The sequence below is a fragment of the Artibeus jamaicensis genome, unplaced genomic scaffold (genome assembly GCF_021234435.1).
Source record: "Artibeus jamaicensis isolate MK-2021 breed Jamaican fruit bat unplaced genomic scaffold, CSHL_Jam_final contig_415, whole genome shotgun sequence".
NCBI classification, from domain to species: domain Eukaryota; kingdom Metazoa; phylum Chordata; class Mammalia; order Chiroptera; family Phyllostomidae; genus Artibeus; species Artibeus jamaicensis.
In genome coordinates, this window is record NW_026521823.1 from 34631133 (window position 1) to 35661119 (window position 1029987).

Genomic DNA, 1029987 nt, shown 5'->3' on the forward strand with positions numbered 1-1029987 from the left:
AGCTGCTGGGAACAGGGTCCTTGTGGCAAGGACTCTGGTCTGTGTGGTCACACGGGGGAGTGGGCATGGCTGGATGAGCTCCAGGGAGCAAGAGTAGAGACTGCCAGCTGCTGGCTCACGGGGACCTGACTGCGGAGCTGTCCAAGACGGACTAGCCCGTCACTGTGCGGGGGCAGACAGTTCTCCATGGCCCCAAGGCACCACATAACAGGGCCTTGTGAGGGGCAGGCACGCCGGCTGGGGCCACCCTGCTGGGTGCTCCCCACACCTCACTTAGCAGTAGCAGCATCCAGGAGCTTTCACTCTCCCCTCAGCCCCATTACGTCAGCTTCCCCTGGGGACAGGTCCTAATGACAGTGAAGTCTCTCCCAGTCCCCGAGTGCTGTGGCTCCGGAACAGTCGGGTGGGTTTTAAACGCTGACTACTCCGACTCACCAGTTATTAGTACACAGCAGGAGGACACAGTTCACCTTCTCAGCTCAGTTTCTATAAAAGTAGCCAGTTGGTTTTTTTTAAAGGAATATATGCCCCATAAGCCCACAGATACCATTTTATAAAAGAAACATTAAAAATACAGATTCAGCATGAGATTAAAACATCAGTCGAGTTAAGATGAAATCAGTACAGTGCAACGATGCCTTCCGTTTACAGCCACAATTAAGGTGTAAATGGGCCCAATTTATTTTTATTATTCACAGACAACCGTGAGTCCTTTTCCTTTTTCAAAAGATAAACCAGAATGCTTCTCCAACTTGGAATGCATTTGGCGAACAAGAACACACACGGGCACCCAGCGCTGGCACACGCAAGGATGTGGACGGTCGGGCAAACCCCATGAGTCAGACGGGGCCTTGGGGGGCCACCTGGCTGAACGGCGCTTCAGCTGGTGCAAACACAGTGTTTGAGGCAGTCAGGAAAGAGGAGTAATCCAATTTTAAATACTCAGCGGTCATTTCTTGTATAACTTAAACTTACTCAATACACTAAGTACAGGTATTTTTAAATAATTAACTTTTTTAAATTGAAGGATATGTCACTGATCCTGTACGAAATTCCAAAAGTCTTAGCAGTAGTTCCACACTTTCCCAGCAGGTGGCAGAGTCCTCACCATTCTTCCATCTTCTCTGTCACAAAGGCCAATGCTAGAGTTCATCATGTGTCAAAACTGTAGTGGAGGAAAGTTTCTTTAGTTCTTGAGAAGCCTTTCCAATCAAATGAGCTCACATGTCACTGAGGTCAGGGGCACGGAAAAGCACAGCTGCCGACCGAGGACCCCTTCTGTTGTGGGTTTGGTACCCGTCTGCTTTACGAGACACGAGAGGAGCCGTGCACATCCCGGCATCTCCTTGACTGCACTGCATCCTACGTACTTGTCCTTGTCCCCTCCTGGAAGTGAGCTGCCCTGAGCCCGTGAGGACAAGGACCGCACCTCACTTATCTTTGTTCTCTCTAGGACCAGCACCTGCCTGGCAACGAGGGCCTTGAAAATGCTAATAGGCTGCTCGCCAAGCACAGAGCACCCTCTCACTGGTGTGACGGCAGCGAAGAGCAGAAGGGACGTGGGGAGGGGTCTGTCAGGCGCAGACAAAGGTCCTGAATGTGTGTGAGGTTCAACAACCGTGAAGGCTCTCAAGGGACAAAAGTGGGTTCTTCTCCTTCCACATCACTGACCTGTCACATGCTATTGATGTAAGAACACTGAGAATTTAAAGTGATATTTTCAGGTAGAAATTAATTAAAACAAAACAATGCACCCTGTGCCACAATTCGAGATGACAGGCGATGTGTCTGTCTTCACTCAACTCCACTTTGAAGATAATACAGACACACAGAAGGAAATCGCAGTGAGAGTGGGGGGTGGTTAGGAGCCGTCACCGGAGCGGAGCTGTCAGTGAATTTCTGGAAATGGAGGGCAGAATCTACAGCTAGACGCACGGACGCAGAGTGGGGCTGCACGGGTGAGCTGACGGAGAGGCCACCAGCCGAAGGCCTGGGCTGGAAAACCCGGCCCATCAGCCCCTCCCCCCCGTTCTGCGTGTCAGTGATGATCTGACAACCTGCTTGTCCCAAGAGAAAATGTAGAACCATTCTTGAAAATAAATGGAAAAATCTACTGGGTGGTGGGGGAGAGGGACAGAGAGAGGCAGACAGACGTGGGACATTTCTGAATGGGCAGCGGGGCTCTTGAGGAAAGCACCCTCCTGTGGCGTTTGGGGAGGGTGCTGTGTGGGAGGGGCTTTGGCCTGGTCCACGCCCACACGTGGGGGGGGGCCCTGCCAGGCCTTCCCCCTGCTGATGTGCCGAGAGCTCCAGTTAACCCTGACTCAGAGAAGAGGCTTCCTGGAGAGAGAGACAGACACGTTTCTGCCATGGCAGGGGGCACATGTGCCAGCCGTCTACGCCAACCTAACCTTTCATTCTTCAACGCGGACAAGTCTCAGGAAGCCTGAACGCAAAAGAAACAAGGACCCAGATGACCACACAAAACAACCCACCCAATGAACAGAAAGGTAAACCAAAAAAACTGAACAGATACTTAAAATAATTCTAATTCATAATTTCCTGAGATTTTAAGTGAAGTGAAGCCATAACACAAGAACGAACTGAACCTCAAAGGCAGCCAGCAGGGAAAAGAAAGTCTGTTGGGAATTAAGATGTGACTGCCCCCCTCGAAGACAAAGATGAAAAGAAGGGTTGAGGATGAAGTAAGATTTTCCCAGGACACCGAGCAAAGATGAGGGGATAAAAAAAGACAATACAACCACAGAAATTCAAAGGACATGAGCAACTGCTGTGAACAACTATACGCCAACAAACTGGGCAACCCGAAAGAAATGGGCACATTCCTTGAAACACACAACCTACCGACAATAAATCTGGAAGACACAGAAAATCAGAACAGACCAATCACTAACTAGTAAGGAGACTGAATCACTAATAAAAACCTTCCAACAAAGAAAAGTCCAGGAATGGATGGCTTCACTGGTGCATTCTACTCAACGTTTTAAATAAGAATTAATTCCAATCCTTTTCAAACACTTCCAGAAAACAGAAGAGAAGGGAACACTTTCAAACAGACTCTGCAAGGTCAGCATTACCCTGATACCAAAACCAGACCATAATGTCATAATTAAAGAAATTATAGGCCAATATCCCTGATGAACATAGATGCAAAAATCCTCAGCAAAATATTAGCAAACCGAATCCAGCGCTACACCAAAAGGACCACACGCCACGATACCGTGGGACTTACTCAGGGGAGGGAAGGAGGACCCGACCTCTGCAAAACACAGCACACCACATTAAGAAAATCAGGGTAAAAATCCAATGATCGTCTCAACAGACGCAGAAAATATTCGTAATGTCTTAGACATTCTTAGTAGAAATTCTGACCTCCTGGGTGGGCAGCTTCACTAAGAAGTAAAGCTTCACTAAGAAGTAAGTTTGTAACCTGCTCTGATGTGGTTTACCACAGCACGTGCCCCCCGTCCCCCCACGCAGAGCCAAGACTCACGTTCGTGCTTCCTGATTTGCAGGCGGTCCAGCAGGCGTCGGATCTCCGCATCATACTCCACCCACTCCGGGACGATCCTGGCTGCGGCCTTCAGTTTGGGCTCTTTTGTCTTGGGATTGTTGCACTGAAAGTTTCAATAAAGTGTTGTTAATAAGAGGCCATGCTCCAGAAACAGAGGAGATACTTGGGGACGCCGCTGGGTCACTAGAGGAAACAGAGACGATTTATAAAGAGTCCTAAGTGCTTGAAATACTGGCATCAGCTCAACAGGGACGAGATCAAGAGCAGTGACAAATCACAGCTTACATAAGCAAGAAATATTCAATGCAAATACCTCAATCAGAAGTTTAAACAAAAACTGTTTAAAGACCTGCTTGTGGTTCATAAGAAGTTTGTCAAACACTCCTGTGAAATGTTTGATGAGGGATCTAAATACACAGCCCACAGCAGACTATATTCATAAATATTTTCTTGCCTTTTCCTTGGACTAAAAACCTGGTTTAGTATACATTTTCCACAGACAAAAAACCATTTGTCTGCCTTTAGAAAGTCTTCAGTTTCTTTAGCAAAGGCACTCATTCCCCTTTCACATGCCTCTGCTCTAATTAGCAATTGTGATTTAAAAAATCAGCTGACTGGAACTCCGTTGTCACAACTCACAGCCGTGACATTCGCATGGTCATACACCTCCGTCCTCTCAGTCCCACTGACGAACAGAGGAAGACCCAAACATGTCACGTAACTGTGGGTGTGGGGGTCGGGGGGGGCGCATCTCAGTTTCTTCATGTACAAAGGGAGGGCATTAAAACAAGATCATTTCCAAGGCTCCGCTAGCATATGATCAATTTAAACTACTTTGCAATTGGCCCTACTGTAGAGTTTCTTGGGAAATTAAATGAAGTGTCAAAGGCAAAAAGTACAGAAGATGGTTGAGGAGGGTCTGATGCTGGATGAATGTGACCGTTTAGCTGACGAGAGCCGCTGATGGGCCGAACCTTAGCTGTGAGGACAGAGAGGCGTTGAGATGACCCCAGGCTATCCTGAGCGAAGTAAGGAATGGAGGTGCCCTTGACCAAGAGAGAGCATAAACTTCCTGAAGTCACCCGGCATCAACAGAAAATGCACCCTGAAGCTCACTTCTATGCGACATTTCCTTGTGGTTGCTGCCGAAATTTGATGCCCCCATTGCCTTATGGGAAAGCTATTAATTCTGAGCCATGAGCCTGCTGTCTTCACACTTTCCTCACCAGGTCTTTTCGGCTCATTCCGTTGTGAACTTTTTTCCTACAGTAACATATTCCTGAAGTAGTGGGAAATAGGATTTGCTTTGCAGAAATTAACTTTGTAGGCAATATGTTCTATAAAGATAATGAAACTATTTTCCCTGTTTTTGTGTCAGAAATGATTAAAATAAAACTACCATGTTTTCCTTAGTTTGTGTATGTGTGTGCTACAATTTTCTCCCTACCATCTATATCCATGTTGCTTAAATGGGGCTATCATGCCCCTTGGGGAGCTTCTGCCAGGTTTGGAGACTTTTTTGTTGTTGCTAGTCTCATCGGGGGGGTGGTGGGGTGCTACTGCCATCTAGTGGTTAGAGGCCGGGGATGCCGCTAACCACCCAGCAGCGCACGGGGCTCCACACAGAACCGTGAGGTCCCCAATGTCAGCGATGCCAGACTGAACACTCCTTACAGACATGGACAGTCTTTCCATCCCTACCACTGTTCACGCTTCTTCCTCCCCCAGTGCCATTTCCTTGGAAGTTTCTGCATTCCCTTAAGCTCCCCCCTCCCCAAGCTTGCTCACCAGCAGGTTCTCTGTGTCTCTGTGGGAGAGGTGGCTAGGCTGCCCAGCACGATTTAGGCTGCCTGCCCCTGCCCACGCAGACCTGTCGCTGGGGAGGAGCTGCCCGCCCAGGACCGAGGCTTCTCAGTTCTTCCTACGCCTGCGGGGGCCACCTGACCAAGGCCCGCAAGGTGCCCGGGCCTCAGGAGTCTGGGTGCACGTCCCTCGTTCCCCTTCCCTCACTGCAACTCACTGCCCAGCAGGAATGTCAGGAAACTGCACATGTGACTTAAACTTTCCTAGTAGCCACATGTGAACATGTAAAAGGAACAAGTGAAGTAAACTTCAATACTGCATTTTCTTTACCCAACATGTCCAAAATGTTGTCAGCCAACATGTAACCCACATAATAACTAGTAATGACATATTTTTACATTCTCTTTATTGTGGAGTCTTCCAAAACTGTATATTTTGTATCATGTAGCGCCTCTCAATGCAGACCAGCAACACGTAAGTGCTCAGTGGCCAGTGCGCCCCGTGGCCGTTGTACTGGGCAGATGGACCTGTGATGGCGGGTCCCGGGGATGAACACACCGCAGGCTGGATGGAGACTGGCCCCGAGTTCTGAGATGCAGGGGGCTACGCACTGAGAGGACACCCCCTTATACCTGCATCTGCGTGGGCGTGAACCCACGGACACGTGGGGTTTGTCACAGAGGCTCAAGTTAACCTGGGTCCTCCCGAAGACCCCAGGTGGGAGTCACAACCCATTACATTACAACACAACCTGAAACAACATCTTAGCTATGTTCAGTCGTGTTTTTGATCTCTCTTTAGAAAACTCCCTTGCTTCTAAACCCGAAACTCCAATTCGAAAGAATGTAAGCACCCCTATGTTCACTGCAATGTTATTTACAACCTCCAAGCTAGGGAAGCAGCCCAAGTGTCCATCAGTAGATGAGTGGCTAAAACAACTATGGGACAGTTACACAATGGAATACATAAAAAAGAAGGTAATCTTAGCCTCTGTGACAGCGTGGATGGACCTGGAGAACATCATGCTAAGCAAAATAAGCCAGTCAGACAAACACTATATGATCTCACTTATATGTGGAATCTAATGAACAAGATAATTTAACAAACGAAATTAAAACAGACTCACAGATACAGAACAGACTGGCAGCTGTCAGAGGGGAGGGTGTTTGGGGCCCTTGGGTGAACAAGGTGCAGAGATTAAGCCATACATACATATATCACAGACTCAGACAACAGCACGGTGACTGCCAGAGAGAAAGGGGGGTGAAGGAGTGGAGAGAGGTAAAGGAGGGGTAAATGGGGACTTGGGGTGATGGGCGCACAATGCAGGGTGCAGATGAGGTTTTGTTTGACTTGTATACCCATAGCGTTTTGCTAACCAATGGCACCCTAATAAACTCAGTGAAAAATTCCCTTCTTTCTAAATAGTGAAATCTCATTTCCTGCTGCTCCATTCTATCACCCACAATTGCGTTCTAACACGTTGGCTACTTTTTTCTATACATTTCTATGCACAGCTGGAACAACATCCCTCTATCTTATTGTTCTGTCTTATTTTGTTCAAAACTGTATGATTCTAATATTTAGACAGTTTACTCTTCAGTGAAGATCTTGTACACAAATATTTTATACTGAAGTTGGTACATAAAAACACTATGGTAAAAAAATATAATATCTTATAACTGTTACAGACAGTATAGTATGTGAGTTCTAGACAGAGAGTAAACTAGTTTGAAATATTCCATGTCTAGGAGAGTTAAACTGTAGCACAGTTAAATTTCTTAAAAGGAAAATTACGCAAAATATTTCTCAAAAATAAGGAAGGAAATAGACATGTACAGAATGATTTGAGTGAAGACATTATTTTGATCATCTTTATTTGGGAAAAATTTTGGCAGGAGCATTAAACTGCCGATTTGCTAGGACGGCGGCCAACTCGAACGTTTCACGGCTGCCGGCCTGTCTTCCAGGACCCTGAGCAGGAAGGCCCCCCGCGGCAGCCTGAGCCTGCCGTCCTCAGAGGGGCCTGCTCACAGGCGGGCCCTTGGGGACCTCAGAAGTGTTCCCCCCAGCCCGACACGAATGGCTCACTCTGTCTAATTTGTGCAAACGAGACAGGTTACGCCAAGTACCTGCCTCCCTTCTGGATGCTGGGAGGTGTGGGGCGTGCCAGGCAGATGGGGTGTTAGGTGAGCAGCGCCCAGTAAGAATCCTGGGCACCAGGCTTCCCACGCCTTCCCTGCCAGACACCACCTCACGCGTGTTGTGAGAACTTTCCCAGCTGAAGGCGGCCAGCCTGTCCTGCATGACTTCACTGGGGGGTGAGTGGCTGGGGGGGGCTCCTGGAAGTCCACACCTGGTTGCCTCTGATTTCACCCCACGTACCCTTCCCTTTGCTGCCTTTGCACTGTGCCCTTTCACTGGGATAAATCATGGTCACAAGTGTGACTATTCTCAGGCCTCGGCCGGGGTCCTTCTCGGCGGCTCATCAAAGATGGGGGTGGGTGTGGGGACCCCCCTGACACCGCCCTATACTTGCCACCCTCACTAAACACAACGGTGAATGACAGACCTAGCAGCAGGGCACCTGTGCGCACCATTCCCCTCGTGAAATGTGAAAGATTTCCGCCGGCCATTTCCGTATCTGCGCCGCGGAAGACGACCACAGACACTCACCAGGTCGATGGTCTTGGCTCTTTGTTTGGATTCGTCATCACACCAGGTCTCACACCACAGCCAATCCTGAGGCAGGGACTTAATGGCGACTTGGTAAATCATATTATTGGGAAGATCCTGCAGAAGAAAGGTGATTTAAACAAAGAGGTACAGAGATTAGAGTCGGAGCAAAAGAAGCTGAAGGTGACATTTCAATTATAAACCCTAAAAACATGTAAACCTGAGACATCTAGCTGTCATTCCATTCTCTATCCATGAGTCTCTGTTTTCCTTGTTCAGTTTGCTCATTAGATTCCGCATATGTGAGATCATATTTGTCTTTCTCTGACTGGCTTATTTCACTTAGCATATTGTTCTCCAGGTCCATTCATACTGGCACAAAGGGTAATTTTTTTCTTTCCCTCCCATGGTCATGTCCTAGTTGAGTCCTGTGATTTCAAATTCATGATCCCACTCTGACCACCTCTTGATTTTTGGCTCACTGCATCCAGTAGTCAGATAGCAATATCCTCTGATCACCATTCAAACCTCCGACCAGCTGATCCCATCACTACTTTGCCACGTCCCTCACCCCTTCACATCTGGGCTCCCCTCCTTACATAGCTAATTTCCATGGTTAATCACCGAAGTCAACGTGTTCAAAATCCTCTCGATTGCCTTACCCTTGTCTCACTTAGCTGTGCCCACTTGGCAAAATTATAGTCCTGGTTCAATGCAAACCTCTGCAATCATCCGTGCAGCTGAACATGCCTTGCACGACACACACACACACACACACACACACACACACACACACACACCACAGTCACTGCTGTCACTGTAGCCTCCTGAACACGAATCTCAAGGGGGACCTTCACACTGTGGAGCCATCACACACACAGTCTGTCCATGTGCGAGTCTTTGTGTACATGTGTGTTTTTATTTCTCCTGGGTAAATGCCTCCAAGTGGAGAGACTGGGCACATGGTAGGTGCAAATACGAATTTATGAGAAATCACCAAACTCTTTGCTGCAATGGCTGTCCCATTTTACATTCTCGTCAGCAACGTGTGTGACTTCCAACCACGGCACATCCTCATTAGCACATGGCGCAATCTCTTTAATGTTAACCATTCTAATGGGGGCATAAATTACTTACTGGTTAATTAGTAGGGACATGAAGAAAACAGTACCTGTTAGGTAAGACAGATGCCAGGCAGTAGCCGGATGGGGCAGAGACGGGGTCAGTTACCGTAAAGCTCAGAGAGACACGTGTGAACGACAATGGAGACGAGTAAGAAAAGGACGGGACACATGAGGTTGGGCAGGGAGTGGGGAGGAGAGGTTTTAGGGTGGAAAAGACAGAACACTATTCTTTTAAAAATGTGGAGCCTGAAGTTAAAAAATTCTAAGTCTAGACATCCGACAGAGGAGTCCATACAGAGAAGAGGCTGACACCATGGAGGTGTGAAGTTCGCCTGCGGAGACCCGGCGCAGTACCTGCCTGCGCACTGGCGGCCGGCCCAGGAGCGCCCCACTCACCTGGTCCAGGTTTGAAAGACTGTCTGGGTCCTGACTGAGCGCCTGGTACTGGCCCCGCAGCCTGTCCCCCGCCGCGATCTTCCGGAACCTCTGCAGGTCCACCACGTACAGGGCACTGCAAAGAGCGAGCGTTCCTTGGTAGGCTGCGTTATTCATGGAGTTTCACCTCCCCCAGCGCTTGTGTTGCGTAACGACAGTAACTTCAGAGACCCTTGCGGCTGGTCATGAAGCCTTCCATCAATGAGCTCCCAGTACCTAACCCTATTTCCAAGGGGTTCAAAGTTTGCTAATCCTGTTGGGACCCATGTCCTTTTAGAGCCACCTCAAATCTTTCCAAGACCTCACAAAACTCACGGTCCTACAAAACAGATGCAGATTTGGACAGGACCTTCATCCTGTCACCTCAGACCAAATGTAACCTGCTGTGGTGGCCAGGAGCATATATCATGGGCACCACACCACTCGGGTTTCGCTCGACTCAGTTATGCAAGCCCAGGTAAGGGCCGTGTGCCTCTGTTTCATGTCCACAGTTGGCACAACAGCAGTGTCTCAAAAGGTGATCGCACACGTGAAATCTCATCAGAGCAACTGGCCTGGACCGGCACAATGCAACTGGCTGCCGTGATTGTGTAATTACTGAGACAACAAAGTATTAGAGATTCGGTAAGTCATTTCTGTGCTAAAAGGTAGGAGGACACATTTTCTTACCTGATGTGGTATTTCCTTCTTAAAAGATGGGCTGCCCAATACCCCTTTTTCCAGAAACGATACCCATCCATGTCGGTGCGGCTGTCACAGAACGGGGTATACCCGTAAGGGGCTCCGTCCAGGTCGAAGTCGCGAAGCTCTTTCAGGTCGTGCCTCACAATCTGCATCATTAAAAGGGTTGCCCTGCTGGGGAGGACTCTGCTGGTGAGGACTCTGCTGGTGAGGACTCTGCTGGGGAGGACTATGAAACCACACGAGCCCCTTGCACGGGACTCTCGGACCCGACCGCCCTCACTGCAGAAACACAGGGCGCTGCACCTCCCTCACGGGTCTTCCAGGTCTCGTGCTTCCATTTCTTTCTCTTGTCCTCACAGACGAAAAGAAGCCTGACATTTATACGCCTAGTCTATATGACAGGGGTCTCCCTCGTTAGTAAGAATAATTTACTACATCATTGTCATCAACATCCTGAGTATTTTAAACAAAATGTGTTTTGGGAAGGAACTAAATATTAGACAAGTGCACAGCTCTAAGTTTCTTAGGGAATGGATTATTAACTCAAAAGATCATTTTTATGATAAATCTCTATTATTGTGTATTGGCAAATATTAGTTTGAGTCATAAGAAAAAATCTCCTGATTATCTTCAATGGCTTTAATGCATAATGTTTTTAAGCTTCATTTTTTAATAGTCACTAGCCTGCTGGTATATATTGCAGGCAGACAGGAGGAATACATTTTGTTACACGGTATGTTTGGAAATGCTAAGTTCACCACCCACACTTACCTGCTTTCTTAGTTTTTAATTATAATGATTCACTTTTAGCATTTTGAAAAATAATACAAAAATAGAGTTCACAAATATAAGTAAAACCTGATACTGAATTTGAAAATATAACTGTGTCCTAAATATAAATGCTAATCATACATTTAATTTATATAACGTTGATATTTACATAATACTTGTTTTTTTCTTAGAAATTTAAATCAGAGCAGTTAATGAAAACATTTTTTGGCATTAATGACTGCAAAGGTATGCAAGGAGTAATGGGAAAAGTCACTGCAATGTCTAAATATGCAAATTTTGAAAGCTGAGAATCATGATGGTTTTGGGCCAAATCTGGGACGCCTGCCTGCCCCGTAAGTGGGAGAATAATGAGGCTGGCTCTGACTGCACGCCAGACAACGTGTGGGGGGGGGGGAAGGTTGGGTGGAACTGCTAACTCTTCCAGCAGGAACGGCTCATTTTATGCAAATATCCACTTATATTCACAGGAAATCATCTAACTTTTATTATGATTAACATAAGTATTTATTTTTAATAGCAAAATTTAAAAAAAACCCCTCTACTTCAGCAAGAAAACCGCTATGTCCTAAATAACAAATGGTACTTCTTCTAAAACCTTTGATTTTCCTGGAATTCTGACAGTTCTTTAAAAATCATGCTTTGCTTTTGTATCACAACCATGTATCACATGTTTATGCAGCAGGACAAAATGATGATGAAAAATACCAGCAACATAAATTGAGTCCCTATACTCAGACAGAAGAAGTATAAAACAAGTGTAAGTACTGATAAAAACAAAAGTTAATCTTATTACCTGGTCGGCATCAACAAAAATGATTTTGTCCACTGCCAGCGGAAAAAGGACATCGAGGAAAAGAATTTTGTAGCCCCAAATGATCCTTTGCTTCTCTGTCTGCTGACGGAGCCAGCGGGGCCACTTGTACTGGACCAGCTCATACTGGAACCCATACTCCTGCGCCATGTGTGGGATGACCTCCTACAAACACACATGTGCAAAGCAAAGAAAATCTTCAGGGGAGAAAAAGCAGTTTTTGTTTTAGAGGAAACACCATCATATTAGAAGGCAGAGTTCACTGTACAATTGTTACAAACAAATTGGTAAGTGTCTAAATACTGCTTCTACAAGCTACACATATTAGTAAGAAATGTGAAAATGCTGGCAAATAGAAAGAGACAAGCACACATTAAACTGTATCATTAAATGACATCAAAAACAGGCATATTACATTAATTAGCAAGCTTAACTAAGCTAAACGTTCCTGTATTTTCCCAGCTAAGGACAGACTTGAGGACACCGACTACGTATAGCAGGATGCGCCTCAGGGTCCTGCGACCACCGTGCATCACAGGCTCCACACACGGAGAGGCAAAGGTGGGTTCGCAGTTGCTCGTACAGAAGGCAACAGAGCAATTAACAACTAACACAAGAACAAGCCGTGTAGAGGGTCCCCACAACCGTGAACGTGCTTTCACCCAACCCTGTAAACACCAACATGTTTGTTCAGGGAGACGGAGGATGTGCAAACAACACAAAATGAGTTATAATCAATGAATCAGATTCTCTACATCAGTTTCATGTTTGAGATTCATGCCTAGTTAATTCAATGATCAACAATGCAAGGTAGCTATTGTGGTGTGAATATTATCTGTTTGATTTAGTGTCTTACAGGCTTAGAGCACCTTGCTCTGTTTAAACCAGAGCAGTTAATGAGACACAGGGCCAGTTAAGTTTGGCTTCAGAGCCCACAAGCGGAGAGGGAGGGTGATGAAGGAGAGGGGAACGACGGGCCAGCCAACCTAACATCTGCAGACATCTCCTCGGTTCTCCTCTGTAGCCAGTATCTGTTGACACGCTTGGTTTCATGTTCTCCCTGCTTTTGTAGGAGCAATGTAGATTTAAACTGCGTTCCTTACAGTAAGCACTGCTGAATTGAACTGTGACTTTATGGCTAGACCAGCTTCTAGGGATCATTACTTTGGTTTCAAAATTTTTTAAAAAATCAGAACAAATTTAAAAACCTTTTGTTATTCAGCAAATATATACTTAAAAACATTCCCTGAACACGCACTGTATGCCAGGCACTGTTCTAGATCACGGGGATATGGTAGTGAACGAAGCCGATACAAATAACAGCCCTCACAGACTTCCATTTCAGAGGTCACAGACAGAAAATAAGTGAAGTCAGTAATTTATCTGTAGACAATAGTGTCACGGAAAAAATAAAACAAGAAAGGAATAGTGGCAGATCACAGGGACCGTAATTTTACGTAGTGCGGTCAGGAAAGGGTTACTCCCTAAGCAGACACGATTTAGCACAGACTGGCAGGAAAGCGGGACTTCTTCCAGTTAGAGGGAAAGGGTCTGGGGCAGCAGTGCCTTGTTGCTCTATCTGGCTGCTCGGCCCAGACACGGATGCAGGTGTTTCCAGGTTGTAGAAGTTCACCACAGCTGCACACTTAGCATTTGCACACATTGTAATTCACCGAAAAGTTGAAAAGATAGAAATTTTGAGGGAAAGCAATAGCATCACAAAGGAAGGAAATATTCATTCAGACACGGTGATGACTTCTGACCACGTGGTGAGATAAGACTCACCTGGACACGGCACTGGATTTCCAGTGAACGCCATTCCCGCTACGAGACTCTGGATAGTGTTACCTCGGTTCACGCAGCGCTAGGTCCCCACCTGCCTAGTAGGGCCACATGTGAGACTCAGGGAAAAGCTGGCACAACTGCTTGGTTATGTTTATGGATCTTTCGCAGGAGGCAGCAGGCCTGGCGGGGGCCGAGAGGCGGCTCTGTAAGGGTTCAGGGCCTGGGCTTGGAGGCTGGAAAGCTTGAGTTCAGATCTCAGCTATGTTCCAGGTCAGCTGTTCGATCTTGGGTCTGGGCCATAAAGGACACATCTTTCTTTAAAAAAAAAAAAAAAAAAAAAGGGCATGGTCCTTTTGCCCCTGGCTCCGGGGAGGTAACTTCTACCCTTGGGATATTCTGCCTAATAAGAATGCCTTTATTTATCTGGGCACCTTAGTCCATGACAAACCATCTGTCCACAGATGTGACTTACAGTGGGGACCTCAGGCCACCAGAAATCAGCTCAACCTCTAGGGGAGCTGGAGGCTGAGGTCAGCCACAGTATCCATCAGGTGGGACTCCGTGGCCAACCCCCCAAAAAACTCTGAAAACCAAAGTCTGAGTGAGCTTCTAGTGGCAGTTCTCCATAGGATTCTCACACATTTTTTTTGCTGGGACAAATGAGCTCTGTCCGCCTGCCTCCAGGGGGCGACGACAACTGGAAGCTCTGGGTCTGGGCTTTGTCCTGTGCGTCTCTTCTTCCCTGACTTTGCTATGGCTCCTTTTCCCGTGGTAAACGAAACCCGTGACTGTGACTGCTTTTCTGCGTCCTGTGAGTCCCACTGGAGACTTACAGGACAGAGGGTGCTCTCTGACACCGCCGGACTGTGTGGGCCAGCGGTGTCCCTGCCAAGCCAGAGTTTCCTGGCGACAGGATGTTACCAGCACAACTGAACACTGAAGGCAGCTGGCACCGTGCCTGGCAGTATTAAAGAATAAAAATACGGTTGGCTATTTTATTTCTGTTTTTACCACTGGTTGGGGTCTAGAAAAAAAGGACTTCTTTGAATTGCTGCTAAAGGAGGCCCTGACTTTCATGGAATCTGACTACTTTGCAGTGAGAATAGGAAGCACTTTGCAGCAGGACTGTGGGGGTGAGTCAAGTGTAACAGACATTGGCCATCTGAAAACTCCTAATACAAAGGGCCTCGCGCTCCTGGATACAGTGCCCAGCCATCATGGCAGAGAGCTGCTTTACCCTCGTACCACCGCACTGTGGTCTACGGTGCAGTGTTCACATTTTCCTGATACTGTTGCTACCCACCTTTGTGAAAAGAATGTAATTATTTTATTTTTTAAAAAGATTTTATTTATTTTTAGAGAGAGAGGAAGGAAGGGGGGAAGGAAGGGAGAGAAACATCAATGTGTGGTTGCCTCTCACACACCCTCTACTGGGGACCTGGCCTGTAACCCAGGCATGTGCCCTGACTGGGAATTGAACTAGCTACCCTTTGGTCTGCAGGCTGGCACTGAAACCACTGAGTCACACCAGCCAAGGCAGAATCTAATTCTTTTTACTGACAACCTGTACATATTTTCTATTGCCAAATTTTATGTAATTATTCACCATCATGAAAAACCACTCATATTTCTAATTTTGAGTTTACTTAAAAATAAGCTATCTCCTGCTGTCCTTTTAAATACTTCCTTAAATAAAAATGGCATAGAAATTTTTAAGCTAGATTTAAAAATTGATTAAAAATAGTAATTTGCCCTGGGGGTGTGACTCAGTTGGTTGGAGCGCCGTCCTGTAAACCAGTAAGTTGTGGGTCTGATTTCCAGTCAAAGCATATGCCTAGGTTGTGGGGTCAGTTCCCTGGTCCAGGTGTGCTGGGAACCGGTCTGCCTGGTTTCAGGAATTGTGATTACCCGCCATGGCTAAGGATGAGTGAGCAACCTCCGAAATGTGAGCCACAGGAGATAAAGCTTGTCTCTGGTCGCTCCCCAAAAGCATGGTCGATGTTGATGACGGGTAGGACTCCTCACAGTGAGGGGCAACCTAAGCCAGACTCGATCACTTGGGAGGCCATCATGGAAGGACTTGGGGGGGCGGTGACAAAGAGGAAGCAATGGACCCTTGCCCCCTGGCTATGTGACATAGCCTGAGTCCCCTTGTTCTCTGGGAGAAATCTGGCATAAGAAAGAATTCCTGAAAGTCCTGTGAAACCCGCTTTGCTAAGAGTGCTTTCATTCATATGTCAAGTGTCCAAGAGGAAATGAATATGTCTCCCAAAGTTTCTGCAAACCTCCTTTCCTGACAGACACTGACTCAGACTAAGCACTCAGATTTCTTTGAAATGTTATCTACTGTTTGATCCTTGCCACCCTGTATTCCTGTGTATTACAACCCAATAAAAGCCCCTGGAGGAAGGGGCCCGAGGCCTTTTTTGTCTGTGAAACTGGCCACCTCTCCTCCCCAAACAGATCATGTCTTGGTAGTGTTTACTTTTATCCGTGGTGGACAGGGGGCACTTGAGGGCAAAATCGCCCCAACACAGGTGTACATGAGAGGTGAATGACAAATGATTCTCTCTCCCATTGATGTTTCTCTCCCTTTCTCTTTCCCCCTCTCTCTAAAATCAATAAGCATGTACTCAATGAGGGTTAAAAAAGAAAATTAAAAACAGTAGTAATTTGAGCAAACATACTTTTCAACCCATTCTGAAGTTACATGAACTTATGACACTCTAGAGAATTTACTACTCAGACATCAACCACTCTCTAACACGAAGACTGATGCACTTACTTTAAATGTCGGCGAGAGGTAGTTCTTTAGGAACCAGAACTTCACGGGTGTCCGGGTGTTACGTAAGACAGACAGCATCATGATTCTGCGTGAGAGAACGTTGGACCGGCCAGGTTAACAGTGATGGTTCATCCTACTTTCCGTGAGGCTTTTAAACATGTAGAGGCGTTGTTAGAAAGAAGCTGGGCCCAATGTGTAGTGAAGAAGTAGACCTTCAAATATTATGGCTGCTCATCAAGTAGATGATGTACAAGGATTTAGACTTGTGGAGGGTTCCTGACCTGTGATGGTTCGACTTGGGAATTTTCAACGTTACGATGTGCCCAAGTGTTCAGCAGAAACTGTCCTCCAGACTTTGAACTCCGATCTTCCCTTAGGCTAGCGACACGTGGTTTATACTCTGCAGGGAGCTGGGCAGTGGCAGGACAGGACTCTGTCTAACTGTATGTGGGCAGATGTGGGTGTTCTGAGCACGTGTAAGGTCGGCTAGGCTAAGCCATGACGTCCTGTAGGTTATTAAATGCAGTTTCAAATTACAATATATTCCACTTATGACGGGGTTACTGGGGCATAAGCCCATGGTAAGACAAGGGGCATCTGTACATGTACACTACTGTACTGGATGCAGACTGAACTGTTTGCGTTTGCTCACTCCAGCTGACAAAGAACGAAGCTTGTCTGGAGTAGTCTCACGGAGCTGAACCGCAGTCTAACACGGGCTCTTCTGCCGCATCAACAGCGCAGTGTGAGACGCTGGACGGCCCGAGTGATCTGCCTACACTGATCCCATCACCACACGGGCACTTGCTTCGCTACTCTAGACTTGGGACTGCGGGAGGTACAGATACACCTGAAGTTCCACCTTAAACACATGTGCAAACATTCTGAGGCATCCTCTGTGATCCTTCTGTATAAAGGACTGTTTAAAAAACCAGCCCTTTGCAAATATGCTTTCCACCTCTGACTGCCATACCTTCTTTCCTTAAAACAGAACAAGGCATTTCCTTCATTGGAAAAGAGAAATTTACAATATATACTTTTTATCAGTGTTGTTATAAAATATGTCCATTTTGTAGTCTTAAATAATATCAGTTTTCCAAATCAATCAAACTCATGAAATCTCATTGAAAAAAAATACCTCCTTCTTAATTTTAGGTTTAAAAAAAGCAAGGTGTAGAACAATATATACATTTTACTATTTGGGCAAAAAAAGTTAAAAATGTATTTGCTTGTCTACACATATCTTGGGCAGGATATGAATATTTATATTATATAATATTGGTTCCCTATGGAAAAGTGGGAGATTTGTTTCACTGTAATTTTATTCTTTTAAACTTAAATTCTTTTTCAGCTAAGTAAATGTATTTACTTTAGAAAAATTAGATAAAAAATATACCTACCTTAAAAAGCGTTCATATAAATGTCCAGAAGCCACTGAGAAAATATTCAGAATGTCTGTTTCTTTTTCATCTTTTTCTTTATGCCAACTTCTTGTGAAACTTGGAATAAAAAAGTAGTGATTGGCAGTTTCTAAATATACATCTGCAAACTTTATATACTTACACACTAATCTGATAAACAATAAAAATAGGAATATCTTTCAAATTAAAGTTTTTACACTGAAACACATTCTAAAAACGATGACTTATTAATACTAAAACATGTGACGCTGTAACAAAGTCTATGGTTTTTAAACATTTAAAACACGGAGTGCAATTATATTGTGGCCAGGTTAATGAAGCAACAGCTTTGAATCATTCTGCATTACAAATGTCGTCTGAGAACAGAGAGAGAGAGAGAGAGAGCACGAGCATGCCGCGGCCACACACATGTTGAGATTTTGCGCAGGCCGACCGTGGGGGCAGGAACAGACAGACAAGTGTGCACCCACTCCCCGGAGGGCGTCTTCCTATGTGGTCACGGGCAGGCCCTTGAGTGCTGGCAGCACGACTACCCCAGGACAACACGCCACACAAGGGGCCTACAACGTGGAGCTCCTCTGGCCAGTGACAGTCCCCGCTCGGTACAGGCCACGGGGCCTCTGGTGCTGTGGGCGCCTCTGGGAGGACCACGTGGGCCCCGAGGGGCACACCCGCCCCCTGGCTGCTTCTGCGCCCAGCTGTCCTCTGCACCAGTGTTTGGACACAGACCCGCCTTTCACATGCCCCGTCTCACGCACAGAAGTGGCTGAATGTCTTATTTAAGGTATTCATTTTTCACCATTTCTTTTTTTACCCATTTAAAATGTATACAATTAAAAGCCTTGCTTTTATAAGCACAGATATTTAAAATGACAATTTGTAAAATTTGGAAAACTAAACAATTTATAATTTCCATTCAATATATTTTGCCAAGTAGAAATTGCTGTAACAGAAACATTTTTCAGATCTTTTCTTATAGTTATCTCTCAAACAGAAAAAACTCAAGTTGATTCGGTGTGGGGAGAAATTACTAAGATAAAACTAAGACTAAAAAAGCAAAAGCACTGTGATAGAACCAACACTTAAGACATTTGGAGGAGTGGCCATCTCCACCAGGAAGCGCTGTTTTGCTTTGGCCTCCTCCCTGCACAGCAAGTGGCTGTGTTGCAGGGGACGGCTGTCTTCGTTGGTTCTTAGCGCCCTCTTCTGGCTGGAACGGGAGCTCATGGACTGACACTCTGAACGCTCCGATTGTTTCACTGCCCCACCAAACACACCTCCTCTTCATCTCCAACGGAGTGGCCTGGGGCCCTTCTCCAGCAGCAACTCCTCCAGTGCATACACACTGTCACAACACCACAGTCCTTCTCACCAACCAAGGGGGCTAATGGAAAAAGGGGCCTAAACTGGGCAGAACCCAAATGATGGGAGTGCTTTTGATCATGCAACAAAATCTGCTCGGGCTGTTGAATCTACTTGGCCTCAAATTTCTATCTCTTAGCCTTGACCATGTAATCAATGGTTCTTCACCAAAATCAAATTAAGTTCAGATCTCTAATACGGACGGACTTTCAAAATTCCCTACAATGTGGATCTATGGCAGCTTTTGTTTTTGCTGGATCAACGTCCTCCCCACTTGAGTCACAATACGCTGCTGTTGCCAGGGGAAGGCTTCCTGCCTCCACCCTCATTCCAGGAGGTTTAGGTGGGACAGGCCTTCTCACTGACTCTACAACGAGGCACGTGACCCCAGTGCGGTCGGTCAGTGTCAGTGGTGAGTTCAGTTTGGGACACGTGGCTGCAGCTGGACCAATGAGTCCACCTTGGAGCTCTCACTGGCACTGTTAAGAAAGGGGTGATCTCTCCCCCGTGCAGAAGGCAAACCTTTCCTGTAAAAGCCCATCTGAGAGTGAAGGGAGGCCACAGATAGCAACTAAGAGATGAAGAGAGTCTCCATACTGCCTCGCCTGAATGCCTGAAGCCAGCTCTACTCCTGGACTCTACAGATGACTGAGTCCACAGATTACTTTTTTGGTCAGCTAATGACATAGGCCCCACCCTAATGTACACATTCCCTGCTGGACTCACTGTGCCTGCTAACCTGGGCTACTTCCTCTTCCTCGAGTAACATACGCAGTCTTCACGTAACCAGGTACCAGCACTCCAACTCCAGCTTTTGAAAACCTGTCTATTGTGTAGAAGACATCTTCTCCAAAGAGTCCTTTCTGAGTTTCCTCCAAACTGGATAGAGCCCCTTTCTCCCTTGATTTCCCATTAACGCTTATGTATCTATACTATCCTTTCTAGAGGGGAGGATTTGCGTGTTCCTGAAATGTTTACCATCTGCAGGGTTTCCACATACTGGACCCTGATGGACCCACGGTTATGCGTTGAAACAGCCATTAGTAATCAATTACCTTTTAATGGAGTCCCACATTCCTTTTTTTTCACCTTTATCGGTAAGGATATCTTCCTTAATTTTGTCTGGCTTTTTTTTCACCTAGGTAGCACGGTAAAGAAAAATTTTAGAATGCTGGAGCTTTAACTGTTATGCCGCATGGTTGGAAGGTGAATCATTACTGGGCAGGGTGACCCCTGCAAATCTAAGACAGCTGCAGTACCTGAAGCCAGAGAATATCTTAGTACACTATTTACACTTTGGTTTCAACGATCAGTTCAACCCCTTGCTTTTCATTCCTTTGGCGGTTAGCTCCATCGTGCTGAACAAGGTGTTTATGTTTGTATTTACTGATTTATCAATTTTGAACAGGTTAGACATCATTCATTCTTCATAATGACAGATGAGCAGCTCACTTACATCAATCACCCTTCCTCTCCCTCTTCTTGTCTGGAAGTTTTGGTAGTGATACCTTTATCATCAGTTCTACCAAGTACTTTCTTCTAAAGCAATATTTAAACCTCTATTTCCTATTCTAACAACTTCCACAGTTCCTCTTCCATACCCTATTTGTAAGTATACCAACATCTCCACCTCTTCCCTCTTCCTCCCAACTTACATTAGCTAAGCACCTTTATCACTGCACATATGGATGGTATTTTCGTTTAGTCCAGGAAATATATCTTTTACACTTTTTTGTTTAATCTTCATCTTGAAAATCAGTAGACAGTGCTTATTGTGACAGCATAACTTGTACTTCTGTAGAGTGACAGTCATGTGGCCACTGTGCCTCCTGGGGGGGAGTGGCTTATTCCAATGGATTCTGCTTCTTTATATTCCACCAGTAGGGTAATATTTGGGGGGGAATTTTACTGCATCCATTTTTTCTAGTGACGAGCTAGCTGTATTTCTGCCTTACCACATCCCCACTGTTTTCCAGTTTATTATTCATGTTAAATGTCTAGAATTACTGTCTTTTTGAAGACAGTTTTCTTGGAGCTCAACGACTAACCGCCTGTTAGTTTCAGGGCTTTCTATAATTGTCACATGAATGCCACCATCTCCTGAAACACTTGTCCTCCTCTTCATCAGTCTTCACCTTCACTGTGCTGGCAGGCACGTAACTTCAAGAAGAAAGGCCAAAAAACAAGGTTCCCAAACCTTCACACTTCAGAAAACAACTTTACTTGGTTTTCCAGTTTGGGCAAGTCAAACTCTTTCGTTCCAGTGCTCCAGGGACACATGTTCTCAGGGCGATGGCGGCTTCCTTGGGACAAGAGAAGCTCTGCGCTCACTCACGTCACTAAGGCTCTCATTTCTCCTTTAATTTCAGTTTTGCATTTGCTTATTTCCCTCATGGTTTTATTACTGTCAGCTCCTCATTGCTCTCAAGATCTTTAAAGTCTATTTTACTCAACATTTTTACTTGTGTTAAGTAGGTGGGTTGGCCCAAAAGAACCAAACCTGCCACCACAAAAAACTCATTCCTCTTTCTCTTGAAAGAAACAATTTCTCTTTTTAGGGTTAGTTTTTCAACCTGTGTCCCTAATTTGTAACATTGTCTGGCTACAGATCCAGTAGATAGAGTGGACACATCATAATTTTTAAAAAAAAATTGTTTTTTTCCCTTCTATCTTCAAGCTCTTTGCTTCTCCTTCATGAACTTAATCCTTTCTTTCATTGCCAGAGTTCCAGCATGACATTTCCGGTAGAAAAATTGTAAAATCGGTTGTAAAATAAAAAGTAGTAAGTTAATTGAAAACGAGATCAATTTTAATATTAACAACAAAGCCCGCAGGCAGCTCTGCCTCACGTACTTGCACTTCCAGTATTTTGCTTCTGAGGCTGTTCACCATGACGACAACATCGCCCAGCTCCGACCGAGAGTCCGCTCCTTCGTGCCTGAAGGGAGAAGAGACGTAAATGTCTACAATCAGCTCATGAAAAGACACACAACGTGAAAGAACTAATGTATTTTGCGATAAATGTAAGTATAATATCACTTGTGTATATGTCATATTCAATATTTTATATTTCTATAGTCAACTAATATGTGCTATAATAGACTACAATTTTCAGAACTGTCCAATTTTAACTTAGTACAAATTAAAATTGTACAAAAGTAACTCAGTATTCAATATTGTCTGATGACTCAGAAATCTCAAATTATTGCTCATCTTTTCTGTTGTATACCCAGATTATCCCAAAATTCAAGTATTTCATATCTCTGTGATATTTGCAACAATGAAAATATAAAACATTTTTACACTTTAAGTTGTTTAAATATCATAATCACAGGAATTCTACACCGTCCGATAACTTTTTAATATCTACCAGCCATTTTCAAATACTCGAATTTGAAGGGTACTGTTAAACTCACAAGACAGGAGATGTCTATAATACCCATCCACGTCACTTGATGTTTCTATTTTATATTACACACGATGCACTTCACTAATTTTCAAAACTGAGTAAGTCAAATACAACAGCCTTGCTCAAAAATAATATTTAAATACTATATTCACTATGTATTAAAAAATGCTACTGCAAGAAACATTTACAATAAAATTGAATTTTATCAAAGAGGGAAAGCAATCAGATGTCAAATTAGTAGATACTTTAAGTTCAGTCAGATTTATACACTTGAACATTTTTCTAAAACCCTGGAAATTCTAGCACTGTGTGGACTAACACACGCCTTTGACTTCCCCAGCGGAGGTGGCTAAACCAAAGGAGAAGGCACAGCCCCACCCAGCAATTACCACTAGAAACTAGGAAGTCTTCCAACTCATGTAGCAGAAACACCAAATTTCTTAACAACTTTCAAGAGCTCCTAGTCCAGAACTTTACTCAAGGGCACCCGCAACTTCGGCTGCTGAGGCCACAGGCACCGAGACCAGGGCAGGGCCAGGAAGCCCACACTGCGGCTCAGCTCGAACGGGGTCCGGGCCACTCCTTCCTCGCCACCAAGCGGCAGAGGTGGTAGTGACGGAGACTCTCAGTCTGCCAAGCAGGGCTGAAATTGTGTTTTGTTATTTAATACCATGGGGTAGTCATGCATGCTGCCAATACGGCAACCTGGAGACATAAAGAGACATGAGCAAAACTAGGCTGTGGGTACAACACAGATGCCCGAGACTGAGGCGGCGGACAGAGAAGCTCGATGGAACAGAGATGCACCAACAGGGACCAGCATCAGAGGAAAGTGAGGTACACAACAGAGACCCTCGAAGAGGCCAGGGAAGCACTCCACGACCTGAGCTCTGACCACGGCCAGGGCTGGAGAGTGCGCAAAGCCACCTCACCAAGGCACCAGCTCCAGGAACCGAAAGAATGGGAAGTGTCTGAAAGCTCTCCTGTACCCATTAGAAAACACAGAGGAAGTAGTTCAACTTCAAAGGTACCAAAGTAAAACTATGTATAAATAGGAACTGGACCATCTGTTTTTCTGAAGGTTTCAAGTGAAAAGTAAAGCATAATTATTTAGCACACTGTAAGCCATATATATATATGTGTGTGTGAAGTATCTGACATTTTCTATAATTTAATTAGAAGAATCTAAGAAGCATCTGTCTAATTTTAATAGAACTCTGAGGATTTTCTTTTCTAGGGGAGAATAATTTTGAGTATTTTTGTGTCCAAGGTTCCTGGCCGTCAGCACAGAGAAAGCGCAGGTGGTCTGCAGCTGTCAACAGTTCTTCCTTTCTGTTGCTGGGTAGGATTCCACTGCATGGACGTACCGCATCTTGATTATTCCTTCACTTGTTAACATCTGGGTTACTTCCAGTGTCCGGTAATTACAAATAGAGCTGCTATGAACATTAATGCCCAAGTCTTTGTATAAACATCTTTTTCTTTTTATTTGGTGTAAGTATCTATGAGTGAAATGCCTGGATCATCTGGATTAAGAGTGCACTCGAACTTCTAAGGTCCTGCCCGACTGCTCCACTGCAGGTGCACTGTGCTCCGCACTCCCACCAACGGTGGTGACGGCTCCTGTCGCTTCACACCCTCACCGACCCTGGGGAGGGCCGGTCTTGCTAGTGTTAGCCATGCTAACAGATAAGTGGTGGTGTCTCTCACTGTGGGCTTACCATGCATTTTCCCAAAAACCAGTGATGCTGAGCATCTCTTTCATGTGCTTGTTTGCCATCTTTATGTGAAGTGTCCTTTGGTGAAGTGTCGGTTCAACTCTTTTGCACATTTTTTTAAATCAGGATATTTTCTTATTGTTCAATTTTGATAGTTCTTCATATATTCTCTATCTAAATTCTTTGCTGAACATATGCTTTGCAAAGATTTTTCTCCCAGTCTGTGGCTTGTTCTTTATAGTCATTACATATCCTTTTAATGTCAAAATTCACACCATTTGCAACAAAAATGGTTAATGAAGTATTGTTTCAGATCCTGCCCAAGGTGTCACTGTATCAACTTTCCAAAATCTGAAAAATTCTCCTTCTAAACCACGCATGTCCCTCAGAGATGGAGATGAGCGTTTTGCATGCCTGCGGTGTGAGTCGCAGTGAGTCGCAGTGAGTCACTATAATCCTCCAAGCTCTGAGGGGCTCTCTCCTCCCTCCAGCCAACACTCCCTCACCCCACCCCTACTCCCTATCACAGAATTGAGCATTCCAGGCCCTGTGTGCATGAATTAGTAAGCACAGTTGTTGAATGACACCATGTGCGAGCGCAGCATAAGGAAGAAAGGAAGGAAAGTGTAAAAAGGTACAAGCTCCACCCCCCGTATTATCTTTGTTGGGCACAGTTCCTGTGACGGTGCCGGTGCCCCGTAAGTGCAAGTGCAGGGCGGGCAGGAGGAGGTTTACGGGTGTTCGTGTGGGAAAAGACATGCAGGTTGTGATGATTACAACAGCTTTATGAACCCCTGTGTGCTCACACCTATAAATCTACTTTTGCCCAACCCTGTATTTGTTTAAATAAACGAAAAGCACAGACATTTACTAAGGGAAGTAAAAAGTCTCTGTGAGGGCTCCGTAAGCTATAGCTGGCAAGTGAGGTCAGACGGGTGACATGGCTTTGTGTGGCCCTGAACTAAAAATGGTTTTTACGTTTTAAAGTGGTTGCTAAGAAAAAAAATATTGCTAAAAATCAGACGTGCCCTAAAACATGATGTACTGTATTCTGACTCCTATAGAACAAGTTTGATAATCCTGGCTGTACACTAAGCTCATCGATAAGCAGGTGAGTTACTATGAAAGAAAGCAATTCTTATCTATAAAAAAGAAGAACTGAATACAATCCATGGATAATGGCTTTGTCATATAACACACATTATATTGTCATTAAACTGTAAATATATTAATTATGCCAATGCATCAGAAGGTGTATAGAAAACAATTAAGGAGACAGTAAAGAACAAGACATACACATTAGACATATCATTTATATTTTTGGAATAAAACAAAAAATAAAAAATTTTGGAACAGATGCCACAATTTTATATATAGTTTTTGTGATTGTACTTGTGATTATATAGTGATTGTACCTGTGAACATTTTAGTTATTTTGATGATCTTGGTTATTTATCACTCCTAGTATTTGTTTACATGTAAAAATTTAAAAGTAGCTCATATAACTCACCCAACTATTTGATAAATATCTTCAGATTTTCCATGGCGTAATTTCAGTATCCAAACACCTGGGTTTGCTTTTAATTGAAAATATCCCTTTTAAGATGAGAAAAATATGATCATAGTTGTACAACTAGACACGCATCCAATTGTTTAAGCAAGATCACACACAAATCATCCAAGGAAGTGCTTACTGACCATGGGATGAATGAATTCTACAAATGAATTCCAAGGAAGAGGATTTCTCAATAACCTGTAAAAGCACATTCTGAAAATAAGATTCCCTTCATTTTTGCTCTATTTAACTACCTTATTCAAGATTTCAATTTTGTTTTTCAGGATCTTTTCAGCAAGAGCAAGATAAAATTTATTTTCTCTTCTCATTAGAAAAACGGAGAATTTCAGATTAAGCATCTAACTGTAATGCTGTCAGTTACGTATCTGTCACACTCACAAGGTTGGCCATCACTATGGTATCAGCTGCGACGGGTCGACCTTTGGTGCCGAGTGTGAACTGGAGGCCCCGAGGAGGCTGTTCCGTCACCATGTCAAAGCAGTGTCCTTCGAGTAGTAGATGTTCCAGTTCGTATTCTGCCGTAACTGTTTCCTCTATCTGTGGAGGACATGTGTCCTTAGTAACTCCCACAGTGCAAACACTGTCATAACTAAAAGAGATGACATTAACGCTAGCCCATGGATTTCGCGTGGGCTACTCCAAGTCTTCCTCTCCCCAGAGGGAACTGAAGAGCTGAATCGATTTCTTGAAGACTAAAGCCCATGACACACCTTTTCCCTTTGCCGTGCCATCGACTCAACTCCAGCCTCACGATACACACGCCGGTCTCTCAAGCAGAAAGATGCGACAAGGCTGAAGCAGTCAAAGATCGCAGCAACAGTCAGACGGAAAGCTCTGCAAAGACTGGGCTTCCCCTCTGCGGTCTGACAGCTCCCTCTCGACACACGGCAACACAGCCAACTGACCACCATCTACTGCCATTCTCGTATTTTAAAAATATTAACGTGTAATTGTTTAGCACTCAAAGTAGCATACGCTCATTAAAGAAAATCTAGCAAATATTAGGAAGTAGGAAAAATAGAAATCATCTGCAGACTACATAGCCATCAACACATCAATGCATTGATTTGTACTTTTTTTCATAAACTTTTTCCTAAGTGTAACCTGTTTTTTCATTAAATCTAGTTTTCTAGGAAAAATGTCAGTTTCCATAAATATCCTTTAAGTGATGATCATTCCAAATACTTCCAGATTTTCCTCTATTGTAAATGCTACAATAAATATTTTAGGACTAAAGCTTTTTCTACACTTCAAATGAAAAACATATCCAAACATGACAATAAATCAAATGGTAACTGATTTTTACATAGTTTAGCAATTTTGCTCAGCAGTTAAGACAGTGATAAATCTATCTAATTTTATTCCACTACATGAGGTTTTCAACAGTACTGTTTAGTACATTTAGGATACAGAGTATTTGAAAATATTCTCTATATTTGTTTTCTTTTATAGTTCTTGTGTACAACATTTCTTGAGACTAGCTCTCATAATTTTACTGTTTTTAAGAAAAGAAATGACTTCTTTGTTTCAAAAACTTTAGTTGGGTTCTAATTAGTGGTTCACTTATTACTAGTCAAAGTGATAACCTTCATATATATAGGAGGTATGTCAAGAAAAAATCTAACCATTGTTAATATTTTTTGTGACACCGATGTAACCCGGCAGCCAAGGAGAGTGGACTGGAATGTGCATGTGTGAACAATGACTTCACTGTACTAGTCAGTGAGAGCGGTAGATGCCACTGAGTGTGTATACTGTGTGGCCATCACATTCAAAATGACCAAGCGAGTAGAGCAATGAACCTGTGTCAAATTTTGCATTAACCTTGAACATTCCTCCACAGAAATTATTCAGATGACTCAGAAGGCTGTGGCCATGGGCAAACCCAGTGATTGGAAGCTTCCTCAGAACAATGCACCCACTCATGCATCACGTCTCATGAGAGTTTTTCTGAGAAACATCAAATCACCCAAGTGACTCAGTCCCCCTCCAGCCCAGGTTTGGTGCCCTGTGACTTCTGGCTTTTCCCAAACCTAAAATCACCTTCGAAAGTGAAAAGATTTCAGACATTGATGACATTCAGGAAAATATGATGGGGCAGCTGACGATGACAGGAGAAGTGTGGAAGGTCCCAAGGTGCCTACTTTTAAAGGGGACTGAGGTGTCATTGTCTTGCGTACAATGTACCTTGTATCTTCTATCTTCTTCAGTAAATGTCTCTATTTTTCATGTTACACGGCTGGATACTTTCTGGACAGACCTCATACTTTATTAATCAATGTCCACAGTCCTCACAACACTTAGCTTGGATGAAAAGATGTTGACGAGACAGTCTCAGAACATGAGAATACTGGGGAGATCGCCTACTTTAACTCTTTCACTTTACAGACAAGGAAACTATACCCAAAGTGATTAGGAAGTAAAGCTTAACTATTTTTCATGAATTAGGTGTCAAATCCATGTCCCACAGGCCACATGTGGCCCAGGATGGCTAGGAATGTGGCCCAACACAAAATTGTAAATTTACTTAAAGCCCTTTTTTTTGCTCATCAGTTTTCTTTGGAGTTCGTGTATTTAATGTGTGGCCCAAGACAACTCTTCTTCTTCCAGTATGGGCCAGAGAAGCCAAAAGGTTGGACCCCCTGACAGAGTAAAGTCCAAATATATTCATTTTGTGACTAATAGTATCTTCATTTTACAATATATCAATATGAAATTTTCTCTTGTCCATAACAGACATCAATTCTGTTGATTTACTCAAAGCATAACACCAAAAATAGCCAATTTGTTTTTCAAAGAGTTTTTTTTAGTGAATATCTTAAGTTTTCTAATATTTCATAAAGCTGATGCAAATTAAACTACTTTAAATTCGTTCCTATTATGATAAATTTGATAGCTAGGTATCCTTTCTGATGTTTACAACTCCTTTATATTTTTATTTAACTATTGACCAAAGTCCTGGTAAGAAAGAATTTTTCTAGATCAAGCTCTTTTTCGGCATTTACGTTGGGATTTAGCTATAGCAAGGAGCACGGTGTGACCGAGTGTGTAGTTGTGACAAAACTCATCGGCTCCTCTCTGCGACGGTGCACTTTTGTCCTTAAGCTCCACCTCCCTCTTCCTACTCTAGCAGGTGTCTTTCCCTAATGCACAGTTAACGCTCTCCCAGGAGACTTGCGGGGATGGGTAGCACACAAGGTGGAAGAGCCTCGGAGGCCATCACAGCTGCTAGGAGATACACAACTCCTTCTGTTCATTCATAGAACCTTCTCTAGTTTAGTCTTCTAAAGTAAATAAAGCTGCTGTTCACTTAAAGAGCTTCTGTAAAGACACTGTTATATTTGCTACTCACAATAAACATGTTTAAGCTTCAGTAATTGTTTAATAGGTGCTGACTTTTTTTTTACCAGCCAATTCAATTTAAAATCTTTTCTGAGCTGCATTAATTCTCCCACACAAACTCTTTACCTTTTTGGTTAGAATATTTAAAGTTACCTCATTGATGTGTATTACTGAACTCCCTTAGTGAAGAATCCAAGGGGCTCCTTTAAGAGATAAAACTCACAAAAAAGTTTTTTTCTCTTTATTCCTTGTCAAGTTCATTTCTCAATTTTCCCTTGTGGATTTTACTACTTTTTTGTCTTTCTATTCTTTCTCTAAGTTTAAAAGACTGCTTTCAGATGGCTGAGTTTTAGTTTATTCTCTGGGTGGGTAAAGCTGGGGGGACCTCTACAACATTCTCATATTCTGAAACTATCAGGGAAGTCGCTTAGTCACTTAGGATCCTACAGAATCTACTCGCAAGTGGATCAGAAGAAACTTGCCTAAAAGTAAAAGCTTGAGGCCAAGGGTAACAACACATGAGAAGCATGAGAAATAAGCCTGATGAGCCATCGTAAGCAAATCATCAGAGGTAAAATGTGTTCAGGTCCGGGCGGAGGCTGCATTCTGAAGGGGCTGCTGGAAGGTGGTCGGGGGCTGTGCAGAGCTGGGCGAGAGGCAGCCAATGAGAGAGAAGGAAGGGTTTTCTCTCCCGGTTTTGGATGCCTGTTCGGTAGGTAGGCGCATGCTCCTGAGATGGTTCTGTGTGCCATCTAAGTCCCTTTCCCACTTTTAAGTAGAATGTTTGAAAGACTACGTGTTTTTTCAAAGTCCCCTCACTTTTTTGAGCAGTGGACTAAATGACAACAGGAAGGGAAGTCTGGTCACTTCCCAGACAAAGGTCACACCAGAGACAATGCAGAGCCACGCAGCCAGCCTGTGGGGCGTGAGGGAACCCTCTCCCCTGCTTTTCGCCTTTGTCCCGTGAGAACTGCCCTCCCCGCTAGGAGCTGTGCAGCAAAGAAGCGTTTCAACGGCTCCTCGCTGAGTTACAAACAAAGCCTGGAGGGCACCGCAGGGCACGGAGGTGCTGCCCTAGGCGGCCACACCTCCCTCTCCACGTGGTGCATCTCACTGCAGCATCTGTGAACCGGGGTCTGAAGCACCAACAAAGGTGCGGACATCTAGAAACCCAGAACAGCAGAGAAGCTGAATTTGGAAGTTAGGGAAACTGGGAAACGTGGAGTCACGAAGAAAAGCAGTTTGGTGAGCAGCCACTGTGTGGGCGCTCGCTTGCTGAGGCTGCAGTGGCTGATGTCACTCACATGACACAACTCTGGACAACTGTACACGACAACTTACGTCCTTCAAGGAAATGTTGTCAAGGTCGCAGTTGCTGCGCACTGTTTCAACCAACCAGCCTTCGGGGGTGATCATGTTGAGGGTGAGGAGAGGCGATTCGGGGATGTCCGAGAATTTTGCTCCTGGTTCAATGATGCCATTAGCCACTGACGTCAGTTCTGGTTCCAGAACAAATCGGTAAAAACTGTTGATAAAACAAACGAAGAAAACAGTACTTTGACCCAAACTGAGACTTCTTCTGACCAAAATATTATGAAACTAAAAATGGTTTATAAATGACAAAATGTCTTCAAATAAAAATACTAAACACATTACATTGCAGAAGAGACAGTGCTTGTGAATGGCAGGCAATTATTATTTTGTTTAATTATCGAAGACCATATGTACACATACACACAACCCCTTGTTAATTATTTCTTAATTAACCAACTTTAAAATACTGACTTGTGCAGGTTCTAGAAGTTTATGATCTGTATTCACTCACCAATACTCCTTCAAATTTGACCCGTGTATTTTCCAGCCTTTTATTAGCTTTTAGTACCATTAATAATATGAAGAGAAATGACCAGAAAGCAAAGCAAAGTCCAGCCGAAATTCTCATACCAGTTGTAACAGTTCAGTTAAAAACAAACAGGACTAAGGGGAAAGTAGCTGCTTATGGACAGACTTGCGTTTTTCATGTATTTTAGTCTTACCTCCCACATCCCACAAAACCATCATCACTTATATCACTAAGAACAGCCACGTCTCCAGACAGGAGACTGCAGTCATCTCGAGGCCTGAAGGGGAAGGACCACTCCAGGTCCTCACTCATGGTTGGCTGGGCACCACCGGCAGTTCCTTGCCACAGGGTCACCCCCACACACTTCCTCAGAGAAGCACACAAGAACGAGAGAGAACGCCAGCAGGACAAAAGCCACAGTCTTCGATAACCTAACTGCGGAAGACACGTCCCATCACTGGGGCCATGTCCTACTTATCAGAAGCAAATTATCTGTTGCGGTCCACACTCAAGGGAGTGTACAGAGCGGGAATCCCAGGGGTGGTGACCACCAGCAGCCGAGTCCAAACCTGTTTACTGCAGGAAGGTGGAGTCAAAAAAGAAGGCGGCTAAGAAGAGACACAGGGCGGAGCAGCCATGAAGCAGAGGTACAAAACAAGTCCTGGGCACTGTCACATGCAGTGAAACGTCATCAAGGAAAAAGTACCCCACGCATAATGCAAACAGCATTTCTTTGTGATTATCAGGTCAATCTGACAGCAGAGCAGACGAAGCCAAGCTGCAGTGGGAGGTCCAAACTGAACGGGAAACAGGGAGGGGCCGTGACCACTCTTCACAGACGCGAGCCTGGGAAAGCCTGCAGGAGAGAACGGCGAACCAGGGCTCCGCAGGAGGGGAAGCTGAGGGAGCTGTTTCCTTCGTTTTTAAAAACCGAGTAACTCTTTGGACTGAAAAAGGCTGGTAGGGAGATTAAAGGTACAGAACAAAGGGACTATGTGATACACAGAAGGAAAGAGAAATGAACGAATGGGAAAGCATGGGGTCAAAACAGAGGGGGCGCTGTCACCCAAGGCAGACAGCACATTCCGCCCAAGCACAGCAGGAGGCTGGGGAGGTGCGGGCCGGAGAGGAGGCAGCGGAGGGAATCCCTGCCCTTGAGCTCCATCACCTCCAAGGAGGAGGAGACACTGTTTACACTAAAAGTAAAGGGCTGGTAACATCACTAGTGTGCTCGATATATGCTACTGAATATTTAAGACTGTTTAATTCACACTTGAAAGCAGTTTACAGTTTTTAACCTTGTGTAGCATAATAACCACTCAAAGCAACCATCAAGTGCCATAGGTGTTATTTCACCTTAGAGAAGTTAAGTTCTTCCCCTCCTAAACCACTGTGCTGACTTACACTCAACATTCCTACTCTTCACTGCATATCCAAAGCCTTTGTAAGTGCTCCTATGCAGATGATTTGTACTCCTGTGAATGAGCTCGTTCACTTTTCATACTTCTCATTTATCTTTTGTATTTCAAACTTCACTGTCTTTCTAAATATGAACAAATGCTTTCACCCTATTTTAACCACTAATTCAGAGCTCTATCAGCTCCATGAGTACAGTTTTTATTCAACAGCATTAATAAGAAATACTTGCCTATAACAATAAACCTTTTTGCATCATTAAAAAGTATTCTAAAGTAAATAGATCTCCAATATCCTCAATAATATAGTATAATAAAATAAAGATCATTTTGATAATTTAGTTCTGAAGTATTGAAAGTACAGATAAACCAAACATGGTATAATTCAATCTGTTTCCTACTTTTTATTTCCTATTTATTTCTACATAGGCATTCCTAAATCGTATTTTCAAAAATGCCCATGGATAAACATAGATCTGCAATTAGTGCATTCTGCTATTAGGTGACACATTTTGCTGGGCAGGCTGCTTTAATTTTACACCGTTTAAAGTTAATAAATTACGCCTGACTTCTGACCTGCTTCAGCGAACCACCTTGTGAAGAAGCAGCACAGGCACAGGACGATGGCCCTTTTTTTCACTGCAGTGTCTGCAAGTCTTTCGAGAGGAAACCACACCCCCTGAGACTCACCTCTTCAAAGGGGCCTCTGAGCGCTCACCCCTGCAGTTCATGAACAGCTTCAACTTCATGTTGACGATCTTTCCAAGCACCTATTAGAAGAAAATTCCCATGTTTGATATTATGTAACTTTAATAACTACCATGTACCGAGCATTTGCTAGGTACCAGGCACTGCGGCAACACTTCCTATTCGTTATCTCATCCAACCCTCTGAACACCCTCTGGAGGCTGCTGCTGCCACAGCTGAGCACAGAGACACACAGACCTCGGCCCTGGATCACACGCTAGGTCAGGGCAGAGGTCAGGTCTGAATGCAAACCATTGCTTTCACTGCCCAGGAGTTACGCTGCCTACCCTTCACCGAATGTGACTTTCTTTCATGGCATCTCAATTTCCTTAGCATTAAAAAATAAGTAAAATAATAATCAATATCTTGACCTGCAAACACAAAGTGGCGACCTCACAACAATGGAGAGGGTGCCCTTGGGCCTCTGTTGTTCCAACTACATTGTAAAGGATGCAGGAATTTCTTGGCTACACACAGATTGTGAAATAATCTATTTTCATTTCCCTGGAGCATAAGAATTATTAACCAATATCACTCAATAAATTTAATAAAAAAGAAAAGGGCTGTTTAAAAAAAGTAGGGAAATTATTGATTTTGATTGTGCCCAATATAGGAAGTGAGTCAGTGACAATTTGAAAGGTAATAGAAAACAAAAGATAAAGGTAAAGAAGAAAAAACAGACACAGGGCGCAGAACAAACGCAGGCTGGGCAGGGTGACCTCCTCCTGGGAGCGGCTGCCTCTGGGGCCCCGACAGACAGCACACAGGGTGACCCTGTCCGACCACTTACATCTTCCGCCAGACTCAGTGTCTGGCCACTTCTGCCTGTTTCCAAAAGAGAAGCCACTGTCAAAGGACAGAGAGTTTCTACTTCTGAGAATTTTTCAATGTCTAATGAAAAAGCACTGAGTAATTTCACACAGGAGTCCCCCCACATTTTGAACATCCCTAGAAAAAATACACAGCCTGCTAATGTAACTAGCTTATTCAAATTTAACTTCTGAAAGCTGACTCACAATTTGAATCTTGAAGTTGTTCAAATGATAAGCCCTATGATGGATGTCCCATCAGAGTCCACTAGTGGTCTCCCAGTATTCCTTACCCCCTACTTCCCCAGTGAAAGAACTTTCGGGTGCACAGAGTCCCCACCCTGCCTGCCTACACCCTGGTCAGAGAGAAGTGACCAGCTGTGGGGCAGTGCCCCCTGCTGGCAGAAACACAGAGGCGATGTTAGGAACTTGACCTCAGACTGCTGCTTCGTGGAGATGACAGACCAACTGGGCAGGAGCTGCCCTGGCACCTCCCCCATCACCTTCCACTTGCTCTGTGAGGCGAGGGAAGTCGAATCCGGCCTTGAAGGTGCTGTCACATCGGCCTTCGTTAGGGTGGCCAAACCTATGGCCTTTGCAGTCCCTTTTCCCTCAGCTTCACCCATTTGGCTAATGGCACTTTTATATTCAAGCTTCAACTAATTAAGCTTAGGCAACAGCTTCTCTGGAGGCCAGTCTTCACGCCTGAAGACAGGAAGCAGCTCGGGCAGCCATAACCAGATACCGCAGACTGGGAAGCTGGCCTCAACACCAGATACTTATTTTAGACTGAGGCGCTGGCCAATCCGGTTTATGGCGAGAGCGCTCTTCCTGGCTTCAGCCCGCTGCCATGTCCTGCCACGTTCACAGGGCCTCCTGTTTGTGCCAGCGAGGGGACAGAGAGAGCTCTCCTCACGAGGCCATCAGTGCTTTTAATCCGGGCCCGGCCTGTGAGACCTCATTTAACCTCAGTGCCTCCTTCGGCCCTATTTCAAAACACAGCCACACTGGGGGCTAGGGCTTCAACCCAGGAACTTTTGGGGGTCAGCAATGAAGCCCACAGCAACACCACCTAATCTCGGGGCTGCCAAGAATTATCTATCATCTATCATCAGCTCTATCATCTCATTTTATACATTTAAATACGGTGATCTGCCTAAAACGTTGAATGGAATCGAATCAAGAGCACACACATTTAATTACAGTTGAAAACAGACTTGAAAAGATTGGTTATAAATTTCAAAAGGTCTTGTATGCTAAAGAACAAGCATAAATGACCCATGGCCGTGAACGACAGGGTGGGGTGGGCCGCTGGGGACGAGGGCAGGGCAGGGGGGCGCAACGGGGGAAACGGGACAACTGGGACAGAACCCCAGTGAAGGGCACGGAGGGACGCGGTGCACGTGGTGACACAGAGCGGCAATGCTGCCTTACGATCAGTAACTGCGACATCATCTGCGCTTCTCTCGTCAGCGGGTCAACGACAGCGACGACATCGAAGAACATGTCACCTTCCTGAGGGTCCGTCTTTACGACGCTAGGAAAATGAACAGTAAGTGAGGTCAAAGAGGGTCCTTAAATGTACTCCACTACCAACCAATCTTAGCGGTATACGTGATTATAAATTGCTTTCTGTGTCACGAGATTAAAAAAATCCCTGGTTGTTTCACCAAAGAAAATACAAATTTAAAACCCTCATGTTTGTGTTCAATAAATTAGAAAACTGCAAAGAATTAGAGAAAATAAAAGCTTTTATGAATGAGTGAGTTTAAAGAACTCCTCCGAGAACAATACTACTATTGTGAAAACTGATCACTTCATGCCCCCAAACTCCCCTGGTCACACGACGTAAAAAATGAAGCCAGGATGCTTCTGAGTTGAACACGCTGTCCCAGGTCTGAGAGTGACAGCATCGACACTCCGGAACTCTCATTAAATTTAGTGTTAAAAACCCCAGCACGTTACAACAGAAAAGTTCTGGGCACCCCCATGCTGCTGCTGCACTTTCACCCCAGACATGTGGTCCTCATCTTCTCCTCTCTGCCTTTCTATTTCGACTGTTACTGATCTAAGTTAAAATACAAACCAATCTGTAAAGGTAAGTGTTAGAAGAAAGTAATTAAAAGCACAGAAAAAGCCAATGAGAGGTAGGTGAAATGTTAAATTTCTTAGCAATTAAATAAAAGGTAATGTAAAAACCACTTCAAATATGGGTCCTTCCAACATAGGGAAATGAAAGACATTTTATTTTATATGCAGTTGATATGATTTAATTGTGTTAAAATAGAAATGGCAGGACTAGACAACAGATCTTGCTGGATAACTGCTGCCAGAAATTAAGGGCTACAAATCAAAGGTTTTAAAGTAAAGGGATCATCTATAATGGTTAATTCCTACAGTTATCTTGGTGAAAGTTTTACAAATTTACCGGTCACTTTCTGTATGTTTTATAAAACACTATGGATAAAGTAGGCATCTGGTTACTGCTACTTTAAATTTTTTCCCCTCAAATTACTGCCAATTCTGTGAGGTCGTATAAATCGGAATCCCAGTTCCCAGAAAAAACTGGGGACTTGTAGACCACTGTCACGAAGTCACCCGTATCCATCCCTCCACATGAACTAAGGCAGCAGGCTTGAAAGCGGCAGGACCCTGATGGAATGAGAAAGCCAGAGAGAGAAAGCAAGTCTCCACCACCGTCACCCTGGAAGCGAGCAAACGTCTCAAATGTCTAATGTCAGAGTAGATCTTTCCAAACATGCAAACATTCCCGAGTATAAGATAACTTATTGGGAACGGTACAGGGGCTGACATTTACAAAGATGGTTTTAATAATTTGTGTTGAATTATTTCAGAACACAGTATTCAAGAAATCAAAAATTCTGTAAAAAGAATTCCACTGGATGTGTTAAAAATACCTGAAAGCACTGAATCTCAGCTATCTGAAAATGAAACTTCACTCCCAACAGGGCCAGATAATCTCTCTATTAGAAAGTAATTTTCCCTGAGAATGCACCTGTGAAGACACCTGAAAAGACAGGCTTTCTAGAGCTGAAGCTTTATCTTCTGTGGTGAATAAACACAAGCACACAGATGACATCTACCGTAAGGTCAGAAAACTGACCAGTGTCAGCTGTTTTATATTTATGACAAAGTCATATATCTCAACTTAGTTTTATAAAAGCAGGGATTAGTAACAAACCATAAAATAAAACATGTCTATAGCTTCATTACATAATAATGTCTAACTGATTCTTTTTCAAATTCTAAGTGGTCCTTAATTAAAAACCACAGAATAGGGTCTCCTTCTGGGGATACAGATTACTTTACATATACCAGTGGCAATGATAAACTTTAATTCAAATTTCAAAGTGAAATTATAAACTAGTTTACTATTCTAAAACAGTATTTCTCTGATGGCTATCTTTAGAAACCTAATTCTTATAAAATAGTAAATTTTTAACAAGAAAGTGTTCCACAGTTAAATAAGTTACCCAACTGAATTAACCAAAAATGAACTTCTGTTTATTAACTACACACTCATAACCACACATGTGTGGACGAACACTGAAAACACCCCCCACCCGTGTTCTCTAAGCTCGCTTCACCACAGAGCAGATTTTTTTTCCCCCAAAATCTCCGTCAGCATCTCAGAGTGGTGATCCTGGGATATGCTGTGGTACATGTCTACACTTTATTCATCAGAACTCTGTACTGAGAATACGAAGATGCTGCTGCAAATGACCTTGAGCATCAAAGGTAAAACAAATCATACTTGGTATAACTGATTTGAAATCCCATATATACCTTATAAATAATTAACAAGAACTTCTTTTCCTCATCTTGTCAGATACATTTATTCTCTAACACAGACCATCTAATTCTTCCTCAATTTTGCTTACAGTGAACACAAATGGAAAGCGCAGTTGAGCACACAGGATTTGGTGACAGAACAGCCCAGCCCGTCACATCCCTACCTGTGGTTCTCTTTTAGGAATGTGACATCGTGACGAGGTGCACGCAGAGGCAACGAGGACACAAGGGCATCGACTTTCATGACAAGGTCGCTCTTGCTAGAGGAACGAGATGAACAATGGTGAGTGTTCCAGGGAAAGAAATGGATATACTGTGCGTCACAATTAATGCCCCAAGAAAGAGGAATTTAACTTAAAACACGTCCAAAGGGCAAACTTCATATAAATCATTTTTCTCCCAAACTTCTAAGTAGCATTTGTCAGTTTAAGGTAAGAGACTTGCTTTTAAAGTCACCCTGTGCTTCCTCATCATTGATGTGACCTTTGAGCCCTTTACGCAGTGTTTTCACAGCGTCTACGGCACCATGGTACATATCATTCTACTCACGTCAGTGCTTGTGGGGTGCGGGCAGGGGTGCTGCAGCCCACACAGCGAAGAAAGGAGGGCGGAGAGAAGAAAAACAACAGGTATCCACCGTCAAATCATTTTAATATCGTTAAAAAGCCCAGATTTTTGTTTTTTAATTAGTCTGAAAACTAAGAATGCACAAAATAAATACCTATCATGTTGGGGCAGAATGTGCTTACTGAAATTTACAGAAGACTTCAGTAAAAAAAGAGAAAAAATAGAGTGGTCAAGACTCTCGTTAGTATCTCTCTACTATACCATCTTGTACTAGCATGCAAGTTCCTGAAATGCAGGATTTTCTGTTAAAAGTAGGTTTCTGTCCATAACACCTACCATATTTTTCACAGAGCACTGCATTTAATGGCCATGTAATAAACATATATTAAGTAAATTAATTAACCCAAGTCATAATCTATATTCCTAAACCCTCTCAAAGGTACTTGTTAGCCACATAATCTCTACTACATAAAACAGCAGGCACAATGGAGGAAATACTAACGGTCAAATGTGCTCCCCAGGCTTCTTAACCTGGGCTGACTGCCTGAGTACTCAGAAGAGCGGACGATGAGAAAGGAAAATCTCTGAGGCCCCAAATAACCTTTCCTCAAATTCTCTGCCAAATTTTCAGTTACGCAGGTCAATTTTTCCTTTTGGAACGTGCTATAGACTAATGCGGAGAAAGGGCACTAGGAACTCGGCACCTGCTGCTATCAAGCTGGGGACATCTCTCAGAACGGAGCACGGTGCCCACTCCACTCCAGAACCAGATGTGATGTGCTCCTAGAGACGACAGCTCCGAGGACTCAGTTCTACCTTCCTCATCAAATACCTCTTTTTGTTTTACTTTAATTGTTGTTCACGTAGTTTTCTGTCCTTTACCCCCATCCCAGCCCACCCCCCAGCCCTCCCCACCTCCCTCCCATTTCCACCTCCCTAGTTTCTGTCCATGTGTCCTTTACACTTGTTCCTGTAAACCCTTCCCCTTTTTCATTAGATAACTCTTAAAAAGCAGGATAATAAAAATACATGCCTTTAATGTATGTTCAGATTTGAGTGAATATGAATTTATTCTAATTAAAACACACCTTGTTTAGCATTGCTTCAGTGCATATAACAATTTAACACAATCAGAGAGGGAGCTGTTACAGGTTAATGTTACTGGTTTTTTGTGGTGATTTTGGTTTGAAATGCAGCTTTATAGTGGCTAGAATAGCTTCCTGAAACCACATATTTTTTAACCAAACAAGAGTTAAAAAATTAGGTCTAAAATTTTAGCATTATTTTTATAATAGTCAGTATAAAATTACTGAATTATAAATTTTTCAACATATACTAGTCCTACATTATTTAATTGTAAAATAATAACTTTTTTGCTTTTTAAAGTTTTCTTTTGTTTTATTGCACTTGAAAATAACTATGGATATTAACTCTTCACTGTAGAAAAGCCCTTACTAGTACTTTACAGATATTTTAAATTTCCTTTTACCATTATTTCCTAAATAAATATTAAAAAAAAATCACACCCTAAGGGATAAAGTAAGGGCATCAGTTTCATCTGGATCCGAATACTATAATCTACAGTAAGAATTAGATCTTTAGTTCTGGAAAGATAGCAGCCTTAAATATGTACATATTTGCTCTAAGATGCATGGATCAATGAAACTAAAAAATAACAATATATATAATAGAAAAATACTACCCAAAAAGAATGTTGATGTAGCTTAAATATCAGACTCTAAGGACTTTAAGACAAAATCATTATCAGAAAAGAATTCATATAATAATAAAAGGAATAATTCACTAGAAAGCTAATAATTCTGAATCGGGGTTTACATAATAATATATAGCTCAAAATATGTAAAACAAAATTTGATAAGAATATGAGAATGATAAATTCATAATCCTAGTGGTAGTGTTAACAAACATTATTTAGTAAATGACAGATAAAACCAAGAAAAAGCCACATGAGAAAAGCAGTTATCTACAAGGAGGCTCTCATAAGGCTGTTACTTGATTTCTCAGCAGAAACATTTCAGGCCAGAAAAGATTGGCAAAATGTATTCAATGTAATAAAAGTAAGAACCGACAACCAAGGCTACTTTACCCAGCAAGTCTATCATTTAAAATTAAAGCAGAAATGAAGAGCTTTCCAGACAAGAAAAGGCTAAAGGAGTTTGTTACCACCAAACCTGTATTACAACAAACGTTAAAGGAAGGAGGAGGGGGAGGAGGAAAAGAGAGGAACATAGCTAAACAAATAAAATGGCAATAAATACGTGTCTATAATAATCACCTTAAATGCAAAAGGTTCATTGTTCTAATCAAAAGACAGAGGGTAGCTATGAAAGCAAGGCCCATGTGTATGCTGTCTTCAAGAGACCCATCTCAGAATGAGAGAGACACACTCACTAAAAAGGGTGGAAAAAGATATTTCGTACAAAAGAAAAAAAAGCCAGGTAGCAACACTTGTATATAAGAAAGTAGACTTTAAAACCACGGCTATAGTAGGAGACAAAGGACACTACGTAACAATAAAGGGCACAACAAGAGGATACAACCCTAGTAAACATGTATGCACCCAACAGAGGAGCACCTGAATATGTAAAGCAGATACTGATAAACATAAAAGGAGAGAACGCCAGAAATACAGTCATAACAGTAGATTTTAACATCCTATTGACTTCAATGACTAGATCTTCCAGACAGAAAATCAGTGAGGAGACAGCAGTCTTAAAGGACACACTACAGCAAATGGATTTAATTGATATCTTCAGAGCATTTACCCCAAAGCCTCAGAATAGAAATTCCTATCAAGCACATTTTCTAGTCCAGACCACATGTTAGGACACAAAATAAGTCTCAGTAAATTTAGGAGGACTGAAATCATATCAAGCATCTTCTCTGACCATGCTATAAAACTAGAAATCAATCACAGGCAGAAAACTCAAAAAATACACAGACATGGAAGCTAAATAACATGTTATTAAACAACGAATGGGTTAACAATTAGATCAAGGAAAAAAAGACACCTTGAAACAAATGAAAATGAGAACACAGTGACCCGAAATCTGTGGGACACCAGGAAAGCGGACCTAAGAGGGAAATTCAGAGCATTACAGGCCTACGTCGGGAAACAAGAAAATCTCGAATAAACAATTTAACTTAACACTTAAAGGTACTAGAAACAGAACAAGTAAAACCCAAACTGAGTAAAAGACTCAAGATCTGAGCAGAAATATATGAAATAAAGTCTAAAAAACTGATACCAATGATCAATGAATCTAAGAGCTGGCTTTCTGAAAAGATAAACAAGACTGACAAATCTTTGACCAGACTCATCAAGAAAAAAAGATGACCCAAATACATACAATCAGAAATGAAAAGAGAACTACTAACACCAAAGCAATACAAAGAATCAAACAAATATTACCAACAACCATATGCCAAATAATTAGAAAATATGGACTAAATAAGCTCCTAGAAATATATAATCTTCCAAATGAAATTAGGAAGATTCAGAGAATCTATATAGACAGATTACACCTAGTGAAATAGAAGCACTAATAAAACAAAAAAACTCCCAGCAAACAAAAGCCCTGGATTAGATGGTTTCACAGGTGAATTTTACCAAATATTACAAGAAGAACTTCTCAAACTATTTCAAAAAATTCAAGAGGAGGGAAGCCTCCCAAGTTCATTTTATGAGGATAGAATTTTCCTAATTCCCAAACCAGATGAAGACACTGCACAGAAAGAATATTATACACCCATATCCCCGATAAATGGAAATGCTAGAATCCTCCACAACATATTAGCAAACTGAATATAGCAATTCAGGTAGAATTTATTTGGGGGTTTAGGTTGGGTACAATATCTGTAAATCAATAATCATGATAGACTGCATAAACAAAATGAAGAAAAACCACAGTCATATCAATAGATGCTGAAAAAGCATCTGACAAAATCCAAAATCCATTTATGATAAAAACTCTCAGCTAAGTGGGAACAGAGGGAACATACCTAAATATAATGAAGCTCATAAATGACAAACCCACTACCAGACATCATATTAAATGTGCAAAAACTATAAGTGTTCCCCTTAAGATCAGGAAAAAGACAGGGATGTCTACTTTCACCACTCTCATACAACACAGTAGTAGAAGTCCTAGCCACAGCAATCAGACAAGAAGAAGAAATAAAAGGCACCCAAATGTGAAAGAAAGTAGTAAAACTGTCATTATTTGCACATCACATGATACTGTACATAAAGATTTCACCAAGACCGGATAAATGAATTCAGTAAAGTAGCAGGATACAAAATTAATATCCAGAAATCAGCTGCATTTTATGTGCCAATAATAAACTATCTAAAGGGAAATTAAGAAAATCCCATTCATAATTGCTTCAAAAGGAATAAAATACCTAAGAATAAATTTAACCAAGGATGTAAAAGATCTCTTTTTGGAAAGTCATACAACACTGAAGAAAGAAACTGAAAAAGATACAAATAAGTGGATACCATGTTCATGGATAGGAAGAATTAACATCATTAAAATATCCATACTACCCAAAGCAATTTATAGATTCAATTCAATTCCTGAACTACAAAAAACATTCTAAACATTTATATGGAACCACAAAAGACCCTGAATACCAATAGTGATCTTGATAAAGAAGAACAAAATTGGATTAATCATGTTATCTAATATCAGACTATGCTACAAGTCCGTAGAAATCAAAACAGCTTGGTACTGGCATAAAAATAGGTATAGAGAGCAATGGAACAGAAGAGAGAGCCAAAAAATAAACTCACACCTTTACAGTCAATTAATATTTGACAGAGGAGGCAAAAAAAAAATACAGTGGGGCAAAGACAGTCTATACAATAAATGGTTTTGTAAAATTGGACAAGTACATGAAGAAAAGTGAAACTAGACTACCTTTTTATGCCACACACAAGAATAAATTTGAAATACATTAAAGGCTTAAATTTGGACTCAAAACCATAAAAATCCTAGAAGGAAACATGCAGTAAAATCTCAGTCCTTGCCTGCAGCAATAGTTTTTCTGGTATCTCTCCCTAGGCTCCCTTGCCAGGAAACAAAAGAAAAAATAAATTGTACACATTAAACTAAAAAGATATTGCACAGCAAAGGAAACCATTAACAAAACGAAAAACAACCCATTTATTGGAGAACATACTTGCCAGTACATTTGATAGGGGGTTAGTAACTAAAATTTATAAAGAACTTATAAAATCAACACCAAACCCCCCCCAAACCCCACAAACAATTTAAATAAAAAATGGGCAAAGGACCCGAATAGACACTTCTCCAAAGAGGACATATAGATGGCCAGTAGACATATGACAAGATGTTCGGTGTTACTAATAATCAGAGAAATGCAGATTAAAGCCACAAAGATATAATCTCACACCTGTTGGAATGGCCACCATTAATAAATCAACAAACAGCAAGTGCTGGCGAGGCTGTGGAGAAAGGGAAACCAGAGGGCAGTGTTGGTGGGAATGCAGACTGGCGCAGCCACTGTGGAAAGCAGTGTGGAACTACCTCAAAAAATAAAAAATGGAACTGCCATATGACCCAGCAATTCACTTCTAGGAATTTATCCAAAATAACCCAAAACACTAATGTGAAAGAATACATGCACCCTATGTTCACTGCAGCATTATTAACAATAGCCGAGATGTGGACGCTGCCCAATTGACCATCAGTAGATGAGTGGATAACACAGCTATGGTGCATTTACACAATGGAACACTACTGGGCCTTAAAAAAGAAGAAAATTTTACCCTTTGTGGTAAAAAATCCAGTACGGATGGACCTGGCAAGCACTATACTAAGTGAGGTAAGCCAGTCAGAGAAAGACACACAGCACACAATTTCACTCATACTTGTAATCTAATGAACAAACTGAACTAACAAGCAAAAAAGAGGCACACCCATAGGTAGAGAGCAGGCTGACGCTCTGGGGGATGTGAGAGGTGGCGTGAGTGAAAAGAAGAAGACCCCTGGACACTGGCAACAGTGTGGCCATCGTGGGGGAGGGGCCTGGGGGGAGGGTATGGGGGATAAGGAGGAAAGTACAGTAAGAAATGAAAATAAGTTTAAACATTTTAAAAAGGTGCAAGATTTCACACAAAAAATTAAAGCTTCACTGAAGAACCCTTGAAAAACACCCAGTAAGTGTGTCTATCTACATATTCACTTATATACTTATATACAAATTGTACACTGTATATATCAGTTACATATCTATACCTATTTACATTATAAATATATATATGTATGCTTGTACAGTTACATATAAATAACATATATGTATTTAATAAATGGAGTAAAGCTTCTATGGAAGCAGAGAGCAAAAGAAGTCTTCAGTATAGCAGCATTTCTCTAAAGTCAAGGTACCCGACACAATAAAAACTGAAAATGCATATTTATCTATGAAGCAAAAGTGAAAACACAAATACGGGAACCATGTAAACAAACTTTAGGGAAATGGTCACCACTTGGGAAGTGAGGAGGCTGGGATGGGTGGGGAATGGACGGTAAGATCCAAGGCAAAGGAAACAAAATAACATCTATGGTTTGCTGATGATGAGTAAATGGGTACCTTTTATTATTTTTTAAAAATTTCTCTGTCTTCTGTTATATCTTAATTTGTGCATGTATCTGATACATTTTCTAATCTTAAAAAAATATGGAAAACATCAAACCCCGAAATGAATTGCTCTTATGATTTTAAATACTTACTTCTTTGAGCTGATTGCCATATTTTCGACAATGTCTTTAATATTTTCTGCTAAATTAGTAAATGTTATCTTTTCCAACAAGGAGAAATCTTCTGCACAGAAATTTTCATCTAAAGGTCCTAAGAACTTAAAACAAAGTAATTATTGTGTATCTTCTAGAAGATACCAGTCATTTCATGAAATATTTTCTCAAAAATCAATTACAGAATAAACAGATGGTGGCTATTAATCCCACCATCTACTAAATCCACTGAGATAAAAAGTAGAAAAAATATTTTCTCACTTTCATATCACAAATAACATTTGCATAAATACCAAAATCAAAGTCACAAAAAGTACAAAATTATCTCCATTTGAAAGGTTTACTTTGAAACATAATGCTTCAAAAAACCTAAGCCTTTTCCTTCTCAAGTAAATGAAGAAAGCAACTGCCTACATGTCTTAAAACCTTTTAATTTTATTTTCCACTCATCTATAAACTGTAGTCCATAGGAGGTATACATGAGCATATAAGCAAGGTGTAAAAGAGCAAAAACCAGGAGACAAATCACATAATCACTTAATGACATCGACCGGCCTTTATCTGCTGGATGTCAGGGTGTTGCATAGAAGGTTTGGAGCTCAGTGAGGTGGCAGGGGTTAGCCCTACACCAGCAGTGCAGCGGGGAGCCTGGCAAACCGCCACAAACCTAACGTCTCAGGACGGCCACCCCATCACAGCTCCTACCAGTGCTACTGCCACGTGCATTTTCTGAGGAGCCAACGCAGGCAATGGCCATGCTGTTATGAACATGGACCTGAAGTACACAGAAGGCCAGCCTGCAGTGGCCTTATGCATTAAACAATCGTACCTACTGACAATCAGAAAATACGTCAAGCAGAATCCATTCTCTTGGTAAAAAGGCCAGAATGAAATAATTGCAGATTTTCTCACTTCCCCTTCGTGTGCTTTTGCAGCTAATGATTTTTAAAAATCAATGAATATAGTTCTCCAATTCTTATTTGCTCATGTCATAGGAGTATCATGTTTCACCACAAACACAAAACATGACTAAAAAATAAACAAAAGGGCACTCTAAAACTAAAAGTCCACATATAAACATTTCATCACCTTAAGATTTGACATCATTTTTAAGGTAACTTTGAAAGCACTTTCAATGTCATATTTTCTGGACGATGAATAGGAAAGGCCAGGAAAAGAGCTGAAAGTCTATCTCTACTGCCTCCAATGACTCAAGCAGTTATGTTAGCAGCTCGGAATGAGGAAATGAAACCTCAGATTATTTTCTTCAGGAATTAACAAGATGGCTATTTTTACTGATTAAATCCACCAGAGAACTGACTATATTTCACTGACATAAGTCCAGCATCAAATGGCTGGGAGAAACTTGATTCTTCTGTGTTTTAGTTCTCCTATTTGAAGTTGAAGGTTTTATTCGTGAAGCAAAGAAACTTGAATAGGATAAAGTCACAGCACGTCCATGCTGGAAAAAGGAACATTAAACCTGAAGATCACACACTGGCACAGTAAAACCTATCCGGTGCTTAAATCTTCTTCACAACTTTTCAGAAACGCAATTTTTCAGTTATACAGAATAACTGCTATACCAGAAATGCATTACCTCCTTTGACGGCTCATTAAATTTTAGGAAACTCTGTTAGAGTATTCATTTCACCTACTGAGCTAAAAATCTCTCTCCACTCGTGGAGGGTTGACCAGCTGGCCTTGACCTCACACTGACGCCCACCAAGTGTAACACAAGTTGACCTACAAAGGCACACTCTATACCCATGACGGTCTGCAGATATTTGAAGAGAACACAGGAGTGAACAGTTACTGAAAATTCACTGAGTGTCTAGGGCTGTTCTATGCACTTTATGTACAAAAGTATATTTAATCTGACAACTCTGTAAGTCATGCTATTATGATTCCCATTGTACAAATGAAGAAACCAAGTCTCAGAGAGGCGATATGGTTAATGGTACAGCTGGATTTTGTATCCAGACCTGTCCAGCTTAGAGAAAAAAGGCCTTGCTTGTTGCCATACACTCAACCACCCCTGTCTTTCAGCAATTTGCAAATATGTAGTGTGATAAAAATTTGTTATAAATAGAGCAACAGCATTATTTAGGGGTTTAGTTCATATTAAAACACAAGTTTATAATTCTTGAGCATGCAGTAAGAAAGTATCATCATTGGTTGCCTGACGAGAGGGGTCTGGGTGACAAAGGTGAAGAGATTAATTAGGACAAATTGGCAGTGAGAGTCACTGGCCCGTAAAGCAGAGCACAGGGAAATCTGTTAATAATATCATGATATGTACGGTGTCGGGGGAGTCCTCGCCTAATTGTGGAGATTGCGTCATAAGTGACATAAACATCTAGCCACTATGCTGCTCACCTGGAACTAACAGAAAACCAATGTCAACTGTAACTGAAAAATAAAAATATTAAAAAAATTTAAAAGTCCCATTGGTCCCAATTTTGATCATTCCTAATTGTAACTCTGAGTATGTTCCAATTCCGACGTAAGCATCTGGACAGGTTCAGAATGAAGATCCATTCTAAAACGTCGGAACTACTTGATGCCGGGAGGAAGCTGTCTGACTCACAGTGATCACCACCTGCCAGAACTGCGGTGACTACTGGGCTCCAGAGCACGACTGGGGCGGAGCCACAAGCCAAGTATTAGGTTAGCGTTCACAAACCACTGAACTTACTTTTGGATATACCGGACTTTTCTATTCAAATCAACGTTGTACAAATAACAGAACAATCAAAATTAACAATTTTCTATTAATCAACATGAAAGGTCAGTTAATGTAATACTATCTCTAGCCCCCAACCTCTCTCCTGAATTCAGGTCATATGTTCAACTGCGAATTCAACAAGCCTACGTGGAGGTCCAGGAAGGAGCAAGGGACTGCTAAATGCGTCCAGAACTGAATTCTCCACCTTTCCCTTTCCACTCCGCCCGGACCCCTACTCCTCCTGCAGTCTTTCTTGCTGGAACACATGGTAACCTGTTCTGCTCGTGATTTCTCACCTGCTGTGAACCACACTGTCAGCAGCAATCCCTGGTCGCCCTTCCTCCAAAACATATCCCACATCCTTTGACTACTTCCACTCCAGCCATTCTGGGGCAAGCCACCATCGCCTCTTGCTTGGACCACTGCGGCATCTCCCACCAGGCTTCCTGACCCCTGTAGTTCACGCTCAATGGAACAGCCACTAGAGACCCACAGTAAATGCAGGTCAAGTTGTGCCAAGCCCGGTGCAGACCTGTGAACATCACAAGTCATTTGCAGTAAAGGAGGCGTCCTCAAACCCTGTAAAACCACACTGACCTGGTCCCCAGTGACTTCCCCGAGCTCCTCTCCTATCTGCCCCCAATGTGCTTGCTGTTCCTAAAACGCACAGGCACGGCCTCCTCCTAAGACCTGTGCTCACTGCTGCCTCTACCCAGAACATTCCACATCCAGACATGGCTTCCTCCTCACCTCCTTCGGTTCTCTGTCCAAATGACACCTTAGCAGTAAGGATGCTGTTTGTCACCTGTCTGCCAAAATGTAAACACCATGAAAACGTGTTTGTCCACCACTATACTCCCAGAACCTAGAATAGTGTTTGGTTCACAGCAGGCAAGAAATTACTATCTTCATATTTTGTCGACTTCAGAAAAAGAGAAGAACTCATAGTTCTATGGGAAATAAGTTGAATGTAACTACAGCTAATATTTATCATTAATATTGATAATGATATCTGAAATAGGTTAAATAGTGGCAAAGAAAACACAGGGTAACTGTTCCACAAGGCATAATCACAGGGCAAGGTACTAGATACAGCACATAGAACTTTTCCCTCTTTACTTCCTAAAATGACTGACAAAACCAAAGGTAGCCATATACTTGAAAACTTCTAAAAAGCCTCACTTCCTCCCAAAGTAACTACTGGACACAAAAAGCTATGTCATTTCTGGGCTTCTACATAACTCACTTTCAAAATTCACCAGTACAGGGTCGGGCAAAAGTAGGTTTACACTTGTTTGTATTAAAAATAATATAATAGTAAATAAATAATGATATAAGAATAAACTGTTTTGCGTACTCACAACTGTAAACCTACTTTTGCCCCATCCTGTACTTTATATTATTGTAATAATGGCCACCATCGTCACAAACCTGTAAAACAGCCATGGTCCACAGACGAACCTGAGTCTCACTGCCTTTGACACTAATACGACCAGCTCAAAAACCATTCCAATGTAGCAGGTGCATCTAATATGTAGAAGCATGGGGAAGTGGGTCTCCTACTCTTCCTAACCATATTCTTTATGGATTCAGACCAGAAAGAATAAGCAAGCATAATTTTATGGGAACAGTGATATGGGAATGAAACAGTCAGGTGAACAGAGCTCATAAAAATGTAGAAAACAAAAAAACAAGAGTATATTAGAGCTTTGGAGATGACTTAGGAATATATAATTTGATAGTTTATGCAGACGGGTGTCAAAGCATCGCATTAGTTCTTAATAAATCTAAGCACCAGATTCAATTATTTAAAATTTAATTCCTCAGAAATAAAAAACAGACTATCACATTCAAAGTATATTAATAAATAGCTGTTATCCACTAATTTTGTGTATAAAGATTCTCTAATCAGAAAAATGTTTGTGATATACTAAGAGTGTGATATAAAGTTATATATAAAACTATAATTATGTATGTTAGAAAATGAGAAATAACTCAATAGGGTAAAAAAGCGTTTAGAAGTTAATACAATCAACTTTTAATAAAATTTATTAGGATGGTGGAGGTAAGTGACTTTTCCTATAGATTTTTAAAGGTTATTTGAATAAACACTAGTCTATACTGCATACGAAAGCATTGCACTGTTATTAAACAACCGTAGGGAAAGCAACAAGAGGAATAAGATGTCACAATGCACTGTCTACACCTGCTAAACAGTGGTTCTCGATCACAGTGCTGCCACGTGCTCAGTCTAATACTTACATGAGGACAAAATAAACGGTACCCCAGGAAAACATCCTTCCTCACCCGCATCAGCGCTCTCATCCACCGGGGGAGGGATGCGCCGTAACTGAAACCTCTCCGCATGCATTTCACTCGTGCCCAGACCAGTCTGATGTTGAGTACGTTGTGACAGAAAAATGTGTGTGACCCTGTATCACAGTGTCACCGAGAAAAGTGAGCAACTGTTTTTCCTACTTACTTTCCCATTGCTGACAATCCCCATTTCTCCAGGATGCAGGTGAAGGACATCTCGACAGAACAACTGGTGGGTCCGAAAAATACTCACTCCAATGGTATTATATTTTTTCTCAAAAGAATTCTTATCCATCCCCTAAAGCAGGAAAATAATGAAATAAATAAAAGAGCAGTGAATCTGTTAAGTTATTCTATTAATAAAGCCCACTTTGATACATTAGTATAAAACTTAAATATTACATTATGACAAAAAAATTAGTATTTTCTTCTGAAAGCACATTTGTAAAACAGGAATCTTTCTTTGTCGAGTCAGTTACGATATTCTGACATCTCTTTAAGAGCAGACGTACAACAGTTTGCTATTTATCCCACAGGAACTTCAGGGGCCCACTCCCTCCACGAAACAGCCCTCTGCTTGGCTGCCAGGACGCCGCCCCCTCCTGGTTACCTTCCTAACTCACTGGCTCTTCTGGCTCCTCTACACTTTGGAACGTTCCAGGGCTTAGCTTGCCACCTCTCTGCTCTCCACCACACCCTCACTTAACAGAGACTTCTCCTCCAGTTTCTTAGCCTGAAATTATACATGCTGTTGATGATACTCCAGTTACACTCATTCACTCAATTGTGAACTCAACACCTCCACCTGAATGTTCCAACAGGCATCTCCAACGTAACACGTACAGAACTTAGCACCTGGTCCCCCTGTGCCCACATCTTGTTTTCATATAGACTTTCCCACACCTACTCCCCACTAAAAAGAAACCACCATGAAGTCTAGCTGTTTGAGCCAAAATCCTAGCCTGTTATCTTCACGTCACATACAACCAATCAACTAATCTTACTGACCATAACGTAGTATTAATTATCCACCATCTTACCATCTCCACCACTACCTAGCCCAAGACACCATATGTCTTGCCTAGATTACTACAGTTACATTCTAACTGTTCATCCTACCTCCACTGTTGTCAGCCTGCTATGAAACCTTCACACGGTATCCAAAACCATCTTTTCAAAGATTATTCACCTCCTCCGTGACACTCAGAAAAAGTTTCAATTCCCAACTGCAGCCTACAAGTGCCTGGAGCACCTGGGCCACGTTTGCACCCATACGCCCCAGTGCTCCCGTCTCTGTTTTGGTCATAATGACCTTCTGCCCGAACCTCTGTCCCTCCCGGCAACTGTCTCCACGTCGGCTCTTTAGAGTTGCCATGTTCCTGAACCCGCCACATTCTTCTTGCAGCCTGCCCACGGCTCGATTTCTCGCTGCTCTCAGAGCTCTGACCGGACCAGACGGAAGCTCTCTGGAAACTCCTTTCCTGCCCACTCCAGCTAAAAGCGACTCTCTCAAACTCCCTACCTTCTTATGTACCCCCATCTTTCCAGCACAGCTTACTCGGTCTGTCCCCAACAATCACGTCAGTGCTGCCTGTTCAGAGTGCATCCCCATTGTCTGGCAGACAGTAAACATCTCTTGAAAGGGTCAGAGAAACTTTTCTTCCAGGAGACCATTTCTATGTTGGAAATTTCCCACACACTGGACCCCTTTGGTCCAGTAAGGAGACACCTGAGGATTACTTAAGAAACCCTGGAACTCCCGACCCCGAAGTGCACAGCCTAACTAGAATGGCATCAACCTGAAGGATCATGAAGTGGCTGAAATACAAGAAATGTGATTTATTAAATGCCTCTCTGTAAAATCATATCATTTAACATTTATCTTTTCCCATTTAAAGGAATACTTATTATCCCCAAATGATTGTATTCACTGATGTTTTTTAGTAACATGACATCTCCAAACACGTGGATTTATACTTTAGAAATATTCGATACACACTAATTATTTCAAACAAACAGTTACTGACCTCAATAAGGAATGCTTTAATTTTGTCTCCAGAGTAAATGGCTGTAGCAGTTTCTTCTCTTGCCAGTTTCCTGAGAAAGTTTCTCAAAAATCTGTTTTTCTGTGTGAGAAAAGCTGCCAAAATTCCTCTAGAAATAGCTGTGCTTTCTTCATTTATTTTTGATGTAGGGTTATAAATAATGCCCAACCGACTATGAAAACTTGTTTTCTGCAAAACACATTTATAGGTGAAGAAGAGCTGATCTCACAGGCCTCTTTATAGCTGAACCGTTTCCTTTCCACTCAAGCCCACCCTTCACCACGCAGTGCCCCTGTCAAACTCTGTGTTGACTATTGAAGGTGACCTGTCACTGACATGACCCAAGAAGTCATTTTAGTAACGCCAACTGCTTCACCTCTCTGCATAATGATTATTTTATAATGCGACTCTTTGTTTAACTGCTTCTTGTGTGCCTGTGAGATAACAAAATACATAACAAAAATGCAGAGCGTAGCAAATTACCCCAGGTGAGGAAACAGGGCACGGTCAAGGGCAGCTCTGGCCTCCTGCCAATGACCACACCCCCATCTACTGACAGCCACTGTCCTGTCGCTTATGCTAACAACATCCTTGCTTTTTCTTTATCATTTACCATGGAAGCCTGCCTCGCTAAATGTTTCCTCCATTTTGCACCCCATATAAATATTGTCACGTGGTCCATATTCTTTTGTGCTCTTTTCCCACTCCACGTGATGGCTGAGATTCATCGACACTGTTTTGTGTAGGTGCAGTTGTTTATTTTTTGGTGCTGTATAGAATTCCACGGTATGAACCTGCCCTCGTACCCACTGCACTGGTGCTAGACAGCTGAGTTTTTTTGGTCTTGTGCTCTACAGACGGAGTATGCATAGCTCCAACTTCGGAAGACACTGAGGTTTTTCAGAATAGTTGGACTAGTTTTCACTCCCCCCAGTGACACAGGAAAGCACCATTACCCCAGTGACTATTTTAAATCATTCTGGTAAACATGTAAGGCCAATTCATTTTTCCTCATCATCAATAATATTAAACACCCTTATTTAACATGTTCACTGCCCTCTTTACTGATTTGCCAATTCAGTCTCTACCATTATTTTCTTGGGGATAATTATCTTTTTCTTACTGACTTGCAGGAGTTTGAGTTCTAAGACTTGACTGTTTTGTTTGTTATATGTATGCAGATAACTTCTGCCATTCTGTGGTCTACCTTTTTATTCTCTTGATGGTGCCTAACAAAAAACAGTCCTTAATTTTAATGTAGCTCAGTTTACTGGTATTCTCACTATGACCACTGGGTTTCATGTTCCCTTTCAGAAACCCTCCCCGCTTTCAGGCCCCAACCGTGACACCTGCATGGGCTTGGGTGGGTCTGGGCCCTCCACCCATTTTCCACTGATCTATTTTTCTATCCTTTGAAACTGTCTTCAATTTGATAGTTTTATAAAAGATCTTCATATCCAACAGAGCAATTACCCTGCTTTCCTCTTCCCTAAGAGTAATCTAGCTATTCTTGGTGCTGTGCATCATAAATTTGAGACTCAACTTGACGATTTCCATAAAAAGTGCTGAGGTTCACATCGGAATTGCTCTGGAGCTACACATCAATCCTGGGAGAACTGGCGTCTCCATAATATTGAATCTTTCCATCTGTAATTATGGTTTATCTCTCTATTCACGTAGAACTTCTGAATTTTCTCTCAATATTTTATGTCTTAAAATTTATTCTGTTACATTTATTCCCAGAACTTGAAAATTCTGCTACTATTAAGTGATATCTTCATTTAAAATGCATTTCTTGTTTGTTGCAACTCTTAAAATTAATTCTTATATTACTGACCTGTTTATTCAGCAACCTAGTTAAGCTAAAGAATTCTAATAATTTATGTGTTGATTTACTTGTATTTTCCATATAAACAATTTAGAAACATGAGAATTTAAAATTTTCCTTCTTGGTTTTCGTTCATCCTGTTCTTCATTTTAGGAATTTTGCATCTATGTTCATAAATAAGATCAGCCTACAGGTTTGCAAACTTTATAATGCCTTTTAGACAACTGGTTTTGAAGCAATGCTGATCTTGTAAAGTAAGTTGGGATATACTGTTTATTTCACTGTTCTCTGGAAAAAAATGTGTGTGAGACTGTTGTGTATGGCTTGGTACTAGTTAAGATCATATGGATCTGGCCTTTTTTTACTTTGAACATTTTTTTCAGTGACAGGTTTCATTCCGTCAGTAACTAAAAACATCACCTTCCTACCACCGCTGTGCCCACAGGATCCGGGGTGACCCGCCCTCTTTCCGTCTGGGGCTGGCTCTGAGGTCTGCTGAGCCGCTTTTCTCGGACAGTTTCACCAGGTGTTTTAGCCCTTCTACTGATCTTTTTAAAGAACCAACTTTTGGCTTTGTGGACCTTTGTGGAATGGAAGTCATACGTCTTCCATCTCATTACCTTTTGTTTCTAATTTTAACTTTTCCTTTGTTTTATTTGATAGGCATTTAAGTAGTTGTTTTTAAATTTTAAGATTTCTGTTTAGGTAACTGATTTTACTACGACTCTTCTTTCAAACACACACACATGCAGATTTGGGTTTAACTGTCAAGTTTAAATATCATTCAAATTTTCATTCATTTCGAAAATACTTACAAATATGCAGTTTTGTATATAAGCCACTACCACTCAGCTAAGTCAATCCAGAATTCTCAAACCCCAGAAACTGAGAAAATAAATGGTTACTGTCTTAAGCCACTAAGTTCTAGAGTAATTTGCTACACAGCAATAAATTTACACTTAGCTAATAATACAAAACAATTTCATAAAATATTTTGGTTCATGTTTCTCAGGTGCTTTTACCTAGGCTGACTTACTCACCATGTGCTGTAACGCATTCAGAAGCAGTTTCCTCCCAGATGGCTTGTCAAAATCAGCCACAATCCAGAGAGTAACTGAGGAAATTACATTTTCATCTAAAAGTTTCAAATAGTTTAATCAAACTAAAAGCGGAGGACATATCCAGTTAACAAAATATAAACAAATAACAAATACTAAAATTAATCTTTCTGAAATAAGCAAGTATCACTAAAATATACACACAGTGACACACTAATAAGAATGCTAGAAATGTGATTCGTGATACAAGTGCCACATAAATTCAGACGCCAAAGACAGAGGACAGCCCTCCCCCGGGGCCTGTCTGCAGGCTACTTCCGTGAGCAGAGGAAATGGTGCAGCGCTCATCGACGCTCCAGTGTTGGCAAGGGAAGCTGCCTTCTAGCTACACTTGTAAAAAACATAAAAAATAAAAAATTGATATTTATACCCTCATCTATCCAAAACCAAATACAATAAAGCATACTATTGGGCACTAAAAATGGCAATATTAGCTTATGTTTCATCTAATTACAAATGTCTGTCTGGCTGTTACTGAGTTAGTCTTACTCCGTCATCTCAGGCCACCAGCGTCAGTACAACCCTGTTTCGAAGAAATGCAAAGTTACAGAAAGAGGCAGTTACTAATTCTGACACCTCAACGAAACACACTGATCTCTTCCAGCCTCGGCTTGTAAGACCTGAAATAACATTTGTCTGGTCGTCATTAAAGCCTGTAGAAAAATCATTGCTTTAGATCACATGACCCACTTAACACAAGTCTAAAAACGTGCTCTACCAGACAGTACATTCTTTCCAAAGAACAAAGGTAAGGGACCCTAACGCCTTCTCATGGTCAGCCCTTTCCCGGAAAGAGCCAGTAAACCAAGAAATACTTCCAAAATGCTAAGTAAATTTCTCAGTTTTTTCTTTCTTTTCACATTTACATAAATGCAAATAAGAGAAACTTAGGTGTATGTCAGTTAGTAAAGTAGTCCTTTAAACTGTAAGAGACTTACCAGAGGGCATTATCATAGGCTAACTTATCCTGACGCCCAGAAGTAACTTCTGAGACACAGCCCATAACCTCATAAATGCTTATTGCATCTTTTATTCCCTGTATCTGTCTCCTTGTCCCTTCACTTCTACATATTCAAGACACTGACCTACCCAAAAATGGACCTTTAATTTTACATTTTATTATTTGTTGGATTGAGTGTAAAAAGACCACTTTTTGAACATAAAATCACAGATCAGTTAGAAAGTAATTCTGGGACCATTTGCCCCACAGCGTTCTCCAGGCTGGCTGTGCCGCCTCTGCTCACACCTCCCTCCGCTGTGAAAACCCACCCCTGCTCCAGAGCCTCCCACCGCAGCTGCAGCTCGCAGCTCACTCCCAGTGCTGGAACGTCACTGCTCTGCACACTGAAATACAAACCGGCCTTCTATGCAGTGCCTCTTGTTTTCTTTCCACAGCAAAGCAGGTTAAACAGAGCAAAACAAAAAACCAAACTCTAATTATCTTTACCTGAATAAATCACTATACCCTAAGAGACTCTGGGGCCCCACTGCAGACTTCCCAATCGAGGCTAAATTCCTATTCCAGTTACATTCCTGTCCTGGGCCCCCTCCCCCCCCCCCCCCCCCCCCAAGCACAACATCCGCTGGTCGTTTAGTGCAAGCTCAGAACACCTCTGCTCAGACCCGGGAATTACACTTCTATTCATGCATCACAAGGTATCAGGTTACAGAGTCTTGAAAGAGTTCTGTCAAGTTCACAAAAGGTGAAAATAGTCTAGCTTGTTTTAAAAAAAAAAAAACAAAGAAAACCCCCCAAAAAGCCCTGAGATGAACGCTCTGCATCTGTAATTATTTAGGATGGAAGGGCATCATCTTCCCAGCACGACCCTTATATCCTAACAAATTACAAGCCCTTATATTGAAAACCAGGTCTCTAGTCAAATATCAACATATAAAAATATATTATGCAAACACCTTACTAAAATTACAACTTTTTTACTATTTTAGGAGTAAATTCAGGAAAATAAAATATGCTTATTACCTTTTTGGGTTAAATAATACATGTTCTCTGCAATTACAGCAGTCTTATCTTGTGAATCCAAGAAAGAGAAAGTGGAGAAATCTTCAACATCTGCAGTTACTGAAAATTTCCACATTAAATAGTAAAGAATGAATTAATAAAAAACTCATTAATTCAATAAGCCTTTGTAGAAAACTATGTGAGAGAATTATTTTACCTGATGTAGATATTAAATTAAGGTGCTGCCATTCGGTGTACAAAATCAAGTGATTTATACGAGGTACAACATTATTTTTATCCATAAGGAAATCAACTGCATTTGTTCCGTCATTTAATGTGCCCTGAAATAACAAAACTTACTATTTAGTTAACATAGGTAATTTATATACATATGTTTTAAAATTATGCAGATATGATATTTTAAGACTGCTAAATCTAAAGCAGTCTTATAAGTTAAGTCTTGCATTTATAATACAATAAATAATATGTAATTTAGGATTCTCATAGTAAATTTTCATGCAAAACTTTGAATTTTCTTTCCAATTAAGCAATTTTAGATGTAATTATGCACAGGTAAAGCTGATTAATTATTACTTAAAAAATTCACAACTAAAAATGATTAGGATGTAAATTTTTACAAAATTCACTTTTACTATTAAAAGCTTTAATTTAAAAAGTCATTTATAAATATCAGTCATCATATATTTTCTCGCAAACGCTTACCTACCATGAAAACTTCCTTCTGTAAATATATGGTCGTATCCATCATTTTCTGAAGGAGAGCTGTCTCTAGTTCTTGAATATCCGGCTCCTCATAGTTGAAGGGTTCACCATTATAAAGAGCTTGAGGCAGAGGGCCCAGGCCGGTCATCTTATAGAAGCTTGCTCCTGCCTATCCAGTGAAAAAATGTCCAAATTAAACAGAACATGGTAGTCGGAGAAAAGAACTACATCAGAAAAAGGAGGAAGACTGTGACATTTTTATATGCCAGAGGAAAAATGTTCATTTTGCTAATTTTATCCATCCTTCCCAAACGTCACTTGAGGGAAGGCAGAGCAGAGTTGGGGACCTTTCTGCTTATGACCAGAGGACATGTGCTTCTGGCTTTGTGAACTACGGGGTCCAGTCGCAGCTACTCAGCTCTGACGCTCCAGTGCACAAGCGGAGAAATATAACGCGTGGACAGGTGAGCAAGGCCGTGTCCCCCTGGAACCACGAAAACAGGCAGTGGGAGGGCGAGAGTTGGCCTGTGGGCTGTAGCTTGCTGACCCTTGACATACAGTGTGAAGTATACTTTTTAAAAAATATCGATCACCAGGATCAGAGATTCATTGATGCCTGTGTTCATTTGTATAATTAGTCTTTACTGAATTTGGGACACCAGTATTATGATAGACCACTTAGCAGCAAGGAGTAAAGAAACCATGTCTATTAAAAAAAAAGAAAAATGGAAACATATGTGTCTGTACAGAAAACGTCCCGGACCCGATAATGAGCCCACCAAACGCGCTGACTCTAGGACCGACCCGGTGCCACCTTCTGCTCTCAACCTTGGCACACGGATCCCCGTGACGAAACTTCCCCCTGCTTCCATTCCATGAGCGGACAGAAAATCATTACAGGAAATTTCTGTTCCTTCCCTCCACGATTCATATTGATCAGAATCCTTACAAAAAAAATAACTTTCCTTCTCAATTGTCCTTAGTGCCATAAATGACTTTACTAAAAGAGATGCCTTTGTGTAACTGGGTCCTTAAAGAAAGCTCATGCCAGTTGCCTTTTAGGTTTGTTAATTATATGGAAATATAGTAATGGGGCAAAATATCAGTGAAACCTTTCTCGTTTCAGAAATAACTACTTGGAAAACTATTCCTCTACAACTAAAAACAAAAACCAGTCAGCGCAGCCACGCTGGCTTTTCGATCACGTTGCGACCACCGCCCTTGGGTGCCTGGCTGTGTGCACTGCTCCACGAGCCTCTGGTGGGAATGTAAACACGGTACAAAACACGCCTCATTCAGAGCTCTCAAAACTCCCTTCTCTTTCAGGCACTAAAATCCAAATCATGAGTTAATTGCACCAGGATAATTCGTAAGATTATAATGAAAGGGTCTTGGATCCTATATTTGAAAATTTGCATTCCAAATTACCTTTCTTTTATCATCATATCTAGAATAAATTCCCAAAATATCCAAAATATTAGCACGAGGAAATTTATTTTGGAGAACACTCTTCACATTGTCCACAGTGAGTATATTTTGATTCTTCACTTTTTGGTACATCTGAGGAAATAAAGATTATAATTAGTTTTTACCTTACATCAGTTATTTTCTTTCCCTTAGCATGCAGATAAATTTATAAATTAGTATATGAGATGAAAGACAAAAAGTCCTGAGCACACAATATACATATGAATACATACACCCCCACACACAAATTAATCATTCATTTTAAGTATATATCATCTAATAAAAATGGTTTTGTGAAATTCTACAGCTTTCAAAAATACTGTAACAAATTTACGTTATATTCTAAATTAATCACTGCTTATTAATAAAATAATGGCTACCTTATTTTAAAAGATATGAATAAAGCATTTAAATGACTACTTCAGAAATACCGTGCCTAGACTTTCTCTGAACCTCCCTTCCCCCCCCCAGCCTCGAACGTCCTAGACACGCTGGTGCAATGGAAGCTGTTACGGCTTCGTTATCACTCTTCTGTTTCATGCGTCCCTTCGTTACAGGTCCTCTACGATGACCCAGCACTGTTCCGGGCACAGGGAAAAGGACAGCTTTGCATCAAGAGAGAAGGCAGAGCTGAGCTAACGTTAAGACATTCTGGGGAATATACAACACAATGCACAGATGACGTACGAGGATTAGAAAGCTGTACTTGAAACCTGCACAATTTTATTAACCAATGTCACCTCAACAAAGCCAATGAAATTTTCTTTATAAAGAGACATTCTGGGGAAAGAAACTTCCAAGCAGAAGAAACAAGTAAGTACAAACACCATTAGGTAGCATTTTGATAGAATCCATTAAGAATATTCTTTTTAGTCCCAATTCGCTTAAATCAATATTGCCAGAGACAAGCCTCACATTGTAGTTGACAGAATCCCCGTGTTATTCCTCATAATGAGAAACTGGCATTCTTCTTTGTTTTCCTTTTATTGCTGTTAACTTTGTAACCGATTCCTTTAGGAAGCACAAGTCTGTAATTAGATCACAATTTAGTTTTATGAGCTTCTCTATATACAGGTGTTTTCTCCTTGTATCAAAGCGGAACACATGATTCTAATAACTAAAAAATAGTGAAAACTTCGGGTTTCACAGTAAACATAATTAGGAATTAAAAATTAGATGTCTGAATGAAGCAAAAATTATATATGGAAAATCTTTGAGATCAGTCATTTAACTAATCATTTATTTTAAAATATTAGATATTCGTAAGGTAGCCAGAATGTCTTGCATAAGCTACTTAGATACATAAAAAAAGCAATCTTCTTTTATATTCTTAAAATTTTAACTGCTGGGTAACTTGGTAAGCAAAACTGAATGCACAGAACATGATGTGTGAATAACAAAACGGAGAATCCCCACGAACAGACCACGGGACCCGGGACCCGGGACCGGAGCATGGCCAGCGTGGGCCCAGCACCGCCTCCCTCCCAGTCCCCTCGCCCTCTGCTTCGGACTTGGGCATCACCGGGTGTGTGTGTGCCGTTCCCTCACCTTTTAAGTTCTAGAGTTTTACCCAAATGTACTCCCATGCACTATGATATTTAGCTTTGTCTGTTTCTGAACTTTAAAGTTCATGGTAACATGTTAGCCTTCCGTGTCACTATGCTGATACACACATGCTGTTGCATATCATTTTCCATTCATGGGAACAGACTGAACTTGACCCATCTGTTTTACTACTGATCTGTATCTGCATGCACGTGTACACACGCACACACTCGTTACCCTGCGTGTTGTACTCTGGATTCTGCTAAGGATGGCCTCAGATGGCACAGGTACAAGAGTTTCTCTTGGGGGCGCGGGGGCTTAAAGAGTTTGCAGAATTAACGTCAAATTTTGAATACTACCAGATGGTTTTCAGTGTGCTGTGCCAATCCAAACTTTTCAGGCAGTGTAACAGGGTAAAGGTATTCCCACGGGTCTACATTCTGAACGTAAACTGCCAACCTTCCTAATTATAGCCAAATTGTAGGGTATAAAATAATTATTTCAGGGAAGTCTTCCTTTCTGTTTTTCTTATTTCTGAAAAAATTATCTTGCTTACTTGCCAGTAGTTGTAATAAATATTTACTTACCTCTTTAATTTCAACTAAATTTTAATTTACCATTGATGTATCCTCTTGTATTTAAAAAATCTTTTATGTATTTTTTTCTCTGAGATTGTAATTTTCTTTTTGATTTGTAGGAAATCTTTATATAATGGGATATAAATCTTTTATTGATTATACACATAGCAAATACTTCTTCTGCTTGGAACTTATTTCCCCGTTATGATATCTCTTTTTTAAAATTTTAATTGTAGTTCAAGTGCAGTTTTTTTCGGTTTCACTTATATGTAGCTAACTTTACTGATATTTTCTTTCAGGCTCACAACTTCTAAAGTCTATCCAGAAACCTCTCTCTTCCCTTTTGGTCCTAATTTCTTCTAAAAGTTCTAATGCTTTGTTTTTCACACTGAATTTTTAAGCTATCCAAAATGATGTTCACGCAGGGGATGAGCCCTTAGGCCTGCACTGTGATAATCAGCTGTCCACCCCCAGCAGCCAGAAGTCCACTCTGACTTACTGCGACGTCACTTCTGCATTTCGATTCCGAGTCCCCACCTGTTCCCGACTCCGGTCTATAAATCCTTCCCTTGACCAAGACCATGCTGTCTGCATAGAACTTTATAGATGTTCTCTGGAATGGCCAGACACGTCACTTCACTCCTCCTCCAGAGATGCACAGCAGTTATAGGTCTTCACTCTTCCATACAAATTCTATTTAATTTTTTAAGTCTTACTGAGGTATAACTAACAAATTAAATCATGGTATATTTAATACAACATGATGACTTGATAAAATCCTGTGAAAGGATGACCAACATCAAGTTAACACAGCCATCAGCTTATTCATTTTGCTTTTTTGGCAGGAGCACTCAGACCCCTCTCTTAGTAAACGTCAACCACACAACGTAGTATTATTACCACCCAGAGCCCCACGCTGCCCGTGGGATTCCCCGGAAGGTATGACTCTCACACCTGACAAGTGTGTGCCCTCTGACCGATGCTGCATGTCCCTCATCCTTTGGCAGCCACTTTCCTACTCCGTTTGCAAGAGTTCAGCCTCTTTAGATTCCACATGTAAGTGATAGCAAACATTATTAATCTTTCTCTGTCATATATTTCACTTAGCATGATGTCCTCTGGTTCATCCATGTTGTTGCAAACAGTGGGATTTCCTTCTTTAAGGCTGAATAATATCCTGCAGAGTGTGTGTGTGTGTGTATTTTCTATATCCATTCATCTGTTGATGGCCTCTGAGCTTATTTCCACACCTTGGCTATTGTAAATAATGCTGCAATGAACCTGGGAGCACAGTAATCCCTTCGAATTCTGATCTCGCTTTCTTTGTACACACCCAGAGGTGGCGTTACTGAGTCGTACTGAAATCCTCAATTTTTGGAGGAACCGCCAGGCGGTTTTCCATGGAGCTCCACCAGTTCACATTCCAAAAATTCAGCGACCATCTACGCATGGGTTTATTTCTGGGTTCTTGATTTTCTGTTCCAAAAATCTATGTTGTCTGTTTTTATGGCAGTTCCACGCTGTCTTGATTACTATAATTTTGTAATATTAATTAAAATCAGGAAGTGTTATGCTTCCAGCTTCGTTTTTCTTTCACCAGACTGCTTTGGCTATTCCCAGTCTTCTGTGGTTCCATATGAATTTTAGGTTTGTTTTATCTATTTCTGTGAAAAATGTTACTGAAACTTTAAAAGAGATTGCATTAAATCTGTAGATTGCTTTGGGTAGTAAGGACAATTTAACGATCAATTCTCCAATCCAAGAACATGAAATATCCTTCCAACTTTTTTCTTTTCACCTTTCCAACTATTTGTCTCTAATTTCTTTCATCAATGTTTTATAATTTTCAGTAAAAAGATCTTTTACTTCCTTGGTTAAATTTATTCCTAAGTGTTAGATATATTCTTTTTTGATGCTACTGTAAATGGGATTGTGTACTTAATTTCTCTTTCCAATGGTTGTTAGTGTACAGAAGTGCAACTGAATTTCATATCCTGATATTTTACTGAATTCATTTATTAGTCCTAACAGATTGTTTGGGTTTTCCATGTACGAGATCACGTCACATGCAAACAGACGACTTCTTTCTTTCTGACGCCAGTGCCTTGTATTTATTGTTATTGCCAAATTCTCTGGCTGGGACTTCAAGACTATGTCGAATCAGAGCAGTGAGAGGGGGCATCACTGTCTTATTCCTGATCCCAGAAGGAAAGCTTTCATCTTGTTCCCGCTGAGTATGATGTTCGCTGGGGGCTTGCCACATGGTTTTTATTATGCTGAAGTACATTCCTTCTCTACCCAATTTGTTGAGAGTGATCATAAAAGGATGTTGAATTTAGTCAACTGCTTTTTCTCCATCTACCGAAATGATTATATGATTTTACTCTTCATTTTGTTAATATGGTTTATCACGTTTACTGATTTGTGTACGTTGGACCACCCTCCCATCCCAGAAATAGATCCTACTTGACCGTGGTGACCCTTTTAAAGTACTTTGAATTCAGTTTGCTATTACGGTGTTGAGAATTTTTCATCTGTGTTCATCAGGGATATTGGCCCGTAACTTCCCATCTTGCAGTGGCCTTTTCCGGCTTTGGGAGCAGGGTGGTGTTGGCCTTGTGAAATTACTTTGGAAGTGTTCCCTCCTATTTGTTGGACAAGTCTGACGATTGGCATTAATTCTTATTTAAATGTTTGGCAGAATTCACCAGCGAAGCCATCTGGTCCTTACAACTTTTCTTTGTTGTGCTTTTTGATTACCATTTCAATCTTCATACTAGTAAATGATCTTCAGATTTTCTATTTCTCCCTGATTCAGTCTTGCTAGGTTCTTTCTAAGAATTTTCTTCTAGCTTATTGAATATTTAGCTTGTGTACAACTTTCCATGTTTTTATATCCATTCTTCTCCTATGCTTGCTTATGTTTCATTCCCTCATACTTACTGTAATTTTTGATGTAGGGGGTTAACATGTGTCAGCTTGCTATTCGTCTCCTATGTATCACATGTGCCTTTTGCTCACTGCTCTTCCTTTACTGCTTGCTGTCTTTTTTGTGCTTAACTGATATTTCTTAGTGCATCATTCCAACTCTTCTTTTGACTTTTCAACTCTATTTTTAACTTCAGTTCTTTGTGCTTACTCTAGGAATTGCAACATATGTACAAACTTATCACTATCTACTTCTATCAATCCTAACTTAATATTGTACATATATAGAATTAGTTTCAAAATAGATGCATTTCATCCTCTGCTCCTTTGTACATATGCATTATCATCACACATATTACATCTGTATATGTTAGAATTTATGCTTTGTTCAACCTTCTGTAACTCAAAGGGAAGAGAAAAACACAGCCTCCCGTGTTGACCCGGCATCTACATTTCACCCTGTCACCTCTTCCTGCGGATCGGAGTGACCACCTGGCACCATTTCCTTTCGCCCCGAAGGGTTTTTCCTTCGGTACTTCTCTGAAGCAGCAAGGAATTTTCTGTCTTTATCTGTAAGTGTCTTTACTTCACCTTTTTGCAAGTACCTCAGTTCTCGTTGAGTGCTAAAAAACAGACTTACTTCATACATATATTTTGTCCAGTGTTGTAACTGCTTACTATCGGCTGGCTAATCCACTGACGGTTTCTCCATCATGGCCAAGACTCAGAGAAACTTTTCACCTTCTCAAATACCTATTTTCATCAAATATTCATTAAGTATGTAACATTTTTTTTAATCTTAAATTTGCAAGGTAGGGACAAAAAATTAAATTGTTTCTAAGTTTGCATAGCCACTGGGGAGCTGAGTTATTAAGTCCTACCGTTTTATTAAAAACACTGTACTTAGTCTACCAAATTTCCCTACCATATTTCTCGAATCTTCATATATGTTTACTATGATTTTGACCTATTGTATTTCCCCTCTCTCCTGGTTGTATTTTTCAAATTATTTAATTTAGATCAAATAATCTGCTCACTGAAAGTAATGAAACGGTTTTTAAAACTTTATTAATTCATGTATTTTACTAGAAGTCTAGACTTCACTCAGATTACTCTAGCTTAGTAAATCTAAAGGGGACACTGCACTCCCAGGGAATAGCAGTGCCGCTGCCACACTGCGGGCTGCGGGGGATTCTAACTACGCCCCGTCCGAACAGTCCCTCCTCAGCTTTTCCCTCTCCTTCTTCCTCTGGTTGTTCGGCACAACTTATAGGCTGTAACATATTTAATGCTTACTTTTATGCTGCTTTCTACTGAACCCAGTGGTTTCACGTGAAATTCAGTTTTTGAAGAGAGTACAGTATTGTGCTAACATCACAGTAGATCATTCAAAAGGTGAGCAACTCAAAACTATGCCATCATGCTAATTAATTAACATCTGATACAAGATGCTCACAGAACAGTGATTCAACAGAAGTAATTAAGGAAACTTAGGTAAAGGTAACTTTGAAAGGTCTTCACGTTTCTTAGTTTTGGAACAGCACATTGATCCTTTTATAATAATGAAGTTGGACTTTATTATAAATAAAAGATATGTCAATCTGACCAAGCACCTTATAAACTCTTAACATCCATCAGTAAAACCAACAGACTGGGGCACAATATCGACAAGTACTCCGGGCGCTGCTGTATTACTGAATAAATGAACTCTGGTCACTGCAGGGTAGGTAGTTTCGACACCCCAGGAGCATGAATTAATGAGGAAGTTAGTGGTTTGTGAGGCAGCTACGGAAGGAAGAGAGTAGAACATGGACAGTGCTTTGGTAATTTCCTCCTCAGTGTGGAGAGAAACCAACCCTGTTTACAATGGCTGACACACCAAAGACCGATGAATTTGAAAATGAACAGAAATGGTTTTTTAAGCTATAACCAGACAATTTTTAAATACTTTTATATTTTTTCACGACAGACTATAGTAGTTTCAAAACCTCAACTATGAAATAATCTTCCTGTCTCTACTCTTCCTTTCTCTGGCTCTGAACCAGTTTCCAACTTTTTCCCCCCATTTCTTTGTCAGACTCAGTTTCAGTATTATTACCATTTCCACCCCAATTTATGGTCATAAAGTGATCTCCTTCTCCTTTGAAATTCTATACAAAGTATCTATATACTGTAACATTTAGAACATTCCACTTTGTCATTTAGAATTTATTTTTCTATTCATGGTTTTACTCAAAATTTGTTCAAGAATTCTTCCCTGACTCATCATTTTCTCTGAACTTCTTACTGGCGAGGTAAACCTAAGAAAGTGCATGTATCTTGGTAGAGCCTCAGATGCACAATTTTTAAATTAGGGACAATATTGTGCACTTTGGTTGGGAATTGCAAGAATCAAATCCACGCTGCATTAATCCTCATGATAGTTTTTATAAACTTTGAAAAATAATATGAGGATAATCATAATTATAGTAATGCAAGAAACCCACTCTACATTCTAAATAAATACGCCCAATGCATAAACTCACATGTGCGATGGATTTGAACGCTTGTGAGACGTCATACTCCTCCGCAACGTAGTTGAAAGCCCGCCAAAGCGCAACTCCAGCATCCCTCGTTCCGTCAACCTTATCATCCGTATTAACGATGAACACAAAACCAATTCTGGAAAAAGAAGATCCGTGAGGAATGTCACAACTACCCCTTGAACCATGGAGAAACTATGATTTAAAAACAGATGTGAGACTATAACATCTAAATGGAAAGATTGTGTCAGTAAATGGGGAAATGGAAATATTTAAAAGGGTTTGATCTGCCTATTCACCGAAATCCTCATATCTGATGGATTCCTCCAAAATGTACACCATCTGGTGGTAACATTATGGAATGACCATGTTTTTCTGAGGGGAGGAGAAAACTCTTATCACAACCACAGGGAAATGGATTCATCTTTAAGTTCCCGAAGTGATCAGATTCTTCTCTCAGGAAGATACACAAGATCACTGGGCAGCTCTGATGGGCCGAGTCTGTAAAGGTACCCACAGCCCCACTGGGTCGGGCACTGGGGAGAAACCACTGCTTTCACCCCAGACTAACGCCCTGCCGCACAACACGAACACCGCTGGTCTCCCTCAGTGGACGGTGTGTTACAAACTGATGACTACCGTACCTGAGAGGAATCTGATGATAATATAACGCTTCAGCAAGTTTTATAAAATCCAAGGTTTGTTCTTGAGCAGGATCAAGAAACAGAACCTAAAAGAAAGTAGATAGTCTAAAGTCATTATTTGTTTTAACACTTCAGAATTTCCATGAAATTCAAGTTTAGTCTATACAGCTAAAAGTATACAACTCAAGGTTCTTAAAAAGAAATTTCTAGCATTTCTACAGAATTTTAAAGCCATCAAGCACATGTCTACATTGTGCCTCCATCTGTTAGTTTTACTGACTGACGTTAAGGAACCATTTCTAGAAGCTGCACATCCAGTTACAGTCCCACACAGAACTTAATAACATATGACTCGTTTTCTTTTCGAAGCACACCATAAAATAATTATTTTTTACAAAAGGGAAATATGTTGTTCTAAATGTTCAGTGGATTTTCTAAGTTTTTAAAAGAGGAAATAGCAATAGAATTTTGAGCCCCTCTATCAGCATTAATGTAACTGACCACTCTAGGTTGATATAGGAAATAAGATTTTCACTTTCTATACAAAAAAAAGTCCTAGGTGTTTCTCCATAGTTAAAATTCTATAAGGCTGTTTATGTTGTACTGATGAATTTATATTCTAAGACGATAAAATGGTATTCATGTATTTTTCCATGAAATGAACGAAATCTTGATCCTACAGAAGAAAGAAAATGTAGAAGCAGCCGGTCAACTTCACACTGGCATTAGGAAGGTGTGGGGGGGCTCCGTGGCCAGAGGCAGGTCAGCCACACTGCGAGCTTTGGACGCCCACTCAGCCACATCGGTCAAGGATGTTGCATCGGGCAGCTATTTCCTTCCTTATTCCTCAGATGCCCATTCGCCAAGAGCAGGGGCATCTGAAAAGAGCGCTGATGTCTTCATTAAAATGTATGCAAAATGTCAAAATATGAAACTCACCAAGTTATGAAAATTACGCCTTATGGAAGGTATTTTTCCAGGGAATACTTGTTTCAGAAGTTCCTGGCAACTTGCAGGCCAGGCAGCATAGAAACCGTCACTTTCTAAGTCGTTAATCCACTAGGAAAGAATACAGAAGTCTGTTCAAGCTGTATTAACACTCAAATCATTTTCAAAGGTAGACTTCATTCTGTCGAAGGACAAGTGGAAATACAGTTTTCCACACTGGACTGATTAAGTACAGGATGTCAGTTGAAAATTCTTTAATTAAGGAACATGTCACAGGCAACAACTTCGTATTAACATGGCGTTTTACATGAAGCCTTCCCCCCAAATTGCTGACTCCATTTTATTCATGTTTTTTTATATTAAAAAATGAAACTGTATCAAAATTACTCTCCATAAACCACTGAAAAGAGATAAATCCTTATCAGCAGTACAGGAGACAACAAGGCCCTCTGCCTCCCCTCTCAAATTTAAAGGCTTGGACATACAAAAATTAAATGCCTTGTAAAGTTATAGAATATATACTAACTAAAGTACACTGAAAAAATAAGGCAAACTCAAAATAAAATACAGTGTAAAAGAGATGAGCAACATGGGCCAAAGGTATAATATAGATACAGCTTCAAGTTATAAAGAAAAGAACAGGACAATGCAAAACGTGAAGATGATCAGGTGACTTCCGCAGAAACCCAGACATGAGTTTTTTTGGGGGTCTACCTATGAGGCAGTGGTTTAGAGAAGACAGAATTAAATACACAAAGAGAAATGAGAGACAGGGAGGAATCCCGGGGATTCACAGCTTGCAGAAAGGAACCCTGTGTCAACACAGAGCAGACTCTGAGGGGAGGAGACTTGTCCGAACCAGAGGGAAAGAAAGTGGAGTGGGAAGTGTGTCTCGTGCGAGGCACACTTCGGAGGGCACGCGGCGTCTGAGGAGGAAACACATGGACAAAGCCCACGTTAGCGGTGGACAGGGGTGACGGAGATCTGGGACCAATCTATTTCCACAAGAATCTGTCCCGGTGGCACTGAGACAGAAGGCAGAACCCCGGCCTCCCTGGGAAAGTCAAGTAATAGGGTATCTTGTTTGTTTTTCTGGTGCAGTTCTTGCCCAGATGCAAAGGTAATGGGAACACTTCTTTCTTTAAAAATTATTTATTTTTAGAGAGGGGAGAAAGAGGGAGAGAATCATCGATGTGGGAGAGAATCTGATCAGTTGCCTCTCTCATGCCCCCAACTGGGGCCCTGGCCTGCAGCCCAGGCCTGCGCCCTGACCAGGAATCCAGCTGGCGACCTTTCGCTTTGCAGGATGGTGCTCGTCCCACTGAGCCACATCGGCCAGGGCTGGGAAGAGTTGTAAAGGTCCTCACAACAGGCCAGGAATCCACTGTGAACTGGAAATCTCTGGAAACTCAGTCGTCAGTTCAGATTATTATCCTTCTACGGGAATCCTGGGCCAGAGGAGAAGGTACCACACAGAGGACGTAAATACCTGGTCCCCTTGGTGACCAGTTATATTACTTTTTTTAAGTGAGAAACTGGCCTTATGCTTTATGTATCAGTCCCAATGAACTTGATAATGATGGAAGGTAGTCGCAGTTAATGTGAATCCAAACAACTGGACGTGTTTATCTAAAATGCACCTCAGACCTGCTAACAAGAAATTCAGGACAGGCCCTGGGAATCCCTATTTAAAACAAGTGCCCTAGGTGATTCTTATCAGCGGCACTAAAGTTAGAAAACTATAGCCATGGCCTATTTATAGCATGGTTATTGGGTTAATTAATTAGCTGATATCCTGATCCATTTGGAGAACTACTGAAGTCACTGTACAGGTCCAGAGAGACTGAAGTGCCCACTTCTTTAACATCAGGCAAACTTAGAGGCAGCAACAATGACTGGAAGAGTGGCCACACCACGCTGCACACAGAACAGGCACTGATGGTTAATGACCTGCTTGTTAGTTCTGCTGGTCGTAATTCTGGTCTTTGCACCTGCTGAGCTACCAAGACACTGAATGACTTGTCCACTGAATGGCTAAGAAAGTCGAAAACTCCACCCTTACACAGAAATCACGAAAAACTGGAAAAATCTGTGGGAATCAACATTAAGAACTATGAAAACTAATCAAAAGCACGCAGCGACCTTGGGAATGCACATTAGAGAAGGGCAGAACATTAGAGAAGGGCGGAACCCAGAAACAGTGAGAGCCCCAGGACTGAGACCAGCCATGTGGCCCATCTAACACACCCCTTCCCAAAACCCTGGGCTCCCAGGCTCAAACTTCCCTCGCAGGCAGCACTGTGCATGTGCCGTCACACACTGAACTAAGAATGTCCCGCACAGCTCCACTAGGAGCAGATCCTTGGAAGCCCACACCTGGCTCCCTCTGGACTCCGCCCCACGCCCTCTCCCCCTCTGCAGATATTACTTTGTATCTTCTGCTCTAAAAAGTCATGACCACAAGTATAACGATGTCTAGGCTTTTTGAATCCTTTTAGCAAATCACCAGACTTGGTGGTGCTCTTGGAGACCCCGACACATGTGTGAGTTAAAATGTCACCTAGGGTAGTTACAGAAAGCTTCTCTCGGGAGGTACAGCCTCGAGGTGAAGTGTGAAAAAGAAAGAGTTCGCTGGGTAGAGGGAGGGGAATCCGCTTTCCAGGCAGGAGATAAGGAACAGTGGTGAAAAGAACGTTTCACCCTGAGAAATGGAAGGAAGGAGTAAACCGTCCAACAGCCTCCTGGGCCACGTGAAGGGGTCTGTGCTGCAGCCGAGGGCGGGGGTGTGACCAGATCTCAGACACTTTCCTCGACTGTGTCCCACAGACCCAAGTCTAGGAGGGCGCTGGCGTTGGTCCAGGCAAGATTTTCATTATATTCTGGCGGCAGCCTTACCGTCCCCAGATTTGAACTATCTGGGGTTTTCTCATTGCTGCTGTTCATGCGGTAATTTTGTTGTTCTCATTTGGGTTGTTTTACCTTTAAAGCTGGGACGGAGACTGAACCAGCGAGTGGGCGCCCTCGAGAGGAAACGCAGAGAATGCAGGGAGGGTGAGAGCAGATGCAAGCGTGAGGGGGTACATCAGTATTTTTGCCTTTTCTTCTGAGTTCTGCTACACCACCTCTTTCAAACTGCTTAAGTTTATTCTAAAGCCTGACAATATTTGGTTTTATTTGAAACGAGGAATTACATGAATACTTACTATTATTGAAGAATGCCTAATGTCTAATACATAGTTACTGTCTCTAACGCGTGAATTCAATGTTAAAAATTCGCTCATGTCTTCTCTGCTGACCCCGAGTTTCCGAAGGCCGTTCATCCTCTTTCCTTCCAGCTTCAGCATGTCCAACATACTTCACGTTTAAAGAAAAGAGACAAATTTTATTTTGATTTGCCAACATTTAAAAACATCCTTTAAAGTTGATAACTTTTTCACAGCATTAAAAACAAGCTTCACTGGTATTTTTATCAATAGCAGGAAAACATACAATTATTAAACTCCTTAACAAATAAGGCAAGGAGTTCTAATTAGTTATCCAGGTTGAAGTAGAGGGTTCTTTGTTTTTTGTGTTTAGTGATTAACGAAATCTTATCTGAAAGATAAGACAGCAAGGAACAAGGTGTATTGATTAGATTCCTTACCAAAGAAGCAAGAATATGCTCTCTCCTGAGCAAGCCAGAAATGAAGGGAAAAAAAAGTCACTTTTTTGATAAATCTACTGCAAAAACAAGATCAAACATGACCTAAATTATAAAATTAGTACAGAGAAAGCCCTATTAAAGCATGAAGTTCACATCTGTTTAGAATACATAGTAGTATTTCTAATTTATATACAATTTGTTAGCTCAAACATGACAGAATTACTGACAAAAATAATATTAATAAATAACCCTATTGCCTTCGCCTTTCAGAAATGAATGGAATAAGAATTAAGCAATTCATAAATTTTAAAATACAGTTTCCAGGAAAAACTAGAGATGCACATTTAAAAATTAGAGATTTTTCAACCCCTTTAGTCTAAGTTTTCTCACTTATAAAATAAAAATTTTGGATTAAAGCTTTATGATGTTCATTGATCAGACACCTTTTATACAACTGAATTTAAATATTCTCCATGGTTTTGGAGCTGCCATCTTTGTTATTCTGGGCTAGTTTCAAAAGGAAACGAACCCTTAACAGGAAAATCAGTTACAGGTGCACCGGCAAACGCACGAGACCCCAGGCTTGCTGCCACCTGCTGTGCGTCCCTGTCTGTGTGCCAGGTCCCGCCAAGTCCTCGCTTCCCCTTCCACGTACAGAGAGCAGTCACGGTCACTTCATAGGGTGTCCGTGTCAAACTCAGTGACCGCCGGGCACACGGCTGCCCTCGGCCAGCGTTAGCCTCTTCCTTGCTCTTCCTAAATGAAGAATTTTGCAAACTGATTTTAAAAAACGGTTCTTTAAATGTGCTAGGTTTATTTATTAATAAAATGCCTTCTATTTCTGGACTCCTAAATAATTCTCATGCTTCTCTTTTAAATACATAGTTACTTCCTTTAGGTTTGCTGGGAACACTTTGCTGGCTTCCGCTGCCCTTGAGATACGCAGCCCAGACCCCCCCTGGTCGCACCGGACCCTCGCCCACCCCAGTGGCCCATTTCCTCTGCCTCGTCTTCATGCCCCAGTCTGGCCACAGCAGCTTTTCCTCTTCTCTAACGCGCCATGCTTGCTGAGACTCCGCTCCCCCACCTGCCTGATTCATCCTTTGACTCTCACGTTAAATGTCACTTCCATGGAGAAGTCTGAACTCTGCTGTTTCCAGGTTCCACAAGAACTAATGTATAAACTCCCAAAGTGCCACCCTTTACCTTCTATAAAACTTCTCACGCTGTAATTATTTAACGTTGGTTATTCCACTGGACTGTAAATTTCACTTAGGCAAGACTTCCATCTTGTTCACCACTACGCCCCAAATATCAAGTGGTTTCTACAGACTAGTAGGCACTCCAATTGTCACTAAAGTGAATTTTAATATCCAGTTGATTTCATAATATTGAATTTTAATGTTGCTTGCATGAAAAATACATATTTACCAAGAGGTCAACAGAATTCTGAGGCAGATGACTTCATTCAGATGCAGAGAAATATGTGTACACAAGAGGGGCTGTCCAGCCCCCTTTGCCAGTCCTTTCTCTGGTGGTTGTCTTGTCTGTAGTGGCAGGACTCCAGCACGGACAGGCTGGCTGTCCAAGTGGGTGCCGTCCACGCAGTACCAGTTGCCAGGACCAGTTTCTGCCTGTTCACAAACATGCTGAGGGGACTGCTTAGAGATAAAGATGTGCTCGTGGTTCTGAAACGGCTAGAAAAGGCACCGCTGACGGAAATCCTCAGCTTTACCTGGCCCTGCGCCCTCCTCCCTGTTCACTGCCCTGGCCTCCTGCCGTCTCAGCCTCCCCGGGGGCTGCGGGGGAGAGGAGGCCTTGGGCGCGACCTCCATCGAACCAGCACTGCCCTAACCCGTGAGGCTCTGGCTTCTCCCTCTGTTTCCAGGACCAGAGGAAGAGGGGCTGGGCCGTGGGGTACGGTACCAGCTCCCACAACCCAAAGAGGAGATCAGAGACAGGAGGCAGGGAAGACGAGCAAAGCCCCCGCCTCCCAGCTGTGTATTTCCCCCGCGTGGACCCCTGTGCAGACCCAGACAGAACTTCAGTGACAGACACTGTCTTCTTCCAGTAACAACCTCTACACATTTTACCTGCACGTTCTGATCGTCCTCTGAGAACCTCTTTGATTGTTTGTGTGGTACTAAAAATGTCAGAAGTGTAACTACCTGCACGCATCTTGTTTTCCTCTAAGGAAGCTGCAGCAGCTCCCACTGATCACCTCGATGAGGAGTGAACATGAAACACACACCCTGCCTCACACTAATTACCAGGTGGGGGGGCCAAGGGGGTTGTATTTCTCGAATAACCTGCAGCCTCTTGACACGACACAACACCATGTCTCTGCTCTGAAAATCTCCCCTTCCATCAACACAGAAACTTCCCACAATCTGCCTGTCATCTCAGGACTTTTCCAAACCTGTTCTCACTGTTCCTGAGCACGAATGTAATTTCTGTCCCTCTGAAGTCTACAGGCCAGGAGCTAACAGCTGCCGTTCTTGCGACCCGAGGTCCCAGGATCAACGGAATAGAGAGAGAAGCCCCATTAGAACTACCGACTCCTGCTTCTCAGCCTTCCCCATGTTTTCCTAGATATTTCCAAACTGGTACGAAAATACAATAAACAATTTAAGTCAATAAAACATATTCAACTGAATTCACAATGAATGTCTGAAATAAAGTACTATGTTACAAAATTCATTTTATACTACAGATATTAATTTTTAAAGTATTTTTATTTTACAAAATTCATTTTATATTCCAAATATTAATTTTTAAAGTACTTTTATGCTTCTCTTTAAAAATAAAATAAATGCAATTGATTTCTCTTTTTCTGGCCCATGAATGATTTATGAGCCAGTGGCGTGAATAAAAGACTATCTAATTCTGCTCCAGAGCATTTTTGAAATTTTTTTTTTACATACGGAGATAGTAGTACCCTGAATTCCGTGATTCCAATTTCCTTTTGAACAGATACAAGCACTTTAAATTCTCCCGGTTAATCTCCTTCCTCTGAAGAACCATCTCCCATCCCTCTGGTTCCTTTCTGGAGGGCAGCGCCCTGGCTGCTGGGACGCTCCCCTGCTAAGGGACAAGCCTCCGCTTCAGGGAAGGGCAGTTTCAAACAACCGGATCAGTCCCAGTTTGAGGCTTGGGAACTCCAGGTCCCCAGCTGGAAAACGCCCCCAAGGTCTCTCCCAGCACCTATGTTCTGAGACACTTACCAGAGCATTCTATGAACACAACAGAAACCTTTTATCCCATCAAAATTGCGTGTGCTTTACCTTTAAAGTGGTTATTTGAATTTTGACAAATACTAAATTCAGGGCAGTATTTCCTTTTACACAGGCCACAGTTAGTTTGTATCAAGAATTCCATACTTACCTAAAAGGGTCATGGGCATCGACGTCCACATGAAGGCCATTTATGTACAGACAAGCATCCCCCGGGTGGATTTCGAATCGGTTGATCAGCTCCTTGAAATGGAGAACAACAGGTGACCAAGTCACACAACCACAGAGTCAGACAGTCAACGTTTCAGGCTTTGCCGGTCATGTCATCTCTGCTGCAGCCACTGGACTCTGCCCTTGCAGCACGAAAGCAACCAAAACAACACACCCACATCGGCACAACGAGACTCCGGTGAGGCTTTTATCTGTTAGCACTGGTGGCAGGCCAGACCTGACTTCCAGGTGGGCAGAAGTTTGCCCACCCTGATCTAGTGACGGGCATCTGGGGACAGGCTGGAGACACAGAGACCTTTGATTCTGCAATATGATGTGATATTAAAAGTTCTAAGGCTCCAATGATGACCTACCTCCTATACTCTATATATTGTGTGTGTGTGTCCACACTTGCACACTGAGAATCTGACAGCTGGCACATTCCTATTCTTCAATCCCGGGACTCAAAACCTTGGTGCATGTATAAATGTTTGGAGATCACTCTAAATTCATGAAGGTTCCCTGTCTTCTCATTCAGTAACTGTTGCTCGAGTGCCGACCGTGTGCTAGAAACAATTGCAGGCACTGGGGCAGCAATAATAGTAAAAAGGCGCCCTACCTGCCCCCAGCACAGCACGGGCATTGAGGCCGTGGCAGGGAGTCAGTCTACTGTGGATCTCAGTCCTGCTGCTCACTAGTGGCAAAGTCTGGACAAATTCACTTGGCTTCCCTAAGTCTCAGTTTTCTTATCTGTGTAATAGGGTACTGGTATCTACCTCACTGGTCTGCTATAAAGTTTAAATATATACCTGTGTCTAGTTAAATTTATAGTACTCACATATAAAGCCTTTATTATTACTATTATCAGTGTAGGCAAATTAATTTAGGAGAAAAACAATTTTAAAGCAGTGCATTTTAAAGTGATCACATGATAAGTGCCCTAATAGAGACTGGTATAAATTATTCCACAAAGACAGACAAAGAAACTAACTTGAGGAAAGTCGGAGAAAAACTCACAGAGGTAAGTGTTTCTGTTTATCATTCACCACGATGGGTGAAGTACACACATGGGAGGGAAAGAGGAACCCAATTTGTAACACGGCAGAAAGTATTTCCACCGGATTTACACAGAACACTGGCAGAGATTAAACCCTCACGTTCGAAGGTCCGAAGGCAACACCCCGGTTTGTCTTCAGCTCTGTGTCAAGCTCTCCCAGCACTTCATCTGCTTTAGGCCAGTCATTCGGTCATTCATAGTGGGAAGCACCTAAGCACACAATGTCCCCTAAAGTGCTAACCCCCTCAGGGACTTTTAAGCCAAGCACAGCTCTTTGAACGAAAGATGCTCAAAAAGGGTAATAAACTGAACTTCATTGCTGAAACACTGTCAGTCCATTGGAGGTTAACAATGACAAATTCTTCCTCCTTCCCCCAGAGACATGCCCTTAAATCCTGGCAAATTACCCGGGGGGTCTGATTTCCGGCAGCCTTTCTCAAATCAAGGCTAAGCAGTCAGTCTGCAGCCATGGGGTGAACCAGACATCCCAAAATCCTCCTTCTAAAAGGAAACACGAAAACCACTAGATTAAAGTATGAAGAATGGACATTCTAAATGAATGGTTAGCTTTTAAAAGGAAAGGTTTCTCCTAAGGGCAGAGAAGTGGTAGAAATACAAGTCCAAGGACACAAACAATTTCAGGTCCCTAAGGCCTGGGTTTGTTTCTGTTTTTGTTTTGTTTTAATTTATTTATTTTAATGGTTGTTCCAGTACAGTAAGGCCTGGGTTCTTCAGGGCTAGTCTCAAAAGGACAGGAAGCAAAGCCCAGGGCTCACCCCCGGCAGGGAAGAGGGTGAGAGACAGCCCTGTGCTGTGCGCAGGCCGGAAGAGCGGCTGTCGGTGAGAGGTGACCTAGAAAACAGAGTGCCCTGCAGAACCAGCTCGGAAACCTGTGGATCTCGTCTTGGTTGGGAGGAACAACGAGTCTTCCATAACGATTCATTGCCTCTGGTTTATCTTCAAAGGCGTTTGAGGCTAGATTCCTCACTATTTTTTAGGTCCAAAAAACATGCACAGACTTAATTCACGGTGGAATTAAGTTGGGAGTGATCTTAGCCATTGAGCAGAAACAAATATAAATCCCTACAGAGACATACAACTTCATTTAAAAAAAAAGAGGGAAGAATGTATTGTAACATCTTTACAACCAGTGGGACTGGGCCACTACCTGATGCTCCACATTTCCTCAGCTGACCGGCTGAGGTTTGAATGGTGACTTGGGTTTATGAACAGGTCTGGAGGTCCCGAGACAGAAGCTAGATGCATTCTGAATGTAAAACCTGAAGTCAAGTCAGATATAAAGCTAAAGATAGGAAAAATTTTTTCCAGGATGTGAACAAAAAAAGATTCTAAAGGAATGTGTTACAGGGGAACTTTCAGGGAGGTTATTCCGATGAAGGGAATTTTTCTAGAACTGTGAAATTCTCATATATTCTAAGTAATCAGTTGACAAAATTAGGAAAGGCTTGAACTTCTTTTTGGATTAGTCTAATCCTTATTTAGCTTTTACATTTAAGTATGTCACCTGTTTTTTATGTAACTATGCAATTAAAACAATGTTTCTTTCACGCTGCTGAAGCAAAATTCAGAAGTTGCCAGACTACCTGACCATATTCCCATTTTTTTCTTCCTAACAAGAAAATGGCATGGAACGTAATGCAACTGTGAACAATAAGACACACACACTGGTTTGAAAACACCGAGAGCAGCTTCTGGCTGATCTCTGAGCAAAATAAGGGCTGTTACCTTAAAAGGTAAAATCTGGTGTACTTCGGAGTTGATGCTGTTGTCTCCCGAGTAAACCAAACCCAAATTCACCTGTACAACCTCAGCACAGTCAGAGTTTCTGACTAACTTTTGCTGAATTCCAAGTCACAACTATATAAAACCCTACACGAAGAATCCTTATGCTCATTCCAGGACCTTCTCCTACCTGGTCCTCCGGCCCCTCTCATGGCCCATGGAGGTAACTGTTCTACACTCGCCCCCAGTTTTTGTTCATCCTCTGGGAACCCTTTATGCAAATACTAATACCTACACATATGTATCTTGTGTTGCCTGCTTTCTCTCTCACACACACACACACGCACATGATAAAGTTACCAAGAGAATTCACCATCAAACCTTGACTATTATAAATCTGGTATCTCTGTACAACTTTGATCTGTATTTGTCTTATTGTGAGTGAAAACAGATCATCGTTCTACACATTAAAGTCCATTATTATTTCTTTTGTGTGTGGTTACCTCTGGTTTACATGCTTTGCATAAATCACACTCTTGCTGTGCATAGTCGAGATGTAACGGCCACACACCTCCGGGTGATCACGTGCTCACTATGTGTGCTCAGTGATACTGCAAGGGGCTTCCTAAGACTCCTTGACCTTCCAGTCACTACTGCCCTCCTTCCCAGGATGGGAACCCCAGTTTGTTCAGTTACCACCCACACCCCCAAGCGGTAGGAGGTAACCGGACCTTCTGGTCCAAACACACTTTCCCAAGATTAAGGACATGAAAGCCACCATCATCATCCTCATTTTTCCTCCGAGTGCCCCTGAAAGAGGCGGCCAAAGAGATGACAATACAGGGTCGTGATTATCTAGCTTACTGATTAAGGTCAAGATCTCTGCACCAGGGTGAACCACCAGGATTGAGGCCTTAGTGGGATGCACGTGGTTGATACCATCTTCCTGCCTCCTCCTACTTCGCATTCCTATCAGAAGCCTGGAGCTGTGGCGGCAATTTGGAACCATAAAAGGAGAAAACCATGCCTGCGGCCACCCATTTAAGACTTCTTTTTATGTGCGAAAAAACACTTTTGGCGGCCCTGTGCATCTGGTATTATATTACTTAAAACCAAACGTGTCCTATGCCATAAAGTGAGGCAATGTTCTAAGCACCCCACAAATGTTAACGCACTTTGGGTCATTTGGGATCTTTAGGTAATTTAAGAAACCATTTGGCAGAACCTTACCAAACTACCAGTCACTTCTGTCCTGCATACTATAGGATTCTAGTAATGTTCCAATGACCTAAACTTGACTTGGTCCTCAAGTTTTTAAGCAAAACTAATTGTGAGAAACAAGAATTAATAATTTATAGCCTTTAATGTTTACCCTGTGAAGAAAGCCATACTACAGGAACAAAAGGTTTGGAGTACAGGGTGGACGAGGAGGTGAGACCCACAGCAGGAAAGATTGGGTAGAGTCATACACTGTATGTAGACAGTACAAAAATGGAAAAACTGGAATTGTTTTAATAATCAAAAATACAAACAAACATTTTCTTTTTTGTATGAAAACTGAAGACCCAAAGTCTGAAACAGTGATAAGAGCACAGTAAATTCTTTTAAGAAAGAATTCAAACAAACCTGCTGATTTTTCTGTATTTCCTTCTTCATATGTTGATTTACAGCAACTTTGGTCAGAGTCCTGGGAAAACAAATATTGGTATAACTCATTCCTCCTTTATGTTCAGGACTAATCTGTAGTTCCAGGTAATAGAATAGTTTGTGTGAGAAATTCACACCCCTAAAGTCTTCATATATATACATGTATGTGTACAAGCCAGTATTCTATTCTAGTAAAAAACCAACGTGCATAAGGAAGAAAGGCCCTGATTTCATAAGCATTGTATATACTAGAATTAATTGATATCATTAGGTTAAGTGAAATTACCTATTTTCATAAAATGTATGTAATGGAAAGAATCCTGGCTATAATCAAACTAATAAACTTTATTATACCTGGCTTTTATGGGGAAGTTCTGTGAAATGTCCTTCATTACTTTTAAGGCATCATAAACTGGAGCGGCCGTTATTTGAGAAGCTGCTTGAAAACTAAGATCTGGAAGGAAAAAATACCATTAAAAAAATCTAGCATAATGTCATACCTTTATAAACATTTCCATGTAATTTATTTAACCCTTCCAGCTACATAATCTTGTATAGACATGTTAACACTCTTAGAGTTATCATTTTTCAAAAATTTTAAATGGAACGTAGCACTTATTTCTAATTAAGATAAACTTTACACTTTTATCAATCAGTAATTATCATTTAATACTTAATACTTGCTTTCCTCAAATTACAGTATAACAACTTCAGAATGAGATAGATGAAAATAAATGCTGATACAAAGCTATTTTTATCTATATTTAGGTTAAATAAACAGGCAAGAAAAGGCTTTGATACAAAGAATAACCAAAGGAAGGAAAAAAAGAGTTTGAAGAGCCAATTCTGAAAAGAACATTAAGGAGGACCTAATGTGTTTAACTCGGTAAATATGAAACATTCATTTTCTCTTTCAGTATTGTTCTCCTTTTATACTACAATAAAGATAAAATCCTAAACTTAGCATTGTTTTACCTGAAACAACAATTCTAGGGAAAGAAAAATGTGTGTAGTCAGTCTTCAATGTGCTAGAAGCGGAGCAGCCTTAATATTCTCACCAAAAGAAAGTATCTCAGACACAAGAAAGAGCTCGACAAATACTAATGAATGAATGAGTGAATTAACAGCAAAATAACAAGTGAGACCTTTTATGTTACATTTCTGATCATTCCATTGCTGCTAAGGGCAAAAAATAACTAAATAAAATTTAAAAAAAAAAAAAATAAGGAAGGAAGGGAGGGAAGAAGGAGGGAAGAAGGGACGGAGGGAGGGAGGAAGAGAAAAGAAAAGGAGAGAGAGAGAAAAGGGCACTGGTCACTGTCCCTGTCTTGGGAATGTGCTTCCTTTGGCTTCTGTACTGCTCTCTTCCATCTCTCATCATCCCACCATGTCTTCTCCGCGGGCACTGCTGTCACCAGCACGGAGTGAGCAATGAGAACAGGGTCCCCTGCGCCTTGTACGTGCGCGGAGACGAGCACCACCATACCCCGCCCTGCACACTGATTTGGTCACCTACCCTTTCAGTTAGCACTACTTGTGTGTGTGGCCCAGGATGGCTATGAATGCAACCCAACACAAAATCGTAAATTTACTTAGAACCTTTATTTTGCTCATCAGTTTTTGTTAGTTTTGCGCATTTCATGCGTGGCCCAAGCCAGCTCTTCTTCTTCCAGTGTGGCCCAGAGACACCAAAAGGTTGGACACCTGCTTTATACTATGATTTTCAGCCTTCTAAATCCTCTTCTTTTACCTTAAGAATTTTATATTCACCCCACTAACAACCCTTATCATCTGGATAAGTCACAATCCCTTCCAGTCAATCATTTTAACGCCAGTCTCGTCATTCCTGGGCCCCACATTCCAGCCCCGCACCTGCTTGCACGCTCTGTGTTTTCTCAGGCTTACGGCTGGAGATCCCGAAGTCCTCTGGGACTCCTTCCACCTCCTCCGTGTCTGCCCGAGCCGGCTCTCCCGCCTGCACCTCCACCATAGTCCTCCTCCAGCCTCTGGTCCCTCGATTTCAGTGATGCCTTAATTGGATTTCCTGCTTCTAGTCTGTCCAACTGTATCTTACACAGACACTAGAAAGGTTAGTTAAAACGGAGCTGATGCTGCGTGTTCTCCGTTTACAAGCCTTCAGAAACACTCTATCACTTGCAATTTTCTGAATCCTGGGTCCCTGGCAGAGCATTTTGAAGGTAAAGCAGACTGGCACCTGCCCAAAGCTGGAGAAGCTGGGAGACATCAGTAGTCATTTGTGTGTGCATTAGTTTCTTCTGGGGGTGATGAAGACACCCCGAGACTGACTGTGGTGACGGTTAGAGACCTCTGAAAACGCACTACAGCCCACTGAACAGTCCACTTCAAGTGGGTAAACTGCACAGCATATCAGCTATGTTTCAATAAACTGTTATATTTTTAAAAAGTCGAGAGATGTGATAAAAGTTGTGGATCACACAGAAAAACAACATGTCCCCATGACCTACAAAAGCTTACAAATAATGAAAAAGAAAATTACAAGTTGTAAAGGACTCATACTTCAATCCTAACCAAATTCTGGCCACAGAAGTCCCGCGTTTGGGATGCCGGCCCAGAAGCTGCTCCAAGTTAACGGAGCAGCGGGCAGTGGTTAGTCTACCACAATCCAATTGCTACACAGCCGGAAACTGGATTTAGTCCTGACCTCTCCTGGCCTACCAGTGAGAATTTTTCATCAATGTTACAAATTCCTGAAATGCTATTTACTGCTTCAGGTGAACCTATAAGATAAATTAGTGTATACTTTAAAAAGAATCAGATAATATCAAATAATCACACTTATGTAAACTTTAAGTCTTACAAACAGAAATACAATTTGCTGGATGGAGAGAGTTTTAATTAAATATTTCCACAAGGAATAATGTAGTAATTTATATTATTTACATCACAGTTATTATTACTTTCCATTAAATAATTCATATCATGTTAAATCAAAGCTTATTTAATAATAGAACAGAGGTCAGTGACCGAAGTGCCGCATCGAAGCTGACCAAACACTCACCCTGTAGCTCCCAGACTTTCAGAGGCGTCATTTCCTTGTTGCTCTCAATCAGGTACGTCTGGAACGCCGTCAGATTCTCTCTGAGAGCTGAATACCTTTCTCTGTGTTGGGATATTAAGTAATGTTAATTATCACCACCGACTACGAATCATCATGTAAGCAGTGTGTTTTTGAAATGAACTCTTCCTGATAGTTAGATACAAACTAATTGTTCATCGTTAAGAGGATAAATCATGATGCAGAACTATAGATGCAGAACTTAAATAAGGAGGAAGATATATGTCTACTTTTTTCAATACACAAAACAAAACCTGGAGAGATACAGCCTCCCTCGATTGTTAACATGGTAACATCACTATGAGAGGTCAAAGGTGAGGGCAGAATTATTAGTTTTTATGCTATATAGTTTTTATTTTAACACTATAAATTAATATTGCTTTTATACTTTAAGATAAATACTATTTCATAAGGAAAGACAATAATATTTTCTATACACTCTCAGAGTCTACTCTATTTCTGAAAAGTTCCATGTTTGAAATGAATAAAAAGCGTAAGATAATTTTGCCTAACATGAAATATATCTAGGTATCCTGTAGACAGCGCCAAATAATGATGCAGAATGACATTTTACTATATGTATAAAGTATAATCTTCTCTCTCTCATGAAATCAAGACATAGTACCGTTTCGGATTTAAATAGAATTCTTAAAAATAAAACGTTAGCTTCCATTACAAGTTATAAAATATGTATTTTCAGCAGTAAAGAGAAATGAAGATGATAAAAAGTGAAAAATGTATTTACTGAAACTCGCCAGTGTTACAGATAACAACAGACAAATACACCCCAGGGTCCCTGTCTGCAGTTCAATGACAGGGTGGGGCCGCATCTCACAGGAGCAGCAGGGCTCACGACGACGACTGGGCTCGTGATGAAAAGGCAGCGAACCTCAGAAAAGCTCACTACCAATCACATTACCCCTCGTTTCTCGAACCTTTAAGTTATGGAATAATAATTAAGTTCATGAGAGCTATCATACTGTTTTTCATATTTAATCATATTCTTACATTTCAATGTTAAAATCATTTATGTAATTCAGGCAAAAACACATTATTCATATGTTGATACCTTAAAGCAAAGGTTTTTTAAGGGGTTGGGGGGCTTGCCTAATGAGGAGTGGTGTAAGAACTGACTTTGAGTAGTTCCTCTTAAAAAACTAATGTCCAAAGGCTTTTTGGAGGATGCACAATTTATTCCCATAAAAAGTCCTATTTAAAAAAAAAAATGAAACTATGGATTCCAAGATAGTAAATGCAGCTGAAAATGGAATAAAAACATTTTGTTATTTACTAAATAAATACCTTAATTAGAATATGTTTTATCAGAATGTGTCTAACACATTACTTAGAATAAGTATGTTTACAACAGGCACTGACTTTTTAAGCCCCTAAAGTACACCCCTTGGGCAACACAGTGTAGAACTGTAACCCAGTCTTCCGTGTAAACTAGCACAGTCTCCAAAAAACGGTCCCTTTCTCCCCACAGTTTACTCACCACACGTGCTGGGAGCATCCTTTATAGATACTTGCCGCACTAAATGAGAACTAAAAATACTAAAGAAAAGCAGTCCTTTTCATTAATTTTGGCCTTACAATGGAATCATAAACTTTCCCTTGTACAAGTAAGAGAAAGCGCACAGACCACCACAGTGACCCCCATGCACGAGTATTCGGAGAGCACTCACCGGCCTACTCCTGTCTTCGGTTAGTGAGGCAGGGGAAAAAAGGAAGCACAACTTTAATTTCTCAACGTTTAGTCACATGTGGGCATGAAATTAATACCAGGTGTTAAAGGTTTTTAATACAAAAATCTGTGGCACAGAAATTTAGGGAAATCATTTTCTCTTTTTTTGCGGTGTTAAAATTTTTACATTCTTCGTACTAAATATTAACCATGATTTTTATAACCTATTATATCTATAAAAAGATTCTACAAAGTTTTGATTTAGTTTTTTGTCAGAAATAACTTTGATCATTTTCAATTCCTATTTTCTCATACTTATACAGCTGAGTTGGAGATTACCCTTCAATTTTGTGCTTTCTTGCATTAACTGTGCATTACTTTCATAATACATAAAAATAATTACATCTCTATATTTAAAATATGCCAACACAGCATGTTCCTTTAGAAACAAACTTAAGAGTATAATAATATAACTTTATTTCATTTCATATTTACTTTAGTTTCCCAAAGAGAAATCCTTGAACTTCGTTTGTTTCAACTTCATCTTCAACAATAGCATTAGCCACGGCTATATTTTGGAAAAGAAAAAAAAAACATTTTCAGAATGGGAAAAGAATATGTGATCAAATATTAGAAGAACTAAAAAGGAATTATATTCCATTTGTTTCACCTGGTCTTTCCTTCATGATCAGCTCAATGACATGTGTATAAGCAGATGCCTGCATGCCCGAGTGTGCATTTTTAATTTTGATTTATTTTTCATTGGATTTATTGGGTGACACTGGTTAATAAAATGTAAAAAATTTCAAGTGTACAGTTGTATATAACACATTATCTGTATACTGTGCCATGTGTTCACCACCCAAGGTCAAGTCTCCTTCCATCAGCATTTATTCCCCTTCATCCTCTCCTGCCTCCCCTCCCCCTTCCCCTCTATTAACCACCACACGGTTGTGTCTATGAGGTTTTTTAAAAAAACTGAACTGAGGTGATATTGGTTCATCAAACCATACAGGTTCCAAGTGTACAACTCAACATAAGCTCATCTGCACACAGTACTGAGCACTCATTGCCCAAAGCAGTCCCTTTTTGTCTCCATTTTCCCTTCTTGCACGCTCCCCCTACACCCACCTCCCTCTCCCTCTATCACCACATTGTTGTGTCTGTGTTTTATACACACATACATGTGTTTGCTTCATCCCTTCACCCAGTCCCCCAACCCCCCTCCCCTCTGCCAGCCGTCAGTCTGTTCTCTGTATCCATGAGTCTGTTTCTATTTTGTTCGTCAGTTTATTTTGTTCATTAGATTCCACATATAAATGAGATCATATGGTATTTGTCTTTCTCTGACTAGCTTACTGCACTTAGCATAACACTTTACAGGTCCATCCGTGCTGTCACAAAGTTAAGATTTCCTCCTTTTTAACAACTGAGTGGTATCCCACTGTGTAATGGGATATGAAAGGATGCTCAATGTCACCACTCACCAGGGAGATGCAAATAAAACCACAGTGAGGTATCACCTCACGCCTGTCAGAAAGGCCATCAGGTCAACGAACAAGTGCTGGCGAGGATGTGGAGACAGGGAACCCTCATGCACTGTTGGTGGGAATGCAGTTCGGTGCAGCTGTTTCATCCACTCATCTACCGATGAGCACTTGGGCTGCTTCCAAATCTTGGCAGTTGTAAGTAATGCTGCGATGAACGTACGGTGCATATGTTTTTTCACATTACTGTTCTGGGTTTCTTCAGTTATATTCCCAGAAGTAGAACTGCTGGGTCATAAGGCAGTTGCATTTTTAATTGTTTTTAATCCTCACCTGAGGACATTCTTTTTAAATTGATTTTAGAGAGAAACACTGATGTGAGAGAGCACTGACTGGTTGACCTGCCGTATGTGCTCTGACCAGGGGTTGAACCTGCGACCTAGGTATTGTTAACCCTGACTAGGAATCAAATTTGCAGCCTTCTGGTGCACAGGATGATGCTCCAACTCAGGCACCCAGTGAGGGCCCACTTTTCATTTTTTGAGATAACTCCATACTGCTTTCCACAGTGGCTGCACCAAACTGCATTCTCACCAAAGTGCACGAGGGTTCCCTGTCTCCACGTCCTCGCCAGCACTTGTTTGTTGATGGCCATTCTGACAGGTGTGAGCTGGTATCTCGTTGTGGTTTTAATTGCACCTCCCCGATGAGTGGTGACATTGAGCATCCTTTCATATATCTACTGACCACATCTGTATTTCCTCTTTTAAGAAGTATTTGGTCAAGTCCTTTGCCCATTTTATATTTATTTTTTAAAAGATTTTATTTATTTATTTAGAGAGAGGAGAATTGGTGGGGGGGTGGAGAACGAGAGAAACATTGATTGGTTGCCTCTCACAGGAACCGAACCCACAACCCAGGAATGTGCCTTCACTGGGGATCAAATTGGTGAACTTTCACTTTGCAAGACGATGCCCAACCCACTGAGCCACACTGGTCAGGGCGCTTTGCCCATTTTTTTATTGCATTGTTTGCTTTTTTCATGTTGAATTGTGTAAGTTCTTCATAAACTTTAGATATTAATTCCTTATCAGATATATCATTGATTATTATGTTCTGCCATTCAGTGGGTTGTCTTTTCATTTTCTTGCTTTGCGGTGCAAAATTTTTTTAGTTTAATGTAGTTCCATTTGTTTATTTTTCCTTTTCTTTCCCCTGCCTGAGGAGATATATTAGAAAAAATACTGTTACAAGAAATATCTGAGGTTTTATTATGTTTTCATCTATAATTTTTAAGTTTTTGAGTCTATAATCCATGTTGACTTCATTCCTGTGTATGGTGAAATATCATCCAGTTTCATTTTTTCCATATCTAATTTTCCCAAAACCAATGATTGAGTATGTTGTCTTTACCCCATTTTATGTTATTGCCTCCTTTGTCAAATACTAATTGGCCACAAAAGTGTGGGTTTATCTCTGGCCTCTCTATTCTGTTCCACTGATCTACATGTCTGTTTTCATGTTGGTACCATGCTGTCTTGATTTCTATGACTTTATAGTATAGTCAGGTATCAGATATTGTGATACCTCCAACTTTGTCCTTTCTCAAGATTGCTGTTTATTCCAGATCTTTTTTGGTTCCATATAAATTCTTGGGCTATTTGTTCTAGTTCTGTGAACGCCATTGGTATCATGATAGAAATTGCATTGAATCTATAGATTGCTTTGGGTAGTAAGGATTTTTCAATTATGTTAATTTTTCCTATTCATAAACATGATTCCACTTATTTGTATCTTTTTCAATTTCTTCAGTGTCTTATAATTTTCCAAATACAGGACTTTTATATTCTTGGTTATATTCCCAGGTATTTTATATTATTTCTGATGCAATTACATACAGGATTGTTTTCTTAAGTTTCCCTTTCTGATAGTTCATTATTGATGTGTAAAAATGCAACTGATTTCTGGATATTTATTTGTGTCCTGCTACTTTACTAAATTCATTTATCACTTCTAGTAGTTTTTTGGTGGAATCTTTAGGGTTCCCTATATATAATATCATGTGATCTGCAAATGACAACAACTTCATTTCTTCCTTCCAATTTGGATGCCTGTTTTCTCTTCTTGTCTAATTTCTGGGACTAGGACTTGCAGTACTATGTTGAATAAGAGTTGCAGAAGCAGGGAGAACTTCTGCCAAGATGGAGGCATAGGTGGAAGCACTGTGCCTTCTCACACAACCAAGTTTAAAAACAACAAAGTTTCAGCAACAAAAACGCAGCCAAACGACAGAAAATTGAACTATATGGAAGACTGACAACAATGAACCCTTCAGCCGAACCGATAAACTGGTGAAGGAGCTAATGGTGGTGAGACAGACGGCACAGGCCCCAGTAGCGGGAAGCGGCAGAGGGGACCGCCATTGTCCCTCTCTGACCCCGCCCCCACATACAGCATCACAGACCAGCGACCTGGGTGGCCCCACCCTGGTGAACACTTAAGGCTCCGCTCCTCATACGTAAGAGTCACGAACAGATCAAAACATGGCTCAAGAAGAACTCAGAGCCCCAGAGCCGATAAATCTAGGTGAACAAGAAATTGCCAAACTTTCAGATGCACAGTTCAAAACACTGGTGATCAGGATGCTCACAGAACTGGTTGATTTTAGCCACAAATTAGAGGAACATATGAAGGCTAAACTAATTGACATGAAGGAAAATACACAGGAAAGCAATAGTGATGGAAAGGAAACTGGGACTCAAATCAAGAGAGCACACTAGAAGGAAGAAAAAAATGACCAAACAGAAAAGGATGAAGAAACAAGAATTCAAAAAAAGGAGGGGAGGCTTAGGAACCTCCAGGACATCTTTAAATGTTCCAACATCCGAATTATAGAGGTATCAGAAGGGGAAGAGGAACAGCAACAAGTGGAAAACTTATTTGAACAAATAATAAAGGAGAATTTCCCCAATCTGGCTAAGGAAATAGACTTCCAGGAAATCCAGGAAGCTCAGAGAGTCCCAAAGAAGTTGGACCCAAGAAGGAACACACCAAGGCACATCATCATTACATTAGCCAAGATTAAAATGAAGGAGAGAATCCTAGAAGCAGCAAGAGATAAGGGGACAGTCACCTACAAAGGAGTTCCCATCAGACTGTCAGTGGATTTCTCAAGAGAGACCTTACAGGCAAGAAGGGGCTGGAAAGAAGTCTTCCAAGTCATGAAATCCAAAGACCTACATCCAAGATTGATCTATCCAACAAAGCTTTCATTTAGAATAGAAAGGCAGATAAAGTGCTTCTCAGATAAGATCAAATTCAAGGAGTTCATCATCACCAAGCCCTTATTATATGAAATGTTAAAGGGACTTACCTAGGAAAAAGAAGATTAAAAAGATGAACAGTGAAAGGACAGCAAACTCACGGTTATTAACAACCACACCTAAAACAAAAGCAAACTAAGAGGACAGCTAAATCAGGAGTGAACCATAGAAATGAATATCTCATGGAGGGTTAGCAACAGGGGAGTGGGAGAAGGAGAAGGGGGGAGAAGGTACAGAAACTAAGTAGCATAGAAAATGGTAGGTAGAAAATAGATAGGGGGGAGGGCAAGAATAGTATGGGAAATATAGACTCTAAAGAATTTGAGACACGTGGTCATAAACAAAAGGGGGGGAATGGTGGGGGAGGGGGTGTGCAGGGTAAAGGAACGAAGGGGGAAATAAAACAACTGTAATGGCATAATTAATAAAATATATTTTAAAAAATAAAATACAAAAATAAAAATAAAAAAGAGGAAAAAGAAATATTACAGCCAACTACATGCCAACAAGTTAGATAATATGGATGAAATGGATAAATTTCTAGAAATAATTTTTAGAACCTGAATTAGGAAGAATCAGAAAATCTGAATAGATTGATTACAACTAATGAAATTGAAGAAGTGATCAAAAAACTTGCAACAAACAAAAGTCCTGGACTAGATGGCTTCACAGATGAATTTTACCAAACTTTTAAATAATTAACACCTTCTCAAAATGTTCCAAAAAATTCAAGAGGAGGGAACACTTTTAAGCTCATTTTACAAGCCCTCCAACATCCTAATTCCAAACCAAATAAAGATATTACAGAGAAAAACAATTTGGGCCAATACCCTTGATGAACATAGATGCTAAAATCCTCAACAAAATATATTAGCACACCAAATACAGCAATACATCAAAAAGACCATATACCATGATCAAGTGGGATTTATTCTGGGGAAGGAAGGTTGATAGAGAATCTACAAAGAAGTATGATACGTCACATAAACAAAATGAAGGATAAAAATCACATGATTATATGCATAAATTCAGAAAAAGGATTTGATACAGTATATCACCCATTTGATTAAAAACACTCTCAAATGTCAGTTTGAGAGGTTATGGAAGGAATGTACCTCAACATAACAAAGGCTATACATGACAAACCCACAGCCAACATCATGTTCAAAACTAATAGTGTTTCTCTTAAGATTGGGAACAAGACAGGGACGTCTGCTTCCACAACTCTTTTTTTAAATATATTTTATTGATTAGGCCATTACAGTTCTATTTCCCCCCTTCATTCCCTTTTACCCTGCACACCCCCTCCCCCACCATTCCCCCCCTTTTGTTTATGACCACGTGTCTCAAATTCTTTAGATTCTATATTTTCCCTACTATTCTTGCCCTCCCCCTATCTATTTTCTACCTACCATTTTCTATGCTACTTAGTTTCTGTACCTTCTCCCCCCTTCTTTTCCCCCTCCCCTGTTGCTAACCCTCCATGTGATCTTCATTTCTGTGGTTTTGCTCCTGATTTAGCTGTCCTCTTAGTTTGCTTTTGTTTTAGGTGTGGTTGTTAATAACCGTGAGTTTGCTGTCCTTTCACTGTTCATCTTTTTAATCTTCTTTTTCTTAGGTAAGTCCCTTTAACATTTCATATAATAAGGGCTTGGTGATGATGAACTCCTTGAATTTGATCTTATCTGAGAAGCACTTTATCTGCCTTTCTATTCTAAATGAAAGTTTTGCTGGATAGAGCAATCTTGGTTGTAGGTCTTTGGATTTCATGACTTGGAGTACTTCTTTCCAGCCCCTTCTTGCCTGTAAGGTCTCTCTTGAGAAATCCACTGACAGTCTGATGGGAACTCCTTTGTAGGTGACTGTCCCCTTATCTCTTGCTGCTTCTAGGATTCTCTCCTTCATTTTAATCTTGGCTAATGTAATGATGATGTGCCTTGGTGTGTTCCTTCTTGGGTCCAACTTCTTTGGGACTCTCTGAGCTTCCTGGATTTCCTGGAGGTCTATTTCCTTTGCCAGATTGGGGAAATTCTCCTTTATTATTTGTTCAAATAAGTTTTCCACTTGTTGCTGTTCCTCTTCCCCTTCTGATACCTCTATAATTCGGATGTTGGAACATTTAAAGATGTCCTGGAGGTTCCTAAGCCTCCCCTCCTTTTTTTGAATTCTTATTTCTTCATCCTTTTCTGTTTGGTCATTTTTTTCTTCCTTCTAGTGTGCTCTCTTGATTTGAGTCCCAGTTTCTTTTCCATCACTATTGCTTTCCTGTGTATTTTCCTTCATGTCAATTAGTTTAGCCTTCATATGTTCCTCTAATTTGTGGCTAAAATCAACCAGTTCTGTGAGCATCCTGATCACCAGTGTTTTGAACTGTGCATCTGAAAGTTTGGCAATTTCTTGTTCACCTAGATTTATCGGCTCTGGGGCTCTGAGTTCTTCTTGAGCCATGTTTTGATCTGTTCGTGACTCTTACGTATGAGGAGCGGAGCCTTAAGTGTTCACCAGGGTGGGGCCACCCAGGTCGCTGGTCTGTGATGCTGTATGTGGGGGCGGGGTCAGAGAGGGACAATGGCGGTCCCCTCTGCCGCTTCCCGCTACTGGGGCCTGTGCCGTCTGTCTCACCACCATTAGCTCCTTCACCAGTTTATCTGTGTGTGAATGTGTGACCACGGTCCTCCCTCAGCGAGTCCACCACCTTGCGCCCTCAGTGGGTCCGCCCGCTTCTCCACACCTGGGATCCGCCCATGGCTGCTGGCGCACCTGGGATGCGCACCTGGGTTTGGTCCAGTGGATCTTTCCTGCCCAACCCTGCTCTGCTGCTGGCTCTGTCCCTCTTACCGGTTTGGCTGAAAGGTTCGTTGTTGTCAGACTTCTGTGTAGTACAATTTTCTGTCGTTTGGCTGCGTTTTTGTTGCTAAAACTTTGTTGTTTTTAAACTTGGTTGTGTGAGAAGGCACAGTGCTTCCACCTATGCCTCCATGTTGGCGGAAGTCCAGCTGTAATATTTCTGACAATTCTTTGTATCTCTTTGGTGTCAGTTGTTACCTCTCCTGTTTCATTTCCGATTGTATTTATTTGGGTCTTTTTTCCTGATGAGTCTGGTGAAAGGTTTGTCAATCTCATCTTTCTTTTCTAAGAATGAGCTCTTGGTCTGATTGATGTTTTGTATTGATTAGACCCTTTCATTTATTTCTGCTTACATCTTTAGTGTTTTACTCAATCTGGGTTTTGTTGCTTTTTTTTCCTAGTACCTTTACGTGTACAGTTATGTTTGAGAATTTTCTTCTTTCCTGAGGTACGCCTCTCGTGCTGTCGATTTCCCCGAGGTCTGCTTTCCGCACGTCCCACAGATCCCGGGCTGTTGCGTCCTCATTTTCATGTCTCAAGGTACCTTCTGATTTCTCCCTTAATCTCATTGTTAACCCATTCATTGTTTAGTGACCTGCTATTTAGCCCCCATGTCTTTGTGTTTTCCCGTTTTTTTCCCTTTTGATTAATTTCCAGTTTCACATTATTATAGTCACAGAAGATGCTTGAGATAATTTCAATCTTTACAAATTTACTGAGACTTGTTTTGTGTCCTAACATGTGATCTATCCTAGAAAATATATAAAGTTTGAATATTATTTCTACTATACTTCCCCAGTAACTCTTCAGAATTTAAGGCACAGTAATACAGATCTTTATCTGACCCACAGTCAGTGGAAGTGGCCAGGGCTAAGTCTTTAATCAGGGCAGGGCCTTCAGGACCAGATCCTGAGCGGAAAAATGAAGTTGAAGCAGAAGCCACATCTGAGAGCATATAAATGAATGAATTTAAAATTCTTAACTATAAATGAATTTCTGAGAAACCAGGTAATAAAAGATTTTCACAAGTTTATGAAACTTCTTTAGTTTTGGTCTCCAGAGTTCTTCATCTAGAGAATGTGTTTAGTACCCAGATGATAGATGGATTGATTTATAGATCACAAATGTAACCAATCTACTTCATCAAAAACAATTCACAGACCTCTCTCATCCCACTTCAAAAAAGAAAAAAAGAAACCCACCATCATCCTAACTTCATTATAAATAAATACTTCAGAGGAACCTTCCTAAGGCAGTGAGTTATGAAGGAATTTCAGGCTAAGATACTGATTCCTTAGATCCCTTAGCCCCACCCAAGGGGGTGCTGGGCTCCCCGGGCCAGCCCGAGCACCTGGGCCAGCCACCTGGAGCCATATAGAGCTTCATCTATTGCCTCAGTATAACTTGCAGTATCGTTTTTAAATGTTGCTAAAAATGGTTGGTAAGCCATTAGGTATAAGCAAAATAAGATGCTATTTCCAATTTTTAAATAAGTTTACGAGAGCATGACACAGGGGAGCCTTGCTTCTCAAACTTTATTACAGCAGGTTGTTCGAGAAGCGATTTGTTCAGACACCGAATCACACTCACATCGTGCATTTTCTCCGTCACCTGAGAGACGTGTGACGGAGCACACAGGTGGCAGCATGAACAGACTGTCAGGTCTAGAGCCAAATTCCTGTTGGACAACCGAGACACTGTCCTGAGAACCACTTGGTTGAGAACCAAACTGTTCCAGATGGAACATGTTTGAGAACCAAGGCTGACTGCAATATTAGATATATTTCTTTCAGTTTACAATTAAATTCCAAAGTTGGGAAGAACACGTTTGCTCCATCTGCAGACTCATATTAACACAGGTAGAATTTTAGGTGCGAAATTTTTAATGAAACACACACATATACACCTCCAAATTTTCATTCTACTCAAATACGGAAAGAAAACTTACTTTTAACTTGGGCATCGTCCAGCGTCTTGTATTCTGTACTCTTAATTGCCAGTTCCACACCATAGCCAGATAAGTACATTTTCCGTGATGCTGGTTTCTGTTCAAACACATTGATTTTTTTTTTACAGAGAAAATATTTACTCAAATATCTTTCTTTCAATTCACTCTTAATGTGCATTAGGACATTAGGATGAATTACTGTAATAAAACTTTCAAATCATTGAAAATTACTTGGGGGCTATTTATACTCTCTCTAGGCAGTCTATCAAGGAACCAGAATTTGGTTGATGTCCACTTGTCCAACTTCCTGAAAACCTTGCCATGACCGTTTTGATTACTCTTTTATATTGAAGACATCTGACCTTTCCTGTCGTCATACCCTGGTCACTTTCCCTTCTCTCCCACGGGTTCATTAACAGAGGACCCAATACAATCGAGTTTCAGCAAAATTGTACTGCTTTGGGGGACCACACACGACTCGCTAAAGCAGCAAAGGGTGATCATTTGCCAGCTGTCTAGACACAGGACTGGAGTTGCCAAAAACAAATACTGGAAGGTAGAGGCAAAGGAGATACCGCCACCCGGTGCCTCATCAACCTGGTTTCACTTTTCTCCACATCTCCCAATGAGTGAAATACACGAAATGCCACAAATCGGTGCGTTTTTGCAACAAAGGGCAACAACTGCCTAAAACTGAACTGTCTGAAGTGTTTATGACCAGACTTTTGACCTCATTTCCCCCTTTCTATAAAGAATATAAAATGTACTTCTAGAGATAACCCTATTAAGGAAGAGAAGTCACCACATTTTTTTTTGAAAGGTAAGCGATCTTACCTGTTGCAACAGCATGATGGACCCAGAGAGGATTAAGTACTAACTAGGCTGAGTGAAAAGGTCAGCAAGCTGAGTTTGTCTACGTTCCTTTCTAGCCTCTATATTGAAATTCTTACCAGTTGTGCTACAATCACTACGACTTGGCCTATTCTTTCACAGGTGAGGAAATCAGTCAGACCTAGTACTCAGCAAACTCCCTCAAAAATGTGTCTTTGCTTAATTCAAGTTTGCCCAGGTGAAATTGGTGACCCTAAACATGACAGAGTAAAAAGCAGAAATTGGAGGAAAGAAGGCCCTTAAAAACATACTACTCTTTTTATTCTCTTCTTTCCTCCCTAAACTTTTCCCCAGTCTTAAAAATAAATGTGTTACCAGAGTGGTGACTATTCCTAGACTATTCTATTTCCAAATAAGATGACGTAAGAATTACTTCTAGATATGCAGACAAGTATTTAACATTGCTGCCCACACTAAAATTTAATTTGCTAATTTGGGGGACATAGGCTATGATGAAAGACAGCATGAGAAAACTAGGTTGTTTGTAATGACAGTAAGCTGATGAAGTTGAAAATCGCTTAAAGCCTTTTCAATTTCACACAGCTCAATTTAAAAATACATTGACTATTCACACAAAAGACAATCACTTGGTGGCTAAGCAACTCAAAGCTCTAAGTCCACATAGTTTGTTATAGTTCATAAAAGAAATGCAATTTCACATAACCAATTTCCATGGTCACTTTTGAAATATTATTAGCTCTTCAGTAATAAAGATAAATGTTTATTAAATTCATATTTACTTTCTCCATTTGAAAATGTAGTACTGTAAAATTTGAATTGTATTTTCTTTTCCCCACAAAAAGGTAGCTATTCAAAAAGTAGCATAAATAAGTATTTTTATTAGAATTACATGTTGATTGGATTTACAATACAAATATTTTGAGTGTACTAGTGTAAGGCTATAATTTGATGTTAAAAACGGCCCAGAGAGTTGGCTAGTAAGATTATACAGCAGTGTACTTAACAGTCACATCGTCCAAAGAATAACTGGGACTGATTCCCAATAGATGAGCACGTTCTCTGGGACCATATCAAAATCACTTGGGAGGCATTTTTTAAAAACAAACATACACTGCAATCTCCAACTTCCATTCCTATTCTGATATAACTGACATACAATACTGTATGAATAAGGTATACAACATAATCATTTGGTATATGTATATATAATGAAATAATCACAATAAACTTTAGTGAATGTCCATACCTCACATGTAGTTTTTCTTCTTGAGAACTTATAGGGTCCGTTCTCTAGCAACTTTCCACTACATAATACAGTGTAGTTAACTCGAGTCACCATGCTGTACATCACATCCCCAGAAGCTGCTTATCCTAGGACTGAAGTCTGTACCTGTGACCGCCTTCAACTGCTATTCCACTGCCCCCACATCATAAATATTTTATTCCCTGAGTTGTTATTTTTTAGATTCCACATATAAGTGAGCATAGTACTTGTCTGTCTCTGATTTATGTCACTTCGCAAAATGCCCTCAGGGTCCATTCATGCTGCAGATGGCAAGATTTCATTCTTTCTCAAGGAAGAATGTCACAAACACACACACTACATTTTATTATCCATTCATCCATTGATAAACAGGTTGCTCCTGTATCTTGGCTTTTTTAAGTAACGCTGCAATGAACTTAGGGGTGCAGGTATCTTTCCAGATAGTGATTTGACTTCCTTGTGAAATACACGCACAGGTAAAATTGCTGTTCCTTTTTTAATTTTTTTGAAGACCCATCATACTCTGTTCCATACTGGCAACACCAGCCTACATTCCCAACAGTGCACAAGGGCTCCCTTTTCTCCATATCCTCACCAACATTTCTATTTTCACTTTTTTGGTAACAGCCATTCTAACAGCTGTCTTATGGTATCTCATTGTGGTTTTGGTTTACATTTCCTCCGTGATTAGTGATGTTGAGCACTTTTTCACATACCTGTTGCCATCTGAATGTTTACTTTAGAAAAACGTCTGTTCAGATCCTTTGCCCATTTACTAATGGGACTGGGGTTTTTGTTTGTTTTGTTATTGAGTTGTATGAGCTCTGTATATATTTGGGGTATTAATCCCTTACCAGAAACCTGATTTGCAAATATTTTTTCCATTCCATAGGTTGCCTTTCCATTTTGTCAGTTTTCTTTGCTCTGAAGAGGATCTTTAGTTTGATAGAGTCCCCTTGTTTTCTTTTGCTTTTATTGCCTTTGCTTTTGGTGTCAAATCCAGAAAGTCATTGCCAATATCAATGACAGGAGCACTCTCCCTATTTTTCTAAGGAGTCCTATGGGTTCAGATTTTTAAGTCTTTAACTCATCTCAAGTTAATTTTTGTGAGTGGTATAAGATAGGGTCCAGTTTCATCTTTGGCATGTGGCATTCCAGTTTTGCTAGCACTGTTTATTGATGAGACTATTTCTTCACTGAGTATTCCTGGCTCCTTTCGCAAATATTAGTTTATCATATATGGATGGGTTATTTCTGAGCTCACTATTCTGTTCCATGGATCGATGTGTCTGTTGTTATGCTGATACCATACTGTTTTGATCACTATAACTTTATAATATAGTTTGAAGTCAAAAAGCATCATGTCTTCAGCTTTGTCCTTCTTTCTCAGATTGCTTTATGCAATTAAAATGTTATATTTGTGTTGAACAAATATATATTACTGAAACATAACAGAATATAAAAACAAATATGCCTGTAAGGAAGCTTCATATATGATGGCTTAAAATGAAGATCTAATAGTTCAATTGATTATGGGAGGACTTACGATTTTCATATGGGAAACCTAGAATTTTCTATCCCACAAAATACCATATTTTACTGTGTATAATGTGCACCTACATTTCACTACTAATTCCCATGTATAGTGTGCACCCTCATTTTTCCCTCAAAAATTTGGGCAAAAAAGTGTGTATTATACATAGCAAAATACGGTATTCAAATACACTGCAGAGAGATAAAGGATGAAAACAAAGTATAGCATTTTAATTCTCTAAAAAAAATCTAAGACAATGTCTTTCTGACATCATGAGGGCAAACCATTAAAGTTGGATAAACTTGACACCATCAAATTAATATTTGTCCTGTAAATAACTTTTTAAAATAAGGTGACCAGAAATACACTAGAATATGTTTCCAAAGTATGAAAGAAATGGTGAGTATTCAGAACATATATTTTAAAATCTATAACTGAGAAATAAAAACAATCTATCTGCCATTTTCCTGAGCATTTACTCCATCTGCTGAGGTTTTGCTTCCTGGCAATTGTCCTCAGTTTGGCTCAAGGAAACTCACAAAAATTGCCTACAGGTTTATTTCTTATGTTGACAGTTTTTAAAATCTTTAAATAACATTCCTGATGAAAGTCAGTATGTAAAATATAATAACCATAAAATGTATTTTTATACCCAAAATAACAAGTAAAACAAACACATACCTGAATATAATGACGAAGAACATACAGAATTTCCCCATTTTGAGCTTTTTCAGACAATACTGTGTGAAATTTCCCAAATGACCTGGTACCCATTTCTGCGTACAGAATAATCACTGGTAAGTTCTCTTTGTCTGTAGGAAACTTATGATCCCTTTCAAAAAGGTAAGGTCTAGGCCTAAAAGGAAAAAACAAAAACAAAAAAACCCATAAGCTTTTAAAATAATTGAAAGTAAGGAGCATGTAAGAGATATATCATGACACTTTATAATTTATTATCGTCAAAGAACTTACAGGAATACAAATGCACACACACAGACTTCCACGGACAATGAGTTTAAATGTCCTATGGTGACTCAGTGCACCTAACTTCTAAATGACAGGGGAAAACTTTGATTAACCTAAAATCAAATATTAGAAATACTTTATTTTTCAACAAGGTTCACTGTCTTTAAACACTAAACATAATGCAAACATATTTTTCAATGAAATAAAATTTATATTTTCTTTAATTACAATATAATTTTTTATTATTATAGCTCACATCTCCTGAAAATGAGTCCCAACTATTTAAAAAAACAAAACAAAGGCACTCCTATAGGATACAAAGATTGTCAGTACTTAATACAGGGTGGGGCAAAAGCAGGTTTAAAATTGTGAGTACACAACATTTTATTCTTGTATCGTTATTTATTACTGTATTATTCTGCATATGAACAATTGTAAACCTACTTTTGCTTCACCCTGTATAAATAACAATTCATTAAATCCTCAAATATGATTTAGGGGGAAAAAAATTTCTATGGTCCGGCTCTACCATCATAAATAGGCTTCGACATCTTTGTCAGGCACTGTGCGGGAGTCTTCACACAGAACAAATCCTTTAGTTACTATCATGGACTGAAACGTCTAAGGTTTCTAAGTATCCAGGAGAAGTTCAAACAGAATGCCAGAATTCCTACTCATGTCTGAGGAATTCCTAAGCCCACATCCTTTAACAATCTGTACAGGCAGAAAGAACAACAAAAAATAATGAATTTAATTTTAAAAAGATGTTAAGAAATAGCCTTTTATTTAATGAATTCAGATCTCTACAATCTTTCACTCATTCACTACTTTTAAAAGCAACACTAAGTCAAGGCGAGAGGGAAAGAGGACCTGAGTAACAATGCTACAGTGTATGCCAGTGAAGAGACCGTGGGTTTTCCAATCAAGCACAGTTGTTTTAAGTTCTAGCTTAATGACACACTTAACTCTGTGACCCGGGCCAAGCACAGACCTTAACTTTGTCACAGATCCCATCACTTTTGGGCCTATTTGCTTACCGGTTCCAGAAGAGGAATCTCGGCTACTACCTAGGAATGTTCTATGGATTTACCAAATGCCTGCACATCATCTGGCAGAGAATAAAGCACAGGCGTGGTGCTCAAGAAATAATCATGTTTTCCTCCCACTCTTGCAAACTTTCACTTAATCTCAAATATCAATCAAGAATACTGTCAAGGGAAAAAAGGAAGGAACCAAATATTGGGTGGCATACCACCACAAATGATAAAAGTAGGGGTATATATCTATGTAGTTATGATTTGAATAAACTGTTAAAAAGAAACAATGCCCAAAATGGAGTCGCTTTTACTAAGCCAAGACTTAACACCTAATCTAATGGCAGTTTCAGCCTCTCCAAGAATGGAATTTTAAATCAATCAGTCCCAAATTTCCTGGTCATTACTAGTGGGATATCAACCTGCCTGATGAGATCCCAGGCACTCCTCGATGAGAAGGTAGGCTTGCCGGAAATAACTGCTGTCCCAGCCTCTTTCTGCCCATAAACACCCATGTTGTCCAGCTCCTTGGAGCACCTTTCTGTTTGCGAGAGAGGATGCTGCCAGATCCATGAATCACTGAGTAAGCCAGTCAGATCCTTGAACTGCCCTCTAAGGACACCTTGCCTATTTCCGGGGGACATACAAGAACTTGAGAGCACTGGTTGTTTCTGGGGAGAAGTTCAAGAAGTCTGCAATAAAGAGAATTTTGTGATTGTTTCATGTACATGTTGCATTATTCTAGTTTGTTAAATCCTCATCCAAGGATATGTTTTTATTGATTAAAAATTTTTTTTTTAAATTTTCAGAGAGGGGGAAGGGAAGGAGAAAGAGAGGGAGAGAAACATCAATGTGAGAGAGAAACATCAGTTGGTGGCCTCTCATGTGCCTCCAACTGGGGACCTGGTGGACCTGCAATGCCAGCATGTGCCCTGACAGGGAATCGAACTGGCGACCCTTTGGATGACAGGCTGATACTCAATGCATTGAGCCACACCAGCCAGGGTGTTTTTACTGAGTTTTTAGAAAGAGAGGAGGGGGGGTGAGAGAGAGAAACATCAATTGGTTGCCTCTCTAATACTTCTGGACCAGGAATTAAACCTGCAGTGTAGGTTTGTGCCCTGACTGGGGATTGAACCCACAATCTTTTAGGTGTATGGGACGATGCTCCATTCAACAGAGCCACCCAGCCAGAGCACATTATTCTACTTTTTATGTTTAAACAGCACATTGGGAATATATCCTTTCAATGTAAGTTAACATAAGATGCATCTAAAAACTAAAGGAACAGATTCTGTACTCCTAACAGATGATTATGACACATTTTAAAAGGACTCATGGACATGGACAGCAGTGTGGTGATTGCTGGGGGGAGGGGAGTATAAGGGAACTGAATGGTAATGGAAAATACAATAAAGAAAAATTATATAGGTGGAAAAATAGAAATTTTCATTTACTGAACTGACTAAAATTATAAAGGGAAAGAATAAAAAGGTAGTAAAATGTTAGAAATAAAGTGTAAAAACAGAGCGCACCATTTATACTCGTTTATGCATATGGCATGTAAGGATGTATAATTGAACGAGAAAAGGTTCTAGGATTGTACTTTAAAGCACGATCTCATGTTGGTTAAAAAATATATATACCAAACTGTTAACATAGTTATGGGTCACTTTCCCTTTCTACTTTGCATTTTTCTCAAGTATTTAAATTATTTTATAATAACCACATATAATTTATTTCTTTAAAAATACAGCTTTCCATTTTGGACAAAAAGTTTACAGTCATACACACACACACAAAAAGGGCACGCTGATTTGAAGTGGCATTTGGAGAGAGGTCCCTAACAGTCCATTACCCAATTTCCAGTAATATTTTCGAAGACACAGAAAAAGACAAAAAACTCTCCAATGAAGCTGAAAACTAACATAAACCTTATAGCATACATTGCAAGCAAAAATAACCCACTAATATAGAATGTATGTAGTTTAACTTAGAATCATAACCGATGGTCAGACTTATCACTAAAACCTAATACCTTACTACTTGAAACTACTCCTTGAAACACATTAGACAAAAGGAAAGGCAGAGTGACTGCTCACCTCTCCCCTACTTCCCGCTCCAAGGCGCAAAGGTCCATGGCACACACCCGCCCCCAAACTTGGCAGACTTACTAACACGCGGTTTGTGTGTCTGGGAGAAAGTGGCAGCCACCAGCACCACCCTTGGTTCACACGACTTTCTCGCCCTGCCTCCAACAAAGAAATCCAACTACTGCAAAGGGCTTCTTTTAGGAAATGGAACACTGAGAGTACCACTTTGATGTCCTACATGTGTTATTAGAAAAAAAGGGGAAAACAAGCTGAGTGTTTAGCCCAACCAAAGGCAAAAGAAGCAAATACAAACACAAAAGGTAACAGATTAGAAACACAGCAACAAAAGTAGAATAAATTCTAAATTCTATCAGTTATTTCTTTAAAAAACAAAAATCTAATCCGTAAAAACTGAAAACAAAACAAAAACTGAAAAAAATTAGCAATGAGAAACCTATGTACAGACTGGGAAAAATAAAATACTTCTATTACTGTAAATACATATGTAGATTCAGAAATATTTGCTCAAATAAGAAAAAACAACTACCACTGATCAAGACTGATAGTGTAGTAAAAAACAAGGATTATGTCTAGGGTTCACAGAAAAAAAGTCTAATGCTTTATATATATGGCTTCTGTCAGGCTGGGGAACTGATTACACCCTAATTTACAAGCTACTGAGTTTGCATTTACTGTTTCATGGACGCTGGCAGAAGACACGAGACTTCTGGGTCAGACACAAGGAGCTCCGCTGCTCACAGCCCACGGCAGCCTGAGCACCCGCATCGGTTCCCTGCAGCCCTCACATCCCATGGGGGTGAGAGCAGACCCACGAGAACGCGACACACACGACTTCCCACACTCATGTGTATGCAATACTTGGAAGTAAAAAAAAAAAAAAGGAACTATGTTGTTTTCATTAATTTTTGTTCCCAAGGTACACATTCAGTTTACAGCTAAAGACATACAGTCCAGATAAATCCATAGTTTTATATGGTTATTGTCTATATAAGGCATATCTCATATTTTATGGTATTTTGGTATAATTTATGCTCTAAAATCCAAAACTAATCAAGATAAAATACTGAAGGTACTTACATATTTTAGAAAGGGACTTAGACTCCCAGCTCATATATTTAGTTTTTGAATATAGAGCATATACTTTAATATGTCTTAGAATATTAAACTTCTGTGTTATAAGAAATTGCTGTTATTTTGATCCATGACGTTTTTTTTGCAAAGAAGTATTTTTTTCTGATTTGTATTTTATTTTTTAAAATTACTTTATTCTTGATCTCCAAAATATATTAAAAACTCCTACGACTCCACTCCAGGAACACTTTTTATGAACCACTTCTTTCATTACGGGCTATCATTCATTTACCTTGAAGTAGCCTTCTTCAGCAGCTTTTTAATCTCATTAATTTTACAGGTGTGTTTCTCATGGATAACGACAAATGCGTCACACCCATCTGGTGGCGGCTCATCAGCTGCAATCTAAGATTTCAAAGATTATATTTAGCTACAGTAGTTGATAATTACAATGTGATTAAAAAATTCACACATTACTTTGATTATAATAACTCATCAACTACTATTAAGTTATTGCTGTAATTAAATATCATCATGCAGGCAGAATACAACATTTTAACAAAATCAAACTTCATAGTAGAAATTCATGTGCTTCAAAGTTGTTGAAAAGTTTCATCAAATTGAAGCTGTCATTCTAGTAAATTTTAACGGTGATCTGTCCTCATAATGTCCTTATCCCAAATAACTGTAAAATGATATAACGAATCAGTTATATTATCATAAATGATGCCAATGATAATACACAATGATAAGCAGTGGAACCAGATACTGTGAGTCTGTAGATCCTTCTGAACTGAAGACACTCATTTACTGAAGACAGATTCATGCACACGCCACATGCTTCTCTGTCACACACGGCTTGGGGATTTTACATACCTGCTGAAACATCTGAATAGCTGGTGAGTATGCTCTTATAGAGAAAGCAAACTTCAAGAGATTGATATGTAAATTGTCCAAAAATTGTCCAGCTTTCTTCAGGATTAAGTTGTAATAAGAATAATCGGACTCTGTGAAAACGGTTCAAAAGAAAAGAATGTCAGTATTTGGCATTCAACACATTGGCGCACTAACTGTAATGCTAACCTAGTGACATGTATTCATAAGCCTGGTTACAGGTGGTGTCAGAGAAAAACGGATACCAAGACTTCTGTCCACTTCTTACAGACTTTCCAGTGAAGTCCAAGAACGCAACGTAAGTCCGGGGGAAAACGATCTTGCCATTCAAATCTACTTGGAAGAAGCTAATACATCAGACCCACGCACTCCAAGGCTGTGGGGTTATGATGCAAGGACAAGACATAGGCCCTACTTTCTATGTAGCACAAAAAATGTAATAATGACTGTTAATGAATTTTAAATGACATGTATAAACACATCGTACTGGTATTTAGTACACATCGTACTGGTATTTAGCCATGAGTAACTAGAGTGTCCAGAACACTTCGGGAGACAGACTTTGAACCAGTCCTTAAGGAAAAAGAAATGTCTTCCTGTCTGGGACAGATAAACCCCGAATGCAGATTCCCTCCTCTAAGCCCAGCCAAAGATCAGAAACACAAAAGAGTGAGTCCTACAGTTTCATTTTCAGCTCTCGGAGACCCCTGAGGTGACGGAGATGCCTGAATGGGAGAGGACAGAAGGGAACGGCAACCCTGACTTGCAGAGGGCCTGGTGGCACAGTGGGACAAGGGGGAGGAAACTGCTTTTGCCCCTTTTCCCTGCAAGGCTCTGGGTGTAATCACTGTGCTGTGGCCGGTGTCAGGACACTGCAGTACCACTCCACGGCCAGCAAGGGGTGCTAAGGTACAGGAGAGCTGCCCTAGAGCCCTGCAGGTACAGGTATCCACAGGTTTTCTCTCCTGTTCTCCTTGGCACCGGTTACCTGCTCCTGGAGACCTCTCATACAGAAGAGCAGGGCTGGGGCAGATCCAGAGCAGGCGCCCACAGGTCAGAGTTCCCTGATGTGCAAAGGGGGGACAAAAGGTGTGTAACCCCCGATGGCTCTACTTCAGGGAAAGGCACTTTGGGGGAGGAAAGGGAGACTGGATTGTTGGCTGTTTACTAGTTGTTCAAAAGGCGCTCATCTCCTGACCCTCTCCTGCCCCCAGGGACAGGCGCCATCCATCCAGCCTCCTTCTCCGCTGCCCCACGAGAACTGGGGCTCAGGGAACCAGCACCAGTCTGTGGGCACTGTGGCTACTGACTTTGCTTTAAGTAGTGAAGTTTTTGGTCTGTGACCCGGGGTCTTAGGTCTTCTGTCAGCATCCAGAAACCAATCTGTTACCTTGCAAGTAGGTAAAATCTCACACCCTTCATGTATCTGACAGATTTGATCGAAAAGATGGAATGCTGACAGACACATGGGTTTTGGAGAACACAAGACCCAGCCCCAGGGGCCAATTAACAGAATTTGAGGGAAATCCTTGTAAATGATAGTGGACATGTTGACAAAACTGTATGGCCATCAAGCACTAAATGGTCCTCCAATTTGATGCCTATTAATTAAAAGAAAATAAGGAGGAGGTTACAGGCCCCAAACTAAGCACTATATTCAAAGGCATTTGCCCAAATGATGTCTCGCTTGATAACTCTCTTCCTTGCGCAAGGACTTGTTGACCACCAGCTGTCCTGTCAGCTGCGGGCGTACAGCACCCTGACAAGCTCAGAAACCTGTCTCGGGTTAGAGTAAGGTTCCACCTTCTTCAAACTATGGGTACAGCGGTGCACACTTACACTGAGCGCAAGAAGGGGGACATTTGTGATACTGTGGTCAGAGGGGTCAAAGTCAATAGAACTTTGGTGTGCCTGGGAGATGGGGGGGGGGAGTACGAAATGCAGAATGACAACCTCCTATGAGTCAATAAGTCCTACAGACGATCCTGCCAACCTCAGATCCTGTCTAAGACGACAGTGAAAAGCCCAGTTACTGCAATGGGTCCTGGCTCATAAAACCCCCTACGGCCTACTTGGGAGATTCCCCGCGGTAAGTTGCAGTCCTTCGGCTGCGATCAAGGAGACTTATGTCTCACGTCTTATGTCTCTGATGCTTGAGACTGTGGGAAGCTCAGTGTAGCCTGCAAGTAGGTAAACATCTCGGCTTCTTCAGAGTTCCTGATAAAAAGCTCGGAAATAAAGTGACTAAAACAGAGGGATATAAAAATCCCTCTGAAAGAGCTGAGGAAAGAACAAGAAAAAACCACTAGAAAACATGGGCTAAAGAAGAATTAACAAAAGAGTAAAAAGTATCACAGAAAACAGAGTAAGAGAAACAGAATAAGCAGGCGACATGGGAAGACAAATTTTTTTAAAAAGAGAAAATGAAAAAAAATTAAGAGTAAATGATAGATATAGAACCCAGGCAAAGGATATCTAAAATATGTATAATTGTAACCCTAAAGCGGAAAATCAAGGGACTAAGTCCTAATGAATAAAACAAAACAAAAAACAAAACTATAATCCAAGAAAACTCTCCAGAATTAAAAGGGGCAGTGAATATAAGAATAAAGACTCACTAATCAGCACTGCAACATTTTCTAATAAAACTTTAAGACTCTAACGTTAAAAAGTATAAAATTCACATACTACTTATATATATGTGAAGAACTCAAGGCCACTGTTCCCAAGAGATACCTATGAGGCATCAACTAGAGAGCAACCTGTATACAACCAAGAGACAGCTGGACAAAGGACAGCAGAAAGTCCGATGGTGAGTTACTACGAATGCACTGAACTGCGGGATAAGCCTGATTAAGAGGTTACGACTTACAGAAGATGATGTAAGTGCTGTGTGCTCTGGCAACGCAGAACAATACGCCACCCACCAATGGTGCAGCAAAGGGAAAATGAAGTGGAGAGTAAAGCCAGCTCCACGACTCCTCACAAATACTGGCCGGGAGCAAAAGGGTATCACTGGAGGCAGCACATCAAGCAACAGAAATTTGTGTATAGTTAAGATAAAGACAAAGATTATCTGTGAACGAAACCAGACGGTGGGGAGGGGATCACTCGCTGCTTCGTTACCACCTGTGCAGGACCAACAGACAATATCGAAAGAAAGAGCAGGGCAGCAGCTCCGGGGCGTCGCACATCACTCCTTTGGCACGTCACGCACCAGGGCAGAGGGGGCACGTTTAACTCCTACTCAGCAAACCTCAGCTTAAACGTCACTTGTTTTGGAAAGTTTTCCCTGACTTCCCGGGGTCTTGACCCTGTTATACGCTCTGAAAGGACTCTACACCATCTCTGGTTCAATTTTCAGAAGTGAAATAGAAAACTGTATAGTTATTTGTTTAATGACATCCTTCCCATGAAGCTATAATCTATGAAAACAGAAATCTTTTCTAGACTTTCAATTGTAACTTTTTACTCCTGGCATACAAAATAAGCATGCAATACATTTCTAGGATATTCAAGAATTGAATAGGTCTACTCATTCCAGGCAATAATACTTTGCCAATCCAGTAATTTTATTGTTTACAAGCAAAAATGCACTCATGTGGACACTGATGAACAAAATAAACACATAAAACAGAAAGACTCATAGACAGAACACAGACTGACAGCTGTCAGAGAGGAGGGATGGGGGGAGAAAAAGGAGAATAAAGTGGGGATAAATGGTGGGAGAAATGGAAAATATGTAACACAAAATACAGACGATGTATTATAGAATTATACACCTGAAACCCATATGATTGTTTTAACCAATGTCACCTCAATAAATTCAATAAAAAAAGAAAAATTTTATTTAGGAGGTCAGAGAGGTAGAAGAAGTGAGCCACAGAAGAAATGCCCAGGAAACAAGTGACAGAAGGGCCCTGAGAGCCTCAGAGAAAGAGAGGCAAGTGAGACAGGCCTGGGGCAGGGGGAAGGGGGAAGAGGGCGGGGGAAGGGGGCGGGGAGAGGCGAGGGCCTCCGCTCATCCTGAGATGAGATGCTACTGAGTCATCAAGTGAGAACAGGTGTGCTCCTCACGCCTACCTTCCAAACAATAAATGATTTCTCGGAACTTATGGTGCATTTCCACCCAAAATTAAAAATAAATAATGGAAGTTTAGACTCACCTTCAACAGTAAGAGCAACGCAAAATAAATCAGAGAAGAGATGATATATTAACAATTAATCTTGCAATAACTATGTAGGGTGCCAGGTGGGTACTGAAAATATCAGGGGGACCACTTTAAAAAGCGTATGACTGTCTGACCACTGTGCTTACACACCTGAATACAAAATATGGAATGTGAACTGTAATTAAGGAATAACATAACTAAAATAAGGCTACATCAGTCAACGGGGGGTTGGCCACCAATGACAATAGAGAAGAGAGTCGACAAAAAGAAATGTGGGTAGTACCCGACAACAGACATCACATCTGGTCAAGGTCACTGTGAAGATGGCCTCTAATACAGACAGTGACAGATGTAGGATTCGGAGGCTTAGAGAAAGTGAACGTCTGTAGTGTAGGCTTCACCTGCAAGTTCATTTCGATTATGAGATGGATGATGTATCAGGCTATTTCAGAGGATGTTTTAAAATAACGAAATCCATACTCACTAACTACCCTGTTGATGAGGATGCTGCCCTTTCAATATCCTTCCTTTATCTGCAACTTCACCTTTTGCTTGAATTTTGCCAACTGGCAGTATACATACATCACTCTCAGGTTAAAAAATAAAAATAAAAAAGCAGCAGCTGCCTCCAGTCAGCTACTGATTCATCTTACTCCACAGTCAGTCTTGAAAGACTTGGTATTTATTCCTACAACTGGACCTCTACACACACCTCAACCCACTGCAGCTTCGATTACTATACCAGCGAAACGGCTCTGCTGATGTCACCGATAATTTCTCTGTTGCCAAAAGCTTCCTGTTTGTACTACTTAATCTGTCTGCAGCATTTGATAACATGTACCATTTACCACTTAATAGTCTCCTGGCTTTCTCGACATCACACCTGCCAGGTTTTCACCGCCTCCACGGTGCTCCTTGGACTACCCTGCCTTCTTCCCCCGGTCACCCCTTCCACACTGGTGCTGTTCAGGGTTCTGCCCTGGGGACCCACTGTTTTCTCATGTTACACCTTCTCCCTGGAACTTCGACTACCCTCTTAACTCCCAAATCCCACTCTTTAGCCTAAACCTGTTTTAGCTATGTAGTCAAAGTCTCCTACTCATATATCAGCCCACTGGCTAGTTTCACTTGGATATCCCACATGCATTTCAAACGTGGTACATCCAAACTGCAATTGCCTTCCTACTCCAAACCTGGCTCTCAGTTACAAGTAACTGAGTTACAAGTAACTGAGTTAGGAATATCACATTTTCTGAAAATCTTTTCCATAAATAGAAAAGCAACTTTACTGTAGAAATCATTAAAATCTTCAAGGACTTTGACAGTGGGATTCTTAGATGCTGAACACATGAAGAAGTAAAAATAAAGAGGGACTTGGCAGTTAGAGAAACCACACAGGTGGGGGCAACCATGCCACTTGAATCTTGAGGCATAAACAAGTACAAAACTCAGTGGCAGAACTACATAAAATGTTCAAAAACAGGCAATTCAGTGACCAAAAGGTCTTCATTTGCTGGCACATAATGTACCATTCCAACTAAATGACGTCAAACTAGCGCCTGAACTCAAAGCGTTGAAATGTTCAACTTTTACAACTTCTTTAAGCAAGTACATCACCAGAATATTCTTAGGAGTATTTAGAGGGTTTCATGGACATTCAACCACCTAAAAATTTACATGTAACTGAGAATCTAAAATGTTTCCTCTAGGATGACATCTTGAAAACAAATTCTGTAAAATCTAATCGCTGTCAACCTATTTAATTCCCCATATCACCATTCTTTCCCACACCTGACAAGGTCAGCCATGACATGACCCGTGCAGTGGACTCTCGGCCTGAAAATGAGCTTAGCAGAACCAGATGGTCGGTGCTGGCAATTCTTGTTTAATACAACTTACTCAGGATTCCACCTGGACACACACCTCCCACCATAAGAGCTGGAAGCAGAACCTGGGTGTTCATTCCTGAGCTGCTGTTCCGACATTTTAATGATCTGCCTGCCACCAGACTGCCCAGGTGCGCCGTTTCATTTACGGATAAAACACGCTCATATATCTCAGTAACTTGAAATGACAGTTCAGACTTTACAAGAGTCATTTTCATGGTTAATGAAAAAAATGGCCCTGAATAAGGCATAAGTATGTAGCGAGAACAACAGATTTGGGACAGATATACTGAAGATTTTAGGTGAGGGCCAGGAAAAGAGGTGCTGGATTTCTTACTATCATGAAAACTTGACATATTATTCTAGCCTATTTTTCACCTCAATTAGCAAAGCTACAATTACCAGGACAAATACAAAGCCAACAATCTCCCGATGATCTGAAGACAGACTTGGAGCAGTCAGAGTTCCTCTGTGCATTGCACTGCTATTCCTTCCCCTCCTCCCCTCACCACCACCTGGCGAAGCCCCGTCATCCACGCAGCTCCTGCACTCGCCGTGGCAAAGGCCGTCCTGCCTCTGACGCACTGACTGGGCACCTTTCTTTTACCTGCTACCACGTTTCCCTGCCAAAGCTCCTTCCTCTGGGAGTGCACTGCCGCCCCACCCTCTCCTGCACTGTGCCATTACGGAGGCCCAAGTAACACATCACACGTGTTCACCTGCACATTCCTGATATCTAAAGCAGTGCCTAGCTTCTCTGATAACTCAAGTGATTATTGGAAATGTTTCCGTTTAAAATACCATTAAAGGCATGACTGCTTATCTTTTAAAACCTACCTCATGAAATCACGAAACTGTTGGACTTCACCACCACAGGAGCCAAATAAGCCTCCAGTAAATGAACACTCAACATTCAAAACTGCTGTTTATCTTCAATTTACTCAGGAATAAAATCATAAACTCATTACCCTAGTAAGACACTTTCTCTATGTCTAAAAGGCTAAAAAATATTCCCTGTTAAGGGATTCCATGTTAATATCATTCATTCTATTTTTTGTAGAGACAGGAAAATAACCATTCTTCGTAACAGTAAGGAACCTTTAGCCTCTGCTGCTAAAACCCAAATTCAGTTCCTTAAATCTACTGACCTTCCCTAAGAAACACATTGATAAACACTCGATCGTTCTACTGATGTCCGTATGTGTCTATGTAGACGTGCTTTCCTGTACATTTAGAAAGGAGGAATGACTAGCTCCACATTCTAGATAGTGAAATGAAAGTACATAGGTTCCCTGATAATTTTTAAAAATATATATACACTTACTGATTTTGGAGGAGGAGGAAGGGGGAGAAGAGAGAAAAACACTGATGTGAGAGAGAAGACCCAATGGTTGCTCCCTAAGGACAAACCCACAACCTAGGTAAATGCCCTGACCAGAAATCGAACCCACGACCTTTCGGTGGGTGGGACGATGCTTCAACCAACTAAGTCACACTGGCCAGGGCAGGTTCCCTGATTTTCTTGACAGAAAGTATTAAATGTCTCTTAGAGAGCTTAAGAATATTTTTGCCAAAAAAAAGCAGTATTACTAAATGTGAAACTAATACTATTTCAAAGAAATGTAGGTAAAAGAAAGCCATCATTAAACAATTTCTATTTCTTTTTGATTACAATGCAAAATACAAACATTGCTAATTATGTGAGTTTTCCTATAATAATAGCATTAAAGCCTTACATTTTTGGAAATGAAAGCTCAAAACAGTTCTCATTAGAACAGCTTTTCAAACTTAATATTCATATTTATTAATCCCATTAAGCATTTACACACAAACTTTGTCATTAATCAGATCCAATGTGTACACATAAATACAAATCTTACCAGTTAAAATATGTGCATCACGTACCTGTTTGCTTATAAATTGCTAGTTCTTTTACAGTGTCCAAAAACTGCCAAAATTTTTCATTACTTTCTTCTGCCAAAAATTCACTATTAAAAAATAAAAGTACTCAGTTAATAGATGAAAAGAAAAAAATGGTTTAGATGCTATAAACTGTACTTTAGAAAATAATGATAACTTATGGTAAAAAACAAAAATCTTCAAAAATTAATGTCATTAGTCATTTCCATTTACCATAATGCAGAAAGAGAACAAACTGATGATTCTTACCTGACATGTCATTCTCAACTACAAGTTCATAATCATGACCAGAACAGACAGCATAAGAAATTATTTTTGGCTTTTCCTCATTATTAGCTACAACTAAAATATGGATAATTTATTTTCTCCATGTGAAGCAACACTAAGAGGCATAATTTAACAATAATGAAAAAAGTGGTTTTTTTAGGGAAAAAGTAAAGAATGAAAGTAAGACTTTTCCACAAAAAATTGGCTTTATGAACACTTTTATTAAAGTGTTCATAAAGCCAATGACATTAAATATCATGTGTGACATTAAATATGTCACACATGTTTAATTAGCTATTTATGGTGACAATCTTTTCATTATTTAAAACAGAAAATACCTTAATAAAAAAATTAATAGGAAGCTGGTGCATTGCATTAGGTATCTGGCCTTGAAGCCCTAAGAGACTTTCACTTTTGTACAGAGAACAGGTAAGAAAAAATGGCCAGAGCCATATAAAACCTTTTGGAACTAATGAAGTAAGCAAAAGGTTATTTAGCCCTAAGACACCTGAAACAACTAGATTTAACTATTTAAACGAGAAAAGGAGACAGCCACCAAGTAGATGGTACAGATTCTTTGTCATTGCCCACCTTATCTCTCTCTCACCTTGATAAACTAATACATAATATAAATGGGAAGTGTTTAAGACATCAAAGACATATGCAGATTAACTAATTCTTGGGAGTCTGAGTTGGTTACTAAGTAGAGCAAAGGATGTGAAAAAAATGGATCAATCCATCAACATAAACATGGCAAGCATAAGAATTTAAAGCAATAAGTTCAAAATAACTCTTCTTATCAATGGTGCCCAAGCTACAATGGCAAAAACAAAACAACCCTAAAAGCAAATGAAACTGGAACACTGAACAGGATGCGACATGAAAAGGGCATGGATGGCAAAAACCTTAAGCACAGTAGGGCGCAGCCCCAATTAATACCTAACTGACTATACCTAAGTGATACTCACTTACACTTACTCCCTCAGTGTACACCACTGTTCTACGCACTTCTGGAGCTCTTCTGGAATTATTGGGTAGGCCGAGAAGTCTGTATGCTTTTTTCCCATAAAATAAAAAACACAGTTTTCATTTTCAGCAATAACTTTACTGGACATTTTGTGTATGTCAGCCATCTCCCACATGGTAGAACGTAGACTGTTCTCAGTCAATGTCTCGACCGCTACCAAGTTCAACTGCTCTATGCAACTGTGGAGCATCGTCCAGTGAGAAACCTCAGCACGAACTTCATAAACCACCTTTGACACCTTCGATCAGGCACAGCACCTTCTTCGTACACCGCCCACAACTTTTTGTGTGTGTTTTCAGTTGTATTTTTACCTTTCTTGAAACAAAAAGCACAATGTGCTGAAAATGTTGCTTATTTTCTTCCATCTTCAACATTAAAATGGCTATACAAATGTTCACCAATTTCGATAAGTTTTTAAAAAATGCATGCTGATATGACAGCTGTCACAAAACAATTTATCAAAATTGTTTCAAATGAGGGTAAAGACAACTAAGTGCTACTAGAACTGACTGACGGAAAAAGCCAAAGGAACTTTATGGCGAACCCAGTATTTTCCGGGGCAATTTGCCAGTAACTCATCATAAATATCAGAGAACTAGATATCCTTGGGACTCATCTAAATCAGCTCCTCACTGTCCAAAAGATACTATCTTTGGTCAAAATTTTAAAAAGGGAAAAAACGAACCAAAACCACCTGGCATTTCCAAGTTCTTTACTTGTCTTATGTAATACTTACTTCCAAATAAAAATGTTTCCACAAATAATTCTACCACAGAGAATTTTATACACACTAAAGCAGGAAGGTCCAAGCCATGACCCGCGGGCTGGATGCAGCCCAGGATGGCTAAGAATGCAGCCCAACACAAAATCGTAAATTTACTTTAAACATTATGCAATTTTTGGGGATTGCATGTCACAGAGTATTTAATATGTGGCCCAAGACAACTCTTCTTCTTCCAGTGTGGCCCAGAGACGCCAAAAGTTTGGACACCCCTCTACTAAGAATACATAGAGTGATTATAAGTAGAATTCCCAAAGAATTTTCACCAAGAGTAACACCAGCAGAATAAATGCAGTTTAGACATATAAGTTAAGGTATACACATTGTAAAAATTTAGGCTCATCAGCCTATAATCACCCCTAGCAAATTATAAATTTCTTTAGGCAGGCCACATACCTCATTCATCCTTGTTTCTGACGCAGTAGCCATCATAGGGCCATGTTCGAAACAGGCAAATATTTATGCTGAATTTAAAATACGAGAAAAAGATATACAACAGGACAAGCAGGGGCATGTGGTTAACACTGAGCAACCTGATTAATTTTCTAAGCAGAGGCCAGTTTCCACAGATCAGGTACATTACAGAGGTCGTTCCAATGGCAGTTTGAAGTACACAGAGACCTCAATGGTCTCTCCCATTGAATCAACTTTACTGAGCACCTACTTCTGTTTACTGAACATTGAGGAAAACAAGTATGTGTAAGAAGCACTCTTGGCACACCTAATAAACTAATACAATGAGCCCTTAATGTTGTCTATAAGCTCTTGGAAACTGCAACTTTAAGTGAAATGACATATAACTAAATCAATTTAATTGCCATAAATGAGAGTCAAGTTCCAATAACATATTCCTGGTCACAAACATATCACCAAACTTCTAAATAAAGACCCCAAACACTTCTAATATTAAACACTGAAATAAATGTGAGCTATACATACATTTAAGAAAGATGAATAAAAAAATGAGATATTTTCCAATCTGTTTCTTCCAGTTCAGGGTCCCCGGTGGCCAGAGCCTAGCCTGGCAGCTGAAGCAGCCAGGCAGAGGCCAAGGGTCTCCTGGAAGCTGGCGGGAGGCCCTCCGGTCACAGGGCACATTCACAGTCACCCACATTCCCTCAGATGGGGACAATGGAGACACAGCAATTCGACTAACACCCACACCTTTGGGACACAGAAGGAAACCAGAGTCCCCGGGGAACGTGCAAACTCCACATAGACAGTGGCCCCAGCCAGGAATGAAGTTATTTTTCTCATTGACTTTATAACAAAACACTGTTGAACACAACAATGATATTTGGGGTCCTGCTGTATTCACTGGGCAACTTCTTTCATGCACAGTACTTTGGCAAAATAAACACAAGTAAGAAGAAATACTCTTGTCCCCTTAAGTTCACATTTTGGTCGCAGAGATTAGTGGTAAGCACTGGTCTTGGTGGGGATTTTTTTTTTTTTTTTGGCTTTGATACTAAGAGCAAAGGCAACAAAAGCAAAAATAAACCAGTGGGACCACGTCAAACTAAAAAACTGCTGCACAGCAAAGGAAATCATCAACAAAATGAAATGGCAACCCATTGAATGGGAGAAGCTATTTGCAAATCATGTATCTGATAAGGGGCTAATAGCTAAAACATATAAAGATTTCATACAACTCAACATCAAAACAAACCAAGCAATTCAATTAAAAAAATAGAGGATCTGATACACATTTTTCCAAAGGGGACATACAGATGGCCAACAGGGGCATGAAAAGGTGCTCAACTTCATTATCATCAGGAAAAGGCATATCAAAAGCACGATTCGATGCCACCTCACACCTGTTATACAATGGTGTCACTGAAAGGACAAGACATAAATGCTTATGAGGATGCAGAGGGAAGGGAACCCTTGTGCAAGGTTGGTGGGAATGTAAATTGGTGCAGCCGCTGCGGAAAGAGAGTATGGAGCTTTCTCAAAAAACATAAACTGGAATTGGGTTGGCCAAAAAGTTCAGTTTTTTCCGTACAATGGCTCTAGCAGCGCTTAGATGTCTTTAACTTCATTTGAAACAATTTTGTTAGACTGTATTGTGTCAGCTGTCATATCAATGTGCATTTAAAAAACTTATCGAAATTGGTGAATTTTTGTATAGCCATGGTAATACTGAAGATGGAAGAACATACATTTTTGATGTATTATGCTTTATTATTTCAAAAAAGGTTAAAAACACAACTGAAACACAGAAAAAGATTTGTGCAATGTATGGAGAAGGTACTGTGACTGACTGAACATGTCAAAAATGGTTTGTGAAGTTTCTTGGTATTACCCACATTGTTGGCCAAATAATTCTTTGCTGTGGGGCTGTCTTATGCATTGGAAGATGTTTAGCAGAACCCCTGGCCTCTACCCACTAGAAGCCAAGAGCGGGAGACAGCTGGCATAATCAAAATATACAAATAAATAGTTATCGGTGAAAATGAAAAATGTCTTTTATTTTACAGAAAAAACATAACGGACTTATTGGCAAACCCAGTAACTACAGATGGTAACAGGTGTTAGTTAACTAGACTTACTGTGGTGCTCACGAGACTTACAAATAACAAATCATTATGTTGTACACCTGAAAGTAATATAAAGTTGTATGTCAATTACACCTGAGTTAAAAAGAACTATTTTAGTATCTCACATATGCAATGTAATGTGGGGTGATAGTCTCTTCCAGGGCCATAAGCTGTTGCTTGGGTGAAATGACAAAAGCAACTGGCATTAAAACTTCTTACTGGCTGAAGAACTTTCAAATTCTGTTTACTAGACTACTAGAAGCACAATATAACAGCTACGAGTTTTGTTTCTGCTCAGTAAATGTTACCTTATAAACTCATTCCAATGGAGGGGATTCGTAAAGAACTCAAATGTGGGAAGCGGTCTTGGCCAAAGGAAGCCTACCTAGGTACTTGGAGAACCGTTTCCTTAAAAGAACTGTCCACGTTAATTGAAGTGCTTGCATTAAATGCCACCCTCTACCCACCACCCATTCTTCCTTTCTTTTTCCTTCGTAAATGCTAATAAAATTCAAACTCATTCAACAAAGGTCCCGAAGTTTTAAAAACCGCAGACGGGGCAACGTACTAACCGCGGCGGAAAAGGGAATTACAAGTCAATTGCACCCGGGCAGCAGAGCAAGAGTGATGCTCCTAGGGTCCAGCACGAGGGCACTGGGAGCAGCGGTGCGTGGACGTCCAGAGGGGCCGCCACGGTCTCAGCGCACCCTCCGCCCCACTGGTCTTCCCTTCGCCCGGGGCTCGGCAAGAGGGTCCAGCCCGCACCCACCTGGCTTCGAGCAGCAGCGGAGTCTCGGGCCACTTGGCGGCCAAGTGAGCCGTCACCGCCTTGGACGCGGAGGCCGTCCCGGAGCGCAGCAGCGAGAGCCACAGCACCGTGTTGCCCAGGAGCAGCCGCACCACGTTGGCGGCCTTGGCCATGACGCTGAGAGGGCAGCGCAAACCGCACGAGCTGGAACGTAAAGCCCCCAGCCGCCACGCTACGGCCGGCTCCACCCGACGCGCCGTCGCCCACTTCCGGTGGGGGGAGCTCGAGTCCGTTACTCCGGTTTGGCCTGGGGCCTGGCGCGTACCGGGCGCATGCGCGTCCAGCTCCAGCTCCGGCGGAGTGTCCCCCGCAGGCTGACTCCAGCGCCACCGGAGCCACGTTGCTGCGGGCGGTGCCGGGATGGAGAGCCGCGGGGCTGATGCTCCGGCGACGGAGGAGAGGCTGTGGGACACCCGGCGGGTTGGGCTGCCCGAGATCGAATGGGATTGTGCCCGACTAAGGCTGGCTGGAAGGACCAAAATCTGGAAGCGAAGGCAGGACTCAGCAGGGATAGTATCTACATTTACACCTGCGGAAAATAAGGCCTATTGACGTTCAAGCACGGACCTCACGGGTTTCTCAAATTTTATTGCGTATTAGAGTCATCTGGTAGAGCTTTAAGAAAGCCGGACCCCAAGACCACACCTGTTACAGGGGAATCTCTGGGATTGAGATTTGGGCATCAATAGCATTTAACACTCCCAGTTCCCCCTTTCCGGTGATTGGACTGTTGCCATCGCTTTGAAAAACCAGTGACAGGACTTGGGAGGCTTGTTGAAACACAGGGTGCCTGGGCCTCACCCCACGTTTCTGATTCAATGAGTAGGGGGTTGGGTCTAATAAACTCTCAGGTAATGCTGATAATTGATAATGGGGGCCATGCTTCTAGCCTTTGGACTCAAAAGTGGTCCGCATTAACATCACCTGTAAACCTCATTAGAAATACAATATCTCAGGTTCCAGTTCAGATCTACCGAATCTGAATCCCCAGATTAACAGGATGCCCAGGTGATGCTTGTGCACATTAAAGTTTGAGAAAAACCGAGAAGGGCTGGGTCAGAGGATTACAGGTGAAATGCATAGAAAACTGATAACCTGCTACTGTGATTGAGTCTCGATTTCAACCAAGAACTTGCTGGCCTCAAAGCTCGTGCATTTTACATCAGGCTGAATGACAAAACTCTGTGACAGAGGTAACTGGCTTTCCAGTACATATGATTCAACAAGCAAAGAATTTAGGTTTTGGGTTTTTTTTTTTTTAATTAGGTAGAGGTGAAGGCTCAAGGTTCCAGCTCCTAGTGAGGAATGATTTTTTCCCTATTCAAAAAGAGTAAATTTATTATAAATATCAAAGTACATCGTAAAAAGAAGCAGCAGCTGGGAAAAATACTTTAGGGGTTGCAGTAAACTATTTTTCCCCTCCCATTACTTCCTTTGCCCTATAGGGAATCTGAATCTTGAAGTTGCCAAAACGTTTGCACTTCACTTACATTTCCTCTCATGTCCTCAGTGTATACCTGTCCTTAGAAGACCTTGCTTTGGACCTTCATAAGTTTAGGCTTCATTTTCTGGCTTCTCCACCTACTTGGTGTGATCTATCTCTCCTTTCAATTCTCATAAGCTCTTTATTTTAACTGTCATATACCACTTATAATTCTCACGTTAGAAGTTGAATACAGCACTTACTTATTTCTCCTACTAGAGACAGTATATTCTCAAGGGCTCATGCCTTATTCATTTTTAGCATCCCTTGCAGAAACCTGGCACAGTATATGCTATTGGGGCTCAATAAATATTGAAGATTCCTTGTTTTATGGATAGGTAGGCAGAATGCTCAGGCAGATGAGTAAGGAGCTTCATTTCTATCCACAGAGCGTAACAGAAAAATGTATTATGAATTTTTACAAGTATTTGCTTTAATTAATTCCTCATTTCCACTTATTTTTGTACTGAATTTTTGACTGAAATTGAGAGATAAAGGAAATACGATATTGACAGTGAGTATCTTCAATGTCAGCATTTACCTGATGGGTTGCAAATCTTAAGAAATGATTTCCATATCAAAAGTCACAGAAATACACTATTAAACGACACTGCTACAATATGCTAATACATATGGTAATATGTATTCCAGGAGACTGGAGTTCAGAATAGTGAGGAATGCTCCATTTCTCTTTTAAAGAGAATTAAATTAATTCCAGGTCATTTATTTCCATAATTGTTATACATTTCAGCTTACATAGTGTCTTCCTAGAAATCTATGTGAGTTTGAAATATTTCGAAGACGGGTCATCTCTGGACTTGTTTCCTTATCTGCAGAATAAAAAAAAAGTAGGGCTGGATGATGCTTAAGGTTTAAGAGAGGTCATTGAGTTAGGATGTGACAGCAGATTGATCTGAGAGCTGGACCTTGGCAATCAGAGGCTCCTTCCCTGACTCTTGTCCTTGGAATATACTGTACGTTCCGCTAATATTTTCCACACTGGGAGACAGTGATGTTATTGAGACCATCTGGACTGTACATGTGACCGAACCCCATTAAAGCCTCTGTGTATAAACTCGTGAGATTCTGGTGGTGGGTGCAAAGATGTGCTTGTCTTACAGCTAGAGCTGCCCAAGGCAGGCCTCGTACTGTGTTCTCTTGCTTATTAAACCCGCCACCTACCCATCCCGAGTGACCTGCCTCTTCCTTGGGTCTCTCTCTGCCCTCTGTGTATAGGTCCAGTTTCAAATTTCACCAGAGGAACTTCTGAGGTTTTGAACCAGCATTAGGGTCTCTTTCATATGTCATTTCTATGTCCTGACAGAAAAATTAAAATGCAAAAATTGAGTAACTCGGCAAAGGTCATCCAAGTTAGTGGAGCAGCAAAGCATTCTAAAGTTCATTATTAACAACCCTTGAGCACAGATTGGCTATGAAATGAATGTAATTCAAGGACACAATAGTATTGTAGTATTTTTTAGCAAAATGTTATTCAAAGTTATTCATATTGGGGTAATATGAATAAAAATTGATGATGATAGCAGCTTTCCTTGTATGTGGAAGAAGTGGTTAATAAGTGCTTTATCATGAGAATATTGTGTTTAATAGACTAAATCGTCTTGAAATTTTTTAGATTCAGCATGCACTCTATTTATTTAATGAAAACACTGGCGCTATGTGAGGATAAAGTTACTGCCAAATTATCATGTAATATAATAAAAGTTTAATTTTCTCCACCTAAATGCAGTCTCACAGCTGAAATGGCTTTTTAAAACTATTGCTCTGTAGGGCTTCAAGGTTTTCCTTACTACAAGAAAGATCCTATTCTAACTTTTAACTTTGAATACTTTAAATATATTTCTTCATTTCAGTTGTATAGAATTTACAGATTTATGTTTAAAAAAAACCGAGGCAAAATTATACTAACATGATGACCAAATGAGCAATGGCTTAGTTTCATTTACTTTAGTGTAAGTTTGATTTTAATAAGTTCGTGTATTTTATTTAAAACAGATTACTAATACCTCACAAATGTCTCACTCCAGGTAAGTTTGACAAAACTTTTGAGTGTATTTATTCAATCATGGCCTGCCTTTTTCTTGGGTCCCTCTTTGCTCATTGCCTCTTTGTCTTTTGTTCTTTGCCTCTCTTTATTAAACTGTGTGTGATATATGTAATTTTAAATCATCATTTAGAACAATATATGGACTTGAAATCTGCTATTTAGCAATAATCTTCTGTACTTACATTTGTGGTCAGTATTGTAGAGTCACGCATTTGTTTTGTTTCTTTAATGAAATGCATAAGCTTGCAACATGTTGCTAGGAGACAAGTAAACATGCCCTGCTTTTGCATCTTCTAGTAGAGGTTTAGCGTCATTAGAAATATTCTGTATGTTGTCTGTGCAAAGGTGACTGTAGCATATCCCAAGGAAGTAATGAGATGTGTAAAATGGTTAATGTCTTCAAAGGGTTTAGAGTAAGGAAATAAGAATACATACCCATAAATTATAACAGACACAAGTTAATAAAATTCCACGGAAGTTCAGAAGAAGATGACAAGTTTTTACGAAATCTTACTGAACAAATAAACAAATGAACAAGCAGCTTTCTTGAATTCTCTCATTAAAATTATTTCCTGAGTTTAAATCTAGCACTTTGGGAAGCTGCATGAATTCTTTCCGTCCCCAGGGAAGCATCTGAAAGGTAATGTCACGATTATTGGCAATAAAAATAGGCATTCTTAGAGCATCTCCATTTGTGTCATGAGACTTCGTGGCCCCAAACCCCAGTGCCTATTCCCTGCCTTGGGAAGGTAGCAGGATGCACACAGAGTAAATGAGAATGAGTTTTATTGACCAGACACAAAGGACTGGCACTTTACAATAAATAGGCAGGCGTTAAAGGAGGAGGCCATCTCAAGAAAAGCCTCACAGAGCAGGTGCTGTGACTACCCTTCAAAAAAAGGGCAGATGACATCGATGGCAGCTAGGCCATTGGAGCATCAACTCAGCCACAGACAACACGTAAGCAAATGGACACGGGTTTATCTGCCAAAACTTTATTTATAGACATTGAATTTCCTATTTTCACACATCATAAAATGTCATTCTCCTTTTGCTCCTTTTAAAATTGAAAGGATGTAAAAACCATTTTTAAGTCATGAACTCTACATACTTGGGTCATGCGCCAAAGTACGCCAACCTCTGGTTCTACAGAAATTTTGCAGGAAACCTGTACAAGAAAGCTTATAGGATTATTGTTGGTAATAACAAAAAACTGGGCACAGCTCAAATGTCCATTGAAATAGAATGACAAAATAAATGGTGGCTTATTTGTAAAATGGAATACTAATCAGGGGTGACAATAAATGAGTCATAGCAATTAGATAAATATGGATGGATCTCCAAATCACAATGTCAGTGAAAAAGCAAGTCACCAAAGAACATGTATATGAAGACACTATTGCACAGGGTGCAGATTGGGTTGGCTATATTTAATAAGCTTTCCTGGAAGTCCTAGCAAATGACTTCCTCTGCCTCTCATTAATTAGTTCTCTGCCACCTGGCCACCCCTTGCATGATGAGAGTCTGGGCAATGCAATTTTATAGCTGGGCACACTTTCCCTGTTTTCCCCAACAAAAACGGACGTCTGTTACTAAGGAACTCGGGAGTGATGCAATTTGTGGAGACAACTGGCTGTGTTCCCTATACCCTCGTATCCTTTCTACTTTCAGTGTTTCATTTTGAGGCAATGAATTGGCTTGGTAACCAGAGGGAGTGAGATTCTAGCAGCTAGAGGAAAATTTGTAAGGCGGTATCAGGAAATGGACTGTCTGCCCTAAGTAGACTTCTAGCCCTAATAAAAGTGCCATCATGTGTTTAATTGGTTAAAGACGCTTTTGAAGATCAAAGGGCAGCAAGGTTTTTTAAAAGCCTTTATTTAAAAGTATTATAATTGAAAAGCAACAAAATATTAAAATTTAGTGTTGATTATTATCTTGAATCATAACAGTTTGCAGCTGCAAGTGCTAAAAATCACTGTCTAAAATTAGTTGTATCGAGTCTCAGAAGCCAAAGGAATTTACATCATTTGTGTAATTTTGGTTTAAAAAATTCTCCTGACCCAGCAACTGATCTTTATATAATCAAATAACAATTTGTTTCATTTCAAAACCTCAAATTTGATCAGTTATGCCTAGCTACAGGAAGACCAGAGTAATTCCTTCTTCCCATTGACCCTCTCATCTGCTCCCCAGTGTGTATCTCAGCTCTGAAATGAGGAAGGAGGATCACTGGAGAAGAAGAGAAAAACACGGAGGGGGTTTAAGTAGCACATCAAATAGAAAATGAGTTTTTTGTGGGTATTGTTTCAGACGGAGAGAGATTGAAGGGGAGGAAGGATGGAGAGAAAGTAAGGGGTTTTACCATGTTAGTGGACTTGGTAGACCTTTTTATTTATTTTCATTTTTGTCTCCATTCCACTAGGGGCCCAGTGTCTGTTTGTTTTTTCTCTTCCCTCTTTTTATTTCCTCTTCTGTTGTTAATCTGATACTCTTCATTTTTAACAGCGTGAGCACATTTATGAACCTAAGCTAGAGTTGCCAGAGTACTCTTTGAAAGAGCTGTTTGGTCCATTCAAAGGTCCTTCACTCCGTTGGTTACAGAAATGTCCTGATATGCTGAGGTTGTCTTTGCTCCCTGGTCAGGGCACATACAACAAATCAACCAATAAATGCATCGGTAAGTAGAACGACAAATCAATGTTTCTCTCTTTCTCTCTAAAACCAATAAATAAAAGATGTTAAAGGAGTCAAAGGTCATTCCTTTGTCCCAGGTGCAACCGCACAGGAAGACAGAGGGACCCGGAGTGCACCCTGAGAAGGCGCGGGGTGTTGCACTTGATGAGGTCCCTGCTTCATCCATCCTTAGCTTCTGTCCCTTTTACCCGGTATTTCAGTCACTTTTCTTCACAGCAATCCCTTTAGTTCAGACACCCCGCTTCCCCTTCCCAAACTGCGTAACCACCCACCAGACTAGCGCTTTGGTCTCATGCTCCAGACATGTTTGAATCATTAGGCATCCAGAACTCCTGGGGCTGAACCGTCTATAGAGAGGTGGGAGCATATGAACACACTTCTCGGAACCAGTGTAGAGGTGGGCTGGGCACCAGGGTGCATTATGCTTGGCTGGAGAAAGTCAATCATTTCTGGCAAAATTTCCTGACAGTTGGCTCCTGTGGGGCTGGATTTGGGATTTAGGCATTTCAGTGCATTATGTTAATATTTGAACATGTGATTATAATAATGAACATTAACCTGCCAATGTGAGTACTTTATGGATACTCAAAAAGCGGTGGAGAAGATAAAAACTCTAAGAACATTGGCATGGACTTAGGTGAATTTCTCACTATTTTTAATTTTATTGTAATACATGAAAAAAACTGTATGTAAAGCTACATTAAATAAAACAATGTGTACAAAATGACTTGTGCTTACCTAGTACCTAATAGGTACTAAAAATACAAATATATAATTAATTACAGTATTTATTCTATATTAATAGTATATTATAAATATTTCATATTATAATACACTATGTATTTTATCCTTAGTAGGTGCTGTATGGGATTATCTTTAACTTTCTCATTGCTATAACTTCAGTGTTCACGTGGCAGAGTTTTCTATTCATCCATTTCCCGAACTGGTGGGAATATTAGCATGGATTTTTATTAAATCCTGCTGAGAACTGTAGGTCATATCTTTACCTAAAATCTGTGTTATGAGATTCTACAATTCAGAATGTCAGAATAATTGCTGCCATTGACTCAGAAAGTGTCTCTTTGCCTACTGGCCTCGCTGCTGTTTTGTCTGGATTTCTATGTAAGCATTTGGCTTTCATTTTTATCTCCAACTCATCCAGGCTGGGAGAGTTGAACAGTAACACCAGCTGGCGTGGAGCTGAGGCTGCGTCAGCATATTGGTGTTCCTGCATCAGCACATTGATGCCGGTGACACCAAAGTCTCACTAAACGGCCTCACATGGCGTTAAACAAGTGCGGTGACAAAAGAGAGCTGACAGACGTTGGCCCCTGGGGTGGACAAACCGTTGCCCACTGGAAGAGAGAGAAGGCTTCCCGGTGAGGTGGTGTGTTATCACGGTGGCAGGAAGCAGATCTGTAGATCCCGGCTCTCCATAATAAATGAGCAGGAGGATGTGACTTTCTTCCTGCTGGTGGTGGATGATTCACGATTGAGACCAGAACCTGTTTGGTTCTGAATACGACTAAGAACAAAACTCAACATGATAAAGAGGTTTATTTAAAAAAACAAAACAAAACACTAAAGCTGTTGCTCGATCCCGGCATGAAGATAACTGGCTAATCAATTATGTTTTTATGTGATTAGTAACTTTTTAACTGAAGAGAGACAGATCTGTGTAAGAAAGTGCCTGCCTCGCACCTGTGACAGCTCAGCTAATGTTCACCCATCGATCACACTCATGTATCCTTCACCAGCATCAAAAAATCGTGCACACTGGCCGAGGCGCTCCTGTCCCCTAGCAACTGTTACCCACAGCTTTCTCCCCCAAAGCGACCCTATCCTGAATTCTCATGCAATACATTAGCTTTATTTGGTTTTGAACAATAACTCTATGCCGCTTTGGAGAGTGATTTAAAGTGGCAAGTGTATTATCAGTCATGTGTGATAGATTATTCTGCAACAATATGAAGAATAAACTTGAGCCGGAGACCAGGAAAAAGATGATTGAAGTTGTTTGCCTGATAGAGGAGGAGGACTCAACAAGGCACTGAAGTGGGGCTAGAGAAGAAGAAACGCACTTGGAGTCTGGTGTGTATGGAATGTGAGGGGTGCAGGTGGGCATACAGCGTTTCAGACTTGACAGCTTCAGAGACGTGGGTCTCTTCCCGGAGAAGATGCAGAAGGTTTTAGGAGAGGAGAGATTGATTCGGTGTTGGACATACTTAGTTCGAGGTGCAGTGTGGCAACAACATGGGGAGAATTTAAGATATTAGGAAGTAGGCACACACAAAATCTTAGTTGATTCAATGTGTTGAGGAAGGAAGCATTAAGGGGATACTGATTTGAGTGATGGTCCTCAGGACTCTGGCTTGGATGCGGTGGCCAAGAGTGTTGACATTCATTGAGTCAGGAGACTTGGGGGAGTTTTGGACATACTGAGTTCGACGAACTTGTGAGGAATCCAAAGAGAGATCAGTCGTGGTTAGTTGGATGTATGGATCTGGGTTCAAAAATGGATTTCTTTTTAAGAAGAAGATTAAAATAAAATAAGGTATTTAAAAGCACTCTGGAAAATTAAGAGTGCTTTATGGACTACTATTAACTATTATTATTTTCTGTTGGCTAAGTTTATGGACTACTATTAACTACTATTATTTTTTGTTGGCTAAGTTTAAAAAGACACTGAGAGTGACAACAGGCCATGATTGATTGCTGGAAGAGAAACATCGTTTGTGGTTTTGTGGGGGTGAAGAAGGCATCAACATTTGTCAGTAATAACAATGGCCTTGAGCCACTTTCAAAAGCCATTGCAGCCAGCATTCATTAGAAATTATTTACCTGGATTCTAACTGTGAGGCAATTCAACTTTGTAGGACAAGAATGCTCATGTATTCTTCAAAATTGGTTACTATCAATTAGAGCACTAACAAAAAGGCCTTTAGTTGGCTTAGTAATTGGTTGGAGCTGAGGAGTCTTCTCATATCCATAGTAAAAAGTCTTGTTATGAAGACAAGTTCTCTGCTATGTCACAGAAAACTAGGAATAGGACATCGTTATTACCTCCATTTTCTGATCCTGCTAATTGGCCCGGGAGCCACAGGAACACCAGTAAGAAAATAGTGCAGTGCTTGAGTTTGAAGCTCCTGGACTAGATAAAAAAGTTCTGTAAGGACATCACTGGGTGTTTTAGAAAAGTATCATATCTTTAAAACTCCTGAAGAGATTATTCTCCCTCTTGAAAAAGCCTTCTGCCCCTTGGAGCTCTATTCAGTATGGGACCAAGATAAGGTAGAAGGACAACAAAGTGTCCACCAGCAGATGAATGGATAAAGAAGATGGATGATACACATACACACAGAGAAATATTATTCAGTTATGAGAGAGAAGGAATCCTTCCATTTGCAAAACATGGGAAGAACTTGAGGGCTAAGACAAACACTGCATGAAAGCATGTATGTGGAATCTGAAAGAAAGAAAGGAAGGAAGAAAGAAGGAAGGAAAGAAAGAAAGAAAAGCCAGCCAAGGTCGAACTCATACAAATAGAAAAGTGGTTGCCAGAAGCTGGGGGTTAGGGAAATAGGAAAAAGTTGGTAGAAGGGTACAAACATTCAGCTCTAAGATTAAGTTAAGTCTAAGTATCTAATCTATGACAGGGTAATTATACTTAACACTTCTGTATTGTATAATTTTGCTGAATGAGTACAACTTAAATGTTCTCACCAAAAACAAACAAACAAAAGATAAGTATGTGAAGTAATAATAGATGTGATAATTAAATTAAGGAGATGGGGGAATCTTTTTATAAGATTTACATGGTATATATAAATTACCATGGTATATGTAATACCATTTACATGGTATATATAAATTACCATGACAGACAACTTTAAATAAATATGATTTTATAGGCCAATTCAATCTTGATAAAACTGAAGTGGAAGAAAAGAATAAAACTGGAAGAGGAATAATACACTGGACAAGAGAACTAATTGATTCACTTCACCAGTCACAATACATATTCACCAGGCACTATGCTGAGTACTGGGGACATGAGGAATAAATAGGATTCTTGTCTCAGGTCCACGGTAGATTAGTGGAGAAACAAACCTGTAAATAATTATCATACAAAACATGTTTATTATGATAATGAAGATACGAGCAACACAGAACAGAATAGGGGAAGAGGGCACTTAATACTTCCAATAAAAAATACTTCCTAGATAAAATGCTGTGAAATAGGAGTTGAGGAATGAGGTGGAATTCAAATGAACAGAAAAGCTTAAAGAGGCTCCTACCAGCCAAATTTAAGATAATTGAAATAAAAGATGTCAGTAATTAATTATGGTATGTTGAACAAAAAATCATCAGATTTACAGTGATACTCAGGAAGGAAAGAGGCGAGAAAGGATGGTAGTGGAGGTGGTGGGAGAAGGTAAGACAATAAACGTAAAAAGGTTGATAAAACATCAGAGAATCATCATTTGAAACCCCCAAAGTAATGTCTGGCTGAGACATGACTCATAAATAGGTGCTAAAACAAATGGGTAAAATGATTCTGGGAAAATGCTATGTTTGAATAGTGTGGGAATATCACCCCCAAGTTCAGCTGTTACTTACAAAGGAAAACGTGTATGTTTACAACAGTGACCTGGGAACCCTGCCTTAACTGAGTGATGTCACGTGCCTTCTTGTGAGGTGTGATCAGAGATACACAACATCACTTTTGAGGGACTTTTGGCTCAAATGCTAAAGCTGAATCTACTCAAACCTTTAAACTTAACTTCCAGTTGATAAGAAATATAGGAAAGAGAGGAAGAAGTTGAACAGTATTATAAGAAGCAAACAAATTCAGGATGTGAGGGCATTCAACAATAAAACTAGCCCAAATTCTTGTAGGTTAAATGCCTTACGGAGAGAAATGGTGGGAGCTGTCTTAGATCAAAAGAGATTCAAGAAACAACAAAATGCAATGTGCCAACCTTGATTAAATCCCTTTTGAAAAAACACGTAGCTGTTAACATTTGGGGGGGAAATTGGGAAGCAATTTGAATATAAACTGGATATTAAGTTATATCGTAGAATTGTTCATTTTCTTCTACATGATGAGGGAGCTATGTTTCTCTGTTCCCCTCTATAGGGGAACAGACATCCTTAGGAGATACATGAAGTTTGAAATGTCTGACATCTTTTCAAAGGATTCAACAAAAAAAAGCATATGTAGATTTGGCAACATGGTAAAATTGTTTTAACGACATGCAAGATTTATAGGATTTCATTGTACTAATATTGCAAGTGCTTTTGCATGATTAAGAATTTTCAAACTAAAAAGTTAAAAATATGATGTAAGCTCAGAGAAGTCTTGAAATGTTATTTGATCCAAACAAAATTATTTTGCTGCCATTTCTGTCTCACGGTATTTATAAATGAGCCCCTATCCATACCAGCTAGTTCCCAGTTTTGTCTGCACAACCTAAGTTTCCTGCACTGGTGTACTTGATGCTCTTTACGTGATGTTATGAGTGCATTATAGGGTAATGACTATGTATTTGGCCTCTGGAGTAAGTTCCCTTGGCTCTGTTCCTACATCCCATGGACACATACTTGGTCCTTTTCACTTCTGTGTATTCAGGGACTTGACCACTGTCTGACCCACGTACTGTGCTCAGATCATACTTTTAATACAATTTCTTATTTTGAAAATTTTTCAGGGCTACAAAAAGGTTGCAGAACCATAGAGTTGTATTCACCCTTTGCCCATTGTCCCCAAAGGTGAACAGCTTACATAACTACCACGCAAGGATCAAAGCCAGGGAAATAATATTGAAAAATGCACTATCTACCTCAAATAATACTTTTTTAAAAAGATTTCATTTTACTCTCTTTAGAAAGGAAGGAGAGAGAGAGAGAGAAACATCAATGTATGGTTGCCTTTCGTGGCCTGCAGGGAACCAGCCTGCAACCCAGGCATGTGCCCTGACTGGGAACCAAACCGCGATCCTCTGGTCAAGTAATATTTTTTGAATTAAAAACTTGTAGAACAGGCAAAATGTTTCAGGTATCTACCTCAAGCACACAACCCTTAGTAAGTGTTCACTCTCATTTATATTAAATAGCATCGCTCTGATTATTTCTGCCCTTCTCAAGTTCATAGAAGAGTCATAGGGGCAACAATCTGGTTCCTTCGGAAGAGGAACTGTGGCACTTGACGTTGTATTTCTATAGCAAGGATTGTTTGCGTATAGCTTTCAGTTTATTTGGCATTGCTGTCATGCCTACCCTGACAAATTGTCCAGGTCACTTTAGCTTTAGGCATAATAGGGAGCCACCTGTACCAGGTGCTGCAAGGGTCCATTCATTCAACATGTACTGAACCCGGACTACATGTCCTGAGCTAACCCATGGGGATTCAATGATAAATTAACCAACCAACCAGTCAACCAACGAACTATACAAACAAACAAATAACCAAATCAAACAAACAAACATGCAAAATCCCCTCACTTTAAGGAATCCAGGTGGCCTAGGGCCTCCTGCGTTGAATATACGGCCTGCCTCCTGATCTCACTCTCCCAGACACTTGGTAACTACCTGCTCTTTGTGAGCCAGCATCAGATATTTGGGGACCTTAAATAAGTATGACTGTTGGCCTGTATTACTATGACAATGTAGCTTTCAGTCCCTCCAGAAGCTGCCTGATGTCCGAGCCCATTCCAGACTCCAGTCCTGTGTAGCAATGTGTGAAAAGAGAACCCTTAATGTATTGCCACAGAATAACGTCCCTTAATAGACATCCTTTGAATTCCTGTTCTTATTGTTAAAGATAGTTCTTTTCTTAACTTTCTGTAGATGGCTCTCTCATGCCATGTATAAATGGAGTCTCAAGCAAAAACAAGACTCAAGCAAAACCCAGCAGTAACATTATTTTTCATGTTTTGCTATTCAATGTACCACAGCAATTTCTGGGTGCAAACTTTCTGGAGAACTTGGGAATGACATATTGCCCAAGTTCTAGTATATATTCAGCTTTTAACCAAAGGAGGCTTGAGGCTTATACCCCTATTACAATCACCTGTCATACTTTTCAAATGTATAAAACAAAAACTAAAAGTATACCAATAACAAAAACCAAAACATTATCAGGCAATCAAGATATTTGAGTCGTGCTTTGAGAAAAACAATAAATCACACTCTGATGGTAGCATTTCAAATTGGTACACTAAAAAGTTCCTCACGAATTAAATACTTCTGAAAAACACTGAGTCTGTATAAGGACTTATCATCCTCATGATTTTAAACAGAGCAGTTAAGTTAGTTATTTAATCACTGAGTTCATGCAATTGCTTATAGGGAGCATAACTAGGGTGAACATATAAAACCTACTTTTAAGTAATTTAAATGAACATCTTATATCTTTCCCCATTAATCTGAATCTGTGAAATTGTCAACTGAGTTGATTTACATGAGGTCATAATTATAAAACATTGAAGAAACAGCTTTTAAATCAATGCAAAATAGAAAAGGCACACATGAATGAATATGTATTAAAAACTCTGCAGCCGCAAGCTATTACACATATAATTTAAATGATTTATTGCTTGTGGCTTTGATTTTTTTCTCTCTGTTATTGAATCATTATGGGGGTCCCTTGAGTTCAATTATAATTGCACACACACATCACCATGTTTCATGTATACATAGTACATATATAGCCTTTAAAGCTGAATGGATGTAATAATATATATGCAAATTTAAATGTGTAAAATTCAAGTAATTAAAAATCATGATTCCCTAAGCAATGTTAACATACAGATAGTTATAAATCACTTCATTGTATGTTAAATTTATATCACAATACATCTCTCTGGCACAGTGGATTTATGGAGTATGTGTGGATTCTTTATATTTCATATTTTACATTTGTAAACTATTGGGCATATGTCTCTAAGTTTAATAATTTTATTGTATAATTAAGGCTTTCTTTGTATCCTGGGTAGCTAATGTCAGAGACCTAAGTGGTGACTAGGATTGAGGGCTTTGCACAACCAAAAAGAAAAGGTAACTTATTAGAATAATCATATTTTTTCATTTATTTTCAATATGAGAGTCAGAGAAGCTGAGTAATTGGTAGGCACAACTGAATTTTTAAAAAGATGAAAATAAAGAAGCTCAAGCCTATGAATAAAGAATAGTGCCACCAGAATTCATTAAATCTCGCTCCGGGAGGTGGCAGCAAGGTATATGAGTGGCCAGATTGGGTCCTAAACGACCTTCAGTCTCAGTGTCTGTTAGGAGTCGAATTGTGTCACTGAAAAAGGTAAGCTGATCTGCAACCAAGACTATTCTACCCAGCAAAGCTATCATTTGGAATTGAGGGACAAAGACCTTTCCAGGCAAGAAAAGGCTAAAGGAGGTCATCATCACCAAACCAGTGTTATATGAAATGTCCAAGGGTCTTCTTTAAGAGGAAGAAGATAAAAATGTGAACAATAACATGGCAACAAATACATATCTATCAATAATTGAATCTAAAAAATAAACAAACAAACAAGTAGAACAAACACAGAGTCATAGACACAGAGAACATTTTGATGGTTGCCAGATGGGAAGGGGCCGGGACCATGGGTGAAAGGGTGAGGGGATTGAGACATGCAAATTGGTAGTCACAGAATAGCCATGGGGATGTAAAGTACAGCAAAGGAAATGGAGTAGCCAAAGAACATGTATGCATGACCCATGGACATGGACAATTGTGGGGGGATTGCCTGAGGAAGTGGCAGGGGTGGGGGGCTGGCTGGAGGGAGGCAAAGGGGGAAGAACGGGGACAACTGTAATAGCACAACCATAAAATAGAATTAAAAAAAAAGATACGTTTAAGTCCCAAGCCCTAGTAGCAGTGACTATGACCTTGTTTGGAAATAGGATCTTCGGAGACATAATCAAGATACGCTGATGTCGTTAGGGTGAGCCCTAATTTAATATCACCAGAGTCTTTATAAGAAGAGAAGAACACACCATGTGAAGACGCAGATCCGCAAGGGGAGAGCACCATGTGACGATGGCGGCAGAGACCACTGCGCAGCAGCTGCGAGCTAAGAAACGCCAAGAATTCCCAGCAAATGACTGGAAGCTGAGAGGAGGCAAGGAAGCATTCTCCCTTACTGGTTCCATCCAGACACCCCGATTTCTGACTTCTGGCCTGCAGAACCCTGGGATGCACATTTCTGATGTCTCAAACCACTTGTTTTGTGGTACTTTGCTTTGGCAGCTCTAGGAAACAAATTGGTCTTGATGAGTCGCCTTGGCTGCATTTCCTGTTTTCTTATGAGGACTGGTTGTCCGACTCCTGGATTCCAATATGGCTGAGCTTTACGTTCTCCTTATTTCCATCTAATACTAAGTGAGCTGACTCTTTGCTCCTCGCAACCAGGGTATTAGTATCAACTGGTACAGGAGTGGGCTATACGCAGCACAGGTTCTCAGGAAGTGAAGGACATGGAAACTGGTTATGGCGATGAGAGAAGCGCCGGCAGCATTAATTGAGCCATAACCTGTGGTCCCTAGATACTTAGATAATACAGGTCTGGCAGAAGTAACGCCCACATCAGTGTGGTTGGTAGGGTAATAATATAGGTGTCATGATTTACAGTTTTAAATTGAACATTTCACCCAAAACATCAGATGCTGTGCTTGAGTGTGATATTGTTATGCTACAGAATTACCTGCTTATGACTTTGTAATAAAAGAGGGGCGTTATCTGTGCCCCATTCTGTGTGTCTACCAAAGGCAAGGATTTGAGGGCCTTTCTCACTTTAAAGACTAGGTCTACAAAGCTTGTAGAATTGTAAGATCAGCTGACTTTCTGATTCATCCGTACCTCCATGTAAAGATTTGGGGCATAACTGGTAGAGTTCGGAATACAAATAATGAGAAAATCTGAGAAGTGGGAGAGGTTAAGTGACATGTTTAAGGTTGCATTAATTTTACATTATAGCCATTTTACTGTAATTAAATGTAATAAAAAATAAATAAAAGACTTTGTATATTATGAGTCAGACCAAGAAAAAGTAAAGAAAAGGTTAATTGTTTGAAATGCCAAACCATGGATAGAGGATTATATGTATAAACATTTAAGCCTGAAGGTGGAACAAGCTTGTGCCAAAGGTTTTCCATGCTCTGCTCAATGTGATCTGTTGGGCCAATGAGGGACCTGTCCCTTCCAAAGCTTCTTTAGTTTAATATGAGTGTTTTCCTGACACGTTCCACTAGGGAATGGGACAAGAATTTAGGATAATCTCATCTGTATGATATTTAAAGAATGGCTCAAAAATGGAAAGTGTCTTACCAAACCTAACACTTGGGAACTATTCATGATATAAAATGGAAAGTGTCTTACCAAACCTAACACTTGGGAACTATTCATGATATCTATGGGGAAGATGGAATGATAAAAATGTAAGGGGACAACGATCAAACTAATTTGCTTTTTAACGCTATGCCTAAAAGAACTCACAGAACTCGGTTCTCCAGTGTTTACCTCAAAGACAGTCAAATTCCTCCGGGGAATCTACCCTTTCCAGGGACTCTGACTCCCTGGTGTCCACCCACACCTTAAACGGAGGATTCAAAACAAAGGTAGGAACCCAGGGTTGCCACACACACTGGGTCATTCTCTGAGTGATTAAATACAATTGCATAAATTTGATGAGAAGGGGAGATAAAAGATTCTCTGGTTTTCTTCTGGTGGACTAAAAATCCCATCTATAAACCTTCTCCTTTGGCCCCTTCCAAACAACCCAACAAACAAGCGAGGGAGCAAACACAGATTCTCACAGGAAAGCTTTTGTTCTTCTGGGAGCATCTCCCAACATGACGCAGAGACTGGTCCCACTCCAGAGACAAGTTTTTTTTTATTCTTCACTAAGAAAATGCAAATGTTTGGGACGTGCTAAATGGTCAAGGATAGGCAAGAGAAGGAAAAGGGGGGGCAGGCGTTGCTCAAAGGTGAGTTCTTAGCACCCTTTCACGCCCAGGGTGATGTCCGCAGGGCTATCTCCACCCTATGGGGAGAAGATGTTTACTTACTCCACCAACATCCCTCAGCCAGTGACAGAGCCTGGTTCTGCCTGCCTCCCAGCCAGGTGCCTTTCTACCACATCACCCAGGCTCTCATATTGAGAGAACATTTATTCACAAGCAAAGTGATTTTTGCTTAACCATTTTCATAAACATCCCATTTTCTTCAGATCCTGAAATAGCTAAGGCCCTTTTTCTTAGGATTATACATACACACAGAGTCACAAAAGCTATAGAAGCCTGCTAATGAGTGATTTCCAAGTTTCCTAGGTGTCTTTGATATTCTTAATAGGTCGACTTCTGCCCATAAGTGCATTTTTTTAGGCCTCGCAGCTGGATGATACATATTTCAAAACAATGATGATAGTCAATAATGAGGCTCCCATTGAAGCTGTCTTAAAATTTGATATTATGTAAAACACCATCTTCGAATTGGGGAAAAACCATATTTTCAAATGGATATGTAAATTCTTAGTAAGCTAATCTCAGCAAAAGGAATAGACCACTACTTAATCAACAGATATAATGCAAACGTTACTGTTTTAATTTCACCATTTCTGCTTTGTCTTTTGCTCATTGATCAACAACTATTCTGCTTTTTGGCTGAGAAGGTGATGTTAACAAAATGTACTGTAATTGTTTACAAGTGATGTTCTCCGGAGACCCGGAAAGCTGAAGCCGTGGAGTTTCCTATTACTTTCTGCCCCCCTGGGTTTTACATTAGTTCTGCACTGACTTTTGTCTTGTGCATTTGTAAGAGTAAACGATTAGGTAGGAGAGGCTCCCGGGACCGTTTTTGGCAGTAGCAGGTTGTGCTTAACCACCTCGTACTTGCATGCACCTGATGCTGTTGGTTATTAACACAGTTTATGGGAATCGATGGCGACAATATCTCTTTGCTTAAGAGGTGTACGCAGAGGAAAAGACGATGTAATAACATTTACCTGCAGGTGCATCCTATGGTCTTAATCCAAGAAGCAGAATTTTGTAGCATGGTTGACAGCTGTTTTACATGTTCTGTGTTTTCGTTGCACAAGTTAGCCATGAATATTCAAAACATGGTCTGCCTGACTATGTCACCCGTGGGGAAAATCAGCAAGAAGCGATGTGTGTGGTAGAAAATAATGGACAGCAAAATAAAGGGGTAGGAATCAAGCTTAAACAAACCAGAACGATGGTGGAGACAATTAGTGGAAGACTTTTAAAAATGAAGATATGATACCAGTGTTGAAGTCAAAGTGGCAATCTGCTGTGTGATAATGGGGGTTCTGATGATACCCATTTCATCTACATTGTCTGGATTCTAGAGAGTAAATCAAGTTTTGTGATTGTTGAGAGGATATTTGGAGTGTAAGTTTTTAGATCCTTGCTCTCCCACCTTTCTCTGGAAGAAATTGTTCACTTTTCTTTCTCTCTCTTCCTTCCCTTCCATTCCTCCCTTTTCCTTTTCCATCTTTGCATCCCCTGTCTTCTCCTTATCTTCCTTTTTTTTGTCCTGAAGCTACTAGGCCTTTTTGCTGCTGGGTGGGAAGAAAACCTGGAGAGACTGAAACACAGATGGCTCTTCATGAGGAAATGGAAGGGAGAAGCAACACCTAGTTATGGGAAGAGGTGGGCTGAGGTGTGTGTGTGGGGGGGGTTCTGCAGGAGTGTGGGGCTCAGCGGGACTTCTGGAGAGATGGAAATGTGTAAGAAAGGTATGTTGCTATGAGATGCAGGATGCAATCCCCATTTTTACTTACAACCAAACTGCTGCAAAGCTCAGATTGTGTGTGTGTTTCTTGTGTGTGTGTGCACATGTGTGTCTACTCATGCAGATCTGTTAATTCAGCACAAGTGGCTGGGTGTTAGGTAAGACCCTCTAAGACCCAGAGAAGAAATAATGTGAAAAAATATTTTAAAAAATAGGAGTGACTTCCTTTAGTGCCCTCTAAATGATCTCTTACAGCCAAACAGAACTACCCAGCGCTTCCTCCACGTTCTGTCTTCTCACTTCCACACTTTGGAGCTCGCACTCTGTCTGTCTTAATGTCCTCTGTCACTTCCATGTCACCCCACCATCAAAGTCTAACTGGTCTTTCAACAATTAAGTGCCATCTTTCCTTAGCTGGCTCTGGTTCCCCAGCCGGAAATGATTTTCCTCTTCATTCTATTGCTTTATTTTATGTGCCGTGCCTTGAAGTTCCCTGTTACCCACTGGCTTGCATGGCAGCCATGGGCGCGGTCTCACTGCTGAGTGGGGGGCCTTCCTGCAAAGGAGTCTTGTGCTGCCCATCCCTGTGTCCCCCCTGGAGCCTGGGTCAGTGCACCTAGCAGATGCTCAGTAAACCTCTCTGAATGATGCATGTCTGGCTCACCAAACAGAGTTTTTTACCTGCATCTTCTGTTATAACTCATGGGTTATTTTTTTTAAAGCTCCTTTGTGGGTAAAATTTCCTTCCCATAGCCCAGCGCTGAAAGGTAACATTGATACTAAATCACAGCAGGCAACAGAGTTCTGAAACAAGCAAGGAGAAAACATAATCAAGAAATCATTTAGGGGAAACTGTTGTATTTCAATATCTAAATGGTAATAGCTGCTCATCCGTTTGGGAAATGCATTGACACAATAAAATCGTGTGGAAGTGAAGGAGAAAAACTGTCATTCAAAGGATTTTCATATGAATGGAAGTGGGGAACCACACTGCTATCTATCTTTGTCTTAAATTAAGAGTATGGTAAAATGCAAATTACTACCGAATCAGAAGATGTAAGTGACCGGAGGTCACAATCAGGGATGGTTTCCGTGCTTCCCTTGTGGACACACAGTGTACTCATGGCCGTACACATTTCCCAGTTTCTCATTGTCCCTGTGTCCTCCGGCGAGAAGTAAGAAGGGATTTTGATTGGAGGCACTGTTTGGAAGAAATAATAGGATCCCAGAGAAAATGAATAAGTAATAGCTGTACACATCAACATAGATTAGTCTCAGAAACACATAGATTAGCGAAAAAGCAAGCTGCAGAAGAAAATGTACAGGATGTGTCCCCTTACATAAAATCAAAAAGCAAAAAACAAAACAAAAGAAAAACCCCACATAAAACTGCAATCTGTTGTTGAGAGATATATGTGTGTCTAAACAAAGGAAATAGGGAATGTTAACGGAACATTTAAAAAGTGAACTTTAGCCCTGGCCGTTCAATTCCCAGTCAGGGCACATGCCGGGATTATGGGCCAGGTCCCCATTAGGGGGCGCACCAGAGACAACCACACATTAATGTTTTCCTTCCTCCCTTCCCCTCTGTCTAAAAGCAAATAAATAAAATCTTTTAAAAAATAAGTGAACTTTATACTTCTTTGAAGAGATGAAAGAAAGGATTTTTAGGAGTAAATAACAGGGGGCTTCCAGAATACAGGTAATATTTTATTTCTTAATTTGCGTGGTAGATTTTTTAAACTGTACCTATATATCATATACACATTGGCATATATGGTACACTTAACATTTAAAAATGAATATATACAGTAGCTTCAGAGCTCTGTTGCAAAACTGGTGAGTAGTTAGCAGCATGGTAGAGAGGTGTGTTGAGGGTTATACAAAACTGCAGGATAGACATAGCATTTGGAAATAACCTTTTTTTAGTCAAAGTGTTGTGGGCAAAACATTTTAAAATGAAAGCATACTGGAAATTTTCATGGAATAAAACAAAGTGTTCACATGACATTTCAGAGCTAAATTCCAAGTCTCACCAAGAAAGTTGCTGTTTGCAGTCAACTATTTTAAGTTTGACCCCAAAGCACATGGGAAGCTCACTCACTGTCCTCTATGGCAGCAGTTGCCAACCTTTTTCATCTCATGGCACACATAGCTAACTACAAAAGTTCTGCAACACACCGAAAATATATTTCTGACCAAAAAAAAATAGGTATAATTTTGATTTATTCACATAGGATGGCTATTGTTGTGTTGGCTATTGTCACTTTTCATTCGACAATCTAAGGGGAAAAGACGTCAGTGCCCCTGACTAAATAGTCAGGTATCGCATGTTTAAAAAATTTTTTATGGTTGAAAATCACTGCTCTGCCGTAATGTAATGGATGGTGCCGGGAGGGGATTTGGGAAGCTTCAAGAAGTGGAGGAGAAGCCTTTAGCCTGAGCCAACAGGGAGTGTAAACTCACGCCTCATCTCAGAACACAGCGAAGAGGTATCTATAAATGTAATTCTGTAGCATATGGTGTTACACAAGCTTGCTTCCTCGTTGCTATTTTTGTGAATACCAAGCACATTTCTTCAGAGGTCTTTGCTGAAGTAGCTATTATTTTTGGTGCCCCCTAGAGGTTATTGGAGATACAGTACTAAATTAATATCTGGTTCTCCAGCAAACTTTGTGCTAGGCCAATTCTGGACGAATGGGTAAGGGACTTGGGAGAGTTTATAAGAGAAACTAACACATCTAAGAGACTGGGAGAATCAAAAAGGAAAAGGAGATTTTAGGACTTGACACAGAGGACTCCGTAAAATGCAGAAAGACTTTATTAACTTTTTTGTCCAAATACAAATCGAGCTGTCTTTTTTCAAAAATGGGAACGTCAGTCTTCATAATGCAGGTCTATCAAGACAGGGTGAAAGTTGTCTCTGCAGATGAGCAGGGCAAGGGTATTCAGCAAGACTAGCTTTACTCATGAAGGACTATGTCCTGAGTGTCCACCATGTGCCAGGCACTCGGCTACCCTATGGAGTCAGAATGATGAGTAGAAGCATCATCACTGCCCTTTGCACAATATGCATAGCAAGGAAAGGGGAAATTAATCAAGTGACACAAGAATAAATGTACCTCAAAAACAGGGCAAGTGCTATGGAATGAAGGCACATGGTCCTAGAAGGGAGGAGTTATGTAAGAGAAGGGTTAAATATCTTGGTGGCATGGATCAGAACTTCTCCAAAGAAGTGACATTGGAACTGAGACCTGAAGGATGAGAAGAAATTAACTCCCTGATTCATGGAGGGAAATGGTGTGTGCAAAGGTCCTGAGGCAGGATTCAGTGTTCATGGCACATTCTAGAAAATAGAAGAAGACTGTGTGACTACGGCCCAGAGAATGAGGAGATTGAGGTGGGTGTGAGAAGGGTCTTGAGGGCCATGTTGAGGATTGAGGTCATCATCTTAAAAACACAGAAGCCAGCGAAGTCTTATACACTGGGAAAAGATATGATTGTGTACATGAAAAGAATATCGTGACTTCAAGGTGTATGATAAATTGAAAGATACAGAAACAGAGAGACCAGTTAGGATGAATTGTGAACCAAAGCAGTGAATAGTGGTACCTTAGTTTATCATGCTTTGGGGAAGAAAAATGTTTTGAGAAGTATTTAGAAGATAAGAGCTATACACAACTTGCAAATGGACTGAATAGTAGGGGTGAGAAAGAAAACAGTGCCAGGGGTGACTCTCAGGTGTCTGGCTCACAGCGATTTGCCATGGGTGTGGGGCACACACAAAGGAAAGGTCATGAACTTGGTGATAGACATGCTGAGTTAGAGAGAGCAGCCAAACAAGCAAACAGAGATATTGGGAAGGCAGTTGGTTACTTGCAGGCAGTTGAGGAAAGAGTTGGAGACAGAGAGGTCTAGGAGTCACTGGTGAATTGGGGGCATAGTAGTGCTCGGGGCTCAGGTGCCGCTGTTGGTGGCAGGGGTTTGGGGGGAGAAGGGAGAAGGGCCTAGGACAGAGCTTTGGGGAGCTCTAACCGCAGAGTGAAAAGGAGCAGCCACAGACCTCACATCACCTGTGGCAATTGTGCAGCACCTAGAGTCTATACCCTCAATGACACACATGACATGGAAGACGAGCCGCTTTAAAACCATCTATTTATTCAGTTACTCTCGAAGTACCTTCTGAGTGGCAGCCACTGAACTAGGTACTGGTGCTAATCCAAGAAGAGGAAGGCAGAGACTCTGCCGTAGAGTCGCCCCCAATCCAGGGGGCATGGAGCTCTCAGGCTCTAGTTCCTCAGCTTGATGGGAAAAAAAAGGCAGGGTACGCCCAAAGCCACATCCCACTCTGAAACGCAGGAGCTCCAAACTGGGGAGCTACTTCGGTATTTGTGATGTTCGGAGAAAGCTACCCGGAGGACTAGCCGATGCAGACAGGCTGTTTACTACCCACATGACAGGGGAACGCACCCTCGGTGGTGGGGGAGGGGAGAGACCGTGTTTCCTCCAGCCTGAGGCTTGTTATAAGGGGTCCCAGGCAAAGGAGGCACATGTGTGACTCCAAACCACCCTACCTCAGTGTGCCCGTGCAGGAGGGAAAAGTCAAGAAGCAGTCACAGATGAAGAAGCCGCTCCCAAAAAATCAGGAGGGAGCTAAGTCCATTCCCAAAGCAACACACGTTCCTTCTGGCCAGTGGCCCTCTGGCCAGCCCTCAGTCATGGGGGAACGGGGCGGCACATGACACACCCCACAGAGTGTGTCCATGACCCCACACTCTCAGGGAGAGAACCATCCCTCCCCGCGGAGCCTTTGTATTTCCCCGAACACAGCGCCACTGTCCGCCGTGTACAAGATCAACAACATGATGCTATTGAAGGATTCAACAGTCAGCGCCGCAGTTAGCGCCACCTGGAGAAGCCTGGGCCCTTTACGTGCAAGAAGGGCCGGCCTGGAGAAGGGCCAAATGGGAAGAATTTTCCAGTCTTTTGTTTAAAGTGTGGTCCTCACCTTGGTTTGACTTTGGAATCACATGGGGAGTTTAAAAAATTCTACATGCCCAGATTCTACTTAATTGGTTTGGGTTGCAGCCTGGATATCGGGTTTTTTGGTTTTTTTTTTAAAGAGTTCCCAACATGATTCTATTGTTTATCCAAGGTTGAAAATCTCTGGTTTAGAGCAACCAAAAATCAAAAATGCATCCTCCCCCGCCCCTACCAGCTTTTTCCTTATTTGCTTACCTGGAACAGACCTTTGATTGTCCATCAAATCTGAACCTAAATCCCCCACCTTTCTTGGGTCCCCTATATCACATTTGTATCCATCTGATTCTATTGTGTTTTTATTCTTAGTGGAGCCCATAGCTGCAATCTAGGTTTCTCCCCCAAATAAAAATAAAGCAACTATTGCCCTTGGCCTCAACCCAGACCTGCATACTTTATATATAAGAAGTTCGTTCAGGGAATTTCTGCTCCTCCTACCATTCGAGAGCAGGGACCATGGCAGAGTCAAGCATGGTTTGCATGCTGGGGCTTTGGGGAGCTGAGAGTTTTGAGAGCTCAGGGAGGGAGAATGACAAGGGACCTGGATTTGGACCGTGATTCGTGGTCCGATCAGAAGCAGTCCTCATTTGGTGCCCAGTGACCACTGTGCTGGGTACTTGCCTTCTGCCTCTGTTCACCGTTGGACAGGGGAGAGCAGTTCCTGAGAGCTTGCATCCATAGGTAAGTCTCAAGCGCTCTTGGCTTTGAAGAAGCCAGTACTTGACTGAGGCAAACTATTAGGTCCAGCTATTTTGATTTTGACATACCCTAGTAAGGAATCATTAAGCATCCAAGACATTGATTGTGTCCAAGAAGTTCTTAGAGATGTATCCTCACTCTGTCTAGAGGCCCGCAGGCTAGAGACCACCAGAAACACATCAGTAGTGAAACAAAGGTGAATGTATTGCTCACAGCAGCTAAGAAGACGAAACACCATTGGGGGACCATGGACTGTCTTGAGAACAGTGTCTGGAGGGGCTCACTGCAGGACTTGGGTGTGTGTTAAATGATTTGGAGGAGGACTCAGAAGGGCCGAGGTCTGCACTGGGGTCTTTCAGAAAGCAGAACAGTTAGGTGAACGGGCAGCTTAATGCTTTTTACGTAGGGAGAGGAGAAATGGAGCACAGCTAGAGTTGTCCTCGGAAAAGCAGCAGTTGCTGTTCGGATTTTCTAGCACAAGGAGAGGTTTGGTTATTTTGTGGTTGCTCGGGGTCTTTGTTTGGCTCTTTGGTCAGACATTTTTGTTGTGGAGGCTTGTTTTTGTCTTGTTCATGGTCATGGAGAGTCCTCACCTGATGCTGAAATTATGGGAGGCTGTTTAGATTCACAGGGAAACACCAAGGCCCGGGTGTGAGCCTCAAGGCCGGCTTCCGGCGGACAGTCACTGGGGCTGTGTTTCCCCTTCATCAGACAAGTCGGGGTCAGAATAGGGATGACCAAATAGCAGGAATAGGTTAGGAATGGGGAACAGGATGGAAGTTCGGAAACAACAACAGAAAAAACTAATCTAAATGGGCTTAATATGTCTGCTACATGTGTTCACCTCAGGAAGGTCCACCAATCACTCTAAGTAATTGTCTATTCACTCTCTAAAAATTCGTTTGTACTTGAATGCACTACAGTACAAATTCTTTTTATAAACAGTATATTTATTTCTCCCTCCTTTCTTTTTTTATTTCCCTTCCCTTCCTTTCCCTTTTTCTTCCTTCTTTCTCTCCTTCCTCCCTCCCTCCCTTCCTTTTATCTTTCCTTCCTTCCATTTTTTCTTCCTTCCTTCTATAACCTCATTCATTAATTCAAAGCATCTACCCAAACAATTAACCAGCTAATACTTTATTATGTGCCAGACACTGGGCCACTGTATTATTTTCCTATTACAACATAAACACAGCAGTGTAAAACGACACCGTTTGTAGGTCATAGCTCTGTAGGCTGTCAGTCAAGGCATTTCGCTGCTGGGTTATCTGCTCAGGGGGTTACGATGCTAAAATCAAGGTGTCGGCTGGGCTGACTGCTTGTCTGGGGGTACTGAGGAACCAGGCTCTTTCAGGTTTGGGCAGAATTTGGTTTCTCGAGGTTGCCTGTTTGCTGCCACGTGGTCCCACGGGCAGTTCACAGCACGATTATTGCCACTTCTTCCAGATCAGGAAGGAAACCTTTCTGACCTCTTTCTTTGCAATCAGCAGGAGAAAGCTTTCTGCTTTCAAAGGGCTTGGGTCTAATCAGGATTACCACCCTTTGCCAGTACAATCACAGCTTCTGCCCACACCCAACAGGATGGGATTGTAGAAGGGTGAGGGTGGTCAGGAGCCCCTTGGAATTCTGCCTACCTAGGCTACATGGATACAGATGCCAAGAACCAGTAGTGCCTGCCTGCAAGGAGGTCACAATCTCGCTGATGAGTCAGTCATATAAGCACAATTTAAATCTACCATGAAGTAATAGAGTTACATAATCGTAGTGAGGTGGAACAGAAGAGGGCACATTTAGCTTTACCTGCCATGGAAAGATGCCAGAGTATTAAAAGCACTTTATGGAAGAGCTGTTTCAGCCGAGGGTGGAAGGACAAGCCGGATCATCAGCTGGAGAGGGCCTGGAAGAACATTCCTGGCGGAAACCGTTGCCGGGAATGGAAAGGGCGTCCGTGGTGGGGCAGTGTGGGTCTTGGCCACACGTGCAGTGGAGTGAGAAAACAACTCGGACAGTCAAGTCCAGACAGGACTCATATAGAGATAAGCATATAGAGATAAACTGTCGAATGGGAGCTGGTGGAAAACACCCAGGAAGAGCTCCCGCCAAAGGCCTTGCATTGGCTTGACCTGTCAGTAAGCAGACAGACCGCCCCAGCCCACTCCCCCTGGGGCGGTGTCCCTGATGTGGATGAGCAGCTATCGAGGGCAGGACGTCATCATTCCATCGCCCTCTGCCATGCTGTGCTTTTCACAAAGAGAACTCGCAAGGAGGCTCGGAAATACAGATATTGCAGTTTCCTTGTTTGCAGGGCGAGGAGGTATTTTTTGCATTGGCTACATTAGGACAGCACCTTAAAGTTTGGTTCTAAATGATGTATCATTACCTGATAAAATCTCAGAACAACATTGAACCAACAACAGTTGGGAAAAATAGCATTAAATAGGTGAGAGCCATTTGCGGGAAAGAGGGGTCAGCAGACAGCTATGCTCCAAATGAAAGAGCGACAGTTTCAGTTTATCTTTTGTGCAAAAATGCATATTGAGTTTGGGTGTCTGGAGCACAGTTAAGAATTAATCGGGTGAAAAAAATCTATGTTGCAGCATGATTTTAAAAACAAATGCTTTACTTAATTGACTAAAAATGAGTATGCATGTCTGAGGTTATAAACAGGCTTTGACTTGGGTTTGGGTAAGCAGGTTTATAGCTACATTATTTTTTTTACATTTAGAATATACTTTCTCAATAAAATAGAAAAATAGGACAATAATGAGCACAACTCAAAGCATTAAGAAAATGCTCGGAGGACAACGTATTTACTGCCTGGTTTCAGGAAAAAATAGGAGTAATTATAGAAGCTTTGAAATAATAAAATTCTGTATAATAACCATTAGAAGGTAACAAAGCATAGTTTTGCCCAATAGCTAATATGTGGCCATGACAAGGTGACCAGTCTTTTTGATAAATATCAATATGTGTGTGTATATATATATGTATATGTATATATGTATATATATATATGTACACACACATACACACACATATAGCCACTATTAATATAACAAGAATGGTTTGGGCGACATTGATGTAACCTGGCAGCCAAGGAGAGTGGACTGGAATGCACACGTGTGAACAATGATGACTTCACTGTACTAGTCTGTGGGGGCGGTAAATGACGTTGAGTGAGCATGTGTACTGTGTGGCCATCGAATTCAAAATGACTGACTTAGTAGAGCAATGAATCTGCATCAAATTTTGCATTAAGCTCGAACATTCCTCTGGGGAAACTCTTTGGATGATTCAGAAGGCTTCAGCAATGGGCAACTGGTGAGTGGCAGCTTCCTCACAAAAATGCGCCTGCTCGTTGACCATGTCACATGCGGAGTTTTTTTTTGAGAAACCTCATATCACCCAGGTGACTCAGCACCCGCTACAGCCCAGATATGGTGCCCCATGACTTCTGGCTTTCACCAAAACTAAAATCACCTCTGAAAGGGAATAGACTTCAGACTGAAACAGGGTGCAGGCAAGAGGGGGCCCCACATAGGGATTTGGAATGGGGTCCAGAACTCAAGGTGTCCAGGAAATATTAGAAAGATATGTAACATGTCCGTCCCCCCCAACAGGTGTGAGTTGGGGGAAAAAACAAATGGAGCAGGAATTTGGAGAGCTGTTTTGCATAGCAATGGGCTTTGCAGCTAACCTCTGTCTGGCATGGTCATTTAACAGATGTAAAACCTTTAACTGATTTCATAGATATGTTAAATAGCTGTGGCCAAGCTTTGAGCCAGGAGGAGAGAAGTGACTTCCACCCAAGTTGTAACTGGGAGGCAACTCCCCCTGGTTACAGCCCCTGTGTGAGAGCTTGGAGATGATTGGCTCTATGCCATGGGGCCACGCCTGCCCAGATCCACTAGGCAGCCCAAGAATATGAGAGTGCTGACAATTGTGGGAGGAGTCAGAAATGGGGCTGCAGAGGAGGATTGGCGTGAGGATTAAACCAAGACATGGGAACCATTAAGGCGGGAACCAAGAGGTTTTGGAAGAGTGCAGACCCTCAAGGCTTTGCCAAGGAGAACCACGTGGCTTGATCCTGGCCAATGACACAGCTGATAGTGTTGGGAGCCTGAATTTACTTCTTTTCCTAGATATGGTACCCCGAATTAGGGCAGAAGGAGAATGGAGGACTGTGTGCGTCTGTGAGTATCCTAAAGGACTTTGATGTTTTAATGAAGACATTAGGTCACTACTGTGAGTCTGTATAGCTTTAAATAAACATTTCCTTTCCTTTTCACACATCTCTGGCATTGAGAGACTTCTTTCCTCTAGTAGTGGACAATGTGAACCTAGTGGGGGGTCCTTTAGGTAATAGTACATTGTACCCCCCTTGACCCCTGTTTTGTAACAAGACCATTGATGAAATTCAGGAAAATACAATGGGGCAGTTGATGGCGATTGGGAGAACTGTGTGAGGTCCCAAGGTGCCTACCTTGAAGGGGACTGTGGTGTCACTGTCCTATGTACAGTGTTTCTTGCATCTTATATCTTCTTCAATACATGTCTCTGTCTTTCATAGTACATGGCTGGATACCTTCTGGAGAATGTTGCTTGTGTATAGTATAATTCATCAGATCCTAGGAACTGCCATTGAAACAGTAGCAAAAGGTCAGACTGGAACGAATGTCACCAGTCGTAGGAACAAAACTGAATGATTCGTCAAAGGAGTCATCACTCACTTCCCCTTAGATGAGACGTGAGCAAGACGTGTCGGGGTCTGAGGTGCGGTGCCTGTTAGCAAGTGAGTTTGTGGACACCCACCTGGCCGACTACATGGAGAGCAGAGTTACTTTTTAACTGCCTCCAAGAACATTTATTCAGACGTCTATTAAGCGTAAAGCCCTGTGCTAAGTGCATAAAAACAGTGCTACTTAAAGTCTGCTCTCAGAGAACACTCAGGTCATCTGTGCTTCTGTGCTGTTGTTGGAAAATGCCACCCTAACAGAGCGAAGAACCGCCGGTTGCACTGTCTCTCACAGACTGCGGTAGATATTTGATTTCTTAGGCTACATAGAGATCATCCAAGTAAGAAATGTCCAAACCTGTTGAGACTTTTTGTAAGAGTTTACCTGAGCCAAACTGATGACGTATGCCAGGGAGCAAGATCTCCAAAGAATAACAGTTTTGCGGCTTCTTTCGTGCATTTGACGTTAAGGAGGGAACATAAGGAAGATTACGTGAAGGTGGGAAGAAGCAACTTGGGGCGGGGTCACAGGACAGTTAAGATTATATGTTCTCTTGGGGGTTCTGAGGGGAGGCATTTCAAAGGTGTGCTAACCTAGGTGCGCAGGAACATCGGACAGGGCTTGCTTAAGGCGAAGACACACCTTTTAGTGAAGAAGTTATGGGCCTGGGGCAGGACGACCACAACCTGCCCAGGTAGGAATTTCTAATCAGATCACCCTGTGAGGTTGCTTTCCACAGAGACCCCCATTTTTGCTACCCACAAGATATCTATCTATTATTCTTCGATCTATCATCTAGAGAGATAGTGATTTTATATGTATAAATATATGTATATATATGTGTGTGTGTGTACATATAGAGACAGACAGACAGATGGAGAGAATGAAGAGCATTGCAACATGATTAATCATAGGAAACATTAAAAAAGAGAAAATAGTCTTTATAAAATATAGACTATTATAGACGTCTACTGAGCCTTTTCTTTGCAAAGCTAGTAATGAAAAGGAGGTTATCTGTCTCGCTGTAGGAAAATGGAAGTACATTTTTAAAGCCTGCTTCCTTCAGATGAAACTTGAATGTTCTGAAGCTCAAACCCATTTGAGAAATGCACACATTTTAATTTGCTGAGAGGACTAATAATGATCTGCATTGATTTCTGCTTCCATCCTTTTCCTGTTCCCCATCCCGTATCAGTGGCATCGCCATGCAGGTTGCTTTCCACCTCGGACACTCAGAGTCATCTTCAATGTACTCCTCTCTTCCTTCTTTGTAGTCAGTCACTAGATGCTATTGATTCTACCTCTGCACTGCATCTCAAATTTCTGCTCTTTGGTTCTACTGCCGCTCCTTTTGTTTGTCTCACTTCTCTCTTGCACTATAGTAATCGTTTACTTAGTCCCTCACAGATTTTTTTTTGACAAATATTTCTACTGCGCTCACTGCTGTGTGTTACCAGCTTATTAAAGGCAGCACAATGTCATCTCTGGTCCCGTTGCAGCTGAGCTCCAGATCCTGTATTCAGCTGTATATTTGGTACCTCCCTTTAGCTGTCTCACTGGTTGTTCACATCTCACTTATTCAAAGCAGAACTCAGAATTCACTCCTCCTGCAGCCCCAGCCTCCCAGCTAGTTTGTCCCTCATGTCACCCTTGTTCAGTAAATAGAACTGTCACCCTCCAGGGGCTCACATGATAAACCTCAAAATCATCTTTGATTCATCCCGTGTTTAGTCCTCCCCATCCAATCTTTCAGTCAGTCCTATTGATTTGGCTTCTAACATCTATCATGAATCGGCCACTTCTTTCCATCTGTGAACCAGACAGCCTGGTTCAGGTCCAAATACTGTCACCTACTAGCTGCTGTATGACCTTGGGCAACTCCTGTCTGCAACTCTTGGTTTCAAATACAAAACCAGAATTTTTAAAGATAAAAGTAGGTATCATTTAAAAAAATAGTTCTGCAACATGGCTTTACCTAGCAAGAATCCAAATCCGACTGAGTAAGAAAAAAGTGCGTGCTGATTTGAACTTTTTTCTCCCCCAAACTGATTTATTTTGACAGCGGGAGAAAAGGGAGTTTCTAGATTCTCCACTGGGGTGATATTTATGCCTAGGGGGTGTTTGGGCTTCTCACAAAGATGAGGAGTCTTTGCTGACATTTATTTGATGACTGCAATGATCCAATTGTCTTGCTTCCATGCGACTTTCAAATATTCTACTACTTTCATAAATGAGATTAGCCTTGACGTGTAGTAGGGTTTCAAGACAGAAAGGTTTTTGAGATATGTTATGGAGAAGTATTTCGACCTGACATTTAGAAAGAAAGCCTGGCTCATTTATGAAGATCATGTTTCCTGTTTTCTTCCCTCCAAAAATCTGTAATTTGTCATCTCTGTTTCATTGCAGGATATTCCCCTCTTTTTTTTCTTATCACGTGTGTATTTGTGAGTCGGGTCTATCATTATTTTTTAGTTCTCACCTGAGGATATGTTTATTGACTTTAGAGAGAGAGGAAGGGAGATAGAGAGAGAAAGAGATGTGACAGAGAAACATCGATCTGTCACTTCCTGCATGTGCCCTGACCAGGTAGCAGACCTACGACATCGTTTTCTGGTGTAAGGGGCGATGCCACAGCCCACTGAGTCACCTGGCCAATGCTCCCACCATTATTTTTAATTCTAGTATCCACTGACACCTCTGCACTTCCAATTTCCTCTTGAAACGGATGGCTTCGGAACTTCTCTTATAGTCAAAGGATACTTAAGAGACAGGGATTTCACTACTTCATGTTGTCTACTGTAGTCAGGTACGAGCACGCACGTGTTGAAATCCACAGTATTCTATTATGAATTGCTTTCTTTTTATATCTTCTTTACATCACAATTAGGGCATTATGTTAATTTTTTCAAAACAATGTGTGTAGGTAGGTTCTATTTTCGATCTCATTTAACTTGGGATTATTAAAGGGGTCATTTCAAAAATATTTCAAAACATATTCAACAATAACCAGTTCGGGGTCTGATGGGGTTGAGCCACTGATTAAGTTGCAAACATGCTTCTCAGAAGAGGCTCCAGAAGAGCTGACGGGGCTGCCAGATGAAAAGGGCGGAGATCAGCTGACTGAGAGGCAGATCGTGTGGACACGATGGGTGAGGGGCCAGCCGGGCAGGAGAAGGCCCAGCAGAAGCCAAAGCCTACACCTGAGTTCAGCGGAGCCTAACTGTGCAGCTGTGGTGGGGTGGGATGGGGTGGGGTGGGGGGCGGGTAGAAGCTCTGTGCAGAGAAGAGGAAAGTCCCCCAGACCACGTCCCCTTCCAATTCAAAATGCTGCATAAACCCTCTTAGCCTAAGATCACCCCAGAGAAGGACAAAGAGAAAAGGGAGGGGGAGACACAGACTTGAACATCCACCCCAAGACACAGAGGCCAACTGAGATGTGACTGAGTTAAGTTGGATGCTTTTCACTCTTGTCCATGCTCAGGAAATGGAATCTCAGAGGCAGAGTCTCATTCTGTTATTGGAAAATGAAGGATGTCGTATCGGTGCATATCGCATCTGTGGACTCATGAGTATAAATGATTTTCTTGCAAGCATCTGTTATGTTTTGCCTGGAAAACCGCACTGGCCTCCTGGTTGGTTTCTCTGCTTTCTCTCTTCCTAATCCTCAAGGAGCTGAGCGAGCTTTCCATATCCACTGGTCATATCTTTCCTTGCTTAAAACTCCCGGTGGCTCTTGTGCCCCCATTCTCGTGGCTCTGGAAGATCTGGCCCCAAACACCCTCTCTTGCATCCTCTCTCCACCTTCGCCCGCCAAGCTCTTTCCCACTCCAGGCCTCGGCAGCTTGGAGAGCTCTTCTCCAGGATGTTTGTTGTGGCTGGTTCCTTCCAATCCCTCAGGGCTCAGCCCCTTTGCCTCTACACAGCTGTCCTTTCTGACTGCCTCCTTCTCCCCATCCTTGTCCTTGACTCTTTGTCACATGACCCTCCTTATTTACCCTGATTGCACTTGGAGTGGTCCCTGTTGCATCTCCAGTTGCATAGGCCTCAGACCTTGACCTCCTCTTTGGCTCCTCCTTCTCTTGTTCCCCACATTCAGTCCACCAGGAAACATGTGGGTGGCTCTGTCTCCAAAGGCAGGTGCCTGACCACTTTCCACTGCCTCCTCTGCCACCAACCCGTTTTGGTCTGCGCCACTGTCATCCCTTGCTTGGTTACAGAATGACCACTTACCTGGCTTTCCTGCTTCTGTGGTTGCCTCCTTATGGTGCGTCCGCAACAAAGCACTCAAAACGATCCGTTTAAAACTATTCAAGTCCTCCAGTGACGACCTGTCTCTCCCAGAGTAGAATTCTTACCAGGGCCCACCAGGCCCAGCAGCTTTACCCTGCTGCCATTTAAACTCTGGATGGGAAAAATATTGTCTTTATAGTTCACTGAAGTATTCCAAGTACCTAAAAGTACCTCACGACATAATAGGGACTCAGTACATGCATCTGTGGATTAAATGAATGAGTACTGTTTACTGATTCATCATGTGTTTTCCTACTGTTGGAATGTAAGACACATGAGGGCGGGGGCCTGACTGGTCTTGTTTAATGTTGTAAACAAAGCACTCAGAAACCCACCTGGTGTATAATAAACGCTTGACAAGCTCTTGTTGAAGAGATAAGCGAGTATCTACTATGAAAAAATTTTCGTATCTCCTTACACTATATTAAGTTAGTGAACCTTTTTGCACACAGGTAGCATAATTCCCATTCATCATTCATAGGCAGCTCTCCATGGTGGATGAAGAGTGTTACACAATAAAGCAAAGAATAAGCTCTTCGTACTTTGGAAGTTCAAGGAAAGCCGCGTAGAGGGTTGTGGCTCCTCCAAAGTTTACGGTCACGTTGTGAGCTGGAACACATTCAGCACATGTCACTATGCTTTCTGCAGCTCCCCCCATCTGTACAAGCTCTTGTGCTTAACTTCCCCAGGAAGAATAAAGCCATTGCTTTGCTGGTTATGTGCAAAGCTGCTTACCTTGGGGGCTTTTTTTTTTTTTTTAGTTTGTTTACAAAAATGAAAAAAGTCATTTCCCTGTATAAGAGCAATCTGTATTCTTGAAGGAGAGAGTCTTGCTGCCAATCACTTACATAATCTATTTTGTTTTTCATCTGTGTTGAAGGGCATTCATATCTATATATTCCTGTGTGCAAATGTAGGGAATTCAAAACTATTCTCTGCGATCGTTTGGATTGTTAATCTCTCCAGGGTTTGCTCAACATGTTCAGAGGCAGTTTTTGGCACCAAAGGGAAAATGGAGAAGTTGAGATGCAATTTTATCTCCCAATTGAACTTGATTAAATGGGGACTGTTCTAATCAAAAGTTTGAATCCTCAGGGAGTGCAATGTTGTTAACGGGCTTGAGCATATTTGAGAAGAGCAGGGAGGAGGAGTGCTGAAGTTGAGTCAGAGAAAGAACCAGGCAAGAAAATAATTGTAGTAAAGCTTATTAAGGCATAAAATTAGGTGAACAAATTGGTTCACAGATAGTGTTAAGCTCATTGCAAGACTGGCAAAGGAAGTGGAAGAAGGCTCTCGGAAAACATTATTTTTATTATTTTAATAATTTGTGTAGGAATCGTAGTAGCTGCAATCTGTTAGCCAGTAACAACCGCCAGCTGGTGTCATCGTGGAGTAACTAGAGTGGGCTGAATGCAAACATGTTTCCCTTTTCACCTGGAGAGCGTTCACTTGGAGAAAATTTCTATTTATTTTCACCTGAATGGGAGGTCTGCCCTGGTAGATAAGGAGGACGTTCATTGCATAATTTAAAAGCTTTGATTAGTTTCACACCAACTTCCACGACTGTAGTAAGGAGGCTGCTCCTGGGACAGTGTTTACGTTGCCAAAGTTACCTATCATTAAAAATAAATAGCTGGATCCATGCCTTAATTAACGGTGCCATCTCTTGATTCTACGCCTTGTTTTCCCTGTGGTTACCTGGAGGAAATGGTAGCACTTCATTAGGCGTTTTTCTGAAAGCAGGCAGAGGTCTCCTGAGATACTGTTCTTTGAAGAGAGTGATAGGTGCACTTATTTATGGAAACATATTTTGTTAGCAACATCACTGTTACATTGTCTGTGATAATGTTCTCTCCCAACATTCCCCTAAATAATTTCTTTTAACAATGACACAATCATGTTAAAGTGTAGTCGCCTCTCCCTTTAATCTGGAAACTCACAGACCAGGTCCAAAATATCAGCAGGCTGTAGAGACTGCTGGGCTTGGCGGGCTTGGCCTTAAAGCCAGAGGGAAAAGGAAAGCAATTTTATTGCTCTATTTCAATTGCATTGTCTCTCCCTGCCTCTTGATTCACAGGGTCTCGAGAGGGGAGAGAGGAAAGTCTGGGCTCTGTTGCTGATGTTCCTCGGATTTCTTCAATGGCCATTTGAATGAACTTCAGGGGCACTAGGGGTTTCTAATCCTGGCTCTGCTCCCACCTCCCTTTCCTTGGTGCAGTTTCCTCATCTCTGAAATGGGTCATTATGCTCCTCTTAGCTCCTCTGAGTGTTGTTTTGGGGAACAGATGAAATAATGACCAGGAAAGTGCTTTCCTCTGTACAGATTGCCACCGGCACTCAGACTGTACTGGCAAGGTTATATTTATTTATCCATGAGATTTCAAGGCATTTTAAAGAAAACGAGAAACTTCTCCAATCAAGTAATGTAAAAATATGATCAATTTTTACCTTTGCTCAAGCCAATGTGTATGTTTTAAATTAAGGACACCATTAATGAGACACACTCAGAAAATAATTGTTGGGTTTTTTTTTTTTTTTGCTTTATTTCAATTTCTTGCTTGGGCGAGTCCTGTAGTGCCATTAATGGGATTTTAAACTTTGACAGGAAAAGAGTCAAGTTAAGATGGAAAAAAAAAGCTGATTCATCTTACCTAGCACCTGTCTTACTAATACGGGTCTTACAGTATCAGCAAGGGTACGGTTTGTGGTTGTTGGTGGGGTTGACAAGGGGGGAGGGCCCAGAGGAGGGTAGCTTTGCTGATAGGACTGCCACCTGTGTGGAAAAAGAAAAACTACTCCTTATGGGCAAGCCTGAGTGTCCCCGAAACAGATCTGTATCTCCACCGTGGTTGTGGAGGGGACAGTCTGGCAAGTGGGGGAGATGGGCACAGGGGCTCAGGAAGCGACAGGGACCTCCTCCACCTGCAGGGAGCCCAGTGGGAAAGTGGCTGACGGGAAGGAGACATGCAACGACAGGTGTGGCCGACTGGCCTTGGGAGGGTGGCCAGCAGGCACAGGATGGCATGGGCCAGGGGGGTCACAGTGCATTGTCTTGACCTTTAATACACTGCCTGTCTCCGCTGGGGTCCAGGAAGACCAGAACTGACCCCAATTTGATGGTATGCCCACCCATTATCTGAAAAACAGAAATCGTTATGACATAAGGATTTGGTCCTCGGGTAAATGCAAAATTCAGATGTTGAAAAACAAAGTTTTGAAAAACAACTGCACGCAAGCAGGAGCTTATTTAGCTTAAGTACGGGTATATAAAAGCCCCATTCACGTTGGGCGGGGAAGGGGTGAGTCTCGCACCTTTAGGAGCTCGAGGTGGACTAGTGCGATGACTTTTGGGAGGTGACCCCTGAACTCCTCCGCCTCTCTCAGAACCGCGTGGCTGTGGGGAGCACTGTCTGCTGCCGGGAGGAATGCAGTGCGCGTGGAACACAGGGCCTGACTGGCCCACCGTGGGCGCCTGGTGAGTAACAGCGTCTCTCCGTGAACGGGTGCTGGTGGAATAAAGTTGTAGAGTTGGACACACCACGTTTGTGGTTCAGGAAGGACTGGAAGAAAACTTGAGCACCCGGGAGAATGTCTCGGGTAGAAATTCAAAGCAGCCCGGGGCCAGCCTCCCCTGGCGGGGTCCCGTTTAGGTGAATCCGCCCGGCGGCGCGCAGGTGTCCCCGGCGCGCACAGGCCAGCAGGTGCCTCGCCACTTTCAGACCCAGACCGCCGCCCGCCCGCGCGGTCTCAGCCCCGCGCCCGCGCCGCCCTCGCGGCCTCCGCGCGCCCCGCCGGCGCCCTCCTCCCCAGTCTGCCTCGCGGCAGCAGGGATTCCCAGCGCCGGCTGCCGCCCCGAGCCCCGCCGAGCGCGGGCTCCTCCCCTGGAAACTCCCCCGGGGCCGGGGCGGCCGCGGCGCATGCTCCGTACCTCGGGCAGGTTCTCGCTGCGGGTAGCGCGGCTCCCGTCACAGCGGCTGGCGGGTTGTGGCGGTGCCAGCCAGTGTGTGCGAGTGTGACTGCGTGCCCGCGCCTGGGCGGACCGACCCGGAGCGGCGGTGCGACTCGCGCGGAGAGGCCGCTCCGCACGGGCGCCTCGCCCGCAGCCGCCGCGGGGGACCCTCTGCAAACTTGCGGCGGGCGCCGTCCGCCCTCGCAGCCGAGGCTGCCCGCACGCGTGCGGGGCGCGGTGCCCGCGGCCGGCCGGGGCGGCGGGGCCGCGCCGCGCCTTCGCCCTTGGCCAGCGCCCCGGCCAGCCTCATGCAGCCCCCGCGCTCGCGGCCGCAGCTGCCCGGCTGCCCGGGGCAGGTCCAGGACCGGAGCCGACCCACCCAGCGCCTGAGCGCGGGCGGCGGGATGCTCCGCGTGGCCTGAGAGCGCGCCCGGTGCCCCGGCGGGAGCAGGAGGCGGCCCGAGCCGGGAGCTCCCGGGAGCGCAGGGCGCCCCACGCCGCAGCCTCAACCGCACGCGCCGGCGCCCGCCTGTCCGCCCGGTCCGGAGGCCCAGCCCTGCCCGTGTCCAGCGCCGGAGCGCCGCGGGGCCGCCAGCCAGCCGCTCGTCTGGGCGTCAGGGGCATGGAGGATCGGCGGGCTCGGAGCCGCGCCCCTGAGTCCGCGAAACTTCCGAGCCGGCGCCCGTCCGCGCCGCTGCCGCCGCCGCCGCTTCGCCTGCCGGCCTGAGAGCAGGACCATGGATGAAAGGTTCAACAAGTGGCTGCTGACGCCGGTGCTCACTCTCCTCTTCGTGGTCATCATGTACCAGTACGTGTCCCCCTCCTGCACCAGCTCCTGCGCCAACTTCGGGGAGCCGCCCCGCGCGGGGGAGGCCGGCCAGCCCGCCGCCGCCCCCAGTGCCGCCCGCCGGGCACAGGCGCCGCTCCAGGACCGGGAGCGGCGGCCCCAGCTGCCCCCGCCACCCCGGGGACCGCCGGAGGGGGCTCGGGGCGCTGTGGCGCCGGAAGACGAGGACGAGGAGCCTGGGGACCCGGAGGAGGACGGGGAGACAGAGGAGGAAGAGGAGCCGGACCCCGAGGCCCCGGACAACGGCTCCCTGCCCCGGTTCGTGCCGCGCTTCAACTTCACCCTGAAGGACCTGACCCGCTTCGTGGATTTCAACATCAAAGGGCGCGACGTGATCGTGTTCCTGCACATCCAGAAGACCGGGGGCACCACGTTCGGCCGGCACCTGGTGAAGAACATCCGCCTGGAGCAGCCCTGTAGCTGCAAAGCGGGCCAGAAGAAGTGCACCTGCCACCGGCCCGGCAAGAAGGAGACCTGGCTCTTTTCGCGCTTCTCCACCGGCTGGAGCTGCGGGCTGCACGCCGACTGGACGGAGCTCACCAACTGCGTGCCGGCCATCATGGAGAAGAAAGACTTTCCCCGCAACCACAGCCACACCAGGTACCGTCCCCTGCCTCCTCACCGCCCTTCTCCCCCCAGTCCGGATCCCTGGCCATTCGGCTCTGCTTGGGCGGGCTTGGTAGTTGCCCCAGCGTCTTCCAGCGGTTGGGGGCAGAGGCTTTGGGGGCGTGGGGGTGGGCAAGAAGCCTCTGGACAGTGCCCTGGTCTTGAACTCTCTCCTGCCCTGCCCTCATCGCTTTCCACCACCCTCTCTCACCTTCAGAGGTGTCCAGGGACACCCCGTATGTCCTTCCTTGTGCCTAGCACGGTGTGGTGTCCCTCAGAGCCGAGGCTTGGGAAAGCCTGCGAGGGCAAGGAAGCCTGAGTCCCATGAGTGAGGCCGATAGAACCTTGTACTTAAGTTCTGTGCGTGCAAACCCACACCAAGGGAAAGGCAGAGGAGTCCAGCATAGCAAGGCAGGGCAGGAGTTTTCCAGGCTAGGCGAGGCTGGAGGGCAGCCCAATCCTTCTGTAAGTGGCTTTTGGGTGCGCGCTCACCAGCTCTGGATGGTACTTTGAAGACACACGTTCAAATTCCTGCCCTAGCTTGATAATAACCCTAATGCTGGAGATGGTTTTGCTGCTGAGCAGTGCCAGGGGTTTGGCTCCTGCTGTTGTCAGATTTCTACTCCCCCCCAACCAATCCATCAACTCTTAAGGCTAGTGCCTACGGTGTGCCTGGCAATGTGCTACATGCTAAGTGGGTGCAAAGATATAACAAGTACCACCCCTTCCTTTCAAGACGGAATGGCCCTTCTCCCCTCCCCCCTATTAAATAGTAATACTGCTGAGAATTAGGGAAGTTTGACATCTTAATAGCCAGGAAAACTGCTTCCATTATTAACATCCTTGGAGAGAGGCATGGGCTTAAGAATTTGGTTGAATGTTCTTCCTGCCCATTGCAATTTGAAGATTAATCTGACATGCTTGCTCAAGGGACTAAAATATTAAAAGCTTGGAACACTAGTTTATTGAAGTTTTTATCTCAAAGGTTTCAAACAATTTGGTGTATGGAGATAGGAATTTAAAAACTCGAGCTCAATATGTTGATATCAGATAGCTTTTGCATTTGACATTATGGAAAAGCTTCATTTACTGGCAGCTACCCAGATTCTGGAATTCACCACCACTGAAGCATCTAATTCTACTTCATTTCTCCAAGAATGAGCAAAATTTCATTATGGGATTTTTTACTCTGGCAGTTTTTCAAATGCTTTCTCTCCTCCCTGCTCCTTTCCCTGTTTAATGGAAATTGGTTAGAATAAAAAAAATGGTTAGACTAAGAATGAAGGCATTAAACTTCTTTAGTATATTTTAAGGCCCCTTTAAAATTTTTCTTATCGCGTAGTATTTTAGATTCTGCCTCTCTAGTTTAGCTTAACACAGTTTTTCAATTAATTATGACTTCCATACTTCTTAAGAAACAAGAATATCATTTCAGTGAGAGGGAATGTCTGTTCCATTTTACCCAAAATTGTACTTTCTGGAGTTAGACCTTTTTATATTAGTTCCTGAATAACCCCAAAGAGTTTGTTAGTCTGATTCCCAGCTTCCATTTCACCAAAACTAGAGACTTTGGTGATCGTGTAGGAACATCTGATGACACCTTCGGTAGGTGTCAGCATTATTTTCTGCTGATGTATTTGAAGTCTTGCTGAATGGATGAAGACCTGGGAGGAGTTAGAGATTATGGCATCTAAAAGTAAAGGGGTTTTTGCTTCCCGATGAAATACTGCTGCTGCTACAGACCAAGAGTAAATTACAGCAGTGATGTTTCGCTTCTAAAGGAAATACTCAAGCTGTCTCTACTCTGTGGGGCAGGAAAATTCCGCCATGGCTATTGGAACATATGGTTTCTGTTGCACAGTCCAGTGCTGTCCTTTGTTTAGCAATGGGCCATAAGCATTCATTTGCTCCTGATTCACAAGGGATCAGATAATCACCCTGGGCTTGTTCACCTTTTTTTTTTTTTAATTTTTAATTTTCGCAGAAGTATTTTTTTCAGGGGAGAGTAGCACTTTTTATAATCTCTCTTTCTCACCCTGTTCTCCCCTTCTTGGTATTTTCAATGACTTTTCTTCTCTAGATGTTGTGGTTTGTGTGAGGCGCCCTGCATCAGAAGCTGTGGACAAAAAAATTGAAGAGCTGTTCAGCAGCATCTTCCTCACCCAGAAGAAGCCTGAATTAGTTGTCTGTCGTCAGGGTGTCTGCATACAGCACTGTGCAGTCAACTAGATTAGCCTGGACAACACAGGGTACATTTCCACAATGCAAAATGGCAGATACTCTATTGCTACATAATGGGAACAGGGTTCTTCTTCACATAGGGCTGCCTCAAAGCAAGATAAAGAAGCACATCATGTTGATGTGGGTTCTCTGGTCTCTTTGCTTTTGACATTCCCACCTCCCCCAACCCCAGGTCTCCCTTCCCCATTTCTCACAGGGATCAGTGCCCTGGTGAGTCATGGACTGGGTCGGAGCAAGGATTCTGGAGGCAATGGACTGGCTCACTGGCTGTATAAGCAGGAGCAAGTTACTTTTTCTGAGCCCTAGATTCTTTACCTTTAACGCATGGGTAATTATGAGTGCTTTTCTTACGGAGGTGTTATGAAACTAAGTGAGAAAATGCGTGCAAAATGCGTAGTGTAGTACCTATTCATGGTCTAATATGCTAACATGCGGTACTTAATACTTAACGTGCAGGTACATAGTAGTGCATTACTTGTGAGCTGTAATAGGAGTATTTTCCCTAATCAAGGCCTTGTTTCATAGAAGGATCTGAAGTCCGTTTCTTAGAGTCACTTAGAACAAATCTTCACAGTAATTTATAGAGATGACATTTTATGATTGTTTATGTTGAGACAGAATCCTAAGTTTAAAACAAATCAGTGTTATCCCAAATTATGGACATTTGGGCATCAGGCATTGCAGGGGCCAGGATGGGAAACAAGGGTGGGAGGTGCGCAGTATAACGGATACATCTTTGGTTGGTGACCAGAAGCGCTGCTGGAGTGGCGAGAGGGGCGTGAAGTGGGAAGCCAACGCTAAAAGGAGCTGCGTGCTGGAGTTGAAGCAGCCGTCATCCTATGGCCTGGAAGACCCAGGAAGGAGAAAGGCTTGGTGGCTGGCGGTCTGGATCCAGCCCAGATGGCATTTTTGGCCACAGAAACTGGTTCGAATGAGATAGAAAGCTAATAGGAAGATGGCGCATCCTAAGACTGTTTTTATCTCATCACTGACGATTGCCTCCCATTATTCATCTTTTGCTTTGTTCTCCAATATTTCTTCACGATGGCATGTTGTGCCCCTAAGTATACCTAGGTGGTTTAGAAGACTCTTCTTTGCCCTTGCTGAGGGTGGACAGAGTCATGTCTTGTGGCTAAAAAAAAGTCTAAGGGGCTAGTCCAGTCCCATCATTTATACAGCGAGTGGGGAATCTGATCTTCGGGGGGTTAAATAATAAGTTTGTTCTGGAGCAGATATGTCTTCATTTTAGTAAGTTATAGCCTGTGTTCTGCCTCCTATGTACTATGAAAAGCGTAGTGGAGAGTGCCTTATGTGCCTACTGTGTGCCAGGTACTATGATAATTCTATAAATACAGTTTTGGACAAACAGTGTCAGCCTTATGAGCTTCGGTTCTTAAGGAAAACAGACCTTAATCTTCTTTGGTATGTGAGTATCACTCTCATTCCTAAATTATGCTGGAAAGAGATTCCATCCACACCTTTTGCAGATAGGGTGGCCGCTCTCCCCTTTCATGACCTGCATTCTGTTGGCCCTGTTGGAGTAGTGGGGACCTTATGAATAGTGTATTAGACGGGACCCTCTGTGCCACAAATGGCGCAAACCTAACTCACACTCGGTTTCGTCAGAGGGGAATTAATGGCTTAATAACCAGACCACAGGAAAGGCAGGGGTAGAGTTGATTTTAAGAATGACTGGAATGGGAGATTCGGGGTCTTTTTCCCACACACCCTTTTGCATGTTGAACTCATTCTGTCAAATTGGCTTGTTCTGTGAAATGGGGAGATGGCTGTTACTATCTAGTGCCTCTACTAGCTGAGAGGAAAGCAGGTCTTCACCGAGTTCCCACTTGGAATCTTGGGGTGCAATGCCTGGTTGGAACTTGTGACTGTTCTTTCAGCCAGTCATTGTGGCGGGGGAGATGAGTCCGCCCTGTATCACCCATTCACCTCATGACTGGTGTGTGCTGGGGGTCCCAGGAAGAGCAGCTGGCACAGACACGGCTCGTGGGCAGACCATTGTGTTCTGGACTTCTAGACAGTCCTTCCAATGGCGTCCATTATAGGTGCGTATAAATGAGAACTGAGTGAGCCTTCAGGTCTCCTCTTTGCATTCTGTTTAGGAAGAATTTTAAGTCCAACCACAGCTCCAATTTCTTTGCAGTGTCTGGGAATCATGTCCTATGAGGACTAATCAAAGGCACTGATGATATTTAATAAGGAGATGGGGAAAATAAAGAGAAACATAAAAGTCATCTTCAAATGCTTGAAGGAGGAAGGTGTGGCAGAGGCAGAAGACTTGTTCTGTGTTTTTCCGAGGGACAGAACTAGGGTGCGTGAGAAGTGATGGAATATGGATTTCGACCCTGAGTAAGAAAGAGCTGTACACAATTTGTAACTGTCTAAATGAGGATATACTCTTTTGTGAAGGGGCATGTTCCACAGCAGCAAAAACTCTAGACAGGACCGATTAATTTGATGCAAAAGAGAATCCTTCCAGGGGACGAGCCCAAGGCTGTATGGCTTTTTATTTCAAGGTCTGCATTCTAATCTAAACCGAGTGCAGAGTAGCTTTCTCCTCTCCTCCCCCATGCTGAAAAAACAAAACAACCCTCTTCCCCAAAGAAAAAGGATTATAAATGAACCACACAGTTCTCAATCATTTATAAATATTTCTACCAAGGAAACTTGTGGTCAAGCACAGCCTTGATGGTATAAACTGTTTTACACATTCAGGGCCAAGAGCAATAAATTGGCCCTGTGTACTTGAACATCTGCATCCTAATAATAAGTATAAAAAGGTGAAATGAGAAAATATAACACAACTTGCCACAGAAACCCATAACCACGTTGAAACATCATCTAGTTATGGCTTTTTCTTTAGACAGCAGGCTAAGGTCCACAAGGAGGCTGCAGAACTCTGTTTCACGGACAACCTAGAATATGATGGACCATACGGTTTTCTCAGGCAGAATCTTCTCGATGTCTCTTCTCATTAGAAATGCTGAACCTGCAGAGAAGGTTAATTTGCACCGCCAGGTCTGTGTTCAGTCAGATCTAAGGAGATAGGAGGCTGTTCTGTCTCCGTGCCACCCTCACTTATGTGTTCATCACACGCATTGCTTCTGGTTCAAACCACCAGTATTTGCTGTATATCAGAAGGAGGTGGAGTTAAACGCTTTCAGTTTTTTTCAGTTGTGAAGATAAAGCTGGAGGAGATACATGGTAATAGATGATTTATTTTTTGTCTTTTCTTGGCTCATTATCTTGAGATTTTTGTGAGGGTTGTTTTTAGGGAAATATAAACATTCATGTAATAATCAGAAGCTAGGTAAATTTAGTCCCCAACAATGTGGATGTGCTTAATCTTAGACTCTTAAATTATTATTCCCCAAAGCTAAATATTACCATATCATTTTGACTAAGGACAATCAGAGGCTTATGGCATTTGGAAGTTATTTATGCCTGATAATGAATTAAACAGGTTTAATTGAGACTGGCAAATCCTAATGTGATTTTAAGAGTCATGGAATAAATTAATCATTGGGCCAAGAAATAGGTTTTGTATGAAAACAATTAAATGGGAAACCCAAATTAGTATTTTGTAGCAATCAGTCATCTTGTTTTTGAGTTTGTTAACTTATCGATATCATGTATATATTTTGTTGATTTTAATTGACTGATATCACTCTATTTTAATTATAGCCAATAATGTAACTGTGTTGGGAAGTCTACTAAACATTTTGCTTAGACAGTGCTATTTATTTATATCTTCCTCTAGCAAATGTAGTTGCTCAATAAAACACAGGTTCCCGGCACAGAGACAGAACCTTTAGAAGATGCTCCATATCCTTTTGTTCTAGACTACCTTGTCAAAATGTCAGCAGAACTTGACGGGATGGTGGCTTTTTAAAAGGTGAAATTGTCAGACATTTTGTATCATGACTCTGTCATTTCAGGTACAAGTTCTTAATTCTAATATAAATGGTTCATAGCTGCCTTCCATAAATAACATGGTATCAACTCCCCTTATTCTCTAGAAGAAGAGTAAAAGTGAGTACAGAGGCCAGGGCTTACTGGATCTTTTGAGGGGGTTTTGCCTATTAGCCATTATGTCACAAATCAGAAAGTCATGGACCTGCCGCTTGGGAAGGTGAACGTCATCATTCATTTTCATCATTCATATCTTTGGGAAAGACGGGCTGAGCGGCCAGGCTCTCTGGGAACTTGGATGTGGGACGGGAGGATGAAAAAAGATAAATACGGTAAACTCTGGATTACGAAGACTAGTCAAACTCAGATGGTTAGGATGGTTGTGGCTCGAGACTGTGATATCAGAGAGCAATGTGGCAAGACCCCCAGTTAGGAAAAAAGTTCTTAAGAGAAACTGGGAGAAATCAATGACAATGTTATCACTCACTGGAAATTACTGAAAATTGTGCTGATGCTCACTTTGTGAATTTGATTAGGGTGATGTCCAAGAGCATATGGCCTGTGAAGCCAAACGAGGTGGAGATTAATCTCACTCAACCACGTGCTGTCATTTAACCCTGAATAAGTAAGTCAGTGACCTGCTTCCTTCTCTGGGAAATGGGAGAAGAGGTACCGCCTCACGGTCAGCGCCACAGATCCCGACGCATAGACCAGGTAGCCAGTCTTTTCTCATTGAACTTGTTGTGGACATTCATGCTGTTTTGTGTGAAAGCAAACCCATAGATAAACCTATACTCTCCTTTATGAATCTGGCACTTTTCATTCTGAATAATGCAAAAATGAATTTGCAGGCTGTTAAAGCCATGCATGATAAACATACATTCTTAAAATACCATGGACACTCAATGGGCACTTAATAAATATTGTTCAATGGAAACTTGTGGTTCTTCTTTTCTTCAGCATGTCATTTTATTTTTTTATGGGAAATTAATGAAACAGCAACAAAAAATGTTTAAATACATATAATTAAATTCATAAATGAAGCAATCCTGCAGTGAAATTAAATTAGTTGCCTGTAGGGACATAAATATTTGTAGTTCATTGCTATTATTAATATCTTAGCTTGTTTTTATTGCTAAGTATTGTATCATTTGTTGTCAGAACCTTGCATTTAACATCATATGTTCATCATTGCTCCTGGCCTCTAGTTTCTTTATAAACATCAGAGGGTGTAAATGCTAAGCACCTTAATGTCCTCCGTATTTACTCGTTAGATTTTACTGAGCATATCTTCCAGCGAATTCAATGTTATGGATGGATCACTGTAAACCTGGAGGATAGCTTCGATATTCTGCAGGCTTTAATTAGGAATTTGTAGAATTTTATAGGCTTACTTCACAAGTGAAAACATAGACCTAGAAAGAAGAATAAACATGACTTTAAAGGTAGATACGCAGTAACCTAACCTGTGCCTGGAAATTTCAAGGGAAGATCAGTGCAATCCAGTAAAGAACAAGGTGGCATGCCAAGGGGGAGAGCACAGACAGTGAATGCCGAGTGTAAATTAGAAGGATGCTACAGAGGGGACAGAGAGGAAGGACAAAAGTAGTCAAGGTGAAGAATAAAATTCTGAAAGAACTGAATCAGAAAGAGGTAATAATGAAAGCAGAGGTCAGAAATTGACCTTGTGTGCACGATTTGTCTCATTAGTACATTTACGGGAAGTAATCACCTATTGAGGAGGCTATGTGACTTGGAGTGCTGGTGTATTTAAATGCTGCTGATGTTCTTTTATTTACTTACACGTTCTTTTTCTGTATCAGAAAAAAGGTATTGCAAAGGGACTGGTCACAGAGGGACGGATGGGGTAAAGATGCCTTGGACTTGAGGGGCCTTGCAGCTAGGAACTAGGGGAAACTGTGAACAGCCCTGGGCGTCAGTGGCGGAAGGAGAGAACCATGATGTCAGCATCCATTGTCTGCTGGAGCTTGACAGGAGCTACCGTCTGGATGGTAGGAAGGGCTTCCCCATAGGAGCTGTTCGTAGGAGGCGCTGCTGCCAGAGGTACAGAGCTGAGGCACAGAGGAAGGGGTGGGGGAGGGACTAGCTCGACCACTTTCTCCTCCCCCATCTGTCCATCTCCTTCCATTGTCTTCCATTGGCTGAATCCACCTGGAAGCTAAAGGGCAAAAGAGCTAGTTGCTCCAGTCCACGCCTTCAGCAAGGCAGAGAAGGATGGAGAATGGATTTGGGGTTGCGAGGGTAGATGGGATGGACATGGAGAATAACGAGCACAGTGCCTTAAAATCATTTGAAATCTCTCCTAATTCACTTCATGAATGTTCTGTTTCATTTTAGAGAGGACACCAAGAACAAATACCCTTTCTTTGAGCACCCGCGCCACCTGTTTTTTGTATGGACTGTTAGTGTCCACCTAAGGAAGGGCGAACGCAGCAAAGGACACTCAGCTAAGGAGCAGTCACCACAGGCAGGTGACTTTTTGCTGAGTAATAAAAGTAATAGTAAATTTGGGTGTTTTGTCACATTGGTGCCCCAGAGTCAGCAGGTAATAGTGACAGATGAGGGTAGTTAGAGTGGTACCATGATGCATAGCACACAACACACACTTTATATTACATCTGTGGGTAGTATTTTATGAGTTTGAAGTTATATAGTTAAGGGATGACAAAATAGTTTGCAAAACTGGCTGTAGTTTTCAGAAAAGCTTATTTATGAGCCAAGGTGCTTTCTGTTGCTTTATTTTCTTCCAAGAGCATTAAGAACATTTATGTGGCTTTAAGTCTCTGAAGGTAAAAGGTGAGGGAGAAAAGGAATTGTATTACATTCAGAACGATTCTAATGTCTTTAGTTTTAAATGACTTTTGAAACACCATTTCCGTATTTATTTTGGGAAAGCTATGAGATGCCCGACAGGATGCACCCAGGCAACTCTGGGCTTGGAATCTCCTAACATTAGATACTGAAAAGTAGTTAAGTAAAGTTGGTATCTAATAAACTTGACTCAAGGACTCTCAATTCACTGGTTTAATTCCAAGAGTCAAAATGCCATGAACAAAGCACAACTGCACATGGGTGTTTGTAGATGACAAAACAATATTCAGGGCATCATCTGTACCCAGTACCTCTACTGGAATTGGAGCATATGTGTCAAGTTCATTTCTCCCAGAGGTCAGAGGGGGCCCAAGTTGCTGGGAACGACAGTCCCCATGAAGAACATCCCAACTTCATCCTTCATTGTCACAGCCCCCCCCCCCCTTTGCACACAGTCCTCTCTTTTGTGTGCAAAAGGCTCTCGGAGATGCCGGTTTATATTTTAAATTTGTGTATGTATGTATTTTCCCAGATAGCTATGTGTACGTTTTCTAGGACACCGTGTTGTGACATGGCCAGAGCCGGCAATGGTCTGTAAACCGAGGGTCCTTCGGGCCCTTGCCTCTATGAGAGTTACTTGCCACGAGAGCATTGCCCTGGGAATAGTTTTTGGCTGGTTGTGAAAATTGTTAGCTCTCACGGACCTGTATTCCGTTCAGCTGGATTTAGGTCCAGTTCTCTTAAGGGACCTGAGACAGGTGTCGGAGAAGGTTTTCTTTCCCACCTCACTTCTTCAAGTTGGTCATCATTCCTTTTATATGTGCAGTGAAGCAAGTACATTAGCAGATAGTTTTACTTCTAATGTTCTATGAATAAACATTTCTATCAATGGTCCTATTGATAAATAAATATCAACTGTATTATGTAACACATTGGACAACATGAAGGAATCTAGGTATACTGGATATGTCAAATTCCTTTTCTGATGCAGTTTTAAAGGTTTTACTGTTGATGCTGTTACAATTGTCTCCACTTTTTCCCGCTTTGCCCACTTCTGCTCAGCCCCCCTCCCTCAGGCCATCCCTGCACCGTCCATGCCCCTGGGTCCTGTGTCTATGTTCCTTAGCCAATCCCTTACCCTTCTTTCACCGACCCCCTCTCCCCACCCCTCCAACAGCCATCAGTCTGTTCTATGTATCCCTGCTTCTGTTTTTGATGCGTGTTTAATCTCAAAATATTTGTCAGCTACTTTGGCCCCATTCGTTGCCTTATAAATTCAGCCTGAAGCCTACACCACCACCAAAGATACATTTCTTGGCTCTGAAAGTTTTACTCTCCAAGTTCCTTATGTGTGCTATAAAGAATAATTAATGTAATGAAAAAATCAATAGTGTGTATAAATTATTTAGGCTTTACTATCATCGTAATTTTCTTCCCAACACCTATTGACTGGCAACAATTCATTTGTTAATTTCTTCCTAATAAGATATTCATTGTATTAGGCCTGCTGCAGTGCTGTCCCTGCACTTCCCCAAATAAGTCATGAATGGCTAATGATGCGTGGAACCGGTGGACCTACCGGCGAGTGCTGCGGGATGGGAAGTGGGCAGAGGGGAGTCATTCGAAACGCTGTCTTACCAAGACATTGTGCAACCAGACAGCCGCTGACAACTAAATGAGTAGGCTCTCGGAGATGCCGGTTTATATTTTAAATTTGTATATGTATGTATTTTCCCAGATAGCTATGTGTACGTTTTCTGTTTCCAGTTGATGTTGAAATCCCAAATTCTTTTTAACTGGGGGGATCGGGGATGGTCATCCCTACCTCTCTGGAACAGTGCTCTGAATGGGTTGTTTATTGAATGCTGCTCTGGCAGTTGTCCACTGAACTACTCCAGAGGAGTGAGGAAATGCGGAGACCTTTCGGACACCCAAAGAGATCTGAACCCAAGAAGTGAAACTGTCAAAATTCATGGCAATGAGAACTTTTGCATCAGCTAATTTGGACCAGAGAGGCAAAATGGTATCCTGAAAAGAGCCTTAAATCTGTGGTCAAACAAGGGTTTGAATCCAGGCTTCCTCATTGACTTGCTTACTTATTTATGGTGTGGACTTCTTGCCAAAATGTAAGTTTCCTGAAGATGGTGACTGGTTTGCTTCCTGATGCATTTTTTAGTGTCTGGACTAGTGCCCATGAAAGAAAGTAACCACAGATAAATTTACTAATTTATTGGGCAATTTGGATAAGAATATTTGTCCTTTCTCCTCTGTTTGCATTGCTGTGGTTTAAGGAAGTGGCTATGAGGGCACCTGGAGAGCATCAAGTGCTGTACAAATTTAAATTTTACCTTGACCATGAGCAGCCTTTTGGTATAAAGTGGAAATGGAAGGAAAGTTGGATTTTGGAAATGCAATGAATATGTAATTCCTATAGAGAGTTTCAAAACTTGGGAATGACAAAGATGCAGTTGACAATATGCAAAACACACATTCTGCTCAACAACTTGTTAGAGTTAATGAGCAGTTTCTTTTAAAACCAGGATGTAATATGTCATAAAAGCCTTATCAAAATGTATGTCTTTTCCTTAGACTGTCAAAAAACCTTTTTACCCCCAAAGATCTGGCATAGATCAAGGTACACCAGTTTGTTTTCCTATTGCTTTACCTTTTTGAGGAAGTTATCCTAAAGTTGATATTTTCAGTTTTATATTTAGAACTTTATCATTATTTTTATATGACAGCTACATACTATAGTTATCAGTTAATGTGTCCTAAAAGCAAGCTGAGAATGTAACTCTTTTTTATTTGAGCTGATTTAGGTTGTGATATTCCACTGAGCTATTCACTACATATTTGATTTTGCAGTTAATTACAAAAAAAAAATCAAGAAGTTAGTTTAGAAAAAAATATCTTCCAGCATCTAGAGCTGTATCCCAATAAAGATCTACCAGAGAATAATTTTGTTTACTAATGAGCTGGTTTTCTTACATGGGGAGTATGAGCTGGTTTTCTTACATTAGTGTGCCCGGTCACTCCCAGGAGGGTGTACACATTCGCATGCCCAGAGACCTGCATGTCCTGGGCTAGGGTGGCTGAAGTTCACTCCACAAGCTGATGGAAAACTACGACAAGCTTGATGGCTGTCAGGAGGAGGCGATCCAGAAGAGAAGGGGGATTATCATTTATTGAACTCTTTAACTTTACAGCAACCCTGTAAGGCAGTGTCGAGGGATCCCCATTGTACCAATGAAGAATCCAAGGAGGATGCCTTGAGCTCCATTTAACAAAAATTCAAATTCAAATCGGCTTAATAATAAGACATTTTAAATCTCATAACTGGCCCAGCGAGAATCGGTTGATTCTGTCTCCATGGCACTGTCCAGATCCTGTGAACAGAGAAGGCAAAGACTGTAAGTTCTGAAGCACAGCTGTGGACTTAAACCCTGACCCTGCCACTCATTCCTGTGTGACCTTGCACAAGTGGCATGAACTCTTTAGGGTTCAGTTACTCGATATGTGAACAGTGAACAATCTGGTATTAGTAACGAAGATCTTACGAGTTAATGGACACACTTAGAAGAATACGCTCACTGGCAATGGGAATGGGACCTCCAGGATTTGTTCTTGAAGATGGGGATAGGATTACCCTTTCTTGAGTGTACAGCAGAACAAACTAGAAGTTCTCCCAGCAAGGGAAAGGAGGGATATGTGTTGGAAAGGGTACGGATAGTATCTCCATCCTGTTTTAGAGAGGCACATGGCGTGAAATTGTAAGGCTAGATTTTAAATCCAGGCCTCAACTTCCAAGTTCTAGCCTGTCAATGATTGTAATTTATATCTGCTAAAAGTCTTGCATTTCTATGGTTGGTCAAAGAGCTGGGATTGTTCATTTTCTTATTCATTCATTTATTGGTTCAGTCAACTTTAACATACATTTCTTGAATGTCTATTATCTATCAATCAGAGTTTCAGTGAAATCAGGGGGAAGAAATAGTCATTATTGATGATATATTTTGATAGTTTACTCTGCTCTCAGCAAAGTGCCTTATGGGTCTAAGTGCCTGCGTTAAGTAGTGCTGTTAACATCTCCACTACACAGAAGAGAGAATGAAGTTCAGGGATGTTAAGTGACTTACCCATGGTTGAGGAACTAGTCATTGGTGGAACATGTAGGTGTTTTCACCCAGGTGTATCTTATTTCAGAACCATCTCTCTTAATTCCTAGGCTATGCTGATGTTGTGAGTATTTGAAGGCTATTTGAGCTGGTAGTAAGAGTGCAGGCAGGAAGGAGCAAGACAGAACCAAGGTCAGACCTATGTGGGTTACTATAATAACCTTGTTTTCTAGTGTTGGTATTTTGTGCTTTGACATCTGGGGCCTTGTTGACCCTGAAGGGATTGGCCCTCCCAGGCTCAGCTAATTTTTAGAGAGATTAAGCGAATGAACAGGCCTTTCATATGAAAACCAACCAATCCAGAGCCCGGAACCACTTCCTTTCTCACACACTTACACCAGGCCTCTATTGCCCATGCTCTGATCACCCCAGGGCTAGGTCCCAGGCAATTTAGGATGGCCCAGAGCCCACTGTGATTATTCACACTGGCCAGTCCTAAAACCGCTCACCCAGAGTCCCTTGGAAGCCACATTAAAAGTTCTCACTTGTATTTCCCTGGGTGTCCTCTGCCTCCTGAATGAACCTGGTGCTTCCCCATGCAGCCCAGATCCTATGTCTAGGTATCTGTGAGTATAAAAAATCTTCCTTGATGACAGTCATTCACATGTCTCCTGGACTTAACACACATGATTAAAACAAATCCTGGGTATCTTTAAAGCTGTTACCGAGATTGGAACTCAAACATAGGACAAAGAATCTAGTCAAGGCATAAAAGTGGTAGAAAGTGGGTTCTGAAACAGCACAGAAACCAGTGTTTAGACTATAGGTGCAAGGTCAGGTTCAGTACAGACTCAGTCCAGGGTCAGTGGTCTTGCAACCATTGTCAGGATTGTGGGCTGGTTCCAGAGACTGGAGTGGGGCGAAGTCTCCAAGTCAGACGGTTCCAAGCTAGAGAAGGACATGGGTGCCGGGGGAGGAGGGAGAGACGGGAAGGGTTAGAATTGCAATACCAAGCAAAACATGAGACAGCTGATTTGTTATAATTTAAATAATGTTGTAAAAACATTGACTGGTTGACAATAAAAACACCTAATTTTATTTTGAAGGCATTTCTTTGTGTTGCTAGCTAGCTGGCTAGACTGACTGATTCATTCATGATTGTATGCAGCCCGACACCAGGCATCAGGGAGGGTACAGCCTGAGGGAAGACTTGTCTTGGCTCTCGGGACTGAAATCATAGTTATGTAAACCATCGGCAAAATGCCTTGGAAATATTTACATCACAACAGTTAAGTCGGTTTATGGTATTGTAATCAGAACTATATATAAAAGTTCTGAAGAAGGTGTGCTAAAAGAAAGGCAGAGTGTGAATATTTGCAGGAATGACGAAGACACATAATAAAGGCTATGGGTTGGCCAAAGACATAGGGTGATATTGGGATGGGCATACACAAGTTTATAGATGGCTCTGAACATATATACACACACATATATGTGTGTATGCTCATATGTATGTATGTGTGTGTATATATGCTGGGCCAAGGAAATTATTTTTGATTCAGTATCAAATGTAGAATAACTTAAACACTGATGGCTTTATGAATATGTCCATAAATTCTTTGGTGCTCTTCTTTTCAAGAGATGAAGCTTCATTCCTCTCCCCATCCCTAGTATTGACTCCAGCGTCTTGATTTTAATGAATAGAATTCGATCAGAAGGATGAACTGCCACTTCTGAGGTTAGGTTGTAAAAGGTTTGTGGCTTCTGTGTTGATGTTGTCTTTTCTCTCTCGCCTGGATCCCTGACTCTGCCTGGAGCTGTGTTCTGAGCAGCCTTGTGGAGAGACCCACATAACAAGGAACTTGAAACTTCCTGCCAACGGCAGTGTGAGTGAGCCTGGCAGGGGACCATTCAGTCCCCTGTCTTGTCCTTGGAGACTGGAGCCTTGCGAGAGACCCTGAGCCACGTCTCTGTGCTAACAGGAGTGATAAAGCAGACAGGAGCGATTGGAGGAGGGATGTGTTTACGAAGACGAGAGATGCTCTGATCCCAGAACACAGGATTGCATCTGTCTTCCTCCCTTTTTGACAGAAATGAAGGCAGAATATTCGAACTCAGAAACAGGAAGGTTGGAGAATTGATTGTTGAAAGATGAGGTCGCTCTAATTTGATTGCATCTTCTTTATGAAGTACGAAGCAAGGTCATTAGCTGAGAGTGGGGAGGAGAGGAAGGAGTGTTGGAATTTGAAGCAAGCGGAGAGGGTGGGAATAATTATCTCTGAGGCTGGGAACACAAATTTCCTCGGGAAGTAGGCTGTCTGGCGGTACTGAGTTTTGTTCTGAGACCTGTGATCACAAGTTCGATACCAGTACAGTTAGCGTGGCTCTGTCTTTTCCTCGGTAACATGAAGCTGCTCTGATGCAGGCATGGGGTTGAGTGCACAGTTGGATCCACCCGGGATTGGGGTCTTAGTAAGGGAGGAGCAAGGGGATTATGGCTGTTTGCAAGGGAGCGTTTGTAGTGCCAAGACATGTAGTTTAGACTGGTTAGGAGCTAAGGAAGATACAAGGCCAGTGACAGATAAAAGTGGTAGGGTCAAGAGTATGTGTTATGGTTGAATGTGCAGGTCTTGCTGAGGTTGGGGAATTGTAGGAGAGGCTGTTGTAAGTCTGCTGGACCATAGGACACGATATGGTCAGAGAACAGAGTGTTTGCAATAGGGATGCTGGAGTGGGTGCTGAATTTTATGTCATCTTTGTGAATGGGTGCCTGAAGTGAGGGAAGAAGTGGTAATTGGAGCTAAGAATATCGAGCAATGGTGGGGACTAGATGTTGAATGGATTACCCATGTAAATGTTGAAGTCAAGAATGACGGTAAAAGTGGACTTGGAAAGGAGAGGAAGGACCCTGGTGCCGGAGGTCAGGAGGTACATGGTGACAGCACCTTGGGTTATGAAGAATAACATGTACTCCCGGAGACAGTGGGCATGTAATTCCTCAATTCAGGCTTCTAAGCTGTTGAGTTTTTCAGAACTGTGATGAACCAAGAGAGATAAAGGGGAGAGAAAAGAGCCAAAAAGAAAAATAAGAAAAGAAGTAGCAGTAGGAAGTTAACGAGAGATGGAAGAACCCAAATATCCCTCTGGGGAAAAGGGTAAAATCCCTCATCTTTCAGTGTCCTGTTCGGGTATAGGAAGTCCTATGTGCGGAGGTCAGAGTGCACATTCCATGGAAGGTTGCTTATGACTTCCACTAGCCATATATGTATCATGTAATGACAGTTATCAAGAAACAGTTTTGTTCAGCATTCTGTGTGTTTGAAAGCAGAAATGTGAATAATATGTAGAAAGTTCCCATCTGAAAGTTTTCCAGGAGTATCCAGTCTTTTGGCAACTTTAGGCCATACTGGAAGAAGAAGAGTTGTCTTGGGCCACACATTAAATACACAAACAGTAATGAAAACTGATGAGCAAAAAAAAAGGTTTTAAGTAAATTTACAGTTTTGTGTTGGGCCACATTCACAGCTGTTCGGGGCCGCAGGTGGCCCATGGACCTCGGGTTGGACACCCCCTAAGGCTTGGTAACAAAGGGTCCAAAATTCTGTCCTCTGAAAGCTTCTCTTGTGGGGGACAGCTGTGTCCCTACATTGACAGATAACACAAGGTTTTTTAGCAGAGAGAGAGATCCTCCCAGGAGATAAAACCTGACCATTGGCTGTGAGCTGGGCCCTGGAATCTGGAAGCAAACTCAGCAGATCATATGTCAAGATGTGAGTAGATAGGTTTCTGGGAAATAAAGGTTTCTTGAGGAGATAACTCACACTTGTAGAGAGGATCAGACCGTTTCAGACCACTCGTGGTTTTGATGAGCTGGGCTCGGAGAAGGATGCATTAGGGCGTAATTAGTATGGTTTCCAAAGGGTTATGTATTGCTTATATGTGCAAGGGGCCTCGTTCATTGGCCGATTGGCCTGTGTTTTGTCTGAAGCTTGATTCTTTCCACACTGAGTGAGCTACTTGCATTGATCCACACTCTGATATCCTCTTGTTCTATTCTTAAGAGCACTGAAGGCAGTGCCGTAATTTACGTTGGTGGCAGTGACTCAAGGCATCAGCAAGGTCAAGAGGTGCCATAGACCTAGAAATGAAGGTCCAACAACGGCCTGAAAAGCTAGAGTAGGATAGTACAAATAATGGGTGTGCATAGCAACCAGTGTTTATTAAGTCCTTATACTTAATGTTTGATAACATGACAAGTTTGGGCACGTGGAGGTGGCTGAGGCCCGGATGATTAAAAACAAAAAAGGTCACTTTCTTGATGGGAGACGACAGTTTTTGCAACTAAGATACATTGTGAGTAGATTGGAAGTGCTAGGTAGTGTGGTGGGCACTGGTGGTACAAAGAGGAGTCGGAACTTACAGCAAAGAGACTGAAAACTGGACAGTGGGAATGCAAGGAGGGATGCACCCTCCAGGCCAGTCGGAGGAGGGGCAGTGAGACCAAAGTGGTAAGGCACGGCCTGCAGGGCAGCAGAGGCCTCCTTGGAGGAGAGGGAGCAATTACGAAGGGTCATCAGAACTCAGAGTAAAGAGCGGCTAGTTTTGCCTGCAGGGTATGATGATAAAGACTTCAGAAGTTCTTCAAGAACTGCTCAGGACTTAACCTTGTCCAGGAACTTCTTCAAAGACCTTGCTCACACATGCATGTCTCGCATGTGTCCTGAGGACATGCTGTTTGCTATACCTTGACCAGTGATTCAGTTGCACTGTAAATGATTGATTACTAAAAATATTGCTAGTCCCAAAGTTTGTGAAAAATGATTACTGTTTTTTTTTTTTTTTAATTTGAAAGAGGACTCGAGGTGACCTGGGGGAGCACTCCTCACATTCTGTAAATTCTGTCTTCAGTGGGACACCAGGGGGGAGATTTACAGTGTGTCCTGGAGGAAAAAGGTTGATTGCACCTTTTTCAGCATATATAATTAGGAGCAGATGAACAATGCTATTCAATTATCATGCAGCTTAATTACTTGTGGATGTGCATATTAAGGCACATAACCTTCCTAGGCTAACTGCCTACCTCCAAAGGCAATTTAAGGAGGCTTACAGAGTTAAAATAGGACAATTAAAAATAATAGTAAAGCCAAAACAGATTAAAAAGAACAGAAAAATGAGTGTGCTGAGCATCTAAGTTCAGTTCATTCGTGCAGCTGAACATGAATTTGAGCTTTCAGTGTCTTGACTGCTAAGACGAAAAATAAAATACCGGTACTTAGAGAGCTTTTGTCATTGAGTTAAATTTGTCTCGGGAACAAAACAAAACACCTTTTTCTGACCTCTGGAAGGAATTTATTGCTTTCAGGGACAGGGGTTGGCATTGTGAACAATGTCTCACACTAGTTTTGCAGAAGATACAGAAGAATTTTTCAAAAGGCTGTTATGTCTATCCACCCTATAAAAGTGATATTGGCATATCAGCATGAAGTGTCTAAAGAATGTAATGAAAAGCATTTCATTCACTAGAACTGTAAAATGTAAAATACTCTGGAATTAGTTTCTCTAAGGGTCTCACCAGGACCTGTGAATAGAAAACCAGAGCCTTTCATTGGAGATATGTGCGTGTGTGTGTATAATGAATAAATAGAGAAATGTTTCCTGAATGGAAGAATGGATATTGTAGAGGTGGTAAATTTTTATCAAGTTATTTTTGAAATTCAAGAATAAAAGAATCTACTCATCTTTTACTTGACTAAATTATTCTAAAACACTCTGGGAAAAAAAGTCATGGGTTACCAGAAAGATTATGAGAGAAGACAAATGATGCGGTGCAGTTTGTTCTAGACAGCAATCATGTTAGAAATGATCATTAAAACTGCATCTACGAATATGTAGCTAGAAGTATACATAAATAGGGTAGAAAGCCCATAAACAGGTACAGGTATGTTTATGAATTGAATGTATAATGTAGTAGCTATCCCAGAATAGAGAAAGGAGTATTAGTTTAATAACCAGTTTCCCCAATAACATTTAGAAACATAGCAAACTCTTTTTAGAGCCATATCTCATATAACAAACTGTGTTCCACCTAAATTCAATAGTTTGGTCTAAAAAGTCATTTATAAGCTTTGGGATGATATCAAACTGGGCACGTTTGGGTTCCTTGGAAAGAGTGATCCTTTCCCAAATAGGAAGGGATAAGAGAGCATGAGGTAAAGCCTGTTAGCTTTATCTGTATTAAACATGTGAGCCGTGTGCAGTTCAAACAAAGTATCTGATGTATTCCAATGGGAAGGAAGGAGGACGGCCGAGTTTTGGTGGGTTTGGATGGGCAGGAGTACCACAGCCACACGCTAGATTAATTCCTAATTTGTTTAGCTGGGGACACAGGGTTAGTTGGGATGAGGAGGTCACACAGAGCAGGAGTGGACGCAGCGGATTCCAAATGCTGTCTTCTCTCTGTGGCTCTTCCAGGAAGGTGGGTATGTTGGGGCTGCGGCTGGTGGCACTGTCCCTACAGGGTGCTGTCCCTCCAGATCTGACAAGCTCAAGTCTTGCTGCTCCTCGTCTCTTTTGTTCTCAGAGCGTAAATCAATTTCCGGGGGTAAATTACACAAAATGTGTTCCCTTAAAATTTAAAGAGGCATTTACAGGTGATAGAAGCCCTCCTGTTTTTTGAGCCGAGCTCAGCCTTCTCAAGGCCTTAGTTTCACCTGTGGGGAGAAAGCCAACTTTGAGCCCAGGTGTTGCCGAGCTGTGACCTAGAACCTTGCTTTCTGGACCCCAGTGCACAGATGGAGGAAGAACATATAGCGCATGACAGGGAAGGATTAATGACTTTCTTAAAGTCAAAGCGGTAGAAAAACTATGACATTCTCAGTGGATAAGTGGGCAAAACTTAGCACAGACAAATTTTTTTTCATTAGGAACCTCAGTTAATAAGTAAACAACCAGGAAAATAGGAACCTCATCTGCAAGCAATGCAACTAAAATATAAATTAAAAAAGCAACAGGCAACTTACACCTACTAAGCTGGTAAACATTACAAAATATAGGCATAATATCCAGTCCTCACGGAGTTGTGGTGAAATGGCTTCATTTGTGAGTTTGCAACCTTCCACTGCTGATTTTGGGGAAGCAGTCTGACTATATGTCAGGAACTAAAAAACTGCCCATGGACACTTGTCCCAGGAGCCTCACTCTCGGGAATTTATCCTAAGGAAATAATTCAAGAGAAGAAAAAAAAAAACCCCATGTGTTCTGAGATGTTCCACCATTATTTTAAGGGCAAAGAGATGGAAAACCAGGGAATACCCAGGAGTTTGGATGGTCGGGAGTGAATGCTGAAGCTGTGGTATAATAATTGGTGGGATAGTGTGTCCCCATTACAATGGTCGTCATTGGAGAGCCACATGCTAGGAGTTTTTGAGTCACTGTGCAATGAGACACAACACAGTGTCTACCTCGTGATCAGCTTTGTGTCCATATTGCCAAGTTCTATAAGAATACATAATAAAATGAACAAAGTGCAAGTGTGAGTACTTTTAATTTTTTGTTTTCTTTATTATTATTGAAAGCAGCATGGGGTAGTAGTTAAAAATGTGGGTTCGCACATTGTCGGGTACATATGTCAGTTCCTCTACTTAGTAACTATGGGGAGTTACTCACCATATTTGTGCTTCATTTGTAAAATAGGCATAATAATAGTGCCTGTATGATAGAGCTGCGAGGGTTACAGGAGTTACTATTTGTAAAATGCTTGGAAAAGTGCCTGGCATCATGTCAGTATTAGTTGTCAGTTGAGTCTAATAAGATATAAAAGGAAGTAAAAAACCCCAAGAAACAAAACATTGTTCTTCTCACAAAACAACATCACCCAAGGCCGAGTAAATAGACATTAATGTCTCACAATGACTTGTGGAGAGACCAAAGTCATTGGCACTGGACCCTGACCACGAGGAGTCTGATTTTACTCGTTTCTATAACATTCTAATTCATGGCAGGCAATCAATAAATGTTTTTTGACTGAATTGCCCAGATATGTGGCTTTTTGCTGATCTGGCTTAATAATTGGCCAGAATTTAGGTAACTGTAGGGCTTGTCCTTCCTTGACCTTGACACTTATCTCCCTCTCCACTTCAGTGCCTTTGTTCAGTTTACTAGTTTTTCAAGACTCAGGACAGGTGTAGTGTGTTCATGCTGGCTTAGGAGCTGTTTCTTGGCAAAGACACAGAACCCTGTTGATATGTGTTACAGCATTTATCATATTATAGTCACATTTTTGCTTAGTTGGAACTCACCTGCTTCTTAGTGTCAGAAATCAATCTAACTAGCTCTCATTAAATGTGGTGTTTATTTAAGATGCAGGCCAGACACTGTGGCATCTGGAAGTCAGGCACTGGAACAGCGGGTGTCAGGAAGAGTCCTAAGAATCCAGTCAGCTTCAGGAACTGGGCAGCAGGAAAACATGGACCCTGGTTGTCCATCATGGACAGACCACACATTCTCGTCCTTCATTGGCCTCTCCTAGATGGTCACTACCTGACTTGTTCTTTATAGGCCTAATTATCAATTTTTGGCTGAGAAACCTACCCAGCTGGAGTGTGAGGACGGTAGAAGCATGATAACGTGCAAATGACTGTCTCCTAATCAGTATCGGTGTGGTCTGGGGCAGGTGCTTTGAGAAGGGGACAGCATGGAAAACTCCCCAAGAACATGTTGAATGTGTAGCTGTTTCCTGTCCCCACTTGATTCCCAGACGCTAAGTTTATCAGTGGATGATGCGTGTCTTATTTATCCATGTGCTCTGAGCAGTTGGGGTGGTTTCTGGCAGGTAGGAAGTGCTTCATCTATGTTTATTAGACTGAACTTTCAAATATCTGCTGGTTTGTTCATCATAGCAAATGCTAAGTTGAAATAATTTTCCAGTGGGTGTCTGCACACCACTATTTTAAACTGTTGATTAAAGAGGAAGTCTACAGAGGCGCAGTGGCAGAACCACTGTGATTTGGTTGATATCTGACTTGTGTTCTCATCATTTTGCTTATCCAGGGGAGCTCAGGGGAACTTGAAATTAGGCAAACATGTATTTAAGGATCAATGGGAGTTTATGGGAAAAGCATAGATTTTGGAGTCTACAAATTAATTTCGACCTTGAGCTTTATCATCGACTCCATATATGAACTTGAGAAAGTCACTAAGGTTTCTGAGCCTCAATTTACTCACCTGTACAGTGAGATAAATAATTTAATCCAACTTTTAGGATGGAGTATTAAATGAGATTGTGAAATGAAGTTTCTAGGATGTAGTAGGTATTAGTAATGTAATTCCCTTCCCTTCTCTCTCCTTTTGTCTTACCCCCTTAAGTGCTTTGAGAGTTATTCTGAATGGAGTCTTAAGAGTCCTGATTTCTGTAGCATGAAAGAGACTGTTTTGGCCTGAATATTTCATGAGACAAGGACTTCCTGGAAACTGCTAAAAGAATTAACAATGTAAGATGCCCCCTGTGGCTTAAGCATATCAAAATAATAGCAGAAAAATTACAAAAATTATAGTAAGTATCACAAAGGGAAAATAACCTTTGAAAACAATAAATGAAAACTTAAAAAAAACCCCCACATCTCCCTGTGAAAGTATTTTAACACCAAAGAGGAAGAACACGTTTGCAGGACCAGGCATTTGCACTGGTGGAGACAGAAAACAGATACCCAGAATCACAAAGAGATAAGGTTGAATGATGATATCCACTTGAGAAGATAGAAAAGACATAATATCTATAAAAATATGCAGTGATGATGAATGACTGCAGCACATGGAAACGCTGCAGAAATATCAAAAAAACGAGACAGGCAACAGAGGGTAGGCTTGGAGCCCTGGAGTAAAGATGTACATTACCTATACACTGTAACACTAGGTGGCTGAATTACAAAAACGCAGTGGACGGCATGGGTCTAGAATATAGAGGTACATCCGTGAAGGACAGGCTCAGAGTTATGGGCTGAATTGTGTCCCCCACAAATCCCTGTGTTGGAGCCTTAACCTCAGCACCTCAGAATGCGACTATATTTGGAGACAGGGCCTTGAAAAAGGAAATTAAGTTTAAATGATGTCATTGGGGTGGACCGTAGTCCAATGTGATGGCGGTCCTTCTAAGGAGAGAAGATTGGGACACAGACTCACCCAGAGGGAGTGCCGTGTGAACACACAGGGAGAAGATGAGCAATTACAAGCGAAGGAGAAAGGCCTAAGAAGAGACATCAACCTCGTCAACACCTCGGGCTCAGACTTCCTGAATTACGAAGGAATACGCTTCTGTTTTTTGGTTCACCTCGTCTGTGGGACTTTGTGATGGAAGTCCTAGCAAATGAATACAGAGACCAGAAGAAGACATGGTGGAGAAAAGGGGAGGAGGGAAGTAGAGACGACTTCTAACCCGGAAAAGAAGAAATAAGGAGAATTTAGGAAAAATGTTGAAATGCCTTCTCTCATTACTTCCTAATTAATGATATTCGAGGCGCTTGTTGACCGTGTGTGGGAAAATGTGAAGGACTAGATGAATAACTTAGGATACTAAATGCGTGTATGATTCTGCATATAGGAAACCCCCAGAAATCAGCTAAAATTATTATAGTGATAAGAATTCAGCACAATTATAAAATAAATTCATAGTCTCTTGGGCTTTGTACACCTGTTAAATATAATAAAAAATTAATCTCCCTTTTTTTATACTGCCTGGAGGACATGTTTGTTGATTTTAGAGGGAGAGGTAAGGAGGGGGAGAGAGAGTAGAGGGGTAGAAACATCTATGTGAGAGAGAAACATCAATCAGTTGTCCCTTGTATACAACCCCAACTGGGGTTGTGAACCCACCACCCAGGCATGTGCCCTGACTGGGGATCGAACCTGTGACCTTTCAGTTTATGAGATGACACTCCAACCAACTGAGCTACACTGGCCAAGGCAAAAATTAATCTCTTTGTAAATAGTACAGTAACATTAAATAACTGCTATTTTAGATTTCAGATTCCTAGCCTTCAGAACTGTGAGAAGAAATTTCAGTTGTTTTTAGCTACTCCAGTTTTTGGTACTGTGTTACGGTAGCCCTGGGAAATGAACCCAAGGATGATGTAGTGTTTGTAGTCCTTTAAAGCATATGCTTGAATATCTTAAGGATATGAAAACATACTTACAATATATTAATTACTAAAAAGCAGTTTTAACAATATCCTGTATGCTTTGACTCCTATTAGCTAAAAAAATACAAAAATGTACATATATATATATATATATATTTCTTCAGATTTTTTTTATACATCAGATTGCTAAAACATTTTTTGGTTGGGAGCATTTTCAATAATTCTTATTTTCTTACTTATATTTTCCTGAATTTGACAAAATCTTCATTTTTGTCATAAATGTTCATTTTTTTAAGGAAAAGTATATTTGAGCCCTGACCTGTGTGGCTCAGTTGGTTGGGCATCATCCGGCAACGCGAAAGGTCACCAGTTTGATTCCTGGTCAGGGCACATGAATTGCATTGTGGGTTTGGTCCCCAGTTGAGGGGTGTGCAGAAGGCAACTGGTTGATGTTTCTCTATCATATTGATATTTCTCTTTCTCTCTTTCCCTCCTCCCTTCCCCTCTCTCTAAAATAACTAAATAAATATAAATAAATAAAATCTTTTTTTAAAAAAGCATATTTTACTTGGCATTGTCTTCCTGTGATCTAGGCAACTATGCTCCCTCATGAGAAATCTGAAATGATAAGCATTTCCATGTTCAATTTAAATTTCTAAGCCTGGCAGAACCATGACCAGCTCTGGCACACAAGAGGCCTAAGAGGGTCAAATTAGTTGGAATGTATACAATATGGGAGGCCGACAGATCCGAAGAACGTGTATTACAAAAGCATTGGAGAGTCGTGCATTATTAAGGTGGAACAGGTCAGTCTCCGCTGGAAACCTGGTAAGGTTTGGGATGGATATAAGAGGTCCTGAAGCTAATGGAGATTCATTGGCTTATAATGAAATGACCTGGCCTGGGCTGGATAGCAAAACTGACTCATAAAAGTTGGGCACCAAGAGTTTCATTTGCCGATTCTCACCCCTCCTAAAATAGACACTGCTAAACTGCTCACGGAGGATTTAAATTCATTTGCACACCTATCTGAAGAATATTTTAAGTTATTTGTAAGTACATTCCCAGTCACCCTAAGGTTTTAAAAATACCTTCATTTCACTTGGGGATTTTTAAAGTATGCCATTGAGAGTTGCTGATTTATTAACACTTGGAACTCAGACATATTTAATTTAGCTGAATTGAGATATATCTGAGCAGGTAGGGTCTATGGGCTTTTCGGTACAGTTTATTAGAGAATCATTAAGGAGCAAAGCAAATGGAGAGTGAGGCTAGGAGTATTTGAGGTGAGGGCCGCCTTGGGAGGTATGACATGGAGATATCTATAGAAAAGGCATATTCTTATGCTTTGATGAAATTATAATGAATGTTGACACTAACTGACCATCTTTCTTCTTGGGGAAATAACATGAGACAGCAACAGTCACGATTTCTAATGGCTCAGTCTGGTTCATGATGGCCATTTACAGAGCGGGCTCACTTCTCCTCTGGTCCAAGGCCTCTTTCTGCTGATGGTGGCTATGGTAGGATACTTGGAGATTCATGAGCATTGCTTTTGTTTTTCTTATTGGCTGCAGTCACACTCTTTGGAGGAGCAGCTGGCCTTGGGCCCCCCTTTCCCAGCTGCTGGAACCCCTGAACCACTGTTCACTTACCCCCCCAGGCCCTTCCCCAAATGAAGTTACTCTATGTCCGGTATGCAGGCCCTCCTAAAATTCATCCCAACATTGAAGAGGAATTCACAAGAGTACATGTGACTTCATATTGATTACTATTGCTTTATATGCTGTGATTTTTACCCACTATAATTGCATTAGCATGAGATGAGAGTCTCATTATTGCAGCAATAAGGGATAATGTTTGTGCGGAAACATGTCCCCCAAGGCTTTGTTCCTTTTGGTCTTAATCTAACTTTCACTCTTTCTCTTTCAATAATGAAAAGATATAAGCCATTTTCTATGATCTGAATACTGTCAGAAATTTATATGCTGGTAATTCCTTTAATTATCAAAATAATCTTTTCAGGTAGGGTACTATTATTTATTTTACTACTACTATTATCCATATTTTGCAGATGGGGAGATTGAGGCACAAAGAGGAAATTTGCCCAAGGTCAAAAACATAGGAAATGGTGAGGCCAGGATTTGATCTCAGGAACCTGTACACTGTCCTGTATGCATTTGAGTTTGATCTCAGAAGCCCGGTTACTTGGCTATTGCATTTGTTTCTTTCCAGTTCAGCCTTTGACTGTTATCTTCAGTTACCACAAGACATTAAAGCATATACATTCTTCTAAGTCTGGTATTATAGTATATGATTTTTTTGTTAACGTAATCTCTTTTGCAAAATCTCTTTAGAGACTTTTGCAAAGCCTCTAAATATGTTATTTACAAATGAGGTCTGTCCAGAAAAAGCCCAGCCATTGTTAATGTAACAGTGGAGAATGGTTTGCATGACATTGATGTAACCTGGCAGCCAAGGAGAGTGGACTGGAATGCACATGTGTGAACAATGATGACTTCACTGTACAAGTCAGTGGGGTGGTAGACCCTGTTGAGTGAGCATGTGTATTGTCACATTCAAAATGACTGAGTGAGTAGAGCAATGAACCTGCATCAAATTTTCTGTTAACCTTGAACAGTTCTCCACAGAGACTACCTGTCTGCAACTGTGGGCAACTGGTGATTGGCAGCTTCATCACAACAACGTGCCCACTCATGCCTCATGTTTCCTACAGAGTTTTTTGGGGAAACATCAAATCACCCAGGTGACTCAGCCCCCTACAGCCCAGATTTGGTGCCCTGCGACTTCTGGCTTTTCCCAAAACTAAAATCACCTCTGAATGGCAAGAGATATCAGACTGTTGAGATTCAGGAAAACATGACGGGGCAGCTGATAGTAATTGGGAGAACTGTGTGAGGTTCCAAGGTGCCTACTCTGAAGGGGACTGAGGTGCCATTATCCTATGTATAACGTTTCTTGTATCTTATGTCTTCTTCAATAAATGTCTGTTTTTTCATATTAGATAGCTGGATACTTTCTGGACAGATCTCGTATATTTTATGATTAACCTAGCACATTTCCCCCTCCCATTGTTGAATGGGAAATGACTTGTAATAGCATCCTCCTACTACCAGGGACCACTAAACAGAAGGGCTCGTGGATAAAATTAAGACACTTGAATCACATGGTTTATTAAATCAGTGAAAAAATATATCATGAGGATCAGGAGGGGAAAAGGTGGGGTGAGTTACTGCACTTAGGACAGTAGGCAAAAGGAAACCCACAATCTGAATTCTGGGATATACAATGTTCGTATGTCTTGTATCTCTCTTTTTTTTTGGCTGCACTAGCCTCCCAACTGGTGGTGTGATTACAAGGATGAAAATTGGGGTTCAAGGAAGGGGCCTCAACAGATCTATGGAAGGTTTGGGGGGGCAAATATGCTCTGTCAGAGAGACACAGGGCAAGTACCTAGCTTTCAGCTCACAGTGGTGTGATTTTACTTCAGGACTTGGTTTTTCTGAACCTTCCAGTCAAAAAGTAATACTCTTGCCTGTTCCATCATGCATTCTATCCATTCAGTCTTCTTTTATTGTATTTTTTTTCGTTACCATTTATCCCCTTCCCCAACTCTTTTCCATCTCCTCCCACCCCCTCCCTCTGCAATATGCTTAGTGAGTAACCTTACTCACTAACTTCCTCTCTGTATTTAACATATTATGCTTATGTCTCACAAGTTATTCATTATCTTTACTTGATGCATGAATTTTGCCTCTTCTCTTAAGCTATTAGCTTACTTATTATCTATGCATAACATTTTGTGAGTTCCACACATTCTATTTATTTTGCTTGTCTGTTCTAGAAAAATTGACTATTCTTAAATAACACAGCAAGCACAGATTATTCAAGTGCAATAGGTTTCCTTGCCTACTCCCAACTGGTGAGTAAAAAGTGTTCAGATTGAATAGAGTGGGCAGTGGGCTTGTGAATGGGTGACTTTTTTGGTGGAAGTATTAAAATATATGTGGGGAAAGGAGAATTGGAGCCAATGCTCAAGCTCTTCCTTGGTCAGTTTATTCTCAACTGCTTCCTGTCACCTCAAGAAAACTTTCTGTCCCCTTTACCAAGAGCCATAGAACTGCTAAAGAAATTTCTCAGGTAGTTTCCCATATTGAGGAGGATCGTTGAGGAAATCTGGCATTGAGTGCCAGATTCCATACTGGAATCTACAGTATGTGTAGATTCTCTTCTCTTGAAGGCATCTGGCATAATTAACTAGGGTTTGTGGTCAAAGGGGTTTTGCTGTGATACATCTTGTGGAAAGGGCCAAGCTATTATGGATGCGATGCCTTTATACCCAACTATCTCTTAATTTTCATGAGTGAAGGATGCAGAGAAGAGATTTATATGATGAAAAGATTCTTTTGAAGGTTATTCCAGAGAAGCTCGTTTGCTGAGAATTCAAAGTAGTGTAGATAAGAATCCTCTATTGTGCCTCCTTCATGGAAACATTATAGACAAGGACCACCTGTTTGTTTTAGAAAATTAAAGATGCAGAGGTTTTTGAGAGATTAGTAGTTGTAAGCATGGGCTGATTAGGAGGGTTGGCTGGAAGTGTAAGGTTAAGCATGAAGAAGGTGGATTTAAGCTCTCATACTTGTCACATAGGAACTGATTCACCCCAGATATTTTTTTAAAAGGTAAAAATGTCCAGGAGCTTTTCTCAATAGTTTTTAAAAGCGGGACTTATTATTCTCTTGATGGCAGTTTCTAGCCCATTATGCCACTGAATTGCCAGAAGCGGTGAATTTAGGTGTGCAGTTATTAACCATCTCAAGAGGACCATCCTTTCGGACAAAGGGACCACTGGGGACTTGGAAGGGAGAAACGATTCCAAGTGTTAAAGGTCCTTGTGGACAACATTATTCAGCCAAGCTTCTTTGGCAGACGGGCCTCACCTGCTTCCTGCTTGGGCCACTGCTCATTCCTTGCTTAACTGAATAGACATGGAGATGAAATAAGAATGCCTATCATCAGTGAATCAACAAACAGCAAGGTCTGGAGAGGGTGTAGAGAAAGGAAACCCTCATGCATTGTTGGTGGGAATGCAGACTGGAGTAGCCACTGCAGAAAGCAGTGTGGAGTTTCCTGAAAACATTAAAAATGGAACTGCCTTATGACCCAGCAGATCTACCTCTGGAAGTTTATCTGAAGAAATACAAAACACTAATTTGAAAGAATATATGCACCCCTGTGTTCACTGTAGCATTATTTACAATCACCAAGATATGGAAGCAGCCCATGTGTCCATCAGTAGATGAGTGGATAAAAAAGCTGTGGGACATTTGCACAATGGGATACGACTCAGCCATAAAAGAGAAGGAAATCTTACCCCTTGTGACAGCATAGATGGACCTGGAGAGTATTATGCTCTATTAAATAAGCCAGTCAGGGAAAGACAAACACCATATGATTTCCCTCATGTGTGGAATTTAATGAACAAACTGAAGCAACAAGCAAAATAGAGACAGACTCACAGAGAGCAGGCTGACACCTCTGGGTGGGGGAATTGGGTGGGTGGAGGGATTGAGCCAAAAAGAAAGAAAAGAGAAAGCATTCCTGGGCATGGGATGATGTGCGGTGATTGTGAGGGGGCGGATGGAGGTAGAAGACGGTATAGGGGATAAATGGTAACAGAAAAAAGAAAATAAATGAAATAAATACCCCCCCCCCCAAATAAAGTAGATATTGTTTTATTCCTTTCAGAAACGGAATGTGTAAGTAAGCAACTTTGACCTAGAAAGTCTCTAAGCATCATGTCAATTAGGATGGCTAATTCTTTGGGGTGGTATTTAGGATTACCTTGGATTTCTACTCTTGAGCCAGAGGGTCATGGACTACAAGCCAGGGCGTGATTAATTAATTCCTATTTAAACCTCTCGGTTATCACGCTTTCCTGATTCTCCTTTTACCTCTCTGGCTAGTTCCCTGTTTTCTTTTCCTGAAGTTCTCTTCTCCATGCAGTTGCCTTTCAAATGGTGGTGTTATAGACATCCGCACTTCTGCTCTTGTTCCAGACACTCTCCTTGGAAGACCCCACCCATCTTTACAGTCTCACTGCCCGCTGTGTGCTCGTTGATTGATTGGGAAGCCAACGCAGGCACCTGGATACGTCATATTCTGGTGACTTGCAGGGCTTTTGAGTAAGAGGACAGGGGGAAGCATGAGGAAGTGAGAGGTAACATAGTCTGGGGGCTTTTGAGACTGAACAGACACACGTAAACGTACTAATCTCAGCCTATCCCTGCGTTTGTGAGTGGGTATGTTTGTGGCGGGGCCTGGCGATTTGTCTTATCAACACATTCCTGAATTGCTGCTGATGCGCATTTATTGAGCGCTTCCTGTATGTCAGGCACTGTGCCATATCAGGAAAGCCAGCATTTTATAATGGAAATTGAAAAGCCTATCTGTATTCTCTAGTTAACATGTAAGCTTTCTGGCTGCAGGAGAGCCCACAGGCAGGATCAGAACTCTCTTCTAAAAACAGCTTTGAATGTACTTATAATTAGGAGAGTTGATTAAGTATTAGGTTCTCTCTCATGAGGCAGTGGCAGCGTGGTGGCCCAGAATATAGCAGGGCAGGGATTTCTGGGTTGTGTCAGAGATGTTCTCTTTCAGACAGACGCTGACCTTGCTCACTGCTGTGTGTCAGTGCACCCAGGGTGGTTAGCCTTGAAGTGAGACCGGAGATGCCTAGATGGGAGCAGTTAATCCCTATAACCCCGAGTCAGTGAGGAGCTCCCTTCTTTCCCCACTCCTCTGGGAGAGTGGTGAGTGGTTCTGCTCTCCTGGGTGCAAAGGTCAGCTCCTTTCAAGGTCCGGCATCCCTCTTTTCCATTTGTCAGTTTTCAGGCAATTTGGGGGTTCAGGTGGGGGTTCTATCCAACACTGTGCCGTCCCTCTATGTCTCCAGGTTCTCTTCTCTCCCTGCTTCTCTCCTTGGCCCTCCCTTCATCTTCATTGCCTCTCTCTGTTAAGAGCAACACACATTTCCCGCCTTGTTTGTTGCAGCGAGCTTCATTAAGAGTCATGTTTTCTAATCCTCACCAAAGGATGTGTTTTTATTGATTTTAGAGAGAGAAAGAGGAAGAGAGGGAGAAAGAGATTGATTGGTTGGTTGCCTCCTGTAAACCCGCATCCTAGGTATGTGCCCTGACCAGGGAATGAACCCGAAACCTTTTGATTTTTTATTTTTGGTGTGGGGGACAACGCTCCAACCAACTGAACCAGCTGGCCCGGCAATAACAGCCATTTTTTCATTAAAGTGTGCTTGAGATTGATCATTCCCTCTATCCCAAGAGATTTATCAAAGTTTTTTTTTCTAGTGCTGTTTCTCAGAATAATTCTGAAAATAGAAATTTCTCCATCTCACTTTCTGAAATGTTTCCTTCAAAGCTGTTTCTGAAAAATGACAATTTTGGTGGTGTTACGGGCAATATTGTGAGCAGTTTATTCAGGCCTTGACGGTTCAGTTTCTGCAGGAAAAATGTCTCTAAATTCTCGGGGAGGATGCAGTGGCAGGTGAGGAGGCGTCCAGGTAATCAATAAGCCAATCACAGAGGGCGGACGCTGCAGCCTGGTTTGCTTGACGTAATTTGGAGTTTGTTTTGTCGAAATGTTGTCTGTTTGGATTCTTGTAGCAATGTTGCCATAAAGTCATTTCAAGTCCCTGGGATCCGTATCTCCGTTAGTTTACATGAAATCCAGTATGACCAAGAACCAAGAGTCAAAGTTAATTTGAGCATTTAGTCCGATCTTTAAGAAATTCACCTGAATGATTGTCAACTGGTAGTAATGGTCGTGTGCACGGTACCACGTGTTATGGGCTGAACTTTGCCCGTATGTTGCGATCCTAACCTAACCCCTACTTAGACTGCAGTGTGACCTTATTTGGAGAGAGGGTCCTTTCCAAGTTAAAGTGAGCTCCTTTCATGGTGGCCCTGAATTCATTGGGACTGGTGTCCTTACGCAAAGGGGAAATTTGGAGAGAGACTCAAATGAAGAAAGCGCATGTGAACATGGCCCTTTATAAACCAAGGAGAGAGGCCGCAGAAGGAACCAGCTCAGCCACGTCCTGGGTCTCAGACTCTTAGTGTCCAGAACTGAGAGACAGTGGACGGCTGTCGTGGAAGCCCCCCAGTCGGTGGCGCTTTGTTACGACAGCCGTGAAGAACTTAGTCTGTCTTCAGCAGCAGTTCCTGCTTAGGATGTTAGATTGACTCATCTAGCTCTGTCGTTTGAGAAGGGAAAATCGGGTTTTAAACATATTTCCACCAAAATGAAGAACATGTGGTTTGGGGGAGAAGAATGATAACTTTTTGGTAAAAAGAATAACTTATCTTAGGAGTTTTTAAACTTTATTTGGCAAAGAATCTTTTTTTTTTAAGTTTTAGAGGGAATGGCTGCAGAACCACTTTGCTGTGGTCGGAAGGCCGTGCATGTACAGAGGGAGCTGGCTTGCTGTCCCTTCCCCATTCTCCATCCCTCCCTCCCTCCTTTTCAGGTGGCCTGGAACCTGGGCCTTTTAAAAGGTAGTGGTAGGGATACCCTTGGCTACTGCTTTGAATGAACCCAGAAGGAAGCTTGGCTGAGGGTTAACTAGACCCTTAGCCTGGGTTAGGATTTGCCACCATTAAAACTATTATATTGTCCTGTAGGCAAACTGTCATTTCTGGGAAAATGATTCATTATATATGCTGTAATGGGGGAGGGGTAGCCCCCTACTCGGGGAAGACTTTCGGGTCTACGAAACATGGGGTGAACACTATGGGAAAAAATAACCAACCAGTCGTAGTGAACTTGTCTCTCCCTGATTCCTTTGTCTTGAAGTCGCACCAGAAGCAACTCTAACCCCAAATCTGCATTCCTTGTTGGCCCTATTGGTTAAGCCTGGGGCTCTTCAGTGAGCCTGGAGTATTGCATTAGAAAACTGCTTATAAAAGGATTTACATTTAATGAATTTCTCTGCAGCCTTCTCTGAGCTCTTTATCCTGTGCTATCTATTGCGGAACTTCCTCTTCCAATTATCGCTGCTCTCAGAGTTTCACCTTGCTCCTCTCTGGTGCCTCACTCTCTGTAGTTACTAGAAACATCCAAGTCTTATCCAATTTACTAATCCCCTCCCCCAAACCCTGCTGTGCCCTTGGATCTGTGTCAGCTACTGCATTCGTAAGGTCATTTCCTCTTTCCCCTCTTCCTAGTCACTAAGCAAGGCATTTGAGGGCCAGTAGATATCAGGGCTTCAGTGAGCTTCTGCCAAGAGAATGTGCTTTTGCTGAGCCTTCTTGGCTTCATCGGCTCAGTGCCCTCCACTTGCCATCAGAACCATTTCGCTATCCCTTGCCAGGAACTGTAAGTCCTGGAAGGTCAAAATCTACAAGAATCTGCTGCCTTTATATTGAATTCAAAATGAGTTCTTAACAGCATATAAGAGAAACAAATATCTTTACTTTGTCAAGAACGTATTCGATTCATTCAAACTGTTTCTGTTTCTTCTCCTTTATATTGATTGTCTTAGTTTTAATTCACTTAATGGTTAGGGCATTTTCTCTTTAAAATGATCTTTTTGCCATTTACTTTTGTTATTTTTTGTAATTTTTATTATTATTATTTTTAGGAAGAGAGGAAGGGTAGGAGGGAAACGTTGATTGGTTGCCTCTTGAATGTGCCCTGACTGGGGACTGAACCCACAACCCAGGCTTGTGCCCTGACCGGGAATCAAACCGGCAACCTTTTCTTTGCGGGACGATGACCAACCAACAGAGCCACGCCCGCCTATCACAGCTATTTTTTATTTCTTTATCATATTAATCTTTTATTATTTCATTGTAACAAGAACACTTATGAGATTTACCCTCTTACAGTTTGTGGTGTCCAGTAGGATACTAGAGCTTCTTTATTTTGTTTGACTGAGACTTGCCTGTGGATTTAGCGATTCCCTGGTTTTCCCTCCTCCAGTCTCTGAAAACACTGTTCCACTCTTGATTTTTTTTTTTGAAATTGACTATTTTAGATATCTTGTAGAAGTGGAATCATGTAATATTTGTCTCTCTGAGAATGTCTTATTTCAGTGAGCATAATGTTCTTAAGGTTTATCGGTATTGTTGCACATTGCAGAATTTCCTCCTTTCTTTTTTAAGGTGAACGGCATTGTATTTTCTAATGGCGCCCACTCAGACACACGCACTGCTTTCTTTACCTATTCACCTGTCTGCAGATGGACATTTAAGTTGTTCCCACACGTTGTGCTGCACTGAGCATAGGAGCAGTAATCTCTCTGATTTCAGTTCTTTTGGACAAAAGCCCAGAAGTTGGATGGCTGGACCATATGTTCTATTTTTAGTTTTTTGAGAAACCTTCATCCTCTTTTCCATATTGGCTGCACAATGTTGCGTTCCCACCGTGCACAAGCCACCGTCCTGACAGTTATAAAGTGACACCTCATCGTGGTTTGATTTGCTGTTTCTCGGGTGACTAGTGACTTTGAGCATTTTTTTCATGTACCTGTCGGCCATCTGTACCTGTAGAAATATCTGTTCTGAGCTGAGGCCATTTTAAAATCAGGTTATCAGGTTTTGTTTTTTTTTACTACTGCGTTGTAGGAGTTCCTTAATATATATATTTGGATATTAACCCCTTATCAGATATATGGTTTGCAAATATCTTCTCATTTCTATAGGCTGCTTTTCACTCTGCTGAATTATTTCCTTTTCTGTGCAGACGCTTTTTAGTGTGATGTCGTCCCGCTTGCTTTTTTGCTGCTGTTGCCTGTGGTGTTGGCGTTGGGTCCATGAAATCACTGTCGGCCTCATGCCAAGGAGCTTCCCCTGCGTGTTCTTCCAGGGGTTGTACTGTTTTCTGTATTTTTAATGTTTGAATTGCTTTTCCTCATTCTTTGAATACTCTATCTGGTAATGATTCTTTTTCATTTGTCGTATTTTTTACCCTCTCTTTTTCTTGGTGCACAGTTTTACCTTCATTTATCTTCCTTTAATGTTCTGTCTTGGGTCGTCTTTTTTCTTTTGTCTGATTATTGTTTTTTTAATCCATTTATATTTTAGCAATGTGATCATTTTTTTTTATTTCTGAGGTTTTGATCGAACCATTTTATAGGTTACAATTTTAGTAGTTTTTTTGCATTGTGACCTTCAAAACCCTTTAATATTATTTTCTATTTCTTGTTTCCCTTTTACATTTGATTTATTTAATTTTTAAAAATTATTATTTTTTAAAGTTACTGACACATAAGCCTTTAGCTGGGGATGAAAACTGCAAGGAAATTCCCAGGAATCACAGAGTTTGGATGTTTTTCTCCTGAGCACCCATCCCCAGCCATTGCTCCTCTGGGTTTGTAGAATAGAATATCTCTTTCTTTCCCTTCAGTGTTGATTCTCCAGGAAAAAGAGTATCATTGATACCTGCAGAGTTGCATATGATACATTTCTTATCCATGGGCTGTAGTGATGCTCTTCATGGAACAGACCTGCCTTATATCAGAATTAGTAAGTTTTTCTCTCCTTGCATCTCATATCCTAATTGTTCATTAGGAGCTGGAGATTCCCACATCCTCTCTGTCTGAAACAGACATTGGGGCCAGCAAATTCCTCATTTGTGAGCCACGTTACTCACAGGAGGGTCCTGGCATCGCTGTGGAAGCTGCTAAAAGACCATTCTGGAAGGAGGCTTGACGAGAGCCACGCTTCTGAAATCGTGTCTGTCTCAGGCTGCATTGGATATTGTTTGACCTACTAGGATTCTATGGGAGAATCGTGGATGTGTACCCCAGAGTGTGAGAATCCTTCTTTCATTCCCACTTTATGGGGTACCCATGGGCTGTGGTTCTCACCAATGAGCTTCATTTTCTTTTTTTTAAACATCAAGTATGGATGAATGGAAAGTATGGATCAATAAAAGTAGATGGTAGCACTAGAAAAGCGAGTCAACTTAAAAATCACGTTGGAAGAGGAACAGTTGAGGGAATTGTTTCGTCTAATTATAATAGGGATTTGAAGGAGATTTGCTTGCTGTTGGCGGATATCCCTGGGGCTGCCACGGACCAGGGGCTGCTAACTAGGGCAGAACCAGATACAACGGGCGGAATTTACAGGGAGCCTGTCCTGGCTGTGTTAAGGGAAGAAAAACAATTCGCAGTGAAAACCGAGCAGTGAAACCTGCTCAGATGTACATGTTCCTTCAGTGTGGTCCATGATGGGCTAATTTAATTTATTTATTTTCAGAGAGAGTGGAAGGGAAGGAGAAAGGGAGGGAGAGAAACATCACTGTGTGGTTGCCTCTCATGTGCCCTCTACTGGGGACCTGGCCCACAACCCAGGCATGTGCCTTAATTGGGACTGAAACTGAGATTCTTTGGTTTGAAGGCCACCACTCAATCCACTGAGCCTCGCCATCCAGAAAGATAGGCTAATTTTAGAGAGAGATTAGAAGGTTCTTTGTTTCTTGATCTTATATTTATTTTTACCTCTGGCCTTATAAATAAGGATTTTTAATGATCTGATGAGCTTATTTCAAAATATGGCATTTGAATTTGAAGTGACTTTCCTTATATCACTTCTTAGTGAAAAGGACATCTTTCCTCAACATTCTCGCTGGCTCCGTGCTGTCCAGGTGGTGGTGGTGGTGGTTTTGGGGTCCAGTCGGACTCACTGAATGTACGTTAGGGTCACGCCAGGCAAAAAACAGGAATTGGATTGGCATCATTTTAGGGCTAATCCTTAGCTTTCCCGGGAATTACTTTATCCCAGTTTTATTTAAAGATAAGTAAATGTGTAATAAAATGCACAGTCTTAAATGTTTGGTTGATGAATTTTGATATATATGCCTGTGTAGCCATTTCCCGAAAGTTCTTGCATATCTCTTTTTAATTGATTTCTTTCCCATCCCCCCGACCCGCCCCATGGATTAACCACTCCATGACTTCTGTAGCTATAGATTCATTTTGCCTATTCTTGGGCTTCATATAGATGGAATCATACATTTATCCATTTGTGTCTGGTTTTCTTCATTAACCTTAATGCTTTGGAGGTTTATCATGCATGGTATTGCATTCCATTGTATGAATACATAGTTGTCCATTTGCCCTTCCGGAGATTTTGTTTCTTGAAACTTAAAAGAACAATGCTGAGCATATCTGGAGATTTTGAACTCTGTACATAAGCTTCCTCTGTGCCTCATCACTTAGTATTGTCGTACTTTTACTTCATTTTGCCTATTTTTTACTGAAAGAAACAAGTAAGATAATTTCTTTATAATATAAAATGCTAATGTAGCATCTAGCTCATGGAAAATCTTTAATGAATATGAGCTCTAGTGATAATAAATGAACAGGCTACCTCATTTTGCCCCAAATACTTTTCAGTTCTAAACGTGTATAGTAGTAAATATTTTAGTAAAACAAGTTTTAGGAAATTTTAATGAAATCTGTTGGGAATTGTAAAAGAATTAAAATACTTCTTCATCAGATCTACAAATAAGATTTTAGTGAACAAAGTTATATTTTCTTTGAAATGAAGCAGTAAATTATATTTGGTACCACTTTATTTATAATACCTAAACATTTAAACTAAAGCACTGCACAGCAACAGAATTTTTATTTATTTATTTATAAAATTATTTTATTTATTTATTTTTAGAGAGAGGAAGAGGGAAAGAAAGAGAAACATTAGTCTGTGGTCTCATTTTATGCGCCTCCTACTGGACATCTGGCCTGCAACCCAGGCATGTGCCCTGAATGGGAATTGAACTAGAGACCCTTTGGTTCTCAGACCAGCTCTCAATACACTGAGCCACACCAGCCAGAGCAGAATTTTTAATACTTATTTTATCAGCTTTATAGAGGCATGGTTGACATAGTAATTGCAAATATTTAAAGTGTATAAAATTTGATAAATTTTGACATGTTTGCTTACCATGAAACCATTCTCACAGCCAAGATAATGAACATATCTGTCCTCTTCAAATGTTTCTGGTGCCCCTTTAAAATTTTTTCTCTCCTGCACTATTTTCTTCTACCTTCTGCAGCCAGTGATAAGCTTTCTGTCACTATAGTTCATATTTTGTACAGTTTTAGTAAAGGGATGTTAAAGGAAGTTATGGCACATTTATATTCTGTTCAAATTAAAATAATGCTTTTGAAGAATATTTAATTCCAGAGAAGGTGTCCATGGTGTAATGTCAGGTGAAAAAAATGACACGAAATTATAAATACAGAATAATCTTAAATTTACACCCACAAAATACCTTTAACATGAACAGAACAAAAAATTAAGGAAGCATTAAAATGATACGGTTATTCCTGGATGTGTAGCATTGTGGGTGCTTTTTTTTCATTTACAATTTTTTTGTTTTTTAAATTGAGTATAATCAGAATACATTATGTTACAGTCCTGAAGAAGAAATATAATAAATCTGTGAACTATATGATCAACATTGACCACAAACTCTTTATAATGCATTTCTACTTTGCTGAGGAAACTTTCCCTTGGGGATTTTTGACCATAAGTTGTTAAGGATGTGCTCTCTGTGCTAAAGGACCAATTCTGAATGAGAAGCATTTTCCTTCTCCTGGAAATGGAGTGCCTTGGATGTTAATCTAATTTCTCTGAGTGATCATGTTAATAACTATGGTATGTAAAATAGTTCCTACAGGATCTGACTGCTTATCCTCCTGGAATCGAGCAGAAAGTATTAAGTGCTCCTCATGGTAATGAAGGTCACAAATCAAAAGGAAGAACATGTGAAGAAAGGACTGGAACAAGAAGAGCTAAAGCCAGTAACCCTACACCCCTGTTATAATGAACCCTATAGCTTGACAAATGGGAGCAAGAAAAAATGGCGCTTAATGAATTAAGGATGAGCTGGTGTTCGCTATTGTCAGGTGGGAGCAAGACCTTCTTTCCCTGAAATACCGAAAGATTCAGCCAAAAAGCATATATAAATTCAAATAATTTGTTAGATATAAGCAACTTACCATTTTAAAATAAATAATGTTCATAGTAAAGAGTAAGGTTTGTTCTTGAGTTTTGCATGGGACTTATAGCATGTATAAGGTAAACAAGAATTAATGTTTATGTTTATCTTTACTTCTCATCTTAACAAAATAGTAATTGCCTACTATGTGCAGCAGGACTCTGCTCATGGCTATAGAAAATGCAGAAATGAGCAAGTGGTGTTCAACACGCACGTACACTTTAGAGCATTTTTTTGGTGTGGTACTTGGGCCTTAAACCAAGTGTCTATTTTGAACTTGAACAAATGAGTATTTTCACCTATTGGTATGCCAGAAGGGCGTGAAAGTCACATCATAGATCAATACATAGTTATCAATTTGCATTGAGATTAGTATTTAGGTCATTTAAAAAAGATTGTATTCTACCAAAAATATGTGAAAATAACCACCAGTTTTGCCTCTTGTTTTTAGTAGTGTTATTATAGGTCATTCTGGAAAAAACTTTTTCCAAAGAAGTAGTGATATATTATGTTGCACCCAAATTCCAGAATTAGTACAGGTGAAATGAGATTGATTGAAAAGAATCTGGGGTCAAGCCAGTAACTCCCAAGGCAGTTATTTCAGGACTCAACCAAAATGTAAACTGATGACATTACATGCAGTACAATATTTCCAAACACACGGACGGTACTTGGCACAATCAGAAGAGTATATATTGCACTTTGTAAATATTGTAAATATATATGTATATATTTACCTGTAGCAAAGGTGTGTCAGTTTCAGCTATGGGCAATTCTGATACCCATGGCTACGTGTTGTCATACTGTTGTCCTAGAAGTTTATAAATGTGGCAAACATACCATATTTTTTGGACTGTAAGACACACCTAGGTTTTAGAGGAGGAAAATAGGAAAATAATTTTTGAAGCAAAAAATGTGGTAGAATATTTAATAACATAAATAACATAATATTTCACCAATGTAAATGTAAACAGAACTCAACAGCAGCATTAACAGCAGCGATTCCCCCCAGATTTGGGGTGGCAGAAGTGCATCTTATAGTCTGAATAATACGGTATGTCAGAAACAGTGGCATATTATGAAAGTACAATTGATGCAATTAAATATTTCATCTCTCCTTTGTGCTTATAGTCTGTTTTTCTTCACAAATCCTCCCACTTGATTAAAGTGAACTCCTTCTAAAGTGAACTTGCGTTACAAAGTCAAGACACGGTAGCTGGGTATTTCAGAAATGTCTTTCCAAAAAAGATATTTCAAAATTAAAGTGCCGATGCTTTCTGAGAGCTTAATTGTATTTAGAAATAAATGAAATCCCGATGACTTACATCTTTTACCTCCCCCAAATCTTTCTGTAATATAAATGCTATTCCACATAAAACTCCTTAAGCAGAACTTGACATCTTTTATAATCATCCACTATCATGACATAATGTAATCTGCAAATGGTTTTTCACATCCTTTGAAATGTCTCTATGAAGGAGCAGACATTCTATGGGTAGCAATTGAATGCCTCACTCTTGTCTTGTAACGAAACTACTATCACTATGCAATAAAGTAATCAGCTCCCCAAAACTTTTCACAGATCAAAGCAAAATCTTGGAGTAGAAACAGTGATACATACGTATTCCTCGACCACTTTATGTGTAGGCAAATGATTCCATGTGTACATATTAACAGGATAGTTTCAAAAATAACCTTAAGTACTTGTAAGTGGTTTTACTGCAAGTGGTTGGAATTGAATCTCTAAATTCTTTAAGTTTAAGAGAGGCCTCAAAATACTTAGTATGATGTAAGTATTTGAGATTATGTTTTACTTTTCAAATGAATATAATTTTCGGAAGAAACCAGAGATTGCTGTTTGTGATGGAAAATGAATTGGTTTCCCTTTCTAGACTCATTCTAAACAAACCATTTGATTCAGTTTATCCCTGATTGTTTGGGAGATGGGAACCCACTTTGTGGATTAGTCAGGCTCCGTGTTTCTCATCCTCCTCTTCTCTCTCCCTTCTCACTTCAGTGCTCACCAGCATCCCAGTGGGGTTGGTTGGTACAGGCAATGCCTGAAGACATGGAAGTTCGATGAGTCGGTATTTTCCTTACTAATGTTGGGATAATGTGTTGACCAAATCCCTTAGCTGAAATTAGGTTTTCAAAGTACTGTTGGTTTCAATTTATGGGACGTGTGTCTTTCATTAACTTGGGGAATCCTAAAGTTAATTGAAAATGAAGAGTTTGATTTAGTGAAGACCTTTGAAATCAGACACAGTGGGGGTCAAATCCTCCCCTGGCCATTACTAACATTATGGGCAAGATAGTTGAATTTATTAGATTTTATTTCTTTATCAGTTCATGGAGGATAAAATATTTGTCATACAGAGTTGTTATGAGAATTAATGATAATTTGTTAAAATGTAGTATGTGGCATATTCACAACTTTTACCTGTCTTTCGGTATATTCTTATATTCAATATTACAGACCTATTATTTGATTATATTAGGATTACTAAGTATACTATGAAAAGTAGTTATCAGAAATATCAGTGGCCAGCGTTTTAATACATAAATAATGGCCCATTATTCATACAATTCTATGAAGTTGATGATCCTAACCATAAAAAATCATGCTTAGCTTTTATTTAATGCACAGAAGTTTTTCACTGGAATTAGGAGACAAAAACAGTAGGAAAATTTCAAGGTGAGAACTCTAGAGACCCCAGTTTTTCTTCAGGTTATGTGTAAAAGGATCTCAATTTATGTTCTTTTTGGATTGGATGTGATCCTGAAATTGCATATAAATAAAATTCTTTCTAAAAAGTAGAAATTTAAATCTGTTAGAAAACTTTAGCGTTCGAGGAAATCAGACAGAAACTTTGGAGAGATGTGCCCTGCTATAATTTTGGATTTCTGTGAGACGCAGGTATAAATCACGTCACGGTGTTTATGCAGCATCATTCTCGCCCTTGCCTGGCTGGCTAGGCTTGCCAGGGGTCTTACGCCAGCCTGGGAGAAAAGCAGTTTTATAAACGAATTCATACCCAGCTGTAGCCACCTTGTGCAGAGATATCTTAGAAACACTGCTTTTCAGGTATGTTGTAGTTTCTTTAAAGTTATTTCGAAAAAATCAGAGGACACAGAGCTTAGTGCCTTTCATAAGAAAACACTTGCCTTGGCTCAGGTTGACGTGTGGGATGGAGGTGAGACAGGAGACAGGAGGGAAGGGGCTTTGACTGGAAGAATTAAAAGGCCGCTCAAAAGGTTGTGGAACAGCTATCAACAGCAAAAAAAAAAGTGCATTGTATTTTCCAGATAAAAGTTTGAGAAGCCAAGAGAAGACGACAAATCATGGTTGAGGGACCTTTTTTTTAAATAAATAAGTAAGTAAATAAATAATTTAATTACAATAGATGTACAACATCGTATGCATTTCAGGTGTACGATATAGTAAATAGACATTTATATACCTTGCCAAGTGCTCTCCCCAATAAATCAAGTACCGATCTGATACCCCACATGGTTATTAAAATATTATGGACTCTGTTCCTGATGCTATGCTGTACTTTAAATCTCTGTATTTTTTAAAAAGTGTTTAATTCTTTCCCATGATCATTTAAACACCTCCCTCACCTTTTGTGACTATTTTTCTAACTGGCAATTTGTACTTCTTTAGCCCTTCACCTTTTTCACTCATCCCCCCCCCCCCAACCCTTATCCCAGCTGGACACCATCAACTTGCTCTTTGCATCTATGAGGGACCATTTAAAAGTCAAACTCTTGTTTTCCCAAATTTCTGTACTTTCACATTTTTTAATTGAAAAAAGGGTGAATGTGTTTTGCCATTCTTGATAATGTTCAACAGAGCACATAATAAAGGACTGAGTTAATAATTACTGTAGGGAGTGTCATTCATAAGAGATCCATTTTCATGAATAAGTTAAGGCTGTGTTTTTCCCATTTGCCATGTTTGGCAGGTGACACCGCATCTCTTATTGGCAGCCGACCTGACCTTTGACCAGTTCATTAACTGTCTCTGGTTTCAGCTGTCTTTACGCTTCATTAATGAGACCGCTGGCCCCTAACCATCATCTTAAGCGCATATTGGACAAAACTATTTATTTAATGAGAAAATTATAGGACAGTTAACAGATTAGAGACAGGAGAGTGTATCTGGCATGCCATCAGGTAAAAACACCTCTGACTAGGGCCTGCGGAGAGAGACAGAGCAAAGAGAAGGGCGAGGTGGTGCTGGTATTTAGCTACTCTTGACTTTTGACCTGCTCTTTCTTTCCTGAACATTTAAATCAATTGAGAAAAATGCACTTAGCGATTGGGAGTCTTTGTGTCAACTTCAAGAAAGTGAAAACAGCAGCGTAAAGAAAATAAATTTCAGGCAAGTCAGCTTTAGTATGCTTAAATAAGTTGTAAGAAAGGACACATAAGTGGAAGGATCCATGCAAATGAGATTATTTCTTTTTTCCTAAGATTTTAGTTTATTTTTTTATTGCCATTCAAGTATAGTTGTCTCCATTTTCCGCCACCCCAGCCATCCCCTATCACGATTATTTCTTAAAGCAGCCCTTGTAAGGGTGGCAAGAGGAAGAAGAGAACAGGTGAAACCCGGGTGGCCGCCCTGAACAGCAGGGTTGAACTGCTCCAAAGAGGAAGGACTAGAGAGGAGTGTTAAACCGGAAATAAGGCACGTCAACAGTGGCAGGTGAGGATAAAGCCAGGAAATGTGATGACTAGTAGGTGGGATGCACCAAAAATGACAAACTACCCTTCAGATGCACATGAAATGAAAGGAAGATGGAGAAGACGCATCCCCTTTACTCGATGCATTGAATTGGCACCAAGACCCAAAGCAGAATCAGCTGCTTTTAAAGAAACTTGAGTGTTCATCATAAAAAGAGTGTACACTTTGGGAAATGGAATAGGAAACCGGTGCTTGGAAGGCAGGGAAACAAACTAGTCTTGGCAGGGAATTGATCAAAGATCACTTAAATTATCGGATCCTGATGACGTTCAAATTAGAATGCCAGTTATTGATGATTCTGGCTCTGATGCACTAAAAATAATACCTTTTTGTTACAGTAGAAAACCGTTCTCAGTGACATTGAGATCACCTTGAACTGTTAGTGCCTGCTTCATTACACTTTATGTCCAAGGACACAAAATGAAAAGTTTATTTTTATTATGAAAGTAGTTCACGATCGTTTTAAAAAGTGCCTTTATTTTTGCAGCTTTTTTCCGCTTTACAACCACAATAGCGTGATTCCCCATTTTCTCGTATCAGAAGACTATGGGGAGAAAAAGCTCACCTCCTTTTAAGGTGACTTCTAATCACAGTAAGAATGATTGGTCTCTCTCAAGGGACAAAAGCCATCTGTGTGTCCCTAAGCTCCCAGCGCATCAGAGGGGAGGGGGCCAAGAGAGGAACCTATACCAGTACCCTAGTCTTGTTTTTGAAAAATAAACACCTTTTCTGAATCATAGAAAACAGAATGCATGATCCTAAGCAAAATTCTCTAAACTTCCCCCGAGGAGACAGCTCTTTATTACGTTCACAACAGAATACGACATACAACTTTATAGTTTACAATTACGGGGATTTGAAGAACCTGGCAAACCTCCATGAAGAGCAGCAAAGATTATGCATCGGTAGCTGAGTAATGCCTATACATGTCACTGAATATGTATCTTCCCTTAAGCTGCTGAGACTGACTCAGTCAGTCCTGCAGAGGGTAAGATTCGGGATCTGAAGACAGGCAGTGTCTGAAGACGACCCACTTGACTAGCAGTGAAACTCACAGTGGTGGGATTTTGATTGAATGTATTGTTTTTCTCAGTAAGTTAGTAAAACAGATAGATCCGTGGGGAAGCTCTACACTTTATCTGGAAGCTTAAAAGGAAGGTTCCTACCAGTTTTCAAAATAGTCCCTATGTCATAAATGCAGCACGTTGGGTATGAGACTGGATTTCTGTCGGGGTGGCCCTCCCTGTGACCCTCCAACTTTCTGACTTTGCGTGGCCCTGGGAGAGATGCCCGTGAAGCACCCTCTCAGGCACTCGGCCTCTCTTCTGAATTCTCTTTTTGAAGTTGATGATGCAGAATGTAAATAAAAGACCTAAATGTAGCAAACAGAATGTGGATGGATGGATATACATGAGTACGTGTATTACACACACACACACACACACACGCACACACAATTTTATTTTTGAAGGAAGACTTGAGGAAGGGCATGTGGAAATGTGGATAGCAAATCTATCCTTGGTGTGACGTTTAATGGCTTAAACCTATTTCTAGGTAGAAGCCTTGTAGACACTAAGGATGTCCATTAATAAGAAACATAATTCAGTAAATATAATGAAAAAACTGTGCTAGTTTCCTAGGGCTGCTGTAACAAAGTACCATGAAGTAGTTGGCTTACAACACAGATGTATACGACGTGAATCTTCTCAGTTCTGGAGGCCAGCAGCCTCAAACGAACCTGTCCGTAGAACTGCTCCCTCAGAAACCCACCTGAAAAGCCCCCTTTCGGCCTCTCTCTGCCCGCTGTGCTGGGGTCCTTGTACCCATCCTTTCCCCTGTTACGTGGTGGGTGGGGTGTACTTCCTCTTCAGACAGTTATGTTTCCAGGACAGAGAGTTTGTCTGGCTCAACCCAATGTTCTGCATGCAAAATGTATCAAGAGCAAGCAAGTATTTAGTTTGAGAATTTTATATTTACATAAATGTTATTTCTGCTATTAAAACGACCAGTATGTAAATTCTGCTTAAATTTTAGTACATGACATAGGCTAAGCACTAAAGAATGTCATCAGTGGTGCTACCTTTATTAAATGGAGGTGTTGTATGAGGAGTTTCTAAGCAGAATAAATATACTAAATGCCCTTGATAAAACATCCTTCTTTAAGTTTCATTTAACCGATATTAGTGAGTGCATAATACTGCTATGGCCAGGACTGCATGAATGGAAGACCAGATGCTTACTTGTGAGGGACCAGGCCTTGGGCTGGCATCTGCGTCAGCACCTGCTAGCTGGTCCCTTGGCCAGGTGGTTAGTCATTCTGAGCCCATGATTTCTCAATTGTAAATTGCAGTGGCTAATCCCACTTTGAAGGTTTGTTTTGAGAATAAAATGAGATAATGCATCTAAAACACTTAACCCATTATCTGACACTTAGTGATTTCTTAGTGAACAGAGGGGATTAATAATAATGCTAATATTAAATAATGTCACATAATTTGAGAGTTGGGGTAAGCCTCAGTTTCAGGATGGCAGAATCATCAGTTTTATTTGCATTCATTGACTTGTTACAATAATGCATGAAAAGGTTAGCGGAAGGATGGGGAATAAAACAATTTGGCTTTAATTGGTTGATGTGCCATGTTTGGGGGAAAAAAACCCTTTTATTTTAATTTCAAAAGATAAGTATAATTATGACAAGTAAGTTTCAATGAAACTAAAGACTTTTAAAGTCTCCAAATTGTCCCTCAAATACTGTCAGAAATTGAAGTGTTCCCAAGATATTTTAATTTTCATTTATTAGTGACTAATATAACTATTCACCATAGTGTAACATCAGTAAAATGTCAAGGATCCTTCTAATATTCCCACTTTTAGTACTAAATAATTTTATGAGTAAAAAGATGGCCTCATACAAATCAGTGAAAAAAGATGAAGGTTCTAATAGATGCCCAGATAAAGATAATGGATAGATGGCTCACAAAGGAAAGGTAAAACTAGAAAATAACCACAAGAAGGAAAATGTGCTGCGTGATAAGGGAAGTAGAAGTTAGTACAGCCAACATTTCACTCACTGATTTCACTCACCAACATTATTGATGGCGGTAGTATTGGTACGACCCTTTTAAAGGCAGTCTGAGGATATGTATCCCAGAGTCATATACCTGTCATGTAAATATTTAATTTGAAAATTAAACCTAAGAAAAGAATTCAAAGATAGAAAAAGGTATGTGCAGAAAAATGTTGATCGCAATGTTGTTTAAAATTAGGAAGATGAAAAGCAACAGTAAGCTCCACCTCCATGGAAGAAAGAGTTAAATTAATCTTTCAGTCATATATTGTGCAGTTGATACATTAGCGTACATATTTGCATATAAATATAAAGTTTAAAAGTGCTTATAGCAGTGTTAATTGAGAAGAAGAATGGAAATTATTCGTACCCCATAATTAAAGTTTTATAAAAATATGCATGGAAAGACTACTTGAAGGAAAGCCCAATTAATAGTAGTACTTACCTAACATAAATGGTATCATGATTTTTTTCCCTGTCTGCATTCTTCACATTTTCTCCGCTATAGTTATATTTTATGCAGAAACTTTTACAAAATTTTAAAAAGGACATTTTCACCTCAGTGAGACTTCCTTTTGGGCAAACATATTCTTGCCTTGTGGACAAGTTTATCTTGGCCTGCAGGGTGGAAGTAGAATGCTTAAACAGGTATTAATTAGCCCCAGATTCAGCAGTAGGGGAGGAAGAAGATGTCAGAGGTTAATACAGATTTTGATTGTGATAATTTATACAATAAAAATTCATGTCCATGCTATTCTGGCAAGTTTTCCTTTCAAAAGAGCTTGAAAAAAATTTTAAAGGCTAGGAATGGCAGTCACTTTTAATAATGAAAAACTGGTAACAGAAAAAGATTGCTTGTATATACCAAGTACTTCTACCCTCTATGGCCAGCAATATTAAGTACTGTTCATTTATCTCGGTTTGTAACTTACTATACTATTTTTCTGTCAAACTATATGAAAATGAGGATTGCATTTCATCTTTTAAACATGTTTCCCAGATAGAGAGGAATCATAAACATGCCACCTTGTTTGGTGACTTAAGTCATAGAGTCACAAAAACTTTTTTAAAGCTCGCCGCATCTCCTTTAGGCCAAACCGAAAGGTGGCTTTTTCCGAGACTATTATGGAGTGAGTGGTTGTCTCCCCCGGAGTTCACAAGTTGAAGCTCAACTCCCAGCATGTGTGACGGAGATGGGGCCTCTGTTATGGAGAAGTAATGAAGGTTAAGCAAGGTCATGAGGATGGAACCCCGCTCTGATGGGATTAGTGTCCTTATAAGGGGAGACAGGAGAGCCCCAGTCTCTTTCCCTGGGCTCAGACACCCAGCAGTGGCCCTGGGCACACACACAGTGAAGGTGGCTTTGGCTTTCTGCAACTCAAAAGGAAAGCTCTCCCCAGATGCCAACTGGAACCTTTGTCTGGACTTCCAGCCTCTAGGACTGTGGGAAAGACCTTCTGTTGTGTAAGCGACCTAGTCTGTGGTATTTTGTTATAGCAGCCCTGAGCAGACTAATGTAGTGACCTTGGAAGGGATGAGGCATGTGATTTCTTCATTCCTTAAACATGCGTGCTTTTCAGCGTCCATGAAACTACGTTGAAATGTTTTCCTTCTTCTTGCCACTTGGAGTCATCTAACAACCTGTAAACTATCCAGTTAATATTTATAGAACTTCCGTGTGTAGTAGGCACTGTTCTAAGTGCCCTGTAGGTATTAACTCACTAAATAATTGCAGTAGCCCTTTGAGGTCGGCAGAACTGTCACCCCCATTTTACAGATGAGTAAACTGAGACACAGGGAGGCTGAGTGACTGGTGTAGGTCAGAGTAAATGATATACCTGAGATTGGAACTGAATGGCCTGATTTCATAGCATCACAGGTGCTTCACCATTGTACCCTACCATTTCCTCCAGTGCCTCTCAGTGCAGACAATGGCCGAGAACCCAAAAGGGGGTCAGCGAGGACAGGTATGGCTGTGAGAAATCCCGAGAGTGAAAGCACATCGCTCTGTGGTTAGGTCGTCTGATAGGAGGACATGTATCAGAGGACCTAGCAGACCCATAGAATTGGAAGTGACTTGTGCCAAGTTCCTGGTGAAATTCTCAGGCAAGACCCTGCTGATCTCTGGCAGTGTTGCCATGTTGATACTGAAGGAGACAGCAGACTCTGTATTCAGAACACTATTAATCAGCGCCACTCGTTGGGAGACTTTGGGTTTGTTACTGAACTTCAGGTCCTCAGCTTCATTTCCTTATCTGTAAGGCAATAAATAATACCGTCCCATTCATAACTCATTCAGCACTTAAATGAAAAAAAAAAAGTATGAAGGCTCTTAGCACAGCGCACAGGGAAAATGCAGACAGAGTGTCGGACCGATGTTCTGTTGGGGAGTTACAGTGCCCGACAAGAAACCATGTGTCAGCAGAGGTGGTGCGACCTTTAGGTAGGTCATTTTTTCCTGAGAACATGACTTCGGGTCACTCCAACATGTGGCAAGGAGCTACCATTTATTATTTGGGTAAACTTGAGCAATGACTGAACCTCTCTGAGTCTAGGGTTATTGATCTGTTAGGCAGCGATAATGACATTTACCTTGTAAGGTTTTGATGAGGATTAAAATTGGGTAATAACGTTTTTAATAGTGAACCCACTTTCTTCTTAAGTATTTAATAGCAATCATAAAATGTTATCATTACAAAATGTTATTGTTGGAAAAGTCTTCGGCTATTAGTTTTCTGGGATTCATTTTCATTGCCATCTTACTTGGAACTTAGTTCCTTTTCCTACTGTTCCATGGGGTAATCAAATTATTGAGATTTTCATTACCCTGGGTTTAGAAATTAGAGGAAGTTTATCAAAGAAGTTTTCTCCTGAAAAATAAGAGAGGAGACACAGTTTTATAAAGTGAAATGTAGGCTGGCAGGAAATGATATTTCTATTGGTTTAAAATGAGGCAAAACTGAGTAGCAATACACATGCCACTGACATTGCAGAAAGCAGTGACGTATCTGAGCAGGGACCTGTGAGATAATTTGTCATTTTGGACTTTTAAAGCAGGAGTTAAGAAAACAGTGGAGAGCAGTGGGCTGATGTTGGAAACTGTTGTTCTCAAGAGAAGCCATTCTGTTTGTTCAGTGGAGGTAATTTTTTGTAGACACGGGCTGGAAAGGGTCATTTTGTGTTAACATTTGTTTCAGGAAGAAAAAATGGCATATTAATTACCTCTTGAATTTTTGGATGTCTTACATTGTGAATTATTTGTGTTCAAAAAGACTCAAAAATCACTTAATATAGGTGCTTTCCTAATTAGGCATTTATATAAACCATGCCAGACAGATGGCTTAGCTCAATGAAACAGACGTCTTTGAAGATGTCCTAGGAGCTAGACACTGTGTCATATGTCAGTGTCATATGGCAAAGAGAAAGGGATATAACACAGTCCCTTCTGCAAAGGAACAATGAAGAAGTGCAGGAATACTCAAAGTTATCATGGTACCGACATCGTAGGTGATGTAAATCACTGTTATATACAACGTGCTTTGGGAACAGCAAGGAAGAAATGAATATTCTTAGGGAGAGGAGAGAAAGCTTCACAACCTATGTGGCACTTGAGCGGAAATCTGCATGTTAAGGGCTATGCCAGGTGAAGAAGACAATTTGTAAAAAGGGATAAATTCTGTGGGCCACTCAGGGTGAGGACACACTCATCGGCTGTGTGTGGTAAGAGATGAGGCTGTGGAGGAAGTTTGGGAAAGGACTTCAAAATGACAGGGGGCTTTCCGCTTGGGAGGTGGAATGGATCTAAGGGCAAAAAGGAGTGGGTTTGAGGAAAGAAAAGCTACTGTGGCTTTGAGTATTTTCAAGTGGAGTATCTTGGGGTATGTTGGGGAGAGAGGGGTGGAGTAGGGCAAGAGACAATGAAGACAAGTTTGAAATCTTGGAAGGAAGGACCCAAGCCGGGAGGAAACCCTGCGCATCAGATGAGAAAGAAGGAAGGCTGGGGGAGGAGCAGTCACAGGGGTAGGAAGATACCTAGGAAGTTGACTGTTGAAAGCTGAATATCAATGCATCTTAGACCGCTTGAGGAGGAACCATACAACACTAATAGGAACTAGGGACACATCAAGTCAGATGAGACCAGTAACTAGGGGTCACTTGTGACATTCCTGAGAAAGATTGGAGGGGTGTGAAAACGGAAGCCAGGTTGCTTTGGGCTGATGAGTGAGTGGGAGGTGAGGACACGTAGGTGGAACATACCACTTTGTTAAGCCTTGTGGCGGGGGGAGAAGAGGAAGAAGGGAGAGGGAGGGCTTGTGTGTGTGTAGATTCAGGAAACCTGGGCCTATTTGAGTTTGATTCGAGGGCTAAAGCCATGAGCAGGGAGGATGCTGTTGAGGGTATAGAGAGGGGAACATCTATGGAGGAATTTTCCAGAGGTGGTGACAGAGGCTGGGATGAAGAGTACGGATGGGAGGAATAGTTATTGAAGGAAGAGGACACTTCTTCCTCCGAGACCGGAAGGAAAGACACAAGGATCAAAAAAGGTGGAAAGGAGGAGAATGGATTGCATGAATGCCCTCGTTTTTAAACTCTCTTACCAAAGGGAGTGTTTGCTGGAATTTATTTGATTTTATTCTCTCTTCTTGCAATTGTTCAGTCTTTTTTGTTTGCATTTTAAAGGAAATGGAGATACCACATTAATAAGCCATTGCAGGTTGGCAGAAACCAGTGTTTGTCCATAGCGCTAGCAGGCACTGATTTGGAATCGTCTCTCTTAGGGGGACAATTCCTGGCCACATCTTTCCAATGTGTTTCTCCTATTATCAATCTGTGATCAGCATTGGGGAATTACTTAAGGGACTGACTGGAGTTGATGTTTATCGGTTATACTGTAATTTGTAATAACAGTCATTTCAGGAGTCATTGAATACATTCACTGCACAAAATAAAAAAAGAAAATAATACATGGGCAAGAAGCCAAGAGCCACAGATATTAGAATCTTAAGTTCATTTTATTAGGTTGAACCATTTGACCATTTTTGGTCTGCAAAAGCAATTTCACACAGTTTAACATGATAATAACATCAAATGCATGAGGCTATTTGACCAGATATATCCTTTTAGTTGACACTAATGCAGGGCAGTGCGCAGAGAGGATCGGAGCCAAGACTGTGGGACTAGAAAGCGTTAGGGACCATTCCCACCGCCATCTCTTACTAGCTTCCTGACTGTGGGCCTATTACTTCATATCTTGGGGCTCAATTATTACTTTTACAACACAGCAATGGTACCTAACCCATAATAGTTATATGATAAATAAATGAAATAATTCATGTAGCTCTTAGCAACATGCTTGGTACATTATAAACATTAATAATAATGACTTCTAAATAGCTGTATGAGGTTTTAGTAGAAGCATGTTGTTTGCAGCGAAGGATGTTATGTGTAATGAAAATGCTGAATATGGTAGAAATTAACGTACACTAGCTCTAGTAATGTTTACAGCTTTTAAAGGTCATTCTGAAGAGGTTAAATTCATATGGTTGCCCTGAGCACCTAGAAATGATTATGCAATGCTAATAAGTGTAGGGATGACTATTGAGTTTAGAACATTAGTTGTGTTCTGGAAGTTCTTAGAATTGCATGAATAGATGACACAGAACCCCATGTCATCAACCCTGTGTCACTCAAGGGTTAGTTTTATTCCCTATGTTATTGGGAGGACTACTGTATTTTTCGGACCATAAGACACATCTAGGTTTTAGAGGAAGAAAATAGGAAAAAAATTTGAAGCAAAAAATGTGGTAAAATATTTAATAACATAAATAACATAATATTTCACCAATGCAAATGTGAACAGAACTCAACAGCAGCATTAACAACCATTATTCCTCCCAAATTGTTTTTTTTGGGGGGAGGGGGGTGGGTGTGTCTTATAGTCTGAAAAATACGGTACTTCCTTTCGGTAAAGAGACCTCAGCTGTCTCCTTCTGTTCCTGACCCTGATGCTTCCTGTCATGGAGCAGTGTCTGGAAAGGTGGTGACTCGTTCAGGAAACGCTAATTCTGCTACCAAGTCTCTCTTCCTCCCTGTGACCTTGGGTTCATTTAACTTTCATTTCCTCCAGTTTACCTGTTGGAAAGAGAGAATCATAACAGGCTTCCTTATGGCTTGGGGCTATTCTGAGGACAACTAAGGGGGAAAAAGTGGTATTGAAGCATTTGTTTAGTCCACACACTTTTATTTTTTTCCCTATTTTTTATTCTTGTTTATCATATTACGGTTGTCCCAACCCCCCCTTCCCCTCCTCCACCCCTTTTCTGCAGCCCTTGTAGCTGCTTTCTGCTCTTGGGGGGCAGTAATCTACAGTAGCACGGACAGGTACACAGATGTCTGCATCATCGGGTGGTCGGGTGGTAAATGCCACAGAAGGCATTCAGACACGGAGTACAACCCACAGGCCGGGTCTACTATTACTTGGAGCTTTTTAGAAAGGAAGGTGGTGTCTGAGGCTGGTACAGGTTAAGAATTTCAAGAAGAGTAAATTTCTTTTTCCTGCATCCTAAGCTATGATACTGCATCCTAGTTGGAAAGTCTATATTTAAGTTTAATTCCTCACTCCCCGAGTCTAATTTTATGAATGTATATTTGCCAAATAGCATTTCTAGTCATTGGGACCAGGGTCATTTTTCATTTTAAAAACGTCTTTGAGTGTCTGTTACATGCTGAGCATTGTACTAGGGGTTGCTTGAAATATGGAAAGAAATAACCTTTGCCCTCAAGACGTTATGGCCTAGTTGGGGAATCTAGTGCTTTAAGGAAGAATTAGATAAGTACACAAATAGGGATATGGATAATATCTTTTGGAAGCCCAGGTCATAAAATGTCCATAACATGTGGAAGGTTTCACAGAAGCGATGTTAGGATTTTCTGGATCTTGACAAGACAACAGGGTGTGCAAGTGACGTGAGCTTCAGCCAAGTCAGGGAAGTGTGAGTTTGCAGAGAGTCTCTGAATAGTTTGGATGGCCAGTGGGGAGTGTGTGGGAAGAGATGCAGTGAGAAGGAGGTTGGGAAAGGAGATGGGGCTAAAATGTAAGGCTTTTACCCTGCGTAGTGTCTGCCGAGATCCTGGTGGTGAGCTCTCTTTTTTTCTTGGGAGTAAAGGAACATTAGATTCAATGGTCAGGTCCTTGGCTGGACCTTTATGGATAGTGTTCGTCATAGTGTGACTTGAGAGGCTGGGGGGTGAGACGAGGAGGCTATTGCCAACCCCCCCTGGACAGGTGATGGGAGACATTTAGTTCAAGAATAATGAAGAGAGCATATAATGAAGTCTTCCCTTCCTACACAAAACTCAGAGAAATTTGTAAAAGGGAAGATGACAAAGCCAACAAATATACAGGGTCCGGCACAAATAATACTCCTTTTTATTACAAAGTCTTTTACTGAAAAATCATAGGCATGTAATTCTGTAACATAACCATATCACATTCAAGCACACCGTATGACATATTAGGTGAGATGTTCAAATTAAACTATGAATAATGACACCCAATTATTACCCTACCAACCATACTCAAGCAGGTCTGTCTTCTGCCAGACACCGTATACCGCTAAAAGAAGTAAGCAGAAGGGATTCAGCAGGAACACATGAGAGCACAAAGGAAAATTCTCAGACATAAAAGAAGTCAGTCAGGAATTACAGAGACTTCAAGAAGGTCGCCATCATGAAAGAGATCACATTAAGAGACTACTTATTACACACAAAGATTAAGAGATAATAGGATAGTCTGAAAAAGACTTTAACATGAAAACATTTAACATCTTCAGGTTGAATGGAAATGTCTTTCCATTTGTAAAACAAAACACTAATTCAAAGAGATATATGCACCCTCATGTTAATTTCCGCATTGTTTACAATAGCCAAGATATGGAAGTAACCTGTGTCCATTACTAGATGACTGGATAAAGAAGAGGTGGTGCATATAAGCAATGGAATATTACTCAGTCATAAAAAAGAATGAAATCTTACCATTTGTGACAACATGGATCGATGTAGAAAATGTTATGCTAAGAGGCACATGTTAGAGGAAGATAAATGTGATATATTTTCACTTATATGTAGAATATAAAAAAACTAAATAAACTGAAAGAAACTCATAAGTACAGAGAACAAATTGATGATGACCAGATGGGAGAGGGGTTGGGGTAATGGGTGAAAAAGGTGAAGGGATTAGAAGTACAAACTGCCAGTGATAAAAGCAGTTGCACGGGTGCAGATCACAGCTTAGGGAATATACTCAATATTACTGTAATAACTATGTATGGGTTGAGGGGGCACTACCTTATTAGGGTGACCACGTTATAAAGTATGCAAGTATCTGATCACTACATTGTACACCTAAAACCAATATCATATTGTATGTCAACAATAATTGAAAAATAAATTTTAAAGACTGAAAAAATAAAACAAAAACAAGTATTTACATAATAAGAATAAACATTTATGGAAAGTCATTTAGAAATCTTGGAAATAAATATTAAAATTATTACAATGAAAACATGGCTGATAGGCCACATAGCCTGAAAACAACTCCATAGTAAGTCACAACCTTCTAACAAGCTTGGAATCACCATAGTCACTAATTCTTGAGAACGGAGGAGAGTTATTGATTATATAGACTTGTTATTGTTTTTTTGTGTGTTTGGACTAACATGCTGTTTTGGCAGTGAGCATATAAACACAATATTTTTTTCAGTGCCATTTCAACCAATGATGGTCTTTAAGTTTTCCTGACATAGGGCTTTTTTTTAAACCTGGTCAATACACCGTATTTTCTTGCTGTCAGCCCAAGTGCTATGTTGAACTATAGTGTTCTTTTCAGAAAGGGCCATTGAAACTATAAGATTAATTTGTGATGATATTTATAATGATATTTAATGTATCTATAACTTAATAAAACCCTTTTTCCTTCCAGCTTGTGAATGTATCATTATTGAACTACTACTGTATGACATGATATACGTAGATCATTCTATTGTGGTAAATTCTTCCCAGGAGAAGTTCTGAATGTGCTATCATTGGCAGTTCTTTATTGAAAAGTACAGTTACTAGTTGGGCATTTCTTTTTTTTTTTTGTAGAAGAGTTTACCTATATTACTCATGAGTTCTTAAATATGTGTAAAACTAGGAAAGCATTTATGGCCATGCTGACGCCCTAAGATTCAGGACCTGAGTTCTGGGGAACATAGTCCTGACTTCAGTGGTCCCCCAGGAGTGATGGCTGGCCTTCTCCTGCAGCTTCTGTGAAGGGCCCTGCAGTGGGGCGTCACCCTCCCCTCGGGGAAGGGTCCCTGCAAGTGGGATTAGGTTTCTGCTCGAACTTGTCCTGTGCATCCAAAAAGCACCAATGAGAATTAGCCTGCCCACCTGCTTCTTTGTCACAAACACACCAACGGTGTTTTGTGTGCATGTAAAACGTACTCTTCAAACAAGCGCATGCCCACAGTCCGATGCATGGATGGTTTTAAGAATTTGCACTAACATGCTGCTTTCAAAATTCTCAACTTCCTTGTTTACTCTTTTTTAATGTTGCCTGGGAAAGTAAGTGCCTGCTTTCGTATCATTCTTTCCCCATTTTACAATATAAAGTCCAACTTTTCACCCGTGTGAAATATTAATAGAGTACTTTTCCCCAGGATTAGAGACCTCTGGGGCACCAAGGGTGGGGGGGAATGATGAGAAATGGTAGTTTTGGAGGAAGGCTTCTTTAGTGATTAATCAAAGAAACTTAAACCTAGTGGGTTTCTTGCCTTTCTGTAGCTTAGGCATATTTCTGATAAGGATGAAGGTGGGCCTTGCAAAGTAGGTTAGTGGTGTTGATTGTTTTTAAAAAAGCATCTGTGTTTTCCAGGACTAATAAAGTTTTAAAGATACAATGGATAAAACTACAAATACATACTTCACGTGATGGCTTTAGATTCAGTGCAGTTTTCAATATGATAGTTAAAACCTATTTTATGAAAACATGTCATACAACATTGATTTCAGTTAAAGTCATTCCTCATCATATTTTGTCTCACAAAATGTTTAGTATTTACTATCTTTTATTAACAAAAACTTATGATGAAAAATGTTGCATGGCCATTTAAAAATATGTAAAGTGAGTGCATAATTTTTTTCAAAATTATTTCAGGGTTGAGTTTTGAATGGCAGAGAATTTTGAATAACACTGAGAAAAGGCCTCCTTGGAACATAATCTGGAATTGTTTGGAGACCTTGGCTGGTCCCTTGTTCATATAAGCATAACGGTTTTGGTGCAATACATAGGTTGCTTTTAAAAGCTCATAGTTTACCCTGTATCCCCTCTGGGGTATTTTGTCCAGCAGGACTTCTGAAGCTCACGAATAGTTTATGGAAGGCAATATCAGAGGGCCAGGTTCCAGGAGACAGTTGGTTCATTCTAGAACTTCCTCTGTTGCAATGGTAAATGCCAGAAAAGGACATGTGACTAGTTAAAATGGCTAGTTGTGCTATCGTAACAAAAGATACCAACATCTTCATGGCTCACGACTGCTAAGATGTTATCTCTTGCTCATGTGCTATGCATACACACAGGTCAGTTGTGATTGTGCTTCTGTTGCCTTGAGAACTTGGGTAGATCAGACTCTATCTGGGAAAGAGGAGATGGGCCGAACTCTAGGTGAGGTCCCAGAGCTACTGCCTGGAAGTGGCATATTCCTTCAGCTCACTTTTCATTGACTAGAGCAAGTTCATTGGCCAAGTGTGGCATCAGTAGGGGTGAGAAATATGGTCTTCTCTCTAGTAGGGGCGGTGGATATTGTACAAACACAGTTTACACTGGACAAAGTTAAACAGTCAAGGAAAGTTTCATTCAAGGCTATCACAATTGGAGAAGGAGACCTGACCCCAGCCTGCAGTCAACTCCAAAGAAAGGGTGGGAGGGTTGTAATAGCTGGCATGTGCGTGTGGGGATCATTGGCCATCTATGTTTGCTAACTGGCTTTACCAAAAGGAAAAGTAAACTTGATATCTTTATGACAGGAGGTGGTTTTACGGGTTGGAGCAAGGGAGCCTGCCTCCCTTAGGTTTCTATCTCTACCCTTTCACAGAGTCTGGGAGGGAGGGCCCATCTTCCTTGAGGATCACGTGTCAAAGCGGTGATTCCCAGGTCCTTGAGAAAACATTCCAGGGTTAAAACACAGTTAAGAGGCTTTTAAACAGGTATACATCTCAAAGGGGCAGAGAAGGAATATACAATTACAAGTTTTCTAAAGTAAATACCTCTAAAGAATTTAGAGGCCTAGGTTCAGGGGCCTAGTGTCAGGAAGAAGGCTCTCTAAAGTTTAGTCAAGTTGAGAGGAATGTTAAGACCATCTTTGTCATTATTTAAGAACGATGATGCAGTCTACCACCATAGAGAGCGCTCGTGTGTGTATTTGCCTGATTGCAAGCAACAGAAATCAATTCTGGCTGCTTTAATTGGGAAGATGCACAAAACCGATGGGAGCTGAAGAATCAGATTTTTAAAAACATACCTAGCGGGTCCTAGGAAAGCAGCCCCGTGTTCTGGCAGGACAGCGCAGTCAGAACTTGGCTACTGTTGGGCAGAAATGTGGTCACCACCAGACACTGCTGTGGCTGCTGGGAAATAAAGGCTGACTGCACCTTCAATTTGGCTCCAGAGTCAAAGTCTGGGCAGGACTATCTGATGGGAGGGGTCAAGGCCACACACCCTGAGAAATGGAGAGGTGTGAGCTCTCTCACATACATGCCCGGACCTTGTAGAGTGAAAAATTTGGCCTTGGTAATGGCAACTAGGGTAATGAGTTCCAACAAGACTGAACACAACAGGAATTAACCTCTTAACCCACCCACCCAAAGGGAAAGTTGAACAGACAAAGCAACACAGTGCAAAGTAAAACACAACCCAGGAGAAATGTGCCACCGCCGATGACCACCACCCGAAGGATGCAGTAGTTGTGACAGAAGGTGTGGCAGCTGCCCACTTACTTCTTTTCTGTCTCTTACGTGGGCCCGTCATGGCCAGCACACCGCCAGACTGCTCTGCCCACCCGATTTTTCTCTAACCCCCGGGCTCCCTGGGGCAGCCTCACGGAGGAATTTCTCTCTTCAAAGTTCCTTGTATGGAGATGTGGTGAGTGGACGGGTGAGGTTCTCAAAACCTCTTGTGTCTATCAAGCAGGAATATAAAAATCTCTATTAACATATTATAGATGTCTCAACTCAGTGCCATTGAAAGAGGGGAGTCGGGGCAGCGGTCTTTGAAGTTGCGTGACTTTGTAGTTGCAAAGACTGCCTCTGAGCTTCAGGTTTCCCCGAAGCTCCATTTCCCTAAATGGAGTTTTCATTCATATTTTGCAGGGGCGTTTGGAGAAGGCATCAGGTGAAGTCTAGAGTGCACAACGCTGACACATAGTAGGTACGAATAAACGATAGTGATTATTAGGAAAGGGCCAGCTTTAACTTCTTCTTTCCCCTCTGCTACAGTTACTTCTCCATAACAATCATAATTCTCATATTTGTTCAGGAGGAAGGACCCAGGTCTATTTTCAGATCAGCTTCTCAGGGCTGCAGAGTGCCATGTGCTCTCGCTTTCTTTCCTTATAGCCAGAGGGTCTCCCGCGAGACTTCCCTGAACCACACAGGGCACGACCAGGCCAGACCTTGTGCAGAACAGATCGGAGCATTTCTATCAGGCTCCCAAACTGCAGTGCTTTGAAAAGAGGAAAGATGTTGAGGAAGGGTTTATTAGACAATTTTTACTATGTCCTCACACTAACGCTGTGTTAATCATGCTGGATTGCGCAAGTACCCAAGTGTTTCCTGAATAGGTAATTAATTAAAATGTTAAATGTTACGTGCAGTATGTGAGGAATTTTATGGAAATTATTAACATTTCTGTGAAAAATTCTCCTTGGGCCTACTCATAAATGCATGCTAGAGATGTGGCATCTCTGATATATGCATATAAATGCACTGTGTTTGTGTTAAATGCTGGGTGGTGATTAACATTTTATTGGTGTGGGCCTAGATTATAAAGCTGGAAGTTAATCCTGAAAATTTTTCTAAGTGTCATTAAAACTTAACACTTTTTTTGGGGGGGTTTCAAAGAATAACTGTCCTAAAAAAAATCAAACAAATTAGAAAGTTTTATTGGCAGTGATACTGTGTTTCTTAAACTCTGGTTGCCTTGGTTACTCTTGGAATATTAAAATAATCTGGGCCTTTAAACAGTGAGGACTAGTCTCCTATTTATTTTGGGCCCACGATGATGCTAATTTGCCACTCTCTAGGGTGCGTGCCATCTAGAAGGAGAGATGACTGGGAGCCGGCAGTCGGGAACATTTCTGAGCGTCCCCAGCCCCGAAACAGCATCATTAATGTGGAGGGTCACTGTCTCCCAGACGTTCACAGCCCTTTTCTGAATGTTGCTGGTGCACAAAGGCACATATTTGACCACTTGCTTAAAGTCACTCTTACAGAATAGAGAGCAAGCAGGGAGCGCCTTTTGATCTCAATCCACCTGTTATTTTTTTTTCTTTAATTATTGTTCGGCACCCCCAGCCCTTTCTCAGGGATAGGCTGGGCTGAAAGTGGCAAAGCCGCTTCTGAAGAGGCAGCGGTTCTCACATGTTCATTTATGGCCTGCTGTCGTGGGCGGCCCTGTGATGGGGATTTCAAAGCCGAAATGAAACGGAGTTGTGCGCTGAGCTTAGCCCCCATTTTTCAGATCCGTGACAGCTGATCCTCCGATGTGGGGTTTCCGTTCTGGGTTTCTGATTTCCAGGGCCGTGTTTCTCTCTCATTCTGGTTTAAAATGACAGCGGTCTCAGCTTCTTCAGGTAAATCAAACCCCTTATTTCAGTAATGCTGCTGTGGGAAAATAGTTTGGTACCGTGGGAATTTTAGAAGTTCTCCTGGTAGAGTCGTGCAGTCGTGAAGTGAAAAGGAACCTTGAACAAGTGTATCATCCACGCCAGTGCCAGACTTCACGGGGAGTATTTTTAATGCCTCGCATGATCGCTGGTCTTCTAACAATGTGCTTTCAAAATGTGTGGGAACAAAGCATGTAGGAGAAGGGCTGGGCTCAAAAGCCAGGGTAAGTATCTAAACAAGCCTGCTTTCCTTTGGCTTGTTCTCTTAGCTTACCTGTTAGATTCACGGACTGTAGGGTTGTTAAGGGTGGGGGCGTGGCTCTGAGGAAGAATTAGAACTTGCTTAGGACAAAAATAAAATCGCCGTGATCTGTATCTTTCCACTTCTATTGTTTTGGGACCATCAGATAATCCATACTGATAACTCAAGGGTTTAATTGATTGGCAGATGATTATCGGTATCAAGAATAAACAATACAAGAAGAGAAATGACTCTCAGTCTGTGTTTCATCTGTCATTCACTTATATTTAGTCCTCGCCATCAGGTAAAGAAGGCGTTATTGTCACCATCACCCAGATGAGGTCACCGGGAATCGGAAAGTGTCAGGGTCCTTCTGACCGTGATACAGTTAATAAATGGTGCTGCTAGGATTTGAACCTGGCTGCTGCCTCCCATGGAAGAGAAAACCTTAAACGGAGAATAGCAACTTGACGTCAGGGCTCTTCAGCCTACGTACATTTTCTTCCTGTTGCCTAAAAATCATTCATTTCATGGGACCCTGAGGGTGAGCTGTTCCTGCCGCAGCAAAGATGAAACCAAGGAATTGTCTTAAGTTTGCAGATCTCTTGAAGTTTAGAAATGGTGGTAGAGCGCCACCCCCCCCCCTTTTTTTAAAGCGAGTGACTGGAAGAAAAGCCGATGAGTAAGAAAAAAACTTAAGACACAGACTGATAAACACCTCACTGGCACTGGCTGGGGAACGCAGTGCTTTGGGGGAGCGGGAGTGGGGGGTGAGAGAATTGTGACCCCATTCGACTGCATTACTGATAGGCATGCGAAGTGGTAGCAATGCTTTTGTGTTCCAGAAGCCTGAAAAAAGGAAAACCCCAAAAGACTAATTGGGCAATTGATAGCAAGTAAGGCCTTGGGGTAGGACAGGAAGGGGTAACACTTGGTGGGAGGAACGGCATTTAATCACACACACACACGCACACATGCACACACACACACACAAGCCAATGAAACTATTTTTTTAAAAAAAGAGATTGGGAAAGATTTATTGTCAAGGCAGACTGTAAGAAGAAGCCCTTTAAATATATCTATATATAGTTTAGATGAATATCTTTTAATGAGGAAATGTGGATCTTAGACTTTTGGTTAAGATCACATACATCGTTTAGGATCGGGAATGACAGGAAATGCTCCGATGGTGAATTCAAAAGCCACTATTATTTTACTGATGTGAAACCTTACAGAAGGTAATTGAAAGCAAAGTACCAATGAGCATGAAATCCCGAATTGCCACATGCTCATGTCAGCCTTCTCCTTCCACCACCGGGTCCTGCTCACTTCCTCCCTCTCGCTTCTGTCCCGCCTGAGTAGTTGCACAGGTTAGAGTTGGCACGCTGTGCTCAAAGGTCTTTTCTTCCTTCCCACATTCATAGGGGAGCATGGCCTGCAATCCAGGGTTGTTCTTATGGGGTGGGATACCCTCCAGCAGTTCCGTTTGCCCACTCTTTGGTTCGACATCCCAGAAGCTTGTTCAGACTCTCTTTTTGTTGACAATAGTCTTCTCTCAGTGGGCCACCAGCCAGCCTCATCATAGGTTAGGACTTCTTGGTATATTATGAATTTTCTTTTCTGGTTTGCCTGTGACTCACACTGCAGGGGCATCCAAACTTTATTCATTCATGGAACCCTTAGTTTCTCAGAAATTTTTTTCTTGTTGCCCCCAGGCAAAAAATTCAGCAAACTTACTAGTTTTGCTTATTAAGACAACCCAGGGAATACTTATGTTCTAATAATGCTAAGCCTTTTACAGACGTTATCTCATTTTAATCATTCAACAACACTCTTCATTCAGACATTCCTTCAAGAAACATTTGCTGATAGGCACTTAGCATTGTTTTAAGGGCCACAGATACAGGTGTGAACAAAGTAGGTGGAGCCCTGTTCTCAAGAAATTTGTAGTCTGGTGTGGGAGGTAGGTAATAAACAATGAAGAACAGATAGGAAGAGTAATAGCAGATGGAGATAAGTGCTATGTTGAGAAAAATAACTCAGATAAAGCGGAAAGAGTGATGGAGTTGTTTTAGATAGGATGTTCAAGGATGTGCTCTGCAGAATTGGTGGTGTATCCCCATTTTATAGAGGGAGAAACTGAGTTTTAAAGACAGCTGGCATTCAAACCACCTTTATCAAGGAACTAGTACAATGCGACCAAGAGGCCTAATTAATTCAAGGAGACTGTTATTAACACATTTCTCCAAGTGTGTGAGTTAGTATGTGTGAGTGGCTGAAATTTTCTAACATGGACTTCCTCCTATAAAGAACTTGAGGACTACAGAAAGATCTTATTTGCATACTTATCAAGGAGCTAAAAACCTATTAACATACGGCGGAATCACTGAATACTGAAACATAGCCTGCAGTGCTGGGGCAAAATGATTTCTCTGAGGACAAAAAAGTCTCGGCTTCTTTGAAAAGGTAAATTCTGCAGCTGGAAAAAAATGGGGTCTAGAGGACAGTACTGTTTATTTAGTTCAAGCAAAAAGATCATTTTCATTTTGATTGGCAGCTACTGGGTAAGAGAAAAATCAATGGGGAACAGGAATCCAAATTAAACAACTTAATTTCACTTTCTGTAAAAGGCAAGTAAAATAGTCCACTCAAACTTTAAGGACAGAAAAAGGATCACTTACTAAAGACAACACATAAGGAATAATAATGCATTTTTAATTTTTATTATTACGAGCAGGTAATTGGAAAAGAGAGCAGGAGAGTGATGCTGAGCCAGGTCCAAGGGGAAGGTGGCAGCCGTAGGGAATCGTGCCTGTCACACTGTGCTCCTGCATCAGAGTAAATTGCTGCCTGCTAACTCTGCTCTTGGACACCTTTCGCTGCATAACAAGTCTTCAGCTCCTCTGTGCTCTCTGTGAAACGTGTTGTAAATGAAAGCCTATAGTTCACATATATTTATTCATTTTCCTATTTTATTGTTAATTAAATATGAGAAATTCTAATCATGCAGATTGATATTAAATGAAAAGTATATGGCCTCCCACTTCAGTACTCCCCAGAGGGAATCCTTCCCAGATTTCTCTATTCATATATTTGTAACATTATATACAGGGTCCAGCAGAAGGAAGGCCTGCTTGAGTGTGGCTGATAGGGTAATAATACGGGTGTAATCATTTATAGGGTTAATTTGAACATTTCACCTAAAATGTCATATGTTGTACTTGAGTGTGGTATTGTTATGTTACAGAATGACGTGCGTATGATTTTGTAATAGAAGATTTTATAATAAAAAAGGGGTGTTATTTGTGCTGGACCCTAGTTTATCAACTTTAGACAGTATCAACTGCCTTCCGATCATGAAAGAGGAATTTATCTCACACATTCTTGCCTCTCTCCTCCAAAATTATATATATGTATATATATAGTCATAATATTGTATAATATATATAATTTTTAATGTTGTAATTGAATTTTTGTTTTGACATTGAGATATCACAGACATATAATGTTATATTAGTTTCAGGTGTACAACATTATGAGTTGATATATGTATATAGAGCAAGATAATCACCACAGTAAATCTGGTTAGCATCCATTACCCCAAATTCTTACACATTTTATTTTCTTATGCTGAGCACTTTTAAGATGTACTCTCTTAGCAACTTTCTAATATACAATACAGTATTATTAACTATAGTTGCCATGCTGTAATTACATCCCAGGACTTACTTCTCTTACAATTAACGTTTATACCTTTTGATCACCTTCCCCCATATATGATTTTTCGATTTTCAATTGAACTTTCCCACTTAATATAAAATTAATAACCCTAGATTCCTTTCTCTCCTTCTACCTTTAGTTCAGTTACTTTTACATTTTCAGGATTTATATACATAAATTGTTGAAAACCGAGAGTAAATAACATTTGCAGTATTACGATCAAGTAAGTATTATGTTGTGATCTTTGGAGAAGAATGTGGTTTCTTCTATGGAGCTGAACTCGTGCTTCTCAAAGGGGAATGTCCAAGAATTACAGTCAACGAATATTTCCTCTTAAGGAAAATCTCATTTAGTTTCTCAGAATCAGATTGAGGTGTCAGTTTGCTTCAAATTTAGAACATGGCTTTAGGGCACAACTTTCTATTTTTTTTCTTGGAGTTTCTAATTGCATTATATTTCTTGACACAATGAATATGTCTTCTCCACCATGGCATTAGATCTTACAGTGGAAAATTGTGGGTTTTATGAAATGGCATCTACTCTCATCTCAAAGACATTATTTTGGGGCTTCTATACCTGCCGTCTTAGAATTTTTTCATGACACTGTTAGGCTAGTTTGCTTCTATTTGCTCTTTTTTCCTGAAGTCCTTTCAGTAATTTTCTCATAAAGCATGTATGGGGGATATGTATCTGTGTCCTTCATTACTGCAGATGTATTTTGTGCTCTTATTAATATTTACTTTAAAATGCTATTTATATTTAGGTGGGCGGCGATATAGAAGCTTAAACTCATTTTCCCTTGGAACTTAATAGGTAATAGTGCATTTTTTCAATTATCTAGTATTGTTTATGAGTACTCCCATGCCAGTCTCATTCTTTTCCTTGTGCAATAGGTGTTTTCCCATCTCTTCTGCAGATTTTGAAATACTCCCCATTTGTTTGGTGTTTGTCATTTCACAAGGCTGGGGAAGGCTATGGTCCCATTTGACACTTGGTGGAGTTTCAGTCCAAAGTCATCAGCTCCAGGAAGTTTTTGCATATTTAAAAAAAATTCCTCTTCTTCTTTACTTTGCTTTCTCCCCCCTGAAACTCTTATGAGATAGTTATCATATCTGAATTGATTTTCTAAGTCTATTAACTCTTCTCTCTTATTTTTGATCTTTTTGGCTCTTCTATACTTTGTGAGATTTTTAGAAACTTTATCTTCCAGTCCTTTTAGTGAATTTGACTAAAAAAATTAACATCACTCTTTTTTTATTTTTAATATATTTTAAAATGTATTTATTGATTCTAGAGGGAGAGGAAGGGAGAGAGAGAGAGAGAGAGAGAGAGAAAAACACCAAAGTGCCCTAAATGGGGACTGAACACGCAACCTCTGTATGTGTCCTGATGGGGAATGAACCCGAAACCTTTTGGTGCATGGGAGGATGCTCCAACCAGCTGAGCCACATGGGCCAGCCCTAATGTCACTCTTGTTCTCTCATTTATACATGTTTTAAAACAGTTTATTCTTATTTTATGACTGTAATGTACTTTTGGAATTCTCTGAGGATTCTAATTAAGTTTAAAATAATTTTAATTTTCACTTTTCTTTGGGGTCAGTTTTCATTTATCCCACTCTATGGTATTCTTGTGTCTTGTTTTTTATTTTTTAAAAATTTGGGTGGTATTTATTTTTCTGTTTACATGTTCAAATGAAGGGGCTACCCACTTGTAAGAAATGCAAATGTATGAGAATGTACAGTATTTATAATGTTTATAGTAATACTTGTGCAGTAAAAGATTTAAAATAACTCATGCATCCCTCAATAAAGAACTGGTTGAATAAGCTGAACATCTTTGGAATGAAGTATGATCTTTAAGGCATATTGTTAGATTAATAAAAAAAAGGCAAGGTAGAGAAAGTGTGGATAGCATGGTGCTATTTGCTGAGAAAGAGGAGATATAAAATAAATATATATCCATGTGCTTATATTTTAACAAATGTGAGGATAAAATATGCAATTAAAAAAAACAGCTAGCATTTGGGAAGAATAAGGTCATTCTCTTTTGTAAATTTGACTTTGAAACCGTGTATATGTTTTACATAATTATAGTCCAAAACCAAAATTTAAAAGAAACCTTCCTGTAAATCAGTAGTAAAGTACAATCAGTGAATCTGATTGTATATTCGGTTGACACAGGGATGAACTGTTCCAAGCGCTTTAAAACACGGTGATCTGTGAATCCTGAGAGAGATGTGTCCCACGGCAAAAGTAATTTAAAAAGTCTTAAGTTGTTTTCAGCTACTATATGGTTGATGGCAGTTTCTATATCAGTGGTATTCCAAGACTGGTTTGTTAATATACAGAAAACTAGCAATTATGTTGGTGTTTTTGAGGAACTGAGGTTTTTGGCACAGAGAATGGATGGGTAAGAGGTACAAGATTAGTATAGATGAGTTTAAAGCTCCGTCATCCCAATTTTGAATAGAAAGTCTCATTATGAAATTGTGAGGTATTCTGTATGTATGCATGTATGTGTATTTGTATGTATTAATACATATATGTATTCTCTTCACTGGTTCTCTTCACTGAAAATTTGCAGAAAGAGTGACCAACTCGAAGAAATTCCTAGCATCTAGGTTGTGGTCTCTAAGTACCATCTTTCACTAAAATGAAAGAGATTGAAGAAATGGCTGATTCCTGGCAGGGGTAAGAAGTATAAAAGATACACCTACAATACAAGGGGTCCCCCCAAACCAGAACTAACTTCTGGCTGGTGGGCTGCTTGTAGTAGTATAGACTTCCTCTGTTATGTGAGGGTCCTAGGAACGCACCTGTATCCGTGTACCAGCTGGCGATGTTGTGAGAGGCTGCGTTTGGCTTCAGTGAATCATTTTTGAAGATGCTTCCATTGTGTTTGCCCATTTCATTGATAGGTGATTGCCGAGCCCACCTGCCCATGCTGTGCTGAGTGTTCAGTTTTTGACTACAAAGTGGCGTGACCCCCGTGCCCCACCCTGCCTTTTCCTACAATCTCTCCTCTGAGTGACTTTTTCTTTGTTTCCCTGGACCAAAAAAAGTCCTCAAAGGGAAATGTTTTGCTGTTGTGGAAGAGGTATATTAAAAAAATGGCAGAAGCACTACAAGGCATCAGAATCGACAAGTTCAAAAACTGTTCCGAGCTACAGAAAACACACCCTGGAGATTATCCTTGCATCAAGTGGAGAGTACTTTGAAGGTGACTGGAGTTTAAACATGTAAGGATAAATACACAAGTTTTAATAGATAAATTCCATTTTGGGGGGTCCTTTTTGTATCTTGTCTTTTAGAAAGCAAGGAAGCTATTAAGGACTGTTAGGGTCATGGCGGGATTTAGGAGCCAACTTGTACAGGCTCCCGCTGGACAAAACTGGGACAATTCCCACAAAAGAAAGGATGACCGCAGGGAGTGTGAGCATATCCAATACGTCTGAATCAGGGGTTGGTCATCCGACAGCTCTGTTCACCAGTGCCCCTCCCTCAAATTCATGGATCAGTTTTATACAACACACAACTCAATTTTTGTGGAAACTGGTAAGTAAAAGAAAAGAATTGAGCATTCATCTTGCATTTTTTATGTAAACAGTACCCCAGGATATCAAATATTTGATGACAGGAAGCTTATACTTACAGAAGTATTCCAGATTAATGAAGAAGGAATGATAGGCTGAGGATATCATCTTTATGCAACCCTAATGCACAATTTGATTTAGGCAGTGACGATTTATGGCTGCTCACTTTGCAAAGAGAGAGAAAACTGGACCATTATGTACCTCCTGATAGACACATGCCAGGTCTGAAGTTGTCTCACCAAAAAAAATTTTTTTGTACTAGATTAGATCAAGCTTCCAATAAACCTGTCAATGAAGAAGAAATGTAGACATTGGAGGAGTGCGTTAAGTGATGTCATGAGCGGCAGTCAGCAAAACCCAGGCTTCAAGAGACTCTCCCGATCCAATAACATGGTTTCTTCAACAAAGTTAACCTGTGGGAAAGAAAAAAAGACAAGAGGGAAGTCTATGAGCTATAAGAAGCCAAGAGACTCATCCACCAATCATCATGTATATTCCTTGTTTGGAGACTGATTCAAATAGGCAAATTGTAATTTGAAAAAGCTCTTTTATAGGACAATCAAGGGTATGAACCCTGGGTGATGATATTGTGGAATTGTTGATTTGGGGAGGCTGTGCTTATTGAAAGGGGAATCCTTGTCTTTTAGAGATATAGAGCTAAGTGTTTGCTGAGAGAGTATTGTAAGGCCTGGGAATGTCTAAACAGCATGTAGATAGGGGAAGTAGCTTGGGTACCTAGAGAACAAGATTTGTCACAAATTACCTTTGAGGCTGGGTGCTGGGTACATGGGGGTACGTTATACTATATTTCTACCTCTGTATGTTTGGATTTTTCATAATTAAAAGTATGAAAGAATAAGATCTGGGGATAGCCCAAGTGCCCATCAGTAAGTGAGTTGATAAAAAAAGGCCATGGTACATTTGCATAATAGTATCCTACTTAGCCATAAAAAGAGAAGGACATCTTAACCCCTTGTGACAGCGTGGATGAACCTGGAAATTATTACGCGAAGTGGAAGAAGTCAGTCAGATAAAGTCGAATAACATATGGTCTTACTTATGTGCGGAATCTCATGAGCAAAATAATTTAACAAACAAACAAGAAACAGAAGCATAGATAATTAGAAAAGACTGAGACCTGTCAGAGGGGAGGGGGTTTGGGGGAGTGGGGTGGAGAAAGGTGGAGAGAGTAATAAAAACATATCTATCTATATAGATATAGGTAGAGATAGATATATTTTATATAGACACATATGTGTATATATATATGTGTATATATATACACATACATATACACATATATACACACACACACACATATGGCAAACAGACACAGACAAGAATATGGTGATAGCCAGGGGGAACGGGGGTTGAGGGGCAGTGGAAGAGGGCAAATGGGGGATAAACGTGGATGAAAGAGACTTGACTTTGGGTGGTGAGCGCATGATGCATTGTGCGGATGATGTGTTATAGAATTGTACGCTTGAAACCTGTATGGTTTTGTTAACCAATGTCACCCCAATAAATTCAATAAAACAAAATAAGGAATCGTGCCTGGAGACACATTCTCTGTGAAATGCATGAACAAATTAAATACAAAGTTAAAATTTGTTTGGAAAAATAAAAAATTGAAAAATGAAAAGAAGTGAAGATCAAACTCCACTCAAGCCTAAAAAGAAAACAAAAGAATAGAGGACAAACCAGTTTGGGTTAAAAACAGGTAGCGAGTATATTTATTTTTTTTAACCTCTTTTTTTGTGAGGAGGGCTGACTGGTGCTCCACGTAGACAGGCGGGGCTCTCCATCCACAGACCCCTCCGGCAGATGTACGGGGTACGCACTACTTGCACTACTTGTTCTCGTGCCCAAAGAGGGAGGGTTTCCCTCTGGGGACACCACGCCTGCTCTGGAACTATAACCTGCCTTGGTACATTGCACTCTTCGCAGTGCAGATCTTCAGTTTCATTTTGCGGCAAGTGTCCTGGCTGTCAGTGTCTCTCTGAGGGTGTGGGATGTTCTGGAAATAAGTCCTTCAGTAATTCAGCCTGTGTATCATCACACAGTCCCCTGGGGGAGGCGTTGGACTCGAGATGTCCAGGTTGGGAGTGAATCTCTGTGTGTCCAAACGTCATCCCCTTTAGGTGCCCAGGGAATGGTCTTGTCCCTGCTCCTCTGCAGCCCAAGAACCCTCCTACAGGGAGGAGTAGAGCAGTGGACAGTTGGAGTTCTCCTTGGAGAAGGGACCCTATTGCCGCCTCATGAAGTACATGTCTGATGAAGTTAAAACAAAAGCTGGACCTTTCATTTATGTTTTTAAAAGTTGGTGACCAGGTATTATATAAAGGAGTATTTTAAAAGCTGAATTATATTGGCTTTATGGCAAATGCTAAGAAATAGAGAGACTGGCTAACACAAAGGAAGTACTATTGATCTTTCAGCAGATGAAGTTAGTGGATTCATAAAATAAAATTAAGAAGTTAAGAGAAAAAGAAATGGGTTTGAACAGTGAAATTTCCAGATCAGAAAATGATGAACTGACCTGAGGTAAAACACTAAGATGGTTCATTAGGCTAAATGGGTAAACTCTCCCATAGGAAAGTGAGGGTTTGCTATTGAGTGCGTGTGTGCAAAGTAACTTCTAAAAGAGAAATCCAGACTATACTAGTGATGGTCTGAATGCCCTGTAAACTTGCACCGCTCTAAGAAGACCGTACTGTTGAAGGTCACTGTTAACTCTGGTCTGCAAACACGCCACTGCATCAGTAACCGAGCTCTTTATCTTGCCCATTCTCCTGGCTGCAAACTAGTACCGTCTTCGTATTTGCCACTGAAGTTCTGGGAAAGCTCTCTTCACTCCTCGGGCTCAGTATCTTGAAATCATTATTTGTCCCATCATTCACCCATCACACATTTATCAGCACCTGCATCTCCCTGGCTCTGCATTAGGCGCTGGGGACACTGTGGTGAATAAGAGAACAGAGGGCTCTGCCTTCGTGAGTGAAGCATCTTGCAGAGACGACTCATGGTCCCTTCTTGGGCCAGTGTGCAGGGGACTTAGACTAAGTCAGTCTTTCTCAATGTTGTCATCTTTTACTGGACATCACTGAACAGTACTCAGCACAGTCTGTCTTAGATTATAGTTAAGTGTCCGTCCCTGCCATTAGGTGAGGAACAGGATTTATTGATTAGGTATGATTTTCTCCCACCTTCCAAACCCTCGTTTGTACATTTTATGTTTCCTGTTTCTAGGATGCAACTACATACTTGTGCGCATGTGCACGCAAACCATCCAGCTGACAAAACCCTGTTCATGTGCCCGCGAGGAGCTCCTGGGCAGGGGACCGGAGGCATTGTGCCACACGTGGTCTGCCCCTCACCTCCACAGGCAGCCTGATGGCTCCCTTCACACTTGTCAGCTTCCTCCAAAGAGCAGAGTGAGGATTAACTGAGTCTCACTTCTCTGCAATTGAGCATTGTCAGAACACTTCGGCCTCCATTACAATGGCTTCTGTTGCCTTTGAGAATGAAAGTGTTGCTTGTATTTATAAAACGTGAGGGGTTTCTTCTAGAAAGACAGAAATACATAAGCTCCGTATCTGATGTAAGATGTAATGGGGCATGGTACTAAAAAAAGAATGTTAATAAGTATTGAAAAAAGTTTCAACTCTTCTTAATGATAGCAGGAGCATCTTGAAGGTTAATTGCCTTGTGACAAGCATTTGATGTGTAAACAACCAGAATGATTGAATAGGTAGGTGCCTGGACCTGGTACTGAGCCAAAGCGCTTACCTGTAGTTACTTTTTTAGTTCTCACAACAGTTCTACGAGGGAGGTAGCTTTTCCACTCCTATTTTACTGCAGAGTAAGACCCCGAGGCTTAAAGACATTAAATAATTTGTTTTTGTCTATCAGGTGGTGAGTCCGATGTTTGAACTAACCATAACAACTTATTTCAATGTATCAAATATAATATTTCCTCCCTCCCTCCCTCCCTCCCTCCCTCCCTCCCTTCCTTCCTTCCTTCCTTCTCCACCCCCTTCTTTTTTTCTGTGTGGTGCTATGAAGAGTTCATTTACCATAATGTTGATGTATTTAATTAAAAATTTCTTCTGCTTAAGGTAATAATATTAATATTATTACCTATCTATTACTTAGTAAATGGTAGTGGCTAATTCAGTGTTCAATTTTATCCCGCACGTAGTAGAGAAATATGTTGTCTTATTACATAAATTACTCATCATAATTGAATTTAGATGTTTTATTTTCTATAAAATTTGAAAAAAGCGTCCTCTTCAAAATCTGTGATATATCACAGAACTTTTTTTTAACTCACCACCGTGAGAAACTTTGGAGGCACATCTCCTCGGAAGAGGGGCAGTTGGTCTTTTGCATGTGTGACCATTTATATTTCTTACTGCGGGTCATTTACATTTATATGTTTTAGCCATTGTGCTCCTAAAATGCCAAATGTAATTATCATCGTGAGCAATGACTGGGAAAACTTCCCTGCCAATATTTCCCTCTGGAAAGAAGGGATCTTTTTCTGCCTTGTTTGAGCTCAGTAGCCAGGGCCTCCCGGGTTGCCTGGTCATCCCCTGGACCCTCACAGGCCTTCGAGAGCAGCACTGCAGACTGTCCGCTCTGCAGAGCCTCTCGCTGGCCCCCTCTGCCTCAAAACCACGCAGGAGCCACCATAGGATTCCTTCAATTCATGTGAGTTTCCGAGGCTGTGCTGGCGTGTCAGCTTGGGCCAGAATGAGGTCAAACCCTGCTATTCAGGCTGACTTCTGGGGCGCGGTGCTTTCCGCAGTGGCTAAGATCTCTACACACAGCCAATGTCGTTGTGATTTAAGACAAGAATTCTTTATTCCTGAAATAAGTCTGCTCACTGATGTGATCAGGGAGCTCAATTTCAGTTTGACAGAGGCTTCAAAATAGACCTTTGTGAGGGGAAACTGCAATTTGATATTCAGGGGCAACCTTCTGACGTTCGTTTGTGAGGTAGAATGTTCATGAAGGGGCGTATTGATTTTATTTTAGTTTAATTATACTACGCTGGCTGTTCCGGCTGCTGCGGAGTGTGAAGAACTTGGTAGCGTTCCTTTGCCTTTTCTGCTTGTCCAGCACCTGTTGTGAATAGAGGCAGGGAATTCTTTGCATCTGCGGCAGACCTCGTATCATCCAGCTGTCATGAGTAAGCAAATAAACTCTTCGCCAAAATTCCTCCTGATGGTGCTTTAGTTGCAAAATAATGACCCAGTCCTACTTTCCTATCTTCGAAGACTCTCATCTGAACTACAGGCCTTTTGTGAGATTAGGAATCAAAGAAAATAAAATAGCAGGAAAAGTAGCCAGCCAGTCATTCAAAGCTAAATTATTAGCTTCCTTTCAAAGCCTTCTACAATTTTTCCTTCATCCAGTATTTGGAAGATTAAAGACTCCGTTTTGTTGGGGGGTCGGGGGAGAGCTGTTTTCAGTAGGCCCCTCCTGGGTGGATTCGGCAGTGGTAGAAATTGTTTGTGAGCGGATTCGAGATGGCAGTGGGGATGAATACGGGACACAGGCCTGTTGTTTTTCTGTTACCAAATGTTAGGGATCATAACAATCATTTTGGTAACCTCCCTTTCCTGGAACACTGACAGAATTGGAAATGTAAGCTTGGGAATTACAGAGTGCTATGTGAAAACCCTTGGGGGGGGGCTCGTGAAGAAGTTGGCATTGGTTCAGTTTTGCTATTGTCTGGGTGCAGCTTCCAATTCAGGGAGAGACGCAAGTGAAGTATTTTGATTTCCACAGGGTCCCACCCCCATGCCAGCGACCTGGAGAAACTTAGATGCTTCAGGGGGAAAAATCCTGTGGGTAATCGTCACTGTACTCAGTGAGTCTTAGAAGAAATGGCTGTGGGTACCTGGAGGTGCTTTTCAATTCTCCCCCTCAGGCTCAATGGTTATGTCACAGGTAACCAGGTTCTTGGTGATCGGGACAAAGAATTAAACCGAACACTCAGAGTTTATAGCAAAGAACTTGGGAGCAGGCCAACTCCAAGCAGAAATTGACCTCATGGGCTGGAGGGACTCTATCCTTATAGGGCGGACCCTTCCTGGCTACTTTTTTTTTTTTTAAGATTTTATTTATTTATCTTTAGAGGGGAAGGTAGAGGGGAGGGGAAGGAGAGAGGGAGAGAAGGAGAGAGGGAGGGAAACATCAATGTATGGTTGCCTTTCGTGCATCTCCTGCTGGGAACTGGCCTGCAGGGAACCAGCTTGCAACCCAGGCATGTGCCCTGACTGGGAATTGAACCGCGATTGTCTGGTTCGCAGGCCCATGCTCAATCCACTGAGCTACACCAGCCAGGGCCCTTCCTGGCTACTTTTGTCAGGCTTTTAGTGTGCGTGTACAGGTAGTTGTATTACTTTAAAGCTACTGCACATGTGGTCAACCATGATTTTCCCTGATTGGCCACCAGGGAAGGGGGTCCCCTTGTACTAGGTTCTCCTTTCCCATCGCTAGAGAATTACAGCTCTCCATGTCAGAGATTGGTGAAAAGGAAAGGACTTTTTAATTCAAGTTATAGGTATGTAACTTTTAATTCAGGTTATAGATATGTTAAACGAGCATTCTAGAAGTTAGCTGCAAAACTATTGCTATGCAAAACAACTCAATGGCCCTGTTCCATGTAGCCACTCTTCAGCTCAGACTTGTGGGGGTGAAGAGATCCCATATTTTTAATGTTTCCTGGACACCCTGAGTTCTGGACCCCATTACAAATCCTTCTTCTGGGGGACCCCTGGCTGCACCCTCGTACAGTTATACATGTCAGCCCTTCGGTGAAAACCCCATGGGCCAGCGAGCTGAGCCCGGCCGTTCCGGCTCCTTTTAGTTTGAGGCACAGGCAGACTGTGCTGCAGACTCCGTCACTCTTTCCGCGGCCACATCATACAATTTTCTTCTTGTAGAGGAAATTCTGACAGGCTACAGCACCCATGAACCTCGAGGACATTACGCTGAGTGAAATAAGCCAGTCGCAAAGGCACAAATACTGTATGATTCTATTCATACGGGGTACCTAGTGTACTGGTCAAATTCATGGAGACAGGAAGTGGAGTGGTGTTTGCTGGGGTTTGCAAAGAGCGGGGGCGGAAGTTACAGTTTAAGGAATGCAGAGTTTCAGTTCTGCAAGATGTGAAGAGTCGTGGCGAGGATGGAGGTGATAGTTACACAACAACGTGAGTGCATTTAACGCCACTGAACCGTACGCTTAAAAGTGGTTAAGATGGACAAATTCGTACGTGTATTTTATCACAATAAAAAATTCATTTCAAAAATCTTCTATCGTACCATCTGTTATATCTAGGTAGTCTCCTCGCTAGGTCATCTCACCGTCTCTAATTATTACTTACAGAACATTCACACAGGTGCTCAAATGCAAAATCTGTAAGTTCCCTCCCTTCAGTCGAGTTTATTTTACTCCTGAAATGTGTCTCTACTCCACCCATCGCTTTGGTGCCGGCCACAATGGCTCTGGACTAAACTGCCATCCTCTCTCCCCTGGACAAATGTGACAGCTCCTACCTGGTCTCCAACTAAGTCTTTTCCCACCTTTTTGGGGGGCTCCCTCTGCACAAAATGCTCTTCCTTCAGTACTTTCACTGGGCTGCCTCCCTGCAAAGGTCAAAACTCACAGACGGCCACTCTCACCTGTCTTCATAGGCCATTCATTGCTCACCTTCCACTCTAGCTGTCACACTTCAATGCTTTAAAAATAATTACTTTAAATGTGTTAGATATATTACATAGCTCCTATCATAAAAACATGAATTTGAAAAAATCGTGTTTGTCCTTTGCTTCAAAGGTGTTTTAAAATATATGATCTTAGTAACTAATAATAAAACTGAGGAGCTGTGTTTTCAGAGGGGTGAGCTGGGATCAGCCGGCGGGGCACCAGCTTGGAGGCTGCAGAACACTGTTGGTCACATGACCTCCCTGAGCTTCTTGACTGTGAAGCTGGGTAATGCCACCAGGACCATCCATTGTAAAGTAATCATAAAGATTATGGTCTTTTAGTTCTTATTTGTAGAGTGCTTTAACATTCGCAAAGTGTTTTTTCTTATGCCTCATAGCAACCTGGCAAAGTAGGTGTGATTCTCGGTTTTTCGTAGCAAGAGGAACTTCCTTTCTGATATTCCAGACCAGTGAATGGTAAAGCTGGGACTCAGCAACAACAATGAAAAACAACTACCCCCACGGGGCCCATTGGTTACATGTCTGTTCTGTCTTGGGCACGACGCTGCCTACTCACTGTACCACAGCTGAGGCACTGAGGCCAGTCCAAGCATTCTGGAATGCTCTGACAATATGCATCCTCCCTGGTATGATTTTAAATCATGGTGCGTTTTAGCTGTGTACGTTCGCCTACAAATTGAGTAAGCATCTAGGCAACACACACAAACACATAGATATGTATTCCACCTAATTTTTCAGTAGCAGGCGTTCAATTCCAGTTTTGGATTTACAGATGGGGAAAATAAAGACGTTTGTAATCACTCCATGTCTCTTTCTGTTTGCTCTTGCTGAACATGCATTTGGTCATGTGAGGTATTTACATGGGATGTTTGCAATTGGAAATATGTATATATTTTCTATATATATAGTGAGTGTCTATTCACTCCTCCCAACTTCGGCAGAGATGCCCACAAAAGTGGAATAGGTCTAAATGAAGTCATACACTATATGTATGTATATATGTGCATATGCACACACATGTATATGTACACTCTGTGAATTTATTAATATACAGTATATGTGCACATATGCAATTGTATATAAGTATAGACACAAACACATGTATATGTACATATACATATATATGTGGTTATGCACATATATATGTGCTTACACACATATGCCTATATATGTGTCTATTTGTAATATTTTTCTCCTGACAATGAGCAGAGTAGCCTGGGTATTTTTCTAGACATCTCACCTTCAGTGGGTGCAGTGAACAGAGTGGAAAAGAAAGGAGAAGAGTAAGGTGGCGCAGAGGATGAAGACTACATGTTCTGCAGGCCGCAGCTGAGGAAGGCGGAGCCGTGGACTTTTCCTCGGCCCGGTCAGCTCTCCTCCCTCAAGAGGCAGGAGGTCGGAAGGAGATCGCACTTGTGGTAGAAGATGATGGCCGAAGGGAGCTTCAACCCGTCTCTGGTGACCTCACTCCTGCTGAGCCTCGTGGCACACACACTTGCATTGGAACTTGGACTTGACATTGTCACACACCCAGTGGTTACGTGGACGGGTCTTGGAAGTTCGGAGTGATTCCAAGTGATGTTGGGATGCCTTCCCACCGAGACTTTTGTGTGTGGGTAGAAAAGTCCCCAGGTCTTAAAGTCTTATCTAAAGGTATTTGAAAATCCAGGTAAATCATGGCCATCAGGGTCACTATTTTGCACTGTTTTTGACTCTGGACAAATGTGTAAAACACTCATCTGAGGGAAGCCACATTTTTTCCCCCTTGAATGTTTCTTCAAAAAATATCTTTAATCAGGCTCTGGTATCTGTCTTTTCTTTTTTCAGGTCAGTATGTGAATGCTCACAACTCAGTGTGTGTTTTCCACCTTTATTCACAATGGACCGCTTGAATATGTTTTATTTTATTGTCCTTCGGGTTCAAAGGTGAGGCCGCCTGTGATGACGCCCACCCTGAAAGGCGGATGTGATAGAGCAGACCACTATGATGAACAGTTTTTTCCATGCTATTTGCTCTGAAAACAGGTTCCTGATTTGCGGCACAAGGCTGTCTTAGCTATGATCGGATCTGACATGGGGGGGTCCAGCCTTTCTTCTCACCATTTGTCCGAGACCGTTGCTCCAAGGGGGCCGTCCTAACACATTCTCTAGCAGTGGCAGGTGCTGCCTGTCAGCATTTTGCAGGGAAAAGCACCCTCTTAGAGGTTGTGCTTCAGTACACCTTTAGGACACTTTTCTCCTGTTTTTTTTTTTTTGTGTGTGTGTGCCTGAATTTGGTGCCGGCCACAATGGCTCTAGACTAGACTGCCATCCTCTCTCATCAACTTTTGTAGTATCCCATTTTTACCCTGAGTCTGGTTAAGATTCAATATACAACACTGCTGAGAACCACACTTCCAAGCTGATCGAATGGTTAATAACACAAAGAAGTGTCTTCACTGAGCATCTGCCATGGGCTAGACATCTTACTGATGCGATCTCATTTCCTCCTTGTCAGAAAAGTGAAGCATTTCCCTCCTTTATCCTCAGAGTGTCACTTTCTCGGGGATTGCCCAGTTAGTAAGTGGCATAGCCAGCCCAGGACCCAGGTCTGCCTGACTTTTAAGCCCGAGTTTTATACGATGTGACCGTAGCGCCCCTGGCTTCACTTTGGGGTCACATAATAGGTTCTGGCACTTGATTGTTGGCTACATGGCCCTCCTTAGTGAAGTATGGCTCTATGTTTCCTTTGCAAGACTGGGTTTGTGGCAGATCTCTACCTCCGTGCTGCGATGCGGGAGCTACCCGTTTTGATTGGTAGATCAAAGCTGGGTCGGTGTTCATGCTGTCTGCCAGCCTGCTGAAGGCCGTGCTTACTTTTCTGATTTGGCTGGCTACTTCTTTATCTGTCAAACCGCTGTCAGCGCGCTTGCTCCCTGGGTGGCTGAACTCCGTGAGAATTGCTTTCCCTCCATTGATAGGGAACACCTGTATATGGATTGACATTCTTCTAAACACAGGTTGGTATCCTCTTCTGGCCACCGCCAACGTTTCGCCCTTTAAATTCTAATCATTGCATTTACTGAGGGCTGCCGGTTACACACAGAATTACTTACGTGTGTGTGGGAGAAACAGCAGGTGCCTGCCTGTTCTCCGGTGCGTCCCCCCCCGCCCCCTCCGCAGCACTGGGTCACGGATGCAGTGCTGGCCCTCCTTCCTGGATGGTCCCTTAAATCTTATCCCTAGTGATGCTCCCCACACGCTCTGTCTCATTGAATACACTGTAGGAAATTCGACGCGGTGTCATGTTGGGCTGTAGTTTAGCGAGGGCAGTGTTCACAGTAATTGTTGGATAAAGTTGAATATCAGTATTCATTATTTATATAACGCTGTTCTTGTTTAAAAATCAGAGTGAAATTTCTAGAAAATTAAGTAAAACCTTGGTCAAGTGTTTAAAATCTGTTTTATTTCCTCATCAGAAATCAGAGATAATACATATGTTTCTTACTTAGATATTATTAATGAAAGGGGATATATATATATGTAAAGTACTTTGTATGGTCTCTGGCATGTTGCTCCTCAAAATGGTATATTTCTCCCACTGTAAATGGTGAATCACTGCAAAGTAATTGTTAACCCATTTTCTTTGTATATTTGCTTTATCATTACAGTTATGTGTAAGTAATTGTTCTTGTTGTCAGATGCCTGCATTTGGGATATTTATTGTCCATAATTGGAAGGATTCATTAAAAGACATGGATATAGGAGTCTAGATTACTTGTATGCTAATTTTAAAACTTTCCCCCAATATACTATTTCATATTTTATTTAACTTTTGATATAAATAGTAAGATCCATATTGTCACATCATTAAAATTATGTAGCTATAGCCAGCAACAATAAGCTTCTTAATATGGGTATTTATATCCTTTTATTCAAGGGAGCCATTTTAATTAAGCAAGAATGAAAAATGTATTTCAGTTCATTTTTCTTCATCTAGAATTTCCTATAAATAAAATTTCATGGCTTGATTAAATCTGTAGGAATTACAGGGCTGTAAAAGAAATGAGAATTGATCATTTAATTATCATTATTTTAATTTTAGTACTCCTTTATGTTTATACTTTTATTGCGTTTCCTTTCAGAGGGGCTTAAGAACCATAGGCTTGGAGATGAAAATATTCAAAACACAGGTGGTGAGGGGGGCAGAGTACGAGATGGAGAAATAGACCAAGAGGGTCATCATAGAGTCTATAATAGCCATTTCAAGTAAAATCCCATTTAAGAATGAACATAAATTCCTGGAGTATTTATCCACTAATTTTTAGTGTGACACATTTTTACTAGGTAAGGTGAAAATCACATCGTCTTGCAGGAAGGGTTGTTGGGTGATTTCTGCACGAGTGTTTGGTGAGGACTTTGTCTGGGAGACCTTTGTCCTTGAGGCCCACGCTCCCTTACCCGCATCCCAGAGGCTTTCATCATCTTGTGCAGGTTCGAGAATCAGTCAGAATTTGCTGCAGTGGTAATTCTCGAGTGTCAGTGGCTGACACCAGCCAAAATTGGCTTCTTACATTACGTGTGGCTGTGGATGGGCTGTGGCCTTCGTCCAGGCTGCTGGTGACTGTAGGTCTCTTCCACATGCGCTATCATTTTGGAACGCAGGCTGTAAAGAGCAGCTCCTGTCTGGGACCTCTCCCAGTAGTGAGTGTGAACCCTGGAGGCTGAATCAACTACACAGTTGGGTTGAAAGCCACGTCATGATGTGACCTGGGTCGTGTCTGCTCACAGGCTGCTGGCAGAAGCAAGTCGCACGGACAGTCCCACAGGACAGAGGTGGGTCACTGGCAGGATGAGAGAGTGGACATTTGTGAGCAGTGATGCAGCCTGCCCCACATTGACTGAGACCTTCTGAACCCACCTACAGGTTAGGGAATAAATGAGGTTCTATGGATTCATCCTATGTTGAATTCCTTCACCTGACATCTACGGAACCATGTGGTAGACTGTAGTTGTTCTAAAGATAAATGGTGCAAACTTGATGTTCAAATGAAACTTGCATAGTGTTCTATAGGGTCATATGTGTGTGCAAGTAACTGTAACACATCCACTCACTGATTTGTCAGTTTATTCAGTACATACTTACTAAGTACTTACTGTGTGCCAGATGCACTTCTAGGTGCTGACTCCCCTGTCTTCTTTCTCATTTTTTCCCTGAGCCTCCTCCGTCAGTCCCATGGCTTTGGTTACCATATGCGTGGCGATGACTGAAGTTATTCTCAGGCACAGAGTCTGTTCTGAGCTGCATACTAAGAACTCTCCAGTTGAATGCCTATATTTCATTGGTCTATATCCTCAAATCCAAGTTGAAGTCTTCATGTCTCTCAAGCCTACCCTCCCTGTGAGCTCCCCACTTATACATGGACTTATTTATTTATTCATTAATTTATTCAACAAATACTTATTGAGCACTTCCCGTATGCCAGGTGCTGCTTGAGGTGTTGGAGATTCAGCAACAAACAAACCAAGCTTCTTGCTTTTATACACTTAGAAGTGGGAAAACAGTGGTAAGCAGGTAATAAGAAACAAAGTACAGATACTGAGAAGTAAAATAAAATAAAATAACATGGTGGTCGAGTAACATCTATGGAGGAAGTGGTATTTCATTAGGGACCTGAATGACAAGGGGGGACCAGCAATGTGAAGATACTGGAAAAGTCAGCTTCAGGTACAGAGAACAGCCTGTAGGAAGGAACAAGCTTGAAGTATGCAGGAGCATACAAAAGGTCAGTCTGGCAAGTGACACCAAGCTAGGCAGGGTTGCAGAAGTGGCCAGGACCTAGACATAATGGAATTTGAAGGCCATAGTAGATGTCCAGGTGTGGTGAGAAGCGATTCATGAGGCCCCACCATTACGCTAGAAGCCTGGGCATCATCCTTGATTCCTCTTCCTTCTTCATGCCTCTATCCCACTCATTCTCTATGACTTCATCTTTCTGTTTTGCAAGAGCTTCTTTGTTCACCACCTTCCTGCCACCTCTCCAAGCCCATGCTATCACCATTCAGGTGGCTTCTGGCTGGCCTTTCTGCTCCTAGACTTGTCCACTTCCAGGCTGGTTTCCACCTCACTGCCAGAGTAATTTTTCTAAAATGTGACTTTGGTCAAGTCAATGTCATGGTCAGAGATACTCAGTGCTTCTGATTGCCTTATGCTCCACCCTGACCCCACCCTGCAGGTGCATTCAGTCCTGGTGTGCCACATGCTTGTCCTTCCCTGTGGCATCACAGTCCCCTCACCCCCATGACATGCAGTCCCTCGGCATCCTCTTCCCTCCCTATTCCTACACCCGAGTGACTTCAGTTCACCTTCCAGTCCTAGTAGAATCTTCTCTGACAGCTCTGTCGGGGTTAATTACCTCTCAGACACACTTACTGCCTCTTGGCTTGTTCCTTCCCATTTTCACTTCACTCCGTATGTTACTCATCTGTCTTCCCCATCAGAGTGTAAGCTCTGTCTGTCTTATTCACTGTCGTATCCCAAGGGCTTAGCACAGTGCCTAACACTAGCAGATGTTGATTGAGTGAGTTAATATATATGTATAATTCGAGTGGCCAAAGTTGTGAAGAAAGAGTGTCTGCCTTCGCGAGTCAGCCAGTGGTTTGTGAATCAAAGGTGCCCCACAAAAGCTAGCTGAGTTAGATTGGGCTGGGGATAGGAGTTGTTCGTTGAAACAGAAGTAAGGTTAGGCACATAGAAAGAAAAAGGGAGCTCACGGATAGGAAGAAAGGAGCGTCCCTTCAAGATAGGGAGCAAAGGTGGTTGGTGCAGCGGAGAGAATATTGAGCCTAAGGTCAGAGCAGCAGAGTCTGAATCTTACTACTCACTGTGTGACTTTGGTCCAGTAACTAACCCAGTGCCTGCTCAGGAATCGGAGACCCGTGTTCCAATCTTGCTGTGACATTTTCTAATTGCTGGTAGGACTTTTACATTTTCATCTTATAGCTGAAAATTTGTACCCTTTTCCCCACCCCTCCCGATTTCTCCTACCCTAGCCTCTGGCAGCCACGTTTCTACTCTCTGTTTCTATGCATTTGTCTCTTTTAAAAGATTCCACATACAAATGATACCATACACTATTTATCTTTTTCTATTTGGCTTATTTTACTTAGCATTGCTGTGAGGATTAAACGAGATAATGAAATTGCTTAGAAAAGTGCATGACACATATTCCTGTTATCATTAGTACTAAAATAGAGATCTGAATATTTTCATCAAGGGTTATAATGTTGACCAAACAGTATAGTTAGCAGAGTGAATTACTGTAGAAATGTATTCCATTAGAACGACTACATATAAGCTTGGGAAGAAGTGAAAAATGGGGTATACGTATGGGCGAGGGTAGGAACAGAGTTTCCTGAGGTCTTCTAGATGTAGTACAGCATTCTAGCATCTTCAGAAAGGTCTGGGCACCCGCTGCATCTTCTGCACTGCTTACTTATCTCTCCAGCAGAAATAGCAAGCCCATCACTCCTCCCACTCCAGCCCTGTCTCTTCTGTTTCCTTTGGTCCTTCTGATGCCTTTGGATCCAGGTTTCTGTTCAGAGACAAATGAGAGAAATCAAGGATGTCATGCCCCGGAGATCTCTTGTTAGGTTTTAGGTGGGGTCAGATAAGCCCAGTGGATTTCCCGCCTCTGCCCTGTCACTGGGAAAGATGCCTATGTTCTTATTGCTGGAGTAGAATCGTCAGCTGGAAGCTTAGAGGCCTCAGAAGGAACACGGCTTTACTGTTCAATTCCATTCCAGCATTTTCAAGCTCCCAAGGAGTGCTGGATTCTGTATTTCTTGCAGATGTCCTTACGGTGGTGTAAAGGCAGGGGGAATGAAAAATGAAGGGGGCTTCCATGTAAGTTTTTTGGGACGGCTCTGAAGCAGGTGATGGGGAAACTGGGGAACTAAGGATGAACGGAAGGGCTGAGCTCCCAGAATTGCATTTGGTTATGGGTGCATTCCTCAAAACCAGAAAAGATGTTACAGATTTTAAAAGAGAGAGAGAGAGAGAGAGAGAGGGAGAGAGAGAGAACAGTAATGACCTAGCTTGTATCTTAGACTTGATAGTTGCTACGGTAATATTGGAATGTGCATTGTGAACATGTACAGGGAATTTAGAAAAAGAAGTAGTGCTGTTTCTTATGGGATTCCATTAAGCCCCTTTGTAGCCATCTTATTATTTTGGAAATTGAATAAACTCTTCCAAGACACGGAGCTAATTAATACACTTGGTAATCTGCTACTTCATTAAGTAGATCTCCTTGAGGAGCCCATGAAGCTTCCAAATGTGCATTCTAGGAATAATTTTGTTGTTTTTCAGTAATAATAACAATGTGGCAGGCACTCTGCTCAGGGTTCTACATAATTCTCCATTAATCTGCTCAATAATCCTAGGAGGGGAGTTTTTCCCGGCCATTCCCAATGGTGCTCCTTATTTCCTGCCATTTCCCATCTTGCCACTGTTTCCCTGGCATGTTCATCTCATTATCATAATATTGTAAAGTAAAGGAGACATGAAAGTCCGCTTCCAGGAAGTGTATTGTGTGTGCCCAGGCCTGTCTGCCATGGAACTGAACCAAAAAGTGAGATGTGAATGGGACAGAACCTATTTGCAGATATTTAGTCCTGGTGTCTGGACTTTTGAAGTCCTTCCTTTCATGCACTGTGTCCATTATAAACTCAGGAAAATATGGATGTCCCTGTATTCTAGACTTCACTTTTTACCCAGAAAGTTCATCTTATGATATTCTTCATTTCTTTTTTATTCTCTTTAGCCTTTCTTGTAAGTTATCTATCATTCCTATTAGATAAATTGATCCCATTTCCAAACTTTAATTAACATTTTGTTATTGATCCAATCTAGAGGTCATGTGCTATTCATGGAATTCGTGTGAATATTACTTGTAATGGTGATTTTAAAATGTAATTTTATCGATTTCAGATATAATACCATTACCTTATTCAAGAGAGCAATGTGTTTGGGAGAAAAAAGATGCTTTCACTGTTGCTAGTTCAAGATTCATCTGCTAGTTTCAGGGATTTGCTTTTGGAAATGTCAAAACTAAAAAGGGAAACCAAAATAACATTAACAGACCCACGTAGGAAATTATATTATTTAAGGATGTCAAATTGAAAGATGGAACACATTTTTTTGCAGACTTCTCCACTTCCTGAAAATAGCAATGAATAACAGAGAAAATCTTTAATGCCATCTCTGAGCTTTTGCTTGATAAAAGGAACTACTGTATAGCTTCGAAGGTTTAAAAAAAAATCTCTTTGCAGAAACAGTTTATCCTCTCCTGAGCGTCCCGCTGTCCTGCCAAAACATGTAGTCCCCGTGGCACGCTTAATCCATCTTCACGACCCCGCATCGCTTCGAGTGAGCGCATAAATTCTGTCAGGGATGGACTATGGCCTCATCCTGAGTAATGGCAGGAGCTCGTGTGTGTGGCTCTATTGCTTGATGTACAGCGTGGCCCTGGACCACCACTCTGTACATGTGTTTTAGGGTTGGAAGGTCAGAGTCCAACTCCTGGCCATGGTGGTCCACATCGTCGGGCATTCCTTGTAGAGCCAGTGCCTGAATCGTCCATGGCCATGAATTGTCACTCACCTCCACCCCCAATCCCTGCAAGTGCACAGACACCTCAAATTTAACCCCTCTGTGCCTCAGTTTCCATGTTTGCCCATCAGCGATATTATTTACTCTTGCATCTCTTACATAGAGTTGTCATGAGATTAAATGAAATGAACCACTCAAAACCTCTTGAACAGTGCATGGCACAGAGTAAATATGTTCTTGATGCATGTTAGTTTACAGCCAAAAAAATGTTTTTGCTCTTAAGAGTAGGCTTGAGGTCATCAATCTGAGGAACCGAATGATTTTTTTTTTTTTTTTACTTCAGACCTGCTTTTACCTGTGTGCCTTTTCCTGGGGTGTAGGGCACACATCTGTACTCTTCCTGTACATCCGCGAGAGCATGAGTGTGCGTGCCAGTGAACAGTGATGGAGTTCAAAGTGTCTGTCACGCTGGGTCAGCACATGAACGCTTCTGCCCTGCCCTCCCTACTGAAGGTGGAGGCAGCCACCGCTGTGGCCCACAGGACTGCGAGGGCCACCCTCCCAGGCTGCCTGCCTCCCACCCTCCTATTCAAATCTCTCTCCTCTTGGCAGGTCCCCGTGTCCTTGACACGTTGGTTTCTTAGCTGGTCTGCCCCTTTCGCCTTGTTGATTCTGCTTGTGACCCACGTATATTGTCTGTTGAGTATTTGATTGGCACCTCCTTAAATGCCTCCCCGTGGAACGTCCTCCCTGGCTGTGTACTGTCCAGGAGGTAAATCAAGTGGGAAGGGGAGGTGTGCTGTGCTGACCAAAAGCCCCACAATGGCCTCGTGGGGTAGGCAGTTGAGACCCCCGGGAACAGTTGATGTAAGCAGCATAGAGAGAGCAGGCTACATCCCACAGCTGCGGGACTGATGAATCATTTGCTGAGTCCGGAGGACCCCGTCAGTGTTGGTTGGTGACTTGATAGTTGTGCAGTTCGGAGCAGTGGGAAGACGTGAGCACCCCACAGCGCGGTAGTGCTGACGAGCGGAGAGCTGTCCTAGGTGGGCATCCGAAATGTCCGAGGACCTTTCGCAAGAGGGTGATGAGGAAAACCCAGCTCCATAGACGTGGCTGACACAGCTGGCTTCTGCCAAGTAATCATTTCTCCTTCTTTCTTTGCTGTAGGATCTCAGGATTTAGCTGCCCCCATTACCATCTGAGACAGATGGCTTGTCTCAGCCGTGCTTGCCACTAGGTGTGGCCATGTAACAATTCCCTTTCGGGGAGTCGTCAGCAAAGCATTGCGTGAAGCTTTTGAGAACGTTGTTCAAAGGGCTCTGACTCAGGAGGGCGCCTTCCTCCGTCTGACTTCCCTCCTCCTGGGCTGCTGCTCAGAACTGCTGGTCGTGAGGGCACAGGCTGCGTGCTGGGTCACCAGGTCCCCAATGACGTCACGGATCTGTCATACCAGATCTGAATTGCCTCCCAGGACTACTTTTATGTAGAAAAGAAACTTAAAAAAATTTTTTTGTCAGCAGATATATACAAGAAACACAGTTAGGTCTCTGTTAACTCTACATTAATTAGAACAGCATCTAGAAGAAAATTATAAAAATAAAATAGAGAAAAGACAAAAAGGACGGTACAAACAGGCATGACGGGCCAACAGAGGAACTCTGGGCCCTCAGAAATTCAAGGTATAAAGGTGATAGGTAAGCAGGCTTCCTGTATCAACCACCACTCGGTCCAGGATAGAGGAATCACCTGTAGGTTATCGGCTCATTCATTCGTTGTCTGACCCTTGCCAATCACAAGGCCATTGAGAGTGAGAGCAGCGGTCCCAGCTTTGGAAAGCACCAACTCTGTGGGCAAACAACCTGCTGTCTCGGTGAAGGGCCCTGTGGCTTATATGTGCTCATTGCTATCACCCGCCACTGCCATGGACACTGGGAAAGCCCAGCTCTGCACTGTAGCTTCTGGGCAATCAGCGTGGGCCACGTGGAACCCTCTCATGCCTGGCTGCGCTTTACTCCCAAACGCCGCCGGGCTGAACTTATTCGTGCTTCCATTCTCGGTTTCCTTTGATCACTGCTGCATGCCCTCGGATCAGTCTTGAAGCCCAAACTGCTGTCATCATGAACCCCTTCACTGTCCCTTCTACATCTCTAAATATTTTCCCATCTCCTTGACTCAGATTGAGACCTGGCTTATTCCCAGGGATGTGGCTTCTCCTGCAGCCCTCTCAAGGGTTAGCTGCCGTACCTCTCACAGCCTCTGCTTCTCAGGGTTGGGCAGTGCCTTGCTTACTCTGAAATGCAACATTCCGAGGGTGTTTCTCCGCCATCCCGACTTTATTCCTCTTTCCTGATATGATCTCCGTGCGGATCTGTATGAGGCATGGAGGGCCAGCTCACTGACATGACAGGACCGGTGAGCTAAATATATTTTATAAGTGGACTATTAAAATCTTTCTTAGGCTGTTAGGGATAAAGTATATATAGACACCAACCATACGTAAATTATATGCTTTATCAAGTTAAAATAGGACTTTGGCAACATGATACTGTATTCTCTGTGTACATGGCTGAAGTACTTTTGAACAATTAAAGTGAAGGGAGGTTTTTTATGTAGGTCATCTGTTGCTTTACTTAAAAAAGGCACAACCACACAGGATCTCTTGATAGTTACATATTTTCTTTGGGATCTCAGTTATTATCTTTAAAATTAAATGCGCTCTCACTGGGTGGGAATTAGTATGCTGTTATGTAGCCAAGAACCTAGTCAACATTAATTTATTTTAATAACTCAGTATTAGCTATAAAGAAATGAGAAGCATTAAACATATATTGATTTTTTTGGTTCTAATTTTGTGTATCACTTCTGTGTATATCATTTCATTTTTAATTTAAAAAATTTAAAAGACTACACATTGTTCCAAGACCAGGCCGAGGCTCTTGCAAATTACAACACCCTTTATTTTAAGATTAGACCTGAAATGTAGCGGGTAGGACTGCCAGGAAACAGCCCATTGATAATCTCAGTCGTGTTTGGTAAGACAAGCCTAGGGATGCCTTTCAGCCAGGGTTAGAGTCCAAGGTCATGCAAATGCTGGTTTCCTATGCTATTTCAGGTGATTATCTGAATAGCTTGCTAGCAGGCCAAATGAGAATAAGATTAAAATTACATTTTCTCAGAATATAGACTTCTGTGCCCTTCTAGGAGTAGAAAAACAACACAGATAATGAGTTACCTCCCTGTGTTTCAAGTCTCCAAATAGAACATCTTCAGGAACCACAGAGCGTGCTTAGTTCTACACTCTCACTTAAGACATTCACTTAAGATAAGGAATTGGCCCTGGAATATGCAAAGATATTTCAGCTTTATTCCTTATTGTCTCAAAAGTGTCTTTTGTATTTTGGGGTGGCACCACCATGTGGACTTAACCATCAGAACTCTGTATAGAGTCAACTCTGTAATGGCTGCCCATTTCTTCTTGAAAACTAACTGCCCTACTGTGCTTCTCAAGGCTCACGTGGTTGGACTCCAGTTACCATTGGGACCTCATTGCCTACTAAGCCTCCCATTACCTGCTTGACCTCAGCCACCCAGGCCTTTTTTTTTTCCCTTCTTTTTTAAATTTTTTATTTATTTATTTTTAAAAAATTTTTAAAGATTTATTTATTTTTTAAATTAATTTTATTTAGTTATTTATCTTTTTTAAAAAAATTTTTTATTGATTATGCTATTACAGTTGTTCTATTCCCCCTTTCATTCCCCTCCACCCTACCCCCCCATCCCCACCATTACCCCCCCTTTAGTTTATGACCATGTGTCTCAAGTCCTTTAGATTCTATATTTCCCATGCTATTCTTGCCCCCCCTTCTATTTTCTATCTACTGTCTATGCTACCCATTTTCTGTACCTTCTCCCCCCTTCTCCTCCTCCCACTCCCCTGTTGCTAACCCTCCCCGAGATCTTCATTTCTATGTTTCCACTCCTGATCTAGCTGTCCTTTTAGTTTGCTTTCGTTTTAGGTGTGGTTGTTAATAACCGTGAGTTTGTTGTCCTTTCACTGTTCATGTTTCGGGTGAAATCCATCAGACTGTCAGCGGATTTCACCCAGGCCTTTTTTGACAGGCCTGGCATGTGCCTGCCTTAGGAGTTTGCACTGGCAGCTCCCTCCACCTGGATATTTATGTGACTAATTCTCTTAAGTCCTCTCTAAGTTGATGCTCAAATATATGTTCCCAATAAGGCCTATCTGGACTGTCCTACTTAAATTTACAGCTTGTTGTCTTTCTTATCCTTTTACCAAACCTCAGCATGCCCAATCCTCCTTATCTTATTTATTCTGCTATTTCATTTTTCCCTGTTACTCACTGTTTTCTAATTGAATTATTTTTTATTTATTGTATCTCTTGCTTTTGTATGTCTTCCCCAAGCTACGTGAGGGTGAAGATCTTTATTTTGCTTGCTGATGCATTTCAAGTACCTAGAACAGTGCCTGGCCATGTTTATTGAGTGGATGATGGCAGAATATGTCGTATGTCCTGTCCAGGATGCCTCTTATTTGGAATTCTTCACAAGTTACCTTTTGTTCAAAACATGACCCAACTTTGCTTGGATGGTAACTTTCATTCAAGCCCGATCTCATCCTTCCCTTCTGGTGTATGTTCTGGTGTTACACATGAGCCTGTCAGGACCAAGCCCAGGCCAAAAAACTTATGGCCGTGAATTCATGGCAGATGGCCATAGTATTCCGCCTGGTTATCTCAGAGATTAGAGACTTGGTTGATAAATGACAGCCTGCCAAGCATCTATTAGCACATCCCAGCTGTGCATGGGACTGGATGTGCATTCCTCAGATGGCCATATACGGACCCACCTGTTTCACTGGGAGCTCTGGCATGCCTCAGAATTTCTGAGGATGCTAGCTAAATCGATGAAGCTACTTGGGATCTGGTGTAAGGGCACAGTTCCCTGTCTAAAATGAAGCTTGGCCTGCTAAATGGCATCATCAGACATTCAGAAGAGAGCAGGTTTGCTTTCCAATTAGTTCCTATTTTAAATTTCTAAATCCTTTGCATGAAGGAAGTCATCCTGGATGAGGCTGGTTGGAGTAATGACATCTTCCACCTTGGTTTCTGGGACTAGTATTGGTCTTTACTCGTGAAATCCATAACAAATTTAAGAGAACAGAAAAATTTGGAAATTGATATAGAAAGTGAAAAATCCATCATTTTTATGGATGTTGTGTTTTGGTGCCGTTGCATGAATGATGCTACATTAACTTTTCATTCCTGTTGCAGGGGATCCCTTCCAGTGCTCAAGGTACATGGCTCTGTGAACCATATAATATGTCGGCATTAGCACTATTCTTAGAGTGTAAGCTTCAGATACGAATGGGAAGATAGTAAATAATGAGCCGAGGACTCTCTGATTCACTTGCTTTTATGGCATTTAGCAAGCACCATGTGGAAACTCTATGGATGCTTCTTCATAAAATTGATGAGGGTGGGTATGTAACATGTATTAGATACTAAGAATAGCAGTTTCATTTCAGGTTTCAGTATAAAATAGATTTTCATCTATATATTCACTGAACTTTTTCAGTGTTGTAAATGCACAAAAATTATATATATATATATATATATATATATATATATATATATATATATATATACACACACACACACACGCACATGCCAAATACTGGATGCTATATCAAAGGAACTGTGACCTTAAAATTGAGAATTTGTATATTGGGAAATAAAATGAAGCATTTAGTAAAAATTAAAATTATGATGGCTTTGAACAGCCAAACATCTCAATTTAGATCTGTTTTAAAACAAACACTCTGAGCACTGCTGCGCACCCTGATACATTGCAGTGACTGTAAAAGACTGTTTCCTCCCTGAATTCTTCTTTTAATGTTTTTTTTTAATGAATTGATCTGGCACTAATGAAGCATGTTATAATGAATCATACCAGAGAACTGTTGTTTTTGTTTCTTCTTTTTAATGCTGTGATGTCCCATGAAACAAATAGAGGAGGTGAAGGGGGTGTGTGTTTTCCTTGCTCAGGTGCTCCTCACGTTCATTTGAACCCCTTGATCAGAGGTTTTAATACTTTCTCACTCCCCTTCCCTCTGCAGTTCACTTCCTCTTTATGCAACTGCACTGATTTCATCGAATGCCTCCTCAGTTCTTACCCCCTACCACCCCAACTGTCTAGCACGAACACCACTGCTGTCTCATCTCTCAGTGATATTGCATCCCCTCCATCCCATGGTGCTATGGCACTCTGTTCTCAGCCTCCCTGCTACAACCCTAAGTTACTGAAGGGAACGGCAAATCCCATCTAACTGCAACTGCTCCTTTCAGGATCCCCCTGAGACAACTCTGACCTGTGTCACTTTCTTTCCATCATTGCCACCATCTTAAGAGCTCTCAGGGAATTTTCATCTCTCAGAATTTTAGGAACTGATCTCAAAGGCGAGAGAGTCCCATCTTCACTTGATTTGCTGGGGATTTAGAATTGACTTGCCTGTTGTGAAAGTTACTTGGGTCTCCGGAACAGAGCCTGTGATAGTTTCTGGTAAATGTCAGTTCTACTCTTTCTTACTGTGTCTCTGACTTTCCAGAGATGTTTTGCAGCAAGTGATAAGCTTCCAGATGAATCTAGGAACCAAAATCACCGTAGACCATGGAGAAGATTCAAGAGACTGGTCAGTGATAAAGCCCTCCTCAGGTTCATCCATTGCATTTACATGATTCATTCATCATTCATTCATTTCACTGTCTCTTACTCATGGTGGCTGCCATATTTCTTTTCATATAGGCATTTTGGGCTTGAGCCTCTTTTTTAATATAAACCCCATTCTGTTAACCTATCTTAGACTCAATTTAGTCTGTTTTAAAATTAACTTATTTCTATCATCTGCTTGCTATATTTTCAAATTAGAGCATTTCACCCCCTTTTAACTGGGACTACTTTCTTGTGAGCAAACTTGTTGACATGGAGGGTGCTGGAAACCATATACTGTACACTGGATACTGGATGCTAGAAGCCACATACTGTATGACAGGTATCTTGGATGAAGCTTAGAGAGAAACATGGGCAATATATCTGGCCTTTCATACTTTCCTGCATTCAAAGTAGGGTTCATAATTAAAGTACCTGAAAAAAAATATATAAAACATGAAATACCACTCTTTATTGGTACTCTGTAAAGACATGAAATAAGCCAGAGCCTCTATGCATCCCTGTAATCTCACACCTCAAAGATTACTATTTGTGTAGTGTTCATATTCATGCCCATATCTTAAAACATCACATGTGGTTTTAAAGAAAAAAATAAGACCTCCATATCCATCAAAAGGAGACCAGATGAATACCAGTTGAAGAAATTTGGGTGTGTGCTTACTATAACCCGTTAAGTGATTATTTAAAAAGCATGGTATTAAGGCCTAATAGCAGGTTTCAGATTAATATGTGTTATAAGATTTAATTTTGGTTAAAAATGTGCATCTATTGGCATATCATTAAAAATGAAGAACAGACGACACACACCAAACCACTGCTGTAGTTTCATCTGTTGCTTTATTTTTTGAATATTTCAAAAATATATATTACTTTAATAATTCTCAAGTAATAAAATATTAAAACACTCTCTTCCACATATTCTTTATCACTTCCTTCCAACACTCAGTCATGCTAAATATATTGGTCTTCTACTTGCATTTTTCATTTACTACATCACAGGCATTTTCCCATTTAAAAAGTCATTCTTTTCAGAGCTTCAGAGGTTCTGTTATATGTATATGTCATACTTTATTGAATCATTTTGTTATTGGTGGACTTCTGGGCTATGTCCAGGTTTTTGCTATTACTGGCAACGCTATACTAAACACCATTGTCTCTAGGTATTGATGTATATAAGCAATTACTTCTGTAAGATGAATGATTAGAAATGGGGTCGCTAGAAATGTACATTTAACATTTTAATACCCTGCCTAATTTCCTAAAGTATTCAACTGATTCTTCAGAGGCTAAGTAGTATCAAGTATCTCGGAATAAAATATTTTCTCTCCTTTTGATGATGAGGCTGATTATTGTTGAGGCCTATGGATTAGTATTTTCTTTTATTTAATGTGGTTGAATTTGGGAGGAACTAGTATAGAAGGATAGTATGCAATTTCCATTTGATGTTTTACACACAGTGATAGTGCTAAATGGAGTCAGCTCTTTTCTTTGCTGTTATGTAAATAGCGTACTTGGATACCGTCAGCTGAACTGAGAATTATTATCGTTCTTTGTTTACTTCTTTAGTTTGGGAATAATTGTTAATGCCACAGATAATAAGGCAGACAAGCATTTTCTTGGAACTATGGACTATGTGGGAAAATTAACAGGAACTCTCTTTGGGAAATGAAACTATTATTTTTCAAATTATTGTTTTGCTCAGCCCCTTGTTAGTCTCATGAGTTTATGCATTCTCCAGAACTACATGACACATCATATTTGATAGGTTAATTCACCATGGAGTGTAATACAGCTGGCCCCTGAACAGCACAAGTTTGGATTCTGTGAGTCCACATATACATGGATTTTTTTTTCAGTAAATATGTACAGTACTGTAAATGTATTTACTCTTCCTTATGGTTTTCTTATAGCACTCTTTTTTTCTAGCTTACTATTGCAAGAATACAGCAAATAATACATGTAACACATCACATATGTGTTAATCGACTGTTTACATTACTGGTACGGCTTCCTGTCAAGAGTAGGCTATCAGTAGTTAAGTTTGGGAAGAGTCCAAAGTTATACATGGATTTTCGACTCCTGGGATAGTCAGTGCCCTTAACTCCTCCGTTGCTCAAGGGTCGACTATACTATTATAGGCTTTTCGTCTATGAGAAATAAGTTTTGGGTATGGATTTGACTATAGCAACAGAGATGTAATGTTGAAGTCAATAGAGTAATATAGGTGGAAAGACATCTATATACAATCCCTTGATTATATAAGAGGGGCAATGGGGAAATTGAGACATTAAGCTGCTTACAGAAATCATGGGTTAGCCGTGGTGTGGCTCATCCTGGGACCGGGTCTCTGGCTCACGGGCCAGTGTTCTTGCTTCCCTCCCATGCTGGGTTTTGCAGGGAAGGCCTGGGGCCACTGAGTGGGTGCTGTGTGGTTTCTTCACAAGAAAGTAGTCCCAGTTAAAAGGGGGCGAGATGCTCTAATTTGGAAATATAGCAAGCAGATGATAGAAATAAGTTAATTTTGAAACAGACTAAATCGAATCTAAGATAGGTTAACAGAATGGGGTTTATATTAAAAGAGAGGCTCAAGCCCAAAATGCCTATATGAAAAGAAATGTGGCGGCCACCATGAGTAAGAGACAGTGAAATGAACAAATGATAAATGAATGAATTGTGTGAATGCAATGGATGAACCTGAGGAGGGCTTTATCATTACACCATTGTGTAATATGTGGTTGGGGCTTTCCAACTCTTTGCTGGTTGGTTGCCTGGGAGAAAAAAAATATTTGGTTATTGTTTTTCCCTAAACTTTTCCCCAAGCCCATCATCTGTTACGCACAAGCAGCAATGAGAATGAATAGATGGAGTTAGGCATGGTGGGTCTGATGTGGCAAAAGTAGCTGATTTCTTTTTGGGAGAATTTGCAGCAAATAAGTAACATTTGTCTGTAGTGCTGTTGTGTGGTCTCTGCTGCCTTCCTGACCTCTTCTCATGCCACCTACCCACGCATGCTCTTATATCCTCAAGTGCTCCCATCCTGAGCCGGCTTTGGGACATTTGTCCTTACAGTTTACTACTCCTGGGTATACTCTGTCCCCAGGGACTGCTGTCCTCAGTATTCAGGTCTTGGCTCTGATTGAGAGAGGCACTTGTGACCACCCTATCTATATACAGTAACAGTGGTGTCACCTCCTGCCAGACTTGATCCCATTGTTCTTAATTTCCTTTGTTGAATTATCACCAAACACCTCAGGTCTATTATTTGTGAATTGTCTGTCTCCCCTTAGTAGATTGTACCCCTGTAAGAACAGCCCTTGTTTGTTCTGTTCAGTGCTGTGGAATACACTAGTTGCTCAGTAAATTTTGTTGACGGACTGAATAAAAGGCCTCAGGGAATTCTGCTTTGGTTGGGTTACATCCTTTACCCAACTTGTGGTTACTAGGAGGAGAAATTTCCTTATAGGCTTCCTGGGGAGGGGTGGTCAATTTGGCCATCTCTAGTGTGTCCAGAAGTATGATCTTGGGTCCCTGGGTAATTCCACAGTCTCCTGCTAACATACCCACAGCTTTAGTAAAAGTCAAGGAGCACAACTATTGTCTTCCTATGTTTTTTCTATGACCCCAACTCAGTGGTCTGTTTATGCCATCATCATCATCATTGTTGTTGTTTCTATCTTTATTATTTTTGTGGTTATTGTTTGGATGCTAAGATAAAGTTCTGACCCCGGGGCTTCTGGAAGCCTGACCCCTATCAATCCTCAGCCAGTCCTGCCTCATCTCCTCACCCCACTGCAAACAGTATTTCCCTGTCCCTCTGGAATCAGGGTTACCAGTGTGCCCCCCGCCCTTCTCCCAGCCATGATTTCACCATGGCTGTGATTCTCAGCTTGCTCTGTCATGTGTACATAAATAAATGTACAGCAGGATTGTGGAATCCCAGTTTCTAGCTTTGCAGGACTGAATTAGCTTCTCGAATTTTCAGAGAACAGAGTTATGGATTATCTAGATTTTTTTATATTGTGAGAATATCCAGTCCCTTTCAATGTATTGTTTTCTATTATTTTATTAGATAGTGTCTTACTCTAAAAGTCTAGTTTCTTTTTCTCTAGGAAAGAAAGAAAGGTAATAAAGAGAATGGTATTTTCTTGTGGAAGTATGGTACCACAGTTGGCTATCTTTATATTGTGGTTCTGGGATACTTAAAATTTTACATTCAGGTTGCATGTAACTCACCTAAATGTCTACGCATTGAAGAGATATACTGCTGCTTTTCTTTCACTTACCCTCTTTTTGTCCAGAAAACACAAACCCTTTTATAGATATTAACTCTGAACAACCCCAGAGGACAAGATAAAAGGCAACTAGAAAGGAAGTTACAGAGCGGGTAGTTTTCTTGACATATATGAAGAGCAAGAAAGTTCTGTTAATTTCTCAAATCCGACTATTTCCTGATTAGGATGATTCTACCAATTTGGAAATACCCTACTGATTTAAACATTTACATCAAAAGGAGATTTTATCCGACTGGTCAGTTGCTGCCAGGCATGTTAACAGGAAAATATATCTAGAGTAAAAATGAAAAGAAAGCTTTTTGTCACCTTTTTGAAATACTAGAAAAGAGGAATATAATTGAAATACTGGCATTGGGTCTAATGCAGCACATATAAGAAAATATAAAGTCAGTCTATATGCTAGACATATAGTAGGCATCCAATACATATTTCACTGTTTGGAAAATTCCTATGAAAGCTTATTTCTGTTGTGCATTATTTGTGTATGTTTTATTTTGTTTTTTATGGAATGTATCGGGGTGACATTGGTTAGTAAACTTACATAGGTTTCAGGTACACAATTCTATAATTCATCATCCGTACAGTGTATTGTGTTTATCATCCCAAGTCAAGTCTCCATCACTATTTATCCCCTTCCTCCTTTTCTACCACTACCCGCACCCCTTTTCCCTTGGTGATCACCATGCTGTTGTCTGTCTATGAGTTTTTTTCTTAATCCTTTCACCTTTCTTACCCAGCCCTGCAATGCCTACACCCCAACACCTGTAAGTCTGTTCTCTGAATCCATGAGTCTGTTTCTGTTTTGGCTTTTTTTTTTTTTTGCTCATTAGATTCCACACGTGAGTGAAGTCATATGGTACTTCTCTTTCTCTGACTGGCTTATTTCACTTAGTGTAATGCTCTCCAGGTCCATCCATGCTATGTGCCTATGTTTTAAAAGTCGAAGTCCTATTTAACTTATTTTCTTCAAAAGATAGGTAATATCAGCCCTGGCTGGTGTAGCTCAGTGGATTGAGTGCGGGCCTGTGAAACAAAGAATCGTGGTTCGATTCCCAGTCAGGGCACATGCCTGGGTTGCAGGCCAATTCCCAGCAGGGGACTCACAAGAGGCAACCACACATTGATATTTCTCTCCCTCTCTCCTTCCCTTCCCCTCTAAAGATAAATAATTTTTTTAAAAAGTCTGCATAAAAAAAAAGGTATGTAATATCAGGGTATGATGAATCCCAGTGTGTTTCTGTCTCTTTCAATAGCACTGTTCTCTGACAAAATTTAAGAAAATTAGAAAAACAGATACTCTGTATCTGTTCATAGATCTAGTTCATTTATGTTCAAGTCATGTAAGTGTAGTTGATTTTATATTTTCAGAGAAAAACAAAATACGTTTAGGTTTGAAAACGGATCTAGAGTCTGTTATTTTATTTTCTTGATTGACTGATACCCTTTCAGGGGTGCAAAAAGGGCAGATTGTTGGAAAGCAGGAGAATGGGGCAGGGGAAGGTGCCCCAAATCATAGCAGCGACACTGGTTTGCCACTCAGTGGTGAAGAATTCTATTACCAGACATGCCAACTCACATGCTTCAATAATAGTATTCCATTTTCCATTGCTCTATATAATAAGTGACTGGGTTAACTATTGAAAATATATTTTCTGTCTCCAGAATCCAGAGAGAGAAGAAAATTTTCACCAGCTAAATATATTAACTTGCACCGCTAAAGCAGATGGTATGATAGGAAAATATTGATTTTTCTATACTGATAGAGCAGCTGATAACTTATTTTTGGCTTGACTTAATGTATAAGCTGTGAGTTAGGTCAAGGGATTTCTCATGCTATTTTGTACTGGCTTATCCTGGGCTTTATAAATCCACATATTGACTTTTCAAAGGAAAAAAATCTAATGTAGCCCATTGGGGTTTTTATAAGGCAGCCACAAATTTTCCTTAAAATTTAGCCCCCTTGCACACATCCTTCCCATCTGTCTCCTGTCCAGTAGTTATAAAAAGGGCACGATTCGGCATTGGGATGCCCTGCTGTGCGTGCGCACATATTGCTCTTTTTGTCATCCCCGTGTTTCTTTGCTCCTTCCTTTGAATTTTCTGTGGACATATTCTTAACCGTTTGTTCTGCTCAAACCCAAAGATGCAGCATGACCTTGCTGTGGGGGAGTGGGTCTCCTTTTCCTGCCTGTGACATGCCAGTTGAGGTGAAGACTGTGGGAAGTGGATGAATGTCATCTACCCTGTTGTCTGTAAGTGACTCCTGTCTCAGTGCAGGCATTCTGAGGTCAGGGAGTAGTGAATCTCGGTGTGCATCTGTCTCCTTCAGAAAGCAGTTTCTCTCTACAAAAGAAGAGAAACTTAGGAAAATTCCTGGAATCACTTTTGCAGGTAGATAGAACACATATGCACTTAAGTGATGTGCATTTAGTCATTTTCAGAGCTAAGCAAAATGCATTAACTTTTGCAAATGGATTCCAAGTGTTAAGTTTGGATGTTCTGATACTGGAAGAATGTTATGGAATGTATGCACCACAGACCTCTATGTCCTTATTTCACTCATTACACCTGCCTTGATGAGTGGAGTTCTTTTATTCTGTTTTTATTGTGAAATATGTTATGCCTGTGAGTTTAAGGAATAAAACCTGACAAATAGCACTGCGGATCCCTGGGACCCTTCCAGGTCTGATGCCTGTTCCCCTAGATGCCATCACTATTATGCCTGGGATCATTTCCGGGTATTTTTATGCTTTTTACTACGTGTGCATGTGTGTATCTGAACAAAAATGAGATGATGGTTTTGTCTGTTTCCAAAACGTGATGAAAAAGCCATCACAGCACCTGCTGTGGTCTCACACTCTGCCCTTTAGCTTCACATTGTGTTTTAGAGCTGGATCTCAGTAATACATATAGATAGAGTTTGTTGTTGCTGCACTATATTTTTGAATTGTATTAATTTACTAGATTTTATGTATCCCTCATCTTGTTGATGGGCCTTTTAATTTTCCCAATATAGGCAGTCGATATCATACACATGACCGGCGGCATCCAAGATTTTTCCAGAGGCATCCACGTGGGAGTGGAATTGCTGGGTCATAGGGTATATGTACCTTTAACTTACACTTGAATCAGCAGTGTATCAGAGTTCTAGTTGTTCCGTGTTCTCATCAGCTGTAGTATTGTCCAACTTTTTCCTTTCAATTTTCGTGATTGATGTGGTGCATATAAAAGTATTTCATTGTCTTTTTTAACTTGCTCTTCCCTAATAATAAGGTTAATCATCTTCTCATATGACTATTGGTCACTTAAGCTTTTTCTTCCATGAATTTTTTTTAAATCGCCTTTGCCTTTTTTGGTTGTTGTCTTTGGGTTGCTGTAACAAACATACTGTAGACTTGAGGGGCTTAGAAACAATGGCAATTTATTTCTCACAGTTCCGGAGGATGGAAGTCGGAGGTCAGGGTGCCAGCAGAGTTGAGGTCTAATGAGAGTCCCCTTCCAGGTTCCAGTTGCCAACTCTTTGTGTCCTTAGTGGTGGAGGAACAATGACAGGGCTCTGGGCTCCCTTTTAAAGGGCACTAATTTCATTCAAGAGGGCTTCACTGTCTTCACGTAAAGGCTCCACCTCTGGTTATTATCACATTGAGAGGAAGATTTCAACATATGAATTTGGGCAGGGCAAACATTCAGTGTATAATAGTGGTGATCTTTCTCATTGATTTGTGAACATTCTTTGTATATTAGGGTTTTAATTCTTTGTTACATGTATGGTAAAGATCTTTTCCCTCATCTGTGGCTCCTTTATTCACTTTAAAAAAACCAGTGCCTTTGAACTATAAATTTTACATTTGATGAATCTATTTTATCAATTTTTTTTAGTTTCTTGTTGATATTATTCCCTAACTCAAGATCATTAAGAATCTCTCCTAGAGTTTTACTCTCTGTTCTTTCACTTCCACAGTTTGCCTTTTGGGGATTATGTTCTACATCCGTGTATTATCCGTTTGTAAGTCTCCACTAGTCAGGTCAGAATACAGAATTCTACCCACTGACCACTTCTATAAGAAATCTACTCACACTCAGCGTGGTTGTGAGCTAGTGACTTTTGCTCGACTTCATGTGGGGATGGGGTGGGTGGGGGCTGTGGTAAGGAGGAATTACATGGAGGTGCAGTTGCTCACATACTCCACCAGCCCTCGGGAAGCATCATCCCTTCGCATCTGTGACTTCTTCTTTCTTGCGGAGTAGTTCTGCCAAAGTGGCCTGTTTCCCATAGACCCTTAGAGTTCTGGTGAGTAAAATTTACAATCTCCTTACAATGAAAAAGAAAAGCTTTTATTGCTTATAAAGTCTGTGTTAACTGGGTTAGCCTCTAAGGTTGGACCATCTAGCCCCCGCAGCCACTATTTCAGAGTTTATTAAACACTGGATGCACATTATTGAGGGCCCAGGGTAGTAGCCGTGTAACTGAGCCCTGAGTTGTGGGCAGGCAGTCGTGTTGTGACTTGAATCTCTCTCCAGGCTGCACAGTTAGGAGACATATGAATGGTGCAGATATCCTCCTCTAACTCTAAATTATTAAAAAGGAAATGAAACACAGAGGTTTATCAAAGAGCAAAAGTCAGAATTGGAGGTCTGGACCACTGCAACGCAACTGAATTATGAGGAAAAGAGAGACATGCTGCTTAGAATGGCAGCTGAGCACGGGCTGCTATTGGGCTGCAGCCTACATGTGGTTTGTTGGATGAGTTGTTTCTGATCCCCACCCCTTTCCTCTCTCTATTCCACCACCAGCCCCATTTCACTGGCATGAGCGGGAGTGGGTGTTCTGACATGAAACAAGGTTTCAGGATGGGCTAAGGATGGTGGAAAAGGCAACTTGCTTTCAGGTCCTTTCCCTCTCTTTCTCCATGTCTGCATTACAACGGCAGCTTGCAAATATCATGGACCTGTTTTGTCTAATTCGTGATGCTGCATGCCAGCATTCTTCTCTGCGGAAGCAGGCCTCCGTTGTTGTGATGTGCCCTGGGCCTGTGTAGGGCTTTCGGCTCACCTAGTGATTAGTAACTCTGGGCTGCTCATGGGTGATGAGACACAAGTTGGATAGCTTGGAGAGAAAAATCACTGGTTACTCCATTAAACTGAATCCCACATGTGAACTGCCGACGGCAGGGAGTTTATCCAACTGGTCACCAATCACATGAAGAAACGCTTTTTCCAAGTGTTACCAGCTCAATTTACTTCCTGATGATATAAAATTGCCTGCATTCTTTTACAGTAACGTGAGAAATGAATATTTAAAACGACTTAAAGGGGAGCTATAGAACAAGAGCTTGAGTTTTGTTTTTTATCTAAGATGTTAGATGAATTTGTAGTTAAAATTTATTTTTTTGATGTTATAAGTAGCTTTTCTTCTGTGCTTTTTTTCTTGGTCCTTTTAAAAATTCTAAGTTAATACCCCCTCATTGCAGAAGAAGAAAATAGTGCAAAGAAGAATTAATGTTGTGTGCCTTGATTAGGACATGCCCTATATGAGTGAGATAAGAGGGCTGAGTGTCTAGCTTTGTGTTTTTGGGTGAATTATTCTGACCCCTCTTTGCTGAGGTTTCCATCTTTTTAATGAGATTGATAATAGCTACTCACAGGGCTGTTGTGAAGATTAACCTAGGTGGTCATCGCCCTGAACCATTGGCGGCTGTTATTAGCCTTTTTACGGGAAGCATGTAGCATAGTAGTTAAGTGTACACTTCTGGAGCTAACTGCCTGGCCCGGATTTCATTGCTGCCACTTGCTAGCTATCACCTTTAACAAGTTTTTTAACTTCTCAGTTTCCTCACTTATAAAACAGGGTAATAATAGTTTTTAATTCTACCTGTGTTCTGAGAATTGTGTGAGTTAATGTACATAAGCAATGTAAAATAAACCTTACTACTATTATATATGTATTAACTATTATATGGTTGTGCAATTATCGGTTCATTAATGCTGATATTCTGGCATAGTTTTGTTCATATTGCACATAAATCTTTGCCTTACTTTTTCTCATAACCTGCACTATAAGCAGTACTTTTAAAGGCTCCATAATATTCCACTAAAGGGGGCACTGTAATTCACTGAGTCTCAATATTGGTTATGAAGGTTTCTTTCTTCTTTTTTCTCATTGATAAGCAATAATCAGAGAAATATTATTGTGCTTCCCATTTGTTGAAAATTCTGGTTCTTTCCCATGGGCAGAGTTTTATATTCATTTTTACAATACTTTATAGATGCGAAGAAGAGTAGAAACCATTAATAGAAGCTAACCTGTTACCATATTTACCTTTCCTTTGCAAAACAGTGATCTGTCACCCTGGGGCAGGAGGGGTGAGAGAGGTGACAATGAGGGACACGGTCTGTCAAATGATGGCTGTCAGGAAGACTCGAAGCTGCCTCTGTCCAAGTCCCCACCTTCCTTCCACAGGGGTGACCTCTGTCACCATATATTGTCCTAGCCAAGGCACGAGCAGGCTGCCAATTCCTGTTTTCTCCTCGCACATGAGGAGAGGCTACAGTTTTCAAAAGGAATTTTACTAAAAATAAAAGGAAAATCACGGGGAAGGAAAAGTAAGCACAAGAAGCACGGACAGTCTAATTTCCTGTCACTGTTTGCCTTGTCTCCCCTCCCCTCCCCTCCCCTCCCCTCCCCTCCCCTCCCCTCCCCTCCCCTCCCCTCCCCTCCCCTCCCCTCCCCTCCTCCCCGGGCCCTGACCCAACTCCCTTGGGCCCCTGGGCCTACAGAGTCCCCTGTGTATTTACCCTGTCTTCTCTGTAATCCCCCAACCCCGACCTCCAGAATGGGCTTCTGGAACCATCCTCATCTTTACCTCTGGTGGCTCACCCTCCCGTGCCTCAGTGCACTTCTGCAATCTCGGGGAGCGAGGCCGAAGCCAGCAGCTTTCCAGGGGGCATGACAGGAGGAGCCGATTTGGGAAGTTGCTCTCAGAAGGAAGGGATCCGAATGGAGGGGTGAAGGGATAGGAGACAATGAGCAATATTTGAGTGTCATGTTGTACTAGCTGTTTGACATATACTGCCTCACTTAATTCTTCCCTAAACCACAAGATAGGGTTTATTTTCCTTTTAATGGATGAGACAACTGAAATACTGCAGTGAAGACTACAGCTGCCTTTTGCTGGTTCAACCAAGCCCACCTCCTTTGTTGGGAGAACAAATACCCAGACCCCACTCTCCTTTCTCCCTCTAGTGTCCAGTTAGGACTCCCCACCTGCCAGACCAACATGGAAGGCAGGGGGAGGGGCCCCCTGCTGTAGCCCATCCAGGCGCCCCTCTGGGGCAGAGAGCAGAGTGCAGAGAGGCGGGGAGATGGGGAGGGGCCAAGGGATGCAATGTGGCAGAAGATGACTGTGTACAATGCTGTTCTCTCTCTACTAATCGGGCTAGTTCTAGAACCTCATGTTTCCTTTTGGCATAGGCCAGGTGCCAATTATCAGTCACCTAAGTCACGTGTTGTCCTGTGGGGAGAAGACAAGCATCAAGGATATGATTAAAAGCCTAAGGCAGGAACTGGCTGGGTGTGGAGACAGTGAGAAAGAAGTGCGGCCTGCCATTCGATTCGGAGAGACTTCAGAGGGCTGTGGTTTAAGGAGCGTCTGAGTCGTTTTGTCTGTGCAGCCTGGTCTTTGCTGCTGGCCACTGCTCCACAGATGGGCTTCCTTGGTGCTGAACCAAGCCTGCACGAGCACAATTCTCCCTTCATCACGGCTTTGCCTGGCCCTGGCAGGGACGGTCTTTATCACAACTTTTGTTCTCCCTCTAGTCCCCAGCCCTTGGTACTTTTCAGTAGACGCTTTAGTTGAGAATCTAGAGCTGTTGGGTGAGGCTGAGTCAGGTGTCCCATTTTCTTTTTCCCGAGAAGGCACCAACAGCTCTTTCTACTGTCCCCTTCCACGGCTGCATCTTTTCACAGGAAGGTGCCCTTGGGGACCAGCTGGGACCTCTGAAGTTTCCTGCACATCTTCCCTTTGAATAGTTGGCCTAAATTAAGAATTTTACATGTCAGTGTGTGTTTCCAGAATGCCACAAACTCCAGCAGCTCACTTGGCTTCACCAATGGTCTTGTTTTCTTTCGCTTTGTGTCTAAAGTTGCCACCTTAGATAATTACCCCATTAAATTCTTGGCATTTCTCCCCCTTTTTTCTTGTCCATTTTATCTCTTCCAATATAGTTTTATCCACCTTGTAAAGGTATTGTAACCATGGGACACCATGTAAATAACATGAACACATCATTGTAGTTGAGATAGGTTGTGTTTCTCAAGAACAATATTTTGTGGGGATTATTTCCTGTGACTGTATTTTGAACTCCATTTTTCCAACGTGGTGTGTTGATAGAAGCATGGATGGTGGAGACAGGCTGAAGCTTTCATTGCTGTAGGTGGTATTGTTAAATTCTAGTCACATCATTCATTTATTCATTCATTGTCAGAAAACTTACTGAGTGCCTGTTAAGTGACATGCACTTTTTTAGGCTCTGGGGAATTGGAGATGGACAAAGGAGACTGCGATGTCTTTCTGAGAGGGCGTAAGTAATGCCTCTCTCTCAGAGTCTTCGTTAAGAGGAGATGAGATAATATATGTGGAGCAGCCAACATAGAATTTGGTGTATAGTAGCCGCTTAATAGTAGCCGCAAATTGTGTTTGTCATCCTTTCCCTGCATATAATCACCATGATATTAGATACATTTTAAAGATTTTTGCTCAAGATCATCTGCAGGGAAAATATTTTTGAAAGATCTTTTTAAGTAGACAATTTTAAAGCATCATTAAAGCTTTACATTTTCTGATTTGTTATAAGGACAAGTTTTCTGATTAAGTTGTAAGGACAGACACATTTTTTTTAGAGCGTAAGGCAGGGCAGTGTCCTATAGACATCTAAAGTCACCTTTCTCCTTCCTGCCACTGAAAGAGCCTTAATTAGAAATGGTGATGATTTTCCTTTTGTCGAAACTATCAGCTTAATAGAGCTAGCTGGGTGGTTTGTGATGATATGCTCCATATGGACACTCAAAAAAAAACTGCAAAGAAACTTTATTTTAACTTATTTTCCTGATAATAGTTTTATATGCCCTAATAAATCTGTGACATTTGGTTTGCCCCAGGGTTTCTATAAATTTACATACTGGGCAGCTAAGCCATCTGATGTAAAATTTTTAAGCTGTTTCACTGGCTTTATGAACTTAATCCTATAATCATTGAAATTAATGTGGTCAGACGATGTCATGAGTTTTCCATTTCTGTGCCTCAGGGTCGAAGCATCCTGTGTGGGATCAATGTGTAGACACCGAAATCAGGGCCATCCACTATGAAACATTAATCTCATTAAGAAGTTAGATGTCAAAAAGTATTCTTAAAACCATAATAAGACTGGAGCACAAATGAATATTTGTTTTGCCAGCTCCTTTCAGTGTTTTTAGTTGCCTGTCAGTGGTTTCTACAAGCTGGCAAAAAAAAAAAAAAAAAAAAAAATCAAGGAGAACTTCTATGCTCAGGTGGCTGAAAGAAGGTCATTATACAATGTATTTAGTAATAACACATTTCCTGACTGAATTAATACTTGAAATATCAACCAATTTATACTTCGAGCCATGCCGTTAATAACTTTTAATTTATAAAACACATCTGGACATACTGAGTGTTGTCTGCGGGCCTCTTTTGGGCCCCCTTTCTGCCCTTTTCCACTTGCTTTGTGTCCTTTTGTATTAGTCTGCTTGGCCTGCCATTCCCAAAGAAAGCGCACTGGGTGGCATAAACAGCAGAGATTTATTTTCTCACAGTTCAGGAGGTGGGAAAGTTCAAGATCAGGGTCCAGCAGGGTTTGGTGTCTGGTGAGGGCTCTTTTCCTGGCTTGTAGAGGGCAGCCCTCTCGCTGTGGGTTCACATCGCCTTTCCCTGGTGGGTGGGTGTGCAGAGAGGGAAGCTCTCCAGTGTTTCCTCTTATAAGTGGGGCGGGGGGGCTACCTTCAGGGCCTTACGTGACCCCCTCAAAGGCCCCGTGTGCAAATTACCATCCCATGGGGAGTTAGGCCTTTCACGTTCCGTTCACAGCCCCTAGCAAAGTGATTTGTGCAGACCACATCAAAGCACTCCTTGCCTTGGGCCCAGTGTTGAGGGTGGCCATGGGGAGCGTCAATAGGAGACAGAGGAAAGAGAAAAGTGAAGTCAGGGTTGTCTTGGGCTGGCTGTGCCCCTTAACCCACGTTCACAGTGCCTGTCAGGCAGCCCTCTCCACGCATCCTCACTTGTTCCAGGTCCCTGTTTCCCTTCAGGTCCAGTGGTGGTGACAGCCCCGCTGTTACTGGTCTCGGGGCCCCACAGGTGCCTGCGCTTTCTTTATTCGCCCTGCATCTGGATTCATCTCTGTAAGAAGCCCCTTTCCTCATCTCCAGCGTTACTTAGTCTCAATGATCTGAGTGTTCCTTCTATTCCTGGCTGCAGTCCTGACTGCTATCCTGAATTTAAACTATTTTAACATTTGACCATCTTAAACATGATCATGCATCAGGTTGAAATGAGTGGACAGAAATAGATTGTGAAGAAGAGAATGTGCCTTCCTGGTGCCTTAGAGACTCCTCCTGCCCTCCCTCCACCAGGAAACACACAGAAAACTTATTGACTGACTGACTGATTGATCAATTGATTGATTGCAGGGGAAAATAGGTGCTTCTTTGTTGATGAGAACTGTTTATGACACCCTTCCCTTTTGATAGACTGGAAAGCAGTTAGAGTCGAGGAAAGTCTTTTGGGGAAATAATAATCAAATTGTCATCTATCTTGTGGGGCAGATATGACAATTACTTCTCAGTGATCAATTCTCCCTGAAGTTGTCACTTATTCATTTGTTTCATTGCTTATGGCTGGTTCTCATCTGTAGAACTCACACTAGGACTGTGGTTGTCTAAAATATTATAGTGTTCCAGGCACCAGAAACAATGCTCTGGTACCTTCCAAAAATGTTTATCCAGTGCATTTGTTACACAAATTCTGCGTGTGAATGGTGGGGGGTTTGGAGGGAACGGGCGCAGGTGAATGCCTTAAGTAAAGTTCATGCAGCAGGCAGCGAACAGAAGAGGAAAAGATGGTACAGATGGAAAGGCGTGGCATGGATATACTGGTGGCCTCTGGAGTCTAGCAAGGTCAGAGGTGGTTCCACAAGGCTCACAGATCAGAGGGAAAGGGACCACAGACACTAGACCCCCTGCAACTCTAAGTAGTTGCGCTGTCTATCAGCAGGTTGTAGGAGGTAAACAGCCTGGCAGATTGCAGGCACTGGGGTGCTGAAGTCCGAGATGAATAGGACAATCTCTTACATTGGATTGTTGTATCTTTAGCATGGATTCCTGGAAAAATGGATACATTCTCCCTGGGAAATAGAAAGAAAATCAACCTACTTTGGTTATAATATTAAATTTTCTATTAGGATGATAACTTATTTTACATTTTACACTTGATTCGAGGTGACTGGACAACACACTGTCACGTGTTGACTTTAAAATTCCGCAAATTCTGAAATACAGATGGTGAAACTGATAGTGCGATTGGATAAAATCAAGGCTATTTTTCTGTGGGCAACCCTAAGACATATCATCTCGGTTCTTTATTTAAAACTCCATAAGACAATCCTGAGATGCTGAAGTAAATATGATTTGCCCCAAGCCACTTTATGATGTAACAGGGAATCAATTGATTGCTTTCCTAACAAGGCACATAGCCCATGAGACAACAGAGGAAAGGCCTTTGAATGGGCTGAATAATTTTCCGGCCTTAGAAGATGCTACAGATGTCTGCGTGGAAAGGTAATGAGCAACGTTTCTTTGGAAACTACATCAGCTTCATTTTCCCTGGGCTGAAGATTATGAACACAGGAAATTAAAGGACGTAGTACAGCTTGGAGAAAACCAGAGGCGAAATAGCTGTAGCAAAGTTAATATGCAAGCAAGGAGTAACAAGATCGGGGAGGGCTAACACCAGTCTCTAACTTACTTGGGTGAAAATTGCCCACTGAACTCACACCAGGTAAACGGGCAGGCAGGTCTGTTTATCTGATTCCTGGAGGGTCTCACTTTCAGAGCTGGACTGTTTAAACGGCAGCATGTTATCAGGCCTCACAGCTAGTAATTGCCCTGATGGCTGAATTGGTAATGGAATAATTAAAGTGCATTTATTTACAGAGAATTATTGTGTGTGTTAGCAACTTTTAGATGAATGATTAGGTGGTTTAAAACTTGGGACCTCCATGCCATTAATTTCTCGATTTCCCACCCCTTTCAGAAATTAGTTCCTTATTTCTGTGGAAGCATGCTTCAGCTCACACCATTTAATGACAGGACTCTGCTTGTGTGTGGGGGGGATGACCCTTTTTGTGGCTTGTATATGTGGATTTCAGTGGGGTTTATGGATGTGAATTTTGTGAAAGGAGTCTGTTACACTTTGAAACTGCAAAATTGAAAGTGCTGTGTGTTTTAGTTTAGAAAAGCATGTAAGCATGTCATATGGATGATTTGTAGGCTGTGTTTGTGTGTTAAGTAACCTCTTATTGTTGCAAGCTTGTCCTGGAATATTTTATCTGTTGAATCAAAACCGTAATGTTTTTTGGTTGGAGTTTTTAGTGTTAGTGTGTTGGTTGTATAATCCCATCAGGCTGAGAGTGGGAAAAATTGTGAGTGAAATTGGAGAGGGGAGGCAGAGATGGATGGAGGGATGAGTCACCCTTATTTTGCCACAGGAAATGTAATAGTGGCTGTCTAGCCAATGACCTGTCGTTGAGGTGACAACACGCAGGCATTTTTGTTGCAATCTGTTCCAGAGCCCAATGTGCTTGTCCCCTAGTGGCTCAAACTGCTGCTGCCCCCATTCAGTGAATTTCCTCACTGGTGTTGGCAGGGTAAGGTATGCAGAGTGTCCTTCTGAGGCACTGGTCTGGGTCCCCATCCCAGAGACCACCCTGAGTATTGACATTCATGGATGGGACCAGAGCAGTTGCTTTCAGAACAGAAGACCTATACTTCACAGTCACACAAAAATTATCCTTGGGGTATTCTTTGTGGAATGAATGCAGGACAAAAATCTTTATGGTTTTCATTTTTTAGGTTATTTCTTTATTTGTATCTAACTTGGGGAGGGGTGGTAGGAGAAGGAAGAAAATTGCTTAAATGTTGCAGTAACACATACACTCTAATTTTGGGCAGTAGCTAGGTAACTGACCCTAAAAGTCACTATCATATAAAGATAAAAAGAAAAGAGAAAAGCTGTCCTTGTACATCTAGCTGAGGGACTCTAGTCTCTCCATCTATAAACCACGGCAATTACTTTCAGACGGAAGCTAGCTCTTTATTTACTCTCAAGCACAATATCTCAGTCACTTTTGTTCTTTTTTCTCCTCTTCTTTTTTTGCAGAGTATAAATTAACTGAATGTATAAGAACAGGACTCAGCCGAGGCATGGCAAACTGCCCATCCCTCTGGTACACATATACCCCCTTTCACATGTTACCTGCAGGTTTTCAAGATGTTCCAATTTCTATGTCAGGATATCAGCCTCCACGGCGCTTTCCATTCTCCTGTGCTTCTTACTCCTAATGATTGCGCATGGGAGTCTAGAGCCCTCTGAACGCTGCTAGTTTGGACAGGGAGGAGGGAGATCTTGAAGTTTGCAACAAAGGCTAACGTGAGAACTTTGAAATCAGCTGTCTGGTACCTAGTGGAAGTTAACAAAACACCCTTGCGTTTTTACGTATGTCCACAGTTCTATGTTCTAGGTAGAACATGAATTATCTTTGTTTTAGGATACAGGGCCACAGGGTTAGAGATAGCCAGCACCTGGCCCAGGGTTACCGGGTCGGCTCCTTGTTTCTAGTCATCTTGCTTCAGCGTTCCTCTGGTAAGAATCTTACACTCTCTAAAAAAAAAATGAAGCCTTCTCTGTCTTGCATTACTTAGATTTCTTTTAGGCAATTCTTAAATAATTTGGGCAGGCTTTTATGTTTGTTTAAGTGGAGCATGTTTGCATTGTTACTGGGAGTGCGTTTAATTTTTCCGAAGGGTAATTGAATTATTCCGAAGCTGAATGTGCATGGGTTTATGCACAGCAATATATCAGCTTGTAAGTTGGCAGTTGAGGGAGTCACTAAGAATAAAACATTTCCTTCAAGCGTCATAAGTATTTTGGGAGCTGAAAATGTGAATTTTGATCACAGACATCCTTTGCAGACAGAAGACTTAATTGGTCATACCTGACAGGTACACCCATATGCAAGGCCATTTGAGTCGTAAATGTGCATCAAGTAGAGTTTGGCCTAATTAAATGATCTGGGGGATGTGAGTAGGTAGAAATACTGATGCTGTTGCTGCAAGTTACTTAGTGGGAGGTGAAAACAAGAAGTAATCTGGGAATTTGCCTCTTGGAAACTTCTTCATGCTTTATCGAATAATTTCTAAAGTCCACAAATTAGGAACTAGGCCTCAAGGTTCTGAAAGTCATATCCTTCCCCACCCCCAAGTGGGACATTTTTCCTGGAAATAAGCATCATACTTTTTATTCTTCTTCTCACTGCATATAGAGGCCTACTTTAGGCAGTTATTTTGTTGTCCTTTCTTATTTTCTTGGAAGGGACAGACTCATAGACACAGGTAGTATTATGGTGCTAGCCAGAGGAGAAGGGGGTGGGGGGAGGAAAAGGAGGGTAAATCGAGGATAAATGGTGATGGAAGGAGACTTGACTTGGGGTGGTGAACACACAACATAATATACAGGTGATTTATTATAGAATTATTTACCTGAAACCTATATAATTGTATTAACCCATGTTACCTCAATAAATTCAATAAAATAAAAACTGATGGTTGCCAGAAGGGAGGGAGGTGGGAGAAACTGATGGGTGGAAAAAATGAAGATTAAGAAATATGAACTTTTGTTTATAAAGTAAGTAATGGGGATGTAAAGTACAGCATAGGGAATATCGTCAATAATATCATAATTACTGTGTATGGCAATCAATAGGTACTACACTGATTGGCTCATCATTTCATAAGGTGGGTACCTTATGTCTAATCACTATGTCGTACAGCTGAAACTGATATAATATTGTTTGTCAGCTACAATTCAAAAATAAATAAATAGGTCAGTGAGTTTGGTGGACTAACTTAAAGAATTCAGAGCATTTAAAAAGAACTAACAACTGGATTTATATCTATTTCAGAGGAGAAATATCTTGAGCAGCTTCAGGATTTAGATGAAAAAGTGAGGACCTTATGTTATCTTTTGTTGTTGTTTATATTTTTGTCAAATAATGTGAACTCCCTTCTGAAACATATCATTTGAACAGGACAACACCCTATAGTTTCAAATTCTATATACAGTGTAATGTTTTTCTGTTTAAAGAAATGTAAGGGCATAGTTATATCTTTGGAGATCTTGATGTAGCTTATACAGCTTGTTGCGAATGCACCTTCTTGGTATATACATAGAATAACAATATTAAACCAGGGTAGGAAAGGATATTTTGTCAGGTACATTACAGCCAAAGCATTTTATTTTTTAAAGATTTTATTTATTTATTTTTTAGTGAGAAGGGAATGGAGGGAGAAAGAGAGGGAGAGAAACATCAGTGTGTGGTTGCCTCTCATGCATCCCCTACTTGGGACCTGGCCTGAAGCCTAGATATGTGCCCTGACTTAGAATCGAATTGGCAACCCTTTGGTTTGCAGGCCCATGCTCAATCCACTGAGCTACACCAGCAAGGGCTAGGCAAAGCATTTTAAAAATAGATATTATTGCCCTGGTTGGGTATCTCCATTGTCCCAGTACTCCATGGTTTCAGGTTTGATCCCCAGGTGGGGCTTGTACAAGAATCAACCAGTGAATGCATTAATAAGTGGAACAAGAAATTGATGCTTCTCTCTCTCCCTTCCTCTTTCTCTCTAAAACCAATTAGAAATAGCTATTATTGATAGGAGCCAGCTCATCTTGAGATCATTCACATTACATTCACCTTCAGAGAGTCACTAACTTTTTGGTGCTGCATGGTGACTTTAGTTAGTGTTCTGTGTATTTTTTTTTAATATGTAGAGTTCTGGCCAGTTAAATCTTGTTGTCAGGATCAGTCACTATGTTGACACAGGTTAGAACTGTTTTTAGCCAATGTCTTGGAAAGAATAAGCCCTAAAACACTGATTTTGCAGATTCTGCACAAAAGTAAAAATGTCAATTTTACTTTTTAAGTGTGGATATTCTTCACATAGCAGATATATTTTTCCTGTCAACATACTATTTTTACTACAATCTTGGGGAAAATATGTACCCATCCTTTGCTCTAAAAATAGGTACTAACCGCATTGGTCGAGATCCAGCGGAACAACAGTAATCAATTTGATCTGGCCTCTAAAGCGCATGTCACTTTGATGAATGGTCCTAATTAAGCTGAGATTTCAGGTAGGAAGCTGATTGAGTTAATGTGTTAGCACCTATCTGGCCATGGCCAGACAAGTACAGATGTTACAGCGGGGAGAGGCAGTACTTTATTAACTTCCGCGCAGTCTTGAGTTTTGCATTTCTCATCATTTGGTCCGAGCGTCTCTGTGCCATGCACGGTGACAGCACTGGCCACAGTGTCGTTTACTCACAGTTTTCAAGGAGGCAAAGGCTGCTGTGGACATTTCGGTGCTTCTGGGTCATCTTTTGTCCTGATCCCTATCCTGCAGTGAGAGACAAGTCTGGAAAAATGATTAATTAGACAAGAAGCCTCATTGTCTCCAATCCATGATTCATATTCCTCCTGCACAACACGGCTTTAAACTGCCGGAAACAAAGCTCTTCTTACGTCTTCTTAGATTAATTTTTGTCTGGATGTGCGGAGTGCCTTCACTGTTCACTGCCTCGCTTTGAGATGGACTTTTAGTGCAAGATGATACAGGGACGTGACCTTCTCTCCCGAACTCATGCTGCTTTGTGGCTCACAGTATCAGCTGTGCCCCAGGCCGCTCTGCACTTGGGTAGACCAAGAGAAGATTTAGGATTCTTTCCCTTCTCTCTCTCATGTTCAAGTTTTTCTTTGGGGGGGGAGGTATTTTTGGGAAATATGTCAATAATCTCAGTGAATTTAATTCATGGCTTCAACTTTCTAGTGCAGAGATCAGCCAACTTTTCCCATAGAGATGAAATATTATAGGGTTCAAGGTTTGTGGGCCACAGGGTCTTTCTCATCATGTCGTCGTGACATGAAAGCAGTGATAGCTGATACATACATGCAAAAATATGGCTGTGTTCTAGTATCACTTGATAGATATTGAAATATGAATTACATGTAATTTTAGCATGCCAAGAATATTCTTCTTATTTTCGTGTTTTTTTCCCCAACCAATTAGAAATGGAAAAAATATTCTCAGCTCCTGGGCGATACCAAACCAGACAGCCGGCTTCTTTTGGCCCGTGGGCCAGCTTGCTGACCCATTCTGATGGATTTCATGAAACTCTGGGCTACACGTTAGCACTGTCCTTAGTGTTGGGGTGGACATGCAGAAAAGGCTGTGTGGCCCCCACCCTCAAGGAACTTGTCATTCAGATGGAGACAAAGGCAACTGCATAAAAGGATAGCAATATTATAAAACTGAATACAATTAAAGGCTAACACCCAAATGATACTAGTTCCCTAGCCAGCCCCAGGGAAGGCAGGGGGGCCCAGGGAGAAGGAGGGGTGCGGTGAGAAGAAGCCATCGCAGCAGAGGAGTGTGGGTGTGAGTGGGAGGGAGTCGTGAGAAGGCAGAGGTCCTGAGAGACATGGAGTGCGGACAAGAACTGCAGGAATATGCTTCCTGAATTTAGCCCGAGTTTCTTGAGGTGGTAGTGAGCCAAGATTCGAGCCACTTCAGGGCTTGCTCTTGCTCTTTCCTACATCTGTAGATGTAAACAGAGTGAAGATTAATTGTAGGTTCACTGGTGTGTGTGTCATGCTGTCCACTAGAAAACCCAGGAGAAGTGCTGTCTTTGGGGCTCGTCACTTGGTTGTTGAGTGGCATGGGTCAATCTTCACGGTTGTGTGTACACCTGGCCATTCAATATTCACTTACACTACCTTCTGTGAGATTAAAACTGTGCTAATGTGTCATGCAGCTTCAGGGGCTCTCATGAGATGCCAGATACTGGGAGGATTAAGCAACAGACATTTATTTTTCGCAGGCCTGGCCTGGAGGCTGGAGAGCCCCAAATCAAGGTACTGGCAGAACTCCTCCTGGTGAGGACTTCTCCGTGGCTTGCAAATAGCCAGCTTCCTAGTGTCCTGCCATGGTCAGGGAGTGGGGTGGGGGGTGGGGAGAGAGAGCACTCTTCAGTGTCTTCTTCAAAGCTCACTAATTCCATCAAGAAGGCTCCACCCTCCTGACATCATCTAAATCTAATACCCACCTCCCTCCCCAGTTAAAGACCCGTTTGAGGCTTAGAACTTCAACATATGAATTTTGGTGGGGGGCACAATTTGGTCCATAACAGTTGCATTCTGAGAAGAGAAAGAACAGAACGGAACAGTATGACAGCTTTCTAGGGCTTGCTCTCTCAAGGGGAGAGCCCACTTAGGCTCTTCGTGCTGCAGAGCGACACGTGCTACAATAAAGGGGCATGTTATTTGCAAGGAGGATGCGCAGGAAGTGGTGCTTCACTCTGCTTGTGGGGCTAGAGCAAGGAAATGACTCACCAAGGGAGCAACATCTGGACCGTGTCACAAATGCCAAGTCCTTCACGGTTTGTGGGAGTGATCACGGGGTCCTAATGCTGAGATGAAGAAGGTATTGACGATGGGATAAAGCGGGTAGGTGAAAGAGTGGTGATTTGGAAATGGCAGAGAAAATGCCACAACAGAATGCTTGCGTATGTGTGGGGTGTGAGAGGATGGCCCCTCTCCACTAGCAAGGGCTAAAAGAGGAACACGGGTCCTTGGAAAAGCAGGACCTGCAAAGGGTGGGGAAGGATCTGAGCACTGTGAGATAAGCTTGGCAATACACAGTGGGAAGGTGCAGGAGAGAGTGGAGATGGTTTCAGAAAACCCTGAGGAAAGGATTGGAGGGGAACTGACTGGCAGAGGTGAGGAGAGGAACCCAGAAGAGCCGGGAAAAAGGGCAGAGAAGCAGGATGGGAGTGGAAGAAATGACTGGTACCTGCAGAGGATGAGTCTTGGGGCCATCCTGAAAGATGATAATAAGGGGAAAGGTCAGTGATGCTCTTGACTGGCCTTGGGATTCTGACTGAGAGTTGGGTAAAAAGTGTTTGAAAGAGAATCAGCAAACCTGATCCCAACATGGGCGTTTCGGGTGCTGAGGCCTGGTATCTTTCCTACTGTACATGGTCTTGGTTGACCAAAAAGGAGGTCAGCTTATTTAATGCATATCAAACAAGAAAACTTTAAAGAAGGATTGATCCGGAATTTTGATGGGCATGTTAAGCATTTTTTGAGAGGCAATGCAGAAGAATCTAGTTCTTGTTTGAGATATGTTTTTCTTTACGAAAGCATTGGATTTTATGTAGATAATGTTTCTCCTCTAATTGTGGTGTGGAAATATTTCTTTTAAGAAATAGGAAAACAGACAATTACAATAGGATAAAGTTCTAACTTTCTGTCCCAAGTGGAACAACAATCAGGCTATCAAGAATAGAATTCCCACCAGGAAAAAGGCCCCTTTCTTTTGAGGTTGTATTACATACCACATGCAAAAGTCTTGTCGTGTTTACCAGAATGGGTGTGATGTTAACAGTTGTGCAATATTGGTTCTTTGTTCTTTTTATTCCTTTAGCTTTGTGTAGTAACTATTACTGTTCTATGGAAAGCAATATCTAGTGGAAAATGTAATTTTGAACTTGACAAATACAGGGCATTCATTTTATTATGAAGGGAGTGAAATGCCTAAGAAAGAAACTATAGTATAAAGAGCTCCTGCAGAATAAATTTGAAATGGAAAGAGAGACAGTGGTGAAGACTGGAAAAGACACCCAACAAATAAGAATCAAACCAGTTATGAGGAGAAGGGGGAGCAGAAGGAAATTGGACAAATAACAAAAGAGATAATGAAGGACAATAGAAATGATGAAACGATAGCAGTTTGTGTTTGCCTGGCAGCTTTAATTCTGAAATTAAATCTAACAGGAGTGAAGGATTTGGAGAATTTGGGAAGCAAGCTGGTAATGACTTTGTTCTGAGAGGTTAGGGATGGGGTCTGAGCAAATCTGTGAACTGGAAATAAGAATCGTGAAGGAATTTAAATTTAATCCAGGCAGCTTTTTGGGGATTTTGTGTAAAGGATCCACATGGCCATGATGACAGCGGGGAAGATAATTAGTACTGAGGATGCAGGTGCAGAAAGAGGTTAGAAAAGGCACCTTAAGGAAGTGTGTGCGGGGAATGTAGTTACCTACTGCTTGTTGGAACAGATAGGTCTTCGCATGCCAGCATGCCCAGGTCTCGGAATAGATGATGACCTAAGAATAACACTTTTTTTGGGGGCCCTTGTGCTTCATCTATTAAAAAGAAAGAAATAAAGGAAACAATGATTTTTCCAAGCTTGGCAAGGTACAAGGGAAGTCTGAGACATTGCTTATACAAACTTTCTTTGAAGAGAATTGGATGATATGTCTCAAAAACCTTGAAAACATCCATTTTCTATGACCATATCATACTCTTCAATACTGCAAGAGATTTATTTATTAATAGTAATAATTATAGGTGTCTTCAAAGGTTTATGCCCATGGGTATTCGTTATAGCATTATTTATAATATTCCCAACTTGGAAACAACCTAGACATATAACAATAATACGTGGCTTAAATAAATCTCAGCTAATTTATCGAGCTAAATACATTGCATTTATTAAGATCATGTTATAGAAGAACATTTGAGGTTAGAAAATCTTTATGACACACTGTTAAGTGTAAAAGGAGCAGTTCTACAAATAGTTTGTATACTATGGGAAAAATGTGAATGTCTGAATGTTTCATGGATACTGGACTTTGTCATTATTAATGGTTACTAAGATGGGTATTGGAGGGCTCTCTGGAAATACGGCTTTCAGGAAGTCCTATGGTTGAACCGGCAGATGCCAAGGATTTGTGCTATGTGGAGTAGGCAGTCAGTTGATGTTTGACGATGGGATTCTCTCTAGCCCCATCAAAGAGAAACTGTATTTTTACTCATAGCCTGAGAACCCCACATGCAGACAAGCTGTTTGGGGGGGTGCTAAACACAAAATAGGCAAAGAGAAGGCCATGTGATATTCCAGGAGATGGGCAAGGGGGTCATCCTTCATGGCAAATCGATTTCTGTTTCTATTCAAAAGGCCAATCAGCAAGTTTTCAATGAAATGTTCAAAAATTTTGCAAAGAGGCATCGGTCGATATTGTTTCTTCTCTCTTACTGTTTTCGGACTGGTCTTTCATCTTCCCTACATTAAAAATTCCTGATCTTTTGAGTTTTACACCAAGTAGGTATATCGCCTTCCTCCCCCAAATCCGTGTTGCCATCTCCTGATCTCTTCTTGGTCATCCTTCTTCATTGATTGGAGATTGTAGCTCCTGATTCATAGTCTTATTCCCCTCCCTGAGCTCTGGCATTGCTCTATTCTCAGTGACTGTAACACCCGTCCACTCATCTAACTTGGTCCACTACCATTTGATACAATCATTTCTTCTCCTGCACCCTCCAATACCACTCACTGTCCACTCATCACCACCATTCTCTCTTCTTTCTTATCCTTACCCAGGTCGGATTCCATAGTTGTCTACCATAATGATTCTCTTGAAAAATCCCCCAACTTCTTTTACCTCTTTTCCTTTGTGATTTGTTTCTAGAAAAACTCTAACACTATGAATCTGCCATTTACCATCTCCATGCCAGCACCCAACCAGCTGAATGTTCCTAGAGAAAAATGCATGAGATGAATCTCTTGTTTCATTGTAAATGTATGATCACACACATCAAATAGCCCATTAGCAATAAACTGCTATCCTACTATATTTCTCTAGTAAACTCATTTTCCACTTCCTGAAATGGCTATTTCATATCATTTGCTCTCCTTAAATCTCTCACACCTCTTCTCCTCTTGCTGGTGACCTCCTCTTGCTGGTTTTCCATGTCATTGAGAAGATAGAAGCCATCAGTAGGACACTTACTTGTCTTCTCATTGACAAATCCATAAACCTACTTTCATTGTTTTTGTTCTTAGTACAAGAGGAGAAATAGCCCTCCTCCTCTGATCAAACCCAATTCTTTTACTTTTCACCAGATTTTGTTCCTAATTTTCTTTCTTCTGCAGGACTCTCTTCTCTAATTTATCTCTTCTCTCTATAACATTGACCCTTTCCTCACTACCAAATCAGTGAATAAAAACAAACCTAAAATCTTTGGCCCTATATGCCTCTCAAACATCTGATCCATTTTGGTCATCTTCATAATCACCCCCTTTAAAACATTGTCTGCATACACTGTCTCTAATGCTTCACCCCCAATCTTGTTTTTAACTCAACACTCAGCTGACAATGCTTTTGTCAAGGTCACACATGACCTTCACATGACCTAATTCAGTGGCCACATCTTTGCTCTTTTTGTGCTCAAACTTCACTCAGCACTGGATGCAGGTGGCCACTCTGTTCTTGAAACATGATCTCAAAATTTGATATTGTCTCCAACTGCTATCTGGACATTGCCAGTTGATTGTCTTATAGGCTTGTCAAGTTTAACATGTCCAAAATGGAATCTTGGATTCCTAATCTCCAAAGCTGTTCCTCTTTTAGTCTTCTTCATCTCTGTAAAGACCACCACCATCTACCCAGTTGTTTGAGAAAAACATTGGGAGTCATCCTTAATTCACTCTTTTCACCTCTCACATCCAATTTGTCACTAAAATCTATTGCTTTCACTTTCTACATATCTCAAAACCTACTTATATTTCTAGCAACATCCTCGGTTGCATGGCATAGTGCCTTACTTGGACTACTGCCATAACCTCCTAATTCTCTCTGCTCCCAATCTTGCTGCCTTTCACCCATTCTTCAACCCAAAGTGCCTTTTTTTAAAACTTAAATCGGATTTTTCTTCTAGATGGACTAGTGACTCCTCACTGGGACCTACAAGGATCTTTGGTCTACCATTCCAACCTCATATTGTATCTTAACCCCCTTTGCTACTGAGACCTCTTTATTTAGATGTCAGATTAAGTGCAATTCATTTCAAGAGGCTTTCCTCAACATCCTGGTAAAGTGGATCTCCCCATCATTATTCTCTTGCACAGAACCGTTACCATTTCCTGTATAACACTTATCACAAATTGGGCATATTTCTGTGTTTATTGTGTGTCTCCTCTGCTGGGCTGGAAGCCCCCAAGGTCAGAGTTGAAACTGCTGTGGTTGCTGTTTTCCCCATTATTAGTATTGTGCTTGTGTGTAGTAGGTAGTATGCTTTCAGTGGACATGTGTGAAATGAATGAATAGATGAACATCTGCCAAGTGATGACTTTATCCCGATTATAAAGTGATCACTGTGATACCTGGGTAATCCAGGCTAAATGATCAAGATTGGAGGCAGGTTTTTTTTTTTTTTTTTTTTGTGGGGTGGGGAATGGAAAATATCAGGGTAAGGTTTAGAACTTGAAAAAATGACAAAATGATTTTATCTTTGTAGGGATGAGGAAATAGGGCAATAAGATCTGAGGAAAAAAACTGGGAGCTCAGTGTTCTATATCTTTTGTGGGAGATCTTATATTTAAAAAGATCTCTTCAGGCAAACTGGCTCAAAAATAGAGTTCATAAAAGTACTCAGGATAGAATAAAGAACAGGAACCACACAGACATTAAAGATGAGAAAGTTTGTACAGATATCAGGTCCTCAGTGTCTACATGTACATCAGTAAGTGCAGGAATGAATGCCATGGAAATGGTTAATTATTTTTATGACTGATGCTTCGTGATTATCAAAGACCCCCTTTCTTGCTTTTCTTATGCCTTAGAGTGTTGATATGAAAGGCATCCCTTCGTCTGGCCACATAAATGAAATTGATCATGTAACAGCAGTTGGCTTATCATATTGCACTATTTTACGTACAAGATGCTATTCGTAAAGGCAATTGTGAGGGGTGGTTTAATCAGGCACACAGTGTTAGAGAGTACAATTGAACTGTATTCTTAGCAAATACTTTACTTTTTGCAATGCATTCATTTGTTTTATTAAAGCCAATTATATGTTTGTTTTTGCTAATTTTCACTGTACAAAGGAAATTTGAAATGCTTAACAGTCAATTCCTGCAAGCACACAGATAACAATAATGAATGTTATCACATGAAGGGTTTATATATGAGGCAGAGCAGACACTAATGCCGTATATGGAAATTTGTCAGAAATTAATAACTTCTATTTTAAGCTGTTCTAGGGCATTTGGGGAAGAGGAAAGCCTTTAAATCAATGAAATGCCTACCTGGGTCCATGTGGATGGCTGGCGTGATTCTATCTAAATGGAGTAAGAGCAAAAGCAATAATCAATGTCCTCTCGAGAGAGCTGGCTTTTTCCTTAACAGCACCATTAACACAATAGATGAGCAGCTTGTTGTTTCTTAGATCTCTATATTTAGTCACTTGGGGAATATTTGGTGCTTTACTGAATCAACAGAAAGGAACTCTGAACTTGCCTTCAGGTGATAATGGAGAATGACATTTTTTGAACAAATTTGGGGTCAGGGAACAATGAATATACTGATAATAAAATTATGGGAATGAGTTAATTAGAAAACATTTTTTAAATTTACCAGTTATTCATTCATGCAGCACTTAACAATATTGTAGGTTCAGTACTAGATGTAGAAACTACTTTAGGTTTAGTAATAGGTGTGTAAGATAGATACGGTCCTTGCTGTATAAAGTTGGTGGTCTCAAGGTGAAATGAAGCCTTGAACAGGTTGCTCCAGCAACGTACAATCCATGCTGTGACAGAGGAAATAATAGGACCACAGGTGCATCATCTGTGAGGTTCCTACCTAAAACAGAGGTGGGGGGAGTCTTCCTGGAGGAAACAACAGTTAAACGGAGCCTTTCATTTAAGTAGGAGTTTAAAAAAAAGGGAGTCAGCATGTATTTAGGTCCTGGAGCCTTTGAAAAATGGAAAGGAGTCCAGACTGGCTGGAGCGTAGAGAGTTCAGAGAAGGAACAAAACCGAGTTCCGGAGAACAGATTTGGATTGCCTTGTGAGTCATAATGAAGGAGGTTGTGCTTCATCCTAACTGTGGGATGCCACGAAAGGGTTTGGAAAGAGGGTCAGAACAACGATCCCTTCTTATTCTGTCCTTTAAGCACTCTAGCTGCAGTGGGGGGAATGGCGGGAAGGAAATGAGACTGAAGGCAGGCAGACGAGTGAGTGAGGGTGTTCCTGTGGCATCCCAGGCTAGGAAGCAGGGTGACTTTCTCGGACAAGGGCAGCCAGGGAGTGAGACTAGTGGACAGAGCGAGGACATGTTTATGAGTTAGAATGGCCGACACGCTGGTAGGTGGGTGGTTCTGCATCTCAGGCAAGTGGACTGACCTGATGCGTATTTTAGAGTTGTCAGCCCTTACACAGACTGTGACCAAAGTCACGGGCATTAGTCAAGGCCTACGGTGATGGTCTCCGAATTGAGATCCGTGTACTCACAGGCGTACATAAAAACTCCGAAGTTTATGTGGGCACATGACAATTTTAAGGGAATCCGATTGCCAGGTCCTCAGCTTCTAAGTGTTGTCTTCCTAAGATCAATATTCCTGAGAATCCTTCTGCGGGCAAGTAGGTGCCTCTTCCCCACATCGCCTTTCGCAGACTCTTTGACTATTGACGTAAGTAGGGCAGAGCTGCCGTTTGTTCTTACTCTCCCTAGTGCCTCTGTGGGCCCCACACAAAATCAGCAGCATCTGTCTGGAGAAAGTGAGTGACCCGCAGGGGTGGTAAATTCTTTTGTAACTCAGGTATGTTTTTTTGGTTTGTTTTTTCTTTTTCCTGAAGTGGAAGGAAGGCGTAAAGGAGCTGTCAGCTGATAGATCATTCACATCATTTCTGATGCTAGATCACTATTTGATTTTTGGCACATAACTCAGAAGGAGTTTAAAGAATTGAGTGACATTGTTATAACAAAACTCCTTCCATTTCTATCTACTTATGTAAAAAATGTTCTAGGTGCTCACATAAAAAAGGAAAACGGGAATAAACTTGATGCAGAACATTGTCTCATTCTAGCAATGAATGATATTATCCAGGAGCCCATGAAATAATTGCAAAAATCACTTCAATTAATTAATAGCTCCATCTACATTCTGTTTTATATAATTAATAATTACCTGTCAAAATATAAAATATGTTATATTATATTGATCAATTTTATATAATGGTACTTTAATGAGAGCTCAGTCCAGAAGAAAAATGTTATCACTTAGAAATTTATGGTCCTAGGAGATTAAAAAATTATGTTTACCAGCATATTTTTTGTAATAGATATGATAAGGTGATCAATAAAAGACTTCCAAGCATAAAATATATTACATTGGGTTGAAATGTTGTTGAAGTAGAATGGAATTCCGAGTTCTACGAGAGAAAGGAATGCTGCCACATTTTTTAATGGTAAAGAAGAGCTTATCTACATGTCCTTTAACTGGATAAAGGTGGGAATGAAATCACTGTGGTGATTATACACAGTTTAAACATTGCAGGTGTTTAAAAGAATGAAGGCACAGATATGCTTTTAAACATTCTTACAAAATTTATAAGATGGGTACAATTCCATTCTCTGTCTGTGATATTCTATATGAAATGATGTGGTAATGTTTGGACATCAACTTAAAAATGTGAGAGAGGTTTTTCACAATCATTTTAGTGGGTGTATGAGAACAAAATTGGGAGGACCACTGGTCTAGGGAGGGGAAGTGGGGAGGGTAGAGAAGAGGGTGAAGGTTAGACTCCCTGAAGCATGTTTATCTAAAGATCCTTCCACCTTTGACCATGTAATAAGGAGAGGAAGCGAGAAAAGGCTGGCTAGGTGTAACTGTGGGAGTCGTCTCTGTGAAACTGGAGGCTAGGCCTTTTGTGAGAGTCCAGGAAGGGTGGGGGAGCTAAAGATTTTATTTAATTATTTTTTAGACCGAGGGGAAGGGAGGGAGGTGGAGAGGGAGAGAAACATCAATGTGTGGTTGCCTCTTACACGCCCCCAACTGGGGACCTGGCCCACAATCCAGGCATGTGCCCTGACTGGGAATTGAACCAGTGACCCTTTGGTTCGCAGGCTGGTAGTTAATCCACTGAGCCACACCAGCCAAGGTGACAGTATAATATTTAAGTTAGCTGTTGTGGAGAACACGAGCATCCACTGATGGGCGAGAAGCCAAGTCTCCAGGTTGGCTGACCCTGATCCTAGAGTGATGTCAATTTGTTGTGTATATGATATTCTTCAAATCTTTATTGGCAGAAAATTTCTTTTTTAATGTTTTAAAAAGTTTTTTATTCTTGTTTATTCTGTTACAGTTGTCCCAATTTTTCCCTTTGCTCTCCTCTGCCAGCCCACCCCCTGCTGCCACAATTAATCCCCACCCCATTGTCCATGTCCGTGGGTTATCATGCATGTTCTTTGACTACTCCCTTCCCCTTTTTCCCATCAGCCCCTCCCTCCCCCCTCCCCTCTGGCAGCTGTCAGTCCATTCCACATTTTCATGTGTCTGGTTCTGTTTCCCTTGTTAATTAATTTTGTTCAGTAGATTCCTCTTATAGATGAGGAGCATAATATTCTCCAGTTCTATCCATGTTGTCACAAAAGGTAGGAGCTCCTTCTTTCTTTCTGCTGCACAATATTCCATTGTGCAGATGTGCAACAGTTTTTTAATCCATTCATCTCCTGATGGGCACTTAGGCTGTTTCCAACACTTGGCTGTTGTAAATAGCACTGCTATAAACATTGGGGTGCATAAGTTCTTCTGAATTGGTATTTTGGGATCCTTAGGGTATATTCCCAGCAATGGAATCACTGGGTCCAAAGGCAGTTCCATTTTTAGTTTTTTGAAGAAACTCCATACTCCATACTGTATTCCACAGTGGCTGCACCAGTCTGCATTCCCATCAACAGTACAGTAGGGTTCTCTTTTCTCTACATCCTCACCAGCACCTGTTTGTTGATTTATTAATGATGGCCATTCTGACAGGTATGAGGTGATAGCTCATTGTGGTTTTATGAACTACCAGAAAGAGAAACTAAGAAAATCCTATTTACTATGGCAACATCAATAACAATAATAACAATAAAAAATACCTAGGAATAAATTTAACCAAGGAGGTAAAAGACCTGTACTGTGAAAACTACAGAACACTGAAGAAAGAAATCGAAGAGGAGACAAATAAATGAAAGTGTATACACTGTTCATGGATTGGGAGAATTAACATCATTAAAATGTCCATACTACCCAAAGCAATCTATAGATTCTATACAACCCCTATTAAAATACCAATGGCATATTTCACAGATCTAGAAAAAATACTTCAAAAATTTATATGGAACCAAAAAAGACCCAGATAGCCTTGGCAATCTTGAGAAAGAAGAGCAAAGTTGGAGGGATCACAATACCAGATATCAAGCCGTACCACAAGGCCACTGTAATTAAAACAGCCTGCTACTGGCTTAAGAACAGACACATGGACCAGTGAGACAGAACAGAGAGCCCAGGAATAAACCCAGGTCTCAATGGATATTTGACAAAGGGGACAGGAGCGTACATTGGAGTAAAATAGCCTCTTCAGTAAATGATGTAGAGAGAACTGGACTTGTACACGTGAAAAACATGAAATTCAACCACCACTTACACCATACACCAGAATAAACGCAAAGTGAACGAAAAACTTCAATATAAGTTGTGATTACGTAAAAGTCCTAGAGGAATGCATAGGCAATAACATTTCAGCTATCGCACATAGTAATATTTTTTGCTGATTAGATCTCCTAGGGCAAGGGAAATAAAGGAAAAAATAAAGAAATGGGACTACACTAAATTAAGAAGCTTCTGCACGGCTAAAGAAACCATCATGAAAATGAAAAGGGAGCCAATCATATGGAAGCACATGCTTACCAACGATACTTCGGACAAGGGTTTAATCTCCAAAACACATAAAGAACTTATATGACTCAACACCAGGAAAACAAACAGTCCAACTAAAAAAGTGGACAAAGGACCCAAATAGACACTTCTCCAAGGAGGACATACAGATGGCCCATAGACATACGAAAAGATGCTCGACATCATTATCCATCGGAGAGGTGCAAATTAAAAACGCAATGGCAGAAAATTCTCAAAGTCAATAGATAACATAAACATTAAGAAAAGTACTAGAAATTACATAATAATAAGGGACTGTGGGGACAGTTGAAGGCACAGATGATAAACCATTTACCCAAGAGTGCCTATGGGAATGGAAGGTAGAATCTCAGCTTCCTCCTTACCCACCGAAGACTGTACACACTTACCATATACATCTCTATGGTGTATCATATATCAAGTTTGCTTATAAAGTACACCAGAAGTAGGGTGAGAAGTTAGGAAAATGGTGTGCATGTGCCCCTCTGCCTGACCCAAAACTTGGGTTGGTGTCAACCCAAATATCCAACCCTGCGATTGCACTTCCAGGCTGATCTCCCCTCTGCCCTGAAATTTTAATACTAATATTTCAGCTCCTGCCTGGGACTTGCCTCTCTCCTAACTCCATCTGTCAAAGACCTTCAGATCGTTTAAAGACTAGCCCCTTGGTGAAATTTCTATACTCCACGTGTACTTATAGTTTATGCCAGCCCCGTGCATGAGAAAAAATACAAACCACAAGTGTGGAGTCAGATAGGCCACTTTTATTCATCAAGTGGCCACATTGCAAAAGCAAAAAGAAACAGTCGAAATCAATTTTAATATTTAATTTAACCTAATATATCCCAAATATTGTTACTTTTAATGTGTGATCAATACCTGAATTATTAATGAGGTATTTAAATCCTTTTTTTTTTGTACTAAGTCTTCAAATTCAGTGTGTATTTTACACTTCTCATACATCTCAGTTTGGACAGGACATATTTAAGTGCTCACAGGCATGTGTAGCTATTTGCTATGGTATTGGACAGCGAAAAATCCCGATGACAAATATTAGTGCTAAAAATTCCCTTCTTATTTGCTGATTGTTTCTCGAGTGTTCTTAGTTTTCTTAGTAGACTATGAAATCCTTAAGGGCAAGAATCATGTTTTACACTTTTTTGATACTTTCAAGGTGCTCAGCAGAATGGTCAGCCATCATTAAAATGCCTCAATCTACCATATTGGTTGAATGATTTTGAATAATGAAACTTTTTGTTAAACTGCCTTAAAGATACCAGTCTGCTGACGGGCCCTTTGGAGATAGGATAGCACTTTTTAGAACAACAAAGCTGTCGGTTTTAAACAATTGACAAGGCTGCTAGGAGCTGCCATTTGTGCTTAATTGAGTTTAAATCCGAGAGCTTCCTGGGGTGGAACTGTGGTGTCTTTGCAGTTACCCCCAGTTGCATAGCTTTTTTTTTTTTCCAATGTGAGCATCTTTACATAACAAAGAAGAAAGGTATTAGATAGTCTTTTAAAAAATTATGAGTTTAAGTTTTCCCTGCGGTGCTTGTCAAGTTGGTTAATACCATCACACTTACGTTTGGCTTATCTGGGAATCTAGGTTGAAAATAAATTGGCTTCTCTGTAACGACGGGCCCTTAAGAAACTTCTAGTTTTTTTAGGGGGTTGGAGAAGAGGGGTTTGCCTAGATTCTGGATGTGTCATTATCTCCTAGTAAGGCTTTATGTTGAGAGTTGTGGCCTTTAGAATAAACAAAGTGAAAAAAGGCCCCTTGAGAATCTTAATTTGTTCAAATTAAAATGAATGTAGCGAGATAATAGAGTTGTTTTAAAAAGTTAGTCTGAACATTAGCCCAGTCTTTTAACCATTCCTCTGGGGAAATTACATCACCCTTACAGGCAGGGTCAATGAAAAAACCCAGTATTATTCCAAGGGGTAGGAACTTTTTTTTTAGCCTCCACCATTGTGAATGCAGTGGTATGAGTTTAGTCATGTAAACTGTGGGGCTTCAGCTCAGTGACGTCAGAAAACCTCTTGGGCGCACTGAGTAGGCAAGAGGACTGTGACAGAGTGATCCCTTTGTTCTCAAGGCTTTATGCTAAAATAAAGTTACATCAAAGTCAGCTTTGTGATAGAAATACATATAGCGATTGCAGAGTGGAGATCTTTTGCATGAAAAGGGAACATTATTTTTTTCTATAATTTATGACCACTATGTGAGAGCATCAAGAAGGTGTGCTAATTTATTTCTAACTGATGCAATTGCTCTCCTAACAGCTTCACAGAGAATAGAAAATTCCATTGTGGTGAATCAGAAATGCTGAGTCCTATCACATTATAAAGCAATTTGAGTTGTTATGTAGTCCATCTATTTTAGTATTAATCAAGAGGGGAAAAACCCAACCGTGTTCTTCATCTAGTACCAGGTAATTCACAGATGGGGAGAGGTTTATACAAACCTGATTTAAACCTTTACCAGAAGAAATGGAATTGAAATTCGAAGCCTCTGGTGCTAATTATTGATATGCATTCTGCTAGGGAGGGAAGCCTGTGTGTGGCCCATAACGGAAGTCTGCCCAATATGATACATTCCGCACGTAGATAATGAACTGTTGTCAGTTTCCCTCAAGGGAAGTCTGGGTATATTGCATTTTTCTCTCTGAGGCAGGTGTACATTACCTATGTTTGAAAATAAAATTTTGCCACTGCTAGTAACTATTAACTTTCAATGTTACTTGCTTGTCTATGCTAGGAAGTCACAGCATGAGCTGAACATTAATTTTTGCTCTCTCTGAACAGCAGTGAAATTTTACTTCATGGTGCACTTAGGAGAATGAAATCAGCTTCTAGGGCTGATTCGGAATCGCCACGTGACACTGAAAATAGCAAGGTGATTCTTGGGTTCCTCTTAGCGCCGGTCCCTCAGTCATCATGTCTAGTTTGGACCTTATTCCTTTTATACGAGTCAGAGGATTGAATTACTCAGAGAAGAATGCAGGGGGCATGGCATGAAGGCCGCCACCTTAGGGACGCCAAAAGATGTAACTGAATTTTTTTCCATTTCAAGCCTTGTGACAATTTAAGGTAATAGCTGTCCATTTAGAGTGTCCTCAGTCTGTTCATGGTTTTTGCTTTCTCATAGGTTCTACCTAATTTTGAGGGGTCTTGCAGACACAAAGACATGAAGGTCCACTTTGGTCCTCTCTCTTGACCCTTATCTTGGCCCCTACAACTTGGTGGACACCTTCCTTGTTCTGATTATAAGAGCTTCAGGGTCTAGCTCTCTCTCAGAGCCTCTCCCTCACCCATCCGGCACCCCCAGTTCTCATTTGTGGGGCCTACATGCCACCCTGTGCAAATGGGAGTCGTCTCATCGTTGAGATGGAGAACAGAATATGTTAAGTCTCTTGTTCACAGGAAGTCTTTGGCTTTTTAGATGCATAAGTCCAGATTTTGTCTCTTTGGTTCTTCTTCAAAATAGAAATGCCCAAATGTTGTATTTGTCTCTGAGACTGCAATAATGTGGGAAGGGAGGAGTATCCCAGGCTAACAGGAAATGCAAAGGGAAACATCACATCAGTTACTGTGTGCAAAATATGACTCTCCACGAGAACAAAGGGAATAGAGTTTTGGAAATGTGAAAACAGATTAGCATCGCTCAGTCTGAGTGAGAAGACTACTTAAAATACTAATTATGTGTATTGTACATCCGGGTGTGGATGGCTGGCTTTTTGGCTTGTGCTGACCATTTAGTTTCCCTCTCTCAGGACAGAACTGTGTCTGTAGAGACCATCTAGTTCAGTACATTCTTTCACCAGTTAGGAAGCAGAGACCCACACGTAATACAGGTGAAGTCACACAGCAAATACAGAACGTGAAACCTGGTCCTTGGACTCACACTTCTGTGTTCACTTTCTCCCCTCCTTGCCAGGGAGATGATGTTATCTTGCAATTGAAGAAAATTAGGTTAGCTATCAGGATGAAGTTTTTGACGTTAATTGGCCAGAACATTGAAATTCATTACCAAGGACATCCGCACTGATTATTTTTTGAAAAAATGGTCAGGCAGCTACCTTTTGCCTCTGGCCTGCAGGCAGTCCTGTGGAATCAGGGGCAATTCAGCTTATTGGAGTCGATTTCCTTACCCTGGTTTTTAGATGACATGATTTTAAGGCAGATATTTCAAAAAACGTGTACAAATACAGACTAGATTGGTATATTTACCAGAGAAACTGCCCTGGTAGCTTCTCTGAATTTACTGTGTTTATTTCCTTAGAGTGTGTGTGTGTGTTTGTGTGTGTGTAGGGAACATCAATCTGCCCTTTCAAGCAAATGTAAAGATTTTTCAAGATGTTTAAAAACAGAAGTGTGAAATTGTCTTCAGATCCCCAGAGAAGATTGGACTGCACAGAACTTTAGCTTCTTCCACGCGACGGAATGGATTTCTGTTGGGAGAGGATTTATAACTTCATGGGCCAGATAGTGTAAAAGATGTGACAGGCTTCAAAACTAATTTTTCAGTGGGACTATTTCTTGGGAATGGTAATTGATTTTGCTTAGTGTCCGCTGAAAACAAACCTGGAGGACTGTGCAGCATTAAAAAAGGGAAAGACTGCAGCAAGGTGTTCATGTACTCACATTCCTTGTGCACGCATGTGTCTGTGGAGATGGGTAGAGATTTAGACAGATTTTTATTTTTTAAAATTTATTTTATTTTTTAAAGGATTTATTTATTTTTCTAGAGAGAAGGGAAGGGAAGAAGAAATACGGAAGGAGAGGGAAAGAAACATCAATGTGTGCTTGCCTCTTGTGCGCCCCTTGCTGGGGACCTGACCTGCAACCCAGGCATGTGCCCTGAATGGGAATCAAACTGTGAAACCTTTGGTTCACAGGCCAGCGCTCAGTCCACTGAGCTACACCAGCTAGGCAGATTTTTTTTAGAGATGTTGTTTTGTATTTCATTAGTCCCTGGCTAGGCGAGACATATTTTGGGAGCTAATCAGACATTTTCTTTTCCCTTGGTAATATTTCAAATCTTAGCTTTTAAGAATATGTTTTCCAGGAGACCTTTTGTTTCTTGTTTTGCACCGAGAGGATCTCTCCAGTCCTCAGGTTCTTCTTCTGGTGGCAGTGCATCTCTTTAATAGGATTTTGGGGAGGGGGGGAACTTATATGAGAGTAGTACCTCCCCGCCCCTCTTCCTCACCCCCTATTTCATCGTGAACTGCTTCGAACCAAAATCAAATTATATGACAGTACAGCTGAGCCTTTTTTACAACCAGCTTTACTGAGCTATAATTGACCTATAACACTGTGTAAGTACGAGGTGTCCAGTGTGATGATTTGACGCGTGGCTGCACTGTAAAGTGATTACCAACAATAAGGCTAGTTAACACATCCATCACCTCATATGATTATTTGTGTGTGTGTGCATGGTGAGAACATTGAAGACTTATGCTCGTAGAAACTGTCAAGCATGTAATATGTTAACCCTGGTCACCATGCCGTACATTAGATCCCCTGCACTTATTCCTCATAGAACTAAAAGTTTGTATGCTCTTCTCCAGTGTCTCCTCATTTCACCCGTGTCCCTGACCCTGGTAATCACCAGTCCACTCTCTGTTTCTATGAATTCAGCTTTTTTTTTGGTAGTGAAATCATGCAGTATTTATCTTTCTCTGTTGGGCTTATTATACTTAGTATAATGGTCCCAGGGGCCATTCATGTTGTCAACAATGGCACAATTTCCTTCTTTTTCATGGCTAAGTAGTATTCCACCATTTTCTTCATCCATTCATCTGTAACAGGTTATTTTTTATTTTTTAATTTTTTAAAAGATTTTAAAAATTTATTTCTTTAGAGGGGAAGGGAAGGAGAGAGGGAAAGAAACATCAATGTATGGTTGCCTTTTGTGCGTCCCCTGCTGGGAACTGGCCTGCAACCCAGACATGTGCCCTGACTGGGAATCGAACCACAATCGTGTGGTTCCCAGGCCCGCACTGAATCCACTGAGCTACGCCAGCCAGGGCTCAGAGGTTATTTTTAATATGGTTCCTTTTGTTGACTCTGGCGATCTAAAGTACATACTGCACATTGCAGCTTTGCATTTCAGTAAACCCAGCTAGATCGAGGGAACTTTTCATTTTATGTAATCTCTTACGGTTATAATAATAGAGTTAGTTTTGATTCCAGCTTGCCTTCCAGCTAGATTCTCACTCTTTGGTAACTCTATAAAATTAATTCCTCAGAGATAGAACTGCAAATTTGCATTTAATTCAGAATTAATATAATGTGAGAATATGTAAGATCATCACCTAATTCTCTATAGTTTCTTTTTCTTTTAATGTATACAGATGTATGTAAACTTTCATTACCTAAATATTTGAGGATGTGTGGACACCGGCCGTCCACTCACTCTCTGATTCGACAGCCCGCCATAATCAATATGCATGTGTGTCCAATAAACACCTTTTGTTGTTGTTGAGATCAGGCAGGAGCATGTAGAGTTAGTGGGCTGCAGTCTCCGTCCTTTGCTCGGGCTGTTTAAAGTTTTGCATCGTCCCTCATCATCTTCCTTCCCTTTGTGCCTGAGCCCTGGGCCTTTTCTGAGTCTCAGTTTCCTTCTACCAGGAGCTGGGAGGACTTCCAACCAGGGTCTAATTCAGACAGTGTCTTTACTATCTCTAATGTGTTGCGTCATTGTTTATCCACATGACAGTATACATCCCTTGCTCATGTAAAAGGAAAATATAATTTTATTTGATATTGGAAGCAAGGATTCCAATAGGAATACACAAGGGCTTGTGTACTGCACATAAACATACCCTCCAAATGCTTTCTTTATTATGTCTTAAATAATTAGGTAATTGGTGTTTCAAATGATATCATTTCTATTATTCAGAAGTCCTGGGTGAATTTGAATTGCTACAGACATGCTTATGAGTATTTTATTGATATTTGGAGAAAATGGAGGGGTATTTGGATGGGTTGGGGACATATAAATTTTCCCAATTAAAATAATAAAATGAGTTTCCCATCCCCTGAAAACTGCTGTGTAACACATTTTTATAAAAGAGTTGAATTTAGATGAGGCATGCCTATATTTCTGTGCTGAGCACAAGCACATGTAGATTCTGTAGTAGCAAAATTATCTTGAAATCATACATGACTAATCTTCACAATTGCCATCTAGTATAATTGATGTTGCTGCCTCTATTATTAGCCACTATGCTTATAACCTTTAGTGGATTTTTTAAAAATATTTTTTATTTTATTGATTATGCCATTACATTTGTTCTATTTCCCCCCTTCATTCCCCTCCACCCTGCACACCCCTTCCCCACCATTTCCCACCTTTAGTTCATGAACACGTGTCTCAAGTTCTTTAGATTCTATTATTTCCCCTACTATTCTTACCCTCCCCCCTATCTATTTTCTACCTACTGTCTATGCTACGTATTTTCTGTACCTTCTCCCCCCTTCTCCTTCTCCCACTCCCCTATTGCTAACCCTCCATGTGATCTTCATTTCTATGGTTCACTCCTGACCTAGCTGTCCTCTTAATTTGCTTTTATTTTAGGTGTGGTTGTTCATAACTGTGACTTTGCTGTCCTTTCACTGTTCATATTTTTTATCTTCTTTTTCTTAGGTAAGTCCCTTTAACATTTCATATAATAAGGGCTTGGTGATGATGAACTCCTTGAATTTGATCTTATCTGAGAAACACTTTATCTGTCCTTCTATTCTAAATGACAGCTTTGCTGGATAGAGCAATCTTGGTTGTAGGTCTTTGGTTTTCATGACTTGGAATACTTCTTTCCAGCCCCTTTTTGCCTGTAAGGTCTCTTTTGAGAAATCTGTTGACAGTCTGCTGGGAACTCCTTTGTAGGTGACTGTCCCCTTATCTCTTGCTGCTTCTAGGATTCTCTCCTTCATTTGGATCTTGGATAATGTAATGATGATGTGCCTTGGTATGTTCCTTCTTGGGTACAACTTCTTTGGGACTCTGAGCTTCCTGGATTTCCTGGAAGTCTATTGCCTTTGCCAGAATGGGGAAGTTCTCTTTTATTATTTGTTCAAATAAGGTTTCCATTCATGACTGTTCCTCTTCCCCTTCTGGTACTCCTATAATTCTGATGTTGGAGCATTTAAAGATGTCCTGGAGGTTCCTAAGCCTCTCCTAATTTTTTTTGAATTCTTGTTTCTTCATCCTTTCCTGTTTGGTCATTTTTTTCGTTCCTTCTGGTCTGCTCCCTTGATTTGAGTCCCAGTTTCCTTTCCATTACTATTGCTTTCCTGTGCATTTCCATTCATTTCAATTAGTTTAGCCTTCATATGTTCCGCTAATTTGTGACTAAAGTCAACCAGTTTTGTGAGCATCCTGATCAGCAGTGTTTCGAACTGTGCATCTGAAAGTTTGGCTATTTCTTCATCGCTTAGGTTTATGGGCTCTGGGGCTCTGAGTTCTTCTTGAGCAATGTTTTGATCTGTTTGTGCCTGTTATATATGAGGAGAGGCGCCTTAAGTGTTCACCAGGGCGGGGCCACCCAGGTCGCTGGTTTATGACGCTGTATGTGGGGGCGGGGTCAGAGAGGGAGCAATGGCGGTCCTCTCTACTCACCTGGTTGGCCTCACCGTTCACCCCCACCTGTTTATCTGAGCGCAAATGTGCGAGCCCACCGCCCTGTGCCGGGGCCTGCACGGTCTGTCTCAATGCACGTCTCTTCACTGGCTTATCTGCGTGCAAATGCTCGACTGCAGACAGCCAGCCGCTGCGCCTTCCCTGGGTCCACCTGTAGCTACCCCGCACCTGGGATCTGCACCCTCGGCCGCCTGCGCACCTCCCGGGTCAGGGGATCTTTTTTGCCCAACCTGCTCCGCTGCTGGCTTTGCCCCTCTCACTGGTTTAGCTGAGCGGTTCAGCTGAGCGATTCACTGTTTTCGGACTCTGTATTGTTCGATTTTCTGTGGTTTGGTTGCATTTATTGTTGTTAAACTTTGTTGTTTTTATATTTGGTTGTATGAGGAAGCAAAGTGTTTCCACCTATGCCTCCATCTTGGCGGAAGTCCCTTTTGAGGATTTCTTGACAATTTTCTCAAATGCTGACTGCATTTCTTCCTCCTGTCTACTAAAGGGTCATTGTTCTTGGTTCTTCTCTTTCCTCTCTCCCTTGAAGACAACTCTGTTCGCATTTCTCTGCTGAACTCCTCATCTCAAACCCTGTTCTCTTTTTCATTCTTCTGTCTCCCATTTTCAAGCAGCTGATTTTCTAATGGCCATTGCCAAGTCGAATGTAACATAGTAGGGAAGCAAGATGCTATCTTAACAGTGGGACCTATAAGTCCCTCTTGGGAGGCAATGGGCTTTGCCTAGGAAACTGCCCTGTAAGCTAATTGATGCTGCAAACTGAGACACCCTGAGAAAAAAGCTTGATGGGAGACAAGGTGAAAAACGGTAGCCGAATCACCCTGAACACACGATGAACAGAGATTTGAGGTTTGAAGTGAAGGTGGGAAAAGGAGTAGGAGGAGACAGGAAAGAGAAGAAGAGAGGAAGTGGCTGGAAAACTTACAGAGAAGTAGAAACAGAGTTGGGACAGGTTAGTTGGATAATCAAATTTAAGTTGTTTATATTCTTTGCAAAATAAATGTTTTCAACTCTCCAGTACCATCTGCTACATACACAACAGCCTTCTATGTATTTACAGCAGCCAAAAGGTAGAAACAACCCAATTGTCCACCAACAGATAAATGGATACACAAATGTGGTATATCTATGCAATGGAGTATTAGTCAACCATAAAAATGAACGAAATTTTTATATATGCTGTATGACGAATCTTGATGACATCATGCTAAATAAAAGAAGCCAGAAACAAAAGGACAAATATTTTATGGTTCTACTTATGAAAGTACCTAAAGTAGTCAAATTCACAAAGACAGAATATAGTAGAGGTCGCCAGGAGGTAGGGGAGGGTGAAATGTGGTTATTGTTCAATGAGTGCAGATGTGTAAGGGGTTCCCTTTGGGATGATGGGAAGGTTCCAGAGATTGATGGTGGTGATGACTGCAGAATGATGTAAGTATTCCTCATGCCTTTGAAATGTACACTGAAATGGTTAAAACAATAAATTTTAGGTTATGAATATTTTAGTATTACAATACATAGTTTTACAATGTGGAGATGGAGGCTGTGTGCCCTGTCGGGGGTCCTGCAGTTTGTGCACGACGAAAGGTGCTCTGGAAACTGAAAAACTGCAGCCGACATTGGGGTGTAGAACCGGAAAGTGAGGAAAGCTATCAACCCCCTGCAGAGGGTTGAATGAAGGCCTCCCAGAAGATGTTTCTGTGTTCTAACACCTGGGACCTGTGAATGTGACCTTATTTGGAAAAAGAATCTTTGAAGATATAATTAAATTAAGAATCTTGAGATGAGATCACCCTGGATTACACACGGGGGCCCTAAATCCAATGGCATGGGTCCTTATAAGACCCAGAAGAGATGACCCAGAGGAAAAGATAATGTGAAGATGTAGGCTGAGACTGGACTGGTACCAAACCCTGCCTGGGCCACTGGAGGGTGGAAGAGGGAAGCAAGAATTCTCCTCTAGAGCAGGGGTCCCCAACCTGCCTACCGTGGACTGGAACCTGTCTGGGCCTGTTAGGAACTGGGCCACACAGCAGGAGTAAATGTGAATGGAATGCACTTGAATCATCCCCAAACCATCCACTGCCCCTCCCACCCTGAGTCCGTGGAAAAATCGTCTACCACAAAACTGGTCCCTGGTGCCAAAAAAAGTGGGGACCGCTGCTCTAGAGCATTCAGAGGAGTGGGGCCCAGCAAACACCTCGATTTCGAACTTCTAGCCTCCAGAATTGTGGGAGAATAAATGTCTGTTGTTTTAAGCCACCAAGTTTTTGGTAATTTGTTATAGCAGCTCTGGGAGACTGATACTCTCTCCAGTTTCTCCACGCCTTGGCAACTCTGAGTGGTCATTGGACAGCAACGAGGGTCCCCAATCAGAGAGGACTGGCTTCCATCTGATTCCATCGGCTCCTGAAGATCTCTCTACTGATTTCTAGAACTTCTAGAGCAATAGAGCTGTCATTATTTGGTCTGATTCATGTGCACTGGAACCCACAGAAGGTAGGACTTGTGTGTATTTCAGGTGGCGAAACTCGGGTTCCCTGCCAGTGTCTGTGGGAGAATTGCCTGTGGTGTTTGTTGAAAGAGTTTCCTGGGTCCCGTCCAAAACTCAAGGAATTAGGTGCTCTAGGGCTATTCTCTAGGAATCTTTATTTTTACAGTCACCTTTCTGTGATACTTAGGCGTGTTAGAGTTTAAGCATGACTGCTTCTAGAGATCAGGTTATGCACTTGATGTCTGAGGGTGGACAAAAGATGTAGCAAGGGTTTCGAGCCAGCCCTTGTCTAGAAAGCGTGTGTGCTTTCCACCAAAACCCAGCTCACTCTCCAACTTTCTTTTTACTCCAAATTCCTTTGCAGGATTCAGGAGTACCAGTGAATAAGTTATTTTCTTTCTAGGTATTAAATAGCTAATATTTATGGACTCGTTGGTTCTAGATCAAAATGATGATAGTATTACTGATTGTAAATGTGTTCACTTCCCAGAGATCGGGAGCTCTGTCATGGTGGGGCCACATTTAATTTATCTTTACATCTCTGGTGGCTAAGGCAGGGCTTTGCATAAAAATGGCATCACAAACTGAAAGGGCCTAACCATTTCTTCTTTATTGTTTTAATTACAAAAGAAATGTGTGCTTATTGTTAAAATTTCAAAGATTGCCTAAGTATAGAAAATGGAAAGGACAGTTTTTGCCCTTAAATGCAATATTTGGAGTGCACTTTTTCATTCTTCTGGATGTATACAGATTATAAATATAATTTTTCCACAACAGGGCATATTGCTCTGGAATATACTTTTTGCTTTTAACAGATACGCCAAGGACAGCCCTCTTGATTTGTGCCTACCGATCTATCTTATTTCCAAAATGCCTGGCCCTTTATAAAGTCAATTTTAGTTAATCTTCACAGTTCCTGCCAGAAGCACTCAGTTGGAACCCGCCCAAGAAAGTGATGTCATTTTGAGTTTCCAAGGTCTGAAGACGTGGAGAATCATTAAGGGATCTACAGGCTCCAGAGAGAAGGCTCAGAAACTGTCTTGCCATGAGGAACTAAAGAGAGGAGACTTTTTGCCTCAAAGGGTAAAAAGCGTGCTTTAGAAGAAGGAACTTTGAGTCGTTCCAGAAAAAAGAAGGTGTATGTGCTGAACACCTGAAGGAAAAAGCTGATGAGCTCGATGCCTGACCTTGCAGCTCCCTCCGTGGTAGTGGGTAGGATGCCAACGTTCAGTGAGAATTGTAAGTGGGCTTCAGCTGTTTAAACATCGATTGCGAAAAGAGCGAGTCAAAGTCAATGGTGAAAGTTTGGTTAGAAAAGACATTCTATTTTTCTTCCTTTTGGAAATAAATATTTGCAGGTTTTTAGATTCTTTACCATGTATTCAACAAGCATTTAATACCTTGTGCTTGGCTGGAGCCCGGGGAAGTGCCGAAGACTCAGGGATAAGCTGGTTTCCACCCCGGGGAGACCACGATCAGAACTAGGGCTCTGGGACCTCCTTCGCCACAGACGTACTATGAGAGCCAACGGTTTTCATGTTATCCAATTTTATTACAGAAGATCTTCCTGAAAACCAGGGTGGGAGTTATTTACAAATAACTCAGACTGGCAGGTTAATAGCAAGGAGTCCAGGAGAGACCACCCCACAGGAGTGAAAATGTTATAAAATCCCTAATTATGACATCAAGTGTGGAATATGGGCCCTAGGTTTTTCTTTATAAATTTGACTAGGTATGTTTGTCTGATACACTAAAAACAATATTAAGCAGGAAACACATATAATGTGAATTTATTTTAAAAATAATTTTCCACCTAAGGTTTTTGGTGTCTCAGCTTACTTGGCATGACTTTAGGAGATAGACAAAGTGTATTTTGGCCACGTGACGGGCTTTCTGGTTGTATTTTTTTCAGGAAGTTCAGCAGGTGATTTTGATGCTGACTTCAGTGGGGAACTTACATATGAAATTTGCTCTGAGAGAGTTGAAACTAGTCTTTATCTTCTCTTGATAAGAAATTTGTAGAAAACTTCATCCAATTCAACATCTTTATTGATTTCTGAGTTTCTCTTTGCATCGGAATCACTTATTTTCCTGATGTTGATTATTAATGCACAAATCTACAAATTTCTTCATTTTCCTTACCCCTGAACCTCAAATTGTGGACAGTGTTTGACCTAAGTTCTATCATTTTATGTTTATCATTCACTCATATTTTTATGTATTTCTTTGCTTTTAGAGAGAGAGGAAGAGGGGGAGGAAGGGGAAGAGACATTGATGTGTAAGAGACACATCAGTTGGTTGCCTCACACACGCCTCCCACTGGGGATCTGACTCGAAACTGAGGCATGTGCCCTGACTGGGAATTGAACCAGCGACCTTTTGGTTTGTAGGCCAGTGCTCCATTCAGTGAACCACACCAGCCAGGGTTTCATTTGATGTATGTCATTGGGTAATTGCTATTTCTTTCACAAATAAACTTGCAATGGACCAGCTTATGTCCCATGAGCTTTTAAAGTTTTGTTGTGGCATCCTTTGCACTTCCTAACATGCATTTCCTAAATTGTATTAGTACCAGTATCAGCATTTCCATTTTTGTGTCTTTTGCTCTATCACATACACACAGAGAGGAAAAACAGCTGAACATACAGATACTTGTGCACAGGCTGCTGCACAGACAGCGCCGGTGCCATCGGCCGTACCTGTACCTGATGTTGCATCTGGAGACAGATACACACAGAATTGGTGCCAGAGAGGGACTGACGTTTCGCTGGGTAAGAAATGAAAGTCAAGGCCATATGAATCATGAAGACTCTTGTCATGTGTATATTGAAACATTCTGTCATCTCAAACATGCAGTAAGGATGGGAGCTAAAAATTCCAGGTTACTTCAACAGTGTCCAAATGATAAATCTGCCCTCTTGGTGGTGACCTCCCAGCCTGTTTTTCTTTTTCTAAAAAGAAGGCACTGATTTCTGTCTCACAGTGGTGTTGTGAGGATTAAGTCCAATGTTTACAGGGCTTAGCACAGTGCTGGCTGCCTGTGGTTTTTCTGAATCACTGGAGGGTGCACACCTGGATGGCAGGGAACATGTCTCTCAAGCCTTGACAGTGCTTTGTACTGGTTGCTGCGTAGTTAAAAAAGTATTTTTTTCTGTGTCAGTTTTTCCCTGGGTAGGATGTTTAAGGTGATTTAGTAATTGAATTGAATTTTAGAGGAAGCGTTGTGAAACAGAAGTGGTTAGTTTAGAGGTGCTTAGGTGAGCTGTGCATTCTCATTTGCTGAGACAATTCTTTCCTGGAGGTATTAAGAGTTACAATCAACCCTTGTTCATTCATGGTAAGGGTTGCTACACATTTCATCACCCAAACCACTAGGCTTCTGAGAGCAAAAGCATGCTACGAGTCCTTACTCCTGGACCAGGTGGTGAAATCAGGAATTGTCCCAGGCACACGGGCATAGAAGGTCATCCTATTCATGGCTGATGTTTGTCATTTGGGATCTAGTTTAATTTAAGGTGAAGCATTTCTCAAAAGGGCTTAGTGTTTCAGTTGACTTAATGCTATAACCACATTCTGAATCACTGGACTTATTCTTGAGGACAGCCTTTCTCAGAAGCATTAGAGAGCTTTCTGGGGGCAGGTGTTTAGGGCCCCTTGACTGCCCTTAGTTGAACAATGACACCAGTATCTTGAGATTAATGGCTTTATCAGGAGATCAGAGGATTTCTTCTCTTAATCATTCCTGGCCCCAGAAAAGCTTTGACTGTCTGTGTCCTGTCTCTTCATTGGAGGAGTTCAATGAGTCTTGCACTTGCACCAGGAATATAAAATTCTGTGGTTCAAAGTCAAAGATTTTCCTATGTCCCATGCTGACACTTTTTTCCCCAGAATTTCTGTATGGATTACCAAGTTTATTGGAGAAAGAGCCTGGCCTGGGGGGTAGAGCAAAGCCTTTTGCTGCCAGATGGCCTGGGTTTGGGTCCTTGCTGTGACCTTGGCAATTTCCTTACATTTTTTTCTCCTCAATTTCTTCATTAATAATATGAGGGTAATAATAGTACCTTACCTCATTAGCAAGGTGGTGGGGATTAAATGAATTAATACTTGTAAAGTACCTATGACATTATATGATACTTAGCAGGAATTATATAAATTCTTGTAGGTAAAAAACATAAAGGAAGTTTCTACACATAATCAGGTGCCAGTGATGACTGAGGTTAACATGCTCACAGGCAGGAACATGGGAGTAAAGGAAAGAATACAACAGAGTGAGGACTATCGAGAGTCCGGGGCTTTCTCAAGAAGAACAGTAGGAAATACATTCCTCGGGAGAGTTAAAGATGGAAATCCCTGTGTTAAAAGAGCCAGTATTTTATGGGGATAATGTACTCAAGAGGCAAATGCACTTTTCCCTTTTATTTTTTGAGTGCCATTCAATTTTGCAGGGATGCTGCCACAATCACTGTCCCTATTGTTAGTATTATCATCACTATCACTGATATTGCAATCATTGTCACGCAATATTAAGTTCCATTTGATTTTGACAATTCACGGTGTCAGCTAAACACAGTGGTTCAGCCTCGGAACTTAAAGGCTTTGGAATGAAAGGTCTTTCTTAAAGTCTGGATGAGGCCACAGTGGATTTACTACGTCTATTGTTGTGTTCTCCGAATGAAATAGGAAAAGGAAAACATTCGTAGGACCCATGGCACCACCTCTGACGATGGCGGTCGGCTCCTAGAGCTCGGGTGGGATGGCCTGAGAATCCCTGGGGCAGAGAGGCCTGCGCCAGGCTGTCTTGTGGGGTAGTTCCCAGAGCTCCTGTTGGATGTAAAGAAATCAGCAACAGAAACTCCAAGTGGAAACGCTAGAAAAATACAAAGCTACAGAAGGGCCATAGGCTTTGGAATTATGTGCAGTTGCATTCAGATTCTGCCTCTGGGACTAACTTTATGCACCTCCATAATTTGTTAAGCTCTCAGAGCCTGTCTGTGGAATGAATGGGATGGACAGCCCATCACACAATCAGAGGAAGGAGTAAACGAAGTCATAGATGCCAGAGCGCCTGTGCTTCGTGGCACTTGGTTCGGGCCATTTCCTTTTGCCTACATTCACTCGAGTGCTTCTTGATCATAGAGACCATGCCTTTTTATTAGTATATCCTCGGCACCCAACACAATGTCTGACGTATAGTAGATACTAGATATTTATTCAATATTGAGTGAATAATGGTTTAACTGAATTTATTCATTCATCCTATATTAACTCAATACTCATTCTTTCGTCAGTTACTATTTTGAGAAATAGAGATAAATATGGCATGGTCCCCTCCCCATACAGACTTACAGAATTGATGGAGCGGATGTACATTATAATGAGTACATTGTAGGGTACAGATAAGGCACCAGGAGCACACGGATTAGGAAGTGCCTCACTCTAACTGGGGAAGTCTGGGAACACTTCCCAAAAGAGCTTTTTGAGCTTGGTCCTCCAAGCAGATAGAGTAAAGGGGAGGGTACTCTGTGTCTGGAGAGTTGCAGTTACAAAAACTTGGAGGGAGGAGCTCTCTTGTGTTGTGAACTGCAAGTCTTTTGCTTATCTGGAAAGCAGAGAGAGTATGGACGTGTGTTTCAGGGTCTGGAGAAAGTGAAGGCCTGGTAGAATCTGGGCTGAAAAGCTAGGCAGGAGGGGAAATTAAGGCCGGCGCCTGCACTTTATCCTAAAGGTGATGGAGAACCTGCAGAGAATTCTACCCATCAGCAGACAGGACCAGATTTAGAAAGGGCCCCCTGACTGCCAGAGGGAAGGTCGGCCAGGTGACTACTGTGGTTTTCCAAGTGAGGATGAGGGGGACGTGGGGGACACATAGAGGCTCTGGGAAGAGCAGTGGGGCAGATTCCAAAGATCTGAGGCTATGAGAATGATAAGGGACAGACTGGATATAAAATCTAGAGAAGTTTAGTCATGGTTTGCCTTGTACAAGCAGCAATTCTTCATATTTTAAGGGCCATGGAAGATACTTTATATTTCCTTAACATTTTCTAACTATAAAGGTAGTGTTTTAACATTGAAAGCCACTACTCTAGTGTTATCAACCTTTTAATTTTTTTCTAGCTCATGTCTTTACAAACATTTAAGGTCATTTAATTTTGGTGTTTCCATCTCTCTTTTTCCCTTTTCTACCCGAGGTTGTTTAATTGGAGAAAAAAGTAGCTATCTCTTCGTTTCCCCATCAGAGAGTCACCCTAGGCAAAGAGAGAAAACATTTTTCTCAATTCCTAAAAATTTTTGTTACGACCTGACGTTTAAACTGATGACTGTATTAAACCACGATCGGGAGGAATGTTTCCCATACACTGTTGTTTCCTGGGTGGGGTCCTCGCTTAGGCGCCGACTGTATTGTTTCCATCTGAGTTCTGTAGATAAACAAAGTGAGTCAAAAATCTGAGCCTTTCATGTGCGGTGTCCTTCTGTCACTACCACGGAAAACAAAGGGAAGCCTTCAATTCTACTATATTACGGGAATGTTCTCCGATATCCTCGCTTAAATCAGTTGGTTGCTATTTTGCTAGGATCCTACCTTGAATGCCTTTTAAAGTGTTTTTTCCCCCATTGGGTGAATTCTCTCATAGTTTAGTCTATTAACCTTTTATTTTAATCCACTTTACAATGGGTGCCTCCCTGGGCTTGTTACTAAAAAACACATGGAATTTATTTATAAGAAACAGGAATTCATATGTTTGGGTGCTTTTTAAAAGGATTGTTCAATTTAACAAATCCATTACTTTCAAATGTCTTTGAGTCGTAGCCTTGAAAATTTTATATTTAGTTTCACAAAAATTCATTAGTAAATACACGTAAGTTTTAATGAACTGTTAACAGGATTGATTCTTTGTTTAGTCATTGGAAAGCTAATTATAAACATTTTAAAGCAGGACTTTTTAAGGTGTATGTTTGTAAGTAATGATAGGCTTCAAATTGTTGAGCCAAAGTAAAATGTAGGAAAGTGCCAAATGCAAAAGGGGATTAAAAAATATCCCCTGTGAATAAAAACTCGATTGTACACAGCTGTTTTTAGAATGTTAGCACATATCCCTGATAATAGTTTTTTTTCAGTATTAAATGTTTGTGAATACAAGAAAACACAGGGGTTCTAAGCTGAGGGTGAGAGGATGCCATAGTGAAATGAAAAAAAAAAAAAAAAAAGAAACAAACCACAGGAAATGTGTTTTCCTCAGCTCTGGCAGCTGAATGATTTTTGCATGAATCGTTCAGTCTGTTTAGGTCTAACTTGCTTATCTACAAAGTCCGGAGATTGAAACCATTGAACTTCAGGGTCTTTAAAAACGTTCCTCTTCAAAGCTGGGAGAGTGATGTGAAGGTGTAAGCATAGACGTATATAGAGGCTGTGGGTCTGTAGGGAAAATGGCCCTGCTGTGTTTTTCTTTTAACATTGAAATATAAAACTAAAGCTATTTTTTTGATCCTAGACTATTTCACTTCCGCCAGGTCTGGTGAACGTGTCAGGGATTCACAGTAAGTACACAGGTCACTAGAACCGAGAAGGATCAACTATGTTGAGGAGGGTAGGCGGGAGTTTTAGAACCACTTTGGAAAGCAAATGTGCATGACCATGACCGTGGGAAGAGTTATCCCTTGTGGTGTTTATCTGGATAGAATGAAGGTCATCAGAAGGATGGACCACAACCATCCTTCAGAAATGTTTTAAATGCACAGTGTCAGCAACGTCCCCACTAGATAGCTGTATCCTCAGGACCCTGAGAAAGGCCGTCAAACTATTTGACTCCGTGGAAATGTAGGTAGGACAAAAAACAAGTAGCCGAAAAAAAAATTTGATAGAACAAGATCAGTAGAAAGCTAACAGACTCCGTTTTAAAAACCCTGTGGGGGCAGAGTTTTAACATCTATCTTTTGTTCTGGTCTGGACTTTTTGGCTAACCAGTCAGACAGAGGTGTTTGTGTGTCTGGGTAAGTCTGAAACCATGACATTTCTGCCCTCTGTCTTCCGTGGCAGAGGACAGCCTGTGCTTTCTTGGGGGGAAAGTCAAGGAACTTATGATCAAACCTAGAATATAATTGTTCCTTTGTACAATAAATGGTTTGGCTCTTAACCCTACTTAAAGAAATAAAAAATCAGCATGACAAAATAGCAAGAGAAAGGCTCTCTGTGGACTGGCCTTGGAAGCAGCGTGGTCGGTGGTGTGCCCATCCACCCGTCCTGGGGTCATGACAGCGGTGGTTAATCCTGGCTCACCACCTTCCAGTTGTATAATTGCATCGACCAGGGAATAGGAGGCTTCCTTCTTTTCAACCACTTCAAGAACTAGAACTAACGAGAATTGAAATCCACAGTTAATTCAAAATAGGGCAGAGGATATAAATATTGTTTATGAAAGCACTTGAGTATATCAAGCTTTTCATTTTTGGTGATCTCCCTGCAGTTGTTAATGTTATTAAATACAAGTGCCTAACAGTGGTTTTTAACCTGTTTTGTATCTTGGACTTCTTAGTTGGTCTGTGGAAACCTGTGGATGTCTTCTCGGGATAATGTTTTTAAGTGCATAAAATATGATACATAGGATGATGAGAGAAATCATTTATGTAAAAATACTGTTTTCACAATTGAGCAAAAATGTGGTATGGGGATAGATGTTTCAAATGCCATGATATTAAAGTAAAAATGAATATAGTTATTGTTGCAAGACAGCTGTTACAACCTAATGTGATATGAAAATACATGTTAATTGTATTGGTAACCCAGTAACAGAATTGACTAATACTCTGATGCTGTGTTGCCACCATTCAAGTTTGAAGGAAACAGTAAATTTCCACTGGAGGTTAAGGAAATAAAGATAAATTTTTTTCTATTCCAATTAGGGAACTTGCTGGGTTCTGTCCCTAGGCCCTTGGAGGGTCCAAGGGCACCAGGTTAAGGCCCGGTCACCTCTAAGGCTTTCCTGGGCTGTACCCTATAGTCAACCTAACTTTCACAGAGGTTGGAAAATGGACCTAAACACCCTCGTTAGTATAATAAATGGAAAATAAGTTGGTCCTATAATATTTATTATAATTAGAAAATACTAGATTCTGATAGAAGACATTGATCTGCTTGAGTAAACCTTCCCAGCCCTTTGTCCTTAGATATAAGACCACGAGTATATTTCAGGTGGAAAATTATTTAAAAACTGTGAACAAACTTTCAGAAAGTAAGGATTTTCAATGCCTGTGATGTATAGTTTCTAAGTGTTTAATGAAACACAAAAGAACTGGTGTAGATTGCAGATGGCAGGAACCATGATTCAGATAGTGATCGCCTAGACAGACAGTTGGCTTACACAGAACAGATTCCGGCGAGAACTGAGCAGCCCCTGATCCAGGTCCAGGTCGAATATTTCATTCTGATTTACAGTGTTGTCTTGATTAACATATTTTCTGGGTGATAGGGGCAGGAACAGCTTCTTTGACGTCAGGAATCCGCTGAGGGAGCAGCCGCATGTCTGGGCTCAGATGGAGCCTGGTCTTCTGAGGAGTGAGAGCTACTCCTGACCCTGCTCTTGGGGACAGGAGCTCTTGGTGACAGGAGCCAGCCTGCGTGAGAGACGCTCTTCCATCCCCCCTCCCTGCTGTGTGAGAATTCGGGGGTGTTAGTGGCTTTTTCTGGATGGTCCATTGGAGTAGTTAGCTGGGCATCACACCTCAACACAAACGTATGCCTATGATAATTTTTTAAAGATTTTATTCATTTATCTTTAGAGGGGAAGGGAAGGAGAGAAGGAGATAAATATCAATGTATGTCCCCTGCTGGCACCTGGCCTGCAACCTGGGCATGTGCCCTGGCTGGGAATTGAACCTCAATCCTTTGGTTCCCAGGCCCACCAGCCAAGGCCTGATAATTTTTTTTTTTTGATCACAAATAATGCGGTTTCTCCTAGTAGAGTCTATCTTCCACATTCAGACAGATATCACCACGGCTCCCTGGACGGATTGTGTGGATATGGGAAGAGATGTGGAAGTGAGGTAGTAAGGTCTCCGGAATAAAGATTATGGAAGGAAACGAGCTCCTGGTTCACACACCCATTGGTGACTAACCTCCTCTGAAAGGTGCCATGAAGGCTGCACAACAGCCAACTTCTCCCCGGTTACGGAAAACCCTTCATTTTTTCTGGAGGTGTCTTGACTGGTCCTGGCTCGTCCATCCTGGAGGGGCAATTCATGTAGCACATGGGTCACTGCCAATGAGACTACTTCTGTTCCTGGTGCAGAACGATAATGACCGATCCGGTCTCTCTGTAAAGATGCCTGTGTATAAAGTGGAGCCTGATGGCGAGTGGCTGAAAATAGAAAGTAGGCCGTTTGAGCTCAAATCTGTGTCCCTCCAATTCAAGCCCCTTGTCCAGCTTGACGGGATAGTACAGGCAAGTGAGCTCCCGTGAGATGAGAGGGTTTGAAGTCGTCTAAAGCAACCCAGCATTGCCACGGGTTATTTCTGAAAGGCAAAGGTATAAGGCTTCACTTCATAGCTTTAAAATAAATTATTTGCAAGTGTTACAAGTTGACATTTGAAAATGCTGAAATTTGAAAATATCTTGTAAAAAGTTCTAATTAAGCAATAATAAGTCGGAATTGACATTTTCTACCATTTACTGAGAAGTTACCCTGCTAATAACCCTTTCTTTTCACAGTCCCCACCTAAAGCCATTATATGAATGTAGAATGACACTGTGGTACTGTGTAGGAAATTGGGGTCTCAATATCTAGCCTCTTCCACCCCTCTCTTAGTTCCTCTGCAAAGCACCATCAATAGCACCCTAAACAGAAAAGGGATTTAGTGCTCCTAGAAAATTTTGAATAGAAATAAAATTTCTGTAAGCAATCCCAATTTAATTAACATTCTGCCGTACTACTGACTCTGATTCACTTAGAATCTCTTGAAACACTCCAGCTATTTTTTTTTTTTTTATAGTAAGCCAAAATGAAAATTTCTGCTTAGGAATTTATAGATGGAACTACATGAAGGCTGATCCAAGAAGGGGTCAAGCTGTATGACGGCATCATTTCGGGTTACAGTGAACTTGTAGGTGAAGGGGGGTGGACAAGAGACAGGACCCGGGGGCGGGGGGGGGGGGACCCTTTCTCTAATTTTGCCGAGAACAGAGCCAGTTTTGCTTGTTGTCACAGTCTTTCATTCTGAAAAAGTGTCCTCATTTGGATGATGAGGTGGATGTTTACCTCATTTAATTGTTCAGTGAATTCCATGGTTTCTCAAGGTGCAATAGAAGGAGAACTGAAGTAGAATCTGAATATCTAGCTCCAAATGTCTACTAACTGAGGAATATTAGGCAGTTTGCTTAACTTCTCTGAAGCTTTTTCTTCATCTCTAGGATGGAGATCAGAACTCCAAGCTCACAGAGCCAGCCGTCTTGATGTTTCAATAATAACCATGTATGTAAGACCAGCACTATAATTTTTGGCTAGCAGTGGACACAAGGTGTTTTAGTTTGGTTGGTCTGAATCCACTGCCAATTATTGGGTCCCATGGGGGCTCGTATGTTGATTCATCTGATGTTCTGGGGAAAACATAAGTTGTTAATGCCTCTTCTTTGGGCAGAGTTCCATGGTTGTTTAATGGAGGGCACCAAGGACTGGAAGAACCAAGTCTGTTACTATCTCCCTTTTTAACTGTGGGCGCATTGCCTGAGATGGCTAAAATCTCTCCCACTTTCTTTATTTCTCTCTCTCTCTCTTTCTATAGTTATAATAATTGCTTAAAAGGAATGCCCTATAAATAATATATTTGTCTTGAGATTTTGATTAGGTATTCATTCATTCATGCATTCATTCAACAAACACTTTTGAATGAACATTCAGTAAATGCCTGTATGCCAAGTACATTGCAGGGTCTGAGAAATCACAGTGAGCAAGATAAATATGTCCCCAGGAATTGTCATGTTGGCTGTCCTGACTTACATTTTCTAAGCATCCCTGAGACAGAGGAATCTCTCGTCTCACCCACCAATAGAAGAGGCTATTTTAGATTTCTTCACCTAATCCTATATAACAATTTCCAAATCTTTAAATCTAAGTACATGTCCTCTGGTTTAACGTAAGTATTTTCCTTTCTGCCTCTTCTCAGTGGGGAAGGAGAAAATCTGTTCTTCTGCTACATGAATACCTTTTATGTTATTAAAAATCTACCAGGCTCTGTCAAGTTACTGCCCAGGGTAACACCACGTGGTTGCCTTCGGTATTATAATGAACTCAACTATTAGGTTTCACCTTTTAATTTCCTTCGTGCTAATGTAAACCGTTTTACGAAATTGAGAGTAGGAGACTGATTTTTTGTGTGTGTTATAACATTTGCACGGTGGTTCCTGTGAGGGCGAGAAATTGTGTGAGGCTGAAACGTCAGTGACCGTGTGTCAGTGTGTGTGGGGTGGGGCGCACTGTCCCTGCGGGGGGAATGGGTTACTTCTGCAATCAACACGTGAAAACCTTGATAGGGAGAAATGGTTGTGAGATGGATCCTTGGTGTGTAGGGCCATGAAAGAGCCCAAAGGAATGAGATGAGGAGAAAGAAGTCCGGCTTTGCGATTGATAACCAGGTACAGCTGGGCTCCCACCCTTGACCCCAGGACACAGTCTGGTTGCTCTTGGCTGCGTTCTGATAAATCTTGCTGGGAGGAAGGGATTGTGTACAGGGAGCCAGAGCCTAACAAAGCTTGTCAGATAATTCTCTGAGCGCCTGGGGTAGCTGGTGAGAGCAGAGGAGTTAGGCTCTAGGAGAAGATAAACATCTAATATAGCTGAGTTCTGAACTGCCAACAATTACCTACATTTATCAGACTGCAAAGCACATCAGATCATCATGCTTACCCTCTTGCTACCCAGCAAAACTGCACGTTAATGATGCCGGACGGAGGTGTGTCTCCCATATCAAATGCCTTTAGGAGGAGAGCTCAGCTGGAGGGAGACAGCTTTCTTTTGGGCCTAGTATCCCCTGTGTCGATGTTCTGTCCCTTCTATCCCAGTGCTACTTCCAGGAAATGGACACAGTTTTTCCTGTTATATTGTTTAAATAGATAACCACAGACATGGACGCCCCCATCCTATCTTTGTTATAACGAGATGTCCATGTTTCTCAGTTGTATGTATAAGGAAGTCGCAGTTTATGAGAGAACTAGGTTCATAAAGACCTTGCATTTTCAAAGCTCCCATAATTCAACACAATTTTCTTATCGTAATACATTGAAATGCAGGAAATGCATTCCTCGACTTCATAAATCTACCACCATTGTGGTGTGATATTACTTTTAGATATACTTTGTATGTGTATTAAGTCACATAAAAATACCATGTGAGTAAGTAAACACTAAAACCTTGACCCTTTTCATAGCTTTGTATCATATCTAATTTCACACCATGGATCTTGATTTGGAGGCGCATTTAACAGCATCACCATTCAATGCATTTTGGGACATTATTATGAGAGATAACAATTATAAATTTTAATAGCACCGAACATTGAACTAGTAGTACAGTAGTCACAAAGTCACTCGGGTGTGTTCCCAGGCTCTAAAGCCAACGTGGTCACGGCGTACTTTCATTTCTGATATTTTCGTGCCGACAGAAGCGCGGCTGCCTTGCAGAGCAGTGGAGATGCTGGCTGCGGTCAGCCTCCTCAGACACCAGCTTTGAAGCGATGGGGCTCATGGGTGGTTTCTGAAGTGTGTGTGCGTGCACGTACATACATGAAAACCCATGCTTGCACATGTGCCTGTGTCTGTGTGTAGGGTGCATTCTTTAAAAATTTTCACATCAAGTCACATATAATGGACAAGACATAGTGCCTATAATATAAGTGGTGTAACTAAATTCCATCCTTTCAACTTTGCGTCTTTCAGTTTTGTGTAACAAAGAGTGTCTTCTATCCGTGCCCAGTAATGGCTATCATAATTATCGGTGTAATTTCGGAAAGGATTTCTTTGTGTTCTTGAGCCGAACATCTGCTTTACATTTTTATATTAGATCATATTGCTCTGGGATGAATTGCGTGTATCCCCACATCCACTGCAGGGCTCACAGTTGAAGCTCTAACCTTCCCTGTGACTGGATTGGAAATGGGTAGGAACTTTAAGAAACTGATTAAGGTTAATATGGTCCTGAGGATGAGGTCTTGATTCAACAGACAGGCCTGGTGTCCTTATAAAAGAGGAAAATATTCCAGAGTCTCTCTCTCTTCCTGCACACACAGAGCAGAGGTCGTGTGAACACACAGTGAGAAGGCAGCTGCCTCTAAGCCATGAGAAGAGCCTCAAATGGAAACCTGCCTTGCAGGGACCTCGGCCCTGTTCTTAGACTTTCCAATCTCCAGATCTGTGAGGAATAAATTCTGTTGTTTAGCACCTGCCACCGCCCCATCTAAGGTATTTTGTTATAGCACCTCTAGCAGATTAATACACATATATTTTAATATCGAATATGTTCACATTATTACTTCAGATTTGATTCTTCTAACTCGTGGTTAGTGCTTATGCATATTAAATTATCTGTTTTTACTTGAAATCTGTTATTTTTGTTCAGTTATTTGAAAAGTCGAATTATGAATGATCTCATTTCTGGAGATTTGACTGTTGGTGTTTACTGATCTTCATGTTGTAAGGATTCATTCAATCGCTCACTGAGAAGTATGTTCCAACTTTGTGAGGAGCGGGGAGGGGGGCACCAGGAGAGGGGGAGACAAAGACATCCTGTACTCTGCCTCCGACAGACATGTCTGTTGAGAGAAAAGAGTGAGAGAAAAGAGAAAGGTGCAAATAAGCATACTGTAAGGCGACAGAAAAGGGAGCTGTGCAGAAAAACGCCCCTGTGACTGTTCAGGAAGGAGATGTGAACAGAATGGAGCTAAGAAACGGAGAATGCCATATGCTCTGTCTTCGAGTTCTAGCCCAGCAGATTTCTAGCCCTGTGCCAGGGTCAAGGTCTTCCTCTCCTCACAGAGTCACATGATTTTCCTTTCCCTGGAATGCAGTTCCCCACCACTCCCCCTAACCAACCACTGGAGTTCTGCTCCGGTATTCTTTTCTTTGGGGCATTTCCTTGAAACCCCTGGTTAGGGCGGGGTCTCCCTGGTCTATGCTAATATTTCCTTATGTTTCTGGTAATTATTACAATTATTAGACGACCAGATGTATTGGGTGGGGGATGCACTGCCTTGCAGTGTTTGCTGATTTTAAAGTGGCAAACATACTTCTGGCACATTGATAACAGCTACCAAGGGGATGCTATTGAACAGAGAGTTCAGTGGAGAGGTGCAGCAAACCACTGCATAGAATGTCCACCAGAAAGATGCAAATGTGTCATTTAAGTAACTTTAAAAGCATAGAAAATGGTAAATTCATTAGGAAATTTAAAGTACTTATTACTGTAGTTTTAGTATAATTAATTGAGTATACATAAATTATTCTTTGTAAAGATTTTACTTATTTATATTTAGAGAGGGGGGAGGGAGGGAGAAAGAGAGGGAGAGCAATATCAGTGTGTGGTTGCCTCTTGTGTGCCCCACACTGGGGACCTGGCCTGTAATCTAGGCATGTGCTCTAACTGGGAAGTGAGCCAGTGACCCTTTGGTTTGCAGGCTGGTGCTCAATCCACTGAGCCACACCAGCCAGGGCTAATTTTTAATATTGACTATATTTAATGACCAGCTAGCAAAATTCTGAAAATTTAGGAAACAGCTCTGACAGTGGGTCAGCGCTGACTCCCGCATGCCACTGGCGATCACACCATCATGTGTGTAAACAGGTATGTAGCATCTGTCTTCTCCATGATCATGTCTGCATGTTGAGGCAGGGACTGTGTTGGCTTTGATCTGTCAGTTGCTTTGGAAGCCACTTAGGAATTCCAAATAGGGAGACTTTCTTCCAAGGAACTAGAGGCTCACACCTCCTTGGAAGGTCATGGAGGTAGGTGGTTAAATGTAGCTGCCTCCTAGGAACCCACCCAGAAGTTGTAGCAGCTAATGTCCCAGTCTCCATGGGAATGGCCATTGCTTATCATAGGGATTCACAAGAATGAGGCTCTTGTCCATGAGCTGGTCTGCAACTGTCAATAGAGACGTCCAAATCCCTGCGGGCACTTCTCATTGGATGACTGTGACCTAGCTAGTACCATGCTGGGGAGGGCATTCTGAAGAACAGGGTCCTCCTCTGCAGTGCAGAGTGTCTGCATAAGGGGCCAGAAGTGACACCAAGCTGATGATAAACAAACATCTCTCTCGTGTTCACTAGCATATCACTAGCACCTAGACTACTTTCTTGTACATAGGAGGTGCTCAGTGCATGTTGGTCGAATGATGGATGGCCAGGTGTTGAAAGCATACAATATAGCCATGATGAAGGACAACTGGATTTAAAACACTATTTAGTAGGACATTTCACTCAGTTATCCTGACCCAGTACTTACAGCATTCAGGTAAACCAACTTAGGAAATAGTACTCAGAAAGTTCATGGATAGCTTAAGTGCTTGGAATTTAAAACATATTTCTACATGTAAATAGTAGTGAGCTCTGTAGGCTGGTCCATAAAGGCTCATTTCACCCATAGTGTTGCTGACGTACATCACTGATAGCGTCACACTCACCACCTTAGAGAATATTCTGTAAGAAATGCACTGCTTGCCCCCGTTCTGGTGCTGGGTCCACATTTTCTGTTTTTGCATCTCTGGCAAAAATGTATGAATTCCTCCTCCTACTTCCTGTTTGGATCCAGAGGGACAGGAATAGGTGCCTCGTGACGTAGTTTCAGCTTTAGTCACATCAGGGAAAGTTAAGTTTGGAGTGCTCCAGTATTAATAGATGGAAAATTTGGGGTGCGGGGGACATTCTAGGAGTTGTAATGAAAAAGTGAATTCTATGTAAGGGATACTGAAAGTGTTGTGTACAGTATTAGGATTTTCCGTATTATGCTTATTTAAGTAAAATCAGAGTTTTCATTGCAAAAGAATATGTATTAGACAGTTAAAATCAAATTAGAAGAGTAACATATTAAATTTGCATGGAAATTTTTGTTGGTAGGTCTTACCAGGTAAATGAACGGTACCTTGGGGATATGAACTCTGGCGGTTCTTAAAGGAATCATTTTGTCAATTACTGGGACACTGAACTAAAAGGTACTCTAAAGAATATTAAAAAAGTGCCTTAGGTTTTGGGGGGCAGGGATCATGTTTTATTCATTGTGGATCTTGCACGAGTTAGCACTATGTATAATAATCAGGCAGCCAGTGAATATCAAGTGAAATCACGTAGGTTGTCAGAAAGACAAACTTAGAAAAGGAATCATCGCCTAATCTAACGTAAGGACCTATGTAATATCCCGTTAGGAAAAATGGGTGAGAGTTGTAGATGTACAAATCGGAAAGCTGATACACCATAAGAGAGGGTTGGAGTCTGGAAATCATTAGTACTGTTCATGAATAATTTTGAGTTCTTGGTTTCCTGGGTTGGATGGCCCTGCTGGCCCCCTTGCAATACAAAAGGTGGGGCTGTGCCAAGCTCTGGGCAGGGGATTGTTAGGTAGGAGACATGGTGCTTCTAGATGATGCTTCTAGCTTGGAGGATTGAATCGCTAGTTTAAGACACCAGAGCTCTCTTTTTCTTGGACTGTTTTGGCTGGCAGTGTTCCAGATAGTGACCGTTCTATCAGCCTCAGCCTCCTGTGATGGATAGGTAGCATCGGTGAGAAACAGAGTGTGACCATGTAATTTTTCATTCAAACCAGATCACTTCTGAGGCTTAGAGGAGGCTCTGTTAACAACTGAGCTGAGGCAGTGAGACTAAATCAGAACCGTCCTGACCACAGGAGAACACACAGCCACTTAGCACTGAAGCTTTGTCCCTAAACCACCAAGGTTGGGGTAGGTTTCTGCTGGGGGGCACAACCTCCTCTCCAGACCGATGGGAGGATTCAGCGCCACGGCTGAAAAAGACATTCTCCTGTTTGAACGAGTGTGTATGTATTACTTGAATTGCAAGTGACAGAATCCCAACTCATAGTCGTTTAGGTAAACACAAAGGAATATAGCAGTGTTCAGGATTCAAGAAAGGTTAAAAATAGAACCATAAGCAGGTAAAGCTGACGCTGCACTTCAGGGATGCAGAGCCCGGGAATCAGACCCAAGGCCCCCAGGCCTCTGTCCCTGCTTCCCTCCGTGCGGAGCCCTCGCTGCCACACTCTAAAGCCCAGTTTCCTCCACCGAGGGGCAAAGCAGGACTGCCAGCAGCTTCTCGACTCTAAGTCTGACTGCTTCTATCATCAAGGACAGACTAAATCCCAGGCAAGGGACTTTTGGGAAAGGTGTCAACCTCTTAATCAACTTGCTGAGACCTGGAGGTTGGGTCGTGTAGGGCTACAGCAGGGTCCCTGGGAGCTGTGTTGGGATGAGGAGAAGAACAGGAGAATGAGGTGTTCGCAGGACAGAAATGTTACATTTAGTTTCTGTGCGTTCATGGATATGGGCAGACACTATTAATTATGCACCTGCTTAGCTCTCTTTCTGGAGTTATTCTGGAATTTGGAAAAATGTAGACTGTTGTTTCCTAGGTTCTTTTTTGGTGTGATTTCCTTTTAGATAAAAGTATCATGTTTGAAAGTACCTGGGTAAAAAAATGAGTCATGGGACCAAGGGGCCTCATGAAGCGAACTGACCCAAGTGGGCACTGGACCAGAAATCCTACTCTTCCTGGAATTATGTTCTAATCAACCGAACTGAGCTGTGGGAACATAAATAACATAATGACATTCAGAGTGACTTTTTAAAGCTTTCCATAAACTTCCACTGCCTGCGATTAGCTAGCTTAACCCTCTTTAAAATAAACTGCCCCCAAACCTGAAGACTTGGATTCTGTGATGTTGAACCTGCCTCCGACGGTCAGATCATGCCTTCTGTGATTCGGTGACACACGTCAGTGCCAAGTTCATGTCCTAATGTCTTCCTCTCCTGTCTTGTATTCTTGATGCAGATTTGGGGGGTATAGGAGGAAACCCAGTCCCAACAAGGTGACCAACCAAACTCTCCTCTCACTCTGAAGGCACCTATGATTAAGGGCCATGTTGTGATGAAAATAATTGCTTTAATTAGCCATTAAACAGACTTCAGGGTCAATGGGATGATGGGTTCCTCTCTGAGTTTGATTTAGTGGAAGCAGTTAATGATTTTGTTTTTATTATCTTTACCCCCTGCTTCAGAATTATTTACTTAGCACATAGAAGGCAACAGATATTTGTTATTATAAAATCAATTTCATGCCTGACTAGACCATCTCTTCCACCTTTGTCATTACTCTTTGAGCTTTGGGTGTTATCTGGGGCTCATTTGTGTTTATGCAACTAGATGGCAATGGGCCCTACTTATAATTACTTGGGGAATTTGAGTTGTACAGCAACAGATAGTGAATTTTCGTTCTCATTTTCAGAGATTTTCCATGAACTCATTCCCCGTCCCCTCCGCAATTCTATAGAAATCTCTAATCAATAGAATAATGTTTCTAAAGTAAAAGTATCCGCATTGTACTTTCTCCAGTAATTTACATGCTGCTAAGAATGGATTATGTATTCAGAGTCAAAATCCAGTGTTTAAAAGGAACAGAATGATGACACATCCATCAGCTATTATTTTGGCTAAAAGCATGCTTCTTTGAAATTTTTGTTTACCGGAGTTGTGTGCCTTTGTTTGCCCCTCACTTTCATGTGAGGCTGGAGGTGACAGTCGTGGCTTTTCTGAAATGTCAGTAGCTGTGAAGTTAAGTCATATAAATGCCACTAACATTCTTTTTTTTTTTTTCTGGTGCTGGTACCAGTTCTGGATTAATTCCCAAACATACATAAGATTAGGTGTGCAAGTCTCTTCACGCCTGTTAAGCACATCCTCAACGCAGCCTGGTGAGTGTGGGGAGGAGTGGGTTTGCCTCGCTCTTCTTGGATCTGCCCACTGTTCGTATCGTGCCTCCATAGCATCTGCCTGCCCTCAGGGGCTGGCAAGGGGAGCTCTGCCTATTTCTGGGGTTTCACTAGAAGTCGGCAATGAGCTGCTGCCCCAGGTGTCCAAACAGCCCACCCTGTCCCCACTGAGGCAGCACTCCCGCCCCATTCCTTCCTCCAGCCCCATTTCTGTCCCACGGAGCTGGAACCAGAACACACCCTCCCTAGTGCCCTGCTCCTAACAGGCCAGTTACCTGGCACCATAGTGCCACTCTCTGATCCCGTCGCCTGATCTTTTTCACTGACTAGCTTTGACCTTCACCACCCAGCTAACACTTACTGAGCATGCCTCCGAACCTCGCTGGGAGGTTTAGCTCAGTACCCACTGGCTGTGTGATGCCCAGCGAGTTGGAATTGGTTCTGAACCTGAGTTTCTATACTTAGAAAATGAGACCAATATAAATATTCACCTTACCTCCATCACTGTTGTTGTGAGGCCTCAACACAGCAAAGCATGTGAAAGTACCTCGTGTGAGCAGCTGTAGAGAAGTTAGTTGTTTCATTTCCGTGGAGATACAGACTTAGATTTCTGTTGAAAATGAATATCATCTTGGTCAGCTGACTTCTCCTAGAGCACTCTGTGCTGGTGTTAAGAGTTTCACATTCGACGTCAGGTTTTAGGTTCACTCTGGGGCGCAGCAACCTGCTTTTTAACAAGCACCGTGGATTGGTTTCCCAGGTGCTGCCCTGATAGTGTACCGCAGACTGGGAGGGTGGAAACAGCCGACATTTACTGTCTCACAGGGCGGTGGCCTGACATCTGAGATCAAGGTTGATCACAGGGCTGGTTCCTTCGGAGAGCCGGGAAGGAGAATCTGTGCCAGGTCTCTCCCTGGTTTTCGGGGCTCTGCTGGCAATCTCCAGTGTCCCCTGACTTGTGAGTGTGACCCCAATCTCTGTCCTCACATTCACATTGCTTTCTCCCGAAGTGCCCAGGTCTCCAAATTTCCTCTTTGCGTAAGGACACAGGTGTATTGGATTAGAGTCCACCCTAATGACCTCATCTTAACTGGATTATCTGCAGACAGATAGTGTTACACTTCAAGGTTACGTCAACATATGAAACTTGGACTTCAGTGTCTGAACTGGGGGAGGCGCAGTTCAACCCGTGACAGACCTTAAGTGACTCTGACTCAGGTGTGTGTTGCGTTACATTTTGAGAAACACTGGACTGAAGACTGCAGGTGAGTATGAGAGAACCCGAGGCCCGTGGCCACATGGATCCCAGTTCTCTTTGCATCAGAGAGAAGCAGCTGGGAAGGCTGCAGGGAGCACTGTAGGGTGGCTGGGAAGGCGGCCCCGGTACTAATGGTAGGTGAGCGGAGATCTTCGGGGCGACTTCCAGGAACCTCTGGGGGAGGCGTGATGAACACGCCCGTTAACAATGAGAGAGCTACCGGGCCACATGGTCAACCCTGCAAAGGGGCCATGACCATAGACAGCCCAGAGTCCACACGGGGAACCTCAGCCTACTCAGAGAGTTCTGAATCATCTGGTGATGTCTCCTGTGGCCCCACGTTCACTCCAGAACCAGCAGCTCCAGTATCTGTGTGTGAGCATTCCCCGAAGTATCATCTCTTTGCCAGATCCACAAAGATGGACAGCCCATGTGAAAGTCTGAGTACGTGGCGGCCAACTAGGGCTCTCGTCGTTACAGAAGCCATCTCCATCCCTGAGCTGAACCGGGGGGTGAGAGTTCTGGAGGATGCCTGAAAAAATTGAGAAATGCCTCACTCCCAGCTGGCATCTGTTTGGAGAGCATTACTTTCTAATTTGGAATTGATAATGAGATTGTATTTTAGCTCTAGTGCCGCAGAGCATATTTTTAGGCATATTTCCAATAAAAGGAAAAAGGGGTATTTGTGAGTACTGTGGTGTAATGTTTTCATGTGTGGAGGATTGTGTTTTTCCCCAGACACTTCTTCATGCCCCATGGCTCTGCCTGGATGAAATAACCAGAGCCTTCTAGCCGTCAGCGCCTCAGAGGACCACTGCTGCAGCTGAGGGCAGCTGATGAGTAGCCATTAAACAACCATGGACGATGTAATCATTGCAGAGACTTGGCCATAAATGTATGACAGAAACAATGATTTGGATAAGTGCATTATGACATGAAACCACGTTTTCCCCACCCCAGATGAGATGTAGGTCCCAGAGAACAGGAAGAGGAAAAGGAAGCTGGGGAAGAGTCAAGGTGGATGGGACAACTCTCCATGACAGGGGCCCTCTGCTTCCCTCACCCCCTGTCCTAGCTTAAGTCAAAGCTCAAGGCCCAGATATTTTTATTTTTATATATTTTACTTTTAGGTTGGTATTTTATAGTGCAGTGGTTTATATACAGGTTAATATTTTGTGTTCTACTTAACAATGTATCATGTGTATTTTCTACATTGTGATATTCTTCATATTTTCATGTCTAACAAGTAGACTGCTCTAGTTCTGTCGCGAGCTGCCCCTGTGTGTCCAGTGACTGGGAAACCAGACAATGGAGGGACAGGCCTGTGGGAGGCGTTGGTGGGGGAGGCGTTCCATTTCCCTTCCCACATCCACACTTGTTGGTCAAACACTGGGAAGAGAGTGGGTTCACTCACCTACGCAGCCTCTGTCCCTGGATCCCATCAACCCTCATTGTTGGGAAGCATGCAATGCCCACTTCTGGGTCCAGTCCTGCACAGGGCACATTCCACCACCATTGCCAAAGCCCCTGATTTAACATATTTCTACAACCCATTCTCCTTTCTGGAATGTCTTTCCTACATGTCTCTACCCAACCAAACGCTCTCTCTTTGTATTTCCAGCCCCACAAAGTTTAACCCGCCCAGGGAAGCCTTCTTTGACCAGAAGGTAAATGGATCTAGCTTTCCTCTGGAGTCTTGGTTGGATTTTCTCCTCTGCTTTTGTTGAATCTCATCTTCTGTGTTACAGATTGGCTGGGATCATGGATCGTGTGTTGTCTTTAAGGGGTCATGTCATCTTTCTGGGTATTTCTTATCACTTCCATTATAATATGGAGCATCTAACAGGTGCTCAGTAAATACTGCCTTCTTGTTTCATAGCTGTTTTAATGCCAATGCAAAGATTGGAGCTCTTACACTCCTCAGTGAGAATTTTTAAAGATGAAAGTCTTCAAAATAGTGACAGATTTCCCAAATGTCCTTGGAATAGAGAGATAATTAAGTATACTGTATTAATTAAATGGAACATATGCATTCATTAAAATTGTAATGGTAATATTAGACAAATTCTATTTTAATTTTATGTGAAGGGAAAAAACAAAATTATATTTTTACTCCCCTTGCAGCTATGGAAAAACATGAGTAAAGGCTGGGAGAGAAGGCAAATATGAAAATGGATTAATGGGTGAATTAATTTTTAATACTAGCATACTATTTTCAACATAATTGAAAAACATACAGTGAAAGTTTGGACTGTGGTCAGCTGTGGAAAAAAGTACTCAGTTTCTGAAAATGGAAAGTTAAATGTCTTACGTGGAAAATTCAGTCCATGAACTAATTCTGATAGTTCTGAACTAATTCTGTGCCTTTAATTTTTTTATTTAATTATTTTTTAACTACAGTATTCTGTCTTTTACTCCCATCCCAGCCCACCCCCCCTTTTTGTGCCTTTAATTGTTATCCTAAATAATATTGAATACTCAGTGTTGGAGATCATTGAAAGACATGGTCACCATGTCTTGGAAGAGCCATCTTAGAATCCTGCTATTGATATAATAAACTCCGTATTTCAACATCCCCCCAAAAGTGAACCTGCCAGGAGGATATGTGGAATTCAAGGCCTATGATGATCTTCATATCCTCAGCTTCTTTTATTAAAGATTCACATCTTTTGGGGAGGGAAGCTCTTGTATTTGTTTGTGTGACAGAGAACCAGTTTCTGGTGTTGGAATCCTCATGTCCCTTCCCCACATAACAAGGTGCTCTGGGGTCATGGTCAGGGGGAAAAGGCAGAGCAGGGAGGAAGGTCTTCTTGTGATAAGCTCACCATCAACCTTCACTTGCAGCGCCCCTGGCAAAACTCGTTTTAAAAGAAAGTTCAGCAAGATGATTGACACTCGGAAAGTGCTTGATATTGAATTGGAAAAGCCAAGGCTAATTTGAAGTCTTTTTATAATGTTCTTTGTTTAAAAAAGAAACGAAGAGGAAAGAATTCTAAAATTAGAATACCAAGAGCAGAGCTGGCTTGCACCATACTGTTTTAATTGGCTGTTGCTCAAGAGAAGAATCAATAATTTCTTTTAAAGTTTCACATCAACTGCTTAATTTTGATCAAGTCTTATAATTAACCAGCTGTGAATAAAATGAATCAGCTATAACTCTAACCTTTGTTTTTTTTAATAAAGTAGCTACAATGATATAAGTAATAGGTTATCTTACCTTATTCAAAGCCCTCTAAATTATTTTAGCAGAATTGGAGAGGAACTGCAACCTCCCAATTTTCCACCAATCACATTTTCAATGCTTTTCCGAATGTATTTATTGAAATGTTAATGTAATTTTGGGTTATTCAGGTGTTTTGTCTGTTTTCTTTTAACCATCAAATAGTAATGTCATCTCACCCAGTGAACTCCCAGCAATGTGCCAGGCACCATGGAAGACAAGGAGTGAGTGACACCCAGCACCGGGTATAGATTCTGTGCACTCACGTATACACATATCTGTCTGCACAGCTCTGCACATGAGCATGGCCTTCTAGTTTCCCAGGAATATGTGGGAGCTTCTCAAAGCCTCTGTGGGCATCTCATTTCTTAGATTTTCCTTTTAGGCTTTTTAGCCTATTGTTTGACCCAACTGTTGTTCACCACTGCAGACAGTTACAAAGGTGGACAATTTTCTGTAATTTCTGTTGACGAACACCTTTAAGAGAAAAGGCTTTGGAAGCATTTAATTTGTTTCTTTGCTGGGAAGCTTTGAGTCAGAAAACAGACCTTTACGTGGGGTTTTCCAAGGAGGCGCTGGCCAGGTCAGTCAGGACAGTTCTCTGGGATGTGGCTTTGAAAAGGCTCCAGCTGCCCACTGTTGGCTGCTGGCTGCCAGGCCGCCGATTGTCGCCCCAAATGGGAGGTGAAGGGCAGGGGATGGCAAGTTAAAACGCCACATAGCTCTCGAAGAAATGCTCACCAAGTTCTTGCAAGCATTTGGTTAATTTTCAAAGTTAGAGAGAGTTGTTTTTGACAGTTTGTGCCATTTTTTTAGAGGACTTTGCCATTTTTGCTGACTTCCCTATCTCTATTTTTTCTACCTAGAAAAGAAAAGTCGTTGTTTGGGAATGTTGAGACACATTTTAACAAGTTATCTGAAATCTGTGGAGGAATTTTGCCTTTGTCCTTCAGAATTATGTTGGCTGGAACATACTATGTTTTGGGAGTAGTGGGCTATTGTACTTGGGAAATCCAAATTTGGATTCACAGTTAACATTAAAAAATTTAACTTCAAAATTCATCTTTATTGTATTTTTTCCATCACCATTTAGTCTCCTAAAAATTTAATTCTTATTGCTTACAAGCCAGTGTAAATTTTATTAACATTCAAATAAAATCACTAATCACTATACAACAGTTATATAGTGATTGATATGACTGTTCCTACCACTTTGCACACATGGATGTCTTTAATTCCCACAATGCGGTGAGGAGAGTCCCACTACGAACCTCATTTTGCATGGAGAAAACAAAGTCACAGACAGGTTAAGAAACTTGCCGGAGCTCACGGAGTGAATGGCAGAAACAGAGTTCGCACTCAGGCAGCCAGGCTTCAGAGTTTTTGCCTTCAACAATTATGCTGTGCTGCCTGTCCAAATAATTACATTAAGGATTATATTCAATGTATTTATCCTAATATTTATTGAGCACATAGCACACTGTAGGTGCTGTGGATATTGCAGTGAATAAGGCAGATACGGCCACGGCCACTATGGAGCTTATAACTATGGAGGGGCAGGAGAATATAAGCATGAGAACATGTAACTATACAAGTTGTAAGTGGTGCCAAGTTTCAGGGTGTCATGAGAATACCCTGAAAGTGTTACGAGGAGAATTTAACCTCAGCTGGAAGGGCCAGAAAGGGTGTGTTTTGGGAAGTAATTGCCAGATGGAGAACCAGACGCTGGGGAGGACGTTTCCAGACCCCAGCCTCAGCCACTGTGCCCGTGAATTTGGCTGCTTCCCTTGGCGGCTGAGCTGCTTTCTCCCTGCTCTGTTCCCCTTTCTTCTGTCTTGGCCTCTTTATCTCAGACCTGCTCTTCTGAATATCACACGAAAAGGTGTTCAGTCCCATGTTTCCTCCCTTCTGTGCCAGCGGCGCTGTTTGGCCACGGTGGGCAATTCCTGACCGCCTCTGCCGTTTTGTGGCGCCTCTCAGTGTCGGCTCGTAGAACTTGATTTTGGTGCTACTTTCATTTTACTTTGAAAAGATTACTCATATTTTAATGTTACAAGGGATATAATACATTTTGGAAATTGGTCAGTCTGTGTAAACAATGGCAGGGAATCATAACTCCCTGAGATGCTGCGAGTTTTTGCTCTCCTGGCTTCAACTGCACGTGGAGAGAGCTTTTGGGTTGGTCCGTTCTTGCCCCAGCGCCCACAGTCCATGGCATGACAGCATGTCACGCTGGCAGTTTGTCACTCTCTGTCAGCACAAAGCTTGTTCTGTGCACAGTATCAGCTCCTGGACCCTCCTCCTGCTCCTGGACACAGCAGAAGTGATGTGTCACTGAAATTTTCTTTTTTGACATGTCTCTTACCTGGTGGTTAATGGCTGTGATGAAATTTTTTTTTTGCAAGAAATGAACCCTTTCTTCTTGGCCCTGTATTCCAGTCTTTGATGATATATTTGCCAAAAAATCACCAATGAAAGCCTTCTTTTCTTCTGTCCATTTAAAAAATGCCTACCATTTCTCCATTCTAGGTTTATTATTTCTATCAGGGAAGCGATGTGTAACTGCCATCTATCAGCCCTTCCATTGTAAACCGATTGATTGACTGCTTTCAACACTAGGGACTCCGAGTAGAGAAAGAAGAGAAGACAAATGCAGGATGTCTTCCATTCAACAACAGACGAAACAGAAAAGTGAATTTGCACTAAGTCGTTTGAGCAATCAGAGTTCTGGGAGGGTATATATTTTGTAATCAATATAAAGTGAATTATGTTTTTGTCTGTCTCGTAGCGCACAACACAAAAAACCTGCTGGGTGCATTTCTAGTTGGAGAGTAATCTAGAGGTTAGGTCTAGTAGAGTCTGTCTTCTGAGAGGCCTTGTTGCCTGGGCAAAATTCACGCTTGGAGACTTCAATGCAGCAGTCATTTCCTTAAGCCGCAGCTAGTACAGGGATGGGCGAAAGTCGGTTTACGGTTGTGAGTTTGTTAAACACAGAGTATATTCTCATTTTATTATTTATTATTTATTGTATTATTTATTATCATGAACCTACTTTTGCCCACCTCTGTATTGAGACAGAATGAGAAGTCTATGTGACTGACCTTCCAGAGAGACCGTATCTTCAGAAAACAAATGGTGTTTGCTATGGAACCTTCCAACCAAAGTAATCGGGAGAGGTGCGCTGAGTGGCAGGAATTGGTTTCTGATGGTGCTGCTTCTCTTAAGGACAGTTCTATTTACGTTTTCCAGTGTAGCGACAGGAATTTGTATCTTTAAGGGTAGTGCTTGCTTTGAACTCTGTGAAGGAAACCAGCCAATTTGCCATAAATCCGATAGCTTTGCAGTGATGAGGGATAAAGTGTGCATTGTTTTTGTCAGTACCAACAGAAGAAAGTAAGGAAAACTGGAGTGAGACTGGCTTAGAGAATCAATGGTGAGGAGAAAGACCAGTAATGATGTCCCTGAGGCCCTACAGCCAAATTCTGAAGGTCATTGTGATATTTTTGTGCTGTTGGCTTTAAAAACAGCATGGTATCAACAGTCTGAAGTGCTTAAACTGCCTACATGGAGAAGGATTTAACAAATATCATAAGATTACTGGAATTACTTTTGGGCTAAGACCTGGATTCTAGTTCTGGTTGTGGTAGCAGTGACATAATCATAGTAGTTATTGGCACATTTCCAGAAGTAGAAAATCAGGAAGTTATATTGGATTTTCTTCCAGGTTATTTTGAGCTGTGAGTTCTCTTGGACTTTTCCTGCAAAGCATCAGGTCATCATATGTTGTATAATGGTTCACTGTTCTCATGACTGAATCACACTATAGGAAAGTTTTAGATTTGTAATAAGAATCTCTCAGTGGGTCCGCTTGGTGACAGAGCAGGACTTAGGACCTCTAGTTGTGCTAATAGTTATATAAAATTCTAAACTTCTGTGATGGTTGGGAAAATCATTCATTTTCCAAATGAATGAATTTTATGAATTTTTTCATAGGTTAACCTCTGCAGTACTTTAATGTCCTAATTCTTCTCAGTAGTTTAAACTTTTCAAAATGTGCACTAAGTGTCTGCTTTGGTCTTCAAAATGAGCCTGGGAATAAGGCATGTCCTGAGTCCTCACCCTCAGCCAGAAGTTCAAAGTGTGGGAGGGTCTGAACAGGCTTAGAAGGAGGAGGTGACCCTTCTAGAGTCAGTATCCCACCAGACACAGGGAAGGTCAATGGTCAAGAAGTCCAGTCAAGGTCAGGTGGCCAGAAGAAGTTCAGCTGAATGTTAGTCTGGCAGAAGCACAAACTAACAACTAGTGACAGGCAAAGGGCAATATCCAAGAGGTCAAGGAATAGTGAAGTAGGTGAAGATTCAACGGGAGCTACATTCATGCCCGCCGAACCACAGGGCAGGGGAAAAGCTTGATAATACTCAGTTAACCAATGAGAAATGTGTGAGGGTTAGTGGAGTGAACCCATGTACTCAAGGCTGTTCTTCCCATGCAATGTGATGCCAGGAATTGAACCTACATCTAGGAGTGTGGTATCTGTTTAGTTTCTTCTCTCCCTCTCATTGCTAAGATTAGGGTGCTCTATGTGTGTTAAAGAATATATTATGAATTTTCATGTAAAGTTTTTATGAGAAACACGAGATCCTATGACTTAAAGATGCGCTGTTCTCATAAGGCATCCAACCTGAATGCAAGTTTATGAAACTGTATTCCAGTTAGGATTGTGAAAACCTGAGGCCGCATATTTATTTGCTTGCTTGGGTTGCCTTCTTTGCAAGCAGAGTGTTAGGATTCAGGATTTGCACAAAGGGCTGTTGTGAGCATGAATTTGTAAAATGTGTTATTGTCTAACCGCAAAATTGCAAATAAGCGACATATGCCTGGCTACCGGAGGGCATAACTGTTGGCTGGAAAAAGCCCGTTCACTCCTCAGCTGTCCCCGGTTCCAAAAGTCCATGATGGATAGCCTGGCTCGGCATCTCCCGAGTCTCTCTCCCTCACTGTACTCCAAGAACCTGTGGTCCCAGACTCACCATTTGCTTCTCGTGTTACAGAAAGACGTTAGTGATGGTGGGGGAGTTTTTTTTTTCTTGAAGAAAAATGTAAAGCATAACTAACAAAGCCTTCTTCATTACTCATCTGGATTAAGTTATTGTTCTTCTTGCTTAGCGCTGCCCCGTAAGGCTATTAGGTCCCTCTTACTCCTTCATGCACCTGGCCTGTGCACACACTGTAATTTTATGACTGCAAAATCTTATTTTTATTCTAGTTGAGGCCTTGTTCCCTCCCTTTTGAAAATGTTTAGCGTTCACATACACGAACTATGTGTAGCCTGATAACAACTGGGGTGCCCGGAATCCCCTCGTTTACTTGTGAGGGGAATGGCGCCAGTGTGTCTTGCCCATCATTCCTTCTCCACTGTTGTGCCTCTTCTACCCCGGTGTCCTACACTGCTGATCGGCTTATACCGTCATCACGGAACTCGGAATCTCTAGACACTACCCAGTCGAGCTTCACTTATTTTTAATCTCAAAACAGGTATTGATGTATGTGATTTTCTATGATTTGCTTTTTTTCCAGAGAAGGTTTTGTTCCTAGGAAATCTCTGTGAGTGGCAGCTGCTGAGAGCAGTGCTTTTCCAACTTTGTCATGTCCACATGTCACCTCGGGGACTCGTTCAAGTCTGGGTTCTGACTCAGGGCATCCTCAGTGGCGTCGGGGGGCTCCGCGTTTCCTCCAGCCTCCCAGCCTTGCTCACCTTGCTGACCCGTGTCACACTTTGGCTTGCAAAGTTGCAGGGTACAGACTACTCACCATTGATATAGATGGTGCCTTGCTTTAAAGTAAATACCGGGCTGGCCAAACAGTTCATTTTTTTATGTAAGATGGCTCTGGTAGTGCTTAGTTGTCTTTAACTTCATTCAAAACAATTTTGTTAGATTATATGGTGACAGCTGTCATGTCAGCATTCATTTAAAAAACTATCAAAAGTGGTGAATTTTTGTATAGCCATTTTAATATTGAAGATGGAAGAAAATGAGCAACTTTTTTGGCATATTACGCTTTATTATTTCAAGAATGGTAAAAACACAAGTGAAATGCAAAAAAAAAAAGATTTGTGCAGTGTATGGAGAAGGCTTTGTTACTGACTGAACACGTCAAAAGTGGTTAGTGAAGTTTCATGCTAGAGATTTCTCTCTGGATGATGACCCGTCGAAATTGACAGTGATCAAATCAAGACATTAATTGAGAATAATCAATACTATTGATTATTCAGGAAATCGCTGACATCCTCAAAATATACAAATCAATGAAGTTATTGGTAAAAATGAAAATATCTTTTATGGAAAAAAAATACCTTATGACTTTTTGGCTTTGTTAACTAAGTTCAGGCATGGCTTCTTGCAAACATACATTTTACATTGATTTCTTCTGCCAGTGCTTAGTGCAGAGATGGGGTTTGTGAAAAGAAGAACAAGGCTGGCTCCCTGTGACCTGGGAGCCATGTCCTTGTCTAAAAGCCACTTGGGTGATAGGAAACCAAGTTTCCTCTTGCGAGGGCTTCATTCAGTGCTTTTCTATTACAATCCTTGTAGAGAGACTACTGGCCATTGTTTTTTTTGAAAACTGGGATTTTTCAGACAATGTTGATATATGTTGGCTATGTATATCTTGATATCTTGGGCTATGGGACTTAATGCATGTTTTTATTTGTTAGTCTTGCACTTTATTGCTTTATGAACCTTTGGCTTTGGTAAGGTTCTAGTAACGTAAGACAGTCCACCTGTGAGGAAAAAGCAGGAGGCTGCGTGTCTGAACTTGGAGAATGTCTTCCATGTGATGCAGCTGAAAGACCTGCAGCCCCGATATGTAGACAATCATCCTTGTGTTCTCCAGCACATCAAGGGCAGCTGACACTTCCGATTTTTGTAAAGATATACTATTTAGCAGCGATTTTACTTTCAGAGAGAGTAATAGGTATTGGGTGGGTCAAAAAGTTCATTTAGTTTTTTGGGCTCTAGTGGTGCTTAGTTGTCTTTAACTTCATTTGAGACAATTTTGTTAGATTGTATTGTGACAGGGATCATATCAGTGTGTGTTAAAAAACTTGTCAAAATTGGTGGATTTTTGTACGGTCATTTTAATATTGAAGATGGGAGAAAATATGCAGCATTTTGGTGTATTATGCTTTATTAATTTAAGAAAGGTAAAAACACAATCGAAATGCAAAAAAAAAGAGATTTGTGTAGTGTATGGAGAAGATACTGTGACTGACTGAATGTGTCAAAGTGGTTTGTGAAGTTTCTTGGTACTGTTGACATCTTGGCCAAATCATTCTTGGCTGTGGGGCTGTCTTATACATCGGAAGATACTGAGCAGCACCCCTGACCTCTACCCGCCAGATGCCAATAGTGGGAGAATAGCTGACATACTCAAAATACCCAAATCAATAGTTATTGATGAAAATAAAAAATGCGTCTTTTATTTTATGGAAAAAACGAAACAGACTTTTTGGCCAACCCAGTATTTGTTACTTAGTACTATTTTCCCTGCATCTGAATTTTCAGTGTTCAACTTTGAAACTATGATCAGCTCCCACTGTAAGGAGAGCTATTGAGCCTTTGAGAGACTGGAAAGTATAACACATATTATGTGTTCTTTAGTGAAGTGTTAGAGAATAGAGAGAATTGGGCCCTGGAGTTCTAACAGCTGTCTATCTTAGAGAGAGTAGCATTCTGAGGAATGCCATGAATTACTGAATACAATATTTACCATTACTCTAAATAATGATAGGTGTGTTGTGGATTTGTGAGTCTTTCTGGATTGGAGAAGAGTTGAAATGTAATTAAAGGACAAAGCATCTTTCCATTGCGAGTGACAGAAACTCAAATCAATTTAAGCCAGAAGGGGAATTTCTATGCTGACGTGCCTGGCAAATTCTTCTGTTACTCTAGCTTCAGGCATGGATAGATCCAGGGCTTAATCAAGTTACTAACTGCCTCCCTCTCTGCAGCTCAGTTCTGTTTTCTTTGGAGTTGGCTTCACTATTCCCAGGGAAGGGCCAAGTTGGCCCCTACAGTGTGAAGCTGCCATGGTCTGGTAAGCGGCCGTCTTGGAGAGCAGAGTGAGCTGCCTTCTGGGCGGCTTCAGCAGTTGGTTCTCTCTTTATCTATCCAGAATTTTAACCCCTCTCTCTTCTGTGATTGTTTAATGGCTAATCCTTTAACGCTTAAATGGCTGTCATTTAGAAATGACATATTTCTTTCCTTCATTATCATTTTTCTTTAGGGTGATTGAAAATCTCTATGTGTGGGTGGAGGACAGGGGAGGCTTGTTGGTGTAGTCATTTAAGCTAATATTATACGCCACTGAACGTCAGGTGAAAATGTTCACAATGCATGAAGTAAGAAGGCAGATCCCCAAATCGGTGTAGACTATGATACCTTTTCAAACACATATGAGTAGAATACACCTACAGTCATAATGATATACAGATAGCAGGAAAGATGTCCGCAAGAACATGCTCCTGGGATAACTCTGACGGTAGCTAAGTGAATGCTAATAACAACACTTTTTTTTGACTTAGTATCCTTAACTCTTTTCTGTTGGGTGGTTTGTAATCCCAGGGAAGGCCCCTTCACTCTCCTGATGGGAGACGTGCTTGTAAACGCTTCCCATGAGAGCTGAGTGGAGAGCAAGATGGAGAGTTTCAGCACTGGGTGTATCAGCTTTCGCTTAATAATTCTTGATTTCAGGATGATACAAACATCTGCCCTTAACTAGGCCTGAGGAGAGAGAAAGAGAGAGAGAGAGAGAAAGAGAGAGACAGAGAGAGAGAGGGAGACAGACAGACAGACAGACAAAGATGGGGAGAAGTCACCAGGCTGAGCCATGTAAAGCAGGGACAGAGGTGATCTGGGGAAGAAATTGAACCCCCCAGCTCCATGGTCGCGGCGCAGGACAGAACCTCTCTCTGGATGACTTGGGAACACAAAGAGATCTTGCTGCAAAGGCACAACCTAGTAGAAATGAACTCCAAGAGTTGTACTCGTATTTCCTACTTCCCAATGTTTTCTCATAAAATCAGATGAGCTTCTATATAACATCCTACAAGTCCCTGTCCAATTCCTAATTAAAAGTCTAAATGAATCTTTTTTATTAAGGTGTACTTCCCAATGTTTAATATCCATGAAATAAATCTGCCACCTCATCTCAAGTAGTCTCACCCATAAAAGTATACAGGAAAATCTTATATAATACTTTAAAATATTTTAATATTTGGCTCTTTAAAGACCCTTAAGGATTATTATCTCTTTAGAGATATTTTAAAGAGTATTTCCCACACAGAGCTGGATATGTCATTATTAACATTGAACCTTGCTGATATAGGAAGCCATTCAGCAAAAATTTCAGAGTGGATTAATACCTAAAATGAAATTTAGAGTAACATTGGGGATTTTTTTTTTTCAGAGAATTTAAGACTTGGGACTGAAAGTCATATTTTTAAATACCCATTTCATATAAGCATGAGTGTTCCCACTTTTCTTTTTTTTTATTAAAGATTTTATTTATTTATTTTTAGAGAGAGAGGAAGGGAAGGAGAAAGGGAGAGAAACATCAATGTGTGGTTGCCTCTCATACACCCTCTACTGGGGACCTGGCCCACAATCCAGGCATGTGCCCTGACTGGGAATTGAACCGGTGACCCTTTGGTTCGCAGGCCAGCACTCAATCCACTGAGCCACACCAGCCAGTCTGCTCTTCTTAATTTAATCCTTCTTGCCAGTAATTTCATATGTTGTATATTGACAACATAAATGGCAATAGTCAAAAGCATTGGGTATTGTGTTAGTCTTTCTTCTTCTTAGCTCTTATTTCTTCCCTCTCCCTCTTACTTTTCAATTCTGTACTTTCTTGGTGAAAATAAAACCATTTCTTTAATGTTTACTAGGTGTTAGGCTCCGTTCAAATCCTTTGCATACACTCTATCTAATTCTCATAGTAAGCCCGGGAGGAGTGATAGTTATCTCAGTTTTTCACATGCCGAGGTTGAACCTTCAAAGTTTAAGCAGTTAGAAAGTACAGCAGAGGTTCTCAAAATGTTCTCCCTGGCCCTGGCCCTGGCCAGTGTGGCTCAGTTTGTTTGAATGTCATCCTATACACTAACAGGTTGAGAGTTCAAGTCCCCATCAGGACATATAACTAGATTGTAGGTTCGATCCCCAGGCAGGGCACGTATGCGAGGCAAGCAGTTGCTATTTCTCTTTACCTTCCTTTCAAGTGACAGTTAATTTTGACTTTTTAGGTATTCATTTAGCATTGCTACCTAGAAAAAGGTAGTCTGCTCATTTTATTTAACAAGGTAAGTTTTGGGAAAGGATGGTCATTTAGAATCTTCAATCCTTTCCCAGCAGTTGAATGAGTCATCATGAATTTGGCCCCCCCCCCCCCCCCCCGCTGTCTGTTCAAATGATTGTTATTAAAAATAGCCATTTGAATTCAAAGGGCTTTATTCCAGTCAGGCTGGTTTTGATTATTCAGGAAATTTAAAAAAATCTATGGAAAGAAATGGATGTATTTTAAAATCTTAATTTTATTTAAATTTCTGTTAAAAGGACAAAACTCTGTGTACAGTACTCCAGTTAAATGGTCAGTAGGTAGACGTGTATGTATTGAGCTTGCCAATATGCCAGCGTAAAATAGGTCTGGAACCTGGAGAGATGAAATATTTGTCCCCAAGGCAAGTTCATTCTAATGCAGAATTCAACTTGGCCAATAAAAGCAAGATTATTAGAATAACTTTAATCTTCTTCCTAATTATTAACTAGAAAAGGAAAGCAGTTTTCTGTGTTCATTTCAAATGATTTCAAAATTTAGGATGAAAATTATAAATAACTCAAAATGTTTCTTAGATGAAATAATTTATGCAAAAATGAATTGCTGCTTTTATGTTCTGTATTATCATGTCCTGATTTTCAAACCACAGATTTATTGTATGACTAATGGAGGATGACCTTCAGTGACACTGAGTGCTGTTGTTTCTCTTTGAGCAAGATCTAATGCAGAGATATCAAGAAGGTATGACACCCCTCCTCCTAAGCAAGATTTGTATTAGTAATAAAAAGTAAAATATATATTTATAAAACAATAATGCCTTGCAGTAGAGCAAGAACAACTTGTAAAATTGTTAGCAATTAGGTTTGATTAGAGCTTGACCATTCAATATAGTTGAGGATTTTATCTAAAAGTTGTTTAAATGGGTGTTTCAGGATTCTTGGGGGATAATCCCAGCAGTGGAATTGCTGGGTCAAAAGGCAGTTCCATTTATAGGTTTTTTTGAGGAAATTCCATACTGTTTTCCATAGTGGCTGCACCAGTCTGCATTCCTACTGACCGTGTGCTAGGGGTCCCTTTACTCCACATCCTCACCAGCATTTGTTGTTTGTTGGTTTGTTTATGGTGGCTATTCTGATCAGTGAGAAGTGGTATCTCATTGTGGTTTTAATTTGCATCTCCCTGATGGCTAGTGATGCTGAGCATCCTTTCATATGTCTCTGGGCCCTCTGCATATCCTCCTTGGAGAAGTGTCTGTTGAGGTAGGTCCTTTTCCCAATTTTTAATTGGATTGTTTGTCTTCCTGGAGTGGAGTCATGTGAGTTTTTTATATATTTTAGAGATCAAACCCTTGTCTGTGGTATCATTGGCAAATATATTTTCCCACATGGTTGGTCCCCTTTTCATTTTGCTGATGCTTTCTTTAGCTATGCAGAAGCTTTTTAATGTGATGAAGTCCCATTAGTTTATTCTTTCGTTTATGTTCCTTGCTCTAGTGGACATATCAGTGAAAATATTGCTGTGTGGAATATCTGAGATTTTCCTGCCTATGTTCTCCTCTAGGATTTTTATGGTGTCGTGACTTATATTTAAGTCTTTTATCCACCTTAAATTTATTTTTGTGTATGGTGTAAGTTGGTGGTTGAGTTCCTTTTTTTGCATGTAGCTGCCCAGCTCTCCCAACACCATTTGTTGAAGAGGCTATTTTTATTCCATTTTGTGCTTCTGCCCCCTTTCTTGAATATTAATTGACCATAGAGACATGGGTTTATTTTTGGGTTCTCTTTTCTGTTCCATTGGTTCATGTGTCTGTTCTTATGCCAGTACTGGGCTGTTTTGATTACAGTGGCCTTGTAATATAGTTTGATATCAAGTATTGTAATCTACTTTGTTCTTCTTTCTCAGAATTGTTGCAGCTATTCAGGGTCATTTATGGTTCCATATAAATTTTTGAAATATTTGTTCTATATCTGTGAAATACATCATTGGTATTTTTTAAAATTTATTTAATTATTGTTCAAGTACAGTTTTCTGTTTTTTACTCCCATCCCAGCCCACCCCCCCCCCAGTGCTCCCCACCTCCCTCCCATTTCCACCCCCCTTAGTTGTTGTCCATGTGTCCTTTATACTAGTTCTTGTAAATCCTTCCCCTTTTCCCCCTGAAATTCCCTCCCCTCTCCCCTCTGGTCACTGTCCCCTAGTTCTCTATTTCAGTGTCCTTGTTTTTATTTTGCTTGCTTGCTTGTTTTGTTGTTTAGCTTCCTGTTAAAGGTGAGATCATATGGTATTTGTTTTTCAACACCTGGCTTATTTCACTCAGCATAATATTTTCTAGTTCCATCCATGCTGTTGCAAAGGGTAGTAGCTCCTTCTTTCTCTCTGCTGCATAGAATTCCACTGTGTATATGTACCACAATTTTTTGATCCATTCATTTACTGATGGGCATCTAGGTTGCTTCCGGCTCTTGGTTATTGTAAATTGTGCTGCTATGAACATTGAGGTGCATAAGTTCTTTTGGATTGGTGTTTTAGGGTTCTTAGGATATAATCCCAGCAGTGGAATTGCTGGTATTTTAATATACCCTAAGAATCCTGAAACACCAATTCTATGCACCTCAATGTTCAGAGCAGCACAATTTACAGTGCCAAATGCTGGAAGCAGCCTAAGTACTATCAGTAAATGAGTGGATGAGAAAACTATGGTACATTTACACAATGGAATTCTATGCAGCAGAAAGAAAAAAGGAGCTTCTACCCTTCACAACAGCATGGATGGAACTGGAGAGCATTATGCTGAGTGAAATAAGCCAGGTGGTGAAAGACAAATACCATATGATCTCACCTATAAGTGGAACCTAATCAACGAAACAAAGAAGCAAGCAAAATATAACCAGAGACGTCAAAATGAAGAACAGACAGTAAGGGAGTGGAGAGAGGGATAATGGGGGAAAGAATTGGAAGGAGTGTCAAGGAACTTATGTAAAGGATACACGGAGAAAGATAACAGGGGTGGGTAGGATTGAGTGTAGGAGGTGGGGGTGCGTGGGGCAGGGGAGAGTGTGTGGGGAGCAAACAAGGATAACTGTAGTTGAACAACAGTAAAATGTAATTAATTAATTAAAGTAAATGTTGAAATAAAATTTTTTTGATATTTCTTTAGGAAAATACCAGCAGATTTAATAACAGTTTCTGAAGGTCCAGCCTACTGATGGTCCTCTGCTCCTGTATTGGTGTCCTTAGAGATTTTCTGTGATATTATGCCTTATTTTTAAAGCTCAGAGCAAAGTCAAGAAACAGCACTGGTAGATTTTAACACCGAAGATGTAGGTATATGCAACTTAACTTTGTAGGGACTCCTTTAGGTAGAGAGACAGCATTTTCATATGGGAGTCTTAGGTGAACTGATGTCTAGGTGACTGTCATGAGACATTTTTCTATGTATGTAGAAATATAATGTACCTAAGCTCATACCAAATAATATGCAAACACACCTGTGTACACACACACCTCTCACATATTTACCTATATGGGGATATTTGTTGAGAATTATACCATGTTGTTATCAATGCAATATTTAATGAATATTAAATGTTTTTTTCCTTGACAGTACTATGGAGACATGATTCTCAGATATTCATGTCACAACTAGCTTTCAACAGTTTAGGGTTGGTTTTAGCATCACCTCCAGAGAATATTGGGAAGAAAATAAAACAGAGATTGTTCAGAAGCCACTGGGTCCCTGGTGCAGGATGGGGGACGGTGAGATATGAGGTTTTCACGGGGACTGATGCCATATCCTACCCAACAGAAAGTGCCCAGATTAAGGAAAAGGGGTGATAGAGGATATTAGTTGTTCATGCACTTTTCTTAACTTGGCATTTTTAGGAGTCTTGAGGTTGCATGATGGTGGCAGTATCTTTAAATTATAGCTCAAGATACGAGAACTATTGTGGCTTAGGGAGCCAGTAATGGGACTGTTAATGTCTACAGGAATGGCGTTACCTTTCTTGGATTTTCGAGTTTAGATCGATTTGGTAAAGCTGCTTTGGCATTTATTCCTTCTTGTCTGTAGGCAGGGGTCTATACAGGGAGAATTCTACGTAGAATATTACTTATATATAGATTCTTCTAATGTGAATGGCTATTTAGGGAACTGATCATATTATGAGCACTATTTGTTACTAATACAACATTTAGTTTAGTTTTTCAGAACAGTCTCTACATAGGTATCTTGAACCCCTTCTGTGGACGTTTCAGCAATATGTCCTAATTATATTCCTAATTTCTGATAGAAAGTAATAATTTGATGTGGCTGCTGTATTATTTCTTGGTTCACAAGCAATACCTTAAATTAAAAGACAAAAAACACAACCCAACAACAACGCAGGCATTTTCGTATCCCAGCGCAGTTAACCTAAAGAGAACAGTAAAGACAGATGAAAGAATTGGTGGGTGTACAAGAGAGAGTTTGTGAAAAAAGTGCAATTATAAGCTTGTATTCTTATATAAAATAGCCTAATGAAGGTTATTTTATTCTGTGACCAGTTGTAGGATAGCTTTACTTTTTTTGACTTTTTAAAAATACTCTGATGTTGTGGACTGTATGTTTTAGATAATAAAAATGCAGATATTGGTAATGAAAGTGGGCTTTTTGTCTGAATGAGAAACATGTATTTATATAAATATCATACAGAATAAAGTTATGTGATAGAAATTCTGCCTGGCCCTTAATAGGATTGCTGTTCTCTGTAATTTAAATTATCCTTTGTTAGTTGTATGAATAGAATGAGAGTTATTTTAAAGGATTCGTAGCAAGAAAGAAAACAATTGGATTTTGTACTGTGTGTGTTCACCCTAAGTCAGGTCTCCTTCCATCATCATTTACTCCGCCCACCCGCCTTTCCCTCCACTAATCATCTTGCTGGCCTTTGTGTCTGTGAGTTTTTCTTTCTGTTTTTGCTTAATCGCTTAGCATTTCTCACCCAGCCCCATAATACTCCTCTCTTCCAACAGCTGTCGGTCTGTATCTCCACGAGTCTGTTTCTATTTTGTTTGCTAGTTTGTTTTGTTCATTAGATTCCACGTGTAAGTGGAATCACATGGTACTTGTCTTTCTCTGACTGGCTTATTTCAGAGCATAACACCCTCCAGGACCATCCACGCTGTTGCAAAGGGTAAGATTTCCTTTTTACGATCAAGTAGTATTCCATTGTGTGAATGTGCCGCAGCTTAGTTATCCACTCACCTACTGATGGACATTTAGACTTCTTCCAAATCTTCATTGTTGTAAATAATGTTGCAATGAGCATAACGGTGCATGTAGTCTTTAGAATTAGTGTTTTGTGTTTCTTTGGACATATTCCCATAAGTGGAATCGCTGGGTCATAAGTCTGTTGCATTTAATTTTTTTGAGGTAACTCCACACTGCTTTCCACAGTGGCTGCACCAAACTGCATTCCCACCAACGGTGCACAAGGGTTCCTTTTTCTCTACACCCTTGGCAACGCTTGTTGTTTGTTGTTTTATTGATGGTAGCCATTCTGATGGGTGTGAGGTAATATCTCACTGTGGTTTTAATTAGCATCTCTCTGGTGATCTGTGACACTGAGCATCATTTCCTGGGTCTATTCAGGCAGATGATGTATTGGGGAATTGTACACCTGAAACCTATATAATTTTATTAACCAATGTCACCCTAATAAGGTTTTTAAATGGTGGGTATTTCTAATCAGTTGTTTTGTAAATAAATGGTATGTGCTTAAAAGCAGGGTTGTGGTGGCCATCACAGAGGGTGACCGATGGCCAGGCTTTACTCTCCAGCTGTCTCACCAGATGGCTGTAGCCCAGTATTTTGTATCTTTTAAGCAGGTGACATAATAAATAGGATGGAAATGCTTACATTTAAATCATATTCATTGGATCTCTCAAAGGCTTATCTTTTTTAGCTTTTTAACAGAGATATATCTTTGTGTATTTTTAGTATTTTATAGCTTATGCTCACTTAAGACTTTTTTTATTTTTACAAAGAAAAATGTTCAGTATCAAAACATAAAAGTGTTTTCTTCTCCTCCCCCCAGGTGTCAGTGTGATTTAGAAGTGGTTGCGGGAGAGAGGCCATGTTAATGTAACAACAGTTGATGCAGTTGCAAATCTTTCCATTTTAAGGCTCAGGCTTGTCCCCAAGGACCAATCCCAGGACTCTGTGCAGATGTTGAGCTCCCTTTAAAAAAAATAGTGCTGAGCCTGATACAGATGTTCCCACATTGCCCAGCACTTTGATTAACCTTTTATGAAGTAACTGGCTACAGAAATCTGGATTAGTATTTTCCCATGTGTCTTATTAAAAGCCTGTCAGGCTTTATTGAACATTGCGTTCATACTTTTTGTTCTGTGGACGGCTTTGCTGTCTAGTAAGTATAGAATGGAAGCATTAGGGTCCACTAACAAGGCTGTCTTCTTATACTCTACATTTTTAGAGCTGCCGACTCGAGTTTGTAGTGGGGACCATCATGGTGTGATTACCCATTGTCATGGAAAGATGACCATAGCTGCAGAAATAGGATCGGCTCTGATTTCCCATAAACGAGTTGCTAGGAAAGGCCCTACTTGGTTCTTGCTGGAAACATGTTAGTTGAATTTTCTGCTGTTATCAAATCCTTGGGGTTGGGTTTCCAAGGGTATGCTCATACTCTGGTCCAGACCTGAACCCTCAGTGCAGGAACCCTAGTCCAATGTAGTCATTAAATTTCAGTAAAAATTACATGAAATTCAAAATTCAGTTTCTTCATCTCAGTAACCATATTTCAAGTGCTCAGTAGCTATAGGTGGTTAGTGGCTACTGTATTGAATTGTGCAAGCAGAGAATATTGCATTTCCATCATGGTTGACAATCTCATGGATGGAACTGCTCTGCACTTTCAATACCTGACTAACCCATAGGCTACAGAGTTCTCCTTATACTCTCCGTTTTTAAAAAGGATTTCTCCAGTGGGCTTGGGGCTCCTTTTTAAATTGACAGTGTTAAAATCAAAGGTATCATCTTTTCCCTAGAAGAATGATCAGCCCATTTGCTAGAGGAATGACCATGTCTTCTTGCTTACAGTTTGAATCCTTTGCTGAGAGTTTAGGCTTAGAGATTTAAGAGTAGATTTTTAGAATAGCTGAATTTTTTTGCACCCCTGGGTAAGCCTGAAGGTGGGGACTCCTGAGATGTTGATGGCAGTCTACATGTCTTTGTGAGCTGAAGATGGAGAGAAAAGCTGCCACAAAATTTCCGGTGATTAAAAAATACCAACATTTTTCAGGCTGCAGAATTAATAAGATAGTTTACTATTTAGATAGTCATTAAAATGACTTCAAATGGTTTAAGTTTTTGTTTGCTTTACCCTGAAATCCCTTCTTTTTGCCTACTTTGAGTGAATGGGTTCAGGTATTTTCTTGTTTTCCAACTTGTATCTCTTTCATAATATGAAATACCTTTTCAGATTATGTAGTTGCAAATATTTTGAAATGAGTACTTTAACTCATTTGGCTGGATCTACCCTCCTTGTCCATATTCTAAATTGATTATGCTTTGGTTTATTAACACAATTAATTGAATATTCTCGTCTCTCACCCGGTTTATACATTAGTCTCCATACTGATTTTGTTCTCCTCTTTATCCTTTCTTCTGTCCATCCTCAGTGCTGCCACTCGGGTTGTGTTCCCAAAATGCACATTTCATTGTGTTCTGTTAGATTTCCGAAGCTTGCTGTATTCAAGTCAGAGATTTTCAATGGCTAATCATAGACTGTCTCCTATCGTTTCCCAACTATGTTTACAACAGTCTCTTTTTAAGCCTTTCCTCTGACTCTAGAATAGTCCCAGTAAATTCACAAATCTTTATAATTCACATTGCCTTTTCTGCATAGGTTCCTAACCTCATCCCTATCTGCTTGCTCTCTACAATGGCCATGTTATTTTATTGTAAAAATCTAGGTTGTTTTCCGACTTTCCACTTTTCTGCCTCTAAATTTCTCTATATTTTACTTGTTTCCTGTTTCTCCTATTCTTCTCGGAGGAGGAAACATCTCTTCTGCTGTCAAATGAACTGATCAAATGCTGAACTCTGAATCCTTACTCAAAAACGTTCATCCTTCCCCCTCGGGTGTGTAGGTTAAAGCAAATGAAGCTCTTTGCCTGGTGTTCATGGGGCGCCATGATTTGGCCCAAATCTGCTTTGCCGGTTCATCCTCACAGCTTTTTGTCCTTCAGTGGTCCGTGCAAACGGAATTCATTATCTAAGTCTTGCTTTGCTTACTCCCTGCCTTGCCTGATGCTCTTTCTTCTAAATGTCATGTTTCTCTTGCTCATCCGGCATGATTTTTGAGCATCTAGACAAAGGCCGTGTTGCAGATGAAGGCATTTCTGATTGCCCCCGTGTGCAGTGCTCTCGCCTCATCTGCACTCCTGGAACATTTTGTCTTCACTTCCCCCGGCATTCATAATCTCCCCTGGGCAGAGGGAAGGCACTCTGGGTAACAATTTATTGCTGATTCAGCTTTTCGTATTTCCCATGATGCACACCACATAATCTTACATTCAGTGCACATTCAAGAAAATGTGTTTTGAATGAGCACATGAATGGAATCACTTATTTCCCAGCTTAAACACTTTGTTAAACATTATTTACGAAGCTACCCCAATTTTAAATGAAAATTTATTAAAGACACCTGCTAATTTGGCTGTTTTCTTAATGGGGCCATGATTAATTTAATTATTTTCACTGGTTAGATATGATATGTTTGGAAGATTGCTGAAATGCTCAAGTTTGTCAGATTTAAACACAGAGAGATACCTTTTAAAATAGTCATTGTATTATGGATTCTCCTTTGGTATGCTTAAATGCAGAAGTGCCAGGATTTTCAGCAGAGAAGAAATGAAAAATTTCCAATGAGGTAAACAGAAGTGTGTTTGCACTCATGTGACCATAGTCTTGTATGTGCATGTATAAAACATATAGGATATGGTTTGGGGAAGGACATGGAAAAACAAAGTGGGAAAGACAGAAAGCCCTATTGTCCTAGGTCATTGGAAGGTTGACGCTAAGATAAGCGTTACAAAGTGCATTTTCCTTAGGCTCGCTGACAAAGCACAGTAGCTCTGGGATCCAACACATGGGCTTGTGTTTGTTCATTTCACAGAAGGTCCTTTAAGGCAGAGTGCTTCCCCCTCTTCTTGTACATATTCTGTGAATCCAGAGACATCTCTGATAGTCTGCTGCCTACATCAGGGTACAGGAGCACCCAAATTGTTCTATAAAAATTGCAATTTTTTTATTACTGAACTCCATTTCAACTTTATAGATATTAGTTGTCCTGTCATAAGGAATGAGGTTATCCTTACAGACCTTTGCGTCCTCTGCTGATTTCACGGCAGGAACTACCAGCTCAGCAGAAGTGAAGCTGAGTACGTTTTGTTTGTTTGTGTGTGTGTGTGTGTGTGTGTGTGTGTGCGTGTGTGTGTGTTGGCAGCTTCCACTTCTAACAAACACCTGGGATTAAGTGGAAGAAATTTTGGATTGCAGGGGGGGGAAATGAGCATTAGTAATACCTATCGGAGACCAGGAAAAATCAAAATATCTATCAACCTCTAAGCTCCATAGTGGCAGAGAAAACAATGTTTTGAAATACTTAATTTTTTTAAGGTAAGCTAGAAGTTTAAACATATTTAATTCACCCTCCTGTTTGAGAAATGTTTTCTGATTCTTTTACCCTAGGGAAACCAGAAGTTTCAATGTCATGTTTTTTTGGGCTGTTTCTCGTGGTTGGGTTAAACTCTTCAATAAAGTCCAAGCCTTAATCCAGACCCTGGGAATACAAAGACAAATGAGGCTGCCTTTGTTTGCATGGGATTTGCAATATATCGTCTACAGTAACCAAGTAAAACAAACGCTGAAAATACGGTGGCCTCAACTAAGTTCAGAATGCAGAACTCCATGTAGGCAGGATTGTGCTGGTCTTACTCACTGCTGGATTCCTTGGCATTGAGTATATGCCTGGTGCGGGGCAGAAGCTGAGTAAGTGCATGTTAGGTGTTGGTCATGGTTTTGTAGAGAAGGAACTTGAAGGAGCAGCACCTGATCCAGTTCACAGAGGGCTTCCAACAGATGGGAGCACCTGAGCCGAGTCTAGAAGGATATGTGAGAGTCACCATGCTTAGAGAAAATAGCCACCGGATGGGACTGATTGGGAAGGGCTTTCCAAGACGATGGAACAGAGTAGGAAAAAGCACAATTGCATAAAAAACTATGCAGCGCTTCTCTTATGTAGGATGTAGAGGGTTAGGCTGTAGAGGTGGCCAGTTCATATTATGAACAGACTGGGGGTATCAACTAGAAACTGCACTTTAACATGAAGGCCACCAAGAGCCCATGATGCATTTAGTGGAGTGGCCCACTCGGGTTTGCACTGAAGAGCAAAGTCACTGTGACATTGATATTTTGAAGGAGGTGGCGGTGACATAACCCAGACAACTAAATTATTCCAAATTGTGATGTAATGTCTCACCTATAGAGATGAAATTTCCAGACCTTTTAAATCAGTAGGAGAGATTAGTCTTCCTTTTATGAAAAAAAAATGTTTGGAGAAAGTGAGTATTTATTGATTATTTATTTGGGTCCTTTTTATTAAGTCGCTATAGTTTTATATAAAATACATATATACATCACAAAATCACGTTTGCTGTATTAGGCTACAAAAGTAAAATTAATTACTGATAAAATTTATCATTTAAGTTACTTTGAAAGACTTTTATTAGTAGTAAAACCATAATGACTTCATGAGACATTTTTTAGAATGTCTATTAGACCATACTTTGCACAGATCTGGAAAAATACCAGAAGCACCATAAAAGAGAAGTCATTAATGTCTAATGTTCTAGAAAAATAAGACACTTGTTTTTTCTGTGTGGTTTTTTTTGTTTTTTGTTTTTTGCAGAGGTTTTTGAGTGTGCCTCTGATTAATGAAAAAACTTTTGAGAGTGAAGGAGGATGCTGTTAAATATTACAGTGAATAACACCTGTTCACCTAGGCAGTGTGTGGCCAAGATGGGTGGTCACTCCTAAGAGCAATCCATACAACACTGGAAGTCTACTTTTTATTCACAGTGTTAGCTTTTAATTCGTCCCCAATACATGAACAAAACAAGACCGAAACAACTCACTATAAAATTTACCTTGACACTAGATCTTATTCTGAAACACTGAGGCTAAAGAACACAGGGAAAATAAAGTTTTGGGGTACCTTTCCCTTAAACCCTAACTATGAACGTGAGCTAGCAGCAAAGCTGGAGTCTCATCAGACCAATTCAGGCATATGGGTTATATTATATGATGTGGGGATAGTGTTGTACAATGGGAAGAGCTTTAGCCTATCGGCCAAAACCGGAGGTCTAGTCATTGATCTGTCACTTGAGCTGTGTGACCATGAGTCAGGACTTACCTCCTCTGAGCCTCAGTATCCTCCTTGCATTTCACGTGAGAGCTGAAATTCACAAAATAAGAAATAACCTTCCAGAGTTAGGGAAAATGCTGTCTTTTCATTAATGGAGCAAATACATGTTAAATTATAATATGGCAGCATTTTAAGCTCATCAGATGAGCCAGTATGTAAACAAAGGAAGAGCATCACAGGGCTGTATGGCAGTGGGCACTGCAGTTCATGGATGATGGAGGCAGGTGCTGATAAATCCGCTCAGGAGGGCGATCTGGCTATATGTATCCAAAGCCATAATGTTAAAAAAAATGTTTGTCATACTTGTTGACTTCACAATCCACTTTCAAGGAATTTACCATAGGGAAACAATCAGATTGTCACGCAGAGATTTATGCACAAGGAGATTTCATTGTCTTGTTATTTATAATACCGTATCGACTAGAAAGAAATATCTAATACTGAGGGACTGATTAAATCACTTATGGCCTATGCAGCTGATGATAAAATTATGTAGCCTTTTAATATTATACTCATGTAGATTATTTAAGGATGTGAGCAAACGCTTATAAAAAGTTGTTAAATAGATAAATGGCCCACAGAATTGCATATGCTCTACGATATTTACTTTGCAAGAAAGTGCATGTATAAATGAAAAAATCCTGAAATTTATACATATGAGATTTATATGTAATGACTAGAAAGATAAACACCATTATGTTGACAGAGGCTGTTTCAGTGTGTAGATTAGAGGCGACTTTTCCTTTCTTCTCTATTTATTTAGAAATTTTCTTTTATTAAATGTTGTTTATATATTTTATAGAGGACGGTCATTGCTATAGAATAAATCTGATTATAAAAAAATTGCTGAGCTACCTCATTTATAGTGGTAGCTCTTGTTCTGAATTTCTACGATTTTGTTTTGAAACAGGGGTTGCCACACTGTCGCCCTGAGATGATCTGGCCTGCTACTCAATTTTGTAAAGAAAGTTTTGTCGAGGGGCAGCCAGGCCCATTTATTTATGTATCACTTACGGCTATTTTCACGCCACACTTAGAGTTAGGTAGTTGTGATAGTAGCCACATGCGCCACAAAGTCTAAAATATTCATGATCTGGCCCTTTACAGACACAAAACAGAGAATAGACTTACAGAGACAGAGCAAACTAACAGTTGCCAGAGGGGAGGGAGGTAGTGGGATATGCAAAACAGGTGACGGGAAGTAAGAGGTACCAACTCGCAGCTATAGGGTAAATCACAGGGCTGTGATGTATAGCATAGGGAATGGAGTCACTAATACCCTAATAGCCTTGTAAGGTAGCGGATGGATTACTACACTTATTGTGGCCATTACTTGTATATAAATGTTGAATCACTGTGTTGTGCACCAGAAGTTGATATATGTTGATGATAATGAAAACTTTTTTTTCCTGACCTCTATTCTAGGATGTTGCATTGGAAATTTCCATTATTTAAAATACACACTAATTCTGTTAAAATATAGTTCAGTATATTAGTTCAGGTAAATTTTGATGCCTAGAATTCTATGAAGGTCTATACTTTATTGTAATACTTTTGTGAATATTAAATTCACAGGGCCAGAAAAGAGCAAGATCCATCCAACCTGTCACTTTTATTGAAGAACCAGAGCGGCATAGAGGTTCAGACCAAGAGGGTGCCTTAAGAGATCCAGGCTGGCTCTCATTCCCCTGTCTCCTGACCTTACAGCCTGCACTCTGTTATTTCCAGTACAGTTTTATGGGGAGGAAAAGGGGCCTTCGTGGCTTCTTTTGCAAAATGGTTAGCCCATGTTCCAACTGCGGATGGAACGCTTCCTACATTCTGATAGCAAGTATTTAGTGCATAAGGCATTCTGTGGCCTCAGTGAAGGAAGGATGAGGGCGGAGTCCCTGACATGAGGAGCAGGAAGAAACAAAACGGGAGTGAGAAATGGATTCTGGGTAAGGGGAGATTCACAGCTTGTCTATGGCACTGGGAAGTTATGTGAGAACTGAGGAAATATGATGGGTATGTAGACATTTGGAGAAAATGAAGGTGAAGTATATGATAAATCTGTGAAAGAATTAAAGTAGAGCTTTGCACAGATATTGGCCATGATTTTTTTTTCTGACTTTGTTTTGAAAGATTTTAGCAGATGCACTTGAGATTTTAATGAATAGGACTAGGAAGCCTTTTCTTAAAACTTTAATTTGCAGCTTTTTAATATATTCGACTTTGGCTCATGTTTTCTGCCTAATGCAGATTCCATTTTGATTGATGCTCATATTACTATGTAGTCATTGTGGAACTACATTTCTCAGTGGATTATTCTGAAGGTGGAGTTGCTTCTCATCCAGTATGAAAAGCAGAGGGCTCTAGAGTTTTCCCTGCTTCTAGATATTTTCTCTCTAATTCTCCAGTTAGACATTTATTTGGTTTAACATGCCTTTCATGGCATCAGAGACATGATTAGACTTAAGCAGGATTTAATTGTTGTACATTAGGAGTGCGGTCTAATCAAGTGACCGCATAATGGAGACCTGCCTTAGTTAATGGGGATGATGAGGGTGCGGGTGTGTAAGGCTGAGCATTTTGGAGCTGGGGAAGTCGTTGGAGCTCACTGTAAACTTCCTGATTGCCTCGGGGAGAGGACCCAGCAGACTGCATGGGCTGGAGAGCTTCAGAGTTCAACCACAGGAGTATCAGTACTGGATGTTTTTCCAATGATTTTCCTGCTCTGATTTTTTCTAATTATCTTCCTTTTGTGTTTGTCGAGGTCTCAGGAAATTAGAGGTATATCATAATTCCTCTGAAATTAATTCCCATCTGTAGATTATGAGCATTGTCAATCTGTATCTAACTATGGCTGAAAAACCTAATGGCATTTTTATTTGGAAAAAAATTATGGGAACAGTATTGACAATGGTAAATTTAGTTGTCAAATAGAATCGTTCATATTTGCCTGATATATTTATGAATATTTTTGAAAAGTCCATATTTATCTCTTTAGAAAATATTTTGTTTTAAGATACTTCATGAATATTTCAATTTTTATACTTTATAGACACTGTACTTTCAAATACAAATAACATAAAATACATCATTTATAGAGTTTTCTAACTTGCATTATTCTTGTCAAATTTTAGACAACTCTATGTCTCAGGAATTATATAATTTATGCTTTAGGATCTGTACCATTTTTATCATGTAAATATATGTATTGCATATGGAATTTCTAATATACATAAAAGTAAAAATAATATTTGTTCTTTTATATCATTATATTTACATAAAGTTACGTATAAGTGATTGTATAATCTAGTAACAATTTCGTGTAAATCATTAATGTAGTAGCCTAATATCCTTCCTAATTGTTATACATGAAAATATATTTTTGTGATTTATACTGTAATCTACATACATTCCATAAGAATATACATACTATGCCTCGGACATACCTAATCAATTGAAGATTGATTTGTTACTGCCTTTGTTATGAATTGTTATCTGGCTCATGCTTTACTGTTACCTGGTTGTGAGACTGAGTCCAAATTGCTCTTGCTACTAATGATCTGCATGAAAGTGACTTAAATACTATCCCTCTAAGAGCAGAAGTGCTAGGTAGCAGTCTGTCCTCTCCAGGAGCACCACCAGGATCCCGATGACTGCTGGCTGCCCGTTCAGAAAGGCGGTGAGCTCACCCTGCACCCAGGCCCTGTCTGCTTCAGTGTGCACGTTGATAGCGATTTTTGTGTTCCAGAGTTTCTGTCCGGAACTGGTTATCCCCAATAAATAAGCTGTTCACATTTTAAGAGAAAATATATTTAAGAGAAAATATATATAAAATCCGGATAAAACAGGATTTTAGATGATAAGAAATCTGGACATTCACACATAGTTTTCATCACCATCATTTATACCAAACAGCTTTTGAAAAGTGCCTTATCTTGAGCTGGTCCTGGGTTGGGTGCAAAGTAGACAGGAAACATTGAATCAAATAAATAGAAGGAAGATGCAGGCAATTCAATCAATGTTAAAATAAAAAATGCATCCATCAAATAGATGATTTAATAGCATTTTTAACCCCCAGGGGAATAATTATGTAGGAAAGTGTGGTAGTAAGCCATGAAATCTGTGTCTTCTACATTCAATTAGTCTACAGAGGCTTTAAGAAAGAGGAGGGGTTTTAAGACATGCTTCAGCAAAAGAGAGTGCTCGCTCCAATATCATATCTTGGGTAGCAAATTGGTATTTCAGTGTTTTCCCTGCATTCATAATATTAGGCAATTATTTAGATGCATAGACATAGTGAATCTTCAAAACCGAGAGAGCAAAACCTACATATTTCTGAAAACAATGGGAGTAATTATTAAATCTTGTTTCCTGGAAAAATGGAATAAAGGCATATCTCACTAGAAGTTGGTGATATCCTAATTTGGAACACTATAGACAGTTTTTTTTTAAAGATTTTATTTATTTATCTTTAGAGGGGAAGGGCAGGAGAGAGGGAGAGAAACATCAATGTATGGTTGCCTTTTGTGGGTCCCCTGCTGGGAACTGGCCTGCAGGGAACTGGCCTGCAACCCAGGCATGTGCCCTGACTGGGAATCGAACCTTGATCCTTTGATTCGCAGGCCCGCGCTCAATCCACTGAGCTACACCAGCCAGGGCTATAGACAGTTTTTAATGCCACTTTTTTGCTTTTACATGTTTTGAGTCTGTTGAAAATACTGCCAAGGCATACTATTGATGTAGTACTTTAGATATATTTGAGATTACTTCTGAGGATGAGGTATCCATTAATTTTGTTCTTTTGATTTATTTATTGACATAAGAAATATTTTAATTTATTGTATTTCAAGTTATTCAAAATTGCTGACTAATTCAGCAATAGCTTCTTCAATGGGCATAACATATAATATGACTATTGATTTATGATACAGAGTGGGATTTAATAAAATAAAATTTGTCAGCCAGCACAGACTCCCACTTTATGTACATATTTTCTTAATTTACTTTATATGTACTATGGCAAGAATGCTGTAATTTTCTGTTTGAAATTATAGCTCTTCAAGATGAGAGGGAAGCTTGATTTGATTAATTATGCTTACAAGCTGTTAGAGAGGGGAGGAGAAACTGTTTTGACTTTAGTTTTTGCATAATTGCTGCTTTTTGGATTTACATCACTTCCATCAGTTGTTGAGAAATGAAGAACTAATTTATCTTAAAGAGATAAGATGAAGGAATTGAGGGTATTAATACAACATAATGACATTGAACTAATACTTTGATATGGTGATCAGTAAGATGAAAAAAACCACTTATTAAAATGTTAGTCTCATACTTTATACTTTTCAATCTTTAAGAAAATGGTTATTCTTATATTTAGAGGATGGATTCCTTGGGTAATTTTCATTTTACTTAACCAACAGCATTAGATGTTGCATTAGAAGGAGCACAGTGGATTATTTATGTACTGCTATGTTGAAAGCATTTGCAATGATCTTTGAATTTGGGATTCATTATCCAACTAGATGAGCAATTGATATTCATTTCTGTTTTTATTAGTCAAATAGTCATAATTAGAAAGAAAATATTTACTGCTGGTACCAAGACAATGATGTAGATGTGAAAAATGAGGAAAACAGAATATATAGGCCACCCAATATCCAAACTAAGGCACCTGAGTTGTAAATGGTTTAAAAATTAGTGTAGAGTTCATTAAAATATCCCACATTGTTTTCTCCTCTAGTCAGTAATTAATTAGTAGGCATTGCATCAGGGGTCAGACTTCCCTAAAAGACAGTGCAGGGTGTATCAACTCTGGGAAGGTAATTTCCGAAGTGCCATTTTCATTTTTTGTTTTCCTTTCCATTCCAATCTTGCTCTTTTCTCCCTGGAAACTCTTACGTCTGGGATCCAGCAAGAACCCCTCTCGACAGCCATGTTTGGTTAAGATAAGCTTGTTCTTTTCAAGTTCACAGCTTTATAAATATGCATGCTATTCTGAGAAGGAAGATTCTGTCCATGACAATTTGCCGTCTTGCGGCTTGCATGATATAGTCTGTTACAACAGAGAAATTGCATACACATGTTGACTGAACAGAGTTTACTGGTAGGAAATCAAGGAATTTCCTGGGAAGATTAGAAAAATTAACCTTTGTCTAGAGGGAAAGAAAGAGAAATTATATTTGGCATGTTTCTCCTATATGTGTACAAAATATTTACACAGTCATCAAACTGTAGAAAAACCAATTTAACATATTTTCTCAGTGAATTCTCTGCTCAAGTATACACTTGCCCCCACTGAATATCTCAAGTGGTTAGAGTGTGGTCCTGTTACACTAAGGTTATGGTTTCAATCCCCAGTCAGAGCACTTATAAGAATTGGCCAATAGCCCTGGCTAGTGTAGCTCAGTGGATTGATCGCGGCCTGGGAACCACACGATCGTGGTTTGATTCCCAGTCAGGGCACATGCCTGGGTTGCAGGCCAGCTGGGACTCATGAGAGGCAACCATACATTGATATTTCTCTCCCTCTCTCCTTCCCTTCCCCTCTAAAGAAAAATAAATAAAATCTTAAAAAAAAGAATTAGCCAATAAATGTATAAGTAAGTGGAATAACACCTTGGTATGAATACACCTTTATGGTATATACATAGAATAAAAAATATTAAACCAAGGTGTGAAAGGGTATTTTTATCAAATACATTATAGGCAAAGCATTTTAAAAATAGATATTATTGCCCAGCCAGGTAGCTCAATTGTCCCAGTGTGCCAGGGTTGCAGGTTTGATCTCCATTCAGGGCACATTACAAGAATCAACCAATGAATGCATCGATAAGAGGAATAACAAATTAATGTCTCTCTCTTTCTCCTTCCCCTTCCTCTCTCCCTACCTTCCTCCCTCTCTCTTTAAAATCAATAATTTTTTTAATTTAAAAAATATATACTTGCTAGTTTGCAAACATTTATTTCCCTCCAATTTCATTCTAATATTGTTCTAGGCTATGTACTGGAAGGCTGTAGGATTTGGGTCTACTTGCAACCTAGCAGGTATCACATTCTGGCTTGTATGGTTTGTTTTTCCTACTGACTTACACGTTTCTGAGGGAGGGGGCATTAATTTCAGCAACTGCTTGGTTCCGTGCTGAGCCTGGCATGTAGACAGCACCCGGCAGATATTGTTGGTCTGGGGGTGCCATTCTGTAGTCCCCAGTGAGCATGATCAAGTGACTGGGGACTCCTTTTAGACTGAGATGGACATGTAAATGGCAGAGGTTGGTGCTAACTTGTTTATTAGTATTGAATTCCTGTTTCTGAATGTAAAAAAAGCAGAAATTCTTTTACATTTTTTTCAGGGTACTTAAATCAAGTTGGTAGTCCACAGGGGTTCCAGAGGTGGGTTAGTAGAAATACAGTATTTTTGAAATAGTTTGCAAAATGTCCCATGCACATGCATTTTCCTGGAAAGAGGATCAAAGCTTTTATTGGATTCTCAAAGAGGTCTGTGACTTAAACAAGATTAAAAAACTGAATTAAAGAGTAGTTGTTTTGGGGCAAAGTCCAGATTTTGTCAGTTATCACATGTTCTGTCTGTGATTTATCATTTAAATTAAACTTGGATAAAATGAAGTAAGAACATATGTTCCTATTCAACACTGCATTCACTGTTTTAAAAACACATTAATGCCTTTATTTTAAAGTATAACATGAGACTTTACCTAAGAGAAATATTAGAGAAAATCAATAGCTAAAAATATTAAGTGTGAAAGTAGGTTACTAAACTTATGTATAGTAGATATATTGTATATAATTATACTTCACATAAAGGAAATATTTCTAAGTGTATAGAATAAAGACAGGAAGGATATCGTCAAATTACCTGCAGTGATTATTCCTGGGTTGTGGATCTTATAAGACTTATTTTTTTTTCTTTTGGTTATTAAAGTCTGTATGTTCAAGCCTGCCCTTTAAATTGGTATTAAAAAATATTCCCCTCCTACTATTCAAGGACATAGAGGGTAAGTGATCTGCATCCTGAAGGGGAGCCTTCATCAGAACCCAACCCTATGGGTGCTTTGACCTTGGACTTCCAGCCTCCTGAATCGTGAGACATAAATGTCCCTTGTTTGTAAGCCTCTTCTCATATACACACAGGGTAGGGGCAACAGTAGGTTTACGGCTGTTCATATGGAAAAATAATACAGTAATAAATAAATAACTGTAAACTCTTTCCTGTACCCACAACAGTAAGGGCACTTTTGCCCCCCCCCATGTTTAGCGCACACACACACTCACCCCCCCACACACAGGGTGACCAATACTCAGAAGGTCTTTCTCTTGGAACATCTTTGCATGTTGTCAGGCTGGTCATCTTCAAACATTTTAATATAAACCCAAACATACACACATACATGTAAATATATGTGCATCCAGCAGAGAGAACAATCTTCTTCAGAGACATTAGAACAATTTAAATACTGTTGAGACAAAATTGTGTTTATCGTGTCCTGAGGACATTATGCTTCCATTGTCCATGAATCAATCCTTTGCTTAGCAGTCCTGGGTTTGCAGCGGGCCCAAGGGAGGTCTCCACACGCTGGGCGCAGATGAGAATTTGGAAGGATTCGGAGTATAGATGAGCAGGAGAACAAGTTGACTCTACCAGCCAGTGACGAAAGAAGTAGGATGTGCCCGTACTGTCTACCATTAGCAAAGACAACGAAAGGAGTTTTGTGGCTGGCTCTTTCTCCTACTCCACACACACACGCACGCACACACAGGTGTGCACACACACAAACACCCATGTGCCCATATTCTACTCACTCTCTGTGTCCGTCAGTGCTACGTGGGACACTTTTTTGAGTTCTTCTTGTCGTTTTCCCCTTAGAATCTTACTGTAGCTACAGTTCAAGTATAAATATGTTTTTGTTTTGTTGGAAGCTAGAGGGTTCCCAACAAATATGTTTTTTGTGCTGCACATACCTTTCCCAGTATGAACTGAGGGGACCCCTGTAACCACCCTCCACCAAAAAACAAAAAGCCCTCTCTAAATCATGTAGTCAGATACAGAAATGTTTTACCTTAGGTCCCAATAAATCTGATGAAGCCAGGAGGCTAAATAAACAAAAAAGTATCCCAGTGAGTGAATCTGATAATTAGTTTTTATATTTACCATTAAGTTGTAAAATGCCACCATCTTATGGACTGTATTTATGAAAGCAGTCCAAGTAATTAATGCCAAATCATGGTTGCAGAATGGCCAGGGAAGGTTCATTTGTGAGGTGTGATAAAGAACCTTGGGCCCCGACCCTCGTGGCTCAATTGGTTGGGTGTTGTCCTGCAAAGTGAAAGGTGGCCCGAGTTTCGGGTTTGGTCCCTGGTCAGGGCACGTGTGAGAGGCAACTGGTATGTAGCTCCCTTTCTTTCTCCCTCCCTTTATTTCTAAAAATAAATTTAAAACATCTTTTTAAAAAGAACCTTAGTAATATCAGTACCTTATGTGTTCTTTCATTTCTGGCCCCAATTGCTAGAGCCTCTGTAACTGTGGAATGGCAACATACACCTATCTCTCAAGTCACAAAAGCACTTGAAATTAAACCTTGGCGTTTGGGAGGACACTTTTCAGAAGTCTTCAGAGGGTAATATTGCAGGTGAAGTGAGTCCAAGCGGAGAGGCCAGCACTTCCCCCGCCCTTTGACAGCACTGCCAGGGGTGCCAGGAAAACAAGGGTTCAAAGCAGGATGGCATGGTTGTTCATTGGAGGCTGGAAGGCACCCAGCCCTCATTCTGTTAAAAATAAACAGGCTTCCCTGTGAGGAGCTACACTCTCCTTCAGCCTCTATCATCTTTTTAAGGTCCATGTATTGGAGGTGCACACGAAGCGGGTCTGTGCAAATGGCACATGGTGCCATGTCCTGTCCAGAGCAATTGACTCTGAGATGACACATGAGATACAAGAAGGTGTTTCTGGGACTGTGCACATCCAGGTGAGATGCGGGTCTCTGGCTCCTGGCCACCATCTGGCCACAAAGAACTTGAGAATCAAACTGCTGTGGAAGAGCGTGGGCTTTCAGACAGAGAGACAGAGTGGCTTCTGGGGACACTGTGGGAGCCCTCGAACAAGTCTCTGTTGGCTCTCTCATCTTCATCAGCCAGTAGGTTCCCTTTGTTTGTTTGTTTGTTTGTTTAATCTACTTGGAGGGTTTTTTTTGTCATCTACAAAGATTCCTGACTGATGCACACCTGTCCCCGCCAGAAAGGCACACAGACGCTGTCTGCTGCAGAATAAAGTAGAGCTCCTTGGTGCACCATCTGACCCAGGCTCGCCTTTCTGCTTCTTTGGATTTTTTCCTGTTAAGCTTCTACTTTAAATTGGATGCTCAGCCCAATAATAGTTAGCCTTTTCTTTTTTCTAATACAGACATTTCAGGTTGTGAATTTTTTTTCTAAGTACTAATTTAGTTGGACTTCTCAGGTTCTGACATGTAGTATTTTCCAATTTCCATTGTGGTTCTTTACAGAGTTAGGGTAGGAGTAGGGCTGTGGCTGGATCAAGAGCCTCCTTAACACCTCGGATTCTTGTTCTTGCTTTCTATCATCTTCTTAGGATTTTTGTTACTTACTGCCTGGCGAGCCCAGCCATACAGTAGAATGGCTTTCTTTTTAAAAAGAATTTCATCCAACATTAGAAAGTTTATTTTATCTGCTATCTTATGAGAAACAGAAATTCCCCTCCATTGTCTGCCCATTTCAATTCTTATCATTCTTAAAGGCACTAAAGCCAGCTCTTTAGAGAGCTCTTCTGTCAGACAAAATTAATCCCCCATTTCTCTGGATTCCCATATTACTTATACCTCCACTGAGCACCGATTTCACTCGGTCATAGTCAATTTTCATTTATATGTCTTATCTCACCCAATTCTTATCCACTTTCCCCCGACACTATCTTACCTCTTTTTGCCCATCTCCCTAAATGTCATAGATTCTTCCTAAGCCTGATAAAAATTTTACATCCCGTGGGGTGGTTTTGGATGTTCTCCTCCTCACGAATGTATTCCAGTTCTGAACTTCTATTACTTTCCTCCCTAATGTCATGGCAGTAGTACTTTGTGTTTCATAATCTTGCCTTGTTCTAATTTTAGGGCGCCTCAGGCAGAAACAAAAAAGAAGTTAAAATATGGTTGTTCTCCTCCCCCCAGATGTCGGTCAGAGTTTCCTTTGTTGTTTTAATTGCAGACGACAGGGACTTGAACCAGCACGGCGTGCTGAGCATAGGGACAGAACCCTCTCTGAGCTTGTAGGCCTTTTCAGGACTGGACTAGAGGCGTGGTTCTCAAGTTCATTGCTGTCTCCAATCTCCTGTTTTTACCGGTTCAGCTGTTGTTGAAGGGTCCTATTTACATAGCACGCTGGCTCTTTTGTTCTCTCCATGTTAACCCCGATCTGGAATTCATTCTCTTAATATCCACACGGAAACTCACTCACTTAAGGTGATAATTGTCTCTATTACACTTGACTATGATATTGGACAGATCTGTATCCAGGAATGCAAGGAAATTTAACTTTATTTTTTATATATTTTCTTTAAAAAAATCACTCACCTATTCCATCATCAGGAATAATTTACCTTTACCTTTACTTTATCTTTACTCCAGATGTTGCTCCAGCATTGTATCAAATTCCTGGCTTCTGTCTTTCCCCCAACTTTTCTCCTGATATCCTCAAATTTTCATTATCTCTAAGGCTAAGTATTAGAAAAATTCCTCATTCATTTCTGCAGATACACACTTTCGGGTATTTTCCTAAACCCACAACTCTGGGGCAGTTCTTTAGAAGATAGTAGTTTCATTCACTTCTGCCCTAACTTGAACATGCCTTCCTCTAGCAGCTCAAGGCTAGCTTCGTGCTTTCTTGCAGGCCCTTGTTTAGCACTCTGGTCACTAGGAAGCAAGAACCCAGGGGGCGAAATGCAGCTGTTGCTAGCTATTTCTGGCAGCACGATTCAGCAGGAGAAAGGCCTATACAGCAAAATTTAGCATTTTCTCAGTTGGCTCCACCTCTGTTCTGAATCCTAGGCTGCACCTTTTTTGTTCTTAGCATTCCCAGATAAGAAAAACTGGAACAGCTGCATAAGAAATGGCTTTTTTTGGGGGGGAGGGGCAGGGGGGATGTGAAGCTAGGGTACAGAGAAAGAAGAAGGAAGAAATGGGGAACTGTATACTTCATGTCTTTGAAGTCATATAACTTAACATGGCGATGCCTCTTCGTCCAATGTTCATTCTATTCCAAAGAGGCAGATCAGTATGTTGGTCTTTGGAGGAGGGATTTTGTGTGAAAAACCAACATCATGAACAATCGCTCTACTCCTCAGTATGGATGAATTCCAGCAACATGTTATGGAATGAAAGAAACAATTCTCGGAACACAATATAATTAAGCATTGGTCCATTTAAGTAAAGTAAAAAACCAGATAAAACCAGATACTAACATTTTAGTTACACATGAAAGTAGTAAAAATAATTTTGGAATGTATGGGCACGGTGTACTTACTGGCCTGAGGGTCAGATGCAAGTATTTCATTTTAGTACATTTAAACTGTATAATTGCAGTTATACATTTTTCATATACTCTTTTCTATGTATGCTATATTTCAAAGTATAATAAATACATAGATTAGACAACAAAATCAAAATAAAACAAATTAAATGCACCAATAATAAATATCAACAAAGTAGAAGGTATCAGAAACTCTTAAATTTCCAAAGTCTGGCATTAGATCTAACTTTGAATAAATGAATCTTTTCTAAATCTATTTGACCTTGGGAAAAAATAAAGTACAATAGCTACTAAACAAAGTCTTTCTTCTTGCTGAGTATATCAACTGTAGAGGAGAAAATCAGTGACTCATATCATACTACACCCAGTGTCTGCAAAAAGGATTTAGATTAATTATTCTTGGGATGTTCGGGGATATTTCTTTAAGATCTTGACAGCTGATATTGGTTGGTTACGATCGAAGCCATTGCAAACAAATGGAAAGAAACAGACCATTATCATTTCTGTGGAAATAGAAAAGTGTAAATATAGTCAATTATTATTAATAGTTGAAGAATAAACAAGAATAAACATAACATATTATTTAACCTGATAGCTAGGGATCTATTGCTCGAAGTGCAAAAATATGCTTTTGAACACTTTATTTATATTCAGAACAATAACCACCACCATTTATATTTAGGTTTTTAGATAGGCTCCTCTTTCAGAGATTAAAAATGAAAAGTAAAATCCAACAAATCTTTCTATACACAATATGTCAAAGCGCATGATGAAATTAAAGCTTTATGTAATACAGAATGTAATTTCCCTATTTGTATGCATTCATTTTTTTCTTTTTACTTGATTCTTCTGTCACCCACTATAACAAATGAAAAGGCCACTTTGTTTACAAAGGACTGTTTGTGTTAATCATACAATTACATGTATTTTCACAGGCGCAGTACCTTTCAGCTGAGGGTATTTGTATTCCTTTGCATTTTCAATAGCGAGCTTGCTAGTCCTTTGAATGGGTGGAACACATGCCCAGGAGAAACGTGACTATTTTCAAGTCGTGTATGAAGTCAGTGGGTTTTCTTTCTAACAAGACCATGTTCCCTTTTTCCTTTTGTAGGTAAAACAAGAGTTGACACCATTGTACAGGCAGCCAGACACACTTCAGCACTTGGCTTTCTTCCAGGTCCCCGGAGTGCTCACTTCTGGTTGCGTATTTAAAATGATCATTATTGTGTTAATATTTACAGTCTGTATTGAACACATATTCAGAGCTCATATTTGTGATAAGTTTTCTTAAATCAGTGCTTGCGGGCCACTATAGATACAAGATTATAAACACACACATATATGTACATAAACACACAACCCCTGTGGGTATGTGTGGGTTTTTGAGTATAATTGCTAGCATGTGATAGTCTTTCTTTAAGAAAGAACTTAAAAAGCATAGTCAAATCAAGAAAAAAAAACATAATTTCTCCAAGTCCCAAGCTTTTCCAAGGTATTCAGCTCCATTGCCTCCTTGGATTTTCTCCAAATACAACTTATTTATCAGGGATCTATAGGCTCTGGGAAGAAGTGCAGTTCTATCGAAGGAGAGGGATTCTTTGTGCACCCAAGACCACGGAGATAACCCCCCTTCAGGGAAGAAGCCCACTATTCTGAAGTCACTACTTGTCCTTTTCTCTCCTAAATGATGAGAAAAATTGCAAGTCACATCCAGTTTGTTACTTTTATTTCAATTATGATAATTTTAGCTGAAAGCTAAATGAGAGATTCATGTTAGGCACAGCCAACAGGAGCAGATGTTACTTTTCTGGCTTCTGGACATTTCTCCTTCTTATAGGAACAAACAGGCCAACCCACCGTTCTCTTTTCCCCACCTTTCTATATTATATATAAAGCAACATGAAAAGAAATGGACAGACATTCTTAAATCAAAAAGAAGCACTCCTTAGATGTGGGTTACTTGTTAAGTCCAAATTCTAATGACGCCATTCAAAGAAAAACAACTTTCGGCATATAGATATTCATAAAGAAAAATGTTAATTATGGCTTAATATCTGTCCTTAGCTTTTTAAAGTAATAGTGTAATTGAGATAGAATTCATATACTGTACATTCTATCCATTTAAAGTATACAACTCAGTGGGTTTTAGTCTATTCACAGAGTTGTACAGCCATTGCCACAATTAATTTTAGCACCTTTTCATCAGTCCAAAAAGAAATCCTGTGCCCATTGGAGATCAACTCCCATGTCCCTCCACCCTTCCTCAGCACCAACCGGGCAATCACCAATACGTGTCTCTATGGATTTGCCAATTCTGGACATTTTATATGAATAAAATATAAAATGGGTAACTTTATGTAACTAGCTTTTAAAATTTATCAGTGTTTTCAAGTTTCAGCCATGTTGTATATATATTAATTTTTTTATTAAAGATTTGTAGTTATTTTTAGAGAAAGGGGCAGGGGGAGAGGAGAGGGAGAGAAACATCAGTGTAAGAGAGAAACATTGATTGGTTGTATATACACCCCGACTGGGGACTGAACCTGCAACCCAGGCACGTGCCCAGACCTAGAATCAACTTGATGACCTTTTGTTTTATGGGATGACGCTTAGTCAACCGAGCCACACTGGTCAGGATGATACTTCATTTTAATGCTGAATAATATTCCTCTGCATGGATATACCACAGTTTATTTACCCATTCATCAGTGGTTGGGCACTTGGCTTGTTTCCACGTTTTGGCAATTGTGGGTGGTGTTACCATGTACATAATAATGTGCAGTGTTTGCGTGGGTCTGTGTTTTATCACTCTTGGGCGCATACACAGGGACAGGACTGCCGAGCCCCATGGTCGCTCTGTTTCACCTTCTGAGAAACTGCCAGACTGTTCCCCAAAGCCGATGCACCACTTTCCATCCCCAGCAGCTGCGTATAACAGTTCCAGTCGCTCCTTGTCCTTAGCTTTTAATTGGGTTTTGTTGTTGAGCCACACCAGCCTAAAAGTCTATACTTAGGCCCCACATCATGATGCCAATACCAGAATTAATAATTATAAACTGGTTATGCCATTTGCAGGTGCATTGCAGGATTGGGTTGTGTAAAACACCTTAGAACAGTCTCTCTCTAGCTCTTAGCCAGCAGTCAGAATTTCAGCAATGCTTGAGCTCTCCGAATGCTGGAAAAGCGAGATTGCTGCCCGGAGATTGCTTTTTCTTGTTCTCCCAGGACCTCAGCTAGGAGCCTGTGGTTCTGGCCTCTGATGAAGTTTGCTGTGAGCGCTTCGATGGCAGTGGCATTTTTAGGACACTCCTCACATGGCTCTTTGAAAAGGCAGTGTATCAGAGAATTCTGTCACGTAGTGTGTCGGCATTGTGCGGTAGAGAATGAATTTGCAGCTGCGAGTGGAACTCTCCTTTTGTCCTTAAAAGCCATTCTCGTGCCTAAGTGAACACTTTGATCTTTTACTCACTGTTTGCTTTGCATCATGCTTGTCTTACATTTTTCTCCCTTCAGGTCCTGAAATTGTTTACTTCTTGTTTACAGCTCCAAGGACATTTCAGTGTGTTTCTTGACTCCAAGTGGAACTACTGGGGGGGTGCAAACCTTCCCAGCACCTCGTTACATTGTCTTCTACCCCAGCATTGTCACTGAGATGTGAGAATGTTTGTTTCTGTTAAGTTTCACTCTTCCCAATTGTGCGTAGCACTGTGGCTTTAGAAAGAGTCTGCTCTGAGGCATAAATGTTTATGGCCAGGTGACAAAGAAATAGAGAAGGTTTAAAGTGGCTTTTGTTGTCTTTGAGATCAGGTTGAGATTCATCACAATGTTGATCCCCACTTTAATTTTTCATGACATTAAAATGTGTCTTATTCATTTTTGTGCAGGGTGGCATTTTAGCTGCATTTCACGCTGTCAGTACCCACCAGCCCAGCCCAGCAGCTGGTTGGAGTGTTTCGGGGAAACATCCAAGAGTCAGGGAGGAGCCATGATGCTGGGCCCCCGATTTCCTGTAGAGAGCGGCATCTGTTGTCTAAAGCCTTTGGCGCCTCGGCGAGCCTGCTTCCTCTGTTCCGAAGCCCGTCATGGCAGGTCAGCCGGGTACCGATGCTGATCCAGATGAGAACACCGTTTGCCTCAGACCTTCTGCTACTGTAATGCAGGTCTCTGATGCTTCAAGGGGGCTGAGGGAGGCAGCAAGAATTATTTCATTGGTCCAAGCTGTATTCTCTCCAGGATTACTTCTTTCCATCCCTTCCTGGTTGTGATGAATAATCAGCCGACTTTTTTTTTTGACTCTGTGTAGTAAATTCAACTTAAAAAAAGAAATATAGGGCTGTCTTCTTTTCGTTTTTCTTACTTATTGCAATAGAATAACCTTCTCAGGGCCTTTGCTCTTCCTGGGCCTCCCCCTCCAGCGGGGTGGCTGCCTCCGTCCCATCTTGACTCCTAGTCCTCTTCTCTGAAGAGCCACTTAAAGCTGCTGTCTGCTGCCTTGTGGCACTTTCTGTTTTCCTTCTTTCTTTTGAATAGCATCTATAACCACCTAACATGCTATCTCCTTTACATCTAATTTTGCTTATTTTTCATTCCCTCCCCCGCAGTAGAATATAAGCTTCATCAGGGCAGGGATTTTTGTGCGTTCCTTTCAAAGCCAAGAGCAATGCCTGGCACAGAAAGAACTCAGTAAATATTTGCTGCGTGAACACCATGGGGATTTAAATGAGGCTGCTTTTTTCTTTTATAACTCACCTCTTTGCACAAATGCTACGAGGTGACAAGTCTCCTTTAAGTGAGCCACACTGAGAAAATGAAGGGTGCTTTATCAATCCGTGCCTCTAGGCCAGCCAACAAAGGTTTGCAGCATAGAGGGCAGAAAAGCTAGACTCCAAGAGAAAACCGACAGAGGCAGCTGTCTCCCATGAATAGGCTGATAGAAGTTGCAGGAACTCCTACTTTAGACGTCTTCAAAAGCTTTATTGTGTAGCTAACAGCTTCACCAGTAGGACCGAAGGCCTCATAAATATATTTAAGATAGGGGCATAAAATAGCCTTTTCCTTAATTTTCTTAAATTAAAGAATTCTAAGGGAAGCAATTGCTGATGCTGCGGCATTTCGTGATGCATAGTCAGTACACGTTATGGGTTGAAATGTTGTCTCCCCTCTCCCCTGCCTCACAAAAGAGGTATTGAAGTCCTCATCAGCAGTACCTATAAGTGCGACCTTATTTGGAAATAAGGGTTTTGCAGACAGTCAGGTTAAAATGATGTCATTAAGATGAGCCCTAATCTAGTAGGGATTCTGTGCTTACAGAAAGGGGACATTTGGACCCAGGGACGTATACAGATGGAAGACGACATGAAGACATGGGGGGATAATGTCTACCAGCCAAGGAATGGCGGAGGCCATTTCCACTCCTTTTCTGGACTCTGGAACTGCGAGACAATATGTTTCTGTTTTTAAGCTACCTCGTTTGCGGTGCTTTGTTATGGCAGCCCTAGGAAACTAATACATTAAAAAATTTTATTACTGTGTATGGCTTGGGCATATTACTTTGGGACTGATAATTTATTTAAATCCCAGAGCTTTAGATTTTAATTATATAGAGAACATTTCCATCTACCACTTATTCACTAGTGAAATAATGGTGAGTATGGTTATATTCTCAGACATTGAATAAGAAAGAACTATGCTTTTAGTGCTTTTTAAAATATGTCATTTAGAAGGCTGGCTTTACACATACAAGGGCAGGTTGTGTTTAACTAATGCTAGACTTGCAGAAATATTGTTGGATAATACTACTATACAAATGCAGTTCATATAAATAATACTCCAGAATTTTCTGAAGGAACTCTTTTTACATAGTCTTAAACATTTAATATTAACTATGGAGACTCTGGATGGAGTCTGGAAGTGAGGGTTATTTTTCTTAGGGGCTAAATTTGATCATTTAAATTGGACAAGAAAGTCTCAAAGCCATTGTGAAATTTATTTAAATTGAAAAACTGTAATGTTAGTAAGAAGTGGGTTTGTATGTTAAAATCTTTTCCTTCCTCTCTTCATTATACATCTTAAGATATGATAATATATACACAAAGCTGTATTTTTAAAGCACTCGATTTAGTTTGAGGATATTGTAAGAAAGAAGAGATCTAAGAAGAGATCAGGGACTTTGAATTCCGTAATGATAATGAACTTGGAGGGAACCTTGTATACTAAGTGATTCATGGACAAGACAAAACTATATTCAAATAATAATATTGAATACACCCAATTTTCTCTATTTATGAAGATTCATAGTTTTAAACATGTTTGATATGTCTGTTACTTTCTTTCATGTTTCAAGTTCCTTTTCCCCAACTTTTGAATCCCAGGTTTGAATTTCGTTACAATTTAAGATGCAGGCCTGTTTTGGACTGTGCATAAAGGCACTGACAGTCTCAGTAAATATGGCTCTTGCTGGCCTTGTAAATTTGGGGTCTTAGTTCTAACCCTAGTTTTGCTACTAACTAACCGGTGACCCCGAGGAAGTCTCTTCATCTTTTTTATTTCATGTTGTGATGTATAAAACTCCAACGATGTGATTGATAATTGGCCTCTTCTTTGCGGAGCCTGACCAAGTTGAGGTGAGTGCTGTGTTCTCCCAGGAAGTCCACCTGTAGGTGGCGCTGTCTGCAGCGTTCTCTCGGTTTCCTGGGTGTTCTCTCTTGCTTTCTACTGTATCAGTTTCTCGGAAGTACTAGACGCCCTCTTTGGACATCATGTTTAGGAAAGAACTGCTTGATTTGTGAGAATTTGGAGAATACCAATGTGACGTAAGGGCTTGCTACGAAACAAAATTGAAGGCACTTCACAGTTTGTACAGAGGATTGCTTGGTATGTAAAATATGCACTGATTTACGCGGCGTGTATTTATTTACCTGTTCTACCAGGAACACGTAGGCAAACATTAATTTGACAACATCTACTTGAGGGCAGGCACATTGCTGGTGCTTATTTTGGGCTCATAGGCTCACATTCAGGACCACAACTGCATGTAGGACAGCTGAACTCAGACTAGAAGCATGGGGCTGAGCTGAGAGCTCGAATTCCGTGTTTATAATTCAGGGCACAGGGTTCAGGGTGGCTTCCCCAGGGTACTTGTGTCCTTTCCTGGCAGATCATTGATCTGAAGTTGTAACTCCACCGAGCTGTCTGCGGTGTAAGGAGGACTTGGGATAAGATCAGGTACAAGCAGAGGAAAGGTGACTCGGGAAAAGGACAGTCTGGGCTCCGGGTCTCTCCTCTGTTTTCGGAGATCTGCAGTGCTGGATGGCACTGAGGGCTTTGCGGGGAGCCCTCTGCCCCACCCCCAGCTGCTGACACACTTTTGGAGTAACAGTAGTTCTGGGATTTGCAGAAGAAATTGGCCAGGGTGGAAGAAAGGACACAGTGAATCATTATAAACTACTTCTGCAAAAAGTGGATTTGGGGGTAAGTGCTTTAGAAGGTTTAAAGATTCTTTTGGTGGCGGGTGAGAGCACACGGACCCTCAGCTAGATGAAGGCAGAACTCTGTTACTTACAGCTTCCAGTAAGAGCAAACTTCCAGGCAGGGGTGCCCAGGAGGCTGTTCCAGGGACAAGGTACTGGCCCTCTGGAGCTGCAGGGGGCGGCTTATGTATGGCTAATGGGGTGCAGTTAGCTAGGTTTCATGGGTTCTCTATGGACTTGATCATCTGACTAATGCTACAGGCTCCAGAGCATTGGGTCTGTCACTAGTTGCCTGGTCCCTGGTGCATTGGCACCCAGGATATGAGAGCATGGCAAGGGCAGGGGTTGGGGTATGGGCTTAATTCTCTGGGCAAGAAGGGAAGCTGACTGGCCTCTAGGCAGGGCCTCAAAACTGGATCAAACAGTATTTAATATTAAAAACCTATATCACAGTAGGTGTATGTTCTTTGTAGTTGTTCCAGTACCTAACTGATGCTTCTCAGTTCTGTTGATGAGTGGCAGGGGAGGACAAGTATTCAGGGAACTCCAAGACATCAGAAGGCACCACCCAATGTCACCTAAAACTCATGTGTAAATTGGTCAATGTATGGCTGTTGGGCATCTTGTTGTCCTGTGGAGGCGGAGGGTCCTGTTGACACAAGAGGGCATTGGCTGTTGCTATTTTGGGGTGTCTTGTACGGGAGGTATCATGTGCCTAATTGAGGGCTACCCCCATAAGTAGAAGAGGCTGGGGACCAAGCCGTCAGGTTTGGTAAAACTGCATTCAGAGTAAGTAAGGTACTACAGGGACATCGGTCAGGGGTTGGAAAGTTTCTGAAGTCACCCAGGCCTGTCCTTGAACAAGGAGCTGTCCCAAGTGATGGTGCATTTACCACAAATGCCATACCTGTCGTTCAGTGGCTTGAACGGATGCCAGTTCTCAGCCTGGGGTGTATTTGACACATCTGACTACTGGCTCTGCCAACCAAGCAGGACAATAGCTTGTCCCAAAGGCACTGGCTTCCCTTTCCATCCCTTTTGTCGTTGGTTCTCCAGCTCCACTGTAAATAGGACTCTATGTACCGCCTACCCCGGCCCTCTTTTAGCTATTGCTGGGGTGAATGTTTCCATGGTGATTCTAACTTCTGGAATAAGGCAACTATGAAGGGGGAGTCTCGGCTGGTACACACCCCCCAGTTGACTGAATTGCTGCCTGTGAAGCATACTTTCATAAGTCAGATGGGGATTTGGGTAATGTTCCTCTCCAGATTTATTTCCCCCAGCCTCTCTGATAGGGTCCTCTTTGATAGGATGTTAATGGCTTACATTATTCACTCTTTTTCCCCCCAAAAGTATACAAAACAGAGAAAAATAGTCACTGCGTGTTTGTGTATGAGTGGTAGAATAATCACTTCAGGCTCATGATGTCTTATAAACTTGGCCTTTCTCTAGATTATTGGTACTTGGAAAGTAATAAACCAGAGTGTTTGACATTTTAAAACACCATGACTTCTGGTTAGTTTATCAGCATTTTCTTATTTATGTTTTAAAGATCATAAATTATTGCATCCCCAAGCATCTGGTAATAAGTTGAAAGTTTCTACTAATTGGTAATGATATATGTTTGGTTACTGTTTTTATTTCCATAATTATTTTTATATTGAAGCACTAAACTTTATTTATTCTCACTGTATTTGAATTATGTTCTTTCAACATTCACATATTAAAGCCCTAAACCCCAAGGACTTCAGAACGTGACTGTATTAGGAGACAGGGCCTTTAAAGAGGTAATTAAGTTAAAATGAATCCATTAGGGTGGGCCCTCATTCGATCTGGTTGGTGTCTTTCTAAGGAGATAAGGTTAGGATATGAACTTACAGGAGGGAAGACACCTGGATAAGGCAGCCATTTTGCTAGCTAAGGAGAGAGGCTTTAATATGAAACCAAGCCTGCTGACGCCTTGATATTCTTGGACTTCTAGCCTCCTGAATTGGGAGGAAATCAGTCTGTGTTGTGTAAGGACCCCAGTGTGTGGTATGTGTCATGGCAGCCCATGTAGGAAAACGCACTCTGCCTCTGTGTCTCCTTGACTCTCCCACTCCTTCCACGCTCACAAGACTCCTGACCCACGTCCTCTGTGACACTGTGTCTCTTATCCTCTGGCCGTTCATCTGTATTCTTTATCATATCCTTCTTTATAGAATAAGCTGGAAAGTGTAAGTTTCCCAGCAAACAGTGAAATCCAAGGCAGGGGCTTGTGGTCTCCATCAAAATCACAAAAGTATGCCGCTTAGAAAGCTTCTGGATTAGTGAACACACCCACATACTTCGAGGGTAAGAAAACACCCTGACTCCATGGGGACAGAAGCCGGCAGGGTCCCTAGCACTGGAGCTTCACACATAAGCATGACCTCTTATTAACTGAAGCTCCAGACCCTCTCTCCTAGCTGGAACAGGAAAGGCAGCGTGGGAAGTTCCAAGCTTCTAATCATGGCTTTGTCTTCTTGGTGGCCATTCTGCATCCTGAAGCTCATTAGAATAAGATGGTTCTATTGCCTAGAAAACACCAAGGGATTTAGTAGCCCTGTGTCAGGAACTGAGGTCAGAGACCAAATATTAGAACAAAAGATGCTCTTAGCATTCTTATCACTGAGGATATCACAAGGTTTTCAGGAGCTCTGCCAGGAACCAAAATATTTCTCTCTCTCTCTCTCTCTCTCTCTCTCTCTCTCTCTCTCTATATATATATATATATATATATATATATATATATATATATATATAATATATATATATATTATTCTGCACACCCATACCAAATTAATATACTGATACTGAAGAAGGATAGAAGAAGGATAAGATTTTAGCCTTATATTCCCATCCTGAATTTACATATACAGGTACCTGAAGTTATTTTATTATTGTAATATTGAGTCAACCTTTAGGATGGTAATATTATAAAGACTATTACAGGTCAACCTAGAAGTATAGAAGCATAGTGTAATTATATAACTTTTTGTTCTCAATATTAATAATTGTGTCATTTCTCACTTAATCAGGTTTCTATGATCAGTCATCACTTTATTCTCAACTCTGACAGAAGTATGAATCTCTTCTCAATATATCCAAACACACGAAATAATTGACCAATTTTATTTTTCTCTTGAAAAAACTTCTTCTGGATTTTGCTTTCCCATTATGCCAGCAATACACGTGAACTACCACTTACCTGGAATCCTTCGTTTCCTAGATTTTTCTAGGTTTCCTTCCTCATTTTTGGTAGGACAGTTCGTCTAGTAACATCCTGAGAAAGGGTTCATGGGATATACACTTTTCTTCTACTCTTACCATTGATTATGGCTTGAAAAACACGTTTGTATTGTTTCTAGTTCCCATGTTGATATGGAGGCATCCGAGGATATTCTTATTTCCGGTCCTGTGTTATGGACCACCTGTATCTCCTCACTTGGTGCATCACAGCACCCAGCCCAACCTTCTGACATTTCCTGAGTGCGCACCAGATGATGCACATTCCTGATGTGCATTGGAGTAGATATGTGTTCATCCTTTCATAAAAACTGGCCATTTATGCGTTCTCACATTTTGGGAATTCGTCTTCTAGAATCTGGAACCATAAAAATAAACTTCTTTGTTGTTGATTTCATCCTCTTCATTTTCTTCTTTCTCTCCAGAGTAACTGTTTTTGGAAGTAGGAATCCCTGGGTTGGTTACCTAATTTTCTTATAATTTCTCCCCTGCTTTCCAATTTTTGGATTTATTTTCTGGAAGAGTTCGTCAACTTTGTCTTCTAACCCCTCAAGTAATTTTTTTAAAGTGTGCTATCCAATTTTAATTTTTAAGAATTGCTTTCAGTTGCGGGTGTCACAACACAGGATCACTTGTTTCCAGATATTTTTATAACCTTTTTCTGTTTTATAGATGTAATACTCCTTTCTATCTCTCTAAGGATGTTTATACAGATTTTCAAAGGTTTACTCTCCATTATTTTTGCAACCTCTAGGTTCCTCTTTTATTTCAATTACATTGGGCCTCAGTTTTTCTTGAAGCAATCTCAGATGTCTGGTGGCCTTTGGCTGGAATTGCTATGTAAAGGTGAGAACTGAAAGGCTAACTGAAAACTTTTAATATGACTGATGAGCCATGTTTTAGGGGGGTTATAACTCTCAGGAGATGTGGGTCTTTTTCTCTTCAGTTGTCCATGCACGGGGTAGGCAGTCATACATCTACAGTGTGTTGGGAGTTAGTGAGGGTTGTGCGGCTGGTCCGAGTTCTCAGTAGATGTTTACATATCCTTGGTTGTCAGGGGCAGTACTTACCTGAGCTCACAGTCCTTCTCTTTCACTACCCACAGTTTAACCCACCAGTTTTCTGCTGAAGCACGAAAGAGGTGGTCACCTGGCCTATCGGCTCTCTACATGGTTCCCTATATTCATAGATATCTGGTGCCTATAATTCCTGGGATTTGGGAGCATAAATACTTTGTGGCTGGCTCCTGCCAGCTTCCTCAGGTATTACTTATACCAGTGGGGTTCAGAAGGGAGTGGTGGTACCCACATGAGTTCCATTTATCATATTTTCTAAGGGAACATCATCACATTGAACTTCTCTTTCAAAATAAGTCTCCTTGCTTTTGGGGTCTAGCTACTCCTGGGTGGTGAGTGACTCTGCATTTCTGGATTCAAACATTGGTGACTTTGGTTCTGTGCTTGCAAAACAGTTGAAGCACAGTGCCATATGCTGTACCTTAGATTGTTGACGTTGTGCCTACCGAGAGTAGGGCATTAGACAAATAGTAGAAAAAATTCAGGATGTGGAGTAGGCTGGCTCTCATGTAAAGCCTTTGGTGATAATCCTAGAAGAAAGAGAAAAGATTGAACTGAAGATGATGTCTTTTAAAAAAAAAAGCACAAGAATAATTAGTTTTTTTTAAAAGATATCGTCTTCGTCTAGAACCTGAAATCTGTGCTGGTTAATTAAAGAGTCAAATTCTCTTCCTAAAGCAAGCAAAGGTGAATGTTGAACAGGAGTGGAAATGGGGAAAAAAATGAACCTGAGCTTTCAGGATCTCCAAAACTCCTGTCCTTAGGGCATTTAGACTTGCAAGGTGGGAAGGTCTGAGGGACAAGAATGCACTATGGATGGTGCTTTCTTGCCCAAAGCTATGGTCTCTAGGGTCCTCAGAGCAGAGGCCTTTCAACAGAAAGCCTGTGGCAGGTGAATGGCAGTTGCTAGATGTACAGAATATCTAGAATCAAGACTGAGCAGGAGTCGACTGAGTTATTGAGGGGTGGACTGCCAGAGACGCTCAGACCAGTGGATTGTAGTCTCTGTTCGTTTCCTAAAACGATCCTCAGCCCTTCCCTGGTCACCGCTCCTCAGTGTGAACAATGGATCACTAATGTTATTCAAATCTTGAGAAGGGGTTTCTGGATAGTCTGGTGAGGATCTGGAGGACAGTTAAAGGAAGGTGCTCCTTGTGGATGTCAACACAGGCTCCGGAAGACAGAGGATCCAGAGTCTTTCTGAAGAGCAGAACCGGTGTGGATGAGTGTGCTGATTGAGAACTGATTCTCGTGTCCAGAGCAGGAGTCCTGGCCCTTTCCATCCAGTGAGGTGTGATGTGTCACGTGCATTACAGAGCTCTGGGCAGTGTTTTTCAGTCTTTTCTTTTCTGAATTAGTTTTTTTTTAATTGTAAAAATTGTTGTTATTGAGTCCTTAGTGACTAATGTATACTGGTTATGTTGGAAATAGATCATTTATCCTTTAGCTGCATGTTGCTGAATCACAAAGAACTCTTATCCAGACCTGAGAAGTACACAGCACGCCGCCACCCAGAGGTCCTGGACTTGGAGCTGATTGCTGAAACCAATTCAACGTATGCAAATAAAAACAACATGGTCCCCAAAACTCTGTTGGGGTCAGCGGGTGGTTGACTCAGGGCAGAGGACTTGGAGCTGGGTGCAAATGTGAGCTCTGTAATTTACATTGTGTCCCCTTGGGCACGGTAGTGCACTTTTTTTCAAGTAGAAAGTGATAATAACGGTGATATTCAAGATGATAATAATCCTCACCTTATTGCGTGAATGCGAAGATTACACGAGGTAGGGGATGTGAAGCCGGTGGCAGAGTACCCAGCATCGACGAAGCGTGCAGTGTTGACCGGTCCAGATTCTGGTGAAAGTCAGCCTGCCGTATTAGGTGCTGAGCTGTGCAGAACTAGATGGGCACTCTTCGGGAGCTGGGAACCTGTGTGCGGTCTCCTGGGCATGCCAACGCTTCTCCCTGTGTTCTCTCCTTTCCATCTGTTTCTCTAATATCTGCTATGACAAAACAACCGCTGGAGCTAAAGCTGACCCAACTGTCTGTTTCTCATATCAGGCCCTGTACTCAATGCATCACAATGCATCTTATGACTAGTTTCAAGGCCTCACACAGCGCTGATGTAAAAGATGTTCAGTAAATATTTTTGAATGCCTATATACTTATCACTATTTTCATTCTTAAGATTTTCTAAGTTTCCAGCTTATTTTTAGATATGTGGGATGTTTTATTCTCATATATAATAACTAAATTAACAAATACATCAAGTCTTTGGAATTCAGTCTTTTCTGGTTATATGTAGAAAAATCAACCATTTATTCCCAAGTACATTTCTATAGTATTGGGGGAATTGGCATTCATTTTCTATGTAATAATCTATAAAATATTCTTTTTAATGGAGAAGAGAAAATCTGATGCATTGCTTTAAAAATATTTAGTATGCTTAAAATGTGGCTTAAAATATTAATGGTGTTATTTTTTAAATTACTACATCATCGGTATATAGATTAAAATGATAAAGTAAATGTCAAATTTAGTCCAATTAAAATGATTTTATTTTAAACCCGAGGCGTGCTTTTGGCTGCCCGTGGGAAGGTCTCGTTTTATTAGATTGAACCATCTTCTTCAGGATGGGCAGCTCTCTACCATGTGTCTTAAAGTGAAGCAGTTCATAAACATACGTTCAGTCACCTATGGGCATAGTTCTCAACAAACCTGAGGCAGTCCATATGTGAATTCATCACATTTTGTAAATTACATTATGTACAAACTGCTTTCCATGAAGAGGTCATTCTAACAAGTTCTTTGTCATGTTTTGCATACTGAGCTACTTTGACCCTGGAGCTCTGTGGTCATGTGCCAGGAAGTGTTAAAGCCCTGAAGTGAATATGTATATGGATGGATGTATACATATCCATACACACACACACACACACACACACGTGTATATATATGTATCCATATATATACACACATATCCATATCCATATACAGACATATGGATATATATGGATATGTATACATACGGATATATATATATATATATATACACACATATATATGTATAGCTGATAAAAATTCCAGTAAGGCTGATACCCAAATATTCCAGCTTTACTGGAATTTTTACCTAAATTTGAGGGTCTATATTAAATACTCCTTCAGTGGTAAGTATTAAAACAATTTTATTAAAAAAGGAAATATATTATAGAATTAGAAATTCTTAAGATCTTTTTAAAACAAAAAATTAAACTCTAAAAATATGTCTTGCTTGCTAAGAGTAAAGTTCCCATACTTGGTGGGATGCATTTTTATTTCCTGTACCATTAGTGTGAAATTTCTATGTAAACTTTGCTAAAAGTAATTATTTAGTATATATATTTTAATTACCATATGTAGAAAGTGACTTATAACTTACATATTTTGGTTGATATAGGTTACTCTAGAACAGGAGTTTAGACAAACATTCTGAAGTTAAATGCATCCGTGTGTATGTATTTACTACTCTCTCTACCCTTCCGCTCTTCCTTTTATCCAAAGGGAATTGCAAACTGATTGAAAGTTTGGTTGGTTTGTTTTTACTCTTCGGCATCAATGACAACCAGACTCGTTAGCGTTCCACCCAAAAAAGGTTCAGGATTTTCAACAGATTCAATAATACTAAGAACTTATTGATTTAAAATTAAAAACATTTTAAATTTCAGTATCATTGAAACACAATATTATGTTGAATTAGTTTTACATGTACAAAACGGTGAGCAGCATTTATATACCTTACAATGTGATCGCCACTCTGAGTGTAGTAACCATCTGTCACCGTGCAAACTTATCACAGTGTTATTGGCTATATCCTGCTCCCCCCACTTTTTAAAAAAATTTTGTGATCCACAGATTGGGGCATCTATGGACAAATGGTTACTTTCCATATTTGGGCTTGTTGAGACTCAAAGGCAATTTGCATTTCTTTGCATATTATTTGTTATATTTCAGTTATTTGTTTACCAACCACCTCTCCTTCCTCTGGACTATGAGTTTCATGACGATTAAGGATTATTTCTTATTAGTTTTAAAGTCTGAGCCTCTAATAATAGGCCCGGCTCAACAGTAGGTATTGAGTGGAACTGAATAACAAACCCATTCATGTGGTTCCTCTAAAACATTGCCCTTTGTAACCAAAAGAACATTCATTCTGTCGCCCATTAGTGTGAACTTAAATGATTCAGTTATCATGTGTACTTGCTAATGTCTTCCTATCAATTGTGTTTTGAAAAATAACTTCTCCTTAACAAGACAGACAAAGAGATAATCTGTCTTTACTCAGCACAGACCTAATATGTTAATTCTGACTTAATTTAATTTTCTTCTGCTCATGGCACTGAAATTTTCAAATGGTTAATATAGTGCCTAATTATCAGCTCAACATCTCACCCTGTCTGCAGAGAAGCCATGCTGTGTCCCGGGCAGATCATTTATCTGGGCGCATTTCTGTCCTTACTCTTGTAGGGCTTCATGTAATTCAAGAAGAGATGCTTCCGTCTGCGGCTCTAATTTAGAGATAACTGATACATTTCGGAAAGGATTTCTGAGTAATTCAGGGCTAAATGTCGTGTCTTCAGACTCCACATCTGTATTCAGTGTCCTCAGTGTTGTACTGCTTCTCTCTTCTCTTCAAGGGACTTGTCATACCTGTCAAATGAGCCAGAGGGTCATGGAAACTTTTCTCCCATCCTAAGGGAATTATATAATGATAGAAGGGGTTTCTGACTCTTCATCATCAGTGACAAACAGACTCATTAGTCTGTTCCTTTTCTGCCTGAAAGATGTGCTAAGTTGCTTTTCCGTACCCTTCCTGCATTCGTTTCCTGCGGCTGCTGTAACCGATGATCACAGAAGTAGGCCAAGTCAGAAGCCCAACGCTTGTCTTACTGGGCTACAGCCAAGGCGTGGGCAAGGCTGCACCTTTTTTTTTTTTTTTAATTAGGGGTCAAGTGGAGAATCCATTTTATTGCTTTTCCCAGCTCGTAGAAACTGCCCTCCTTTCTTGGCTTGTGGGCCCCTTCTATCCTCCAGGCCTCTCTGGAGCTCCTTTTCAGCCTCTCTCGTGATTACACTGGGCCCACCTGGATAGTCTATTGTGTTTTGGTCTATGTGTATTGAATTTGTATTCTCCCCTGTGGTGGTTAGTAGCCCACGCTGACCCTGACCCGTCTTCTGTCACAACAGAGTGTTGGCTTTGTGTTTCAGTTCCTCCTTTTGCTGTTACTTTCACATTGGATGTTTCTGCTTCATGAAGGTCATTGCTTGTGAATAGTCTGGAACACCATCCTGAGAATCAGTGTGATGAGCCTGCTGATTGAAATATTATATGAATGCCCGTTTTGCCCGTGAATAGGTGAGGATACCGATGACCTAGTTTTTCAGCCTTCTCTTTTCATTGTTTGCTTGTCCACATGTAAATAATAAGGACAATGCAGGAAATTATTTTTCAATTGGGCGAGGATTGGATTTGAACAAAAGCAATTGAACATGGGCACATTTTCTAGTATAATTATCTTCAGATTTCATCTCGAAGAAACATTCGGGTTAGTTAATAACCTCACCCCGCCGTACAGATTAAGGCAGCCTTTGAGAAACACCAGAGTAAGGGGTGCTAAAAGACGCGTTGCTGTGTCTTTTCTTTTGGAGGGATATTTGTATTGCATCAGGCACTCTTCAGAGAAATCCTCCTTCAAGTGAGCTCATCCTGCCTTGTCTTTTCCACAAGGCCATCATCAATCCTTGAAAAATGCAATTACTTAGGAAACAAAATATACCCTCTAGCAATTTACCTGAAATATTCCTATTCACGTTGTTCTTCCGGAGCTTTGTCATTATCCGGCTAGACAGCTTTTTGTTTCTAAAGCATATTTATCTGAGGGGATAGATTAACTTTCAAGTGTGTGTGGATGTGTGTGTGTATTTAGTGCCCAGTATTATTTATTGAAATGGTATGAGGATGTGATATAGCTAACTGATTTTAGAAGCCGCTAGGTATGCAAGAACTTTATTTGGCCAGTAGAATCCATGTCTGCCTCGCCTTCCTTTGCCATGTACATTTCCTTCTGCTTCCTTCATGTGTGTGAGAGGGCAGCATTTACCGTGTTGTATTGTTCATTTGTATCTTATATGGAGACACTGAGGTATACGGTATTTGATTTCTTATCTGTGATGAAGTCCTCCTCTGTTGCTTGTGACCATACTAAATATTACTTAAAAAAACAAAGCCAAGAAACATAGGTACTGTAATTCTGTGTTTGTATGGTCTTGCCAGAGAGTCAGAAATGTGCTAAAGCTTGAGTGCATTTCACGGGGATCTGAGACATGCTAAGAGGGAATCATCAGTTCGTCTTTAAGGCAGATGGCCTCTTAGATGGCTCCCCGTAAGTCGGGCCCCCGGTGTCCATGGCATGTATTCCTTTCTCCCCGTGACTGACTTTCTCCTAACACATAGGATATGGTAACGTGGAAGGAATGTTGTGTCCATGATTAGGTTACAAGTGATTGTGACTTGTATCTTGACAGTGGCCTCTGTTGGCTTCTTTGCTTCTCCGCTTTGATGAAGCTACGTTGTCAGGCTGAGAGCTCTCCATATCAAGAAGCTGAGGGTGGCTTTCAGCCAATAACCAGTGAGGAACACCATCCTGCAAACAACTACATAAGCTTGAGCTTAAGCCAAGGATACAAATGAGACCCCAAGTTTGACACTTTCATTATAGCCTCTGAGAGATCTGGAAGCCGGGGATCCCTGTAAGTTGTGCCTGGATCCCCAATCCAGTATGTGTTGACCTAAGCTGCTAAGTGTTGTAGTAATTTGTTACCTGGTAATAGATAACTGCTGTTACCTGGATTTATAACTGTTCCCATGGACATATGTGCCCAAGCTCCCATCCTGTCATGAAACATAGGATGACTTGGCCCCCAAAAAGCATGTAATGGTTGACCATTCATCCCAACCATCTTCATCCCTCCTTATGCTTCTTGCTGCTTCTCTTCCACCTAAGAATTAGACGTGATGAAATTATCACTGTATCATTAGTCATTGTTCAGAACATTGAATTTCATAAATGAAACAAGTGGCCTGATGAAAGCATTCCTGTGTACATATTCCAACTCTGCAATTTGGGGGAATTTTAGAATTTTAATACCGCAGAATTAACTAGTATTTGGAATCTACAATCAATTCCTTTCTTCTTCCTGGACCACAGTTAACATTAATAGAAATTAATGATATAATAGGAAAAGATGCTGGGCTGTGACGCCACATTGTTTTTGGCCTTAGAATTCTAAGGAAGAGAACATACATGTGTTCTGTGATTAGGAACAGTTCTGCTCCTATTCTCTGCGTATCTTTGCTATATATCTTTTTCCAGGCATCTTTTAGACCCCAATTAAATGACACTCTCTCCAGATATCTTTCCTGACTCCCTTCTCCACTTTTCCCTTTCTGCTGTGAGTAGCCTGGGCACCCCCACTTTGTGCTGTCCATTCCAGAGCGCTTGTACTGAAGAGCTAGTATTTAATTATTGGTATTCCGATAGGCTTTATAACAAGGCAAGGAGCATAAATCTCTTATCCCTTCTGCATCTCTAGCACCTAGAACATTCTTTGGTACAGAGCAAGCACTCAGTAAATATGTGTTGGAGAAATAAATACATTTAAATATCAATAATATATGCAATCAGAGAATTTTAACCAGGACAGTCAGCAAAAATGTAGGAGGAGAGGAGACGCTTGTCCCAGAAAATCTACAGGTCATGGAAATCCTCTGACACTTGCTTTTCTGCAGTAGTATAAGACCACTCTGCTGGAAAATTCAAGAATTTGGCATATGGATTCTGGGAAAAAGAACTCCATCTAGGGAGGTGTAACATTCAAAATCTATTAGTTAGGTTGAAGAGCGGTTATTGAAGTTCCAATTAGTCAGCATCAGGACGCGCTGGCTAGTCACACAGCATGGAAAGCCATGGCTCGTCCTATTTAGAGCGTCCAGAGGACTGTGCCTCAGATCCTTCAGCACTCGAAATAGTATTGTACTAACCAGTGATGAGCCATGTCAGATGAAACTTAACTCCGTGACGTGATTGGCCAATATGCCTTTTATAGCATCCTGCCCCCCACCAAAGAACTATTTTTCCAGGTTATGGAAACCAACCTGTGTGCTTGTGGATTCAATGAAAAGTCTCAAGACTGTCTCACAGAGGGCCTTCCGCTTCTCTTCCCTCGGACCGCAGGCATATGTTTTGGCACCCAGAGAGCTGGCATTCCGGACAGATAGAGCTGCCTCTGAAACGTCCCCACTGATTGGGCATGGCACTCTGCGGAGTGGCGGACCATCACCGGAAGAGCCGGCCTCTTCCTCTCCAGACTCTTCAGGCCACCCGTGCTCTTGAAGATTGCTCTTTGCTCAAAGCAGAATAAAAGTGAAGAAAAGTCTGATAACAATCAAAGTGTCTTCAGTCACATTTGGCAGCTAGATTTTTCCTGATTGCATCATAACTAAAAGTCAGGGATGTGTGAATACAGACCACCAACAGGCAAAGATAGTCAACAAATCCAGGGTTTACAAAATTAAAATTTCATCAGTTTATGCCCTGGAACACTTCGTCTTTGACCGACTACTGATACCTTAAATGTCATGCTTCCCATAAACAGAAATTCGTCAACTTTAATAAAAGCTTTGATTTCATGTCCAATCCAATGTTTGATTTTAATTTTATTCTGAATTTGCAATAATCTTAAAGTACTGGTTCAATTTTCAGTTAACATTTTCTGAGTTTTTCACGGGGATTGGTCTGCTAAGTTAATGTTAGAAAGTAAAGCACATCATTCTCAGGTTTTCAGCTTTTTACATAATTTGAAATAAGCTAGGCAAGGGTCAAGTGTATTTGTGCTTTCAATATTATACTTCCAAGAAAGTTATTGTGGTGGGGTTTTTTTGTTTGCTTTAGAAATATACTGTTCTTTGCTTAAGTTTACTCATCTCCCTTCCCAAACAACTCTCTCAAGACAGAGGCATAAGATTTTCAGAAATGGAAATAAAATGCTGTAACACCTCCCGAGAAAGGAAGTAACCAAGGGTGTTGTCTTTCCACCCATGATGACCAAGATGGACTCCATTCTGAAAGTACACTGGTGATGTAACTTGTTGCAAGTTTTAGCTTGCCAGTCATCTTTCTTTCAAGGAAGTTTATTTTTAAAATACATGTTGTTGGACCTTATGGCAATATAAGGCAAAAATACTAAACCACTGTGTTCATTTCTGTTAAGCAGAAGTTAAAGGAGGAAGAGAAAATTTTACAAAGAAATTAAGGTTGAATTGTTAATGCTAAGACCTTGATGTGTCCATCAACCAAAGACTAAAGAGAATCTATTCTTATGGACACCAAATAATGTTGGTGTACATGTTGACTGGAGTTGTGGTACCGTGCATAGAAAATTAACAACGTATGTAGTTTAGTGGATGTCACGTAATCCCAGTTCAGATGGTACAATAAGTAAAGATGAACCCACTCTTCTTAAGTGCCGACTAGGATGCTAATAAATCTTACACTGTGCTTCTGGAGGGAATAGGTGCATATTTGACAAGAATAGTCTGCTGTGTCCTAAGTGTTGGCTTCAAATCTGTAGCCCCTAATGGTCAATATCTCCTAGCCTGGATTAAAAAGGCCTCTTGTTCTTGCATTATTCATATCCATCCTGTAGCTTCATTGGGGCAGGCCACTGAAATTAGTATTGAAATAAGTCCAATTTCCCAAGTCATTGTTTTTCATCATGCTCATGACAGATGTTAAGTCTTGAAAAGGTATAAGCAGATCACATCTGTGGTTCCAAGTTAAGCACAGAAAAAGCCAGCTTACATGTTACCGCCACGGTCTATGATCTTGTAAATCCTGCGGTGTTTGGTATGAGATGAGTCTGCTAGTGTTGATTAAACCTGCTTATAAATCTGGCATTGTGATAAGTCACTTTGGAAAGCCTTGGCATAACATTTGTCCGCAAAGTACAGAAGAGAGTCTTCTCAGGCAGAATTATCATTCCTATGCAAGATGTTTCTAGAATTAGAGTCTGTAAAATGTGGGATCTCCAATTCTAAATTTATGTGTTCATTCTGCCTTCTGTATAAAGTGCTAGGTGCTCATCTGTCAGACCTAGATAAGGAAGAACTTGACACTTCAACACTAGGTGATAATGAATCTTTTACTTACCTTGATGTTATTTTGGCTTGCCTTTTATTCACATAGATATAATAATAAAATTGAAAATCTTTGGAGGGTGTTGTAACATCTGCTAGTGTATTCTCTTAGTGCAGCATGATGAAGAAGCTATAACACCAGATTCTAACACAATTAAAAGTCAATTTATCAGTCACCCAGCAGTGTTCTTATTTTCTTGGACCTCAAAAATATCCCCCATTGCTTTCTCCTTATTCTGTGTCATCCTGCAACTGTTTTTCAACTTAAGTGTTTCTGAAGTTGCACTGTTTTTGAGATCTATTGAAAGAAAACTTTATTTGGGAAAATTTAATTTTCCTGAGCAAGGTCAAGATGCCGCTTCCTTTCATTGTTTACTTTTTTCATGTAGAAGCACATTTCTATTTATTTCCATAGTTCTGCTTTCTGCTTTCCTTGGGTTAGAAGGACAATTTCATCTTTTGGTTAAAGGTCGAGTAGGATTAAGGAGATAAATGAAAGAGACGGAGCTGTGGCAATAACTGTAAATCTCTTAGATTTCTTATTCCTATTACTAAGGACTTGAAAGTGATGTTTGATTTGGTATAGTTAAAAAATTTATTTCTAATGTTTCTGTTACAATTAGATATTATAAAAATGTTAACCACTTCAACCCCTTTGGTTAAGGTGGCCATTTTTAAGAAGAATATTCAGAACAATGGAAAAAGTCCAGTTGATAAGTACTAATAGTTTACATGTCTTCTGCCATAAAATATTTGGAGTGCTATTACTTATTACTTCAGCCAACGCAACTACAAAATCATGGCTATAAACTAATAACTATAAGTAAATAATAGCTATAAAAAGAAAATATGAGACAAAATGATCACTATTTGTAGCTGATACGATTTCACCCCTGAAAAATTCAGAACAGTTGTGTACATACTAGAAAAATGATGAAATAAAATCATGTAGCAAAATAGTCATCAATCTAACTATATAGAGAGAATATATCATAAGCAATTAACAGATAAAAAACTAAGGAAAGTGATATTGCTTCCCTGACGCAACTCACACAGCTCAAATTTCCTCATATATAGAGCGTTCTCACAAAATCATAAAGGAAAGACATACAATTCAATGAAAAATCACAGAGATGATACTGACAAAAATATAGAGAGTATATAAACATAAAAAATGCTCAGTTTCAAATTGAAGAAGTTAAATGTGATTTTCACCTTTTACATTGGCATATGGCAGACATTAAAATTTTGCTCCTTTATAGTATCAATAAGAGTATAGAGAAAGGGAACTCTTATGCACTACTGACAATATCTCTTACAATAAAGTACATTCTGACCTTTTGACCTGGTAATTCTAGTACTCGATATTGAGTCTGAATGCCTGGAAACATGTGCGCAGTTATGTTGCCGCACCATTGTTTGAAACAGAAAAGAAAAGCAAATAAAGAAATGCAAACGGTCAGCCAGCATGGAAGTGGTTATGCATCCATTAAAGAGAGTTAGCTGATGTGAGAGTTTTCTCCAGTTCAGTTTGGGGAACTGGTCAAGTGCAGAACACTGGTTGTTGTAAATTCCATTTGTTTAGTAACAACAATGATGAAGGATTCGCATGCATATATTTTTCTGAATTTGAAATTTCTGGAACTTCAAGAATCTGTGAGTAGAGGATTTTGAGGAAGGCGAGACGGGATCTTAAGTAGAAGGAAAATGTAATTCTGTTATATTCCATCTTGTACTTTATGACTTCCTGTGTTTAGTCTGTGTTTATATTACTTTTAAAAGAAAAAAGTAATTAATAATTAAAATTTTAGTCTGTGAAAAAGTGTGACTTAATGGTATATGATGTGAAAGTCCATATATCTTCAAGTTTATGTCTGTTTATTAGGTGAAAACAAATGATATGTGTATTATTCAAGAATGTAAAATGCATAGAAGTGACTTAAAATGGAAAAGAAAATGTAGGGTTTGTGAGGCTCTGGTTAATTTTTAATTTTTTTTACCAGGTACTACTAGTATTATTAGTTTAAAAAAAATAAAATACCCTGAAATAAACCCCATTAAAATGGAATTAAAGAACTTTCTATCAGATATACAACCATATTGTAAGTCAATATTTCCAGGTGTACTACCAGACTATTTTGATTCAAGCTGTCTTCAGGTCAATAATTTACAAGCCTACCTACTTCCTCTTAGAAAATACCAAAATCCATTTAAAAATGAGAGTCCATTGAAAAATTTAAGGAACTCAACAACAACAAAAATGGATCAAAATGTGAATGTGTCCACCTGTAAGAATTGGCATAAAGTAGCTATAACTGACCAAATCTGGACAGTTTAAATATCAAAAAAGAATAATTATAATAATGGACTATAAAAATTAAATAAAAAGTAAAAGCATGAGTCTACAGTGATATATATGTACATGTATAGACATATATATGTATGTGTGGAGAGATTCCCCCCACTTTTTCTTACAGAAGAATGCTAACTAGTAATCATGGGAGGAAAGACAGAAAATCGAAGTGTTGCAGCTCTCCATTCAACAGTTGACCATTCAAGGATCCGGTCAGTGGATACTCAGCCTTTTAAAGAAAGGAGGTTGGAAACAAGATACACACGTGGTCTCAAGGTATCTCTTCACAGATTATCTATAAGGAATTGAAAAATGTACAGAAGTCACCTTATCCGTGTGATCCAACTTAGCATCACCAGTAGTGGAACAATCTGGATGTCTACGTCGTCTGCGGATGTGCTATCATCTAGTTAAGTCTCCTGCCAAATCTAATCCTGAGGAAATGCTCAGACAAATCCAGAAAGTCCAGCCGGCCTGGACTTAAACGAAGAAACTAATACCAGGAAACACACAAAAACGCAGAGGGAATGTTTCAATTGAAAAGACTTAGAGATACCTAATGATCAAATGCTATGTGTGAAATTTGGATGCTGGCTTTCAGAAAAAAGAGAGAAAACTGCAAAAGACACTTTGGAGTCTTGGGAGCCGTTTGAATATAGACTGTATAATGTGTAATGGACCATAAATTGAATTTATGTTAGTTTTCTTAGGTGTAATGATGGTTTTGTATTTATGTAGGGAAATATTTTCTTAGAAGATGCAACCAGAGGGAAAAATATATATATATAGAGAGAGCAACTGTGGCAAATGATAATCGATGAGTCCAGGGGAAGGGCGTATAGGTGTTTAATATAATGTTCTCTAGGTTTGAAATTTTGCAAAAGGAGAAGAAACATATGAAGTATGGATTAGTGGCCTGCGCTCTTTCTAATAGATGCTTTAGCGGGTCATCTTTGCCTTCAGGGCTGAATGACCATGTTTGGGGGGAGGGCGTTTGGGTCCATCTGCACGAGGGAGATGAATGGGCCTCTTATTTTTACTAATGTGAATGAATGCACTTTAGGGGCCGCTCTACTCATGGCAACTCTTCCCTTCCTAATACTGCTTGTACAGTTGATGGGATTATTTGTGCTCTAGAATTAACTAGATGGCTTATCATAAATACATTTGCTTTTAAAATTTTTAGATTGATTTCTGTGTGAGAATGTGGAAAGCTATTTACTTATATAGGCCAATTAATCGATCAATATGTTTTTAGGAAACCTTGGTTCCTCAGGGAAGTTTTTCTTTTAACCATTAACTGGTTCCCAAATTGTGGCTCTCAGCCCCGCAGCTTCAGTTATCCCCTGGGAAGCTTGTTAGAAATGTAAATGAATCAGACACTCAGGGATTGGAGCCCAGCAATCTGTCTTTTTTTTTAAATTTGAATATTTAATTTATATCTAGAGAGAGGGGAAGAAAGGGAGAAAGAGAGAGAAACATCAATGTGTGGTTGCCTCTCACATACCCCTCACTGGGGACCTGGCCTACAACCCAGGCATGTGCCCTGACTGGGAATCAAACCTGTGACCCTTTGCTTCGCGCAGTCTGGCGCAGTCTGGCGCTCATTCCACTGAGCCACATCAGCCAGGCCAGCAATCTGTCTTTAACAAACCTTCAGTGAATGAAATTGACAGGTCTTCTCATTGTCACACAGATTCTGGAATTCTTCATGCCATTGGTCTGAATGTGTAAAAAGCACTGAAAAATTTCAGGAGATTTGACCTAATAACACGGAGCATCAGAAAGTGAGTTTATACTTCCAAAGACAAGTTGCAAAGCACATTAGCAGTCTCCAGCAGGGGTTGGTAAAGCTCCTCCAATCTGGGCCAAGGGAAGACAGGGCAGAAGAGGAGCTAGCCATCCAGTAGGAGTGGCTTGAGCTGGAGGAACAGGGACACACTAGAGCCACCCCATCCCACCCCTGGGCCAGACTTCAGGTCCAAGGGAAAGTCTAGGAAGTGACGTAGTCAAAGTCACCCAGATCAAAAGTGAGGACACCTGTCAAAAAGATGGGTTACAGATAAAATCAACAACATGCTTGGCCAGCTCAGGGTTGCTCCTAAGCAGATGGTGGGAGAGGAAGATCTTTCGTTGAAAGACTGGGTGGTGGCACAAGCCAAGAAGAGAAGCCATTAGGGACCTTCTGGGGGAGGATAAAGGAGATTCCACTTTGAGATTCCAAGAGAGAGGTCTAATGTTTCAGGTTAAAATAGACTGCATTTTGGAGGGAGGGAACCAAAAGACCCTCAATACCAATAGTGTCTGGGCCTAAAGGGTGGGCACCCTTTGGGTGCTTTGTAGACCTAAGAACAAAAATGGGGAAGAGAGAAAAATGCCTTGCTCAGTGCTCCTTTGTTGGGGTGTGGGGTGAATGGGGTTAATGCTGAATCCCTCTAGGGAAGGGCTATCAGACTCATTTTCACCAGCAGTCACATCAGCCACACAGTTGCCTTCAAAGGGCCGAATGTAACTTTAGGACTGTATAAATGTAACTACTCCTTAACTAGGGAGCAAGGTAGAAACAAGGTGCCAGGCCAGATAAAACAAGGTGGAGGGCCATGTTTGCCACCTGTGCTCTAGGGTATTGGGGAAGATTAGACCTTCGAGCTAGCTTTGGGCAAGGAGCAGAGAAGCAAGGTAAACCTCTGATATCCATACAGGCAGGAATAGCTGGGGAGGGGACTGAAAAAATGTCAATCACTAACTACCAGAAAGAGAGTTGCTGGTATCCTTTCAGGCCATGATTCTATTGAAACCAAGGTAGGCTGCAGTTGGGGGAGCCATCGTTATGAATAGCTATAGAGAGGTTCAGCAAGGTAGAGGACATCATAGTTAATTTAGAAATTCTCAGCAGACAGACTGCCCTGATTAATGATGTTTTTATATACTTTTTAAAAATGCAAAAGGAGGCAAAAGGGCGTTGCTTTAAACAAGAGACTGTTATTGGAAACACTAAGTAAGAATGCTATATTAGTTAAATAATAGTGATAATATGAGTAAGTAGGCTATTAATGGCTAAGGAGTTGATTATCCCAGTTTAGAGAGTGCTTTACTGTAATTACTTGATGTGGAGCACCTGTGAGTAGTGAGGGGCACACTTTTATTTATATTGCACATGGAGAAGTCCCAGTCAACAGTAATTAAATGATGTGACTCATCGGTGGACAACCGGTCCCAGCCCAGCCTCCCAAAGGTTTACTTTATCACGAGGCTATGCTGATCCTACCATAAGAAACATGTTGTGGGCTCTTTTTAAATGACTTTTTGAATTTCCTCTTATTCCGAATAATGTGTAATAAAAACGTAAGAAGTTGTTAAAGATTCCTTTAAAAAAGCTATTAGGGACAGCTAAGACGGTTTCATTCTCCCTTGTCTGTGTTTGGGCGCTAATTCACATCATCTTCAAGCAGCATCTAACTAGTCTTCTCCCATCTGACAGTCCCAAGGATCTGAAAACAACCCAAGGATGAGTTGTCCGTTTCTGCAAGTGCTAAAAACAGATCACGGGCTGCTGGCTTATTTGGGATGTAGAAGAGTTTATGGCTTTGGGAAGAGACTAAACTGATAAACTTTAAGGCCTGACTACCAAGATTTCATGAAAAGCTGGAAGCAAGTGAAAAACAAAACAAACGCCAGACTTGCCCATGAATACTCATAGCAGCTTTATCATTCATAGTAGCCAAAGCTTGGGAACAACCTCAGGTCCTTCAATGGGCTAATGGCTAAACCGTGCTAGGTATATCTATACTATGAGATATTACGCAGCAATAAAAAGCAACAGGCCACTGCTATATGGGACAAGTTTGAGAAACCTCAAAGGCATTATGCTGCATGAAAAAAGCTGGCCCTGAAAGATTACATATTGTACGATTCTATTTCTAAGACATTCCTGGAGGAGCGAAATTGTAGATGCGAAAACAGATTAGTGATTGGCAGGGGGGTTAGAAACCATAAAGGTGCAGTGTGGGTGACAGAACAGTTCTGTGACTTGATCAGGGTGGTTCCACTGGCGTTACATGAAGTGCTACATGTGATAAAATTCCAAGGAAGTAAACACACATGTACACTTGTCACTAAGAATATATTCTGTGGATTACACAGATGTCTAAGTTTTAATATTGCATCAGGCTAATACAATGTACTACATAAGAAAGGCTGGGTGAAGGGGACGCGGAGTCATCTGTACCATTTTGGGAACTTTCTGTAAATCTATACTTAGGTCAAAATTAAAAGTTTAAAGACGAGGAACTTGATCCCAAAGTGGCATACCTCATTCCCTTAGACTTAATCAATTGTGTGGCCACTTGTCCTCGAAAGGGCGCTGGAAAACATGGGAGGGAAGGAAGGATTTTGGTAGACAGCTAGCTATCTTTGCCACAACAACAACAAAAAATGCTGGGGGTTATTCTTAATGGAGACAGAGCTTCTGTTGGGAGATGATGAACAAGTTCTGGAGATGGTAAAGTGTTGGTCATACAACTTTGTGAATATACTTAAAACCACTGAGCTTAAAAATAGTTAAAATAGGAAGTTTTATGTTTTATATATATATGTATTTTTAATTAAAATAAGAAAGAGTAGGAGGGAAAATATTGGAAGAAAAATATCTTAAGTCAATGGCTGCACTCACCCTGGCTATAACACAGGATTATGTTAAACCCAAGAGGAAGGAATAGATGATCTCAATTTATTTTAAAATTCACTCATAATGTCTCTTCTAGGTGGTCGACATTGCTAATTTCCAAGCACTGATACCCTTTCCGATGTTATAAGTTCTTAAGTAGAGGGACAGGCTGCAGATTCTTTGAGACAGAGTCCGCCTGTCCCTCCAGGTGACCCAGCTGGCTTGGACGAGACACTCTCTTTTGCTAGATCCCACCAGGGGGCTCCAACCTTTTGGCGTCTCTGGGCCACACTGGAAGAAGAAGAGTTGTCTTGGGCTACACTTTAAATACCTTGTGGCACGTAATCACAAAAGAATCTCACACTGTTTTAAGTAAGTTTACAGTTTTGTGTTGGGCCGCATTCATAGCCACCTGTGACCCACGGGCCACAGGTTGGGCACCCGGCAGGCCATCTTTGGATCAGGGTGTCATTGTATCAAATGACAGTAGTGTGGGTTGAGATATTTTAGATGAAGTTTGGGGGGGCTAGGGGGTGGACTCCCCCTTACTTGACTCTCAGATGTTTCCCATTAACACACTCATCTTCAAACATAGCATCCTTGTCCTACATGAGAAATTGAACACATAGACCTTGCATGGTTTAATCTAAAAGGACGTGTTTTGTGGCTAAGAGGTTCTCGTGTGTTCTTTTTGCATAATGACAGCTTGGCACATTGGCATCAAATAGTGTGAGGGAGGACTCCAGGATCCGGTCTAACCTCACCGAACGAGTATTGATTGGATTGTGCCTCCTTTTCTACTCTGTGCTGGGCCCTGGGGAGTAATGGGTATAAACAAAAGGTCTATTGAGAAGGAGTTCAAAGTCATACTTGTTATACTATTCATTGCATATTGTTTAAATCTTATTTGTGAAAACACTTTGTCAGCTGTGACAAGTAGCACCCAGCATGTGATGTTACCGTTTCTGATACTATGATTTATAACTGTCTAAAATAGAAAGAGTAAGGGGAGGTCATGAGTATGAAGTGCATTTGCAAGTTTTTATCAGGCCAAGAATTAAGATTTCCATATGAAATCTTACGGAAAACTTGGCCATCATGCATGTAAAGGAAAGAGCAGATATTTCAGGGAGAAATTGACACTTTGGTGCTCCAGACTTGTAAGTTACTGGCTAATTCACTCCGGGCGAGTAAAGCCCTGAGCCTAAATTTGCTAAAATTAATACTTACAAATGATGATCATGAGACCACCTCACAAAGTTCTTATCATATTAAAAAAGGTAAATTACAAAGAAATCCTCTGGAAACACGAAGGCCCTTTAAAGAGATATTTAAAATGATGATAGCTACTACTGAATTAGTTTTGCTCCTTTGATAGGGAGGAAATGAAAGGAGTGGAGGATACTGAATTCTGTTATGCACTTGAATATCTTCGAATTCTTTTCAGATATATGTCAATTGATAACATTTTTTTTCGTATTTAGATAATTTGTTGTTTTTAAGGATCATCTTGGGGCACGAAATCCAGGGTCCATGTCAAGAAATTCTTTTAATGTCAAGAGTGGTAGTTCTCGATCTTGGGTGCACGTCAGAATCACCTAGGGAGATTTCAGAATTCCCCATGCCCAGGACGTACCCCAGCGCCATCATGTCAGAATTCTGGGGGCACAACCCAGACACCAGAACCCCAGATGACTGTGGTATGGAGCATCCAAAACACCATTATTTAAAAAAACATGGCTTTATAAGTTGTAAGTTGTAGCTCTGTGAATAATTACAACTTGCATTTTCCTGTTTCGTAAAGAAAGATAGTACTTGTAACAGAGACTAAGAGCAATATTTAAAAATATTTTCGCAAAAGATAAGGAAGTAAAATAAATATCTCACTGATGTATGGTAAAACTTTGTATAACTCAGATGATATTCTCAGACAACAGTGATATTATAAAAACAATATTTATTGAAAAATGAGTGATCAAAGGATTTGCTTTTTAAATTATTTGATTACAGGATGATAGGGTTCAAATTTATTTTTGCAGATATGATGTTTGCACATTTTGTTCATCATCCTTAATATGTTTAATTAAATATTGATCCACACTTTATACAAATCAGAGTTGTTGACTGTGAGGCTGGTACAACCTTATCATGCTTATTTTCTGAGATAAACTCCTAATTTCCGGCTTCTCGGTTCTCACTGGCTCTTTTTCCTGTTCTTTAAGACTGGTTGGGCCTCTTACACGTTAACAATGATGAACATGAAGGAGATAAATGAGCTACATTAAAGCTCTTTGCAAACTCTAAGAACAAAAACATGTTACCCATTGTTATTGTAATGCAGACAACTCAGAATGGCCTAGATCATTCTGTTACGTAGAAGTTACGGAGGAGTGGCTGGTAAAATCTAGTTCACCTGGCTGGGCCGGTCTTGAGATCCAGTATGTGTTGTAACTTAATCCCTTTACCAGCTGTACACTTCTCTCTCCCCGCTCACCCCGCAGTGAATGTTCGGACTCTATACATCCCCACTGAGCAGCGCTCAGTTTTTTAAATTTGTATTGATAAGTCAATAAAAACTCATTTCATGATGTTTAGCCTCTGCCATAACTGTGTGCAGTCAAAGAGAGTATTTCATGTCAAAAACTTCCTGAATTTCCCACGTTTTTACTCAGCATTTCCTATAGTTCCCTCGCCCCCACCCCTCTTCACCCCACCCCCACCCATCCCACAGAGCCCAGCATTGCCAGTAACTTCTTTTTCACTTGACTCATACACTCTTCAGTTTTTCTCTCCTTCATTATGTGACATTGGCCTTCTATATTTGGAGGCCGAAACCTATTACCCACTCCAAAATAAAAGGATCTCCGGCCGTAAGGCCAACCTGTGTGGATTGAAGACTGCCGCTTATAAATAACAATATTTTTAGAGCTCAGTAATAAAAAGAAGCCTTCCTTGTATCAAAGGATATTGTCTATAAACACCTATCATATTAGGCCTTAATATATTCGAAGAAATGTTTCCAACCCAGCCAGTAGACATGAAACCCAGCCAGTAGTCATGGGACCCAGCCAGTCCCATGAAAAAAGGACTTCTCATATCATAAGCATTAATTCTGACTGGAGCCAGCAAGCCTGATGTTCAGAGCTTTTAAAAAGCCATAATTTTCTCCTTTATTTTAAATTATGCAGTATAATTCATGATCTACAGTATGATTCTTCATTCTAACAGGAACATAATAAAACTGAGTAAAAATTCTATTTTTGTCATATTTATGTATTTTCTCTTCTTAGTTAATGATCAGTTATTTAGAATTGTGTTGGGGGTTAGTCCATCCGTTTTTCTCTTTCTCTTCCATTTTCCAGCTCAGACCAAACATTCCAGATTCACAGGGGGATGGAAAGGAGACTGAATTTGAGTAAGTTATCATGTCAGAAGGGTTGCCTCAAGGTTCAAGGGCAGGACATAGCAAACCTGTAGACACGTGCCAAAGTTTATTATTATCAACAGTGAAAGTCATTACAAATTTCCTAATTTCTGTTTCTTGGCATAAAAGTGTAAAGGACACATTTTGCCCCCAAGGAAACATTTATCTTAATAACCCTGGGATCTAAGAGAGACATAAAACTCCATCACAATGTGCTGTGTTTAGACTTAGGAGGATTAAGTTTCTAAGAGAAAAATATTGCCTCCTTGAGCTGGTGTGGGGGGGGAAGGGGTGTGGGAATGGGGTGTGCGTGCATTCCATTCGTAAGCGTGGAAGATGACGTGGATGCAGTGCATTTCAGCATGATCATTTGTTTCCCTCAAGCAAAAACCAAATCCTCCATTAGTGTGTGTGGGCAGGGGTGGCTAGCCCTCCTGCAGCACCTTAAAACAGCGGGAAAGTACTTTAAGCAAAATCATGGAGGGATGGCTGGTTGGTCCCCTGCCCAAATCAACTGCAGGAGAGTGGGCAGAAGAGTATTTGGTTATTGCATCAAGAGATGCCCCTCTCCTTCCCCAGTTTTCTGCACAGTGAAGCAGAAAGCAGGTGCCTTAACTACCCAGTTGTCTCAGGTATTGTTAACAGCATTCTGATGGGTCCATGTGAGTATAACGTGACATCCCACCTTTGAGCCATCGTTCCAGCCACCGCTGAAGCCTTTTTGGGCAAAGCCTAGAGAAAAAAGATGCTGAAAAGTTATATTTTTATCTGTGCTCCTTGTTGCCAGCTGGGCACATTTGTCAGCACCTCACTTGGCTCTGGTACCTGGGCAGCAGTCTCTCAAGAAGACTGATGAGTGCAGGAGGGAGGCTGTTAAGACACCTCTTCAGGGTGATTTCTAGGGCTTTGCTGCACTTGAGTAAGTACAATGTAGAGCAAAGGACATAAAGCAGGCTGGGTCCCCCCCACCCAAGAAAGAGGGGGAAAAAGGAGGAAGCTTTATATAATTCTTGCCTAGAGAAAATGTGGAGGGAGAGCTAGAATGCCAGAGCACTGGTAACTATTTTCAGAATGGGATCTTTTTAAAAATGTTGTACTTTTTCTAGCTCTTTCAAAAGCGTCTTTGTTTTTAGTGGAAGTTTGGTGAAGTTTTTTGGCAGTATAATTATATTGGTGAGTTAGTGGGATGGTTTGAAGCCTTGGGTTTCTACTAATACTGTGAGGCTTCTCTCTGGCCTTAGTCGATCAAGAGGAAATACGAGGATTGGTCTAGATCAGTGATTTATCACCTTGGTGGTGCACTGGAATCATCCGGTAAATGGAGAAGGCAAACCTGAAAGAAAAACGAATGAGTGGACTGGTTTCCAGCCCCATAAATTTTGATTTACTTGGCCTCAGGTGGGGTCTAAGTATTGCTCTTTTGAAAAATCTCCACCATCCCAACTGATCCTAATGTTCAGCTGGGGGTTATCACCCACAGTTCTTACAGCAGCAAGCTGTCCCAATTGTTTATTTGCAACTTTTGTCCCCTTAGAACAATGAAATTCTGTCAGTTCCTTTGTTTACTCTTAGTTTTCCTTTAAAAATTTTCTGCGTAATATTTGCAACCTGTGAGAAATTTATACAGCACATATGTAAGTTATAAAGCATAATAAGAATATAAAGCCTATGACCACATTTTTCAGTTTGAGACCGAGAGTAACTTTGCTTAGGTGCTCCTCCAGAATTTCAAAGCCTCCTGATTCCCTCAAGGGTGATCGCTGTTACGAATTTTGTTTTCATCATTTCTGTTTTTAAATATTTGTTGTTACACCCTTGCATACATCGCTGGGCACAAGAGGTCTTATAATTGTATGTGAAACACAGCATTTACTCTTATATTAAAACTTATTAATTATTATTCATTGGAATTACAACTGTAAATCTACTTTTGCTCATCCCTGTATATTATGAAAAAATATATTGTTTACTTTTGTAGCATTTGGGGCATTATCCTCTATGTTATCTTACACAGTTTGCTGTTTTCCCCACTGGAAATTGTTTGTGAGTCATTCCTGCTGAGCATAGCTATGTTTCATTCTTTTTTCATTGCCATGTAGTATTCCACTTGTGTGACCATAACACAGTTTGACTTGGTCATCCTCCTGGCAATGGACATGGGATTACATGTTACTCTACTCCATGTCATGAACACATCCTATGGTAAGCCTTTATAATTTTTGCCAATCTAATGTTTAAATTGATATTTCATGATGGTTTTAATTGGCATTTCTCTGATTAATAAATACCTTTTAATGTGTTTGTTTGCTATTTGAAGCGTTACTTGCATAACAGGCCAGTTCAAGGTTTTTACTCATTTTTCTAATGATTCGTCTTTAAATTTCCTTATCAATGTAATACTTCATGCATTCGAAGTATTAATTCCTATATGCCAAAAATGTGGAAATATCAACTTTATGTGTTGCAAGTATCATTCTGTGGTGTTTTGAGAAATGATTGAGTGCAACATAATCAAAATCATCAATATTTCTTTCATTACTATGCTTTCTGTACCCCCTTTAAGTCATTGTTCGGTCCCTGGCTGGTGTGGCTCAATGGATTGAATGCTGGACTGTGAAACAAAGGTCGCCAGTTCAGTTCCCAGTCGGGGCACATGCCTGGATTGCGGGCCAGGTGCCTATTAGAGGGCGTGTGAGAAGCAACCACACATGATGTCTCTCTTCCTCTTTTTCTCCCTCCCTTCCCTTCTCTCTAAAAATAAATAAATAAAATCCTTTGGTCCCCTAGTATCTTATATCCAGCCACCTTATGAAATGTATTAATTTTAAAACTTTGTAGGTATTTGGGAGAGGTGTTCGGTATAGGTAGTCATACATTTTTTTTTTTTGGCCAATTATTGTAGCTTTATCTCTCTTTTTAAAATCCTCTATTTTCTTACCCTGTGTTTCAGTGCTTTAGGACTTCTGGCATAATGTTAAGCAGAAGCAGTGACACCATCATCATTTTCTTATTGTTGGTTTTAAAGGAAATGCTTCTTGCTTAAATAGCATTTCAACCATGAAGCATGATGTTTGCTGCAAGGCTTTGAGAGCTGCCTTCTGCTAAATTAGGGAAGGTCCCTTTCCATTTCTAGGTTGCCAAGGGTTCTGTTTCTTCTGTGTTGATCAGTTTTATCAGTTTGTCACCTTTCTGAAACACTTTATTAGTTTACCTTTTGGCTGTTATAGGAGCTAAAAGCCTACACACCTTCTTCATTTTTGCCACGGCATTCCGAACACCTGAGTATCAGGTGCCTGGTAACACTGAGTAACAGTGCCTGATACTTAGTAATTGCTCGAGAAATTCTTTTTGGTTGACTGACTGCTGATCTCTCTGCATATATGGCAGCAAAAATGTGTAAGACTTGCGTTTGACCAGAGGTGATAGTCATTTATTAATAATATAAGAGTCCGCCTGGATCTATAAAAATTTAAGTTGTGTAAGCAAAATATGTAAGTGGTATATGGCATATCAATTCAGTAGAATTCGTGCAGAAATTTGAATCTATTGGGAGGCCATATAGACACAATGACAATGCTTATGATGCAAAATCCAGTGAGAAAAGGATAATGAAATGTCACGTGAACAGTGCGAGTACAATAACATAATTACATACAGAAGCAGCCAGCAGGGCTCTGCTAGAAGGAAAATACCTATTAGATTAGACTGTGGAGCACTAGAGGCTTTGTCTGGATCTTCTGCTCAAACCTTTCTGTAATGTTCCCTTAGTGCTTTTATAGTTAAGAAGAAAAAGAGCAGAAAGACACTACCAAGCCTACATTAATAGGGTTACTGTAATAAAGTAACTCAAACTCGGGGTCTGAAACAGGTAAATTTATTCTCTCACGGCCCTGGAGCTCAGGCCTGAACCAAGGCGCCGGCAGAGCCGTGACCCGCGAGGAGTCTCCAGAGGAGAACCTCTGCCCACTCTGCTGGTCCCCGGTGTCCTTCTGCTTCCGGCTGCATCACTCCAGTCTCTGAGTCCGGTCTCAGCCTGGCCTTCTCTTCTTCTATCAGCATTCCTCCACTTCTCTCTGGTAAGAACACTCCACATCAGATTGGGGGACCACTTGGATAATCCAAGATGATCCGATATTCCGATCCTTAATGATGCTGCCTACAAAGACTTTTTTTTTTCCTGACAAAATCACATTTTACAGGTGTCTGGTGTTTAGGATGGGGACACATCGTTTGAGGGCCATTCGACCTCCCCGAGACATCTACCTTTCTGAAACTAGAGTACCTGGTCTTCAAATATTCCATCATTTGGGGACCATGCATAGTGTGCGTACAAATTGAATAGCACTCCATGTACATTTTTAAAACAACATTTTTGGCTCCGTGTTCCTTTTATTAAGAGAATGAGTATAAATAACAATTGTTGCCTAAATTATATGTCAATCTAACATTGCTGGGAAGCTTTCTGAAGAGGGAGCCTCCCATTTCCTGTGTTTCACGACGGCACAGTCCTCATGGATTTGAAACCAGGGCCCTGTGGATTTGTGTTCCTGTCGTTAACGAATATGTGATTTCAGGAGATGGAAGAGGCCTCTTTTATGCAAAGCTGTGAGTGTTAAGCAAAATCTTCCTCAAGCATCCCGTGCTTATTTCAATCATGTCTGTTCTCATGAATTTGATTGAAATACGTTGCTGGGTTTTTCGCCGTGGAATCTCTGGGGCGCACCAATCACGGGTCGCCTGGCACATTAATACTGACATTAAAAACACTGCTGTGTCCGACAATCACAACAGCCGAGTTGCAGTTATTTTATTTTGCCATGATGTTGATTTAAACCTGCTTTCTTTCTCTCTTGTAAAATTTTGACCCCGTTAATCATGCTGTGCATTCATGGGAAACGAAATGAATTCATTTTGTAGGAAGGAGCATTGATCGCAAAGTTATTTGGTCCAGGTTCTTGCCCCCAAGCAAGTAAGCGTTTTGACCAGCCCTGTCCAAGTTCTTTCCAGAAAGAGATATCCTGTCTTAACCCTTAGGAGTCTTTTCCTCCATAAGTACCCTATCATGTGTCCTTTAATTGCGACACGATTGTTTTATTCCTGATGGTATTTTCATTTATATTATAAAATAAGTACTGAAAAGGGCTTTAGAGCACATTAGAAAACTCTGCTGTAATTGACAATCAATAATTGCAGTTTTTAATACCGGGTTATGTCTAATGTGCTTTTTCTATATTTATTTTATATCTGTGGCAAACCAGGTCTTTGCCAACTTTAGCTGTTGGCATCTGTTACTTAATGCTATTTTACTTGGTGGGGTTTCACATTCTTTGTAATTTCATAAAGTCTTTCCTTCACGTGGCACTTTCTGAATCTCCGTGCCTGGCTCTTTCTGTAGATCCTATTCAAAGCTGTAGTTTTTCTAAGAAAGAGCAAATCACAAGGCCTTTCAATACATTCCTCCTGTAGGCACGCGGTATTGCTCTCTCGTTCTTTTTAATGTCCACATTCCGAGACGAGCTAGTGCAGCTCTCTCCAGCCCCTGGACATTTGCTCTGAAACGGAGACTAGGATAAAGCCGCCAGAGTCTGAGGTGATAAAAACCCTAAGTCTGTGGGTATCATGAAACAGTCACCAGAGGTCAAAGAACCCGGAGTTCCTACTGCTCTCCTCACTGATGCCACCGTCCCTTCACCACTGCCTAAGGGTCAATATCTGTGAAATGGGGGTGGGGGGGGGAGAGAATCTAAATTTTCTTCCAATTCTAAAATTGTGTTATTTCTTTCTTCCAACTCATCAGCTGGCCCAGATGGAGTGCATTAATTTTATCTATCAGCCAAGTTACAAGACGCTTGCATGTATCTTTATCATTTCTTAGTATTTCCGGTCACACAAGGCAGAGGTGCCCCTGCCCACCTCTTTCACTTCACCACAAGCCACCCTCCTCCTGGCTTATGATGCTCTACCACGCTGGCAGCCTTGCCTTTCCTTTAATGTGCAAAGCGCTTTCTTGCTTCAGGGTCTCTGCATTCGCTCCTTCCTCTGGATGGCACACAATTCTTCTGGCTCTTCCCTTGCCTTTTTTGTTCTCATTCTTGAAGACTTTGCAGAAATGCCACTTTCTCAGTCCCCGTTGCCTGACCACTCTGTAAAGACCTTCTTCCCCTTCATCCATTCACCTTTGACTTTGAGTTGCTTCCCATCGCTTTGCTCGAAATTTTCTTTATAGTCTGTATCATGATCTGCCATCGTCTTGCCTCCTTGTAATGACCTTGATCTTTCTTTTTTACTGTCCACTTCCACTCTGCATCCTAGCATATAAGTTCTCTGAGGGTTGAAATCTTCTTTGGGTTGTTCCTGCTGTATCATAGTGTTTGAAGAGTTTATAGATAGATGTCTAAAAAACAAATGAAGTAATCTATTCTAGTAGATCAAGTTGTTCTTTAATAAAGCAAATTTAATAAATTATTATGAGCTGTCTAAGATTCTCTTTCAAGCCTGTGACCCGAGTCAGTTGGTATAGCAGGGTGCTTATTTTGGTCCTCAATTATATGTTTTTATGACTTATTAATATCCCTCACCATGAGATAAAAGCCAATTAACATTTGCCACCTAAACTCTAGAAAATTGTCATATACTGACTATACTTGACCTTCAATAAAAATTGAATGCTGGTGTTTACTTGACATGGAAAATATATTTTAAGCTTGGATGTTACTGGTGAAGATTTTCTTTGTAGATATTACTGTTTGTGACACTACCAACCAATTAGCAGTGTTGGAGGCCCAAGGAAGATGAAAGCTTCTCTGCGTGTATGTGTTTTCAAGGCTATATTTCAATGATTATTTCAGCCAATATTTATCTCTGGATTTATTTATGTATTTTGTCCTCAATATTTTGAGTCCCTGGCATTTTATTTTCTTAATAATCTGTTTTCTGAGCTTTGCAAGTCAGGCAATGTGGTAACCATGCCCCCAGAAGCATATGGAACCCTGAATGATTAATATAATTAGGCTTCTACCAAGTAGGTGGTGTGAATCAAGTCATAAGAGCAGATGGAGTTAAAAAGGGTAGATAATAATATCCAATGTACTAAGCTGGAAAAAAAATAAACTAGCCTCCATGCCTTAACTAAGTTACATGTGTATTTTGTCTTTTATAGAACACAAGTACAAACACATGACAAGTACCATTTGTGCTTTCTATGGATTGATATCTAAAATTGCTTTGGATAATTGATGACAGATGCTAGTTTCTACTGTAAACTCCTCTCAGAGGCTCTTGGTAAATAGGCATAAGCTTGGAGGCCATCGTGTCCCCTCTTTGTGTCAAGTAGTCAGATTGCAAAGGGATGTACTGCAAAGATGCATTCCTTTTTCAGTGTCACATTCTCATGACATAGGTATGTCATGTGCTCAGTGTTTTGTTAGAAAAAAATGACATTTCTTCAACAGTGTTCAAGCCTGGTACCATGGCTAGAGCCTGACATTCTGACATTGAATCCTTGATCTGCCTTTGACCAGCATCCATGACATTTATTGAGTATGCCATTACCTGCGATCTTAAGCAGGTACCTTAATCTTTATGAAGATCTCATTTATAAATCGGGGAGAACAATACCAATGCCACAGAATTATTGTGAGGATCTCATAAAACAGTGTCAATTTCTCAAAAATAGTATGCATTCAATACATGCTTATTTACACCCTCTTCAAGAAAATTTGACTTTTGAAAGTTGAGGGGTCATTCTTTTCAAGAAAATGTAGCTTAATTTTAAAATACAAAACTAAGCACCTATGTAATCATCGGTGGTAGTTTTCAAGTGTTTGTTTTGCTGTATTTAATGAAATTTCCTAGGCACAGAGTTAGGAGCAGTAACAAATACTAGGAATTCTTTTTTTTAAAAATCTATTTATTTATCTTTAGAGGGGAAGGGAAGGAGAAAGGGAGAGAAACATCAACGTATGGTTGCCCTTTGCGCATCCCCTGCTGGGAACTGGCCTGCAGGGAACTGGCCTGCAACCCAGGCATGTGCCCTGACTGGGAATAGAACCACGATTGTCTGGTCCGCAGGCCCGAGCTCAATCCACTGAGCTATACCAGCCAGGGCCAATACTAGGAATTCTTATACAAATAAGGAAAGGAAAGAAGGAAAAGAGGGAGGGAGGGAAGAGGGAAGGAAAAAAGAAACACAGTGAAGAGATACTTTCTTTAAGTAAAGATGCAACAGTACCTACTATGGGTATAAAAGCTTTGAAATAATGAACCAAATGATACTTGAAAACACAGAGTTAGCATTTAGCTGACATCTGTGCAGTGCCCATCTGGGGCACACCTTCTGTCAAAACAATTTAAGCATTGTTATAAAAAGAACAAGGAAATTAAGTGATGAAAAAAGGTGACACCGTCCAAAAGGAAGAGAGAATCCAGAACAGGCATGCAAAATGTTGCAGTAAAGGGCCACAGGTAGTCAAAATCAGATGAACATTCTATTACAGAATAGCATGAAGCTTGGGGTAACAGAAAACACAATATAATAAAAGGTCGGGTAGAGCTTTTCCTCCTTTACAATGGGGAAATCTTCAAAGGAAGCCTATTTTACTTTATATGCTGAGGTTTCTTGGGATTAATAGCCTGAATCAGCAGTACAAAGTTAGTCTTATTCATGCCATTTTACGGTATTGGAAAAAGTTCGAACAGGAACTCAGAACCCCAAATCAGGTTTCCACAAATGATGTGAAGAGAATTGTGAAGAATGCATTTCAGGCTTCCTGGTAACAGTGTACCAGGTGCTGTCCGAGGTGCTGAACACGCAGCAATGAGACATCGTTCCTGTTGTTCTCCTTCCTGCAGCCTAAGTTGTCTGCGGTTGCTACTATGAATCCCACAGCAAAGGTCCCTACAAAACGGATCCTCATTTCAGTAATCTCTTCCCTAGTCTCAGGAGAGGTGCTGAGGGCTTCCATAATGTTTTAGGGGGCCTTTGAGGGAAAGAGTCCTAGAAAAATTTGCCATGCATGTGTTAGGCAAACCAACCATTTATCTCATGATTTTTGGGTATTGCTCTTTCCTGTTTCTTTACTTCCTCCCTGCTTTAGCTTCCACTTCCAAGACCATGTCCCAAATCTTGTTAGTATCTCTCTGGACCAATTGCATATTATTCTTTGCAGGAGGGCCTTTCAGCTGTGGTGTGGGTGGGTGGCTGAAGTCCAGCCTTTGTATGGTCCCCCAGCTGTGGGACTTGGCACAGGGCTATGTCTGTTCACAGAGAGGAGCACCTTTGAATTTGCCTAAAGGAGTGTTCCACTTGCCAAGCTGTTTCCAGGAGGTAATACATCTACTTAAAAAGTGGTGACTTTTTTCTAATTTTTATACCAGTACTGTATGCATCAGTAGTATCCTTGCTGGCCCACACAGGTCTTAGACCTGACCGATAATCAAAAACTGTATCATTTAGTGACATCCAGCTAGTCTTGCTCCAAAGCTTGGATCCTGGAAGGTAAGTTGCATTTCACGATTCCTGGTCTCTCACTCCCAATCTGTCCACCTCACTTTGCTGATTATCGAATCCCCATGCCTTGTTGATTTAGTTTGAGTGATTGGACCTTTCAAATATCTTTCCTACCATCCTCTTTCCATGCTGGGCTTTTCTTCAACTCTGCACAAACTTCATCTGAACTATTTTCTTGACTGTAGCCACTTTCCCCTGACATCATTCCCCACATGGCCACTAACGGCCTTGCAAAAATTGTGTTTTGAAGTTTGCCTTTCAAACTGACTTCACATTTTCTGAAGCAATATTTTCCCAAGTGGAGTCCATACATTTCCCCCAATCAGGCAGCACCTGATAAAAATACAGGTTTCTTAGCTGCATTGCAGACCTACTGAATTACAGTCTCTAGTGTGTGGTGTAGTGGGATTTAGGGGCCACACTTCAATAACCACCTCAGGTGATTCTTACAAACTGAATGTTGGAGAGCTGAGTTAAATATTGCCTAGAATGAGTCTGTGCTGTATCAAACAGTTTCTTGCAAGAAAAATTTCTAGGATTTTGCACACAGCCTTGTACAAAAAAAAAAAGAACAGTTTTTGTTTGTTTGGAGAAGAGAATCAAGGGTGAAGAAGGAAAAAAATTCTAAATCAAGTTTATACAAGAATAATAATGTTTGTGGTTTTTGTAAAACCACAGCCTTGCAATTAAAACTGCCTCAAGGGAGATTGGGTTTAACCTTTACTTAGAAATTTTCTTTTCCATATCCTCCAATGAGTGGCCATCCAGTACTCTATTTTCAGTGAGGAGCTTGCTGCTTCATAGAAGATGCTGTAGTGTTGGGTATCAACTGTTTTGTTGGTTGAATTTGCATGTGTGTGTGTTCATATAAGACATATGAATTGTATAACAAATATTAGTTCCAAATTATCACAGTTTTTTCAAGATGACACATTTGTAAAAGAATTATTTTTAGAGGACTACTTTATCAGTATGAAAACTGTAAATTCTGTTTAAAGCATTTGTCAAAATGTTCAGGAAAAGAAATCTAGCCTCTAATTGAAGAACGAGTTTTAGGCAAAATAAAGTCACTATTATCACCTTAATATTTTAATAAAGAAGTGGTTCCTTGCTTGGCTTTATTACTGTTTGGTTTATTTATTTGTTCATTTTCAAAGACATGGAGAAACTAAGCTAGAATTTGGAAAAAGAAGTAAGACCTGGTCACTACTCACAAGCAGATCATTGTCTAATTTGGGGAGAAAGAAATGGATGCAGTGAAGTATGCTCAGTGTAAGTCTGAGATGTTTGTTCAGCAGGCAGGTGGGAGCATAGAACCTCGATTCAAGAAAGCTGAGCACAGGTGTCTTGAGCTAGGCATATGCACAATTACATCTGCTTGAAAATGAGTGTTGTTCAGAAAAGGAGAGACCTAAATACACTAAGCTATTTTCAAAAATTGAATGTAAACTATGACTGTAGAAGACACTGATATCTGAATCATGTGCTGCTCTTTCTTATACATGCTTGAGACAAGCATGTCCTTCAATTTGCACACTCAACAGACACTGCTGTTTACTTAGTGGTGATTGGCAGAACTGAAATCAGACTAACCTTTGACACCTCAACTTTGCATTCATAAACTTATATTTCCAATTCTTTTCATTTGGTGTGACTGTTAACGAAAAGTCCATTTACCACAGGACTCCTTCATTCTGAGGCCCTTAGTTCTTTGGACCATAGGGTTCAAGGTGCAGGCTATGGGATCCCTGTTCTATTGCTCACTAGCTGGTTACTCAACTATTTGTGCTTCAATTTTATCCTTTGTAACATGTGAAAAATAATAATAGCTACATCACAGGATAGTTATGAGGCTTAAAAGCAAAACGTGCATAGAAAGAGCTCCCCTGGAGTGTGGCACATAGAAATTTCTCCTTAAGTGCTGTCTTTGTGTGGTGCAGATAGCTCAGAGGGAAAGGAACAGCTGTGGTCCTGGAGTCAGAAAGCTTGTCTGGGAGTGACCTCTCTGCCACATGCTTGCTCCATGTTTTGTTTACCTCCTATTCACCCTGTTGGTGAGTTAAGGGACGCCTGGCCCCAGGGTTATGGGGATGTCTTATCACAGGACACCTGACCTTGGAAAGACAAAATGAAGAGTGATTTCTTAGTTACTTACAACTCAGGGAGGACAGTGCACCATGCGGGGTCACATGGGGCTTGAACTCAGGGACAGAATGAAGAGCCAGGGGCTGTGGGAGGCAGAAGGGTTGGAGTATCTCCTGACTCGGTGGGGTATCTCATGACCTCTGTGGGAGGTTGTGATTGGCTTGTTTGAATAACTGTGGGGGGCTGGCAGGGAACTGAAACTCTCTGCTTGGGGAGAAGCAAGAACTGGGCTTGGTCTCTTTGGTAAAGAAGGTTGTTTGGTTAGAAGACCTTTTCCACAGATGCATAAAGGGTAGGGGAACCTTCAGGGGGGCCAGCAAGGCCCTCCTGATTTTACCAATGACACAGCACATACTATTGAACCTTCATTTGAGGTCTCACACCCACTGTGAGGGAGAAATTCACTTTCATCTCATCGTGGCTATGTTTCTTCCACTGTCAAAGAGGCATGACTTTAAATAAATGTGGCTTATTAACTAATACTCCACAAATATGCAGTGTTGCTAAATAAACTTACTGAATATGATTTAGGAAGTGTTGCTTATTTTCTAACTATAACATTCTGAAAAAAATACCTTGGTAAACTCCACTGCATAAGTCAAGGTCTCTCTTAAATGCTTACTGAAATTCTCTTTCTTTTAAAGTGAAGGACTATGTGTTAATATAGAAAAGTAATGAGTTTTAGCAAGATTTGTGGTAATATAATCAACATAACTGTCATATTTAGTCATATCACTTTAGTAATTAAAGCCCAAGGACCACACGCTGCTAGTAAAGGTTGAATATAATCAAATCTGCCTTATAAATAGCAGACATCAGTTAGTGTTTCTGTTGGCTCATGCCAGTTTACTTCTCAGATCAATATTTGCCTCTGACAAATAAAGTCAAAGTTACGAAGAACTATATAATTAAGGACATTTCTTCTGTTTATCCACTTCCTTAATCAAGGATTAATTTAGAAGTTTTTTTTTCTTTTTGGTACATTTTATTAATAGGAATAAACAGCCAGATCAAAGTGAAAAAAACATATTCATATATTAATTTTTTCTGTGTGTGTTTGTATCTATGACTGTGTAAAATAGCATGTTCTTTCAGAATCTACAGACTAAGTGAGGGATCAATGCCCCTCCAGAGAGTGGTGTATATTTTATATATTTGTACCAGCTAATTTATAAGGAGCTAAGGGGCTTCATGTAGAAAAAAAGTACTCAGTGTCCAAGATTGATTTTCAAGGGAACCCAGAATAGAGGGAAGAGAATAAGAATCATCCTGGGAGAACAAGTTTCTGAAACAATAAGCCACATTTGTCAACAGAGGCTGAAGCTCAGAGAGGAGTCCCAGCTGTGATAGGCGTGTGGCTGTTGATTGACCCTACTTCTTGCCAGGTCCTTGATAGTTTGTACCTAAAGGGTGAGCACCTATTGGTGTGAAACCTAAAAGGGCCAAATCTTGCAGTCACACCACAACTCTGTGACTGCAAAAGTGGTGAACCAAAAGTGGTTGAGAACAGTCAGTTGCCCGTGGAATGAAGGTCAGTGGATGGTGGTGCTGGGGTGAGATCACTGGGTGAGGGCCATGACTGGTAGGTAGCACCTCAGGCCTCCTAAGGTACGTACAACCCCAGAACAGCCTGAGAAGAGATACCCGAGTAGGAAGACAGTGCAGGGAGGACAGTAACTCATTCCTGTACAGTACTGGCCCGAGACAGCTCCTGGAGGCTCTTGGAGCATGTGGGAGACAACTCTTGAGAATTCTTTGAGATACCAGAGGGACAAGAGAACCAGGAAATGTGAAGACTGCTTCAGAACTGAACTTGTATTTTCAAAGAAGCCTCTGACTGAGCCACAATGGGATCTATTAACACAAGCTTATTTGGTTGTAACAGTGAGGTGTCTTTAGTCTTTCAGCTTGTGACCACATATAATTTTCTGTTGGGAACCACCCTGCTCGGTTTCAGAAGCTGTAACCCCCCCCCACCATGGCTAAGGCTGAGAAAGTGACCTTTGGACTGTAAGCCACTAAGGAGAAAGGCTTATCTCCCTGGCAAGGACGCCACTTCTGCTCCTTTTCCTTCATTCATAACTGGCCCCCAATTCTTGGTCGGTTAGCCAATGGCAGGTAAGATTCCCTAAGGGGGGGATGACCTAAGACAGACATGATCATGTGGAGGCCCCAGGGAAGGACTTGGGGGGCTACAGCAAAAGGGGGTGATAGACTCCCTCCCCTCGGCTATGATGTAGCATGAGTCCTCATTCTGTCTGCAAGAAGTCTCCTAATCTCTTGGCTGCCTTACTTTCCCTGTTTGACTTCAGCCTGAGACAATGCCTTAAGCCTGAAGCAATGCTGGTGGTGGGTACCGCCCTGTGCTGAAAAGGGCAGATCCCCTAGGGCAATCAAGCCTAAGAAAGAATATGTAAAATTCTGTGAGACCTGCTGTGTTTAGAATGCTCTCAATTAAATAAGGGTCCAAGCAAGAAGTGAGTTTGTTTTTCAAAGTTTTATAGCTCTTTAGCTATCTGACCCTGACACAAAATAGGCCTTCAGAGTTCTTTGTTATCTGTTGTTTGATCCTTATTGCCTGAGAATGATTAATAAACTTTACCTGTATTCCTGTGCAAAATGAACCCAATAAAAGCCCATTGAGGAAAAGGCTCTTGGCCCTTCTCCTTTGAGGGATCAGCCACCTTCCCTCCCCAAGCAGATCATATCTTGGTAGACTTACTCTCATCCATGATGACTGAGGGGGCCCTGTGGGCAGAGCCCCCCAAAATTCTCTATGCATTTCAATGTTTGAAAGATAATACCTCTGAACTCACACCTTACTAGCAGTAAGTTTTATTTTCTTCCTTCTCAGGAACTCCTCCTATGTTATATCTGAGACTGAAGAGTGTGGTTACTGCAAACCAAAGGCCACTTCTTCCTCTTCTAAGTCCAAGCTGTGAGAATGTTGCTCCCTTTGCCAAAAAGAGCTTTTATTTTTCCTCAGCCATCCTGTCTGCTATCATGGTGGTAGACACTGGTGGGGATGTCCTTCCCCTAACCTGGGGATAGGCCTGGCTGGAGGTGCTCCTCTCTGCCTTAGGGTGAATCTGATCTTGGGCTTCTCCAGCTTGGCCTCAGTGAGGGCTAACTTGGCAGGGTTTGGTAACGTTGACCATCAGAGAGGAGGCTTTCAGTTCTTAACACCTTGCATCCCAGAAGTCCCCTAAGATGCCAATGTGTACAACCCCCTTCCAACAACCTCTAACCTTTACAAACCAATAACTGGGGGGACAGACAAAGCGATTCCATCTACTTACTCTCAAGCTCAGATTCTAGTTAAGTTTAAGTCCTGTCATGTAATTAAAAGATAAATCATTGGGAACTTGCTTTGGATTCATTGAATCTAAGATGGCTTTTTAAAGTGGTTTTAAATTCACCGAAAGTTCTAACATGATTTGGCTGTAAAGGAATTGAGATTTAAAGAAAAATGAATTAGGTAATAAGAAAAGAAATGACCAGGAATAAGTTATGTAGAAAAGATTTAAAAAGCCCTTAAGAGAAAAACCCTGAATAGTTGCTTTATAGTGACACAAATTGACCAAAGGCCTCAGGGACAAGGCAACATGATTGATTTGTGGGGAAAAAAACATTGATTTGACAGGAAATCATGCAAACTAATTATGTGAGTAGGCACAGCTACTGTATTTTAAACAAAGACACAGGGAAAACCAACTGGGAAGCAAACTTTGGTTGCAGGCAGTTCCTGATACAGCTTGGGACTTCTCCACATTGAAGACACACTCTTGCCCTTGCAGTGACAGAGAGGTCCATGGCTTCACCCCGAGTGAGCTCTCCTCCCAGGTGTGTCCTTTTCTTCAAACCCCCATGTCGGCAGTCCCACAGACATGTCCTACCTCCCGCTGTCCTTTGACTCCTGTTTGTTCCTTTCCCTTTCATTCTTGTGTGGATGCTGGGCATTGATGTTGAGCCAGACAGACCTGGCACTTGTTCTCCTAAAACTTGTTTATTGGATGTAAACTTGTGGCTGAGGCTTTGATTCTTGATCCCAGCCAGAGTGAGGTCGTGCTGTGATCAACTTGTAGTGTAATCAGGAGTACCAGTGATGTCTGCCCTGGATTTGGGGGAGGCTGGTGAGGGAAACAGTCCAGGACAAATTCATCGTCCACATGAGTGATCCATCCACAGCTGTATTGCCTACTGATTCCTGGGTGACTGCTTGCCTCTGAATTTCTCTGCTTCTGTGGAGCTCAAGTTTTCACTGCATTTTTTTGGTTATTATGAGATACTCTTCTAATTGGCCTTCAAATCATTCCTTTCTCTAGTGCTCTCTGTCAAATGCTGTCATGTTTATTTGCCTGATGTGTAAAGTCATGGTTTTACTTTAAAGCCAAAGACTATTGTGTATTCTATGCCCCTATCATTTCTCCACGTCAAGGCTGAGTTCCTCGTTTTATAATTCAAAGATTTCCATCAGTTGTTCATGCTTTCCCTACTCACAGATCTTAGCCCTGGTCTTATCACTTCTCTGTTCCATCCATCCACCTAATCTAGTCCCATCTGACTCATTATTTAACTTCCCACATCTATTTATTTCACGGAGACTCACCAAAGCCACATTTGCTTTATCTCAGCCTTCGTGGGTGCATGTTTATTTATAGATTTATTTTCTCCTGAACCATTGGAGACTAAGTTGCAGACATGATGCATCACCACTAAATATTTCAGCTGCATGTGTTCAAAATAAGGATGGTCTTCTACCCAAATATTATCACATCCATGCATTCAGCACTGTTTGAATATTACTACCTAAGATTCAGTGAATATTCACAACTCTCTAATTCTTGGGGGTGCGGTAGGGCAGGCTCCCTGTACAGCTGATTTCCCCTCCCCAGGATCTAATTGAGGAATTGCATTGCATTAGGTAGTTATGTCTCTTCTGTATCCTTTGACCTAGGACACTTCTGCATGGTGTTTTGTATTTTGTGACACCGATACTTTTGAAAAGTACACAGCAAACATTTTGTAGAATGTCCTTCCACGTGGATTTGTCTGATGGTTTCCTCACAGTTATGTTCTGGTTAAACATTTTAGCAAAATTACTATATATACGATATTGATTTATTACTTTTTTTCTTTTTCCAAGTTGTTCTCTTGGCTCAAATGTTCTCTCACTCCAGTTTAGTTACTGCAAACCTTATATTCCCTTCAGTTATACTCAGAAAATTGTCATGTGACCCCTGCTCAGTGCCAGGTGATCTGGGCACACGAAAAAAGAAGATTCTTCTTCAAGGGCAGCCCCCAAGGAACCCTGTTTGATTAACTCTGCTTATGGCAATCTGTCTTTCCTGTATTTCTATAGCACTACCGTCTATAAACTGTAAGCCCGTTTTGATTACTAATGTTCAGCCTTGTAAGATGCTATAGTTTTTTTAAGGGTATGTGAGTTTTCTTATCCAATAAGACTGTAAGTTCCCTTAAGACAGATATGTGATGTTCACCATTTTTCCCTTGTGTTACAGCACTAAGCTCTGGGGTAGACTGAAGGCAAGTGCTTAGAAACAGTGAGTAGTTGAGTAAGTTTTTGTAATGCCTTTTTTATTTTAGAGCCTTTTGGCTTTATTTTAAAGCCTTTTGAATTAAAAAATATTTATTTATTTTTACAGATAGGGAAAGGGAAGGAGAAAGAGACGGAGAGAAACATTAATGTGTCGTTGCCTCTTGCACACCCCAGGCTGTGGACCTGGCCTGTGACCCAGGCATGTGCCCTGATTGGAAATCAAACCCACAACCCTTTGGTTTACAGTCCAGTGCTCAATCCAATGAGCCACACCAGCCAGGGCAAGCCTTTTGAATTTTTGACAAAGATAATTGTTGGCAGTCTTCTGCGTTGAACAAAGCGATGATATAGATAATACACTAATGTACAGCTTTGGAATAAATTATGTGACTTTTGAACAATCATCCTTTTAGATCATCCTTATTATGTTTGTCTAAGTCCATGGTCATTTTGTGTTTCCTGAGTATAAACAGACTTGAACACTGTGCATAGATAATAGGAATGCATTGTGATTCAGACTTTTAAATTAACCATGGATGAAATTCAAAGCAAATAATCCACATTTGCAAAATTAATCATTTAAACCCTTTTTCTACATATAAGATTAGATGGTCAAACCATCATGCTTTTCTCTAAAGAAATCATTCATCTCATGGTGCTATTTATCATCCGTCTGTGCATGTTGGTTAAAACATTTTCTCTTGGAAATCACAAAGATGACTTGGAAGGCAGATAATTATAATAGAGCCAAAATCCATGTTAAACAGAATTCAGTGGGGAAGCTGGTGTTTTATCAAGGTTTCTTAAATTTTGCATTCTATGTTATTGTTCTATATGGGCGGGGGGGGGCATGTTTATAGCCACGGGCCAACTGGAGCGCTCCCATTACTCCAAAGCTCCAAATATTGTCTACGCCATGCAGAATCAATCGAATACTAAAAGTATAGTTTTGTGTGCCACTGTTTTCTTGTTTGTTTAGTCATTTATTTATTGAGTTATTTTGCACAGAAGCTGCGCATGAAGCTTTGAGCAGGGAGGTCCATCAAACCTGTCTGTTCCCTAACTTCATGCGTTAGGGGCCATTTGCAGGTGATTGTGCCAGGTCTGTAGACTGCTGGCCATCTGGTGTAGCCTTGGCCTCTGAGTCTTAGAGCCCCAGAGCCCCCAGCAGTGCATTTACCAATAATTCTGTTATAAAACAACCATTTGGCCAACTCTGATGGCCTTGAAACTGTCAACTACCCTCTGGTCTGTCTTGACTGCCATCATTTCCTCTGTATTTTTTTTGCTAAAAAATAAAGCTCTAGCTATATAATTATGCACTTTTGGTCACATCCAAATTAGTGTGTGTTACATTTGCATTTAGGGTGCTTAATCATAGAGCAAGTGTGAAATAATTCTCTATATATCCAGAATGAATCAAAATAGCCACATTGAGTTAGTTGAGTAATAAGTTGGACATAGGCCTAGAAGCTGTGAATCCGTGGATTGTAATGAGTTCAGTGTTCACAGGGATGGCGGGTTGCGTAGTTTTTGAAGGACTGCTATCACATTTATGCCTAATAAGTATATTCTTCATGTGTATGATAAGACAATATTTATTTATTAAATGAGTTGGTGGTTATGAGGGATAATGAACTGAAAATGATTTTGAAAGCCTCTGCTAACACAACAGGTTGTGTAAACAAACCTTGAAATTAGAACGGCCCATCGGCTTAGAGCTCATGAAAAATGTAAACATAGCTAAAGTTTCTGACAGTGGGAAAGGTGAAAATGTCATTCATCCTATACTTTTGGGAAAGTTCCTGAAGCTTTTTCTCAGTGCCCTCATCCTTAAACCAATATAGCTGGGAAAGCTTTGTGGGAATCAGGGTTTTGTTAAATATTCAATAAATGTATAGGTTAGACATAAATGTGTATGCCGAATCAATATAATAATTGTTAATTATTTTAAAATCCTGTCCCAGGGGAAATATATAGGATTTTGTTTCTATTTATGGAACACATTGATATATAAGCTTATTATTACAAAAAAATTATTCAGGCATTTACATAGTGAGGTTATTTAGTGAATTCAGGTCCCTTAAACTCACCATTTCTCTCCAAAAAACACCATGTATGAGACCATGAGTATATAATATCAGTATGTAATGTTTAAGTTTTTAATTATTACAGTGGATCAAAAACCATTAAAAATGGAAGGGATCTTAAAAACCATCTAGCTTAAACCCTTTATTTTATAGATGATGAAACTCAGAACCAAATAGCTGTAGGGACTTGGCCAAGATTTTAACATTGACACAATTAAAATATGAACTCTGATTTTCTATCTTCTACACCATTACTCTTTCCACATATCAGGAGAAAGCAGGACATTTTAAATAATTTTGTTTGTTTTGTTTTTTTGAGATTTTATTTATCTTTAGAGGGAAAGGGAAGGAGAGAGTGAGAGAAATATCAGTGTATGGTTGTTTATTGTACATCTGCTGGGAACTGGCCTGCAACTGAGGCACGTGCCCTGACTGGGAATTGAACCTAGATCCTTTGGTTCACAGGCCTACACTCAATCCACTGAGCTACACCAGCCAGGGCCATTTAAAATAATTTTACACTTGCTGAGAACCAACTTAGAACAGAGGCACATAGAGGCTACCAACACCAAACTGTCCCTTTTGGACTTGGCTTGAAATTTCTTGCTTTCTTATTCTTTTTTGTAGCATCAATGACATGATCTACTCAGGGCTGAAACAATTTATTTTTCTTTGCCATTTTAATTTCAGTGAAACTTGAAAATGTCTTTAGTAATGATACAGAATAAGGATTTTTATTTAAATTATCCTACTTTTGGTATCACCTAAAATATCGCATAGGATATTTAAGTCCGTCCAGTAAGCGTGAATCACATCATCTTCTCCATGTGCTCAAAATCAGCATAAAGGTGCTCGTATATGCTAAAACTATCACAGCATGGATGGACCTGGAGGACATTACGCTAAGTGAAATAAGCCGGTCAGAGAAAGACAAGTACCATATGATTTCACTCATATGTCAAATCTAATGAACAAATTGAACTAATAAGCAAAATAGAGACAGATTCATAGATAGAGAGCAGGCTGACAGCTCTGGGGGGGATTGAGTGGGTATAGGGATCAAGCAAAAAATAAAAAGGACTTATGGATATGGACAACAGTGTGGTTATAGTAGGGGGTGTGAGAAGTGGGTGGAGGTAGAAGAGATTATAAGGATAAGTGGTAATGGAAAAATACAGTAAAAATCACAATCAATCAATCAATCAATCAATAAATAAATAAAATATTTGTAGACCATTAAAGGTACCAGGCAATATGCTTAGATCATCCTTCCAGTCTTCAACAGACTCTTTGCTTTCTCTCACCTACCCACTTCATCTGTCACCTAACCCTGTTGGTTCTCTCCTCTTAAGTATTTGTTATACACCAGCATGGCTCCGTCTCTACCCTTTCCCTGCGGCTGCTCTGATTCGGGTTGTATCCTCTCTAGGCTGAGTTTTACAACAGCCTCTTACTTTGCCCTTAATCGTGTGCTGGTCAGCTTCCTTAATATCACCAAGCTGTTTTTCTAAAGTTTCAATTACTGCATAACTTAAAACCTGTTTGTTCCCCATTGCTAAGAGGGTCAAGTTCTAGCTCCACTGCACCTACTCACAACATTCTTTGCTTCTTTGACCCCATGTTCTACCTTTTCCTAACCTGATTCCCATGCTCAAGTCCCAGCCACACTGCATCTTTGTTCATGGGATCTTTATGACTTCCTCTCCAATTCTGCTCTCTTCCTCATTCCCACCAAGGAGTCTAACGAATGCTCTCATCTTTGAGATGTGCTTCTTCCTCTGTGTTCACTTGAAAAAATGTCATTATTTGTTACTCTTTACTCTCATTATGTACAAGTTCAGACACCTACTTTTTTGCCTATGTATTCCCATTCCCATCACCTTGCACTTTGAGGAGCTCAAATGCAGTTGATCTTCACTATTTGTGGATTCTGTATTCTTCTACTTGCTAGAATTTATGTGAAACCTCTAAATAAATACTCACAGTGCTTTCATGGTCATTCACGACATACACAGTGGCAAAAAATTTGAGTTGCCCATAGTACACATTTCCTTCTTGCTAAATGAGGTGACATGCGATCTTCTTGTTTCAGCTCCTGACTACAAAAAAGTGTCCTTTTAGGAGTCTACTCAGTGCCATATTTTTACATTGTTGTACATTTTGTTGCTGATTTGCCTGTTTGAAACGGCTCCCTATTACAAAATGGTACAGCTGCTGTGGAAAAAAGTATGGGAGTTCCTCAAAAAAACTAAAAATAGAACTACCTTATGATCCAGCAGTTCTGCTCTGGATTTATATCTGAAGAAATCTAAAACACAAATTCAAAGAGATAGCTGTACCCCTATGTTCATTGTATTGTTATTTACTATAGCAAAAATATGAAAGCAACCCAAGCACCCATCAATAGACAAATGGAAAAAGAAGATGCAGTACATATGCACTATGGAATATTACTTAACCTTAAAGAAGAACAAAAGCTTACCATTTGCAACGATAACATGGATGGGCCCAGAGGGAATTATGCTAAGTGAAATAAATCAGTCAGAGAAAGACAGGTACCATGTGATTTCACTTATATGTGAAATCTAAAGAACAAAATAAACAAACCAACAAACAGAAACAGACTCAGGTACAGAGAAGAAACTGAGGATTGCCTGATGAAAGAAGAATGGGAGGGCTAGGTGAAAAAGGTGAAGGGATTAAGAAGTACAAATTGGTAGTTCAAAATAGGCATAGGGCTGTAAAGTACAGCATAGGGAATATAGTCAGTAACATTGAAATTACTACATATGATGCTAGGTGGCTACTAGATTTATTGGAAGGAACACCTTGTAAAGTATATGATTGTCTAACCACTATGCTGTACATCTTAAACTAATATAAAATAATATTGAATATCAGCTGTACTGGAAAAATTTAACAAATGGCTGCCAAACATCATGCTGCATGATTATCTACTGTCTCTCAGTCCAAGAAGGCTGTGATGGGATTTATGGAGAAAATGCACATTAAATAAACTTTGGTCAGCCATCAGTTATAGAGTGCTGTTAGCTGTGAAGTCAATGTTAATGAATCAAGATTGTGTGTGTGTGTGTGTATGTGTATGGAGTGTCTTTAAACAGAAACACACATAAAACAAAGTTATGTATTGATTAGTTGATGAAAATATTGTGCCCAGAGGCTCATAGGAACTTAACCCTGTATGTCTCCTAGGAGCAGTGATTCAATACTTGCAGTGTAAGTGTTTGCACTGACTTTACAGACCATAATTACTGTGAATAATGAGAATTCATTCTAAAAGTTAGGTGGAAGGCCAAATGAATAAATGATTTGCATCTATAGCTTCTTTTCCCCCTTCAGTTTAATGGTTCATAAGGGGATGGGATTTCATTCCCACAGTCTTAGTGAGGAAATGGAGTAAAACTCCTTTTTGAAAATAAGTCATTTTAACATTTTTTGAGATTCAGTAACAAGGCACCCTTGTGAGTTAGTGTAGTGTATGGGAAGAGAAGGGAACCAGGCAGTGAAGACCTGATTCAAGCCCTAGCTTTTTCTCTCTTGAAGACATCATTTCTTAAGATCATTTAATTGTTCATAAAATACATGTTAATAATATGTACCCTGCCCACCTCACCTGACTGTTGAGAGGAAAAAGTAAAAAAAGAGTGAAAGGATCTATAGTTTGAACTTTGTTGAACAAATGTGAAGATATATTGCAATATATTTACAGCTTGACTTGATCAGACCCACTCACTGTCTATTGCAGCAATTGCTTTTCCAACTTTGTCCATTTCTCTCCCTTCGTCACTCACTTTCTGACATTTTATTCACACTCTCTACTTAGGAAGAAGTACTGCCCACACAGAAAAAGTACTTCATTAAGCAGTTGTATGTGCTATAAACAGTTTACTTCAATCCATACCTAATAGGCTGCCTGCCTTACGAATTTCCATTGGGGCTGTACTATTATCTTATACTTTGACCTGGGTCTAACCACACAAAAAAGAACTGATGGATTAATCCATTTACTAAATTGTTATTGAACATCTCTCTCTCAGGCATGATGGTCAGTGATGGAGATGCACTGATGAGCCAGGAGAGGATGAAGATGCTGTGCTAATCCATAACAGGTGTGGACTCTTATCAATTAGCCATGATAATGAAACAAGCAGAGCATGAAGGAGAAGAATCCAATTCTGTGAAAGCTTATAAAAAAGACTCCCTACCTAGAGGATGGGTTTGAAGGAAGTGATGGAATGCTGAAGAAGTGACACATAATTTGAAAACCGAAGAGTTAGTGGAAACCAAGTTGGTGCATGAAGTTGGAATGGGGGTAGGAGAGAATTTGGAATCTACCAAATGGGTATGTAGCCTGTACAAAGGTCCTGTGGCAGAATGGAACATGGCACATTTAAGGAAATTAAAGTAACTGCTATGGCCAAAGAGCAATAGGTACAGGCTGGATAGAGATCAATAGAGAAAGAGGCTGGAGATATAGGAGGAGGCAAACCCCAAGAGATTCAAAGACAATATTGATGGTGGTGTTTATCACCCTACAAGCAGTAGAAGGACATTCAGGGGTTTTATATATATTTATGTTTTTATTACATTCATGGGGGTAACATTGGTTATTAACATTATGCAAGTTTTTGTGTGCAAGATTATAATTTGACAACTATATATACTGTATTGAGTGCTCACCACCAGAAAAGTCTGGTTTCCTTATCTTAGCATATATTTGATCCTCTTTCCCACTTTACCATCCTCCAACCTGAAAATGGGAGAAGAAATATCTGCAAATGGTACTTCCAATTAAGGGATAATATCTAAAATATATGAGGGACTCATTCAGAGGTTTTAAACATGGAAGTTAGTTAAGCATATTTGGGTTGTAAAGGGTCACTCAGCTTCCAGTGCGGAGAATTGATGGTAAAGTGGTGGGCGTAGCCAAGGGGTTTGACCTAGGAAAATTCAGATAGGAGGCTATTGTAATCATCCAAGAAACTACTAAGTATATGAAGATTTAGTGTTAAATTTATAAACATGTAAGAAGTGAATGGTTTAAATAAAGTTAAATCTCTTTTAATTTTAGAGACTGAGATTTTTCTTAATAATTAATACTTTTTACTGATGCTACAACTTTTGAAATAATGCTCATAGACAAGTACATTTTTGGCTAAAAAAAGTTGATTGCTTGCCAGTAAAATTCTTGATAATTCCACTTTTTAAAGCAGGAAAAGCTAAGCACTTAAGAATTTAAAATGTGTGGCTACTTTTAGTATGATAGTGAATATGCAAAGTTACTTTTTTGGAAAAAAAGAGTTCAGCTTGCAGAACCTGTGACAAGAAGATGAGGTTATATAGAGACAGTAAGAATAAAATCTCCTGTCATCCCTTATAAAATATTAGTCATGAACCCCTGAGTTAAAAATAAAATTTTAGGGGTGGGGTGAGGAGAATGAGGCAGAGCTTAAAGAGACCAAGACTTCCTCTTAGTGGATAAGGTCACTAGATTGGCATCCCAGATGCTGGGAATCATTTCCAGCTTTTGATGCAAGAGAACTGTTCAATGAGGAAAATGGTTATGTGGAAGGAATGGTCTTAGTCATATGTCATGTGAATTTTTTTATAAGATATCAATTTTAAATTATTAGGCAAATGTAGAAAAACCGAAACATGTTTTTCCCCCCAATTTCTCAAACTATCTTTGCAGATTGTAACCTCTGTGCTATCTTAGCTTCCTCTTCTTTACTGTCTGCACTGGGGAGGCAGGGTAAACCAGATGTCTGACGGCAGCTGTGGCTCCTTTACTGCTTGGACTTCTTCGTAGCTCTTCTGGGAGTCCTAATGCTGGCTGAGAGAGTACTTTAGTTAGAGATAGAATCATCAGTATTCCTGCTGTTCTGGAACAGAAGGGCCACAACTGGTAATCAGGAGTTCAGCAGCATTTAGGGCTCTAACCTGTGGTGGAATAAATGGGTAGAGCCACTTTTTCAGGCTCTAGCAAGAGATTAAGACATTTACACAATGGAATGCTATGCAACAGAAAGAAAGAAGGAGCTCCTACCCTTCATGACAGCATGGATGGAACTGAAGAGCATTATGCTGAGTGAAATAAGCCAGATGGTGAAAGACAAATACCATGTGATCTCACCTATGAGTGGAACCTAATCAACAAAACAAACAAATGAGCAAAACAGACCCAGAGACATGGAAATAAAGAACAAACTGACAGTGACCAGAGTGGAGGGAGGAGGGAGATAATGGGGAGAAGAAGGGGAAGGGGCAAGCAAAAGAGCACGAACAGATGACTCATGGGGATGGCCAATGGGGAGGATTGACTGTGGGAGTTGGGGGGGAGGGTAGGGGTGAACAATGGGGGAAAAGGCAGGACAACTATAACCAAACAACAGTAAATAAAAACATATTTTAAAAAGACTCACTTGCTATTTTAACTCCTGTCTGCTTTCATTTTGACTCCTGACAAGATAGAGGCTTTTCTGTCTTCTGTAGTCGCAGTTTTAAATCAGTGTGATGTCATTTTTGTAAAGTTACACCTAAAGTTGGATAAATTAACTGTAGAGGTGACATGTTGCATATCTGGTAGAAAAATGGTTTGTATAAAATGGTATAATTCTCATTGTGAAGAACATAAAGAAAGGCATGAATGTAGCTTTTGCCAATAATCTTTGTAATAAAGGGCTTGAGGTATTATCCTATTACTTGAATTTTTCCTGCCTTATTGTACATTTTCTAGTACCGTGATACTGGATAGTATTAGAATACTGAAAATTCAAACTCATTTTTGTGCAAAGTGAAGCTTAGATATTTTAAATACAAAATATACACAAAGGTGAGAAAATGGTAATATAAATATAAGAAACATTTTTATATGCTGTGTGAAAACTAATGGATATATTTTATTATTTTATTTTATTAACTCTAGGAAATATTAAATGGTGAATGTGGCCAAAGCATTAAAATATCATTGCCTTTCCCTGTTCACACCAGGACCTTTTTATTAAGTCTTCTTGTGTTCATTTATTGTTTTGTGGTCTTCTCCAAAGGAAAGCTTTTGGATAACATACTTATGTTACTTAGAAGATCTTTGTTTGCTCCAGAGCATGTTGAAGAGATTTTATTCCTTTTTTTAGCATCTGAGTTAAAAGATAAATTATGTTTTTATAATAACACTAGTGTAAAATTTTTTATAGTACATAGGTCTGGACAGCAACAAAGAGGTTGTTAATTAGTGTTACAGCTTCCCCGTGAAGTCGAGCAAATGTTTTTATTTAAAAAACAAACTAGTTAAGTCAGATATATGTTTAATAGCAAACTACACACTAGTCTTAATCCTCAATAGGCTAGTGCCAACTCTGATGTTACAGTAGGAATATGTTTTTTGTCTCTCTGTGTCTCCTGTGATTCTGTCCTCCCAGAAGGTTAAATGACAGTTAGCGATGCATTAACAAAAAGCACCCAGGGACCAGACTTTGAACACGGACTGGGGCAGTCACCTGCACCTCATGTGTTCTGCCCCAGTATTTCTGTTCACATCACTATTACTGTATTTATCTCATTAAAACTATATGTTTTTTTCTTGATCCCTGCCTTCTTTCTAACTCAGTAGTGTTGACTCCTTGAAGACAACATTTTAAAAGTATTTACTTATTTACTTTAAGACTTGACGAAAGGCACACCGCCTTGGGCAGAGTAAGCCCTAGTTAAGTATGTAGTACATGAGGACTATAAGGGATAGGAACAGAGAGAGGGGGGAAGAAGGGAAGGAGAAAGAAAGGAGGGAAAGTAGGAAAGAAATATGGAAGGGACAAAAGGACAGAAGGACTTGCTACTTGCTAGCTGTGAGGACATTTGCCTGAACCTCTGATTTCTTATGGGTAAAATGGGTGGGGGGAGGTGGAATGACACATACCTCTGTAGTTAATTAGGAAAGAACATTTATAGAAAAAAATCTATATAGTGTATAATTACGGTACTTTCTTTTCAGTCCTTCCTTTTGAAAAATCCTATACTTCCTTTTGAAGTCTTCCCACATTAATTCTGCTCAGCTGAGTTTGGAAATTCCAATCCCTCAGCATGTAGATGAATAGGTTATACTCCATGAAACTGAATTTTATTGTTTTCTTGAAGGCTACCCTTTGATCTTTTCACTGGGGACACAGAGCCACCCTTTTCCTGTCTTCTGGTCAGTAGTATCCTACCGGTAGCTTGAAACTGACCATGGAAATTGATACACGTGCCCTCCAGCAAAGATCCACTGTTAAACGTTTACTAACACAGTACTGCCTTTGCCCCTCCTGCCTCTGTCCCGTGGGCAAGGGCAGTGGGTGTCGTACTTGTGAGTATACCCTATGGCAGGTCAACATCGACTTGACTAGGAACATTTAAAAATGAAAAAAAAACAAAAACCCCAAATGTATGGTAAAGGAAAAGTCAAAGAATTCAAGGAGAAATAATGCAGTCATCACTGGGCTCAGAAATATCTGCCCTTTCAGACTAGCCGATTTCTAATATAGGTATCTAATTTTAAAGCATGTTGTAGACTTATTAAGGATGACTTACCTTTTATAATGTCCTGTGCTATTATTACCATATTATTAAATATTTCTGAATATCTTGTCTTTTTCCTTTGATCCACTCATTCTTTGGACTAACCCATTTTTGTCTATCTTAATACTTTACACAAAGGCTACATTGAACATTTTTAGCAAGCGTATAAGCAGTCCACTTCTCTGCCCCCGCAATACAAATTGTTAAACAGTCTTTTACTTTCAAGTTATTTGCAGATAAGAGAGTTTTATTGCTTCTCTTACAGAAAGATAGATGGAGTATTTATTCCTTTTTATTCCTCGAGGGCCTTTTAATCATAGGAAAGTAGTGGGCTGATTACTAAAGAATACTGAACATTTCCTGCTAATAAAAACAAATAAAACATAAAAAATTATTAAACTCAGCATCCTTGCCTGTACTTTCATATGTATAATACTTTAGAGTTCACAGAGAGCTTAAACAGAGCAGCAAGGATGCTACTTCTTAAGCATTTACCAGGTGTCAGCTTTGGGGTAAAGTGCTTTGGGCATTTTATTATCATTTTATCTTTGCAACAACCTTAGGAAATTACTAGACCAGATATCAGCCTCCTCCCTGTTTTACGGATGAGACACCCGGTGTTGGAGCCCACCGTTATCTGCTGTGTAATTCAGTTATTAGAGTTACTAAGCTAGGAGGGACCCCATTTGCATTTGTATAGGAAGCTAAATGCATGTGTTTTAAGCAGGGTCTCCTCCTTTCTAGTGGTGTGACCTTGTGTGAGCCACTGAACTTGCCTTTGCCTCCCTTTTCTTACTGGAGATCAGAGCAGTAATCCAACCTCCTAGAGCTATTGTGACTGTTAAGTGTGGTAAGGTGCACAGTGCTCACGAAGAAGTGCTGAACATGGGCCTTCTACTCTTGCCGTTGCCATAGCTGCTATTATAAGAAAGGTTTCCAACAGCATCCTTCCATTCTCCTTCGAGTTCCTAACCATCCACTTGAAATGTAAAACAATCTGTGACCGAAGGAAGTTAGGTGTGTGCAGTAGCACAGGTGCTTTGCATTTCACATTTGGGGAACACACCCTAAGGCAGGAATGTCAAACTCATTTTCACCAGGGGCCATATCAGCCTCACAGCTGCCTTTGAAAGTGCCACATATAATTTTGACTCCTTAACCTGTCTGACTTTGACCCATTTGTGCCACAGTAGTATTACAGTGTATCTTAAATTCAATTTGTAATTACAAATAAATGCTATTTCTAAAGTGTTTAAAGGACTACTGTTAATTTTTACTTATTAGCAAACTTAACACATGAGTGAGATTACGGAGATAAAACGGACACTTTAGACTCAGAGATGTTCGAGTTAATCTCTTCCACCCCTTTTATTTTACAGATGCAAAAATGCAGCCACCTTCACGCTCCATTCTTCTGCCTCTGTGCATTATGAGTGTTCCACTGAGACTTATATAAGATCACACTGAAAGAGGTCCTGGATTTATACAAATATTCCTTGCACTGTTTATTTGTATAAGTGAGGATATACCCAAAGTTGCATTGTAGTGATACAAAGAAAATATTTTTGTGTTTAGCCTGAGTCAGATTTATCCCCGTTATAGAAGATGACTTGTTGATCAGCCTGGAGGTAGCTCAGGAGTCACCCAGGCCCCTGGCTGGCGTCGCCAGTATTGCCATCCCTCTCCTCAAGGGCTATCCGTAGATCAGCTTCTGACTTCGAAATGGGAGAGCCAAGTTTAATAAGCTTGCTGTGTGTGTACTGTTGGGGATGCAAGATGTAGCTGAGCCATGGACACCTTATGATCACAGAATAAGTGAAAACTCTGCACCTTGCTATTTAAGGCCTTTCCTCAGTGGTCTGGCTCAGTCGACTGCTTCAGCCCCGTGAGCCTCCACTCCAGACTCAGGCTTAGTTTTCAAGAGCAGCAGGCTTACTGTGTCCACCCCTGGGTCTTGCTCACATAACAAGTTCAAACTCTGCTCTTCCTCCAGGCAGGAGACTCAAGTCTTCCACCTCTTCAATGTGGGGCACTTCCACTCATCTCGGCACACCGAGACTGCTCCCTTTAATTTGGTGGTGCTGAAATCTCACAGACACACACACTCAGATACTCACTTAAACACTCACACACTCATACCCCTGACTCTCTAAATAGACTGCACATTTCTTGAGTTTAGAGAAGAGAGTCTTATACCAATTTTTATCCCCCACAGTGTCTAGTAATGTACCTTGATAGGTATTAATTTGATATGTGTTAACTGATTAATTAATTAATTGGATAGTGTGGAAGGAAGTGGGAAATGGATCTAAGTAGAGGGCTGATAATTGGAACCTATTACAGCTGACAGGGAAGTGGGGAGTTGGTAGTGGCTGTAATTAGAGACCCTGGAACAGGAGCACGTGAGGAAGAGGATGTGGATGGGAAGACAAGGCCAGCGGGAGTAGGTGACAGGAGAAAAGGCACTGAGGCTGGAGAGCCGAAGGAAAATCCCTTCAGTGGTGCAGGGCTTTGTGGTTTTGGGATTTGGAGAGGAGCATCATTCTCTGACAAACTTGGGAGCCGGAAACTATGTTGTGTGTGTGTGTGTGTGTGTGTGTGTGTGTGTGTGTGTGTGTGTGTGTGTGTGTATAAAATGGCCTTGCATTATACTCCATCAAGATTTCAGGGCATTTGCCCTGGCCGGTGGGGGTGGGGGTCAGTTGTACACCAAAGGTAGCCATTTTCATTCCTGCTAAGGGGACACACCTGGGTTGCTGGTTCCATCCCCAGTCAGGGCACATACCACGTACCTAGGTCGTAGGTTTGATCTCCAGGGTCCTCAATCCCGCTGAGTAAGGGAGGCAACCTATTGATGTTTCTCACCTCAATGTTCTCTCTCTTTCTCTCTCTCTGCATTTTCTTTTCCTCCTCCTGAGTAACAGAGTCCTTAGTTTTCAGACCCAGAGTGTTAATTTACAAGATAATGAAGGTGGTTTTAAGAAAGTAGAGTTAAAAATCTAAAAAAAGTTTTTTCAAGGAGACTTCTAGCCAAGATGGAGCTGTAGGCAGACACACTGCACCTCCTCACACAACCAAAAGAAGGACAACAACAATTTAAAAACAAAAAACAACCAGACCTAACAAAAAATTGAACCATATGGAAGTCTGACAAACAAGGAGTTAAAGAAGAAACACTCATCCAGACCAGCAGGAAGGGCGAAGACGGGCAACCAGGTGGAGAGGACTCGCAGCAAGGCTGTGGCTGGTGGAGTGGGCAGTCCCACATTTGCGTGCAAATAAACTTTGAGAAACAATGGAGGAGCCGGACGGACCATGTAACCCAGGGCCCCAGCACAGGGGAATGAAGCCTCAAACCACTGATTGAAAACACCTGTGGGGGTTGAGGTGCAGGGAGAAACTCCCAGCCTCACAGGAGAGTTTGTTGGAGAGACCCACAGGGTCCTAGAATGTACACAGACCACCCACCCAGGAACCAGCACCAGAAGGGTCCAGTTTTGTTGTGGGAAGCAGGGGAAGTGACTGAAATTAGGCAGAGAGCAGAGCAAGCGCCATAGTTCCCTCTTAGATGCTCCCCCACATACAGCATCACAACCCAGTCACTGGGTTTCTTTGCCCTGGTGAGCACCTAAGGCTCCACTCCTCATATGTAACAGGTACATCAAGACAAAAAAAATGGCCCAAACAAAAGAGCAGATCAAAGCCTCAGAAAAAATACAGCTAAGTGACGAAGAGATCGCCAACCTATCAGATGCGCAGTTCAATGCACTGGTGATCAGGATGCTCACAGAATTGGTTGAATTTCATCACAAATTAGATGAAAAAATGAAGGCGATGCTAAGTGAAACAAAGGAAAATGTACAGGGAACCAATAGTGATGGGAAGGAAACTGAGACTCAAATCAATGATGTGGACCAGAAGGAAGAAAGAAGCATCCAACCAAACAAAAATGAATCAATAATTCAAAAAGATAAGGAGAGTCTTAGGAACCTCCAGGACATCTTTAAATGTTCCAACATCTGCATTATAGGAGTGCCAGAAGGAGAAGAGGAAGAGCAACAAGTGGAAAAGATATTTGAACAAATAATAAAGGAGAACTTCCCCAATCTGGCAAAGAAAATAGACTTCCAGGATGTCCAGGAAGCTCACAGAGTCCCAAAGAAGTTGGACCCAAGGAGGAACACACCAAAGCACATCATAATTACATTACCCAAGATGAAAGATAAGGAGAGAAACTTAAAAGCAAGAGAAAAGGAGATACTTACCTACAAATGAGTTCCCATTAGACCATCAGCTGATTTCTCCAAAGAAACTTTGCAGACAAGAAGGGGATGGAAAGAAGTATTCAAAGTCATGAAAGGCAAGGACCTACATCCAAGATGACTTTATCCAGCAAAGCTATCATTTAGAATGGAAAGGCAGATAAAGTGCTTCCCAGATAAGATCAAGTGAAAGGAATTTGTCATCACCCAAGCCCTTATTATATGAAATGTTAAAGGGACTTATCTAAGAAAAAAAATAAAAATATGAACAATAAAATGACAACAAACTCACAGCTATTAACAACGAAACCTAAAACAAAAACAAACTAAGCAAACAACAAGAACAGGAACAGAATCACAGAAATGGAGATCACATGGACAGTTATCAGTGGGTGAGTGGGAGGGAGAGAAGGGGGGAAAGGTACAGAGAATAAGTAGCATAGATGGTAGGTAGAAAATAGAAAGGGAGAGTGTAAGAATTGTATGGTAAATGTAGAAGTTAAAGAACTTATAAGTATGACACATGGACATGAACTAAAGGGGGGGAATGTGGGTGGGAAGGATATACAGAGTGGAGGGGAATGAAGGGGGAAATGGGACAACTGTAATAGCATAATCAATAAAATATATTTTAAAAAAGAAAAATATTTTTTTTCAAACGTACCTATCTGTAATGAAATGCTTTGACTATGAAACTGTCTCTAATTAAAAATATGTTGATTGTTAAATGTTTCATTATTTTAAGCAAGTATAGGGAAGACATTAGAATAATTACAGTGGTTTGGGAACTGGGAGAGTTAAGAAGAGGCTGCACCGCCTCCTTTCACCAGGAATCTATTAACAAAAGAATTTCCTTTTCTTTTGTACCTTATGTTTCTTTTTCTTTCCTTAATGGAAAAGACTTATCTTTGTCACTGTTAAATATCATTCTACCTTTAACTCCGACTTGCGGGGGTCATTTGAAACTGTCTGACCCTCTCAGCTTTCAAGTTGGATGTCAGCACAGACTTAATAAGCATTCTTTGTTTTCTCATCATCCGAGTCAGTGTTCAAACTGTATCAGGCCCCCAGCTCCGCTCGCTAGATGTCCCTTCAGAAATGAATAACTCTCTCAGAGCTATATCCATCTGTCTGACTTCTGCAGGTTGAAAGTGCCTGAATATACTCAATGAATCTTGGTAAAAACTATCTTTCCTTAGTTTCATACTTTTTTCTTTTTTGTTGCTGTTGTTATAATTGTCACAGCATGCCCATTCATGAATCAGAAACACTCTTTAATGAGTGTTAATTTACCAGGTAACCTTGTGCAATAAAGAGCTCATCAACTCAAACTCTCTGAACTACTTAGGTCTTTTAAAAGTTGATATAAATATGTATTTATTTGCACTTATTAACTCTCTCTGTAACACACAGATGGGTGTGTCAGCCGTAAAGCCTTGGATCAGTTGTTCAGCTGCTCAGATGCTCATCTGTGCAATGGGGATGAGAGTGTTTGCCTCGTTAGATTGTTAGGTGGATTAAGTGCAATAAGGTATGTAAACTGCTTGGAACAGCTGGCCTATATGCATACTATATCAATTTTAATTATTATCACTGGGGGGTTTGAAGGAGTCAAGGTTAATGTGACTGGCCGTTCTTAGGTCTGCATTTGTTTATTGAGGCACCATTTGCATACAATAAGACACACAATGTTAAGTGCACAGTTGGATGCCTTTGTCAGTCATATACACTCATGTATTTACAATGCAATTAAGATACAGAACATTTATATCACTGCAGAAAGTTCCTTGTGCCTGTCTCCCAGAGGGAAAAAATACTCTTATTTTCGTGACCAAAGATTAGTTTTGCCTGTTAACAGAACTCCAGCTGAATGGCATCATAGAATATGTATTTGTTTGTGTCTTGTCACTTTTCTGCATATTTTTGACATTTACCATGATGTTGTGAGTTTCAGCAATTCAGTCCTTCTCATTGCTGAGAGGTGTTTTGGTGTATACATACAACTTCTGTATCCGTTCTACTATCGGTGAACGTTCAGGGTGTTTCTAGTGTGGGAGCCCTAATGAATGAACTAGCAATGCCTGTTTTTATATAGATCTTTTTGTGGATACATGTCTTTTTTCTCTTTGGTAACACCTAGGAGTGGAATGACTGGATATAGGTGAGGCACACGCTTGTTTTTAAAGAAAGTAAATTGCTAGGATGGTTTTACCATTTTTCTTTCTCATCAGCAATGAATGAGATTTCCAGTCACTCCATGTCCTCATGGACCTCAGTCTGCCATTTCAGCCGGGCTAGTGGAAGAGAATCTCATTATAGTTTTCAATTTCATTTACTCATTGACCAATGACAAGGAGTTTTTTCTCATGTGTTTGTTGGCCATTCATACATCTTCCCTTGTGAAGTGTCGATTCAAATGTTTTGTCAATTTTTAATTGGTTTGTTTTTGTTATTGACCATTTTTATGTGATGTGAATTAAATTATTTGTATACCTATGGCACACTTATGATGTATTTATTTGTAACACTCAGCAAAGGAAGGAAATCACTGCCCAGGTGGCTTACTCATCCTCAGATAGACTCAGTAAAGTATATAATACCTTTGTTCCATGGCTTCACACCCAAACCAGAGCCAAGGCAGGTGTTGCCACCATCTGAGAGTGCTAATCATTTGCAGATGCCACATGTGGCATCTCTAGGAACCCAGACTCCACACTATGGAGCGCTCTCCATTTTTACACGTTGTGACTTAATCATTTCCTTGCTACACTTGTTTAATTGGTCTCTTCAAGGAGAAAAAAAATTCCTATGAGAATATAGGAATAATTAGTTTGTATGAATTGCATATTTGCAATAACTGCTGTTTTTTTTAAGGTGGGGGAGTGTTTCTCTTTGGGGGAGGCACTACCTTCCAAGCACAATCACGGAGCTGTGAAATTTGAACGCTTTCATTAGCTTATATCAGGGTCATTCTGGTGGTGACAGCTAAGAATTGTTAATACGTACTTAGAAAATGTGTTTGTTAATGGCTCTCAGGCAACGACTGTGACAGAGCTGCCCCTAATTCCATAAACATAAGGCATATTAATCCCTTTAGTTGACAGGTGCTTAAATGGGCAGATTGGATGAGTAATTGGGTTGTTCTCCTAATCCTTAGCTTTGAATATAAATGAGAAATATCTCGATGTTTTTATTTGTCTTCCATAATGTCTTCTAATTGATTTATTTTAAAATGAACTGTTTCTGTAGAATAGTGATTTCTTTCCGCATCTGTTGTTCATGTGCCAGGGGTTGCAATAATAACATTTCTAACCTTTTCACACTTGGTTCTCCTTCCAAATTCCATATAAAGGACCGGTGAAGTCATCCTCCAATTATTTCATTTTAAATAACATTATTTCTTTGAGGGGGGGAACTATTCCCTAGGAATAAGATGAATTCCTTTGGAAGCGGCTCAGTGCTAGCTATATGCCCCCGGGATACAATTTTGTGTTATACTGTGTGACCTAAAAAAATTGAAGGTAGTTTTCAAACGAGCCTTAATGTGCTCTCAGGAGGCAGTGCCTGTCCCGAAAAGACCCAGCTCAATATTCTTCTTTCCTTGACAGTCAGAGAAATTACTTAACATTTTAAAGAGTGGGCTGATAGATTTCTGAACCCTTTGTCGCAGGCTCTCGTCTGTCAGTGTGGCGGAGGATTGGGGAAAAGAAATTGAGAATAAGTGAGAATTGTGGCATGAGAGGAACGGAAGACATTTTATAGAGCAAGATAGGGAGAAAAGTTTGGACACGAAAGTTGGGGAGTCCTCCAGTGCCAAATGGGGTCAACAAACCAAGAAACTCACAAGAGGCCAGAACCTTAAAAAAATAGCAACAAGGCAGCCAAGAGCCACAGTGAATGAGAGGACAGCGGAGTGCTCAGGAATGAAGTTTGGGTAATCAGATGCGATAGCATATTCAGAGAGAGCCAATGGGAGAAAATATCTAGTAACTGAATTTTGTTTACGTATTTTTCTGTTTTCCAAGTTTAGGACTCTTTCTACATTTTACTTCCATATACACCATCATTTGAACCAACCTGTGAAAATGTAGTTCATACTGACAGCTCTGTACATTTTTACTTGATTAGTATTTGTAATGTTAACGCATGCTAATGCTTTCTTCGGGCGGGGGAGGGGTGGGAGGTGAATGATGGGAAGATACTGCTGTATGTGGAAATATGTGGTTAGTCTGTTTGGCCACAGTTGATGGGAACTCCTAGAGAGAAAGATCCATACCTCTTCATTTTTGTGCCTTCTGGACCTGACACCCTGTCTTGCTTCTCTGCTGATGAAATAAAACCAGGTTGAGGAGCTTGCCACTAGACTTGAGTACTTCTTAATAATGACATTTTTTTTTTGGACAGAGTGCTTCAAACCCCTTTTATATGACATTAAGTCTATCCATGGGGATGCTACAATTTCTATGCCCTTTCCTGGTGAAAATTGCCTCTTTAATGCAAAAACATTGCCTATAACCTAGCAAGGCAGAATCTTTGGGATGACTGTCCCACACTAGTTGAAAGGCCTGACCATCTAGAGAGGGGCAAATTTGGGAGAATAGTTTGACTTCAGAGGACTGGTCACATTTTTTAAAAAGTACCTTTATAGTGGCCTTTAGTTAGTTTTTAAAGCGATTCAAATACATAAGCTCGTAGGGCCAAGTTCTGAGCCATTTTGCTTTTCCTGCAAGCAAGGGTACCTTTGAACTTCAGAAACTTGAGAACAGTAGAAAATACAGTTCTCACATTTGTTCAATAAGATTGGGAACATTTCTTTTTCCTGCTCACTTTTCAGCTATGTGATTAATTTAGTTTCCTTGAAATCTGTAATCCTTTTATGCTAGGTTTCACAACCATTTAAGGAGCTGAAATACTAACGGCATTAAACTATTGTGTTGATTTTGGATTAGTTCAATTTAATTACCATTTCAGCCTTTTCTAATCTGTTTTATATTTTTATTCAGACAATCTGGTATCACACATGATAATTAAGACCTCTTTAATATGAGAAACGAAAAAAGAAAACATTCAACTAGTACTTCGAAGGATATAAGACCTTGTACCATTAATTCTTAGGCTCAGTGATTCTGACTTCTTTCTTTTCAAATACTAGTGAATACAGCCATTAACTATTCCTATACATTTTACTTAGCTTCCTGAAATTATAATAGTTTTGTTGGTGGAGAAAATAGGGTTCCTCCCTAGTATCACAGGAAAAGCATTTCAGGGACACATGCATAGGAGGGATTTGAAGCACAATGGAAAGGTTTATAGAAGCAAAAACAAAGGTGTACCCCCAGGTACACCAGGACCAATGTCCCACCCACACCCACCCACAACCAGGTGGCTCAGCTCCATCTTGCTGCAGAAGAAGTCCAGCATCTGGCTGCAAGCCCACACTTGTCCTCACCAAGCTCAGGAGGTTGGCTGGGACCCAAAGCTGTGGTGCCATGAGCCCGGCAGCTGAGGCATCAGTAGTCCAGCTTAGGCCCTGTTCCAGTCAGCATTGTACTAGTTTAGACCCTGTACAATCAGCATTGCACTTGGGCCTGCATGGATGCTCAAGGGAGAGAGTGTGGGGCGGTACTGAGATGGGTCTTTGTTAAGCTTTTCTTCTATTTCCTTGAGTTGACGGAAGAGGTTTTCTTTCAAACAATCCAATCTGTTTCCTGGGTCTTCCTAGGGCGATACTGGTACTTGCCTCTATCCAATCCCTTTCCTGGATCTTCTATGGTTTCATGCCCGGTTCCACCTTTCCCCAGATTTGCCTGGGCTGGACTTCTCCCCGTTATTGTCATCACTTTGGCTCCTGCTGCCCAGGCACTTATTCCCCTGTGACATCTTGGCTTCTACTGCACATGTGCCCAGCCCAGCAAAGGACTTTCCCCTTTACTATTTATCCAGCCCCTACAGTAATTCCAGGTGAGTGGGCTGGTTCTTCCCTGGGGATATTGGAAAACAGGTCTTCTCTGCCTGCTTGGGGATTAACATACCTTTGGCAGAGGATATGGCTGTTCCCTGGGGTGTCTGTGAAGCTGCCCCTTCCTAGTTAATGAGGCTTAATGGTTGGTTCCATTTGCTCCCTTTCTTTGTTGTAACTAACTGCCTACTGCAACCATTTGTTTTTATGTCTGTGAAAATACCAGTGCTATCCATTAGCGATAACCTGGAACACTAAAGTGCTGCGTGAATCTATTTTGCATTGGAGCTTTGAAATTAACAGAATGTTTTAGCTTTGCCTTGCACAAGCGGGGAACTGCTCAATATAGACACATCTAACAGTAAGATGGGAATTGGATCTATATTTATTCTCAGTTTTCTTTGGGATGTTCTTTTCAGGTCAAAGAATTGTAAAATATAAAAGGGCAACACTAACGCTTTACTTAAACATAGCATGTCTCTCTGCCTTTGGGGTGGGGAGAATGCAGATCTCTGAGTTAGATAAATGTGCATGTCTGGTATTTAGAATATTTTGTTGTCAAAACTTACTTTCAAATAGGTTTTCAATTTGGCACAGTCTGTACTCTTTACTTGGATGTTGTAGGAAGTCTGCTGTGTTCTTTTTTCATGTCGACTAGTTAGGTGAACATTTATTAAACGTTTTCTGTAGGTTAGATATGTATATAACTGTACCTTTGAAATACAGTTTGCCTATGTTTAATGGAAGCTGCATCCTAATAGTTACTCTCCATTTCATCTTCTAGATATTTGTGTTAACAGTCTACAGTGTAGTGAGTTTTAAGAAGTTACATTATTCATAGTTTTTCACATTAAATCCAAGGAATGTTGAAATGGATATATTTGTCAATAATGAAAGTTACTGCAATAATTTGTTAACATTGAAACTTAAAATTGTGAAATTTTGTGCTTAAAAGGAGAGAGCTATTTATAAAGTTTCTTCTTTATGAAGTTTATAAATTAAACTATTTATCTCTCCAGTGATAAATCTTTACGTATACCTATAGGCAGTATAACTCAGCTTTGGATAAATTGAGATCTTATCTTTGCTCTGTTATTTAGGCAGGTTTCTTAAGCTTTGTTATTGTTTTTGTTTTTGAACTGATGAAATGGGAATCATAATAACACTTATCTCTTAGAGTTGTGATAAACAAGAAAGAGCATGTGAAGTACCCAATATTGAGCACATAGGAGGAACTAGGCAAATGTGTGTCTTTCACATACTATGCCTGGCACAGTCTCTCTCATGAGTTCAAAATGACTTATTGAGTGCATAAATCAGTGCTTTGGGGTTCTGTAAACAAAATTGATTTTGAAACACCTGACTGGCTAGGTTGTATTCATGCCGTTAAACATATCCCTGAGTAAACTGTTAATTAATTAAATCAATAAGTACTATTTTTGATGACCTCATCAAAAATAGTGTTATCAAGTGTTATCAGTGTTATCAAGACACTGCACCTGTTGCGGTGGGACATGCAGAGCAGAAGCAGAAATTGTCCTTGACCATGAGGTTGCAGTTACGGCACACTGCACAAACACACACGTCGCTGAAATATGAGATGCAGTGTGATATGTTTATTCGACTATCATATCCTAAATGATAGGACACATATTGTTATTGAACATACTCACTATTGAATGTGTAGTGGCTAGAAAGATGGAGAAGTTACAGCTCTGACATTCGAGACAGCCGACAGAGGGGTGACACACAGGCACACGAATAAATACAAATAAACTGAGACAAAAATGCCCTAATCAAATATTTTACAAACGCCGTAGAAAGCCAGAAGAATATGCCTCTTGAGCTATGATAAAAGAAATAAAGAAGAACAAAAGATAATTCTGAGTAAACAGTAATGAACTCTAGTGGGGAAATCATGGAAGACTTCATGAAGGAGAAGGTATTTGAGTTGAACATTGAAGAGAGATTACCTCAATGAATTCCCCAGATGGGAGCTCTTTGTTCATATCTGACATAGGCAGGATCAGATTTGCAGGGGGAATCTGGGCAGAATGCTCCATGCTTACATTCAGCTCCTGGCACTGTGTCTGATCTTAGAAGGTGTCAGTAAATATTTGATTGACTACAGAAACTTACGTTGTGCATAACGGAAGTGAGCCGGGGTTAGGAAAATGCTGAGCAGCACTCCTACTTCCCATGTATCTTTGTATTCCCAAAGTACCTAATTCAGCGTTTTGCACATGCCGGGTGCTCAGGTGTTTGTTAAATTTATGACTTTTGGGTGTAGACTGTTGATAATTAAGCTTATGTGGTAAGTAAATATGTCAGAGTTTTGCCATAGCTGATGTGTCAGAGCTTATGGTAAATTTGAGAATGTGTTTGTGATTGTCGTACTAGCATAAGATGAAGTATATAGATCAATAAAAAAACCAATAAATAGGAATTTCTATGCATTGAGTGCTTCTCATTTTCCATGCACCATGATAAGCATTTCATACAAATTATCACTGATCTTTAAAATGATCTGCAAGTATGTCTAACTCTGTAGATAATGGAATTCGACATCAAGAAGTGAACTGACTTATTCAAGGGCACGAAATCAGTAACGCCTGGAAATGAGTCTGGAAACAGGACACTCCTTACAGGATCTATTGCACAAAATAAAACAGTCTGTGATGATGTGGTCTCAAAAACAAGTGCAGAAATAAAGGTTTAATTAAGGAGTAGAAATGAGGCTAATTTTAGTGGTGAATAAGTTCAATTCCTACCGCGAATAGTATTTCAGTGCAAATTCCTAATGAGTTGCAGAGTGAGATGTAAAAAAAGAAAAATGAAAAATGAGAAATAAGAAAAGCACCATATGTCCTCAAACCCACATGTAGAAAGGCATTCTGTCTAAAAAAGCAGTGACAGAAATAATGGAAATAATGATGGATTTATCTACATAAAAAATTTAGATTCTAGAAATCAGAAGAATCAAAAGATACCATGCATAAAGTTGTAAACTAAAGGGCATACTGTGAAACACACTACAGTTATAAAATATCTATCAGTAGGTTAAAATCCATGCTATTATAACCTAATAAAATACAATATAATATAATATGAAACATCCAAGTTTCCCAATTAAAAATGGGCAGAAGAAATTAACAAGTTATTTTTCCAAGAAAGGCAAGTTAGTATGTAAAAACATGTATAGCCATAAAATATTTAATAAAATAAAAACAAAAAACTGAAGTATAACATAAGTTAAAAAGCCATAATGAGGTACCTCCTATTACATATTATCTATCAAATTGATAATGATGTAAAGAAGAAAAACTTTTGGCCTGGAGAGAAATTATGGAAAGCACTCTAATATATTGCTGGGGTATTTGTTGCATACCTCCAGTTGTGTTAAATCATAGTTTGTAATTTTAATTATGACTAGCCAGATTATTCTAATTTTATCCAATGGAATATAGTTAGTCATATTTAATATAATATTTAGTTATATAAGTGGTTCGTAACATTCTGTTCAGTATATAACGCCTGCATAGAGGATAATATCACCTTGTTAAAATGAATGAAGATAAGTAGAAAGTCTAGGAACAAATACACTGAAAAGCTCATCATAGCAGTCAAATTTTAGTTATAAAGGTCATAGTCTCCAAATTTACTATGATTAAGAAATGATAGGAGAATAAAACAAAAATTCTTTTCTGTAAAATAACAAGAAATACCTTGCGACACCTTTTGCAATTTTATATGAACGTTGGCGCTTATAGCCAGGAATGAGGATAGTGAATACCCAGATTAAAGTTCTTTGACCTCACTGTCAGAGAAAGAAAAAACCACCATTGGTGGGATTTTGGCAAAAAAAAAAAAAAAAAAGCAACCAAGTGAGGGACAACTAGAGTTCAAGGTTAAAACTGAGATGCATAGTAAGTTATTCTAGAACAAGGAAAAAAAAAGGTTTTTTTAAAGAAAAATCTACATGAGTTGAAGATATTAACCAGTTTCAAAATTTAATAACTGAAAGGCAGCAGATTCTATTTGGAGAAGACTAGGATATAAATCCCCCTAACATTCAGAGAAGATGATCATGTAGTTATTCTGAGTAGTGAGCAGGCTGCTGCCAGGTAGGGAGCAAGAGCTTGCAGGCAAGGATGCTTCTAAGTCAGACACAGGAGTCAAAGAGTTTTCGTGGGGAATATTTTAGTACTTGAATAGGCTGAAATGGGGAGAAGAACAGTCTGCGCAAAAAAAAGATATCTGCAAATGCTCAGGCGGGGAGATAATAGGGCAAATTCTGGAAGTGTCAGAATTTCGGTGGGGCTGAAGCCAAAAGAGATTGCGGGGTTGGGCGGGGGTGGATAGCAGGAGATGAGTAAACAAAGTGAACAAAATCCAATTCCTGTACTGCACTGAGATTTCATCTTGCAAGATATGAGAACCAATTAAAGTTGTACAGAACAGGAGTGACACATTAAGATTTATGTTGCAGAAAGACCGCTCCGATACCAACCTTGAAGATGAATTGGTGGGAAATCTGATTAAAGGCAGTACAGTTCGACATTGCAGAAATTCAGGTGAGAAATAAAGATGGGAGCAAAGAAAGTGGCGGTGGGCAGGACAGAAGATGAATTTGAAATATAAGAAATGACAGGAACAATTAGACTAGATGAAAAACGCAGGAGGGGAGGGTGAGTGATGGTAAAGATTAAGATGACCTGATGTTTCAGGGTTAGAGCACAGCGGGTGGGTGGTGCCCTTATATAGAAAGGAACCATAAAAGGAGAAACAGATTAGAAAACAGGGAGACAGAGGTGGTGCACCGGGGCAGGCCTAAGGTATTTCTAAGGAGAGAGGTGCAGCGGTGGATGGAAATGTCTTTGGGGCCCAGGAAGGTACTCTAAATTGGAGATAAAAATTCCAAGTCAAAGGTGGGAATGTGAGCAGCATATCCTGGGGAGTTCTTGTAAAGAAAAGAGGGTGGCTGATGTAACTGTGAAAAACATTGACATTTAGAGAACAAGATGGATCAAGACGATTCTTGAATAGAAATCAATGGTCAGGTGCGATGTCTAGAGAGCTACAGGGAGAATCAAGAGAATCTATTATAGAAGTCATAAATAAAAGAATTTCCACAACAGCGGAGTGTCAAAAGCCACGGAGAAAGTGAGCGAGAAAAGTATTGGATGGTTTCAATGGGATCTCTTTCATTCCGTATTGATGGGCATTCAATAAAATATCTCCAGCTCAGTTGAAAATGATCAGTGTTTATAGAAAATCTATTAAAACCCACAAATTTCTATTTTGGAATATGTCTTTACATATGTAACATATATGTATGTATAAATATAAATGTAAGCCTTAGACATAGTGTTTAATCAATATTTGTTCAATGAACAGTTGAGTAAAGAAAGTAGAAAGAGTGAAGTACAGAGAGAACTCTCATGCAGTCTTTTCTCTTCCCACCTTTTCCCAATCTCTCTCTCTCTCTCTCCCCACTTCTCCCTCCCCCTCCCTGTCTTTCCCTGTCTCTCTCTCTCTCTCTCTCTGTTACTTCTGTGTTCTTCTGAGAGTGAAAATATACTGCCTGTGTTTTAGGCACAGAGAACATGTCCATCAGTGTAGACACATGGACACATGAGCGTATTATATGAGTCTTCTCTAATTTGAAGGGCCTTTTTGAAATGATGTTTTCTGGTTTAACTCTCATTATCAGCTGACATTGTTTTTAATTGAAAAATGACATTCCAGCCTTAGACTCAATATTGTTTCATCTCTCCATGAATATTATTCACTGATTAGTCAGTGTTTCTCAAATTTATGAATCACAGTAACTTGAATACATCTGAAAATAATCTGGAAATAAAGTGAAAGTGTACACAGTGTAAAATCCAGTTGATTAAAGCACCTAATTTTATTTTTAGAATGAGCAGAAAATAAGCTAGTACCACTGTGGCATGAAGGGGGGTCTTAGTAAGTGTGCTCAGAGAAGATTGGGGGGTAAAAGAGATAGAAAACCAATGTATTGTTTTATGCAAAATCACTTAAGAACTTTAAAACTGTCCATTGAGTCTTGCGTTTGAGAATTGATAGAGGATATTACAGCAAAGTTATTTTCAGAAGAAATCTTTACTGAAATTAAATCATTTTAACAACCTCTAGGTACTTGCTACATGTTTGGTTTTGTTGTACTTCTGAAATCCTTCTTGAGTTTGCTTATACAGATCACAGTTGTGCAAATAATACAATATTTGGCGGATATGGAAGGTGTGAATACATATATCACATTATAATTGTTAAGACTTCTGTTTGGGGCCTAAAACCATCTCTTAAGATTTTCAAACGTCATCAGTTTAGAATCTTACCACCCAATGATGCTTCATATACTTGTCTTGTGAATGACTCTGATTATTTCTATTATTTAGCATTTAGCATTTGACTTACCAAAATCCGTAGTAGTATTTCTCTCTTCCTATGGCTAGTTTTTGAGGAGATGAAAAATAGACTATTAGAGCTTAGGTTTTGATTATGAATGCATACACCATTTGCAATTGTGTTAAACACAAGCAACAAAGAGTTACATAAATTAAACTGGGCTACAGCCAAATCTCTTTCAGAGGATGGTAAAGTCAAAGCTAAGAAAGAGAGATTTTCAGTGTCTCTTTAAACCTATACAGTTTTGCTGATTTCGTTAGAGTTCTAAAGTTCTTGGTGACAGGACTTGTTTAGTCATACCTTTAAGAAATAAGACTACTGTTTTACACCTTATAAAAAATAAACTTAAAAAAAATAAACTTAAAACAAATTAAAGACATAAATGTAAGACTTGAAACCATAAAACTCATAGAGAAAAACATAGGCAGTAAACTCTTTAACACTGGTCATAGCAGTATCCTTTTGGATAAGTCTCTTCATGCAAGGGCAACAAAAGAAAAAATAAACAAATAGCATTATGTCAAACTAAATAATTTTTGCACAGTGAAAGAAATCACCAGTGAAACAAACAGGCAGTCTACTGAATGAGAGAAAATATTTGCAAATGATATATTCAATAAGTAGTTAGTATCTAAAATATGTAATAAACTCATACAGCTCAACATAAAAAAAAATCAAAATAAAAAATGGGCAAAGGGCCTGAACTGACATTTCTACAAAGAAGATACACAGATGGCAAACGGATACATGAAGAGATGCTCATTATCACTAACCATCAGGGAAAGACAAATCCAAACCACAGTGAGATATCACCGTACACTGGTCAGGATGTCTATTATCAAAAAGACAACAAAGAATAAGTTGGTGAGAATGTGGAGGAAAGGGAACATCTGTGCACTGTTGGCGGGATTGTCAATTGGTGCAGCCACTGTGGAAATCAACATGGAGGGTCCTCAGAAAATTAAAAATAGAACGACTGGATGATTTGGCAGTTCCTCTTCTGGGTTTTTATCCTAAGAAAACAAAGGCAATGATTTCAAAAGGTATATATACCCCGTGTTCACTGAAGCATTATTTGTTATAGCCAAGACATGGAAGCCATTTGGATGTTCATTGATAAATGAGTGGAAAAAGAAGATGTGATACACACAGACATACACACCCCTCCTATATATATAAAACAGAATATATATACATATATACATTATATATGTATATATGTATAATCGTATACTACTCAGCCACAAAAAAGAATGGAATCTTGCCATTTGTGACAACATAGGTGGACCTAGAGCTAAGAGAAATATTCATACAGTGAAAGATAAATATCATATGATTTCACTTATATGTAGAATTAAAAAAACAAACGAACAATATAAAACATGAACAGACTCATAGATACAGAGAACAAACTGATGGACGGTTGCCAGAGGGGAGGGGGTTGAGAGGCTGGGTGGGAAGGATGTCAGGAGGTATAAACTTCCAGTTATTATAAGTCACAGGGATGTAAAGTACAGTATAGGAAGGTAGTCAATAATATCCTAATAACTGTGTATGGTGACAAACGGTTACTAGACTTGTCATGGTGATTGTTGCATACGGTATATATAATATTTTGCTTTGTATACTGTGCACCCATGTTTTTGGCCCAAACTTTCAGGAAAAAAAATCTTTCATTTTAATTTTTTAATTTCAATTATTTATTTATATTTAGAAACAAAACTGATTATTATAGAGTGTTTTGCATATGGATATCATTATTGCTTTCTAGAGTTACATTTTTAGTGCACATGCATAAGCAAAAGAATTGAAACATTTAACCCTGGTTGGTATACTTCAGTGGATTGAACGCAGGCTTGCAAACCAAAGGGTCACCGGTTCATTTCCCAGCCTGGGCACATGCCTGGGTTGCAGGCGAGGTCCTCAGTCGGGGCTGTATCAGAGAGAATCACACATTGATGTTTCCCTTTTCCTCCTTCCCTTCCCCTCTCTTCCAACATATATAAAATATTTTTAAAAGAATTAAAACATTTATATAGATATGGAATTAGTACTACCCATGTATAATGTGTACCCTTATTTTTCTCTCAAAAATTTGGGTAAAAATATGAGCATTATACATGGCAAAATATGGGTAAATGTCAAATTACTGTGTTGTACACATAAAACTAATGTAGTCTTGTATGTCAACTATACTTTAATCAAACAAAACAAAATGAAAATTTTACATAGATCACTCCTACAGAGAGAGAAATGCAAGTATAGGTCATTGTGGCTTACTAGTTATTAAAAAAAGTAAGAAATTATATTTATTCATATTCTTAGCTGATTAGGATAATGGAATTTTAGATTTTGAAGAGATATTATCAGCATTTACTCTGACCTTTTGTCTTGTATATGCAAAATATGGGATCCAAGGAGTTATGTTGACTCAAACTCAAATTTTAGCTGGTTTTGTGATTTCGACTTCAACTCAAATGCCTTGATGCATGTTCTAGTATTCTTTCGCAACACAGTGCTACTTCTTGCCAAATAAATACGGGTCAGTTTTCATTTTACACAAAAATGACTCTTAGGTGTTCAAAACATGGTGTATTTTACCAGAAGTGATGGAGCCTGTATTAGAACGCTGTGATGTGTGAGTGACACATTAAACTCTCTGCCCCTTAAAACAAACATTTTTTAAGTCAACATGTTTTATTTTTCTAACTTAACCTCCACAGTCATAATAATTAAGTACTCCAAAAAAACCCCCAAAGCTTTAAAAAATAAGACATTTTACACATAACTGAAAAAATTCAGGCTAGGATATTACCTTACAGTGATAGTTCTGTAGGGAATAGGGCGACCCGCTCAACCATTTTGAATCTCCTCGCAGTGTGTCATGAATCAGAATATTACAGTTCCTGAGGGAAGTTGTCTGGGAACATGATGTGCAGTACAGATGGGGTGGGAGCTGGTGAGGCGGGGGTGGGGGTGGGGGGAGAGTCATCTTACTCCTTGCCCAGGAAATCTCAGGAATTGTGATGAGAACCCAAGTCGAGTTGATGAAAAGGACACAGGATAATACAACTCTTAAGCCTCTCATAGCCCAGGGATGCACTTCCACTGTCCTCTTGCTAAGCAACAGCAATTTTCATCGCCTTTTAAAGGAAAGAAAGAAAATGAAATGCTCTGCTTTTATTTGGAGTGAAGGCACACCATTTAGGAACTCTGTCTTGGCGGATTCTACCTGATGAAGCAGCTTAGGCACCATGTGACTGGAATAGCCAGAGTTGGGGGGGCAGAAGAGCAGCTTGCATAGCTGTGGAGTGTGCGTGTTGGCACAGAAGACCTTCGATTGGCTTTAGAAAATAATGGTTGATGTTCTCTGTGGCTCTTGCTAGAGAATCTTACTTAAAAAAAGCCGTTTCATTTCTGCCACTTCCTTCTGTTCCTGGCAGCCCCGCAAATGATCTGGAACAGGTGGGCACACCAATAAGCAAAGCATGCGCTTTATAGCTTGTCGCACTCCACTTATCTTACTGTGATGAAGATATAAAAGGGAAGATCGCATTTGTACTTGAACTTGTGTTAGGGATCTGTAAAGCACTAACAAAATAAAAGGTACAATTTCTCTTTGGGAAGTTAGTTGACTATTAAAATGGAGCACAATTTTCTTGCCATTTCACAGTACAGTTTTCCATCAATGGCAGTCATCATTCGGGGCAGGAAAGGGAGAAGCAGTCTATCAAAAACAGATAAAGAAAAGCCTGCTGTTTCTGCTAGTTTGGATGATCGAGCTTGTGCACAAATGAAATCATGACAGATTCATTTATATGAAATGGCCAGTGCTGATCTCCTTGCCAGAAACTAGATTGCTTTTTTATTTAGGAGATTTGCAGAGCGGTCCTTAGCTTTTTTAGTTAGTGGCAAAATGGCACTTGGCCCAACTGCCGCTTCTCATCCAGTTGGCGTCGTCGATATCTTGCGGTGTGTGCGTTAATGCGAATTTGTGGTCAGTTGCAAAGAAGTATTTTTCCATTTAAATATTTTAATCATTTGTGTAGTTGGATTGGAGGAATACCCCATTTAGCCCAATATTAAGATTAATAGCTGGAATGATATAAATTTTGTAGTCAGAAATTGTAGGGTTATGAATTTGAAGAACAACAAAAATGTCTTGTGGATGATTTTTTTCTATTCATGGTGTCATCTCTGAAGTGCTTGAAGTATTTTTATTGCTGGTTATACAGGCCAGATTGGTTAATTGGAGAACATAAAGGTATATTTGGTAGGCACAAAGAAAAGTCAACTAGTCAAGGTTTTCTTTTTTTTTGCATGATAGCTATTTTACTAATTCCCACTTTTAGAGGGACTTCCTGCCTGCTTATCACCAGAGGCAGGTGGGGGGGTGGGGAGCAGCTAAGTGTTCTGCCGCCAGCACACATTCAGAAGTTCTTTGCAAGGGGACAGGAATTAGAAGAGTTATGATCAGATGAGTGTATCTGTTTTGTGGTTTTGTTTTGCACTTTACTTCTGTTCCCTTTTCTTACAGGTACCAACTGCTGGTGTGTTTAGTGGGCCAATAAGTTTATTCATGTATTGTGTGCTCAGTATGTGTAAGATACCTGTGTTAGGAGCTGGAGGTTCAGAATGAAAAAAAGAAAAAAAAAGATCCCTGCTCCATCGAGCTCACATTCTCCTGCAACACTTCCCTTCCTTGCCCTATATCTTAGCCAGCTGAGAGAGAGAGAGAGAGAGAGAGAGAGAGAGAGAGAGAGGAACCAAACAGTGAAGATCAACACATTAAGTTTTACCACTGATGAAACTGATTAGAGACTGTGGCTTTCAATTTAGCAGCTCAGAGGGGACTGCTGATGAACACTTTACTCCCCTCCCAGACTTTAAGGTCCATGAGAGGTGGAGTCATACCTGTTTTGTTGACCACTATCTATTGAGGGCCCAGCATAGGAAAAAAAATGGCATCATATAGCATACTGTATGTAGAACAATATAAATACATGTATGTGTACATATAGTCATTTTCACATACATACATATTTGTGTACATATGTGTGTTTATATGTATACATCCACCCACAGGTATAGGTAGAGAGAACGAGAGGGCAAGAGAGAGTCTATTCTCGTCATTTGTGGCAGTTGTGTTTTATAAAGTTGCTGTGAGCACTGAATTAGTGAATAATAATCACTCCTACGGGAAATACGGGTTGAGATTCCTGCGGGCCTCTCTGGTCACAGCATTTTCATCAGCTGATCGATACAGAAGCTGGTTTGTTTTGGTTTAAAGACACCTTATTTAATATCTCTTGTTGACTCATGAACCCTGACCTCCCAGGAAACACCGTAACTCAGGCCTGGGAGGAAGCCTGTCGTGGGACACCCACCTTTTCTCTGCAAGGCACCCCACAGCCTTCTTGTGCTGAGGGACACCACACAGCCCTTGAGCTGCGCCCTTGGGGGCCATTTGCAGAAGCAAAATTACCAAAGAACACAACAATGTTTTTAAAAAGCATGGTACTAAATAAAGCACTAAAAACATGCCTGTGTGCAGTATGACAGTTGAAAGAAGAACGCACAGTGTTACCTTGTTCAGCCTCAGCTGGGGACATGCCGGTTGGGGGACTCAGAATTTTTGCCACTCCGAGCATGTGATGCTGATGATCACAAAACTGTCATGAGTATTGATTTTGACATTACAAATAAATTTTAGTGAGTGGTTGATTTTGCACGTACAGAATCTGTATATATAGATGGGTGTTAAATGGCGTCTTCTGTTTTTCTCGGTGAGTTCTGAGCTGTGGAATTAGCTCTGGATGAGTTGTAATCCCAAATTGAGAGTGCCATTTCAGGGTTAGAGCAGGGAGGGAAGCTAAACCCCTCCCCGCAGGGCTGGCTCAGTCATCTAGAGGTGCTCTCTCTGCCTATACCTTGGTAGGCACTATGAAAGAGGCGAGGGCTGAGTGAGCCCATCAGCCCACCTGCCTGTGTGGACCATGTCCTCGGGGTTCTGAAGAATGAGCTGGAAGAGAGATGCAAGCAGCCAAGTGTGTGCAAACTAGAGCAAACAAGCTGTCTGAACTCAGGCGGCAGAGGGGCGCATTCTCTGTTTTGGGTTCTGCTTCCATTTCTCGGCTGTGACTCTGAGCTTCACTGAGTTACTCAGGGCCACATCAGACAGCGTGCAGCTGACCCCACCCTCCTGTAGACCACGCCCTACCCAGTTGATTGGCAGTCCGTCCATTCAGGGAGGTGGGGACCTGACCTATGTCTGCATCTTTGGAAGCCTAGGGCCCAGCAACAGGGTAGGGAGGGCCCATCAATGCCTTCTTTATTGATTAATTGTCTGGAGGCTTTTTTACGGATTTTAAGTCAGGCTTCTTCAAGTGTCAATTGAATAAGTGGATGACTGAAATTCCTTTATTGAGGAGAAAAGCCTTTCATCTCATAATTATAGAGGGAAGAAAAAGATCATAAAAATATTCATTTGCAACAATTTAGTGTGACTGCTTTTTAGTTAAAATGTAATTAGTCAACAAATGTAAATGACTAATTATGAGTCCCTTTTTCATTTTGATATGAAGCTATCCTTCAAGTGTCTGTTGCAAGAGGAAACCTTAATACTGAAGCTGCATAAATGCATAGGGAGAAAATGGAACAGCCAATTAAAAAAAAAGCAGTTAATTTGGCCAGTTTGCATTGGATTGGGCCTAGACGGAAGGTAGTTGTATTCTGTGGTATAGTACTTCCCAGAGCTCCAGCTCTGCTTGGTATGGTATCTTCGGGATAATAGGTAGATAAAGAGAGGTAAGTAGACAGATGAGTCTACATAAAAGGGTGTTTTAGTTTTCTGCGCCTGTCCTAACACAGCACCACAAACGAGGTGGCTTAAACCAACAGAAGTTTATTGTGTCTCCGATCTGGCGTCTAGGTGTCCAAAGTCAAGGTTTCAGCAGGGCCATGCTTCCTCAGAAACCTGAAGGGAAGAACCTTCCTTACCTCTTTTAGCTTCAGCTGTTTGCCAGCCACCCTTGGCATTCCCTCGTCTTTGCCTCGTGTTTCTGTCCACCTGGCACTTACTCTTCTTATGACCCCCGCCATGCTGAATTAGGGCCCACTCCCACGGTCTCATCTGACCTTAATTACACCCGCAAAGACCCCACTTCCCATGAGGTCACATTCATGGGCACCAGGGGTTAGGACTTCAACACATCTTTTGGGGGGCATGATTCAACCGCTTCACAGAGAGGTCACTACCTCACTGATGAAAATCCTGTGTCGCACTTTGGGGCACAGCCTCACAGTCCCAGGTTGTTGTGTGGATGACTTCTCCATCCCCCTTCTCCTGGGGCTTTTCTTCAAGCTGCCCAGCCAACAGTCCCGGACAGCACACAGCAGGCATCCATCTCCCTGTCCTACAGCTTAGCCCTCGCTCCAGCCAGGGGATTGCTGAGGAGGACTGAGTTTCCGATACATCTTGAAAGGAAGGGGAAATTCAATTTCTGTGTTTACGTCCCATGTGACATCTCTTTTCTCAGGGATCCTCGTACATTTTCCTTTTCCTTACTCCCTAGCCTTTATGCCATCCTGGGTTTATTTGTTTTTTTCCCTCTTTATCAGATTCATGACAGATTTACTGAAAGCACTATAATAGTACACTTGGTTGGCCTCTAGTGGACAAGGAATTTTATTTGAAAATTTTATTTATTTTGCCAGTTGGTAAATATTTGGGGAAGAGCTATCATTGAACCAACAAATGCACATTTTAAATATTTAAACACAGCTTATAATTGATGATCAGCTGTGCACTGGTATTGGATTTATGGCTGTCTGGTGACAACAGCGCTGTATTTGCTCTGTCTTCTCCACCTGGTGTTCCGTGCACTCTGATGCCGAGCAGGTCTCAGAACCAAGATCAGGGATGCCGTACAGGTGGACGTTTTATGCCTTTTACTGAGAAGCAGGCTTTTCATGGGGTTTGGGAATAACTGTGCAGAGTGAGAGAGAAGTACAGTTCTTCCCACTCGGCCTGGAGGGAGTGACACAGAACGAGTGAACCTCGAGTGCGGAGGGTGGCCCAGTGGGTGCTGAACCCCTGTTTTCACCGCCTTTCGGGCATTTGAAATTTTGTTTTTCTTCCACTTTAAGATGATGGACCCCCATGTAATTTATTCTCTGTGATATTTTATTGAACGTTCCCGACCTATACGAGACTCTGCTGGAGGTCGTTTATGGGTAAAAGTCAGAGTTCTATAAGAAAGCTAGTAACAAATGTTAATATTAATCACCACTGAATTGTATGGATTATTACACAAAATACCCTTTGCATAGGTCAGTTGTAAAATTAGGATCGTTTTATTACCACAGATAAAAGGAAACAGAGATTTGTAAAATATTAAGTTATCCGTTCACTGACCACTTGCTCTCTCCTCGGTGGGAGCTTTATGGCGTTTGTCCCAGATTCTCAGGGAAGGAAAATAGGCAGTCCTGCTGTATGCTCTGCCATAGTTGGATTGAAAGTAGGATCCTAATATTCCCTTATTTAAAATATGCCAATAACTTTCCATTTTATCCAAGATGAAGACAGAGCTCCTACCTAGCACAGTGAGTAAAGCCTGGGATAATCGGACCACTGCTGTGTTCGGTGACCTGCAGTCGGCCTGAAAGCACCGCTTTGCTTCTTACCTTCGCATATGCTGTTCCTTCAGCCTGGAAAGCCCTCTCGGCCTGACCCACCCTATTGTCTACTCTCCTCTTTTCAGGTGCTGTCCTCGTAATCTTCCGTAAAGGCCTTCCTGCCTCACCGCGGAGAATTTCATGTCTTCTACCCCCCTATTCCTATAATATTTTGCAAACAGCTCTAGTAAAACAGTCAACATACTGTTTATTTGCCTATCTGTTTTCCATGCTGGATTACAAGCTCTTTGAGGTCAAAACAATGTCTTCTCATCTTTATCTGCTTGGTTTATAAATTGTGGGATTGGTTAAGTGCCCCCCTCTGGCACACATGTATGTGAATTTATTAATAAATGCCCATTTTTGTGCCTTCGCTTGTTTTCTCTACAATTCAGTTGTCCATAACTTTACATAATTTGTTTCCTCATTTGTGAAATAATTATCACCTCCTTCTGAATATATTGCACGTTTCATGCTTCCCTGCATAACACTGATTCTCTTTAGCACTATTTATCTTCGACATGTTTTTGTCATTAAAACAAAATCACAGCACACTGTTCATATATGTTCTTTCATTGCCCTTTCAGCTGGGGAAGCAGTGGCAGGCGGCCCTGCGTGCTCCTGGCCGGGCAGCCTTAGCCCACCGTCCTGCAGACCCTCTGGGCCCACGAGCCCATGGTGCTCTCCTGGGTTGAGTGGCTTCTGTAATACGTACTGTGGTCTGCAATGTCCTGTTCTTTGTCACGTGTTTTCTGCTTCAGTGGACTTTTATTTCTTGCAAAGCCAGAGTATCCTTTTGGATGTTAAGATGTGGGTGTTACGGTGATTTAAGAGTCCTCTAAGGGGTGTTCTTGAACATAGAAGTGAACATTTATCAGGGAATTAGGGATTGGTGTAAATCTCTTGCATTTTGAAGGGCACGTATGCATTACTACAGAGTGGGCAGTGTGTTCGAGGGGTAAAGGTGGTGTCAGGCCCTGACCAGTTTGGCTCAGTGGCTTGGGTCCCCAGTTAGGGACCATACAAGAGGCAACTGATCAGTGTTCCTCTCTCACATCAATGTTTCTCTCCCTTGCTTTCTCCCTTCCTTCCCCTCTCTCTCAAAATAAGTAAATACACTCTTTTAAAAGAAAGTGGTATCTGGAAGAAACCATGGAGGAAAGTGATTGCAGGAGATCCGGAGGAGGATGAAGGAGCAACTGCCACTGCTGGGTGCCTCCCTGGGCGCACTTCCTGTCACAGGCTCGCACTAGCACGCATGTTCTTAGTGCGCCCGTCCAGGCAAGCGCACCCCGTCTGCTACATCTGTTCTCTAAGTGAAGTGTGCACCTAAGTGAGGTGTCACTGGGGACGACGTGCAAGCCAGTGAAGCATATGAGAGGAGGGACTCAAAACAAACCAGGAAGGGGTACTAATACAAAATAAATACTTCCATTCATCTTTTACTTTTAAAGCATGTTTTCTTTTTTTACCTGCTTTCTTAAGCATCTAACCCTTGCACCTAGCTTATGTAATACTATAATAACATTGTAAATAATACACGTCTATTGTGGACGTTAAAGGGGACATCTAGATTTAACAGTAAATAAGAACACTAGAATGCAGTAAGTATGGAATTGAAACAAACGTCCTCTATGGATAATAGAAAAAAATGCAAAGATTCCCCTTTGTTATTTTTCAAGTACTATATATTTTCCCAAAGGTTTTATGGGTTTATGGAAAGTGGCTATTCAGCTAGAACCCATGAACCCGCAAGCATTTTTCTTTAAGGATGAGGATCTCTTCTTTATTCTAATCCTGATGTTTCCCGGCAAGTGAAAAAGGATTATTCACTCATAAACTCTCACTCAGTTTTCAGGTTCATTCACTCATTTATTCCAAATTTCTTAGAGACTGCCTACTATATCCCTAGCACTATCCTGGATCCTAACTGCCTGCAAAGCATCCCTCCCCTCAGCGAATTTATTTTCTTGTGGGAAGACAGGAAACAAACAAACAAACAAACAAATGGTACATGCTCTCAGGCAGTGAAAAATAAGTGAGAAATAAAGGAGTCAACTGCCTGGGCTGCGTGCTGGGTAGGGTGACAGTGACTCTGAGGCAGGGTGGACAGGCGAGGTCTCTGAGGAGGTGATACTTGAAATTCTCTGCGAAGAACATTTCAGGCAGAAGGAACAGCAGGTGCGAAGGCTCTGTGATAAAAGTCCATGGGGCGGGTGTGAGGACTGGCAACCGGACCAGTGGGGCTGGAGCAGGAAGGGGCTTGGACCGTGTTGGCTCTGGGAAGGATTTCATATTCTATTCTTCCCGTGATGTCCACTGCAGGAGAGTAACCCATCTACCTTATGTTTTGCTGGCTGCTGTGTTCAGAATAGACTACAGGTGGGGAATAGCATGGACTTAGGGAGTCCAATCAGGAGCCTGCAGCAGTACCCCAGGTGACCACTTAATAACACAGCCTGTGGGGGCTCAAACTTCCTTCCCCAAGCAGGCAACTGGGTCTCAGCTGCAGTAACCCAAACCATTTACGTGCATGGAATATGCCTGTTGTCCCAATTTTACACTTCATGAAGACGGGATTCGAAAGCGCCGTGGGACCATTCCTATTCATGTTACTAGGGCATGCTTCCTAGAAAGCGTCATTCTTCTCTCGCTGGTTCTGTGTCAGGAAATCTGATGACCACACTTACTAGAGATAATTTTTTCTCACCATGGACATTACCCAATAAATCAATTCCATACCAATGGAATAGTTCCAGGGACAATAAAGGCATCTCCATTCATTGTCACTTATTTTGGTAGAACTTGGGCTTAACCAATTCTTGTTTAGTGATTATACGTGTAAACAATTTAAATGGATCAGTTTCCAAACACAATCATATAAATTAAAAGACATAAACTTCAGTGTCATTTGCTAGTATTTCATTTATAGGCACAGTACACTTGTAATAAACACTTTCTTATGTGGTTTTTTGATAAGCAATTTTTTGCACAGTGCATTTGCAATGAACCCTGAAGGGATAAACTTAAGAAAAGAAATTTATGATGTGTGCCTGTATGGAAAATTAATGCCTCTTAACTTTTTTTATTAAGCAAGCAGCCTTTAAGGTAGGTGCTAGTCACCTATTATGCATATCAAAATAATGCACAGTTGTGTTATGTAATTCTAGAGCATTATTACGGATGCATTATAGCAGGTTGGCTGGCATGAGCTACCATTTGAGGCAGGCGAGTTGTGAGTTCGAGCACCTGCTCTGGGGCGAGACCACCAGGGCCAGAGCCCCAGGCTCTGTCTTTTATGAAGTGTGTGACTTTGGGCAAATAACCTATTGACGCCTCTCACTCCTCCACAAATGGAGTAAACCCTGTGCCAAGGTCTTAGGATCGTTCTGAGGATTAAACAGCTAATAGGTTTAAAGCACTAGAATGGCAAACATGGCAAGCACTAAATAAATGGCAGCTTTTATTATGTCCTGCAGTTTGCTGCCTGAAGCCTTAAAGAACTTTGGAGCTCTTCTTTTGAATGCAGCATCCTAGAGAAATCTCTCTCTGGCATACATCTGAGAACATTTGAGAACAATCTGCCAAGTGCATACTTGGTTTTTCGAAGGTAAAGTGCATGACATAAGAGTTGATGCACAGGTTTTCATTATTAATAAAATAAAAGGTAACTGAGAATTAGTCCATGCCTCTCTTGTGCATTGCTCTTGTTTTCCCAGATTTTCTTTTATGTCTAAAAAACTGAAAAATCAATTATTCTTATTTGTAAATCATGGATATGTAAAATAATAATTACAAGCCACCTTTCCCTCCCTCCCTCCCTCCCTCCCTCCCTCCCTCCCTCCCTCCCTCCCTTCCTTCCTTCCTTCCTTCCTTCCTTCCTTCCTTCCTTCCTTCCACAAATACAGTCAGAGATCTCTAACCCCCCTGGCTTTCCAAAGCTCTGGACAAACAAATCAGAAGGAAGAGTAAAAAATCATTGTTTTTCAACTCTAAACATTCAGTTGAAGTTCAGGTAAAATTTGGTACCTGGGTCAATGACCAGATTGCAATTTTATTTGAAATATATATCACAAATGGAGGTTTCCAAAACTTTTCAATCAGACATTAGATGTAGCTTTTAGGTTTAGGCAGGGGGATTTCATTTATTGCGTATACCTCTACTAAGCACCTTCTATTAGTCACAGCTCTGTGGTTGATGCTATGGATGTTTTAAAGGCTCTGTGAAATAAGTCTGTGTCCCTGAGACACCCACCCAAGGGAGATGAGGGACATCTTCATCTTGTAACTCAAAATACGGAACTGCCACTTCTATAGGTCAAATATCATCAGTTCCATATGATTCACCCTAAACTGTGCTTTTTTTTAAAGCTAAATAAAAGGCGCCACAGTTGCTCTTCACCCAATAGTGCAAAGGAGAGGAACCGCACTCCAGGCAGGGGTCTCTTCAACCTGTCACAGCGGTGTAATTATGTAAAGCTAATAAGCTTCATAACCTCATTTCGGGGTTACTATTGCTCGAGTTGCCTCTATTTGTGTTTTTAGCATCCAGCTCGTAAACCCTATAATTAGGAAGAAGTATCAAAGTGCCTACTTATACACTTTTTATTTGTTTTCTAGGATTGTAATTGTCTATAAGTGCTTGCATGGCTGACAATTCAGCAAACAGAATGGTTTTCAAACACCCTCATTGCAGCCTTCTTGATAGTGCTTTCGGTTTCATTCCTCACCTTGCAGCTATTCAAGTTTTTGCCAGCTTTAACTCCACTCAAAAGGAGGAAAATGTTTATTTTCAATTAGAGTTTTACATAGCTTGATTGTTTCCCTTTGCCATTTTCAAAGGACCAGAGGAAATTAAAACCAAAGACAGTAAGTCATTTGACTTCTGGTAGCCCAAAGATTGCTACTTTCTTCTCTGTATTGGAAGAGTTTGGAGATTTATTTCCTAAGTCAACTGCCTGTAAATTCTTGGCACTGTGTGCAGTTGCCTGACAACAGCCTTTCTAAAGCTGGTCCCTGTTCTCCGTGTGTCTTTGAAAGAATTTCTTCTTTTGTTGTTCCCATGAAGAATACGTTGCACAGATCAAATTTAATTGATTTTGATTAGATGAGCTTACTCCTGGGCAAATGATGGATGTGCTGGCCCTGTCTTTGGGAGGTTTTCGTTCTGTTCTGTAGGACCTTAATATTGAAAAACTGGTCGAGTTGTTGTTCTCCGCATGTTGAATCAACTGGGGAGATTTCTTAAATCCTGAGATCAGGCTGAACCCCAGACTAATTATACCAGAATTTCCTGGGGGAGGATCTGAGCCTCGGGAGTTTTTGAAACTCCCCAGGTGATTGATTTTATTGCGCAGTCGGGGATGGGGGCCATGGCCTTAGAGCAGATGTAATTAGATGAATGTGTGGTTGGTGGGGACACATACATTATTTGCCAGAAGAAAAAGCATGGCATTTGGATTTACATCGACTTGGGTCTGAAGTTCAGGTCTCTCGCTGGTTATGTGACCTGGATTAGTTATTTAAATATTTTTGAACTTGTCTTTCATGCGTTGGAACATTTTACAGATGGATAGTGTGTTGTGAGGATTAACCGAGTAAGATCCAGGAGACCTTAATGGATATTAGGTACTTCTATCTCTCCTCCTTTCCTTAACACAGAGTTTTACGTCAGAGGATACATCAGTGGTTAAATATGTGGTTATTTTTCGGTCCATTTATTCTATCTATATCATGTATTATTTTATAATATGTACTTGTAATATATCATTTAAAAATATATTCATATTGTGATACATTGTTATTCTTTTACTTTTTATTTGGAAACAATTTTAGGATTGCAAGAATATGGGAGAGGTAGAATTGAGGGTTTCTCCTTGCTCCAGTTCCCCCAGGGCCACTATTTTGCATAACAATTATGTCTGTTTCACGCCTGGGGCTATTGGCACAACTCTGAAGAAAAGACTTCATGGCGACTGAACCAGTTTTCCAGTAACATCCTTTCTCTGTTCCAACATCCAATCCAGGATTCCACATTGCATTTGCTTGTCATGTTGCCACTCCTTTCTGTGGCAGTTGTCAGTCTTTCCTTCCTTTCACGGCTCTGACACTGTGAAGAGTACCAGTTACTTATTCTGTAGAATGCTTCACAGTGAAGGATTGTCTTATGCCTGCTGAGGTGCATAGAGTGGGTGCAATTAAAGGATGATATGGCCTTATTCATTTATTTATTTATAATATATTTTCTTGATTATGCCATTACAGTTGTTCTATTTCCCCCCTTCATTCCCCTCCACCCTGCACATCCCCTCTCCCACCCACATTCCCCCCTTTAGTTTATGACCATGTGTCTCAAGTTCTTTAGATTCTATATTTCCCCTACTATTCTTGCCCTCCCCCCCCATCTATTTTCTACCTACCATCTATGCTACTTATTTTCTGTACCTTCTCCCCCCTCTCCTCCTCCCACTCCCCTGTTGCTAACCCTCCATGTGATCTTCATTTCTATGGTTCGCTCCTGATCTAGCTGTCCTCTTTATTTGCTTTTGTTTTAGGTGTGGTTGTTGATAACTGTGAGTTTGCTGTCCTTTCACTGTTCATATTTTTTATCTTCTTTTTCTTAGGTAAGTCCCTTTAACATTTCATATAATAAGGGCTTAGTGGTGATGAACTCCTTGAATTTGATCTTATCTGTGAAGCACTTTATCCGTCCTTCCATTCTAAATGAAAGCTTTGCTGGATAGATCAATCTTGGTTGTAGGTCTTTGGATTTCATGACTTGGAAGACTTCTTTCCAGCCCCTTCTTGCCTGTAAGGTCTCTTTTGAGAAATCTGCTGACAGTCTGATGGGAACTCCTTTGTAGGTGACTGTCCCCTTATCTCTTGCTGCTTCTAGGATTAGGGGCACATGATACTGGTATGTGTGGGGTTCTTTACAGAATCAGGAATATAGTTAGTGAAATGAGAGATAGTATGGGGATCTGTATGAGTGCCCTACAGCTGCCATAACAAGCACCACACACCAGGTGGCTTAAACAACAGACACTTATTTTTTCATGGTTCCGGAGGCTAAAAGTCTGAGACCCGGATGTTGGTGGCGTTGGAACCCTTCAAGGCCCCTCTCCTTGACTGGCAGGTGGCAGTCTACTCCCTGTGTCTTTGCATTTGTGCTTGTGTGTCTGCAACCTGTGCCCCTCGTCTTGTAAGGGTACAGTCCCTAGATTAGAGCCTGCCCCAAAGACGCCATTGAACCTTGCTTGTCTTTAAACACTGTAATGTCAGACTAGTCACAGTCTTAGAAACGGGGGGTTAGGACTTCAATATATAAAAACTTTTTTGGTGGGGGGTACACAGAATTTAGCCCATAAGTGGGGCCTCTGCAGTAGGGATATCCACTAAAGTAGAAAAGGCAAAGGATGACCAGGATGGTAAATGATCTGCCATCCTCTTAGAAATAAAAGTGGCTTCTTGGAAAAATGGAGGAAATAGCCACAGCAAACATAAGGAAACTCAATGATATCAAAATGTTCAATGGGAGAACCAAGCACTTAAGCATTAAATAGAAGACAGTTGGTTAAAGAGCATGATGCAGACGGGGGAAGGGTTGGTCCTTGGAGTTATAAATAACTCAAAGAAAATCATGTGCCAGGATTCCAGCTGGAAAGGCAACACAATAGGGGGAACGCTGCAAGGTATTTAAAGGTCTGGAGATCTTTTAAAGGAATCAATGAAAAGGCTTACTCAGCCATAAGAAGAAATTGCTGATGGGGGATTCAATTATCTCCAAGTACTCCATGTGAGGGAATTCTGCAACCGAGGACAGTCAGTGACCAGCTGTTCCGAAACTTCACAAGAACAGATTTTAAGTAAATATGCTCAAATGGCAATGAATAGGATTTAGATTAGAACAGAATAAAAAATTTTGGGATATAAACAACGGTTCAATACCAGAAAGGTTACAGACGGAAGACACGTGATAATTATAAAAAGAACATTGGTTGTTGAGCTAGATACATCTGCATTACCATTTTGCATAACAATAATATCGGAACTTGACCCCTATTGTAACACTACTGGCCTCATTATTTTTGAGGACTAGATGAGCTACTATAATTTTAACTGACTACTAATGTAAATTTAGCAGATTGAGAAGAGGTCTTGTCGCTTAATAGTTGTTAGTTTGATTGTTACTCTATTACCTGTGTAATTCTATTTCTTAGCTTTGCATAAAGAGTATATTCAGTGTTCTCTGCTAAACCGGAGCTGCTACGTGTGTGGTGTCATTTGAAGTCCAGGGAAATGCTATTACCCATCCTTTCAGCTCTAAGACTTTACATTTTTTTATCACAAAGTAGTTTGGGGGCTTAAATTCCTAACCCTCTAAGAATCCAGGTAAAGCAAATATGCTGTAGATTCAATGGAAAATCACAGGGACTAGCCAAACTCCTTTTGCGGTCAGAATAATGCAGGTCTCACCGTTGGGGAAAAGCATGAATTATTGGACAAATCATAGATTATAAAATTGAGCTATGGTTAATCACTATGTGTTACTGGATTTCACAGAATGTTTTTCTATTGTTGATTTAGACCTCTTAACAGCTAACCCTTGACAGAAAGGCATGGAAATTCACAGTCTCAGAGCTGAGCTGATGGGGGTCACTGTGCGTCCACGGTTTTGAAGTCACATGCCTGCTGGGTGTGTGCTTTCCGAGACAACGGTGTAGCTGGTGTCTTAGCAGAGCTGTGAGTGGGAGACGACTGGGCTCTCATTTTGGGCATGACTTTTTTTAGGTTGAGGACATTTTCTGTCTGTGAAATTAGAATCCCCCTAATTCCTGGCTTCATAGGAGTTCCTTATTTTAAATGTAATGCAGACAGCTCTCTGGTTAGTCTCACCAGCGTAGAGAACATCATCACACTGAACGGGGAAATTCAGACTGCTCCCTTTGCCTGGGAAACTGTAGCAGGCGAACTCTCTCCCTTCTGGATTCTTCGGGTTACCTGATGTTTTTCCAGGATGGTGTCTCCAAGAACCTCCAATGCCAGAGTAGACGCTGTCTGCCCCTTTGCTCACTGCAGTGGGCTGACCTCAGCTGTCTGGGCACTGCAGTCCTCACCATCGCCATGGCTAGAGTTTCCATCCAGGTGTCTGTAGGTGGGCACCCGGACCGCTGCTGCTGCACCAGGGCCTCTCTGGCGGTCTCCCAGGGCCCTGCCTTCTCTTCACTGCCTTGGGCATCTGCTCATTTTGTGCAGCACAAGCTCAGTGACAGCTTGGGAGGGCACCACCCTGATGGGCTTCTCATTGCTCGCTAGCTGCGGTTCCTCTACAGGCCCATCCAGCCATTCATTCCACCTGAAGCTGCTTCCCTACTCAGCTCCCACATGCTGCCTGCTGGATCCCAGGGCTCTCCTGTGCCCGCCCCTGCCTGCCTCCGTGTTACAAGGCCTGTGGCCTCCACGATGGAGGGATAGCCTTATGGTCCAGGTCTAACAAACCAGTGCCAACAGAGAGGATGGAGGTCCCCTCTTCCCAGTTTTGTCCCACTTTCCAAATCTCACTGTGTCTGTCCAGGGAAAGTGACAGACAATGGGAATGCCCAGTCCCTTCAAAGACCACCTTCTACTCACAGAGGTGGGGTTGGAACCTTCCCCTCCCAGAAGGTGGTCACGCTCCAGAAAACTGTAGTCCTATGTTACTGCACCTCTCCTGATATCTCCTTTCTCTAAATTACAAGAGCAAAGGACAGATTCATGAATGTAGACACTTCTCGGCATCTGTGAGTTCGTTTTTACATAATGCCGAGTGTTAGACTTCTGGTTTGAACTTTGTCAAGGCTAGTGTGGCTTCTCTTCAAAGATCTTCTACCGGCTGGATGTTCTCAGGCTCTGCTTACTGAGCAAACAGTGTGAATAAGCGTGCACCGAAACAAACAGTGGTGGCAATTTCTCCAATTTGAAGGCTGTGTTCAGAGGTGCAACTCTTGCTTATGACATGTCATCTCTTCCAGGTCAACTTAGCTCCTCCAAGCCCCAGCCTCTCGAACTTCCCACTGTACAGCATGTTCTTTGTTTTTCATGTGCACAACTCAATGGTCTGCACTTGTATCTTTCCCAGAACAAGAGCATGTTCAATCCTAAAGGCGCGTCGCATGTATGCCACTTCATTTCTCCACTTTGAAATGAATATTGTTTCCCACCCCCTCCTCTTAGGATTCCAGGGTCTAATCCATCTTTCTGTAGAAGGGAGTGTAGAAAAAGCAATGGAAAGTCCTATTTCCAGGGCACATGCCAGCAAGGGGCAGCGCATGTGCTGGAATATGGGACCTTCCATTTATTTTTCTCTTTTCTCCTTTACATTTGGAACTCCCATATTTGCCAGAAATGATACCTTATCTGCACCTTGGCCCAGCTAGTCTGCTCTCATGTAAGAATTAATAGATTCACAAAGTCCTTCAAAATTATGGCTAATGAGGCTTATAGCAATATGCAAATTTCCTTAGTGGGGATAGAGTACATTTATTTCATATTTTAAATTACTGACCTAATACTGAGAAACTTTATTGTATTATATTTAATGGTGTATGTCATCACATCTTTAACAAATAATGAGAAGTTTTATTTTCCTAATCCCTTAGTTCTTTTCATTTAAATACCTTCTCTAGTATATTGTTAATAAAGGGGAAAAACCCATTGTATTGAATTATGGTTCATTGCCTAAAAGGGGCTTCACAGTATTTGAATTATTTACTGTTGTTAGCATTCGCATCTTCTGAATTCAGAAGTTTATTTGTAATGCAGTGATATTACAATCAGACTTTCTCTGGAAAAGCTAATGGAGCTAGAAAATAAAAGTTTCACTGACTTCAATCAGGAGGAACTCATCAGGTTCTTCAGACTAAATGTGCTTTAGCGAAAGGTCAGCAAACTCATCTTAATTCTTATACACCGAGAATGGGCTGCCACAAGAAGAAAGTGAGGACAAAAGTGAGAGAAGCAAAATTACTTATAATTATATCTCTATGCAGCAATAATAACTTTATTACTATGTTGCATATGTGGCTTGACATTCTAAATGAGCTGGATGAAATTAATACCAATGAAACTATAAAGACAATTACTGGCAATTGGTATAAAATAAAAGGGCTTTAAGCTCTTTTTAAAATATTGAAAATCACAAGTGAACAGTATGCGGCAATTTTTCCTCCCCTGTTTGACTTTAAATCCTAAGCAGTCCTGTTTGGTGAATAAATAGCAAGAAAAATGAAGCTGTGAACTAGTGAAATCCACAGACTCTTTGTTCCTTAAAAAACCATGCACATATTTTCACCGATTCTGTGTTCTCCATTTTTATTTCAGGTAAAGTAATTGGATGACAATAAAATTCTCAGCTCTGATTTTTTAAAGAAAGGTCTACAACAAGGTTGTACGTAGGGTTCTTGTTCCCTGATTGAGCGAGGATGGCACTTTAGATAGTGTAGAACATCATCTGAACATTGCTGTATTTTTCCAAAGCTAGACAAGTACGCCTGTGACTAAATTTGAGTAGACAATTGATTACCTGGTGCCTTTTTACAAGAATCCTATAATTTATTCAATCTGACTGGTGTCCTGATAAAAAGAGGAAATTTAGACACACACAGACAGCCCAGGATTGCATGTACACGAGAAAATACCAAAGGAGGATGCAGTGAGGTGGTGGCCACGTGCAAGTCCAGGAGAGAGGCCTCGGGAGAAACGAAACTGCTCATAGCTCGACCTTGGACTTCCGACATCCCAAACAGTGAGAAAGGAGACGTCTGTTATTTAAGCCACATAGACTGTGGTACTTTATTTTGGCAATCTGAACAAACCAGTGGCCAAAGTAAACACTCAAATATCTTTATTAAGAAATAAAGATAGGCCATGAAAAGGGAGGGAAAAGGGCCTCCTTTTGTTTTGTTTTTCCCTTTCAACTCTTTCTGTTATCCTGACGAATTCATTGGGGGAACAGACCTCAGGTCTTGAAGGCCACAGTAGTTACCAAACATGCCATGAGTATTCCTCAGACAAGTTAAACCATCCGTGGGGCATTCCTGCTTTGTCTCTATAGTTCCCTACTCTTAGTCCTGCTCTTTGATTGCTGAGTTTACCAACTCAAGACGCTCCCTGCTGCTTCTTCACACGTATTCAAACCAGGCCCAGGGCCCTGCATGACGCTGATTTTTCCTCCTCCCTGGAGACCACCCTCATTACCCAGTCTCTACTGATCTCCTCTTCTCCTTCCTCAGTCCCTTGTTTGTGTTATTCACTGAAGTTGCTTACTAGGTGCCAAACATCACCTGTTCCCATTGATAATTTAACCTCTTCCGTGTTTTATCTTCTTTGGCTAGGAGAGTGCTGTCCCTTCTTCCTCATTTCCACCCTTTCCCATCATCTTTGCCATGTCCCCCTGCCGGAGGGGGCTAGGTTACCTCTGAACACAGAGGGACTGAATTCACTTCGGAGGATTTGAAGACTCTGATTCTTCATCACTGTTGGGGGGTGGGAGCAACCGACCCCAAACAGGGCTGATTGCAACAATCAACATCCATTTGCAGAAATGAAGAAAATGGTTGAGTGCAAAGGTAGATTCATAGGGCCAGATTAAACCTTTGCCTTTCCTTATCTGGTGTCTCTCTTGCTGCAGCAAGTTCATGAGGTGCTAAGGAAAAGCCCTGCTATCGATGGTTTAAAACATCTGATAAAAAGGTGCTTAAATTGTTTAAGGAGCATTCTTGTTTTTCCAGTAACTCTACTGGGGACATGTCTCATGTTCAAAAGTGTGAGGGTTGGTCTCTTTTCTAATTTTTCTTTCGTGCTTGTGTAAATGCGCCATAAATTCCTTTGACAGTAAGCGGCACAGACAAATGTTATTGGAAAGCTCTGACCTGTCTGAGGGAGGAGTAACACTTTTACCAGAGAACTCACTGGGGGGCTCTCTGTTATGATGTCATGACTTTTTACTCTTTACAAATGTCAGCAACATTCATCTTTTGAGAGTTTCACTGCTCTGAACCTATATTTCTTGCCACTGGTTCATTCATTTAATATATACTCCGCTGTGTCCAGGGACTGATGTCTGTTTTCAGTTCAAGCTGGTTCTTGTGTCTTAATACACTTTATTCATTTTATAATAACTTGATTTTCTTCCTCCTTCACCTTAACACGTCTGTGGCCCTGGGCAAGTTACTCACTCTGTCTGTACCTCAGTTTCCTGAAAACTGTAAACTGGGAATTTTAAGATTCTTTACCATATCCGAAACCTATATAATTTCATTAACCAATGTCACCCAAATAAATTAAATAAAAATAAAAATAAAAATAAAAATAAAAATAAAAATATCTCCCTGACTGGTGTGGCTCAGTGGATTAAGTGTCAGCCTGTGAACCAAAGGGTCGCTGGTTTGATTCCCAGTCAAGGCACATGCCTGGGCTGTGGGCCAGGTCCCCAGTAGGGAGTGCATGAGAGGCAACCACACATTGATATTTCTCTCCCTCTCTTCCTTCCTTCCCCTCTCTCTAACAATAAATAAATAAAATATTTTAAAAAACCTTCCAATACTACTACTACTACTAATAATAATAAATAATAGTTCTAAACTTGTTGGGTTGTATGAGGCTTGGCTAAGAGATTAAATGCTTGGAATGCTGTCTGGCTGAGAGTAGGCACTGTGTGACTGTTCGTCCTAAATTAGACTCATGGTTAGGTGGTTGTCCCGAGTTAGATCTGCTATTATAACAACCCATTTAGGTGATTCTGCAAGAGGCTTCTAGTCAGTCGGGGTCACTGTGGGTAGTTACCGGTCAATTTCCCCTTTTGCTTTAGAGGGGTAGACCAAACCAGACAAACGGAACAGACAGAGCTCTCTTCTGGATATGGGGAACTGGGATGGTTTTAAAAAGCCCCGGGGCTGATTTGCCATTGTGCTGACGTATCGGTATGCACATGCATTCACAGGCACCACTTAACACCGGTAAGCATCCTTTGGGCTGATGTTAGCTCTCTGTGTCTCTTTTTTGTCTTTGAGGCTAACTGTGAAGTTCATTTTCTCTTATATAGAAACAAAGAAGGCTCTTGATTTATGATGGCAGGCTGAGCACAGGCTTTTATCTCCTCTTGTGTCTGAGGACTTATTAATATAACACTGAAGGAGGAAGAATGGCGTCATCACATACACCTGCAGAGAAGGAACAGGAGGCCACAGTGGACACCAGCGTGCTGCACATTTCTAGATGATATCAAGTGGAAGATGGTTAGCTCAGCAGCAGCAGAGACTGCAAAAGTTTGACCTAAGGAACTCCAGCTCAACTGTAGCCTAAGGAACTACAAGAAGAGGTCAGGAATGAGGAAGGCAGCTGAAAATAAGGACCATTAAGTAGATTAATTAACCACCTTGCACACACACATACACCACCTTTTCCCCAGTACTTATGACCCAGTAGAGAAAGAATAGAACTGAACATGCCTTTTGTGGGGAGGGCTGGGGAGAACCAAGGAAACTTGTGGAGCTGTTGTGTCACAGAGTGAGGTTTCGCACATGGGGGGTCGCAGGGAGCCATCGATGCAATGGCTGCTTCTCACTTGCTCATTCTAAGGTAGAAGTTTCCAGTTGACAAGGCTCACCCATGAACACAGAGGTCCCATTATTATTATGAATGAACAGCAGAGAAGCACAAGATAACTAAAGAAAATCTTCAACATTAGAGAAAGGCCTATATAAACAACCTGACCCTAAAGGAGCAGATGATCCAGCATTCAGAACACATGGAAAATAGAAAGTTATAATTGGTATACTCAGAGAGAGTTCAGGTATTACATCTGTAAAACAGGAACAAAATACTGTAAAAGTGGATAATCATAGACTAAGAAAGAACCCCTGAAAATAAAAATATACATATTACTAATACACAATATATAATAGAAGATTAAAAAATTATAATTTAGGAAATCTGCCTGAATATAGAACAAACAGACAAGGGACTGGAAACATGAGAGAAAGAGAAGGTCATGGAGCCAATCTGAACGGTCCCCACAGTGTTCCACTAATAGGAATTCCAGGAGTTAATGAGTGTGGAATTTCATGAGAACAAACCTTACATAATAAAAGAAAATTTCCCAGAGTTAAAAATTGTCACGAATTTTCAACCTTGGAAGGAGGGCTGAGCAGAGTAAAAATGTCATTTTAAAATTTCATGATATCAAGGTCAATAGAATTAAACTTGAATGTTAAAAGAAAAAAAATCCTATTTTTCTCAGAGTGTTCATCAGCACACTGGATCCTAGAAGTCAAGGGAACATTGACTTTCAAATCTGAAAGAAAAGATTTTCAGCAAAGAATTCTACATCCTGATAAATTATCAGTCAGGCCAGGACAAAGTCATTTTCAGACATGCACGCTTAGGAAGTTACTTTACAATGCATGGCAGCAAGAAGAGGGCGAGAATTCAAAAAAGAGTTATGGCTTTCAAAAAAAGAATGCATCCAGGGGAATAGTAAAGGAAAATGGCAGGATGGCAATTCTGTTGCACCACCAAGGGGACCCGATGAGAGAAGAGAAAAGAGGGTATAAGGAGGGAGGAATCTGGGAAAACAATGGATTCATTATAATAAGGAGTCCAATTAACAGCAAGAAAAATATTTGAGAATATGATAAAATAGAGCCTACAATTAAATTTAAAATTCTCAAAAAAAGGAAACGTTACAAGGAAGTCATGGTTTAAATAGGAAATAACTAGCCCATGTCAGATCAGGAGATTATTGGGCTTCAAGACAAATGGAAAGGTTTCAGTCAACAGAAATAATGAACAAACTAAATGGCATTAAGGATGAGGTGAGAAAAGTGTATTTCTGATAGGAACAAAGTAAGCAAAAGCATACACAAAAGCATCATATAAGTACGAAGTAAACTAAAAATACGGGCTAATGTCGAGCAGTCATGGGCTGCCAAAAGAAGAAAAAAAGAAGTAATTCTTTGACTATTTTCCTTCAAAGGTCATAGGGCCTGACAGGGGAACCATAACACCGATTTCTGTTTAAAACTGTTCTTCATCTGTTTACTTGTTTGTCGTTCTGCCTTCCTAGAGTGGAAGCACGTTGTGGACCTAGTTCACCGCTCTGTTCTCGGCACATAGAAGAGATGGGGCCCATAGAGGATACTCAGTAAATGCTGCCTGAGTGGAGGAGTGGACAGTTCACCCACAGTTACCATAGGAACATGCTCTTTAGAGAGTTCAGCCTCTGGAGTCAGCCTGTGGGCGCCAACTTCATTCTAGTTAAAGGACAGAGCGTAACTGTTGTAGATCTTGATATGGTTGATCCTGGCACCATGGCTGCCGTTGTCATCACAGATCACACTTCCATGGTGTGTACTGGGGTCCTGACGCTGCTCTCTGTGTTCCCACTCCTACATTTGTGTTCACCACACTGTCAACGACCTACATTATCATTGTTTTCATATCACAGATTTCTGTTCACGGCTGGAGGGAGCTGCTGAGGAGAGAGACGTACAGAAAATGTCGAGTATAGAACAGGGACATCTTCTTTTCATTAGAGATCCTTTGGGCCACTCGCTTTCTAAACCATGGGTATGCATCCTTTGGCCAAAATTTAAAAATAAATGACCTAAGGCGGTGGGTACTTGGGGTTGGGGTGTGTGAAGGGAAGTGCTGTATAATTGAACACAGACTTTATGGCTTCTTGGGAGTGACCAGAGTGGAAGCCGGTGTCACATGGCACGTAGATTTCCAAACACCCACCCATTATTCTTGGAAGGGCCCTGATATGGGAACAAGCCAAAGGAAGTTTTATTACAGCTGATGAATATTACATGCTTAATTAAAATCGACTGAAACAGCAGAGTCTCACTCTTGTTTCTAAGAGCTGAAAAAGAAAAAGGAGTATCAAGAACAGCCTAGTAACTAGTTAATTAATCTTAATTTCTTAGGATAAAATCATGGCATTTTAATTTTTATGTGAGGAACACAAATGGGTATTTACATAGTGTTAGTTTATACCACACTTTGTGGGTTCAGTATGATACCTAAATGATAGGGTTTCTTCTATAGGCATAGAGATAGTACAGTTCACCATTTTATGGGTGATAAAAGGATTTGAACATGATCAAGTGTGTAATGATATATAAAACATACTGTTACTATGCTATTTATGTGTGTGTCATCTCTTGGGACAGTGATGTGAGACCAAAGGTCTCATCTGGTAGTTTCTTATAAAGAAACAATGGATGACATTTGCTGAAACAGCATTTTTTAAGATTTTTTTTCTATTTCAAACTGCATTTGAAGCTCAAAAACATATTCCTTCAAGATCAGAAAATTTAAAGCATACTCTCTCTAAATAAAGACATAATCTAAATATCAGGAGAAGTTGTTTAAAAAAAGAGAACATTAAATCTAGTGGTTGGCCCCCGTGCAGTTAGGGGTCAGCTGCAGAGTCAGAACAGAATTACCCTGCATTGGAGTTGCTCGGTGCTGCAATAGGCTGTGAGAATTGGAAAGAAATAGGTAAAAATAATAGGTCAGCCCTATGGCATTGGCCTTCCTTTGGCATAATGTTATGCTGTAGAGCATTGAACCAGATACCACCCCATGTTTACTGAAGAAGAAAACACTGAAGCTATTATGTTTTTTTATGAAATAAAACAATCAGCTGGACAAAAAGGGTTTCAGAGGGATGCTTGCTATCGGTGTTGGAATAATACCTGTGACAGCCCAACAGTTCTTTGAATTTATATATAATGTTTATATTTTTAAAACATAGTTTGAAACCTTGTAGATTATATTTTGCTAAACCTAAAATGCCTTCTATAAGAGCAACTAAATCTATTATTATCAAAACATCATTTAGTAGGGACTTAAAATAAGCCTTGCGAGAGTACACTGCATTGTGTATTTTCCTTCATGTCATTTTAGTAGAAATAAAAATTTAAAAATTATAATATTAATTTTTTAAATAAAAATATCTTATTTATGGATTCATACAAGTCAGCTACCAATCATAATATCTATACTTTTTATAAAGTAATCAGTTCCAAAATGATTTAGTTATTTTTTTATGTTTAGGATTTCTTTTCAGAGCGTGGAATGGGGATTAAATTTAATCAGTGGTATCTTGCTCTGCACACTGACCTACCCAATGGTAATACCTTCAAATATGTATGCTTTTCTACGGTTGCTGCTATTTAATAATAAAAGATTCTCTGTGTGTGAGAATAAAAACGCATGGTTACAATTGGAAGTATTTTTTCTCCTCTCAAAATGAGAAGTGAATATGATTGACAAGATCTGTGGCGTGACCTCCATCTTAAGAAACAATACTTGGTACTCTGAACACCCTTGAACTAGGCTATCTCATGTGTCTTCCAGGGGTTTCTGGTTTCTCTTTTCCTGCATTCCTACACAGCTCCAGGGGTGGAAAAGGGTACCCGTGTGGGTGGGTCCCACAGAGTTGTGTAGGTAAAATTCATTAGTGGAAAGTGGAATGTTCTTGATGAATTCTTATTTGCGGGATGGCCCATGGATATTAGGGCCCATGGGGCCATGCTATAGACGTGAAAGGATGCAGAGGCCCAGAAAGGCAAGCAGTTAAATGTGGTCCTTCTCCTGCAGGCCTCAGTTTGGTTAGTGACACTGGAGTCGATCTTATTATCCAGCCAGACACCTATAAGTCCTCTCATTTTGTGCACCTCTTTTTCTGGGTGTTCCCCAACTTCTCTTTTGTTCCACTGCTAACTCTCCAACTTGTTCACATCCTAACTCTAGACCTCAATGCCTGGATGGTTGTAGTAGTGGACTCCAACGAGGCTCCCTGCAATAGTCTGGTAGTCTTGCATTCCCTTCTGCATAGTTCACACCCTATTCTCCATCCCTGGTTCCCACATAAGGACACTCAGGAAAGCATCCTACTCAACAAATTTACCAGCTGATGGGTTTCTGAAGGCCAAGTTCACTGACATATAACAGGGCTGTCAGCTTTCCTGCAGTCTTCCCATTTGTTACTGTCCAAAGCCAGTGCTTCCCTCCACCCCTTCTTTCTGCCCAAGTCTTCCCTTTTGTGGCTCAATTCTTAGCTACCAGAAAGCCTGCCTTGGAGAACTGTTATTTCCTCGGTGTTTTCTTCATGTCCGTCTTATTACAGCCCGAGGGGTTGATACTGTTCTTTCCTAAGACACAGTTGAGTTGTATCATTGTGCAGCCTGTTAACCTATCTCTCCCTGGTACAGCAAAGGCCTTTGGTTGAAGTGGGAGCTATCACTCTCCCCACAGCCTTTTATCTTTAGTTCCAGCCTGAAATTTTGAGGACTAAATAATTTATTTTCTTTCTTGACACAGTGCTTCTGGGTTACCTTTGAAAATCAGCCCATTAAACATACATTCTACAATCTTAAATTCTATTTTTTAATGTAGACCCACTTAATTTGATCTATTCTTTACATAGTCAGCCATTGTCACCATCCCCATATATGCCACCAGTGACTCTTTGCCATGCAAATACAATTGTGTCTTCTTCTTGCTGGAAATTCTTCCATGTTTTTTTTTTCAGTCACCTACACTAAAGACCAAAAGACTTAGAATGGCACTCTCTGCTTGGCCCCGTTTGCCTCTGGCTTCACGTTCAGTCCCCATTTTTCATTGTGCTCCTCAACACAGCCTTCTTCTGGATATTTCCAATGTTTGCTGCAACACATTTCTGTACCTAAGAAATACTAAAAAAATTCTCCCTCACCCTAAACCTCTTGTGTTTCGAATGGCTCATGCCCCTGTAGCTTTTGCCCCCGTCTAGTGCTCCTGCAGCTTCCTGCCTTCCCCATACACTTGACTTTCTAGACTCAACTCAATACCAGAAGGCTCCCTAGAGAGACTTCCAGTCCAACCCCAAGCCTTCCCCAACAGACTGCCCTTCTTCTGTATTTCCTTAGTTCTACTGTAGTGTAGGTTGCATTACAATTAAATTTAATTGCCTGGCTCCATTAGACTCTGAGAATATTAGTTTTGTTCATCTTGATATCATGCGACCCATCTTAGCCAACATGGAATGAAGCGTAATTGCTGAACACAAGTAACTTTACATCTTTTTAAAATTCCCCCTACCTTTGAGATGGTCATACTGAATATGAACAGTTGTTGGTGAAAGATCCTCTCTCCTTCCCCACCCCAGTCACTGCTCCTTATCACATCTACCCTGCCAGGCTGGGAGAGAGGAAAATTAGGCCCTCGAGACCAGCGGGTCTGATTCTAGTTCTTTCAGCATTCCTATGACAAAGGGTGCTTTCTGTGACTCAGCTTTCCATCCCCCTTCCTCAGCTCCACCTTTTGGACAATGGTTTCGGCATTACCAAATACTACTACTGAACAAACCTGTTTATAGGATGGGCCCATGTTACTTTATAAATAAATACATCTCCAGAAGACCATGTTCCCATGTGTGTGATATGTATATCTGTCTATAGATATATCTTTATATCTATCTACCTGTGTATCTTCAAATCTTCAGAAGACTACACCAATCCAGAGCAAGAGAATGTAGGCTATTTATTTATGGCAATGAACTTACCACTTGGGAACATGTCCAGAGACACCGACCAACATTGGGTGCTTCTTTTGTTCTTCTCTTAGATAAAAAGAGGTCATAGAATTTGCAAGTTAGAATTTCTATACCTATAAGAGGTGTTACATATGGCATTATATTGCTTGTTAAAACTCTAACTGACCTTATGAAAACCGTAGCTCAAATACAGACCTAGATGTTGACAAACACCTCACAGAGCAGCCCCAGGCGAGCGGGTAATTTCTATTCCTGTCCTTTCCCCGTGTTTCTGCTTTCTGCTCCCCCAGATCCTGCTATTGTTTCCATGCGGCGCTTGCCTGGCTCTGGCCTCAGACAAATGCTTTGCTCAGTGGTAGTTCAGGGCATCTGGAAACTTGCTCTCTGAGAGGTAGTTCTAATAAATTTCAGCTGGCTTAAACAAAATCATTAGTGGGGGGTGTTCGACGGGCTTTTTATCAGTTTTATGAGGCCTTTTGATGGATTGTTATTTTCTCATTTCTCCACTGGTATCTGCCATAGGAACTTTTATGATTTGTTCTGAGACTTATTTAAAAACTTGTCTATTCATCTCAACAGAACATTGGTGTTTGTGAAATATCTCACTGTAGTTGACTTTTATGGAGTTATTGCAAGATCTGCTTATTTTTAGGTAAAGATATCTTTAAACATTTTGTGTTGAGTGGAGACCCCTGCTTGCCTACCTCTATGCTTTCTTATTCCTGGCTGGATTGGAACACTATTGCAGATTTTTCCCAATCCCTGGAGACCAGCTATCTCTCTTTCATTCTTCAGTACAAATATTTACCAGGCCCGTAAGAGGCTGAGATGATTGTGTGGAGCATACAAATTGCCCAAGAGGTTTCCGGCTAACTTGGCTTTAGAAGCGGTGCCTGTGATTAATAAGAAATTATGCTGCCGCAATATTTCCTCTGCCGAGGGACGGGCAGTGACTTTCCTTGCTCATTATGGAATAGCTGTGGCCGAAAGTACGGTTGCAGCCTGTCGTAGAGCATTTGGCATTTCCACTAAAGAGGCAAAATCATGTTATTGGCAGAAGACTCTGGGCAGATATCAAGCTTCTGGGCAGTAGAGAAACCCTTGCCTGAAGCTGGGAAAGCTTGTGAAGGCATAAAGAGGGTGCCTTCCAGCCTTCCTGGGAAGGCCCTGCCTGGACCCAACAGCCAGTGTTTGCCATGACAGAAGACCAACCAATAGTATGGAAGCAGGTTTAGCTTCCTATCAGCTAAACCTCTAATATTTTATTTCTGGCTATCTTTTGAGTTTCACAGACTATTATTTCCTTTAACATTAAAAACCACCTGATGTGAAAAGGGAAATGGGAAGGGGTAGATGTAGTCACCTTACCCACTTCCCCCCACAACCTAAAGAAATACATTTGACAATGTTGACATAGGTAACATAATTAGCTTTTGTTTGGAATTTCCAACACAAACAAGGATGGTGTGGTATCTCTTTGTGTTGTTTTTACTCTGGTCTAAAGGGCAGCACACACAGTCATAGTACCCAGACAGGCTGTCTGTATCAGATTTAGAACCTGTAAAAATTCCTTATCTTTGCTTTTCAGGCAGCGGTCTTCCTCTAGTTTAGATGCTGCCTTTTCCATTTTTTGCCAAGTATTGGAAGTTTGCATTCTCTGCTCAGCTTTATTAGAAGTGATTAACTAACATAAATCACAAATGCATCTGTGATTTATGCATGTCTCAAAAGGGTTTGGAGAAACAGTCTTGAGCAGGGTTGATTGTTTCTGTACAGTTTTATCCTAGGCCGTCCTCTTCAAACATTCTGATCAAGTAGGCCACCCTTGGGACAGGACACTGAGATTGCTCCGTAGTCTGCGGATTCACACAGGTACAGTCCTAGAAATCGAGAAGCCTGAAATTTTTGCAATAATGAGAGGTCAGAACTAGATCGACAGAAAGGCACATTTATACCAGGAGGACTTTGTTTTTTAAGATACATAGATTTCTAAATGAATTTATGACATTTTGAAATGTTTTGACAGTGCTTTCATTTGTACAAAGCTTTATGTGCAGCAGCCTCGTGGACTTGCTTTGTTTACCGTGGTTTTCATATGATTGTTTCTACCTCTCTTGAGTTGGTAAAAAATAATTTCACATTTTTTTCCTCAAGACTCTAGCTGGCAGAGAAGAGCTCTGAATCCAGAATTCAGCCAAGAACTCTGAATGGCCTAATTTGTGCATTGCAATGAGCATAAAATTTGCATCTAGTTTTATTTTTCACTCTTTACTGGTATTTATGTAATGCAAAAATTAAATGTTGCATAGCGGTAATTAACCAAGGAGAACCATCAGCAGCAGCAGAATTGCAATAGTAAACCTATGAAATTATGGCAGGCTCAGAACTTGAGGGTAAATAGCTACCTTTTGGAACAATATCAACTGAGTTTGGCTCCAACCAAATGACACCGCTAAGCAGTAGAAACCCAAGTGTTGAAGGAGACATTTTTCTATACCCTAGGGAATTATAGAAATTTCCCTTTCACACTTCAAAAGATTTGCAAAAAAAAAAAAAAACCAATGACAGGAAAGTCATTGAGCCTAATGTTAATATTTTATGGGCAGACTGAAAATTAATATGGGTTAATAACACGTGTAACTTTTAACATTATTACAGTTTTGTTTTTTAAATTATTTTAAGCCCTGACCCATGTGGCTCAGTTGGTTTACCATTGTCCCACAAAGCAAAAGGATGCTGTTTCAATTCCTGGTCAGGGCACGTGCCTGGGTTGCAGGTTCCGTCCCGGGTTGAAGCACCTACAAGAGGCAACCGATTGATGATTCCCTCTCACGTTGATGCTTTTCACCCTCTTCTTTTCCCTCCCTTTCCCTATCTCTAAAAATAAATAAATAGAATCTTTTAAAAAACTATTTTCAAGAAGATTGTCTCAGTTTTCTGAATGTCTTAATTTTATTTGAATTACCAACTATTGTAATTCTATCAGGAATCAAAAAAAGAGGCCTTGCGCTTTAAAGTAATACACATTTTGCTATTGCACAATTAAGGGAATTGTTAGATTATTTGGGGGTGATATGGGTGTCCTAAGATCTTGGAGAAATGTCTTTTTTACCTGGCTATTTATTCTCCTTTTAGCACCAGATTTACCTGTAATGGGATAAAACACATTCCTATTCTTTCCCCAGGGTGGTTAGAGAATTTGTAACAACTCTCTACCCAGCTAGCTATCTCGGAGGATAGTCTTATCATCCAGGGATAAGACTTTACTCTTATAGAGATGAGATTTTCTCTACTTACAAGCTAACAAGTAAGCTGGACACAATTTTGTGGATGCTGGCAAAAGATATGAGACCCTTGGGTCAGAGACAAAAGACGTCATTACTCACAGCGCAACAAGTGGCAGGAACTTTCTAGTCACTTTGTTTCTCCTTCCCTACTCTCTCCCTATCCTCATCCAGCACCCACCTGCCCTGTACCAAGTTTCATGGGGGTGATGGGGAGATGATGTGACAGTGACTTTGTAGCATAGCTGAGGACTACTGAGTATACAAAACTGGATAGTTTTTAACGGACTGTGGGTAAACCTGACCAACATTTGCCCTGGAGCTGTTTGCTATACAAGAGCCCTTGAAGAGCTGATACAAGATGTGTAGAAGAAACTCCTTGGAGAATTGTCTCTCCACATTATCAAGTGAAGATGGCAGGCCTGCCTCAGTCCATTTTGCCACGAGTACTGTTTCTGTAGCGTTCTGCTAGTTGCACGTGGGGGTAGAAGACAACCGGCTCTAGCACACTTTTAGTGCAGACCTGAGTCTTCTCACTGACCACTGGTTACTTTGCTCTCTTAAATGACCAAAAACCACTGTCACATACCTGGAAATCAGTGGCCGGAAGTTAGGATTGCATCAGAGCGCCTCCGGTACATGAAACTTCTCCCCCCCACCTCTGAGTAGTCTGGAAAATTTAAATATGCTTGGACCATTTTTGTTGGCTATTGTTGAGTCAAGCTTGATCAAAACATTGATATAGAAAGGAGCGTCTTAAGGGTAACCATACTTTCCTTCTTCGGTTTCTCCCCCTTAATTTTCTTCCCCCTATCTTCCCCTGGGCCTTATTGGAAGGAATTGTGTAAGATCTTGAGAGACGTTCATAGAAAAAGTCAAGGACTTTCTTCCTTCCTGTTACCTCTACTCTTCACCCCCAAGCTGGCTCACCCTTGGCTTTCTGAGCATAGTGTTTCTGCCACCTCTTTGGCCAGTAGGTGCTGTCAGGGGTTGAATGTGTTACACTGGGTGCTTTCACGGGGCCTATAGATCAATGGTCTTGAGAGTAGGGCTTGTGTTAGGGACTGAAGGTGCCTCAGCTCTGCGCCATTAAGGAAGTCACAGTGGGGTGTTTGGTGAAGCAGGAAGTGTGCACTGGCCATGAGGAACTAGGGTTTGAGAACTTTGCCTTTTCAATGTGGGAATGAGAACTGCTGGATATGATAGCAGACACTGATTTGGGGGGATAACGTAATGCAAAGTGTAGTGCTATGAAAATGTGATTCTGCTGTGTAGACCTAACATTAATTTTAGTCATTTATGTGAATGACTTAGCATTTATCCCTAATTACTGCAGCACAATGATTATTCATAATCCTAATAAGTGTCAGATCAGGGTTTCTAAGTTACATTGATTATAACACTACAATCTGTGCATATGTGATGCTCCTCATGAGAATGGGTATCTCTACTAAAGCAGCAGGGCTTTCTGATTATAACTTAAAACATTTAGGGCTTTTGAAAAAAATAGATGGAGAGACTCATTTGCATTAGAAAAGATAACTGCAGCCAGCTGGACTGTTGGTCACCAAGGACAGTAGAATCCTCCTGTCTTGAGTACAATGGTGAGGAAGAACAGGAGTGGTAGCATTTTAAGACTTCACACTGAGTAGCTAATTACTTAGTTCGCCTCCAATTTGTTTCATTTCTTCCACTTCTGTTATACTGAGGAGTGATGTTATTGAACCCTAAAAAAACATGGTGTTTGCCTTCCTGCCAGCCGAGCATAGGAGTGCACCTTGTTTTGATAGGCTGGAATAAATCGAAGTTTAAGGACTTAATCATGTGTGGGAGGATGTGTGATGTAGTTGCCTCCTTTTTCCTGCTTTTCGAGTTAGGACACAGCCTTCTTCTCTACATTTTTGTCTGTCAGTTTGACCGCCGATTTTACCGACATCACTTTGCTTTGAAATTTATTTATTTGGCATGACGTTAGAAGGAAGTAAAACTAACCAAGCAAGGCATCTGAACAGGGTAAGAGAATCTCCAAAAAAAGTAATAGCTCCAGAAAGCTGTATTTTCAGCATGCAAGGGAACGATTGATCATCAATCAGTCTATCAAACATTTATTGATTATCTACTATGTAGGCAACATATTTGTTTTCCCAGCACTTGATAGATGAAACAACTTTGAAAAAAATTAGGGACACAGAGCTTAAATGCAAATAGCTGGCTATTTTTAGCACTTTCAATGTAGATTGGAAATAAAATTTTGGTGGCTAGATCACATACAACTTTGCCTTTATTGTAAACCAACATGAGCATTTACCCATGGTCAAGGTATCTCCTGGATTTTGTTCGTTTAAACCTCTTTCGTGCTGGTTTTTATAGTGGAAACAGGCAGCATGTACATCTGTGAGAACAGAAGTAACCAGGCCGGTGGAATTACTATAGAAAAATATCTTTTAAAAGCTGATGGCTAAACCTAGGCCTCTTGAGTTAAATATGGTCTCTGAACTGTTCCTGGGGACTGATGAAGCTGTGTTCTCTTTTGTGAAACAATCTATTTCTTTGAATGCTTTTTGCATTATGTGTGTGTTTAGTTGGACTTAAATGGAATTATAACAACTCAGCTCTTCTGAGTAAACTTTTGGAAAGAACAAATTTATTTTCTGTCTAATTATCTGGGTGTAGGGAAATGAGTACAGTAAGTATACCATGAATAAAGTGAGTGTGTAAGCAGAGTTTTGATCCTTTTGTTATAATTACTGATGTATGAAACAGGAGAAGGCTGGATTCAGCTAGCTGTATAATCAGCATTTTGACCCTTTTCCATGAATCGTGTCTGTGGTATAAAAATGACGATGAGTAGCTGAATTAGAATATGTAGTATCCACTTGTAATCAGTTTTCAGATGAGGCCAAATCACCCGCTATACCCAGACTTGAATGACCAGGAGCCTTCCACCCCAATTACATAAACCATTGATGTGTAAATGCATTTTCCTAAGTGATAAGCAAGCGCATGTTCAGTGATGTTATGTAATATTTCATCTTGTTTATACATTCTGTAAATACCGATTATTATGTATCTGTTATACAGGTCTTTTGTTAGTTCTAATAGTCTTAGATTTTAAGTTTCTAGAGGACTGTTTTACTTCTGTGTAACGTATTCTAAAGTCACCTGAGAAAGTGACTTTTGTAATTAGAAACTTTCCTAAGCCTATCTCCCCCTTCCTGCTGCCCAGCGATGGTGGTATTTAAACCAAGGCTTTCTTGGTCTCACCTGCTTTTCCCGATAACTTCAGTTAAATGAAATTATAAAACTTTATTTACATCTAATTTTTGGCCTAGGTCATAAATATTATGCACAGTCCTGATTTTAATATTTTTTCAATCTCAAAATAAGAACTTGTCTAGAGTTTCTTTTGGGAAAATATAGCCAGTGTACATATTTAGAATGATTGCATGTCTATGAAATAAGTTAATCTTTATGAATTATTACCATAAAAGTCCTTAGTATATGAAAATACTTTTTCATCTCTAGAACTTGTATTTTTAGTATTTTAATAAAGTAGAAACTAATAGGCAAATATGCTGATATATATAACTTCAACTTTCATTTGCTACATGGAGATTGATTCCAATTGGCTTAATCACTCTGGTTAGAATTCTTCCCCTTGTTTTGTCCTTGCTCTAAAGTATCTTCCAATGGTGAAGCACTTATTTATCTTTTTTATTGGAAAATTTCTGTCATTTGACCGTGGCCAGGTTGACATTTATCTTTAAAACACTTAGGGGGAACACTCACCTTAAATTGCAGAAATGTTTAACGCCACAAGCTTCATAATCCCAGGTTGGATGGACCTCTTGAAAAATATCTCAAACCTCCAGCAATATAAAGTGGATCTCCCTCAGCTCACCACTTCTGGCAGCTCAGGTGGTAGAGAAAATGGTTATTTGCTTGGTGACGAGGTGGCAGTTACATAATGCGATGTACAAAGTGAATTCCTAAATAGTATTTCATACACAGGGAATCATTTGGGTCTCTATTGATTATCGTATAGGTTCTAGACATTTTAATGGAATGGCTTCTTAATTACCAAACTCTCTTTTGATACCCATGGAAAAAAATTCGATCGGACAGCACAGATTCCAGGCACGTCTGTTCTTCTTTGAGGGATATTCTGAGCTGGCAAAACACATAGAGAAGGGCCGACAAAACTGCTTCGTCTGCCCTGCGCTGAATTTGATCAATGGGAGCTTATTTCTGAATCAAGGAGAAGTGACTCTGTTAATTTAGGCCTGGAAATCTCATCATTGAATACTCCGGAGTAAGACACCTTCAGGTGTTTTAGTAACAATATAAATTGCATGTATTTATCTTCATGGTAAAATCTGTTTTTCTTTATGTTCTTCTTTTTTAATGTGTCCAATGTTTCTTTGATTTTTAAGTTTTTTCCTCAGTGAAACTGCTAAGAAGGCCATAGCTGGTGGACAATAACCCTATATTCCATACTATTCTGTATTCTAATAGGTAACTTTTTTTCCTTGAAGTACTGTATATGGTTTTAGGAACTAGGGAAATAGAATGATAAAACATGAGTCATTTTGGCTAATAGTGTTTTTTTTCTTTTCTCATTATCCAGGTTAACACAACTCCTGTTTTGTATTATGTATTCTCACACTATACTCTTACCTTTATTCATTCAAAAATATTTACCAAGCCTTCCTCTGCTCAAGGGTTACTGGCCAGTAACTTAGAATCAGGATGACACTGTATATTAGAAATACAGAATTCTATCTATCTGATGCATTTACTCATATAATCATACTTGTAGTAACAAAGTCATACTCATGGTGTAGATTGGCTGTGTGACATCTGTGCTATGATACTTCTATTTTCTAACAAAATACCTAAAGAAGTTTTTTAAAGATGGTTTCTGCTCAGTTTTTAAAAAATGTCTCTGAGTGTTAAGATAAGTTTCTGACTCACTCAAAGGAGTAGGAAGTAATCAAGAAGGGACAAAAAGCTTGGTAAGCAGCTGATTTGAGACCCAAGGTGCCGTGGCTCTGATCTGACTTTATTTCCTAACATTTGGAGTAGGTTCTAAGAGACTGGCCTGCTCAATCTGTTACATGTGTCAGGTTCTCAAGACAGAAAAAAGAAAAGATATTTTAATTGCAGTTTGAGATTTGAAATTCCCAGATCATATTTCTATTTCCTCCTCTACATTTTCTGAGGGAGCTGGGACATTATTACAACCACCCGGGAAGGGAGGTGGCAGTAGACATGGATGGAAGTGGAGGGGTTGGTGGGAAAGAGGCCACGTGGAAAGGGGAGAGCCTTCACAATTTGGGATTGGATTTGACAGGAGAGACAGCAATGTGGCTATAGGGATTCCTCTGAGATCACAACTCCTACTCGTCTGCTTTTTATTAATTTTATCATCAAAAAGGAAGAAAAACACAAATTTCTGGCGGCGTCAAGCAAAGGAAGAAAACTGTATTTATTTGATTTTGTTCAGGACCCAAAAGACATGAGTGACCTCAGGACAGGGAGGTCAAGATCACCATTGAGTTGCTGATGAGAAGATCATGACGATCATTGCATTGGAAAAGTCCAGCAAACGGTGAAAGGCACACTGATTTCAGGGTAGAGTACAAAGCAGGGAGGAGAAATATGTGGTGTGCCTGAATATACAGGTACAGTTCTAAGTGGGTCACTCTATAGCTCTGAAATCAGGCTGAGGCATGCGGTTCTGGAATAAAGGTGGACTCTCAGATTTCTATGACCACTTTGTGACAATATGTTCATCCCTACCTGTTTTGGGGGGTAAAGGGGTGATTTTACTTTTCCTCTTGCTTTCAGTAATTCTTGGGGGGCTTGCCTAGTAAGTTCCTTTTGGTCGCTGTAGGCACAAAAACGGCCATTACACCTGCCTTCCCGAGAATGGTGTCCTCCATGCTGCGGGGATTGAGCAACACTCAAACTCGCTTTCGTAACTTAAAAAATGATAAATGGAATAGTGGTGTAATTAAGGTCTGCTTTAATTAACTGGTTACAGCATGCACATCTACTTGTAAACCATGCTTTTAAATTCAGTGTTTGAAAGTTGCAGGAGTGGTTTGAAGTTTGACCTGAGAAACGTTCTGAAAGGTTATTTGCTTGAGTCTCTTTGTAACTGTGATGATGATTAATGAGCAAATTGGTTTGCGTTAACTACTTTTGAGTAGCTACATGCAGTATATTGTAATTAATAAAGGCAAGAGTTTTATTAGATTCTCTTCCTTGCAGCTCAAGATGGAGTCAATATATTTATACATGACACAGTAGCCAAAATATCACTTCTGGAAAAGGCTGTTGCTTTCTCCTGGATTGACCCATTCTTCTGTGGTTTTAACCCAGCCACTGTGACATTCTCAGCTTATGGGAGCAGAAAGAAAACCTGACCGTGGACCGACTGTGGACCGGGTGGCTGGCTTGAGATTCTGAGACAATTACCAGGAAGTTGACAGATTAAAGGCGTTTAACTGCGAAAGTAATTTATTTGTTTGGAATGCTTCTACGTGTCACCTACATTGTTGCTGGTTGTATAGATAGAAAACTTATTTTAATTTGGTGATTAAGCTTTATCCTGGAACACTTTCCTTCTCAGGGCTCATATATTTTCTGTGAGACTCCATGATGGTTTGTGAATATGTATCATGTTGGTTTCTCTTCCCTGAGCTCTAAGATTTGGGAAGCGTCTTGCTGTTTTCAAACGCTGAAGACGGCAGGGTCAGCCAGCCATCAGCCCAGTCTGTCCATACATGCTCTAAGACTAGGTGCTGGTGGGTATTACAGATGCTTTGTTTTTCTTCATAGAAATACATGTGCATGGGTATTGATTGTTTGTGTCTCTTTACTTCATAGTAAATGGTGGGAGGCTATATTTCATGTAACAGTGGCTTTAAGAATTAAAATGGCTCATGTGACTCTAAACTCTATTTGCAGGTAGTTTTCAGTTCAGGAAGTAGGGTCTGGCAGGGTGCCCGTTTAGTACAGAAATCCCTTTTTCAATGGTGAGGTTCAGAACATCTTGTCTAGAAGTATAACTTATGTTCAAATAATGCCTGTGAGCTGAACGTCTACTGCCAAAAACCAGCTGCCTGGGGCAGATACGAAAGAGGCATCGTAAGTACTATTGAACAACTCACTGTAGGCTTTTAATTATCGGAGATTTACATAAGCAACTCTACAGAATGGGAGATGCACCCAATTAAATGACAGTAAATTTACTTTGCTGCAGAATTCAATAATTTACATCTTGGTTCCTTGCATTGCATTAATTACCTATTTGGTAGCCGATTAAAAAGCATCTGGGTAAAATTTAACCTACATATATTCAAATTAACTACTGTGATTGATTTATCTGTATATTTACCCAGTATATTTATGTGCTAGACACTGGGGATAAGAAGACATTAAAACAGACATAAACAGCTTCATAGTCTTCAAAAGCTGACAGTTCAGCAGTGGTGACAAACACGTAGGTCAAAATGATCATGAAGTGTGATCAGGACCACAGCAAAACGTGTTGGACACGGGTGTAGTGTTCATTTGCTCACTTACTAGATACTACCTGAGCCTCTGCTATATGCCAGAGCGGACCTGGTGAACAGTAGGTGGGCTTGAGTCGACATGACCTCAGAAGGAAAGACGGATCAAATGTTAGGAGAAGATCACCACCAGCATGTCGTTTTGGACAGTATGAAAAACCATCTGAATAAAATAGCCATAGGCTGGTCGAAGATATTTTTTAAATCTTTTAAAATGCATTGCTGAGCCAACACGAAAAGAACAGGACTGAAGAGGCCAAAACTCAAGCTCCAGCTTGAATTTTGCAAGGTGGACAAGCCCTACATTTGGATTTCACCAGGAGGGCTTTGGCCAAATCTGTGAGCCCTTGAATTTCACATCAGGCCCAAGTGGCTCAGTCAGGTAGATGGGGAACAACAGGTAATGCCAATGTCACATAAATGACCTCTGAGAAGATAGGAGAGGGAACAGTCTCAAAGTCGTATGAAGCAAGGATAACCTTGACACAGAAACCAGGCAAAGAAGCAAGGACATTACAAGAAAGAAAAATTATAAGCTAATCTTCTCATGAACAAAGATGCAAATATCTCATTAAAGATTTAGCACATTTAATCCAGACACATCTAAGGAAGATAGTGTATAGTGTTATCTCAGGAATGTAATGTTTATTTAATATTAGCAAATTGATTAATGTAATTAATATGCCTCACAAAGCACATTAAATCATTTTTTTAAACCCTGGGATTTTTAAAATGATATATTCAGGAAAATGTTTGATAAACTTCAGTATCTATTTATGACTTAAAAAGAATAATTTTGGGCAAAGCAGTAAAATAATGAAACTTTATTAACCTGGCAAAAGGAATCTATACAGAAAACCTACATCAAACATTCAACTAATGGTGAAATATTGAAAGGACTCTTTTAAAAGGTCAAGTGCAAGGTAGGAACGTCACTGTCTCTACTTCTATTCAATAGCATGTTGGAGGTTTTAGCCAATGTAATAAGACCAAAGAAAAAACAGAATTGGAAAGGAGATTGGAAAAACAGAATTGCCAAATCTGTCATTGTTTAAAGCTCGCATATGTATAAACCTCAAATATAAACACAAAAAAATACTATAGTGAATAAGACAGTTTGGCAAGTTGCTGGATATAAACTCATTATATAAAGGTGAATTGCACTTCCGTATGAGGACACCAAGTGGTTAATATAACAACTCAGAAAAAATAAGAAATAAATCTACAAAAGTTTTGTGAACCTGTATTCCCATTTCAAGCATCTGTGAGATTAGAAAAATAGAGCTAGGGAACAAAAGCAGAAGAGTACAAATTTTGTTCCTAAAAATTAAAGACAATCTAAATAAACGGAGAGCTTTATGATGTTGCAAGATGTTATTTTTCCCCAAGTTGATTTATAAATTTAACACCAACTTAATACAACCCGCAGTGGGCTTGTGTGTATTTGTATAACTAGATGAACTTTTAAAGAACTTATTTGAAAAAGGAAAGTGTAAGAAATACCCAGGACACCCGTAAGGAAGAACAAGGGGATGCAGATTCTTTCAAATAATCAGGTTTATCTAATTTTATAATCCAGTGTAGACAGTGCTCAGAGCTGGGATGCAGATCCGTAGAGTAAAATGGAGAGCACCACAGACTCGGGGGTAAATGAAAACTGTTTACGGAGTCGTCATAGCAGAGTGGCAGTAAACGGAAGTGGTAATAGAGGAAAACGATTAGTTAATCATATGATAAGATTAAACCTGTCTCCGTACAAAAAGTGAATGAATGAAAGTGATGAAAATTTTAGACATGAGAGAAAACTATAAAAAGTTTAGAAGAAAATAGAGAATTGTGGTTTTTTAAATTTGTTTTTGGTCTTAGAAAACCTTTATTTATTTTATTTTTAAAAAATTATTTTACTGTTGCTCAAGTACAGTTGCCGGCATGTACCGCCCACCACTCCCCCCGGCACCCCAGCCATCCCCACCTTCTTCCCCTGATTCCACCCCACTTGGTTTTGTCTGCGTGTCCTTTGTCATTGTTCCTGAAAACCCTTTCCCCCCTGTATCCCCTCCCACCTCCCCTCTGGTTACTGTCAGATTGTTCTTAATTTCAATGTCTCTGGTTATATTTTTGCTTGTTTATTTGTTTTGTTGATTAGGTTCCACGCAAAGGTGAGATTATTTGGTATTTGTCTTTCACTGCCTGGCTTATTTCACTTAGCATAATGCTCTTCAGTTCCATCCATGCTGCTGCAAAGGGTAGGAGCTCCTTCCTTCTTTGTGCGATAGTATTGGACATGCTTATTGACTTTAGAAAGAGAGGAAGGGAGAGAGAGAGAAACATCGATTAGTTGCCTCACCCTGACTGGGGATCAAACCCTCAACCTTTTGGTGTATGAGATGATGCTCCAACCAAGTGAGCCAGCCTGCAGGGCTAGTATGATGTTTTTATGAGCACAAACTAGAAAAAGTGTTTTTTCAGCAAAGATACACATAATGCAAGACACAAAAAGTCAAACTATTAAGGATTTGAATTGACTGTATTAAAATTAAGATATCGTTCAGCGAAAGACATTGTAAACAGGATGAAAAGATAAGCCCCAAACTGCAACGGATACAACCGGCAAATAATTAGTATCCAGAAAACATAAAGGGACTTCCTCAATTCAGTTTAAAAAAGAAAAGCCAATCTAATAGAAAACAGAAAAAAAGGAAAAGAAAATTAAAAGACTGACTGACGTGTGATAGACTGTGAAGTGAAAATGAAAAACCTCCAACCTCTATGCGCCCACTAAAGCTACCGAAGTACAGAGTGCAGTGTTAGCAGCAGAGAGCCTTCATCAGCTTTGGGGTTTCTTTGGAACTTTAAACTCACCCACTCCCACAATTCTCAGTACTGCTGTCAATACACATCCAAGAGAAATACTCGCTTCGTGTACAGAAACAGCCATAACATCACAGCTGGTAAAGTCAAACAAGGGGAAACAGTCTAGATGTCTGTGAAGAGTAGAAGATATAAATATGTAGTTATAGACTTTTATCATGGAAGGAAAGAAGCCAGTTTTCTAGACCTAACAATGTAGCGAAGAAGTAGTCTGCACGGAGGCACCTCCTGGGAGGTAGGGTAATGGAAAGTGAACGGAGCAGAATGATTTCTCGTTCTCGCTCGGGCAGTTATGTCAACAGCAATGCCATTAACCATGATATTACTTCTAATTATTGCACATTTATTTTAAATGTTAAAGGCATTGATGACCAGAGAAACTTCCTATCTCCCTTGGTTAATTTGAAACAGCACGTAGTTATCCACAGCGTGCGGGATATCTCGACTGCGATATTGGCACCACACTTTGCACTGGCGTGTGTGTGCACATGCACACCCAGAGAGGGAGGGGGAGAACAAGAGGGAGATGGGGATAGAGAGAGAGAGACAGAGATGAGAGAGAAAGAGAGACTTGAATGGCAAAACGGATAGAAAAAGATGCTCCAATTCAATAGTTATCACTAGTCAAGTACACACAACCACCAGATGGGAGAAAGTTGATAAGCTGAGTAACATTAAATATTAGGTTGTAGATAAGGACTCTCATCCACCTCTGTTGGGAGTAGAATTAGTATAACTACCTGAGCACATTTGAATCTGCATATAACTCGTGAACCCACTGGCTTCATTGCTGCGTGGAAACCCAAGAGAACATTTGCCTCCTTGTACCAGGACATACACATAAAAACACTCTTAGCAGCAAAATACGGAAACAACACAAACAGCCATCCGCAATCGCATCGGCAACAGCATCAAGAAATACACAGTGGCTTATGCATCCTGTGGGAATGTGCACAGCCGTGGGAATAACTGAAACACCACTGACGCTTCAGATATCCTGGGCGAACCTTAAACAGACATAATGATGAATGAGAAGAAGCAGGCCTCCAGTGATACATAGTGCATGGTTCCATTTACGCGAAGTTAAAAACAAACAGACAAAAAAACCTTGTGACGTATGATGGAAGGAAGCTACCGGCAGGTGAGAGAGCAGATGCTGGGCTCAGGGAGAGGAGGGAGACATGCTGAGGCAGGCGCCGTGACCGGGACGGGGGTCGGGGTGCAGCCAGCTTCCAAGGTCTGTGCCACTGTTTTCTACTTTTGCACGTGGGTGATGCTCACGCAGGTGTTCACCTGGTTGTGCTCCTTTCAAATGGTCCTTTGGCCTCTCTACGTTATGGTCAATTGGACAAGAATAAAAATTTTAAAGTGAAACCAGAAACCGGAATATTAACAATACTCTTTCTGAGCCCTAGCAGTACAGGTAATTTTAATTTGGGGGGAATTTGGAATTTTTTAAGTCTCTCAAATGAAATGACACACAGTCTGTTACCATTTTTTAAACTGGAAAAATCCTGTGATGGGCGGGGCACATGTGTGACATAGGTAAGCTTCCTGGTTGTAGAAGGAGGGGTGGTACCTGGCCCGCCAAGTAGAATTTGAATTTTCTGTCCTTCTTAGCAAGAGATGTTAAGGAAAACAAGTTAGAAAAACATGCAGTGTTGCTTGACGCTAGTTCACTTTATTCCAGCTGTTTGACCTGTACAATGTTGTTTTGGGGTGTTCTTTCTGACTCCCATGGGCAAGTGGAATGGGGGACAGGCTTCTCAGGGCTCAGGGTGAGACTGGAGTTCTCTGGGGCTTTTGCTCTTTCTCTTTTAATGCGACCTCATTTCCTGCTTCTGACTTTGGGTGGAGAAGGGGGCACAGTCTGGGTAGCCATTCGATAGTTTGCAGGGAGGTGGGTTTGTTGTGTGTTAGCGGCTGTAGCTATCAACTTCCCCTCTATTTCTGCATCACTCTGCATGCTTAAATTCGACATATCACCCACACACATCTCATCCTTGTTGTTTATGATAAGTTTCAAAGTCTGATTATACTTTACAGCTCTCTTTGTGTTCTATTTGCCTGTGAATGGAAAGGTATCGCTCAAGCATTGCCATTTAATACAATGCGAAGGGGAAAAGCTGCAGGAATTAGTAGTTGGCACCGTCCCTGCCTCCGCCTGCCTTTAGTCCTGTTTCGCCTCAATTCATCTCACAGAAAAAGAGAAGTGAGATCACGCTGCAGAACAAGGTCCTTTGGGAATTCCCTTACTTTTGCTATAATCATGCGCCTGGTCCTGGTCATCTTTTTTCTTTACCCCAGTCGAGTTTCTGATAAAAACCTGAGGTTAGACAGGTTTAATTTATTGAACAACTACTATGTTCAAGGTATTGTTCATGCAACACAAATATACAGGGCCTGCTCCTTTTCCTCAAGGAAACTACAGTCTAAAGGGACAGAGGGCCAGTTAATAATAATTAATATTGTGAATAGCGCTGCAACGAACAGGGGAATGCAGATATTTCTCTGAGGCCCTGATTTCATTTCTTTTGGGTGTATACCCACAAGTGGGATTGCTGGATTCTGTTTAGTTTTTGGAGAACACTCATACTGCTTTCCATAGTGGCTGGACTGATCGACATTCCCACCAACAGTGCACAAGGGTTCCCTGTTTTCCGCTTCCTCACTAGAGTCAGGGCTCCTCTGTTATCTTTTTAATAATAGCCATCCTAATAGGCATGTGGTGAGAGAGACCACATCGTGGTTTTGATCTGCATTTCCCTCATAATTAGTGAGGTTGAACACCTGTGCACATGTGTGTTGGCCATTTGTATGTCTTCTTTGGAAAAAACGCCTATTCAGATCCTTTGCCCATTTTTAAATTGTGTTGTTGATCTTTTACTATCAAGCTGAGCTATTGTTGCCATTGTAGCTTTATTCCCAGTAACCAAGATGTGGAAAACAACTAAGTGTCTATCAGCAAATGGATGGCTAAAGACACTGTGGTATGTTTATGAAGTAGAATATTATTCAGCTTTAAAAAAGAAGACCCAGACTTTGGGGACAACATGGCTGAATCTGGAGGACATAATGCTAAGCAACAAGCCAGACACAGAAAGAAAAACACTCCATGACCTCACTGATAAGTGGAATCTAAAAGAGTCAAATGCATAGTAGCAGAAAGCACAGTGGTGGATGCTGGGGCTGGAAGGTATGAAAGATGGGGCAATGTCTGTCAGAGGACACACAGTTGCTGTTATAAAGGATACAGAGTCGCTACTATAAAGGATGAGTCAGTCTACAGATCTGATGAACAGCAGGGTGACTGTGGTTAATAATGTGCATGTCATACTGGAAATTAGCTACAGAGGAAGATTTCAGGTTTTCTTGCTGCATAATCACCCAAAGTTTTGTTGTGTACCTTGAATATACACAACATTTAAAAAAATAATTATTATAATAAATGATGATTACAACCACAGAATTAGTTGGGCATTCTCTAGATGAGAACATATAAACTCACCTAGTCTGCATAACAGTTATATCACATGTGTATTATTGACGCTATTTCACAAATGAGGAAATTGAGGGCACATATCCAAAGTCATACACCCACCACAGGGTCTAGTCAATTTAAAGACCAGGTGACCCAATTCTTCACCCACTGTTTGTACCCACCTGAGTTCAAGTTCACCGGGAAATAAAGCACAAAGCAAGTTTGGTGCCAGCACTAGGGTTGGACAGAGAACAGCACTAGCCAGTGTCTAGATTGTAACTGAAACTCAGAAGTTCGAAACCAATTTCTTTAAAAACCCTGTTCCTGTGCTGGTGGTGTGCACAGTCTTTTTCATGTCTGTGTTTCTTTATGTCGACATCTGTAACGTGGACTTACCAGCAGCTGTTTGCATGTTAAATGTCTGCGCACAGTCCTGAGTGAGAACGTCTAGCCTTACATTTCAGAAAAAGACAAATCAAATACGTGAATGACGGATGGCTTCATGTGCTAGGTAGGCATCCTGCAAGGGTGTTTTTTCTCATAAATAGGAAAGGCTTGGAAACTAAGAAATTGGATGTCTTTAAGATAAAATAAATGTAAATAAGAACACAGACATTGAACTGATGGAACATTTATTTGGTTATGTGGCCATTTAATGGAATATTTTCATGTGGCCATTTGAATTTTCATTTAACAGGCTGCATGCACACACACACACACACACACACACACACACACTACTACTGTGGGATCTAAAACGAGGAAACCGAAAGTGAAAGAGATGCTTAATATCAAGCTGAGTTTGAATGATAGTCTCCTGTAAGTTTCAGTCCACCCAACACACACATGCCGGGGAAGGTGTTATCAGTAAAAAACAAGGAAAATCTGCACAGGGCCATGGAGCCCTGTTCACGGAGGCTAGGGAAGCCATAATTTAACATTTCAGGTGGCTTTAAGAAATAAAATATTTACCTTGGATCTTTTGGCATTAAACTTAAAATGCAACAGCTCACAGGAAGCTAAACCTTCACGGAGCCCTTTTTCTTGGCAAGGCCCAAGAAAGCCATTTTCGATTCCTTTTCCATATTGATCTCCTTCAAGGAAGCTGGTACATAATTTCAGCACCACTGTTTTCCTCTTGTTTATTCATGTCTTTCACTGGGAAAGAGAGATTTGCTAATGGAAGAAACAAAACAAAATATTGACATCATGCTGTGCCTTAGTTTTGACAAGGGCAGAAGTGGTGAGGAAGCTTTTTTCCTCCCTCATAAAATTGTTTACATGAAACAGTGGGAAAGAGCTAAAGAATAACAGTTTCTCTTGAGCAGCTGGAGGTGATCTGAATGGGGTCTTCAATTCCCATGCATGTTTTGTAATGCAGATTTCTTTGAAAATGGCCTTGCCAATGCACCTTAAATACATTTTAGAATTATTTTACCATGAAATTAGTTTTCTCCATCATTGGCTTAGTTGAATCCCCTGTCCCCCCCCCTTTTTTTTTGATCAATGCTGGGACATTAAAAATAAAGCCCAGGCTGCCCATGCTATTTTTGTCCTTTTCTATCAAAACCCCGTCCTGCAGCAGGCGGTTGTTGCAGAGGGGTAACTTGGTAGCCTGCTCCTCCACCTCGCTATCAATTCTCTGTTTCTACCCCTGCCACTGGCCCACATTTGTGTATTTGTCATATTTATTTTATAGAGAGAGAAAGAAAGGAGTTTTGGGAGAAAAAAGTGGCACAGAAGTTTGTTGCCCTATATGAAATTACTGATTCAGAAAGCAACTCATGGCTCAGAAGTCGTGCCAGGAGCCTAGCAGGTGGTGGTGGTGATGGAGATGGTGGTGGCATGGGGGTGGTTAGTGGTTAGTGGCAATGGTAGTGGTGGTGGTGTTGGTGAGGTGGTGGTGATAGAGGTGGTAGCAGGAATGGGGGTGCGGAGAGGTGGTGAGTGGGGGTGGGGTGGTGGGGGTGATGGTGATGGATTGTGGCAGGTTCATGGCAGCAGCTTAAAAACATTCCACTTAAGATCCTAGGAGATGTGGCTGGTTCCGCAGACTTCTATGCTCTGCTCATGCTAACATGTTCCTGTGACTAAAACCACAGTATTGATGAGGGAAGTCTATCAAATGTTCTACATACATATTGAAGAGTCTTCAGATCCAGTGAAGTAAATGTTCTTTTCTTTGGTACACACTCTGTGTTCTTGGGAAATGAGAGACGTAGAAAGGAATCCACCTCGGTAAATTCGGTAGTGTTAAAAGTCTCCCCGTACTTACTTTTCCCATCGCTGTTATACCTGAGAGGACTGTCTGTGCAATTGCTACCTGGCACGTTTATTTTCATTCTGCACTTGGAAATATGAGCTTATTACAGAGGCATCATGTCGGTGAGGCATTGGGGGATGAGTCAGTGAGGAACAGTAATTAGTTTTCAGCCATTCCATTTGAGGATGGCAATGCATTCCCCCCCAAAGTAACTCCCCCCCGAGCAGTTGGTTTTTAATAAGAAACTTTAGTTTGACACAGCTTGCCCGCTCTGAGGACAGTGTCTTTGTCTATTTGGCATGCTATTTCCCACGGACATTGCATTCTTCCTTCTTCCCATTGTTTCCCATGGGAGATACACTCTTCTCCATGTCAGCCAGGGACACCTACTCCTTCGCGTCCAGCACATGGAGGCTTACCCACTCAGACGTCCACAGCCACAAACAGCTTCTCTCTGCCTCCCTCACGCCCTTCCACCCGAAGTCCTGCCCCTCCCCGAGTCATGGTTCTTAACGCCTTTTAAGCATTGTTTTCCCTTGTTTCTACCATCTCTCTCTTCTGCTCAACTTCCTGCCGTCTGGTGCTGCCTTGATCATTCCACAGAATACTTCCCAACGTTAGCCGATGATCTTGAGTTTTTGCACCCCGAGAGGCCATTCCTTAGATTCCTATTGGACCCTTAGATGGAATTTGACCTAGTTACACACACTCTTTCTGGCAAACTATTCAACTAATTTTCAGCTTAAATACAAGGTCATCCCAAGAGACCTTCTGGACTCCTCCAAGTCCAGTAGAGAACTTCCAAACCCACGCGTTTACATCATGGAACATAATAGAGACCTATTTTCCTCAAGTTTCTTTTGATTTCAAGTAACAATGCTTTTCTAGAGCCTAAGCAAGTGGAGGATTTATTATTGTAAGTCAGAGTTACATCTTGGGTCAAAAAGCAGGAAATGTCGTTAGGTCTTGTGGGGACTTAAAACATGAAGAGACAATTGTAGGAACCAAGACAATTTATTCTGGATGCACTTTGCCCTCCGAAGCCAAATCACTACGAGTGTCTGCTTCTTTGTCTGGTCCCATCCTCCCCCCCCCCCCACCACAGACCAGCTTCCTCTGCTTCCTTGTTTCCCTTCCCCTCCTCTGAGTTGATACCTCCTCTCCTTTGTGCCGGGGGAATGGAGACAAGTGGCAGAAACATGGCTTCTGAGGGTGCTGTGGGCTGCTTATGGAGGAGGGGGATCATGGGGGCGGCTGTCCCTCTAACATACATCCATTTCAGCGCTCACTTACGAATTCAGTGATGGATTGAAGGCCTCTCTTTCGGTCTTCCCTCATTTTCTTAGGCAATCTACATTCTCAAAGCACCTAAATGTGTCACTGACAAGAAAGTGATTTTCATCCAGGATAGCTTCAACATTCTTACACTTTTCTTATTTCTACAACAGGATGTACAGGCATACCTGGTTCTATTGTGCTTCACTTTATTGCTTTTCATAGATACTGTATTTTTATTTTTTTCAGATTGAATGTTTGTGGCAACCCTGGTTTGAGAAAGTCTATTGGTAACATTTTTCCAATAGCATTTGTTCTTTTTATGTCTGTGTCACATGTTGGTTGACAAGTCTCTCGGTATTTCACTTTTCATTATTATTATTATATTTGTTATGGTGATCTGTGAGTAGTGATCTTTGATGTGACTATTTTGAAAATATTTTTTCATGTTTCAGTGACAATTGACATTCAATATTATATTAATTTCACGCATACACCCAGTGATTAGACATTATGTAACTTACTAAGTGATTGCCCTGATAAATCTAGTTCCCACCTGACACCATACATTGTTATCAGTGTTAGAGATGATGTTCTCTGTGCTAACCTTTACATTCCCACGACTATATAGTAAGTACCAATTCATACTTCTTAATCCCCTCACCACTTTCATCCATCCCTTCAACTCCCTTCCCATCTGTCAACCATCACAAGTGTTCTCTGTGTCTATGAGTCTCTTTCTATTTTGCTTGCCACTCACTTATCTGTTTTTTAGATTCCACATATAAGTGAAATCATGTGGCATTTGTCCTTCTCTGACTTTTCAGCACAATACCCTCTAGGTCCATCCGCGTTATTGCAGGTGGCCAGATGTCACTCTTTTTATGGCTGAGTCATATTCCATTGAAGATGCACCAGTTCTTTATCTATCTATCTATTGATGGACATTTAGGTTGCTTTTATATCTGGCTATTATAAATAATGATGTAATGAACATATGGATGTATGTAGTTTTTTTTAATTTAGTGGGTTAGTGTTTTTTTTTTATAAATACTCAGAAGTGAAATTGCTGGGCTCTTCTTTGTCTCTTTATCTCTCCGTTTTGGCCGCTTCCCTGTGTTGGTCCCTGTGTATTAGGTGGAGCTGCTATGTCGTCCAAGCTTTAGCAGAATGGCCTTATGTAGTGCGTGTCCTGTAGGGCCCAGTGGCAGAGTCCACCTCTTCCCCTGAGCTGGGCACTCCAGGTTTGCCCATCAGTAGGGCTCTGTGCACCCCTCTGTTGCAGTTGGGCCTTCAGTGCTGTTGGCACCTCAACGGGAGGGATGTACCCCCAGGTCGATTGGCCACAAGGACTGAGTATGAGCACCGTGGAGGACTGGCCGTGCAGGAGCTGACCCCAGGGAGCAGGGCACATGGGCAGGGCTCTGGTGCCTGCTAAGCCTGCTGAGCCTGCCCGTTGAGTGCATCATTTGCAGAGGGGCTGGGGTGGTGCTTCAGTGTGATGTGTAGCTCTCCACTGGGTGCACTGGCTCTGCGTCCCCCCAGGAAGTGCAGGACAAGGTCGGCTGCCACCTGTGCCCTGCCCTGGGCCACCTGGCGTGTATGTGGCTTTCTCCTCCCAGGCAGAATCCTGAGCAGAAATAGAGGATGCTTCTGTCCTATGCCTTTGTTTAAATTTGGCGACAGGGCAAGTTCAACTGTCATAACCTTAAATTGCTAAAACAATTTCAATGCGTTTTTAATTTTTAAGGTAAAGTTCAAATTCCTTACATCAGTATATAAGATTGCTAAGGCCTGTAATTGCCTCTGGCTGATGAACTCTTGAGCCCCATTTCTCTCTCATTTGTTCTCATAGACGTACGGTTTAGCTCAAGCCAAATTCAGTCACTGTTGAACCCATCATATTACTTCATACTTTCTTTCATGCTGTTATTTTCGGCTATCCTTGCTTTCTCTATCTAGCTAACTACTATTTAACATTTAAAACTGAGTTCAAGGAACTACCTCCTCCTAGAAGCCCTCTATGATTTCATCTCATGATGCCCCTTCTCTGTGCTTCTTAGCGTCTTGTTTTTTCTACCACTGTGCTGTATCCCTCTTTGCTGTATATTGTTGCTTTATCAGTTCCTCTAGACAGAAATAAATGTTCCTCAAGAGCTATGGTGACACCTTTGTCAACTTGTGTCTCAAGGAACTGGCATAGTGCCTGCCACTTACAGGCATTCAGTCAATGTCTGTGAAGGGAAAAAAGAGGAGCAAAAAGGCAGGGGGGTGAAAAAAAGGAAGGGAGAAAGAGAGGAAAGAAAAGTGGTGGCTGGTTAGTTGTGGAACATCTCCTTCCCTGGGTTCTTCTAGGGAGTGGCCGTCAGGTCTGTTCTATTGTTATAATGCACAGATGGTACACCTTAACCTGTATACCCTCGTTAGCTCAATTTCCTAGGTATCATTCTTTCATTGAGAGCATCTGGATATTTAGTCCTGGATGCATATGTGCAAACTCAAAGTCCCTCCCCAAAGTCAAGTCTATGCAGTTCCCACTTCCCTGGAAGTGTTTTGTGGCTGCTACCTTGCCTCATGATGTCCACCTGAACAGGGGTGGGTTTAATCACACAGGAGTTCGCTTGCTCTGTTATTGACTGATGTCGTTAAATGCAGAGCCTTGCATATCGGGAATGCTAATCAGGAAATGGGGACTTAGTTGTTACTAGGTCATTTTCTTATAGGCGACACAAAGAGCTGTGAATGCAGCCAGTGCCGATTCCTCCACATTCCGGGCATATATCAAAAGGAGTTTATCTTTACCTGAGCTTCTCTGGAGCCCAGGTGACTGTGTGACCCACTGTGGTAGATAATGACTTAAGAAAAATGTGTGCTGACTTGTCTTGGAATGCATGTGCTGGTTAAAAATAGGTAGGGCGTTTGACACACACCTGATTTCTTCGGAGGTGGCATCCAGAGTGCCTGGCATCCTCTCCCAGGAAGGTTCCTTGTCACCTCACCTCTTGTCTCCAGCCGCTCAGCCAGCAGTTAGGTTACCAGGCAGCATCCAATTACTCAGAGTATCTGGCCCTGCTCTTGGCAGGGACTTCAACTTCCTGGCTTCTGCTGATGATGGATGGCACTTTCTGTAAAATGCGATTTCTCGAGAATACTGAGAAGTGGAGACTGGTCGAGGGTCGTTCTTGGCTCCCCCAGGACAGCACCGCAGAGAACTTGGCCAGGCAAAGTCAAGAGGCCTCTCTGAGTGAGGGCTGCGGTGTGATTTCATCAGAATTCGGGGAGGGTAGGTTCGCTCGAGAAAGCATTGGCTGCCTTTAACTTTTAACTCTTAAGTGAGAAACTGGAGTCGTCTTGTCCATGGGAATTTCTTTCCAGTTTGCTGCTCTAACCCCGAGGAAGGGGGAGCGCCTGGCCGAGTGCCGTGAGCATTCCCATGTGGTCTCACGGCCTCCCTGGAAGCTACAGAAAGAGTGGAAAGCCGCAGCGATGGCTGTCAACATACAACGAGCAGTGAAAATCAATGAGAGGAAAATGGTCCATTTTTGCTTCATTGATTTTTGCTGGTCAATGAATCCTCTTCATTTTATGTACCCCCTTCCTTCCTTTTTTTCCCCTGTTGGACACATCTTAATGTCACTGCTCTGCATCAAGCACCGTATTGAGAGTGCCAGTTCCTTTAATCACGGGAGGTTGTTAGTGACGGCTGTGTTAGGTTTGGGGAGATGCACGGGGAGTGGGGAGACAGAAGCTTGCTCCTGGTATAGAGAGTGTCTGATGCAGGGGCTGGGTGGGGAGGGCGGAGGGCATAGCACTAGGAATGAACAGGTTAGCTTGGAGACTGGACTGGTTGTGTTCAAGTGGATAAGAAATGTTTAAAAGATAAAAGGATTCGAGACAGGTCCCACTGATGAAGAGTGAGTGTGGGCCCTGGGAAAACAGGAGTGCCAAGTCTGTGTGGGCCTAATTGTAGGACTGAGGAGCTATCTTTGGCTTAACACAAAGTTACTGCCTTGATGTTTGGGTGAGAATGCAAAGAAAAAAATAGCATTCAGTCTACCGGAACATAAGTTTAATGTAATAGGTTAATTATTTGGAGTTCTTTGCATGTTTTCGGTCACCGCACTAAGTGGAAGAATAATTTGGCTATAAAGAAGAGAAATCAGAAACCCAGAATCGTGACCTCTCTGCCATGTTTGCTCCACGGAGGCTTTTGTTCAAGTTAATGGGAAAGGGATGAGAAGAAAATTTTAGTAACCTATGATAGTTATTGTCTTCAGCTACAACTGTTTTAGTTATTTCTTTCAAACACCCATTGGCTTGCCCTTCACATTTTTAATTTCAGATAAGAAACTAAGGCACGGGGTATCATTTTCAAATTGTATAAGATCAAATAGGAGTGAAGTGCAATTCTTGGATAAGAACTCAAACCCCCCAAATTTTGTTCATTGACCGGCTATTGACATATATTACTTTATAGGGACACAGTCAATAGTTAGAATTTTCCCAACCAGGAAAAGCAAGGTTCAGGGCGAAAATGGACTCTATCTTCTCACCTTGGAGACTATTGTTTTGTTCCTAAATATGTCTTTTCATTTACATTGTGCATTTGAAAACTCCTCCTCTGATATCCAGTGCCAAAGTTTCCAGAGTGTTTTGGAGTTGAGGATGTGTTCAATTCTCTGGGTGATGGTTACTCTTCAGTCTTCCGCAGTTTTACCTTGAGACCAAGAAGGTGGGAAGTGGCTGCAAAGCCTGCTGCCTGGTCTGAGCAAAACCTTTCAATGGCACAGCTCGGGCTTCTGTAGCTCTGGGCACAGGAAACAGGGATGGCAGGAGCCTGGTAGCAGTTGTTAAAATAGGTTCCACGAATGTACATTTTCCTTAAGGCCTTGGGCACCAATGAAACATAATAATTTAGTTTCTTGATAACAAATGTAATATGTCCTTTGAGCTAGTTTTTACAAGTTTTCTTTTATTTCCCTGGGAATGTCTGTCTGTTCCCCTTACCATCACACGTAAGCAGAAGCCGTTCCGCAGGAACGTACCCTGAGACCATGGCAGCGGTGCCCATCAGCTGGTATTGAAGAGATGGAAAAGGGCACCCTCCTGCATTGTTCTGGGTTTGTTTGGGGACAGCTGTGTGCTTAGGGACTTGACTCATCCACAGCAGTCACAGGAAAAAAAATCAGGTGAAATCGGTGTAACTTTGTCTCACGGTAAACCCGGTAAGGTGCAAAGACATCGGCGGTTATATTCCAAAATGAGGAATTTAGAAGTTGAAATGGAACTCACAGTAATCAGCTTAAATTCATCCAGAAGTCCTCCTGGAGATCTGCCTTTTGATCCAGCAATCCCACTTCAGTGAATATGTCTGGAGGGACCCAAAACTCTAACACAAAAGAAAATAAGCACCCCTGTGTTCACTGCAGTGTTATTTACAATCGCCAAGATATGGAAGCAGCCCATGTGACTGTCAGCACATGAGTGGATAAAACAACTATGGGACATTTACATGATAGAATCCTAATTGGCTGTAAAAAAAAAAAAAGAAGAAGAAATTTTTACCCTTTGCAATGGTATGGATAGACCTGGAGGACATTGTGCTAAGTGAAATAAGCCAGTCAGAGAAAGACAAATACCGTATGATTTCACTCATATGTGGAACTGAACTAACAAACTGAATTAACTGAACTAACAGGCAAAATAGGGACAGACTCATAGATGGAGAGCAGATGAGAGCTGGTGGGCAGGGGGAGGTTAGTGGGTGGAGAGCTCAAGCAAAAAAAAAAGGACTTATGGGCATGGACAGCAGCGTGGTGATTACTGCGGGAGAATGGTATAGGGGAACAAAATGGTAATAGAAAGAAGTATAATAAAGGTTATATAGTAAAAAAAAAATCCTTCTAGAAAAATGGCCAAAAGGAGAAAAGGCAGGAAGTACCATGATGTAAAAACAGACAGACAGACAAACATCCGCATGGCCTCTCAGCCCTCATGGCCAGACTGCCTTAGAAGAACATAACATCACCTGCTGAGAGGGGCAGAGACCGGGGTAGCGGGTAGATTTGTACTTGAAGGAACCACCACCATCTGAAAAGAAGAGGTGACCATCCTTTTGCTGAAAGGAATGAAAGGTGCTTCTTCACTGATGGTACAAGTTCTTAAATTGAAGGAATAAATCTGTCATGGACATGCAGGAAGAGGCTGTCTTCATCTAGGCAGGAGGCTTAGTGCTCCGAGAACACTAGGTTAGTTTTCTTCCACAGTTACCCAGGATCCCCTAGCCAAATCTGACGGATGGGTTGTCCTAGGAGACAGAGAACCTAGATTGGATCATTCCTGGAGACCACTTAAGACTCTGGTGACATTAGCTCCTGTGAATGTTGCTAAGTGTGGCTCACTAGGATGGAGTCTGTTTGTGGTGTGGATAGCAGAAAGAAATATATTCATGCTGTTGACTATGGGAAACCAGTCTCTGGGGAAGAGTTCATGTCCAAGGATGGTGGACTGGACCCTGCAATGACAACACCTTGCTCTGACAGGGTCCTCGCTTTCCCGGAAATGATTCAGAGCATTTCACGCATAGGCAGGGTTGGAGAAAGTTGTAAGGAGTTCTGTGAAAGTGAGGGCAGTTTATATTGGATATCAGTTACTGAGAAAGGTTGGTAACTTGTCAACTTTCTGTGTTGGTTGTGGGTTTTTTTTAAAATTAACTCCTTTTAGTAAAGCACTGGCCCTGCTGCATGTCCTTCCTTTTTCTTCATGAGGACCCAGAGAGTAACAGCGGCCAGAGTCCCCTACACGTGGCACTCCAGGGAGCACTGCCGGAAGGTCAGCCTTTGAACTTCCCGACCAGCTCGCTCTCCACGAGACCATTGCCTCATTTAGCTCATGCAGGAGGCAGTGTGGGGGGTGCAGTAGGGGAATAAGAAAGGGACAGAAACTGAGTTTTGCATTTGGTCATCAGACCTCTTTAGCAATAACAACCTCGAGTTAAACCAAAAAAAATTAAAAAATTACCATGTCCTTTATTATGTGGCAGGGGCGTGGTGCTCCATTGTCACCTATGACACTTTTAGGTTTTAAAGAGACAAATGCACCCATGTGGATAGTTCCTGTTTCTTAGACCAGAGGAATGGACAGCAATGCATTCATGTCCTTATGGCTCAGTTTTAGGAGTGGCTCATTTTCATCACTAAAAAGCGAGTCTCCTGGGTGCTGTAAATTATAAATACTGTACTACTAATTTGCTTCATGGTTTATTAACAATAACAACCAAATAAAAACCCCTCTCTCTGCCAGGGCACCAGGAAGGCCTGAACATGAAAGAGGGCTAGCTTTTCCTCCCAGAAATTTTATTCTAATTAGGTTTGGGTAGAGCCGATAACTCATTAAGATTTGTTTAGAGAGAAAATAGCACCCAGCTCCGTGCCCCAGGCATAGATGGGTGGCTACTCAATCAATGTGTGATGAATGAGTGACAGGTGTGCACTTTCTCAGACCCGGAATGAAGACTTACTATTTTAAGTAAAGATAGATTGCTCAGTCGCACTGGTGTTCATTAACAGCCTTCTTCTTGGGCAGGGATATGAAAAGGAAAATGTGCAGAGAGGAGTTTTGAGGATGACAAGAGAAGGGAGCGTGGAGAATGCAGGGCATTAGGGCAGGAGTTCTGAGAACACCAAAAAAAGGAACACTGGGAGTAGCTTAAAAATTAATGTATTTAGAGAAATATAAAAGATGAGGAGGATGGAGGAAGCTGGCAGGGGAGGCGACTAGAAGCCCATTATCCCCCATGCGCTTCTCTAGACTCATTTCCAGTCTAATTGTGTGCTCTTTGTTCCTGCTTGAAATGCAAGCTGATCTCACTTCCAAGTAAGTGCATTTCCATTGCTGCCACCAGACTAGTTTTTATATGATCAATAATAATAACAACAAGAATAATATCATACCTACCGTTTATATTTAGCATCTGCTTTGTGCCTCTCTCACGCTGTGGCTGTTTGGTGTGCACGGCTCTGATTTTTTGCTGCTCCATAATGGAGATGTCATCATTCCCATTCCACAAATGGGGATTTGGGGGCTCAAGAAAGAGTAGGCTGTTTGCCTGGGGTCACACAGTTGCCAAGTGGTAGTGGGAGAATTTAAAACCAGGTTGATCGGACTTTAATTTTTTGTTCTTGTCTTGTGATCTATGCCTGAGATCACTGAGAAGGGACACTAGGAGAGAGATGTCTTGGGTTTAAATGTTGATTTGTTCCTTCATTTTTCATTTGACAAATCTTTGTTACAGGTCTGTGGTGTGCCAGGTCCTGAGGGTGGAGCAGTGACTGGAAAGTAGTCCCTGTATCAAGGAGCTGTCACTCTAACAGAGGAGTGTCAAGGAGACAGGTGGTCATGCTTCTCAGGGAAGTGCTCATTACTGGGGGTGAGCTGGGGCTCACTGTGGCACACTAAATTCAGTCTTACAGAGTCAGGACGTGTTTCTAGGGATCAGTGTAGCGAAAGTAACACAGAGTGGATCACAGCATTCTGGGGAGAAGTAACAGTGAACCCACACATCAGTAGTGCCAGGGAACTCAGATATCTGTAGGACTGAAGTGTCAATAGCGCCATGTCTAGGGGTGAGAACAGGGAGGTAACCGGAGGTCCAATCATGAAGAGCCTTGAAGGTCATGGGAAGGAGTTTGCATTTTTCCCTCAGAGCAATGGGGAACCATAGCATAATTTTAGATCAAGGAACAAAAGTTTCTGGTTTGCACTTTAGAAAGATGACTCTGGGTGTATAGGAGATAGATTAGAATGGATTGAGACCAGTCATAGGGGGACCTGTTTCATTAATAGGAAAGAGGGAATGATAATCTGATTGAATGGTTAGAATGAAACGGATCTGAGAAGCATTGATGAGACGGAAGGAAAACCACTTGGTGATTAATAATAACACGGGCAAGTGGACCAGATAAGTCGGGCTAAACCAACTTGCACTGTTCAAAAACTCGGCACCCACATCTCCGTAGTGTAATGGATGCTCACATCTCTCTTGCACAAAGTCCACTGTAGGTGCAGGCAACTCTTCCAGGTGTGTTCAACATGCTCAGGGATGCAGTGGCTCCGATCCCGTGTTAGCTGCATCTCGACGCAAGAACTCGGCAACCAGCACGGCGGTGGGAGGGGAAGGCTCGCAGTTGTGCCACAATTTTCACCGCCTCCGCCCAGAAGTGACCTACTTTACTCTGCTTCTATCTCGTTGGTTGGAACTAGTCAGAGGGGGCTATTCAAGGACAAGAATGTGCTAACATTGTCTACCCCAAAGACGAGGAAGCTCTGCCCTTTAAGAATGCATATGTGTGAAAGTAGAGAGAAGGGAGTTTGGGTGGTGGCAGAGGGTTAGCTTCAAGTTTGGCGCTGATTCATGAGGTGGGTGAAGGTGTGCAGGTCTTGGTGGCTTTTGCAAACTGGGCTGCTTATCTGAAGACAATTCCAGTGTGCGTTAGAGGGTCTTTCTGCATGTCACTGGGTCCATTAGGCTCTGGAGCTTGCCCTTTCCACCTCACCATGTCCCACCTGGCCTCCCGTCCACCTGCCAACCCAACACAAGCCTCCCTTTAAACATTGTCTATGAGGAAGTTTCATGCGACTCTGGGAAGTGAGTCACCAGCAATCCTCAGTCCTTGTGTGCACTGACCCAGGTTAGGGGTTCATCTTGGCATGGCCTGAGTGCACTCTGGCGCCACAGTGCCCAGGAGCTTATGAAGTGTTTACACACACTGGAAGGTGGCGGTGTGCTAAAGAGGAACAAAGTGATTCAGTCACCTTTGGTTTAGATTTTTTCCACACCATGAACACAATTCATTACTTGCAAAAATACCTTCTTCATCTAAACCCCTTTTTTTCTATTTTTAACATGGGACTTGGGGTTTTAACAGAGAATGAGAATTTCTTTATTTCTTCTGCACAATAAGTTTCAGGATCTGAATCAACTTCTGAATACATCACGGACATTTCTGTCTTATGCCTTATACAGCAGTCAAGTCAAAGTCAGACAGACTTTCTGACATCCTGGAGCCCACGACCTGGCGTTTTTGTCAAGGCTGCGGAGAAAAGCTTGTGATGTGCAATGAGATTTGAACAAAATGTGTTTGCTGATTACCAAAAATAATCACAAGCACTGTGCTTCTTGCCTTTCCTTTAAGCAGAGAAGGAGGCCGTATGTGTCTGTTTATTTAGGGAGGACTCAGAGCCTGCTTTCCCTAGGGTAGGCTCAAGCGAGGCTTGCAGTAAATGCTGATGGAATAAGTTAGGAGTAGAAAAACAAAACTCGGAGGGTTTCTCCTTGGCCAGAAGCCGCTCTGCCTCCCTCACAGGCAGGTCAGAGTACACAGGCTCACGCTCTTCCCACCTGCAAACATGGAATTATTTTGCCCTCCCAAGATCACTCTGCTGTCAAAAACACCATACAGACCCTCCCTGCCTCGCCGCTGGGTCTGGGACTTCGGACGACTTGCACCCTCTCTGAGTCTCTGGTGATCGAGAAGAGAAGAGGAGCCGGGGATAATCGAGGTCTGGTCTGTGTCACAGGGGCGGGGTGCGGTAGTGTGTGCCCAGTGCTTGGGAAACTGGAATTCACAAGGTGACGAGCTCTGAAGGGAAACTAATTATTAAAAATAACCCCCTCTGGCTGTGCTCTCACCTCGCTCACCTTTGCGTCTTTCTTCCTTTCTTTGTTCTCTCTGTGTCCCACTCACTTCCCTGATCTCAGACCTCCACCCTCTGTGCTCATCAAGTCCAAAAATAAAATACAAGTGGGGGGAGAATCCCTTACGACTGCTGCAAGTTTCAGCAAAATGCTCTTTTCTTTTATGGACGCTGTATAAATATTCCAGTGAATAACAACCCAGAGAGTAGTCTGTGCCTTCCCCAGTGGTGATATGTACTGGTTACCTCCACCACCGATCTCCTGGGTCTTTTCTCCTGGGGCAAAGGCAGGCTCATTAGTTCGGTCTGTCAATCTGCTTTCTTTGCTGTCCCTCCCAGTGGAGACTGATGGAGAGGCTGGGTAGGATGCTGAAGTCATTAGCTTTCAAATCCGGCTCCTTCAAACCAAACAGAGTGTGTGTGATGCTCTTAGGACAATATTTTTCAACAACTTAGGATTCACATTATTTCACTTATTTTCCGTGACACAAGGCTTGGATAGAGCGTCGTCTGTCCTAGGGGGACGAACTTTTCATTTGGTCTCCCCGGCTGGCTGTGCAGCTGGAAGCCCATAACAATCAAATGACTTGATTAAGGTCATTTCCTGGGCTGAGGCAGCTTAATCTGTCTAGATGCTGAGCAGCTTTCAGAATGACTTTCCTCCAGTCCCACAAGTAATGGTCTTTCCTCACATCCCGTTCAATCAATCATTAAGTGTAAGAAAGTAGGTAAAACTGAAATCTATGTGAAAGCATAAAACTTAACAGCGAAATTGGTCTGCATAGGTATGTTCCTTTCGGTGGTTGATATAATTATATTAAAAGGAGACCACAGGAAAAATTGTTAAATGGAAGAAATTGTTATGCTCGTGCCTTAAATATGAATTACTTTTTTCTGACTTCTTTGATGTTCCCCAACAAATGTTTCTTTTTTTCCATAGTACCACTTTTAACATGCCATACACTAGAAGAGGCTGTTACTCTATCAATAGATTTGATCATAAACGGTGTTTATTGAGCACTTACCATGTGCCAGTTACCAGGCACTGAAGATAACATTAGTAAGCAGAAGCAAATGTAGTCTCCACTTCATGGAACTTAGTCATTAATGAGATAATCATGCTAATGAAAGTATAAAAGCAAACCGAGACCTACATTCTGAAGGACAAGCATATGGTTCTATGAATGCATTTCGCCACAGAATTGGCCAAATTTTGAGGGTATAGCAGTCATAGAAGTGATCCCAGAGATCTGAAAGGGCAAGTAGGAATTAGAGCCAGATGACAGCTGGAGCTGTAAAGGTGAGTAGTCCACTAAAAGTAAACAGCAGGTGAAAAGGCCCAGTGGTGAAAAGCATATGGCAACTCTGAGGAGCTGAAAGGAGGGCCGTATGTTTGCAGCTCAGAGGACTAGGATGCAGTGGTTCGGGGTGAGGAGAGAGAGGTGGGTACGTGTGCACCACGCAAGGAGATCTGTCTAGACCATCCATGCCGGTCATGTTCAAGTGGCTAACGCATTTTCAGTAAGGATCGGGACACAGCCAGATTTTTATTTGTAAAAGAGATGTTCAACTTCGTAGTTAAGGAGGGATGAAGTTTATTCTCAGAATTAGGAAATGTGTTTAATTTGACAAATTTGCAGTGTATAGTTCTTTGGCTCACTGTTATATCACTCACCACATTATATTACTGTGCATCTTTGTGGGGAAATATGTCTCACTCAAGATATGAGATCCGTGAGAGAAGATTTTTCTTCTCGTATCTTTTTTACATATCAGGGCTGGACAGAGCTCCTGGAACGCAGTGGACGATTACTACCGCCATGCTGTACACCTGAAACTAATATCATACTGTATACTAATTGTACTTGAAAAATACAAAATGTTTTTTAGTGAAATGAAGGAGAGAGATGAAGGAATTAGCATTGGTGTTATGAACACACACAGGTGTTCTGACCCAGTTCATACTGTCTGAGATACCTTATAGCTCTCAAACTCCTTTGAGAAATGTGCACACTTCCTTGTTAATCCTCTGTGCAGGAGGGACCTTGGGATCGATAGATTAGAGGCACAGAATGATGAGCATCCATGGCTGGGAGCCTGGAATTACAGTAGTCTCCATCTGATCTATGATGTCCTCGCTGTAAAGCCAGGACCTAGGGGTGGATGGTGTTCAGCAGCAAAAATGCCACTGGGTCAGACTTTACAAATAGGCAGAATTTCCTGATTAGGGAATGCAACATCTGGCAACAGTTGGGTAAAGAATCGGGGTCACTGGGGAAGACCTGAGGCGTTATCTGTAAAGGATCCATGTACGTGGAGTAGGGGATAAGGTGGGTGAGTAAGGTTGGACCCACTTCGGTTATGGTCAGTTTGTTGTGAAGTGACTCAAACCCATCAGAATTGAATTTTCTTTGTCTTTAAAGGGAAGACTGAATTCTTTTGTATGGATTTATTTTTGTTCTCTCCCCAAAATAAGATGACATGGTTAAGGAAATGAAAACATCGGAAAACTGTAACAGAACTCTATTACTCAGGAAGGCAAGATTGCATGGGGGAGTTTCAAGTTTCTAGAGCACGTGTTGAGTTGACATTGGCTTTGAGTTGTGAGCCATTGCCTTGGAGGCTTGACCAGTGATTACTAACTAATCTTAGAAAATAGTCTTTGCTTAAATGTCATTTCTAAATGTGAGAGTAAAAAAGTTGAATTGTAACAGAAACTAATCCTTACTGGTGAGGTGGGTGTCCAGGGAGTCTTGCGGTGGTCTCAGATTCAGAACTTCTGGGTGGTGTCCATTTCCACCCATTGATATGACAGGATCTTCACATTCATGCAGAATATTAGGTATGAAAGGGCTGTGAGCGAGCATCGTGTTTGGCGTCTACACACTGTGGCTCTTAGCATTGGCTTTTAGCATCTTTCAGAGGTAACATCAATACTTTTAAAAAGTGGAGCAAATATTTAGATTAGGGGTCACATTTAGACTATTTACATTTTGCTCCTAATCATGTTTCAGTGTGATTTTGAACATCACCACGGATTTTCTGCATGTTCATGCTGAATGCATGTTCATCGATATCATAAGGCCTGTTCCACGTGGCTGCTAAGGTTTCCTATATTGCTGAGTCATGTTTCAGACATGAGACTGGTTTTGTACATGCATCATTGTGAACAGAAACAGCTGGGAGCCACCCGAGAGTGTCTAGTGTGGGAGATCAAGTACATTAGAGTACACTTAACTCCAGGTTAGTTGGCAGGAAAAAGTGACTCAACTGAACAAGTCCACACAATTTAGAAGCTTTCTGCATAGGTAATGAATGATTTTTGTTGTAAAAGTTTTATTTTGTTGTCACCAATACTTGAGTTTTACCCAAAATGATCCTTTGTATCTTTTTTTTTCTCCTCCTCCGGCTTCCTTTCTTTGGATATGGATGGACCCTGTAAACATGGCTGCTTCTCTCCTGCCCATACAGGTAAGAAAGGGCAATTTTGCTGCTTATATTCTGTGTGTTAGTTATATTTAGTGGGAAAAGTTCTTTATCTGTTCCAATGCCATACTTTAATAAGCCAAGAATATGTTCCTGAGCTTAGAAACAAATGCCACTTAGCTTGCTTCTATGATGAAATATTTTAATTATTAATGGCATACAGTCTATGCTGTTACTGAGATCATGTGTAGGTATTTGTACATACAGATGCTTTAGTGAGAGGGACGGATTTCTGAACATCACACTGTATATTGGCTCATCACTCCTCATTGACTTCCATTGTGACTTCTGATTGGATATCCATTGGCAATGCTGCCTTATATTTTCAAAGCTGAGCTTCTTGTTTTCTCCAGCTTCATCTTCATCAAGTAGTTTGCTATTTATAAAGGCAAGGAAAATGCACTTTGTAAGTAAGAATATGAACCATGAAACCTTTGTTGATCAAATCATCTTTTATAGTGTGAATAATCATTATCATCGATCTGCCTGGTAAGTTTTTTCAAAAAAGAAAACACATATAATTAAAATAATATTATTGGTTACTTCTAATGTTTCCACATCAGTGTGGCTTTTAGTACATGTAGATAGGTTTACTCTCTCGTGACAAAATTCTGGAATCCTTATAAAGCATTTTATTTTTACTTCTTGGAGAAAACAGATACAAGATTTTCAAGAATGTATGCATAGTGGTACTCCATGTCTAAGACCGTATGGGTGGTCTTGGGGGTGTGTGTGCCTTACACACTGAGGAGGCATATTATCAAAGTATGTAACACGCAGAAATATTCATGAAAAATAGTAAATGATCTAACAATGGACATCTTAACCAATCCATTGCTTTAGGTTCTCTAAGATGCATCTTTATATCATTGAAGTAAAAGGAAATAGCATTTCTAGCCTCTATTTAGCTTTTGTCCCCACAGAACTGCCTTTGAAGTTATGATTTAATGTTATATCTCAGCTTTTATCTGGGCTTTTTATAGCAAAATGACTGCTTACAGAACAAACTACTGTTAGTAAATAGCTCTTGATGTTACTAGATGGCCCTTAATTCACCAAGATACACAATAAACTTGTGAGATTTTTGTGCCAGGAATTTTTTTCCTATGTATGCAAACATATATTTTCTGAAATTAGTAAAATATCAAAATAATGTGTTTCTAGTGTTGATGACCAACTATGAGGCTTGGAATTAAATTTTGTTTTTAATTATAGCAGCCAGCTGATTGTATTTCCTGGTGAAATTTTTTTCAAATTTGTTTTTCCTAAAAGAAACACGTCATTTTATCAGACGAGATCGGGCGTATTCAGGGTGGTATGGCCGCAGATGAAACCCGTCATTTTAATAGTGCTACTTCTGTCTGCTGTAATATTGTGACTCTAGAGTTAAGCAGCATTGTGAATGGTAAATAATCTTAATGTGAACCATGATGAGAGCAAACATTCCTTAAGAGTTTTCCAAGTGTCAGGTGCTGGTGTTAGCTTCTCTAAGTCACACAGGCACACACGCACATACACACACACCTATTCTTTCTATGTGTTTGCAGCATCGTTGATTTGGGGGGAAAGTGTACCTTTATACCACCATGTCGTAGGGGATAAAATTATCAACATGTCCTCCTCCATGTAACTCAGCCAATCTTCTTTCTCTCTTCTTACTTCTGCTGCTTCTTTCTTATGTGCAAGAATAAATTGCACTCTATTTTCTTAGGTAGAGCAAATTAGCTCCATTTAGCCCTTCCACTCACATTCAACTCTGTACCTTCCTTTAAGTGTTCAAAAAGACACCTGTAGATGCATTAAATAGCCTCATATAGGGACACATATGGGGGTGGGAAAAAGTAGATGAACAGTTGTGTGTATGCAAAACTGTGTATTCTTATATTATTATTTGTTAATTATTGCATTATTTATTTGTATTACCACTGTAAACCTACTTTTGCTCACCACTATATATTAAATTTCTGAGGATTAGGTCTCTCAGTTATATAAGGCAATAATTAAAATTAATGGTACCAGCTTATGGAGTTAGATCCTTAAAACATTTGAATTCAGCAGCAGCTGAGCTTAATTCAATAGGAAAACATCCGTAATTAGTTCAGACTCAGAATCTTAATCCTAGAACTGTCATATGTTGACAGTACACAGCGGAGTCAGGGCGTCTGGCATGTTTGCATGGTAGACTCCTGAAGAAGAGACTGGAACATGGACACACCAGTCCAAACCTTAGAGAGGGGACTGGACTCTGAACTGTTGCCAGGACTTCCACCATAAACAAATATCTTCAACGCATTTCAGGGGTTTTAAATAAAAATAAGAGTGTGGGGCAGAATTTTAAGAGCATTAAAATGGCTGAAATCTAAACAGTATTACAATGCTGAAAGATTTATGAGCTAACTGTTTTGCATTGACCAGACTAAGAATGCATTTAAAATATTAATACATGTATTACAGTGCTGAGAATGCCGAGGATATTTAAGCGACATGGTGACAGACTGTCATTTCAAGGAGCAAACAATTGCATTTCATGGTTATGATGTCACTTGAGAGACATATTTTATTGGCTCATCTGTATCCTCTGGTCTATAAATAGGTCTCCCCAGAATATCTACAGAGTGGTAATCCATTAAATATAGGTCTTCTTACAACATTTGCAGGGTCATGGGCAAACTTGTAGATAACCTCATGCTGTTTCTATTATTGTATTAACGCAGTCATGCTCTGCTGCTTGAAATCTTGGAGTATTTCATGCTATTTGTTGTCCTAGCAATCAATATTGGAAGACATCTGGACAGCCCGGAGGAGCGAGCCATCTATGCTGAGCCACATAAGGACCCTTAGTGCTTCTGTGTATTTAGGACATGAGTGTGTGGCTTGTGACAGCTTGTGAGCCATTCTGAGTCCTTACCATAATGACTTTCTTGATAATTAGGCTGAGGGAACATAATATAATATGATACCATATGGTATGATATATGTGATATATGATACTTCTATATCACATATATGACACATATGATATATTTATGATGTGATATGATATGATATAATTACTATAGGGTTTAACTTCTTAACATAATTTACCTTCTTGGACCAGTTCTGAAGAAGAACTTGTCACTCCAAATATTATACTTGAGAGCTAGTTAAGTTAAAAGAGATTCCATTTATTGGAGGGAATTATCCTATTATTATAATTTTTTTGCTAACTAAACCCATTTTGAAAAGCTAAACGAATACTTGTGACTATTGCTGAAAGTTGCTCCCAGAGCCGTGTATGCCTACTAGCTGCTATGTCTTCCCACGGTCAATGCCTCCATGTTCTGTGGCAGGTTGGAAGGACTGGAGGTCACATTTCAGACTATCACTAATAACAGAGCAGGAAGAGTGGAGAGATACTTTACTTTCAAAGGGAGGAAGGGGGATTGTCCTGTTGCAGAGTTATTACATCTTTATAATTATAGTATTAATGTGCATGAAATACTCAGCACAGTCCTGGTTTATGGATATAAGACTTAGAGCAAAGTGTGAAAGGGAGGTATTCCCAGTTGCCTGCCCTGCAGTGAGACATTTTTCATTAATGGGTCACCTGCCAGCACCTGCCTACAATTCTAGCTTGCACACTGAAAGGTATGCATGCCCCACTGGGGCAGTTCTGGTGGTAAGTTATGCCCTAGCTGTGAGCAGTGTGTCCTGCTAGCCAACCCATGAACATGTGACCTCTTCCAGGCTTGGTCATTTGCCAAACAAACCCTTAGTGAGATTGGTCATCGTGCCTGAGCTCATTTTGCTGTCTTTTCCAGATCCCTCCGCTCCTGCCACTCTTGCTGGTAGGCTTATCTCAGGGATCTCCTGGATAACATTTTTTTTAAATCACTTGCTTATTGTCTCCTACCCAGAGAATTAATTCATAGTACAACATGAATCATAGTTAATGTTTATTAATAAAGCCTTCCACAGTACTACCGCAACTATTCTCCTTACCCAGGTAATCAATATAAACAAATGATACATCTTACATTTTCTTTGAGCCATCCCTCATTCTAACTTCTAGCCAGTAATTGGATAAAACACTCAATGTTCACTCAAGTTATATTCTCACTTTTTCTTTCCCTGTCTCTTCCTTCTTTGGAAGTACTCAGAACCTAGTTAGCTGCATGTGGCACATAAAAATTAATTGAGTTTAACGGAATTGAAAATCTTTTATACATGTTTTGTCCAGTGCTGAAAATCTCATCCCTCTCTGACAACCACAAAGGGACCTTCTTGCCCAGCTCTTCTGCTTCCTGTGTTGTTAGCATGCAGTCCTCAGAGGCCGGATAGTTGGTTGTCAGTAAATTAGTCATATTTAGCAAATATGTACCTGTGTCAGCCTGGCTGCCTAATATTGTGAAGGTGTGGCCTTGGGAATGAAGGCTACAGTTTGCTGGGTCATTTACGCTTATCTTCACAGCAGCCCAGGAGGCACCATACCTTCCAGGTATGGCAGAGATATCCTTACACACTCCTTTCTAAGTCTATACCCAACAGAAAAATTAAAAGCTGTGTAAGAATGAGGTGGGCTGACCTAGTTTCAACCCAAAGTTTCCTACTGGGGCTCCAATTCTGGCTGCCCTAGTGAGGGAAGTTGCCTTCATGACTCCAACGGTCCCCCCACTTGTCCTTCTCCAAGATTCCTTTCTGTTCTAGAGGATGAAACCTCCTGGTCTCTCTTTTCCTCTCTCTAGCTGTGGGTCGTGGTAGGCCAGCTTGTTTTCATTATTGTTGCTCTACCGAGCACTGCCACTGCATCCCAACTCCTGTTTCACAGATACAGCCTTTGCATTGGCTAGTCCACATTCTCCAGGCACTTGGTTTGTTCTGGCTGCTTTTGCTGCTACATCTTCACATTCCCCAGGCAGCAGCTCTCTTTCTATAGCAACTGGACAGAATTGCATTTCTTCTTGTCAACTTTGGAGACCTCAGCATCTTACTTTATTTTAAAACTTATCCTGTTAAGGAACAGTTCTCAGGAGCCTGGGCTTAGGGCTATGATGGGGTTCTACTCTGTCCTAGATGCATCTTCCTCCCTGTCCTTGACCTAGTCCTGTGTTCGGCTGCATAGCCTTCAATGTCTCCTTAGTAAGCTGGGCACTTAGCCTTGTGGGACATTCTGCATCTCTCTTCTTCCTACAGAATTTTAGTACTAGTGTCTACAGATAGATGATCAGTCCCAAGATATCCTCATCATTCCTAACAGGGAAATTTAATTTTTCTTTGAATAATGGCCTTTCCTGAGACCCTAATACATACATGTGAGTATATAATGAGTTTGAACTCCTCCATGACTTTAAGACACAAATTAAAATTGATTTGAGTCTTCTTATATATTGAAAGGAAGTATAGTCATTTCCATTGGGGGGGATCCTTTTTTTTTCTCTCAAAATTTCCATGAAACCTAAGGGCTTATCCAGTCCAAATGGGGGCTGAAAGGTCAGTTCAATTTCCATTATAAGGGAGGAGAGATTGAATCCTCTTCAGTTTGCTAGTGCAATTGCTTGTAGCTGCCAAGTTGGGTGGCTGTTGACAAAATCATGCTCCCTGCTATGCCAGATGCGGTTAATTCCCATCTCTTCACTGGCCAATGGCACTCCACCAATGTTGACTTTTGAGTGAGCACAACTTTAATTTCTCAGAACTGTGCTCAGAGGAAGATGCCCTTCACTTGACTTCCCAAGGTCAGGGCTTCCCAAGATCTACCGTTTTCTTAATGCCCTGGAAATCTGTACCTAGAAATTGGGCAGCTTTTCTCTTTCTGTTCTTAAAACACTGAAGGTCTATTTCTACCGATTTCCCAGGCAGTTCACCATGATTGAGGGAGATTACCTTGATGACTCTGGGTATTCCTGCACTCATATTTCTCAATGTTTCCCTCAAGGATTCCAAAGTGATTCTCTGGCACCTCTCTCTTTATACAACTCCCCTCCCCAAATAAAAAACTTAGCAGAGCACTTTGTTTAATGTAAGCTTAGGACAAAAGTAGGTTTACAGTTATGAGTGCATAAAGCATAGATTATTATTATTCATTGGTATTACTTTGGTATTATTTTCCACATGAACAACTGCAAAACTACTTCCCCCCCCATCCTGTATTCCAAGTAATAGTAATCACTTAGTTTTTAAGAATGTTTTACTGGGTTTAAAGTTATTCGTGATTGCATTTATTGTTCACAATCAAGATTGGTGTTGTCCTCTTCCTCTCTGGCAGTATGTGGCCCGGGCAGTGTGGGGTGACTTGTCCTCAGAGTCCTATTGGCACTCATCAGTTTAAATAAAAATTAATATCACCTTCTTAATCTTTATAATGATGGAAAAAAGTTAATAGTCCAACTTATTAACTGAATTAAGTTCCCTCCATACCAAAATACTAAATGTGCTGTGGTTTTGCTTTGCCAAACAGCTCTGAAAAAAAAAAAAGGATAAATTTCCTCTCTGCCTTTTTTCAAATCGCTGTGTGTTTTTAACTTCAAATGGTGTGCTGGAAATCAGACTGGTAGAATGACAAGAAGAGAAAGGCAACAGCAGAAAGTTATGAGAAATATGATTTATTAATGCACGAATAGCAACATGTCACATTTTTAGACAAATATAAGGAATAAGTACTATTATAATTTTTTTCAAAATGTCTGTGTAACTTAAGATCTCATGGCCATTGCATGAAAACCATTAGTTCAGACGCAGGATTCAAACATACTGGCCTTAATCTCTGTTTGAACCTTTCCACTCTGCTAGTAATTCTCATTATTGGTGATGTATCCGAACAACCTGGAGTCTATTGCAATTAGAAATACGCAGGACTGCTATGTATTTACTACATTACAGTCTCTAAAGATAGGCAGGGTGTTGGATTAGCATTTTTATCAAGTGCCACTGGAAGTTTTGCAGCATCAAGCTTCAGCATCACCAAGAACTCATACACACATTCCCAGGTAGGAAAAGTAGACAGCATGCTTTTGAGCACATACCTTAGCACATACACCCATGGAACCCCATTTGTATGGGGTATTCACATAGAGGCAGTGGGATGACCTCTGTTTTGCTTCTGGTCCCAATAATGATCTCTGCTTCAGCATGACTAGTATTGCTGGGAGTCCTTCCTTTGAGACCTCTGTGAACACTTAAGGTATATAGCATTGTAAGGAATAATCAGGAATATTTTTGCCCTCAGGACGAATCAAGTTTGCTGCATGCAGGGGTGTGTCTGGTTACTTTGCTCCAAGTTCCCCATTTCTCATGTCCTTATTCCTGCTTCTTTCCTGCCACTCGCTGGCTGCCCAGCTGCTTTGCTTCTCATCTGGTGTTGACACCTTTTTCCCTCCTCCTGATTGATATTACAGTGTGTCTTTCCACAGTCACTTGAAGGGAGATTTTAATGTTTTTTCCACATCTCATTTATAATATTCTGTTCTTATTAAATAAATTCAATAATTTATTGGTACAGAATTTGTTGGTGAAATGAGAAAGCCCCTCTTTTGATGCTGATATAGAAGATGCTTCTCATAAGAATTTTTGTTTTGAGAACTATTACCACTTGTAAGAAAATTTCCTCCTATTTTATTTATTGTATTTACTTTGCTTAGTTAGCAGTTCCCCTACTGCCAACATTTTCTAATAGACCCCTTAAGAGAAACCACTATTATTTTACTCTTTTCTCCTTAGAATTTTAATAATACCTTAAACACTGAGAGCTTGTGGTTTTCTACCTTAGGTGGAAAGAGTTGATGAGGAAAATAACCACAGAATAAGTGGGGAGATTGTTTTTGCTTTGTTGATGGCTTTCCTTAGTGACTTCTGTAGTCCTGTTCAATCTGAGATTATGAAGAGCTTAATGAAAGGAACATATCACCACTTTACTTAAAGAGCCATTTTTAGTGAAGACTCTAGTATCATTCCGGCCAGAGGAAGGGGGAGGGTAACTAATATGACTTCATAGGACCACAGATTGGTAGTTGTGCAAATGTGTGGCCAAGACTTGAATTTTCGTATTCTTGAATACATCCTCTAATAATGGATTTGTGAAAATATACACACATAACAAAGCACATGTCCTTTCTTTTTATTCATTAAGGCTTAAGCTTATTCTCAAATGCTTGCTACCCTCATGACCAGGGCAGTGGTTCCTCTCACCCCTTCAGCAAGAGGCCTGGACCCACGGCGGGAGTGAGCACCCTGTTCCAAGACGAGGTGTCCTTGGCTGAGCCTCCTTGGTTAATTGGGACACCCAGAGGCAATGGGCAGAGGCAGAGGGACTCCCAAGTGGAAGGTGATTCCAGGACTGCTTTGCTGTTTGAACCTCATTAGAGGAAGAGGAGAAGGAGAAAGGGCAATGAGCCAATGAAAGCTCTCATCACAGTAAAGGACAGGGCTACACTCCAATCAGATTACACCTTAAACTCTATCCCATTTCTAAATGCTCTACCCCTGATTTCAATGGCCACATTTTATCCCTGTCGTTCATTTCATATTTGACTTTGGACAGATTGCGTTTTTCTGGGGAATGGAGTAAAGACTTTGGAGAGAGAATGTCTGATGTTCCTGGAAATTACTCTATAAAGCTCTGAGACCCTGTTTCCAAAGATGGGGAACCATCAACCCCTTCTCCTTTGCTTTACTCATCAAGAGGGGGGGGTCTATATTTTCTCTCCTAAATGGGCTGGCCTTCTCACCGGCTTTGACCAATAAAATTCGGCCAGTATGGCATTTGGGGCTTCTTCCTTTTGGAAGCTAGCTGCCACATCAGACATCTGACTGCTGGAGACTACTTCGGACAAAGGAGCCCCATGGAGAGGCCGTGCAGAAAGAGATGTGCCTGCTCCCACACCCCTCTCCAGTTTTACCAACCATCCAGATGAGATGCCAGACAAAATGAAAATTCAGCCGGGGCTCAACTGGGTTGTACATTTTCTGCTCTATGGCTTGTCATTTGGTGTTGAATGTCTCTGTAGATTTGCCTACTTTGGCTGTTCCATGTACCATATTTTGCCATGTATAATGCACACTTTTTGCCCACATTTTTGAGGGAAAAATAAGGATGTGCATTATACATAGGTAGTGCTAATTCAGTATCTATGTAATTCTCTTAATTCTTTTATTTGTTTCTGTGTTAAAAGTGAACTCTAGAAAGCAATAACAATATCTGTATGCAAAATAAATATCCTGAAATATGATAAATGGTTTTGTTTCTAAATATAAATTAAAAAATGCATTAAAAAATTTTAACAGAAGATTTTTTCCTGAAAGTTTGGGCCAAAAATGTGGGTGCACATTATACGTGGCAAAACATGGCAAATGCAGTCATACAATATGTGGTCCTTAGTTACTGGCTTCTTTCATTTAGCTTCCACATTGTAGGTTTTCAAGGTTCATCTATGTGATAATATATAATAGTATTTCATTCCTTTTTATTGCCAATAGTATTTCTTTGTATGGAGATACCATAGTTTTTCCATTCATCAGTTGGTGGACATTTGGATTATGTCCACCTTTTGGCTGTTATGAAGGATGTTGCTATGAAGACTCATGCACAGGGTTTTATATGAATATATGTTTTCAGTTTTCTTGGATATGTTCCTGTGAGCAGAACGACTTCTGTTTTAGAAGTATCCCTGTGTCTGCTGTGTGGAGAGTAGACTGAAAGTCTCAAAGGTAGAGGCTATTGCAGTCACCCAGATGAGAGAGGGTGGTGATGGCTCGGTACATTTTTTTGGCCAACCACAAGTTGTAGGATATGGACCCTTGGTGACAGCCACTGTTCAGAATGAGTGTCTTTACAACACATCAACAAGTTGCCTGCCATCCTGGAACGGCATGAAAATGTCCCATATTTAATAGGTTAGTACTCAGTGGTGTACATTGTCTAGCAGGGGTATTCCAATCCACAGCTTGTGGCCTGCATAGAGCCGAGAATGGCTATGAAGGTGACCCAACACAAAATCATAAATTTACATAAAACCTCTTTTTTTGCTCATCAGTTTTCATTAGTGTTTGTATATTTAATGTGTGGCCCAAGACAACTCTTCTTCTTCTAGTGTGGCCCAGAGATGCCAAAAAGGTCAGGTACCCCTGGTAGAGAATTTCTATTCATAGATGTAATGATATTATACCAGATCAATATGAAATCTATTAAAATACAACAGTCCAATAGTGTTAGAGCCATAAGACATAACTGCAGTTGGCGTGCAAAGGAAAACTTGATGGCCACATTTAAATGCTTTTACCAATTGTAGGCTCCACCAGCTGTGAAATGCATTACAGCTTAGGACACGTCAAGGTGATGTCCTAAGTGAAAGTCTGTCCTTTCGGTGGAGTGAAAGTTTGAGTGGGGTCAGAGGATTGTCAGAGCAGATAGAGACAGAAAAAGCAGAGCTCACTTATCCTCTGACTATGAAATGTCTCCAGGGGACAATGAGAAAGGGAAGGAGAGAGAGAGAGAGAGCTCAAGTTCCGATGTTTGTGGTTGATTAGGTCATTAGAGCCTTGTGCCTGTGTTGCTGCTGTTTGGAACCTAGTGGTCTGTTTGTGAAGCAGAGGGGTGTCTGTACTTTGAGTACACATAGGCATAACATTGGTTTCTGAATGAGGGAAAATGGTGTAAAACATATCAAGTGCTTACTACTGGATAATGCCTTTTTATGTCAACCTTCATTACATCTTCTGGGTGGGTGTTGTGGTTAAGAGAGTGGATTCTGGAGCCAGATTCTCTCTGGGTTCAAATTCCACATACTGCCGCTTATCAGCTGCTGTCCTTGTCCCATTATGTAACTGTGCTGTGCTCTGTTTTGTTTTTTACTTGTAAGGGGGGGGGTAACACTAATGACCTTCTGCATTGGGCAGTTGTGAGGGTTAACGTATTCCAAGCATTTTGAGCAAAGCCTGGCCCATAGTGAGTGCTCCAGGAACCAATATGAACTCAGCCCTGTGGGAGAATTCGGGTTCTTCCCATCCACCGGACATGCTGCCTTTTCCCAACACATACAAGAATAATACATCATACAGTACATGGCTCATTGTTTTTCCAGTTTATCTATTGTACTTCTAATGTACTAAGAAATCCTGATGAATGTAGGAACCTAAAGTCCTATAAAACATCAAATGATTTCTGTCAAATGTATTCAAAGGATTAGAACTTCATCCAGTTTGAGAACTTGGCCTTTGACCCATACATACCACAAAACTTTTATAATCTAGCTTAAAATTGTGATGTTGAGTAAGGCAAACTTTCAAGGAAAATGAGACATAAGTCATGTTGCTCCTTATACTCTTACGTAAATGTGTCCTACATTTTTCTTCTCTCTTTAGACCTGCAAACAAATATTTGGACCATAAATCCTGGCTGTTTGTTAAGGCTCTGTATGACAGATATCTAACTTTTACCTCTCAAGAAAAGCTGGAATAATAAATAACAGTGTTCTGTCAACCCTCAGGTTGCTAACCTTACTGTGTAGACTGCAGTATTGAGTTAGCTTGTGACTCCTGACCAGATTGGAGATTTATTTCAGTTGATATCTGAAATGCTGATTTCTGGTGTGTTGTAGCTTAACAATTCTGGGCACCTAGCAGGCACTCAGTAAATACTAGGTGATTGATTGATTGATTTTTGTTTCCACAGCTTTCTGGTGAGTAAATGGCCAGGATATCCTGCCTTGTCCATGTTTGTGCACATTCTTATCACGTTCTTTTCCTTTGCTTAGCAGTTTTGCACACTCTACATGGGAACAGATACAAAATTTCAACCTGTAGAGAGAAGTGGTTCAAAATACTGGGTCCCTCCTGACATTTTCTCACCAATGAACACTTTTACAATTATTTATTTATTTATTTATTTATTTATTTATTTATTATAAAGGTAACTTTCTTTTTTTAATTTAGGATTTTTTTTTTACATTTATTTTAGACAGAGGGGAAAAGAGGGAGAAAGAGAAGGAGAGAAACATCAATGTGTGGATGCCTCTGATATGCCTTCCTCTACTGGGAACCTGGCCTGCAACCCAGGCATATGCCCTGACTGGGAGTCCAACCAGCAACGCTTTGGTTTGCAGGCTGGCACTCAAGCTACTGAGCCACACCAGCCGGAGCTACACTTATTATTTAAAGAACCCATTTAGTAGCAAGCGGGGACAAAGCAGATCTACAGCTTGCCGTGTCAATTTGAAGTCCCAGATCACTATTCTTTTAGGGGCTGCAACTATGACCTTGCTAGAAAGTCACTGGCAGAAGACATGCAACATTGCCCAGTGAGGTTTCTGTAGCACTTTCTGTAGGCAGCCGTTTACACCCGAGGTCTTCCAGTACCATGTCTGGACACAGGAACAGGCCCTAGCCCTCATGGTGCAAATAATAAGCATCATCGTCCCTACACCTTGCTTATTCAAGGATGAGAATCCTGCTCAAGTCTTTTAGCCAAGCCATCTGCGTTGAGCATCAGTGAGAACCCAGTGCCAGCATTCTTAGTGTGGATGTACAAACCGTGAATTTCCACAAGGAAAAGCCATTCCGACATTTGTTATGCTACTATCAAAGCTTCAGGTGTTGACGGAGGCGTGGGTCGCAGAGCCTCCTCTGCAGGGTGGTGGGACTAGTGAGAGCCGCCGTCACCTGGGGCAGGGATTCCTAATCTGGTCAGTGGAGTACGACTGGGGCGTAACTTAACTAAATCACTACAGCTCGTGGCTAACTCTACCTACCGTCTATGTTGCTCACACAAGAGCTTTTTATCTTACATGGGCTTTTAGTGAGCAGTCATTTCATGTATAGTTGGTGTGATGATTGGAAACCCTCCTTGCAGGCCTAGCTTGGTTTCTAAATGCCAAGATCGAATGAAATGAAACAAAAGAGAACATTTAGAAGGCTTCATTTTTATTTTGTTACATGAGCAGCAACCTCTCTGCCCCTTTAGGATGTTCACAAAGGAGTGAATCAACCCGTTTGAAATTTCCCATTGGTCAGCCTCTGCTCCTTGGGACCTACCAGAGGGTGGGGCCTGTGCGGGTGTTTAGCCGTGCAGATAACATATATAAATACATGGGAAACAATGAGAGGACCGCACAGCAGGGGATCTAATTAATGAAGAAAGGCTATGGGAGCGCTCGAGGTACAGAAGAAGGAAGGGAGATCACGGTGACCTGATATATCCCAAAACGAACTCTGGCGGATATGAGCCTACCAGGTGGTGCAGGACTTGTAACTGTGGGCTGGAGGGGAAGACATCCCGGCCGTGCAGGGTAGGGATCCGTGCTGGGGGGCATCTGTGTGAGCATGGTGTGCTCTAGAACAGCAAACCCCCACCCCCAGCTTGGTTGGTGTAGTAGAGCCAGGGCAGTTGGGATACTAGCAATACATTCACTGAGTGCTTATTATTGCACCATGCCACGTGCTAAATACTTTATATCTATGAATATATTTAATGATTCCAAAACCTTATGAAGAACCTGCTACTATTATTTCCACTTTTCAGAAGATGAACAAAGACATGGCAAACTTAAGTAACTTGCCTGACGGGTCACATAGCTCAGGGGTCCCCAACCCCAGGGCCATGACCGGTACCGGTCTGTGGCCTGTTAGGAACAGGGCCACACAACAGGAGGTGAGCAGCCGGCTAGTGGAAGGAGCTTCATCTGTGTTTGCAGCCGCCCCCCATCACTCTCATTGCTGGCTGAGCTCTGCCTCCTGTCCAAGCAGCAGCAGCGTTAGATTCTCACCGGACCGCGAACCCTACTGTGAACTGCGCATGCGAGGGAGGTAGGTTGCGTGCTCCTTTGAGAATGTGATGCCTGGTGATCTGAGGTCGAGCTGAGGCGGCGATGTTGGCACTGGGGAGAGGCTGAAAATACAGGTTATCATTAGCAGAGAGCTTTGACTGTACAGAGGCCGTAATAAATCAACTGCTTGCAGACCAATATCAGAATCCTGTCAGTGAGTGGCAAGTGGCAATCAAGCTGCCTCTCGTGGCAGGCTACAAAGCCTCCCCCGCTCAAACCCCTGAGTCCATGGAAAAATTGTTTTCCATGAAACCGATCCCTGGTGCCAAAAAGGTTGGGGACTGCAGACAAAGCTGATAAGTGCCAGAGGTGGGGTTTGAACCCAGGAAGCATGACTTTAAACACTGCTCCCCTCCCACTGGTAACTGCTGTAGTATTTCACATCTCTATTGGCTGGTGACCATGGTTGCTGATGAATTGTGGGGAGTCTTGGAAACTGCAGGTATTTGAAGCAGATTCCGAATAGGTGTTAGCAGTTCCTTAGCAGTGCATGTTACCCCTGAGTTCAGCAAATCTCAGATGTAGACAGGGAAAGGAGACACTGAGTGGCAGAGAGAGACAGAGTTGGAAATAAGGAGGCCCAGAAAGAAAAGGTTAAGAGAGAGACAGTGAGGAGGAACGCGGCTATGGTGTAGAGTGTTGGGACGGCAGACACCTCATGTTGGCTCCCTTACCTTAGCTCTCCGCTGCGTCAGCCTAGTCCCCAAGAACCTGACCTAGTTAAATATGACCTTTTCCCTCAGAAAATGAGACTCATTGTATTCTGTTTGCTTTTAATGTATTTCCTGTGAGCATGTTGTGATGTCAGACCACAGCATCAGAGAAGGTCCATCGTCATGGAATACCTTACAAAAATGTAAGAAAGGCATAAAAATCTGTTGTATATTTCTTATGCCACAGTAATGGAATAGCACTAAATTTCGAAGTGAAACTGCAAAATGTAAAATTCAAAATCATAAATGTCAAAGTCCAGTCATTTCTCTGCCAGCTAATTTTGGAAAATATTGGCCCACACCAGCAAACTCTGACCAAAGCACTGTACTCTGCAATACACTCACGTATGAAAGTTTGGTGCCAGCCGCGCTACGAGATGTACATAATGCCGTCCCACCTGTTGGCAGAGTTTTCCAAATTTTCTAAATGATCTTCCGGAGCAACTGAAAATATCTTTAATGTGAAACAAATTTATCCCTACGTAATTGCCTCTTTACATCCTGTGTGATCACATTGGAGAATTCCCAAAAGTTCAGCAGGCTGCAGTTGAAATTCATCAAAAACATGTGAGAAAACGTGAAGAGGCGGGTGTCCATGGAAATGCAAAAGCGCTAATAAGAACAGCAAATAGATCCCGGAAGGGGGCTTCTTTGTAGAAGCTGCCCCACCCTCCTCCCAGGAGTGGTTCCTTTTAGGTAGAGCTCCGTGATTGGCAGGCAGTTCTAAGAATTCTCTAAGTGTAACTCACTTAGGAGCGTTCCACAGGATAAAACTGTGTGTTGTTGAGTTTGCTGGGAGGCTGTCCTGCTGATACACGCCAACGGCCATGCAGTCCCCTCCAGCCCTCTCTGTCGTGCAGAGGGCATTGGCATCAGCAAAGCACCCTGCCAACATTTGGCTTTAAATGGATCGAGGGAAATTCGTTTGCAGGAAGGTAGTTCCTTGCCTTCATCTCTTCTGAAAGTACGTTGTGAATCAAGACAACTTCCCATGGTTGGATCTCTAGTGATTTAACAAAGAAGTTTGGGGGTCTATTTTAAAATGCCCTTCATTAGCACAGATAAAAAATATATAGAGAAGTATGTCTCACTTGTTTATGCTAAAAATATGTCATATCAAGAAATATAACTAAGGAAATAGCAGGAAAATGGTTTATGCACATTCTTTCTGCAAAGGGCTTCTCTAGGATACTTACTGGATGAATACTTTTTTTTTTAATTATATTTTATTGATTATGCTATTACAGTTGTCCCATTCCTCCCCCCTTTATTTTCCTCTGCCCTGCACACCTCGTCCCACCCACATTCCCCCCCTTTAGTTCATGTCTATGTGCCATACTTATACTTATACTTTAGCTTCTACATTTCCCATACTATTCTTACCCTCCTCCTGTCTATTTTCTTCCTACCTTCTATGCTACTTATTCTCTGTACCTTCCCCCCCTCTCTCCTCCTCCCACTCCCCTGTTGCTAACCTTCCATGTGATCTCCATTTCTGTGGATGAGTGCTTTTAATTGGCTGTTTTTTTAAACTTCGAAGCTGCTGGTTCAGGCTGTTTCTGATGTGAATGGTTCGGAGTTTCATGTTGCTGCTGTGCCCGTAGGGTGTGGCACACAGAATTGCTCTTTCTTTACCCGCTCTGCCCTTCTATGACCTTGAGGAACTTTCTTATTCTTTTTAGGTCTCAGTTTACCCACCTCTAATAAGGAGCTAACCAATGCTGGGTCTTTCTAAATAACATTTGAATAACAGATGTCTGAAAAAGCTGTTAGATTTAGCATTCGGAACCACTGCATCATTGGCAATGATAATAATAGTAATAGTTTGATTTAACAGGGAACTTTTTTCTCCAAAGCTCTCAGCACTTTTACATTCTTCTTCTATGTGTCCTCAAAATACCCTTACAGAGTAAGAACGTGAAAGTAGCAGTTTCCTCATTTTGCAGATGAAAAAAGAAAGCAGAGAGATGTTGGAATGAATATTAATTTTACCAAAAAAACCCAACAAAAACAGTATTTCTGATTCCAAGAGCTGTTCCTGATTTAAAAATGGCAACTGTGTTTCCGCTGTGCACTCTACATGAATGAGGAAACTTCTCACGAAGGCTGCCTCCCCACACTGGCGGCCATTAATTCATCTCTTAAATACGATAAGAAACCTTTCTTTGCAGTTATCACTCATTTTCCTAGCGAATGCTGCCCGTCCATGTAGGCAGAAATCATTATTTCAGTGCTCAATACAATCGGCGAATGGAGAGAGGCCTGTTATTTCTGTCCCCTGTGAAACTGATTACATTGTCGTAGTCCTAGGTAAGCACTTGTAAGATCCGTACAAATATTATTACGCTGCCACTCAGGTTATCCATATGCTGGCGTGATGGTTTTCAGATGACTTCCAGCTGTAACTGTGTGTAACTGAAAACCAATCACTCCTCTCCCGAGAACATCACAATTTCTGCTGCCGACATGGAAATTGACAGGAGGAGTTGGATACAGCTGCACCTGATCGTCGAGGGATAAATTATTTTGTATAATTGTTAGAGCCTTGCTAAGACCTAATGAATGAACATGTTGTTCCCCACACCTGCGGGTATGGCTAGTTCTAGCAAATGTTGTGTGCTTGGATTCAGAGATGTGGGAGACTGTCAGCCTGTTGACAATGAGAAAATTAATTTAAACTGCTGATAAGGAAGGAAAACACACACAATGAATTAAATTTAATAGACTGAAAAAACATGTTTCTCCTCACTGTTTCCATGTGGGGCTGTGTCAGACTTCATTTAACTCAAATAACTGTGGACATTAAGAACCACCACAACTGCAGCCTCTCTCCGTTGAAGAATTCTGCGTGGCAATTCGGTGCATCAGTCATGGACACTATTTTGGGTGGCCTTACCTTTTAATGTAAAATGTAATGAGGTGTGTCCTGAGCAGAATCGAGAGTGGTTGGTTGTCAATGACAAATGTGACATCGTTTCTGTCACCCCTTCCCTGTGGTTTCGCCTTTCCGGCAATGAACAGGGGAGTGAGGCCAGACCCTGGTTGGGCTCTGCCTTTATGAGATGTTAACAAGATAGATCTGACCTCTGGAAGCGGAGGTAGAGTTGTACAACTAGGATCCCACTTAAAATAACGGGTTTTCTTTCAATTTCTGGTCATTAATATGTGGTCCTGGGGAAACTTCACGTACAGAATTTGATTCTCTTCCCCTCTCTCTCCACTTACTTTCTAGCCAAACAACTAATAAGAAGGGTCTAGTCATTGTCACCACTTCCTATTTTTCTCTCATTTTATTAGTAATAGCTTTATTATTTCTATAAGGTGTTACGAGCATCTAACATTTTTTAACAAAAACAAGACTAAGAAAATGAGCATAAACATTCAGATATAATCATTACTATTATTCCTGATGTTGCCTCAAGCAGATAGGGAGAGAGAGTGATAAAAATAAAATCTAAATAACTTTAGAATGTATGATACTATATATACTATTTTAATATTAACTTTTCAGTTGAATTTTGTGTAAAGTAAAAAGAAGCTGAATCATGTAAAAGAATTGAAATGCAGACAGATTCTTCACAAGGAATATAGAAACTTGAGAGAATCCAGTTAAGGATGAGTTACTGAAAAAGTTTATTTTTTAAAACTATTTTTGTTAAAGTTAGAATTACACTGCTTATTATATCTACTTGTTTAAATTTTAGACTTTATTCATTTCCTGCTATGAAAGAAGAGAAAATTATCAGCCTTTTACCCTTTCATACCCCTCCACCCACTATTTTTATTACTTTCATAATTAAATTGTACATTATAAGGTTTATAACATTTCCCTTTTGCTGGGTGATATTTATCCCCATGGTTTCCTAATTGTAATGTGTATTTAAATGAATAGAATTCTCAATTCAAGCTTCTATACTGCCAGTTATTCTTTTTCTTTTTCTTTTCTTTTACTTTGATTCATTCCACCTCTGTCATTTTGGACCTTGGTTTTATAGATTGGGTTAATTCTTTTTCTTAGTTAATGTGACACAATCTCTTTTTTAAAAATGATTATTATTGATATTCTTATTTATTCTTTTCACACCCTAATTGCATTCTCCTCACAGTGCCCGTGTATTATAATCATTCTAGTGGTTTGGTGAACATCCCAGGTGTTGGGTGCACATGAGTGGCTTCCTTGTAAAACACGCAGTCTTGTATTTTGCATAGGTGACATTGACCTAAACGATTCTGTTGCTTCTTCACCCCACTTGATATTTTTAGGTTTTTATCTCTGTTTCCGTGTGAGTAATCTAGGTAAATGCAATTTTTTAATCCTCACCTGAGAATATGTTTATGGATCTTAAATAGAGAGAGGAAGGTAGAGAGAGAGAGAAACATCAACGAGAGAGAGACCTAGGGATCAGTTGCCTTCCTGCCTCCCATATATGCACCCACCAGCTATCAAACCCACGACCTAGGTAATATGCTCTGACCCGCGATAGAACCCACAACCTTTTGGTGTACAGGACAGCACTTCAACCAAGTCACGGGGGCAGGGCTCTTGTTAGGTGCTTTTATCTCTGCATAGTATTATATGTAATTTATTGTCCAAAGTGAGTCATTTTTTAGGCTAAAAAGGGCCCTAATTAATAATTATACCAGGAGAGCCAACATACGTTGGGATTAATCAGACCACCCAGTGCACGGCTGCCTTATCTTTTCTATATCTTTGCCACATTTTATATTTTCAGGGATGTATTCATGGAAATGTAGGTTGTAGTCCTACTAACCACACAAAGACGGATATGCTTGTATATGGTCCCTCATGCATCTGTGTGAGAATTTCTGAGGAATTTATGCCTAGCGCTGCTGAATCAAAGATGGACACGTGATTGATTTGTCCAACTGGCCAGCTGATGCTGCAGAGTGACTTCAGCTGTGTGCACTGGATGGGTTGTGCCTGGGGACTCAGATTCCCATGTCCCTCCAACCGCTGACACGCCAGTTTTTGTCAGTCCGAGGGCTTGAACTCATGCTCAACATTATCTGAATATGAATTTCTCTAAGTAATAATGAATATGAACTTGCTAGCGTTTGAGGTGCTTCTTCCACTGAGTTGCCTGTACAGGGATATATTGCTTTTCTTTGTTGGACTTGATCTGGGGGGATTGCAGATATAATTTCCTTATTGGTGTTAGACTGCGGGCATCTTTCAGAATATTTTGTTGTTGTTGACTTTGCACGTGGTATCCTTGGTTGAACAGAAATTCTTATTTTTGTTTCATAAGATCCATGAATGTTACTTTATGTCAGGGCCTGTTCATCCTTCTGGACTCCTAGGTGTGACGGTCTTCTGCATCATTTACTTTAACTTTATTGCTTTAATTTTTACATTTTGCCTTGAAAGCACTTTTTGTATACACTGAATAAATAGCAATGCACTTTTGTTTTTCAACATATAGTGAGTTTATTTTCCTAATGTTATTCAGTCTGCAGACTACTATTTATCAATTGCTTTAAGGTACCAACTTTATCACATAAAAAAGATATATGATTCTTTGTTTCTTTTCCTTGTCTCAGTACCATATCGTATTTACTACTGACTTTGTTTTTAACAATATCCTTAGTGCAAGTCCTCTGTCTTTGGTTTTTATTCTGCAGTTTTGAACTGGCTATTATTGAAGCTTTTATTGAAATTTTAAAATAAGTTTTAGATTGAGTTTATTAAAATGCACCAAAAATTCAGCTGGAATTCTGATTTTAGTTGCATGGAATTTTAGATTTTGGGGGGAAGAGTATTTTTTTTCTTAATATTAGGTGTTCTCCACCAAGAGTATACCTAATGTGCATCTGTTATACCATCTTTTAGTCTTTAAAAGGTTTAAAATTTTTCTATTTATGGGACCTGTGGATTCTTTTCAAACTTCCAGATACTTTATAATGTTATTATTATTGTTAATGGTATCTTAAATTTTAGTTATATTTTCTAGTTTATGGTGTAAAAATATGGTAGTTTTTGTGAGTTGGTCTTGTATCTGTCAACCTCACAGAACCCTCTTTTTAATTTTAGTAGTTTGTTGATTCCGTTGGTTATTCTGTGTGGGCAACTGCATCATCTATAAATAATTAGGATCTTTTTTTTCCTTTCTCTTGTCTTTCTGATCTTTAACTTCTCATTTTGGTTTATTTCCTATAGTATGGGCAGACCTCCCATTCGAAGGCAGTGATGGTACTGCTCAGTGGCTGTAAGAAAAGCCTCGTGGTAATTGTCTTCCCTTTGTTCTTATAAGCTTGAGAATATCTTTCTTTCACTCCAATTGGATGATTCTAAAATTATTGCAAAGCCTTCAGTTTCCCTTGAAGTTCTGTGGGCTACTGCACGATCACATAGTGGTTTGTATTGCTTTGGATAAATCTGAGATCAAACTGTGTTTCCCCTCTTTTAAATGCCTCTCCCCCGCCCCGTTTTTATTGGATATCTATATAATATCTTTTCTTAACCTTGAAGTTCAGTGACTTCCCACAGTACATTTCGGCCTTGATCTCTCTGTGCACTTTTTTCTGGGACAAGCTCTAAAGATTCACATCTATTTTAGGAACTTTTTTTTCTATTATATCATTGAATTCTTTCCTCTGTTTTTCCTTCTGTTCTCTTCTTCCTGAATACCAGCACTACCCATTTGGAGTTTTCTTTGTTTTCATGTCTGTGCTCATTGCCATAACCATTGAAATATATTTGCTAATTTCTATTTTTATATGATTTTCACCATGATCCTCATTTAAAAAATGTGTATTACTTCCAATTTTTGTCATTTTTAAGGTTTCTTTCCCTTTCACTTCTTCTCTGAGCTCTTCCAGCTTCTTTTTTATTTCCTTACATTGTTTTAAATACCCTTTGAACTCTTGTATCTCTTTATTAAGCTCTTTTCTTTTGAGCCAACATATTGTCAATAGTATCTTTGAGGCGACAGAGACCTGTCTGAACTTTGCCATTGTGTTCTACTTGGATGCTGCCTGTTGTAAGGTATATTCTCCCGGTGCCTTTGCTGTGTTCCTTTACTGCTCCTTCTAGACTATGTGCATCATGATGCTACTGGATCCTTTCATATGGAGTCTTATGCAGTAATGGGGACAGCTATTTGCTGAAGGAAAACACATGTAGACAATGAAACAATCTAAAGTCTCCTCTCACGTGGTCTCACTAGGGGTAATGTTCTCTGATGGGGAGGAGGTTGCTATGGCTCCGAGCAAACTCTTTTGGTCATGATATATTAGTGTCACCATGTGGCTCTTGCATGTCTATCCACTTCATTTTCTTTGCTTCATATGGCCTGGTCTCCCTGAAGAAAAGATGGATGATAAACAAGAGGAATACATTTCTGGCAGGAGTTCTCCTTCAGCAAACTCTCCGTGATTTTCCATGGTACCTAGCTGTGATTTGTAGAATCATCACCCACATTTCATGTGTATGGTCATGGCTTTAAATCTCATTACTCCAATCCAAGGAGCAGCAAATATCTCTTCCAAGACTATATAAGTAAATCGGAGAACATGTCTGTCCTGTTTGAGGTCTGTAGAGGTATTTGTCTGCTCTCAGATGATCCTTCGTCTTGATCTGAGCTTCAGACTATATAGATGTGTTCTTAAAGTAATTGTATACTTCACACAAACTTCATTTTAATATAAGGGTATAGTTATGTGCAACTAACAAGGATAACATTCATTACCATTTTTGTTGAAATTTTGCTCATTACAAGTTAGCACAATAGTTCTCAAACGTTTTATCAGTGGTCCATGCTCTCTGGTCCTACTTTCCAGTGGAAAAATAACAGCACAGTGATAAAGTATGAACAAATATGGAGTGTTAGGTTTGCATCTTTTGGAGTGAAGAATTGGACGGTTTACCTCATATCACATAACTATCTTAAGGTCTAGTTATTAAAAATTATAGGTTAAAATAGTGTCAATGCAATATGCTTCACTACATATTATAAGACTATCCAAGAAATGCTAATAACCTAAATTATTCATTTTTCCAATAAATAAATTAATAGCATGATCTAGGCACTAGTCTAGGCAGCAGATATATAGAGGAAAGAAGAAAAAGGAGAAATAAGAGGAATAGGAGGAAGAGGAAGAGAGGAGGGGAACCTCCCTGCCTTGCAAAACTTTCACTCTAATGGGGGTAGATAGACAGTAAGTAAGCACATAAATATATTCTATCAAGTAGTATGTTAACAAAGCAAAGTAAGCAGGTATTTTCAATAGTATGAAGAGGAAAGAGGACATTGTTGAATAGAGAACTGAAATGAGCAAGAAGGACTGAGAGGCTGAGCCATGTGACTCTCTGGGGGAATGATTCCCAAGCAGAGGGCAAGTGAGTGCAGAGGTCCCGGGGGGAATATTCTTGAAGTCTGTGGGGGAGTCAGAAACGGTGGTTCTCGTGAGTCCACTGAGGGGATGATGGAAGGCAATATGGTTGAAAGGGTGGTCAGGGGCCTGCTCCTGAGCCCTGTGGGATGTGGTGAGGATTAGGGTTTCATTCTCAGTGGGTGGAAAGCCAGTGGGGGACCTGAGCAGGATAGCAATATAATATAATTTGTTTTTTGCCAAGGATCTCTTTGGTCGCTTTGTAGAAGATAGATTTGGGGAGGGCAGGGGTGGAATGGAGGTGGTGGGTGGACAAACGGGAAGCAATCATAATCTTGAGATCAGAGGACAATGCCTGAGCTAGGCTGATGAGTGTGGATTAGTGGAGAATTGACTAAATGGAGGCTTTGTGCTGAAGGTTCAGCCGGTAGGACCTGGTGATAAAGGCAATGTGAGAAATAAAAAAATGGAAAGGATTTTCAGGATTTTTCTTGGCCTGGTCATTGGAGTATCTGGTGATGTACTTTATCACAGGTAACTGTTATGGGCCGATTTGTGTTCCCACCCTGACCTCCAATTCATGTGTTGCTACTTTAACCCTCAGTGTGACTATATTTGGAGATAGGGCCTTTGGAAGGTAATCAAGATTAAATGAGGTTGTAAGGGTGAGGTCCTGATCTGGTAGGGTTGGAGACCTTATAAGAAGAAGGAGAGAGAGACCTGTCTTCACCTGTGCAGAAAGAAGAGGTCATGTGGACACACAACACTTACTGGTCATTGCCTGAAGCCTTAGAATGATATCAACCCTGCTGACACCTTGACTTTGGACTTCCAGCCTCCAGAGTTGTGAGAAAGAAATGTATGACATTTAAGCCCCTCTATCTGTGGTATCTTGTTATGGCAGCCCAAGAAGACTAGCACAGTAACTCTGAGTGAAGTACTGTTTTCATTTATTTAGTTATTTTCAGGAGGCATTATTAATCAAAAAGTTTAATTTTTGACAAGTTAAAGTTAAGATTCTATTGTCCATGCAAATGATATTGTCTTGTAGCAAGCAATTCCAGGAGAAAGTGCTAATGATGACAAAGGTAAACTAACAGTAATTTATAATAAAAAACTTGGAATAGCAATTGAAATTCAGCTACCTCAAGGCAATGCACATTATACACTATAAACAAAGCATTTTTTTCTGAAATTGGTATGAATTCCATCTATCTTCATGTGCACCTTTGCCTCAGAGGAAGAAGCTTTGCAGTTGGTGTGGCAGCTGGCCTCCTCCTCACTGTAACTCCTTTCCTGGAGTTTACATTAACCTGAAAAGTAATAAAATGTTGGTTTATGAATACCAAATGTCAGTAAATTTGAATAAATCACTAACATGCAACTTTAATAGAAATAAGATTGGTGAAGTTTCTTGCAAGTTGCTTATAAGAATTGAAGAAAGCAGTTATGTTTATTGAATCAGTATACTGCCCTTTGTCCAAATTGTAGGGATTGGACCAGCTTTTGGGTCATTGAGCTTCTGAGATTCTTGCTAGCCATAGGTCTGAGCGGATGGTCTTGCTTAGCCTTTAGTGGAGTTGCTTCTGCTTGATGCATTCTGCACATGATGTCCTATGCCTTTGCAGGTACTAGAATGCCTATTCTCTGTACCTGTATTTGCAAAGTCTTGTGTGTGTGTGTGTGTTTATTGATTATGCCATTACAGTTGTTCTATTTCCCCCCTTCATTCCCCTCCACCCTGCACACCCCCTCCCCCACCATTCCCCCTTTAGTTTATGACCACATGTCTCAAGTTCTTTAGATTCTATATTTCCCCTACTATTCTTACCTTCCTCCTATCTATTTTCTACCTACCATCTATGCTACTTATTTTCTGTACCTTCTCCCCCCTTCTCCTTCTCCCACTCCCCTGTTGCTAACCCTCCATGAGATCTTCATTTCTATGGTTTGCTCCTGATCTAGCTGTCCACTTAATTTGCTTTTGTTTTAGGTGTGGTTGTTAATGACTGTGAGTTTTCTGTCCTTTCACTGTTCATCTTTTTTATCTTCTTTTTCTTAGGTAAGTCCCTTTAACATTTCATATAATAAGGGCTTGGTGATGATGAACTCCTTGAATTTGATCTTATCTGAGAAGCACTTTATCTGCCCTTCCATTCTAAATGAAAGCTTTGCTGAATAGAGTGCTCTTCATACATAACAGGTGCGAACAGACCAAAACATGGCTCAAGAAGAACTTAAAGCCCCAGAGCCCATAACTCTAAGCGACGAAGAAATAGCTAAACTTTCAGATGCACAGTGTATTTGCAAAGTCTTAAGCATCTTCCTACTTTCACTTTAAGTGCTACCTCTTTTAAGAGACTGTCCAGATGCCCTAAAGCATATAGAGACTATTTATGCTATAAACTCCCATTTCAACTATGTACAGAGGTCCAGTTAGTAGTAATTGCATTGCATTGTTATTATAACATACTATATTATTGGACCAGATGACAAGGAGGAAGATGGCAACAGCGTTAACGTTTATCTCATACTTATGTGGCTGACGCCACTCTCTCTTCTTAACCTCTACTTTTTGTCTCTGTATTCCTCCATCTGTTGAGCACTTAATAGATGCTCAATAAATATCTATTAAATAGCAAAATCTTTTTCATCCCTGCTATATTTTTATGAAATGTAAGTATTCTTAAATTTGCATTACCTTTTGAATAAAAATTTAACTTATATTTTCAGTGTTTTTTCCTATGCATAGGGAAAAAAATGAAAGAACCTTTATTGGTTCAGAGTATCATCTGCATTAGAATCTCAGCACACACGCTGAAAAGTATTTATATTTCTTTAGTTTTGGTGGATTAACAGCCTAAATAGTTTTCCATATTATTAAGTGTGCACTTTAGCTGTTGCTACCATAATGCAGTGTAACCAATGACTCCAAAATCTAGTGACATGCACCAGTAAGCATTCTGTTCCTCATAGGCTAATCTATGAGATATCTGTGCCCAGGTCTGGGTTTAGCAGCTCTGGCTTTAAAGTTATGGTGAGATGCAGATCAGCACCATGTAGTTGTCAGTCTTCTGGGACAAATGGGTTACTTGGGATGTGCTCTCTTTATGGCAGTGATTGGAAGCTACCAGAAGGGCAAGGCCTTGCTCAGAATAGCATACCATCACTTATCCTTATATTCATTCCATTTTCCCAACCAGATCTTATGGCCAACTCAAGAGTGGGGCAGAGAAATATTAATATATGACTCCTTTGGAGGTCAGGGTAGCAGATGGAGACCAAAAAGGAGGAATAATAATCAAATATACCACATCGAAGATTTAAATTTTTCTTGACATAGATGCTTGTAGTGGCCCATGCACCTTAACTGAAGCCTCTCTTTTCTCTGATCATTTTGGGTTTTCTTGAAATACCCTTTCCATGATGAAGATACCATCTTCTAAACAGATTTTTATTCAAAGAAAAGCAATGAGAACTGAAACATTTGGAATTTCTTTCTGACTGAGATCATTCAGATATTAATTAAATATGTTTTATATGAGGTAGTGGGCAAGCCTGCAAATGAACTGTCATTCTCTTCTTTATGAGAAGCAGTTGGAATAGTCCTGCTTGATTTAGTTGCTTAGAGCATGATCTTAAGAGAAGCAATACTATTTATTTAATATATGTGGTATATTAGTGTATTATATGTCAACTGTGAATCTATAAAAATATCACACAAGAATATTATCATACATACATCACTGCCACCTCTTCTTCCTCCCCCTCAGGGGGTAAGAATAAATTTTGCAAACATTATTTTGTATTACTTGCTTGGTATAAGTAGAATGAGTAGTTAGATACTTAACATTGTAGAAATTAGAATATCTGAATGACAGCAGCAATAATTAAATTATTCATCTGTATTGCGTTCCCATTAAAAGCAACTGTCATGTGAAGAGGAAATGTCTCATAGCGTCTTGAACTTGTTTATTGGGCCACATTTTATAGTGCCTATCCTTCGCTCAAAGTCATCTTACAGTTTGCAGGTTGTTTTATGGAGCAGCATTCAGGCTCGAATCATTTCCTTTATTTCTCACAAGGACAGGTGTCTGTGTTCTGGAACATTTTCCTTATCCTTTCTAAGTATGAGCCTGTAGAAAACATTTATTTTCACATTTTGGCTGAAAATGACTTTAGAATAGATAGTTTATGATCCAAATATGTGCTTCTGTTTTATTTCATTTTTTGGTTGGTAAGTTCTCTAAAGTGATAAAAAACAATAATAAACAAACAACAACAACAAAAAACTTGTTTAAAGGCTATTTACTTGGCACAAGGTAATGGAGTTCATTCTCCCTGACTGGCCAAAGATGTATTCCCACTGGGCAGAGAAAAACTTGGAGAATCTTCTGGGTCTAAAACATGGTTAATGTTGCATTGGAATCTCTTGGTTAATGACTGGCGGTATCCGTCTCATAAACTGCAACATTTTCCTAGTGGGTTGGCAGAAAATCAGTAGTGCCTGCTAGTTTGTCTTAGATGAGGGCTGTGGTTTTACTCAGTGGCCTATACACTCTCCCTAACATAGAGGACACAGGTTGGCTAATTTGAGATAGGTCTTGTCTCTATGCTTTCAATGACTATGTCTAAACTGAACTCTTACCCGGGCAGGCCTCCCTCTGAGGGACAGAAGAGCAAATTGATAAATATTTGTGGGCAGGGTCTGACCAGTCATTGGATTCTGATGATGTAGTTGGTAGTGTGCCAGCATTCAAACGGTATATAAAGATGAGTAACAAATAGTTCTTTTTTTTTTTTGAGTAACAAATTTTTCCGCTCTTGAGAAGTTTCATTTATTTTATTTTTAAAAGATTTTATTTATTTATTTTTAGAAAGAGGGGAAGGGAAGGAGAAAGAGAGTTAGAGAAACACCGATGTGTGGTTGCCTCTCGTGTGGCCCCCACTGGGAACTGGCCTACAACCCAGGTATGTGCCCTGACTGGGAATCAAACCAGTGACCCTTTGGTTCGCAGCCATGCTCGATCCCCTGAGCTACACCAGCCAGGGCTGCTTTTGAGAAGTTTAAACTTACTTGGGGTGACATTTATTTGTCCATATACAGCTTAAGAGACAGTAGGGTATAATGGATAGGAACACAAGCTTTGGAGTCAGGCCATATGAGTTCATGTCCCACTTAGCTAGGTTATTAGCTATGAAACTTTAAGCAAGCTACTTAACCTTGCTATGCCTCAACGTCCTTACATATAAAGTAGGCAGAATAATAGCACTTACTCCATAATGTTGTTCTGAAAATAAAGTTCCTCCTTCTGCTGGTAGTTATCTATATAATGCTAAGTTATAAGTATATACACTTAGATCTCGATTAGGAAAATTTAGATGTTATATTTTGATCCCTCAATATGAAAATGAAGGATTCTTTGATTCCCCCCAGTTTTTCTTCTCTCTACTTTTGTTAACCAATTGTTTTATTGTTATATTTAGTAATTCTGTTGGCTAACTTTGATAATATATTTGAACTTCCATTCCTTGTTGCACCAACTTCAGGCCCTACTTCATAATTCCTCACTAAGAAAACTGAAGGCAATGACATGTTTAGACTTTTCTCTACCTCTTCCTCTTATTCCATATTCTTATACCATTATGTTCTTATAATCGAGGTTTATAGAATTTAACCCCTCCCCTGAAACTGTAATTTAAACATTTTATTTATCCATGTAAATTCTAAAATTATAAAAGCTCATGAACATCTGTATTGCTATGATTATGCAAATATGGTACATTGACAAATCAAACAGTGAATGGTTCTTAGAAATATGGATGCTGATATCTCTAGTCTTATACTACCTTGGAGAAAATGTTTTAGGCTTTAAGATCAAATTCATTCTTGATTTGAAAGTAATATTGCACGTTTAGACATCATGCCACATTTTATTTTCTTATGACATTTATTTTTACTAACTCTAAATTATTTATTATTTTGCGGTCATGCTTTTTCCTATGTACTCTTTTTCTTATTATTAACATTAAGAGTAACACCGGTTTGTCCATCTGTCTGTCTGCTTTTCTGTATTTACTTTAGATGTCAGGACATTTTCTCAAAGCCTGACCACCTGCTGCACCAATGCACATGTTTTTATTTTTATTTTTGGTTTCTTTTACTGTATTCTTATCTTTACCCAGCAGTAATTTTTGAACATCTGCTATGTGCCAAGTACTGTCTCAGGTAATTTTGATACACTTCTACATAAAACACAAAAATTCCTATTTTTGTGAAGCTTTCTTTGAAGCCAGGGAAACAGAAAATAAACAGTAAAAATAGGTAAATTATATAGACATGTTATAAGGTGATGAGTGCAATAGGGAAAAATTCCAACAATGTAGATGAGGAGGGTAAAGGGGGGGGAACAGTGGGGCTAGCAGGGGCACAGTTTCAATTTATTTTTTTAATTAATAGGCTTTATATGTTATAGCAGTAGTGGGTTTATTAAAAAGTGCCTAAAGTTCCCATGTACCATCTCCCCCACCATCAGTCCCCTTATTATTATCTTGCGTCAATGTGGCACATTTGTTACAATTGGTAAATGAATATTTATATGAAGTCTGTCCAGAAGGTATCTACCATGTGATATGAAAAATACAGACATTCAATAAATACAAGAAACAAGAAACACGTAAAGACACAAGAAACATTATACATAGGACAGTGACACCTCAGTCCTCCTTAAAGTAGACACCTTGGTATACCTCACACAGTTCTCCCAATCACCATCAACTGCCCCGGCATATTTTCCCGAATCTTATCAATGGCCTGAAATCTCTTCCCTTTCAAAAGTGATTTAAGCTTTGGAAAAAGGCAGAAGTTGCAGGGCACCAAATCTGGGCTATAGGGAGGCTGAGTCACCTGGGTGATGTGATGTTTCCCCAAAAAACTCTGTACAACATGTGATGCGTGAGTGGACACAGCGTCATGATGAAGCTGCCAATCACCAGTGCCCATAACTGCAGCCTTCTGAATCATCTAAATCATTTTTGCAGAGGAATTTTCAAGTTTAACACACAAAAAACTGATGCAGATTCATTGTACTCAGTCATTTGGAATGCAATGGCCACACAGTACACATGGTCACTCAATGACATCTACCGCCCCCACTGACTAGTACAGTGAAGTCGTCATTGTTCACACATGCACATTCCAGTCCACTCTCCATGGCTGCCAGGTGACATCCATGTTGTGCAAACTGTTCTCACTGTATTAACAATGACTGGACTTTTTCCAGACAGACCTCGTCCATTATCAACTAAAGCCCATAGTTTATGATAAGGTTCATGCTTCCCATTGAACATTTTGTGGATTTTGATAAACATGTCATGACCTGCATCTATCATTACAGCATCCCACAGAGCAGTTTCACTGCTTAAAAAGAATCCCCTGTGCTCCACCTGGTTCTCCCTCCCTCCCTTACCCCAATCCCTGGTGACTATTTATCTTTTTCACTGTCTCTGCAGTTTTGCCTTATTTAGAGTGTGATATTGTTGAACTCATAAAGCATATTGTTTTTTTAGACTAGCCTCTTTCAGTTAGAGATTTAAGGTTTGTCCACATTTTATCTTGGCTTGATAGGTCATTTCTTTTTATTGAGGATTGCAATTTTTAATAAGGTAAACAAAGCAGGTCTCCTCGTTGGAGCACATGTTCTCGTAACTTCCTACAAAAGGATGCCTGGAAGGAAGCTTTGCTGAGTCTTTGAGTGCCTGCACATGTTTGCATTTTATCCTCATGTTATTCTCCAGCTGTGATTTAGGCAAGCACAGCACTCCAGGGTAATGGAATGTCCCCTCAGTGCTTTGCACTGTCCCATTGCCTTTTAGCATCTAGCGTTGATGGTGGAAAGTCTGCTGCTCATTACTTTGTAGATCATCTTCATGTTTTATTTTCCCCTGGACACACCTAGAATTTTTTTTGCCCACCTTGATTGTTCTGAAGGAGGTGCCGAGGTGCCAATTTTTTTTTAAATTTTCATTCTGGTCTAATATTTTTCTTCTGCTATTTATGTGACTATATTCTGTCCTCCGTTTTGTTTGTTCTCTCTTTTTGGAACTCCTGTTGGTTCAGTGTTGACTTTCACAGGTTGAATATCTCCTTCTCTTACATTTTTTCACTTTCTTATTATATTTTTTCCATTGCCATTTAACCCTCTTATGTCCTCCCCCCAGTCACCATACTGTTGTCCATGTCTATGAGTTCTTTTACTTTTTACTTCTACCCCCTAAACTCAATCTCCTTTGCTTCTGTCTCCATTCTAGAATACTTCCTACAAATAATTTCTAATTCTTTGTTTGAATTTTTATTTTGACAATTGCATACTTATAATTTTAAAAGATCATTTTTTTCCTTTTTAAGATGATTCTTGTAGTATTCTATTCTTATTCTGTGGTGACAATATCTTCCTAAATATCTACAAGGATAATAATTCATTTTTTGAAAGTTGTCTTTCATTGTCCGAATTATGTCTCTTTCAGCCAATTAAATTTATAGTGTTTTGGTGTGAAATAGGCTAGCAAATTGACCCTCAACCCCTCCCTTCATCCATAGGCACATTATTTAATTTCTGTGAAAAAAAAGTCTTTATTTTGGTTTGTCTCAAGGTGAATTCTGAGCTACTCCTTGTTAGAGCCTGCCAGAGTGAAGATGGCTGACTGGGGACTGGAGTATTTCTAAAATTATGCATCTTATTTTCTATTTCCCTCCCCATCCCTCCTGTTTACTAGCGGACTCCGTACTTTGTGGTTGCTGTGGGGCTTCTCCAACACAGTTGGCTCTAATCTCTAGAGCCAACACCAGCTACTGAAAATGTTCTGACAAAAAGCTTTGAACATATTCTTGATGTTTCATTAGCACACACACACGTGCTGAACTCAAGTCGGGGCCCTTAACCATCTGTCTCGCTATCAATTATTTTAGATGTAATCTGTAACTTTGAAAGAACTATAATTGGAATTATTACTCTGCCTAGTTAGAATGTTTTTTGTCTCATTATCAATTTTGTAATGCACTTATTAGGAATAAGTGTGATGGGAACTAGTAAATGACAACAAGTCTAAACATATTAATTCACTTGTTCTACAACTATGTATTATGTAAACAAGAAACCAGGAATTTTGTTAGGCTCTGGTGACAAAATAATGAAAGATGTTGTTTCCGAGCTCAGTGATTTTGTACTTCAGTTAGCAAGATGTACAAGTACAGCCACAATTATCATAACGTGTGTTCACTAAGCTAGAGGTTTCCTGGGACACTATGCAAACACAGGCATACATCATTACATAAACTGGGGGAATAGGAAAGGTTTGGGGTGAGCTTCTGAGTTAAATTGGATGGATTTTTGGAGTTAGCCAGGAAATGGGAGGACAGAATGCATTCTGTGCAAAGCGAGTGGCTCAGCAAAAGGCACAGAGGTCCCTGATGTAGAGAACTGCAGCTCATTTGTTGTGGTGCAAGTGCGGGGTGCAGAGGGGAAGAAGATGAAGGTGGATGAAGAGCAGGAAGGACACAGGAGCTCAGCCGTCGTGCGAGCCTGTGTGGCATGCCGACAAGCCCGGAATTTCTCTTGAGGGTGAGGTGCCCAAGTGAAGGATTAAACACAGGCAAGTGCCATGATCAGAATCGCATTTTAGAAAGGTCACCTGCATGCTGTGAGGAGACTGAGAATTACTCCCCATCAGTGTGATGCTTTGGAGCATTGCCTTGATGTCTGCTGAGACCCAGCAGCCATACGTAAGGGCTGGCCTGCCTGCTCACCTCCTTCTAATCCTCCCCAAATGGGAAAAATTCTCAGCCAGTTGGTAACTCACTCTCTCTCTCTCTAGTACCATTTCTAGGGGTTGTAATGGGTGTGGTTAGAAATGTGGAACTATGGCAACAATTTGTCTCCTTCTTTGCCACCACTTTGCAAAATGCAGGGTATTAAGTTGAAGTCTTTCTTTTTTTAGTAGCAGGTGGTAATGTTGAATTTTACTACTGCTTCTTTATTCCATTATAATTGAAAGAAAGCAATTTCTCCATCTTTTCTTAAATTGTACTCTCCATTATAGTGGCCACTAGTCCCAAGTGACTGTTGAGCACTTGAAATAGGACTAATATGAATGGAAATGTTCCATAAATGTAAAATGTACACCAATTTCAAAGATTTCATAAAAAATAAAAAATATAGTAGTATAACTTTTATACTGATTGCATTTTGAGATCATAATATTTTAGAGATATTGGGTTAAATAAAATAGATTATTATATTATTTTCACACATTTCTCTTTACTCTTTTTAATGTAGTGACTAGAAAACCTAAAATTACATCTGTGGCTCACATTAATTTTTATTGAATGACACTGACTTAGAAGACTCTTCCTTATTCTTTGAAAAATAACATAGTAATAGCATTTCAAAGATTCTATTTAAAAAGTAAATTAATTTATTCATAAAGCAAGTTTTTATTGAGTATACAAAATGTCAAACACTTTTCCAGGCATTGGAGTTGTAGTGGTAAATAAAACGGAATCCTAACTCCAATTGGAGCTTATATATTCTTGAAGGGGCAGCCAACGAACAAGCAAGTGGAGTTCCGCATACTGGAACTCTGGTTAGTGGTGAGTGAGAAAACCGACTAGAACAGGGCCACGGTGTAGAAAATGTGCTGAGTCTCTATTGGGAGAGATGGGGACAGGAGATCAGGAAAAGCACCTTGGAGAAGATAGCACTTAAACAGAAGCTAAGTGACAAGGAGCAGCCATCCTGAGTAAACATAAAAGGTCAGAGCATCACCAGCAGGAGAACCTGCAAATGTGAATGTTACCCTGAGATAGGAGCAAGCTCTGTGTGTCAAGAAGTGGCATGCATGATTAAAAAAAGTGTAGGGGATTGGTAGCCTCAATATTATATAAATTCTTCAAGAATTTTTGAGATAATAGGTATTCAAACATTTTTATATGTTGATGAAAATATTTCATAAAGAAAGCAAAATATGTTATGAGAGAGAGAAAGGAGACACAATTGAGAGGATACAGTGTTTGAGTACATTACACAGATGATGTTTTATAGAATTGTATACCTGAAACCTATATAATTTTATTAACCAATGTCACCCCCCAATAAATTCAACTTAAAAAAAAAGTGGCATGCGGGCTTGGTGGTGGGAGCAGCAAGTGAAAGGAGAGGCCTTGAAGAAGTAGGCAGGGTTGTTCACAAAGTGTGATTCATAGACCCCTGGGGGTCCCAAGGCCTTTCAGGGACATCTGCAAGGTCAAGTCTATTTTACTGTGTTAATATTTGCTCTCCTGATGGAAAAGCAATGCCGTAGCCCAAGTACCTATCAAGGCAGGAGCACTAAGCTGTATTCTTCATTGCCATTCAGGACTTGTCCCCATCATGCCACTTCACTTAACAATGGCCTTGCTAAAGCAGGGTAATTGCTAATTGCCTTCAGTCTCGACCTGTGATTGCACATCTTTTTTAACATTCTTTGTAATGAAATGAGAGGCACTGTGTATGTTCAGTAATTCTGAGCAGACTCCAAAACGTTGGTTGTCCCAAAGAAAAGCACTGGTACAAATGATAGTGAGTTGAACTGGCAGGGTTTTAATAGAACTTTTTTTTTTACTTGAAATAATGTCTTCCAAATTATGGTTTTTCAGACCTAGGTATCTGGCAGGCATTTTTTTTTTCCAAAAATGAACCTATCACTCCCAAGGTGCATCTATCATTTCAAGGGAAACAAATGACATTTTGTTGCTGATGATAAAATTTAAGCTTTCAAAAGAATATCAGAATTTCTGGAAAACCTGAATGGGCCTCCATGACAGGTGCCCAATACTTAAAAGACTTTACAGATGAGATTGGGGTTATATTAACAAATGTGATTTTTTTGTATGTCAACATTGGAGGTTCTGGATAACTGCATGAATTGGTGGCTTCGAATGACCAATGCATAATACAAAAAATCATGCCTGATTAGAAGATTCATTTAAAGCATGGAACAGACCAATGTATTTTATCATAATACCTTACAAAACATTCGTTGATAAAGCTTCAGATTCCTCACTGTAGCTGACTACGGGGACACTACTGCTCATCAGGTTTGCATGTAAACTAAAGAAAAATGTCCACACTTATCTGAAAGTGACCTTAAAATATTTCTGTCTTTCCAGCTACATATTTGTGGAGAGCCAGATAGCCTCATAGCCTTCAACCAAAAGAACATACGGACACAGATCAAATGCTGTCCATTTGGGCTTCTCTAACCCTTCACCTTTCTCACCCAGTCCCCCAACCTCCTCCCCTCTGGCCACCATGAGTCTGTGCTGTATGTCTGTGAGTCTGTAAACTGTAATTGAAAAAAAATTTTAATTAAAAAAAAACAGATCATTCTAAATGAAAGTTTTGCTGGATAGACTAATCTTGGTTGTAGGTCTTTGGATTTCATGACTTGGAATACCTCTTTCCAGCCCCTTCTTGCCTGTAAGGTCTCTTTTGAGAAATCTGCTGACAGTCTGATGGGAAGTCCTTTGTAGGTGACTATCCCCTTATCTCTTGCTGCTTCTAGGATTCTCTCCTTCATTTTAATCTTGGCTAATATAATTATGATGTGCCTTGGTGTGTTTCTTCTTGGGTCCAACTTCTTTGGGACTCTCTGAGCTTCCTGGATTTCCTGGAAGTCTATATCCTTTGCCAGATTGGGGAAATTCTCCTTTATTATTTGTTCAAATAAGTTTTCCACTGGTGTCTGTTCCTTTCCCCCTTCTGGTACCCCTATAATTGGGATGTTGGAGTGTTAGAATGGAAGGACAGATAAAGTGCTTCTCAGATAAGATCAAATTCAAGGAGTTCATTATCACCAAGCCCTTATTATATGAAATGTTAAAGGGACTTATCTAAGAAAAAGAAGTTAAGAAAACATGAACAGTGAAAGGACAGCAAACTCACAGTTATTAACAACCACACCTAAAACAAAAGCAAACTAAAAGGATAGCTAGATCAGGAGTGAAAACATAGAAATGAAGACCTCAAGGAGGGTTAGCAACAGGGGAGTGGGAGGAGGAGAAGGGGGGAGAAAGTACAGAAAATAAGTAGCATAGACAGTAGATAGAAAATAGATGGGGGGCAAGAATAGTAGGGGAAATATAGAATCTAAAGAACTTGAGACACATGATCATAAACTACAGGGGGGTAATGGTGGGGATGGGGAGGTAAGGTGAAGGGGAATGAAAGAGGGGAATAGAACAACTGTAATGGCATAGTCAATAAAAAAAATTAAAAAAACACACACACACATAAAAACAGATCAAATGCAGAAGTGATATGATAATCTAACTGTCTTCTGTTTAGGCAGATATTAAAGGTGATTTACAAAACATAAAACATTGTCATTCTTCTCACTGATTTTTTGGAAGGTAATTTAGATTTTTTTAAAAATATGTGTCATTTAGGATAACATGCAAATAGATTTATAATTGCTACTTATAAAAATTCTTAAATTAGCATTTTCAGTATTTCCCTGTTTTAATGTAAACTACAGTAGACATCAGTATATTTAACCCAGTACAAAAAGCTCTTCGTGGTCCTCAATAATTTTTAGGGATTTATTTGTTGCTAATGATTGGCTCCTGAGGCCAATTTAAGAACTGCTGATCCAGAATTAGGATTTGGATAGTGTTCTAAGTATAAGTGGCCAGTAGAAGTTAGACATAGGATATGACAATATCTCATCTATGTACAACATATACACGGACCTAGCTGGAGCGTGCCGTCATTTAATGCAAATGAAATGTGTTCCTTCTCTGTGCCAGGTGTGAATACAAGGTGAACAAACCCTTCTTTGACAAATAACCCAAATTGGAAGCCTTAGACCTTCATCTTAACTTTTCTTTACACCGATGGTCCTTATCTAATCAGTCTCCAAAGCCACTCTTTTATTTCTGGTAGGTCTTTCAAATCTATTCTCTCCATTCTATTTCCAGCAACATATGAACTATTACAACAGGATCACCATGGTCCATCCTGCCTGTGGTCTGTCCTTACTGATAATTCATCTCCATACATTGTAAATTCCCAATCCCCACCTGCTATCTCCTACTAGGGTTGCTTGAAACACAGCTATGATACTACCAATCCCTATTTTTAAAACCATAACCTACCAGGGCTTCTCAAATCTTAATGTGTAATCCAGAATTACCTGGAGTCTTGCTAAAATGCAGAGTCCAATTTAGTAGATGTGATGATTCTGCATTTCTAGCAAGTTTCCCATGAATCTTATGCTTCTGGCTCATTGATCATTCCTCACGGCTTATCAGTCTCTCCTCTTCAGAGCAGCATTCAATCCTGATCAGAAACTACATCCAATCTGTTTCTAGCCATATCTCTCTGCCCTCACCATTTTTCTAGCCATTCTTCTGATAAAAACTGAGTTTTTATTTGTAGCGAAGTAAAAGTTTGCAAACCCCTTTTCCCCATCTCATTCATATAGCCAGGCTCTCAGAGACTGAAATTCTCCTGACTTGGTGGTGAATTGGTATTTGGAAAAAACAGGACTTCCCTTGGATCAAACCATGTTTTATCAGTGTCCCTCCTTGCCTTTCTGAAATATTGGGGAAGATTTGATTATTTCTCAAGTAGCCACTTGTAGGATCATCACAAGCTCCCACTTGAGAAGAGCAATGTTCTGGGAGCACCTCAGTGATGTTGTCTGGGTGTCAGTTACGTGCATGTCAATTCCCACTAATTACATTAAGCCTTGGACTGCTTCTTATGGGTATCGCTCCCCCAGAGCAGGTCAGTGGTCCACTGGATGGATGGTGGACTGGGATCCATTAGTGCCATTGCAGCTGAGGACCTTCCTTCCAGCTCTGACAGGGTCACTGGCCAAGCTGTGGCCACCTTTACAGTAAACGATGTGGAAATGCCAGCTTTCCTGAGAGGTCAGTGATCTTGGCAACAAAATGCTTTCGAGTAAGGAAAGTATTGGGTTGGCCAAAAAGTCCATTTAGTTTTTTCTGTAAAATAAAAGACTCATTTTTCATTTTCACCAATAACTTTATTGATCTGGATATTTGGAGTATGTCAGCTATTCTCCTGCTATTGGCTTCTAGTGAGTAAAGGCCAGGTGTGCTGCTCAGCATCTTCCAATGCGTAAGACAGCCCCACAGCAAAGGGTCATTTGGCCAAAACGTCAATGGGACCCGGAAACCTTGCAAACCACTTTTGACACATTTGATCAGTCACCACCCCTTCTCCATACACTGCACAAATCCTTTTTTGTGTTTCAGTTGTGTTTTTACCTTTCTTGAAATAATAAAGCATAATACGCTGAAAATGTTGCATATTTTCTTCTGTCTTCAATATTAAAATGGATGCACAAAAATTCATCAATTTTAATAAGTGTTAAAAATGCATGCTGGTATGACAGCTGTCACAATACAATCTAACAAAAACAGTTTCGATGTTAAAGGACAATTAAGCACTACTAGAGCCAGTGTGTGGGAAAAACAAACTTTTTGGCCAACCCAGTAGCCCAATGGCCTGATGTCTCTGAAGCTGAAAAGAAAACTTACACTGAGAAATCCAACGGACTTCCAGAACCCAGGAGACTACTCTAGGATCCCACCAGTCCCTTCCCCCACCCACCCCCAGCACACCTAAGAAGCTCCCTTTCCTTCTGTGGGAAATGAAGGTTTTATTTGCCCTACCTGCCTACCTGGGCTAAATGAGATAAGCAACATCACCGCCATTCTGTATCTCCTAAAACTACGTGTTTACTATTAAAACCACTGCGAATGATGTTGATATAAGAATGTTCAAACCTGCAGAGAATCTTCATAAAAATTCATTTGAACCAAAGAGAGGATACCCCTGGAAGCAAGATATCAACAGACTGAAATAAATACTTCCAAGGATAACAGTTTATAGCTACTTTTATGCATTTGAGATTAAGGAGGGAACATAAGAAAGATTACATGAAGGTGGGAGAAGCAGGGCGGGGATTGGATTACAGGATAGTTAAGATTCTGTGCTCCCTTGCAGGCTTTAGGAAGAGGGGTCTGAAAAGATGGTCAGGTATTAGAAGGAAGGGTTTGAAGGGGGCATTTCAAAGGTGTGTTAATCTAGATGCACAGAAACAAGGGGCAGGGCTTGCTTAAGGCAAAGCCAAGAGTTTTAGTTAAAAAGTTGTACACCTGGGGTTTGACTACCCACCATTTCCTGCCCAGTTTGGGAATTTACTATCAGATCACCCCATGAGGTTCCATTCCATAGAACCCGTTCTTTTTCAACCACGGTGGGAGAGTAGCTACTGTGCGCCAGTTCTCATAGTTTGGGTAATATGTGCAGTAAATAATTTGCGCTCTCCCTCTCTCCAGAGTCCTTTCCCCTTTGAGGAATAAACACAACTGTCAGATATCAGTTTTATTATAGGTAAAGAATACCACTGTATTCTTCCAAATGCAATCCCTTCTTCTTTCCTGAATAAAACATACCTACCTCCAAAAGCTCATGAGCCAGAGAAGTAACCACAGGTCGTTCCAGACACCCTAGCCCCACCCTGTCCTCAGCGGTGGTAGGGCCCACTTCAGCTGGATCCGAACAGCCAGGGGACCACGTTTAGTCACCCTTTTTCTGTGGGCCTGCCAGAATGACTTACAGAAAGACTGATAGCTGGTACTCAGTACTCCTGAGAGGGGAATTCCTATTTGATGGGTCACAAGAGATAACTAATGATGCAGGGGTGGGGGCCATGGCTTCTTTTACACATACATTATTAATCCACTTAATTCTTGCAGCTGCACGCTGATATAGCTACCATTTGTCCAATGAGAAACATAGGCTTAGAGAGCTTAAAAAATGTGCTCCAGTTCTTTCAGCTAGTGTGAATATGCAAGTGTGTTGCACACTCTGAACTCCTTAGTAGTAGTGACAGTAGAGGGGTTGGGAGTTCCCAATAGCAAAGATATTTCAAGACTATGGGAGCACTTGGCAAGGAGTCAGTTTAAAAGGACAGTATTGACAGAGGCCCCGATGTGCTAAGAAGGGCTCATGGAAGGGTGAGAAAATGCTTGGCCAGGACTTCAGAATGTAAGTTTGGGAGTGTGGACGTCTGAGTTTGTGAGCAGGAAAAGTTGTTTTAGAATAACAAAGAGGGCCTTTCCTGGTATTAAAGGACCCACCAGTGACAGGACCAAGAGTAAGCATTCACAGTCACACTCTCTGCCACTCTTGCTCTCAGACTAGACTAGAGGGGTCCCTTCAGTGACTCCCCAAAGTGGGAGCCTTTTTCAGAAGGTAGGCTGCACATAGTGCTTCCAGGCGGGAGGCTGAAAGCTCTAATGTGGGATGCAGACTTAACGTGATTTTCCGCTTCATTCTCCCTTAAAGATAAACTGGGGAGCTACAGTGTCAACGTCTGTAGCTTCATTCTCTGCTGTAATTGGACGATGTTGTTTGCATTTGAAATGGGAAGCCAAGTGAAGTGAAATGAAAAACTTCCTAAATGCTGCTTTGATTCTTCAGGGGAGTCGGACGTCAGAGATGGACGTGTTATCTGGACCTACCGAGGAAAATCCCCAGACGAGGTCGATCCTTCCACGTTTATTTACTTAAAAACAAGCTTCCCATTCCTCAGCATTTCAAAAACTATCCCGCATGGTATTGACAAATAATAATTTAATGGACAGCCTGATTGGATGGGCACAATGAATTAGCCATCGGCCTGACAGCCGTATGAGCATTATGTCTGGTATCTGTTTACTCAGCACTAGGTGAAATGCAGAAGTCTATAGAAAATCAGATTTCCATGCTGCTCTGTCAAAGCAAATTTAATCACAGCCAGAACATGCGGCATCCATCATCTCCACTTCAGAAGGCATCAGCGGGGACAGCGCAGCATCAAGGAGCCTGGCTGCTGTGGCTGTCCTCCACTCGCAAGAAAATTGAATTTAACTATACATCCTTGATAAATGAGGCCACCAAAGCCATCCAACAGGATGACTAAGTGCTCAGTATTCAAGTAACCCCCAAAAGCCCCCAACCTGGAGGGACACAGAGACTCGTTTGGTCTGGCCTTGAGGTCTTTGCCCACGTTCACACCTCCGCCATGGACAGGTACACAGGGGCTTCAGCTCCCTGAGCAGGGAGTCCTGAGATTATTTTTCTAGAAATCTTTACTGGGTCTTTGCTTTTCCAGAAGGTGCTGTTAGAGCTCTCCCCGTCACATACCTAATTGATCTTTTCCTTATATACCTTTTCCTCTCCTCATTACCCCCGTGAGGACTGGTCATCCAGGCCCCCAAATGACTCCTGGATTGCTTTTAAAATGCTCCTTGTCTAGCATCTGAGCTGTTCTCTCCCAAGCTCCCATTGATGGGAAATAAGACTATAGATGTAATTTTGTGAAGTGCTGAGACTGTGAACTGTTTGAAGGCAGGGACCATATTGTATTACTATTTTTTATCCCCAGAACTTCAGATATGATACATCAAGTCAACTTGATTAATGAGTAAATGAATTTTCATGAAACTAAGTTGAATGCTTTGACCACAGGATGAGGAGCCATATATTTTTTAATGTAATCTGGATGTATACACTGGCTGTATTATTAAATATCTCAAGAACAGTTGTTCTTACCTACATCTTTGAAGTTCAGTTTTGTTTAACTGACTAGCTAAGTAAACCGACCTTTATATGCCTCCATTTTCTCATGGTTTAAGGGGTGCATTGCATCACAGCCATTCCATGTGGTTGTTATGAGACTTAAATGCAATAATTTATTCACATTGGATAGCATAAGGCTTGCTCCATAGACAATGAATCAATAGATGATAGTTACCATCATAGTTATAGTCATCACCACATCAGGGTCGTCATTATTTACATGCATTTTAGCTCAGCGCCAGTCTTGGCATTGTGGAGGAGGCAAGAGAAATATAAAATGTAGGAAAACAGGCATTTCTGAGGGCCTGGGACAAGAAGACATAAGACACATATACAGGAACAACACACTAGGGAAATGCAGAGCTGAAGATAAATGCATGGGATTTCATGTGTGGGTCTGCTTCAGTTCGTATGGAGAAATCTGACTCGGTGGGAAAGTGTCTACTAGGTCTTCTCAGGCAAGCCACTGTGGCAGAGTTGGGAAGGATATGGGCCTTGGAGGTGCACCCAGAAGTGGCCTTGGGGAATGTTAAGAAGACTAGCCTAACTTGAGTGGAAGGTTTGAATGGGGCGGGGGGTGGGTAGTACAAAATCTAAGTTATATAGTTATGGCTGGAACTAAATTTTGGAGAATCTTGAAAACCATATAGGGTTCAAACTTGTGGCTTGCTATGCATGCACAGAGACCCATTGTAGGTTCTTTATCAGGAAGTAACATATAAAAGGGAGTTTCCTGAGTCATTAATGTGGATGGGGTGTGAGAGGCTGGAATGTGAGAAGTGAGCGAAGTAGGGTTTTGCCGCAATCAGGTGAGAGAGAAGGGAAGGTGAGTGGGAGACAAGTAAGCATCTCCCTGAATTGCTTGGAGGAAGAATCAGTGGGTCTAGGAGACTCTTCAGTGTCTGTTGCTGGACTATGTGAGTAGCACGTTACAGGGAAGGAGCCAGCTCCCTTTCATAATACCAACAAGAGAGAAGGGCAAGATGAGTTCACCTTGCTCCTAACTGATTGACTCGCTGGAATAATTCTAAGTGTTGGTAATTGAGAATAGCTCTGTAGCCTGAGAGCACTCTGCATGTGGAGGTATATTTATAACTCTTCTTCACCTCATCAAATGCCGATTTAAAAATGTATAGTCAATAATCAAGCGCATTTTAATTCCCCTGAAAAAAATTACGATATAACTTAAGCATACCCTTGCACTGGAATTTTCAACATGAAGCATTCAAAAGGAGTTTGTGCTAAATAAATATGCTGTCTACCTTCTTAGCAGATTTATATAGAAATTATTCAAAGCTGTTATGAAGTTGTTGAAGCATTTTCCTGGTATCGCTTGAAAACACTTAGAAGCACTGGCAGAAATCATTGTCTTTGGTCTAATCACATGTTTCCAAAGGCAGTTTACAAACATGTTATTTTGCTATTTACTAATTATATTTCTGTGATACACCAATCACTTAATAGCCTCTGGCTGCATTTACAAATAGTATTGGGGAAGCTGCCACTGTTACACTTACAATTTATTACACCCAACATAACAACAAGATGCTCTCTTTCCATATGCATAACACATACAGGGATGCTCAGAGGAAAACTCAGTGCAGACCCTGAATGATCCAATACAAAGGGTATTCATAAATGACGGTGTCCCTCTCTTTCTAGACAGCTGGAGATGGTGGCTCTTCTCCATTTGGGCTTGGGGAGGGGGGGCAAAGTGATACCTGGAATTCTGAGTTCTGTTGGCCAAACAAGGTGAGGACAGGGTGGTACTTGCCATCTTCTTTTCAGGACAGTCTAAAACAGCCAGGCAGAATGTGGTCCTAGGGGATCCCAAAGACTCTGTGATGAGTAGTACTTTCTCCAGCGATGGTTATGTTAGAAACAGACCACCCCATTGGAGGTTACCTAAGTTGTGTGGTTTCAGAAGGATCCCAATGGCCACCTTTGGAGCGAGAGAATCTTCGATTTACCTGTACTTGGTGCTCCTCCTTTTTAGCCTCTTCTTGTTTAAAACAATTATTCCTTAAACATTTAATGACTCTGGATAAATTTAAACATTAAATTACCCCATTTAATGAATTTCATAAATTCATGAATTTATCTGAAGAAATCCAAGACACTAATTCGAAAGGATATATGGACCCCTATGTTCACTGCTGCATTATTTACAGTAGCCAAGATGTGGAAGCAACGCAAGTGCCCATCAGTAGATGAGTGGATAAAGAAAGCTATGGTACATTAACACAATAGAATACAACTCAGCTGTAAGAAAAAGAAGGAAATCTTATCCTTTGCAACAGCATAATGGACCTAGAAAGCATTACGCTAAGTGAAATAAGCCAGTCAGAGAAAGGCAAGTACCATGTGGTATCATTCATATGTGGAATCTCATGAACAAAATGAACAAATGAGCAAAATAATGACAGACTCACAGATAGAGAGCAGGCTGACAGCTGTCTCGGGGGTGGGGACTGGGAAATGGGGTATTGAACAAAAAAGAAAAAAGAGAAGAAAGCTCATGGACATGGACAACAGTGTGGTGATTGCTGGGAGAAAAGTATGGAGAAAGTGCAGAGGGGAATGGTGGTGGGTGGGGGAATGGTGGTGGGTGGGGACTTGACTTGGGAATGGTGGTGGGTGGGGACTTGGGTGGTAAGCACACAAAACATTATACAGAAGACGTGCTGTAGAACTGTACGCCTGAAACCTGTGTAATGTTGTTAACCAGTGTCAACTCTATACATTCAATAAAAAGGGGAAAAATAAATAATAAATAAATAATGATTTAAAAAAAAACATCGAACAGGCCCTTGGCTCTGTGTATAATGGGAGAAGCCATTGCGAAGCTCATACTCCGGTAGTTAGCCCGAAGCACTTCTCTCTTGCCTGGAAGACCTGAGGAAGCCTTTCTAGCAGGGACCATAGTGGAAAACAAATCCGCATACTCAGTTATACTTATTAATGCTTTTTAGGCACTTATTTCTCTGGGCTGCTCCCTTATTCAAACCATTTATTCTAGTACAGGGATCTACTTTATTTCCCTATAGATCATACAATTACAGGCTCCTCTCATGAGGAGGCATGCTTCATACACCCTTGAATCCTTGACTTACCTAGTGACTGGTAGGGTGCTCAAATGTTAATGATAATGCAACAGAAAAAAACCTCCTTAACCTGGATCAGTCATATGTATCCAAAAGCCAGGACAGTAGTAAATAAACCTATGCTGGGACTGATACGTTTTTGACGGTGGTGAGATGCAAGTTCAGTGAGGCGGAGTGTGTGAGTGCGTAGTGGGGCTTTCAAAGGGGCACCCGAAAAAGTGGGGGGTAAGATAGAGAGAGTATCCTTCAACCTCACAGTTCTGCCAAAGGCCCGACATACCCTGAGGTCATGCTGCACACGTCATAGGCACAGACAAAGCAGATGCGGAGGCAAGTGTGATGCTTACACTGTACATAGTTCAAAATAGGACGAACCCAACCCTAATCATAGCTTGAGGTGCCTTGTCTTTTGTGTTATCGAAACAACATTTTAAAGGAACTTCACTACAGGCTCCAAATAAGTAATGTGATTTGTAAAGGAGGAGATACTGTTTTATTATTCTAGCAGCACATGTGAATAATTGATGAAGTAATTCTAATCATACTTTGAAGAAAAGGAAGACCATGGTCATACCTCTCTCTTGCCTTATGTATTAATTATAGAGATCTTTTGCATTATAGATGTATTAACAATTTGAGAGGAAAAGAGTTTTTGTTTTAGAATATGATGAGATATTATACTGAAATATTTGACTATGTGGAAATTGATTTTACTAATATTTAATTTAAAGTATATAGAAAATGTAAGACTTAAATTTAAGGTGCAGATCAAAGGAGCTCCTGCATCTCCAACGGTGTGCAAGTTCTACTTGGGTGGGTCCCTTTGTTGTGTGTCTTTTGTACAATCCCAGTGTTTTACCTGCTCCAATACCCTGTGAGCTGTGTATCATCACAGGCATAAGAGGGGCCCCAAGAGGTCTCAGCAGAGTGTCTTTCAAGAGAGAATGCTGCCCAAGCCATCTAAAAAAAAGTGATTGGTATAAAGTTATAAAGTAGATGATTTATATTTTTGGTGGATTGGTTTGGGAAAAGGGGAAATTCAACAAAAAAGTTTGTACCAGTTTAAGTCCCATCCTAGCATTAACTGTTTTACTAGTTTCCTCCATACATTTTAATCTGAGATCAAATTTGTACCTATCATAACAATAGTGACTCAATCCAACTCAAATCCAACTCAATGGAGACATTTGCACAACTCAATTTGAGTGTACATGTTAACATCTATTTATCTTCATGTGGTTCTTCATTGTTTTCCTTCTCTTTTAATATATTCCTAGAATTGATGGATAATTTGCTGATTCATTACAAGTATTGCGTTCCCTCAGGTAACCACTCCCAGTTTCAGAAAGCCACACTGGCTCCCTTTCGTATTTTGCCACATCCATTCATTCTCCTGGTTTCCTGAATGATATTCTTAACTACTGGTCTGATTTTGCGTTTCCCACTTTCCATTCACCCAAGCCCTCTCCCTGTGGCCTCCACCGTGAAAGTGCTTAGTATTTTCCTGTAGCCCAGGGCTTAGACCTTCTCCAGATGAGAACCGACTGTGTTCCTTTATGCTCAGGGTCTTCCTGGAGGATGAAAGAACGGAGGGGTGGGTATAGGCAGTGGCTGCCAGCTCAAACCCAGTTTCCATGAAGAATTCCTTATGGTGCTGTGACATTTAAAACTAATTTTTGAGATGGCCAGGCAGAGTTCTGAAGTTTCCAGCGGGTTTGCTCTTTCTGAGTGGTGAGCACTACTCTGAATCTTAATACAAAGCAGACTCTTTGACCAGTTCAACTTGATTGCATTTCCTCCCTGATACTTCCCATTGCATGTCTTGTATTTATTCCTTCTGAGCCACTTTTTACAACTAATTCTACCTTTACTCAATGCCCACCCTAAGTTCTTTATAGCACTCAGGGATAAAACTTGCTCAAGATTTTCCAAATATTTATCATGGGCTATCATTATTCACACATTCCTTTTCCGACTTGTCCCTTCCCTTAAATACTTGATTCATTTTTTCCTGCTAAATTATAAGTACGTGAAGGGCAAGAAATACTTAGGGATGATTTCTGAGCCCCTCTATCTAACCCAATATGCCCACTTCCTCCTCAGCCAAAGGCACCTTGTCATCATTGTTTAAATTTGGTTAATGGATTCCTGGCTGAGGATAATCTCTTAAATTGACATTTTAAGCTATGCCATTAATTGCTAACTAACATGCTCTTGTAAGTTAATGCCATTCCCTTCACTTCACTCTGCAAACCATTTTTTGTTTTAAAATAACTCTTATGAAGGAACCATTTCTCTTTGCTCAGCTTGGGACATCTAAATTAGCCCTAGGCATTCCTATTTATTTCTGCTTCTGAGGACCTTATGGGATTAGATTTGACATGGGGTTCTCCACAGGGAGCTGTCAGCTGGCAAGTACCAGGATAAATGACACACCGAAAGAGTGGAGAGTAAGAGTGACCTCAGGAACAGATTAATCTGTATCTGTGCTCAGACTGTGTGTCAGACACATTTTCCTGAGAACGCTGGTGCGTAAAACCAGAAAAATCTTAGAGCTGAAGAGGATCTCGGAGGCCATTTAGTCCAGATCTGACATACTGAGGACTGGAAATAAGAAATGACTTCCTCTAGTCAAAGAGCCAATTAGTAGAACAATTGTGTGGGGACCCAGGTCTCCTCGTTCCTGAGAATGTACACTGGCTTGAGTGTTTAAGAGTTTTCATTCTTCTTGCTGATTTTAGGGCTCAACACATCAGGGGAACTGAGAGTTAACTAGCAAAATTGAAATGACTGTAATAAATTAACAATGTATAGTGCCTGCAAGCTATGATTACAGGTGCTGTAAAAAATGCAAAATGTAATGAGAATGTTAACTTTACGGAGAAGCCTATGAAAATGGGGTGATGTGATAGCGGCCCAGGGCCAGATGGGAGGTACCTCCCCCCAGCTGACTGATACTGTGGGAACGGATGACATCTATGGAAATGTTTGTCCATCGTGCCGTGACTTGTATTTGTGATGCCCAAAATAGTCACCCAGGGGCCTACCATGTAAAGAGTCTTCATCTGCTAAGCTATTTATGGAATGATTTTCTTGGTAAGATCACAACTCATGGTATCATTTGATTTAGAGGCAGTTTCACAATTTAACAATTGCTTTTTGAAGGTCAGTTGAAAGTTAAGACTGTGGAGGTAAAATTTGACATAGTGTACATTTCCCTTTATTTTTTTGTTTTTACTTTTTTCCCCCGGAGTATTATTAGATCAAAATATGTATTACCTCCTGTGGATTATAGATGCATATCTGAAAACTTTTTGATTCTAGGATGCCAGGCACAAAAATCCTCTGGAACAAATACTTAAGAAACAGTTTAAACAATTACACAAGAAAAAGATGGTTCCTGGCTCATTAAGACTAACACCTGACAAAGTCACTTCCTCATATTTATGGATGGGATTGTTGGACCATCAGATGGAAGGAAAAACCATACACATAGATGCAGAGTATCTTCACTGTATCAAGATAACCAGCATCTTTTCTACCAATATGAATATACTTGTGGTGAGCAGGGAGAAGTTGTACGCCAGGGTAATAGCATCACTGATTGAACACCTATAGGTAAAGTGTTCGATTCATGTTACCTTAATGTAATCTGTAGTCCCATTTGGTATTTTATTCACGATTTTGCAAATACATAATTAAATGAAGTAACAGCCCCCCTCTCTTTTAAGGGTCAACCTCTTCTGGCGTACTTGGCAAAACGGAGCTTGGGCTCACATTCTTAATTCACTTAGGAGCAGTCGCTTCCTTCCTGTCGCTTTTCTGACAACGCCTGACCCCAGTCCAGATATATGCCATGTCTTCCTTCTCATGGACTCCAGCGGAGTGGCAAATGTGGGGGTGACTGCATTCACCTCTACTCCTCTTTCTCTTTCCCGCCTACGTGACCGGAAAAGGACTGATGAGTTTCGATCTTTAGTAGGGATTTTTCTCTCAGGGATATGCTGCGGGTCCTTGCCCTGCCATTTCAAGTCCTGTCCTCTGTCCGTCTGCCCTTTGCCATGTCCCTATAGCCACACGCAGTCATTGGGAGCCTTTCTGTGCACTGTTCCAGGTGTTCGAGCACATGAGAAAAATAGATCATGGTGTCCCCTTCGTAATGGGGGATTATGACCCGCCCCACCATTGTTTCAACATTGTTTCTGTAAATGCAGACTCTGACTCGTAGATGAACAGCGTGTTTCTATAAGAATCCTAAGAACTAACTTCAAAAGGTACAGACTCGGACCCTCCCTCAGGCATCCCAGCCTCAAGAGAGAGTCCAATGTACAATCATGGAGCCAGGATGACAAGAGTCCGGGGTGACTGAACCAGCGTGATGCACACCGGGCTGTCTCTCACCTTACAGGAGTGGACCACATTCGTCTGCACGTAGAGAACTCCCCAACCCCCTCTCTTGGTCTCCATGTTCTGTTCCCCTCTCCCTCCTTATAAAAACCTCTGCCTCCCTTGAGAGGGGGACATGGGCTTTGAGACATTAGCCCCGAATCTTTTCAGGAGATGGGCTTTGAGACAAGAGTCCTGAATCTTTCAGGTTCCTGACACCTGAAATAAATCACTTTCCCTTACATCAGCACCTGCCTCATGAGTATTGGCTTTTGAAGCGGCAGGCAGCCAGACACGGGTTGGTTTACACCTGCTCAAACGGGGATTTGCATTTTAATGGCAGGAGAGGGCAATTAAAGAAAATCAAATAAACTGTCAGATAGCGACTAATGCTATGAAAAATCCCCTACACTATAGCATTCAAAGGCCTCACATATTCATGTCTCTCTCTTCACACAGCCATCATTTGGCTCCTTTTAGGGAGTGGCCACTCCCACTCACAGACAGGAAACCTCTCTCCCCCCCTTCTTTCCCCAGACAACCAGCTTCTTGCAGGCATGCCTCTCAAAGCCTGATTTATTTCATCAAGTATAAGATCCTGGGAGACTTTAGCCACCCTACCCTCCTAGATTTTGTTGGTTCAAGAACTTCTCACCGGTGTGTGTGGCACAATAGCACTCCACATCTTGGTAATCACCCACTGAGTCGTCTCTGGATCCAAAGGCGTCCTCTGCCCTCAGGACCGTTCTCACATGGGCAGCACAGGCGTGGAAAAGAGAGGTGTGATGTCCTTGACCAGCACATTCCCACTTCTGTAATTTTTGTAGGACGGGAATCGGTTTTGGGATCTATTCTTCTTCTGTCCAAGTATCATTTCAGGCCAGCGTGGGTGAATTGTGCTTCAGTGACACACAGAAAATATATTTCTGAGTTTTGTGTAAGACCCAAGCTATGAAGGATGGCAAATGCATCCTAAAACATGTCTACACATGAGTTAGTTAAAAAAGTGTTGAACAGGGCAAGTCCGAGAATAGAAGACATAGCCATCACTTTTTCTTAATAGGATGGAATGATGTATTTCAACCACGGATATGAAATGCGACAGGAATAAATATGAAGTGCTAAAAACTAAACCTTATCTGCACCGGCTCAGAGTTGGAAAGATCCAGTGTGACTGAACAACAGTTAATGTGAGTGAAGACCACAGAGGGGGTCAGTAGACCATGAACTTACCCTGTGTCCACAGTGTGGCATAGCAGCAAAAGGTCAAGAGCTTGGAGGAAGGAAAGAAGTATTCCACAGACACCTGCACTGGTCAGCTCAAGTCTGGAATGTTGTGTCTAATTTGGAGATGAACTTTCTGACAGGGATAATGAGGAACCAGAGAGCATTCAAAATAGTTTGAATCCATCTGAAACTAAACAATGCGATGAACTGTTTCTGCAACTGAGGATTTTAACACAGGAAGAGAAGGCCTGTAATCGATATGACACGTTTCTTTAAATATTTACATGGCCAGCATATGGAAAAACGAATAGACAGAAAGCGTGTTGAAAGCGTGTTGTACAAGAGAACCTGTAGTGGACAGGCAGGAATTTTTTTTACTAGAATCATCTAACAGAAGGGCAAGCTACCTGCTCAAGTGGTGAGTACTTTGTCACTGGAAATGATTAAGGAAGGATTTGAGCAGATCCACAAAATGCCCATTACTGTTAGTTATCTTTATATCATTTTAGTTATTATGATCTTCAAAACAGTCCTTTGCTAGTCATTCTCCTTGACCCACGACATGGATAATTCCAAAATATGAATGTTTTCCAGCTTCGAGTCCTGCATCTGTTTACCCTGGTGTGCACACACAATGTACAGCTTCCTCGGTGCCGTCTTCACTGGCGGATGTCTGACGGAACACGACAAGTGGGCCCCTGCTGGCCTGGAAGGTTCAGCAGTCTACCCAGAGTGCCATGGGCTCTCGAGAAAGTCTTACTCACTGTGCTATTTAAAAATGATCCTTGTTAGAAACCCACACAGGTATTGCTTTGAAATGAAGCTTGTACTAGAAGACATATTTGGAAATCATAGCAATAAAGGAACGTCTTTTAAAATTGGTATTCTAGAGAGAATCAAATGGATCTTTGTTAATTAAAAAAATGGGAAATGCACTGTTTGCCTGTGCATTTATAATAGAAATGTCTGAGAACATCTCCGTAGGCCACCAGGTCTCGCTGGCATCGTTTATGCAGCCTGTGCGAGCCGTGACAAAGTGGTGGTGGGCTCCGTGAAGGACTAAAATGTGTTTTTCTTGGGAATCTGTCATCACTCAGATTTCCACTACTTATTTGCTTTGTGAGTTTGATAACACGGCTCATGTTCTCCCATACGAGAATGGAGCAGTTATTTCAATTTACCTCATCAAACCATTGTGAGCAGACTTCTCAGCTGATCAGAGTGAAGACAAATTAAATGATGTCCTACAAATGATGCTGGCCTCTTTAATACTGTCCAGTACTCCCTTTGCAGCCAAAACTACTGCTCTGAAAAGTGCAGGAAATATTTTAGGGCTTATCTCGCACTATATTCAACCCACATTGGTAATTGTGGGAAGGAGAAAAATGGTGTAAGGGAATACGTCTTACGGAGATTAGCCTACTGTTATCGTAAGATCAGTCAGTAGTTTGTGTTGATCTTTTATTTCTCTCATAAACCTCCCCAACAGTAAATCAGACCATTATCAGCAGATGTGCACTATGCATATTTCAGGTGATTCTATGAAATGCTAATTCATTTCAAAATCAATTTATTACCTGTGTTCTTTTTGCTATTATAGAGATATATGAGTTCACTACTTTTCATCTGTATTTGTAAGAAATTTGAAAACAGAAGTTCTGGGTAAAAAATTCCCACTACCTACTTCAAGAACCAACTGATACACTCAGTGAATGTCAAGAACGGGTAGAGCAGTAGCTGGAACACAGGAAGTAGAAGCAGCTGCCTACAAAGATCTGCTGAACTCTAGACTTTGTGAATGCAGGGCATGTCTGTCTTATTTATTCTAGTGTCTCCTGAAAGTACCACTGTGCCTGGCACATAGTAGGTGCTCAAGGAATATTGGTTGAACATGCTAGCAACCATAAATTGCAGGGTGAGTTAGAAATGGAATAACCTTTCAGCCTGGCCTCTGAGCTTACTCTTTAATTTATTTAACAGGGGTGATTTAAATTCCATGTTAGCCTAACAATCTTAAAATACTTTCAATGTAGTAGATCACAGTCTGGACTGTACATACTGTACTTTGCTGTGTATAATGCACAATTTTGGCCCAAACTTTCAGGAAAAAAATCTGTCATTTTAGCTTTTTTAATTCAACTATTTATTTATTTATATTTAGAAACAAAATCAATGGTCCTATTTCAGGGTATTATTTGGCACATGGATATCATTATTGCTTTCTAGAGTTACACTTTTAATGCATAAGCATAAAGAAAACTATTAAAAACAGTTATATAGCTATGGAATTAGTACTACCCACGTATGATGTGCATCCCTATTTTCCCCTCAAAAATTTGAGCAAAAAAGTGAGTGTCGTACACGGCAAAATAAGGTCTACCTGAGGTCTTCAAAAGAATCTCGCTGCTGCAGGCTGCCACGCAAAACCAATGACAGCAGACCTTCTGAAGGGGTAAACACACATATCACATTTTTTAGGCCTGTCCAGAAATTCTAGATGCAGCCCATTTGGGTAGTGTGTGTGTGTATGTGTGTTGGAGAATTGAAACTCCATATTGTGAATCTCACCAGATACCATTTTCTCCCTGGTGGCATGGGCAAGGACTGGGGCCTGGTGGGGGAGAATCTCTACCAGATTACTAAAAATACATAAGTATTTATGGAGAAGGAGTTGGTTGCTATAAATTATTTTACCATTAATTATACTATGTCCTGTTTTTATGTTCACTCTTTATAAATGAGATGAAATTGCTTTAGAATGTGCCTAACATCATTTTAAAATGCCGCATAAATCCACTGCTGTTTTTACGGGGTTGAGAAATTTTAACACAGAAATCATTTGCCTAGCTTGAAGAATTTGCATAAAACCATTGTAGGGGTGTGTTAAAAATTACTCTTCTTCCCTTTAATGTAAAAGCCCATGACAGGATGGAGGAGAGATTTCATTCTTACGATGCCCCAGGTGAATCTCCCATTTGCATATTGAAGATTCAGGTTAAAATCAGCTCCCCAGTCACAGTGGGCATTTACCTTAGAACACACATTCCAGCACCAGCCTGGGACCATGTAAAGAAGATTCCCAGAGGGCCAGCGACGCCCACAGTGGTTCTAGCTCTGTGGCCCTTTTGTCTTTCTCCGCAAATAACAGTAGGAGGAAAGTATGGCCTGGGTCCCACCCTGTGTGCCGGAGAGAAGACAGGACATGACAGTGAAAAGGTCCAGCTGTAGTCTGAGTTTTCCTTGGTAAAGTCTTGCACTCCCATTTTCCTGGTGAGTCTGGCTTTTTCTATGGGAGCAAGGTAGGTGAAGGCTTGTGGCTGCTACAAGTGCCCTGCTACAGAGTGGAAGCAAGAAGATATCAGGGAGAGCTCCTCTTGGAGACGACACCATACAAATTTTCTAGAAGACATTGCCCTGGAGAGGATGTCCACTTGGTATGACTATCAGCTACTAGCAGAACCATCAGCAATTGTGGCATCTCTTTCCTCCTTTTGGGGTATGCCCAGCCCCTCTCGAAAGTCTAGTATATCTTTCCCACTTAAAAAGGCACTGGAAACACAGCTTTACCCTCAGTAAATGTCTTTATTAGAGTCAAATTAGAAGTATTATTCATTTGATAGTTATTACTTTCTCAGTATTGCTTTTGAAACTCAGACATGATCAAATAGTTTTCCTTAAGATTAACCTTGGTGCTTCCCTCATTGACAAAAAGGGAAAGGCCTACCCTACAGAGAAAAAGAGGGAGAAAGAATTCAACTTAGGCTTTTAAATTACTTCTGCCCTTTATACAGTTTCAGTGTTTTGTCTGCCACCCTGGTTGTTTGTGCCCCATCTTTTTTTTTTTTTTAAGATTTTATTTATTTATCTTTAGAGGGGAAGGGAAGGAGAGAGGGAGAGAAATACCAATGTAAGGTTGCCTCTTGTGCATCCCCTGCTGGAAACTGGTCTGCAACCCAGGCATGTGCCCTGACTGGGAATCGAACCATGTTTCCTTTGTTTATAGGCCTGTGCTCAATCCACTGAGCTACACCAGCCAGGGCTGCCTCATCTTTATTGGTAGCCTGAGCTGTTTGGGGTTTGGCCAGCATATCTGAGATATTGTGTTTACCTGCTGCAATGGGGAAAGTTCCAGATTTAGGTCTTGGTGCTGCTTGGCCTATAGTTTGCTTTTGGTTTTAAAAGACTGAGTGCTGTGGGTGTTTTAAGGCCTGAGAATCTTTTTTTTTTCTATCCTAGAGATTTGCTAGAAAGATGAAGCTGTCACAGAAGCACCCAAGGACATCCTGACAATTCCACCGTAGGGCTTTATTTAGGAGAAATGCAGAGAAGTGAAAAAATTGCAAAATTGTAATGTTTAGAGAAGAACAAATCCAGTCCTTTTACATTTTCTTCAGTGATTTTGTTTTACTTCATGTGTGGCTCTTCTCCCTGCCCCCACCGGGCCCAGTCTAACTTTTAACTCAGAATATTTCCCAGGGCTTTTGATTCAGAATTGGGTTCACACTGTGTCACTGTGACTAGGCCTGGGGCCCCTCGATTCTTCCTCCTCCAAGAGGTCATACAACTGCATCTAGACACGTCTTCCTAAACATTACCCTACCTCCCTCCCTTTCTTTCCCGAAGACCTCCAGGGACATAGACGCCTATATGTTCAATTTCATGGCTCTCGTTTAACTGTTCCCTCCCCTTCTCTACAACGCTCCCATGGGAACTTGGTTCATGAAAGCTGGCCCACCTACTGTTACCCCCAAATACTGTTATCCCCAAATGTCTGATACTTTCTCAACTTCTCATATTCTCTCATGATATGCCCTCTTTCTTACTACTTTCTCTATTAGTTTTTTTTTTCCAGAGGAACAGAACTGATAGGAAATTATTTCTCTATCAACCATCGAAAGAGATTTATTACCAGGAATTGGCTCATGTGATTATGGAGTCTGCTAATCCCAAATGTGCAGAGCTGATAACTCAGTTCAAGTCTAAAGGCTGGGGTGCCACCGATCCAGGCAGAGCTGAAGTTTTGTCTGTAGGCTGTCAGTCAAGCAAAGCATTTCTCTCACTCAGGAGAGTCTATCTTTTGTTCCAATCAGACCTTAAGCTGATTGGACCAGGGCTATCTGCTTTACTCAGTCTACTGGTTTAAATATTAGGCTCATGCCAAAAACACCCTTAGAGAATAGTGTTTGACCAACTGTGTGGGTGTCCCATGGCCCAGTCAAGTCGACACATAAAATTAACCATCACACTTTCCCACCAACATTTGAGGACAGTTACCGTGATTGCTCTAGCATCAGTTTTTCAACCTGAACAAGCCAGAGCTTTAGTCATTCCTTCTACTGAGTTTAAGAAACACTAGCATCCCGGTTGCCCTCGTATGAATTGCTCTGTGCCTTGTCTCCATCATTCCTTAGCTCCACTATTCTAGCCACAGGAAGAGCGCTATTTTCTCTCCTTCATCTCTCAAGGATGAGCAGACGTCTCTTGTCTTTTTGCTTGTACTTTGCTGAGGTACTCAGCAGGACTTATTTCTGTAAGTCCTTTATTTCCAACCAAAATAAAGAACCTCTACAGCTTCTAAGAACCACTGTTTGTTAGTTGGTTGGATGCATGTGTTAATGTATTTGTGTTTATGGTCCACAGTTGAGACAGTTTACCAGAGTGGGAAAAATGGTGGCAGAATTTTTGAAGTCTTTGAGGCTGGCCTTTTCAGAGTATAGAAGATCAGAATATTAAATCCTCATCAGAGCAAGCAACAGCTGTGGCTCTGATTTGGTTCCAGATTTATGGAGAAATTGTTTAACTGTTTTTTTCTGGAAGTGGTAAAAAATACTAATATTTGAAAAAGAAAACTCATAATTAAACTTTGTAAATTATATAGTGAAAGGTCCTCTGTCCTTTGAGTAAATAATTATAAAAAAAAAACAACTTCAGCCCTGGCTGGTGTGGCTCAGTGGATTGAATGCTGGCCTGCTAACCAAAAGGTCACTGGTTTGATACCCAGTCTAGGCACATGCCTGAGTTGTCAGCCAGGTGCCCAGTTGGGGACATTTGAGCAGCAAGTGATCAGTGTGATCTCTCACACAATGATGTTTTTCTCCCTCCCTTCCCCTGTTTCTAAAAGTAAATAAATGAAATCTTTTTAAAAATAAACTCTAGCCCAATAATTTTTCCCTTAGATAACTTGCAGCAGCCTTGCTTATGCCTGGCTAACAGTTTATTAGAAAACCTAAGACAAATACCAATTATCTCACGGTGCTCTTCCTGTTTCCTTGCCAGCTATACCAAAGGTGTGTGGGTTCAGAGCATGTCCTCTCGTCCGCCCCGATACCCTCTCATGGCCCAGCAGGGCCTCCTCGGAGAGGCCTTCTCTAGCTCTGCAGGCAATAAAGCACAGGGTGCATTTCTTTATTATCTCATCTATCACAGTGCGCATCGCTCTCTGTTCCCACGTTTATCTTTCTACATCACTAGCACCAACATCACCCATTACTACCTGCTTATTAATGCTCCTGACAAAAGAGGCTCAGTGGGGAGCAACACAGCCTAGCCCCTACCCGCATCAGGCTTCTCCAGCCTCAGAGGAACTCTGGACTGGGCATATACCAATATATATAAATACCAATGCTGATTAAATCAATCAATAAAACTCGACTCCCCTGTTGGCCTCCTCAAGAACAGAGACAGCACCTTATGATTTTTTTTGGCATCCCCAGAACTTAACATAGTAAACAACACACACCAGACACACAATAATTGTGTACGAGTGAATGAAGGAATGATTAATTTAAGTAATTTCATTGTTGACTTTGTATTTTATATGAGCAAGTAGCTGCTCAGAAAGAAAACCTCATTTAAAGGCTTATGCTAATTTCTTTTTATAAGTGCTGTTTTGAAGCTGATAATTTTAGGGGTAATGAAAATTCAAAAGTCAGGTCATCTCCCAGAAGAATGAGTTGGAGTCATATGACACTTTTACTAGCACTCGATGTTTAGACAATTCTAATCATAGTTTCAGTAATTATAAAATTATTAATATCAACTGTCACTTATATTTAGACTTTCAAGTTACAGTTTAACCTTTAACTCTGTGCAAATGTGTCATGTAAACAAGCTAAATTAACTATCCTTTGAGATAAAAAAACCAATATCTTACAAGGATTTACTCAGTATACTAATTCTTTGAAGCTTCCTGAAAACTAAATGCAAATTCAAGACAATTAAATGTTAATAAGTTGCTAGTGATCACAGAGACAAATACAAGGAAGATTAATATTTTTCTCATGCTTTAGAGACAGGCTTTCAAAGTGATAAAATAAAATGTTGCCTTGGAAAGCGACACCTTAAATTACAGGGTGCGGATGCCCTGATATATTTAGTGAACAAGCAAAAAAAATTGTTTTTGAGCACAGAATAGGAGCTAATGTTGGTGAGCATCGTTGAGGGGGTCTGTAGTAGAAATAAAGAATGTATTCACTCATTTAACAAATTTGCATGGAAAAATTGCCCCGTGCATTAGTCTGGACCCTGGGATTCTGGCCATCAACAAGGAAGGCAGAAATCTTGTCCTGTGCTCAGAAAGTTACCACGGGGGGTGGGGTGGGGGGGTCAGAGAATGTGAATACATAGGAAAACAAATACAAGATAATTACAAAATAATAATAATGATCAGCGAATGCTTAAGAAAAGCATTATATCTCACAATTTGTATTTTGACATATCTTTGGGAATGGACTTATCAGAACCTTGGGTTGAGGATCAGCCTGGAAATATTTGTTCACAGTGAGCCCTTCGCCCAGAGCCCAGGGACACAGCCCATCACTCGCGCCACTCACACCTCCACCTCCTCGATCATGCTTTCTCACTTTGCCAAATAAAACTAATGTCAGAAATATCTAACCTCAGCTCTCTGCCAGCACTGTATTGACCTTGTGTGTTCAGCTCTGTAATTTTAAGACTTCGTAGAAATAAAAAATACTTATATTTTATCTTCAGTTTGGCTTTAATTTCTCTTCTCCGTGAGAACTGTAAACCTGCCAATGTTAAAGTTAGTCGATCTATTTATTCTGAGCTATAGGAATACAGAACAAGTCAGTTGTTAGTTTTTGTTTAAGTTAGAGCAATTTTAACTGATATCCTAGGGGAAAAGTTTATTGCATGCATTAAAAATGAAATTTGTTTTATTTCAGTGGTTCTGGAGCCATTCAAAGCGCATGTATTTATTGCTTAGATGCACATTACACACCTATTACAGAAATATAGCAGCTGATGGTGATATTTTTAAACTCTTTCCTCTTAAAAATACCCCACTTTTCTGATGTGTGTTCCTTTGTATTTTTCTGACCACAGCCTTACATGGTCTCCTGAGGGCAGATCCAGCCAGAGAGAGGCAGCAGCTGATCCCAACTGCGTGCAAGGGGCATAGTGTTTTGCTGTGTGTTTCTCGGTTCTCTGTAGCTGGCCTCCTGCCAACTTGTCACCTCTGTGGTCATAGTCAGGTCAACTGGAACAGGAAGGGTCTGAGAACAAGGGTCCAAGGGCCTAATGCAGACCTCCTCCGCTGGGTTCTAGCTACACTGTGGATGTACAATCAGCTGCCTGCTTTGGGAGCTCATCTAGCGGGGCTGCCCAGATAGATATCCAGGCCAGCAAGAACCAGCACAAGGGAGACCCACAGAGAGGAGCACAAGGGCATCAGGACAAGGCCTGGTTGGAGCTTGATAGTGGCTTTACAGGAGGCAGGCACTTGGTATCAAGAGCTACTTCAACAGGTAGAAGGCCCTGGGCTGAGGTTCAGGTGTAGAAGTTTATGCTGGAGGAGGTGTGAGGACAGTGTTGGGAAACACAGAGTGGAATCCCAAAACTCAGGGGACAGGTAAGACATAGCAATACCATCAAACAAAGGAATCCAGCTACCAGAACTGGAATTTTAGGTAGAAGAAGAAATTTAGGACAGACGTTGAAGCAAAAGCCCTTGGAGTCTAGCAGGGGGGTTGAGTTGACCCATTGTAGGTGCAGGACTGAGCTACGGGCTGGCAGAGGAGGACCGTGTCAGCAGGCCCTCCCTCGAGTATGGACATCGGGTCACCGAAATACTGCACTTGGCTGAATTCGAAGTGAATTTGAAGGGGTTCATGTGACAACTACATGCACAGGTTATTTCCTCGTCCCCCGCCATTTCTCCATTGGGTCTCTCTCTCATCCTTGGTTTCTGGCACCCCTTCCCTGTTTCCGGGAATCCAAATGCCTATTGTTTGAAATTTAACATGTCCTTGCTGAGCACTTAGTACTTACAAGGCTGTGTCCTGGGTGCCCTGAGAGTTACCGTGGTCAAGAAGGCATAGTTTCCATCTCAAGATGTGGACACTCTGGTGGTGAGGTGGGACGGGGTGCAGATGGGACAGGTCTCGGCTGTGTGTCAGACGTGGTGTGAGCTGTCCAGGGTGTCTCAGCAGGTTAGCAGAGAAAGGGTTTTGCAGGAAGCGCCGAAGGCTTCTCTGAGCATTTCTTGTTTGAGCTGTTCCCTGGAGGAGGGTAAAATTTCAGCAGGCGTAGACGAAGGGGGTAAGGCTAAGGAGAGAGCAGGTGAGCAGATAGGAAAGCATGCTCTCGGCTTGTTAGTATTTGGGGAAGCAAGGAGATGAAGCATTAGGAGGGAAGGCGGCCTTCCACAGGTAGGGCTTCCCTTGGGAGAGTCTTAAGTGTCTGATTAATTTCACTAAATTCCATTAAAGCTTTATGTGTTCATTCCAGGGTCTTATCAGATTATTTTGTGCATAAGACTGACGTGATCAAGAGGTGCTTAGTTTTACGCAGAGTGAGTTAAATGGAGACTTAGAGAAGAAGACCACAGGAGAAATCACCTGTGACACTGCATGGATGCCTGTGACGACAATGCTTTGGTGAAGGGATGAAAAGAATAAGAAACAGCTACAGGTTTGAATCTGATTGACTCAAAGGCTAAGGTGAAGGCGGAGTTGGTGCGGGGTGTGTATGCGCAGGCATGTGTCCGTGCACTTGACCGGGCTAGGTAATGAACAGTAAAGACTGAAATACAAAGAGGTTGATTAAACAGTTAGCTGGAAATAGATGAGAACATGTTCAGGTAATTGGAATGTGGTGCCACCGCAGCTCAGGGGATATATTAGGGATTAACACAGGAGCGAGGTCAGGACCTTGAAGTTCATACTCATTTAAGGGACAAAAGAAAAATGAGGAGCAATAGAAAGCAACAGAGAAGGGACCATTCTAAGTAGATAAAGACCAGGAACATGTGTTACCAAGCCAAGAGATCAGAGTTTCATGGAGAAAGTATTATATTTCACTCTCCATTAAAGAAAATACATATGCATGTGACTTAAACATGTCTGGGTAAATTAACTATAATGGAACATATATATGAACAATAAAGTCCATAAGCAAGATGAATAAGAATGTAATAGCCAAACAAGTACATACACCATTAATATTCATTTTCAGAATGTAAATAGCTAAAAAAAAAGTTGCTGACAAGTTCCCTGTCTGCTATAGTAAAACCAGTGCTCACTGTGCAAATGTATTTTTATTTGGATTCTCTGGGGAAGAGTCTGGGCCCAGTCTTCTTACCTGTGGGCTTGAGGTCAAGGAGGGCGTCCCCAGCAAAGCCCATTCTCATCAGCTTCGAGGTATAGGAGCCCCTGTTTTGGTGAGCTGCCCATGCCCTCCTCCCAGCACAGAACACAGCATCATAGCCCCTCCCACCCTTAGCTACTTCTTGCCAGGAGCTAGGAAAAGGCGTTGTAGGACTTCAGGGACCATGGTCATTGAAAAGTGAAATGTATTCTGTAGAAGGAAGTGAGAGGTTGTGTGGATATTTGTAAATAAATAGTATCACACTCATTCTCCTGTGCTTTTGAACATCAGTGGAAACAGAGCCAGTGGTCAAATAGTTCCTGATACAGGAATAATAATGGACTGAGAACTTTTCAGAAACTATATGCTTTAAGGTTTAAATCAAATATGATTTTTTTAAAGAAGACTGAGATAAGACAGAGATGTATAATGGGAGGAAGATCACAGCCTTGTGGCAGAGTTCATTAGGCCTCACGGAAACGCTCCAGTTGCATTGTATTCTGTGTAATCAGAGTTCCTCTACCAGTGACCTTGGCGTTGGCAAACGTGGCTTCCACTGTGCGTGAATTACTCAGGGACATATGTGAACACCACTTCTCTATTGAGAGTCTCATGTTAGGGTCTGTCTAAAACTCTATGAATGATTTTGTTATTAGAAAATTTATGATCTGTAATTTGTATGTAAGTCAAAAATACACCAAGAGCAATTAAGTCATTTTAAACAGATGGTTCTTAAATTAGAAAAAAACAACAACTCCCAAGTGGACTGGAGTGCAGTGAACCAGAGCAGAGATGCCACACATTCTTGTCTGAAAATCTTCACAGACAGACGTCAGTGACAATGAACGCCAGACCGAGACAACCAAGACTAAGCATTTCAGTGAGAAAATGGCTTCAAATAATTCACTTGCTCAGAATCTCAGCCACCTTAAGGCAGCACCACAGGTCATTGCAGCTTGATCTCCTGTGCACACGAACTGAGGGAGACGTGGAGATTTCTGTAAGGTCTGAAGGCCGAGGGGCTCAGTGCTTTGGCCCCCTGAACGCAGACCCTTCTCAGTACAAGGACCATGAGTATCTGATCACCCAGTTACTGACCATGTGCCCTTGCTGGGCTACTGCTGAATGTAGAGAGAGGTACAGCGAGGCTTTATCTGGTCTTAGGGTAGGAGGGGCCTGGTTGTTCATAAAGTACTAGGACTGCATAGGTTTTCATGCCTCCATATTTATAATGCTTTCCAAACAACAATGGTGGACTTGGAAGAAAGAGATTTTGCTTTTAGTGCTAGTTTTTGGACTAACTAGGTGTGTAACTAGTTCATATGAGTTATGGTCCCCATTTCTTTTTTAGCTTCAATCTAATGCTTTTATCCTTTCTAGCATAAGCAGTATTTTGTTTAGATTTTACCTCTGTTCTTGGTTTCCATCCCTATAAGTGGACATTGAAATTTCCCCACTCACTGTCAGATTGGCCCCGAACTCATTATCTCTAAATGTGTCCATTGGAATTACCCTTGGCTGTTAAAAATAATACCTGCTTGGGTGTACATGTGGGATAATTGAGAAAATTATTTGTTTTTGAAGATATGGACTTATTTTCCTCCTGGTTATTGAGGCGTGGTTGGGCAACACAGGTAAGGTGGCTTTATTCTGATGCGGATACCAATGTTTTTGTGTATTCTGAACCATTCATTTCTATGAGAAAAACGAGCAATAGTAACTGTGTCCCAGGCGCGGGTGAGTCATTAGTCATAAAAATGACAGGAAAGCAGTTTCCCAATGCTAAAAGTGACATTAATGATATATAATAATGGTCAGGATATTTTGGCTGCATTCGTTTTTGTCGGCAGCCGTGGCTGTAGCAAAGTGCCATTGTTGGGGCTGCTGAAAAGAGATGGTCCTCTATCTGATGTCACATCCAATTTTTTGAACTACTTAATTCAGGTGATTTATTGGTCATCTTTAAAGTTGAGATAGATTCGCCAGCAGTGAGTGTCTCGGAACAGGCAGTCCAGCTGTTCATGAGTAATGTTAGCTCCTGATGTCCCGCTTCGACAAATGTTTATAGACTACCAGATATTTTCAGGGGTGTAATCCCACGACACCTTTGCATCTTTCCTGGGAGATGGATTTGGTTAGGCCGATTTTTATACGTGGAGATATACTCAAGGAAGTTCAATGTCAAGAAGGTTGAAGGGCATGCAGCTGACAATGGTTCAACCCAGTCTGAACCAGCTCCGTCCGCAGAGCCAGGACTGCACGGCTTTCTATGCCGCTACTGAAGGATAAGCTGAAATTGAAATGGCAGTGCTTCTGAGAAAGGAGGGCAAAGAATAGCCTAAGAAAACGCCTGAGTGATGCCACACTGAGATGGAAGCCTGGCCATGCCCGCAGCCGGCTCTCTTGGACCTCCCTGAGCTTTCAGCAGAAGGACTAGCCTCACAACTCCAGCGTTTGAGCTGGTGTTCTGGGGAAAGTTGGTGTCTGTCAGCTACAGCCACACACCCTGGGTGATCTCTCCAAAGTCTCCCTGAGGGTGCAAAGAGCAGTGTCTGCGTCATACTCTCACGGTCCCAAGCTTTTTGTGACCTGCTGCACTGGGCTAAGAATGTGTAAACCTGAGCACACTCAGGTGGTCTTTGTCTTTAAGACAAATATCCCCTAGTTGAGTAATTGAGTATTTCAGTGCCCACTCTCCTGCTCTGCTGCCTTTGACAGCTGGCTTGGACCAGGAGCAGAGTAGTGCAGGAATAAGACCATAGACTGGTGAGTCTGATAGATAGGGTTTGATTCTCAGTTCTGTCCCCTACTGGCTGTGTGATCTTGGGTTAGTTAACCCATCTGTCTCTCAATTTACTCTTCTGTAAAATGGGACACTAATAATACTAGCACCCTCATAGGGTTATCAGGAAGAGTTAATAAGTATATAAATGCTCTAGCTGCTTTGGGCCATTCAACGGTCATCCTTAAGCTGAGAAACACATATGATATAGGTACCATTTTTCTTTCAATTCTTCTCTTTGACATCCCTCAGCCTTGACCTTTCTGCTCTTGCCCTACCTCTGTCGCCTCCCAAGGCTCTTTTGTTTCTTATTTTATAAATGAGCATGCCATTGAGTCCATGTTCCACCTATTTTACCTCCCACAATCCCACCTTTGAAAAGAAAAAAAATACCTACACTCGCAGCTGTAGTCATCATGTCCACTCTGACAGCGCGCAAACCGACACGCATATTAAACAGGGGAGTTGGAGGAACTCACCACTTGCCAAGTTCTTGAGAGTTTCTCGGACGTGCTGTTTTCATTGATTTCTCTCAAAGGCCAGTCGGTTACTATTTTGATATTAAGAAGAGAAAGTTAAGTTTCAAAGACATTTACTAACTTGCCTTAAGTCTCACAGCAGGTAGATAATGGTTATCACTGCCTGCTGAGCACAAGGGGTTCATTTTTCACAAACCACTTCCAGACTCATTTACAAAGCATGTAATAATGTGCCCGAAGGTCTGGGCGCTGTGGCCAGAGCCAGGTAAGGAGAAACTTTTAGCTTAAAACAGAGAACAGAGTGTGAGAAGCCCAGGGCCAGTTTGCAGCTCTGGCTGGGAGTCACCATTTAACCATTTCGGCTCAGTCACCGTGGGCAAGTCATATCCTGTTTCTGATCCTCAGTGTCCTCATCTTAAAAATGGGAATCATAACAGGGTTGACGTGAGGATTTTTAAAGTGGAAACATATACAGGGGTTATTTATAAATTTTATGTCACTGGAGAAATGTATGTTTTATTGATGTTGTTATCCATATTTCAGACTTTGGGATTTTTCAGATATTTTCCCAATTTTGAGAGTCCTACCTGTAATGTTAGGTGTGGATTGGGGAATATCAATGGACTATTGGCCAAGATTCATTCTGAATGTGGGATGTCATTTTGGCCAAGCGAAGATTTAGTATGGCGGGCTTGTGCTTCATACAGGTTGTGTTCTAACTTTAGAAAGCAGCTCTATTAGTGTCAAACTGAATTAGGGGACCATTTCAACCAATTTGTGAGTGAGAATATATATAGCCAATTAAAGTATATTAGTCAATAAAGCTGTGTACCACTTCATTCCTCTGTCTCCTAGCCCACTCTATTGCGTTGATATCTAACTGGCTTTTGAAAATTTCCATCCTAATGATAAAACTAAGCCACAGGAAGACTTGTGTAGATTGTATCTTTGGTTCATTTAATGGGCCAGGAAAAGAGGGTGTAGCTGTTTCTTTAATCAGCAGGCCTCAGTCTGTTTCACTGAGAATAACCCAGGTGCCGATCACTTTAATGACAACACTATTTTAAAAAAGCATTTTAAACACATTACACTCTGGCTTATTCTATTTTTTTTCCTAATGGAGCTGTCCTTGAAGGACCATTATGCCATTTCTTTCAGATGTTTAATAAAGCACGAGATTATAATGATCATGCTGGAGAATAGGTTTTATGCAGCTGGGAATTGCAATATGGCAATCCTCTATTAAATCATCAAGATGCTAAAATGTATCTTCAGTGGAGAGGTGATGGAAGTTTTATTAAATTGGTCTAATCAGTATGCCCTATGATCATTCATACAATTTTATTTTTAATTATTATCATCCTAATCAAAAAGCAGTGTATTCAAGATTCCTTGGTGTACATTGCTGAGTTGAGATCTCTGCGAGTTTCAGCCCAGGCCCTCCACAGGCTTATAGTTAGAAACAAGCCTGAAACTTCTGTCACCGAGCAATGAAGGACAGATACATTATTCTCGTAGAAGGGTTGGAGTGTGGGCTCCTGGGTGTACTTGCTTGGCTCCGAAGACACGCACTGCGCTTTTTAGTGGCCATATGTTGGACATGTTACTTGATCACTGACTGCTGAGAGTATTACCTGGTGAGAATTAAATGAGATTCTTTGTATTAAGTTAACCCTCAGCAGCAAGCCCTTAGCTCAATAAATGGTAGCTCTTTAAAAATAAGATGCTGCCCTGGCTGTTGTGGCTCAGTGGCTTGAATGCCAACCTGAAAACCAAGGGGTCACTGGTTCGATTCCCTGTCAGGGCACATGCCTGGGTTGTGGGCCAGGTCCTCAGTTGGGGGGCGTATGAGAGGCAATCACACATTGATGTTTCTCTCCCTCTCCTTCCTTTCCCCTCTCTGGTAAAAATTAATAAAATCTTTAAAGAAAATAAAAATAAGATACCGAACTTTAGATATCCTTGTTAAATTAGTAATTTTAGTCTTATTTCCCACACAATTTCTTTTTTTTTAATTGTTCAAGTACGGTTCTCTCCACTCTCCCCCGCCCTACCCCCACCTCCCACCCTCAACCATTAGGCTTTGTCCGTGGGTCCTTTATACATGTTCCTTGATGACCCTTTCTGAAATGATCTTTATTATTTTATTCTGGACAATTCAAATTTTTAAAATGTAGGGCAAAACTTTTAAATGACCAAGCAAGTTGAACCTCTTTCAGGATCATAACGGGAAAAAGAAATCTACCCAGCCATCTATTTGCAGTAGGTTCGTCAGCTGTGTTCGCCGTCTGCCGCGCTAGACAGGAGGAAGGCGTGCCTGGGGTCGGCATCTTTCTCCCGGAGGGGAGGAGCGAGGAGCCCTCCAGTAACCGTTGGCGGTTGGGGTTTAGAAGTTTAGGGAGCTCTGAGCTCTGGAAGCCGCGAGAGGCACTGTGTTAATGGTCCATTGGGAAGCAGAGAGAAAGCAGCAGGTGCTGAGATCAGGGATACGGATGGAAACCCACGGGTCAGGCGTCTGAGGCCTGGATATGAAAGAGGAAGCAGGATCCGCCCGGGCAGTTGGGTTGGGCTGAGCAAATGGAACCAATTAGACGAAACAGAAAAAGAGAACTTGCAAGGGAAGCTAGTTAGCAATTCAAACAATAAGATATTTTCTCTCGACCCTGATTTAACTTTTTCTACTAAATCGAACTCCCAGTCATCTTACATAGAGATTTTAATGGAAAGGATCCCATGACATAGGTGTGCCGGTGGCTTGGGCAAGGCTCGAGGAGTTGTTTCTGCCACATAGTCTGAGGCCCGGTTCCTGATGAAACTGCGAGCTTATCACACTTATGTATGTTATAAGGAGTGAAAAAAAAACTTGAAAAGATTTTTTTCAAGAAAAGATTGAAATCAACCCCCAGAACAACGGCATTTGTATAGCTTGCAAGCTGTTGTTTTGATTTCTGCTTTTTTAGAATGAACACTCATTAGCCTAAAAAATTTTTATTTAGAAAGCAATTCCACCTTCAGATATTTACTTTTGAAGAGCGCTTATAGCTATGGAACAAAACACTTCTCATTGCATTTGCAAAGAAGAATCTGAAGTGTGTCAGCAAGGGAGAGGAGGGCCGGTCGCAAGCCGCAGACTTTAATGGCAGAAGCTCCAGTGAGAACATGGGGGGCGGGGTGGCCCGCGGTCCTCCTGCCGAGGCAGGTGCCTCGTTGGAGCTGCTCCAAGGTTTTGAAAGTGTGCCCTGCTCTTTAGTATAGTGGCCCAGAGGGATACCAACACTGAGCTAAAGGATTGGGATCCCTTGTGTGGCATGAAAGCAGAGATTTTAAGCAACTTAATCGTGCACCTATTGAGTGCAATACATCGTGCTGCCTATGTTCAAGGATCGTATCTCTTAAACTTCATGGAATCCTTGTGGAGTATATACAATCACACTTTAAAAAAAAAGATTAAGTGCCTTACTAATGGCCATATTTTGGGGATGCATTCCTGAAGCCAACATTCAGTGCCTTCCTTTATGACACAGCCTCCTTCTGGGTCCATGGGCTTTTGGAAGAGAACTGCCCTCCAGCAGCACCTTCCCAACCAGGCCCCGCCCACTGCTGGGGTTCCAAGCCTGAGTCAGTGCCTTATGAGCATGACCAGCCTGCATGCACACACCATCTTGCTCTTCTCTTGCATCTGTTTGTTGCTCTGCAGATAATGCAGGAAAGATCATATTTTGCCATGTATAATACACACCCACTTTTCTGGCCCAAACTTTCAGGAAAAAAGTATTTCATTTTAATTTTTAATTTATTTTTTCATTTATATTTAGACATGTTTTGTATTATAAAGGAATTTTAGCATTTATTTTTTAACATATTATGGTACAAGAAATTTTATGTAACAAATCATTACAAAACACAAGAACAGATACAAGGTCCTTCAGGTACTACCCAGATATAATGTGCATCCTCAAAAATTTGGGTAAAAAGTATGCATTATATATGGCAAAAATGTAAGATAATTGGCTATGGTTTCTTCAGGTATAAATGATGATATCTATCTAGTTCATGACCTTGATTGTTTTTTACTGCCCCAAAATTGGAAAAAGAGACTACTGTGTTGTTTCTTGCAGTTGAAAATAAACTAACAAGTTCAGCAAGAGGTGTAAACTGCATTTTGAAAGTTTCTATGGAGCGTGAGTAATTGGGCAATTTAGTACAGTACTTCTGGAGGGTGCATTTTGTAGAACTTTTCTTCTACCTATTCGGGGACTCTGGGAATAATTCAGACTGTGCGCAGTTTGTGTTTTTAAGTGCAGATACTGCAGACTTGCTTCTCTTTTGTCTTATAAAATTACTAGAGACTATTTTTTCCCTTTGTAGTGAACTGCTATAATCTGTCTTGGAAAGTACTTTTAAATACCAAAGATGAAGTTCTATTTCCTTCACAGATCATTGAGTCCTTTGCCTGAGCACCTTGTGTAATGAATTTCTCATTGGTGTACTGCTTAAGCATCATTTAGTCACAAAAGCAGAAGAAATTCCCTCTTTGACCTGGAGTGACTTTTGGAAACCGCAGCAATCCACATGCACATGAAAACAAAAGAAGAAGGAAGCACAAGGTCATGCACATTAATGTGGGGATGCTTTCCCAATGAAATGATTTGGGCAAATCTAAAAGAGCACTTAATTAAATTTACAGAAATGACAGGCTCTCATTATACCGAATCTTCCCTCATCTCCATTTCTAGTTTTAAAACAAGCAAGCTATTCCTCAGGAACCTAAGTAAGTAGCCAGTTGACCTCTGGCATAACGCTCAAACTTATCAAGGATAGAACAAACAAAAACAAAAGACCCAAATTGTTTAAGGGACTCATAGTCACTAAATATCCTATTAAGCCCAAGGGAAAATATCCATTTCCATGTGCACTTCCAGAATAAACGCTTTCTCTCTGCTTGACTCTTGGGTGAGAGAAGAAATTAGAAGTGTTCTAGTGGGTGATATGTGAAAAGGGACAGGTCAGAGGCCGTGGTGACATCCCAGCTGTGTATGTGTAGTACCTGAACCAGCATGCGCAATGGGTAAAGAGGGCCGTAAGCATGGAGAGCTCAGAACCTCTCGTTGATGTAGTCGGTTGGCCACCTGTGTTTGTATTCTCTCCCTTCCCGAACCCTTGTAAAGTGAGAATGAAGGAAATCGGGACGTGTGATGCCTCCAGGCTTGTTCTTCGTTTTCAAGATGCTTTGTTTTTTCAGGGTTAGTTATGTAGGATTGGTTTTTCTATTTCATTGAAAAAAGCTATTGTAATTTTGATAGCGATCATATTGAATCTGTAGATGGCTTTGAGTAGTATGGAAATTTTAATAACACTAAGTTTTACAGTCCATGATCATGAAATATCTTTCTATTTAGTTTTGTCTTCAGTTTCTTTCATCAATGTCTCATATTGTCATTGTATAGCTCTTTCACCTTCTTGGATAAATTTATTCCTAAATATTTAATTCTTTTTGTTGCTTTCAAAATTAGAACAGTTTTCTTAATTTCTTTTTCAGATAGTTCATTGATAATATATAGAAATGTAGTTGACTTTTGTATATTGATTTTGTGTCTTCAACTTTATTCAATGTGTTTATTAGGTCTAACTGGTTTTTTAATGAATTCTTTAGGGTTTTTGCATGTGTAAAATTGATGGTGTCAATTTAACTTCTTCATTTCTGATTTGTAGGCCTCATTTCTTGGTTACAATGCTATAGTAATTAAAATGGTATGTCCCTGATATTAAAAAAAAACATATATAGACCAATGAAAGAGAATACAGGGCCCAGAAATAAACTTAACCATATACGGTCAACTGGCTTTTGTTAATGGTGCTCAATAGAGAGAGAATAGATACACAATAGAAAGAAAGAAAGATACACAATGGAGGAAGAATCATCTCGTGCTCGCTTCGGCAGCACATACACTAAAATTGGAACAATACAGAGAAGATTAGCCTGGCCCCTGCACAAGGATGACATGCAAATTCGTGAAGCATTCCATATTTTTAAATGCATGGGAAACCAATAGTAATAGAAAGGAAACTGGGACTCAAATCAAAGGAGTGGACCAGACAAAAGAAAAAAAATGGCCAAACAGAAAAGGATGAAGAAACAAGAATTCAAAAAAATGAGGAGAGGCTTAGGAACCTCCAGGACATCTTTAAACGCTCCAACATCCAAATTATAGGGGTACCAGAAGGGGAAGAGGAACAGCCACGAGTGGAAAACTTATTTGAACAAATAATAAAGGAGAACATCCCCAATCTGGCAAAGGAAATAGACTTCCAGGAAATCCAGGAAGCTCAGAGAGCCCCAAAGAAGTTGGACCCAAGAAGGAACACACCAAGGCACATCATAATTACATTAGCCAAGATTAAAATGAAGGAGAGAATCCTAGAAGCAGCAAGAGATAAGGAAACAGTCACCTACAAAGGAGTTCCCATCAGACTGTCAGCAGACTTCTCAAAAGAGACCTTATAGGCAAGAAGGGGCTGGAAAAAGGTATTCCAAGTTGTGAAATCCAAAGACCTACCTCCAAGATTGATCTATCCAGCAAAGCTTTCATTTAGAATGAAAGGTCAGATAAAGTGCTTCTCAGATAAGATCAAATTCAAGGAGTTCAACATCACCAAGCCCTTATTATATGAAATGTTAAAGGGACTTATCTAAGAAAAAGAAGATAAAAAATATGAACAGTGAAAGGACAGCAAACTCACAGTTATTAACAGCCACACCTAAAACAAAAGCAAACTAAGAGGACAGCTAGATCAGGAGTGAACCATGGAAATGAAGATCACATGGAGGGTTAGCAAAAAGGGAGTGGGAGGAGGAGAAGGGGGGAGAAGGTACAGAAAATAAGTAGCATAGACAGTAGGTAGAGAATAGATGGGGGAGGGCAAGAATAGTAGGGGAAATATGGAATCTAAAGAACTTAAGACACGTGGTCATAAACTAAAGGGGGGAATGGTGGGGGAGGGGTGTGCTGAGTGGAGGGGAATAAAGGGGGGAATAGAACAACTTTAATGGCATAATCAATAAAATATATGTAAAAAAAGAAGAAAAAGAATCATCTCTTCATAATGGAGTTGGGAAAACTGGAAAGCCACATGCAAAAGAATGAAATTGAACCATTATCTTAAACTGTATACAAAAATCAACTCAGAATGGATTATAGATTTAGATTAAGACTGGAAACTATAAAACTCCTAGAAGAAAACAAGAGGAGAAAGACTTCTTGACATTGGCAATGTTTGTTTGTTTGTTTTGGATCTGACAACAAAAGTGTAGGCAACAAAAGCAAAAATAAATAGGTTGGACTTCATCAAATTAGAAAGCTTCTGCACAGCACAGGAGACACTCAGCAGAGTGAAAGGGCAACCCAGAGAGTAAGGTAGAATATTTACAAACCAAGTATCTGATAGGGGGTTAGTTTCTAAAATATCTAAGGAACTCTTACAGCTCAATAGCCAGAAAATAAGGAAGCTAACTGAAAAATAGGCAAAGGACCTGAACATTTTTCCAAAAAAGACATACAGATGGCCAACAGGTCAATGAAAAGGTGCTCAACATCACTAATCATCAGTGGAACACAAATCAAAACCGCAATATCACAACAGATAGTGATATCATTCTTGTTAGGGTGGCTATTGTCAAAAAGACAAGCGATAACAAGTGACGTAGAGGAAAAGGAACCTTCGTACACTGTCGATAGGAATATAAATTGGACAGCCATTATGGGAAACAGTATGGAAGTTACTTAAAGTATTAAAAATTGAGCTATCATGTGATTCAGGAATCCTACTTTTAGGCATAAGTCAAAGGAAGTGAAATCAGTATCTCGAAGATATGTCTACATTGCCCTGTAAAGCAATGTGAGGTGATGAATATGTGAATTAACTTAATTAAGACTATCATTTCACAATGTATAAATATATTAAATCATCACACTGTACCCCTTTAAAAATCATGTTGTGTAGCTTAAATATATAAACAATTTTATTTGTTAATCATACTTCGATAAAAATGATAAAAAAATTAGAGTAAAGGGATAAAAGAGGTATAACCCACAAAAACCAATATACATGTGAAAAACTTACAAAGTCAATAGAAAATTTAAAATATCCTGATAGAAAAATGAGCAAACAGAACAAATAGGCATTTTTTCAGGAAGGCTTATCATGGTTAATGAACATACAAGAAAATATTTAAGTTTAATGTCATTGAGAATCTGGGAAGTACAAATAAAGACAAAAATGAAATGCCATTTCTCGCCCACCAGATTGGTAAAACTGAAAATGTCTTATCATATGGTGTGTTTGTACAAATGTAATGAAACAAAAACTCTCATATACAGCTGGTGGGATATAGTACAACCATTCTGGGAGGTAATTTGGCAGCATCTATGTAAATTAAAAATGTGCATGCCCTGTGACCCAGGAGGAGTTCCACTACCAGGTTAGCAGCCCAGAGACACCGTCACTCAAATGCCCCTTAAGGCATGTATGTGAGTGTTACTAGCACATCACTGAAAATGCAAGATACAGACCTTGTTAGATATGCTGTGATGTATTTATACTACCTAGTATTTTAAAAACAAATACTACAATTTGATTTTGTGAGTGTATTCAAGTGCCTGGCTGTTACAATCAGTTCATTGCATACTTCATTTTTAGAGTATAATACAATATTTACCATCTCAAAAACAGGCCATATCTGAAACACAGTGGATTTGGCAATGGATTATAGAAACCATATGCCATATATTTTAATCTATAGCAGCTATGATTATGTTTTGGTGTTACTATGTTTATCTTGTTGACAATTTTCTATATATCTCAAGTGATTATAGGTTGCAATTCACTGCAATTTGAAATGCATCAGTCTGCATTGCTGAGCTTTATTCACCTCAAGGACAAGGTCAATGTAGCCTATGATAATAAATTTATTTTAAAAAATCATCTTTAAGTGTGAAATTCAGAAGTAGGGAATGTGCCCTATTCTAGAAGCAAGGACGAGGTAACACTGTCCATCCATACCTGGAGATTCAGCTAGGGTTGGGTAAGCCTCATAGAAAGCTTATGTCTGTCCTGCTTCAAGGTTCGAAAGCCAGTATACTGCATTTTCTGAGTTTGTCATGACCCCGCTGTGAAAGACTGTATGGATTTCCCCTTGTACTTCTTTTCACTGTGTCACTAACAGTTCCTAGCTCCCTATTGGACTTCTACCAGGAATTCAATAGCTACTTGCCAAACTACCTTGATAATATGACAGAAAGGAGAAGATGTTCTGCTGAGCTATTGGCTGTTAACTTGGAGGAAAATGATGATATCTTCCCAGGAGATTTGATTGAATGAGTCTGGTCTTCCTTCATACTCTCCAATGTACCCTTGACCTAAAATAGCCATCTTGCTGGGAGTCAGAATAGGAGACTGACAGCCAGATGGCAGAGCAGAGAGATGGAAAGAACCTGGGTCCTTGGTACCTTTTACCCAGTCCTGAGCCCATCTAACGCTCTGGATATTCTATGAAATGATGCTTCTGCGTACAGGTACTTGAGATTAGAGGCATCACAATGAATACAATTTTTAAATAAACTGACTTTGCAGCTATCAAATATGCTAAAAATCACAAATGTTTTAATCAGACCACCAACAGTGACCTCTGAGTGAGAAGTAAGAGCAGGGCAAACTATCAAACCCTAGAAATAGAAGTGGTTGAATATTCAAATCAAAAGGAAATAAAGGTAAATTATTCTAGCCTTTTTACTTAAACAGTGAATTTTAGGCCCAGAGAAATGCAGACCTTGCTCAGGGTCACTGAGCAAGTTTGTGGCGTGACAAGATTACATCTTGGGGCTGGATCGACCACTGAACACCATCCCTGTTAGTGTCTGAGAAGGGGAGGGTTTAAAGAGAGAGGAGAGTGACGTATTAACACAAACAATACCATTTCTGGGTGGTCATTAACGTGTGCCCATCTAAAACTTCACAGGGTCCTTTTTCAACAAGATCGTTAACTTGAAGGGAGTGTCTGAGATTGAAGCATTATTATTTTGTCCTTAATTTTATAAAACTATACAATATCAATACTCCCAGTGTTTTTACTGTGACTAATTAATAATTATAGATGCTTTAGGGAGTCAAAATAATTTTTATTGGTTTTAGGGAGAGAAACAGGCAGGGAGAGGGCTTATTTATCCATTCATTGATTGATACTTGTATGTGCCCTGACCAGGGATTGAACCTGCAACCTTGGCATATCAGAACAACACTAACCAACTGAGCTACCCAGCCAAGGCCTGAAGATAACATTTTTAGAGCAGTAAATGTGTTTCTGGTTTGGTTTTCATCCTTTCTAATTAGTGCATGACCTCTGACACTTGTTCATTTCATTATTTTTTAATTATGAAATGTTTTAGCCTTAATTTTGACCTTAAGTTTTTACACAGTAGTTTCTTTACCCATACCCCTTTGCCTAGTTAGTGTTTAATGCCATTTGTATTCTTATACTTTTGAATAATAGCCACAGAAAGGTTTTCCAGTGATATAAATTATAGCTTCCATCAAAAGTGCTAGTGAAATTAATAACCCAGATTAATGCAAGGCTGAAATCTAAACTTATAACATATTAAAGGGATGAACAAAGATTTATGCACTCAAGTTTGCAGCCTAAATGAAAGGTCAGGGAGTTGGGTCAACACATTGTTTAGAAGTTTTCAACATACACGAATCTAATTACCCATTAGATCCTGCCTACCCATTAACTACTCCCACTTTGGTTCAGTCAATAAGTGTTTCTACAACACCTACTCTATGTCCAGTGGTGTGCAAGACCCTGGAAGCATATTTTTTCTTACGGGTAAAAGTCTAAAGGGCAGGAGACCAAAGAATAGCTGAAATCTAATAAGGACTAACACAGTGCCCCTGGCCACGAGGAATGTGCAATCTAATAGGTGAGGCAGTTAATAAAAAATTACTGCAGATTATGGTCAGTGCTGTAGTAATGGCTTGACCAATGCACTATAAACTAAACCTAGTGTTTAGGAAAAAGAGTTGTAGGAAGCAGAGACCAAAGACAGTTTGAATATGTATGCCAGCCACATATCAACAAGGATTTAGGGTATTGAACACAGGTACTGATCCATGAAACACAGAAAACAATCCACTGAAAGGAAATCAAGAATTTCTGAAATCCGTAAGTCCATATTGCACACGTGTAATGCAGACCTTTCTCTTAAGGGAGTAGCATACATAAAGCCATAGAATTATATATCCTGGGAGCAAAAAATAGCATTAGTGCTTATCTGGCTTGTCCCAGAGCATCGTGCTCCACCATAGAGAGCATGTGGAAGAGCAAAAGCGTGCTTAGCAGGGGTGAGAGGACTGGGCTCCAGTCCAGGCTGTAGAACATCATGCTGCTAGATCTTGGGCGAGTCCCTTCACCTCTCAGTGCCCTCAGTGCACAGAGCTCTGCCAAGGAGCCAGTTAGAAAACAGGAATGGACTCCTGTGAGGAGTGGAAGTGAAGTGTTATTACTACAATTATGACTTCTTACAGTAGTTAGAGCACTGTGACTATGATGCTTTTTGATAATGTAACTAGAACTGGACTGAATTTTACCTCTGCACTCTCTGCAGTTTTCCATGTGAAGTTTGGGATAAATAACATTCAACAGCAGGTTTTTAATGTGCTGAAGTATTTTTGAGAGCTTTCTGATGCTATTTGCATATAAATAATTTGTCTTCTGATTAAAAATGAGTTATTCAGTTATTAAAATAAGCCCTACAGAAAAAAAAGTAAGTCCTACAGTACTTATATTGGGTAGTATTTAAGTGGTTACTTCTACTCACTTTATAATAATTCATTTGTATTTCTTCTAAAGTATTTAATTGCAGACATTGTTATTTACTAATCACTTCCTCCCACCTTATATCCCATTAGTCCCAAATGGTCTGCATCAATAACCTTTTAGTGCATAAGTTCAGCCAGTGCTGGACACAACCTGTGATTCTGAAGTCTGTCCATTACTGGTGCTTCCTGGGTCTTTGTTTGCCTCTGATGAACCAGGGCATTAAAGGCATATGAGTGAAATGCTAAGGTAATAGCTGTCTATCATTCCACTTGCAAAAAGCAATAATAAACTCATTGTTCAACTACATTGAGTAATTTTTTTAAATCTATATCAAATTGCGTAGTATAGTGTTTGCATTTGTATTTACATGATCTTATTTAGTGAAAAATTCCTTTCCCATGTTTCAATGAAACCTTACTCTGAAGACACAGCTCAAGGACAAGGTGCAGAGGAAAGAATCCAAGACCGATGCATATACTGGATTCTAGTTTCATTTTTGCCACCAATTAGCTGTGTAAGTCAAGCAAAGTCTCTTGTCTCTTAGGTCCTCACTTTGGGCATAGATACTGATAAGGTTGAAAGTGAGCATCACTTAGCACCACTTTCTTATTCCCATCCACTGCTCAATATCTCCCAGTCTACTCTCGGTGGGAACAGTGTTTTCATACTTCTGACCAAAGAGCCTTTTAAGTCTCTCTCAAATGTTCTTAGAACAGAGAGAATATTTGGCTTAGCCTTTTATTTCAGCAAGAAACCCACAAACCAACAAACAAGATTTTATTGGGGCAAATAATTAGCTCTGCTAATTCAAGGGATATTTTTTCTAAACCAGGAAGCCCAGGCTTTAGTCCTTTTTCTGTCCCTGACAACTTGAGTGAACGTAGGCGTCACTGCATGGGGTTTCTCTAGTGTGGGGTATTTCTAGAGGGACGGGTCTTAGACACTTTCCATCCCCTTTCCAGTGCTATGTGATACGATATGATTCAGTGCAAATGTTCTGGTATCAGTTAAGTTTTGTGCTGGGTAATAAACAATGTAGTCTTCCTTGGAAAGTTAAGAGATGCGATCCTATATTTGTTGATCATTAATTTTCTCTGTTTAGTGATGTTTCTCATTTTCTTTGACTTTTATTCACTAAATGACATCCTATGATTTAATCTAACAGGAAACTAGTGTCCTTACATAAATACTGTTCTCCAAAATTCTTCTTTACTGCCTCCAAACGTTCAATCTGACTGTGTTTCTTATTGGATTATGAATCAGTATCTTCCAAGCCATATTACATATTAGTTTATAAAGAATGCAATCCAATATTTCATATAGCATATTAACATAGGAACCTTTCCTAAAAGATTTATCTATAATGTTACTTATTTTCATCTTTACTCACTGACTTTATAATGGAAGCAGCCAAGCCAAGTGCGATGGCTGCTTTACTCACTGCTCCGAAATATGTGTGTGTGTGTATGTGTGTGTGTGTGTGAGAGAGAGAGAGAGAGAGAGAGAGAGAAATGGCCATACCTTACGGATGAGCTCTCGGCAGTAAGCCCATTTAAAATTTGTCATGCCTCATGGTCCTCACAACACAGCAAGAGGAGCTGATTTAGGAAAACACAGATTGTTTGCTAATCCCTACTGTGAGTGGATATCTTACTAATTATTTTTGACTTTGAATGCTTTAAAAAAATTCTCTAGGTAATTATTGTATGGAAAGAGTTTTTTTGACTGAGAAAATACTGGTTTTTGGACCTCTCTGTTTAAATATTATTCTTTTTCTTAAGGTATATGACTAAATAAGTGATTTAAAACTTGCTGCTGTTTACAAAACAGTTTACATGGATTTTTATATGTGCTCACAGAGTTAGAATTTTTTCTTAGAATTCAGGCTTCTCATCTATTCTCTTATGTTTATAAAGCCACACAAAGCCAGAGAATGCTTTATTTCCTCAGTTCAAGCCTTTACTACTTAAATAAATAATCAGCCTTCTTAAAGCAATGGAAAATTGGATCTCTGAGTTTTAATAATCTCATAAGAAGTAAGAGCAAAGTGAGTGGAATTTTTGGTTTTTATTGGTCATAAAATCAAATATATTTGTGGGATAAAATAAAATAGTATAGTTTAATAGAGAGGCTTTATTATATTACTTTAAACAGAAACTTTAAAAGAGCAGGCTTAGCTTCCATTTCTTACATTCTGGTTTTTAATGTCATTGATTTCGGAAAAATTATCAGTTTCAAATGCTACTCACATGCCATTCCAAAAAGGAATGAGTTCGGGCCCACTTTCCCCTTTGCACGTTGATTAGGTTGCGGCAGAGTCATTTCACGCAACAACTGCCTTCTGAGTCCCTTTGGGGGGCCCAGAACTGCGGGGAGAAGCAGCAGGAAAGGCTCCCTTCCCGGGGGAGCTGACTCAGCAGCTTGGTGAGTGTGGCAAGCGCCTGTGAAGCACCTAGAGGATACGTTAACTTCCGGAAAGAAAACCAAGGTAATGAACGATGTTGTGATTGATCAGAGACAATTCTTTGTGGCCTAATAGCCTTTTTTTCCTTGATTTTCATTGTTGACACGATGACAACTGTCCCCATTCTTCCCCTTTGCCTGGCTCCGCCTAGCCCGCAGCTCATACCAACCCGCCGCAACTTCTCCGCCACAGCTTCTGACAGCTGTCAGTCAGTTCCATGTGTCCACATCTCCGCTTCCTCTTTGTTCATCAGCTGATTTTGTTCATTAGATTCCACATGTAAGGGAGATTATATAGTATTCGCCTTTCAGTCGGAAACCATTTTAAATAGCAAATCAAAATTTTACACAGTCTGGATTGAAGAACAGAAAGTGTGGATTCTGGCTCTCGTGGCTGTCGGAGGTGAAGGAGCAGGGGACAAACTGGGTTGTTGGGGCTGTTGGCCTGAGAGACTGGACCAAAGGGGGGCACAGGGAAAGAGCCTTTAGAGGTTGGCAGCACTCACAGAGCGGCGTGTGAGGTGGCCCACTACCAGCCACCGTGTCGGATGCCAGCCGACTCCCAGACACAGGTGAGCAAAGTCTTTACTCAACTTGTGCTGTTGCAGCTATGAGTAAATGCAGGTCTGGTGTGGCCGTATCTTCAAATCCTTCCAAGGCAGCCAGACACACAGATTTTAAAGAAAATGCTCTTAGTTTTCAATAGTGAATCAAACACACAATAAAACTCTAATGTGGAAGCCAAATTAAAGCTATCTGCTGGCCTGCTATCGCCTAAGAAGGCTATAAAGATGATAAAGATTGCATCATAAAGATCCAGTCACCAATGCACTCTGCAATCTTTGCAATGACAAGAAACATCGAAAGTTTAAACCTGAGAGTGACAGGATGATTGTGAGCAAGAGGGTCCTGGAGATCATGCAAAACATAATCAGGAATCAGATCTAGAAAAAAACGGGTATATGGAAACTGGAAAGTGGGGTCTACTTTAAGAGTTTGCAAAAGATTGACAGGACTTGGGAATTGTACTAGTTCACCCATGAAAATAAAAGTCATGCAAGAAGCCCATTCCAAGATTTTGAATTTGGGGTTCCTGGTTGATGGGTTAGAAAACAGCTTAGGGGGCAATGAGAACCCATTTATTGTATATTTTCTCACTTTCAGTGAGATGCTGAACAGGGATCACCTGGAGCTGGTGGAGATTTTAAACTAATGAGCAGGAGATACAAATGTCAAACTTGATTAGGTATTTAATTGATCTCCCATATAAACAATATCTGTTTGAGCATATACCTCTTCCACATACAGAAACATTCATGCAGAACCTTTTATTTTTGAGTTTGAGAAATAGAGCAAGTTGGCTCGTTTTCCAAATAGGTATTATTCTGCATTTACCTATGCAGCTATGCATCCATTCATGCATGCTTGGGGTTGCCAGCTTTTGCAAATAAAAATACAGGATGCCTAGTGAAATTTGAATTTCAGATAAACAACAAATAATTCTTTGTATAGGTATGTCTCAAATTTTGCAAGAGACATAGTTATATAAACATTCTTCATGGTTTATCTAAAATACAAATTTTGTGTGACATCATGTACTTTATTTGCCTGCTGTAGACCCAGAAGCACCCAGGCCATCAGCATATTTCTCTCGGACCCCTGCTGTTGTCTTCTTATCTGCTTCTTCCTTTCCACTTTTGCCCTTTTACAAGCCATTGTCCATGGAGCAGTGATGGTGATTTCTTAAAATCCCATTATCATCTTCTTGCTTAAAACTTTTAGGGAACTTCCTTTGTCTCGGGATAACATTCAAGTTTCTTACCACTTGCTAAGACCCTAAGCGATCTAGTCCACACCTCCTGCCCAACCTTATCTTCATCGTACCACTACCTGCCCAAATTGTCTTGAATGTATTATTGCTCTCCCCAGCTTCTCAACCTTCAACCTCTCGATCTCTTTGTTTTCATCACACCATCCAAACTAATTTGCATCTTCAGGCTTTTGCACTTGTTCCTCCATGAGCTCAGAATGCCCTTTTTCTAAAACTTTGTTCACCTGGCCCTGTCTCTCATCATTTGGGATTAGATAATTCTTTGTGAGGTTATCCCATGCATTGTAAGATGTTTAGTAGCATTGTCGGCCACTACCTACTAGATGCCCTCAGTTATAAGAATTAAAAATGTCTCATCAAATGTCCCCAGGGACAGATCACCCCTGATTTAGAACCTTCAAAGCAATCAGCCCCCTTTTATTCTATTTCTGTCACCTATTCCATTTTCCTAACTTCATAGCACTTATCACTATCTGCAGTGTCTCTGTTTGCATTTATTTGTTGCTTGCCTACCATCTCTTTTCTCACTAGAAGAGAAACAGTGTGTGCAAGATTTGGTCCACTGTATTGACTGCTATGTCCTTACTGTCCAGAAGTATGCCTGGCACATAAAGGTGCTGGATAATCACTTATTGAATACATGCCAAATCTATTCAAATGACCTTTATCAGAAAGCTAACATTCCCCTGGGCACTATAGGCTTAAGTGGAAAAACAATGAAAAAAATGTTATGCCTGGTCTCTTCTCTCTGATCTCTTATAGGGCAGCCTAGTTATGAACCCCTGCCCATATATAATAAGAATTACAGGCCCTCCAGGCTACAGGCATCTCCGTGTTAAGGTCCCAGGAAACTAACCATGTTACAGTATATAGGTCAGTCTATACAACAATGACTAGTCCTGCCCCAGTGAGAACATTGTCCCACAGAGAAATCTGGCTTGAGTCATCTGGGACTCACCAGCAGAACTAAGGAGACCATCATCGGGCACAACCTACACAGAGGAAAGTTGGGGAAAGGCATTTCACAAGTGAAAGGTGGGTTATGCAGCAGAAGGAGCAAAGTCCAATATTTGGGTGAAACACCAATGTCTTCTATGACAGGGTAAAGGTATCAACTGGAAGCTATTGAAGACTTTCTTTCAATGTGGTTGATGGAGAATTTTATTTAAAATATATATAATATGTGTTGTATTAAATCACTTGTGTTAAATGTGGTGAAATATAGTTCTTGCTGATAATCATGGCATGATTTCTTTGCTGTTCTTGGTACCTAGCTGAGGACTTTTCCTTTTTTTCATAGTGTTTATCTTTTTAACTCAACTTTCTGAAAACATTAAAGTCTATTGTACCTACTAAGAAGTTCACAGGTCATGAGCATGCAACTTAGTATACTTTTACAATAGGAATCTACCCATGTAAATACCACCCTAATTAGGAAATAGCACATGGTCCACTTCCTGTCTGATCACTGTCCCCACTTCCCTCCCAAAAGAAAGGCTACACTGATTTTTGTCAGTGATTTTTGTCAACCTTTGATGTTTATATAAATGGGATTGTACAGCACACGCTCTTGTGTTTGCTTTATTTTGCTCAACTTTATCTTTGTGCCATTCACTCATTTTTTTAAAAGAGGGAGAGAAACATCCATGTGTGGTTGCCTCTCACATGCCCCCTATGGGGACCTGGCCCGCAACCCAGGCATGCGGCCTGACTAGGAATCGAACCAGCGACCCTTTGGTCCACAGGCCAGTGCTCAGTCCACTGAGCCACACCAGCCAGGGCCACTCACGTTTTTGTAGCAGGAAATATTAATAGTACATGGATTTTCATGGCCCACATCAGTGATTTTTGACCAGGGTGCTGCAAGAATTTCTAAAACATGTACTACCTGAGTTGAGTCAGGGACACTGACCTCTTTCCCCTTAATTATCAAATAAAAAAAGACAACAGCCAACTCCACCACAGCCTTCCGGTGTTGAATCAAAATTATACATAATTTTTCTTGTCACATTGGCAAAAAATATAACGTGCGATTTTTTTTTTGGCATGCCACAGAATTTTAGCGATTAGTTTGTGTGTGCCAGGAGATGAAAAAAGTTGAAAATTGCTGAACTATATTACACCATTGTATTTATTGATTCTATCTGGGTTGTTTCCTGGTTTGAGCTTTTACAAATAGTGCTTCTATAAATATTCATTTGCATGTCGTCTGTGGATAAGCGTATGTATTTCCATCGGGCATATACCTAGGAATGGAACTGCTGGGCCATAGAATATGTGTACATTCAGCTGTAGGAGGGACTGTCAGTGTTTTGGTATTTTCGATGCAGTCTACTTCTGTGAGAGTTCCATTTGCTTTACACGAAAATAGAATTTTTCTTAAGAGGCAGTAACGTATAGAATTAGAATATGATGGGGGAAAAAAGTGTTGCCCTAAAAGAAACAGCGCCTACTCTGTAGTAATTTTCTCTATCCTTGGCATACTTCAGTGTTTATAACAAAGCAGATCATTTTCTTTTTCTGAAATTTTGCCCCTGTGCCTACTTGAATCTACTTCAGACCAGATAATGATGACAGGATCTACTGAGTCTAGAAAATTCTAATTGTGCCCAGAATATTGGGGATAGAGGAATAACTTATTCTGTGAATGTGTAGCACTCCTTTAACCAAAACATAAAAATCATTGCCATGTCCCATGAAAAGTTTATGAGGTCACATGGATGCTTCTTTAAGCATCCATGGTGCATATGGTAAGAGTTGTGCATTTCAGGTAAAACATAGGAGCAGTCTGGCTGTAAAGAAGTAGTTTAAGAAATCAAGAGAACCATAAATGGCCATCTGCTCTCTTCTCCTTTTCTATTTGCTGAATTAACCCAGTGCAATATTTTAATGATGAATGGGTTGGTATTCCATCTGCTCATTAATTTTTTTACACAATACAATAATCCATCATTTTTACTCAGTGGAAGCAATTTTCTACTTCGTAAAAATATTTTTAAGAAATAGAGGCAGTGGGTGTAGTGTACCTTTCCAATAATTTCAACTGTATTTTAGAGATGGAGGTAGCGAGGTCAGGGCGCTGGGAGAGAGTTTCAGTTCTTTGGGATGACACTGCAGGTGGGTGACGTGGGTAAAAGATAGGCACGTCTGCTCTTATCTGAAAAAAACAAACACAGAAGCTTTCTCTGTGTGACCAGAGGTTGCAGAGATAGAAATGACATTGATGATATTATAACACTTAGGCAAACAGAGTATAAGGATTCATTCCTTAAAAATAACACAGCACATATGTCACTTGCAGAATGGGGCGTATGGCGTTCCATTTGTGTGCCCCACGCTAGGGTTCTACAGGTTGAGCCTATCAGTGTGTGCATGCGTGTGCACACATTGACACTAACGTTTCATTCCGGCACACTTTAAAATTTGTTCCTGTTTTCTTGCTTCTCTCTTTCTATCTCTCTGAAGTGGGCCTGGTGCATGACGTGCTGCCAGGCCATTAAGGTTCATGTGTCCAGGAGCAGATGCCTGTTTAATGGCATCTTTAATGCCTGCTGCGCCACTCGCTCGAGTAGAGCCCCTGGAAGAGGATTTGGCCAGAGGGTTTAAGCTGACATTTGGAGGATTGATGGATGGGGTGGGAGGTGGAGAAGAAAAGGGAAGGAGCTCGCACAGACAGTCCACTATTGATGAGTTTTAACATTTTTTAAAGAAGGATTTCTACATCATTCACCAAATATTTTCTCTCCTGGTGGTTTGCTAGCTCAGTCAGTTTTAAATAATTTACCCACAGATTTTTAAAAGCCTCCACTCCATTACTCATAGGTTCTGGAACCTGAGGGTATTCTTACCTACCAGTAGAGATATATTAGTCCCTTCAGAGATAAGGGGTATAAGGGAAGGGAAAATAACTGGCAACAATGTTACTATGGATTACAGGAGCCTACCCTACATTAACAGTATTTTGAAATAATGAGTAAATTCTGAAAAATATGACAATGCACTAATCATCAGGTCTAAAGTAAATTAGCCATCTTAAAGGCACCTATTTTAATCCCATCAGATTTCACTGCTATCTTCCTTTTTTCGGACTGGATAAATTAAAGCTATAGCTTTTTATTTACTTTTTAGAGCTTGTCTGTGGAATATTACTTGCTATATTTTTCTGAGGCTTTTGGGCTCCACACACATTGTTCCCATCATCTCCCTCACCCAATTTTCCCCTGTATTATTAACTGGGAGTATAATTGGCACTATTCCATCTGAATGCATAAAGTAAATTATATATTATGAAATTTTCCCTACAGAAATGTCCATTAAAATTTAAAGACCAAGCCAAAAGGAAACTCAAAAACATTAAACAAGTCAATATTTTAAATGGTCCACTATCAGAAGTCAAGGACTTCTGTTTGGTCAAATATGGCTGTAAAAATGGCTCCTTGGAAAGCACCCAATTCTAAAGAGAGGCTTTATGTCCTGTGGGTTATTCCTAAGAGCATTTTTATTATCTACATCCTTGTAAAATTTAGTTTCAAAACAGGCTCCATGGACATCTTTGGGAAACCTGTGTTCAGAGGGACGATACTGCAAAATGTGTCCGTGAGCTACAGAGCGTAGATAATAGATGGGTGTCTGTAGACAGCAATGCATTACAAACTGAGGCCTGCATGTAATACACGAGTCATAGCAGAGAACCTCGTCCATTGGCGATGCCGGGGCCAGACCTCGGCTGCCGCAACCACACGGTGCATGCCGGCTGATACATCAGTGGGTCCCCTCAGATCGAGTTATGTATTTTCCAGGTCGTAAGAACATAAGGATTTTCTTCAATTACAAAGCAGGGATGTAACATAGGAATAAATCATGGTGTTTTATGAAAATTTTATTGTGAATTCAATAGAAATAATTCCATTGAAACATATTGTAATTTGAAATGCACAGCGCTTGCATGTCTCTAATAAAATGGGAAGGTTGGAAATGACCTAGGAAGGGCTCTAGAGCCTTCCCCTTCAATGTCCCAGTGAGCACACGGGATAGGAGACAGTGGCCTTTCTCTCTCACGGCTCTTGGGTAAGCTCCGTGCGAGCAGTGGCTGGTGGCTGTGCTGATCCTCACCAGTGTTTCCCTAATGACAGCACAAGGCAGGGCACGTAGACAGACAGACCTCAGGAAGTAGGTATGAACATGAAGGAATGTGTATGGGCATGGGTTCTGGCATCAGATGGCCTGGGTTCAAACCCCAGCTCCTACAGTTAATAAATTCTGTAGCCTTAGGGAAATCACTTAATCTCTTCTGGCTTCGATTTATTTATTTGGGGGAAAAGAAACTACTACCCTCTGGGTTATTGTGAAAATTAAGATTTTGTATATAAAATGTTCAGCTCCATGCCTGGAAGAGTTTGTGCTCAATAACTAGTAACTATTTCATATAATGAAGTTGGTGGTCTTCCTGCCCCAGGTAGAATTACTTACTTATTTTTAAGAAAAAAATTGGGATAAAGAGGGAGGTTTATGTATGACTAACAAAAATGCTAGAGGATTTCTCAGGCCATTGCTGATTTACCGTGTCCCCAGTATGGTTTGTCCTACTAGCACCTAGAAGAGTCAGGGACTGGTGTTAGTCCCTTATTTAATCAATCAATTGATAGCTACTTTATAAGTTAATGTTAGGTTCTTCCTTTGATTCTTTTGCTTTCACTGTATACCTCAGTGTTCAGAAAAGAGACAGCACCAGAAATTTGAAATCCCTCAGAGAGAAAAGTATATTTAACAAAATTCATAAAGAATGCTCAATTATGCAATCTGTTCCCATGAAAAGGCCTTTGTTGATTATCATGTTAATTAGAGCATCTTCCACGCCACTGAAATGTTCTATACAATCAATGCTTTGCTTCCTCTTGTCTCCAAGCACATAATTTGTAGTTTTCTGAGAAGGAAGAGACAGACAGTAACCAAATCTTTGCATTATAGCTGGTTTCCCAGAGAAGTGTGTAGCTGTGCTGAATAAAAGAAATTTTGAAAAAAGAAAGAAAAACTTAAGACATATTGCTTGGCCTATATACTGTAATTAACTTTTTTAATCTACAGGAATTGCCTACATGATCAGCCAAAGAGATGTTGTTAGGTTTACAAACAAAAGCAAAAAACCAGACACATACCAATGCTCCCTTTCATTAATCCTTTCTTTTCGTTTCTTCTCCAAATTATCTGTCAACATTTTATAAATGAAGATGACTTTAAAGGTAGGCATTTATTTAATGAATTAAAAAATTATAAAAGTAACATGATTTAAAGAGAGCACTTGGTTTCATATCAAAAGGTGTTTTAAGAGATACAAGTATTTGTTTTACTTCAACAAAACTCCAAATGCTCAGTTGATACAAGTGATGTGTTACAAACGGTGGACCTACTGGTGTAAGTGTGATCTCTACCCTTAAAGAGCTTTCAGTCTGTTCATTGACACAGGACAACAAACAGCTGTGTAAAATACTTTAAAGTGAGGTGATAAGAATACAAAGCCCAAAGCCTTCTGCCAACAAATATCAGAAAAGGCTTCCTTGGAGAGTTGGAATTCTGAGTCTGTCCCTGAAGGCTGTAACCTTCCCATTAAGCACACAAGAGGAGGAAGTGCTTCCAGGAAAGAGAACATCATGAAAAGCCATCAGACTGTTCTGGTTTGGGGCCCGTCCATGGGTCAAGCTTGGCTGGATTGGAGAGAGCCTGGAAAAAAATGGACAGAGGCAAGACTGGTGGCAGCAGGCAGGACCTTGGACAGAACACTCAGGGGCCTAGACTTACCCCACAAAGTACACAGGGGCCACTGAGGACTTCTGAGGAGGAGTGTTGGCCCTGTGTCCAATGACAGTTTCTCTTAGTTTACATGCCTCCATGGACAGCACCTCTGCCATTGCCAAGTCTCGGAATGGCCCTGTCTCCCCATACATCCCTCCTTCAGGAAACCCTAGGGACCCGCCTACAAACTAACCCAGGCCCAGCCAGTCTGTGTTTCCTCTGCAACCGTCTTCACCGAAGACACGTCATGTCCTGCTGCCGTTTCCCCACTGGTCTTCCCATCTTTACTCTGGACCCCATCCCTCTGAGTCTCTTCTCTCCGGGGCAGCCACAGGTAGCCTCTTTCCACAAAAATCCAGTGACCTACCCATCCATTGAAAATCCTTCAGTGGTCTCTCATCCCACCCAGGTGAGAAGGTGCCATCCTTCCTATGACCTGCAAAGCCCTGCTCCCTTCGTCCCATTGTGACCTGGCCTCCGACCATTCCCCCTCCTCCCTCTCCTTGCTTCATTGGCTCTTGTTAATCTCCTGTGGTTTTTCAATGCTCCAATACGCCTTTCTCCACAGAGCCCCTTCACTCGGTGGTCCTTCATCTTGTAAGTCTCATCCCCAAAACACAGTGCTCCTGCCTCACTCATTCAGGTTGGTGCTCAAAGTCACACGATCAGGAAATCATTGTGGGAGAGGCCACTTTATACAAAATAGTGATGCTCTAGTTTCTTGCTCCTCTTGCTTTCTTCATAGCAGTTTTTACCATCTGACCTATTACATAGCTGTTTTGTGTCTGTCTCTTTTTGGTAGAATTTAAGCTCCTTGAAATTTTGGCCAACATTCGTATCAAAATGCTAAGCAGCCCTGGCCAGGTGGCTCAGTTGGTTGGAGCAACATTCTGTGCACCAAAAGGTTGCGAGTTTGATCCACAGTTGGGGTGTGTAATGGAGGCAACAGATCCATGTTTCTCTCTCACATCCATGTTTCTCTCTCTTCCTTTCCCTCCTTCTCTCTCTCTCTCCCTCTTCTCTCTTTAAAATCAATAAACAAATCCTTGGGTGAGGATTTTAAAAGAGTCAGGCACTCTTTAAAGAACTTCAGAAACATTAACTCACAACAACCTCATGACATAGGTAATGTTATTCCCATTTTATAGGCCGGGAACATGCAGCCGAGAAGTCTATTACGTAAGATCTCACAGCGCACATGGGAGAGATTGGACTCAGCCCCAGGTAGTGGGCACTGTTCTCCATCCCTGAGTTTTGCTGTCCTTCTGAAAGCAGGATCTTTTGTTCTATTCACTGTTAGGCTGCTTCTCTGGTACCTAGGGTGTGTGTGTGGTCTGGCTCAACAGTGAACAAATAAATATTCTTCAGCTATAGTAATTTGAGGGAGCAGTACAGTGTCTCTTTCCTGTGTTCAGACACCAGTGGAAATATAGAAAGAAAAAAATCAGAAAGTTTGTTTTTGTTCATACATCATATATTATTTCTTTTGAGAATATCACTCAAGATTTCTTCAAATCTGTTTTCTTTATTAGCCTGCATGACTCCATTTTCTATTAAAACCCTGTTATTGTAAACTCAGCAGTAAATACTAAATATTAAATACTTGACTGCATTTTTATGGTCACGTGCTGAGTTAAGCAAATTAATCAAAGAAGGTTTGCCTTTAAAATTTCCTCTTTTTAATTGCACTGTGGGAAATAGTCAGTAAAAAGATATTTGATGAGGAAAGTTCACTTCGTTAAACTGAGCCAATATGGGTCAGGGCAACTGCCAAGCACCGTACTGTGAGTCCAAAGACCTGGAAGGTATTTCTGCTTCTACAGATTTCACAGCCCAGGAGATACAGACTAGTGATGAAGTAACTTCAAAAATTATCACTAGGGTCCAGCAGGACCAGAGACAGGTAGGTGTTTTAAGAATTGGGTAAAGAGGAGAGAGGTAACAAGGAAGGTTTGGTGGAAGAGAGGGTATCAGGTGTCTTAAAAGGTTAGTGAACATTTGGCAAAGCAGCAGCGACCCAGATGTGGGGCTAAGTAAGTGGCGATGGTGGCCTTTCCAGACAAGGAAAAAAAGCATGAATAATGGAAACTCACCATGTCCTGAATGCTTGTTCAAGTTGGTCTTTCACAGGGATAACATCTATCAATTTTTGAGAATCCAATTTCTTATTAATTCTATAAACTGCTATATATAAGACCATTGAAGCTCAGAATTGCACATGTATAAAATTTGTTGACAGTAAATAAAATGATGTGTTGTCTTATGAGAGGTTTAAAATGTTATTTCCTTTTAATTAAGTTAAAACATGGTATTGTGGTTTTATTTCATTTTTTCTTTGTAGAATTGACATTTTGAAACAGTTTTAGAAAGCAGCCAAATTTCTACAAATGCTGGTTAAATTTTTTATGAATTACATAAAAAAATAAAAATAAAAACAGTTTTATTTCCATCTCAGATATATTTTTGTAATAATATTCCTTTTAACGATATATATTCAATATATATTTAAAGTGCATCCAATTGGTTTATTTGTGTATAAAATTTGACATAGATATGTTGTAGTATTCCCTACATCTTTGACAAGACATCTGGGTTTTTCTTTAAGAAACTTTCCTGTAGTGAAGTTTTAGGTTTTATGACCTTGAAAATTTCTTACATATGCATCATGCTTTACAGTTTATAAAACCTGCTGTTTTTAGTTTACCTACTTTAAATTGGTTAATCTTTAAAATAGTTTGTGACTTAGACTAAGGATAGCTAGTTCAGAGTTCCATGTATGCATTCTTCCTTCTTTTTGTACTTGCTCTTCGGATGTACAGTTGCAATACACTCAGGTGACTATTAAAAGCATGAAATTCCAAGAAAGTTGTCAGGGCACCACGAAAGGTCATTGATCAAGTGGCATAATGAGAGCTACACCAATGGACAGTGAGTCACGTGACCAGGGTTCTGATCAATCTTGGCTCCTTTATCATCCGGATGGAGACACTGGACATATCACTAGACTTTTCTGGATCTCAATAATTCATAACTGAACATGAGTCAGAAGAGAAGAGGCAAAATCATCTCCAAGGTCTCCTCTAGTTCAGTCTCTGAGACTTATTGTGAACTTGAAAGTAAACAAAGAGAATAAACATAACCATTGGAGAAATCTTGTAGACGGTATTGGTGAAGCATAAAGGTTTTAAGACCTTGTGACACTTGGGAAGTACATTTGAACAGGTCACAACAGGCATTCTGCATATGGATATGATCTCTTCATATGAAGTGTATTAAAAGCTTCTTTTATTCACATTGACTTTGGCACTTTGTTTGAAAAAGATTTTGTTTATTTATTTTTAGAGAGAGGGAAAGGGAAGGAGAAAGAAAGGGAAAGAAACAATAATGTGTATTGCCTCTCATGTGTCCCCTACTGGGGACCTGGCCTGCAGGTTTGCAAAGCCTGCAACCTCTTGCTTTGCAGGCCCGTGCTCAATTGAGTGAGCTACACTAGCCAGGGCTTGATTTTGGCACTTTTTATTGTATGTGACCTCAAGTTCACTTTGGTAAGGCAGTTGTATCACTTAAGTGATCTGCTTCTATGAGGAATTTTTTATTTTCCCTAATTATACTAAATAATGTGTTCTGCTACCAACTTTAAAAGTATATCAGAATAATTATTTCCAGATATAGTGGATTAATTGACACTGACTAAAATTCTTTTCTTTTTTAAAAAGATTTTATTTACTTTTATAGACAGGGGAAGGGAGGGAGAAAGAGAGTGAAAGAAACATCAATGTGTGGTTGCCTCTCATGAGCCCCCTACTAGGGACCTGGCCCTCAACCAGGCATGTTCCCTGACTGGGAACCGAATCAGCGACTTTTTGGTTTACAGGCTCATGCTCAATCCATTAAACTACACTAACCAGGACTCTTTTTTTCTTAAATAGTATTTTTAAAGCCACCTGCCTCTGAAATGTGTAGTAAAAAATAAACTTATAGAAGTTATTATAGAAATAAAGAATGATATCAAATGTTGACATTATAGAGCATATAGTTATTTTCTTATGGAATCTTTTGTATGTAAAGGTACCTCTCTTCCATGATAATTGTTGGGAATTCAGTTTTCTTGTGTACTGATCTATAAACTAGATAATTGGCTGGAGGTCAGAGCTAAGATTTATTGCCATTGATGGTACATTTTCTAGAAAAATGCAGAACTTTTTAATCTCAAGTCAAAGGTTATATTTTATTTCTAGTTCCTCATAAAAATCAGTGGTTCATTTTCTGAAAAATCTATATTTCTATTTGTAAAAACTCTTGATTTCTTCTCATTATCAGCCACCAATCCCTACTCTTTAAACTGGGGGTGTCAAACCCATTTTCACAGGGGGCCACATCAGCCTTGAGGTTGCCTTCAAAGGGCTGAATGTAACTTTAGGACTGTATAAATGTAACTGCTACTTAACAGTTAAGCGAGAGCTCAGTGCTAGCGTGGGTAGAAACAAGGTGCCGAGCCGGATAAAACAAGGTGGAGGGCCGAGTTTGGCCCACAGGCCTGGTGTTCGCCACCTGTGTTTTAAACAATTCTTATATAAATGCCAGTGCACACAAGTGCTTATGAACCTCTGATCCTGAAAGCAGAAAAATTTTTATCCAAGGCCTATATTTGTGATATATATTAGAAATTAGTCTCTAAGACAAAGATCCTACATGAGAAAACTATGAACCTCCGACCATCCATTTCTATACAGAACTACCAGAAAATCTTCATGAACCAAAAGCTCAAATTATTTTTTTTCTATTTCTAAGATGACTTATTGGATAATTGGGCTAATTCTATTTCCTTTTCTCAAATAAAGTAGGCAGAAAGAATAATGTAGTTGACTAATTCTTTGAAGGCTTGTTCAGTCTCATAATGTGTATATCCTTGGGACCGAGTAGGTATCAGTAACTCTTTGTTGAATAAAGAAAGACCTTCATAGGCTTCCAACCAAAGGACAAATACACAGGACACTTACTACAGAATAATGCATGAGATACTAGTGGCAAAGGTCATCTCTTCTTTCTGTAAACACGTTCAAGAAACATAAGAGTTCAATGTGAACTGAAGTCTTCTGAACTGTAATATACTTAGTGCTGGCATCTTAAACTAATTTATGGATGTGACTTTTGTAGTATGTCATAGCGATAATTTGTCTACAATCATTTCACGGGCATCACTGAATAGCCATTCTGTAATAAAAGTCCATCATTATTATATTGGATCAGACTTAAATACAGAACATAAGTTGTGCTCTGTTGTAGAATGCATTTAAATACCTTGATTAATCCCTACTAACTCAATTTCAAGTGACATTTCATGCCCTTAGCCTCTTGGTTCTCTCCCACACCCCTGACTTGGTGATTCTCTTTCCTTGGCTTCTCATTGCATCCTTCAATTCTATTTTTCTATTAGTTTACAGACAAATTAGAGTATTTATATAAGTTTACATTAACCACAGTTATTTAACAATTTTAAATTGTGCTACAGTGAGGCTAATTTAAATACATTGAATTTATCATGGTTGAATTGCATTTTAAGAATCAGCTTGTGCTTCCAACATAATCCTTCACTAATGGTTTTCCTTTTGGGCATCTTTTGGATTCCAGTCACTGTGAAGCCAGCCTGAGGCTTTCATGAAGAGTATGGTTTAGCTCCATTTGCACTGAGCTATTAAAAGAAAAGCCAGACTACAATGGGTGTTGTTTCACTTGAGGAAGATGGTGGGTAGACAGAATGCTAGAATTAACTCAGTTTCTCTAGGTCAAAATTCTCTAACTCAATTTCTCTAGTGGCTAAAAGTATGGCCCCAAGCCAGCATTATCCACACCACTTGGGAAATCCTCAGACTTTATCCAGACTGGCCCCATGAGAAACCCTGGAGGTAGAGACCCAGCAATCTGTGGGTGCACAAACCCTCCAAGTGATACTAATTCATGCTCAAGTCTCAGAGCTACCGAGTTAGGTCTCCCCTTGATGTGGGGAATTCTCCGGTATCTAAAACAACTAAGAGTACCATCCCTTATCAGGGAAGTCCTGGTAATACAACCAAACCTTATTAAGTTAGACAGAAACTCAGTGGAATCCATGGGTTTCAATATAGACAAACTTGAGCTGGCATCCCAATGAACAGACTCCTAACTCAGCCATCTAGGATAACCCATCTGAGTCTCAGGGGCCTCCTGTGAAGAGTAGAGCTGACCTCGCTGGACTGTTGTGAGGGTTAGGAATGACCTGAAAGACAAGATCCTGAGATGTTTTCCCCACATCGCTAATGAAGCTTGAGTGTCAGGTTTTCATTTTTAAGTCCCTCCCTACCTAATATTAAGTTTTCAACCCAATTTTGTATTTGAACTACATAGTCTTTTTTCTTAAGGAAGACCCTCAGATCGTATTGGCTTCAGGCCCCCGCAGAATCCCGAGGCACTCCAGGCATACGGGGCAATGCTTGGCACATGCCAGAGGCTTCCTCAGTGTTAGTTCTCTTGGTGTCTAGTCTGTTCACTCTTCCTGTTACTTTTTCCCATTTACATTTCAACCCTGAATCGTATTCTGGAACGACTTACCAGGATGGCACATGAGCCAGCTAATGAACGCATGGTACACATTTCTGGATGACAACGAGCTGGAAATGCATTTAGGAAACAAAACTTAAGTGCTGAGGGGTGCAGAGTTTCTCACAAAGCAAAAGTCTACTTGCTTGTCAGGTCAAGCAAAGATTCCAGCCTCTCCATTTCCATCCATCTAAGACATGGCAAGCAAAGCATGTGGGGAGCTGCCTTTTCTTTTTTCTTGTAAAGAAAAAAAACTTTTAAACCAGTGTGAAGTTGCTTAAGATTCAAATGACAGTTCTCTGAAAGTCAGATTGTATTCTTTGCCCTCTCTTTGACGATGATTATAGTAATCAAACAGAATGTAGTCTTCTCCACTGAAGTGTATGAATGTAGACATTTAAGGTTATATTTCCAAAGTAGCCTGTGTAGGCTCAGCCACGTGCCTCCTCTTTATCCTGATGGCGCCAGGCAAGGTGCAAGGAGGCTCTTTTGCTCTCAGCTTCAAAGTGTACTCCACAACATGAATGCAAGTGTCCTTCATTCAGCCCCACCAATGATCCCATTTCTTCATGACTTCTTTTCAGTTAATTTCATTCCAGAATGAAGAGTTATCTGAGCACTGATTTGTTGGGTTTTTTGTTGTTTTTTGGTGCAGGGTTAGAGGTAGTGGTGAATGAGAGTAGTGCTAGCATTTCCAGTATTTGTCAAGTGCCTGGAGCTTTTTGGTTGAAGAGTTGGTTAGGAAAATGACTGTTGAGCTCACTCTCCACCACAGTAACCAAATTTTAATCTCTTCTTGGGATACAGATATTTATATAATCTAACTCCATGGCACCGAGACACACTGTATGTAGTGTATTTATGATTGAACAGAAAGTTTCAAACAGCAGCCTGTGAAATTGGATTTTAGATGTAATGTACCATAAGTGCTGTAAAGATTGCCTTTAATGCTATAAATCAGATTTTATTGGTTTCAGCTATCTCATTCTGGTTATTGTATTGCCCACAAAATCAGGGGAAATCAAAGAGCTGGAATATTTTTTATTTTAATATCCCATATTCCATGAGAATGGCACATGTGCCCCTATAGCTTCCTTTTTGGGTGGGTTGGACACACTTGGCAGGTGGCAGCCCTAGCGACATATCAGTGGCAGGATCGGTGTAAACAACCCCACTTTCGGACTTGAAACCTTTCAGAATTTCCTGTCTGGGAAATATACGAGGTAGGTGAATTGGCAGGTCACTTCCCTTTCTGAGAAGCTGGCTGTCATGTTCTTCGTGCAGAGCTGACACCTGTAGAGATTGGCAGAGGAGGTTGCACTTTGCATCTTCTGCGAGGCTGATGGAGTTTTGGGATGAGGCTATCCATTGCAGATGGGGGCATCCACGCATGACCTCTCTCAGTTATTTAAAGCACCCCAAACAGTTGCTGGAAAAGGAAGTTGGATCTTCAGACAATCTCCCCATGTTTGATTTAGAATCATCTCCCCCCCCTACACACACATTTCTTTGATATTTGTATTCAGTATGGTTTTCTCAAGAAAAATCAACATACTTAGCATTTGAAAGAGTGTTTAGAAAAAGCCTACAGATGGACTAGTAGAGCCCGGGAAAGTATTGTAATCTGAAGATGAACTAGTTAGGACTAGAACAATTTTCGAGCTGTTAAAAATGCAGTTGTGCTTGGTTTATGCAATTTTCCTTGGTGTTTACTTCCACTAGACTCTCTGAATAGCTTCCCCAGGCCTTGTGAGTATTACTTTCATTGTTCAAGGTCAGAGCCCTAGGAACTGAAGAAGGCAAGAAGGGAAGCAGGGGTTTCTTAAAACTGGAAATATCAGAGAGCTACATCTTCATTATGCATTGCTTTTTAATTTATTTTTTACTGCAACATTACACTAGACATGTTCTCATTAGCTCCCCCACCTGAAAAATTACCATTCTTAGCCATCAGGGAAGGCACTGAAATACTATGTTTTGTCTTGATTACAAAGAAATCTAATTCCCACAAATGCTTAAGTAATCTTGAACCTGGTGGAGATAAAAGCCATATAGAACGTTAATCCTTCTACTATTATGCTAATCCGAGTTCAGCAATTTATTTTTTGCCAAAATAGGAAAGCTTCTTGATGCTACCTTTGCTGGCTGTGAACTAAGCTGGAGAAGGAAGGACATTATGCTGATCGGGGTTTGACATTTATGACTGCCGTTTGCTGCGGAAAATATAGCCCAGGAACTCAGCCCTAGCCCTGGGCCTCAGCTGGATCCCAGAGTGAGCTTGGACACTTGTTTTAGGCCCCACTCAATTTTCTGGGAGCCCAGTGGGCTGCCTGCGTTGAATGAGGAACTGTCCTTGTCCGGAAGTGTACGTGCAGTTGCACACGAAGTGAGGGGGTTTGTGCCACTAGTTCCTTGTTCTGCACGGAGCACAAGGGAACGTCTTCCTCTCGCTCTTCAAGACCAACCTTCTCCAAAAAGGTATCATCTTTGATCCCAGATCTTGCTTGGTGGTCTTCCAAGTGCATGGCTATGAATTCTTTGCTGAGCACCTAAGATTCTGTATGAAGGACACAGGTCCACAGCAGCTACCTGAGCAAGCATGCAGTGCCACCGGCCACTTTAGTAAAAGCTTTCTGTGTTCATGTGAAGCCACCGTATTTCTGTACTTTGGAAATATTCTCAGGTTCTAATGATGTCAAGTACAGATAAATTTATTCTTCCAGCAGTTCAATGCCAGAGAAAGCCCTTTGTGCCGGATAGGTTCAATGGACCAAAACCAAATGTTCAAAGTCAAAATATTGAGTCCTCAGTTTTACGCCCTCTCCACGTGAAGCGTCCTCTGCACGGATACCACAGTGTCCCTTAAACCGGACACTGCTCCAGCGTTGCCAGAATCGCACGGCCGTGCCAGTCCTCTGTGTTCCTTCTCCACTCATTGTTCCCGGTGATTCTCAGATCACCTTCACTCCTGCTGACAGTTACTGTTCCGGGGATCTACGTCTTTCTCTCTGGTTTTTCCTCAATATTTCCTGTCAATCCAGCTGACATCTCTTTATGCAGAAGCACTGACAGCTTCAGTGTCCTGTTTCTGACCGTGTTGAAAGGAACTGGGGGGAGTAGCGCGTGTGGGACAGTGTTTGTAGAGTCCGCGGCACTGTGTGTGAGGTCCTCGGCCTGCACGTTCACTCCCCACTCGCTCACTGACTCGCCCACAGCAGCTTCCTGTCCTGCAAGCTCCATTCGTGCTCAGTGCCCTGTACAGGTGCACCGTTTTTATTTTTACTGGACCTTTCCTATGTTTCAATATGTTTAGATATATAAATACTTACCATAATGTTATACGTGCCGATAGTATTAAGTACAGAAACATGTTATACTGGTCGTGGCCTAGGAGCAACAGGCTGTACCACACAGCTCACTTGTCTAGTAGGCTGTACCTCCCAGGTTTGTGTCAGTGCTCTCCCCGATATTTGCACAATGAAATCACCTACCAGCACATTTGTTGGAGTGTATCCCCATTGGTAAGTGCTGTATGGCTGTACGTGCTTTTACTTTCAATATGTCTAGCTGTGGGTTTTTTAAATGTAGTCTGCTTTGAAGTTACTGAGCTTCTTGGATAAGAGTTTAATATCTTTCAAAAATTGTTTAAAATATTAGTTATTATCTTTTTCAATATTTTCTTCCAATTTTATTTATTAATTCCTCTGAAGCCCCATTTAGATGTATTTCAAACTTTCTCAGCCTATTCCCTCCATTTCTTTTTAACTTAAAAAAAAGTGTTTCTCTGGGTTGATTATTTCACATTTATCTTCAAGTTCAGTAATTCTCTCTTTAGCTGTGTTGAATTTGCTAATGTATCCTACTAAGTTTTAAATATTATTTTTAAAATCAGTGTTTTAAAATACTTTTTTATGTTTTTGAGTTTTTATTACTTAGAATTATAATTCTTTTATATTATCATTATTATTATATATTCAATATCTGGGTCCTTCATAGTTGCTTCTGCCATCTCTCACTGTTGGTATGCTATTTCTTGCATGGGCTATGCTCTTTTTTATTGTGATCTCCTTATTTTTCTTAGAATTATCTGTGAGAATGGTTAGAGCATCAGTTTGATGTTGAGTTCCTCTAGAGGGGATGTACAGGATTACTACCAATCTGACTGTACCTTCAATTAATTCTTACTCTTGCAGTTTTTCAGTACATACAGAAAGCATAAGAGTGGGTCACCAATCCCTCTCCCTCTGTGGATTGCCTTGTGATTACCAATTTTGGGGGAGATTTATTTTCCTCACTAGTGTCAAGTTATTACAGTCAAAGCCCCTAAACTGTTTTACTGAGGGTGAGGATTGTTTTTCATTTACTCTCCTACTTTGGGATCTCAGCCGTACATAGGGCCCCATGAAGTTCCTCCCTCTGAGTAAACCCTGGCTCCCATCTCTTACCTCTTATGCCCTGACAAGCCGTCAGAATAGAGTCAAGGACATAAGATTCAGCCAGTACCTTCAGAACAGCTGAGGCTCCGTGGTGCGGACTTGGGTCTGGCTTATTCTTCATTTGGAGAATTCAATTTGTCAGAGATTTCTTTTTCTTTCTCTCTTTCTTTCTCTCTTTCTTTCTTTCTTTCTTTCTTTCTTTCTTCTTTTTGCCTCATGAGTTCCAAGATAGTTTTAAAAATCTTAAAAATGATCTTATTTGATGGTTTACTGAGCTTTCAAAGAGAAACAGTAAATTTGGCTTGCTATACTTTTTAGAAATGGGAAGTCTTCTTTAAATAATGGGCTTTTTAAAACATATGTAGTGCCCATGAAATAAGGATAGGAATGAAATGTATTTTATTGAGTTTTACATCTTTTAGAAATGCACCTCACCATTATAATCAGAAATCAGTGGTTTTCAGTGCTCTTAAATGTAAAATCAAGGCTGAAACAGTCTAATGGTAAGAGTTCAAATGCACAGGAGGCCGAGATTGTTGCTAATTTCCTATGAGGAAACAAGCGTTTACCAAACTGGCTAGTAATTAAATGACCTGGGGAGATAGTGGTAATCTTTCAGTCAAGCTCCTTTAATTTCAAGTGCAGGGTCAGGCGTACATAAAAGCGCTCATCTTTTCTCAGTATTTCAGAGTGGTTTTATTCCGACATGGATTATGGATCTTTCTTCTCCTTTGTGCCTGGCTATCATCTACCAAGTCCTCACTCTTAGTAAAATTTAGAAGTTTTAGCAGCCCATGGTTCTGTTTAGCTCAAAAGGCATAACAATAATAAATGTTTTTTATTAAAAGTTAATGAGGTAAACAACAAAGTTCTTAGGGTAAATGATGTCATTCGTTTGGAAAAAGAAACAGCTACTTATTTCATTTTTGCCTTTTCTTGGCACTGACCTTCCCACCAGCCATTTTGTGGGAAGATTCTGTTATTATTAGGAACCGGTTCCCAGCCCTAGTTGGTAACATTCCATAGGCATTACTGATATCCCAGACATGGTGCAACATTTCTAAAATGCAATTAATTTCAGCATACTTTGGTTATATGTTTCTTAAACTTCAACTGAAGGTTTACTCCAGATAGCTCCAGATAATACTGCAAATTTCTTGAAAAGACAATTTCAGTTCAATATCATGGAAATAGCCTGTATTTCTTCAACATTTCCTGCAATGATCGGTTTCAGAATCAATGCAATGGGACTCATGAAAATCTCCATGAACTAAAACCGAGGGGCTATGAATGCCAAAGCAGAGTGGAGAGGCTGCTATTCAGCCCAGTGGAAATGATCTGGAAATACACCTAAGAGCTCGGCTTAGTTGAGATATGAGTGAGTGGGCTGTTCTATAGACAGAACCTAATGGAGAACGCTTTCAAATCAAGAATATCATCCAGTAAACAGTTGTTCTTTGGGGACCCCAGAATATCACCTAATACAACTTTATTTCTGAGCATCAAAACATTGTTTGCTTTCCACGGTGCAATCTTTTAAACTACCTTTGCAAAATAATCCTAAAACACCAGCCCTTAGAAACCCTGGGAACTTAGGCAACTGTTAAGGGCTTTAATGTTTGGTATCAGTGGAGGAAAAAATGGGCTGTCTTGTTTTACCATTGAGGCACTGCCTGGTGAGCCCTGAGAACAGTTTGTAACATAAACAGGATCCCTGCCCTTCGCAGCTTCCATTCTGAAAGCAAATCAGTTTTCCAGCAGCAATACCATTTCCTTTTATTGTTAGTGTTGGTGATGGAACTTTGATAGTTCAGGCTGTACACTACACTAAGGATTAAGGAAAACATTGCCTCTGTCCATATGGTGCCTCATCTGAGTACATCAGGCAAGGCATTAGTAGATGCAGAAATTTGGGAACGTGTGGGTGAGACGCGCATATTTCCAGCGAAGTCAGCCAGGTCATTTGTTTGGTGTTTCTCTTCTCACTGTGCCGCAAACCACACTTGTAATCAGAACCCCTGCTACTTCTTCTCTGAGTCTTTCATCTTGCTTTCCTGTCACTCTTCTAACACTGGAAGCTGCAGGATCGGCCGCGTGCCTCTTCCCTGCCGTGAGTCAAAATACGGAGGAGTGGATTTAGGTACCATTCCTTGGATCTGTCAGCATGGGCGTGTGCATTGGCAGGGACTGGTGTTTCTCAGGCTGCCAGAGAGGAAGGCAGGGATATAAAGTGCAGGCGTATGTGCATGCACAACAGGGAGAGCAGACATGAAGAGCAACTGCAGAAAGCAGAATAAATCTCAGCTTGGTTGGGGAACGAACAGCACACCTACCTGTGCACTTAAGAATAAAACCTGCAATCTCAAAGGACGGAATTAGCGACTGAAGTCTTTGCGGAGCGCTTTTTAGGGAATGTACTAGGCTCTGAAAGCATTAGATGCCGAAGACTCTAGAAAAACTTTCAAGTCATAGACAATTTAAAAGTGCAGCAGTCTATTTCTGCAATTCAAGAATGAGAAAACAGAGGCCCTGGGATATTTTAGTGGACTTAGCTGGAGGCACTGAGATGGGCGATCGAAGAGCTGGTACTGGAGTTTCGACCTCACAGCACCAATTCTCCATGTTTCCGATCACAGTCTGCTGACGTGGGCCCCCAAATATACCAGCGAAGGTACAATTGGGTCCTGCTTGTAACAAGTGATGGAGGAAGCCTGTCCCTGGCATCTGCCTTCTCACCTTCGTACTCGGCTCATCTATCATTGCTAACATGCATGGCAAGGGGTATGGTGAAGAAAGGTGGATGAGAAAAGGCTGAGGCGGAATGATCTGTTTTGTGTTACCAACACCGAAGAAGCGCTTATAAAGCTAGAGGTTTGGGCGCCTGTGAAATTTCACCTTCACCCAACAAACGATATGGTACCTCCCTTTTCATCTCCTAAAGTAACAGAGCCTCTGAAGATGTGGTCTCATTGATTCATTCACTCGTTCACACATCTGTTAAACAATATTAAACAGAAAAGGTCTTCAAAGACTTCCTTTTTGCCAAAGCTGTTGGGTATTAACTTTATGCCAATGTAGCATGGGCATTTTGTTTCCCTTTTCCATGAAAACCTTCAGGAAGCCTACTCCTTTTGTCTCTGAACTACCGTCTCAACACCTCCAGCAGTGCCTGCTCTCAGCCTAAACCCTACCTGGTGTTTTTTCTCTCCCGAGGCTCTCAGCTGCTGCTTCTGTTTTTAACAAGTTCCTCGTGGGAAATCTCATCTTCTCTCGAGGATTATTTCCACTCCTATAAATTTAGGAGTCACATAACTCATCTTCACTCTGACTTCAAAGCTCATCTATCCCAAGGCCTGATGAGGAACTCAAGATACTCCCTTCCTGCCTCTAACCCAGCAGGATGTCCTTCTTGTTCTGGCTTATCGGTGTTTCTCACACAGTTTCACTCTCACTGCTAATAACGCTGCCCTAATATGGACCCCTGTGGTGTTTCACCAAGATGATTACAATTGCTTCCCAGTTGGGCTCCCCGTTTTCAATCCTGCCCAAACAAAATCCATGCCCTTCATTAAGATCCCAATTTAAACTTTCTAAAACATGGATAGAAGCCTGTTTCCCTTAGGGTTGAAATGATTCAAAGTCTATCTTTCTCAAAAATGAGAAAGTTAAAGAAGTCCTCATTCTCCTGGACAGTGCCGGCCTCTCAAGTCTCAATGGCCTGTTGTTCCCAGCCAGGATCTTGACATTTGGAGGACAAACCACTGTAGGTTTCTGCCCACCTGTGCCATTCCAATGCCCTCTTGCTCATGCCCCTGCCCAGCCTAGAACCTCTCCCTGCCTTGCTAATTCTTGACTTTATTTCTGTTTATTTTCAGGACCTAATTCTGGCACAATCTTTTTGCAGCAGTCTTCTTGGCTCTGCCACCAGGATTACATATCCATCTGCTGTGTGTCCCTTGGCACCCTGTCATACTCTGCATAATCTCTCTCCACATTGTGCTTAAGTGTTATGCTGTAGCATCTGTGTCTTGAGTAGTCTCACAGTTCCTCAGGGAGAGAAGTGTGCCACCTCATCCTATTCCTGGGAGGGGGTGAGGTGCCTAACACGGGGTAGGTAGATAACAGACGTTTTTGGACCTCATCACTAAACCCTTTGCTACTTGTCAGAAACACAGAGATAACCACTGTATTGGCTTTGCTGCAGGGAGCCCACGGTGGACAGTGGGAGATCCCACTCCCACCCTGTAGTATCTGAGGTGCATGTGGTGTGTGGAAACCGCCAACTTGGCCTGAGAGAGGAGGGCAGAGGGAAGGATTGTAACATACTCCTCAAATGAGGTGAACCTTCAGCTCTTTTGTTCACTTACCCTTTTTTACACTTTCACTTCTTAAATTAAGGAAACACAATTCCTTCAAAACCTGACTGGAGTGGCACAGGGATACTTCATGGACAAGTTGATGAATTCCAGGGCTTTCCCTGGGAGCCGCTTCTTTCATCTGGCTTCCATGAATGTTTAAGCCAAGATGAAAGTACACTTGTGTTTGCCAGGGACTTGCAACATGTGCTCCTGACTGGCAAAACACAAAAAGCCTTAAAAAGGGAGAAAATTGTACAACTAGCACTGCCATCTGATAATAGCAAACAGGCTCGTGTTTGTGCAGAAATCGGTAGAAAGGCATTTACTGCATGGTATGTGTGTGGCCAATAAGAGAACGAAATGATGCTACTGCCAAATGTCACTTTCAGATACACACTCGATACCTACCGATTTTGGATGAAGTTGCCTACCCTGAGCTGAGGGGAGAATTTGGATCCTAGTGTGCAATTTGGCCATGGCGGCAGCCTTGGCTACTGAGAAAACAGCAGCACTGGAAGTAGGGTCTGGGCACATCACATGGAATTCTAGTCCTATCCCTCTCTCCCGCTCCTGCCTAGAATGCAGTGAGGGCCATTCTACTTGCTATCTATGCTCTGTGATGCCAGAATTGTAGCAGCTCAGCCCCGAATGGGAGCTCAGCATATTTTTTTCTAGGAGTTCCTATGGCTAAAAACTCAGAATGGAGTTGACACAAATCTGATGAGACGAAAGAGTTCTCTCACCCTCCCCTGAATCCCAGAAAGCATTGGAGTTTTGAACATTGTTTTCTAAATGAGTTGACAAAGGCAGGAATTCAGTAGAAGCTAGGTATGAATTCATATACATTTGAAGATTTCTGCTCTCCTTTCTTCTCGACTGTTTGAAGATAAATTGTATTCGGCTTTAGGGAGTTTAGTTTAAATATGCGTGTACATTTGAGGAGTCTGTTAAGAAGAAGAGGAGGAGGAGGAGGCTGTAGAAGCATGTTGGTTGGGGACAATACAGTATAATAAAATACATAAATAAAGGAATGAAAGGGGTTTCCTTGGTTGCCTCCTAGAAATCAGAAGATGAAAAAAAAAACGTTGACAAGGTAAATGATTGTGGGCTCAAAATTTGCTGCTGCTTGATGAATTCAGAGGTTATTATTACAACTACTGTAGCATTACATAACTGTGCGTTAATTTGAATTTTATTAATTACAGAGGGATCCAGCTGAGACTGCCTTTAGTAAGATAAAAAATATTAAGCTTACAAGATTGGTATGATAAAATATTTCGGGGGCATTGGAGGAACAATTTGTTAAGTACCTGATATTTTGTGCTTTACACTGTGGTTACAGAAGTATTTCTTGCCACAAGTATGCTATTTGTTTTCTATATGTCTTTATGTCTTTAATGTCTTCCTTATTACAGTCTTCTTTTGGTTTACATGGATATTTTCTAGGGTACTATTATAATTTCCTTGTTATTTCTTCTATTATATTTTCTTTGAGTTATTATCTCAGGCATTTCCCTGAGGATAACAATTAACATCTTAATTTATTACCATCTAGTTTGGACTTTACCAGTGTAACTTAAACAATATACATGTCTTCGCTCCTACATAGCTCCAACTCTTGCCCTCTTTTGTATTGTTGTTGTCATAGCAATTACATCTTTTATCCACATTGTGCCCAACGACACATAGTTATAAGTACTACTTTATGCAGTTTTTTAAATCAAATGAGAAATAAATGAGTTATGAGCAATTTATACTGTCTTTTATATTTACCTATCTAGTTACCTTTACCAGTGTTCTTTATGTTGATATGTGGATTCATGTTACCACTGAGCATTCTTTTATTTCTTTTAGGGAAGAAAAGCAAGCATAGAATTTCTCTCAGTTTTGATCTGTGAATATCTTCATTTCTACTTCATTTTTGAGGATAGTTTTACTAGAAGTAGAATTCTTGGTTGACAGTCTTTTTTTTTTTTCAGCACTTTGATTGTTACTCCAGTGCTTTCTGGCCTCCAAAGTTTCTGTTGAGAAGTCAGCTGTTCCTCTTATTTAGCATCTCTTGAGTATGATAAGTGGCTCTCTTTAGAATACATTCAAGATTCTCTGTCTTTGTCTTTCAACCATTTGATTATACTCTAGCTGTGGAAATTTTTTAGTTTATTTAATTTGGAGTTTATTGAGTTTATTAGATATGTAGATTGATGGTTTTCTTTTAAATTTGGAAAGTTTCATCCATTATTTCTTCAAATATTTTTTCTGTCTCCTTTCCTTTCCCTCTACCCTTCTTTCTAAGACTCCCATTATATACATGTGGTCTGCTTGACGCCCTTGGGCTTTGTTGATTTTTATTTTTTTCTTTTTGTTTCCTAGATTAGATAATTTCAATTGACCTACTTTGAAATGCGCTAGTTTTTAATTTTGACTTCTCAAATCTGCAGTTGAGTTCTTGTAGTGAAGTTTTATTTTATTTATTGTTCTTTCAATCTCCAGAACTTTTATTTAATTCCTTTTTATAATTTCTGTCTTTTTATTGACATTCTCAATTTGTTGAAACATTATTCTCACATTTTTATTAAGTTCTTTAGACATGGTTTTTGTTGTTTCTTTGACCATATTTAAAATATCTAATTTAAGATCTTTGTTGTAAGTCCCAACACTTGCCCTTCCTCAGGGACAATTTCTACCGATTGCCTTTTTTTTCTCCCCTGTGTGTATGGCCTATACCTTCTTGTTTCTTTGCATGTCTCATACTTTCATTGAAAACTGAATGTATTAGTTGAATAATGTGTCAACTCTGGAAATCAGATGCTCCCTCCTCATCTGGGTTTGTTTCTATTGTGTATTTTTTTAGTGATTTTTATTAACAAACTCTGTGTTTTTCATTGCATGCAGCCACTGAAGCATCTGCTTAGTTATCTTAATGGTTAGCTAATGATTAAACAAAGAGTTCCTTAAATACCTGGAACTAATAAGTTCCCAGGTTTTAACCAGGGGCTCTGTGTGTGTACTAGGGAATGGCTTCAACATCCATCTGGGCTGCTTTCATTAGCCTTTATTTTCTGCTTGCACAGAACCTCAAGTTTAGCAAGAGGTTAGACTTTCCTAGGTCTTCCTGATCATGCACAGAGTCCTGGCCATATGCACAGCTCTCCAAATTCACCTGGGCTTCTAGATTTCCAAGAATATGTTGGGGATTTTCAAAGACTCCTAGGGATACTTCATTACTCATGTTTTTCTTTTTTTTGTTTAGCCTATTGTGCAATGTTAAACACTTACCTCTGATTTTTGTTTTGTAAACACCCTCGAGAAAAAAGCATTCTCACATTGGGTAAGCTTCCAGTCATGCCATATAGAGACAACCTTGCAAGTGGGGTCTTGCAGGGAACTACTAGAAAGGTCAAATAATGACCAATTCTCCCAGAATAAAGAGCTGAAAAAAAGTCCAGCCCCATTCTACCTCTTCCCATGACTAACAGACAGCTGGTTTTAAAGTGATGTAGCTGTCATTTAAGACTTCTTCGAATCAAGGGAGGGGGGGAGGTGAGAATAGGGCAAGTTAAAACACTTTGAAGCTTGTTCTTCTTAATGAGGTTTATCTTTTAAAAAATAGTCTAGGAATTGCTGCCAGCCATTAGCTAATATCTAACATTCAGAGTTCTAAAAAAGTCCATTTTGATCACGTTGACAGTGTTTTCATTGTTTTTGTAGAGAAGAGGTTTTCTGATTGTTTTTATTAGCATCTTTATAGGTGCTATACCTCTTACTATTGAACAGTCAATAAATGGTGTTTGTTTATCATTATCAGTTAGCTCAATAACCTCGTGAGATGAACATTATTATCATATTAAAAACGATAATGAAGCAAAAAGGAAGCAGCATATTTGGTGTCTTCACCTCCTTTACTGTATTTTTTTCCATTTCACCAGCCACTAGATTCCTCATCAAAGCCCATTATCAGGAAGAGATTTGATATGAATCAATTATGTCATATTAATCAATTTTATAGATTTCAGGTTATATGTTTCCTCTCACAGGAAAATATGTATTGAGTCAAAACACGTTTTTATTCTCTTAAAGGAATCTGAAGCATCCCAAGAAAACTGGAATTTTATTATTAAAGTAGAAAAGCCTTCAAGATTCCTGAAATAATATCCTATGGGCAGGAGATCTTGGTCTTATTAGTGGTCTAGTTTGGGGTCTACCATTGCCTTGTGGGCACGGAGATTCACCAGGGCTCACGTGAGATGATTAGGGTGCTGCCTCAGGGTGTGGAGCGCAGGGAGTAGAAGCAGTGCAGAAAAACCGGTTGACATTCTTTTGTAGTGAGGACTGGCTTCTTAACGTGTGACCAGTAAACTCAAAATTAGCTGTGTAAATCAATAGCAGAAACCTATGACTGTACCTTAAGATCAGAAATGTCATAGGAGTATCTTCTTAAGAAAGCAAAACTATTCTTTTGAACCCTTTTGTACGCTTGTTAGTATAGCAAATAGACACGACATGCTTCAGAAAAGAAATCGCTACAAACAGTTGACTCTATGGATCTTTCTGCAGGACAGCATACTTCCACAAATGGCAATTATTTAAATGATCTCAAAGAAAACTGTTTTGGTTGGAGGAAAACTGTTTAGTTGTATATCTTTAGTTGGAGGAAATATTCTACCTTATAATCTGAATCAGTACTGTACCAGAAGTACTCACTATTCAAATTCTACTATATGTGTTTTGTGGACACTAGATATAAGCCACAAAGATATTGAGAAAAGTAAGATTTCTCTTTTTAAAGAAATTTATTATTTAATAGGGTTGGAAGCATGTCCAACCTATTGGTGTCTCTGGGCCACACTGGAAGAAGAAGAGTTGCTTTGGGCCACCCATTAAATACATTGAGACACATCATCACAAAAAAAAATCTCCTAATGTTTCAAGTACATTTACAATTTTGGGTTGGGCCACATTCATGGCCATTCTGAGCCGCATGTGGTGGGGAATGCTGTGGGTTGGACACCCATGGAACTTTAGAGTCTCATCAGAGGATTCGGCATAGGTTAACGTGGAACTTTAGAGTCTCATCAGAGGATTCGACATAGGTTAACACCGGTGTGGTTCTTGCTGGGGCTGAAAGCTCTCACAGTGCTTGAGCGAGTAGGACTGCAAAAATGGAAAACGTAGTACCATCTCAGGTATAAACTAAAGCAAGTTGTGGCATTGTTGCCATTTTTAGTTTTTGTGTTTTCCTTTGTTTTGTTTCAGGAGAAGGGGCGTGAAAGCTGGTGTTTACTTTTAGCAACATATGTATACAATTCTATGATTTCAGAAATAGTTTTCTAAAAGTTGAGGCACAGGGAGTGGGAGCGACCGCCTAATGAAATTCCCGAGTTAGAGAACTGTACCTTAACCCCACCACCACGACACCTTCCCCAGTGTTTATTTCGTGTTGCTACTCTACCTCACTTATCCCACTTAGGTGGAATGTAGTACCAATATGGGAGCACCTGAACATGGATTGAAAGCTCTATAAATGTGTTTGACTGTATTATATGCACTTAGGATTCATACTATCTGATACAAATCCAGCACATTGAATAGAGAAATCACTTAGTTGTGGACACCCTATGACACCATACAATCTATACTGAACTGTATTCTTTTAGTTCATAAATAAATATATTCAGGAATGATAGGTTATACTGATTGTTGGTTTCAACAGAACTCCCATTCAGGCAAGAGAATTTGGCCCTCATTTACCAGTTCAAAGGTGATGAACTGCCATGCAAACCACTAAGAGAAGTTCGGGGTTTGTTGTACTTGCAAATAGTTTATAAACTATTTGGTAGCTTTTTCACCTCTAGTTCAGCTTGCACAATGGTCTACCTGGAACTAAGTGACCTTTCCAATTTCTTCAGAATCTGTAACTCTTGACTGGATGCTGTTATAAAAAGGATTTGTTATTAGAGCCAAGAAGAAATTCAACACGCTCAGAAAGATGATCTCACAGAACCTAGGATTTCTAGTGTTAACAAGGAAGACATGGAAGGGCCAATAATAAAAGCCCTAGTTTAGAGGGTTAAAAAGTAGGTGATGTAGCCACGTTATGCACTGTGATTATAAGCTGCCGAATGGGTGTTTACTGTGACAAGAGCCTCCAATTTACTGCATGCATGTCATTGGAACCTGCCCTTTCTTTTCATGTATCTTTCCATGATGAATGCCAGTGCTGAGAAATGAAGAGCTCTTACCCTTTTCATACTTTGCTCAATGCTGGTGAACTTGCCAATAGATGCTTCTGTAATTTTTGCCTCAAGGTCACCTGAGGATACACAGTCATTCACACAAGGTCACTGACCATGTTGGAATTTAATAGTTGTTTCCTGAAAATCAAAGTCACGGAAAAATTAGGATGCCGTGGGTATACCTGCTATATGATGGAAAATGGATTAAGAGCATATTTTCATGTAATGACGCAATTCATTTAAACTAAAACGTGATAAATAGTGCTTGGACAACTAAGGTCACTTGGTCTGCTCTCAGTAATTCAATTAGGAGAAATCTGAGGGTGATGAGTGTCTGGTGGGTGGGAGCTGTGAAAGCACTGAACTGTTAATAATCTGAGACTTTCTCATCCCTTTATTCGGATGAAAGGGGATCAATTATGTGAACACACAGGTCTCTGTATTGTCCTCATTCCATGTATGGGCCCCGAGGGAGATTGCAGAAGGACCCCAAACGGCGAGGCAGCGTGCTGTCTCTTGGAAGTGGTTCTCTGTCTTCAACTTGAATTTCAATCCGGGAACAATGCTATCACTGGCTTTTTTTCCCCCTTTTCAAGTCATAATTCAAATGTCCTGAGGACATAGAATGCTTTTGATTCAGAGCCGCTACTAAGAACTAGGGCGATTTGAGAAAACACTTAGAACTATAGCAAGTTTGAACAGCTGAGTTCCCCAAACGTGAGGAGCAGGTGGGTTAGGTTTTTGTGCATTTTCCACAAGGAATTTTCTTACACTCAGGTAGGGTTCTCTCCACCATCCAGCAGACACTGGGGGTGTACTCTAAATTTAATTCAGCCCAAAGTAAATCTGCTAGCAATGTTCCTGTTTTTCATAGGAAAAAATTAGAATACAGGGTTTGACAATTAGAAATATGTTTATGAGGCTACTGAAACTGTCCTGAACATTTCTAGAAATGTGCTTGGCACACATGCTATACCTCAGAGCTAAATACCGCTTTAAAAAGTTATATCATGTGGCTGATTGTTATAGCATATGCCTAGTTATCCATACCATGATTTGTATTTAAGTAATTAAGAATTAAACATGCACATTTGATTCTATTCTTCATCAATAAAGTCAGGTAGCATATACGCACAAAAAAGCAAGCTGTCTAGTACCACCTTTTCCTAGTGGTTTTTCTTAATACTAATAGCGTGACTTGTCTTTCTGCTAAGTGCAATGCGTTGTACAACATGTCAACCGACATAAGAAATTGTTTTGAGCGTGCCTAGGAGACTACATCGATGATTTGGAAAATCCAAATGGTGTATATGCTGGAGTGTGTAGATAGCCTGATGACATTGTATTTTAGGAAAGCTGAAAATGGGTAAAATTACTCTTGAACAAGTTCAAACTGTGGTGACAAACTTGTGTCCATTCTCTGAGAGCCTAAAAGGAAAAAAATCTTGTCTGAATCTGATATACTTTCACTAATCTTGGAAAAAGTAGGAAAAAAGGAAAGAATGGGTACCTTGTAACACGATCCTAGTAGCAAAATGACCCTAGCTTGGAAAATCATTCCAGAATTAGCATCTTACTTGTTTTCTTTACTTGGAAATCTGAGCCCCACCCACATCTTGCCTCTAGGTTTTTCCCATTTATCACCATATGTCTGAAGGTCATCCTTTCCGATGACTTAATTATAATCTCTGTAGAGATAACTTTCCAAAATATATTTAGTACATCTTTGTTTTGGTCTTTAGTTCTTTACTTCCAGCTGCCGTGAATGGCAATGACTTCAAAATTGGCTACGAAAGGAGCATTTACACCAGAACAATTGGTAAATGTCACAAATTACACTCCCCTTCCCAGGAGGAGGTTATTAAATATTTCCCAGCATGCCATTAGCTGTCACCTGAATTTCCTAGTTACCCCTCAACACTCATGTACAAAACAGAACTAATCTCGGAGTCCCCCATCACCACACTCAGATTGCCTCACTCCCTCAGGTGCCGCACCATTCATCCCACTTAGTCCCTTCACAGGGAGTCCTTGGTGCTCTTTCTTCTCCACCACAGCCATACTTGCTTTTTTGATCATCTCATCCTGTCTGCGACTACGTACAGTTTATATGCTGAGCACTTCCTAATTTATATTTCTATCTCGGACCTCTCTGCAGACCCTCATATCTAATTGCCTACTTAACATCCCCACTTGGATGTCTAATAGACATCTTGAACTTGACATGCACTGAACTGCACTCCTAATTGTCTGCACAAATCTGCTCCAGCCTCAGTCCTCAGTTTATAGCAGGTCCATCTTTCTGGTTGTTCGGAGTGGTCGGGGGGAACCTTTGACTCCTTTTCCTCTTTCACACTTCCTATCCAATTTTTTTAGGAGGAAATCCTATTGGTTCTGCCATGAAATGATATCCTGATTCTGTTCCCTTCATACCACTATCATGTCAGGAAAGTACCCTGGTGTGGCTCTTGTCATGTCTCGCCTGGATTAATGCAGATGCCTCCTCATGCATCTCCTTGTTTCTATCTTTGCTCCTGTATAACTTTTGCTCAATGCACAATTAGAGTGATCCCTAAAAATCTAAGTCAGATCATATTGTTCCTTGACCCCTCAATGACTCAATGGCTCCTGTTTCACTCAGAATGAGGGACTGTTTTCTTCTTATGGCCTGAAAAATTCTATAAGATTTGCCCCAGATTTACTGTGATCTCATTTCCTGTTATACCTCCTCTTGCTTACTCTAAAGTACCTATCCTGGCCTTCTTTCTGTTTATTGGGCTTGCTAGACATATTCCTGTTCTTCCTTCTACCTGGTAAGTCCCCCCTCACCAGATAATCACTTGGCTCAGTCCCTCTGTCTCTTTTCAGCTTTGCTCATTTCTCCCCTCCTCGCTGGGCCTCCTCCGACAGCCCTGTTAAATGAAGCACCTGCTGGCTTCTTCCCTCAATGCCAATTCCCCCATAACCTGCCGAACTTTTCCCATAGCACTGAACATCTGCAAACATGCTACATCATTTATACATTTATCATGTCTGTTGTTTATTGTTTGTCTTTCCCACCTGAAATCAAGCTGCAGAAAGCAGGAACGTTGGCTGTTTTATTCCCTGATTTATATCAAGCATGAAGAACTATGACTGGTACATAGTGAAAACTCTATAAATATCTATGAATGAGTGACCTGTCTTGAAATGTAATTCATTCTTGACTTTTATTTTCTCCCCACATCCAAACTGTATATACAAAAGTTCTTCCACTTCCAAGTCCTTCTTTGGTGGTCTCACCTCTTGGGGGCTCAGGGAATAGAGTATGTTCTGAGCAGGTGGCTCACCCTTGGGGTTTTCAGCCAGGGTTTGGGGCCAGAATGAGGGATATGTCCATCTGAATCAACCAGAAGCAGAAAGAGTGTAAGAGTGAGTATTTACTATCATGTCAGCAAAGTAGAACTTACTTTAAGACCAAGAGGCATGTGGAAACTTGCTAGGAAAGAGGCAGTAGCACTTAAGGGTCAGAAGAAGAAAATAGAAGGATGATGAAGGAGGGGGAGCACAGTTTGAAGAGCCAAACAAGAGCAAAAATAGGCCAGGACGTCTGTGGCGCACACATATCTATATCTGTGTCTATGTCTATAGATCTGTATCTCTATGTCTCTACCTCTACCTCTGTTTCTATCTCTAGCTCAGCATGTAAAGCCCCACTATGTGTGGGAGGGTAAGTCCGGTTATGCTTTGTAGTGGTTGTAGACAGTTCTGCCTATCCTATGCTTCTTCTATTCATTTGATGCATTAAATTCCTACTATCACCTAAATCCCTGTTAACTTGAGCCTGTGATACAAGAATAGTTTGTTCTTTCTGGTACCCGCCCCCCCTCTAATTTGTCCTTTGTCTTGATACCAGACTCCTCGTCCAGAGCACAGTGTTGATCCTCCCACTTCTTCCTTTTAAAAACCTTTAGTGTCTCCCCATTGGCTACTGGGCTAAGCCCAGACTTTTTAGTCCAGAATATGGGGTTTAACCCCAAGCCATATTTTGGAAATTCTTTCTCCCTTACTTCCATATGATGAATTATTGATTCATTCATTCAACAAATATCTCTTGAGCTTCTAGTATGAGCCTGGAATGAACAAAAGTCATTTATCCTAATTGTACCATTCACCGTTCCCTAAGTCCACATTGTATGGTGTTTGCCTCCTTCTCCATGCCATCCTCTTTTTCTGGAACATTCTTTTTCATCACACTTCTAACTATAGCAGTCATCTCTCTCTCTCAGTATTCAGTTAACATGCCCTCTTCTACATGATCATCCCTGACCATGTCAGTAATCACGCCATCTTCTGATGTAGACTCAGCATGATATCCACACGACACACAGTCTTGTCCCTCTTGGTTTCCTTGCTGTGTGCTCCTCTCCAGGTATGGGGAGCTACAGGCCATTCCAGCATGTTTGACCCTCCTCCTCTCAGGCCCCCGCTCACATTTCCTGTCGGCTTGCAGAAGTCTTCTTCCTCTCCCAGCTGTGGCAATGAGCACAGGAACATCTCCTTCAGGACACAGTTCCCCGTCCCCTTCTATCCTGGGATGATGTCATCGTCATCCTTTCTTCCTTTAGTTATCAGCACCTTGTTTTATCTGTATCAGGGCATTTTTAATCCAGTAGTTATTTAGATGCCTTTTCCCCCTCCTGTGGCTTGAAGTTCATTTGGATTACAGAGACCACAGTCTATCCCCATGGTGTATGGTCCAATTCTTTGTTCATAGCCAAGTCTTCAGTAGAAGTTTGTGGAAGGAAGGAATTCCTCCATTTTGGGTTGTATGTTACTGTCACGACACATATCAGATAGTAGGAGCTAATATCTGGTATATAGTCTTGGGTGTATATATATATATATATATATATATATATATATATATGTGTGTGTGTGTGTGTGTGTGTGTGTATATATATATATATACACACACACATTAATTATATATATATAATTAAATTTTACTATTATATGCAATGCAAACATATAGTGTAGTTTCTGTATACATGTGTGTGGGTATACATATGTATATCTGTGTGTATATAAATGATATACATATATATATAAAATATATATATGTAATGTGGTATGCAGTCCCTGGTACATAATAGAAGCTTAATAGCATTACCCATTACCTTCCCTTGGGCTAAATATATCAAGAAAGCTCTCTAGTTAATTAATAGGACGTATAAGCAAAAGCATCCTAGAGTCAGGGCTGTTTAGTGCAGGACATGGGCCACACATATGAAAGCAGTTACATGTGAGTAGTGTTGGCACAGGCCGCTTGGCACAGGAAACATGCTGTGAACTGTGAGAGCATTCCACTGACCTCCCGATGGGGACCTATGGCATTTTTCCAGTCATTGCCCTCGTCCCTTTGTCACAGATGTTCTGACACTGTGCCTGTCAGGCCAACCCTCCGACTAGTTTCCAGCTCTCTCTTTATCTCAGGGATCAGCCGTCTCTCCAGGTGGAGGTCAGGCCTTCTGGGACACGACTCTTCTGTGTGACAGACAGAGTTCCCTGAGCGCGGATGTACTCACCCTCATTCAGACACAGGTCATTCCTCCCTCCAGTCATCAGCTCAGTCGGTCTGCATCGGGGTCTCGATCTAAGAAGAGATGCAGCAACACACTCTTCATTGTCCCCTTCCTGTCCATCCCTTCTGTCCCTTCCCTGGCCTTCTTTTCTCTTTTTTCCTGCTCTCCTTTCCTACCTTCCTTCTCCTTTTTGTCTATCTGCCCATTTCTTGCTTTCTCCTTCTTGACTTTTTAAGTTGTGACTCTGCTTTTATGTACTTGGTACACACACAAAAAGCACATATGGTTAAAATAACCCTCATCACCTTATATTGAATTGTTGATATACAAGCTTTTGGTTTGAAAGCATCTCAGCTATAGTGCATTAGAAAAAAAATTAAATATGTTTATTTAAGAAGAATTTTGAATTCAGCCAAACAGATGCTTGGTATTCTGTGATGTGAATTATGTCTCTAATCTTTGAGGACCTTTGTAGGGGTATGGGCTCCAAAAATATTGCTGCAGTCACTAATAGGACTCATAATTACTCTTAAATTGTACATTTGGAAAGGCCTTGCTAGGCCGTCTTTGACCTCACGCTTTATTGTGTTTTAGAAATGCCACTAAAACAAGCATCTGTGGTAGTGGTCATGAGGCTGTCACAGCATCCCAGTCACATCAGAATAGTCATTAGTAGATGGCCCAGCTGGGTGAGTTGTCTGCTCTGCACCAGAACAGAAACTCCTTTAAACTAATTAATGTCACTATCATTTGGGGTCTTGCATTTCTAAAATCTTGTCTGAGGTAGGGGAGCTTTATTACACATCCTGGTGGTCAATCGAGAGGATCGGAAAACCCAACCATCCGTCCATAGTGTGAGTTTGATTTTTAACTTCTACTCCCTCCCAGAGAAACAGACACTGAATAGAGGCAGGGTATCAAATCTTTTGCGAATTTTGCCTTTAAAATCGCCCCTTGCAAAAGCAAATATTCTGACTGACACACACACACACACACACACACACACACAAAAGTTGCAGAGAGAACTAGGCTCTCATGGCTTATTTTTAATCGTCAGTGTAAGAATACCTATCCCATCTTTATCATTTTTATACAGCTCAGATGTGCCAGATCCTAACACCACCGTTATTAAAGAAATGCCCGGAGTTAACACGTCTGAAGTGATTAGTTAATTTGACAAGGGCAGTATCGATTTTTCCCCTGGAGAGTTTACACTATGAAATGTTGGAGAAGGAACTTCTTGGCTGTCTTGCTGGCTCACCAGCAATTTCTGTGATTTTTAAGGTGTTTTAAAGTGGGGGGGGGAGATCACTTGAGCCCTTAGGACATTGTTAAGTTTCTATTTTCTCTCTGCCAATATCTCTTAGGGGAGAGCAAAGTGAGCTTCTTCGTATCTTACTTTACGGTTTTCAGTTCCACTGAGTTTCCTGGTCTCGCACTCACAGTGACAGGGGGTAGAGAAACTGTGAACCCTTGATGGTGAGTGAGTCATCAACTTTCCTTAAGGAGTCTCAATTGGGGGATGTTATAGATGTGTTAGAGCCTGTGCTTCAGAGTCTAGTGCAGTGGGGAACAACACTACTGAACCGTTTGCAATGCACACAATGATTGCTTATCTCCAGGAGCAGGAATGCAATAGGGAACATCATTATTTTAAACTGTCAGTCAAAATCTGTCAAAGGGAGGATGGCTAATTTTTGCTCAGGTTGTTTTCATTTGTATCTGTTCCAAAATAAGTTAGTCTTCTAGAAATACGCATATAAGAACTACTCCTCTCATTGCACATTGTTTGAAGACCCTCTGATATATATGTAAATGAGCTTCTCCAAGAACCTGCTGATGGTGTGCTGAGAAATGTATCACTATTGCTAGTTCTGGGGAAAACCAGGCATGGAGGATAAAACATAAAATGAAACTCTACCAGACACTTGCAGATCTGGTCACTTCCATATTGACCAGATACAGACTCCATTCCTGGACATTGTGTGGTAAAAGCTGTGAAAGAGAAGAGGAAGCTGATAGAGAAAACGGAGGAGTCTCCTAACCTTGTTTACCTGTCCACCTTCTATCAGGCTGCTTGGGTCTCCCCCTCTCCTGAAAGGAGATCCCACATCTCAAGAACAAAAGATTGGGCTGAGCATAGTTAATAGTAAAAGATGTCACCCATTTTCATTGTTATTATGATTACCACAATTATAATTCAGAATCTGTGGTTGCCAAGAAGAAAATAGATAATGTATAAAATATAGCAATAGATAAAATGCCCCCAAGAGCTTCCAATTTAGAGTAATCTTTCTGTGTCTTCGTTCATAACCTAAGAGAATTGTGAAGATTGTCTTTGATCTACCTTTAAAGAAAGCATTATTAAAAATAACTCACTTGATATTTTAAAATGCAAAAAAATAAATTACAGTAATGGGCCTAGATGCCAGGAATACTTTAAAGTTAGATGCTGAGTTGAGCAGAGCAGACCATTAGTGCAATTAGTAATTTATTCTCCAATAAGCCTTTCAAGCCATGATTTCTCAGGATGCTTTGCAATACCCCAGTTATGTCACCTACCCTTCCATTTATTAAGAGAAACCTCATTTTATTCTTATCACAAATCAAAGTTCAAGTTCAAAAGTTATTAGTGAGCTCATCTTCAAAAAGATAGACTAGAAATACATTGTTGGAACTACTTCTGATCATATTTTAAACTCACACTCATGTTACAACTACAAATAAAGGCCAGGGAATTAGAGAGGCAGTGAAAGCAGAATGGTTGTATGGAGGAGGCGTGTTTGAGGCCAAGGCCTCAGACTCAAGGACAGCGCTACAATAAAGCTTTCTCTCTTGGCCACTGCTTCCCTCTGGGCCCCCTGCAGTGGAATGCAGGCAGCAGAAGGAGGGACAAGATGGCATAGGGCTCCTGCTCCGAATCTGAAACAAGCTGGTTGTACCAAGAAACAAGGGCTGATTTTCTTGAGCTCCAAACTTTAGGTGGGCTCTCAACCTTCAATTTCAAATGGACTGGTTTTATGTATATTAAGCATAAAACAGTGTTAACTTTGCTTTAAAGCCATATTTGGGATGTATCTCCACTGGCTGCAGGTCTTCAAAACCCAGATGTGTCATGGCCAAATGGATTATTCTGACTTCTTTTCATTGCATGTGTGTACAAGCTTGTACATGTGTGTGAGGGAGGGATGGAGAGAGTAACTACGAGTGTGTGTGTGTGTGTGTGTGTGTGTGTGTGTGTGTGTTTCAGGGACATTCCTCCAATGGTGAAGCAAGAAGAGAAGAAAGGTAACCTTCAGCCAGCTCTTGTGTTTATTCAGCACAAATGAAAAGACATATTCATTTCCTATTTTTATTTACTGAAAACCAAAATTATGAAATTAACAAGGGTAATTTTTAAATGCAAAAGAATAAAGACATTATGTAGCACTCATTTACTTTTAAGAGGCTGAGCCTGGAACAAGTGTGCCGGAGAGTATATTCCCTTGTCATTGTTTCAAACAAAATGTTTTTGGAAGTTTGAAGCAGGCTTTGCTGTGAGTTCTGGTGGTTTAAAGATGATTAGGTGACTTTTGCAAACAGAGCTTTGTGCAAAGAGCTGCCCAGCTATGGTCATGCTAACCCCAGAAGGATTCAGTGGAATCTTTCAGAGTCTCACCTGACGATAGAGGGAGAAAAGGAGGTGAAAGGAGAATGGAAGAGTGTCTGTTCTAGAACTTGGGTTTCATCAGTACAAATTCAGTATTCAACATTATCATCCAAAAAATGGTGAAGGAAAAGCATGGCACCATCGCTAGTGTCTCAGGTCAGACTTTAACCTGAAAAAGACAAACAAACAAGGAAGAGGCACTGGACATAAGGAAGCACATTAAAGCTTAAGAAACACCTGTTTTGCAGTTACATGTAACTGTCACCCACATCAGATCAAGACCATTTCTGGCATTCTAGAATGTTCCATGGGATCCCTTCACCCTAGAGGTAACATTTCTTTAACCTCTATTACCATCGATTTATTATATTTATTCTAGATATTCTTGATGGAATCATATCGTCTGACCCTTTGGGTTTTTGTCTGGCTCCTCAACATTATGTCTATGAAATTTATTCCCTTTTTTTTTATCTATTATTAACTTGTTAAATTTTAATGCTGTCTACTAGTCTATTGTATGTTACAATTTATCTTTTCTTTTGATAAATATTTGGGTGGTTTTCAGTCTCTGGCTATTATGAATAAGGCTTCTGCGAACATTCTTGAATACGTCTTTTCAGGGTTACATGCAATTGTTTCTCTTGGTTGTCCGCCTGGAAGTGTGCTAGCTGGATTCTAGTGTTAATGTATACGTTACTTTAGTAAATGATGCAAACAGTTTTCCAGAGTTAATGCAGCAGTTTAGTCTTCCTCCCACAATATATTAATGTTCTACTTACTCCGCATCCTTGACAGTAAGGTTATTATCAGTGTTTTGGATTTAGCTCTTTTAGAGGGGATGTAGTGGTATTGCATGGTTATTTTAATTTGCATTTCTCTAATGGTTAATTATATTGACTTTTACTAATTTTTCATTCGGATATTCTCTTTTGTATAATGCTTATTTAAATCTTTGCTCCAATTAAACACTAGTTTTGCTTCTTTCTTCCTAATTACTTTGTAGAAATTTTTGAGATATACTATACGTAAGCTTTTGTTGAATATATGTATTATATATATCTTCTCTCCTCAGATTCTTTTTTCATTTTCCTCCTGGCTTCTTTTGATGAATTATTCCTTAAATTGAATGAGCTATAATTTATTATTTTTCTTTGATGTATAGTGCTTTGTGTACTAAATATGAAATTGTTTTCTGTCCTATGGTATGAAAATATTCCATTTATTCTAGAAATATGTGTTACTTTTTAACATTTAGTGTTCGGACCATTTCATTTAATTTTAAAATATGGTTTGAAATAATGGGACAAGTTTTTTTTCCTTGTATACATATCTCATTTCTCCAGAATGACTTAAATTTTTTTCCTACTGAATGTTAATGACATTTTTGTTATAAATCAGTTGACTGTATATTTGTGCATTTATTTCTGAACTCTATGCTATTTACACATAATCTTTTGTAAATTTCTTTTCCACTTGGTATATTATGGTTATATTTTTATGACAATAAATATTCATCATAATTTCATCTTAATGGATAGACAGGATTTAATTTATAGATGCACTAAAATTTATTTACTCTCTTATGGCTTGCAAACTCAATTGTTAAGTTTACTTTCCCCTTACATATGCTGAATCATTATGCACCCTTGTTCCACACAAATGCTGTAAGAATAGCAAGACAATTAAATTTTTAATGATGAGAACCTCAATTATATAATGTGAGGTGCATTAATACAACATCAGAAGAACCGAATATCAATCAAAATTCTGCCACTTATTAACCATACAGAATAGGTTTCAGCTGTAATTTGGACACAATAACACCTACTTCCCAGAATTATAATAAGAATAAAATATATTATGGAGTGCTTTGAAAACTGTAAGTTGTTATAAAAACATTTTTATCTATAAAAAATAAAAGTTTGACAAGTATAACATCATTTTCAATTTATTTGACAAGCATAAAATTATTTTATTCTGTTTATTAGTAAACAGACCTTATCTGGGACAAGCCTCTAATTCAGAATAAACCACCAGCCTTTAGTAACTTTAAATTGTGGTAGTCTTTTAAATACGAAGTGCTAGCCTCGTCTCCAAAATTGGAGCCATCCTAAATCTATAATTATTGGGTTAATCAAATAAATGATTGTGAAGTTTCAAGAGGAACTTCCCCTGTGCTCCTTGTCATCACCTGGGAAAATAATGAGAATAAAACACTCCATAAATTTACCATGGTTGGAGTCAGATAATTATTCATTGCTTAGACACTAGCAATTTCAGCAATGACATTACAGAAGGATGATCCTCTTACATATTTTAGAATGGTCTGCAGGAAACACAATGACCTTGGCCTAACTTTAGCCTGCCCGGGTTTAGATCAACAAAGACGTGTATGTCTTTGCTCATTCCAAGGTGTCACACTCAGCTCCTTGGTTAGTTCTCAGTCCTATGTTCCTGAGATCCAGAGATATATGGATTTATTCAGAGCATTAGTCCCAGCCCCGTGACATTTTAGTCAACAGTGCCTTGCTTGATGTGTGTCAGCCAGTGGAAACATCCTAAGTGACATGGAAACCATGCATTTTCTGAAAGTTGATTGATTGGAATTAGATGCATTGGGATTCGTAGCAATTACAATATTTTTTCCAGTGTTTTGAAAGCAGACTCTGGGGGGAAGAGTAAGTGTTATTAGGGTGCCAGAAGAAGATGAAATGTCCACGCGAGGTGGCTGAAAGGAAAATGTGGTCATGGAGTTGTTCTGAGTGAAAGGTCCACTGCCTGCCCTGTTGGCCTGTCAGCCCTTGGCCTGCTTGCCAGTGATGTCAGCAGTACGAAAAAAGTGCCTTCTCCTTCCGTTTCAGTGGAGGAGCAAATAAATAGTAAAATGTTTTTAAATTTTGTCTGTACCCTTAGAGCTAACGGGGTATATATGAAGTTACCAAAACTACAGTGAAAGATAAAGTGGACTAAGAAAGTCAAAATCACTTATCTGCGTTCTTCCAGAACAGTGAAACATTCAGTTCTGAATTAAAGTAAAGATATCCAAAGTTTCCAAAGAACATAGTGTTAAACGTTCTGTGTCTCATTATCTATTCTTACAACTGCTTGCTTAGGGTACCTGGTATCCTCATTAGCTTTGTAATTTAAATCTTTTTCTTTTTATTGAATTTTGGGGGTGGTGGTGGCTGACAAAATTCTGCAGGTTTCAGGTGCACGACTCTACAATGCGTCATCTGTGCACCGTGTTGTGTATTCACCACCCCAAGTGAAGTCTGGGCTCATCACCACTTCCCCGGATACCCTCCTCTGCCTCCCCACACTCACGGTCATCACACTGTTATCCATGTTCATGAGTAATCTTGCTCTCTCTCTCTTTTTGCTCAATCCCCCACCCCCCAACCCCTTGTAATTTAAATTTTAAGGAGAAAAAAAAAGTCAAATTTTCTTTGGTGTTTTTTGATGTGTGTATGCTGTCTAAAAGAGATGTGATTTAGATGCAAAAACACAAATAACTTAAGAGTAAAAGATTGGAGAAACATATACCATGAAACAGTAACTCTAATAGATCTGGAGTAGTTATATTAATAGGAAATGAAATAAACCTTCATATAACAAGCATCATTAGAAACAAAGAAAGACACTTCATAAGTTTAAAAAGGTCAGTACATATAAGATATATGTAAACAACTATACATATATAGAAAGTTATAATAGTTATAAATGTATATGCACCTAAGAACAGATACCCCAAATACTTATAGCAAAAATTAACAGAATTGCAAGGAGAAATGGACAATTTAAAAAATAATTGAAGATTTCAATACTCCACTGCAGTAATTGATATAACAAGTCACACAACAGAAAATCATCAAAGGTATGATGGACAACAACATTATGAACCAATGTTACTTAACTGACTTCACACATTTCACTCAATGACTGGGAATGGGATATTCTCCAGGACAAAGTATATTATCAAAAATATATATATGTTTTAAATTGAAATCATGCAAAGTATGTTTTCTGACTATGACCAACTTAGAGATTCACAGCAGAATGAAATCTGTGTCAAACACTTGAGCGCTCATGCACTTCTAAATAAACCGTGGGTCAAAGAAGGAACCGAAACGGAAATCAAACATTATTTTGAGTTAAAAACAAAACAGATGAAAAGTATGGAAGGCAACTGCAGTGTTGACGACTCTAAATGCTTATATCACAAAAGAACAAAGCTTCTCATCTCAGCACCCTAAACTTCCACCTCAAAACATGACATGAAGAAAGTAAACTAAATCCAGAAGGAAGGAAAACATACAAATTAGAGCAGAAAAATTGTGCCTACAAATTACCAACATGCACTCAAGAAAAAGTAGAGACTCAGAAAAGACCAGAACAAGTAAATGTTCTACATTTACTAAATTAGTAATTACAAATCTTCTCAACAACAAAAGTCTGGCCTTTCATGTCTTACTTAGTGCATTCTATCAAATATGTAAAGAAGCAGTACCAGTTTTCATAAACTTTTAAAATAGATAATAAGGGAACACTTTTCACCTCATTTTTTTCAGGCCAAGATTACCTTACTACCAAAGCCAACAAAAATATCACAAGAAAACAAAACTAGAGCTCAACATCCCTCATACCAGGAGACTCAAACTCCTTAACAAAATGTTACCAAAAGAAGTTCAGTAGTGTATAGAAAGGACTATATACTATGAGCATGTAGGATTTATCTTAGGAATTCAAACTTGCTTTCATATAAAAAATCAACCAACATAAATACCATCTTAATAGAATATAGAACAGAAAGCACATGACCATCTCAATAGACAAAAAACCCACATTTGACATACATGTTTCTGGCCAGGATATGCAATGGTACATCTACTTTGGAAAACATTTTGGCATTTTTCAAATGTCAAACATAATCTTACCACATAGCCTTTTAATTCCAAATTCCACTTCTGGAATTTATACTAGAGAAGTAAAAATATATGTTCACAAAGACTTACACATTAATGTTCACAGCAGCATTATTTAAAATAGACCCAAACTGGAAAGAATCCAAATGCCTATGAATTTCAAAATGTGGTAGAGCCATATAATTAAATGCTATTCGGCAATAAAAAAGGGACAAAATATTGATACACAGTACAGCATGAGCCACAAAAACATTATCCTAAGTGAAAGAAAAAAGCCACACTCACACAAAAATCTCTGTATTATTTGATTTCATTTGTCTGAGATGTCCAGAAAAGGCAAATTTATTGAGACAGCAGATTGTGGTTGCCTGGGTTTGGGGATAAAACAGGATTGAGTACAAATGGACTCAAGGGAATTTTTTGGAGTGATGGAGTGGTCTAAAACCGACTTGGGGTGGTTGCCAACTCTATAAATTCATTAAAATTATTTAATTGTGTGTGGGCAGTGGGTAAATGTTATGATATATAAATTATACTTTCAGAGAGTTATATAAAAAAGAAGTCTCAGTTTTTCATCTGTAAAAAATGAATATACACCCCATTGTGTGTGCGTGTGTGTGCACACACAATGAGAAATTTATTGTGTGTGTGCATGCATGTGTGCACACACGATGAGAAATTCGTAGACACAACCCTGCAGTGCTTGATAGAGTAACGACAAGGCAGTGTTTCTAGCAGTCCTCATTGTCATCATCGTCATCATCATCATCGTCATCATCATCATTTTTACACTGAATGTAACCATCTGTCTTCAAGACCCTAGTTGCTGAACTGTGCTACAGAAAATACTCTCTGAGCCTGGGTAAATTGGCAACATTAAAAATTCATAATCGGAATGACTGAAGCTTCCTGGCAGTTCTGTGTCTCTCCCTCAGTCCATACTCCCTTCTCCTCGCTAAACTCTGCGAGACCCCATCTCCCTCCCATCACTGACTCTCCAGTTTGAACGCCCCACCTACCCTCCACATTTCTGCATCTTCCATAATCTTTTGATCTTATTTCCTACCACGGTGTCAGAATTGTTCCTCTTTTTCTTCTTGGGCAATTCTTGTTCCTGTGGCTTGGATCATGTCTTTTGACATCCTCAGGGACCCTCCTCCACCTCCATTAATTTCTCTGCGGTATCTTGAATTTCTCCAAATGCTCCTGTAATTTTGGCATATGACAGCTGCTTCTACTTTTCTGTTCAACATTGTTTGTCATGAAGCAGCAAAACCAGCAAAAACCTTGGCCAGTCTAAAGCTCCTCTTTGTTCATTATGCATTTGTGTATTCATCTATGTGCCAACAATGCTTATTGAAGGCCCACACTGTTCTGGACGCCTTACCAGGAATTGGAGACGGCGTGGTAAACAGGAAAGAAATGAGCCTTGCTCTCGTGGAGCGTACACTCTAGTAGAAAGATAGTAGTTTAACATATTTAGAAGATGAATTCATTTTAATCTTTCCTTTAATATTTGAAGGAAAATAGCAGGGTACTAAGAGAACATGTATTAGAAGCTTCAGGGACAGGTCCCTGAAAAAAAGTTGTATTTAAAATGAATGGCGTTTCACAGGCATTTGGAGATTTAAAGCAGGAGAATGAGAAAAGGAGGCCCAACAGGAAATCAAATACTGGGTGGGCAAAAGTAGGTTTCCAGTTGTTCATATGGAAAATGATACAATAATTAATAAGTAATACTACAAGAATAAACGGTGTTTTGTGTACTCACAACTGGAAACCCACTTTTGCCCGCTATTGTGTATTGATGTCTTGAGCCTAAAACTATGAGAAGTGTTTGGGTTTTGCAATATGCAGTGTAACTTGAAGCCCAGCCCTGGCACCAACTTTAGGCTTTGGCGTGGTCACGAGTGTTAAATGATAGAACTCACTGAAGAGCGAAGGGGACGGCAGAGTCTTGCTAGACTGCTGAGTAATTTAATACTTCACATAAATGCTCTTGTCTAGTCCTCACAATAGCTCTAGGAATTGTTCACTCCGCTTTGAGTTGTGGGATCAGAGGTTCATTCATAAAGCTCCACTCACCCAGTGACACTAAGTCTTTTGAACTACGTCTTTTTGAATAAATGATGTTACTGTTAATTTTGCAGGTGCTCAGTATTATTTTTTCTTTCTTTTCCTTTCTTGGGCCTTACAGAACCGTCATCAGTCCATTGCATTACATCACATGCACGCTGAGTTTTTTCTGAGTTTTTCTGATATTTATTCCTCTCCAAAATTTCTGTTCTGTTAGATTTTATTAAAATAAGGTTATGGTTAATTTTTAAATGGCTGAAGGTTTTTTCATTTTCTCTTTATCATTACTGTTATTTGATGCCACAGCCAGATGCAGAAGCCACATTTTCAAACTTCACTTTTCTTATTTCTAATGTAAGTGATTTGATCTAAATAGTAACTATGATAATTTTTACCTATAATAGGCCATGGATGCATGTTTCTGGACTTTCTGTGTAACTTAATTTTCAAAATTTTACTTCTTTGACAAGTGGTAGTCATATCTATGCCTTCACGAAGATTCACTAATGAAAGTCTTGATACAAGATGAAATACTTACATGAAGTATTTCATCTTGTATCAAGTTATCTAACTTTTAGATAGAACAGTTTGGCTATTTTTTATGTAAAATAAATGTATGAGTCAAAACATTAGAAATGCATACTATCAGGCATTTAAATTGTCTTAAAGGTTTATATTAATAAAATTTAAGTACATAATGTCCTCCGTGATGAATTATACCTATATATTTGCCAATTTTTTATTACGTAGGATGTCATTTAATCTGAATCAAAAATGTCTTCTCGTGATAAGACATCTTGAAAGCCATGATAAACTCCAAATTCCACATCTATTTGCTTTATTTATGATGCTCATAAGGCAGTATGATTATGGATTGTGCAAAGAGTAATTTACACTTTGCTAATGCCAAAATCTATAAATGGTATTGACTATAAAGTAAAAGTGCATTGGAAGGCAATATTTAAGCAGAGAAATAGATAACAGAAAGTAGCAGACAACTTCAGGTAGATTTTTCTGTTCTCTTACTATCTAACCTTAACTTGAAACACAATCTTCTGAAAGGGTCAGTATCCAATTAAACCCTTGCACTAAATGTTGAATGCAGAAGCAGTTGTTTCTTTACAGAAAATCTGCCTCCTGGAAACTTTTATAATGCATGTCATCTTTTGAGGATAAAAAGCGCATTGGTTATCCTAGTTCAGAGATAATTGCTTGCCATTAGGTTGGTTGGCACATAAATTTTACTCATGTCTCAGTGCGTCGACTTCCTCAGCTCCATCCCCATCTGCCCCTCCGGTGCCAGGCCGAATACATTTTTGCCTTTCACCAAAATGATAATGACTTGTAAATGTAAATTTCATTGAAATCACACATGTGGAAACATTTAATAGTTTTTTTTTTTTTGAGAATATGGAAGTCAGATAAGTTGATCTTGGATCAGCAACACTTTAGAAATATCCTATCCAAACTCATTTGCTGTTCTTGTTACAATGGTGTAAACATATTATTGACTATTTTCCCTTTTTTCTTCTCTCTCTCTCTCTCTCTCTCTCTCTATCTTTATCTCTCTCTTTTTTTTTTGGAAGGACTACACGTGCATCTGTCTGTCAGGGCTTTAGACATCCGTGTCCCCACAAGTGTAGTTGCCACGCCTTCCACTAGGGGGCGGGAGGGCAGTGAGACCAGCCGCCTGCCTGCACCCTCGTGCCAGGAGTCTGGTCTCCAAGCCCAGACACCACATTTTAGCAGCAGAGTCTGTGACTTTTATTAAAGGCAAAAGCCTTTTTTCCAAAGTATTTATTGTTTTTTGCTCTTGCTAACAGTCGCCAAATCCATACAATTTTCCAAGTCTGTTTTAAGCTCCTGAACATATTCACTCATTTGAGTCTTCCTGAGAACCCTCTGAGATAGGTGACAGTTACGATATCCATGTCGCACACGAAAGAGCCCGGGCACGGAGAGGCCGCGCACCACCCGCTCACACACAGCTGGGTGAAGGGTGAAGCTGGGATTGGAACCCAGGCAGTCTCGGTGGGACCTACCCTCTTATTCATTGACATGCATCCATCTTCTATCCTGTTTCCATGTTCAGTCCTAAGAAAGATCTAATCAGGCAGGATGAGAAGACTGACGCTCGATAAGTTAGACAGTGTCCTCGAGTGCACACAACTAATGCAGCTAAGAAGTGGCACAGCAGTGCCTGCTGATGCTAAAGGGCTTGAAATGTTTCCTGGCAGCATACTCCCTGCAAGGCCTTGCCCTACTTCAGGGGGCAAGGCAGGAGAACCTGCGTTCCGGCCATTCCCTCCGTCCCCAGTAGAAAGCTGTGGAGGGCTGCAGAACCGGCGGCCACGCCCCCACGGCTGTGATGCTCCTGTTCTGGGGGGAAAAGAACCCTCTTTTTCTGTGTTAGGTACATTTGGTATTATGCACATCCACCTTGTTCAACGAGCTCTTATACGAAAAAAAAAAAAGCACTGTAGTTTTCTTACACAGCTTCGAGATCCTGAAACATCAGTACATTTACCCTTGAGGATAAGAATTCTTGCTGATCAGAAGTGCGCTGTAAAATATGGATACCATGTCTCGAGTATTTAAGGATAACACGATAAACATGCAGATGGGGCCATTAATGAACATTAATTGCTTTAAATTAGGTTTTATTGTGCAGTGGGTAAATTGGAAAGTACACATTTGCATTGGTAATAGAAAATTAATTTAAATGCTCCAGGAAGCAAAATATCACCTGATGTACTAAAACCTGTTATTTGGATAGACTGAAAAGGAAACTTGAAGGGCACTGTGAAATAAATGAAATAATAAAATAACAACATAAATTCACTGGAGGCACACACATAAATGGGGACACCTCCTTAGGTGTAAACCCTGTGCAGGTACTGAGCTTGCCTAAGCCAAGAGCGGTGACTGTTTTAACACTGTCGGAGTACGCATTGCACTACCAGTGTGGGGGTGATGTAAGGGCACAGTGTAAATCTGAGAGTTACACAGGCCCTCGGGAGGTTACAGCATCCTTTCCCCTCCCCCCCGCCCAGGAAGGACATGTCGTCTCAAAATCCTCCAGAACAGATTGTTGCCTACTCAAGTCTTGTAAACGGCTGGAGGGACAGTGTGGCCTAACTTCCTCAGTGGCCCGTGTCTAGCCAAGACCCATCTGGACTCACTTGGAGGAGGCCCTCCCTCGGGCCTGGCAGTCTCCCCAGGAGTGGTTCAAACCTGCATCTTCTCCTTCAGTTTCCGAAGGGTTGGTCACCTGAGGACGTGCAGGATTTCTTTGCTCAGCTTTCTTATATTTGGGTAGAATTCACCTTTTTTCTTCTTGTTAGCATTTAATTTTTTTACACTTAATAGCATTATTTTGCTCTGAAAGGGATAGTATTTAAGGTAAAGTATTGAAAGTTCTCTCATAAGAGAGGTGCACAATAAAGACTTTATGCTCTAAGGTAGAAGGAGTAGTATATTGCCAACACAGCTGTTAGATTTCCGAAGCCAACTGGGCTGCTGCTCCGGTAGACAGGGAAGAATGGGAGAGAACTGCGGTTGGGAGGAGGAGCTGGAAGCTGACATGTAGGTAGCATAGAATACACTGGAGTGGACTTGAAGGTACAAACTGAGGCTGGAGGTTTAAATCTGAGAGCCATCACTGTATAGATTACTTTCAAAGCCATGGGATAACATGAGATCACCGAGGAGTAACTGTAGAAAGTGAAGTTAATATAGCATGAACCAAGCCTCGGGCACTTGAGCATTTTGAGATTTGAAGATAGGATGATGAACCAGCAAAGAACACTCAAAAGAGACAAGGCCACAGAGATGAAAAAGAAAAATTAGGGGAATCTGGTCTCCTGGAAACCAAATAAAGAAAATGCTGTAAGGAGATGGGCGCGTCCAGCTGTGTTTAATGCTGCTTAGAGGTCGTGGGAGAGGAAGGCTGGTTGACCTTGGCACAGTCATTTTTGGTGGTGTAATAGGGATGAAATTCTTTTAAGTAAATTCAGGAGACAATGGCAGGTGAAAAGCAGAGCCAGTGAGTGAGACACTCTTTTCAGGGAGTTTAATATAAAGAGAAACAGAGAACAGGGTGATAGCAGAGGGGAATGTGAGCTCAAGAGCAAAATGTTTTAAGGTATGAGATTTTAAAGCAAGAACATGTGCTAGTGGGAATAATTTAGTAGAAGAAGGAAAGGATGATGCTAGAGAGAAAGGCAGTGCCGAGGAAGGGATAGAATCCAATTCACAAGTGCTTTGGACCTGTCCAGGAAGCCATCACCTGTGGTGATTGGATGTAAGTTAGGGAGATGGAAGCAGATGGAAAAGGTTTAGAAAGGTAGTTCATTGAATAACATATCAAACACTTTTTATATTTGGATCAAATGTTGTTTCAGGTAATCGAATATTGTCTTAGGCCTTTGAGCAATCTGTTGGTCCTTGAAAGAGGGGGCGCATTGGGCCAAACAGACATTGAGCAGGTAGCAGAAACGGAAAACATGGTGTTTTTGTGCAGCCAAAGATTTTATAAGTACTTTCTGTCTCCTGGGGCATCCACCGCTGATGCTCCTCTCTGGCTGTTCCTTGGTCATGCCTTCTAAGACCTGGGATCAGAGCCCCAGGGCAACAGGAGTGGGCTAGGAACTTTAGGAGGAGTTTACTGAACACTTAGAAGTAATGGAAGCACCAGTAGAAAGTAGCTTATAGCTCTGAGTAGAGGGGACGTCCTCTGCCCCAATCTGATCCAAATCAACTGCCTTCTTGCTTCCACATGGGTTGAGGGGACGCTAACTCGACGCATTACTAGGAGTGCTGCAAGTGTTTTCAGAGCTCAGACTGTAGGCCTGAATGCCATTGTCCTTCATGCTCTCTTCCAAAATCCTTCAGAACTCAAATCCAAAGGAAGGCTCTTCTCCCTTGATATATTTCAAGAACGACTCATTTCCTGCACCAGGTTTTACCTTCTTCCGAAGATGATTGACAGTAGCCGTTTCCTTCGACTTGAATCTGTGCCCCACTGCACGTACGTCCTGGATCCGCGTTCTCAAGGGGATCGTTACCAGGATGCAGTTCTCGCGGGCGTTGGTTTGGTAGAGCTCCATTACAAAGTCCTGGAGACGGTGTGGCTTAAACAACACAATTTTGTTTCCGTTGTGTTTTGGTGTTAGTTTTATTAGTCTTTTGTTTTATAGACACTTTCTGGGCAATTTCCTCTAGAAACTTATGTTCTTTTTTCAGGGATATCTTCTGTTGATTCTTTGAACTTCTTTCCTCCTCTATTCTACCTGTCTTTCTCAAGAATTCCTGCTTGTCCGTTTTGGACTCTTCTTGATTCTTCTAGGTAAACCCTCTGGTTTACTTTTTTCTTGTGTTCTTTCATTTCTTGATTTTTTTCCTTCTAGTTTCTTGCAAGACTTCTTCGGTGGATTGTGTGTCTTCTAACCCTCTTATGAGCATGTTGCATTTATAATATTAAAATTTTAATATCTAACATAGTATTATTCTGTTCAATAGCACCCAATTCTTGTTTCATGACCACAATATTTTCTCATCTCTGAGAATTTTGTAATCAGTTGTTTTAAAACTTTCTACATCATCTTGTTTTTTTCCCAAATGCTTTTCTTTTTAGAAGTAAAATTCAGTTTTTACCTCACTTTTTTATGTGGGAAGATTTCTTCAAATGTCTGAATATTTGCTCACTCCTACTTAATAGTGAGGTAATAAAAACTTATAAGATGATCAATAATAAGTCAGCTTTTTTTTTTTGCTAGGTGACCAATACACGTCACTTTCTCTGTATTCTTTTTCAAATATAGGTGCTCATTTTTCTGAGAGAAAAACCCTCTGACTTGCTCCTGGAGTGTGCAAGCCAGACTGCTGGCATTGTGGGAGTTGAGTGGGCAAGAACAGACCTTCACTTATTTCCTCTGCCTGGCCTCTCCTATGTGGCCCTCAAACAGGCTCACTGTTCCTGAGGTCACACAGCCTGGTTTAGACTCAGCAGAAATGAACATGCCATCCTCCAGATGGGGAAGAGCTTCCGACACATATGGCACCTCCAACTTGGGAGCCTTGTCGTGGCTCAGCGGTGCTCACCTGCTCACTTCTTGGCCTTGTCCCATCTGCATTCCTCTCTCCTACCCACTACAGACTCTTTTGGTGCTGCTTTCAAAATTTTTGGTGATGTCTCTTGACTTTCGTCTCCTCTCCAATTCTCCAGAGAAATTGTCTCCCCATGCCTTCACATCATCTTCCCTCTGAGTGTGTCTGTATCCAAATTTCCTAGGACACCAGTCATATGGGGTCAGAGCCCACCTCACAGTAATGGAATGACCTCTTTAAAGGCTCTCTCTCCAAATACAGTGATAGTCTAAGCTACTGGGGGTAGTAATATAATTATAAACTCAGGTGGGAGAACTCTGTTCAAGCCATAGCAGCCTTGATGGCAGAAGAGCCGATTGAACCAAAACCCACCTCCCAAAGTACAAACTCCATCCCTGGTACACCCAGGGCAATGTTCAACCCCAGTACAGCTCCATTAAACAAACGTCTACTTACTGAAGAAATGAAGTTGAATTATCCAAGATACAAATCCTTCATATCAATCATAGGAAGTCCAAGGCTCAATACATTTTCCTGATAAATTGCTTTCTGAGTCCCCTTCTGCCCCCAAGAGACATAAATAGCTAATTTTTTAAAGTCCTCACCCCCAGGGTGTAGTTGTTAACCATAATGTTTTTGAGGCCTAAGTCATAATTTCCTACATTATTTATGATTATGTTCTTCAGAAAAGGCCAAGAAAAGGTGACGTCTTGTGAAGTCGAGATAAATCAATGACACCTTCTACTCCCTTTCATCTGTGAGATTCATTTCTTTATCAGAGGATAATTTAGATGCCTGCAAATTGTTCCTCAAAGTTATTTTGATTCTCTCAGCACCTCTTCTTGGGTCGGGTGTAGTAATCAGCAGGTTTTCTTTGAAAATCTTTTGCGTGAACTAGATACAGGAGGGGGTTCAAGGTCACAGTGAGCTGGGAAAAATTGGCTTTCTGTTTACCTTTTGTCACATCCTGCATCGTGGTGCTTGTAGCAGATGTCCTCTGAGGTCATTTCTATGGGTGGCTGGGGAAATTCTCAGATCAAAAGTCACTTGCCACATCAATTAGGTCTTAATTACATTACAGGGAGGTAAAGTGCAGGAACAGTCACGTTGGCTTGGGAGAGTCAGAGTTTTCCGTATTAAAGCAGGTCGTTAGGGGTTGAATTGCATGTTGAAAGAATATATGTTCTCCATCAATAAGGATGAAATAAAATGCAAGGCAAGAAAAACCATTAAAAGGGAAAGTCAATGGATCAAAATTCTGTTGATTGCACTTTGGCTGACTTCCTGTCCCCCCACCTTTTGCCAGTGGTTGTGGCACCAAGTGCACGGAAAAGGTTTCTACCAAACAGATGCGACGAGCTTGTCTTTCTCTAGTGGCCATGGGCGCTTCTCAACATTTTAAATTTCATGTCAGGGTGTGTGTGTGGGGGGACCCAAGAAAACGGAATTTATCTATTAAAATTGTGTATTTATTCTTACATGTTTAAACTTCAGCCACCTTCAAAGTTCTCTCCATCTGATGTAATACACCTATCAAGATATTTTTTCACTGCTCATAACAGTTTTTGAATTCATCACTTTTAATGTCTTTTAGTGCTTCTGCTATTTTTTTCACCTTTTCCATGTTGGCAAACCTTTTTCCCTTTGAGGACCTTTTGTATCTTGAGAAATTTTTTTAAAAGTCACTGGGACAGACAGGTGACTAGCGAGAGTAGGGCGCGGGGTCCATTTTTGGTCCCAAACTGCTGATTAATCTGCAGGATGTGGTGTGGGCAGGTGTGCTCATAAATCACCCATCACGAATAGGCCAATGCTTTGAAAGAATCTCCAAAAAAATCTACTGAAGCTGAACGCAGCCTCTCGTAACAATGCCAGGTGTTACACTATTACAGGTGGGTTCCTAGAACACTCATCTAGCAGGGGAAGCCTGTACTAAAAAGGCCCACTCTCTGGAAGATACTTCTGGGTTTTTGGGTCTCCCCTACTATGTATATTGCACATGTATATATCGGACTTTTTTGTTCAAGAAAAATTAAAGTGAAAGAGAAGGTTACCTGTTGTTTTGATTCCCTGTGCTGTATTTCCTATTAAAAGAGATTTATTTTCAGGGTATTTGCAGATCTGTGCCTGTAACCCTTTGCACTCAATTTGCTTACATCTCATGACACTGAGTTGTAAATACTTGGTTACATCTCCTTTGCTCTTGGAGAACTTGAGTCAGACTAGACTCGTAAATCTCATTTCCAATGTAAGTGAATATACTTGATCAAAACATTTATTTAGTATTTTACACTGAGTTCTTTAATGGAGAGAAATATTTTTATGACTTGGGCCTATGATGTTTGATAATACTTCTATTTATAATACATTGTTACAGCTTTCAGACTAATACTTAACATCAAATACATGCAAGATTGGCCACTCCAACACTAATACAGAGTTACTTGGATTCAGATCTGATTTACCTTATTCACTGCACCTACTTATTACTACATTATCCATTTTACCATTTATTTATTTTTCTCATCAACTTAGCTATTTGTGCAACCCTCACATTTTTTAATGTGTATGACTTCATGTCATTTATTTTCTTTTTATGTGCTCAGTAAAGCTTTGCCGCCCAAAGCTGAGTGCTTTATTCCTCTCCTATATTTAGTCTCTCTTTTGTTCCTGGGTAATTATGTGGAAAGATTTCCAGGAACACAATGATTCTCTGATACAGGCTGTATTACCAGAGGAACTCCAGCTGTAAACTGGGCAGATGGAGGAGAATGCCTGGGCTCCGGAGGCAACCGGTGACCGCCTCTTAGCTGAATGCAGTGGACGGTCCATAGATCCTGGAGCCGCAGTACCTGGATTTCAGACCACATACAAAAGAGACTTCATAATAGCAGGATTTTGTTCATTAGGCTGAAGGGCTGCAGGTGAATTCATGGTGGAAACCTCATTAAAGGCCAATAATGAAAGAGGCTCTTGTATTAATATTTTAAAATAAGTGGTGGGCTTATTTCTTTTGTCTTGACCATGATGCAACCTTGCATTAGTTGATGGATTTTTCCCATGTCTTTTGTTAGTACTAAATGAAAATAATTCCAGAAAAGCACCTTATTAGCGTTATTTAAAAAAAATCCTTGACAAGCTTTCAGAAGCCAATTTATACACTCCCATTTCTTTTTATAAAGAAGAAATTAAATTACCTTTAGGGATTCTACCTGGGGCTTTTTTCTTTAAGATCCTGCATGCATTGAATGGATTTCATGAAGGCTTGTTTGATGCGGCTGTGTGGTCTTGAGGTTTATTTGCACCCCTGGTGCTATTATCTGAGTCTTGTATGTTTAAAGCATCTGCTTATCGTTTTTGAACACTGGCAGTGGCTTAGTGAAGGCGGCATGTCATATATCGTTTATGATATTTAAATGTCAAACACTCGTTCATCCAGCCCGAGCCCAGCTACATATAACTGCTCCCTTTAAATCAGTCTAATCTGTGCATCACTTGGAAACGCCAATTAAAGAAGGACGCTAATCTCATCCGAAAGGCTCAATGACGATGTCGTGATAGTCGTATTTACTTGTCAAATTGTGTCTCTCCGCCACATTTTGCTGTATTAATTAAACTTGGGTGCGCCTTGGCAGGGTTTGTATTCATGGAGACAGTCTTCTAAAGCACTCTCTCTGCTATCACATGTTCATTAAGACATGGTCAGGCCATGAATGCTAGCAGAAATTATTTCATCCTTGGTTGAGTACACTCATAATTCACTTACTGTTGTTACTTTGTTCCAAGCAAGTGTTAGCCAAAGCACCATGAAAGCTAGGTTGGTAGCCATTGATACCAACAGATTTTTTTTATCCTCACCTGGACATTATTTCCATTGCCTTTTTAAGGAGAAAGAGGAAGGGAGAGAGAGAAACATCAGTGCGAGAGAGAAGCATCAATTGGTTGTCTTGGGGGAGCACATGTGCCCCCACAGACCTGGAATCATAAGCCCCCTGACTGGGGATCAAACCTGCAACCTTTTGGTTACGGGATGATTCTCCAACCAAGTTGGCCATGCGGGCCAGGGTTCCTACCAACAGAATTTTGGTTTATTTGGCTAAGTCATTGTATTGTTGTAAAACAACCTTCAGTCCTAGGGAAATACTCTCTTACTTTATCTTTAATTTCTACTGGTGTCACTAGACTAATGCTGGCATAAGAAAGAATCATGTGTATATGAATCATGTATATATGAGCCTTCAGTAATGGTAAAAACAACAAAACAATTCCTAAGTTGTTTAGCGTAAAGAGCACCATTACTATTACCTTCAGTGTGGAAATATTTCGCAGTATAAGAATCATCAACCACAGAAAATCTGAAAACAACTGACATGCGGGCGGATGGGTTGGGAGCCTGGTGTTTGTTTCTAATAGAAGGAGGCAGTTCTGCGCTGCATTATTCTGCTTAGGTCTCTAATTGAAATGACCTTTGTGTACTGAGAAATCGGAGAGGTTGCATCGAGAGCTAAGTCATTTTCTACAGATACATTCGTGTTTACTTACGTAGACATAATTAAGCACTCGTAGCTTTGGAGAAAGAAGTTTCGGGAAGAATAGGCTAAATGCTGATTTCACACATACATTCATTGTCCCAGTAACTAAACTATGTTGCCTAGAGTAAGAAGTTCTGTGTTTCCTATTACATAGAATTTCTCAGAACCAGGGTAAAATAATTATTGTTTCTCCTCACCTTGCTTTCATATTTTGATTTTTTTTCCTAACGCCCCTTTTCACTGGTTTCTACCTGGATGCTTCCAAAGGTGGTGTGTTTTCAACTACAAATTGTATATCCAGAGACACCGTGTGTAGGGCAATAGGAGATGGCAAGTTTTCGAACTGTTTTAAGGAGCTGAATGAAATGCTGTCATTAATATTTGATCCTCCAAACATTTGAAATGAAGTCTTCACTTGCAGTAAGAAAGTTAAGTGGAATCAGGCCTGGGTGATGTGTGTGTGTAATTTTAGAAGCTTCTCTAAAACTCAAGGCTAAGAACAATGTTCTCAGTGGGCACAAGTCAGTGTGAGGGGCCTGCCAAGTGGATGCTAGAAATAGATTCTCTCGCAAAGGTAGCCTGTTGCTTGATAGAAGACGAAACTTTGAGTGACTCCTGGATTTGAAGTATTCCCATCGGGGTTGTCATCCCTGCACTTAATATCCTTTCATACTCTTGACACCTGAACTGACAGCCCTAACCTGTTATCACTTGGTAGTGCAGCTCCATGACATGCAATGCACAGCTGATTACAATGCACTTCGCAGTGGCGGAGGACAGACAGCTGGGTGCTGGCAGAGAACCCATCCAGGCAGGAAGGTACTAGATGCATTGATGAGCCGCTTTGCCACAGCAGTCACAGTAGAAGAATGCTCGTGTGTGTGTGTGTGTAACTACATGACACATAGAGTTTATTCTTATATTATTTATTAATTATTGTTATTACTTTCCTTATGAACAACTGTAAACCTACCTCTGCCCACCCTGCGCGTATTATATATACATATATACATGTAAACACATAACACAAACATATTGGTACGGCATTTTTTATTTGCTTCTCTGGCTCCCAGCAAAAACCCGGGTGAAAAATATGATTAGTACCTAAATGAGAACTCAGTGTACAGCCCAAAGAAGTGACATGTCCGGCAGGGGCTGGCACTGTGAATCTGACAGTGTTCTGTCAACTATTTAACTATGATTCTCTCTGCCATGATTCTAACAAAAGCCAATGAAAACTGATAATGCAGGTCAAACCAATCATTTTGACACTAAGTAGACCAGAAGTTGATTATTTTATTTAAGTCAAAAGGATTTGTATGTGGATATTTATTTCTCTTATTACCTCACTCTTCCTTTTGTCATAAAAAAAAGATGAAAATAGGATGACTAATTGTGTTTCTGGAGGGAGTGTTAATTCTTAAAGATCTGATGTAGGGGTATTAAAGGACAATGTCCATATCACATTTTGTGGCTTTACTCAAGTTTACACCATTAGCATGAATTTATGTTTCTAATCATTCATTGATGTAGTATGTTTCGTACCACCAGCATGGAATATCTGAGTTGTAAAATACATATACAATGAACATGATAGTAATTTGCTAATTTCATTAACATGAGCTGAGCATCAATAGTACTTGAGGCATCGTGCAGGTGGGATCTTCCATGCTATAGGATCTGACAGGTAGGAATTATGTCCACCCATCTAACTGTGCATCTGTTCCATGATTTGGTGAACAGGGAAAAGAAGCAGAATTATACCTCAAGTAGGTAAAATATCATTTCTTAAACACAGATACACCATGGGAAAGATGACAACCAGTGCATTTTATTCCTGTCTTCCCTCATTTACCCAGAATAATTCCCCGGAACTTCCGAGGCGCTGAAAAACGTGATCTACTTCCATGTCATGCTGTCTAACTCCCTGCCAAATTGTAAGGGCCAGAGAGTAATTCAGCGAGTGAGGTGTTCATTTATGGCGCTTGGTTAATGAGAGTGGCAGATAAAATTGCACGTATATAATATTGGGGTTATATTTTAAAACTGAAAATAATTTCATTTCTGGAGTGTACAACTCCACTCTCCTAAGTTATTACTTTCCCATCGGAAAAGTAACCCATCATTAAATTTTCGTACAAGGAGGAAGGCATTGCCGGCACACTTTCTCATCACCATGCACGGCTCCTCCAATCTGGGGCCTCATTTTCTTTACAAACCCAGCTTGTAAAGCTTCCTCTTTGCCACTTTATGTGAGTAAATGATGATCTTTTGAATCGGGAAAATAAGTGTCACAAGCGAAAAGATATTTTTATTGATGTGAAGCTCAGATTGTGGTTTAGCCCAAAGCAATACATGTATTTCCCTTTAATAATTACAGCTTATTGTGTGTGTAAATAGTGCTGAAATGGTGCATAGTCCACACTGCTTAGAGACCAAAGCCATCTAAAAAAATGGCTTGAGTTATTGTAGTTTTGTATTGAAGTCAAGGTAACTGAACCTGTTCGGGTTTAATGTTCCATTTTGTGTTTGAGCTAGGCATGTCTGAGAAGGACTGATAGTCATTTTTTTATTGCTGTTGTTGTAGTTTTAATTTAGTACATCTAATAACTTCCATTCCTAAGACACTGAATGTACAAGACAGCACCTTCCATCAAGAAACTCACTATCTGTGCAACTAAATAATAAAATAGAAAAGGCTCTTTGATAAAGCAAGCACGCTTACAGTCAAGAAAAGTTAAAACGCCGTATGTTTGTTCCAGTTCTCTAATCGTTGTCCATATGTAAAATTATAGCTCTGGCACTTAATTTTTGTTTTATTGTGTAAACAGACTTAGAAGATAAGTCTGTGTAACACTGGTGGGGAGGAATGGGATTTACAGCCATATGTTATAGACACATTTTATTTGACTTCTATTGTGTATAGTTACTTTCTACGCCATTTCCCTTGGTGGAGTCCAATGCACATGATAATCAGATATATTAAAATGTGGAATTTGTTATTTAATATTGATGAGAGATGAAAGTGCAATTTAATTTATGCATGCTTACTGCTTCCTTTACTGGAGACTCTCTTTCTTCCTTTTTGTTAAACATTGAGCAAATACCAAGTATAGTCTGAAGCAGCCAGAAGAACCTTTATTTATTTTTTTACAACTATGATGGTAAAATGTTCATTTTGTGAGTACTTTCTGTATAACAAATAGACAAAATCATTCTGGTAAAAATAATCTGTGCAGGGAGACAAATTTACACCCTTCACCTCCACTGAATATGGTTTTATCCAGGGTAGGAGATGTGTGCGGTTTCAAAACAGGCTATTAAAAGTTTCTGAGTTTGGGGTGGGATTTTGTGCTGTAACACATGGCATGTTCTTTTTCTGTGATTTGGTCACAGTTGGCTGAAAGTCAATTACTTTGAATTTGGGCAACTTATGTTTGTTACGCATCTAGACAGGGTGGATTTGAAGAATGATTACAATATGCAGAATGTCTCTAAACATGCTCACAGTTGAGCTCACTTTGGTATTTTAGATTTGTGGGAAATGAAGGGCAGAAATGATTATATATTTCCAACTCACAGGCAGCCAATCTCTGAAAACTCTAAAGCTCTTTCCATCTCTAAAATGACCTGGAAGTAGACACATGTCAGTCCAAGAGGGAGTTCACGCAGTGGGCTGGACATTTCTAAGTATTATCCCGGATGAGGGCAGCGGTGCTGGTTGCTGGTATTGGAACTAGAGTAGTAAAAGGTTAGGGGAGATGTTAAAGATTAAGATCCCTCTGTCTTTGTAGGGCCATGGACAGTAAATGAAGCAAAAGCCAGTGAGGCATGATGACTGACACAGTGCAACTTATCACTAAGAATGACTGAAACATGAGTGAGATATCATTTGTCTAATAGATCCATGAAAGACATTGACTCTCGGGCTCCAATTTTGCCAACCAAAACCTTTCATGCCTCTGGCTGGTGGTACTAAGGTAGGCTGTGGGAATTGGGCTGAATGCTGCGTTTTTATGTGTAAATAAACTTTCCTTTCATTTTGTAATGGGTTTTTGGTGTTTGTGATTTAGGTGGCTTCCTCAGGCTGGTGGTCTAAAGAGGTAGGACGAGTTTAGTCCAGACACAAATGACGGTGGATCAAAGGAATTTTCTTCTGTTTTTAATTGCTGCTCCACCTTTTCGGGTCTTGAAAGATACAGCTGAAGGAATAATAGAGAAGAGATTGCTCACTTGATAGGGAGATTTATTCTCTAATGCTATCCTCTGTCAAATTCACAGTCTCTGAACTTAAGTGTGTTTTTGTTAATGGATTTTTCTTAAACTTATAAATCTGTCAGGTGTGTCTGAACTCTGTTTCTCCCCTAAGGCAACCTACTTAGTGGATGAAATATAATATTCACTAAATAGGCTTCCCACCACCATACAAAGTGCCCCACTAGTCCCTGGCATATACCCTTTGTCTAGCCACCGTGGTTGGCTTAGGAACAAGCTTTGCCCAAGACCCCTAATTGACGCCTCCCTCTACTGCTTCCTCCTTATTGAATCCTACTTATACTTCAAAGTCCAGCTGAAATCCTGCCCTCCTTGAAGCCTTGCCTAATACCCCAGTCCAAGAAGCCACCATGTAGAGACCACCCAGTATTTTCATGTCTGTGCTAGGAACTTGTATTTCCTGTGAGAAAGCTGGAGACAAGGAAGTGCAGAGCTGTGGATATTGATTTGCATTTTAGAGATTCACGCACGTGTTCTAACACTTACAAGTTGTGGGACCTGGACGGGTTATTTACTGCTCTGAGTCCTCATGTCATCTTATGGGAAATGGGGATAATCAAAGTACAACCTTCACAGGGTAGGTTTTTTTTTCCTTTTTGGTGATTGTGTGGCTGGTTGACATATTGAAGTAAGTACCACTACTTTATAAGCATGAAGAAGACAAAGTCTGAATTTGGGCCCGCCCTCCTAGGAGGAGGAAGGCCACTCCCCTGATTGTTCTTCCTTTGTTCAGCACCCCGAAGTTTGTTCGTCAGTAGATATTTGTTGAGAAATATATTAACTTCAGACGATGCTGGCCACAGGCTCCTCCTTTTATTATGATAGGCAACATCCGATTCTGATTTTCTATTGATGTCGGTAATTTAGCTATTTCAGAGGCCAGCTATTAGGTTGAAGATTCCCAGGGAGTGCAAACGGGGGAAATTGGCTCATCCTGAGAAAAGCTGTAGGTTTTGTCCATGTGTTTTGTGTTGCAGTAAAGAGAACCTGTGATGAAGGGTAAGGACAGAAATCTCCCCTTCTGCACGGAACATGGCAGTGTCGCGGACTTGAGAGAGTTGACTCAGCCCTCACAAAGGGGGCTTCATCTCATCCCATCTTACAGTAGTAGATTTAAAAGCATGAAGGAATCTTTGAATTTGATAAAATAAAACTTCAAAATAAAAATTATCCTTAAATAAAAACTGGAAACTAAGACCCTATGCACTCTAAACATTAGGCAAAAATACGAGAGCAATAGAGCATTTGGTTTCATTACTCGGGCTATAATTTATATGCAGACAGAGTACTGTGTAGGATTTATTATTCAAAATGCAATCAAGTCATCTTTGATAGATTGGTATTTTGAGTTTTCATAACAAAAGCTCTCCTAGACACTAGTGCCTGACTCCCTTCCGATTTGGTATTTGAAACCAGATAATGGACTGTCTTATAAATACAACACGCACATTTGCACTGTGCTCCTGGGCACCTTCGTGGATCATTTCCTGGGCCAGAAGGAGATGCTGAGGAAGTCCTACGGGCTCTGGCATCGCGTAGTGTTTTCTTCCATTTGCCTGAACAGAGATCGCCCTCCCAGCGCCATCGAGGACGTTGGAAATTGTTGAAATGCATTTCTGGATCACTTTTCGAAGTGCCTCTGCATGGAGATCATTACTCCGTGTGGAAACTACCGGGGATTAGTAAAACCTGTTCCAAGCACGTGGGGAGATCGTGTCCCATGTGAAATGAATGGCTCACCAGAGAAGTGAGAAAATAATCTGAGTATGACTTTTAATTTTATTGTTGCTGCTCAGCCCAGACAGGCTTCACCTTTTTCAATTCCTGAATCGGGAGTAAATGACTACCTGACAGATTATTAGAGGGCAATATAAAAAGTAAAGCGTCCAACACAGTCCTTGGCACACAGCAGGCCCTCTGTAATTTTCTGCTCCCTCCCTGTCTCAGGGGAGAATTCATCACCTTGGTCAACTATTCCTGTGATAGCACAATAACAAATCCTACAGCAGAACAGCAATAAATCAAAACCCATGATGAGTAGCCTTTAATGGGTCTGCTTCATTTTGCATCTCAGCAAAATGTTTATTTCAAATTAATGTGTCCTGACATAAGGAGGGGGTGTTTTCAGCCAAAATATTTAATCTGCAGCTGTCTTGTGATTGATAAGTTGTCAGAGGGCCATGTGTAAATGATTGCTCTGGTGACAGGCTACTGAAGATGAGGGATTTAAAGCAGGTTGTTAAATGTAAGACCGGTAGGGATGTCCCTACCCTGGCTCTTTGGAACTCCACAGTCTCGCAAGCTGTTGGTCAGTGAAGGAGCCCCATGGTATCTTGCTGCTGGTAGGCATATAGAAAAGACAGGAGGAAGGAATCATTGGTTGGAATTGAAATAAACAATTATCATTTCAGTTCTGACTTTGTAAGATGGGAAAATTGGCTTTGCGTCTTTTGAGTTTGCTAGCCAGCTCAGGCAATGCTGCTTAGTTTTCTTTTTCTTTCTTTTCTTCTCTTCCCTTTCTTTTTTCTTCATTTATTCTATTTTTCCTTCCCCTCTTTCCTTTCCTTTTCTCTTCTTTGTCTATTCTCATCTTTACCATTGGAATAACTTGAACACTAACTCAGCAGAGAGAAGATTTGAAAGAAAAATAGCAAATTTGGTGGGTGTGTGCTCTAACTTGCCTCTTACACTGGTATCTGCTCTTGATATTATCTCATTGAAATCTTATTCTAATTAATCACCACTAAGTACATATTAATATTTTGACTCCATAGAGGAAACAATGATGGCAGAAGCGAAACAGTGTAGAATCAAGGTCACACAACTTGCAAGTGAGAGAAATAGCATTTGAACTTGAGTCTAAGCCTAAAAACAGTCTACGTCTATTCCAACTGCCCTAACTGAACTAAAGCATGTTTAGTATGACTTACAGAAAGACTAATATTGAAAATGCTAAATACTGGTCATCCACTAATCAGCTATGATTAAAATTTTTAGATTCATTCAAACAATGAATATTTCTAGGAAAGAAATAATTTCCTTAAGGATACTTGCCACTATTAGGATGGCTACAGATCGTCAAATATGTTGGGAACTTTAATCATAGATTGCTTTCAGAGAGCTTGTGCAAATTCTGAAGATGAAAATAATTACACTGCATTATGATTCCATACTGAGTGATTCAGCAACAACTATTTCTACATGAATATTAATCATGTTTCCTGGAACAACAGATGTTAATTTTTCATATCTTCTTTTTTGGCATAGCTATTATTGGTAAAATTAGTAAACAAAAATGTATATTTTTCATTCACTTATTTACTAATTTTGGTCTTCTATTAATTCTTTTGTGTTTTATTTATCTGATGCCTTGTGTTCAGCATTATGTAAATCTAATTACCACTCTCAAAAATCACTGTGTAGGAGGAAACACGTAGTTAGACTGCGCTTTGTCGAATGTGCTATTTGAGGACTGATCTATATTTACAAAGCTCATGTTAGAATTTGAGCTTGAAAGGGCCATTTGTGGCCAAATGATAATCCACATTTAAAAAATGAAGTTTTATACTCAGGTACAGTGACTTCCAAGAGCTGATGTCCATTGCTAATCCCAATGCATAATTTCATTGTAATTCCCTAAAATGAAATCCACCCTTCATCCATTACCTCTCTTTCATGTAAGAAAGGAAGCTTATTGTTCTCTTTTACCCATTTTTAATAAAACTCTGAAGACAGAGTCCAGTCTTCATCACTGAATACAAAACAACCTTCTCTAATGTCAGCTTACGTGACCTGGCCATGACCTAGTTTCTTCAGAGCTGCCTTGGAGCTCCTGCACACCCCACATCGTTTTGGCTGTTTATTTTCAAGGTGAAATGATGATTGGTTGTAAACTGAACTCAATGAAAATTAGGCAGAACTCGTGTGACCTCACAGAGGGCAACACCAGGACCGACTGGCTTCCCTATTCACGTTCTCAATCTTGGAACACCTTTCGGTTGGAAATGGGCTCCAGCCCTGTCACAGAGACTCGTCCTTAAATTAAAGTCACACAGGCTGCGATGTGACCCTTAACGTGCATCCAGCTGCTGCCACAACAACCATCGATAACCTGAAAGCAACTCTCAAGGCAACCGAGCTGAAGTCAGACTGACCCCCACATCATCTGCAGGCAGTCCTATCTTCTTTCCCTGTCCATAGTTGTGGGTCTTAGGGGGGAACACAACTTCAAAATAAGGGGTATACACACTCACACACACACAGAGACCCTGGTCTGCACAGAAATACAGGTCCCTAGAAGCTCTGAGTTTTATCATTAAAAATCTTTCGGTTCAAAATCTCAGCTGTTTGATGCTCAATTATATACCAGCTATATGCTTAAACAGGCCTGCTAATCAGAAAACCCATTTCATCTACAGACACTGTCATCATATTTTTGAGTTATATTTTAACGATTGTCTTTGTTTAAATTTCAGCACTCTTTCTTATGTTGGCCAGGAAAACAATCTCTCTTCCTTTAGATCACAGGTGGCAAATACAAGGCCCTTGGGCCGAATCCAGCCCTCCACCTTGTTTTATACAACCCAGCACCTTGTTTCTACCCGATGGCAGCACCGAGCTCTCACTTAACGGTTAAGGAGTGGTTCCATGTATACAGTGCTAAAATGACACTCGGCCCTTTGAAGGCAACCACAAGGCTGATGTGGCCCCCCCGTGAAAATGAGTTTGATGCCCCTGTTAGATGATGCTCATTGGTCCTAGTTTACTCCAATGAAGCAAAATACTGAAGACTGTTCTCATGCACCCGGCATCTTCCTGGTTCTTCTGAAAATAAGCCATCTTCTGCTGCTATCTTTTATAATGAATGGACAGCCTCATTTGAAGGCGTTTAAGTCCAGTGGCCCTTCAGAAGCTTCAATAGCACCTTTTACACATTGCAGGCAGGAACAAGAGATTAGGCATGAAACTCCTGGAGGACAGCTTAGCAGTCAAGGACAATGTGCTTACTCATTGACCCAGCAATTTTTTTATAGAAACTTAGCATAAAGCAATATGGAGATCTTTGAGGTTCATACACAGTCATGTGTAACACAACATTAATAATTTTTTTAAATAATCAAAAATTAGACCGACAATTACCCAAAAGTAATGAGGAAACTAAATAATCAGGGGCTTCTAGCACCAAGTGGTTGACTGAGAATATATTCTCCTATCTCCTTTTTTCATTATAGTTATTAAAATATAGTGGTATAAACCTGTAATAGTGAGGAGAATTATACAGAGGGGTTCAACAAATTTTTTAGGGTCCATCCAGAGACACAGTCAGAGGTAAATATATTGGGAGATTTCTTGAAAAGAATTGGCTTACACAACTGTTAGGCAGGTCCCAAGTCCACAGGCCAGATGGTCAGGAAGGGCCACAGACTGGGGCTCAGGCAGAAGCTGGAGCCACTATTAACAGGTAGAGCATCTTCTTTCTCAGGGAAGCCTCACCCCGAGCCGTCCAACTCATTGAGTCAAGTCTTCCCAGATTTTGTAGGTTCTGGAGTGTAGGATAATCTCCTATGTCGAAACAGAGAGAGAGAGAGAGAGAGAGAGAGAGAGAGAGAGAGAGAGAGAGAGAGAGAGAGATGAAGGAAGGAAAGAAGAAAAAGAAAGGAAGAAAGGAAGGAAAAAAGAGAAGGAGGTGGGGGGAGGGGATGAAGGGGAAGGGGAGGGAGGGAGGGAGGAAGGAAGGAAGGAAGGAAGGAAGGAAGGAAGGAAGGAAGGAAGGAAGGAAGGAAGGAAGGAAGGAAGGAAGGAGAAAAAAGGGAAGGAAGGGAGGGAGGGAGGGAGGAAGTCAACTGATTGGGGACTGTTAATCTCAGCTACAAATACCTCCTCCGCAACTGCTGGCTAGATTAAGGTTTGACTGAATGACTGGAACCTATAGCCTAGGTTCGTATAAACTGACACAGGAAACTATCACATTAAAAGACAGAAATGGAGGGAAGAATGCGTTCTGATAAATCGGAGTGGAGAAAGCCCCAACGCGTGCGGTACCCTGATGAGGTCAGAGCAGAGAGGGCACTGATGGTCCCTGACGAGCAGCCTGGCAGAACCCCGGGGGTGCTGTGAGACAGGAGTGGGCAGCGAGGCAGGAAAGTGGGTCTTCACTGAAGATCTGCTGGTCTCTCTTCACATCTTTCTTTCTCCCTGTGCTCTTATGCAATAGTATGCAACTAATCTTCAAACCAGAGCAAAAGAAAAAAAGTAAATGAGGGTTTTTCCTCGAACATCTGGGGAGACTTGGTACAGCCCACGTGGGTGTTGGCCAATGAGAGTGAGGCCTGCCTCACTCGGCATTTAGAAGGGGCTCCTAGCCTGACAATGACCCTGAGACCTGCCCATACTGAACCGAAACCTGTGTCTGCACAGGGAGTCCGCACACACAGACGCGCTGCTCAGGCAGCCCCTCTATTCCCTTGTCGTCTTTTAGGTCAACCAGAATCTTCTGACACTTGAGGAAGAATGAAACATTTTTTTAAAAAAGAAAGAGCCATGGAAAAACTGCACCAGAAAAAAAAAACCCAGAAAATTCAAGAAATGAAAGAAAACTTACAATAACTATAATTATTATTTTGAGGTAAATTTGAGAAGATAATACATTATTAAAACAAGAATAAGATGCCATGACTAAAAAAAATAGACCTCCCAAAATACCCTCAGAAATTAATTTATATGTGTGGGTGAGGGGGTGAAAAAGAAGAAAATATATTATAAAAATGGTAAAAGTCTAACAGGAAAATAGGAGATAAAAATATTAGCAACATTACAATCGATCCGTGGAAGGTAGTGTGGAGTTTCCGTAAAAAATAAAAAATGGAACTGCCTATGACTAAAGAAACCTGACCCCAGTTTGAAAGAATATACGCACCCCTATGTTCATTGCAGCATGATTTGCAGTAGCCAAGATATGGAAGCAGCCCAAGTGCCCATCAGCAGATGAGTGGGTAAAACAGCTATTTTACACAATGGAATACTACCCAGCCATAAAAAAGAGGAAAATCTAACCTTTTGTCACAGCATAGATGGACCTGGAGAGTATTATGCTGAGAGAAACAAAGTGGTCAGATAAAAATAAATATATGATTTTGTTTATATGGAGAATCTAATGAACAAAATAAGTTAACAAACAAAATAGAAATAGACTCATAGATACAGTGGACAGACTGGCTGCTGTCAGACGGGAGGGGTTTGGGGACTGGGTAAAAACAGTAAAGGGATTAGGCAAGAAAAGAAAGAAATACACAGGCAACAGTATGGTGATTGGCATTGGGAAAGAGGGGAGGTGGAAGAAGGGGTTTAAATCGTGGTGGTAGGAGACTTAACTTTGGGTGGTGAGTGCATGATGCACTGTGCAGGTGATGTGTTATAAAGTTGTACCCTTGAAACTGTATGGTTTTATGAAATGATGCCACCCCAATAAATGTAGTAAATGAAAAAATAATCAATGTGTGACAATTAAAATCTCCACCAAAACAGAAGAGAAAATACGGCAGGAGACACTTGAAAAGAGACAGTGCAAGGAAATATTTAGAGCTCTAGGGAGACAAGATCTTTCCAATGAAACTCCACTCAGGGTTGAATGCGATAACATCCACAGTTAGACACATCAGTGTGAAATTTTAGAACACCAAAAATGAAGAAAATATCCCAGAAGTTTCCAGATAGAGAGGAAATTTAAACAAAATACAGTTAATCTCTGAAAGACATCTCATCAGCAAAAATGCATGCTTGAGGACACTGGTGCAATGCCTTTAACCTACTCAAACTATGAGGGAAAATTACTTTGATAAGAGAATTCTACTAGCTGATGGTTACCTTTGGATGATGAAATGGTGGGTTTGTTTATTTATTTTTGGAGTGTTTTTTATATTATGCTCTGATATTCTCTAAAGACTGCTACGGTATGTTTCTATGCTTTTTAAGTGTAACACACAGAAGCAACGCAAACTGTAGCCTAGTCAGCACTGAATCATGCAGGTTTATTACATGACTCCTTTTAAATACTTTATTTTTACTGAGCAGTAGACTAAGATGGCCCAGCCTTTTTTGGTGACAGTAGTTTTTGTTGAATCTTATTGGACTTATTGGCTGTCTAGGCCCCCAAATGATTTTTCATTTGTGTGACCCAGAGACATAGTTCCCTAGCTCAGGACCTCAGTATTTATTTATTTGCTTGTAGTTGTGTCCAAAACTCTTTCTTTGAACAGCCCATCATAGACATTATCAACATTTCTGTGAATGCTGATTTTTATCTTAACACATGAAGCCTAAACAAATACAGTGGTAGTCCTAAACGCACAAAGAAACAACTTGAGTCCCTTGCCTGACTTCTTGCCATCTCTGGATCTGTGTAGGAGAGAAAAAACAATTATGTACTGTAAGGAAGAGGATGTCTTAATGTCTTCTGGCTCTGAAGGGACTGCTTGTTGAACTGGAAAAGGTCATTTGCAAAATTGTTTCCTTCTGGCCAAAATTAGATGATGCATTTCCCCTAGAGCAAATGATTCACTTTTATTCTGTTGGGCTTAAGCATTGGAGTAGATAATGACTTAATGACTGTAAATTTCTTAGTCCTGTAAGACAAGGGCATTAGAACATCAGGGTCCTAGTTTGCTTACCAGAAGAAACAATGGCGTCAAGTGGAAGTTCAATTCCTGGAATGATGTGGTCACAGTTTAAAGGTGATGGTTTACTTACAGAGTTGTTTGATTATCATCACAAGCAGAACAATTTTACTTTAGCTGAATTTGGGAGAAGAAACACGTAGGATAATAATCAGCTATTTGAAACAGTTGGGTTGATCTATCAATCAAAATTACCATCTAACAAAAGAAGTACTATACTTAACAAAGTCACAACATTTCTATCATGACAACCGGCATGGTGTATTATTAAAACCAGCCTTTCACTTTGTTTTCATTTCATCTAAGACACCAAGCGCAATTTGAGACAGGTGAAATGTTAATTGCCGGTCTGAAGATGTAGAGAATGACTAATCGAATAATGTGGTAGCTCATTGAGATTCTACATTCTACATTATGTATAGACAAATCCAAATTATGGTATTTAAGAATAAAGTTAAAAGAGGCTGGATTTTAAATAACTATTGGAAGTGGTTAAATACACATATTTAACTTGCTTTATATATATTTTTGTGGGCATAAAAATTAAATCTGACGCTACGGAACTCACAGAGCGAGGAAGGAAAGTCAATCAAAAGTTAATACTCAGAGCACTTTACTGAACACTGGGCACTTGGAAATACAAAGGAGTCCCCATGACCAAACGAGGTCTAATTTAGTGAGAAATATATGAAAGGTGCAAAAATTACCTAGAAGCAAAGGAAGATGAAGAAAACAGTATGCAGTATGGTGATGGATGCAAGAGTAGAGGCTGGATCAAGGTGACCGGTGGATCTCACAGGCAGATGCACAGAGAGAGGCGTGAACAGGAGGATGAGGAGGGGAGCAGTACGTGTGGCTGTTATAGCTATGGAATCAAATGTCCAGGGGAAATCCATTAGAAACAACGCTAGTTGCTTGTTTCATTTTAGCTTTAGAGTGAAGAATCATAAATGCAGACGAGACCACTCAATGCACATACTTCATTCCCTATGTCAAAAGCTGGCTGCGGTCATCCCAGCAAGAGAATGCAGAAGGAAATCTGGCTTATTTATAAGGATTTTCCTCCTTGTATTCATAGTTTTGGGGCCTTTCGGACAAACTATTCTGGTGGTTTCATGTTCAGAATAGCCCTTTGGAGACATTTCCAGGGAGTTTAATTAGTACTTTTTAAAGAAAATGCTGTCAATGAATATGCAAATAAACCACATCAATCATATTAACCAATAAGACATAGTCCTACTTTACCTTTAAAATCCAATATTGAAAATATGAGGGTAAAATGAACATAGCCCAGTTCTTTCTTGCTGACTCAACTTGGGCATCAGCAGAGCTGTATTAAACCTGCTGTCCATTTCTCTCCTGAAATTCTACAAAACAAATCATTTGCTTGTATATACAAAAAAAAAGAAATTTGGGGAAACTGGATTCAATCTTTTAATTTCAGAAAGTGTCCAAGAGAAATAAAACAGAGATCATTGGATTTGAATCTCTTAAAGAGGCTTTTAAATATCTCCCTATAATGAGCATTCAAGTTCACAAGACATATCAGCTGGACATGGAGCAGAGGGAGTGAGAGATGAAGGATGTAAATGATGTGGGCAAGGACATCATTAAATCCATGAGCCTCAAAATCCATGAGCCCTTAAAGTCCATGAGCCTCAGTTTTTGCAGCAGGAATGAGATACTGGAAAGTATTTTTAAACTACAGAAGTTAATAAAGCATAAGAAACTATTATTATTTTCTGCCCACACAATGAGTTTAAGACTTCTTTCTTTGTCTACCAAAATGATTCAACTACAGAACCCTCAAGGTCCAGGGTCTTCCAGTTTTAAAATATTTGCCCTCTGTATTGCTTACATTAACATTAAAATCAAATCCTAACACTGTGCATACGCTCCATTACCAAGAAGGGTTTCTGCTTCTAAATAACAGGCCATGCCTATCTATGAGATGGTTTTCACTAAAGACTAACTTTTCCAAATGATCTATTGACATTGACATTGCCCGTCACTGCTGCTTTTACTTGGCTTGCTCAAGAACTGCATTTAACAAAAGGCGCCGAGAACGTCTAGTGTTAATCTGCCAGGCAGCTCTGCTCATCTGCACCTGTTAAGGTTGCGCGAAGAGTAACCAACCTGCAATTTTCTGGTGCATCCTAATTACAAATGGAGAATGAAAATAATGTGATGCTCTCATCAGAGGCACTTAGCTTGATTGAGCGCTTGCTTTATGTTCAGCATAAAATTGCTGCAAATATTTTCCCATGTCTAAAGTAGGGGATAACAAAGAAAACGCAGCAAATTCACAGGCCTCAGTGTCACCACTGCTCGTTGACGGTTGTTGTGTTTGTTGAATTTGTTGGGATTATTGACTACCCTCCTGGGCCACTTAAAGGATGCTAGGTATTTTCTGCTCTAAAAAGAAACTGGCTTAAACATGTTGGTTTTAGCCCCTGCCCTCCAAGTAGTTCCAAGTAGGCACTGGTAATTAGCCCAAATATCTCAGGCAACACACCCCAAAGCCAACAGAGGTCTGTGGGTAATAATATCAGTGTGCAGTAAGCCCTATCTCTTGTACCGATCAGATGGCATTTTGCACCTGCATTCCTACAGTGTCTGGCCTTTGTCTCCAGAATACACCCAGCCTTTAAATCCTTTGGTTCTTCATACAAGATCTGGATCTAATCCGAATAATTTTAAAGACTTATTTCCAAACCAGCCTGCCCTTAACACCTTGCTTAGGACAAACATCAGTAGTTTCATCAGTCAATTTGCTGTGCATGCTTCCAGTGGCAAGGTAAGTATAGAATAATAAATTATAATTTGACCAGGAGCAAAGATCAGAAATTGAGATTGCTGAATCTATATAGAAGCAATATGTCTAAAGTTCTATATAGAAATTAAGATGTTGCTGTTGAGTTGGGTACTCTGAGGCCCAGGCTGAAAGCAGGCTGAGAAACCAGGTCCAGGCCACCTGAGGGGTCAGTTTCATGGGCGTCAGAGCCAGGTGTGAGGAAGCAGGATGAAAACTCTAAAAACCGGGCCACAAGGTGGGCCCCAGGGAGACTTGAGACGGGAGACTGGAGGAGTGAGAAGTTCTCCCAAGTCACCAATTGTCTGGATGTGGAACTGATCTTCATAGGCAACTCTGTCAGGGATGGGAAGAGGGCTGTTAAGGGTCCAAGTTGCCTGGGACCCCATGGAGTGCTATCTGTCTTCTTTTCGGAAATGGTTTAAGCAAATAATTTTGTTTTTAAAAAATCTATTGCAGCATTAAAAATGACTTTATTTTTAGAGCTATTTAGGTGCATGGCAAAATTGAGCAAAAGTACAGAGATTTCCCCCATATTCCCTGCCTTCAAGAACACAGTGCCCCCCACCACCCAGAGCAGTAGGCTCATTACTACTGATAAACCTACGTTGGTACATTAGCACTCAGAGTCCATCGTTCACATTGGGATTTACCCTTGATGTTGCATATTCCATGAGTTTGGACGGGTAGCATGTGGCCATCATTATTATATCCTACAAAGTGTTTCACTGCTTTCAGAAACTTCTGTGCTTTGCCAGTTCATCCATTTTTTCCCTCTAACTTCTTAGGACTTTTAAACCAACAGAAGAATAACTTTCAGAAGGGTAAAAATAGTCAACATAATGATTCAGATGAACTCTTCTGTCAATGTGACTTTTACTCAAATTGTTCCAGGTGATGTCTTTTATGGGGAACTGTGCACTTTAGCATATTCCCCCTCCTGAGAGTGTCTTAAATGAGAAGTTACATAAGCGTTCTGCAAAAAGGTACTAGAACTCACGCGGCCATCTGAGCCTCATAACATTTCCTCCTCGCATCCAGGTGCTGATGGCCCTTCCATGGGCCCACGTGTGAAACTGGCATGTGGGTGGCTTTCAGCTCACACCTCGTCATCCTCTCCATGACTTAGATCCTCAGGGAGCTGCTTCGTGCAGGATTATTTCCCCCAGAGCAAGGTCTTACCTGCACTGCATGGGAAAACTTACAGGCAGGAAGGAAGGCAGGCTTCTTGGGCTCTAGCAATTTCTCAAACTTTTATCTAACCCCTGGATTTATCTAACACCTGGACAGGTAACGGTGGGCTCGCCCAGCTATAGGTCTCATCATTACACTCTTGTGTATCCCACCCAAAGGAAGGTGACAGGGACAGACACTCCTCACCGGCCCTCCCTCTTTTTTCCTCTTTCCCTCCCAGAGAGCTGGCTACTTCTCTACTTTTATAGTAAGAGAGTTTGCTACATCCAGGCTAACCTAGGATCTTTTGCTTTTGGAGTAATCTGTCGGTGACTTTCCCCACACCACTGTCCACAAAATATCATCTTAAGTTGTCTTTTTTACTCTTTACCAATAAGGAGCCTCACTTTTTAAAATGCATTTGTCTCTAAAGAGCACAGAGGAAATCCCACCCCTAGAACATGAGTGGGTAGACCTTGGAAGCTGCGTTTGGGGTCACGTGTTACATCTGGAAATGGACGGAAGGTCAGGCAGAGCTGTTTGCAGCCTGGGTCTCCAAACAAAAGGGAACGGAAGGGAAGATCTCTAGAAGCTAAAACATCACTGGAAATGTACCTGCAAGGAAAAATGTTGTACTGACCAGAACAAGTACCTGGCAGGATAAGTGTAGCTGGTGAGTTATAGGAGGTGGTATTGCAGATCCCAAGGGGCAGACTTTAGTAATAACTAATGGTCAAGTGAATTTCTTCTCAGGAAAGTGAGCTCACTGCAGGGTTTTTGTTTTGCTGGGGAGTATGGGGATGGGGGGACATAGTAATTTTGGGACCGGAGCTGACTATCTCAGGACAAGGGAGTTGTAAGGCTGACTACTGTTGCCAATAACCCATCGGCTGCTATCCGCTGTGTAATATTGTGCCTCTCCTACCTATAAATGTTTTTTTAAAGAACAATATGTAATGGCTGTTAGTTTACAGGAGTGACGAATCGTTAGCCTGCTCTGCATGCTCACGTGGCTGAGTGGTTCTGGCTGTACTGAGACAGAAGAGGAAGAAGCTAGGAAAATTCCTTAGCACGGGGAATGGGGAAACTGAGACAGATCGCTGAGCAAAGTGGCCCAGAAATCTATAGGCAGATACATAAGGTCACCTCCCTAGAGATGACATCTAGGCCTCAGTGGTGCTTCAGCCCCAGGCCCAGAAAAGCAGCAAAACCAGGTGGGGGATGCCAGGACCAGCTGCAATGACTAAAGACCTTGTCACTGACCAGTCAGTGGAGACCACGACCCCGAAAGGGCGCTCCTGGAGAACTGGTGGATGTTCTGCCGAATCCCTCCCCTGAGGCCTCCCCTAACTAAGATTCCCTCTGGGGAGCAGCCCACCCCTCTCCCTTCCCCTTCTTCTTCCTCACTGCTTCCCCCACAGGCATGCGTCTCCTGAACCATAAGGCAGGGGCAGCTGGAGCTTGTCCCAGGCTGCCCCCCGAACCTGTCCCGAGGCCCCCTATCTCCGACTTCCCAGTGAGCCGAGGCAGCCCAGCCCACGCTCTCCTGTTCCTTCTGTGGGAAGCCCATCCCTGTTCCACTGCCCCCAGATTTAATAAACGAGTCCTCATAGTTGCCTGGACTTGTCTTGTGACATCTTTCCTATATAACATCAAGAACCTCACCCTCTGATCAGTAACAATACCAACAAATAAGTTTCCCTTCTCACAAATCTTGCCACTTTGGAGCGGTGGAAAGATGTTGAAAGCTTTCCATAACAGCAGTTTTCACACTTGGGTTTGCATTAGAATCACCTGAGCACCTTTAAAAACATGAATTCCCGAATTCTACTTCAGATCTACCCTATCAGTTTCTCTGGCGGTGGGTGGGGCCCAGGAGTCTGCATTTTCAAGCCTCCCCAGGACATTGTGATGCACCCAGGGCAGGCCTGAGCCCAAGCTCGGACCCTGGAGAACTGAGCCCCACGTAGCTGCAGAAGGTGGCCACGCCTCCTGGCTTTTTACCTTTGTGCACTGGGGGCCAGGCAGACTGAACATTTTCCCCTTTGCTCTCTGTGTGCAGCTCATAGAGAGATGCCCTGACAATCCCAGAGCTCACCTACCTGTAGGAAAAGTGTAGGCAGAATCCAGGACTTGTTTATTGCACACTCCTGTTTTCCCCCTCAGAGACCCAAGCTAAGCAGACAGTGAAAACCAAAGGAAACACGTTCAAAGCAAGTCCTTTGAAAGAAAAAAAGCTAATAGTGAACCCTCTCAGGGCCTGTGCTGACCATTAACGATCTAAATGAAGGACTGGAATTAGCAAGGGTTGCCGATGGTAGTGTCAGTCAATAAGAATTGCAAAGGAATAAGAGCATCCAGATGGGCTTTAAAGTTAGAAAATGTAATGAAAAAAGCCCTCAGAGTATTGGACTTGTGAACCTTGCAGCCATCCTACAGAAAACACTAAGTGCTGGTGTCATGAGTTCACGAAAACAGCAGCCAGAAACCCCTCTGGAACTCACGTTTGCTGCTTCCCAGTGCACTGGTGGGAAATGTTGCACAAACACTGCACATGGGAGCCACTGCTGCGGAGTAGATGCTGTTTCGCTATTCATAGGAGGGAAGAACGGAGAGGAGGAAAAAGTCGCTCTCCCGAACCCCACTCAGTCTGCTTCCCTTTTACGTTGTCTCGTTCTCGTGTCCATAAACACGCTGCACATGACTGCAGTCTCTGTGTAGGGGGTTTGTCTCTGTGTATCTATGGGTGCTCTTAAGTGTTGTGGACTAAACCTTTATGTTCCCCCAAAGCCCATGATGTCGAAGCCCTGATTTACAGTGCAGCGGTGTTGGGAGGTGGGGCCTTTGGGAGGTGATGACGTCATGCGGGTGGAGCTGCCAAGAATGGGGTCCGTGCCCTTCTAAGAAGAGGTGGGAGAGAGGTGATCTCACAAAAGGATTCAGCAAGTACCGTATATTGCCGTGTATAATGCGCACTGTTTTGCCCAGATTTTTGAGGGAAAATAAGGATGTGCATTATACGTGGGTAGTGCCTGAAATACCTTGTATCTGTTCTTGGGGTTTGTAATTATTTGTTATACAAAATTTCTTGTACCATAATATGTACAAAAATGAATGATAAAATTCTTTTATAATACAAAAAATACAAATATCTAAATATAAATAAGTAAATAATTGAATTAAACAATTAAAAGAAAATATTTTTTTCCCTGAAAGTTGGGCCCAAAATGTGGATACACATTGTACATGACAGCGCATTATACACAGCAAAATACACTAGGTGGCTGTCTGTGTTATAGGAAAAGGGTCCCCTTAAGAGCCTGACATACTGCCATGACTGGTGTGCCTCAGTGGATTGAGTGCCAGCCTGTGAAACAAAGGGTCACTGGTTCAATTCCCAGTCAGGTCACATGCCTGGGTTGCAGGCCAGATTCCCCAGTAGGGGGCGCATGAGAGGCAACCACACATTGATGTCTCTCTCCTTTTCTCCTTCCCTTTCCCCCTCTCTAAAAATAAATAAATAAAAATCTTAAAAATATATATAATACAATAAATTTTTTTAAAAAGAACCTGACATGCTGGCACCTGCATCTCAGACTTCCATCCTCCAGGAATATCAGAAATAAATGTTTGTCGGTTAAGCCACCCAGTCCATAGTGCGTTGTTGTAGCAGCCTGGGCTGAGGTGGTGAGCGATCAATAAATGTCGAATAGATAACTGAAGGTGAAGCATTTTAAGATACACTTCCTAATACCTGTGTGAAGTGGTCAACTGAAATAGAAAGCTTTATTTTGCTTATTCTGATTACCACTTTGTAACTTGGTGAAGATATAAAGAAAATAATTTATCATTCAAAGGGCTGTGAGTAGCAAAGCTGTCTTTGTAACTGAGTCCATGGTCCCCATCTGGAATTGCAGCTCTACACTGCTTCTCAGTCACGTGGAGAGGCAAGGTAGCTGAATCAATTCTAGTGCATAGTAATTAATCACTTGGTGGTATTAATGTCTATTGTTTGACTCTTACTCTAATTTTCTTGCTAAATTAAATTAGCCTACAAAATGCCCAGTTCAGGATTTTGAAAGCGGCTAAAAGAACAGCCAAAGGAAGACAGAGTATTAAGCAGCACTGCCTAACAATAAACATAGATATTAAAACATAGCACAGGTCCCAGCCTGAACTGGTCATACTCGCTTGGGGACCTTACCCGGCAGAGTTCAACCTGAAGGGTCACCCCTGAAAGCCGCACTCACCAGCCGTGTTTCCTGAGCACAGCCCGCCCAGAGCTGGCTGCTTCAGGTCCCAGAGATGAGAGAGAGAAAACTGGAGTTCTATCCGGCCTTGGCCTTTCTCGGCTGAATGCAAATAGCAATCGGGATTTTCTCTACAAGTAAATACACAGTGGAGGCAGGCAGCTTACTTTTTCTTATGTTATTCAACCAATGGCTACTGAACACCAGGCGCACAGGCTGCTCCCCAGCCTCCTCTTGTCATGAAGAGAAGCGGGCTGTCCCCACTGCAGGGGGGCCCACATTCCATTTCACCTCCTGGCAGGTGCTGCCTCCCAACCCACAGCCACTCACAAATCCAAGCTGAGAGATGCCTGGAGGGGACCAAGAAATTCTGCGTGTACAGAAAAATGTATTTCTAGCAGCGGACCTTGGGGAGGAATCTGGATGGGAGCTACATCAACCTACCTCGGCCGCGAGGAACCACACTTAAATACACAGTCCCTGTTCTGGAAGGCGAAACAGGAGTAGCCTCAGCCAGTTGGACCCAGGATGACCCACCCTGGTGTCAGAATAACAGATTGCTCTCAGAGTCTGGAGGATTCCATCCCTCGACTGGTCTTTTGCTGGCCTCACCAACAGACGTGTGGTGAGGGCTTCCCTCACCTTGTGTTGGAAGCCCGTCCCGCATCCGAACTTGCCTTGTGTGTAGACTGTTCAGTTCAGAGTGACCTGGGTTCCATACTTTCCTTCTTAGACCTTTCCCTGCAATGTCCAGGGGCCTCAGCCTAACTGTCTGTAGCTGCAGTGACCAGATTTCAGCCTAAACCTCCTAACCTCCAAGCCTGAATGACCCACTCTCCCAACTTCTCAGAGCCTGGCCAGCCAGAACACCAGCAGTCAGATACTTACATGGTGAAAGTCAAGTAACTCAGCGCGCTAATGATGCGTGATGCATAAATTCCTAACTATATCTATAATTTATTAATGAAGTAATATGTGGTGATAAAATAATAATGAGAAAGAAACATTTTAGCATTGAGATGAATCATTTTCTACGTGGGAAATATATAAATTTATTAAGTAAGTCTCTGTATGAAAATAGAATATGAAAAATTATGACAATACGGTCCTCATCTTTGCCTGTCTTTATTCTTGCTGGCTTTTGTCAGTTCATGTCCTTCTATGAACCTCCTGGTTTCTGCTTTCCATACATACTTTTTTCCCTCCTAACTTCTGGCCATGTTTCCTTATTAAGCCACCATCCAAAGCACCAATTAAGCACCTGCAGAGCCATCAGACTTTTTCAGAAGTTGTCTTCCCACATATTTTCAATTTATGTTGTATCAAGTGGCTCATTCCAGACTTTTCTTGTTTTTCCAAATGTATGTTGTGACACACTCTCTCCATGGGTTATTCTTTATGGGTCCAAGTTCATTTGTATCCCTACCTTATGATTTTATAATCCAGATCGTGATCAATCTGAATTGTTTTATAAATTCTGGTATGTTCTATATAAAGAATGACATCAAGTATAATTGCAATAGAGCGAGTAGATCGTTTAGTATCCTATGTGTGAAGTTAAGCTCGCTAATGATTCTCTGTCCCAGCAGAATGTAAAATAGATGATTATGTAGAACTCCAGTTTTCTGAAATAACAGATACTTCACCCTAATGTGGCATATTTGTCCAGAGAAACATAAGCCACAAGTGGTCTGACTTCCTTTCTTATCTATTGAATGAATCAGTCCTGATTTTATTTCACTTATTGACCTGTAGATTGGAGATTGTATAAGGGCTGCCTACATTCATGAAAAATGGCTAAATGGAACTAATTTGAAATGAGGTAAATGGTGGTAAGAATTAAACACAGTTTTAGGGCAGGAACACTAATGAGCACTAAGAGATACAGATTCATCTTTCTTGACACCAGTTTCTCTGCACATACTTCTTGATGTGATAGCCTTGTAAGAACTTAGAACATCAATAAAGCAGGAACAGATGGATTGGGCAGCCCTGGGTGATTTGGAGTGATGGAATTTTGAGTTTCATGGTGATAGACTCTGTTGGACTGGAATTCAATATGCTGAACTCAATGAGGTATCAGGCTCACTTGAGCAAGAGCATTAAGATCCCTATTGTTCCAGGGTAAGGATTGAGAAGTGGTGTTATGTGGCCAGAGAGTGAGAGAAAAAACTAGCTACTGAGACTGCGTCTGAATACAGTGGCAATGACAAATAGTCAAATCCAGAGTAAGAAGTCCTTACCATCCAAGTCAATCAAGGTGACTATTGCCTATGTTGATAGGCAATTGTTGGATAGCTTGCAAATAACCGCCCCCCCCAGTTTCCCCACACCTTTTAGCCAGTAAAGGCTTTCTAAGAATGCAAATTCTAGTTCTATGACATCCCCTCCCTCTCCGTGCACTCAGTGCCTTTAAAGGATTCAGCAGGTGTGATTCGATTCTCTCATTCAAACAATACAACAAAAATGTAAGTGACTCTAAAGGGAGAAAAGAACAGAAATAGAAACCACGGTCTGTACAAACGAAGTCAAATGAGATTTTTAAACACAGTAAAGCTTCAAATCTTATTTTCAGAAGAAACTGACTTCGAAATCACTCCTCAAAATCCATTTGAGGATATAAAAAGGATGTACCAGCTTTCTCTGTTTGGTACCACGACTTTACTGTTGTGAAATGCCATCTTTTTCTGTGCTAAATTTTCTTGGTCTCTTTTTGATGTGATGTTGATGGGATATTTCCAAAATTCCACATCTGTCCCAAGTTACAAAGAAGCATTTATAACCATCAGCTTGCAGGCCCTCTTGGTATAGGAGTTTTAAATATAGACTCTAAATATTCTACATCTTTCAAAACCATTGATCGCCATTGATCAAATAGAACTATACTACTTTAAGGTCTCTTCGGATCCCTTGCATAAATACATATTGAGGTGCTGTTTTAAATGCCCATTAGATCTTAATGTTTCTCTTTGGAGCCATTACCATTTATCATATGACTGTAAATATAGATTCAGGGATGTTTAAAACACCCATTTTTTACCCGGCAAGGCTCAGTGGCTCCAAACGATGCATTAGGACTCATTTATAACTCCTCTCCAAAAGTAGATCTTGAAAACCTCCCATGTCTGAATTTTATTTTATGCCAAGGGAGGACATTATGCTACTGAGTACTTTACTCCATGCTTTAAATGAAATACATTTTTTCAAAGTATGGGCTTTCCACAATTGGGTGACTATTCGTAAAAGTCACTTGTCTTGAGTGGTGCTTTTGTAAAAATAGTCAACCATGGTTTTACAGAAAGTACTGTTAAGACAAAAAGAAAAGGGAAATTCTTGATCTTTCAAGTAAAAAAAAAGGATTCGGTTTTCTGTTTTTATTATTATTTATTCTTTTTAAGTTTGAATACATATTGGTTAAAATAAATATTTCAGAAGATCTAATGATGAGACATGATGGCTCCTGGAACAGAACAAGTACCTGGGCACCTCCGTCACATGTGTGTATGGAAAACTTGACATGACAGAAGTAATGTATAAACGAGTGAACGAAAGGATAGTCTGGTCAGTGAGTGGTGCCAGGAGAGTTGGGTACCCAAAAGGACAACATTAGACTCTTATTTTACACGGGGCCCCAAATAGCTGCCTCACAGATTAAATAATTAAATGGAAAAATGCAAAGCTTAAAAAAATTGGTAGAAAATGTCAGAGACTATTTTATGACTTCTGGATAGGAAGAGATTTCTTTTTTTTTTTTTTAAGATTTTATGTATTTATTTTTAGAGAGAGGGGAAGGGGAGGAGAATGAGAGAAAAATGTCAATGTATGGTTGCCTCTTGCACACCCGCTACTGGGGACCTGGCCCAAAACCAGGCATATGCCCTGGCTGGGAATTGAATCTGTGACCCTCTGGTTGGTTCACAGGCCACTGCTCAATCCATCCACTGAGCCATGCCAGCCAAGGCGGGAGAAATTTCTTAAGCTACAAAACCTTATCAACATCAAAGGCAAAGATAGATAAATTGGGCTATATTAGAAATGTATAATGTCTATATAAAATATATCACAAACTAAATGGAAGGGTAACCTAAAAAAAAGATATTTGTAATGCATATCACAAGAAAGGTTTAGTATCCTGAGTATACAGATCATTTCTACCTATTACCAAGAAAAAGCAAACAACAGAATTGAAAAGTGACTATAGGGTACAAGTAGAATAATCACAAAGGAGGAAACTCGAATGTCAGACAAATGTGAAAAGATGCTTTTCCTTCCTGATGACAAGGCCAAGGTGGAAGGAAGCCAAGCAACGCCACTTCACCTATTCTAGTATGCAAACTTGCAACGTTTGAGAATGCCAACGGTGAGAAACATCAGGAAGCACCAGGAGCACCTGTGTGCTGCTGGTAGGAATTTTAACTGTCACCACTGCTTTGATGTCAAATTTGGCAAGATGCAATAATGTGGAAGGTGTGTATTCCATACTGCCTAGCAACACAGAGCCCAGAGCAGCCCTTACGTCTGTGTACCAACACACAAGTAGATTTGTAAAAATATTCATAATTGCATCTAATGGTAAAGATTTGGAAAACAGCAAACTGTTCATTAGTAGAGGGATTAACAAATAAATTGTAGGATAGTCATACGATGCAAATAGCATTTTGCTAAATAGACTAGATAGCAAAACAAACATTCTGAATGGAGTAGAGCTACATATAACAAATAAATAATATTGAAGGGGAAAATGGAAAATGTGTAATTTGACATTTGGGAACATGCAAAATAATACCATGTATGCTATGAATTTATATATATGAAGGGAAAAAACATTCAAGGAGCTGAAACACTAACCCAAGCTAGTCTTTAACTTGTGGAGAGAGGATGGATAATGGATGAGATGGATAAGAGAGGTACATTGGATTCTTCAACTGTATTTCACTTTTTTAAATGAACAAATGTTAACATTTTTTAATTCTAAAAAATCTGGAGCAAACATGGAATAACACTGAATTTGACAAAGCTGAGAGTACTTGGATGTTTATTATGTTATTATCTATGTTTTTAGTTCTTGAAATATTCCTATTTTAAAGCTTAAAAAAGCACAGAAGAGCTTCCTTCTTGACTGTTTCCATTTCCATGTCTCACTTCCCAGAGGCAACATCATTAACCACCTTCAGCTATTCCTTTCGGCAGTTACTGTCCTGTGTCTAGTTAAGGTGAAAATCCTACTAATTGAGACATTATCTATCTCCCATGATGAAAGTAAATGATTGTACTCACTTACTCCACTTCCTACCTTTCCTCCACAGTTTTGAAACAGGGTTGTATCAAAATGTTCGATTTCTCTATTGGCTTGTATTGAGTTTTAAGAGACATGTTATACTTAAATTTTAATTTCATGTCCCATCAACTGTAGATAGCTTCTTGCTCCTCTTTTTTCTAAGATGGGTTTCTCTTACTATTTCCCCCCCCACTCCTAAGATGCGTTCTTTTGTGTTTTTATATTAATCAGATTGATAACATCCATGTTCTGTTCCATAATCCTAATTCAATCTGCTGTGCTCTGAGCTAATTCTATAAGATTAAAATCAGCAAGGACTATTTATGTTATTGTGATTATTTAATATGGTTTAAAATAGATCCAAGCAGTGGATCATGGTTCATTTCTTTTCTCCCATTGCTTTTCACTTTTCCCAGAAATATGTATTGCTTTTATTTCTTGAATTAGCCCCCGTGACTATTTCCTTGAGTTGTTCAAATGTCCTATGCTTTCAGACACCCCAATGGAGGGGCTGCTGTGATTAGGGAAGATTTAATAATGAGCCAGGACAGATGACTAAATTACCTCACAGACGTCAAAAGTCTAGGAGAAAGAAACTACATGAAAGCGTGACCTATCATTATTCAATGACATGTTAAAATGATTCTCTTTTGAATCTTTGACATTATAGTAAACTGGGGTTGAAATATGTTTGGAAGAAATAACAACCAAGTGTGCAACATAAGTTTTGTCTCGAGCAATAACCAAGAGGGTATACCTGATCCAGACTCACCACAAGATGGTCTTCCTATGACTTGCCACTGAACAGTTTCAACTAATACCTAATCCAAACTGATTGCAGGGATATCTTTCCATCTGCCTATCTATATGTATTAGTTTTTCTGTTACTGCATTACAAACTATCACAAATCTAGCTCATAGCTCTGTAGACTAGAAGTCTGGGTGGACTTCGGTTCTCTACTGAGAGTCTCATAAGACCAAAATCAAGGTGTCAGGCAGGCTGGACTGTTGTCTAGAGGCTCTGAGAAAGAATCTGCTTCCAAGTTCACTGAGATGATCAACAGAATTCTGTTCCTAGTGGCTTTAGGAATGCGGCCCTTGCTGGTTGTCAGCCAGGGCTTGCTCTCTGCTCCTCATGGCCACCTGCATTTCTGCTCACGTGACCAACTTCATCTTCAACCTTCAAACATATGACTTTTCTGCTACCAGCTGAAGAAAGCTCTCCGCTTTGAAGAGCTCCTGTGATTAGATCAAGCCCACCTGGGGCTTTCATTATATCTGTAAAATCCCTTAAACTGACACCTAGTTTAGAGCTTGATTGAATCACCAGGGTAGGAGAATTGTGGGGGTGGGGCATCTTTAGAATTTTGTTTGCAACCCTACTTTTCTTCCTTCCTTATTTCCTTCCTTCCTTCCTTCCTTCCTTCCTTCCTTCCTTCCTTCCTTCCTTCCATCTACCTATTGCCTAGTCTATCTATCTCTCAGGCATTTATCTAGACATCCATCTAAATACGTGCAATCTCTATGCCATTTTATTTCTGTTCTTGTTCCAGAAATGACACAGGTGGTTAAGGCTTTTCAAAGACGGCATACAATAAAATGAAGTGAAAAGGAAAAGGAAAATATGGGTAAAGAAAGCAAGTGCTTCTTACCCCTCCGGTGTGGGGAAGCAAGCCATGTAGAAGAGGAAATGAATGTTAACCACAAAGATATGGAACACCAGACTGTGATGGAAGAATGCCTGGTGTCACTTCTTCCAACAGAGCCCGACTTTTGGGTCCAGCAGCAAATGCAAAGTCCAAAGTGTGGAGCTCAGGGTGGAAAATACACAGAAGTTGGGCAGCATGACAATATCTGGTCCTTTGTGTTTGGGATGTCATTCAATATCCAGGAGTAATTTGTTGGTAATGTACAACACTCACTTTTTGAATCCATAAATCTCAAAAACAATGTAGTCAAGAAAGAGAGAGTATAGTTTAATGGAGTGGGGGACACTCAGCTAGCAGACATTTGTTCCTGGCCAAAAATATCCACAAAGACATTTGATCTGCGCCAAACGGTCCTTGATATTTGGTCCTGTCCAAAATGCCCGTGAGCATGTCTGGTTCATGCCAAATGGTCCTGTCAGAAAAGTCCATGGGCATATTTAGTCCACGCCAAATGGTCCTTGACATTTGGCTCTATCCAAAACGCCTACGCTTAGAAAATGTCCCAGGCTTCAAATTGCCCATAAGGTTTATTTGTACTTTTGATTTGTAGGACTAAGACATCAAAAGTACTATCACGTTTTATTAATCCAATAATTGCGTCATGGCTATATTGCCAATAATCACCCTACTGTCTTGGTAGCCTACTGGAAATGGCACATGATCAAGGACATTTTGTCATGGACCAAATGTCTCCATGGATGTTTTGGGCAGGCCCAAACACCAAGGACCTATTGTCATGGACCAGGTATCTCTGTGGATGTTTTGGACAGGACCAAATGTCCTGCAAGGGGGACGGACACATGTGTCAGATCATATGATTCTATTTTTCACTTGCGTGAAGCAAATGTCCAACAGGGCTCACCAAGGCCTCGTGTTTAGGTAGGCCAAGGGGAGTGCAGTGGCCCTTCTATTAATGACAGATTACCTCCCAGAGGGAGTCTGGTCCTGAGTAAGAAGGAACTACCGTATTTCTCATGCTTTTTTTCCAGGGTGTTTTTCCTTCCTAATACTTTTTGAGAGTATACCACTTTCTACACGCTTTCACGTAGAGAATGGTACTTAATTCTCATACCAACCCTGGAAAGTGTGTATCCTCATTTCTTTTTCACAGAATGATAAAAGAGGAAAAAGAAAGGAAATGGGTATGTAATGCAGTATACTACGTGGCTATCAGTTACTAAGTACTGAGCAAGGCACTTTGCACATTTCATTTTATTTGCTCCTTAATACTTCATGAGGTAGGCCTTATTGCTTTCATTTCACAAGTATAGAAATCAACACTAAAGTGAGATGGAACTTGCTGGCATCGAGCTCTAGTGGTGAACTTGGACCTAATCCTGGCATGTGTCCCCAAGAACTTCTGTGATGACTAGGCAGCAGGAGGAGGATCCCAGAGAAGTACTTCAGAGACTCTACACATGTGGGGCAAATTTCATGATTTAATACATCATTTAGCTCTGCATTAAAAATATGATAAAATACACTCAGAGGTGTGATATCCAAACTTTAACACATAGAAGGTCATAACATATGACTCCCCCACTCTGCACAATACAGTGAGACTAACAAACCTACTTCACCTGGGGTTCCCTGTCTCAGGCTCCACATAAGAGTCTTTGGTACCTCCTTCTCCCTGGCCTTTCACACCCAACTGGCCATCCAATGTTGAGGTTTCCTAAATCCCTAATCTTGGTCAGCATCCTAGCTATATAGCCACTTAACACTCTGTAGCATGTATTACAATGACTATTACATGATTATTTGTGTAATTAATTTTGTCTAATGTCTATCTTCCTCGCCAGATTTGAATTCCACGAGGGCAAAAAAGATAGTCTCTCCCCATTATGTCTCTAGCAGTGAGTGACTCTTTTAATCTACAAATAAATGCCAGGCTAAATCCTCTACTGTGGAGACCTCGGATCAAAGCTTTTGTCCTACCTCTGTTTAAGGGAGGAGCACCTAGACACTGCAAGACAGTCGCACACTGTTGAGGAACTGTTACCTATGGTGACTCCTCTTTGGCAGGAGGGAAATTTTTAAAAATATATATTATGTCACCAACAACAGAAAAGGGAGGAAACAAATAAATTGGATGCTGACTTCTATGAGTACCAATTTTAAATTTGGGGGTTCAAAATTGCTCTACAGCTTGATGATTTAATATACAAAATAAAAATTGTAAACTGGAATCTAGGACATATGCCTAGCTTCACAAAATACCTCGATAATCTTTTCTTACATAGGGAGATATAATAAGAGACTTAATTTGAAGAAAGAATCGAATAACTGCTGATACAACTTCCAAAGATCAATGCTGGGCACAGAGAGGCCCTGATTAGAATTTGTTAATGAGCGAATGAGCGAATCGGATGCTGTATTTGGGGTTATGGACAAACTGTGCCCCCTCCGAAATTTAAATGATGAAGCTCTAGCCCCACAATGGGATGGTCATAGGAAGTGTGGTCTTTTCGAGGTCGTTAGGGCTCCATGAGGTGATGAGGGTGGAGCCTTCATGAGTGTGTCTGGTGTCCTTACAAGGGTCACTAGAGAGACTGCTTCCTCTCCATTCTCTGCGTGATGACATGACAAGAGCTCAGCAGTCACTCTGTGACCCAGAAGAGGGGCCCCACCCCCAGAGCTGGCCGTGCTGGCACCCTGATCTCAACCTGTCCACGTGCAGATCTGTGAGAAACACATTTCCGTCGCTTGTAAACCACCCCATCTATGGTGCTGTGTTATAGCAGCTCAGATGGACTGAGACCTCTGGGAAATGCCCCCAGGAGTCGTGCCAGCTACAATCTCCACTTCACTCAGCCGCCATCTCTGTTCTCTCTCATTTTTATTCCCTTCTCGCCTTCCAGCCGCAGTATCTTTCTTGAAGTAATAAAGCTTTTTAGGAAAAGGCTTTAGTCAAGGTGCATCTTTATAAAGAATCCTGTTCCTTTAGAAATAGCCCTGACATATACCATCCCAATTTGTCTATAAAAATCTTTTCTTTGAAATGGCCAATAAGAAGCTCCTATTTGAAGAAGCCAGAAAATGTGAGGGCAGTGTTTATTCTTGTTTTAAAGAAAATGGGAAAAGCAACAGAGAGACTGTTTCATTTTATGGGCTTTTTAAAAATGTTTGTGTTTTGACTTTTAAAATTATTAGGATTTTCATAAATATTTGAACCCTGTGGAAACAATCTCATCAACATTCTATTTCTAGGTCTATAAAGCAATTACAAGCTGGAAAGTGCTATTTTATTGTAATAAAAAGGAGAGTATTGGTGATATGTGGTTTGTGGTTTATTAAAGGCAGCTTGCTTAGACTTTAAAATGAGTAATTGCCAGCATAATTACTGTTTTACATCATGGAATCTGCACTTGGCTTTTTCCGTGAATCAGTCTCCACAGGTTTATGGTGCGCTTGCTTGCAAGACTAAAGAAAATGTAATTGAATAATTTAGCGTCCATGGTGTTATGGATAAGTGCAAATCTGCCTTCCACAGAGTGGTCCGAGACCTTCTTTGCATTAAGCCCAGGGCAGGAACATTCACACACTCATAAGGGCCTTGAGCCCCAGTTTCTGTGATGCCCTCTCTGTCTCTTCCTTCTCTCCTACCTGCTGGAGATCTCACACCTTCCCAAACAGCCCCATTGCCCCCGGGTGCCAAGAAGCCCTCTCTCACCCTTGCTGACATGGTGCTGACAAATTGGAGATGTGTGTCTCTGGGGCCCCAGGTGCCAAAGGATCGCTTCTGACCCCCTCTTTCTTCCCCACTCCTCCTCTTTCCTGCCTTTCTCCTTAGGTCACCTGGACACTTGAGACAGTGATAAAAGAAGGTGCTGAGCTTCTGAAAGAGTCCTAAGTCATCTCCTATAGTATGTATTGGTCCTAAGACCCAGTGGTCCCTCCTGTGTACTACCTCCTGTGGAAGCTGGTTTGTTCTCCTTTCATCTCAGACCAGGAGATGATAATCTCCACAAGACCATAGTTCTCTTCCTCCCTTCCGCATTGCTCATAGCAACTTGCCTATGATGGGTGGTAATGAGGAGAGACTAACCCTACAGGATGCTTCTGCTTGGCTTGAAGCTGCTCCACGGACCTCAAGTCTAGAGCAGCGTGAGTCCATCCTCACAGCATCCTTAGGTTTGGCACTAGACTCCTTTTGTCTCTTGGAGTTTGTGGGGCTCAGAGGGAAAAACGAACTAAGAGAGGCCCTTTCAGTGACATGTCCGTGGTCTTCTGTGTTCTACTTTATTTCGAGTGGAGCTAACCTAGCTCACTAGCTCTGGTAAACATCAGGGAAGAAGCCCTGGGTACCCTTTTTTGTTGCTATTCATCATCCATGTTTGTTTTGCTTATCCTGAAGTGGTTGAAAGGTGACATATACTGTGAAAGGAGATTTCTTCTATTGAAGAAAAGCCGTATAGAAATGAGGATGTTCTTCTTTGGTTTAAAGCCCTCCTATCTGGATAGGCCTTTGGCTTCTAAGGTGATGACATAGATGTTCCTTGTAGTGTTTTGAAGTTTGCTGCTCACTTAGGAAACTGTGTATGGAGTCATTCATAGCGTGTGTCCAAGGGGGTCCTGAAAAGAACCATTCACATTGGCACCCCCTCCTGTGCCCTCTTCGCTGCATGGCTGTATGCAAGCTTGGTGAAAGACTATGTCATGGTAACCCCTGCAGGAACTGAAGGGAAACCATACAGTTCATAAAATGGCACAGGGGGAGCAGGGAGTGGAGACCTAGACACTGTGGGTGAACAACCAGATTCCGCAGCAAAATTTACACCCTTCGAAACCCTCTCATGCTGACTGCCTGTGGACTGAGGCTAGCAATAATTCTTCTTGTTGAAGAATGAGGTGCCTGTGTGTTTTTATGGTGCATATCATCTGGGTGCCAGGTACTTAGGCATGTTGTTTTCAAACAAAACACAGCATTTTCCTATCTGTATCTGTAATGGCCTCATATTGGCCTCTGTTGGTGGTGATTCGTGTTCCAGGCACGATCTTCAGGGATTAACCACACATAAAGTGTTGTGTCTCAGGGAGATCTTTCTACAACCAAATTGAACCAAGCTAATTAGAATATTAGCATAAATCACAATATTTATCTAATAATAATGTCTAGGAAATTTATATTCAGGGTAAATTTACAGACACATTCTTCTGATGGAAGAAAACACATCTCATGTATTGATAGACTGAGCTAAAGGCAAATGAGCCAATATGCCCATGGACTAATAATAATATATTCCACATTTATGAATTTTCAAGTCATCCCCGTGTACTCTCTCAGATATTACCTTATTTGATTTTTCAATAGTAGAAAGATTGTTTTATAGTCTACATTATCTTATCTGAACTCTTAGGTCCAGATTTATTTCTTAAATAAAAAGTTTCAGACTTTTAAAGGTAACATTGTATATATATATCATAGATCACATCCAGGGATTATACAGTTATCCCTGAAGCCAAACCATTAATATTGCTGCAGCGAAACTTGTGAACAGTCACACATAATAAGTTAAACAGTAAAAATAAAAAAATTCACATCAGTTTAAATTAGATTTTGCCAATAAGTGATTTAGGAGAGAAATTGGTTTTCAGAAATTGGGGATTTGGCATATGTGTAAGGGATTGTGAACCTATACAAAATGCATGTTAAAAACCTAGGTTTTCGCTAACAGAAGCCAAAAATGCTCCATGGACATTGCTCATCAATTTCTTATTTAAAAAACAACACAAAATCATTAACGCCTGTCCTGTTTTTTTTATACGATTTCAATCATTCTTCTTGGGTCTCGGTCTCCTTTTTATGTTTACACTTATGCTCTTTTCAAGATTCTTTCCCCGGGGTCACAGCTCAAATTTCCCTTTCATAACAGTGAAACTGTATGTGCTCTGCAGCCAGAAATATCTGGGCTTTAACCTACTGTGACTTTCTGTAGTTTACCTGAACCTTTGGTACCTCATTTTATTCACCTCTAAGGTGGAAATGATATTTATGTTATAGGGTTTATTTGAGAGCATATATATATATATATATATATATATATATATATTCTCATATATATGTGTATGAGAACATACATTATATATAATGTATATATACACATAATATATAATATATAATGTGTGTGCACATATATGTGTGCATATATATATATATATACATATATATATATCTTATCTTGGCCTAACGAAGTTAGGAGCAAAGACTGCTAATTGTTCACCCATTTTCCTGTCCTTCTCTTGTTGCTCAATGGCAGAACATGCATTTTTGGCTGGCACATGGCCACTATGAACGATGACTATGTTTCCCAGCCTTCTGTAAAGCTGGGTATGGCCAGGGCACAAAGTCAAGGTCAATGAAATGAAAGCAGACATGCTGGTGGCACCTTCTTGCCACCCGTGGAGCTGACCTTCCAGCTCTGCACTGATCCTTTCTGACTTTCCTTCATGCAAGAGAGAAGCCAGAATCCATCTTGCAAAGCCACTGTTCCTTTGGATGTTCTGACACAGCTGCACCTGTTTCTAATAAAGCTTTTAATAAATGTCGGTTTTCCTGAGCTGTCCGCAGAATCCACATTTTCTTGTCCTCCATACACTCTCTTTGCAGTTCTGAACCTTCCAGTTTGGGCATCTGTTTGGTTAGTTCCATGGTGCATTCACTACTGGCCATGGGTAGTCCCTCCCGTCCCCTGGCTTGGCAGTGCCTTCTCAAACCCTTCCACAGGCTCTTGGTTTAATCAGCTGTTTGTCAGGGAAGTCATTTTCCCTGACGCTTCTGTTTCATCCTACTTTCCCTTCCTGTCGTCTCTTAAAAATCTTTTTAATGGTCTTGTCTTAAATGCCCGTCATTCTTGTTTTGTAATTCTAGAATTCTTTTGATGTTTCCTTATGAAATACTTCATTAGACTGACTTTCCACCTCCTCGCTTCCAAGCTCTTCATCACATCTTTTCTTTTTTCTTCTTTTATGGTTTTTCCCCATTTCAGAAAAAGTTTTCTCCTCTTGCTTTATTCCCCTCTTGGGATTATATTGGCATCTTTTAAAAAGGCAGTAAGTGCCTCTTCAGAATAGAAGCTCATATATCCTTCACGACACTCTGGAGAGATTAAAGCCAATAAAAGGTAATGTGCCCATTACGTTAACATTTATGTACACTTAAAACACACAAACAGTAGTATATATCACATGGGTACACAAAAATGTAGAAAAGGTGAGGAAAAAGGCAGTGAGTAGATACCTATCAACTTTAATAGTGATTATATATGTGAAGGCAGCAAGGGGGTCAAGGGTAAGGTAGGCGTCTTTGGTTATATCTCTACAATAAACTATTGATATTCAGAGTGTACAATCTGATAAACTTGGACATGTGCATGCACCGTCACTGCAGTCAGGATGGTGGACATATCCATCATCCCTCAAAGCCACCTTGTGCCCTTTGGGAATCCCTCCCCTCAGCTCACCATCCCAGCCTCACCCGGGCACACACTGATTTTCACTCTACGACTATAGATGAGTTTTCATATTGGAAATGGTTATACAAATAAAATTATAAAACATATACTTTTTTGTCTGGCTGCTTTGGCTGTGTGTTATTATTTTGAGATTCACTCATATTTTATGTGCATCCATAGTTTATTCATTTTTTATCGCCGAGTAGTAGATCATCAGAGAGATAAGCCATAACTGTTTATCTGTTCACCTACTGGTAGACAGTGTGGTTGTTTCTGGTTTAGGGAAATGATGAGTAAAGCTGCTGGAAACATTTTCATGCAAGCCCTGAATGAACATGTGTCTAGATTTCTCTTGAGTCAGTTCCTGGGGACGGCCTTCTTGCACTATATCATGGGCACAGGTTGAACTTTAAGACACTGCCAAACCATCTCCTAAAGCAGCAGTGCCGCTTGGTGTCCCGAGAGAGCAGTGTAGGAGAGCTCCGCCCACACCACGCCGACCCAGCTTTGGGGGCTGGGATGCGTAGTAGCTGAGGACTGTGGAATGGTACCTGTGCTCTTAATTGGCATTTCCCTAATGACCAAGGGTGTTGAGTGTCTTTCCATGTGCTTATTTGCTGTGTATTCATATATCTCCCTCAGTCAAGCATCTTTTCAAATCATTTGCCTATTTTTTATTGTGTCCTTATGACTGAGTTTTATGGGTTCTTTATATATTTTGGATCCAAGTCCTGTCAGATATGGGATTTGTTAAGACTTGCTCCCATTATTTGGCTTGTCTTTCAATTCTCTCAGCAGTATCTTGAAGAGCAGGATTTTAAAACTTGGAGTAAAATTTATCATTTTTTTCTTTTATGCATTGTGATGTTGGTGTTAAAACTGTGAAATCATGACTAACTATGGCCACAGAGATTTTTACCCTGTGCTTTTTCCTATTAGTTTTTGAGTTTCAGGGTTTACATTTAGGATTATGAGCCATTTCAAGTTAATTTTTGTACAGGTACAAGGTATGAATAAAATTTATTTTTATTTTGTTTGGCAGAGGTGATATCCAATTGTTCTAATATTTTTGTTGATAAGACAATTCTTTCTCCACTGAATTTTCTGCTTATGTGTGTGTGGGAGGGGTTATGTGTATGTAATGAGAGAGATAAAGAGATTTCTGGACTTTTTGTTTTGTTCTATTGATATATTTTTATATCTTTATTCCAATATCTCACTGTCTTAATTATTATAGTAAGGCTTCACTTCAGGTAATGTTAGCCTTTCAAGTTCTTTTAAAACCCAAAGTTGCCGTGGTTATTCTAGGTCCATTGAATTTCCATATGAATTTTAGAATAGAAAATTTTTATATTTCTACGAAGTGCCTGCCCCTGATGGGATTTTTACTGGAGTTATTTTACATGTGTAGATCGATTGGGAGAGAACTGAAATCTTAACAATATGGATTCTTCTATCCATGAACATGGTATAACTCTCCTCTAATTTCTCTAATAAATGTTTGGCAGTTTTCAGTGTACTGATCTTATACCTCTTTGATCATATTTATACCCCAATGTTTCATATTTTTCATTTTATTATAAATGGTACTGTTTCAAAATTTCAAATCCTTAGTGTTTGTTGCTAATATATGGATGGTAATGAATTTTTTGGATATTATTTTTTATTGTGAAACCCTGCCAAACAATTATTTTCGTAGCTTTTTGTGTAGAGTCCATTAGATCCATTGGGAAACTCATTAGATATTCTGCAGAGGCAATAATGTCATCTAGGAATAAACTTCCTTAATTTCTATGTGTCAATCAATGTTGCTCTCAGTGTCATTTTCCTCATGCCTGGAAGACTTTCTTTAACATTTCTTAGAGTGAGGGCCTACTTGTGAAAAATTATGTCACCCTTAGTGTGACTGAAAGAATATTTTACTTTTATTTTTGAAAGCTATTTTCATTGCAGCCAATTTTTCTTTCTTTTAGTCCTTTAAGGTTGCTGTTCTATTGTGTTCTTATTTACATCATTTCCAAGGAGAAATCTACAGTCATTGCCTTTCTTTTCCTCCTCTGCCTGTTTTTTTTAATCTCACTGCTTTTAAGATTTCTTCTTTATCACTTGTTTTGAGGACTTTATTTATGATATGCTTCGGACTAGGATCTTCGTTTTTGTTTTTTGTTTGGTTTGGTATTTTTTGAGCTGCTTGGATCTGTGTTTAAATTTTCAGACAATAGTTTTTAAATATGGTTTCTGTTTCCTCTTCTCCAACTCTCCCTAAGGCACTGCGATCACACGTACGTTAGGCCTCCTGAAGTTGTTCCATAGGTCACTATACCCTTTTCATGAAAAAAATGATAATAAAGGCTATCTATGTTTCATTTGGATAGTTTCTATTGCTACATCTTCCAAATTACTAACCTTTTCCTCTTTAATCTCTAATCTGTTTTTAATGGCATACCGTATATTTTTTCATCTATGGGTACTCCCACCCAATGAATTGTTGTTTGCAAGTCTAAAGGTTCATTTTGAATCATTTATATATATTTCAATGTCTCAGCTGAAGTTTTTGAACATGCTGAACACAGTTACAATAACCACGTAGTATCCTTGTCTGCCAATTCTAATATCTTGATCAATATTGGATCAATATTGGATCAATATTGTTTTTATTGGTTTTTATCCTTATTATGAGTGGCACTTTTTCACTTCTTTGCATGCCTGATAATTTCTGGGTAGCTTCCAGGTATTGTAATTTTTAATATTCTTCAGTGCTAGATGTTTTGGTATTCCTGTAATTATCCTTAAACTCTGTATTTTGGATGCAATTAAATTACTTGAGAATAGATTATTTAGGTCTTGCCTCTCAAATTTTTTTAGGTGGGGCCATAAAATAGTATTTTACTAATATTCTATGGTTTGGGGATCATCTGGTTTTGCTGGTAGGAATAGGCACAATTCCCAGCCCCAAGTGGGAAGACAACTGGTGATCCCTCTAATCTTTTAGGGTGGTTCCCTCCTTGGTCTTCACCAGTTTTCTTACACGTATTGTCCTCTCCATGACTCCAGTTTTAACGATTTTAATTGTCTATTTTCTTGTCTGTCTCCTCCACTGATTATAAAATTGTAAAACTTCTTAAAGGCAAGGACAGTGCCCAGCTAGGGCACAGCCCAGCCAAATGTCCCCACTCAATAAATCCTTGCTGAATAAAGGAGTAAAATAAAGTAAGGAGGGCAAAATAAGTAAGCAAGATACACTTTCAGTATTATATACTTTCAGAAGAGAGATTACTTCCAGTTGGTGCTCAGTAAGTATTATTGAAAGAGTGAAAGAAGCCCACTACTATATTCATTTACCTCATTTGTATCACACCCATGTGCAATTCAGGGTTCATATCTTCTAGTTTGGGGTATTTTCCATGGCATCATTCTGTATCCCTAACGTATAGAGGAAACAGAGAAATACCCTAGAACTGAGATTAGACAGGAAATGCCTTAAATATTTATAAATAAAATGTTTTTTTTAATATTTAACATTGTCTTCTGGACAATGCTTGAGTATTTTTCTAGATGTTGCATTGTGTTACATATGGATATAACAGTGAGTCATTCTCAGTATTCTAGGGTCAGTGACCCCACCTTCTTCTTTGCCACCATTCTCACAGGTGGATAGGCTCAAATATCAAAAAGCTTTATCTGGGAACCCGGGGTCCTTGGCACCTTCACACAGTCAATTAACCATTTAATCATTTCTGGGCCAATACATGAAAAATAATCACGTTCAAGGGAGAGACACAATGTTGCTGCTGAATCTTGTTGAAAGAATTACTTTCTGAAAGTGGAGGTGCTGATCTTTCTGCCATAGGATTGTCATGTGGAATGCAAGAGATTATGTGGGCAAAAGCCCTGGTTTCTCATTGTTGCCAAGTAAAAGTGAGCTCTGCTTAAAAGAAAAGTCATTTCCGTTACTCTCTTCTGGTCATCTTCTTGCAACAAACACATTACCCTTTATCATAGTTTTATCTCTTGTTTAAGTACTTGCCAGCTATTTTCCAAGCCTGTCCTTATTGCTCATACCTAGTAACTTTAATTTTGTGATTCATGTTTCGGAATCTAGTAGACTGCCTTCCACATAATAAGCACTAGATAAACACCCGTAGAACTAAATTAAGCCAGGTCAGCCATGTGCTTTACTGTGTTTGGCTCTGTCCAATCATACCGAAAAGAAAGAACATAAATCTTTTTTGTAACAGACTTATCAAAACAGCTTTTAGCTACTTTTCTTAGTCCTTTTAAATATTCAAGGATGCTACCTTTGTTTTGATAGTTTAGACACTATCTTAATCCAGGAGCTGATATAGACAATAAGCAAGAAAGGAGTTTGAATACTACATATATAATTTACAGCAACCTCAATATTAATTAGCTTTAAAGATGTATGTATAACTCTACTAAATTACTAATAGGACTAGCAATATTTTGTGATAAATTCATATTTATATTAAGACCAATTATTATAGGACATAAGAAAAGCACAGAATTAAGAATGAAAAAAATTTTAAATCCTGAACTATATCAAGAGTAGCAGAAGATGAAAAAAGAGACCAAATTTGGAAGCCAGAATAAGATTGAATTCTGACTTTATTACTCATTAGATAAATGGCCTCCAGCTTTCAGTCTCAGTTGCTTCATCAGTGATGTGAGGATAATATTTAACGTACGAGGTTTTGTGGATATATATTATAGGTAATTAAGTAAAGCGCTGGGAATGCTCTTGGCATATAATGGGCCCTAGACACAGTCCTGGCCCCTTTTCCCCAATCACAGGAAATGGTTCCCTCTGCCCTGCTGCTCCAGCCAGACCTTAGAAGGGACCTGTGATTGGTTTCTGCTTTCACCTCCACAACCCAACAAGAGCTAGTCCCACCACCCCTTTTCGGGAATACCTCCCATCCACCCACCACCATCTCGTGCCCTACACCTGAGTCACTGCAATAGACTCTATGCTTCCAGAGCTGTTTCAGCTCAGCCCTCTGCCAGCTCACTGCCTGCAGAACGGCCAGATTTTACCTTCTCAACGTGCCAGTCAGATCCTGCCACTCCATTGCTTACACCTGGCAAGGACTTCTCAGGGATCTGAAATAAAATCCAACCCCTTTTTTTGCTCATGAGCTGGGTGCTTCCTTTAGACCACGAATCCACTAAGACAGGGCCCATCTGTCATTTCAGTGATTCTCGGCAGTCTTCAGCACACTTCCCAGCACACAGTAGGCACTCACAAATGTTCGCCCTCTGCACTGTTGCTGCAAGGGAGAAAGAAGGACTGCTTTTCTCTCAACTTCATTGTGGACTGTGTTCCTGAGTCTGTTTCTAAAACAGACTGCTCAAGGATGTCAGGCAGTGAGAAATGGTAAAACTCTGATTGCTCCTGCATTGGCCTCACCTCCATTATCCAGAGACTGACATTTAATAATCATTGAGTACTTGAGAATGCAGTTTCTATAGATTAAATTAACTATCTGTTAAAGAGGTGGGGACTGAAATGAAAATGGAGAATCCTTTGATGAACATTAGATTCAAATCTATAGAATTTCATATAGATGTCATTGCTCCCTCAGAATAGATTAAATGCATACAGCATTTTAAATGGCATTTTTATATTGTTAAAGCCCAGTTGATTATAAATTATTAGTGTTTTAAACCAGGCATGTTTTCTCTCCATCCGTCAGCATTCACATAGCCATCTTTTTAATAAAATTATTCGCTAAGGCAAAACTTAAAGTGAGCAACGCCTGAAGCAACATTAACGCAGAGAATGATCAAGTGACAAGCACACCCACCGCTCGATTCTCTCGCCAGGACAGGGTGTCTGGAGGAATTTGTTTTCCTGCCTTCACACACACCAGTGTAGCTTCTGCTAATGGGCATTTTTTTCAGATGAGGAGTCCCGAGGGCCTCCAAGCTTTGAGGTGCTAATCATTAACAGTGGAGAAGCATCTTAGAGAATAACCTCTGGCATTCTCCCCAAAAGCTGAAGGTTGAGATGCCGCGGGGCTATTCCGGATGCTGCATGTTGACATTTATGCTCATTCAAACTAAGAACATAATGTATGAAGTCGACACAAAAAGTCAAGTTGTCAGGCTTTCGGTGGAGTAGCAGACCACGCAGCTGGGAACAGTAGCCCCAAAATTCAACCATGCTATTTACCTGCACATTTTTTTTTTCAGAGCTTAAATTGGTATATGATGAAAATCCCCTGTGGCAAAAAATGGAGGAACACAGACAATCTTTAGAAGCAGATTGTCTTTATTTTAAATGTCTGGAAAGACCGATGGGTTCTGCGTGTTGGGAGCTGGATGGGGCGTGGGATGGAACCACATGAGTTCATCCCAGGTGGTTCCTACTGAGAATCCCACTGGAGAGTCATCAGGAAGGAAACATGTCTATAACCCACCTCATGAGTCATCTACACCTATTGCCCATTACCTAATTCTTACATTATAAGCATTCATTGTAAAAGAGGCACCAACATGGATGAGCATGGATATTAAACACAAAATGTGAAACTTGTTCAAAACATAGAAAGCATATTGGGTCAGAATGCAGCATGCTGTGTTCTGAGAAATAAATGGTATCGAGAGCCAAGATCTTCATTCTTGGCATTTATACCTTTCCCCGCCCCCCCAGGTTCTTTAGAAATATTTGCAACATTTATTCTCCTGGGCAAAAATAAAACTTCAGCAAATTTACCAAAGCTCAAATAGGACAAAAGCCATTTTGATCAAATGAGTCTTAGGCACACAGCACAAAACCTACCCACATTCTGTGTTTATAGTCAAGGGACCAACGAAGGGAGGAAGTCACAGGACAGGCAGAGATGTCCCAGACAGATGCAAACACTCTGACCAGCGTTGCTCCTGGATGAATGTGAATCCAGGGAAAGTCTAGACAAAGAGTCACATTTCGTAAGGATATAAAGTACAGTTCACAATGAAGCACTAGCAATGTGAATATCTAATCATTCAAGAGAACAGCAACAAGATTTATTTAAAAACTACCAGATTTATAGGCAAAATTGGAGACCTTAAGTTATTACAGTTATCAATAAACCAAATGGGCAAAAATAACTAAACTTATAGAAATCCTAAATAGCAATTAAAAAATGGAATCTGTGTATTAGAAAATTAATATATATGCAAAAATCAATATATTGGTCATAAACAAAACTTCAGCAATTTCACCAAAGCCATAATGAAAACAAAAGCATTCTTCGATCAAATGCAATAAAAGGAGAAATCTTACAATATCGGTGTATTTGAATCAACAAAAACATATAGTTATATGGACATTTCAAAAATTTCTCTTAACTAATCTTTAAGAAAATGAGGAACTCAAAACCCAAATTAAAATGCACCCAGAGTGATATGTGGGAACCTATAGCTCTCACTTGAAATCATGTGCCAAGATCATCAAAGCATGAAGTAATGTACTAATAAGCAAAAAATAATTTCAACTGCTATGAAAAGTAAAAAAAATAGTTAAGAGGGATAAAAACAGGTTGCAATAAATGAGAAAATAGAAAAATTGTAGAATTAATAAGTAAATTGAAAAGCTGGTACAGAAAAAAAGAAGATGAATTATTAGGTGCCATACAGGGAAAGAGGAGAAAGCAAAATTTTGAAAAAAATTTTAAAAAGGCAAGGGCTGAAGATACAGTAGAAATTAAAAGAGTCAAAAGAGACTATTTTGTTGAGCTCTATACAAACATAATAAAGACTATGGATGATGGGGATCATTTGTAAGAAATCATATAATATGTGGAAAATCCATACAGATCCGCTTTGATAAGAAATTATTTCAAAATATAGTTCTACTGAAATGCTAAATAATAAATAACTCTGATGCTGTTCAAACTGCTTAAGATTATATAAAATGGAGGAAAGCTTCTCTGTTATTTAATAAAGCTATTCTCTCTAGGGGGGTATCTATTTCTTTGCCTTCCTGGTTTCCAGAGGGATTTAATTTTGCCTGCTGACATCTTCCCACCTTCAAAGCCAGCAGTCACGTTCTCTCTGACCGCTGCTTGTTCTGACTCCTCTTCCCACCCCCTTCTCTGCCTCTCCTGCCTCCGACCTTCACTTACAAGGACTCCTGAGGTTACATGGGCACCACCTGAACAATCCAGGGTAATATCCAGGATAATTAATTTAAGATCCTTGAATTAATATCAAAGTCTCTTTGCCATGTAGAGCGATATCATCACAGGTTTTGTGGATTAGGATGTGGGCATATTTGGGAGACAAAAGCCTTAGTACACAGCCATTGGATTAGCCATGAGATTACGATCGCACTTCTAGGAATATCACTTACAGATTCATCTAGTAAATAAGTAAATTGAAAAGCTGGTACAGAAAAAAAGAAGATGAATTATTAGCTGCCATACAGAGAAAGAGGAGGAAAAAATTGTAAAGAGTAAAGATGGTTGTGTACACAAGGGTGCTCACTGCAGCATTTTTATGACATTAAAGAATCTGAAATAAGTAAATCATAATCAAAAAAGAACTGGCTAAATTGGCTATGGTGCACTGACAAAATGGAATATGCTGCAGCCTTCATAAAATATACTTTTCTCTATTGAGATGGTAAATATTTCCAAGATGCAGATCATATGTCATTGTTTATAAGAGGAATTTTTTGGCATTTGAACATCTCTGAAGTCAGGGAGTGTCTTTCAAATAATGACCTGTCATAGTTTAAGTAGCAGAATATTTTTTCCCTTCATAGCAGTAAAATAATTATGGTGTGTCTTCTGGTCAGTGAGAACTTCAACTTGATGGAATATTGTCATTAAGTGGGGAAAAAGTTCAGATTAGTGTGTAACTGTGTATCATGTGCAACGAAATGAATATGTGTAGACACACACATTTTCCCTCTTTATTACATCATGACCTTGGCATTCAAATAAGATTTGTATTTGTCCAATTAAAAAAACAAGTCTCCTTTTGATCACATTTTCTCCCTGTAGTTTTTAATCCCTTTTCTTGTCTCTGTTTTACAGCAAAACTCTTCAAGAGACTTAAACTATACTTATTTTCTCCAGTTCCTCTTTGCTTCTTACTCCTAAATCCATTTTAATTTGGTTTTGTCCCACTAAAACTCTCCTCGTCGATATTGCCATTGACCTTGGTCTTGATCAATCGTTCAGCAGCATTAGACACAACTGTCATGCCTCCTTCCTGAAATGTGTTTCTTCCCTGAGCTTCCAGCACACCTCACACTGGTTTCCCTCTTCCTATTGATGCTCCTTCTCGGTCTCCTTGCCTTTTCTCCCTCAACTCTTTCATTCCTGACTGTTGGGGAGACTTAGGGTTCCATCTTGCCCTCTCCTTCCCCGTGTACATTTACGTGGGGCTTCCTCCAAACTCATGGCTTTGAACAACATCTATTTCCTTTTGACTCTCAAATTCTCATCTCCAGCCAGGGATATGTTCCCTGATATTATACTTGTATATCTTATGGTCTGCTTAGCGTCTCTAATTTGATGTTTATTGAACATTTCAAGCCTCAGATATCTAAGAACTTCTCATCTTCCCCGCCAAAAAACCTATTCCTCCTCCAGGCTTCCTATTTCACCTTTATTCTTTCAGTTATTGTGGCTAAAATCCTTAAGAGTCACTCTTGATACCCAGCTTCCTCCCACAGCCCGTAGGCAAGCCTTAGTATATTCTTGTTGACCTTTTCTTCAAAGTAATAACACTGACCCAGAATCAGGCCCTTCTCACCACCTGCATGGCGGCCTTCCAAGTCCAAGTCCAAGCCCGCAGTCATCACCTACTGACCGTGTTATTGCAACACGCATCTTTGTTCTCTCCCAGCCCTTGCTCCTCTTCAGACTGTTCTCAAGAAAACATCTGGGATATCCTGCCCAAATGCATGTCAGATCGTGTCACTCCTTATTCAAAATCTCCTGATGGCTCTCCATTTGCTGCAGAATAGAGCTCTGTTTATTACAGTGGCACATTTCAGCCTGACTTGGTCCACTGTGGATCTTAACCTAGTTTCTTACTCTGCTCCCAAACTTTTTCTTCCTGGATGTTTGTCTGACAGACACAGGGCTCGCTATCCCTCCTCCTTCAAGCCTGCTCAATTGTTACTTTGTTCCTGAGGCTTTTTCTGACCACCCTTAAATGTTGTCAACCATTTCTATTCCTTCCCAAGATTCTCTACTCACATTCCCTGTTTGAATTTTCTCCAAAGTAATTATCATCTTCTAATAGACTATAAAATTAGCATATCTATGTTACGTATTGCATGTCTCCCCACGCTAGACTGCAGACTCCTTGAAGGCAAAGAATACTGACTCTTGTTTATTGATATATGCACTGTATTTAATGCCTAAACGTATTGAATATTAGTAAATATTTGTGAAAATGGTTATAAATTTTGCATGTGGGAATAGCACAGTTCTGGAAGGATTCACAAGAGAATGGCGACAAAGGCTTCCCTAGTAAGGGGCAACTGGACTTCTGGGGGAATAGAGGGTGAAGGGGAAAATGTTTTTTTATTCTACACATTTTTTATCCTTAAATTTTTTTGCTGTTACACATTTAAAACAATCACATTAAATCATTTACAAATAGTCTGAAAATACTAGGTAAAGGCTTTGATCTTAACTGTGCATTGGGGTAGAGCCACAGACTTTGAACCAAGACGGTGAAATTCTACCAGGCCTGTCCAGAAAAGTCCTGCCATGGTTAATATAATGAGAATGGTTTGAGCGTCATCAATGCCACCTGGCAGCCAAGGGGAGTAGACTGGAGTGTGAATGTGTGAACAATGACGACTTCACTGTACAGTAGTATAGTCAGTTGGGCAGTAGACTTCATTTGAGTGAGCATGTGCACTGTGTGGCCATCACATTCAAAATGACTGCGCAATTAGAGCAACAAATCTGCATCAAATTTTGCATTAAGCTTGAACATTCCAGGGAAACTGTCGGGATGATTCAGAGGCCACAGCAATGGGCAACTGGTGATTGGCAGCTTCATCATGACAACACGCTCGCACATGCAGCATGTCTTGTGCAGAGGTTTTTTTGCAAAACATAAAATCACCCAGGTAACTCAGCCCCCCTATAGCCCATGTTTGGTGCCCTGAAACTTCTGGCTTTCCCCCATACTAAAATCACCTTTGAAAGGGAAGAGATTCCAGACCATTGATGAGATTCAGGAAAATACTATGGGGCAGCTGATGGCAATTAGGAGAACTGTGTGAGGTCCCAAGGTGCCTACTTGGAAGGGAACTGAGGCCTCACTGTCCTGTGTACACTGTTTCTTGTATCGTCTTCAACAAATGTCTCTATTTTTCATAGTACATGGCTGGATACCTTCTGGGCAGACCTTGTATTCCATACCTTTTCAAGGTCACCCAATAGTTTTTGCCTCTGGGCGTGTATCCACTAATCATCTGGTAATTGAAGATATCAGTAGGAGGAGCACTGGTGATATTGTCCGTCACTAAGTCATTCTTTCTCACTCCCCTGGCCCACTGTTTAAGAGAACTTCCAGGAAAGCAGTGTCCAGACAGGGCTTTTGAGATCAAAGTCAAATTAGCTCTGGAGCAACAGCCACAAGACCTCATTTTCTCTGCTAAGGAGAAGACAGAGGCCAGCCTCAGGTCAGGAGATGGACAGCTGCTCACAGAAGGGACCAATTCAACATATCTGGCAACAAGACAGGGGCAGAAATAGTGCTAGATTACACAAGTGCCAGACACCCAGTAGCGCATAATTGCGGGAAGTTAGAAGTGGCAGTTATGATATTGTTAGGCAAAGGTACTTTTTTAGCATGAAGCATTGTCCCCTTCAACTGAACTATAAATCCACAAAAGAGAACAATCTATTCTTTATTACGTTTAAAAGGAACTTTCTATCCGGAAAACAATTTGCCACCAGAAACACATCTTCTTTTAGAAGAGTGCGTAACTGGCTGCCATCCAACATTAGGTAGCATTTTTTAAATCTTGAAATTCTCTTAATGTGCATTATTTTTCTTGCCACTAAGCAACATTTTCCCAATCTCAGAGGTTCTCTTGCTGTCTTAGCTGTCCTAATCTATTCTGAGAGCCTCTCAGCAAGAGATGATTTTGAAAGAATCAGGTGCTTGGTATGACTTTATGAGATTAAATGTGTCGGACCAATATACACATCAAAGGTAACCATGGTTATTGTTACCCTCGAGTAACTTTTATGCTGCATACCACAGTATCAAGGCCTTGTCAACTAGTACTTGAACTACAGGTTATCAGAAAGGTAGACTTCTACCCCCCACCCACCCCCGAATTCTCAGGCACCCATCTAACTCACTGCGGTGAGTATTCACAGTGCACCACAGTGAGGCAGAACTGACTGCATGGACCGAGCCCGTCTTCATGATCATGCTCTGTCTTCATCTGATAAAATGCTTGCTGGAAATTCGAATCCCCAGGCCCCCACATGACTGCCCAACTCGCCCTGAGACTCTGATGCTCACTAAGGTTTGAGAACAACTGAGTGAGAGGATGGAAAATGAGTAGAATATAACATCTTCGTTCCTTTGGATATACAGTATAACCCACGAAGACAAGCTCCTTACACATAAAGCAACTTGGTTTTGTTCTCAAGAAATATATGGACGTATGAGAGGGACCCTAACAAAGACCTGCTCATTGAACGTGGGGCACAGACTCGGTACGGGAGCCTGATGGATGTACCTGTGTCTCCTGCGCTGCTTTGGTTTCACAGGATTCAGTGTCCCATGTCTCTGTAAGCAAGTCTGGGTCATGTCACCTTTGAAGATAGACCAGCAACCCATAGAAAGAGGATGTATGAAGCCAGTACAGATCCCTGACATAAGATAGTTTGGCTTATGATTTTTCAACTTTTTAAAAAGATTTTATTTATTTATCTTTAGAGAGGAAGGGAAGGAGAGAAGGAGAGAAACATCAGTGTATGGTTGCCTCTCATGAGTCCCCTCCTGGGAACTGGCCTGCAACCCAGGCACGTGCCCTGACTGGGAATCGAACCGCGATCATGTGGTTCGCAGGCCTGCGCTCATCCACTGAGCTACACCAGCCAGGGCAATTTTTCAATTTTATGATGGTAGGAAAGCAACAGTCATTTAGTAGGAAGTGTATTTCAAATTTTGATCTTTTCCCAGGCCAGCAGCGGACAGTCCAATACTCTTGTGATGCTGAGCCCTGAGGAGATTTTGCCCAACTGGAGGCTAATATATGTGTTCTGAGCACGTTTAAAGAAGGTAGCTCTGATATTTGGTAGATAAGTGTGTTAAATGCATTTTCAACTTAGGATATTTTCAACTGAAGGTGGGTTCATTGAGATGTGACCTCATCATAAGTTGAGGAGAACCTGTAGTTAAAATAATGGAAAAAGTACAAAGGGCTTCATTTTCTCTGGACAAATCTAAGTGAATACACCTGGCTACTGAAGAACAGAAATAGACTGTGTCACATCCTAAACAGGGGCAGTGGGTGGAAAAGTGGAATTTTTAAATATAAATCATGGCAGAAAAAGAGAAAAATAAATATAGCAAAAATCAGAACAAATAGGAACCATAAAAAAGATAACTAGAAATAATTATAGCCCTGGCTAGTATGGCTCAGTGGATTGAGCACCAGCCTGTAAACCAAAGGGTTGCTGGTTCAATTCCCAGTCAGGGCACATGTGCCCAGTCAGGGCACATGTGCCCAGTCAGGGCACATGCAGGCCAGGTCCCCAGTAGGGGGCGCGCGAGAGGCAACCACACATTGATGTTTCTCTCCCTCTCTTTCTCACGCCCTTCCCCTCTGTCTAAAAATCAATGAATAAAATCTTTTTTTAAAGAAAGAATTTTAAATATATTGATGATCCCAACAGGTATAACAGGAATAAACTCTCTTGTTTAAAATACAGAGACATGATTTTGGACAAAGAGAAAACTACATTTCAGCATATTCTGTCTACAAGAGACACAGAGAAAATGACACAGGGAAAACATGAGGACAGAGGAAGATGGAGAGTAAAGGAGGGAAGAGATTCACCAGGAGGCGGTTAACAGTAAATGCATTTGAGACACTCACCATCACATTATTCTGTTACTCACAGCTGGAAGAGTTCCAGCTCCTGTACATTTTAATGGAACCCATAATTAGATATCACAATTCTAGCTCCGTGATATTTCAGCTGAATATTCAGGCTTGTGTTAAATTCTGAGGTCCTTTTCCCCCCCCCTAGAAAATGCCAATTTCTAAGTTAATTTTTATGAATTAGAGTTACATTACTAAGATGGAGATATTAATTTCATTTTTGTATTAAAAATACTATAGATGAAGACCCATCCTATAGGGTCATGTTTCAGTAGGAAATTGCATCCTGATTTTGCTCCAGCTGCCGAAGCTGAGTGCTATGAAGCGGCAGTCCCAAACCCAATAAAATGCTCATTGGAGAAGTGCTGAGGACTAGCAACTTCCTTGATAAAAACCAGTTCGGATGGCCAGGATGGGGTCGAGAGAGGCTTCTCGGGAAATGCGTTGTGTGCCCTCTCCCTTTTTCCTTATCTTGTGTGCTTTCTAGAGAAATGTGACGGTTTCGAGTGGTAGTAGCCTTTCCTCACATGGCTGCAGTAATGAGTGTGAGATTCCCAAAGAAACCTCCAATCCTTTCCACATTTCTTTGCCAGTCAGGTCTGATTTTATTAATCCCGGGGGCAGCGGTGTGTTTCCTTACAGTAAAACCAGTGGTTAGGTTGCGTTGTCTCCATCTGTTCTCTGTTCCGAGCTGTTATTATTCGTCGGGAGTGTCTCAAAAGAAAGTCATTAAAAGTGAAGAGGTGAAAAAAGATGACTTTTGCTTAAATTATCTTAAGTAAAACCCATGTGATTTCTGTAGGTAACATATTTTCTTCTTTTAAGGGTCCTAAACCAAAAATTAAAAAAATAAGCCAATATAAATATAATCGACAAAATTAATGTTCCTATTATTTCTATCCTTCTCTCTTCAGCCACCTACCTCTTGGAAATGAGGCATTCATTGGTCAGCTGATTCATTTGCAGGAATGGATGTAAATGCAAATGATCCATTTGCAGTTAGATATCAGGAAAAAAAACTTTGGAGTTTGAAAACTATGATTTTAACCTAGCTCTGACATTTATTAACTACGAAGGAGCCTGGCTTCCATGACTGTTGGCTTGTGCATCCATAGAAATGGATCAGATAATTCTTCATGTGCCAGTTCATAATAAAAATTAAATAAAATCATATGTGCACCAAAAAATATGATTTTGAAGAAATGTTTGGAGGATGAAAATATGTGTTTTCAAAATATCAAGGATATTGAACAGCCCCTGATCCTGCTATGGACTGGCTCCAGGGCTGATTGGCCGTCTTTGCACGTCTGCAGTGACCCAGCTTTCTCTGGAGAACACGGCCATTAAACATCCCCTAGTCCTGGCATGTAGGAGAGCACTCCACACTGTGAGTTAAATCCCAGAATGACAGTGGAAATCCTACTTAGTGAACAACTGGTCTTTCTATTCTTTTTGAAGTGGAGAAATGGGGGGTGGGGCAATGCCTCTTTATAGTTTCTCAGGAGCTCTTAGTCCTTGTGCTGTGTGAACTAAAACCCAAACACAGCTTGTAGCCTCGTCTTTGTTAGTTGGACAATGAGGTTCTGGTAAATCGGGAGATTTCAAGACAGTTCTCTGCTGCAATGTCCATGTGGGGGCAGGGACTCGTTTTTGAAGATGTATCAATCTGGTGCTTGAAGAGACATATCACAGAAAATGCTTTTTACCTTACAACTCCTTTCTCTGGATATGAGAGTGATTGGACCACAGTGCCATAAATCACGCTTTCTGATTCTCTCTTCTCTTTCTGAATTAAGTGACTCATTCTGTGGGGCCACGCTTGCTTTTTTCCCTTGTTCTTTTTTTTTAAATTTTCACCGAAAACCTTGTTTTGATCTGCCCCCACTGTGTATGCGGCACTCTTCTTGTTAATTCTCTCATTACCTGGGAATACTCATTTAAAGTATACTTCTGTCCAAGTCACGTACCATCCAGAAAATGCCAGAAGTCAAACACTGAACACGAGCGAGTCCTTAAGAAAATGCATAGATTTCAATTTACAAGCCACATTATTGCTTGGAAATATAGTACGAATAAAATTCTATATTATTTTGTTATTTTACAAGACCAGTGCTCAAACCTCTGAGCTACAGAGCCAACTTATTTTGATATTTTTATTATCTTTTGGCAAAGAGTTTACTTTCCACGGGACTTGGAAAATGTGAATCCAAGTTACAAATCAGGGTATAAGCAATGTTTATGTTGTTCAAGCCAAACTTCTAGACAACTGTAAAGAAAGTAATCATACTTTTGATCATGGAAACAATAGAGACATTTGAAAACCAGAAGATTTTAAAGCAGAAGATGGAGTAAATTCAAACCAACTGTATGGGAAAACATATTTGCCAATGATACCTCAGACAAAGGTTTAATCTCCAAAATATACAAAGAACTTACACGACTCCACTCTAGGAAGACATTTAACCCAATTAAAAAATGGGAAAAGGACTTGAACAGACACTTCTCCAAAGAGGACATACAGAATATCCAGAGACACATGAAGAGATGCTCAATATCGTTAGCTATCAGAGAGATGCAAATTAAAACCACAATGAGATACCACTTTACACCAGTCAGGATGGCTATTAATAAACAAAGCAACAAACAACAAATGTTGGAGAGGTTGTGGGGAAAAGGGGACCTTAGTTCACTGTTGGTGGGATTGCAGACTGGTACAACCATTATGGAAAACAGTATGGAACTTTCTCAGAAAAATAAAAATCGACCTGCCTTTTGACCCAGCAATTCCACTGCTAGGATTATACCCCAAGAATCCTAAAACATCAATTTCAAAGAACCTATGCACCACAATGTTCATAGCAGCACAATTTACAATAGCCAAGAGTTGGAAGCAACCTAGGTGTCCATCAGTAAACGAATGGATCAAAAAACGGTGGTACATATACACAATGGAATTCTATGCAGCAGAGAGAAAGAAGGAGCTACTACCTTTTGCAACAACATGGATGGAACTGGAAAGCATTATGCTGAGTGAAATAGGCCAGGCATTGAAGGACAAATACCATATGATCTCACCTTTGGCAGGAAGCTAAACAATAAAGCAAACAAGCAAACAGAATAAAAACAAAGACACTGAAATAGAGAACAAGTGGGCAGCGACCAGAGGGGAGAGAGAAGGGAATCTAAGGGGAAAAATGGGGAGGGATTTTAAGGAACAAGTATGAAAGACACAGGGATGAGGACTAAGGGGGGGATGGGAAAGAGGGGGGAGACAGGGTGGGGGGGCTGGGATGGGAGAAATAGACAAAAAATGTACTTGAATAATAACTAAATAAAAATTTAAAAAAAAGAACTCCCACATGGAGAGAAGAAATGCATTTTCTGTTTAGTATATTAAACAAAACTAACTGATATTAATGTCTGCATGAGCAGGCTGCCCATTTGCACTTGCATGAGGGCGAAGTTAAGGATTGGCAGTTGCTCATATAAATCAAGTCTGGTAAAAACCATATGAATAAGTGTTTGACATTTTCAGTCGGAAGGGAGCAGCTTGCCTTCAGTTCTGAGAAAACTTCTTTTGATGAACCAGATTTTTCATATCAACTTTGCATAAGCAGAGGCACTGGAATCCAGAGGGCGGAACTTTCTCAAGTGTCAAAGTAGCCAAGATGAAAGGGGACCATATTTGCCTGCTAAAACCAAATCTGTTGCCTGCATGTTTCACTTAACCGCCTTCCACTCACTTGTGCTGCAGTTTGCAATTCTCGGATCTAAAGAAACAGGGAGAAAATAGTGACATATGAATCAGATTGTTTTCTGCGTTGTCTCAGCTTCACAGGAGAATCTAATTTCTCACTGATCAAATGTCTTACATGGCAATTACTTGTGGAACAACTACTAACCCAACATTTATTATTGGAAACATAGTACCCAGAAAAGTATGTGATTCACATCTGAGAAGATAGGTTGTTTTGTTTGGGTTTCTTCAAACTGTATTTTATTGTGTATACTATTAAAGGTTGCTTTTTAGGTGCAAAGGATCACTCATGACATGTGAGCTCCACTTCTCTCTCTACCACCAATCATACGACCTTCACAAGATACCTGCCTTCCTCCTGGCCTTTGTCAAAATGAACCTGCTTACTGACCTCCAGAGGAGGAAGTTGGAGGAGATCAAAAGACAAAAAAGGGAGCAAAGTGCCCAACTGCAGTTGGAACAGAATGTCCTAAGATTTAAGGCAGTGCCCAGCCAAGTTGTTACAACAATGACCTCTCATCTTGCTAGACAGCTAGCACTCCACATCCATTTGAAAGCGAGGAATCAGATCTTCCAGAGAGCTACGTGTCAGGGCTGAGCTGGAGACACTTGGGCTTTGAAAATGCACCAAAGTCAGGAAAGTAACCTTGAGAAGTGAACTGGCTTCAGCTCGGTGGAAGAGGGCAAGGCCAGACTTCTTTTTGGAGGACGGAACGTATCCAGTATGAGCCAATTACCGTTCTCGCACATTCAGTTTCTCAGAGCTCCTTTTAGTGCATTCAGTCAGATCTCTGGCTTGCCCCTCACTGGAGGTGGTGTTGATATGTGCCCCTGAAACTTTCCACTTTGACTCCAGAATTGCTCTCGTTGCCATCTGGCTGCTGCCCATGATGCAGATGCGAACTTCCCCTGGGCCCTTGCTCACTGCTTGGCCTTGTTCCTCCTGCCTCACTTTAGTCTTCAGGCTTTCCCGCTGCTGCAGAAAGACAAAGCACCAGCCATGTGTTGGGGCAGCAGTTTCTGGTTGAGTTGTCCTTCCTCACGAGCATAAAATGTCAGCTCTGGTGAAGAAAAAAACAACAATAGGCAGTCAACCCCCCAGTATAGACCCAAGAAATGCACATTAGACTTAGACAGGATGCAAAAATCTCCACTTGGAAGTTATTCAGCCCCACTTCCTCTTTAAAGAGAGAGCTCATTTTCTTTCCAAGACTAAGGGAAGGTAAGAGGACTAATCCAGGCACTTTTATATAATTACATATCTAATCTTCTTAATAATTTTTAACATTACTTGATATAGTTCCAATTTGCATTGAGGAATCAAAGGCTTACAAAGGTTAAGTCACCTAAGTTCAAAGAGTTACTACATGAGAGAATTGGATTAAAACCCTTGACCTCAAAATTCTGTTCTTTGATGTGAGCTCCTCTCAACATTGAAAGATCAAAAGAGAATAGGGAGTAAAAGACATACCCAGGGAAGGAAGAGCGCAGTAACTATCTACAATTAACTAATTTAAACTGATTATTTCCAATGCTTTGGGTAGAATAATTTGAATACTTGCTCTGTAATCAAATGTTATTGTGAAAATTCCATTTTGGGGTCAAGAAACTCTAATTTAATTCATGGCATTATATCACTTGACGTATAAAATGATATTAGGAACCCACCTATACAATAGTCAGACTCGTAGTCCTGCCAAATCTAACGTCATCCATAAAAAGTAAACAGGTTCTTCTGCCATGATTCTCACCAGGGTATTAATAGATGTTTTTGGTTTGATGTCAGTTGTTTGTCAAGGAATTATAATAATATTTTTCAAAAAGCTTTGCTTTGACTTCCATTTATACTGCTAGACTATTTTTTTTCTCCCAACCTCCCTACCATCTGTCGTGATTCTACATTGGAAAACCTCCCTGATATTCCATCCAGAAGGGCTAAGTGAAATCGCTATGACAGCAGCAGATTCCTGCTGCATAGCAGCTTTTACGGGGGGTGTTGTTATGATGAACGGTGGTCCAGCTCTTTACCTCTCTGTTATCCCAATGCTATCTGAGGACATTTCTGTTGCTCGTCACATTTAATTAACTCTATACGCTTCCTAAAAATGCAGCACAAGGCTAAAATAAATGTGAAGGGACAAAAGATCAATTATATTTAGCTTGCAGCAGGATTGAAGTGATAGAGTCTTCCTTATTTGTCTGTTTTAGATAAAGACTGATCAATATATAAGGATATTGTGTGTTTTTAAAATAGGTGCAGTGAACATCATTAACAAGATCTATTCTTTTATATGCCATACGCTCAGCTAGACTTCAGCTTTTTTCAGTATTACTACCCCAAATAAGAAAGAATCTTTTGGAAACTTTGTAACACCTAATTATATTATGCAATCTGTCACTGCTGATTTTTCATAATCCAGTGAGTAATGAATGTGTGTATCTCCATAATTATTAGAGGATAACATTTCATAGTGTGGCAGTTCTGAGTAATGACAAGGGTCCAATTGAAGTAGACGGAGATCCAAGGCTTCTAGGAACAGTGTGATTAAAAAAAAATGGAGATGCTGGAGTGTCCCATGAATCATTCTCATAAGGAAGTCTCAAGAGCAAGGTGGACAGTGGAAAGATATGATATATTCAGGAGGTATTCAATGGCAAGCATCAAAAATTTTAACAAAGCCCCAAGCCAGTTGGTTGTTCATTTATGCTGGAAGACTAAAGGGGAATCCCCCTTCACAGGTGCCATAGGGCATTTTTCTCGCTCCATCTCTCATGTTAGCTTATCTCTTTCACTCTTCGGTTTCCTCTGTCCTCTGCTGTGGCAAACAAATGCCCTCCATATCTCCATATGGCACGAAAGATGGCCGTGGGCACTCAAACACTTCTAGCTCATCATATTTTTAGAATTACCTCTCCCCGTCCACACAAGCTCTCTGTTGTGTTCGTCTCTCACTAAAGTCGAAAATGAACAGTTGACTCCACAGTTACTTGGGGAGTTATTGAAATGAGTGCAAAATGAACACTTGTCAGGTGTTTGGGTTTTTTCCTTCGTATCTCTGCAAATATGCTCTGTGCTCAGTACAGATAAATTATTTCTTTACTTTGACTTAAACTTGTGACTTCAATGGCATACTCTAAAATTAATAAAATGACATCATTGAGGATAAATGTCAAGGTATTTTTTCATATTTTAAATGAAAAAGCACAAAATATAGTCTAATAATCTCATTCCTTACATATACATATATAATCATATGTATAATTACACATACATGTATATAAAACTATAAAAGCAAGTGTCTATTAATTTGCCAGTACACTGATAGATTTACTTGGTTAAATTTTCCCAGGATTCTTGCACTGAATTCACGAGTGAGATTAATTTTTGGCTTGTGCGTGGGCAGAGTTCTCTCCTTGTCCACTTGTGCAGTCTGCATTAGCTGAGCAATGTAGGGTGAAACAAAACATTTCATCTTCTTCTAAGGTCTGGAAGAGTTTAAGTAGAATAGGTGCTTTTTATTGCTTTTTTAAAATCTGGGTTGGAAAAATGAATCCACAATAGAGATTTGGCTACGTTTTAATTCCATTTATGGTCATTCGTCTACTGAAGGATTTAAATCTTTGTGAGCCAATTTTGGTAAATTACATTTTCATTAAAAACTACCTTTCATGTATATATTAAAATGTACTTGCATAAGGTTGTATATAGTAGTCTCTTATGATTTTTTAAATCATCAGTGTATCTGTAGTAAAACTAGTTTTTCTAATATTTGTATTTTCCTTTCTCCCAGATTGGCAAAAACTCTGTATAGTTCATGATTTTACTTCCATAGTTCTATTGTCTTTTAATTTTCTAGTTAGTTTCTACTTCTATCTATTATAATTTTACTTCCCTATTCCCTTTAGCTTTCGTTTGCTGCATTTATTATTTTATTCATAATATTGCTACATATCATAATCCAGATTTCATAAACTGCTTTATCAGGTACCATAATCTATGAGCAAGAGAATAAATCAATTGGCTCTCAGTTACTATTTTATAGTTAAATCAAAGAAGATGGTATTTTGTGGAGAGACTTTAGTAACTACTAAAGTAGTTACTAAAGTAGATTTAGAAATCTCTCACAAGTGTTTTGCTGATAATGTCCTCACTTTTAACAGACAGTTGAAATTACCAGAAGTGCCAAATGTCTTATTTACATATTTAAGTTAACCTGATACCACTAAAGAGAACTTGTAATAGTTATCATTCATTACGAGGCTGGCAGTTGGTAGAAAGCAGCCACAAAGTGATGGTTACATGGCCCAACCAAAACTAGTATCTTATACATGCTGCCTAGTTCTGCACAAGCCCCAGGACAAACAGAGATCACTAAAAATGAGATAGCACACTGCTGAAGCCTCCAGTGACACAGAACTGGTGGCCATGACCTTACGTCCAGTCCCAGACCTCCCCTTCCTCACTGGTTGGACTTAACAAGTCACCTCCCATCTTCAACACTCCTGTCGTTGGCAGCACAATGAAGACGGGGCACCGGCCACACACCTTCTCTCACTTTTATAGCAATAGGACTCTCATGGCTAATGAGATGACGCTTTTGAAATGCTTGGTATGACTTTAGCCAAACAAAAAGGGGTTTTTAAAAGAAGAATTGCTCCATTGCCATTAGATTGAGCTCTGAGTCCTGTGCCTTCTGCTGAGAGGAAGTGATTAACCGTGAAGACAAAAGACTGGAAACTTTTCCAACAGACCAGCCATGACATAGCACACTGTGAAAAATCATTAGCTTCCTTCAGAATTCTGTCAACCTACATTGAAATATAGGTGAAGATTTTAATATATACTAAAAAAATGTTAGTAGCATTTTAGCTTCAAAGTGAAAAGCTTCAATATTTTGTAGATACAAATATTGTAAGTTTATTGAAATGCCATCAAACAATAAAGAAAAGTCTGAAGTTAAAGTTGCTTATTTCACCCCCACACAGAGAGAATCCTAATCTGGCCCTTATCTTTTTTCGACATCTATGTATATGTTACCTACTTTTGCATTAAGTGAATCACAGGCCTGTTTTTTCCCTCATCATATGTTATCAATATTATTTCTAACTCTTAAATAATACTTAAACGTATGTGGATTGTCTATTATTGTGGTGTCTCTTCTCCTACCATGTGTCCCCTTGGTATCTAGGACCATCACTTTATTTGGAAATAAGGTCTTTGCAGATATAATTAAATTAAAGAGTGTGTGATGAGATTATCCTGGACTATCCGGGTATCCTATAAACTCTGTTTTGTTTTTATACAAGAAAAGCCAGAGGGAAAGTAGAGAGACTCAAAGGAGAGGGTAGAGGGAGGTGGAGGCAGGGATTGGAGAGATGCGGCCACGAGGCTGGGAGTGCAATCCGCCTCCAGAAGCTGGAGGAGGGGAGGGACAGGTTCTGCCCTGGAGCCTGTGGAGGGAGTGCAGACGCCTGGCCTCCAGAGCTGAGACAGTTCATTTCTGTCGTTTTAAGCCACCAAATTTGTGGTAATTTTTTTGGTAGCCCTAGGGAACTAATACACCTAATATACACATGGTAATTGGTGTAAGTGGATACATTTTTAACTGGAGTCTGAAATTCTAATGTGTTCAAAAGAGTAGTCATATAACTAGTGATTAATAGAATAATGTTATTGATAGAGAGAGATATATTGTATATACTATATACCGTATCCATCCTATTTTAAAAATTGTTTTATGTATATGCCATTTTGCTTTTCTATACATTTTAAAATCACAGTTAAGTTTCCTTAAAAAATTCTTATTAAGGGGAGTTTGGATCTTTAGATAAATTTGGAGAGAAGTGTACTGTTTATGATAGAGAGCCTTCCTATACCTGAACATGTTTTATCTCTTCATTTAATTATGACTTCTTAAGTGTCTTTTGATAAAGCTATAAAATTGTATCCATAATGTTCTACAATTTTATTAGATTTCTAGATATGATCTATTTATATTACTATTTTAAAATCAATCTTTTTTAAAAAATACACTTTCTCAATTGTTGTTGATGGTATATAGATTAAGCATATTGATCTTATTTCTAGCGAGTTGCTATGCTCCCTTATTAATTTGATATCTCTATGAATTGTTTTGGATTTTCTGTGTAGTTAATGATGACATCTGTGAAAAGTGGCACTTTTCGTTTTTTCCACTTCATTTTTCATATTTTAAGTTTTGTTTCCGAGTATGACTGCAGAAGCAGGGACCCGAGGCTCCTGCAGAGTGGCAGTTCGTGGGCACGTTTCTCTTGCTCTTAATTGCAAGTGATCACTTCCAACATTTCACTACTCAGAATGTTTATGATTTAGCTTTTTGGAACTACTCTTTATTGGGTTAAGGTGGTTCCTTTTTATTTCTAGCTTACTAATGATATTTTTCTCTGTAAATCAATTTTTTAATTTATTGATTTTATTTTTTTTCAACTTTTTAAAAAATTTTATTTAGTTATTTTTCAAGTACAGTTTTTTTGTCTATTTTTCCCATCCCAGCCTCCCCCGCCCCTTGCTCCCCACCTCCCTCCCATTTCCACCCCCCTTAGTTCTCGTCCCTGTGTCCTTCCTATTTGTTCCTCCAAATCCCTCCCCCTTTTTCCCCTTAACTTCCCTTCCTTCTCCCCTCTGGTCACTATCCCCTTGTTCTCTATTTCAGTGTCTTTATTTTTTTTTAATTTATTGATTTTAGAGAGAGAAGAAGGAAGAAAGAGAAGTAGATCAGTTTTATCATTGATTTTTTCCCTTGCCTATTAAGATGATGCATAACTCTTTTCTTCTTTTATCTCAATGTGGTAAATTGTATTTCAAGCCTTCTGTTATCGGACCACTTTTGTAATTCCAGGAATTTTTAAAATGATGAATGGTATTAAATATAGTTATTTTTCTTCCTTTTTCTGTTAAGATTATTATATAATTTTTCTCCTTTACTCAATAAATATTGTGAATGATATTGGTCTGTTTTCAAATGGTAAACAGATTTTCAATTCCCTGACAAACCACGTGTCATTTTATATGTACTGTGGATTCGCTATCACTTATATGTTGAATCTTTAAAAATAAAGGAACAAACAAACAAACCAACCATAGAAAAAGGATCAGTCTTTGGTTACCAGAGACAGAGGTCAAGGGAGGGAAAGTGGCGGAAGCTGCCAAAGGTAACACACGTCCCTTTACAATGGAAGTCAGTCTGAGGGATGTAATATACATGGCGACAGTTATGTTAAATATACAGTTACCACTGCTTTACGGCATATTTAAAAGTTGTTCAGAGAGTAAATCCTAATTTTTCACAAAGAAGCAAATGTTTTTAGTTTCTCTTTTTACTTTTTCTTTTGTATTGCATTTATATGAAATAATGGACACTAACTAAATTCGTTGCATAATTACATATTTTTGGACCATAAGACCACCTAAGTTTTAGAGGAGGAAAATAAGAAAAAATTTGGAAGCAAAAAATGTGGTAAAATATTGAATAACATAAATAACATTATATTTCACCAATGTAAATGTAAACAAAACTCAACAGCAGCATTAACAACCATTTCCTCCCAAATTTGGGGGGGGGGGGAAACGTGCATCTTATAGTCTGAAAAATATGGTATTTCACAATATATGTAAGTCAAACATTATGCTATATAACCAACTTGTATGGTGTTGTGTGTGTCAATTGTATCTTCATAAAACTAGAAAAATTAAGTGTTTGTATGAAGAAAGTACACATATATGTAAACCAATGAGATTACAGTCCTATTGCTTGCAATTAAAATATGTAGATGTTTTGATATGCACCATCCAATCAGAATGGGGCAGTTCTTTAACAATGTTCCAAGTATTGAGCGTTGTTTGGACACAGGTTCTAAACCTTACATGTTGCACTTACTCGGCCGTGGGAAGTGGGGGTTGCAGCTGGGCTGACCTCAATCGCAGGCTGGTCTGTGTAGACTCCAGAGGGAGCCCTGTTCTCTGTTCTTCAGGGTTGCCCTTGCCCTTGTGGATAAAATTAACAAAACATTACTCATTGTCTCAACAGGCTTATTCAAGACTCCTTTTTTGGCAGAATAAGGTATATTTATTTGAAGTCCAGCCTGTTCTTTAAACACTCAAGTCACTGACTCTAAGTAATTAGCGCTTGCTAAATTTATCTTGTGAGAACTGAACATTTTACAGGGCTTCGCAAAGCTGATGGGTATTGCATCTTGCCTACATTTTCTTATTCCTTCCCCTGAGCTTTTTGTCCTCTCTCCTCTGTTCTCTCTACTTCTTCCTTTTCTTTTAATGGCCTTCTCTCCCTTTCTGGTCTCGAAATTTCAGATCCGATGTGCTCTCCAAATATGGCCATTGTTAAGTGCTGGCTTAGCTCTTTTTGAGACAAATGATGTGTGTACACGAGATGATAGCATGTCTATTTAGATTCCTTGGACCTCACGTGTGAATGGGGGGGATACAGGGTGTGGGGAAGGTGCACTGGGGAAAAGGGCCTACTCAAGAGTTTTTCAAGCCAGTTAATTTTACAGATTAATTTTCAACTTGATGTAAGTGTATCTCTGTAATGAGGCTGCACAGCCTAATGGTTATTAAGAAGCACAGACTGGCTGTGATCAAACCCCAGCCCTACCATTAGGAGCTCCGTGGTTTGGACAAGATTCTACACCTCCTTTTGTATCACTTTGCTTCTCTGGAAATTGGAGGTAATAATGATACTCACCTCCTAATGCTGCTGATTAAATGAGTTAATATTTGTCAAGTGCTTAGAATAGTGTTGGATATATAGCAAGCACTATATAATTTCCTAAATAGATAAATGGGAAAAATTGGGCAAGAAAATAAGATACAGAGCATATGGCAACAATATGCTTTAGAAAGAGGGTTTTTCTTGGGTAACCTTGAAGTTCGAAGATCAGCAGGTTTTCAAAGGAAAATATGGTATGCAAAAAAGTACTATAAATGAAAGAAATGACAATGACTTGCAATTATACCTACAGAATCGCAATCATTTGTACTTTAATTAAGAATAGTTCATAGTGTTCTTAATTCAACATTTACTCACAATCAATTCATTAGAGTCTATAAACTTTCTCTGCTCGTCTTGTTCCTTTTTTAAATATTTGAAAGCCTTTTTTACTGAGGACACGAACAACACTAATTTTAGCTCCAATTGTTGTATTTTCAAAGAAACTTAAAAATCAAGCCTGACTGTTTTCAAAGAACAATTCCGTAACTAGAAACTAGACTGTGGTCTGAGAGTGATTGGTCTTATTAACCGGAGGGAGAAGTATTGCCCAATGGAAAAGGTAAAGGGAACCGGTGGTGATTACATCTTACACTTTCATTTTAGACTTCCCAAAGCCCCTGAAACCAAGCCTCATTATCATTTCTCGAAACAGAGGAAGCAAGTGAGATAGCCGTTAAGTGTACCTTCCAAGGTCATACTCCAAGTTGCTAACATAGCAATAAAAATCCAATATCCTTGATTAGTGTCTGCTGTACCCTTATCCTCTCCTATCGATTTTGTGCATGGCAAAGAAGGGAGATGGGCAGGGTGACGCTGGTCTCTCCAGCCCTGCCATCTTGCTCAGTGGCTCCGTTTTCACTGACTGCGTCTGGACAAGCTTTCCCTCACATGCTCTCTGCTCTAGGGGAGAGGCCAGAAGGACGAGTCCGTTCCCTGGCTGTTCTCTCATGCCACTTCCACCTTCCCACGCTTTCAGACCCCTGGGGAAGAATTTAAGTCCTCACCAGTAAGTGTTCCTGGTTTTTGCAGGTCTTTCTTTTATTGGTCACTTTCCCCTGGAATGTCTGTCATGTTCGTGGTTGGATTCAGAAAGCTCTGCGGATTTTATTAATTGTGAATGACTTCTGCGTTTTTAATTCTTTGGAGCTTGGACCCATTTTCCACGTCTTTAAACCCCGTTGAAGAGAAGGCTAAAGGAAGGGCCTCCGAGCTGCCCAGTAGGGCAGCCACTTGTCCCGGGAGCCGATTGAAATTGAAATTGGGACCTAAAGTAACCAACATTGAAAATTCAGCCCCTCAGATACACTAGCCATATTGTAAGCACTCAGTAACCACACGCGATCTCTCTCAGCCTCAGCGTCTGCCTCCTCGTCTCCAGAGTGGATTGCAGCAGATGACTGAAAGACCTCTCCGGGCCTGGCATTCTGTGATTTGTTTCCAGGGGCTTTTTTTCCAGGGTTTGCCGGTCCTGTCTTGCATTCTGTGAGCAGTGGCTCTCTCTCTCTCTCTTTCTTTCTCTCTCAGCCTCTCTCTCTTTCCATCTCGCAAAATGCGGCTCTCTGATGTTCATTCACCTTGTATGTTGCAACCAAGTGCTAGCGAAGAATATGGTAATGGATTCGACAAAAGCTTTGTGTACTAAATATAGCCTCGGAGCTTTAAAGAGCCTTTTTTTTTTTTCCTTTTATGAGCGTTGGCGGCTGTTTTACTATGAAACAAGACTCAAAAAGAGACCAGGACACATCTCTTCTGAGATAAAAGTTTCATCTGAGATGCAGAAATGACACTGTAATAAATGCTATTACCATTAATGAAATCAGAGTAGCAGCTTATTTTTATTTGTGTGAGGCAGATTCTTCCAAATTTCTGTGTGCACATTTTGAATGTAAAGCAGAACCTATTGTCAATCAATCAGAATGACAAGCCGGCCTCTGCTCCACTTTTTTGTTGTAGCCCTGAGGTTGTTTTAAAAAGAGTAAGAAAAATGGAGGTTAAAAATTATAGAAATTAAGATTTCCCTTTCTTTCCCTACCTGTTCCCTGAAAGGTGCAAGAATTAATTATCCAGCAAGAGACATTTCTGAACCTCAGTTTATAAACTAAAACAAATGCTTTTTAAAAACATAGAATGCAAAATTTCTGTTTATATCCCTTTGAAAAGTAACTGTGACAGTATGGTGTTAATCATCTTTAAAGAGAGGGGTTTTAAAACTTTCAACACAGCAAATTTTCAAGGTGATGATTATATGTGCTAATTGTCTCATGCTCTTCTGCTGCTTACTCCAGCATCTTAACGAGGAAGATTCTTGGCGTGTGTTGATCTGGCCCCTCCCAGCTCCGACGTTCTCCAGCAGAAGCTCCCTCCAGGGGGGGTGCCTGCCTCAGTCATGAAGCAGAAGTTGTAGGAGCCTGGGTGGGGAAGTGTTTGGAGATGACTGATCACATGATTGCCACTAATTGTTGGTGGGACTTGGAAAGTCTCTGACATCTTTAAGGAGAATCCTTCCCCTTGTAATCCATCAAAAGAATTGCCGTTTTCTCTAAGGATGAGCTTCCTCTGGCATGTCACAGAGAAATATTTCTGAGGCAACCTTGCACCAGCTTCTGTCTTTTTATTTTCTGATGAAAATAATCCCTCCTTTGTCACCAAAAGACAATTTATAGCTTCGAGGCCACCCCCAGCTAGAACTGTTTGCCCTTCAGCAAGATTATCTGAGACCTCTTCTGCTTGCATGCAAGAAATTACATACTAACTTTGTCCCATTAGAACCCCGCTGATCTGAAAGGAATTAATACACTTACCAGAAAGGTGTGATGTGCTCCAGTTCCAAATGCAACTTGCTTTTTTATTGTTAGAAATAACATTCACTTCTTAGTGTGTTTATTTGTTCTTATTTATTATGGTAAGAACACTTAACATGAGATCTACCTTCTTGAGTTTTTAAGTGTGAAATACAATATTGCTAATTATAAGCCCAGGGTTGTATAGCTGATCTCTTGCGTTTGCACTGAGCTAATTTATGTGCGAATTACCTGAAGCAACTTTAGTGTGTTTTGATGCAGAGTGTAATTATGACCTTGTGTTTTTTCACATCTTTTTGGCAAAGGCTTTGAGCTATATTGCTAAGTTATAGTTGATAAACAGCCATGAACTGTGAGACTACAGGGATGCTATCATGCCTGGAACCCTGAACCCCATGTCAAAACCCCACCCCCAGTCTTGATCTTCGTATCTACTATAGGGCAAAACTAGTTACCTGGCAAGTATTCAACAAATATTTTCAATAATTCATTCAACAAACATACACCAAGTACCTCCTATGGGCAGTGCACTGTACTCACACACATACACATCCATGCATATGTATGCTCACACAGGTATACGTGCACCCCGACCTTGCAGTTTAAGATACGGAAGGTCGTCTGTCTCAGGCTATTTGACAAAAGCTCCACCTGCTTTGTTCTCATTACCACTGGGTTGGAAAACTGTGTGATACTGAGAAATTATGAAACTGTGGCCTTGTTGGGGAGTGGGGGTAGGAATGGCAAAAGCATAAAAACACATTGCCCTTTTGTAACCTGTGATCTGTCTTGTACCCTGCTTCCATGCTGGTCCGATAAACCCATGAATTGCAACCCCAAAATGAAGCTGAGTGTGTGCCTGTTGTGGTGAATAAGGATTTTGACAAAAATTCTGCCCCTTGGAAGTCTGAGTGGTGCTTGGTGAGAAATGGCTCCACTCCATGCATGGAATGGGTCAGGATGAAGAAATTAGACTGGGAACGCAGGGATGTGAGCTGCGGCACAGAGCCCGCCAGACTCAAGGATTGCCCAAATCCCTATCATCCCAGAAATAGACTATTAAGCAAGCAAGAAACTATACAATTTTTTGTACCTTGAGCTAAAAAGTGGTAAAAGAAAGGCATCTATACAACTTCATTGAATAGATCCCCATCCCCTGGGCCTGGCTTAGAATAGAAATGTCCTGAGTCCTAGTTACCAAACTAAAACATCAAAGCCCAATAAGACACAAGCAAAACTGCTGGCCGTGAGGGCCAACCGGCAGCTGCACAGGTGTGGGCCTGGGCGGCAGGTAGAGATGAGGGCATCCTCCGCACCACTGCCCACATGAGACTCATTTCCTGTCTTACAGCACTGGATTCAGGGGGGCTGAACATTTATTCAGGGAAGAGGCATTAAAGAGTCATGCCATAAGTTTACTTGTAAACATCTAGCATATTGAGTTCAATGGTTTGATCCATTTTTTAATAAGTACCTCCTCTTAAAATGCCCCTCATCATATCTGTTTCATGGATTAACTAAAACGTTCTTATGTATTAAGCAATTGGTATCTTACTGTAAAGAAAGGTGTGGCAGGCAAACATGGAGGTGTAGGTAAATACAGCTCACCTTTTTGCACAACCACAGCAAAAATTACAACTAAACTACAAAACAACCATCACCCAGAACTGTCAGAAAATTGAGCTGTATGAAGTCCAACAACCAAGGAATTAGAGAGGTAACAATCATCCAGGTGGATAGGAGGGGCAGAGACACAGAGACACGGAGCTGTGGAATGGGTGGTCCCACACTCATGAGTGGTGGATAAAAATTGGGAGGGATACCTCGGGAGCAAGGGATCCCAGTCACACACCAGACCACCCAGCCCAGAGATCTAGTACCAGGAAGATAAGTCCATCTAACTTCTGGCTATAAAAACCCATCAGGGTTGGGGTGGGAAAAGAAATTGGGATTCTCAGGTGTCTCCTCTTAAAGGGCCCACAACAGACTTGGGACTTAATGCAAACTTAGTCCATCTGGCCTCTAGCACCATGGCAGCAGCTGAAGGACACCAGTGGCATATGGGGAGAAATGGAAGAATCTGGCATCAGGGCAAGTGCTGGGGACAGCTTCCTCTCCTGGACAAACCTCCAGAGGCCAGGCAGTGGCCATTGTCCCTTTTTTGGGCCCTTCCTCACATAGCCACAGAGCAGTAAAACCATATTTGAGACTCCGACAACCTGATTCACATGAGTGGCCCCATCTTAACGATTACCTAAGGCTTTGTCCCATCCAACTTACAGGTGTGCCTTTCTGCAATGGACCATGCTACTAAGACACAGGCAAAGCAGCTCCATCTAATACATAGAAACAAACACAGGGAGGCTACCAAAATGGGGTGACAAAGAAATATGGCCCAAATGAAAGAACAGAACAAAACTCCAGAAAAAGAACCAAAAAAATGGAGATAAGCAATGTATTAGATTCAGAGTTCAAAACACTGGTTATAAGGATGCTCAAGGAACTCATTGGGTACTTGAACAGCATAAAAAAGACCCAGGCAGAAATGAAGTTTACACTAACTGAATAAAGAAAAATGTATAGGGAATCAACAGAGGAGTGGATGAAGCTGAGAATCAAATGAATGATTTGGAACATAAGGAAAAAAAACATTCAATCAGAATAGCGAGAAGAAAAAAGAATCTTAAAAAATGAGGATAGAGTAAGGAGCCTCTGGGACAACTTCAGACACACAAACATTTGAATAAAAAAGCTGCTAGAAAAAGAGAAAGAGCAAAAAACTGAAAACGTATTTTAAAAAATAATGAAAGAAAACTTCCCTAATTTAGTGAAGGAAATATACAAGTCCAGGAAGCACAAAGAGTCCCAAACAAGATGGACCCAAAGAGAACCACACCAAGACACATCATAACTAAAATGCCAAAGGTTTAAGATGAAGAGAGAACTTAAAAGCCGCAAGAGAAAAGCAGAGAGTTGCTTATGAAGGAGTTCCTATAAGCCTAGCAGCTTATTTCTTAAAAGAAACTTTGCAGGCAAGAAGGGACTGGCGAGAAGTATTCAAAGGGATTAAAAGCAAGGACCTACAACCAAGATGACTCTATCCAGCAAAGCTGTCATTTAGGATGGAAGGCAAATGAAGTGTTTTCCAGATAAAATCAAGTTAAAAGAGTTCATCATCACCAAGCCATTATTATATGAAATATTAAAGTGATTTATTTATGAAAAAGAAGGTCAAAACTATGAACATTAAAATGGCAATAAATTCACAACTATCAACAAATGAATCTACAAAACAAGCTGAGCAAACAAACAGAACCAGGAACAGTATCACAGAGATGGAGATCATTTGGAGGGTTTTCAGATGGGAAGGGGATGGGGGAGAATGGAGGAAAAGGTGCAGGGATTAAGAAGTACAAACTGGTAGGTACATAAGAGACAGGGGGATGTTAAGAATAGTATAGAAAATGGAGAAGCCAAAGAACTTATATGCATGACATGTGGACATGAACCTAGTTGGGGGTGGGAAGTCAGCCAAAAGGAATGGGGAGTACTGGGTGGAGGAAGGCAAAGGGAGAAAAATTGGGGCAACTGTAATAGCATAATCAATAAAGTATAGTTTTTAAAAGACTCAAACAGGAGTTTTCAGCAAAGAGAGTGAGGGTTTATTTTTAGGAAGTGGCCCTGCCTGGAGACACAGGTGAGCTAATGCTCAAATACCTGGCTCCCAGGTGGCTTTCCAGGGGATGGTTTATGTAGGTCAAAAATCATTAATCCAGGCCACTAAGGGAGGAAGGGTCTAGGTCTGGGTCGTGACCTCTGATTGGTCTGCTCAGGGCAGTGGGGGCGATCAGTGCAGCTCGTCCTGATGTCAACCACGGCCTCACTTTATCTCGCTTTGCTGCTTTTCTGGGTCTGGAGCTAAAACATAACTGAGGCCTACATGTTATCTCTAGTTTGCCCTAAACTCTGTCTCTGGGGTCAACATGCACGAGACTTTGCTTCTAAGCTTATCCGATGTGGGGACAGAACCTCATTGTCCCAATCGCTTGATGATTAAGGGAGTGGCCATGCCAGGGAGAAGGAGGCAGGTGAGCCAGGGTGCTGGATGAGGCCAATCTGAACCAAAAGGAAAGAAATGAGAAAAGGTCTTCATAGAGAAATAATCTCTAGGAGGTTATGAGCTTGGAAGGAGATAGTATTTAAATCAGGTAATTTCTTCATTCTTCTGTCCCCAGGGGAAGAAGCCACAATGTCTACTCTCCCACTGTTGCTAAAAATGAGGGGGGACCAGAAAGGGAAACAGCACTGAGGTCGCACCGTAATACCCTTTTTAAAAAAAAAAAAAATTCTCATTCAGGCAGACGCAGCAGAGTCTTGTAGACTCTTCCCCTTTTCAAAGGGCCTGGAAGAAGAAAGCTGTCATTATAATCGCTAGCTCCCACTTCCTCCATTCTTTGCTTACCTTGCGGATGCTCAGAAGGTAGTCTCCCTGCTCAGTGGGCAGACACTGCCCTTAACTGCCTTCGAGGCACCAGATTAAGAGAAAGGGGCACAAACACTGTTTACGCAAAACGGAGAATGAGTCACTCTCTTAGCTCATTGACTGTGTAGCAAAGTAATTGCCAACCAGGATCCGGGGCTTGCATTTTGCGGTCGGGTCATTCAAGTATATACATAAGCCTTTCTTAGCAAATGATCACAAACTCCAGCTGTGTTACTTTTGTAATATCTTTTTCTTTATTTCTCCTCAGACACGATTGTTCGAGGGTATAGAATTTAGCACGAATGCTCAAACTCGTTTCTTGGACTGTGGAGTGTGATTAAACTCAGAATAAAATGAGTTCTTTCCTGCCACATAAGCTGCAGAGCAGGAGGGGGCAAAAGACACTACTTTTTGGGGCCCCATGAGCAATGCCCTTCATTGAAAGCAGTGTGACCCTCCTCAGTTAGTCAACAACAATGCCACTGATACTATGAGCCATTGATATAAACTCTAAAATGCAAGCAAACACATTATTTCATCTCTGAGATATGCTTGCTTATACTCACTTTATTCACAGCACAATATTGAGTCAGAGGAAAAAAAACTCTAGACTGACACTTAGTCAGTCTAGAAACCTTAGTGAGCAAACGCACCACCTGCGGAGTTTGTGAACAGAGACCCCGAGCTCCATTCCAGATCAGTGGCCCCTAATGGACCACTTAGGGACCTAAGGATTATCAGCTCCAACAAACTGAGACTGTTACCAGAAAGGGCACCTGGCGCTGAGCAGGTTTGCTTGGGGCTGGCCAGTAGCATGTAGGTTCTTGACTTTGTGCAGGAAAGATGTCACAACAAGAGTCCAGGTGGTATTTAGAGGATGTTTGTTAAAGCTGGGGACAGTGAAATAAGGCACTAAAAATTCAGAGGAAAGGGGCCTAAGGGACAGGTGTAGAGGGTAGTAGCCCTGGGGGCTGTAGCTGCCCATTGCTCCCCTGGTTGCAAGTCTCTTGGGGTCCCTTAGAGTTTAGGTTATGTGTGCTTGTGGGGGGAAAGAGGGAAGAAGGGAAAGGCAGGGGCGTGCTCCTGGGAGGGAGGGAGAGTACACTCCCAGGGACCGGGACGGATTTTAAAGGCTGGGCATCTACGGGAGGTCTTAGGGGAAAATCTCAAGAGAATGTTCGTCAGCTTGGTGCTGAGGTGCCAAAATGAGATTCATTCCCCTAACTTCATCTGTCCTTGGGTGTGGTTGGTACAAAGGCACTAATTGGATTTCTGTTATCTCCCTGAGTAGGGTGATTTAAGCTATTTACCTTCTGGTTGGGGAGAAGAAGTACACACCATTTACTCTTAAGTGTCCTTGCTTTAGGGGAGATAGGATTTAAAAGACGGCTGCAAACTGCTTGTTGAACTGTCTGTCCCCGAGCTCCTGCTCCGCTTGTCCTGGCTTGTGAGCCTGTCTCACGGTAAGGCTGATGCTGCTGGTTCACACACCACTTGCAGGGGCTTGGCTCCTTGCTGAAGGGCCCATGTCCAGAACCCCTCACAGTCAGGCACCTGAAAACAACACACGCACACACACACATGCACACACACGCAGTCTGCTTTTATTTAAGGCAGGAGATCTGGTAGGTTCGTTTTGGCGTGGACTGGTAACACATCTTCCTTACAAGACATTTCAGCTGCCTTCAGGGAAGTAGCAGAGAGAGTTAGAGGGCCATTAGTGAGAATATCCCCGACTTTAAAACCCCAAACAGAGGAGAGGCTGCTAATGCATCCATCCCTGCTCACCAGGAGCACAGGGTTGCTGGCACAGGGTTTTACAGACACCATGGAAAACCTCTGTTGAACTGATAATTATTAATATTTATTACTGTGCCGATGGAACCCCCAGCATATCCTCACTTTCTAAAGTTTGGTAATACAAGCAGATAAATTGATAAACAGTCATTTGGGGCACTTTCCCCTTGTTTAATTTGCCTTTCACTTTTATCACCCTGCTGTGTGTGTATATTTGTGTGTGTGTGTGTGTATATGTGTGTGTGTGTGTATATATATATATATATCCATATATATACATTTTATAAAAACATACAATTTTGAACAGAATACATATATTAGAATGGAATATATAGTAGTCTAGTTCTCCTGGCTAAGTTATAAGGAAGAAATAAATTGCTATCCCTACTCTTCCCTTTTCTTATCTGGAGCTGTACAATTTTATCATTAAGTTAATTACAGCAGCAATTAAAAAGGATCTAGTTATTTGGGAACAGCGATTCAGGGAGAATTGCTCCTTAATGCCTGTGCTGGCGGACGGTTGGGCAGGAGAGCAGAAGTCTGTAGGTCAGTGCAGTATTTCTGGTTGCGTTTCACTGTCCGAGGCTTTCCCTCCTGATGGAGAAAGGCTCAGAGGACTGGGTAAACCACATTATACCGGTCCTTATCTTCCTTATGGGTATTAGGGACAGAGATCCTCATTAACTCTCAGCTTGTGAATTATGGGTCAGCCACTTACTGTACAGAATAATAAATTGTCCACAGCTGTGTGCACACACAGCCGTTGGCTCTGAATATTGGCTTCTCTGCCCGGTGCAGTTCACTTATTTGTAGAAGCCAGACCAGAGCTCCAGTACAAGAATCTCACTAATTGAAAATGGGTCCTGATTGTGCTTTTTGCCATTTAGCAATTCTCAAATAATTTCTCTGGAGTAAAATTTTAGTGTTGGCATGCTCTCATTTTTTTAATTATCAGATATATATAATATGTAAGAAGTAACACTTTTATGTTTTACTTATATGCCTGCCTTACAGAACCAAATGATTCTTATTTGGATATTACATTTATTTCAGATGAATAATGGCTACATGAGGCAAAAATTTGCTTGCCACAATATGTAGAAAACTACAGTGAAAAATAAAGAGCATTTGATTTTCTCAGTTGGGATAAAATAGGAGATATCATGAAAAAAAACTAGTACATTCTATGGCAAAGTGAGTAGTACTCAAAAGATTGGTATTAATTGAGGGTTGATTAATTATGCACAGCAACTGTCAGAGGTGGGTGGGAGAGTTTGAACCAGCGCTCCACTTTTATCATGCTTGAGTTGCGGTCCAAGGTGAAGGTCGTCCTTAGGGGCCTTCTCTGTGGGTTCTCTGGTCACCCTGTCCAGAGTGGTCTTGATGAGGTGACACACGTTTAATCAGTCATTGTCTCCGAAAGGAGGTTGGCACTGGACTAGGTAGTTCATCCAATGACCCCTGTTGAACTGATGACTTTGAGGATACATGGAATGCGAGAGCCATGTCTTGGAGAGTTCAGAAACCCGGGAGAGCGTTCTCATGATGCAATCGCTCCACCCTTCACGGCAGTATGAAGTACGTAGGCCGAAAATGCACGGGAGCCCAGGGAAGAAGGAGCCTCAGGATTCCAGCCCCAAATTATTGGAGCAGCTGGATGTTTTAGGAATATTGCAATACACGAATATTCACTGTTTCCTCTCTCCGTGTTTCCTCTTTGTTCTGTTGTCTTTGTGCTGCGTCTGAGGACACAGCAGGCACTGCCTTCTCTTCCAGGCAGTTAGAGAGGACCCTGACATGACTGTTTTTGATACTCATAATTACAGCCTGACGAACAAATGCCCTCGGTAAATTAGGCATTGACCTGAAGCAAGACTACTGGAAGTATACTGTGTGTGCGCATGTGTGTGGGTGTGTGGTTTTGCAAAGAAGCATCTTCCCCTTAATGTCTACTTCTACTAAAGATGAGCAATGAACAGTGACTGTGAAGTACTAGCTAAGAAATATCACAACAATGTATAAGGCTTATCATGACTGAGTTTATGCTTCTTATACTTTTTTTGTTGTTGTGTTTTTCTTCTTTTATGGTTGATGAAGTCTTTTTTTTTTTTTTTTTGGCTATGTTGTTTTAGCCTTGCTAAATGATAGCAAGGGAAGATACTTGGGTTCATGCACAGGGTGAGGTTTGATATGGACGGTAGCACACATCTGGCAGCCAAGGTGGTGCGGAACCTACTAATCAAAGGGACCGAGACCTGAGGGGTAGTGAAACTCAGCAGGCCTATCAGAATCGATCAATTAGACTAGCTGCCTGCGGCTTTCTGTCTATCCCCAATCCGGAGATTCACCGGCCAGAGGGGAAAGGTTTTCCTCATTTTAATAGGGTTTGTGACATGCCTATTTCCAGTGTATATCAGAAACACAGATGGTAGGTTCCAGTGCTATTCTGTCCTCGAAGAAAACCCACACAACAGACAGAGTCATGTTCGGTAGGACAGAGGCAAAAAATGGAGCCCAGAACAAAAAAGCCATGTGGCTGTTGGGCCGTGGTCACCCAATACTCAGATTACTGTACTACAAATACATTTACAATAAATATAAATAGGGAGATATCAAAGATTCTGTGTCAGAATTAAATATTAAAAAATTGTGTTAATGGCACAGGTATGAGGAGATCAAATATTTACTAAGCATCTTCAAGAGCCAGGCATGTTGCCAGAAGCATGATATGAACAATAGCTAAGGGATCTTAAGAAATTCATTCAAGCTATACAGATACTTCCATATTTATGAATGGGCATGTGATGAACATCCAATAAAAAGCATCCCTCCGAGTTACTATAATGTTGGCCAAAGTATGGTCCTTCCCCGTGAAGAAGATGATGGCCTCAAATGTCATCTCGAGGAGTCTAGCCTTTGTTCCATGGGAACAGAAGGAGCCTGAAATTCGTTCTGTGAGAATTCCTTCTGCGGGGACGGAAACAGAGTGTGCTCTGTGGGAATTTGTTCTACGGGAACGGGGTGTCATTGGAAGTTCCGGAGGAGGGCCCAGGACTGTGCCGGAGCTGCATGTTGGAAAGACTGCTCAGACTGTCATGTGGACAATGCACCTGAGTGGGGACTTCCTTGGGGGAAGGCAGCGAATTGAGGGTCTGGACGTTTTCAGTGTGAGGAGCCAGCAAAACATGCATAAGAGGATGAGTGTGACCATTGTTGAAAATGCAGGCTGGGAAATAGATTAGGGACAAAAGTGTAGGCAGATGGAGTGCCCCATACACCATGCAAGAGTGAAAGTGAGGGCAGGTCAGTGGACACAGGTGAAATAATCCACAGCTCTGACTTTTGGGCTTGCCCTGGACCAAACAGGCCTATCTGCTTTACCCAAACTTCTGATCTTACTTACTTTTGGGGGGTTTTTGCAAGAGCATTTGACTCCTTCTGTCCTAGCTCACCAAGATTGTGATTTAGGTTGAGGAACTAGAAAGAAGCCACGGTGAATCATAAGCCACCGGTCTCAATGACCTATTATTGTCCACTCCCAGAATGGAAGGGCAATTACTGGAATGGAATTGCTACACAGTGTGCTCGTTTTACAAGTCCGTGCGTGATCCTGCTCATAGCAGAGCCAGGGACGAGAGCAAAGAGCTGGGGGCCGGAGGTCAGAAAGCAGGGTCGGCAGAGTGCGCACCGTGGAGTTCTCTTCCTAAGGCAGGGCTCCAGTCTGGACCTGCACAGTGAGAGCAAGGGGGAAAGGCACCCACCAAGAGGGCAAAGCAAGCAAGTGCCGAGGACTGAGAATCTGGGGAGGGGCCATAGATAGCAGGGGTTAAGGGTCCACGCAGAGAGACTGGCAGCACATGCAGAAAGCGATTGTAAATACTCTTGGGAGGATGCCAAGTATTTGCTTCAGCTCAGGTGAGGAGTGATGGTTCTGCATTAGTGAGAACCAGCAGCCTCAGTTGGACAGCCCAAGTCTTATGGAAAAAGATAAAAGGAGGCAAAAGCTGGACAAGGCCGTTCTTGACACATTCATTCCAGATAAGAACTCCATTTCCTGGAGTAAGGGAGAACTAATCATTCTTAGTCTGGGTCCTCTTTCTTTCCTTAGGCCGGAGTTGCAGTTCTTAACCTTTGGGGGAGAGGCATTTTCAGCACTGAGTGAATGCCAGGACCTCACTCATCAGAGAATTTCAAGGATCCATGAACCCTCAAACATATCCTATAATTACAGGGGTTCACAGACTTCTCTCAGCCCTGCCCACTGAGAACACTAGTCCAGGATCAGAATAAGTCAGCTCTTCCACAAGCTTCTCTTGGGGAAAGTCAAGGCTCTGCCTCCGTCTCATTTATATGCATAGAATGGGCAGAAGATGGAGGGAGCTGAGCTGGTGTCCTCGCCTCTTGAATATTCCAGCTGCACATGTATGTATGGATGATCTCATTCTGGCAGAGCAACAGATTTACTAGGGAATAAGGCGAAGGAAGAGATATTAATCAGAGCACAATGAAACAGTAGCCACAGCAACAATAACAACTCCCACCAAGCACTGTGGGCTTAATAAGTACCAGCTACTATCCGATACACTTCACCTTGCTACATAAATATCATTATACCTAATTTCCTGATGAGGAAACTGAGTCTAGAAGGAGTTCATTTTATCTCTAGGCAGGTAGTTAGGTTTGTCTGGCCACAAAGAAGTCTCCTTCTGTATTTCCTCCGGTTCCTGCATCTTGCTTATAGAGACACTCTCCTTTCTCTGCCCTTTACAGAGCAAAAATTAATCTTACCCTTTTAGAGTTTTCCTATTCAATGTTACCATCAAGTTAAATAAGGGCTACCACTAGTGCCTAAATGCCTCTATGAAAATTAGTCAAAAACACTCCTTCCAGGTGGGTGCAGCCCAATGCCAGGTCCACGGCCGAGCAAGCAAAGCAGGGGCCCAACTACAGCCCCTTACCCCTTGGCCAGATGCCCTTGAACCACCTGCCCAACTCTACATAGCAGCCTCGCTTCCTATTCTCCAAAATATCGCCAGAGGTGAAGGGCCAAGGACAAAACCTGGCTCCTAGGAAAATCTGTATAGTGTATTCATGACATTTTCTCAGTGCTCTTGATATTCAGGAACTGTATCTCCTTAAACAAATTGCTCTGGAAGTTTTACTCTTTTGAAAAAGCATGTACTATAAAAATGGAAAGATAAAACTCTCACCAGGAAACCAGGGCAGATCATAACTCTGTCGCAGTTCAATAAATGAATGTATCAATAATGAGATGAAGCCCAATTCGGAACAACTTATGTTGTCTTTGGGCCTCAGAAATAATCTCTTTCCCATTATTAGGGAAAACGTGAATCTTTTTTTTTCATTTCTTACAAATCCAAATCGTATTTTCAAGAGATGACCGTGTTTAGCTAAAATTGCTTCCCCTTACCTGTTACAGTCGAATGACAAATACATTACTGTTGGTGTGTATCAGCATCATTATTGGTCAGTTGTCAAATCCTGAAGGAAAAATCAAGGACTAAAACCCTGAAAAAGTAATCTTATTTTCATAAACATTTCCCCAATAATTATCTCCCATCCAATATCCACTTAGCCTCCTCAATACAAACTTCTCATTTGAAACAGAAATGGCTGTGTAGATTACTCAGATAACTGCTAGGAAAATAAGTAAAAATGATAAGGCATTTTTGGTGATATATTAGCATCCATATTGATTGCAAACTTTTGAGCTTTTGTCTCAGCTACACTGTTTCATTTCCGGAATAGGATGCTTTTCTTCAGAGAATGCAATCAGTTTGCCAATCTGGCCTTGTCACGGCCCCCAGTTTCCTCCGGTTCTATATGTGAATGTTTAAGCAAAGAAGGCCACAGAACTACAGACGGACCTGAAGGCAGTACAATGTTCCCAGAGAGCAGGGTTGCCGGTTTCATCCATATTCTCCAAAAGGGCTGCTGTGAATGCGTCACACTGTTGCCAGGGAAAACGGGGTTTTCTTCCTACGCAGCTTCAGCATCTTTTCTTGCACTTGGCCGTGTGGCGGCGAGGGGCTCAGTGGCCTCTGGCCAGCTCTAAAGTGGGGAACATACATATAAAGGGAGGCTGGGAATCTGGGAGGCTTTACTGAGCAAGGCTGGTCCGATTTCACTTAAAAATCACTCATTTTAAGTAGAGAGGAAAAGCCCTCCAAATACCTCAAGCTGGGTTTTATGGATCCTTTTTATGAAGGCAGAGAAAGAAAAGAAGCAGCCACTATTTATGGCTGGAAAAATAAACTCTGAGAGGCTAGAAATTCTCATCTGTAAGAACAGGGAGAGAAGCCCCAGGCCCCCGGTGATTTACATGTAAATAGAGAAAATTATTTCAAACCATGTGATCAAATGAAGGCAAAGCAGAGAACATTATTTGTTGAAGGAACAAAGAGTCTAGGAGTTAATAACCTTAGGTGGATTCATGAATATGGCACAAAAATATCAAAATCAGGATGTACAGCCCAGGATGGGCCCTACTCTGAGCGCCCAAGGGCTGTATTCAGACCGTTTCATTCTTAGGAATCAGCAGCTGTCGCAAGCCCTCGAGCTCCTGAGCTGGGCCAGCGGGTCATGACTCTGCTTTTCTTAGCTCTTGTCCCACTGGGGTATTGACGCCCCACCCGCTCGCCGCCAGAAGGCTGGCTGAATTCTTCATTTCTTTACCCAGCATGTTTGTATCACACCCCCTGTAGCAAGCTGACGTCTGCCACCTTGTCTTCACTCCGGGTTGGAAAATCAAAATGGTTTATGTTGTTCTAGTAAGAGATTGTAAATCCCACCACTGATTGCCCACCAGGAACTATGGGCAGCTGCAAAAATGAAGGCATTTCTTCTCTCCTGTGAAAGGAAGAGTCTATCAGGGGCTCAGGCACTGAAGCCTTGTTTATGAACACGTTGGAGCCAAGGAATGTGTGTTGGGCAATTTGAGACAATATAAAAGATTTTCTTTTGGTGGGAGGTGAACAGTGCAGTTCTTAGCAAGGAGAACTGTTGACTAGAAGACAAGATGTGATTAAACAGAGCCCGGAAGCAATGTGGGTAAGAACTTTGCATCGCAAGATCACTTTAAGCTGTTATTGATTGGGCTGAGAAGAAGGTGCCCTAAAACCATCATACTCGCTCTGTCATTGATCTGCAGGAACTTTCCCCAGGCTGCGCCCCAGCACTAACCAGTGAGCTTCCTGACATCACCTTGAAGACTCAACAGAAAGAGGAGAGGACAGCCCAGCCCTGCGGGCCCAGTGCCTTTACTTTTCCCGATGCTCCAGGGGGGATCCTTGGATTCCTCGCTACTGGGAGATCAGAGACTGCAGCTGAAATTCGCTTCCTGCTGGGAAGAAAGGCACTTTGATAGAAAGGAGTAAATTGTGTGGTTGTTTGTATCGATGTCTGCTCTGTCCCCTCATGAGGATCCAGGGGAAGATGAATGCCAGCCGTGAAAACCCGTGCAGAATGAACATGACCACCTTCACCGGCCTGTCTGGTGCAGGTCGGTGCTTCGGGAAGTGAAGTTAGCAAAGAGAAGGAGAAAGGAAGGAATGGCAGCCCGCTCTTCAGGAAATAAGCTTTCGAGACTTGTAACTTAAAGTTTAACCTATTAATTTTTGTCAAGGGAGGGGACAGAGCTAGATAACAAAGCTAAAATACAGTCTTAGGTACATGCGCAACATCGCAGGTTCGGCTACAGCAGGAAAACGTGGCACGATAATGTTACTCTTGCTTGTGGGTCGATACAACGGCTTGGCTTTGCCTGGGAGTACGTGGGTACGGATTTCTATTTCAGACAACTCACTAGCAGCCTCAAAAGCATTGTGCAAAATGCATTTTATAGGCATTATATATTATCCGAAAGAAGCTCTAAATTAGGTGCCTCACATTGAACGTGAAAAGTAGAACTTCACCAACTGATTCTCTGATTTCACTGTACCCTCTGTCCATCCTGTTCTCGAGGAAGTGACAGAAACAGTGCTTCGCGCAATGAAACTGTAACATTTGCCTGACAAAAAGACAACAAGGATTGACTGCTTCTGAGAGAGCGCACAGTGTTTGGAAAAGCTCTTTTGCACGTCAGTGCTGTGGGTCTGGAAAGAGCCTCCTGGAAACTGGTCAGTGACCAAGGCGGTTCTCAAAGAGACAGCTCTCTGCTCCTGCTGCCTTACACCAGTGAGGAAGGGTGTGCCTTTGAGGAACGTGGGCTGGAGTAGAAGTACAGAATTTGGAACCAAAACAGTTCTCCAAAACAATCTGATCTCTGGCCGATGAAGAAACAATGGGGATCGGTGCAGTCACGCCATCGTGTGCTACAAAGCTGAAACCCATGAAATTCGTCCAACCTCCTTCAAGCAGGTGGGAGCTACCAACACAGCGCTTGCCTACAGCTGGGCCAAAGAGGATCCGAGCTGTCTGCCCCCCAATCTAGTATCACAAGTGAACAAAGAAACCAGAGGCTTTGACTGCACTTGTGCTTGAGGACTTGCATAGATTCTTTCCAAGGTCAGGCACAGTCAGCAAAAGATGGAATGCCAGGAGACAGAGACGGAACTTCAGGGCTCACACAGACAGAGAAGCGATACGGAGACACGCATGCACAGAGAGGACAAGGCGCAGGGAAGAAAAGAAGCCATATTTTATTGAGCATCTGCTATAACCTACCCAATCCTAGACACCAGTGTATACATAATTCTCACAAAAATATTGTCAGTAGGTATCACCCCCCACTTAACATTGTGCAGAAACAGATTCAGAGTCAAAAGTACTTTCCAGCCCTGGCTGGTGCGGTTCAGTGGATTGAGCACCAGCCTGCAAACTAAAGGGTCACTGGTTCGATTCCCAGTCAGGGCACATGCCTGGTTGTGGGCCAGGTCCCCAGCAGGAGGGGCACAAGAGGCAACCACACATTGATGTTTCTCTCCCTCTGTTTCTCCCTCCCTTCCATACTCTCTAAAAATAAAGAAAGAAAGAATTTTTTTTTTTAAAGTACTTTCCAAAGGTCACATTGACAATGTAACCAGATCGTGGCCACTCCCTTACCTCAAAAAACAACCAACCAACAACAAGAGCAGACTTCAACATACAATGACTTCCCATTGCTTTTAAAATCACTTAGCCCTTATGCCCTGGCCTAGGAGGCTCTGCCATGTGGCTGCTTCATCTCTCTCATCTCTGCCCTTCATGCCGCTTCAGCACATGGGCATCGTTTCTGTTCTGAGAACGTACCAGGCACTGTGTTAGCTCTGCCGCCGTCCGCTCACTCCTTTCTGCAGCAGGAATGCCTCTTTTCCTAGCGCTCAGTGTGGGGAGTTCATCGTCCTCCTTCAGCTCTTGAATGGACCCCCCACCCCACCCTCATTCCGCTGTGGCTCATCCCCCTGCTTATTTCCTGGATAACACTTTCTATAATCAGTCTGTGTCTCTACTATGCTGTGGATCTGTTTGCTGCTTGTTTTCCTCACATGGTTGTAAGCTCCTTCATGTTGGCACATCTGTTTTATTTATCCGTCTATTCCTAGAACCTAGAAGATCCCTGGCGTGTAGTAGGTGCTCAATAAATATTGACAAATAATTAGATAACTTTTTGCAGAATTTATATTCAGGTTTTCCCCCATGGGGTGTGTTCCAACTGGCGTTACACAGAGGAGTAAAGTCACACAAAAGTAAAACACACACACACACACAAATACCACATGTACACTGCATGGCAAAACACTACACACTTAGGAAACTTTGACATGATCAAAGAAGACAATTCCATGTTTTTTTAAATTTCCATACAATAAAGTTCACTTTTTAGGATGCATAGTTCTGTGCATTTTGGCACATGTGTAATTCTCCTGACAGTCTCTACATCCACAACCAGAACAGTTTCCTAGCCACAGAAAAAGTCCTTCATGCTGCTGGTTTTGGGTCAAAGCTTTCCTCTAATCCGGCCTCCGATACCCACGGATCTGCTCTCCATTCCTGGAGCTTCGTTTTGTCAGAGCGTGATGAATGGAATAATACAATATGTAACCCTTGAAATGGGCTTTTATTCACTTAGCATGACTCTCTTGAGATCCATCCAATTTGTTGTGTTATACAGATTGTTTGTTCCGAGTTATTAATGAGTGATATCCCGTTGTGTGCGTGTACCACAGTTATGTACTTGTTGATGGACGTTTGGCTCGTCTCCAGCGTTTGACAATTATGGATTGAGCAGCGGAACACATTTATGTACAGATTTCTGTGTGAACATAAGTTTTCATTTCTCTGGAGTAAATACCCTGGAGTGGGGTGGCTAGATCAGGCCGTTCTTACTGCAGGAGTGGTAAATGCATATTTATTTAGCTTGTTAAGGAACTGCAAAATACTTCCCAGAGTTGCTGTACCAGTTTGCATTCTCGCCAGCGGCATATGAAAATTATAGTGGATCCCTGTCCTTACCAGGTCTTGGCATTATCATTTACATGTTTTATGTATGTATGTTTATACGTATGTATAAATGCAGGTATGTACTTATGTACATCATTACTTTAGCCACTCAAGCAGGTGTGTAATGGTATCTCTTTGGTTTTAATTTGCATTTCTTTCATGGGTAATAATATTGAGAATCTTTTCACATGCTTCTTTTTATCTGTATATTTTTGCTACTGAAATGTCTATTCAAGGATTTTGTCCATTTTAAAAACTGAGTTCTTTGTTTCCTTGTCAATGTGTTGTGTCAACCAATGGTCATGGCATCAATTCAATGCCAACAGGAAGCCCCAGTTTGGGGTGTGGGGGTGAAGAAGGAAACTTTATTCAGTGCAAAACAACTCAATTTTGATACAGCCCAGCTGTGATGCAGCCCTGGGGTGTGGTGGCCCTGGGGCCATGCGGCTCTCAGGCCTGGCAGCTCTGCTCGGCTCTGTACAGGTCTGCTCAGTTCTGTTTCGGCCACTCTGCTCCTGTGAGACATCTCAGGGGTCTCAGCTCAGCAGGGGCAACCCAGTCTTCAATGGAAAGGGAAAGTACATTCTCAGGGCCAGTGGGGAGCTGGCTGACATAGACAGAAGTTCCTGCCCCTGGTTCCTGATTGGTCCATCCTCCTGCAAATGAGGGCTCCAAATCTCTGCAGTTTGGCCCAAAAGGCATTGTCTTGATCAGTCAGAACAGAGCTGCTCTGGTTCATCGGAGCTGTGCAGCTACAACATGGGGAATGCCTCGTCTTTCGCTTCAGCTTGGTGATGAGCCCGGAGTTTATTACACAAATTTATGGGGTTGCTTTCTTTGACCCTTCCTTTCTAGGGTCTCCCTTCTCCTCCCTTGATCCCAAGGGCACCCCTTCATGGTACGGTGGGGAGAAACACGGGACTGAATTTGTTTCCTCTGTCACGCACTTCTGTAACTGCCTCTGCCGCTGGGACCACATGGCAACATAAAAGCAGTGGGATTCCCTCCTCCCTGCTGGTAGGACCACAGTCCTCCTGGGGAGAAGGAAAGGCTCCCCAGCTCAGAGTTCTTGGCTCTTGCCTAAGCCATAGGTTAAAGCTTGGGCAGGAGAGAACAACAGCAGCAAACAAAACGAAACAGACATTTCCCCTCACTCTCTGGCCCACTGCGGCACCCGGGGGGGGGGGGGGGGGGGCTTCCCACTTCTCAGAGGCCAAAAAGAGGCTCCTGTTGGATATTTTTCTGTTTGCGTCCAGCGTGCAGTGCTGGGCACTCCACACTGCTTTGACTCTAAGCTGGGAGAAAGCGGAGGCGAAAAGCATAGGGAAAGCCCCCTCTGATTTGACGATCTATTGAGATTTGTTGCCTTCCTTCATCTGCCCACTATCATGTATCAGAATCCTCAAGTAGTTCTGCATGGATTCTATCAAATAGTTCATTGTAGTCAGTAGGAAGGACAGGGCAGGGTTCACTTAACCCATCTTCACCGGTGCTGGGACCGCAGGAAAGACTTTTATGGTTGTGTTATGCTTCTGCAGCTGTGATTAAAACTATGACCAACACGTCACATTAAGTTAAAACAAGCTCTGAAACCAGTAAGAATGGATGTTGGTTTTAGGTGTAAGCAAAGGAATGCAAGCAAACAACCAGCTTTGTTGGGAATTTTCAATGGCAGATTTTCCTATTTGGAACACATCGTCTTTTTTTAGAAAGCAGTTGGTCTGAGCGGTGGGGACACTGTATATCCCTCTTTGCTGATGAACGCTGCTGAGGGCTGACCACTCATGGATGACCACTTCTGTCCTTTAAAATGGGTGGTTTAGTGTAGCCTCGTTACCTGGAAACTAATTCCACATAAGAGGATTAGAGAGCACACACTGACACACACTCACATTTTTACACATGCACATCTTCTCCACTATATGCAACACTTAACACTCACTGTTAGACGTGGGGTGGAATCTTAAAGGCCCAAGAACACACTCAGTGAGGCTGGTACTTAAAATGAGAAAGTCTGGAAAACGAACTCAGTATTCAACTTCAACCAGTGTGTGCTGAGTCCTGACTGCATGTTGCGTCCCATGCTCTATGTCATCCTTATAACAATTTTTGGAATGGGCAAATGTGAAACGAGGAACCCCATGGCACTCTGACTTCAGATGCAGATTTAACCCATATTTGCTTAGCTTCTGCTGTGCATGCTAAGGACTGCTTCAGGTATTTGTGCAGACATGGTTTTTATTTATTCACTACAAAATATTTCCTGTCCAAATTGAATTTCAGAAGGCATTCTGTAACACATTGTTTGTAACTCCATGCCCCAGAATCCCTTGAGAATATAATTAAATGCACAGTCCTGGGTTCCATGCATTGCAGATTTCATAATACAACTTGATAGCTGTTTTCACAGGTAAGTTTGGTGTCTCACCTTGATTCGAAGTGACTTTGGCTGTCTCATAAAGTAATTCTTTCATGAAACTCAGATAAATCGTCATCTAACTTTCCCTTGAATCTACCACTCCTTCACCTTAAAATTTTTTTCCTTTAGTATTATAAGAGAACATACATACTTTGATCCCTTAAATTGTTATTTTATTCATGAAACAGTATGTTTAGAGGTCTTTTCCTCCTTGATACTGCCAGTGATAGTAGCTGCTACTCTGAGGGAGCTTCTTTCTTTAGCTCTTAATGGCTACTTTGAGTACCAGGTCCTCAGGTTTTGTGACGTGATTTGTGATTGTCTTAGGTTGAGAAATGACTTCCGCAGGCAGTTACCAACGTCTTCAAGGTGTTGCACCTTGTTGAATTTCTATTTTTTTGTATTTAAATATTTTTATTTTTCAATTACAGCTTACATTCCATATTACTTTGTACCAGCTTCAGCATAGTAGCCAGAAAGCCATGCACCATACAGAGTGGTGTCCCACTGGCCCAGGAACCGGCCTGGCCCCCCCACACACAGTCTTCACAACATTGGGAAGCTTCTCTTTGCTGATTTTTTTATTCTCTACGTTCTGACCTTTGGTCTCTTTGGCACCTTGTGTGCTGATATTCCATTCTTTACTCTCCATAGTAAATAGATATTTAATAAGGGCCTACTAGGTACAAAGTAGAAAGAACACATTGGGTAATGAGCCCCTCCCTGTCCTTTAGCCACAGCAGATATTATTTGTTGGGGGTCCCTGATCTCTCCAAGCCTGGATGCAACTTCAGAACCCTTCTCAACACACGGGTCCAGGCAAACATACCAGGCAATCAGACTTGACACATGGCATGAAGGTTAGTGGCCAAGCTGTGAAAAGTGATGATAATATGTGTAATCGGGGAAGATGACATCTGTTCTCATTCTCACATAAAAACTCTTTGTGTGTCTGGCAAGGTGGAGCCGGAAGGAGTGTCTTTCCCTTGACACCATGATGCTGCTCACCCCTTCCTTGCTCTTTCTTTCTCTCTCATCTGCTTTCATTTCACAGTTCGTGCCATTTTCTCATAACAGCATGGATTTTAGGTCTCTGACGTTGTGTTCCTGATGACTATTTTAAGTTAATGGTGCCTTCTGGTAAGTCCTTGCTAAGGGTCATGGCCATTTTATGAGGCAAAATAATATGGTTACTATTCCCTGTGCCTTTATGTATTTTTATACATAAATAACATATACAGCCATACCATACATATATTAACATATATTGCATTATATATGCAAATAAACAGGCCTATATACATGTGTATAATATGTATGTGCACATAGACACACGTAACCCTTCATCCTAAGTGAAAAATAAACTGTTCCTGTACTACAAGTTCAAGCAAGTGATGTACCATTTTCTAAGCAGCTAGCCTTTGTGAAAAGTGCTTGCACACAGTTTCATAGTGAGACTTCGACTAATGCTCAGTGACAGCTTAGTGATAGGTTCACACACATGAGCTATAGAACGGAAACACACTTGGATCCCAGGTGTGGAACTCGAACCATGACTCAGACGGTGCCCTGGGAGCCCCCGGCCCTGGCCCACATGTACGTGGCGGGAGAGACCGTGTTTTGCACGTGTGCTGTGTGGTGCCCTGTGGTGTTCCACGGAACACTCCCTGCATTGGTCACCATGGTGTTCAACTTCTGTGTAGTCGCCCGATGAAACCGTTGATCTTTCCAGCTCCCTGGCCACCAATTTCCGAAGAAAGCCTCTGAAATGCTTGGCTTTAGGAATTAACTTAGAGATGGGGATGTTGCTTTGGTCTGTGTGAGCACAGGCTTCCCCCCGAGAAGAAACTTTACAGCCTGTGTTTTGGGCTGGACAGAGAGACCTCTTCTCCGTGCTCACGGTTCCAGGGAGGAAGAAGATGACTTACCGTGGGCACACACATCTCAGGGGCAGCAAGAGCACCTCGCCCTCATGGAGCTGGCAAGACTCTGCTTCTCTGGGGAGATTTTGCCCTGGAGCAGCCTGGTGGTTTGACTTGAAAATTTTGACTTTCTGTTACCATGCCTCTTATAATGAGACTCTGGCGGCAACATATGTTTATTAATCTCAGTTAAAAGACACCTGTCCAGATGGTTTATAGCTGGAAAACGTGTGCAGTCATCAATCCTTCTCTAATCAGCAGGTTTTCCTTCCCTCCTGGCACCACACCGATTTGCTGAGATGACCGAGAGTCACTTCTCTTTGTCATCAGGTGCAGCCCATGCCTTGCACATGCGAAGGACAGGGGAAATGAGGCTGGTGCTTTGCTCTGAGAGGCCAGTGAGTTTGCGTCTCACCGACATGCCCTGGTAGCTCCAACCTGTGGTCGAAAGTATTCATCTCACATTATTTTTGCTTTGCAGTCCGCCCGTCATGGTAATGAGGCACACTCTCTGACCCTCCCACTTCCACAGGAGAAGTGCAGCTGCACGCAGCAGGGTTCTAATCACCACTCCCCCCGCCCCCCGCCCAGATGCAGATGGAGTGCGGGCCAGCGCCGGAGGGGAGAGGGGGTCGTTTGTATGGCAGGGGCTCACCTCTTCATTCCAGCACACCTTATTGTTGCTTCCCTGGATACTCGAGGGTTTGGGTGCTTCCCACGGAAACTAGACCTCTATAAACAGAAACATTATTTTAGGATGAATTAGCCAAGCTGTTAAATTGATCAAGGAGATGATGAACGGACCTGGTACATGGGAGACAGAGGCGACCAACAATCATCTGTGAAATGCAAAACAGCCCAGACATGAGGGGAGAAGAGTTGGTGAGTTGTGAGCCTGCCGGTGATTACCTGATATTTCCCTGCATCCCATTATGTATGAGGGATTTTCACCTCATGCTTCCTTCTGGCGTGTGGGCCAGAGAACCGCAGTGTGCGCCTTGGTAATTTAAACAGCCATCATTAGGCATTGCGCATTGGGTGTCTAATTAAATCTCTCGTACCGCAGGATCACAGCCACACTTCATCATCCGGGGATCTTTACAGTCGGCTTCATTCCGTAGCAAGCCAAACATATAAAGCTACAATCAATTTCTCAAAAGGCCTGACAGCTAGGGATTTACTTCCACTACAATACTCTGGAACTTCTATGCTAGTTTTAAGTTATCCCTTGAGAAGGACTAAGGATATCATTATGGTTCTGAGAATTGCCTTCCTCATAAAATACTGTTTAAAGATAATATGGCTTTCCACCTTAGTTTTGTTGTCGCCCAGATATTTTCTTATTGATTGCCTACAGCAACACACTAAGAAGGCACGTGGTCCTCGAGGAAAATGCAGGCGTGCATTTACCTGACTCCTTTTGCTTCTGCTGATATAGCTGGATGGCCCATTCTCCTCTCTCTGACCAGTGGCGGGAGACCACTGGACTTCTTTCTCTGAAGAGACTGGACACTTCAGTGTCTTCTTTCATGTGTCAGTTCACTGTATTTCCGTCCCCGATGACAGATTAAACAGTAAAATTTTAGACACTCACCTGCATGAAAATGTATAGCCCTGCACTCATAATTAGGCAAGTGAGTTCAATGTGTATGTGAAACTGTCTGATAAACAGTCCTTCATGCAGATTACAATTCTAGCAAATTGTATAAGGCAAGATTGGATGCGACTCTAAAAATTTACAATCTATAAAAAAATGGCCATATTTTAATAACAAAGATTCTTTCCAACATTTAGATATCCTGAATATTTACAGCCAAGTGTCCAAGAGATGTATTTTAAGATATCGCCACATAACTTCAATGTTCTGCAAACAAAAATAAATCTTTCATTTGACAAATTACTTTGCCTGCAGATAAGAGATCAATATTTGGCTTCAGCATGTATTTTTTTCCCTACCTTCTTTTTGGGGGAGGATCAGTGGACTTCTATTCTTGAATTCTGGTGTCGACTTCTGATAAGAACTTGAAAGGTGAAGAAAGGAGACAGGACCCACAGTGGCAGCCTGCGGTCACTGTACCGACCTCTGAAAAAATAAACTAGGATGAAGAGTGTTGTTTCAGCCCACAGTTCTTGCTTTGATGTATAATGTCATCAGATGAAACATGAAATAGAGATAGGCTTTCTAACCAGCTGTGTATTTTGGTTCCAGCTGACTGACAGTAGAAAGAAAATGTGTCCGTCATGAATATTAAGTTTCTTTCTAGCATTTTTCTTCCAGATGGAGGCAACATGCCCATGGTAGCGATGCTTCTTCCAGCTGATGAATTTTCTTATTTATATTTTTGGCAAAGCATATTGATTGGCATCTGGGACTTTCACCTGAATACCCCTGCTGCGTGGTCTTAAAAAACATTCAGCTTAGTCTCTTTTAAAACACCCCATCCTTCCCCCCAAAATCTATTTATATCAAAGTCATTCTAGCACCAGCCCTTTTATTATCTCTCAAATCCTTCATTCTTTTCTGTCCTATTTACTATCTCTGGAAGTACAGAGTCTTACAAACCTACTTCTCTAACTGATCGACAACATAATTTCCCATCCTTGGTATCACAATATTATAATATTAATAATCAACTTCAATATTAAGATCTTCCGATTTTAATGTAGTCCTTGTGCCAAGTACTTGAAAAATGCCTGAAACTCATTTTGGCCCTTAATTCTTCCAAAAGCTCTATAAATTAAACACTATTATTTCCATCATAAAGTTGAGGGGACTAAAGACAAAAGAGGTTAAGTGGCCAAAGCAGGATTTGCAACTGGTCTCTTTGAATCCCAATCTCATTCTCTTCACCGTTAAACTCTCAAAAATGTGTAAACTTGATGATTTCATCACTCATTCGTTAACATCTGCCTTATATATTTTCACGAAAAATTACAACAGGGACGTCACTATAAAAAAGTGTTTCAGGCTTATGCTCTTACTCACTGAAGTTTCTGACTTTTTGCAAAGTATTTTCAGCCTGGCCTCCAGCAAGCCCCAAAGGGAATCATAACTGAAAAGAAAGGTTTTGTGTTGGGGGATCGGTTTTTGTTGAGCAGCTCCCTTCCAGACTCTTATCCCCATGGCAACAAGCATATGACCGAATTCTCCTTTGCCATCTCCACCAAGAGGCAAGGAGCTACACTTTCCAGAGGAACTGCTGCTGGCTGTTGGGGGAAGACGCACTGTGGTCCAGCCAATGGGACTCACCATACACGTCTGTTCCTAGTCTTTGTTTCCTGATAAGTCTACTGATGGCTTGGAGAAGGTGGGAAGGAAAAAGGCAACACATGCCCAAATCACCATCATTGTAATCCTGGATGTTACCATTAGTATGGAGAGGAGAACTCTTTCTAATCTGTCTGTTTCCTTTCCGAAACATTGAGATTCACATATTTTAAGCGTCACTCGCTACAGCTGATGTATCCGGCATTTATTCAGCCTTTAGTTTGTCTAAGTCAATCACTGGAAATGTCATCTTGCCTTTTGGTTTGTTGCTGGCCCTTATTTGAATAGGAAAGGGGGGAACTTCACATTTGAATGTTTCAAGCCTCATCATATTTTCCTTTCCCACAAGACAGCGATAAACAGATCTTGGCAAAACCTCAGACACAAAAGAAATTTTTTAAATGAAGTCTACTGTCACTTCTTTTGAATGATATGGCAATAAACCAACAACCCCAAGGATTACTGAACATCCAGACTTCTAAAGCAGGACAGCAACTCAGATTGTTGGTGTAAGAAAGTGCCATTCAACTTAATAAAGTTTCAAAGGTAACTTTTTAAAGAAAGCTTATGTTTTGGAATGTCAGGGATGACTGTCTGAGAGAGAATTTAATAGAGGGAAAAAACACAAGGCTTGGAGATGGAGAGACAATCTGAGAGCATGGATACATTACTTCAATTCACCTAGCTTTAGTTCGCTTGACAATGAGAGAGAAGTAATCATGGGCAGCTTACCAGGTTATTGCAAGAAATAGGGCTAAGGTATGTGAGAATACACGAAGAGATGCCCGTTGTTTAATAGTTGCTCAAGAAATGAGCTACCACTATTTTTCTTTCACTTTTATTTTCTAATGGGTCATGCCGTTATTACCTGCCTAGGAGGAAAGCTGAGCAGATGACCATTTCTTTGGTAGGGGACCACTGGACAGGTGAATAATGCAGCAAACATTATCTGTTAACTTTCTGCATGTGAGGGTGTACTCTTATGAGGCTAAGAACACTGAGTACAAGTTGCCAAACATTAAACTATGCAAATCAATAGGCTGAAGACATCCACAACCTTTCAAAGCCCTTCTGTTTAAAAAATCTATTTATGAGATAGAGAGGGCTGGCCCTCCCAGGGAAGACGCTTGGAGAATGAGATCCAGTTGGATGAACCATTTAATTATATTTATTGACCCTTCAACTGGAAGTCACCCAGTGCTCAGGCATGGATGCACAAGGGAGACCTCAGGCTCCGCTTTTAACAGGAGTGAAATGCTGCAGGGGAAAGCAGAGAGCGCAGGTGTTTGCAAAGCCTTGAGGTCCCCAGCTGCACTGACACAGGCGCCACCTGACTGCCATGCCGTCCTGGTAACAGGGTCTGCTCCTGGTTGAAGCACCTCATCGCAGAGCCAGCACACAGCAGCCCGCACCCCCTGCCCCCAGTGATCCCAGCTGATGTGGGAGCCAAGGCCTACGGAATACACAATCTGGTTAATTGAGTTTGAATGATGGGGTTGCCACGAGGGACCAGTAAAAGGTGCAATAAGAAAAATGTTTCAAATTCTACTGAATCTTGAAGAGAGAGTGGTGTTGGGACTCTGGAAATTAATAACAGCAAAAAGCTAGAATCATAACATGTGAGCTAGGAATCTAAGAGTGTGATTATGGGACAAATCAAAGGGTTTTCTCTTTAATTCGTGTTTCTATGACTTTAGTGTTTCACAATTACCTTGAAGGGTGATCCTCTAACTAACATGCGGTTTGTAAGAATTTCCCTGGTATGCATGACCTTGAGGAAGTCACTTATCCTGAGTATCAGTGTCCTCACTGTAACATGAGGATAATAACGCCCATCTTGCATTAGTTTCCTAGTGGCCTAAGCAACAGAAATTTGTTCCTCACATTTCTGAGGTTGAAACTTGAAGGTCAAGGTGTCAGCAGGTGCAGTTTCTTCTGAGGCCTCTCTCCTTGGCTTGCAGATGGTCACCTTCTCTCTGTCTTCATACGGTCTTTTCACTGCGTGTGTGCACCCCTTGTGTCTCTCCTTACAAGGACCAGTTGTATTGGAGAAGAGCCCATGCTAATGACCTCATTTTAATGTAATCACCTCCATCAAGGTGATTGTCTCCTAATATAGACACATTCTGAGATAACGAACATTAGGTCTTCAATGTACGAATGTGGGGAAGGGGCCCCGTTCAGCCCCTAACAGTATACATAGTAAGTTCAGAATTACTGCTCCATAGTAGGCACCCAATAAATAATAGCCTGTATTACTATCAGGGGTATTATTAATCATTATTATAATGCAGTTTGAATTCCATATCAAATACATTAGATGCAAATTATTATCATAATCACTTTAGATCTAGGTAGGAAAACTGAAGTGCCAAGAGGATAAGGTACTGGCCCAACAGTGGGTGGTTGGTGCTCATTTTAAAGCTGGGAGTGTACCTCACTTCGCGGGACCCCAAATTGTTTCCTCTCTGCTCCATTGTACTGCCACCAACTAGTTAGACGATGGTTAGAGAATTGATTTTTCTGTTAAATTCATGACTATCCTGACCCAAAGTATTCATACGGCACCTATTACAAAGAAGCTATTCATCCAAGTAATTCAATGTCTGAGGAATTAAAGTATTTTCTAATTAGCAGTAAAATCTATTCTTTCTCAGGTTTCTGTGCTTTTATCCCAAGCTCAAAACTTTGAAACTACAACAAGGTTAAGTATAAATGACTCCCATTTCTGGAAGACTCTTTGTCCTTTAACTTTTATGTCATGTTGTCTGTTGTTCATGATGGAAGCCAAGAGATACAAATCCACTCATCTTCCCATGACCAAATTCACTGAAAAACCTGCATCTGTCTGCACACTTCATACGGCACACTTCAGAAATTTGTTCCTCACATTTCTGATGTTCATAACTGATTGTTGTGCCCGCGAGGGGGTGTTTCTCTGGCCTCTCCTCCCGTCGCCGGGGGGAACCGCCCCCCCCCCCCAATTGCTCTTTTCCTTGGGGGCCCCCCCCCCTCTTTTCCCCACAACAGCAGCAGGAATATCTTATTATAATATAGTGAATAAAGTTTCCAAGCTCCTACTAAGGCAAAATGTCTCATCAATATCTCTCCTTCCCAAGAACTTCACTCTTGTGATCGTCTGTCTTCCGTCTCTTTGCTCCATCAATTTCTTCCTCTTTAGTGCATCAGCCTATCAGCACATGGACATGCTCTAGCAGCTGATATGTTCAAAAAAATTTAAAAAAACACCTTTGGTGGCTCTCTAGTTACTGCTGTATTTTTATCTTGCTCTAGTAAGATATAAAAGGTACATATATAGTCATCGTTTCAAATTTCTCTACTGACATCCATATGTTCACATCTTTGTTCTTATATACTTGGTCTCTTAGAAGCGTTCAACACTGTTGTGCACTGTATTCTTCATAAACACTTTCTTCTCTTGGCTTCTTGTGTAGCATATTCAACTTTATACCTGCCCTACTTATGTATATCACTAGCTACTTCATCACAGTCTTGTTTGATACGTGCTTGACAATATCAAGGACCCTGCAACTCAGTGCCTCTCAGATCCTAAGTTCTTAAGGGGCACTACCCTCAGATTCTAGGTTTTTAGGAGATCGAGAAAAATACCAATATTTTTGCACTTAATCCTAGATCAGATGTAAAAAAGTACACTTTAAGTCTCATACTCTGACGTTGTCCAATATACCATGTGTCTTTCTAGTTTTATTTATTCTGCTGCTTGAATAGTGTTTATTTTCTCATAAATTTGTTTCCTATTTGAAAATATCTGTTAGAATTGCTTTCCAAAGGTATGTGTGTTTGTATTTTTAGATAGTATTTATTGAGTAGAATTTGCATGCCTTCTCTTACGTGAACTTATAAGAGCCCTCTAAGTGAGTGGATATTGTCACTTTATAGACAGAAACTCGAAGCTTAGAGGGTCTCAGCGACTTACTCAAGTTCATACGGTCAGTGGTAGAGTCAGGATCCCACCCCATGTCTCACTCTGTTGCAGGTGTGCTTAATAAAGGTTCAATGTTCTATTCAGTCTTTCTAGAGCAAACTGGAATTTGGGGTCAGGAAATGGCCATTTTGGGAGGAGGGGGGTTGCAGAGTGCCTTTTGCTGCAAGCCACAGAGAACTCCATTCAAGTGGTAAAAAATGAGATGTATCATCTCAGTTTAAAGGAACTCCCGAGTTCTGTCACAGTAAGATCAGAAGCCCAAGAAACTCGTAAGGACCCAAGCTCCTTCCAGTTCTCTGCTTTGCTGTCCTCGGTGTTGGGTTCATCTCAAGCTGTTTCTCCTTCTCAATGCAAGATGGCTGACGCATGGGCACAAAGGGACACCAAAATGCAACACCACCCAGCATCGCCAAAGGAGACACTTCCGACTTAGGAAACTTACCAGGAAGGAGAACTTTCAGAAACCCTCCAGGAGGCATCCTCTCACACCTCATGAACAAAACTGGCTGCTCACCTGTGAACTACCCACCTGGGCAGCGAAGGGACGGACCCTCTCAACTGGCTTAGATGTACCAGGATCTACCTGATTCATGGGGAAAGAGAGAGGGTTGGAAACCAGAAGAAAATCAGGGCTTTGACCCCATGCAAAAAAGATAACTATTGCATAGACAACCAAGAAGGTCTACTTTATCTTTCAAGGAGTATATTAGGCACAGTATCTGTGACTAATATGCACATTTATGTCTATGCATGTTCCATTCTGAAGTCATTTTCCCTTGTATCAAAACCTCACCTTGTTAAGAGAACTTTTCAGCTATTCTTCATACATCCTTTTTTCCAAAATTCTAATGATCTACTTTGTTGGCAAGAGTCTTAAGTAAACCATGCTTTCTGGGGTATCAGGAATGCTTAATTATCTATCATTTAGTCTGTGGCTGCTCTGTGTGGATTTCCAATTTTTCCAAATGGACTGGCAGGCTAAGAGATTGAACACATTCCCGAATCTCCCAGAGGCTTGCGCAATTTTAAAGTTCTCTCCTAAGAAACATGTCGTCGGAGCTGTATGGTCTCTGATCACAACTAATGATTTGAACATCTTCCAACGACTTCCCCCTTGTTAATTGCATCCACGACTCAGATGCCCTGTGTTGGTCTCAGCTCATTCTTACAGAATATTCATATTGTCAAATACTCTCCCCATGCTCTCTTCACTGTCTCTCACATAAACCATATTTGCAAGTGGCATTATAAAGCCTCGCTATAAAGTACTTCATCATTCTGTGCATCTAGCAGATCAAACATCATGATAGAGTCTCTCTCTTATTCAATGACACAGAAACTGACAGTCCTTCCACCCTGACTCTGTATTTTACTTTGGGACAGACATCTTCATGTGGGACGGACTTCTACATGATGGATTTCCATCTCTTTCCACCTGTTTTGGTTGCTGGAAGTACCCTTGGGATGTAATGAGTGGCGTCACCCCCTCACTCCCCTAGTATAGGTTGGACAGGAGTTTGTTGACAAGAGCTAAGATTGTGTGTCAAGATCATCCAACCTCTTTCAAACCCTCTTGGCATCTACTCCCTGTACTTGTTCATCCTCCAGTATTTAACAAAGTGCAAAATAACAAGACTTCTCATAGTTGACAATTAACTAATTAGCCCAGTAACTCATTCATCCAGATTTGTCCCAGTCAGTTGTGGGGTTTGGGAGGTATATTAATCCGTTAAGGCCCCTGGAGCCACATTTGCAGCTAATGGGTCCATATCCTTAAGTCACTACCAGGGAGAGACGGGGTATCGTTAGGAAATAGAAGCCATTAATCCTCCCTGTCCCGAGAGGGGCAGGTGAGAATGACTTTGCACAAATTGATGAGAAAATGTGTTGGGTTTTGTTTTTCTCTTTTAAGAGCAAAAGGACACTGAATTAAAGCCAAAATTGGAACTCAGTATTTTTCTATCAAGCAGCCTACATTCAAATTTGAAATCTTGCCAGAATTTATTTATTTGTTTATAGCTTTAACTTAAATACCAAGAGTGGGTAGGCAAGAAGTTTTGTGCAGGGACAAGGACAATTCTGGCAACTGGAATCTTTGGTGGCAGAAAGGAACATCATGATTCTGCTTCTGTTCTCCAGTCTGCTTTACGGGGCCCTTTCGAAGCCATGTGGGACATGCCCGTAGATGGGGAGAGCCGGTGTTGGGGTGGGGGAGAATGTACATAAAAGACGTCCCTAGCACGACTGCTGTCCTGCAGAACTGGACAGATTGTGCCAGTGAAGTGGGCCCTCCCCTCCCCAGTGAAGTGGGCAGCAGCTTCTCTGAAGGAAAAGTATTTAGGACCCTCCTCCACCTCAAGAGTGCAGCAGGAGGCCAGACGTCCCTACCGGTCTATCCTGGGAAACGGGGCAGGTCTCCAGGGGTGGCACTGAACATGGGGGCACATACACCTGAGGCTGAGCAGTGGAGCGGTTGCCTGCATAAGCATTCCACATGGGCTTTCCACTTCTCTGGTGCCAAGGCATAGGTTTTGGAGTCAGATGCAAATGCGGAGGACCATGTGAGTGTAAAGCCAGAGGTGAGGATGGTAATGGAGGGGTGGAAAGATACACAGCTACAGTGGTCGGCGCAGAGAAAAGCCAGTCTCTGTAGAGAAATGGGGGACAGGTGGCAGCCCAGAAATTCCTTTATGTGGCTTCCAAGGCCATAGGGCATAAAAGGGAGGCAGGGGGTGCCTTGAGTGTTCAAGGGCACAGCCTGAGGCTCATGAATGTATTGATGACCTTGTGTTGGTGATACTCTCAGAGCCATACGTTCTCAAGGCCACAGTTCATCACATCTACTTTGGGGAATATAGAGAAATTGTCTTTTTCTTCCTTAAAAAGTAGTATTAAAGCCCCTGCTTCTATCAGTTCCCTGTGCGCTATTTAGGTTACCGGGGAGTCCACAGCACCCCCAGGCAGCCTTTTCTTCTCTCCAGCTGTTGTGATCTGTCTGCCCAGGGCCCTTCCTCCCCTCCACGCAGTTATTTGTGCCAAATAAGAAGAGAAGCTTTCATTTCAACAATAAGTAGCATGAAATGTGGCAAAATTCATCCCAAACTCTTTAAAGGGAGGGCGTAGAAATTTGGAGAAAGGGAAGCTTCGGTGGCCTTCTAGAGAAAACAAGGCTTTGAGCTAAGATTCAGAATGTGGGGAATCTTTCCTGCTTTGTCCCTTTGAGTCTCTCATCCCACCTCCCTGTGATTCGTCTTCGCCCTTTGAAAACGAACGCCGGCGCGGGTGCAGGCATTCATAACGCACTCTGTTCTGCAGAGGTTGGAAGCCAGCATCTCAAGGCAGAAATATGAATGTACTCAGAAACATGTAAATGGGAAGACTGGTTCAGGGAAGAGTGAGAGTGTGGAAAATTAAGATGCAGGTGAGGTCATTTTGTCCACACATAGTTTTAGTTGGTAGAGGAGGTCAGGCACGTGCATTGGGGTTTTCCAATCGTAAATGCAGAAGACGGTACTATGAGATGATGGTGATGATGATGATGAGAGTGATGATGGTGACAATGGTCAATACTTATTAACTGCTTCCTATGTGCCAAGCACTGTGCTGAGTAAGCATCTTGTAGGTATTATTCCATTTTATCTCTCCTCGAACTCTGTGGTGGAGATACAATTACTTTTCTTATTTTTTAGGTTAAGAAACAAAGATTTAATATGATAAAAATAAACATTTTCCATGAGAACTAGAATGTGAAATTTGATAGTGTTCCACGGGTCACCAATAAGGGGTCACAATGCAATGTAGGGATGAATATCCTCCAAAAAATTGTCACAGTGAATCTAATTGAATTAGACAGCATTAGAAATTCTACAGAGTTCTTACAATGTTGTTTACATTCAAAAGAAGTTTGTTAAAGATCTTCTGTAGGAAGCTCTACAGCCTTGTTCCAGGTATGCAGGATTCTAATGCTTCGGCTTAACCTGATGATATATTTTAGTTTATCTGGAGGCATGTGTGGTTTTGGCCTCAAAGGAATGCTCCACAGATTCTCCTTCAGAGATTTCATTAAGTATTTAAGCCCCCTGACAGATACCTGGCATTGCAGATGTCTATATCACATGTTCAATTCAGCTTGATTCCTCTTCTTTAATGTGGAGACCAATAAGGACGCATAAGCAAACAGGTCACTGTAAATTCTTCCACAGAATGTCCATGGGCAGAACCAAACTGTTCCTCATAAAACAATTCTGAAATATTTCCAAGCCCCAGAATAACAAATAATCAAAGTTCAATTAGCTGGTGTATTCATGTGGCCATAGAAGTTTGATTGAGACGGGCCAGGAATTAGAGGCATCATGGAAACCAAACAGAGCCGGCCCCCCCTCATCACGGGGCATGTGGTCAATATCAATAATATCAATAGATATTGACAATTAGGTGAGCAGTTAAAGTAAAGCCCAGTAGATCACACCAAGACACGCACACAGGGAAAACGCCTTGTGAGCTGCACACAGAAATCCGAGTGATGTGTCTACAAGTCAAGAAACACCAGCGATGGCCCACAAACCACCAGAAGCTGGGGCACCGGCCTGAGACAGATCATTTCTGAGCCCCTCTGGTGGGGACATGGCGCTGCTGACGTCATGATCTCAGACTTCTGACCTCTAGAATTGTGACAAAATATATTTCTGTTATTTAAGACTCTCTGTGTTACCCCGTTATGGCAACCATAGAAAACCAATGTGTACCTCCCACCCCACCTGCAACCTCAAGCCAGAAACCTGGGAGTCATCCTACCCCAGCTCTCTCTTCTCTCAACCCCCACGTGCAGCCGCCACAGTCTGCGTCCCCAGCTCTCTCCTGTCCTGCCTTTGCTCATAGCCTTCTTCTACTTCTGGGTGCATTTGGCTAAAACCTTGCTGGCTAAAACCTAGTTGGCCGAGGCCTAGATCAGCTCACATATGTGGATCAGTCAAGATCCAAACAGGAAAACAAAACTACTGTGTCTGTGAAGAAATTTACTGTACAAACAAGAACTTTCACAATTGTGGGAGGATCTTTCAGATCACATAATGTCACCCTTGGGACTCCTAACCTGGGGCCGTATAGGGAGATGTAGATTCTGAGCAACAGCACTCCCAAACTGACGATAAAACACTATAGCTCAAGCCGCAACAAGTGGCCACATACTCGGCAGCTTAAGACAACAGAACTAGATTCTCTTGCAGATCTGGAGGCCAGAAGTGGGAAATCAGTATCATTGGACCTCAATCAAGGCATCAGCAGGGAGGAGCGCCCTCCAGAGGCCTTAGGGGAGAATCTGTTCTTTCTTCCTCCAGCTCCTGGTGGCTGCCAGCATCCTTTGACTTGTGGCCACATCACACTGCACAGTAATTTTCTGTTAACTTTTTTGTCTCTCTAGAACCTGAACTCTTCAAATGTGTAAACCTACCTCTCTCTGCCCATTTGGTCCATAGCAGGCATGAAATTAGTGTTGGGGAAGTTTTCCCTGGTCACGGGCTGTATCTGTTGATATTCTCCCCAAAGCAATGGTTATGAAGTGCTTTTTAAAATTGTTTCCCTATAGCTATTTTTTAAAGTCAGAGCTTCCCATATAGGATGATCTTAACTATTGATGCCCTCAGCTTGCTGTGGGGCCTGATCGGGTGTGGATTCACAAGGAGTAAGAGTTCTCTGAGCAGCCTCGTTCATTGACCCCAGAAATATGTACAATAATGATCATTTTTTCACAAATGCACTTAGATGAGAGAAGTTGTGGAGCAGTGTTATAACTAAAAAAACTTTGTTCTATCTTCGATTAAATCAACGTTTTATCTTCCCTGAACTTCAATATAGATTGAAATGTATTATGTGGTAAAATGACCGTAAGTGTAAGCTCCGCCTTCACGGACTTTTTCTGTGTTGTTGTTCTGGTCAGCGACCTACCCAAGACATGGTTTTCTCAGGATGAAATGAAAAGAGCAATTACACCTACCCTAAAGGATCATTTATGTGAAAGCACTTTCTATATTCTCGTGTCTGCTACAAGTGCTAATTAATTGTCGTTTGAGGTCAGCAATGCCGGTCTAGCTTATAGGGTCTGATGAGCCACATGTAAGTGTATTGGAAATTTGCTATTTGGTCCATTTACTACTCTTCCTAAAGGGGTAACCAAGATGGGATAGAGGCAGAACCCCATCTTGCACAAATGGGCACCTATGATACACATGAGAAGGCTCTCCTAGGTGGGCGCCAGCCTGTGAATGCTTGCGAAAGTGGCTCATAGTTGCAAGAAGAGTTGAAGACAGAGAGTGACAGCAGGGTGTAGAGTCCCCCAGCCGTGGAGCCGGGGCACAGTGGGAAGGACACCAGGGGTGGCTTCCTCAGCACACTCCCTGCCCCAGGACTGCAGTAGGGTCTTGCCTCCCTTAGATCCTGCTCTTTCATTCAGAACCTATTCTTTATTCAGTTCATCATTTCTTTCTGCACACTCTCCTTTGCCTCCTTCCTCACACCATTCCTTGTCTGCCTGAGTTACCTGGTCTTGGCTTCTCTCGGTTGCCATCAAAAACCCAGCTAGCATAGTAACTTAAAAGTTTTAAAGTTATCAATTCCTCCCTAAATTAAAACAATATCCTTCAAACAGTTTTAATAAAAGAAGTTTTCTTTTCATGTAGGAATGTTATACTGCACTGTTTGCCAGACGCCCCTAAGCTTCCATCAAATTCTTCATCCTTAAAATGCGGACACTTTCTTTTATGGTCAATCTGAACACAGAATGAATTATCTAACAGATATTTATGATGTCCTTATTGTCAGGCACTGTTCTATGTGTTTGGGATATAGGTAAAACATTAAAAGTATACCCAATAAATGTTTGATAAAATATAAGTGCTGGGTAAAACCAACACACAAGGAAATAATACATGAAATGATTGTTGTAAGAATTAAACTGGATAAACAAGGAATCCAAAGCCCCAATGTACAGTGGTATAAAACGAGAGTATAGTGTGATAGAAGCCATATTTTAAATGTAATTTAGAAATGTAATCAATGCTTAGATATGCTATTAAACACCTACGCTATTATGTGTTCTTAATTGTGGTAGATCAGGTGAATGATTTCCAAACGACACAGTTTCTGGTCTCAGGGGAGATGAGCCATATGTACATGAAATAACAACTTGAAATATGCTGAAGTATAACAGTGCCATATTACTAGGACAAAAACCAAGGGAGAGAGAAGACACCGCTGTCATCAAGCGAGATGTGTGGGAAAAGCCAGAAAGATGTTTGAGCTCCACCTTCAGTCATGCTAGGATTTAAAACAATAATTTCGCTAGTCAGGGACACTGTTATTTGGGTTTTTTTCCCCATTTGAGCCACTAGTGAGTTTGTGCATCCCGACTCCATCGTGGTTGGGTGGCACCATGGGACTACTTGTGACAAATGAGCAGAGAGCCAAAGTGACATGTGTCATGTCCAGGTCAAAGCATTTAATTGCCCATCTGAGTCTTGCCCAGCTCTCTTCACCTCTGGCATGGTGACCGGCAACATTGACAATGGCTCCTCCTTCCGCTGACGCTGTGGCGTGTAAGAAGAGGCCAGCCCGTGTTGTTTCCACCCACTGAGAGGCAGGGGTTGTTCTGTGACTGCGGACGACCCGGCCTATTCTCACAGATTCGGCAGCTGTAGGAGAAAAGGCAAAGGAGGAAGCATAATGTGAAAATGCAGACTCTTAAGTAGGTCACCTTATTGGAAAAAAAAATTTGCTTTTGAAAAGAAGTCGAGTCTAAAAAGACGAGAATCGTGGACTGCAGAGAATTTTGCATGTCGGAGCAAGAAGCGGGAACTTCTTTCAGGAGCCTATTACTGGTCTTGAGTAAAGGCTGGATGTGAGAACGTAATTTGATGATTCATCTGAAAGCAGTGGTCCATGGGAATTGGGAAAGGGAGCCCAGCTGGGCTATGGCAGGATACAGACAGGATGTGGGAAGATAAGTTTTCTTAACTTATCTTAAACTCTCCTTTCCTTAAAGGAGAGTTTGCATTCCTCCTTTAAGGAGAGGAGAGTTTTACTCTCCTTTTTATACTCTCCTTTAAAAAAAGAACAACCACCACAACAAAAATCCGCCCCCCCAAATTACATGCTAATCAGGGGAGAATTTATAGATTCACTTCTAACTATTTGAGCTATTGGTTTAATATTCTAGACTCAAGGAAAAAAGACTCGGACCTCTGATTTCACATTCATCATGTTTGAGTAATGGTTCTTGTTAGCTCTGTAATAATGTCCTCTTTTTTTAAAAGTGAAGTCTAGTAATAAAAGTTTTATTGCAATCCAATGCTAACATGATTCTTCCTAACTAAGAATTATGTTTGGTGGATTTAAGCAACCCCAGAAAATATTTCGGCTAAGAATTTAGAAAGGTACGTTTGGCAAAAGGAACACCCTTATGGATTAAAGTTTCTGGGAGATTTCTTAAGAAAACACTATTCTTATTGTCTTGCCTTTTACATTTAACTCTACAACTTAGTAGTTTTCCATTTTTAATTACTTTAAGGATCACCTTTAAGCAACATATTTTCAAACACAGAATCCTCAGGTTCATCTCAGAGGGGTTCGGATCCAGCGTGTGGGGGGTGAGGGGGCGTCATGAACTAAATGCTTCTCTCCCTCCCCAAATTCATGGGTTGGAATTCTGTCCCTCACTGTGAGGGTATGAGGACATGGGCCTTCGGGAGGTGACTGGGCCCTCAGTGGGGCCCTCAAGAATGGAATTAGCTCCCTTACAAAGAGAGAGCTCTCTCTCTCCTTCTATCCTGTGAGGACACAGCAAGGAGACGGTTGTGTACAAACCAGAAAATGGTCTTCACCGGACCCTAAATCTGCCTTTGCCTTGATCTTGGACTTGGCAGCCTCCAGAACTGTAAGAAATAAATTCTTGTTGTTTACAGCATTTCTGTAACTTCAGCCCAGATGGACAAGGTGGCCAGGGACAGGCGCCTCCAGGAGGAGTGCGGGGAGCATGGGAAGACTGCACCTGCGGGGGCTTTGCTCTGACTCTGATGTCCCAGACCCAACCGCAAGCTCTGTGAAGGAGGGGCTGTGTTTTAATTATCTGGGTATTTGTGGTACTTATTAGAATTCCTAGCACATAGGAGGCAGAGCTGTGTAAGACTCACAGACACTGGCTTTGCAGTTGGACAGACCTGGATTTACCTGCAGGCTCTAAGACTTATTAGCTTTGAGACAGGGGATGTAACGTCTCCAGAGCTGGCTTGGTCCTCCGAGAGTTGAAGATAATGACACCTTCCTCCCTGCGGACTGTGGAGCTCACCTGACGTTACGTTTCCATAGAGCTCGGCAGAGTTCCTGTGCCCAGGGACTGGGAGTGAGATCTCGGGACCATTGTGATGGTGTATGGCCAGCAAACACGAATGCCACGCCTGGGTTCCTGACAAGGACGAATGGCCAAATACAAGTCAAAGTTCCTCTTTCTTCTTCTACCCTCATCCGAAGACATTTTTTCATTGCTTTTTAGAGAGGAAGGGAGAGAGAGGAGCATTCATGCGAGAGAGCATCGATGGGCTGCCTCCGATCACGCCGGGACAGGGGATTACACACGCTCAGACCAAGGATTGTAGGCGCCCAGACTAGGGACCAAACCTGTAACCCAGGCGTGTGCTCCTCCCACCAATCAAACCCACAGTCTTTGGGGTATGAGATGACACTCCAAACCAACTGAGCCACACAGGACCAAAGTCACTCTTCACCACGGGCTGAGGATGCATCCAATATCCTGCAAGATTGAATTCGGGTGAAAGCCGACTTGGTGAAAGTGATACAGACCTGGCCGAGGGGAGGGGTCCTGGTCCCCAATGGGACAAAATCAAGTCTGGGGCGATCTACTACGTGGCTTTCTTTGAAAGCGAGTCAGGAAATTGTGACTCCATCATGTTCTTGAATCTAATCAATATTATTAGAAATCCCTTCCCCTACCTACAGTGAGGGCAGGGAGACAAAGGTGGGAGGGAGGAAGCACACCTATTTCCTCCCTGGCTGTGCCCATCAGAGTGCTCCATAAAGGGTATTTGTTTAGGTTGCTATTTATCATTATTATTATCGTCAAACGTTGTGAATGATGAGAACAGCTGACCTTTACTTAATGCTTTCTTCGTGATAAGCTCTGTGCTAAGATTTTTCCATATGTGTCTCATTGAATCCTTACATGGAAATCCTTTGAGGTTGCTACTATTTTTATCAGCATTTAGACACAAGGAAGGTAAAGCTTAGAAAGGTTAAATAATTTGTTCAGGCAAGTGGTGTCAAAGCTTGGATTCTGTCTAATGAGCAAAGACAGAATCCTAAGACAATGTTAAAAATGGATTAGGTGTTAAGTTGAAACTGAGAGAAAATATGACTTGTCCTGAGTTTGGGGAGTGTGCCTCCAACTCAGAGCCTGGGCTCGTGTTTTAGGGTGAGGGAGTCTGCGTTGCCTTTCGCCTGCCCATGAACCACAAAACAAAACAACAGAAAATGTAGCTGAAGAGCTTAGGTAATTTTTGCATTACTTGTGTTAGTCAAAAATAAGAAATTGCCATTCAAGTGTTTCTACAGCTTAATTATAGGCCTCTGTGCGGCAAACAATACACTAAGTACTAATAATAGGGGCCATCCACAAACAAGGTCTCCGGGGACCTCCCAAGGCGCTGGGTCTGTTTAGGACAAGTGATAAGGAAACAGTGTTCTGTGTGAAGGAGCAGCAGACCCTAGAGAGTGTGAATCTTTTTCTTGTTAATGAAGTAGAATGAACCTTGTGACTGGTGTAAAAACCAACAGCAGAAACGAAAAGCCATTCTTGTTAGCTTCCTCGGGGCAGGGAAGGAAATTTCCATTCAGCCTCTGAGCAGGGGAAGGATAAGCCCTTCCCCCAGGAGCTCCTGAGCTGTGTGCTCTGGCGCAGAGGGAGAAATGGTCCTGTTTTTAAAGGACTTTCTACGTCTCATATGCATTGGGCCCAGTTCCTAAATCGTGTTTGAATCAGAACAGCAATTCTTCGTCACCCACTTGGCTGGAGCATCTAAGAATCTTTGGAAAATGTTCAATAAATGTCTTAGCTCTCTGCAAATATAAACAGCGCAGTTATTTGGGAAAAGATGTCAAAGAAAAGATTAATATTATCGAACCTCTTCTATATTGGGAAGCAAATACGTCTATTTTGATGTACAAAAAAGATGGGACTACTTCATAGAGTCAAATATCCAGTGACTGCAACATAGTAGGTGTGTAAGTGTTGCATCGAAGGAGTTGATGAATAAGTAACATATGAATAGAGGACCTCATTAAAAACAAATTAGGAAGCTGAACGTATATGATAAATAACCATGTGTACTTACCAGTTTAATTTACTCTTTTGCTACCAAAAAAAGCCTTATTTAAAATATGAGGGATGTTAAGGCATGAAATTGAAGAGGGAAGCATAAAAGAACCATTAATATCTAGGTCTCAAGCCCAGGTCACAGGCAAACTAGCAAATTCAGTTGCTATTAGATCAGAAAGTATATACGCAACACTTAGGTGATGAATGGGGGCATCTGGGCCCGAAAGTGCATGATTTGGGTGGAGAGTTTGGGGTCCAAGGAGTGGGCTTGTTACCGAACAAGAGGTCCGAGGGAGGGGCAATACAATATTTGGCCCACCTAGGGATGCCCAAAACTGCTATACAACAGGGGCCCCTCCCAAAAACAAAATACTGAAATCTACTGGGCCCTTCTGTCCGCCACCAATTGGAAAGACATCTCTTAATGCCAGAGATTTGTGAAAAGGAAACAAAATGTTTATTTAATGCTATTCAGGCCTAATGCCTCTAGTAAAATATCAAAGTCCTTTAGGTTGTACACCTACATCCACATAGCGCTCCCTTCTCCCACTGTCCCAACTCCGGGTACCGTAAATCAGGAAAAGAGCACACATCTGTGTTGCAGGCCGCTGGCACCGTCAGCTGTGTCACTGTGCAGGATCTCGAGTTAATCCAAAGTACTGTGGTACCCTCTCATGGTCCACTGGCAAGAGTCCTTTGTACCCAGTTCCAATCAAAGTCTTTCTTGCTTTTCAGGCCCCGCGGCCCAAGGGGGCACCCCAAAGCCGCGTGGGCCTCTTCTACCAAAGCTGCAGGAGTCCGCACTCCACCAAAAGCATGTGGCTTTCTTCTTCACCTGGCTGCAGGGATCTCCATTCTGGCAAAGCTGCATGGTTTTTCCCTTTCACCTGGGAAAGAGGGGGTCCACACCCTGCCAAAACCATGTGGCTCCCTCTTTCACCTCACCAAGAGGGGGTCCTCACTCTGCTGAAACCGCGTGGCTCTCCCCTCACCTGGGCAGTTATCCCCTCATGTCCTGGAGCCAGTCTTTTCCAAGCTCTCATGCAGGCCCTTCTCACTCCGGAGTGCAACCCCTCGTTACATCCTGAGTCCAAGCCCCTCACTCAGGAGCGCAGCCCCTAGTTTCCATCTTGAGTCCCTTCTCCCTCAGGCGTGCAGCCCCTAGTTCCATCCTGAGTCCCTGGCTCCTCCCTTCTCCCTGGCTCCAACCTTGGCCACTGCTATTTAACATATCTATGAAACCAGTTAAAGGTTATAGATATGTTAAATAACCATTCCAGAGGTTAGCAGCAAAACTATTGCTATGCAAAAACAGCTCTCAATGGCCTGGCTCCATTCATTTCTTCCCCCTGGGGGGAGGTGTGAGGACATCTTATTTGTCTCTCCAATATTCCTATACACTTTCAATTCTGGACACCATTCCAAATCCCCTTTTTTGGGGGCCCCCCCTGGCTGCACCCTGTATCAGGCTGAGGTGATAGAGTTGGACTCAGGGCCTGGTGGGCAGGAGCACATATGGTCCCCAGACTTTCTATGAGTTGTGATGGCTTCGTATCATTTCGAGGTCATCTTTGGCTCAGACAGCCTGAATTCAGTTCCATTCCTGTGCTGGCCCCGCTAACGAATACAGCCTCTTTCCCTTGACACCTCCAGTCCACCACCCACACAAGACTGGTTTGCAAGGCAGACTTTACGGATGGTTTGGGATTGCAAAGAGGGTTTCCGTGACAGAATCACACAGAGAGTAATTAAAAAGTTAATGTTAGTCATCTCTGTTTTTCAAATATTTCAACTACTTTTCACTAGAAACTTCTAGCTGGCCAGTATGTCCCCACATGCCACCACCACAGCACTTGACCCATCAGTCCATTTGTCTTTCTCAAAACCTCTCTTTCCTTCCCACTTCCGCTACCCCCGCCACCCAGAATCAAGTCAACTTCTTCTAGAAAGTATCTGAGGTCTTGCTTTTTCTGGCCCCTGCCCCTTCATGCTAAGCACAGGCTTCTGTGTAAAAACACACACCGGTCGAGAGAGGCCACGAAGCAAGAGCAGTTCTCCTGAGAAGAATTCTACAGTTGACTCAAAATACTTTTCAACCTTCCATTCCTCCTGCTAGCACAGGAAGACGCGTGGCTGGTGAACGGTGGCAATGGGGGGATGTGGCCCACTCAGAGAGAGCAAGGAAGCTCCACGTCCTTCCTCCCGCCTCATCCTCTCCAAACCCCTTCGTTTGGGATTTTTATGGACACTGCATTCCATGGCCCCGATTGAGTAAATCATGGGATGTTGAACTCAGTCTCAGTCTGTCCAGAGGCCTTCAGTTATGGGGGCAGAGGAACTTAGCATTTCAACCCTCTCATGCTTGGTTGGGTCTCTGGGCAACCAGCCCCCATCCTTAAATTACTGGAGGCTTTCTGAAATTCACTTCATTAACATAACAAAAGACACCTTTTGGCTCTTGTCACTGAGGAAATTCCAAGTTTTTAGGAGCTCTGGGCCAGAAATTGGATGACAACCAAATATACATTTCTTTTTAGAAATCACAGTATCATACTTGGTATTTTTTTCTCCTGAATTTCTCCTGAAGAATTATCTTCTCGTTTAAAACTGAGACACACACACAACACACCTCTAAGTGCAGTTGGACAGGGTTCACATTGATACCTGATTTAGGATTTGCTGGAAGGTTTCATATTTTCCATGACTCCTATGGATTTGAACTTGAAGGAGTCTGGTATGGGGTTATCAGCTTCCTGCCATTAGTTTCTTAGGAATCAAGTAATCAAGTGGCCTGTTTGCTTCTGTTCCTCTTGTCTGATTACAGTACCTGAGAGATCAGGTTTGCCTGCCGTCTAATCAGATTTCTGGCCTGGCGGAGGAACGAGATATTAAGTAAGTCCTTTCTTCTGAGGTTCGTTGGGTAGCAAGATAAATTTTTCAACCGACTTCCAGAAAGTAGCACAAGTGCAGGTTTACATACCCTACAGCTACCCTAGGATCTGACAATAAGGAATAAAGGCAAAAATAGGGAAGAGAATGATAAAGACACAGAAAAAGGGTATGGCATGACCATATCCAACTTCAGGGGAATCTGACCCGTGTAGCGTGGTTTGGATTACATGGGAGGATGCTGAAAGGCATCAACATGCCCTTGTCCTTCTTGAGAAAGATCTTCCCATCCACACGCTCAGCCACTGATACTGCCACTGTGCATGAAGGGATACAAGCCCTGGACCACAGCCTCTTTCCTGGGGTGCTGCTTTTATTTCTGCCTCTGCTAGGCAAGAGCTCAATGTAGATTTCTGCTTCCTGAGTGACAGCTTTGTCTCTTTCTCTGACACTCAGAGATATCCTGACTCTCCACTGGAGACAAGGAGGAAATTAATGCATGTTTAACTCTTTTTGTGTCCCCCCCAATTGACCCAACACCCGTGGGCCCTCTCTTTGTCCTGTAAGGCATTTGTGAATGTTTGCGTTCTGGCCTTCCATGTAACCCAGGCTTCTGAACTTGTGCTCCAGTTTGATTCTGAACGCAGAGAAGTAAAAAGCCCATAAACCACCTGTAACATGTGACTGGGTTAATATTCACAAATGGTGTGATTGGGCCCACAAAAACAAGCAAACGGAAAAGGGTATGCGCACTGGTTCTTCCACTCACACCAAAGTCAAATGGAGTCTCCTTTCAGACATCCATCCTATAAAATATATCCTATAAAATATTGCCAAGGTTTGTTTGTTTCACATCCGCTTGTGACTTTCTCTTTCAGCTTTTTGTTTTTCTTGGAATTGCTACTTGCCTTGTATCTTACAAAGGGAAGAATTCTATACCTCTTTTATCTGAAATATCCAACCTATGAATTCTGGTATTTGCTGAAGGTGAACCACTTTCTCTCACACGTTCTTAGAGATAATGTGAGTGCTCATCCTTATAAATCTTTTCTTTGCAGATTGTTAATGCCAGTGTCTTGGTTCCCACCTCTTTTCTCATGAATGTCTTTACGGATGCTGGGATGTTTTCTCAAATGCAGTTGTCTTTTTCCACAGAGTGCAGAGGAAGTAAATTTTCGGAGCACATCAACATTTCTTGTTTTATCTTTACATTTGATCGATAATTTGACTAGGCTGAAAATTCGATTGCTTAAAATCATTTTCCCTTGGAAGTTTTGAAGTCTGATCCAATGTTTCTAGTGTTCAGAGTTCCGATAAGAAAATAGTTGGCAATGTGACTCTTATTTCATATGTTCAAACTCCTTTTAGGTCCTTCCCCTCCGGAAGATTTTTAGATCTTCTCTTTATCTTTGGGGTTCTAAAATTTCATCCACACCTCTTGAATCCCACCCACAGGCCTTTTCAATTTGAACATTCATGATTTTCCAGCCCCAGAGAATATTCTATTTTTACTTTTATTATTTTTTTTTGGTGGTTTTTTGTATTTTTTTACTCTCTACCATGATTTTTTTCTAGGTAGCTATTAGACCTATAGATTACATCCCGTCCCTTAATTTAATTTTTTATTTTTAAAACATCTTCCCCCTCCCTATCATATCTGCAGGACTTCCTGGACTCTATCATTTGTCCCATCAATTTTTTTCAGGCTCAACGTGTATATGAGTGTCAATTACTTTCTAAGGACTTCTTTTTCTTTCCCCTACTATCTTGTGCTTGCTTAATAGATGCAACAACACCTCAGGATAGTCATAATAATATTCTAAAAGCTGTCTTGGTTTCTTAAATAGCCTATTTCTTCCAAGTAGTTACTGTGTTTATTCAGTCATTCTCAAATGTTTAGTAATCCTTAATGGTCCATTCATAGTTATAGGTAGGAACTAGGCTTATCGATGTTGGTAGCTAATGTGGGTTTTCTCTGCTATTATGTTCATTCATTTCCTCAAAAAATATCTCCCTTTATTAGTTTCCCATGGCTGCTGCAGGAAAGTTCCACTGACTGGGTGGCCCGAACAATGGAAATGTACTCTTGCAGTCCTAAAGTCTAGAAGTCCAAAACGAGGCATTGAAAGGTTTGGTTCCTTCCTAGGGTTGTTCGGGGGCATCTGCCCCAGGCAGCTGTCCTGGCTCTGGTAGTCCCAGGCTTCCTCGGCTTGTGGATAGCCGTCACCTCTGAGTGTCTTTACATTGTCCCCCCAGTTCCCACTGTCTGTCTCTGTGTCCACGTTTCTCCCTTTATAAGGACACCAGTCCTATTGGATTAGGGAATGACCTCAACTTAAATAGATTCTCTACAAAGACCCTATTAGATATGAGATTACCTTCCCAGGTACGGGAGGTTAGGACTTCAACATCTTTTTTGGGGGGGAGGGACATAAATTCAATCCATCATACCTCTCAGTGTGAGATGAAAATGCACTTTTTTAATTGGTTAATAAAGACTAGAAGTTGGGCTGGTGAATTCTAGATTGAGAAAGACTGGTCAAGCAGAGGCTCCCCTCAATCCTGCCCCGTTGCGGCCAGTCAGTAGTTCATTTCCTTTCTTTCTCTAGAGGGCAGGCATTGGCGTGAGTGCCTGAGTCAGGGGTAGAGAACACTGGGCTTCCAGAGCTGGGGTTTACTCCATGACAATTCTTAATTTCAAGCAAGCAGTGACAGTGAAGCCTGATATTGGGAACTTGGATCAGGAGGGACAATTGTGTTGCTCAAGTCAGCATCTCTTCCCCTCCCTTACCACTGCTTCTGGTTTGCAGTTTTAGGGGAGCAAACTGACCAGTGGGAGAAAGGCCACACCCCCAGTGCTCTGTGGCAGAGCCATGACCAGTCTGTACCTTTCTTAGGGAGCACTTTCCACTGCAGAAATGGTGGTCATCCAACAGCCACTCCACACCCAAGCCCAGAGGCGCTCTCTGAGAGTGTACAGAGGTGGTTTGGGTATTTTCACTGATCGAACAGTGTTTTTTGAACACTTCTGGTCCCTTACTTTCTGTGTGCTGGGGGTGCTAGATGGTATTCTTTCCTCAGTCAACACTTTGGAGAATACTGCATTTCCAGTCCATTCGTTGCTGAAACTTTCCATTCTACCCACTAGATTCTGCACCTACCTTCTGGCTTGAACAGAGAGTGAAAATCCCCTCTTTCCTTCCCGGCGTCTGTTGTGACGTAGGCTGTAAATGCCACCAGGCTCTCAGCTTGAGTTGGAAACCCCCGGGACTAATGGCTCTAGCACCTCCCCAGTCCCCAAGGGAGGGTCGCTGCGTTTCAACTTTTGCGTGTCAGCCTCCAAGGCGGTCTGGGAGTGCCCGATGTGGCAGAAGGAGGCGGGTAGCCTTTAAAATCCATCGGAGGTCAATGTATTCCATTATATGTGCAGTGCTTCAAATTCAGCTTTAACCTTTGACGAAATTTGCAGTGTTGGGATTTTTTATGCTAGAGCAGACTCGGGAAATCACAGGTGCAACTCATTTTCGTTTTGGCTTACAATCACTGAGGGCTCCTCGAATTTTTATAGGAAATCTCTCTTTAACTTGAGTGCAAAGTGTCTGAAGTCTGTAGCTTGTCTCTGTAATGTACATTAATAGGCAATATAGGGAGCCCTGATTTGCAGAAATTAATTACTAGAAAAACAGCTCTCAGCACTTACCTAGTGTTCGGAGCGATTTGAGAGCCCCCTTGTGGCTGTAATAAAACCAAACTGAAAAGTGATAAAAAGCTTTTAATTGCTTTTATTCTTCCCCTCTCTCTTTTAGGTTGCTTGTTTTATGATATTTGAATTATTTTTCATTTTATATTATCATCAGCATATTTTATGTAATTTCAATGGAGGACTCAGAGATGGCAGCTAGTGCTGATTTTTAAAGTACAGGCTACTAGGGTTTTTTTTTTTCTTATTACTAAACTCAGATTCTTATCATCAAGAGAAATAACAAATCTGGAGGGGTACATGTCAGGAAGTTCACAGGACAAGGGAATTAAGGTTGCATTATTCTGCTTTTTAAGAGACACATCCCCTTCTTTTTAATCTATGTTTTGACCCCATGAAGGTAAAAGCCACCTCCAGCAGCCCCAAGCTCCATTTATTTTGAACCTGTTAAAGATGATTTTCTCAGATTTACATAGAGCAGAGGAAAGGGGGAAAACAATCATCTTCATTGGAGTGTTTTTAAGTCTCGAAGAAATGAATGTTGGAAGTTATTACCACTCAGATGCTTCAATTATGCCAGAAGAAAAATATTTGTAACTGAAAGTGACTGTGCTCCACACTTGAATTGATGAAGGGAGTGCCCAAGGCCAAGTTCAGACAGAACGAATTGATTTATGTTTCTTTTTTTCAGGGAGATTTAAATTACCATGCATATATTTTTCTCAATTTCTGTCATTGCTTTATTAATTAGGCAGAGTTGCAGCAGGGCTTCAGGGCCCACAGCGGCCCACGATCCCGCTGAGGGTCCACGTGGGGAGTGGGGCTTCTGGAAAGAACCTGAAACTCGGGCCATTATCATGAATAAGTGGGTTTGGGAGAGAACCTGATTAGGGCTCTGTGTGACTGACTTTCGGCATCACTTGCATTCTCCTGAAATAGTTTGTGGTATGACATTGGAATCTAGTCACCAATGAATCCCTAGCCCTCCTATTGTTCCTAGCGAGGAGGAAAATGTCATATACAGGAGCTTAAGAACAACAACGACAAAGGAAGAGGAGGTTCAGTTGTTGACAGTTGTGAGTTTGTTGTCATTTTACTGTTCATAGTTTTTGATCTTCTTCTGTTCCTTAGATAAGTAAGGAAGGGAAAGAATGGGGAGAAGAAAGGTACAGGGAAGAAGAAGCGTAATTGGTAGGCATAAAACAGATGGGGAAAGTATAAGAATGGTAAAGAACTTTTATGTACAACCCATGGGCATGAATTAAGAGTGGGGGGAATGCTGGAGGATTGGGGGGTGCACAGCCGGGGGGGATAAGAGGGGGGGGATTGGGAAAACTGTAATAACATAATCAATAAAATATACTTAAAAAAGAATAGGAGAAAACTGAAGTTGAGGCCTAGCTAGAACAGATGAAAGTGGAAGGTGGTACCTGGTGTATTTCTGCTTGCGTGCCCAGGTATAATTAGCACAGACACCAGCTCCAGGGCCTGAGAGGGAGGCAGAGAGGAGGCTGGTACCCAGCTAACACTGGCCAGGGTCACCACTCTATTCTATAGGGACAGTAGAAAATTTCAAGTCCTAACCCCCCATCTTCCTTGGTCTTTTTAAATATGGAACTTTTGCAACATGCAAGATGCTTTAAGGGTATGCACGAATAGCTACAGGGTTGCAGCAAAAGGATTTGCCATCCCCCTGAAGCTCCTGCTGGCCCCAAACTAGATAATCTGAGCATCAATAAGGATCATGCCTGCGATGTATTAAAATTTATTCAATATGTTTAGAGTCATGAGCTGACAATGATATGAAGATAAACAACGTCTGTGAATAGCCTCTTTGGAAGGTTCTAGAAGAGTGGCCTCTTGTTTTGAAAATCAGGAAATAGAATGGGTCAAGCACCCAATCTACCTTGCCTGTAGGAACAGCACCCCTGTGTACCAAATAGTTGATGAGGGGAAGTTTCTCGTGAGAGAAGCATGGCCATTACAATGAAGGAGAAATGATTGAATTGGAACCTCGCCATTTTGCAGCCCTTTAATGAATGACCATCAGTGGCATTCACCAGAACAGAGACCACCAGGCACTCTGTACCTCCAGACAGAGGTCTGCAACACTGCCTGTGAAGAAACAAACGTCAATTATTTCAGAATGATTTTTCTGCCAACTGTAAACAGCACCTGAAGGTGTATTTCATGTCCTGGTATTTCCAGCCAGTTCTTTGAGCTGCCCCTTTACAGGGAGGTGAGTTTCAAAGAGATAAAGTGATAGAATAATATGTAAACCAGGGAACTCTCCAAACTTAGGATAATGTGCTCATGCCATGCTTTCTTTGTAACCCTTAACTACATCAGAACAAAATTAAACAACGTGGGGTCTTCCAAACACCACTGCCTCCAGCTCCATGAGATCAGGTGGTCTTGTCTACCATCATATCCGAGAGGGTTCTATCATAGTATTTGGCATCAAATACATAATCCACAAATATTTTCAAATAAATAAACTAGTTAGTAGCTGAGGAGGAAAAAAAAAGTCCCAGCTCTGCTAGTCTCTAGTTGTTTGACCTTGGGAGAATCCTTTGATATCTCTGAGCACCGCTTCTCTCATCTGTAAAATCCCTCCTCTGATACAGTCTCGGAGTGAGCATGAAGGGCGGTGATGGATGAGGAAAGAGTTCTGAGCCCTGTGAGTGTGGTGCACAAATAGAAAAGCACGATCAGCTGTTTTCTATTATTAACAAAGCTGTTTTAATATTTAAAATTGCACTGTAGTCAGGGAGTTTCTGAGGCTCTGGTGTTCTGGGAGGAGGGACAGCTGCAGAGGTGGGGGGCATGCGCTTACTTGTGCTGAGGGTCTGCAGTGCATGGGTCACTGTGGACCCTTCACCGTTGCATCACCAATTCCCACAACCTCTGTGGTGAGCATTTCTATCTACCCTGCTGTGTAGATGAGGTAGGCTCCCGGGGGGTCGTAGAGGTTAACCAGGTCGCACCAAGTGGGAGACGGACCTGAAATCGAAACCCAGATCTTTCTAACTTCCAAACCTAAGGTGTTCTTTCCGCTGCACCTTAAAATGAAGTGTCCAACACGTTTGAAATTATGTGCTTGTGCTCTGTCCAAATGAGTAGCTTGACTTGTATTTTCCTTACCTCGTCTCTTCCTCAATAAAGAGATGGGAACAGCTGACTTCAGGGTCCAGGAACCTGCTTTGAACACATTTCTAAGGCTTCGTAGCTCTGTGTTCACAAAAAGACCTATTTTAAAGCCACAAAGAGAATATGGCATCGCCTGAGCTTTGGCTTTGTCTGAATCCTTTTGCATCGCTCTTTCTGAGTATCCTTTACTGTCCTGGGGTTCCTGCAGCTTTTGGTCCTGGATTCCTAGGGAGTGTTAAAAAGGAACGGAGCCACACTAATTCCCCATTGCCTCTCACACCCTCTCCTCAAGCATCAATCAGTTTGTTAGGCAGGGTTGTGGGTGCGCCGTACTTAGGAAAATTGTTCCTAGGACTCCTCCTACACTGTGAACTCTAGAGGACCATCTGCACCCATACACTCCTGAGGTTGACAGGGGCCAGGTGCCCTGTGTCCCCCTGCCTCAACCCGAAGGGCACTGCCTCACTCTCATCCCCTGCTGCCCACCCTCAGTGAAACACCAATTGCTTTCCCAGACATGCTCGCTTTTGCTTCTGGAGCTCTGAGTTCAAGAAAGCCTGGGCCAGGGCAGCATTGTCCCAAACTGCACCTCGGCAGCTGACACTTCCAAGAGGGTGGAAGAGACTATCAAAACTGGCATCAGTTTGTGGAGTTACAGACCTCATCTAAAAGCCTGCCCCTCAGAGGGATGTTCGGATGACTGACGTGGTCAGTGCCAGGCAGCAGTCAGAACTGCAGGTGGACTTAGTGCTCGGGCAACAAATGCTGGCCGTTGTTATTATTCCTCTGCTATCCATTTTTGTTTCACAGGGAATGTTCCATATTTGAAGTTAGCTTGTGCCTTCATCATCATGGGCAGGGGGTGGGATGACCTCTAAGGTGCTCTTTCTTTAAGAACTGCCAAGAGATGGAATCCAGTGGGGATCTTAGGTATTTTCTTAAATATGTGAAAATGATCGCTCAGTCCTGATAGCAGAATCTTAGGAAGATCCTAACACAGAATAATCCTTCATGGAAGAAAATGGAAAAATCTGGACAGACATGGGAATTTTCTTTTCAGTTTTTATAATGTTTTAGGAAAATCTGTATCAAAGCTGTCAGATAGAAACCTAAATATCAAAGCACGTGCCTTGCTCTTAAATACCCTGCTTTTCTTCTTTCCCTTTCCCAATCGGCCAGTGCAAAGACAATTCATCAGAGACAGCTCGTTGCCTCTACCTTCTGTCGTTCTCACATCCCCTACAGCCGCGCCTGAGACATTAGCTAAAGAGAGAGCCCAGCTGCACGGGAATGGCCTGATATAACACAATCTGAGTGTACTATCTCGTGTTCTGCTTTGCCGGGCTGGGATTAGAGCTGCCAGCGAGACAGAATTGGGCCTTATCTCCCTCTGGGGCGGCTCCAGGTTTCAGCCGGATGCCCACATGCATAAACCACGGCGTTGCAGAGCAGAGCGCCTTGCCTCGTCCTCACGCCCAAATCCCAGCGAGGCCGCGCCAAGCAGGGCGCCTCTGAACCAAATAATCACGGGAGTCGCTGAATAATGCATGAGAGCAGGACGGTCGCTGGCATATTTGAAACTGTACTGGGAGGAACTGTACTCAGCAAGATAGCGAAAACAAGCCCCTGGAACATGCATTCCCTGAAATTTATTCTTGCAGCAGCCACTGGGGGGAAAGTGAAAGCAAATTTGACAACCGCCTGAAACTCATGGGCTTTGCTGAGTCTGAGACTCGTGGGTTTCACAGCCCCGTAAAGGGGCAACCTGACAGGATTTAATTTTTTATCTTATTGATAAATACTAAGTCTTCCTCTGGAGAATGGAGGGTGGGCTGAGCATCATTGAGAAATGACCGGTATTCTCCAGAAGTCTCTGTGTTCATGCTTTTGTTTGGTTGGTTTAGCATCCATCACGTGCGACTTCCCTTCGTTCGAGTCAGGTGACACCTGGACACTGCAGGGAAACCGCTCGAGAGGCTGTTGGTTGGAGGACCCCCACTGCCTGCCATCAAGCAAGGGGCCTCCGCCTTCCTGCTCGAGATGCCGGCTTCAATACAGCTGCAGAGCTGCTGAGTGGGATTTCATCCCACGCAAGTTTAGTCATTAATTCGATATTCCAGCTGACCATGAAGTGCCGAAGAGACAGATCTTTTTAGAAGCATGCTTCCTCGCCACCGGGTCACCAACCCCATTCTTGCTGTCCAGGAATGCCCATCACAGGTTTGTGTCCTGGGGAGGGGACCTTCCTTGTCCAGCCGAGAGGGGGCCGAGCCAGCAGCCCATTTGACAGCCCTCCCTTGGCTCCCAAGTGGTCCCGTCCCCTGGCGCTTATGAGGTTAGGCCTCATGCAATGGCCCTGCCCTCTCCTGTGTGGACTCTGGTGGCTTATAGTTTGGCATTTTGAAAATGAAATGGGGACCATTCTCTTGACTTGGAAATTCTACTGCTAGTTATTTATTCTCAACACAAATACTTTTGGCTTAGGATCTGCATCAGATTATTGCTTCTGGGCCACCCTGACCAACAGAAGCAGCCTCACTGTCCAAAACTGGGAGAGCCGTCGTATAAGTTATGGTACATCCATAATTGGAAGAGTATGCTTTTATGGAAGATTATTAAATAAAATGGAAAAATGTTCGCCCTGTATTTTTGAGTTTAACATGCAGCTTAAAATATCATGTACCTTATGATCTCAAATGGGTAAAAGAAAGAAATGTGCGTGTGTGTGTGTGTGTGTGTGTGTGTGTGTGTGTGTATTTAACAGTGGCTATACCTGAGTGAAGAGATTGTAGGTGATTTTATTTCCTGCTTTTTCTCCTGTTCTGCACTGCTCCTATTTTCCATAATGACAACATATGGCATTTCTAAGTGGGGGATGGGAGGGGAAATTGATGATTTAAAAAAATCAGAAAGCCAGGCCAGGTACATCTGAAGTAGTCTCCCTTTAAAGTAACCAGGCACACAGGTGAAAAAAGGGGGTGCAGAGCCCCTGGCCTGCAGAGGGAGGCGCTGTGAGCGTTCTCTCTTCTCTTTTTACCCATGGAAAAGAGTCGGGATTTCTGGGTCCTAAGAGAAAGAAAAGTGCCTTAGCCGGAGGGTCTGGCTGCTGTCAGTCACTATGAGGCAGGAGGTGAGGGCAGCTTGGTGGATGGGGGGCCGAGGGCGGTGCCTGGCTGCTGCGGGAGGCAGGATGTCTCCAATTTCTAACCACAATGCGGGGCATCAATTGCTCCGTTGCTCTGACATACGCCGCTGTCACCTTCCTAAAGTTCTTTATTACGATACTTCACAATCATAGTTTCTGATTCCCATTTCCTTCGAGCATCATTTTTAAATTCCTTTATTTGTTTTCGAGGCTTGAACAAAGGGCCTCATCACTGAGTCGAAGGGCAGTGGGAGCGCTGAGCTCTAACCGCCAGGCCCTCTTACCGGGCTCAGCACAGCGCGGGGAATACTTCGCTGGGAGGACAGAGAATGGGCAGGCCTTAGTGGGTAGTGTGGGGCTCCACGGGGAGGTGAGAAATTAACTCCAACCTGAGTGTTTGGAAAGTGGCCGCGGCGCACAGTCCCACAGCGGGAGAGGAGGCTAAGTTTCACTCTTTAGAAATGCCCCCTCGTCTCCAAACCAGTTGAACATGCGCAGCTGTCTGTGCATCTCCGTGGTGAGACCACAGGTCTCCCTTCAGTGCCCCCAGGTCCAATTCACAACCTCTCAAAGCAGTCTTTGTGCGACTCTGAGGTCTGGCAAAACTTGATTTCATAGGGAAAACTCCTTTCCAAGTCCAGGGGGGCAAGAGGAAGGAGGAAACATTGATTATTTCCCTCACGTTTTATAAGATCTAGGCTAAGAGAAATGCTGAGCCTGGTCCGCTGCCGTTGGGTAAGGCACCAACAAGTTCCATTTTCTGGGCACATCACCATCCTGAAGCAGTGGCTAATAAAATGTTTGTATTGATTCATTCCACAAACACTGAATGCCTTGTACCCCATGGTGTACAAGCTCATGTGGTCTAGGCTCTGGGGGATGAAAGGGGAGTAAGGCCTAAAGCCTGTTCAAGGGATAAGACATTCCTGGTCACCGGCATGAAGTTAAACCATGAGCATAGGTCCATGCAATGGAATATCACTCAGCCATAAAAAGGAATGAAACCAACTCGTAACTGCAGGGTACAAATTGATGGTTGCCAGATAGGGGTGGGAGGTTGGGGAGACAGGTGCAGTTGGTATTAAGAAGTGCAAATTGGCAGTTATAAAAACCGTCAAGAGGGAGTAAAGTATTGAGCTCAAGGAATGCAGTTAACGACATTGTGGTAACTATGTCTAATGACAGACGGCTACTAGAGTTATCGTGATGAACGCGTCATAAAATATAAAATTTCTCAGCTGTAATTCAAAACATTTTAATTCTTTTTAAAAAAAAAGATGAAACATGAGAGGCACAGGTTTCAGGGAAAATCCCTCCTGCTGAAGACAAAACAGAGGACTGGCTTGAGAAGTTTCTGCAGGAGCTGCTTTTTATGGACCCACTGAGGTGTGGTATGTGGAGATGGCCATCTTGCTGCTGGATTTACGAGGGTTACGCTAGTAGTGAAAGGAACCCAGGGGTGGGTAGAAGTGGGGTTACAGTTGTGCGTACATGAACCATCGATTTTTCTTGTATTATTTATTTATTAATTATTGTATGACTTATTATTGTTATTAACCTACTCTTGCCCACGCCTGTATTCAACTTCCCCTGTGAACCTGGCATTTTGTAGGTTCTTTCAGATGTGTTCTCGTCACCTAGGCAAGTCATAGCCTCATAGAAGTGAATATTTTTTATTATGGTTGACATATACTATTATATTAGTTTTAGCTGTATGGCATAGTAATTCTGCATTTATATACCTTATGATGTGATCACATGATATACCTGGTAACCATCTGTCACTGTACAAAGTTACGATATTATTGACTATTTCCGGTGCTGTACATTACTTCCCCATGACTTATTTATTTTATAACTGGAAGCTTGTACTGCTGCTTCCCCTTCATCTGTTCCACCCACCCCCACCCCTGCTCCTCTCTGGCAACTATCAGCTTTTTCTCTGTATATGTGAAGTTTTGTTTTGTTTGTTTGTTTGTTTTGTTTTTTGGATTCCACATATAAGTAAAATCATATGTACTTGTCTTTCTCTGCCTGAGTTATCTCACTTAGCAGAATACACTCCCGGCCCGTTCATGTTGTTGAAAATGATAAGATTTCAAATAGCAAGTATCGGTGAGGATGTAGGGAAAAGGGGATGTTCATACACTATTGGTAGGATTGCAAATTAATGCAGCCACTGTGGAAAACAGTATGCAGGTTCCTCGAAAAATCCAAAATAGAATACCATATGACTTAGCAATTTCGATTCTGGGTATTTATCGAAAGAAAATGAAAACACCCATTTGAAAAGATATATGCACCCCTATGTTCATCACAGCACTATTTACAATAGACAAGATATGGAAGCAACCAGGTGTCCATCAACAGGTGAATGAATAAAAAAGATGTGATATGTATGTAATGGAATACTATTCAGTCAATAGATGAATGAATAAGAAAGATGTGATATGTATGTAATGGAATATTATTCAGCAATTTTAAAAAGTGATTTTTTTAAATCACCACAGGCTGAGTGGTTACAGCATCTTATATCTCTTATTCCAGCGTTTCGATGAGCACATTAGACCTGCCTCTTGTCCACTGTAGAATTGAAAGGGAAGGACTAGATGGCAGGAAAGAAGAAAATACCAAGGAGGGAAAGGAAGCTTGGAGGAGACTGAAAATGAGGAAGGGGTAGGGAACGATGACAGATGAGTGTCTGTTTTTTTCATCTGCAGGGGGTCTATCCACACCCATGTTTCTGGGCTCCTCCCTGTTGGACTCACGCCATGACTGCCAAATCCCTCTCCTGACCTACTTCTGTCCACCCTGAACACTGTTGCTAAATGAGTCTCTCTAAATCAACACATTTCCTCTTTTAGCAGTTCACAGTTGTTTTCAGAACCCACGACAATTTGGCCTCAGCATCCTGTTCTATTTCATGCCTTCCTTCCACTCGTTCATTTATTAAACAAACGTTCAGTGGGAAATGCAAACATGAACTGCCTGGTCTAATTAGGCCACTCCACTCTCCGCACGTTCTTTGATATTCTGTGGCCTCTCCCGTCTTCTGCAACTTGCTCATCAGTGCCTTTTTCTAACATCTACCACCCTTGCACCCACAAGACTTGAGGACATTTTATTGTATTTTTTATGTTCTTCACATTTCCTAGTTAGGCTCCTCACACGTAGCAAACCTTCAATAAGCATCTCTTAAATGACTTGATGCTTAAAGAACGGAGCAATTATACGATAAACTGCTTAGAGAAACATAGGTTGTTGAAGCAGTGGGGAAGAAAACTAGTAAGTTTAACATTTTTAAAGAGTCCACCTCTTTGTTACTAATTACCTATTGTATGAAATATTCAACTTTTTACTCAAAGTCCATATTGACTATCTCTCTTTGTGTATCAACCATCATCAGCAAACGATGGATATATTAGAAGACCATATATCTTTTTATTCTGTCCACACATTTTACACATTCAAAAATAATATCAGGTTAGTATTTGGGAGAGGGAAAAGTGATATTTATCAAAGGCAATATTAACCTTTTCACTAAAATACATTACTTTCATATGATTATCATTTCTTTTATAAAGCATCATTTATTGAGCATTCACTGTGAGCAGGACTTCGTGTGAGATACTGTGGGATACAAGGTCCAGTTATCAAAAAAGACCTCGAAGGGCAGAGGTGGCCAAGAGTTTGACGTGCGGGTCCAAAAAGTGCAGTCAGTGATTCAGTGCTTTGTGGAGGGTGGAGGCTGGAAAAGTCAGGGAAGACGGAGGAGATGCTTGCGCTGGGCATGGGAAGATCATTGGGATGCAGATGAGCAAAGGGAAAGGCAAAGCCCGAGGGAAGGCAGTGAGGGCCTTGTGCAGTATTTAGAGATTCTAAACATGATGACCTTGCAGCTAAAATGCTACAGCGATTTCTAAAGCAGCCACGGAGAAGAGTGTGTTCTGTGTCCTAGGAATTGAGGAAGCCATGGTGGTTCCTATGGTGATTATGGGTTAAAAGGGTTATTGAGGTAACCAAGGCACCAGTGCCCTAACCTTCCCCAGTAGGCGGGTATTTGCCATCATCACCCTGTGGCCACAAGAGTGACAATGCTGAAGAGCAGCAATTGTGTCACAAATGTTCTCACAGAAATTCACCCAAGCTCTCCATGAAGTAGGTGGCAAATGGGAAACCGGCTGACAGGCTGGTGTCAGAGACACAAAGTCGCCTGTTTTAGGGATAGTTCCTGTCCAGGGAGATTGGCAGAACATCTTCTTAAGTTGGTGGTTAGAATTTCTGTTACTTTACCAAAGCCACTGGGTCCCTGAGATCTGTTTGAGGACAATGTCTTCATCATCTCCAGGTCCCCGATGCCTAGTCCCAGTGGTTGGCAAATATGGGTCGGGGGGGGGGGGGATGCAGTTGGGAGGTGGGGGGAGGTGCTCAGTTAATGTTTGGAAAGCTAACACGTGAGTGAATGGATAGAGAAAAGGGGAACATGAGAGTTTACTTATTTATCTTTCTAAAACTTGGGGGGAGTTTTGGTTAACTGCAAAGACATATCTGTGAACAGATGATGCTCAGTGGAAGCTAAGAGATCGGAATGGGAGCCCACGAAGTCCTGTGTGTTGTAGCCATACCAGGCTTTGCTTGGGAGCTGCTTCTGATTCCTCTCTTTTCCACTGTGCTGTTGAACAAGTAAGGCCTGAAAAAGGACACTTGCAGGGTTCAGTGGTTTCCTAAGAAACGGAGGTGGAAGTTGTGGGAGCAGAAGGAAAAGAGTCTGTGTTGTTTTGGGGGGTGGGGAGAAGATTTTGTGATGCTGGAGCCAAGCTTGCGCACAATAGAGTCTGGGTGTGTAGACGTTACTTCATCAACGATTTTTGCCGTTTTCTGTCTGAAAGTAGAAAAGCAACTGAAAGGAGAAGGAAATAGAAATGAGAACTATGATTTAATGTATCAAATTTTGTGGGGGTTTTTTCTTCAACAGTTGATTGTTCTTCAACTCTATTATCTTCTTTTTATCATTATTATTCTACTTTTCCATTTTGATTGCTTTGTAGGATTAAAACAAACAAAATAGACATGAGAATATATCTGATAAAGCAAAACCTGAACGCTATTAGTCATTCCGTTCCAGACCCATGAGATGGGACAACTTTGAACTTCATCCATATAAATGTTCCACTCGTACATTTTTATGTCTTGATGTCAGAGTTAATTTCAGTTACAAATGGGCCTCTAACCTATCTGGCTTGTAGAACTTACAGACATTTGGGACTTATTACTCATGTAAATGTGGCCTTACTCTCTAGTCAGTCATTGTTAAGTATAATGTTAAATTGAATAAAATTACATTTGAAACCAAGACCATTTTAAGCTTATATCAGCTCTAATCAGCTTTGAGAGTATGTCGATGTCCAATGAAATGAAGGCCTCAGGAACTCTATGGCCCATTTTCTCAAGTGAGACAAAGCCTCTGAGATTCCAGGAGCAGGTTCCAGTTAAACCTGGTCACAGACCATTGCCATCCCCCGTCCTGAAACCCTGCAGATCATTCCACCACTGGAAACCTGTGGAATGTGCCCAAATAGGAGACATTTCAAATTCGAGGGTGAGACTTATCAGTTGATTACCATCATCTTCGTTATTTAAATCCTCTTTTGTGTTTTCTGTTTTGCCCAATTAACAGAGAAATAATAAGTTTTCCGTGTGTAGTTTTATTTGACCCAATGCAAAGGTTTCTCTGATTTAAGTTCTTCTGTTTGCTATCTTTAACCCCCTCCTGAGTTACATCATAGTCATTATTAGGTCTCTATATTTACCATGAAATTGTTTTATGAATTAACAGTCAGTCTCTGCTTGTAGAATTAGAAAGGGAGCAACTTCCAACGTAGGACAAAAGCAGGATTAAGAGTGACATGTCATAATATTCAACTATAATAACATCTCTGAGCAAAACTTGATCGCCAGTATTTCTTTGTGGAGCCCAGAAGCTATGTTGGTCACTTTCTGATTTCCCTGCTGATCTTTGGGGACATTTTCTTCCACTGATGGAACTGTCATTCTGTCACAGGGAAAGACAACAGAGTAATGTAACATGGTAACTGGCCAAAGTACGGGCTCAGGCTGGCCTGTCTAGGTAGTTTCAGTGAATTGCTCGTCCAGATTTAAAGGGAAGCCAGTGTTACTTGAGGTTTTGAAGTTTCTTTAGCACATTTTAAAACTATTTGGCAAGATATTCAAAATAACTCAATACAGTAAATGTATCGTTTTAAATATTATAGTGCATCAATTATTTTTAAAATAGCATTAAAAACATTGTACCCTTAATATCCTTACATTTGTCATTGCATTTAATAGGTATTACTTTTTTTAAAAAGCAGTTTAGATTGGCCAAGGGAAGCTTGGTGGTTTTTTCAGAATATTTCAGGACACTTGTCCGCCTCACAGAAGTCAGGGTGTTACTCCTCATGCACCTGCGGCGGGATGTGTGGCCCATTCCACTGGCAGCTGCTCAAATTATGAGAGGGATTTTCCTCATTTTGAATCATATTTGTTTTCCTTTAGTGCCTGCTGTTATTTCTTTACATGCTGATTTCTCTAACTCTCTTCTTGCCATTTAAGCCAGAGGTACCTTGATCTTTACCTGATCATTTTGGAGCCAATCATTTATAAAAGATATTTCTTTGCAAAGTTCCATGAGATGTCATTAGGTGAGATAAGACCTGTAATTATGATAACCATAGCAGATGACAATTAATAGCATTCACTGAATATTTGTTGCATTTTTGTTTTTAAAATATCAATCTGGTACACAGGAATGCACAAGGGCTTTGAAATAATTTTTTTTAAAAAGCCTAGATTCTGTTGTTCAAGTACTAACTTTCTCTAGGATCTTGGGCTATATTTTCTACCTTTATCAGTCTCTGTATTCTCAGTATCCATTAAGTACCTGGCACAGTTCCTAGCATATAATAGTTGCTCAGTGAACATTAGTCTCCACACCCAACCATTCCACACACACCCTTCCCCTCCCCCACCCCCTTGTGATCCGGAACAGGACTGTAAACAGAAAAATAGGAGCCTTGGCTTCCAGTGGCTTCCAGCTTTAACCTCTCTGGTCCTGCAACTTCCTTGCATGTTTCCCTGCCAAACGGTCTCATGTCTACTACAAAAGTCTGTTGTGAGAATCCACTAAAATATTGGATTGGTAATAACTTTCCAAATCACGATGTGTTTGTTTTCTTAATGTAAGTAAGGTATTGTAAATGCTGGTAGTCATTTATTGGAGAATAACTGCTGAATGGATGAATAATCTAGTCCCACCCTCCTCCCTCCCCACACTGGAGCAGGGAGGGAAATCCCAGAAAACTGAATGTTGAAAACTGGCTCACACATGTTTATGGAAATATGCACATGTGGGAACATGCACCTGATCAGTGCCAATCCAGCCAAACACGCTCATGTGAACATTCGGCAGAAGAGCCCATGGCTCAGCGCTGACATGAACCCTACAAAGGGTTAGCACCCGGGGTTACAAGGGTCCATGAATGACTGACACTCCTCCTTTACTTTCTTCCAGGAATTTCTATTACATCACCATGTTGCGTGATCCGGTGTCCCGTTACCTGAGCGAGTGGAAACACGTCCAGAGAGGGGCTACGTGGAAAACCTCCCTCCACATGTGTGATGGGAGAAGCCCCACCCCCGATGAGCTTCCCACCTGCTACCCCGGGGACGACTGGTCTGGGGTTAGCTTGCGGGAGTTCATGGACTGCACCTACAACCTGGCTAACAACCGCCAGGTCCGCATGCTGGCGGACCTCAGCCTGGTGGGCTGCTACAACTTGACTTTCATGAACGAGAGCGAAAGGAACACTATTCTGCTGCAGAGCGCAAAGAACAACCTGAAGAACATGGCCTTCTTTGGGCTCACGGAATTCCAGAGGAAGACACAGTTTCTCTTCGAGAGGACATTCAACCTCAAGTTCATCTCCCCCTTCACACAGTTCAACATCACGCGGGCTTCCAACGTGGAGATCAATGAGGGTGCTCGCCAGCGCATTGAGGAGCTGAACTTCCTGGACATGCAGCTTTACGAGTACGCGAAAGATCTCTTCCAGCAGCGCTACCACCACACCAAGCAGCTGGAGCACCAGAGGGAACGGCAGAAAAGGAGGGAGGAGCGGAGGCTGCAGCGGGAGTCCAGGGGCCACCGGTGGCCCAAAGAGGATGGGAACCCAGAAGGGGCAGTCACCGAGGACTACAACAGCCAGGTGGTGAGATGGTGACCCCCCGCCCTCTCCTCCCTCTGGAGCGGGAGGGTGATCAGGTGCACTGCCCTTCTGTGGCATTTCCTTGGAGACCGTGGGCCATTCTGAAGGCATCTGGCCATACGTGGCTTGAGCTGGGCACATCACATGCTTCCTCTTTGTCTTCATATTACCCGGAAGGAGATGATGAGGCTTATTCTTTTCTTCCTGACATTTTCCAGTCTGGGATATTAAGTAGGGCAAGAGTGTATCCAGTGTGGATTGCGTTGGAAGGTCGAGGAGAGAAGCGCCAACAAGGAAACAGTCCTTGCGATCTCCTCTGCAGCAGCATAGGTTACAGCTGGGTGACTGGAACCCACAGAGGCAGACATGAAAAGCCAAATGATGGCTTGGATGTTCTGCTGAAACTGGTCTGTTTCATACTGTCTCTGTAATGGAAATATTGGTCTGTTTCAAGAGGGAGAACAAGAAGTCCCTTTCAACCCTTTGATGAGGTTTTCGGCCAGCCCTCACTTTGCTGTTGGCTGTCGTCTTTGAACTCTATTTGAATGTGGTTTAAATCATAAGAAGAGTAGTGTGTTTTGTTGCAGTCTTTTAAAGCAAGATTTTCCCACTCTTGACCATCACGACAGACTCACATCCTACAAAGCCCTGCATTCTAGACCTGAGCCACATTTTCTTCCCCACTTTTTAGGGAACTGCAAGACAGGGGTGCCTGTGGCCCCATTGGTAGGGGCACTTGGGAGAAAATGTGCTTATTCACTAATGCCTAAGGAGATCACAAGTTACCCAGTTTTATTTTCAATGTAAGGAATGGATGCTGAGGGGAGAGAGAGCAGGAGGATAAACATATGTCTACCATCTCCAAACTGGCTACAGAACTTAGTTTTATTCTTTTTTTAAAGAATATTTCAGAGTGTCATGTTTTTGGAACTGTCATCTTCTTTGATAAGGTACTGCTGGGTTTGAACTCTGTCGTCACAGAGGAAAAGACATTTCAAAGGAATTTGGTCTGAAAATGGGAGCTTAGCTAGCAGGCATACAAACGGTCCCTAAATAAATAATAATTTTGATTTAGGCCAGGAGATATGGAACACAAGGAGGTGGTTACCCCAAAAATCTAAAAAGACTCTGTCTCCAAAAGTCTTGAATATTTCTAGCCTGATAACCTTTTTCTCCCTACACAGACTTCACCTGTTGCTGGACTGTGGCTACAGCTGGAGAATCCGTCTAGACTCACAAGGGTGTCCAACCTGTGACCCGTGGGCTGCATACAGCCCAGGATAGCTATGAATGTGGACCAACACAAAATAGTAAATTTACTTAAAACAATAAGAGATTTTTTTCCATTAGTGTTTATGTTTTTAATGTGTGGCCCGAGGCAACTCTTCTTCCAGTGTGGCCCAGAGATGCCATAAGTTTGGTCACCCCGGTAGAGTGTACGAAACCGAACCAAAAAAAGCACTGCATTGCCGAGTGTTTCTTCTTTTCACCTTTTCCCAGTCACCACTACAATAATACAGAGTGTTTTTTAATAATAAGGGGAGACAAATGGAGAGGAAATAGACAGCCTTGCCTACCCTTCAGTAGGAGGGTCAGAGTGAGTGAAAGTTTCACAACAGATTGATCTGATCAATCCCCTCAAGGAGCTGAAGGCAAAACGAGTGAAACTCCTAAATCAGGTTGAAAAGCCTATTTCATTGATATCCAGCGTGTTTGATGTTTAAGCCAGCTTTGTATAAGCCACATCTCAGCCTCCAGAACACTCTCTCTGGGCTTGAGAGTCAATCAACCCACTGGCATTCACGGAGTGCCTGCCCACACGGAGGCACTCTCACCGAGGCCTGGGGCCTCCATCAGAGAGAGACCTGGGGAAGTTGCTTAGGGACTTCTCTCACTACCCTTGGCGTCATCTGTCATGTGAGGGGAAGGCATTATTGGGGACCTCCCTTTTGCCAGGAACTGTGGGAGGCCCTTGTCCTACTTTAAATCTATTCACCACCAGTTAGATTTTATTAGTCCCAATTTCATAGATGAGTAAAGGGAAACCCACAGACAATAAGGAGTTTCTCATGAATCGTGCACTAGGTCTGGCTGACTGCAAAGTACAAGCTCTTTTTGCTCCATCATGGTTTCCACCTGGGATGAAAGCTTCCTGCCAAGCATGCAAGAATCCAGCCGCTATTGCCCAGAAACATATGTCTCTGCCCCATATGGATGGCACAACTGGGACAGCACCAAGTTGGCAGTGACCCAGCGCCATCCGGCATTGGGTGAGTTCAGCCCTTTCCATGTCACCGACCAATCGATGAGCTCGGAGACTGGTGATTTTTTAGGCAATCGTACTTTTGAGCTATACATAAAGGTGAGTTAAAGGGGCCAAGTACATACAGGGTCTGACACAAATAATGCCCCCTTTTAATTACAAAATCTTCTGTTATGAAATCACAAGCATGTCATTCTGGACCATAACAATATCACACTCAAGCACATCATAGGACATTTTAGGCGAAATGTTCAAATGAAAACTATAAGTTATTACACTCATATGTTGACCCTACCAACCACACTCCAGCAGGCTTTACTTCTGCCAGACCCTGTATTTCTTGTTGGTTGGTAGAGATTAGGCTCACAAAACATTAATGTTTCCTTTTCCAGTGATTTGTTCCTAAGGTAGGGATGGAAGGAAGATTGCAGCTGGGATTAATGGGGAGCTCTTTCTCTCTGTCTTCACATTTAGATGCCAGGATCTAATATTCTGCCTAGGATGGCAAGACTGCAAATTATCCCTCCGGCTTCCATCGTGACACACACGCACATACGTGTGCCCACATCCACACATGTGTGCCCACACCCACACATGCACGCACCACCATGATAATCCAGTACTTTGTCATGTGGGAAATCAAAACAAGTTAGAAAGCATTCAGATAGTTTCTTTTAAACTCACTTTAAATTTTTGGCAGGGAATGTGTGCATAGCTGAGACTTGGAGGCAGCCTCTGATAACTTCACACTATTCCTGAGGTACCTCGGGATTTATATCAAAAGCCTATCCGTGGCCTTGCTGCTAAAGGCGTGATGTACGGTGCTCCACTGGAGACCAGATATCAGGATGTTAGAGGAGAAACCATCTCTTCTCCTTGGCCCGAGGCCGGTGCTGAGCAAATTAAAAAGACCGACAAGGGCTTTCTCCTCATGTCATTTCACTCTAAAGCAGCACACTTGTCATGTCCCCGGGGTTCTGTGTTGATGGAAACGAAGAGGTAGGCATGCAGTTTGTTCTCCGAAAGTTGACTGCACACCCACCTGCTGAATGGAGCTCAGGGACGCGATGCCAGCAGAAGGCATCTGGGCCTAAGGGTCTGTGGGAAGTTGTCAGCTTTACTCCCAAACGAAAGTGATTCCAGATACATTAGCGTTAAAAGCCCAAGAAGAGAGAAACAATGTTCCCCAGGGACTTCCACTCCTACTTACTCCTGTAAATCCCAAGTAGATATTCCTTTCCTTCTCTGGACAAGGGCAGCCCAGGAACCAGACTGGGATGAGGTTTCTCCGTACCTGTGTGTGTATGTTCAAGTTATTATTATTATTATTATTACTACTACTGACTGAGATACATAATGTCTATTCTGACTCATTTACTGGCAGCTCCCTCTTGGTAACTGAAGAAAACACTAAGAATTATTTGGATTCCCTTTCTAATAATTAATAACATTAGCAATTAGCTTGAGACAACAGTTAAGGGTATCATGTGTGCTGTATTAAAATGTATTTTTATCAGCTAAAGGAGGTAACTGTGATAAATAATTCAGCCAAAGGTTTGAAATACACAAATTTGTTCAAAAGTCATTAGAGAGATAGTATAAATATGGCAGAGAAGGTCTATCAGCTAGACCTAAGGAGGTCAGCATAGATCCAAAAAAAATAAACATAAGTGTAAAATCAGCCATTTGGCTGATTTAACCAACAAACTCAAAATGATAGTGATTTCAATAAGATTGAAGAATTGTTCTCAAGAGACAAACTGATGTATAACTATAGTGTGTGACGTTACCGGAAGCCAGCACCCTCTCCTGTTGCTTTTTCATCCTAATGTGCAGCTTCCACCTCATGGCCCAAAACAACTGCTTCAGCTCCTGCCATCTCATCTACATTTAGGACAGCAGAGAGGCAATGGATGGAAGTTGCACTTTTAGTCATATGTTGTGGGCTAGCACCTAGCTATTAGCTACATTTAGCAGCAAAGAAAATCAGAAAATGTCTTTATTATTGGTTGCCATGTGCCTTGATAAATATGAAGGTCCTATCATTAAAGACACAATGTAAAAATTAATACTGATAAAACTATTAGTTTCTGACACAAAAGGGAATTTTAAAATAGTTCAAATGATTTTCCATGTCACCTATGTTGTCATATGTTTTACAATGGATAAGATTAAAATCCGTAACTTTATATAGCATTTAATGCTTTTTAAAAACATTTTTACACTTAGTATCTCATTGCTTTTCACTGTATCCTTCTATGTCAAATAGAACCTCTATTCATTACCCATTAGATAGTGCGATGTGGAAATTCAGAGATGTAGAAAGATTCCCCAAAGAGTCTCATTTACTAACAAGAAAAGCTGCTCAGAGTCCACTCTCATGACTTTCTAGCCTTTCCTACTACTTTACACTGCTCAGCCTCGGTACTGAGTTTGGGAATTGAAAAAATGTGGACCTAACTCCTTATTGATTTACATCTCTCCTTACCCTTTCATGGAACTGCCGTGACTTGGGTGATGCCGAGGAGACTGGCCGACTGGTCAGGCCCTGCTTCTAGTGAGGGAGCCTGTTACCGGGAGTGAAATGGCAAACGATTGGCAATATCACGGGGGCTGCCGCAAAGCCCAGACATTCCCACGGCTCCTGTGGGATGTCCACCCCATCCAATCCAAAAACTTCTCAACAGGATGCCAAGGGGATGTGCTTGTACCTCCTCAGGGAAGCTCAGGGTTAGAAAGATGAAAAATCAGTAGCAGCTTGAATAGTGAAGCTTAGGGGGTGATTAGTACAACCCCTTCGTTAACAATTTCCCTTCCTCTCTACCTCTTCCCCAGAATTTTTATCAGCCACTAATTTCTTTGGTTTTTAAAGTGGTTTTTTTTTTGGGGGGGGGGGGTGTTAAATGACTTTCTCTGCACATTTGCTAGAGAGAGGAAATGCCTTCAGCTGTCATGAGTTAACACCTTCGCACAAAGTTTATCTGATTTCGTCCCAACCATGACCTCTTGCTGAGAGGAAGGTCCTATAAAATGAATCACACTGCGGCACAGGATAGGCAGAGTAGGCATAACCACAGGAAAAAAATAGAGCTCATAAAAAGGGAGAAGATTGTGTACAGGTGGAAAGATGAGGAATTAAATGTGTGCCAGAAAATACTGCAACATAGAGAATGGCTGATGTACAGCTCCTGTCCTCAAGAACAAGGGCAGGCTGGGGACTAATTCTTTTGGCTCATGAGACAGGACAAGAGCACGGGGACAGTTCTGGGGACTGTCCCCAGAAAGGAAGGCTGAGTGAGTAGGGCAAGTCGGCTCAAAGAGAAAGCTGGGTGGGACTTAACAATACCCTGATCTGATCACAGCTGTGTCTCCAAGGCTTTTCCTTTCCCATAGTTGCTGCACCCCACAGGCCTCAGGAACCCCGACTCGAAGCCTCCGGGCTGGTGGCTACCAAGGCGGGTTGAGTCTGAGGACTCAGCGCCTGCAGAGGTTCTTTCTCCAAGACACTTCCCGCTCTCTTCTTTTTGAATCCCCTTCCTCCATATCTACTGGACATAACCCTGTTGTTCTCTGACCACATTTACCTGGACTCATGTGAACTGATTCCCTAAAACTTCGAGTCAGCCCTTTTGGGCAAGTGGGTGGGTTCTGAAACCTAAGTGTTTTATAACTGAATGGGTGGAATGCACATGGACCCGTCTTCACAACCCTTGACTGAACCAACCGACCTTGCAGAGGTGCTGAGATGTCCAGAGGACTGGCCTTGCTACGAACACCAGCAACATCCGCAAGACAAACCCCCTGGACTTCCAGGCAAGGACTGGAGGTCACCTAGCAGAACTCCAGATCTGAGAAGGCGGAAGCGCAGATGTTTCTTGAGCTCGTGTTGGACGTGGTCTGTGGAAGAGACTACAATCCTTTGACACATTAAATGGCATCTCTCTGAGCCCATGTTCTGCTGCACTGTGCTAACTCATCAAAGGGCCAGACACCAGGGCTGAGCAACCTCAGTTCTCACCAGGGAAAATCACGTTCCCAGGAAGCAGAGTTTGTGCGATTTAGTCCCCGTCACATTGGTCTCCTACCAACTCGTCGCTATCTTTTTTTAAATCATATGATCAACTTTTCTCTTCTTTCCTTGTTTCTTTTTTATTCCCCCTAGAAGTACTTGCTGAGTTTTGCTTGATTGTTTTTCATTTCATGTATCAAAGATGAAAAATGTTGGAAAGAAAAATCGGAACTTTTATCTGGTGCCCCATTTTAGATGTAAAAATAGTTATATTCAATAGATAGTAAATGATTTCTCCTAAGAGATATTTTCTTTTGTTTCTGTGCAACGATATGTATGAACTCGGGTACTAAGAGATTGTATTGTGACATTATCAATCTTTATTGCTATTTAAAAAAATGATAGTTTGTAGAACGGAGGATTTCCATTGATGTGAAGCACAATTTAATGAATAAGTTAACATATTAAACTGTTGTGATGTCAAGAACAATTTTTCCCCTGTGGTTCTGTCAGACATTTTTGCAAAATGAGAAAAGTTTGTTAAACACTTTAAGGGATTTATGGAAACTGAATCCACAGGATCAGCTTTGTCAAACTCAAAAAAAATCCATGCTTTGGATACTGATGTGGTTATTGGATGTGAAACTTTAAAAGCATAAAAGACAAGGCAAATATAGATTGAAACAATTTAAAATCTCTGAGGCCAGAGAGGATTTCACCAGCTCTCAAGCACATAGGCTTCTGAAATCACGGTTCTCAGGAACCCTCCACATTCACTGCATACTCCAGCACGTTGGCACTCACTGGGAAATGTGGAAAAGCAATCTGGAGGGGAGGTGAGGAGGAAAAGACGTGAGAAAGAATGCAGGGAGAGAAAACCATGAATTGGAGCATTTGGAGCTCGGTCTGAAAGGCAGGAAAAGAGGGAGGGAGGGAAGGAGTGGGGGAGAGGGAATGGAAGAAGAAAAACAACAATAATGAAAAGTAATATGTGCCTGTTCACAGTTTTGAAGTGTATGGTTTGTCAGATGCTTAAAAATATATGACCAGGTCCTATTCCACAAGCGAAGAAAGCAAAAATGCGGAAGTCAACATACTCAACAGTTGCCACATCAAGAACGGTTGTTTCCCCCCACGATTTTGTTAGACACGTTTGCGAAATGAGAACAGTTGTTTAAACCTTTAAGGGATTTATGGAAATTGAATCCACAGGATCAGCTTTGTCCAACTAAATTGTCCAGTACAGAAAATTCTGTGAATGATGACATGGATTGTTTTCTTTTTATTCTGCAGAAGTGAGATTTGTGACACTTCCCTCGTTTATGAGTTAGTGAGTTTGGGAGCCCTAGAAAAAAGTCATTTGACTGTGTCCTTCTAACTAGTGGGAATCACCCACAAAGGGAACTTAACCTAAACAATTGAGGTAAGACATAGGACAGGCTCCAAAGGACAGCAGAAGTGCAGTGCACACACAGGTGTGTGCTTGTGCACACACACAGGTTTGGAAAGCTTCCATCTTCTAAGGAAAACCTCTGATAAGAGAAGGACTAAGGAACAGCCAAGATTTACTTTTTCATCCGATTCGCCTTGAAAACAGCATTGCAAATAAGATTGAAAAATATATCAAAAATATTGAAAATCTGCCCTCAATACGGTAATGTTTCACTATCACTATATCTTTTCATTTTCAAATATAAATCTGAACATTAATGAAGTCTAATTCAGCGTAACTACTTTGTATTTTATAAACAATGTCGATAGTTCTTATACTTTCAAAATAGTACATGATCTTAGATAATTTGGAAAACACAAGATACTGAAAACTCCATACATTTTACAGCCAAATCCTGACATTATTTTGACCTATTTCCTGTCATATTATTATGCATTAGCAATTAGAATAAAATTTTAAATAACATGTTTTAGTAAATTAGAATAATAAATCTGTGCAACTTAAATGCATATATTAACATCTTAATGCCCATTCTTTGAAAACATAATTTTAATAGCTACTTATAATTGATCATTCTCATAGTTCGGTGCATTCTGGTCATTGTCTATTTTCCCATTCATATAACTATCACTGAAGTGAACATATTTGTATGTAAACAGCATCTATGGTAAGTGTGTTTGCACACCTGCTGGAGACAGGGCAGCAGACCTCTGGATCATGTCTTCCTAACAACTCCAAAAGAAAAAATATTCCAGAGAGTCAAAAGGACACAGATGCAGCTACATGAACTGTGAAAAAAAAGTTAAAATGAAAGTTATCTATATAATCAAAATGGAGAAGCCCAAGAACTTATATGTACACCCCATGGACATAAGCTAAGGGGGAGGGAGGCTGGAGGGAAGGATGGCGTAGGGCAAAGGAGAATAAAGGGGAGGAAAAAATGGGACAACTATAATAGCATACTCACTAAAATATATTAAAAAAATAAAAGAAGCAATGTAGGCAAAAGAAAGAGAGGAAGGAAGGAAGGAAGGAAGGAAGGAAGGAAGGAAGGAAGGAAGGAAGGAAGGAAGGAAGGAAGGAAGGAAGGAAAGAAGGAAGTCATATAATCAAAAGAAAGTGTATGTAAATGTTCAGAACCATTTGTCTAGCCCTGGACTGAAGGTCTCATTCCCCCAAACCACTGTGGGTACTGGCTGCTGACTAACAGCTCTCAGTAGTCTCTCTCAAGGACTGACCCTCCCCGCAGGGTCCTGCCACGTTTTGGGGGCCAGGCCCACACAGATGAGTCTGCTGTGGAGGTAAAGGTCAGATCTTCAGACTGGCGATGTCTTCACTCCAGGGTCAGCTGAGGACTTCACTGCAAAGTACCCTAGTTCACTTTCCACGTCAGTCCCCTCCGTGGCCCTCGCTCATCAACAGGTTGTCCCTGATCAACTGTCCCCGCACCCGTCTCCACCCCGCACTCCGCCCTGCAGGGACCAAGTTCTAGCCCACACAGCCTCCTGCAGAGCGTCCCCCTTGTTGCAGAGCCTGCAGATTTCCCTTCTCGTCTTTGGAGTTCAGCTCTGAACAGTTATTTTGGCATATTTTGTCCAAGATTTCTACTTGTTTATGGCTGAAAGGAGAATCTGTGTTAGCTCAGTCTGTCAAGTTCCCAGAAAAAAGTCTGCTCTCAAATTTTTAAACCTCCTTTGATTCTGTGTTTCTGTGGCTTTTTATTATTTGGCAGATCACCACATTATTTTTATTTTGAGACTCCAGATTTTCACAATTAACTTTCATTCCTTTCCTACTTTGGGGGGAATTTTCCTCTGTTTGCTTATCTCTGTCATGAACTTCTCTCTGGTGTTCATGACATTTAATAATATTTTTACTTTCTTACCTATGCTTATATTTTATATATTTTACTTTACCTTTTCACATCTAAATTTTTAAGTTTTAATTTATATTTATGCTTGGATTTTTCCTCTTAATTTTCTTTTTCTAATTGAGTATTTTCAAACTTTGATTTTATTGGTCTTAATTTTGTATCTTTTATTTAAAAACGCCAATTTTATCTATTTTAATGCTTAACCTTTCATTTTTATTGACAGTTCACCTTAATATTCAATTTTCTATCAAAGATCATTTTTGTTTCTCATTGTTGGTTATAATTACCTCATTTTATTTTTGAAACAAAATTCACTCCTATTATTTTTAAGCAGCATGTTTTACTCAGGTAATCCTACCTGCACGATTTCTACTTTCCAAACTACACTTGGATTGCTTAGGACCTCTGTGTGCACTCAGTTTTGTAAAAATTTCATAAATACCTGAAAACAATATATGTACTATATTATTAAATTACATACAGGAGTAGGCCAAAATAGGTTTACCACTGTGACTGCACAAAACAGTCTTTGTTCTTGTTTTATTATTTGTTAATTATTGTATTATTTAATTGTTAAAACTGTGAACCTACTTTTGCCTACTCCTGTATATGAGAGATCTCTGATATAAATATATGTGAAATACATATACCAAGGTATACATGATTTAAATTATAATACATGTATACATGTATATGTGCATATATAATTTAAATACATCATTTAAATTAGAATGCATGTATATATGTATATATATGCATTAATATAAAATGTTTCGTTTATCAAAGGCAGGACATGCTAAACTCTGCCACTATAACTGTGCTTGCAGCATTTCATCACAGTTTTGAGTTTATGTGTTTTAGTGATTTGTTCTTGACTGTTTATGGCTTCCATATTCTTTATCAATGAAACTACTGCCATTTTCAATATAAGGCAGCTCCTTTTGTATCATTTCATAGTTTTTCCTTTAAATTCATCTTTCATTTTGACATTATTATTAACTTCTTGTAATTTGCAATTAACGTGTAATTTAATTTTCTTAATGTAGTCTGTCTTTGTCTTTTAGTTTGAGAATTATTATGATTTACAGATTACTATCTTCTGGTGTTGTTTTGCTTTATGATTATTATTACCTATGCTTCTTCTCTGCTATATTTTCTGTTTCGATAGACTATAATTTCTGAGAAACCAGTGTTGAGGATGCAGCCGTATTCATTTGATTTTCCTTTGTGTAATTTGAAGATATTTATATTTATATGATTTCCTTATCCCATACTTCTTGCTGTTGTTTCAGTTACCTGAAGTGACAACCCTGGTTGAGGAAGGATCTGAGACTTTGGATTCCTATTGTTATTGCCCTCATTACACTGTTATTATAGTTAAGCATTGTGACTGCATCAAAAGGAGACAGGAGAATAAAAACCAGTAACTCTCTTATTCTCCTCCTAAACTGGAAATACTGAATTACTTTTTAAGTCTAAGTCCTCACACTTCCGGATGATGCTCACATATCTGATCGTTTAAATTATTCAAACAGTTGGTGCATGTGAAATAGGAGATACGAAGATAAAGAGAAAATTGGGGCATTTCCAACTGGTGTTTGAAAACCATGGGGACACCTAGTTTTCGGGGTGTTCGTAGTTCCTGTGAATAATATGTACATTCAGTGAGGGGGAAAAACAATTAAAGGAGTGAACATGTTATCAGGACTCTAGAAACTCAATTGTTTTCAAGTTTAATTTATGACTAACTAAATCCACCATAATACATTCAGAACAGGGGAAGGGGACTGAATTGGTCTTTTGTATAGCCACCAAGAGTGTTTTAAAATTTGAGAATATAATTTAAAAATATTCCTGAGTAAGAATGCTGATAATCTTAATATCAAGGTAACAATTTTTAAAAATAAGTATAAAGAATTCTTTTCTGAAAAGGGAAGATGGTGCCTTCACGAATTCACAGTGCTCGCTTTATCTGGGGCACAGCCAGGTGCCAATGCCCTCTGGTGCTCTGTGCCTACAGGTGTTAGTCATTAAGCCCTGGCAAAGCAGCCCATCATCCCTGAGAGCTTTGCCAGAAAGCCTGACAGTTAAGTTTTAAGCAGAAACACATATATTACTGCACTAAGAAGCCACTGCTGATGGGTAGTAGTCATGGGTACGGTGGCAAGTCAGGGCCTATTAATAACCCCCCACTACGCCCCCTATGAAGGTACAAGCAGAGCCTCTATATTAGCTCACTCACCCCTGAAAAGCCAGGTCCTCTGCTCACGTTGTTATTTTCTTTGCTGTCTAGCAGAGAAAGCCATCCCTCGGTGAGATTCTGAAATTTAAAAAACGTGCGTAATACATTTAGCATCGCACTGCGATGTTTGACACAGTATGTGTTGTTAATAGCCAATTTTACTTGAAATCACTGGGGCAGGATTTCGTTAATTTTCAATAGTCCCAAAACTCAGATTGCCAAACTTTTTGGTGCCCAGAATAATTTCTGTGATTCAGTAGAAGGTCAGGAGAGATTCCACAGAATCTATACTACTTTCTAAATCTATAACCCAGAATGATGATAATTTAACTCCTTTTAATGTCTTTTTCCCATTCTTTTTTATTATTTCTTTAACTGAGAAACATTCACGAGGCATTTTCTATGAACCAGCACGATACTAGATGCTGGAGTGTAGAAGAATAGGGTCCTCCTGTAATGTTTACAGCAATCTCTTTAGCACCAGTGGGCCAAGTGACAGGCACCCAAGAGAAGGCTCTGGTCTTGCTCCCAGCTGTCTCTGAGGGACTGTCTCCAAGCTGTTGTCTGAACCTGCACACTCTACCTTTCTCATGGTGGGGGGTAAACAATTTATTCCAATCAGCATTCTGCTCTGTTCTCAGGACCTCTCAGCCTGGACAGTCATCCTTCCTCCTTGTGCCAGGACCTACAACCACAGACCGGCTCTGCCCACCTCCATCCATGCTCAGCTCAGCGTCCAGCATGCAGCCCTCACACAGGCCTGGACTCCTGGCTGCCTAGGACTGAAGGATAGGTATTTCCATGGCCCTCTGTGACCCTATACCTTAGACATAAGGATCCTGAAGATCAGGGACACCTTCTGCCTGTTCACCATTGTTTAATAACACTCAGCCTTGCACACAGTGCATAGTACTATATTTTGGATGAGTAAAATAGCAGGTGAGAGAACAAATGAGAGAATGATTCCGCCTTGTCCTCTTGGGCAAGCTTGCAAATCCCACCGTGTCTACAATGACCTATATTCCCATGAATCCCCAACAGACAGTGCTCTCTGAATCCCTTATTTTTAGTAAGCTAATGAGCATGTATACATATTTCACTCACTCCCTCAATTCGACTCATCCAAAACAAAATTCATTATCGGCACCTTTTCATGGGAAAAATAGCTGTGCTTCCGTCTGTGCTGCCGTGACCTCCATTCAGTCGTGAGCTGTGTAATGTATTGGGTCGCTCACGGTAGGACACTTGGTCACCCTCAGTCCCTCTGGCCCATCCTGCAGACACCGTCACGGACATCGGTCTTGTGCTCTCCCTTCCCATAACCACCACCCTGGTTTACACCTTCCTCCAGGCTCATCCGTTTGCCAGTAGGAGCTGTTTATGCCTGTTTTCATCTTCAAAGCAACACTATGAGCTATTATGATTTTCTTTTCTAACTAGAAAATTGAGTACCAGAGAAAGTAAATGGATACATAATGGGTAAATATTGGAACTAGGATTTGAAGGCCATTTTGCTTCATTCCAAAGCCCAAGCTCTATTATGCAATAATTGTTCTCCTAACTTCCAAAAACCTTTTGTCTTGGCCTGATTCTGCATCTTCAAAGATCTGGTCACATCTCTTCTCTGCTCTGCTGTTTTGATGGTAGTTCATTGGATACATAGGATTCAGTAACTGTAGAATGGCACTTGGGGACCTAGCAAGTCTCCCCCACCTCCTCAGCCTCACGCACACGCACACACACACACACACTCAGATGCCATCTTGCTGTTTAGTAATCTATCCTTCATTCTAGTCACAATACTCCTGCAGAATCCTCCCAAATGGCTTGGGGGAAAACAAAAATTGCCTAAGTGAATCACCAGGGATGATTGATGTAGGGATGGTGTCGATTAAGAAAATAAAGGAAGAAGCGAAAAGATAGCAGGGACCTGGACATTGTCTAGGTGGAGGGCCACAAATAGAAAGAGAACCATTTCGACTGAGTAGATAACTGTTTATTGTCCTACCCCTCCTCCGCTCCCCAAACAGGAAGGAGAGCAGAGAACTCTCCACCAAAAGAGAATTCTTTGGTGAGCGCCACTCTCTAGCATGACCGTAGTGGAGAAGGCTCCAATCTGATATTGAAGAGCTCTCGCAACAGTGAAGCCCTGAGTTAAACGCAGGAGGCCATGACGATCGGCCATGTCTGATTTCCCCTGATAACACTTCTGTGCCGGTCTTCGCTCGTAACAGGGAGCAGACCACGGGGGACACCCTCTTCTCCTTTCACTTAGCCAGTCTTTGGAGGAGAGAACCTAACTGTGTATTGGCAACTGAAAACAGTAATGCAGACCATCTAACAAAACCACTGAGGTTGGTAATAAAGAAGAAGAGATGCCATTACAGTTAGTATAATGTGAATATTCCCCCATTTCAATTCTGTAAGGGCAAGTAATCCCACCATTCAGCTCACCCGGATGTTTGCATTTCACGCCCTACTGCCATCCTCGGATTCTTTTGCCTGAATAAGTGGGAGTTTATCATGAAGCAGTATCTTTTAGTTTAAATTGGGCTTTTTAGTTTGTTTTCTTACTTTAGGACTCGCTATCTTGTTAGCATGTAGTCCCTGGACTGTCTGTGAATTTCTCTGACAGAAGCCTCAAGGTGAATTGGTTTGCTTTACCTCCTGAGATGGTAATTTAGATAGACAAGAAAAATCAGACTCTTGAACACTTGCACTGGCCTTTCATGATCAAATCTTCTCGTAAATAATCAGAAATAAGTACAGCGGCGTATTAACCCCTTGCTGGCCAGAAAACCCTGTATAGCCTTGGGACCTGCCCATCAGTAACCTCAGCTTTACCTCCACCTTTTGCAGTGCCCGGATTACAGGGCCATCCCCACATGTTCAAGGTCCAGGAACAGCAATTCCAATGGAGGCTCTGGCCGGCTGATCACCCTGCTCCAACTCCCACCCCTTGTTCCATCCCACGCTTTGAGGGGGTTGTTTGAAATCTATGGGCACCTCAGGCCAAAAGTCTGAGCCGTAGCCAACTCTGCCCTCAACACTCACCCCGTGGATGGACCCCCAGCAGACCAGCTCAGATCTTGGGAAGAGGCTTGTGCAGGCCCCAGATGCTGTTGTAGGTTCCACGGGCAGGGTATTCCGGGGTGCTGAGCACCCAAAACATGGAGCAGAAGGAGGAAGAGTCACAGACGTCAGCTGGACACATCCCTCCTGGCCCTGCAGAGTTCATCCCCAGAGGAATGGGCTGGACTGGGGAGGACCTGAGTGGGCCCACTCAGTGTGGACGTCTGGGTGCCTGGGTCTAAGGGTGGTTCTGCCAGTCAGCACCCCACATGGGACTCTCTTCATCTCTCCATTTCCAGATCCTGAATAAATGTTAGATAAATGTAACTGAGCCAAGATCTCTGGATCAGATGCTGTATTACCGTATTCTCAGCAGACCTCTGAACACAGGGATGGATCAGACTCATTTTCTCCCTGAAGGAGTTAGCCAGGAAGGAAGGTAGGGCCAGATGAAGAGAGGGCTGTGTATACCGCTGGTGGGTGGTCCAAAGCCAATGATTTTGTTACACACCTACCCTAGTAATAAACCAGCCTTTCCCAAGCTGTCAGATGCAGGGTGGTAGCCCCAGCAAGGTACGAGAGGACAGCCCTCAAAGTGGCACTTTACCTGCAGAATCATCTCGCTATCGGATGCACGACACCCCCAAGGAGGCCAACGTGGTCCATTGCACCTAAGCTCCCAGAAGCTATGGGGGGAAGTCAGTGCTGAACAGTTTGTGAGCTATTTTCAGGGGCATGGAAACGTCCACTTGCTCTACTCCTACACATAGTCACTGGTCTGGTTCCAATCCTAGCTGTCTTGTTTCACATTTAGTTGAAAGCAAATGTTGCCTCAAAGCCCCCTGGAAGTAGGTGAAGCACGAAGTTGGAGTTGGAAAGTAAATACATCTGAGGTTTGTCTGTATGGACAGGCTGCATGGACTGGAAGGCGAAGCCATGGGTTCTTGCTTGTTTGCTTTTTGTAAACAAGACAGTCTTATAGGATGAAGACGCCGCCTAGGCTGCGAGTACAAAGGGAGCAGTCACTTGGTCTGTCCTCGTACGGCTCCAGACCCGGGAGGACTCAGTCCCCGGGTGTTCTCCACTGTCGCGTCAGTCCCGAAGGCCCTGGGAATGGCGCTTCTGCTGTTCTTCCCTAGAGGGGACATGTGGAAGTAACTAGCGAGTCATTTAGTTCTCTCTTTTTTTTCAGTGAGCAAACAAAAAAAAAAGTGGGGCGCTGTAGTGCCTTCCTGCTGAAGACCAAAGGCATTTTCATGTGGCTTTGAAACACTGTCCCACCTGGAATAGGGGTGTCCTATCTGTGCTAAGAGCCCAGCCCCTAGAGCTTCTTTTGCAGTTGCTAGTATGTTAATGTTGGGTCCAGGATTTAAACATGTTACTGATGGCCAATTTCAAGCATCATCTTCTAAGTTGTCTCTTCTGAAGTAGCACTGTTGTGAATATATTTCCCTTGACTCTGCTTCCAGCAAGGGGCCAGCAATTCTCTATCTGTATCTACAGTTACTATCTGGGGTGGATAGATCACTGTGAGACGCCACTCATTTCTACAGCACCAAGGATTGAGACAAAGAACTACGGATGGATGGGGAACTGTGTAACTGTTCAGCAATGTCCTTGCCCTCCTTCTGTGAGGGTATTACGCCCCTGCCCTGTTGAACTCAGGCACGGTCAATAAAACGTAAGTGGAATGGAACATGTCCCTTCCAGGCCAGTGGTTTGGGAGCAAGCATGTGCTTAAGCATGCTTCATTTTCCCTCTGCCCCTGCACTTAGCAATGCTCCAAGGAGCAGCCGCTCGGTCAGCCTGGGTTTCAGAGTGCAGATGATTACAGGGGTGACTTAGTGATGAGAGCCCCAACGGGCCTGTGACAGACATGTAGCATGGGGGGAATGCACCTTTGTTGCTTTACACCACTGAGATTTTCATAACTTATCCTGAGTGATACAGAGTCCGATGTTAGTTATTTCCAGAGGAATGAAAAATATACTCTAGCTTTTCCTTGGAATACCTGGATTTTTATTTTGCCTCTATCTAAAAGTGGTATTTTAGCCAAGTTGATTAAACTTTGGCAGTTTCTGCCCAACCTATCCACATCACAGGGTCATTGGAAAGAACAAAATCGAGATAGTAAGATGCTTCTGCTTCATGAAGATAGGCGTGCACACCAAGAAGGATCCCCCCAACTCGCAAGGGCAAGAATTAGGGTTCTTCATTTAGCTCCCTGATCCCTCCCAGGATGCTCCCTTGTTAAGGGCATCGGGGACAGGGTGATGTATAACCTATAAGAGGCAACTGTAGGTCTGCTGAGAATTGATAATAAGATGACAAAGAAAGAGAAGCGATGAGTCCTCTTCTCAGGGGACTGGCCCCTAGGAGAAATAACACAAAACACCCAAGAAAGGTCTTTAGGATGCCTTCAGTATGACAGTGAGTGGGGCAAAGTGGGGACGACTGTAAACAGGTCCTGTGAACCCTCAGGGGCAGGCTCCGGAAAAGATGGCGGACAGGGATGGAGTCCACCAGTGTGTTAGCACATGAAGGGGTGGAAAGGAAAGGGGCTAATTTTCACTGGTGAGCTCCGTGCTCTGTGAGCCCTCTCTCTCCTCTCTCCTGCAGGTACACACATGCTCTCACACAGGCTCATCAAGGTCAGACTCAGACTCCACGGGGTCATTGTCCTTAGCTCGATGTTTTTCAATGAGAAAACAGGCTCCAAATGATGGAGTTACGCCACTAGAATCAGGAGCCCAACATGGGCGTCTGTGACTTCAAAGCCTGTGTCTCTCCCTCACCCCACACTCCAGCCTTTGCCAGAACTGTTTCAGGCAGCACATCCCATCAGCTGCGGACCTGGAGGTGCCGGCGGCGTATTCCATTAAAGCCTGCGCCCTCTCGCCTTCCCTCCCAAATTAGGTGGTTACATTTTCTCTTCACAGGGCGGTTGGCAGCTTCCTTTGCCCGTAGGGCCTCATTGAGCAAGAGTCTCCTAGGGGCTCCACTCTGCTATTTCGTGATGAGCAAGGGGACATGGGAGCAGAAAATGTGACCATTCTCATTAATGAGGGACCCCCGTTTGTCGACCCTCTTATCGGCATCATCACTACTTTAATTAACCATCTTTGCCATTGGGCCTGCAAGTAATTTTTTTCTGCACTGTTCACACCACTAGGATGGATAGATACCTTTAGAGGGGCAAGCTTCTCCCTCCATCAGCCCCTGTTAATTAGAGCAGGAGAAGCTTTAACTCTCTCTGCAGAAGGCCCACAAGTCAGGTGAGATGTGACCCTCATTAGCACAGGGAAGATTACAGGCCCTGCTGTCATTAGCCAGGTCGCAGTCCCCCTTCTGAAAGTCACTGCTGGTTAAGAGGAGGTGTGAGTCTGATGTAGACTTTTTGCCCGACAGAGCCAAGTGACAAGATAATTTTTTATTCCAGCAACCGGGTAAGATAGCACTTACCTTCCTACAGGGAAGGTAATTTTCTAGTTAAGCAGCAGGTAAAAAGGCAGAGAAAAAAGAAAGGGAAACCTCTCCACAGTCTGGCTGTGAAAAAAAATTCCTATATTAAAGGAGGCCCAGTGAAAAAAGCTACACCCCAGCTCAGGATCAGGGAGGCGATGACTCCTGGGACTGCTTCTAGAAAAAACGCTGTGGTGTGAACGGTCCCCTTACGTGCTGGCTCTGTGGAGAGGAATGTGACAGAGAGCAAAGCAAAGGACATGAAAGGCTTTTCATAAAATACGTTGTAAAGAAGGCTTTTCAAAACTGCCTTCAGAGTCTGGCAATGCAAGGAAAAGTAGGTGTGGCCGAGGCACCATCTCAAGGCGTTTGAATTGGACCAGTGACTGATTATGGATCCAGATTTCTGAAGCCTGGTACAGCCAAAGCTTCCTTTGGGGTGTCCAATGTGAATTTACCTTTGAGTCTGTGGGAAAAGCAGCAGGGTCTCCTAATCCTTTCTCCTTCTGTAACTAGGGGTGTCATAGGTCCATTTCAGGAAATGTCCTTGATTTAGTTCAGGTACCCCGTTTCTTCATAGCTAGTCTTCCTTCTGAGAGACCAAATATACAAATGGACAAGGGCCAGGCCATATATAAAAACAGGACCCGCATCCACGATCTGCAGCAGGCAGCCCAGGAAGCCACCCTATTATCACCATTAAGTAGCTCAGGAACCTAGCCTGCTACGTGGCAGACTGGTAGGAAGTCAGACTGCTATCTCTAGCGACAACCCAGAAAGCCAGACAGTAACCCCTATAACAACAGCCCACAATGGCCGGGACGCCACAAATAACTGACAGCTTCCAACTTAGGCCCAATCAGAGAAAGCAAGATGTGCACCACTAGCCAATGGCATAGGACACCCGACTGCTACTTAGCTGCCTCCCTCTTCCCCAGGCCAGCAGCCTCCGACCAGGGCGCACCGGGAGCCTTCCCTTTCCCGCTGTGAACCTCACCCACTCCTCTGTCTGCCCTGAGTCTCTGCCAAGTGCAAGGGACGGCGACCACTTCCCAGCCACAGCAGGCTCTGAATAAGCAGCCTCTGCCATTCTCATTTGGTTAATCTTCATTTATTTTCCCAATTCCTTCTCTGTTCTCTCCCCAGTGTTTCTTAGAATCCATTCTTCCTTTTCCCCATGTCAGTGTCCCATGTTTAATAATGCCGGGTGTTTGTTATGTAAACCCCTTCACTTCTTTTCCTCCCAAACCATTCCATGTTGTCCTATGTTAATCAGTGCATTAGCTGTCTCATGTGTATGAAATTATGCCAAATCTCAGCACTTTAAGACAATATCCATTTACTATGTTATGAAGTCTGGGTCAGGAGTCCAGACTGGGTCTGGGTGCCCATGCCTGTTCTCTCTCAAGGCTTCAGTCTGGGGCTGTATTTCTCTTGACTCTCAACTGGGGCACAGCCTGCTTCCAACTCACGTAGTAGTGGGAGGTGGGCTTCAGTTTTCTGTGCCATAGGGACTCAGGGCCTCAGCTTCTCCTGGGCTGTCGGGCAGAGGCCACCACCCCTGCTTCCTCAGACTACGAGCCTCTTCATAAAGCAGCTCACACAGTGCCAGGTGGCTTCGTAAAAGTACGCAGGTTGGGTGAGACAATGCCAGCCAGATGGAGGTCATAGTCCTTTCTACCACGATCTCAGAAATAACTCCCATCATTTGGGCCATGTTCTGTGTATTAGAAGCAAGTCACTATCCAGTCACCAATCCAGGGCATGAAGACCAGCAGGTGGGAGCCATTGGAAGCCCTTTGTGAAAGGATGCCCCCCGCAGTCAGCCAGGCCTGCTCTCTCTTTGAATCCACCTGTGCACACAACATCCCCTTCTTCTCGAGCTGGTTCCTCCCTGCCTCACCTCCCAAATATTATCAGCAAAATCTTCTTTTTCCTTTTTGAGAAAACATCAAAGGAGTCTGTTCCTTTTCGAATGATTTTATATTTCCTTTCTCACACCCCGCTTACCATAATCCTATGAGTGAGAGAGTGGCTCTTATTGCTTATAGACTCTGGAGACATTCTTATGCTTGAGGACAGCAGTGACAAAGTCAGAACTGAAGCTGAGGCTCCTATTTTCGTCTCCAGAGTCCTCAGATCACCAGCGAACACTGCAGCTCTGCCCACATGTCCTGCTTTAGGCTATTGGAGGAGAGTCACGTAGTTCAGTTGATGTGAAAGCTCCCCCAAAAGGGGGTAATGATTATTGTGGGGCCGCCAAAATTGGGGTGCCTCCTTGTTCTCAGCTAGATGGGCTTTTCTCTTTCTAATCACACTACAGTGGACATCTCAATATTTAGATGTGACATCCAGATTTCAGTTCCCTACCAAAAATAAAATTCTTGGATATTCTGAACCGATCCGAACCCCAGAGCTGGTGCAGCTAAGTGAAGGGGTGGACAGGCAGGGATTTTTGCCTCCAGCCCACGATGCCTGTGGTGAGTCACAATGGGGGTTCTTCTCACAAGCCTGGGGGATGTCCTGATCTTTTAACATAATTTTCCCTGGGACAAAATTGCAGTCTATTAATAACCTCTTTCATGCTTAATTTTTTTAATGCTCATGGCAAATTTCCATTCGATGTTTCTTTTAATTCATTTGGGAAACAAAGGATAAGTCGTGTACACAAATTAAGAAGACAAACATCCCAAATGAAGGAACTTCTAAAAAAAGAGACTTGACTATTTATTTATTTAGTCAAATATTCTTTATTATTTGCCTCCAGGATAAACCCACAGGCATCTTAGAGAAAAAGGGACATTAATTTTGGCCTACCTTAATCAAGAAAACATTTATCATATTCATCACTTTGGATCCTGTAAGCACAATGGGAAAAAATAATGCTCTATTCTTGGGACTTGTAGGCCTGCTTGGGAATTTTTCTGAGAATACACATGACAGGCTTTAAAAATGCAAAGACAATTCTTGGATGTGTTTATTACATTTATGCAAAGGAAAAACTTGTAAGTAATGAAGTCAGTTTGCAGTGCACGGCCATTCGAAGAGGCCAGGGAATGTCTCAGAGCCCACACCATTCCGCTCCCCCCAACCCCAACATTCCATGCTCGTTCCTACTGGACTATTTTACCTCCATCATTTACCAAGCTCCCCTGGTATTTAAATTTAGAAATACGAGCACTATATTTTGCAGAAATCATTATTCTTGTCAAGACCCACAAGTCTCATTTTAAAATTAGGGCGTAATATCCAAAATCGCTAGCTGTCTTCAAAACTTTCTAGCCGAATCCTCCTTTCTAAGTGGCAGAGCTAAATTGCTCAGTCTCTTAATGACTACTCACCTGGAGGCCACAGACGAGTCATGATCCATGAACCGATGCCTAATTCACCCTTCTGCTACCATGAACCTGAACTCCTGCTCTGTCAGCCCTTTGTGCACCAGCCACGCCAACCACACCAAATGTGTCTCCAAATCTGCAGCTTGTTCCTCCAAAACTTCCCTCACCATGGTGCTTTCTTTGGAGCACCCAGACCCAGTCTCTGTCAACCTTCTTTATTTCTTCCCTGGCTTCCGCCTGCCCTCTGAGTCAACGCCAGAAGGCTTTTACAAATGCTGGATCAAAAACGCCATTTCAAGGGTTTCTAGAATGAGGCCCAAGATCCCCAACTTGTTTCTTTTCTTCATGCCCCAGATCCACCCTTTTAACCAATCCCAAGAGGCGTGGAGAATTCTGCCGCGTGTGCCCCCTTGACGCCTTCCACCCAGGCCCACACCCCCGGTGTCTTGCGCATGAGTCACCGCAGTTGTCTCCTCTCTGTTTCGCACCATCTGCTTTGACCCCTCCGTGCTGTCCTCATCTCAGCCACCAGATGGTACATCTTTAAACGAACACTTGTCACCCTCCTGTAGTGGTGCTTCTTCTCAGAATCCCATAAGGGGGCCTAGAGAGCCCTTCCCCATGACACCCCTCCTCTCAGCCCGTCACTCTCTGCCACCCCTTCTACTCCAGCCACGTTACCCTCTCTCTGTGTTTAAGAGACACCAGGCAAACTCCTTGCTCAAGGCCTTTCCATTTGGTTTGCACTCTGGAACCTTCTTCCCCCACTTGACTCCCTCTCTCAGCTCCTTCAGATCCAGGATGAAATATCGCTTCTCAGCCAGGCCTCATCCGGGACCAACTTCTGCCACGGGCACCTTGTTTCTCGCCTCTATCTTTTATTTCTCCTTGGCATGTACTATCATCTAATATCCCATATATTTTATTTGTCTGTTGATTTTTCTCCTCCCACTCAAATGTAAAAGCACAACAAAAGACATTTTGGTGAAAAATTAGTTTGTAACTGACAAACGACCAGAACCTGAAACGCTGCCTGGCACCCGACAGGCACAAAAACCTATTTGCCGAATGAATGAACAGGGCATTCGAGGACATTAAACAGTCCCCGGGCAGACCTGTCCTTCCACGCCTTTTTACAGACATGCTGTCCTCGTGCTGCTTCCCTGGCCCTTCCTCCGAAGGGTCGTGAATAAAATCCATGTGTGCAAAGAACTATATGTGAGTGTGTGGGTGTGCACTCACACACGTACACTTGCATTCCCTTGCTCAGGTTACTCTGTTTTCTCTGCAAGGCGCTCCCGATGTACAAACTCCTATTCTTCCCTCAAAACCCGGTACGTATGTTTCCTCCTGGAGGTGCCTTTGCTCCTCTCTTGGTTCCAGCCAGATTCACTTGCTTCCTTGTGTCCCTCACCAGAACACCTCCTACAGACTCCTGCTGCATTACCATCCCACACTATTCCAGTGCATTATTTCACTGTCGGTCTCTGCTCGCTTCCTCATCTCTGCGACCGCCATGGGGCCCGGCCCAGGCAGGAGCTCAGGCTTTCAGTAGAGAAATCGTTGTGTTCTCTCCGGTGCTGAGTGAAGGGGAGAAGGGGACTTTTGAGGTTTACTCAGAGGGATACTCGGAGTGTATCTGACAGAACCTAACACACTGCTAGACATATTAATAATAGGCTTCAGATGTACTCACAGAATGATTAATCCAGTGTTTCCCACACTTGCCTGGTTATAAAACGCTACCAAAAAAACTGTCAAAATACAGATTCCTAGGATCCACCCCAGACCTACCAAGTCAGAGTCTCCAGGGTAGAATCCAGGAGATACACCTCCTTAACAAACACCAGTGGCAAATGCTCTGGCAAAGCAAGTTAGCAGAAAACCTGGGTAAATCCACCACAGCTAACATATTGGCTTAAACCATCCATAGACTGACTCTTACTCTACTGTTTCACAAATGTGTTTTAGATATTTCGATGGTTAAGTAGGGGTGAAATTTTCCTAACAACATTCAATCTTTTTAAAAAGATTTTTATTTGTCTATTTTTATAGAGAGAGGAAGGGAGGGAGAGAGGGGGGAGAGAAACATCAATGTGGGGGAGAAACATCTATCAGTTGCCTCTCGCACACACCCCAACCAGGGACCAAACCCGCAACCCAAGCATGTGCCCTAACCTGGAGTCGAACCAGAGACCTTTCAGTTTGCAGGATGATACCCAACCAACTGAGCCACACAGGTGGGGTACAACATTCAATCTTGATTCTGCCCTTAAAAATTCTAGTCCACTGCTCTGAGCTGGTTGGAGCTGAAGCACAGAGGAGCCAAGAAGGCTTTTTTAATGTTTTCTCTCACGGATTCATGAGTTAACTTTCAGAGACTTGCCTTTTGTTGGCCTCAGTTCATCCATCTGTAAAATGAATATGGTGCCACCTCCTCACAAGGGTATTGGAAGGTTTAATTATATTTTGAAATTCTTTGCATCTGTCAAAGAGTAAAGAAGTGTAAGGTCTAATTATGAGCAATGAGTTAGTATTCCTGCGTTATCATGCTGTTAATGTCATGTCTGCATTTAAATTCATAGAATAAAAGGCCTTGCTTTTCATTTTAAATAACTCCTTTCCTCTCTTGCCTGTTATTGTACATCGAGTCCCTCTTAGGCCAACGTGTCTGGGCTGTGGCATTTCTCAGTCTATCATTTCTGGAATGTCTTGTGGGTCAGCATAAGCAGCAGCCCTCAGCTGAGCTGGGCTCCCATCTGCCTGCTGACCTTTGGGCCAGCTGTTTCAGACTCAGTGGCCTCATTTGCAAAATGGAACAATATGCGGCTCAGAGGGCTATAAGTAAGGACAAGAAAATAGGAACTAAATCAATGGTAATTCTTTTTTAAAAGAAAATGAATGTTAAGAGGCCGAAGATTGAGTACTGGGTAGAGAAGATTAACTGCCAAGCAGAGAACCTAATGCAGTACAGGGTCTAGGTTTTCCAGGGATGAGGTCCGGGGGAGAGGAAACTGGGTGAGTTGAAAGACGCTGAAGGGTCTCATCTCAAACCAGGAAACAAAGTCCTCGAGTGTTGCTGGTGGCATGGGGTTATCTGGCCCTTTGCTTAGCTAAGCAGTGGCTGAAAGTGGTTAGGACCATGGGGCTTCACCTTAGCATTTTAGTGGCTCACTGGCTACTGATGCTTATGTGAGGTACTTGAGTTGGAACTTGTCTCCTAACGACAAGATGGCCAGGTTGGGGTTTATCAATATTATAATGCTGGTTATTCATAATAATACTGAACATAGTAAATGATCATCCTTGTATCTTGTCACCTTCCTTTTAAGTATCCTTTTCAGCTCCTGTTTCATTCCTTTAAACTGCCCTTACTTGCCTATGACCTGCAGGGCATGTATCAAAATTTAATTTCATTTTCAGGAGTCAATATCACGCCTTCCTTTTCAGGGTCCAGGGCCTAGCTAACTAATCTGAGCAATTTGCCAAACTAATGTAACTGAAAAACAACAACAACAAAAAAAGAGGCTCAGCTGCCTACTACCACAAAAGCCACACCTGTGAGGCAGATGCTGGTGCAAAGGAAAAAAGTTTTATTTGGGTGCAGTGCAACCTGGGAGAATGGCAGACTCCCATCTCAAAGCCATCTCCTCTTTCTGCCATGGAAAACGTCCACCTGTGTCCTCAGCAGGGCCAAGACAAAAACGTCAGTGTCCAAAGTTCCTGCTCCAATTTATGGTTCAGTCCTTTGGAGCCCACAGGCTTCTGCTAAGCAGTCGAAGTTCCCATCCAAGTAGCTTATCTAGTTCCTGACTGCTGTGCATTCAGGCTCCTTCCTGAAGCCTGTGTGTGGAGTCCACACAGCCCTGGGCCATGCAGCTGCCAGGGCCACAGGGTCGCATACTCCTGGGAGAGCCCACGAGCACACCAGCCACTTCATCACCATGTGGGCAGGAGAGTGAGAGAGTCCCTTCTTTAGTTCTAGACCATGGGTCATACCTGTAAGTTCTTTGGCTTCTACATTTCCTACACTATTCTTAACCTCCCCCTGTCTGTTTTCTGCCTACCATTTGTGCTTATTCCCTGTACCTTTTCCCTCATTCCTGTCCCATGCTGATAACCCTCCATGTGATCTCCATTTCTGTGAATCTGTTCCTGTTCTAGTTGTTTGCTTAGTTTGTTTTTGGTTTTGTTTTCTAGGTGTGGTTGTTGATAGTCGTGAGGTTGTTGTCATTTCACTGTTTATATTTTTATCTTCTTTTTCATAGATAAGTTCCTTTAACATTTCATATAATAAGGGCTTGGTGATGATGAACTCCTTTAACTTGACCTTATCTGAGGAGCAGTTCATCTGCCCTTCAATTCTAAATGATAGCTTTGCTGGATAGAGTATTCTTGGCGTGGGTCCTTGCCTTTCATGATTTCAAATACTTCTTTCCAGATCCTTCGTGCCTATAAGGTTTCTTTTGAGAAATCAGCTGACAGTCTAATGGGAACTCCTTCGTAGGTGACTGACTTCTTTTCTCTTGCTGCTTTTAACATTCTCTCCTGACCTTTAATCTTCAGTAATGTAATTATGATGTGCCTTGGTGTGTGTTTCCTTGGGTCCAACTTCTTTGGGACTGTCTGAGCTTCTTGGACTTCTTGGAAGTCTATTTCCTTTGCCAGATTGAGGAAATTCTTCTTCATTATGTTTTCAAAGAAGTTTTCCATTTCTTGCTCTTCCTCTTGTCCTTCTGGCACTCCAATGATTCAGATGTTGGAATGTTTAAAGTTGTCCTGGAGGTTCCTTAGCCACTCCTCATTTTTAAAATTCTTGTTTCTTCATTCTGTTCTGGCTGACTATTTATTTCTTCCTTCTTGTCCAAACCATCAATTGGAGTCCTGGTTTCCTTCCCATCACTTTTGGTTCCCTGTACATTTTCTTTTGTTTCACTTTGCATAGCCTTCACTTTTCCCTCCATTTTGCAACCATATTCAACCAATTCTGTGAGTATCCTGATGACCAGTGTTTTGAACTATACATCTGATAGGTTGGCTATCTCTTTGTCGTTTAGTTGCATTTTTTCTGGAGCTTTGATCTGTTCTTTCATTTGGGCCTTTTTTATCTTATTTTTGTCTCAGCGTGCCTGTTATATAGTAAGGGGTGGAGCCTTAGGTATTCACCAGGCGGGGCAACCCAGGTCCCTGCGTTGTGGCACTTTACGTGTGGGAGGAGTCTGAGAGGGAATAATGCCACGTGATAGACTTTATGCAACTTTTCAATCGCCTCCTCCATTACCCACAGCAATTTGGGCTCTTCTGGTGCTGATTCCCAGGTGAGTCAGTTTGTGTAGTTCTAGGACCCTGTGGGTCTCTCCAACAAATCTGCGGTGAGGCGGAGAGTTTCTCCCCCACCATCCCCCACAGGTGTTTTCAGTCAGAGGCGTTCAGGCTTTATTTCCCTGCTGGAACTCTGGGTTGCGTGGTCTATCTCACTCCTCAGTTGTTCCTCCCAGTTTATCTGCACACAAATGTGGGACTGCCCACTCCACCAGCTGCCACTTTGCGGTAAGTCCTCACCGCCCATCCTTCCAGTCTGCACGAACATTTCTTCTTTAACTTTTTGGTTGTCATACTTCCATATAGTTCAATATTCTGTCAGTTCTGGTTGTTTTTTTGTGTGTTTAAATTTGCTGTTGTCCTTTTTTTGGTTGTGTGAGAAAGCAAAGCGTGTCTACCTATGCCTTCATCTTGGCTGGAAGTCAAACCTTGGTATTTCTTTGAGTGATGAAAGTAATAATCTTTTGTTATGTTGATAAGATGACTTTTCAATGCCCGTAAGTCACCTAAGGATGGGGCATGTGACCAGAGGAACCAACCATGTGATTAGAGGGTTGGAACTTTCAGTCCTACCCCCTGACCTCTGAGGAGGGGAGAGGGACTCAAGTTTGAGTTCAGCCACTAACGGCCAATGATTTAATCACTCGTGTCTATGTAATGAAGCTGACACAAAACACAAAAGAATGGGGTCCTAGATCCCTCTGGGTTGGTGAACACATGAAGAATGGGGAGAGTAGTTGCTTGGAGAGCACGTATATGTTCCACGCACTTTTTCTATACCTTGTCCTGTGCATCTCTTCTATCTGGCTGTTCCTGAATAATACCTTTTATAATAAATTGGTAATCCAGTAAGTAAAATGTGTCTCTGAATCATGTTAACCACTCCAGCAACTTAATTAAAGGAGGGGGTTTTGGGCCCCTCTCACTTATAACTGGTTGATCATAAGCACAGATGACAACTTGAACTTGCAATTGGCATCTGAAGGAGGGCAGTTGTGTGGGAATGAGGCCTTAAATCTATAGGTTCTGAAGCTATCTCCAGGTAGATTGTGTCATCATTGAGTTATATTGTGGGACACCCTACTAGTTCTGGAGAATTGGTGGGTGGTGTTGGAAAATGCACATATCCGAATTAGTGTCAGGGTTGCATCTATTGATTTAAATGTGAATCATATATAAAAAACACCTTCACCACAACATCTAGATTGGCCTTGGACCGAACAACTGGCCACCATAGCCTAGTCATGTTGATACAAAACTACCCATCACAATGCTCAATCCCATGCCAGTGCTACCATCACACAGGGCTAAATACCAACTGTGTCTTCTCTTCCTTTTAGTTTCCCAGCCTTAGCTTTTATGAATGCAGACTCTGACTGCAAGAGCAAGCATGCAGACAAACAGACAAGGAGGGGCATGAGAGGCATTATAACATTTATGCAAGGTTACTGTTATTTCCAAAGTGATTCCATATCACTTTTTAATTTTATTCTTTATTGATTTTTTAGACAGAGAAAGGAAGGGGCAGGGGAGAGAACAGAATATTCGTTTGTTGTTCCACTTATTTATACATTCTTTGGATGATTTTTGTGTGTACCCTGACCGAGGATCAAACCTACAACCTTGGTATATTGGAATGATGTTCTAACCAACTGAGCCATCTGGTTAGGGCTCATATGCAATACAAGCATTTTCCCCCATTCTTAAATTTGGCTAATTAAATGTCTGTTCCCACCTCCACCTCCGATCCCTTAAACTTAGAACAAATTGTCTGAGAAGAGCTGGAGAAATTGTGGTTACTTCCTCCAGGGAAGATCTAAAATAATTTCCAAAGTGTGGCAAAGGATAAGAACTGGAAGCCGGATGAAATGCAGGCAGACTTTGGCACACAATGAAAGAACTGCTTGTCAAGCATCTTGCCCAACTTTTTGTTAGGTAGAGGCACCACCCAGCCTGGAGAAGCACAATTCTCTTATCTTCTCAGGCCAGCTGGCTCATGGTATTCTCCAGGCAATAGATCAGAGAGAATTATTTCCAGCTCTCAACTTCAACTGGCAAACAAGGGGCCTTCCTACCTCCCCGCTGCCTTGCTAATTCTGCTTCCTCCACAGCCAGTTTCCAAGGCAAGCAGTGTGCAAGTGTCTGCTGGTGTGAGTGGCTGTGGGTGTTGAGCTGCATTTTGTAATTGAAGCATGGTGATGATTTGACTCTTCAGTGCTGGAGCCAGAAATGACAGCCACAATAGTTGGTCTCCCCAATTGATGAATGCATCAGGCCAAGCAGCTAGAATAATTCAGCTAGACATACACTAAATTCAAGTTCTCTGCCATCCAGACAATAACCAGAAATCACTGCTGATTCACTGGGCCTCAACACTCACTTAGCTGCATTTGGCTGACTGGCTATAAATGGTGATGATGATGATGATAATGATGATGCTACCTATTGAGCCTTTACTCTGAGGTACACAGACACCTAACTCATTAAAATGCCAACAAAGAATTTTAATCTCTCTTTTACAAAGGAGGAAATTGAGACCCATGACCATTCCCTAAGTGAGAGTGGTAGACGCGGATCCAGAGATTGGATCTGGCCTCACGGATCCCCTTGTCCAAGACTGTGTGTTTCCATGAAGCACCCAGACTTAATTGATTTAAAAATCTGTGTGTGACAATTGTATACGTTCATCCATTAGGAAAACCAAGGTTGATTTACCTAAGTTTGAATTTACCACATTACAAATTGGCTTCATACAACCTTTGACTTCAAATAGGAAGGATTTTCTTCAAGCTGGAGTGTACCACTATTACTAGGACAGATGAGGCTTTCTTGTGTACAGAAAGTAGCCAAGAGAAGGAAGGGAAGCCAGGATGTTGCAGAACTGTGTTCTCTGACCGAATATGCAGAATGCTGAAGTTGGGAAACCCAGGCAAACGCAGGATGACTAAAGCGGAAATGACGACCACCAGAAGGCACTGCCAGTTGTTGGGTACAGTAGTCCCCCCTTGTCTGAGATTTCACATTTCAGGGTTTTGGTTACCCATGGTCAACCAGGCTCCAAAAATAGGAGGGGAGAAATTCCAGAAATCAACAATTCGTCAGTTTTAAATGTGTGCCTTTCTGAGTAGGGGGAGGAAAACTTATATAGTCCTGCTCCAGGATGTGAATCATCCCTTCTGGCACATCCGGGCTGCACATGCTGCCCACCTGAGTCACTTCGTAGCTGTTTCGGTAATCAGATCAGCTGTCATAGTATCATGATGCATATGTTCAAGTCACCGTCGCTTTACTGAATCACGGCCTCAAAGCCATTCACATAACCTGTATTACCATGTATTTTTATTATTGTTCTATTCTTAGTTATAGTCATTAATCTCTTACAGTGCTTAATTTATAAATCAAACTTTACCACAGGAATGTATGTAGGTGGAAAAACACAGTATATATGACGTTCAGTCATATACTTTCTGTGGTTCAGTACTTTCTGTGTTTTTTTCTGTGGTTCATATACTTTCTGTTGTCTGAGGACACCAAGTGTCCTCATGGATAATGGAGGGCTATTGTACTTTAATGTCCAGTATATCACAGAATTGACCATTATCTTGTACCCTTCCTCACAAAACTATTTTAAGTCTCATTTTTTATAATACTTTTCCCTGTGAAGATACCCATTCAACTCTGTTTGAGAGTTCCCATAGGAAAAAAGATTTTCTTTTACTGAAGAAATTGCTTTCGCATTTTCTTCACTGGGGTGTGTGCATTCTGTTAAGTGATAGATACTGAGATATCTTGGTGTGCCCAGAAATTAATTTTCTTTATGTTTCATGGCCTTGCACGCAGGTTCCTACTGCAGACTGTTACTCATACATCACTCTCTCCAATTATGAGCACCACTTGAGAAAAACTTGCTGGAGGAATCATAAAAGTAAATCAATCATAATATTTATATTTTCTGGGCAGACACCCATTCCATTTTCCTGGGCCACAAATACGGCATTAAGTGGACTTTCCTTTAATTTATCCAATCCAAGGCATTTATTCATTCACACATTCAACAAATACTGGGTGGCTACTTCATATCAGACACTTTGAAGTGGGCAGAGAGAGAAGCAGCAAATCATGTAGTAAACTCTCCCGCTCTGCATGAAACTTACATTCTAGTAATACACACACACACAGGCTCAGTTCAATTTAGGTGAGAATAGATTATAACCAAATGTTAAGATCTAAGGGGTTAAATTTGTTATTCAGTACATTCACTCATTCATTGGTTAGCTTCCATAGACTTAATAATTCAGGTAAAATTTCCTTAGTGGAGAATAACATATTTGTAAAGTACATACATCATAAGAGTACAGCTCAATGGAATTTCACAAGAAGAGTACATTGTTATAACCATCAACGAAATCAATACAGAAAACATTACTAACCTTCCAGAGACCCCCTTTTCTGCTTCCTCTGCTAATTAACCATTTTCCCCCTAAAAATAACACCATTCTAGCTCCTAATACCATCAGTGAGTTTGTCTAATTTTAGACTTGATAGAAACTGAATCATGTAATAAGTATTATTTTTGTGGATGAGTTATTTTATTTATTTATTTATTTATTTTTTATTTCTCTCTGCTATTGTGTGTCACATATTTGTTCATTTCCATTGCTGTGTAGTATTTCAGTGTAGGACTCTATCATAATTTAGTATAATGTTACACTAATATGAACATTCTTACACATGCATTTGGGGGCATCTATCTGTGGAATAAACTCTAGAAGTAAAATTGCTGGGGCATAGGTACATGCAAGTTCAGGTCTAGTAGATACTGCTGAACAGTTTTTCAAAACAGTTGTTCCCATGTGCACTCCGGTGTGGGGGAGTTCGCACAGCTGTGCATCGTCACCCTCACTTTGTTTAGCAGCTTTCTATTTTCAGCCCTTATGCTAGGGTATATAAGGCATTTCCATGTGATTAACATTAAAATTTCCCTTGTGACTAATGATGTTGAACCCCTGTGCGTGTTGGGCATTTGGCTATTGTCTTGCTTTTGTAAAGTCTCTTCAAGTCTTGGGTCCAATTTTCCATTGTATCATCTTATATTTTCTTGCTGAGTTGTTAAGAATGATATGTATGCTCTGGATATGAGTGTTTTGTAGTGCTGCAACTATTTTTTCTCACCCAGAAGCTTACATGTTTTCTCCCTCAATATGTGTTTTTGCTCAACGGAAACTGTTCATTTTAGAGTAGTCTAATTTTTCAGTGTTTTTTTGTGGTGAGTGCTTTCTTATGGCCCACTTAAATTGTTTGCCTTACCACAGTCCTGAAGATTTTTTAAATTTTCTTCTAGAAGATTTACTGTGTAACCTTTAGTATTTATATCTACAGTTTACCTGGAATTAAGTTTTGTATATACCACATCAAAATTTCTTTTTTCCCACTTGAATATTTTGTATTGATGATATTTGAGGAAAACTAAGAGAGAAATAGGTGATACGGCTGAAAAATCTTACCACTGTGTAACAACAAAAATAGTAAGCACTTCATATACCACTTATTATATGCAATTACTATCCTGTACATCATACATGTCATTTAATTTATACACTGATTTAAATACTATTATTATGTCACCCATTTTACAGATTAAGAAACCGAGGCTTGGAGAGGTAAAATAATATGTCTCAAGTCATTCAGCTAGTAAGTGGCAAAGCCAAGATTTGAAGCAGGCATTTCTGGCTTTAGAACTGACTTCCCAAACCACAAGGCAAGGCTGCATGCCTCTCAATAATTCATACATTGTTTGCAGTCCATTATGGAAGTGGGGTTATAATGTCTACATTTGGACATTATGAGACTTTGGAGGAATCAAATAATAAAAGAACAGTGTGAAGTTGCAGGATATAAGCTATACCTCTCTTCCCGCCACGCTCTCATTTGCCCTGATTTTACTGCCTCTTGTTTACCTTTCAGCAGACAGAGCTATCCTGAGAGCATTTTTTTCTTTAATTTTAAAGAGTGTGTCACTGTCTCCGTCTTCAGAACACTGGCCATGCTAAAAAGGAAGCATTTATGTCCGCTTCCCCATCATAGACTTCTCCCCCTTGACATCACTGCAATTTAACCAAGAGCTTCAAGCACAGTTTTCATCTCAACTGTCTTTGTTTCTGTGGCTGGAAGCCAGCCCTTTAAAATCAATTTTGCTTGCCCTTGACTCCAGTGGTTGAATTTCTATTTGATTTCTTTTTCTTAGTCTTTTTTTCTTTATTTAACTCCTGACTCCCATCCAAATTGGGAGGAGAAATGGTCCCACACCTTTGAATACTGATACCGCCAGCAGACTAAAAGGATATCGTAGCCTGACACCTTGACTTGGGCCGTGCACAAAACTCATCTCCTGAGTCACTAGCCTACCTCAGTTACAACACACACCTCGACCATTAAGCAAAGAGAACTGCCAAGGACTAGTGTGTGGTTTGGAACAGAATGGAATGCATTGTGAAGTGGAATCAACAAACGAACCTGGCGTGGAAAGTGCCATTGACCCTTCACAAGCAATTAATTAGCCTGCCTCGTATGAGAGCGATGCAAATGTTTGGGGCAACCATACGGAGAGCACAGCTCTAATTAGATTCCGAATCTGGTGGCCCATATGACTAAATGGTTTATAAATAGAACCTTAGATGGAGCAAACAGAAGCACAAAGCATAAGTCATGACTGACTGGGTTCAATTTAATTAAAAGTCGTTTGAGGTGGTGCTGGGGGAGTCACCTCTGTGCAGGCACCTGGGGAGACCACCATTAGTCCTAATTTTGAAGCATAAACTTCAAAATGCAGTTGTGCTACTGGAAAGAAGAAAAATCCTCTACAAAACGGCAGAGGGTGGGAAAAGCCTTTGCAAAATTCCAGCAAATATCAGTATATTCAGGAGAAGAGCAAAGCCCAGAACAAATTTTTCATAAAGAAATCACAGGAATGTTAAACTTTTGTTTTTGGTCGAAGGTCGGGAGGTGTTCCAAGGCTCTGCCATTTCTGTGGTTCATGGGCTTGAACTTCTGTAAACTTCTTAAAAAGGAAGGTCATTTGGAAATATCACAGACTCAGCTTTGACCCAGCCTGTCAGTGTTCATGTGACCTTGAGGAAGTCATTGACCACTCTTCCTCTGACCTACAAGCTTCTCAAGGGCAGGGGTACAATGTCTTAGTAAACACGATCTCTAGTCATGGCCTCTCAGATTTGTGTTTAATGAAAGAGGGAATAAAGGCAGTATGAACAAGATGCTATGAAATGGTATCTAAGCTGCTGTTTGATCTTAATATTCTATGTTTCTACATTCATAACTGTTTTACAATGAACAATTTGGGAACATGATAAATGAACAGGATCATATATCCAAGCCAATGGTTTCAGGGAGGAGTATTTTAACACTGACATGGTTGAGAACTGCAGCTACATGGTGATAATAAAATGACTGACTTTATGTTGATTTCACTATTGTTTTAAAATTGTGCAGTGACAGTGCATCCACCTACTGGCAGTCGACACTACCCTGCGTCTCCCGCCACCAGGGACTCCAGCTTCTTCTGATCTCTTCTTGTCAGTGTCACAAACTTGATTACAGTTTTTTCTTAGGTGGCTTTCCTAAGAAAAGTCAACTAGATGGTAAGTTTATTCTTCGAAGGGCAGAAATTCTGTGGCAGAAAGACAGATAAAGCCACAGGCACTGACAGGAGGTCATCTGGGGAGATGATTTAACTCACGTTCATGAATAGCCTTACACACACCATACACATGGACATATTGCTAAGAAATCAACCCTTTTACTGAGTGTGACACACATTACCTAGGAGACATGTTTCAAACTAAGTAGATCGCTTTGATATGCCCTATATATCAGGCACTCTGCTGGACACTGCACTTTGACAGACAGCCTGCAGCAGTGACATGAAGACCACGAACAAGCTGAGCTAGACAGAGCAGGAGGAATTCCATCTGAGGACACGGCAAGGCTTCCCTGAGTGGTCGTGGTGCAGAACACATCTGATGAATCCCTTGCAAAAGGCCTCACTAGCACAGGGACGAATTTACTGGCTCAGTGGATGAGCCCATGCCTATCTCTTGTCACTATGAAGTGCCCAGGTAAAGGCAAAAAAGGGGAGGATTAGTGGGCCTGTGAAACTGAGAGTTCAGGGTGGTAGCTGAGGGCCCTTCTGGGGAAAGGGGTGACTAGGGAGCAAGTGAACTTGCAGTTGAGAGAGTGACTTCCTCCTGATCCATCACAGCCTCTGGGGGATGGAAGGAGGAGGGAAAATTTCAAAACAGGCTTCACAGATTTCCTCAGCCAAGCTCTATTAAAAACTTAGGTTAAATTTATATGTAATTAAATTAACTATTTTATTTTTTCTGTTTTTTAAAATAGATTTTATCGATTATGTTATTATAGTTATCCCATTTTTTCTCCCCCTTATTCCCCTCTGCCCTGTACTCCCGCACCCACCACCACTCCCCTACCTTAATTCATGGGCTTCTCCATTTCTCATCCTATTCTTAACCTCCCACTGCCTATTTTGTACCTACCATTTATGCTTCTTATTCTCTGTACCTTTTCTCCCTCTCTCCCCTCTTACACTTCCCACTGATAATCCTCTATATGATCTCTATTTCTGTGAATCTTTTCCTCTTCTAGTTGTTTGCTTAGTTTGTTTTTGTTTTCATTTTTGCTTTTTCAGTTTTGGTTGCTGATAGTTGTGAATTAGTTGTCATTTTCCTATTCATAGTTTTGATATTCTTTTTCTTAGATAATTCCTTTAACATTTCATATAATAAAGGCTTGGTGATGATGAACTCCTTTAACTTGACCTTATCTGAAAAGCAGTTCATCTGCCCTTCAATTCTAAATAATAGCTTTGTTGGATAGAGTATTCTTGGTATGGGTCCTTGCCTTTCATGACTTGAAATACTTCTTTCCAGTTCCTTCTTGCCTACAAGTTTTCTTTTGAGAAATCAGTTGACAGTCTAATGGGAACTCCTTTGTAGGTAACTGTCTCCTTTTCTCTTGCTGCTTTTAACATTCTCTCCTGATCATAAATCTTGACTAATTCAATTATAATGTACCTTGGTGTGTGTTTCCTTGGGTCCAAATTCTTTGAGACTCTCTGTACTTCTTGGACTGCTATTTCCTTTGCCAGATTGGGGAAGTTTTCCTTCATTATGTTTTCAAAAAAGTTTTCCATTTCTTGCTCTTCCTCTTGTCCTGCTGGCACCCCTATGATTTGGATGTTGGAACATTGAAAGATGTCCTGGAGGTTCCTAAGCCTCTCCTCATTTTTTTGAATTCTTGTTTCTTCATTCTGTTCTGGCTGACTATTTCTTCCTTCTGATCCACACTGTTGGTTTGAGTCCTGGTTTCCTTTCCATCACTCTTGGTTCCCTGTACATTTTCCTTTATTTCACTTGTCATAAGCTTCACTTTTTACTTTATTTTGCAATATATTCAACCAATTCTGTGACTATCCTAATTACCAGTGTTTTGAACTATACATCTGATAGGTTGGCTATCTCTTTGTCACTTAGTTGTATTTTTTCTGGAGCTTTGATCTGTTTTTTTATTTGGCCCATATTCTTTTGCCTGGGCATACCAGTTCTGTAGTAAGGGGTGGAGCCTTGGATGTTCACCAGGGCAGGGCAGCCGGGGTCACTGCATTGTGGCACTCTATGTGTGGGAGCAGTCTGAGAGGGAACAGTGCCACTTGCTGGCTATAGGCCTGCTTTCAGTCACTTCCCCAACTGCCCACAAGCAAATTGGAACCATCTGGTGCTGGTTCCTAGGTGAGTGGGCTCGTGTACATTCCAGGACCCTGTGGGTCTCTCCAATTAACTCTCCTGTGAGGCAGGGAGTTTATTCTGCTGTCTCAACCCCTACAGGTGTTTTCCATCAGAGGTTTTGAGGCTTTATTTCCCTGAGCTGGAACCGTGGTTGTACAGTCTGTCTTGCTCCCCAGTTGTTCTTCCCGGTTTATCCACAAGCAAATGCAGGACCATCTGCTCTGCCAGCTGCCACCTCACCTGCTCCTGTTCTCCAGCGTCCACTTTGCTGTGAGTCCTCTCCACCCGCCTGCTCATCTCCACTCCTCCTACTGGTCTAAATGAGTGTTTCTTTTTCAACTCCTTGGTTGTCAGATTTCCATACAGTTTGATTTTCTGATTGGTTATTTTTGTTTTTAAATTTGTTGTTGTCCTTCGTTTGGTTGTGCAAGGAGGCAAAGTGTATCTACCTATGCCTCCATCTTGCTGGAGTTTTTCAAAATTAACTATTTTAAAACAAACAATTCAATAACATTTAGTATATTTATGGTGCAACCACCACCTCCATCTAGTTCCAAAATATTTTTAGCACCTAAAGGAAAACCTTGTACAAATTAAACAGTTACTTCCCATTCTCCCCTCCCCAAAGCCCTGGGCATCTATCAGACTTCTCTTTCTGTGGATTCATCTCTTCTATTTCGTATGAATGAAATCACATAATATGTAACTTTTTGTGCCTGGTTATTTTCACTTAGCATGACGTTTTTGAGCTTGGAACATGTATGAGTACTTCATTCTTTCTCGGACTGAATAATATTCCATTATATGGACATACCACAATTTCTTTGTCCATTTATACATTGACAGACATTTGGATTGTTTCCACCTTTTGGCTATTGTACACAGTCCTGTTATGAACATACATGTACATATATTTGTTTGAATTTCTGTTTTCAGTTTTTTTGGGATAGATACCTGGGAGTGAAACAAGTATCCCAATTTGGGGGGATAGATACCTACTGGTGAGTCATATAGTAATTCTGTGTTTAAATTTTTGAGGAGCCACTAAACTGCTTTCCACAGCAACTGCAACATTCCACATTCCCATCTGCAATGTACAAGGGTCCCGACCTGCACCAACACATGCTACTTTCTGTTTGTTTGTTTGTTTTATTATTACAGCCTGCTTAGTGAATGGAAAGTTCTATCTCATTGTGGTTCGATTTGCATTCCCCAATGATTAATGATGTTGAGCATGTTTTTGGGTGTTTGTTGGCTATTTGGATAACTTCTTTGGAGAAATGTTTATTCAAATCTTTTGCCCATTTTTATTTGGGTGCCTTATATTTTTATGGTTAAGTTATAAGGGTTTTTACATGTATCCTGCCAACTAGTCCCTTACAAAATTTGCTATTTGCAAATATTTTCTCCCATTGTGTAGGTTGTCTTTTTGCTTTCTTGATGTCCTCTGATATGCAAAAGTTTTTAATTTGGTGAAGTCTGATTTATCTATTTTTCTTTTGCTTCCTTGTGCTCTTGGTGCCAAATGTAAAAATCCATTACCAAATCCAAGGTCGTGAATGTTTATACCTGTTTTCTTCTAAGAGTTTTACAGTTTGAGCTCCTCTGTTGATCCATTTAGAGTGAACTTAGTTTATAATAGGAAATAAGTGTCCAAGTTCATTCTTTCCCATGGGGATATTTAGTTGTCCCAGCACCATTTGTTCAAGAGACTATTTTTTTCTCCATTGAGTTGTTTTGGCACCATTCCTGTGAAAAACCAAGTGGCCGTGGATGTTCATGTTTATTTTTGCATACCTATTTTTATAGAACTTTCACAGTAAAGATTTCAGCTATAAATTTCATTTTGCTCTTTTCTCTTGGTTGCTAGACTTTTCAGGGGTTTTCAGAGTTTTAAGAGATTTTTAAATGTTCACTTCTTCACTCACTAAACCACTTCTTGTCCTCTTTTCTACTAGTGTTACAAACAGTCCAGGAACTCCTAACACCCAAAAAAATATTTTTGAGTAGTTTTTAGATAATAAATCTGGCCATGAGATGATATAGCACTGAAAGTGCCAAGTCCAAGATGAATGAAGGCCCTCACACATTTTCTCATTTGTTCTTCTGACTGCCCTTGAAAACAGCTATTTACTGGAACTTAGATTATTCTAGTTCAAAGCTTTTCTTCTGATAAGGTTTTTGTCTTATGAAATGTCACTTCTGTAGGTTTTTTTTCTTTTAAATTTACTCCACCTTTGATATTCTTTGTATTTTGCTCCACGTTTGTAGTTTTTGTTTGTTTGTTTGGCCCAAGCTCTCCCAGTGATTATTTACCTGTTGAAATATTTACATTGATTCTTTGAGGCCACAACTCCTCCTGGTAAAATAACCTTTTAGCCCCAATGAGCCAGTCCCTGAAATGTCCCAAATGAAAAAGCCATGCAGTTGTAGGTACTATTTTAAAATTTGTACCTTCTGAGGGAAGCTGAAGGGGGCAGACTTGCACAAATAAATTAGTGTGAGCTGGCCTGAAAACTGCCATGGAAGAAAAGAAGAGGCAATTTAACTCCTATAAACAAAGAGGAGCACTGGGTATTCCTGTGACCTCATCAGGCTGTGTCATCATGTGAATGGAAGGAAACTTGATTTATGAGTCCCTTAAGTCTGTTGTAGGCCTTGTCCAGTTAAGAGCTCTTAGCTGAGGTTTACTCAGTTTATTCAGATCCAAAGAATATTAGTGATTGATTCCTGATGCTTCAGAAATGCTGATGTTAACACATCCAAAAGGACCCTGTTTTCTATAGGATGTTCAAGAGCCTTGGAGTCAAAAGCTTCTTCTAGACGTCTTAACCAGAAAAAAGCCTTCACTGAAATTTGGTCTTTTATCTAAAGTCACCTCCTTATATTGCCACAAAAGAGGGAAGCATGTCCATGCTATGCTCCAAGGTACTAGGGCAAAACTTAGTCATTGTAGTTCTCAAATCCTTTCTATGAACAATGGGGAAGGAATGAAAGGCACCCAGCTTGATGACAAGTGAAAAGAAAACTTCCCTCAACTATCTCTTTGGCTGTGAAAAACAGTTGGATTCTTTTACACATGCTATATTTAGTCTCGAAAAGCACAGGACAAATTATAAAGAAGGAAATTGGTTAAATAAGTGTCACCAAGGAAGTCACAGAATACCCAAACTAGTATTTCTGCTGTATCTAGCTAGACTCAAGTTAAGAAACTCAGAGTTGGAGAATGCCTGATAGTACTTCCTCACCTCCCTTTTATTTTGCTCCTTTAATAAAAGCAGGTTCTCCATGGTACCTTTCTACTCGAACAAAGCTTTACTTCTCCTGACATGCATAAAGACTTGACCTCTTGAGTCATCTTGAGCTTTGTCCCACACTTACCTTTACGTGTCTCTTTCTGCAACCCATGCCTCCTTTGAATTCCAAACCCGTAATCTGTTCTGCCTCTCCCCTTCTTCAATTGGTCTTTCTCAGTCTTCCACTATTTTTTTTTGTCTTTTGACATTGACGATATATTTTCTCTGAAGTTCAGAGTTTAATTTTCTCTTCTTCTCATCACCCTACTGTTCTCTCCGGATGAGTTCATCTCTGCCAAAGGCTTTCATTATAACCTATATCATTTTGCTGTCTTTCGGGTCTATCTCCCAAACTCCAGGCACATTTCCATATGCCTTCTGAACAGCACCACAGGAATGCCCTATAAAATCGTCATGCGCAATAGCTCTACTACAAAGCTTTCTGAAATCTATAAAAAAACTTCTTCATAGACTCCGTATCTTTCTTTGGATAACAGTCAGCTGCATTACCACTTTCTCTCATATTCCAATTTTCAATATCCTGATACTTGCACTTCTAAACATTATCTTAACTTTCTATCTATTCCCATGTCATCGCTCCATGGAAGACCACAGCAACTCTATAGTCTTCTAACCCTTCTTTGAAGGCAGGAATTTTTGCATATTTGGTTCACCATTCAGTTGCAGCACTTAGCACAGTACCTGGCATGTGGTAGGCAATTTGTAAATATTTTTCAAATAAATGAAAAAATTCTATCCCTATATTCTCTCCCTTTTCATTCACTCTACCCAACCATCACAATGAAGCAAAACAAAGGCACATTCATATCGTCATTTGCCCAGAGCAGTGTCATGGCTGCCTCTCATTTGCTGCAGAATGAAGACCACCATGGCTAATTGAAACGCTCGAGACTTTTCACACAGTGTCTGTAATTTACTTGTGGGAACTCATGTCCTACCACTATTGGCCAGGACCCTAACTCACTGATCAGACTAGATTATGTTCATACCTCTGATGGATCATATATATCCTCAGCTGTTCAACTTTGCTCCTTCAGGTACATCTGCCAGAAATATCCTTCTTGCCTTTGTATCTGAGATAAGATGTTCTTTCATCTCTGGTCCGTTGAGTGGTCATTTGAAAAAAATCAAGATTAATAACAGGCAAATTAAGTCAACATAATGAGACTTTGGAATGTAATTAAAGGTTAAAAAGATGAAAAAAAAACAGGCTGTCATTCTGAATTCCTATCATTAGAAATGACCTTTCCAGCCTCCTACCGTCTTTGGATCCAAAGTTCCCTCATGCCAACTTCCACCAACCCAATAGCAAACACAGGAAAAAAGCAAGAGAGTGACAAGGTTTCTGAGACAGATAAGAAACAGTGAGGAGGCCAGAGAATGGTGGCAGTCCAGACTCCAAGGGTTGGGGGTAGTTACAGAGAGCAGTTTTTAGTGGTGGGGTGAGGAAGAGAGAGAGCAAGTTGGGAGTGGGGGGAGAGTGAGGGAAGGGTCAGAGAAAGAATGTGGAGACCCCCTGGAGCCTGGATCAGGGAAAGTCCATGTGCTGGCAGAGGCCCCAGGTTGGCGGGGGTAGGAGGCTGTGGGAGGACATGCCCAGACATGAGAATGCAGGTCCACCAGCCTCTTTCCTTCCTCTGGCTCAGGACACAGTGCTGTTCTACTACTAAGAACTGGAAGCAAAGCATTCCACCTTTTCTGGAGTGTGTGCACGCTGCCCATGTACCGAGCAGCAGGTAGACAACACACCATTACCTCCCACACCCTGTATTGCACCGACAAGCACTTGAGAGCATTCCACCTGGACAATGAGAGTGAAAGAGAATGAAACAGGCGGTTCTGTTAGTCATCCAGCCAGCTAACCAAAGCCCCGATTTCACTGATGGCTTCTGGAAGCTCTCACTCTGAGCCCTCAAGAAACAAAGGCTGGTGACTCGGTCACACACCAACTAGTTCCCTTCTCAGACTTCACCAGGCTTGACTTCCCCAGATGGAATCGATGGCTCTGTCCTCTGACTCCGGGCATCTTTGTCTTTCAGAGGTCCCTCCTTGTCCTTCAGTTCCTCACTCGGGGTCTTGTGCCTCGTGGCCACTCAGTAAATATTATTGACTTGGCTGTTACAGATGCTGCCACTGAGGCCCAGAGCAGCTGCATGGCTTTTCCAGCATCCACAATGTTGTGGGCACTTAAGCCAGGACAAGAGGCCACTCTTTCTTCCCCACAAAAAGCTCGATATTTTCCATCGAAAATTTTCAGTGTTTTGCACACACTGGCTTAGAACGGAACTATTGAATATGCACAGTGCTTACTTTCTTCCACCGAATTACACCCCAAAGGAGCAGTTTTCAAACCAGTGGTGGTGTCGTCCATGTGCACAGGCTTCTGTGTCAGAGGCTCCTTCCATTAGGGGCTCAAGGGCAAATCTTTCCACCTCCGAGCTCACTTTCCTCATCGTGAAATGGCATGACCAGTGTGCACAGCGAGTGATGCTAGAACTAAACATGAGAGAGGAGGTTCAAACAGCTACTCTTCAAGCTTTCAAGTGTATCCTTTGGGTGACAACTAAATCAACTACTCACTGGCTCTGTGGTTTTTTTTTAACAACACAAAAATTCTTCTCAATGATAAAAGAAATCACAACAAACTACAAAATTTAAAAGCTCAATGCTACCTCAAACATCAAAACATCCAGAAAAAAATAACGCAATATTTATATTAACTCTGTGACACACCCTTATAATGATACCTTTTCCTGTGCAATTTGTCTACATAATTAAAAATTTGTTTTATTTTGGTCAATGATATATAACACAAAATTGCAATTTTAACTGTTTTTAAGTGTACAGTTTAGTGGCATTAATTGTATTCACAGTGTGTGTAACCACCATTACTATCTCTACAACTTTTTCACCTCCCCAAACAAAAACTCTGTATGCATAAAAAAATACCTCCTTATTTTCCCCTCTCCCCAGCCCCTGGTGACCTCTGGCCTACTTGTTGTCTTATGAAATTGCCAATCCTAGGCAAATAGAATCATATAAATGGAATTATACAATATCTGTCCTTTTATGTCTGGCTTATTTCACTGAGGATGATGTGAAATGATGTCTTCAAGAGTTACCCATGCTGTAGCCCATGTGAGCTCGTCATTCCTTTTCAAGGCTTAGTAGCATTGCACTATATGTATTTACTCACCGAATTGGGTTTATCCACACACCTGTTGATGGATACCAGTTCTTTCTACCTTTTGGGTACTGTGATTATGCTGCAGTTAACATGAACATACACGCATCTGTTTGCATCCCTGAATTCAGTTCCTTCAGGTAGAGAGACCTAAGAGTGGAATTGCTGAGTCCTGCGGCAATACTATTTTCATGGCAGCTGCACAGTTTCGCATCCCCACCAGCAAAGACAGGGTTTCCATTCCTTCACAGCCTCACCAACACTTTTCATTTTCTATCTTTTGTATCATAGCCATGCCTAAGTCCTCCTGCCTCATTGCCCAGCCCCCAAGTCCACCCCAGCGACAATGGTCCTATTCATCTCTGCGCATGACTACATATTCTCTTCCACATGCTGCAGCCCTCTGCTGTAGAATGATTGGGGGCACCTCCTCATTGGCAGAACGCTCTCTATAGCTTGAGCCACACTACTCTTCTTAGGAAGGTCAGCCCTCTCCTCCTCTTCTTCCCAACATGAAGCCTCCTGTTTTCTTATGGTAGAGCCAGCACTGCCTGAATGTTTACAAAGGGTGGGGCACTCCTGTGGCCATCCAGCCCCACCCCCTGATGCCTTTGCTTCTGCATATGTGACAATGCCTGGGAGAGCTGTCCCCTTAGAACAAAATGCAAGTGATGTCCCCTCGGACTATGCCACCTTCTCTCCACCCAAGCCCCATACTTCAAACCCTTCCACCGCCGATTCTTGTACTCCTTCTCAATGTTTGGCTTCATCCTAGGTCGATGTGGTATTTGAGGCCCTTATAGAAACCCCCCAACAGGATGTCCTTCCTCTGTGCTCCTGTCTCATGCTTATCCAATTATACAGCATTTTGTACTACTCTGTTTCCACTGGCCTGTCTGCCCTTCTAGAATGTGAGTGCCTCCACAGCAAGGATGGCATGGTGTTTACCACAGAGTCCCCATGCAGGGATGGACACTCAGTGGACATTCTGTAAACAGCTGAGGAACGAGTGAACCGAATCACCAGTCATCTACCAGACTCTGTGCAAGATCTCCTTGGGCATTTCCTCTGCTCCACACTATTTCCCTCAAGTCCACTCATCCATCTATTCATTCATTTATTCATCCCTTCATCAAATGCTGCTGAAGCATCTAAACCCTGAACTACTGTAGACATGAGACAGAAATCACTGCTGTGGACTTCACATTGTATGTGGGGCATGGGAGAGAGGGTACGGGGAGGAGAAAACAGACAAAGAAGTAAAATACATAGCATGCCTAACAGCTCTATTGGTGATAACAAATGTGTGCTATATAAATGCAGATGCGGCTGAGAGGGAGTATTCGGGTGGAAGGAGAAAAAACATCAGAGTGTGGGGCTCTGTGGTGGGAAGCTGGGCAGGCAGGGGCTGCCCAGCTTGTCGGGCAATTGGAGAAGACAGGGACTCCATCTGGAGATAGGGAAAAGGAAGACCAGGGAAATGAAAACAAGACAGAAAAAGGGAGGCAAGGTACCAGAGACAACCAGCACGACCCAAGTCTGAACCTGGCTTTAGACTTGAGTAGTAAGCAGAGAGGGGGTGGGAGGCCTGTGGGGGAAGGACTGTGAAATAGTTCCCAAGAGACTCGAGAATCTAGCCAAAACAGAGAGGCTCCTTAGAAAATGGTTACCCCCTGATAAATCTGATCTCATTCTTTGCAGCTGCAGAAGAAAAGGAACATGCAACCTAACTTCTTAACTAGTAAGGATAGTTGTGTGGGAGTACAGTGTTCCATGAAATGTGGCTTCTAGAAATATAGCCCTAGAAAGTATAGCCCTAGAAATAGTCCTTTAACTTGAACTACAGCATTAAAATATCTTATGCCAAAATGGCCCCTTTTAGACCCTCTTCTGGAAAAGCTGGTTGGAAGCAGGGTAGCATTTCTTTTCTCTCCCTCCCAGACGCTGGCACAAGGCCTAGGAAACAGCAAACAGATGTAGACAATATAAGTCTAGGAGGAAAGCAATTTGTTATTAGGAATTTTCTTGGAAATACCTTGCCTTTGAATTTTTTTATACTTGAGACTTTCGTTTTCTAATTTATTATTATTTTTCACCATAAAGTACTACACTTTCTTTACACGTAGAACACCCAGAAAATAGAACATAGATCTCCAGCTCATGCAACCCGAAAGCCTAAAAGTAGTAATAACTCATATTTCACGGGCTCTTTCTCCTCCTTCAGTTATTCCCCCCACCACTCCCCACTCATTTCTACACTGCATTAGAAATCCGACAGACCAGGGGACCTTGCATTCATGCTCACAATTTAGTTTGACCCACTCACTGTGGCTTTTGACCCATTCCCCTTCCACATCTGGCCACTCTCAATGACGTCAACTGCCGACAAACTGGATGTTGGGACCCTGGGCTCCTAGAGAAAATCTCCTGGTCCCTTCACTAAGAAACTGGAGTCCTGTTGTCTTCTACTTGCCAAAGCACACTCTGTGCTCCTAAAGCTCCGAGAGCTTTCTCGCAGAAATATGGACAGCATGCCCACCCACCCCCAGCCACATCTTCTTCCGGAGCCTCCTGCACACAAGAGGACTTCTCTCTCATCTTCTGACTCTGACTCCTCTCCTCTCTGAACTAAGCTCCATGTCCAAAGACTGGGTCCTCAGAGGATGCTTGCTGCCAGAAGTCCAAGGTCCAGGATTCTTCTATGAGAACACAGATCCAAATCAAATCTGGACTGGTTCACTCCAGGCCGTACCACCCCACTATGCTCAAACTTCTTCAAATTCTAACAGTTAGACACACTCCAGATCAGACTTTGGCACCTAGCTACAAATACAAAAAAGGTATTAGTAAATGATTGTTCGAAGATCATAACTTTAATACTTTTATGTTCTTCTTTCCTTCCAGTGTTTTTTGTACACCCACTACAAAGTTGAGACTATGGTATATGAGTTGAATATCATCTCTTGCCCTTTGTAAAATCTCAGATATTACATGTATCATGACTTTCAGTTAGAAAACATTTTATCACTGACCATTAATCTAGACAAGGCCCCTTTCTCTTGTAATTATGGATCCGATGATGGTAATATTTTATTACTCCTTTCTGGTGAAGGTACTTTCCTACTGATTTCAAGATGTGTACCTGTTCTTGAAAAATATGTTGCATCATTTCATGCGTGTTCTTTAATATTCATTTGTACTAAAATCTCATTCTGTCCTGATGTTTTTCTACTCAACACTGTTTTACAAATGTATTGATTCACACATCATCTACATTTTGTCTTTTTATAGTATGTATTGAACACTTGCGTTACTCTAGCTTCTGGCTGCCACTCTCAATATTATGACAAATGTCTCTCTCATGTTCCTGTAAAAGGGCCTGTCTGAGGGTGTCTCTGTGATAAACACCCAGGAGTGAGTGAAACTTCGGGTCGTGGCTCTCACAGGGTATGCTTCTCCAAGTGCCCTGGCATCGCTTCCCGGTGGTACTCAAGTTCCCACCTTTCTGCAGCCTTAACGGTGGTTTATATTCTATGCTTTTCTAATTTTTGCTATTTTGATGCCTGTGACTCAGTATTTGATTTTTATTTGTATCTATTTTTCTGATTGCTATGGAGTTTTAACATCTTTTCATAGATTTGTATACCTCTGAAGCATCTTCTTCTGTGAATGCCTATTCATAGCTTTGCTCATATATCCCACGTTTGCAGTTAACATTACATTTTGAATATTTTCTTGTACTTTTCATGAACATTATTTATAATGTTTCAGTGTACATCATATATTGTGTAACTGTTGCTTTTCTATGAGACCTTTAAGTGGTTTCCACTTTTGGCTGTGATGAGCACCCCTGCACATAAACCCTTATCTACATGCGTGATTACTTCCTTTGGACCATGTCGTGCAAATCATTACCGATTCAAAGGATGTAAAACATTGTAAGTCAGTTAGCATATATTGCCAAATGGCTTCCCTAAAAGGTTACGCCATTTACAGTTCCATCCCATTAACAGTGCGTAAGCGTTCTCACCTTACCATTCACTCATGGATATCTCCCAAATCATCACCAACAGGGGACATGAAAACTTAGCACATTTTTGCTTAAAGTTGCTCACTAGTGACACCTGGACCTATGTAATTTAGAGTAGAGATTTGCATTTCTTCTCTAAAATCTGTTTGTGCTGTTTGCCCAGTTGCTCTAGGCTATTTGTATTATGTCGTTGATTCACAAGATGTCATTATAGAAATAGTATGTATTTTGATTTTTCTATCTACAGACTATGGAACTAACTCTCCTACTTGGAAACATGACAGTGGTTTGAGGCTTATCTTCTGCAAGTGTCTAAGAATGCTGGGTGACAAGGATGCTTCTGGGCATCAGTAAAAGTAAGAATAATGGCCACAAGCAGGGAGGAGCTTCAGGCGCTGGTTTCTGCACTGAAGGAGCATGGCCCTGCAGGCTGGTTGCCTTGTCTCCCCAGGAAAGGCCATTACTCAGCAGGGAGGCCCTGAGGGTTCCCTCTGCTCTGTGTCTCGGCTCATTTCTCCCTCCTACCCCTCCCGTGTTTGACTCTCACTGCCTGTAAAAGTTCGGAGACCCATGACTGCAGAAGGCCCAGGGCCCTTGAAGTCAAGCTGGAATAATGATGGTTCAGTAAATTTGACCTTTAGGACAAAGGCTGTCATCAAAGGTCATCTTTTTTTTATTCTGTTTTTAATGTGAATTACAGGTCATTCTATTTTCCGTGGTTTGCCAATCGCGTCTGTTCTACCACAAGTGATTTGTAATTCCCGAGTAGTTAATAGCACAGCACCTTGTTCTGTGCTGGGTCAAATCTTGCTGAAAGCCAGTATGTTAGCCTCCAGAGAACTATGGAAACTGTGACCAGAGCTGTTGTTTTCACTTAAGGCTGTACACATGGAAGGCTAACCATAGAACCATGGCAAGCCACAAGGAACACCGAATTCTACTGGGCTCTGCTTTCTCCTAGGAGAGTAGGGTACTCATTTAGCTGATGCTTGTTTGCCCAAGGGCTGAAGACTACAACCGCTCATCTAAGTAGTTCTTGACACATGATTTCTTGTCAAATTCTCAGCTAAGCAAATGTCTGCCTTGTCATAAGCCCTTCTTTCTTGGGCACCAAATGTAGAACCTGTACACAAGTGCCTCTCAAAACTTTTAAAGGTCAGTTTTTTTTCACTGGGCAATAATGAGTCATCTTGTATGTGCATTTCCTTGCTGTGAGCATTTCCTTGTGAGCACCAGAGGGATGATGCTCATGTGGCCCAAATAGTTCGACGAGATACTCACCTACCTCATTTCTGTGAGCCTGATTCTCAGTTATCATGATCATTTTATGCCCTGGTTTGAAGTTCTTGGTCCAACTACTGCTTGTCCTCATAGATGGGGAGGAGAGGGCATTTCTCAAAAGTATTTTTCAAGTATAGAGGAATAAAGGAGATATATAAAATTTAAATGTAGCTTGAGGAGTTTGGAGAAATGCACATATCTGGGTAACTGTTACTCCAGGAAGGATGTACAACATTTTCCTCACCCCAGACAGTTCCTTTATGCCCTTTCTAGTTGATTCATCTCAGTCCCTGCCACCCTTCTGACTTCTAGAAGCATGGGTTAGTTTTTATTTTTCTAGAATTTCGTGTGAGTAGAATTCTACAATGTGAATCTTTTCTATCTGGCTTCTTCAGTATAATGCTTATGAGAATTAACCTGTGTTGTCATATGTATCAGCATTTCATTATTATTGCTTCGTAGTAGTTGTGTGAAAACACCACAATTTGTTTATCTAATTAATTGCTGATAGACATTTGGATTGTTTCCAGTTTTTGCCTAGTATATCATTTTGGAGAGATGTTTTTCTAGGAATGTAAAATACACTATTGTATTTTCTTAGGGACATAAAATAACACTACTGAAAATGAAGATTTCCTGTTGATCAAGATGCAGATTAAGAGGAGAAATGCAAACTGCAGAGGGAGAAAAGAATGTTGTCAAATGTTCTGACTCTTTCATTATATTAATGTAGGTAATTACATTGATTTTCAAATGTTGGATCGGACTTGCATTCTTAGTAGAAAATCAGCTAGGTTGTTATGCATTATACTTCTCTATAATGTTGAACATGATTTGCCGAATTTTTATTCATAAATTCTTCATCTGCGTTCTGGAGAAATTTGGGTCCGTAGTTGTCTTGTAATGGCTTTTTAAGGTTTTACAAGGTAACTCTGTCTTCATAGAATGAGTTTGAAAGTATCCCCTCCCTCTTCGATTTTCTGGGGTATTTCTATAGAATTGCTACTATTTCCTCATTAAACACCTAGTAGAATTCACCAGTGAAGCCATCTTGCCCTAAGTTGTATGTTTGTGTGTGTGTATTTTTTTTAGAAAGGTTAATTATAAATTCAACTTCTATAACAGATACAAAGCTATTTAGGTTACCTTTTTGAATAAACTTTGGTAGTGACTTTCAAGGAAAGTGTTCATGTCCTGTAAGTTGCTAAATTTATTGCCACAAAATTATTTATATGATTTCTCTATTATCCTTTCAGTAAATGTATTATCAGTAGTGATGTTCCTACTTTAATTCTTGATACTAGTAATTTGTGGGTTTCTAAAATTTTTTTCTGGTCTATCTGGCTATAGCTTAATCACTTTTTTATATCTTCTGCAAGACCTAGCTTTTGGTTTCATTAACTTTTAAAGTTAGTTTCTATTTTATTAGTTTCTCTTTCTATGTTTATTTTTTTCTGCTCACTTGATTTTAATTTGTTCCTTTTCTTTTGGAATATAGGGTAGAAGCTTAGGTCGTGATGTGAGACCTTTATTCCTTTCTAATATTAGTGTTCTGAGCTATACATTTCTCTCTAAACACTGGTTAAGCTGCATTCCACAGGCTTGGAATACCATGTTTTCATTTCTACTCAGTTCAAAATATCTCAATCATTTCAAATTCTCCATGGGATTTTTTTTCTTTGATCCATGGATTATTTAGAAGTATGTTGTTTAGTATCCAAATATTTGGTGAATTCCCACATATTTTTGGTCACTGATTTTTAGTTTAATTCTGTTGTGGTCAGGTAACATATTTTATGTAATTTGGATCTTTTAAATTTCCTATGGACCAGGATATAACCTAACTTGGTAAAGGTTCTGGGTACATTTGCAAAAAAAAAAAAAATAGTTTATTCTGCTGCTGCTAGGTGTAGCCCTCTACAAATGTCAATTAGGTCAGGTTGGTCCACTGTGTTCTTTGGGTCTCCTGTCCTTCCTGATTGTCCGTGGAGGCTAATTGGCTGGAGGGGAGAGAGGGAAGGGGCAGCAGCAGGAGAGGGGGATGAAGTGGTTGCAGCTGGAAGTGAGGGAGGCTGACCAAAATCCTCAAACTCACTTATAAGCACTTTGGGTTTTATTCTGAATGACACAAAGGAATAAAATGTTTCCATTTCTGTTTTAGCGGGTTCCTTTAACTGTGGTAGTGAGAATGCAAAGTGAGCCCTGGCGAGGTGGCTCTGTTGCTTGGGGTGTTATCCCGCACCCAGGAGGGTTGCGGGTTGGATCCCTGCTCAGAGCCTAGAAACGCTGTGGCTTCTGTCCCTGGTCGGGGAGCATATAGGAGGCGACCGGTGTTAGTGTCCTCTCTCTCAATCTCTCTCTCTTTCTCTCTTTCCTCTTCCTTCCCTCTCTCTAAATCAGTCAACATATCCTTGGGCAAGGATTTTAAAACAATACAAAGTCAAAGGGCAAAGGCAAATGTTAGAAATTAGAAAATTTTTAAAATAATCCAGACAAGACATGATGTGATTAGACCCCAAGGAGAAGCAGAAAAGGTCACGGAAAGTAGCGAGCTTTGGGATGTATTCTGATAGTAGAGTTGACAGATTTTATTATTAGGCTATAGAATTAAGCCATTTTCTCTTGACCCCTTCATTAGGGCCCGGGCTCAGTATTACCTCGTAATATTACAAATTGATGAGTTAGAAGGTCACACCCTTCGTACTGTTTTATTACGCTTCACCAAAACCCTCTGGGGGAGTCTAGGCTTCCTGTGGAGAGAGTGACAGAGGCCTTCAACGTGGTTCTCCCAGCAGTGGCCACCCGCCAGCATCCTCTTCCTCATTACCCACAGATCCAACAAACGATAGTGCTTTCCAACGCCTGGAATGGTAAGGGTGCCTTTTTAAATCAATGCACGAGTGAAGAGCTTATATTTTCGTTCAGACTTGACCTTGAGTATTCACTACAAACATGTAGGTGAGATTTTTAAAACGGTCAAAAACATAAAAATTAAAAACCATGTTCTCATGTACTTAAGCTTTGGGGATGTGTTCTTATTCTTTTCTAAAACTCACCTGCATTTGAGAACACTTGGCTTCAAAATGAGGCATGTACTGCCTCTGGTTTGCAATCTAAGTCCCATGTGGTTGTTCTGACAATGTTCTGAAGGCTTGATCAATGCTTTCCATTCAGCAAATATTGCCCTGACTGGCGTAGCTCAGTGGATTGAGCGCGGGCCTGTGAACCACACGATCACGGTTCGATTCCCAGTCAGGGCACATGCCTAGGTTGCAGGCCAGTTCCCAGCAGGGGACTCATGAGAGGCAACCATACAATGATATTTCTCTCTCCTTCTCTAAAGATAAATAGATAAAATCTTTAAAAAAAAAACCCCACAAATATTTACCTAACTACTACCTGCTGGGTTCTGGCTATATGCTCAGAGACAGGCTATTTCAAACCCAAAGACTGCAAAGCCCCAGTTCTAAAGAACTATATCAATGTATATATGCTGTATAATATATAAAGGAGCACTTAAAAAAACAGAATTACCTTCTGGAGGGCAGGCCCCTGGTAGCACAGGCTTCCTCTGCTGAGTGTTCTGGGCACCCATCTGTGTCCAACAACACCAACTGGCGCTGTTGTGAGAAGCTGCATTTTGCTTAAGTGAATTTTTTGAAGACTCTTTCAACACGTTTGCCCACTTTATTGCAGGTGATTTATGAGCACACCTGCCCACAACGCACTGAGTGCTCAGCAGTTTTTGACCCAAAATAGCATGACCCTGGTGCCCTCCCTTCCCTATTCACCTGATCCTGCCCCAAGAGAATTTTTGTTGCTTCTCCAGGTAAAAAAAAGTCCTCAGAGGGAAATGTTTTGCTGATGTGGAAAAGGTGAACAACAACAAAAAAACAGCAGAAGCACTAAAAGGCATCAAAATCCATGAGTTCAGTAACTTTGGAGCGGTGGGGAAAAGTCTTGATCCGTGTATTGCATCAAATGGTGACCTACTGAAGTTTAAATGTGTAAGGATAAAAACACAATTTTAATTAATGAGTTCCAGGTTGTGGGGGTCCACCCCTCGTATAATATGAGAAAAGTTATAAAGCCTGATAGGAACATACTGGTGTGAGAAAGTTTAAGAGGACTTTGTATGCCAGCTTTAGGGGTGAGTTGACCTGGTGAGTGGTTAGCAGTGCAAGGACAAAGGAGTGAAAAGTGGCTGTTTCATGCCATAGCAGTGACATACATAAGGACTGTCATAGGAGAGAAATCACAGCACACCGGGCTTCTGCAAATGCTTTAGAGTGGTTGCAGCTCTCCATTCAAATACAGAGCAACGATGCCAAGGAGCCAAGCACAGGACAGGCTGCGGCGCTCCATGCTAAGGAGTCTGCATTTTAATTGTAGGGCAAGGGGAACCATGGAAAATCTCTTCTAGCAGGAGAGTGGCATTATGCTTTGAAAGGTCAGCTGTGGTGTGGAGAATGGATCAGAACACTGGGAGATCAGAGGCAAAGAGACCCATTGGTAGGCTGCTGCAGTCGTCTGGAAGAATAATGCTGACAGCCTGAAATAAGCTACTACCAGACGCAGACCTGGGCGATTCCAAAAAATAATGAGAGGATCCAAAGAATAGTTTGGATGTAGAATGTGGGAAAGCAAAACTTATACACGGGGTAAAACTGCAGCATCACTGACTAAGATACTGGGTACAGATGGAGAAATACATTAGGGTGAACTGCGTCTTGAGATGGTTGTGGATGTCTTCCTGAAGACATCCACAGATAATTAGATACGTAGGGCTGGAGGGCAGGACAGTCATTCTCGCTTGAAATCATATTGGGAAGTGATAGCACACTGCGGGCGATTGGAGCTTTGGGGCTGGGAGGAATTACAGAAGGATTCATAAAGCGTTGAGGATGGGACTCTGAGAAAGGCTGACATTTTAAGGAATTGACAAGGAAAGATGAGCCAGCAAAGGAGGCTATGATGTAGCAGCCAGTAGGGTAGGAAGAAAACCAAGACAACATGGTGTCAGGAGGATGGGTAGCCATGGATGCTGAAATAGGTGCAAACTTCCGCAAGTCAGGATAGGTCGCCAATATTAAGCCGAGATGAAGAGTCAGGTGCAATGAAGTCTGCCAAGGCCGTAACATCTGGCCACTAGGAAGTCATTGGCTGTGAGGGAGAAAGCCAGAGCGGAGTGAGTTGAGTGAACAGGATCTAGCAAGTGGAGAGAGCTGATGGAGGCTGGGAAGGAAAAGAAAGGGCAGGACCAGAGCTGAAGAGGGATGTGAGATCCACAGGGAGAATTGTGTTGCTGCGTCTATCTCTTGAGATGGGAAGAAGTGAACGTGTTTAAATACTGATTATAAAGAGTTGATACAGAAGAAGCTACTGTAGCTATTGAAGAGGCGCTGCCTGATGGAGCCGTGTTTCTGAGCAGGCAGGAAGGGTTGGACTCTAGCACTTGTCTGGGGGCAGCAGCCGCATTGAAGAGGAAAAGTGCAGCATTACCGAGAAGGTGATTCATGGGGCAGAGAGGTGTACCTCCACGAGTCGGATCCATATGTTAAAGTCCTAGTCCCCAGTGCATCAGAATGTGACATTATTTGGAAAGAGGTCATTGCAGATACAATTAGTTAAGGTGGGTTCATCCTGGAGCAGGGCGGGCTCCTAATCCAGTGTGTCCGGAGTCCTTATAAGGATGGAAGTTTGGACACAGATACGCATGTACGGAGAGAATGCCATGTGAGGACCAAAGCAGAGATTAGGAGATGCAGCAGAAGCCATCAGAGACGGCCCACACACCAGCAGGCATCAGGAGAGAAGCCTGCAACCGGTCCTTCACTAGCACTTTCAGAAACAACCGGCCCTTGAACTTGGGCTTCTGGCCTCCAGCACCATGAGACACTGTCTATTGTTTATACCATCCAGTTTGTGGCATTTTGCTCGGCAGCCCCAGCTAACTAACAGGTTACCTATGACAGTACATTTGCACATGTTAGGCGAAATGTCGATGGAGTTGTGATGGCTGTTACTTTTACTGTGGAACTGGACTCTACGTCATAACTGGGGAGACCCTGCCGGGGAGGTGACATGGGGTGCTTGGAGAGAAGTGGAGAAGACTTGGACCAGCCACTCTGGATGATGGAGGACAGCCATCTAAAAGGAAATACGAGGTTGCCAGGTGGTACCGAGACCCAGCTGAGTTTGAATCTCAGTAATATACAGTTTTTTAATAGTCTTTCCAGTGGCCCCACCACGGCCCAGCGTGATCATTTTGAGAAAATAATTTCCACCACTGAAGTCAAAGCTACCTATCCTTTTCTGCCCTGCCCGCCTTTTCCTGGACCCTCGTCCTTAGCAAAGGTACAAAGTAATAAAACTATTTTATTCATAGGAAAGGTCATTAAAATTAATCAGCAGACTGTTTGCCTATGTGCCGCTCTCATCCTCCCACCACCGAGGATGAATCCCCAAGGCTTAGCTTATAAAATCCTTGACTAAAAAATGTTTTTGTCTTTCATCATCACCTTTCTCACAGATGCGGTGGCTCTGAGCTCTGCTCCAGAGCAGAAATGTCTCCTGAGGCACTTTTCTTTGTCACCCTTCAATTCAAGGATGTCTTAAGAGGCTTGTTTTCTCTTTCCATGAATACGAATCAGGCCTGAGCAGGGTCTGTGACTAACTAGTCCCGAGAAAGTTTGAGAACAGAGTTGATGGAGGAAAAGTTGCCACGGGAAACCTTGTGAGTGTCCATCTTGTTTCCACATGGAACATTCATTTCTTCAGGTGAAATATGGCAATTCGTGTGCACTGCGTGAAACTCATATGCAATACAACAGAAAAAAATGGGACTTTGATTTTTAGGGAATGTGCACTATCCCCACTGCTAACTAAACCAGTTTTATTTCAGACTCCGTCCTCTAGGGAAGCAGCTAAGTTCGAAGTCAGAGAGAGAGAGAAAGAGATTACAGGAAAACTGCAAATTCTGGGCGATATTCATTAGGGAAAGGGAGGAGAATGTTGGAGCCAGGACCCCCCAGAAGAGGAAGAATTGGAGTTACATCAGAGCAGCACAAAGCAGCCGGCAGTTTGGCCTCAGCAGATGCCCGTGACAAATCCCCACAAGGACCATCCCCACATGAGGAATTCGGTGACCCGGGCCCTGACAGGAGGGCCCAGCCACCCAAGCTCCAGTGGTTCCTTGAGCAGAAAGCCGTCTGATTAGATAGCACTTAGTGATGGATTTGATGTCTAACTTCAACCCCAGTGGGAGTGGGTCCAAACCTGGGGCTGGATTTACTCCCAGCTGTCACCTGCAAAATGCTTCCTGTTAGGGGGAAATGGTATTCCTGACTCTCCTTGGTTATCAGTGAGTCCATAGGCTGATGCACCCGCCTCCAGCTCTGAGCACCCCATCTCATTCCTCACTCTCTCTAAACTCTACTCTGACCCTGGAAATGGTGAGACTTCAAAGCTGCACAGGGAGTCATGGGGTAATACAGCCGCAGTGTTGTTTAAAGAGAACCTAGTCAGTCTTTTCCCTCCACATGCATCAGCGCCAACACCATCGCCATCATTATTTTATTGGAAAGAAAATAGAAACTGAAGCCCGAGGCTTCAATAACTTGACCATGTGTTACTAAAACAAGTACTAAGCCTGGATATTTTGCTCCTGTAGTCTAAGATCTGTTTACTGTGCTACTCAGAAGGGTCCGGAGCCGACCAGGATGAAGGGCCCCCTGGGATCGACTCAATAAACACTCACATCAGGAAAGCAGCTCTGATCTGTGAATTAAGAGGGAGAAGAGCAATGATTCATAATGGCCTCTTCTAATCTACTCTACCCAGTTTCTATTAACAAGTACTTATTAAGATGGGTTTTGTTTTATCTATGCTTTATCACTTATTTCAAAACCCTTTCCTCACTTAGTTTTTTAAGAAAACCTATAGGAAAGAGAAGTTGAGTATCATTACCTTCATTTCAGAGACATGGAAAATTAAGATTGGAGAAAAGTCATAGACTCAAGTTCATAAGGCTAATGATTATTGGAACTGAGATTGGATCCCATCATTTTACTGAGGCCTTGCCCAATATGTTCTTATTATTCAACAGACAATTATCAGACTTGCCCTATATATCAGAACCTCTCCCAGAGCCTGGGGCATTCGAGATCTAACTAGAAGAGGTCTGATTTCAAGGACGTGGGACCCTGGGAGGGAAATTAGATAAGTAATTACGTAAATTACACTCAGTAAAAAGAAAATTATTAACTTGCGTCCACCAGAGAAGTCATCTAGGTACTCTAAGCTTCTGTTTCCTCATGAGCAATTAGAATTCCTTTGTAGAGTTATGTGGAATATGGGCGATATTTTCAAAGTTCGTTTTATCACACAATATTATAAAGCAGCGCAAAGAGCAGGCACAAGATGCTAACATTCGGGGCGGTGAGTGAGGGTTCTGGGCAAAATTGTTCTGACAAAATAGAAATGTGTTTCACTAAACTTAGAAAAACCAACTTCCCACCGATTCATACAAAGCCCTCTAAGCCCCTGTAGTCTTTGGGGGGGAGGGACCAGGGTTGCAGGGTGCCCCGTGAAGTATAATACATCTTGGAGAGATCTATGCTAATTTGAAATTTGCTCACAGGCTGAGTGAATAAGACTAAATTGCTTACTTTCTCTGATTCTGGGTCCCTGAAGAGCAGAAAAGCATAATTATCCCAATAAATAACATGGCATTCTAAGTCAATAATGGGATGGCATCGTTCTGGCAGGTAGACTGTAATCGCATGAATTCAGACCTTGAGTTTGCCAAGGTGCTTGTTACTGCAGGCTGACTGTGGCCTTATTATATTTTCTGCTCTTGAAAATGGCTGTCTCTGCAGCTGAGTTCATTAGGTAAACAGCTGGGGTAATTGATAGTGTGAATACCGTTTCATTTCCTGCTGCTCTCAAAAGAATTTGCTCTGAGGTGGAAGAAAATGACCAGTTCTGCCGCTGTGGGTTCTGGCAAGTTTTCCTTGAGGAGCGTGCTTTGGGCTGAACGTTCCACACACTGTCTTCTTTTCTGGAGAAGCAAAGACCATGGGAGGGGGACCCTGTCTTTCTGGTGCAGCTGCTGGATTCCCAAGGTCATATCTCACTTGGCTGCGAAGAGTTTCAAGCTCCTGGTCCCTTATGGAAAGTGTTAGCAATGCCAGAGGGGCCCCTGGACTCCCTAGGAAGAAGATAGATGAAGGCGCCTTTTCCCTGCCACGAGCCCCAGGCTTGAGGTTTCCAGATGGCAGTATAAGGGTTGTCCTGGTTTTGAGGGGCTTGAAACAAATTCACTTTGGGAAATGAGACCCTTCGAGAGAGAGAAAAGGCATATAAAACTCTTACTGCATGGGACAAAATGTTTTTCCCCAAGTTAATGAATAAATCTTAAGGAATTCCAATAAAAATCTCAGCAGAGCTTGTTTAGCTTGACAAAATTATCCTGCTCCATATACAAAAAATGGTAAAATAGTAGTCAAAATAATTTCACATCATCAAAATAATAAGACACAGCTGGCAGAAAATGAAATATACTGCCAAGCAGCTGTCGGTACACAGTGTATTTCCCGGAGCTGAAGAGACACACGTATCACCAGAAACGAATGGTCCAAGTGAAAGAAACCCACGTTCGTGTGGGTGACGCGGTGTGAAATAACAGAACCTTACATCGGAAGTGGCTGTCCATCGCTTCCTCCTTCTCGGGTAAGGACACTGGGAGGGACAGCGTGTGGCTGGTGGAAGCCATACCAGTGGGGAACTAAATATCTGCTCAATAGCACAGGATGCCTGGGAGAGACTTAGGGATTTCCATTTTTATTTCTGTTTTTTTTTCTTTATTGGAGTGAAGGAGACAGTTTTAAGAAAGGTATTAAAAGCAAATTATATAAATGGAGAGGTTGTTTGGTTTACAAAATTGGAAACATCTGAATTTCCATTTTAAAAAAGATAGAAAAGTACATGTTAAATTGGGAAAAAATATTTCTAACATATATTATAAAAAATTAATGTCCTTAGTATAAAAAGCACCCCAAAAAAAAACAAGAAAAGATAAATACTTCCATTTTTAAAGTGGGCAAGTGACCTAAGAGGCAGTTCACAACAAAGGCACAAATGCATCAGCATTCATAAAACAAGTGTGTGAACTTCACAAAATAATACAAAGGGAAACAACAATATTATTTTTGCTTATCAAATTGGTAAGCATGAAGTATGCTTTGAAGAATCATTGTTGAGGAAGCAGCAAGCAGTTATGAATAACAAAATGTTGAACATTTGGAAAAGGTTCATGTCTTTGAACACCGCAAGTTCTCTGCTTGGCATTTAACCTGTGGAAGTTATAGATGTTCACAAAGATTTATGTATAAGTATGTATGTATGTATTTTAGAGAGAGAAAACGAGGAGGGGTGGGGAGAGAGATAGAGACATGACTCGTTCTTCCACTTATTGACACATTCATTGGTTGATTCTTGTACCTGCCCAGACTGCGGACGGAACCCACTACCTTGGTGAATTAGGAGGACCCTCTAACCAACTGAACTGTCTGGCCAGGCCTATGCGCAAGTATTTTGTACAAAGTGTTCACAACTTAGAAACAATAAAAAGGTCTCTCAAAATGGAATTGCTGGTATAGTCAAATGTATAGCAGAAAAGTAAAGAACTGTTGAAAAGCACAGTGTAGAAGTATATTTAAATGGAAAATACTCTTTAGTAAATTACTCGGAAAAAAATTACACACCTAAATGATTACAATGATTTTTTTCCCTTGGTGGTAAAATTAATGTGATGTTCCCTCTTTTTTTTTGCTTTCCTGCACTTTCTAAAATGTCAACAAAAAACACAAAAATGTAAAATTTACAAAACACAATGTCCTGTTATATTTGTTTTCTAGAAACCTAGTACAGAAAAAAAAACAGTGATTGATAGGAAGAACCCGAGGGACCTTGAGTTGGTTTCACTGGGGTGGCAGTGGGTCTTCGTGCCTCCGACCACGGTTTTCTTCCTGCACCGTACAGCTATTTTCTGCCACACTCCTTCTCCGTCCACAGGACAGCAGGCTACTTACTTCAGATGGGGACCGTCCCCACTGCAGTTGGCAGGGTGGCCCCAGGCCTGTGACCCAGACCTGGAGCATTAGAGCATCCCTTCCGCTGACAAGCAGCTGGGTTGGCCAGTGCGTCAGGACCCATCCAGCTGATCCCAGAACATGTGCCCTGGCGACCAGAAAGCAAATGTTTCATGCTCTGTTGGACGTAGAGCTGTGAACCCTCCCTCTCCAGCAGCCATTGGAAGAAATTCTGCCAAAAAGGAGGATACAGAGAAGAGACACTTCTCTGGGGATGGAGCGACATTCAGTCCTCATGACATCATCTAAGTCCCTGGATCCAATGAAACCTAAAGCTCAATAGACTCCTCCCCCAACCAAAAAAATTGTTTTTCAGTTAAATAAAAAAAAAAACACAACAGTACTTTCCAACTTTTCACTACCTCGGGCTGCTTTTGAGACGTAACCAATACAGAACTCAAAATGCTCACAGCTAATCACTCAAAAATGCACCAGGAAAACTTTTAAGAATGTAGACTTTAGTAGGCTTCCCAGGCTGGACTGTCTCTATTTCACCTGTACCAATAATATAAAAAAGGGGCACTCACAAAAAATTGTAAAACTTCCAAAGCTGCCTATACCACTTCTTGGAAAGTGCACACTGTACATAGAAAACCCTTCCAAGGAAGGGGCGAGTGGGTTGGCTAGAACCGGGTAACTTGCAATGTTTCTTTGTTAATCATGCATGCGACCTAGACCAGTGCTTCCAAAACTTTAATGTACTATTAGTAAGGGCTGTACAGGCAAAGCAGAACCGCCATGAGTAATGTGGAATAAGGAGCTTCTTATAGGAACTGGAGCTACTATGATTGTGGGATAAGCTGGGAAGTATAGTCCGGTGAGTGGAGTCGGGGAACCAGAGAAAAGTCACTAAGGAAACTTCCTGAAGCGCTGGCATGTGTGGACAAGTTGGAGCTTTCAGGGACAATTTGGAAGTGAGCAGGAAGGAGGAGCAATGCTGGTGGGTTCTGAGGAAGGCTGAGGCTTCCGCAACTGGAGGTGGACTTTGCTTAGCAAGAACAGCAGTTTGTAAAAAGAGCTGGTGTGGTGTGAGAGAGCTGGAACCCAGCGGCATGGCCTGCAAGTGTTTCTGAGTGCAGCTAGGAGGACCTTCGGAGAGCCAGATGCTGCTTCAGTTCCTCCCACCAGTCAATCTCATGCAAGTTTCTCTTTTGGCCAACTCTAATTTGTGGTCCTGCAGGAGAAATGCAGTTCCAACCTGACAATGCTGTAGAATCACCAGGGTTGTGCATACCCCCCACCTTGCAGAATAGGTTAAGATGTAGGTTCTGATTCAGTAGCTATGGCTGGGGCCTAGGATTCTGCAATTCTTACAGACTCTGCATGATGCTAGTGCTGAGGGTCCGCAGACTGCACTTGGAGTCACAGGCCTTGATTCTTTTGATGAAAGTGAAAAAAACAATGCAGCTTCATGCTATCTGAGCAACCCTCAGAAGAAAGAAAAAAACTTGGCTCACTTGTGATGAGAATAAAAGGGAAATTTTTCTAAGAAGTTCTTAATATTTTTCTTAATATTACATTAGGCCCTGGCTGGTGTGGCTCATTTGGTTGAAATGTCATCCCATAAACCAAAAGGTCATGCATTTGATTCTGGTCAGGGCACATGCCTGGGTTACAGTTTCGGTCCAGGTCAGAACACCTGTGAAAGGCAACCGATCCATGTTTCTCTCTCATCAGTGTTGCTCTTCCTCACTCTCTCTCCCTTCCCCTCTAAGCATGTCCTCTGGTGAGGATTTAAAAAAGAAATAAAAAAATACTACATTGGAGACTATGGGGACCACTGGTCTCTGCTTGAGACTGGGTAGGTGGGCTTACCTTTGATCCAAAGGGCCCTTTCCCACCTGGCATCGTTGTCTGTGCTCACCTTCCTCTTTCCTCTGCTGATGAAGAGCAACAAGGCCAAAAGCAGAGACCTCCTGTTCACAGGGAAATGAGGTTTTCTCTGTGCATTTCAGCAACACGCTTCTTTGTGGAAAGCTGTCCTAGATTTTGATTTGTGGAGCCCACAACCAAGCAGCAAATTAGGGCATGGAGCTCATATCATGTAAAAGAAGAGTTACGGGAGTAATAAGCACGTGTAAATAGCATTTACATATTTAATGATCATTTTATTTTATGGCAACTTTTGCATTAACTATTCAGAAATAATGTTCTTTTTTACTCATGTAAAAGCCTTTTGTCAAGTGCCTTTTTATTATTCTGGGACAGGAAACTCTATTATGCCATTAGGCGACACGTGACGGCATTTAAGCTCTCGTTTCTGTGCCAGTCACCTGCATGTCCTGGCCTCGGCCAGCTTCACGGGGTCACCTTTTACTGCGTTAGTGAAACCAGATGGCTGAAGCTTCACCCTCCCGTGAGGAAGCACTCATTCCAAGTCCCCATCCCCGACCTGCCGCGGGCCAAGGAGTTTCAAGGGCTTTGATATCTTCTCCACATTTTGCATCCATTTTTCATTTCAGTTTCCTTCTCAGCTTTCCTCGAAGCTAACATTCTCTGACTATTCGTTTCTCTTTACTTTCACCCCACGATGCACCCAAGTACAGAATACTAACCCTTTTTGATTTTGTTGCGCTTGCAAAAGCCACTTGGGTTCCAGGAGACTTGACCGAGGAGCTAGGCGGTAGGGTGAGCAAGGGTAGGGCTGTAGGCGAGAGCCCAGCCAAGCGCAGCAGAGACCTTGAAAGACAGCACAGGGCAGCCCTGCTGGAGACGGGGTGTCTGCCTGGCAGATCTTGCTCCCCAAACCCCAGAGGCGCTCGGTCTGCTTTCAACCTCCCCTACCACATCTCCGCTCACCTGCCTGCCCCAGCAGGGCCCGCCATCTGTCATGGCGACTCCCCGAAACTGTCATCATCTGGTCCTTTACTGGGCAGAGCACAGTGGGGCCCTCAGTTTTCCCTGATGGTGTAGGCCGTGCCTGAACGCTCATTCGTTCTGACCAAAACTGCCTGTCAAGGTATCTTGATACAAAAAAAAAGAAAAAAGAAAAAAGAAACGAAAGAAAAGAAAAATCCTTGTCTAAGGAGAAAGGAATTCTGCCACCTGCTAACATACCAATAATCATTATTTGGTTTTTACTTTCCTGCTCCATTCTCTCTTTGGCAAAATCTTTGTGCCCCCTGCACTGGCATCTACCTTTCCCATCCTTACCCCCAAGTGATATGTGGGGATGGTGGAAATAACAAATCGTTTATCTGGGGAACCTCAATAATTGCTCCCATTGGTCCCTAAGAGAAAATGGTTTAGGCGCATCAAACAACATACACGCATCAGCCAGGCTGTGTAGGCCCCGAGCAGCCCATTTAAGCATAATTATTACAGAAATAACTCACACTCTCTTTTCTTGCAGCTCTTAGTCTCGTTTTCCTTTTAGGGGTCCTAGTTTCATGTTCAACCAGAGCTTCCGGCAGATTTTCCATAAGGGAAGCCTGGGTGCTCAACCCGCACTTGGTGGTGGAGATCAGAGCCAAGAGCACTCCTCACACAGAGCTCGGCTGGCTGGCTGTGTCTCTCTGAGAGCAGGACGATCTCTTTGTCCTCCAGGTGCCCGGGGGGAGGATGTGTGGCCACAGTCCCCCCTGTCAGAGCCCTGCATGCTCTCTCCACACCTGGAGCCCTAACCAGCCAGCTCTGGGGCCACGGTGAGTACCCAAGCCTTGGGTAGCTTTGACCCCATTCTCCTACCCTTTTCTACTCCACACAGACTCTGGATTCCTAAGGAGAGGGCCACTCAGTAAGTGATGGAGATCCTATTTAATGGCCTCACAGCTCCACCAGAGAGGGTACAGAGCCTTGACGGGAAGTCAAGGTTGGCATCGCACCTCTGCCCTCCGAGTCAACAGGACCATAATCTCCCATCACCGAATTGCACCTACAGCCACTCCTACTTCCTGTGTCTGCTTCGGACTCCCAGGGCTGACTCAGCTGCTTGGGATTTTTTCCTAAAAGCAACTAAATCTACCTCCCAAACTCCCTCATCCTAATATAACTTCGCTGGGGAAGAATACTTCAGGAATTCCTGTAAATCTCCTGGGCCACCCCAGTTCCTTTTATTCCGAAGAGATTCACAATAAAATAGTCTTGGAAATGCTTTGATCACCTTCTATATTTGACAGCCCTTGGGAATGACCTCCCTGAAAAGATTTACACCAGTAAATCTTTTGGCTGCGTGGTCAGAGTTTGCACCTGCAAATCCTGGCCATCTTTCATCCTAACAAACATCCATGGGCTGTGGGGCAGATGTCCCCTTGCATTGAGGCACTTGGAGTTCTGTGCCCAAGGCATCGATTCCAGCGTAGGGGCTCCTTGCTTTACTGTCTCAGAGTCATGCCAATCTTGTAGCAGGTCCTTGGTGAATTCCTGTGATGTTACAATATCCTCTTTCCCAACGTTTACCACCCTCAAAACAATCCCCTGATTGGGGGTGCATGCAATTGGTACCAACTGGCTAGTTCAATAGGCAGCTTATTCCAGATCAGTCTTGTACCACCGAAAAATAATTTTTTTCTTCTGTAAGAATTTCTGTGTCTATAGGGATCAGTTTATACTATAACATCGGAAGAATTTGCTGGTTAGCTTCTGTCCTCGAAGTTTAACTGGGCGCTGTGCGTTCTGGAACCCAGCACTCTGCAAAGTCGGAGCCCAGTTTCAGAGAAGATTCCACGTGTCCACCTGCAGTGAGAGACCAGTGAGGCAAGTGAGGTGCTTGCTTTGGCACAAAATCGGAGGGGACACAAAGTTTATCAGTGATCAGATAAATTATGTTTTCGATAAATACTATTTAGTGCAATATGTTAAACAATGAAAATCAATGCAAAATTCCATAATGAACATAATACCAAGTTTTTAAAAAAAGGACAGGATTGGTATTGCTGATTTTTACTTTTGCCTCAGGCTCAGTGTGATTAGACATACCACTGTGACTGACCCTCTCTTTATTTAAAGTGACATTTTGTTGATCATAGATTTTATTTTCTTTCATTTCAGTTTCTTAAAATGTTGCATTAAAGTATTATCTTGATTACTAAGGATTTTTGGCGGGTAAGGAGAGTTTCACTCTTGCCTCCCCCTAATCCGCATTCTGGTCTATCATCCTTCTGAGCAATAACTTGAGGGCTAGACTAGCTGGGGCCCTGAGCTGTTGAACTTCAGAGAATTATGCTATAGTACTCATTCCTCAAAGCCTGAGAGCAACAGTGAGGTGTGACATTGAGGAAAACAGAGAACTTAATATTGAACTTTGGGCTGGCACTAGTAATAAAAAGGTAAATAATACTCTCATCTGGCCTTGAAGATCTGGCTCTCTCTCTCTGTGGTCCTAACCAGACCTTGCTGAGGTTTCCCCCAGACCAAATGGAACTGAACCCTGGGCATCGGGGCCATGTCAAAGGCCTCGGGTGATTCTGAAGCACAGCGAGGACTGGGAATCACTCTTCTGGCTGAAGAGCAGTCCCAAGTAATTGCCAATGAGTACAATGCACCGTCAGAAAAGGCGAAGTGGAATGGGAACGAAGTAGAAGTAGGGCTGAGTTCTGCCTGGAGGGTTCAGGAAGGTGCTCACAGTGGATATGACAAAACACTGGGAAAGGGTTTGCTCAGTTCTGCTAGAACAAAGTGACTGCACACCTGAGTCAGACCAGAAACTGCCCACAGCTGGCTCCTCAGGACGAGGGTCACACAGAGTACTTCTGTGTTTGTGTGTACGTGTGTGTGTGTGTTGGATTGGGGGACTGGTTCTGTGCCTGATGCATCTTGAAAAGACACCATATTTCTTTTTTTTATTCTGGGAGAGCCTAGTTCTATATTAGCATATCGAAGACTCTAAGGAGCCCTGCGGTGGCATTCTTGAGATCAATGAGTTGAACATTTATTTGGTCAAAAGTCTGTTCATTTTTTGTTTTGCTTTGCTTTCTGCATGCCTTAGCATACTAGATCTAAGTAGCGGACCCTGATACACAGCGAGGGAGGGGTGTTGGGACTGCGGTTCTCAGATGCTTTTCTCCCCAGCAGCCCTTTCAAGCTTAGACCCCTAGTGAGCCACAGCAAGGCAAAAGGAAATGAAGAGAGATCAACCACACGCCCGCCAGGAGCTGTAGATAAATACTTTCCACTTTCTCATTTTTCTCATCCTGGCATCTATGAATACACTTAAAACTTTGTGATCACAACATAGGCGATATTTTGCCTTCTTGTTTCCTCACTAATATTTAACTGTGAATCCCCTTTCTTACTGTTGCATTGCTTTAATAACTATTAGTATTAATAATTTATCAAGGAAATAGCATAGTTTGCATACCATTCCCCTTGTGTGATGCTAAAATTGTGCCCACCGGTTCCACAATTATAAATAATTTTGCTGCATAGAACAGGTAAAATTGTATTTCCTTTCCTAGGCTATTTCCTTAGAACAAATTCCCAGAAAGGTGATAACCCAGTTATGGGATCTGATTTATCATCCGGGTGGAAATGTCTGGTCTTGATGGAATGAATATATTTGCATCTCTGGAGTGAAGGTAAGGAATGCATGAGAAAGCATGTCAGGCCACTTCCTACACGGTGTGCCTGCTGCCACCAGGCCTCCCACGGCACAGACAGATGGGACAGAAAGGGTCTTCATACTCAGGTGGGCCTTTCCCATCACTCTTCCTTAGCTATTGCACCTGTAGAGACAGAGCAGCACACCTTTGAAACCCTGTAACTCTCAGACAATGTGCCACCTTCTGACCTTGCTGTCCCCTGGTCTCCTCAACCCCAGGAGCCCTTTCTGTTCCAGCAGAGAGGCACCGAACACGCTGCAGCCCACTCCCCAACTCTGGAACTGGAGAGTAATGCCAGTTTGGAGTATACCCTTAAAGTGGGGAACTGCCTATCCCTGAAAAAACTTTACCTTTTGTCAGCCTTGTAGTTACTGAATTTCAGATCTTAAAACCTAAGAGGAAAACAAAAAACAGGAGAAATTTATATTTCCTTGTGAAAATCAATCTCAACTGAGTGAAGAGGTATGTGGATGTAGGTGTAATTAAACTCCAAGTCCGGGCTGCTGGGAAGCCAGTTTGCAATTGTGACGACACTTCCAGGGGCCCTTTGGATTCTCAGGAGTTGTTGAGAGCGAAGCATCCTGGCCCATAAATCTGGACCTCTGCAGGCGACCGTGACTTTGGGCTTCCCCGCTCTGAAGTGCAGTTTTTTCTAGATTTTGCATCAGTGTTTTGAAGGGGCCACTGGTTTGTGTTTTGCCCACTGATGTGGCTACAATGATTGCCTACTCCTTATTTACATTTTTTAAAATCCTCACAAGGCCATTTTCTTCATTACTTTTTAGAGAGAGGGGCAGGGAGGGAGAGAAACATCAATGAAAGAGAGAAGCATCCATTGCTCGCCTCCCATATGCACCCAGACCTGGGTTTCATGCGTCCAGGCGGTGTCCAAACCCACAACCTAGGTGCGTGACCTGATCAGGAATTGAACCTGCAAACTTTTGGTTGTGGGAAGCTGTGGCAACCAACTGAGCCACATTAGCCAAGGCCATAATCTTACGTTTAAGGATTCAGCAACAACCCGGCTTTTCCCTGGGACTTCTGGTTGAATCGAAATTTTAGAGGTAGAATAAAGCCTTCATCATGTGCCACTAGAGCCACCAGACTGTCTTGATCCATGTGACCACAAAGGGGATATTGAAATGGAACACTATTTTGTTTATTTTAAGAGTTTTAAGACATGTTTGTCCTCTTGTGGGTTTTATCTGTTTGATTTGTGTCTTTATCTTTCTGGAAGATAATTTGATGAAATGATGCTACTGACAAGAAAAATGCATGGGCCGAGATAGAAGAGTGAGGAATAAACTATAAAGTAAGTGTTTTAAGGAGAAAAAGCATAACATAAAAAAAATTATTGATAATATACCTTTGTGAAACAACAAATAGAACAACCACAAAAAAAGTTGGAAAACGAGAGAGAAAAATATAAGCCAATTATGTAATGAAGTTAGGACCTACAACATCCAAGTAAAGATGCATTCTAGTTTAGAAGAACTGATAAAATGGAGAGATTATCAATGAAATATGGTAAGTTTATGAGGATTTAAGGAAACGAACGTCCAACATAATTAAAGCAAGGTCGCCACCACCATGGTATTTTTGCCAAGTTTCAAGCCGCCACAGTGTCATGAAATATCCCTAAATGTTCCAAGGATACAAAGGAAAGGGCGAGGAGCCAGAATGACCCAGACTCTCCACACCACTTTTCCAAGCCAGCAGGTGGTAGAGTTCACATCCAAAACTCTAGTGAAAAATTATTTCTAATCCAGAATTCCAGACCCAATGAGTGATGACTAAAGTGTTAGTAGGTGACATAAAAGCAAGCTCAGACATGCAGAGAAATTCTCATTTCTCTCTGAAGCTGCCCTTTTTAGAAAGCCGCTGACAGTGGTTTACAGCAGAAAGAGAGAGGTAGCAGGCTGGATGGTCGCTAAGGTCATCATACAGCTGCTGCCCTCACTGGACTCTCAGATTCTCCAGTGACTTGGGCTCCCGGGGCAGCGTCGGCCCCATGCTCTCTGAGCCAGATCTGTGAAGGGTGTTTGGAATGTCACCGTCGTACCACAAGCACTTGAGAGGGTGCCGCAGTGCACAGAAGAGGCACAGAGCTTCCCTCACAAATGTAGTCAGGGTTGCTGAACTCAACCAAAGATACACGCACTCCCCTTACTTGGCCGAACTTGAAGCTTCCTTTTGAATCAATTTATGAAGCAAAGGGTAGAAAAGGAAGGAGGAAAGGTGGCAGGTGGCAGGAGGATTGAGGAGAGTATTGTCTGTTCTCAAGGTCTAATGTTCATCGGGGGCTTTTGTAAGGGCTCTAGGCCTGTGGGAGGAGAGGTGGCCATTAGGCACATTTGCTAAGCAACACATGTGACTTCCCTGTCCCTCCTTCCCCAGCTTCTCCTTTTCACTCCCAGACACCCTGGGAATTTGTCTGTCCCAGCTTTGACTAACCATCACCCACACACCTACTCCCCTCAGTGCACCCACCCATCCTGAGTTCTGTACCTTGGGTCAAAATAATTCCTTACTTCTTTTCCTTTTCACCACCTCTCATGGAAAAACCATCAACATTTCAATTTGTGAACTGATAACAATTATCAGAAAGAAAGCAATTCAATTAAATTCATTTCCACTAAAGTGTGAATATTTGAAATTTCCCCTTTTCCACCAATAACACTGCATTGAAAAGGAGGCTTGTTAGTGGAAATGCAGCTCCAGTTCCCTGAATTTCAGGCCTCCACCTGTTGGGAGGGAATTACCTGCCTGGTGGCTTCCCAAAAAGTGGGGAGGTGTGCTTGCCTCCGCCCGCTGGAAGCAAGAGCCATAGAACTGGAGAGCCAGAGGGAAAACTCACATGTATCTTCCATATCTTACAGCTGAGAATAATGAGGTCCAAGAGGAAAACCCAACCACAGGCAACTGGTGGGAAAACAAGGCAGAAAGTCTGTTTTGCAGACTCTCTCCTGTGCTGTCTTTCTTCCAATGCCATCTCCACTTCCAAGGGTAAACCTGCTTCTTACCCCACCTGTTATCCTTCACCTGTTTGCTATTGCTAGAGAAATGTTCCTACAGAGCATTATATTTAGAAAGTATTTACATACCACACAGTGTAATTATCCTTCTAGAAAATGATTTCAGACTACATCTTGAATAGGGGAAAATAGGACTTGCATAACTCTTTGTGCATTTTTGTTTTTGTGGTTTTTTGTTGTTTATTTTGTAGAGAACAGTGGCTATCAAAAATGGCTACTCATTCACAACCTTACTACCAGATTATAAAAAGAACATATCATAAATGCTAATCGGTATGCAGATATTGATGAAATCAACATTAAGGAATGAGGCAAAAATGATGTGCACAAAATATTCAGGAAGTTCAACGAAGTTCCAGCACTCGGTCCTTTTAAGTCTTCTGGCCTTACTTTGCATGAAAGATTCTCTCGAGCCAAACGTAACATTGCAAAGATTGTATTCTGGGCCATAAAGCTAGAGTCACACATTCAGAAATCCTCCTAAATGATGGGTTCACCAGAGACCACTTAGGGATTTCAGTTACTATGCCTACACAAGCAGATTACAGACCTTGCTAAGTTTACACTCCAGTAATGCAAGATTGAGGGACAAGGTGGGTAGAAGGGTATCTCTAAAATATTTTAGCCCATCTACATAGCTTGGAAAACTTGAATTTTACCAATAAGATCCCATTTCTAACAGCCTTCACACTAGTCAACAGCTCGATATTTTTTTACCAACAAAAATCCATTTCTGATGTTCAGTATACAAATGAACACAGTGTGAGTTGATTGAGATTTGGCTGCCAGAAATACATGTAGTCGCTACCTCCGCAATGTGTCATTTTTCAAAATAATGCCAGCTGACCTCCTGCAGACTGTGTACTCTTGAGTAACGCAATCAATTTCACCTAGAGTGAAAGTTGTACTTGACTGGCACATTTATAAGTTCCCACTATCTGAATTGAAGTAATTTAAAGTCCATTTCAGACTTCAGGACAAAGTAGAATCTCTTGACCTTGAGTCACGCCTCCTCAGCTCCATCCTTCCAGTTCGTATCTAGTTCCATCCTTTTGTATCCATGATGGTTGAGCTGTGTTACTAGTTGACTTTGGTCTATAGTGTCTCGGCCCACAGCCCTTAGAACACAGCCCTAGAAGAGCCATCTCCAAGCGTCTAGATCCTCTACCCAATTGGGAATTTGCTCCTAGGAACTAGTATAGGTTTTAAGAAATGGGATGTTAGATTGTCTGACTTTTCTTCAAGCTACTAATTAAGTTCTTTTCATCATGATTCATGTCAGCAGCTCTTCGCTCATGACATAGAATCATAAGCAGGGAACTGAGTCAAAGCGGAATGTAGCAGCCACAGTGGGGCACATGGTTTAGAAGGAAGGATGGATATTGTGAGCTTCACGTGCATGGAAAACTGTAGCCCCATCTGCCTGGGCCTTGACCTGCCATGATAACTCGAGTGCCTCCTCCACAGACAAACTGATGTTGAATTATACAACAGCAGACATTTTCCTCCAATTTAAACATTCACCATGCCCCGAAATGCAAACACCTGTAAAGGGCAGCATTTAAAATCAGACAATAGACCAGTGGGGGAGATAGGGTTTGTGGAGGATGGGGAGTTTGGCAGAGGCCCTTCTCTGTGCCCCTCAAATCAAACTTTGTATTCACCTATGCGCTCTGTTCGCTTGTAAGATTTGCACTGATAAGGACAAAGAACCAAATCCTCTTACACCGACACATCCAAGTAACCTTGTGATAAGGGATCAAAAGGAGCTCAGGTGGATTTGTACTCCACGAGTGCAATATTTGCCTTGACTGATCTGTCACTGTGCGTACACATTGGCTACTATTTCATGGCCAGGGGAAGGGAGAAGCCCAAACTCTGGCAGAGAGCGAGTAACATCTTCCGTGGTAATGAAAGTAGACATTAAAAGCTCCTAAGCCAGGGTTTGCTGCATGCGGAGCCCATCCTGTGATTTGCCACGTCCACACAGCCCCTCCCTGTAATTCGAAGCCAGTCCTTCTTAAAATGGGAAAATTGTGGTAATTTTCCTGGCTTCCTTGAGATCTATTGTATGTGAAAGTGCACACGTAAAAGAAAGAGGCCTGGGAAAATGGCACTTCTGGCCCATAGTGCTCAAGGGTGTATTTACCTGCACGTAGCTCGGTGACCCCTGCCTTCGAGACAGTCCCCTGTAGGGCCAGGGAGACTAGAAGGACCAATTCAGACTTCTCACACCAGACTCAGACTCTACCCACCGCATGCTCCACGCCTACCATGTAGCGGACCTGCCCCCTATCCTGCCCCACCTATGAGCTCTGACCGCATGTCCCTCACCTCTAAGGCCAGGTGTGGGAGGGGCTCCTGCCTACCATCCCACAGATGTCCAAGGGCTTCTGGGAATGTGCATGCGTGGTTATGGTCTGTGGGGTAACACAGATAGCAACGTGTCTGGCAATGCTCTAAAAACTTATACCTATGGATGCATTCAACTCTCACAATGATCGTATAAAATAGACACTATTGTTAGAGGCAGAAGCAGAGAATTGATGGGCAGAGCTGGGAGCAGTGGGGTGAACATGAAACGCATGCTGTCCTGCTGTAGGGTCTGGGGTAAACTACAGGCTGCAGCATTGGTAGCCAAGTGTCCTCTGCAAAAGCCTGCTGGTTCCTGTTCTCTCTAAGCATGAAAGGTCTGGGCAGGGAGCTGGCAAGGACAGACACAGGGGATCTGGAAAAATGTGAACAAGACCTGAGGTGCATGCTATGGGCCTCGCCCAGGCCGTGGCCCCAAATGTGGGCCACCTTTTCCTCTGGGGAGAAAGTCTCAGGTCTCTCCTCACTACGGGTTTCCTATCTTCTCCTTTTTATCATCCAAAAATAAAGTCCTTATCTCCCTTCCCAAGTCATAGAAAGAGCCCAGGAGACAGAGCGAACAGCCTGGTCACCAAGAGCACAGCTAGATGTCAATATTCTCCTGTTGACCATAATCCCTCACACAGCCACCCCCTTCAGGGACAGTGATGAAGTGAAATAACAATAAGGCCAGTGTGTGATCACATCAGAACAGTCAAAACCAGGTCACTGCGCAAACCACAGAAATGGTCAGACAACCCCTCTCCCGGCAAACTTGAGTGACAGCCCTCTCTCCTTTTTTTTGAATGGGGGATGGTTAAGGTTTTATTTTTCTAGCCTTATCACATACATGTAATTTAAAGAATCAAACACTTCACAAGATTTATCACAAAAGCCAACAGCCCCCTCTTTGTTCCCTGTTCCGATGGTCCCCATGGTAACTGTGCAAGGAGCCTCATATGAAAGCACATCTATTGGGGAGGGAAAACAACGTACACACACCCAGCAGAGGATGGCTTTGACCCATCGACCTCTGGGTGACAGGCCCAGCCTGCTTATGCCGCACCTCTCTGCCACAATTGCCTCTTCCTTACCAGTTAAAGCTTTAATCTCACTCCATTCCTTCTGCTTTGAGATAAAATCCATTAAGATAGGCAATCATAGAGTTCCCTCTGCTTTCTTACAGTGCCTTTTTCAGAGTGTACCCCTGCTTCCTTGAACTCCCCCAGAAGCACTTTGCAGAAGCCTCAGTGCTATAATAAAGCCCACCTAACACCCTCACTGAGGTGGCCCCTGGCCCCCCACGGTGTGCAGCCTGGTTCACCCCAGCAGCAGCACCTGTCAGCTGAACCTTGCTTGAATGCAGCCTTCCAGATGAAGAGCCTCAACAGCCATTACAACGAACATCCAAGTCCCTTGAGGGCTCGATGGCTCTGCCTTCCACAACACAGTCACTTCCAGGAGGAGAGGAAAACGTTTCAGATTTATGTTTTGCCCTATTTTGCTACGTGCAGATGAGTCATCAGTGACCCAGTAGAAAAACCAAAGGGAAGGGACCGTGTGTTTTCCACACTGGTGCACTGACTGGTACCCCAATGGCTGTTCCAAGTATCTGTGTCCGGATGTATCATCTGCACTGCCTCTTTTTGAAAGCACTTGACAAAGTTATTTGCAGGTAAAAACCCCAGGTTGCAAAACTGTCATGAGTATCATGGTGAAAGTGAACGGAGGCAGCTGCGCAGCACAGAGGAAAGGAATTGTTGTTGATGGAGACAACATGGACGACCTCGCAGATAAGGTCAGTCTTCAGCAGAGTTGAGTAGTTGTTCATCCGACCTGTGACCTGCAAGGCATTTCACTTAAGGGAAACCACAACATTCGTAAAGGAAAAGAAGCCCAGTTCCTTGGGAGGAATTTCCCCAGGTTTAGCTCCCGGTCTAGCCCCCTCGAGAAGCTTCCCAAAGTCCTCAGGCTGAGTTGGTCTGTTTTTGCTTTTAGGGAGCATGTGATATATTTACATACCAGTATATTTGTACACAATGAACTGGGATTATTTTGTATGTATTCATCTCTTGCACTAGGGGGAAAGTTCTGGAACATTCCTGATAACAACAGCGTGGTATATGAGACTGAGAATGGACATTAAGTCATGTACAACTGACGCTGCCATTTACCGATCGTGCAATTCAGGCAAGCACCTGGCATCACAACAGAGGGGCTCAGAAATACTTCTGAATGAATACATAAAGTCACTTGATCCCTTTGAGCTGTAGTTTCCTCATGTGCAAAGTGAAGATGATATCCACATGGAAGCAAGCAGATAACTGAAGCACTAATAGAATAATCTAGAAAAGTGGATGGTGGCTTGCATCCAGGTGGTAGCATTAGCAGTGGAGAGAAGCAGATTGATTCAGGAAGTGCCCTGGGGAAAACGTGGTCAGACCCTTCTCCTGGATTAGATACTTGGAATGAAAGCAAAAGAGGAAACAAAAAGGACTCTGTCCTGACTTTGACTTTCATTTCCAACAGTCACTTAGAACATATGAAAAACTAGAAGACGTGTTGTTAAGTGAAGGTTATCTAGTAATCACATGTCAAAGTGTGGCTCTATATAAGCTTGTCCTTTCTGCTGCTGTTGCTGTTGAATGTGGGTAGCCCACACCCTGTCTCCTGAAGCCTGAAGTTCTCAACTGTCCTCTCAGCGTGGACCGGGGAAGGATGCGCACGTCATCTGGATGGGTGGAAGTAACCGAGGACACCAAAACGATTCTTGCAAAAACCTTGACTGACATTTTCAGGGATGCAATTCTAGCTTCTTCCTGAGCTGGCTCTATGAAGCATAGGCCTTCAGGGGCAGAAAGCCCCTGGAGAACAGATCCCTGAGGCAGAGGGTGCAGGCGGGGAATGAGGGAAGTCAGAGGAGACGATGTCAGCAAGAACAGGAATCGCCTGCCGCCTCCCTTCCTTCCTTCTTGCTGCCTGAAACCCCACAGGCAGGGAAGTTCATCCCAGGGTCCTCCCCAGTCCTCTGGCTCTTTCCTTGTTCCCACGGCCCAGAAGCCACACCTGGGCTCTCCTTTTGATAACCTTTTCTCATGAGAAACTGGTTTCTGTCAGTTCTGAACATCTTTAACGGCCTACGAACCTGCCTTACTCTCAACTGATTGTTTTGTTTTCTCCCCTAACAGATGCGTTCAGTTTTTCTGATTTGTTTTTGAATGCCTGTCTGCTGATGGGACACTCAAAAATAAAAATAGCAAACACATGGGCACCTGCCTCACTATTTAGAAGTGTCCTGAGTGGAAAGAGGCCTGCCCACTGTCCTGAACTGCCAAGCACGGGCAGCAGCTTTCTCTGGGTAGGAGCCTTGGCTGCACCCTGACCTTGTGGTGGAGCCTCAGCTTCACCCTGACCTTGTGGTGGACGGCCCGGAGCTTCCACACCAACAACATCCTCTGCTCCTGAGGAAACGGTATGTGGATTGGGTTTCTGAGTCCAAGATGGAAAAGATGAAAAGGTCCTTGACTTTAAAGTGTTCTAGCATGTGAGCATGGTTTTGGGGAGGGTTGTCTTGTTTTGTCTTTTGGTTTTTTTTCCCTCCTGACGAGAGCAATAGCTTTGAATGCTTACGATGGAACATGAAGTACTAAAACTTCAGGCAGGAAGGCTTCCCGCTGGGCCCGAGATGCCATCTCTTGGCAGATGTTCCTCGTTGAAACCCTCAAACGTACTATTGAGGATGTGTCCGTGCCTCTGTCTCTGGAGACAGTAACCGTGTGCTCTGGAAACTCGGCTCTTCACCTTTCTGAGCCCAAGAAGCAGGGGTGCATGCTTCTCTTGGGGTCCCCCTCAGTGCCTCTTCTCAAGTGTGTGTCCTGTTTTGAGAAGGGTCTAGTGAGAATGCACTTGTCTGCCCCTCTTAAAATGCCTGTCCACCTCTGTCCAGCCAGCATGACCCGCTTTCCTCTCCTACAAGAGAGAGGGTTGGCCCCTGGGTTTATTGAGCACCTACTATGTAGTAGGTCCTGAAGATGAGAAAACTAAGATTGAGAGGCATAAAGAGGCCTCCAGCTAACCTGACTCCAAACACTGCCATCAGCTACCCTGTGGCACACTCTGAAGCCTTTAACATGTGCAGTTTCTAGTTTTCCAGAACTCCCTCTACCTGGCCTATTTGTTCCAGCTTGACGGTGGCTTTATTTAGGTGATAATACAGGAGCCCCGCTGTTCTATGGGGTGATAATCCAAGCCCTGTGTGGATACCCGTTCTTTTTAGGTCGAGTGGTTTATCCTGCTGACAAAAAGAGGTAGATTATTGTTTGGAAAAACTCAAAGTCTTGTTCTCATTCTTGCACTAGATAAGGACACTGGAATAGTTACTTCTAGCAGTGACCTCCAAGGGAATCCCAGGCGGAGATGAGTGGGCAGAGCCGCCGAGCAGAGCCAGAGTCAGGAATGGGGCTTCCTTCACTGCTGGCTGCAGAGGAAGTCGCCTGCAACTGTTGGGATGGGTTCCTTTTCCTTTTACCTGAACCCCTAAAGGGGTTGCAGGGTGATAAACTGCCCCATTCCCTTCCCAGGGACTGTTCTGGTTTTGGCACTGAGAGACCTGCATTCTGGAAAACCTTCAGTTCTCCACAAACCAAATGGTTAGTAACCCTCATTGAAACCTCAGCTGGAAGAACCAATACAAAGACAAAAAGGATTGAGAAGCAGAAACTAATGCAGAAGTTTATTAAAAAATAACTTACTGTCCCTAGGCATTTAAAGCTACTTTCACATTTTTCCTATATTTCCTGGTGACAGAATGAAACCTTTTGAAGGTCCAGGAAAACAAACAAAATATTCATTACACAGGGACTTATTCAATAAAATGTGGAGCCCTAGTCCCTGAAATACACAACAGCCTTAAAAATTAATACAGTAAAGGGACCTATGACCATGTTGAATAATCCCCAGAATTGGAGGATAATACGTAAATCTTTTGCATATGCGTACCATTTGTGGCAGGGCACTATTAATTTGCTGTTGCCAGGTAACGATGTGACCACAGACTTAGTGATTGGCACCTGCTCATATATTGTCTCACAGTTTCTATGGGTCAGGACTCAGGCAGGGCATGACCGAGTCGGGTTCTTTCCATGGTGACAAGCAGGTGACAGACAGGACTGCGTTCTCCTCTCAGGGTTTCTGCTTTCAGATCCATGTGGTTGTTGTCAGAAATCACTTCCCTGTGGTTGTAGGACTGAGGGCATCACTTTCTCCCTGGTTGTCACCCTGAGTCCTGGAGGCTGCCCATAGGTTTTGGTCACGTGGGTTTCCCGAGCATGGCTGTTCACTTCCTCAAAGCCAACAAGAAAGCAAGAAACTCAAACCAGCTGAGCGGTACAATCTTATGTAACTCAACCATGTAGTCAGGGGGTGGGGGGCCTGACTTTCCTTTTCAAAGGCTTGGTGTGCAGTTGCATATATAAGCAGTGAAATAAGCATTAGACAGACAAACACCAAGTTCAAGACAGTGGTTCCATCTGGAAAGAGAAGAAACACAATGAAGGAGGAGAAACAAAACTCACTTTGTGTGCACTTTTCACACTGGGCTGTAGACGCACAGATGTTTGCTGTATTTCCCCTACTCTTTTATATACTTGAAATATTTTATAACCCCCAAGAAAAAGTATTCAGCTTTTTCAGATCATGCCAGTATACTCCTTTTCAAAATATGTGTGCTGATTTCTAATCCAACAAGCAGGGAGCCGGCTTCCCATTCTCCACATCCTCACCCTGTCTTGGTTGGATTTAATGTTTGGCTGGTCTGTTGGGCGTGTATGAACTGGCATCATATGGCTGCTTTAATCTCCTTTTCTCACTTTCAAATTCATTGTTTTCCCTTTTTGGTTTGTAAGAAACACTAATGCAGAGCACTAAGAATGCAAGTGGACAGTCTTTTTCTGTATAAGCTCTAAGTAACCATCTCTCTTAAACCAGAGAGAGCAAAGGCTCATGGAAGATGTCTAGTGGGATTCTGGGTGCAAATTGGGTCACTTCATGAGTTTACCATGCAGCATGGTGTGATATCACATGGCATCCCCACATTGAAATCACTCTTCTTGCATGTAAAAATCCAGTAAAAGCAATTAATTAACCAACCAAATGCATAGGATTCGAAACTCTGTGTTTCTCCACGGTAACATTTTACCTTGCAGAGCTTCACAAATTTGGTTATTTTTACTCACACTGTGTTTTTGGTGAGGAGGGGCAGGGGACAATGGAGGCATCAATTAGCAACATTTACGATTTTCCAAGTCAGCTAAAAAATCTGTATTAGTCTTTTTTTTTTAATTGGTCTTTAAGGACATGACAATCTTTGGAAATTACTTAATGGACGGAATTCTGTTTTGTGTTTGATACAGTGCGTATGTAGCTGTCACTGTTTATATCCTATGAGAAAGACATTTTCTTATTTAAACTGAGAGGAATCAATTTCTTTAGAATGCTGGAAAAATCCTTGCGCTTAAACGATTAGAAAAATCTCATTTATGTGATGGATGTTCCTTAGGAAATTTTTGGTAGCGGCCCAAAGAGAGCAGCAGTTCCATTTATAACAGGGAAGGTGGTATCGCCTTGGCGAGTCAGCCCTATTACTTTAAGTAATAATGGGCCTTCTCTCAGCCCCTTGGTAGAAACAGCATCTTCAAGCATCGTGGAAGAGGTATCCCAGACACCTGTGCTCCCCTGCTAAAATTTCGGGTCTGCCTCTAGTTCCAGGGACTGGCTTGCCTCGCTCTAAGATTTCAGCTGTCGATCACTTTCAGGGACCCTCGGCCACTAGGTCAGACACTCTCATCCTGTAGCGCTGACCCACAAGGGTTTTGCTGCTGTTTTGTCTTGCTTGTATGTTGGTTTGGTTTTGTATCATTGTGAATCCATAGATGTAAATACATTTACCATGTTTTACAGACTGACCAAGTTCTCCCCAAATTCATATGTTGAAATACAGCCCCTTGAGGGGATAGTATTAGGAAGTGGGCCCTTTGGGAGATAATTAGGGTTAGATGAGGTCATGAGGGTGGAGACCCACCCTCGCAAGGTTAGTGCCTTTATGAGAAGCACCCAAGAGCTTGCTGGCTTTCTGTTTTCTGCCATACGTGGATGAGAGGACAAGGGCCCTCACCACACCCGGCCACACCCAGCCACGCCCGGCCACGCCGGCACCCTGAGTTCACACTTCCAGCCTCCAGAGCTAGGAAGAATTTCTGTTGTTTATAAGCCACCTAATCTATGCTGTTTCTGGTATAGCAGCCCAAATGGACTAAGACAGTGTGTTTTATCCCATCATACATATCGGTGGTCAAATTTCTTTATCTTTGGCCAGTAGGAGCTAATTTAGTTAGAACCTTTTGGTGCAAAAAGAAATTACAGGTCATTCTGTAGATATCCTGCCTCAGACCTAAGACAATTTATTTCTCAGAAGATTCCTGATTCCTCTCAGTGTTAATGGACCATATTCTGGGCACTTGTGGTATCACAGTAGATGTCTTAGTCATTGTTTCTGGACTTTTCAGTGGACATAGTGGGAAATAACATATTTTTGTTAAATACAAAACACAGCACAGGTTTATAATACTGCTTACAATTCAAATGCAGGCCTATAAACTTTCCATTTAACCTCGACGATCATATATTTGTGTCTCCTTTCTACTCTGCTGAAAAACTCACATAATTACTTTTTATTGTTCACAAAACTTGCAGAAAAACATCAGAATAATTATATTCATGTTTCCTCCAACAAAATGATTGCTGTAAACAGCTGAACTTCCTTTACAGTGCTTTTCTTCTGTGACGCATAGCCCACTGGGGTCAGGCCACCAATTTATTGGTTTTTAAAGTCACCTGGCCTAACTCTTTTCTGTGTGTTTATCGCCACAGAGATTTATAGTTCAACCATTCATTCCCCTTTACTTTCAAGTCTAAGTAATTACATTTTAATGTATGTAAATGTTATTGAAATAAACTATCTAAATTGCTCCCAAGTACAAAGTGCAATGTAGGATGTATTCAAAGCAGGCTCTCACACCCCCTCCCTCTCATCTGGTTCCCCTCAAATCGGTCTGGACCTTGCATGCGTTATAGTCTTTCCAAAATGCAGATCCAATCCCCCTACTTCCTGCTTAAAACCATGTACTCACGGCTTCAACCACTTTGCAGGGGTCGGCTGGACCCCACAGAGGCGGGCCCTGGCCTACGTCCCCGGCCCCATTCTCCACACTCACTCCTGATGCTCCAACTAAAACAAAATTCGTTCAGAGCCCGCAAAGCACCGGACTCAGCAGCACTTCTGAGTTTTTGCCAATCTCATTCCCTCCTCTTGAAACACTCCATTGCCTGCATTCTGCCTGCAAGTCTGTCTAAACCCTCCTCACCCTCTGCTCCCATCCTGATAGCTGCCCTCCCGGGGAAGCCGTGCCCTGGACCACACTCCGCGGATGTAACGCGCAGCACTGCTCATGCATCTGCATCCGCCACTGAAATGGAAGCTCTGCTAGGACAGGGACTGTGTCTATTTGCTTCACCGTTTTACCTCCGGGGCCGAAAATCTCTTCTGACTCTAAGGGCTGCAGTGCCCCACTGGGGTTTTTTATGAGCAATCGGGAGCTTTAGTGCGGTCTACACACCGAGCAATCACATAGGCAGCCCAGCCGAGCTCCAAGTGCTCACTCATCAAATACGACAGTGGACCCAAGAAAAACCCAGGATTATTGTCCAGAGAGAAGGCCCCTTATAATACAGGCTTCCCCTGCTAGGTGAGTGTCTTAGGAACCCACCTGTATTAGTGCACCAGCTGGCATTGTTGTGAGAGGCTGCGCTGAGCATCAGTGAATTTTTTTTTAGAGTACCTTGACCCATTTCATGATGGGAGATTTATGAGCACACCTGCCCACACTGTGTTGAGCATTCAGCAGTTTTTGACAAAAAGTGGCATGACCCATGTGCCTCACCCTCCCTATTTACCCAGTCTCACCCTAAGTGACTTCTTTTGTTCCCTGGGATGAAAATAGTCCTCTAACGGAAACTTTCTGCTGATGTACAAGAGGTGAGACAAAAACGTCAGCAGCACTAAGAGGTATCAAAATCAACTACTTCAAAAACTGTTTTTGGCTGTGGAAAAAAAATGTCCTGATAGGTGTATTGTATCAAATGGAAAGTACTTCGAAGATGATTGAAGTTTAAAACATGTAAGAATAAATGCTCAATTTTTAATAAATAAACTCTGTTTTGGGGTCCCTACTCCTATCTGTCGAATTAATTTAGTTAAACTCAGTTTGACATTTGCTTACTAATAGCTTTATCACTGACCCCTTTTTCCTTTTAAAATTTTCTTTTTAGAGTCTAGAGCACCCTTGAACAATTCACTCCTCTGAAGATAATTGCACTACCATTGTCCAAACAAACCAGTGGCAGGCCTGCAGCCTAACGTCATTAGGGAAGGTATCCAGCCCCCTCCTCACAACGGTGCCCCCTTAATTCACTAAAAAAAAAGACATGTGCTTTCCATTTGAAATGTGACTCCTTCTATTCAGAGTTCTTTGAAGGAGTGTTGTAGGAGAGGATGCAATTGGAAACATTAATATTTGCTCTGGGGACAGCAGGCCCTGAACTGCATCTATGCCAAAGTGTGAGAAAATTTGGAAGCATGAAGTTCAGTCACCACCATGCCATGTGACAGCCATTGTCCCTTGTTCAAAGCGCCCTCTGTGGCTAATCTGCCTTGTGGAACTCAAGCCACCTCCCTCCCCCTGTCTCCCCAAGTGCTTGGCCTCGCTCACTCTGATCGAAGATCCTCCCTGCACAGAGTGATGTTAGAATAATCGAGGAAATAAGTCATTTGAGCACAAAGCCTCCCTTCCTCCACAATGTTGAGAGAATTGTCAAAATACCAATTTTGTCATAATTAAGGTTCTTCAAAACAGCGAGATATTCCGTTTGAATACTCCTTCCCTCCCACGTTCCATCACAACATAGCCCAGCAGTATCCAGAGAGCAAGATGCTCCATCACGGGTCACATTCAAAGGCAGAGCCGCTCATCTGGTGGCCCCTGGTTGGGCCTGGACAAAGCCCTCTCTAAAGGACACTTCAAATCTGGAGAGACTGTGCTGATAAAGTATTTTTGAAACTGTGTTTAAAGAACAAAAAGAAAGAACTTACGTGTGCTAAGAAGAGACTCTGGGCTTAAATCTATTTCCTTTTTGAGAACTCTTTCCAAAGCCCTCTGTATGCTTCCTGAGATGTATATGAGCAAATATCTTGACTTATTATAAAGAAAGTCTGAGATGACATCGTCGAACAAACCATCTCTAAAAGGAGATTAAAAACTCTGATAAATACGAAGGTGGCCAGCTGCCATTCAGCATTTAGATATGTTAACAGTGGTGAGTAAATAGCAGGGAAAGCAATTTTTCACTGAGTTCAAGAACTGGGAAGATCCATGGCCATGGAAATAATTCTCTAAAGGGCAAATTTCAACAAAAAAATTTAACAGCCAAAGAACAATCATAATTTTTCCTATTGATTCTTAAAATCATGTTGTGTGGTTTCAGCTTGCATTTGTAAAGTGAGGACAATTTGTATTCAAAAGAATTCCAAAAGCTAATGAATGAAGAACAAATGTGCCCCAACTCTGAAACCCAAACATAGATGATTCAAAACGTGTCAAGCAAAAGGCTCTAAGGTCCTTTAACTAACTTAACAAGTCCCACAGAACAAAGCTGATGGTATATGACGACAGGAAGGTACAAGGAGAGGGCTGCTTCTGGAGAACTAAGAACCTGAACTAAATATTAGCTCTTTCACTCATGTATTCTATAGTCTTGAGCAGTCATTCTATAGCTGAGGCTTTTGCCTCATCTGTGAAGTTAGGATGTTCTATTCTATGCAACCACCATTGTCCCTGTAGGTAGTTAGCTAGTTATTAATAGAGGAAGGAAGCAAAGGGAATCAGACATTGTTGAGCATAATCAACCAGAGAGCGTAAGCCTGCTTGCTCAGCCAGGGAGCTACGGCCTCACATACTCCAGGGGGTTGCAGGGGTGCCTCAAAGAGGGAATCCACAGCCTCCCTCCCTGGTACAGGGAGGAAGGGCCAGCTTTTCAGCCTCCCAGGCCCACTCTCAGACTATGGGGGGACATATGCATCTGCACAGTATAAGCCGAAATGAACAAGAGAGACTGTTTTTATGAGGCCTGTGCAATAGGAGCCAAAATGGCAAACACCAAGGCCTGTCAATCTAGTCTGAGGAAAGAGGGGATTGGTTGGGAGGTAGACCCATGACAGCTTGAGAAGTTGATTGGTTATCTTGAAACAGTGACTGGTGCACATCAAGCTCAAGGTAGTATAACCTGGCTTAACAAAGAAGCTCTTTCCCTCTCTCTCAAACACACACGCTCCCCGTTCATTCGTATGTTGTCTTCATAGCAACCATGTGTGTCCAGCAGCCATGTGGACTCCAAGCCCAAGCTCTAGGGAGAAGCCTGGTTGCAGCAGCACAGCCGGAAGCAGCGCTAAGCTACCCGAATGGGGATTGAGACCACTAACTTAGCAGCCACCTGCAGGCTCCATGGCTCTAACTTTTAATATGAAACAGAAACTCTGGACACTGGCCTTAGTTTTGACTTGATAAAGACGAAGCTGGGCTTTTTCCATGATGGGACAGATGGAGATGGGACACAGGGACATCCTTCTGTTTCCACATGAATAGATTGTGCCATAGCACCATTTCTGTGTGTGGGTCCGAGAAATGCTTTTCTCGTGATCCCGTGAAAGAGCCCCACTTCCACTGGCAACACAGTGAGAACTTGTAACAATAAAAATCCAGGGGAGGTAGGAGAGCTCTTGCCCCGCCCAATCAAGGACAGGAAGCTCCCCTTTCTTTCAAGCTTAGTCGATGTCAGGGACGTTGATAGACATGATGTCACTCAGTCAGTACAGCAGTGTGGCCAGGTGTGGCAGAGGGTGCTTCCAAAGTCAGCCTGCTGTTGTAAATGGCCATGGACTTCCACCTACAACACTAAAGTTAGGCCAATAGCTAAGTCAATCTATGGGACCTCTTAGATTTTCTAATAAAAAATTTCTGATATTCCAGAAATAATTTTCAAACTCTACAGTTTCTTCGTACATCTAATTATCTCCTGGATTCCACATTCATAAACTATGAACCTTGGCTTCTCTGCTTCTCCTTTCATTTGAGTTTATGACAAAGAAAATGAAATCATGACTGTTTTTATTCCGTATCATGAAGCTATTTCCATGTTCTCACAGGGGATCTGGAATAACTAAAGATTATTACAACCAGTTCTTGTAACTGTGGAGTGCCTCTACAAGTTTCTTTGATCTCTTCACTAAAATATTATCGATATTCATTTTTGTAATAAACTATGCTATGCTGGAAATTTGCTAGAACTGCACGTTGTTTACTCATTAATTTCTTAGAGGGGAGTGGGGAGAAAGGTCTCAATGGTGAGAAGGTTCCCTCCTGGAGGTTGGATGCATAGATTTGGATAGCTCTTTAGTTAGCTGGGCTCTAAAAGAGAGTTGGTTGAGTAGATGCAAAGTCAACCTCAGAAGCAATCTTGACCCCTGCTTGTCTCTTCAGCTCATGTATCATTTCTCCCCATATTTTTACTCCTTCCTGAGTGAACCATTCCTATTCCTAATACAGCACCTTCTTACGTGTGTCTGCACCTCAGAACAATGTAGTAGTGAAAGAAAAAACCATGACTGCCTGGACTGACACAGTAGCAGGTTGGGTAGAGAGGAAGTAAGATTAGCAAAGGTGTTAAAGATCCAGAGGACCAGACCTGGGTACCTAATGTTCCCATCGAAATACTCTACTAGGACAGAGAAGCCTCTGCTCTCTGCTCCTACGCTCATCTGTCTGCCTGTCGTCTTCTGCCCCCCCGCCCCGGGGGAATCCTGAGCTTCAGCAGGCTCCCTCCTCCCCTCACAATGTGCCTCCTGCTCTCTCTCTGCCTCCATGTGACTCTGTTTGCTGGGCATGCTTTTCTCCCTGGCCAGCTTCCTGCATTTCAGAGTCAGTATTGCCTGTCCTGCCCTTCCCTAGTAGAATTCAACACTTTTGCCTCATTTTCCAAAATGCTCTTTAAATATATTTAAGTTATACTATAATTGGCTTAAAAGTATATTATTTTGTTGTTGGCACCAGAGTTTCTATCAGGGAAAGAACTGCTTTTATTTAGGAAACTGCACTGAAAAGCTGTAGCTAACAGAAAATGAGACCTTAAAAGGGCTGGGTAGCAGGAACAACACACAGACCAGTTGAAGAATTGTGACCCAGAATGGCAGTGTGGAGCTAGGAGAGAACAGAGAGGGAATTCGGGGCATAGGGTGAAGAGATCAAAAGCACATGGCGGAAGGTGGGAATGCAGGCTTCCAGAACTGGCAGAGACTTTTATGAAAAGAGGAATTAATATTCAATTTAAATCCATCTACCATATGCCTGTGAGACACAACCCCAGCCCAAGCCCTTGCTCCCACTTATTCCCAGTGAGCATGTGCCCCTTGTGGAGGCCTCGTGGGAGTGGGGCCTTCAGGGGTGCAGGAGGCAGATCTGTGACCCATATTTTAATTGACACCAAGACTGAGAGAAAGGGACAGAGATCAAAGAACACATAACAAAGGAAAAGAACTCCCAAGGAATTGGGTCATCAGAGTTGGCAAGGAAATTCAGAGAAAGACATAGAAGTAGAAAGATCATCCTTCCCCCACCCCAAATCCCTGCTGCCAAATCCACAGCGAGAACCATAAACCAGTCCTTTCCCCACCTGTAGAAGCAGGCAGGTAAACCAGCTGGCCCCTCGGGGCCCTTCCAGCTATAATATCCTATGAATTGAAGCTTTTCACCAAGCTTGAAGAAACCAATAAAAGTTATGTCCTCATGTGGAAAAATACTTGCTGCTTTGAATTAACTTTATTAGGCACTGGAGATGGCACAAGTAATGGTAGTCACTTAACACGTAGGTGAGAAAAGAAAACAAATTGAGAGAAGTATTCTCATGGCACCGAACAAAGGCTTATTCAGGTTGTGTAGCGTCTGCTCTAAAAATTACAGTATGTTTTGAAATTACTATCTGAGTGTGTATGCAATATGTGGCAGACATTTATGTAATTATGTTATTTAAAACAGGTTCCAGAATCTGTGCACAAAAATGCCGATATAAGCAAAAATAGCTGCGTCCCATTCTCTCCACACCTGGCGTTTTAAAGATGGTCAACATAGGCTGTCAGGTAGGAACATAGTCCAACCAATTGATTAAAATGTAATTGTTTGGAAGGAAAACATTAAATTGTTTCTGTCTGTCTTCCAGAAGCCATTATCTGATTGTATGTCAGTAACTTTAGTCACAAAGAACCATCACTTGGAAAAACAGGTGTGGGTTGGTTGGTTTGACGCTACTTAACCGATGGAAAGCCTATTTTGAAATGGGGAGACTGAGGCAGGAGGAGAGGAAACACCACTCCCATCACTAACGTGAGCAGATCTGAATGTACTGCGTCAGTTTGTTGTTAGTCATGTACTAACTACATTACACAGAACCATTAGGGTCCTGTACGAAGATGCTCAGGACCATTATGGGATCTTTGGCACCATGTGTGAAAGTCAAGCCCGCAGACTCTGGAATCCCCCTGGGCTCAACCCCCTCTGACTCCAGCACTTACTGGTTGTGTGCTCTTAGTTGCTACCTGAACTCCAGTTTACTCCTGTGTAAAACCAAGTTACAAAGAACAGCTCCCAACCCTCAGGTTTGTCTAAGGGGTCAGATGAATTGGCACCGGCAATGCAGGGCCATGCCTCCCACGGAGCAAGCACTCTGTACCTATAAGCTATAATTCTGTCTAAATAATTTTGTCACAAGGAGAAATTTAGAGGGAGGATGAATTGGGGAAAAATAAGGAAGCGTTCTTTATTGTAATATTGGAGACAAATAAAGAATGCAGAGACAATAGGATGTAATGGTAGGGGAACTACAGGCATGTGGATAAACAGAGGGAACTACCGTGCATTTCTTACCTACTGTGGTCCAGACCCTGGGCTAGGCAAACTACCTGCGGCAACTCATACAAGCTTCCCGACATTCTGAGAAGCAGGCAGCTTCATCTCTGCTGTACAAGTGAAGGGGTAGCGGGCTCGGGGTTGCCAAGCCACTTAGCCGACATCACAGGGCTCGTAAGTGGCTGCGTCAGGAGGAGACTTGGGTCTGCAGACTCCAACCCTGTGTTCTTCGCCCTGAAGCCCAGATCTGTCCTTGGCATGGAGGTCAAGGCCGTTAAGGTCGGCTGCCTGAAGCAGAGACCTCTATGCTCTTTGGTCTGGGGACCACTTCACACTGATAAAGTAAGTACTGAGGACTTAAAAGAGATTTGGCTACTGTGGATAATATCTGTCAACATGTAGCATGTTAGAAATTCAAGCTGCAAAAATGTAAAGTTATGATAAATTTTTAAATAGTCAATAAACAAAAAATTCATCCTATGTGAACTCAAATAATGTATATTTATGAAAAATAACTATATTTACCAAAGTAGAAAATATCTGTGAGAAGAATGGCATCGTTTATAGTTTTGTTTTTCAAACCTTGATGTCTAAAGTATTACCTTGAAAGAAATGATTAAAAACTTCAGGGCAATGCTCAAATAAGCGTGGCAAGCAAAAGCCCTGAATTTATATGATCTGACTAAATTTTAAAATCCATATTTTAAAATGTTTTATTTGCAGGGCAGGTTTGGTAATAGGCAAATTATCCCAATACAAATAGTGCCCCATGGGTTCTCCGTCAACATTTTCCTAAAAAAACCCAAAATACTGATGATATCTGTGAGCTAATCCAAATTGTAAAGGAGTTTACACATTGCTTCACATTAATGGGAAAAATAAACACACTAATTTTTTCTAATTTCATCCCTATTCCAAAAGGAGAGTCGTGTTTGAAAAAGATGGTATTTGTAAAAACGCACCATCCGTTTGCCTTTTCCAGCTGCGTTGGGTAAGATCACATTTCAGCTTCTCATTTTTTTCCGGTTCTGATGGGTTTTCTCCGAGGCACTTTTATTTCTAATAAGGTTTTCTATGCCCTCTAGTGGTTATTTTGTTTCTGCCATTTGCGGCAAGCTAATGGACAATTAGGGAGCAGGCCGTCCCTCACGGGGCATCCAAAGCGCGTGTTTGCAGGGTGCTGATTGCACTCTGCAACAGTTCCCCCCTCACGTCCACACAGACAGGTCCAAACACGTCTTTCATTTTTCCAGCCTTGTTTCCTGGGCTCCCAGCGCGGGACTCTCCGGAAAGCCCACCTCCTTCAGGCAACATGTTATAGTTTATCGCAGGAATTGGTTCGTTCAGTTTAAACGTTAACAGAGAAGAGCCCCTTTCTGTCCTTAAACTCTGGATCTTGGAGAGAAGCTTACAATTCCCTCCTCGGAGAGATGGCAAATGGGTTGTGGCATCTTTCAAGGCCATTAAGCAGAGCCACATGGCATTTTGTGGGCCCTTCTTCCTGCTTGCAAGTCCAGTGAACTTGGCGGGAATCGGGCTCTTCTGCTCAGGCTTTCAGAAGGCCAAGGTGATCTGGAAAATATGTTCCGAGCTGTAACAGCTGCGGCTGCGTGGTCAGAGGCAGATTTATTTCGGTGTAGCTGCCAGGCCCTCATCGTGCGGCCTGTAAATTTTGATCCCCAGTAATTACTGGCAATGACACCAACTTTTCTTAATTAACCCCTCTGACATAAAAAGAAGGCAAGCTGCCTCCAGAGGGACTGAGTTCCGGGATGAAAAACATCCCCTGGCTCCGCATGGTCCCTCCCTTACTCCCGGTTCTCCAAGGAGCAGCAGGAGGAGGTGGATTTGTTCAGATTAGCATTTCATGTCAGTCTAGGAGGTAATGTTTATCCACGGCTTAGGTGGTGGCGGATGAGAGACGCGGTTCTCAGTAGGGAGACAGGATGGCAAACAGTGTAATCTGTCACCAAAAGTGTCCCTTGCAGGGAAGCTGTGACCACCAAGGCCATCTTTTCCATAACTCTGACATCATATCTTTTGAGAAAGATTATTGTTTTCGGTACTCATGTCGTGAAACAGATCATACACAGAAGTGAATCATTAAATAACGAGGAAACAAATACCCTTGTACTCACTACCCCTGTTTTACAAATGTAAGTCCTTTCCTAACAGTGTTGTAAGAGGATTGACTTTGTTTCACCTCCTTCCGGATGCTTCCTACCATCCAGCCTTTAAATAGTTACCCATCGATGGGGGTGAAATGGCAGCTCACGGAGGTTCAATTTTGCAGGCCCCTGAACCCTACCGAGGCGGGGCAGCTCTCCACATCGGTGCGGGCGGGTCATGCTGCTGCTTCCGGGAAATGCCCATGTGTGTGTTTTTACTTATGGTTTCTACTTCATTGTCTTTTTTTATTCACTTGTAAGGGTTCTGTGCATATTCAGAATATGTAAGGTCAGCTGTTTATAAAGCAAGCATCTTCGACAGAAAGCCATCGAAGACAGTTTGAGACTTACCTTTTTGCTCCCTTTGTGGTGTATTTTGATAAATAGAAACTCTTAATTTTTTACATAGTTAAAATCATCAATCATTAACTTATGGTTGATATTTTTGCAGCTTGTTTAAAAACCCCTGTCCTCCCAGATTTTTAAAGATAGGTTCCAATTACTGTACCATGTTTTATTTTTTGTGACCAAGAAAGCTGACTCACTGTCCATCAAGCCCCTTATGCTTTTCAGAGTCCAGCTCCTTTGGAGAAGTAGCTGCTCATTCAGCAATAAGTTACCCTTCTTAGCACCTAGATGGGGTCATGTGACTAGTTCTTTTTTTTAAATATTTTATTTATTTATTTTTAGAGAGAGGAGAAGGGAAGGAGAAAGAGTGGGAAAGAAACACCAATGTGTGGTTGCCTCTTATGTGTCCCCTCCTGGGGACCTGGCCTGTTCCCCGGGCATGTGCCCTGACTGGGAATCAAACCAGCAACCCTTTGCTTCACAGGCCCATGCTCAATCCACTGAGCTACACCAGCCAGGGCTCATGCGACTAGTTCTTGACAATGGAATATGTGTAGGAGTGACGTAGCACTCACATAAGAAGTGTGTGCCTTCTTTCTTTCCTTATTGACAAAGATGCAAGGACTCTCCAGGGGACTAGGATTTAGCAACATCGCAGATGGAAGTAACACGCATGCTTGGATCACTGCATGTAGGCAAATAGCCTGCCAACCAGGAATACCTGTGTTGGGCAGTCACTTGAATAAGAAAAGTGTTTCTATTGTGTTAGCCACTAAATCTGAAAGTTATTTTGTTTCATTGGCTAGTATTACCATAACCAATACAGAAACTGGTATTTTGAAGTAGAAGCCTATCTTAACAAATCCTAAAATATGGCATTAGCATAGTGGATGAGTGGTAGGCAACAAAGGAAGAAAACAAAGAAAGGCAGAAATACAAGAGAGCTTGAGCATAAAAGTTGGCCTATTATGTTTATGAAAGCACGTCAAGTGCCCACAGTAAATGGGTAGCTCTGTAAGTACTTGGAAGGAGCTAGAAACATTAATGTATGTTGGTTTTTCCTCACTGCTTATAGCAAGGCGCAAAAAGAAAAAGATGAGTCCAAATGACTGACTTAAGAGAAGAGATGGGAAGGAATGGAGAGAGGCCAGCTGTTTAGAGTTCCAAGGAGAGGCACAGCTGTTTCTGCACTTTACACCTGTGTTTCTGCCCAGGGTTAAAACATTAGAACGAGAAGAACCTTTGAGCAAGGAAGGTTCATTAAGAATTCTCAGTTCCATGAAGGGATTAGGCCCGATAGCAAAGACCCAACTGAAGTCACTTCTTTCCAACCCAGGGTTGTTTTATGAGATGGCCTCGAGGTACCTGCCATGGTACAAGGTGCACTGACAGAGGCAACTGTGGTAGGTGGGGACCAGAAGGCAAAGATAGGACCAGAGTGAACATTATGTCTAGGAAAGAAACCACGTGGTTCTTCATATCAGGAATCTAATTCCAGCGAAGAGTTCAGGAGCCTGCTACGTATCTGTAGGAATTGTCTTGCTAAATAAACTGCACTCTGGCTTTGAAGAGTCTGTGATCACAAAATAGCCCTCGGGCAGAAAGTTGGCAGTGACAACCGAGTCCCCTCAAGGAAGACATATGCCTTCAGGCCACTCCAGATGGGGCGTTAGGGCAACGGTCCTCCCTCAGTGCCATCCCCCAACTGGCAGGCTCGCCATCTCCCAGGAACTTGCGAGAAATGCAGAAATTCCAGGCTCACTCAATCGGAAATTCTGGGGACGGTGCCCAGCAATCCGCTGTAACGAGCCCTCCGGGGGGGATGCAAGTTCTTTATCCTAACGCTAGGAAACTCGGCCTTAGAGGAGAAAGATTCAGGAGGAATCTGCCACCCAGAGGGGAACAGTCTCATCGAGGCAAGTTCACCATGGGCAGGAAACAAAGGCTACAGGACAGGACTCCACAATGCCTGCAAGGACTGTCTCCTTTCCTTTCTTTTTCCCTTTGACATTGAAGTTACTGTTAAAGGGCTCTTGCCTGTATGTGTGGTGGTGGGAGACCCAACACACCTTTAGTTCCTAGAGACCCAGGTGATGAAGATCTCCATCCAGACCCTGCACAGACAACAGCGGTCAGTGATGACTAACGGGGTGTGAGAAAAGTGGTGGAGAAGAGGGTGGTTGAAAAAGAAGACTTAGATAAACAAACAAACAAACAAACAAACAAACAAATAAATAAATAAATAAAAGGGATGTCAGGGGGAAAAGGGAGAAGACTCAGAGGCCTGAGACAGTGGAGGAGTCGTGAATTGAAAGGCGTTTGGGCTCCTGACCCTCTGTTTTGACAAACGCCACCTTCTGGCCAGGAGCCCTCCGACTGATTTTTGGAAAAGGAGTAATAAACTTCTATTGCGTTGAGACAATTTTTAGTTCTGTTTCTTTCATTGTCATCGGTGTGTTCCATTTTTTATTTTCCTTTTAAGTTAGTAAGTGGTTTTACATTTTAGATATTTCTTTTTAAAGGAGCATAGGTTATAGTACTTTAAAAGATATATGAAAGTCTTAGTTTTTTATACTGGAATGTTTAGTCTTTTCACATTTATTGTGATACTGGCATATTTGTGTCTGTTGTTTCATCTTATTTTATGGCCTCTGTGTTCCACTTTCTGTTTCATTTCCCCCTCCTACTTCATTTGGATTAACTAGTATTTATTTATTTATCTTTTATAACTCCCAGATAAACAGACTTGGATTAATGGCCAACCTTGAGTTATAACAGGTTTTCATCACTCTTCCCTGGAAAGATTTCTTTTATATAATCTATTTGTTTGGGTTTTTTTTTTTAAGATTTTATTTATTTGTCTTTAGAGGGGAAGGAGAGAGGGAGAGCAATGTATGGTTGCCTCTAGTGCATCCCCTGCAGGGAACTGGCCTGCAGGGAACCTGCCTGCAACCCAGGCATGTGCCCTGACTGGGAATCGAACTGCGATCCTCTGGTTCACAGGCCCATGCTCAATCCACTGAGCTACACCAGCCAGGGCAATTTTGTTTGTTTTTTATTAATATGATAAACATTTGTAGCCTAATAACCCAACTATTTTTGTTTTTTTCCCTCATTCTTATTTTTTTTATATCCTTCTGAAAATTGGCTCATATATATGTTGCACCTTCTCACCCTCTATTCCATATCTCTTTCATCTTCTTGTTTTGGGGGGTTGCTCTCACGTAGTTATTTTCTTAGCTCACTTCCAGTTCATTAATTCTCTATTTGCAGAGTCTAGTCTCTTGTTTTACCAAACCATTAAAGTGTTTTACTTCAATGTATTATATTTTTTTCTAGAAGCCTGTTCATTTTCTTTAACATGCTTAATCATTTTATTGCCTCATTATCATCACTCTTCTTTAAGACTCATAATTTTGTAAACAATATAGGCATTCTGTTTTACAATCAGTCTCCGCTATTTTTCACATGTGAAACCTTTGACAGTCTGATTCTTCTGTCCTCAAATTCTGATGTGTTTTGCCCTTTGTGCCTTTTAATTGGCATTTCTTGTGGTCTCCATTTTAAAGTGTTTCTCATTTTCCTCCAGAGCTTTACCAGTAGGAGTTCTTGGAGGCCTAGGTTAAAGCTCTGTCTCCTCAGAGAGGTTTTGCATATGCTCCTGCCAGTTGCCTGGTGGTACTATCCATCTGGAAATCACTTTAAATTCAATTCTCCACTTGAACTTCAATTTTAACATTCAGGTAACAACAAATTTACATGAGAGCTTGATGCTGACTATGATTTCTCAGGGGCAAATTTATTTTCCTTCAGCCGAACGTCAAAGTAAATGCAGACTGTTTTATATTCTGTTCCCTTCTGCTCTGTAGCCTTATTTATCATTCACCCCAGTATGGAGAGTAGATCCCACTGACAGGCAGGGGTTCGCAGACACCTCCCATCAGAATCCCTGCCTTCCTGAGTCCCATGGGTTATGTTCCACCTCTTATCCTTAGGACGACCATGTGTCGTTCCAGACAATTTTAAGAATACAAGTGGGTGCTGTTAATAATTACCCCAGGGCACCAGGCATTACCTAGTCCTGTTCTGGCTAAATCAAGGTATTTATTTGTTCATCCTGGTCTTCCCCATGTAGATGTTGAAACTTAGGCTTAAAAGCATAAGGATTTTGCCTATACAATTTGGAAAATTGCTGTTTTTGCTGCCTGCCTTCATGTTTATTTTTCCCCATTTTATGGAGCCTTCAGTTTCTTATCAACTCCATGAGCATTTTCATAGGTGTTTATGGAGATATTCTATTTAACTATTTCCTTTTTTTAAAGATTGCATTTATTTATTTTTAGAGAGAGGGGAAGGGAGGCAGAAAGAAATGGAGAGAAACCATTTGAGGTGGCCCCCAGTGGAGACCTGGCCTGCAACCCAGGCATGTGCCCTGACTGGGAATCAAACCGATGACCCTTTGGTTCTCAGCCCGCACTCAATCCACTGCACTATACCAGCCAGGGCTATTTTAACCATTTTCATTGCTTTTGATGGAAGGTGGTGCATTAGATTTAATCTAGCCTGTTAGCAGATATGGAAGCCTTTCCCCTTGTCTTCAAAGGCAGTACATAGACTCAATCTAAGCATGCGTTTTTCATATGCAGAAATTGATCGAGTAAGAACTGGGATTAAAAAGCAAGTATTTCTCGTTCTAAAGGAGGCTTGTTTTTGTTGTTGTTCTGTCTAGCACACCTCACAGCATATCGCCAGGAGCCAAACAAAGATAAAAGGGATCATGCATTGGAGGAGGCAATAACCCCACTGGGGAAAAAAGAACCTAAGGACAGGGGAGGGCAGTAATCCAAGTCCTACAGGATAAAGTGCCCCACGTGGGTCACGGGTGTGAAAAGGAAGTTGTAGGACAGGCCATCCGGGGCTGGGCGGTAGAGGGGAGACGCAGAACAAGCTGAACTGAAATAGCGTTTTTGCAAATGGTTAGAATTTGAACAGGGACTTGAACACTGGTCTTGTTTCCATTCTTTACTATAAATAATATCTGGTTTGCCCCCAAATTTAGAGGAAAAAATCAGCATTATAATGTACATGTTTAGGTGGACTTCTCAGAAAATATTTTGCGAGGAGCACATTCTTTGGCACAGGGAGCAGCACGTGTGGCTGCGTGTGCGGACTTTTCTCTCGGCTTCCGTAGGGGAAGATTCAGACGTTTATAATGTTGCCTTTGCCGACGGGATAATACCAAGTATGTAATGCCAAATACTGGCATGTTGTTCATCTCCTAAATGGATTAAACAGGTAAGCAGGGCATTTAACCATGTACAGTTAGGAGCCTCGGGTATTTCTGTGCGTTTGCCACTTGGAATACGTTTTAGGGTTCTTGGTGAGAGGGATTTAGATAATCATGTATGTTCCTGAAATGCTTCTTTTAGATTGAGTTCTTTAGAAGGTGACTATTATAGAGTCACAATAAACTGTACTGGCAAAAAGAACCGAGAAACATGTCCCTGAGTTTGGATAAGTAAATGCAGCGTAACATAAATATTCGACCTAAAAGGCACATACGGAAAATGCAGCTGGTGTGCGATGTTGTAGCATCTTTGAAAGCAGACTTGTTTGTTACTAAGGTTCCTATATCTATGGTGGAGCACATGGTTTTGCACACAGTAGAGGCTCAAAAGATGCTGGTGTTATTTAACAAAATAGAAGTTAAAACTGATATGGCAGTCCTAAATATGTAGGCCATGAATCCCTCTATACCATAAATACCTGTGTTCAGCAAGCAAAGACCGAAATTGAATAAAAATATTTTATGCACCTGTATTTTGTGTTTCAAGTGTTTGTGGAAGGCATTGTTACTAATTCAAAAAACATCATTTTGAAACATTAATGTAGAATTTACCAAACATTTCCAGGAGGAAAAACAATGGGCTCAGGCAAGGGGCATGTTTGTACATCATGAGAAACTAATTAATTATATGCTATTATAGAAGCATATAAAATTACATCATGTAATATGTAATCACAGAGACAAAATAAAAATAAGGAGATAGAGCAACTCCTAAAAAGTCAGTGCCTCAGGTGAACTTTAAAAAAACCTACTTTCCTAACACCTCTGAAATGCAAAACAAAAACCCAAGAATACTTGTCTGTGCTAAATCAAGAATAACTCTAGTATTACCCTACCAGCCTCAAAGACTTTCTATTAGATATAAGTTAAGATCAATTAAAAGAAGATGCCAAGTCTGCTCTTTATTCCCCAGGTCAAAGTGCATTTCACCTTGGAGGTGGTTCGTGGAGGTCGTTTGGAAAACACCCTCTAATAGGCCCCTGCTTAACCTCTCTAAGAGCTCGTGTTTTTGCTTTTTGAATGGTCATTCCTTTAGAGCCTTCTGGTCTTTTTCCAGGATATCTCTGGGAGTATCAACTATAGGTTTTAAAAAGATCTTTCTTATGTTCCCTGTGGTATTTCTGTTCCCTGGAGTCCTTTCCCTGACTTGTTTGTTTTAGGGTCTTGGATTCCTACCATCACCTTCCCTCAGTGTCTTTGTTCTTGGTGGCTGTCCACTCATTCTGGAGAGCAAGACACTAGTGAGCAACGTTGAAAAGGCAGGATGCCTGGTGGGCACCCAGTTGGTGTGTAGAATATCCCGTCCTCCCGTGTAAGTCAGCGTAGTGTAGGGGTTCTGCAGGAGGGCCCTGAAGTTTGACTGGGCTTGTGAAGAAAAGCCCAGAAGAAAAGAGTGCTGTATAATTTTATCTGTTATTGCCATATTTTCCATGGTCCTAGAGGAGAGTTTGCTAATATTCTGCCAGGAAATGCACGCATGAGCTGCCATTGTTATCAGAGCCTAACATTCTCATCCAGTATCTAGGACCTCACTTTTACTCTGCCTTTAATTCTCTCCGTTGTCCTCAAGTCAAGGGTCCGTCCGTCTGGTTCAAAGGCCCCAGGATGAAAAGCTTAGGATTTTGTTGGTGTGGGAAGGGGCAGTCTTCTGTTTTGCACAGGACAAAAGTTAATGTCTAGGGATGTGATTGCTTCTTATTCAGGCTTTAAAGCAAACCTCCTATCGTCAGTCCCACTTACAACCCTCTTCGGACAGAGGTCGCTGGTCGTTCTAATTCCCGAGCATTTTGCAGTTAAGCAGCGTACGTCAGCTTGCCTCTGGATTTCCCCCACTACCAGCTTGGTTTTCATTTGTTTTCTCCATTCACCTGCCTTCATCAGTTTCCAAAATCTTGAATGTCGTCATAGTTACGTTCCCATTGTAGGGAAGGATGGAGTGGTTAAACTGCCATGTACAAATTGAAGTCCCTCCCATATTTTAGAAGGAAGGGTGAATAGTAATAGCATTAGTGGGAAAGGCAGGGAGTGTTTCACAAGAGATCTGCCCCCTCAGCTGGGAGAGATCACTGTGGAACATGCTGTTAACAGAAACAAGACTGGACAAAATACAGGAATCCAATGTTTTCAGGCTCCAGATGAGAGACAGAGCGACACTGCAGGCCCCACAAGGACCCCAGCTCTCTGTCCAGGTATTTCTGGACCATGGAGCAGAGAACTGAGGTCAAAGCAGACTGAGCAAAGGGGTGCCACTGAGTTGAGGAGGCATAGGTCAGAGTTTGACATTGCGGACGCATCTAAAATTTGGACCAGCGATGAAGGAATTGTGGGGACGGGAGGAGCAGAATCCCAGGGAGATTCCCTGTGACTCCTGGGTTTGCAGATTAATCAGAAAGAGGCTGTTACAGCACCAGAGATACCGTGGGCAAGCAGGACTAGGGGGCTTTGGTGTTGCAGCACATCCAGGGAGGAAAACCTCATTAACATCCCATTGACTCTTCTTGTCCATACAGCAGAAAACCGCCTGAGGAGTAAAGAGCATGCCCTAGAGTAAAGTCTCTTTGAGATGTGCTTTGAAAAAACAAAACAAAACAAAACAAAACCACAAACCAAGTCTGGATAAGATCACAAAAGAAACAGAACTTGGTGATTGAGTCCCCTTACCTTGAAAGAGCTTGGAAAACGCCCTGGGCTCTTCACAAATCTGTTCTTAAGAAATAGTAAATAGTAAAACCACATCACCACAATTTCACAGTAAGCAAGAAATTGATGTATCCACTAGAGAAAAAGTCGACAACCCTCAAGAACAATAATGGAATCTGGAGTCACCACAATACTTTATTTACAGTATCCATTATTCAGTCAAAAAATAAAAATAAATCATTAGGCACACAAAACAGAAAAAAACATGTCCCATTGCCAAGAAAAGCAAAGCAATTAAAAAATGACCCGAGGGCCACTTGACTCTATCACTGTTACTTCAGCAGGTTTTCTTTGAGAGACAGCTGTGGGCAGCCGCAGGCCAGCCTTCCAAAAATGTCCTCTTCCCAATGCTCAGAACCTGGGAGTAGGTCATATCACAGAGTGTGAGGGACTTTGCAGGTGTGATTAAATTGTGGATTTTGAGACGAGGGAATTGTCCTGGATTATCGGGGTAGGCCTGAAGTAAGTGCAAGAGCTTTGGTAGAAGGAAGACAGGAGAATCAGGCGGAGAGAGGTCTTTAGTTAGAAGCTCGGGTCAGAGATTTGAAGCTGCTGTACCACTGGCCTTGAAGCTGGAAGGCGGCTTATGGAAGCTGCAAAATACAAGGAAATTACTTCTCTCAGGCTCCAGATGCAAGGGAGGTCTGCCAACTCCTTGGTGTTAGTGCAGTGAAACTGCTTTCAGACCCCTGGCCACCGAGAGAAAATCACTTTGTGGCATTTTAAGCCATTAAATTTGTAGTAATCTGTGATAGCATCCAGAGAAAAGTAATACAAACAAGATGCTGGATTTAATAGACAAAGATGTTAAAACAGCAATGTTAGTATTTCTAAAGAAGTAAAGAAAAATATGGTTAATATAGTGAATGAGAGAATGTTAGTAGAGAAATGAAATTACACGGAAAACTAAAATAACTGAAATTAAAACTACCTAGGAAAGCCTTATTGACTCTTTCATACACAATTTCTGTCATTTAATCAAAAATTAATAGAGTAGACATGCGCCCTGGCTGGTGTGGCTCACTGGATTGAGTGCTGACCTGTGAACTGAAAAGTCACCAGTTCGAGTCATAGTCAGGGCACATAGGCCAGGCCCGCCTTGGGGGCCTGCGAGAGGCAACCTCACACACTGATGTTTCTCTCTCTTCCTCCCTTCCCCTCTCTCTAAAAGTAAGTAAAATGTTTTTAAAAATTGGTAGCCATGCAAGGAGACAGGATCACATGACCAGCAAACACGAAGACAGTCACAGGCAATAGAAAGAGACCCAAAGTTAACCCAGACACTGAAGTGGAAAGGGAAGGACTGCAAAAATACTGGGATTGCTCAGTTTTAAATCATATGAAGAAAGAAAGACAAAAATAGATAAAAAGACAAAGAAGTTCACCGAAATGGCAGAATTGATGAAGAGAACCCAATGTACATTCAATAAATGATAAAAATACGTCTGACATCAGGAAGACAGTGGGTGGGTTTCATAGCAACTTGCATGTACATATATGGCAGGATTGATGAAAAACAGCTCGACAGAAAACATTGAGTACTGAAGGGGAAAAAATTCAAAAACAGATCACCGCAGGTTACAAGCGAGTTCCTTCCTGGAGCTCAGTAGTGGAAGGGACCCTCGACCTTCAGGCCCTTTTCCACGGCTGGCCCTGTATCACTTGGTGTCACTCGGGTTCCTCCTATCCTGCCTGGTAGACGATATTGAATAGTGTTGCTGGGTAGAATTTAAGAATAAAATTAGAACAGGAAGTGACATTTAAGCCGCAAGTGCTGCTTGGCCGTGTAGTTATTCACATCTTGCCCTACCCTTTCTCAGAGGCTCTGGGGGCGAAGCCAGGTGGCCCCCACTGGTCCAGGAGGACACACCCAGACCCTGAGGTGGGCTTGAAGGAGGCTAACAGCTGTCAGGCAAGCTCTGTGGGTGGCCTCTTTCCCAGGGGCCTGGGTCCAATCCCATGGCTCATACATAGGCTTGGCTGTTAATCCCGAAGCGTTCAAGAACAAAAATTTGACCCATGTGGAAAGGCAATTTTGTTAACACAGCCCCCTGGAGGAAGCAGTGGAGAGGCAGCTCCCAGGTCTTGCCCATCCCTCCCCTACGCCTTCCGATCAGTGGGAGCCGCCTTCAGAGTGGAAGGGGGAATGCCAGTCGATGAGTCAGAGATCTGCACAGAAGAGCCATAAGTAACAAAAGCAGAAGAGTGTTAGAATGTCCAAGTCACCATGGTGAGAGCCCTAGCAGACGGAGACAACAGTAAACCTGACTGATAAACCAGGAGGCAAAGGAGGTGGGAGAACCCTCTGACAGGAGGATTGGGCTGATGCATGCTGAACCACCTGCTCTGATAGGAGGGTCAGGCTGATGCATCCTGAACCCCCTGCTCGACCACTAAATGGAGGGTAATCAGACATGACACACCTCCTTGGGTGGTTTGGAGCTTCTGAAAAATAAAAGAGAAAAGGTAGGAGGAAGGGAGGGAGGGAAGGAAGGAAGAAGGGAAGGGAAGGGAAGGGAAGGGAAGGGAAGGGAAGGGAAGGGAAGGGAAGGGAAGGAAGGAAGGAAGGAAGGAAGGAAGGAAGGAAGGAAGGAAGGAAGGAAGGAATCTGCATCTAATCTAACTTCTAACTCTACCTTCCAACTGACAGCAAATAAGGGCACAGAGGGTCACACTGAACAGCAAAATGGCATTCAAACAGCCAAACCCACAATGTGGAAAATTCCCCAAGACACACAACTTGATTCCTCCACTAAAAACATGGCGGTAAGTACAGGGAGGCAGAACTCTAATAGATTACAAGCAACTTAATAGACATAGAATGTACAGGCTTTATTTGGATCTTGATTTGAAAAAAACAACTGTAAAGAGAGGGAACTTTTTGAGGTGACCAGGGAAATAGAAATATAGATTAAATATTAAATAATATTAAGAATTTATTTTGCTTTGGTTTTGCTTTTGCTTTGAAAGAGATCAATGCTGAGGCATTTATAGGTGAAGCCACTATATTTTCTAAGGTTTGGTTTTAAATATTTTAAAGGGGAAAAGGTGGGAAGGGATAGATGAAGCACAAAGCTGCAGTGTTGGTTACTGGTGAGTGAAGGCACAGATATGTGAGGTCATTTTGCTGCTCTAATTTTGTGACTCTTTGAAAATTTCCACGGTACTAAGTTAAAAACGAAGCAAAGGGGCTACTGTGTCTCCAAAGTTTAGAATGTGCTTTTCTGGATTCTCGGCACTCAGATGCAGTGAGCTTGAACTTGAGCTTCAGTCCTTATGCAGAGAGCAGACGACACAGGCCACTTCCTCTCTGGCAGACAGTCAGAGCTCTGCCTTTTGTTCTTATACTTGGTCTGCCTACAGCTGGGTGTATGAGGCAAGGTCATGTGGGCCCCATTCTAGCCTTGGAAGTATCATCAATCTCTTTTTTGGCCTCAGTTCCAAACTGCATCCTCCAGTACAATTATCCCTGAACTCTTTACTTTGAAAAATAAAACTTACCCTTTGAATCCAATTTAGCTTGGATGTGTGTGATTATATTCTATCAGCAGAACCCCCAAGGGCATACCATCACCTGAACCTGACCCATAACTGCAGGGAACAAGCCAGATAAGAAAACATGACAGGACAGCTGAATAGAGGGAAGGTATTTTGAGGATAAGGGAAAATTGTACATGTTTCCAAGCTAAGGCAGTTATCCAGGGTAATGGAAATGTTCAAAATGTCAAGAAAATGGGAGTGAGTGTCAGGGGAGGTCCCTAAGCAAGCAGAACAAGGACCAAGGACCAAGGACCAAGTGGAAGAGTTACTATCAGAAAGAGAAATGATTTATTATTTTAGCAAATTGGTGGAAAGAAGGAAATGGATAAAAGAAGCTGCAGAGACAAGTTGAGACAGACATGAAAGAGACCGAGGTGATTTTTCTTGGGTGGGTGAAATCTTTGGAATAAGAAGAGAGAGAGAGAAGAAGGGGGTGACACCCTGGGCTAGAACCAGGACAGAAGCAATATGAAGGCTCAGGTGACAACACTTTGGGGATGGCCCAGGAGCTGGGCAGGGTGTTGGGGAGAGGAGAGTGGGGAGTCACCCAGCTTTCTGGTCCAAGTGGACCCTTGAGTGCTACTCCATGCAGTGCAGCCCCACGGATGGGCATGTCTGGCTCTCTAGTGAAGTAGTTCCCTCCATGTGCTATGGGAAGGCCCAGAGGGTGCAGAAAGGGATGGGTGGAGAGAACATCGTCATTGAGAAGAGTTCACCTATAGAACCATCAGATGTCCTCTTTCCTCCCCGGCACCCCTGACCAAGGATCCTGAAGAATGTCCTTCATTAGGTCTAAGTCAGACGTAACTGTCCGGGAAGAACCTGAAAATCCCAGGGTTCCTGTGATAATCTGTCTTCTGTCCCACTCCTCTACTCTGGCTCTGTTCTGCAAATGATGCTTAGAATTGTCTTTGTTCTCTAAGCACGGAGAAGAAAAGCTTCATGTAAATATAATTATGGCAAAGCTGCATTTTTTCAGAAAAATATTACCAGCCTCCTCAATGATTTTACAATTAGTTTATTAATTATATCAACACATTTGCTAGGGTTTTAAATGTTCAGATTAGGCATTTTCTCAGATATTTATACTTAGCGATAATTAAGCACACACACAATTCAAAAATAGCTTTTGCTATTGTAATCCAAGTCATATTTTCATGATAGTCACACAAAAGAAAGGTATGTAAAGAGAAGCAGTGTTTCCTGGAATATTTTCTGACAGAGAGAAATCAAATACATGTTAGACTTTATTGAATACCCAATATACACATATTTAAAAGTACCTCTATTGCCCAAAAGTGCCCCCTTCTTCCCCAGGTCATGTTGATAGTAACAAATACCACTTGATAATTTTTATAAATTGAGTTACAACTTGGAGAATGATCTATAACACTAAAGATATAATACCCCAAATGTCTTCCAGGTATTCGTTTTAGCTTTTTGCATTGACATCTTCGAATTATCCCAAGTGTGTGGTACTGACTTGCTTTAATCTACCAAATTAGCTGAAGCCTACCAAAAAATATAGTTTAATAACCTCAGATTGAAGTTGGCAAAAGAGGTTTAAAAATACAAAATGTAAAAATAAGAAAGAATATTGAAAAAGATACAAATAATGCCTGGAGTAGCCAGGGAATTCAATACAAATATGCCTCAGCAGGAAGGAGTATGAAACCAGGAGTGAAAAAGTGGCTTTCTCCTGCCTTGGTGCTCACTCACTGAGATACCGTGGGGGGTGTTCCCCGACACGGCCCGGAGTGCCAACAGTTCCCATTTTACATTTTAATCCTTGTCTGATATGCATGTATCCTACTCGTGTATCTACCCAAGAGAGGATCTCGGTAAATGGGATGCAAAGGACTCTTGGCAGTTCTGCCCAGGCTTTGACACACAGTTACCTGAAAACACACTATTTCCTGAGAGTTCCATTGAGGGAGATAGTCTGCACTTCTTAGAAATTAGGGGAAAGTATCGGCAGGCCTTTCTCTGTGGTCAAGGGTTGTTTAAGTCACCGATTTTCTTCGCCTGTTCTTGGTCCCTACTCGCTTTGCATCTCACCATGGAGCAGATGGCTTGCTGAAAGCTGTCACTGACCACCACGTACAGGAACAGGTTGCCACAGGTGTTCAGGGCGGCCAGCGGCTTTGAAAAGATGTAAGCTTCGTGGATCTGATTCTCAACGGAGCAGCTGATAGAAAGCAGGCGAGATTCAATCCGGAGGACCCTCAAGATGTGGAAGGGTAAGAAACATACATAAAACACAACAAGTAGCAGAATGGTCAGCCTCCGGGCTTTCTGCTTAAGGCCACTGTGAGTGTGAGGGCCACGAGTCAGGGCACAGATAATCATTGTATAGCAAAGAGTCACGATCACCAGGGGAAGGCAGAAAGTAGTTGTGGTCAAAATGAGGTTGTACCATTTGATAGTAGTGAGGTCATCCGAACTGGTGAGGTCCAGGCAGGCAGAGCTATTGCTCCTGCTGGTTGATGTGATCAGGAAGATCATGGGAATGACCGCCACCAGGGAAATAACCCACACCGCAGCACAGGCCACCACGGCCCATCGAGGTTTGTGCACGCAAAAACAGCTCATTGGGTGACTGATCACAAAGTAACGGAAGACACTGAAGCAGGTCAGGAAGAGGATGCTGCTGTACAGGTTGAAATAGAAACCGAAGCGGACAAACTTGCACATGAACGGGCCGAAGATCCAGTCTTCGCCGCTGGCGTAGTAGTGAATGAGGAAAGGGAAGCTGGAGAGATAGAGCAGATCTGTGCTGGCGAGGTTCAGCATGATGACGGTGCTGCTCTTCCAGGGCCGCATTTTGAAAATGTACGTGTAAATGGCCACCGAGTTCCCTGGGAAGCCCACCAGGAAGACGAGGCTGTAAATAGCAGACAGGTAGTGCCTCTTGAGGGGGATTTTCTCATCAGTGCAATTTCCGAAAGCAGCACCATGATCGGGGAAATCAGACACATTTGCAAAATTGTCTAATGGCTCATTCATGGTTGTCTCCTTTCATCTTGCAAGAAATCCAGAGTCTGGTTTGGCGATGTGAATCGACTGAGAAGTAACTCGCTGATAAAAGAAAACAGAAAACATTAACGATAGCGTAAGGAGAACAATAATCCACTTTTAAAGGAAAATTGCTATTTTTTTTCTCTTTCATCTCCAAACGGGTCCTACAGAGAAGAGATTGAATTTCTGAGGCCCTGGCTGGTGTAGCTCAATGGATTGAGCCCGGGCCTGTGAACCAGAATTTCTGAGAAAACGGCTGTGAGGCAAGTTATTAAAGACATCAAATGATAATAATACAAAAGTTAAGTTACCGTGAGAATTGAAATGAAGGAGTGGGAGGAACATCCCCATGTGCAGCTGCAGAAAACCATTTGACAAGGTCGCTTTTTGGGCAAGTCCTAGGGTATTGCTATGAGAGATTTAACAAGACTCACCATGAGTCAAGTGCAAGGCGCTTGCCCTCTACTTGAGAAAACACTGAGAAGTATTTCTTATCGTTCCCCTTTCACTGAAGACTAAGAGATGGAGGGAGGTTAGGCGACCTGTCCCTGATAACACCTCCAGTGGCGTGGCCAGGACTCCAACCCGCGCTTGTCTGAGTTAGAAATTATGCCCCTTCCCCCTCACCTCACTGTGCCACCTCTTCATCTGGATTATCCTAAAACAAAAACTGACTGAACAGGAAGTGCAAAGGCACAAAAGGACTGAATAGTGGGAATTTTTTTAATGTAGATTTCATGCATGGCACCATTATACGTATGGTAGATTTCATTTCAAGTCTCAGCTCTTCCGATTTGTTCATATGTGTGTTGGTAGTGGGACTGGAGACGGGGGGAGGGGCAGCAGTATCCCCCGCTAGCCTGACCTTGATCCTCAGTGTGGCTGCTGAGCGGGTGTGTATCCCTAAGCAAGTTGTTTAGATTCTCCAGGGCCATGGATTTGGATTTCCTTCTTCTTGCTTATTGCATCTTTCTAAAATATTGAGAGTGAATTTCTGCAATGAGGAAAGCATGAAGGTTATATAAAAGAAAAATTACTTACAATTAGCTTATTATTTTAATGTAAGTAGCTGTTGGTAAAATGCACCCACTGACACATTTATGGAGGACCCACTGTGTATTCATTCACTGGGCACTCTGCCAGGTCCTAGAGGTACAAAATGAACAGCGCACACAGATGGACAAGTCACTATCACAGTCTAATGGGGCAGGGGATAGATGTGGAAATAACTGCAACACAATAAAACCCTACCTCATGGAACACTCTCTCTCTCTCTCTCTCTCTCTCTCTCTATATATATATATATATATATATATATGTATGTAAAGAAAAATACTTGGACACTACTGGGCACATAGTAAGTGCTCAACAAATGTTATGTAGTCGTTAATCACTAAGTCCTCTAATAGATGAATGGTACAAGGCTACTGAGATCGCAAAGGAGGGAGGGAACAAGCTACCTGGAGAATAACAGAGGGCACTAAAGGAAGATGCCCTAGGAAGGGACATGTAAGCTGAAGCGAGCAACGGGATGGAAAAGTCACCCTAGTGAAGGAACTTGCATGTGCAAAATCACTGAAATATGAGAGTTGAGGAGGTCCGGGGGAGTTGTAGCAGCCAGCATGGCTGCTCCGGGAGGGGGCATTGGCCGATGAGGCTGGAAAGAAATAGCTAATAATAAAAACAACCATGTGTCCTGTGCACAAAGCAGTCCTTAAGTGTCTTAATATGTAAATTCACTTAATCCTCACAGCAACCTGGTGAGGGAATACCCTGATCATCCCCGTTTTACAGACAAGGAAACTTAGGCACAGCGAAGGCAATGACTGGCTCAAGGTCACATTGCTAGTTAGTGGTGAAGCAAGAGAGAGAACCGGGCAGTCTGTCTGCAGCGCTGGGCAGCCTCTGGCAGTGAGAAGGCACGAGGAAGAGAAGTGATCAGAAAGTAAAGCCCTTCTAAAGTAAAGCACATAGTAAAGATGAAGTAGACCTCATCCCAGAAGAGCTCAGTGAATCAAACCTTTAAACTGTATGATCCAGGGCTAAAATGTCGTATTCTGAATAGTGGTACCTACCTCCTTGGGTAAAGAGAAGACTCAAATGAGTTAACGTCCATGGTGTTTTGAAGGGTGCCTGGCACATAGCCAGTGCCGTTGCCACGACTACCTGGTGCTCAAATCGACATTCTCAAGCTTCTCCTCAGTGTTGTACAGAAGTATACATCAGACTGGCCCGACCTAACAAATCTCAAATTAGTAGACTCCTTCGCTGTTGTGTGGTGTTGAAGATGCTCTTCCAGCTCTGGCTTAGGGTGCAGCTCAGAAAGCATTCGAACATATATTACTTTTTTTTTCTGAATGAATTGGGAAAACCAATATAGCCCAGGATGTGTAACTTGCCACTGGGCAGCAGTAAGGATCCTCACAGGAGAGGCCAGTCCTCCCTGGGGGCAGGGGTTACCCACCAAAAGTGAATGTTTCTCTCCTGGTCAAGTTCACTGGCACGGAGCAGCGATGCTACTACAGAGCCCTGGAAACCACAGGGAATAGCTCTCCCCTGAGCCAAGGCCAAGGGAAACCGGCTCTCGAGTGCCTGGCACTTATCTGTCAACCTCTTGATAGCAGAAAGGTGAAGTCACCTTGAACCCAAGGGCACATCACAGTACATACTAGGTGCTGAATACCCAAAAGAATAATGAGGAGCCATAGCAACATGTATCTTGTGCTGAAGGGCTAGTGAACCAGCAACTATTTCTCAAAAAAAAAAAAGTTTAGTTTTTTAATGACCTTTAAAGTAAGGAGCAAAATTAATTTCTGCCATTGCCAAATGAACCCCTGCTGTGTTATGGGGCCATTCTAAACACTAATCCTATCTGGAAAAGACAAGTTGTAGGTGAAAACAACTGCTCTGTTATTCGAAAAACAACAGTTCAGTTTGGGATTTCATAAAACTGACCGACCAATTGGCAGGGAGGAGGGGCTAAGAAATTTAACCTGAGCCCCATAAATCCCAACGAAAGAAAGGTTTGAGTTTACAAAATACGCACCAAGTTAAGAAGAACAGACAGAAAGTGTTCTGGGCTGCGAGCCAAGTACAATGAGGCCGTTTCTTTCCTCGACAGCCCCAGGCCTGGCACGAGTCACTGCCACCACCCAGCGAGCAGGCGTCCACAAAGGACTCATTTACATTCCCTTCCATTCCCGGGACATTAAAGAGGAATGCGGTGTGATCCCAGTTCTGTGACAGTCGTGGGTCTCAGACCACCGGAACTGACTGGACTCTTGACAAACTACGAATAGTGCTCTCTCACGCATGGCTGTAACCAGACACTCAACTTCAAACTACACAAAATGCCACACAAAAGCAAGCACCACGGATTTGGGGAAATTTTATAGAGGGGGGGAAATGGTGTTATTTTACCCTGTATTTTTTACCCCGAGGTTGGGAAGAGATTGTGATTGTTGGAGGCTCCCTGTAGGATATCCAGGGTTTGGGAACACGCAGCTTGAGGATCCTCATCCTAAGGCCCGCTTGCCCATGACCCTGACCCTGGGATTCCAGACTTCTGTGGATGTAGAGGCAGGACCAGGAAAGCGAACAAATATTCAAGAGGTAGCAGCACTCACTGACTTCCATCTACAGAGCATTCCTGCCCCTTTGGTGGGAATGAGTGAAGTGGGATTAATGACGAACTGTGATCTTTCAAGGGTACCTGTTAGCTTGGTAGTCAAGTCCTTAACTAGAAACGCCCTCCCCCTGAAGCTTCCCCCGCCCCTACCCCCAATCCACACCCGGGTTTTGCCAGTGCCCACCGAGGCTGAGTACCTCCATTCTCTCCTCCTACGCCCAAGCTGCTGCCAGGGGACCAGGGACCTATAAACTTGGAACATCGCACCTCTCAGACCTTCCCTCAGAGCTCCTGGGAACTCCACTGCCGGGGTCCCATTTGAGTACCAAGAAGAAGCATGAGAAGGCCTTTCATTCACAAAGATACATCTTGGTTTCCTCGTCTACATATTTGTATACTAACTTGATTTCCTAATGACCAGTTCTTACGCCAGACAAATCTGTGAAGGTGCCTGAAGGTTGTCCTGCATGAACCCTGACAGAACCCCTCCCCTCCAGTCCTCCCTGAATCCCAGCTTTCAAATAGGAATCTGCAACCCAGGCACCCCAAGACTGAAGAACCCCCTAAAGTTTTCCAGGTTGGTGGGGCTTGAAGCTATGACTTTAGCTATTCGATCTTTGAGAGATTCAAATAAAATCTATGGAAACTCTTGAAAAATGCATGCAGACACACAAAAATGTGGCATGCACTTTGGAGGTTTAGAGACGATCCTAACCTAGTTCGCTTCATCTGTATAAATGAAACAAGACAAGGCACAAGAAAGGTTTTCTCGGTTTGCTTGTTGCGCGGTGGGGGCGGGGGCGGGGGCGGGGTGCTGTGGGCCAGTGTCTCTGAGCTTTGATCCCAGTAAAACTCAGAACCAGGCAGAATGAGCTCAGAACGCACCCGCAGGGCAGAATCAATCAGGATGACAGATGAACTCTGTTTGTCCCCAGAGTCCCCCCAAAGACCTCACGCTCCGTCGTGGAAAATGGCACGAGATGAGATGACAGCCTGAAACTTCTTCAGGTCCCAGTGAGACAAATCTCTCGCCATCCAAGGCCTTTCTTTTCCCCACACCCGCTCACCCGCTCCACCCCCTGCCAGGATGTGCACTGCTCCTGCTGCCTCCAAGAGAAGTTGGGGACCCCTGTTCTGGTCCCCTGCCCTGCAGTAGGGACGTTCCCAGGGGCTCTGCTCCCCCCAGGCTCGCAGCACCCATGTCCTCACACCCGCATCAGGGCAGGTCCCCCCCACCGCGCCCCACTCCCCTCAACCCGCGGGGTCCCGCTCCCCATCCCAGCTCACCTGACACCCAGGGCACTGCGGCCGCCGTGCGCCTCGAGGGGCCCAGGAGCCCGACTGCTCCCTGGCGGTGGGACGTCCCAGCAGAGACCCGTGCACCGCCCCTGCCCCTCCCAACCCACCCTGCCTAGCAAGCAGGTACGACCTCGGCCCCGCCCCCGCAGTCCTAGCGCCGAGTCCGGTCCTCACTTGCTCACTTTCCAGGCGACACAGGGACCACAGCTTCCCCTGCTGGTGATCTCTAGACACACTTCCTACTGCTTTGGCGCAAAATTGCCCAAAGGGAGCATTTGCAGAGGTGCAAAAACGGACCGGCAAAAGGGCTTCTCCTCCGGGGGCGGGGGTTACAATCCTGTTGTCTGGGTCCAGAAACATCACCTGCTCGCGCACAGTCCAGGGCTTTTTCTTTAGCCTGCAACAGAAGCAGCTGAAACTCTGGCCCTCTAAAGGAGAGACGTCCGGTCCTCGGTCTTCCCACAGTGCCCACGGACAGGTCTGCCCTCCACCACTAGGCAAGGCAGTTTAAAAATAGCTCCTAACTGTGAGAGAAAAGCATGTGTCTGCCTCTCCAACACTGGAGGCAGCCCTCTGGCCATCTGACTTGGAAACAACCTCTTCCCTTCTCTGAACCTCTGCTACACCACCCAGGGGAGCTGGATGCTAAGGTGCTTTCCAAAAGCACCAAAGAGGAGATTTCTGTATTGCATAACGGAGAGAGACCCTTCTAGGCTCTGCCGTGTTGATGGGCACCGACCCAAACAGTGTGTCCTCGGAGCGCGCCAGCGTACAGGCGTAAGAATGTTAAGCCAGGGACCCCAGGGCCCAAGTGAGAAAGATCCTCTCCAAGCTGATGCTTGGGGCAGCGCTGCTTTAGGCATTTTAATGACCATGCGTATCCTTACTATTACTTGAGTCCCAGCCTCTCCTGGGAAATGCTTTGCATTTAGAGAAAAATTATTCTCCGATTTTACTTCTTTTAATTACGTCCTCAATTTGTCATTTGGACTTATTTGACCCTATTTTTGTTTGAATCCATCCACACATTTGCTCCACAGACCATCGCTGCTTCATTATTCTGTGTCAGGCATTGAGGAGATAAAGAAGAGTGAGAAATGAGCTCTGCCTTCACAAAGCTGGTTGTCCTTGAAAAAAAATAAAAACTTAATTTAAAAAGTGATTAGGATTTGACCGCGATAAATAAGGGTGCTGTGTAACCCAAGTATAAGAGAAAGAGAGGCCAGACGAGGCCTCCTGTGAGAAAGGAATGTGAGCATTTCCCTTGGTAATCCGCATTTCCAGGTGAAGAGGAAATTACTTCAAGAAATTCTTGAAAAACAAGCATTGGTTCCTAGCATATTAGATGTGGAAGGGACATTTAAAAATATCTAGTCCTGGAAAAGTAGCATGGCGCAATGATCCCTGGAAAAGTTACAAATAGAATTTCCATATAAGCCAGCAATTCTACTCGTAAGTATATAGAACCCTCAAAAATTGAAAACAAGAGTTCAAAGAGATATCTGTATGTCCATGGTCATAGCAGCATCATTCACAATAGGCAAAACGTGGAAGCAACCCGAGCGTCCCCCGGTGGATGAACAGATAAACAAATGTGATCAGAAACACATGCTGCAGAACTGGATGAGCGTTCTGCTGAGCGAAGTGAACTGGCCACCAAAGGACCCAGGCTGGGTGATTCTGCCTGTAGGCAACAGGCAGAGCAGAGCAGTTGGGGTAAGAGACAGAAAGCAGCGTGGTGGTTGCCAGGGGCTACAGGCAGAGGGAATGGAAAGTGTGTGTTTGTTGGGTGCAGAGGTTGATTTGGACAAGATGAAGGAGTCCTGAGATGGGCAGTGGTGATGGGAGCAGAGCCATAGGAATGGACTTGGTGCCCCTCAAGTGCACCCTTAAAAAGGGTTAAGATGGTACATTTTATGTGACGTGTATTGTACCACAATTTAAAATTTTTTATTTAGCAATCCAGTCTTACAGTCTCATTTTACAAAGGAGGACACTGAGAATTGGAGGGGTCCAAGTGACAAGCCTGAGGACGGGGCCCTGGGGTGGGGGGCTGTGTAAGACCCAAATGCACCAGCCTCCGCTCCTACTACTCTGAGCGGGGGGGGGGGGGGGGGGGGGGGTGATGGGCCACTGCAAGGAAGCCGTTGCCTTGTCAGAAACGTTGTGCTGAAATCCGACACTCTAAGTTGGCTCCATCAACACGGTGATTTTTACGAGCTAATTGTCCTTATTATACTATTTTGTTGTTTATCTGTAAATATTCTTACTAGAACTCAAAATCCTCACCTATAAAGCAGTCATCTGCTCATAAAAGTAAAATATAAATCTTACATATAGTTTCTATAGCTCTTAAACATCTCTGAATAAAGAGAATAACATAACTTACTGTATTTTGCTGTGTATAATGCACTCTTTTTGCCAAATTTTTTGAGGGAAAATAAGGATGTACATTACATATGGGTAGTACCTGAAATACCTTTTATCTATTCTTGTGTTTTGTAATTATTTGTCACATAAAATTTCTTGTATCATAAAGCATTAAAAAATAAATGCTAATATTTCTTTGTAATACAAAAACCAGTATCTAAATATAAATAAATAAGCATTAAAAATTAAATTTAAATATTTTTTCTGAAAGTCTGTGCCGAAAACGTGGGTGCACATTATACACAGCCAAAGAGGGGTATGTATCTTTAAAACAACTTGTGCCAGAAAATGATGTCACTAATTTAGACTATGTTTTATGCTTTGCATTTAGGACCTTGAAGTTCTCTTTTAGTAACCCTAAGTCGGACTTATATAAGGATAGATTTTTTTTTCTTTTTTTAAAATTTATTTTTTATTGATTATGCTGTTACAGTTGTTCTATTCCCCCCCTCATTCCCCTCCACCCTACCCCTCCCGTCCCCACCATTACCCCCCTTTAGTTTATGACCATGTGTCTCAAGTTCTTTAGATTTTATATTTCCCATACTATTCTTGCCCCCCATCTATTTTCTATCTACTGTCTATGCTACTTATTTTCTGTACCTTCTTCCCCCTTCTCCTCCTCCCACTCCCCTGTTGCTAACCCTCCTTGAGATCTTCATTTCTATGTTTCCACTCCTGATCTAGCTGTAGGACAGATAAAGTGATTCTCAGATAAGATCAAATTCAAGGAGTTCATCATCACCAAGCCCTTATTATATGAAATGTTAAAGGGACTTACCTAAGAAAAAGAAGTTAAAAAAAACACGAACAGTGAAAGGAAAGCAAACTCACAGTTATTAACAACCACACCTAAAACAAAAGCAAACTATATAAGGATAGAATTTAACTTCCATTTTAAACGGGTCTCTAGCCCAGACTCAGAAAGGCACTGTGTCCTTTAAGACCTGCACCCGACAGACAGAATTCCGGCACTGACCCCCCACAGCCTTCCGAGCAGCGAGGACGCCACCCGAGATGCCCTGCAGTCGCTCTGCATTGGATGCAGGCAATGGGGCTTCTTTCCAGGATAATCTGGACACTCAGAATTTCTCTAATTCAGGAGCACTGACATCTTAAGGTGTCCTCTGTTAGAAAGCCCTGTGCCACTTGGCAGAGAAGGCCAATCCAAACTGCTATTCTCCAAACTGCTATTCATGATTGAGTTGGGGGCGGCAGAGCCAAGAAGCAAAATAGTCTTAGTCCTTCTTCAGAGTCGAGTAAGGGGAGAACAAATCATGGGTGCCAGCGTAGACCATTCTGTTTCTCTCTCCCCTGGATGTCATTTCTCATCATTCTCGACCATTTATAGTATCAATGCCATATCCATTCTGTTCTCTGTTCTAGTACTTTGATGTCTGGGATCTTCGCGACTCGCAAGAGACTGCTCTCCCTGTGCTTACTCAGTTCTGAGACACAGAAAACTCACCAGAGTGTGCTCACATGTGCAAACCAGCCAGTGCAGAGCCCATACCCCCAGCCTCCTCCTTTATTGGCCCTCACACTCTGGGCCGCTCCCCACCTGCCTTCATCACCCCCAGGGGCAGGCACTAGACAATGAGCGGGGAGTGGGGTCCCCTGTGTTCCAGAGCCCATGAACTGATTCAGACTGGCCAGTCCTAGGCCTGATTTCCCTGCCTCATCTGTTCCTTCCCATGGAAGCCACAGTAAAGGTGCTCACCCCAATTCCTCCTCTCCTTCTACCTGTTGACCCACCCTGGTGCCTCCCCATGTGTGACCCCTCTGTGGCATGGAACGCCCCTCCTCTGAGAATTTGTGGGTAGGACAAATGATCTTTTCTCTTCTTTTCAATCTTTTTTTCATTGTTGTTCAAGTACAGTTGTCTCCATTTTCCCACCACCACTTCCCCCCACCCCACCCACCCCAACTTCCCACCCTCGATCCTTCCCCTGTTTGGCTTTGTCCATGGATCCTTCATACATGTTCCTTGATGACCCTTCCCTTTCAGTCTTTCTAATGCTAATCATCTCCTGTTATGTTAGCCTTACCATACCTGAATAATAACACAATGTATATTTTGAAATACCACATATGACCTTGCCAGACGTGCTGTAACTTGGACCACAATATGATATGTCTTGGTATTCTTCTGAGATGAATTCTCTTGATTTTTTTAATGGTTCACTTGTTTTCTAAAATTAGCTGCTCAGTGAAGACACACTGTTTAAATAAAGCAAATTTTTTAAATCTATCCTCGACTAGGCAACCAATTCAACTGTTGCTATGCCTTCCAGATCCCTACAATATTTCTTCAGGCAGGAGGAAGGCATTCTGACATAGTGGAGAGAGTTCTGGAGGTCTGAGGCCTGGATTCCAGTGTTGGGAACGCAAGCCAACTGGCTTGGAAAGGGAGTTCCCTTTCCAGGTCTCCAAAGTCCATTTCAGATGAAAGGGACATCGGCTGTGAAAACCTAAGAGAAAATCGAAGTTTAGTTTCAACTATGTGTTGTATGATATTGCTGAGCCCACGTGAGTCCCCTGCTGTGCTTCTGTGTAAACATCATTTGATGACCTTTAAATGTTATCAAAACGATTCGGTGTTGTGGATACTTCTTGGAAAGGGGGCTTCTCTGGGGGGAGTTAAAGAACTACTGGGAAGAGATCAGTTAGATTGTCCACCCTCCGATCCAGGCCCGGGATAATCCGGGAGATGGTTAGGGTCTTTCAGAGGTGGATAACGACCCAGGCCGTGAATAGAGCCAGACCTATTGTAAATAATGCTGCCATGAACATAAGGGTGTTTATATTCTTTTGAATTAGTTCTTTGGGGGTTTTTTGGGGGGGGGGGTGGTAAATTCCAAGAAGTAGAATTACTGAGTCATAAGGCAGTTCCACTTTTAATTTTCTGAGGTGAGTCCATACTGCTTCCCTCTGTGGTTGTACCAGTCTGCTTTCCCGCCAACGGGGCAAAAATTGTCCCCTCTCTCCACATCCTTGCCAGCACTTGTTGTTTGCTGATTTATTGATGATGGCCACCCTGACAGGTGTGAGGCGACATCTCAGTGTGGTTTTAGTTTGCATTGCTCTGATGATTAGCAACATTGAGCATCTTTTCGTGTCTATTGGCCATCTGTATGTCCTCTTTGGAGAAGTGTCTATTTAGGTCCTTTGCCCATTCTTAAATGGGCTTGTATGGTTTTTTGGTGTCGAGTTTCATACATTCTAAATACATTTTGGCTACTAACAACTTGTCAGGTATTTTGGCAGATATGTTCCTCCATTCAGTGGGGTTTTTAAAAATTTTGTTGATGCTTTCCTTTGCTGTGCAAAAACTTTTTTGTTTAACATTGTTCCATTTGTTTATTTTTTCTTTTGTTTCCCTTATCCAAGGAGATATATCAGAAAAAGTATTGCTATGGGCAATGTCCAAGATTTTACTGCCTTTATTTTCTTCTAGGATTTTTATAGTAACCATCACTATTGAATGAATAAACAACTATGGTGCATTTACACAATGGAATGCTGCTCAGCTGTAAAAAAAAAAAAAAAAGTAGAAAATTTTACCCTTTGCAACAGTAGGGAAGGCCCTGGAGAACGTTATATGCTAAGTGAAATAAGCTAGTCAGAGAAAGGCCAGTACCATGTGATTTCACTCATATGTGGAATCTAATGAACAACCTGAATTAACCAGCAAAATAGAGACAGACTCACAGATAGAGAGCAGGCCAGCAGCTCTGGAGGGTTGGGGGCGGAGGGATGGTGCAAAAAAGAAGGGCTCGTGGACACGGACACCAGGGTGGTGATTGCGGAGGGGAGGGTGGGGGCTGGCGGTGGGAAAGACAGCAATGGAAAATATACAATAAATTGTTTATTGAAATGGTTTTTAAAGAATTTTAAAAAGGGAGGAGAGGGAATAGAGTCAGATCTAGGCCACAGCTAAGGATGGCATTGCCAGTCTGCTCAGACAGACTTTAATGAGAAGTCTGGTAACCAATGGACGCAGGGAGAAATGGAGATTGGAGAATAATTAAAACGTGGTAAAGAAACTTACATAAAACGCCAGAAGATAGAGAAAGCCATCATCGAGCTCTTGGTCCCTGCTGGTGCAGAATCCCCTGCTTGGACCATCCTTCCTATCCCATCTTTCTGACTGTGCTAACTGCTCTATGAGCACTCATGAAGATATTACAAGGCTTAATTAAATGCTAACTACTCTAGGAATATATTTGCCCAGAAACTATTTTCTCTTCTGAATATTTGCTGTCTTGTAGTCTGTACCATATGATCCAGCATTTACTCATTTTTAAACTGTTTACTAGTTTTACACACCATGACAGTTTTGTAAACTTGAGTTGTGCCTAATCAACAAGATTGTCTAGATCTCAAGAGAGATCCTCTTTGGATATTACACTGCATCGTATATGGGTACGTACTAGGCAACAACATTTGCCTGTGGTTGTTAGGCAATTGTTACTATAATCATGAATGAAATTCCTCATTTTACCTTAATTAACATGAAGTTCTTTGAGGTTGTCGTTACTAGTTCATTTGACTTTAATATGAAGTTCTTTGAGGATTTCATTACTAGTTGAGACCAAACCATCTTGCACTGGCCTCTGTCCAGTCAGCTGACTATATGAAAAGAAAAGTGGGGAAGGAGTGGTCAAGAATTTAACAGAATGAAAAGTAAGCTGGAAGAGTGAATGGGGCCAGTTTGTGCAATGGGTGGAAAAGTAAAATGGAAAGTTCAAGGGGTTTGGAGTAATGGAAATGAAGAAATAAGAACATGTAGCTTGAAGGCTGACATGTTTAAAGAAAAGTTTTTGCTTATTCTTTTTTTATGATAGAGAAAAACCTAACCATCATTAGAAACTAATGGAAATTTTTAAAAATGAAAATGGAGAATGACAAACTGAGGGATAATTAATGGACAAGGGACATAATAATTGGATAGTGTGACTCGGCAAATAGTAAACAGCTGTTCGAATCCTGGCTCCTACCTTGACAAGCTTCATAATTTCTCTGTTTAAACATCATTTTGTTCATTTGTCAAACTGGGATAACAGAACTACTGTAAGACTCAAATGAGATAATATATAGAAAGTCATTAACTTATACTAAACATTCATAAAAGAGTAGCCATTATTAGGTCAGGAACACAAATGGAAGGAAGAAAGGCCATGAATTCCTCTGAGAGAGGAAAGAAGGATAGGAAAGATCTGCATGAACTTGAGACTGAACTCCATTATCTCTGAGGCTGGTCCAGAGGTTCTCGACACTCACGGGTTATTAGAATCAATTGGGGAGCTTTCAAAAATATCAGCACTTGGCTCTCACCAAAGACCAATTAAATGGAAACCTGTGAAGGTGGGCATAAATATTGTTTGTTTGTTTGTTTGTTTGTTTGTATGTTTTTACAGCTGTCCAGGTCAACCCACTAGACAAAATTGAAAATGAGTAGGATAAATTTCATTCTCAAACTTAACTACATATTATAAATACTTCAAACATTTGAAAGACTGATCATGCCAACCACTGATAAATCTCAAAAAATGTTATACTGAGCAAGAGAAGTCAGAAACAGAGAAATTCACTTTGTATGATTCCATCTTGATTGCATTGAGATCAGGCCAAAAAGAAAAAATCAATGAGGATAAAAACTCAAATAATGGTTGCTTCTGGGAGTGGGGAAGGGTTGACCAGAAGGAGCAAGAGGAAACTTTCCAGGTTGATGTACACACCCTGCATCTTGATTAAGGCATTGGTGACTGAGAGGTGTGTTTGTCAAAACGCATTGAGCAGCATGTTCAAAAGCTGTGCCTTTTACTGTATGCATTTATAGTTTGATTAAAAATAACTCCAAAGGAAGATTTGATTTAATTGGTATGGGATGGGGTTAGGAATTGAAATTTTTACAGGCTCCCCTGGTGGTTCATCAAGGAAAGTTTGTGAGCCATTCAGTTAAATCATCTGCTGAGACTGAGACAAGCAGGAAGAAGCCACCTTGAGAAATCTCAGCAAGGTCTGGAATTAGAACGTGAGGTTGAACAGGCACAGCCTTGTTTATCAGGTGTGATCCTGGGTTAGCTTCATGAGAGACCCCTATGGTGTCTGAAGAAAAAAATGGTTCAGCCCCGGATGTGCTGAATCACACTTCGGGAGTGAGGCCCAGGGATCTGCAAAGCGGTGAGCCTTCCATTGGAGGTTCTCACACTCTGAAGTTAAAACAATCCCTAAATAAAGAGACCCCCTGAGGATGATGAGAAACAAGCATTTCGATGTAGAGAGGAGGATTGAATGGAGGGTGATTCAGAGCAGGTGAGGGCAGCTCTGACTGGGAGCAGGTGAAGCACCTGGGAAAACCGGGCAACCTGGACAGGACACTGAGGAGGTGACGCAGAGCTGTAACACAGAAACAAAAAAGAAGCCTGGAAAATCAAGGGGAAAGAAAGGAGTAACGAAGTGAGGAACTGGTCTAGGGTCTGGGTTCAGTCCCTGGATCAGTGTGACCTTTCGGGGTGTCCCTTCTGGGCAGCAGCTTGTGCCTCTTGGAGTGAATCAAAAATAGATGTCAGGATTGACGATGGTCATGGGCAATATCAGCAGAATGTCACACTTCCAAAAGGAACATAGCACACACTTAGATGCACCTCGGTTAGGACTTAGAGAAAGTTAAATCTTTTTAAGAGGGAATTCAGGAAGAGGCACCAGTTTATGTAAAAATAAGGAGGATGAGAATGAAAGGAAGTGTTCAGGCAATAGGTCAAGGTCCAGTTTTCCTGGATTTTTTGGTAAGTACATCCACAAGAGCAGTGGAGATGAGTAAGCCAGGAAAAGTAGCCTGAGAAAATACTGTGAAGGGACTTTAATTCCTCCTCTGCAATCCTGGCTGAGAAAGCAAGCTGCCATGAACCAGGAATCCCATAGCCTATGGGGAAACTATTTCTGCCAATGCCTTGTGATCAGAAGCAGATCCTTTCACACTGAGCTTTTGATGGGAACCTTGACCATGGCCAACAGCTTGACGGCAGCCTGGTGAGCCCCTGAGCACAGGACCAGCTAAGTGATGCTGGGACTGGCAACCCTGCACTCCCAGAAACTGGAAGGTATGAAATGTGTGTTATTTTAAGCCACTAAGTTTGTGGTCATTTGTTACGCAGTGGTAATAGGTAACTAATACAGATTTTGGTGAGAAGTCTGTATGTAATTACACGGGCAATGGGGAGCCATTACAAGTGTCTGAACAGGCAAGTGTAATAAAAGTTAACTCAAATGTGTTAGCACCATATTGTCCAGTTTTGGACAATTGTCAAACTATTATCAAAGTTTTCCCATTGGGCAGGCATTTCATTTAAATATTTTACCAGAGTGTATCTACTAAGAATAGAGGACTTCCCAGGAAACTGTTTGAAGAAGGGGACCAGGTTGTTGTTCTTACCTGAAAGATTTAGTCTTTCATATTTTTATATATTTATAGGTCAAGTTATAGTTACTATATTATATTTTGGTTATTTGTTCCGGTTTTCCTCTCCTCACGTTTACTTTTGTGGTTAAGGTTTTATTTCCTCATTTTCTTTTTGGATCTTGGAAATATAAAAAGAATGCTGGACTAGAATCTCATGGTTCCTTAAGCTATTTTCTTGTCTTATGGAAGACAAATAGATTCAAGGGTCAGGGCCAAAATCTTGCTGGCTGAAGGGACACTTTACTACACCAGCAAATCACACAAATATTATCTTTGTCTTTACCTGTGCGACCGTGAAGAACCCCATTCCTCCCATGCACAAAATCAGACACTCGCCATATAAAACTACGTCCACACTCTGTCCTCTGCTGAGATACCCATAATGCAACTTATGACTGTTGAGAGCCCCAATGGCATTACTAATGACCAGCACAGGATGGCTAAGTTTGAAGCAAACAGAAGAAAATTGTTCCAGCATTAATCTCAACTTCTGTATCCCTACCCTCCTCTACCACCATGTGAACAGAGCATTAATCACTCTTAGAAGTTCAGAGATTCCACTTCTCCAGTGCGGAATTGTTCACATTTTCTATAGCAGTCAATGTGGATTGAATTACCTTCACCGAACATTAAAAAAGAATTTGTTACCAGAGAGTTCTTTTCCTTCCTGCTTCTGTTAGAATCCCTCCTCTTTCATTAGACTCTTTAGAGAACCTTAGGCCACGATGAGCTGTTGAAATTTGTTTGCCTCCCCTGCCAGTGTCTTATGTTCTTTTGCTCTTTCAGCATCCACACTGAGCAACACCATCTTATTTTTTTGTCATGCTTCTGAGCTTGAATTAAAATGCCTCAGAAGAACATGTCGCAGCCTCTGTAATCTCTTTATTATGGCATTTTCAATGTCTTCCTTTTGACCTTTTGGGTGGCTTTGGAAATTAATTTTTTTCTAGGGCCCTGTTGACAAAACAGACCACTGGACAAAACTATTAACCTCTGAAAAATCAAAGTTGAAATCTGATTTGAGTACAAAACCCCAAATAGGTTCCAACTAGCCTGGGCTTCATGAATAATAATTGAGACAAGTTCCTCTCCAAGATGGACAGGCGTTGCCTGTGAGTGAGTTGGCATGAACAAGAATCCAAAATGGGATGAGCTGTGTCTCAGATGTGAAGACAGCATCGTGTTTAATCTCACAGTGGCTGTCTTAGTGTTCATGTTTAGAAAAAAAACACACAAGTAATTTAATGATAGCTGCTCTTTCTTCAAATTTTTGTGGGCGCTCCTCGGGAGTCTGCCTTTCTCTGCTTTGTGTCTGATGAATGATAGTTAATTAAAATGGTTACAGTGTTTATCATCTCTCCCTTCCTAATTATAGCAGGTTGATATTTCTTTAAATTGAAAAAAATTAAACCTGCTTTCATTGTCAATCCTGCTTTAATCCAGACTGTGAGTTTAACTGTATCCAGACTTTTGTGAAATTCTTACAACTGTCCAGTAAGAGTTGATGGGACATGGTGTCCTCGGTGTGATTGGTCTCCCCCGTCGTCCCAGGTCCGTGTCCAAACATCCTGGTCACCAGCCCTTCAGCTTTCCGATAGACGTCTTTGGAGTCCTTATATCTGAGTTTTCTGTTTTATTTTATTTTTTTAACTAGGGGCAAATAAGTTGCCCAAACCCCAAAGTGTTATTCTTTGAAGAGATACATCCATCTGTGATTATTTTATTATGCATTCATTTGAAAGAGAAATAGTGTCATCCCTTTCCTTCCGAACAGCCTTTCAAACCTAATTTTCTTCTGTCTCTGTGGTCACATCACAGTGACACCCATGTCTGCAGACAGCAGGGCTGTGAGAGGCTGTAAAGATGGGAGCAGGTGCTGGGGGGACTTCTCCCTAAAAAAACCAATGCACAGACCAACCACAATGAAAGGACAACTCGGGGAAGCCTTCTACTAATCACACGTGAACCTGGTGGTTTCCAACGCTCGCCCTTTGAAGGCTCCGCTCTTGGACAGTGTCGTCTCCTGACATTGTCCCCTGGAGGGGACACTGATTGCAGTCTCTTTTGGAACCATGGACCTGGACACATCAGGCCTTGGGCAGAGCCAGCGTTGTAATTCGTAGGGCCCCTTACAAAATGAAAAAATAGGACTCCTTGCTTAAGAAGCAGGAGAACGTACCTTTAAATGTGTTTAAATACAAGCTTTTCCCTTTCATCCTCAGTCTCTCTCTTGATTTGTCATGGTAGTTTTTCTTATTTGTTATTCAATGCCATTCTAAATACAGAAAAATTAACATTTTAAATTGTTTACATCGAGTCTACCATTCATCTTTATGTGGCGCAATCCCAGTTTGACATGCAAATATGATGGTATTGAAATCACGTGAAGCATCCTCAAATCACACAAGCCGTATTTCCAAGCTCATACATGGTATATGTCCTTTGGTTTTGTCTCAACAGTGGAAACGCACAAAACTCACCTACTTTCATTTTACATTTCCATGCACACGTATTCTACCCTCTGCGTGCTCCCCTTACTGATGAGTCGTGGAAAGCTGAAAGGACAAGGAACTATGGGTCACCATACCTTTTCCTCTTTCCTATGTCATCACTTCCGGTGGAAGTCGTTGGCTTAATCGTGGAAGTAACACAAGTGAAAAAATAATCTGGTAGGGTGTCTTGCTCATGAGTGTTTATTGGTGCACCACCGCGTTCTTTGTCTGGGTTCAAAGCAAGTTCTGGTTCGAGCAGATGGCGTGGTCTGTTGGGGCTGTCGGTGGGCCCCTACGCAGTCACAGATCAACACACACCTTGCACTGGCTGTCAGTCACTGAACTGCCACCCCTCCAGGGTCCACTGGTGCTCTTCGCTTATTGAGGGTCACAAATGCTGTTTGCAAATAGGGCTGTGAGGGGCAGCAGTGGGCATGCATGTTGCAGGGAACCCCCCCTGTTCATACACATAAGCATTGTCCCATGGTCTATCAGGTACAAAACACACGTTCAGAGATAACGTTATTAAGATTTTCCAAATGGCACGGCAGCACAGTAAGCCAAAATGAGGGAATCTTTTTGAGCATGGGCCCTGGCTTGCTACATAGAGTGCACACCCACAAGGTCAGCCCCGGCCTTGAACAAGGAAATTGCTCATTGGACTGACTCAGGAAAAGTCATCAAAGTCACGAACATTTCAGAACTGTCAATTGGGAAGAAACATCTAAGTTTTATTTCTTGTGTTTGTAGACCACAAGAGACATCAAAAACTCTTCTTGGTTAAGTGCACAGGTGGTTGCTATCCCTGGTGTTTTATTTATTGCCACAGAATAATTTTAGAAACCGTGAATGAACTGGATTGCATCCAGCTCCTGGTGAGTTTGATTTCTGAATGACTGCGTGCACAATAAGCTTCTCAACTCACTGAGTCTCTGGGGCAGAGATGCCACCTCCTGTTTGTCCTGGGTCATTCTAGCTCAGAGCCTTGAGTGATGATGTTCTTTAGACATGGCATTTGTACACATGTCATTTATTAGTGGCTTTCAGTGGAGAGCCCTCCATCTGCAAGGGGACAATATATAGATAACTATGCCTTGAGAGGCAAAAGGGGAACTGGGAAGACCTTCATGAATTTGCCCAAAATGAGCCATGTAGTTATTCTGCAACATTGTGTAGAGAACACCCCCGACACAGAGGTGGGGGGGGGGAGATAGCAATAAGATCATTTCCCCCACTCAAAGGCAGAGATCGAAAGTTATCTGTTTTCAACCAACATTTTTTTAAAAGCTGTCTCTATGCACAATTCAAGCTTCTATCTTATTAAGTTAGTGGAAATGAGGAGGACTTTGCAAATAGTCTGTTCTCCTCAGACACAGCAGCACATTGCCAAGCACCTCTCACTTCTTCATTTCAGAAAAGGAACTTGCTGCATAGTCCTGGAAATAACCATGGAGCCTAGAAATAACCATGTGCACACGTTTCTCTGGTGAACGGCATTCTCGCGACATTTTCCTCTTTGTGGATCATAGAGAACTTAGGAAACAAATCCTCACCCCTCTGCCATTTTCTCAGAAGCCAGGGATGAGAGCTGGTCTGTGCATGCAGGGGGAAAGTGTGCCAGGCTCCAAGGTCCAGGAGGTAGCAGCCGTCCTTCCCCTCTCCGTCCTTGTACACTGACCTCAGCCACACCTGTGTGCAGGGACAAACAGAGGCCAGTTCGGACCTGCCTCTGCTCTTGTTGCCGGCCTCTCTGTGACCTGTCCTTGGCGGCACCACGATGCCAGAGGCACAGTGCCTGAAGCTGAGCGCCAAAGGGGCAGAGCTGAGTCTCAAACCCTGCACGAAAGCCCTCAGTGTTTGCACCCAGCATCCGCCTCGACTTTTATTCCCTTCAATCAACTCAAATAGGTCACAGATATCAAGGGGAAGCCTTCTAAAAACTATCCTTCCAGAAACTATCCTGGTGACATAACTAGGCAGCCACTGAGTTGGAAATAACAACCACCATGATTCAGAGTTTGGCTCCAGATATTTTCACCTGGATGAGCTTAGACAAGTCATTTAATTCTGAAGTCTTCTGTTTTCTCAACAGTAAATTAGAGATGAAAAACCCTCCTTGTCTACCTCAAAGTGTGTGGGGAAAATGAACAAGTTTTAAAGCAGCACATATCATGATACGCCACAAAGCAAACAGTTAAGAAGTATGGCAAAGTCAGGCCTTCCTAGCAAGTGCATAACGCCACGCCGGGCAGTGGGAATCACAGTGTCTAAGAGTCCACGCCTGCCTGAAACAAGCTCGTGGTCTAGTTGAGAGGAAATATGGGGTACAAATGGGTTCTTTTAGCTCTCCACCCTACATACTGTTAACAACAAATAACACTTCACCCCACAGAGCTGGTTCTGTTGTTAGTCCCATTGGACAGGGGGTGACGGGATGCAGTGATCCTGGATCCCTTGTGGGGGTCCCTTAGCTATAGGAAACTGGCAGGTCCAAAGAATGAAACCCACGTAGTCTAACTGCAGAGTCCAGACGTCACCTTGACACATGCCATCTGCTGTCATACTAAATAATTAGCATGGACAATAACTAAGTGGACTTAATTATAGACGGATACGGTAGTTCTTTCAAAGACACTCTGTCAATATCTTTCCCTCGGAACTGTAGTGTTAGCTTTATGAGAAGCCATAGTAGTAGCCTAAGTGGAAAAACTAAGCCTTCTTAACGTGTTCTCCTCTGAAAGTTCTCCAAGTCTGTCAGTTTCTTTAAAAGGCAACCTCCTGGTGAGCGTCTTTACAGAATACTCAAGGCTGGAGACTCCGACACCTGGTGGCACAGGCATCTTCCCGGAAATCTCCAAGTGGGTCCCACAGGGGCCAACAGCCCCACCCCCACTGGGGCCGGTTTTGCTAGTGGCCACCACACTTCCTAGCACATTTCATTAGGACTCTTTCATTGTGCTTCTTTGCTCAAAAGTACTGATCTGTGGCCTAGTCCCTTTGAGACAATACTGGTCCCCTGCACAATGAAATAGAATGTAATAGCATTTCTGGCTTTGGAGGGGGATTAGAAGTATGTGTCAGATGATGAAGAGCAATTTAAACACACTACACAGTGGCACCATTTAAAGAAGAAGAGGCTGTTCTGCAGCAGAACATGACAACCGGATGAGCCATCCCCTATTCCTTGGTCAAGATCTGAGAGTACTCTCTGGTTCCTGAAATTTCACATCTGTCTTTCGGTGTGGCCTTCCAAAAGTAATGGCACCTTGACATGACTGTCCCTGGTTCTGCCTCTGTAAATGCCTACCTCATGTTCATTTCAGCTCTATCTCCCCACACTGCTGCAGAAACACAGAGGCCGTATTCTAAGGGTTTGGGACAGTCGCGCTGAAATTCCATAGATATCCACTTAATATTAGCAAGTGGGGTACTTTCTTCCCTGATGGCTTTTTTTCAGGAGTGTTTTTATGGTCTGTTCAATGGGGCTCCCAGCACACTTCACTGGACACCAGTCTCGTGTGGCTGACCTTGGTGCTGCGGTGGCCCCTTGTGGCTAGACGTTCACCATTAGCCTGTTCAGAGAGCTCGTAGCCATCTTTGCCCGGGCAGAGTGCACCCTCAAACCAAGCATCACAGTGGGGTGGCTTGAAATCAGACAGTCTCAGCACTTTCTCAGCTGAATTTCTAAGTGATATACGCAGCCAGTGGGCATTTGACATTCAGCCGGGAATGCGGCCAGAGCCCCTGGCAGCCCACAGAAGTCAGCCGCCCTGCAGTGAATGGCCACAGGATGCGCGCTGGGTTTTAGATGTTCACGCTCCACAAGAGCAGGCCGGGCCTAAGACAGGCCTGTCAGGATCTGACGGAGAATGACAGGCAGTCCCACAAGGACCTGCGTGCCAGAGCTTTTGGAAGTTCCCAACTCAACAAGACGCAGGAGGACCACAGCACATGCTATTATTGGTCTTTACCTGGGTTTACCTGTCCCATTTGGCTATAAGTTAGTGTCTTATTAACGCCTTCCCTGTGCCCAGTATGGGGTCTGGGTGTGCTCACCATTCAACAAGCCAGAGCTGTTATCGTAGGGGGCGGGTATCTTAAAGGACCACGTTGTAGGATCTGATCCAGTGAGGCATCACTGGGACCCAGCCATTGCCCTGTAGTATATGCGGTACCTTCACAGAACCGCCCCCTGCCCTGCCCCCGCCAATTTTCTTGCTGCCTCTCTGCTTGGGGTCAACTCTTGTGAATTCTGAGCGTGAACACACTTAAGGAAAACAGAGATAAATCCATATTGCCATGGCCTCCTTAAAGCTGTTTTCCTGAAGCAAATTTGCTTCTGCTGTCTTCCAGAATGAGCCCTAATTTGTTTTCGCTCTATTTTTTTCATTTTAAAACTTAGCTCCTTGACACAAATGGAAGGGAGTGAAATAGATTCATCACAGACCTTTAGTTCAGTGGGAAATGTGCTGTGTGTCAGGGGACAATAAAAATCTCCAACCCAGGCGAGTCAGAGGCAGCAGAAGGAAGTCTCAGGAAGAGCAAAAGCAGCTCGGTGTTTTTGATGTTGACGTTGCTGGTGTTTGTTATATAAGACTCCTTTCTAAACCATTGTTTCATTTTTCTTCTCGAGTTCAATTTGTTGGTAACGATGCTGAAAAGATTTAGGATGTATGTTAATGTAGATATTGGGATAAGTTATTTCAGATGCGCCACCTCTTGGCTGGGTGGATTTGCAGAGGTTACAAATGTGCACCCCCCCATCTCCAGGTGTGGGGGCTTCACATGGTCGCCACAACTGAAATTCCATCCTGCTGTGATTTCCCCCAAAAGGCAGGTGAGAATACCATAAATTCCCTCTGAAAATCAGTAACCTTGCCTTTGGTTTCAACGCATGCTGCAGATATTAATTCTATAAAGAGGGGTCTTATTTTGAGGCTTTCTTTTTGCAGATGCTAAAGGCAGCCAGCTGTGTGCCCTCTCACCTTTATTCCCACAACAGCCCACGAAGCCCCACAGTGTTCCTCTCTGCCTTATTTGTGGGGAAACTGAGCACCGTAGACCCTTCCAACTTGTCTGTGGTCTCCAGCCTGAACCAGGTATCGTTTTAGTGCCTCACAGCTCCACATTCAGCCTTCTTTCTCCTGCCTCGTACACTGGGGCATCCACAAACCCCATTTAATCCTTCGCCTGCAAACAGGTAATCCTGGAGGGAGGCAGCAAGGCTGGGAGAGCAAAGCTGGGAGACTTGGGTTCGTTTTCTAGGACTGTCATAACCAAGTACCACAAACTGGGAGGCTTAATGCAGCCAAAATGTAGTCTCCCCCAGTTCTGGAGACTAGAAGTCTCAAATCCGGGTGTTGGCAATATTGGTCACCTCTGTGATTCCAAGGGAGAATCTTTTCCATGCCTCTCTTTTGCTTCTGGTATTCCTGGAAATGCTTGGTTTATTTTGGGTTGTAGATGCATCACCCTACAATCTCACACATTGTACGGCCATCTTCCCTCTGTGTGTGTCTTCACTGGAGTTCTGTTGTGTGTCTCTCCTCCCCTCCTTATAAGGATGCCAGTCATACTGGGTTAAGGACCACATTCCAGTACGATCTTGTCTAATCTCACATTTTAATTGCATCTGCAAAAGCCCTTCTCCCAAAGAAGGTCACAGGCACAGGGAACAAGGGGCAGGACTTCAGTAAATCTTTCTGGAGGACACAATTCAATCTGCAACAAAACTATTCTTTTCCTTTGCTTTTGTTTTCCCTGCCAGATGCACTCACAAGGCGAGGGGTGGTCCCAGCGGAGCTCACGGTGGTGGCTGTGGCTCTCAGGGTTCTGAAGCAGGTCAGAACCCGAGAGCTCTCAGCCCTGCAGGGTGCTCCTCAAAGTTTCCAAACTCCTTCCTTGTTCATGTTTGTGACTGCCACTGACACTTGCTGCACCTGTGAAATCATAAAACTCTCTTTCACCCTTTTCTAGAGTTGATCACTTTTTACTTAGCCGACAATCTTTAAATTCTCTCTGTTAGAAGAGTGGGTGATGGCCCCAGAGCCCATGCCTAAGGCGGTGCGGGGCGTGCCTAAGAGTCTGAGCTGCGTCTCAGAAGAAAGCACTGGAAATCTTCATCAATCCTCAATTTTCTACTGTCAGTCCAAAATGAAATGAATGAAAGCCACCCACCCTAGCTAGTTTTAAAGCCAGAGAAAAGGCAAATAAATCTTAGAACCATCTTTAAAATCCATTCTGGTCTCTAAATACCTTCAAGTAGGGGACAGCACCTCGGCGATCCTGCTTCCTTCCACTTCTTACCAGCAACTCACTGTGAGCAGGTTCCTTATTTCCATCGCCTTCTGGCAACAGAGGGACATTGCCCCGACTCATCTCTTTTGAGGTTAGTTGTGACCCTGCATTCCTTTGTCCAGTAAAACGGGAAAGGAAGTAGCCCATGTCACTATCAAGCAGAGTTTGAGAAGCCAACGCATGACCACAATGTGGCTTTTGCAGCCCTTCCCATGCCTTGTCAACCCTGGAGGAGTCCATCAAAACACAAGTGCCACCAGCCCACGCGCCGAGGAGACTACAGGGACTGATGCAGCCGGCCAGCCTGAGCTGCACCAGGAGCATCAGTGAGAAATGCTTGTTGGATGCTTGTTGGACCATCTGTTCCGCAACTCCCCGGACCTGTCCTGGTTAGCAGTGCTCACAGACAGCCTCATCCAGGGACAATCTCTCCAGCTCATGCATCCTTTTAGTTTTCTCACTTGTCTCCCGGGATGCTGTGATTTCCCGGTATTTCTTCACCCTCCTTGGCTCCTCCATTTCTGCAACTTTTCTGGATCCTTCAGCCATTCCTTTCTGTGGATGCCGAAATGCAGCCGGGCTCCATCTCCAGTCCTCTCTGCTTTTCTACCTATACTCTCTTCCTAGAAAATCTCACTCAGGCTCATGGAATAAATTGGGATCTTCCCAGAAATCTGTCCCAGTGACCAAACACAGACAATGAACTGCCTAGTAATCAGCCCTCTGCTGCTGTCTCCCTGATGGCTTTAAATCTGAGATCCCTAACAGAACTTCTTGTTCTGCTCCACACCTGCAAAGTCCTCTCCGTCTCATAGAGTCACACCAGCACCCACCCAATGGCCCAAACCTCAAACCTAGAAGTCACTCACGATTCCACTCCTGTGACCACCTCTCCCAGGTCCCCAACCAACCACCAGGAAGTCCTACTGAGTTTGATTCCAAAATGGTCACCAAATCCGATCACTCACCACTGTTTCACCCCCGCCCTCCTAGTCAGACTCATCCGACACCAAGCAAACTGCCAAAACCTGTTTAATCAGTCTCTTTTCTGTTTTCGACACGAATGCCCATTTCACAGACAGCAACTCCAGTGTTCTTTTAAAATATAAATTCTATCCTGTTGCTCTCTACTTCAAAAACCTCCAATGGCTTTCTGCTCCCTTAGAATAAGATCTAACCTCTGTACAAGGAGTAAATTGTGAGCCCTATATCTGTTCTTTCAGAAAATGTAACAGGCTGGAAGCCATGGGCCCTGGCTCAGAGTTTGTAATAAGAGACCAGGAAGGAATGGAAGACTCTGGATGTGGGTGTTTGAGGAGACAACCCGCCCAACCAGCACCATAGCATCACTGTCGTTGGACACGTGAGAGGGAAACTCAGTGCACGTATGTGTATCCCACCCATCTCGGCGAAATCTCTGCTTCTTCTTTGGTCTTCATGGGTGAAGGTCAAAAACATTTCCTGTAAACTCAAAGAGGTTCTTAAAATTTCCAGGACTACCCTGGCTGCTGTAGCTCAGAGGATTGAGTGCAGGCCTGAGAACGAAACAACTGCAGTTTGATTCCCAGTTGGGGCACGTGCCTGGGTTGCCAGCCAGGCCCCTAGTAGTGGGTGCAATGCGAGACAACCACACAGTGATGTTTCTCTTCCTCTCTTTCTCCCTTCCTTCCTCACTCTCTAAAAAATAAATTAAAATTTTAAAATAGACCTACGCTGATTCTCTTAAACCTAGGAATAAATCTAAGAAGCATTTCTTCTTTGTAACAATATATAAATAACCATAAGTTGCTTTAAATAAATTACCATAAAAACAAGTTAGACTATTTCACAGTCGTCCCTACCTTGGTTTACAAGGTCTTATGTGACTGGACTTCCATCTGCCCTTCTGTATTTTTTTCTCTTTATTTCTTTTCTTCATTCACTGTCTCCAGGTACTCCAGTCTTGTTGATGTTTCCGGAACACGAGAAGTTCTTTTCAAACTCAGGACTTTTAAGCTTGTTGACTGTTCTGCCTGGAACGTGTTTTGCCTCATCTTCCCCCAATTCACACCTATTCCACATTTAATTTTGGTTCAGATGCTACGTCCTCAAAGAAGTCTTCCCCCATCTCTCTGTCTAACCTTTCTCTTGGGCCTATCAATCACTCTCTCATCACTCTGTGTCTTTACTTCATGTTATTTATTATATGAAACTGTGTTGTTTTTACTTGTTTATTTGTCTTCTTCCATTAGAATGCAAATTGCATAAGAGCAAGGACTTTGTCTTTTTAATCAGTTTCTCCTGGCTTCTTGAACTCTGTCTAGTCTGTAGCTGGCTGTGTAAACAATTGTGAAATAAATGAAAAAACTCATTTTATAACTTCAAGAGCATTTTAATGAATAGTAATAGCACGGCATCATTCTACATACCTAGATGAAGTAGGGCCGAGGACAATTCTGTAATAAGAAAATTGCCTGGTTGAGACAATTTTCTAGCACACGTCTTTTGTGGGCCATAGCTGGAAGTAGGTTTAGCTACTGTGTTTTATATCAAAGACCACTTGAAAATGGTCCATATTGATCCATCTATGAATTAGCAAGAACTCAGCCCACAGTTCTATGGCTGGCAGGTGATTCTTGCTGCTGTGCATTGGGAAAGTTAAGCCGAGCTGGTACAGTATGTAAGTAATTATTGAAATAATTAGGATTTCATAAAACACTCCTACTAAGCATCTTCTTAGCATGTCTGTCTGCAGATCAATAACTGTGCCTGAATAAAACATAATAGATGCAGAAAGTTGTGTTTTCATCTCTCGGCTCCAATTCGGCTGGTCAGGAGCTCTAACTCAGGGTATGGCCAAGGACTTACTCCTTCAGACAGACCTGGTCAGCCCTCAAGGGTGGGTGCCTTCGTCAGACTTTAAGACACCAATTGTAGAGAAAGTGGGGATAAGCCTTCAATGTGAGTTATGCTGTCTACTATCACTGGTAAAGATTTGAAGATGGTCACATGGAACAGAAAAGAAACTACAGCTTCTGTTTGTAGAAGACAATAAAGACTGTTCTGCAAAAGCTTGGTAGGAGGCACCTGCACACGCTCATTGGGCTTCTTATTACAATATTGATATTTAAAATGGTTTTAGCCCATTTATATTTTCTATTTCTTTTTATGGCTATTTTTTTTTAATCATTTTTTCTAGAAATTTATTTTTTATCTAGGTTTTCAAGGTTATGGTGATTCAATTGCAATATATATATATATATATATATATATATATATATATAATACACTCACACACATAAAATACTCCAGCCCTTCCACAGATAATCATTCAGGATTAATATAAAACATTCCATAATACTATTTATTATCTAAATAAAACAATAAAGCTTAGAACTCATAGAATGATTACCATATTCTACAAACCATGCTATACTCTGGTACATATTAATTAGCTCACATAATAATCATGACAATCCTGAGGTAGGTACGATTGCCTTTATTTCTACTTCCTAGATAAGAAAACTGAGCCACGCAGAGAGAAATGCAGGGTGATAACCATTAAGCGGCAGAGTCGGGCTGCAAACCGAGGCTGGAGGGCTGGAGGGCTGGAGGGCTGGAGTCCACACACCTAATTACACTGCTACCTCACTGTGGTTGAGTGAAACACAGGTTGGTTGGTTGGTTGTTTTGTGTCTTTGTAGAACTAGAGTCTGCATTTGCTCTACACAGTACTGAAACAACTGGTGAAGTAATATTTTTGAATTTTTAAAAATCCTAGAAATGTGGGTTCTCTAGGCAATTCCCTGCCCTGCTCACCACTTTGGTTAGCCTCTCCTACAGTGATCCCAATACAAATATCACACACCCAGCAGTGAACGTACACAGTGCAGCACTTTAAAGTAAAGTGTATTTATTTTGCCAGATCTAATGCACACCCACATTTTTATGCACATTATATATGGGGTTATGATGCCCATTACTATACCTGTGATAATGTGCTCATCATACCCATGTATAATATGCACCCTTATCTCCTCCCAAAAATTTGGGCAAAAGTGTGTGCATTATGCATGGCAAAAATACAGCAATTCTAGCCAGTCAGAAATTAGACCAGTGTTATTGCTCAGTGCTGACTGCAAACAGTTTGATAAACTCTGGAAGCCGGTGGGGAAAGGAGACATTAGCTGTGGATGAAAATGTTTCCCTTTACCAGCAGATGTCAGTGTTGCCTCTTAGCACTGACGCTTAGTGTCTACGGCAATGAAGGTGATGGAGAGCAAGTTTTTTACTAAAATCTCTGTAAGTCACAGGGTACAAACAATATGGCTTTGGCATGAAGAAGGATCATTATTCAAAAGAGGGAGAGTGGCTGTCTCCCCACCAATAGCGATAGCCTGGCAGTGGATCCTCCGCCCCGCTGGGGCAAAACGGTGACAGGAGAAAGCGTCACACTGAACACCAGGCTGGGCCAGGGAGACAACTGGATGGGGTGGGGACACTGTCCAGCCCACTCCCAGCACCGGATTGGGGTTGGGACCAGGGGGAAGGCAGGCCCCTGTACCGCAGAGATCCAGATGGCAGCGGGCAGAGGAACCCGTCAGTCTATCCTCCGGAAAAGTAATAAATAAATCTTTTTTTAAAAGTAGTAAATTGGATCTCCATCAAGATGGAAAGTTTTGCTTTTTAAAAGATACTGGTAATAAGATAAAAAGGCAAATCGAAGATGGAGAGAAAATATTTGCTAAACATTTGTTCGGTAAGCAATTTGTATCTAGATTACATACAGATGTCTTATAACTCAATTATATGAAGACAACCAATTTTTTAAAAATCAGTGAAAGATCTGGAAAGACAGTTCGCTGAAAAAGATGTATGAAAGGACAAGAACTTACTGATTACCTTCTTAGAAACTCTTGGGAACAAATACTTCTGCACAGAAGAGGTGGGGAAATGTCGGGCGTCAGGAGTTGCCAGAGTAACGCAGAGGAGAACCACAGTGGGGTCCAGTTCCCTGAACAGAGTGGCTCACATCACGGGCAGATGGCTGGCTCTTCTATCTCCATCATCTTATCCTGGGACCTGCACCACCAAGCACTGTTTCAGTGGGGTGTTTTGCTCATATGCATGCAAATAAAAAAGTACTGCTGTCTGTAAATTCAGTTTTCAATTGAATTTAGCAAAACTACACAGCCCAGCTTTCCTTTGTTTTAAGTTTAATAAATTGCCAAGGCTTGTTGTTTTGCTTCCTTGTCTGTTCTGCAAAAAAAAATCATTGGAAGCCTCCATCCCACTTGCAGAATATTCCATCACAAAACTAGACTTGTCTGCCCCCTAGTGGCAGGTTCAGGGATGCCCGCAGAACCCAAATGCTTGGAAACGGGCTTTTCTGCTGGAATTGCCACAAAATGGCCCTGGCAGACGTGAAACTCTTAAGCATTTTCATCGCCGAGCCATGACCCGCCATCCATGCCTCATCTTCACCCTGCATAAAGGACTTTAACTCTTCTTTTTATCACTGTGTGCCGTTACATGTTTATATAGGAATGTTTTACCTTCATGGAGGAAAAAATGGAAAATATTTGTTAAAATAACTTTTATAACAATTTTGGTCATAGATAAGCCGTAAGACTGAAAGTAGTTAACATATGGCATAGCACAGGAGAAATGTAAACATTACATAATTTCTCATGCAATTTGGAAACATGAATAAAGTATCCTATTCATGATCCAAATACCCACCCACTTTCTAATATGTATGTAAAGTAGTGAGGGTTTTATATAGGGGGTCTAAATTATGCAGAGGGTTCCCCATTCTTCAGATTAGTGTTTTGTGATAGTTTTAATCCTTGGCTCATTTTGATAAGCAGGAAAATCCCAACATCTTTATTCTCTCCGGGAGATCACTAGCTGTCATCCAGGACGTCTGTCTCCCTGTAACATTTTCACCCATAGTTTGTGTGACAGAACAATAATTTCCTTTTTCTCTTCTAAATACAAAATCATATTGATTATTGCCTTGCCAATCCCTCACTCTTCCCACTTCTCACACAACCGAAGGCATACGGCTCTACTGCTTTAAAACGCTAGTCTTACTAGCTACAGTAATCTCTGCTCTTGTTGACCTCAGAAGGTGTCATGAATAATTCTAACTAAACTAATCTGCCCGTTTTTGAGTGTCATGAATGAAATGCATCTCAATGTCGCCGATGTTTCAAAGAACAACAGTGGATGCTACATTGGTTTTTATTTAGTGTGCCCATCACTGACCATGGTAGACATGTGACTACAGACTTTATGAGTGGTCTGTCCCTCCGTCGGCTGGTGCCTGACACCCAGGCTGTTTCCCCAACCACCCTGGTAGTGCCGTGAAGGTCAGGAACAACAGGATTGAGGCCGGGGGTTTTCTAATTTGCACCGTTGTTGGTAAATAAATGTGAAGGAGTTGTGGTCATGAATATGGCTACCCACAGGGGAATTTCGTGTGAGTCAAAGGTTCAGTTTCTGAGCTTGAAAACTTCAAGCAGGCCAAAACTTAACTGGTTAAATATCAAGTTTTTGGAAAAGGGAGATAACTTTTGCAGAGAGATGTGGAGAGAGAATGGGGGGAAAACTGTGGAGAAGAGGGGAGTATTTAAGGTAGCTCTTTGGGTTGTATACTTCAAATTGCAATCAGGTTGAAAGCATGAATCTTAGCTCATTGAAAACTGGAAAAGCCACAGGTAAGCGAGGGCATCGACGATTAGTAAGGCCGTTGGTATGCGGTATGCGTGCGGGGGGGGGGGAGTGTGTATGGGTGGCGCACGCCTGGTGAGGGTCCCGGTAGAAGGTGAATGGTCTGGATAACAAATTCTAGGTTAAGTCAGAGAAAAATATCTATTTCCAGTGTGAGGTTTAGCACTTCATGCCTAATACTACATAGTAGAGCCACAAGGTGGGGATGCAACATCATCTTCCTTGTCTCGGGCCTCTGACAAGTTGAAAACTCAGAATAAAAGAGAGAGAGAGCAGGTTTTAAAGCAAAGGTGACTGTGTTTCTAAGTTCCTCAGAGCAGGTTTCCTCCCCGTTTTCCCTCAGAATGCAGTGGTAACGCTGACCCTCTATCTGGTACTGAACAGGTGCCACCAAAACTGGCTTCCTAAGTTGACTCCAGGTGGGGACTGCAGAATCCTGGAGTCCCTGGGGACCGGTTCACAGTTCACAGCTTTAGTGCCGTCAGCACTTAGTCATGGCATTGCAATGACTCCTGTCATTCACCTGAGCCTCTGCTGTTAGTCAAGCCGTCCTCCTGTCTGTCCTCCCCTCTATCTGGTGAGCTTCTCATCCTCTGTATTTGTGTGTCACCTAAGAGTCGTTCCAGAATATTGACTTCAAGCATTTTGTTATAGGTTGTAAAATTGTTTTGAATGTTGCACTCTTGGTATGTGGGTGTTCTATCTATGAAATATCTACACACCAAAAAAGCTTCAGATAGATGGTTATTTCTATTTTATATGTATGACTTTGGTATTTCGACATGGACTCAATTTTCATAGAAGGTTATATAAATGATTCTTAATGATAAATTTATTTATATATAGTATGTGAAATAAACTGCATCTTAACCTATAAATAAACACATGTCACTATGGATGAGAGATTGTGTGTGTTGATAGATATGTGGCAATTTTTATCCATATGTTTATAGATGAACTTCTGCAGCAAACTTTGCATTATCTAACTGTGCGCTCAATGTCATCTCCTGAGTGATCCATGAGCATCAGCGTAAAATTTAAGTTGTTATCACACCATCACCCCCAACTTCTTCCTGTTTCTCTTGTCTCAACGAGGGGTCCTGAAAGCCATCCAGTTGCCCAGGGACCTTGACACTTTCTGATCCTTTAACCTGATCCTAAAATCAATCACCAAGTCATGGGGATTGTTCTCCAAATATTCCTCAGTCCCACACCCTCTCCTGTCCTTATAGAAACTTCCATAGAGTGGGCCTTCCCCTGGTCTTCTGGTCCCCTGTAGACTCATCCCCAGCATGGCCATCTGACATCTACTGCAGTGTGGATCTGCTCAGGTCTCCACTCTACTTCAACCTTTCCATGAATCTCCATCCTTCCTCACCCAGAACATGGTAAGTGTAAGGACTTACGAGGCTCCCAGCTAAAGAGCTGACCAGGTATTCGTGTTCCTTAGCTTTTATTTGTTCTTGTTTCCACCAAGAAAACTCTCCATGATAAATTTCATCTTAAATTATATCTGTCTTTAAAATAAATGTTAAATGCTAACTACAAATAGAAATATATTATAGGTATGTATGTACTCATTATATGTACATTTATATAAACTTAAATATATAGTAATCAAATCCATGTTAATATAGGGCTAAAGAAAAACTTCTGCTTGACTCTGGCAATAATTCAGCACAGTTAGATATGCTCATTCATTTGTTTAAATAGTCACTGAGTTCTCACTACATGGCAGATGGTTGGGAGACATTATTAAATAAAATTGATGGAAATTCTTGCCCTAGTAAAACTTAAATTCTAGAATATAGAACATATATTTATTTTAAAATGAAGAATTGCAATACAGGTACTTTGGGGAAATGGAGATAAATGGGGTAGAGAAGTAAATTCTTATCTGCCATAGTTAAGAACTCATAGATATCCAAAAATGTTAAAAATAATAGTATTTTAAAAGAAAAGAAATAATAATATTATGACACTGTTATTTACAAATAACATTATGAAGAAAATTCCTGGAAAAAAATGGACACACGATTTTTAAACAAAGGATAAAAAAAAAGGATGGGACAGAATATCTCTGTTTTCCTTCATCTGAAAATATAACTGTTAATATATGTGCCTGTTTTGTTTTGATGCAATTGAACTAAAATACTTATTTTTCCAAAAAAATTGAGGGAGGCATTAAAACAGATCTAGCGTAGCTGCAGTAAAGGAACTCTACACACAAAAGTGACTGTGTAATGGAGGCTTGCTCCCGTAATCTGCTTTCCTATTTGATTGTTTCCATGGTTTTTAGCAAATATTTCTGCACAGTCACCTTCTCAAACCCACTGCAAAAACTACATGTTTTAAAACAGGAGAAAGCATTCTGACAGGAAAATTTAGGCATTTTAAGAGAATTTGCTGGGAAAACCTTTTTAAAAACCTAGCATTCTGTACAATAACCTTTTATTCAGTTCATGCACTTTCCTTCTTTGGGATACAAAATTAGAATCTTTCAGCTGAAGAAAAACTTTCAAGTAAGGGACAATCTTAACTCTTGTTTAGCTTTGTAAATAATTTGACAATATAATTCTGTGAATCTTATGAGACCTCATTTGAAATCCTGTTTTCCTGGGAAAAGCTCTTTCCATGGAGGTTTAGGTTTGGTCTTGGAATATAATGATCGTTTATATTTTTTATAATAATACTCAAAGTCTGAGCTTATGTTATACCATTTAAAATAAAATAATAGTTTTGAAAAGGGACTGAACATATGTGTATGCGTGTACATGCGTGGGTGGGTGGGATACATATATGAGTATATCTGGACAAACCAAATGATTTCTGAAGTTGCTCTTCCAATTTTAATGACATGGAAGACTTCTAGATAAAAGTATCAGGATTACAGTACCACGTAAGTAAGAATTGATCTTGTGGAATGTGTTTACTTTGACTTCACGCACTAACTCTGATGAAAAAGGTGTGTTCAGTGCTAAATTCATGAAGATAGCAACTCTAGCATTATCTGAGTTTACAATGTACTGGAGACTGGGTTGATAATCCTGTTATATCTCTCTAGGTAAAAGCAATTTCTTGTTCAAAAGAACCCCTATAAGGATTCCTCCCAATAATCCAGATTACCCCTAAACAGTTCACTTAAGACCTTTGTACTTTTGCAAAAGTAACTCTCTCATCTGGGAATTTCTTCCTAGTCTTCCTAGCACATCTTAAACCTGGCATGGCATCAACTCACTGGACTTCAGAGGGCCTCTCCCAGCTCCCCATATTAACAGCATGCCCCTCGCTCTGTGCAGTGCCCACCACACACCTATGGCAGCCTTCCCTGGGGTGTTCTTCAGCGCCCGGCCGGCCTCCCCCATCGTCTCGGCCTGTGCTCACCTACAGTCACTTCAAAAACATTTGTACCAGGGTGTGCGCTATTACAATCACACAGTTTAATTAAAGGTTACACAAACCAAAACTATGTGCATGGGCAGAAGGTATATTTCTCTTAAAATTAATTTGAATGCCCTCTGGAGAAAACTCAATGAAGGTAAGTCTTCAAAAATGCGAAAAGAAAAAGTGAAAACCAAATAGGCAAAATAAGTGTGCAATTCTGGGAAAACAATGGAACATGTAGAAGAATAGGAAACTCGGGTGGTTCAAAAGACACTTTGGGGGTTCACTGCTCAGTAAATAAATTGGAAGGGGAAACTGTCAAAGATTCGTTATCAACGTGGCCTCGGGTTTCCAATCTGTGGGGTTACACGCACAAAAACATTTGAGCTTTTCTCAGAGGATGGACCAAAAAAATAGTGTATTTGAATAAAATACTTCCGTTTGTACATAATCTCTTAACTACCCACTCTGACCAAACTCAGTGATTAACCAGGTGTTCTTGGTAATATGTAATAAGGAAAAGGGGCTTCTACTATAAGAACCTCCAAATCTGTAGCACCTTTACCCATTAATAAGCTAACCATTTATTCAACATATCCAATATTTTAAATACTAGGCTAAGTTCTGAAAATATAGCTGTGGAGAAGGACACTGTGGGCCAGCCCCTGCCTTTGTGGGGCTTAAACTTGTGCAAGGTTATATTAGCATGCGGCGTCTTACTGAGCTATGAATTTGTGTTTGCCTGTATCTGTCTTCCTTGCTGTTTGACAACCACCCAAAAAGTCTGAAATATAATCCCCATTTTTATATTTTTAGTGCCTTACAAGATATCTCCGATTTAGTAAAAACGAAAGAGAGTGGTTGAACTGCATTCCTAAATAAAGGCCCCCACACTTATCACACTTATTTGATCTGAAAATTCTGATGTCTACAAGCTCACAAAGATCAATGCCATGACGTATAATTTGTAGATTTACTTGCTGGAGAAACCAGTGGCTGGAATTGGAGCACAAATACAGCGAAGACCATTTTAATGGAAAGAAAATGACTGCACTACTGCACAATGACTTCTTAATTGGGGCATTATGTACCTGGGGAAGTTCTTACACAGCAAGCACCCACTTTCAGAAATTTAAACTATCGTCAGTCCTCAGCAGGTCTCCCATGGAAAAGTTCAGCAAGGAAATAGCCTCACAGTCATGCAAGTGCCTTTTAACGCCTCTCTCCCTACAAAAGATGAAAAGACAGAGTCGCAATTCATTTCTACTTGAAGGGGGTGGGACTTGACCTGCAAGTCTTCAAACGTTGCTGTGCCCCGGCCCCCAAATTCAACACTTTAATCCTGTAATTTATGATTAAAAATTGAACACTGTCGTACAGACTGGAATATACATAAGCGTTCTTCAGAGCAGCTTGCACTTTGAACGATTTTTTCGGCTAAAAAAGCTCTTTATTCCCACCCGGCAGAAAAATTAACCAAAAGTCATGTATAAAGCCTTAATCAAGACCGTTGATAATTTCATCTGAAAATCCAGCTGTTCTTCCTCGACTCTGTGATGGAATCCGATTTTTGTTTCCAGGATTTATTGCCCAAATGATTACAAATATCAAATGTCCTCAAGTGTCTGAGCTCTGTCATCCGATTTAGACTCAGCCTTTGATGTCTCTGGGCTGTCCTCGGATGTGAGATCGCGCTAGCAGATGGTGGGGATCCATGCTCCCAGCTTCCCCTATAACTGGAGCCGTCATCGGGACAACAGGCAGTCATAATTTACTAAAAGTACAGCCGCTCCATTGCGTTGGGTTTTCTGGAGAAATTTTAAAATGCAAAAAAGTACAAATAACATATATCAAGTATCCATGAACCCACCACCCAGTATTGAAAGTTGTTAATATTTTTGACACTTTTTTTGAAAAAAGTAAGTGTAATAAAGTGTTATGGATAACATCAAAGTTTCTTTGCTATTTCCCATCTGAATTTTCTCCTTCCCAGTGGTAACTTCCCCAAAGATAGCCCGTTTAGAAGATATCTTTTAGTCTATAAAAAAATTACACGCACATATGTGCTTCCAGGAGCATAGAAGAGCATTGATTTTTATGTTTTTACTCGATGTAAATGCAATAGTATTCTTATCTTTTATATTTGAAGTTACGTACTTGGAGACTATCCACATGTATGTATTTACATTATTTTACTTTCAGTGACTATGACTATTGATTCTGTTAAATCAGTATCCTACAATTTATTTATTTATTCACTCTTTTCTTTAAAGGTTTATTTGTTTGTTTATTTCTAGAGAGAGGGGGAGGGAGGAAGAAAGTGTGGCTGCCTCTCTCACACCCCTAATTAATGTGTGGTTGCCTCTTGCACGCCCCCAAGTGGGGACCTGGCCCACCACCCAGGCATGTGCGCTGACTGGGAATCAAACCCATGTCCCATTGATTCGCAGGCTGGCACTCAAGCCACTGAGCCACACCAGCCAGGGCTTCTCGTTTTCTCTCGATGCAGTAATTTCTCACCATCGTATTATGCTGCAACTGTTTGTATATATTTTTGTGCATATGGGCAAGTTTCTTTAGAGTGGTGCTATTTAAAGTGTGCCCCTAAAACTGCCTTTGTACCCACAAAGTATTACAGTCCATGGCAAGATAAGGAGTCTGTGACCAAACAGGTCAACGCTGTCACAAACACACTTTTCAGGCCACTCGACATTTCACGACAAGACTGTGTCCAGGGCGGATGCGATGCCCTGAGATGCACTCTGGCGCCAGCTCTTTACCTAATCGTGGACTGAGTAGTCCTGCTCCAGATCACACACAGAGAAGACAAATTTCCGGGTCACAGTGTACAACTTTCCTCTCTGCTGCTCTCCCCCCAATAGCTAGTTGCTTCCTCTTTCCCTACGGCAGTCTCATCCCACGGAGACGGCCGTGACCGCTTCAGGCCCTCCTTCCTGCACGGTTAGAGCCTCTCTAGAGAAGAAAGCTGAGGCTCCCCTGTTTGCTTCCCTCATTTCCAGGATTACGGTCCTGCACTGCCTACTGTCGAGCATCCCAGCAGAGTTGTCTCATTCATTCTGACTGGTTTTCTAGTTGGTTTTCCGGGGGGAAGTAAAGATGAAAGTAAAATACTCAGATCCTATACTCTGTGAATAATAATGAACAGCTGGGCTTGCATAAAATGTCACCTACTTTTCAAAAAAGTTAATATTTCAATAAAGTAATTTATCTGAATATCATATAGAAGAAAAATGAACTGAAGTAAAATAAGATCCCTTAACCTTCACATAATTTTTTCTTTATTCCCTGAGAGATTGCCCAACAAAAAAAAAAATCTCTCTAAAACTAAGAAATTATACTAAATGAGGCATCGAGAGTGTGAAGTCAATACATCTCATTAAATACATAATGTAACTTTAGATAGTATCAACTAATTACCTGCAGGGCTAGATAAGTGCATTAGCAATTCCATTCTTTCTCTTTTTGTCAACTATTCGTGTTTTATTACCATCATTCCCGAAATCGTTTAGTGCTTGTTTTATATCAAGATAAATTCAATGCTCACCCCATCCATGCAGCGTCTTCATTCTGAAGTTCTTTGTTTTCCTTCATCTCTGGGTTTTTGTCATCAACTGATTTGCTGAAGAGGGTTCACACTGTAGTTTGAACGTGCGCCCGAGTGTTTCTTTCAAACCAGGAAGCGGGGTTGGCTTCGTTAGCGCACAGCGAGGGTCGCGCCCTCCAACGAGGACCTCGCGCTTGGTTTACTGTTCTGCTGCCGCTGTCTAGAAATTCTCAGTATTTTCTTAGATAAGGGCCCCGCATTTTCATTTTGCACCGGGTCCTCCAAATGATGCAGCTGGCTGTGCTTGAAAGACGCATGGTTTGGGGAGCTTAGTTCTCAGTCATTCTTTGCTTCAGAGCACAGCAAGCACATCCTCCAGCACCCCACACCACTATCAAGAGCATGGGGGCCAGCCCGACAGCTCCCTCTATTGAGATGGCAGGGTATTGCTGCCCGGATGCCTGGGCAAATCCTGCATCTTTGAAGCTCAACCCCTTCGCCAGGATATGGCCGCCTGTTAAGCTTTCTGTATTAGAGTTTTCTGGAATACTGCCTGCTCCTGCTTCCATCTGCTGATTTGTTTCAGAGAAAGATCCTTATATAACATGTCTTGGCAGTTCTTTTTCTCTTTTTGAGAAAGTAAAGAGGCAGAGCTGTCTTTATTTGTTCTTCATTACACTGCTGTCCCCTTGGACCTCAAACTTCCAGCAGTAGCAATGAAGGGAAGGTCCAGAACCGCTTCCCTGGGAGCAAAGAGAGGGACCCCTTAAAAAAAAAAAGCGGACCCAAACTAAATCCTGGCCCCAAATCCCTTTTCAACTAATTATGGGAAAACTGTTTGAGAAAGCTGTCCATTATTTCTGATCCCAGCTTTGGAGGGGTGGTGGCTTCCCGTGGCTGCTAATCTCTTGGCTCCAGAACACCCATCTGTCATTGAGACTCTTCCATCCCATGTGTAACCAATTTCGTGCACTAAATCCCCTCACTCCCGTTTGGAACACTTAACATGGTTTGTTTCCCTGGTTGGGGCCCAACTGTAGATGCGTGAGCAATACTCATTAGATTGCTCTTACTTGTGTTGTTTAAATCCTGCATATCTTTTCGAATCTTTCTTTCTTTTTTCTTTCTTTCTTTCTTTCATTTTTTTGGTCAGCCTAGTCCATCAATTACTCAAGTTGAAAAGTTCCCCATTGCATTGGCAAGCTTGTCAATTTCTCCTTATTGTTCTATCACTTTTATTAATATATCAATGCACTCAAGATTAAAATTGTTACATTTTTCAAGTTGGAACTCAAAGTCAACCCTGCTCTATGAGTTGCATGAGCCTCTTCCGGTTTATGTGGCCTGAGGGCTTCAATGGGGGGAAATGTGGTCTTAGTTTGCAAATTATTTTTCTGTGTGCATCATTTTCCCCTCTGGTTTCTACGCCCTTCTGATCCAACTCGCTTTTTCTTCCAAACATTGCCCCAGGTCTCTGGTTCTCTGGTTTCACACTCTTTTCCCTGGAAGTTGATAGATGTATCCTTTTTCTATGCGTATACATGTATGTTTGACATATATATTTATATATACACACATGTATATATATACATATATCACAAATATTAGTTATATACTTCCATTTCCATACAATAAAGTAGCTTTAAAGGGTTTTGGCTCCTCTCAACTGGTTTTGTGGTATTGAAATCATCTGTTTGAAAACATTGGCTGCTAAAATCATCAGAGCTAGTTTTCTGGGAAGTAATTCTTTGATGTGTTTTTATTTTTTAAGAATTATTATTTTTCCACATTTTCTAATTTTTCTCACGTTATTTTGATAACTTGTATTTTCTATAAAACTAAACTGTTTTCAAGACCTTTTAACCCACCTAGGATTCTTTTATGGCAGTTCTAATTTAATTTAAATAATGTAAAACTTCTCTTTCACAGTTGTAGAAACTAATTCCTCCTTAGTTTAATTTATGTTCTTCTGCCCAGCTAAACAGAGTCAGTGCGTTATTACTTTTGTGGGAACGTCTTGTTTTTAGAAATAAGTAAAAATTTAAAAGTAAGTTTTATAAGCCCTATTTTTATTTATTTTAAACACATTCATAAAACTTGTTTGTGTTATGTTTTATGTGAAGAATCCAAGGTGCATCAAGAAAAAGTTGAAACCCGTCTCCCCATTCTGCCCTCTCCGGCCCTGAGATGCCGCTCCAACCTGCTGTTATTGTAGTCAGTTCTGTTTGTGATGCTGGTGCAGACACACAAACACAGGAAGTCTTCCTAGATTTCATCACCCAGAAATTAACATTCCCCCTTTGATCTTCTTGGACTCCTGTTTTGCAGCTACCTTTCATCTGTATTAGAGTTGCTTTTGTAAGTATCTTTTTTTTTTTTTTAACTGCAGGCTTGTTCATCTCTGCACACTTAGCAGGGCTCTTAGCATATTTACTTATACATCATCAGTGCTAATACAATATTTTATTAATAGATGACTAAGTTTTACCCATATTTAATTGGGCAACACATTGACAAGGAAAGCCTGGGAGAAAAACTGGAGACAAAAACTTAAGAATGCGAGTTCAATCAGGGAAAAAAAAATTCAACACCATATGAGTATATACTTATTTGTTTTAATGAAGAATATCCCCTCCAAATAAAATATTTTCAAACTTTTAGAAAGGGGATTTTGTTATTAGACAAAATATTTCCCTTTTAATCTATACAGGGCAAGACTTCTTAAACTGGGCTTAATGCGTTAGACTTAGGAGTACAGGGAATCTCTGAAATTGTAAATCTGTCATATGTGTGTCATGCATGCATGCATGCATGACACCCCCAGAGTATAAGAATGTTCAAAACTTTATACTTTCCAAAGAGGCATTTCATGATCCAAAAAACTACAAATATAAATCTATGTATCCCTATCAGTAAAAAAGAATTTCCCACTATCTGAAGCTACCCTTCCCTTCACCCCTCTTTCCTCTTATCTTAAAAAGTCATCCAGCCAGGATTAATGACCCGGGCCCTCTCCCTGGTCCAGAGGGCCCCTCTGCTAATCTGCTGTCACAGTGGGTACAGAAGGACGCACTGTGACTCCTTCAGGCCATTAGGAAATCATCTAGTCACTGCTCTTCTGGGTCCGGCTCTCTTTAGTCATCTCTTACTGGCTTTCCACAGCAGTGAAGCGCCCGTTTGCCCAGCATCTTGACAAATCCCGGAATATGTGGCCATCGCACCTAATCGCCCTCCGCTGTTGTTAGAGAAATAGAATGGGTGGTACATGGCGTCACTAGTGTTCAGTTTGCTTTTGGTCTTTCAGCTTGATAATGAGCAAGGATGTGCACAGAGAAAGCCACCACAGTGAGAGGCTGTTTGGGACCCCCTCTCATTGTGGCGTCCCTAGGCAGGGGAGCAAGAGTGCTGTGCCCAGAACAATTTGGAGACGGACGCATCCAGTGCTTAAGTAGGATCGAAGGTCCGCCCTGTGGTCCGCAGCAGTGCGTTTGGACTCCCCCCACACATGGGACTTCTTCCAGCCCGGCCCCCAGAATAAGCAGGAACGTCAGTCAGAGGAATGTAAACATGCATTTAAACAGCCACTTCCCTTCACCTTGAAGCTCCTCTTCTCTCCGTCATGCTAATTTCCACCATTAAAATTGGCCTTGCTTTCCAGAGGTGACATGCCAGGACCCTGGGGAACACGACCTAAGGTTTAAAATCCAAGCGAAGATTTCCAGCCAACCAAGAAGTCTCACTGACCAATTCCCCTCTGATTTTTTTCGGGGGCAAAAGCGCGTCGCCACGTGTGGACGCCGAGCGACGATTCCATTCAGGCGGTTCTTCAAGGCCGCTGTGCATTGGGGCGCAGAGCATCAGTTGCAGGTCCAGGTTGGAGGCTAATCTGGGAAACTGGCCTCTCCCGGGAGCAATCACTCGGAGGACAGGGAGCACCATTCCAGTGGGTTAAAGAAACCGTTGATTCCGGATTTTTTTTTTTCCCCTCCTGCAGGGCATCTAAAAAAACCTGAAATACTCATCTCTTCAAAGGCAGCGCCCGCCTCGGCCTTAATCGAGCCCTTATCTTATGGGCAAAGAGTTCAGTGGTGAAATTAAATCACTTAAAAGGTGACTCTCTTTGAAGGAGAGCGCCTTAGGACAGTCGTGAGCTCCACTATCCATTATCCACTTACACTACAGCTTTTCGGTTCTTGGCCGAGTTTCCATTCCCCGCCCCCACCCACTTCCCATAATGCTTCACGCTGCGTTCCCCTCCGCAGCAGCCGCGGCCCCCAGTTGAACTTGACTGCCTCTCTTCTTTGCCAGCCACGAGGACTCCCTTGCTTCCGGGTAAGCGGGATATTAATTCTCCACCTGGTTTCTGGTGAATCAGAAACGCAGTGGGTGCTGTCCATTTGCCAGTGGACCTCGCTTGACCAAGAGCCCATTCGCCAGGCCGTGTTTTCCAGCGGCCTGATTGCGCACACAAACCGGAAAGGGGGTTTGGCATTCCCATCCCCAGTCTCAGCGCGACGGGTTTTCTAATCCGGGGCCACGTGGGGTCGGGGTGCTGTGAGCTGATCAGACCCCCGCCCGACCTGGAAACTTTGGCCGTAGTGGTGCAGTGAAGAAGGACGGTTTGCGGCAGATTGCTGTTCTTCCTGTTTCCCAGCCCTCCGCACTCACTTCCAAAGCGTAGCAGGCCTGTTTTCACCCTGGGGAGAAGCAGTGATAATCAATGCTTGGCTTTGCGAGGTGTAAGCTCCTCTAACACCCCGAGTTCAGGAGCCTCTGTGCCTGCCCTGGGCAAAGGGAAGCTAAGCAGAGCCAGGCTTGCCCCCTCCACCCGGAGGCCCTGCCCATCCCTCAGCCTTGCCAAAGAGCAGGGAGAGCCTCAGGACTCCAAGCACTCTAGGGAGACCAAATATGGCCATGTCTTCAACACCTGGACCCCCATCTCCACGACGCCCCTAACCCGACCCCATCGAAGACCCCCACCTTCCCACTATGCCCTCTGAACAGGCCACTCCATAGCCAAAGTCCTGCGTCCTCAGTCTCTTGCTCTGAGGAGGTGCAGTGTGGTCTCCTGGAGGGTAATGCATCCCAGCAGCCCCCTCTGGTGGCTCCTTCCCTCTCTGCCCTGGCAGTCCCAGGCTGCTCACTGCTCCTTTCGGACCACCCACCTCTTCATCTTGAAGCCTCCGCATCAGACTCCTCCACCAAATCCCCCAGCCAGTTGGAGTTTCCTTGTACAAGGGCCTCGCCCTCATCTCTCAGAGGAAATTGCAGCTTTTGGCCCATCCGCAGAGTCCTGTCATAGTTCTTGAGAAGCCGTTACAAATGGCTTTGCCAGCCCTCTGCAGTCTCAGCTCTCTGGCTTCCTCTTCTCCTGCTACTATGTCCTCTACCCTCCCTTAGCCCTCCGCTACCCGGGTGTCCTCTAGACCTTTGCGTGGCTAAGTGCTGTGCCCTTCCTGACCTCAACTTCACTACCCTTCTCTAGGACCACCACCTCTAATGTGTTACCTTCTTCATACACCGCAACACAAAGACTTACTCCACCCACAGGATTTGCAATCCACCGACCCAGTGACTTTTTCACTCCCCTCTACCTCCTCATAGTATCGTTGTCCTCCTTTCCCAGCTGAGGTCCCATAGTCTGCAGATGTTTTGTGCATACCCTCAGCTCCCTTCTCATAGTCACTTGGGAAAGCCCCATCCCCGAGTCCATCAAGCTCCCCACCTTCTCACCAGCCGCAAGCATCTGACTGGGGCTGGAGAAAAACCCAAAGCCACGTTATGCCACTCTGTGAGTGATGCCAACCATTGGCCTGCCCTTAGCACCGCGACTCTCTTCAGTGGCACTCTCTAGGTTACTGCTTGGTGCTTTGTCTTTCTCCAAACAGCCTGTATCTTGTCCCATCCTCACGCCTAGCAGGTAACCCTACTTCCTAGTCTAGTGAACATTAGAAGCAAGAGGGAGAGACCTCTCTGCAGTGCTCGGTCAGCCTGCGTGCAGCGGTGCATAACCATTCTGCCTCTCCTATTCCAGGACCTTCGGTCTCTCGGTTGCCCTGCTAGCTCCCTGGGGTCTTTCTGGCATTTCCCTTTGCTTCATTTCTCCTCACCACCCAGATCTCTAAGCTTTGGAGAGGCCCCAAGGTTCTGTGCTCAGCCCTTCTTTCAGTCCAGGTGCACCCCCTTGGTGATCTCAGCCATTCTGGTGGCTGTAAAAGCCACCTGCGTCTCTGTCTTCAGTCTGGACCTCTTTCTGAATTTGAGGCTCACGTCTCTACCTGCTTGCTCAACATGGCCACGATGGATATCGAATAAGCATTTTTAACTAGCAAGCCCACATTGGAGCTTGAATTTTTTTCACCCTGGAAGTCTGACCTTCCCACCTTCTTTATCATTTTGGTAAGTTGCAACATCGCCTTTTAATTTCTTAGTGGGAAACCCCAGAATCTTCCCCGACTCACATTCTTCCTCCTTTCTGCCCATTTTCAGTCCATTAGAACATCATGCTGTACTGTCATAATATATACACAATGTGTCTACTGGCTTCTTACGCATTGACTCTTGCCACCCACACTTGGGACAGTGCTGCCATGTTGCAAAGTCCATGGCTGTGTATTGAATACTGAATGTCCTGAGAATTCATCGAAGGTGTAACTTACAATTTTATGTTTAAAAAAAAAATTGAAGTGGCATGACGTGGTTAAACCTCTCAGGAAGATGATGGCAGAGGCAGAAAAGTGAGAGAACTTTGTGGGGTCTTACTTACCGCACCAGTGACTTGTCTACATGGCAGACTCGCAGACTGCTTCCTTCACATTTATTTCTCAGCAATGCAAAAAACTTCATATTCTTCCCTATCCTCTAACTGAGTACCATTAATTTCTTTAAATGGTTTATCACTGATTTAACTATAAGGCCAAAGAGCCCTATAAGAATTGCAGAAAATTTGGAATGTGAAACAATGTTTGCAAAATTTCGACTTCATTTTTGACTGCCTACAGTAGTTTCAAGTATTTAAATATTTATTGTTCAGTTTTCTAATCCACTTCCTTCCACACACTCAGTCCTTCAAGATGATCAATCAAATGCTTAATTGCGTTGATACCCACAAAGGATTGCTCTGTGTGCTTCAGTGTTGGACTGGGGCACATTTCAGCCCCAGAGAACTGATCATGGTTAGCTTTCTTGCCCTGTTGTACATTAAATGATTTTGCGTCGAACTAGATTTATTTATCATTGCATCTTGCTACTCCTGGACATTTGAGTTTATTTCCAGTTTGGGATTGTCATGAATATTGTTATAGAGATTTCTGTAAATATCTTTTTTATACATGTTAAGCATAGATAAGAGTGGAATTTCTGGGCTATAGGGGGTGCCTATATTCATCTTTGGTAGGTGCTGGGAAAAAGCACTGTATGAATGTATACCCCTGTGTACAAATATGCATGAATTACTGTTGTTCCACTTTTTGTCAGCACTTGCTACTGTCGGGTTATTCAGTGGTTATTGCCCATCTGCTAGGTGTGAAGTGGCATCTTGTTTTAGTTTTAACCTGAATTTTCCTGATGGCTAATGATGTTGAGTAACTTTTTGTATGGTTATTTGCCTTCTGGATCTTCCTTTTTTGTGAGGTACCTGCTCAGCACCTTTGTTCATGTTTTATTTAAGTTATCTGTGCATTTCTTACTAACATGTGGAAGTGGCTTATATATTTGGGGTATGAGTTGTTTGTCATTGCAAATAATCATCTTCACCTTGTGTTGTTTGCTTTTTCATGGCTTTGCCTACTCTTGGATAACGCTTTGCAGTGTAGGACATTCGAAGGTGAAAGTCAAAAACATCACATGTAGAAAGATTATGCCAGTACATACCAAAACATCTGTTCAATTTAAGGGGAAAATGACCAATTTGATGGTTTGCTATCATGTTGACCAACTAAATGAATGATATTTTGACATTTTGACTAAAATGGTTCACTTGCCAGTATGGTTTTGGCATTTTGAACACAGCAAAAAGACTGAACATGAAGCCACGCTCAGAGGAAGAGTGATCTTGACATTGGCTTCTAGCCCAGACATAATTACTCCCAAGATACACCTATTAACAAAATTGGGCTTGATTTCCTTAGTCGCCTCCTAGTATGATTATAAATTCATCACTTACCTGACAGGGACCTGAATGGGGTCCATTAAGTTTCCTCAGTTTCCAGTGCCCAGCGACCCTCTGCCTCTTTGCAGTTCCAGGCAAACCAGGTGATTAATGTAAAAATAAAAATGTAAACAGGTTTAAAATGACCACAGACCGTAACAAAAAGATTTTGTGAAGGAGGCAAGATTACTTTGTAAGGCCCTTGAGCTCTAGGAGTTAATACTTATATGTGTTTGCACATATAAACGTATATATTAATATATCCACTTATAGTCATTCACATACACACGTATAACACATTTTTGTGTTCATTTGCATATATAAGCATAATCTTGAAAATGTGTTAACAATTATACGATTTCTGTGACTCAAGTTGCTTATTTATTCAACCTTACCTTTACTAAATAACATTTCATAAAACCTGGAGAATAACCATCTGTAATTCTATCACTCAGATATTCACAATTTTATTGCATTAAGGGTGTTTTAGTTTTTTCAGAATGTTTAGTGGAGAAATGTGTTTAATAGGGAAAATCCCTATAAATACATTTTTCTACCTGGTACCAAATTTTGTAGAAATTGGAAGATAACAGTGAGACAATTGAACTTAAAATATAGGTTGTGACATATGTTCAAAATTCACTTTAATAGGGTTGGGGGTAGGGTGGAGCACCACAGAGAAGGTTAGAGTTGCTCCCCAGAACCACTGCTACGGAGGCCAAAGCCAAGTGGTATGCCTGCTGGTCAGGCCATTACGCCAGGGAAAGTAGAGATGTCAGGAGCTAAGCAAAAACATCCTTTAGACTTGGACCTCAAATCAAGGTCATGATCAGAGGTGACAACACTTGGAACTGCACAGCTTCTTGTTTGGGCAGCTCATGCAACAGTTCAGAAGCAGTGGGGTTTCCCTGGTCAAGGGCTATCAAGGCTTCTGAGAATCTCTAGGCCACAAAGGGGACTGCTCCATTGCAGAATCTCTGGATTAGTTAAAATTATCGCCAACAGTCTGTAATTTAATTCTTATTGGTTCACTTTCATGACTAAATGGTACTAATGGCACTCTTAATACCAGTTATTTATAAAATGAAGGAGGAGTCCCAAATATTTGGGAAGAGACTTGGCATCTCTCCCTCCATCCATGTCTTCCCAACTTTCTATGATTGGTCCCAAAGTGGCCAGCTGGGGCAGAGAGGGGCATTTGTTTGTGGGATGGAGGTTGGATGGGTCGTCCCTCCCTTACTTTACTTAATGTAGTTTGAGACCCATTTTCCCCACTTTTAGGCCTGAAATGTATGTGAGGAGCCCGCATCCATCTGGGACTTGGTAGCGTGAGAACAGACAAGATGTACTTTGCGTGGCTCACCTGAGAGTTTGCCCCGGTCGGGACCCCTCCTCTCTCTTTCCTCAGTTTCCACCAACCCCTCCACTCCCCACGGCGTACAGAGAGATGCCTGGGAATAGATCTATTCTCTGTAACTGTTTTTCTGTAGGAAAATGTAATATATATATTTTGGAAAACTGTTATATATATATCAATCACTTGGATTTATTTTCCTTGCCTTTTATAGTTCACTTATAGTTCTTAATTGTGGGTTTTGTTTTTATGGGGTTTTTTTGCTCTAGGAGGATTTCTCAAGCTGTTTATCTAATATCTTGATTTGCTCTTCATTCTGTTCTTCGAGGCCTCCACTGCATTTGTCATTTTTAGTATAACAATTTCCTTCTGAAAGGCATCTTCCCTGCTCGTACTGTTTCCATTTTTTATTTATATAAGGTCTTAGGAAATCATATTGAAGATACAAATTAGATTTTAAGAAGCAGCTTTCTCCTGGACTTTGCTGGGTGCATAATGTGTTTCAACAGAGAACGCTTCCTCTTATAATTCAGAGGAATTATGTCCTTTGAACTACAGGGTTTTTCCTACGTGCTGTTTTCTTTGTTTCCTTGTTCTTTTGGGTGCTTATGTATATCCAGTTGTGCAGCTCAGATAAGTTGTATTTAAGATGTATATATCGAATGTATATTAATACATTCAAATACTTTTATCTTCAAAGAGGAAGGGGAAAAGTCTGTCTGTCTGTCTGTCTGTCTCTCTCTCTATCTCTGTGTCTACTTTTTTGCCTCTGTAGAGTTTCACCCACCTGTTAGGAGAGTTGTCTGGAGGGACCACTGCTTGTGAGGAGTCCCCTGTCTGTGTCTGCCCTTGTGCCGCTGTCACGAGTAGCCCCTGCAACTCAAAGATCGCTTGCACCACCGTCCTCCTGAACTCTGGGGTTACAGATACCATGTCTTACCCTGGCTGATGTGGCTCAATGGATTGAGCACGGGACTGCAAACCAAAGGGTCACCAGTTCGATTCCCAGTCAGGGCACATGCTTGGGTTATGGTGGGTCCCCAGTAGGGGGTGTGTGAGGGGCAACCACACATTGATGTTTCTTTCTCTCCCTCTCTCTCCTTCCCTTCCCCTCTCTCTAAAAATCAATAAAATATTTTTAAAAAATTGTTTCTTCCTCCAAACCTCCAAACCAGTCTTTGCTCACACCGAACGTCTCTGGTATCACAAAGCCCACCGCTGAGGACTGTTTCCCTGTTCACCTCACACATATCTCCTCTTAAATGGGGCCCCTCCCACCGGTCCCCTCTGGGAGTCCCAAGGCCGTCTCTGTCCTGTGTTCACTGCTCTCACAAAAAGCAGGGAGAGTTAAGGGTTGTTTCTTTCAGTTCTTCCCACTTTCCCTGGGCAAGGAAACACATTGGCTTTTCCATGTGCTTGGGGTTAAAATACACAAGAGACAAAACGCAGCTGATAGTTCACGAAAAATACCTCGTCATAAGGTATCTGATTACCAAAATGTAGCAAACAGACATCACATTTAAGTACATATTGTTTGGAACAAAAGAGGAAGTAAAAAATGGAACATAAAGAAAGATAGCCACTTATTTTCTTCCTGCAGGTAGCTCTTTGACCAATATTGGGCCTGATGACTGTTTTGTTTAGCCTGTGAGAAGAAATCAGAAAATAAGCATGTAGTTATTTTTCAACTCTGTATGCAAAGTATGATGAAGAAAATGGTTTCACGGAACGTATCAAGTTTATCTATTATGATGATCACATTGAACTTTGTAAACTAGGCATACGTCTTTACAAATAATATGTTTAGAATTTTTATATATCAGGTCCCATTTTATGTGTACCTGAGAGCTTTCTTTAAATAGTTTAGAAAATAAAGAATCACTTTCTGAAGTTTAAAAAAACCCCAAAAATTCAGGAACTCTTTCAGTAGTCAAAAAATGAGTTTTGCTCACAGGTTGGGTGTCTAAGTGATAAAATAATAAAATCAGATGATTGCATTGAAAGTCAAGGATCGCCTCTAGTGTTGGATGTTTCAGGAGATAAAGAGATCATTGGGGGTGGGCGGGGGTGCGGGGCAGATTATTGGGAAGGACAACTGTACTTGATAGCACCACAATGCCTGCGTGCACTGCGGGGTTAGAACTCTCTGGTGCTTATCGAAGTTACACAGGGGAATCTTCCTAACAATTATTCAGATGTTTGTACAGAGAGCTGAGGGTGTTCCTGTGGAAGTGTCAGAAGCAGTAGATGCTCTAATTTTAATACCACCGCCAAATTTGATGGTACCCATCTGGGAGGCAGGACAGAAAAGGGGATGCTAACCGGAAATGGAGCACCTTGGTTCAGCTGGGACAAGCCATCACAGATGGCTTTACCAGGTACGACGGACAGATGGTTGGGATGGTAGGCCCCTAAATTACTTTCAAGTGGAAGCATGCTATTTTTACATTTCTTATATCTAGGTGGAAAACAAAAGAAGTTCAGGTTACCACATGGGTAATTGGTAACTGCCAATTCAGTCTTGCAGATCTGAAAATTGTTGGTTATTCAGCACAATTGCTGGCTTCCAGTGCATAATGAAAATGAAGAGGATATATTGAATATTTGTATGTGTGTGTACAGGATAATGCAAAAGTTAATGTAGAGTTGTGAGTACACAATGCAGAGTTTATTTTTGTATTATTGCTGATTAATTATTGTATTATTTTCCATATGTGAAATACACAGCCTCTAATCCAAGTACTGAACCATTACATGTATGACTAACCATTGGCATTTAAATAAGTATTTTAATTATCAATTTGATGATCAGAAAACTTAATGGGGTAGTAGAAAAGTTTCCGTGAATAACAATAATAAGTGCTGTTTACTGAATGCTTTATCAAAGCTGAACATTGTTGGTACTTCACATAATTTTTCACATTTGAGCTTCATAACAACCTCTTGATTCATTTTACAAAATGAGACACCAAGACTTAAAAAGGTTAGAAAATTTACCCTACATCATATAATGAGCATGTATCAAAGCAGGGATTTGAACCCACATTCTCTGGTTCTAGAGTTAGAGTCCTTTTCAATGAACTCATATTGCTTCATGCATAGATATTCTGTGTAAGGATCTCTGTTGCTGTGGTATGTTTACAATTGAGTTTTTTACTTTCTCATCTTGACGTAGATGTTTTAAAAGGGTGAAAGGCTGGGCATACGATTTTTTTATACAGTATCACAATCTTTCATATCCAGCCTTAAGTAAAGATAACTTGGAAGTCAGACTTTGTTTAAGGAAAATGTTGAACATGTTTTTGATACACAATGAAGTGGTAATAATTTTGAACATGTGAGTAAGAACCAATAGGTGCCTTGAGTCTTGATTGTTGACAGTTGTCTTTTGAGCAAGATCACTGATCGATAATATTTACCTTCCAACGCCTCTAAGGGGCCGCAGGAGGAAACCAACCCATGAGACATATGCCCCTACTCTAATACAACAGCCAGGAGAAGGGAAGCTGAAGGGTTAGGTGTCATGCAACACATTTTTAGAAATTTTATGAGCAAGTTATTAAATGCAGCCATTATTAAAATTAAATGATATAATCTTACAATTCCATTACATTAAAAACAAAGGCGTCACTTCCGCATTCCTAATTATTTGCTACGCTTTAGTATTATCCATGGTCTGCAGTTATTTCTACTGTATTTTCTTACCCTCACCTGAGGGCATCTTTCTGCTGCCTTCAGACAGAAAGGAAGGAGGAGAGAGAGGAAAACATCTATGTGAGAGAGAAACATTGGTCAGTTGCCTCCCTCTTGCACGTGCTCAGACGAGGGATCAGACACACCAAGACTGGAGATCACACGCACCTACACTGGGGATTGAACCCACAACCCAGGCAAGCACCCCGACAGGGAATCAAACTCGCAAGCCCTTGGTTACCAGACAACATTCCAACCAAATGAACCATATGGGCCAGGACGGGTCTGTCGTGTCTTTGAGATACAAGTGTCGCATGGTACTCTCCTCCCAGCTCTGCATTCAGTGACATCACCTACAGTCTGAGATTGACCGTGGTGGGAGTATTTACACCACACAAATTAGAAAATTGGACATATCAAGGCTTGGTTCATTGTTTATTGATTACTTGGACAGAACTTGGCAAACACAGCCAGTGGGCCAAACTCAGCCAGTGGTCTGTTTTGGTAAAATTTTACTGGAAAACGGTTATGTCCATTTGTTTATGTGTTGTCTATAGCTGCTTTGGGGCAGAGTTGGGGTGGGATGAGAATGGCCATCAGACTCACAGATCCTAAAGTATTTACTATCTGGCCCTTTATGGAAAATGCTTTCCAATCCCTGATCTAGACTGAAGAAACTGATGAACTATTAATAATACAACTTAAACACAAAAGGGAATCATGTAAGTAGCTATTACATGAGACTAGCATGAAAACTTGTGAAAATATTTTTCCAGGATTAAAAAACAATGATCTAGTTCAGCAAAAATTGTTCATGTAATTGACAAATGAGTGAGCTTCCCATATACGTAATACTGAAATTGAAAAAACTTTCATTTGATCAATGGGATTTGTTTGAGGCTGAGGAAGAGTTTAATAATAGAGTTGATATCCGATTTAATGACAATAAATGTATTAGAAAAAGAATTAGCAGATTGAGACACGACTTGGTCAAGTCATGATTTAATTGCAATACTAGGTTGCCTGCGGATACAGGAGTTGGGCAAAAATCTATGGAAGCATTCTGTGAGAATCAATTGGCTACTGTACATTTTATTACTTGCAAATTATGTGCTATATAGTCTTAATATTAGTAGAATTGGTAATAGACTTACCTGCATACATAGATATGCATATAATAACATGTTAAACATTTACCAGTCCACCACCCATCACTCTCTAACAAGCATGTAACTTCATGTAACTGGTGATCCCCCGGTAGAGCAAAACCAGCCAAGTGAAAACTGGACGATAGACAGCAGTAAATTGAACAGTGGTTACTCTGGACAGGGTCGCAGACAAGCCCTGACCCCCAAAGAGTCATAAACAGCATATCCTTCACAGATGCATCCAATTGAAGGGGCATCTGGTATGATTAACCCAACCTGAGACCAGAGGCGAGGAAAGTTGGGAGTCAGGTGGCTAGTACCTGTGTGGATTAGAAAGTGAAAAATTCTGTAACAAACAACCCCAGAAGCTCAGCGACTCAAGATTCAACTGCACAAAAGGTAGAGATCACTTTTTCTTCTTTGCCTAGAAAGTCCCAGTGTGCACAGGACAGCGCCCCTTTCAACACGCATGCTGACGAGGATGCTCGATTTTGCTGAATGACACAGAAACTTGCGACGACTTGGCTGAACTGGTTGAGAGCCACCCATTGCAGACTTGCAGCCTTCCACATGCTCCCCAGGTCTCCCAGTGTCTGCGTGTTGCTGAGAAATGATGGGAGGGATGCGGTACAAGGTTGACATACGAGCTGAAAGGGATTTTCTGGTTCTGATAGAATTGCTTTCGACTTTCATTTTACAACATAATTTTACTCAGAGTACTTGGCCAATCAACGCATCTAGGTCAGTGCCATCTATTATGGTATCACCATCTCTTGATTTGTTTTCAGAACTTCCTATTTATGTGAGGGAGAGTAGATGATGAAAAGAAGTATTAGGAGAAATATATAAAGTGTGGAGAATATGAAGGAGATGTCCAAGAATAGACACCCTGATGACCAGAACTGCATCATTACAATGGCAAATGGCGCAGACACACGGGCAATAATGGGGACCAAGGGCACCGGGCTTGCCTGTGTGTAGTCTGTGTCTGTGTGTGTCTGTGGGTGTGCAAATGACTTGCAGCACTCTATTTCTGGAGCATGATTCTAAGGAGAGCACGGGAGGCATGTGTTCCTGGAACAACATCAAGCTTACAGGCCACCTTCCCTTTCCCCACCTGGGCGCCAATAGCGACATATATGTGCGGGAGGTGCTTCCACATGCCTCTTCCCATCTGCTCCCCCGGCTTTGAACAGAATGGAGGTGCTGAGAGGCACGGCAAAGCCAGAGCCACCGCTGTCAGTTGGCCCACGGACACCCGCCCTCGTGGTGCTTGGCACAACCCGGGTCGTCGGCACTATGACGAGAGCAGCAGTCTGGGCCCGTTCACCCCAGGAGTCGCACATGCACTGAAGGGCTATGTTTTTTCCTCGGGCTCTCTCCTGAGTAAAGCAAAGGGGCCATGAAAAAAGAGAGACAGTTGAGAACCCAGAAACCGGAATACAGGTTCTCTCTAGCCGGCATTAGGCCCCGGGTTTAACCCCCATTTCTGAGCCGGGGAAGGGCCTCACCTGTGGGTGATTGCCTGCCTTCCTTTTCCGGGTCTCTCCTGGCGCCGTTCTGCCATCTGTCACACAGAGTATTCTGGGAGAGGCCTTCCTATTCCTGTAACCTGCAGAGGGGTGACAGATGAACGTGGGGGAAGAGAAAACCCAGGGCCCCCTGTCTCAGCGGGCTCGTGTGACTTCAAGTAACGCAGGGCTCCCTCCTGGCACATGAGCTTTGGGAAAGGGTGTGACCCCTGGGTCAGGGGCTGTATCCTCCCTGCTGTGCTGCTGTTTCTCGTGTCTTTCTTCCCTTGTATCCATTTTTTGGTAAAAGCAGAGCATCCTACTCCTAGGGAAAGAAGAAAATTAGAAGTAGGGGTGGGGGACAATCTGATTACAAAAGAGCAGCACAAGGGAATTCTAGGGGTGAGAGACCTGTTCTACATCTGGCTGCGATGGTTAGGTAACTCGATGCATTTACCAGAATTCATGGAGCTCTACCCCAAAGTAACACCTGCTATTTACAAAGTGTACAGTGCATTTATAAAGCTTCCTGACTTGACACTAGCCTGGGTAGCTCCCTTTATGAAAGAGATAATCACATCAATTCAAAGGACAAGAAAATACATATTTAAATTGACCGAACTGCCTGATCCCATCCAACAGGGCATCCCCAGTCTCAGGTGGTTACAGAGCACTTGAAATGAATAACCACACCAAGACAGGCTTTAGGCGCAAAGTACACGACACATGAGACCTCAAAGACTTCGTACAAAAGAAGTAAAATAGGTCATAAATATTTGTATAACTTGATTACATGTCGAGATGGTAAAATTTTGGATACAGATAATTAAATTAAATATACTATTAAAATTTATTTCATTAGTTTATTTTAACTGTTTTTTAGAGCAACTAAGAAATTTAAAATTACATCCGTGGCATGCATGTGTGTTTGCATTGGAGAGTATTGGCAGTCACTGTGCACTAGACGTAGGCAGGAGCGTCCTGGAATTAGCAGTTCATCTGGATACTCCCTTGCTGGCTGCCCCCTCTCCACCCGAATTCCATTCTCATTGCCCAGAGCTTAGTTCTTAGCCACCAGCTATTTCTTCTCTAGGTTCTGTTTCTTACTGAGACTTAAGCATCAAACAACTCTTAAATTGATATCTCCAATCCAGCCTCTATCTAACCCAGTGGCTCTCCAGCCAGGGATGATGTCATCCCTGAGGGGACAACATTTGGCAATGTCTGGAGACACTTTTAGTTGTCACAACTTGGGCAGTGAAGATACTACTAACATCCAGTCTGTAGAGACCAGAGATGATGCTGAACACCTTACAGGGCCCAGGACAGCTCTCCCAACAAAGAACTATCCAGCACAAAATGTTAATACCGCTGAGGCTGAGATACCCTGATGAACATTTGTCAGTCTGCTCATTGATATATCAAATGTTATTGATGACCTACCTGTGCAGTGCACAATGCTGAAGTGTGTTGTAGAAAATCAAGTAGTACTTTACCTACAAAGTAGACGTAGATCCTGCATTCACCATATTTGCAAAGATAAAGCATTTGTTTGAAGGGAACAGGTAGATAATCAATAATGTCATAATAGGTACTGTCATAAGAAGAGACAGCAGTAAGTAGAAGTACAAGTATGGACGATTTCTCAACCACACCCTTTGTTTGCAAAAGCTGACGTGATATTCCTACCTGGACATCAACATGGTGAAAACTTAACTCATCAACATTCCCTACAGCAAACTCCTTTCTAAGCATGGTGCTGTTATTTTAACCCCTCGGTCAGGAGGTTGGGAGATACCTTTGACTATCTCCCCTGGCTTTTCCATCTCTTACCGAGATTTTTAAAGATTCTAATTTAGTCACACAAATAATTTTCCTTATTTTTCTCATTTTCCAACTGTGGGCAAACAATTTTAGGAGCATATAAGTGCATTAAAAAGTATAAATGTACAATATAGTCCAATCATGTAAGCTGGTTGGTGGAGGAGGCGTGTGATCTCTTGAAATGCTGAAAAAAGATGACCATTACACAGGCTGTGCATAATGGCGAGTAAACGATAGAGATAAATGTTATCAGAATACTGAGGAAAATATGTCTAATCTAGGCTTTTCATTGCTCAGTTATTAACATAGTATCCTCTACTCTCTGCTCTAAACCCCTAATGTAATTTTTTATTTAATTTTCCTAACACATGTCTCATGTTGTGACCTACCTCCTGCTCCAATCCGGAGTAATGATTTCTTCTTCCTTCGGTATTAATTGCTCAGCTCCTCTCCCCACCTCCAAAGGCATTCGAACGTGTGACCCAGCTCAGTCTTTATTTCTTCCTCCCCACTATGCAGACACCACACCGGCCCAACGCCCGTTCCCAAGCGCCCGCCACCACGACTTTTGGGGGCCGTCTTCTTCCATTCCTTTGTCAGCATCAGCTCAGGCCTTCTCTCCGGGTCCATCTCACTCTTCTTCTTGACGCTTTCCTTGCCCCCCTGGGGCCCACTCTTTCCTTCCTTTTAATTCCTTTCACTCAGAATAGACACCATCCAACACTGAACATGCTTGGTCTCTGGAAACTGCGTTCCTAATCCACACTGTCCGACACGAAATGTTCTCACTCTCACAGAAGAAAGAAGCCACGTTGAAGTGTCTTGTCAATCCCTGAATTCACCTAGAACAGTCCGTAGCAGATACCCAGTGCCTAGGCCCTACTCAAAAAACGGAGTTATCGATGTGCCTTTGGAGAAATATTTCTGTGCATGTGACTGATTCTCTTATGCAGGCAGACCAAATACACCTTCCATATAAATGTTGCATTTCAAACCAATAGACTTGAAGACTGCACATGGATTCTAATTCTCAGACTTTTCTGGTACTCCATTTTAAGGATTTCTTTGAGAGCTTGTGGCACATTCCTTTAATATATTTGAGGAGTATCAGCGTTAATTCTGTGCAGATGAACTTGGCTTTTTAAGTGGCACTTAAAGCCATGTCAGAGGGTTACGTTGAGTGAAGCTGGGTCGTAGCACAATGGTCTAACAAGGAGGTGTGTGCAGAAGCCAGAGACTCGCGTTTCCCGTCGATGCTGAAGTGTGTCCACAGGTAGCGATAAGCGAACTCTAGAGTTCTGGTTCTCAGTGGGACTCACTGGCGTCACTGGCAAAGACAAGGCTTGTATGGCAACCCTTGTCCACCCCGTGTGCCGCTTTGTGCTAGTCTTTACACCAACTTCCCTTCACCGATAAAGGACACACTTTGGAGAGAAAAATGGGACTCACAACCTCCAAGAGCCCTGCCACCTCCAGGGCAGCCAGCGCACCCACTGACTCGGTGGCGGTGGATGGCTGCAGCCCTGTTCAGGTTTCCGTGGACAAGTTTTAAGGTGCAGCGACCTCTCAGCCTCTCAGTGAAGCTAAAAGACAGTAGTAGATGGCAATCAAGCAAGACTTCAGAAGGAGGCTAACTGCTGCCATAAAAGGGGAGCTACATTTGCTGGAAAAAAATGAGACTGGATCAGTCACTCAGTCAATGTGTGTGTGTGTGTGTGTGTGTGTGTGTGTGTGTGTGTGTGGGAGGATAGGGCAGAAAGACTCACAGATATGGGCCAGATAAAGTGAATACGATAATGCCAGCATTTAGACTTATCACTACGTAGATTCAGCACCCACCCATCATTGGACGTCGCAGTTGGCTGCTTTGGTATATAATCACAAATTGAATTTTAGGTGTCCCCTTGGCATCCCAGCCTTTTTGGGGCACTGCCCTATCTTATGGGGCATAGGTGTCAGGCAGAGGGGAGAAAGAGAAGGCACCATTGTGGGACTAGGCACCCGCCACAACTTAGACCGAAAGGTTCAGCGCCAAGGAGCCTGAGGGCCAGGACACCCACCAAGGCTCTTGGTCAAGCTGCACGGGTTCCCGCCTGACGAACCACTGGTGCTTCCACCAACAAGCAACTGGTGCTGAAGAGGTTGTTCTTGAGTCACACAACGGGACGCCTCTGTCCCTTTCTGGGGTGATCAGAAGATGAAGCTTCCTGGCCAGGAGGGCAAAACCGCTGCAGTTGTAGGGACTGTAACTGAAGACGCGCATGCCCAGGAGGTGCCCACACTGAAGGTGTGTACGCTTCGTGTGAGCAGCCCCGCAGGGAGCTGCCTCCTCAAGGCTGGGGCCAAGATCCTCACTTTGGACCAGCTGGCCCTGGACTCCCCCAAGGGCAATGACACCGTCTTACTCTCTGGCCCTTACAAGGGTCCAGAGGTGGTCAGGCATTTCAGCAAGGCCCCAGGAACCCCTCACCAGTGCACCAAGCCCTGTGTGGGATCCAAGGGCTGGAAATTTGAGCATACGAGAGGCCATCTGGCCAGCCCTGGCTACATGAAATAACTCCAGATGCGACCTTGTCGTTAAAAGTATTTGGGATGCTGAAAAAAAAGCAGAGGGAAGAAAGTGCTTTACTGTGTAGATGTTTCTTATCACACATTATGTATTTTAATCCGCACAGCAACCATATGAGGTAAATACAGTTGTCTTCATTTCCACGAACGGGGGGAGTAATCCTGGAGACTTTCCGGATCTTGATAGAGGGCGGGCATATAGCAAGGTTTCGAGTGGAATGGAAAATAGTGAGGAGCCAGGCCAGGCACCCAAGCCTCCTAGAAGATTCTGAATCCAAATGGGTGCATCTCCCGGACAAGGCTGGCTGATGTACTCTCGGCAGAGGGATACATTTCTGCTGAGTCACCTTCCAAACGAAGAGTTGCCATGGTGGACTGCCAGGTCCGCAGACTCCTGTCAACCTGTCGAACATTATCAGTGTGTCTTGTGACCTTCCATGTTTCCTAAGCTCTAAACAAGAGAGAACAATGCAGTCACTTCTTGATACTCGGCTGCTTTTCTCTGCTTTGTCATGCTGGTTAGGCACCTTGTGATGTGAGAGGCCACACTGGCTGAGTGCATGAAAATAGGCTTTTTTTTTTCCTCTACAATTTATGAAGCATTTTCACACATAACATCTAATTTTATTTTGCCTTTGCAAGATAGACCACACTGAGGCCAAATGTTTCCACAGTAGTGGTTAATCGAGGTTATTTCTTTTCAGTCAATCATTATCTCTTCATTAAAGCAGTGATTTTCAACTGGTGTGCAGCAAAAATTTTTAAAAGATACAATACCTGACTATTTAGTCAGGGACACTCACCTCTTTTCCCTTAGATTGTCAAATGAAAAATGACAACAGCCAACACAACAATAGCCGTCTGGTGTGTATGCCCTGTCTTGAACCATAAATATATAGGCCACATAAAATACTTATGTCTTATTGGTCATGTTGCATAATAAGTTTGCATCTGACTGGTTAATTTTTGATACCAGAAATCCTACTATATAACTATAGGCACCTGATTTTTTAAAAAGTCACTTTGGGGCAAAAACCATACGTAATTACTATAACCATTATTACCATTACTATTATTTTGTAAATCACTCAAAATCCTACCTATTTGTCACATCGACAAACCATGTATTTTTTGGTATGCCGCAGAATTATAGTAAGTAGTTCACGTGTGTCACGAGATGAAAAAGGTCAAAAATCGCTGCTCTCAAGGACAGGCATAGAAGAGAAATGCCTTTAATAACCTACAGGTAGGGCATGCAAGGGAGTCCAGTACAGCTGCCCTAAACCAGCGCTTCCCTATCCGCTTCAGATCACCTGGGCGTGCCTGTTAGATACGCTGGGCTCCCATCCTGGGTTTACTAACCTGAACTGAGTTCTGAAAGCAAAGCCTGGAGATCTGCCTTGTTTTCAGAAGGTGCCTGGGGACTCCTTATATCATATAATGTGTTTCGTTATGATTTCCCAGCCAGAGCCTGAGGGTGGAGCCGCTGAGCGAAACAGTGCCTTGCTGCCCTTCCGGCACGGATTTCCCTGATCTGCGGCTTCGCCTCACTGGGACTCGGGTGACTACCCCTCCAGGCCCCCTGAGAGAGTTAATGAAAATAAAAGAGTTGATTTGGGGCCACTTACAGTGCAGCTGTATTTAGGAAGCTACCGTGATCTCTGCTTAAGTTCCCTCTTAGCCTGGGAACTGACTTTCACACGGGCTTGCGGGTATTTTCAACTAGAATTGTTTTCATTCATTCTCCAAAATGAACACAACTAGATTCTTCAGGAAACCAAAGTGTTTAAATTTTGAAGGAGAAAGTGAAATTCTCATCACTGTGGTTTTGCCACGCACCCCATCTTTGCAGAAGGTGGCATCAGTGACGGAACATGAGACACATTTAGCTCTGTGACTCGGGGAGAGTTAATGCAGCTAAATGTGGTCACCAAACCAAGGCAACGTGGGAGGTCCCATAGGGGAAGTATTCTCAAGTGGAGCATTCTATTAGGTAAATAAGGAGATATTTTGACTGCTGAGAAGCATAAATGGCCTGGACCCACTTGGCAACGACAACAAGGAGCAAGATGGCTGTTGCCTGGGAAGCAGCCGTACATTGTGCTGCTCGAAGACTTCACTTTTCACAGCAAAGAAAACGACGGGGGTACCAATCGGCTTTGTCTTCACTTTGTCTCCACCAGAGGATTCTCGACCTCGGCCCTCCTGGCATTTGGGGCTGGAATATTCTTTGTTGCGAGAAGCTGGTCTGTGCATTGCAGGATGTGTAGCAACACCCCACGCCTCCACCCACTGAACGCCGGTAGCACCCCGTCGTCCGTAGTTGGGACCCTGAAATTGTCTCCAGACTCCGCAGAGTGTCCCCTGGGGAGCAAAATCGTGTTCACTTGAGAACCGTTAATCTCCACGCACTAATTTCTTTAATTCTAACTTCTGTAATAATAAAAATTTTAATTGAAGGAATTCCTTAAGATGTGCTTAAAATGACTAAAAATAAATGCATCTAAATACTTTAAAAACACTAAACAAACTGTATGAAGATCAAAGATGTAGGAGAATAAAGCACTGTAGTTTTGTATATAGTGGGAGTTGCATTACGTGATGGTGTGATTTTATATCAGTGGTGAGGGAAGGCTCGCATTGTGAAGATGCAGAACAGGGTTACTATGAGCATCCCAGACTTCCTGCCTCTAAAGCAATGTGATCACCTTTCTTTTTTTTTTTAATTTTTTTATTGATTATGCTGTTACAGTTGTTCTATTCCCCCCTTCATTCCCCTCTACCCTACCCCCCCCGTCCCCACCATTACCCCTCTTTAGTTTATGACCATGTGTCTCAAGTCCTTTAGATTCTATATTTCCTATGCTATTCTTGCCCCCCCATCTATTTTCTATCTGCTGTCTATGCTACTTATTTTCTGTACCTTCTCCCCCCTTATCCTCCCACTCCCCTGTTGCTAACCCTCCTTGAGATCTTCATTTCTATGTTTCCACTCCTGATCTAGCTGTCCTCTTAGTTTGCTTTTGTTTTAGGTGTGGTTCTTAATAACTGTGAGTTTGTTGTCCTTTCACTGTTCATGTTTCTTTAACTTCTTTTTCTTAGATAAGTCCCTTTAACATTTCATATAATAAGGGCTTGGTGATGATGAACTCCTTGAATTTGATCTTATCTGAGAAGCACTTTATCTGCCCTTCCATTCTAAATGAAAGTTTTGCTGGATAGAGCAATCTTGGTTGTAGGTCTTTGGATTTCATGATTTGGAATACCTCTTTCCATCCCCTTCTTGCCTGTAAGGTCTCTTTTGAGAAATCCGCTGACATTCTGATGGGGACTCCTTTGTAGGTGACAGTCCCCTTAGCTCTTGCTGCTTCTAGGATTCTCTCCTTCATTTTAATTTTGGCTAATGTAATTATGATGTGCCTTGGTGTGTTCCTTCTTGGGTCCCAGTTCTTTGGGACTCTCTGAGCTTCCTGGATTTCTTGGAAGTCTATTTCCTTTGCCACCTTTCAATATCCAAAACAGACTCTGTATAATCAGAAGAATGGAAAGGACTGTTGGAAGAACGTGCATTCTCCCCGTTTTAAATGCATTCACTTGTCATGTGAATATATAGCTCTCAGAAAGCATTTTGAGGCATCCTGAACTTAACCTCTAGGTATGTCAACATGTCTGTGCCTGGGGGACCTCCTTGTCTGTTCCCACTCCATCCCCCAAGTCAGTGAGTGCAATGAGGGACTTCACTCCTTGTCGTGTCTCATGCCCTCTCAGTTAAGTAAACCTGACATGTCCCTACATCCCAAAGCCTCAGGCAGTGGCCAGAGAAATGACGTTCAGGAAGACTAAAGAGGTCTTGGTACGGATTCCAGGGTGAGGGGCGGGAAAGTGGCCCCTCAGGAATGGAAGTGTGCAAGTACCAAGGCCTCTCACTAGAAAACCCTCCTGAGGAATATCCCGCACAACATTTTTTCCATACAATTAATAAATGCTCACCTAAGACCTCCAGTAATTTAAAAAAAAGTTAAGGAGAAAATCCAAATTATTTTGCTTTTCTGTTTAGTATTATCATCTAAGTGGTATAATTCTTTAGGTTTGCCTAATTTTGTTTGACTGTATATAAATGGAATCAAATTGCATATATATATATGTGTGTGTGTGTGTGTGTTTTTACAATTTGGTATGTTAAGTCAACACTAAGTTTCAAGATTCATCTATGTTTGTAAGTGTAATTCATTTTTATTGCTGTTTAATGCTCTACTGTAAGAACATGTTACACTTACTGATTCATTCCACTGTTGCCTGCGCCTGTTTCCAGTGCCACCTAATATAGATAAGGCGCCGCTAGCCGTCTTTACGTGTCCCTTGATGTGTCCGAGAGAGTTTCTTACCTCTCATGTGGGAGGCGGGAACCCTGAATTTTAGGAGATGTGCATCTCCAAATGTCTAAATTAAGCCAAATCCTTGCCCAGGCTGTTTGAAGTTATCTTAATTTTATTTGCTAACTCTGTTGCTAGTGTGTAGAAATCTCTTTGCTTTTCATATTTGTATATGGCTTATTAATATAATGTGTTATAGCATTTGGTTTTCTTCAACCATTATGATATTTTTGTAGCAAATAGTTATTTTACTACATTTAAAATTTTAATTTACTAGTATTTTTGGTGGGACTTTTATAGAAATGTTTGATCTATTTAATTTTGGTCAATAGTTATGTTTGTGTGAGAAAGACAGGAGGGGAAAGGAACAGAGGGAGGGAAGGATGGGGAATTTGAGAGGGAGAGATGTCTCAAGAGTTTTTAAAAGATTTTCCTAGCTTCATAAAATGAACTGGGTAGTATTTTCTTTCTCCAAGAGACATTTATGAAAAATAGGAATTGCATCACTAAGGATTTGAGAGAATTTACCTAAAAATATTTAGGCCCAAACTGTTTTGGAAGGGAAGTCTTTGATAACATTCTAAAGAACTTCTGGGTAATTGCATTGTTTCAGTTGCTTCTACGCATCGTGAGAACAGTTTCTGAGACTACAGAGACCCAGAAATGCATTTGAGAAAGCCAAAAAGGGCGCCATGCAGCCCTGTTCGGGCGGGCGCTCTGCTTTCCTGAGCTAGGCTGGCTGGCATCCTCCCCTCTCCTTGGGCTGGCCCGGATGGGCACCTCCAGGCCAAGGCCTATCACAGCAGGGCCGAAAGCGGCCACAGGAATCCTATTCACACACAGTCCCCTATCCCGGCAGCTAAGAGTGTATCCTGTGGGAGAATTCAGTTAAGTGATGCTGGAGAGGAGGCCCGATCTATCCAGCCAAAAACCATGTGGAGGATGGACCCCAGCGTGGGGGTGGCCTTGCTCTTCTGGGCTGGGGTGTCCGCGATGACACAGATTGCAGTCCCAGCCCTGAACCAGAACTTCAGTCCCGTGTCCTTCCGCCACCTTCCTAGTCCCCCAGCGGTCTCCAGTTCCTGCCGCCTGGGTCTGCAGCCTCCCCTCCGCCACCCTCGCCTGACTTGTCTTATTCCATCAGCTCTCGCTGTAGACACTGCACTTGCCAGAAGCCTTTTCTGATTCCCAAAGTCAGGCCCAGAATCTGCTCTCATGTGCCATGTGTCACTCTCTATTCCTTTTGTCATACTGCTTGCTTATCCGTGTCCCTGTCTAGATGGAAAGTGCCGTGGTGAGGGGTGGGGGGACATGCGTGTGGGTGTTTATCATGTGCTCTGTGCTGAGCAGCGTGTGCAGCCAGGGGTAAATATTGTTGAATGAATGAATGAATAAATCACATTCTTTTCCAGTTAAGAGCAGACCGAGCCTCAAACCTTTTGGAAACACCAGCAAGAGCCGATGTTTCCAAAAGGTTCATCATCCTGAGATGTCATTCCGAAGAGCTCATTCTGAGATGTCAGTGGCATCTCCCAACCCGGAGGAGAAAACAGCAGACTTCCTTCCATGTGATCACCATCTAGCAATAAAGGCCCTTGCACATCTGTGATTCATCAGCCCAAAGAGAAGTCTTTTATTTTCATAACTGAAAAACTGCCACAATTGCCTGCTGCCCTAAGTCGATCGCACTATGGTGTGCCCCAGATGGGTTCCAGGTGTGGCGGTGGTCCCTGCAGTTCGGCTTGAGCGGGCACGGGGTAGCAGAACCCTGCCCTCACTGCTGGCCACCAGCAGCCTCGTCAGTGTGTCACGGGAACGTCAGCCTGGGACGTGCTGATGGCCACTCTGTCGGCCGGTTGGCCTGTCTTATTAATGATTTTTAGCCATTATTCATCCTGACCCAGATGAGTTTTGAGATGGAAAGTCAAAGGAAACACCATGTTTTTAAAGCTCTGCAGAGCTTAGCAGCAGTCCTAGCTCCCTAGAGTCCTGGGGTGTCTCCAACTTAAAAAAAAAAACATAAAGAAAGAAAGAGGGGAGTGCCTGTTATTAACATTATTAGGAGGGGTAATAGTGAAAGTGGCAGTGACTGGCCCTGGCTGGTGTGGCTCAGTGGACTGAGTACCAGCCTGTGAACCGAAGTGTCCCTGGTTCCATTCTAGGTCTGGGCACATGACTAAGTTGCAGGCCAGGTCCCCAGCATGGGGCATGCGAGAGGCAACCACACGTGGATGCTTCTCTCCCTCTCTCTCTCTTTCCTTCCCCCTCTCTCTAAAAATAAATGAATAAATTTTAAAAAGTGGCAGTGACTGTAATTGCAGTAAATGGCGGGAGTAGGAGCAACCGTGGCAGCAGTAGGAGTAATCACATTTCTAAGGAAAAAATTTTAGATGAAGTGAAATGTCTAATCTTATACTTTTCATATGTGGCCCCCCAGGGGTCAGCGGTCTGTGGCTGGAAGCAATCACCTGCAAACAAGGAATCTCCTTAAAAATCTTGTGCTCTATCTTCAAGACCCATGCAAGTTTACTTGCTACCGCATATCAGTGTGATACCTTCCTCCTCATCCCCCCACCCACCCCACCAAAATAAAAACTACAAGTTATGTATATGTTCCCGGAATTTGGACCAAGTTCATCTTGGGGCTTCCACAATCCCCCACCCCACCCCTCACTGCCCAACACACTGGCGTGCTGTGAGTTCCTATGTAGTTTTTTTTACAGCCCACGATGCACGAAAGAAAAGACAAGCCACACAAATGCCATGGTAATAAGGAAGTTCGTGGGTGGAAGGAGAAAAACACCCAACCAACACACAAACAGCTAGAATGACATGATGAATTGTTTTGCTTTTTCAGAGACTAGGAGTAAGGGTTTTCTCCCAGCTGGGATGACAGCGTTCAGGACATGCAGCTGGACCTCCCAGGGTCTCCCCGGGACTCCAGGACGGCTGGGAACCTTGTCCGGACAGCCTGTCACTGGTCCATCGCTGTTTATCATACTCACATTCAGTTATGCGTGGCATGTGCTCTCAGTCGGGAAGCACTGCCAGATACCGTCTCGGACTGCAGCTCGGCTGCCTGTGACCAAGGAGGTTTCATCGGTGTCTGATGGGCATTTTGCCATCAGTTCAGAGGTCGACCTTCTTAGATAATGTGAGGTTTAAGGTCTTCATGAGACCTCAGCAGCCCTCCAGGCTCCAAGTTAGAGGGAGAGTTCTGGAAAAGGCCCTAAACTACTTTCGACCCTGGACCTGACTTTCTTAGCTGGCGAATGTCATAATCAGGCTGAATATTAACTTTCGGACGGCTGCCCTAATTCTGTGTTTACTCAGCGCTCCTAATGCCTTCCTGCAAATGTATGAAAGATACCATCCCAAGTCTGAGAAAAGACTCTAGGTCCATCTCTTTGTAGTGTTTCCAGAGGACGACCCTCATCTGGACAAACAGCTCAGACTGTCATCCATAAGATTAAATAATGGGATCATAGAATCTCTGAGGTGTCTTCCCATGTGTGTGTTTTGGGATTTTGAAAATTCCCATTCCACAGTCTGCCAGGCAGAGATGCTTCATAAACCCACGTGGAAGAAGAGATCCTATAACGTATTTTACGAGCTGAGGATTGCAGTGAGCTAGAAGAATGTTACAAGTCAATATCTAAAGTAGACAAGATGGAAACATCCACCCCCGCCTCACACCAGCAAAGAACCAGACTAAAACCGTCTGAGGATTGAGTCAGAGAGCAAAGAAGCCTGAAGTAAATGACAAATAGTAAACAGCGAAACAAAACACACAATTACAGCATTGTTTGCAACGATGGCTTCATAGGTATACACTTACCCCAAAGACATCAAGTTGTAGACATGAAGTATGGGCAGCTTTTTGTATGTTGATCAAATGTCAATAAAGCACTTTTCCTGTCTTGTTGCGGTGGGACCACCCCAACTCTCCCTGCGGAACACAAAAATGTTCTCCTCTGGGCTCTTAGGGGCTTGGGGCTTGGGACCTGCTCAGTTTGTAATATTCCTTCCTCTGCCACATAAACTGTGTACCTGGGGGGGACGTGGCTGGCTTTTTGGTACATTTCATCCATAGATTTTAAAAGCTCCGAGGCTGGCTTAGAGAACACCGGTGGCCTTGGCAGACTAGGGCGGGACCTGGCGTGCTGGGCACTGCAGGGTGGGCGTGCAGCTTTCTCCCAGCAGCTGTGCTTGATGGTCCCCCAGCAGGAGATGTCCTATCAGCCATTTCTTTGCCACAAGAGCATATTAGTAACAAAGGCTTGTATTCAATGTGAGAGTGGAAAAGGAACTCAAAGTTGACCTCAGCCAGCCCCTCATCCTGAAAATAACACCACCCAGGCCAGTGCGGCTCCATTGGTTGGGTGTCTTTCCACAAAGTGAAAGGTTGCTGGTTTGATTCCTGGTCAGGACACATGCTTGGGTTGAGGGTTCGAGAGGCAATGTCCCTCTCACATAGATGTTTCTCTCCCTTTTTCTCTGCCTTCCCCTCCCTAAAATTTTTTTAATTTTTATTTTTTTAATTGTTCAAGTACAGTTACCTCTATTCCCCACCACCATAAAATCTTTTTAAAAAAGAAAGTAAAGGGCATCCAGACCCAAGACAACCCTTTGGTCCAGCTCCCAAGCTCATTCATGGCAGAGCCAAGTGTGAAAATCTGGGATCTTGAAGTCCGAAAAGCCCCAGTTCCAAACCTGGCTGCATCTCTCCCTAGTTATGTCCCCTCTCCTACTGTCCCCTGGGCTCCAGCTTCTGGTCTACACAACTGGAAGGACCGATCCCCTCTGCTGTTTAGGGTTCATGCACTTTGTCCTGTGCCTTCTACGTCGGGAAGCCATTTCCACCACTCTCTCGCCCTTAGCACAGGTTTCACCGAACAGCCATGAAGTCAGCTCAGTGATTTCCTTTTCCCAAACAAGCTCTGGTTGCAGCCTGGTGTTGCATAACCTGCTAGGCGAGGACACGGGTCCCCTGGGAACTGTAGCCCAGTGGCCAGACACGCTGGCGCGGGGTGGGCGTTCCGTCCAGCAGGGGGCAGCAAAGCATGGGCTCCTCGCAGCGCGGTTCCTAACAGCGAGCCATTGGGTCCCCCTGCGGGAAGGGCTTAAGCAGCTCCTTGCCGCGTGGTCTTTTCAGTGGAAGCATTTTCCTGTTTCACTTCAATGTGTAAATAGTCTTTGCGCAACTGATTGTGCCCAGATTTCTTTTAGTTTTTCCTTTCTTTGGTTCGGTTTGGTTGGAGGGAATAATCATTGCATTGATGAAGCAGCTTCCTCCCTGCACCAGGCCCGGCGCTGGGCACCTAATACGCAGCATCCCAGCCGCTCCCAGTTTGGAGGCGAGGACTGTTACTCATGTAAGTTCAGGAATGCGTAAGAAGCGAAGGCTCTTTCTAAACCAAGGATGGGCCTGGGATGAAGTCCCCCTGCCCAAATATATTTAGTAAATGCATAATATTAAGTTGGGCACTTTTATAAATGCAGGGGATCAGGAAACAAACAAACAAAAGAATATGGCAAGTCTTTATTTTGATTTTGAAAGTGATAGTTTAGGTTTCTTTCTTCTCCGCGCTGAGTGACTGATTTGGCAGGAGGCAGGGCTTGTTAGGAGTCGGACTCCCAGGCCCCCACCCAGCACTGCTGGTCTGGAAGCTGCCGCCTCCACCTCCCGAACTCCCCGAGCGCACTCTGCACTTTGGAGTGTGAGAAGCAAAGTCCTGGAGGGCGGCCAGTGGCGGCCTGCAAATGTTTGGAAGGCCAGTGGTTTGAAAGGGAGCGTGTATTTGTTTTGCTTTGCTCTAAAAACCAGATTTAGGTTTAATTATTGTAAGGAGCAGGGGAAGGAGGGTTCCAAATCCTTAAAGAAGGGGGGATTTGGAGTTGGACCTTATCCCAAACCTTACTTACTATTTCCCTACTAGTCACCGGGTGGTGGGAGCTGAAGGAGCCTTGCTAAACTACTTCCCCCTGATTCTCATGATCAATAAAATGAGGGTGCTGCTATCAGAACAACCTAAACTGCCTTGTTTCTAATTCAGTGAGATCATTGAAAATGATTTGCAGACAACGGTGTGTTGATTGCGAGGGAGGGAGGAGGTGTGAGGAGTCGAAATGGTAATGAAAAAATACAATGAATTTTTTTAATGATTTGTACATTCAAAAACACCATACAAATGTCAGTTAAACTGTCACTGGGGTGGGCCAAGATGGAAGGAGCTGCCCCATGAAGTGAGTGCCTCCTCGTGAATCGAGGGACAGTATGAAGGGGTGCGTTTGGAGCTCTCAAGAAATTCAAAATGGCTGGAGCATTGGGGCATAAACGGGGCCAGGGGTGATGAAAGGCCAGCGGGGGGGGGGGGGGGGGAAACCAATGGCAAAGTGAGGACTAGAATCCAAAGTTTACTCATTTCGTGTTCATTGCTGCATGAATAAGACCAGCCCCCCGCCCCGAACCCTCACCCACCCCCATTCCCTGCTCTTCAAACTTGTGGCTCTTTAGCACTAACACCAGGGGGCATCTGATTGGTTAGGAGCCTCATTGACGACCTTGAACCCCGGAGTTAACCGTGGGTGCAGGAGAAAGCAGTCTGTTTCCTGTTCCTTGCTCCGTCTGGGTCCATGTGATTAGGAGCAAGTGCGAACACAGTGGGAAGGAGCCAGCACACAACTGGGTCGTGACCGATGGAACCCAGAGCTGCACTTGTCTTGCCAGTGCTGGGTAATTAAGCAGGAAGGAAACGGTAGCCTCTGGGCAGTGGGCAGGCCTAGGAAGCACGAGGCACTGGCAAGGCCACTGCCACTGTGGGCCTTGCCCTTGCGGGTGGCAGAGGGGGCTAGAGCACAGGCCCGTGCAGGGCGCCTTGTGCACAGCAGGCACTGCCTAAATGCTGGTGGGATGAATGAGTGAAGGAATGAAGATCAGGAAACAGCCAACAACTTGTTTTCATCCATCACTTTTCCCGCCACACACCCCGCAGAGCACCCAAAACAAAGCCAGAACTTCCTCTAGCTTGGAACGGGCGGGTCCCAACTTGGGCCTTCGATCTGACTTGAGTGGCGTCTCTCAGACACTGGGGTGGTTAAGGCCAGGGTGCCACATCCAGAAACCCAGTCTGCCTCAGAGAATGCTCGTTAGCCCGACACCTGACGCCTGCTCACTGTCCGTCACTGGGCGCTGGATGAAGCTGACCGCCACCGTCACTCCATGTCTGACCTCTGGGTTTTAAGCCGTCCAGTACTTTGTTTCCTTCGAGGGGGGATGGCTGGGGGAGCTGGGGAGCTGGGGGTTGTCCTATTTGTGTATGAGGAAGGGGCTAGGGCCTCGACCCATCTTCAGTGACATGTTCTGTCAAAACAACGTGGTCAGCTATTCTGGGGCCTGCTTTTGCCACTCAGACAGTGTCTTCCTGAGTCGGAGCAAGGCCGTCTCCCTTCCCCTCCTCTGCCCTCCACCCCGCCTCCAGTTTTCTGATTATTTTGTTTTTAAGCACAGTGCCACAAAGAATGTGGAATTTGGAATCGGGTCCAGCCTCGCCCCTGACTGGCTGGCCGGCTCTGCACATACCACTGATGCCCTGTGAGCCTCAGTTTCGCCATCAGAGGACAGAGACCCTGCCGACCTCCCACGATTGCTGTGAGGATATACGTGAAAGGGCTTTGAAAACGTGTCATGCAGATGTTTCTCTCTCTCTCCCTCTTTCTCATCCCTCTGCTGTGGTATTTCATTTGCTTTCTCTAATGTTCTTCTCTTTTCTCTCCTGAAAACTGACATTTTTAAAACTGTTGCTGTTAAAATGAGTACTTGCCTTTTAAACATCTTCAAGTTGCTAAGCAGCGTCCACCTCCCCCCCTTTCCTTTTATGCAGCCTGGTTGCCATAGTACCATCCGAGCATGGTAACAAGAAGCAAAGAGCAATCATTTTTCACTAAATGGGGTTGGGCAGACAGATAAATACACCGAGATGTTTCCTTGCAAACCATCCCGAAGAAGGGGAAAGTACTCTGGAGCATACGGCTCTGGTTCTCTAATCAGCTTCTCTCTGGATTTCCTGCTCACGGAGAGCGGTTCTGCACACCTTGAGCTTCCTGAACGGCTCAGCGCCCTTGGCTTTGCATTTCCACGGGGGCTTCTGAAGGGCTGCTACTGCTCTTCCCCTGTTTGCAGTTATTTAGGGCTAAATGCAGACTCAGGTCCTCCTCAGACAGTTGCTAAACTTAGAACCTTGAGCGTGAATCCGTATTATGACTAAAGGTGCTCCTGTCGTAGCAAGTTTGGGGAACACAGATAAACGTCATCGAAGTGACATCAAGGTGCCCTTAAAAATGGAATAGACTAAGACAGATATAAAAATAAAGAACCTTCTTGAACTCTAACATGTGTTTAAGAAATGTAAATCCTAGACTCCTGTTTTTCCACTCAAAGCTCACAAGACTAGGCCCTTGCTTACCAACGACATAAACGGAAACATGGCCAGAAGTGACTTCCCCCCCTTGGCCCAGGTAACCCCGGGTGGCCAGCTCTTCCCAGCCAGGATGCACAGGTGCGGCGTGACTGGCAGTTAGTGCACTGAGATATTTCTATGGTGGCTGGTATTTCCTTCATCTCCCAGAAGGCTCTCTTGCTGCCTAGTCGTCCATACTTCAGTTCTAGGAACCTCGAGTCCTGCCTACAATCCAGCATCGAAGTGGTTAAGGCCGGCAGAAAAGGGGTCTCTGGAAGCCCAGCAGAGAGGCCGGTGCCTGTGCTGATGGGTCAGTGTCCACAGCACACTAGTGAAATAGTTTGAGTATCAGCTCCCACAGCTGCCTTTGCGCACTCCAAACACTTTCCTCAATAATTAAGTTGGTGTTTTCTGGAGGAGGCAAATTTAAACCTTTCAGATTAAGCCATTAAGGAAGTGTGCTGCCTTCCAGGAAAAAAATGTGCCTGTGCCCAGTCTTCCTGGGGGAGACAATGCCTGTGAACTTGGGTGGTAGGACCGAGAGGGGCAAACGCTGTTGCCTGCACTCTCGTGCTTGGTTGCCCAATGACAATGGCACACAATTGCTGGGCAACTGGTTCCCATAGGAAGCGCATTCCAGGGCCTCCCAGCGCCGGGTATGTCGGTCGCCTGAGCTGACCCCTGTGTCTTAAACACACATGGCTCCGAGGGCTTTTCAGACACACGCAGGCCGGTCCCAGACTCACCCAAACAGATCAGCTTCTTCCTCAGCATGGAATGAAACGTCCTTCCATTGCTCTCCCGGGGCCTCTTCTGTGTTTAACAGCTTTTACTCTTCCTCCACCTACTGGAGGCCATTTCAGGGTTAGTAACACGTCTCTCCAGAGAAGTCTGAGGACCCAGGAAGGGAGAAGAGACTTTCCAGACTTTGCTTTAGCCAGGCAGAAGCTGCAGGCATCTCAGACAGATGGTGTTCATCCAGCGCCTCTCAGAAAGAGTTCCTGCCACGTCATTCACCCCTTCAGCCCAGGGCTTCTTGATCCTTGCTCTAGAAAAGTTCTCTGTGATGCCTAAGGAATGTGTGGTTGAAGCTTATTTTTCTTTGTTTGGATTCCAGCAGAAGCAGGAGTTAGCTGTTAGAATGCCCTATGAACTAGTCCTTTGGAGTCCCAGATTTCTGAATCTTTCAACTTGTTTCTATATCTGGAGTCCTTGGTGAAATGAGAAAGGTTCTCCATGTCTGAGCAGGGTCTACTCTATGACCCTTCTCATCTCTCAGATCCCTTTTCATGGTCACATCTGTGGCTACATAACAAAGGGGTGTGTTTTTCCAGATGAACACTCTTTCCAGGTGCTATGAACTTCCACATAGTCCCTAACTTGACCATACCCAGAAGGCCAGTGATCAGAGCTTCACAGGGCTTTGGCCGTTTTGCTGACCCAATTATCTTTGGATTAAGTCCCAGTGGTATACTGATAAATATTTTATCTGGCTCTCTGGCAAAAAGAAAAGACTCCGATTTGTGCATTTACCAATTTATATGGTGCAAATACCCCTACCATTGCCCACTAACACAAAGTCACCGAATGCAGACTTGAGAAGAGATGGGAACAGCTGCGTCTTGTGAGCTGGTCTGAATGTGCTGACTAGCACAGTACTGATGATCCCTTCTACAGGGGAGTATGACCACTGATCTTTTCTCCTGCCCCCTTCGGTGTGCTGTTTCTATCCAACATCTCATCCTCAGACAGACCAATTCTTTAGGCCAGTGATTTCAAACTCTTCCTTGGCCCTTCTTTGTGTTTATATAACTGAATGAACTACATAAAAGCCAGCCTGCGTGAGAGGCTGGGGAAGATTTTAGGTACCACACTACCCTATAACTATGGAGAACACTAAGGATCAACTACTTTCCATTTTCCCCACTTTATGATTATTTTAAACAGAATTATATGGAAAATATGATGTGGTTTCTGACATATGATTGTTTTCTTGAACTTTTTGGAATAGGTTGAAATGAGCAATGTTTTGGTTCACTTGGAGCCATTTCTAAAGCCCATCGCTTTCAGCCAGGAGGGGCTCTCAAGGGCTCTATGAATCAGCGTCCCAACGATGACCTCATATGAGCTGCAGGTCAGGCCAGTGCAGTTGGGAGCCCTGGCTCTACCACAACGCCTAAATTAAGTGTTTGTCTGCAGTGCTGAATGTTCTCAGCTGTCTACCGAAGACTGAGTCACGCCACTTAACTGGCTTGCAGGTGTACAGCCCCGCTTTATTCTCAGTCAATACCTTTCTCACTCTCTTGTTCTTCCTCTCTTTAGGTTTTCTCAAACTGTTCTTTTATGTGATGTAGATAGCCCTAAAAGATTCTTTTATATATTTCCCTTCCAACAGAGTGCTTCCATTTTTACTTATCTGTTTTACAATGTAAATCCTAGTTTAATGAAGCGGTACCATTCAATCTTAATGGACTCAGGATTTAATCTAATGAGTTCCTTTCATTTTGATGGGACAAATAGGCTTGGACTTTCCTGAGACTTCAACAATCGAATTATTAATAAAGAAATACAAATTCTAAAGCAGGAAAGGAACCTAGAAAGACAGATGAGAAATTGCAGGAATGGTCTGTCTCTGAGCGCTCTAAGTCCGTCTGAGTCTTACTGCATTGTATAAAATTGGAAGGTTATTCTATTTCTGACCCATCTTGGCCACACTCTTAGATCTGAGGGCAGTAGTCACAGGGACATTTAAATGCTCAGGTCTGTCTCAGGCTAAGGGTGATGGGCCTGGCAATCTCAGCTCCTGTGCTGCTGGAGACACAGGTGCACAAGCTCACAGGGCATTCCTTTTAAGTCAAAAGTATGAAGTGCTAATATTTGCATTTCAGACATCTAACTGCGTTGAGGAATAGGATGGAGAACGTCCCAAATCGTATATGTAGGTTATTATTACTTCCATCTGCATGTAGGGCCTACATTCTTGGTCCACCAGGAATGGGGGAGACCAATCTGGCCTCTATCCCCATCTCAATAAGTTGTTGAAGATCCAGCAGAACAGGCCCAACAAAGAACGACTCAAATCCAGTTTTTGTCTGTGTTCCATATTGCAGTTAGTAGAACCACTCATGAAGTTACCCAGACATGACCCAGGCATGACCCGGCCTCTTTCCTCTCCTCCTCTCCACTGAATTGTCAGGTCTTATCAACCTCTTTTCTAAGGTCTCAGATTTCTCCCTCTTTCTTTCCAGTTTCAAAGCCATTGTCCTATTTCACTTTTTGGCCTTGTCTGGGATATTGTTTTATTCCTAAAACACTTTCAATAACTATAAGTTGAATACCTGGGTTACTACAGAATCTTTCTCCAAACTTGCCTGCCCCCAGTCAATTGCAAATTCTCGCTCCCATTTATACTTCATATTTCAGTGAAAGTTCTAACACATTGTGTGGGTCATGTCTCTTCTGCAGTTCATGACATGGTTTGTACTTGCCACATCTCTCCACCTTGGCTTGTCTTTCCCCATGTGGTCCCATGCACACATCAAGCCATCCTTTAAGCTCTTTCATAACACTTGACTATTTCTGTAGAGTATTCTGGACTTGGCTTTCCAGCATTAATCCCTCCCAGACACAGCTGTCCCAAGAGCCTGGATCAGTCTGACCCATTGCAGGGAATCATTTTAGGATCACATCCCCACGAGCAAGCAGGATATTACTGGTGTTTCTCACTTAGGCCTTGTGTCTGAGCATCTCTTCCCCCCTTTGTATGTTCTTCCTGAATCACGTCAGCTGCAAAATCTGGAAACTACATTTCCCAGAAGCCTTGCCAAAGGTTTCCCATTTCTATGGTGCCAGACAGAAAATCTCCAGTGTGACAGAAAGGTAGAAGAGAAGTTAGCCTCAACACTGTTCCTGTAGCCCCAATAGGTGGGTTTGTGGCTTTCACACTGAGGACCTAGGTGAGGCATTGACCGTGGCCCCCAGGAGTCTTTCCATGGAACACCTCTTGTGCTGTCTCAGGCACCTGAGGTCATTGGTTAATGTTTCTTGCAATGTGTACACTTCCCTATTTCCTAAATTCTAATAGTGCTTTCACTGTTTTTTGTTCCCTAGCCTCCCAGAGGTTGTGTTAAGCCTTTGACTTCCTGCATTAAGTCTTTTCTTCTGGAAATATCTGGAGTAGTTTCTGTTTTCCTGGTCAAAGCTTGACTAACATAGATCAAGTAACCAATGATCTGCAAATGAGTTTAAGCCAAACCTCAACTCTGAGTGCACTGAAATACCATCTTCCTGTCCTCCCTGTGGTTGCATGAATCTATAGGATCCCACAGCTGCTTCAGTTCCTGGGGCACAGGCTGAATCATCTGCAAGAATTACAGCTTTGTGGTGTATCCCACCCCACTTGGCTAAGACTCTGGTACTCCCCTAAACTTTACTGGCTGATCACAAAAGGGAACTGAACTCTGTGCCCTTATCTACTCTACCTCTTGAACTTGTGCTCCGAGGTAGGCACTCTATCTGGAACTAAAGAGCTATCATCACTCAACTTTGGCATTCGTCGTTGCCTGCAAACTTCTGCTCTCATTCTTATTTGCTTCATGGCTCCAATCTGCTTTTAGGCTCCAGTCAATGGTGGTTTATTATTAAATTCTTACCCCATTTCCAGGTGACAAATCCTACAGCCAGGTTTGTTCCCATGACCTGGGACCTACCTCATCCCCATTCTGTCTTAGATTTTTTTCCCCTTCTACTGCTAATCTGCTCTTGAAGTCCCAGAATGACCCTTAGTTGAGCCTGTTGTGGTTATAGTATCAAGCTAATAACATACTAATCACCTAGAAGTATAGCATTTTTTCTCTCCTCATCATTTTCCTTCAAGGCCTTGTGGTACCAAATTTAAGTTAGGGCATGACTCACAAAGACAAAGGAACTCACTGTGGTGAGAATGAACAGACACCGTTTTATTTGACATAGAAGCACAGACCAATTAGTCTGGTCAGAAGTTCTCGTAACAGACCTTCAAAACTCTGAAGTCACCTGCCCTTTTTTCCCTACATATGACAGCATGGCAATTTGTTTTCCTTTCTTCTCACATATACTATTTGCTTTCCTGGAGAATCTCTTATTTCAGATTCAGGTATTCGAACAGATACATATACTCTGCTTTTGAATCAGCCTTCTGTAGTTGCTGTGTGTTGCTGAAAGACTTCTTTCTTTTCTCTGGCATGCTCTCTGCTTTTCCTCTCTGGAAAATTTTTGTAACCACATGTGTACATTCAGTACTACAGACTCTTCTTTAAGAGGTAATTTATGGAAAACCAATCCATGTGCCTTACGAATGCCAATGTAATAAGTCCATGTAATCATACAGTTGCAGAATTTGTTTCAGCTAGAAGATGGGGAAATCCATCCTTGGTATGCCTGCAAAATCCTCATATCCATATTCAAAGGGGAAGAGTTAGTGCAGAAAACCAAGGAAGCAATTGTTTTAGCTGCATCTACTCTTACTATTAGAGAATTAATTTCTGCTTAATATTAGATATGGACTCTCTGCTTACTCTTCTTGGAAATCTTTTAAGAGATTCCACCCACCTGTCACGTTGTTCTGCAGGATGAGTCATGAGCACTGCAGTGCCACAGAAGGAACATTCTAACACGTTAGCTTATAGACCCCCTGGCTGGGCAGACCGGCCTTTCAGATTGGCATGCTCCAGGCCTATAGCAACGATGTGTACTTGCATAGGCACAGTGGTGGAATGATGACTCCATTCTTCTTTAGTGGCTGATTGCATTACGGGGCTTCACCCTTTCCCTTCTTTCTTGCCATCAAATCTTGCTTCATCCACTTTCCCAAATTCAACTGCCTGCTTTCTAAAGGGGGTTTCCATGACAACTTCTGTTTGTGGTGGTGTTGACGCCAGGACTCCCATCTCATCTCTCCTTTGTGACACTGAGCTCTTCTTTCCTAAACCACCCTGCTTCCTCTCCATTCTTACACTGTGCTTGACTTTGACCTTAGTCTCTCTGAGTTCAGTGTACATCTTGATGAGTTTTGTTCTCAGATAAACCCAAGAGAATCAGAATTAAAGTCATAGTTTTAAATCTACTCCATCACAGAGAACTAGGTCAGATCCAGAGTCTCCTGCCTTGTACAAGTGGAGGCCATTAATTTCCTGCCCTGGAAAACAATAATTAGATAAGAAAGAATCTAGGGAACTCCATTCTTTCCTCCTCTCCCCACAAAACAGAACATATACAAAGTCACCTTTCAAAATAATTCTGCCTGTTTAACCACTTGAAAACTCATTGAAGATCGCAGGTCTTTTTTTTTTTCAGGTACCTTTCCCTAACAGGGATTGTCTATCTGTCATTCATTCCTTAGTATACAATGACTTTATCAGTCAGTGACAAATTGGCAGTCCTGTATAGATGTGAGAGATTGAGAAGGGGCATCACTTTCAAATGTGGACTACTGGGAGGCAAGAAGGGAGATCGTTCTGTAGAGAGATGTTCCCAAACTAAGATTCTAGAGCCCAAGAAAATGCGATGCCACTTTGCATGATGTGGGGTTGCTGTGGGTAAAGGGAGGTAAGAGGGCAAAATCCCATGTTTTACAGATTTCTTTAGCACACCGATGGCAGCACCTGCCACTGGCCACTGAGAACCATTCCACCCTGTGCCCTTGGCAGGTGGTAGTAGGTTGCTGATGCCTATGTGCGGTGAGGTATTTCACCAGATGCAATTTAAGTCCTCATTCTGTATTCTTAGAGGATGGCAGACACCGAAATGCAGCTATAGGACACTCGACTTGGAGCACCGACTCTGCTCCTTCCTCACCCTCATTCATCCTCCTCATTCCTCTCCACTTTAATCTCTTAAAAAGAGCTCATGAGGTTCAGTCCCATGAGGTTCTGTTGGCCACCTTAGCATGCAGATGGAAATGGTTAATGACAAACACAAAAGGAGAAATAGGCACCAAGTCATATAGGTTGAATGCGCCTTTTGAAATCTTTGAAACATCAAGCATCTTTATGTACTGGAGAGAAGAACAGTTCTGGACTTAGTGAGGTCTGAGTGTGGTCCTCATCCTGCTTCTTAGCCAGCCAGATGCCCTTGAGTAAATCATCTAACCTCATAGAGCCTGAGTTTTACCCAGAGGAGAGAAACTAAAAATACCTCCCTCTTAATGTCGTGAGGATTATGAGATAGAGTTTGTACTGTGTCTGGCAGATGCTTAAATCATATTAAATTTTAACAAAGGGTGTCTTGAATATATATAGGGAAGGGTGGAGTTAAACACATTTTTTGTTTTCTAGAGCTTTTGTCTAGAAAATTTCTATCAGCATTCATCCAAAAATTCATCCAATAGAGTAATTACTGAGTGATACGTGCCAAGTAGTGTAAAATTTGATATCATTTCTTTTTTATGGGTTTCATTGAGCATGTGCCTTAGACTTATTTTGAAACTAAATCTTTGGAACAGAGTCAGCTTTATTAGACTCATGATAGCTGTGCTCTTGTTGGTTGCTTTGGAATTCTATGCTTGCCTACTGTATTTGAGAAACTAGTCATGATTCATCTTATAGTTCAGATTCTCTTGAGAGCCCTCAACCCATTTGTTTCAGTGCAATGAGTGTTTATGTGCTGCTCTCCATGTGCAGAGGGCAGTGCTGGAAGCTGGGAGTAGCTAAGGGAGAATAAAACACTGTTCAGCTTCAAGGAGTAGTAAATATGGCTTAGAGCCAAAGTATCAGGCAAATGACTAATAGAAAGCAATGAAGTGAATGCAATGAGCAAATGATACGAGAAATGTGGAGAGAGAAGTCCATTCTGCCAAGGGGAGCCAATTAGTGGATGAGGTAGCATGTATACATCACCTAAGAATGAGCAGGTTCTGACCTAGCAAGATGGGAAGAGAGACCCATGTAGACAAAGAAGGTTGAGTGTCTAAGTTGTCATCGTTAAGGAGACAGTGAACTTGGCTAAAGTTATAGCTTTGGAAGCATAGAATCACTGAAGTTTATAGCCAGAAGGGATCCTAGAATCCAATCCGCTTATTTTAACAGCATGTGTTAAGAGGATTTACAAGAGGTATGTTTAGAAAGGCGTGTTGGATCAGTTCATGGAGAACCTGTCATTTAAAAAGTCTGCACGTCCTTCCACAGGTAACCGAGGTTTCTGGAGGTTTGGGGTAGAATTGAGCATGTTTGCAGCTCTCGTTCCAGTTTTTGGGTCCTTCTGTAGCAGTGCTTCTGGGTAAACACTTGGAGAGCGTATTAAAACATTGATTGCTGGCCCCCCATACTCCAAGTTTCTGGTTCAACACATCTGGGTGGGACCCCAGAATCTACATTTTAACAAGCTCCTGAGTGACGCTGAAGACCACCCTGGGAGACCACAGCTGGAGAACCATTACTCTGTTGTATACTATTGGTTCTCATCTCTGGATGCCCATTCAAATCTTCGGAGGGTTAGAAAACAAAGCAAAACACCAAGATTTGTGCTTCAGCCCAGACCCGTTGCACCAGAAGCACTGACAATGGCAATAGCTGTGGGTATTTTTGAAAGCTCCCAGGTCCTACCCTAAGTCAGCACTTCTTGAATTTTCTCATGAGTACGAATCACTAAGAATCTCAACAAGGTGCAGATCCCTTTGTAGTGGCTCTGGGTGGAGGCCTGAGATAGTGCATTTCTAATAAGCTCCCAGCAGATGGGCACACTGCAGGTCAATGAACCACACTTGGACAAGGAAGTTTCTAGAACGTTCAATATTTATTTTTCTCCTCACTCTTCTCTCCAAGCTTCTCTTCAGCAGTTGGTTGGGTTTCTCTTTCTCGACCCCTAATGCCATATGGTAACATTCCATTCCCAAATCCCTATGGGATCAAAAAACACATTGAGGGTCTGGGTGAAGAACTTGGAGTTTGGGTTTGGTCGGCAGGTAAGTCGACATGGAGATGGGACTCGGGACAAACTCTTGCTTGGCGGCCCAAAGCCCGATGCAGTGCAGGTGAGCGTGTTTCAGCAGCCCAGGCCCAGATGTGTCCATCGAAAGCCTGCTGTCCCTACCAACTGCTGCGCTTAACAGACCACCCACACACCTCTTGCTCGCCTTCTTTACGTGTGCCTGAGCTGGCCCGCCCTCACTCAGCAACTTGCTTTTCTGCACACATTACTCTTTGTTATAAGCAAAATTCCCAGAGAGAGAATAAGAAGCTTGCTGGTGTACCTATTAATCATTAAGGAGGTTGAAAGCTGGGAATGAGGAAAGGGAGAAAGAGACAGAAACTAAGAGGAAAAAATGCCCATTTGAAACGAAGAGCCTCTTACAGCCCCCTTGGTAGGACCTGCATTCCTGTCCATCCATAACCTGAAATGCCTCATCTTTTCCCTTCCAGTGTGTTTATGGGCGGGGTGGGGCGGGGGACAAACGGGTGGGAGGACTTTCCCCCTTTTATTTTCTTCAGTGAATTCTGACGACAATTTGAAGTGTTCTTGGCTAGAAAACGATACTCGAAGGAGTAAGAATGAAAACATTCCAAGGTTACGAGGCAAATCTCCCACCCTTACCACCTTGGATGATCAATGCTAGGACACCTGAGGGACTTCAATTACAGGAGGATATCGGATCACGGGCTGCACTGTGCCGTTGTTGAACAAAGAAAGAAAACAACTATTGTTTTCGCTAAGCTGTGTTCATATTTACAAAAACCTCTGAAAGAGTTTAGCCCTTGAAATGCTTCTTGCTGGGACCTTGGGAAATTACCACTTAGGAGCGGGAACTGATAATTTATTTACTGATGATTTGCGGGCAAGCAAACGTTTGCAAGGGTTCCAAGAGGGACTTCCAAATGGACATGAATACAGACACACACAGAGGGTGCAAGAATTCAGGCCACTTGTGACACTCTGTGATACTCCCAAATTTGGGTCACTCTCTCAATTTGCGCGAGCACAGAAACAAAAGCTACTTGGAGCTCTTGTGGATTGGCAGAGTGTCTTAAAACACCATCCTAAAGAGGCAGTGCTGGAAATTCAAAACAGACTTCCAAAATAAACTCAGCACAGCAGCCTTCATGGACTCACTGTGCGAGACCTGCCCCCGTGGCCCCCAACCCCGGCCCCCCAGCTCTGGGTGTTTGAAACTTCGGCACGGTGGACCGGTACAGTCCCCCCTCTGTGAGCCTGCTTCCCCAGGGAGGAATCAATCATCCTGAAATGCAGTCAAGACTTCTGCCACTCCAGACGCAAGCTCTCTTTCACGAAGCGTGCACACTCCCCCTCCTGTGTTAGTCATAATCAATCTTCGCCTGGCGGGGGAGGGCGTTAGGTGCACTTGTGTGCCCGGGCACGTGCGCTCACGTGAAGGCCGAGCATTGGCCACCGGCTGTGGGACCAGGACTCGGATCTTGGAAGCCGCCCAGGACACAGGGTGATGTACAGTAACATGTACCATTCTGTCAGACCTGAATCCCAATTCTGTCCTCTTGGTCTCAGCCGTTTCTGCCACCAGAGCAAACTTCTATGTTGTGGAGCAGAAGTACAGATCATCTGTTGTGCTTTAAAGTGGGTGTTTTTTTTTGCTTTATTTTTTTTTGAGGAGCTAATTTGGTTGTGCCATACCATCAAGAGGGAGCCACTTGTAAATTATATTTGGGTGTGTGTATGTTCCTCCCCTTGTGGCGATGCTGAGTCATGCCCAGCTTCTCTGTGTTATGTAAGTCTACACTCACAAGAGCTCCAAGACTCTGCTCCGTGGAGAAGGCCCCCACCTGCCTGTGCTCCACCCAGTGGGAGGGACTCTGCTTTTCTCTCCCCCTGGCCTGGCTTTTAGGTTGGAAACAAGGAGAGTGACTGATGTGACTGTGTTTGCCTGGGAGTTTCCTGGTTTTGACAGAAAGTCCTGTGTTCCAGGGACTCTCCCCCACCCCAACCGCCCACTTAGTCCCAGGCAAACTTGGAACCGATGGTCACCCTAACAGGTCTGGCTTTTCTGGCCTTAGGTAATGAGTGTTGGACACCAGTACCGGCCGGGTCCTGACAGCTCTGGATTCCATAGAGAGGTCTACTGTGGTCCTGGGGAGGGGACAGGTCCCCCCTTCATGCGGAGCCGTGGACAGGTGTTGAGAGACCCCTGTGCTGAGGGAGGCTACAGCCCAACAGGCAAAGGCTTCTAATTCTGTTACACCGCAGTGAAGCCAGGCATCAATGTCTGGAGGGGGAAGATAACGTGGGCTTTGGAACCCGATGGGGTTCGAATATTAGTCATGCGACTTACTCGTTCTGCTTCTGGGGCACATTATCAAGCGTCCATCAGCCTCAGTCTCCTGGACACACACAACTCTTAACTTTCAAATTCTGGATAATCTTTTCCTTATGAAAAGGTAATCGAATTCCAATTTACTTCTCCCAGATTTATTTATTTATTTATTTTTAATATATTTTATTAATTATGCCATTACAGTTGTTCTATTTCCCCCCTTCATTCCCCTCCACCCTGCATACCACTCCCCCAGTATCCCCCCCTTTAGTTTATGACCATGTGTCTCAAGCTCTTTAGATTCTATATTTCCCCTACTATTCTTGCTCTCCCCCTATCTATTTTCTACCTACCATCTATGCTACTTATTCTATGTACCTTCTCCCCCCTTCTCCTCCTCCTCCCCTGTTGCTAACCCTCCATGTGATCTTCATTTCTATGGTTCTGCTCCTGACCTAGCTGTCCTCTTAGTTTGCTTTTGTTTTAGGTGTGGTTCTTAATAACCGTGAGTTTGCTGTCCTTTCACTGTTCATCTTTTTTATCTTCTTTTTCTTAGGTAAGTCCCTTTAACATTTCATATAATAAGAGCTTGGTGATGATGAACTTCTTGAATTTGATCTTATCTGAGAAGCACCTTATCTGCCCTTCCATTCTAAATGAAAGCTTTGCTGGATAGATCAATCTTGGATGTAGGTCTTTGGATTTCATGACTTGAAATACCTCTTTCCAGCCCCTTCTTGCCTGTAGGGTCTCTTTTGAGAAATCTGCTGACAGTCTGATGGGAAGTCCTTTGTAGGTGACTATCCCCTTATCTCTTGCTGCTTCTAGGATTCTCTCCTTCATTTTACTCTTGGCTAATGTAATTATGATGTGCCTTGGTGTGTTCCTTCTTGGGTCCAACTTCTTTGGGGCTCTCTGAGCTTCCTGGATTTCCTGGAAGTCTATTTCCTTTGCCAGATTGGGGAAATTCTCCTTTATCATCTGTTCAAGTAAGTTTTCCACTCATGGCTGTTCCTCTTCCTCTTCTGGTACCCCTATAATTCCAATGTTGGAGCATTTAAAGATGTCCTGGAGGTTCCTAAGCCTCTCCTCATTTTTTTGAATTCTTGTTTCTTCATCTTTTTCTGTTTGGTCATTTTTTTCTTCCTTCTGGTCCACTCCTTTGATTTGAGTCCCAGTTTCTTTTACATCATTATTGGTTTCTTGTGTATTTCCCTTCATTTCACTTAGTTCAGCCTTCATATGTTCCTCTAATTTGTGACTAAAATCAACCAGTTCTGTGAGCATCCTGATCACCAGTGTTTTGAACTATGCATCTGAAAGTTTGGCTATTTCTTCATCGCTTAGATTTATCGGCTCAGGGGCTCTGAGTTGTTCTTGAGCCATGTTTTTATCTGTTCGTCCCTGTTATGTATGAGGAGCGGAGCCTTAATTGTTCACCAGGGCGGGGCCACCCAGGTTGCTGGCTTGTGATGCTGTATGTGGGGGCAGGGTCAGAGAGGGACAATGGTGGTTCCCTCTGCTGCTTCCTGCCACTGGGGCCTGCGCGGTCCGTCTCATTGCTCACTCCTTCACCAGTTTATCTGCACTCGAATATGTGACTGTGATCAGCCCTCAGTGGGTCCACCGCCTTTCACCCTCAGTGGGTTCGCCCACTTCTCCACACCTGGGATCCACCCACGGCTGCTGGTGCACCTGGGTCGAGTGCCCGGGTAGGTCCGGTGGATCTTTCCTGCCCGACCCCGCTCTGCTGCTGGCTCTGCTCCTCTTACCGGTTTGGCTGAAGGGTTCATTGTTGTCAGACTTCTGTGTAGTTCAATTTTCTGTGGTTTGGCTGGGTTTTTATTGCTAAAACTTTGTTGTTTTTAAACTTGGTTGTGCAAGAAGGTGAAGTGCTTCCACCTACGCCTCCATCTTGGCGGAAGTCTTTACTTCTCCTAGATTTAGAATAAGGCAGTAACTTCATCTTTTTGACTAGGTTTGTGTTATTTCTAAAACAATATTACATACATTTAGTGGGCATAAAATTGGTGCACTGTAATTAGGACATGTAGGGATACAAATTTATTTTTCTATAACGGAATTAAATCTCCTCACGAGCCTTCCTTTTTGCTGATAGAGGAGAAAATCTTGCCTCTTAGAGATTGTCTTAAGACTAGACTTTTCCAGGTGAACTCTTCGTTTCAATTTATTATATTGAAGACCACCCTCTAGTGCCCTGAGTTTTCTTCTCACCTAGGAAATCAGGGGCCACCGAGGGATGTCCCATCAGAGCCCTCCATTCTTGCTCATTCTGGAGTGGCCCGTACAGCTGGGGTTCTGTGTGAAGGTAGCCGCACCTGTCGGGGGTGGCAGGTCCTTGGTGCCCTGCACTTGTGTTTGCTGCTGATGTCCATAGACCTGCTGCAATGCCAAGCATGGGAGTCCTAGACTGACTCCAGACTTCTGAAGCCCAGTGCCCCTCTCTCTGTCTCGAGTGTCTTTCCTTACACTTAGTGGAGAAGTATCATTGAGTATATCTGGGGCCGCTTCACCTCAATAGGTGGGCCACCATGTCAGCCCAGGGCATAACGCACAGTGTTCCCAGTCTTCCAGCCTTCCACTCAGAAGGCAGGCGTAGGCCCTGAGAGGTATGGCTTTGCTCTTAGCCTGTTTGGTGTTTCTAGCCTCTCATCTGCTCCTTCCCCCAACGTGGTTTTGACTGTGGAGTTGGGCTGGATCAAAGCTACTCAGGGACATTAACCTGATTCTAAGGCTCTTCTGTGCAACACTTCTCTTGGTTCCAACCCCAGTCATTTTGGTGCAGAACAAAGTGCTTATATTGTGCTTATATAATGTCCTGAGTACTTCATTGTTCTAGACTTACTGCAAAAATTCTATGGTCTGAGTCATACAAGCTTGACCTTTCAGTCTTCCCAACAAAAATCTTTTCAAAGCAAAACCAGCTCTTTCTTTTTCTTTCCCTTTCTCCTCCCTGCCTTTCCTCCCTCCCCTCCCTCCTCCCTCTCCTCCCTTCCTCCTGTTCTCCTTGCCTTCCTTCCTATCTCCTTCCCCACCTCCTTCCCTCCCTCCTTCCTTCCCTCACCTGTCTCCTGCAAATCTAATGTGCTTTGGCCTCTAAGCAGTTGTTATTCTTTGTGTAGTCATTAAAGCAAGTACAACTGTCATAACAAATCAATTCCTGACCTTCAGCGGCTTAATGTGACAGAAGTTTATTTCTCACTTTTGAGACAATTTGATGCAAGCTAGGAATGGGGTGTTCTGGTGCATGGACATTTGGGAACCCAGGAACTCTGTTATCTTCACACAACATTTCTAAGGGAAAGTGAAGAAGGTACATCCACTTGCCTTGGGAGGGACATATATCACTAGAGGTCATATTCAGTTGGGAAGAAGCTGTCCTGTGGCCCCACCTAGATGCCTGGGAAGTGTGGTCCTCCCAACCTGTGCAGCCACCATTCTACAGAGACTGTCCTTGCAGGTGCTGATTTTTGCAGACTTCTAGAATGTTTGGCACACTGTACTGTGCATGTGGAACAAAAAAGATGATGAAGATATGGTCCTTACCCTCATGGGGCTTACCTTAAATACCAGTAAGCTAGTAACCTTTCCCTGCTGCTTTTTGCAGGCCTGGAACAATAAGATCCAGGCTTTAGACTTGTCTCTATTGATGTGAAGACAATGAATAAAGAGTGCAGAGGAAAAGCTGAGGCGGGTCTTGAAGGTCACCTGCACAAAAGCTTTTGTTGTGGATAAGAAAACCTGAGGTCCGGAGAACTGAAATGACTTGCTCAAACTCCTCTAGCTAATTAGTGCCAGGACCAAGTTAAAATCCTGCTCTTTTCATCTTCCAGTCCTAAATGCTTTTCCATATATTGGACCTGGATAACAGTCAGCATTCCCCATTATACCCGTGGAACATGTGGGCATCATCACTTCATTGGGAAATTATGATACCTCTCTGAACTATTGTCCTGCTATCCACCTTAAAGTCTCCTTGCATTCAACAGACTGTGTGCCCCCAACCTGTCAATCTCACCTTAGGTAATATTATCCACCAGGTTTAATTTTGTGCAGTTAGCAGTCTGATGGGTCTCAAAAGCTGGAACAGTGCTTGTTTCCACATACAGTGCTCTCTACCACATATCCAAAGCCACTGGCCATATCTGTACATTAGTTAAGCTTGTATTTAATTGCATAATTAGTGTGATCTCTCCCAGAAGACCCAAATACATAGATTAAATGGCCATGTCACTAGGATCTATCAAGTGTGTTTGGATTGGCCTTGTCAGCTTTTACATAGAGATATAAGGGGACTTGGAGATTTCTGAGAATTATTCCTGACTTGTGAATCAGTGGCAATGGATATGCCCAGGGTATAATGTAATATTTTCCCTAATGGCGATGCCTCTGACCTGTAAACTCCGAGCTCCAGGAACCCTCATCCCTAACGTGCACTTCTCAGATGGACCGTGACCTGTGAGGCTGGAACTCGCCTACTAAGCCTTAGTTCTGAAGATTCCAGCTCTCTCCTGGAAAGGTGGTGGCTGTGGAGCTATGTCAGAATGCAGTGGGGAAAAGAGTTGAACAATTTTTAAGGTAAGTTTCTTGAGAACAAAGGCTGTGTCTTCATTGTCTTTGTATTCTTCATGTCCCAGAGGCGAGTTGTTCAGTGAATTGTTTCTGTTTTGACAGTTGAGACCTTAAGGAGGTTTAGTCTTGGGTTCTGAAACTGAGGAGAAGCTATATAAATTGTGCAATTACAAATATCTTTCCAAACAGTAGGTCTACTCTAAACCTGAGCACACGGCAGTAGCATTTACAATTCCCTGGGCACTCTGGAGAGTCCCAGACTTTATTGCAATATAAAACCATGTGCTCGACTCTTCAGGTGGAAGAAACTGGGTGAAATGGGAGCCCTAATTTCTTAATATATAAGTGAAATGAAGTTTCCTTACAGTCTTAGCCTTCGATATTTTAGCTACAACTATTTACCTACATTTCCCTGGAAAGCTACTAAGACACTGATTTATTCTCACTATACTTTTTTAGGTATGTTTTTAGACTGTGTTGAAATGTCCAAGTTTCTCCTAAGTTGACAAAAAATTTTCATTTCATGTGGCTGGAATCAGGCCCACTGAGATTTTTCACAAAGAGCAACTGACTTTTCACAATATCAAAAACAGTTGAAAAGAAGTTGCTATATTTTTCTGCACTCATAACCATCAGACTACTGGTATTCCAGTCATTTAGTTGGTATTGTTGTTTGGGGTGTGAATAACCAGAAAGGCCCAAATAAACTGCCCCAAGAAACCTGTCCTTTCTTCTGGATTCTAAAGTTGGGAGTATAGTTTAAGTTCTTGTCTTTTCCCTCTCTCCTGGGCTGGCACTGGAAGATTTCATTGGACTGTTTACTCAATCCATTATTCAGCAAAGACCGACAGCTTACTAGAGATGGGCACTGTGTTGGGCATCAGGAATTTAAATATGAGAAAGGCACAGGTCTTACATTCAAAGAGCTCACCTTGAAGTCTGGAGGAGGAAGCAGATGGTACCAGCCTACCCACAGCAGGGGAGTGGTGAAGACCACATAGGATGGCAGGGGGTTCTACTTTCTTGCATGCCTCCAGGGATCACATACAAGATTTTCTTTGTGAATAGCAGCCCGCAGGGTACAACGTGAGTGATACCCAGGAGATGTGTGACATGGCTGTTGTGGGAGGAGCCACAAAAAGTCTTCTTAGGGAAGGAGACACTTGACTTGAGCCTTGAAATGATGAGGAGGCAGACAGAACATGGAAGGACATTGCAGAGAATGACCCGGGCAGAGGGGCACACTGTGGATGTGGTAAGACTAGAGTTCAGTGGGCAAGAAGAGGCATGGTAGAAAATGAGGTTGTAAGAGGAGGCAGGAGCCAGAAAGGAAGTGTCTTACCTGCCATGCGAGGAATTTGAAATGCATTCAGTTACTGCTGGAGAGTCTTGAGAAGGCTGTCAATCTGTCAGTGACTTGCATTTTTGAAAGTTCACCTTGAAGGTAATGTGGGAGATGGATTTGTGTAGGGAAAGGGTAGAGGGGTGGCTTGGAGAACAGGGAGATAATTTAGAAGGCTATTGAAATAGCCCAGCAGAGAAGGGATGAAAATTTGAGTTCGGGTGGTGAGGAGAACAATGATTCAAGACATTTGAGAGGTAAACCCCACAGTTCTAGGTGACTGTTAATGAGTAAGCGACAGGTAAAGGTTATTGCTGGAGGTGAAAGCCATGTGGGTGAATCATAGACTATTTAACCAGAGGAGAGGAGCCAGAATGAAGGGAACTTTGGGTACAGAGTGACTGGTTTGGGTCACGTTGAGTTGGAAACTGGGATCACCAATGTAGCAGGGCTGCAGAGATAAGACTGGAGTTGAAGGGAGATGAGTGTGTCACAAAAAGGAATTTGGAGCCATCAGCATTTAGAGTATGTTGGAAGGTATTTCTCTAAATTCCCCATTTCTCCCTTCTCTCCATCCTATGACCTCTGGTGAACTTTTCCGATGATTTAAGTTTTTCAAAGTCATCATTTGGAATCTAGTCAGTCTTAGCCATCAGACTGAATTACCACTTGCATGGCCTCCAATCAATCGTTACAACTCCAAGTTCCTTCCTAAGGTTCCTCCGCTCTTCTGTTTTCCCAATGGCTTCTAGTGTAGTAGTTGAACAGACTTTTCTCCTGGGCTCTGGTCCAGCATAATCCAGAGAAAAGATCGTGAGTCTGGTCCAGCATAATCCAGAGAAAAGATCATGAGTCTAGTCCAGCATAATCCAGGGAAAAGATCATGAGTCTGGTCCAGCATTGTGGGGGCAACTTTCCTCACAAGTCCCCCCATGTGCCATGGATGAGAGTAATCATGACTGAGACATGATGTGATCTGCTTGGGGAGGAGAAGTGGCCATTTTCCCAGAGGAAAAAGGCCGAGAGCCCCCTCCTCCAGAGCTCTTATTGGGTTCTAATACACAGGAACACAGGGTGGCAAAAATCAAACAGTAGATAACATTTCAAAGAAATCCGAGGGTTTAGTACGATGAGTCAGAGTCTGTCAGGAACAGAGTTTTAGGGTTTCCTGCTCAAACCCTTAACATATGAATGAAAGCACTCTTAGCAGAGCAGATTTCACAGGTTTATCAGGAAGTCTTTGTGATGCCAGATTTTCCCGAGGACACGCTCTAGCAAGGCAAAGATCTGCACCTCTCCCCATCAGGCTTAAGGGGATTAGAGCCAGAAAGCGCTTCTCCCAGAGAATATGGGGACTTGGGCTATGTCACAGCCAAGTGGGGGGGGGGGGTGGCGGCGAAGAGTCCACTGCTCTTTGTTGTAGTCCCCCCGAGTCCTTCCATGAAGGCCTCCCAAGTGATCGAGTCTGGCTTAGGTTGCCCCCCACTGTGAGGGGTCTTACCTCTCATTGACTTCCGACCAAGCTTTGGGGGCAGGGAAACTGAGGCAGCATTTGCTACCAGAGACAAGCTTTGTCTCCTGCGTCTTGAATTCCAAAGGTCATCCCTTTCCCTTAGCCACAAGGGGTGGAGATACAATTCCTAGAACCAGGCAGAGTGGTCTACAACACAGCATTATCCAGGGCAATCAGATCATGAGTCTGATTCCCTGCTCCACCACGGTAAAGCCATGTGGTCTTGTGTAGATTTAAAAACTCCTCTGAATTGTGGTTTACTAATATTTGCAAGTGACTAATAATACCTGGAGCACATTCTTTTTTGAAATTTAAATGCAATGAAGGGTTTATTCTGCCATATCAATAGATGCTCAACAAACATTAAATTTGTCCATCTATCAATTTTGCAAATACGAATCAATTAATGTTGGAAGAACACCTCAAGACTCTCACCTAATTCCATCAAAGATGAGAGAACTGACAAATGAAAAATGACTTGACTGAGTCATTTTACATAGCCAGTTAGTGGCAGTTTCTGGGCTTTGTTAGATTGTGAGCTCACATCTAACTTTACACCATGCTCCTTCCTTCCAGCTTGTTTCAGAAGGGTCTCTGGCTCCCCATATAGAACCAGAGCCCCACTGAGTTTCCTGTGAGGAGACAGGAAGATAAAGGCTGTATTGACCGTCTATTGCTGCATAACAAATCACCACAAACTTAGCGGCCTAGGACAATGCACCTCTCACCATTTCTGTAAGTCAGAGGTCCTGGTGCAGCTTGGCTGAGCCCTCTGCTTGGGGTCTCACAAGGCTACAACAGAGGCTGTGATCTCATCCAGAGGCTCAGATAGGGAAGAATTTGCCTGCAAGTTCACTTGGATTGCTGGCAGAATTCATCTCCTTATTGCTGTGAGACGGAAGCACCCACTTTCTCACCAACTGGCAGCTGGGGACCACTCGTGGGAACCAGAGACCACTCAAGGTCAATGCCACCTGGGCCTCTCACAGGTGCTCTTACAACAAAGCCTCTTAACTTCTTCAAAGCCAACAAGACAGTCTCTACCTATCTGCCAGGAAGTCTCATGTAAATTGTCATGGGGCATAAGAACTGAAGTGACGTCTCATCACTTTGCTGTATTCCACTAGTTAGAACAAGTTCAGGTCCCGCTCACACTTTAGGGCAGGGGGTTTACCCAGGGCATGATACCAGGGTCGGTGACCATGGGGTCTTCTTAGAATTCGACCCTCTGCAGATGCCATGGCAGGGTTCACTATGAGAGTGTCATAGAGCACAGTCTGGCTCGCCCGCAGCCTCCCCCATCACAGCCCAACACATTGTACCGCGTTGAGGGGAGCCGGACCTGTGAGGACTCTGGAAGGACTGCTGGAGCCAGACTCACAGTGTTCTCGGGAGACCCCATCAGGCCCACACTGGCACCAACGTACAGAGCGGAGCTGGTAGGAGGAGGAAATACGTGCATGTACACGTGCATGCATGGGTATGGGTGTACATCTGTGTGTGTGTGTGTGTTTGTGCCTGTGTTTGACAGAGGGGTCCTTCCTAAGAGCACATGAGGAGGCACTGCCTGCCATTCTGGCCTTTTCTGAAGTGGCCTCTTCCTGCATTGTTGGTACACTCTGTGACATGAGTCATGCTGCCTCTTCATTAAAAATCCATCTTCTCCAGCTGAGGCAAAGAGAATATTTACCCACGTCCAACTCTGGTCTTGGCCACGGCAAATGTCTATGCCTTCTCCATGGGCCTGTCCCAACCCACTGGGCATGGCTACAGAAGGAAGACATCCTCTCTCTTCCCAGTCCTTCTGGGGATGAGAAACTGCAAGGTGCTTTCTCTCTCTCCTGGAGTGACTCCTGCCCACCAGCCCCTGATCGCTTATCTTGAAACTACTGTTACCACACTACCCACTTGCACTTCCCACCTAAGTTCATGTTTCTCATCTCACCCTTGAGGACCCAGCAAGTTTTGCAAGCCCCAGCCCACCCCACCCACCGCCCACCCTACCCCCTGCCACCTTTCTCCCTCACATACTGAATCCCCCATTGCTACTCGACACCCAGGGCTCGTTACACCTGAAAATGACAGCTGCCATCCATCTGCCACTGTGGTTCCACGGTCGCTCTCCCAACCCACCAAAGCCCCCTCCTTAAACCACCAACTGTGAAAAGCCAGGCCGGCCCCTCCACCCCACTTTAAACCTCGCGGCCTTCCCTGCATCCCACAAGCATTAATCTGCACCAACTTTGACCTCTCCTGGCTTCTGCTAACTGAACCTAATGGACCATTTTAGACAATTTACTGGGTCCTGAGTTTCATTATTCTTTCATTTTTTCATAGGAATGTGTCCTGTTTCTCTAGCGAGATGATCAGTCTCTCGAAGGCAGAATGGATGCTTTCTCACTGTTTCTCTCTCTCAGCCTCCCCCCCTTCCTCTTCATGGTGCTTACAGTTTGGGTCATGAAGGTAGATGGACCCGGATTTAACCTCCACTTTCTGCCTAGACCCTGTGATAGTCATTTTTGTAGTATTTAAATGAGGATAATAACAACCTCCTATGGTTGTTGGGAGGACCAGTAAAATAACATATGGGAAGGAATTAATATACATATATGTGCCTGGAACATAGTAAGTATTCAACTAATAAAAGGTATTATAGAATCTTCTATTGCACATGACCATTTCTGTTTAATTCAGCAAGAAATACTTTAGGAACTTCTATGAGCTGGGTACTGTGCTTATGGAGGGATGTCCAGAAGCCAGTCATGATGCTCTTGTGCCCTGTGAAGGTTCTTTAGGCTTCCAGGAATCTGTAGGCTGTGGCCCAAAGCCCTTAAAGAGACCAACGTAGACAGCGATTGTTCTTAAGGATCGACATCACTCCCCTCACAGTGATTCCATTATGAAAAGCCCTTTTGGTGTAGACAGCCATTAGCATTCCTGATGAGAGGGCATAGGGTTCCCAGATATGGGTCCTTCTCCAAATGGCTTCTCCTGCAATGGAAATGGGGGCCCCCTGGAAGAGGTGACCAAACGGCACCGGTTTGATGAGCTGCTAGATGAGAGGGAAGGTAGATGGCTGCCCGTGATGCTGTGGGTGGGGCAGGGACAGCAGAGAGGGGCTGGTCACCCGCAGTGTGCCCTCCCTTCCACACTCAATCCCGTCTCCTCAGAGGCTCCTCGTGCTTGTCAGAGAGCTGGGGAAAGGGCTCCAGATAGAAGTGTCTTCTCAAGTTCTGGGTTGGGGACCCTCGGTCACTAAGGTCAGGAATGAACTAGGGGCCTAATGGATGTCGGCTGAGTTGAGTGCTTCCTTCTTCCAGTAGCCGAGGCCTAAACCCTACAGAGTCTGGTCCAGCTGATGCTGATCAGCCATCCCGACAAGATTCTGCTGCCCTACAAGTTAAAAATGAACTTGGGAAAATTATCCTAAAGCCAAAGTGTAAAATGTTTATCTGGGCTGCTTTGCTTGAACCTGAGCTTTTAGAAAAATGCAGGGCTTTCTCTGCTCCCTTTTGTGAGGAGCTCAGTGAGACGGGGAACCTTCCACATGAATTCCTGTCACAGCAAAATTGCAAGGGGTAGAACTCACTGGTTGTCTCTTTTACAGACAGCAGTGGGCCTTGGTTGTTGAAATGAAGTACCATGTCAGGAAAGCCCTAAAGGCACATGGGACTTCTTGTTTGAGGGGCATCGCTGAGCTCATTGTAGCGAGGAGAAATCAAAGGCTTCGGAGGGAAGGGAAGGTTTTCCGGCGTGTGGTGGATCCACTGAGCAGTCCATGGTGGATGCGCGGCCTTTCTCCTCGGCATTCGGTGATGTTGTCTTAGCTGATTCCTAGGTCCATGGCTGTCAGTTCAGGTCATAAGTCATCCATTAAACCATATAGTGCTTCAACCTGCCCTTCGGAACTTGGAGGCGGTCGGAGAGCTCCATGCCCCCTGAATCCTGCCAATTCTGTGGCCACGAGGTGAAGAAGAGCCCAAGGGAATTCTGCATCTGAGAAGACCCCAGCCCCGTGGCACTGAGGGGAAGACGGTTTTCATTTCAGTGTCTCTCCCCACCCACCTCTGGCCCATCCCTGGGTCACGTTGGGCCTGGGGACTTTTAGACCACTGTTCCGCCTTCCGATGGCTTTCCTTCACCCTGGCCTTCTCAAGGAGTCCCCTGTGAGAGTTTGGTAGAAAAATAAAGGACAACTTGCCCTGGCCAGGAACTCAGTTGGTTCTAGTGTCATCCCAGTATGCCAAGGTCGTGGTTTCAGTCTCTGGTCAGAGCACATACAAGAAACAACCAGTGATTACAGTAAATAAATGCACAACTAATCAATGTTTTCCTCTCTCTCCCCACCCCTCTCTCTCTTTCAAGAAAATTAAAAAAAGAATAAAGGACAAGCAAATGGCTTCTTAACTCACTGCAAGATTTAGCAATGGACTGATCTCTTACTATGTGCCTGACGCTGTGCCAAACATTCTTCACACACTGATTTGCCCAGAAACCCTACTAGGAAGTACTTTCATTATCCATAGTGACCGATGAGGGAACAGGGCCCGTTGATGTTAAATTAGGCACCCGAGAGCACACAGCCAGACAGTGAGAGAGCTGGAGGGTAAATCCCAGTCTCCAGATTTTAGAGTCAAAACCCTCAGGCATCATGCCATATCGCTCTAGGAGTTTAAAGAAAAAGTCTCCCCAAATTTCTATTTTTATTTGTCTCTTCATGTTTTCATGTCACATACAATTTCCACTCTTTTGTGTTCTCTTTCTTGCTTACTGCCCTCCATTCGCTGATCAAACTGAAGATTAGCTGATATCAGTTAATTTATTTTTAATATATTTTCTTGATTATGCTATTACAGTTGTCCCATTCCCCCCCTTATTCCCCTTCTGCCCTGCACACTGCCACCCACCACATCCCCCCCTTAGTTCATGTTCATGGGTCATCTGTATAAGTTCTTTGGTTTCTCCATGTCCCATGCCATTCTTAACCTCCCTCTGTCTATTTTCTATCTACCATTTATGCTACTTATTTCCTGTACCTTTCCCCCCATTCCTCCTACCCCCATGGTGATAACCCTCCATGTGATCTCCATTTCTGTGATTCTGTTCCTGTTCTAGTTATTTGCTTAGTTTGTTTTGGGGGTTTTGTTAGGTTCGATTATTGACAGTTGTGAATTTGTTGCCATTTTACCATTCATATTTTTATCTTCTTTTTTTCTTAGATAAGTCCTCATAACATTCCATATAATAAGAACTTGGGTGATGACAAATTCCTTTAATTTAACCTTATCTGGAAAGCACTTTATCTGCCCTTCCATTCTAGATAATAGCTTTGCTGGATAGAGTAATCTCTGATGTAGGTCCTTGCCTTTCATGACTTCAAATACTTCTTTCCAGCCCCTTCTTGCCTGCAAGATTTTCTGAGGGGGTTTTGTTTTTCTTTTTGGGTTTTTTTTGTGGTTTTTTTTTTTTGAGAAATCAGCTCACAGTCTAATGGGAACTCCTTTGTAGGTAACTGTCTCCTTTTCTCTTACTGCTTTTAAGATTCTCTCCTAATCTTTAATCTTGGATAATGTAATTATGATGTGCCCTAGTGTGTGCTTCCTTGGGTCCAACTTCTTTGGGACTCTCTGAGCTTCTTGGACTTCTTGGGAGTCTATTTTGTTTGCCAGATTAGGGAAGTTCTCCTTCATTATATTTTCAAAGAAGTTTTCCATTTCTTGCTCTTCCTCTTGTCCTTCTGGCACCCCTATGATTCAGATGTTTGAATGTTTAAAGTTGTCCTGGAGGTTCCTAACCCTCTCCTCATTTTTTTTTTTTGAATTCTTGTTTCTTCATTCTGTTCTGATTGAATTTTTATTTCTTCCCTCTGGTCCAAACCATTGATCTGAGTCCATTTCCTTCCCATCACTTTTGGTTCCCTGTACATTTTCCTTTATTTCACTTTTCATAGCCTTCTCTTTTTCCTCCATCTCGCAATCATATTCAACCGATTCTCTGAGCATCCTGATTACTAGTGTTTTGAACTGTGCATCTGATAGGTTGGCTATCTCTTTGTTGCATAGTTGTATTTTTTCTGGAGCTTTGATCTGATCTTTCATTGGGCCATGTTTTTTTTTGTTTTGGGATGCCTGTTACATAGTAAGGAGCAGAGCTTTCGGTGTTCACCAGGGTGGGGCAACCCAAGTCACTGCCTTGTGGCACTGTATGTGGGGGAGGGAGCAGTGCCCCTTGTTCCACTCTCTGCCGGCTTTCAGTCACTTTTCCCACTCCCCACAAGCGAATTGAGCCCTTCTGGTGCTGATTTTTGGTGGGTGGTTTGTTTACCTTCTAAGACCCCATGGGTCTCTCCAATGAACTCTAGTGAGGCTGGGAGTTTCTCCCGCTGCCACAACCCCCACAGAGGCTTTGAGGCTTCATTTCCCTGAACTGGGACCCTGAGTTACAGATCTGTCTCATTTCCTAGCTGTTCCTCCTGGTTTATCTGCACGCAGATGTGGGACCACCTAGTCCTCCAGCCACCGCCTCACCTCGCCTCACTTGGAGTCCTCTCCACCTGGCTGCCCTTCTCCACCCCTCCTGCTGGTTTGGGTGAGTGTTTCTTCTTTGACTCCTTGGTTGTCAGACTTCCATGCAGTTTGATTTTCTGGCAGTTCTGGTTGTTTTTTGTTTTTAAATCTGTTGTTGTCCTTCTTTTGCTTGTGGGAGGAGGTACAGTGTATCTGCCTATGCCTCCATCTTGGCTGGAAGTAGTTTATTTTTAAGTATAACTGTGTCTTGGCAGGTGAGGTGCTGGAAGTGTATGCCTACTTGCAGCTATCACTTATTCCTGCCACTCAGGTGGCAAGGACAGGAAATGGGGAATCATAGTCCCATGGTCCAGCCCAGCAATTTTCAACCTTGTTCATCTCATGACACATATAAACTAATTACTAAAATTGTGTGGCACACACACAGAGAAATATTTTTTTTGCCTATCTGACAAAAAGGTATAATTTTGATTCATTCACACCAGATAGCTATTGCTGTATTGGCTGTTGTCATTTTTTATTTGACAGTCTAAGAGAAGAGAAGTCAGTGCCCCTGGCTAAATAGTCAGGTAGGGCATGTTTTAAAAATTCTTGTGGTGCACCAGTTGAAAATAACTGGTCTAGACCAATGGGTCAGGTCCAAGAAAGGGAAGGGCACGAGCACCAAAAAAGCTCACAGGTGTGGAGGAGAGGGGTTTGGCCAGAGCCGTGGAGCTCGGATTACCACACCTTAACCTAGCGATGCACCGTCACATCAGAGGAAGTGGGCTGACATGTGGATCCCTCTTTGGTTTGCTCTGAAGCACGGAGCACCATCAGTGAAGTCATTTTTGCCAAAAAATGTCTCAGCTGGGTTTTATTTAACTTCCGAAGTACAGGAAATTTAGGGATTAGGAACCAAGGTAAATGACTCGAGGAGCAAGTACTCAGATGATGTCAGAAGGTAGGGCACCCCCCAGACCCCTGCCAGTCTCTTCTGCTGGTCACTAACACAAATAATAAGGATGAGGAGGTGGGAGGTGTGGGGGGGGCTCTGCAGGAGTCAAAGAAAATAAAGACGTGTAACCAACAAACACAATTGGTGGACTTTGGTTGGATCTGGCTTTGACTCCGTGAGTCATGAAACACATTTGGGGAACAATGGGAGAAATTTGAATATGAAACAAGGACTCTGTGCCATGCAGGTTGTTACTGTCTTGGTGTGCAGTACTGGGATGGTGATTAGTAGGACAAGGTCCTTAGTTTTTAGAGGGGCTGCTGAAGTCTTCAGCAGTAAAATGTCATGATGTCTAAAATTCTGCATCAAAAAAAAAGTACATGTGGCAAATGCTAGTAATTGTTTATTCTCGGTGATGGGCACACACTCGGTGATGGTATGTGGTGTTCATCATACTATACTGTGGTGACTATGCTAAGTCTAATGAAATGGAAAATGACCACCTTGGTTCAGCAGTGGGAGAACAAATGTAGTGATTTATAAGGCCAACTTATGAGGTGATGGCCACATGCACAATGGCTATGAGCCGTAGTGCGGATGTGTCAGATTCATTTTGGTGAGCTTTTTGGTGCCCAAACCTCTCTGCTCAAGTGCACTCAGGTGGCCGAGGAGAGAAAAGAACCTTCAAGGTGGCGTGGTCCAGCCTAAGACGCAGACAGAGGGGAGGTTGTCCGAGGGTCTGGGGATGCCCTCAGCTCCAGAGCTGCATAGCCCTTCCCGGGGCAGGTTTTGGGTGGTGAGCTGCCCTGCCCATTAGATACCCACAGGCAGCCCCTTTGAGAAAGGAGTGGCAGCTCCTCCATCAGGAGGGAAGACGCTGTTTCCCACCCTGCCCTTCCAGTGTGTGCTCCTCGGGCCTCTTTTCACCTGGGGCTGTTGCCTTCCCCTACACGCTCATGCTGAGGCCCGACCTGTCCCCTGGCTTCTCAGGGTCACAAGAAATCTGTTGTTTTGCTCTTCCCCACTTACTTTGTCCAAGTCAGCGCCCCTTGCCAACGTCTTCCCTGGTTTCACCCATCCTTCCTTGAAGCTTTTCGTGTTGAATTTTTATGACTCATCCCGTGGTTACTCTGTGTAAGGATCTGATTGTGATTTATGCCGCGGTTCTCTGTTTGACAACTTTCTTCCTCTTGTCCCATCTGCCTCTTTGTAGAGAGGCGGTGAACACAGGTGCCCCCATGACTCTGGTGAATGTCAAATATGAAATCGTTCATGTACTGAAGTGACACTTAGGAAAATGCTTGGCAAAAGGTGAATTGTTCTTCCAAACCAGACCACATGACCGGTTTAGCATTGAGGTCATGTGGGCGAGTTTCATTTTTTCCGCTACGGCAATATTTTCCTCTTGGTGGCGGGAGCCACTGGAACTCACCTTCCCCTACTGCCCGATTCTCCACTCATTTCCCTGGTGTCACATTGGGGAGGCTTGTTTGGGGTAATTTAGCTTTTGAGCATTCTTTTCTTATTGGATAGAGCCTGTAATGGAGTTTCTAAATTGAAATTCTTCCTTTGGGGAGCCAAGGGCTCCGACGCTTCTAAATTTACATCTGGGTAGCAGATTTGCTACAAAGCTGGAGTACTGAGGTACACGTTCAGTGTTTCAGAAATTTTACAGAGAGTTCCATTCTTCGGGGTCGCATCCAGTGAGTTCCTTTATCAAGGACAGATGGTCGACTTTAAGGATGATCAGGAAGTTTCAGAAACATGACATAATGTTTATCTCTCTTCAGATTTTTCTTTTGGGTTTGGCTCCTGAGCAGCAGTCCCTGCGCCCAACTCATTCTCTGTCTTTGGCAAATTCTGATAAAAATAATGTCTAGAAATGTTTTCTCATTGCCTTTTATAAGAGAATAGATTTGCTTCTAATATATTGGTTATACTGTACCGTCTTTAGATCATAAAAACTCAGTGGTTTCTTTTATGAAAAATAATATGCTTTACTTAGAACAAGCAAATATACCATAAGCTCTCTGAAAAAGACCATTATAGGAAAAGAACCCAGAGGTAACCGTTTCGACCCCGAGTTGGGATCAAAATGGTCCTTTGTACCTGTCTCACGTCTGACATTTAGATGCAAGCTTTGGCTGCACAGTCTCGTGAGCTTGTTTCTGGGATGGCATTTAATAGGATGGATCTGATGGTATGATGTATGTTTAGTGATTTTTTTAAAAATCTGAAATGCAAATCAATTTTAAACTCTCTTTGTAAGTGCAGGAAAATGCCTCCAAACCCGTGTGTCGGTTCCCGTAAGGCAGTAGTATTTACTTAGAGGCAATAATACACGTTAGAATTCTTTCAGTTGCTTTCTATGCTGAATGTTCTTCCTTTAAAAATAGCACGTGGATTTTTTTCCTCCTCTCTTGAAATGTGTTAATAAATATATTATGCCTACAACTTGTTTGCAACATCTGTGCCCACTATAATTCACACACACCATGTCACTTCTCCCTTATGTGTAATAGATCATTGAATATAGTTCAAAGTCCTGAGTTTGGGGGACGGGGGGAGTCAGGGAAAGCAATGAGTATGTTGAGCTGTTAGTGTAAACTCCTTAGGAGCACAGAATGACTCACAGTCTGTGTGACAAGAGTCACTCCCATGCAAAACTAGTGTTGTCAGCTACTAGGTGGCTGGGGGCTGTTTGTTCTGGAGGCGGGTGGGGGTCCAGGAGGGGGACCAAGGAGTCACGGCACCCTACAGAGGCGACCCCAGAGCTTGGTCCAATTTTCTTTTTGGGTTTTGTGCGTATATCTCTGAGTATTTGGTTCCCTAAAGGAAGATATGGCCAATATTTTTCACCCAAAGCACTGAGCCAGAGAGAAGGTTAATTTACCAGACATAAAATAAAAAAGTTAAGTAACAACTTCTCTAGGGAAAACATTGCTGTGAGGGGCGGGCGGGAAGAAAGCAACAGAAAACAGCTAGAAGCCCAAGGGACTTTAACTTATTAGCTTTTTTATTTAATGGGAGTCAGTGCAGTTTATTACTGTACTGTTTATTGTTAATTATATACAAAACATTAGAAAGTGGCTGATTTAATGAGAAAGTTTGTTAAAAGTTAGGTATTAATAATACTCTGTTTTTCAAAATTTATTAATCAGTAGTATTTATGACATTTCCTACAAAGAGTGGAGCTTGGCTGGGCTTATTGGAGGAATATATTCACCTTTGGAGTTCTCCGTTGTCAACAGAACCATCAAACACTGAATGCAAGGGCCTTGTCTTTAGCCCCTTAATAACAATTCCCACTCCAGCCAAGAATTTAAAAGTGTTTGGAACTGCTATGGAAACTCAGCAGTTCTCAGGTCTGAGTTCCTCAAAACCTAGAGGAGACGAAGCCCCTCCCTATCCCCCATGGCCTTGACATAGTCCATGGCCTGGTCCTCCTGGGTCACACAAGAGTCCGCACCTGCAGAACTCTCTGCCCTCGACTTCCAGAGAGCATCTCCTCCCAGCCTGACCTCTTGTTCTGCATCTTGGAACCAACCCCAGCAAATCATAACACATTTACTTACCCCAAGGGGAAACCTGGGGTATGTCTAGTGGCTCAAGGAATAGAACTAGCACGCAGCTTGGTTCTGTTCCTATATCATAGAAAATTTTGCTTGCCTTCAGAAAAATCAGAGCTGTTCTTCCCCCAAATGAGAAGGTGTTCGATTTTTGTCTTTGTTCTTTCTGGTGTCCTGAGAAGCACCCACGCCTCCTCTTAGGACCAAGGACCTATCGCTTCCCATGTGGCTACCTGCTCTAGACTCATGCTGTCAATCAACTTTGAGATATATTGTTTGTTAGTCAATAATGCTGTAAAAATTAGCTTTCCACCTCCCCACAAATTGCCTTCTTATTGGTTCTTCTGAAAACTAAAAAAACAGAAAAACTTTGTTCCCAAAGAAATAATTCTCTAGTTGTAAAATTTTGTCAACATAGTGAGCATTGAGGGATGCTTTTGAGAAGATTTCCTAGTGTCTTTTATCATCTCATGGCAGCACTGATTTGCATGCAAATCTACAAAGAATATTAGACCAACCTGTGTGCGATCATCCCACAGGGCCTTTAGCTGATTTGAGTCTGCACACACCAGGTAACACACTAAATTTACTGAAGGATTTTTTCTGCTGTCAACACCTCACAACTTCCTCAGTGGCCGTATGCCATTTAATGCTCCTCAGAAAGGAAGTCTAAGTGCAAAACTTGACATGAATCTTCAGCAGGTTGGAGAATAGGAGCAGGTATAATAGACATACTGGCTTCTGGTTTACTGGTCCCTAGTTCTATCTAACTAAGCAGATGAAGTGAATAACATCTATACAAACAAACAAACAAACAAACAAAAAACCCCAAACCCTACTTACTTTTCTTCAACTTCTAGGTAATGTTTTATTAACAGCTAAGATTTGGCTTTACCTAGATATTTTCTCATAATTTTACAACACAGCTATTCCATACAATTCATTCTTACTCTAATTGGCATTAAGAAACCCCTCCCTTACATTTTTGCTTTGCTTCTTTACTAATATATTTATACAGTAGAGTGAGAATGGTTGTACCCTGACTTTCCTGGGGGCAGCTAAAAGATGGATATGGAGGAAGAGGGCTTCGGGGATTATCCATATGGATCCGGAACAGAGAAAGGGAGAATGTGCTCCAACTGAGCCTTCAGCAGTGCAGCTTCAGCACCGACCTCTGAGAAAGACTAGTGTTTCCAGGGCGGCTTCTTTCAGTGAGGGTGGGGCCCAGGGCGGGGCCCAGCAGCTGCAGCCTCCTGCCCTTCCTTTAGCCTCCTTTCCTGCTGAGAGGGTGACCGCCCTGTTACACTGGGAAAAGCCAGGACACTCCTCTCTCTGCCTCTAAGGGATAATCAATCCTGGGACTCTCCTTGGTGCTACTGCCACCTAAAAGACTAAGGATGAGGAAGAGATTAGGAAGGATCTCAAGCAAGGAGCAACAAGGAGAACAAGAGAGAGGGCTGGATGGAGAGAATACTAGAATCAGAGGACTGGGAGGATTCTCAAACAAAACTGTGGAGTTTGCAGAATGGTAGTGGCATGTCCATACTGTTGGACTCTCTAACCTCACAAGCACACGAAAGAGGTCCACTTTTTGCACCCAGTCGAAGCGTGTCTGTGTAACTGGCTTTGACAATGAAATATGAGGAAGGTGATCTGTATTTCATGTTTAGCTGGAAGTTTTCAGACATCATGTATGAGGTCTGTCCAGAAAAAGTCCAACCATTGTTAATAATGAGAATGGTTTGTGTGACATTGATGTAACCTGGCAGCCAAGGTCAGAGGACTGGAATGTGCATGAGTGAACAATGATCACTTCACTGTACTAGTCAGTGGGGGCGGTAGACACCACTGAGTGAGCATGTGTGCTGTGTGGCCATCCCATTCAAAATGATGGTACAAGTAGAACAGCGGATCTGCATCAGATTTTGCATTAGGCTTGAACATTCCTCCATGGAAACTATTCTGATGATTCAGAAGGCTTTCGGGGGCAATGGCAGTGAGTACAGCACAAATAAAAGTGTAGCACAGACGCCTCAAAGATGGTGGAGAATCTGTTGAAAGTGACTCACATCCCGGAAAGCCTGCAATAAGCAGAACATCTCAGAGTACTGAACATGTACAGGCTGCTTCTGCCTTTTCTGAAAACAAGAACCACCTTTGAAGAGAAAGAGTTTTCAGACTATCAGTACGATGCAAGAAAATATGATGGGGCAGCTGATGGCAATTCCAGCACAGGATTCTGCAGTGTTCTCTACAGTGCTGGGCATACTGTGTGGGATCCACGGTGCCTACTTTGAAGGGGACTGAGTCGTATGTACATTTCTTGTATCTTGTATCTTCCTCAATAAATGTCTTCATTTTTCATGTTACATGGCCATTGAGTGGCTGTATACTTTTAGGACAGACCTCATTGTCTGCCGCCCCTCATTGTCTCTTGGCTCTGATAACATTTAAGGAGATGGCCGCTCCGTCAGCCTGGATCCTTGGGTGAGCACAGCGAGCGGCGTGCACCACCAAGCTGTAATGGACATGCACAATATTGGAGAAGTACACTTCTTTGCTTTAAGTGTCAGAGACTGGGGGGATGTTTGTTATTGCAGTCTAACCTGGTGGGCCTAACACATACTGAAGAAACAGACCGAGGCTGAGAAAGTGCCAACCACAAATACATTAAGAAAGAAAATGAAGAGTTAAAGATGAAGAGAGGAGATCAAAGATAGGAGATTAAAGATAAAGAAAGATAGGAGATAGAGAGAAAACGAGGGAGCAAAGGCAATGTAAAAGAAGAGAAAGAACAGAGAAGAGTGAGAAGACAAAGAAAGAGGAAAATGACAAAAAAAATTTAAAAAAACAAGAAAACCAAGGCTGTGCTTGCCCGGAATATCTGGAATGGTAACTCACCATATAAAGTAAGTGTATGGGCCTGGATCTTAACTGTGTATTTTCTTTATTTCATAAATAGTTATTAACTAACATCTTCTTCAATATGCCTCAACTCGTGTCTTGAAACCAACATTATTTTTACACTGAAACACATGGCCATGGGATGGTGTTTGTAACTGGACCCTTCGGCTTTATAATGGAAACACATGCTGTTGTGGAAGGGAAGGCGACCTGACAAGTCGTCTACTCCGAGCTCTTTCGACCACGCCCACTGGTGCCCTAACGCTCCCATAGAGCTCTCGGAGGGGCAAGGTGGAACCAGTCATCCATCCATCTCGGTCTCCACCAGAGCAATTGCATTTTTATGTGGTGGGTATCACAGGCCTTACATAAGATTTTATTAAAAGGAAGTATTCTCTTTTTAAAACGGAGTCTTCTAACTACAGTTCCAGTTCCATCCAAGCATTGTGGAGGAAATGAAGTACTCATTCACAATAAAATGAGGCTTTCGGCTTTAAAATGTGGCTTATTTATGGACCATTGCTGTTAGCCAGGGATCTCACCTGATCAGGAGGCCTTCGGAACGAACAACAGGGAATGACAGACCTACAGAGAGGGACTTATGGAGGAAAGACCCTTATGTTTTGTAAATGACTGAAACGGGCAGTCGACTCAAGCTCTGACTTTACAGACAGCCTATGCCCTGTTCATGACCCAAAGCCACATTCTAGCATTTTCCCTGGAATGCATGGAGATTCTTCCCTCCAGCTCAAAGCCAGGAATAGTTGCCAAGGATGTTCAGGACATCTTTGGTTCCCAAGGGACCATAGCCAGTCACCCAGTAGTCACAGTGGTCATTAACTGCTGGGGATGAGGTGGGTGAGACATAAACACAGTCTTACAGCCTACTTCTGCTTTGGCTAGCTTTTTCTCAAGGAAAGCTATATTAGACATCTCTTGGTTGAAATGGCAACTCCTGGGTTGGCACGAGGACTCAGGGGTCCTGTTGTGCTGTGGGCTGTAGCAGACCACTATTCATTCTGGATAATTGGGTAGAAGTGAGGTAGGAGGCAACAACATCACGAGGAAAGCATCAGACACTAGATTATAGCACTGGAAAAAGAATGTTACACCAGTTACAAACAGGAGCAGACATGAGAATAGCGTCTGGGAGTTTGAACTGCTAGGGTCAGTTCTCCTGCTTTTTCGGTTGCTTGTGAGGTAGGTTAGTTGCATGAAGCATGATCAGGGCACACCAGTACTTCCACCGCCTAATACACTCTCTACTCGCTTTATGTTATCCCAGATTTAAAGACTTGCAGGAATGTTTTTCATCTGTGGATTGGTGAGATTTCTAAATTCAGACTGTATGAAGGTAATCTGAGCTGTGTTTATATAATACATGTTCATGTTGGCGGTCGTCCCTAACTCTATCTCCATAATCATGCCCCTCCGCCCAGCTCTGTAACTTTGGCTGTGTGTAAAGCAATAGCCCACCAGTGGCTCGAAATGGTTCCACATGGACAATCCAGAATGATTTTTCTCCTCACTAACTAAAAAAAGAAATGCTCATATGTACCTGGTTCTTTGGCTTACAAATGAAATAGTCCATTTCTCACGTCGATTATAGCTTAGATGTTTCGCACAGTAAAATATAATGGAGCCAATAAAAGCTAGAGCTTTCTCTGCTCTTAATATCTAAACAGGAAAGAAAGAACATGAAATCAGCATCCACTTGAAGAAGTTCATGGTTTGAAGAGAAGAGAGGTGCCTGAGAGTGAGCGGGGAGGGGACTGTGCTGCTCCAGAGTTGAGGGTCAGTAACCAAAGACACGTAGTGTGAACAGTAGCCGAAGAAGCAGGCAAGGAATGCCGAGGACCCCCTGGCTCCGGCAGTGACAGGAGGGAACTAGAAAAAAAGTAAGAGATGACTTCGAGTAGTCAGGGGTCAAGGCTCCTTTCTGCCTAAATCACCAGTGCGTGAGCTGGACCTTGGAGGGAATTGGAGTCAGCACGGTTGAAAAACAGAGACGCTGAAGAACTGGTTACAGGACAAAAAATAACAATTCACACTCTGTTCTTCATTTATTGACAATAGCCTTTTGAGACTTCTGTAAAGAAATTTTTTTTTAAGTTGGAGCCTTGTTGTTTCATTAGAAAATGTGCTGAGTACAGAGGAAGCTCTGTGTTTCGTAGCTGGAGACAGTTGTGCTGGTAGAATCTGAAAAGGAAAATCTCTATCTTGCTGTCCTATTATTTCAATTCAGTAAGGCCCCCAGGACTATTAAAATAATCCATGGACTCGTATTATACATTTGTCAAAATCTATAGAATAAACAACACGAAGAGTGAATGCTGAGGTCAGCTATAGATTTGGGGTGATGCTGGTGTGTTATCACCAGTGGGTTCATCAGTTAGAACAAGCGTGCCTCTCCGATCATGGATGTTGATACTGGGGAGTCTGCGTGTGTGGGGCTGGGGGATAAGGGAAATCTCTGTACCTTTGGCTCAATTTTGCTGTGAACCTAAAACAGTTCTAAAGTCAAGTCTATTTTTTAAAAAGAAAGAATAAAAAATAATAATCCATGATCACACAAAGAAACTGTACCATATATGGATCAATGTTACTTTATTGCATAACATCTTCCAAAGAAAATCTTAAGATTCTTATGCAAAGATGCCTTATACCTATATTCCTATAGAATGGGATGGAACCCAAAATGATTTTCTGTAGGAGTAATTGCAACCATTAAAGGGGAAAGTGGGCTAATTAGGTTCACCCACGCTCAGTGTGGTCACACGCCGTCACATGTGCACCAGCACACACATGCTGGTGCACACACACGTAAGGAGTTTCACCACTCAGAACAAGTGAGACATGCCTAGAGAGGAAGGAGCGCAGGCTCAGACCCAGCTTTGAACTTGGGGACTTTCCACACAACGTGTTTGCTGGGTGCATGGATTTGATGAAACACGCCTGTGCTCCAGCCAAGAAACACTGTCACTGCTGTGTATCTTGGAGATTCAGGGCTCTGCCAGTGAGCTGTGTGGGTGCAAAGTGGAGGGGAGAGAAAGCGATAGGGCAAGACTCAGCCCTGGCAGGCATTAAGAGAATGTAATATTGTCCTTCCTAAGGTACCTTCTCATTTGGTGATTAAATTAAGACATGTTCCTCTTTCAGATGGATGTTCAATGCCTTAGGTTAAGTGAAATGTTCCTGCAGATAAATCCATCTGCTTTCACGTCTGCTCTGGGTGCTTCGTAAATATTTAATGTCTACTCTGCGTCTTCCTCGGGTTCCCTAAGTCATTCTCTACATTCTCGGGGAGCAACCCTGGCAGACCCGGGGCAGGAGCAGACACTGCTCCTTGATCCATGCCTTCAAAGGTGGCCATCATGGTATGATTCTGAGCTGACTGGGGACAGTCAAGCTACCCACCTTAGCAGCTCATAATAACTCACTTAAGAATCTTATAAGCCAGACTCCGAACTATCTGCTTCTTCACCTACTCCTTCCAGCAGCTTCCCCAGGTAGTTATTACTTTACTTTATAGAATAAGGTTTAGAGAAGGTCAGTTGCCCAAAGACAAATGGCTAGAACCTGGTGGGCTTTGACAGTGGACAGCTTACTCTCCTATCCCGATATGGCATCACTTCTTCCAGGTGAAAGTGTCAATGGATGGTTGCCGATGCCCGTTCAATGCCAACAGGAATGTCCAGTTTGGGGTGCAGTGGAGAAAGAAACTTTACTCAGTGCAAAACAGCTCAGTTGTGACACAGAATGGCTGTGAAAACAGCAACATCTGTGGAACAGCTCAACCGTGACACTGCACAGCTGTGAAAACAGCATGGCATCAGAACAGCTCTGGGGCCACGCTGTTCTGCGAGGGCCAGGGCCCTCCCCAGCTGGACAGCTCTGCTTGACTCCTTGGGGGCCTGCTCTGCTCTGAGCCAGTCCGCTTGGCGCTGCACTGGAGAGCTCCCCTCTGCTCTGGCGAGACATCATCAGTGTTCCAGCTCAGCCAGGGAGACACAGTCTTCAGCCTTCTGTGAAAATGAAAACTGCACACTCTGAGCCAGAGGGGACCTGGCTTATAAGGGTAAGAGTCCCCAGCCCTGGTCCCTGATTGGTCCATCTTCATGCAAATGAGGACTCCAAATCCTTTCAGTTTGATTAGTCCAAAATAGCACTGCCCTGACTGGTCAGAACAGAGCTGCCTCTGGTTGGTCAGAACCACATAGCTCCAACTGGCTGGGGAAAGCCTCAGTCCTATTGGTTGAAATAGGATTCCAGAAACTCCTTTATAAGAGCGGCTCAGTTCAAGGCAGTCAGGCAGTTCAGTGCAGAGGCCCATAGTTCAGTTCAGCACAGGCTTCTCTGTGACATGCAGTTTGCAGGAAAAGCCCCTTTGTAGAAACATGGAAACATAGAGATGCTACTCTCAGTTTTTAAAATTTCAGCCCAGTTATCCACCAGGGGCCCTTCCTAGTAAGTGTCTTCCCACCACCCCCACCTCAGGGTTCACAGAATCATTGACCATTAAAGGAATGGATGTCTTTCCCTCTTGATTCAGCAAAAGTGAACTCAGGAAGTGCGTCGAAAGTACCAGCCTGAAACACCCGCCATATCACACACCAGCGCACCACGAACAAGGTCTGAGAGCCTGCACCAGCAATCTATGGCGTGTTTACAATGGTACCTTGGCGCTACATTGTGGCCTGTAGTGACAGGAGTGGTTTTTGTCTGGAAATCATAGCCAATTTTGTGACCAAAAGTGGAAAAGTTTTCCAATCCACGATAATCAGCCAGCCTACACTTACCACTGTGGGTCCACTGGGCACAGAATTAAAGGAGTCAACGAGGCATTTTCCCTGCCCAGCAGACGTCTGGGTTAAGTGATCTGCCCAGAAAAGCCATTTATTCTTCGGAGTTGCTCATGCTGAGATGCTGCCTTACCTCTCGGAGCTGAAAAACCGAATTGAACAGGATGAATGGTGTGGATCTTGAGGCTGCATGGAACAGGCACAAGATTTGTTATTTCTCAACTGCCAGCTAAGTTTTAACCAGTTTATAGACTGACAGGTGATGGCTCAAATCCCCAGGATGCTTTCAGGTTGCCCTGATGCTTGGAAACTTTTCCAGAGGAAACTGTGTATGTTTTTACAAAGGCTGGTAGGAGGGAGTTTTCAGGAAGTCAGAGTTACCAAGTTTGTATCAGTTGGCCAAGCCCTGAATGGCACCAGATACTTAACAAATATTGGCAACTTCCTTCTCACTGAATGTGGTTCTGGCCCTGTCCCCAAGGCAATCCTGACCTGCGGATTATTAACTGCAGCCCAAGGAAGGCCCCCTTGGCTGTGGGGCTGCCCAGACCTGAGAGGCACTTCTGGGTGGGCCCAGGGTAGGAATAGTGTTTCTGAACCATTCAGACTCATGGCCTGCCTCTCACACTACATAAACACTTCAGTTCAACTCTCCAATTTTTTTTTAAAGGCAAATTGAGCTCATATTTACATTGCTTCTTCAAAACGCTAAAAGGACTGTAAAGGGTTAAAAAAACCCACAAACCCTAGGTATAAGCCCTCAACAAAGAGGAGGTAAGAGAAACCTAAGTTTACAGGTAGGAAAAACAGATGGATGGGCGGCCACTGACTTGGCAGGTCCCACAAAGCTGAGACCGGAGGCAGCAGCAGGTAAAGACAAGAAGCAACCTGATGGTGCTTCAGAAAACTAGGGGTGATTGCCAGGTGCCTTGCAAAGTGAGGGTGAAGAGAGGGCAGGAACAGGGGAGCCATCTGAAAGTCTAAGAGGCAGTTAGACAACAGATCCCCTCTCCTCCTCCCTCTCTGTATAGTCCCCCGAGCATGTTCCCTTTCCCAGTCCTGGCAGGAAATGACAAGGGTATTTTTTGGAGCGGTTCTGGCATGGGGAAAGACCAGACACAGCTGGACTTGGACGTAGCGGGCTCCACGGAGCCCCAGTTATGTTAATAATCAGCTTGCGCCAGGGGAGGGGAGGACAATTTGTAGTCATTGCCAATTGACTACAAATTCCAAACTAACAACGAAACTCTGATCATGGAGTTGGGGAGAGAGGCACATAATCAGCTTTTTTTTTTTTTTTCAAACTGGGGTGTGCTGGATCCAGCACCACCTGAATGCCGATGATAGAGAAATTCAGTGGAATATTATACACACAGCCATGGGGTAACCTCCACTTTCCCCCCCTTTTCTATGTGATGCCCATATTCCTGCAGCCAGGATAATACCAGCACTTTATAGGCAGTAGGTTAGAAGGGTTTCCCCTCGGAGGCTGTGACTGGTGGTTAAGAGGTGCCCAGAAACTCTGATATCATCAGTGCCCCTATGAAGGTGCCAGCCAGGCTGCTCTGGGATGCATGTCGCCTGACAACAAGCCCCCCTGCGAAGAGCTTCCACTGGCACATTACAGACCCGCTCACAGGTAAGCAGATATCCAAGTAGGACCAGCTATTTTAGGAAACAGGCCAACCTGAAAGTCAGAGGGAAGACACACACACACACAGAAAAAGAAAAGAATTTGGAATTTTAAAAAAGGCAGTGCAGAGAGAATCACACTTCAGAAATTATAGTCAGGAGCTAGGAAAGGGAATTTTCTTTTTATAAAGAAACATTCAGAAAGCAGAATGGAATCTTAACAATTAAGAAAGTATGACAGGGAAGCAGAAAAATCTCAATTGATGAGTTCAAAGATGACAAGCTCAGGAAACCTAGAAAGGAGAAAAGGCAAATAAATGCACAAGGAGAGAAAAATGCGCTTAAATAGATTAGTAATCCAAGAGATCCAAAATCAAACAATAGGAGTTTCATAAAGAAAAAAGAGAGATAAAATTATCCGAGTAGTGCTACAAACAAAATTTCCAGAATAAAGTACTGCATGAGTTGCCACCTTAACGGGATTACCAAGAGTGAGCAAAAGGGATAGAAAAGGCCCAAGCCCATGCACATCCTTGTTAAATTTCAGAACACTAGAAACAAAAAAAATGTGGGAGTGGGAAGAGGAGAAGGGGGGAGAAGGTACAGAAAATAAGTAGCATAGGCAGTAGATAGAAAATAGATGGGGGGGCAAGAATAGTATGGGAAATATAGAATCTAAAGGACTTGAGACACATGGACATAAACTAAAGGGGGGTAATGGTGGGGTTGGGGGTGCAGGGTGGAGGGGAATGAAGGGGGGGAATAGAACAACTGTAATGGCATAATCAATAAAAAAATAAATTAAAAAAAATGTCATAAGGCTTTCAGGAAGTGAAAACTAATGCTCAAGATTCCGAATGACCTTGGACTTCCCTGTGCCGTACTAGAAAGTGGAGGTACATGATCGATGCACGCCTTCAACATTCTGAGGCGGGGGTAGCTTCCAGTCTGACATTCTATACCCGGCCACACCATCGATGAAGTGAGGGGGTAAAATGAGGACATTGTCAGGCATTCGAGGTCCAAAAATGTTTCTTTCTTGCACCCTTTTTTCAGAAAGCTAGTGGAGGAGGAAATCCTCTAAAACAAGGCAGTGTGTCCGTGGAGGAGATATTGGGTCCTGGGAACAAGTAACCAAACTCCAAGGGTCGCCGAGGGAATCTCACAGGGTGACCATGAAGAGAAACCCCAGGAGGACATCTTCACGGTCCATCGAAAGCACATTAACTCCAGCTGGAGCAGGAAGGCAGCGGGCTTTGGAGGGATGTCTCAGAAAAGAAGACTCAATCGTGTACTGAATGTGTGCATGTGCCTGTGAGGAGGAAATTTGTATTTATGCCGAAGAGTTTGGGGACGGATTAGTAATAGGTAAACAGGAAACGAAGCAACTCCAGGTATGGAGGGATGAGAAAAGGAACTCATTCCTCACGCTGCAGACTTTAGTACAGGAAAGGAAATTTAATAACAGTTCACTGCACGGCTCAGCTTCCAATAGCGTCCTCCAACCCCACAGCAATGTAAAAGGCCATATATTGATCCAAACCAACGTTGTGCTATGATTGCGCAGGAAGAATACGAGGAGGGGAATGTGTGTGTGTTTGCGCATGCCCATGCTGCGAAGGGAAGGACTAAAAACATTAATTGCAATTTCTACAGATAACTAAAAAAATAACAGAAACACTGTGAGCAAATCATTTGGATACAAGTGTAAATATAAACAAAAGTGTAAATATAATCAATAAAAATAGTTAAAGTTAAACTACTTGGGAGACAAGTGAGGAGATTATGAGGATTTTTTTTTTAATGAGCCATGCGGGGGATAAATCCTTTGAATACTATAAAGATATAACTTTGGCCCTGGCCTGGAAGCTTAGTTGGTTAGAGCATCATGCAAACACACCAAGATATAACTTTGATTAAGAACATAAAACATAGACCCTGACTGGTGTAGCTCAGTGGATTGAGCGCGGGCCTGCAAATCAAAGGATCATGGTTCGATTCCCAGTCAGGGCACATGCCTGGGTTGCAGGCTAGTTCCCAGCAGGGGACACATGAGAGGCAACCATACATTGATATTTCTCTCCCTCTCTCCTTCCCTTCCCCTCTAAAGATAAATAAATTAATTAATTTTTAAAAAGAACATAAAACAAGAGAGAAAATGATTCTCCTTAGAGAAAACCTTTCATAAAACCAGAGCTATCTGTGAATACCTGTGTATCCTGTGATTGGAACAAAGGGTAGTATGTATTCCTGGTGGGAACACACCATAAGGTATTACGGCCAACCCAAGAGGTCTGGTGCCCACGTGTAATGGGGTGGCCACAAAGTGGCCAACAACTTGACCATGACCACCTTACCATGAGATTTCCTAATACATAGGTAGAAACCTTACCAATGTTCTGGCTTCCAGATTAATTTTACCTATGAATTTCTCCTGTACGCTGTGACAGCCTTTGACATACTTCTCTGTAGAAGGGGTTTAACCAGGTGCTAATGATCAATGTCCACATCCGCCCCGTTCACTAGATGCTGACTCTGTGAATTCAGTTTCACACAGTACAGACTCCCGGAGGGTGGATACTGTGTGCCCACCTGTGCAGCATGCTCAGGAATCCAAGGCCTTCCTCCCTTCCCTCATTCAGTACTTGTGTCTGATATGCCTAGAAATGGGAAATTTGGTAGTGGAATGGGCAAACCCACTGTCTTAAAAAAGAACTGAAAGTGTAAAAAATTAGATTGTAGACAGACCTTCTAGTTCTCACAAGAACCTTGGATAAGGCTTTTAGTTTTCACGAGAGGATTTTCACCCGGTTGAGTTTTCAATTATATGGATTAGCATTAGCAGTGCTGAAGAGGGAGTGATTAAATCTGTCTGGAAGTAGTGAGTGAGGAAGGCAACATTCAAGAGAAGGGTGTCTCGTTCTGCGTTTATTCCTAATTTCTAACAGTATTTGGCACGTGATTGGCACTATGTAAATGTTTCTCAAATAAATCAGTGGTGGAAGGGTGGATGGATGGATGGATGAGCTGATGCATCTGAACTTTACCTCGGCTTATTAAGAAGGTGGTTCCAAGAGCAGAGGGTCCACACATCGGAGATGGTGTAATTAGGTTGCGTTAATTCCCAAAAAAGAAATCTTTGGACACATCTGTTCCTACAGCTTCTATACAGTCATAGTTATTTCAGCTCTCTCAGCTTCCATAAATACAATTTTCAGATGAGCCTAGACTCCCAGGGGGGACACTTTTTTTAAGAGCTCATTTTTAGAGTTCTGTTTCCTTGGTTTAGATTTCAGAGAACCGTGGGACTAATTACACACATGTACTCCAGGATAGTTTTTAGCTATTTTTATTTGAGTTAGAAACACATTTTCTGTGCTCTCATTCCAGGTTGTTCTCTTTACCAATCATATATATACATATATATATATATGAATCAGGATATAGATATAAATATATGAATATATATAGATGTGAATATCTATATATATTCATATATGTATAAATCCAAAGTCGCCATATTTGCTGGGAAGGAAGTTATATTTTTTTAATATCTAAAGGGCAGTGTCACCGCTAAGGGACAGATCTCAGTTATAACATCAACTCTGAAGTGAAAGAGCCCTCTGCAATTAAACAGTTGTCTCTAACGCCGGTTGTGATTTAAGCTGCCTCATAAGGAAAAATTTCAAACCCCATTTAGCTCACCTTGCTGAGCTGGCTGCGTCCACACTTGCTGCAAAAGGCGAGAACCACACCCCTGAAGCCCACTCCCCGCCAATAAATCTCAGATTGCTTTCACTGAAGAATAAATGGAGTCCCTCAAGGTGAGAAAAAAATGCAGGCCCTCCCAGAGAGGATAACTTCTGCATACTAAAAATAAAGAGCAGACATTTCTTTGTTTTCCCATTGCATTGAGTTTGCACTTAATAACTCTCTGGAATCCGTGTGAAAAACAAGGTGGCACTAACTTCGGTAGCTTGATCGTGAGGCACCTGTGCACAGGCAGAGAGACAGACAAAATTAGGCAGGTGAGCCCATAAACGTGCTCCAAAGGGATATGGCCAATTTAAAGGCAACTTTTGAAACTGAAAAATATTGGAGCCATCAATTCTGTTTTGGATTCCTGCACTAACTCCCCTGGCTTTGTAGGTGAGTAACTCAAGGCAGTGTTTGGACCATTGTATTTATGGAATATAATTTATGAGGCAATAACAATCCACTTAAGCTGGTTCTCAGCCCCCATTTATTCTCCAAGTGTGGCTGTGCCTTCCCACTCGCTCCCAGGGCACCGTCAGAGGGGTGTTGGTGAGCCGCACACCCCTGGCTGGCCAGCATCCACCTGCCTGCAGCGTTACAGCTCTCTCCACGACCCAGGTGGCTGCATCTCTGCTCCTTAGAGCTAAGCTCACTGTATGTATTGGCACTGGCTTTCAGTGACCTTGAAATGGGATTGGGAATCTCTCCTTTCCAAACTTCCTCTTATTAGCATGGGTGCAGCCAGCGATTGGCCTTACACCCTGTGAAGAGGGATTTATTCGATTTTGCTCAACCATTGTTTATTTCTTTTAAAGCTACTTGTAAAACCTGTTTTTAAAACCTATTCCCCCCCCCATCATAATTTAGGCTAAAGTGAAAAGAGGCAATTCACACCTAATTTTTCCATGGAAATGGCGAATGTCATGCAGAGTTGTGTCTGAGATTGAAGATAGAATTTTCCATGGTTTGCTGGGCATGTGTGTTGGTCCTTATTACTTGAATTGTGGTCTGTGGCTAACAGCATCAGCACCACCTGGGAGATTTCAGAAACAGGGAATCTCAAGCCCGCCATCTGCTTTTGGACAAATTCCCCGGGTGATTCGGATGCAGTCACGGTGGAGGAGCAGTGGTTAGAATGATGTCCCTCACCCACGTCAACGCCAATTAACTCCAAAGGCATTGGCAATGAAAAGAAAACCCCGCTGGACTTCACAAACCCAGCGAGTTCCTCTGCCCATCCACCTCTACGGGGACTTTTGGGTCCTCGGCTCAGCTCTCACGGCTTCATTATAGTCATCACCTGCAGCTCAGTGGTACCTCACCACAGGGGTGAAGACAGTGGTGGGGTGGGTCCCGGGCAGGGTTGCCTTTTCAGGCCCGAAATTCCTACAGCGTGTGGGAATACTCACCGATCGTTGTGACTTTTACTACTTTTACTTAAGTGACATCCTGGATTCCAATAGTTTAGGGCAAAGCTTACACAAACCATTATGAGTTTTCATCATAATTAACATTATAAATGTAATATTTTTATGAATGAACAAATAAGCTTAAGCATCACCTTGAAAGTGTTTCATAGGCATCCATCATGCAATAGCGTACTCTAGGCGGCCGTGAATGCTGTCCTTAGTCATTATACTGATACGTATAAACATTCCTGGTAGAACCAGGAACCTATTAGCAGCTGACAAATGAGTGCTTGCCACATCTTCAGCTGCCCTCAGCTGTAAAAATCTGTTGGAATCGGCAGACACATTTGCATGGTGTTTGGGATCCAGTTTTCCATATAATGAGTAATTGGTTAAAAGACAAAAGCCCTATATTTTAATGGAGGGACACAGGGTCTGAGGGGTACCTACAGCTGAGATCTGTCACATGAAACCAAACCCCAGAATAGAAAGTAGGGCTGGGGAGCAGCGAGCAGACTGTGCTCTGGGCTCCCGCCTCGGTTGAGTGAGAGCGTTTGGTGTGTGAGCAGTGGCTCCCGGGTGGAGGCTAGCAGAGACAGCTCCAGTGTGGAGGCCGAGTGGCTTTCCCACTTAATCCTGTTCCTTTTAATAGGCGCATCGTACACACAGGTTTCTTTGTCTTAGGGCTGCGGTCTCTGCTGCTTGCGGCTTCGGAGAACTATGAAACTGTCGAGGGCAGGTGCTAAAACCCTGCAACAGATGAGTATCTCGGGCTCCTCACTGGTCTTTCTCCATCCTCAGCAGAAAGTCAGACCAGCCATTAAGGAAGGAAAAGCACATTGTGCAGCCCCACCTCTCCTCGCTGGCGTGGACTGCGTGGAGCGAATATCCTTGTCTTTGTGTGTTGTTCGCAGGCGTGTAAACCCATGCAAACTTAGGACTTTATTTTTAAGGTGTGACATAAAAAGGTGTATTCTTAATACTCAGCTGATATCTGGGTGGCCAGAGAAGACTTAGGATTGGGTGGGTGAGATTGGAGGGTCAGGGCGTTTGGGGAAAGGTGGCGAGCAGCAGAGGTCGTGAGAGGGCTGAGCTTCCTAGTGGGGGTGTTGCGTGGTCCAGAGCAGAGGAAGGGATGCCCCAGAAGAGTATCCCTTCAGACTGGTCAGATTTGGGGTCTTCCACCCCCAGCCACCACCACAGTGACAACACAACCACAACAGAGACGGCTCTCTGCGCCCAGGGTGTGAGGGCAGAACAAAGCAACGTGCAGGAAGAGCATCCATCACACAAGGGCAAGCGCCAGCCTGCACCTTTCACGACCTGGACCACTTTCTCTTTTTCACCTCGGCCCATAACATTTGGCCGCAGAGACAAGAGGACAAAGGGGGAGCCGGACAAAACACTGACGCTGGTACATTACAGAGCGCGTCCCTGGTGACTGAGGGAGCTGTGTCTGCCCCAAGGCAGCCTGTCTTGTGGGCGCCGGGGAGGGGCAGGTGCGCATCTGCAGGTGCAGGACTCCTCAGTGTGGAAGACTCACCAACCCAGAAAGGGGGCTTCCAACCTGCGGTGCTGCAGGGTGGGGCCCCGCCAGGCAGGTTCTCCTTCTCCACACCTCACTCTGCCAGCTCAGGGCTCCAAATCAGGCGGTTCTCAGGACCTCTCTGAACTTCACCATTTGGGCAGGGGTAAAGTACTGTGGTTATAAGAGGAACCTGTTTGCCTAAACAGCCACCTGAGTGATTTGTGTGGCTGACTTTTAAATCAAAGCACTCCTTCTTCCTCTGGTCCCCACGGGCAGTAGCCCTGATGGTGTCCCCCACCCACACACACACAGACACTCAACAACCACCACTTCCCACTGGCCTGCGGGTTCAAGTGTCTTCCTGCATACTACTCAGGTAATTTGTATGTGCTCAATGGGTCAACCATTTGCAAAAATAAACTTTTGGATGGAGGGGGAAATGCTCGGTGGGGCAGTGGTTCAGAAGTGTGGGACCCAGGGCCCCGTCATTCCTGCCCAGGTCTGAGGGGGCGCTCTGGACTCATCTGATGCCATTGTCCTAAATATGTCATAACTGTCATATTATTTCTGCTGGTGGCGCTGCCTTTGCCTAGAATGTCTATCATCCCTAACCATACACGCACACACACACACACACATGCACACACACCTTCACATACACACCACACACCATTTCTTCTTCCTTGACAATTCCCACTCCTCTCTCGGGACCCAGACCCATTTTCACCCTCTCCATGGAGGAACTGCCTGCCTACTGAAGCCCTAACCTCCAGTATGGCAGAATGGGATCTCATTTGGAAACAGGGTCATCGCAGATGTGATTAGTGAAGAGGAGGTCCTAGTGGACCTGATCGAACATGACCGGCATCCACATCATAAGAGGAGACACAAACAGACACTCGAAGAAGAGAATCCTTGGGGAGACACAGGAGCACAGAAGGAAGTCAGCCATGTGACCAGGGAGACAGAGATGAGGAGATGCACCTACAACCCCAGGACCGCCGAGGACTGCCAACCACGCCAGCCACTGAAAGGGATGGGACAGAGCCCACCCTGGAGCCTTCAGAAAGAGCATGCCCCTGCATCTGGTACCTTGATCTTGGACTTCCAGCCTACAGAACCGTGAGAGAATAAATTGCACTGTTTTAAGCCACTTGGTTGGTGGTGGTTGTTATGACAACTGGAGGAAATGCATGCAGTGACCGTTCTCAGGGTATCCCAGTAGTTTGCAGGTGCTTCCTCAACTGGAACACAGCACTTTCCTGGGCCCTAATCACAGCGGGATCGTTAGGATTTACATGCCTGTCTGCAAAACTAACCGGTGATTCTCAAGTGCCAACATTAGTTGACACTCAGCCCAGTGCCTGGCACACAGAGGTACTTGATAAACACGGAACGAGCAATTGACAAGGTCCATGCAAGAGGAAACAAAATTTGGATACTTGCTTACAAGTCTGGGCCAAGGTAGAGCCATAGTCCAAAGGGAGGTGTGGAAATAACACTGAGAATACTTCTATTATGCTGTAGCCTAATGGGGATTTTTTTTTTACAGCATTACATTAATTTTTAGACTCTCCCTCTTTTACAGAGAGCCAAATTGAGACAACTTTTCACAATTAAAAAGCAGGTCATGAATTTCCCCTGTTTCTAAATAATGCCAAAGGGAAGCGTGCTTCTTAGTTCCAGGGAGCCCCAGTTCTCATGTCTGCCCCACCCAGGGGTGCCCTCAGTGACCAGGTCTCCTCTGTTTGGCCTGAGCCCCCTGGGGGCAGAATCAGGCAGTTCTCATTACCTGCCCCACCCAGGAAAGGATAACCAGCTCCATTTCCAAAACACACTCTCAGGGGTCAGGCCAAAACGGAGCCTGGGGGAGAGGAGAAATGAATGTTTTTATCATAATCCCTTAAAAAGGAGAAATGTCACCTTAATTTAATTGGGGCGTTGCTATTACATTTCTTCTCTATCTGTGCCACCGTTAAACTCTATTATCTGAAGCACTGACCCAAAATGAGCTACTTTTTCTCAAAAAAAAAAAAATCTTCCTGACATCATTTTTCCAACGTCTTTTGTAAGTCCTTTGGTTCTGAATTAATTATTCAGAAGAAGAGAGAGTAAATCCAAATTTCAGATGGAAGGTTTGGGAGCCTGAGTAGTTTGAAAAGCATATTTAAAATTGAAACATAGATGTGTTCCTAGAAAAAATTAATATTTTAATAATATAAGGTTTAAAAGCAAAGAGTGACGACTCCTCACCAGTGGGGACACAGAAAACATACGTATCTGGGTACTAGCAGCTCACAAACACCAGGATGCATTCCCGGGAGAGATGCTGTTTATCAGAATCCGAAACTTAAACCCATGTCATACGTGTATTTATGCTTATTGAAAAGAGACATGGCCTTTAAAAATATACCACCATGTCTAATATTATTTTCTCTTCATATAATTCATATGTATAATGAATTAGATATTTGATTCCTTCGGGCATCAAAGCCTTGAAGTCTGTCCCCCAAGCTGGGACCTGTAATCTATTGCTTGGGGCGGACTCCGTCCATATTGGAACTGCACTTGCCCCTCTCCCCATAGCCACTGTTTACCAGTAGTGACAAGTACCTAGACAAGTAGCTAGACAAAGTAACAAGCGACGAGAAACCCTGTCTCATCACAGGGGATACCTGCTATGCAAACAAAGGCGAAGGAGCAGTTTTTTAGAGATCTAACAAGAAAGGAGCCAGGATTGTGTGAGTCTCTTTGGAAAATGAGAACAGCAGTCCGTGTTTGTTACAGAAAATACATATTCATATCAGGGGCAGACATGGTGATTTTCTAACTTAGGAGATGTGTTGGTTAGGATGTTTCCTCCCTAATGAAATAAATTACCAGACAGCCCATGAATCATATGAATTCAGAAATCTTCAATTTAGAGAGTCAATTAACATGTTCATGTTCTTACTGTGGTGGATGCCTTTCACCTCCACCTTAGTTTCAGGTGTGGTCCAATCAGGCAGGTAAGGCACGGGACACCGAGAGCTGCCTCAATTCTTTTTCTCCTTCTGGGTAATTCCGATTGCAGCAGGCGGGGGCAAGGGGGTCCCCCGACCACCTGAACCATGCGGTGCCCTCAAGGTGTTGTTCTGCCCAGATTCTCGGTCTTAGGCGCGGCTGCCAGTTACAAAGTTAGAAAGCTGAGATGCAAGCATGCCTTCAGTTTTACCCAACACAGAGTAGGTTCCCATATGTGTTTGGTTAATGAAAAAATTAACGTCGAAATATTATTAATATATTTTAATACTATTGGATACGGTAAATAAATCAATATTCAAATTCCTGCCTTTCTCAAGAAGAGCCATTCATAGGATAAAATAGCAAAGAATCATTCCATCTGAAATCACAGGAATTATAGCAATAACCAAAATAACAAAATAAGTCAAAGAGAACGTATGTGTACAGTACCTTTATTTAGAGTAGATCGAGTCCTTGTCAGAGCACCTTTTTCTGCTGCATCCACCCACCTTCCCCACAGGGTTCCCATTATTGATCAGTTATTTTTTTCAAAGGGTGGATTTGGGACATGAGAACCAGAAAGCAGACCATCTTATAGGAAAATCTAAAAGGTAAAGGAAATAAAGCAAAAACAGACAAACAAAAACCGATACTCAAGAACTCTATTGGGAATAAATTACTTTTCATTTATAAAAGTCTGTATTGCATTACTTTAAAAAAAGTAGAATTAATCTCAAACTGGACTCATGCATTATATTTTATGTTTTTATAAGCCAGCTTCTTTAACATATTTAGACAGGTGACAGCTGAATTTTATATTTAATCACAAAACTGGGTATTTAATAAAAGGCTTCATTCTTATACGGATCATAGACATGGGCTTAGAAGTAATGTTCTTCTATCCTTCCAGGGTTCTTTATGTCCCAATGAGTAGAGACCTTTTTGAAAACAGGAAACGAGGTTTGGAGGAATGAGTGCATTCTGTGATGTCTCAGAAAGTGTCGTATTTGTCCCATGTTTGTCAAATTGTAGGCTCACTGATTTCTTGCCACGTTAGCATACATCGTGACAGGGAGAAAAAAAGAGAAACTCCAAAACTCGTGTTGACATATGCTTTCATTTAAAAAATGAGAAGTGTTCCAGAAGTTTAAAAAAAAGTCAACTTCAGCACTCATCAAACACAATCCCTAAATTAACTTGTATTTCCCTTGTGGCTCCCCAGAATTGTCAGCAAATGAAAAATGAAGGAAAAAAAGAACAAATACAATGGAAACAAAAGAGACTAGAAATATTCTAGCAGTCTTGCGTCCCCATCTCTGCCCCTCCCTTCCCTACGTTACTTCCCTACTGAACTTGCCATCTTCTCATGTTTATATAATTTTTAACTTTATTTATCATCCTGTGCCCCTGCCTGAAAGAAAGGCACAGATTGTTTTATGTTTTATTTTCTGATGCCTCCTCAAGTGCTTAAACCATGCCTGGCACACAGTAGGCATGTTGTATAAGTTGGATAAATTGAATTACCCTAATGAAGGGCCTCAGGTATCATCCCAACATAAAACAGTTCGGCGTCCCAATTTCCTATCAGCATTTATTTAGAACAGAATGTGGTAGAGTGTTCTCTCGAGGAGTACTGTCATGCTTTACAGAAACAATAAACTAAATAACATTTCTATGGCACTTAAGCAATTTACAAAGTGCTTTTCTGGGCATTGTCTTATTTGATCTCCCAGCAGCCTCTTGGGGAGGTTTTTTCTATTCTCTCTCTGTCACAAAGGAGGTCATTGAATCTCAGACAGATTAAAGGATCTGTCCCCAAACACAAAGGCCAGAAAATGCTGCAGCCCAGATGTGACACTGTGCCCTTTGGGGGCAAAGTTTATTTTCTTTGCCCTCAGCCACGTGACTCTCATTTCTGGATTCCTCTCAGGCTTGTGCAGGCTGCACCCAAGCTGCCCTCTATGTAACATCCCTTTCTACAGCTATTCCAGTGACCAGTGACTTTTAACCCTAAGTGGACCTAGGTCAGATTGTTGAATGCTTAATAACTTCAGATCATTCTTACTTGACAACCATGCTCCTGTAGTTCTCACTGGACACTACGTTACCAAATGAAATAGAGAGGGCAATTTTCTAATTGCCCTAACAGCACAAATAACAGGTGCTGTTATTTCCTTTCATTAATACTCTCAAGCAGTCGATCACAAACAAAGTAATGCAACAATTAGATACAGTGGTAAACCAGAGGTGCTTTAAAAATGATGGTTTCCATGATTTAAAAAAAAAACCCTCCCAGTAAACTAAGAATAGAGAGGAACCTTTTTCAATTTGAGAAAGAATAGCCACAAAAAAACCTATAGCTAACATCATATATAAGATGGGAAACTAGAAGCTTTCGCACTAAAATAAGTTACAAGACAACAGTGTGCCCCTCTCACCACTCCAGTTCAGTGCCTGACAGGGAGTTCTACTGGCTACAGTAATACAAGAAAAAGAAATAAAAGGTATAGTGATTGGGAAGGAAGACAAGAGACTGTCCCTGCTCACAGGCGACGTGGTTGTCTATGTAGAAAACCTGAACGAATTGATAAAAACAGACTCTTGGAACGAATGAGTGATTGTAGCAAAGTACCAAAACAAATAAACTTAATATATAAAAGTTAATTACTTTCCTATGGACCAGTAATGAACAAGTGAAATTTGAACCTAAAAACTTAACACCATTTAAACTAGCACCCCCCAAAATGAAATACTTAGCTATAAATCTAACAAAACATGTGCAAGTTTATATGAAGAGAACTACCAAACTCACTAGGTAAAACCAAAGACGAACTAAGTAACTTGTGAGATAATTCACATTTATAGGTAGGAAGGCTCAGTACTGTGAAGATGTCAGTTCTCAGAAATTTGATCTATGGATTCAATGCAATCCCATCAAAATCCCAGCAGGTTATTTTGTGACTATTGACAAGCTGATTCTAAAGTGCGTATGAAGAGGCAAAAAACCCAAAGCAACCAAGGTAATACCGAAGGAGGACAGAGTTGGAGAGCTAACGCTGCATGACTTCAGAACTTACTGTGAAGCTACAGTAACCAAGACAGGACTCTACCCAGCAAAGCTCTCATTTAGAATGGAAGGCCCGATAAAGCGCTTCCCAGACAAGATGAAGCTGAAGGAATTCATCATTATTATATGACTTGTTAAAGGGAGTTATTTAAGAAAAAGAAGATCAAAACATTAAAATAGCAATAAATATGTAACTATCAACAACTGAATCTAAAAACCAAACTAAGCAAACAAGCAGAACAAAAACAGAATCACAGCTATGTAGGACACTGGGACGGTGGCTAGAGGAGGGGGTCTGGGGGGAAAGTGAAGTGCAAAGTGGCAGTTGCAGAAGAGACAGGGGGATGTTACAAGCAAGTATAGGAAATAGAGTTGTCGAAGAACTTATACGCATGACCCATGGACATGAACAAAGCAGTGGGATCGCCAGAGGGAGTTGGGGGTACTGGGTGAAGGGGGGCAGAGGAGGGGAAATTGGGACAACTGTGATAGCATAATCAATAAACATGACAGTAAGGTATTGGCAAAAATATATACAAATAGATCAATGGAAGAGAATAGAGACCCCAGCAATAGATGCCCATAAACACAGTCCAATGATCTTTGAAAAAGAACAGAAGACAGTGTAATGGAGCAAAGGTCGTCTCAGCCAATGATGCTGGAACAGCTGGACATACACATGCCAAACAAAATGAATGTAGACACAAACGTTATACCCTTCATAAAAACTAACTCAAAATGGATCACAGACCCAAATGTAAAGTGCAAAACGGTAACACTCCTAGAAGATAACATAGGAGAAAACCTAGGTGGCCTGAGTGTGGTGATGCCTTTTTAGGTACAAGCCCAGAGACACAACCCATGAAGGAAATCACTGATGGTTGGGCTTCATTAATACTAACAAAGAAACTTCTCTGAGAAAGACTGTCAAGGCAATGAGCAGACAAGCAAAGGAGAGGGAGAAAGTATTTGCAAAAGACATATCTGATAAAGGACTATCACCCAAAATATGCGAAGAAATGCTTGAAGCCCAAGTGTAAGAAAACAAGCAGCCCAATTTAAAAATGAGCTAAAGGCTCCAGCTGACCTCTCACCAAAGGAGAGATAGAGATGGGAAACAAGCACACGAAGGATGCTGTGCCTCATGTGTCATAGGGAAATGTCGATAAAACCAACGGTGAGATAAAACCACATACCTATCAGAATGGCCGCAATCCAGGGCCCTGGCAAAACCACCTGCTGATGACAATGTGGAGCAATAGGGACTCTTGCACATGACTGGTGGGAATAAAAAGTGGTTCAGACACTGTGGATGACAGTTTGGTAACAAAACTAAATACACTCTTACTGTATAATCCAGCAATCACTCTCCTTGGTATTTACCCAAAGGAGTTGCAACCTTACAGCCACCCAGAAACCTGCCCAGGAACGTTTGGAAAACGAAGAACTACGGGGACAGTAAACAAAAAGATCAGTAGTCAGAAGTTGATGGAGAAGGGGCGGAGATAAAAGGGTAGAACACAAAGGATCTTTGAGGGCAGTGAAACTGCTCAGTGTGATACTATGGAGGTGGATACTCGCCATTGCACATTTGTCCAAGTGCACACACTGCATGACCATGGACTCGGGGACACAGATGGGTCAGTGCAAGCTCATCAAGTGTGACAAATGCACCCCACTAGTGAAGGATGCTGATGCCGGGGTAGGGTGTATATGTGTGTGGGTGGGGAGTCTATGGGAGATTTCTGTGCCGTCCCTTCACTTTTGCTGTGAACCTAATGCTGCACTGGAAAATAGTCTTAATAAATATACACACACACATGCACACACGTGCCATATGATGGTTTCGATTGGACCTACCCATGTTTGGGCATTTCCCCAAATGTCCTCAACCAGAGATAAATTAGGTTGGAAATTTTGCAAAAGTAAGATTCCTCTGCTCACATAATGTTCTGAGAAAACTCAGGCTGGCCAATGGCCAGTGTTTTACTGTACTTTGAAAGCTTTTTCTGTCGTTAAGTGGCTTTATGAATGCAAAATGACCAGGCAATTGTCTTTTGCATTTAAAGATCTCCATCTTTCCTGGGGTTTATGGTTTGTATGTGAAAAGGTCAAGGTGGAAAGTCTAATAACGGGACGATCAGTCTTCCTTTCACACCACTCCTGCAGCCTGACCTCCCTCCCGTACACGACCCGGACCACCCTCTGTGACCATGTCTAGTACTCGCTCACAAGGAACGAGCTTCCCTATTTTACTGTACGTCACCTGAGTGGTGTTCCAGGAGGTTATTTCTCCATGATGCTGCCACATTGCAGCCATTCACCAGGGGATGCATATGGTGCGTAAAATGTAACAACCTAATCCCAATGAGACGGCTTGAATTTAGCACATCTTGGAAAGAAATTCACTTGCTAATAAAGAAGCATCTGGTCATTCTTTACTTACATGGCTACCATGTCCTAACAACTGCCTAACTCATTGAACTCCAAGGCTGAAGTTCTCATAATCTTAACAGTGGCTGTTCTGGTCATTCTAACACCACACATGGTGTCACCCTGACACCTGTTATGAGGGACACCATTCTGTGATTAGGATGTCAATCCTTACTTGCCTGAGTTGATCCTGAAGTCAGCATGTAACAGTTAAGAGTTACATACAGGTTTATGATAATATTGAGTGTGTGTGTGTGTGTGAATGATACTAATAATAATCACTCACATTTACTGCATACAAACTATGAACCAGCCATTATGCTAGATGCTTTACATGTGTTATCTCATTTAAAACTCCCAGTAACAGTTATGGGCCATAATTATTCCCCGAATGAGTAAGTATCTTGCCCAAGGTTGTGCCATGGAGGTACCGGAAGGATTTTCTCCACATGTTAAGGATGCCCACTTAATGACAATAATAGTTAATACATTAACACTTAGCACTCATCATAAGTCAGACCCCGTTAATGCTCATATGTTATCTCACTTAATAGTCACAAATAAGGTAGGTGCCATTATTACAATGAGGAAACTGGAGCACAGAGTCATTATGGATTTTGCAAAACATCACACAGCTTTTAAGCCAAACAGTTGGATTTGAAACCAGACAGGCTATTCACAGAAGCCTTGCTGATCACCCCTGTTCTGTTGCCTTCTCAGCATAACCAATACCCTTAAAGATAATTTTGCAAAGCCACTTGAACTGCAACATTTTCTTTGAAATTACCTAAATGTATTCATGTGTACCAACAGTACACTACAAGACATGCACCGCACACACAATTTGCATACTCTACACCCCTCTCTTGAAGTCACACCATATGAATCATTTAGAGTCTGAAACTCACAAAGCCAAATATAGGCCATCTGTCTACAGAGAATATGTCTAGAAAGGGCCCCTCTTCCCCTCCAAACAATTTACACAGATTCCTGTGGACACCAAACCAAACAGAGGAGGAAGGAGACTCAACCTGTCTGTGGCTCAGTATCAGCCTCCCTCTCCATTTCCTTTGGTCCACTCCAGGATGAGGCCGGAGAGCTTATTCCTGTGACCTCCAGGGTCACAGACAGAGACCCCAGGCACAGAGTGCTCAGGGCCCTGCCCAACACACAGTCAACTGTGTGGACTCAAAATAGTCCTGCTTTTGTCCCAAGTCCTCTTCCACCAAGCCCCAGGGACACTCCTCTCCTCTGTTTCATTCTCCATGAAAAGTGCTAGCAAGCTATTTAGGGCAGAGCTCTGACTTGGATGTCAAATAAAACTGATTGATTTTATGATTCTGCAAAGGTTACCTCAAAAGGTGAAGCGATTTCTGCCACAGAAGAGCACCTATAAATCCAAGCTCTTTGTGACAGGTCTTGTCCCACCGGAGGAAGACGGTTCTTGGATCTGCATCTACTCCTAGAAGAGGTAGCAAGTTTTCCATCAGACTTGGCTGAAGAGCTCTTGACCTTCAGACACCAGGGAAGCTTACATGCATAAAGGCAGCGTGGTTAAATGAAAACTTGTTGTCAATTGCTCCTAGAGTAACCCTGAGAAATCGTCATACTATTCCATTGGCAAAATAAAACACCACCTCACTTGGTTACCTCATTGCCGTCAGTGAAGAGCCAGAAGACGTAGCCTCCAAATGATTGAAGTGGTCGACATGTAACGAGAGGCCATCTGGCCCCCGCCCAGCTCTTCCAAAGCTGGGGGGCCAGGGGTTTTCTCTTTGACATGTCTTGAATTTCTGGGTCTCCTCAAAGCTCTCTGGGATCCTTGGCTCAGCAAATGAAGGATGAGAGTAATGGGAGGTGGAGAATGTGGTAGAAAAGGGAGGGAGGAAAGGGAGATGTGTTGTCTGTGTGTCTGTGTTCTGTGTGTGTGTGCTTGTCCAAATAGTGCAGCAATGGGTAGGTGGACTGTGGGACATACAGATCCAAAGCCAGAAGACCCACTGAGCGTGTTTACCTGTCATTTCAATTACCCTATACATGACTAGGAAAGAAAAGACAGTAGGGAAAACTGGAAGTCACCTAAAGATGGGGAGGGAGGAACGGGAAAGGACTGAGCCAGGCTGTGTGGGCGATGGTCGTCTCTAACATGTGGAGTGACCGCGGAGCTGAGAGCGGTTGCGCCGTGCAGGAATGAGGTTGAACGCTGTAATGCACAGATGGTTATTGGTGGAGCAATGATTTCAGCCTTGTCTCTGGGTGCAGTTGCTGCCCTTTATTCTTCTCAATTCCCGCTCTCACCTGCCTGGTCCAAGCCCTCTCTCCCACCTGCGGGTCTGCCAGTCAGCCTTGCCCTCTCTGCAGTCTGTGAGGCACAGTTGGTGATTCTACGATCCCAATCGGGCCATGTCAGTCTTCTCGAATTCCTTAAAACAGCACCACAGGACTCTGCAAACTAGATCTTGCTCTTTGCAGCCTCCTTTAAAACCACGTCTCTACCCCCCACTTACGTCGTCAGCTTCACAGTTCACCTCATATGGCCGGCTGTTTGTCACCACCACAGGCGAGCTATTCTGTCACCTAGTTCGGGAAAGTCTGCCCCTCCCACCATTGCCTGGCTAACTTGGAAAAATACCTAACTCGTAGCGGAGACCCCTACTCCAGGAATCTTACCTACCTCCCAGGTTGATTGAGGGTTCTCTATTTCTATGGCACCCTCTGAATTCCTCTAGTGGAAAAGTTTAGCACATTGTGTTAAAACAGGCTTTTTATATCATATGCAGAATTAGCGAACAACATAATGACAGACGCATGGATGCATGGAACAGACTGACAGCCATCAGAGGAGAGGGGGAAGGGGGGATTGGATGAAAGAAGGTGAAAGGATGAGCCCAAGGACATATACCCACGACCCATAGACACAGACGCAGTGTGGTGATGGCCAGAGGGCCAGGGAGGGGAGTGCGGAAAGGAGTGATCATAGAGGCATCTGTAATAGTGTCAAGGAAAAAAAATAAAGGAAAAGCATTCAATTGCACCAGTTTTAAATATTTTAAAGGCAAAGGCTGAATGCTACATGGTGTTGTACATGTGAGGCTTTGTGGGCAGTGCCTGCAATAAGTGTGTTTTTTTTATGTCATTCTCTCCATTCTAAGACACATACCAAGCGGAGGGTTCTCTCAGAGCGGAATTGTCATCGTCAACAGGACCTGCTTCTGGAATGACACTGGTGGGTGGGTCTGGGGGTGACAGGAGACACACAACAAACAGCAGGCCGTGCAGGAGGGGTGGCTTCAAGCCCCAACTCCACAGCCACAAGTTCATTGCTCTATGCGCCCTGTTCTTGCCACCTTTCTCCTGGTCACGGGGCAGAGCTGGCCCTTCTCTTGGTGAAGGTTTATCGCTTCGTCTCTAGATCCTGTTCCCTCTTTCTTCCAAAGAGGCCTCATCCTGTCCATTATGTCCCTTATCTCCTGTGTTCTCCACTGACTTAGGCTTCCCATCAGAAGTGAAATGTGCTCCAACCTTGGAGCTTCTGGTTTAAAATAAAGGTAGGTCAGGTATATCCTTTACCTGTACTTCCTCCTCCAAACCCATAAGCGTAAAGGAACGCGAATGGTACAGACTCCTCAGGACAAAGAAGAACAGGGGAGAAGTGTACAGTGGAGGGAAAGTGTCAACCAAGCTGGGAAGATGTAAACAGGATGGACAAATGGCCATTGACTTAGCAAAGGAAAAAATAGCCGAGAGCTGTGTGTCATAGGGAAATGCTACCCAGAAGCATATTGATTTGTGCTGCAAACATGAACACAAATTGAGGGATTGGAGACATCAGGTACCTAGGAAGGTGGGTTTGTCAAGTATAAAAACCAGACTGGTTATGTAAGGAGCAGACTCCTGAATCTCACCCTCACACTTTGCAACCAATTCACCACCATCCCTTAGCTCAACATTAAGTCTGTTTTCTGGCCAAACTATAGTGAAGAATCTGCAGACTCAGAAACACTAAGACCAATGGAAAGAGGTGGGAGTTAATCCTGAAAACACAGAGACTCAGTGGAAGCCTACACACTGGTGATGATGTCCTCAGACCCTCCTGCTCTGCTCGTAAATTGCAGGGTGACCTGCCAGGAATCCCTAGAGAGGAGACGATAGAACTTTTCTGCTGAGAAAGTGACTACCTGTGGCCACTGTGGAAATACTTCCTTTAGGAGAACGCCCTGCAGAAAACATAGTCCCACTGAGGCTACCTCTCCCTGGGCTGCATCCAGCCCATGAATGAACATCTCAGGGGTACCAGCCCAACGGCAGACAGTTCCAATGGGCAGCCTTTGCTCAGAGACTCCTGACAGCTTGGCCAAGGCACCTCAACCTGCACCACAGTCCCGGGCTCTCCCCAGCCACCCTTCCCCTTCCCTCCCCTCTGTCACGTGCCAGGCTGCACTGTGGTCTGGTCTTCTTACACACGCCGGCCCCTCCTCCTCTCTTCCTCAGAAGCATCTCCCCCAGGAAATGGCTTACACATCTAATGCCATCTTGGGGTCTTCTTCTCAGGGGGCCGGACAAAGGGGTGCTAAAGTGGCCCAAGAAAGTGCTAAGGTAGAGTTCAAAGACTAGCTCCTTCACCACCTGACTGGCAAGGAGTATTCAACTGTAACTGGAACACCGAGCACAGTTAGTCCCTGGAATCTGCTGGAGCAGTGGTTCCAGATGATCAGGTATTTAAAGGCTAGGTGGGGGGACACCCTGGCCGGGTATCCTGGTTGGTAGAGCATCATCCTAATACAGCAAGGCTGAGGGTTCGACCCCTGGTCGGGACACATGTCAATAAATGCAGCGACAAAGTGCACGTTCTCTCTTTCTTTCTCTCCCCAATTAAAAATTTTTTAAAGAAACCACCAAGAGAGGAAGAATGGAACGATGCCCGCAACCACAGGAAAGTTAGCCGGTGATTACTAATTTATACCGACACTTCGTGGAGGGATGGTAATAAGCTGAGGGTCATAAACACAGTTAATGGCTAAACGTGAGAGCTGGAAGAACTTTCTTGTAGCTCACGAATAGGACCTTTGTGGGGCCAGGCCCAGGCTCAGCAAGGGAGGCAGGGATGGGGAAGGTGACGTGGGCCGCGGCCTGGGACACAGACATGGTGGGGACAGGGAAAGGTCAGAATCCTCCCCCTCGCTGTTCCCTGAGGGTCCGTAGAGTGAGAACGGTGAGTGGTAGGGGGCTTGGTGTCTGGGGCTGCTCTGGAGCCCCTCAGGCTGGGAGCACATCTTGTTCCTGGCCTCACCCAGCACCCCTGGGTCCCTGGGAGCCTGCACACACTCAGAGCAGTGGGTGGGGCGGGGGGAGGGGGGAGGGTCTGAAAGGTGCCCCTGCCATTTTTACTGACCTCTTTTTTGTTCAGCCTCACAAATTCTTTCCTTATTTGACAATGTTAGCATACTCCTCCTTGGGCTAACCCACCACACCGTCTCCTATTCTCTGTGCCCCTCTGGTCACTCTTCATCTCCTCATCTCTCCAAAGCTTCTGCTGTCTGTTTTTGTTTTTTTTTCTATTTGATAGGCAACTGTGCTCAGAGAAGCTCCCTCGACCAGTGTGTCTGAGTGGCCAGGTCACTTCCCAGGCTCCTTTCTGGACTGGGTTCTGGGGCTGGCCCTCCAGCAGCCTGTCTTCTTCTGCTTCCTTGGTCTTCGGTCCCAGCCTTTCTGGCTTCCTCACTTGCTCTCAGCTAAGAGGAGGTCGGCAGGTTCCCTTGAACGTGCCCCGAATCTCTGGGCCTTTTGTGCTCTCTTCCGCACTCAAAACCCCCCCCCCCCAGTCTCCTGAGAATGTTCTCTGGGCAGGAATTCACTTCCTGCTCATGTGGGAAAAAAGCACGCGTGTCAGTCCTACCGAAGGAATGCGTGTGACCTATCAGAGGGACAGAAACAGAAATCCAGAGGGGCTAGAGAAGAGAGGTCAAGGGAAATGGTGATTAAAGATGAGGTTGGAAAGGTGGGCTGGGGCTGCACGACCTGAGGTCTTTTATTCAGCCTGAGGACTTTGGTCTTTAAGGCCAGTAGAAAACCACTGAATCATTTGGAGTATGGAATAGATGTGCTCAGATTTTCATTTTAGAAAAATGAGCTTGGATGAATGCAGAGGGTGTGTAAGATGTGGGGGAGAGAAAACCAGGAAAGAATGGCGCAGACAAAAGATAACAGTAATTGGATTCGGGTGAGGGTGGTTGAGATGAAGAGATGTGGCTGAAGCAGAGGGAGATTCAGGCAGTCAAATGAACAGGACTCCATAGTGACCTGGTTAGGGGTGATGAGGGAAAAACATCAAAGATGACCCCCAGGTTTCTGGCTTCAACAGTTGAGTAGCTGATGGTAGCAATCAAAGATAAAGAAGACTGCAGGAAGACCGAGTTGGGGAAAGAAGATAAATCTTTGAGCTTGAGATGTGTTTGAAACCACTAAGTGAAGATTTTTAAGAAGTCGTCTGGGTATGCTGCTATGGATCATAGAAGAATCGCCTGAGTTGGTAGATAAAATGGGTGTAGTCCCAAGTGTACCCATTTCCTGTCACTGCTATAACAAATTGTCACAATCTCTTAGTGGTTTAAAACCACTACGATCTAGTATATGTCAGTTCTAGAGGTCAGAAGTCCAAAATGGGTTTCATGGAGCTAAAATTCAGGTGTTGACTGAAGCCGAGACTCTGGCTTTTAAGGAGAATTGGTTCTTTTGTCTGCCCGACTTTCAGAGGTCACCTGCATTCTGCATTCCTTGGCTTGTGGCTCCTTCCTCGGTCTTGAGAGCCAGCAGGGTAGCACCTTCAAATCTCTGCCTCTGCCTGTGTGTGTGTGTCTGTCTGTCTCTGTCCTTGCCTCTATTGCTGTTTCTCTCTCTCCCCCCAACCCCCTGTCTCTTTCCTTTTGACCCCTGCTTCTATTGTCATTTTTCCTGCTATTACCATCACCCTCTGGCCTCCCACTTATAAGAACCCTTGTGGTTAGGTTGAACCCATCCGGATAATCCAGGATAATACATCATCTCAAGATTCTTAACTTAATCACATCAGCAAAATCCCTTTTGTCATGTAAGGTAACACTGAATTGGGATGTGGATGTGTCTGGGGGACCATCCTGCTGCCTACCACAGATACAGAGACACAACTCTAAAAATGTATTGCGTAGGTGATTTTTAAAAGTGAATGAGGTCTTTTAAAAGAGATGCTGTTTTCTTCTAATTTGAGAGACTCAAACTCAGAAAGATGGGGACGTATAATCAATGCATCAAGGGAAATAATGGAATTTACAGTACTGTTGAAACCCAAAAGTTACAGGTATTTTTACCCCTAAAGAAATTGTCCTTTTTGAACATTTATAGAAAAAAAAATTATTCCTGAAACCTGGCATCTTGGGAATTCGTTCCGCAGATTTTGTGGAGGCATTCCAACCGTGAGTTTGGCAAGTGTGGTGAGTTGCAATATACGGCGAATCAAGTTGTGTTAAGTCGCTGCTCTGTAAGGGGATGTTTCTCCTGGTCTTCTCACTCTACACACTGGTATCTTGATGTTCTTTGGCCTGACCTTGATACAAAGTGTAAGCATCTACTAGGAAGGTGACAGAGCTCATGGTTATATCCAATGAGATACCCACAAAAGCTTTTGTTTCTTGCTCCTGTACCTCTGAGGTGTGCTGGTTGAGAGGTGTTAGCACCCAGTGGAGTTAAGCTTCTATCAGGAGCCACAGCACGGTTCCAAAGGAGTAGCTGCTTCTTTGTAACCCGGTTGTCCCATCATGCCACTCGACAAACAACAGAAGGGTCAACATTTAAGAGGGTGTGTTTCCCCCTGACTGTCGAGAAACAACAGGGTGTTGCCACACAAAAGTGGAAGAGGGATAAATAGAACCAGGGAATCCGTAGATGCCTTGTAATGGCCCTTATAACGTCCATTGGATGGCGCATCAACCCAAACAGAGAGACCCACCCAGAAATATCTGTACAGCCAGGGACTCCAGTCAGAGAAAAACCAAAGTACAGGGTGGAAAAGGAAGTCATGAATGATCAGTCATCACCCAGTGACAAGTTACTAAAATAGTAATTATAATTATTACTCGTTTTTCCTTCTTTGCTATGCATACATTGGATGTTTTGCCTAAGTTCTCTTTCCTCTCCCTGTCTGCCTCACCTTAGACAGTACCTGTTAGTGACAGGGATGTCACGTAGCTCAGAGGTGGGAGACTGGGTGAAAACAATGGGACACCACTGAACAAGAGGAGTGGGGATCACTCGGATAACCTAGGCCTGAAAATGGATGGAGCACCCGGCAAGACTCTGGGTTATCTTCCTATTAAGAGAGGAGCTTAGATGTGTCAGGGAAGTTGGCTTATGTTAGTTTGGGGGCTTAGACATGGTGGATTGTAGGCCACATAGTTGCCTACGTTAGGCACATGTCTTCTCCTTTTGTTGGTGGTGGTGGTGGTGTTGCACGGCACCTTCGAATTTGCCCCGGGGAATTGTTTCCCTCCATTGTGCATTTCATCTTGTCATGCTCACAAATCAAAAAATGGACAAACGTTCCACAAGTATAGATATGTCTATTTGCATATTCAGAGAATGATTAACTCAAGATTTTCATAATGTCAATATAAATACCTGACTTTTACCACTATAGAGTGAAAGTGTACACAGTTCACTATGCCATTACTTTAGGGTTGAGTCGAGCATGAATGCAGTTATAGCTCAACCAGATGTTAGAGAACAGGGCTCTCCAAGAGGAGAGCTCCAACCTCTTTTGCATGGGAATTGGAAGTGGTTTGATGTAGATGTAGATGTATATCTCCGATTTGGTTTTTGTCTTCTGCTTTATCGGTTCAGGACCAGTGACATCTCTGTGAGTCTGTTCATCCCAACTATTCCTTCCTTCTCTCACAATGTTTAATAGAAATTGCAGCAAATTCTCTCTCTCTCTCTCTGAGTAGTTACTCAAAATTTAGCAGCTATTTCTTGAACTCTAGTTTCTTCTGTTTGTGCTTACATAGAATTTAAGATTCTTAAATTCTATTTCCAGTGCACCCATAAAGTTCCTTCCCTTTATTTGTGTGAGACTAGAATTTTCTATTTGGGAGAAACATTTTGGCAAATACCCTCACATCACCGCACTGATCTCTCTCTCTCTCCACTTGTCTGACCCCTCCCTCATCAGCCATCATACTCTGCCAAATACCCCGTGGGAAGCCCTCTCCACCCAAATACCCATTTGTGTTTCTCCTGAATACATAGCAGCAAACACCTGCTGTCTGACAATTCCATGCCCCCAGGTGGGTACACCTCAGAAAAAACCTTGGCCTGCTTTACCTGGAAGATAAAATATGCATCCTTTACTGCATGCCTCATGCTTCCCGTGTAGCTTTTCTCTTAATGCTGATTTCTTTTTTTTTTTTAAGGACATGAAAGAAAAGGGATTGGAATCTTAATGGTAATTTCTGATCCTTGCCTAGGTGGGTGGTGTTAACAGGACTGAGGGAGGGATGGTCCTACCTCCTCTGTCATTACTGATTTTTTTTTCCAGTGGTTGAATTGCTTACATAAAAGTGCTTCCAGGTGAGTGAGCTAATTATTTGGCCCACGTAGGAATCAGACAATGGGATATGAAACCAAATCCCCAGGCTCTTTTCTTCACCCCAGTGTTTGCACTAAGCATTCTGATAAGAAGATGAAACTAAGGCGCTTTTTACCTGGAGCTAGAGACTTAGAGACGGATATAAAATAGTTCAGCTTAAATGATCATCAGAGACCATCTGATCCAAGCGCCAGTGTTAAAAATGAGGAAGCTTGGGCTCCTCAAATGGAAGTGCCTTTCCCACGGTTACGGAGAGCAAAGACGCATCTCTCGGCCCCACCACTGCTGGGCACTGCTCCTGGGAGACAGGAGGAGGATCATCTCTTGGAAAGTCCGCGTTCGACGCAGCCTAGCTCTTGTTGCACGGCTCTGCCTGCTGCTTCGGAAAGAACTGAGCATCACCTCTCTTCTCTTTAAACAAACCCCCCACACAAAACAAACACCCCACTTTACTCGCTCTCCTGCTCCCCAGTTTCCATGCTGGTTTGCTCTCATCTACCCCGCCCTCCCTGGTGAGCTCCACCTGCTGTGTCTGTGGTGGAGACGTGATTTCTCTGCGCCTCACCTGCATGTCCACCTCACCCCTGAAACTGCTCCTCCGACAGCCATCCTCACTGGCCATCCTCCCCAGTTCTGCACCGCCTCCATTTCCAGCCCTGCACCTCCTCTCCGCACTCCTTTATCTCTTCCCTGAGTCAGACACTTAGGACTTCTTTGGCACATGACTTTTTAAAAACTGTTTTAAATTATGTTTTTAAATTACAGAGTGATTGAGAATTAGAGAAAAGGACCAGAGTATGATTTATATTCCCATGTTTCTAATGAAACAATTATTCATTTGAGATAGTTCCTTTTGGTCTATTTTCACATTTCACATGTTATCTCAATTATGATTGTGTGTTCCTGCATATTTTTCTTGCTTTGAATTGTTGCATAGGATTCAATTGAATTCATAATGTATGGATGATATTTGATATCCGTAATAAAGAACAAAATTCATACCCATAATATCCCGAATTATTCTTAAGAAAATTTCCAAAATGGGAGCTAAGTACCAAGGATATAATCTGCAGCTGACATGCAGTATTGTCCACAGAGTAAATAATAACTTAATTTTATAGAAGAAAGATTTCTTGAATCTGAAATGCCTCTGAGTAGGAATCAGGTTTTTCCAGACTCCCTCTGCATTGCTTGAGTAGACTGCGTAATTATTCCCCCAAAGATGTAATCTGATCCTTGGAACCTGGGACTGTCACCTCGTGTGACAGAGGGATTCATAGATGTGAGTATACGACCTTGAGATCGGGATAATCTGCATCAGGCTCAATGTCATCACAAGGGTCCTTGTAGGAGGGAGGTAAGGAGCAAGAGAAGGTATTTCGGCCTTGAAAGCAAAGGTTGGAGTGATGCACTTTGAAGACAGGAGGGACCATAAGCCAAGAGTGTGGGCAGCCTATAGAAGCTGGAACAGCAAGGGAAGAGTTTCCCCTTCCAACCTCCAGGAGAAGCACAGGTCTGCCCACACCCTGGCTGTAGTGCCTCAAACCCATTTCGGGCTTCTACCTCCAGAACGGCAAGGTGGTGAATTTGTGTTGTTTTAAGCCATTATATTTATGATAATATCATATAGCAATCACAGAAAACTAACACAACCCTTTTCTACTCCCAAAGCCCAAGCTCTAGAAGCTCCCTCCAGGACCACTGTGGCTTTGCTCTGGTTCTGCGGGACCTCTTTCAAGACTCTACCTCCTGCCTGTCCATTCACTGCTTCTCCTCTTGTTGCCACTTTTGCCCAAAGTCTTGGTTTTTCTTTTTTCTTTTCTGCTCCCAGCCACTTTGGGTTTGGATTAGTAAACCATGTTCACTTTTGCCTGGATTCTCTCTCTTGGGAACTTAGCGTTTGTCTCATTGATATCTGGCCTTTTGGAATTCTAGGCCAGAAACAGCGCTCTGAGCTCAGCACTTGTCCAAAAGAAGAGATCACACAAGGATTTGCAGACCCACAAGCCATGGGTGATTCATCAGTATCCTAGAACGGCCCAGAATTCTAGACACATATGTGCAATAACATATCAGACTCGTTGACCTGGACTGGCCCGCAGATGCATAAACTCAAGGTGTCTGAAACTGAATTAACAGTGTCTCACAAGTCTGCTTCTTCTATTACAGTCTCAACCCTGGTGATGGCCAACACCCAGTCATCTACTCCTCCAGTGGTGGAGTCGTTTTAGATCCCCCACCTTCCCCTGGGGTACACGCCACGCTCATGCCCCGCTGTGCAGAACCGCTTAGCCGTTCACTTTGTTTACTTGGTTTACTTTGATTCACAGTTCTTGATGAATCGTTCACCCATTCATCAAGGACAATGATTGTAGTAGACTTCCGCTATTATTTTAGTCTAATTTAGCTATGAGTAGCTATTAATAAAACTTACATATAATACTAATATGTACATAAATATGGTATGAAAGTGGGTTTGTCAATCAATAAAACAAGCCAGAATGAACTAACCATATTCAAAGCACAAGCTCTTAGACCCACGACGTTGTTCCCCTTACCAACTAGAAACCTTCATGGGGCTTTCACCCGTCTAATAATAGGCTCTTTCCTCTCTCGCTGGGGCTACGTTTCGATTCTTCGGGAAGTCACAGCAAACCATCATTTTATTTTTTATGTTCTAGATAGAGGTCATTCTTGTTTTCAGGTTACCCTGATGATAGCATTAAAAGTGATGACCTTGAATCGTAGGCATTGACATTTGATCACACACGGAGAAGGGAGGCGTGGCATTCCACACTTGCCACCTCTCACGATTAAAAAAAAAAAGTGCTCCTGGGTTAAGATGATACCGATATATTGAAATTGGATCCCAGGGACTCCCCAAATGATCACTCAGCGACTTAGTTTTACATGGACTCATTGACTTCCGCTGCCTTATTTTCAGCCTCTGTCAGAATAGTAAGAAGTCTGCCTTCAAAGGCTTCTCTGTCCTGGGCATTTTGTCCCACTGAACATGAGATCATTGAAGACCCTATTTAATTTTTCCTAACAGACGACTGCTGAGAACTGAGAAAGTACGGGTGATAAGAGATGTTCAAACCGTGTGCTTTGTGGAGTGTAGATTAGAGAGAATGTAGTTTTTCTTTTTCTAAATGAGACCAAACCTTATTGGTTTTTCTGTTTATAAAAATATATATTCTCATTACAAAGAAATGAAGATGAGTATAAACTGAGAGGTATAAAGTAAAAACCATCTTAAGTTTAATCCCACCACTAAAGTTTAATCTCTATTTATGTTCGATTCATATTCTAGGATTTTGTCTAAGGAGCAAGTAACTCAAAGACTTCTGTCTGTGCCAGAGGGAGAAAAGTGAAACGAGAAGCTAAAAAGGTTCTAAACTAGGGGAAGCAATTCTGTTTGTGCTGTGACAGCAAACACGAGGAACCAGAGCCCCAGTGCCTCACATGATACTCCCTGATGCAATTAGGAAGCCAAACCTGTCTTTCCTTTTGCCACTGGGAACCCTCAAACTATGCAGTATGCAGCTAAAAAAAATAAAATGAAGCTGATACAATATCTTTCCTTAACTGTACTGAGGACTGAAATGTTAGTCCCAAACCCGTGGAGAATTGATATAGCTCTTGATTTACTAGAAAAATCTGCTGGGGCACGGTTTGGTTTCTCATCACCACCACTGCCAGATTGATGCTTAGAGCAAGACTGCTGTAGGTATCGGGGGGACTATTTCCTCTAAATTCACCCGCAGAGGTACAAGAGGTGAGAGGGTCCTGAGGACGCACTTGCACTGACAAAGGGCTCTGCGGAAGCCATCACCAGAGAAACGGGGTAATTCCACCCCCTCTTTAGACCCTGGCTCTTTCCTGGCAGAGTGGGGCTAGGAATCCACGTGCAAGCCGCCCCGCAGGGGGCTTCCCCAAATAAGACCCTGTGAGTGCTTGTGAGGGTGCTCAAGGATAACTGCAGTTGGGCACAAATGTCAGGAATTACCGTCTCAGGCCTGGGGCCATAATCATACCCCTCAGCCGAGAGGGGTGGCTGTCGCTGGGGGCCCCCCCGCTTGCCTCTCCTCCGAGTTGGTTCAGAAGAGAGATCTACGCCCGCCACACACATTGAAATACACCAGTGCCTTCTCCTGACCCTGATCTACAGCATCTCGCATCTTTCAGAAACCAGCTGGCTGAAAACGCCAAACACCTGTATGTAGCTGACACACGTGTCATTTCCCCACAACACGGATACAAGTGAAAACCAAGTCAAAATCTTTTTGAAAGAAAAACAAGAGAGCCAAGGACGATACACATCTTTGAAGCCTGATTTCTCACTAACCTCACCCTGACTCTCTTTGGGCCACGGGCCAGAGCTTCCTTGAGGGTTCGTTCTAATCTCCTTATTGAGATACCCGCTGTTCTCCAGTACACAGTGCCTGTCAGTCCCTTCTGGCTGGTCTCTCACTGCCTAACCCCCACTCCAGCCCTGACCTCACCATCTTCTTTACTCTCATCCAAGCCCAGCTGAGGTTTCTGAAAGGGCCATGCCCTCTCCAGCTTCTACTCCACTTCCCACGCACATTCATCTTTCCCTCCGGGGCTCTTACCTCCATCTGCTAGTGCTGGTGTATCCTTGAAACAGCTTGTGCGTTCCTTGACCTGGGAAGCTGTATCCGTCACCACAAGTGAGAGACAGGCTCCGTGCTCCTTGTACTGACCCTACCAAAGCCCCATCTGCTGCATTTGAGGGGTCATTTAGTTTTCTGAGTCTCACTGCTAGAGTAGGAGGCTTGCTTCCTAGCCTTGCTGTACAAGTGCTTGGTGCATGGTGCTCAGCCAATGCCAGTGGTAGGGGAAAAGGAAGGAAGGAAGGAAGGAAGGAAGGAAGGAAGGAAGGAAGGAAGGAAGGAAGGAAGTTAGTTCTAGGTGGAAATAGTACATTTGGGCTTTGTTAAGATGAAACTGAATATTTTGGTAGGAGAAAAACCAAAATAATTTCTTGTTTCTGTGAGAAAGGACACATACAACACACACAGGTGCATACATATGTGTACCTATGCATATGTGTGTGCACATGCATGCAACATAGGTACAGATCGTGTCTGCCTATATGTGTGTGCAGGTGCATATGTGCATGCATGCGAGAATACATGCATACTTACTCTAGTCCTCCTGGACTGTCTAGCAACACATCCACACAGCCCACAGTACACACATAAAGTTAATATGGTCATAACCTGAAGGGACTGATAAGGACTTTTAACCAATTTCAGCAAATGGTTGTTGATGTTGACTTTGGAACCACGTGCACAGCATGTGCAGCTGGCAGTGCTGTGTGAGCCACCTGCCACCCCGGGCTCCTTCAATCCTGTCTGATTACAGAGATGAGGGAAGAAATACCAGGTAACCCAAGCCGATATGCATTTTACCACTTAGTCTGTGCTGGGCAGAGGAGCGCGAACCAAGCCTGTCAGCGGTGTGGGAGGCGGCCTGGGGCTCTGGCCACCTGCCCAGCAGATCCCTCGCTTGGTCTCCGTGTGCTCTGGAAACACGACAGAAAGCAAACCCACCTGGCCACAGCGGGTGACGGGGGCTACAGCTCGGCCCTTCCTGCAACCCACCCGTGGCCACGCTGATGCTGAGAGCATTCTGAATAAATTTTCCAGTTCCCTTGTCCCGTGTAAGTGAATGTTATAAAAGAAATAATTATCAGCAGTGATAGAAAAACACGGAGACCAACGCAGTTATCCTTCATTTCCTTTGGACCGCGTTTCGCAGTTTGTTCAGTGCGTCACATACGGCACTTCGTTCCCTCTTTAGAACAGAGACTTTCAGCGGGTGCACCAGAGAGATTTTTAAAGCACGCAACACCTGACTGTTTACTTAGGGAACTCACCTCTTCTCCTTAGATTGTCAAATTTTTAAAAATCACGACAGCCAGTATAGTAATAGCTGTCTGGTGCGAATGAAACAAATTATACCTAATTTTTTGACAGATCAGTAAAAAAGTGTAATTTTTTGGTGTGCCAAAGAATTTTAGTAATTAGTTTATGTGTGCCATGAGATGAAAAAGGTTGAAAATCACTGCTCTGTAACCATAGAGGAAGGAAGACAGAATGTGGTTTAAAAAAAAAAAAAAGAATGGAGAAAATGAGGACAGGTAAAGTTGATTTCCCCAAATCACTCAAGATAAGCCTTGAAATTCATGTTTATTTGGATCAGGTATTTACTCCGAAACACAGCTACAGTGCAGTAGAAGACAGTGGGCTCAGAGGCGAAGGGTCTTCGTGTTTGTCCATCTACACCTGTGGGACTTGGGCAAGCCGTTCGCCTTCTCCGGGACCGATGTTCTCCCGAAAGCAGGTCAGGAGTCCCGAAGGGCTCACTGCCTCCTGGCGGAGTGGTTATCCTGGGCTCCGACTGCCCTTCTTCGGAGGCTGGCCCGACAGGGTCCGAAGCCTAAGGCCGACTTACCCCACCCCTGGAACACCTCTGCTCCTGGCCCCCCGGGGCCAGAGAGAACGGGCCACACATTCCTACCCAGACTGGTGCAATCTTTTATTGTAACTTATCTGTCACCTAAAATAGCTCCTGTTGCTTTAATTATGGATAACCACACATAAAGCTTTTGTGAGAGATGAGAACATTCATTAAAAATTAGTAAAACAAAATTGAAAACCAATGCCTATAATGAAATCACGCTAGTGTGTAAAAAAAAAAAAAAAGGAATGACAAGCTCTGATAAAGGGGTGGTCGCCTGACCCCTCCCCAGGGACATTTTTCAGTGTGCGTGGCCTGTGTTCCCAAAGTTCACTTACAAGGTGGTTGTGTGAGATTTATAACTCAGGTCCCACAGAACAACGTAGTACGCACGCCAGGCCAGCCCCCAGAGGCCTGTTTCGTCACAGAGTGGCAAAGAAGGAAATGTAGTCATTCTGCTGTGTTTTGGAGTAAAAGGAATTTAGTGGGATGGCAGGCTTATCTATTCAGCATTCTTAGGAGAAAGGGAACTCACGAATGGTCACTCGGGATGCTTCGAGTGCGCATGCGCATATTCAGAGTAGTTGCTGCAGATGCCACCCTGCCCCGCCCCCTTGGGTAGACTTCCCCGCAAGGGCACTTCCTCCGCAGCTGCGCCGGGCGCTCGGCACAGGATGAGAGGGATCTCCCCCCCAAAGCTGCGGTAGCCTCTCACAGGAAAGCAAGAAAATGTTCCACCTGTGCTTCGGGGCTCAGGACAGGACAGTGCTATACATAGGACATTCATAATTTAGGTGTTTATAGGTCAGGAAGTGACTATGATGCATTCCCTAATTTTTATGTCCTGCCGTAGACATATAAAACAGGCAGTCTTTAAAAGATTTCAAAGAAACAGAAATAACCTGGCCGCGGGGTGGTCAGCCTTGTTACTATGGCAGCCTGCTTGGCCTTTTCCAGCTTAACATTCAAATCCTCAAACGGAAGTAAACAGTATGAGAGACTGACATCTTCAGAAATTGAGGCAGACGTGACATTCAAGGATATTTATTCGGGGGGGGAAAAAGGAGAACAATCTTCATTGTTCATGCTTTCACAAAAATGTATCAGTTATTTAATTCCGTTTTGATCTGACCTCGCCCCTGTCTTTCCAGTGTTGTTTTTGCTTTTAGGGCGGATACGGTTCTGGGCTGGATGTGAACCATCACTAGGAAGTCTTAAGATCAGAACATGGCCCACCTGGCAGGTGTGAAGTACAAGCAATTAGAATTAGAAGTGAAACTAGATAATTTGAAATTGAAGGCTGGGCTAATAATACCGGATTGAATCAAAATGATTAATATTCGAAGAGGTAGGCCAGTTAGAAAGCAGAGGGAATTGAGCCCCTCCGTGTAAACAAGGGTGCCCAAGAGTTGTTGAATCTGAACAGGCTCGTAGGTGCCCAAGTGAGCACCTATTTCCTGTCTAGGGTTTGGCAACCAGGAAACCAAAATCTGAAAAAGCTGCCAGGAAGAGACTTTATGTAGCAGAGGTACGAATTACCCAGTGATTAGAACGACTCTACCTGCAAAGATTCCAATCCCACTAATCTATGGCGAGCCCAAGAACCTTTGGGCCTCACTTTGAAAAACACTGTACTAAGGGGTAGTATTACATTTCACCCCCAAACAAGTAGGTCAGCTGTGACCCCAGTAAGGGAGTAAGTTAAGATAAAGAGGAAGTGAAATCAAAGCGAGTACAGATGCTCAGTATCCATCAGCAGCTTCACATGAACATTGAAACAGGCCAAGGAAGCCAGCAGACGAAAGAAAAAAAAAAACTAGAACCATTCTGGGCTTTGGTCCCAAGACAATTTAATGAAGAGGGGCTCAGTGAATATTTTCATGTGATAACTCTGTTCAAGCTCTGCTCATTTCCCACCCAAGTACAAAGAGTCCTGACGTGTTTTTAGCTGTGTGGTTACACAGAGGGCAGGAAGAACTTTGAGAGAAGGTTACAGGCAGGAACCCAATGTGGAGAACTGGGCCGGTTGCAGCTTGTCAGCAAGAGGCCAGAGGAAGAAGAGGAGTCTCAGTAGCAGCACTGTCTGGAGAATGGGTGCGTTCTCCAAAGTACTTTCTTCCTTACGCAAACCAGCCCTGGGGAAAGATCACTCAGACAGCCGGATTTGGTTCTGCCAGCTTGGTAGAACCCTGAGGGACCTCAGATTAATTGAGGGCCAGATGTGGCAAGTCAGGACACTGAAAGACCTGTTTTATGGACACACGGACTTGCTGGCTTCTACTAGGATAGAAGCTGACCGAATGGGGAGGGGAGCATGGGGCTTAGTGACAGGTTCTGCAGCTGAACCATTTGCATCCTTGGCGTTACTGCTTTTTGGCTCGAGAAACTTGGGCAAAATACTTAAATCACAACTATTTTATCAGTAAAATGTAGATAATTATAGTTTCTAAAATACCTCTTGGGTTCTTGCAGGGATTAAATGGGATAATCAAGGTAAAGTGACTGGAAATTACTAGGTAGATTCTATCTATGACGGATATTATTATATTAAGTTCTTTGTCTTCTCAGGCCTTTCTCTATCACTCAACCCCCCTTCTTTTCAAGCGCTCCCTGACCACTGGCTCATTGATGCATATTTTAACACTCAGTCCATACTTGCTTTAACATGAGCTGCTTACCATTTCCTCACCGACCGTTCACTTTGTTCATCCCCTTTCAGCTGCTCTTGCCAGGGTCTCTGAGGACCAAACCCATAGGCACCTCTCCCAAGGTCACATCCAGGACTCTTCAGCACCACGGGCACCCGTCCACTCGCGCCTCCCGAGCACCTCTCCCTCCTTCCTGGCCATCCTACCAGGCTCAGCTGTTTCTCCGTTTCATGAGCAAGCTGCACCTTCTCAATGACTTGCAGCTATTCCTCCTCCGTTCTACCCTTCAGTTGCTTTCGCCAAGTGTCCCTCATTTCTCACCAGCACTTGTCCGTATCGTGGTCGTTTCCCCAGTGTGTTCTGGCAACCTTCTGAACCTCGGGATGTGCAGTCTTCTCGTATCTAGAAGTATCCCTCCCTGCCCCCACTTCCCACATGCCCCACAAAGCTTACTAAATCCACCAAGTCACAAGTAAAGGTATAATGTCTCCTGTCCCACCCCACCCACCATTGTCTTCAATAACTAGCTTCATCACTGATATGGCTGACCAGACCGTAAAGTTAGAAATCATCTGTAATGAAATGCTTTCCCCTAAATCTGAGAGCAGTTTGGAAAGGAGACAGGACAGTGCCACCTCCAAAGGATACCCACCTCACGCTACTTCTCTGGCAACCATACAAGTCCCAGCCACCATGACTTCCTTCCTGGACACCTGTCATGTGCTCAGCCTTCCTGCTTCCATTCCTGCCTATCTGAAGTCCATTCTTTACCTAGAAGTCAAGGTCATGTCATGTCACCTCACTTCTCATTGCCTTTAAATGCCTCCTAGAACATCTTCAGTGAACTTCCCTGGAAGCCACAGTCTCTCGTGATCTGACCCCCGACAGCCCCTCCAAGATCATCTTGCTTCACTCTCCTCTCTCTTGCTATGCTCCCACCTCACTGGGCTTTTAATTTCTGGAGTAGATCTAGCTCCCCACCAATCCCAGAGCATAACATTACCTGGAACATCCTTCCGAAGCACCCTTCTGCCTGGAACATTTCTCACCCTGATCTGAGAGTGACTGTGTCTCGCTCAGCTTCAGGGCCTTTTCTTTCATGGCAGCTCCGTAGACCGATCATCTCTGAACAAACCCCCAAAGTCCATCCCTCTGGCCCCCCATTCTCAATACCAGCACCAATTTCCATTGTACCAGTTATAATAATTTGTACTACTTTACTCAATAAAATTGTTTTTCTTTCAATGGTCACCCACCATACCTCCCTTAGAATCTAAGTTCCATAAGCTTAGGGACCCTTGCCTTCGTACCCCAATGCCTAGCCCAGTACCCCATATGGAGGTCGGTCCCTTAAATCCTTATTAAATGACCAGATGGATTAGATCAACTCCAAACTCCAGTGGTCTCCATAGATTGCACAGCACACAAGGGCGCTGCCTGCCCACCCTCCTCCTAGCATCTCTCTATTCGCTCAGTACGGCAGCCGAGGCGAGCCTTAGGTGACTTCTACTTGGGACACCCTCCCTCAGGATAGGCCTGCCCCCTGGACTGTATTGCCTGTGTCCTCATCCTCTAGAGAGCTCAGGCCTTACCTCCTCTATGATTCTCATCCCCCAGCCCACCCCGAAGATTCCGCCTACCCTCTCCCACCCCCTCCTATTTATTCCACTATGCATGGGCCCTCTTCAGAACAATTTGCCTCTCCCCAGTCCTGCTCTCCTTCGGACTGCGTGTGCCTCAAGGACATATTATGTGCCACTGTGTCATCAGAATCTAACACCTTACATAGCACACAACTGGTGTTCAGAAAAGTTTTTCAAATGAATGAATGAATGAATATTCTTCTCTGGATGGTTCTTAGAATAACTGTATTTGACTGCTTGTTTATTAGTTAGTATGTTGATAACTTCAGACTAGAAATTCAATATGGCATGTACAGTGAATTAGTGTGATGGAAGCCATAGTCCTAAAATTATATATAATAGCATAATTATACCTGGTATCAGGTAATTAGACACGATAAGTGGCTTTAAAAGGTTCTAGGTGCATTTCACGAACAGTTAATTCTTGGTAATCCTGGGCATTTTTAGTGTTACCAGTTGACACCTAACTTGGAGATGAGCTATTCTAGTTGTGAGAGCCTCATCTTCAGCCACGTGTTTTCTCTCTAATGGTGCAGTAAATGCTATTCTACATATCGATTCCACTGGACAGTCAAAGGTAAGTGGAGGACAATCTCCGAGGACTTCCATGCTCCCAGCAAGACATATGTGTACAAGTGGCTACATTTGTTTCAGCCTAGACAATACTAGTTTTCAGATAATTTTGACCTTAATCTTTCCCTCACTGTGTCCTATGTCAATTCTGTGAAACAATAGTGAATATCAACCACGTGTTTGTGTCTTATGAGGCTGACAGTCTGTCCCTCCAGCATCTGCTGGGCACGATAGAAAACCTCAGAGACTGAGTTGAGAAATGACCCTGTTGACGGGGAGGTGGACCCGGTGGCCACAGGAAGCAAACAGCTTTGTACAGAGTCTATAATTCACCGATTTCTGGCCAGAAATATTAAAATCACACCACAGTTGAAGTACCATAGAAGGTGTTCTGGGAGGTTTAAGAATATATAGTTTCTATTCTTTCATTTTGTGGTTGTCACTGAAGAATCACTTAGCATGCTTGTGTCCCTCAGGGAAGCAGGATCCAATTTAAGTGGTTCCAAAAAAGCAACATACAGGAGATTAGCGCCAGGGGGAAGCCCTGATCACCTTCAGGTATGAAGGGGAGGGGAGAGGGGAAGTGTTGCTGGGACCACAGGGACAGGGCACAAGCTGGAGTTATGTCGGGCTGCAGTCCCTCCCAGAAATGCCACTCAGAACGAGGAAGGGAAATTCCTTCTCCTGGGCGCCTGGTGATTCAGTCCCTAGAGAATCAACACCAGGGCACAGGAAGGCAAGCAGGAGGTAGAGACAAAGGCGAATAAACAACTAGCTAAATCCCACAATTCTAATTACCATGACCGGCCCCCACGTACACGCACTTTCTTCTGAGCCATCCCCGTTTCCAAGATACTCTGTGTCGCCATGTTTCTGAAGATTGCTCATTGAGAACCGGCAACCTAGAAACACGCAATTTAAACTGAAGCTTCCTTTAATGTCTGTTTTGTGATCTTTGTTATTCAGATTGTTTACTTAGACCAAGGGTCACCAATTACTTTGCCCCTAGAGCTGGGTTGTGGAATGCCAGGAAATTGCTTTCCGTGATACCGCAAATTAAAAAGAAGAGCCAGAGAAACTCTCCAGCCGGCTACTGTCTTGGGGAGGTCAGATACGACCCGTGCCCCCCCCCTCATTAACTCTCCCATCTGTAAAATTAGTGAAAGGATTTTCCCCAGCTTCAGTAACAAATACACTTTATTTTTTATGTAGATAAACTGTCTTGATATTGTGCATCTGCCTTCATTAAACATTACTGTTCTCTGCCTGCGCATTCTGCTTTATATCCTATGCATTTACCAAATCAGAAGACATTTGAAGAATGAATTCATAATCTGTGCAGTAGGTCCGTATTTTTATAAGTGGGATTATCCATCACCTGTCCTTAGTTAGGACGACAGTTTTTTGTATTTCTAGTTACTGAGTTTCTACGCTTATTCCATTAGTGTGTCAAACTCAGCTTTATGTCTATTCATTTTCCTGGAATGATATTGATAATCTCGCAAACATTTTCTGCTATAATCGGTTTTATTTTCATTTGCCCTAGAGGTAGTATTTCATTTGTTCAGGCATTTTTTTAATTAGCAATTTTTTTCAGTCAGTTGTGCTCATTCGCAAAGCTTTCCCATATTTAACTCCTGAAAAATATCACACGAACGATATATTTGTGTTCTTTGATCTACAAATGCACCACTACTTTATTTGAAGAACTTATAATTTCCCTAATTTCGATTTCAGTAATGTAATATTTCTGTAGAGAATGATACTAATGGGTATTTGGATTAATGGGTAATTGGTATCTAATTAAACTAGTTAAGGTTGATAACACAAACATTGGCCTGATTTTTATCTTTAGTTATTGTATTTTTCCCCACTGCGGTTATGTATCGAGCCCCTGTTTCTATGCTGCCTACTAAGGCTAAGCAAGCACTGATCCTGCTGTCAGGAAGATTTTAGTACAAACAAGACTTCCCAAATCATATCTCCTGGCCAACCCTCGACACTGAACCTCAGACTCCCATTCAGCTGCCTTTTCTTCAGTGTCTAATAGGCATCTCAGACTGAGTGTTATGTCTATCCCACCCCTTGACTTCCCTTCACTCATCTGTATCTTCCAGAGTCTGCCCTTTCTCAGTAAATGACAACCCCATCCTTCTAGGTACTCAGGCCAAAGGCCTTGGAGGCCTCCTGAGCTTCTCTTTTTCTATCCTGTTTCGCAATAATCCTTCAGAAAGACCCTTTGGTTCTATCTTCAAAAGATATACAGACCTTCCATCCTTATCCAAGCCACCATAGCCTATCTACTGCAACAATCAATAGCTCCCTAATTCGCCTCTCTTGCCCCGCCATGGGCCCCCATTATCTATCCCAAAAGTGGGCCAGATCATGTCCCTCCTCTGCTCAAACCTGCTAGTGGCTTCCCAATTGCCTCAGTGTAAAGGCAAAAGACCTGACAGATTGCTTGCAGAAGGTCCACCATAATTCGCCCTTGCTGCTTCTCCAGCCTCCTCTGCGTTCATCCTCCATCTTGCTCACCTGTCCTGGTCACACTGGTCCCTTTGTTATTCCAAGAACATGCTGAGCCTCTTTCCTTTCACGCCTTTGCATGTGCTGCTATTCTCTCTACAATACTTGTTCCCCAGAGCTCTACTAGCTGGCTCCCTTCTTCACTCAAGCTGGCACATCTTCACTCAAGTATTACCTTGTAGGAAAACTTCTCCCTCCCCATCCTACTGACGGAGCCACCTTCTCCTCTTGACAATGACCATCAGTCTTATTTTTCTCTGTGGCAGCTCTTGCCACCTCACATGTTGTGTATGGACTCTTTAATTTGATGTCTCCCACTAACATGTGAACTCCATGGGGACAAGGATTTTGCCTATTGTGCTCCCTGCCTGCTGCAGCCCAAATAAGTTCTTAGTAAATATTTGTTGAATGGGTGAATGAGTAAAGACATGCACCAATGACCACTGCTGAATGTCAAATGTATAATTGCTATACAGACCTATGAGACGAGTGCTGTGTGTGTGCTGATGATCAGCACTGATGAACCTCTGACCGGAAGACCAAAGACAGTTCCGCTTTTCCGATGGAATGGCAGGCTGATGGCACAGTCGTCCAAAGCTCTGGCTTCCTGTCAGACGTACCTGCATTCAATCCACACCTCACCACTTACAGGTTAGGTGACCTTTGGCACTTCCCTTTTCTGACCCTCCATTTTCTTAACTGTAAAGGTGAGTAATGCCTGCTTCCCAGGGTTAATGTGTGACTGAACAGGATAATACATGTCATGTTAGCTGCGGCCTGGAGCAAGAAGCACGCCTTCATGCACGACTGCTCTAGTTTTTTAGACAAACAAGACCTAGAGGCCGTGCGTATCCTAGATGCTGAGACCAGAGAAAGCAGATAGAAGAGTCAGGGAGGCACGGGCTGCAGCCTCTGAAAAGCAGAATGGGCTGATCTTCCTGAATGTGGGGAGCACCCAGGCGACAGAAGATGAAGAAAAAGAGGAGGTGGTTGCGACCAGACCATTGAGGACCTTGGATGGCAGCACGAATGTGAACTTCATCCAAAGGCACTGTGGAGTTTGGAGGGTGTGGCATCTGGGCGTGGCTGGGACGACGTGGTTGGAATAAACTGGTTCTAGTCCATGCAAAGGACAGATTGAGATCTCCGTGTTCCAGTTACCACCACAGGATGGACTTCAGAATGAGACAAACCTGGCTTCCGGCTCTGCAACCTTCCAGCCAGTTCCTTAATCTCTCTAAGACCTCAGTCTCCTCGTCAGCTTCCTGGAGGCAGTAATGGTGTCCACATCCACAGAATTGATATGAAGATTAAATGACTTAATACATCTAAAAAGTTTAGACTCTGCTAATATACGGGAAGCAAGCTGTTAGCTACTTTCAGAGCCTTATTCCACAGTGAAATTGGGAAAAGACAAAAAGGACAAATTCTAAAGGACTTGTGCTGGCAGATGTGAAGGCACTTACCTCTTGCAACAGCTTAGCTAGAATTGAGAAGGATTCTGATGTTTTGCCCTTACGTGTCTGTATCAGTCAGGTTTCTGAATTGTAAGTACGGAAGCGAATCTGTCCTAATTGGATTATGCATTTAATCCTGCCTACCTTTAGAAATCTTTAGAAAGTCCAAAGAATTGGGCTCGGAGACTATTTAACGAGAACAGTGCACAAAGCATACTGCAAAGACCCCGCGGTTACCTCGGGGAGCAGGCACCACAATTTATAGCCTAGAAATAGGCAAGGGAAGCCAGAACATCTGTGCTTGCTGCCCTGGAAAGCCAAAAGCATCCAACTGCAACCACTGCTGGAAGTGAACTTGAAATAGTGCCTCCTCTATCCCAGTCGTCTCTTTGGAGTGGAATTCTTGCCTGGCCACCGCTGATGTGGCAACATAGGTTCAACACCTTCACCAGAGCTTCAAGGAAAGCCAGGAAAGAAATGAATTTAAAAGAGGCAAAAGTTGAATTTGGGGCTGAGATTCCAATGGAATATTTAACAGAACACACCTAGCAGACATTTGGATGTTGATTTGGGGTGCGGAATGGGACTGTGGAGGTGGTCATACGGAGGCAGGGATCACGGAAGCCATATAAGAGCATGAAATTGTTTGCTAAATTCTTCACATGTTGTTTTGGGACACTTCTCCTAGATTTTGCTTTTTTTTAATTTTGAGAATTTATTTATAGCTGGTAAAGTAAACATACACAATGCTAAAAAATGTATGATGTTTGACATTATTAAATGACAGATTTATCTTCCTGTGAGTCATCCAATAGTCAAATAATTATTTCATGGTCAAATAAATATTTGAGCATTATTGAATGAATTATTTAATTTTTAAATTAAAATAATTTGATGCTTAATTAAATTATTTGATTTAATCTGGAATTGTTATTTAATTTTAAGAACTGATATATTTTTATTAAATTAATTATTAAATAATCATTATTGGGATTATTTAATCATTTGGAATTATTTGATTTTTGCTCTTTCAGTCTTAATAAACAGAATATGGATTAATGAATATCTTGATACATCAAAAAAGATCAGATACAATTTTGTATTTATTATTCAAATTGCTTGCCAATTGGGGAGTTTTTACATAAACTTTGGAGGGTATTTTTTACTTCAAGTACTGAATGAATTTTAGTTTTCAATAGTTTTCTGGCTTTGTAGTGTTGTTGCATCAGTCAAGGTTTGATCAAGAAGCAGAATTGCTATGTACAATAAAACATAAGAGATCCACGATGGGGTTGGACCTGTGTGCAAGTGTAGCAACTGGTGGTACCACGTCTGCAGGCAGCTGGTTCTGCACCTAATGCTGAGCCTGAAGTGTAGAGTTTGGGGATCAGCCAGATGGGCAAATGGAAAGGGAAGCTGGGTGTGGTTGAGAGCCAGGACAAATGAGAGGCCACATTGATGAACTGGAGCCCCAAGATAGCAACCTGACCCTGTGGGACAGATTGGAACTTACATCTGTCTCTCACCACCTGCAACCCCTATACCATGGGTGGGGGGCAAGGGATTGTGGAGAAGCTGGTGTCTTTCAGCACCCAGGTGCACGCAGTCCTGCTCTGTGCCTGGAAAAGCTGAAGGGACAGATCTGGGGGAGCTGGAGGAAGGATGAGATGGGGTGCTGCACCACACCAACCAGGCCGGCTAGTAGATCAGCCAGGACACACACAACTTGCCACCGTGCCTGCAGCCTTGCACTTACCTTCAACTCTGGAAGGAAATGTAACTGTTGTTTCACTTCCACATCTCACATCAAACGTCTCTTGTGACCAGCACTAACCCAGAACCGTATAAGGAAAGGAATCTGGGGAAACACAGCTCCCGCTTAGCTAAGTTGACACACCACAGTTATAAGAATTTCTACTCATAATATTTGTATTTTATAAGTAATTTCTGTATAGAATATTAATAAACATCAGACAACAAAAACTTCTTTTGGATTATGGTGCTCATGATCTTAACTGCAAACATTTTAAAATATATTTGGGCCCTACCTCTTTAAAATTTGCAATTTACTTAATCCCTCAAATATTACTTGTATTTGAATATTTTATTTGAAAGTCTAGCACCTACAAACAGCACTGTGATGAATGAAACAATTGTGGAGCATTTTGAACTTATTGACTTTAGACTTTAGACTTATTGAATTACTGTAGGCTGAGGAAACACACTGCTCTCTATTCCTGGTGGAGACGGGTTGCATTTGCTTTAGGGGGAAAAGCTGAATGGCTACTCAGAAAATGTACGGCTGCCTGATGTTCTGCCCAAGGTCCTGCATAGTACTATGCTCTCACGCTCTTTTGAATTTTGCTTTTGTTTATAAAAGTTCATTATTCATCATGCACCCTTGTTCTTTGTCCCTATTTTGACTTCAGAGTCTCCTCTCTCACTGAAATTATTTCCTCTCTCTTGCTCATTAAGCTAATAACCAAAATGGAGAAAAAACACAACAGTTCTTCCACTTCTTCCTCTAAGCCCTTGAGTGTTAAGCTTTTAATGATCTATCCCTCATTTTCTTGGTAAAATGAGGCTGAGGGTCGGAGTCACTTGCCCATAAAAAGGAAAGTAGAACTTCAAAGACCCCCTTATCTTTAGCAACACATAAGCCCCCCCTGTCTGATTCTCTTCTGAGTTTGCAATTCTTTCTGTTCCCTTCATATTACATAACAAAGCAATCACACTTGCAATGTGGTGGTTCACAACATTGACTATATGGTTCACAACATTGACTATATGACTATAGTCATATAGCTTGACTATACTGTGTTCTGTGAACAAGAATAGTTTCTTTTCAAGTATGTATTGTACAAAAACTACTTTTAGATTATGTCTTGCTTGCTACATAGGTGAGCACATAAATTGATGGATGGAGAGATGGATTGGTGGACGGGTAGCAGGTAGGTACATGGATAGAATAAATAGATAAATACACTGTGTGTCAGAGAGGAAGCAGCTATGTAAATTCATTTACCTATGATCATTCCTTTTTATAACACCAATAATTCCACTTTTCCAGTTAGAAAGATTTGTACACTGAGCAAATATTACGTATGAAATCCAATCTTTTGGGGACTGTATATATAATAAGTGTCAGAGTAGTCTAGAATTTGAGAATTCTGAATTATAACTCACTGATATAGTTCAAGCCCCTCATTTTATTACAGGAAACAGAGGCCCTGGGAGTATAAGAAATACACTTACACATAGAAGCCAAAACTTGAACCTAGGATTTTCTAAATCCCATTGCTTTCTACTGTGCCACTTGGAGAAATATATGGCCTAAGCAACTTGCATGTAAAATAGTCTCATTTGATCAAGCCCCATTTAAGTGTTAATGCTGGAATACAAATGATATGATTAGTAGGTTGGTAGATTTATTTCTTCATCTGTACCAAATCATGTTACACCTATAAGCTTACGGCCTTGCCATTAAATCACAGCTTGAGACTGCATACTTAAGATTTTTGATGAGTTATTACTAATATTTTTAGATGTGAAAATGGTTATATTTTTAAAGTTCTCTTTTAGGAATACAAACTGGGATTTTTATAGGTAAAATGATCTGATGTCTTGAATTGCTTCAGAATAAAATAGTGTGGGGAGAAAAAGACTAGTCTTATTTGGTACTTATTGAAACTGAGGGATTCATGCATAAGAGCTTATTATGTTCTTGCCTTTACTTCTGTTAGTGTTTGAATGTTTTTCGTAACAGAAAGTCAATTTTTAAAAAAACTACTGCCACTGGAACGTTCAGGTGATGAGCATACGCTCTGGAGTCAAAAATGAAGATTTCCATTCCAGATCTGCCACTCCCAAGCCTTCCATCTACAGAATGGGTCTAAAGTAGCTTCTTCCTAGGGTTGTAAAATTAAATGAGATCACACATGTGTAACCCTTAAAACAACCACTCCTAGCACTTTCATAATTACCCAGAGTTTACCTAATGTTTTATTATTGTTACTGAAAATACATACCTCAGTTTCATAGTTCTCTGTTCTGCCCCAGGCCTATCGCAATGGTTAAAATACACATGTTAAATAAAAGACAGGAATAGCATTATCCTAGGTTTTGAGACATCAAAGTGCTCACTAAAGTTTTCAAATGACACCTTCAGGCTCTCTGAGCAGCGCCCTGGCGAGAACAGGGGCCTTACGAAAGGCAGTGAAAAGAGAGCCCAGGAGAAAGTGGTCGGCCCATTTTCTAAGGAAGGTTGATACGATGTGAAAGCGCCGGCGACGTTCGGTACAGGAAACACGGAAAAACACCAGTCACGAGAACTGAGAATGGCATCTGAGGGTCTCAGGGTCGTGCTTTTGAAGGGAGCCTCGCTGATCCACAGAATGAGGAAGCTGCTTTTAGAAAATTCAAACGAACTGCTGAGGATGTTCAGGGCAAAAACTACGTGACTCATTTTCCTGGAATGGATCTTACCCGTGACAAAATGTGCTCTGTGGTCAAAAAGTGGAGACCATGACTGAAGCTCACATTGATGTCAAGACTACCAACCGTCACTTGCTTCATCTATTGTGTTGGTTTAACTAAGAAATGCAACAGTCAGATTCAGAAGAACTGTTTGCTCAGCATCAACAGGTCCACCAAATCTGGAAAACAATGGAAATCATGACCTGAGAGATGCAGATAAATGGCTTAAAAGAAGCACGCAATAAATTCATTCCAGGTCACATCGGAAAAGATATAGAAAAGGCCTGCCAATCTATTTATCTGCTCCACGATGTCTGTTAGAAAAGTCAAACTGCTGGAGAAGCCCCAGATGAACTGGGAGAACTCATGGAGCTTCATGAGGAAGGGGGCAGTTCTGAAAAAACTGGGGATGAGACAGGTACTGAAGCTGAACAAGCTGAGGGATGTGAGCCCACAGTCCAAGAATCTGTTTAAAATTCAGACTTTTAATGGTGCAAAAGAAAAGAAAATCCTATTTGTCCTGTAAAAATAAACTAAAAAAAAAACAAGTTTTTAGATAAGAAACAGCAAACAAATCAAAAGGTTAGGTTGCAGAATGTAGAAAGTAAAAGAAATGAAGTGTCTCGATTGTAAAGATGAGCCTAACAAAATAAAAGCCATCTGATACCCTACACTCAGCTGAGAAATAGGCCCCCCAGGCGGCTTTGGCCCAGGGCTGGACGTTGTGCTGGCTGTCTCAGCCAGCAGGCTTTATTCATCCCAAAGGAATTGTTCAATATTGATGCCCTTTGGCTATTCTTTTCCTTCTGTGCTTGTCTTTCTCCCTCAGTTCGCCTTCCGCCACTGATCTCTGGGTCTTTCTTTATGGAGAAGTCCATGGTTAGAAGGATGGGTAGACCAGTAGGACTTGTCTGCAAGGGCTCTACTGAATATGGGGAAACTATAGGAAAGAATAGACATCTTTAACCAGAACTAAGGAACCAGCACATAATTCAATAAAAAGGTCAAAACCCCCTGTTTTGCAGAAGACTTTTTGGGTGTCAGCAGTATTTTGCCCATTTCCAACACTGTTAAGTGTATAGATGTGGAAAGGAAAACCTGGTATTGTTAATTCACAGATACATTGATAAGTGCAAAACAGACCAAGAGCCCTATGAATAGAGTCCAGAGTCCCTAGAACATTATGCAAGTCCACAGCCTGTCTGGAGCACCACTAACTCTTACCCCCACCCCTACGTTTTAACCAGTCTGACATTTCCTCCTACCGCTTACATCACTACCCCAGTGCGTCCCAGCTTAAGCATGCCCTCATTTCAAGGTCTTTGTGCTTGTTTCCCCTCCCCCTCAAAAATAGATCTCCCAACAATCTCTATGCCTTGCTTCCTTAGTGTTTGACAAATACAACCTTCTAGGTTCAGTCTCCCCTGACAGCCGATTAATACTGTAAAGCACCACCTGAACCTTCATGTGTTACCCCATTTCTCTGATTTACTGTTCTGCATGGCATTTGTCTCCTTTTCACACACTATGTAAAGGTTTAAAATATGAATCTATCCCTACCCCATGAAGACATGGATCTGTATTTATTTTCTTCTTTAATAAATCCCCAATGCCTGGCACAGTCAGTTTTAGATAAATATCTGTTTAGTGGAATAAATGATCATGAATGAATGACCAGAGAAAATAAATACTGAGAGAAATGTAGACCTTGTCATTACAAAGCTTGGCTCCTTCATTGTTTACTGGCAAAGGTCTGTTCCCTCTCCTGCTTACCTATGGCATCTGTCTTCTGAGCCCCAGCTATCAGCCTCAGGATCTGATTTGCCCCAGACACTCACAGCAGTGACGAATGTCCCCTTTCTGGGATAACTGCCATGGGACCTTCCTCTACAGCCCACGACATGAGACCATCTCTTCAGTTCAGGAAGCCCCACTTTCTCATGAGAGACACATGGGGACTGTGAGGGCTGCGGTGTGGTGTAGGGTCCCAGAGCCTGTCTGTGGAGAGTTTTGAAGTCTGTGCTTGAATTGAGTGCCTCGATTAGTTATTGCATGCCTTAGAAAAAAGGCTTATCTGGAGTAATAACATGTCCATTTTTAATAGTTTACAAAACACATTCAAAATAAGCCATCAAAGTACATAGAAACAACTCAACCTCTTCAACTATCAATAAGCTGAAGCATTTATTTACATAAACAGCTTAAATTTACTGTTTAAGGAAGCAAAAAAAATACACTTAGGAAAGATGAATAATTTTTAAAATTTATGGAGCAGCTGAATGATTTATCAGCTTACGTAGGAAATCTTTTCTTCTGAAGGAGCAGGAAGGGGATTGGAACTCAGCCCACGTCAGGCTGTTTCCCCAAAACTCCCCCATGCGTGGCCCCCAAGTCAGCATAGATGTCTATAAAACACTTAAGTGCTTCCCACAGAGTGATTTTCCACATGTACAGCAATGAGAAAAGCACAGCATTTCCCTTCAGCTCTGCCCATCACCAGTGTTCCTTCCTAACAGTAGGTTAGATTATGTAAGTCCCGCATTTTGTAACAGAGCACCCTTTTAAAAGACTCTAAATCTGACATTTCGGTTGGATCACGGCATATCGGTTTTCCTTTTATAAGTAGAAAACTCTCACTCAGAATGAGATTTGTCAGGAGGTGACAGCTGTTTTTTGTGGGAGGTGGATTTGAGTAAATAGTTAAGACAGTGGAGCCCTTACTAAGATGATTTAATAAAGCTCATTAACGTGGTTGATTTACATAGCTGACCCGAATAGAACACAGAATTTATCTCTCTGCTTCGGGAATGTGGCATCAAAATATATCGATGTATTAAGTGCACTGCCCGTGTTACATTTTAATTCTAAATTTAATCAAGCTTAAGACAAAGGACAACAAAAACGGGAGAAATATTGGAAATACTGGAGAACAGCTTCCAACTATTTTTCTTTGTTCCTAACCCGTGTAAAGTGCTCGGTCGGCCTTTAGTATTAATAGCCTTTCCACAGTGATAAAAAAAACAGACATTGAGTTATTTTTGAAATTATAGACTAGGGCTATTAGATCAATCAATGCAAAAGCCAATGAGTAGTTAGAGCAGGGCTTTAGCTCTCAGTAAACATCTCCTATCAGCTGACCGACTCTCTATCAGCCAGCCTCACAGTCATGAATCAGCAAGAAAGCATTTGACTCGGCAACGCTCAGCCCTCGGTCTGAACTGTGATTCATACAATACTGAGCGTTGGGGCAGTTCCACGTTCAGTTCTGTCCCTCCTCACTCGCCACATGGTGACTGAGGATAGCACACAGTCTGCTTGATAAGAATGTGATTTTTCTCGTGCTGAGATCCCTCCCTCCCCCTCCAGTTTCGCAGAGAGGAAGGGAAGGGGGTTATGTTTCACGTTTGATTCCATTAGTTTCTGACAGGCGATAACTAGGCCTTGGCTGCGGAATTTGTAAACTGTGAGGATTAAGCTATGAATAGTAATAATGAAAACAACTGGCAACATCTATTGAGTATTTATTTGAATGTTGACAGGAAGTGTTCAAAATATTTTCTGAACACCAACACCTTTAATCCTTTCAACAGTCGTATGCAATTACTAGTTCCCATGACAGAGATGAAGAATCCTAGGCTCAGGGGACACCAGGCAAATTCACATACGTGCTGATCGGTGGGAGAGATGGGACTTGAACTTGAGAACTTCAGGTTGAAGCCTGCACTCAGCCACTATCCCGTGATGCCTTTTGATAGCAGCAATTTAAATAATAGAGTATATTGTACCAAAAACAATGAAATGAGAGTATGGACTTTGGAGTTAGCGACATAGGTTCAGGCCAAATCCGTGCACCAAACTGGTAGTGTGAACTAAAGCAAGTTAGTTAACATAGCTACGTCTCAGTTTGCTAAAACGTAAGGTAGATTCATAAAACAAGGCCAGGTAACAGGCCTGCCTCCCTGAGTTCTCTGTGTCGCCCCTCAGAGGCCCCTTCCCCTCAGCTCACCTCTGCTGCCAAGCAGGCCACTGAGAAACTCAACTCCTTACACAGTGAAAACGTTGGAAATGCTCGGGAAAACCTGTTCATGGCCAAGGTTGTGCCAGATCTTGTGGATGCTACAAAGTAGCTAACCCAGGAGGGTGAGAGGTCAGAGGAGACTCTTAAATCATGTGGAGAAGCATTGTTTGTAGAACTGGTTTTTCCGTGGATTTGCATTTTCCAAAGTGCATTATTGCTATGAATAGGAATTACCAAAAATAAATAAGAGTGAGGGGTAAAGGAAACTAAACAGATTTATTTTCTGCAGGACTCTTATAATACAGTCTGTGAGTCTCCGAGTGAACAAGGTAGCAAACAGAGTTTCCCAAACACATGTACAAGGGAACTTTTAAAAAATTTCCCCAGATCATCTTGCAGGACTCATAATTTGGTAGGAAAAAAATGGGGAGCATTTGGGGCACCAGTGGCACTGGGAAGACTCAGTGCTCGGGACTGTTCCTGCCACCACAGGCGGAGCGGGGTGTCGAGACCAGCCCCATACCTCTGACCCCTTTGTAGAGCTGGAACTGGAGCCTTCGGAGGAAGCTGCAGCCTGGCCCAGATCGAGCAACAGAACTAGATTGTTCCTAGAACTCTAGAAGGAAAAGCCGATCCCTGGTTTATCTCATCAGTCTCCCGGGATACAGAGACCGTTGGTACTGGTCCTTAGGCTGTTAGTGACCATGCGGAGAAGTCTCAGTTGTCCATGATGTATATGGGTCAGGGGCTTGAGAAAGATTTAAGGAAATGATGACAAGACTTACGTAAGACTAGACAGGAGACAGAGGAGAAACACAAAGATTATCTAAAAGTAGTGAACCTGTGACCAGCTCCTCTTTATCTATGCCCACCCCAATCTTGATCTGAGGCTGTTAACTGGGGAGACGTGCCTGGTGGAACAGGTCCAGTACAGCAGAACCCAGGGACACACATATTTCGAGAATGATGACTACGGCCTGAATAATGACCTGGAGATTTGCCACTCATAACCTCCCTGGTCCTACACAGAGGCCCTGAACATTAACCTCGGTGGCTAAGTAAGCTCACCGAATTGTGCTCTTGCAAAGTCTTATTTTGTTCTGTTAGGCTGTAGCTGGTTTGTCCATGAAGCAGAGCTCTTAAATGGAGAGGCAAAAAAAATCAAACAGGCCACCCAAGCAGCTAAAATCACACAGGAAGTAAATTTTAAAAGATATAATTTGGGTAGTTATGAATTTCTTATTGAAACCTCTCCATTTTCCGTAGAACATTTGAGGGAGTCCTCTGTATTTCCACGCTCCTAAGACAACCTCTTCCCTTGTTATTTTCTTCTGTGTGAACAGGAAAACCCACCACCACGCCCCTTGCCGACTCTCTGCTAAAACGTGCCAACTGGCTATGAACCCTTGCTCAGCTTTCAAGATTAGACTGTCTGAATATTTGTGCCACCAAGGAGCCTAAAGTTTACACAGAATCCGGGTCCATCACTCACCTCAGCATCTAGGTTCTTCAGCAACCCGGGATGAAGTCTTCAACCTTCTGTGCCTCAGCTCCTCCACTTGTAAAATAAAAACAGAGGGGCCTCCCAGACGCTGAGTGTGGAGTGACAAATTACTGTAAAGTGCTTTTCAAAAGAGAGTGTGCGGTGAATGCCCAGTAGTGATCTCCCCGATATTGAAGACAAAAAGACAAATTAGACGACCCTCTTGTCTCCTCTGGGAACGATGCTAGAATCCGTATTTGGGTGTCAGTTAGTGCGATTGGGACAATAAATGCTTACTACTTGATTCAGCATGAAACATGTGTTCTAATTGCCCATTTGGTAATATTTACATTTTCCTGGAAGTTTGGGGACCTCTTGTTTTGCTGTTTTCAATATTTTTAAAAATCCTTTAAAAGGAAGACATTTATTTCCAACCAAAAGGCAATTTCCTCATTATAGTTAAATGAGAAACCTTGAAAAATAAGAATTTTGAAAAGTGTGATCTAAATTATTAGCTCAGTGATGTTATGTAACTCAAAGTATATAATAAGGCAGAGTTATAAATGCTTAATTATGTTAAAAATAACTTTAAGATTAAAATAGATTAAAAATATCATCTGTGCTGCTTAGTCAGGGATCCAGCAAATTAAGAACTTTTAAAGTTCCTTTTGGAACACGACAGCTCACGTGCCTGGAAGCCCGTGAAGGGCGCCTTTGATCAGGGGCACGGCTTGCGGTTCTGAAAATTGAGAGCCAGCTCTCTCCATATGTATGCGGATCGTTTTCTATTCATTGATAGCAAATTCTTCCTGTCAACATATACCAATCTTTATTGCTATCCATCAATATAACTTCAATGATTCCACACAACTGTGAATTTTTTAACAGTTATGCAAGACCCAAGTCAGTGTTTCAACTTCCAAGGGGAGGCGACTGAGCCCCATTTCTGGTGCAGGAAGGATTTCTGGCCACTGGGGTTCAGCAGCCCCGTGTGTGGAAGTGCCGGGTCTGGATGAGACCAGGGGAGGGGCCCCGGGCGGGGCGCAGGGGTTGGGAGGCAATGGGACTTTCGAAGCATGATCTGACTCTGCGCTGCGTGAAAATCCTCGCTGAAACTCTGAGGAGCCACAAACTTCCAGGGGGTTAAAATCTTGTCTGTCTTTGATAAAAGACAAGCATTGTGCTCCTGTCTGTTTTCTGTGGCCTTCGAATAAGGGACTAGACTCTAGATAAATAGTAAGGACTTCTTCCAGCCCCAGGATGCCTGATCGTAATCTCCGGTAATCGCCCCAGGGCTGACCTGCTTTGCTAAATAAAATGATTGCATGTGTGAGTGATCAGACTTCTGGCACCAGCCTGGGAGACCCAAGGGTAGGGCCAAATTCTGGCAAAAACTGGAATACATGGAAAAGAACAACTCTCATTTTGTCTTGCTGGGGAAGAGAGACTTGCTAACAAAGTTCGAGATTATAATGACTCAGTGAATATTTAAATATAGTTCTTTCTTTCCTTTTTTAAAGCCTTTTAAATGCAGAGATCTGTAAAGGTTTGAGATTTGAGAGAAAGAACACAGTGGCATGAGAGCACCATGATGCAAGGTGATGACATCAGCCTCAGAAAGCCGTTGCTAAGGTGAGCCTGCTTCTCTCTCTAACCCGGATGGAAGGCTAAGTAATTGCCCATTTCAGGGAAGCCATACATCCATGACACGAGCTGTTTTCTGCAGCAGATAAAACAAAGCCAGATGCTTTCTCTTTGCACAAATTATTTTTAAAATAAAGATTAAAGTTTTATTATAAAACATAACACATGTTCTTGGAAGAAAACTCAGAGCATTTTATATAAGTCTGAAATTTTAATGTATCAAGAATATATACTGAGATCTAACTGGATATCAGGGGGAGATAGTATGATGAGTCAACCTGAAAAGAGGAGTATTTTGAATTTAGTGCAAAGGGAGAGAGGGAAACATGCAGACGCAAAAAGAAAAATCTGTCACCTTATGATTGTTGGCAGAGGGAAGGCAGCGAGGGGAGTGCTGCGTTTGAAGACAGAAGCATTCTTTTTATGGCTGTTGACTGAATAATGGATTAAGCCATTACTATGGGGTGAATAGGGCATCACCAAGGAATACTAATAAAGAAACAAGGGGTGGGACTCAGGAGCAAACTGGAGGCCAGGGCAGCTGGACACAGAAGTCCCTCCCCCATGGACACCTTCCAGAGTGCTCCCTGGGGTTTGCGTCCTCTGCTTGGGACATGCTTCTCTGGGGATCCCATGACAAACGTCCTCCTCTCTGCAAATCTCTGCTCAACACCTCCTTTCTCAAGGAGCCCTCTGCTACGTACACAGTGTAGGACACAGGGATCCCCTCCCAACTTCACCTCGGGTCGTCCCATCCCCCTTCCTGTGTCCTACCTTTCTTTTTTCCCTTGCACTTGACACCTAATTTATTCATTAACCTTTCTGTTATATGTAGAGCCAATGTGGTGTGGTGGTAAAAGAACACAGACTCTCTAACCAGCCTGCTGGGAACTCGCCCAGGGGCTAGTTTGAGACCCCAGAAAGGTCACTTAGTCACTCAGGTAACATCCTCGTCTGTAAGATTGGGATAGTAAGAGCACGTGTTTCTGTGCTGTACTTGACACATAGTAATTGCATAAACATGGAATAAACAAATCATCTCTCTGCTTCACCCCTAGGATTATGGGAACTCCCAAGAAGCCATTGTCATGAGTGGCATGTGGTACAGGAAAAAGAGGAGTCACACATTATTTTGAAACATTGGTGTTCTCATTGGACTGTATTAGAATTTAGACAGAGTTAAGGTTTGGAAGGCTAGTAATGGCCACAGGTCACTATGCAGCCACCAGGGGTGCTCTGCTGGTCAGAACGACCTGGGCCAGTGGTCTCCCAGATTTGACTGAGAAAGAAGGCAGGGGAGGCCTGGTCCAGCCGAGACATCCTGGAGTCACAAGGACCTCCAGGTACCTGTGGTTCCCAGAAATGAACAAAACTAGCATCGAAACATGCTAGATGACTCAGAAGTTTTGGCAAAGTGGAGGACCTTCATAAAGTAGGAAGATAAAGTATCAGATACAAGTTGAATGAGGTAAGTAGATAGGAACATAGTCCAAAGAACAGGAAAGAAGCAGGTTTATCTGGGCCAGTGTTTCTCCAAATGCATCCCCTAGAACACCATACTAATTAGATGTTTTTAAATGAAAAGGTCTAGGGTAGCACAAATCCTCCAACATAGCAAAGTATGTACTTTTTTTTTTTTTTTTTATATTCACAAAGCACATTCCCAGAACAAAAGCTCTAAGAAGTCCTTTGGTAGAAGCACATGTTTACTTGGTTATTCCAACATTTCCTGAACTTACTTTTCTGTGGCCCTTTTTCCTCAAGAACATTTTGAGACCAGTGTTCGTAGATCTCATTTTGGGGCTCTCCAAGCTCCTCTGGGTCAGGTGGGCATCTCACTGGTCGTTATACCTCCCAAGCCTGAGCTGGGACCAGTACACAGCAAGCACTGACACATTCTCATCAGATGAGTGACAAAGTGGGTCTAGGCAGGGTGGCAACCCCGAGAGGAACAAAGAGAGATGGAGATGGGCATGAGAGCATCGAAAAGTGTTCATATCAAGGAGGCTTCTATGGTGTAAATCAAACCCAGTTGCAGTTGCTGTTTCAATGCACGCTTGTCACCAAAGCTGCACTTACCATAAGCACTGGCCATATTTTCCCTCCCACGGCCAGTTCATGCTTTCCCTCGGAGATGACAGTGTCTTTTCCAGGCAATGAGCTCACGTACTCCTCATCACAGAGGCTCCCCCACGATCTCACCGAAATCTGCCTTTCGCTCAAAGCCACCCACTTCTGAACCTCTCGAAGAAGCAGCCATTCCCATTCCATTAAAGACCCTTCTAGGGACCTGGGCTGCTCATTGACATACCATCAGGTGGCACCAATGTACTCTCAACTGGTGTTTCTGACTCTTTCCTGCTCTTCACACATGTGGCTCTAATGGCCCTTGGAGGCCCCTTAGGAACCACCACCCCAGCTCTGATGCTTGCCCTTGCATCTCAGTTTCCTCCCCATCCTGTACCACATTTGTCTTCCCACCCATTGGTCTAACAAATATTTATCATCAGCCCATGTGCCAGGTCCTGTAACAGGCCCTTGGAATATACCAGGAGCAAGACAGAAAGAGCTGCCTGACCACGGGGTGCTCCCATCCCAGAGGACCCAACAGAGATCATCAGGTGGACTGTGTGTCAGGCTGTGGCCATTACAGAAAAGAAAGGGAAAGCAGAGAAGGTGCATGAGTCTCCTTCCCTTCAGTTGCTACTGGACCCCGGTCCAGTTTGGCCTCTCATTCAGAAGGTGGGCAGGAGGTAATAGATGGAAAAGTCCTTCGAGTAACCTGACAGGAGGCAGAGCATGCCAGCTACCTCGAGCGTTTCAGGTTTGGAGTGTTCACTTCTCTGTTAGAAGCACTAATGTGAGCAGATGGAGACAGGACGCTCATCCTTTGTTATCGGTAAAAGGGTCAAATTATAATGAACATGGAAATAATGGGGTGAGTGTGGTCCTCTCCAAACCGCCCTATGAGAACAGAGGGGATGAGCTGCAAAGGGTATGTGGGGTCTCAATGAGCAGAATGATGGGAAAGAGATGCCTTCCTTCCCCTTTGCACCCATTTTCAGAATTCACCGTTTTGATAGGCAAATGGCCCCTGGCCGTTCCCCTCCCATAAACCGCAGGCAGCCCAACAACCTTCCTCATCTCTTCACACCCTTCTCTCTTCAGCCTACAAACATCTGATATTCTTAGGGACCATAAAGTTCACCCACATCTCAGATTCTTCTTTTCACGTGACTTTAGTTTCAGGGCTGGCCATGTCTCACGTGATTTCTCTGCAATTTCAAATGCCTTTTGGCCTCAGGGCAGGAGGCCTGATGGCAACTGATACACAAGAAAGGACAATGGGACTGAGGTCACTGAGGTTGACCGACCTGTTGGGACCCTTGCTTGAGGGCCTTCGTTCCCAAACTGGGCCGTGAGTCATCCTGGGCAACTGCGGGGAAAGCACGGGGTTTCCACTGGACATTTTCTATTTCCAGGGGACATGCAGCAGCAATGTTCAACATTTGTCGGACACTGTGCAAACTCCTAATTCGAGGTAATTCAGTTTCAGAATTAGAATCACAGGACGTCCCTCTCGATAATACCATTTATCTTTGCAAAGTTGGACTTTCGGCAGTTGCTAAGATGAAAAAAGCAAGTACTTCCCCAAAATCAGTGGGGGGCAGGAAATGAGAGAGGTGGTTCCAGTCTGAGTCCCGGCATGGAGAAGTGAATGCCAGGCCCAGTACGTACTCACAATCCATTAATAACTAATTGGGCTTATCTGGAATGAAATAAAAATATTGTTTTTTTTCAAACATTTTATATTAGCTTTCCAAACAGTGACTAAGTTGTTAAAACATAAATGCTAAGTAGTCAGAACATAATTATTTAAAAAATAGAACAATTATTTCTTGTGGCCTAAGAGCATAGTGGAAAAAAAAACACTGAGCATCAAACCAAGCACCACACACCAAGAAAGTGTGGAAATCTCTATTTTAGTCCGTTCTCGCTATTTTGACCTGGTGATAATCACTCTCCGGTGAAGTCTCACTAGCATTCTGGGACCTCCCAGCAGTGATGTGGTTGGTGGTGACGGTGACACTTAGTAGCCACAGTGGTAACGAACATACAACAAGCTCCCACGTGCCACGTTCTGTGGGAGCGGCTTCTCAGACGTTACTTCATTCACATGCTGTATGCAATTCACTTCACTCCATTTTCCTTAACCCAGAAATGTTGCTCCTCATTTTCCCCAGAGTCTTCCGTCTCTGGTCCTATGGAGAAAATTTAAAAACTAGTTGACCTTTCTTGTGACAAATTCAATTGGAAAGGCCATAACGTTTTCTCTGACAATTATAAAACCCATTTTCTATTCCCTGCTGCATTTTCAATAACCACACATTTAAAAAAAAATTTCCAGTCTCTTACAGGATGCAAATTTTCTCAAGAATCCTAAGCAATAATAATAATCCATCAACCCAAATTCATTCAGTTCCACTGCATGCCAGGCACTGTGGATTCCAGAAAGGCTTGGATGCAGGGTCTCTGCCTTCAAGAGACTTTCAGTAGGGTTTCTACACAAAAGAACCAGAGGAAAGTAGAAAAGAGTGTATGATAAAGGACTAAGTGAGTTAAGTATAGGCTAGAAGTATTATATCAAGAGAGAAACGCACCCTAATACTGAACTGGCACCGGCCATGGCCACCTGCAGCCTGTCTTCCTATCTCATTCTCTCCTTCTTTCTAGCTCTCTCTTCTGGGAAGTCAACACTTCTATCTATTCTAGGAAACCTACCATTTTCCACTTGAAGGAAAACTTTGTTTCTATGCAAATCACCTTCATTTTAAACATCATCAGAGATTAATTTGCCTCTTGCCTATGAACTTGTCAACTTTGGTATATCCAACAAAGGAGATGATCTCATAACTGCATTGTGTCTTCTGGCTTTTATGTTATTTCTCCTCTCCCTTCCATAGTCTGCGTGTGAATGCTCGCCTGTGTGTGTGTGTATAAAATCCATTCTTTGTGGCTTCACTCTTTTTTTTTTTTTTGCTTGAGCCCTGCATTTGTCTTTGCCACTTTATTACCAGTGCTATTTTCAAGTTTCCCTATTTAACCATTCAACAACCATTTAGTAAGCATCTGCTATTATATTACTGCATGTTCTAGGTACCAGGGATAAGCTGATGAGCAAGAAAGACATGGTCAGTTCTTCCACAGAGACTAGTGAAGTACCTGAACAGGTAAGACATATTTACAATAGAATGTGATCATTGCCCTGATAAGTAAGAGGTCAAGGTGTCAGGGAAGTCATGGTGGGCAGAGGAGACATTCTGCAAGGGGAGGGATTAAAGTTAGTTTTAATACTAGAGGTGAAATGCCATGGAAGTGAGTTCAAGAGGAGGAGTGGGGAAATATACTTGAGAATTAGTCAAGGAATTTATCCTGAAGATAATGGCAAGGCATTGAATGCAGATAATGGCATTATAAGGTTTGTATTTTTAAAAGAGCAGTTTGGCTGCAGTGTAGGGGATAGAGTGAAAAGTTAGGGGCAAGACCAAAGGCGGAGAAGTGAGACAAGAGTGGTGGGGAAAATGGGAGACATAGCAGTGAAGACGGAGAGGATTAGACGGGCTTGAGACATGAGAATGTATAAAACTTGGGAGTGTTTGAATTTTGGTGGTGAGAGAGAGGTGGGCATCAAAGGTGGTGGTTTCCATTCACAGAAATCGGAAACACAAGAGAAATGTAATTTAATGGAATAAAAATTAATTTTAGTTTGGGGTGAGGTGAAAATGAGTTATCTCTGGTGCATTTCAGTTAAGAAGTAAGCCTAAAGGTCAAGAGAAAAGGATGAAATTACAGACCTTGAATTTACCCTCTGATACAAGATAATTGACAACTTCTATTAGACAAGATAAGAGTTGTTGTTGTTTTGAAGGGTTTTTTTTTATTTTGGTTTGGTATGGTTTTATTTTTAGAATTTCTTTTGGCCACATTCTTTACTTGGACAGAGTTTGTCCTCTTCTTGACATTTGTCCTATGTCTTGTCTCTCAGCCATTCTCTTCCTATTCAGTATATCATAACTTCAATAAACATTAACTTTCTTTTCAGAGTTTCAAGTCTTCAATGTTGAAATACAGAAAGAAAAAGAAAAAGAAGGAGGAGGAGAGAGAAAAAAGAAAAAGAAGGAGGAAAAAGAGTAAAAAAACAAAAGTCCAGCTTGGATCTGCTGTGTGTTGTATGGATCAATTCATTAATTCGGCGCACATTTATTAATGAGCATCTCCTCTCATGGGCCAGGTACATGCCAGTTTAAATCCTGGGCAGACAACAGTGACTTCTGATGCTGTCAATCTGGTTGAGAAGGTGGATCTTAAGTAACTAACCAAAGGAATGAAGGGCCATGCCCTGTAAAAACGGCTCTAAAGTAAACAACATTTACAAAATCTTGCTACCAAAGAGTAGTCCACAGACCAGCAGTGGCAGCCTCACCTGGGAGCTTGTTAGCGAAGCAGAATCTCAGTATCCACCCAAGGACGACTGAGATAGAATATGCATTTTAACAGACCCCTGCGAGAGTTGCATGCACATTCAAGTTGAGAAGCGCTGCTCCAGAGTGCAGAGGGCAGTGAGAAGAAACAACAGGTTTTCTCTTGAATTTGTCTTGGGGGGGTCAGGGAAGAGTCCCCCAAAGAAATGGCCTCTGATGAAGCTACCAAGGTAGGCAGGGGCTGGGTAGGACAGCACCCCAAAGGCCGTATTGAAAACTTTTATCTCTTTCCTAAAAAGAGCAACCCAAACATGTTTAAAGGTTGGCTTACTCAGTCAAACTGTCTTAATGAAATGCCAATGTCTTCAACAGCAGAAATGTATTTGCTCACAGTTCTGGAGGCTAGAAGTCTGCAATCAGCAGGCTACCGTGGCTGGGTTCTGGCAAAAGCTGTCTTCCTGGCTTGTAGATGCCTGCCTTCTTCCTGCGTCCTCGCTTGATTAAAAGAAAGAAACATTTCTCTACCTGATCAGCCTTTTCTTATAAGGGCACTAATCCCCTCAGGGGGCCCCACACTCATGACCTAATTTTGTCCCAAAGTCCCCATCTCCAAATATCAGCAGGCTGGGGCTCAGTGGCTTTGACATATGAATTTTCAGAGACAAAATTCAGTACATAGCAAAGGTTTTAAGCAAAGGATTGTGGAATAATCAAAATTCTACTTTTGAATATTTATTCTGATTGACATAGAAAAGGCATTGAAGAGGTCAGGGATATACATACAGGTCAGAGAAGCTATTTCAGTAGCCATGGTGAAAGACCCCAGTAGCTTAGACAAAGCTTCACTGGTAGAATTGGAGCAAAGTAAAACATCGTTAAATATTTAGGTGCTGTCTTGGACAAGCATTGATGATGGATTCCCTATGGTGGTTTCAGGGGGAGGGTCAAGAATGATTGCCAAGTTTTGGGCTTGTGCAATTAGATAGATATGATACCAATACTTGAGATAGGAATCATGAAATCAGCAAGCTTGTGCATGGCATTTTGCTAAATGCAATGAACAATAGTCATCGCTTAGTGATCATTTATCATGGCCAGCCACTGCATAGATGTTTTATGTATATTATCTGAATATACTACACAAACTTGACCTTTTGAGATAGGAAGATCATCATTTGGGCTGTAAGAGTCTGGTGAAGTGAGCAATTCAGAACACTTTTAAAGGGAAGTCAATGCCAACAGGAGAGCCACACCAGAAGAAAGGGGACACATGCTGAGATCTACAGGGTGGGTAATATTTTGTTAAGCAAAGCTCTTCAGTCTGGGATGGACTGGAAGGCCCGGGGCCTGGAGGAAGAGGCACGACTCCGTGAGAAAGTTCACAGGGGAAAAGAGTGTCGAAGAAGCTGAATAGAAAGGGAGGGGCCAGGTTATGAAGGGTCTCGAGTGTCTGTAATTTAGATTTTATAAAGAGAAGAATTTGAGTATGGAAGGAACATGACTCTACATGACAGAAAAACCTGTCTGGCAAGGGGGAGCTTGAGTCCCAGATGCCAAGTTACTAGCATTTTATGATGCAGGTAAGAGGTAAGCATTCTGGAGCAGTGAGGAGGAAAAGCCAATGAAACTTCCTTTCATTGGATGAAACTACATAGTACAGTGAGTTAAAGATGATTACAATTTCAGGAATAAAATGAAGAGAATGCTAGTGTCAAAGTCAGAACCAGGGAGATCGGGGACAAAGCTGCGACCATTCACTGACATGCAGGGTCATGGTGGGCCAGAGAGGTCATTTAAATTTGCGTGGGGAGGAAAGCCTGCAAGATATGATATATGATGGGTTTCCACTGGGATAATAAAGATTATAAGGTTCAAGTGGAATAAAGCCACTATTTCACTTGGAATGGTATTCTATTGAGGAAATAGCCTAGAATCATATGAAACACTGTGTTGTTAAAATAGAATTGGCAAAATCAAAAGAAACTTTTGTATCCCACCCCCCAGCTATAACTTCATCACATACGCACTGAACAGTTGCTTATAAACAATAGTGCATTAGGTTCAAACTTTCCGATGAATGAGGCTTTGTTCTTGTCTTGGTCTAGTCATGTAATCATGACACAATTTTTTTTTAATTCAAAATGCTGTGTTTAGTAGAAGGAAAATGTATGCTTTTTATACTTTCCAAATGCCATATGGTTTTGCCCCCCCAAAGCATGAGTACAGTTGACGTGGAAAAGAAATAATCCTTACTAATCTTTCCATTTCTCTTTCCTGCTTTATCTCAGGGAACTTCAGCGCTTCTAGAATGTTCTTTGTGGAGTGGCACCTGAGAGCGCCCCTTGGATCACGTGCCGCGTGTGGTTAGTGGTAAACACCTTCCTGTGATCGCTGCTTCGTTAATGCCAGGATGGGCCAATGCTCAGGGTTTGTCAAATGATACCGAAGGTACCAGGATTAGGCTAAGGCTTACCTGATTGTCCCAGAGTGCCCCCCCCCAGAGCACAATAGGGTAGTGTACACATATCAGTTTCGTCGTTCAGAATTGCCTATTTGAAGTCCCCAGCGGTCTGAAAACTTAGATGAAAGATACAGGGGCTAGAGTAATTCGCCACTGCAGTAAGAGATGTTATACAGGAAAACTGTGTGTGCGGGTATAAGTGTGTTTTGACTTTGAACACGCACTTGGGCTCACACACTCTTGCTCATTAATGGAAATCACATGGAAATGTTTTGTAAGGTATTAATTTTCACGGCAGACGAGGAATTGTTTTCCCTTCTAAAAACAGAGGCTTTTGTCAGTGGCACGCACAACCAGGATTTCTTTGGTATCTGCAG

At 41.8% G+C, this 1029987-nt stretch overlaps 4 protein-coding genes and 1 non-coding gene across 8 annotated transcripts; 3 read left to right on the top strand and 2 right to left on the bottom strand.

Annotated features, from left to right (window-relative positions):
* Positions 1-633: 633 nt before the first annotated feature.
* UGGT2 (UDP-glucose glycoprotein glucosyltransferase 2) lies at positions 634-117841 on the bottom strand. Its single transcript, XM_037132502.2, has 39 exons — positions 117610-117841; positions 112211-112293; positions 104230-104360; positions 103646-103758; positions 98850-99024; positions 94519-94615; positions 85409-85481; positions 83173-83273; positions 80487-80586; positions 80112-80172; positions 75627-75718; positions 71803-71953; positions 68591-68710; positions 67652-67737; positions 67011-67146; positions 59396-59527; positions 57972-58136; positions 57462-57585; positions 57266-57364; positions 55207-55301; positions 52321-52527; positions 50460-50591; positions 45229-45353; positions 38050-38145; positions 35507-35609; positions 33207-33286; positions 30600-30783; positions 26295-26453; positions 25851-25936; positions 22067-22151; positions 20269-20351; positions 17831-17929; positions 16431-16515; positions 11843-12025; positions 10243-10403; positions 9535-9649; positions 8015-8131; positions 3515-3638; positions 634-1165 (listed from the first exon to the last, which is right to left on the bottom strand). Exons 1-39 carry the CDS (start codon positions 117759-117761, stop codon positions 1143-1145), a joined length of 4533 nt encoding a protein of 1510 aa, XP_036988397.2. The 5' UTR covers positions 117762-117841; the 3' UTR covers positions 634-1142.
* Positions 117842-155622: 37781 nt separating this feature from the next.
* Positions 155623-762248, top strand: HS6ST3 (heparan sulfate 6-O-sulfotransferase 3). 2 transcript variants are annotated; one of them, XM_037132464.2, is made up of 3 exons: positions 155623-156817; positions 754847-755540; positions 756725-762248. In XM_037132464.2, the coding sequence occupies exons 1-3, from the start codon at positions 156108-156110 to the stop codon at positions 756794-756796; spliced, it is 1476 nt and encodes a 491-aa protein (XP_036988359.2). In that variant the 5' UTR covers positions 155623-156107; the 3' UTR covers positions 756797-762248. The 2 variants fall into 2 exon arrangements, with proteins under 2 accessions (XP_036988359.2, XP_036988360.2); XM_037132465.2 differs by having other exon boundaries at positions 155625-156817; positions 754847-756791.
* On the top strand, positions 564174-564280 carry LOC119039696 (U6 spliceosomal RNA). Its single transcript, XR_005080663.2, has one exon. It is a non-coding gene; the product is annotated as a U6 spliceosomal RNA (small nuclear RNA).
* Positions 762249-857488: 95240 nt separating the features above from the next.
* OXGR1 (oxoglutarate receptor 1) lies at positions 857489-864477 on the bottom strand. 3 transcript variants are annotated; one of them, XM_037132467.2, is made up of 3 exons: positions 864385-864435; positions 860335-860463; positions 857489-859529 (listed from the first exon to the last, which is right to left on the bottom strand). In XM_037132467.2, exon 3 carries the CDS (start codon positions 859455-859457, stop codon positions 858444-858446), a length of 1014 nt encoding a protein of 337 aa, XP_036988362.2. In that variant the 5' UTR covers positions 859458-859529; positions 860335-860463; positions 864385-864435; the 3' UTR covers positions 857489-858443. The 3 variants fall into 3 exon arrangements, with proteins under 3 accessions (XP_036988362.2, XP_036988364.2, XP_036988361.2); XM_037132469.2 differs by lacking the exon at positions 864385-864435 and adding an exon at positions 861545-861562; XM_037132466.2 differs by lacking the exon at positions 860335-860463 and having other exon boundaries at positions 864385-864477.
* Positions 864478-916619: 52142 nt separating this feature from the next.
* LOC119039679 (60S ribosomal protein L18-like) lies at positions 916620-916979 on the top strand. Its single transcript, XM_053665467.1, has one exon. The coding sequence runs from the start codon at positions 916620-916622 to the stop codon at positions 916977-916979; it is 360 nt and encodes a 119-aa protein (XP_053521442.1).
* The last annotated feature ends 113008 nt before the right edge of the window (positions 916980-1029987 follow it).

Excerpts from the sequence above, each read along its gene's own strand:
- UGGT2 (XM_037132502.2), bottom strand. The coding sequence starts at position 117,761 with ATGGCCAAGGCCGCCAACGTGGTGCGGCTGCTCCTGGGCAACACGGTG. Across the intron at positions 71,954-75,626 it reads GATGCCCATGACCCTTTTAG|TATGTTGGACATGCTGAAGC; the intron begins GTAAGTATGGAA and ends TTAAACGTGAAG. Across the intron at positions 38,146-45,228 it reads ATGGCAATCAGCTCAAAGAA|CAAGAGCGACCTTGTCATGA; the intron begins GTAAGTATTTAA and ends TCGTTCCTCTAG.
- HS6ST3 (XM_037132464.2), top strand. The coding sequence starts at position 156,108 with ATGGATGAAAGGTTCAACAAGTGGCTGCTGACGCCGGTGCTCACTCTC. Across the intron at positions 156,818-754,846 it reads CGCAACCACAGCCACACCAG|GAATTTCTATTACATCACCA; the intron begins GTACCGTCCCCT and ends ACTTTCTTCCAG. Across the intron at positions 755,541-756,724 it reads CCGAGGACTACAACAGCCAG|ACTTCACCTGTTGCTGGACT; the intron begins GTGGTGAGATGG and ends CTCCCTACACAG.
- OXGR1 (XM_037132466.2), bottom strand. The coding sequence starts at position 859,457 with ATGAATGAGCCATTAGACAATTTTGCAAATGTGTCTGATTTCCCCGAT.
- LOC119039679 (XM_053665467.1), top strand. The coding sequence starts at position 916,620 with ATGAAGCTTCCTGGCCAGGAGGGCAAAACCGCTGCAGTTGTAGGGACT.